Source organism: Manis pentadactyla, chromosome 7, assembly GCF_030020395.1.
Source record: "Manis pentadactyla isolate mManPen7 chromosome 7, mManPen7.hap1, whole genome shotgun sequence".
Classification (NCBI taxonomy): domain Eukaryota; kingdom Metazoa; phylum Chordata; class Mammalia; order Pholidota; family Manidae; genus Manis; species Manis pentadactyla.
Window position 1 is genome coordinate 65,471,885 of NC_080025.1, and position 1,128,328 is coordinate 66,600,212.

At 35.8% G+C, this 1,128,328-nt stretch overlaps 3 protein-coding genes, 2 long non-coding RNA genes and 1 pseudogene across 19 annotated transcripts; 1 reads left to right on the forward strand and 5 right to left on the reverse strand.

The window, feature by feature from the left end:
* Window positions 1-123,021: 123,021 nt before the first annotated feature.
* HGF (hepatocyte growth factor) lies at window positions 123,022-191,223 on the reverse strand. 4 transcript variants are annotated; one of them, XM_057504457.1, is made up of 19 exons: window positions 191,105-191,223; window positions 190,711-190,844; window positions 183,905-184,070; window positions 180,486-180,598; window positions 178,866-178,980; window positions 173,744-173,886; window positions 167,762-167,882; window positions 166,311-166,429; window positions 150,709-150,883; window positions 148,453-148,580; window positions 143,673-143,775; window positions 140,207-140,340; window positions 135,207-135,245; window positions 133,866-133,962; window positions 131,250-131,324; window positions 130,255-130,401; window positions 129,603-129,709; window positions 129,333-129,478; window positions 123,022-126,696 (listed from the first exon to the last, which is right to left on the reverse strand). In XM_057504457.1, exons 2-19 carry the CDS (start codon window positions 190,796-190,798, stop codon window positions 126,520-126,522), a joined length of 2,193 nt encoding a protein of 730 aa, XP_057360440.1. In that variant the 5' UTR covers window positions 190,799-190,844; window positions 191,105-191,223; the 3' UTR covers window positions 123,022-126,519. The 4 variants fall into 4 exon arrangements, with proteins under 4 accessions (XP_057360440.1, XP_036787592.1, XP_036787591.1 ...); XM_036931697.2 differs by lacking the exon at window positions 191,105-191,223 and having other exon boundaries at window positions 173,744-173,871; window positions 190,711-190,964; XM_036931696.2 differs by lacking the exon at window positions 191,105-191,223 and having other exon boundaries at window positions 190,711-190,964.
* A 25,100-nt stretch (window positions 191,224-216,323) lies between these two features.
* LOC118935441 (uncharacterized) lies at window positions 216,324-242,690 on the reverse strand. The gene is made up of 3 exons (XR_008998475.1): window positions 242,416-242,690; window positions 238,262-238,375; window positions 216,324-216,996 (listed from the first exon to the last, which is right to left on the reverse strand). It is a non-coding gene; the product is annotated as an uncharacterized LOC118935441 (long non-coding RNA).
* Window positions 242,691-252,877: 10,187 nt separating this feature from the next.
* Window positions 252,878-383,879, forward strand: LOC130684276 (uncharacterized). Its single transcript, XR_008998476.1, has 3 exons — window positions 252,878-253,019; window positions 381,288-381,362; window positions 383,834-383,879. It is a non-coding gene; the product is annotated as an uncharacterized LOC130684276 (long non-coding RNA).
* CACNA2D1 (calcium voltage-gated channel auxiliary subunit alpha2delta 1) lies at window positions 341,653-875,305 on the reverse strand. 12 transcript variants are annotated; one of them, XM_036931679.2, is made up of 40 exons: window positions 874,866-875,298; window positions 786,685-786,766; window positions 762,422-762,538; window positions 589,429-589,488; window positions 559,390-559,431; window positions 539,998-540,127; window positions 483,884-484,015; window positions 459,497-459,566; window positions 457,319-457,369; window positions 455,166-455,265; window positions 434,223-434,381; window positions 429,440-429,544; window positions 412,543-412,621; window positions 411,654-411,703; window positions 410,361-410,450; window positions 406,501-406,578; window positions 404,539-404,613; window positions 404,188-404,262; window positions 401,172-401,228; window positions 397,299-397,370; window positions 395,897-395,968; window positions 393,491-393,552; window positions 388,190-388,266; window positions 386,875-386,895; window positions 386,148-386,208; window positions 381,090-381,187; window positions 378,168-378,255; window positions 377,048-377,110; window positions 376,340-376,443; window positions 375,383-375,469; window positions 374,140-374,207; window positions 373,688-373,726; window positions 372,109-372,180; window positions 370,743-370,895; window positions 370,608-370,660; window positions 369,002-369,057; window positions 368,538-368,667; window positions 366,556-366,665; window positions 365,367-365,449; window positions 341,653-345,685 (listed from the first exon to the last, which is right to left on the reverse strand). In XM_036931679.2, the coding sequence occupies exons 1-40, from the start codon at window positions 874,958-874,960 to the stop codon at window positions 345,578-345,580; spliced, it is 3,324 nt and encodes a 1,107-aa protein (XP_036787574.2). In that variant the 5' UTR covers window positions 874,961-875,298; the 3' UTR covers window positions 341,653-345,577. The 12 variants fall into 12 exon arrangements, with proteins under 12 accessions (XP_036787574.2, XP_036787584.2, XP_036787582.2 ...); XM_036931678.2 differs by lacking the exon at window positions 341,653-345,685 and adding an exon at window positions 357,176-363,731 and having other exon boundaries at window positions 397,299-397,355; window positions 874,866-875,305; XM_036931677.2 differs by lacking the exon at window positions 341,653-345,685 and adding an exon at window positions 357,176-363,731 and having other exon boundaries at window positions 874,866-875,304.
* On the reverse strand, window positions 775,953-778,639 carry LOC130684275 (EP300-interacting inhibitor of differentiation 2-like). The gene has a single exon (XM_057504458.1). The coding sequence runs from the start codon at window positions 777,617-777,619 to the stop codon at window positions 777,089-777,091; it is 531 nt and encodes a 176-aa protein (XP_057360441.1). The 5' UTR covers window positions 777,620-778,639; the 3' UTR covers window positions 775,953-777,088.
* On the reverse strand, window positions 814,365-818,453 carry LOC130684274 (phosphatidylinositol 3,4,5-trisphosphate 3-phosphatase TPTE2-like; annotated as a pseudogene).
* Window positions 875,306-1,128,328: the final 253,023 nt, after the last annotated feature.

The window sequence follows — 1,128,328 nt, forward strand, 5'->3', positions numbered from 1 at the left end:
TAATCTCAACATAATTATGTTTCTTGAGATAAGGTATACATATATTTATTATATTATTTAATAATACTTAGAGTGAGAATAGATGAATATGTTTCATTGCTATTGATAGTCCAATTTTTACATTGTGTGATACAATAGGTTCATAGCCAGAGTCAAAGTTTAGTTTACGTGCACACTTGGCTATTAAAGATGGGAAATGATCCCAAACATCCCTCACAAATATGTGTAGAACTAAATAGAGGAAGTGTATCATTGTATACTTAATAAATCATGAACTCATCTTTCAGTTTTATCTACCAATACTTATTGACAGCTACAAAATGTCCTTAATCCTTGATGTCAATTAGATTTTATTTCAAACTAATTGGGAGGTTTGCATTTTACATTAGTTTAAAATCTGCTGAGACTTTTCATGTGGAAAACTTTTAAACTGATTTAAAAAATTCTGTTCCCCAGTACAAGTGGGCTGACATAAGAGTTTTTGTAGGCAACACATTTGTAATGGTTTGAATCATAGAATGATGATGGAACCATTTCCAAATTCGTCTTTTCATAGCGTGAGTTTTTTCAGAAAACAGTTGCTTTCTTATTCATCATTAAATGCTGCATTTATATTTAAGGGACTGCTAGAGCACTATTTTTATTATTATTATCTTCCATGAAGCACTTGCATATTACAGAAATGGTAAACACATTTGGAACACTTGTCCTTTTGTAAGGGAAAATAGGTTAGCTCATACTTAAATTTGAAAATTCTTTAAACACTGTGCCGTTTTATAACAAGTACACATGTATAGTAAAAAGTATTTTCATTATTATTCCCTAGCTCTTTACAAAACACTATGATTCTTAAATATCTGTTCCCTCATCTCAACCCAAAGTAGCCACTTTGATGACTGCTTTCCACTTGTGGCTTTAACCTTCTCCATCTTTGCTGCAATAACTTACTTATGAATAATGCAAGTGAATGTATTTCACATATGATTCTATTTCTGTAAATTAATTCTTGAATCCTTTGTTTATTTTTAATATGAAACAGCCATTTTATCAGAGGTTATTCTTAGATTTTTCCCTCAAATTTGTATTTTCCTTAGCCATATTTTCTGTAAGAGCACTGTTTCTTGAGTGAACTTCTCCTTTAGTGATTCAAAAAAAGTGATTTTTCAAATTACTTGTTATTAAAATAGACTCTAGCAAATAACATAACCTAAGCCATGTTTAAAACCTGTGCATGCATTCAACTGCAGTGCAGGCCTCTCACACTAAATGGTTAGTTCTAATCATTGTTTCTTTAAATCTTTAACATTTCTCTACATCTTTCAAAAAATTTGATAACAAATCAATGCATGTAACATTGTCTATTATTTCACCTGAGCTGTTTTAGACATTTTTTACTGTCTGAAAACAATTTATTACCTCAATCAAATGGGGAATTTTGACTGTTGCTATTATATACTAATTGCTGAATTATGAAATTCAGGTAATATTTTGTCAGATTCCAAATGCACCCCTAATTTGCAATATTGCTAAAAATATTGCATAATTTTGAGGTCATGCTCCAGGTACAAAATTTTAGCATTTGCTAACTGTGATGTCCTCAAGCCACCATGAGCTAATATCTCCAAGAGAATTACGTATTTCAGTTGAAATTCATTATTAATAATAGTACATGTAAATTCATACTGCAACTATTTCTTCTGAATAAATTGAATGTTTTTTGGCTGATTCTTGGTAGATCCCTTTTTAGTTCCTAATACTAGTCAATATCATTTCCCCTCCCCCCATTGTTTTCTTCATTCTTGTTTCAATGAATTTAAACTTCTTTTTTATTTAGTGAAGAAAGATTTAGTTTAAACCAGATCATATAATACATAAGTCCACTTCAACCAAATTTACATGAAGTCAAATAATGACAACTTACTGGACTTTAACAAACATGGGAGTGGGAGAAAGACTGTCTGTACAATAGGTCCATTCTGGCCTCCATATGGTATGTGACTATTTGACATGAGGACCCATTAAGAGCGTCACTGCCTGTAAGGATATTAAGGCTTAGTTACTTTTTTTGTTTTAAATATTTTTTTAAGTGTAAATAGAAGTTCTGGTATACCCTTCTAGTACTATGGTAGATTTTTTTCCACACGTGTGAGAATCGCACTTTGAAGAATGTTACCTTAATTTATTTAATTTATATGAAATATTCTACCAGTAAATATTTGCTCATTTATTCATCAACCTTCACATTCATGTAATAAAGGAAAAAAGGAAAGGGGAATGAGACATCGGTGGAGAGAATAGTATGAACAAAAGTAAGATAGTGGAAAAAACTTTTTGTTTAATGAAGTACACAGCAGTTTCTCATTATTCACTTTTGAGAAAGACTGCTGCACAACTACAAATACATTTTTAGATTCACTTGGGGACCCTAAAGGTTGACTATCAAAGTGGAAGGTAGAATGGTTAAAAAAAATAGTATCTTTCTATGTGAGAGGTAATGAGTACACAAAATAAGATGTCAGGAATATAGAAAGATACAGTATTTCATAGTTATGGAGCATATGTGGTATGTGGAATATACATACATATTATAAACAATCATTATATGCATACATATATATGACAAGAACAAGGTAATGTTTCCTTTGTACAATGTTGCAGGGCTATATAAATACCCTTTGCAAGTTGAAATCATGCAAATTAATTTTAATAATCAGAAAAATTATAATTGTTCCATTACTTCAAAAATGTTTGTCATTCTATTAATAACTGTTATAATAAGTTAGAAATTGATATAGAATAAAAAGTAATAAACAGTATTTATTTGATACACTATAATTTAAATGAGAGTTAAAATGTTTTATTTCTTTGTAAAAAAAAATCAAGAGTAGTTTGAATAGTGCCTCCTTTCATCTCATTTTATAATTTATGGCAGAGAACCAGGATCTTTTCTGTCTCTGGACAAATTGTCCTATTCCTTTCTACATTGAATCAGCATCCCATATTTTATCCTTTGCCCTTTCAGTAATGTGACATGTCTTTGATATTTACTTTTATGTGAAGTTTTCTGATAATGCCACTACCTCTGGGACATCATCCTTTTTGTCACAACCACTTGCTTCATTTATGTTGACAAATCCCCTCTGGCTGCATATCTAGAGTTTCTCAAACTGGCAATATTAATAGTTCCCACAATCAGCTATATATTCTATTAATTTATGTTCAACTGGAATCCTGCAGTGTTATTTGCACAGTGTGGTGAATATTTCTGCCATTCTGCATGCATGTTACCCACTATTCTTTCCTTCCTGAATGCTCTCATGATTTCAAATGTATGATTTATGTCATCTTTCATCCAAAGACCAGTCAAGGAAATTGCATGATCACCAGTGGTTGTGTCAATAGACTATCTGAAAACCAATCTAAGGTTATAGGCTTTACAAGCTGAAATACTTGATCTAGTGACTGGAAGAATGAAATTACGTTTGGTGGTAAAAAAATTTTCAGATTTTCGTTCATGCCCTTAAAAGAATCAGAATTGCATGGAGCATTATCCAGATCAGAAGTGCTTTAAAAGGTAAATTATTTTGTCAACAGTGACTGTCCACTACTGAGAACAGACAAAGATTTATACGATTTAACCAGTTATAGGGCTAGAAAAATACTTTGAATCACATGTTCCTTTAACTGTAGCATCAAAGTCTACCAAAGGGTGTTTTCAATAATTTAATTAAAAATCAATTGCCCACAGACCTATTAATCATATAATGAATTCTACACACTGCTATATAGCTCTGGCAGTGGAATCAAACTTGGCTTAGATCATTCAGATCAAGTTCTAGGAAATGTTTTCATTTCAAGGCTGCTGTGGATTCCAGGTACGTAAGGTAGAAATGACAGTTGGTTAGACTGCCTTGCGTAACCTCTGGCACAGGTCTCTTTTGAGCAAGATGCTGGGAGACAGTTTTCCATGGGTCATTTCTGTAAGTCTTGTCAACATAAGACCTGACCGCTTTTGTTCTAGACTATCTTGAAGGACTTTTGTATAGGAAATAGTCTTGAAAGATAGAGATAGTGTCCCTTTCTAGAACAAGGGCTGGTTTGCTTACCGTTTAATATAATGAAGATAAAATCTCCTTCTAATGCAAAGATCCTCTGCTCTAAATCAACCCAACTGCCTGTGCAGTCATCACATGGCCCTGTTTGAATCATTCTTTGGGATGTCAGGAATGCTGGCACTCTGGCTTTTCCAATTCCCTTGAGCAATAATGTCCTTTGTCTCTGACCTAAGAGTCCCATGTCTTCTAACAGCAACCATTAAGCTGTGGAAAGCAAACCTCTCAGTTTACCAGTAAGGCAAAAACTCAGACCCTTCACAAGTTCTTGCCATGAAACACCTCAATATATCTTTCTAATCACTAAAACAGATCTTAATGCATAAAACAGCCCAAGTTCAATAGCTGTAAAAGAGAAAATACTTCAGATGTATTTTGTGCCATAATAGCAAAGTACTAGAGACACAGATATGTGCCAAATTTTCAGGGATATAGTATAGCAAAGCACTTGCAACCAAAGATACCTGATTCCAATAAAATGTTTCATCTCTGGGTGTTATTTAATATTAACCTTCCTACACATCATTTTCCTCATTTATAATATGTGGAAAGTTATGTTAACTACGTCAGAGCTGTGATGAAGAATATATGAGGTAATGCATACAAGGAACATGCATAGTACAGGACATATGAGAAACACTCAACAAATACTTTATATTGCTTTAAAGTTACTTAGGATATCGCATTAAATAACTTAAGGTCTAGAATGGAATCTTGTAGGCCCTCATATTTACACCCCATGGGATTGTGATTTGAATATTTTCGGAAGTAACCTATCCTATTTTGAGTTCTGTTCTACATCAAAACTAGCAGTAAGATTTTCCTGTGTAATGTTATAAACTTTTCCCTGAAGCATTAAAGCATCTTTATACAGGTATCTACAGGGATCTCTAATGAACAGCTGGTAACTGGAAAAGGTTGCCTAAGTGGTGTGATCTATCTTCCACCCCCACCATCAAATAGTTTAATTTACAAACACGATTATGTCAGTTTTCTACAAAAACATTTTACTTTGAAAAAAGAGTTCAAATAACGTAGCATGCAGTATTTCACATTTTATTGATTTCTCCTTCTCCACTCTCTTGTACCACACATCCAATAAAATCAAGGCTTTTTCATATTCTCTTCAATACCTCCATTTTTACATATATGATTCTGTGTCCAGAAATGCCTCTTTCTCATTTCTTCCTTGTGAAACCTTACTCATTCTTCAGGAACCAGATCAGATATCACTTCCTCAGTGAAGCCATTCATGACTTTCCCAGGGTACTTAGTCACCCACTCTACTATCATCCAGAAGAGTTCTGTACACACTCTATTATGGCATTTATAATGAGGAATATAAAGATCTGCCTACATTAGTGTTTCCTTAATATCTAACTCATATTTGTGTTTCATGTCTTCAGGACAATGAAAGGCTTGCTATTTATGTGTTTGTGGTCTTTGGATAAATGAATGAACAAAAGACTCTGTGTCTAACATGATATTATGGATTACATTCTATCAGGAGCATTTTCTTCCTATGAGTCTTAATGATGTATATTCTCAAAGAATCTTACTTTAAACTCCAAAACTGTTTGGCAGACATATCCTGCCTGGATATTCTCTCTGCCTGGAATATTCTTCCCATGGATGTTCGCATGTCTTGACCCATCATCTCTTTCAAGTTTTTGCTCAGTTACCACTTTCTTATTGAGGTTTACCAGTGTCATTTGATTTAAATACCAACTCTTCATTCTCCCCTTTTCCCATCTTATTTTTTTTCCCATATACTTATCAGCCTTTAACATGCTGTTCAATTGCTTAAAGTATAATAGCTATTGTCAATTTCCACAGACTACAATATAAACTACATGAGGTCAGGGATGTACTATTTCCTTTTCTTCAAAGACGAATCTGTGGTAATGAAGAATAACAGGCTCAATAATTATTTCAAATAATTATTTTAAGAAACAAACAATGGCAAAGATTTTCACATTGCATTCTTCCTGAATTCAACATCCTATAAAATGTAGAAAAGTACAAAGTTTTGATTCATGATATCAAAATGGATTTTGGAATGCCTCCAATACAGATTTCATTTTTACTTCCAGACCTGGATAGATTAGATAGGTAGATAGATATATAGCCTTATATAATCTTTTTTCTCCCAGTAATTATCTGTTAGCTTCTTCAAGAATAAAATGTATGAAATAACTAGTTTTTCTAAGCATCTCTGAAAGTCAAGATTGAAGATAAGCAACAGAAGGGCCTGCTAAAAACAGTCAATTAATTTGTGTGTTCTGGCTAAGCAGGGAAGAGCAGAGGGGAGTGGAGGAAGGGAAGGAGAGGGCTGGCTCTGTTACTCATCCTCTGAGTCACTGCTTGCGTGTCTAAAAAATACAAATCTTGTGTGAGTAACTCAAGCTCTTTTGAACCAAAAAAGGCTTAAGTAACCCTTGGAGGAAATGGAAGTTTATAATTGGTTTCTGAGTTCTTATTTGATCTTATAACCGAGACAAACCCATTAACATATGAATTCCCTCAAAGAAGACATCAAACTAACAAATATAGCTTTACAAAGGAGCAGTCTCTTTTCCCCAGTTGATACGTTTGTTTAGGACTACATAATTTATTTTAGTAGGACTAAAAATCACTCAGATATTTTCTTATTAGTTGGTTGGTGAATTTTTTAATTACTTTTGTTCAAAAATCTCTCAAGACACTCTGAAGTTTCCTGAAGAGAGTGTTTATGTTGACAAATGGAGAATGAAGGGAAAACATTTTTTTTCTTGTTTTCCTTTCCTAAAATGTTCTTTTGAAAATTTCATTGTTTATGCAGTTTGGAAAAGTATTCAGGCCTTGAATTCTTAAAATTATCAACTGATATATGGGACATGCCCAATCAATGTATCAGAAAACAAAAATTGGAAAAACTTTTGCTGAGATAGACAGTCTTAAAGAGTCAAAATTAATTACATTCATCTCTTAACTTTCTGAGATTAAGATAAAATAATTCATTAATACACTGAAGTAAATGAACTGAACATATGAATGCAATCTTCATTAATTTGGTGACATATAAATAGTTGATGAATCTAATAGAAGAACATTAGCCACTAGGGTGTTCTTTGGAACTTTTAGTTTCAAAGAAATTAATAATCACTTCCAGTGTTCCTTATGTACATTAAGAAACCAAGATGATCAGAGAGAGGGGATTAAAGATGGTGGCATGAGAAGTGAGAGAGAGGCCTCTTTCTAAAACCACATATAATACAAAATATAATTACTACAGCTAATCCTGAAAGAGCAACAGGAAAGGGGGCTGCACCAGACTGCATGCACCTGGAGAAAAGAATAAGCCTCATGGAACAGGGTAACATGCCAAAGCCCTTCCCCCAACCCAGCTCACACGAGAGGAAGAGAAACAGAGTGGGGAGGGAGTGAAGGCCTGGGACTGCTGAACACCTAGCTCTGGAGATCTGTTTGGGAGCACAAACCTACATTGCATGGTGCTCTGGTGATGAAGGGGGTTGGAAAGCTAAGAGAGGCAGAATGCCTGGAGAGAGTTAGATTCCAATCACTTGCGGAAAACAGGGATCCATATCTAGCTGCTCTGGAACAAAAGAAAGGTGGGTAGTCTGAGAGACTTCCTAACAGCAACAGGGCTGCTAAATGTTCAAGGACTGCACAGAGCTTACTGCTCAGAAGAAAAGACAGGCAGACAAAATTGTCCAGGTGCAGTCTGCCCAGCAGGCTGGGAACTTTCAGGATCTTCAGCCACTCCAGTCCCCTGGCTGGCTACACAGCTCCAAGGCCTCCCCCATCATACACAGCCTGTGGTACCTTCCTCCTGGCCAGCCCACACCTGGCTCACAAACTGGTACACCCTGCCCTGGCATCAGGCCAGCTAGAGGGAAGCCCCGCCTATAGCAGCTACAAACGCAAAGCATAGAGGCTTATACCTGTGTGCTCAGCCCACTGGTTCTGCAGTGGAGGCAGGCATAGCAGCCAAGAAGCAGGAAACAACTCTTTCCTCCCACCAGGCACCAACACTGCTCCCCTGGGAACTGCAACTTGCTCCAGGAGCTGAACAACTCCAGAGAGCAGAGCTTCTGGGCACTAGAGGGTGCCACATACAAATATGAAACATCAAAGGAAACTGGATTAAAGCAAAATCATACATAACCAGAGAAACAGACAAGTGAAAATGATCTCATTAATCTTCCTGAAAGAGATTTCAAAATAAAAATCATAAAAATGCTCATGGAGGTACAGAAAAATATTCAAGATCTCAGGAACAAATTTAGGATGGAGATCCAATCATTATGGAACACAGTATCAGAAATGAAACATGCAATGGAAGGTTTTAAAAGCAGATTAGATATGGGGAGGAGATGATAAATGAATAGAAATTAGATAAGAGGAATACAAAGAAGCTGAGGCACAGAGAGAAAAAAGGATCACTAAGAATGAAAGAATATTGGGAGACTGTGTGACCAATCCAAACAGAACAATATTCATATTATAGGGATACCAGAAGAAGGAGAGAGAGAAAAAGGGATAGAAAGTGTCTTTTGAGGAGGCAATTGCTGAAAACTTCCCCAAGCTGGAGAAGGAGATACTCTCTCAGGCCATGGAGATGCACAGATCTCCCAACTCAAGGGACCCAAGGAAGACAACACCAAGACATAGAATAATTAAAATGGCAAAGATCAAGGATAAGGAAAGAATTTTAAAAGCAGCCAGAGCAAAATAAGATCACTTACAAAGGAAAGCCCATCAGGCTAACATCAGACTTCTTAGCAGAAACCTTACAGGTCAAAAGGGAGGGGCATGATGTATTTAATGGAATGAAGCAGAAGGGCCTAGAACCAAGAATACTTTATTTGGCAAGATTATCACTTAAATTTGAAGGAGAGATTAAACAATTTCTAGATAAGCAAAAGCTGAGATAATTTACCTCCCAGGAACTGTCTCTACAGTGTACCTTGGAGGGACTGCTATAGATGGAAGTGTTCCTAAGGTTAAATAGCTGTCATGAGAAGTAAGAAAACCACAGTAAAGAAAGTAGAACAGTTAATTTCTAAGCAAGTGGAAAATTTAATCAACTACCCCCAAAGTCAGTCAAGAAATAGACAAAGAGTACAGAATATGATACCTAATATATAAAGAATGGAGGAGGAAGAAAAAGGAGGAGTAAAAACAAACCTGTAGATTGTATTTGTAAGAGCATACTAAGGGAGTTAAGTTAGACTCTTTGATAGTAAAAAGTTACCCTTGAACCTTTGGTAACCACAAATCTAAAGCCTGCAATGGCAATAAGTACATACCTATCTATATTCACCCTAAATGTAAATGGTTTGAATGCACCAATCAAAAGACATAGAAACACTGAATGGATAAAAATACAAGACCTGTCTATATGCTGCCTACAAGAGATGCACTTAAAACCCAAAGACATACACAGACTGAAAGTAACTGGATGGGAAAGATATTTTATGTAACTAATAGGGAGAAAAAAGCAGGAGTTGCAGTACTCGTATCAGACAAAATAGACTTCAAAACAAAAAAAGTCACAAGAAACAAGGAAGTACATTACATAATGATAAAGGGGTCAGTCCAACAAGAGGATATAACTATTATGAATATCTGTTCACCCAATACAGGACCACCTACATATGTGAAACAAATACTAACAGAGTAAAAGGGGAAATAGAGTGCAATGCATTCATTCTAGGAGACTTCAACACTCCACTCACTCCAAAGGACAGATCAACCAGACAAAAAATAAGCAGAGAGACAGAGGCACTGAACAACACATTAGAATAGATGGACCTAACAGACATCTACAGAACTCTGCAGCCAAAAGCAGTAGGATACACATTCTTCTCAAGTGCACATGGAATATTTTCAAGAATAGAACATATACTAGGCCACAAAAAGAGCCTCAGAAGATGAAAAAAGATTGAAATTGTACCAACCAGTTTCTCAGACCACAAAGGTATGAAACTAGAAATAAATTACGCAAAGAAAATGAGAAAAACCACAAATATATAAAGGCTTCACAACATGCTCCTAATTAACCAATGGATCAATGAACAAATAAAAACAGAGATCAAGCAATAAATGGAAACAAATGACAACAGTAATTCATCACGGCAAAATCTGTGGGATGCAGTGAAGGCTGTGCTAAGAGGAAAGTATATTGCAACACAGGCCAACCTCAGGATAGAAGAAAATCCCATATAAAAAGTCTAAACTTAAAATTAATAAAACTAGAAAAAGAAGAATAAATGAGTCCCAAAGTCAGCAGAAGGAGGGACATAATAAAGATTAGAGCAGAAATAAATAAAATCAAGAAGAATAAAACAATAAAAAGAATCAATGAAAGCAAGAGCTGGTTCTTCAAGAAAATAAACAAAATAAATAAACCCCTAGCCAAACTTACAAAGAATAAAATAGAGTCTACTCACATAAACAGAATCAGAAATGAGAAAGGAAATTCACTACTGACACCACAAAAATACAAAGAATTATTAGAGAATACTATGAAAAATTATACGCCAACAAACTGGGTAACCTAGAAGAAATGGACACTTTCATAGAAAAATACAAACTTCCAAGGCTGAGCCAGAAAGAAACAGAATATCTGAACAAACCAATTACCAGCATCAAAGTTGAACTGGTTATCAAAAACCTACCTAAGAACAAAAACCCCTGTACCAGATGGCTTCACTGCTGAATTTTATCAAACATTTAGTGAAGACATAATACCCATCCTCCTTAAAGTTTTCCAAAAAGTAGAAGGCAGAATACTTCCAAACTCATTTTATGAGGCCAGCATCACTCGAATACCAAAACCAGACAAACACACCACAAAAACAGAAAATTATAGATCAATATCCTGGTGAACATAGATGCAAAAATACTCAACAAAAAATTAGCCAACTGAATTCAAAAATATATCAAAAAGATCATCTACCATTATCAAGTAGGATTTATTCCAGGGATGCAAAGATGGTACAATATTAGAAAATCCATCAATATTATTTACCACATCAACAAAAAGAAGGACAACAACCACACAATCATCACCATAGATACCAAAAAAGCATTTGGCAAAATCCAACATCCATTCATGATAAAAACTCTCAACAAGATGGGTATAGACAGCAAGTACCTCAACATAATAAAGGCCATATATGACAAACCCACAGCCAAAATCATACTCAACAGTGAGAAGCTGAAAGCCTTTCCTTTAAGATCAGGAGCAAGACAAGGATGGCCACTCTCTCCACTCTTACTCAACATAGTTCTGGAGGTCCTTGCCAGAGCAATTAGACAACACAAAGAAATGAACGGCATCCAGATTGGTAAGGAAGAAGTTAAACTGTCATTGTCTGCAGATGACATGATATTGTACGTAAAAAACCCTAACGAATCCACTCCAAAACTACTAGATCTAATATCTGAATTCAGCAAAGTTGGTGGATACAAAATTAATACACAGAAATCTGTTGCATTCCTATACACTAATGATGAACTAGCAGAAAGAGAAATCAGGAAAACAATTCCATTCACAATTGCATCAAAAAGAATTAAATACCTAGGAATAAATGTAACCAAGGAAGTGAAAGACTTATACTTTGAAAACTATAAGACATTCATGAGAGAAAATTAAAGAAGGTACCAATAAATGGGAACACATCCCATGCTCATGGATAGGAAGAATTAATATTGTTAAATGGCCATCCTGCCTAAAGCAATCTATAGATAAAATGTAATTCCTACCAAAATACCAACAGCATTCTTCAATGAACTAGAGCAAATCGTTCTAAAATTCATATGGAACCACAAAAGACCCCGAATAGCCCAAGCAATACTGAGAAGGAAGAATAAAGCAGGGGATTTATGCTCCCTGACTTGAAGCCTACTACAAAGCCACAGTAATCAAGACAGTTTGATACTGGCACAAGAACAATGGAACAGACTAGAGAGCCAAGATATAAACCCAACCATACATGGCCAATTCATATACAATAAAGGAGCTATGGACATACAGTGGGGAAATGACAATCTCTTCAACAACCCGTGTTGGCAAAACTGGACAGCTACATGCAGAAAAATGAAACTGGATTATTGTCTATCCCCATATGCAAAAGTAAACTTGAAATGAATCAAAGACCTGAATGTAAGTCATGAAACCATAAAACTCTTAGAAGACAACATAGGCAAAAATCTCCTGAATATAAACATGAGCAACTTCTTCCTGAATGCATCTCCTCGAGCAAGGGAAATAAAAGCAAAAATGAACACACGGGACTACATCAAACTGAAAAGCTTCTGTACGGCAAAGGACACCATCAACAAAACAAAAAGGCATCCTACAGGATGGGAGAAAATATTTATAAATGACATATCCGACCAGGGGTTAACATCCAAAATATATAAAGAACTCACATACCTCCACACCCAAAAAAGCAAATAACCCCATTAAAAAATGGGCGGAGGATATGAAGAGACAATTCTCCAAAGAAGAAATTCAGGTGGCCAACAGACACATGAAAAGATGCTCCACATCACTAATCATCAGGGAAATGCAAATTAAAACCACAATGAGATATCACCTCACACCAGTTAGGATGGCCAGCATCGAAAAGACTAAGAACAGCAAATGCTAGTGAGAATGCAGAGAAAGGGGAGCCCTCCTACACTGCTGATTGTAAGCTAGTTCAGCCATTGTGGAAAGCAATATGGAGGTTTCTCAAAAACTAAAAATAGAAATACCATTTGACCCAGGAATTCCACTCCTTGGGATTTTCCCAAAGAATACTTGTTCTCAGATTCAAAAAGACATATGCACACCTATGTTTATCTCAGCACTATTTACAATAGCCAAGATATAGAAGCAATCTAAATGTCCAGCAGTAGATGAATGGATATAGAAGAGGTGGTACATATACACAATGGAATACTATTCCGCCATAAGAATGAAACAAATCCTACCATTTGCAACAACGTGGATGGAGCTGAAGGATATTATGCTCAGTGAAATAAGCCAGGCAGAGGAAGATAAGTGCCAAATGATTTCCCTCATTTGTGGTGTATAACAACGAAGGAAAACTGAAGGAACAAAAACAGCAGCAGACTCACAGTCTCCAACAAGGGACTAGCGGTTACCAAAGGGGAGGGGTGTGGGAGGGTGGGTGGAGAGGGAGGGTGAAGAGGATTGAGGGGCATTATGTTTAGTACACATAGTGTGAGGGGTCACAGGAAAGACCGTGTAGCACAGGGAAGGCAAATAGTGAATCTGTGGCATCTTACTACGCTGATGGGCAGTGACTGCACTGGGGTATGGGTGGGGAATTGATAATATAGGTAAATGCAGTAACCACATTGTTTTTTCATGGGAAACCTTCATAAGAGTGTGTATCAATAATACCTTGATAAAAATAAAAAAAGAAACCAAGATCATGAGTGGATATATTGAACAATCACTCCATTCTTGGAGAACTCCATTTATATACATGGCTTGCTGAGTGAAAGAAATAGAAGGCTGCTTACAACTTAAATAGCTCTGTTATTTATAAGTTCTCCATATTCACACTTTTCTTCTCTTTAAAATAAAGACAACATTTTGCTCACAGGTTTTTAAAATAATTATGTATATATGACATATCTGACATTTAACATTTCTTGACTTATAAAGGTATTACATAAGTTCAACTCCTTCACTTTTGTCCATATATTGATTGAAAACTGCCTCTTTATCTTCTACTGCATTAGTACAAATTTATTCTCTTAAATTATATTAAACAAGCCTCATTTCAAATTTTTTATCTTTGCACGAATTTTTTAAAAAGTCATTGTTTTCCTTCATTATTTAATTGTCCTATTCTCTAGGTTAAAACATTACTAAACCTGTAATTCTTTTTTAGTGATAACAGTGTGAAGTGTTCTCCAAAATGTGGTTATTTTTTTCAAAGGCTCACCTGCAGATTTCTAAAACAATGTCCTGAACTCTAGTCACTGCCTGCTAGGGGATGTTAATTGGTTCTGAGTAGAGTACAATTATCTTGGGTTGTACATTATACTTTCACAACAATGGTTAGTTGACAATGAAGTATTATTCTCTACTAACTTTTGTTTATATTTTTCCATATTTGAGAATGAAATGGCTGTTAATAGTTATATTCAGAGAAATTTAGGTTTGAATACTAACTGCATAGCCACAAAGCCTACAATGTGTCCATTATATTTATTATATTATTTTGGGAAATGCTCACTTTATTCAAGCCTTGTTAGTGTTTTCTGTAAAATAATTATGATAATATCCATCATGTAGGTTGTGTTTGATTATGGTGCCTGGCACATAAAACACACATTAGTAATAATATTGGCAGGAAATTATCATGTCATAATCTTATTTTTATATCAATATTATAGAGTATTCTAAAAAGCCACATGTCTTTTTGCTAATTTACCCTTTTCCTTCTTGAAAGGAATTAATCTTGAAATTACAATTTTGAAATACTCCTTGTCTTCTTTAGCCATGAGAATTTTAAGCTTTTCCTTGAAGTTGAGGAAGTCCATACTTCTAATATATAGGATATATCTTTGATCATGCCTTGGTTATCATACACATTAGAATTACTTGATTATTTTCCCCTAAATAGTATTAACATTACCTAACCTTTATTCTTTCAAATTTAAATCTAAGATAACAGTTCTACTTTTAAATCTAAGATAACAGCTCTACTAGTCATTCCAGTTACCTTCTTGAGAGAAAAAAATAGTCTCTAGCAGAAGGAAAATATAAGTGCTTGATTTTTAGTCAAATAAAATTTATAGTTGCTATCTGGACTATTGAATTCCCATATCACAAATAATTATTGACTGTGACACAGTTCTGTGATCAAATCTTTGTCATATCATCATATCATGTAGCTTACCCTCCAATTGTCCTTACTGTGTGTCTGAAATGAAATGACTGACACGTTAATTTAATGCCAAACAGCCTATGGCAAATTCCTTTATTCCTCCTTTTTAGATCTTTACCAAAAGTGTTCCCCACTATCCTATAGCTTTTTATATACCTGGATATTTTCTTAATATAAAATATGGTCTATCTGCATCCTTTGATAAAAGTATCTTTATTTGAAATATATAAGTATGAATCCAGTCAACCAGTTTTTTAATCTTTTTCCAATTTTTCATTTTTCCCAATAGCTGTGTAAATAGATGTCTGAAACATGCTTCCTGTTAAATACTTCTGTGATTATTGGTAAAATGCCCATGCATTCTCTCTAGCCTGAGAAATCCAGTTTTACACCAGGTTACATCTGTAATCCTGCCATAATTACCAAATGTTTTTTCACCCTCAAAATGCTACCATTTTAGAGGGTAAATTATATAGTTTCTCATATTGGGAATATAAACCCACTTAAAACTTTATAGCATATTTATGTACTATCAAAAACTCAAAACAAACAATATATTTTCAGCCAGGTTATACTATATATAAGCATATATATGATTTTACAGTTAATTACATACATTGCCTTGGAAACATACATTTACTTTCATTTTTATTGCCTACATATCCTGATTCAGAAAAGTAAAATACCATATTAATTTTAGTATGAACAGTGTAACTTATGCAGCCATTGGACTCCTTCACTAATATCTTCATTCCACAGATAGTTAAAGAGTAATGAGTGCATATGGTGGTGGCTCTGTAACAGTTACCATAGTATACAACGATGACTATCATTGACTCCATGAACTCCAAAATGTATTTGAGGAGAACTGCAAAACACACACATATAAAGAATATGCTAATGTTAATAAATACAGATGTGATAATATGGTTAATGTTCATACTTAGCAATATTATAAATGCTTTATTAGGTATTGCTCATTCCCACAAATTTACATCTTCTGATTTCCACGACTCAAAAACATCTTCTGCTTACACAATATGGAACTTTTTCAGATTTTCCCAACAGTACTCTTTTGTTTTAAACCACCTAGGATTTCTATATGCTCTTCTTTCTATGCCTTTTCTCCATGGAAATCTCCCAGTTATCATTAAATACCATCCCAGATAGAGGTAATTAGTTCTTCCATTATTAATGAACAGATCAAAAAGCATTCTAATTGCTTGTCAATATATCTCTTTCCAATATCAAATTATGAACATCTTGAAGGTAGAGATAATTAATTTTCATCTTTGTACTGTGTGCATTGCAAAGAGTGTGGTATTATGAAAGTATGAGTTACATGAATGAGTGAATGAATAAATGAATAACTGAAAGAATGACTGAACCATTCAATGTATAATGGTTGTTAAATCTGGAACACAACCAACCATGAAGAATGTAGTCCCTCTATTGCTCATCCATAAAAAGTGAGGGTCCAAATGGATCTCATTCAGGCACTGCACATTAGAAAACCAGTTTTTAAGTGATTAAAATGCCAATACCTAAAATCCTGGACATTGCACATAAAAATCCAATTTATTAATTTCTCTTGGAAAATCATAAGGTTTGGCAACACATAGTATGCATTCCCACATGACAACCATTGGCTCAAGTTAGATGATAGCTGCCCCTTTTAATCTAGCACATACACAGTCCTTTCCCTATATTATCGTATACAGCATTCTCTCATTCACTATTAGTGCATGAATTTGACCCTGAGATTCAATGAGTTTTATTAGAGAACTAATCTGGGATTGTTTTACTTGAGCACTACTATTCTCAGTAGAAATGGAATAATAGACATTTCAGGGAGGGGAGAAAGAACAGAGAAATACGCAAGTGTGACATATAATAAAAATGAAAAGAATGTGAGAGACCTTGTCTGAATCTTAGAAAAAGGAATATAGTGTAGTGTTTAAGAGCCTGATCCTTGGATTTAAAGATCTTGTTATACTGAACAAACTGCTTAAATTCTCAGGGGTTAAGTTTCCTCATCTGAGAAAGAGGAGTGATAATGGTTATATTATTTTAGATCTACCTCTTACATATGTTGTAAGGATTAAATATCACAGTTTATATGTAGGACTGGTAGGGCATAAAGGATTTAGTCGTGACTAGACATGTGCAGACATTTACAATGGATTAAGATAAATACCTAAGCTCTATTTAGAGAGGGCTGTAGGCAGAAAGGGAAGGGATATGAACACAGGCAGAAATGCTTCTGAAGAGTGGTGCAGTATGCCACCCCAAAATATGCCACTTTAGTTTAGGATTATTTTGAGCTGAAGACACATGAAAATCAGCAAATTCAAGAAGGGCATTCTGACCTTCCATTTTGTTTCTCAAAGCAGTTGGTAATACTCTCATTTGAAAAACTCTCTCCCTGTATGGGGAGGAGAGAGGCATTGTTATCACAAGAGATGGGGAGTCAAGCCAAAGAAAGCTGTACAAACAGACCATGTTAAAATCACTTCTGTCTTCTGTTAGTCTTCCCATATATTACAGCTATTTTTCCTCTATTGCTGCTCTTTTTTCAACCTAGTGCATAGTAATACAAGCTCTGGGGACTATTGACTTTTTGGGTCTTCATTCCCCTATGGGTGCTCCCATGTATATTTTAAAGTGTGTATGTTTTTGTCCTGTTAATCTACCTTACGTCCATTTAATTCTCAGGTCAAGTCAGAGACTCTTAGGGGTAGAGAGGAAGTTTTGTCTCCCCTTACCAGGATGTACTTCAAACATTATTTCCCCTATTTTTTAATAGAATGTTGTGTTTGACATCCCAAAGGTTCATGCAGTCTTGTCTCCAAATGTGCATAGTATGATTAGACATAGCAGAATCCAGCAGATGATTCATCAGGAGATGGTGTAAATGTAGCGAGAAGTTGTACATGATGAGCGGAGACAATGGTACCCAGAGCAGCCTAGCACATAAAAGATGGTGTGGCAGTAGTAGGGTGTGGTCACGAGTACCTGTGAGACAGTCTCAGAAGCTTGCCTGAGGGTTAATTTATAGGTAGCTAATACCCTTTGTGAAAAACAGGGGCAAAGACCAGTGACATCTATTATAGAATAGTTCATATGACTCTGTCTGTCATTTGCCTTGTATGTATAATGAAATATAAATATTATGTCTTAATATTTGAAGAACTTTTTCTACTTAACTCCACTCCTGAGTGTAATAGAGAGAACTTTGTATTCACCAAAACCCATACCCTATTTTTTCCGGTACATAGCTAGAGGACATTTTTGACCTTTCCTTTCATTACATGTAACCAATGAAATGTGGAAGGCAGTATAGAACACAATTCCGTGCACATACAAATCTATAGCATGATCCTTTAAATTCTCTCTGATTATCAGATACAGAACAACCTTCAATAGTTCTTGAGTCCTACTGATTGGGAGAGCCACATGGTTGAAAGAAACTGGATCCCTGAAAAACAATATGGAAAGCTGCTTACTAACCCAAAACATCTGCAGTGGGCTTGAATGCAAAAGAAACTCCTATTGTGTTAAGCCATAATGTTTGGGGGTTACCTACCCTAACAAATAAGCCTAGTCAACCAATAGACTAAAGTTCAAACTCATTGCATCTTTCAGTTGATTATCTCTCTGAGTCAATGTAAATATGAAAAAATAAAATTACCAAAACTAGCTGAAACCAGAAACCACAGCAGTCTTTGTTCATAAGAAAGTAAGTAGCTATTTGGTTTATCTCACTACCATTACTGTATGAATCTCTGCATTGTCTACCTGAGAACTATCAGAAGCACTGTCTGTTATAGTGTGTTCCTTGTCTGGAAGAAAGTAGACATGTTCAAATTTCCATGGCCATTCCAGCAGTATTGTTAAAAAAAATCACTGCACACTCACAAATCTGTACTTTTCTTCCTAAAATAGGGTGTTGACCTCAAACAAAAACAGTTTTAGGCTACATCTACATGGGTGACCATGTGCGGCTTTTAAAATAGATTTTCCAGCATGCATTTATTTGGCAATGACTTAAAAGTACAACCAGATGTTTTCATGAAGAACAGCTCTTTTAGCCACAAATGTTTCCAATTTAAATACGTTTGTTTTGACTCTATTTTGCTGCAGATGGAAAACATCCATTTTCTTTCCTTCCAGTGGGGATAGACAATGAACATTGGCAAATATCATAGAAAATGATTACCAGTGTAGACAAAACTTCAGTGAAAGCTGTTTCTGTAAGGAGAACTTTTTAAAGACAATTTTGTGTTTTAAACAGGTAGACTTTTTAAAGACCATCTTTCCCCTCTAATTTGTACCATAAGTTTTAAACATCTGTATGTGTTTGGTCCAAGGGAACCACCTTAGTTTTAAGTGATAAGTCAGACAGATCTATTCAGAATGACAGCATAGCTTCTGGGCATGCTGTCATAGCTACTGCACACATATTTAAGAATTTCTTATCAAAATGTGTGTTATGTGGAAGATTTTAATCAACTTTACTTGTAATTGGCAGTTTGAAATATAACAGAAATTTTAACTATCATATAAAAGTAACAGAAAAGATTTCCTTATTTTTTTCAAGAACTAACCAATGTGTACATGACAGAGCTTAAATGATCCTGGCAAGAGTATAGATTTTTGTTTTAAGAACCTAAGAGTTTTATTTTAACTCATAAAATATAATATTTTCTTTAAACAAATTCTTAACACTTGCTATTAGTTTAACTCCATAATTTTTGAGGAGCTTCTTCAAAGTCAAGAAGAAGTTTTAAAATTTTGTTCCATCTTAGATATTTCACTGACTAAAAAAAAAAGTCCAAATACTATTTTGAGCTGCAAAATTAACAATTATTTTTTTTCCCCTGAAAGAATGCAATCTCTATCAACCAGAATATAATACTTCTATAGACTGAGCACTGTGATATGCAAATACTATTTTTAAAATATAAGGCCTTTAAAAAAGAATAATGCTAAAATGAATATTGATTTATATGTTAATTATTATATTAATTAAGAACCATTGTCTGTATTTTCCCCTACATCTCCCAATTTGAAGTGTTTTAATTTAAGGTGTCATTCTTTGTGTAAAGCATTTGTATCTATGTTATTCAGAAATTTCTTCCAGATAGCATTAATCCTTATTTGTTAGATATCTTTTGATTATTCTCTTCTATCTTTAATTCTCATTGAAATTTAACCAAATTCAAATAAAGGCTAGGTTCTAAAAAATAGTCTTCATCCTAAATTGACTACTTAGGTTTTTGCCAAACAATGTATGATCACTGTGGCTTTACTTATAGGATATTGTGTCATCACAAATGGCTCTGATAGGGGAAAAAATCTGGGGTTCTCCTAGATTCCAGTTAAGAAAAACATCACTGAGATTTTGGCTATGTTCCAAAACCCCTTCAGTACCTTTCTCGGTTTGACATCACTGAGGAGAAAATTTATCTTGCCAGATCACAGAGCTAGACAGGGACCTGAGAATGTGGAATAGTCATAGATTGTTTGAATGACACACTAGAATTGGCTGTTGGCTGGGAAAAAATATGAATTAAAAGGCAATTTTTAGCATCAGAATAAAATGGATGCTCAGAAATTATCTGGTATTATCTGGAAAAGGAAAAAACATTTATCTATTTATATTTTTCCTTAATAGTACTATTCTGTTTTATTTGCTAATTATAGAAATAAATAGGAAATATAATCACTTTACTATTACCAAAATATGACATATTATATATGATTGGAGTTTTAATGGGAGAAAAGTTCTGTTTCATTTAAACTAAATAGATTATTTTATGTTACATTTAATTAAGAAATCCTGCATCTCCATATATTTTCTATTTTAATATTATTATAAAGCACTGTCAGTAGGAACATTGTGTATTATCATAAAAATATCATTCCTCATTTTAAAATCTGTCGATAACTGCTAGAATATCTACAATGGGTTCAAGCAATTTTTTTTGTATGTTTGTTTTTTGTTAAAACTACTTAATACTTTCTCTGTGTTAAAATATTATTCAGTATATTTTATTTTTATTTGAAATTTCAAATTTCATAGAATAAAGTTTTATATTATTGACTGTTTTTCCAGTTTTGACATATAATTGACATGATTTTGTGTAAGCTTAAAGTATACAATGTGTTGATTTGATACACTTATGTACTACAAAATGATTACTGCTATAAAGTTAGCTAATACCTATATCAGCTCACCTAATACCATTTCTTTGTGTGTTGAGAACAGTTAAGACCTCTTAGCAACTTTCAAGTACATAATACAGTTTAGTTATTTATAATCACCATGCTGTATATTAGATCCCCAGAAGTTATTTATCTTATAACTGGAAGGTTGCACATTTTGGCCAATATCTTCCCATTTCCCTCAATCTCCAACCTGTGGTAACCACCATTCTACTCTCTGTTCATATGAGTTCAATTTTTTCAGATTCCATATATAAGTGAAATCATACAGTATTTGTCTTTCTCTGCCTGGTTTATTTTACTTAGCATAATGCCCTTCAGAACTATCCATGTTGTCCCAAATAATAGGATTTCCTTCTTTCTCATGGCTGAATAATTTTCCACTATCTATATCTACATCTATACCTATATGTCTATATCTATAGCACATCTTTTTTATCTATTCATCTGCCAATAGACAGTTAAATTGTTTCCGTGTCTTGTTTTCTGTGAATAATGCTTCAGTGAACACAGGAGTGAATATATCTTTTTGAGATACTGATTTCATTTTTTGGATATATATCTAGAAATGGGTTTGCTAAATTTATGGTATTTTTAGTTCATTTTTAGAATTTTTGAGGCACCTCCATACTTTTTCCTTTTTCTGAACTGATGGCTGCACCAATTCACATTCCCATCAACAGTGTACAAGGGTCCCTTTTCTCCACATCCTCTCCAAGAATTTTCTCTTTTCTTTTTGATGATAAGCAGTCTGACAGGGTTGAGATGATCTCTCATTGTGGTTTTGATTTGCATTTCCCTAATGATTAGTGATATTGAACATCTTTTCATGTATCTGTTGGCCATTTGAATGTCTTCTTCAGAAAAATATCCAGTTTCTTTTCCCACTTTTAACTCATATTGTTTGATTTTTATTAGTGAATTGTATGAGTTCTTCATATATTTTGGATATTAACCACTTATCACATAAATCATTTGCAAATACTTTTTTCCTCATTCAGTAGGCTGCCTTTTCTCTTCTTCTGTGCAGAGCTTTTTAATTTGATATAGCCCCACTTAATTGATTTTTGCTTTTGTTGACTGTGCTTTGGTGCCATATCCATAAAATCACTGCCAAGACCAATGTCAAGGAATTATTTCCCTAATTTTTTTTCTTCTATGAGTTTTGTGGCTTTAGTTCTTATGCTAAGTCTTTAATTTATTGGGGGATAATTTTTCTGAGTGGTATAACACCTAGACCTAATTTCATTCTTTCATATGTGGTTAACCATTTTTAAGATCACCATTTATTGAAGGGACTATTATTTCCCCATTGAGTACTCTCAGGTCCCTTGCCAAATATTGGTTGACTGTACATGGAGGGATTTATTTCTTGGCTCTGGATTCTATTCCATTAGTCTTAAGTGTTTATTTTTAATGCCAGTACCATACTGTTCTGATTATTATAGCTTTGAAGTGTGGTTTGGAATTTTAAAAAGTACTGCCTGCAACTTTGTTGTTCTTTTTCAGGATTGCTTTGGATATTTAGCACTTTTTGTGCCTCTACAAATTCTAGGGTTTTTTTTCTATGTGTTTGAAAAAGGCTATTGGAATTTGATGGGGATTCCATTGAATCTATACATGACTTTAGATAGTATGGACATTTTAACAATAGTAGTTTTTCCAGGCCATGAACACAGGATAACTTTCGATTTGTTTGTGTCTTCAGTTTCTTTCATCAGGGTCTTATAGTTTTCAATATATAGATATTTCACCTCCTTGGTTAAATTCATCCTAAGTATTTTATTGTTTTTGATGCTGTTGTGAATGGGATTATTTTCTTTATTTCTTTTTCAGATAGTTAATTGTTAGTGTACAGAAATGCAACTGATTTCCATATGTTGATTTTGTATCCTATAACTATTGAATTAATTGATTAGTTCTAGCAACTTTTTGGTGGCAACTTAAGGGTATTCTATATATGAGATGAAATGATCTGCAAACAATTTTATTTCTTCTAACTAGGATGCCTTTTATTTCTTTATCTTCCCTTAGTGCTCTGGCTAGGGCTTTCAGTAATATGTTGAGTAAGAGTGGTGAACTGGGAAGTTTTGTCTTTTTCCTGATCTTAGAGGAAAAATATTGAATTATTCATTGTTAAATATGATGTGAACAGTCGGCTTATAATAAATGGCCTTTAGTAGGTTGAGATATGTCATTTTTATAGCCAATTTGTTGAGGGTTTTTACATGAAAGGATGTTGTATTTTGTCAAATGCTTTTCAGCATCTATTAAGATGGTAATATGATTTTTATTCTTCATTTTATTAATGTGGTGTATCACATTGATTGAATTGAATATATTAAATCATTCTTGCATCCCAAGGATAAATCTTGCTTAATTATGTTATATGCTCCATTTAATGTACTGTTGAATTTGATTTGTTGTTATTTTCTGAGAATTTTTTGCATCTATATTTACCAGGTATATTGATCAGTGGTTACTCATACTGTCATTATATAGCACTGGTAGCAGGATAGATCTAGCCACATAAAATGAGTTAGGAGTGTTTCTCCCCTTCAATTTTTGGGAGAGTTTGAGAAGGATTGGTGTTAATTTTTTTAATGTTTGTTAAAATTCACTAGTGAAGCCACCTGGTCCTAGATATCTCCTTCTTGTGACATTTTTGATTACTGACTAAATCTCTATTCATTATTTGGTTCTGTCTTGATAGGTTGTAGTTTTCTATGAATATATCTTTTCTTCCAGGTTATACTAGTTACTGGTGTATAATCATTCATAGTAGTCTCTAATCATTCTATGTATTTCTGTGACATCAACTGTAATGTCTCTTCTTTCATTTCTGGTTTTATTTATTAGTCTTCTCTCTATTTTTTTCTTAGTCTGGCTTAAGGTTTGTCAATTTTGTCTAAATTTTCAAAAAAAGAGCTCTTAATTTCATTAATCTTTTCTATTGTTTTTCTGGTCTCATTTATTTCTGTTCTAATTTTTATTATTTCCTTCCTTCTGTTAACTTTGGGCTTAGTTTGCTATTCTTTTTCTAGTTCCTCTGGGTGCAAACTTAGTTTGTTTATTTGAAATTTCATTTTTCCTTAAGGTACACATTTACTTCTATAAATTTCCTTAGAACTGTTTTTGCAGCATCCCATATGTTTTGGTAGGTTGTGTTTCCATTTTCTTGAGTGTTGTTCAGGAGAGTGTGGTTTAATTTCCACATATTTATGATTTTTTCAGATTTCCTTCTGTTATTGAATCCTAGTTTCATAGTGTTGTGGTTGGATAAGATACTTGCTATGCTATCAATCTTTTTAAATTTGTTAAGACTTGTTTTGCAACCTTTCATATGATCTGTCCTGAAGAATGTATCATGTAGATTTGAAAAGAATGTATATCCTGCTGCAATGGAAGAAATATTCCATAAGTCTGTTATGTCCATTTAATATAAAGTATGGTTCAAGTCCAAATTTTTCTTGATTTTCTGTTTGGATGCTATACTCATTGTTGAAAGTGGAGAACTGAACTTCTCTACTGTTATTGTATGTTTATCCATATCTCCCTTCACATATATTAGTATATGCTAAATATATTTAGGTGCTTCAATGTTGGGTGATTATATACTTATGATTGTTCTATCTTCTAGATAAGTTGACCCCTGTATCATTATATAATAGCTTTCTATGTCTCTTGCTATATATTCAGCTTAAAGCCTATTTTGCCTGATATAAGTACAGCTCTCCCCCAACACTTTTGGTTTTGATTTGCATGGAGTATCTCTTTCCATTCCTCACTTTCAGCCTGTGTGTGCTAAAAGTTGAAATACATCTTTTGTAGGCAGCAAATAGTTGTGTATTTTTTTCTTTTTATTTATTTATTTGTAAATAATTATTTTTTATTGAAGGGTAGTTGACACACAGCATTACATTAGTTTCAGGTGTACAACACAGTGATTCAACATTTATATACATGATAATTCTAGCTACCAGCTATCACCATATAAAGTTGTTACAATATTTTGACTATATTCCTTATGCTATACATTACATCCCAGTTACTTATTTATTTTATAATTGGAAGTGTGTACTTTTTTTTTTGAGAGGTCATCTCTCATATTTATTGATCAAATGGTTATTAACAACAATAAAATTCTGTATGGGGGAGTCAATGCTCAATGCACAATCATTAATCCACCCAAAGCCTAATTTTCATCAGTCTCCAATGTTCTGAAGCATAACGAACAAGTTCTTACATGGAGAACAAATTCTTACATAGTGAATAAGTTACATGGTGAACAGTACAAGGGCAGTCATCAGAGAAACTTTTGGTTTTGCTCATTATGCATTATGAACTATAAATAATCAGTTCAAATATGAATATTCATTTGATTTTTATACTTGATTTATATGTGGAAACCACATTTCTCTCTTTATTATTATTATTTTTAATAAAATGCTGAAGTGGTAGGTAGATACAAGATAAAGGTAGAAAACATAGTTTAGTGTTGTAAGAGAACAAATGTAGGTGATCAGGTGTGTGCTTGTAGACTATGTGTTAATCCAAGCTAGACAAGAGCAATAAAACATCCACGGATGCAGCAGATTTCTCTCAGAACAGGGGGGGTGAGGTTCTAAGCCTCACCTCTGTTGATCCCCAATTTCTCACCTGATGGCCCCCCTGTGACTGTGCCTGTCTTAGGTTGTTCCTCCCTTGAGGAAACTTAGCTGTCTCTGGCTAACCAGTCATCTTCCGGGGCCATACAGGGAAATGTAAAGTTGGTAAGTGAGAGAGAAGCCTTATTGTTTGAAAAGGTTAGCTTTTTACTTCTTTGCATATTTATGCAGTGTGGCTTCTATGTCCAGCATTTGTCTTGAGGTATCTTTACCACTTGGAAGAATTATGATACATGGTAAATTTGATATGAGGCACGAATTCTACTTAAGGGTTGTAATTAGGAAGGAAGAAGAAATGCTATAGAAGTAGCAGGCAGAAGAAAACTTGGGAAGATTGATTATTTCTTTGACATATCTTCTAGTAGAGTAACTTCAGCATGTATAGGTTTTAAACTACTAATTAAATTGTGCACACACATTAACATAATAGGAGTACAGTTACATAACCAAAGCAGACCTATAATTACCGGCCATATCCAGTGAAACCAAGAAAACCAGTTAGGCACCTTAGGCATTTGTGAAAACTTATCTATGATATGGTGGATATTGTCCAACTGAACTTGAACAGTCTGAGAGAAATCAGACAAATTAAAACAACCCATTCCTGGGGACTGTTCATATCCCATATGTTCTTTTAATAGCAGATAGTCTGTAGTTGTAAGATTTTGGAGTGCTACAATTTGCACTTCTCCTAATTCTTGGTTGAGTTCCAACAGTATACTTCCAGTCAAATTTGTTGTTTTACTGTGTGCACAGGCCAGCTTAGATATCTCCTTCTTCATTCCCATGGCAAGTCCAGGAACCAGTGGGATGAGTGCATCTACAGCTGTAGCAGTGCGTGGATCTTTGTTGGGGCTTTTTGATGATCATTTTCTGGTATGAGTCATCCAGAGAGTGCTGATGTTGGAAGTTTTTTTTCATACCGTATCTTAGTTCATTTTCAGGGTAGCCAAATTAGGCTTTGATCCTCTATATAAACACAAACAGACCCTTTGCCTACACTTTTATATGCCCTTTATACCATTGTGTAGAACTTATTGGAGGTCACCACACAGGAACTGCTTTTTTTTTTGTTATTGTTGTTACCATTAATCTACACTTACATGACGAATATTATGTTTACTAGGATCTCCCCTATACCAGGTCCCCCCCATAAACCCCTTTACAGTCACTGTCCATCAGCATAGCAAAATGTTGTAGAATCACTACTTGTCTTCTCTGTGTTGTACAGCCCTCCCCTTTCTCCCACCCCCCCATTCTTGCTAATCTTAAAACCTCCTTCTTCTTCCCCCCCTTATCCCTCCCTACCCACCCATCCTCCCCAGTCCCTTTCCCTTTGGTACCTGTTAGTCCATTCTTGAGTTCTGTGATTCTGCTGCTGTTTTTTTCCTTCAGTTTTTCCTTTGTTCCATACTCCACAGATGAGTGAAATCATTTGGTATTTCTCTTTTTCCACTTGGCTTGTTTCACTGAGCATAATACCCTCCAGCTCCACCCATGTTGCTGCAAATGGTTGGATTTGCCCTTTTCTTATGGCTGAGTAGTATTCCATTGTGTATATGTACCACATCTTCTTTATCCATTCATCTATCGATGGACATTTAGATTGCTTCCAATTCTTGGCTATTGTAAATAGTGCTGCGATAAACATAGGGGTGCCTCTGTCTTTCTCAAACTTGATTGCTGCATTCTTAGGGTAAATTCCTAGGAGTAGAATTCCTGGGTCAAATGGTATGTCTGTTTTGAGCATTTTGATGTACCTCCATACTGCTTTCCACAATGGTTGAACTAATTTACATTCCCACCAGCAGTGTAGGAGGGTTCCCCTTTCTCCACAGCCTCGCCAACATTTGTTGTTGTTTGTCTTTTGGATGGCAGCCATCCTTACTGGTGTGAGCTGATACCTCATTGTAGTTTTAATTTGCATTTCTCTGATAATTAGTGATGTGGAGCATCTTTTCATGTGTCTGTTGGCCATCTGTATTTCTTTTTTGGAGAACTGTCTGTTCACTTCCTCTGCCCATTTTATAATTGGGTTATTTGTTTTTTGTTTGTTGAGGCAAGTGAGCTCTTTATATATTCTGGACGTCAAGCCTTTATTGGATCTATCATTTTCAAATATATTCTCCCATACTGTAGGGTTCCTTTTTGTTCTATTGATGATGTCTTTTGCTGTACAGAAGCTTTCAGCTTAATATAGTCTCACTTGTTCATTGTTGCTGTTGTTTTCTTTGCCCGGGGAGATATGTTCAAGAAGAGTTCACTCATGTTTATGTCGAAGAGGTTTTTGCCTATGTTTTTATCTAAGAGTTTTATGGTTTCATGGCTTACATTCAGGTCTTTGATCCATTTTGAGTTTACTTTTGTAAATGGGGTTAGACAATGGTCCAGTTTCATTCTCCTACATGTAGCTGTCCAGTTTTGCCAGCACCATCTGTTGAAGAGACTGTCATTTCCCCATTGTATGTTCATGGCTCCTTTATCAAATATTAATTGACTATATATGTCTGGGTTAATGTCTGGATTCTCTAGTCTGTTCCATTGGTCTGTGGCTCTGTTCTTGTGCCAGTACCAAATTGTCTTGATTACTATGGCTTTATAGTAGAGCTTGAAGTTGGGGAGTGTGATCCCCGCAACTTTATTCTTCTTTCTCAGGATTGCTTTGGCTATTTGGGGTCTTTGGTGTTTCCATTTGAATTTTTGAATTATTTGTTCCAGTTCATTGAAGAATGTTGCTGGTAGTTTCATAGGGACTGCATCAAATCTGTATATTGCTTTGGGCAGGATGGCCATTTTGATGATATTAATTCTTTCTAGCCATGAGCTTGGGATGAGTTTCCATCTGTTAGTGTCCCCTTTAATTTCTCTTAAGAGTGACTTGTAGTTTTCAGAGTATAAGTCTTTCACTTCTTTGGTTAGGTTTATTCCTAGGTATTTTATTTTTTTTAATGCAATTGTGAATGGAGTTGTTTTCCTGATTTCTCTTTCTGTTGGTTCATTGTTAGTGCACAGGAAAGCCACAGATTTCTGTGTGTTGATTTTGTATCCTGCAACTTTACTCTATTCAATATCAGTTCTAGTAGTTTTGGGGTGGAGTCTTTAGGGTTTTTTATGTACAGTATCATGTCATCTGCAAATAGTGACAGTTTACCTTCTTCTTTACCAATCTGGATTCCTTGTATTTCTTTGTTTTGTCTGATTGCTGTGGCTAGGACCTCCAGTACTATGTTAAATAACAGTGGGGAGAGTGGGCATCCCTGTCTAGTTCCCAATCTCAGAGGAAAAGCTTTCTGCTTCTCACTGTTCAATATAATGTTGGCTGTGAGTTTATCATAAATGGCCTTTATTATGTTGAGGTACTTGCCCTCTATTCCCATTTTGCTGAGAGTTTTTATCGTGAATGGATGTTGAACTTTGTCAAATGCTTTTTAAGCATCTTTGGAAATGATCATGTGGTATTTGTCTTTCTTTTTTTGATGTGGTGGATGATGTTAAAGGACTTTCTAATGTTGTACTATCCTTGCATCCCTGGGATGAGTCAAACTTGGTCATGGTGTACGATCCTTTTGATGTATTTTTGAATTTGGTTTGCTAATATTTTGTTGAGTATTTTTGCATCTACGTTCATCAGGGATATTGGTGTGTAGTTTTCTTTTTGGTGGGGTCTTTCCCTGGTTTTGTTATTAGGGTGATATTAGCTTCATAGAATCAGTTTGGGAGTATCCCCTCCTCTTCTATTTTTTGGAAAACTTTAAGGCGAATGGGTATTACATCTTCCCTGTATGTCTGATAAAATTCCGAGGTGAATCCATCTGGCCCAGGGGTTTTGTTCTTTGGTAGTTTTTTGATTACCACTTCAATTTCATTGCTGGTAATTGGTCTGTTTAGATTTTCTGTTTCTTTCTGGGTCAGGCTTGGAAGGTTGTATTTTTCTAGGAAGTTGTCCATTTCTCCTAGGTTTCCCAGCTTGTTAGCATATAGGTTTTCATAGTAGTCTCTAATAATTCTTTGTATTTCTTTGGGGTCCGTCGTGATTTTTCCTTTCTCGTTTCTGATTCTGTTGATTTGTGTTGACTCTCTTTTCCTCTTAATAAGTCTGGCTAGAGGCTTATCTATTTTGTTTATTTTCTCTAAGAACCAGCTCTTGGTTTCTTTGATTTTTGCTATTGTTTTGTTCTTCTCAATTTTATTTATTTCTTCTCTGGTTTTTATTATGTCCCTCCTTCTGCTGACCTTAGGCCTCATTTGTTCTTCTTTTTCCAATTTCAATAATTGTGACATTAGACCATTCATTTGGGATTGTTCTTCCTTCTTCAAGTGTGCCTGGATTGCTATATACTTTCCTCTTAAGACTGCTTTTGCTGTGTCCCACAGTAGCTGGGGCTTTGTGTTGTTGTTGTTGTTTGTTTCCATATATTACTGGATCTCCATTTTGATTTGGTCATTGATCCATTGATTATTTAGGTGCGTGTTGTTAAGCCTCCATGTGTTTGTGAGCCTTTTTGCTTTCTTTGTACAGTTTATTTCTAGTTTTATGCCTTTGTGGTCTGAAAAGTTGGTTGGTAGGATTTCAATCTTTTGGAATTTACTGAGGCTCTTTTTGTGGCCTAGTATGTGGTCTATTCTGGAGAATGTTCCATGTGCACTTGAGAAGAATTTGTATCCTGTTGTTTTTGGATGTAGGGTTCTGTAGATGTCTATTAGGTCCATCTGTTCTAGTGTGTTGTTCAGTGCCTCTGTGTACTTACTTATTTTCTGTCTGGTGGATCTGTCCTTTGAAGTGAGTGGTGTGTTGAAGTCTCCTAGAATGAATGCATTGCATTCTATTTCCTCCTTTAGTTCTGTTAGTATTTCTTTCAGGTATGTTGATGTTCCTGTATTGGGTGCACATATATTTATAATGGTTATATCCTCTTGTTGGACTGAGCCCTTTATCATTATGTAATGTCCTTCTTTGTCTTTTGTTACTTTCTTTATTTTGAAGTCTGTTTTGTCTGATACCAGAATCGCAACACCTGCTTTCTTCTCTCTGTTGTTTGCATGAAATATCTTTTTCCATCTCTTGACTTTAAGTCTTTGCATGTCTTTGGGTTTGAGGTGAGTCTCTTGTAAGCAGCATATGGATGGATCTTGCTTTTTTATCCATTCTATTACTCTGTGTCTTTTGATTGGTGCATTCAGTCTATTTACATTTAGGTTGATTATTGAAAGGTATGAACTTATTGCCATTGCAGGCTTTAAGTTTGTGGTTACCAAAGGTTCAGGGTTAGCTTCTTTACTATCTTACTATCTAACTTAACTCACTTGTTGAGCTATTATAAATGCGGTCTGGTGATTCTTTATTTATCTCCCTTCTTTTTCCCCCTCCTCCCTTCTTCATATGTTGGGTGTTTTGTTGTGTGCTCTTTTTAGGAGTGCTCCCATCTAGAGCAGTCCCTGTAGTATGCCCTGTAGAGGTGGTTTGTGGGAGGCAAATTCCCTCAACTTTTGCTTGTCTGGGAATTGTTTAATCCCTCCTTCATATTTAAATGATATTCGTGCTGGATACAGTAGTCTGTTTCATTGCATTAAGTATATCATGCCATTCTCTTCTGGCCTGTAGGGTTTCTGTTGAGAAGTCTGATGATAGCCTGATGGGTTTTCCTTTGTAGGTAACCTTTTTTTTTCTCTCTGGCTGCCTTTAATACTTTGTCCTTGTCTTTGATCTTTGCCATTTTAATTATTATGTGTCTTGGTGTTGCCCTCCTTGGATCCCTTGTCATGGGAGTTCTGGGTACCTCTGTGGTCTGAGTGGCCATTTCTTCCCCTAATTTGGGGAAGTTTTTGGCAATTATTTCTTCAAAGACACTTTTTATCCCTTTTCTCTCTCTTCTTCTTCTGGTAACCCTATAATGCGTATATTGTTCCGTTTAGATTGGTCACTCTGCTCTCTTAGAATTCTTTCATTCTTGGAGATCCTTTTATCTCTCTCTGTATCAGCTTCTCTGCGTTCCTGTTCTCTGTTTTCTAGTCCATTAATGGTCTCTTGGATCTCGTCCATTCTGTTTCGAAGTCCTTCCAGAGCTTGTTTTATTTCTGTATTCTCCTTCCTTAGTTCTTGCACATTTCTATGCAAGTCCATCAGCATGCTTATGACTTTCGTTTTGAATTCTTTTTCAGGAAGATTGTTTAAATCTATCTCCCCAGGTTCCTTCTCAGGGGAAGATGTAGCAGATGCCGAAGCTCTCTGTGTTAGTCTTGTCTGGTTCATATTTTTTTGCCTTTTCATGTTGACAGGTGCTATTGACTGTCAGCTGGGAGGGCCAAACTTTTCACTTGTTACTGGCCTTTCTTTACTGGGACAACTGCTACCCCTAGTTGCTTGTGTTGGGTAATTGCGTGTAGACTGGGTCTTTGTGTCTTGCCCGGCTGGAATGGAGGAGTTTCCCTTTCTGTGGGCGTTGTCTGCCTTAGGCTACTTCTCTGCTTTTGCAGCGCCCAGATGGGTAATGGGCAGGGGGGCTGTTTGGCTGTTTACCTCCATGAGGAGTCTCAGAGCTGTTGCCCAGGGGGTTAGTGCACCCAGTTTTCCCTGTAATTTCCAGCCACTGTGCTGTGACCTGTGTTGTTTCCATACAGCTGTTATGTCCCTGTCCCTTTAAGACTTTCAAAAAGCACTCGCTTTTCTTTGTCACAGGGGCATCAGCTTTGGAACCCGCTCAGAGGTCTTGCTGCCCTGTTTCCCTAGTTTCCAGCCCTCCACGCATGCACTGTGTCTGCGCTCTGGTGCGGGTGGCTGGGGCTGGGTGTTTAGCAGTCCTGGGCTCCCTCTCCTTCCCACCGGGAGATGGGGGTAAGCATGCTCGTGTCCCGCCGGGCCGGGGGTTGTATCTTACCCCTTTCACCAGGTGCTGGGCTCTCGCACATGTGGATGTAGTCTGGCTGTTGTCCTGTATCTTCTGGTCTCTCTTTTAGGATTAGTTGTATTTGTTGTATTTTCAAATATATATATGTTTTTGGGAGGAGATTCCCACTGTCCTACTCATGCCGCCATGTTGGCTCCACCTCCATTTTTTTCTTTTTTTAATCCATCCCGTCATTCTATGCTTTTTGTTTGGAGAATTCAATCCATTAACATTGATTAATTCACATTTAGTATTGATATATAAGGACTTATTTATTGGCATTGGATTCTATTCCATTAGTCTAAGTGTTTAGACAATTGAATTATCTTATAATTTTCTTGTTGTTTTTTAAATTCCTGCTTTCCTTTCTTGTGACTTATTTTTGGAATTGATGGTTTTCTGTAATAGTATGATTTGATTTCCTCCTCTTAATAATTTGTGAATCTACTTTAGATTTTGCTTTGTGGTTACCATGAGGCTTATGTAAAACATCTTATACATGCAACAATCTATTTTACACTAATAACAACTTAACTTCAATCACACACAAAAACCATGTACCTTTTTACCCCCTCCCCTCTTACATTTTTGATATTGCAATTTACCTCTTTTTATATTGTGTATTCTTTGGCAAATTATTGTATTTTTTAATAGTTTTTTCTATATTATTAATAGAGTTTTTAATACTCTTGGGAACTTGCAAATACAAATTTACTTTATTGTGAATTAAATTTTCCATAAAATATTTGTCTTCCTTATTTTATATATACTTTAGGTTAGTTGGAATTTCTGATTTCTGAATCTATTTATATACCTTTTATTTATTCTCATAAATGTATTTGTGCCTTTTAATCAGAAATTCAGAGGAATCCAACTGATACTCTATAACTACAATTGTAGTGAGAGTGTAGGGAAATAGCATTTTACTGATTATCTGCATTACAATAATCTCCAAAGAACACAGATGTCAAAAATCAATGTTCTGTGCCCCACGAAATTTTTTTATTTATTTAGTAATTTAAAAAAAATAGTAAATTTGTGACATAATTTTTTTCCTTAGTAATAAATTTAGAAAACTACTGTTGAAATACATGTGCAAAAAGGCTATGATGATGAATTTGTACTGGATTATGTCACAGAAAAATGACCTCATGGAATTATGGGAAATTGCTAGGTTTTATATCTGGTATATACTGACTAATATTGAGCACTCAAATTAGAAGATCTTGATTCAAGAAAAGTGATTAACCTTAAGGTAGTTAAAACTTCTTATAGAAACTTGATGTTAGTCCATAAAAAATATGAGGCTATAAAATTAAAACATTTTCCTTTGGTATTCACTTAATGAACCTTTAATGCAATTCATTGAAATCTGTGAGAAATTAAAGTGCCTGTTATTTTCAGCACAAAGAATTACTTAAAATTCAATCTATCAGGAACTAATAACTAACAAATAGTAAGTGGTACCTACAACAAATGAGGTCCAAACAAAAACCCCAAAGGGCATTTGAGAAGAGAGTTATAACAATAGACTTACTTTATGACTAATCACCTTAGTCATTGATTTATACTATATTTGGACAAATTAAACTTTGGAGAAAATAAAGATGAACTAGGAGGGCAATTAGTCATTTAGTAGTAACCTTGGCATATTTATAATATTAATTCTCTTGTATCCTCTACCTCTAAATGGAAACCATGGGAGCTTATACCCCCTAAATCCATATTTGTTCTACGTTCTTTTTGCCTTCATTAAACCATACTCTTTCTCTTCCAACATTTTATTCAATCACTTACTTCCAGAAATAACAACAAAAAAAAAACTGTTAAAAAATATATAATCTTGAGCTAATGAACATGACAATTTTTATTTTGTTTCTACATTGGTAGAGTTAGTCAAACATAAATCTTTATCAATTGATAGTATATAATTAGTAGAATTTTAAAGCAAATAGAAAGCTATGCAATAATATATTGGTGTGAGAAAAATGGAACTTTCTGACCAGGAATCCCCCCTGGCCTTAGTAGCTCCCATTATATATATAATAAGAGCATGTTTGCACATTCATGGGATGCTTACCAGTGATAGAACTGCTGGTCATTCATGGGAAAATCTGCCCAGGGGAGGGGTAGAGAAGAAACACCTATTCTCTCCTCTCCTCCAGTTTCTGGTACTTAATTGGTCAGGCATCTGCCAGTCACCAGGGATCTGCACACAGACTTTCTTCCAGAGTATGGGAGCAGGGAGCTGGGCTGCCAGGAGAGCAGACAGAGAGCTGTAGAGACCCAGTGCTCCTGGGGAGTTAAGCCCAAGCATGGGAGCAGGGAGCTTGGTACACAGCAGAGAGAACAGGTAGTGAGGGAGACAGACCTGCTGCCTAGAGGATTAAGCTTGTGCTGAGGAGCAGAACCTGTAGCTGGCCTGGGGAGCACCTTCAAGCCAGCCATGTGTATTGAGTTATCTGTGACCTGAGTGAGAATAAAAGGGGTAACCCCATTTTCTGCCAACTTTTTGCCCTTGCCTTTCTTCAGTCACTTCAAATTCTTAGCAGACTTTCCCCAGGCGGTGAACCCCTCCTCCCAGAGCCACATTCAGTTTATAATGAAAATCATAAAATCTTCCCATTAGGCCCAGAGGTTAATCAATAATTAAGCCAGGTATTATTCTCCATATATGTAAATAGTCCAAATAACTCAGGACTCTAAGAACAAGTTATTGAAGAAACTTGGTGACTGATATTTTATAACAGCATCAAAAGTCACATAGCATTACTTCTGTAATACTCTATTGGTCCAGCAGTCATAACCCACTCAAAATCAAGAGGAGAGGACATAGACTCAATTTATTTGTAGGAGGAATGTCAATTTGCTACTATCTTTTAAAATTGCTCCAGTATGCCTTCCAACCATGAATTATTTATAACCAAATGCTCTCATTCTCTTCCAAGATCCTCCGGAAGTCTTATCCAATGACCACATAGGATCAAGCTCACAGTTAAGGATGCCATCATTTAATGCAATTCTTTATAGTACTTCTTGATCTGCCCCTGCCTCCTCTCACTATGACCATATTTAATATTCAGTTGTGGGAAAGACAGCATAGGTGTATCAGGGTCCTCCATATATATATATTTGAGAGAGAGAGAAAGAGTTTGGAATTGGCTCACACAGTTAGGGAGGCCAAGAAGCCCATAGTCTGCCATCTGCAAGCTGGAGAACCAGGAAAGCTGATTGTGTATTTCAGTCCAAGTCTGAGGGTTAGAGAATGGAGAGGGGAGACAGAAGTGTAAAGTCCCAGCATGAATGCAAAAGCCCAAGAACTAGGGACACTGATGTCCAAAGGCAGGAGAAGATGGATGTTTCAAGCAAAAAGAGTGAATTCACACTTCATCCACTTTTTGGTCTACTCACACCCTTAACAGATTAGACGATGCCCAAGGGCATTGCTGAGAGCCCTCTTTACTCCATCTACTAATTCAAATGCTAATTTCTTCAAGGGCCACATGCACAGACATTCAAATTTGTTTTACTAGCTATTTGGGCAACCTTAGCCCAGCCAAGTTGACACACAAAAATAACTATCACAATAAAATTACCTCAATAGACACAGTTTTCAAAAGTAGATGTTAAAGTATATCTTAAAAGTCTGTCACATGAAAAAAAAATTAACTGTGCAGTGATGGATGTTAATGATCTTATGCAATATATACATATATTGAATCATTATGTACAGTTGTAACTAATATAATGGTATGTCAATGATATCTCGATTTAAAAAAAAGAGAGATGAAGAGAAGGAACAAAACAGTTACTAGTCCATAGCACTTCCTTAAACCAGGCACATCCACAAACTATTATTTGATTAGGACCCAAGCCTGTTCCCTGAAAGTGATTCTCTGAAGCATATGGCTCCACCCTGCTCATGTTCATATTTGAAATTATTGCCTTTAGAAGGTCTTATACATTTCTGAAACATCTATGAGAAAGCATCTTAAATCTTTCTGGGACCTCACAAGGGAAATTTCTATCAAACCATGTTTTCCTTTTTACACTGATGTCATGTTTTCCTGACAGTGTTTTTTGTTTTTTCTCTTCAGGACTTTCTTACTTTGAGATCCCTTTGCAGTTAGAAAGACTATCCAAGATAAGGGTTCCCTTGAGCTTTCAATAACATTTTCTTCAATTCCTTTCAACCTTTCATAGGTTCTTCAAGGACTGGCGGGATTACATATACTTAGTCCCCAGACAAACATGTCATAGGTTTTCTAGAAAACTCCCAGATTTTGGGTCTCCCAAAATTCTGTTTCTATAGGTCAGTTTTAAATAGCATGTAGTGACATTAGCTTGCCTCTAAATTACAATATTTCAGATCTCAGCTGTGAAAGACAGAACAACTGGGAGTAAACTCAAATGGCTGAAGATTGGAATGATCTTGAGGCATCTGCAGTCATATGTCTGGCACTTGGGCTGGAAGGACTCAGTGCCTAGGCTCAGCTTCAATTATTGAATAGAACAGTTATACAGGTAGGCCTCTCCGTTTGGCTTCAGCTTACTCATATTATGGGATTTTTAGGATAGCCAAACTTCTTAAATGATAACATGTCTGTAAGAGAGAGCATTCCAGCAAAAGGTGAGAACCATGTAATCTTTCATTACCCACCTTGGGAAGTAACAGAAAGTAACTTACGTTATATTCTTGTGGATGAAGTAATCATAAGCCTGGACAGATTCAGAAGGAAAAATTAGAGCTTACTTCTCAATGGGAGACAAACCAAAAAATATGGGACAATTTTCTAAAACTACCATGATAATACATAAATAAGAAACAAATAATAATACTTTTATGATTAGTAACATGGAATAAATATTTTAAGGGATCTATTTATTTATTCTTCATGTATTTCCTTCATACATTTATTTATTTTTAACTCTGATCTAGATTATTTGTATGAATATCCATTTTAAGATGGGTATTTTATATTTGGTTCTGAATAGGTTATGAAACACAGTCTCTAGTACTAATATCTGGAGTAAAGAAATATATATTTCTTTATAATTGAAACACAATAACAGGTTATATGTTATAGAGTAACAAGTTTATCAAAAAGCAAATTTTAAGAAAATTAAAACATTGTAAAACATACTGCCTTTCTTTGTTGTTTTTCCAAAAGATTGAAGTATATTTTTGTCTCAACACTCTCTAACTTATTCAACCCTCCCAGTTCTTTTATATTATTTTGATAATTGAAAAAACCCAGAAATTAAAAAATAAAAAGTAAAAAAGTATGTTAGACAAAAGTGCCTAGGTGTTTCACACCAGTCTTCTAATTTCAGTATCTTATTGATAGTATTACAGAACTAGAATTTTAGGCCAAAATGTAGAAGAAGGGAAGGGAAGAATATGTTGACAAGAATTTCCCTCTCTCCTTAAGGCAATATTTTAATTCTGAAAGCTGAAATTGAGAAGCTAACTAGCTAAGCAGATCTTTCAGAAGAATTGGGGTCTGCTAAGGAATAGGCTACCAATAAATCCAATAGGCTTTCAGGTGGGATCTGCTGAACTATATCACAGGGGTCAGAGTATAAGAAATTTACCAGATTTCACATGGACCAAAGCCCAGATTTGAATTTTTTTGCCAAATAATAGATGTAATCATAAATCAGAAGTATTAATATAACTCACTGCAAAATTAAAAAAGGAAAAAATTCAATAACTAAAACTAAGAGATGAGACATCATTGAAGAGAGACTTAGAGACTTAGAAGATAAAGCAGAATAAAATATCCAACCTGCAGTTAGAGATGAATATAAGCATGGACATTACACATTCCCAAAAATCATTAAACAAACATGTGGAAGAGGTTTTTAAAAGTCTATGTGTAACTGGTTTTGAAGAGGGGGAAAAAAGATAGGATCTGGAAGAAACAATATTTGAAAATATAATGGCCAATAATTTTCCAAAGCTGACAAAAGTAACAGGTCATAGAGTTAAGTATCACTACATAACCACAAAAAAGGTAAATACAAGAAAACCATATCTACTGACATCACATACATTAGCAGAAAACAAAATACAGAAAGAAAATTGTAACACAATCAGGAAAAAGCAATTAACATCAAAGGAGCAACAGAGAGACTAATCTCTGACTTCTCACTAAGAATGAAAGACACTACAGGAAAAGGGAATTATTGTATTTTTGAAATGCTGAAAAACACTTCTAAAGTAAAAAGATATGTCCATGAATCTTCTGTAAGAAAACATAAGAGATTAACTTCATGAGTTTTGTGTAGGCTTTTTTTTTTTTTTTTTTGCAGGTCACAAAAGCTCAATAATAACAAAAGAACAGATACCATATGATTCCACTTAAATGTAGTCCGAGAACAGGTTGCTGTGTTCATGGGTAGAAACAGGAGAGAGATGTGGGGTGACTAGGAAAGGACTCAAAGGAATATAAATTAAGGTTATATGATATTAAAATTCAAGAAATTCAATGCTAAAGATGTAGACATTTTATTACATATATACTATACTTTAACTAATAAATACAAATATATTTTTTTGGAATCTTTAATCACTAAAGTTATTGAATAAACAATTAATCTACACCATCTCTCCCAACAAAGAAAATTCTGGTTTACACATTGACACAAAAACAAAAGGAACACTTCTTAACTACCTTGCTTTAAACTAATTAACACTACTTGATAAACACAATATAAGAAAGTCAAGTTCCAAGCCAATCTCTCTTTAAAATATAGGTTTTAAAATATGAATGAAACATGGCAATTCAAATTCATTGTGTTTGTATTGGAGGGGAGGGATTGTATATTTAAAATCCCAACTGAGCTTGGATTTATTTTAGGATTGCAAGAGTTGTTTGTTTTCTTTAAAGCCCATCAATATAATTTGTTATATTAAGAAGACACGAAAAGAAAACATATTTCAGGTGCAAAAAAGGAATTTGGTAACATTTATATTCATGATATAAAAGTCTTTATAAAATAGAAATGTAAAGAAATGCTCTACAAAAACCTATACTAAACATAAACATGAAATAGTTAATTAATTCATAATGAAAGTTTTCTTGTTGAGTTTGGGAATTTGGGAGTACAATCTGATACCATTACTCCTATTCAACATTTTACTTGAGTTATTTTTTCCTAATGCAATAAAGCAAATAAAAGAAATAATGGAAAAGAAGAAATGTAATTGTCCTTATTCCAGATAGCAGGAATTTGAGTGAGAAAAACAAACAGAATTACACTAAATTTAAAGACATAAGTAAATTTAGCAAGTTCACACCATAGAAAAATTTATTGTATTCCCATAAGCCAGCACAACTAGAAGCTGAAATTTTCTTAAAAATCTTATTAACCATTGTATCAGAAAACATAAGATTGCTATGTTTGGTAACCCTCCACTGAGAAAACAACAAATCATCACAAAGATATTTTAGATTCTAAATGAAATGAAATGAAAAAGATGGAAATGAAAAGGCTAAAAAGAAAGGCAATATTAAAGGGAAATTTGAAGGACTTAGTCTACAGCATATCAAATATTATGAAACCATAGTAAGTAAGATTTGTTATATTATAATAATGTTAAACAGCTGAAACAATATAGTATTTTACAATCCAGAAATATATAAAAGAAAAGTAGCCTGAAGAACAACAAAGGAGAGGATAATCTTGTTAATGAACAACCTAAATATCTATTAGTAATAGAATAGGCAAAATAATTTAGGTGTATGCATATAATTAAATTCTATACAGCATAATGGTTCTCTCGGGAGGTTGGGGGAACCCTGCTGGGCCCTGAGGCTCTTGCAGTGGTCTACAAAGGCAAAACTGCTTAAATAATACTAAGATTGTATTTGCCATCTTCACCCCTATTCTCTCACTAGTGTTTTGAGCATGAGTCCAGTTATATGAAGTCTGAGAACAGTGAAATAATCTAACATAGAAATAAGAAATTTGTTGTATCTGGGGATGGAAGTGGGAGAATCATGGTGGGGGGGAGCCTTAGTACAGTTCAGCTTCCACATATTAACTTACCTTTAATAAATTACCACTTGTAGAGCTTCCCTGTAGTGTCAGAGAATATCCACAGTAACCTGAAAAAAATATTCAAACCTCCTAGCAACATATTTGAATAAGACTATTATTTCCTTCAAAGTACTCAACCAAACAGCTTATAGCAACAGATTAAATGCTGATATAAAAATCCAACTTTCTTCTATGGATAAGGATATTACCGATCTGAAAAATGTAAAACAATGCTGCTCTTCTCATATTTTTTTATTTGGGTGATATAGTTACTTTTCATAAAAATATATTTTTTATGTTAACATATAATGGCTTTTTGTTGCTATATTAAATTAATAAATATTTCATTTTAATTTTTACCACATTGGTGTATATACATGTGTTTAATTTGTGATAATTGGTGATTCTGTCGATTTATGACATGAACACTTATATGTGTATTATATTTGATTATATTATATAATAAAATGTTTATTAAAATAAGACTTTAATTAGAGGTAATAATTTTATGTAATAGAGAAGGATTTTCTAGCTCTTTCCATTATCACCCATTTTGAGAATATATGTTTTTTCAAATTCTTTATTACCATTCTCAGGAATGATAGAGCCTTTACTTGTAAAATTAGAAACATCAACTTCATTTCCTCATCATTACTCCTCTTTTCCATATTTGATCAGAGGTAGAGATTTAAAAGTTTTACTAAAGCTCTCATGATTTTTTTATGAGGTAATTATTTGGCTGACCTTTAGCCATTCTGTTATCTGGATTAATAAAATAAAGGAATCAAACAGTTTTTTTTTTTCCCCACATTCAGTTTCAGACTGGTTGGACAAACTGATCTCATTCAAGATGATTACCAGCAGTGGAGATATTTTTTCAATACAATCAAAGATTACCAGTGTTACACAGAAAAATATCTTCTGAGTTTTCCAGATCCTAGTCTAAAGATGTCAAGAGGAATAAGTTGAGGTCTTGGAGAAAAAAGTAAATGAATTATTACTAAGAATTGAGAACAAGTGGTTGTTATCTCCTACATGTATAGGAACTGTCCATATTTACATTAATACTCTAAGTAACACTGTGAAACAAGTGATTTTTTTTTTCTGGTTGGAATTTAACACCAAAGAGGCTTCCATATAACTATTGATGGTCTAGCCAGGTGACAAATACAAATCTACTACCAAAGTTGGTGGCCTTCTAATTCATTATAAACACATCATAGTGTAACCAGAAGTGATTTAAAGGTAGTAAATATATAATCATGGCAGTTATTATTCTGTATTTGCTAGAATTATAGTCTTAGGGAAGTAGAACCAGGTTGACACTGCTTGAAGAAAAAATATTGTAAAAGTTAGCCAATATTGGGGATCTTTGGTGCTCCCAAAATGATCCCTAGACTAAAACATGAGAACTAATATTCTAGAAGATAGTTCCTTAGCCAAAATCCTGTCTACTTCCATATATTCACATTTCAACAAATTTATCCTTTGGATGAACTGATTCTCTCTGGATGTAAGTGACTCTTCATTTGAGTCTCCTGACTTGGACACATTTATAGTGGTCATATAACATATTTCATTTTTAATTTGTAGAAATTTGAACAGATTAGAGAACTAGAGGTAGAAAATAAAAATAGGAAAGCTTGTCTTTTTTTCTTTTCTATTTTTTAAATTCTTTCAACATTTTCTCTCATGATCCAGTATCAACTTTCACTTAACAGCAATCTCAAAAGTATGCCTCTTAGTCAGTTCCCTAGAGAAAATGGTAAACCAATAAAAACACAGACAGTACAATCATTTTTGGCATGAGAGCATAACTTTTTGAACACATCAGGAAGCATCAATAAAATATAGTGACACACAAGATAAATGGAAATGTGATATACTGTAGAGTTATAGATTAAAGAGTATCTCTTCTCCTAATATACATGTCAATCTAGCAAGGAGATAGTCTAAAGCTCTCTGGTGTCTATCAGTCCATCCTGGGAAGATATAGTGCAGATTATATAGAGATCCTCAAATAGAACATGGCAAATAAACATAGGGATTTGTGTCTTTATGGATTTCAAGAGATAATGTTTCAATTGGAGAATTATAGTGTTTAGCCTTGTGTAAGTCACAGAGTCCAGATTTTAAAAATACCTAAGTTGAAGTAGTCATTTTTGAAATACTTAACTCCTTGCTTTTAAAAAATACAATAAAAAAAAGAAAGAAAACATCAGATACTGTACTTCACTTCTCAGAATTTCAATTAACAAGAAAATTAACTAGGTTATCTGAGATATCTATATGATAGATAAACCCTCAAACCAATTTGTTTCTATCAAAATGATATTAATCACTAATATTATGTTAAATTTTTAAATGTGAAAACATTCACTAATCTTAGCTTTGAAAAGTAGTGTATTTAAGTATACAGATTGACAAATAATGTTTATCAGATCCCAATTTCTCTTTATTTTGAGTATTACAGTACTATCACCCACAAGACAAATGGTATACTATTATTAAAATATACACAGAGAAAGAATAAGCATAAAAATTATTTCATTTATACCATTTTTTAAAATTTAAGCCTGAAAATGCTTCAATTATGTATTTTTCCCAAGGCAATATGTAATACACAGCTGTTCAGTTCAAAATGTAAACCCTTACTAAGGGTCCATTACCTACCTCACTACAGTACTAAGCATCTAAAGAAAGAAAGATTAATAAGACACCTTTCCTACCTGAACAGAATTAATATAATAGGGAAATGAAGAAGCAAAAATAATATAAATCTACTTTGGTAGTTTAGGTGAGAAAAGACTTGTATTGAGGCAATGTATTTAAATCTAAAATTAGAAAACTCCTCCCTGAAGAAGTAATATAAGAGCTCAGTCTAAATGCATTACATATTCTAATGAAATTAGAAATGAAAGATCTCCTTTCTAGGAAGAGGAAACAGTATGAATAAATGCACAGAAGTATGAAATGGCATTGTGATGTGCTCCTACACAACCACATATGCATGCCCATGTGTGTGTGTGTTTATGAAAAAGAAAGAACATGACAGGTGAGGCCATCTTGAACAGCAAATCAATATGACCTTGTTAAGTAATTATTTTTTTTAAGGGGTTATATAATCATATATGTGTTTCAGACTCATTAGTTTTTCAATGTGTTGCAAAGTTTTGAGGGGTACAATCCAATCCACAAATCACATGGCACTCTGTTGCAGTTTTAGAGTAATAAGTGACAGGTAATAAGGATCCAAGTTAAATCAATATAAATACAAATACAACAAAGGAGGACAGCAAGTGATGAAAAGGGAAGACTTAATACTTCATTAGCTGAGGGGTAGCCTGAATGATTCTCCTACTCCCTATCTTGATATTATATAGAGGGAGGTGCCGTTAAGTGAGATGGGAAATGCAGGAGGAGTACTGGAATCTTTGATTGACAGGAAGGAGAGCACACTGAATGACAGTTTAAGTTGGGTTACATGTGAGACATCCAAGTGGTTATTCACTAGGCAATAATAATAATTTTATATATATATATATATATATATATGTATGTATGTATGTATGTATGTATTTTTTTCTTAAGGTCAGAATAGAGATCAGGTCAAGAAGTAAACATCTGGCATAAAAATCAGCATAGAATTATTAGTTTAAATCTTGAGTAGAAGTAAGATGAACCAAAGAAAAAGAAAACTTAAAAAGAAAAGGCTGGTTTTTAAGAAGTAATACTGAACCACAGTGGAGAATGGGAAAATATTACTTAAAAAAATAAGAAATAAGAAAAATAATTGTCAAGAAGCTAAAGAAATAGAATTCAGCCATTGAATTTAACATCAAGAAGTTATGGTTAAAGTTTCTTTGGCAAGATAGTGTGAATGGTGAATGGGAAGATGACTGCTGGATATCTGTCAGAATAATTTTTCTAGAAAGGGAGTGTGAGATAAAAGAGAGAGAGACAGAGATGGAAAGATAGAGAGAGAGCAATACTTAAAATTGAAAAGTAGAAAAAAGTTATTTAGACCAGGAAGAACTAGAGAAGAGAGCAGAGCAGCAATGATTCATAATCCCTGAGAAGAAAGGAGGTGGAACCAGTTCAGAAGCAGGAACTGGCCTCCCTGGGGAAAGTCCTTCAAGTTCTGAAGATAGGTAAGAAAATGTTACAGGAGGGTAGTATAGATAAATTGGCCTGTGGAATGGGAGTGCAGTTGGTTGGTTGTGATTGTGCATCTCATTTTCTTAAAGAAAAATGGAGAGGAGATTGTAGAGGTTGAAGAAAATAGGTTTGAAATAGCATTGAAAAGTATGACAAGGGAACTAACAAAAATTAAGAAAGACAAAGAAACACAGAGACTATAGTGGATGCTGACTTCTCTATTCCATATTTTTAGTTAGGACTTTTGATTCCAGTATCAAATTCAGCACTCTTCATCCATTCAAAGAAAAATTTTATGTGATTAAAATACACACACACACACACACACACACACACACACACACTTATATGTATATATATATATATTACATATAGTTATATATTTTTTATATATATTTATATATTTCTAAATTTATAAGGAAGTTTAAAAGTTATAAGATTTTATAACTTATAAATTTATAAGTAAGGAACTTCATATATATATGAACCCTGAGCAATCTGGAAATTATGAGAAAATGCTTGAAGATGTAAAACAAATGGAATTGAATTACAGGAGAAATGGAAGGAGGAATACTGCAGCTCAAAACCCAAACAAAGAGCAACAGAGCCCTTAAGAATCTTCAAGCTGGGAGTCAAAAAATCTTTGAGTCAGCCTGTAGCCCCCAGGGGAAAGCATGTTCCCAGCCCCGGGTGAATAAACCTATGAAGTTCAAATCAGCCAAGGGGATAAAACCCTTTTATTTGTAGTCCTGGCTCCCTTCGCAGCCTTAGCTGCTCCAGCTCGCCTGTTTGTCTCCTGTCTTTTCCCTCCCTGCAAGCACTGGCATCTCTCTCTCTCCATCCCTCACCCCACCCCTTGTAAACATGTATTGATACGGAGATGGACTAAGGCCAGGAGAGAGATTCTAGAAATATTGCAATTTTACCCACAAGGCCTTAGATGAATCATCAGAGTTTAGAAAGGGTACTACATTCTGAAGAACTGAATCAGATGGGCCCAGTAAGTTTTGACCTCAGCCTACAAACCAAGAACTGCTCTGGAAACAAAATGAGCCACTGTCAAGGGAATGATCCAAATATTGTGGTTGCAGACTAAGGAACCTGCAAAGCCCTAGAGTCTAGACTACCACACATAAGGCTGTATGAAAGCAAAGACAGCCTTATCGACAGTGAAATGCATTGACGCCCTCAAATGCCAAGTACAAATCTCTTCCTGTTTTGATAGGGGTCAAGATCCTGGCTTTTGTGATTGCTGCAGATTCACACACTCCACACTAAATCCTGACTAACAATAAGTGCTGATGCAGAGCCCTTAACTATTCAATGAAAAAACAGGTCTTTTGGAGAAATGTACCTAAATCAAGGCAGAGGAAAACCACACAGCTAAGTAAATAATTAACCTAGCTCTTCATTTTCAAATACAAAAGAGCTGCCAGGGATCATCAAATAAATAAAAGAAAAAGCCTGAATGAAAGGGACCAAGATAAAGAAATTGACCTTGAAAACAAAAATAATTCAAGGAAGAGAAACTCGTTTCAAATCTGTGATTGGTATAGCCACAGACAGATAATTAAAATAATATTTGATACTAGCTGAGGGGTTACTCTTTGCTGATTGTACCCTAAAGAGATTTATAAGCATTAATACATGTCACCCTCATTAAAACCTCATTGTAGTAGAACCAGGCACTTTTATCATTCTTATTTTATATGAGACTCAACACTTAAGTATTAGAGTTTGGATTTGAACACAAATTATTTGATAAATTGATTAATTTATATTCATATCATATCCCATAAAGAAAAGCAGGCTACTGTGAAAAAATAATGCATCAAATAACAAGAAATATTACTGGAAAATAAAGTATGATTGAAATTAAAATAAGAAATAATAATGAATTAAATTTGTGATATACAAGATGAAATCTAGTAATCCTCCTAAACATAGGTCAAAGAGACAACAGCATGCAATATATCTCAGAAAATCTAGAAGAGATGGAAGATAAATCAAGAAATTTCACAAGTCCAGAGCAATGTGGGAAGAAAATATTCAGAGAAATACTCCTGAATAAGACTTACTGAAAGAGCCTGCAAAGTTATTAATAAAATGAATGAAAATAATATACACTAGACAATTAGAAAAGTATCCTTCCCACCCCACATCTCTGATCCCTTGCTCCACTTCCCCAGAACTTTTTGTGTTTCATTCCAAATATATATGTAATATTGATTATATATTTTTAGTTTTATATTATATATTTATTGTTTTAAATGTGAACAGTCAGGAGAAAATTTCTTTAGGAGGAAAATGAACAATCCATCTGTTTACATAATTCCCATTAACCCTTTATTTAATGGTTTGGTGCAAAGATTACTGCAGATCCATTATTCATTACAGTATGTAAATGATGACTTAAAAATTCTAGCATTATTTCTGAACTCATATTTTGTTAAATAGATATTAAATTTGCCATTACAATTAATAAAAGCTAAAGTAAGTTAAAAATGTAGAAAAGACCAAGGAAGCAAAACAATAATTTTCCTTATCAATATACAACTTACCCAAAAAAGTAACAGTTTATTTTCAAAATCAGGGAGCAACCAGTAATAAAAGAGCAGCATGAATGAATATTTCATTATGCATTATTTTATTTTGAAAGATCAAATATCAAAAGATAAGACTGAAAGATTCATAAGATAGTCTCAATAAGAAACCTTATTTTATACAGGTGTCCTTTTTTAGGTATAAAATTATGAATTTTCCTGTAAGTCCAAAGTGAATTTTTTTGATGCAGATCATGTTTAAGTACTGTTGAAGTTAAAATAATAGCTGGTTTGAAAGAAACTGATGTTAGGAGAGAAAGATACTTTCTTCTAAAAGAAAATAAGGACTTCTTTCAATTAAAAAAAACGTCATACAGATACATCAGTTTAAATATATCAGAAACACTTTTATTACAATTTTGTTATGTGAGCGACTATAATGAATTAGAAAGGTTTAGTTTCATTGAACTATGGATTTGGTGCCCACTTAAAATGGCTGAGAAAGCAAAACATTCTTAGCTTATAATGAATTATTCCAAAGTAATGTCAAGGTAAATATGATAAACTTATTTTGGATTTGTTATAAAAACTGTAATTTACAGTAACTAAGTAGTTGGTGTGGACTATTTCATTATAGTATTTACTATGTGGTCTTTTACAGAAAGTTTGACAACCCCAGTTTAGAACAGTTTGTGTCCCAGCAAATCTCCAAAGGCAAATAACCAATAACCAATTTTTTAAAATACACTCATGGACTTCAACATTACTTATGGTTTCAGTCATTGCAATTATTATTTTCTTTGATGCTATAGCTTTTTTATACTTAGACAAGTGGGAACATTTTCAATTGGTTTCCTGGTTTTGTTTTGTAATTTCAATTATTTGTGTATTTGAAAGCTTCCTTTGTTTCTGCCACAAGATGTTCCAGGACAATCTTGTACTATTCTTGCCCCAAATCTGAAACCTACCATTTCTTCAAGGAGACCTGGTTCCTTTTAGTGGGAAATCATATTTAAATACCCAAATCTTATTGTTAGAGGTGCTAATTGCTACTGAATTGTCTTTCTTTGTAGACTAGGTTGCTATTTTACTATGATTTTTAAATGAATGGAGCTTAAGAAGACATATTGATTCTAGAAATATGAAAATTAACTATTAAATCTTTCTGATATTTCCAAATTACCTTTAAGATTATAATGATTTATTTTAACTCATTTGATTTTATATCTCTTTTCTTCTATGCTGAAATGTTAATTCATAACATTAACATAATTTCTTATTTTATCTGTAATTTGTTACACAAGAAAGATCTATGAGTATTGATTTTGGGGTTACACATAAGTTTTAGCGAGTAGATGGATTCTTAAATATGAAAACTGTAAATAATGATGAAGATTGGCTTCATATGAAAGATTCACAGGTATATGAATTAGGAAGAGATAAAATGTTGAAAAAATGAGGAAGGGTTATATGAGGATGAATCCTAGTTTAGAAATTTTAACCTAGAGGAAATTGGGCATGAGAAATGAATACTAAAGAATTTAAGCTGAGGGATAATAAGACTGTATTTTGGTTTTATAATGATCACTCTGTTTATGTGTGATGGACAGAGAGGAGTGGTGACAAAGAAATTGGAAATTGCTCAGAAGCTATCGTACTAATCCCGGCAAGAAACTGTAAGATCCATAGCAAGGAAGTGGCAGCAGCATGATGTGAAGGGTTGATTGACTTGTTCAGGGTGAAGAATAAATGAAAAGGAGAAACCAAAGCTGACTTTCTGGGTGATGGAGTTGTCATATACCAAGACAAGAATTAAAGGAGAAAGACCTAGTTTCAAGAAAAATGGAAAATTAATTTAGCCAGAGTAGGGAAATAATTTTTTTTCTTTACCCTCTTAGAGCTTAAGAATTTAACTGACATAAAATAATTAAAAGGAGAAAACAATGTAAGTTTTAATTATTTTTTCACATACATGGAAGCTTCACCAGAAATATGAAGACCTAAAGAAGTTAAATTGAATGCTTATACTGTTAGACAAAAATATGTAAATTCTGAAACCATGACAAGGCAAAGGGTCTTGGGCTGGGGTCATTAATAAAGTGTAGAAATGACTAGAAAGCTAAAGTTTAGTTTAACAAGGTTTTTACAGATTTCTTGTGGTCTGGACTTCCCATCCTTGGTAACAAGACTGTTTCTTTCTTGTGGTATAAGAAAGACATCTTTCACATGGGAATATTGTCTGCTTTTCAGAAAAAGAAGAAAAGTCAGAATGTCCTTCTTACATCTGCTGTTTTTCAAGTACATTTAACTCAAAGTAGACCATATGCTAGAGCAGCATATTTTGGGGTGGTGTTCTAAACTCCTTCATCAGGTTGAGTTTTAGTTGACTGCAGGATATCCAAGTATAGATTTCCAGAAAATATTTAGGCACATAAATCAACTTTTAGAAGAAATATATGTAATGATGAGGCGACTGAGGGTTGTATTTAAAACAAAACAAACAAGCAGATAGAAAATAAACAAATAAAACTAAGAGGTCAAAGGACATAGAAGAATATGTGAAAGAAACAAACAAAAACAACAAAACAGCCAGAATTGTATGAAGGGAATGGAGAGAGTTTCAACAGAGTGATAATAATATTACCTAGAGGAAAGTGAAACAAGTTAAGCTCAGAATGACATCCAAGACATTTGGCGATTAAAGACTTGGTAAGCAAAGGGAATTTCACTGTAATAAAAGTCAGATTGGTTTAGATTGAGAGGGAAGCAGGTGGTAAGGAATTCCAGGCAGCTTATTAATGTTCACGCACACACATTCAGGCTTGTCAAGGTTTAATCTCAATTCTGCCTTTTGAAAACTGTAAATTTTGGAAATTTGTTCTGTGTTTCTGTCCTTTTTGTCATCTATCTAATAGGTTTAATGATACTGCTTGAATCATAGAGTATTGTTCTTAAGAAATCCGTTAATTTACGTGAGGTGCTTAGAACATTACTTGTCACAGAGTAAACACTTCATAAACTTAAAAGATATACTGTGATCACATATGTACTGTTTAAAGAAACACAAAAATCAAAAAGAGCTTCTAAATAATTTTAAATGTATTGGAGAAGAAAGGAAACACATAAACTCTGCAAATATATTTTAAAATCGGGGGAAGTCCTTGTTTACCATTAAGCAAAAACAGGCTGTAGAAAATTTAATTATGTTATATGTACTTCAACTTCACAAATCCAATGTTTATTTTTAACTTTGAAATCATGTCCCCTTCAGAGAGCCTTTATAATATTTTTTGTATGTACATCAGGATTTATCATTTTAAATTGCATTCTGTACCATTCATTATAATGCTTTACATCTTAGTTTTACTTGGGCTCAAAACATTTAAAAATTTCTAAATTAAAAAAATGTAATAAGATGAAAAACAATACCTTTATTTGATTTGATTTCCACTTTAAACAAAATGTTATGTTTCTTTTATTTATCCTCTAACATCATAAAGTGTTGAAAATTTTTTTAATGTTGTGGTTTTCTTGGACGTTGTACTACCATGAAACTGCAGTGTTTTAAGTGTGAAAGCGTTAGAGTTTGAAGTTAGATTTGGCATGAATGCTTTTCTTTGGCAAACCGTCAACCTCAAATACATATGCCTATTTGTGGTTTCTTATGGTTTTGAGCCTCTTTGTGGGGAAAGAGACTGGCTTAATACGTTTAAAAATATCTCCGTGGGGTGCTGGAAGGTAGAAAGGGAAACAGACAAGAAAAAGACTGTCTACATGAGGATTCTCAGGAGGAGAATTTTTCCTCCGTCCCAGGGGGAAAAAAAAATCATTCTGTTAATAGTGTTAAACAAAATACCCATATTAGGTTCAATTCATACTTGACAAAATTGTACTTGATATTTATTTTAGCTAGATTTACCTTGGTATTAATCCCAGCTATTCAGATTTCTATTTCTGGAACTTACTGTTACAGTCGTCTTTACATTAGAAAAAAGTCTCATCTCTTCTGAGCAATCCGCAGATTCTTACCAAATCCCGCAGCTCATTTTCCCCAAATATACAACTATCAACTCATATCATTCCACTTCCTCCTATACAAGTGGATTTTATTATTTGGAGGATTCAGGATCCCTTTAATCTTTCAATATAATTGTCTTGCCAATGGGTTTTAGCCCTGGGCAAGTTCACTATGGATTCAATGTGACCAAAGAAAATGACAGTATAACATTTTTGGGGTGAAAGGGTTTATTACCCGGCTTGTTCTCCCAGCAGTAGGTCGAGCACTAGTGTCTCTACCTCCACTCTGAGCAGTGGTCCCAGCTCTCTAAATAGTGCAATAATAGCTTATTACCTTTGGGTGTGGAAGTGATAGATAGCAACAGGTCAGTTACGTCAAGTGGTTTAAGTTCAGTGAGGATCCTGGCCATAGGAACCCCAATTTCCCCACATGATAATTTAACAAAAAATATTGGATAGCTAATATGTTGCTGTACATTATTTATAAGTACATTTCTATGGTGACACAGAAATGAAGAAAATCTGCTCAGAGATCCCAGTATGAGACATTCAACTTAGAGATCAGTCAAGACAATCATACAGGCAAATCTTGGAGTTATTACGGGTTTGGCTCTAGACCACTGCAATAAAGCAGATCACAATAAAGTGAGTCAAGTGAACTTTTTTGTTTTTCAGTGAATATAAAAGTTATGTTTACACCATACTGTGATCTGTTAAGTGTTCAACACATTCTGTCTAAAATGAAAACAATGTACATTCCTTAATTAAAAAATACTTTACTGATAAAAAATGCTAACCATTATCTGAGCTTTCAGCAAGTCTTAATCACCAATCACAGATCATCGTAACAGATATAATAATAATAATGAAAAAGTTTGAAGCATTGCAAGAGTTACCAAAATGTCACACTGAGATATGAAGTGAGCAAATGCTGTTGGAAAATCATGCCAATAGACTTGTTCAACACAGAGTTGCCACAAACCTTCAATTTGTAAAAAACGTATTATCTTCAAAGAACAATACAGCGAAGAGCAATAAAACAAGGTATGCCTGTGTTGCGGGGCAGCTACATCTGGGGCAGGCTTTTCTTGTGCACTATGAAAGGGCATCTTGCCGTGACCCTCCTTACCAGAATGACTCAGGAGACACAGGCCCACACAAGAGATTTTATTATCTGAAGGAGAGAGTGACTGCCCCAGAGGGGTGTGGGGAGAGGGGGGGGGAGCAGCAGAGAGAGCAGCGGGAGAGAGAGAGAGAGAGAGGGAGAGTGAGCAGGGACAGCAGGGGGACAGAGAGACAGAGACAAAGAGAGAGAGCGCAGCAGCGTGGCGCCTTTTACTGTGGCAGATCTGCTGGGCCTGTTGCTTTGGGGGAGGGTCAGGATGTTTAGAGATAAGGCGGGGCAAGCCCAGGCATAATTCTCACCGGCTTATGTGCTTGGGACCATGGGATAAATGGAGGATAAATTACTATATTCTTACACACTAGGTGAAGCACTAGGAGAAACCTCAACCTGGATGGGGGAGGGTTCTTGACTCTGAACAAGAAGGAATTCTCAAGCTGGTAGGACAAGTGTAGGTAAGGAAGGAATTCATTAAAGTGAAAGTTGCAGAGAATGGCCTCAGCTACGTAGGGAGCTGAAAGTAAGGAGAAGCAGAGCAAGGAAAGGAAAGCTCATTGACATACTGCTCAGCACAGAGCAGATCCCTTGCCAAATCCTAAAGCCAGGGTTACCTGGCGTCCAGTGCCTGCTTAGATCTGCATGGCATGGGAACTAAGTACCTATGACCCCAGGATTTGGGAGAGCTCCAGAGCACTGGATGGAGTGAGATTATGTTCTGAGAACTTCTCAAAAGCAAAGAAAGGAGATTTTTCAGGCAGACTACCAAAGAACATGACTGTACAACCACAATCCTGTCCAGGTCACCCAGGTGACGGGAACTTGTAAGCCCAAATCAGAGCTCTCAGGAACCCCTCCCTATTTATCTGGAGGGAAACAGAGTGAAGACTTGTGCCTAAGTCTGGGAAATAGAATGAAATAGCAAAGTGACAAAGATGCTTACCACTGGAAGAGCACAGAGACAAAACACAGTAAGTTGAGCAGTGACAAGGCTTTATTTAAAAAACACACACTTGCTAAAATTCATATGGAACCACAAAAGACCCCAAATAGCCAAAGCAATCTTGAGAAGGAAGAATAAAGTTGGGGGATCTTGCTTCCCAACTTCAAGCTCTACTACAAAGCCACAGTAATCAAGACAATTTATTACTGGCACAAGAACAGAGTCACAGACCAATGGAACAGAATAGAGACTCCAGACATTAAACCAAACATATATGGTCAATTAATAGATGATAAAGGAGTCATGGACATACAATGGGGAAATGACAGCCTCTTCAACAGCTGGGGTTGGCAAAACTGGACAGCTATATGTAAGAGAATGAAACTGGATTACTGTCTAACTCCATACACAAAAGTAAACTAGAAATGGATTAAAGACCTAAACGTAAATCATGAAACCATAAAACTCTTAGAAGAAAACATAGGCAAAACTCTCTTGAATATAAACATGAACAACTTCTTCATAAACATATCTCCACAGGCAATGGAAACAAAAGCAAAAATGAACAAATGGGACTACATCATGCTAAAAAGCTTCTGTACAGCAAAGGACACTGTCAGTAGAACAAAAAGGCATCCTACAGTATGGGAGAATATATTTGTAAGTGACATATCTGATAAGGGGTTGATATCCAAAATATACAAAGAGCTCACGCACCTCCACAAACAAAAAGCAAATAAGCTGATTAAAAAATGCACATAGGATCTGAGCAGACACTTCTCCAAAGAAGACATTCAAGTGGCCAATAAGCACATGAAAAGATGCTCCACATCACTAATCATCAGAGAAATGCAAATTAAAACCACAATGAGATATTGCCTCACACCGTTAGGATGGCCAACATCCAAAAGACAAACAACAACAAATATTGGCGAGGATGTGGAGAAAGGGGAATGCTGGTAGGAATGTAAATTAGTTCAACTATTGTGCAAAGCAGTATGGAGTTTCCTCAAAAAACTAAAAATAGGAATACCATTTGACCCAGGAATTCCACACCTAAGAATTTACCCTAAGAATGCAGGAGCCCAGTTTGAAAAAGACATATGCACCCCTATGTTTATCACAGCACTATTTACAATAGCCAAGAAATGGAAGCAACCTAAGTGTCCATCAGTAGATGAATGGATAAAGAAGATGTGGTACATATACACAATGGAATATTATTAAGCCATAAGAAGAAAACCAATCCCACCATCTGCGACAACATGGATGGAGCTAGAGGGTATTATGTTCAATGAAATAAGCCAGGTGGAAAAGACAAGTATCAAATGATTTCACTTATCTGTGGAGTATAAGAACAAAGAAAAACTGAAGGAACAAAACAGCAGCAGACTCACAGAACCCAAGAATGGACTAACAGTTACCAAAGGGAAAGGGACTGGGAAGGATGGGTGGGAAGAAAGAGTTAAGGGGGAAAAGGGCATTACAATTATCACACATAATGTAGGGGGGTGAGCACGGGGAAAGCAGTATAACACAGAGAAGACAAGTAGTGATTCTATAGCATCTTAACTACGCTGATGGGCAGTGACTGTAATGGTGTACATGGTAAGGACTTGATAATGGGGGAAATCTAGTAACTACAGTGTTGCTCATGTAATTGTGTATTAATGATACCAAAATAAAAAATACACACTTGAAGAAAAGGGAGTGAAGTCAAAGGAGGCACAGTTAAGGGCTTCGGATTCTGTCTTTTAAGCCTTTCAAGAATGGGTTAAAGGGCAGGAGTGGGAGCAGAGGTTGTTGGGTGAAGGCTTGACTTGTGATCTCATGTCTTTTTTTCAGTGAGAGACATTATGTCACTACCTAGTCAGTCCTCTATATAATTCTGTGAGATAAACTTAACACAAGGAATTTATTGATGGTTCCTCTCCAAGATACCGATTTCCCTAAAGCACTGGGAACATATCAGTTAGGACTCCTTGCCCTGCCTTAAGATAGGGTGGGTTATTGCCTGATTACCAAAGAATATGTTAGGAATCTTACCTTATAACTCTGGTTTTTAAAATGGAATATTTGCCTTAAGATGGGCCCCCTCCTATTCTTACTACAGTGTTTATATCTTGGCATTTTTCATCACAGGCAGGAAAAGTTAATCATGATGCTTATTTCATGTACCTGCCCTACTTCACCTTTAATTATTTAAAACCATTATAATCACATATTTCTAATGAAGCACAATGGGAACAATTCATAAGATGAAATAACCTTATCTGAAATTAGACAGTAAAGCTAAAATCTGCAATTGAAAGCAGAAACAATAGGTGCAGAGGAACAGTAGGTATGAAGACTTTAAAGAGTAATGATCTCAAGGTATTCAAAGAGCTGTGAAAAGGCCAGTAATGCTGGAGTTAAAGCTTTGTTGGTAGGCAGAGGTTTAGGATATATGAGATAAATATATAGATGAAGGCAGTGGCTATATCATGCAAAACATAAAACCTATTAAGATATTTATTGAGTGCTTTCTAGGTACTGTTTTAAATCTATTTAAACTCATTTAATTTTCAAAATAATTCCATAATGTAAATACATTTTTATTCCCATTATATAGAAGAAGAAACTGGGCACAGAGAATTAAATAACTTGCCCAAAATTACATAGCTAATAAGCAGGAGAAGTAGGATTTGAAGCGACTCCAGAGGCTGTTTGCCTAGCCAAAGAGTTTCACGGTCTCACTGGATGAACTGCTGGGCAATGCTAAGGATTTAACATTATTTTAAGTTTATGTTATTCTAAATATGTTTTTTAAATATCATGAAAAGCTGCTAAAAACTTTAAAGAAGAAAAGGGAGTAACATGATCATTTTGTTTTAAAATACCCTGATGATATATTGAGGAGTGGAGTCAAGGAGTTCCATGTATCAGAGTTTTCTGTGGGTGCAATAATGATGGCTTAGACTAGGATGATGGCCCCAGAGAGGCTAGAAAGTGGGTACACCTGAGAGTTACGCAGGATCTGCAATTCAAAATGAATGGCTACTGGTTAGATTTGGGTAAGAGAGATGTTCAAAAAACTCCTAGGTTACTGTCGTAAACAATTTTGATTACTAGATTATGGAAAATACAGGGCCTTTCCCCAAAAAAGTAAATATATTAACATAGACATGGACATTGTTTTTATACTTCATGTTGCTCATGACCATATAAAGTATATGCATTGGACTCTCAAGGATTCAGGGATTTCAAATTAAGAAATTCTGTCCTACTTATCCTCTGTATTGTAGATTATATTCACTACAGTTTCACTCTACTGGTAAGGTATTCAAGTTTCAGTGCTTGGGGAACAGATCACCAAAAATTAGTCCAGATAGTGAAAGTAGGGTTGAAGGTGAGTTAAAGTCTGGATCCAATCCACTAGGGGAAAACACTGTCTGCGAGCAGAGGAATGCAAGAAACAAAATCCAAAGAACAAATTCCTTATTTGAGCTAGCACTATAGTCATCCCTAAATAATATTTGTTTTAAAAAAAGTAATGAATTTCTTGCCTTCTTTGTCTTCAATATTAACTACCAAAATAGCATCCTGCTCAGTCACATTTTAACTATAAATCCTCATAAGGTCCAAAAGAGAACAAAACTTGATTAAATGCATTTTTTTCTCTTATCCTTCCATCTGCAATGGAGTAGCTTGCAAGAGACAAACTTTGCTGAGAAAAACTATAAAATCTATATAAAATAAAATGTAAAATAACAACTGTTAGGAGTACTTAAAAGAGAAACTAAGGCAGATAAGACTTGAGGGGCTAAGCTATTGAGACAGGAGAACACATTAAGGGAAGCCCCAAATTCTTCATTGATTTTCAACCCAAAGTATTTGCAGTATATATAACTTGTGCAGGCTGTAAGTAGCTCAGTGCTATCAGAAGCCTGAAGAGATGAGTAGGCAAAAAATGGACATGAGGACTACAAATTAGTCCCACAAGTTATAACTGCAAGTTACAGCTGAAGGGCTGATGTCACAGAGAAAACAAAACTAGAGGGAAATAAGCATGAAATTCTGCACTGCTTTTTCTGGAGGTGTTTTCTAATCCCTATGTTGTATGTGGTAAGTGGCCAGGAAGCCAAAGCCTAAAGCAGCAGAGGATAAAAAGCTAAGCAAAGCTGTAATAGTAACATAGTGCTGGGGAAACAAAAACTGGAGTTCAGAGCCTGATAAGAAGTAAGGTACTGAGAACACACCATAAGCCTTCAGCTGAGACTTCTGGAGGACCTTATCATAAGAGGAAAGTCAAAGGGGATCACTCTTCACAGTGCTGACATACAGCCTCAAGCCTTTGATGTGGATCTGCACTATTCTAATAAAATGTCAAACAAACAAAATCTTCTCTGAAATAACAGAAATCAGAGAACAAATAATTAGTATATACAATAGTTATTAAATCAACAATTACAGACATATTAGGAGAATCGATCAATTGAAAACAAGAAAAAGACCTGAAAATGAAGTCACTGGAAAGGTGTTCCATGTATTCTTGTTTTCAGACATGAATTTCAGGAAAACTGATGTGTCCAAGAAAATGGATTTTTTAGAAACTAGAAAATTTCTCCAGAGAACTTTAGACTATTAAAAGAATCAAATCTTTGAAATTGAATTGAAAATCATGTAACCTTAAATAAGAATTCAATAGATGAGATTAACACTACAGAAAGACAATAAAGTAGAAGACTGATTGGTAGTATTCTTCAGAGTGAAGTAAAGTGGGAAAAAAGATAGAAAATGAATATAAGAGTTTAAGAGGTACTTGAATCACAGAAGAATTTCTGACATACAGATAACTAGAATCCTAGAAAAAGAGAAAAGAAATAAAGGGGCAAAGCCAATATTTGAAAAGATACTGACCAAAAATATTGCAAAAACTAAATTAGATGATTAAGCCACAGAATCAAAAAGTTCTATAAATATCCAACAGGATAAGTGAAAAAAGCCCTGCCTAAGTACATCCTGGTAAAATAATGAAATCCAGAAACTAAGATAAAAATCTCCAAACACCCACTATCTTTAATGGGCCAATAATAAGATGGACTCCTAATGCTTCAATAGAAACAATAGAAGACAAAAGAAAATTGACATTTCAAAATGTTAAAAAAAAAATAACTGGCAACCTAGGCTCTTATCCAGATAGTATCCCACAGACTGGGGGCTCTTGGCACCAACACTGAGCTTCTTTCCATGTGAGACAAGTGGCAGCCAAAGATTAGACTTGGTGGCACGAGGGTGCCTCAGCCTTCATAGTCTGTATACACCCTTATTCCTCTACCTACCCTAATGCGCTGACCACAGAGGGACCATCTGGTTCTGGCCCAAGATAAGAAGATACAAAGAATTCCCATCCAGTTGTTCATGAGAAGAGACCTTCTTACTCTGTCCCCCATTTTCCATAAGCATGGCATCCCTTCAGTCACTTACTGGAGAAGACACTTTTCTCCACCAGGTTCCAGGGGAAAGAAGACACTGTCCTCACTGACAGTTTCTCTAGGTGGGATCACTCTGGCTAGGGGAGTCAAAGGAATCAATCCTTACTGCCTCCTCAGGCAGGACTGTTAGGAATTGCACATCCAGCAAGCAGAATGGCCTCTGAATACTTACTCTGACTCTGCCAGGTTCAGACCTTGCTACAATCAGCCTCCCTGTATAACTCTATTCATCTTTAATTTCTCTGCTCACATTTATCAGGGAATCCCAGCATCGCCAGTGCTAGCTAGCAACAGTACAGTTTTAGCATTGTGTCCTCTACTTCTTGCATCAGTGCCATGACCTTTTAAGAGTATAAATGCCATCTACTTTTGATTTCAGCATTTCCTGCTTACCACATGAGCCCCTCAAAGACAGACTAAAATCTTATTTCAGAATTATCCAACAGTGTGGTATCTAGCATGGAATGGGATGGTTTGTTATATTTACAGAAACTAAGCATTCAGCAGACTTGGCCAGTCTGTCTTTGGTGTAGGAAATGGTAGCAAAAATTTTAATAGATGAAAACAACTGTTGTTTGCTTTATGCTGTTGAAGATCACCTTTCTGATGTGGAACAAGCATTCAGAGCTGAAACTCAGGCATTTCAAAGCTAGACATTATCCTCAATGACAACTTGTCTCTGGAGTTACGGTCTGGTCAACACTGAGATAGCTTCTGAAATGGTCATAGATGCTTTATCAGCAGGAATGTGGTGTTCTGTGAGAAGCTGGCTAGTTTGAATAAGTAGACTGCCAAGTCTTTTTTGGGTGAACTTGACAAATGAAGAGTTCCATTAAGCTTATGAAACTTACCTGTGGATTTGATAAGCATTTGATCAATTTTACAATTCTTGTATAAGAAGATAAAACATAATTGTGTATGATGGAGATTCACCACATAGGTACCCTTAGCACTCCTGGAGCTTCTCTCAGCTTCTTCAATAACCAGATGGAAATTTCCATAATCCTGCTGTACTTGATATGAATATCATTAGCATGTTACTGGGAGAAAGGGCTCCAGACACAATATATTCAATGGGACATGCATACTGTTCAGATATGGCCTCCTTCAAGGTACAGATACTTAGGGATGGAATGATCAGTGCTAATGAGCTGTTCTCAGTTTAGACATCAATTAGCATGTCATAAAAAGTTCTGATCAGAAACTGGAGTTCTATGTTTCTCAAGGAATATAACAGGGAGACAATAAGAACACTTTGAGGATTTCAGAAACATGGTCCCTGTGCTCCCAAAGCCAAACCAATTGCCATCAGGAAACCAGGGCTCCTTCAACACTTTATCAGGATCCTCAAAGATCAAACCAAGTCATGACCAACATTTGTTTCTAGAGACCATTCAGGCACCTGTAGCTGCAAAGAATTCCCTTGGTCAGCTTTAGGCCTACAAAATGAAGCTATAGACGCCTCTGTTATCAAGATGGAAATTCTGTACCATCCACTATGGTTTGAACACAAAGTCTTACCCTGAAATCTGATTTTAAAAGAAAAATATAACATTAAACCCATTTCTAATTCTACCAATTACTAAAAAACTAAAAAAAGTCTAAAATTTTTGCTTAGTTATTTTCACTTAAAACTACAGACTGGAGAACATGCTGAATATCTATATGTTTGATTGCAGGTGTAATGACTGATTTAAGTTGTTATATAAGGACACAAGAGAACAGATTGGTGAGTTGTTTCTGTTTCAGTTTTGTTTTGAGGTAAGATCTGCTAAGGAAAAAAATGCCCTCTGATCAGGATTTCCCTAGGTAGGAATCCTTAGTTTCACATAATTGCTGATAGGATTTGTCAGAAAGAATTTAAATAAGTAGTCAATTGTTAAATTTGAGTCAGAACCTTCAACTTCAGTTCTGAGTTGGCTTTGTTGTGTGTGAACAGAGTAAAATAAAGGCTAAGCATATTTCAGAAGAAGTGTATCATGCATGAAACAGGTTGCAGTTTTCATTTGGGCCTTTTTGAGCAAGTATCATAGCCCTTTATAAAAACTAAATTTTTTTCAGAATCTGTGATTTTATTCACAGTAATATTATATAGTGCTATTTCTAAGGAATATGATGAAATATGCATATATAATATAAGGAACAGTTTTGTTATTCATTCCTGAATATAAATTCCTTTTTTTTATTTTAATAGAGGAATGGAATGATGCTGTTTTCTTTCAAGGAAGGAATAGTAAATATTTTTGCAATAGGATTTATCTTTTCTTCTTAGCTGTTAATCATTTGGGGTTACATGGAAGTGTTCGAGAAAGGTTAGTGCCTTGCAAAGTAGGTATATCTATTTTAAAATAGGATATGTGTAAGTTTTTAAAAAATTACATATAAAAGCTTAATGCAGATGTATTTTTTTTTCCAACATGGCAGAATTCCTTATTTATTTACAGGAAAAAAGAAACTAAACAACTAGTTACTATTATTCATTGATCTTTTAAGACTATATATTTTATAAATAGTTGTATGTTTTCAAAATTATTTATGTATGTTGAATTTCTATACTCTTCAACACAAATACTTTTGAATATAAAACAATAAGAACTTAAGTACATAATATCTTTTTAAATTTCTTGAGCAGTATTTCCAAATGAGATCTGCTCTATTTTCTCTAAAATATTTGCTATTGTGTTTTGTTTTTTTTTGAGAGAGCATCTCTCATATTTATTGATCAAATGGTTGTTAACAACAATAAAATTCTGTATAGAGGACTCAATGCACAATCATTAATCAACCCCAAGCCTAATTCTCAACAGTCTCCAATCTTCTGAAGCATAACGAACAAGTTCTTACATGGTGAACAGTGCAAGGGCAGTCATCACAGAAACTTTCAGTTTTGATCAGGCATCATGAACTATAAACAATCAGGTCAAATATGATTATTCGTTTGATTTTTAAACTTGATTTATATGTGAATCCCACATTTCTCCATTATTATTATTATTATTATTTTTAATAAAATGCTGAAGTGGTAGGTAGATGCAAGATAAAGGTAGAAAACATAGTTTAGTGCTGTAAGAGAGCAAATGTAGATGATCAGGTGGGTGCCTATAGACTAAGTATTAATCCAAGCTAGACAAGGGCAACAAAACATCCACGGATGCAGAAGATTTCTCTCAAAACAGGGGGGGTGAGGTTCTAAGCCTCACCTCTGTTGATCCCCAATTTCTCACATGATGGCCCCCCTGAAACTGTGCCTGTCTTAGGTTGTTCCTCCCTTGAGGAATCTTACCTGTCTCTGGCTAACCAGTCATCTTCCAGGGCCATACAGGGAAATGTAAAGTTGGTAAGTGAAAGAGAAGCAATATTCTTTGAAAAGGTTAGCTTTTTACTTCTTTGCAGATTTATGCCCTGTGGCTTCTATGCCCAGCATTTGTCTTGAGGTGTCTTTACCACTTGGAAGAATTATTATACTTGGTAATTTCGATATGAGGCACGAATTCTACTTAAGGGTTGTAATTAGGAAGGAAGAAGAAAAGCTATAGAAGTAGCAGATGGAAGAAAACATGGGAAGATTGATTATTTCTTTGACATATCTTCTTGTAGTGTAACATAAGCATATATAGGTTTTAAACTACTAATTAAATTGGGTGCACACATGAACATAATAGGAATACAGCTAAATAACCAAAGCAGACCTACAATTACCAGCCATATCCAGTGAAACCAAGAAAACAAGTTAGGCACCCTAGGCATTTGTGAAAACTTATCAATGATATGATGGATATTATCTAACTGAGTTTGAATAGTTTGAGAAAAATCAGACAAATTAAAACAACACATTCCTGGGAACTGTTCACATCCCATATGTTCTTTTAACAGTAGATCATCTATAGTCGCAAGATTTTGGAGCGCTGCAACTTGCACTTCTCCTAATTCTTGGTTGAGTTCCGACAGTATAGATCCAGTCAAATTTGTTGTTTTACTGTATGCACAGGCCAGCTTAGATATCTCCTCCTTCATTCCAATGGCAAGTCCAGGAACCAGTGGGATGAATGCAGCTACAACTGCAACAGCGCCAGGATCTTTGTTGAAGTTTTTTGAATATCATCTTCTGGAATGACTCTTCCAGAGAATGTTGATGTTGGAAGTTCTTCTTCATATCGTATCTTAATTCGTTTACTGGGTAGCCAAATTAGGCTTTGATCCTCTGTACAAACACAAACAAACCCTTTGCCCACCTTTTGATATGCCCTTTATACCATTGTGAAGAACTTATTGGAGATCACCACACAGGAACTGCTTTTCGTTTTTTAAGAGAAAGGAATATTTTCAGAAAAATGTACTTCCATAGTTGATCATCTGACACCCTTTAAATGATCAAAATTAAGGATATTTAAAGCATGTATTAATCGATGATTTGCAGTTAGTTTTATCCTATCAGGGAGCAATCACCCTTTTCTTTCTTTTTTCTTTGTTATCATTAATCTACAATTACATGAAGAATATTATGTTTACTAGGCTCTCCCCTATACCAGGTCCCCCCCCATAAACCCCTTTACAGTCACTGTCCATCAGCATAGCAAAATGTTGTAGAATCACTACTTGTCTTCTCTGTGTTGTACAACCCTCCCCTTTCTCCCACGCCCCCATTATGCATGCTAATCATAATACCCCCTTTCTTCACCCCCCCTTTTTCCCTCCCTACCCACCCATCCTCCCCAGTCCCTTTCCCTTTGGTACCTATTAGTCCATTCTTGGGTTCTGAGATTCTGCTGCTGTTTTGTTCCTTCAGTTTTTCCTTTGTTCTTATACTCCACAGATGAATGAAATCATTTGCTATTTGTCTTTCTCTGCTGCTTGGCTTATTTCACTGAGCATAATACCCTCTAGCTCCATCCATGTTGTTGCAAATGGTAGGATTTGTTTTCTTCTTATGGCTGAATAATATTCCATTGTGTATATGTACCACATCTTCTTTATCAGTTCATCTACTCATGGACACTTAGGTTGATTCCAATTCTTGAGTATTGTAAATAGTGCTGCAATAAACATAGGGGTGCATCTGTCTTTTTCAAACTTGAGTGCTGCATTCTTAGGGTAAATTCCTAGGAGTGGAATTCCTGGGTCAAATGGTAAGTCTGTTTTGAGCATTTTGAGGAACCTCCATACTGCTTTCCACAATGGTTGAACTAATTTACATTCCCACCAGCAATGTAGGAGAGTTCCCCTTTCTCCACAACCTCACCAACATTTGTTGTTGTTTGTCTTTTGGTTGGTAGCCATCCTTACTGGTGTGAGGTGATACCTCATTGTGGTTTTAATTTGCATTTCTCTGATAATTAGCGATGTGGAGCATCTTTTCATGTGTCTGTTGGACATCTGTATTTCTTTATTGGAGAACTGTCTGTTCAGTTCCTCTGCCCATTTTATAATTGGATTATTTGCTTTTTGTTTATTCAGGTGTGCGAGCTCTTTATATATTTTGGATGTCAAGCCTTTATCGGATCTGTCATTTACAAATATATTCTTCCATACTGTAGGGTACCTTTTTGTTCTATTGATGGTGTCTTTTGCTGTACAGAAGCTTTTCAGCTTAATATAGTCCCACTTGTTCATTTTTGCTATTGTTTTCCTTGCCAAGGGAGATATGTTCAAGAAGAGGTCACTCATGTTTATGTCTAAGAGGTTTTTGCCTATGTTTTTATCTAAGGGTTTTATGGTTTCATGACTTACATTCAGGTCTTTGATCTATTTTGAATTTACTTTTGTGTATGGGGTTAGACAATGGTCCAGTTTCATTCTCCTACATGTAGCTGTCCAGTTTTGCCAGCACCATCTGTTGAAGAGACTGTCATTTCGCCATTGTATGTCCATGGCTCCTTTATCAAATATTAATTGACAATATATGTTTGGGTTAATGTCTGGAGTCTCTAGTCTGTTCCACTGGTCTGTGGCTCTGTTCTTGTGCCAGTACCAAATTGTCTTGATTACTATGGCTTTGTAGTAGAGCTTCAAGTTGGGGAGTGAGATCCCCCCTACTTTATTCTTCTTTCTCAGGATTGCTTTGGCTATTTGGGGTCTTTGGTGTTTCCATATGAATTTTTGAAGTATTTGTTCCAGTTTGTTGAAGAATGTTGCTGGTAATTTGATAGGGATTGCATCAAATCTGTATATTACTTTGGGCAGGATGGCCATTTTGGCGATATTAATTCTTCCTAGCCACGAGCATGGGATGAGTTTCCATTTGTTAGTGTCCTCTTTAATTTCTCTTAAGAGTGACTTGTAGTTTTCAGGCTATAGGTCTTTCTCTTCTTTGGTTAGGTTTATTCCTAGGTATTTTATTCCTTTTGATGCAATTGTGAATGGAGTTGTTTTCCTGATTTCTCTTTCTATTGGTTCATTGTTCTTGTATAGGAAAGCCACAGATTTCTGTGTGTTAATTTTGTATCCTGCAACTTTGCTGTATTCCAGTAGTTCTGATATCAGTTCTAGTAGTTTTGGAGTGGAGTCTTTAGGGTTTTTTATGTACAATATCATGTCTTCTGCAAATAGTGACAGTTTAACTTCTTCCTTACCAATCTGGATTCCTTGTATTTCTTTGTTTTGTCTGATTGCCGTGGCTAGGACCTCCAGAACTATGTGAAATAACAGTGGGGAGAGTGGGCATCCCTGTTTAGTTCCCAATCTCAGAGGAAATGCTTTCAGCTTCTCGCTGTTCAATATAATGTTGGCTGTGGGTTTATCATATATGGCCTTTATTATGTTGAGGTACTTGCCCTCTATTCCCATTTTGCTGAGAGTTTTTATCATGAATGGATGTTGAATTTTGTCAAATACTTTTTCAGCATCTATGGAGATGATCATGTGGTTTTTGTCTGTCTGTTTGTTGATGTGGTGGATGATGCTGATGGATTTTCGAATGTTGTACCATCTTGCATCCCTGGGATGAATCCCACTTGGTCATGGTTTATTATCCTTTTGACATATTTTTGAATTTGGTTTGCTAATATTTTATTGAGTTTTTTTGCATCTACATTTATCAGGGTTATTAATCTCTAATTTTCTTTTTTGGTGGGGTCTTTCCCTGGTTTTGGTATTAGGGTGATGTTGGCTTCATAGAATAAGTTTGGGAGTATTCCCTCCTCTTCTATTTTTTGGTAAACTTTAAGGAGAATGGGTATTATGTCTTCTCTGTGTGTCTGATAAAATTCCAAAATAAATCCATCTGGCCCAGGGGTTTTGTTCTTGGGTAGTTTTTTTATTACCATTTCAATTTCTTTGCTCATAGTTGGTTTGTTTAACTTTTGTGTTTCTTCCTTGGTCAGTCTTGCAAATTTGTATTTTTCTAGGAAGTTGTCTATTTCTTCTAGGTTTTCCATCTTGTTGGCATATAGGTTTTCATAGTAGTCTTTAGCAATTCTTTGTATTTCTGTGGAGTCTGTCATGATTTTTCTATTCTCATTTCTGATTCTGTTGATTTGTGTTGATTCTCTTTTTATCTTAATAAGTTTGGCTAGAGGCTTATCTATTTTGTTTATTTTTTCAAAGAACCAGCTCTTGGTTTCATTGATTTTTGCTATTGTTTTATTTTTCTCAATTTTGTTTATTTCTTCTCTGATCTTTATTATGTCCCTCCTTCTGCTGACTTTAGGCCTCATTTGTTATTCTTTTTCCAATTTTGATAATTGTGATGTTAGACTATTCATTTGGGATTGTTCTTCCTTCTTCAAGTGTGCCTGGATCACTATATACTTTCCTCTTATGACTGCTTTCGCTGCGTCCCACAGAAGTTGGGGCCTGGTGTTGTTGTTGTCATTTGTTTCCATATATTCCCTGATCTCTATTTTAATTTGTTCATTGATCCATTGATTATTTAGGAGCATGTTGTTAAGCCTCCATGTGTTTGTGAGCCTTTTTGTTTTCTTTGTAGAATTTATTTCTAGTTTTATACCTTTGTGGTCTGAAAAGTTGGTTGGTAGAATTTCAATATTTTGGAATTTACTGAGGCTCTTTTTGTGAGTTAGTATGTGGTCTATTCTGGAGAATGTTCCATGTGCACTTGAGAAGAATGTATATCCTGTTGCTTTTGGATGTAGAGTTCTATAGATGTCTATTAGGTCCATCTGTTCTATTGTGTTGTTCAGTGCCTCTGTGTCCTTAGTTATTTTCTGCCCAGTGGATCTATCCTTTGGGGTGAGTGGCGTGTTGAAGTCTCCTAAAATGAATGCATTGCATTCTATTTCCCCCTTTAGTTCTTTTAGTATTTGTTTCACATATGCTGGTGCTCCTGTGTTGGGTGCATATATATTTAGAATGGTTATATCCTCTTGTTGGACTGAGCCCTTTAGCATTATGTAATGTCCTTCTTTATCTCTTGTTACTTTCTTTGTTTTGAAGTCTATTTTGTCTGATATTAGTACTGCAACCCCTGCTTTCTTCTCTCTGTTGTTTGCCTGAATTACGTTTTTCCATCCCTTGACTTTTAGTCTGTGCATGTCTTTGGGTTTGAGGTGAGTTTCTTGTAAGCAGCATATAGATGGGTCTTGCTTTTTTATCCATTCTATTACTCTGTGTCTTTTGATTGGTGCATTCAGTCCATTTACATTTAGGGTGACTATTGAAAGATATGTACTTATTGCCATTGCAGGCTTTAGATTCATGGTTACCAAAGGTTCAAGGTTAGCCTCTTTAGTATCTTACTCCTAACTTAGCTCTCTTATTGAGCTGTTATATACACTGTCTGGAGATTCTTTTCTTCTCTCCCTTCTTATTCCTCCTCCTCCATTCTTTATATGTTGGTTGTTTTATTCTGTGCTCTTTCGTGTTTCCTTTAACTGCTTTTAGTGAGTAGTTGATTTTATTTTTTTTTGCCTTTAGTTGGTATTTGTTTGGTCTGCTTTCTTTGCTGTGATTTTATTTTCTCTGGTGACATCTGTTTAGTTTTAGGAGTGCTCCCGTCTAGAACAGTTCCTCTAAAATACCCTGTAGAGGTGGTTTGTGGGAGGCAAATTCCCTCAGCTTTTGTTTGTCTGGGAATTGTTTAATCCCTCCATCATATTTAAATGATAATAGTGCTGGATACAGTATCCTTGGTTCAAGGCCCTTCTGTTTCATTGCATTAAATATATCATGCCATTCTCTTCTGGCCTGTAAGGTTTCTGTTGAAAAGTCTGATGATAGCTTGATGGGTTTTCCTTTATAGGTGACCTTTTTCTCTCTAGCTGCCTTTAAAACTCTTTCCTTGTCCTTGATCTTTGCCATTTTAATTATTATGTGTCTTGGTGTTGTCCTCCTTGGGTCCTTTCTGTTGGGGGTTCTGTGTATTTCTGTGGTCTGTTCGATTATTTCCTCCCCCAGTTTGGGGAAGTTTTCAGCAATTATTTCTTCAAAGACACTTTCTATCCCTTTTCCTCTCTCTTCTTCTTCTGGGACCCCTATAATACGGATATTGTTCCTTTTGGATTGGTCACACAGTTCTCTTAAAATTGTTTCATTCCTGGATATCCTTTTATCTCTCTCTATGTCAGCTTCTATGCGTTCCTGTTCTCTGGTTTCTATTCCATCAATGGCCTCTTGCATCTTATCCATTCTGCTCATAAATCCTTCCAGAGTTTGTTTCACTTTTGTAATCTCCTTCCAGGCATCTGTAATCTCCTTCTGGACTTCATCCCTTCGCTCTTGTATGTTTCTCTGCATCTCTATCAGAATGTTTATGATTTTTATTTTGAATTCTTTTTCAGGAAGACTGGGTAGGTCTGTCTCCTCAGGTGTTGACTCTGTGATCTTTGTTGGCCTGTAATTTTGCCTTTTCATGGTGATAGAGATAATTTGCAGAGCTGGCACTAGTGACGGCTGGAAGAACTTTCCTTCTTGTTGGTTTGTGGCCCTCCTCTTCTGGGAGAACAGCGTCCTCTAGTGGCTTGTGCTGGGCAACTGCACACAGACAGGGCTTCTGATTCCTGCCCGGCTGCTATGGAGTTTATCTCCGCTGTTGTTGTAGGCGTGGCTTGCTTTGGGCTGCTGCTCCAACATTGTGGAGCCGCGTTGGAGGGGGAGCGGCCAGGAGGCTATTTATCTCCGTGATGGGCCTCTGTGCTCCCTGCTGCCCAGGGGGTTAGAGTGCCCAGAGATCTCCAGATTCCCTACCGCTGGACTAAGTGTCCCAGGTTGCTTCCGTCTGGTTTTGGGGTCCCTGTCCCTTTAAAACTTCCAAAAAGCACTCGCAAAATAAAAAAAAGCCACTCGCTTTTCCTTGTCCCCGGGCGCCGGCCTCAAGGACCCACTCACAGGTCTTGCTGTCCTGTTTCCCTAGAATCCAGGACCCCACGCATGCATTGTGTCTGCGCTCTGATCCAGATGGCTGGGGCTGGGTGTTTAGCAGTCCTGGGCTCCCTCTCCCTCCCCGCTCCTCCCACCATGATCTGGGGTGAGGGGCCCTCAGGTCCGCTGGGCTGGGGCTTGTATCTTACCCCATTTGCAAGGCACTGGGTTCTCGTAGGTGTGGATGTGGTCTGGATGTTGTCCTGTGTCCTCTGGTCTCTATTCTAGGAAGAGCTGTCTTTGTTATATTTTCATAAATATATGTGGTTTTGGGAGGAGATTTCCGCTACTCTACTCACGCCGCCATCTTGGCTCCACCCTGCAGATGTTTTTATATCTTTGAAAATACTTATGTCTCATACCCTGTTGACACTGTGATTTTAACAAAATTGAAGGCAATATAAAGATGTCTTCAGAAAGTAAAAAAAAAAAAAACTATAAATTTGGTTATGTAGACCTCCAGGTAGAGGGGAAATCACCTGTGGTGGAAACATAAAAATTTGGGAAGGAGTTAAAAACACCAGAAACAGAAAATAGATAAGCCAATCTTAATTAATATTGATTGTATAAAAATATTAATATAAGTCAGTATATCTGACAAAGCACAAAAGACAAGAGGGAAGTTAAAGGAGATCTAACAGATCTAAGTTTCTTGCATTGTCTTGGAAATGATGAAAATAGCAATATATACCACTGTAGAAAGTCAAGAATGCATGTTGCTATCCCCAAGGTAGTCCATCAAATAAACATTGGGAAAGTATTGAATGAATAGTTACCAGAGGGGAGAGAAACAGGATAATTAAAAGAAATCCATTACAAGATAAGGAAAGAAAGGAGGGACAAGGAGCATAGAAAAGAAATGGTGCAAGGAAATAAAAATAATAAAATAGTAACTATAAAGCTAAATGTATCATTTGTTATTATAAGTAAATAGATTTTAGAAGGCCAATGAAAATACAAGATTGTCAGACTGCAGTGACACATGAATAACTACATGCTGCTTGCAAAGGATACACATTAAATATAAAGACTCAGGATCAATCAAAACTAAAAAAAAACATATTTAAAAGTTTCCATGGAACCACTGGCACCAACTACTGAAAGCTGAGTAGCTATATAATATCAGACAAAGACTTTGTAGCAAGAAACATTATTAGAGATGGCAATGGATATTTAACAATGATAGAAGTAGCAAGCAAAGGTCAACCATGAAGACACACAATTCTAAATTTGCTTCCAACTAATAACATCATCACAAAATAGATAAAGGAAAAATCAATGTAATTACAAAAACAAAGAAAAATCAACAATTATTGTTGGAACCTTTAATAGATATTTCAAATAACTGATAGAATATATAGAAAAAAATTAATCAGTAGAGTTTTGAATAACATTAACAAACTAGTTCTACTTGACATGTATAGAATATTATGTCCAATAATTGTAGCAAACTCATTTTTAAGTGCAGATGGAAGATTTAACAAAATGCTGGAAGCGAGTCTGAGTACATTTCTAAGGATGTAAATAATATAGAGTATATTTGTAAACCAATTGAATTAAACAAGGAAACAATAGGAACAAGATGATAGCAAAAATCTTATATAATTTTTTTCAAAGAATGTGAAAAAGAGGGAAAACTTCCATCATGCTTTATGAGGTAAACATAAGTGTGTTATTAAAACCTGACAAGGACATCCCAAGAAAGGGAAATTATGAGTCAATCTCTCACAAGCATCATCACAAAAATTCAAAACAAGTATCTGCTAATTGAATCCAGATATATTTATATGAATTTCTGAATATTTAGAAATTCAGAACTGAAGAGTGTATTCTTAATCTGAAATAAAGTGTGAATAATCCAAAAATATACTTATTTATACATTTGTTTTCAAAAGCAAACATACCTATATATTTATGAAATATTAGAAGTATCCCCACACTTTAAGAAATGAGACAAAGATACCTATTATCATCATTTCTATTGATCGTTGTTCTGGAAATCTTACCCAGTAAAATAAGGAAGTTAAACAATAAAACTGTCATTATTTATTGTCAACATGATTATATAGATAAAAAAATCTGAAAGAATCTATAGAGTGTACTGATACTATTTTTCTATATTTACAATTTTACTATTAGAATTAATAAATTAGGTTGATGATACAAGGTTAATATAAAAATCAAATATTTTGTTTGTATAGTTATATATCAAAGATACATTTGTAAGCAGTATAAACAAAAAGTGATGCCATATACAACATATCAATAAGATATTTATAATACCTCAACATTGAATACTGCATTACTAAGGAAAATGAGTTACCTAGAATGTACAGTGGAAATAAATATACTTAGTAATTAGCAGAATATCCACATTTGTTTCCTAGCCCGTAGCCTAATGGCCATTATGATAGGAAGCCAAAGGTATCATCCCCTGGAACCACTCCTACCCCCACTCCACTCAACAACTGAGTCAAAAAACAAAAGTAATACCACACTTCTGGATTGTGCAGGCCAGGATTTTAGACTGTACTCAGTTCCCATGTGAGCTATCAGGCACTGTTAGTGAGTGAAGTTCTAGTTTCTGTTATTGCCCGACTTGGCAGGCAAAGTTGATGAGCTGCTCCAAATTTCATTTTGCACTTTAATCTGAAGAGACATGCAGAAACTAAATTCTAATATCCATGTGGCTTATCCACAGGATTTTAAGGTTCACCTTCCCCCTTATAGTCTTAAGTTGGCCCTGAATTTGTTAGTTACATAAATTCTGATAACATCCTAGAAATCAGAGACTGTTCTCTGTTTTCTGTTTCTGTTTTTGCTTTTATTGAATAATAGTTGACATGTAATATTAACTTTCAAGTATACAATATAGTGATTCGACAGTTACCTACATTATTAGATGCTCACCCTAACTAGTGAGGTTACCATCTGTTAGCACAGAAAGAATTCAAGATTTTTTACAGAAAGTTACAAATTACTGACCATATTCTCTATGCTGTAGTTTTATCACCATGACTAATTTATACTACAATTTAGATTTTATGCCTCTTTATCCCCTTCACCTATTTCACACCCACCCTAACTCCTGCCCCATGGTAACCACCAGTCACTTCTCAGTGTCTATGAGTCTATTGTTTTGTTCACTTTGTTTTAAGATTCCACTTATAAGTGAAATCATATGGTACTTGTCTTTCTCTGCCTGGCTTATTTCATTTAGCATAATGCCCTCTAGGTCCACTAGAAGTCAAAGACCTTTAGGTCTCAGCTTCATTACAGTTTTTTATCAATGAACAACTGAAAGGAATGTGGGCCTGTATTTTAAAAGGAATATACAATCTTCTTTGATTAAAATAGAACTGAGAGAAATTACCCAAACCACATATAAGATAAATAAACAGGGATTTGATGTAACACTGAGACTAAGAATAAGGTTTCCTCAAAGAGAAAATGGTAGTTTATAAAAGATGCTTCGATGAAGAAGGAACAATTGATAAGAGAGAGAGAAGGGAGAGGAAGGAAGACAGGTGATTCAGCTGGAAGGAAAGAGAGATATTATTTGGTAAAAGATTAATATTCAAAGTTTAGCTAGAGATATAAACTGGAGAAATTATATATTGAAGGGATAATTTGTTACTTTCCGATATAATTACTTTTAAAGAGATTACTAAGGGAGGGACATGTTGTCAGCTGTTGCTAGATCATACCAAGTCCTTGATTGAGCAAATCCTGAAAGGACAGATTGGCTCATTCTTCTAAAGCAAGCTAAGATCCAGTAAATGGAAAGTGCTTTTTAAATATTTGTAGCAAGAACAGTTAGTTAGGAAACTATCTCCTTAAAAACTGATACATCTAGGTCACATGCTTATAGAAAACAATTTATTGACTTGAGAGGGGAAGACCAGGGATATTAGAATAAAATGCTCAAGGGATTAGTAGGTGATTTTCAAAATAATACTATAGGTGGAAGTACAGATATTGTCTGTGCCTAAGAGATGTGTAAAATTAGGCCTCTGAGAGACTGTCCAGAATAAGAGACAGGTTGAAGCATAGAGGATAGAGATAGAAAGACAAAGACATATTAAGTCCAGGCCTAGGTCATGTTCTGATGGGAGGAAATCTCCCAGTTATAATTTTTCCAAATCAAGACCTTCAAGATGGACAGTGGGTAGCATGGGGAGTCTTTGAACTAATTTTCACTTTTTATGCTATGGAAGACAAGGCAACAAATAGAATAATGAAAGTGGAGGGTGGGGCAGATATTGGGGGGAAAAGGTAAAGGACAATGAAAGAAAGCTCTGACCCAGTTCTAGATGAAGCACACTGATGACAGAAAGCAGACAGCTGGAACACTCACCTACTCGCTCAGACTCTCCTAAAAAGAACAACCAGTAGAGAGAAACTGAGTACTAGCCACATGACCCACTATACTAAAAAGTGATGTAGCAGATAGAATGCTGTCAGGCCTTAAAGCTCCATGAGCGTTTCAGAAACTGAAGCATGACAATGCCTTGAGAACACAAGTAGCACCACTGGTTCTGACTTTGAACCATGGGGCCCACATTTTAAAGGCTTCAGCTGCAGACTCAGTTCAGAAATCTCCTGGAACAAATAAACAACTTAAACAAATGTGGAGAAGAGGGAAAAACCTTCCCTAGGAGTCAGGTATCAGCTAAAAGCCTGTGGAAGACAGGCCATACTCGGAAGCCCATACCCAACCCAGCACAGGAGGAACAGATCCAGCAGAAGCATTTGAATGTCCTGCACAGCCACATTTAGTGCAGGCTGGCCCAAATCCCACTCTAATAGGAGAGTATGCATCAGTGTCAATGGCTTCCCCCAACAGTAGCAGGCACAACACCTATAACCAGTGGGAAGGAGGGTCTCCCAATTAAGTCTAAGGTCTCAAGTTGTAAACTCCAGACAATTAGCTAGGAAAAAAATGACAAAAGTTGAGGCAAAAATAGATTTTTCTCCTTTTACTGCCCTGATGTAAGACATCAACTGCATCTCTGCTTTACACTTTGGGATTACTCTGGAGTCCTATATTTGCCTAAATTAATAGCTTTAGAGGCTAGGGTTTGACATTTTTACTGATTTTTATTTTTTTAATTGGTGGCGAGGGGCAGTATGGTGTTCATTTTATTTATTCTGCTAATTCTTGAGTCTTTTAAAAAGTGAGGCACCTGAGAGACTTATTAAGACTCTGAGGTTCTGGAGGTACCACTGTGATTCCCATGGAAGAGAACCTAGGCTACAGAGGTGGAAAGGTGCTCATATCCACGCAGGCATAAAGAACATCTTTGGCTGAGATTGAACAGAGTAAAAACATTAGTGAGAATGAATTTTAGACTTTAATTTCTTTGAACTTTACCTCACTGGGTCAAAAGAATTTGATGTTCTTTAACTATCCCTACTCCTTGCACTAGTAATTGGCTGCTCAGCCAAAGACAGCCATCTAGGGCTCCAGAAAATTGGCCCAAAATGTCTACTCTTGCACGTTTGGGACAGGGAATGTTTGGTAAAGTATAACCAACAACAAGATGTTAGTTGGAAGAATAGCATCCAGCAACTATATAATTTTTATATTAAAAATTATATATATTTACATGTTATGTGTTGTTTTGTATAATTGCACACAAAATACATTTTTGTGAAGATGATAGATAAAATCAATGATACTTTTTTTCTTTCTGATAATTCGAGAGTTCAAACAGAAACACACACTGCTTTGAGGGATTCTTTTTTTTTTTCCTGCTCACAAAAGTTTAAAACTTAATTCTTTATTTCTGTTTTTCTTATCTATCTTTTCATTTCTATGAACAGGATGAAACAAACTCACTCTTTTAAAAAGATGACTAACTGGACCTACTTGTCTTTCCAATGTTTCCCTCACACACACTTGGATAAGGTAAGATAGCTAAGTGAAATAAATTTAATACAAGAATGCCAATAGCTGCCAACATTTATTAAGCACTTACTAAATGCCAGATGCTATTCTAAGAGTGTTACAAATACTAAGGTGTCTAATCTTCATCATACCAATAATAGAATTTTACTTGTTATTCAGAGAGGTTAAGTATCTTCATAGCTATTTCTAAGAAAATGATTATTAGAGTTGGGACATCATCTTTGTTTTAAACAGAACTTGATAAAAGACATTCCAATTTTCAGAGCTTGTCTGGACATTTCTAACAATGTTTTTCTATGTTTCTATACTTTTTAATATGTTGTCACAATAAAAAATCACTGAGGATCATATGAATTTGCACAAAAATTACTAGTTGTGGGGTCTTAGCAAGCTCATGAATTTGGTATTCATTTGTTGCCCAGCAGTCTCATCTGGGGAGGTCTCCCTGACCTCAAGAGAGTGTCCTTGACTCAAATCAAGAAAGAATTCACAAATAGGTCAAACAAGTGTAAACAACAGGGAATTCATTAAAGTAATTGTCAACAGTGTCGAAGTTGCATAGAGAGAAGAAGAGTGGCTCCTTTATTTGTGAAGCCAAGCAGGCAATGGAAAACAAGAAAGAACAAAGGGGAGAAAAGGAAAGTTCAGTTGAACTCCTGCACATAAGGGAGATCCCTTGCCAACTCCTGAAGCCAGGGTCACCTGGCATCCAGTGTCTGCATGGATCTGTATGGCATGAGAATTATATTCCTGCTACCCTAGAAGTGGGGGAGCCTCAGAGCACTGGATGGAGTGGGTTTATGTTCTTGGAACTTTCCAAAATAAAAGACAAGGAGACATTCAGGCAAGCTGCTAAAGAACATGATCATTCGGCCACGGTCTTTTCCAGTTCACCCAGGTGATGGGAATGTGCAAGCCCCCAGATCAGAGGTCCCTGAAGCTGCTTCCCTACCTGTCTGAAATAAAACAGGGAGAGAGAAAAGACTTGAGGTTAAGACTAAAAGTTGAATGACAAAGTGACAAAGACACTTACCACCAGTGATGGAGCAGGGTCTCTTATCAATCTCCTGGCTTGTTTGAAAGAATTCAGAGACCAAGTGCAATAAGTCAAGCAGCAAAAGATTTTATATAAATCTTTTTTATATATATGATAAACAAAGGAGTGCATATGTCTTTTTGAATTAGGAATCTTGTTTCCCTTGGGTAAATTCCCAGGAGTGGAATTCCTGGGTCAAAAGGTATTTCTATTTTTAGTTTTTTGAGCAACCTCCATATTGCTTTCCACAATGCTTGAACTAATTTACATTCCCACCAGCAGTGTAGGAGGGTTCCCCTTTCTCTGCATCCTCACCAGCATTTGATGTTTCTTGTCTTTTCGATGTTGGCCATCCTAACTGGTGTGAGGTGATATCTCATTGTGGTTTTAATTTGCATCTTCCTGTTGATTAGCGACGTGGAGCATCTTTTCATGTGCCTATTGGCCATCTGAATTTCTTCTTTGGAGAAGTGTCTGTTCATATGCTCCACCCATTTTTTAATTAGGTTATTTGTTTTTTGGGTATTGAGGCATGTGAGCTCTTTATATATTTTGGATGTTAACCCCTTATTGGGTAAGTCATTTACGAATATATTCTCCCATACTGTAGGATAAGTTTTTGTTCTGCTGATGGTATCCTTTGCTGTACAGAAGGTTTTTAGCTTGATGTAGTGTCATTTGTTCATTTTTGCTTTTGTTTCCCTTTCCTGAAGAGATGTGTTCAGGACAAAGTTGCTCATGTTTATATTCAAGAGATTTTTGCCTATGTTGTCTTCTAAGAGTTTTATGGTTTCATGACTTACATTCAAGTCTTTGATCCACTTCAAGTTTACTTTTGTGTATGGAGTTAGACAATAATCCAGGTTCATTCTCTTACATGTAGCTGTCTAGTTTTGCCAGCACCAGTAGTTGAAGAGGCTGTCATTTCACCATTGTATGTCCATGGCTCCTTTACTGTATGTTAATTGGCCATGTATGTGGGGGTTTATATCTGGGTTCTCTATTCTGTTCCATTGATCCATGGGTTGTTCTCATGCCAGCACCAAATTGTTTTGATTACTGTGGCTTTGTAGTAGTTCTTGAAGTCAGGGAGCGTAATCACCCCAGCTTTTTTCTTCCTTCTCAGGATTGCTTTGGCTATTTGGGGTCTTTTGTGGTTCCACATGAATTTTAGAACGATTTGTTCTAGTTCATTGACAAATGCTGTTGGTATTTTGATGGGGATTGCATTAACTCTGTAGATTATTTTAGGCAGGATGGCCATTTTGACAATATTAATTCTTTCTATCTATGTGCACAGAATGTATTCCCATTTATTGGTGTCTTCTTTATAGGGTTTGAGGTTTTTATAGGACCTTTCGAGTATGGTCAGTATAAGGCATGATATATACAGGTGATTAATATTTACTTTGAAGTTTTGTCTTAAGAATAAGGTTGTCTAAGTGACTGTGTTGATTTGTATCTTAGCATTCTTTATCCATCAGAGTTGATACTGTAGATTCATCAGTGCTCCAGAGGCCTGTTTTCTGTCCTGGTTACACTTTGGAAGTTTGTGCTCTGTCCTGAATACAATGTCTCACTTATCAATGTTATGATCAGTGTAACTGAAAGAAGAGAGTACAACATATTTGTAAGTTGAGTTAAAGAATAAACTAGGCCTTTGTTCCCAAGCTTAAGTACATTTTATAATGGCATGACACTTGGCCCAGGTCCCTGCTCTATCTCACTTTCGTTCTTCAATACTTACGTGCAAGAAGATATTCTAGGGACTAAGAACATAGTTGTGAAAAGACAGAACCAGGTCTGTGCTCTCCTGGAGACTACCTTCTAGCAAAGGACATGTATAGTAATCAGGCTAACATGATCATAAATAAAATAATTTTAGATAGTTAACACTTCTAAACCTCAATTTTGTTTTTTATGAATCAAGAAAAATGCTAGCTACTCCATGGCTGTTGAGATTAATAAAATAACGTGTGGAAAGTAGTACAATAAGAATTACAGCTCCACTACGTCGGCTATAAACTATGTAACTTTTGTTTGAATCTTTCTCTGTATATAGATGTTTCTGCTTATAAAGCAACATATGCATATTTTAGCAAGACCTAAATGATATAACTGACTTTCTAAAGTATTACACAATAGGAATCTCAGTTTATCTTTGAAACTCTAAGTCTTCAGTATCCCCAGGGTTATTGCTATTTTATTGTCTGTTCAAAATCTTTGCCTTCATTAGCAGCTTTAAGGAATTTAAGATAAATATTTGCATAAGAAAGAGTTTTTAGTGAAATGATCCCAAATCAACATATGCTTTGTCATTTGCAAAACTCCCTCTAGGAAGTAGAATGAGTAATAAATGGCAAGCCAGATGTAGAACTTATTTGGCACTTAACAAAGAGTTTATATTTGAGGCATTTAGCCATAACCATACTTCAGTTGTGTTTTTGTCTGACACATAATTTTTTGTAACTCCACGCATACAGAAAGTTTCAAACATTTATCATTTACTTTGACTTTCTGTCTTTCTCTCTCTTTTTTTTTTGGCTCTGACAGATTTCAGTAGTAAGAGTATGTGTAGTTAAAATGTGGTAAAGAAACTCAATAACTTTGCTTTAATCTGATAAATGGCATTGCTTTCAGGAAACTACCTACAGGCCAATGGTTGGTTATTTATGAATATAAAAACACAGTGAATTAGAAGATATTCCTAGAAGCACTTTATTCTGGTCAAAATTATACAAAGTACTGTAAATTTATGCAGTACGAGCAGATAATTTTACTGTTCATTTTTAAGAACAGATATTCTGAAGTTTTTAATTATTAATTTAACAGCTATTGTATAGCACTTAGTGTGTGTCAATGTTTTAAGTAATTTAAAAATGTTAATTAATTTAATCCATTATTAAGAACCTAATGTGGAAGTTTCTGATATAGCTTCTGTTTTACAGAAAAGAAAGTGGGAGAAATACAGTAAATATCCAAGGTTGAACAATTAGTAAGTAACCACCCAGATTCAGCACCAGCAGATGGGCTTCTGAGTCAAGGTTCTTAACCATAGCCCTTTTCTGCTTCTTGCTTGTAAAACATGTAGACAAGGTTAATGGGGCATAAAAGGAAAGCCAAAGCTCATTTTAGTATTCTAAATCCCAAACTTTTGCTATCCCTTTTTAAAAATATCATTATTTCCAATGATAATATTCTAAAATAATTCTTGTATGTCTCAATAATCATCACTGACCTACATAGTTACTGAACTTGTGATTGTGCAAAGGGGAATGGATTATTATTTTCTTAGAAGCAGAAGATACAGATGCACTAATTAGAATGTTCAAATGTGTTTCATCAGACTTTTTTACATTCCTGGTAAAAAGGTAGGATGCAAGAGTTTTATATGTAATACCACATACAAAATGCATTCTGTGAGAGTTGGCAAAGAACATACTCTGAAAGATTCATATAGTGAGCAGATAGCTGTACTTGTTAAGTAAAGGAGAGCTGAATATACCACCCCAAAATATGTCACTGCTGCATGAGGATTATTTTATTATTTATTATTATTTACTAAAGGCAATCAAAACTCAGAAGATTCAGGAAAAGCTCTTTACCTCCCCTTCAATTGCCTAAATTTACACTGGAAAGGGGACCTCTACCAAAAGACAAGCTATTAGAAGACTAAGAAACTTGTCTGCTTAACAGGGCAACCTTTGTTTTCTAAACATCTTCTCTGCCTTCCTGTAAAAGATTTTCCTTCCCCTTTAATCTCAAACCCCTATCCCTTTCTTTAGCTCAGGATGTTAATATAAAGCCTCAATTACCTGGCTTTCCTTTGAGTCTTCATATCACATACTTATATAATTTTGTTTGTTTTTCTCCTGCCAATTTGTCTTACATCAATTTAATATAAACAACCAAAAGAACCTAAAAGGGAAGAAAGGAAATTTCTCCCACCCCCACATAAGCTAATTTATTTCACTAATACTGTACCTAAAATATATACTAAAAGATTGCATACACTTGAATACTGACCTTTAAAGTTCAAGTCTTTTTTTCTTCTTAATTTTGTGGCTCATCATAGTTTCCTAGCAAACTTTAGCTATGATGTGTAACTATTAGCAATAATAAAATTAGACCATAGTTTATATCAGACACCAGAGGGTTTTGTAGCCCTGGTCCATGCACCAATTAGTTGAAAACTCTGGAAAAGAAGAAAAGAAAATGTCATAGAAAAGAAAAGGCATATTTCAGCTAACCAATAAAAGAAAAGCTAAGGATTACTGAATTAACTGCATTTCACACTAAATTTGGGTAATTTTGTCTTTCTAAGTAAGAATGAAAATGCTATTAGCTAGTAATACTTTGGCATTCTCTTCATAGTAATATAGATAAACCATTAATCATATGCCACTCTTTACCCACTTTGGGCCATGATGTTTCACTATATCGTAATTACATAATATGGGATTGGCCCTTAATCCAGGTCAGCTGTTTGCCAAAGCAATGGTCTCCAGATTTGACTATGTAAGGGAAAAGGGCAGACCCCCCACCCAAGATGTACCACCGTGGCATGCAGATTATGTCAGAGCTGAAAAAAATCAAGGCTAAAAAGACTCAGAGAAAACTGTGACCTCCCACCCCTTAACTGAATAAAAATAATTTCAATGGAGGAACTATTTTAAGAGGAGAGCTGTCACAATAGATAAGTACATGATAATGTACACGAGGTATAGTAGGCAGGGAGAAATATGGCAAAGTTTGTAGAAATTCCTCTGTCTCATTGTTTCTGTGTGGCCCAGTGAACATTTGTTAACCAAATCTTTACTCTAATATTCCTGTGAATTGCTTCCCTTTTTCCTTTAAAATCACAGACCACTACCCCCTTCTCCTTAGTTCAGGATGATATATATACCTTATTCTCCCTGTCTGTCTTTGGAATCACATGCCTATGACAGATCTTTACATATATAATTAAACTTTGGGTTCTTTCCTCCTGTTAATCTGTTTCATGTCAATTTGATTCTTCAACTGTTACAGGGAGAGGTCTTTTTCACTCTTCCTTTATTGCACTTGGACAAGGAACATGAGCAAAATGAGAAGGCTACAAGACAGTTTTATTAAGCAAGGCAGAAGTACACACATGAAGAGAGAAGCAGGCTGCCCGAGAGGTCAAGACCAGCCCTGCTTATCTGAGTACTTGGTGGTTTTGTAGGCAAGTATTAGGGGTGGGTTCAGGTGAGGTCAGTTGATTGATGGGTTCAGATTGTAATAACAGCTCTGGCTCTCTGCATGCTCTTACCCACAGCGCACACAGAAAAAACCCTGTTTGGTCAGGGGCAGCTAATGATCATGTGACTGGACCAAGGCCATTCTCAGACATGCCCTCAGTGTCCTTTGTCTAGGAATCAGCCTTGGGAATTTCCTGGTTCTGTCTTACTTCAAGTTTTAGGCAAAGAGTGAATCTAAACCCACCTAGAAAGGTTACCAGCTTCCATCCCACCTTTCCTTTCTGCCACTCATATCTTAACTAACTGCCTATACTAATACAACCACCTACAAGAACCTTGAAGGATAGACTAAATTTTTCCTCCTCAGCAACCAACAAAACTGAGTAGCTCTATGCAATTTCAGGGGCAAATGTTCCCAGCTTAGAGCAAATAACCTTTGAAGCCGAAAGCAGTAAAAGGGAGAAAAAAGTGGGACAAAGACATTTATTGCTCACTAGTAGTCACCTACTTCTGCTCTCCCAAGTCTCTCACAACCCAGCTGCAAAGAAGTCCCCCAAAATACCTCTCTGGTCCAGGTTCACACTTGCTCTCCACCCACTTTGTAATCACCTATTGATATGGAAATGGACTACTTCTCCCCATCCTTTGGAAACACCTATTAATATGGAGATACACTAAGGCCAGGTGTAAGATTGTGGAAATATTGCAGTTTTACCCATACTCTACAAAGGTACTTGGAAGATTAATCTTGAGTTCCTTTTACTTAAAGTTTATCAAAAGTTCATCTTTGTTGAACAGAACCTGAAGAAACTGCATCCCATGACTTTTTCTAAAGTCTGTCCCTGGATTAATCTAGAATTTAGATGACTAGAGAACAGTCTACCTGGATCTCACTGGATATATTTTCCCCTTGGAAAAGCTTTCCCTGAAATGTTTCTTTTTCAATAGTGTTTGTTTATATTCAAAAATATTATGAGCAATAAAACTCATCACTGCAAGGATTTTGAGGACAGTGCATTACTTTAAACTATGTCTTCTTTACTAGAACACTTAGAAAAAATCCATTTCTGCCTTGGCATCAGGAAATCTCTACCTTTTCTTGGTAATTTTTGACACTATATGGCATAACTATATGGCTACATATATGTCTCTCTTTGATTTGTTAGGAAGCTTTAAAAAAAAAGTTTGCCTCCATTTATCAAGGTAGTATGTTTCTGAGGCAAAATTGTCTATGTTTATGTTGGTTTCAGCAATCAGCTAGAGTGCCTGGGGAACTCACATGGGTCCACACTATTTGTGGAGAGTCCCCAAAGACATTTCCCCAGGGGGAGATAATGCATAGACGGCCAGCCCTTGTGGTTGTTATAATTCCAAAATGCACCTCAGCAACAACCACCAAGGAACTTGGCAAAAACAAGTTTTATTACTCACATGTCCTGGGAGGGCACACAGCACACCAGCAGAGAGAAAGAAAGCTCAGACCTGGGGTTCTGTCTTTATTGGGGTCAAGGGTAGCATGCCTAGGATTTCTTGGGTTCCCTCTGTATTGATGAATTTTAACATATGAGTGGGTATTGAAGAGTGAGAATGAAAAGTGGGCTCACTCAAGGGGGTCAGTTCTCTGGGTCACCCAGTGCCTTCTAAAAGAAACCTCATGGATGGGGTACTCTTTATCTAGTTGTATAGCTGGCAATATATTTGAGTTGGATGTATTTGAAATGGGTGCCTCAGCAATCAAAAGCTTAATGTCATGCATTTACATTAGAAACAGAAAAGTTAATTTTCAGGCATTTAGGCTACATTATACTTAATTTCATCTTTGCTCAGTGTTATGGTACTATCATTGTCTTCTTTGGGAATTCTTTCTTATACACTCTTTTTTTTTTATTTTCCCCTGTGCAGGTGGGACAACTCCTGTAGGGGGAGATGCCAAAGATACAGTCTACTTTAAAGATATGGTTGTCATAGAAATTACCAGCCTCAATCATGACGGTGGCAATGGCCTAGAGAAAGTTGCCAAGGAGAGCGGAGAACTCACTACGGGCCTAGTGAGAAGAGGCAAAGACGTTTGTGATTCAGTTTTTCCTGGAGCTTAACCTGGGGAAAAGAGTGTCCCAGCAGAGACAGTATGCAATGGGGATAGGAGGCTTAGGGTGTCCTTTACCTTCTGGGCCTGGTTTCAACCCTGACCTTTCCTGAATTCACCTAGTAGATGCCATGCCATTTCTCAGAAATGAAGCCTGGCTGCTGGAAGCTGGACATGCTCGTAGTGGGGCTCTCAGACTTATCCATTAACACTTATCTCTGTTCTGTTCTTCACAATGGGGCTGAATCCTGCAGGCTGTACTTATTCAGCTGCCCTCAGCTGGTTTCTTACTGTGTCCAGCCTATGGCAGGCACTTCTGAAAGACTGGAAGGAGACCAAAGGATAGGAGAAGCCAGAGTACTTCTCCCTATCTCCCTCGTTCTTCAGAGATGCAGTCAGTGATTGCTTCATCCCTGTGGCCCTGATTCCTTCCAGACAGGCCTGCAGCAGGTCTAGCTCCTGTGAAGTGACTCCAGTCCTTGTGTCCCACTAACACAGTCTTACCACCATGTCTCTGCAACTCAGGATGACAATTGCTTCTTGCTGTTGCTAATATCTGTGCTGCCTCACTGCCCCGTTTGGCCTCTCCCCTAGTTTATCACCTGTGCAAACACTTTCTTTTATTAAATTCACTTTACTAAAACTTGATTAGAGCACTTTCTGTTTTCCTGGTTAGACCCTGACATTTATTTTGCTGAATTTCATGTATTTCCATGTAAGGTATCTTAAATCCTTTTGGAATGCAAAGTTTGGATAGACAGGGAGAAAAAGGAAAGGAAAGAGGAAAGGAAAACAGAAGGAGAGGGAGACAGAGACAGACTATGTAAATGTTCTAAGTTTATAGTGATTGTAAACAGATTTCTAAGGTATGATTGCTTTCAAAGTTGCATTTCGCAGACTGCAATTCTTTCAGGTTTTTAAATTTATTTTCACTTTCTTCTTATTCTTTATAAGATTATGGTGAGAGTGTTAAGGAATCTAACTTATGAAAATAAATAATTAACTTTTTTGCATGACTCTGAAAGTAGCTGCAATCTTTCAATACTTTCCATTTCTCATTTGGATTTATTTAAAGCATTCTGCAGTCTTGCCTAAAATAACATTTCTTAGTTACATGCTGTTATATTTTGAGTCAATTAAAAAATTATGTGCAAATCTGATTTTTTCAAAGAAATATATGTTCATTTTCTTTAATGTCATTAATATTAATCACTCCTAGAAGTTCCTGATATTAATATGTGGAGAGGGAGTATAATGGAGATATTATAAATGTGTTTAACCTTACAGCAACCTAACAGCTGTCTTATTCCATATGTGCTCCAGATATTTTTCAAGAATTCTTTAATGAGACATACTTGTATTTTATGTACACACAATTTTAATGTGTTTGTTAGGAGTTTACATTTTTTTATTTTCATTTTTTTTAAACATTCTTTTCTGACATGCCATATGTCAAGAAAAGACACGTAATTTGTGAGTTATAGCTCTTCAGTAGCAGATGTGTGTCCATGGGAGACCTTGGGTTTTCTTTTGTTAAATATTTATGTGACATTCACACCACAAACTCAACTCTCAACAGGCAGCACTGATTGACAAAGACAGCTACTCCCATTTTGCCAAAAAATAACTATCAACATAAAAACCGGCAATTATTGCTAATTAAAATTTTAAACTTTTGAGATGAAGCCTCTCTCCTCCCTTAAAATCAAGGTTAAAGTTTCACAGATTGGCAATTATGATTACAATTAATAATTCTGGTGTGTATTACATTGCAACATTTATTTCTTTTTCCACAATGAATTAATTTCTCTTATCTCAATTTACTTATGATGTATACTCCCTGTCTTCCAATAAGATTTTGAGAGAAATAAAATTAAGCATGTAAGTAAAGGGGAAGAATATTACAAAATTAAAAAATAAATTTTAGACCACGGATATAGGAGTAAGTGATTGAGCACTAGATAAGCTAATTATCGATATTAAGTGATAAATAAGGGATAGTTATTTCTTGAGAATTAAGGCCAAAGAAGGCAGACAAATACTGTACTTCCTACAAAGTGTGCTAATTCACATGTAAATATACATTTTAGTCCTAGAACTCAACTGGTAATTTACCCTCTATGACATTTAATGATAGAGTAGAAAATATCCTTAACTACAGCAAAGGTATCTTTAAATTATGTTTAGTTATTCCAGTAATACCTATTAAGCTAAAATTTTAAAAAAGATACAGCATCACTGTTTAAATGGTTAATACATAAAGAGTTCTATGAAATGGAAGATATGATCTTAAATCTTTATAGAAGACTGAGACATAAGGTCCAGATACCTTACTTTTTTTATGTACTCTTACTTAATACTGGAATAGACTTAAAAAATGTGTTCCAGTGGGTAGTAAAAATGTCCATTAAGCTGTCCTCAAATTTCAAGTTCAAAGAGCCTTTGGCCGGTATTAGCAGTCAAGACATGACTGAATCCTCTAACAAGTATATTTCACTGATATGTTGCTAAAGTGAAATTCATATGCTTTATATAGGAAAGCAAGGGAGCAAAAGTCATATGCTTTAAATCTTTAAGAATTGGATATTTAAATTGCCTAAGAGACAATTTAGAATTTATGCATATATTAGACATCAGCAGTTAAATGTGAGTTTGTACTCAGAAAAGAGCTTTAGATCTTTTGAAATGTTATGAGAAAAATGTCAGAAGTATGAACTTTACACCACAGAAGATATAACAATGTGAAAACAAAAAATTAGGGAAATGTTAGTAGTTCAGTATAACTCTGGAAAGTGTAAATTGTACAAAGAAATATATGGGCCATGATGAATTAAACCATAGAACTGAAAGAAAGCTTTTATGCTATCACTTAAGTTTATAGATTTAGCATGTTGAAGAATACATATAGAATATAATCATTTTTGATTAAGCAGAATTGATAATGAGATGCCTTTTCAGGTCATCAACTCCCATCTCAACATAGATCCACTACCAAAATGCACTAAGTCTGAAGGGTAAAGTTTTATTTTTGTACTTTTGTAGAGTAAATGTATTTATTCAATTCATTAAAAGATCTAAGTTATTCTAGATTAAATAGTAGTACGATTAAATAGTAGTAAGTTACAAGAAAATAGCCTTTTGACAATCATTTAAGGTTGGGATTATATTTGAGTGTAACTGATATGGGAATGTAAGCAGAAAAGGTAATGAGTAAATATTAAGAGAATAGATAAAAATTTGTTTATAAAGAGAAGGAAAGAATAAGAAAAATATTTAATGGATCATCTTGAAAAATTGTCCTCTGTTGGCTAACTATGGAGACTAGTTCAAGGGATTTCTGGGTATTGTAATTTCAAAAGATAACTAAATTGTAGTGTGTCTAAGAGTAATAGTAATTGTGGTTTAAACAAAAGGCTGTGTATGGTAACTGCCAAAATGTACCTTGTTCCCAGCAAGCTTTAACCTGTAACTAGTTTCAAGGATGAACAGAAAGCCCTTTAAGAAATGACTCTGGCTTTCTTTTTCCCACATAAATTTAGTTGCTTCCAGTTACCTTCATCCAAACCTACTGGATCAGAAGTGTCCTACCCCTGCACTGCAATCTGTTGTCACCAGTAATTTAAGTTGCAAAAATGGTAACTATGAAATGCATCATTGGGCCAAGAAAAATATTTCATAATTTTGAAGTATTAACATTTCTTAAATTTATCTATTGTGTATTCCCATTCTATAAAAACTGGGACCACAATTTAAATACAATACCAGACATAAAGTCTTATTCAAAGAGTATTGTCTCCCAAAAGACAAAGATAAGGCAAATTGATAACTTTAATTGTGACATCAACTGTGAAGGAGTTTGGTAAGTAAGACAGCTGAATTTACCCAAGAAATCCTTTAAAGTAGAAGTTAGTTCTTCACATGCACAGGGCAGAATCCTCACATTTCCAATTTCTAACAAAATGTAACTAATTTTCAAGTAAACTTTGAAGTTAATTAAAGATAAAATGTGTGTCTTTAAGCCAAAAGGGAAAGAGAAAGTACTACAAAACTTGGAAGTCAAACTGGTGACTTCCCTTCTCTGAAAGGACAGAAAATCAATTCCTTTGGTACGTAGATACACAAATATATATTATAGTTTAAGGCAACTTAGCATAATTTACCCCTTAATCTTAATATACTTAATTAAAAAATACATACATATGTTTCATATTAATTTATTAAAAATAATTTTTGCTCATCTGGGTAATGTTCTCCTTTGCTCTGACAAAGAAAAAAGAAAAGAAGGAAGGTAGAGAAAGAGAGAGGGAAGGGAGGAAAGGAGGGCAAAAGAAGAAATTTGGAAGTTATGCAAAGGAAACAACTTAAAAACACAGTATATTTTATTATATATCAGCCTAGTATGTGTTCAAGGAAATATGTTGTTACTAAAATATCCCAAAGGGTAAGCATTAAAAAAAGAAAAAGAATAGCCAATTTGTATCTGCAGTTCAATTAAGGAAGTCAGAACAGTGAACTAATTGGAACAAGACAGACAACAAATTGGGGTCACAATTTTTCAAATTTAAAATATATACTTCTATCCCTCAAAATGTAGAGATACTTGTTGATTTGCTGCCTTCTTCACTGTTAGGATTTATCTTGTTCTTTTCTTCCATGGTTTTCTTTTTCTTTGCGCAGTCTCTTCTGAAAGGGAATAGGAACGGCACTTTTAAATTACCTTCCTCCATTAGCAGCCGTGATCTACACTGAGAACTTTCTGGGCAACTCCCAGTTGCTGGGACATAAGTTAAATTCTAGCAAATGGATTTATCAATTATTATAAACATAAAACATAGATGTTTATAAACTTAATAGCCTACACTATGACATTAGCAACACTTCCTTGATCATATTAACGGCAAAGACTGGACATTATTTCAGTAACCATCTTAGTTCCAAAGCCGAAAGAACTTAATAAAATGGGCTTATATTTATGACAGATGAACGTCCAATAGAATTGCATTTGCACTTGATTGAAAGCTACATTGAATTATGCACCATTCTTTGGAGAGAATTTTACTTTTAGATTTATTTTTTGGAAAAAGCCAAACAGCTGCTTTTAGTTTAAATAGTTTACCCTTGCTGAAAGCAATGGCAGTCCAGAAACATTTTTCTATCAAGGTTTATCTCCACTTGTTAAAGTTTAGATAAGTGACTGCCAGATTTTCTGCTTCAAAAGAGATAACAACAAATGTAGCCACGGACACTGATCATTTATCACCAGCATGTACAGTTTTACAGAACAAAGTAAAAATGCATCTATCTCTGGTTAGAAAGAGGATACATTTGAATTAGACCAAGGAGGAAACATCAGATAGATAATTTCAAAAGATAGTGGTACATTTTTTGTACAAGAGGAGAGGATAATTCATAACTAATACAATAATTAATTTTAAAGATAAAGTTGACAAATTACTTTGAATTTCACCAGACTCAGGTGTTTTTAAGGGTGAGAATAGTGAAAGTTTTAAAACACTCAACCTTATTCTAATGCTCAGGGTTGAAACATAGTAATTTTTCCATCCAAGAAGATTTACAAATATTTTTTATCTCTACAAAGTATTTGCTTTTAGTCAGCCACTAAAACTTAAATGCACTTAAATAAATGATTGAAAATCATTAATTATTATAAACAAAATAATTATTGGGAATTATTGTGTAAGTAGTACAGCCTAGGCATAATGTAAAGCACAGAGGACTAAAGACAACAAATAAAGAATTCCAGAGGGAGATTTTTGAAAATATAAGAAACCAGAAGGTATTATAATAGGGATTAAGGGAGAACAATGAGTGTTCAATTTACTGATAAGGCAAGATTCTTGGCAAAGAGGATGTTGGACTTAGGGACTTGAATAATCAGGGGAGGATTTTGCCTAAAAGTTAGTATGCAACTTCAGTCAGTAACCAAGCACTGACTTTAGGCGGGAAGTAATGTGATGAGTCTGTCATCTGGGAGAGCTACTGTGATGCTGCATAGTGCACAACTGGAAGGGAACTGAATTGCACAAAACCAGGGTCATGTTAATTTTATTACTCTTCTTCCCCCTTTTAGTAAAAGCATCTTTTGCTTTTTTCTGACTCTGAGAGCAAAGAGCATGCTATCCTACCTTGGCTGGCTTAATTATAGTATCCTTTAACCCTGGCTACAGTGAAAGGACCAAAGATGGTTAAATGGTTAAATTTTTCTCTAGCAGAGAAAAATGAGGATTTCCCCCAGAGATCATTTTTTTAGCTGTTGCTGCTGGGGAAGAATTTACTTTCATTGTAAACACAAAGCCACTTGCAACTTTAGAACCATCCTTGTAGGAACAGCTGATTGAAAACCACAGATTAGAGCTGAAGAAAGAAGAAAGAGTGATTCCTGATAGAATTATCTTCCCATATACAGTCTTCTCTGAAAATAGCTCCATCCCATTTCTAATTTGTTTAGGTGAGTATAGGAGACTGAGCATGAAAATGGCACCAATCCTTCCTCTTCTTTTACCTGTGCCCTCTGCAATGTGGTTTGCAGCTCCTTCTATCAACAAGTGGAGTCTGTTTTCCCACTCCTTGACACTGGGATAGCCTGTGAGTTTCTTTGGCCAAAAGAATGAGGTGGTGGTGCTGTGTCAGTTCTGAGCCTGGGCCTTAGGAGGTTGAGGGCAACTTGCTCTCTTGGAACCCTGTCATTTCCATGAAACAAACCCAAGGCAACCTGCTAAAGATTGAGATACTGTGGAGAAGAGCTGAGTCAGCCAAGCCAGTTGGTAGCCAACCAGCCAGTTTACCTCAGAAACATAACCTAGCCCAGCTAAGATTATCCAAACCCAGTCCATATCAGCAGAGTTATTCACCTAAGTCATAAATTTACACAGAGAAAAATAAATTTTAGTGTTGTATTCCACTGAGATTGTATGGTATGTCTGATGCAACATTACTGTGGTCATATATAATTAATACAATAAGCCAGTGACTTTCTCCTTCTTTGAGTAAATTAGCTGAATTTGAGATGGTCACATGACTAAATGAATCCTAATATATAATGAGTTAAGAAAGCATTTTGATATCTTGGTGAGAGTTCAAGTTTTAAATACCATGGAACACACAGACATTAACATTAAAAACCAATCTAATAGGTAATGCATAAATGTTGTTATATAATTGGATGTGGTTTGGGATAAAAGGAGCATTATTTAAAATGATTTTAAGATTTCAGTCTTGAAAAATTCAGTGATCTGTAGTTAAAATGGGAAATAGAGAAGCAGAGCAGATAAGGGTGGCCTGGGAAAACAGTAAACATGATTTAGGTATATTGTATCTGATGTCCTAAGGGACAAAAAAAATAGAAGTGAGAGGAAAACTGGAGTTAATATTTAATGTTTCAGATAGTTCTGGAAATGTCAAATAGATGGAGTCTGAAATGAAGGAATTGGGTTTGATAATTAGGAAGGAATGGTTGAATTTTAGAAGAGCAATTTCAGTGAAAGAAATGAAGTTAAAATATAACAGAAAGTACAATCTGCTTAAATCATTAACAGCTATTAATCTATGTCTACACAAGGTGGGGATACATATGCATTTACTCATTCATTCATTCATCCATATATATTTATTGTCTGTTCTTTGCTGTGCTTATTGCTAGAGATGGAAGATAAAGCCTCTGATCATAGTCTGATGAAGAGATAATATGTGCACATATATATGAAAAATACTAAAAGTAATATTGTAGAGGAAAAAATTAAATAACATAAAATGCCAAATTATTACAGAGATAGAAATAGCCAACTCTACCTTTCATAAGGCCTCCTGAAATTGGATTTGAAATTATGAATATAAATCTCCATTTGGATAAGCAAATTACCACCAAAAAAAAGAACAGAAAAATTTTTTTTTTAAACTTACAGTTATAAAGTTATATGGGATATAATTAAGAAAGTCTATCAGCTTGATTTTTTGGGAACATAAATTGTGCTGTGAAAACTGTAATGAATGAAGTTAGGGAGAAAAGCAGATCATGAAGACCTTTTTCATTCCTAAGATTGGGATTCGTCTGATAGAGAAGCTTAAGAGTGGAAGACATGTAAGGCAAGGTAACACAGGACCAGATTTTTCTTTAGACAGATAATGCAGAGGACAGGAAGGAGATAAAAAAAGTAGAGAAAGACAGTCGAAGTAACATATTTTTCAAACATCAGTCATTCCCATAAAAAGTCATCAAGATTTTTTGTATACCAATCAATGTATTGCCTATTTACATCTTTACTTAATGCTTTACTTTATGCCTACTTGCTTGATTGCAAAGCTACTAATTCAGAAAGAAAACTTATGTTATCTTAATATAAAATGAATAACTTATTTTTATGACATTCTTATGCCATGTAAAATTAATTTCTGTACTAGTGGCATGTGCACAACTTGGAAAACAGTACACACTGTCATTATCAGTGGTAACAAAAGGAAAGGGAAAGTTGAGACACTTAAGACAGAGATTCATCGAAGTCTAACAACCAGTTGGGAAATGGTAGTGTATTAGCTAACTTATAGTAGAGCCTTAATATGCACTGAACACAATGGTAAGCACTTTACCTTATGAGAATATTATTATTGTCTCCATTTTATGGAATTATCCACATTTCATAGATGGAAAATGAGGCCTGGAGTCTAGTAGAATGGTTACCCATTTTCTCATCCTGCTGGTTTTATCTAAAGGCTCAGGTGGATACAATAAAGACAAATTCAGTATCATTGCAAATAAGCCAACATTTTTTGGGCATTTGTGTGTTATTATTAGATATTATAATGGAACCTTGTTGGCATTTGGTGATATTAAATCCAGGCACAAAAAAATAGCCATATGCTTTTGTGCTTATGAAGGTAGCCCTTGCCTTCTGCTACCATGTGAATTTATCTGTAGAATTAGTTCTTTAAGAATGATAGCAAAGAGTGCCCATTGAGACAGTATTCCATAATACCAAGGGAAAAGTCTAGTGAAATTGAGTTGGAATAAAGTTTAGGTATTCTACCTTCTCCCTATCTTTTTATTTTTCCTACTCACTTGGTAAATAAATATTCGGTACTACACTACGTCAAGTACTAGGATTACAGGACTGAACATACACCTTTCTACCCTTCTGAAGTTTATAGTCTATTCAGAGAAAAGAGACAATTCACAGGTAAGTCAGATTTTTACTATGTTGATCATTAAGAGTGGCATGGGGGAATAGATAAAGCAGGGGAAAATGACAGAGCCAGAAGGATGGGAATGCAGTTTGTATTAGGGTGGACCAGAGGTCTCATCTCTGAGAGTTTTGCATTTGGACAGAGACCTGAAGGAAGTCATGAAATAACTGGAGTAAAAGTATTTTAATCATAGGTAGAGAGTGAGAGCTGGAAAGTTAGGCCAGGGTCTTACCCTCTCAGCTGCCTACAAAGAAGTGGAAGAGAGACAAGCAAACAATGGCAAGCACCCTTCAAGTTACAGAGACTCACTTGCTGACTACTGTGGTTTATGATACTGTCAAACTGACCCATTAGATGAACAACTAGCATTTCCTTGAGGAAAATCTAGGCATGGGTTTGAGGCAGGCATGACATGAGAAAAGGGCAAAAGTGTTCTCCCCAATGCTAGTCTTAGATACTTTTGATAGGTGAGTAGAGATTCTTTGTACAAATAACTCCAGTCCGTGCTAGATTGTGTTCAAAGGACTGCTTTTCCAAACTGACTTCCCTGTATTATTATCAGGTATACATATACCTCACTTAATTCATTGCTACAATAAAGCCAATACTGTGATTAAATGCAACAGCTGTTCTTTAGTACATTATGGAATAATTGAAGGTAAGAAGTTTAAACACTATAATAGCATTCAACTTAAATGTAATCTTATTTGTTATGAAGTATTGAGATTCAGTTAGTATAAATCAGTACCTCATTGGAAAAGAATTTTATGATAGCATACATTTGAATTCAACCAGAAAGTTTCTCATAAGTGGAAAACAACCTCTAAATATAGTAGATTATTGAAATGAATTTCTTAGATCTCCCAATGGAAAGACTGTTGATAAACTCATAAAAAAGGATGTTTATAAAAATGAATCACATAGAAAAGACACTCAAATGTCAGCAAAGTCCAATAAAGGAGACACTAGCAGGACTTTTTAATCTTGGCTTTACCAAAACTAGAAAATTATAAATAAAGAAGGTATAGCTATCACTGAAGCTATAGAAGCTTCTGGTGCCTTTAAAAAAAAGCCCAGGAGTGTCTTCCCTCAGGTCGTCCTCTTGTGTCCAACAAAACAGTATACATGATTTGGACCTAAGATCATAGTAAACTCTAGCAATATCTATTCCCCTCTTTAAATTGTTCTAAAGAGTTGCCTGTCCTGCCTTCTCACCTTTTTTATATCAAGTCTGGAGTAGACTAAGCCACAGATGTGATAAGGTTTAGAACATTATCAGTAACATCCATAAGGTATAAAAATGCCCTCCTTACAATGATGCAGCTTAAGGCTAAAGCTCATCAATATTCTCTTTGTAAATTTAGTAATATCTTATTCTGTGGTCAATGTTGGTATATGACCGTGGAGTAAATATTCCATGGTATTTATTTAGCTCTCATTTCTTGAGCATTATTTGTAGCCAGTGGGCTAGACTCTGGGGAAGACAAACAGAATCCTCAAACACAAATCTTACTTTCCAAAAGTTATTTCTAGTGGAAATAGAAATATAATTGTACTATAGTATATTTGATAGGTACTATGGTAAAAGCTTGCCCAAATTGCTGTAGTAGCTCATAGTATAAAGTCTAGGAGGGCTTCCCAGAAGTGGTGACAATTTAATGCGATGTGAATAGGAATATAAATGCACTACTTGTAGAGGTAAGGTAGGGTAGGATGTTGGAAAACACATGCAGCGTTGTGAAACAATATGTCTTATTTGGTGAATGATAATTAGTTCTGGGTGATGGTGATATTGGGAAGCAGGGACAAAGAGTTTGAATGGCTTTTAAATATTGTTGATGATTTAGGACTAGATCCTTTAGAAAACTTGAAGCCATTGGAGGTTTTTAAGTAGGATTATTAAATTTTATTTTTAGAAAGATAAATTGTGGAGGAATCTAAAACATTCATTACAAATGCTTAAATGAGCATATTAAATGGTTTAATGGAAGGACCAAAAGCTATGTATTTATACACACATGTTCAAATACTATTCCAGAGATTTATCACCTTTATTTTTTAACCTTTAGGACCAGTTTTCCACCCCTCTTATAATAATATATCTAACTTGCATGATAGCTGGACAAAATCCACACAGCATTAGGTACATAGTAGGTGTTCAGTAACTGCTTAACCGCCAATGGTTTTTATTCACAGTACTGTTATGAGAATAAAAAATAATTTATATATTTAAAGTTCCCAGTGTAAATCCTGACACATATGAAGCACAATACTTCATTCCCTTTTCTATGTATTTTTAAACTGAAGTAAGTGATTTTTTATGAATATTCTTAAAAGGCAAGGTAATTACTCATTTTGAAAGTGCCATAAGGAGATCTTGGGGTTTAAGCAGTGTGATTTTTAAAAAGTGACTATATTAAGTTGTATGACATCCATTCACATACAAAAAAATAGTTTTCAAATGAAATGCTGACCTCTACATATACAACTAAAATAAAGAATGATTTCATCTATGTTGTTCCAAATGGTAGGATTTGTTTCTTTCTTATGGCTGAATAGTATTCCATTGTGTATATGTACCACCTCTTCTTTATCCATTCATCTACTAATGGACACTTAGGTTGCTTCCATATCTTGGCTATTGTAAACAGTGCTGCGATAAACATAGAGGTGCATATGTCTTTTTGAATCTGAGAACTTGTATTCTTTAGGTAAATTCCTAGAAGTGGAATTTCTAAGTCAAACGGTATTTCTATTTTTAGTTTTTTGAGGAACCCATTTCAGATATGGGGGAGAGAAATGGTCAACATATATGATCATGGAAAGCTGCACATGATATAGTGATGAGCACACAAAACAAACTGGAAAACAATATCTATAGACTGATCGCTTTTTTAGAAAAAAGTATATATTATTATATAAATAGAATACTTTTTGAAAGATGTATGCCAAACTGTTAATATAACTTCTGTGATGATGTGTTACTTTCAATTTTAACTTATATTGTTATATTATTTTTCCATTCTTTGCATTTTTATATTCATAGGCATGTCTTACATTTTCATTGTAACTACAAAACTTGGTAATACATACACAACACATACCCCTCAACAAACTATTTATTCCTTTTCCACTAAGATAACGCACAAAAGCTAGCATTAAAGAACAAAACACCAATTCCTTTTACTCAAGGACCCAGCTCACAAAAATGAGAAGGGGAAGTGGTGGTTTTACCTTAATGAAGATAAAGCTGACACTGAGGAAGTCCAGGGAAGGGTAACTGAAGAGGCACGCAGAGGTATGCCTCCACTCATCTGCAGTCACTGACTACCAGCACCGCTGCTGTGCATGGACAGCAGAAGCCATCCATGATGCTTGCAATTAAGTAAATAAAGATAAATCTCCCCTTTTATTCTACACAGAATTCGAAGCAAAATCGGGTCAGGGACCGAGGTGATACATAGCACAAAATTAAACTTCAGCATATGGTATACCTACAGCCACACAGGATATGTTTTCAGAGACTCTAGCTAGAGTTAAGAGAGAAAGTTTGTGCCATTTTCAAATGATAAATTGAAGGTATGAGATTATGAAATGGATTAATATGGAGTCATAAGAGTCTTTTTCTGAGCTGCACAAAAAATGTTGGCGATGTTAAAGGAAAAATGCTATTTTTCATGTAGTTGAGAACTCAGATTTTCTCTTCTAAACACTTATGATCATTTTGCATTGTATATGTTACATTTTCTGCTTAGATAAGCCCAGGGGTGAGAGAGAAGATTTGGAAAAACACAAACTAAAGTTGCCTGCTAAGCCAATACATCATGTTTAATTTTTCTCCCTCAGTTGTATCTTGTCTTTTTAAGATCAACTGTAATACCACCTGCCAAATCCTGTAGCCCCTCATATGGATGCATGCATACACTACAGCATAATAAAATTTAGTAGAAAGTAGCAAGAATAATTTAAAATCACTCCTTTGTCCATCATCTTGAGACTATTGATGTCATCACTTTGACTTCTTGCCATCCCAGAGTTTTCTTTTCACTATGCTGTACATAAAGCATAAACAGGAGCATCTTACATGTAACTTCAGCAATGTAACATGTTTTAATAGCAGCAAAATATACCTATTTATGTGTACTACATACACATCATTCTAAAGATGGCTATTTAGTTCTTTACAGTATTTAAGTATTATAAAATTGCTGTGATAAACATATTTGTATGCTTTTTTTTCTGTCTGTATATGTACTTGTTAACTTAGGCTAGATGAGTTAGCTTTCTCCACCATGCTCTCAAGAATCAATAATAATACTTATAATAAATAAGTCACTGATGCCACTCACCCTGGCCCAAACCAGAGCTGCCTATGAGTAGCAGGTCATCTAAATCAACACCTGTTCATTCAGAATGGCTGCCCTTTTGAACTTTGATGCTTTTTTATTTTAATTTTTGTACATGAAACCATTTGTTTTCTCATTCCATAGAATCTTTTTCTTCCATCTTTATTGAGGTATAATTCACACAATTACAACAGAATTTTAATGCTTATTGTGTGCTGTTACTGAATGGTCTTCATGTAGGGGTCTTAGTATCTTAGTTGCATAATTATATCAGCCAAGGTAGACTGGGTTATATCATGATAATAAACAACATGAATATCCTAGCAGTTTTCAAGACAAAAATTTTAATTTATTTCCACCCCTACATATCCATTGCTAGTGGAGAGGGCATGAAGAAGGCCATTTTCAGAGTTAGACAGAGTTCCATTCAAATTCCAGCTCCTCTTGGAAGCCAAAGCAGGGGAAAGTGTCCCTGTTGTACTATATGAAGAAACCAAATACATGGAACTGAAAACTACTGATGGCCCAGTGGTATGTAAATTTTCAAATGTTGTTTATGGGAGCTGAAATTCATTCAGTCCTGTTTTGAGGGCAATTTTATGATATGTGTGAAGAGCGTCAGAAATACTCTGGTCAATAATACAGTGATTCTTTTTCTGGGGCTTTAAATAAAATAGAGATTTCAATCTGTTTGGTGGATCTGTTTGTTTCCATGAAATAGGTGTAACCTTGTTTTTTAATTGGGAAAGTGTATTTTAAATGGTATGATTTAAATCTCGTTATATGAAGTATATGAAGTCAATCTAGGGGCCCAGAGGACCCTCAAAGTAACAGACAGTTATTGTGGTAGGTTGTGTTAGTATTCACAAATGTTCCCTTCTTCTCCCTGAGGAAGGATTACACTGTCTGTCTCAGAGACACAGGCTTGGCCACATGACACGCTGTCATCAATGAGCTGAACACAGAAGTGATCTGCGTTGCCTCTGGGCAGCAGCTTTAAGTCCCTTCTGAAGTGATGACTGGCACTGGTCCAGACCGAGGCTTTTCCGTGAAGCCCAGCAAGCAGAGCTTCCTACTACATCTAGAATAAATCCAAACTCCTAACCATGGCCAGCAAAGCTTGCCAGATATGATCTGGCTCCTGTCTACCTGCAAACCTCACTTCAGCTAATCTTCAAACTCACCTCCAGACCCTTGGGCCTCCTGTTGCTGTTGTTCTCTACGCGTTTCCTCTTCATGTCCTTTATTCACCCTCCCTTCCCTGTGGAGCATGACTTTTTCCTCCTCATGTTTTCTGTTTCTACTCACATATAATCTTCATGAAGAGAGGTTTCCCTGATTATAGATTTAATACTCAGGCTTTTCTTCTAATTTAACTAGCTACGTTTTTATTTCTAAAACCGTTCTATAAACCATTGCGTCCATATTTTTAAAATTGTTTGCTGCCTGAAACATTCACTGCTGTGTCCTCAGTGTTTAAATACCTGACACATAACATCTGTTCAATAAATATGTGCAGGTTAAATTGATTAACAAATGTTGTAACTTAGAGCAAGGATGAGTTTCACGTACTTGGATAAATGGTTTGCTGTCTTCACTGCAAGGAATTTCCATAAATATCAACAAGCAGGGAACAGATTAACTCCTTGAAATATATACCTAACAACCAGGAAGGCAGAACATAAACATATAGCATCAACACTAGTATATATGTCAAAAGAGATGCTTTAGCTATTTCATCCTGATACTGTAAAAGAATGAGAATAAAGGGCCTGTCATGGTAGATGCAGCAAGAAGAAAAAAATCCACGGTTAAGAGCACATGTTGAATGTAATCACTTACTAGCTTATCACCACACCTAGTTCCAACATTCTGTTAACTTGTAGGTAAAATGAAGCAATATAGATTACTGTGAAGATTAATTACAAATGTATACTTTTTCTTAGTATCGTGTCTGTCATATAGGAAGCACTTGAGGAATATTAGCTCCTTCATATTAAATTTAATAAATATGCTTTACATAGAAAAATAACAGTCATTATTTGGAAGTAAATTACCTAATCACACATTTTTCCAAGTGGAATGTCTAATAATGAAAATGTAGGTGTAAAATAGATATATACTTTAACTAAAGAATTTAGCCAGTGTAAAATAAAACTCTCTTTCTCATAAGTACATACAATCTGTAAGAAGAAATCTATGGAATACCAGACTTAAGGTTTTTATTTATATCAGACTTTAGTACTTTTCTTAATGCATTATTTATTACATGAATATAAATATATTTAATTTAAATAGAAATATTGTTAGAACATGCATTTTCTCTCCTACATAAAAATCCAACTCTTTTGTAATTATCCAGTATATCAACAAGTTACACAGTGTTACCTGAAATACACATAAGTACAGTTTTGTCCTCCTAATTTTAACAAGATATTTAGATTTTTTTCCTTAAAAAATGACTGCTTGATTATACATTTCTTTCCCACAAAATAAAGGTGATTACAGTAAAAGTATACATAATAAAAAAGTAAAATGCATTTTAAAATGAAACTTCAGGACTTTCCACAGATAAAACAGTCAAATATCCTATAAAAGGAGCATTTGAGGGATCTGAACTTTCTTTGGCAAATATTTCCACTTTTTCTCTGGGTAACTGGGATACTTTTTAGAACACCTTACAAATACTTAACTGTCCCTTTATGTGTTATTATGTAGCCTGACTTTATCATTTAAATAAAACTCTGTTAGCCTAGGTGAATTAGATTATTATATCTGTACTTCCTCTACTATAATAATAATAGTTTATTATCTTTCCTCCCTCCCCACCTAAGCCCTACTACACAAGGAAGAGAGAACCAAATGATAGGTATTCTCCTCAAAACTATGAACAATTCTGCATAGTTGAAAAGAAGAGAAAAGAAGGCTATAAAGTTTTCTTTAGAAAGTAAATCTTCTCTCTCACAATTTGCTAGTGTTCCCCCAAATCCATTCTTCACTTCTTTCTTAGTAACAGAATCCCCAATATTTAGCTGGGCACATGGAGCCTGAGATACCACATATCTCAGCCACTCTTCCTATGAGTTTTGGCCATGTGACTGTGTGGGTAAAATTGCAATATTTCCAGAATTTCTCATCTGCCCTTAGTCTATCTCCATGTCAATAGGTGATTGCAAGGGGCGTGAGAAGAGGCTAGAGTGTGCTGGACAAAAGAGATTTTTTTTGAGCGCTCCCCAGCCAGGACAGGGAGAGGTGTGGACAAGGAGGAGTAGATGAATGGAGCCAGGACTCAGCAGTAAAAGGCCTTCTCCCCATCTAGTTTTTCCTTCAACTGATTTCAGTTTCAGTGGTTTGTGGTTTATTTGGCCCTGGCTGGGAACACTTTTTCCCCCCAGAGTTACAGATTGTCATGCCAAGGAACTCCTGGGAAGCATTCTTAAAGGAAGGCTGTCCACCCTTCGTTCTTTCCTTCCTTCCTTTTTTCCTTCCTTCCTCTTTCCTGCTTTCTGGAACGCAGACTTGATGATAAAATCTTGAGCAGCCAATTTGGACGTGAAATGGAGCTGAGTGCTAAGAATGCAACACTAAAAAAACAGGAGTTATTAATGCAACAAAGTAGGAGGTGCAGTCCCTAATGATTTCCTAAATTTGCCATGCCAACTCAACTCCTATTTTCTGGATTGCTTTTATATGAAAAAGAAATAAAACTTTTTTTTGAATTTTTTTGTCAATTGTAGCCAAACCTAATTTTAAGTGATTAATCCACACCCATGGACTTTTTTAATATTAATAAACAAAAGATTTACTATCAGAATACTTAACTTTATAAACAGTAACAACAAAAACCACAACACAAGTGATGTGAAGTGCTTAACTGGAGTAGAAATTAGAGTGATCCAAACTGCTGCTAATTAATTAAATACATAAAATTCAAATAAGCCTAAGGTCATAATTATTTTTAAAAGTATTTATGTGTACAATTTTCTAAATTCCATTTCATGGAAGAGAAAGAAAAATATCAGAATCTATGACTCAGTAATAAACATCTGCTCCCCCTACAGTTGTAAACACTTTAGGTGGCACTTGATGTGGAAGCTGAAGCTCCAGAAAGAGGGACTGGCTGTGAGAACGATGTTCCTGGGCTTCTACGAGTGACAGGCATTCAAGCTCCCAGGAGTGAGGCCCAGTTAACAACTGCAGGGAATTGTTGCCCCAGGGAAAGTAGGTTCTTTAAGGATATCCATCTAAAAACAGATGGAACAGATCTAGAGCAGTGTTTTGCTTCCAGACAATAGAACTGGCAGGAACTGAACAAGAAAGTGGGACCCAGCCAGCCAGCTGGTTGGGATAAAGGCCAAGTGGAGGCTACACCTAGGGTCAAACTCAAAACTTCAGTAGAATTTAGCAAAGAATGGACATGGTAGGCAGAACTAGTTCATGAAGAAAGAACACCATGACAAAGCTACTTCGGCAAGAAACAGAGGAACACAAACAAACAAACAGTAAAACAAAACAAGCTACCGTGGTATCTCTTTGCCTGAAGGAGAGTTAACAAGGAGGGAAAAGGTGTTGAGTGAGCTCTAAGGTCACTGAAAACCTTAGGGGCTGTATCCTGGCAGATGAAGAGCCATGGAAGGACGTGGGCCTGGGTTGCCTTTTTCATGTGTGCCTTTTAAGTAGGTCACTCTAACAGCACAGAAGAGGACGGCTTAAGGGAGACCAATTTAGCTTAGCCTTTTAGGATATAGTGAAGAGAAAAACTAAGGGCTTCAACCAAGGAAAATGAGGTACAAGGAAGATGAATGATCATTTTCAAGGCATAATTAGGTGGCAAAATCAGCAGACCCAGAGATCTGAGCAGTGGGGAAGTGGGAGATGAATGGGATGAACCAGAGCTCTCACTGTAAGAAACTAGGATGGTTTTTTGAAGAAGATACTGCCACAGCTGGAATAGAAAATAAAAAATATTAAAGGAAAAAAGTTTAGGGGAAACACCATGTTCTGGGTTTGTATAACTCCAGGGAAAAAATATGTTCCCAACATGGAACAATTTACCTTTGAAGCCAAAATCAAAGGGAGAAACAAAAGTTGGAGAAGCCAGTTTATTATTCACAAGCAGTCCAATTCTGCTCACCCATCTCTACTGTGACTTGGCTGCAGAATGGGACCCCACCCAACCTCTCAGGTCCAGATAAACCCTCGCTCCCCCGTGTAGATCAACTACTTCTCTCCACCTTAGAAACACCTATTGATATGGAGATGCATTAAAGCCAGGCAAGAGATTCTGGAAGTATTGAAATTTTACCCACAGCCCACCCATCCAGAGATCTTGCCTCATGATGACTCAGTCCCCATCTTTCACAATGGCCCCTGTGCAAGAAAACAGGAGCACTGTAACCAGATTAATAATATACAATAACAACAGTGATAAAATCCTGATAATCCTCAAACCAGAGGAGTCAGCTAGGTTCAAAGTCTTATGCAGATTAAGTTCATAGCTTACCCATTCCACAAGTTAGTTGCTGAACAGGTTGGGAGTTCAGAGCAATCATCACACTGTAGCTGCAGCCACGAGGCTGCAGGGACTGTAGAAGAAAATAACCTTAAGGGAAATAAGATACATGTTTAAATGACCCCATCATAAGCAAATCTTTCCCACCAGATATGATGCATGCAAGAGAGTGATTCTGTAATAAGACAGTGGCAGGAATGGGATCTCATCCTGGTCTAGTATACCAGACCTTCACTCCCCATCCCTGTGGGAGTTACAGATGGGTCAATATATAGTGCTACAGTAGGTACATGCACTGGCCATAAAGATAAAACAAAACTTCCCTGTAAGATACTCTTACCGCCTGGATATTTTGGGTACACTACCATGATCTTTGGGGGCCATTCTGCTATTACTCCAGGAACACACTGGAGGCCAACTTCCAGGCCTTTTCCGTAAGGTTCCAAAAGGGCCAGCCATCACTGATCCATGTGTGGGAATGTCCAGGGCCACATCCACTCAACAGAGTCTCCAGGGTTTAGCGCAGTTGGGGCTGGCAGCAGGATGTTGCTCTGCTGGCCATATCCTGGCTTCAATAACTCCTCTTTGGTTTGCACATACAGTTGTACAGGAGAGGCAGTAATGTGTGTTAGGATGTCCACAGGACTCAAGGCTCCTTTTCAGGGTTTCTCATTCAAATGCTATAGCATTAAGTAAACTGACCAACCCTAGAGACTATTGGTGTCTGACTTCTAGCCAGATTTCAACAAACCATTGTACCTCTCTATCATGCCTGCCCAGTAGGATTCTATGGTACATGAAACTTCCACTTTATTCCTAATTGCTGCACCCATTCGTGTAATGCATGTCCAGTAAAGTGGGTGCCTTGATCACTCTCAATCACCTGCAGCCAGCCTTAGGCTGCAAAGAGATGCTCTAGGCACCTTTGGTCATTTGCTGATCTAAAACATTGTGCAGGAAAAGCAACCAACAGTCCAGGAGCCGTGTCCACACAAGTCATGACATACTGACATCCTTCTGATATGGACAGAGGCCCAATATAGTCAATTTGCCACCTGACAAGGGGTATTGGCCCTTTTACTATTGTCCCATGTTCCTGCAGGACTCAATGTAAGTCCCTCTAAGAGCACACAAGGCACTCCTTCTGGGCTCTACTGACTTCTTCCAAGGTCAATGGCAAGCCCCATCTATGGGCTACAGCCCACATTGTCTTTTGGCCTGCATGCAGCAAATGCTGATGTAACCATTGGGCCACATCAGAGACAGACTTCCCTTCTAGCCAACACATCTGGTCCAGTGTGACTGCCTCATCATTCCCTGGGGATGCCAAAGGCAAATGGCCAGTCACATGATATACAGTAACTCTCTTAGTCTGACCAGAGGCCTACAGGTCTTTCCACAACTCTTGCCCCCAAAAGGGCTGGTTACCAACCATCCAGCTGGCATGGTACCATGTAGGTAGCCACAGGGTCGACCCCAATAGCTCAGCTGTCAGTGCAAATATAGGGAAGGGCTCCTGGGTGATCATAAGCCATACTGCCTGCAACTCAGCCCATTGGCTGCTCTTCCCCTCTCCATCCTTCATCCATATTGTCTGTTTTAGGATGGAAAGCCACAGCTCTCCAACTCTGAGGGCTGCCCACAACTGGAGCTGTCTGTATACCATGCATCTTCAGGTATAGGGGCTTTTCCCTCCTGATGAGGACTTTCGGCTACAAATGGCTCAAAAGCAAGTTTTTACTGCTTTCCACTTGTATATGTCACTGGGCCCAGTAAGAGTTGGAGTTCTCCACTTAATGGGCTAGTGGAAAGGGCGCTATGCTGCTATAAATATGCACCCCATTTGGTCATTGTAGGCGTCTGTGCCATACCATTCTGTGGACTTTGGATCCAATCTTGCACCTACCTCATGATGGGATAGGTGGTTATTGAAAGGAAAATAGGGGACACAAACTCCACAGTCCAAGCAGGTTTATTGCTAAACCTGAAAGGAACCTCTCTGTTCTGGCAAGCAGAATAAAGAAAAAAAGGGGTCTTTAACAGGCCAGGAGACTTTTTATGGCCAGGGTTTTTGGAGGGCTCTTTGAGGGGAGGGGTCAAGGGAAAAGTGGACTTGTGGGTTGCCAATGTGTCCTCTGGAGAATCCTTATAGTCTAAGTAAGATGAAACCTAGGTCTTTCTGAGATGGTGGGTGGGCTTATTCAAAAAGGCAGTACTCCTGCCTGGATTCTTTCAGTTATTACCTTGGTCGGAGCTATTCCAGTAATGGAATCCATAGCCAGCAAGCTGTAGGATACAGCAGCCAGTTGCTTCTCTAACAAGGTGTACCGGACCTCTGCTCCTTTCCATAGTTGTGACCAGAATCCAATAGGTTGGTGTGTCCATTCAAGCCACTGCCAAAGGCCCCATCCATAACTATTTTCAGTTACATGAACATCTAGCTCATAGGGCCTTGAAGAGTTCATTACACTTAAGGACTGTACAGCCTTGACTGCTTGCTTAGCAGCAGTAAAAGTACCTGCACATGTTTCATCCCAGTCCCACCCAATGCCTTTTTTAACCAACTGGTATAAGGGCTTCAGAATTTGTGCCAAGTGCAGGATAAACACTCACCAGTAGCCCAAAAGACTCCAAAACTCTTGAAACACTGCCACAGTGGTAAGAGTAGGGAAAGCCTGGACCGTGTCTCTGACTTCTTTTGGGATAACTGTAGATTTACCTTACCAGACAACCCCCAAGAACTTTACAGACAAATCAGGTCCCTGGGCCTTGGTGCTCTTTGCAGCCCATCCTTTCTCCAGTAGATGTTGCAACAGTCTAAGAACTTCTCCTTCTAAATCTGCAAGAGAATGAGATGTGCACATTATATCATCAATGTAGTAATACAGTTGCACCGTTTGTGTTTTTTTTCCATGTGACCAAGTACTGGGGTACAAATCCATGACAAATGTTGGGACTGTGGAGGTATCCCTGTGGAAAGACAGTAAATGCCCACTGCTGGCCTTCCCATGTGAAGGCAAACTATTCCTGACTTTTCTGTGCTATGTCAATAGAGTAGAAAGCATTAGCAATGTCCACAACATAATGATACATCCCTAGTTTATGACTGAGGGTGTCCATAAGGGCTGCTATAGAGGGGACAGCAGCATGCAAAAGAGGTGTGACTTTATTCATTTCCCTGTAGTCCACAGTCATATGCCAGGAGCCATCTGGCTTTTTCACTGGCAACACCAGGGAGTTAAAAGGACTATGAGTGGGCTTTATGATGCCCAACTTCTTCAACTCCTGTAGAGTTTCTCCAATTTCCTTGTGCTCCCGAGGCATTTATATTGCTTAGTATTTGTCACTTGATGAGGTACAGACAGAGCTACAGGCAGGTGCTGAGCATGTCCCTTCAGAACTGCCTTTACCAACGTACCCTCAGTCTGAACTCACCTGCAGTGGTCTGTAACCACAGGCCCTGCAGGGCATCTACCCCCAATGTATATTCAGAGATGGGAGAAATGTACACAGCATACTCCTTTGGGGACCAGTGCCCTATCTCCAATGGGATTTGGGCATTCCTCTCTCTATCTATCACAGCAGGGTTTCTAGGAAAACGCTCAGGATTGCCATAAATTAGAGTCAGCTCCTGTGTCCACCAGTGCCAGATGATGTACATTCAAGGGGGATCAATGAATTGCTAATCCTGCATGAAGCCTCCAGTCCCCATCATGTCCCCCAAAGTGGGGACCTTGACCCCTGCCCCAGTCAAACCATGAAACCCAATCCTCCTCTTGTGGGGGTGAGGGCCCAGGAGGAGCCTGAGTACCATCCCCCAGGAAGTCTTGCTGGGACACAGGCCAAACATGGGGCTTTGCCTCTGGCTTCCCTGTTCTGGATCTCAGCAGCTGGAACTGCTGCTCTGGCTTTAATTGGTGTCACAGTTCTAACAAGATCCTATTGGGTTGCCCATCAAGTTTTTTTTTTTTTACTACCCCGGCCTTTACCAAATCAACCCACATCTGGGTCCTCAATATGTTCACAGGGCCCTTTGCACCTCTCCTTTTGGTTGTAGCCCATAGTTCCTTCTGTGCTCTGATTGTTTCAACCTCCCCCAGATCTGCCAAAGTATGAGTAGCCTCACTTATGGGTTGCCCTATGCGGGGGTCAAGAATAGTCACTAGGGACCCAAAGAGATGGGAGAGCTGTATGCAGCACAAGATTTCTCGTTCCTATGGTGAGCAACTCCTCATTGGGGCCCTGGCGGTCCATATTAAAGATGGTATTTTCATGTCCAGCTCCTGTAACACCTGCTGGAGCTCTGCATACATTTTCCAGCTAGTGAGTAAGTATGGTAAATCACCCTGATTAGGCAAACTGTCCTGATGGTGGCTGTCAGCCAGTCCAGAAACACCTGATTCCCTGAAGTGTGATGGGCACTTTGCAACCACTGCAATAGGAAAGGGTGAGTCATCAGGGAAGCCAGTCTACCTATTTCAGAACTTGACATAACAATGTTTTCCACCCCCATATCCCAGAGACGCAAAAGCCATGTAGGCAGAGGTTCCAACGGCTTCTCCCAGAACCAGATGCCCATGTCCACCAGCTCATCCTGGGTATAGGGGTGGAGCACGGTGTGTTTCACAACCTGGGGAGGAGGCGGCTCCTCCCTCTGAGGAGTCTATGGTTGTTGCATTTTTATGTTTTTACAGCTCAGTGGGCCTTTAACACAGGAGAAGCTGATGCCTCTCGCAGTGGCTTCAGCAACAGTTCTGCCCTCAGCTCCACCCCCTCACCCTCTCCAACGTCTCCTTTACCATCTCTGGAGCTGAAGGCACTGATCTTTCCTGCCACTCCCCCATGGCCTCCTGCAATGCAGATTCTCCTACTGTCTCTTTCCTTGCTGCTAACATATCTTCCAGGAGCATGAACTGTCTTCTCAATAACTGTCTCTCTTTCTTAAGGGCATCCCATAGGTCATCACCCAGCCCCTCCAAGTGACACTGAAGTGTGTCTCTCTCTTCAGTAACCCTTTCCACTATCTTGAGTAACAGACATCCCACAATCCCGGCTGCTGAACAGTCATTCAGGGCCTCTAAGCAGTCTTTTATCTCATGGAGGGCTAATTCCAGAGCTTCCAGTGTCTCCATCCTTCTCCTATTCTGGGGAAGTACCCACACCCCCTCTGGGAGGTGCTTTATCCTAGACAAGTTACTCACTAGAGGCTCCCCACTTGGAAGCCCCACAGATGGGAGCTCCTGGGTGAGGCTGCACCCTCTACCACTGCAGCCACTGGGGCCTCCCCACCATCTACATAAGGGTTTCTGGGTGAAGCCACACCCTCTACCACTGCTGGAGGTAAGGGCGAGTCATCACCCCTCTCCACAGCAGCCACAGGGTATCACCCCACCATCTCTAGGGGAAACCCACCCAAGGGTTACACCGATGAAGACAGATTTTAGGTGACATATGCCAACTACCACCAGATGTCACTCTGGGGGAAAAATATTTTCCCAACCTGGAGCAAATTACTTTTGAAACCGAAATCAGTCAAAGGGAGAAATAAAGTGAAACCTGTTTATTGCTTATAAGCAGTCATCCCCTTCTGCTCAGCCATATCTCTCGTGACCTGGCTGCAAAAACGGACCCCACCCTACCTCTTGGGTCCACATATGACCTAGTTCCCTCATGTAATCACCTATTGATATGGAGGTGGATTACTTCTCTCCACCCCTTGGAAATACCTATTGATATGGAGATGCACTAAGGCCAGTTGAGAGATTCTAGAAATATTGCAATTTTACCCACAGTTTGGAAGATATCTGTTGGATATACAGGTGGAGAGAGGCACAGGAATTTTTCTTTCTATGTAAATCACAGGAGAACGCTTTGGACTCCAGATACACTAAACTCAAAGCATAACACTCTAAGAAGTATCCAGAACAATGCAATTGGCTAAAAGTGTGCCACAATACTGTGAATGAATAAAAACAATGCTTTTCAGTTTATCTTTACTTCACAAAAAACTCACAAAAGCCAAGTTTATGCAGCAGGATGTCATTGACCACATTCTGAAGTGAAAAAACTTCAGATGATCAGGATACCACATCTGCCAGCCCTACCTCTTCCCACATCAGGACTATTACATAAGAGATTGTGTGGTTTCCAGACATGATCACTGAACTTAGGTGAGCTTTCACTATGTTTTTAGGCTGTGAGAATGCTCATGAAATTCTAAGGTACATAGAGCTTGAAGATTCAAACTGATGAATTAAGGTTGCTGAGGAATATATAAATCATGTGCATAATATTGGGAACTATAAATACTATTTAATAAGCCTTTAACCCCAATCTATAAACCTTGTATTTGGCAAATTTAGAGCTATAGTTTCAAACTCATCTACTCACAGGTTTCATAACCACAAACCCTCCTGGCCCTAAAGGAAAAACTGAAAGGAATTCTAATCTGTAGACAAAGCTAATTGTCTAAAGCTGTTTCAAAAAATAAAATCACCTCTCTAGGTCAGGAACTCTCGCAGGTTTCTGAATTGGTTAGCCCCTGCAGGGTTTTTTTCCCCTGGGGTTGGGAAGAACAGCCCTGCATTCATCATTCCATTTTATGCTACTGCTTGTTAGTGTGCGCTTTTGCTTCTTTTGCATTTCAATTCTATATCTGCCAGAAAATTAATCCCCCAGCTTCTCCTCAGAAGGCTTCTTCCTAGTCAAACAAGCAGTCAGATCACAAACTGAGCTAGGGAAGGAAGCCAACTGACATCCACTCTGACTGGCTCCTGATGGAGGAGTTCACTAGGTGTCTACCTGGGATTGGTCCTCTCTGCCAGGCCTTTGTCCAGATCCCTTTAGGCTGTAAAGAAAATTGGGCCCTCACTTTTGCTTGGGCAGTATTTTAAGTTTTTGTTAACCACTCGTTTTAAATTCCTTTGAAGTACTACAGTTCTTCTGAGGTTTTGACTAAATTTCAGTGTTACTTTATGTTTATGATCAAAATGTAAATAATAAAACCAAGGTTTTGAGTTTTAAAAAAAGTGGATTTTGTTTCTAGGACTAGCTCTGCCTCTAGCTGTGTGACCCTGGGCAAGTCATTTCACTTTTCTTCTTTCTCTGTAAATTGAAAATGTTTTTTAGCATGTCTTTGCATTGTCAAAGATTATGATTCCATGTAATAGAGTGCAAAAAATAAATAAGTATATCAAGTTTACCTGAGAATTGCCCTATGTAAAAGATTATATTCCCTTTGAAGGTGTTTTCCTCTTTCTTAAAGAAAAACACCCTCTGGTATCTGCAATAAAGGGCAGGTACCATTATTGCTTTTCTTTGTTTCTGAATGAATTCTGATTTTTTTCCATTGGCATCCCTTTGAATTCTTTCCACTACATGTTTCTCTGAAGTTCTTACTATTTCTATTTCAGAAGTCTCTTGCTTGTCTTTGTCAATAGCTATATTTCTTCCCTCATCAAAGATAAAGAAACCTCTCCTGCTAAACTAGCCCCTTATCCCACTAATGTTCAGCTCCACAGTGCCTAGTCTTAGAAGCAACTCACAGGTTAGCCTTTGCTATTTGAAGCTGAGAAGGCTGTGCTCCTTTAGCTGATCCCTCTCAGAGCTTTGAGCAAGGTCTGCTTGGAACACAGTTTGACCTCTGAATAGCTTCTTGCTCATATCCTGTTGAGATTATGGCATCATTTACTTGTTTAAGCCAGAATTCCCCCTTTTTCCTACTTTTCTGGAAAATAATAAAATTAAAGGTTCATTATACAGGATATGATGAAAGTTTCAAGCAAAATTAATATTGAAAATCTGCCCCTAACTGCATTCTTATTACAATTCATTTGAACATTTGCTTTTCTCTAAAAGGGATAGAATTATAGACCTAACTATGTAACATTGTAAGGATGATTAAAAAAGAGAAAAAAGAGCATGGTAAATAGAAAGCACTGAATCAGCGTTATCTATTGTTATTGAATCATCCTCAAATATGTGTAATTAAAAATTTACAATAATAAACATTTAGCAGTACTGCACCAAAAAAGAAACCATTATAATTTCATCTCTAAAAATTGCTTGTGTTCTACCATTTAAGAAGCTACATTATTCCCCTGATAATAAAACATAAACTTCTCTGAATCTACTAAAAGTGCATGCAATTTTAGGGAATGTAAGGAAGAAGGGGAAGGATTTAGAAGATTAGGAACCTGGGAAAATTGAACAAAGAAAGGGGAAGATAAAAGAAAAATTACTTTAAACTTAGTGAATAATTACTAATGCAGGGATTGAAGTGTTCATAAAATAGCAACAATAATATTCAAATTAGCTAGATTTAAGACTCTTAACAATTTAGAAAGACTAAGGGAAGATGAGCTAAAAAAACTCAGTAGAAGCTTGCTTCATGCTCCAGAAGCTATTTGCACTTCTCACTTTTCAGTTAACACTTTCAGGTTCTTGTTTCATGCTCGTTTGTATTTATAATGAGTGTAGGGACAAGTATTATTTGTTCAATGTTGTATTCCCAGAAGCTAACACTATCATAGTTAGTGGCCAGTAAATATGCACTAGCATAAAACAAATGTATGACAGAAGCCAGGAGAAACCACCTCCCCAAACTACTACCAAAGGAATTTGGAGATATTACTATTTTTAATAGTAAAATTTAGATATTGTAGGGTGACTGTATTTTGGAATTGAAAGAAAAAAATTGCCAGCAGATAATTACTGACACATTCATTCAACAAATATTTATCATGTAGGACTTAACCAGTACTGAAGATAAATGTGTGAAAAATTTAGATCTAGCCCATGATCTCATTGGAGCTTAAAATCCCATAGGAGAGACTCTGTGTGTGTGTGTGTGTGTGTGTGTGTGTGTGTACATAATATATATATTATGTATATATATATATATATACATAATATATATATATATGTATATATATATATATATATTGTTATTGTTATTGTTGCATATATACAACAGTTTAACTAATTGAGGCCTGTGTTCCAAGATAGAAATGTGTCATACTTTGAGGTGTGTGGCTGGGGTAGGAGGTGGGTTGGGAGACAGTTGTTGTGACTGCAGCTAAAGGATGAAGTAAACATTAGTCAGGCAAAAACTGGTGGGTGGGAGATAATTTAAGAGCTTTAAGGAAAGAGCTTCACCTTTTCCCAGAGCGGTAAAAGTGCAATGGGGCTGGAATACAGCAAGCAAAGGGAAACAGAGCAGGTGCTCCATGAGTTAAACAGTAGAGGACAGTTCATACAGGTATTGGTAGGCCCATTGGGAGATCATTAAAGGACTTTAAGCAAAAGAATGGTATGCTCTAGACATTGATAGAAAATAGTTTGCAGTATATATGGAGAAACAGTTTGAAATTGTTGTAATGAAAGTGAAAGAAAATTGTACCGGGGCGAAAGTGGAGCCACTGGAGATGGAGACATATGAATGATACAAGATACATTCAGGAGGTAAAGTTGATAGCTTGCTGTTTGTTCGGATGTAGAAAGGGAGACACAAAATAGGAAAAAGTGACTTCCTGCATTCTGACTTGAGCCAAACAGACTGATGTGCCTTTTTTTGAGAAGACTGAAGAAGAAGGGATTAGTGTTTAGTTTCAGTCACATGCAGTTTAGACAGTAAGGACACATCCAAGAAGAGATGTCGATTGGACATTTTGTCCTGGGTCTCCACCTGGTACTTCAGTTCTTCCCAACTGAGCTGGCTGGCTGAAGTTCCAGCCAAGTTCACCTGTAGTTACAGCAGTGGAAAGATGCTGAAACCCTTGAAGGTGAAAAGAGCGTTAGAATATTTTAGAGTGCAATATTCATATAGAGAAAGCTTTGTTTTTCTGTAACTTTGGGTCACAGGTGATACATGATTAAGTGAAAAACTAAAAGGACTGTAAAAGCTGAAAGTATAAAAATGGGACATTGTGAATGTAGGTGATATATACTCATATTCTATGTTTGTTAATTTTAGGATGACTCATTATACTTAGTTTTTATAAGTGGATCTGGGAAATACAAATGCTTGTGACTAATAAGGAAAGAGGCTAATAAAGAAAAATGCTTTAGATCTTTTTGTTGACTTTATCTCTAGGGACATGTAAACAATTCCAGAAAACTTTTCCCATCTCCTTGCCAGGTTTTAGATCTTTTTTCTTTCCTTTTTCTCTTCCCTTTTTCTTTTATTTATATTCTTTCCTTGTATTTCTTTTCCTTTAGGTCCCCCACTTCCAAAGCTGGAGATTTCAGCAGATGATGGGATATTGTGAAGGCTATTAAGATGGGGAAAAAATTAGGCTATTTTTGTCTTTTTATTTTTCAGCCTGAGTATCATCTTCACATTTTCATGTTATCAATTTTGCTTTTATATTAATGATATGATGTGAAAGGTCAAGTAGATGGTACACATATGTCAAAAAAAATGCCTCCTTCTAAGTGTCTGAATTTTACTCAAACTGAGCATAAGAGAGCAAATAATATGAAAAAGGAGATCAATCTGGGAATACCATAAATAAAATGTCAAATAGAAAGATTGCTGGGAGATGTTTTTGTAGAAAAGAAAAATTATTGTACATTATAAAAGATGGTAGACATTTCAAACTATATAGTTACCATTGCTCCCCATTCAGAAAACAAATATGTAAATCCTAGGTGGCATTTAGCAGATACCTGGTGCTAAAGGCATAACTACTGTCTCCATACTTTTAAGGGAGTTCTATAGTACAGTAAATTTGAAGACTATTCCATACCATGCATGGAGCTTCAAAATGCACATGGGTATCCAAGGGCCTTGACAGTTCCTCAGCAAAATGATTCATATAAAGCAACCCAGCATATCTAAAACTTATTCAAGCCCCAAACATTTTGTTCCCAGCACAGCTTTTAAATGTCCTGCATAATGGTGTTCTACAAGGACCAGTCTGGGTAAAGCTTACCTAAATCATTGTTGAAATACTTCCTCTTTTAAGTCCATAGTGAGAGATTCTATGAATTTTTATTATTCATTAGTGCATTCTAGCCCTCAGAATGAGGAAGTTCTGCCTGATGCAAAAACTATCTGACTGAAATATCATTCTTAATTTTCCCACATTGATACTCTTAAGCAGAAAGGCCTGAACATTTACTCTCAGAATGACTCTTTAAAAAACCAAGGGAAGATGTTAAATCATCTGTGCACCTTCTCTTCTACACTCTAAATATCCTTAAACACTTATCTTTCCATAGTGTCAAATTTCCACTTTTTAAATTATTCAATGTTTTTCTTTTATATGATACAAGTCTTTGTTTATGGCATAGTCATATATTCTAATCTATCAGTGAATTTGAATTTTAGCCACCTAAAAATTTGGTTTTGAAAACTGGACAATGTCTTTGTAAAGACTTAAAAATGTATGAAAAAAATAATATAAAAATCCGTCTGCATTTTATTTCATTTCATTGCAACATGTTGATTTCTCTCAGTTAAGAAAGCTCATCAAATGAAAACCTTTTGCTAATTGAGTAACAGTATTGTGAAATTTCTCAATGCACAGCAGATGGCATATTTGCACATAAGGAATGAGTGAACTACTGTTGACTCAGACTTTTTTTGCAATAATTGATATGGTCCTTTTGCCCTTAATGACATGACATCAACTGTTCATGGAAGAAACTCAGATGGGAAAATGTTCACCAATGTAACTGAAACAGTGTTAGGTTGTATGAAATAAACACTTATATCCATTAACAAACTAAAATCAAGTTTTTCATTTTTATTTTTAACAACCACCTTTATAAATGTATAAATTCTTTATAGTTTATAATTCCTCTTTCCAGCTGCATGCTATAGTGTATGAATTAAAATAAACAATTTAAAAATAGTTCCACTTACTAATTCAAATCTAAATAATGGAACTAAATATAAAACCCAAAAATTCTTCATGCTCAGTGAGAGTTGCACAATTTTTACAAAAATTCCAAGTCTCTAGGTAATACTGGTAAGTCTTCAATATGAGGGTGGATTGTAGGATAATTATAAAGGATATGTTAAGCATAGTTATGTGTGAAGCACTGTGCAAAGTCATAAATACACAAATTTTAATAACAAGACATTGTTGATCTCTCCAAGGAGCTCAGACTGAGTGGAGGCAGATTGCACATTAGAAACAAAGCAGAATAAAATAAAACAAAACAAGTCTCATGCAGTTAGAGGAGATTACTAAAATAAGTGAAAAGGAAACCTCAGCAAACCCGGCAGTAAGCTGAAGAAGTAATAAGTCTAGAAATTGATGTTGAATATAGATACACAAGGGAAATTATTTGACAATGGAAGATTTTGAGGTGTTAAAGGCCCAAGTTCTCAAGGACTGTTGAACACATTCATAAAGTTTAAATGTGAAGGCATTTCTCATTTATGATGTGAAGAAAAAGTGATAAAAAATAAAGTGAGAGGATTAAAGATGGTGGCGTGAGAGGTGAGACAGAGACTTCCTCCTAAAACTGCATATAATATGAAAATATAATTAGTACAATTAATCCTGAAAGAGCAACAGAAAAGAGGACTGCGCCTAACTGCATACACCCAGAGGAAAGAATAAACCTCACAGAACAGGGTAATGTACCAAAGCCGTGGCCTGGTGGAACCCAAACCCTTCCCCCACACCAGCTCCTCATGGGGAGGAAGAGAAACAGAGTTGGGAGGGAGTGGAGGCCTGGGACTGCTGAATACCTAACTCCAGAGATCTGCTCTGGGAGCACAAATCAACATTTCATGGTGCTTGCATGATACTCTCATGATTAGGGGGTTGGAAAGCTAAGATAGGCAGAATTCCTGGAGAGACTGAGATTCCAGTTACTTATGGAAAGCAGGAATCCATATCTGGGTGCTCTGGGACAAAAGAAAAGTAGGCAGTCTGAGAGACTTCCTAACAGCAAGAGGGTTGCTAAAGGGGCAATGATTGCACAGAGTTTACTGCTCAAGAGTAAGGACAGGTAGACAAAATTGTCCATGTGCACTTGGCCCAGAAGGTTGGGAGCTTTCATTATCTTCAGGCGCTCCAGCTCTCTGGCTGGCTACACAGCTCCAAGGACCCCCTCTGAGATACACAGCCTACTGCACCTTTCTCCCAGCCAGCCCCACCTGGCTCGCAAACCGGCAAACCCTGTCCTGGTGTTAGGTCAGCCAGAGGGAAGATCTGTCTACAGCAACTACAAACACAAAGCATAGAGGCTTATACCTGTGTGCTTGGCCCACTGGTTCAGGCACTGGAGACAGGCATAGGGGCCAGGAAGCAGGAAACAGCTCTTTCTTGGCCCCAGCCACCAATACCACTCTACTGTGACCCCCGACATTGCTTCAGTAGCTGAGCAGCTCCAGAGAGTAGAGCTACTCACCACTAGAGGGTGTGATATACAAACATGAAATACCAAAGGAACCTGGTTCAAAGTAAAATTATGAATACAACTCCTGAGAAAGATTTAAATGACATCAACCTCATGAATCTTCCTGAAACGGATTTCAGAATAAAAATGATTAACATGCTATGGAGGTACAGAAAACTATTCAAGAACTCAGGAATGAATTCCAGTCGGATATCCAATTCTTGAAGAGCACAATAGAGAGTATTAGAAGAAGATTAGACATGGGGGTGGAGATGATAAATGAAACAGAAACTAGAGAAGAGGAATACAAAGAAGTTGAGGCACAAAGAGAAAAAAGGATCTCTAAGAATGAAAGAATATTGAGAGAACTGTGTGACCAATCCAAACGGAACAATATTTGCATTATAGGGATATCAGAAGAAGAAGAGAGAGAAAGGAATAGAAAGTGTATTTGAGGAGGTAATTGTTGAAAACTTCCCCAATTTTGGGAAGGAGGTAGTCTCTCAGGCCATGGAGATCCACAGATCTCCCAACACAAGGGACCCAAGGAAGACAACACCAAGACACATAGTAATTAAAATGGCAAAGATCAAGGATCAGGACAGACTGTTAAAAGCAGCCAGGGGCAGAAATAAGATCATATACAAAGGAAAGCCCATCAGGCTAACATCAGACTTCCTAGCAGAAACCTTACAGGCCAGAAGGGAGTGGCATGATGTATTTAATGCAATGAGGCAGGAGGGCCTGGAACCAAAATTACTTTATCTGGCAAGATTATCATTTAAATTTGAAGGAGAGATTGAACAATTTCCAGATAAGCAAAAGCTGAGAGAATTTACCTCCCACAAACCATATCTACAGTCTATTTTGGAGGGACTGCTATAGATGGAAGTGTTCCTAAGGTTTAATACTGTCACCAGAGGTAATAAAAGCACAGTAAAGAAAGTAGAACAGCTAATTACTCAGCAAATGCAAAATTAAATTAACTGTCAAGGGACAGACAAAGAGTACAGAATATAATACCTAACATATAAAGAATGGAAGAGAAAGAAAAAGGAGGAGAAAAAAAGAACCTTTAGATTGTGTTTGTAATAGCATATTAAGTGAATTAAGTTAGTCTCTTAGATAGTAAGAAAGTTAACCTTGAACATTTGGTAACCACAAATCTAAAGCATGCAATGGCAATAAGTATATACTTATTGATAATCACCCTAAATGTGAATGGTCTGAATGTGCCAATCAAAAGACATAGAGTCACTGAATGGATAAAAAAAACAAGACCCATCTATATGCTGCCTACAAGAGACTCACTTTAAACCCAAAGACATACATAGACTAAAAGTGAAGGGATGGAAAAAGATATTTCATGCAACTCATAGGGAGAAAAAAAGCAGGAGTTGCAATACTTGTATCAGACAAAATAGACTTTAAAACAAAGAAAGTCACAAGAGACCAAGAAGGACATTACATAATGATAAAGGGGTCAATCCAACAAAAAGATATAGCCATTATAAATATCTCTGCTCCCAACACAGGAGCACCTACATATGTGAAACAAATACTAACAGAATTAAAAGGGGAAATAGAATACAATGCATTCATTCTAGGAGACTTCAACAACCCATTCACTCTGAAGGACAGATCAACCAGACAGAAAATAAGTAAGGAGACAGAGGCACTGAACACACATTAGAACAGATGGACCTAACAGACATCTACAGCACTCTACACCCAAACGCAACAGAATATATATTCTTCTCAAGTGCACATGGAACATTTTCAAGAATAGGTCATATACTAGGCCACAAAAAGAGCCTAAGAAAATTTTAAAAGATTGAAATTGTACCAACCAGTTTCTCAGATCACAAAGGTATGAAACTAGAAATAAATTACACAAAGAAAATGAAAAATCTCACAAACACATGGAGGCTTCACAACATGCTCCTAAATAACCAATGGATCAATGACCAAATAAAAACAGAGATCAAGCAATATATGGAGATAAATGACAACAATAATTCAACATCACAAAATCTGTGGGATGCAGCAAAGGCCATACTAAGAAGAAAGTATATTGCAATACAGGCCTACCTAAGGAAAGAAGAACAATCCCATATGAGCAGTCTAAACTCAAAATTAATGAAACTCAAAAAAGAAGAACAAATGAGGCCCAAAGTCAGCAGAAGGAGGGAAATAATAAAGATTAGAGCAGAAATAAATAAAATCTAGAAGAATAAAACAATAGAAAGAATCAATGAAAGCAGGAGCTGGTTTTTCAAGAAAATAAACAAAATAAATGAACCCCTATCCAGACTTACCAAGAATAAAATAGAGTCTACTCACATAAACAGAATCAAAAATGAGAAAGGAAAAATCACTACTGACACCACAAAAATACAAAGAATTGTTAGAGAATACTATGAAAAATTATATGCAAACAAACTGGGTAACCTAGCAGAAATGGACACTTTCCTAGAAAAATACAAACTTCCAAGGCTGAGCCAGAAAGAAACAGAATATCTGAACAGACCAATTACCAGCAACAAAGTTGAAGTTGAAATCAAAAACCTACCTAAGAACAAAACCCCTGTACCAGATGGCTTCACTGCTGAATTTTATCAAACATTTAGTGAAGACATAATACCCATCCTCCTTAAAGTTTTCCAAAGAGTAGAAGAAGAGGGAATACTTCCAAACTCATTTTATGAGGCCAGCATCACTCTAATACCAAAACCAGGCAAAGACACCACAAAAACAGAAAATTACAGACCAATATCCCTGATGAACATGGATGCAAAAATACTCAAGAAAATATTAGCAAACCAAATTCAAAAATACATCAAAAAGATAATCCATCATGATCAAGTAGGATTTATTCTAGGGATGCAGGGATGGTACAACTTTGAAAATCCATCAGCATCATCCATCACATCAACAAAAAGGACAAAAAACCACATGAATATCTCCATAGATGCTGAAAAAGCATTTGACAAAAATTCAACATCCACTTATGATAAAAACTCTCAACAAAATGGATACAGAAGGCAAGTACCTCAACATAATAAAGGCCATATATGAAAAACTCACAGCCAACATTTTACTTAACAATGAGAAGCTGAAAGCTCTTCCTTTAAGATCAGGAGCAAGACAAGGATGCCCGCTCTCCCCACTCCCATTCAACATAGTACTGGAGGTCATAGCCATGGCAATCAGGCAACACAAAAATATAAAAGGCATCCAGATTGGCAAGGAAGAAGTTAAACTGTCCCTGTTTATAGATTACATGATATTGTACGTAAAAAATGCTAAATAAATCACTCCAAAATTACTAGATATGATATCTGAATTCAGCAAAGTTGCAGGATACAAAATTAATATGCAGAAATCTCTGTGGCATTCCTATACACTAACAATGAACTAGCAGAGAGAGAAATCAGGAAAACAATTCCATCAAAAAGAATAATACCTAGGAATAAACCTAACCAAGGAAGTAAAAGACCTATACTCTGAAAACTACAAGACACACATGAGAGAAATTAAAGAAGATACCAATAGATGAAACACATCCTGTACTCATGGATAAGAAGAATTAATATTGTCAAAATGGCCATCCTGCCTAAAGCAATCTACAGATTCAATGCAATCCCTATCAAAATACCAACAGCATTCTTCAACAAACTAGAGAAAATTGTTCTAAAATTCATATCAAACCACAAAAGACCCCAAATAGCCAAAGCAATCCTGAGAAAGAAAAACAAAGCTGGGGTTATTATGCTCCCCTACTTCAAGCTCTACTACGAAGCCACAATAATCAAGACAATTTGGTATTGGCTCAAAAATAGACCCATAGACCAATGGAACAGACTAGAGAGCCCTGATATAAACCCAACCATATATGGCCAATTAATATATGATAAAGTAACCATGGATATACAATGGGGAAATGACAGCCTCTTCAACAACCAGTGTTGGCAAAACTGGACAGCTACATGCAAGAGAATGAAACTGGATTATTATTTAACCCCATACACAAAAGTAAACTTGAAATGGATCAAAGATCTGAATGTAAGTCATGAAACCATAAAAGTCTTAGAAGACAACATAGGCAAAAATCTCCTGAATATAAACATGAGCAACTTCTTCCTAAACGCATCTCCTCAAGCAAGGGAAACAAAAGCAAAAATGAACACATGGGACTACATCAAACTAAAAGGTTTCTGTACAGCAAAGGACACCATCAACAGAACAAAAAGGCATCCTACAGTATGGGAGAATGTATTTGTAAACAACATATCCGACAAGGAATTAACATCCAAAATATATAAAGAACTCACATGCCTCAATACCCAAAAAGCAAATAAGCCAATTAAAAAATGGGCAGAGGATATGAAGAGACAATTCTCCAAAGAAGAAATTCAGATGGACACAGACACATGAAAAGATGCTCCACATCACTAATTATCAGGGAAATGCAAATTAAAACCACAATGAGATAATACCTCACACCAGTACGGATGGGCAGCATTGAAAAGACTAAGAACAACAAATGCTGGTGAGGATGCAGAGAAAGGGGAACCCTCCTACACTGCTGGTGGGAATGTAAGCTAGTTCAACCATTGTAGAAAGCAATATGGAGGTTCCTCAAAAAATTAAAAATAGAAAAAACCATGTGACCTGGGAGCCCACTCCTTGGAATTTACCCAAAGAATACAACTTCTCAGATTCAAAAAGACATATGCACTCCTACATTTATCACAGCACTATTTACAATAGCCAAGATATGGAAGCAACCTAAGTGTCCATCAGTAGATGAATGGCTAAAGAAGAGGAAGAGGTGGTACATACACACAGTGGAATACTATTCAGCCATAAGAAAGAAACAAATCCTACCATTTGCAACATCATGGATGGATCTGGAGGACATTATGCTCAGTGAAATAAGCCAGGTGGAGAAAGACAAGTGCCAAATGATTTCCCTCATTTTTGAAATATAACAATGAAGCAAAACTGAAGGACCAAAATAGCAGCAGACTCAGAGACTCCAAGAATGAACTAGTGGTTACCAAAGGGCTAGGGTGTGGGAGGGTGGGTGGGGAGGGAGAAAGAAGGGGATTGAGGGGTATTATGTTTAGTACACATGGTATGGGGATCACAGGGAGAACAGTGTAGCACAGAGAAGGCAAATAGTGAATCTGTGGCATCTACTACACTGGTGGACAGTGACTGCATTGGGGTAGGGGTGGGGACTTGATAATACAGGTAAATGTAGTAACCACATTGTTTTTCCATGTGAAACCTTCATGAGAGTGTATATCAATAATACCTTAGTAAAAAATTAAAAAAATAAATAAAGTGATAAGTGTGCAGGACTATTTGGGAGAGATGAGGTTCCAAAATTAGCTTGGAGTAAGTAATATGGCAGATTGATAGGTTTTGTTTTGTTCAATATTGTTGTTTACTGTCTTAAAGCCTAAGTGTATATATAAATAATGTATAATCACACTTTTTCTGAGTTATATAAAGTAAAATTAAAAAGTGTTTTCCCTTTGCCCAGTATTTTCTGTTTTACTTAGATGTGCTTTCAGAAACAGCATATAATTCATAGTACAGTTAACTGCCCACTTATTTTACTACAAATATTCATTTTATCTTGAAGGTAGTTTTAAATTTCAGCTTTCCTAAGCAACATCCAATTAAGATGTTCATAATATGAGACCAAATAAATATACAGACTGTCTAGAATAAAACTTCTAATCTGAGTTTTACATGAAAGGGATGTAATTTTGTGAGATGATACAGAATGTACTTTTAGGATTGTATAGATTAAAAATGGTGCCTGTGCAGGAAAATAATGAAATAGGATGGCAATAAAACTCCTGGACTGAAAAAAAGAGGAAATGTAAACCAAGGCAATTCTATTCAAGACATAGACAAATAGTGACTCATTAAATTATTACAATTTATTAGAGTAAATAAACTATATTAAGTAACAAAACTATTGTCAAAGTTTTATTTATCAGACCCCAGATATTTACACAGCTTGCTTTCTCACTTCATTGGGAACCCAGTTCAATACCATCTCTTAATGAAGCTTTTCTGGTCTATTCTACTTAAAACAGCAGAATATAGGTTTAAATGGAATGTGTTACAGAAAACAGAGGGGGAAAAAAATCTAAAGTTAGAAAAAAATCAACAGTATATGTATTTGAAATATCTTTACTAACACCAGAATTCAGTGAATTACATGCATGTATTCTCCTTGGATCATAATCATTAAGATCAGATATTTTATCATGGGCTCTAGAATTATATACATTAGTCATCACTTGAGATGACTATCTATGTAGAAGTAGTAGAGTAACCTCTCTGGAGGATAGGCAGTTAACTTGTAATAACCAATGGTGTTACAGAGCTCTTTTTGGTTAGATCAATTAATAATTAGTTCTTCCAATCTTGCATTTCATTTGAATTGAATTCATTTGATTCATATTTACTTTGAATTTAATGCATAGTTTGAAGATAATGCTCCAAACTGATTAAGTAAATCATTTACAATTACACTTGTAATATATTGTAATGTGGTAGAGGAACTTAGGTAATCATTCAAGACAATATTTTATAAATACTGGTAAACTATATCATAGCACCATTCTAGCAAATATGAAGAATGACCAAATAATTATATTTTATAGTGGGAGAAATCAAAGTGCATAGAGATTAACAGCTTTTTGAAGAACACTGATATGACCATGGATAGAAGCTGAAACAAATTAATGATTGTTGTTCTATAAATACCTGATATTTCTTGCAAGAAATTATGTGTAATTTCTGTCAGTGGGATTATGGTTGCTGTTGTTTTCTGCATTAAACCCCAGAGCAGGTTCAAATAGGTCCATGTATGTAATTATAATAAGAGAAAGGGAGAATTTTGATAAAATATTTTATTATTATTAAGAATAATAATATAATCATGGTTATAAAAATAACAACTTTATTAACTACAGAAACGTTATATACAAGTCATAACCACAGTGTTCCCTTTATGGGTAAGCATCCAGCTATACCACTCAATAGGCAGCTTATCAATTTCCTATTTACACACAAGACAAACAGTCATAATATCCACAGTATTCCATGTTCAGTTTCCTAAAGACAGAAACTTTCTGTGCAAATGGAAATGAACCTACTTGAAATTACACTGTCAAGATTTATAGGGTCTGAAAGAATTTTAACATTTTTAATGTATTAGTAAATTCTTAGTTCAAGTTGAATGTTGAAAGAAAAGTATTCACAGAAAGACTATGTCTTTTTATTCAAATTAACTTTACTTTTCAAATGAGTTTGTCTATAAATACAGGTTGTAATTGATTGAAAGTAGTTATATTTTGAGCCTCAGTAAATCAATTTAAAGTTTTTTAGTATGACATTTTAGGAAAATTCTTCACCTTGGGATCGCTATATGGCAATACAGTATATCTTTTTAAATAGAAAAATGTTCAGAGACAAGAAAATTGCTTGAGAGCAATTTCTCACTTCTTGACAGTGTTTTTTTAAAGAGAATGTTGTGGCTATAACATTCACTTTGTACAGTACCATTGGTACCAACAAGAAATATTCACAGGAATAAGTGAAATACAATTTTGCTATCACATGCTGTTATTGTTATTTTTCTTGCCTTCCAGTGTCTCACATTTCCCATAATTTGAAACACTTAGATAGCAAGCAAGAGCCTGTTAATACTAGAGACTGACTCAATATAAACCATTTTACTGAGGACCTGCCCACAGCAAATAGGTAAAAGTCACTGCATATTTTTTACAATAAAATTAAAGAAGTATACAAAAGGATTATCACCCCTTCTGCACGGCAGAGGCATTATGACAAATATTTCAATTTTACATTACTATTCCTGGTAGACATAAGAAAATGTCCACAGTTATAACAGCATATAATCATTATTCAAACAGGCCAAACAAAAATAGCATTGAAAACTTCTAATTTAAAATATCCTTTTGTCTATAACTCAAAATGAAATGGGTTTTTAGATAAATTGGATTTTTAAAATTTTTTTCTGGTTTATTAAGAAAAGAATGCCCAGGAAATAGTATCTTTCACTAGAGAAAAATGACATGATTATTCCCTGTCCTACCACCTAAAATAATGTGGATCTTGTCCATGTTTCTTTCACTGTCTATTCTACCAACTCCCTCTATCACAAAGGAAACTTCCCAAAGAAAGTGCTGCTTTGTATGCCATGTCTGATGGCTTAGGGGTGGATTTGATTTTGCCCTTTAATAGAATGTAAAACACTGAGTTCAAAATGTTTAAAAAGTTGCATCTTGTATGTGGTAATCCCTATCTCTTTCCATGCAAATTTAGAGAAAAAGGCGTACAAGAAATATTTTTAAATGTGAGTATTCAAAAATGTTACAATTTTATAAATGTTTTACAAAAATCATTAGTATGTGACTTAATAAAATTTGACAGTTCAGCAAGAAGAAACTGAAATATACTTCAATAGGCAATACATCTTTGAAATGTCTATGTGTTTTGATTAAAATAGTTACTTATATAAGGGAAAGAGAAATACAATCAGATAAGATGGTTGGACTGGAAAAATGTTGGATCTCTCTTTGCTTTCACTATTTCTTGATATCAACAGGTATCTTATTACAAATAAAATATGATATAAATTTGGATAGGCATTTCTGGACTTGCTGCCTTATACTCTGTGGACCATGCTCAGGAGTAAATTTAAAAGCATTTTACTCAAGACTGAACAGTGCCCTTTGGAGCTTTTAGAACATCAGTTGGATCTCTGGCATTAATTGAGATCATTCAAGAGAAACAAATTAGAAAAATGGGAATACTGGATTTTAAGTATTCAAATAATTATTTTTAAAGATCTTTTGTGCAGAAGGTTTTGTGACAATTTGGAGCCTGTCCTATTACTCTTTTTTATTTCTTAACAAATACATGATCTTAAGCTAATCATGACAAATGTAATAATAAATATGATAACTTGGCTATTACACCGAATACAAAATTTGAATGAAAATTCCCCATGGCATTAGTAAAGACCTATGTAAAATGAAGTAAGATAAAATTGAAGATATCCTGATAAAATATCTCAATTTAACTCTACCTTAAAAAATAACTGAATATACAGTTTAGACAATCTATTCTTTCTTTTCTTTGACAATTCTTCCTTTACTTGAGTAAAGTTTTGTTAAGCTAAAAGATTTCCAGGTTGTGAAAAGTATTTTTATTCTTTCCCTCAATATATACTTTAATGAATAATTTGATGGAAGTTTATTTATAAATATTTAGAGGCATATAGAAATTTTCCTCTTAATAAATTTTTAAAATTTAAAGAAGGTGAGCCAGAAGACAGTCACAGCAACAAGTCTTAAAATCAGCCTACATAAAAACATTTTGAAGACCAAAACACTTTTAAACTTCAAATAGAGTTATTTAAGAATTTAAAAAATACTTTAGAAAATAGATTTTAAAATGGTTTGCATAGATAAGTGCCCCTAAATTTGGAAGAAAGAAATAATACTAATACACATATTACTCTCTTCCCTTTAAAAATTAGAAACTACTAAGATAACGAGCATGATAAACATTTGTAAACACCTAGATTAAATTTGTGGGTCATGACTACACCTTAAATTCTAACCAAGAGAGGTCATTATGTATGGAGGATAAGCTAGTCATTTTTATCTTGCACCTTTCATTAATATTTCTACTGATCTTTAGAAATTTCTATTGTTTTCTTAAGGAAAAACTGAAGTACGCACTTTCAGAATATGTAGTAGTTACATTAGCTACACCATGATTTGAATTCTAGTGCATGCACATGTGTACCCATGCATGTGTATAAAGGTACATATTTTTGTAAAAAGTGCATGCACCAGTATTACAGATACATGGTGAGAAGAAATTAATGAAATATAATGTATGGCATATGAAAGGTAATATAATTTAACATAGGATTACAATTTAAGGACACAACGAATAAATTTTTTTTTGTGAGGCTAAAATAATGTTTAACTTATGGTTTACTCATTATTAAGAAACTAACCTTGGAAAGCAGCGTAGACAGATTATTTGATCTTTTCTATTAACTCTTTTATCATCCAGCAATTATACCTTTGCATTTTTTAATCCATTCAAGTATCTTCAGGAGATATGTTACTACACTTGCATGTACCTTAATTCACTTCAACATTTACAAAATAACACTGACAAACAAAACAACAGAAAACATCCATAAATATTAATGAGTATCTTAACAAACATGACACTCAAGTAGTTGTCTTAAGATTGTTTTAAGTGACATTTTAATTCCATGTTCTCTGAAATCTTCATGTAAAAGAAAGCTGTGTTGATGGAAGCTTCAGACACAGTTACATCAGCTATGACTGTGGGATCTTATACGTTAATATAATTTTGTGTATCCATTTTGCATAATATGCTACTCGGACAAAAATACCAGGACGATTCGGAATGGCACATCCACGACCAGGAACAATGACACCAAGAACCATTCTCATTTTATGTTGTTCACAAACAAGTGGACCACCATAATCCCCCTAGGAAGAAAACATGCACAGTAGGAACAAAGAATTAAAACTTAATAACTCATTAAAATTTCCTACATAGATTTGTATCTCAAACATACATATATACCAAAAAAGAGAATAACTGTAACTGAAATAGGAAAACATAAAATTGATACTGGACCATTGGTTGTCTTTCTATTGAACTACCCAAGTAAGACTGAGAGAAGTACAAAAATTCAAATGACTCTATCACGTAGTATTGAAGAATGACTTGTCTTTTCCAAAATTTTCACTCATACTTTAAAGTGTGTTTTGCCTTTACTGAATGCTGACTAACACAGAACTATTGACAGCTATTTAGAAGGTAGATTTTATTTTTATTTTCTCCTGATGTTCAAAATATGTTCAATAGAGAAAACACGGAAAATGTAGAAAAATACAAGTACAAAAACCCTCATCTGTAATCATATGGTTTTCAAATTAAACTACATTAAACTGGCTCTTATTTCTAAAGCTTTTTTTTGTCTTTTCCCATCTGACCCCCAGAATGATCTTCAAAAGTTAAATAAAAAATTGTTCTTAATGAAATAATTATGTTAACTCTTTAGAAATTGTTTTTCCAGGCATAAAAAAGGATGTCCTTCTGCTACTGTTGGTATTAGTAGTTAATATAGTTGTATTTATATTTTATACTCCCTCTGTGGAAGATAGCCTATGATTTCATGACATTTTTATGTGGTAACTGTGTTGTATCCTCAGATATAGATGGGTGATAGATGAAATATGAATGGATTATAGACTTCTTTGTGTGCATATTTTTATATACATATATATTTACACATATTATTATACATAATCATTACAAATGTGTTGTATCACTTACATGCACTATGTAACCTCCTAAGATTTCAAAGACAGGCTTTTGACATCATTGCATCAAGAATCTTTGAAACTATCTTAACTTTCCCCTAATAGTGTTGTGATGAGATAAAACTATACTACTGCAAAATTTAGTCCTGTAATACAGGTGGAAAGAAGAGAGCTATCAATATTCTATGATGGGGAAAACAACGGTGGGATTGAGGTAGAAGACACAACAGTTAAGGAGAGAGTTTATTCTAAGAAACTTCATATAAACTATGCCACATGAGTTAATAAATCTGATTTTTAAATAAATGTACCAGTGATTACCGATAAGAACTCCTCAAAGCAATTTGCTTCTGGAGACGTTTGCTAAATGTGATACTATTGCTTTTATACAAATATTTGGAGATGTATGTTTCCAGTGTTTAGCTTTCAGTGGTTTCCGTGATTATATTATTCTAATTGTCAGTGATATGGAAAAACAATGTGGAGGATAAACGCATTTTTGAGAAGTGGTAAAATCAAGTTGAAGTCAAGTCTTATCAATAGAGATAAAAAATAACAAATATGTGATAATGAGATAAATACTTCAATGCTAAAGTTAGGAATGTAAGAATGTGTAGATGATAAACCGTATTACAGGCTATTCTAAAGAGCTGCTGTCAAAGCACTTTTAGTAATGGCAGTAGGGCTGGGATGAGTGCATAGCTAACTAAGTGATCTTGAAGGTTGGGTCTAGCTCAAAACGTCATTCTTACAGGGCACTCAGGGTAAGTGATAACTAAATAGATAGATGAAATAAATAAATAAAGCTTTCTTCTAGTAGATTTTCACTTGTTATAATAACACCATAATACTGATTTACTGAAAAAACACCAAATTTGAAAGTGGTTATAAACACATAATCTGTTTCTAACCTTATTTTAAAAGCAGTTTAAAAAATCTTTAGCTTAATACGCATTTTTCTTTTTTTCAGGAATAAAATAAAATCTCAGAGCACTATGTATAAAACATGAATTTCAATACACATTTGTGCTCCATATGTGGGACATTTTCCTACATGTCAAAAAGACATTTCACTAGTATTGAACTTATTCTATACCTTGTTACACATAGTATTCTATAATTCCGCAGCTCCTAGTCTTGGAGAGTGTATCTCTTACATTCAAAATATATGTAAAAGAACAGTTTAACAGCTTGTCTATGTAAAATAGGGATAGGAACACTGCCAAGTTGAAAGAACAGTTTGCCTAACAAATGAAAATGTCCAAACTCTTAAGGTCATAAACTTTGAACTTTCATTTTTTAAAAATAGAATTTGTTTAAACACACACACACACACACACACACACACACACACTGCACACACCATACACTGGCTTAAATAAAAAACATTTAAAAGTTTAAAATTAGGCATGTGTCACTTAAAAATATATTTATAGAGTTCATTCAGGGATAAATTGGGAAGATCAGATAAATTAAGGAAACGATTAGAAATATTCAAGCTATTAGAAAAATCAAACTGCATATCAGACACTTCAAATTTGAACAGCTTTCCCTTCAAATTCTGGCTTTATTAGTTTATTGTTTTTTTTTGAGAAACCAATGTCATAATTTGCTGCTAATGAAACACAGATTGTCTCACTGTTAAGAGAAATGTATAAGGATAATACAGGGTTATCTTTCCCACTTCCTCTCTTAGAACAGATTGATGCACAATTTTTATTTGAGAAAAACTGACAAAATAAAACATGAGAAATTATGCTATCCACCATATAATCCTTATTCAAAATCGCTTTTACCTCGCATGGTCCTGATACAATATTCTCAGCCCCAGCACATATTTCAGACTCATTCAGAGTCACCTTCCCTTGGTGGTACTGACTGCACTTCTCATTCCCCATGATATAGAGATGTGCTACTCGTAACAGACCATCAGAGTTGATCACTAGAATGGTGTGAAAAATGTACAGTTAATGAGTGCACTGCCAGGTGAGAAAAATAAGAAACAAATTTTCAAATTTATTTTATAAAATAAATATGATACTGCCTTCTTTTTAAAAATAGCTTACATCCAGTGTAGCCCCAGCCATAAACACTGCAAGTCGTTTTTTCAGGAATTGTACATCCATAATTAGGTAAATCAATTGTACTAACAAAATCATCTAAGACAGCAGGCCTGAAAAGAGAAAATATAATAAGTACCCTTGATTGGATTCAACACAAAATTAACATATTAAAGTGTAATGTTAATGTTTAATATGCTACATATTCAGAATAAAGAGTCATTTCTTTAAAACAAAGAAAGAAAAGGGAATGCCTCACATGTAATGTAGAAATTTAAAGTGGGTAGTAGAGAAATGAATCATTTGGTGATATTTAAGAGTAAATGCTCACTGCTTTTTTTAAATTATTATCTTACCTGTTAAAGTTAATTGTCAAATAATTGTTTACTAAGTTTTGGGTTTAAAGCAAACCAATCAGACTGTTGGTCAAACTTATTTATTCAGTTTTGAAAATTTTGGAAGTGCTTTCCTCTCTTCCTCTGTGTATATAAATATATACACTTGCAGAGACACACATATGTACACATATATGACATGTGACATATTCTTCTATAATAAATCTACATTAGAGAGAAAGAATAGCCACAGAGCTGAGGAAAAAGCTTCAATAATTTGTACAGTCTAGGTTAAAAATACAAAACCTTCTAAAGGAACTAACCTAGCAAGTTTCAGTAATACCAGATCTGATCCTTCAGGCCCATATACCAGCTGGGAAACATTTAGAACCTGTTTGCGTTTCTCATCTCCTCTTCCATGAACATCATGAATTCCAAGCCAAGCTTCATAATCTTTCAAGTCTTTGTTTCTAAGTAAGAAATTAAAATGTAAAATATAATTTAAATTGTGTAGTATTATTTAAATATAGTGAGTAATGTTGAGCCCATATATTGAATTTATAAGGGGCTGATAACCTAAGTTTAAGCATTGATTCAAAGTGTAGTAAAAAGGAACACATTTATTATGGGAAATTCTGAAAGCTACAAGCACATATAAACAGGTGGAGCCTTTAAATTGTTGAAATTCTGAACAGCTAATTAAAAAATTTGTGAAAAATTCCAGGGAAAACACATTACATGAATTACAATTTTACTACAGACTTTCATTTTTATCTCAGTTGTATAAATGTTTGGTTTGTTAATACGAGTTAATGATTTATGCTAACAAAATCAAAGGGACCTTGATGAGAATCAGGAGGCTTACACATGTTGCCTCCTTATCCTTTCCTTAGACTAATTTTCATTGAAAATGAAATGAGGCTGGCTCTACATAAGAAAGAAGTGAAGATTGAGAGAAGTTTGGTGATACTCAGAAAAAAATATCTTTATCTATAAATATAGAATTGCAAGTAGGAGGTTGGGCAAACTTAACATAATTCCAGTAATTTTTTCCCTAAATGAGAGTAATGCCAGTTGGGGAAAGAAGTGAACAGAAGTAGTACCCTGTAAGCAAATATCAGTTAAGTCAAAATAAGTTTTGTAAGCTAAATCTAAAAAACAAATCAACGTGTTCAACCAGTGCTGGTGAATTTGTATTAAACAAATAGCCGTGAATAGCCACTAACTGGTGAATCTCTATTAGCTCTGCTTGGCTAAATGGAAGCTAAGCATATTTTTAGATGTTCAAAACAAATAATTGGTTTCAGAAACACTTTACCGAGAAGGGAAACACTGTCTTGCAGTAAGGATCCAACTTTCCTTTATCAATGATCCTCCACAAATATGTTTATTTCTATGAGAAAGAAGACAGAAAAACAAGTAACATCTGTGCAGAAAGGGTGCCTGCCAATTAATGTAAAACCTATAGCTCCATTTGTTAAAAAGAAATGCATTTGACAGGAAAATGTAGATATTAACCTAACTAGAATAAAATGAGAAATCTTACCAGAAGAATATTTGGCGATTGTAGCATTAGCACTTTTTTTCATAATGTGATTACAATGATATGAAATCAACTTTATTTTTGTATAAGGAATGCTGTCACTACACACCAAGATCCTTTCCCAGCACACATGTTCACATGTATGTGCTTATCTTTGTGAGAGATAGTATGTGTTACAAATATGGGATAATTAAAATAAACAAAAAGCACAAAAAAAACAATAAAAACGATGTAGATCTATTTTAAATTCAGTGTTTAATATGAAAAGTGCAAATGTTGAGTCTTTATTTAAACCCTGAAAACCATCTGGTGGTAGCCATCTATAATATTAGTACACTATTTCCTTCTTTCATTACCATTATTTAGTTATGATATATTAACTTAAAATATAACTGAGTTTGAACAAATCTGTTTGTTCAGCTTAAGATCATTTATAACATTAAGATAATTTTGCAAGACATATCATCTGGGAAATTATAAAATATCTGTAGATCATAATACATACTATTACATTTATTTGATGATATCCAAAACTTGTAAATCCATTACTTTTTGGCAGAGAAATGGAAGAAGTGCAACTTTTCACAATTTACATTTCCAAAGAATACAGATGTTCAGTGCTTCAGAGGATAATAGAAGATCCCCAGACTAAGACCACAGTTATTTATGGCCTGTACCACACAGGAGGATAAGGGTATATATCGTTATTTAATTTCCTTTTCTCTCAGTATGCATTTTGGAAGAATAGGTAAAGAGCTGCTGTTACTAAGAACTTGGATTTGAAACTTTTCCTAAAAGTTTATAGTACTCTGATCGGATGAAAAACAGTTTCACCTGCTTTTCCAAGGATGGAGACTTCCAAAGGAGTATCCTTGTACATTCTCCTGTCAGTAATAATAAATTCAGAAGTATATGCTTTTTTTTTCCCCTGGAGTTATATTTCACATAGAATTACTAATTAATTCATATTTGTGGATTCTTGAAACATTTTCCATAATAAGGAAAATGAAACAGTCCTCCCAAATTTTATAGCCTTCATTAAACCTTCATATTGCACAATCAGCTTTAATATTCTGGGAGTTTCACAATTCTATTTCAGTACTACACACATAAGACAGCTACACCATAATTATCAACATAAGCATTTATAAAATTTAAGAAGTTACTCCCTGAAAGGACATACTAAAAGCGAACTTCAGGCCATTTTGTACCATCTAGTATCTGAAGTGGTATATACAGTATATCAAAAAATATAAACTCCATGCTTGCTAAGAATTGCCTTATTCATAAAAGAACTTCAGTTTCATGTCTCAATTCTGTTTTAATGTCATTGTGATTTAATTGTAGTAAAAGATATACTTTCTTCTTCTACTTTAGGAGGGAGGGTTTCCAAAAAGAGAGGACATTCAAGTTGGTATTGAAGAATGAGAAGGATTTTCTGGGTATAAATATGAAGGAAGAAAGCTATAACATGCAGTGGGAACAACAACACAAAAGTTTGGAGGGAAAAACATGGGGTGTCTTGAAAACAAGGGAAAAGAAAATGTGGCTAGAATTCCGGTACATTTTGGGGTATGTAGTATGATGAGGTTCAAATAGAGTTAGATATAGAAAAAGAAATTTTAACTTTCTGATTACCAGATGGTATATGTATACAGAAAGTTGTAAGTCCATATTTTGAGTTAACTCCTATTTTTAATATTTAATTCTTACAACATAATTATTGATTTTAATTTTTGTATAGCATTATATTTTGCAAAGTGGTTTTCAATAGAACTTCTATAGAATAGACAAATATCATATCCAAATGAGATCCATATGTCATTGACTCTTAAGAGCACTGAGAAATAACCATCTCAAGAATATTTTATCCACACTGAATAGTTTGTTAATCTTTTTCTTAACGACAAAATATTCTAGAATTTAAAATTATTACAACTTATCCTTAAAATGACAATGAAAAGTCAGAAATTAAAAATTATAACATTTCTGATATGCATACATATGTTAGAAAATAAAATCATAGTATTATAGATTGAGAAGTTTTAACATTATATTATAATATATTTATATGATAACATACATACTATAATTACTATGGTGATATCAAATTATAAGTAGGTTCTCTGTGTAATTGTTATTTGCTTAATCAGAACTGAATGTTACCTGTAATCAGGGACAATGCCAACACATACAGAACCTTTGTGTATATTTGCAAAGGTGCTACCTCTGATGGCACAAAGTGCAAATTTTAATTTGCTTGGCAAGCAGAATGCCCCCCTTGGCATGTGAGAAGGGTACAATCTACATGAGCACATATGGGCATACAGTTGGGAATATGATTTTTGCAAATAATCCAAATACGTATGATTTGTGTCTATTAATAATTACCTGTATTTCAAACTAACCATCCATCCTACATTTGTTCGTGTTGGAATTCCATTTACAACTCGCAATTGTTTTGTTTTGGCACAAGATATTACAGGATCTAAAAGGAGGACCAAACATAACATTTTGACAAAATGTTTTGAAATAACCAGTGCCTCTCAGCTTTCTTAAATGCAATGGTAACTAGACAAATGTGATTACTTTAATTATGTTAGAAGTTTTTTTGGGGAAAAAAAATTAAGTATTGTGACTACACTGAAAAAATCAGGCCAAAAACGTTTGCTATCCTCATCCAAGTAGACAAATTACTTAGGAAAAAATATTAACTCAAGGTTGACGGCATTTCCATTATAGTGACAGTGGCCTTGCTTGGAGAGCACTAAGCATTAAGTTACTCAGTTCTAACCCATAATTGTATGTCCCTCACCAACCTCAACATAAAATGAAACAATGTTCCATTTCATTTGTCAATGAAAATCAATAACCTGAGTGAAAAACCACAAAACTATATTTGTTTTATTACTTCTGAATTTGTACAGTAAGAATGTAGAGCCATTTTGAAACATGTTACCATTATATTCATTGAGATTGTATCCAAATGATGTAATTGTGTTTAAATCATTATATCCAAATGACATAATACAGAATTCTTTGGAGTAAACTTTTTCCTGACCCTACTCCATGTTCCTTGCCTTATCCTTTCTACCCCTGTCCATGGTCTAAGATAAATTTGCATTAGCTTCTTCAGCCTGGGACGCAGCTGGTGGTCTCTTAAATCAAACAGTAACTTCCTTCAGCTCAAGAAATATGTGAAAACCAAAAACAAGCAGCTCCCAAAAGATTTTCTTAAACTGAGGATTAACTGAACTTCTTGGATTGTGTCATCTTTTGCCTAGTAGAGCATTCAAAGAGCTTTAAAGATAAAGCAGGATAGAGACACTGCATAACTTCCCAAACTTCTGGCTCCATTCTTTCTGATTTTAGCATCCTGTTTAACTGAAAGGATGGCGAAGGTCCATTATATACATTTTGCCCAAAATTGAAAGCAATATAAATGCTCCTTTCAAAGTTAAGTATAACATCTTGTGTTTTCCGATAACGAACTGAATGTTGATATTCAGCATGTAGTTGCTCTGCAACCCCTTTATAGATACACATAGAAAAAACTTAAATAAAACAAATAGATTAACTTATTCTTATGATGGAAGTTAATATCTATCATAAGGAAGGAATCCAGATGGAAGGATCTGATAACTATCACATATTTTTCTATAAATAAAATAATGATATCAATTTTGACATATAGAGGCTCAAAGATACCGTGTATTTTAAAAGATTACTTACGGTCTAAATTGACTATTGTAGGTGTGGTATCACCTTCACCTGTAAAAATAAATGTATATGTATATATGTATTTCTGTTACACAGAAACAGAGCTATATATTGAAATAAAAATATCCATGAATTGGATAATTTGCTATAATTCTTGACACTTAATTCAAAAATAAAATGTGAAAGCACTTTTTTGAGTAATTACGTATCACTTTTACTGGGCATTATTGAACATGTGTGCCTACAAGTAGTGAGGGATTTGAGGAAATCCCTGTTTTATGATTGGAGGCTCTCAGCTGTGTGGTCCGATGAGCACTGGCAGCTTCAGGTACACTGCTGGCATGGGGGAGCTGCCTCATTCTATCAAGATGCCCAGTACTGTACACCATGAACATCTCCTTGAATAACTCTAATGCTTATTATTTGCTCAGGCCATTCATATAGCTAGACTGTGTGGGTTTTTTTTTTTTTACTGTAAGTTGGCCCATTTATATTTTTTAGGACAAATTATTTTAATTTTTTTACGTGGTTGCGGATAATTGAAACTTCATCAAGAAAACTTCAAAAAACTCCAAGAATTCCAGAAGATAAAAATCAATGTCACTAATGGAAAGAGAGTGAAAACAAAATATAATTATGTTTTGTTAGAATATTTCAAAGATTGTTTTTTCTAAGGGGTAGTAAGAAAAAAAGTATGGAAAAAAGAGAACACTGGAAACTGCAAATAATTTTAACTAAAATCTTATAACTTACTCTTTTTTCATAACCTCCCTATTAGGGTTTAATTGCTGCAAAGAGAAAGGCTTGGAAGGTACTAGAATTTGAAAATACTTATGGTGTAATGAATGACGCACATTTCCTGCAATTTAATGTCTGACTGTTAAGAATTGATAGCATAGAATTTAGTCAGGCACTGTTTAGACCCAGCTGGTTGTTAATCCCTGGAAATGCTCTGAGCTCAAATAAATTGGAAACAAAATAATAATGGTATATGGATTTCTTGGTAATAGATCCACATTTGATTGTTATTTATGGGAAATCTCGAGATAATTAACACATGCTAAAAGGTTTTTGTGTTCATTTTCCAGATCTAGGTCTTTTAAGTGAATAAGAGTAATGGCAAACTATAAATTTCACCATTTCCCTTTCCCTTTAGGTTATCCTGGGGGAAGATTTTGTTTTAGAATCAGCTGAGGTCAGTATTTTAGTTCAGAGCATAAATCAGGATTGAGGCTAATTATGATCATTTAAATATCAAGGATATTGGTTTTTCCACTCAAGTCAATTACTTGAATTTTCTAAAATAAAAAATTTGCTATTTATTCTGTATGTTGTGATGAGAAAGACTATATATACTATTCATCCTTAATCGCATATCAACTTTCTTATTTCTAAGCATCAATATATCAATAATTTAGTTCATTATTGCAACTTAATAAAATATTTAATTTTTAAAAACTTTGTATCTATTGAAAATTTGGTTATTTTGTAATAGTTATTATATATTTATATATATTATAATTATTAGTAATTATTACCTATATAGTTTCCTTTAAGCCAAATATTTCCTACACTTTAGAATAAGCTGAAATGCCACTTAAAATCAGACTTCCAAAGATTCTGAGGTGGTGGTTAGATTAATAATTTTAAAAGCTATTTCAGCATCTGTTGCACACTTTGAGCAAAACTTTGAGAAACTGCTTTCTAGGCCTTTTCCATTGTACTGTTAAATACTATGTTCACTTCTCCTCTTTTACATTTCTCTCATTATCTCCACCATAGCACTAAAGTCTGAAAATAATATATATGATACAAATCTTATTTTGTATTGATTCAACTTAAATTTGAAGAAAGAAAACACATCAAAGATAAAAATTTTATCTGGGGAAGAATGGGTAAATTGTGTGTGTGTGTGAGTGTGTGTGTATTTATATGGCCTCCAAACCAAATATGAGCTCTTATTGAAATTATAAAGAAACATTTCTTTTAATATATTCTTAAAGTTTCAACTCAAGTTTTAAACTTCATGAACATCACATATTTCTCCAGGCAGACATCTGTTTCCATTCTCATTATATATTTTAATATTTAGTATATATTATTAAATGATTATATGTGTAGTAACTTACATAAATGTCTTTCTTCTACACTGAAAACTATCTGAGGGTAAGAAACATTGTTTTTATTGTTGTATTCGTAGCATGTTATATACCACAAGAGCAGCTCAATTTAAAATTGTTAATAAATGAGTAAATAAATACAAACTAATTTGCCCAAGGAACCTAGAATGATAGAGTTGTAATTCTTATCCAGAAAGCCAGAGTAGAGCTCTTAACCACTACTCTCTGAATAGTTAATACTTAAGATTTTTCCCGTGTACTAAATGTGTATGTGTACAGATATATAGGCATTTCTACAGTTTTATTTTTGCATATTTGATAATCTTAAAAATGTATATTAAATATTATTTCATAAGCATTTTATAAAAAAGGAATAAAAATCTTTACATGTTTTGTAATACAAATGCACAGTGTGAAATGATTTATACAGTTTCTGCGGTTAAATAAATAAGACCTCGAATCTTCTAAAGATAAATTTTATTAGCCTTTCACCATCAGGAAAATATAAATAAATCCTGGCTGTAAGTATTAGAAAAATGACAGCGAGAAAATATTTATTGGAATTAATATTCAGAATATATTGAAATAAAAATGATTTATCTGCAATAGCATTTCATAAATACTAGTAACATCCTAAAGTCTTCTAACAGCACATTATTTTGTTTTAAAATGTTATTAAATGTTTTAAGTTTGTATTAATTTGTACTAAAATGTTATTAAATTTAAACTTTGCTTAAAATGTTATTTTTGAAAATACGTTTGAAAACTTTTAAATTATTATAGTCTTGTGTCAGTTAAGTTCATAAACCAAATAACAGTTCCCTAAGATTCTGTGAGAACATTTTATTCTTAGCTATATATCTATGTGATAAAATTAAGCTACTGTGATTTTTACAAATCTGGAATTCTGCAAGGAAAGCAAAAAAATTTCTGTTTTAGAAGCTAGAGCATTGGCTATTTTCCTTCTCCCTAGATCACTGGATTGTCTATGAGTTTCCATTATTCTAAACATAGAGACTTCACAGGAAAGTACTACGAGGCAACATGAATATTTAGAAAAAATAAATCTCAGTGATTTAAAATATTTTTGTGTGTGTGCCACAGGGGTAGGTTTGTTTGCTTGGTTGTTTTAATGTTACAAAAAGTGAAAATTATATCTGTAGAAGAATTTATGCAAACCCTAACATGGGAGAAGTAGACTAACATTAGGAAAACACTAATTAATTAATTTGAAAGGTTGTGATTATAGCTGATTAAATAAAATATAATAATATGAAATACTATTTCTTTACAAACATGCAAGGTATTTATTATTATAATTCTTTATTAAAATTGTGAAGTTCTAAGTTTCTATTATTATAGATATACTTGATTAAGATCATATTTAAGAACTTTGCCTTTTAATGCTATAATTGAAACATAACAATTTTTCCATTTAAGATGAGAAATTATCTCTTTAATTTGCTATATATTTTGAAAAAAATATAGACTTGTGTTTGCATTTCATGTTGTTAAGCAAACATCATTTCTTCAACCTAATGTCCCTTTTTAAGTGGGTATTTTTGCCGCTATTTTCAAGGTCTTGCTACTGGCTTGTCTCACAAGAAAAACATTCTTAAAACAGGACTCTTATTAAACTTATAGAAGTACAACCTTTTTAAAGAAGAAAGTGGTTTAACATAATATTTAAAGATGTTTACTATAAACATGGAGCTATGAGATACATAATATAGTAAAATGGTCTCTTGCTACTGGCACAGCTTTTTAAGGCTTTTTCACTCAATAATATATGGAGGATATCCTTCTATCTCAATATATATTACTCTACATCACTGGTTCTCAATGGGGGTGATTTTTCCCCCAGGGGACACTTACAATGCCTGTAGATATTTTTTATTGTCATGATTGGAGGGAGGAGGTGTGGTGCAATTGATACCTGGTGGGTAGAGGCCAGGGACATTACTAAATATCTCATAATGCACAGGACAGCTCCCCTAACAAAGATCTATCCAGCACAAAATGGCAGAAGTGCCGAAGTTGAAAAATTCTGATATATTTCCCTGAATTGACTTCCACACAAGCTTTCCAATTCACAAAGCAGGACAGTATTGAGAAAACCTGACCCTTACTAATAATGGGCATTTTCTTATTTGCCAACTGATAAATGGAAATGATCTTACGCTTTTATAACTTCATCTTTTCTTACCATTAAGTTTTAATGTCTTTTCATTTGTTTATTAATTACATTTACTCTTAAAGATTCATTTTCATAATTTATCTCCTGAGTTATCTTTTTCTTACTGATATATAGGAGCTCTTTCATATCAAGAATATCAAACATACATTATATATTTTACATCTCTCTCTTTTTGACATTCTACATACTTTTTGCACTAATACTCTTAAAGTCTTCTTGGGCTCAAATAAGTGGATGGAATGCTTCAGGCTTCTTAGTCTTGGATTATAGAACAGAGAAGATGGAAACACCACTATCTCAGGCCCATTCATGGCTCTGTTAGTGGGCGGGCGACTTTGCTGGAGCTCTGCTACATAAATTCAGAGGCTGAACATGTAGTCAGCTAGTACCAGTGGGGCCCAGTGGGGTGGTCTTTCCAGCCTAGTCACATTAGAACCATAGTCATTTATTGCTTCTGTATTCCAAATGGGAACCTTCCAAGGGAAGACAATCTTTAAAAGGTCAGCACAATGTCTCCTTGTCTAGAGGAAAGATGAAGCAAGGTGTGTGTGTGGATGTGTGGATGTGTAATGCTGTCTGGAGTGTCAAACCCAGCCCTCCTCTATTACTTCTACCTCTGATTTAGGGTATCAATTTAGAGGAATTGCAGTGTGTTTAAAATATTTCAAATGAAAAAGATCACTAAATGTACTTACAACGAGAAATAGGGCAATAATCCCAAGGAACGAGAGGATTTCCTGTGTAACACCAGGGACCATGGGCATCATCATCAGGATTCCGGCAGTAATTCTTATTCAGCTTACTAGCATCTGGTTCCCAGAAGATATGCCTACAAAAACAACAAACTCTAAACATCACAAAATGCTCTGTCTGTCCAAGAGAAATAAGCTGTCACCAAGACAGAACCCTAGCACATAACTTTCATTAGAGATACAACACAAGCTTCTACTTGGTGTGAGTTCTGTTTCTTTTGTTTGGGATTTATTTTGTTGTTCTTAGTTTGGAAGCATGTTCTCCAACTTGAGAATATGAACTAGGGCTATATAATTAGCACAGATAAATTGATAAAAGATTTCATGACTTTGCTTCTATTTAATAATTATAATGGCAAAGTAACAATATTGCTGTGCATAGAAATGGAGAAACATTGCCTAGAAAAAAGCAGATGACAAACAAGATCAAGGTTATAAGATATATAAAAACATAAGTTATTGCAAAAGTATCTTTTCATGTTTCAGAAACATATGAAGCATCACTAACAATAACACTATGGAAAAGTATAAGAAAATACCTGAAAATTTAATAATAATAATTTGCTAATGAAATAATTAAATTCTAAAATTTCACTTGTTATATAGTTATGAAACATGATTTGACAGATAACTAACACTTCAGCCTTTCTCATTTTACATCTTAACTAAGTTTAGTACAAAAGAAAGTGAAAATATTGTGTTATTTTGTAAGACCATGCCCACTCAAACATCAGTGTTTATGTTTATCTCAATAATATTGATGTCAAATTACACATGGCCATTCTGACCAAGTCATGACATTATACATTTAGATGGATTTGTTTTGGATCATTAACTACTACCATGCTTTAAAATATTTAATGTGCCAGTTAAAAAAACTAGGGAGAATTTAGATACGGAAACTTGGATTATATTTCCAAACGCAAGTTCATTTTCTAGACCAACAGCACATATAGTATCTATCACATGCCAGATTCTGTTACATGTGATTTACATATATAACCTTAGACCAACCTAATGAGACAGACTCTGAGGTTATGCTATTTTATATTTCAAATCCACAAAGAACAAATAATTTGCCTAAGATCACATGGCTTGTAAGCAGTACAGCAGGCAGGGGTTTGAACACATGGCTCTTCCCAAGGTCAGTGTTGGAAACCACCACGATGTACTCCCTCCTTAGTCATTGTTTGTTAGACCAGAATAGTATCATGCAACTTAATCATACATCAATTTCCTACAAATTGTTTCCAAGTGACTTTTAACCATTAACTAAACTCAATGGATTAAGAGTTATTACTACTGTAGTCCCTGAATAAGTATGTCACGTATTTCCAGTGGTACGCTGGTAAATGTTTTAACAATTAGAATTTTGAGGTCTGTATGGAGGGAGTCTTTATTTGTTACTCTTGCTGATTTCTGTGGTGTAAATATTTCCACCATAAAAATGTCAAAGTTCCAATGTGAAATCACTGAAGAAAGTGTTGGTACAATTGCCTCTCACAAGTCCACAAGAGCTAGATCCACCCCACTATATTTATAAAAATGCTTTAGAAAATAGCTGTGTTGAAATCAGCATTTAATGTTAATTCTTGCTTAAAAGCCTTTAATGAATCCCTTTAATGCTTAGGATAAAATTCAAACTTTTTAACACAACTTACAGAGCTCTGTATTGTCTTGCCACTGCAGAATTCCCTCTTTGTGGACATTGACCGAATTACATTGTTTCAAACTTACACTTGATTTTCAACTCTTCGATCTTTGCACTTTGGACAAGCTATTCCTTCTGCCTGATGTACTCTTCCTCCTACCTCTAATTCCTCCTCTAATTCCCACTGATCACACATGCTCCAGCTAATGTCCATTTCTCTAGGAAGCCTTCTTGACTTTCTGAGTCTAGGTGGCACTCTTTTTATTCCCATCACATGAAATATGCTATTTTTTATGGTTTTTATAACATGGTATTGGAATTTGCTATTTGATGACATTCTATACTAAAGAGTGAGTTCCATGAGGACACAATTTTGATTATCGTTTAAGTCCTAGAGCTCCATAATCCAATAAAATACCTACTAGCCACATAAGCCTCCTGAGAAATTAGTAAGTGGCTAGTCCAAATTGAGAGGTGCTGTAATTGCAAATATACATCAGATTTTGAAACTTTAACATGGAAAAAATGTGTAAGATATCTTTAATAATTTTACATTGAATACATATTAAAATGAAAAAGCTTCAGATATATTGGATCAATACGAATATATTATCAAAAATAATTTTGCCTGTTTATTTTTATCTTTAAATGTGACTATTAGAAAACTTAAGCACCTGTGCAGCTTACATGTGTGAATTGCATACTTATGTTAAAGAGCACTTAGAATCTTACTATTTGTTTGTGAAGTAAATTAACCGAAACACTGTCATCCACTAGTCAGTACATTTTGGAAGAGAATAAAGACTTTAACGTTAAACTGGGACTGGAGGCAAAAGGATTCGACTTCTCTGAGCCTTTAATTCTTATTTACACATTTAGAAATATCTTCCATATGGGACTGTAATGATCAAATGAGATAACTCATGTAAAGCATCCATGTTGTAAGTACTTAATCAAATGACACTAACCTTTCTTTCTTTTTTCTCTTGTGCATATATTCTGGGACATCTCTTAAAAACTTGGTTTTGTGCCACAATTATATCTGATAGTTCTTTTGTAATTTCAAACATACTAGCTCTGTTTCTAGGGCCAAGTAGAAGATAACTTCCTCTTATGTGAAGGAATGTCCAATGTCAAAATCCCTAGTTGTAATTGTCTAAAATATATAGTTTTCTTTCAATTGCACATACATCCCTTTGATTATAGAAAAAAAAATTGTGTCCTAAGAAAACTGTACAAGAAAACCTTTCTCTCTAAGTCTTTAGTAGTTATGTGGATATTTAAGGTATGTATGCACATGAAAAAAGTCACTTACTGATTTTTCATGAGCTAATATTAACAATTAGTAATTAATTATAAGAACATAATCACATAATGTATTATTTGAAATGCTAGATTTATCACTTAATTATATCCTTGTCTTATCAAATTATGTAATTGTTTTCTTAGTGTAATCATATCCTCCTTAAAGGTGAAGCAAAACATATGCCTACTTTTTGTTAATGTTCCCCATGGCCCCTATCACAGAGCAAAACACATTGTAAATTTTTTTAAAATATATGCTGGATTGAATTGCTTATTTAAAGTTTCCTATGTAGAGAGAGAAAATGTTAAATTATGTTGCACAGAACAATCAAGCTAAGGTTTTTATTATCTTACTATGATACCTAAAAAACAGTAGAAATAGCATTGTACATATCTGAATATATCTATCTGCTGTTATCACTACATACAATACATAGAAAAAAATTTACACACCGGTGTAAGTCTTCCATGTTCTTGTCCCACATAGAACACGTTAATCCAGATCGTGTTTTGGACAAATTGCCCATATAATTTTTGCCATTCCCACGATAACAATCTAAATAAAACATATAGGGAAAGACTAGTTAATTAACACTAGGGAGTATAGCACTCAATCTGTACAAATCAAATAGACCTAAATATCTCAAAGTATCTCTATTTTCAGCCAGATTTCTTCTTCATTAAAATGAGAGTTTATGCATCAAATTACAAATTTTTAAAAATCAAAGAAAAAGTTAAACGAGTAGCACTCAGGGACAACAAAGAGTGAGAATTTTTAGAATGACATATATCATTTCCCAACATTTTCTTCTGAAAACTGTTAATCCACAGAAGTCCCAAGAATTATATAGTGAACACTCATACTGTCATGTTTGTTGTGTTTTGATTTTTGTCTTTTATGAGTTTGACATTCTGAGTCACTTAGGCCAGCTGTCTAGCAAATGTTCTTTAATTTCATTTTTTCTAATTATTTTCTCATTAATAAAATCAAATTAAAGACAGGAATATTGCACAGGTCATATTTTATCCTTCTCAGAGCATGATATCATGTGACACATGATTTCAGTTTGTTCTATTATTGGTGATGAGATTGATAACTTGATTAAATGGTATAAAGACAAAACTTCTGTTTGTATATAACAAAAAAATTGTTGGAGTCTTTGAGACTGATGAAGCATCCTATTGCCAAACAGATTTTTATAAAATGGGTAGGCATACCTTGATGAATTTTGTGTGAATCAGTTATTACTGTGCTTGTTTTAAAAGAGTTATTTTTCAAATTCCTAAATTCTTTATTAGTTACCATTCTTCTGTAAATGAGAGTTTTTCCTTCTCCCCTATTCCCTTCATTTAAATATTACTGTTAGTGTAGTAGTAATACTAGTTCTAGTGGGAACAGTAATATAAATATGGACTTGTGGGTTCTTTTTTTATCCAATATGACATATAATCTATTACTGTTCTTCATTTTGATATTTCATATCCATGGGTCATGCTTTTCAATATCACTTAGAAGGAATTTGGTATTAAATTTAAAAAATCAAATTGGATAGGATTTGATATAGATAATGTAGCAGTCACTATAGTACACAATAAAATTGTTTTCAGAAAGCATAAACTTGTAAAATCCAATACTTGCACATATGCAGAATACACCGGTTAAAACACTCCTGTTTCACCTTGTATTTTTTCTTGCCCCAGGCCTGTAACCATCACTATCTCCAAGGAACTCTTGTTTGTTAAGCAATGAAAGGTAAAAAAGAAGACAAGAAGTTGGTGCCAAGTATGCTCATTGTTATTTTTTTGTACCATCATTTTTAGTCCCTTTCATTTGATTAAACACGTTTTAATCAATATGTATGTGTTTTCATGATTAATTGTGGGTTCCTCTAACCCCAGGCCAATACCACTGAGTTCTTCCTCTCCTGCATTTCATCTGTAAATTTCAGGGTCAGTCATTATGTTCTGTTTTCTTAATTTCTTTATTGGGCTGTTCACTCAAATTTCATTTAGGATTTTCATATTAACATTCACACATGAGATAAATCTATGGTTCTTTTTTTTTGTGCTATCTTTACCATGTTTAAGTATGAATATTATAATTCCATCATAAAAATACTTAAAGTTTTACTGTATTTGTGAAGCTGCAGGGCAATTTATGTAGCATTGAGATCATCTGGTGATATGCATGTAGGCATGGTGTATTTTTGGTGTAATAGTTCTTCAATAAATTTCTGTACTTGTTTATAGGAATTAGTCTATTTAAGTTTTCTTTTTCTTCCAGGGTCAATTCAAATAACTTGAATGTTCCTAGCAAATTACCTGCTTCATTTGCATTTTCAAAGTTTATATGAGGTTTGTCTTGCCTGAGAGTTTCAGCTCTCAGCAAGTTCACTATGGATTTAGTGACACTGAGAAATGACAATGGAACATTCTTGGGGTAAAAAGGTTTATATCCAGCTTTATTCTCCTGAAGGTAGTTCATGCACTAGAATCATGTCTGCAGGTCTAAAATCCACCTCCGTCTCTGCCTCCATGTAGAGCATGGGGCAGAGCTCTTTATATAATGACTCAGCCAGTAATAGCTTATTGCCTACGGGTGTGAAAACATTAACCTAGCAGTAGGCCGGTTACATCATCAAGTAGTTTAGGGTCAGGTAAGAATCCTGGCCACAGGAACTTCCATTTTCCCCACAAGGTTATATAAAACAATGTCTTATATTTTCTAATTTTCCTGTTTCAATGGTTATTTCTCCCTTTATAATTATTTTATGTATTTGTCCTTTCTCTCTTGAATCAGTTAGCTGGTGACTGTCTATTTTGTCAATTTTTTTGAAGAACCATCATTTCCCTTTACTCATTAGTACTACTGTTTTCTTTTCTTTGCCTTATTAATGTCTGCTTTTATCGTGTTTTCTTCTTTGTATTGCTTTTGGTTTACTTTTTCTCCAACTCTTGGATTTAGAAATTTAATTCATTTGTCTTAATTATTTATGATATTAATATAAATATCTAAAGCTGTGAACTGTTCTCTGTTTACAGCCTTAAGTACATTTCATATGCTCTAATAAGTTGTGTTTTATCCGTATTTTTAAAGAAAATCTGCAATTTCAGTTTTCATTTTTTAATAGTTTTTAATATCCAGTTGAAAGAAAATTTGTGTATATGCTAATTTAGATGTTGCAAGATTTGAGAAAAAGTTTCTAACTCATCAATCTATATATGGAATTTATATTTGTTGTTACCTGGAAAAAGATAAGAGCAACATCCTCTCCTATGTGTGTGTGTGTATTTTTGTGCATGCATACATATCACATATATAACTGCATACCATTAGCTTGGCAATATCATAGAATGACATAACTGTTAAGAGTTTCACAGCTGTATTTAGATTGGCTAATAGTGTCTCTTAAGTAGGACTTCTTCATTTTTAAGTTGCCCCACAGAACTTAGCACATTATTGCATGACCAGGTATAATATATTGTTAAAGGAAAATAATATAATATTGTTAAAGTATTAATGAAAAGTTAAAGGCATGGAGTAACTGGAAGGCCATTTTAAGGAGAGTTAAAGTCAATACCAGCTGTGTTAATGTGAGAATTTAGGCAAGATATTTAAATTTCATAAGACTTAATTTCTTCATCTATTTATATGTAGATTTATTAGATAATTTACAAAATCCAAAATGCTTATATCCTATTACCCGATTCTTTGGTGAGTGATATGTATGTACTTAAAATCATCTTAATGCACATGAGAAGCTTTTAAAGCAATTGTTCTCATTTGCCTCTATCACTCACAGATATTAGTAATTATTTAAATGAATAAGACAGGCACAAAGAAGTTACATCTGGTTCTAACCTCCCTTAATCATTGGTTTCAACTTTATTTCAAACTGACCTTTAAAATCTTTCAAAGAACAGTGAAATTGACTGAAAAGAGACTCTCCCCTCTTGTCTCTACAACTGCTCACAGAGTTGTTCCTGACAAATGGCACTGAGGAGAAGCTAAAGGAAGGCACAAGTATATGTAAGGCAATAAATCTATGAAATGGAGCTTTAAATTTGGCTTGCACTTTTTAGGATGATTTAGTATTGACCATGACTATGACCATCATATTAAATTTATGTGAAAGAATATGATCATTTAAAAATCATAATTCTCCATTCATTATACACCAACAAATGCCCAGATCCTGACATTATTAATTCTTGCCAAATGATTTATTTTTTTTAATGTATTTCAACCTGACTTTTCTCTACTACTGCTTCCTGAAAAAACTATCTTCAGTGGTGTCTATGATTCCAAGCACAATGGTGATTTAACCCAAACCCCACCACTATGTATCATCTCCACTGCTAAGACCCAGGTCTACATCACTCTCATCTCTTGTCTGGGTCACTGAAACAAACACTCAGCTGATTCCCCTGTTGTGGCCCTTGTCAGAAGTCTTGTTATTTTCCACAATGTAGCCAGAGAAATCCATGTAAGATTTAAGTCAAATGGATCATTTAATTTCTCTTCTTAGAGCCCTGTAACGAAGTGCCTTCTCTTTCCAAATAAAAGTATAAACCCTTCCAGCTCCTACAATGCCTATGCAGTTTTAGCCCAAATGCTCTCTAACCTCATCTCCTGCTACTCTCCATCTTGCTCTCCCTGTACCAGCCACAACGATATGCTATTTTTCTTGAAGAACTCTCCCATCTCATGTTTTCATTTGTAGTTTTCTCTACCAGGAATGCCTTCAATAAATATACACACATGGCACATGCCACTCCCTCATTTCTTTCAGGTCCTCCTTAAACACCACCTTAATATATTAGATCTTCACAGACCATTAAAATATAAAATAGCGCACCCCATACTCCAGCTCTGTGACATTTTCTCTCTACTACTGACCACAGAACAACTTACTAGCCCCACCTCCATTTTTATTTTGCTATTTTCTGTCTGCTGGCAATTAGCTCCATGGAGTCAGATAATTTTGTTTGGCTTACTGGTATATGTGTAGTGCCTAAAACTGAGTCTGGCACTAGTATACAGTCAAATAAATAAATAAATGTTGAGTGAATGAATATATAAAAGAAGTTCAACTTCAGACTTGGTTATTTTGTTTGCTAATCTGCAAAACCAGGGCAACAAGAAATAGATCGTCTGCTGTAAAATATGTCCTCCCTCTAGGCATTTCCCCTGAATTTAATCATGCCCACACTGCAAAATGTCAACTATTACCTTGTCCACTTGACACGTCACATTTTGGAATTTGGGAGCAGTAGCCAACTCGGATGTTTGGATCCGTGGTAAAGCACCAGGGTGACTCAGCTCCATCTGGATTTCGGCAATAATTTTCCCTTAGATCCCTATTGAGAATAAGCATGTTAATGTAAATCGCCTGAATTCTTACATTGGTGAAGTCAGAGCTGTTACATTTCTAGAATCCCAGAATGTATGCATGTCTATAAATAGAGTTTTAAGTTTTAGATTTAGGATAGTCACAACAATTTAGAATTCAGATACACAACTGACACTGTCCTCATTACTGAAATAAGTGCTGTCAGATGTCAGTAGTCTTTTCCTTCCACAAGCCTGGAGTTCCACACAAACACTACTGCCGCATGAAAGAGAAAAATGGTACCACTTCATTCTTCCCACTCATTCTCAAGACTTGGACTCCCAACTGTTGCAATTCTTTTAAACTGGTCTGTTATTTATTATGTTTTCATGGATCATATATAATGTAGAAACAACATGTAACTCTCTTTGCAGAAGGAAGGCCATTATTAATTGTCATTAACTATTTTTATTTAAAATGGCAGTGCCTCCTATTCAGACACATGCCACACACATAAGAAAAAAAACATGATAGCTATTTCTTCCTTGGATTCTGTATTTCCTCGATTTATTTAATTTGCTTGCATAAATTTCTTTTAATTACAAAGCAGTCCTTCCTTGATTTAGAGAAGTTACCTAACATCTTTATAAATATGTCTATAAAATGAGGATTTAATTATAATATAGAAAAGTTAACTATAGAAGTTGTCAGTGTAATACATGTACATCTTTCATTTTACCAGTGATTTAACTAGAGTTCTCAATAAGGAAAAGTCTACTAATATTCTCTGTATGTAAAAGGACTTTACCTTAATATAAGGTTCACAGTAAATAAAATGTGGAATTTATGATTTTTTCTGAAAAACACTCTCTAATTTGAAGCAAGCATGTACTTTCATTGATCCCTGGCTAATAATTAAATGAAATTAATATTCAATCTATTGGAAATAATACTTAGATCCTATTAATCAGAGGTACTATAAATTTATTAATACCAAATTGACCATTAGAAACTGAGAAGTTTATAAGAAAGAAGCTTAGGTTTGCTATTTATTTCTGAGGTATGAACACATGGGTCTGGAATAGAGAGTGAATTGCTATGAAGAAAATGAGGGAAATAAACCCAGAATGACAACTATAGATTTGTTATTATAAAATAATGAAAAACATTATAACAGATGAATATTAACTAAGTAAATACACTGAATTAGCTAAAAAAAAAAGAATAAAATATCTCCCCTTTCAAGTGGACAGGCCAGCTAGTGTTCCTAGTTCTCCATCTTGAAATGTTAAGCTGTCTTATTAAAAGCCAATTATAAAAAGCCAATATGTGTTATTTATAGGTGCTATTTCAGCAAAGCCACTATGAATGACACGTGTGTTATAAATTTCAAAAGCAATCATTTTATGTTCCTCATAACAAGGTGGACAATTTAAAAACACATGGCATTGTGGCTGCTCTGCCCAACAAAAGTCAAGTGATGAAAAAAAGCAGCCATGAAGAAAGCACATAACAACTATATAATTAATATACAAGGGCAGTTTCTTTGGCTTGACTTATCTAAACAATTGTTTCACTTTCCCACTTTTTAAAGCAAATCTAGAAACAATATAAAGCATTTATTTAAATATTTAAATTTTTTAAAATAACAGGTGATGGGGATAAAAAGATAGAACTTTTCAAAAAAAATATTTGGTTCAAGGCTAAACACGCATCAGATCATAATGTTGAATGAAATTAAGGTATGCCACTTCTTGTAAGAAAAAAAAATGTAATCTCTCTAAAGTTAATAAGAAATTTAAGAAGGCACTAATTTGAAACTCACCTGTTTATCATTAGCATTAATTTGTTTATTAAATGGATCTGTAAGACCAAAGCTGAGACCAGAAACCGAGGGATGTGTTTCCCAATGTCCGGTACATCAACTATCTGACTCAGAATCACCTAGAGTGCTCAATAAAGTGCATATTTGAGGTCCAAATCTCAGACATAAGGAATCAACTCTCTGGTAGTTGAATCTGCTTTTTAATTCCTTATTATCCCTAGGCATGCTAAGTTTTAAGGATCAATAACACAAAAATTAGTAAAACATTACTACTCTGCCAAATTTCCCCCGGTGCCTAATGAAATTTATAATATTTGCTTAATTTACTCACTTGCACTTGAAATTTTCAGGAGTAATGTCATGCTGGTGAGGATATTGGGAATCCCAACGTTGACATGGAATTCCATTCCAAATGGTATTGATGGTGCCCCGGTAACCCTCTCCTTGACCTTGAATGCATTCAGTTGTTTCCATAGGGACACTGGTGTCATTCATAGTACTGTGAGCTATTGGTAAAAAGAAATATAAATTTAAATATTTCAACCTATCATCTACCTATTAGAGTTCCTTGAATTTGCATTCCTATGATTATAATAATTGAGCAGAATGAAAAATCAATTTATCATTATATTATCTCACTCAACCTAAGGGAGTAAATTAACATGGTGGACTCTACCACGCAATTTCTCTGCTTATAAGACAGAATCTTCTAGCTTAGCTTTATCTAGTTTGAAATACATCATCTAATAGCTCTTAAATTTCCTTTATCTATCTACTCATTCATTAACATTAGATGTAAAATATCTCTGCTTATTAACATTAAAGTACCACAAATATGCTTTTTAAAGACAATTTTTCTTATTTTAGAAATTAAAAACATCTTTGAGTAATATAGTGACCAAGTAGGGAAATTACAAAGCACTTTGCTGTAAATTTAGCCTTAAAAAAAACAAGAAAAGGAAAATTAATGTTGGTCTAGAGAACAGAGTTATCAAAAAAATTCAATTATCATTATTACTTTCTTCATTCTAATTTTCCTTTTATTATATTCTTAAAAAATTCTGTAGAATCATTTTATTGAATAAAATTTATATATACTGAATATACAGTATTTTATATTATCTGACTTAGAGTCTGAATGCCTAATTATACTATAATTTATATATGCTGAATATACAATATTTCTGAAATGACTATATAATTATTCCTAAAATTAGTTGGATTAAATACAAAATTGGTAATGGTGTTATCCATGGTTTTCCTCTAATATAAATATATTCTAAGATGATATGTTAATTTTTCTTTTTATTCAATTTGTTAGCATTAAAAAAAAACAAATAAGTTGTTCCTAGGCAGACTTATTTCTTAGTCCAACTTTTTTCCTAGTCCAACTTCGGTGCTTACTTCATGAAATCATGAAAGTTTCAATAACAAAAAAAGAGGTACAAAATTAAATTTTACCATAACTTATACTCTCTTTTTGTCTTTAACATTTACTCACTATAACTAAAAGATTCTGGAACAACTAAAATTCATATACCTTCTCTCAAGACATACACAGAAATGTTTGTAGTTCAATAGAAAAAATATCAGTGTAAACTCCCACTTACCTTTACAATCTAAATGGCTATTCAAATTGCCTCTGGATAAAATTCAAGTTGACACCCTCTAAGACAGTTCAAGATTTGAATAAATATCTTTTGATTCATCCATTCTCAATTTAATGTATCATTTCTCCAATATTCCATATTTAATTTCTTTCTTTCTTACAAATAATCTCTACCTTATGTGGCTGAATGCTTTATTTCATTGAGCTCCATGCAAACTAAGTAGAGCCTAAGTTTGGAAGTATTTGATGCAGCTTTGGGAAAAAAGGGTGATTAATTAGTGACAATCCCAACCATTAGAATATACTGTATATGCAGATTTCCACAAATTGCCCTTTAAATAATTTTTCTTCAGCTCATTTAAAAATGTACTTTTATTTCTTAGGTATCTACTTTAGGTAATAGAAATGTGGCTCAAAAATATCTTAAGTTAAAAGGATATTCAAATGAAGTTGAGAAAATGTCCAGCTATTGACCTATAAAGTGGTCATTGAGAATTAATAGCCTATAGAATTAATACATGTTGATATTGGTAATATATATAGAGATTCAGGAAGATCAAATATTATTGGTGAGAGAAATGACTTGTGTAGAAAAACTTGGTGCTGGTTAAAAGTCTTTTATGATTTTAATATTATCTAAAGGTCTTTGATAGTAGAAAATAAGTTGGATTCCATAGGTCCTGAGGAATTACATCCCATCCAAACAAACATCACTAAGTTACAATATTTCTGATGATTTATCTGTTAAACAATTTGAAGAGACTGAGTATATGGGAGTAATCTTTAAAAGTTGATAACTCTAAAACAGATTAAAGGTCAAACTTGTACTGACATATTTCATATCTAGTTACAAAATAAATGAAAGAATACAAAAACAAATGTCTTGAGGAATCCATCAATTCATTAGCTTAATATTTTAGGAAGAAAAGTTCTGATTATTCTACTTATTGGTCACAAACTTCTGGGCAGCAAACTGTGACATCAGGTAGAACTCAGAACCCAGACAATGGGAGGAAGGTCAGAGTTACGGCAGCCAAAGAAAAACACTTCCACTGATCTCACGGGCTTCACTGCCTATCTTCGGTACTTCTGCTCTCTTAATTTACTACTTATTTGTGCGTGTTTTATCTTGCTTATTAGTGATGCATTCTTCTCAAGCATTTCTCTGGCAATGTAGCATGAACCTGAAAAAGCCAGTCTTGACGAATCCCAATGTCAAACAAGGCCACTTTTGACTAGATGTTGGCCCATCACATCTCACAGAGAACCTAGTTTGAGGCTGAGCCCATCAGAGAGTAACACCTCTGTTCCTTGGACATGAGTATGATTTACCAGACACCAACCAGAACAATGAATATAGGAAATAGATATTCAGACATGATTAAGGATTTGGCCATTATTTAGTGGAATTTCTAAATGTGGAAGCAGGTCAGAGGCTGTTTCTTCTACTGTGTGAAGGTAGCTCCACATTATAAAATTAACCCTGTGTAAGAATGAGAGTAAAATCTCATGCCTATAAGGCCAATACAAAATTAAATAGGTATTATATAGTCTGTTATTAGTCAAGAATGATTGGAGTTTCAAGGTAATTTTTTAATAAATACCTTTTTCAAAGTGATGCTTTTGTAGAAATGACCAATGACAGTAAAAACTTGAAATAATACATAGAACCTTAAAATCAAAAACATTGTATATTTTTCATTAGAAAAGCTACAGTTAAAATAAGCAAATATTATCATAATTCATTAGGAAATCAATACCTGGGAAGTTGAGTGAATGACTGTAAGCAACCACATGATCATCAGAAAATATTGAGGAATGATACAATTTAAAAGCTAGTAGAACATAAATATTTTCCTAATTCAAGGGCAAAATTTTCAAATTTTAGAGTTTCTGTGAAAAGAAATAACTATATTTCAAAGTCAAAGGAAAGACCACTTGTATAAGAAATTCAGGAAAATATTCCACCCTGATTGATCCACTAAAATTTCACTGTCCAGTTCAGAGACCTGAATTGTTGGTACTAACTTTGTACCCCAACTGCAGTTTCCCAATAAGATTTAATTACAGAATCTTTCACTTTTAAAAGTAGCAACAGTAAAATCCTCATTTAAATTATGTTGAAGAGTTTTCCTTACACTTTCATTAGGATATTTAAAAATCTATGCTATAAACTTATCTTAAGGAACCACTAAATATTCACTAAAAGATGATATAAGTTAAAATGGTAGAAAAAAACAAATTTTGAATTTTGACTAAATAATTTAAATCATTTAACATTCTAATTTGGAGGAAGAAACTGAAACCTTTTGAAACTGCAAAAATTACAGAACACAAAGAATTACTGCACATCAATAAAAATACAATGTTATGCAGAACAAATGTAACAGTCCATTAAGCCTTGCTATAGACTGTTTGTGTCTCCCCCAAATTCAAATGTTGAAATTCGAATCCCCAATGTGATGGTAGTAGGCAGAGGAGCCTTTGGGAGGTGACTAGGTTATAGGGAAGAGCCCTCATGAACAGGGTTAGTGCCCCCATAAAAGAGGTGCTACAGAACTCCCTCACCCCTTCCACCATGAGGAATCTGCTGATACCTTGATCTTGCACTTCGCAAACTCCAGAACTCTGTGAAATGAATGTCTGTTGTTGATAGCCACCCTGTCTATGGTCTTCTGTTATGGCAGCCTGAATAAAACAAGCCTTATCAAGATATAAAGAATCTAAATAATACGTATTTTTTTAACTTTTATTTTCCCCCTCCCTTTACTTTTATTTTAATAGGTATCTGTAACTTTGAAATATATAACCACAAACAACTTGATAGTTTTATTTATTCTTGTGTTTTAATTCAATGAAAATATTTCATGTGATTTTAACTACAGACTAGCAGAATTCAGATTTTTTTTAGCTAAAAGCACCCTCAAAGTTAATGCATCTATATTTATTCCACTTGACATTCAACTGCTTAAAGTGACACCATAAACTAAAACTACATAATTTTGGTGGCAATGTATAGAATGAGTAATTTAGGCCAAAAAAGATATATTATTACAACAAAATAACCATACAGTTTTCATTAATAAGTAAGAGTTATTACAAGACTTCATGCAGCTGTTTAATACATATTTTTAATGAAGCTCATGATGAATGATTTGTCTATAGACCATTTAACTGTGATATAAATGTTTGATCTTTGCTGCCTATGTACACACTTTTCAGACAAAATGAATTATTCATGAATTGCAATAAAATAGAGTCCTTCAGCTGTCCTACTCTATCAATATCAAAACATGGTGCAAAAATGAAACAAATCTCATGCCAATTGATTTAGGAAGGCTATTAAATATTGATAAAACTATTCCTTTGTACTTAATACTTAAAATGGGACCAGAATAAGAGAAGGTTTTAGAGTCTCCAGTGGCCAAGTGAAGTGTTAAAGATGCACAGAAAAATCCCCAAATATCAGCTGAAGCTGATCAAGATTAGCCAAAGCAACATGCTTTTAAAATACTGCATCCCACTCACACAAAGATTTTTACAAGTATGTCTGCGAAGCTCACACTGAAAATACTAGGAACTCTTCTGAGAAGTCCTCACAAATAAAACATTTTGCTAGGGGTGTCAATAGTGGCCACCCTTTGGAGGCAGATGCAGTGGCCTGTGAATCAAAGAATGTTTTTCCTTGATGACAAAGTTTTCTGTTTGGAACTGCTTTGAGAAAAACATTTGCTATTGAAATTTTTCACTACTCTGTTCAAACATGATCAAATGCAATGGGTGCCTCTTGGAACGTTAATTTTATTTTGCTGTTGTGGGCATGATCTGATTGTTATATTTGGTAGGGAATTTTAAGATGTGAATAGATTTTTTGGAAGAATGAACATTAATTCTAATGTAATTTTGGGGGACAAATGTCTTGCTCCCCACGACAGAAAGAGACTAGTAGACTAAGATGACTAATAAAAAATTTGATCCATTCTCTCTGTGAAAGTCTAGCCAAGATGAACAGTGACTGCATTGGGGTATGGGTGGGGACTTGATAATATGGGTAAATGTAGTAACCACATTGTTTTTTCATGTGACACCTTCATAAGAGTATATATAAATTATACCTTAATGAAAAAAAAAGAAAGAAAGAAAGTCTAGCCGAATCCTTGCAGAGACCACATAGTCCTGATGGAGGTTGGTACATGGCAACTGGATAACGTGGGTGCTCACGTATATTGCAGAGAGCCACACCCAGGGATCTGCAAGCTTTACATGGACGATAAGTAAATCCCTACATTTACAGTCCCTGTTTCGCCTCCAAAATCTAGATTACCCAGTAGTGATAAGATATTGCTGTTCTTTTGCCTATAGCTAAGAACACATTGCTTCAGTCTATCGGACAAAATACCTGATTGTTCCTCGAGCAGTTCAACCCAACCCATTTATTCCCTGCTACTAAAGAGCAACTAACGAACGATTTACTTTACGATGCTCCCTGGAGATTGGGAACAGTGGGTAAAGCTACTCTTCCATCAACAGACTTATACTCTTTGTGCCCAAAGGGCACAATCAGGCTCAATGTAAATTTAAAGAGCTTCTTGTTTTAAAATGAACATGAGAATGTAGTATAAAGACCTCCAAAGTACAAACTTCAAATTGCTCCTACGTTTGCTCTCCATGTGAACCTAGGATTCTTCTCTGAAACTCTTCCCTGGTCTTTATCCAAGCCTTTTCTGGTATAAAATGCTTGAGAGAAAGACTTTGATTAAAGGCCTTCAATTCTATACTCTTATTCCTTAGAAGACAACTTGGAAAAGACCTCTTAAATGCAAGGCATTTCCCTTGAGAAAGAATATTGATGGCATTGTTTTCTCCTGACTCAGAATATAATGAGATTTTATTTCTGTGAATTTCTATTCTGGCCTTGGATGTTAATAAAATTCAGAGAAATAATCAGCTTTCTTTGAGAAAGAAAATGATTTTCTAAAATATTTAATTTTAAGAGGCTAGATATTCTCTTAAAATGATTCCAGTGTACACCAATTACTAGGAGGAAGGATTCTCTTTATGTATTACCCATGGCACATACCTGTATTAATCTGCTCAGGATGCCATAACAAAGTACCACAACTGGGTGGCTTAAATCACTGAAGTGTATTTTCTCACAATTCAGGAGGTTGGGAAGTCCAAGATCAAGGTGCCAGCCAATTGGATTCCTGGTGAGAGCTCTTCTCCTGGCCTACAGATGCCCGCCTTCTTGCTGTATCCTCCTATGTACACATATGAAGAGAGTAGCCTCTCTCATTCTCTCTTATAGAGCCTCTAATCCATCCTATCAGATTAGGGTCCCATCCTTACGAATTCATTTAACCTTACCTCCTAACAGGCCTATCTCCAAATACAGCATTGGAGGTTAAGGCTTTAATGTATGAATTTGGGAGGGAGGTTGGGGAATAGTGTGTGGGATGCAATTCAGTCATAACAATACTTTAAATAGAAATCTTCACTGTAAAGAGATCTGCTCAGGTCACATTTCTGAACTGGGGCATCCTCAATAGGTATAAAGTTTCAGTTACACAAGATCAGTAAGTTCTAGAGATCTACTGTAAAACATAGAACCTGTATTTAACAATATAGTACTGTATACTAAAAAAACTGTTAGGAGAGTAGATCTCAAGAGTTCTTACTACACACAGAAAAAAGTGAGGGAAACTTTTGGAGGTGATGGAATTGTTTATTACATTGGGATAATGGCTTATGGGTGTATCTGTTCAAATCCATCAAATTGTATACATTAAATATGTGCATTTTTTAATGTCAATTTCACCTTGATAAAACTGCTAAAAAATAAATGGCCCTGGAAACTATGTATTGAGATGAAAGTTTTAAAAATAAGAAGGAAAAGAAAGAGGAGGAGAAAATTAAGGTAAACCATGACAAGTCTGGTTTATTTTATTGATAAAGAAAAAACCAATAAGTCAACAAGAAAAAACAAACAAAACTTGCCCAGGTAAGCATGAAACCCAAGGGCAGGTTGAGGTGATGGGACGAACAGAAGAGGCAAATCTTCCTTGTTGACAATGTCTGAGAAAAGCTGAGTTTTCACATGAGAATCAAGAAGCATGGAAAAAATTCCAGGAGACACAAAAGGAAGCGAAAAACTACACCGTATAGGAAGATACCTTTCATTCATTTAACAAATATTTGCTGAACTCCTGTCATCTGCAAGGTGATGTGCTAAGCACTGTTACACAATAAGAGACACAGTCCTCGCTCTGTTGAAGTTTACAAATACTGATACAGCTATTAACTGAATAATTTTTTTAAAAAATGTAAAAACCAGACTCTGAAAAGGAGAAGTTTATGGTGATACAAATATATAAGAAGGAATTTGACCAAGTCAGAGAAGTCAAATGAAGAAATGATAACTGAGGAAATTAAACCTGCATTGAGATTTGAACAATGAGTAGCTGTCAATTGGTAAGGAAGGAAGGGAACATTTTTCAAGTCAGAGGAGGTGGCAGAGTTGAAGGAACTATAATGAGAATGTGGAAAATATGAGGGAAGAAAACTATTCTGGCTGGTACAGAAAGCATGGTAAGAAATACTGCAGTGTGTGAAGTTAGAGACACGGCAGGGCAGAGGAAAAGATGGTTTTGTTTTGTCTTTGTCCTAAGATTACAGGAAATCATTGAAGGAATTTTAACTGGTGTGTGTGTGTGTGTGTGTGTGTGTGTGGTATGTGCTAGAGATGAGGAAAGTTATTACTCAGATTTTAAAAAGTATTATTCTATTTACAGTGTGGGGAGGGGATTGGAGGGGAAAACTAGTGAATATGGATACAACTCCTCTCAGAGGGTCATCCAAATATTCAAGATGAAAATAATACTCTCTTGGATAAAGGAAACAGTGATGGAGCAAAATGGCCAGATTTGAGAGGTACATGAAAATAAAATTGACAGGTCTTGGTGATAGATCAAATGTGAGGAGTGAAAGAAAGAGCACGTCTAGGATTATTCTAGGCTTCTGCATTTTAAACTGTATAAATGGTGGTACCAATCATGCAAAAGAGATCTTAAAAAGCAGGTTATACCATTCTATAAGACAAATGAAGTAAATCACAGGACAAGATAACAAATGATAGAAATCTCCGAGCAGGTAAGTTGTTAACGGTGAGAAGTAGGAAACAATTGAAGCAGCCAACAGATATGTTTTAGTGTATTCTAATGGGACCACATCAGCCTTACATGCCTAACATGCCACAAAATATTTGTTCTCAGAGGGACACCTGGGGTTCCACAGCTCCATTCATGGATCTAGATCAAATTTATTTTTATAACAATGCTAAGACATCATTTGCTCTTTCTATAGTGAAGTTTCCAGATACTCTTGATATATGATATCCCCAAAGACTGAATGGAAAGACAAATATGAGACACTCAGATATCTTCTTCTAATTAAAGCAACATAAGAAATTTGCAAAACATATGAATTTTTGAAAAATCTAAAACCATTTTCCCTATTTTTCTGAAAAATATAGTTATTTTTCACTTAAAATGTATTACACTTATTAACATCTAATGAGCTTATTACTTTTAACAAAATAAAAAATTTTAAGTTTATGTTTTAATTTCCAATACAGCAAATATTCATTCGTATAACTCACCCAATCAGTTTAGGGTTTCAATTAAGTTAAAGAGTGTAAAGATAACTTCAGTCCAAGAAGTCTGTGTGAAAGTGATTTAAAGAATCAGAGATTTTCTGAGGGACATTAACCACAAGATGGCTCTTCAATTTCAAGTGCTATTAAAGTTCATTTCAGAAGAATTAATTAGTCCCAACCAATAATACTATTTCTCTCTGAAAAGCAGTGAAGTAATCTATAGGACAAACTTACTTAGCATATGAAGTTATTATAGGGGAAACTCTAAGTAAATCAGTGCTGTAGATCCCCCTTATCCAGGGTTTTGCCTTCCGCGGTTTCAGTTACCCAACATCACCTTCTGACGCAGCGTTAACATCAGCTGTGGCCTAATGGTAAGTCACAGTGTCTGTGTCACTCCCCTCACTTCATCTCATCACGTAGGCATTTTTCATGATACCATCACAGGAGGAAGTGTGAATACAGTACCATGACATATTTTGACAGAGATAGAAAAACACATTCACATGACTTTTATTATAGCATATTGTTATAATTGTTCTATTTTATTTAGTTATTGTTATTATCTTACTGTGCCTAATGTATAAACTTTATCATAGGTTTGTATGTTTAGGAAAACATATCAGATATACAGGGTTCAGAACTATACACAGTTTTCAGGTATTCACTGGGGTTCTTTGAACATATCCCCCTCAGAAAAGGGGGGGACTGCTGTACTTAATTCAGGCACTATATAAGACGTCTATCTTGTCATATGTTTGCAATGCAAAGGTCAGTGTGTGGAGTACATTTGAAAGACGGCCCTGGAATTTTTATAGGGGTGGAATGATGAGGAAAAAACCTTGGCTGTTGGGTTCTCCCAGACCACCACTTCAGAGTGCAGCTACATCCATTCTGCCCACTCAACTCAGACCTTCTCAGGGTAACTTGGTGAAATGATGTGTTCTGTGGGACTCGGTGACCACACCTCAACATGGAAGTGATGAGCCAGATAAGAAACCGAATCTGAGTAACACCGACCCCTGAGATGACTGATTTCCACATATTCATGTTACCTGAAAGAAGCCCAGAAGAGAAGAAAGAGGAAAGGAAATGAGTGAGGAATGACTCTGCCTCAAGGACAGTTGACGTTCAGGGATGTGGCCATAGAGCTCTCCCAGGAGGGGTGGGAATGTCCTGGAGACCCTGTCCAGAGGTCCTTGTATAGTGGGGTGATGTTGGAAATCTACAGGAACCTGGTCTCCCTGGGTGAGGATAACTTCCCTCCAGAAGTTGGGGTCTGCCTGTGAATGTCTTTGCATTTTCCCCTGGGTGCCTCTTGAAAGTCCCCACATTGCTGTAATGAGATCAAAGCCCTGTTGACTCTGAAATGAAACTGTTTATAATGTGACATCTGGACTTTAATCTTTCCCTTTCTTCAGATGATCTGCCCACTTCATGGGGCAGGTTCCAGAGCTTAGGTATGCATAAAACTTTATGTCCAACTTAAAACATCCAATTCTCTCCTTTCTGTCCATGTGCTTTTGATTCAGTAATTCTTGGAAGAGAGCTGGATATCGGCATATTATACTGTTTCTATAAATTCAGAAGGGGCCAAATAGGTATACTATTCCTATGAATTCAGAAGGATGAATTTTTTAGAATGTTTTTCAACTTTATTGAGATACAATTGTCAAATCAAATTGTAAAATAATTTTTTTTTAAGTTGTATAGCCAGAATATCTGTGGGCTGCTGCCATTTGGGTAGACATCACCTCCTGTGTCTATGGTATGAAGGAAGACTGAGAAGCCCTGTCTGGACACCATGCACACATCTGTCCCGTGATGAGCCATGTTCATCCTTCACTTTCAGTGATATGCTGATTATAAGATTAAAAGGTTGGATACAAAGTGACAAGAACAATTTGGGGGTCATTGAGCTTTTTAACAAACAAAAGAAACAGCACTAATCAAAACCATGACTCTGAAAGGTGTAAATATCCCCATGTCAAGGCAATGTCAACTTTTACTTTACTAGTCAGTGCTCAAGCTCTGAAATTTCAATTTTATCATAGGCTTTGGTTTGTTTTCTTAACTTCTATATCCTCAGCAGCTGGAAAATCATTTGCCATGTAAGAGCTACTCGGTAAATATTTATTAAATGAATCCTATAGGAAAGGGGCAAACAACCCCTTTAGTTTTCTCTGTATGCTCCCTGGGATTGCTGCTCTGCCAAGGCTTCTGTTATCACTACTTATGGCTTTGCATAACCTTCAGAGAAGACTGAACTTAGATATGCTCTAAGCATAGACACCAAGCACCTGCATCTCAATATAAGCCGAGCTAGCTTACTACCTTTCTCCTCCAATTTATACAGCTCTAAAATATGCGTTATCTCTGCCCAATAACCTAGGAGATATTACAGACTTTTTTCTATCTCATTCCCTGCTACATCCAATTTGTCATTGTAAACTGAACATTCTACCTTTTTAATATTGTTCACGTCCTTCCTCACCTTGTTATTCTCACTGCTTACTGCCTTAATTCTTTATTTCTTACTAGTCTGTTAAAATCAGCTCTTATCAGATCCACCTGCTCCTTCCTCAACCCTCTGCCTGCCAATACCTCAAAATGTATTATAATTCTGCATCAGTGGTCTTAAGATGTTGTTGGTTTCCATTTTTGTTTTTATTTTATTCTATTTTCTCCTGTTGGTAAAAGAATTTTGAAAAATATTCATATTCCCTCTCATGTTTTTAAGTTGACATCTACACTTTTTATGGTAAATTTAAATATATGTGAAAGATGTGATTTCTAGCATACGTTATTGACATTTTTAAACAAAAAAATATTATATATTTTATATGAATTTAATGGACTCTAAATACCACAATGATGTGGTACCTCCCTGTTTCTAGATAAAATGTGCATTACCAACTTTTTTTCCTTGAATTATTTTCCATTCCACTCTTAACTATAGAATGTTAGTTGAATGTAATATATTTTATTTTATGTTGTAGAGTCTTTTACTCCTTACCCCATCATACTTCTCTGAAATATTTTTAGGTATTGAAATTAATTTTTTAAATTTCTTGTCACCACAAAATTCTAAGAGATACACATACACTAGATACACACATGTGTACACACACATACACATATATTTATATTCCAGACAGAGTTTATAATTAGTAGTAGTACATGACATGATAAACAGCATGCATATATAGTATTTTCAAAGGTTTCTTTGTTTAGTATCCCCAAGGTTTTTACACCCCAGGACAATGTACCACACTAAAATTTAGGAAAGATGGGAGTAAGTATGGAAGGGTGGTTGTAAATGGGAAGGTAGGATGTTGAACTTGATTGACTCCTTAGGAATGTGTGCTTCTCAAGAGGGGGACTTTGGGAAAAAAAATCACATGGAAGTAGAGGAATTGGAATTTGAGCCCTTTAAATTACTGGAATTTGAGCCTTTTAAGTTACCAATGTCCATAAACCCCTAGGAGACATGCCCTCCGGGTTTCACAGACACAATTTGGAAACTACTATTATGGATCACAAATCAGAGAAGACCACTCTCCCTTGCTTAACTTGTTAGTGTTCCTCATGACAATCCTTGGGCTACTCACGGATCCTACTTGGTCTGCCTTGCATAAACCTCATCTCCTTCTACTTCTCTGTTTTCATGCTGTCCCTACCCACATCAACCAAATTAGAATGTCTTGAATAATGCATTGCTGCTCCACCAAGCCGTGCCTGTCCACACCTTTCCTCCCTGGCCTAATCAGCCATTTTGTGGACCTGAAATAAAGATTCTTGGTAGGAGATGGAAAATACCATTAGGTGTGAAATAAAGGTGGCAATTGTGATTTTCTAACAGTTATTATTTGATGAAACAAGAGTTTGAAAACCCCTTTCAATCTTAGAGAGGATAAGTGACACATTCATCAGCTCTGTTATTTTCTTCAAACATGCTGAAACTCAGAATTAATTCAAGCAGTCAGGCCTTAGAGATAACCAGAGAGCTTATTGAAGAATCAAATGATACAAATAAAAGTGATAACCAATATTCTGTTACATCCAGTACATGTAAGAATATGTGTGGTACGCAGAATCCTCATATGACCCCCAAGATTCCCACCTACTGGTGTATGCTCTGTATAATCCTCTCCCCTCGAGTATGGGTGGAACTTCTGGATAAGACAGGAGAGCTACTCCTGTGATTATTTATGCGGTACAACAAAAGTGAAGAGATTTGCAGATGTAATTAAAGCCCTGATCCACTGACTGTAAGGAAACTAAAGGGGGATTACCCTAGGTGGGCCTGACCTATAAGGTGAGCTCTTTGAAAGAGGATATAGGTGGTCAGAGGCTCAAAGTAGCACCTTCCTGTAGGTGTTAAATAAATGGTGGCAATTAAGAAAGCCATCCTGTTGGCCTTGAAGTAAACTGCTACATTTCAAAGAGGATTATGTGGTAGGAAACATCAAGCAGTTTCTAAGATCTGAGGACCTCAGCACTACAACCAGAAGAAACTGAAATCTGCCAACAACAGGTGACCTTCGGTTGGGATGCTGAGTCTTAGAAGAGGCAGTAAGTCTGGCGGGCACCTGGATCACAGCCTTGTGAGGTCCTAAGCAGGGAACCCACCCAAGTCATGCCTGGACTCCTGACCCACAGAAACTATGAGATAATAAATGTGTGCTGTTTTAAGTTTTTGGTAATTTGTTATGCAGCAATAGAAAACTAATATGCAGTTGAAATCTTAATTTCTTAGTTTTGCATTATAGGCTTTACTATAAATATAAACCTAAATATCTGGAAGATGTTTATTCATGAAATGTTATTTATTATGCTTTCCAGGATTCCAGAATGATAACTTTGTTTCATTCATTTTATTAAAAATGTAGTTTCTATATATAATTATACAAACTAAAATCTGTCTTGTAATGAAATACTTCTGAAGTATTCCCAAAGCTCAGATAATTTTTATGTTAACTACATGGATTTGGCTGACAAATTCTACCACCATTTTCTTAGAATGAGCATTCTATAAGCAATACCCTCTATTTAAGAAAGCCATCGGAATCATTGCATATTAGTCACATAATTAGCCAACTCTTCTTTGGACACACAAAAAAAGAAATAGTTTAATAGTTAAGAAGGGTCATATTCATTCTATTTCTTTCCTCTCTTAATGTCTTAAAAATAGCCAAAGACTGGTTGAGAAATAAAGAGGAGGTCAATACAGATTTTGTGTGTGTGTGTGTTTGTGTGTGTGTGCTTGTACTAGTCTTATTCCAGAGATGATTTATAAGAGTACCTAAAACACAAAAAATGGAAGGGAAACAGTTGGTTTATTGTAATTAAATGATCTAGAAAGGTGGAAAGATTAACAAGATTTAAAAAGCCAATGAGTGAAACTCACCCACTCTATACAGAGAAACACTGTCACAGGAGTCATCTTTTATTTTAAAGGACCAAACAGATGATTCAGTTGCCTTGGGACACTGCTCACATTGACAGCCTGCCAGATTCTGTAGTTATTTATTTCACATATGGCAGACACATCCCCTTTCTATGTGCTTTATTTGAGTCATCCAAAACATTCCCTTGTATTAGTGGGTCTAAGTGGGGTGAGATTTACTCCGGCAGTATCGTAGTGTAGATAATAGTTAGGTTTGTTCAAAAGAATATCCCCATGGTGCTGTCCTATGAAAGACGCCAGTACCTACCTACCCATATCTTCGTAACCATCAGTACCCATGATACACCTGATCTTATGTAGATTGTCCTTACATATCTCTCTATACATACATATCTTTACATCATCAGTCCAGTTTGTAACATTATTTGCCTAACTAAATTCATCCAATTCTACTGGGCTTAAAGCATTTTAGGATCCAGTCAAAAAAAGTCAGACCTATACTTATAGAAATAAAAGCACATCTATATCTAATTATTATCCAGTATTATTTCAAAGAAGAGTAAAAAGTGTGAGTTAACCATGGAGGATATGACAGCAGATGTAAATGGATGTCACCAAGCAAGGGAGAAAAGCTTTTATCACAGTTGGGTAAAGGCCAGTATATGGAAAAGGACTGTAGGACTACCCACGGTCTGAAACAGAATTCAGGCTGTGTATTGGGACAGCCAGGGAGGTCAGGATCAGCTATTAGAGATTGAAGATGTGTGTGAAAATCTCTCAGACATTATTCTTCATTGCAGCCTCTGTCATTCACCACAAGAGGTTCACAGTCAGTTGACTGCTCATGTTATGTCTGGAGAGGAAAAGTAGGGAAAAGATACAGGACTGGAAGGTAAAAATCTAAGGTCCTAGCTTTCATGTCCCTAATGACATTATGATACTGCATTTGGTCCCTGATCTTTTTTTCCCTCTGTGGATTTTTTTTCGTCTTTCGTGATAATATGAGAATGTTTAGGACTTTAACATAAGTATAAATGTTTTGTTTGCATGTGTGCACTTAAATATTTATCTCTTTCAGAATAATGGTTCCCTGAAAATTCAAAAGATTGGGTAGAATTATATGACACATTCTTAAAATATTAAAACCTACACACATTAAAGCATCAAGTGAAACAGTTGTTAACCGGTTTCACTAATAATTGCCTGCTTAGATCCAGTCTGTGAGCGGAAAAGGAAGCAATAAATTTGACCCTAACTTACCACACATTTTAATTGCACAGTACTCCCAGGGGGTGTCAGGGTCAAGAGTATAGCACCATGGCCTCGGCTTGCCATCAGGATTGCGGCAGGAATTATCATCAAAGCCCTTGTCAGGATATCTGCAAACCACACCAAGAAAAGTGTCACGTAAATCTGCCTGGAAACACCACCCAGCCCTCTGCTCACAAAATAATTTTCAACTTAGCCCAGTACTGCTAGCTAGGTAAAGAAGAGGTTTTCTGTGTTTTGCCTTACAAAGAATGCTAATCATTGATTATTGAATCTATGAACCTGCATATTCTCCTAGGTGTAGAGTGCCATCCCTTTGTTGATAAGTTAGGTTCATTTGGTACCAGTCCACCAGCTGAAGTCCCAAAGCCTGATTAGGGACAGATTACATAAACATGACCTGGTGGAGAACACTCATTAAGAAAACAGGTCCTCTTCTAGGTCAGGCTTGAAGTTCAAACTGAAAGTTAGGTTTTAATAGCTCTGTTACTAATGATAGCTCATCTTGGAAATGGAGCCTTTCTAGGTCACGCCCTCACCTCCACCAGAGCAAGAGACAAACTCCATCACACCACTTTCTCTACTCTCTCCTCCCTTTAAATTAATAGGGTCCTGAATTAGTGACTTGATTTTAATTGCTCCCATATCCCTTCTGTTCTCATTTAAAAGACAAGAGATGCACTTAAAAAGAAAGCAGAGTTTAAATTTCATCAAAAAAAGAAACAAAAAACAACCTTTCAGCAATTTCCAAAGAAAGGTAGAGATAGAGCTTCTTTGTAATTATTTGTATTTTTATTCTTTATAATAAAAATAAGGGAATTAACTCTTTTTTTCCAACTAAAATGTTTCATGTGAAAGGAATGAGCCAAACTAGACAAAAATAACTAATTAAGCTCAAAACCTACTCCTAAGGACAAAAGTAGACTTGGTTACCTGACTTCACCAGATAGTCAATTTCAAAATGTGCTAGGACAAAACACCTGAAAGAATCGTTTGCTCCACCTTCCATTCCCTTTCTGTAGGCATGACTTATGTCATAGTGTTTACCTAGAACACTGGAAATATGGCTCTAGAAGGAGATTGGCTTGCATTTAGCAATAATGCCTCCTCCCACCACAGCTCAGGCCTGTCAAAGTGGTCATTACTGAATGGGCCTCTGTCTTCTGCTGTGAAAGAGAAAGAGGAAATTTCTGTTATGGTGCCCCCTCTGCAGCCCACTGATTCTCCTGTGTACAGGACCATCCTGATTTCAGGGACTCTTAATCTAGTCAGCCAAGACCAGCTGAAGGTATAACCAACATTCTCATATGCCTTATCATAAATCTTTTGACCTAGTACTGTCCAGAAAATATCACATGAAGACAATTTCTATGACATTTTGTCCTGGCAGAAATAACAGTTTGTAAACATTATCTTTGGAACATGATTTGGTGGTATTTTACCTTTCTGGCAAGAATTTGTGTCGATGTGGTGTCTGATGATCCCAGCGCTGACAAATCTTGCCTGATTCTGTATGATCCATGGGACCTCGATAACTTTCCCCATTGCAGGTCATGCATTCAACTAATAAAATCAAAGTATGGCATGTTAATTAATTCTGACAGCAAATAGAACACCATTGTTCTTTATTTACAGAATTTACAAAATAATGAATCACCTGTTTTGCAAAGAGACTTTTAGAAAACGTTTTGTACCATTTTCACTTTAAAATAGTGCCTATTTTAAATAGGCCATAATTGTAGTTAGTGTCATACAAATTCACCATAGGGTCAGGATGCTGTCTTTCTAATTTTTCAGTAACTCTCGAAAAGGTACCAAGAACCAGAAATATGAGATAGACCCTTGGAGATTTTTTTCCTCTGTTGGTCTAAAATGCAAGGAATCTCAGTATCCATACCATCAACACGATTAATTTCCACTCTCTTCTTACTCTCCAAACACATACACAGGAAATACACAACTGAAAATGAGTACACATCATATTCCTATGGTTAATGCCAAAATCAGGACAAGATAGATGTGACAGACCAGCTGTGATAGAAACCTAGTATTATCGAAAGAACATGGATATTTTAAAAGAATCCATCAGTGAACATCCATGTCAAATAACTGGGCAGCTTACATTCTTATCTAGCTTAGGATAGAAGGTGACCTGCTATTGAACTCCTTGTACTCACTGTTTTTAAAATGTATAAGCTGATCTAATTATTCAGGATCTTATGATGATTCTGTGAGGTTAATTAATAGTTCTCTTCTGGCTGGCCTCTTATGTCACACTGAAAACTCTGAATCACATCAACTAGCTGAAAATGAGACTTCTCAGGTGGACAGGTTGATTTGTAGCACAGCAGGCATCCTGTGGAATAAATCATTGCTTGAAGTTCCTACGAATCCGGCAAACTTCCCCAAACACATCATTTGTATCTTGTGATTACCGATCATCTAACTTTGAAGGCAGGAGTCGGGTGGTGAGGGATATCAATGTTTAGTTTAATCTACTGGTATCTAGCCCAATGAATATTTGTAATAATTTGGGATACAATATTAGAATAATTGCATTTGAAACTTTGATTTTTATAATCAAATAGGATGTTAACTATTAAGTTTCCAAAACATGAGACCATTTCACTTGGTCCATCTACTTTTTTTCATGTAAATTAACCTACGAACTAAGACAAGAGACCAATTCAGCTTCCTCTCATTTGATACTGGGATTCCCCAGACTAGTTAGTAAGCACCTGAACTATTAAATAAGAGGGGTCCAAGAGCATATTGATAAAGGTGCTCTGTTTGGCCAAGGTCATTGCTATACTGAAATGCTCAACATAGGTTATGCATTATCACATTTCAGCTTTCCAATTTAATGGGGTACAGACTTCCTTAGTCCTTTTTATAAAAGAATGCAAATATGATAGCTTTACTGAAAATGATGCAGCATTTATCATTGCTTGCTCCATTGTACTGAATGAAAAATAGAATACTGTGGCCACATAAATATCCACATGTACAATTTCTATCCCTGTATGGTACTCAGCAATCAGTACATAGTTATTTAGTCTTCTTCAGTAAATGCAGTTTATAAGAGCATACCCCTTTCTAACGAGAGCAATACAGTTATTTTCCGGAAAGCTATCCTATGGGGATTACTGTAAAACATTTTTTTTCCTGAAACATTAGGCTTTTTTATTTTCTTCAGGAAAAACAGCTATGCAAATTAAACAGGTGTTTCTATGAAAGGGCCACTTTTCAGAATGAGTGGAATAGACTAATACTTCTCCAAACTTTAATGAGCATAAAAGTTGCTTTGAGATCTTGTTAAAGGACAAGTTCTGATTCAGGGAACAGGGCTGGGGCATAATAACAAACCTCCAGGGATGCTGATGCTTCTGGTCCTTGGACTCCATGTTGAGTAGTAAATTTGTAAATAATTTGTTCTATTTTAAAAGTTCTATGTGTTTGGCAGTAACAGCTTGTTAGGAGAAAGTGGATTTTACTTGGACCTTGAAGGATGGCTGAGAGCTGAATAAGTTATAAAAGGGGAAAAATGACATAAAATGGTACAGAAACATGAATTAGTATGTTACGTTTATAGTAAAGTGAAGAGAGAGTTATGGATGCAGTTGCAGACCTCGAGATTTTTTTAAACAATAATAAAGGTTAGCAAGAATAATGGTAGATTTTGGTAGGCAGTGGAAGTTACCATTGGGATGGGAATTAAATGTATCCTGTGATAATTCTGAGATGCAAAATATATTAATTATGTTACATATTCTTTGATTATTCAGTACTTTTTACATAGAAATTGATCCTTGCAGTGAGGAAAAAGGCTCACAAAAGATTTGAGGGACTTACCCAAAACAGAAAATGTCAAAGCTGTGCCAGGAGTACAAGTTTTCTGACCCACATTCCAGTGTCCTTTCCACTCTCCCTAACTGCCTTTCTCTCCTGCATATTTTAACTTGTTTCCTATACATTCTAACTGGTCATACTTTAACACAGACTGATAGCAACAATGTTAGAAAGTCAATCTCCCTGCCTTTTCCAACAGTTGTACCTGTTACCCTTGGCCTTCTTGTTCACAACAGTAGGCTGTCCTCCTGTTGGAGTCTCACCTGTGGGGGACAGGGAAATGGAGGCTGTGGGAAAGTAAGTAAATGGGCCATTTTAGCCAAGGCTGAAAAGTTTCTTGTTTCACCACTACATCAAACCATCAGGCTAGTCACACAAATTACCTCAAAATAGCCAAATTTTAAACTGATAGTCACTTTTGAAACTTCCAGAGTTCTAAGAATCTTCTAAGTTTTCCCAGCTCAGAGCGTACAGGTGGAAGCCAAGTCCGCCTATTCAAAGAGCTGGGTGAAAGCACGGTCTATGTGAAAGTGCGAGTGGATGAGCACCGCCCCTCACGCCCTGTTTGCTTGCAGCTCTACTGTTGCCACTGTATTATTTAAATGTTTTAGCAAGTTCTTCCTTTAGAGCAAGTAAATAAAATCAAATCAAAATACTATCCAGATCATATGAACTCAAACTAAATAAATGTTTCTGTTCATAAATGGAATATTTTTTCTAAATATAGTTCTGGCACAAATGATAGTAGAAAACTACAAAAACTATACATGAATTATAAGTAGGATTAATTTAACATCTTTCTCATCATAATAACTAACTCAAAAGGAATTATGTTCCATTTCTCTCAATTATAAAACAAGTGATCTGAGTTTACAGACTAAAATAACTATTTTGAAAGGCTCTCAGAAAAATCCATGCTGGTGTTTACTTCAGCAAACTAAGTGTTTAAAGTATGGATAGTCTCACAAATCCACATTTATAAATAAGTTTTATTTAAATCTCTGTTGTTAAAAGGCTTTCTCCCCACACAGTATGGAATTACACACATAAAGTTATGGCTGTATCATTTGGGGTTTTAAGTACAAAGTATTAATAAATAGTGGTTATGACTTAATAAAATGTATTTACTTAAATATTTGACAATCATTTAAAAAGACATCTGTTCCAATGATGGCTTTATTTTAAATCCCAAGCAAATGTTAAAGTAAGAAATTGGATTTTATGTACCTCAGTTTTTTTATAATCTTTGAATTAAACATTAATGGTACTATTTTCTTTACATAATTATATAAAGTTCTAAATGTAATAAAAGTATATTAATTTCTTTTTGAATGCTTAATATATTTCAAAGGTTTAATTTATAAGAAAGTAATATTAATCATTAGATATAAGATATATTTCTTTTATGAACCAAACTTTCAGACAAATTTCAGATGATTACTTAGCCAAGATGATTAATATAGTTATAAAAATTTCCAAAAAAAAGATATATACACTGTTCTACTCTATGCTGTATTTTCCAAAACAGTCCAGAGTTTGATCACAGGCATTTTTCTTATTTAATTTGAAATATACAAAATGATTTGATCATTACTATCTCCTCTATAATAATGTAACTTTGAACCTTGGCATTTAATAAATTAATATCCAGAGATAAAATAGCTGACCTATTATATTACTTAAGCATTTGTATTTTTAGGTTTTTTTCCTCATATGTATGTATGTATTTTAATAGAAATTAATATCATATCTACATTATTTTGTATGTTTAGTATTATCCACTTTATAAACAGCTCTGTTTTCTCTATCAATACATTGATAATGCTTATGCTAAATTCTCTTCATTAAATCTTGCCAAAACATTTTTCCTTATAGTGTAAATTTAAACACAGTTCAATCCGCACTCCCTGAAATACACTTACAAGGCAACTGTTGGCCCACTGCTCCCACAGGAGGGCTATCCTACCACAGTCAGGCCTCTCATTGTTTCCAGAAAAAGCATGTCTGCAACCTTTCATGACCAAGAGCATCATGTACTATTAATACTAATGAGCAATGCCCTTTTACAGGGAGCTGTGGTCACTCTCTGCTTTGCCTATCAGTCCAGATCTATGCCATGTATTTTGATGAAGGCCCTTCTTATAAACCAGGAGTTGAAAATCACATTCCTACACAGAGTAGGGAGCATAAATGCTAAGCTGTTTAAAGTTTGACTGGAACCTTCCCTTGAAAACACATTCCCAGGTCAAACAAAACTCACTGCAGTGACTTTCAACATCAAAAAACTGTGATAGTGGAGAGTTCCCAAAAGGAAGGATATTTTTCTTCCATGTGTAAATTTAAGACAAATATTAACTACAGATTTATTCATACAAAACAGACTTGTTCATAATGTTATTACACATCAGTTTATTATTTTTAAAAGTAAAGAAAACAATGAAGAAGTTAGAGTGAACAGAATATGATATGGAATGGAAGGTAAGAATTTACAAACAGAAATGGAACTGGCACTAGCACATGAAGTCAAGAATTTTAAATTAACTAACAACAGAAAACAAATCCACCTTCTCTGTGACAATCAGCTAACAATGGCTATTTTTTTATGTGATAAATACCAACCTAATATTAAATGGGTATTTATGGAAGAAATATTTCAAAAAAAATGTTAATAACAAACAGGAAATGTATCTTACTATAAAAACTGTACAGCATTCCAAAAGCCCCCCAACCCCAAGCACTTAAACATCCTACTAAATTTCTATCAGAATTTAATCCATTGGATTTTAGTGCTTTAGGTTCTGATAGAACTAAAAAGCCAGCTATTTGGTAGCCAGGTTAACTAAGAAAAATGAAACCACATACAAGGCTGAAATGGTTACTCTTTCTTCTGGTCAGTCATTTGGTTTTTCCATTGCAAAAGTAAGGACAGTGCCTTTTTATGCTGTGAGAGGAGGTAAAAACATAGACATGGATTTAGGGTGCCTGCCTTCAAGACAGCATGGGATCTGCTGCTCTGATCACTTCAGATGCCATTCTGAATGGCATTCATTTCCAGTCTATGTATCAAATTTGGGTCTACTCACATTTTCACCAAACCCCACAGGAAGGTATTGAACTTTCAGTGACCCCTCCCATATTCTCTTCTGGCTCTGTACACCCTTGCCACACCACTTCAGCATAGGTTCAGCAAAATTTCTGCAGAAGCAGGTGCTGGGTGAATAGAATGAGCACTAATCTTACAGGGCCAAGTTTCATTTGGCTGCTCTCAGGCAAAGTATAAAAACAGATTTTGAAGCATGTGAGCTCAAGACAGTAGGTGAGTAAGTCCAGACTTTTACTCTCCCCAGAAGGATGCCTGAAGCTCTGTTGGTATTCAAACTGATAACTCTTTTGCATTAATCTGGGAATAATCAATTTTAAAAACATGTGAAAATACTCAAATAATGATCTATAGTTGCATTTGAATGAACAATATATTTCTTTTGATATGCTTCATTTCTGTTAACCTTTAATGCAAGTTGCAGTTCTACACAATTGGGAGCAGAGTGCCCTGCACAGCTTTCAGGTTCATTTACCTTCTGAACACTGAGGAATGTCACAGACTTCGTAGCGTACCTCTGGATTGCTTGTGAAACACCAAGGTCCCCCTTCTTCCCCTCGAGGATTTCGACAGTAGTTTTCCTGTAGGTCTTTACCCCGATAGCTCGAAGGCAAAAAGCTAGTTTTAAAATGATAATCATTACAGTATAAGAGCATGCAACTTTATTTTAGGCCTAATAATTATACTAATTAGTGGGTAATTTTTTTTGAAAGTAGAGACCTCCATATATATTAACTTGAGTTCTGTCCTTTGCATCCATTCTTAAAATACTTAAAAATTTATAAACTCTTACATAAATGATTCATCTCTGGATTTGCTAAAAGCCAATCATTCTAGAACCTAATTGACATTCTTTGAACCAGAATTTAAAAGCTCCACTCAAAGGCTGCAAGTGATTGAGATAGGCTACTTAGGACAGATCTGAAGAAAACACCAAAATCAACCTTGAAATCTCACAGACACACTGCTTATCCAAGATAACTACTTGTTTGTTCATTGCTTTTCTTATGAACAATAGCGGCCTTCTTTCTGTTCAGTTAAGAAACAGAATGATGAAGTAACATGAACTAAGGGTCTAGAATCAAATTAAACCTGGACTCAAATTTCAGCTCTCTTTTACTAACTGGAGACCCCAGTAGGTTAGTCAGCCTCTCTCAACCTTTTAGCTTACCTGTATACTGAGTATAACCATAACTTGTAACATTTTACACCTTACATGGTTGTTTGAGAAGTTCAAAAAAGAAAAGAGAACAACTGGCACTCAAATGATCCTACTATTAAGCATACTCCACTTACTAGTCTTTATTCTGTCATAGTAAAAAAAAAAACACAACTGCTTATTCTATTCAGAAATTTTAGTAATTTTCACCATGACTGAGGCTTGGTGCTTCCATTTTTAGTTCATAATAGTTAACCACTGGGTGAAGAGACCGCAATACCTTTCCTTCATTGAAAATTTCTAGTTCCCTAGTTACAGTTTTGTTATCAGCATAAAGTATTCCAACCAGATATCAGAAAATCCAGAATATTTTTTTATTCTTTTGTACTGTGTGTGGCTTTGGCCTCAAAAATGCTTCATTTGTCTGCTAGATAGCACATAAAAATCATAAATAAATATTATTCATTTGTAGGTAACACTAATAAACACTTTTTCGAAAATCTGGTTACATTTTCAATATTCATTTCAATTTTTACTATAAAGGTGTATCTCTACTTTTACTGATCTCTGAGTTCTAAATGGCTCTTAAATTAAAGTGAAGTCCAGGGTTTTCAGTCTCTCAGTAAATATATTCAAATGTGTTACCTTCTCATTGAAACTCCTAATTAATAAATCATTTTTCATTATGTTGTAACACAAAATGAATATGGACATGCATCAGGTACCAAGCAACATTTTGCAATGAAGTTATCTCATGTGAACATGAAATAAACCAGAGTTAAATCCTCAAAAAATATAAATTATTGATCAATAGGACAGTCTATTCTAAGAGACTTAACTACTAACCAAACATTTTCAAGGAACTTTTAAGTATTATAAACATTATGAAAGTGCAAATCTTTAGATAAAGAATTATATCCTTACTTCACTAGAATTTTAAATAAGCGGAAACAAAAATTAAACATTAGGCATATGATTGACAAAACTATATTATAATTAAAGATCATCATGATTTCATAGCTCCTAACAGTATCTAATTTTGAAAGGAAAAAAAGTCATCTTTGTCATTGTTTTAGCCCATTATTTCAAAATAATTTAGGACACCTTTTGTTTGTACCATTGCTTGAAATTTACTTTCTTTCATTTTTGCCTGTTCTCCAACTTTTCATAGTAAATTTACAATGAAATACTCATCTTTCTGATAGAATCAAAATTGACTTTCACTTTGTTTTTCATAAAGTAATGTACTAATCAAATTTATAGAAGAAAATTCTATTACTCTAATGAAAAAACATAGTAAAGTAGTAAAAATAAGTTACTGTTAATGACAAAATCTATACTGTCATTCCATATATATCACAAAACTAGTATATGACACTAGTTCTTAGACAATTTACTTATTCTCTCAGTTTTCAACTTCTTTACTTATAAGGTGAATGGAGTGAATTGGATTATTATAAAGCCCTTTATTTTTATCATTTTATGTATTAATTTTACTTAATAAACTAAGGGATTCAGCACATTAAATGCACATATATTAAATATCTAATTTCAAAGATCTTTGTTCCATATACACACACACATATGCACACACATACACTCATAGAAACAACACAGACACACACATATACCTTTCCAGTGGATTTGTAAGCCAAAAACAAGCTGTGAAAAAGTGAATGAATCAGTCAATGGTTTAGTAAGAAAAATACACGTAGAAAGGAAGAGAGACAAAGTAGAAATCAAAATTAGATATGGCTGAAAGGAATAAAGTTTTCCCACTGGAGTTAATAAAATGGAAAATAAAGAGAAAAGATGTGCTGCTTTCCACCATTCTGCATCAATGCATATCAAATTCCTCTTCACAACATGCAGGGTAAAGTGTGGGCTGGACCATCCCTTCTCTTCATTCTTTGGTGTATATGACTTTACTCAATGAGTTTTCTTCTGTGTTCTATGTATTCAGCCTGTTGTTCTTTAGCATTCTTTACTTGACCAAAGAATGAAGTCCAGCCCTGCTCTTTTCACTTATATGTGTTCATCCAACAAGTATTTGTGAGAACCTATTACACACAAGCCCTGTGCCAGTCAACAGGCTCTATAATAAACTTTTATTCACATACATACTATTTTCGGTTCTCTGTCCTTGATAGTAAGGCTTTAAGAAAGATAATATTTAAAATTATCTTTCTTAAAAGAAATATCTAAAATTGAGTTATATCCAAATATACTTTGAAATATAAATTAGATCTTCTGTGTGCTAACTACCTTTTCTTTTATAAATGGTGTTCACAGGAAACTTGATCTATTCCATCATCTGCTTCATTAATGAATGCTGGGTGGCCAGTGAAGTATATAGATGTAGATATCAAGTCACCTGACTTTCTGTTTAAGCTTCTATACTAATTCCATCATCTATCGTCATCTTCCCATTAAGCCACTTGTAAAATATTTCAATTTAGGGAGTCAATAATAAATCACTCTTCTTGACAGATACATACATACATACATATATATATATATAGGTATATGTATTCCAATAACCTGTTAATTGATGAAAATTAAGTTTAGCTCCCATCGAATACAAAAAATAAAAAGAGAGAGATGTGATTAATGTACAAGATCCTCTCAGCCCTAAATCTCTTTATTCACAAGGAAATGTTTGTTGGTAAAATAGCTGATTGGACTGGGAAGCCAGTTCCCAGAGAGATCTATTTCACATTTACTCCTCTAGCAGCGAAGCACAGTCATAGAGAATTTGGGTTGAAATAAGACCTCTACTGGGTCAGTCCAGTGCACTCTCCTCCACTAGAGTAAGATTAATTTTAAATGCTATTCCTTTGTTCATGAAAAACTTAGATCTATCTACTTAAATAAAATGCTTTCCTCACTTTGCAGGGGATGACACCATGCAAATCCTTATGAGAGAACAAAACCAGTAATATTATTTGTCCTTTTTTGTAATATAAGGATAATGCTATGTATCAGAGGTATTCATGTATAATAATAAGTAACTAATTTGGAAAAAATTAGTTGTTTTCTGTTATTGAAACCCTGTAAAGCTGATCCGCTTGGACACTTACTAGCTGGTGTTAACTAGCTCAAGATCACAGGTTTGCTGATCGACTTAGAGCAACTAAGTTTTTCTCTTTATCTGTAGGCCAATGAACTCGCCCCTGTTTACTGAAGTAAAATTATTGTGCATAACTGTGCCGTCCAAAAATAAAAGAAATAGAGTAAAAGCTGGGTTTCATCAAGGCAGAGTCATCACCACTATTGGAAAAACAAGTCACAGCGTGTGTCCTACTAATCTGCCAAGTATTTCATGCCCTTGGATTGTTAAAAGCACAGATTATCCAGTGACAGTGGTTGGGCTCAGATTCTGGCCATACCACTTACTAGCTGTATATGACCTTGAAAAGTTGCTAAGGCTCTTTGTGCTTCAGTTTTGCCATCTATAAAACATAATTAATAAACTGCCCATTGTGCTTTTTAGGGAGGATTAAATGAGATAAATCAGATAAAGCTCAGCAAGATACCTGGCCCATGGTAAACTCAATCTTCCAATGCATTTAATAACCAGGAGAGCTGTTTTAAACTACTTTAGTTGCTATTAAAATTATTTGTGAAGTAGATCTTAAAAAACTGTGGCTATATTTAGTTCTCTAGTGGGTTTAGATATCTATATTTCTCCTCCATGCTGAATAAAACTCTCAAATTAATGAGCCTATGGATGTTATGTTTGTCTTTAAATAGCATTCATCTGTTGAACACAATTCTTCTCTTAAGTGCAGACATTTAATTTCCAAGAAATGAAAAGCTTTCTTCAGTCATTAGGCAATAGGTAAAATGGGATAGCTAGTCAGTTTGAGACATGAGTTTTTAGCAAAGGTTCTCAGGTGTACTTTGGAATCACCTGGGGAGCTTTAAAATAATAGTGATGCCTTGGTTATCCCCCCAGGGATTCTGATTTAGTTGGTCTGTGTTGATGCCTGAGTAGCGGGATTAGTTACAGGCTCATAGCATGTGATTTTTATCTGCAGCCAAAGCTGAGAATCAAGATGGTTAAAGAACATTTGGCCCCTAATCCACCTCTGATTTAGCAATGTCTTCACTCCAGCTGCAGAGTCCAATACTTTATCAAAGGCCAAGGAAGGGAAAACAAATCTTTTTAAGATATTATGTTATTGTTATTTCTTCACAAATACCAAGATCCATAAATTGAGCTCTTAAGGTAAGATCATGTTAGGTCACATCTTAGTGATAATCTTTGGCTAAGTATCAGTCATGAATTCACACAGGCTTTGGCATAATACAATTCACCAAAGTTGGCTTAGTTACTGGAGAAGTGCAGGATTATTCTGAAGGACTAACTTGAGGTTGCTAACACACATATAAAAGAGAGAGAGGCTATGTTCTCTTTTCTTCATGCTTTCCTTACCTGTGTTCATGTGGTATCATGGAATTCCAGGGCTGGCATTTGATACCACTCTTAGTGATAGAAACTGTTCCCTTGTAGCTGCCGCCTTTACCGATGATGCAGTTTCTGATGTAGTCTACCAGAAAAAAGCAGAGAAAACTGTCCTGACTTTGTGGAACATAAACTGTAGACATCAAAAAGAAAGTAATTCTATTCAATTCTTTAAGTAATTAATGCTTGTAAACTACCTCAAATCCTATTGAAATGTATTGCTCAAAGCTTCTACTAATATTTGCAAAATAACCTTTTCAAAACAAACAAAAGACTATTGAGAAGTTTTAATTTTGTGTATATACCTGGATAACTGCAGAGATTAGTCTCTGTACTTAATGTAGATTAGTGTACATACTTGACTGCCCAGGCAAATTTAATTTAGCAAAATGATTTGCTAAAATAGACAAACCATTTAAAGAAAATACTAAACACAAAAATTAAGTGGTTTGTAAACCTATGTTAAATTCAGAAAGTTATTTTAAAATAATAAGAAAAACTAATGTGTCTTTATCTCAGTAAAATTGTGTGGGTTTTTATGTATGCATGTATATGTATGTGATTACATTATGTGAATTATTATTTTCCATATTTTTGCTAACATTTCCTACTCAGAAAATATTGAAATAATCTGTATAGTCCTATCAAATAATTATATATACAGTTGTTAGTATATACAGTTGTTAGCAGTTGATAGTATATACAGTCATTAGAAGATTTAATACAGTCTTATCCTAGATTATGAATTATATTTAGGATTTGTAGAATTATTGGGATATATGGTGATCATTCTATTTTCTACCATGATTAATTTTAATTTAAACATATACTCTATTAGCAAGGAAATAACTGTACATTATCAAATATCCAAACTTAATAAGAGAGTATGCTTTAAGGAAACAAAAATTTAAATAAATACTATTGTCGTAAACACAACCCATGATTGTTACTTTGGTGTGATGAGAGATCTTGTAAAATTCATATTTATTTAACATTCTTCAATTATTTCATTGATATAATTCTGCTTTTGAACAAAGTAAATACTTTTTAAATACAATATCAGAATACCAAAATATATAAATTAATAAAAAACATCGTCTTAATTCTTCTTTTAAAGATTTTAAATAAAGATTTTAAATAATTCGGAATAGATCCTACTAATATTTCAAAATCTCCACATTTTGTTATTGTCAACAATCATCACTGCAACTTAGTTATACAAAGTTGTTAGAACTTAAAGCACTATATAATAAGCTTAAAATCTGATGTAATATAAGGTCTCTTAAACTAGTAACTTAAGGTGGCACTTTCTAAAGTGAACATAGAGAATACCAGTTCTAGGAGATGCTCCTAAAAATAAACAAAGACGGAGAGGGTAATTTAAATATGGGAAGTTTGGGAAATGCTCTCTTTAAAGTATCATGCTAAAAACAGTCAAAGAACTAGTGGCATCTGTCTTAATGGATGAGCTAACTGCACAACAGATCCAGTATATGGAAAATATAAAGCAGTGGAAAAGAGCAGCAGGCAGAAAATTACATATGTTTTATACTATATTTCATTAGGAAATATTTAGGAGGAGCCTGTTACCTTTATTTTCATAGAGGTCAAATTCATGGCCAAACTCTTTTTTCACTCCACTTGACATGCTATTGAAAGGGAACCAGAGACATCGTTTTCTTGCTTTATCAAAAACAAAGGCCCTGAAAAAGACATCTGAATGAAAAGAAGGAATACAACTATTTATACAGTTTTTAAAGAATAGGCCCGTGGTGTAACCAAGGAGGGTAATATAAAAAGATGCATTAATTCATATACATAATAAAAACATAAGTGATATTTGAACCTACTATTTGATGGGCAAATAAGAAAGAACAAAATTAAGTTTTTGTAGGTGTAGATTTAAATATCAGGTAGAATAATATTTGGAATGTGTTCAGGTTATTCTACATGACATCTAGAAAACTGACGGTTTCAACAAGCAAGATCAATGTGTAACACAACCACTTTTTTCATTTCTGAAGACTTAATTGATTTTGTAGAGTACACATACACAACTAGTTGGAACATTTTGTTTGCAGGTTATATACAAATGATTATTTTTGAAATACTATTATTAATTTCCAAAGTTTGTAATTACGTGAAGTACATTTTAAAGTGACATTTCCTAAAATACTTTAGACAAATCACTAACCCAAGAAATTCTACTAACAAAGAGGGATCTAAAATCAAATGCTTGGAAAATTTTGCTTATAATATACTTCCAGGGCGAACTTGAAGTTTATTAAAGGCTCTGAAAATCTTGTTATTAGGATAACTGTTTACATAAGTCAATGTTTTCTAAATAGATTTGCTTGCATAAGCATTTTTAATTTTAAAAACTTAATATCATAGAGATCATGCTTTTGATATATTATTTTGAAGAAAATTACTAAACTGTGTCACTTCCACAATTATCATTCCTATTGCTAATTATTACATTGGTTTTTTGTTGTTGTTGTTCATTAAAAAATTTCTTTCCAAAGCAAAATGATAAATACAAAAATCCCTTAACTGAGAGTAGTAAAGTGCTTGATAAAAATTTTCAACATATTGAATGTTATCATTTCTTACAATACTGGAAATGAAGTTAGAATTCTGAACTATTTTCCTTCCATTAAGGAATATTATGAAAATTCCTTCTCACTATGTTCATACTAATTATAATGCCACCATCTCAAAGTATCTAATTAAAAGAAATACATTTTTTCTAAGAATAAGAATTTTTCACTTTCAGTCCATATATTTTTAAGAACATATAATTTTCCTGTGATTTTAGATATTTCATATTAGTCACTAATTTCTTCACATTTTGACAACTTTTAAGTAATTTTAAATAAGAGGAAATAGCTTCTACAAAACAATTATAAAAATATTATAAAATTATTTAAAATATTTTACCTGATTCTATATTTTTATTTAGTATATTTTATGCTATACTCAAATAACTTCAAAAGTTATATTCATAAACTTTGTGCTTTGATTTACATGTAGATGCTTTGAAATGTTCACTTACAAGAACCTTTTACAGGTGAAATAGTAATTAAGAGCAAATCATAAAAGTATATTTTTGCAGCTGTGTCAGGATTATTTGATAGGAGAGAACTGGCTAATAATGACTTGAATTTTGATCTGGTAGACTCTAAGCTTATGTAGTACATGTTAAATTCTCTATTGTAGGGTGTTGGGGGGATGGTATTAAATGGCCTTAAAATCATAGTAATTAAATAATACATACAAAGATAAAAAAAAAGCAAACATGTAAAAAGAATTTCTAAAGTTACAGAATCAATAACCTGCCACTTAATCTGAGTCCAACCACATATATATATATATTGCAATAGATGAGTGAGAGGATGACACCATTTCTTGGCAGAAGAACTTTGGCTGTATGCAGGTATTATCACATGTGGTTTATGTGCAGGTTGCCATAAATTTGGACACTAAATATAATTCAAGCAGAAGATGGGATGAAACCTCATATGCATGGGCTATGTAAAGATTTATTAGGTAACATGTGTTCTCAAATGCAGCAAAATCATTTTAGTTTCTGTTAAATGAAACAGAGGGAAACTCTTTTTCCCCCAGACTATTGTAAAAATATAGAGGTACCAATTCTTCCCTTACCTGTAGTTCCTGGAGAGTGTATTTTCAGATTCAAAGCTAAAAATCAACAATGAGATGTGGTTCTCCCATTCCGTTTGCCCTGCCCTTGCAACCCAGAGAGGGAAAATATAATAAATCCAACCAATTCAACTGCCAGAAGAATATCTCCATAAATCTACACAGCTGAAACATTGATTAAAAGTAGTTTTCTCTGACTTATTTTTAACAATCTGAAGGCTCTTAAAGAAAAGTCAGGGGAAAAACAGACTTATCATTGAAATATACTTGCAAAGTCAATTCTCCACTCTCCTTGCCAGGAAATACCTCCCTGAGAGGGGCAGTTTGGCTATAAAGTACTTTCAGAGGAGTTGTAAATGAATAGAAAGAAGATAGTCCCGCCTCCCCCTCAGTCTGTTGAAGACCTTCTCTGACCATGTCCTTTCTCCACAGGCCCATATCACTCATTTCTCTGAGAAAGGCAACATGAAATTAGGACTACTTGCCACAACATTATTAAGTCTGCAATCACATTATGAATTCGAAATTGACAGGAAGTCATATAATCCTGTGAAAAATGGAATGAGGCAGGGAACAAAAGGGTGGAAAGTGAGGACAGGGAATGTTTACAAAGAACTAGGAAATGCATTTTCTTCTGGCAGTTTGGAAAACTATTTAGATGAAACTTTCACCTGCATGGTGCAAAACTCTTGAGTTTTATCCTCTGGGATTACTGACAAAGTAGCAAGGAATTCTTCCTTGTGGGGTCACACAGGACTTTCAAAAGATAAGAAAACTCTCTACGAGAGTCTCCTCGTACCTCTTTGAATTGCCTTTTCACCTAAAACTTCATCATCACAACCCCCTAACATCTTTTAAGCCTTTGCTGCTGACACCAATCTCTCTAGCTTTTTATCTAATTCTCTCAACACCTTCTATTTAAGTCCCTAAAGACAATGATATAAGTTGGCTGTTGTCCAGTTTATATTCTGAAAATTCCTCCACTCCTCTTGCAAGAAAAAAAAAAAACAGCTTTATTCTGAATAGAATATTTCAAAACCTTAGAGAGATAAAAGTCAGTCTGAGTGAATTTTAGTTCCTAAATTTCAGTTGTTTGTAAGATGAGAGAGCATAAATTCCATATCCAAAGCTGCTGTGGATTCTAAAAGATAAGTTTATATGCTCATCCTTATTCATATGTCCATCAACTGAGAGCTAAGTTTTCTGTTGTATAGAGTTAAAACTTAAGTCAAGCTTGTAATTTTAAGGGTAAATTATATTGAATACCAAAGGAAAAAAAAACATGATGATAATTAGTACATGCTATATTTGGAAAATTAGCATAAGAGCAGAATGAAGCAACTTACTTGCAAGTAAATGGAAATCCTTTATTCCTAATACATCTCTTGGCACATTGGTCTGCAGTGGTCATTTTTTTTGTTTTTATCTTCAGTAATGGGTCTTCTTTACTTAGAGTAGTCTTTGCTGACTTTTTGAATTCATGAAGTGTGTTTCTTCTTTTCTTCTGTCCTTCTAGTAATAATAATAATTTAAAAAGAACATAGAGGAAAAGGTTTTAAGCCTTGTGTGTGGGGGGGGAAATGTCATTAAGAATCATCTAGAAGAAAATGATTTTATCTGACAACATACTAGATGTCTAGGGTCTGGGAGTGGAGTGAAATGGGGAATGATATTCAGACAGTTAGGAGCAAGAGAGGAATACTGTATTCAGTAAAGAACAAACAACTTGTCATGTGGAGTCACTCACCTACATTCTTTCAAATAAAGGATGCTTTTCAAAATTAGGACAGAGTTCACTCTAAAGAAAGAAATAACATGATATTCTCCAACAGTATGAAAGCAAATACCAATGACATGTCATATCATGCTTTATAATTAAGTTTATTTCCTTCTGTAATTGATCCCTATGTAAGTTACGGTATTAATTAGGTAAGTCAATTCAATGACAGGTGAGAAACTTCTCACTAAAAATGGTGCAGTGGATAAATTCTTCTGACTTGCTCTTTAAAGTATTTCAACCATTCATATTTTATCCCTTCTTATTTCCTTCACAAGTGTTTTCCATGCTTTGGAGCACAATTTCTTAGTATCACTGAACTGTTTGTCTTGAAATCAGGCCAAGTGCTGTAAAACAAATATATGTAAAACTTCATATTTTAATGCAGCAATATCATTTTTGTTCATGAAAGTATTCTACAAGGCCCCTCAATAGCTTGAAGCCTCCTATTAAAAATATTGAAAAACAGAACTAAACATCCTAAAAGACTTAATCTTATGGTAACTTTAGAGAACCAACAACTTGCTTCTTTATTCTCAGTTTGCCCAGAATTATCCAGTTTCTCATGACGATCACCCTCTTCACAATGAGGCTCCAAATGCCTAAGAGACTGCAGTTATTGTATAATAAGGATGGACATGATTATGCCCCTTCCCTGCCTTTCAATTCTTTTGAACACTTTTGTAACAAAAGCAATAATAATGCATTCATTTTTAAGATGAAGAAACTAAGACACAGGGAAAAATTAATTGACCACTTTAGGAAATCTGATTCAAAACCCAGTTGCCTAGTTTTACAACCCCCATTCTTAAACACCTATGATGACATCTTTCTCTAAGAACTGCTACAAAATTAGGTAGAAATATGGCTTGTAAATGTTTTCTGAAGTTTGGGTTTAGAACTATCAGTAGAGAAAAAACTTGGATGGTGGAACAGGAGATTCAGTCCTGGACTTTATATGTGGTAAAACATGTCAAGAAAAAAGGGTGAAAATTTCTGTGCAAAATTTTAGAAATATGGCTAGCACAATGAGGTACCAAGAATGGCATCATACTTTAAGTTTGCCAACAACCACTGGCTCTAGTTGGTTTATTAAGCACACAGATGCTATTCATCAATGTCTATCCTAACCTGATGTCCACAATAAATAAGGGAACATATGAAATCCTCTAAATTTCTGGTTCTCGTAAAACTCCAAAACACAATCCCCAAAAGACCGATACTAATTCCCATAATGATGCTTTCATTTTTAACTTTTCTTTGCCCCACAAGATGGAATGGCTATGGTACAATAGATATAATTTAAAAGACATCTTAACATAGAAATTCATTCAACCAAATGGTCTATCAACATGCTATTAATTGAGTGTGGACCAAATGCCTTGCATAACATTGGCAGACAGTCGATCATTCTGGCATTCTTATTGACTTGCCAAATGGCTTTGTTTAATTACCTGAAATGCTAATATCCCAATTACTCGATCTACAAAATGAAAGTTTTAGTATGTTGAACTAAAAGGAGCTATTTAAACTATAAACATTAGGTACATATTTGGAAATCAATTTGGATAGAAAATGTTACAAATACGCAAAGTTTTAGCTTAGTTTTTGAAATTTCATCCTTTAATTTCTGGCATAAGAGGGGAAACTGCTATTTTTCCAAGCAAAGAAGTGGTATAATTCTTTTCATATTTTTGTTTTCGCCAGAGGACCATGTTAATGGGAGATAAGTTTCTCCATTAATAGTTTATCTTTCTTTGACCTTAGTGCCCTATTTCCTAGGTACTGTGAAATGTTTCAAAGCATAATAATCATCTGACTTCTGGTATAAACTGAAATATTTTAGAAACAAATAGTAGTTAATAGATGCAGAAAATCTCATAAAAAAGCTGCCAGAATAAAAGAAATATGTATGTATATATTTCTCAAATAAATTCATTTAAGCAAAAATACAGAATTGGAATTGGCCTGATGTAAAATGTGTTTATTATACATATGTGTGAAAGCAGAACATAAAACTAAATTAAAAAGTCTGAAACATACATTTAATTAAGGTATGTATCTTACTAATCATCAAATAAAATAGAACCCCTGGCCAATGCTCTGGTGTCTTTTCTCGATACCATGCAACCTGAAGGCAAGCACTGAGGACTTCTGTAGAGAAAAGAGGTCTCTGTGGGATTAGTGGTTGTATTTGATTGTACAGATCCTCAGTTGTCCTACTGAAATGTGTTAATGTGTGACTGTACCCTATAAAAGTAGTCTACTCTTGCTGGCTGATAAGTTTTTTTCATCACTTATCTTTCATCTGAATATCAGAAAGCATTCTGAAAAGCAAATAAATCTATGAATTCCCTTTACTAGATAACAGATAGAAGTGAAAAGCTTGTCTGGGTCTACAAAGCTAATCAGAGGCAATCAGAACCAGATACCAAGATTCCCTTTTTGCTATTTACTTCTCATGACTTAAAAGCCTTTCTCTTATAATTCAATCATTTCTACTAGGTCAATAATTAATTGCTCAAAATGTGAAGTATAAGCCAGTTGTACATCATGTAATCCACACATCTATAAAATTAATTCCGTCTTCAAAAAAGAAAAATTCAAAACAGGAGTCATTCAAAAACAGCATCTGAAAATAAAATTCCTTTGCTGAAAATAGTTTCAACTTTCTCTTCCATATATATTAACAACTGATGCTTGTTTTACTGAAAACAGTTAAAAGAGAAGCTTAATTTGGGAAGAAACTCAAAAATATCCTTGGATCATATTTTTCCCTACTATTTTTTTGTGCATAACTGTTAGCTGAAGTTTATAAACAAAACATTGAAATGAAATCAAAGGGTGAGAGATCACTGCAATTTTGTCATGCTTTCCTATACTTTAAAATACAAGTCCTTTTTCCTCTTCTCCCAGTATGGGAAAACATTCTGGACTCTATATTTCCTGAAGAACCTGAAGTCTCTGTTTTAGAACTGAAATCATTAGGATCTTAGTGAAAACCTACAAGCAGAGAATAGGGTCAAATGTAACAAGGTGCTTGAAGAAAGACACATTTCTCCCTCTGGTGCCTGGGCCTCACACTCATTTCTCTCAGTACCTCATATATTTTCTTTTCTGTATGGACTAACCATTGACTTCAAAGGAAAGTCATTCAAGGAAAGGATTTGCAGGGTGTGGAAAGAAGCAGAATTCTGGCTCCACATATTCTGAGAAATCTAGCCACATGATTAGTGATTAAAGCTGGAAGTGGCAAGATGTTAAGATGAAAGTACATAAATAATTAATGGAAGGGAATGGTTGTGACTGGAGATGTTAAACTTCCCAAAGACAAGAATCATAAATACTAGTCCAAATCTTCATTGCTATTATCTAGGACTTGGATTTTCACAATCATCTCCCCTTCTTTATGGAAGGTAACAGTATTACAAGCAAAGACGGCAGGAAGAAAGGGAACATGTCAGATTTAAATCAAACGTTGGTATTTGAGAAGCAGAATAAGAAATTTACAAAATGAAGTGATGAGATTAGGGACCTCCTTAGAAATATCCCCTCCTCCTGGTATCTTCCTTCACTATCAGTTTCTGCCTAAACTCTCCCTCCACAGAGCAACAGAAACAATCACACTGACGCGCAACTGCTGTCAGGCATCTAACAGCTCAGGAACTTGTCAGCTGCTACCCATGCTGTTCAGAAGAGTTTAGCATGACATCCGTGATTACGCATGCTACCTTGTCTTATATTTCTAATCACAGGCCATGCTACTCTCCCTCAGCTACTCAGTACACCAGACCCCCCATGCCTACCTGTCCTTCCTTACACTTTCTCACCTTTATGCCTTTGGTCACTTGTGTTCCGCTGATGTAGGTACTGACCATGCTACTACCCATCTTTTCATACTCAACTTGGGTACCATACACTCCCTCTGCCTGGTTTGATCCTTTAAGCTAGAAATGAACTCTCACCATAGTATAACAGTATTTCTAGCACAGAGTTTTCTTACATTACTTAGCAAAATGGATTTTCAAAAGGCAGTTTCAGTTGATTTCACTGCTGCAGGCTTTAGTACTCATTAAAGAAAAATAACCCACATATTTCCTTCTCATAGTTTTGGGGAGGAATATCAGCTCTATGCCTTCCCTAAGATAGTAAGATAATTAAAGCTTTTAATTAAGTCCTATTGTAAGACGAACACAAAAATGCCAATCTTATTACAATTAAATAAGCTTACTTCTAGAGCATGGTCTGTAACAGTTGCTCAACAAGTGTAGGCCCATTCTTGTTCTTTCTCCTTCACATCCCCCACAGGCTCCTGGCCTTAGCTGCTCATCGGATGCTTCTTTTGTTACAAGGGATTGGATAGTTGTTTCCAGTGTAGACAGGAGTGAAGAGAGGGTAATTCTATTTAGGCCAGCCCCTGTAAGGATGGCTTGGATCCACTATATTGAATATTTCTTAAGCAACACTCCAATAAAGTCTCTCCATATTACATTCTGCTCAGAATTGCTTGTCATCTCTTTAGACTATCCACTTCTTTTCTCACACTGTGTACAATATGCACAAATACAGGCTCAAAGGGTAAGCTGAAAGGTATGACCAAAGCAAGTGACAATAGCACAACTCTAATGTTCTCAATGTTCAATGACATAAAAAAGAACAAACTTTCTTTGTATGTTCTGAAAGGGATATCCATGTTTTCCACTTTGAAGAATGTTATTTTTTTTAACCTATCAAAATAAATTTGCCACCCAAACTAATGCAGACCCCCTTCTAATGACAGTTTCAGCATTATCCACTTCAGGAATTATTCACAGCATATCTGTAATTCCCAGTTGGCCTCTCCTTGCCTGCCAGCACACACTTGGGCTGCATTCTCCCTATACTCAGGAAACGCAGTCATTTCAACATTAGCCAAATTGAAATATAATTACAAATGTATATCTCCTGCCAAAACTCCATAATGCATGCCAAAGACAAATAGACATTGTCTGTGGTTGATCTACTGTTTAGGTTTTCCACGCTGTGTTCCCCTTGCATTAGCACAGCTGATTTCAGGTAACTACATTCTACTTCAGACCATCAGCATTTTAACCTTTAAAAATGAAAGGCCTCAAAATATTAGCCATGATTTCCGTTTATGCTCAAAACCCCCTAAACCAGCAGAGTCTTATAAAAATCCTTTTTAACATGACACATCTCAAGCATGATAACCTGATAGATTCACCTGGCTTCTACACCACTTCAGAAATCCTACATAAAGGTTCTCAAACTTGACCCTTCCCACACAGTGTTGTTTTCCAAAAGGGCCACTGCACAAAATAGAAGCAAGCAAGCCAGGTGGGTTGTGTGATGTTTCTTCTCACTTAGCAAGTTCTTGATATTTTCAACCCTTATATCACATCAGAAACTAGATAAGATGTCTCATGAATTTAATATTTAATTTTTCTCAGAAGCTATAAGCAGTCCTCTGTTTTATATTATAAAAAGCCATGCCTACCATCTGGGCATGTGTTCCATTCTTTAATTCCCCAATGCCCACCACCTTCTCCTGTTGGCATCGCAGACACTACAATGATAATACAACCAAATACAGATGTTTCCTCTTGCCCTGATAACAACAGAAAACTTCCCAAAGCTGCGAATGAAATCTCTGAGCTTCCAGGCAGTACGAACTGCCAAGCAACTCCTTCCCAAACTGTAAATTCGGGGGAGAACATGGGAGCCTGAAAGGAGCAATTCTGTAGCCTTAATCAAAGGCACACAATTTTTGCCTCCCTTGCACTGCAGTTTCAAAAGGGCAGGCATCCATATCCAGGAAGAATAAGATCTTAGAAAAGAGGCTTTCTCTTTCATTTTTATAACATGTGTATTCTCAGAATTTAATCTGCCTTCTCCAGACGAAAACCTGTATGAAGTCATCACTTGGCCCTGAATGTTATGTGGGGTAGTGGATTGGCATGGAAAATCATCCTCTGGGAAAAGAAATGAGTCCCTGCTTCACTGCCCATCACTCTCCTCTCTGCAGACCAGATCCGCTGTTCAACTTCAAATTTGTCCAAACTAGCCAAGTTCCAGTGAGTGTTAAGGACTTCATTCCTATTCCACAGCCCACAGCTATTAGGCAGAGACCGGCTGGGTTGGGGGGCGGGGAGCGGGCACACTGAGGGGATGCTAATTATCATTTTAAATGCTTTGAAAACAAAACAAAAAAAAAGAATATCAAAAGAAATCACAATGAGTGGTTTAGAAAACCTATACCACTACTGAGTTAAGAAAGGATGCTGGGAATACGGTGAAAAGTGGGTGTTAGGAAGAGGAAAGATTAGCGAGAGTTAAAATAATAATAATAATGCAGCAGCAGCAGAGAAAACTAACCTGCATAGGGGATGGCGATGGGCAGCAGGAGGAGATGTGCAAGGATGTGCTGCAGCAGCAGGACTGGCAGAAGTTGGGTCGCCCACATGGTGCTGCGGGACACGCTGACGGATCCCACTGGAGGAGATGCCCAGCTGAAAGAATCCGGTTCCGACTCAGTGCCTAAAAGAGCCACTCGGCTCTGAGCCGCTTTTTATTGCGATGAGCTAAGTTTGTTGTGTGATTAACTGGAAAGATCTAGGTCTGAACTCCCTCTTACGGTAAGAAACTGTTTAACAACAGCCCTTTACTCTCTTCCACCCCCCTCCTTTCCTCACTGCCCCCCCAGCACCACCAAACAGATCCCAGCTCCCCGCCCCCCCCACCCCCCACTCTGCTTAGGAAAGAAACTTACAAAGAAAAGGTCACCTGGCCTGAGGCCAGCTTCAATTTGGAAGCTCGAGCTCCAGATCCTAGTGGCTCCTATCCGAGTAGGGAAGGGAGGAGCAAGGCTCAGCCCAATAGCTAAATCAAGGCACAGGCAAAGGACCAATTCGCTAAATTTAAACAGGAAAATACACGTGTTTACATATCTATTTGGGAAAAGAGGAAGGGGAAGCAGCGTAAGAAGAAAGCAAAGAGCTGCCTTTCGGTCAAATGTGCCTGAGCTCCTAATCTGTCTCGTTTCACTGCTCCAGCGTGTGGGGATTCAAAACACTGACACAGGTTCCCTAGGGTGTTAGAGACAGGGAGGGATCAGGGACGCAGGCTGGAGGTAGAGTGGGGCAGGTCCAGCCCAGGTACAAAAAGGGTAGGTAAGAAAGGGCGTGGTATTGTGGGGCATAAATAAATACGTAAGCAAATCAAAAGCACCCACAAAGTCAGGTAGGAAAATTGCCCCTGCCCAGTGGGCTCAGAGCAGGCAGCTTTTTTGAGAAGCTGTGCGAAGCTCCCCAGTCAACACAAATGTACCCAAAGTGCATAGACGAAACTTGTCTGATTTGGGGTTAAGTGATTAAAATCTGGCCATGCTGTCTCTTATAAATGTCTAAGAGTTTAGGCTTATCCACTGCCTGTCCCTGACAGATAAATGTAGCCTGGACTATATGTCCTTGTACACACACACATGCACAGACAGTCATCACACATGTATGTCTATATGATGTGCATACCTTCTAAGACTTTCACTGGAACTCTCTCAAGCTGTTTTATTTTATAAATAATGTGTGCCTCTCTTCTCCAGCTCCATCCCCCTGCATGCACCCATCAGCCCCCAAAAATCTAAGTGGAGAGAAAGAGCTTGCATGGAGGTATAGGAGTGCTTGAGGGCACTCATGTCTGTAAAACCTTCGTGAGATCACCACTTAGACCTTTCACTGTATTGTGAGGATTTGTCTTTGCACTTAGAAGTGATGCTTTGATTACTTTAGAGGTTGCTTTTTCATGGATTTGGGGGAATAGTTGCCCTTCATATCTCTTGAGAAGGCTACCAGTAAGACCCCGCACGTCTGTGGACAGGAGGGAAAGTGGCCATAAAGTGGGAATGACTCCAAAGCAAGACGCTGCTGTAGAGAAGTGGGAGGGGCCGACTGAAAGCCGCGCACAGCTCTCATCCCTCCTCAGCTCCGCCCAGCCCCACATTGAGAAAAAGCTAAAGCGGAGGGAGGGATGGCTACGGAAGCTGGGGCTTCAGAACTGCTTTTGAGGAACACACTATATTACCTTTTCCTATTTTAACCCTTCTCTTTTATCATTTTTTCCTTATAAAAAAAAGCGAAGCAAACTTAAAAATTATTTGTCAGCCTCTCCCTGATGTCCCAAGTATCCATTTTACTTTCCTTTTTACTTTCTATGGCACTTTTTGGAAGAATCTCAATTTCAGTGGATTACCTGACCATGATTCTGAGTTGCCCTATGGCATCTCTTGTGTTTATTAGGGATTAAAAGTCCTTTTAAAGAAGCTAGATTTTTCTATAAGTGAATTCTTGTAGGAATGAAGGAGAGCAATCTATTTGTTTCCTCCCTCTCAGAGAAAGCAGAATCAGAACTGTAAGCATAATTGGAATTTTCATTATAGGATTGGGGCCAAATCTACCCTGGATGTGGGTCAACACACCACAAGGAAATTGAATAAACTTATTTAATAGGTCACACATTTTCACAATTTTTATTGTCATATTAAATATAATAAACCCTTAATGCTATTTAGAATGATATACTCATATTTCTTTCTTGACAGATTATTTTGTTTTTTTATACTGAAATGATTGATCATATGCATTGAGCTTTTAATGTATGGTAAGCATTGTGCCAAGTACTCTTAAAAAGATTGTCTTATTAATCCTTATAATAATGTTATATTAAGAAAGAATTATTATATTTCCTCTTTTACAGTTGGAGAAACTTAAGTAACTTATTTCTATTCTTAAATAATTTGTCCAGATCCTAAAGGAAAAGATTAAGGTGTGAGACTGGAACAGAAATGGTCACACCCCTTAGGATGGATAATTTTCTAAGACCTATGAAAAAACCCATATGTGTTTTGATCAAGATTATAATCACCAAAATAAGCCGAAAGCTGAACATATAGATGTTCAATAATAATTTATAAATAAATCAATATGTAATTTTAAATCTTCTCAAACAATAATGAAATATACAAATGAAACAAACCATTAACAGGCCTGTTATTTTAATATTGATAACACATTTCCTTTGTTCTTTCTAAATTACAATAATAATGTTTTCCTCATCCCCTGCTTTTATACTTTTTATGTATAATATACTTTCTTTATGTGTTAAACTGTATAAATCCCCAAAAATGTGTCTAAAAATTTCTTGAAAAAAACAAAATCTTGTGAGAATACATTAAGTACTACAATCTGCACAATTACCTGAACACAGATGTCAGATGTATACTCATTGTCCACATAATATCATTTTAAATCTGTCATAATGTTGCTAGTAGTAAATGACAGCAGCCGTGCAGGCAGCAGAGAGCAAAGAAGAACAGAAGGAGGAACAGGAAGTTCATTGAACACCTACTAGGCATAGTGCAAATCCCTTGCCAACTCCTAAAGCCAGGGTCACCTGGCATCCAGTGTCCACTTGAATCTATGTGGCATGGGAACTAAGTTCCTACCACCCCAGGATTTGGGTGAGCCTCAAAGCACCAGATGGAATGAGATTATGTTCTGAGAACTTCCCAAAGCAAAGAAAGGAGATTTGGGGCAGGCTTCTAAAGAGCATGACCGTACAACTGCAGTCCCATCTGTGTATCCCAGGCAATAGGAACTTGCAAGCCCAAATCAGAGATCTCATCTCAGTAGCCCTTCCCTACTTGTCTGAAGTACAGCAGAGAGAATGAAGACTTGTGCTTAAGTCTAGAAAATTAAATGAAATAATGAAGTTACAAAGGTGCTTACCACTGGGAAAAGGGGTCTCTTATTAAATCTCTAGAGAGCCTTGGAAGAACACAGAGACAAAACGTAATAAGTTGAGCAGCAAAAAGGCTTTATTTAAAGCAAAGTACACACTCGAAGAAAGGGGAGTGAGGGCAGCTTCAGAGAGGAGATGCACTTAGAGGCTTAGGATTCATGTCTTTTAAGGATTTCAAAAATGGGGTAAAGGGCAAGGTGGTTGGTGTAGACTGACATGTGGTCTCATGATGTCTCTCTCCAATGTGAGACAGTAAGTCATTATCCATACTCTGTCCTCTAGATATTAAGTTAAACCTAACACAAGGAATTTCTTGATCCTGTTCTTCTTCAAGATAGTGGTTACCATCAAGCAGTGGAAACATACCACTTAGGACTACTTGCCCTGCCTTAAGATAGGGTCAGTTGTTTGTTAATTACCATAGGAATCTTACCATCTAAGTCCCTAATTTTTAAACAGAATCTTAGCCTTAAGATGGAGTCCCTCCTGTCTTATTATTTGTATCTTGGCATTTTTCATCATAGGCAGGAAAAATCAATCATAATGCTGTCTCTTGTTCTTGCTCTACCTCAATAAGATTGAGGTCTCTAGAATCCCATTTAAATTAGATCGAGCGAATGGAAAAATGTATCTTATTGTACTTTTTTAAAAGGTTGCATTTGGTTGAAAAAAAAAACTTTATCTACAAAAACCCCATGTTTCTCAAGCACCAGTGATGTTTGCATCTGTATACTTCAGGAAAAACTGATGTGACTTTGTGCTCTGCAGATCACTACTGTGCTCTTCTTGGACTAATCATTTCACTTATTAAGTGACTGGCACGTGTGGTGCCATTCTGTTTGCAGTTACTACTCTAGCAGACTCAGTTTAATCATACACCTGGTTGAAAACCTCAGCTGTCTGGCTTTCTAAATGTGTTACTAATTGAGAAAAATTAATCTCCCTATACCTCAGTTTCCCTACCACTAAAATGGTACACTATGTGACAGGTACTGTGCTAAACATTTCAGATGTATTATCTCACTTGCCCAACCCCCTGATAAAAAGATTTATATATATCTAAGAGATATGTATTATCATTGTTGCTGATTTACAGATAAGGAAATTGAGATTCAGAGATGGTAACTAACTTGCTGGAGGTTAAATTGATAATAGTATGATTCTAAGCCAGGTATCAAGCCACTGCTCTTAAATACTATGCCACATTGACAGAGATCCAGACTGAGAGACTTCCAACATTCCTTCCAACTTTAAAATATTCTACTTATCTGAATTCTTTGGTGGTCACCATACTTTCATACAACCCTTACCTTCCACATCTAAGAAAGAAGCACCTGTGTAATCTTTGATATTGCTCATCTTTCCCATACAACCATATCTTTACATTCTTTCCCTCTTTATTAGTTTCACCCACTAAATGGTAATTTTTCATCTATAACCTCACTACTGAATAATTTGTATTAACTACGTTTAATGTAGGAAATATTTCAAAATTCACAACTATTTGTATTAATATCCTTTAGATAATATGCCTCATTTCAGAGCATATGCACAAAATATTGGTGAATGTATTAATTAACCTTGACTTTTATTAAAGGTGCTATTATCTGAATGTTTCTGTCCCTCCAAAATTCAGTACCAAAATCATAATTCCAAAGATTATGGAATTAGCGGGTGGGGGCTTTGGGAGGTGCTTAGGTCATGAGGGTGGAACCCTCATGAATGGGATTTGTGCCTTTATAAAAGAGGCTGCAGAAGTATCCCTTTCCTTTTCCACCATGTGAGGACACAATACAGCACCATTTACAAACCGGAAAGCAGGCTCTCACTTGAACTTCCAGCCTTGAGAACTGTGGGAAATAAATTTCTTTTGTTTATAAGCCACATGCTCCTTGGTATTTTGTTGAAGCAGTCCAAATGGATTAAGACAAGTACTTTTTACAAAAGCAACTAATGAAGAAGGAATATATGTTCCAGGGATGGAAAATGGTTTTGGGATAACTGCTTTTGAAAAACAAAATTTCAAAGTGTTTGTAATGTTTTACACTGAGTAGTCATTCAACTAAAACTTTGGATCAGGTAGATAACATTTTTAAGTATATGAAGCAGAATCAGAAAACAATATGATACAAGCAGGCAGGATGGCATATTTATTTGAAAAATTGTTGAAGAGTGGGTAAAATGTCCACACAAAAATCTAGACCTGTGTTGTTAGTGTGGTAGCCACAAGCCACATGTGGCTATGTAGATTCAAACTTAAATTAAGTAAAATTTAAACTTTCAGAGTTGCACTAGACATGTTTCAAGTGCTTAACAGCCAAATGTTTATGGCTAGGGACTCCTACAGAGGACAATGCAATACAGAATATTTCCATCATTGCCAAAAGTTTGATTAAATAATTGATGTAGTCTGAGGTGACTGGTACAAATACCATCTAAATGCAATTGATTACAGGCTCAACAAGAGGGCAGAGCAAGACAATGACTATTAAAGATGTAATAAGGATACTAAGAAATAATCTGTGTGTTGGTTTCATTCATTTCAAATCTCCCCACTTTCTTTCTATTAGTATTTTACATAATTTGAACAAGGATAAAAGGACTTAAGTTACTTTGTCTATTGAATGTAAAATAACTGTGACAGAAGACAGCTCATTGTTTAGAGGATATGTCAGGCACACACTACAGACACAAGCACAGAGAAATTGGTCATGAGAAAACTTTTTTAAGTAGGTATTTTTAACAAACACCTGTCTACTAAGGAATGTGATGCAATCCATACATTCAAGTACAGGGTCCCTGGGAATGTGGCAAGTCTTTGTCTATTACATTTAAGAAATAACCTAATTGAAAACAACTGACAGGACTTTAGAACACATTATAGATGTAAAAGGTTTTGTTTTTAATTAATTCGGCATTGGTTAACCCCTAAAAAGACTAATGTTTACTTAGTCAAATCATAGATTCAGCCACTCACCCATGACTTTTACCACACTCCCAGGAAATCTGTTGCAGAATTTGTGGTGAGACCACAAAGCAACATCCAGGGAAATGACAGTAACTGTTCAAGTATATCATCACAAGATAGGAACTGCCAAGTGTGTGAGAAAGCAGGTTATTTTTCTCTAAAAATATGTTATATATACTAAAGACATTTTTTATACTAATCATTTTTCTTCATGCAGTTCACAAATGTCTATCGAGTAATAGCATTCATGATGCATATTAAAAGAAATTTTTCCCAAACCAAAGGACAGTCATGATTGGATCTATTCCTTGCCTTTGAGGAGTAAAGGGAAGATAGGCATTGGGCACAGCAGAAAATCTGAGCTAAAACTAAACCCTATGATGCTGCATTTTCAGGTTTTTTTTCTTTTTTTTCTGAGTCATGAGGGGCCATTCCCTGAATCCAGAGGGACTAGTTAACTAACATTTATCACCTTGTGCTTAAAAGGCAGCTTTTATATATTTCCAGGTGTTGGCTGCTTTGTTAGATCTGGAGTGCTCCCCAAACTTATAAAGTCTAAGCATCCCACACCTGGTATGTTGGACACTGGCATATTAGTAAAGTGTATGAATTTGGGGAATTGATTTTTTTTTCTACGTTTAGAATCCAACGGTGATAAAATCATTAGTGTAAGAAAACTGAAATATCCACAATAAGGTACTTTTTCAAGCAACTGTTTAATCCATTTATTTTGCATCTTAAAAGCCGCATAATAAAACTGAGGTTTCCCTTTTATTATAAGTACGTGTTGCATGTTTATTGTGGTCTTGGGGATATCTGAGGGCAACTCCATTTACCAGACGGCGCTCACTCAATACCAGGAATTACATTTCAAACTTGAGAGAAAACGGCTTCACCTGGTGAAGCACTGCTTTTGTGTGAATGCATTTTCTTGTATGTATGAGGGGGGTTGTTTGTTTCTTTATAATATTCTATACTGTACACAGCTTAGCTGGTTTATTGGCCCTATTTATGAATTATTTAAAGAGCTGTGTAACTAATGTAATGATAGCATGGTCCCATATACCATAAAAACCTCTGTAATTTTTTTTAATGACTAAATTTATATCTAGTTTGTTCATAATAAGGCAGTATGGTTTAGATTTTTAAAGCTTACCCTTGCATTCCTAATCCAAGAGCCTGGGACTCTCATTCTAAATGGTAGGGTCCTTGACCTTTTCAAGGTTGGGAGTATGTGTACTCACCAGACTTGAGGAGACTTTACTGAGCCAAGGGACTATCAAATTGATCAGAAACATTGCTTTTTTCTAGCCATGTAGCATAGAACATGAGGCAAATTCATGGTTCCTGAAATTGTCTATATTCCTTATTGTTTAATCTTGCTATATTTATATGCTTTTGTAATTTGTAGTGTTAGGGGAAAATAGCAAAATTATGGAAAATGCCAGGATTAAAGGACAGATGAAGTATGTTGCTCAATGTTTTAATCTAATCCTGAATGAAAGGAGAAAGATAACTGTAAAATGAACCAAATGTTCTCATCCTGCAACACTAAAATAATATTATACCTCATACATTGAATAGGTGATGACATTTAGCAGAACACCCACAGTGGAGAACACGACATTATAGCTGTCTTAAGCATTTTTTGCCTTGATAAAAGAAAAGTGTTCATAACATTTTCTGAGTCTCTTTTGCATTATTTGTATATATTTCCTAATTTTTATTAATAAGAAAGTTTACAACCTTCTCTTTTAAAAGTAAATAAAATATTTGTTTAGCTCCCTATCTCTGTCCACCTCCAAAAAAACATATTTATCCTAGCATTTCTCATGTTTAAAGGCATACTAATATTTTTCCAGGTTTTTAAAAAATATGTCTTTTTCCTCAGAAAAAACTTCCTAACTCTCCAAGCTGCTATACATTTTATGGTTATTCAGCATCACCTTGAGAATTACTTATCAGAAGAAAACATTGTGTCCTACTTAATTTTTAATTCAGGATTTCTGTACAATATATAGCTGTAATGCCCTATGATTATCATTGCTTCTTTTTTTTCAATTTTTTATTAAGGTATTATTGATATACACTCTTATGAAGGTTTCACATGAAAAAACAATGTGTTTACTACATTTACCCATATTATCAAGTCCCCACCCATAGCCCAATGCAGTCACTGTCTATCAGTGTAGTAGATGCCACAGATTCACTATCGCCTTCTCTGTGCTACACTGTTTTCCCTGTGATCCCCCCACACCATATCATTGCTTCTTATGGGTTTATTTCTCTCTTAATGTATGCAAAGATATAGTGAAAAGTACAGACCAGGGTGTTCAAGTCCTAATTATACCACTTACTGAGGAAATCTGGATAAATTAATTCACTTTACTCATCTGCAAAATGATTATAATGGTTGTGACACTTATTTATAATTATATTTATTTTATAATTTTTAATATAGCAATGATTGGGGAATAGTAACATAAAGCACATGTGAAATATTCAGAAACACAGTACAATTTTAGTTATGCTTGTTGACACTGAAACTTTTAAGATACTCTTTTGTCACTTAACATCTCAAACCAAAAATACCTAAATCAAAATGCAAAGTTAAGACATTCTCCTGGCATAGTAATATTAGGAAAACCCCTAGTGTTTCATAGATATTTAATCTAAAGTGTCCATTAATATTTTACAATAAATTTTAACATGCTAAATATAAATTTAAGTTTTTCATTTGCATCTATGTATTAACTGATCTAGGGAAGCAGAAAAAGCACAGAATCCCATAGTATAAAATATTGCTAGTGAAAAATTATATATGAGTAAAATAATGTGATATTTTAAAACATAAAAAGTTTTGGGCATGCTCAACCTTGCACTGGCATCTTGTCTGGATAAATGTTATTAAAATAATTTTCTTGAAGTTACCTAAGGGAAATATAGCATATAGAAACTAACAGTAGTTGTGTTTTGTTGCATTAAATCAGTGAAAAAGAGATTAAATACCTACATACTTTATCCAAAAGAGCCTTCTTGACTCAATTTGTCAATGCCAAAATGATAGCTGCTTTTTCTTATTTCCAAATAATTCAAATCTAGACACTCATTTTACATAAGTACATGATTGAAAAGGTATTGTCTACTTTGCAAATTAGAGCTTATAGGAGTGTGTGGAATGTCTTAGTGACTACCAAAAAGTATTTAGACTCTTAATAGGTTTTATTAATTTTCAACTAATATATCCAAAATGTTTGATGTTTATCTTCAAACAGCATGATAAGATAGTAAATTCAGTATTTAATTTTATGCACATAGATGCAAGACACATACACACATATAATACATAAATAAAATATGTATTATACAATATAATATTATATACTATACACACATATAATATATAAATAAAATCTGTCAAAATCACCATAAAATTCTCTAAGGAAAAGACAGTTTACCATTCAGTAGACTGCTAGATTTTTAAGTGACCCAGTCTGTCAACTTACAAAAGTAGAAACTGAAACTGAAAGCAAAGTTCTACTTTTCTAGAACTTTCAAAGATCCCTATTCTCTATACACATCTTTATACATTGATTTAATACAAAAAATCAAGATCCATGTCCCCTAACACTCTATTGAGATTGATTTCTGCTCTAATAAATATCATCTTAATAGTATATGATTTCTAATAGCAAAATTTAGGAGCTATGAACATGCATTGACATTAGAACTTATTTTGATAATTACAACAGCATCCAATAATATATTTATAAGCATATACTTTTAATAGATTCCAAATTTATATCTTTAAATCTTTTTACTTGAAATATTTTGGCTTCAAACAATTAGATATTTCTGTAGCCTTAGCCAAGCCCTGTAAATTTATATACAAGTGATATGTATTTTCAAAAACCTAAGTAGACTTTCTTTATTTATCTTTACTATATTGCTTTATACATGTTTCTAGTCATTCATTGATTCAAAACATCTATTGAGTACTCTTCTAGTTGATAAAGATACCATAGTGATTTTGTATGTTGTGGTAAGCAGAAGAATGGCTCCCAAAAATGTGTGGGTCCTAATGCCTTGGCCCAGTGGATATGTTACCTTACTTAGCAAGTGAGACTTTGTACATGTGATTAGGTTAAGGATCTTAGATAGGAGATTATTGGGTTATCAAAGTGGGCCCTATCTCATCCCATGAGTCCTATAAATCAGAGGAACTTCCCCAGCTGTGCTTGGAGAGAGAGAGAGCCATGATGACTGAAGAAGGGTCAGAAAAATGCAAATTGCGGACTTTGAAGATGATGAAAGGGGGTCAGGAGCAGAGGAGTAGGGGCCACCTGCTGCACCTGAAAAAGGCAAGGGAATAGGTCTTCCCCCGGAGCCTCCGAAGGAACACTTCCTGCTGTCACTTTGGTTTTATCCTAGTGAGACCCCTGTCAGATTTCTGACCTACACTATCAAAGATAATAAGTTTGTATTATTTTATTAAAGACACCAAGTTTGAAGTTGTTCCTTACAACAGCAATAAAAACTAATACATATGTATATTTCTCATCTCCCTGAGTAGTTTGTAAACTTTTTAGGAGTTCGGCCTTCCATTTCCTTCTATCTTTCCAAATGACCCATCTCTATGCTTTTCACTTAGTAAGTGTTCAGGAAATCTTGACCAAATGATATAATAAGGATGTGTTTGAAAACTCTCTGCACTGACGAGGTTGTGATTGTGACCTTAACCTCACAGCAGTTTCTGCCTTGCCCTGTGCAATGATGCATTAACTGCTCTCTGAGAGAAACATTTTGCAATGTGCTGTTTATTCAAGTAATCAGGAGAAAGCCCAAAAATTACACTTAACATTTGCAGGAAGATTAGCAAACAATAGTGCTGTTTTGAAAGACAGAGATCTGTATCTTTGAAAGGGGAAGTTGCAAAACTGTTTTTTCCTTTATCTTTTCAGATTCCTAAGGAAGGAGGATTTTACAACTAGTATTATCCTTGTTGGAGACTCTTTTATGTGTCTGGCACTCCTCCAGTCCAAGTTTATCTGATACCCTAAGGCTTCCCAGAGCCTCCTCTGGGATGTAAAGCTGAAGTTCTTGAGCAAAATTTAACTGAAAAATTGATGTAGCAGTGCAGAAAAAAAAAAGCCATTTATTAAAAAGGAGCAAAAAACAGTTACAGGAATTACACAAAGTCTGTCAAACCTATATGGGTTTTACTTAAAATCCTGACCACATCCTCTAGGACCTGTGGGTGTAAAGTGGGTAATTGAAAGTAATTTTATCTGCCCCCCTCCACCCAACCTGTTGGCCTATTTATTATTTCTTGGATGACTGTTATATTTACACATCTTATTACAAACATAAATCATACGTTAAAACCTACTCCAATTCTTGCACCTGCCAGGAAATGACATTAATAATCTTTGAATGCCCAATGTACTAATAGATATGAGATCACACAAAGAAACAGGAGACATGAAACCCATCCAAAGGAGGGATTGTCTTCTATCAATAAGCTGGACATCATAACCAGAGAGAGTCACTGGAGATATATAAAGTTATTCCATGTATTTTTGCATTGAATTTTGTGATTCCACTCCTTGTATTACATTTCTTGTGATTTTTAGACTAAGTGAGTAGAGCTGGGTTTATTCTCTTCCTTTCTTCCTCAGTAATCCTAGTTTTGGTCATCATGATGGCTAGTGAATAATATTCATCCATTTCCAGTTTCAGCAACCTCATTATTTTCACTATATTTTCTAATTTAAAAATAACTAAGAAATATGCATGAGAAATCACCAGTTATCTCCCTTACTGATTTTACTGGAAATAATTTGGATGCATTATCTCCAGATCATAATAATTACAAAGACTTTTACTGGAGCACTATTCTAAGGACATTCCATATTTTATACATTTTAAGTATTTTTTTAAATCCTCAGGACAAACATATGGATAGGTTACTATTATTATCTCCACTTTCAAATGAAGTACTGTATTTTACTATATACAGTTAGTACATGGCAAATCTAGGAGTGGAACCCAAGCATTTTGCTTCTGGAACCTGTTGCTAATCTAGCGAAAGAAAAAAAAGAATAGATGAGGAGAGAAAGAAAGAAAAAATTTTAAAAGACTAAAATACTGTACAGCAGTCTCAGGACATAGTATAGAAGTTTTTCTCTAATTTGAACTTGAATTAAATGTGGAAGATAGAAAGAAATCTGTTTTTTAATAATATAGTGGTTTCTCCACCAGAAAGGTAGCAATATGGACTAGTCACTTCTCTTAATCATTACTCAGGTCCACCTTACCCCCTACATATGTCTACATAACTTTCCAATATTTTCTGAACCCTATTAGTGGTTACAGAGTTATTGGATTTTGAAATAAAACATTGATTCTAAAATCCTAGTTGCCCATTGCTGCAAATGACACCTTCAACTAGTGTTCATTCTTCCCATCTTATTTCTTCTAAAACAGGAAACTCACCATCATTTTAGTTAGTTCTTCCTATTGTTGAGCATTTCTACTGTTAGAAAATTCTCCTTTATATTGATCTGAAATCTACCACCTTATAACTTTCATGTATTTGTCCTGATTCCACCTTCCAGAGTCAAAGAAAATAAGACTACTTCCTTTCAAATCCGTAAAGATGTGTACTCCTTCTTCAAGTAATTACATCCTTTTGACTACTCATTTTCAGCTCTTACTTTATGTTCAAATGTCCTTTTAAGCCACCAAGTCCAAAGAGAATGGAACACCATGATATGATCTGATCCATGTACAGGGAGCTCAGATTACCTCTATTCAGGAATGAAAAACTAGAGATATCAATTGGATTCAATTTTCATAATGCAGAATCTGCCATCTATTGACAGGCTATTATATGTCCAGAACTGGGAAATAATTTTATATAACATCATTCCATTTAATCCTCATAACAACCCACTGATGTGGTTACTGTGGGAGAAAGCATACGATTTATATCTAGAGGCAAGTGTTCTTTTTCCACATTTTGTTCACTGTGGTCTCTCAGTGCCCGCTCAGTATCACTTCTTCAAGCAGCCTGTGAAACTTCTCTTACATACTTTGTGGATATTTAGGAACAATAAAATATAAAATGCACATAAATATATTTTATAGCAGTATTAAAATGATGTAGTAAAACTATTCCCACATAATAAATTCTCATAAATGCTGTAATTTTAAAGTGTTATTTTCCCATGTAACCCATTCTTTAACTCATGCTTATAAGGCTATGTCAGCTCAAATATTTACATATGATTTGATTATGTAATATTTATAGATAAACATTTGGTCATAGACCTTTTGTTTCAAAATTGAAATCCACCATCCTTAGGAAAAAGTACATATCATTAAAAAAAACTGTTTGAAACATAAAAATAAAAACAACTGTACAAAAAGTATCCATAAATTGCAAAGAAAGGTCTTTGAAATATTTACCCACATTTAAAACCAGAGATCTTGCTTTTCAACTGGAATAAAATTTAATAATGATGCCATTAAGATCAAGAAAAACTGTCCAATAATGTGTTTTAAATTAACTAAATGACACCTTACACTTTTTTTCACATCTATTCCAGGAACCCCTGATCTTCATAGTTCACAAAAATATAAACAGACTTGTCAGACCTCACTAAATTTATTAAGGTTTGGCAGAATGCCTGCCAGGGGGGAAAAATCATATTTCAGAATAAAGTTTTAAATGAGTAAGAAAAATAACCTTTTGAAGTCAAGCAGCAGAGTAAAGCAGGTTAGAGGTAACTAGTGAAATAATGAGTTCCTTTAGTATTTATCATATTTACCACTCTTTTTTTTTAAAACAATGTTCTGAAACAGATTCTATTCATTCTGGCAGATGTAATTAAAATCTTGCAGAGGTAAATCTGTACGATGAAAATGAGGGAGAATGTTGAAGATAAGCATATTAATTAGATGATATTGTCACATACACTGATGCCTTAAATTTGTCTTCACCTGTATATTGAATTTATACAATACTTAGTAAATCACCCCTTGTATTATGTTGGCTTAGCAGATGTTAGGCATAGAACTTTGGACTCTGGCCATTTCTGAATAACCAATGAAAGAATTAATAAAAAGTTTTTCACAATATTTATAGAAATAAAACACATTTAAATCAACATTCTTAAATTTCCTTATTAAGAAATTAAGGTAATATTAACAAAAAATGAATGCCCATATATGAATATACATGTATTCAAAATGTGTGCAGGAAATTACAAGCAGTAAATTCACAAATATTCCTTAAAATAATCAGTAGTTTCATGTCGATATTCTAAACAGTCATCTCCCAAAGCCATGTTTGCTTTTATTTACACAGATTTTGGTAACTATTCATTAGGGATTTCTGTCAATGTAACATTTCCAAAGAAAAATCCATTTTAAAGTTTAATGACTCAATTTATCTGATTTAAGAATAAAGAAAATTTTTTTCAATAGGATATAAATTATCCAAGGGCTAAGTAATGTGTTGAATTAACTATGCTCATGATTAACTTAATTTTCTGCTACTGTGGTTAATAAAGTATATAGGAAATAATATTATAAACAAAGGACATTAATTTTTAGATGGATCTATAAAATGTTAATAACAGAAAGGAGAATAACTTCTGGAAAAACGGATTTTTTTCTATTTATAAATTCTTTATTTTACTTTAATTCTTGCAATAAAATCAAAGTCAACCTTTTTCATCCTATTGAATAATGTCATAACAACAAAGACATTCAAGCTAAAATAGTCAAAACTCAAACAAATTTGGAGACTAAACTAACTATTAAGTATATAATTACCCCATGAGGTACAGATTGAGTATAAGTTTCACCAAAATAAAATTTAAATGGTAATAATTAAAATGTAATTTTAATTTTCTGCCAAGAGAAATATTGTTTTCATTCTTGCTAATCTTTTCCAGCTATTGAACTACCACTAATGTTACACTTACGTCCAAATAGGGCCACTGATTTCAAAATGATAATATATAACAGACCAAATATTGTGTTCTGATGTAGAAAAAGATAATTCCCCTTAGCTGTTCAGACACAGCAGAGATTATTATACTTTTTTCTATTGTTGTTATGTATTTATTACATATATATTTATTACATAAATATGATATAAAAAGCACATACAAATTTGTATTTTAAAACATTACCATAGAAGCATTTCAGGAATGTTTAGGGCCAAAAGTAAAAATACTGAAAATTTTTAACTTATTCCTTTTATTTGAATAGGGCTAAAAGATTAAAAGCAGCATTAAAATCTAAGTAGACCCTACATATTTTTTTAACTATCTCTTAAATTAATCAATAAATCATACTTTAATTTTTATCCAATAGCAAAATGTTCACCACAGAGCATTTTTCTTCCTTGGTTTCCAAGATACTATATTTTCATATTGTTATTATGTGCTTTTCTTTTCTCTTTGTCACTAAATCAGTTTGGTCCTGATACATCTTATCTTTGGCTGCTCTTCAGAATTTAGTCCTTCGTTTTGTTCTTAGTCTTTAACACCTCCCCTCATTAACTGCTTGATTATCATAGCTTAGCTCTTTAATGACAAGCAATCTGCCTCATTAAATTATAAATCCTCAATATTTAACTCAGAAACCCACATACATTTCAGTTGAACCATCTACATTTGTTCCTTCTTTCTTTTACTTTATTTCTCCCATGACAATTTATTGAGGGCCTACTTTCTCTCAATGATAGTTCTAGGTTCTGAAGATACACTAGTGAAGAAAACAGGCAAACATCCCTCATCACCAGGAGGTGATATTTTAGTGGGACAAGATAACAAATGAGTAAATAGTCACTAAGATGATTTCAGATAATAATTAAGTGCTATGAACCCAAAATACAGTGATGTGTTAGACTTGTGGATGTAGGTAAGGATGGAAAATTTAGATTGGTCTAGGGAAAACCAAGCAAGAGAGGTGAAAAGAGAGTTAAGGCCAAATATCAAAAGGAAATAGTTCTGGAAAATCTGGGCCAGGGACTTTCAGACAGAGGGAACAGCAAGCATGATTTTTTAAAGCTGTATTTCCAGAATGAGACTGTCACCTGACCTACCCTCTCAATTATCCTCAAGTTATCTTCTGGTCACCTCAACAAACATTTGCATCTCAACTCTGAGTCAGTTTAACAGACCACTATATTAACTTATTTAAACTTGCTAACCCGTTTAACTTTAAAATGCATTTGGTGACATTACCATTTTTTAAATCACCAGTTCAGAATCTCGAATTAACTGAGACCCACATCCTTTCTTTTCAGGAAGCATCAGACACGACTCTTCTGTGATGCTCTCCTATGTCCGTCTTCTTACCTTTCTGGATGTGTCAACCTAGACCAGTTACATGACATCCTTAAAAGTAGTTTCCCATTTGTAAAACAGAGATAATAAGTACACACATTTCTGGTGGAAAGAATATGGGTTTTGAAAAGAGGCAAGCAAATTTAAAATGCGGCCCACCACTTATTAGCTATGGCCTCCGGAATGTGACAACCTATTGTAATCTCAGTTTCCTTCCCTCACACAAAGAGAATCTGTAAATAAAAATAATATACTTGCTTCACAAGGCTTCTGTAAACAATAAAGGAAATACATCCCATGAAAAAAACCTAACAAATATTTAATGAATGTTAAGTATCCTTTCTTGTCCCTTTTGATTATGAAACTAAAGGAATTAATGTAGGAAAGTACTATACTGATGACATCATATAAAACACTTTGTCAGTTATTTAAAAAAATTTCCCCTATAGTCCTAATGTCACCATCTGATCCAAATTCTCATCTCTTTCCTCTTGAATTTTTTCTTTAATATGTGGATGCTAAATGAGCAATTTAGCTCTCCCACATCAAACAAATTTAAATCGGGACATGGAAGCCTAGAGTCTGGGGATTGTGTGTAGAATAGGTCATAGGACTCACAAACTGTCATTCAGAATAGAGTTTTGGCAGTTCAAATATCATGTGACTCTTCCTCCACCGCAAACAGTCCCTTGGGAATGCGTGCCTAAGCCGGGTGTAAGGTAGGAGGACTGCGATCACCCATGACACTGTGATCTCCTGGAGGCAGTCAGGCCTCGTGCACCTCAGTGTCCACAGTGCCTGGCACAGTTCCCGGAACATGGTAGTTTCTCAATAAATGTGTGTATTTATCTTCACAAGATGCTGATAGAGTCTTGAGTGAATTTTCAAATAAGAGGGGAATATATCACTGAATATGAAACCATTAAGACTTCAGCACACTGCCCATGACTGAGCTTTAGGGATGCAGAGGTTCACATGGAGAAGTCTGTGACTCCTGCCATCATGCGGTGTGAATGACTGGCTGTTCTTAAAGGACTGATGTCACTGAGCCAGCTGGGAAAGGAGTCCTTGCCTACTCCTGCAAAGCCATGCCACCCATGCTCAGAGCCTGGCAGCTTCCTCGTAGACCTTGCCAACAGAGTGACTGTATCATAAAGCAGGTCATAGCCCTCAAAGACCAAGAGAGAATCCCGCTTTGAAGCTGGCATTCCCTCTGTACTGGGAGGTCCAGCAAAGACGGTCTTTTGCTGCAGTTGCTTTATTTGTTTTTGGTTTTGTTTTGTTTTGTTTCTTGCTTTTGCTTTTTTTTTTTCTAACCAAGTTCAGTGCCAGAGAAGTGTATCGTCCATAAAGTAACCCCAGAAATTCCTGCCAGAGGAATTTCTGACAAAATGAATGGTTTCAAATGCAACAGCCAGCTCCCAAATTCCCAGCTTGCAGTCTCCCTGGGATCTGAAGTCTCAGATGAACCTTCAGCAAAAAGGCCCCTCGATACCTCTGCTCTCCCTATAGTCTGCTCCAAGCCTATGGGCCCTCCAGGCTAGGGGAGCTAAATTGGACAACTAGACATATACCCATACTTAAAAGCCATTTTGTTCTTTCCTTCCAAATACATTTTTGAAAGAAGGTAAGGAGAGAGTAGCAAAGCCTCTTTACAAACCCAAATTCAAAACACAGTAGAAGGAACACAGGAAGTTTTACTGAGTAATTGGGGTGATTACATGCAAAGCACTTTCCCATCATCAAGGAGTTTCAAAGGAGGGTAGAGGGTGATTGACAGTGTTGGCCACCCTTGAAACTACACCCTGACTGGAGGAAATAATTACAAGCAGGGAGAAAGAGACCCAGTGCTCTACATTTCTTTATTTCCAGATGTAATCTGGGAGAAGAAAGGCAATAATAGAAAATCAAGTTTCAGAAGTTTAGAAGTCTTGGGGACTTCTAACAGTAGAAACGTTCTTGGGAAATAAGAAAGCAGAGGGGTCCCTACTACACTTACAAGAGATTTTCCCTTTATTCATTTTCTGAACACCTACTATGCTCCTGGTTGTGAGAAAATCGAAGGATATGATGCCATGAAAGCCACTCATGTGAACTGTCAACCTAAAAAAAAGATATAAACTGTCATTGTGGATATTAAGTTTCCAAGGAAAGTAGTTAGGGTGAGGCGGCAAGCTACGACAGCAGATTAACCTTTCTATCAGAACGTGCATCTGTAGTCACATATGTGCAGATAGATGCAGAGCGATTTCATCTGAAACAGGTACAGGGTCACTGGACGCCAAACCTTGTAGAGCTCCAGGAAAGCATTTGAAAGCCCTCGGGCTTGAAGAAAGTGCTCGTCCGCCTCTCTGCTCTCCCCCTTTAGTGCTTCGGAAAGAGCCAGGCTGTTTTCATGACCTTTGGACTGCTTCCTCCTTTTTCCCTCAAACATGTTCTTCCACTCCAATGCTCCTTCCATCAATTATTGATTTCTTTTTCTATAAAAGCAAAGGCTGACCATCCTCCCTGAAGATTCCCAGGTTCACCTTTATCTTTTGATTTCCTCCATTTGTCTGTAGCATCTACTAAAAATACAGCATTTAATTGTGTGTGTGTGTGTATGTATATATCTTTTTAATTATTTACTCAATGTATGAGTTTCTCTTAAGTCCCAAGAAGCTCATGAGATGATTCTCTGCTTCTTTTAGAATACTTATCAAAAATACCCCGTCTTTGGAGTCAGCTTTACAAGGTTTGAATCCTGCCTCTACCCCTTAATTGTCATGACCTATAATTAAGCTATTTACTATCTTTATGCTTGAATTTTTCATCTATAAAATGATAATACTAGTATTTACTATTTATGGTTGTTTTAAGTGTTAAATAAAATAATGAGTGTACAGTGTATTTAGTGAAGTGCCTAGAACATATTAAGTATTCAATACATTTCAGCTACTATTATAATTATCAGTATTATAATTATTTTCTCAGAAAAACCTTACTAAATGGGATTCTGCTGAATAAAAATTAGACTAGGTCTATGTTCCACATTCTTCCCCAAGAAGAAAAATGGAAACTTTTCAGAATGTCACCCATTCACAGGAATGCCCTGCTAAAGCCAAATGGGAGGGAATGAGAAAATCCTGAATGGAACTGGCTAAGCAGAAAGCATATGAGACTAAACAATGAGCTGGGTGATGAAGGGGAATAAGGCATTAATAAGAAAGCATTGGCGTTGAAATCCCTGGTCTCCCGTGGCCAAGCTGGAGGAGCAGAAAGGAAGGAGGCCCAGCTGCCTTCCTGGCCACTGCTCCTTCTGTGTCGCAAGCATTTTCTCAGTGATAGGCTTAATATCAACAGTTTTTAATCCCACTTTAAGGTATTCTGTTCCATTTTATGATTAAATCATTCTCTAAGATCTTCAGAGGATTTTGCAAATTAACTATAGGTGGCAGAATTTAACTGGCCTAGAAACAAATGCAGAAACTTGGATGTGATTAGAGACACAGGTAACCCAGGGGAAGGACTGACCCAGCAGTCCGGTCTGCTGGGTGCCGCATCTCTGTAGCAGTGCGGGCAACCGTCAGCTACGGAGCCGAAGTTGAGATTCTACCAAACAGAAAACGTGATGACATTTACAAAGGAAACAGTTCATAAATAGTATACTATACAATGAAGCACCTTAAAAGGAAACTTCCTTTCCACTGTAAAGTTTTTAATCTTGTAAATTTGTCTAATTTGGTTGACATTCTCTCACAAATCTGGTTGACTAAAATAGGTTGGCCATTGGTCCAACACCATCTTCTGTGTAAAACAAAGCTACTTTATAAATCTTGAAATTTTAACTGTTTTGTCCCATATGTGGCATATAAGATTAAAAGTTAAAAAATAAATAAACTTCATAAGTTATATAACCCACTGGAGACATTTGTGATCACAAAAGTAAGTAAATTTCTGCAGGCTCAATATGTGTAGGCATTAGTGGGGTCAGAATGGAAGAGAGAAACATTATAATTATTTATTCTGTTACTTTCCCTATTTTTAGAAGCCAAAGAATCATAAGCTAGGATTCAGCCACTCATTTAACATATATTTGTTGAACTCCTTCTATGGCCCTGGAAAGTTATAATCCTCTGGTATGCAAAAAAATAGATGTTTTATTATATTTATATGTGTGTATATATGTATATATGTGTGTACATATATGCAAAAATTATATGCAGATATATGTATATACATCAACCAGCAACTACAGAGCTCTTTTTATTTGCCAGAAATTTCTCAAAGCACTTTACCCATTTAATAATTTCAACAACCCAATAAAATATGTATTATTTCCCATTTTGCAGATGATTAAACTGAGACAGAGATGGTAAACTAATTTCTTAAATCATAGAGCTCTTAAGTGTGACTATTCTGTGGATGGATAAAAAGAAGAATTTTAACCATGAGAAGAACTTTAAATCATGAAAAGAATAGATCACTGCATTTGTTTTTGTGAAGGTCTTTAATGGCAGAAAAGAAGTTTCCTTTCTTCTGAGTCTGAACAATACTTCATGTTCAGGAGATACATTTTAGTCACTACCGATAAAGCAAATTTTTTTCCAGTCCTTAAATCAGTCTTGCATTGGTTCTACAGTATTTTAGGGAGAGGTCTTGCTCATAGTCCTTGATGTTTATATATGATGTAACACTTACTATTTTTTTAATAGTTATAACACTCTAAAAAAGAAACTTTTGAAAAGACTACAGCTCGAGTTTGAAATTTGTCTTGCTTCCTTTTTTCCATAGTACCAGATTACTTCCCAGACAGCAAGGGGAATGTTATTTTGTCCTTTTAGCAGATAGAAAGCTGTAGCATAAAGAGATGAAGAAACTTGCCATTACATTGGACAGAGATGAGAAAAAGTCAAATCTCTTCACCCTACTCCAGAGTTTTCAACCACTTCATGCTACCTTCTCACATCGAACAGTGTCTAATCATCTGGAAACAAATCATAATATAGCCACTGGGTTTAGATGGCAGTGGATAGTGGCTCTGTGCCCCCCCCCCACAGTGTGTGCCCTTCCCCTCAGCCCACCCACTGTGTGATTTCATCTTCAATACCCAGCAGGTATGACTTTCAAGATGACTGCCAGGGCATGGGAATTTATCCCTCTGGACCCCAGTTCCCCTGCCTGGGGAAACAACCCAAACACACAACTTAAACTTCAGAGTCCCACTGCAGCATCAGGCTGAAGTGACCCTTTTTGCCTGACATCCCCTTTGTTTGGCTTACTCCTCTTCCCTGGCCTACTTCTCCAGCCCTTTACCACTGTCCCTTGGGTGCTTCCTTAATAAATCATTCATACCTGTATCCAAGTCTCAGTCGACCTCTGTGGAACTTAATCTAAGACAGATGCTACTTATTATTATTAACGTTGTTATAACAATTATTGTCATAATAATTAAATTTTTGCTTTCCATATAGTCCTACTGACAAAAATACACATTCCTGCCTCCTTCTGAGATCTAGATTTGGATTGGCAACTAAGCACCATCCAGGTGGACAATCTGCAAGCTCTCCAAAAGTCCAAAAGAGAATGCATTCTTATCTCTGTTAGTGGACATTTCTTAAAGAAGAGACATCTGTCATTTCAACTTCTTCTCTTCTTTACCTTCTTATATTCAGTTAGTCCCCAAATCTACCTGTTCATGTATTTTTTTCAATTTTTTTATTATTTCTCTTTTCATTACTGCTTAGTTTACATTATCACCACTTCTTTCTTGTATCACTGTAATAATATCCTACGTTTCTCTGTTGTCTCCATTATCTATCTTCAGATTTACCCTATACTAGAATGATCTTGAAATATGACCAGGTTATTTCTTTGCCTGAGCATTTCCCAGAGTCTGGGATACAAGCCCCTGCCCACCCCAGCTCTAATCAAAACCCCCCGTTACATCTCATGACAGACTCCTCCACTCAACGCAATGCCACAGCGTCAGAACTGCTGGGAAGCTTTCTAAATGCCCTTCACTCTGCATGTGAGTCTCCACGAGTGTGCCTCTGCCTGCAACACACTTCTCCCAGATTATCTGGCTCCCGCTCATTCTTTATCATTCTGTTTTACAATCCGGCACCTCCACTGAATCATCTTCTCTGAAATTCACCAGTTGTTCTCCTGTCCTCATTCGAGTGAGCTGGTCACAGTGTTTGTCACATGGTTTGATCTGGACTGTCTGTTTCTTGCTCTAGGCTCTTAGCTCCTTGAGGGCAAGGACTTTATCAGCCATGTATTTTTAGCTTGATGCACATACTAGGCGAACAATATAGGCATGTTGAAAAACATGTAATAAATATTTTGTGAATAAGAAAAGAATATTTTTAAAAATTTTCCAGTAATTCTGAGCTCCAGATTTATAGAATTTATAGAATTCTGCTGTTACTTTTTCTGAATTCAGAAGTTCTTTAACCCACATCCCAATTCCAGGAAGCCCATTAATAATGTCCCTAATATGTATGGTTTACCCACAGTCTGCTTGGACACAATAGCCGAGTTTTATTTTCTTGTCTGCAAATGGGGACAATTACATTTATCTCACAGATAATATGTAAAACAAAGAAAAAAAGACAAAATGCAGGGCACTAAGTTCCCTTTTACAAAGAGTGACTGTTGAAAGGCCATTTTCAGGAGGGAAGATTTGTCAATTATATTTGAAGAAACCCATTCTTTTTTTGGGAAAGCTCTAAGTCCATGGTCAGTGAACAATACTCATTAACTTAAAATGTTAATGAAGATGTCGTATAATAATCTTTCAAAGGACAAAAAGGAATACTTATATCTCCAGAATCTTTACTGGCTTATGGTTACATCAGATTGAATCATTCCATTAGGTAGTCAATAGTTTATAACAGAGTTGGCTATTTCTAGATTTATTGTAGATAATTCTGAATTAAATAGCTTATCTTTCAAAACAATATATTTTTCATTAAGAAACAGGTTAAACATTTTGTAGATTCTGTGTTCTAAAATGTATTTATGTCCAAGACAATGATATCATTTGCTTCTAAATATTTTTTGGCTTCATATAATTCTTTGTTCCCACATAAGAGGTAGATGTACAAATTGCTCTATAAATATTGATTGTAAGTATATATATATTTTGCTAAATTAAAATGCATGAAAACATTTAAAATTTCTAAATTTAAATGGTAGCATATTTAATCATGCCTGTAAGATTCTTACTGCAACCCCTAGTTCTGTTTAAAAGAAGTTTAAAATATACATATTGACAGATAGATACTTTTAATAAAATTCCCTGATGGTCTTGATCTTCTGAAGTAACACCTTAAAAAATTTTATTTCTTCATTACATAAAAGTGCAAAAATTTTCAGATGAGTTGTGTAATGCATAGTGTTCAGTGACTTTCATGAGATAGCACAAACATTAAGATCTTTTATTTAAGTTACTCCCAATGGAAATGTGGATGTAGGTTAAAAAATAGGCAAGGCTCAATAAGAGATATGTTTACCTTAAAATATGTGTATCTTTATTTATGGTGGAAAAAAGTAAGTGATAGTTACTTACTTCATTGGGTTATAGCCCTATATTGAAAAGGTTAATAACAGACTTCCATTAATTACACAGTGGCTAAAAAGATTTTTTGCACAGAATTTTAAATCCATTTAACCAGTGTTAGTTAGAAAATCTCCACCAGCACCAAAACATCTGAAATCAAAATGTAAATAAAGATCAAAGGCTTTGCACAGCTGGGAATGGTGGCCATCAATTCACACCAGGCCTCACTGAGCAGTTAGCAAAATCATGTTTAATAGCTATGCTGAGTGTCAGTGTCACCTTAAAAGCTGTGTGTGACTGGATACCAGGGAAGGAAAATGGAGAAGCAATTATAAAGAAAAGTTAAAATATCAGCAAAGTCCCCAGGAAAATGTTGCCTGACAGAGAAGAAAAACTATTTGGGCTTTAAAAGTTATTTCACCTTTAATCAACAGGTCCATTTTGCAGATAACTGTTCTAAACTGTTTCTTGAATTAGCATTTTGATTTTCAAATAAAGCCACGGGACATTATCAAGTAACCTGAAATAAGATTTGACACTGTGCTTCATCAATTCCTCTCTTTAAATTAGGCATGCAAAGTCCAAGTCACCTCCTAGAAATCAAGAGTGAATTATGTCTTACTTACATGAGGTTGCTTTATGCACAGTCTTCATTTATGGAATCATTTCAAAGAACAAGGTGATAAATATGAATTGAATTCTTCCAGAATGAGATTATCACTCAGAGCAACAATGGGTGGATCTCACAATTAAAGAAATAGGCCATCCCCTCCCCCTTCTCTTTATAATGCCCATTAAAGTCTGTCTATCATACATCTGGTGTTTGTTCTCCTAGACTGAAAATATCTAGTAGACCACCAGTAATTTAAATTGTACCCTGTTCCAAGGATACTTGACATGTGGTCCCTTTGGAAGAACTAATGCAAAAAACTGGCTCTAACCCTGGAAATAAGGTTACTATAGACTCACAGAAGGTTGCAATTAACTAATATCAAGAAGGTTGACCTGCAAATTTCTCTCTCAAATGCACACTAATCTCAATTGTAAACCATTTTATGCCATTACAAAGAATGAAATAATAAGGGTTCTAATGTTTAATTTTAAATTTGATTTCTCTGGAAAGAAAAATAAGAAGGAAATGTCACATTAAGTTAATAGTTACCAGTATACCAAAGAACACACACACAGTGCATTTATTTAATGCTTAAAGTTTATAGAAAATTTATTCTGAAGACCATGATATCTGTTTTATACAAAGAGATTTAAAATAAATACATAAAACTATATTTTAAGGTGTTTCTCCATCATTCTCCATCATTGCAGTTTCCTAGGGGGTGGGGGAAGGATAGACTTATTAGAATATTAGAGCATTAAGGGTTAGAAATGATGTAATTTAACCACTGCACTTCATAGATTAGGAAATTAAAATTCCAAATCACTGAAGTGGCTGGCTGCAGTGTGCACAGCCAGTACACTGGCAAACACGAACTAGAAACCTGGTTTTCTGATTCAAAGTCCAGAACAGTTTTACAATACCATAGTGTCTCTCATAAAATATTCTGCAGTATCTCTGTAATTGATAAAATATGGGCATACTTAACAAGAAGGTTTAGATGGAAGCCTATAAAAGTTAGTGACAAATTTACATAAATTCTCGAACAAAAAAGGCTCCGTTTTGAGCATTTTTTAAATGGAGGGGACAATAAGAGTGCCTTTTATAATTTAAAGGAGAAATCTGTTTATTTGAGTATTTTAAAAATAAAAGAATCTGATCATGAAACATTTAAGACTTACCTATAAAGAATTACTTTAATTTCATGTTGACTGTTTGAAACAAGGTGCAATACTAGAAGCGGAAGGAAGATGTTACTCCAGTATGTTATGAATTACAGTGCTGTCCATCTGTGAGTGACAGTATCAGTAGAAACCCCTGTGATGCTTTCTTTTATACTTCTGTTACTTAAAGAGCTGTTATAGAACAACACACAAAGCTAAAAACACAAAATAAAATGAAAATTGAACCTGGCATGTAATTTTAATTTATGATAATAAAAATAGATTTGTCTATAAAAATAATAGAGATCAATATATAGTTATCCTGAGGATAAGTAATTTATCAATCATGTTAGCTGTTTACATTTTCCATGTAGTCCTGCAGCACCCTCTCCCCAGTGACCATTTTTCCTGCATGCTTTCCAGTTCTGTTTTTTCTTGGCTTAGCCATCTGTGGAAAACTGGACCACTCACTTATTTCCACATATAAATATTAAATACTGACACGTAACTCATAAGACCATTAAATCCTGAAAATGTAAATACTACTGAACTAAAATCATTCTTGATTCTTTTATTATATGTTCAAAATAAACAAGATTGAACAACAAATTTGGTATTAAAAATATGAACAATTTGGGTGAAGTGCAGATTTCAACACAGGAAGGGAAATAAGCATTTGGAGGACTCAAAACAGTATCACTAATAATATAATTAACAATCTCCACAAATAAACTCAGCAGTATCTGCAATTGATACTGTCACAGAGTAAAATGTTTACTAATTTTCATAAAGTAAGAAATTAGAAAACGTTACTTTCTGATCATGAGATTTTTACATACTGTTGACAAAATTTTACTCCTAGAGATTTGATCTTGAACAGTATCAACAATCAGGAAAGATATTTAATACAAGCAAAGACAATATTAGCAACTTCTCTATATGTGATCAACTTAATTTCCAAAATAGGCTGCTTTTATTTTTGAGACAAAGTCACCTTAAAAGGAATATATAAATTTTATCTCAAGTTTCCCTTCAAGGTCTGCAGAGATCTTCTAGAAAATGAAGTGATAAAGTAGCTATGAAACCATAGAGATTATCGGTGTGACTTGCTGGTTCAATTTCTTGAACCACACTTTCCTCATCTGAAAAATATGGAAACTAATAAATATCTTGCAGGGTTGTGTTGAGTTTCACAAATAACACATGTAAAATGCCTGGTGCGGCAGAGAAGTTTAATAAATGATAGCTAGTGTTATTAATGTGACAGGAGGACTTAGAACATAATAAAGCATAGGAGAAACTTCAGGCAGAGGAAAGGAATAGAAAATGCCACAATTTTGCTAGGTTTGGCTCTATTAAACATCATCTTGGCAAGAACAAATCATTTGTAAAATGCAGCATTTCTTTATGCAGGTGCAAATGCATGATTTATATACTTGTAAATAAAGCTGGCCTTACACAAGTTTGACTATGTAAAATTGGACTTTTTTTCCAGGGGATTTGGAACAATGGAATTGTGTATAAAAGAAAGTACAGTTTTTGAGAATTCATAACAATAATCATTGTGGAAATAATGATGTCAGGAAAAGCTTAGGATATTTGGAAATAAATTTTTTTAAATGCCATTATACCTAAGCCCATGGTCATGGCTTTCTTTTTAAGAAATAATACTGGTAGCTAATAAACTACAATCAGGATCATGTGCAAGAAATAATATTCTTCAAGTAATTAGATGAGTAAAAGAGAGTTTAAAATCATAGGCAACGTGCTGTCACATAAAGATCTATATGGAGGGGATCATTAAACATGGGGTAAATGTCAGTTATTCACTTGCTCACTGTGGAATAATAGATAAAATATTGGATCTTGTTTTTTTTTTCAGCAATAATCTAGGTCAGGTGTCCCTGGTTTTCCATCATTTTATTTTATTTTATTTTTTTATCTTTTGTTTGTTTATCCATGAAATTTTTCCTTCAAAAGATAGGTTACTCATATGCCTGTTATTTAAGACAAAATTCTATCTTCTCTGATTGAAGTGGATATAGTACTCTGGCATTCTTCCAGCTTCCAGACTGGCATACGTACCCTGTCCCAACCATCCTAGTGCACCATGAAACCCAGTTTGAAGCAATCTTTTCAGGATTCTTTTGGTAGTGAAATGTTTGGTCTAATGGTTCATTTTGAACAAGTGTTACACTTTCCTTAAGAATATTTCTCCCTTTTCTGTATCTATGAGTCTATTTTTGTTTTATTCATTTGTTTTGTAATTTTAGATTCCACATATAAGTGAAATCATAGAATATTTGTCTTCCTCTGCCTGGTTTATTCCACTTAGCACAATATCTTCTTGGTCTATCCATGTTGTTGCACATGGTAAAATTTTGTTCTCTTTTTATGAGTGAGTAATATTCCATTGTGTATACATACCGCATCTTCTTTATCCATTCATACCATGGGGGAGGGAGGTGGGAGAGTAGGTAAAATGGGTGAATGTGATAAAGAGGCACAAAATTCCAATTACAATATAAATTAGTCACAGGTATGAAAGTACAGCATAGGGAATATAGTCAATCATATCGTAACATCATTGTATGTTGACAGACAGTAACTACACTTACTGGGGTGAGCATTTAATAATGTAGTAACTGTCAAATCACTAAATTAAAACCAATATAATGTTGTATATCAACTGTACTTCAGTTAAAAAATATTTCTCCCATTTTGGTTATTCAAAGAAAAATTACCCTCTCCCATTTATTTATAAAAATAACATTTGGAGCTGAGTTATCCACAGTTCTCCCCCAAAAGACAGTATGGTATGAAGTAAATAAGAGTGATTTAGGGCAACAAAATTTCATTCAGTTCCTTTCACCTCCATTTACCTCAGTGTTGCCCGGGGAGGAGGGGTTCCCCCCCAGTGCAAGTTCCCTCTGAATTCAGTGAGACCTAATGAAAGCAAGGACAAGGAGCTGGGCATTTAAGGGGCTATCACATTTACTCTCACAGCAGCAAGTCCCCGACTCTCCTTGCTCCCTGCTCTCCCAGCTGCATGCCAAGCTCCCTGCCTCCACTCCCGGGCTTGATTCTCCAGGCATTGGGGCTCCATGGCTCTGTTCCCACTCTCCCTGCCATGCCCTCCTTCCTCACCCCTTTCGCCAGGAGCAACTCTGTGGGAGGGTCTCTGATAAATGGCGGACGTCTGACCTATTACACACCAGAAACAGAGGAGAAGAGAGAATGGTGTTTCCTCTCCACCCCTTCCCTGGGCCATAAATCCCATGACTAACCAGCCACTCTGTCCCTAGTAAACATCCCACAGATGTGCAAACAGGCTCTTATATGTATATACAATGGGCACTGTTAAAGCCAGGCAGTAATCCTGGTTAGAAATAATCCATTTTCCCCATACTGGGTAACAATGGTCAAATCTAAATTCTCTGAGTCTTAATGTTCTCAAATAACTACTGTACACAATGATGTGTGTTCACCTCAAAGGATTGTTGTGAGCCTCCAATATATAAATATATATATGTGCTTTTAATATTTACAACATTAACATTCTATACTAACCCTCATTTCCATAGATTCAGGTTATAAATTTATGGTAGCTATTCAAATAAGTCAAACAGAGAAAGACAAATACGATGTGATTTCACTTTTATGTGGAAACTAAAAACCAAAACAAATAAAACAGAAATAGACTAAACACAGAGAACAGACTTATAGTTGCCATAGAGTAGGGGGATGGGGAATTTTGTCTTAAATAACAGGCATATGAGTAACCTATCTTTACCCCAATGTGAAGGGGGTAAGGAGGTACAAATTTCCAATTATCAGATAAATTAGTCACGGGGATGAAAGTACAGCATAGGGAATATAGTCAATAATATTGTAAAAAATACATTCAATTGATAGCTGATTCACTTCTCACTTTAAATCTTCGAAAATAATAAAAATACTAATTTACAGAGCTTTTTCATAAAAATACTAATTTATAGAGTCATCATTTGTACTGTAGAATATTACACTTGAAATAATAAGTATTTCTACTTTAATTACTAATAGAATTTCAACATATGAGACACTCAAGAATGACTCCAAGGGAAGTATATATTCAAATATGACAAATCTGAATGGCATGGCCTGTTTCTTTATTGGCATTGATATGACAATTAGAGTTCATGGGGACCCAATCACTTCTCATACATAAGCTCAGAAATACCAAAAATACTTGGAAGCAGGCATTCACCTTTTTGGCTTTTCAAAGGCCAAGGTTGAAAACAAAGCCAATCAGCAGATTTGGGCCAAATTTGAGGACTACAGGAGAGCTTTGGTGCATCTTTAAATGTATTTAAATTTCGCAAGTTGTTTCTTGTTTTCTATTTCTTCTTTATTTTGTTTTATTCTTGTTTTGTGGAAAGGATTATCATTTTGAATCTCTCTAAGGGATAAACCATAGAGATTTATTCAAAATTGTTCTGAGTTCTAAGCAGGGAAGACCTGCTTCCCAGGTGTATGATCTGTGCAGTCCCACAGTGCCCTGTGCTCATAGGTCTGTGTCCTGGTTTAATGCTTGGCTGTGGCCATCCTGAAATCTTTAATAATTTTTTTAACAAGAGGACCCATAATTTTCTTCACTGGTCTCTGCAAATTATGTGGCTGTTCCTGGTCCCAAGTTCACACTTTCTTCCTGGATCAGTTTTGTTCTTCTTATTGTTTACCTTGTCCTCCTATTTTTGATGTTGCTCTTTTCTGTTTTGAACAGGCAAAAGGTGAGCCTCTTAAGAAAGCTCATGGTATACCTGCGTATACAGGCAGGGCTCTGCCTTAAAATGCACAGGCAAAGAGCCCTCCTTACCCTGTGGAGACTTAAAGCTTGTTCTTGGGACATTCAACCTCTTCATGGGACACATTTCTAATTAGATCTAATACTTACCCAGTCACTCACTCTAAGGCACAAATGAGAACAGACCCCTCTTTATCCTCCTCACATGTAGCAGAATGCATCTGTAAAAAATATTTTCCCAGAAAAATAAAATTTTTATGATGATCTACTCATTATTTTATCATCAAACATCTAACAAATGATTCATTTCAAGAGTCAAACAATATAAAATGTGATTGATTTAGTAGGAGAAATGCTGTTTTGAGTAGCTAAAGGAAATCCACTTTATAAAGTGGCTCAGGTACAGAAAATACCTGGGAAACTTCAAGATAATATACTTTATTTTGGACATAAGAAAATGCTAACACCTGTGTCCCCACACACATATATGTGGATACCTTATCCTGCATATTTTTAAATGATAGAAAGAGTTGGAGATAGCTGACTGAGGAGAGTTGGAGATACATAGAGAAGGCTGGGGTGTTGAGAAAAAACAGTGAAACCAAGACTCACTTTAATCTGTTTTATTCTCATTGTTTCATATTCAAAGTATTGGTATTCTAAAATTTGAAAAATACCCCAAAAGTGTAATCTTTCCAGTAACTAGTGATTCCTTTCTCAAAAGTGCTCAAAGTAATACAAATTCACTGTAACACCTCAACCTTTGTGACAGAGAAAACATTTTTGTATTAAAACAATACACAATTTTATATATCGCATATAATATATATATAACATACATCTTATAAATGTTATGTTATATATATAATATGTTAGGCATAATTGTATGTGAAGGCCATATTTTCTGTTTTAACCTCTCAGTACACATTTTCATAAGTAAATTCTGAATTTAAAAAATACTAAATTAAAATGAGAGGTCCCACCATAGAACTATTGTCACTTGACACTTTATTGTTCAATGAATCTCCCAAATCATTTATAAACTTATGGGAGGTTCATATGTATGTGCAAGTATGTGTGTGTGTGTGTGTGTGTGTGTGTATAATTTTTCCTGAGAGGAGGACAGAAAGAAAATTCAGTTATTACCAAATTATCCCATGAATCTTAACCTCAACAAAGCTAAAAAATAATCACTCCTTTTTTTACAAAACAGAGCAGTGACAGAAATTGGGTTATAGCTGAACAATATATTTCTTCAATTTCTTATCCTTGCCACCTTTAAATAATTTGATTATATCATTGTCTTGGAGAAGATATAAAAGACATTTAAGAATTGGTGATATGAAAGTTCAATCAATAGCTTTCTTTATTATTTAGCCCTAATTCTGGCTAGAAATATCCCACAGCCTTCAGTCTGCCTGCTGTTTGTGAATAACAGTGTTTTTAAAACTCACACCTCAAACTGTGTTTATCTAGGGAATGGAACTGACAGAGGATTTGTGTATCAGTGACAAGGAACTTTGCCTTTTAATTTGTCCAGTATCTGAATTTTTGTACAATTATCGGCTACAGATTTCCTATTGTTTTTGTTTTTTAAAATATACAAATAATTAAAATATATTAAGTTACCTTAACTAGGTTAGAAATACACATTTAACAAAACATACAGAGAAACCAATTTTAAGCTATCATAAAAAAAGCTTTCTTATTTTCCTAAAATGATACAACCTTTAGCTATAGCCTCATTTATTTAGCTTTATTTTTGGTGTGAGCCTGATACTAGAGGGTTTTTTTTTTAAAGTACACATAATATACGTTTTCAAAATAGTTGATTATATACCCAATGTATTCAAGGAGCTCTGATTTTGCATTGATTTTTATGAGAAGCAGCTGTATGAACAGTTTCTTCATTTATTTTAAGACAGCTACTGAAGGTGTCTATAGGGATTAAGAACATGAGTCTTGACATCGGGTTTGAACCATCGTTCCATCACTGACCATTTGGGTGTCTTTGGCAGCTTACTTATTAGAATTACTAATACAGCGCACCATCTTCATAGGATGAGCAGGGGGAGAGCGCCTGCAACAGCACGTGGTAGGTAAGGAGCACCCACTCAATGCTGGATGAAACGCCGCTGCCGTTGTCGCTCTCCCTGCCACTGGCATTGGACATTGGTCCATTTGGAGTGATTGCCTAGCCATCCATTTCCCCTCTTGGCAGAGAATACAGATTTCCTTTTGGGGCTTCACCACTCCTCATCTTGTGTAGCTTTGGCGGGATTGTAAATTCAGGCACCTGCTTCCCCACTAGAGAAGCCGGTGAGGTCCCTGGAGCTCCTCACAGGGGCGCCTCCCGCTCCGCGCCTGTTTCAGCAGCTGTATGAGCCCGGGTGTCACCCGTGCTCATCAGTCACCCTCCCACGGGCCTTATCCTGAGCATCTTACGGATATGGAGCTGTTCTTAAAACATCTGATATATTTTGTGCTATTTTGGAGGGGGTAACTGTTTATATCTTTTCTTCCCTAAAGTGACAGGCTCACTGCCTCCTCCTCCTCCTTCCTCCTGCTCTCTGGCCTGGCGGTGGGGCGAGCAGGAAAGAAGACTAAGGGTCCCATTTAAAGTGTTTCATTTTCTCCTGAGAAATTCAGTCTCCGGATGCAATGAAATGTAGTTTTATCAGATTATTAAATGTTACTCTTATTTCAGTTCCATATTCTCTCTCCCCTCAGAACAATTTTTGCTTAACCGTATTTATCTTGACTTGTCAAGGTGTACTAGCCAATGGCATAGTGAGAAGGATGGGGGGTGGACAAGAGAGCAAAAGATGGAAAGCAGTTCCTGATCACAAATGACGGCCACAGGGAGTACTTGTAGATGCAAAGGTAATGGAAACGTTGGACTAATTTATTAGAATAGTGCCTGGGAAAAACTGTCAAACTCTCCCTGCTATTGAGACACAAGTCACCTTGTTATAGTAACAGACACAGGGACAGCAGGAAAGTGGGACTTATTGGGGTGCCATTGCCTGAGAGAGGCTGTCAGACTGTTCCAGCTACTGTGACTCTAAAAAGCCTTGATTCCTCTTGGGTCCAAACCTGGTTTTTTGGCCTCGCCTTTGATTAGGGAGCTCCTTCTAATCTTTTCAGTAAATGTCCTCAACTTACCCACAGTTAGTTTCTTCTGTTTGAAACTGAAGACTAACTGAGTCAACACTGTACAATGTCATTTATGAGATAAACTCTTGAAAATTGGTGCTACGAGAATTTTTTTTTTCCTGGCATTCTCTTATGCTTCCAACAAGATAATTTATTCTTATTTCTCTTTTTTTTTGCTTAGCTGCTAGGAAGTTTAGAGCTAGAAATAGTTCATAACTACAGTAGGTATCTTTAAGCTAGGATTTTGGGGGGGAAATGCACTTTTCTTCTCTTATTAGTACTTCTTTACCTTATTTTAATTTTTTTACAATTTTTAACTGCATATGTGTCTTTTATCCCAAGTTGCTTTCTTTATGCTTTAATGGATGAATTAATTAAAAACAACTTTTAAAAAGTAACCAAATCAAAGATAGAAATGGCACATTTTTATTTCAGACTGTTAAAGCATTGCCCCATTTCCATCTACTCTGTTGTTCTCCTACACATACCCCAAAAGGATCAGCTGTGAAGACATAAATTTTTATTCAGTGTAATGAATTAATCTTTAAGTGTTTTTTTTTATCAGATTTCTTTTAAAACCTGGTATTTGCATATATATGTAGTTATGAAACTTTACGTCAGATTATCATGGAAATTTGCACAATTCTTTTTTCCTCTGATATTTCATGTCATTGTACCCTTTTCTTTGTATTTAAACTCTTCAGTGACACTCACTAATGATTAATGACCCACTGGCTCGTGCTGCCTTATAACATGAAAGTCACCGAAATGCCTTTTCCCTGGGGAGCAATTATTCTGTGGAACAATATCGCCTACCTGGTACACTTAAGTCCCAAAGGCTGGCTGTTAAACTTGCAGTTGTAATTCGTGAAAAAGTCCAGAAAGCCAAGTTTTGAACTGCTGGAGATTTTATGCAGGGTTTTATTTTACTAGAACAACTTGTTTCTTTTCTGCTTTTGCTTGCAAAGATTTTGAATAAATTGCAGGATTAGATATTTTTCTATTTAAGTCCAAGAATCCCTAACTGGGAGCTATGTACCTTCCAGCTTTTTTGTTTGTGAAATTATGCTGCTGACATGAAAAAATGCAGAACTTTAGGTGCATGTAAGTATTCACATGTTCATCCGTTTTGATATTTCAATGGGGTAAGACAATTAGAAAGAGGATGCAGCTCAGGTATCATAGTTACATTGTGAAATTGTGTAGAATTTCAGAATGTAATTCTGTGCATAAATCTCTGGTTCTTGAAACAAAGAGTGTTTCCTATTCTGATATTTCCCTTGCTAGCAGAAAATTCAGAATATTTGGCTCAAAGTAAGTATATAAATAAAGCCAAAATTAAAAGACTTATAAAATCTAAAGTGCCCACTTGAGATATTTGAATATCCTTGAGATAAATGATACTGAGGCATGCCTTGACACTTTTTCTGTTTATAAAAAATAATATATGTTTAATGAATCACTCAATTAGTTAATATCAGTTTTATGTGCCTTCAACTGTTTTGATACTATGAAAGGTGCAAGTGATATAGAGCTATACAATCTTTATAGTCTCTTTGGTAAGATAGAATACACCATATCCATTTCAGCACAGTGAAGGACCAGAGTATAGGATACTGATGAAAATCATGAATTCAGAACATGGAGAAGCCATTATGAACTTTCTTAATCATAGAAGAAGAGGGGAAACAATGATTTTGAGCTGAGCCTCCAAATCTGGTTGTAGTTTGAATAAAAAGAAGAGAGGTTAAAAAGGAAGGAAGAGAAAATTATTCAAGACAAAGTTTTGAAGTAGAAACAAGGTGACTTATGTAGGAAAGCGAATGGACAATGGCCACCCTCAAGCTGAGAGTAAAATATTAGACTATCTTAGAAAATAGACTTAAATTAGAAAGAGTCAGAATCCCAGAAGTGTTTGGACTAGCTATTGGCCACTGATCTGAGCCAGAGCGCTGGATGATGGAGTGTAGGCGAGGGAATCATCCTGAAGGCTCTTTCAGTAATTTAAGTCTGAGGTGATGAAAACCCAGAGTTAGCAAGGTAGCTGTGGGAATCCAGCAGGCGAGGCACAGTTGAAGGGATGATAACTCTTGGGGACAGATCAAAATTAGATGATGAAGGAGCAGAATGAGTAAAAGATGACTCGAAAACTTCTAGTCTCCTTCAGATGACTAGAAGAATAATATCTGTGAGCGATATGTTCCAGTTACGATTTGATAAATTGGTTGTAGTGGCAAGACAGTTCAGCGGTAACACCCTGCAAGCGGTTGGAAATACGACTCAGGAGAACTGCTGAAAGATTCAAGGTATATATGCGGTTGACCCTTGAACAACATGGGTTTGAACTGCACAGGTCCGCTTATATGTGGGTTTTTTTCAATAAATATATTGGAATATTTTTCAGACATCTGTGACAATTTGAAAAAACATTTTCTTTTCTCTAGGTAGTAACCTTTATTGTAAAAATGTAGTTTATGATACATATAATATACAAAGTATGTGTTAATCAGTAAGGCTCCTTTATTATCAACAGCCAGCTATTAGTAGTTACACCTGGGGGAGTCAAAAAATATATACATATTTTCAGTTGTGTGGTAGGGGAACAGTGCTCCAATGGCCACATAGTTCAAGGGTCAGTTGTATGTATACATCCTGAGATATAAGTGTTTATATATATCTTAAGATACAAGTGTTTCTATGACATGTGGATGAGTGCCTCAGAAATTAATGAACAGGAAACTGGGAAACCTAAACTAATTTCAATTTTGATAACAGTAAAAATAAAATGACATATTGAAAAATCTCATTTACTCAAACTTAATATCTGGTGACTATGGATAAGTGCCTCAGCCACTTTGTGTATCTCCAATCTCTAAACCTTGGCCTTTCCCAACTTAAAAGGAAGTATGAAAACTTTTCATCCTAATTATGCTTCATGCTCATAAAAAAAAAATAATAATGCCTTGTTAGTCAATTAGTAAATACATAAAAAATAATTTTGGTGTTTGAATTTTGTATCCTCTCTTAGAGTCTTAATGATATACACATATGAATGAATATATCAACTACGTATGGCAATTTCTGCTAATATGCACACCCTCACTTTTTTCTTTTTGATAGCTACCTCAGAAAGCCGGCTACAGGGCTTACCCTCTGAGTCGTTCTGGAGTGTATCACTTACCTTACCCAGCTGATGGGTATCACGACTCAACCACTGCCTAACAAGTCTACCATTCGCCACCATCCGCCCAGCACCGTTCCCTCCTGCTTCTTCCATTCTGGAGAGCTGTGCAGAGCAGCGGGACAGGGCTGCACCGACAACTGTGTGGGGAGCGGAGGGGCTGGGAGGAGTGTGCACTGGTCCCACCACAGGCTTAGACTGTCGGCGATCACAGCACTTACAGTTCTGCCGGAACAGAGAGGAAATGAAATGGAAAGAGAAGGAAGAGACGACGAGCAAAGTTGAGAAGGAACATAAATCACAGGGAAAGGAGAAAATAAGAACATTTCAGTACTCAGCGAGTGTTCTAGAGCTCCTCTTCTATCACTTCAACACTTCCCTCTTGCTCAGCCCCTAATCCCTGACACTTGGATTCTATTGCGTCTCCTCTTTCCTCTAGTTGCTTTCCATATCTTCAGGCCCAGGGTACTGAGAGAGCGCAACTTATCTAGAATTGATGACTGTCATCATCTATCCACATCTAGCGGACAGAAAAAGATGGAACAGTGAGAAGCAAGAGAGAGTTTTCTCCCCTTGGCATTACTGTGTGACCACAACAGTGAAATTCTTAACTTCAATGGTCACTATTATAAAAGAAGTTGATGTCACTGAAAATGTGAAGATTTTGTTGTCCTTTCCCTCTCTTTTCATTCTATATGATGCATTTTCAAAAATTTCTTACTACTTAAGCCTTGGGAATTCTGTTTTACATTGTTTTCTTCATGATGTGTTTATAATATTAATTTCCAGTCCAGATTCAGTCAGTGATATTTTCTGGTTTCTTGATTTTTTAAGTTAAACATTTGAGATCTCTACAATTCTGTATGAAAGAAGGCACTGAACCAACATTTTTTTAAAATTCTTGTACCAAGTCTGCCTCAGAGGCCTTGGTAACTCACATTGGTTTCAGTCTCCCTAAGTGTATGTCATCTCTGAAATTCAGTTCCCTCAATGTAAACCTGAGATAATATTTATCTTACGGAGCTCTTGTGACCTTTAAATTAGGTAATGTACTTAGAGCATTTGGCAATTATTATTACTTGGTGATAGAATTAAAGTTCTATCTCCTATTACTTTTTAATGAGAGAATCACAAATGTTTTGCAATATGGGATGACTTCAGATGTTGATTGGATAATGAAATTAAGAAATAAAGCCATATTGTAAATTAAACATTTTTGGATTCAGAAACTCTTGATTTTATAAAGATTTTTAATTTTTTTCAAATAGAAAGATTGCATTTTAACACAAAAGAAAGTTGGATAAAAATAGAGTTAACAGATGTCTAGTATCTCAAACAAGTAGATAAACACCTCCATGTTCTTGAAAAATAAGTCAGTAAAACCACACTGCTGGTCCTGATCCACTGTCAGCTTGTTACAGGCAGAACTTTTTCTTTTCCATTTGCCACCTGCTCTGTATTTAAGTAGCATTGTAGTCCCATCATCAAGGAGGTATTAGGAAAACAGATGCATAGGGAAACACCCAGGTGCCTGATTTCATGCGTACAATAAAAAACTAGATGGTCTTAATGCTATCACTAATAAACTCATAATTTAGCTTAATGCTTGTTGAGTATTAAAATCATGAAGATTAAAAATAGAAATTAAAAAACTTTAATTATAATAAAAATAATTCAATACTAGAAATAGTTCTAAAAATTTACAACTCACATGTTACATACACATTTTTCTTTTCCTACATATTAATGTATTTGGGTACTAAGATCATTTTATGTGTCAGAATTATAAACTACATCTTATTCAATTGAAAATTAATAAATATTTTAATAATACAGCAATACGTATGTATATTTTCCATTTTAAGAAATTTGCCTCAAGTTTGCTAACCCATGTTTAGTTGATAAGATACACAATTGCATGTTTATTCATCAGAAAACTAGTAACAGCATTTTTCTCCATTCTGAGAGAAAAAATCATGTTCCTATCAAAGATAAAGTATAAATTGTTTGCAAAAATCCTACTATATTCTTTGCACCAACAACCTTGAAGAGAAAAGATTAGATTTTCTCTATTTCAGAGTTGGGCACAGAATTCTCTTTGTAAAATATTCATTAATTTCAGAGACTTGGTCTTTATCATGTTCAGGGATAGCACAGGCAGTATGTAAACAATGGAGTAAGGCAGAGTTAGTCGAGTATCAGCTCTCAGCTTCCAGGGCACATCGTTCCATTTCCCTTTGCCTACCTGTGAAGTAGGACTATGGTTTCCTCTCTCACTAGGCTGTCAGAATCTGTCAGTAAGGAGCCAGCGTGGAAACTTCGGACATGACCCAGTAAAGCTGCTAAGCTCCCCTACCCTGAGTGGCGTTGGCGTAGGAACAACAAGTCAAGGGCATGAGCCTGTGTGCACGCCACACATACACACATACACACACACACAATTCTCTTCCTTAGGCCTGAAAGATAAAAATGGCACTGTTCTGAAAAGCCTCTATTTATTTCTTCTTAATAATACAAATTGGGTGCACACTCACATAAAATGCAATAGAGTCCATTTAAAATGCAAAGAGGTCTCTTTGGACCTCCTGTAGCTTAGTCTACCAGTCACAACTTAAACTGCAGACCCTCAAGACAGTGAAGCAGGACAAGTTCTACCCTGTACACTTGACTGCACAGTGGGGAACAGGCTTCATCTCAGCTTCCTGTCAGCTGGTTTATAACATCCTTCACTTAGGACTCACTTAGAAGAGCTCAGATCCAAAGGAAAGTCATTCTGTGTGGGACAGTTCCCAAAACATATTAAAGTGAACATTAGAGCAAGTTTTAAAGAGAAAAGAAATTTTAGAAGCCAAGCTTGAATGCTTTTTTGCAATGCTCCTTTGGGAATCCTGGCAGCCTGCCTGCAGACACCTTGCATACTCATGAGAGAGGCCTTAGACTTTTTAAAAAATAGTTTCATCTGTAACTGGAATGAGACAAAACAGGACTGAGACTTGACCCCTTCAGAAATAAGCACTGGTTGAGGGAAGTTTAGCTTCATATGTTGTCACCCCAGAAACACTGAAGTTAATTTAGGGAACTTAGCAGGAGTTTATGACAAAATTATTCACAATGATATAATCTTTGCATTTTTGCTACTTTCTAGAGTTAGTTTTGCCATGCTGTAAAGAGCCTGCTTTTAATTAAACACCAAAGCAATAGTCCTTTGCAGCAGAAAAGAGAAGTGAGTGATACTGTCCTCAGAATAAACCTAGTCTTTAAGGGATTCAGAAGTGAAGATAATACTCTACACGACTTGCTTACAGTGGTCAATGCAGGATGCTGACCTTACCCTGCCAGCCTCCACAATCATGTGGTCCACCAAAGCCTTGCGCTGACAGCACAGTGATTACTTGCTGATGTGGCAGGATTATTTTTAAGTATTATTTAATGGTCTTGAGTCCCTTGTTGGGAAAAAAAAAAAAAAAACAAAAGCAAGTGAGAGGAAGAATTCCTCTTTTCGCCCAAGTAAGGAGATGCATAACCAAAGGCTGTGACCAGGCCACCAAAACTTGAAGTTCAGTGAAGTTCCACTTGTCAGTTGGCTGCTCTGGTCCCACATAAAGCTACATGAGGGACAACAGAAGACAGCAAATCCAGTAATATCCAAGCACGTTCACTTCTGAAATTCCCTTATAAAATTTTGTGAAGGAAATCAGTCACTGAATGAGTGAGTCCTCCCTGTAGATGCTAATACTAAATCAAAGCATGATGTGTGTATGTAAACCCAGGACTTTGAGTCCCTGTGGCCAGCACCCATGGACCTCTGAGAAGAAGGCAGCTGTGTGTTTGGTCGGTTGTGTGACTTTCTAATAAGCTTCACAATTTGACTGTTTCCTAAGGGAGTTATTCAATCCTTATAACTGAGAAGTGTAAAAATGTTATTTGATCAATAAACCATACCAAATATATTAGTCTAGCTCGTGGTAAACCCTGGATAGGCCAGAATGACAATTTTCAATTTACCAGAAGAAATGCAATTGTATTAGAAACTGAAAACATTTCCCATGTGACCAGCTCAGTTTCTTTCTGTCGGATACCAGCATGAAGATCCAAACCATAGCTCCAAGTGATAAGCACACAATCAGAGAGAATTGTTCATATCATCTAAACTGGGATCCTAAGCAAGGGAGCTTGCTAAAAATATGGATTATCTAGCCATACTTCAGAGATTACAAGTGGGCCTGGGAATTATATTTTAAAAGCACCTCAGACAATTCTGCTGACTCCAGTTTGCATTTGGGAATGGCTGAAAGGTTATCCAGTGTGTACTGGAATTGCTCTAGGCCAATCAAATCTGTTCACTTCCACATCAAACATATAGCATACTCCTGACTAAACAGTTTACATCCTTATCTCCTGTCCCCTGGACAAAGGTAAATGAACATTACCAGTGAAGTTCCTTCTCAAAATATCTGTGACTGAGTGACTGTTTTTCTAACAAACACCTTATTTGTATATATTGTTACCTTCATTCAACTTCATTATAATCTGGAATCTAGTCTGTTTCCTTAAGCAGGATTTTCAGATAATAGCATTGCTTGTGGAGCACCCCTGTATTATGTATATTATGATCTATATAAGATCCAGTGCAATGTAGTTTACCTACATATTCGTAGTCAATCCTCACAACTGCCTTGATAATTTATTCCTATTTTACTAACAAGGAAAATGAATTTCAGCTAGGTTAACTGATTTGCCCAAAGTAAAACTACTAAAAAAAGCAGCTGGGTTGGGGTGTGGGGGATGTGGATAGAAATCAAGTATATTTGGGATTAATTTAAACCCCAATGCCATGACTTAGCATATTGCCTTGTACTTTGTTATACTTCAGTTAGCAAAGGACACTATTAATTCCAAACACGTGTATATCTTCTCGCTATTCCTCTTTCTATTCTTGTGTTGCCTGCTAGAGACTTGAGATACCCAGTTGTCTAACAATCTGTTTGCCTGGTCCAAACCAAGCAATTGGGAGTCTTTATTTATAATTTATTTATTTATTTATTTATTTATTTATTTATTTATTTGCTCTGTCCATGTCCTTATTCTACGCATAAGCTTTAAAAAAAATATTTCAGTTATATTAACAAGCACAGATTAATTTTAATAGAATATTTTAAACATCTAATGTAACAGAGAACTTTTAAATCAGTTCTTTTAAAAATGGAGATTAAATGATAGCATGATAATTTTTGTTAGGAGAATATGCACACACAAAGATGGAAAACATATTCATTTTCTTAATCTTGCAATGCAGGAGGTCAGGATACCCTCCATACTTTCACTCTTTTCCTTCCTCACCCATAGCTGTAAGGGTGGGTGTCTTTGGTCAGAGTTGGATAATACAAGCAAAGGCAAAGTTTATTTAGTTTTGACAATGCTCCAACTGGAAACATGAAATTTTTAAGATCTCCTCCAGCAATAAAAAGTAAGATTCTGCTACCTGCCTGCAACAAGCATGGCCTGGAGTCTCCGGTATTACAAAGATATTCCCCGTAAGGATCAAGTCATCAGCTGGAGGATCTGACAGAGAACTGGAAGAAGCTGAGGGATGATGGGGAGAAGAAAGAAGACAGTAGGAAACTATGGTTGGACAACTTCAGAACATTGGAAACAAATTCTAATCAAAGTAAAAATTAAATCAGTAGGGAAAGGAAATAAATGTTTAGCGCCATTGAACAGCCTCTAGACTTCACTAACATTGTGTCATCTTAAAGGATTGTTTTCTTTAGAAAGAAACTAGAAGACTATACCCAAATGTCCTTTCAGATGTTGAAGATACAGCTAAGAGATTAGCTTATGTTAGCCACATTTTCTTCTAGCAACTTGTCTAGCAATGAAACCTCAGATTCTGCCAAGTCCTACCTTTTAATTTTGTACAAAGCATCAGTGTACTTGGCAAATGCCCAGAGGGAGAAAAATGTTCATTCTATCTCCTCCTTATTGATTCTACTTCCCAATTTGCTTTGAAAATTGTTCAACTTTTATTCACTCAACAAACTTTTATTGAATAACTGCCATGATCTAGACACAGTTACATACTGATTGAACTGCCTATGTTTACTACTCCATGAGTCCATAACAAATAACATCCCAAGCTATTCAATGCCTTTATACTTTTACTCAAGGTCTCTCTTTTTGCTGTCATGTCATACTACTTTGGTCCAAAAAGTAAGCATTCTGTCTACATTTTAAAACTCAGGCCAAAGTTTATTTACTCTCTTAAGCTTCCCTTGACCCTTTCCATCTCTCTAGAATATTGACTACCACTTTCTTTGTGCTCTAATTCTACAATAATTCCTATGTTACATAAATATATCTTTAAAAGTATCCATAATGGGGCATTATATTTTATTTTCCTTGCTAATTTTAGAAAATTATGTCTCCCCATTTTAGTCCCAGTGGTTCAGGGGAATCTGATCCCACCTTCCTGCTTGCAGGATAAATACACAGCCCAGATCAAAGTCAGTCATAATACTAAATTCCTTTGAAAGCAATGAATAACTCAGAAAGAACAAATGAATAAATGATACAAGTGGTAAAAACCAGATCCCACTCTGAAACTGATATAGACACTTGAAAAGAAAGTGTCTCTTCTAAGATGACAATTGCTAAGCACCATGTAAATTTGCAAGTCATAGTTGCCAACATTTATTGGAAGAATGTCTGAGAATGAAACCATTGAAGAGTAAAGAACAACCAAGAAATCGAGAGGAAGAGAATAAACCCTAAAATATCATTTGAAACCTAGATTTAGTTTTGAATGAAACCATTCATACCCCTAGAAATTTCAGCTAGTCTTGCTAATGGACATTACCCTAGGCTAGTGTAGGTTGGGTTTTCATCATTTGCAACCAGAAGAGTCTGCATTAATACATCAAGTCTGTCTCTGACACTGCACCTTGATGCAGAAATTGCCTCTTTTGTTCTATGACAGGGCTTGGAACAAAATAGGTATGGTTTATTTACTGATTAAAGGAATGAATGAGTAAATGAATAAAAAAAATAAATGAAGTATAGCCTAGAAATATCGGAAAAATATATTGCTTGCTCTAGTCCCAGATTACCAACAATTTTGTCCCCTTCTACAAAAACAAACAGAAAACTCCCAAGTGAAAATTTATTAATTACTTTCACATTATTGTACTGAAGAGCTGGGTCATAGTGTCTAATGATTTCTCGAAAAATCCTTACGGTGGCTTATTTGGGTTGGATGGATTTAGTAAATGTCTCAGGATTATCAAACCCTTTATTTACTTCTTAACACCAAATGATATCCCCCAGGTCCTGAAGTTTTTAAACGGATCATGGGATGGCGTCTCTGTCAGCTGCCTTGGGGCTGGGTTTCATGGTCTAATCAGACTCACCATTAACAATCTTCTGGACAGGAATGGAGCTAATATAGTGTGATGAGAGAGTTCTGGCTGGTGGCTCAGCTAGCTCTGCAAGTCTGCACATGTGGATTCTATTTTCAAACCTATGATTGATTTACTTTCTGACTATGGCAAACCACCCCACTCTCCCATATGATGCTTATCAACAAATGGTGTCTGCTTAACTCATTTATTGAGAAAATATGACCACATTTCAAATATTGGAATTAATTCCCTTGAACAATTTTGCTTTCCTTACCAGAGTGCTGTTCTGCATGTGGGATTTACTACCTGATCAAAATTAAGTTACATTGGGAGTGTTACTTAAAATGTTGGTAATTCACTACTTACTATTAATAAATATATTGACCTCTATTGATAATTTCATATTTTTTCATCTCAATTCCTATTTTATTTAAAGCTCTACCATAAAATATACCACTTGAGGATACATTGTCTTTAGATGTTCAGTCGGTTCCCTTCAGATTGTAACCTATTCCAGGAGGGGTGAGTAATGAACAAGCATTTGTTGATTTGACTTACTGACTTTTGAACTTGGTGCTGTAGTCATCAGTTTCACATATTAAAACACAATGATGTGTGTGTGTGTATGTGTGTGTCTAACCTCCAAAGGCAAATGCCTAGAAGAAAGGACTACTCATTTGAGATTCATTTTTCTTTTGATGTTATACAACTTTGAGCTACCTTGTGTTTTGATCAAATGGCATGGACTGTGAAAAATAGAGCTCTTGAATTACTGCTGTCCCTTAAAAACAAGAGTTAGGACAAATGACCTTAATACTTCACAAATGACTCTATTACTAGAAAACTGATATTGGATAACAGGAAAAATTATATAAGGCACTGTCTTATGCAAATTTTCTTAAAAGATGTTTTTAAGTACACCTGTGTGTGAGTGGATTTTATGGTTAGGGTTGTGCAGACTTACTTGTCTCTGCCTTATGGAACACACTAAATAAAATCAGCATTGTCTGTTCCTTCAAGGATTGAAAAAGAAAAGTTCCTTGGGAAACTGTCTAAGCCTGACACTTTGGGAAGAGTTTTAACTCATGGATTCTGTGGCCATTTGTTTCTACAGTTAATCATTTGTTCAGTATTCTCTTTTCCAGGGTCATTTTTGTTATTTTTTAAAATAATTTATGTGTTTTTGTTTTTATTGTAGCAAATCTCCCATGTCTTCTAGGTTTTTGCATTTATTTACCTATACTTTGGCAAAATGCACACTAAATTTGTTTAAATTACCTGTATTTCTGTACCTTGCCACTCTTTGCTTTTTATGATTGTCTAAAATTCTGTTTCCTTATTTGATTTCTGTTTTAAATGTATCTTTAAAAAATGGCCTTTCATGTTACTTTTGCTTTTTAACTCTTTTCTATTTATTTATTTATTTTTTATTGCTTTTAACTCTATTTGTACCCTTCATTACTCTTTCCTTAAGTTTATTTTATAGCCTATTTCTTGTTCTATTAAATGTTTAATTTAATCTTTTACAATTATTTTATATTAAATTAAGTAACATTAATGTGTAAGGCTCTGAATTTTTCATCTAAGTCAAAGTTTAGTCCTAGCTCTTATATTTTTTTACGTATATGTGTGTGTGTGTGTGTGTGTGTGTGTGTGTGTTTTGTTGGATACTCTTATTTCCTTGGTGTTACTTACTCTACATCAAATATTGGAATGTGTTGTTTAAAATATACTATTTCTTTGGAATTGTAAAACGTCTTGAGAAGTTTTATTCTATTGCCATGGTATGTACTCACCTTAATTAATTAATTGGATCAAGGTTAATTACTATGTACATCTATATATTTTTGTCTATTTGATTTTTCTTGGGATATAAGATTTCTTGAGTTACTGTCATAATTATATTGAGTTCTATAGATTTAACTTTGAAAATACATCAGTCTTAAGTTATATACCTGATCGTTTGCTATTTGCTGCACAATGATTCATTATCTAGTTTAGCAACATTAGTTTTCTACAAATTTAGTGTTAATTCTATACCCAATATAAAACATCTTTTCTCTAACTACTTAAAGACATTGTCTTTTCTGTGTTACCATTTTAGTTTTTAAATATGGATATTTTATTCCTTCCTAGTAGTCACTTATTTGTTAATTCTGTAATGATATGGTTTTGATTCTCAGTTTGTTTCCTTGGTGCCAGAGTCTGATTTACGTCACTCTGCTGTTTTATTTTCTCATCAGTAATTTATATTTTGTTTCATTGATTTCATGTTTCTTAGCATTTCTTCTGTATTTGAAAGTATTTCTTTTTTTAAATCTTTCAGTATCTTGTATAAATTCTGTTAGAAGGGGATTTAAGCTTATTTTGCATTTTATGTTTTAAAATTGTGGTAGCATCTTTTTTCATAGTGGTCAATGATTTTCTTTTTACCTTTTTCTTGAATGCAAGTAGTTACACCTGAATATTTTTCCTCAGAAAATATGAATATATACAATTCAGAATAAATGAATTCCCCATGACTTTTTTACTTCCTTGTCTGAAACCTCTTTGTGTTCACCTCAGACTGTCATCTAGTGTGAGGGCTGATAATTGCTGGTTTGTGTTCTTTTGTATGTCTTTTGTGTGCTTTTATTTTAGATAGGAGGCACAGGTTCATCAGTAGAGGTTGTGTGTTGACATGATTGGTGGATTTGTTCTCTGATCTTTTTTTATTAACAGTTTTATACCACCTAGTTAGAGGTCACTCCTAATACAATAGGAGAACCATTTGAATTTAATATCAAAGTCGAATCTTGAAGGCTTCATCCCTCACGGACTCTGTCAGAGGGGATGTGTTCTACCCCTTCGCCCTTTCCCCAGCAGCACTCCACCTCCCCTCTTAGCATGGAGAGAAAAATAGACAAACTCTGTAGAATTCAAACAGAGCTTTCTTGGAGGCCCTTTCCTCGGGTACTTACACAACCTCCGAGATTCTGGTGTAACTCACTTTCTCTTTTGGGTTTATATCTAACAGTTCTATCTTTATTGTTGTTGGCCATTGTTATTCTATGTTGCCTCTTCTGCCTTTCTACCTGCAAGAAAAAAAAAATGCATTTTTAATGAATAATTCTTATGGTGATGATAACATTCACCTTCTTTTCCCTTTAGTTATCTGTCTGAAGACAAAATTAACTACTCTGGCAATGAGTTTTGCCAATTACTTAACCTAAAGTAATCTCATTTTCCACAGCTCAATCAAAATTCTGGGAGGTAATTTTGAAACAAATGTTCTTCATATCCACAGTGATCAATGTACCAGAATACTCATTTTCTTCTGAAAATATCTATTTTACTTTTCTCAGTTTCATAATGATGATAAGACATGTAGACTTATAAACATTTCAGTTTTATTCATTTTAATTCTATAAACTATGATTTCTGCAAAGCTAGAGGCAAGTCTATAGCTTTGCCATACTAATTTGTCCTGGTCAAGCCAAAATATCATTTTAGTTCATGTGGTATTTAATTGTGAACAGCAATGGCTGGAGGATTTTAAGGGTCACTAGGTCCAGATGTTTGGTCATTAGTCACCACCATATAACCCACCTTCAATATAATGAATATGGATAAAATAAGGAAACACTTCAGCCGTCAACAAGATTAGTGTTCAAGACTAATAGGAGCCTGATTTCTGCTTTTTAACTTTGTTAACATTTAACCCTTTGAGGGCAGAGGATTTCACTTGAAGTAAATCTCCCCTCATACTCTGCTCTTATTTTCTGAAGTTTATATACCTTCATTAATGGCACATCCATTCACCAAAGAAGTGCAGGCATGCTTTTAAGTATTTTAATACTTAACATCACACTTCATATCTTTTTCTTAACAACATATTGGAATATTTAAGAAGGTGGTTTTGTTGGACAGTCAGGTAATTGTCTGATAAAATAACCTATGTCTGTCACTCTGAAACAGCCTATTAAAAAGAATTTATTGGATATTGGATTGATCTGTACTCCCCCAAACAATAAAGATTCTTTCAAAATTTTTGTGTATTTACTTTGCTTTTCTTTTTCTTTTTGTTATTCACATAGAATGAAAAGCAAATATTCTAAAATGTTTTATCTCTCTAATGCAGTGTTTCTCACCTGGTGCAAGGAAATAAAAACCTGAAGCCATATGGTGCAGGCCTTGGACTCTAGCTACACTAGAAGCCATTTCTGCAGGTTCCTCTGCAGGCAACTGGGAATAATAATAATAATAACCAGGTAGAAGTGTTTGTTTGGATTTAATGATATTATGTAGGCAAACAATGAATGCTGATTTTCTTTTTCTTATTTGCATAGATATACAATATTCTGACACACATATTTGCAAATAAAATATTTACTTGAAACATTGGATAACATTATTGGCCACAAGATGAAAAGTTACCAGTTTGGATCCTTTTGCTGATATTTTGCTGGTATTTCAACATTATGTAATGCCTACCATGTCTGCTATTTCACATAAAATCCTTTTATGAAAAATTTTATGTTTCATTATTAGATTATGTATCATATTGATTATATATTTGGGAAACCTTTTTTTCCTGTCAAACAGTTCTTATTCTGTACTATTAAGAAGTCACTTGAATTCTAATTTTCTCTAAAAAAATTATTAATGGAAAAAATGAAAACAAAGGAAAATATGTATCTTTGGCCAGTTGATTCAGTTTACTAGGATATACTGTATTTTTAATAAAGATGTAATGGCAATCGTGACTCCCTCGATCATGGATTACTTTTGCTCTATTCCGTTGCTCTAGAATCCTAAACCTGGCCCTGTCAAAAATCATAGCTTGCCACCTCCAGACGTTTGAATCTTTCCTTGACCTGTCAGAAGAGCTAGGTGACAATGATCCAGGTGAAAGTAATTGTTCAACAGAAGGAAACTGGTGAAAAGCAATGGATTATCCAATCTAACCAAGAAGTGGGGATCCATTGACTGAATCCCAGAACAGCCTCAGAAATCCTTCATGCCTTGAGGAATTGTATGGTTTTCTTTTATTTTCTCCTCTCTCTACTCTGGCTTACCTATTCTCTCTCTCTCTCTTTCTATAATTTACAATTCCCTCTGTTCCAAAGACTAAGAAGAATAATCTCATACCATACGGTCTATTCTCATGGCACAATGCACTTTTATGAAAGGAAAAAAAAATAAGTAATTTATTTCTATGTCAATTATATGATTACAAAAACCCAAAATTTTGGAAGTAGCTATATAATAATTATCTGCATTGTTTATTTTTTGTTGAGATGTTTTTGTATTTTGCAAGCTCAATCAGTTTTCGGTTTTATTTAAATTCTACTTACAATCTTTATTTTTCAAGAGCATTTCTCAATTAAAATATATAAAATGATTACATATAGTATGTATGTGTAACACATGGATTAGTATATATTGTTCACACCAGTATATACATATAAAACCCATAAAAATGCAAATTAATGTCCATTTGTATTCATTTGTCCTCAGATGAATACAAAAATAAGTTTTTAATGCTTACATCTACTCTATGAAATCTGGGAACATTGTCACAATTTATGTCTTGTGCTGCTTTGAGACTAAGGATAAAATATTCAATTTCTTTTTCAAATGTCAACCAAACACTTTATAGATATTTTTTCTCCATCCCTTCTTATGACCCTTTTAGTTAAATTAGTACAGCTGTCTGAAAAATCAGATTTAAAGCCTTCAAATGTTTCCTTGGTCTTAGAACAGATGCCTCAGGAGACTTTCCACCAGAAACGTACATTGGATTAGCACAGCCTGTTTTCCTACTACATTCTTTAAACAGAACTGACAGCCCCAAAATAAGGAGGAAAATTTATTTGGTAGGACATGTATTGAATTTAAAGAAAGGACATATTTTCACCCTACCAGTGGGGAGACCAAAATAGGTTATTTAGGAAACAATTTCATAACATTTCAATGAACAATAGGAGGTCAAATGAAATACTTAAATGTGTCAGGCTTAATCAATGAAATGAACACTTGCAAATGAGAAAAGAAGTTTAATGGTGAAGAAACTTAGTGTATCAGCTTAGTAGAGCTATCAATCTAAGCATAATTCTAAGAGTACTAGACATACGATAGCAGTCTTGAGTATACACACAATGATCTCATTTTACTGGAACACACACATCAACAGAAACCATATTTATTGATAAGGCAGAAATGAGGCTTCGTGAGATTTGAGATGATCTACAACCCTTCAAGACAAGAATAGGCTTAGCAAAGAATATAGCACCTGCTGCTTTTCACCAAGTCAGATTTAGGGATTTATTTTTTTCTTCTCACTTTGAACTGAGAAGGTAGACTTTGGATAATACCTCAAAATTAGAAAATACAGCTCTATGATGAAAGGTAAAGTGTATGTCACAAGTTATAGAGAGCTAACTCATGAAAATAAATAGGAAATATAAGCAATATATAAATAATTTTATTGTACTCATCCAATTATGCAGGAATGAAAAATATGTCTGAACATAAACTGTGTTTTAGGCTACAACAGTCTTCCTGTTTGGCAAAACAATTTTCTGTCATGAAACAATAGCTTTTGCACACTGGATTCTAGCTTCTGACTTAGTTTATGCAGGCAATAGTTGTGCTAATGGTGTTATTCAAATAAGATACTTTTCTATGTAGTGAAGATCAAGAATTCCCCTACAAACAATCTACACATGCATTTCACTTCATTATTTTAATAACTAAGCATGTGAGATAAAAATGCATCTAATTATATGACTTACTAAGCACATCTAAAATTTTTTTTGCAAAGCTATATCAAATAGAAGACTTTTTTAAAGCAGCAAAAGGCTAAACTATCAACAACAAAAATAAACATATATATATGTGAAATATACATGTAAAGATATACAATATTTCTTGAGTACTTAATATGGACCAGTTGACTTCTGCTTTCTGATCAAACAAGTAAAGAACTCAGAAGACATCTTGGGAGATGAAAAATGTCAAACAAACTGAAAATCAACAACTCTTCTTACGTACATCAGAGAATTGAGGTCACAGGTCTAACTGCTACCGTGAAACCTTGAAAGATGGCAGGAGAGAGAGAATCATTACTTACCTGAAGCAGAAGCACTGGTGCAGAACCGTGCAATGGGAGCCAGCGTCAGTAGGAAGACATTACATTGTAATTGATGAATCGCTAAAGGCAGAGTGAGAATTAAAATCTCAGAGCTGGCCCATTCCTAGTGGGGGTCCACACTTTCATAATTTGTACTTCCAGTTGCCATAAAAACAGGTTCTGTGAAGATTTGAGAAAAATTACCACATGCTTCCAGCAGGGGAAGGAGAAAGTAACCATTTTGAAATACAGTATGTCCGGAGCTCTCTTCTCACCAAGCCTGGACCGAAGGAAACTGTTTTACCAGAGCCTAAGACTAGAGTTTTATCAGTGCCTATCCAACCCTGGAGAAGGGAAATACCCAGCGCAAGCTTCCTCTTGCCTTTGATACAGGGAAGGGAAATTCCCAGCTCAGTACTCACTGAAAGAATGGACCGAATCATGATACTACAGTCACTTTCCCTCTCTCACACCTTATCACTGTATTAGTAGGGCTCCTGCATAATAACAAGAATACAACTAGAAGAACTTCAAACCTTCAAACCCTATTTAAAGAGTTTCTTGGAAAACCTAAAAACCACAGGGGAGGCAGAAACATGGACATAAAAGGAAACCAAAGAAACTATACAAGCAAGAAGAGAATGGAGTGAAATATTTAAGATGTTGGAAGGAAAAAAACCTCACCAACCTAAAATTATGTATCTAATGAAGTCATTCTTTGAATGTGAAGGAGAGTTCTTTGGTCATTATCAAGTGTCAGAGTGACCCATTGTTGTAACAGACGCACCTTTCTGGTGTTGGTGGGGACAGGGGTAGATGGGGAATCTCTGTACCTTTCCTTCAGTTTTGCTGTCAACGTAAAATTGTTCAAAAAATTAAAATCTTTTTAGAAACTATGTTTTCAGATTTTTAAAAAAAGTGAAGCAGAAAATACTTTCACATGCACAGAGAATTTGTTGTCAATAGATTTGCCTTGCAAGAGATGTTAAAAGAAGGTCTTCAAAGTGAAGGCAAATTACATAGGCAGAAACAAATCCACCTAAGAAAGTAAGAGTATTAGAGAAGAAGTTAAGGTAAAATAAAATTTTTTTTCCTATTTTTAATTGACCTAATAGATAACAGTTTGTCCAAAATAATAACGTGTAGTTGGTGATTATGGCTGCTGGAGAAGTGAAATGAATAACAGCAATGTTATAAAGGATGGAAGGGAGGAAATGGGAATACTCTATCATAGGTACTTGCACTATTCATTAAGAAATATATTATTTGAAAGTGAATTTGAATTAGTTGTAAATGTATATTGCAAACTTTATGGAAAATATGGGTCAGCCATTTTACATAATTTAATTCATAACTCATTTAACCTTTTGAAGTAGGTAATTGTATTCTATAGATATGAATACTAAACATGGTTTGGAAAAACTAAGAATTTTGTAGATGAGAAAACTAAAGCTTATAGAAATTAGATATTTCATGTAACTAATAAGTTAGAGGACTCATAAGTTTAACCCAAGTCCGTCAGCTTTCAAATCCTATAATTTCCAACACAAGTTCACAATGTTAATCTTTGTGAGCTATCTTTAAAAGATCAAGGAACAAGCTCTTCACTAAATCATCAAAGAACCTCAAAGCAAAAAAGAAAAATTTTTTTTCTTACAAATGATATCATTATAAGAAATATGTTTGGAAGTAGCAAATCTGTGTGTCACACCTACATTACATAAAGAGAAATGACGGAGAATACATATCTAAAACAGTCCAGTTATTTACATTCCTGGAATAGCACTGTTATCAACCAATTTAAAGGTATAAATCATCAAAGGATGGAAAACTGATGTCCTCCAGTGCCCTAGAGAGGCATATAAATCTTGGCTGCCAATCCAGTTCAAAGGTTCACTCATTCCTTCAATAAATGGTTATCCACCAGGTACAGCATGCCCTGCAGGGGAAGACCCTGTGGTGTTTCCATACCAGAATGGCTCTCAGTGTTAGAAAATTTGTCTTTATGTAATTTTAAAAGCTGCCTTCATTAGTCGTCATTCTGCTTTTTGAGAAAAAACAAATACCTTTGCTACATGATAGTCTTGGGCATATTTGATGTCACATGACTTGTCTGCACTAAACATTCCTATGCTTTAGTTTGGGGATGGGGGGAAGTCATGGCTTATTTTTCTAGCCACTACTCTGTGGGGTATTTCCAGATTGGTGGCCCATGCATACAGAACATATTTTTTGGCCCAAACATAGTTAAAAACATCAACTGACCACACTAAAAATCAGAAGACATCACATAACAATAAATATATCACACATTTTGGTAAATATTTGAAGGTCTCAAGATCCAAGTCCCCTGGAATAACCACCCCTTCACCAGGGCATGCACTACCCAGTTCACCATACCTCCCACCAGTTCTTACTGCCTGAGGGAGGCCAAGAGGCAGCTGCAATTTAATACCTTTTTTTCTCTGTCTCTCTGTCTGTCTGTTTCCTCTCCTCCTCCCTGTTCCCTCCTTACATTCCTCTTGTTCTTTTTTCTTTCTTCCAATTCTGGGCTCAACTTCATTCCTTTACATATGTGCCTAGAACTTTAGGCAATTCAGTTTGTTCCTGAACTGTATGTTACTGTCCCTCATAAAACTTCATGCCCGAGAGAAAGAACAATACAGCATCTTTTTTTAGACAACCCTCTTTGATCATGATGCTATAAGTTCCTATGAAGATAACAACTGCATTGCATTTCTTGGGTAACCAAAATAAACCCATATTGAATTCACAGTCAAGTAAAATTATTAAGGCTAACGTGCCACTCTCTGTACAGCTGGAATTCCTTGAAAACCACCTGCAGACCCAGCACTTCCTTACATCCTAGAAGCACACTTCAAACTCTAGCTGTGAGACTAAAAATAAGTTACCCCTGCAGCGCCCCACTGCTATGTTCTAATAACTCAGCTTTTACCTTATTCTCACTTGACTCTTTATTCAGATGGTTGGGTCCACGCCTTATTACCTGTGCTGGAGCTCCTGCTTGGAACCTTGCCATTCCAGAACATGTGCCTGGTTCCTAAACCCTAGTATAGTAATTGATGCTCTTACTGACTTTAAACAAGTGGCAAGTTGCTTGTATATCAAAATGAATATCCTGCCATTTTATTTTCCTGCTACCCCAGCATCGTCATTTCTCACTGTTTCAGTTCTACCTGTTGCGTTGGTATGCCAGCCTCAGCACAGCGCTCTGGGCCCCTGGCTGTCAGCCCTGTGTCCAGCCACGCGGCCAGGCCCAGGCTCTGCTAGTGGTCTGCATGGTGCTTCCCCGGAGTAAATCACACCTACTCTTATTTTTTAATGTAAATAGTAGTTAAGTGATTCTTTGTACTGTAATGGTTTGAATGTTTTAACCTAATAACTATATTTACTAGTGGCATAATTACTAATGTAAGCATATGATTACATTAACATGTAAAATATCACAAAGGGCCTTTATGGTACCCATGTTTCCGAGTTTTTCTTCCCTTTCAGTTACCATCAACTTCCATATTGTTCACTTTAGCCCTAACTATAAGCTACAGTTAAATTTTTGAACCCAGGTTTGTAACTTTGTAAATGTCCCTGTTATATTTACCTAATAAGATACAGCTTTTCACTTCATTTTATAGATGCCTTTTCACCTTGATTAAGTCAATATATTACATATGCATTCTAGTTTTAAAGCTTCTGAAAATTTGATAATTATCCCTTTCTTATCTACGAAACAACTAAGACAAACTTTAAATGGGCCAAGTGTAGAGACTTGCAGCTCCTTTCTATAGACAATTGTCTGAGTTAATATGTTTCTTGACTTACGACAGTAGGCCTTGAGTTTTAGCCTTTTCCCCTGATCTTACTGTAACATTGATGTTTTTAATAGCTGGAGAATACTCAATAAATAAATATGGATTCCAGCCTTTAGTTCTAAGTTAAAATTTCTTCTTTTATAACCAATAAAATAGAGTTCAGGTAGAAATGATAGGAATCTGATATAAGAGATAGAACTAAATATTTGAGTGTAGAATCCATAGAACTTGGGCTAATTTAACGTGAGGAGGGGAAAAAAAAGCAGAATCTAATCTGACTCCTAAATCTGTGATATATTTTAGATTATACAGAATACCACAGTTATAGAGGATGGGACTTAGGAAGGACTAAGACATGCTTTTTACATACATGGTATATCAGGGTCCTGTTGGATATCCAGATACATATATATAAAATGCAGTTGAATATATTAATTTGGCATTCTAGAAGGTCTGTAGAAGAGGAAAAGGTCTGGAATTCAAAAATAAACAGTCATGATGTGAAGCCATAGGAAATGATGAACTTGCTCAAGAAGAAAGTACAGATGAGAAAGGGGAACATGCAAAAGAAAGAACTTCGGGGGATATCACGAGACTTGTTTAAATTGTGACATTAAGTACCCACTGGTTATGTACTATTTGAAAAGAAATTGGAAGGCTTGCCAGCAGCTCCATACCACTCCACAAAAGGCATCAAGTTCAAATGGCTTCATTGAGAAGTTTCCATAAACATTAAACTTTGCCAAAGTATGTACCAGCAGATTTCAACTGGGGGTGATTTTTGTTGGTCAGGGAACATTTGTCAATGTGTAAAAACATTTTTGACAGTCACAGCTTGGCAAGGTGGTAGGGCAGTAGGTACTAGCCTCTAGTAGGAATAGGCCAGGAATGGCCCTGAACATCCTGCATGCACAGATCAGCCCCCCACAGCAAAAACTATTGGCCCAGATTATCAATAGTTGACAAACACTGCCATAACAGAAAAACTTTTTAAAAGAAAATACCTCATTCTTAGTTTACATTAGAAGGTATATGAACTTCCAAACTAAAATCTACCAAAGAAAGCTATAACATTAGGAGTAAGTTTACTTACAAATTGTTGATGCAATTATATCAATAAAATATGAACAAGCTCCATGTTTTTATTAAAATAACACACTATGACAGAGAAGGCTTTAAGTACCTGGATGATTCAACAAAAGCAAACCTGATAATAATATCTAATTTCAAAAATAGTGGAAAAAACTGCATCTCAACACATCCCAAACAATATTTCATAAAATTCTATATCCAACCCTAATTAAAAATAATAACCCCAGCCTACTGATTGAAAGACAAGATTTAAAAATAAATCATTAATTTATTTAATACTAGAAATTATCAACTAATCATCAAGAGTTAAAATTGTTGGGATAAAAGTATAGCACTGAGAATACAGTCAATAATTCTGTAACATCTTTCTGTGTTGATAGATAGTAACTACACTGGTTGGGGTGAGCATTTAATAATGTAGACAACTGAATCATTATGTTGTATACTTGAAACAAATGTAATATTGTATGTCAAAAAAACAAACAAAGAGTTAAAATTGTCATTCTGTTCACCTTAATACTAATGGTAAACAGTTTAAGATAAAGGCTGTATTTTGTCTTTGGCTACCCACTCTCTGTCCTTTTATATAGCGACTTCCCAGTTTTATGGTAGGGAACTAGAGATGTCCATTACCTGCTGCTATCTAGATCCCCAGAGCTATGCTGGCCATCTGGTCTTTGTGAACCCATTATTTTCCTTTGTTTATAGAGATACCCTATAAAGGTTCAATTGATTTCAAATTGCTTCTTAGAGTAGTTTTATTGCTTTACCAACTATGTTAAAAACTAATATGTGGAAGACCAAAAGAAAGAAAAGTTCAGTCACCAAGCAAAAAAATACATGAGAAATTAGGTGTATAGTGCTTCTGGATGGGGAGATCCAGTCAATGAGAAGCTAAGTATTCTCCCAAATTAATGGTTATAATTAAATACAATCACAATTAGGGTGTGACCCTTAATTAATTAATGCTATGTTTTATTTGAAAACAACTACAAGAAAACAAGGCAGTTTTTACAAGTATAATGCAGTGGATCTTCCCATCAGATAATATAAACAGAACAAATAAACCCTGTTTATTATAGGAAGGAGCAAGAATAAACACATAGGCAAACAGACAAATTCTGGCAATGACTCCACATATGATGAAATTCTAATTGAAAACCAGTAAAAAATTATTCAAAGTTTTACCTTCTCCCCGTATATTACACACAAACATACATATTTAATTAACATGTTTAAAGTATGAGACCATAAAAATTTAAGCAAAATTTAAGAGACTATTTTTATCATCTTGGTGTAGGGATGGTCTATGTTTGGAAAAAAGATGAAATATCACAAAGGAAAGGACCGAATATACCACTTCACATAAAAATATAAAAATGATAGTCCCTACACAACAAAAGTCACCATAAACAAAGTTTTAAAATATATTTGACAGGTGAAAATATATTTTACCTCATTAGTAATCCAAGAATTACAATTATAAGCCACCCATCAAATTGAGAATGGTTGAAAAGACCTAGTGAAAAGGGACCCCAAACACTGCATAGAGAGAGATCAGTACATTTCTGGAGGGCAATTTGGTACAAAGATTTTAAATTCTAAGTCCATAGCCATTTCTACTCAGCAAATTTACTTCAAGGAATTTATTTAAAATAAATGGTATGACAAGTACAAAACCTTGTATACGCTCCATTCTTTGAAATTAATGTAATAATTTAGAAACAACCTGCATGGATTATTCATGAAAAAAAGCATCACACAACCATGCAGGAAAATATTTTACAGTCATTTAAAAGTCTGAATTATAACCATAGGTAGTGAACAGATGCTCACAAGGTATCAACCAAACACAGCAAGTTACTATGTTAAGTATATAGATTCTAATTATAGAATAGAATCCCAAATTATTAAACCACAGTCTGGAAGAATATACATCAAGTGATTAGAGCTATTACTGGGGGATAAGAAATTAGAAGTTTTATTTTTTTACTTCATATATTTTTGTACTGCTTGAATTTTTCACACAGATAAAATACCATTTTTATAATTGTAACACGTTAATATTAGTTGAGTTGTGAAAGAAAAGTTGGGGCAGAACAAAATAAATAATGCATTTGGACCCAATGGTCTCACAGTTCATCCAAAGAAAACAATTCAAAATAAGAAAAATCTGTAAAACTATTTTATTGGATCATAATATAATTGTGAATTATTAAAACCAGCAATATGTACAACAATAAGAGAGTATGCCATTTAATGTGATATTGTGAAGTCATTAAAATGTAGTTAAAGATCTTTGTAGGAACTTGACACAACATATCTGACAAAAACAATAAGTGAACAGCAGGATATAATTGTATTGGCAGAAAATTATAACTGTGTGCAGAGAGATGATTTAAACAGGCATTATTAATGTTGGTAGGATTCTTATTAGTTTGTATGCATATTTAATTTTTAGACTCTTAGCAATATTATTTAATTTTATTTCATGAAAATACTTTTTAAAATGAGTCATGCTTTATTTTTTCCATTATGTTTCTTTGGCTATTCGGTGAACTCCTGGGAGGCAATCAATTAGTTTTACCATTGATTCTTCACTGCCATTTCATATCAGCTATCACAGCATGTGATTATTTGTTAATTTGTATATTTGTTGGCTTAAAATCCTTACAAACTTAATCATACATTCATAAATTCTATTTTTTTCCAATTTTACTGACTCACTTCTAAGAACATGAAGGCAACCACCGTACCTGTTCATTTACACTCTTTTCTAGTAAAGTTATTATAATATTTCCACATTTACACATAAAGAGTATAGATCTCTCAAAAAATATTGCTCAGATGGGGGAAACATTTATAAAAAAGAGAAAGCGGCACAGGGTGGGGGGGAAAGAACAACACGCAGCTGACACTCACACCGTCCTTATTAGGTACTAGACGCTGTTGTAATCACTTTACATGCATTAACTCCTTTAATCTTCATAATGATTCGATGATGTGGGTACTGTTGATAAACTATTTTACAAATGAAAAAAGCTAAATTATAAAAAGTTAAAGATAAATCCTGGATATGAACCCAGGCCCTCTGGGACATTCTGCCTCCAGAGTCTGCCATTCTTTATCCCTGGTGTTATCTAATATGGCTCTTTGGTATTGTTATTAAACAGGTACATCAATTAATATTATGTGATATATACATTGAATAATTCCTTTAAAGAAAAATCTTAGTTATATGCATATATCACATACAGTGTTGAAATTTTTCTGTTCATAAAAATTTTTTGAAGATTTTACATACTTACAGGAGTTGGTCTTGGGGAACAATTCTGATCTATAGAAATTGTAGTGCCAGCCTATTTAATAAAAAGTTCTCTCTGAAAAACTATCAGATAATATTCCTTTTCTGTAATTCCAAAGCATCATTGAAAATTAAATGAAATTGCATATATTTAGCTTTTACAGAATCTACACTATATGGGGAGTTCATCTGCTTTCATTGGTTTATTTGAGACAGACCAAGTAAATAAGACTTGCAATTGTTAAATATGGTTGCTCGAGTTTTCCCTAAATCACCTTAATGGATTGCTGGCAATGGAAAAGGAATTTCCATTATATAGAGAGGGGCGGTCACTAATTCTACTTAAAGCTAATCGACTGAAAGATTTTAGTCAAAAAATGTTGTAAAGTCACTTGCAATGCATCACTAAAAGTATTTGGGGGGAGATAAAATGATTACTTTAAGCAGGTGGATTCTTCCACACGGTATAAATGTGTTCTTCACTTGTAATTCCTATGCTCTGGGTAACTTGTGAACTTTAAAGAATAAACTTTACACCTACTGCCAGTGCAGTACAGTCAGCTATTAAGCTATTTAAACTGTAAGTATGTTTAAGTTGTAATCTTAGAGGTAATGCTTTAAAACATGATAAACCCATAAGTACTTTTTTTTTCCCTTTTCAAAATGGTCTGAGGCTATTGTATGGCTGTAACTGGGATGATCCTAACTAGTTTGATGTTAATTTGATTGTTTAGCTACATTGACAATAAGGAGCATTATTATCTTTCAACAAACTTAATGATGGCACTATGAGACATAAGCAATCTATAAAAGCAAAATACTCATATTTTTGTACCTCTTTTAGGACAATCAAAAGAGTTCTACTGTTTCATGATATATGGCAATATTTGTATTTTGTTTTGTTCTTATCTTATTTTGAAGTGCCCTAAGGCTCCTTAGAGGGTAAATCTTGTCCCTCTGGAAGATTATGAGTACAAAACACACATATACATAATATACATAGTATACACAGTATACATAATATACCTAAAATACATGAAATACACAATATACATAAAAATGCAATGAGAAATATAATGAAAGCATCATTCTTCTTCATGCTTATGTCTTCATTCCTATGTTTTTGTTATTGTATTACATCCCCCTCTCCCTTTCCTTCAGCCTAAATATCAAACTTCCCTTCTGTCATCCTACATAAGGTAAATTCCCTACTAATCATTGTTCAGTGAAATCATTCAGTCTGCTTGAGGTATGATCAGGAAACTTACATTCCAAAATTTTAATTAACTTATGTGTAAACAGTATGAAAAGATGAATCATCAGTTCACCATCTTGTCATTAAAAAATCCAATATATCTAAATAGTTAAAGTATTTATGACTTAATGGTTTCTTTTTTGGTCTTTAAATTCCTATCTCTACATCCTCAAATAGAGTGCAGTTAGATTTACAGTAGGAAACATCAGGTAATATAAAACATATGAACTTTGGAATCAAAGAGAACTGAGTCCCCATCTTTATTCTGCTGTTTCATGTTGGTGGGTTTACTATTGAACTACCTAATCTTTCTAAACATCAGTTTCCGTATCTGTCAAGTGAACACAGTAATAAAACCTCTTAAGTTGTTATGAAGCTTAATAGACAACCAATGGCACTTAGTAGACTCTCAGTGGGTGATATTTAGTGTATTTTCTTCTTTCTATAACAATTAAGGTCAACTCCTCTTTGGATAGCTATTTTTAGAAGTCCTAAGTAGTTTTCTTTAGTGGTACCTCTATGTTAGGAGTTATAGACTCTGCCTCTCTGTCCTAACAGGACTGACCAAAGTATATGTAAACCAAATATTCTAAATAGTTCAAAATGATATGGTATTTGTTTGAGAATTAGATGTATCTTACAGACTAATTTGGATTCTCGATGTTTAGTTTCCTCTTTCATTCTGCTTGCAACCAAGATGATAAACTGAAAAGAGATATAAGAAATGTTTACAGTTTAGTTTATCCTCGTGTTCTTCATTAACTTACTGTGTGTGTTGTTTTTTTAAAAGGCCAAGGTTCATGGTTCTGTTTTTTAATTGCAATTCACCCCTTCCCACTTCTTCTAGCAGCATCAGCTTTATCATTGCTTGTGAGATTTACAGTGCTTCCTTCCATCGTCAGCTTGCTAATAGGCAGTTGTGGAACTCCCTGGAGTCTAAACTAGGAAATATGAGGAGTATGTAATTGCTACAGCTGGAACCGCATTCCACTTCAGAAGCTTCTTAACAACATTCTCAGATGTGTGAATATCCATTAGCAACCCAAGGGGATTACTCCCTGGCACCAAGTTTACCTTTATGAGGGGCCTGGATGATGAGACTTTCCCCTCCCAGAAGCAGAAGGTGAGGAGAGCTAAAGGGCTCAGAGCTGGGTGAATTAAAAAAGAGGCTGTGTGGGAAAAGACAGTGCTTTTAAGAGAGATTCAAAAGGAAAACTGTAAAATTTGGCCTTAGGGGTATGTAAGTTTAATACTTATATTGAGTTAGTAGCTAACATATTTATCAAAACATACAAGGGCAATAAGGCTAAGTAACATGACTTGATCTTCCTGTGTCTGTTTATGTGGATGGCAATTGACAGTAAGCAACACTGAACTTTCACTTCCTGTTCACTGTATCTAGGACAGACAATACTGGGAGAATGACTCAGTCGCTCCAGCAGCAACTGCCCTTTGAGGAAAAAGCTTCCTGATTTCACCACGTCTCTTTTAAAATATTTCTACTCTTCCTGCCCACCCCCAACCGCTCTTCAGCTTCTCTTTTTGCAACAAATTTCTAACCACTGTCCCTTAGACGTTATAGCAATCAGAAAGGCTCCCCTTCACAGTTTTCAGACGAAGGGAGAAATATTTTTGCATGTATGTGCCTATTTTACAGAAGGGGTTCACAGGTTCTCTTGCATAAATGATGTCTGCATTGTTACATTTGTGCAACCAGTATGAAGGTCTACCTACAACGTGTCCAAGTAAGAAGTACAGTGAGAGGATAAGCAAAGAGAAAATTCTAAGGTTAAATGTATGATTTAAACCTAGGGATTCAGCTAAGTGAGGAAAGAGTTCAGATCAGAATCTGGAAAGTACCCCACCATATTGTATAGTTTTCCACAAATCCTAGTAGAAACTTTTGCTTCTAGTAATAAATATACTATTTAATATTAGTGTAACAAATATAAGACTTAATAACATATGATTTAAAAGTACAAGTTTTGAATGAATGAATGAATGTAAGGATCATTTAATTAGAATTAGAAATTTCTTAGGCCAAGAGTAATAGCTCAAATGGTTCATGAACAGATGGGTATTCAGATTTCATCCATTAGAGCATGTTTCACAACCCTGGCTGCACATTAGAATCACCTAGGGAGCTTTAAAAAAATGTTGCCTGAGCCCCACCTCTAGAAATGCTGATTTAATTGGTCTGTGGTGGGCCTAGGCATGAGTGTTTATTAAAAGCTCCCCAGGTGATTATAATATTCAGCCAGGGTCAAGAATCACTACATTACAACCTTGTAGGTAGGTTCTTAGGATGACTTGCAGATTAGAGGAATGAAATATTTTGTGATCTGTTAGGAGGAGGGAACTATGATAGAAAAAGAGGAAGAGAGGATGGGAGAGGAGAAAAGGATGTGGGGAGGGAGGGAGAGAGAGAGGAAAGAAAGAAAGAAGGAAGAAGGAGGAAAGGGAGAAGAAAGAAAGAAAAAGAAAGGAAGGAAGAGAAAAGGAAATTCTGATTATCCCACATTTTAACACTGTAATAAATTTACTCAACAATTGGTAAATATATATTGAGTTCTTACTGGTTATCATATACTTTGTCCAGTATTGACGCTGTAGTAAGTGAATATAAACACACTATGAAGGAGCTTATAGTCTGTTGAGAGGAAACAGACATTAATCAAATAAAGGAGAAATGACTATGAAATTGTAACTGACAAAGCCACGAAACAAAAAGCACCTAATGCTAGAGGGAAAGGATTCTCCTGTGTTCCTTGGGAGGCCTGGGTTTCCCAAAGAAGTGATTTTTGAACTGAGATCCTACTTATAAGCAAAGATGAGGAAGTGAAGTGATATGAGACAGAAGGAGCTGCATGTGCAAAGGTCCTGAGTCTCCAGGGACTATTTACTGAAAGAAAGCTGATAAGGTTGCCATGCAGAGTTCAAGGAGAAGATTACTTTGACACATGTCTGAAGAAATAGACAAGAGTTAGTTCATGCTTGTTGGCCATGTAATTGTAACTCAATAAGGCTTTTGGTTACTACCCTAAAAGCAGAGGACATCAATAAAACATTTTCAGGAAAAGTGAATTATTATCAGAGATGGATTTGTAATGACCATTTGGGAGGAGATAAGATAGTTAAGGGAAACCATCTTGCAAACTAGCCAGGTAAGAAAAGGTAGAAGTTTCACTGAGGAGATAGCAGTTCAAATGGAAAGAAGTAGAATTTCAAAGGGCATTTAAAACCTTTGAATACAGTGGGGATGTGAAAATGTTGAGCAAGAGGGCCATATGGAACTATCAAGCACGTTGTAGATTGGTGTGTCTGAAGCTCAATCAAGACTTTTTTAAATAGGAAATACAAATTTGGGAGTCATTTTCAAATAAAGTGAATTAATGAATATCATCAGATGAAATTTCCTTTAGAGAAAGTATAGAGTTTGAGAAGAAGAGAGTCTTGAGTCTGATCTTTAAAAAAACACATCTGGTATTCTGGCGAGAAGAAAACCAGGAAATTATGGTTTACATTCATTTCAAATTCTCACCCTTTGATTTTTCTGCATTTCTACATTATGATGTAGAAGTTTCTATGAAGTTAGGCTCATTTTAAACCAAAACATGGTCCTTAATGTCTTCATTCCAAACCAATTGACTTCTCAAAGCCCTAGATTCTTAACAGCTTTTATAATACAGAGAGACTAAGAACAATCTGCTGCTCAGAGAAAATTAGATGATTCGAAAGGGAGTGAGAGATTGCTAAATTATTCTTAACATCCAAAATTTTATGAATATCAATATGGATCTAATCAATGGTGTAATGGTAATTATTTAACAGGTGGTCTTCCAAAATGAAAAACAAAAACAAAACCTGACTTAAAACAATTGTTCATTTCCATGGTGTAAATACTCCCATCATGGCTGATATCCAGCTTGAGTGATGTCACTGAACTCAGAGTTTAGAAGAGATTCACAAAATTGGTTCTTGCAAGCCAATTTAAGCCAGCTTAAGATTCTTTAAAAAATGAAACCTCAAGCAATCACCCAACTTTCATAATCTCATAGTTTTAGGAAATGAGACATATGAAAGAGGACCCAGATCATTTCACGAGTTTTGTGTTTTTCCTACTCACCATGCTAATAATAGTGATATAGATCAGTGGTTTCAAAGTATGATCCTAGCACCAGTGGCTGCAGCAGTATCTGTGAAATTCTCCTCACATGACCCACTGAACTAGAAAATCTAGGACCCAGCAATGTGTGTTTACCAAGCTCTCCAGGTAATTCTGATACTTACTAAAGTTTGAGAATCATGAATCTAGACAATAATATCTTGATTTTTAAAATACTTTGATAAGAATTGTTATCCTTTCAGCCACGTTTCCCATAAACTCTAACAACAGTGTAAAACTATTCTTGACGAAGATCAATCTAGCATCTTCGTTAGATTCTACAAGAGAAACTGGAACTCTAGAAATGAGTTAAGGTCCTGATTTATTGTGCTGCCTGTGAATAGAGCAGTGTATGGTCCCAAGTTAGAATCCCCAGCAGCAATATCCTATTGAAAAAGAAAACTAACATAGGGACACATTTTTAAAAGACTTGGAGGTTTTCAGCTTGGTGAAGTGGAGTAACAAGGGTTTCACAAAAAGATTAATAAAAAATCCTGTCCCTAAAACCATCCTGGTTTCTCTCCAGCTTCTTGCTATAGTTCTCCTTCTTTTGAACATATTCAGAACTCTATAAATATATTTCATATAACATATATTCTCCAAAATATCAGTCTATTTTCAGTCTTTCTGCTTGAGGATACAGGGCTTTATTCATCTTTATACCCTTTGCAAAGAATGCCTTTAACATAGTAGATAACTCTAATAACTGAAATAAGGAATCCATATGTGGGAATCATTTCAGAAAGGTGATTAATTAGATCAGCATTTACTTTGACACCTCAGAAAGTGGACAGTGTGAGGTACAAATAGAAAGAAGTGTTGGAGTCAACTCTCCAGCAGCACTCCCAACTACATATAAACCTGCAAAGGAGAGTCAACCACAGCATAGTTCAAACCAATACATTCTTAAGCGAGCTTCCTTTGCTTCACCAGTGTGTATTCCATATATGCCTAATCCCTGATTTTAGTGTTTTCCCTGATTTGTTTATAGTTCCTATAGTTTTGGTCTCAAAACTATTAAGCTTTTCATTTTATGTTCACATAGAAGTTAATCTCAATTATGGAACCTCTTCTTAAATTTAAAATGTAGAATTATACATAAAAATATATTCCAAACATTAATTATATGATATTCTCTCTCTGAAATATTTTAGCTAGATGGAAAAAAAGTTATATTCACTTATATGTCAAGGTGTGCATAAACTCCTTGGCAGAAAATAAAATAGAAGCCCCAAGTCAATTTATTAAAGGAACGGGCATATCTGAATTGATGAGCAAAAGTTAAATATGTTTACTATCAAAAAAAAAAGAAAGAAGGAAGGAAGGAAGGAAAGAAGGAAGGACTTTGCAGACTCAAATACATGTGAAATTTTGGAAAAAATTAATTTAATTAAATATAAGTTCATTTGTTATACTCATAAACTTAACTATATGTATCCAGGTAAGAAAGAGTGCAGGTACCAGATCAAGTTGCCTGGAATGGAACCAGTTCTGCCACTTAAACAATGATCTTGGGAAATTTATTTAATGTAGATCTCCACCTGAAAATTTGAAATAGTAGTAATACCTACTACAGAGGGCTGTTCAGAAGACTGAAGTTTTGTTCCAAATAAAGGAATTAACATAAGACTTGAGTCAATAGCAGTCCAAGCCTCTAAAACCTAGGTAAGAACATTCAAAGGCATAATAATTTAATTATTTTAAACTTAATCAGATGAAGGAATTATTATTAATTTTTAGTTGTCATAATCATATTGAGGTTATATTTTTGTTTAGAGTATTTGTCTTTTAGAGACAAAGTATGTATAGATGAAATAATACAATGTCATATATGCACAAAAATAACCTGGAAAGAAGCAATAGATGAAACACATATTGATGAAATTAGAATATATGTACATGGGTTTCATTTTATTATTCCATTTGCTTTTGCAACACGTGAAAAATTCCATAATAAAAATAATAAGAATAATGGATGAAATACACTTCCTGTGCTTTAATTCTTTTTGTTGGTCTCTGAGAAACTTGACTCTCAATTAGACAGCTGCCTTGCCTGTGTGCCCATGGCCTCAGTGACTGCCAAAATGTACAAAGGCCCCTGAAGGGGTGTAGAAGAGAATGCTCTTTCCTAATAGCTAATAGGCACGTTCCCCCTCATTTACATAAAAGGTATTTTAATGCAAATGGAGCATGTTATATACCAGTGAAGTAATCTTTCCAGTAAATATAAGTAAGAACAATCCCTTGCTGTAGTTTTAGAAAACTGCAGTTTGGTGAGGCATATTTATATATTAATAAGACAGCAAGGAATAAGGTAATTTCAGTATAAATTTAGATCTGAGTAATGAAAAAATGCTAAATGGTGGCCATATGACAAATTTACCACGACTACAAAAAAAGTGAATGCTCTTTCAAACTTTGGCAAATCTAGCCCGGTGGAAAAGCTTTCTAAGTAACAGGTACAGTCTTTGAGAATCCACAGGAAGATTCATGGATAACACTGAACATCATTTAACTTAACCAAATCCCACATAACTGACAGAAGGCAGTTCTCAAATCGTCTCAAAGGAAATAATGTATCTCTTGAGATACATATATATATATATATACACACACACACACACTAGTTCCATTTAGACCTGATTTTTGGTGATCTTTTTTATTGATTAGATTCCCATTATATTTTTCAGAGTAAGATTTTTCTTGATCTTAGTAAAGGTTTCACGTAATTCATTGTTAAGTCATTGTGGTAAAGGAGAATGCTTGTCCAAAGAAATTTTATGATAAGGAGCATTATACTTTTTAAAGGGATTTTAGTAACTGATGTGTTTTAATTAGACCTAGTCTTACAAATGTCCTAAAGGAGCCTAAAATTTTGGTTTTATCTTTTACAAATATATGACTTTCTGACAACCAGAATCATAATATCTCTTATACTAACTTAATGTACTATGTATGTACTTCAGAGAACCTGGAGCATCTTGAGGTTGCTTGATCAGAACAAAGCAAACAAAACCTCCTCTATTGCACTTGAGGTCGATTATTGTTGTTGTTTAGTGATTAAGAGAAGCAACAGAGACAAACTTCTAAGTCATAAAAGCTGAAAATTTCTTTAACAATTCCCTGTGGTTAACCCCAGAACTTGTTTTGACCTGTCATCTAATCCTGAAAATAAGACTGTTGAAAAGCAGGTCATCTTCTATTGAAAAAGAAAAGGTTGTTTGGACAATAATATTTTTATAAATAAGATTATTGAGCATATCCTTTAAGCTGAATTTATTGATGCTCATGGACAGAATTCATGGCATTTTCTACTTAAATGATTATTTGCATACAGTTTGATATATACACAAAGAACACATCAAGAAACCACAGAGGATTTTTTTTTTAATCTTACAGTCTTAGTTTCTGGCCATTTAACATCAATAGTTATTTTCCTTTAATTTTAAGTGAATGCTAATTATTTATGAAAGGAAATAAAATATGTCCAGATTAGGTCTGCAGAAAAAATGCTTGGAGTCTTACAGTTTTGGGATACATTTTCTTTTTTCATACACAACAGAAGTCCCTCCTTAGCCCACAGGGAATTATTATAGGATGTGACTCACCATTAGTGATAACCCTTGACTTTCGTCATGCTGTCAAGTAGTAGGCTGAAAAACCAAGTAGCTTTATATTGCGATATGATGACAGATTCTTTTCGTTGGGTTTAGACAGTATTAGTATTAAGTTACATTACATTCATCATGGTGCCATGAATACAAATGATGCAGTTTAGGAACAGACACCTGACCCAAACTTCTGAACTCGGAGGCACTCGCCTTTGCATGGGCACTTCTTGATCTGTTCTTTGAATATCAGAACAACTCTGTCAGTTTGTCTGATGGGCTAATCAAACCTAAGCATATTAGAAATCCATCAGATATTCTCAAACTGCACTCCAAACTTTTTGTATTCTATTTTTTGTACTGTGCTTTATCTTGTATTTCAGTAAGCTGCATGCTATTTTAATTTGTTTTTGTTTGTGCACAAATCTCCCAATATGTATTGCACTTTGGAGTAGTCCTTGAAATCAAAGCATGCCCTTCTAATAGAAGGAATTGACAAAGGAAAAAAAAAATGTGTCCTGTATTTGTCATATGCATATTTTAAAGGAAATGAAGTCCAAATATCTTTGCTCTGTTAGACATGAACCATCAAAATTTTGGAGAACCAGCCCAAGAAGTGTTTGCCATTTGGAAATAGACAATGTTAGCACATGTACACCAATCTAAGCATCATATATTCTATTTATGAACTCTGAGAAGAGGGATTTAACAGAGCACATTTTCTCACTTGTATTCCTTTGTGTCCCTCAAATCATACACACACACACACACACACACAAACACACACACTCACAGAGCAGACTTTCTCAATGTGTTGGCTCTTCTATACTTTTATGCAACAAAGACATTTAGGTCAATGTGGGTCTTGTATAAAACATTGTTATCACTGATGCAAGATAAACATTGTTACCTCCTGTTTTTCTTCTAAAATAGGTGGAGTATGTTTTCTAAATTTTATGCTTCTCTCAAGACAGGAAGAAATTATGAATATATTCTTCATTTTTTAATCAGATTTAGGAATAATATTTTCAGGAAATTTTGCAAAGAAATTGAACAGAAGTACCATAGGACTACATAGGCCTATGATTACTAGATTACATGAGCAGACAGAAGTTTTAAGGTGTGTGTTGAAGTTAAACAACTGTCATCCACTGTAGCCCAAAAGATTATTGCACAGTTCTACAAAATAATTAGCATAGTATTTTGTCTGGTCTTCTAAATTACTGTAATGGAAGACTATGTTTAATAGATACTAACAATATGAGTTTACTAATGGCGTGGTTACTAATCGGGGGTGGTTTATCTTCGACATTTTTAATCCTATAATTATTTTCACTATCCCTCCAATGTATGAATCATTTTTCAGTTTTGATACTTAGTATGGGTTCTAAAAGCAATAGGTCTATCAAACAGTCTTTATAATAAAGGCCAGAATCCTTCTCCCACCTACAAGGTGGACATTTGTTAAGCCCCATCCCCAGACAATATGTTTTATAGTTAAACCCCTGGTGGAGAATGACTCTCTAGAATAACAAATTTTTTATTAGGACTCAAAAGGATAACTGATGAACTAAATTGAAAATAAAGCAAGGAATGGTTTCCTTGCTTTAAACGTTTAAAATTGTACTGGGATAAATTTCCCACTTGTTACTTAGGTATTTTTAATTACAGAGTAGAATAAGAGGTCATGTAATCCTCTTGATAATAATAGCATTGTCATTACAACTATGTGTCAATTCTAGAATAGTATTGTGGTGGGTTAAATGGTGGCACTCTAAAAGATATATCTGCATCCTAACCCCAGAACAAGTGACTTTCATCTTATTTGAAAAGAAAAAATGTCTTTGCAAATGTAACTGAATCAAGGATCTCAAGAAGAGATGATCATCAGGCTGGGTCCTAAGTCCAGTGGCATGTGTCCATATGAGAGACACACAGAAGAAAGACATAGGCAGGAAGAGGAGATGCCATGGGAAGACAGAGGCAGGTACCAGCGTTGCTCAGCCGCAGCCAGGGACTGCTTGGAGCACCTAGAGGCCGGAAGAGGCAGGTCCTCTAGAGCCTCTGGTCGGAACCTGGCTCTGCTGACACCTTCATTTCAGACTTTTGGTCTCCCAAACTGTGAGAAAATAAATGTTCTTGTTCTAAGACACCCGCATTATGGTAATTTATTACAGCAGCCTTAGGAAACTAATAGTGTCCCACTGAATATATTAAAGAAAAGACACCCTGCAGCTTTGATTACAGACCATTAGATGGACATCAGCAGGAAGGAGCTTCACTTCCTTTGGTCACCACCAAATGCAGGAAGCCAGGCACATAGTAGGTGCTTGACAAACATGTTTGATAAATGGCGTCTATCTTTTAACACCACAATTTACATAAAGTGAAAAATGTAGAGGACAGAAAGTACAGCGAGGATTTCATAGCCTGTGGGTTTTCTGAATTTTAGTAAGTATGATGGGAAAGCAAACTTACAGTCTTTCTAATGTTAGCTTGGAATTGACAGGGATCAACCAGTCTGAAACCATACCTCACAGCTGCCCCTTGTGAAAATGTCCTTTTTGTTAAAGGGAAGTTTCATTTGAGAAGATAACAATCTACTAGAACCTGCTTTTGCCACAAAACCGTGGATGGAACAGCAAAGCGTTATAAACTGCTTTCATGTAATGACACACATACAGGAGAAAAGAGTCTAATATATTTTATGTGTGTTATGAAGCACAGTAAAAGAGCAAGAATGAACTCCGTTCCCACATCTCCTAAGAAATGAACTATTAGGAATAAGGCTGGCTTCACCTTGTGCTTCTCTCCTGGTTCCCTTGGTTCCACGCCCCTTCTTCTACCACCCGCCCAACCCGTGTTTGTTTTCTTTTGTTGCCCAAAAAAACCTGAGAAACCTAATGATTAAAACAACACCAATTTATTGTCTCAGAGTTCGAGTTATCTGACTCACGAAAATATTCTGGAATCATGGAGCTGTGTTTATTGAATATGCCATCGTAGTGGTAAAAAGCCTCTGTCTTCCATAACTGGGCCCTAAATGCTAGGTTTGTTTCTAAGCTTTCTGGCCCAGCATGTCCACTGTATTCCAAAGCAATTGAGATAAAGATACAAGGATTGGTGAAACTCAGAATTTCCTCTTTATTTCTAACATAGCTTGATTAGAAAATGAAGGTTGATTGCCAGAATAAATTCAGATGTCATACAGTTTCTTCTCCTGCGGTTGAGTTTACCCACCCATCCAGAAGGAGTGAAAAAGAAACAGAAGAGCCTACCAACATCAAGTTCACCACGGGGAAGAGAAAGCAGAGAAGAAAGCAGGCACTATGTTAAAGGCAAGTTTTTGATTTATAGAGAAGCAGAATCTTTTAACTGATTAACTCTTCTAAATAGCAGGCAGGTTCTTGAAAGTGCCTGGCTCTGTCACCCTGCCCATCAGGACACTGTCTGCATGGACTACAGTCTCCCCTCAGCCTCCCGTGCCTCCAACCAAGTGTATTGTAATGCCATCTTCTCCTGCACCTCATCCACCCAACAGGTCCTGTCCCTCAGGAGAGCACTGTGAAGTTCAGCTGGAATATTTAGATTCTCAGAGTGTGGGTAGAGACAGGAAGCCAGGTTGAAATGTGGAGAAAAAATATAATGACCTCAAATGAAGAAGCACTTTCAAAAGTCCTTTTAATGAGCGAAGAAAATATTGAAGTATTCATTAATTTAACATATACCTAAGTATGTTATTGTTTTTATTCCTTGATAGATTATTAATGCTTTGTTCAAATAACCATTGTAGCAATTACGTTGTATTATCAATTTGCTTACGTATCTGTGGCTGTGATGGGACTCTGTGCATCTCAAAGTAGGACATCACTCTACTCATGTTTCTCTTTACAGTGCTACGTGTTACTGCTGGCTCCACAGGTACTCAAAATGTTTGAGGAATGAAGATGTGTTACCAGCTATACTGAATTTTATAAGTGAACTTCAAGTGGAAGGAACAAATCTTAGCTAGAGTGGTTAAGAAAATATGCTGCCAGTTTTGGTGTGACTTTGTATCAAACAAAGGTCTGACCTAGAGAACCTCATTGATCAACACAGATGGCCAGGGGACCTAAAACTATGATTCAGAGGGATGAACATAGATTTGATTTTGATGGATTCGTGTATGGAAGGTAGCACAATGCAGTAGAGGCAAACCCAAGACTTAGAATCATCAGGGAATTACATTGGATGGGGGAAATGTTGATCAGGATATCAGTTCATTTTAATTAGCATCCCTGTCAGCAGATGAAAGCACAGACTACGGAGAGCCTGGGATTCAACCCTACAAAGCAAGAATTTAGTTTTGCTGTCAAGGCAGGGTGGGCTCCGAGCACAGCATTAACCCTAACAATGGGTTGCAGGGCTAATTAGGAATTGAATAAGCTTAGTTGTAGGCAATGACTAAGAGGATAAGAGAAAACTCTGGCTTGGTGGGTATTCTGGGGTCCAGAGCTTAATGATAGATACCTCCATACATTAGTTTCACCATCAGGTACAGAAGTATTTTTATATGAAGCCAGCCTTGGCACGGAGGCTTTGCTTTCAGGTTAAAAGCAGATGTGTATCAATTTGAAAGGTACTTTAAAAGATGAGAGCCCAATACAAGGATAAAAGCTTTGGAAGAACCGAAAAAGTCAGTAACTTGTAGCAATGGAATATTTAGTTCTCTTAAATGACAGAGATATGAAATTACACTAATCAGTCATCATTTTATAGACCTATTATTACTAAAAGAGAGGTGTTTTTTTTTTCTACTACCTTAGTTCTCCTTCCAACAAAGCAGGATTCAAAATTAGATACATTTGGTGGCATTTAAGATGGCAGAGTCACAGGACAGAAGAGCCTGAGCATTTGAAGGACCACTTGCCCAACCTGTTATCATTTTTATGAAGTTAGCAAGAAATAAACCTTTATTGTGTTAAGCCATTGAATTGGGTGGCTTTATATTATAAACACTAGCATTAGTTAATTTTACTAACGCTTCTAGCCTGAGTTAAATGTCTTCCATGTCGCTATAGGGACACCGTATTTACATGTCTCATAACTTTTAGTAACTTGTTTTTAAGTTTACATCTCTCTCCCTCTCTGTCTCTCGATTGAAATATAAACACTAACTAAACTAGCTAAAAGCACTATGAAGTAATAAATATTATGTATATTTTTATTTTCATAGCAGAATTTTAAAGAAGAGGAAACTTGATGTTTCCAGAAGGAAATTTGAAGCTTCATTTCACTCCAGAAATGAAGAAGGAATATAAAGGCAAGTGGAAACTTCACTAGCTCATGTTTGGGGAGGAGGAATTAGGCCTTAATATATAATCTGGCATCTAGGGAGGTGGAGTGTTAACCAACAGAAGAAGAAACATAGTATTGGATTAAATTCCGTGGAGAGTTGGAAATAAGAGTTGTAAATAAAGCAGGGACTCACAAGATTTTTCCACTCAAGACAAACAAAGAAGTTCTAAAAACTAAAAATAAAAACCCTCCCTGTTTCCCACTGTAATGATAGGGAAGTCTTGCCAATGTCAGGGCTTTGGTGGCAAAAAAAATGTCTTCCATGAGAAGTAAGAATTGCGGCTTTCACAATAGCTCTGCACACAGTTATCTTTGGCGGAGAGCAGGGGTGCAAGGAGACCCTCACAAGTAAAATCAGGAAACATCTGCCATAAAAAGAACCAGTAAACAGAGGGTCTGTGGAAAGGACTTTGTTAGACCTTACACCAGTCTGTCAGAGCAGACATGCAAGACATTTATTCTGCTACAAGTGTAAGAAAAAGATTTCTCCTCACTAGTATTGAAATGCATACATCTTAAAGAGCCTATATCGTGATGGACTTTTTTTTTAAGTTATTGTATTAGTGTCCTACAGCTGCTGTAACAAATTACCACAAACTGAGTAGCTTACAATAGAAATTTATCCTCTCACAGTCCTGGAGGTGAGAAGTCCAGATCAAGTTGTCTTCAGGAGTCTATTTCACTGAATGTCTCTAGGGAAGAATCCTTTCTGGCCTCTTTCAGCTTTTGGTGGCTCTCAGCCACCCCTAGAATTTCTTGATGGTGCAGCACAGCTCCACTCACTGCCTTTGTCTCCATAGGGTCTTATTCCCAGTGCCTCCTCTGTGCCCCATGTGTCCCCAAAGTTCCCTCTCCTTGTTAAGACACCAATCACTGGATTTAGGGCCCACACTAATCCATTATGACCTTATTTTAAATTGATTATATCTGCAAAGACCCTATTTCCAAATAAGGCCACATCACAGATACCAGTGATTAGGACTTTAACATATGTTTTTGGGAGACACAATTCAACACATGATAGATACATATATTCTTGTGATGATTAAAAGAATAGACATTTTCATAATCTGCTGTCAGAGATTTGGCAAATTTTCTGGAGGAAATAAATATCAAGAGACATAAAATATTCATATTTTTTGGCATGATAATTTCACTTGGAGAAATGCATCCTTTAGAAATATGTTAAATATTAGGTACAAAGCTCTAAAAGCTTCATTGACAATAAAATAACATTTAAAATATATATATTATTTATACAAATTAAAATCTTTATATATCAAGTAATTTTTAATATACAGTGAAATGCTGCTGAAATAATTTAAAATAAAAAACAATTCTGTACTACTGTGTTTTGAGGTGTGATAGTCATATGTTAAAAGATATTTTTGTAGGTGCCATTGTTTTGTTTTGTTTTTTTCTTTTTATATATTTATTTTTTCAAATATTCTCCAGTGAGCATACACATGTGTTACTTTTATAAACCAGGAAAAAAAAATAAAACAATGTTATGCAAAAACCCACCTATTCTTGCGGTCCCTCCAGCTGCAGTGACCTCTCCATCTCGTTATAATCTGTTCATCTGCTTTTTTGTCTTTGTTTTCCTGAATTGTAATCACGTCTTTCCTCAGCCTCTTTTGATCAATGCTGTTACTGTTTTTCATGTCCTACTGAAATAATAATGTACTGTGTGTGATTACAGACCTGCTGAGGTAAATAGAAAATGATTCTGAAAAACAGCTACTTTAAAAAAAGCAGAATGCTACAAAACTTTCTCAGCCACCCATTTAGTTAAGTTACATGACACTCTAAAAACATAATGAGAAGTTATGCTATTTTGCAAATGTGTCAGAGAACCACTAGTGAAAGAGTAGCAAAGTAGCCACAGCAAGAAGGGAAAAGATCAAGGATGATCATAATAATCCACGAATTGGGAACTGAGGGTTTGAGTAGCTGAGACACACCCAGAATGTTTGGATTCAGTATTATGGGATTTCCAAGCTTTTTGTGTTATCCGTGTTTCAATAAATGGCATACTCTGGGGAGCAGACTCTCTGGAACTCAGAGATGAGCACATGCTGGTAGTATTTTAATGCCCAATGTGTGTTGAGCACTATGGAAACCTATCCAGGCAATCTCTATTAGCCTGCAATGTATGAATTTACAACATCATTGGGAACAACAGCCTGACATTTAGAACACTAGGAAAAATAGTTAGATAAATTTTTTTAAAAGTTACCAGAGTATTGGCCAGAGACAAAGCCATGCATCTGGCCTATGTGCCTGTAAGGCTTCCTGCTGGACAGTGAGCCCGCCTCACCTGGACCTGCCCAGGTCGCTGATTGGGTGATACAGTTTGACTGAGGGAAGAGTTGAGGCACCTGCCTTGCGGGACCAGGTGGGACTGGAAACCACATGTTGAAATATCAGTTTACTGGTTCCCAGTGAATGTGCAACATGTCCTGGCTCTGGAAGACACAGGAGCTGAATGTTCTCTGATTTATGGCAGCCCTGAGAAGTTTCCTGGGACCCTCACTGTTATAGATGGATATGGCGGGGAGACTATCAGAGTTAAACAAGCCCAAATCCTGTTGGGAATAAAGTGTTTACCCCCAAAGGAGTATACTGTGCATATCTCTCCCATATCCAAATATATTTTGGGGATTGATAACCTGCAGGGCCTATGGCTGCTGACCACTGCATGTGAGTTCAGACTGAGGATGTATGTGGTGAAGACAGTTGTAAGGGGACATGCTAAGCAGCTGCCCACAGTTTTGCCTGTGGGTAGGTTACTAATACAAGGCAATACAAATTGCCTGGAGGGCATAAAGAAATTGGAGAAACCCTCCAGGAACTGGAGAAGGTGGGTATTATAAAGCCCACCCATAGCCCTTTCAGCTCCCTGATGTGGCTGCTAAAAAAAGCCAGATGGCTCCTGGCATATAACCATGGATTACAGAGAATTGAATAAAGTCACACCTCCTCTGCATGCTGCCATCCCCTCTATTGCAGGCTTGATGGACACCCTCAGCCATGAACTAGGAACATACCATTATGTGGTAGATCTTGCTAATGCCTTCTTTTCCATTGACATTGAGCAGGAAAGTCAGGAACAGTTTTCCTTCACATGGGAAGGACATCAATGGACCTTCACCACCCTTCCACAGGGATACCTCCACAGCCCCACCATCTGTTATGGACTTGTAGCCCAGGACTTGACTACTTGGGAGAAACTGCCAATGGTACAGCTGTACCATTATATTGATGATGCTGCTGGAGGTAAGGCGTTTGCAAATTTTGTGGTAGTGGAGCCTTTAGTCTCTATGATGGTAATTATAAAAATGGAGGTATGAGCTAGCTTTTCCTGAATAACCTAAAAGCATGAAAAAAGAGAGACACATTGAAAGCTTTGAATTTAAAACTCAAAACATGGGTGGAAAATCAACTGGCTTTCAGGCAATTATAAAAGAATTATCTAATTTATCACAGGGAAGATCTGGCTGAGAATCCAGCCAACACCTGATTGCCAGGGTTACAGAATGTCAGGTCCAATAAGTATGCAACACCTTCAGTCTCTTCTCCTAAGAGGAGTATACAGGCTTAGCAGGAATGGGACCCTAAGCTTTGGTATGAAGACACCCAGGTAGACACAGAAAACATAGAAAGCGTTGAACACTCAAATCCTCAGTATTCCCTGGAGGAGAAAAATTCCTCTTCCCATACCCTTTTTCCCCAGAGAACAAGCCTCTCTTTCTATAGTAATTTCATCAATAATGAGGAGTTACAGATGCTCTTAGCTGTCATGCACACCAATTTCCCTTACCTCCACTTCCATAGGGAGATTTGTATCTCAACATAACCTAGATATAAAAGTGAAAAATCTCTTCCAAGGTTAAGGCAGCTTAAACAAACATTCTTGCCTATTGCCTCACCTCCAGCAGCATTCCAGCCTGTGCTGCCACTGATAAACTGAATAATTCTCATCCTGATGCAAACCACAAATTAGCAGTGTCCAATTTTATTTAGCAGGAATGGGACCCTAAGCCACAGATTAGTCAGGAGTTTAGGCCACATAAGTCAAAAGTATTTACAAGAATGGAAGACCAAAATGGACAAAATACAGTATCGATTTTAGCTGAATTTAGGGAAACTCGTCTGGGATGAATATAATGTCAGCTCAAGCACTTGGGAGTAGAGTTAATGGTGGCATGGTTCATTAACCAAGTGAAACCTGAATTCCATGTGAAATACACTTGGTGAAGTTGAAATGACACTTCCCAGTGTGCTAAAGGAAGGAGGGCAAGAAGTGGATCTACCTTGTGCAAGTTGCTCCACCACCACCTACTATCTTCCTAGAAGAGCCAGAGGGTACTCTTCTTGAAAGCATTAATGAGAGCTCTGAGATGACTTCTGTAGGCCAGAGATAATGGTAGGAGATAATGGATTAGAGGTAAGGTCTTTGAGTTTATTTTAGTTAACAAACTCCTGGCCTTAGGTGCCAGAAGCAGGCCTAAATCATAAGAGACAATGTGGCCACAAATACTTGGAAAAGGACTCCGCAGTGTGGTCACTAGTTATCCCATTAATCTTTCTCTAAGTCTCTCACATGGAAAAACTCTACATGAGAGATGAAAATACAGACTTTTTAGAAAGTCATTAGACCTACACAGCAGCTCTTCACTGAGGTTAATCCCTGGAAATCCAAAATGCCATGAATAGCCACAGATTAGAGTAGAGGTTTACTGAACTGTCATGATATATGGAGTCTTGGTCTGAGTCTGCCTCAGAGTGGAACCAGTGACCCACCCTGTGGTTACTGACCCAGCCGAAGCAGGCACAGGGAGAATGTACATGCTTAGTAACTGGCAAATCCCCCACATTAAGTACCTGACCATGGGGTAAGAGCTACTATGCTAGAAAAACTTTAGTGGAAGTCCCTGTAAATTCTGCCATCCATCCAAAATAGTACATTCAAGGCAACTCTGCATCTTTAGGAGAATTACAGAGATTAGCACTGTCCTTTATGTCTTGACAAATGCAGGGTTTGTAATTCCTCTAACATCCGTGTTTAACTTGTCCCTTTAGCCATTACAAAACCAAATGAGTCTTGAGTAATGATGGGATTTTTTACAATGATCAGTAGCTGGAGCTAATCCCAGCTGTTTTTCTTGGTATGATTGCAGGAAATCAGTTCTTGGTACCCGATATAGAGCTTTTGAATAAGACATCACTTTCTTTTCAATTCCTATCAACAAAGATAACTAGAAGTAGTTGTCATGCACCTGGAAAGGTGGAAGAGTTTTGTTTTCTTGATACAGAAATAACCAAGCATATCAGAAAACTGTAACTGTCTGACACCGTGTCCTTGGAATGGCCCAGCAAGATGATCGGGGCTCCTCTAGGCTGTGATGTAAGGCAAGGAACATATACTACTGACTTTTTGAGATGCAAGTTGATTACTTCTATTTGTCTTTGTTGATGGAAACTGACCTTCAAAGTGGTCAATTTTGTGGCATGTAAAACATTATCTTGTTATAGCCGTTTGTCTTGCCAATGGGTTTCAGCCCCGGGCAAGTTCACTATGGATTCAGTGTGACAAAAGAAATTGACAGCAAAACGTTCTTGGGGTGAAAGGGTTATACCCAACTTTATTTCCAGGTGGCAGGTCAGTCACTAAAATCCCATTCACTCAGAGCGAGTCTGCATGCAGCAAGCTAGTCTCTGCCTCTGGGCCTCTCTGTCCTCACAGCCATCCTCTGGGCCCCTCTGTCTGCACAGTCATCCCACACAGCTGTCCCCTGGGCCTGTCCTCGGAGCTGCCACCACTCCAGCCTCTGCTCTGCTCTCCTGCAGCCTTGCAGCCCTGCCACCCTGTTGTGCCCAGAGCACTGGGCAAAGCTCTTTTTATAGAGTCAACAGTCATGTATTGCCCACAGGTGTGCAGTGAGCTAGTCAACCAGGGCCAGGTGAGAATCCTGGCCACAGGAACTCTCATTTTATCCACACTGTTATTTTAAAAAGAGTGAATCCCAGGAATGGGAACAGATGGAATGGTGGTTATTTTCCACTTCGCCCACATTTGTTCTCTGACTTGCTCCGCTCTACTCTGCACTCTCAGAGGCTTTCCTCTGCAGTGTGTGTCTCCCAGGCTCCCTCACTCTTTGGCCTCTATTCAAGTGCAACCAACAGTGAGGCCTCCATAGCCAATCGTGGGATGTAACAGGGCCCTATCAGGGTATTCATTCCCCTTCCTCTCTCCTGGTGAATTACAGTTTGTCAGTGCTGCTGATTCTCCATCTATAGCCACAAGCTCCCATCAGGTAACTTTGAATATTACAACTCTCAGTATGTTCAAATAGCTTCTCTCCCTTGTGCTTTCATGCTAGGGATGGTAATAGTTTCCAGCTGTTGCTAATCTTTGGGCACTTCACCATCCCTTGGTAGTTTCCTTAAATCTCTCCAGCCTTTGTAAATAGTCCCTAATTATTCCTTAAATAACTTGCTTGAGCTATCATCTCCTTCCTGCCAGAACTCCAGTCAACATGGAAGGCCTGACTCAGGTGTGAGAAGGTAAGATGTTCAAAAATATTTCAAAGGGAGCAAATAATATGGGTATGTTGGAAAGGAATGCTCTATACTGGGGCAACAGCAGATGCTACAGCCTTGAGGGAAGAGGTGTAACCAATTACCTTGCATTAGAAGCGGCAAAGAGGCAGATTTTACTTAAGTGGAATATAAGCAACAGGAAGAGTTGTAGGAAATGAGGTTAGAAAGAGGTCACATAGGAACTGAAATGTCATAGGGAATTTGGGCTTTACTCCATAAAACGGGAAGCCACTTGGAGGTTTAAATGCAAAAATTTAATTATTTAACAGGGTCAATGGAGGCTATGCTGTGCATAGACTGTGGGGACAAGTGTGGCTGAGATAGTTGCAATAATCTTGCAGTAATTCAGACTAGATCTGATGATGTCTTAGATCAAAGTGATAGCTGGGGAGGTGGTGTGAAGTAGTCATAGTCTTCATATGCTTATGAATTGGATAAAGAGTGTGAGGGAAATAAGAGTCAAGAAGAGCTACAATTCTGTTGGACTGAGCAATGGAAACAATAAATTCACCATGAATTAAGATGAACTTTGAATTGTTCCAAAGAAAAACCGAACAATTTTCATATAGTCAATATATACCTTAAGTCTTCTAAAGAAACTCAGTATTTTGTCTGCTGTATCTTGAAAAATGTAAGAATATATTACATATTGTTTTGTTGTTATTTTATGAAGAGTCTCTAAATAGTGAACCCATGGACATTTCACAATTTATTTCAAAAATACCCAGATTTTTATACTTTATTTTCATAACAACACAGTGTAAGAGGATGTATAAACCAATAGAATTGTTTGATGAGGGCTACTCAATTTTTTGAGTCATTCATCTATTTCCCATGTAAACACACTTTGTATTACTAAAGAAAATGATAGACACATTTCCTGGGAATAGCTAGGACTCTGAAAATCATGAAACATCCATTGAAAGTACTTTATTAGAAAATTCAAGAAAAAATCCAGCACATGTGGTTCTGTCACTGACGTCAAAGCAATGATGTGTCTCCCAAGAACAGATGTAGCTTTTCAAAAATTTCAAAAATTAAACACATTGTTTTCCTAGAAGTGTTTCAGCTTGCAATAATTAGAATCTGATGTCTATTTAAAAGCACCTGAAGTTGCTGTAAATAGTCCTAAATTTGCATAAAAAATGAACAGTATCAATGAATTAAGATATTTAAGGCTCTGTATTTTCTTTAAAGGGTTTATTGGAACTCGCAAAGAGAATTTGATTTAAATATTTATGCAAAGTTAATTAAAGTCAGTTAAGTGTGGTTAAACAGTCTCCATATATGGGTTCATCAAAGCAAAATCATGGAGTACGAGAACGTTGCCTGTAATTCCTTTTAAATGTAAGATTTGTTGCATCCATTTTCCTCTGGTTATTATTCCTTTAGAGAACTGTTTAAATGATAGGCAACTGAAAGACTAAATCCCTCTTATAAATCTTTAAATTTCAAAGGTAAGCCTGACAAAGGCAAAGAATATAGAAACCATCATATCTGAGTGTCTGAACTGTAAGAAGAGTAAAAATTGCCACTCCAGTGATCACAATAATGTGGTGTTTTATTAGGGTTTTAGAATTTCAATACCTTTTCATCGGCAGTATTAATTTGTGTCATTCTTACAATGACCCCATGCAAGCCCATCTAATTAACTTGTGCATATGGTACCTCATGACTCATATTATGAACATTCAACCAGTTTAAAAAAATCAGTCTTTTTACTACATGCTCATGCATCTCTTGCTGTGAACCCAACAGACCAGGTTTGGATGGATCCTCTAAACAGTGCTATCTCACCTAGGACTGAATGTTTTAATGGTAATTGTTTATTGCTCCTTAACTAATATCTATTTTTAAATGAAATGCTAAATCTACCCAATGTATAGCTATCAATGCCTTTTAAAGTAGGATCTGCACATATACTTTCATGAAGGATAATAAGATAAAACATACAATGAAATCTTCCTAACCCAGAAAAATACAGAAGTTAGTTTAAATTGTTTATGCATTCACATCTATCTTTTAACATAAGTGTATTAATCTTCACAAGAAGCATTTAAAAACTACATTAATGGGTTCTGTGATGAGGTTTATTACTAAAAAATATACTTCAAATAGTTTTTTGCATATAAGTAGCACTTCTGTTTTTTAAACTTCTCTGTCCTATTTTTTTGGCACCATTAATTTGCATTGAGAAATACTTTTAAAAACCTATTGAAAGTGAATTTAAATCTGGCTACTGATTAAATGTTCAGAATCTAAATTGGTGGAAACGAATTAATGCCAGAAACTGAGTGTTGTCCTTAACTCCTCTTAACTCCATTTATACCATCCATCCCATTCAATTATGGCTTTTAAATATCTCTTCGGTGTATACAGTTCTCTCCATATTTATTATCATTTGTGTTACAACATGTATAGGATTCTCTAAGGAACCTATATCTAGCCTTTACCCCAGTCTTTTTATATCCAGTCTCAAATTGCTCTGAGTGGTTTGCAATGAAAAAGATAACAAAGATGTCTCTGAAATACAAATCTGATCCATTCATTTTTTTTTAAGCCCTCAGGGCTTCCCATTGCTGTAAAGATCATATCCAAAATCTTTAGTAAGGCTTCAAGGTACTTTTTTTATATAATTATTATTACACAATAATTATTAATCAGTAATTATTACACAAGTACAATTTCAAAAAGATGAACAGCCACACCAAAGCTCACTCCAAATGCTTTTTTATAAATTAGATAATGCTCCCTGTTTGTTTCATAATAGGAGTTTAAGACTCCACTTATGCTAACTTCATGTGTGAATCTGTTCCTGGCAGTGTCAGAAGTTTCTGTGGTATTGGATATCACTCTCTTATGTGTCCACCCTCCTTCATCAGGATGGACTGCACACACTTCTGCAGGCAGGCACTAAGAGTAATGGTGGGGTTTTGAGGACACAGAACCTTTTCCATCTTCTGCTATTGATGGTCTTTATTTAGAGTAACCCATTTGATGGCATTGCTCAATGACAAACTGCTTGGGTATCAGCTGTAATTCTTTATTCATGTCTCTCTTCACGACTATACTTACCTTTGCACCCTAATTCTGCCTCCTAGACTACAAGCCCCAATGAACAAACAAATAAACAAACCAAAATAAAAGTAAACCCCTCTGCCTTTGCTCAGCCATACTGACTTCCTGAACAGTTCCTGAATTTACCACACACACACTCCCTTGTCTCTAGTCTTTGTAGACTTGCTCTTCTCTCCATCAGTTTTTAAGTTAAAAGTTATGTTTTAAAAAGCTTTAAAAAGTTACATCTTTTAAAAAGACTCTCCCGGCTTGTCAAGGGCTGGTTTATGTGTACCTTCTGTCATGCCACAGCATCCCAATGTGTTCAGCACTTTGTCAGTCACCCCCATCGAATTGGAAGTTTCTTAACTGTCTTCTTTATTCCTTTATTCCCCCATCTAAAAAAGAAAATTGTTTTAATGCAATGAAATTTAAATTCCTTTCACAACATTTTTTATTTGAAGTCACCAAATAGAGTAAAAGTTGCTAGCACAATGCAGGTGAGGCAAAAATTAACATATTAATAATTGCTATTATGGAAGTCCCTCCATTCACTCTGCAGACATGTTCTTCCAACACAATAGACATCTCGCAGCCATAGAGATGACTTAAAACAAAAACCAGATAGTTTCAGTCCTTACATAGTCTAAAGCTTTACATAATCCAACCCCATCTCCTACCACTCTCAGGTCTCAAGCCTCCCTAGATACCTTGCAGTTTTCTGACAGCTGGACCCATCCTTTAGGGTCTTTATACTTGTAATTCTCTCTGTGCTATTACTTACATCACTCCCTGTCCCTCTTATTTAGATCTTAAACAACAACACTTAAGGAGAAGCAGCTGCTCTGGGAACCCTATCTAAAATATCAACTCCTTGTATGCCATTACTCTCTTACCTTACTCTAATATATGTGTTTTCTCAATATCTCTTTACAATACCTAATATTGGTTTGCATATGTATGTATTTATTGACTCCCTTAATTGGCATAAAAGCTCAATGATAAGAGGGATTTGTCTTATAAACAGCTGTATTTCCAGCACCTGGACCAGGGCCTCATACCTAGTATATGAGGGCCACATACCTCAATGAATATTTCTAGAAGGAAGGAAGGATGGATTAAAGTTTTTAAACTGTTCAGTTTTTTTAAAGTTTAACGTTTTGCACCAATTGAATAGCTGACTTGGTTATATACTCAGTAAATTGGGCATGCAGTCACCTGTCTTTTAATTCATCTCAAATAACAGATGGATTAAATGGTGGATTCAGTGATTATGTATGAATAATCTGGATTACATTTTATTTGTGAACACAGTGAAAATTTATACATTATGTTGTAACATGACAATAATAATTACAGGTTACAGACACAGGATGTTTAATCAGGACTGGGGCTCTTTTTTTTTTTTTCCAGTCTTCGTGTCTTAACAAAATTGTCTTTGGGATATTAATTCCATACCTATTTGTTGAAGACTCACCATTGCAGGGCACTGGGGACATAGCAGTGAATCTGGCCTTTCTGAAAGGCAGAATCTTCTGAAAGTTTTTTTTTTTCTTTCTTAAATAGTAGAGGTAATACCTTTTCTTTTAGCCTCAGAGGTGGGAGTTTTTGAGTCAGAGCTGCAGCTGGCTATTACCCCATCTTGCTGAAAAGCCCAGATACAGTTAAAGATCATAAAGATGACTCACAGAGAGAACTAGGAACCAACGATAAGACAAAATCTTTCAGGCAGGCCTTTCTTGTGTGATGTGAATTGGTCTGACCGCAGAGCTGTCTTTTCTGGGGTTTAGCTTTGCCTTCAGTTCTCTGTGACCACAATATACATCCAAAACTTCACTTGTTATTGATTGAGCTATTATCAATTGATTTCTGTCTTTGGAGAGTTCTAACAAAAAGATTATTCATAACAGAATATCTTTTTTTAAAAATGAGTATGTTTGGACCCTATGAAACTGTGTGATGCTCTTAAAGAGAAATGGAGATAAGTCAGTACTGGAATTTGCCTTAGTACATTATATGAACAAATTAAGAATACTATATATCATGAGACACTATTGGACTATGTGCTGATAATATGCGGGTGGGGGATTTTCATACATTATATACTGTGATTTTTTTGTTTTACATTAAATACTCATATTTATATTTGTTTTTAAACAAGTATAAAATTATTTAAAATTTAAAAATAAAGCAGACAATGGAGAATCTGTTTACTAATTTAAGACAATTTAGCCTGGACTTAGAACACTAAGCCATCTCAGGTACATTTGCCAGCAAAAATTTTGTCTTTAGATGGAGTACAGGGGCGATCTCATCTTGACCATTTTGGGATTGCTGCAAGCCTTTACCAGTAATGAGGCAACTCCATAGACATAAGATATTCTTCTAAGATCAAATCACAAGCTCTATTCAAGTTGTTTTATGTATTACGAGACTGTAGGAATTTAACAATAAGAAACGAGGTATGTAGCAAAGGAAAAGATTCTTTCTGTACACCGTTGGGAGAGGAAACACAGAGCTAGGATTACATACAGATTATTTCTGTAGAGTCAAATTTTAGACCAATATCCTTTAAACTATATTATTATAGGCAGAGAGTGAGGCTATTAGGCCTGTGGCTCACCTGCTCTGTGGTTTCATAACAACTGACACAAATGCAAGAATGGGTCCCGCACTTTGGGTCTAGAGTCTCACAGAAATACGATGTGACTTTACACCTGTTACAATGAATTAACTTCCCATCGAAAATATGTGATACTCTCATGTCAGGCACTAATGCTACCTATTACATGAACTAACTTCTTATCCCACATTGCTTGGAACATTTTCATCAAGTAAAGATTATGTATCCTACAAGAAAAGAGCAACTTTTGAGTCATTCCAATCTTGGTTTGAAATCCTGATTCTGCAACCTATAAACTTTGGGATTTAGGGCTAATTACTTGCTTTATACACATTTTCCTAATATGAGAAGTGGTTTCTACTGTGGAGTATACAGCAATGTTGTGCATTTTAATTGTGAACGGTTTGGCACGTAGTAGTACCTCAATTACTGATTGTCATTATTACTATTACTCTATTCAACATACAGTTTACTCACAATGGAAGAGCATTGTTGAATAAAAGCTTCATAATGAATAATGACAGAACTGGGGCAGAGTCTCTTTTAATAATTTTCTGTGAGCAGTTAATTTAACCCTCACCAAATAGGCAAAAGTGTCACCGTGGCTTTATTATTTTTAAGAACATAGTCTGCTCATTCTATTAAGTGTCCTGTCAATTCTAGTAGCAATATGATGATTCATCATGACTACAGGAAAAACTAGCCAAGTACTAAACTTTTAGAGATGATATCTATTGTGAAATTATCCACAACAGTCCACCTAAACATGTTCATGCTTTCTGGAATGGATCTAAAATAAACTGCCCTGGTTTTGCTTGTAAGAATTTGTGAAAAGTTTATTCCAATGCATAATTTCCCTTACAGCTGTAATTAACCTCCAAGAATGTATAGAGTTTAAGTATTCTTTTGAGAATATAGCTTTTAAGAATAGATGACTTAATTGATTAAACAGCAAGATGATAAAAGAACTTGTTTCTTGGAGAATCAGGAAACTGTAACCCTGATCTCTCTTGTGTGTTTGCTATAATGTAATCCTAATTACATGGGTTATGTGATTTTTCAACAACTTCTACATTTGCAGACAAGACCACCGAGCATGATTTTCTTTAAGGTCCAGATCAGGGTGTAGTTCAGCTTCATGAGTGACAGTTAATACTAGAAGACAGGAGAACAGATGACAGGCCAGTAATGGGAAAACAAAAGGGGGTAAATGGAGGCTCTATGCCTCCATGGACTCAACTTCTGATCCTTTAAATTAAAATATTTCAGTAAATGTCCTCTATTTTTATAAATCTTAAGAAGAATATTAATGGTAATCCATAATATATCTTAGGAGAGCTTTGGACTCATAAGTGTTATATAGCATCCAATAGTTCAACAAAAACTTATTTACAGACTCTAACAAATATTTATCCCATTCTGTACTAGGCCTTGGCATCCCTGAAAAGATTTTCTATAAAAGAGTTTACCCATTTGCTTCCTCTAATAAATTGAGAGAATTACTTGTACAAGAGATTTTTTTCAGACACTAGATATCAGAAAAAATATACATAGAAACTAATGACTCTTCAGAATCCCAATATTTTGTAGCTATGATACATTAATATCTTAAAGAGCATATATTTAAAGTGAATTGTACTATATGATAATTTAGTAAAATACAAGTCAGATTTTCATCTCCTTCAGAAATAATAACAAGAAAATCTAGGTTTGTTTAAGATTTAGGTATAAAAGAAATTATGAAAGCAAGCTAGAAGGAAATATAATTACAGCAATTGGCTACACAGAAACTATATATACCAAAAGCCTTAACAATGATTAGAATTCTTAAATGCTGCAATTTTGTTTCTAGGAATTTATTGTAAGTGAATTACCAATAGTATATGTGTATGCAATCTTAGGTATTTGTTGCAAATAGATTTATTTGTAAGAATAAAAACCTAGAACCTAGAACCCTATGTCTAACAATAGAAGAATGACTTACTTTCACTTGTTAGAAATAGAAAATGGATAACACATTTTCAAAGAAGTTTTAGGAGATGGGATAATGATAATTACATAAAGTTAAATGAAAATATGACACACAGTACAGTTCCTTTGATGAAAAATAAAACAAAATGTTGATTATTTTGGAATGGTGGAATTAGGATGATTCTCTTCTGTAGTTTTTTAATATTTTCATGTTTAAAAGGTCTCATGTTTGATTTCAGATTAAAATCAAAATGAACATTATAAAACTAAATAATAAACATGTGGCAATATAAGAATATGACTTTGTGTCTAGCTTCCATTTATTTGAGGCAGACATCCCATATTTTTGTCTTATTCAGATCATCATAGCTTTTTAAATCTAATCTATCAAAACAGAGCTTATTCATAGTAAAACAAATCCAAACCAAAACAACTGAGACACTTTCTATAGATGTCCATTAAATGAACAATACTAATAAGATTAATAAACTTTGGTCATGACAGATTTTGCTGAGGGAACTGGAAGGTACAGCACACATTTTTCTTTTGATGCTCAATATTATTGTTTTCTGAAAACAAAGAGTTTGATATTTTATGTTGTTAATGGTAGTGTATGTGGGATAGTTTTGAAATACTTAAAAAGACATACCAAACTTTAGGCAGAATGATATTCCCTTTAGTGGAAATGGCACAGAGGAATTTACACACTTTCCCAAGAACATCCAGTTGCCTTCCTGGTTAACATGATGTATGTTCCTCCAGTCTGAAGCCATTTAGCATGGTAAGATTTGACAGTACAAAACTATTGGAATATAGGTACAAAAATGAAATCTTTTCTGTTTAAAATATTTTCCCTTGCTCAGAGTGTACATACCAACCAGACCTATTCTCAGTATAATGACTGATTCCTGATTGTTCATTTACAGACACATTATACTATAGTATATTTAAACCATATTTAAAAGGAACTTCAAGATTAATGCCATTGTTTGATAGTTTAACATATGTCAACATACATGATACAATGGATGTGATAGATACGATAAAAGTTTTACCAGTTAGTACACAGTAGGTTATTTCCATCTGTGTGTGTGTGTGTCCCTCCTTCTCCCAAAACAGACATATGAGTTTCTAACATTAGTATCTAATTTCCCTTAAACTTCCGAGTTAATGAAGAATGTAACATCTATAAATGTGAGTTTTATGATTAAAATAAGTAATGAATGTTTTGTGGGGGCTGCAATCATACAGAAAAGTGAGAAGAATGGATGTGTCTTCTCATCCATCAGAGATGAGAAGAAAAGTGGGAGAGGTAAAGGTGATTCACCCATTATGAGAATATCAAGGTAATGCCTTTGGCTTTCATAAATTCAAACATAGCATAGTAGGAAAAAGAGCACAGCTTGGTTCCAGCTTATATCCTAACACTGGATATGGGGAGAATAACAGCTACCCTTCAGTGAGGGGTTACCTTCTCAGGTGCTATAAATATATTTTTCCTCATCATCAAAGTAGTTGAAAGAAATTATCAGTGCCTGACATATAACAAGTGCTTAATAAGTATTTATCATTCTGATTCATTTTAAATATTTGTGTAGTTTAGAATAGAAAGTCTCGTGTGACACATAAGGATATCAGCTGCACCTGCCAATTTAAACATGGCCAAATGTGTTTTAAACAAGTGTGTTTAAAATAAGCAATAACAGTTTTAAATGTCCTTTCAGCTCTAAAAATTGTCTTTGTTGTGGAATTTTTTGGCCTTGAACAGCTCTAGGAACATTATGATGGCCAGTCCTCATTCCACTTTCTCCCCAGGTTGAGAGGAAATGATTACCCCCTCCCAGCCACACGTATTCCCTTTGCCTTTGGTCACTTCCTGAATTCTCCACCTTCACGACTCTCACACAGCTGTTTCTGACAATCTAGTTCTGACACCACAGCTTCAAAACAGGAAAACGTGACCAAGTGCAGAGTGAACATTGAAACAGTTTTCATTATTGAAAACCCAATATTTGTTGGAAGTCATCAATTTTACCAAGGATGATAAAGATGATACTCATACTAGCTGCAGCGTTTTCAAAGACTTTACTTCTGCAGACTCCCATATCCATGACCCACAGAAGCAGAAAACTCCGTATTTTATCGATGAACCTACAGATAAAGTGTTTTCAACTCTTCAATTTCAATGGCACTGTTCTGTTTCACATGACCTAAACTATTTATATGAAAAGCTCCCACTGTAACACTTGTTCTCCTGGTCCTGGTTTACCTACCAAGTTTGCTCACTCAAAGATACCAATTTTTTGTTCTTAAGAAAGTATTGGTTTTCCATCACAAAATATAGTCTCCCAGATCTCCAGTAGGGTTAATATGGCCATGCTTCCTCCAACCTTATTTTGGGGGACTTTCTACAGAGTTGACTTTTATGATATGGCTTGTTGGATTTCTTCTATGCAGTATTGATAGTCATGTAAAGTGGTATTCCTCAGGTTTTCCTTCCAAGGGACTTGTTCAACATTCTTCATTTTCCTGGTATGTGTGGTCATACCAGGTTTTTCACAGCTTCCCTTGAGTGTCCTTTTCACTATCACAGTCATGAGCTATCAAAGCCGGCCAGGAAAAAAGGGGAGCCAGTATGAAACAGAGCATCACTGCTTCTGAAAAGTAAATCCAAGACTGCAGAGAAAGTCCTGGTTGGATCAATAAATATTTTACCAATAAATAATTTATTCCCACTTGATCGATGAAGAAATTGTGATGCAGAAATGTTAGGAAATGAGTCTACATTACTCGGAAACAAGAGTAGTACTATGACCCACTGCCAGATCTTACTGACTTTAAAGGCTCTGCCCTTCCCAGTCAGCAACTAGGACCATCAGCAGCCACAGACGTTCTTGCTTTCTTATGCCTGACCCTGAGTCTGGGGGAGCTGATAATTGATCATAACATGCTTTCCAGCTGAATCTGAACTTAACCTCTCAATCTTACTCAAAAGAACTTTGCACACAAGCACACAACTAGAGTTAGCATTCAAGCAGGCAGCAATTTTCTATCACAAAGTTAGAATGTATTCTCTCCCACAAATAATTTAAGTCTTTGCTTATCTGCAGAATGGGAGGACTGGACTAAAAATCTCTGAATACTTTGGTGATCTTCACCAAAAAATGTTAGTGTGGCAATCAACATATTCCCAGAGAACACATAATTAAGGAATTCTTAAGCATTTCCCATTGAAAATGTATTTGAATTACAGTATGTTTACAATGTAAAAGTAGTGTTACCCATGAACTTACATTCATTTTGCAACCTTCACATATTTTCCTCAGGGTGGAAATTTCTCATGCTTGATCACAGCCCAAAGATAATTTGGTCCTGGAAAATACACATACCATATCTTTATTCATCTAGAAGTCCTATCCTGTATGTGAAAAAAAAGGGGAAAAAAATGAAGAAGAGACACACACAGTTGAAATATTCCATGTGGTGTCTGGTCTTTACTGAGGCATACTCTCCTGAGAATAACCATTTGAAATATGTTTTACAAATTGAATTTTTAATGGAATATATGTAATATGAGGTCAGGAGAAATTCTTTAGTTATTTCTTTGAAGTTTAAGGTTTTAAAAATGATGCCAATCCAGATTTAGGAATCTTTCAAAATTACATAACTGTGGTTTAGTCTTGCTTTTTAACCTAGAGGTATTTCCCTTTTGAAAAGGTTTTTCTCTTTTGAAAGACACCAGCAAAGCACTGCTCTGAGAAATCTCTCCCTTTCCCACCCCCTTGCCTTTGGGCCAAAATTATGCTCACATCTGTCCAGAGCAGAGGAAGTCCCAGGCACCACGTGCAGTCTTTGTACTTTCAGCCTGCAGCCCAGGAAATTACTACCTGTGTGGGCAGATCCTCAGTACATAACTGTTAGGATCCACCAAACCAAGGACTTTGCAGAAAAAGGGAGGGAAGAGAAGGAAGGGGAGGGAGAGAGAAAGGGAAAGAAAGAAATCTCTGCCTCTTCTACCAAAATACTGACCATCGTTTAGGATTTCATAGCCAGTGTTACAAGCAAAGAAGAGTAGATAGTTGGGGATGTGTGTTCCCTCAAAAATGGAAACAAAATACATAGAATACCCTTCCTGGCACTTAAGAATATTTTTGCAATAATAAAAGTAATACATTTACCAAGTGAAAACTCTCTGCCAGAGTTTACTCATTTACTCATCACTTCAGCCTCTCTTTGGTACAGATTATTTTCCCTACTTTATAGATGAAGAAACTGAAGCAGAGTTGCATAAATTGCCCGAAGTTACTCGCATATATAGTGGTGCTGGGATTTGACTCATGGGCCCCTGACGCTGACCCACAAACTTAGCCCCTAGACTGTGCTGTCTCATTGCTGGAAGAGGTGTATGCATAAGACCTCTGCATTTCTTACAGGCCTCATAGCACCAAAGAGAGTAAGTGTTGTATTTTGTAATTCTGATTACTTTGTAATTATAATAGGTAGAGAGTATGGGGGAAAAAATCAGCTGTTTTGAGGTATCATCACTTCCACACAGCCTTTAACCCTTAGCAAATGCTATTTTAGTAATTCCCTATATCATTCTCAACTTTACATTGCCCCCAGACTACCCCCTTTCTTACCCAATGGAGTGCCACACGACTGACTTGGCCTCTTTCATTCTGCCGCTCTCTTGCATCTAATCAGATAATTGACTATTTTATGTGCAGGGCAGTGACACAGAATCTGGAAATTCTCTGCTGTAAGGGCCCTGCAGCACCTGACTTCCCATAATGTGTTGGATGAATATGTTCCAAGGGAATGAGAGCTACACAAATACAGATGCCAGTGAATCACTGCATGTCATTGTAAGTGCTATCCCCAGAAAATGTCCTCTCCAATTCAGTAGTCAGTTAAACATAACAAAAATTCTCTGAGGAATGTACAAGCAATATTGTCTAGTAATCCAAGTTGTCATTAATATGATAAACATAAAGAGGCAAGATGTGTAAATATGATATTTTTTTCCATTTTGCAAGTTCAGCACTTAATGTTTTAACTCTAGTTTAAATATCTGATCATCAGCAAACAGTAGCCACAGAGTTATCTAAAAATGAATTTGTCTCAGTCATCTTTGAGTTCTTCTGCCCTTCCTGAGATTGGAAGTGTTCAGGCAGAAGACGGTGGTCCACCTTCCAGGGCAATAAAAGAGAGAGTACCTAGATTAGTAGAGAGTTTGAATGAGATAGCTCAAGGGCCCATCCTGTGATTAGCATTTATGACTCTCAAATATTGTGCAGTATTGCTATATTAGGAATAAAGAAGAAGAGTATAAATCTTAATTATGAGTTTTAAATTATTTAGAATATAATTTAAACCTAAACCAATTTCCATATGAGTGCTGGTAAATTGAATTAGGTTTAAAAAAAAAATCTTCTGGCTGGATTCCCTGCAGCTAATCTATATGGTTATGCCATGTGGTTGGGAACAGGAAACACCTGTCTCCCTGCTTGCTAGCACTCACTTAACATGATCCCTGGCAAAACAGTTTTTTCAACCCCAGTCCAATTCACCAGAGGTCAGTTCAATATGGACTATTTCAACTTGTATTACAAACCATCAGTGTTTAACAATTTTCAAACACTTTCTGGATATGAATCATTATATAGTCACCAGAGGTTTTTAAACTATTGTCCTGAGGTCTTCTGAAAAGAGATCATTTGCAAATTTCAAATTCATTGGGCTTTCTATATATAAAATACCTTATTTTTACATTTTTATTGTCAGAGAGAGAATATATCTCACCTTGCAAAATGGAATGTGTATTTCTAGTTCTTTGTTTTTAAAAAGCATAATAAATAAAACCTATTGTAAGAGTTTCAAATGTCAGTGCAATATATTTGCCTTAGGGCTTTTAGTTTCTCTTTTTCCTTTTTACAGCACTTGAGAACAGAATCCTCATATTTAATATCCCGCTCAACTTCTGGCTTTGAATTTTGCAATACAACGTTTGACAGTTACCACCAATACAGATGCTTCAGATATGCTAACAGTTTCAGCTTTGGAAATGAATATCTAGATATTTTTTAACATTGCCATGGTTTCATAATGGGCAATGTGCTTAGGTGACCAAGAAAACAATAAGTTTGGGCAATTGCTTTACCATTCCCTCTGGTTGTAAGTACACTCATTTCTAAAAAACAGGAGATTGGAATAAATAAACTTGTTTTTTCCCCAACTTGGAAAGGTTAAGGCAAATGCAGACTTAAAAATTTACAAATGGTAGAATATTTGTTATTAAAAAAATCCACAGTTACTGCACTGTTTAGTCATCCTGTGGAACTATGTGATTGCTTCAGGAAGGTGTTTAAACCCCTGATATAACTATCTTTTCTACCTGTCACCAGACAAAATTATTTGATATCCCAAGTAAACACTGTGTAGCTCTGGCTCTGAGTTATTATGACACTATGTACCTTACCCCTTAAATTATAATCTGTTTTATATCATGTTTTACAACCAGTTTCGTTAAAAAGCCAATTTAACATTAACGTAATAGCATGCATCATCAATGGAAACGAAAATAAATTTTACACATAGATTAAAACTTGTTAGCTTACCGTGAATGGCTTACAGTCCATCATGTTGCCTTTGTAAAGAAGTGGAGAACAAACTGATTAAACCTAGATTGAGCAGTCAAGCAAGAAGGTAAAAAATAAGACCATTGTTGGATTGGGTAGGTAGAATTAGAAACACTGATGATTGCACTCCCCCCCAATGCCACCATCACCAGACCTAGAGAAGTTATATTCCAGATTGGTCTAAGGGAAAAGGAAGTTGGAGGCTGTGTCAAAACCTTGTCAGGCATGAGTTCTCTGGGCACAAGTTGTTCCTATACATGTAGAAATAGGCAGCCATATGTCAACTATTTGGGGGAATCTCAGTTTCTCCCAATGGAGATGCTTCTCTAGACCAAAATAATTCTCTACCAGCTCTAAGTTTATTGCATATGTTACATATGCAATTCAAACCAAAGGTAGCTCAGGAGAAAGAGAACAAAGCTTTTTCCTTACATCAAGAATTTACCAATCCCTAGATGGATATATCTCAAAATTGAAGTGAATTCTTAAATCAACCCCTGCTTTATTATTCCAGTTTGGAGATTGAAAAAACTGGAAGAAAACAATATAATCCCTTGTTTTTAAAAAAACCAAAATGGAGGTAAGGACCTACCTTTGACTTGTTTCACATCCAGTTTAGCAAAACTCATAAAGATCCATTTCCTGAAATATCCACTTAAACTGTAAAAGAAGTTTAAGCCCTATTTCCTTGCCAGCATGAGTCAGTGCATTGTGACCTCAGTAACCGGCTCATCCTAGCCAGTGAGAATTAAGTTCTATGAGCTTCCTCTCTTATGCTTCATAAACCTAACTGTTACCTTCCTAAAACAAGCTTCTTACCACCTTTGATTTTGAGGTGTCCCTTTCAAACAACAGTTTCTCTCTCACCCAATGAAAAATCTATGTCAAGTAAGGTGCTCTGAATTTTCTTCTGCTATCCTTTACACATAAAATCTTAATTTCAGGAAAGGAGGGAGGGAGAAGCAGCATGTTTTATAGGATAATTTGGATGAGGTAAAAATTTTGACTCTGATTTGTCTCCTATCATAGCCTGAACAATGTGGACCATCTGTCCTGAGCAGAGATTTAGTAAGAGTCTCCTGCTCTTAAACATTCTACAATCACAAAATGGTTATGAAGGCACAGAAATAGTTAGCTTATAATTATTGTCCCCCTGAAAAGATTTTAGGAAGGTGTTTTTAAGGACAAAGTGGTATTGGGTTATTCTACTTTCTAATTAAAAAAGTGAAAAAGAAGATTTAGTAACAAACATGCAATTGGAACTGCACCCCCCACCCCATGGCCCCAGGCCTGACCTCTTCTTCTCTTTCCTTCTACCGTCTCCCACCCTGAGTTCACAGGAAATCTCCCTGTTGAATTTTTTTTTTTGAGTATACCTCTGTGTTGATTTTTCAGTTGACTAAGTAGCTTTTTCTTAAGTTTTAGAAATCAATTCAAAATATAATCTGATTTCTTTGGTGAGGGAAAAAAAGGTAGAACATTTTCTCAGTGGTGATTTCTCTAAGCAAGGCTGGCAAAATAAAGTGTTACATATTATCAAAGCAACTGGGTGAAAAGCTTCATGTTGTAATTTGAAATTCAGAACAAGTCTACTGTAGTGGGAATCATGGGGGGCTTTCTTGAAAATAGTGGAATATTTTAATCTATTTCCTGTGACCTTTAGTATGGTCTTAAGAGAGGAGGAGAACTTGTAGACAGTGGTATGGAAGCAGAATGGAATCTTTGTTAAGAAAACAAAAAATTCTCATGGACAAGGCTGTAAAATGACTAATTCCAAAGAATCCTGCAGAATTCTAACTACCAATTCTCTGCCACATGCTAATGTTCACATGGTCAAAGGCACAAAACTGGAGATAAGATTTGGTTGTGATGGGTAGAGAAGAGAAATGTGAAATCGTTAGTCACCTCTGAATTGACTTGTGCTTGGTACTATTTGCCCCAGAGCAGTGGTAACATTCTCACTGCCTTTCCCTGAGACATAAAATGGGATTTCCTGAATGCAGCCTGGGGACAATGGGCATATTAGATGTGCCTTGCATCTAAGAAGAGAAGGTAAAGCTGAGACTGTATCTTTAATCTGGGAGCAAGGTGTTTTGTCAGAGGAGTTACCACCAATGCTGCTAAATTACGGCGTGACATAGCATTGCCAGAATACACCAATCTGGTAAACCTAAGTATGTGACTCCATATAGAGTATCTTAAAAGCAGTAAAATTCAGAATCCCTACTTCTTTTACTCTTCCATCTATTCTATAAGCTATCTCTCTCTATATTCCCAGTATATAAAATAGGGTGGTACTTTTTTCCTCCATTAAATTACTTAAAGTCAGATTCTTTTTCCATTAAGGAATTCTGTCACAAAACTCGAAGGAGAGCCCATTTTCTGGACAGGTAAACAGAGTTCACACAGCATAGCTTTTTGGGTGGATATTCTTGCCTTCGCCTTATGGGCAATATTATAGCGTCTTCTGAAACATTTAAAGTTTATGTAAGCTGCCCCTCCAGAGAAAGAGATGGGAGAGAGACAGTATGTGAACTTTCCAATATTGGAAATATTTCTACAAAATAAAATCAAGAGTTTATTCATCAGTTTCACCACAGGGAAGAATCTGAAGGCACTTGTGAACCCTGCAGCCTCATTTTGAAGATTACTTCTCAGGCAACCTTAGAATTGAAATGTGGATTTCTTATTCATTTCATGTCTGATAAAGACAACATAAATAAGCTATAGCTTGCCAAAAATGCTGTCAGCATTGAAGACAAAGGAAAATATTTGACATGGTTTCAAAAAACTGTCTTAGAGAAATCTGGGTTTCATGGACATAAGCCACCCTTATCTGGAGAAGGGAGTATGAGAAATCATTCTGTTTCTGTTTGTTAATGCAAACATTTATGAGTTTGTGTTTTCTGCAATTTGCTGTTAAATAGAAAAGGATCAAACTCAGTTGTCCGCTAATGACAGCATGTGTATTACCATGTAGAAGACCATTTTCCAATTCAAATTATTCATATCACAATGGCAGTCATCATACTGAAAATTACTTGGAGCAGAATTAAACTAATTTGCACAAGTTGAATTTAGTTCCACTTTAACTCTTTTTAATGGAAATGACCATAAGTTTTGCAGCAAAATTATTAATGAAAGGCAATTTAAGAAATATAATTTTTTGAATTTTCATTGTGTGAAGAAAGTAAACTTTTAATCCAATTAATGAATTTTACTTAAACTTTTGAATGCAAGTGCTGATATATATTGGAATAAGCAGAGAGAAGAGGTTTATAGATTTCTTCAGTCTTAAAAATACCCACAGCTCCAAAAGGTTGAGTCACTTTTACATGGTTTACTTTTTTCTGTTTTTATTTTTTTAGTGATTGGCAATATATACATCCTACCTGCATGTATTTTAAATTTTGTCTTAATTTTGTTAATGATCAATGACAAGTCTTCTGACTTTAATAGTATAAAAATAATTCAAAACATTATTTTATGAACCCTAAAATTGGAGCCCTAGAGATTTCTCCTCTATTGAATATATTTTTTTACTTTTAGACTCTGTTTATTAAGTACTATATTTAAAAGTATCCATATGATTTTGGATTATTTTTGTAGTTAGCCCCAACTTTGCCACCATATTTACTAAAATTATTCAGAAGACTATGTTTAAATGACTCAATATCTAAGTGTTAATTCTTTTTATTTTTCTTTTCTTAAGTATGTGTATATATTGAGAATGCGTGAACCATTTTTGAGCCATTTTCTTATCTGAGAAAAACTGTATTTTTCAAATGTGAAAAACATTCTAACTGCAAATGAAATTCTTGTTTTATAACATTTCATTTAAAATTTTGTATTCTTGATCACCATCTTTAGCTCCTGTCTGATTTTGTTCAATTTGAGGTAATTTCACCCTCCTTTAAAATTTACATTGTGAAATAATAAAGTTTTTTATTATATTGCTTTACTTAATTTAAAATTTATTGGCTAAGTTTTCACTAACTTTTCATGTTGTAAAAAAAAAAGTTCTTCAGCTTTTTGCATAGTTGAGTAGTTTTTTTTAGTCTGGAGATCAATATGTGTTTGGTTTTCTTGTTACTGCATTCTTTATGACTTTGCATAATTTTGATACTTTATTAAGAATTCCTTATTTTCAAACATCGATTTTTTTCTGTCTTCAACATATATTTTGTTTTCCTAAGTGTAGCTTATTTGTCCATTTACATTTCATTACAATACTGTACTGAAATAGCTTATCAGATTTGTTTTCTACTTGGTGGGATTGGTTTCTATAGTGTGTATTTTATTTATTACCTAAAATATAAATTTTCACCCTGATGCTAATAGTTTTGTTAAAATCATTTTTTAAAAATCATCAATGAATAATGAGAGTTTTAGATCTTCGTTATCAATATGAAAAGCTTTTATTACACTTAATTGCCTTATTGCACTGGCTAGAACCTGCCACCCAATGTTGAATATGATGAGAGGATTCCTTGCGACACTCTTCGTCTTAACTGGAAAGTATTTAGAATTTCACCAGTAAGTATGATGATTAGTTTTAGGTTTTTCAGAGATGCCTTTAACATACTTTGCAAGTTTCCTTGTAGCTTTCTGAGAGTTGCTGCTATGAATAGTTGTTGCATGTTGTTGAAATGCCTCCTTTTTTTTTCGTATGTAACATTTGAACCACCTTCACCTATTTTGCCCACCTCCAACTCCTGCCTCTAGTACCTACTAATCTGTTCTCTATACCTATGAATTTAGGGTTTTTTTTAAATTAGATTTCACATTTAAGTGATATGATACAGTGTTTATCTTTCTCTAACTTATTCTGCTTAGCATATGTCTTCAAGGCCCTCCCAGGTTTGGCCAATGCCAAGATTTTCTTCTTTTTTATGGTTGAATAATATTCCATTGTATATGTATATTTCACATTTTCTTTACCCATTCATCCATTAATGGACACTTAGTTTGTTTCCATGTCTTGGCTATTATAAGTAATGCTGCAGTGAACATGGGGTTGCAGTTATCTTTTCAAGATAGTGATTTTGTTTTCTTCAGATAAACATCCAAAAGTAGGATTGCTAAATCATATGGTAGTTCTATTTTTAATTTTTTAAGGAACATCCATACTATTTTGCATACTGGCTGTACCAATTTACATTGCCACCAACAGGACACAGGATTCCCCTCTTCTCCACATTCTTTCTAACATTTGTTATTTCTTGTCTTTTTGAAAATCTCTGTTCTAACAGGTCTGAGGCAACATTTTCTGTGGTTTTGATTTGTGTTTCCCTGATGATTAGTGATGTGGAGCACCTTTCCATGTACCTGTTAATCATTTGGATATCTTCTTTGGAAAAATGTCTATTCAATAGTTTCTCTGCCCATTCTTTAATCAGATTTTCTTTTATTTTTATTTTTACTACTAGCTATGTAAGTGCTTTATGTATTTTGGATATTAATCCTTTATCAGATATTTTAATTAAATATATTTACTCCAATACCATAAAATAGCATATAAATTTGTTGTTTTGTTTATGAAAGGTTTTTAGTTTGATTTAGTCCCATTTTTATCTTTGTTTTTGCCTTTGCTTCTTGTATTATCACCAAAATGGTGTGAAGGAGGTTATGCTCTGTATTCGTCTAGGATTTTATGACTTCAGGTCTTACATTCAAGCTTTAATTCAATTTTAGTTGATATTGTGTATTGTGTAATATAGTAGTCCAGTTTCAGTCTTTTGCATGTGGTTGTCCAGTTTTCGCAGCACCATTTATTGAAGAGACTGTTCTTTCCCCATTGTATATTCTTGGCTCCTTTGTCATAAATTAATTTACCACATATATGTGGGTTTATTTTTAGGCTTTCTATTCCATTCCATTGATCTGTGTGTCAGTTGTTATGCCAGCACCATACTGTTTTGAATGTTACAGCTTTGTAATACAGTTTGAAATCAGAAATCTAGATGCCTCCAGCTTTGTTCTTAGTTCCCAAGATTGCTTTGGCTATTTGTGGTTGTTTGTGGTTGTTCAGAACAAATTATAAGAGTACTGTTTCTATTTATGTAAAAAATGCCATCATAATTTCGATAGGGATTCCATTGAATCTGTGGATTATTTTGCATGGTACAGACATTTTAATATTAATTCTTCCAATTCCTGAGCATGGAATATCTTTCCATTTATTTGTCTCATCTTTGATTTCTTTCATCAATTCCTTATACTTTTCAGTTTACAGGTCTTTAATCTCCTTGGTTGTATTTATTTACAGGTATTATTATTTTTGAAGCAATTGCAAATGGGATTATTTTCGTAATTTCCCTTTCTGATAGTCACTTTTAATGTATAGAAATGCAATTGATTTTTGTACTTCGATTTTTTTATCCTGCAACTTCACTGAATTCGTTAATTAGTTCTAACAGTTTTTTGGTGAGGTAGTTAGGAGTTTCTATAGATATTATGTCATCTTCACATAGAGATTTTTTTTTTACTTCTTCCATGCTGATTTGGATTCCTTTTGTTTCTTTATCTTTCCTAATTGCTCTGGCTAGCACTTCCAGTATTGAATAAAAGTGGCAAGAATGGACATCCTTGTCTTATTCAGCAACTATATGTCTACTGGGAAGTTAAATCCAATTTACACTTAAGATAATTATTGACAACTAATGAGTTAGTATTAACATTTTGTTGTTTTCTGTTTGTCTTGCAGTTTTTCTGTCCTACTCATCTCTTACTCTCTTTCTTTGTTATTTGATCATTTTTTTGTGGTCATTTGCTTTAATTATTTTCTCTTTGTCCTTTTTGTGTAACTTTCATGTTTCTTTTTTATTGTGGTTAGATCAAGGCCTGAATAAAATGTCTTGTAGTTATAACCTATTTTATGTTGATAACTACTTCAATCACATACAAAAGCTACTATAAATTTACTCCACTTCATACATACTTTGTGTCCTTGTAGTTAGTTTGCTTCTTTTCATTTGTGTATCTATTAATAATATTTTATCTATTATCTTTTGTATTAGGGGTATATTAGTATTTTTAAAAATGTACAGTATTACATTTATATATGTCTATGTATTTACCTTTACCTGTGAAATTCAAGCTTTCATATAATTTCACACTGTTTTAGTAATTTTTCACTGCAGTTTGAAGAACTCCCTTAAACATTTCTTGTAAGTCTTATATAGTGGTGATGGACTTCCTCACTTTTTGTTTATTTGGGAAAGACTTTATCTCTCCTTCACTCAAAGTGAAATTTTGCTGAGTGTAGTATTCTAGGCTAACAGAGGGTTTCTTTTCTTTCTTCTTTCAGTATTTTGAATGTAACATACTACTCTTTCCTGATTTGTAAGATTTCCACTAAGAAATCTACATACAGTCTTATGGGGTTCTCTTATATATGAGTTTCTTTTCTCATGATGCTTCCAAAATTCTCCTTTGTTCTTGACTTACACAATTTGATTATAATGTTTCTTTGTCTCATCTTCTTTGGGTTGTTCCTATTTGTGAACCATTAAGCTTCATGAATTTAGATGTCCATTTCCCTCCCCAAATAGGGAAGTTCTCAGCCATTATTTGAAAGAGTTTTCTGCCCTTTTCTCTCTCTCTTTTTTCTCTTCTGGGACTCCTATAATGCCCATATTTGTTCTCTTATTGATGTCTTATAAATCTCATAGATTTTTTCACTTGTTTTAATTCTTTTTTTTTTCTGACTGGAAAATTTTAAATGATCTGTCTTTCTTTCAGTTTGTAGATTTTTTCTGCTTGATCCAACTGCCACAGTCCTCTAAAGTGTTCTTGAAGCTTTGGGTCAGTTGTTGAAACTCTCCATTGCATTTTCCATTCCATTCAAAGTATTCTTCAACTCCAGAATTTTTTTTTATGATTCCTATCTGTTTGTTAAATTTCTCATTTTGTTAATGTATTGTTTTTCTGATATTGTTGAGTTGTCTATTCTCTTACAGTGTCCTGAATTTCCTTAAAACAATTATTTTGAATTTTTTTTTAAACAGTATGTAGATCTCGATTTATTTTGGGTCAATTTCTGGTGGTACCAGCTCTAAAAACTGATTGCCAAAACCAGGGTGATGTGGATTTTCCCCTACATTCTTAGACATTTCCCCTATATTCCTAGACATTTAATAGTTTTATGTCTTACATTTGGTCTACAATCCAGTTCTTGCACAAGGTGTGAGTTATGTGCTGGAGTTTACTATTATTACTTATTTATTTTGCATATCAATGTCAAATTTTTCTGAACTTATTTGTTGGAAAGACTATCCTTTTTCCACTGAATTACCTTTGAGACTTAGTCGAAAACTTGACTTTATTTATGTGAATCTCTTCCTGGGACTTCCATTTGATTCCTTAACCTATTTGTGTATTCTTTCTCCAATGCCACACTGTCCCAATTACTGAAGTATTATAGTAAATTTAAAAATTGGAAAATATGAATTCTCCAACTTATTCTTCCTTTACAGATTGTTTAGTACTCTTGTTTCCTTTGCCTATGCATATCAACTTTAGAATCAGCTAGTCAGTAAGTGCTTGATGGGTTCTTGGTGGGGATTGTGTGAAATCTATTTACCAAATTGGAAAGAATTAATATTTCAACAATATTGAGGTTTCTAATCCATGGACATGGACATGGTAACTTACTTAGCTTTCTTTGATTTCTCTCATCAATGATTTATTTTTCCGTATACATATCCTGAATGAATTTATTAGATTTTTATCTACATACTTCATTTTTGGGCTGTTACTATGTGGCAATTTTTTACTTTATTTTCCAAATATTAATCTCCAGTATATCAGAATACAATTCATTTTTGTAAATTGACCTTGTGTATTGCAACGTTGCTTAAACTTGTTTATTTCCAGAAAAAAAAAATTGTTGATTTATTGAGATTTACTACATAGAAAATCATGTCCTCTAAATAGTTTTATTTCTTTCTAATTTGTATGTTTTTTATTTATTTTTCTTGCTGTGTTACACTAGTTATAACTTCCAATGTGATACTGAATAGGAGTAGTAAGAGAGGACATCCTTGACTTGTTCCAGATATTAGAAGGAAAGCATTCAGTCTCTCACCATTAAGTATAATATTAGTTAGACTTTCATAGATACTCTGCCTTAGGTTAAAGATTCCACCTTCTATCAAATTTTCTGAGAGTTTTTATAATGAATGGATGCTGAATTTTGTCAAATGCTTTTTCTACATTTATTGAAATGATCATATGGTTTGTTTTATTTAGTCTGTTAAAATGATTAAATTCAATGATTAGTTTTCCAGTATTGACCAAGCCTTGCATTCTGTGGAGAAATTCCACTTGGTCATGATGTTTTAGTATTTATATGTATTACTAGATTAGATGTACTATAGTGTGTTGGGGATGTTTATATCTATATTCATGACAGATATTGTTTGTACTTTTCTTATAATGTCTTTGTCAGATTTTGATGATATGGTGGAAGTGTAACAAAAATTTGGGAAGTGTCCCCTTACTCTTGATAGTTCTACTAATTCATATACTATGTAGTTCCACCACTGCATATAACTGGAATTATTTATGTTTAAATTTTTGTAAAATTTACTATTGAAATAATTTGGTCCTGAAGTGAGTTAAAACCTGTAATTTTTAACTAAAATTTAATTTATTTAATAGATTTTACATACAAATTAATTTCTTTAATAGGCATAGGACAATTTGGTTTATCTATTTCTTCCTTGGTAAGTCTTGGTAGTTTGTGAATTTCAAGGAATTGCTACATTTCATTTGTTATTGTATTTGTTGGCAGAGATTTTTGGGGGTAGTATTTTCTCATTATCCTTTTAATAACTCGTAATATCTCCCTTTGATTCCAAATATTTGTTAGTTGTGTCTCATCTCTTTTTTGTTGCTTAGCCTGAGTAGAGTGTAGACTTAAGCAAATAAAACAGTACAATTAAAAGTGATACAAGGATAAATGGAAACAACATGTTAGGAATAAGGACTTTTAATGTATATTTCTCTCTAAAAAAGCAAAAGAATAATTAAAGAGTCACATAGAAGACCAAATGATATATTTAAGAAGATATATCTAATTGATGTAATTCAATAAGTTATCTTCTTTACATGATTTATAGAAGAGTCACAAGAATTGATATATTACTGCATAAAGAAAACTTTCTAAAAATACAAGTTAGTACACTAATATATACAACATTTTCTGATTATACTACATAAGACCTAAACATTAATGACAAATATCATAAACATCTATGGCAGTAAAACACTATCAATTTTTATCTTATTGGATATTAGCAACTTACAGAAGAAGCTGAAACTTTCTGCCTTGTTTAAAAAAAAAAAGTCAAAATGAGACAAAATCAAGCTAATTAAAACACATAATTCCATTTTGAAAATCACCAACTCAATCAAAATGACTTTAGTGCATGGAACTAACATGTAAAAATTGCTATATGCTAGTAGTGAATAAGCGTAGTTCAACATTTTTATGTTTACTTACAATTCTTTTGTTTAAATTAAAAGTCATTTGTGCAGCTTCTTTGGTTTGTAACATGAATATATAAAGCTTCCTTTAAACTGTTCATATTGACTTTTTGTCAATACATACACATTCTAGTTTGTTATGCAATTTTTATGATGCTCTGTGGTGATTCTGGAACAAATGTAACTGTTCTATATTCTACAATTTATCTTAAAACGTTTCTATGTCCTCATTAATATTGGAATGGGAGAATTTGTAATTTATAGAATTTTTATTATCTTTTAAATGACTTACTTATAGATAGTGGAGATCCATGTGCTAACTGGAGGTCAAGCTACTTCTTTATATAAGTGTGTTGAATCCCACATACTGGAAAATGTGGACTTTTAAATATGATCAAATTTTTCTGTAATAAAATTTGCAATGAAAAAGTCATTTCCGAGATGGATTAAAGATGGTGGCGTGAGAGGAGAGACAGAGGCTTCCTCCTAAAACTGGATACAATTAGAAAATATAGTTGGCACAACTAATCCTAAGAGAGCAGCAGGAAAGAGGACAGCATCAGACTGCACACACCTGGAGAAAGAGCAGACCTCAGTGAACAGGGTAACATACCAAAGCTGTGGCCAGGCAGGACCCAAGCCCTTCCCCCACCAAAGCTCACTGGCGGGAGGAAGAGAAACGGAGCAGGGAGGAAGTGGAAGGCTTGGGACTGCTGAATATCTAGCTCCGGAGATCTGCGCTGGGAGCACAAACCTACATTTCATGGTGCTTTCATGAGACTCACATGACTACCGGGTTGGAAAGTTAATACAGGCAGAGTTCCTGGGGATATTGGGATTCTGGCTACTTGTAGAAAGCAGGGATCGATATCCGGCTGCTCTGGGACAAAAACTTATACCTGTGTGATGGGCCCACTGGCTCAGGCAGTGGAGACAGGCACAGGAGCTAGGAGACAGGGAACAGCTCTTCCTTCCCCCCAGCCACGAGTACCACTTCCCTGCAACCCCTGACATTGCTTCAGGGGCTGAGCAGCTCCAGAGACTACAGCTTCTGGACACTAGAGGGCGCCATATACAAACATGAAACACCAAAGGAACCTTGTCCAGAGTAAAATTATTAATACAACTCCCAAGAAAGATTTAAATGATATGGACCTTGTGACTCTTCTTGAAAGGGAGTTCAAAACAAATATCATCAACATTCTAATGGAGGTACGGAAAGACATCCAAGAACTCAGGAATGAATTCAGGTCAGAGATCCAATTGTTGAAGAGCATGATGGAGGGGATTAAAAGCAGACTGGATATGGTGCAGGAGATAATAAATGAAATAGAAACTAGAGAAGAGGAAATCAAATAAGCTGAAGCACAGAGAGAAAAAAGGATCTCTATGAATGAAAGAATATTGAGAGAACTGTGTGACCAATCCAAGCGGAACAATATTCGCATTATAGGGATACCCGAAGAAGAGAGAGAGAAAGGAATAGAAAGTGTCTTTGAGGAGGTAGTTGCTGAAAACTTCCCCAATCTGGGGAAAGACATAGTGTCTCAGGCCATGGAGATCCACAGATCTCCCAACACAAGGGACCCAAGGAAGACAACACCAAGACACATAGGAATTAAAATGGGAAAGAACAAGGATAAGAACAGACTGTTAAAAGCAGCCAGAGGCAGAAATAAGATCACATACAAAGGAAAGCCCATCCGGCTAACATCACACTTCTCAGCAGAAACCTTACAGGCCAGAAGGGACTGGCATGATGCATTTAATGCCATGAAGCAGAAGGGCCTGGAACCAAGATAACTTTATCCAGAAAGATTAACATTTAAATTTGAAGGAGGGATTAAACAATTTCCAGATAAGCAAAAGCTGAGAGAATTTACCTGCCACAAACCATCTCTAAAGTCTATTTTGGAGGGACTGCTAAAGATGGAAGTGTTCCTAAGGTTGAATAGCTGTCACCAGAGGTAATAAAACCACAGTAAAGAATGTAGAGCAGCTATTTACAAAGCAAATGCAAAATTAAATTAACTAACCCCAAAGTCAATCAAGGGAGAGCAAAAAGTACAGAATTTGATACCTAATATATAAAGAATGAAGGAGGAAAAAAAAGGGGGAGAAATAGAAAGGAACCTTTAGATTGTGTTTGTAACAGCATACTAAGTGAGTTGTTAGACTCATAGATAGTAAGGAAAGTAACCTGGAACCTTTGGTAACCACGAATCTAAAGCCTGAAATGTCAATAAGTACATACCTATCGATAATCACCCTAAATGTGAATGGACTGAATGTACCAATCAAAAGACATAGAGTCTGATTGGATAAAAAAACAAGACCCATCTAATGCTGCTTACAAGAGACTCACCTCAAAACCAAAGACATGCACAGACTAAAAGTCAAGGGATGAAAAAAGATATTTCATGCAAACAACAGGGAGAAAAAAGCAGGTGTTCCAGTACTAGTGTCAGACAAAACAGACTTCAAAACAAAGAAAGTAACAAGAGATAAAGAAGGGCATTACATAATGATAAAGGGCTCAGTCCAAAAAGAGGATATAACCATTATAAATATATATGCACTAACACAGGAGCACCAGCATATGTGAAACAAATACTAACAGAACTAAAGGAGGAAATGGAATGCAATGCATAAATTTAAGGAGACTTCAGCACACCATTCACTCCAAAGGACAGGTCCACCAGACAGAAAATAAGTAAGGACACAGAGGCACTGAATAACACACTAGAACAGATGGACCTAATAGACATCCATAGAACTCTACACCCAAAAGCAACAGGATACACATTCTTCTCAAGTGCACATGGAACATTCTCCAGAATAGACCACATACTAGGCCACAAAAAGAGCCTCAGTAAATTCAAAAAGACTGAAATTCAACCAACCAACTTTTCAGACCACAATGGTATAAACTAGAAATAAATTGCCCAAAGAAAACAAAAAGGCTCACAAACACATGGAGGCTTAACAACACATTCCTAAATAGTCAATGGATCAACGACCAAATTAAAATGGAGATCCAGCAATATATGGCAATAAATGACAACAACAACACAAAGCCCCAACTTCTGTGGGACTCAGCGAAAACAGTCTTAAGAGGAAAGTATATAGCAATCCAGGCATATTTAAAGAAGGAAGAACAAATCCAAATGAATAGTCGAACGTCACAATTATCAAAATTGGAAAAAGAAGAACAAATGAGGCTAAAGTCAGCAGAAGGAGGGACATAATAAAGATCAGAGAAGAAATAAACAAAATTGAGAAGAATAAAACAATAGAAAAAATCAATGAAACCAAGAGCTGGTACTTTGAGAAAATAAACAAAATAGATAAGCCTCTAGCCAGACTTATTAAGAGAAAAAGAGAATCAACACACATCAACAGAATCAGAAATGAGAAAGGAAACATCATGATGGACCCAACAGAAATACAAAGAATTATTAGAGACTACTATGAAAACCTGTATGCTAAGAAGCTGGAAAACCTAGAAGAAATGGACAACTTCCTAGAAAAATACAACCTTCCAAGACTGACCAAGGAAGAAACACAAAATCTAAACAAACCAATTATCAGCAAAGAAATTGAAGTGGTAATCAAAAAACTACCCAAGAAAAAAAGAACCTGGGCCAGATGGATTTACCTCGGAATTTTATCAGACATACAGAGAAGATATAATACCCATTCTCCTTAAAGTTTTCCAAAAAATAGAAGAGGAGGGAATACTCCCAAACTCATTCTATGAAGCCAACATCACCCTAATACCAAAACCAGGCAAAGACCCCTCCAAAAAAGAAAACTACAAACCAATATACCTGATGAACGTAGATGCAAAAATACTCAACAAAATATTAGCAAACCGAATTCAAAAATACATCAAAAGGATCATACACCATGACCAAGTGGGATTCATCCCAGGGATGCAAGGATGGTACAACATCCGAAAATCCATCAACATCATCCACCATATAAACAAAAAGACAGACAAAAACCACAAGACCATTTCCATAGATGCTGAAAAAACATTCGACAAAATTCAACATACATTCATGATAAAACTCTCAACAAAATGGGCATAGAGGGCAAGTACCTCAACATAATAAAGGCCATATATGATAAACCCACAGCCAACATCATACAGAACACTGAAAAGCTGAAACCTTTTTTCTCTGAGATCGGGAACAAGATAAGGATGCCCACTCTCCCCACTGTTATTCAACATAGTACTGGAGGTCCTAGCCATGGCAATTAGACAAAACAAAGAAATACAAGGAATCCAAATTGGTAAAGAAGAAGTTAAACTGTCACTATTTGCAGATGACATGATATTGTACATAAAAAACCCTAAAGACTCCACTGCAAAACTACTAGAATTGATATCGGAATTCAGCAAAGTTGCAGGATACAAAATTAACACACAGAAATCTGTGGCTTTCCTATATACTAACAATGAACCAATAGAAAGAGAAATCAGGAAAACAATTCCATTCACAATTGAATCAAAAAGAATAAAATCCTTAGGAATAAACCTTACCAAGGAAGTGAAAGACCTATACCCTGAAAACTATAAGACACTCTTAAGAGAAATTAAAGAGGACACTAACAAATGGAAACTCATCCCATGCTCTTGGCTAGGAAGAATTAATATCGTCAAAACGGCCATCCTGCCCAAAGCAATATACAGATTTGATGCTATCCCTATCAAATTACCAACAACATTCTTCAGCAAACTAGAATAGTTCAAAAATTCATATGGAAACACCAAAGACCCCAAATAGCCAAAGGAATCCTGAGAAGGAAGAATAAAGTGGGGGGGGATCTCGCTCCCCAACTTCAAGCTCTACTACAAAGCCACAGTAATCAAGACAGTTTGGTACTGGCACAAGAACAGAGCCACAGACCAGTGGAACAGTAAAGAGACCCCAGATATTAACCCAAACATTTATGGTCAATTAATATATGATAAAGGAGCCATGGACATACAATGGGGAAATTACAGTCTCTTCAACAGATGGTGCTGGCAGAACTGGACAGCTACATGAAAGAGAATGAAACTGGATCACTGTCTAACCCCATACACAGAAGTAAATTCGAAATGGATCAAAGACCTGAATGTAAGTCATGAAACCATAAAACTTTTAGAAAAAAACATAGGCAAAAATCTCTTGGACATAAACATGAGCGACTTCTTCATGGACATATCTCCCCGAGCAAGGGAAAGAAAAGCAAAAATGAACAAGTGGGACTATGTCAAGCTGAAAAGCTTCTGTACAGCAAAGGACACCATCAATAAAACAAAAAGGTACCCTACAGTATGGGAGAATATATTAATAAATGACAGATCCAATAAAGGGTTGACATCCAAAATATATAAAGAGCTAACACACCTCAACAAACAAAAACAAATAATCCAATTAAAAAATGGGTAGAGTAGCTGAACAGACAGTTCTCCAAAGAAGAAATCCAGATGGCCAACAGACACATGAAAAGATGCTCCACATCGCTTGTCATCAGAGAAATGCAAATTAAAACCACAATGAGATATCACCTCACACCAGTAAGGATCACCACCATCCAAAAGACAAACAATAACAAATGTTGGTGAGGTTGCAGAGAAAGGGGAACCCTCCTACACTGCTGGTGGGAATGCAAATTAGTTCAACCATTGTGGAAAGCAGTATGGAGGTTCCTCAAAAAGCTCAAAATAGAAATACCATGTGACCCAAGAATTCCACTTCTAGGAATTTACCTTAAGAATGCAGCAGCCCAGTTGGGGGGCGGCACATAGGGAGGGATGTGCAACACAGAGAAGACAAGTAGTGAGTCTATAGTATCTTACTACGCTGATGGAGAGTGACTATAATGGGGTTTGTCAGGGGGGACTTGGTGAAGGGGGGAGTCTAGTAACTATAACGTTCTTCATGTAATTGTAGATTAATAATAATAAAGTGAATTTTTTTAAAAGCCATTTCTCACACATTAAGGCTTTGTAATCAATGGCAGATGCTAGTGAAGGGAAAGTAAATCTTTCAAGCTTGCCAGAATTTTGTATGTTTGAACATATTTAATAATGATAGATTAATTTCATGTTTGATACACTTCTAGTAAATTTCTACTCAAATTAAATGCAATATTTTTTCATTGAGTTGGTGGGATTATTTTGAAAGGTTACAGAGTATCAAGCATAGATTTATAGTTTTACCTAGATATCTGTCTAAAACAGGGGTGATTGAATAATGTGTGGTTATGACAAATAATTCAGATAATTGAGCCATTTACTGTTGTCATTATGAAACTATTAAGATTGAATAATAAGGTTTTCTGTTGAAAAATAGAAAATTAAAGGATTTATTTCAATTTCAAACACAAATTGGTGACAATTGCCTCATTCAATTTTCCTCAGACTTCTTTGGAGGCTATTTTATGCCCACAAATTTGTCCCGATTCATATGCAAATTTGTTGTGTGTTAAAATGCATAGTTGTTTCAAGAAACAAACAAACATGAACCCTATTTTCTCTTGTAACTTTATCTTTCTATAATTATCCACCAGAAAACACACTGGCTTACTAGCAACATAACATGCTTTTAATGCCTTTATCTCAATTTCTGCTTAATTCATCAAGGGTAGTTTCTGTACTTGTCATTGCAGCCACAGCATTAAGGTCAGCGATTTACTGTCTTATATATATTTTGCCTAATCTCAACACCATTTATGTAATAAGTCATTGTTTTACTCCTCTTCCCCCTTTTTTCTATTTCCTCCTCATTACATGAGATTCCCTCCTCTTCTTGTACATTTCTGATATTGGGCATGAAATAAATCTGTGTGAAAAAGTTAAAAAAGTAATTATTCCATATCTAGGTAAACTGTGTGTACACTGTGGCAGAAATATTCTAGTGTGTGTAAAAAATAAACTTTTTAGATGACTTGCAACCATTTCTGCATTTTAGTTGAAACAATATGCCTCTCCTAAAAATATATCATTAAATGAACTTGTGATGTATTAACCAGGTTGTTCAAAGTATGTAAAATGAAAGACTTACTTCTGAAATAAAAATGAATACATACAACACAGTTGCTTTGTTAATTTTAACATTTTAGAGGTCATTTTTCACTGTTTCAGTGGCCTAGAGCCAAATTATATGCTTCAGGTGAACAAAAATCTGTTCTTTCTAAATGAACACTATGGACTAGCAATTTGTTTAGAGGAGAGAAATGCTTTATGCATTTTCTCTGCTATAGCTATCAATAATAATATAGTTGAACTATAAAATATAAAAAGAACCTCTTTGTGAGTAAGCTTTGCTTCATCCTTGTGTTAAGATAAATGCAAGTTGTACTCACAGAAAAACAAAAATTTAAACTAAAATGTAGTACCATGTCACATCAGTCTTAAAAGGCTTTCTTATGTCTCAACCATGTGGATGAACATCAGAAAAAAATAATGTCAACCTGATATATGTTTTTAGCAAAAGAAAAAATATATATGTTTTCATTTTCTGGCTTAAAATATTGCTGTTCTAAATGGTTTCTCCCCCAAAGCTCATGAATATACCATACATCTAAAATAATACCAGTGAATTATGACACTGTAAACTCTTCAGTGTTTGAATAAATTAATAATGGATGTGAAAGCATGGAATGAATCCACACAGCATGTAGCACACAAGTAACTCTTCAGAGGCTAATAATCATTTTTAAAACTCTGAAATCAGATTATTTTCCAATAAAACATGTCATAATAATTTATTTTATGATTGTGATAAGGAAATTAAGACCTAATAAAAATCAATGTCATCAGGTTTATAAAATCAGTTATGTAAGGACAAGGGACAGTAATTATATATTTATAGAAGCAAATACAAAAATACTTAGTAGTTGCAGTTGCAGTTAAATAGGATAGATTCAAACAGTATTGTTTGTCTTGGAATCTACAGGAGGGAAATGTATTATTTGAAAAACTGATGGATGGAAAAAATGAAGCCAGGTAGGGGTAAGCTTTGGGCAGTAGAAGGGAGGCCTTAGAAAAGACTCAAAAATGGAAAATATAGGTCAGATCAAAACAGTGCAAGTGTTACATTGTATTTTAAGAAGATGTAATGTTACATCAGGGATATTAAGGGGAATGAAGCTGGTGAAAGACATAAATGCCCCCGTATTTCAAATTAAATTTGCAAGCCTAGTTTTTAAATGTGAATTTCTAAAACAGAAGCAAAGAAGTCAAGAACCAAACTACATAGCCAGCCTTCTATCTGTGATCTAGGCCTGAATTGCTACTAGTCAATACCTTTGTCCAGAAAATAATTACTGCTTGCATAAAAATCTCATGTTTTGGTAGTCATCCCTTTTCCTTGATGTGCTCTTTTCTGTACAATCAAAATATTGCTGAAGTTGTTTCCATTTCTCACCTTATGAAAAAAGTAAGTTATGTGTATTCTTTTCCTTATAACTAAAGTTAATGTGTTTAGTTTTCAAAATAAATTCCTATTATATTTCTCTTCTATTAATCTTAAGAATTTATTGATAATATACATATTTATTACAGATTTTCTAACCAAGCTAAAAGAATATTCTTCCATTTACTCATTTATGTGCCTTAGTAGCTTTATTTTTTAATTTATTTTCTACATTTCCTATTAGTTTTTCTCTCTAGATATTTAGTCCTTTTATTCCTATTTTCAAATTTACTGTTTGTATTTAGGAACACTCCTAATACTGTATATTAAGTTTGCACCCAACACTTTACTATATAACTTAGTGTTCATGGTATTCTTTGGAGTTTAGCTAGTACCCATTTCATCAACAAACAATTATAATTTTACATTTCCCTTTCCAATTTTTTACTCATTTTTCTTCCTCATTTCACTACTTATATAGTGCCATTCAAAATGACTCTTTGAGCTAAAAGTGTCTTAATAACTTTGTTAGGTTGCTTGGCAATTTTTCTGTGAAAGAGGTATATTTTAGACTGTTTTGAAGTTCTGACGCACTGAGTGAAATGAGGAATGCGTGAAAGTGTAACTATGAGAGGAATGTCCTGTGAGAAGGTTCTGAACTGGAGCAGATGACTGATGTGGGCCCTGAAATTTCAGGAAATGATTTGTCAGCCTCCTTCTGCTGGTGAATTAACCAAGGCAGAAGCACCATCTGCCTTTGGCTGCCCTCCTTGTTTCATCTGACATCTCCTAACCAGTCTCTGATGCTGGCTGAGGTTCTTAAGCTACGTGGTCCTGCTGCTCTATGATCCTTCCTCAGTGCAGTTATCTTCTCAAATGTGCTCCCTGTTAGATGTGGGGTCTCCTGCCCATGTGGTTCAGCTTGTCACTCATGTTCATCCTGGAGTCACAGCTCTCCCCACTTTTTGTGCCTTATTGCCAGTTCCTCCCGGGAGGGGACCGAGCACTAGTCCAATGTCTCATGGCCTGCCACTTCAAAGGCAAAGCTTTCAAATGGCCAGGTAATTCACTAGTTCCCAACCTTGACAACATATTAAAATTATCTGGGGAGTTATAAAAACTTTATGCATGTCTGGGTTTCAACCCTAGATGTCTGGGTTTCAACTGTAGATATTTGATTTCATTAGTCTGAGGTGGCTCCACAGTGATATAGTCAGTTTGAGAACCACTGATCTTACTTGGGTCTAAAACACCATCTGCTCCACTTCTCCACACTGCTGACACTGTGCCAGTACTCCAGTACTCGACTCCCAGGGTGACTGCGGCCTACGTTAGCCTAGGTTTACCAATTTCCTTTGACCACTGTTCTCTGTACTGTCCCCCCGTCTATGCTCTGTTGTCACCCTGGCTCACCCATCAGCCTATTCAAATCCGGTAAACTGCTCCCTCCGTCTTTACCTTCCCTGGGCTGTAAGGAGAAAGCATAATTCACACTTCAGTCACTCCCATGGGTAGTTAGTGGCAAAGCCAGGGCCTGAAGCCATGTGTACAGTCTTCTAGATGTCTGTTCTTTGTATTATGCCTGAATACTTTTAACTTAGTTCAATATTTACTTTGCCATGTTCTAGATTCTCCCTCTTTCCCACATTTGGTCCTAGTACACTCAATAAATATAGATTGGTGATTTTTTTTTTTGCACATTTTCTCCCTTTCTACGCATATCTCATTGTAGACAATGCTGAAAAGATCATGATTCATTGTTCACGTAGTAACTAACAGCTGGAGTCTATTAAAGTGAGTCTAACTCATATACCACATGGTACAGAAGCTGGATGAAGTTTTTATTGAAGCTAGACATTGGTAATGTAATATGTAACATATATATAGACTCTTTATCACATTTCATTCCACATGGTCTTGATCTTAGGTGCTTTAAGAAGGCCTGATCAGATGATAAGAAATTATGATGTCCTAATTTGTTTTTCAAAGAAAAATAACTTTTTATTTCATCACAGCTACACAGCCATACTTTAAAACAACTTAGAAATACAAGTTATTTTTCACATTCCAAGACTAAAATGACCTTGAAATGAAATAGCAAAAATGTGACTTAAAGCATTTGCTTACTGATATTTCTTAAAAGTCATGACATTCTTATTTTTTTCTCTCTGTAAACTATCAAGGAAGAAGCAAGAGGATTTTTTTTTAAAAGTTGTCATTGGTAACTTGGATTTTATATTTTAGGAATAATCTAAGAAGAAAGCTAATCAATCCAAATATGGGACTAAAAAAATTCCTAAAGATCATATTTCTGTAAATTAAGCTACCATGCTAGACATGCACATCACATTAAGTACTTTAATCACTAAACACTTAAAAAGACATAATATATTTGGCCTTATATATTTTACAACAAATAATAGGAAATGTATTTTTCAATATTATATTTTCAAATACATTTGGACCAAAATGGAAAAAATAGAATATTAAACTATTTCCATCTTAACCATAGGAAACCAATTCAAATGGCATTATATGAGAACCCCAGAGTTCATAGACTTCAATAAATTCATAGACATAAAAGCTGAAAACAGAGCCTTAGATAAGTCGTCCATCTGTTGAATCACAGCACACCAAGGACTGAACCCTCATTCTTACCCATTCACTGATTACGGCAGTTGTCTAAACAGTGGAGAGTAAAGTTTTACCAGCCACATATAACTAAGCAATGGGAGAGTGATCTCTGGGAATCGGTGAGTCTAAAACAAAAGTTTCTTCTCAAGAGAAAGGCCAAAAGTATAGGCTAGCCTAATTTTATGTTACGACTTATTTTATAAATCTCATTCTCTTTCTCCTATACACTCCAGTAACTGTGATAGAATATTCTAACTTATTTCTTCTCTGAATCAAGATAGCATCTTCACACTACAGTCATGCTGTTTATTTACATACCCTTGAGTATGTGTCCAGCATGCAAAACATAGTTACATCTTTGTTCAAACAAAGATCCTTGGCTGTCACCAACATAGAGAAGATAAGGAAATTGTTGAGTGTGATGCAAGACGTGGTTTAAGTCATGGAACTAGCACGCTTGTTGCTGGTTCACAGCGCAATACTGCATGGGGGACCCTGGCACTGAGGATATAGACAGATTGTGATGGGAGACAGCTGAGACCAGAGCATCAGCTACAAGCAATGAGGACTAAGCTTGAACCCAAATTGGTAGAAGAACTGCCAAGCTCCAACTCCAGACAAAAGACCATACATTTCCAATGAAAGTAGAGACCATAAATTATTCTATCTGAGAACATAATTATTGCAGTGGAAACTGTGGCCAGTATCTTAGGCCAGATATGAGAAGCTCTCAAGGACAAGTATCAGCCATTGGAGTAGACGCTGCACTCCTAAATACCCGCTGTTCCCACTCATTTCCTTCTGTCAAAAGAGAAGTAAGAGAAGTCCCAAGAACTTCAGCTTTAAAACCTTCAGTATCTAAGTTACCTTGAATTGCCCAGATAATTATTTCTACTACTATACACAAACTGGGATTCATGAGCTAAAAACAAATTTAAATTAGCAAGAAATATAGACACCATAAATGAACATTGTAATTGTGAACATTTTGTAATTGCAATCATAGAAAGCATAAACTCAGAGTGCATTGCCCTGCTGTCTTTTCACATTCAGGGTTGCTCTTCATACATCTGAAAATTATTACAGCCAACATTTATTAACAGCTTATTAGATGTAGGTACTGTTCAAAGCACTTGAAGGTCTTAACTGTAAAAGACAAACTATTATTCTCTCTTTTCTATAGTTGCAGTAACTGAAATACAGGTACATAAATGACCTAATTACAGTGTTGTAAATTGCAGCCCCTGCCTCATGTGTTTAAATACTACATCACACAGCTTCTCATGACAGTCACTTTCTCATTGCTTTTTTTTAAATTAAAGTAGCATGTTGTTTATTTTACCTATTGCAGCATAATAAACCCCAAACACAGAGGCTTCAAAGTAGTTTCATTAACGCTTGATTCTGTGAGTTGGCAGGGGCTCTGCTGGGCGCCTGTTGCTGGGGCTTCCTCATGCACTTGCAGAATAACGGGCTGGGAGCTATTGTGTCCGTGTCCCTAATGCTCCCCCCAAATGGCTTCCTTCTTTTCTTTTTTAATAGAATCTATGTTTTAGAACAGTCTTGTGTTTACAGAAGACTTGAGAAGATAGCATAGTTTCCACCCAGATCACACCTAGTGTTTCCAAATACTAACATCTTACATTCACATGATAGGTTTGTTACAATTAATTAACCAATAATGAGCATAATTATTAAGTCCATAGTTGTACTTTTTTTCCTGGATATCCTTAGTTTGCACCAAATGTACTTCTATTCCAGGATCTCATAGAGGACACCCCAGTCCATTCAGTTGTCAGGTCTCCTTAGGCTCCTCTTACTGGGACTCCTGTGGCCTTGTTTTTTTTGTGCTGCCTTGTCCTCCAGGTCTCCTCTGTCTAGTCTCTCTGTCTCCCGTACACACGCACACACATACACACACTCATATATAATCACAGGGTGCTGGGATTTTATGCATGGTGGCTCATGGTTCTAAGATGGAGGAAGTGGAAAGGATCACACCCTGAGGCCAGGCTGAGAAGTCCCAGGGCAACACTTCCTCAGCATCGTTCTGGTCAAAGCCACCACCAAACCCAAGCGACAGGACAAACGTTCCACATCTTGATAAGCAGAGCAGCATGTGCATGCAAGGGAGCATGGACAGGATCGTCAAGGCTCATCTTTAGAGGTGAGCTACCACACACATGCCAGACTGATGTCTGAGTGTTTGGTTGATTTTTTTAAATTCATTTTATTATCATTAATCTACAATTACATGAAGAACATTATGGTTACTAGATTCCCCCCTTCACCAAGTGCCCCCCAACAAACCCATTTACAGTCACTGTCCATCAGCGTAGTAAGATGCTGTAAAATCACCTTGTCTTTTCTGTGTTGCACATCCCTCCCTATGACCCCCCAACAGTATACGTGCTAATTGTAATGCCCCCTTTCTTCTTCCTCGCCCTTATCCCTCCCTTCCCTCCCATTCTCCCCAGGCCCTTTCCCTTTGGTAACCGTTAGTCCATTCTTGGGTTTGGTGATTCGGCTACTGTTTTGTTCCTTCAGTTTTGCTTTGTTATTATACTCCACATATGAGTGAAATCATTTGGTACTTGTCTTTCTCCACCTGGCTAGTTTCACTGAGCATAATACCCCCTAGCACCATCCATATTGCTGCAAATGGTAGGATTTGTTTTCTTCTTATGGCTGAATAATATTCCATTGTGTATATGTATCACATTTTCTTTATCCATTCATCTACTGATGGACACTTAGGTTGCTTCCATTTCTTGGCTATTGTAAATAATGCTGTGATAAACATAGGTGTGCATCTGTCTTTTTCAAACTGGGCTGCTGCATTCTTAGGGTAAATTCCTAGAAGTGGAATTCCTGAGTCAAATGGTATTTGTATTTTGAGCTTTTTGAAGAACCTCCATTCTGCTTTCCACAATGGTTGAACTAGTTTGCATTCCCACCAGTAGTGTAGGAGGGTTCCCCTTTCTCCGCAACCTCGCCAACATTTGTTGTTTGTCTTTTGGATGGTGGTGATCCTTACTGGTGTGAGGTGATATCTCATTGTGGTTTTAATTTGCATTTCTCTGATGACAAGCGATGTGGATCATCTTTTCATGTGTCTGTTGGCCATCTGAATTTTTTCTTTGGAGAATTGTCTGTTCAGCTCCTCTGCCCATTTTTTAATTGGATTATTTGTTTTTGTTTGTTGAGGTGCATTAGCTCTTTATATATTTTGGATGTCAACCCTTTATTGGATCTGTCATTTATTAATATATTCTCCCATACTGTAGGGTACCTTTTTGTTTTATTGATGGTGTCCTTTTCTGTACAGAAGCTTTTCAGCTTGATGTAGTCCCACTTGTTCAGTTCTCTTTTTGTTTACCTTGCCCAGGGAAATATGTTCATGAAAAAGTCGCTCATGTTTATGTCCAAGGGATTTTTGCCTGTTTTTTTCTAAGAGTTTTATGGTTTCATCACTTACATTCAGGTCTTCGATCCATTTTGAATTTACTTTTGTGTATGGGGTTAGACAGTGATCCAGTTTCGTTCTCTTTCATGTAGCTGTCCAGTTCTGCCAGCACCATCTGTTGAAGAGACTGTAATTTCCCCATTGTATGTCCATGGCTCCTTTATCATATATTAATTGACCATAAATGTTTGGGTTAATATCTGGGGTCTCTTTACTGTTCCACTGGTCTGTGGCTCTGTTCTTGTGCCAGTACCAAACTTTCTTGATTACTGTGGCTTTGTAGTAGAGCTTGAAGTTGGGGAGCGAGATCCCACCCACTTTATTCTTCCTTCTCAGGATTCCTTTGGCTATTTGGGGTCTTTGGTGTTTCCATATGAATTTTTGAACTATTTGTTCTAGTTCGTTGAAGAATGTTGTTGGTAATTTGATAGGGATTGCATCAAATCTGTATATTGCTTTGGGCTGGATGGCCATTTTGATGATATTAATTCTTCCTAGCCAAGAGCATGGGATGAGTTTCCATTTGTTAGTGTCCTCTTTAATTTCTCTTAAGAGTGTCTTATAGTTTTCAGGGTATAAGTCTTTGGCTCCCTTGTTTAGGTTTATCCCTAGGTATTTTAATCTTTTTGATGCAATTGTGAATGGAATTGTTTTCCTGATTTCTCTCGCTATTAGTTCATTGTTGGTGTATAGGAAAGCCACAGATTTCTGTGTGTTAATTTTGTATCCTGCAAATTTGCTGTATTCCGATATCAGTTCTACTAGTTTTGGAGTGGAGTCTTTAGGGTTTTTTATGTACAATATCATGTCATCTGCAAATAGTGACAGTTTAACTTCTTCTTTACCAATTTGGATTCCTTGCATTTCTTTGTTTTGTCTAATTGCTGTGGCTAGGAACTCCAGTACTATGTTGAATAACAGTGGGGAGTGTGGGCATCCCTGTCTTGTTCCCGATCTCAGAGGAAAAGCTTTCAGCTTTTCACTATTCAGTAGGAATGTTGGCTGTGGGTTTATCATGTATGGCCTTTATTATGTTGAGTTACTTGCCCTCTATTCCCATTTTGCTGAGAGTGTTTATCATGAATGGATGTTGAATTTTGTCGAATGCTTTTTCAGCATCTATAGAGATGATCATGTGGTTTTTGTCCTTTTTGTTTATGTGGTGAATATTGTTGGATTTTTTGTATGTTGTACCATCCTTGCATCCCTGGGATGAATCCCACTTGGTCATGGTGTATGATTGTTTTGATGTATTTTTTAATTTGGTTTGCTAATATTTTGTTGAGTATTTTTGCATCTACATTCATCAGGGATATTGGTTTGTAGTTTTCTTTTTTGGAGGGGTCTTTGCCTGGTTTTGGTATTAGGGTGATGTTGGCTTCATAGAATGAGTTTGGGAGTATTCCCTCCTCTTCTATTTTTTGGAAAACTTTAAGGAGAATGGGTATTATATCTTCTCTGTATGTCTGATAAAATTCCGAGGTAAATTCATCTGGCCCAGGATATTTTTTCTTGGGTAGTTTTTTGATTACCGTTTCAATATCTTTGCTGGTAATTGGTTTGTTTAGATTTTGTGTTTCTTCCTTGGTCAGTCTTGGAAGGTTGTATTTTTCTAGGAAGTTGTCCATTTCTTCTAGGTTTTCCAGCTTCTTAGCATATAGGTTTTCATAGTAGTCTCCAATAATTCTTTGTATTTTTGTTGGGTCCGTTGTGATGTTTCCTTTCTTATTTCTGATTCTGTCGATGAGTGCTGATTCTCTTTTTCTCTTAATAAGTCTGGCTAGAGACTTATCTATTTTATTTTCTTAAAGAACCAGCTCTTGGTTTCATTGTTTTTTTCTATTGTTTTATTCTTCTCAATTTTGTTTATTTCTTCTCTGATCTTTATTATGTCCCTCTTTCTGCTGACTTTAGGCCTCATTTGTTCTTCTTTTTTTAATTTTGATAACTGTAATATTAGACTATTCATTTGGGTTTGTTCTTCCTTCTTTAAATATGCCTGGATTGCTATATACTTTCCTCTTAAGACTGTTTTTGCTGAGTCCCACAGAAGTTGGGGCTTTGTGTTGTTGTTGTCATTTATTTCCATATATTGCTGGATCTCCATTTTAATTTGGTTGTTGATCTATTGACTATTTAGGAGAGTGTTGTTAAGCCTCCATGTGTTTGTGAGCCTTTTTGCTTTCTTTGTACAATTTATTTCTAGTTTTATACCTTTGTTGTCTGAAAAGTCGGTTGGTAGAATTTCAATCTTTTTGAATTTACTGAGGCTCTTTTTGTGGCCTAGTATGTGGTCTACTCTGGAGAATGTTCCATGTGCACTTGAGAAGAATGTGTATCCTGTTACTTTTGGGTGTAGAGTTCTATAGATGTCTATTAGGTCTGTCATTTCTAGTGTGTTGTTCAGTGCCTCTGTGTCCTTACTTATTTTTTGTCTGGTGGATCTGTCCTTTGGAGTGAATGGCGTGTTGAAGTCTCCTAAAATGAATGCATTGCATTCTGTTTCCTCCTTTAGTTCTGTTAGTATTTGTTTCACATATGCTGGTGCTCCTGTGTTGGGTGCATATATATTTATAATGGTTATATTCTCTTGTTGGACTGAGCCCTTTATCATTATGTAATGCCCTTCTTTATCTCTTGTTACTTTCTTTGTTTTGAAGTCTGTTTTGTCTGATACTAGTGCTGCAAAACCTGCTTTTTTTCTCCCTATTATTTACATGAAATATCTTTTTCCATCCCTTGACTTTTAGTCTGTGCATGTCTTTGGTTTTGAGATGAGTCTCTTGTAAGCAGAAAGTAGATGGGTCTTGTTTTTTTATCCATTCTATTACTCTGTGTCTTTTGATTGGTGCATTCAGTCCATTCACATTTAGGGTGATTATCAATAGGTATGTACTTATTGCCATTTCAGGCTTTAGATTCGTGGTTACCAAAGGTTCCAGGTTACTTTCCTTACTATCTATGAGTCTAACTTAACTGACTTACTATGCTGTTACAAACACAATCTAAAGGTTCTTTTCTATTTCTCCTCCTTTTTCTTTCTCCTTCATTCTTTATATATTAGGTATCAAATTCTGTACTTTTGTCTATCCCTTGGTTGACTTTGGGGTTAGTTAATTTGATTTTTCATTTGCTTCATAATTAGCTGTTCTATTTTCTTTACTGTGGTTTTATTACCTCTGGTGACAGCTATTCAACCTAAGGAACACTTCCATCTATAGCAGTCCCTCCAAAGTAGACAGTAGAGATGGTTTGTGGGAGGTAAATTCTCTCAGCTTTTGCTTATCTGGAAATTGTTTAATCCCTCCTTCAAATTTAAGTGATAATCTTGCCGGATAAAGTAATCTTGGTTCCAGGCCCTTCTGCTTCATGACACTTAATACATGCCACTCCTTTCTGGCCTGTAAGGTTTCTGGTGAGAAGTCTGATGTTAGTCTGATGGGCTTTCCATTGTATGTGATCCTATTTCTGCCTCTGGCTTCTTTTAACAGTCTGTCCTTATCCTTGATCTTTCCCATTTTAATTACTATGTGTCTTCCTGTTGTCTTCCTTGGGTCCCTTGTGTTGGGCAATCTGAGGATCTCCATGGTCTGACAGACTATGTCCTTCCCAAGATTGGGGAAGTTTTCAGCAAATACCTCCTCAAAGACACTTTCTGTCCCTTTGTCTCTCTCTCCTTCTTCTGGTATCCCTATGATGCGAATATTGTTCTGTTTGGATTGGTCACACAGTTCTCTCAATATTCTTTCATTTTTAGAGATCCTTTTTTCTCTCTGTGCCTCAGCTTCTTTGTATTCCTGTTCTCTAGTTTCTATTTCATTTATTGTCTCCTCCACCATATCCATCCGGCTTTTAATACCCTCCATCGTGCTCTTCAACAATTGGATGTCTGACCTGTATTCATTCCTAATTTCTTGGATGTCTTTCCGTACCTCCATTAGGATGTTGGTGATTTTTATTTTTGAACTCCCTTTCAGGAAGAGTCACAAGGTCCATATCATTTAAATCTTTCTCGGGAGTTGTATTAATAATTTTACTGTGGACAAGGTTCCTTTGGCATTTCCTGTTTGTATATGGCGCCCTCTAGTGTTCAGTAGCTCTATTCTGGAGCTGCTCAGCCCCTGAAGCAATGTCGGGGTCACAGGGGAGTGGTACTGGTTCTTGGGGGGAGGAAAGAGCTGTTCCCCGCCTCCCGGCTGCTGTGCCTGTCTCCACTGCCTGAGCCAGTGGGCCGGTCACACAGGTATAAGTTTTTGTTCCAGAGCAGACCCCCGACATTGCTTCAGGGTCTGAGCAGCTCCAGAATAGAGCTACTGGACACTAGAGGGCACCATATACAAACAGGAAATGCCAAAGGAACCTTGTCCACAGTAAAATTATTAATACAACTCCCGAGAAAGATTTAAATGATATGGACCTTGTGACTCTTCCTGAAAGGGAGTTCAAAAATAAAAATCACGCTTCTTTCCACAAGTGGCTGGAATCCCAGTGTCCGCAGGAACTCTGCCTGTATTAACTTTCCAACCCAGTAGTCATGCGAGTCTCATGAAAGCACCATGAAATGTAGGTTTGTGCTCCCAGCGCAGATCTCCGGAGCTAGGTATTCAGCAGTCCCAAGCCTTCCACTCTCTCCCTGCTCTGTTTCTCTTCCTCCCAGGTGAGCTGGGATTGGGGAGGGGCTCGGGTCCTGCAGAGCCACAGCTCCGGTACATTACCCGGTTAGCTGAGGTCTGCTCTTTTCTCCAGGTGTGTGCAGTCTGATGCTGTCCTCTTTCCTGTTGCTCTCTCAGGATTAGTTGCGCCAACTATGTTTTCTAATTGTATCCAGTTTTAGGAGGAAGCCTCTGTCTCTCCTCTCACGCCACCATCTTTAATCCCATTCTCTCATTGCTTTTTGAGTGTCTTTTAAAGATGTGTTTAGAAGCTTTTAATATATTCTTATCTTTATTGTTCTGAAGTTTAATGAAAATACATATAAATGGAGCCTTTTTAAATTTAAAGTGATATGCATTTGGTGAGCTCTTACATTCCAAAAATTGTATCTCATATCAAATATGTTTTTCCCTCCATCTTTTGTCTTTATTTTGTGGGAACCCCCAAATAGTGGAATAATCAGGGCTTATTTCTGGGGTATAAAGATCTACACTACCCTACAAGGCTTCGTTTTCCCTTTCCCCCCCAGAATCTTAGGGTAAGAAGATAGGCAAAGTAAGAACAGACTAGATTTTGCTAAGATAGCAAGTGAGCCAAAAAAAAACCCCACATAGTGACTTTAATTACAGTAGAGACTGGGGTCTCTGTTCCACATGTCTTCCCCCTGGGCACAGGCTGATAAAGCAGCCAGTGTCATTATGTTGCTGGCTGTGGGAAGAGATGGTCAAGAAGAGACTAAAACTCAAATATGTGTTTTCGTAGAAATGTGGGTATTTTTAAAGAAATTAACCCATAAGGAAAGTCACAGCAGGTGTAGCCATGTACTGGGAGCAATCAACCCACAATGTGCTCCTGGAATGCAATTCTGGGAGCATCTGACCTGCTTGTTCTTGAATTAAAGTCATTTAGAAAATTAACACAACTGTTATATTTAGAAAAATACTTTATATAACATTTACCTCATTATTATATGTGCATATTAAATACTTCATATTCAAATATAATACATATAGTAACATGGGTCCTGGCATCCCACCATATGGAATGGGATAGTGTAATTATCTGTGATGAAGATGTGCATTGATTGATAGGACAAAGATAATCTATAGAGAAGTCCACACATCCTCCTCCTCATTCAGTTGTATGCATTTTCCATTTCCCACTGTAAGAGGTGACCAAATTAAATTTCAGGATCTTTCTAATGATTGACACTGTGGCACTTACTATATTTCAAGTATTAATCAACTCCTCTACATTTATTAATCCATTTAATCATAGTAATTCTACAATATGGACACTCTTAATATGTTGGCACTATTACTGTTTTCATTTTACAGGGAATTACATATTATGTAATTAATACATCTTAAGTAGATCACTCAGGTTCACAATACTGGTAACTAAGAATAGTTCGTGGTAGAGGTGATGGTCACCTAGGAAGGTGGTGATGAAAATGGGGAAAGGAAGCAAACATCCCATATAATTAGAAATACAGTTGCTGGGTCTTGCTTTTTGATACTAGTAAGAGAAAAGGGCATGAACTGTGATGAGTCCTAGGTTTTTGGCTGGAGAACTCTGTGGATCATACTACAATTTAAGTTGGGAATGGGGGTGGAACTGTTCCAGTGGAAGGAAGGAAACTCAAGGTGGTGGATGATTGAATTTCCCTATACAATAAGAATTTCCCTATACAGCCTGTACAGATGACTGTTTTCCTAGGCTGGGTTCTATGGGGAACAGACTGAGATGGAGACTTGCATATGCATGGTGTATTGCAAAGTGCTCTTAGGAGCAATACCTGGGAAGGAAGGAAGGAAGGAAGCAGGGTTGCAGAGAGTTGTGTCAGAGAGCTGCAAACGAGGCATCAGCCAATCTTATGAGATACTCTGGAGCTGGGATGACCCCTCCCAGATAGTTGAATTGAGGCAAGTGCTTGAAGTCTTCATAACCTCCCCATGTATCACCTTGGAAGTGGCCATAACTTGAGGCATAGCAGCTCCCTTCAGTGGAAGACAATGTCTGGGAAGGGCTGTAGTTGTGAGCCACAGTCAATTCTGGAAAATGGGAGAATGAGTGATTCATGCCTGAGTATAGGGATCTGGATGTCACACCATATCCTCTCCTAATACCTATTAAACATTAAAGCGGTACAATTAAGTTGGCCACCTAATATATCAAATTGGGTACAGGGATCTAGACATATAGAAAAATCAAGGCTATTGACATTGAGAACTCATAGTAAGTATTTTTAACTCACATACCACACTTCCAAAGGCAATGTGTACTGGGTTGAACTGTGTCCCCCCAAAAGCTAGGTCCAAGTCCTAATCCCTGGAATCTGTGAATGTGACTGTATTTGGATAAAGGTCTTCCCAGTTGTAATTAAGTTAAGCATCTCAAGATGAAATTGGACCCTAATTCCAGTTACTTTTCCATATGAGAAAGAGAAGGAAATGACAAACACAGGGAAGAATGCCATGTGAAGATACAGGAAGAAATTAGAGTTCCATTGTCCCATACTAAGGAATGACTGGAGCCCCTGGAATCTGAAAGAGGCAAAGGAAGGATTCCCCCCTAGAGCCTTTGGAGGTAGTGTGGTTCTGCTGACACTTTAATTTTGGACTTCTGACCTGTAAAACTTTGAGAGAATAAACTTCCGTTGTAAGTCACCCACTTTAGGGCAATTTATGGCAACCCTAAGCAAACAGTACCTTATACAATCAACTCCCCATTCTAAGAGATAAAATAACAGTAAAAAACTACATCCTATGAGGTTAGTAACAAACATTTGGACCCAGGTAAGGTGAAATTGTGATTGTAATTTATGAATTAATTAGGTTAAGCTCAGGAATGTTCTGTATTTTTTATTAAAAATATGAAGGCAAAGTGCTAATGAATTATTATATGTATATTTTGACCTTACCTCATGAAAGGCGCCCTAATAAACTTTCCTAGTGCATATTTAGGAATGACCTGGAAGAGAAATACACAAAATAAATGAAAATTTGAGTCTGTATTTGAAATACTAGGAATAACCCTTGATAGGCTAGAAAGAATAGAACAAGGTTGATGAAATTTTCTTAATGAAACCATAGTCCTCCACTGCAGTCAGTGTAAATGTAAGAGGAGATGAAGGAGGGGATGTACTGATTACTTACTTGCATAAGGGTCAGTGGTGTAAATACTCTAGTGTTGCATAACTGAGACGTCCCTGATTTTACCAACAGGGTAACAGCAGTGATTGAAAGACTCCAGATTCATGAAGAGTGGTTTAGAACCACCTCAAGTTCTCAACATCCCATGAAACAAATACAGCAAGAGTTGGAAAAACACTTCCTTCTGGATTAGAGGGAGTGGCTCAAACATGCTCAAATCAACAGATTAGCTGGTAGGGCTGCATTCTAATTTAATAATTTATTGTCACCTTATACCCTTATGGTGTACGCTGGGGTGGAATGCTCTGGAGATGTCACTGTTATATAGAGATTATTAAGACATGAACTGGGTATTGAGGAATGCACACTGTAGTTTTGATAACACAGTTTTTCTTTGGATCAGCTTGAAAAAATATGCTTTCAGGTTTAGCTTCATCATTATCCTGGGTTTTGACTCATAATTTTCCTGATTCTCCATTCCTATTTCACAGTATTCTTAGTTATGTTAACTGACAAGGAATGCAATCAAAAAATTGTATAGAGAACCTACTAGTGACATTATGTAGTTAACAGTCAATTTTAAGACTATAACTTAGCAATTTTTTTATCATCTTTATATATAAATATATTTCTTTTTCCTAAAAATCTATACAAATCTTAGTGTACCGCTCAATGAATTTTGACATACACATAACACACATGCATAGACTCTCTCATGCAACCATTAGTCAGATCAAGATATTCATGCAACCATTAGTCAGATCAAGATATTGAGCATTCTCACTAATTTTTTCCCCTTCATCTATTTCACCCAACCTCCTATTCCTCTCCCCTGTGGTAACCACTAGTCTGTTCTATTTCTGTTTTGTTTTTTTAGATTCCACACATAAATGAAATCATATGGTTTTTGTTTCTCTGACATTTCACTTAGCATAATACCCTCTAGATCCATCCATATTGCCACAAAAGGCAGGACTTCATTCTTTTTTATGGTTGACTATATTACCTTCTATAAATGTACCACATCATTTTTATCCATTCATCTACTGATGGACATTTAGGTTGCTTCCATATTTTAGTTACTGTAAGTAATGCTGCAGTAAATATAGGAGTGCATAAAACTTGTCAATGAGTGAGCTTGCTTTCTTCAGGTAAATTCCCAGAAGTGGAAATATGGTATTTCTATTTTTTGTCCTTTGAGAAACCTCCATGCTGCCATCCATAGTGATGGCACCAATTTATAATCCCAGCAGCAGTCTAGGAGGGTTCACTTTTCCACATCTTCACAAAAATTATTTTTTCTTGTCTTGTTGATATTAGCCACACTGATATGAAGTGATACCTCATTGTGGTTTTGATTTGTATTTCCCTGATGATTAGAGATTTGAGCATCTTTGCATGTGTCTGTTGACCATGTGATTGTCCTCTTTGGAAAAATATCTGTTCAATTCCTCTGCCCATTTTTTAATCAGATTAAAAATCTGGGTTTTTTTTGGTAATGAATTGTATGAGTTCTTTATATGTTTTGGATATTAGCTCCTTACATATCATTTGCAAATATCTTTTAACATTCAGTAAGTTGTCTTTTCATTTTGTTGATGGTTCCCTTTAATGTGTAGAAGCTTTTTAGTTTGATGTACTCACACTTATTTATTTTTGTTTTTGTTTCCTTTGCCTGGGCAGACACATTCAGAAAAAAATTGCTAATGCTGATGTTCAGGAGTTTACTGCCTGTTTTCTTCTAGGAGTTTTATGGTTTTAGGTCTTATATTTAGGTCTTTAATCCATTTTAAGTTTATTTTTGTGTTTGGAATAAGAAAGTGATCCAGTTTCATTCTTTTGCATGTAGCTGTCCAGTTTTCCCAACACCATTTATTAAGGAGACTGTCTTTTCCCAATTGTATATTCTTGCCTCTTGCCTTAGATTTTTTGGCCAAATAGGTGTGGGTTTATTTCTGGACTCTCTTTTCTGTTCCATTAATCTATGTATCTGCTCTTGCACCAGTACCATACTGTTTTGATTACTGTAGCTCTGTAGTACAGTTTGAAATCAGGGAACGTTATACCTTCAGCTTTGTTCTTCTTTCTCAAGATCGCTTTTGCTATTTGGGATCATCTGTGGTTCCATACAAATTTTACAATTATTTGCTCTAGTTCATTGAAAAATACTGTTGATATTTTGATAGGGATTGCATTGAATCTCTAGATTGCTTTGGGTAGTAAAGCCGTTTTCACAATATTAATTCTTCCTATTCATGAGCATGGAATAGTTTTCTATTTATTTGTATCTTCAGTTTCTCTCATCAATGTCTTACAGTTTTCAGAGTACAGGTCTTTCACCTCCCCAGTTAGATTTATTCCTAGGTATTTTATTCTTTTTGATGTAATTGTAAATGGGGTTGATTTCTTAACTTCTCTTTCTTCTAGTTCCTTATTTGTATATATAAAAACATTTCAATAATTATATATGTTTGTATATACATGTATATATATATGGCATCTAATATGTACTTATCTATAATCAATAATGTAAGTTTGGTGAGATTGCTTTGCAATGTCACTGTTTTCTTCAGTTTAATGCCATTTGGGTGTAATAACTCTCACCACAAAGAGGTTGAAGTATCAAGGCAAGAAAGAATAAATTTTTACAAAAACATGTCCATACAATTTTGCCCAATTACAGACTATGTTGTGTTAGAGACAGATAAAATAACAATTGGATTTGATATTTCTTCCCCTGCCTGTGTTGCTCATCCTAATTATGTTAGAGATCAAAGTGTGTTACTCCTCTCCATTCATTTTCCTCTGCCACCTCATTTAGTGCCTAGGTTGTCTTGCTCCTACTGGTTGGGAGACACCTAATGTCTTTCTTGAGGCTCTGCTGAACTTGGAATTTAAGGGAATATAAGGAAGTCCCCATTAGTAACCTAATAGCTCAGTATTAAACTTTCTCCTAGGATTTTGATCTGTTTGATACGAATAACTTTCTTATTTAAAAATAATCCATCTCATCTGCTAGTTTCTCTATGCCTTTTGCCTGGCTCACTTTGGCTAATCTCAGAGTTCTTATTCTTAATTCTGATCCAATTCCTGTGACTGGCTCCCTCCTATAATACTATCCAAATTTCAGGATTCTAAAGTAATTATTAAAAAAACATGTATGAGTGGATTCTTGAGTTACAGATGAAATAGTCTTGGAGCTGCTGGTTAATGTTTCCTATGAGGTTCTCCTGATCTGATGGTTTGTACTGAAAGGAATCAGTGCTAATTTAGTGAGTGAAGAAGAAACCATCTAGAAGATGTGACAGCTTTAGTCATTAGTTAAACTGAGGTGAAAATATTAATAAAAAATTAACTCAATATTTGACTACTAAAAGCATTCTTGTGATTCTGGCAATACCAGAAAGACCATGACTATTAGGATATTGGGTACTTATTTTACTAAAAGTGGTACTATTCATTAAGCCCCTATATCCTGATAGTACTATATCATTAACAATTGTTTCAAATATTGCAAAGGAAATGTGACAATTTACAGTTGAAGATACTGAAACTCTGTGATGTTAAGTAAATCTCCTAAGGTCACACTAGCAAAAATCAAACCTACAGCTGAAACAAGTTTGTTTTAAAAGAACCCCATGCTTTCTCTTTTCAAAAAATATACTACATTTTCATCAATTATAACACAGATATGTTCTAAATATTATGGCAGTTTGTAGAAGGTAGTATAATTCTTCTTTAGAACATCAGAAAAGGCCCCAGGAAGGCCATGTGAACTGAGTGTTGAAGTTAAGTAGCAGATAATAGGGGAGGTTAGGAGAAGTTGTGGGAATCCTGTGCTCAGGCACTGAAACATGAATTAGTATGTTGTATTTGAAGAACTGTAGGTAGTTATAAGGCTTGAGGTAAAACTGCAATATTTTTTGGTGTTGGGATGGGAATAGGGGAAATATGAGGTTAGGTTTGGGCAGTTCAGCTCCTATTTGTTTCATATTTCCTCCTAAAGCATTTATATTTTATTTAATGGGCAATGGGAAGTTGCTAAATGTTTTCAAACAGGGGAAGGATGTGATAAGAGGTGAATTTTAGAAAAATAAAATAGTGTAGAGTATGGCATGAAGTAGGAAAAAAAGGCAGGGAAAACAATTGAGAACCATTTAAATCATTTGAGCAAGAGTTGATGAAAGTGTGAAGCAAGAAAGCAACACTGGGTAGAGAAATAGAAAAATGAAAGGTATTTAAGAGGTAAGTAGGCTTGTCAAAATTTGGTAATTTAATGACACTCAAGATTCTAGTTTAGATGACTAGACCTCTCTGACTAGGCCTTGAGATGCAGAATCAAAATGGGGGGAGGGTGTATATTGAGAAATAGATAATAATTATTTTCTTGGCTTGTATTTAAGACATCTAGGAATGAATAAACAATGGCAACTGGAAATTTGGACCACATAGAATATGAAAAGACATGAATTTAATAAAATCGGGTAAATAAAGAATTTAGAGTGAAATAAATAGACAGCTAAGGATGAAATTCTACAAACATCAATAGTCACAAGACAGGTAAGTAGGAAGACTTTGAGTAGTAGTAGAAAGAGGAAGTGAGTAAGCAGGAAGACACTGGAACACTAAAACCCAGAGAAGTCTTGAGGTTTTTTTGGGGAAGGGATTTTTTTAAATTGAGGCAAACTTGACATATAATATTATATTAGTTTCAGGTGATTTGACAATTATAAACATTATAGAATGCTCACCATACTAAGTATAGTTACTCTACGTCGCCAAACAAGGTAAATACAATACTACTGACTCTATGCCCTATGACGTATTCTTCATCTCTGTGACTTACTGATTTTATAGCTGGAAGTTTGTACCTCTTAATCACTTTCACCTTTTTCACCCATCCTGTTCCTGCTACCCTCTGGCAATGATTAGTTTGTTCTCTGTATTTATGAGTCTGTCCCTGTTTGGTTGGTGGTTTTGGTTTTTAGATTATACATGTGAATGAAATTGTATGGTATTTTTCTTTCTCTGTCTGACTTATTTCACTTAGTATAATATCCTCTAGGCCCAATAATATGGCATTGTGTGTGTGTGTACATGTGCATGCATGTGTGTATACACATCTTTATCCATTCATCTATTGAGGGACACTTAGGTTGCTTCTATATCTTTGCTATTTTAAATAGTGCTTCAGTAAACAGAGAGGTGCATATATCTTTTCAAATTCATATTTTCATTTTTTCCTGGTAAAGACCTAGAAGTGGAAATACTGGATTATATGGTATTTCTACTTCCAATTTTTTGAGGAACCTCCCTACTGTTTTCCATAGTGGCTGCAGTAATTTGCATTCCCACTGAACAAAGCACCAGGGCCCCCTTTTCTCTATATATCCTCAACACTTGTCACTGTCTTTTTTAATCTAGCCATTCTGATTGATGTGAGGTGATACCTCATTGTGGTTTTAATTTGCATTTCCCTTATGATTAGTGATTTGAGCATTTTGTCATATGTCTTTTACCCATTTTCTCTGGTTATGTCTTCTTTGGAAAAATGTCTATTCAGGTCCTCTGCCCATTTTATAAAATCAATTGTTTGGGTTTTTTGTGTTCAGTTGTATGAGTTCATAACCCCTTATCAGATACATTTGAAAATATCTTCTCCCATTCAGTAGGTTACCTTTCATTTTGTTGATGGTGTACTTTATTGTGCAGGAGCTTTTTTAGCTTAACATAGTCACACTTGTTTATTTTTACTTTTGTTTCCCTTGCTTGGGGAGACAGATCCAGAAAAATATTGCTAAGGGCAACATCTAAGTGTTGACTGCCTGTTTTCTTTCAGAGTTTTATGATTTGGGGGTCTTAACATTTAGGCCTTTAATCAATGTTGTGTTTATTTTTGTGTAAGAAAGACGTCCAGTTTCATTCTTTTGTATGTAGAATCTAGTTTTTCCAATACCCCAAAAGAAGAGACTGTCTTTTTCCAATTGCATATTGATTAGATTAATTGGCCATATAAGTGCAGGTTTATTTCTGAGCTCTTTATACTGTCCACTGATACCTGAGTCTGTTTAAATGCTATTACCATACTGTTTTGATTACTGTAGCTTTGTAGCATTGTTTGAACCTTCAGCTTTGTCCTTTTTTCTCAAGATTGCTTTGGTAATTTGGGATCTTTTGTGGTTCCATACAAATTTTGGGATTATTTGTTTTCTGTGAGAAATGGTATTGATATTTTGATAGGGATTGCATTGGATCTGTACATTGCTTTTGGTAGTATGGACATTTTAATGGTATTCTTCTAATCCATGAGCATGGTATATCTTTCCATTTATTTATGTCATCTGTATTCTTTTCCATCAGTGTCATACTTTTCAGTGTATAGGTCTTTCACCTCCCTGGTTAGATTTATTCCTAAATATTTTATCCTTTTTGATGTAATTGTAAGGAATTTATTAATTTCTCTTTCTGCTAATTTGTTATTAGTGTATAGAAATGTTAACACATGTCTGTACAATGATTTAGTATCCTGCAACTTTACTGACTACATTTATTTGTTTTAACAGTTTTTTGGTATAGTCTTTATTTTATACATAAAGTTTTCTATGCGTAGTATCATGTCATCTGCTGATAGTGACAATTTTATTTTTTCCTTAACAACTTGGATGCCTATTCCTTTTTCTTATCTGATTGCCATGGCTAGAACTTTCAGTACTATATTGAATAACAGAGATGAGTGTACATCCTTGTCTTGTTCTTGATCTTAGAGAAAAATCTTTCAGCTTTTCACCATCAAGTATGTTAGATGAGGGTCTATTATTTATGGCTTTTATTTTATTGAAGTATATTCCTTCTAAAATCATTTTGTTGAGAGTCTTTATCCTGAGTAGATACTGAACTTTGTCAAGTGATTTTTCTGCATCTATTCAGATGATTATGTGATTTTTATACTTCATCTTATTAATGTGATGTATTACATTAATTGCTTTGTTGATATTAAACCATTCTTACAACCCTGGAAAAGACCTCATGAGCATGGCGAATGATTATTTTAATTTACTGTTGTATTCAGTTTGCTAATATTTCATTGAGGATTTTGCATCTATGTTTATTAGGGATGTAAGTCTATAATTTTCTTTTTTTGTAGAGTCCATCTGGTTTTGGTATCAGGCCAATACTTGACTCATATAATGTATTTGGGAACATCCGTTTCTTTTCTATTTTTCGGAATACTTTGAGAAGTATAGGAATTAACTCTTCCTCAAATGTTTGACAGAAATCACCTATAGAGGCATTTTGTCCTGGACTTTCATTTATTGGGAGTTTTTTTATTACCAACTCAGTGTCATTACTAGTAATCTGTTCAGAATTTATATTTCTTCCTGATTCAGTCATAGAAGATTGTATATTTCTAGAAATTTATCCATTTCTCCTATATAATCCAATTTTATGGCCTATAGTTTTTCGTAGTAGTCTTTTATAATCCTTTATATTTCTGTGAAATGGGTTGTAACTTCTCTTTCTTTTCTGATTTTGTGTTGTCTCTCTTCTTTTTCAATGGGTTTAGGAAAAGATTTATCAGTTTGGTTTATCTTTTCCAAACACCAGCTTTGTCTCATGGATCTTTTCTATTGCTTTTCAGTCTCTAATTATTCTCTGTTATTTCTGCTTTAATCTTTATTATTTCCTTTCTTTACTACTTTGGGCTTTGTTCTTTTTTAGTTCCTTTAGGTATAGGGTTAGGTTGTTAATTCGAGATTTTTCTCATTTTTTAAAATAGGCCTCTATCACTATAAACTTCCCTCTTAGAATTGCTTTGCTCTGTTCCAATGATTTTGAACCATTCTGTTTCCATATTCATTTGTTTCCAGGAATTTTTTTATTACTTCTTTAATTTCCTTGTTAACCCATTGGTTTCTTAGGATCATGTTTATCCTCCTTGTGTTTATAAGATTGCTTTCTAGGTTTTTTTTCTTGTAATTGATTTCTATTTTCATACTCTTGTATCTGGAAGTGATGCTTGATATGATTTCAGTCTTCTTAGATTTATTGAAACTTGTTTTGTGGCCTAACAAGTAATCTATCTTGAAGAGTGTTCCATATGCACTTGAAAAGAATACATATGCTCCTGTTTGGATGGGATGCTCTGTATGCATTTGTTAAATCCTCCTGGTCTAGTGTGCCATTCAAACCCAGAATTTCCTATTGATATTCTGTCTGGATAATGTGTCCATTGATATAAGTGGGGTATTAAATCATCTGCCATTATTGTATTTTTTCTCATCTGTTATTATTTGCTTTACATATTTAGGTGCTCCTATCTTGAGGTACATAGATATTTACAATTTTTATATCCTCTTGTTGGATTGATCCCATTGTCATTATGTAATACCCTTCTTTGTCACTTGTTTTAGTTTGTTTTGAAGACTTTTATCTGATAAAAATTTTGCTACCCCAACTTTAACTTCCATTTTCATGGCATATCTTTTTCCATTCTTGGCTTGAAGTCTGTATTTTTAGTTCTGAAGTGAGTGTCTTGTATGCAGCATGTATATAGGTCTTGTTTAATTATCCATTCAGTAACCTTATGTCTTTTGACAGGAGCATTTAGTCAAATTTACATTTATATCGTGAGTAATTATTTGTAGTTATGTACTTATTGCCATTTTGTTGATTGTTTCCTGGATGTTTTCATAGTTGTTCTTTCTTGCTCTCTTCCCTTGTAATATGATGTGCTTTTGTTTGTTTTTAGTGTTGTGTTTGGATTCTTCTCTTATTTTTTTGTGTATCTATTATAGTTTTGTGGATTGTGGTTATCATGAAGTTCATATATAACATCTGATTTATTTAGCTGTCTGTATTTAGTTTTTGGTAATTTAAGTCCAAATTCATTCTAAAAGCGCTACTTTTTTGTTTCTACCTCCACATGTATGTAATGATGGCATATTTTACATCTTTTTATTTTGTGTTTTCTTCACTAATTTTTGTATATATAATTTACTGCTTTTGTCTTTTAATCATCATGCTAGCTGTATAAGTAATTGCTCTACCTCATTTACTATTTATTTTAACCAATGAAATTTTCCTTCTCATAATTTACTTACTTCTTGCTATAGCCTTTCCTTTTCTCTTTAAAGAAGTCCCTTTAACTTTTCCTGTATGGATGATTTAATTGTGTTCCTCCATGGGAGGAAGTGAACTAAGGTCCTCCTACTCTGCCATCTCCTCCTGCTTCTTCTGATAATTCTTGAGTTTAAAAAAGATGGAAGATGATGGATAGAAAACACTGAGGTTGGAATGTCTTCAAAAACAGTTTTAGAGTAGAGGTAGAGATGAAATTTCAAGAGATTGGAACCAATAGTAGGAAAACAAGTGGTAATTGAGCACAGAAAAATTCCAGGAAGGATTATAATAAAAGGAAAAGAGAAAATGGAAAATGGGTAAAGGGAAGCATTCTTGCTGAGAGAAACTTAAGTATAGGCCCACCAATGATTCAGAATTTCTTTTTGCACAACCCAAGATGTTATCTAAGGTTGAAGATTCTCCTCGAGCTAACATCACCATTTTCAGTCTGTATCTGATGTGTTCAGATATCTAATTTTTTTGTCAAAATTGATATATATATTTGATATATAATATTGTTTAAGGTGTACAACATGTTAATATGACACATTTATATTTTATAACATGATTGCTATAATAGTGATAGAACCTTTTTCACATTACATATTTAGTTGTTGGAATAATTAAGTTCTAATCTCTTTTGTCTTTGATGACTATAACACAATATTGTAGTCTATATTCATTATATAGTACACTAGATCTTTAGGACTTATTTACAACTTGTATTTGTACCCTTAAAAAGTATGTCTTATGTCACCATCCCGCATCTCTGATAACTGCCATTTAAATTCCACATATAAGTGATATCACACAGTACTTTTCTTTCTCTGACTTACCTTTCTTACACAATGTGCTCAAGATCTGTCCATGTTGTTGCAAATGGCAGGATGTTCTCCTTTCTCATGCTGAGTAATATTCTGTTACACACACACCACTTCTTTATTTATCCACTGATGGGTACTTAGATTGTTTCCATATATTGGCTATTATGAATAATGCTGCAGTAAATGTGGGTGTGCATATCTCTCTGCAATATCCTGTTTTAATTTCCTTTGGTTATATGTCCAGAAGTAGACTTGCTGGATCATGTGATATATTTTTAATATGTGGAGGCACCGCCATATTGTTTTCTAGTGGTTATACCCATTTACATTCTTCCCAATAGTGCACCAGTATTCCTTTTTCTCCATATCTTCACCAACAATTGCTATTTCCTGCTTCTTGGCAATAGCCATTATAACACATATAAGGTGATAACTCTTTGGCTTTTGATTTGCATTTACCTGATGATTAGTGATATTTAGAATTTTTTCATGTACCTGCTGTCTTCTTCAGGAAAATGTCTTTCTCTGCCCATTTTTAAATCAGATTGTTTTTGTTTTGTTTTTGCTACTGAATTGCATGAGTTCTTTATGTATTTTTAATAGTAAACCCTTATCTGAGTTGAAAAAAGTTTAACCTATTCAATAGGTTGCCTTTTCATTTTATTGTTTCTTTTGTTATGCAGAAGTTTTTAAGTTTGATGTAGTCCCATTTGTTGATTTTTGCTTTTGTTGTTCATGCTGTTGGTGTCATATCCCAAAAAATTGTTGCCACATCCAATGTCAAGGAACATCTTCCCTAAGTTTTCTTCAAGGAATTTTATAGCTAGGTCTTATGTTTTAGTCTTGATCCATTTTCAGGTAAATCTTGTGAGTGGTATGATTGTGGTCCGATTTCATTGTTCTGCATGTGGTTTTCCAGTTTTCCCAATACCATTTGTTAGAGAGACTATCCTTTCCACATTGGGTGTTCTTGGCTCCTGTGTCAAATATTAGTTGACCAAACATGTGGCAGGTTAATTCTGAGTTCTCTATTCATTTCCCTTTGTCTATGTGTTTAGTGCCATACTGTTTTTGTTACTGTAGCTTTGTATTATAGTCTGAAACCAGGAAATGTGATACCTCCAGCTTTATTCTTTTTCCTCCAGATTGTTTTAGCTATCACAGTCCTTTGTAGTTCCATACAAATTTTAGGATTTTCTTTTTCTGTCATTTTGTGAGGAACGCCATTGGTATTTTGATGGAGAACACATTTAATCTCTATATAGCTTTGGGTAGTATGGACACTTTAACAGTATTAATTCTTCAAATTCATGAAACAGGATGCCTTTTCATTTGTTTGTATCTTCTTTGATATGTTTTTTTCCAGCAAGGTCTGATTTGGGCACCTGTTCTGTTTTTTCCTAGTTTGTCTAAGTAGGACTTCTAGTATTATATTGAATAGTAGTGGAGAGAATGGGTGCCTTTCTCTTGTTCCTGACCTTAGAGGAAAAGTTTAAATTTGCTCCCCACTGAGTGTAATGTTAGCTGTGGTTTGTCATTTATGGCCTTCATTCTGTTGAGGTATGTTCCTTCTTTATGCAATATCAAAGGTTTCTATCATGAAAGGATGTTATATTTTATAATGCCTTTTCTTCATCTATTGAGATGTTCATGTGATTATCTTTCATTCTATTAATGTGATGTATTACATTTATTGGTTTGTGTATGTTTGCACCCTAGGTATCTTTGCATCCCAAAGATAAATCTCCCTTGATTGGTGTATAATTGTTTTTAATGTGATCTTAAATTCAGTTTGCTTACACTTTGTTAGGAATTTTTGCATTTGTATTCATCAGGGATATTGGTCTGTTGAATTGTTTCCAAGATTTGGATTAAGACATTCAGGACATTTTGGATCTTCCATCTACCTTCTTCACAGCTCAGTCACTAAACCCACTTTTGTTTCTGTGAGGCCTTGTTCTCCTCTTCATCTTCTGTTCCTTATTACTAAGATCTTTTATCGCAAAATGTTTTTCTTAGAGTTAGCAATAATATGTTTATTTACATTACTTTTTGGATGAATTGTTTTCCCTTTTTTCCCTCTGCTCTCCTACAGCATGTGCTGTTTGTATTTCTTATCATTGTCATCATTGTGTCCCTAGTGCCCAGCAGAGTGAAAAATATGAACCACTGGCAATATTCCTCACACTTTAGGAATCCTCTTGATGCCAAATTTCTATAGGCACTCCTGAAATCATCTGCATCAGATGATTGAGCTTGTGAGATAAGTAGAGTCTGAGCAAGTATTCGTGATTATTATCATTGTTTTTGTATATAAATACTGAGTCAATAATAAATGCATACAGACAAGGAATAGAAAGTTAGAGATGTTATATAACATGCCCAAGTTGGAGAGATGGGATGTGGACCCAGGCAATCTGGCTGCAGAGCCTGGAATCTCTACCATGTATCACACATGGTCTCTTTTGCCTCAGATTTCTTGGAGGTTCTGTAGACTATGCCAGACCAGTTGTCTAAAATCAATCTGAAATATCTGCCTTTTAAGTGGGTTTTTAAATTTTTGATTAGCTTTTCATTTTATTAAGGAATAGCCATTATTTAATAAAATACAATATGTATAGAAACCAAATTGTCAATACCGTTTCCTAATTTTATTTGGACTTGCAGTATCATTTGCCATAAGAATGAACCTGATTGACAAAATTCTCTGATAATATTTATAGAAATATGTGTTTCAACTATATGAAACATTCGATAACATTAATATGACTTAAATAGAAATAGAATCTCCTATCATAGAAGTTGTCCCAGAGGGGCGGAAGATGGCGGCGTGAGTAGAGCAGCGGAAATCTCCTCCCAAAACAACATATATCTATGAAAATATAACAAAGACAACCCTTCCTAGAATAAAGACCAGAGGACACAGGACAATATCCAGACCACATCCACACCTGACAGAACCCAGCGCCTCGCGAAGGGGGTAAGATACAAGACCCGGCCCCGCGGGAGCCGAGTGCCCCTCCCCCCAGCTCCTGGCGGGAGAAGAGCAGGCAGAGCGGGAGGGAGACGGAGCCCAGGGCTGCCGAACACCCAGCCCCAGCCATCCGGGCCAGAGTGCAGGGCCCTCGATACTGGGAAAACAGGGCAGCAAGAACAGTAAGCAGGCACTGGAGGCTGGGCGACAGAGGACATAAGAAAAGCGCGCGACCATTTTTTTTTTTTGCTTTTTTGCTGCTTTGTTTTGGCGAGCGCTTTTTGGAAGTCTTAAAGGGACAGGGACCCCAATACTAGGGAAACAGGGCAGAAAGACCAGTGAGCAGAGGCCTGAGGCTGGCACCGGAGAATAAAGAAAAACGAACGACCACCTTTTTTTTTTTTAATTAAAAAAATTTTTTTTTCTTTTTTTTTTTATGGTCGTTGTTTTGTTTTGGCGGGTGCTTTTTGGAAGTCTTAAAGGGGCAGGGCGGGTCACTTAATCCAGAGGTAGGGAATCCGGGCTCTCTGGGCACCCTAACCCCTGGGCTGCAGGGAGCAGGGAGGCCCCTTACGGAGATAAATAGCCTCCCAGCCGCTCCTGCTCCAACGCGACTCCACCATTTTGGAGTAGCTGCCAGAGCCAGGCCACGCCCACGGCAACAGCGGAGATTAACTCCATAGCAGCAGGGCAGGAAGCAGAAACCCAGTCTGCGCGCAGCTGCGCAGCACAAGCCACTAGAGGCCGCTGTTCTCCCAGGAGAGGAGGGCCACAAACCAACAAGAAAGGAAGTCCTTCCAGCCGTCACTCGTCCCAGTTCTGCAGACTATTCCTATCACCATGAAAAGGCAAAGCTACAGGCAGACAAAGATCACAGAGACAACACCAGAGAAGGAGACAGACCTAACCAGTCTTCCTGACAAAGAATTCAAAATAAGAATCATAAACATGCTGACAGAGATGCAGAGAAATACGCAAGAGAAATGGGATGAAGTCCGGAAAGAGATCACAGATGCCAGAAAGGAGATCGCAGAAATGAAACAAACTCTGGAAGGGTTTATAAGCAGAATGGATAGAATGCAAGAGGCCATTGATGGAATTGAAATCAGAGAACAGGAACGCATAGAAGCTGACATAGAGAGAGACAAAAGGATCTCCAGGAATGAAACAATATTAAGAGAACTGTATGACCAATCTAAAAGGAACAATATCCGTATTATAGGGGTCCCAGAAGAAGAAGAGAGAGGAAAAGAGATGGAAAGTATCTTAGAAGAAATAATTGCTGAAAACTTCCCCACACTGGGGGAGGAAGTAATCAAACAGACCACGGAAATACACAGAACCCCCAACAGAAAGGATCCAAGAAGGGCAACACCAAGACACATAATAATTAAAATGGCAAAGATCAAGGACAAGGAAAGAGTGTTAAAGGCAGCTAGAGAGAAAAAGGTCACCTATAAAGGGAAACCCATCAGGCTAACGTCAGATTTCTCAACAGAAACCCTACAGGCCAGAAGAGAATGGCATGATATATTTAATACAATGAAACAGAAGGGCCTTGAACCAAGGATACTGGATCCAGCACGACTATCATTCAAATATGACGGTGGGATTAAACAATTCCCAGACAAACAAAAGCTGAGGGAATTTGCTTTCCACAAACCACCTCTACAGAACATCTTACAGGGACTGCTCTAGATGGGAGCACTCCTAGAAGGAGCACAGCACAAAACACCCAACATATGAAGAATCGAGGAGGAGGAACAAGAAGGGAGAGAAGAAAAGAATCTCCAGACAGTGTATATAACAGCTCAATAAGCGAGCTAAGTTAGGCAGTAAGATACTAAAGAGGCTAACCTTCAACCTTTGGTAACCACGAATTTAAAGCCTGCAATGGCAATAAGTACATATCTTTCAATAGTCACCCTAAATGTTAATGGGTTGAATGCACCAATCAAAAGACACAGAGTAACAGAATGGATAAAAAAGCAAGACCCATCTATATGCTGCTTACAAGAAACTCACCTCAAACCCAAAGACATGTACAGACTAAAAGTCAAGGGATGGAAAAACATATTTCAAGCAAACAACAGTGAGAAGAAAGCAGGGGTTGCAGTACTAATATCAGACAAAATAGACTTCAAAACAAAGAAAGTAACAAGAGATAAAGAAGGACACTACATAATGATAAAGGGCTCAGTCAAACAAGAGGATATAACCATTCTAAATATATATGCACCCAACACAGGAGCACCAGCATATGTGAAACAAATACTAACAGAACTAAAGGGGGATATAGACTGCAATGCATTCATTCTAGGAGACTTCAACACACCACTCACCCCAAAGGATAGATCCACTGGGCAGAAAATAAGTAAGGACACGGAAGCACTGAACAACACAGTAGAGCAGATGGACCTAATAGACATCTATAGAACTCTACATCCAAAAGCAGCGGGATATACATTCTTCTCAAGTGCACATGGAACATTCTCCAGAATAGACCACATACTAGGCCACAAAAAGAGCCTCAGAAAATTCCAAAAGATTGAAATCCTACCAACCAACTTTTCAGACCACAAAGGCATAAAACTAGAAATAAACTGTACAAAGAAAGCAAAGAGGCTCACAAACACATGGAGGCTTAACAACACGCTCCTAAATAATCAATGGATCAATGACCAAATCAAAATGGAGATCCAGCAATATATGGAAACAAATGACAACAAAAACACTAAGCCCCAACTTCTGTGGGACACAGCAAAAGCAGTCTTAAGAGGAAAGTATATAGCAATCCAAGCATATTTAAAAAAGGAAGAGCAATCCCAAATGAATGGTCTAATGTCACAATTATCGAAATTGGAAAAAGAAGAACAGATGAGGCCTAAGGTCAGCAGAAGGAGGGACATAATAAAGATCAGAGAAGAAATAAATAAAATTGAGAAGAATAAAACAATAGCAAAAATCAATGAAACCAAGAGCTGGTTCTTCGAGAAAATAAACAAAATAGATAAGCCTCTAGCCAGACTTATTAAGAAGAAAAGAGAGTCAACACAAATCAACAGTATCAGAAACGAGAAAGGAAAAATCACGACGGACCCCACAGAAATGCAAAGAATTATTGGAGAATACTATGAAAACCTATATGCTAACAAGCTGGGAAACCTAGGAGAAATGGACAACTTCCTAGAAAAAAATAACCTTCCAAGATTGACCCAGGAAGAAACAGAAAATCTAAACAGACCAATTACCAGCAACGAAATTGAAGAGGTAATCAAAAAACTACCAAAGAACAAAACCCCCGGGCCAGATGGATTTACCTCGGAATTTTATCAGACATACAGGGAAGACATAATACCCATTCTCTTTAAAGTTTTCCAAAAAATAGAGGAGGAGGGGATACTCCCAAACTCATTCTATGAAGCTAACATCACCCTAATACCAAAACCAGGCAAAGACCCCACCAAAAAAGAAAACTACAGACCAATATCCCTGATGAACGTAGATGCAAAAATACTCAACAAAATATTAGCAAACCGAATTCAAAAATACATCAAAAGGATCATACACCATGACCAAGTGGGATTCATCCCAGGGATGCAAGGATGGTACAACATTCGAAAGTCCATCAACATCATCCACCACATCAACAAAAAGAAAGACAAAAACCACATGATCATCTCCATAGATGCTGAAAAAGCATTTGACAAAGTTCAACATCCATTCATGTTAAAAACTCTCAGCAAAATGGGAATAGAGGGCAAGTACCTCAACATAATAAAGGCCATCTATGATAAACCCACAGCCAACATTATATTGAACAGCGAGAAGCTGAAAGCATTTCCTCTGAGATCGGGAACTAGACAGGGATGCCCACTCTCTCCACTGTTATTTAACATAGTACTGGAAGTCCTAGCCACGGCAATCAGACAAAATAAAGAAATACAAGGAATCCATATTGGTAGTGAAGAAGTTAAACTGTCACTATTTGCAGATGACATGATACTGTACATAAAAAACCCTAAAGACTCCACCCCAAAACTACTAGAACTGATATCGGAATACAGCAAAGTTGCAGGATACAAAATCAACACACAGAAATCTGTGGCTTTCCTATATACTAACAATGAACCAACAGAAAGAGAAATCAGGAAAACAACTCCATTCACAATTGCATCAAAAAAAATAAAATACCTAGGAATAAACCTAACCAAAGAAGTGAAAGACTTATACTCTGAAAACTACAAGTCACTCTTAAGAGAAATTAAAGGGGACACTAACAGATGGAAACGCATCCCATGCTCGTGGCTAGGAAGAATTAATATCGTCAAAATGGCCATCCTGCCCAAAGCAATATACAGATTTGATGTAATCCCTATGAAACTACCAGCAACATTCTTCAATGAACTGGAACAAATAATTCAAAAATTCATATGGAAACACCAAAGACCCCGAATAGCCAAAGCAATCCTGAGAAAGAAGAATAAAGTAGGGGGGATCTCACTCCCCAACTTCAAGCTCTACTATAAAGCCATAGTAATCAAGACAATTTGGTACTGGCACAAGAGCAGAGCCACAGACCAATGGAACAGACTAGAGAATCCAGACATTAACCCAGACATGTATGGTCAATTAATATTTGATAAAGGGGCCATGGACATACAATGGCGAAATGACAGTCTCTTCAACAGGTGGTGCTGGCAAAACTGGACAGCTACATGTAGGAGAATGAAACTGGACCATTGTCTAACCCCATATACAAAAGTAAACTCAAAATGGATCAAAGACCTGAATGTAAGCCATGAAACCATTAAACTCTTGGAAGAAAACATAGGCAAAAACCTCTTAGACATAAACATGAGTGACCTCTTCTTGAACATATCTCCCTGGGCAAGGAAAACAACAGCAAAAATGAGTAAGTGGGACTATATTAAGCTGAAAAGCTTCTGTACAGCAAAAGACACCATCAATAGAACAAGAAGGATCCCTACAGTATGGGAGAATATATTTGAAAATGACACATCCGATAAAGGCTTGACATCCAGAATATATAAGGAGCTCACACGCCTCAACAAACAAAAAACAAATAACCCAATTAAAAAATGGGCAGAGGAACTGAACAGACAGTTCTCCAAAAAAGAAATACAGATGGCCAACAGACACATGAAAAGATGCTCCACATCGCTAATTATCAGAGAAATGCAAATTAAAACTACAATGAGGTATCACCTCACACCAGTAAGGATGGCTGCCATCCAAAAGACAAACAACAACAAATGTTGGCGAGGCTGTGGAGAAAGGGGAACCCTCCTACACTGCTGGTGGGAATGTAAGTTAGTTCAACCATTGTGGAAAGCAGTATGGAGGTACATCAAAATGCTCAAAACAGACTTACCATTTGACCCAGGAATTCCACTCCTAGGAATTTACCCTAAGAACGCAGCAATCAAGTTTGAGAAAGACAGATGCACCCCTATGTTTATTGCAGCACTATTTACAATAGCCAAGAATTGGAAGCAACCTAAATGTCCATCAATAGATGAATGGATAAAGAAGATGTGGTACATATACACAATGGAATACTACTCAGCCATAAGAAAAGGGCAAATCCAATCATTTGCAGCAACATGGATGGAGCTGGAGGGTATTATGCTCAGTGAAACAAGCCAAGCAGAGAAAGAGAAATACCAAATGATTTCACTTATCTGTGGAATATAAGAACAAAGGAAAAACTGAAGGAACAAAACAGCAGCAGAATCACAGAACTCAAGAATGGACTAACAGGTACCAAAGGGAAAGGGACTGGGGAGGATGGGTGGGTAGGGAGGGATAAGGGGGGGAGAAGTAGGGGGGTATTAAGATTAACATGCATGGGGGGGGTAGGAGAAAAGGGAGGGCTGTACAACACAGAGAAGGCAAGTAGTGATTCTACAACATTTTGCTATGCTGATGGACAGTGATTGTAAAGGGGTTTATAGGGGAGACCTGGTATAGGGGAGAGCCTAGTAAACATAATATTCGTCATGTAAGTGTAGATTAGTGATAGCAAAAAAAAAAAAAGGGCAGTTCCTGTGTGGTAACCTCCAACGAGTTCTACACACGGGTATAAAGGGCATATAAAAGTGTAGGCAAAGGGTCTGTTTGTGTTTATACAGAGGATCAAAGCCTAATTGGGCTACCCCGAAAATGAACTAAGATACGATATGAAAAAGAACTTCCAACATCAGCACTCTCTGGAAGACTCATGCCAGAAGATGATCATCAAAAAACCCCAACAAAGATCCACGCATTGCTACAGCTGTAGATGCACTCATCCCACCAGTTCCTGGACTTGCCATGGGAATGAGGAAGGAGATATCTAAGCTGGCCTGTGCATACAGTAAAACAATAAAATTGGACTGGATCTATACTGTTGGAACTCAACCAAGAATTTTGAGAAGTGCAAATTGTAGCGCTCCAAAATCTTACAACTACAGACTATTTACTGTTAAAAGAACATATGGCATGTGAACAGTCCCCAGGAATGGGTTGTTTTAATTTGTCTGATTTCTCTCAGACTGTTCAAGTTCAGTTGGACAATATCCACCATATCATAGATAAGTTTTCACAAATGCCTAAGGTGCCTAACTGGTTTTCTTGGTTTCACTGGAGATGGCTGGTAATTACAGATATGCTTTGGTTATGTAACTATACTCCTATTATGTTAATGTGTGTGTGCAATTTAAGTAGTAGCTTAAAACCTATACATGCTGAAGTTACTCTACAAGAAGATATATCAAAGAAATAATCAATCTTCCCATGTTTTCTTCCGCCTGCTACTTCTATAGCTTTTCTTCTTCCTTCCTAATTACAACCCTTAAATAGAATTCGTGCCTCATATCAAATTTACCGAGTATCATAACTCCTTCAAGTGGTAAAGATACCTCAAGACAAATGCTGGGCATAGAAGCCACAGGGCATAAATATGCAAAGAAATAAAAAGCTAACTTTTTCAAACAATAAGGCTTCTCTCTCACTTACCAACTTCACATTTCCCTGTGTGGCCCTGGAAGATGACTGGTTAGCCAGAGACGGGTAAGATTCCTCAAGGGAGGAACAACCTAAGACAGGCACAGTCGCAGGGGGGCCATCAGGTGAGAAATTGGGGATCAACAGAGGTAAGGCTTAGAACCTCACCCCCCCGTTCTGAGAGAAATCTTCTGCATACGTGGATGTTTTATTGCCCTGGTCTAGCTTGGATTAACACATAGTCTACAGGCACACACCTGATCATCTACATTTGCTCTCTTACAACACTAAACTATGTTTTCTACCTTTATCTTGTATCTACCTACCACTTCAGCATTTTATTAAAAATAATAATAATAGAGAAATGTGGTATCCACATATAAATCAAGTATAAAAACCAAATGAGTATTCATATTTGAACTGACTGTTTAGAGTTCTTAATGCATGAGCAAAACGGAAAGTTTCTGTGATGACTGCCCTTGTACTGTTCACTATGTAACTTATTCATTATGTAAGAATTTGTTCTACATGTAAAAACTTGTTTGTTATGCCTCAGAAGATTGGAGACTGACAAAAATTAGGCTTGGGGTGGATTAATGATTGTGCATTGAGCATTGACTCCCCTATACAGAATTTTATTGTCGTTAACAACCATTTGATCAATAAATATGAGAGATGCCCTCACAAAAAAAAAAAAAAAAAAAGGACAGACTTCCAATGGTAAAATAAATTAGTAACCGGGATGTAATGTATAGCATAAGGAATATAGTCAAGATATTGTAACAGCCTGGTAGGGTGATAGCTGGAACCTAGAATTATGTATATAAATGTTCTACCACTGTGTTGTACACTTGAAACTCATGTAATGTAATACTGTGTCAACTACCCTTCAATAAAAAATAATTATTTAAAAAAAAAAAAAAAAAAAAAAGAAGTTGTCCCAATACTGGTCCTGATCATCAATCACAACCAATGAAAACTTTGTTATCAGCTAGTCAGCTATCTTATCTGGATTCAAAGAAAAAAGTAAAATATTAAAAAGTAGTCTTCAAAAAGATTACAATTGAGTTGGAATCATAAGGTATGTTCCAAAAATCATGTTCAAAAGGGTTTGTTGAAAACTGAATCAATAAGTAGGGTTAATAAAGCATAATTCGGAAAAAACCTACATAAGGATTGTCATACCAGTAGTCTAACATGCCCTCAAGAAGTGTAATGCTGGCTGCACAGAACACCTGAGATTCTAAATTAATTAGAGTGAGTCCTGAGTATCAGTATTTAAAGCAAAACAAAGCACAACAAAAATTCCAATAAGGGTTTCTAAATGAGTCAGTGTTGAGAATCATTATCATGGCATATATATTCTTAGGCAGCAGAAACCATATCTTCTCATCTTTATATCCTGAGCATTGTACAAGAGTTCATTCACAATATTTTTGAAGTGCAGTCTTTCATTTTCTCCTCTGAACTGCCTGTCTCATCTTTGCCCCTAGCATCTTAAACTTTAGAACCCTGGGAATTCTAAACTTTGTCCTTTCTTTCAGTACAAGTGAAACATGAAGTTCTTCCCTTTTCTCCTTCTAAATATTTCTAAAACAAGTCTATTTTTCTCTATCTAGTTTCCTACGCCAGTCAACAATAGTTTCGCACCTTGACAATTTCTTAATAGGTCTCCTTTAAACAACTGGTTTTCCAGTTATAGCAGTAATGTTAAATTTCTTTTTGAAATACATTTTTTAAAAAGTCCATTTAAATACTATTAAACAATATTGTAGATTGTTTCCCAATTTATAGCAAATTCTATGAGTGCTCTGTGAATAACTCTTTAAAATACAAAGAATATGAGAATCAAGAAATGCCCAAGAATGTGAATTAATTTGGACCTCACACCAGTAACTAAAAACTTTTGTGTAGTAGCCTAAAACTAAAGGTCAGACATTCTATACCTTTTAGATATAACAATATGAGACCTAGTTGAGTGTATTGAAGAGACTGTCAATGTGTCTTTGACTGTACAAAGGAATATTTTAATTTTAGGTGTATAAACTATAGGAAATAATAGGGCTAATGGGCAGCAGTGGATGGTTGATTTTCCTTGTTTTAAATAGAAGTGTCAGAAATGTGTTTGCAGGCAGAGGAAAATAAGCATGCAGCAAGGGGAGACTGAGTATGTTTGAGAAAGGAGACCTGGTGAAGCAAGGTCCCAAGGGAAGAAGTGGGATAGGATCAAGACGACTGATAGAGGAAATGAAGGTCTCAAGGGAGCTGGAGGATTGAGATGAATTGGTGCAGAATGAAGCCAGATGTTCAAAAAACAACCACCTTACACTTTTAAGTATGGTTTTTCCTGTTAAAATTCCTCGATCAGAAACTATGAGTCAGATTTTACAGTCATCTTCATGATTGGTATTTGCATACTACATTCCTCTCGTGCATAGGCATTTTTGTTCTCTATACAGGAGTCCCCAGAAAGAAAGTAGGGTTACATTACACTAGATTCTACACAGTATCAGGCTCATTACTTTATCAGTAGGAGGGCAGAGGTGGTAAGCTGGTATAAATGTAAAAGGAACATAAGTTGTTTTTTTTTAACTCGGTACACTAGACTTCATTGCCTCATCTACTGTTTGCTATAAATGGGGGAAACATTTAAATAGTGTTCAGATATTCTCATTTGTTTCAAACTAGTTTCCCTATGTCTTTAAAGAAACATGACAACATTTTTGTCTAGGAATTTTTTTTTTTTACAAAAGAAGCCCACAATCTGAGTTAATAAGTTCCTAAATGCCTTGCTGGCAAAAGCACATGTAAGAAGGGTCACAGTTGTGTGAAGGAGTTGCAAGTACACTTGCTTGTTTGTGACCTGGTTTGTAAAAGTGCTTTTGTAATCCCAAATTTTATTTCCACAACCTAGAATTCTCTCCACAGAAAGGCCTGCTTTTTAAAAAATAAACTTATGACAAACACTTCTGTCTCTTTCAACTGAATTTTAAATAAATATTCCAAACTGTGGTGACTTTAAATGATAAACTTTTATTCTGAATATACTGTTTTTGCACAAGATTTAACACAACATTTTGGGGATTATAAATATTTTTATAACAGTATTATACAAATTTTTACAAAATGTTTTTATCAGGCTAGCTAATTTCCACAAAAGTGTCAAGAGAACATAACAAAGGGGAGAAAAGATTTTTGTTCACAAAGCCACTTGGCCTTTTGCATGGATGCACACAGAGCATTTCAATAAAAGTACCCCTAAAAGCATGATCCAGCAATCATACAGCACAACAAAAAAGATAGCTTTGTCAGGTCACACTGTAAACTCAACTGGCATCTACTCAAGACAGTATATCCCATCAGTCTCAGGAATTCCTTTGGGTTAACTATGTGAACTAGAAATAAGGGAGATGAAACTATCAGTAAGGATTGTCTACCTCTGAAATTCTGGAATATTTTCAATACTTGATACTTTTGTTTTGTTGATTTGCTCTTTACAGAAATGTACACAGAATATTAGCATCCTGCTATGGGAAGAAAACACAAGATTCAGATAATATTTGAAATTGTGGGCAAGTAAAGTAACCACTGTATTCTACACGTTAAAAAAAAGTCACAACATTCATTTTGTTTCACTAGGTCAAACCCTTTAATCTCTAAACATTGTAATGTCAACTACCATGATTAATGGAATAGTTCAGAGTTTTAAAGTAAGACATAGAATTTAAGCTTTGGTGGAGAGAGAGATGTAAAAGACAAGAGCATCAAATAAGCAAGTAACACTTGGGTTGCAAAGGTCACTTAAAAGGGATACTGCCTATTTGAACCCAGTAAGGCCAGTTTTAAAGTTAATAAAAGGAATATTATAGGAAAACTTACAAATGGCAGCAACACTGTTTTATTTTTTTCCAAGTTAAGCAATAATGCCTCAAGCATTAGAAACATGAAAAAAGATCATACTAAAATCTTATAGGCCCAGGACCTAAAAATCTCTTCAATCAAACTTGCTAACTATGTCATGTTAAAAACCTGTTACAAATATGGACCACGACTGGTGTTTGGCAGTAATGCTGGTTGTTCAAACGAAGAAAATATAAAGAAACTAGTAATGCAAAATTCATTCCTGTTACTCAACACCAATGCAAGACTTAATCTGATTTTGTTTTAGTGACAAAACTACATTAAGTTGCATGAGTATAGCAAAAATTAAGTAAGTGAAAAGAGTTTTAAGAGCTTTTTTCTTGATCTCTTGTACTGTTTAGTCTTTGAAATTCAATTATTTATAACAGGCTATAATTTAAGTTCTTGTCAACAATTAGAACTCACAGAAAAATCCTAAATAAACTATAACAATTGGATGGGATGAGTGTTACTGTCTTTTAAAAAAGCATGCTAAAAGCATGAAGACTAGCATTAGGCATGAGACCAATTTTTAGTTAGCACTTTCTTACCCAATTTATGACCATGTACGTGGTTGTCATATAAGTTTATTTTATAACAGAAAATAAAGGATCATAGCAAGACTCGTGCATATAAATATATTTTGATGGCAAATGAATTAAATAGGACCCTGCCAAGAGATGCCAAGTTTAACTGTGATTAATACAACAATAAAGTAGTTGATGAAAACATACTATTTCAGTGACATTAGCCATGAAAATATATCTAATAGATCTTTTGGATAATTTTAAGGTAGTTTGTTGTATGCTGGAAGCAAGTCAGTTGTTTTAATATGCATCATTTATATACACAAACTAACATTTTATATTTTGATATCCCCTTCCCAACACTTTCATGATTTAAAATAGTCTAGCAAAGTTAACAATAAATTTTAAATATTTCATTAACAAACAACATGATTTAAACATATTGTTACTAGAGTGAGAAATTCCATACTTTTTAAATCACTTTGGTGTTTTCTAAAATGTCAACCAGTTACAAATGAGACTACAAAATCACAGCAATGCATTAGAAATGGTAACTGATGTCAACTCTTAGAACAATAGTTGGCAAAGTGATTCCATTCCCCCCTCCCACTTTTAAATTAAAAAATATTTTAAATAAGTAATGTACACAAATGGTACCTAGGGTATATTAGTGGTGGAAGGGAATTAAAAATGTATGCAAAGCTAAAAAAACAAAACAAATACATCTTTTAAATGATGCTAAAGAATTGGTTATATCTTTGATATGTGGAATATTTAAAGCATGCTGGATGTTAATAAGATTTTGACTTAAAAATTATAAGAAAATTTCCAGCATATAGACATACCAGTATTTGGCATGTTCAGAAAAAGAGCAAATTCATTTTACCATAAAAAATATATGCGTACTGCCAGCCTTCAGCAGAATTACTGTAACTAGTTACAAATTCATTGTTTGTACCCTTTCTTTAAATACTGTTTACACCTGAAAATAATTTTAAAAGCATAAATAATATTCTGCACTATTACTATGAAATATCTGATTTACTACATAAATCATTTTCACCAATGAGGTTGTATAAAAACAATTTTGATTATACACAATCAAGTATTAATGTGCAAACACACAGATTCAAGGTTTCCTATTTGTCCAGATTATTGTAGAACCCTCATCAGACTGCAAGGAAATTTTGGTCAAGTGATAGATCATACCATTTAAAATGGAGGGATGAAAGCCAAAGTGGAGGGATTTTGGGGGTCATATGTGCTACTATTCAAACGAACAAAGAGGAAACCTAGGGTGAACCTTCATCGAGAACATGTACTTTTCAAAAAATAAATGTGTCAAATCTGATTTATGTTCTTAAAATATCTGTACATAGGTTTTCGGGCTAGAGCACGAATCTGTATAAAATTCATTAGTTTCCCTTTCACCATTTACTGACCCAATCATCCAGCATTTACATTGCACAGTATATTCAGAGTAGTTTAACAACATTTTTAAAGATGACTTCAGTGCATTACACTGCAAGGTTCCGATTCCTACATAACAATAATGTCACTCAGTTAACTTTTCAGTGGACTACACTCTACAGTAAGAGAAAAACAAACCAAAATTTAAAATAGCAGCAGCATCATGCAAAATACCCTTGGTAACCAAAGTTCATTTATCACAAGAAAACACTCCCCCTCCCCCCAACAAGCTTTTCTTAGAGCATTTTGAAATATCCGGCTAGCACTACATAACGTTACTGTGAACAAAAGGAACATTTCACTGAAGCATGTATTAAGGGCTTACAGTTATGAGGAAATATATTCGTATATTCAAATTTCACCCTCAAGCACCTCTTAATAACTTCTTACTTTTTTCAAACAATTTATTACTCCACCAAAACTTAATTGGTCATCATTAGTGTTATATTTTTGGCAGAGAAGCCATTCTTCATAAGGCATTTTATACATGGCAAATTTTTTGTAGAGAATTAGCCATTATTTCTATTTCAACAGATTACATCAATGTTTATTCTCCATTTTTCTCAATAAGGACCACCCATAGCAGGAAATAATGTTAAGAGGAGAATAAGTGAAGGTAAAAATAACTTTTTTCCCTTAAGAGACTTTCTTGGGGCAAAATAACAAGGATTGCAGCAAGTCAAAATTCCAGGTCAAAGTCAAGACAATGTTTATGATTCATCAACAACTGTGTGGGGAGCCCTTTTACGTGTCATCACCAACAGTGCAACAAGCTCAGACTTTCCCACAGAGCATGTGTAGAGTTTTGCTTTGATGTTATACGTAGATGATGCAGCATTAACACGTTAAAGGATCTGACACCCTGACATGCAGCCAGTGGGTGCCTTATGAGCCTGAGCCTCAGATTTATGCCATGGTGAGGGCCCAGCTACTGTACTGCTGATTCCATGGCTGACCCTATTTTAATGCAACTGAGGGCTCATATTTTGGCAGGGTCTGGAATTTAATTATGCAGATTTGGTTTTAGAAGGTGATAACTGTCAGTGTCTGCTGCCAGATAAAAGCCAAAGTAGTACAAACTGGATTCCGATGATGGACCAAAGAGAGGGATTTAATCCAGAAACGCCACCACAGTCGGTATAATCCTCCTGTTGCAAAGAAAAGGAGAAAGAGAAATCCTGAAAAGTACTTAATGAGATATCTTTCAGAGCATCCCATGTTTAGTCCACTTCTGCAATCACCTTAGAAATTGCTTTAATTTGAATCCAAATAAAGTACATTGTCTTAGACTTTATTGTTCAACAATTGTGGATAAAGCAATTTCCCTACTGCCATTTGCAGACTGCTTTAAATTTTTAGTTGTAGATTTTGATAATTAAACAAATGAATATTTTAATAATGTTTTTGAGTAACATACACATTTCTAAATAAAAAACTTTCACAGTATCAAATATTCCTATGTATTTATAAATACAAGAAATAAATGTTTTATAATCCCAAAATCTATGATTTTAGCAATTATGATCAATAAGGCAAAGCTTTGGACTAGTAAAATAAATTAATATTGAGAAATGAATTATTTTCCATAACCCTTATATCCAGTTCTAAAGGCGATCCAGATCTAAAAGATCCATGTTGCATCTGGCCCTTCATCAAGAATTAAAATAAAATGAGGAATAATGTGTTTGAACCATAAATGAAAGGACACTCTGAAAACATACATCCAATAGAAAGAGCTAAACTAGCAAGAAAGCTTTGTTTTGTTTAGAGAACCGTATTTTAAGCAATGAATATACTCATTTGGATTCCCCACTGTCTAGTGGTGGCTCATTAGCTTTTCTATGAATGCAAAATATTCTTTCTTTCATTCCTAGTTTCTGTATTCTGAAAGATTTTCTATATCCTTCATTTTAATGCATTGAATTTCACTGAGAAACCTAATCACATTATCTTCCTAAACATCTTCTAAAAATTCACTAATCCAAGGCTCACTGTGCAATAATCAAAACAGGTTATATAAGTAAATAAGAAAATCAATACATTTTCTATTCAGAATTTTACAGACTGACCTCCCAGAGAATAGAACATTGGCTATTTTTGCTCACTAGGGTTTAATACAGTGTCTACCATGCAGATAAAAAATTTTAAAATTGTATTTCAAAGCAGCAGAACTCTTTTTTGTTTGGTAAAGAGAAACCTGAGAAGAAAGAATCTATTCAGGAAATTATATTTTTCAAAAGCTATCTTCTAAATCTAATCATAAAGAAGTGATCAACTCTTTGACCTATTTGACTGTTACGGAGCATTTAAAAAGTAGAATGTTCTCTCCCTGAAATGTGTTCTCATCTGTCTCTGTCAAACACATCTTCTTATTTTCCTCCCGACTTGTCTGGCTCGCCTTATTCTCCAACCTGACCTTCTCCTTGCATTCTCTGCATGTTAAACTTGTCCTCGGGTTAGTTCCTTCCTTTACTTATACTTTCTCACTAGGTGATGTAATCTAATCTTAGAGCTTTTAATTTCATAAATTTGTTAACAACCAAGACTTTTTTCTCATATGAAAACAGTATTTTTTTAAATGTCAGCTTTATTGAGTTATAAATTTTAAGATAAAGGGTAAAATGTATTTGATATACTTGTGAAAGGATTCCCCCACCAAGATAATGAACACGTTCATCACCTAACATATATTTTTTCCTTGTGTGAGAATATTTGAATTATACTTTGAGCAAATTTCAATTTTACAGTGTGATCAACTAGTTATGTTTTATTAATCCTTATTCATACTAAGATGAAATTTCTACCTGTTTACCAACCTCTATTTCCACCAGCCCAACAACCACTCTTCTACTCTTTATAAGTTTGAATATTTTTTTTTAGATTTCACATATAAGTGATACCATGTAGTATTTGTCTTTCTCTCTCTAGCTTTCAATTAGCATAATGCTCTCAAGGTCTATTTATGTCACAAATGGAAGAATTTGTAGGTTATGTACCTTCTTTCTTATGGTTGAATAATATTCTACTGTGTGTGTGTGTGTGTAACATCATCTTTATCCATTCATACATTGAGGGACACTTGAGTTGTTTCTGTGTCTTGGCTATTGTGACTGCTGCTGCTATGAACATGGGGATGCAGATATATACTTGATACCTTGTTTTCACTTCTCCTTGATATATACCCAAGGGTGGGACTGCTGGATCATATTGTAATTTTTTTTGTTGTTTAGCAAGAAAAGGCAGTGAGGATGCCTGGATTAAAGTGAAAAGTACACTCTTGAGGAGAGTAGGCTGTCAGGAAACCAGAGGCAGCACCACTATTTGTAGTTCTTTTTTTAATTTTGAGAAACCTCAATACTGTTTTCCATAGTGGGCTGAACCAATTTACACTCCCACCAGAAGTGCGCAAGGATTCCACATCCTCAGCAACACTTGCTAGCTCTTATCATTTTGGTGATAGCCATTCTAACAGGTGTGCAGTGATATTTCATTGTGGTTCTGATTTGCATTTCCCTGATCATTAGTGGCACCGAGCAACATTTCATGTACCTGTTGGACATTTGCCATGTCTTCTTTGGAAAATGTCTCTTCAGGTCCTCTGCCCACCCTTTAAAATATCTACTTATTAAGGTATTTTGTGACATAATAAAATATAAAACATTATGTTAGTTTCAGGTGCACAAATAATGATTTCATATTTGTACATACTGTGAAATAACCATTGCGTATGCTAATTACAGAAATGTTTTATCCTTGGGATGAGAACGTTTAAGGCCTACTGTTGGCAATGTTCAAATAGTGTTCTTAATTACAATTGACACACTGTATTTTACATCTCTATTGCTTATTCATTTTGTAAATGAGAAATGGTACCTTTTGACCCCCTTCACCCTTCTTGTCCCCATCTTACCCCCTGCTTCTGGCAAAACAACGTTCTTCATGTCTATGTGCTGTTTTTTTCCTTTTCTTTTTTTAGATTCACATATAAGATCATATTGTGTTTCTGTCTTAGCTAATGTCTTCAAGGACCATCCATGTTGCAAATGTAGAGATTTGATACTTTTTGTCTAAGTATTCCAGTGTATGCAGAACCTTGTTTATCCATTCACTGATGGGCATTAAGGTGGCTTCATAGCTTGGCTATTATAAGTGATACTGCAGTGAACTTAGGGATGCACTTATCTTTTTGAGTCACTGTTTTTTATTTCTTCAAATACAGAGAAGAAGAATTTTTAGATCAAATAGTAGCTCTATTTTAGCATTTTGGGGAAACTCCATACTGTTTTGCATAGTGACTGCACCAAATTATGTACCCACCGCCAATAAAAGAGACTGTCATTTTCTCCACATTTTGGCTAGCATTTATTATCTCAGCTTTTTGACAATAGCCATTGTTAACAAGTGGGAGATGATATCTCATTGTAGTTTTGCTTTGCAGTTCATTATGATTAGTGATGCTGAGTATCTTTTTATGTTGGCTAGTATATAGAAATGCAACTGATTTTCATATATTGATTTTGTATCTTGATTTTTACTGAATTTGCTTATTCTAACAAATTTTTGGTGGAGTTTGTAATGTTTTCTATGTATAATATGTCATCTGAAAATATAGTTTTAATTCTTCTTTTCCAGTTTGAATGCCTTTTCTTTCTGTTACCTAATGTCTCTGTCTAGGACTTCAGCACTTTGTTGCATAACAGCGAGAGTGGGTGAGCCTCCTTGTCTAGTTCCTGAGGAAAATGTTTTCCCTTTTTGCCATTGAGTATGATGTTATCTCTAGGCTTGTCATGTACAGCTTTTAGTATGTTTCTACATTAACTTTGTTGAGTTTTTAATCCAAATGAATGTTAAATCAAGCAGCTGCTTTTTCTGCATCTGTTGAGACCTTTTTTTAATTCATTTTGCTAATGTGTACCATATTGATTGATTATAGATGTTGAATTATATTTGAATCTCTGGAATAAATTCCAGTTAATCAGAGGACATGATCCTCTTATGTATTATTGAATTGGTTTGCTAATATTTTGTTAAGGATTTTTGCATCTATGTTCAACAGAGATACTGGCATGTAATATTTTCTTCGTGTCCTCTGCTTTTGGTATCATGGTATGCTGGCCTCATAAAATGAGTTTGTAAGTGTTCACTCTTTTATTTTTTGAAGTATGAGGATTGGTTATTAAAACCTCTTTGAATGTTTGGTAGAATTTACTAGTGAAGTCATCTGGTCCTAAACTTTTGTTTGTTGGGAGGTTTTGATAACTAGTAAAAAGATTAAATCAGTTTTTGGTCTGTACAGATTATCTGTTTCGTGATAGGTTTTACATTTCTAGGAATTTATCCATTTCTTCTAGGTTGCTCAATTTGTTGGCTTTAATTGTTCATATAGTTTTATTGTTCATGATATTTCTGTGATATCAATTTTAATATCTTTCATTTCTAATTTTATTTGTCCTCTCACGTTTTTCTTGTAAATCTAGCTAAAAGTTTGACTATTTTTGTATAAATTCTCAAATAATGATTGTTAGTTTCATTGATCTTTCATTCTTCAGTCTTTATGATGTTATTTCCTTCCTTCTACTAACATTAGGCTTAATTTGTTCTGTTTCAAAATCCTTGAGGAATACATTTAAGTTATTTGAAATTTTTCTTTAAAGTACTTAATTTATTTTTAATACTCAGTATTTATCACTATGAACTTGCCTCTTAGAACTTCTTTGCTGCTTCCATAGATTTTGTATATTGTATTTCCATTTTCATTTATCTCAAGATTTTTAAAATGTTTTTTGAATTTTTCTTTGACTCATGGTTGTTCAGTAGCATTGTTTGTTCTCCACAAATTGTAAATTTTCCAGTTTTCTTCATGTAATCAGCTTCTAGTTTTATGCAATTGTGGTTAGTAAAGATGTGTTACGTGAGTCCAATCTTAAATTTATGACTTCTTTTGTGGTTTAATATAGGCCCTATCCTGGAGAATGTTCCATGTGTACCTGAAAATGTGTATTATGATGATTCTGGATGGAATGTTGTTAATGTCTCTTATGTCTATGGGGTCTAACTGTCATTTTATTGCATTTTTTCCATACTTATTTGCTGTCTGGATGATCTTTCCATTGATGAAAATTGGGAATTGCAGTCCCTTACTACTATTGTATTGCTGTCTATTTCTCCCTTTAGCTATGTTAATATTTGATTTACTTATTTAGCTGCAATGCTGGGTGAATAATTACAAATGTTACACTTGCTTATTGGATTGACCCCTTTATTATATAATGACCTTCTTTGTCTCTTTCATTAAAGTTTGGTCTTGCAATTTATTTTGTATCACTATAGCTATCCTGCCTTTTTTTTTTGGTTTCCATTTGCATGGGATATTTTTTTCCATCCCTTCATTTGCAGTCTGTATGTGTCCTTATGTGATGAGTACAAAAGAAACATTTCAGCTTTGTGTCTTTCTTTTATTTTTCCATTCATCCACTTCATCTTTTTACTGGAGAATTTAGTCATTTATATTTAGAAAAATAATAATTGATAGGTATGGGCTTATTACCATATTGTTTTCTGGCTGTTTTGAAATTCTTTTTTTCCTTTTCTCTTCTTATGCTCTCTTCCTTTGTGACTTCATGATTTTCTTTAGTGGTAGATTCCTTTCTCTTTATCTCTTGTGTATCTACAATAGGCTTTTGCTTTGCAGGTATCATGAGGCTTTCATATAACATCTTTACAATGGTCTATTTTGAGTTAATATCAAGTTCAAACACATCATAAAGCTATACATTTTTATCCCATTTTATGTTTTTGATGTCACAATTTACATATTTTTATCTTTTGTATCCATTATTGTATTATTACATTCATCTTATATGTGATAACTACCACCATTGCATTATAATATTTTTAATTTATATATTTACCTTCAGCAGTGAAATTTATATTTTGTTGTCCTATTACTAACTAGCAATATTTGTTTCAGCTTAAAGTTGCCTTTGACATTTCTCATAAGGGCAGTCTAGCAGTAATATACTCTTTCAGCTTTTACTTATCTGAAACATCCTTTATCTCTCCTTCAGTTCTGAAGGAAAATTTTGCTGGGTAGAGTATTTTTATTTGGCAGGTTTTTTCTTGCAGCACTTTGAATATTATCACGTCACTCAAATTCAAAAATCAGGCCTGCAAATTTCCTGCTAAAAGTCTGCTCCTAGTCTTAAGGGTTGCTTCATATGTGACAAGTTGTTTTTCTCTTGCTGCTTTTAAGATTATCTCCTTGTCTTTTATTTCTGATAATTTAATGTGTTGGTGGGTTTCCTTGTTTTGAAGTATGTTTGACATTTAACATTATGTATATTTAAGGTGTAGAACATATTAATATTTGATATTTATATATTTTAATGATTGCCCTTTTAGCAATAATTAGCATCTCTATCACATTACAAGATTAACCTTGCTTTTCAGTAGTTGGAATAATTAAGCTCTAGTCTCTCGCCAAGTTTGGCAACTCAAATACAGTATCGTTTATATTCACTGGAGTGTGCATTCGGTCTCCAGAACTTATCTACTATTTGTTCTAAGTTTTTAACCTTGAACAACATCTGTCCTATCCCTACTCCCATCTTCATCCACTGGTAACCACCATTTATTATGAGTTTGGCTTTTTTAGATTCCACATATATGTGCTATGATACAGTACTTGTATTTCTGCCTGACTTACTTCATTTTGCACAATATGCTCAAGGTCCTTCATTGTTCCTGCAAATGGCAAAGTATCTTCCTGTTCTCATGGCTGAATAATAATCCATTAATATTCTACTTTTTCTTTATCCATTGATGGACACTTAGGTTGTTTCCACATCTTGACTATTAAAATAAAGCTATGATGAACATGGGAGTTCATTACACTTCATCTCTTTGAAATCTGGTTTTCATTTATCTTCATACATACACATAAGTAGAATTGCTACATCATATGCTAGATTAATTTTTAGTATTTTGACAAAACTTCATAGTTTTCCACTGCGGTTGCACCAGTTTGCATTCCCACCAACAGTGTGTAAGGATTCCCTTTTCTCCACATCCTCACCAGAACTTAGTTTTTGTCTGCTTGAGGATAGCAACCCTAAGATATGAGGTGATATCTCACTGAGATCTGTGTTTCCCTGATGATTGGTGATGTTGGGCATCTTTCCATGTATCTGTTGGCCATTTGGATGTCTTCTACCAATTTTTTAGTTGGATTTTTTGGGACTTTTATGCATTCTTAATGTACTTTGGACATTAACCTCTTATCTCATACAATTTTGCAAAATTGTTCTATTCTGTTGGCCATCTTTTCATTGGTTAATGGTTTCTTTTGCTCTGCAGAAGCATTTGAGTTTGATATAGTCCTATTTGTTGAATTTTGCTTTTGTTTTTTGTCTGTTTGGTATCATATCCAAAACTCATTGCCAAAACTAATGTCAAGGAGTTTCTTCCCTTTCTTTTCTAGGAGTTTTGTAGTATCAGATCTTATATTTAAGTCTTTGATCCATTTCAAGTTAATTTTTGTGAGAGGTGTGAGATGCGGGTCCAGTTATATTGGTCTGCATGTCTTTACCCAGCTTCTCAGAACCATCTGTTAAAAAGACTATCCTTTCTCCACTGGGTGTTCTCTGCTGCCTTGTTAAATATTATTTTACCCTATATGTAGGTTTAACTCTGGGCTCTCTCTTCTGTTCCATTAGTCTATGTCTGTTTTTAATTGTAATATCATACTGTTTTTATTACTGTAGTTTTGTAGTATAAGCTGGAATCAAATAGTGTGATTTGTTCTTTGGCTTTGTTCTTTTTCTTCATGATTGCCTTGGGAGATTGTTTTCTTCTATTTCTGTGAAGAATACTATTGGTATTTTGATGGGGATTGCATGGGATCTACAGATGGCTTTGGGTAATATAGACATTTAATTAGTATTAGTTCTCCCAATCCATGAACACAGGATGTCTTTTCATTTGTGTCTTTACTTTCAGAAAAGTAGTTTTCACTGTACAAATCTTTCACTTCTTTGAAGTTACTTCTAAGTATTCACTGTTTTGATGCTACTGTGAATTGAGAGTTTTTCTTTTTTCAGATGTTTCATTCAAAAACCTGATTTTGTATCCTACAACATTACAGAATTGTTGATTAGTGCCAATAATTTTTTGATGGAGTCTTTGGGATTTTCTATATCTAGAATCATATCATCAGCAGATAGTGACAGTTTTACTTCTTCCTTCCTTATTTGGATCTTTTTTATTTCTTTGTCTTGCCTAATTGCTCTAGCTAGGACTTCCAGTACAGGAAGCCAGTACTTCTAGGACTTGAATAACAGGAGAAAGTGAGCATCCTTGCCTTATTCCTCATCTTAGAGGAAAAGCTTTCAATTTTCTCCATTGAGTATGTTAGGTATTTATGGTTTGTTATTTATGGCCTTTATTATGTTGAGGTGTGTTCTTCTAAACACTATCTGCACAAGGTTTTTATCATAAAAGAATATTCTATTTTGTTAAATAAATTTTTGTATATATCGATCAAGTGATTTTTATTTTTTATTCATGTGACATATAACATTTATTTATCTGCATATGTTGAACCAATCTTGCCTGATCATGCTGTGTAATTCATTTTACATAGTTTTAGATATGACTTGCTAATTTTTGGTTGAGGATTTTTGCATCTGTGTTCATGAGAGATATTGGTCTGTAGTTTTCTTGGCTAGTTTTGGTATAAGGGTAACACTGGCCTCATAGAATGAGGAGGTATTCCCTCCTCTTCAATTGGGGTATATTGGGATTCCTCTTAGTTGTAACTCTCTGGGCTTCTAGGATCTGGATACCTGTTTTTTTCCCCAGGTTAGGTAAGTTGTCAGCCATTATTTCTTCAAACAATTTTTCTGTTCCTTTCTGTTGTTTTTCTCCTTCTGGGACTTTAAGTATGAATTTCAGTCTGGTTAATGTCTCACAAATCACTTTAGAAGGCCTTTTAAGTCTCTTTTTAATCCTTTTCTCCTTTTGTTCTTCTGATTGAATAAATCCACTGCCATTTTTTAGTTTACTGTTTTCTTCTACTTCATCTAGTCTGTTGTTGGATCTCTACCAAGTATTTCAGTAGAGTTATTTGTTCTTCAGCTCTGTGACTTCTGTTTGGAATATTTGAATATTTCCATTTCTTTGAAATTCTCACTCACTTCATGCATTGTTCTCCTACTCTTGGTGAGCACCTCTATTACCATAATTTTGAACTCTTTATCATGTTAACTCTTCACTGTTCACTTGAGGTCTGTTTGTGGAGTTTTATTTTACTCTTTTGTTTTGAACTTATATTATTCTGATTCTTCATTTTCCTTGATTCTCTGTGGGGTTTCTTGTGCATAGCCACCTCTCTCAGAGTTGAAGTGTTTTTTTTCTTAATAGCTCCCAGTAGTTGAAGTTATGGGTATGCCAGTACCTGTCAGTGTCCGGGTAGGAAGGATCTTACCACCCAGATGCAGGCTGACTAGAGGCTGGACTCTCAGGCAGAAGATTTTAGAATATATAAGTCTCCTTTGAGAGAAAGATTGGGAGATGGGCAGTCTTGTTTATAAGCCCTTTTTAGGACACCAGTGACCTGGAGCGGGTCAGTAGCTAAAAGTGGCATATTACCCACCTTCTGTCCCAGGGAAGATACCAGTCAGTCCCTAAATGTGTGCTGAATTAGAAGACTTAACCTCAGGCTATAGTTTAAGGTATTCAAATACACTGTCAGTTAAAGATTGGGAGAATTCCACTCTGTTCCTTTTTGCTAAGCCTTGTTGAAGAAAGCTACACTGAGTCTTCATGAGCTCATGAAGAAATGTTTCTAAGTCTCATGAGGCTCACTGAGGTTAAAGAAATTTTATTGCCCATGCAAATCACATGAAAAAATAACTGAGGTTATTTTTTCAACTTTCTATTGTTTCAGAAAAAACCTCTCTTAGCTGAAGTTACACTGGCTTTCTCTCCAACAGGTTAAGACGTTGACTATCTTGGGGCCCTTACACTTGCTCTTCTCTTTGCTCAGATGCTCTTCCCACAAGGCAGGGTAACTGGATTTTAAAAAGGGTACTCAGTTACCTTTGAATTTCAGATAAAAAATTTTTTTCACATAAGCATATCCCAAATACCTCACAAACAGAATAGTGGCCTGATATGTAGCAGGTGTACATTAGGTGCCTGATAAATGAATAGTAGGTACTCTATTGAGCAGCAAATATATTGATTGGTTAGAAATATTACAAAAATTAAATACTAACTTAAAGGCTTAATTTGCACTTCACCAGGAGGGCCCCCTAGTTCCAGGTAAATATTAATTTGATGTAATGGAAAGTTAGTATACAAACACGACCCATAAAATGTATTAAAAATATATATTTTGTCAAAGAAATCCTTATTAATGTAAAATATATCTTTATATTCTAGAAATCTGCTATGGAAAGAAAAATATTCTCTGGCTCTGATTTCATTGTTTTTATTTTTATATTTTTAGTTTTTATTTCCCCCTGGTTTCATTTCCTCTGTGTGATGATGAGATATGACACTTTCAGTCTGGAAGGTAGTAGTTTAGATACATTATTTGGATTCCCTGACGTCTACAAGTTGATTCACACTGAAAAATCTGGCTCTTCAGTTTCCTGATCCTGTTTTCTCATGTGTTTTGCATGGGCAACCAGATATACCAAGACTTGAAATTATTCTGTAAAAGTAGATTATGAGATATAGTCTAAAAAACATTCTAAATCATAAATGCATAGATGTGAGAGAAACCTCAGCATTTTCTGTTGTAAAGAGATGAATCACTAACACCCATGATCAGATAAATCAGTCTGATTTTTAAAGATTACTACACTGTTTTAGTTTAACACATTAAAACAGAAAAAGGATGCAGTAATATATTATATATGTACATCTTAAAACATTAGGTTTCCTTCTAGGGACCTCTCTCAAAAGATTCTTAGTGAAGATGTCACCGAGAAGTCATCATTTGTTTATCTTTTACATAACTCATTAAAATAAAAAAAACATCTAAACCATAGTTGCATTCATATGATTTTTTCCCTAAGGTTTATTTAAGACAATGTATATTAGTACCTGAAATCTCTTCAATTATCTCTTGCTAAATAAGTTTTGCTAAAACACTTACTTTGGACTTTCCTTCTGCAACCAGAACCTAGGCGACTTAACTGCATGTCATAAGAACTCAGTAGTTTTTATTTAAATAGATTTAGAAATAAATTTTCCAGAAATAAATTTTCCAAAATATTCTCTGATTATTTTACTGCTTTTGTTCTTTCTTTTCTGAATTAGAGTCATCATTAAATTTCTTTCAAAAGGCAAATGACAGGTGAAAATATCCAATAGCTAACTTCTAAATTTAGATAGGTCTGTACTAAGTCCCCCACAGCAGCTTCAAAGAAAATCTACATTTAGAATTATTTAGGCAAGTAGATACTACACAGTGACTCTTTTAATGGGAATAAGGTCCATAACAAATAATGTGTTAAGGTGCTGTGTATGAGAATAAATTAACTCATGAGGTAGGCTGTATATTTGTTCAGTTATTTAAGTGTATGTGTGTATATATACCACCCCCAAAACACATTTATTTTGCATATTCATTGTGTAACCAATAATGTGCTTTTATAAATTAGATTTACATAAAATAATGAACTTCCTCAATGACATGTTATTGGCTTGTTTTCCTTTCTTCTTTGATAAACATTAGCACCTAAGTCTTCAAAAAATTCTTCCCAAAAGGTCTCATTTGAACACTTATGGTATAGGGTTTCATAATTTGACACCTGTAACCTATATATTTTTTGAGCTCCAGAGTGCAAGGGTCCTAACTATAGAAAGTCATTCTTTAAGTGGCTAGAGAGAGAGAATCCTTTAGAAGACTTTCAAAATGACAACATTCCAGCTTTCCTAGAGCAGAATCTAATCAACCACAGATTCCTAATACTAGCCAGACTAAGCTGAAGCTTAGACTTTGACCTTCATTGGTCCTCAATGTTGAGAACTGCCACCTAACCTCTCAGTATTTTTTGGTAATATTTTGTGTTATTTTTTCAACTTTCTATTGTTTCAGAAAAAATACTTCCTTTGACATATTAACACTTAAATTGCATACACTAGATACATTGTTCCATAATGATAACTGTTTTTAAATACACAGTACAAGTCTTGTTAACGTAAAGTAAATGCTATCTGTATCATCTTCTCAAGATTCATTATACACTCCTCAAGGACACAATAATAATAATATCAAATATTCCCAGATGTGCTCTTCTCATCTTTCAAAAATTATTTCATTAAAATGGTCCAATCCAGTTGGGTCCATGGAGATACTTATTTTCTTGGTAAACTTATGATTAGAAGGAAAAATATGATAGGAAAATCCAAAATTATATTTTTAGAGGGATTCTTAGATTTAAAAAAATACTTTACTTATTGTTACCTGGGTTTTTAAGGTAAACATATAAAGGGAGCTGACATTATTCTAAAGGAAGTTGGTATGCATTTTTATGTCTAAATGGTAGCCTATAAATCTTATCTATAATTGTAGTTCAGAGAAGAAAACCTTTGAACCAAAGAAATAAATACAGTTAACTTTTACATTATAGCTCAGCTACAGAATATAATCATTTTTATCCTATGTTCTAGTTTGTTCATTCCTATTATTACAATTAGGGACAAGTATACAAAATATGATGTATAGAGAAATATTTTACTATACTTTTCATATTAAATGGTATCTAAGTAATTTTCTTTAAGTGATCAATTCTTTAATGGGTAATAAAATATTTCAAAGAACTATGTATACATATCAATTTGAGAAATGTCCATGGAAATAGATTACTTAACTTTGGCCTTTTAATAAAATCAGCTGGGTTTCCTTCACTTGGAATCTTTTGCAATGAAAACTATTATTTTATTATCCTAGAAAAGTTTAGTTGTTTTCTGACACTCTCCTTGCTACTCCTTTCACCCCCTGGCCCACAATGTGCTTACTCCATGCACAGTAATGGCCACACCTCCATCTAGTGTTTTCCTCCTAATCAATGAATACCTGGAGAGCAATGAATGAAGAATACAACAAAGGTTGCTCTAGTAACAAAATCATGATGATCCCAGAGCATCAGAAAAAAAGTGCAAAACTGTAAATGGAACCCGAAACACAAACTCAGGTCCTAAAATATCTATTCATGCATACTGATTAGGGAATACAGACATTTTTCAAAAAATTAATAATTTTGGTCTACATAATGTAAACAGTATTAAGTAAAATGAACTTACAAATTGGTAGTACTTACACTAATATATTTCAATAAGAATATCAATATTTTGGTAGGAAAAATCTAAAAAGTTGATCAAGGCATATAAAAAACAGTAATTGACTTAGAAGCTTAAATAATGCTTGAAAAATCAAAATAGTTGACTAATTTTTTAAATTGAAGAATTAATAAATACTGTCTTAGTTTCAGGTACACAACATCATTTCCCAACATCCTTTATTGAAGAGGCTGTCTTTTCCCCACTTGTATGCTCTTGCCTCCTTTGTGGTAAAGTGCGTTTCTGTGCTCTCTGTTCTGTTCCTGTGATCTAAGTTTCTATTCTGGGCAAATGTCATTTTTAATTTTACTGTAGTTTTGTATATAGCCTGAAATAAGGGATACTTATACCTCTAGCTTTCTTCTTTCTTGATTGCTTTGGCTACTTGCGGTCTTTTACAGTTGTATACAAATTTTAGGATTATTCTAGTTCTGTGCAATTGGATTCCAAGCTTCTAAGTCAATCAGTTTTTTAAACAAATATGCCTTCATCAACTTCTTAGATATTTCCTATTAAAATATTTATATTCTTACTGAAATATCTTAATATAAGTTCTACCAATTTCTAAGTTCATTTTACATAATAAAGTAAAAAATGCCATTGCAATTTTATAGGAATTTAATTTGTAAATTAATTTGGGTGGTATGGACTTTTCAACATTATTTCTTGAATCCATGAGCATAATATATCTTTCCATTTATTTGTTTCCATTCTTCAATTGTTTCATCAATGTCTTATAGCTTTCAGAGTACAAGTCTTTCACCTGATTGGTAACCCTAATTCCTAAGATTTTGTTACTTTTGATGCAGTTGTAAGAGGGACTGTTTTCTTAATTTCTTTCTGATAGTTCACTACTGACATATAGATATTCAAATGATATCTGCATATTAATATTGTATCCTACAACTTTACTGAATTGATTTACTAGAGCTAAAATTATTTTTTGGTGGTAACTTTAGGATTTTCTCTATATGCCATCATGTCATCTACAAATAGGAACAGTTTTACCTCTTTTTTGTCTGATGGCTGTGGCTAGGACTTCCAGTACTATGTTGAAAAAAAGTAGCAAGATTGGACATCCTTGTCTTGTTGCTGTTCTTAGAGGAAAAGCTTTCAGTTTTTCACTGTTGAGTATGTTACCTGTGGGACTGTCATACATGGACTTTATTATGTTGAGGTATGTTCCCTCTATACCCATTTTGTTGAGAGTTTATCCTGAATGGATGATAAACTTTGTCAAATGCTTTTTTTTTGCATCTATTGAGATGATCATATGACTTTTATCCTTTGTGTTGTTAATGTGCTTTATCATGTTATTTTGTGGATATGAACATGCTTGAATACCTGAGTTAAATCCCACTTGAAAATGGGAATTAATCCTTTTATATTGTTGAATTTGGCTTGCAAATATTTTGTTGAGGATTATTGCATCTATGTTCATCAGGTATATTGGCATATAATTACTTTTTTGTATTAGTCTGATTCAGTTATCTGGGTAATGCTGCCTCAGAATAAGTCTGGAAGCATTTTTTTCCCTTCAATATTTTGGAATAGTTTGAAAATGAAATAGTATGGAAATTTTGAAAATGATAGGTATTAACTGTTAAACTGTTTGATAGAATTCACCTGTGAAGCCATCTAGCCCTGGATTTTTGGTTTTGGGGAGTTTTGCTACTGATTCAGTCTCATTATTAGTAATCAGTCTGTTGAGATTTTTTAATTCTTGATTTAGTCTCAGAAGATGGTATGTTTCTTGGAATTTATTTCTTCTAAGTTGTCCAACTTTTTGGTGTATAATTGTAGTGGTTTCTTATAATCCTTTTTTTTCTATGGAATGGATTGTAACTTCATTTTCACTTCTGATTTTAGTTGGGCTCTTTTTTCTTGATGAGTGTGGCTAAAAGTTTATTATTTTTTTCTTTTCAAATAATCATCTCTTAGTTCCATTTATTTTTTTATTTTTTTGGTCTCATTTATTTCTGATCCGACTTATATTTTCTACTGTCTTTGGCCTTCCTTGTTCTTTTTTCTAGTTCTTTTAGGCATAAGGTTAGAATGGTTGAGGTTTTTCTTGTTTCTTGGTGGGCATGCAATGTTATAAACTTCCCTCTTAGAACTGCTTTTGCTGCATCCTGTAGATTTTGGAACATTGTGTTTTCATTTCATTTGTCTCAAGGTATTTTTTAAAATTTTGTCTTTGACTTCTTCATTGACTCATTGGTTGTTTAAAGGTATGTTGTTTGAGCTCCATGTGTCTGTATTTTTTCCAGTTTTCTTCTTATAATTGCTACCTAGTTTCATACCATTGTGGTCAGAAAAGATGCTTGATATAATTCCAATATGTTTAAATATATTGTGACTTGTTTTGTGGCCTAACATGTTTCATGTTCACTTGAGAAAAATGTATTCTGCTATTTTTGGGTGGACTATTCTGTATATATCTACTAAGTCCACCTGGTATGGTATAATGTGTTAAGGCCAATATTGCCTTATTAATTTTCTGTCTGGGTGATCTATCTACTAATTTAAGTGGGGTATTCATATCCCCATTATTATATTACTGTCAATTCCTCCTTTTGTGTCTTCTAATATTTGCATTATATATTTATGTGCTATGTTGGGTATGTAGATATTAACAAGTGTTATATGTTCTTGTTGGAGTGATCACTGTAACATTTTGTGACACCCTTGTGTCAGCCTTTGTTTTAACGTCTATTTTGTATGAAATATCTTTCATCATTTCTTCATTTTTAGTCTGTGTGTCTTCAGATATGAAGTGAGTCTCTTGCAGGCAACATAGAGATGGATGTTGTTTTTTAATCTATTCAGTTACCTTATATCTTTTGATTGGAACATTTAGTTCATTTATATTTAATGTAATTGTTGAGCAGTATGTACTTATTGCCATTTTCTATTTGTCATTCTTGTCTGTTCCTTTGTTCTATTTCTTTCTTGTGATTTGATAACTTTTTAGTGTTACGCTTGGATTCCTTTCTATTTTTTGTGTATCTACTATAGGATTGTGTCTCATGGTTACCATGAGTTTCTTATATAATATCCTATGTATATAGAAGTCTGTATTAGTTGATTCTAAAAGCACATTTGTACTACTCCATCTTCACATTTGTGTTTTTGACATCTTACATCTCTTTGTGTATCCCTTAGCTTATCATTATAGATGTAATAGATTTTACTACTTTTCTGTTTTCACTTTCATACAAGCTTTGTAAGTGATTGATTTACTACCTCTACTATGTTTGCCTTTATCAGTGAGATTTTTTTCTTTCGTATATTTCCTTATTCTTAGTTATGGCCTTTTCTGCTTAATGAAGTCCCTTTCATATTTCCTGTAAGGCTGATTGAGCAGTGATGAGTTCCTTTAGGTTTTGCTTGTCTAGAAAACAATCTTTTCTTCAATTGTGAATAATAACCTTACTGGGTAATCTTGGTTTTAAGGTTTTTTCTTTGGTACTTTGAATGTATCATGCCACTCTCTTCTGACCTGCAAAGTTTCTGCTGAAAAGTCAGTTTATAATGTGGTGGTGGTGGTAGTTTATGTGTGTGGGGGGATTTCTTTTATTCACAACTTACTGCCTGCCTCTTGCTTTTAAATTCTCTATTTTAAAAATTTTAGGGTGTTAATTATACTATGTCCTTGTGTGAATCTCTGTGTTCATCTTATTTGAGATTCTCTGTTTTTCCTGGATCTTGATGTCTATTTCCTTCCAGGGTTAGGAAGTTTCATCCTTTTTCTGTCTTCTTCTGGCACCTGTATAATGCAATCATTGGTACACTCGATATTGTCTTAAAGTATCCTGAATTTTTGAAGATCTTTTTTCTTTTCCTGTTCAGTTAGGGTCATTTACAGTACCCTGTCTTCCAGATTGCTAATTCATTCTCCTGTATCATCTCATTGACTGTTTATTCCTCCTACTTTTTTTCCCCCCATTTCTGTTATTGTATTTCTTGGCTCTGGTATTTTCTATTACTTTGTTGAAATTCTCATGGTGTTCATCCATTCTTCTCCCGAGTTCAGTAAGCATCTTTACGACCATTGCTTTGAACCCTTTTTGTATAGATTGCTTATCTCTATTCCATTCAGTTCTTTATCAGAGGATTTGATCTATTCTTTTACTTGGAGTGCAGTCTTCTGTCTCCTCATCTTCCCTGACTCTGTGTTTGTGTCTATACATTAGGTAGCTCTGTTACATCTCCCAGGATTGACAGAGCAGCCTTATGTAGCAGATGTCTCATGGCTTCAAGGAGTGCAATCTCCCCTGGTCACAGAAATCAGATGTTCCAGCAGTGTCTCTTATGGGGGTTGTGTGCACCCATTTGTTGTTATGGGGGCTCCAAGTTCTGTGGGCATGCTGATGTATGGGCTTGGCCCTGCCTAAGCTGCTTCATTAATTTTGCCAACATTTCTGGAAAATAAATTGAGATTATCAGCTCTACTGATTTACTAAAGAAAAGTGCCCTAAGTATAAAGACATCAGAAAGCATGTATAATCTTTCTGCAAAACCTTATGAGAAAATACAAATTTTTAAATAAATGCAGGCAGTTGCTATGTACTTTTTGAGGATTAAAGATTTATGCAATATTTGATATCAGCTATTAACAACCAATATGAGGACTGGGATTTTTAATAACCTGGCTCAGGACATTTATTATAGTGGGTTTAGGGATATAGATTAATTTTTAAACTTTCAAGCCTAACACAAAAACAAAGAAAAATTAGAGAAAGTGACTGACCATCCACACCACATGAAAACTTGCAGTAAAATGAAGATAGGAGCTGACATCGTGGTACAGGCACGACTCGTTGTGCATATAAGTTGATCCTATTAATAACGGGCAAAGTAGCAAGTACAGGAAAAGGAAAGAAAACACAGAAAAGAAGACATACAAGATGAGATTTCATGCATTTGCTGGCAGTTAGCAGTTTATGTGAGCCTCTGTCCAGAGCAGATTAACAGTGACCATTGCAAATAAGCATCACCAAAATATTCCACTGCTAAAGAAACACAAGACATTAATAGCACATTAAGCTACTGAGCAAGAGTTGTACTTTCACACACAATCTACTGTGTAATTTATGGGAACTTGGAATTTTAGTCTTAGTTAAATCTTTTCAATGCCTTGATTGAAGGATAGTGTCTGCTATGGTGAAAATATTTGGGGTAATAAAGTTCATATGAGTGAATTTAAATCAGTCAGTGATGACAAATAGATGATGAGTTCGTGAGTGTGAGTACCCTTGGGCCCACAAACATGTTCTTTGTAGAATGATGTGACATGGGCAAAGCTAATAAGCTCCTGAAGGTACGGTAGATAGAACAATGGAAGTCCTCATATTGGTGTTTTATTTATACCTATGTGAGTCAAACTGGAAAAACCAATCAGCTGTAACTGAATCACTTTTTCCATCAAAGAGGGATGATCAATAGTCCTCACATAGATAAATGGGATTTACTGGCTAAACCATCTTGCTTTTTTAGCTTTATCTCCCAACAATGATTTTACTGTTACTTCTAATTTGTATTTTCTAATTGCATAATACTTAATGGAAATGCCTTATTTTGAGGACAAAAGTGGTTATGTATATTTGAGTAAATAAGTACATTGTAGTTAATTCTATTATAAATACCTCTATTCATGCACATTGATTAAATGATATGTTTTTAGAATAAACCAGTCACAGTTCTATGTTTGTATGCTCAGTGTTATGTGCAAGCCATTTAATGAAAAGGTATGCCTTGAAGAATCAATATTAAATTTGAAATTAGTTCTTAAAGAGTGGGAAGAAAATTCTGTGTGGACTTTTGTCTGACAATAATGTTTCTTAATTAAACGCTATTCTGACTTAGCATGTATATAATCAACTTTATGCTTTTAAATTATTTTATTAGAGGAAGACAGCTGACCTATAAGAACAGTTGTAGTCATTGTTAAATAACATGCATTAAATATGTTTTGTACAATTTTATCAACTTAACTGTGTGTAACTGACCTGGTCTAATTTTAAATAATATAAAAATTAACAAATAATTCAAATTTAATATGTGATAGAATCAGAAACCATAAAGCAGAACTATAAAATAATAGGACAATGGTGTTTAATAGGTTTTTAAATACACTAAATGAAGATTAAACACAAACTAACAAAAATAACTTTTGTATCTTCAGGATTAGAATATAAAGACAAGTCTTTAAAATCATCAGATCTGTGACCTTAGATTGGAATTGTGTTTGAAAGTACAATTTCTGTGGGAAGGACAGAAGAAGCAACTGTTAAGCTTATGCTAACCATGAAAAATACTGAAATGAAAAACCTGTCTACCAGCATGTACATCATGTTAATGAGAAACAACATGGTTACAACATGTTTGAGGTAAAACTGCAATCTGTCTCCTTATACTTTTGTGGACAATGACCACTGAGTTATAGTATTTTAATACAGTAAACTTTGGTCTTACCAAGACATTGTTATCAAAGCAGACATCAGGCCCTTTTCGGTATCTGGGTTGCTTAACCATATCACAAGGATCTGGACCATCAGCTAGAGAAACTTGTTAAGGAATATGAAGTCACTTTTTGTTCCTCACACAATTAAAATAATAAAATGCAATATATTTTCTCAAAGCAAGTAAGAGATACCTATGCCAATACTCTAACCCAACACAACCAGTTCAAATACTAGGGAATTCAAGGAAGTAAACTCCCACAGATTTTCTTTTGTCAGACAAGGGACTCTGTGAAGAGATCAACCCTTCACTTTTCTGCATATAACATGGTCCCTGGTACATAAAAACCACTCAATATTTGTAGAATATAAGTGGACAAAATGCACAAATGACACAGGGTGTAAGATAGGTGGCATGCATGTAAAACAGTACAAGGGCAGACCTGGGTGCATCCTATTTAGCAAGACAAAAATAGAAACTAATTTCTAATAATAAGTATCAATTCCAAACATACGTAAGGACTATTTTTTTTCTGCAATGGCATGAGTAAATATAACAATTACAGGCACTCTAAAAACCCTGTGCCTACAAAGCTTATTATTAATAGCATCATATTGTTGTTTAGCACATTTACCACCAGAAGTAGTTTCAGGGTTACTGCCATTGCAGGTATAGCATGGTAGGACTTTCTTTTTGAAGTTGGGTAATATGCCACGGTAGGTCTATACCACATTCAACTCCATTTGCTATGACCGTTGACAGCTTTCAAGCCACAACACTCCCTTTTTCCCTCTGTCCTGCACCTGGGGAGGCTTGAGTGCCCTTGCCCTTGGCACTGCCTGTAAGTTTGTGCCACAGAGACAGAGTACAGGCACAAAGCCAGCACCACTGACCAACCACCATAAAACCTCAAGCCAGTTGCTCTTCCTGCTCTCTCTCAAGCTATTGTCAGATCTACTCTCTCTCCACAAAGCCTCAATATGCAAGTAGGGGACCATTCACATTCTCTTGGTGCATGTGTAGCAGCATCAACCTTGACATCCAAACTGAATTTTGCATGAAGAGGTCCATTCTGCCTCTGTGAGGTGATCAGAGCCCTCTATAATATTTTTCTCTGTATGCGTATAACAACATGACAAGGTCAAAAGTGCATTACTGTAGATGGTTTTCCATTCCAAACATCTCTGATGTCAAAGGATACAAGTCTGCTCTGCTTGTATGAGCAGTCGTGTGTCACAGGGACAAGTCCCTTTGCTCTCAACCATTATGAATATTAAGTTGGTGTTCATAAGTTTTTCTACATGAAAGATCCTGCAAAATAAACATATTTATTTTTTAAAAATCATAGAAATGAACATTACCTTTTGGGAAAGAAGTAAAAATCAAGGATTCTTACAAGTCAAACTGAAAGATGAAACACAAAGTGCCATCAACACAAACAGTGAAACAGAATGATTTTAGAAGAGAAAGATTACTATTTTATTTATTAGCGTGCATGTACCGCCTCTCGAATGAATACCAAAAAACTGCAACAGATGTTTTAAGTGTGATCTTTACATGTTGGTCCTCAGTGTAAAAATAAGCATTATTTAGTTGTTGAAACTCATAGAAAAAATATTTTACAGACAAGTAAACTAGGAGTACAAAAGTGACTAAACATCTTGGCCAAGCAAATGGCAGAGCTAAGTCTAGATTGTTGTTCAAAAATTTTCTGTAAAGATGGAAATGTTTTCTTTGTCCAATATGGTAAACAATAGCCACATGAGGGTATTGAGCATCTGAAATGTGACTAGTGTGACAAACTTTTAATATTAGTTAATTGTAATTGACACCTGAACTAGTCACCCCTGGCAGGTAACCACTGAACTGGATAACACAGATATAAAGAGAATCAAGGGATCTAAATTGCCTGCACTGTTTTTTCCACAGCTTAAGCTGCTTCCTCTTTCATCAGTAACCAAGATAAAAATGTGAATCTGACACTGAAGAGTAATTTATGATAATTTAGCCAATTTTTAAGGCATATATCACTATTACTGGACATCAGCTAACGAAAGGCCAATGGACCCTGAAACTCTTTCTGATGTAGCGTTTCCTGCAGTTGATAGCCCGACATGCTAATCTCTAAACAAGATGGTGCTTTTTTTCTGAGTTCCTGCCACACTCTGTTCCTTTTCTCTCTTCACATGCTCTGTCTCCTAGGTCACAGAGGCTTGCTAAAGTCATAAAATCACAATGACCATGTCTATTAAAAATTTATCCTCGTTTCAGTTAACCCCTTCCTGAAAATAATTTTTTAACTGTTATAAATTTCTTTTCTGAATCCCCTAGCAACTATCTCTCCCAGGCCTTTCACTTGCTCATATTACCTCATCTCCTCATATTTCTTCTTTCCTAGGCTAAGGTTTCTTCTAGAATAATCTGCCCTCACTTGCTAAAAACAAAGTGGCCCAACTCCATGCCTGGCAAGCTGTACCTTTTGCTGTGTTCTCAGGGATCCTGTGAGGCAGATTATCACTTTCCTCTCAAAATTCCACCATCTTGCCTTCTCTTTCATCCCATTACAACTGCATTAAACTCTCCAACTCTTCCAAAAATTCTTCAGGATGTTTTATGGATTCTGATGACTACCATTAACCTTAACTTTAGGAAAGGTTATTTTCTCCTAGTTCTTTCAGTTTCAAATCAAAGACATATTCAATGCTAAATTTCAGTGATAACTAGGAGTAACCCCTACCCTCAGAATATCTTTTATGTCAAAAGAAATTGTATTTGTCTTAGAATCACTTAGAATTAATATGATCCTGCAACTTTACATCAGATAACTTTAATATGGGCTTATACAAAATAATACATTAAAATAAAATTTTTCTTTACCTAAAAGTGGGTATGATTTATTGATCATATATCTATATATATAGAGAGAGATATAGATAGATAGATAGATATGTAGAACATATGTAACTATTATTGAAGGGATTACAACTTATCAAAGTTAGAATTCTAAAAATGGTAAATTTTAAAACACCAGAGAGAGATCTCTGGTGTTTTCAACTTAAAATAGTAACTCACACTTCTCAGAATAATCAAATGTTAATCTCCATTGTTTTCTGTAATGATTATAAAACTGGATACAATTTCTTAGTGAAACAGTACTTGTCTTGAAATGAAGAAAGGAATTACCTGGAACAGTTTCCACAGTCTAGTACCCCACTGAATGATTTACTATCGTTATCGAAGAAATACTGGGTTTGTTCAGTAATACAACTCTGTTTTGACAGAGAGGCCGTAAAATCATCATCTTCCATCTCAACTGTGGGGAAAACAAAGACCACCTTCATGAGGGGACACTACAGTCAGTCCCCCAGAGCCTTCATTTCTCACAGAGCAAAACAAATGCATAAGGGCAAAACAAATGACTGACTTGTTTATTGCTGTGTGGTATCATATGGACCTCTAATAGGTACCCAATAAATATTGATAGAATAAATTAATACAAATACATAAGAGCTACAAAATAGAGGCCAGTGTGACCTAAGAAAGTTTCAAAAGCAGCAAATGGACACAAATTCTGAGTTTGTTGAACTTAACACATCCAAAAAGAAATTTTTAATTGCTATTCTGACAATATCTGAGCATTTACATACCTGCCTCAAGAAGTCGTGGAAAGGTCAAACTCAAGAGAAACTGCTGTAGAATAGACCTGAATTTTAAATATGAATGATTATTGATAAAAATCAAGACCTTTTCCTCTACAAATTGTATAACAAAAACCTGAGTAATTTTGCATGTACATATTTCTTTCCCATCTGTTAAGGAGCATTTTTCTATAAGTATTTCTTAAATTACACAGAACACTATAAATTTCTTTATGTAAGAGAAGTCAGATGTGTTCAGAACCAAGTGAAGGACACATATGTGTGAAAAAGCCTAATAAGAAATGAAATTGTGGAGAGGTGGTAACTCTAAGAAGTAGAATGTCAGTATTACAATGCATACGTTTTTCACCTTATTTTAGCTTTTAAAATTTTGTGGTGGGGGAAAAACAAACCTGAAAAACCAAACAAAAATGAGTTTGTCTTTGCCACAGGTTTGTGGACTATTTATTACAGTACAGAATATGTTTGTAAATATATAACGTGACAGCTATGAAATGAAATATACATATTAGATCTAAGGCATATAGCACATTTCACTTTTATAATAAAGACAATTGAGTCATTGTCTATATATTAGAATAGAATCATCTGGAACTGAATTTAGGAAAGATATAGGGCAGAAGCGGGCACTAAAGAGGAGGAGGGAGATTCTGTCCAGAAAATAGCATAAAGTATTTTAGCAACACTGTGAGGTTTAGAAAACCCACATAAATTAACATATAAATATCACTGTCAGAACAGAAAGCACCATTTCTCACACTTTTTTTTTTTCAGAAAAATAGAATTTGTAATCAAAATCTTTGCTACATTAATAAAATGGCACGACTTTAATTCTAGCCAGGGAAGCTTCAACATCAAATGAATGTTACAGATTAATCCTGGAATGAAGCTTAGACAATAAAGTAATGATACAAAAGAAAGACAGGTGGAAAGGCAAGGAGGGAGAGAGAATGGATCCCAGACAAAAAGGTTTAGTTTCTTGATTGACCAGAACTGAACAATGACAAATTTGATCTTCCAGACTCTGCAGCGTGCCTCCATGAACAGTTACTTCATCGGTGGTGGGGGAACAGGTGAGGGGTGAAGGAAGTGGGGAGGGTGGAATTGGTGACGACAAAGAAGTAGATACATTTTGGCAACATGATGCCTCTGAGACTGTGTCAGCCATTCCATGGACAGTACAGACAGAGAAAAAAGTCATCATGTCATGAACTTGATTGATGAAGTCAACTAATTTGGATACTGAAGGCGATAAATAGGAACTTTTTATAGATCAATATACCTAAAATTTAAGGAATTGAATATAAAGAAAAAAATAAAATGCAAAGAGTTTCAACAGATCCATAAAAAAGTCTCTGAAGAGACAGGTTTACATGAACATAACATTGTTTTCAAATGAAAAACTGAAAACTAATAATTGTACAGTGACCATATTAAAAAAATCATAAATATCACCAATATGTGCTATGGGAAATGAAAAAGAGTAGACCCCTAATAATTATTTACATGTTACAAAATCTGTATTTTCACCAAATTCTTCACTACTTCAAACCACCAGTCTCTCATTAGCAATAAAACTGCAATTTTGACTTACCAGGCCGCAGCAGTGGCCCACCAGCCAATGTGTAATATGTCTGCTATTGACGGCTATAAAATAGAACAACAAAGTCATTCCACTGATCCGCCCTGTGTCCCTCTGAGAGGAGCAGACGAGTTAGGGGGTACTGACCACGAATGCTGAGCGACGACCTGCTCCTTGCTTTGGTGCAGCTCCAGGCTCACACACTGACTGATAATCGTAAGATTTATTAAAAGCATAAACTGATATATTAACCAGGTGTCTCATCAAACTTGGATCAATCTCTCCAAAAAATCTTCCAATCTGGTACAGAAAAAAATAAATAAAGTTTCAAATGTGAGCCAAATATTAACACCTAAACCCTTAAAATGAAAAGAAATAATACAAAGAAAATGTGAACAAAAACTATTTAGGAGCTTAGAAACAAAAGCAAGTAATAAGCCTGTGTCAGACACTCCGAAAGAGCTCAAGTGAGATGACGTGTTCTCATTACTCAGTGGTTCTGTGTGATACTCACAGAAGGAATGGAGAGTTTAGTAAGCATAAAGGTCACAATCAAATGCCTCCTAGGGAAGAGACAAGTAGCATAAATGAGAGAAATGAGTAAGACTACAAAAAGAAAAGGACCTTGTAGAGATTGTGATGAACTGGAGTGAGTCCCACCTAAAGAGGAAACCTCCAGACTAATCAACTCCAGCTCATAAATATTGTCAGTTAGGAAAAGGTGGTGTTGAGAGAGTGTTTTGTTTCTTTTTTTTAAGAGATGTCGATGTCAGAAATGTAGATTCAGAAATGAAATTAGTTGGCAACTTATTGTACTTTGCTTAATATCCTTTGTAAGCCAAACAGCCTATGTACTACCAATTTGTAAATCTGGGACTAGAAACTTTGTCAGTTTCAAACCAGCCATCTATTAAGTTAGATATTATCAACTAATAAACACTTAAGATGTGAAGATTTTCTAAATTTCGGAGAGATCAAAAATAGAAAGCCCATATCATGTTAAAATCCTTAACTATACAGTTTTTTTAAAATTAAGGTATCACTGATAGACAATCTTATGAAGGTTTCACATGAGCAACATTGTGGTTTCAACATTCACCCATATTATCAAGTCCCCCTCCTGCCCATTACAGTCACTGTCCATCAGTGTAGTGAGATGCTATAGAGTGATTACTTGTCTTCTCCATGCTGTATTTCCTTCCCCGTGACCTACCTATATTGTGAGTTCTAATCCCCTTCTCCCTCCCTCCCCAACCCCTTCCCTTTGATGACTGCTACTTAACTATACATTTTAATGGCTAACTGTTAGTACCAGAAAGAAACTCAACTAACAGACATTGGAAAAAATAGGTTTAGGGTGCATTTTTTAATGATTTATATTATATTTAGCATTTTAAAATTTATTTTAAGACAGAGCAAATAATCAATTTCTGTAATGGTTTGAAGGAATTTTATAATGTTGATCAGGGAAACAAACTTTGGAAACTAGTTCTCTCTCACTTTAAGTACATACCTGATTAGTATAATCATCATGATTTGCCATTAAAAGAAATCCACCATCATCTAGAATCACGCAATCCATTACCTATCAAAATAAAAACAACAGTTAACACATTTTTAGGAAGGTGAGAAGGCTGCGTTATCGTTACAGTTGGATGATGGTAGCAAAAATAGAAAAAATTCAAATGACTATTATCTTCCCTTGAAATTCACTCAAGAAATTCTGATGAAATAAACTGACAGAATGCATAGATTCATATCAAATGCTTCATATTCTACCACCACCTATCCAGTTAAAGTTGTCAACTCAGTGGGAACAAATCATAGGAACAAATCAAAAACAATCTTTTGCCATTCCAAGGTCATCTAAATGATCCAAGATATTGGGCAGATCAAAATATTTAGTAATGTATAGTAACCTTATTATTTTAAACACACAGTTAAGATTTTCACAAGATCTTTTTAAAAATGCATTTTAGTCACCATACTTCACAGATTTAAAAAAAGGCAGCAGCCTGAGGACATTTATGACTATTTTGTATGAAAAAATGGTTGGATAATTTCAGATTTAAAAGCACAAAAGAAAAAAAAATGCCCATGACAGAAAAAAAATCATTCATCCTGAAATAAATTCCCACCCAATTCAATTTAAATCATGTTTAAATGCATGAATCAATTTAATAATATTTAATATACAAAATCACAATTTAAAACATTTGTTTTCAGAACTGGAGACACATGCATTCTATTTCCCTAATGCGGAAACAGCTTGCTAAAACTTTTGCCCTAAAAACAGCTTTCATAGTCTCTTTATATTGTCTATGTACAAGGGATAATCTACAAAAAAAATAATTAAAGTTACTGGCATATAATTTTATACAACTAGAAGTGAAGAGGTGGCATGAACTCACTGTTTTCCTGGGAAATACAAACACACACACACACACACACACACACACACACACACAAGAAGAAGAGAAGAAAACAGTGGAATTCATCCTCTCATTCACTTGAATTTATCTAATATCAGTCTTACAGCATCTTCAACTTTTGAACAAAGAAGTTCACATTTGCTTTTTCAACTTCTTAAAGAGACACGGGAGTATTGGAGGACAATGTAAAATCCAAACTTTATAATGAATTACATAATTGCAGGGTTTAGTTAAAAAAAAGTTCTCATTGCTGTAAATATAGTGAACAAATTCAGACAAAGTGCAAAGCATGGAAGATTGCACTCATAACCAATAATGACACATTGCTTAAAACTTCCCATCCAGGAACAGAGCTAAAGATAAATACGTACGAAAGAATCCAACACAATTGAGATCGAAGAGAATACAGTCCATACTGACATGCTTTTTTTATATGTTCCCATTATATATAAATATTTTTAAAAATAAACATTTAAAAGTAGGAATTTAAAGCATATAATTCAAAGTCTTATCTATGAATTAGTTCACAGTTACAAAGAAGATTTTCTCTTATAGCATTTCATTAAAAAAAGGATGCAGTGATTTTTTTTTAAGCATTAAAGTCTAAGCAGGAGTAGCACAAGAAAAAAATTAAAGTTAAAAATTTTTGAGTTTTCTTACATCACTGTTTCTTTTGCAGTCACACACTGGACCGGCACACTGAAAGACAGAAATACAATCATCACCTCACATTTTAAAAAGCACTGCATCTTAATTATAGCATAGTATTACCACGTTACAATTGAATTCTTTATCTCCTATAAAAGATCAAATGATAGTCTAGTCTTCAATAAAAAAAGGCAATAGTCTTATGTTTAAAATTAGAAAATATCAGTCAATAGATATCTAAACTAGCATTTCACATTATAACATTGAAATATTTTTCTTTTGGTTATTTATTGACTAATGTAGACAAAAAAATTCTCTGGAAAAATAGGAACTCAATAATTCTGCTTAAATGTAATGGCACTGAAAATTTATTTTGTCACTGTATAAAACTTTAATTTTACTTTTTCTTTGCATTTGAGAAAACTAAGCGTAGCATACGAATTAAAAAAAAAAAAAAACCTTACCGGATCCCTGATTGATGTTTTGGTGAAATTCTCTATCCAGGAATTTACATCAATTTTAATTCCAACAACTGAAAAATAATGTAAAGAAAAATTGACAAATTAAAAAAAATGTAGCTATGAGTCTCACTAATCTATCTTTCCTCTCACATTTGAAAATTCCTGAACAAATACAAAAAAAAATCTATTTAATTTCAGTTCTTCAAAATAGCTGAGAATATATTCTGAGTAGTTCAGAATATATACACAGAGATATATTTCTTGGGGTTTTCATTAAGAAGTAATGCTAACAGCTCTTAAATGATTATATAAACTTCATTTATATTCACAACACAGTTTATTCATATGCTATGACCTGGCCAACTAACTAATATAGAGAGTATCAGGAATAGTGTTATAAATATGAAGTCATTCAAGAGGAATATTTTAAGAAGATTCCCTAACCTGACCAATGCTTGCAGGAGGTACTTAAGAAATGTTTGCTGAACTTTGGAAAGACGAGCAGGTGAGTGAATGAGTGACTGAGAAAACAACAGTGAATGAAGGCAGGGGTGAGTGAGTTAGTAAGTGATAGAATGAATCTATGTGGCAGAAAACTGCCCTCAGGAGCAGGAAGGCAATCGTCTACCTTCAAACAATACCGAATCATACTATAAAAGAAAAAAAATTCTAGCCTATTTCTAATTCCCAGTGATGCTCAATTTTAAAATTTGTTTCTTGTTTGTTTTAGCAAAAAGTTGTTTTTCTATTACTTTGTTTTTTTAAAAAATAGATTCCTACCCAATTCTTCTTAACAGATACATAGTATAGATATGTCATAATTTATCTTCTCTCCCAATGATAGAAACTTAACAGCATCTTTAAATTATTATAAGTGTTCACATCCTTGGCTGTCTATTCTTTTGTGTATTTTAAAGTACTGGTAGGATGTTTAGAGAAGGACTGCTAGATCAATCCTGCATTTGGAATTTTGATATGCAACACTCAATTGACTCCATATATTTGTGTCAACAGGGCATAAACATAAATGCTTACTTGAAAACTTCTCAACACTATAGCATCAATATTATTTTATCTGCAGATCATAGGTAACTAATTGTATTTAATTTTTTAAGTTTGCATGTTTTTTACTTTATTTTGGCTGAAGCTTTCTGATGGCCTTCCTGATAAGCACTGCCAGTTTTTAATAAAGTATTAGGTCCCATTTAATCTTGGCCATGTGCATGGGCACAATATATATGCTTACCTGCAGGTTTAAGCAGTTTTCCTTGGATATATATTTCTACAGCTTTGCTTACCATAATGCCTGATTCATAAGCACCAGGTCCACTTTCTAAAAATAAAAAGGGAAAACAGACCTATCTCGATAAATCAAATAATACTGAATTCAATAGGTAAAGGTGAGTAGCATTTGGCTTAAATACTCTAGCATAGACATGTTATAAAGAGGTGTTTAGACATGTATAAAAGAGGTCCTTTTGCCTCTTCTTCCTCTATACCCCAGGCGAACAGGAGTGTCTGTGAACTGGTTCACACTAATTGACATCAGGATGTGGATTAATTCAGCTTGGCTGCGTCTCCTTCCATGATATAATGGATGGGATGCACACCAAATTTCTGCTTCATGACATCCGCTATAATAGTGAGGAGGCTGCTGAAGTGAAATGGAAAGATTGATCTTAGATTCCCAAAACTGCTCTTGTATTTTAGCAGATATATGTCTCTGGACAAAACTCTGAAATTCTTTAACTTCAGTTTCCCATTTGTGAAAATGAGACTAAATAATATGTACCCATAGAGAAGCTGAGGGATTAAATTTGAAAGTTTTGGGGAAAGAACCCAATTTAATATTTTAAAAGATGAACTATTACCAAATTTTATAAATACTTAAGAAAAACTGATTAAAGTGGAGTAAACTGATTACACTTGTAAAAATTCATTAATGACTTGTGAAATGAGGTATTACCTACATGTGTTTTTATGTACTATGCATGCGCAGAGATATGCTGTCTCTACATTACTGAAATACTGTTTCCAACTAGGTTTTTTTACCTCTTCAACTAAATGTATGCTTCTACAGTACATACTTAATGACAATTCTGAGCAATTAGCTTAAAATATATTATTTTTGGGAAAAGCAGGTAGTAGCAATAATTTTAAAACAAAAGAAATTGAGCAAACTGATGTCCAGAATGATACTTACTGTTAAAGTAGGGAGCAGTGAAAATATAGTTATCATTATCAAGACTCCTTTTATAGAAGCTGTCCTCATATGTTTCTGGGTTTTCTTGCCAATTTTCTCCAGCCCTAAGGAGGAAATGGTTCATCATTTTTATTCTTCAGACTACCTGATAACCTACTTCTCCCATGTGGACATCACTGAACTTTACAAATGTGTCTACATATCAGGTATGTCTAAGGAAGCTAGTGGTAATTGATAGTCTAAGTGATGCTCATTACTAAGCAATGTATCAGCAGAAAATTATATTAAGGGTCAGGAAAAGCTGACTCCTAGTTTCACTCTTGCCATTTACCAGCCAGGTAACTATGGGGCAGATCATTTAACATTAATAAGCCCAGCCTGTCTACCAAGATCCACTGAAGAGCAGTGAAAACAATTGTGTTTCTGCAAACACCTCCAAAGAGCTACAACCATTATGTTCATTTACCTACGTTAACTTGTATCTGCAAAGAGAAAAATCCCTTTTAAAATCTCTTAAATTTTGTAATATATATGACAAAAATTTTTTAAAGAAATGGAGTATTTAAGTAATATGTCTAAACAATGACTCCATTATAACCTAATAATGATCGGTTTCTCTGAGTAATGGTTTCCTTATACAGAAATGTACAGCTCCTTAGAGTAGTCTTTTGTAATGTTCTGATTTTTACAGATGTTATTTGAACTTACTCTTTGGGATAAACTCTGGTAATCCCACCATCGGTCACAACAAACCGCGCTTTCACTCCCTTGCTAGAAGAGAAGACAGAAGGACATTTTTTATTCAACTTACTCTTTGTAAGGTATTAATTTAAGTGTTAGTGATACAAGGAGAAATAAAATGAGTTCCTAAAATAAAGGAAGCCAAAGTAAATACATCAACAGGTACAAACGATGTTTTAATAGCTAAAATATCTAATTAGTCATTAAAGAGGGTCATTTAAGGAAGACATCTCATAGGAAATGATACAGCTACATTTGAAGATGGAATGTGAGTTTACAGAGGAAGCAGGAAGACATCACAATATGAGCAAAGATTATGCGTGAAGGAAAGCCAGTGAACAGTGAGAGTATTTGGTGTACAACAGCACAAGGCACCAGGCGAGAAACAACAGGAAGTGAAGTCTGAAGTACAAGCTTCTGAAGAATGGTCTGCTCATGGATGACCTTTAAATACAGGCTGGAGAGTTTCACCTTTATCCTGAAATTAGAACTGCATTTTAAAAGTAAGACTCTGGCAGGTACACATTGTGTGGAGAATAGACTGAGGGCTGTGGGCAGAGGAACAGAAACATTAAAGGCAGAAACAGCAGATGCTGTAGCTTTTTAGAAATGGGAATTTATGGCCCTGAGTATGAAGAAGAGAGGAGAACACTGTTAGAGGAAGTACTTAGTCTTTGGTGATTGACTGGAAATGGGGTGGAGAAGAGACTATAAATGAGAATCATAGTCAGATTTCTCAATTTCTTGACCCCGGTATGCAGTAGTGCCATTAAAAAGCCAACTACACATTCACTAAGAACCCTGTCTACCACAAACACTGAAACACACATAGACATGCCTGTTTAATTTGGTTTATTCACAGTACAGTGTATATGCATGTAAAGCTGAGAAACGGCAGATATTATTTCTGACATTCACTGACAACTGAAATGCAAGTTGTCAACAATTACAAAATGTTTCTCTTGAGAAATTGTTATTGAAGATAAATAATAAACTTTAAATTTATGAGACCTATATTCCAAGTATTTCCTGGAGAGAAACTAAACTGAAATTAATATATTTTTTATTAATAAGAACACATACTTACATGTTTTTCTGCTTACTCCAGTAATTTTGGACAAGTTCATTTGTAAAGCCTGCATCCAGCAAAACTCTATTAATCAAATCCGTGTTACCTAATACAGGAAAAGGATATACTCAATTATAATGCATAGATTTTTAACCAGGATAATAATGAAACAAATATATTATCTATTTCCAAAGGAAATTCAGAGAGAATAAGTTCTGTGAATTAAAAATATCCTATATTAACTTTCTGTATGTTTTTATATTGTTCATCTTGCCTGACATTTTTCAGGCTCTAGACAGATCAGTAGTGAAAAAGCCAATTTTAAACAAGGCAAATTTTTTGTAAACTTTATCAAAAACATGTATGAAATATGCCAATCAAGAAACAATGAGGAAATGAATAGTCCTCCTTTTTGTATGTGTGTGTGTGTATGTGCAGGTTAGTACAGTGATTCCCAATCATAATTTCATGGATAATTTTATATGTAAATATAAAAATACATGATGTAGTTTCTTGTTTGTTTTGGCCAAGGAACAAAATAACTTATTACAGAACAACACTTCCAAGACTGGCTTTTGGAATCTCCTGGTATTGCTGGAAAAGTACAAATGAGCATATTAGCCCCAGTTCAAAGATAATGGAGAGCATAGCTGATGAGCGCCAAGGGTCAATTAATGCACATTCTTCATTGAAAAACGATGCCTCTTTCCTTCCCGCTGGCTCCTGTACTCATGCACCCGTGAGGCTCTGAGTTGCCTACTAGTGCTTTTTGAAAGTGCACATTTATGATAAATTAAATTTTATTCAAGTAAGGAATATATGGTCTTATTTAATACCTTATTTCTACAAGAGACGGAGTAGAATAGGCTGGAAAACACTTTAGTTGGTGTCATTGATTTTTAATTCAATATATCTTTCATCCAGGATTAAAAGATAAACTTAATTCACATTTTAGATTTCGATTCATTTTAGGAACTTATCTTTTTTACTATATTATTTTAGAAATGAAATCACTTTAAAAAACAGCCCATGTGGAAAGTGAATTAATATAATTTGTCTCAAATCCTTTAAGGTAAAAAAAAAGAGACCATTATTGTAATTTGTAATATAAATCAACATTGCAAGTAACTTCATAATTTTGTTCATATTTTCATTATGTTTATAAGTTTAAAAATGTGTCTTGAAATATGTCCCTTGTAGCTGACTACATACAATATATTAAACAGGTTATCAGTATTAAGCTTTGTTGTTTTACACACAAAATCTCATTTCATAGTAGTTCAATAACAAAAGGGAATATGAAGATAATGATCACTCTACAGCATAAACATTTAGGTAGGTTAACAAATACTAGGGGAGAATTATAATTTTACTGAAGGCTTTCCTTTATATAGCAAAATTAAACTTAACTGCACCCCTTTGAAAAAACTACATAGGTTACAACTAGATTCCAATCATTGGTAACTACCTTTAGAGTTGTTTTACATATTATTCTTAATAATGTGAGGTAAAATGTGACTGAGAAAAATCTATATCTATAATATAACACTGAGGAAAATATGAATTGTTTTATAGCTATCAGCTCTTTTTTTATAATTAAAAATCTAATAAATTCTCAGTTCTTCACACAGTTAAATAATCATGTCCATCACTTCCTATTGGATTACGTATATAATAGGAAGCAGGTAAAAGGTGAAGAGACTGAAGCACACACAACAAAATGGACACTAGTACTATGATACTGAAAGCATTTTGTTTAAACATCCTCATACTTTCCTAGGACCTAGAGGCAACCAATTAAATTCCATATTATTCCAGTTCTCTCTTGGAAATACCCATTACTAATAGGAAATGAACAATCCCATTAAAAATCACCGAAAAGGCTCTTGCTCAGGCAGAGTGAGTTCACAGAGCAGAAAGGATTGGAATCCCTCAACTCAGGAAGGATGGATGTAAACTCTAGCTACCCATCACAGCATTGCAGAGGAGCTCATTCATGTTAAGAGGTGCAATGAGTTATCTTTTTATGAGGTAAACTTCTATTTGTGAGATGGATTTTTACTTTTCATAACTGAGGAAGAGCTTTGCTTAACCCTTCCTGATAGAAAGGGAAATAATTTTTAAAAAGAAAAGAAGAGGTGGAGCAGAGAACAAAAATGTCAGCATATATTTTTTTCCCAAATTATATTTACTAAGGTAATTTTTGCCACGCAGTGGGTTTTCCTCTTTTATTTCCCATTGTCACTACATTTCTTTCATAAGAGTACTTTCACAGGATATTTTAGGAAAAAAAAACAGTTAAGATTTTTAAATGTTTTAAAAGTCCAGCATCTGTAAATCTCTATGAAGTGTCATAGTATGACTCATGCAAATTTCTCTGAAAGATAAATATAATGTTAAAGACTAATTACTAAGATTTACCTATTCCAAATTGATTTACTTCACAAAATGGGAAATTAAAGAATTATTTTTTAAAAATATGAAGTTAATTATGATTGAAATGAGTATCAGGAAAAAAACATTAATATAGCATTTTTTACACCTTTGTTTTTACTCTATCCATATTAAAACTCATTATATGAAATGCAGGACATAAAAAATAAAAATGTGTTACATGTTTTCCTCTATACAGCAAAAACAAGGCATTGAAAAACCTTCAAAAGATCATTAAAATCAAGTTTTTTAAATTTGAAAGAACAAAGGTAAGCATATCCTATTTGCATTTAAACACTGGCAACATTTCCTGGCTTTGAAAATTTGATTTTACTTAATGAAATGAAATTTTTGTAATATATAAAAGACTGAATTGTAACATTTTACCATTAAAAATTCATAAATTAAATAAATAAACCAACATACCAACAAACTAATCTGAACCAAGATAGAACCGCCTTGGATATAACCACAGTGAGCAATTACTGCCAATTAATGCCTACTTACATGATGGGTTGTTTGGAGTTTTTCTGTCAATAAACTCATTGAAATTTAAAAGGAATTCTGTGTTATTATCTGATATTTTAAGGTCACTGCAGTAATCTCTGAAAAAGAAATTTAGGATATTAGGCATTAAAATCAAAACTTCAAAAAAATGTACACAATAAACACAGGAAGTGAAAACACTTTTTTTTTTTTTACTAGCTAGGAGACTGCAAGCCATTAAACTTGTTCCTCCATTTTCCAAACTCTATAATGGAACAACACTGACAAAAAGTGGTAAGTATTATAGATAATAAATATTAAACACTTGACCTCTGGACTGTAGGTGTTCAGTAAATGGTTTGTTATTGTTATTACATTATCATCATTGTGTGTTGTAAATTTGCAGTTTTCATAAAGAAATTGAGAAATTTAAAAATATTTAAACATCAAGAATAAATCCATTATGTTAGCATTTTTATGAAAAATTTGTTTCAAAAAAGTTACAGTGAAAAAAGTGGCACAGATTTACCTATTTGAAAATCTCTTTACTTCCTGACTTAATAGCCTAGTGTACCTCTGTATTCAATCAATGAAATATATTGTTTTGGCACACAAAAAAATATGTCTTCAGATATACAGTGAAGCAGAATATATATAGACTTTTCAGATTATTTTGGCTATTCTTTTAAAATAACATACCAAAACTTGATTATCTGTAATTTTGTGGTAGTTAGTTATAATATGAATTTTGAAATAGTATCAGTGAACTTTCTGTACTGTTAAGTTAAAATTTAATGTACTAATACTTTGAATGACTCTTTTACCCATCTGTGATTTTGTAACATTTTAAACTAGTTGTTTGGAAAATGTGAGTTACAGAGATCTTCCAAATGATGATACACTCCATTATGCAATATTGAAAATTCACATTCATTAATACCATCAGTGATCTCACCAGATAAGTATCTAACTATTGGTAATTTAAGCTCATGGTAATGAATACAGCTTTCCCAAATTCTAATTTTGTTTGAAGGCTCAGACTTTGTCTTCAGAGACAAATACTCTGAGTTGTTTTCTTCAAAATAAAAGACTCACTTGATTGATTTTTGAGAAAACATTTGCCAAGTAAAATATTTCATGAAATACACCTATTTCAGCTCTCAACTCAATCTATCAGACAAGCACTTTTCTTTGAGACAGCCAAATGACTCTGCTATACAGCAGAACTCCTATTTCATCCAAAGAATATTAAAAGACAAACTCAAGGGTAAAGCCTCAATGAAATTATGTCAGTGCCCTTTAGGGTCAGCTCATCAATGCTTTTGTATGGTTGCCGCAAATGTCAATACGAAGAAAAAGACAACTCTTAACATTGTTAGGAAAACAGTTTTGACTTTGTGGATTCTCTGAATGGACCTCTGGAACTTAAAGTGTGTGAGAAACATTCTTTGAGGACTGCTGTCCTAAGTGTTTTGGAAATTCAGAATAAATATAAGGCAACATAAATGTAAGACTGCAATTATAGTAACTAGTTAATGCAACCAACAGATTGGAGAATCAAATATTCAAGACAAAAATGCAATTAATAGTTAATATTTTCAGATGCATTGCCACCATTACCTAAGGTAGTTCCAAAACCTCAGTTAGTAGAGAGGAACCGAATGTCAGAACTTCAAAAAACATAAGAACAAAATTTCTTGACTCAAGGATAATTTCAGTTTCAAAGCAAGGTCTAGAAAGGTTACATGATTTGTACTTGTTTCATTATTGACAGAGCTAAAACTGACTTCTTCCCACATTAGCATTTAACTATATGTAATTATAAAATCACATGTTATTTCTTTCTCATTCTAATTCATCTCCTTTGAAGGTCCTTTCTCATTTCTGACTATCCAAGAAAGCAAAACTCATCCAGATTCCAGATTCTCATCTCTATGACTATATGCCTCTTAAAGGCAGGAACAATGCATCTCCATTTTACTCAGATGTACTAGGTGCTATTTGAGATCCATTAACATTTACATATTCAATGCATATACTTATGTCTTGAAGTAGCAAGGGAATTGGTTCAAACCCTTTATTTTTTAACACCTCTAAAACTGTTTTCTAATCTGTGAAATAAGCTAATACTAATTTATTTATAGTTCCTTTGAACAGTACATACAATCCTGCATGTACAGGGCTTAACACATTGCCGCACAAGCTACAGCCTTTCTCCCCTTCCCTGGTACTTGCCCCTTCCCTAAACACACAGGTAGATGTGTCTTCCAGTCAGGCCACAGAAATGGCATGTCTGCTAACCCCTGCTGAACTAAACAAAGTCCACTGCTTATAAACTGGGAATTGGAGTTGAGAGACGTCTTTACCCTCCCTGTGAGTATAGAGACTTTCACCATGTTTCCAGTTTGTCTAACTGCGAAGCTCAGAAAGCCAGGCTGCAAGGTCTGTTACTTAGAAATTGGGAAAGAAGAGGGAAGAAGTTGCCCAGAGGAAAAAATGGGATCTGAGTTGGAGTCTTATCTAATAGGGCTTACTGCAACCTAATTTCTATCTCTGCTTACATTTTTAATGTATGACTATGTTAATGTGTGGACATGCTAACAGTCTGTGAGCCACTGCTCTGTCCTCTATATTTTCCTTCTTAAAATTGGTTTTAGCAGTTTAAAGTTGCTCAAAGTTACTTGTCTGGAAAAATTGCTAATAAGATTACAGGTATTATTGTTAACAATATGATTTAAAAAATATTCTTCTCACTTTCTTCATAGATTCTCCAGCCGACAGATATTTACTCAGCACCTACTATGTAGGAGGATATGAATTTGATGTCAGATACTGAGTGGTAAGTCAAATGGATTCAGTTGAAACTCTGTTAGTGAAAGTAAAAAAAAAATAAAATGTGGGCAGTGCTCTGTTAAGGGAATTCTGTAAGGCTCTCAGTGAGGAGTTTAATCCAATGAATATGGGAAAGAAATTCCCAGATCTAGGAGCTTTGAAACTAGGGTTTGGGAATGGGTGGGTTATGCCTGAGACAGTCCCAAATAGAAAAAAAAAGATCAGTGGATGAAAAGAGGTAAGGGAGAAAAACACTACAGTTAGGAACTGAAAGAAGTTTAATGTGGCTGGAATTTAGAGCAGAGGTTGGCAAACTTTTTCTTAAAGGGCCAGATGGTGAGTGATTCAGACACTGTGGAGTGTAAGTTTATGCTACAACTACTCAACTCTGTCTTTGCATCAAAAGCAGCCACAGGAAAAACAACAAATAAGTGTGGCTGTATTCCAATAAAACATTACGTACAAAACAGGCAGCCAATCTGTAGGCTATATTTTGTTGGCCCCTGATTTAGAGTATGGGGGAACCACACTGTAAACTGGAACCTCGTAACAGAGCACTTGAAAGCTATGATGTACAAATACAGATCCTCATGAGGACAGTACTGAGGCACTGGTTAGTATCTAGCAGAGGAGAAATTCTGGTTATAGAAAGAAGACAGTACTGGGAAGTAAGGGGGATACAGTGGAGGCAGGGAGATCGATCAGCTAGCATGAAAAGCAGTGGCCTGTACTGTACAAAGGCAGCAGAGTTTGACAGATATACTTGATAAGACAAATTCTATTTGGCAGGACTTGGTGATTGATTAGATATAAAGAAAAGGGAGCAAAGAAAAGTAACAGGTTTCAAGAAAGGGCATTTGAAAAGATGGTATTTTCTCACCAAAGCAACAAGGAAGAATTCTCCATAAAGGATAAATGTTTAGAAGATACTGAATTTGTAGTGCATTTAAGAGATATTTCTTTTAGCTTCATCTAAAGATGAGTATCATCAATCAAAATCTGTAGGGTAGACATGAAGTTTGGAAACAGATACACTGTTTGATCCTGTATTGTAACATTATCTCAATAAACCACATGTCTATTTTGTTTCCACATGTTGTGGCCATCCTGTAACTCTATCACCCAAAACTGCGGAAAAGAATAAAAGCAGAAGAGAGCTAAGCCAGCACTCTCAGGAAAGTCATCTGCAGAAGAAGGAAGCCCATGAGAGACTGAATATGCAGCTAGGGAGAGAGGAAGAAAATCAGAATAGTGTGTCATCAAGCAAGAGTAAGCAAAGTATCTAAGGAGATACTTTGATCAGAGTATCAAACACTGAAGGAAATTCGATCAGAAGAAGCTGCTTAAGGGCAGAGTCACTCATGAGGCCAAGAATATGGTTTGTTAAAAGAGATTCCTCAAAAAGTTATCTATATTTCCTATTTTCAGAAAGAACCAAAAACTCAAATATTCTCAAACAGAAATAAAATGAAAAAGAGCTTCTTTGGGTTCTTAGAATAATTTCTATAAGAAGTATAAAATGTGAGAAATTAATACAAACTTCTTAATCTATTTTCTTTAGTGATTGAGCCTAGATTAATAGGAATTGTTAATTTTAAATCATATATATCTGCTTGAGAGTGGGAATCAAAAATTAATAACTCTCTTGGATTCCTGAATAGAGTTTCAAATAATTACCTGTAACTAGAGGTAAGGATAAAGATGTATATATATTAAGGATACAGAAGGGGAGTTATTTGAGAGAGAAATAACATTGGGTAGGAGAGGAAAGAATGTTAATCTTAAAAATACGTGACAAAATGTTACATTATAATGTTTCTCTGGAGAGTTGTATTCGTGTATTAAAAAAATAATGAGGTTAAGACACTATAGCTTTGTGTATATATAAACCTACATATATCTGTATATATCTATATATGTATGTATATATATATATTCATAAATACAATTGCACAATTCATTATTGTTGGATGCACTGTTATTTTCAAAAAGAGAAAAGTTTGTATCTTAGTCATCATTATATCCCCAATTCAGCATACTGCTTAGCACAGAGTAGTTGCTCAGTAAGAATATGAATGAGTAAATTAATGAATGAACAATGTACTGTTTGAATTTTAAAGTTATTGTTCCCTTAGGTTCTATAAATTTGGCATGGAATTAACCCAGAGCATTCGTGCCCCTAGTTCAGAACTGGTACTGAAGGCCAACCCACCCACACAAGCTATAAAAAAAGAAAAGAAAACTAACCTTGGTGCTATGAAGGTATAACCAGATTCTTCAAAATTATCGGGCTTCAGTGTTTCTGAATCTGCAAAGACAATGTTATAGGATTAGATAAGCAATTCAGAATATGTATCCTCAGATTCTATGACTATATGAAAGCATTAGAATGATAACCTAATATGAAAAAATAGGCTACTTATATCCTACATTTAAACACATCAGTGAATATAAAGATCCTAATACTTCTCAATAATAAAATCCACTTTAATTTTGTAACATGGATTATACCAGTTAATATAACCAAAAATTCATCTTTAATTTTCCCATTAACTAAATCTACCACAACCAAGGTATCTTTTAAAAAGCAATTTATATCAATGTTGTATCAGAGGTATTTTGTTTGAAATGTCAACATAAAAATTTTACCAATAGTATGGTAAAGAAAATGATTTTAATGAATGCATTAATGCCTTTTTAGTGAATTAATAATCTTCATGTTAGGTGTGAATTAATAAGTAGGAGGGTAACACACAAGTATTTAAGCCTAAGAAAAAAACTGAATGAGAGACAGGTTGCGTATGAAAACACAAGCATATTCTTTCCCCCTTTTTTGCAGCTAAGGTTGAGGGATCTTGGAGGAAAATCTAGCAAATGGGAAGCACAGAGGAAAATATCCAATAGGAATGGAAATATCAGTGAAAATGTCAAGTGTAATAAACAGAAAGAAATTGAGCAATGAAAAAATACTTGCCCTTCATTTTGCCCTTTTTTGCTGTGAAAATCCATCAGAAAGAGAAAGCAGGGAAACAAAAAAAAAGAGGGTAAAGCAAAGGGGGTCACAAACAATATTTTATTCAATGACTTTCTTGAATAAAAATATTGTGTATAGATCAACGATTTATTAATGTACAGCTGTAGTCTGAAAAAAAAGACACACATTTGTGAAGGCTCGAAAGTATGTCCTGTCATTTACTACTAGAGCACCCTCTCCATTCAGTAGTTATTTCAAGGGTCTATTTTGCAGAGTGGTTACTGCAGGTGCAATACCCATGACGTTAGCCTATAAACAGAAGCATTCACTGATCATCAGAGACCCACCAGGCATCCCATTTATCAAGTGATGAACTAGCTCATGCAAAGTTGCTGATTGTTAAAAGACCATCATATCTATCTCTCCAGTGAAAGTGGAAATACAAATGAGCCCAATGAACTTTGAGAACCAGGACTGTGGAGAGCAGAAAAGAACAGACAGAGAAATGAAAGAAATCATCATTTACTTAAGGTCAGATGTAAAAGGCATATATGTATGTATGTGTATATATATATATATATAGATAGATAGATACACACACACACACACACACTTTTTTTTACTTTATTGTAACAGAAAAAATTGAGGCTGTTAGTAATGACTGAATGATGTGCAAAGGATATGATGGTCCTTTTACTCTACAATATCTAGTCACCCAAAACAAAGATTAATAGTGACTTAAAGTATGCACTAGTATTAGTAATTACTCCACATTCCAAATGATGCTTTAAAAAAATAATCCATTTGAGTTACGGAAGACATTAACTGGGATTATGAGAAGCTAACACCAAACCAAAGCAAAAGACCAGTGCAATTCAGTTTATTCACAAGAAGTAGAAGATGTGGAGCACAGTATTATTTTTGCCAAGTGCAGAAAGAAAAAAGGAAAAAAAAAAAAAAGTATTACTAGCACAGTGCCATGAGTAGCAACTATGAGCCATTCTACACCAGCTAGCAGACCACTGAAATGACAGCCACAGAGGACACAGCCCTGCAATGATTCTGAGCACGAAGCAAGGTGGGGAAGGGTGGTGGGGGCTGCCGGGGAGACTGTGGAGTACCTGCTCATATTCTATCCACGTAGAATATTTCTTGTTCCTTGCATGTTTGGAATGGGTTAGAATAATTGCGGTAGATTTGGTAATAACACCTGGTAAAATGTATAAGCCTTGGGTATTCTAAAATCTAGATGAATTTAAACATCTGATACTAGGAGATGACAAATAGACCCTGGAGTTGCTTTCACAGTACTTACATCTGGCCTGAGTTATTGTCTCTTCTATTTTGGCTTTTATATAGTAAAAACTGTAGGTTGGTAATACCAAGGCCAAACTGCAATAGAAACAAGAGAAGCATAAACACAAACAAACAAACTAAAAAAAAAAAAAAGACACATTAGGTTCATGGAAATTCAGAGATCTTCCTCATGGGAAAGAAAAGACATATTTCTATGAAAGGAAAATACATTCAGCAAATAGAGTACTTAATCAGATCTTGCCCTAAGTGTCATCCAGTTCTCTACATTGTAGGGAATCAGAGGAGACACATGAAGATAAGCTACTAAATACACCCATAAATCGGCTGAGAAAGAAATGTCATGGGTCCTGTATTTCCAGGAAAGTGTATTGAAATACTTTGAGGGTTGAAAAGATAAGAATTCTAGTGTTATGCTGAAACAAAGTAAACCTATAATATCAACTGGACACCCCTCCTTAATGAATTATATATAATGTTCAAGTGCTTTGTAGCAAAATACGTTGTTTAAAAATTACAAACATAAGAAGTATTATCAGCTTTTCCATTACAAAATGCATAAAATCATCTGAAGTATACCCTTTTGAAAGGTTAAAAACCTATTATTTTAAAACTCAAATCTTCAGACAAATTTCCCAGTGACTGTTGGTGGGAAAATTCAAATTCCTTTATAACACTAAGAAAGATTGCTTACTCATCCCACTGGTTCTTACCCAATAGTATAAAAGATGACGGAATTTAACATTACGCAGTTTCCAGTAATACCTTCCTGTGCATAATTATTCAATCTCACAATGGCTAGTATGCACATGTAGGACATAACCAATGATTCCATATACACATTTACAGTTGCAAATGGCCTTTGCTGTGCTTTGAATACAGATGGAAACATGAACTAATGGTTTAAAAAAAATGAGAGTATCTCTAAGATCCCCAAGGCAATTATTTTTAAAAAATCAATGACTAATGTGACCAATTGTGTCATTCAGCAATTGCTTTTAATATTTGATATAAAATTTATCAGTGCACAGGGAAAGGTGCACATTTCTAAGCTTCTGAGTATCTAGGCATTGGCAGAAGATCTTTTAAATCTCTCAAGCTAAGCTCTGGGGATGGGTGTCCAAACTGTAATGTCATTATATATATACATATATACACACACATATATATAATGCATAATACAGAATAGGACAAAATATAAAATTTCAGGTTTTATTTCTTATGAATATATATATTAAAAATTCACTCTACAAGGAGGAAAAAGGTAAGGGCTTAATTGTTATAACTATGTAGTCAGGACAGCAAAGTGAGTGGATGCTTGTTCCCTCCAATTCCTCATTTCTTTCTTCATCATTAAGTAATTCATAGACTTTCCTTATAGGAAAAGGTCAGAGAAATAAAACATGTAGATTTAATGAAAATCTCTCCATTCATTTTATAGGTACCTTCCTTTAAGTAGAGGCAGAGATTAAAATTAAAATAAGCAGTGCAATTAGTTTGAAAGTAAGATGACCTTTTATGATTCACTTGCCATTTATAAAAACGTACAGCAGAATTACCGAGTATTTGAAGATGGTCTCCTACAAATTCCTCCCAGGGGAAATTAGGACATTTTTATTGCCCCATCAGCATTTATTGCTAAGAGAAACTTCTAATTAAAACAATAGTGTTATATCATGTGGCTGCTACAGTGTCACTCTCTAAGCTTGGCTTACATCTCATGTACCATAAAAATAGTACAGAAACTCATGAGGAACACAAGAGAAGTTTGAAATTGACATATCAAATACATATTGTATTGGGCTGCAAATTTCAGTTTTTTATTAAGAGCTATATATTTCATTCTACAGAGAAATATCATTATACGTAATTTATTTCTACCTTAAGGAAACAGTTATTTCTTCAATTTATAGCAGGTAAGATCTTTACCAACATTTCTCAGTCAATGATGCTGTCATATTCAGTGTTTGTAACTGTATATAAAGCCAACAGACCAAGACTGATTTTCTCCCAGGAATTAAAGGCTAATAAAGCCACTCAATTGTTTATCATTATAAAACAACTCATTAAAATACAGGTTTCTATTAAAGTCCTTAATTACATATTTCAGAATGTGGTACCTAAATTACACCAAGGCTTAAGGAGACAATTTACTAAATGAAATTTGGTACCTTGTTCATTAAATCAAAACATGCCATATTTTCCATTAACTTAGATGTAGTATTTTGTTCTAAATTGTTATTTGGAATTTATTTCCTCGCCTGTCCATATTTCCTCTCTCCCATCACATCTTTTGACAAGCTTATATAAAAATTGAAAGGTGGTAACAATCGTGGCAGAGGAAGAAGAAATGATGACTTATGTATGTACTTAAAGACTATGTATGTGTAGAGATGTCTACAAGAGATGAAAGAGAAGTCAGAAGATAGAAACAAGTGAATAATTAAAACAGTTGTTCTCGTGGTCAGCATATGAATTCAATGAATTCAACAGTATGTCAAAACTGTACAAACAGAGACATTAATTGCTGTGTTCTTCTCTCTGTATTCTGCATGCCATCATAGGAGAAGAAAAGGAAAGAGTTTCCTATGATACCAACATTGCAGGACTTAAGAGAAATCCCCAGCACTTCAGGCTCCCCCAACAGGTTATGTGTATGTTCTCAGGTAGAGTGGGGGATTTTTTATTTTATTACAAAAGAAATAGTTGAGTCTACCACAATCTATTAAGTCCTTCATACTTGAATCATTTCAATGGAATTTTGGATACCATTATTTAAATTTGACAGGATAAGACAAATTTAAAATCATTTTCAATTCTGTACTTATTTACAGAATGCCTACTATACACCATTGTCTTTATGAGCTGGGGCTTCAAAAGAGAAAGTAAATGAAGCAGGCTATAATCTTAAAATCTAACAATCTTAGAGCCTTACCCTCTTAGAACTTACTAGTGAGGGTAAGACAAACAATAAACAGTAGAAATAAATTTCTCCATATATGCTTTGTGTGTATGCATGTGTTTATAAAATGTCAAATGATGATAAGGGTTATGGAGAATTCATTTAAATAGGATCGCTGGGGAAGGCCTTACTGAGGAGATAAAAGTATATAAAGATGAGCAGAAGACAAGGACTGAGTATGTGAATATATGGGAAAAAGTCATTCTAGACAGAAATAATTTCAGGTACAAAGGCCCTGAGGCAGGATACCATTGTTTATGGGGAAAGTAGGATAGTATAGTTTAAGCCAAGAGTGTTCAGTGGACAATCTGGAAGGTAAATAGAACTGAGAGTGAATGAGATCAGATGCTGTAGGCTTCTGATGACTGACAAACTGTGGCTTTTAGACTGAACAAGATAGCAAATTATGGGAGGTGTTGCATAGAGAGATGAAACAATATAACTCAAGTGCCAATCAGATCACTCTTGTTACTGTATTGAGAATAGAGAGTAATGGAGATACAGATTCAAGTAGTTATGTACTGTGGTCATGTGAGTTCTCTTCTGAACATTTCTGTTTTTTAGTGACAAAGAAAGCAAAGACATCCAAGAGGAAATGTATGGAGAAGTGTTATGGGTTTGAGGAGAGAAGAGAAGCTATCAAAAGTTATCTAGGAGCATCCTAAACTTACTGGACTTGAGAATATCAGGCACCACTAAGGCCCACTAGATGTTAGAGATCATGAATTTTAGGTGATTTATCAGTCAGGGAGTATTTTACTTCACCCATTTGTAGCTGTGCAGGTGCAGTGTGGTGTTGGTAATACTTTGAATTTAACCAAGATTGGGATTTGTCAAACTGCCATTTACCAAATCTGGGTGTGATGAAGGGAGCTGATAATGTGTGCAAGACAACAAACACGGTAAGAAATAAGGAATTTCTGCTGAATAAAGAGAGGTGCAAGGCCATGAAGAGGCAGGGCAAGGGAGTGAAAAAATAGAACGGATCAATGGATTTCAGGTTTCAGTTGAGTCATAGAATTGTTGGAGTTGAGTTCCTGGAGGGAGGGGAGGGAAAGCGACACTGTAGTAATCTGAGTAGGATGTAAGAATCTTGGGTTAAGAATATAACAGAGGAGGTGCAGTCTTGACAATGAAAGAGTCACAAACCTGACCTTGGAGTAGGTAGTTAAGGCAGGGAATGATAAGATCATTAGAGAGGAGGAGGAAAAACAGAGTCCAGGTACTAGAAAAGTCACCAATGTCAATGATATTTAAGTGTGACCCATTGACTCGGCTCATTTGCCAAATGGCTATGACCAGCTCATGACCAGTTAAGTACAGAAATTGAGAGTAATCATTTAGAACATTTTACAGCAATTTGACAGACTAATTTTATGTGTGGGGAATCTAGTAATAAAATTTTTAAGCTTCATTTTTTATCTCTTTTGAAATGGCCTTTAGTTAATAATTTTTGTTTTATTTTTCCTAAGTGTGGGAATGAATGTAATGTCATGAACAGTTTGAGGAACAGTAATCTATGTGAATGTAAGAGAGGCTGACAGTGAGCCAAGAGCTAAAATCTAATAGGATGAGAAGGAGACTGTTAAAAAGGAGGAATGGTGGGTGGTGTAGTTTGCTGACATGTGATTCAAAGAGAGGAGCCTTTAGGAAGGAGGAAGAGAGAGTGAATAACAAGAAGGACATACTCATATTAGCCTCAGTATCATAAGCATGTGTGAAGTAGGACCACACAGAAAGCCTCAAATAAGAGTAAGAACAAGAAAGTGAAGAAAATGCTCAGCAAGTGTTGAAGAATGGAGACAATAGGGTGTCAGTCTTATAGAATTTTCCAAGGCCCAGAGAGTTGGAAGAATCGGGACATTAAAGAGTTGCTACTCAAGTGGGTAAATTATATCAACTGATCATTTTATATGATTATACTATGATGTGATAAATTTAATTTTTAAGTTAATTTGCAACCTAAATGTTAAGTAATGTAAACTAAATGACTATTTAATGAGGAAGCCAGTGGAGACACTGACTGCAAATTATCAAGAGGATTTGTCAACATTGTTATTAAAATAAATACACAGAATGCCAAATACAATTATATCACGTTTTCATTTCTAAAGTTTATATTCCTTGCTTTTTTTCATCTTTCCCATTTTGAAAATCAGAATCTGTAACTTTAATACATTTATATATTGTAAACAGGGTTTTTCTATTTTAATTACATTAAAAATGGCTTTTGAAAATGCAAAGACATAACATACGCATCCACTAGAAAAATGGCTACTAAAAATAGATAGACACTGAACTGCATACACTTACAAAATATACATTTAAATAGTTAATTACCTGTAATCTGTGCCATTGACAGGAGTCCATGTGTATGTCCTGTTCCCTTTGTCAATATATCTCTAGAAAAAAAAGTTTGATATTCAGGTTATCATCACTCCATATATTCTAAGTGAATTTATATGAAGAGCAGAACAGTAGAATCTATTTATACTTTCTGTGGCCATTCAATACCATTCTTCACAAGAGTCTAATCTATTCTATTCTGCATTTATTTGTTCTGTTATGGGGGAGTGTGTGTAACAAAATTTTAGGGCAAAACTCAACATCCACTTGACACATTTTGAGGACTTATTAATGCAAAATCTTAGTTAACTTATTGTGCCAAATTAATAACCTCAAAACTTCAAAGATACTTCCTGAAAAATAAATTTTAATCATGAAATAACACTGAGAAGTAAGACTCAGATAGCTTCATGCTAGAGAATGTTTAAGAGAAATTGGTAATATCAGGGAGTTAATGTACTCAGTGTGTCTAGACACAAATGCATGGCTAGCATATTACTGTACTAATTATTACAGTATTTATCTATCATAAGAAACTACTCAGTACCACTGAAGGTAAGAAAAACAACGAAGTCCACCAAAGAAAGGAAGTACAAGGCTAAATGGATATAGAATCTTCCATTTGTAGCTGCTGAACAAAGGTAAAGAAATTACCATTCTTTCTTCTGTCAGGTACAGTGATGGCACATATGCATCTTTAAATTTTTTGGTCATCACCAGCTTTGCCACCCTCATCAGAACAGTAACATTCACAGGGGCGTTACTTGGTATCAGGCAATGCTAAGTACTTTATAGCCATTGTCTCATTTAATTAACCCCCTGGAGCAGATACTATTATCTACACTATGTTGATGAAAAAGTAAGTCTTACAAAGGAAGCATATTGCCAGGATGAAGGAAAATGCATGATACCAGATTCACTTTATGACAACTACACACGTTGCCTTTATACATCAAACTCCTATAGCTTTATCTACGTGTATAGACATGGGGGAGGGGGAGGAAGTGGTGAGAAGGTTTTTGGACTAGTAAAATTCTCAAAAGAAACAATGTTTATGTATTTGTCAGTATTCATAAAAAACATGGCAAACTAGTGTTCAGCAAGTTAAAGTAGTATTAGATTAGGGAAATACACAAGGCAATGTTTCTTTCAGTATAATAGGAAAAGTCTACAGGGAGATATTGCTCAGAGGGATTTACAGTAAATTAAAGGAGGGAAAATATCAAAGCGACTTAAAAGAAACAAAATTAATTTGTAAGCTGAGGAAAGAGTGTGCCGCTCAAAGAGCTCTTATTGGTGAAATGTGGAAAAGCTGGCAGAACTGCTAAATGGTTGCACCTTTCCTCAGGGAGCGAGGGGGTAAAAGGTAAAGAGAGTCAAAGTTCAGCAAGACTGAAATGATAAATACCTCCCTTATGTCCTGGTAATGGTGGGGTTCCTAGTGACATTAAATGAGCAAAGCCATAATGTTCTTCAAGTAATTGTACATTAACAATACCAAAATAAAAGAAATGAGCAAAGCTATGTGCTAATGGGGTCGTTCTGATATCCTAGCTCCATCTTAGGGAAAGATCTGCTGAGGAATTCAGGAGAAATGTATATATTAAAAAGGATCACAATGTGAGGGAAAGGAAATAAGCTATATATAAAAACTTAAATATCCAGGCTCAAAAAGGCCAGACTTCTGGGATCTATATATTTTTCAAATATTCAAATATATGGATGCCTATGTGTTTACTTCACTCCATTGTGTGATCCATCATAGACAGACATCACTCCTTATATACAAAGAGCTCTTCCATGTCAATGTAAAACAACATAAGTTTATTATATACTTGTACCACTGATTTTTGGGGGTACTTGTATTATTTCTTGACTTAATATCAGATTTAAATGCAAAACAATTATGAAGTGCATAAATAAAAGAACATAAATCAAGCCCAGAAAGAAGTAAACAAGTAACATACTAAAAAACTAAAATAAACCCAAACTAATATATGGAACTCAACAATTAGAACACTACATGCACAAGCCATATAAAAACAGCTATTAAATATTACCTTCAGTTTTGCATGATTGAAATGGTTTAAAAGAACATGGCATGACATTACACTGCATGCTTTATTTGTTATAATGATAAAAAAATGGAAATACAAAATTTTTAGCAACATACTATTAGTAAGAATACCAAAAGCAATATCATTTTATAAAAAGAGCTAAAATTCTTATTGAAATTCTCTCTCCAGCAGAGTACCTTACATTTTTTTGTTGTTTACTAGAGGAACATTCCTGTTTACAAGTAAGTATTGCTTTAATGAAAGGAAAGACAAACTACCAATATCAATTATTGTAACTGAAATATATTATTTTGTTTAAGAATAAGCCTGACTTAATTCTTACCTCATCTTGAGATTTAACAAGGGTTCTGAATGTTTTTTCTCCACTTTCACCATCTATCATTTTATTTCGAATCTATGAGAAAAACGAAACAATTACTTTATTGCAGGTAATCAACTGAACTGCCAAAGGATGATCATTAAAGTTAGTTTTTCGAGGTTTATGCCTTATTTTAGAATAGACTGAATAAAAATACTAGCTTTGTTTTAATAGTAGTTACAGCTGTTCTCTGGGAATATTCTTTTAAAAGTTACATTATAGTCATTTTACATTATTTTTAAATAATTAAAAACACCTTTAATTTCAGCATTAAATTAACAGCATTATTTTCAACCAGTCACTCATATTTAAAATGCAATTAATAAGAGTGATCAATGACCTATGAGATTAATTGAGGGGAAAGTGAGACTTAAGAAAGGCGGACTATTATTACAGTCACTCAGGGGCAAGAGAGTCTGAAGACCAAGCTCTTCACCATTACATGATCCCACTCTATCATGTCGAAGTCCACACAAATGCTCATTAATCACCTAAAATATTCCAACATTATGTCTCAGTCTAGGGTAATTATAATAAATAATTAAATTCTGTCATTCTACAATGAGGGAGTAAATGTGTTAAGCAAGTACAAATTAAAACACACTGTGACAAGTTATAAGAGAAATGTGGTGCCCTTTGTATGTAGATAAGATAAGGAGTTAGAACACCTCAAATAGTCTTAAAAGTATTAGCTCTGGAGCACAAAAACCTGGTTCAAATCCTGGTTGTACTACTGACTTGATAAGTAACTAGAGACTAGCTATTTAACTTCTATGTACCTCAAACATATCAGTACAGCAGATATAATAATAGTTATTTCAAAGCCTTTTGACGTGTACCCATGTATTTAATACATGCTATTATTATCGTTAGTGATTATCCTTAATAATTATATAAGACCCCTCAGGGGGAACTGACATACAATTTTGGTTTTGCAATAAAATAGAAACTTTCTGAGTAAAGTGTACTAAAAGAAATATGGCAGCTTCTCTCCTCATGTTGCTCAATGGGTGGTTAGATTCTCTTCCACTTTTCTTTCAACTCTATAGCAATATCCTTCATTTCTGTTTTTTTTAAATGAAGTTTACAAGTTACATTTGTATTGAAATACTCAAAATATCTCTCCCTGTGGAATGAGAAAGAAAAAACTAATGGTATATCTAACTTAAAATATTTATTCCTATTCCTATGATCTTTTGGATGAGAGAGGCCAAGATCTAGAAATTTTTAAAGAAAACATTCATATTTGTATGCACAGTGTGTGAGTGGACCTACCACTATGTTGCTGCTCAAAAGAAACTTATGGAATGGGTGAATCCTAGCATCTGAGCTGAGAGTACTGTACAGGCCTGCTGATTACACTCACCTCCACTTTAATATCATTTTCTAACTCTGCATCAAGGAAATCCAAAGTTACTGGCTCCTGAGATTTGGGGTTCTACACAGAAAATAATAGTAATTAGGCATATATGATATTGCAAAATGGTGTTGCATATAGAATGAAGCAATGGATAAATATGAAATTAATTCCATAGAGTTACTTACCTAAGGTGCACTAAATAGCTGACAAAATAATTGCACGAAGGTATATTTTTTCATATATCTAATTAAAATTAATAATAAATAGGCTGGGATTTGAGCTTTCAGTGTAACAAATTTTAATTAATCATAGACTAAAAACAGTCTCATTTTGAGTGTTGTGATAGCTGCTACATTTACAATCACAAGTTCTGTGGGAATCTAACTTCTGAAGATCCACTCACTTTTTAAAATTAGGATGGGAAAGAAGCATAATATAGCCATGTGGATAATGTATTTGGCAAGAAAATAAAGGCAACATATAAGGAATGTACATTCTTTATTTGTATTCTGTAAAGAAATAGGAAATTCTATAAGGGAAAATGTTTTAAAAACTATGTTTGGATTTGCTGAGTAAAACAAACTCTTCTAAACTTATTCTTTCCACTTAAAAGGCATACAGGAAAGATAAAAATTTGCTTCATATATTTGAATATCAGAAATTTTACTTTATCTTTTACTAAGTCAAAGCAAGACAGTTTTTAAAATAAGATCTGTGGTCAAGTCATAAGAACTTTAACAAAGATTAGCTATTACAACTAAAGTCTAACTACAATAAAAAACGGTTCCCTAAACACTGTTTCCTGCATTAACATCTCCTACTACTTCTTCCTGCTGGTGTGCAACAAGAAAATTCACTCTGGAACAAGGCAGATTATTTATTTATATAACTATATTAAATGAAACTGTTATCCTGGTGAACTTACCTTATATGACATTTAAAGAATTTCTTGATCATAAAAAGAAGACTTATTGAACTAGTGATAAAAAAATATAGTGATTCTAACATTCTAGGAAATGTAACATGCCATAGTGGAATCTCAAAGTTCACTAGAACATTAAATGATAATAAGTGTCTATAATTTTATAATTCAATAATTTTAGAAACTGGATTTTTAAATATTTACTAGAATACCACAAAAATATAGTTAAAATCAAACACATTATGCTCTATTAATGCAAGGTCACTGGAATTTTAATAATTTCAGCCTCACAAGGCTCTTTTGAAATATGTTCAGATCATCACTATTTTAAACGAATGTTTTAGGAGGATTGACAACCCAAGCTGATTTAGGTAATTAGAACTGTATTAAGATTAAACATCCTATTTATGTCAAATGCTAAGTAACACAGTATACATGGCATGTATTTATTTTGTAATTATGACAAAAATGCCTTCCTTCAAAGTAACTCCATTTAAATAATGAAAATTTAGGATTCCCATGGGTTTTGATGAATGGGGATATACTTAAAGGCAGATTAAAAAAAAAAATTCAACTGTGTCCAGCACTTTCACTGAAAAAATATTTACTGCTTATGAACTCGTTATCTAGAATTAGAAGTTTCTGGAATATTGAAAATAAGTATTATATTGTTCAACAGATGAAAATACCATTATTTGGACAGCATCTTACTGCCTCAGAAGCAAATATTCATTTGGAGTGTAGCATATTTCACAAAGAGAAAAAAATTAATACTGAAAATATTATAATCCTTTGTTTAAAAACAAAACCAAGAAAGACTCTAACAAAAGGACCCTCTAAACTTTCAATTACAATATTATTATTAATATAAGTTACAATATTATTCAGAATTGCTTTAAAGCCCCAAGAAATGAATCATCACCACACAGACACCATATACTATTAAAATTAACAAACTCACTGCAAAACAAAATCAAAAAATCAAAATGATAAGATATAGACATAAATAAGAATATTATCTTACATGCAATGGATAATGCATAGCATGATCAGACCCAAACAGCATGCATGGAGGAGGCATTATCAGGAAGAATTGGCAATATGAAGATCATGTCCCAATCCAACATATAAAGACACAGAGAAGAAAATGAAATCATCAAAGAAAAATGTCAATGCATAACTTCTAGTTTTTAAATGGCAATCTGGCTGACCATTTTTTAAAAGACCCACCATAGGCACAGTGACTGAAAAATTCAAAAGCAGGATCTTCTAATAAGAAAGCACCATGAGAATACTGAGAACTTCAGTCCCTGCAGTCCCAGTACTTTTGCTTGGTATTTTAAATACCTAACATTTGTAAAATTTGAATATCAGCTGACACAACAAACATACCATTTATGGAACTAAACTAAAAAGCAGAATACAACGTTGCCAAACAAATCTTAAACTGAAATAATTAGCTAGTATTATTAGAAATACTCCATAGTTTAAAAATTATTCTCAAAATTCAGATAAAATTTTGTGTGGTTGCTAGTTTGCCATTTGGGATTTTCTTAGAAGGAAAACAAAAATAAAACAAACCATTTTTCAGGTTGTTTATTTTTAAATTGTATCATAATATTCACATGCAATATTTGAAAGTATGGCAAGAATAAAAATACACTAAAGTGTACATGAATGCAAGAAGTATAATTTAAGATAATGCACAACAAAGAAACATGCAAGGAGAGTAACATAAAACAATTTATCAAGAAAAGACATAAATATAATTTTAACCTCTACAGGAATCATAAAAGATGTGGAAGCCTGATGCAACAACATGAAATTCAGACTGTCACAATATTCTAGAGCTCGACGGGGATGAAAGCTTCTTTTAATCCAGTGGCTCTGCACTTTAGAACCAGCTGGGAAGCCTTAAAAACTACTCAGAAGCCTGTGTCACACCCCTAGTTAAATTAAACCAGAATTTTCAGGAGCTGGTGCTGAGGATTAATATACATATTTAATTTCCTAGGTGAATATACTCTGTAAGACAGAAAACAATTGCTTGTTCAATTCTTCTGATTTTCCGATGAAGGCACTGAAGCACTATGGGGTTTAGGAACCTAACCAAGGATACAGTGTTAGCTGTAAGTAGAACCAACTTGGAACTCAGTTCTATGAATTCATAACTTAATGACCTCTGTTTAATATCGTACTACCTTTGCCCATTATGTCACCAACCAACTTTTTTTTCCCAGAAATATTAGGCTTACATAAAAAAACGAATAAAATAAGTCATGTTGAAATTCCTTTGCAATTCTGGAATTCTCTTACTAAACTGTAGGAAGTATCCTTTTATGATAATTATTTTTAGTGTGCTTATAGAAATACTCATAAATAAAATATCATTTAAATTTTGTTGCCAACAGATAAAAGATTTTGCAATGAGTCTGCCAGGTGATAAAAATTCACAATACTTATTGGCAATTTGGGACATTTTTACATAGCTAAAGGGAAGTGTCTCTAACTTCTAAAAGATATACTTTAAGAGAAATTCAAAGAAATTTTGGCTTAAATTTTATAATTTACACAACCTATCACATCAGGACTGAAATTTTATTTCCAGTTTGAAGTTAATTTTGCAAGCAAATTGTTAGGATTTCATGGATTTGACACTAATTTCAGAATATTTAATAGCAAGTTTATTTTTTAGAAGCCATTTAATTATGATTATGCTGATTCACATTCTTATTACATAATTTGATAGCAATCTTTAGTTAGCAAATGCATACCCTCTGCCATCATCAGTAACATTTTTGCTGCAGTTTATTGAGAAATGATGCTCATTTCCATCTCATGCTCTGAAGCTTGATGTCAGGTAAGGCGGCATTAATTATATGCTTTTACACAAAGAAGCTTAATCTCAACTTTGATTTAGCGAATTTGAAGGCACTGCTAACATCATTCACAGTTACCTGAACATTGGGTCTCCTTTTTCTTAAATTAATTGTTGGTATACCTACACCAATAGGCTGAAGCAACAGAAAGATCATAGTTCATACTACATATCAACATAGATAAGGGTTCTACCCTATCATCAATTTTGGTAGGCATTTCCTTGGACAGGAACAGGTATCATAGAGTTCATGCTGAGGCCATAAATAAAATTGAAGCTTAAAAATACTTTTAACAAAACGTTAATATTTTCCTTTTTGTCTAGAAAAGTTTATATTTGGGAAGTGAGAAGGATTGTCTGTCTCAGGTTTTATGCTCACTTAATAAAAGAGAGAAAACTTTTAGCATTTACATGATTAAAATATAAAAATATACAGATAATGAGAAGTCTTAATCTTAAATCCTTAAAATTTGTGCTTTTGTTTCTGAAGTGATACCAAATGTCGTATCTGTGGAACTAATGGAGAATTCAATCATAAAACAAGATTTATTTTAAATATTGACTTCCAAAATGTAGATTATTATGCACTATTTCCTGTACAGTAGATATTTCTTAAGATTGATCAAGTTGAGATACCTAATAAATCTGGTTATTTCAATGAAACAAAGTGAAAGAAATTTAAAATGCATTTTGGAATAAAGCAGAATACATAATCTAGCATTTGTCAGAATGTGGTCATGGCAGACACAGGACACTTTGAGAAGTAAGGATTACTTAAAAAACTGGATATGCAGAAGATTCATAGCTACTTTATTTACTGATATTCTGTGCTTTTTAAAGGACACTTGTACTACTGTCTACAAACTATAAAACCATATGGAAATAATTTGAATTATGACTACAGTTTCAGAGAGAAAGCACAGACATTCATCTAAGAATACTTACAAAAATACTAGACTTTGACTTGTTAAACAGTAATGGTTTCTATAGAACACAGCATTGTTTTCCTTTATTTCTATTGGTTGAGTTCCTAATGACAGAAGTAAGATTAATCTTGTTACTATACTAGCTGTTACTATATTGGTCCTCTCTATTTGTCAACTTCTAAAAGAGCTGTTTTACACTGTATGATACTTTTATGAAGTTCTTCTATCTGTATAGCATGCAGTATTACTTGCAAAATGGAAATCATAATGTTTAGCCTGTTAATGATGAGAATTAACAAGTATATTTAATTTACAAGCATGAATTTCAGAAAAAAAATTCACAGATTGTGCCAACATGTTTTTAATAATTTTCTAAAACACTAGTTTTCTAAATGTTTTTGCATACTTGCTTTTAAAAATTACCTGCATAAAACTATGAAAAGCTAATGTAATTCTGAAGAATCACCTGAGTTGTAATAAGGATTACTGTAGAATTTATATTTTTTGTAATCACATGAATATTAGTAAATTATTCTAAATATGAGCCAAATATATGTTAACTGAAAGACTAATAAATTTTTTTTCTACATAAATACTGGTTTTTAGAAGAATGCAGAAAAGGGAAAAACCATTTTTAAATTATTACCTCTGAATGATAAATTTATATATGTATATATATCATATGTGTAATATTCTCATTATTCTTTTTTATTATTTTGTCTATGGTATATTTTACCTCCTTTTAAGGAATGGGTTAAGACCTATAATCATAAAAATGGGGATCTTTCATACCCTTCAACATAGTACATTGTTATTGCTTTTAAATCACTTTAGTTAAGGGAATATAACTTAAAATACACTTATATATACAAAGACCAAACAATAATACTACAAATTAAAAAAAAAATAAAAAGGTTGAGGAAGATAAAATTTGTCCTTTCAACTATGGCAAAATCATAAAATGTTTATAGCCAATCACAAATAATTCTATTAAGAGGAGCAACATGACATGTTTATAATGGCCTGTGATATCCTAACAATAATGCGAAGTTACTCACATTGATGATAAAATGACATTAAAAATAATGCAGGGTGATCAGCGGTTACATTTGATTCACAAATATTTAGATCATGGTGGATTTTACATGGAAATAATTTCCAAAGTGAGAAGAATTAAGATAAAGACATTAACTAAAACCATTTAATATGTTTTTGCATTCAGTATCAGTGGTTCTTAATTACTATGGATTTGAGAAATACTTAAACAGCTCAACTTACTTGTGAATGTATGTGTTTGCACATACTTCATGTCCTAACATATCACTAACATTAAATATTCACTGAAGAAGACAAGGTAGTATGAGTAAGTCCACAGACATTTCCTTCCAGCATGGTTTAAAGTATCCTCAGTATTCAGAGCTAACCATTAGCTTTGTATAAGGTACAATTATTTAATATGATTTTGCCAATTTTTACTTCTAGATAAATGCATTTCACTCTATGTGTGAAAAATTAATGAAAAGTGAAATAAGTTGGTTAAGATATTTAGAAAAATATTTTCTATCTTGGGCAAACAGGGCAAAACCCAAGAAGGATAAAAGGTTTCATCTATGGAATTTTATCACTTCTGGTCAACTCGCTGATTAATAAACACTTTCCATTTCTGAAGCCCATCCGGTGAGTTTCACTTATTGAATTGTTTACATACTTTTACAAGACTGCATGAAAGTAGAAATAAAAACACTCTGGGAGATGAAAAGGAGAAAGAATTACCAGAAGAAAACAGCCATAGAAAACATAGCCTGTGCTTCTATAATGCAGTCAGCAACCCTCCGGGGCAATCTCCTTCAGTACCTTAAAGTTTTACTCAGAGTCCCAAGGGGGATGTGTGACACTAGGCACAGGGGGCGATAGTAGTTATATTTGAGATAGGAATATTGGTTAGCTAAAAATATTGGATAGGAATGTTGGACAGCTAAATTGGAAAGAGAAAATGAAAACTGCTTTCACACTTACCATATATTATAAGCTGTGGTCTTTTCATCTATTAACATTACAAATATAACATTTCCATATATTTAGTGCTCTCCAGTGAATTTAAAAATGACAAAATCTTAAGAACATTACTCTTTAAAGAATACTAATCAATGCAAACATTTATATACATACCTTTGGCTGAAGATTTGGATGTAATAAAACATAACCATTAGGATCAATTGCAAAATAATAGCCATTGGGGCACAGCTGAAAAATAATGAAACAATTTAGAGACCCCCTGAGTCACAATCAGAAATCTACATTCTATAAACAAATAAAAATTCATAAATACACATTTTAAAGCATGAAGGAGGAGAACATGGTATCTTTATATTTTACTGTAAGGATCTTTTTTAACATTGATTCCTTTGCTAAAATAACTGCACATCATTTTTGAGAATTACTTCAGTGCTTTACAGACAAGTGAAATTACTACAGAGCTTTAAAAAAGAAAAGCTACCCAAACAGTAAATTACATCTTACTGTAAAACGTGGTGTTAGTCTTTTAATATCTTCCAACGACACATCAACTCCCATCACACCAAGAATTAACTGGTTCTATAATAAGATAGCAGAAAGGTAGTGTATTTTATACTGAAAATTTACATACTTCTACATAATTATTATATTCATTCATCCTTTTGCTTGAAAATAGTTGTATTCAGTACTCGTTTAAACACACATATAAGGGTGAGGCCATTTTGTTATCAATTTACAATGATTCTCAGCTTTATTTTCTCACAACTTTATCATTATTATTATTTAGCTTAAAAAATGAAATTTTGATTGAGGCGAAAATATGATATATAAAATTTTTTATTTGATACTTGTACTCATTACCCCAAATATTAATTTTAATTGGTACTGTACAGTCAGCAGCTATAGCTATGTGTGTGTCTGTGTATGTGAGTACTTTGTGTTGTACTATGATTAAGAAATCACAAAGAAAGTCTAGCTTAAAGATACTGAGCAATACGGAAAAAGAAAACTGGATTTTTGCTATGACCGTAGCTGTTTGAGTATAACTATCCTGGAGTATGTGACCTTATTGGTAATAAAAGAGTGGAAATCCTCAAAACAACTGTTTCTGGTTGCAACTAATGTCTTCTAAATGCCGAACAATGGGCACTGCTGTTTTAGTTGTAAGTCAAGGAGGCTGTGCGGCAAATTGCTGTCATAATCTTCTATAGGACGTGAAGATGGAAATGGTGTTAAAATTTAGAAGCAGGAAATTTTAAGTAGAATTAAATCAATTATAAAATAAACTGAAATGTTACAAAGAAAATGATAAAATCCAGTCAATAGATATTCAAACACTTTAAACTTCATGTAGGTGCACACAGTGAGAGAAAGTTATGTCAGTATCTATGCTCTTTTCCCATGAACCAATCCTAGTCTGGGCAAAAACCCCAAATGAAAGCAACCCCACAGATAGTCCATATGAGGAATTAGAGAATTACTTACTCCTTTGTGAGTTATAATATCTAGAACCCGCAGATATTTAAGAATGGTAATGGGCCCCCAAAGAGGAATAACAAACGTTCACTATGGCCATGTTATTAAAATAAGGAGTTCAACTGAAATTTATAATAACTGAAAAAATAATGCTTAAGTGCAACACACCTCATTGTACCATAAATGGGAAATAAATTTCCCTCAAATCAGGAATGTCAACCAAACTATAAAATGAGTATAGCATTAAAAAAATCTTGAATTCTCCTGCATTCTTAAATTCCTTCTGATGCAGACTATGAAATAGGAATGCAACCCTACTTTTAAGCCAGATGTATATAAAGAATAAGTCACAGAATTTAACAAGTACAAGAGACATGTTTTCCAAAACTCTGAGAATTTTAAGTTGGTAGCATTTTGTTGCACTGAGAATATTACCAATATAGAGAAATCAAGGTGATTATGAAACTTGTTAAGTATTTTTCCTGAATCTTAAAAAATAGAAAAGAAAATAAAGAGCCCTATTCATTAAAATCAGCTCCTTAAGTAACATGATGATTTAAAAGAACACTGTTTGCAAGGAGTTGGAGGAGGAATGAATAATTCAATAATACCTGATACAAACATCACCATGGTTTTGCTCTTTGGATTTTTCTTTCTCAACTCCATGGATATATTAGATGCATTTTAAAAATGTACACGCAATAAGTATTGCCCATTTATCTTGTAACTACCCCCAGAGTCTGAACTTGTGTTCTCATCAGGTCATAGTTACATAGAGTTAAGCTGAATCTTGGCTCTGGGGAAACAGAGAACTTGACCTGCATTTCCTTTTCCCAGGTGGTTATCACAAGAACAGCTGTGGCCTTTTATTCTGGCCTCACAAGATGGTTACAGTGTATGTACTTCCTTATAGAATTATCTTATCTACACTGAGCTTCAGCGTCATAGTTTATCATTTATTATTATTAATTTTATCAATTAACTTTTAACCTTTAAGTTTGTCTTATTTTCCACTTGGCCAGTTATGTTGAAGACCGGAAGAGTTCCAGTAATGACAAGTCCCAGTTCCTAAAAATAGATGCCAAGAGCAAAGGAAAATTAAAATTACAATTTAAACTCTGTCATTCTGCATTTCGTCTTTGATATCTGACACTGCATTTTATACTTTAAAAAGAACCGCAAAAAAATCTGCTAATTGATTGTAAGCTTATTTTATTAAAAAATCAATGAAAATGTCTTGGAAATAATCAGAGTAATAATTAGGCAGCTATTGAAGCATGCAACATCTAAAACAATACTCTAAGAGAGCACTGAAAATAACTTAAAATTAAAAAATATCAAATGACACTAAACATTTCAGTAACCCTGCTCCCCCACTCTTTTTCCCACAGTGGTCATTTGTGTGATATCAGCGGCCTTCGTGAGCAGAGTGATATTATATTGTTTCAAATGATTTATTCACCTTCCTTTGTTGTAGGTTCATTCTTAATTTTTTTTATGCCCTAAGCCAAAGGTTTCATGCTGAATCACAAACATGTAGTAGAAGGATATTATAAACAGAAGAAATATGCTATTGACACTGCATTTCTGGGATAGTCTATGTAAATTCATAGTGTTCAAAAGAAGCAACATTGCTTTTAAATAGTGTCCAAAATGAATAGTAGCTTTTGACAAAGTAAAATGATGTAGAAAACTTGTTAAGCATCAAATATCAAAGTACAGTCTGAAGCAGTTTAGTGTAACAAAAATAATGACACATTACTCATCAGATGCAGAAAATTTCATGTTAAATTATTCCATGGAGGTTAGTTGAAATAAACTGGTTTTCAACTCAGAGGTTGCATTTTTTTATTACAGCCATCTGTGACAGTTACATACTCTATTTACCACTATTTCTTATCAAAACTATACTTTCAATAAAATTACTTTTAAGTCACATTGAACAATTATTGTGTTGAAAATTTTGAATTCACTGAGAAAATATTAGTAACCCTCTTGTGAATAATGACCCCACATCCAAATCTCATGACCCCTGTTCTAAATCCAGAAACAGCATGGTCTCATAGAGAAAATCTCTTAGGCTATGGTTTATAATTGTGCATGTGGGAAGCCCAAAAACAACGTGAACTGAATAAGTGAGGAAGGACAATCAGAGACAGACTTTCAGTACAAGATAACAAATCGTGACAAATAAAAGCAAGCAAACAACTACACTTAGGATAGATAATATATATTGTGTTCTCTAATCAGGCTAAAGCAAGAACATTTGACAGTGCACACGTTAAATATGCAAATTAATATTCAGTGAACATTTCCCACCTCAGTAAAGTCAGATTAGAGATAATTTATAAAGCTAATATACAAGAGAGAATTCAGTAAAGATTCCTTTTCACAAATCTCCTGAGTTGTAATGTATGTGCATGGTTTTAAAATGCTAGCATGACATGGTATATCCAGATGCAATCTTCATTTGTGTCACTGTCACATTGATCAGAATACTGTATTTTCCTTCTAAATACAGTAAATATGTGCCCTAAAATGAGACACTCAATTCTAGCATATGATATAAAATTACGGATGAACTCGCTGATACCTAATTCTTATTTTCTCCCTCACTTATTAGACCAAAAATCCTGTACTCTATTCCTAGGCACTGTGCAAGTCTAGGGAATGAAAAAAAAGAAAGAAAACAAGATTTATGCTCCTTTGGATTATTTGATACTTATTTTCTAGGACCCAGCTTTTTTCATCTCTCTCTCTCTCCTTTGGTACAAAGAATCTCAGTTTATCTCCCAAATAAAATGAACCCTCCACAATATCATCCTGGTCTTGTTTTGGTCCTTATCCCCCATTACCTCTGAAAGTGACGGAGGTACCGCTCCGTCAGGATGCCCGGCGCCTCCACGGCCTTCATGCCGCACCTCCTCTATGCGCTTTCCCTCAGCGTCAGCTGTGGAGACCTGACCCGGACTCGCATGGTTGGCTAAAATATCACCGACTTTCTGACCTCACCTTGATCCATCTGCAAATATATGGCTTTTTTCTTCTGAATTTACAGAGCTCTTCTCATTTTTCTCATGGTATTTATTACATTTTATTTTGCATATTACCTTTTCCTTCTTAATGTAACTGTTAATTTGACTGGCATTTATTTTGAATCTGCTGTGTGCAGAGATTATCAACACATAATTAGACATACAAGATGGGTCACTTTTCATTCTCTAGTTAGCAAAAAGAATGCTCTGTGGGTCCGCTGACTAGCCAACACGTGCCTCATTTTTTTTTTTTTACATTTAGTTTCAGCTTATCGAACAGCATTATTTAGAACCAAAATCTCCTTCTAAAGTCATTTGTGCTATCAGGAAGAACCTTACCAACAATGCTGACATGCTGGTTAATGAGCTTCTGCTCATAGGAAACACAACAGGACATGATTACTGACTCCCCCTATCATACTCTGTCCCTGATGGATTTGGGAAAGCGAAACATTCTGACCGTGCCTTTAGATGACCATGTGACCTTAAATAAATATGTGACGTCAGGAAGGAACCCTGGACGGTAATTTTAGCCAGGGCTTGAGGTAAGCAGGCTTCACTTTATCTTTCTTAGCATGCAAGGCTGCTGCTAACTGTGTCTATTTTTCTTCTAACTTCCTGTATGTGTTTATTTTATAAGAACCAAATGATAAGTAATTCTAAGTGGGTTGCATTTTGTCCTTGGGGCTCATTGCATTCAGAAAAGAAAAGTAGTATCAGCATATAAGTGGACTCCAAGTAGGAAAAAGGGTTACTGAATCAGCATTTACTTTTCAGGGCTCACTGTTTTGATTCTCTTTGATATAATAACATCAGTAAAATCACAAATCAAGTCTTCTCATTAAGTTTAAGCATATGAATACATCTTAATTATGATAATTAACATTTATAACTTTCACATCAGGAAAATAACAATTACATTGAAATAAGATTTCTCAACTTTGGCCACAGTGACTTGGTGAACTGGGCAATTGTGTTGGGGGAGGGGCTCTTCTGTGCACTGCAGGGTGTTGGGCAGGATCCCTGGGCTCATTCCAGTACCAGACAGCAGCAAGCCCTCCCCATCCCTGTGAGGACAATCAAAATATCTACAGATACTTCCAAATGATCTGTGAGAGGCAAAATCAGCCCCACTTGAGAACCACTGCTTTGAAATATGATGAAACACCTGTTTGAAAATTTCACTTGTGCAATGCATGATTCAACACATTTTTATTGTTTCACATTAGATTTGATCACCTCAGTGGCCTCTTTTCATAAATATCTGGGGCTGTATCTAAATCAAAAGATTGTAAATGAAGAGAGGTGATTAGGTTTGTGATGATTCAAGTAGGGTAAGACACTTGCCCATCTAGTTGCACGCGCTTCTGAGTTCCAGGGTCCGACTTGAGTTGTGGAGGCTATTTATACAAGCTTCATTAGCTGAAGTCTACTTTAGAAATACTTTTTCCAAAATTCTTTGTTTAAAATCTTTAGTAATAGGTACTAATTCACATGTTAGTATTTACATAAGAATTCACAAAGCATTTGAAATGCCCACAGATTTAAGATTTGAGTTTTGAAATTCCATATTCTCAATGGATCAACTAGAAAAATTAAGAGAACACTTTACATTTGTGGTTCTCCACTACCCACAAATCCCAGTTTTTATATAAAATATCTGAATTCTAGCAAAGAAGGTTGTGATAGAAGGCATTTTAGACAGGATTTAATCAAAGAGGAAAGAGAAATGTCACCTATAAGGCCGAGAAAGAAGCAGGAGTCACCGTGTGTTTTTGTTAGTGGCAGTCTGTTGAGGAATAGCCAATCTCTTACCAGCGCATCCAGGTACACATTAGTCCACTGGACTTGCTTAGCTTTGTCTCCTGCTAAAACCATTGGTCTTCCAAGAACATCCAAATATTCCTGTTTATTAAAAAAAGTGTTTTTCAGTGATTGAAACTACAAAGGCCATGTTGAAAAATATATCTACCCATAGGAAAAATCATCTACTCAAACATGAATATGAAATAAAAGTTGTTTTGAGATAAGTATATAAGCATTTAATTCTTACCTGGCAACTTCATAAATAGTATGTCTCCATACTCTGAATCAACAACACTTGAGTTATATTATTTGTACAATATATCTACCCTAGTATTTTTCTAGTAACAAAATATTCTCTTTCTTAAGTACAGCCAATGATAAGTGAAATACATTCCTTGTGAATTGTTTTATGTTAATCTAAACTACTTAAGGCTCAGTGATTTACTGATAGAAATGCACAAATTTGAAATAATGAAACAGCCACATATTGACTTTTAGATCACAGATTGTTTGGCTGAAATTCAAAACTACATTTAAACAAATCAAAAAATAAATGAAATACTGTGCCAAATCAAGACATTAGACTCAAATGCAGCTGCTGTTTCAACATTCAATGCATTCAGTATGCATTTCTGCAAACACCAGTTATTTATGCTAAATTTTGACTTAGTCTATTTTGTAGATCCTCAATTATATTTAAGATTGAGTAATGATTTTAAATAGTAATTTATGAATATTTAAACATAATACATATTTAAATCAACTTAATTGCTTCAATCTACAAAGTTATTTAACAGGCATGTTTCCAACTCGTGTAGAAAAATTGTCTCCTTGTTATAAGTTTGTTTTAAACAGGTAAATGTATCTTCAGGTGTTATTTGTGAGGTAATCTAAAATTTGGCTACGACCTTGTGTAACCTGTCCAAAATAATTATTGTTTAGTTTTCTGTGTGGTACCTACAACTTGAAAGAACTCATTTAAATGATATGCAATAGAACCAAGTTCAATTTATATGAGATGAGATTGTTAGTAAATTTGATTTTATTTTTTATGACATTTTTAACAACCTGCAAGAACAATATACTCAGTTTTTTTCACCTGAGTTTTAGATGTTCAAAAACACTTGGAACCTTAATGAAATAAAAACCAACATATTATCATGTTACTCAACATTTTGTTACAAATATAATATTATGGATCATTTTTTTCATTCTCCTTATCTCCTCCATATTGAGCATATTTATAGCAGAAAAGAAATGCCTTATGCTGTGAAAAATTAAAGAAATACTAAATAACTATACCTGAGTGTTGATTCTTATTGCTCCAATGGAAGGAATTTCATAATAGTAACCTGAAAAAAAATTATATATTTAATATTATATAGTAATGATGGGCCACAAAATTATTTAATGGCCTTGTAGGAGAAAAGGACATTTTTTTCACTTTTAAATAATCAAGTCCTTTAATATCAATACCCGTGATAAATCTGGAAAAAGATTAATATATTCTCATAAGTGCACTGGCGTTATGGAAAATCTTGCTACATTTCTTAGATTATATAAAATAAGTGTTATCTTTTACAAAGTAGTCAAGAACCTGTCATTAAAAATATTTCATTGGAGAAATTATTAAGATGTATTACTATAAGTATCTGGCAATTATTTATATATCTGTCTAAATAAAATTTTAGTTCTCTTTATTACTATATGATCAATTTATTTTTCAAATAACATCTTGTTTTTTTTCTCTACTCAGAGAAAATATGGGCTCACTACACAAAATCTGAATTACCTAGGAATATGTAAGAATACATTTAAGAAAAACCAATAATCAGAAAAAAATGTGTACATATGTCACACTTTCTCATACCTTAGTTTATATCACTTGGATATTCTTCTATTCTTAATTTTTCATGTAAGATTATATTTGATAAGTAACATTCAATAAAATATATTCCTTTATCAATGTGTAATATGCTCAGATGCCTGAATTTTTATAACATGTGACACTAATGTTGATGTCTGTATGTATGTTTTCTCTAAGGAAACATATTCAGTATCTTATTCTTGGCTTGATTCCTATATAACTTAGCAAGAATTTTGGATTATTTTAAATGATAAAATATAGAACCAATAACTACCAAATTATTTTTCCTGTAATAAAATGTGGTCAAGAGAACCAATCTACTACCTTTATTTTCGCAGGCCATCCACTGAATAGGTCCCCTGTCATAATTATGTTGACCAACTGAAAATGTGAATACACGTACCTGGTAAATTGAAAAACAGATATTTGTTAGGCTGCATAAAGTTTAATTAAGTGGCAAAGCAAAATAGCTGAAATAAAAGCATGTTTTTCAGTTGATTAATGTGACATGAAATACCAAGGCCAGTACATTCAAGAAGGCACCAGAGAGATGGAATGACCCACTATAACCATGGGCGTCAGTTCCTTTGAGCCGCCTTGCACCACATGGCAGGCCTGTGCTGGTAGGAGAAATGGCATCTTTTCATGCAGCCTAACCCTCCCTCCTCTGTCTCACCTGGTTAAAACCACTATCCACATAACTAGGGACTAAAAACAAAGCAACAAACAAAAATCCTGTCAGAGGTATGTGGTTATAAAAATAAAAATGTACACAAGAGGTCATTACACTTTTAGTTGCATTAGGCAATTATATTTAGTGATGGTTTCATTACTTTCACAACACGGAAATATTTAGGATGTACATGTATGCTTATGGTGTTAAGTATATAACTTATTTTCTATAAAAGATGACTGGCATATAGAAATAAATATTTTAAGCTCCTAGGATTTTTAAAGGGAGTGGAAACATTGACTGTGCCTAACATACTATAAAATATGCAAATATTTAAAACTTCAATTAAGATAGCTTTTACATTACGGTAATTTAGAAGATAAATTCAGTTGTCAACAAATATTTAATGAAATGGCTATTTAACACACATTGATTTTTACAATTCAGTTTTCTACGTAAGCCAATATTCTATGTTCAACATAACATTTTAGCTTTTTCTAAAGATAAACATGCAGAAAATCACTTTTCCATGAATTTGTCTGGTTTGAACTATGTTAAGCACTTTTCTCTAATTCATGTCGATTGCCTGTTTGAATTGACATTTTCTAATTGTTTCGTCTGTTTCATCTTTTGCACATGATTGCAGAGCACAAATCTCAAAAGAGATTTCACATCTGTTTTCTGTTCTTTCACTAGTCTTGGCCACACAGAGATCACATCACAACAATCCCTGGCCCAAAATGTACATTGGGGATGTTGCTGTTTTACTTGTAAAGTTTTACATGAGCCACCCTTCAGGCGTCCAGGTTGCTCACAACTAGATGTGTAACAGGCTGTTTGGTGGGCATGCCTGAGTTTTAATCACTTCGAATCACAAGGACACATGGCTGCTTCTGGGATAACAGAAGCTGCTGACACCTACATGCCTCTCCCTCTTTCTCTCTCAATCTCTCAAGATGCAAGTTTCATTTTCTTAAATTCTTCAACTGGGGCATTTACTGGGTTGCCTCTATATTTCAATGTCATGTTACTGCTTACACTGTTGAAGTTACTCCTTCAACATGTGTTTATGAAAATATGGAAATATTTTCATAAACAGGTTGGCCACCCTACCAATAATTCGGTTTAGCTGCCATACCTTAAACCATTGTCATATGAGTTCTAGGCAGGGAAAAAATCCAAATGTTCCAGAAAGCACTTGGGGATCTCCTTCATAATTGACATTGGAAAGCGAGTCTCCAGGTTTTAACTTAAAGTACTGCTTTGTATAGTTGCTCCTTTACCACAAAACTGTTCTAGTAAAATATTTTCCACAAAAGACTTTACAGTAAAAAGAAATAAATGAACAACACTAAATGAATTATTGTATCGATGTCCCTGGAAAGCAAGCATTTCTAAAAACATTGAGGCTACACTTAGACACATACTGCGTGATTATTTTGACTGACGTTATTCATCAAACAGTACCAATAAAGACAACTCAGCCAAAAAACAGTCTTAAAGCAAAACAAAACAACAATACCAACAAAATTTGTTGCTTCATATGTTGTTCTACAAAGTTTTGCTTAACCCCCATGGGTTGCTTACATGGAGACTTCAGAGGTTGTCCAAATTAAGGAATTCAGAATCAGAGCTGGGTGTGGAAATGCATGTTCTGTCACAATTAATTATAATTTTATGAAATTTTAAAACACTTAACTTTTTTCTTGCCTCTCAGTTCATTTCTCACATGGACCCTTGGCTATCTGACCGTAAACTATCTTAACTGATTAGATCACTCCCATATTACAGATGTATGGTTTGTACTCCTTTTCTCAATTCTTATTTGCCTTACAGTAGACATTTTTAAGACACTATTTTTCTGAAATTTTCCTCTCAATAGTTACTAAGATCTTCAGATTACAAATCCAACCTTCTTTTTATAATTTCTGCAACTGCCTTTCCATTACAATATTTACAAAACCCAGTATATCTAATTTTCTTGGTGGACATACACGTCAAGCATATTTAACACAGGCACACATGTACTAAATGATTTTATGATTATGGTAAAATTTTCTGAAATGATTTTATAAATATGTATTTGATAAAATGTTTAATATAAGTCACTCAAACTTTCTAATTCTTTAGATGACAATGAAAAATTCAATATACGAATTATTTCAATCCCAGGTGCCATATCCATGCTGCTTCTGGCTTCACTTTACACACTTTAGCTAATTATGTAATAAGCATTTTAACTTCATTGATTTCACATGGATGTACAATACACATGTTATAGTGCATGTACAGCACAAACTGGTGAAATTTCGAAGAGCATTTCTACACTCTAACTTTCCATTTGAATTTTAGATGGATAGTGTCACTCCTCCTGTTCCACACTCTATTGCTGCCACCCTGTGGAGCAGTCAATGAACTAGCACTAAAATTCCTGGGACCTAACCCACGGAGGTAACTGTAGTCAGCTCATTCTGTTTTTCCCTTCTTCAAAATACTGTTCTTGCTTAGCTATACTTTTGTGCAAAGAGAAAAATTAAGTCATTCTTTGAAACGTGCATAATTTAAAAATTAAGGAAAATACTCTCCCAGATGTATCTTTTTAGAGATTTTTTCTTAGTATATCTGCATGGTCTTACATAAAAACAGAGACATATGTTTGCTTCTGTGAGGGTGAAACATGAGATGTATACAGTGAGAGATAGCCTTGAAAAATATTTTTCATATTGTTGTCTTTAAAAACCATGTCTTAACAGAAATAACATGGAAAGGTTGTATTGAATAAGTACTGGACTGGGTTAAAACAGTTCCAAGATTGCACTGTATCTACATAGAGGAAGCAAACATTTATTAAATGAAAAAAAAGTGAATATCTAAATGAGCGGGTCTCAGCTTCTTACCAGAGGGATCTAAGACAAACTTTTTTACCATGCAACATATGAATCAGTTGGCTGTAATACAGCAGAGCCAAAACCAGGATGATAGTCATCTTGCATTTTGTAACTGGGGTAGCTTCATTATACTTATATAACTGTAAATTCTTAATCTTCTTATTGTATGTTCCACAGACTTGCTCAATAAAGTTGAACAAAATTTTCAGGCAAAAAAAGTATACTTAATATACTTACACCATTTATGTACTATATTATTCCTAGAAAGTGAAAAAATTCTCATAATTGTTGACTCCTACTTAGTTATATAAGTATATAATATATAAAAACAATAATATAAAAGCAATAATAGTACTGAGGGCATATTTAATAAATGTAAAATAATTTAAAAAGAATTATTAGTTGCAAATTTATCTCCTATTACCTTCAGTTATTTAAAATTTCGAAAACCATTTTTTTCTCTGAACAGAATATTACAATTCCAACAATTTAGAGTTGTTATGTCAAGCCTGGCCTACTTGATCAGACAAAATTTTAATTCAGAGCAAATGCGGTCATTTATATTTTTAAATTCATTTTTTCCTTAAAACACTGACTTATAATTTATCCTACAGCTCTGGACTTTGGCTAATCTGTTTTTTATTTTGTTTTGTTTGTTGACTGAAGTACTTGTCTTCAATTAAGATTTTTCCAAAGCTACAGGGTCAACTGATTTTAAAGAGCCATAGGAATTTGTTTCCCAGCAGAACACAGTTACTGGAAACTGTCACTTCAACAATTATCAGTTACCCAGAGTTCAAGTTTAATTTACAATAGGCAGATCTCCAAGGAATAATGGAAATGAGACTATGAAGAAAGGAAGCCAATAAAACTAAAATAAAAACTTCAGTTATCGAAACATGCTACAAAAATGATGTCAGAAGTGGGTTTTATTAATTTACTGTGTACTAAAATGTTTGGCATTAAGCCTATAAAAATATTAGATTGGACTGAATATTTTAGGAGAAAATCCTGCACTGCTTTCCATAATTCACAAGTGCACCAGAATACAAGTGTTTGAATAACCCACATCTCTAGGTTTAAAGCTTTATGAAATAAATAAGTGTCCAAATGCATCTTTCACACTTAATTTATTAAAAATCCCAACGATCTGAAAGGTATTTGCAGCCTGAAAAGTTTTGATGACTTAGCTTAATCCATCTTGGCGTCTTACGGCTCTAAGCAGTATGTCTAGAGGTAAAGCTTTACTGTCTGCCAGAAAAGAAGGCTCCTGGGTGGGCAAATGACTGGTAGAGTCACAATGTTGCCAGTGAGAGAGAGAGAGAGACAGACAGACAGACAGACAGATGACCAGTGAGGTACATTCCACAGGGGGTTATGAAACTTGGACTGTCAATCTTTTAAATTCTTGACTCTGCCTTGTAGAGAATCTGTAGGACTGTCAACAAGTTACTTAACTTCTCAAATTTTGGTTTTCTTATTTTCAAAACAGGGATGAAGATGATGGTAATAAAAATACTTTTTATCTTATGATTATTCCAGTTGTAAGTAAAATGATACATGAAGAGCTGTAAATGTAAGCTCAATAAATATTAGCGATGGTAATGATGAAGTGATGACAACATTCCACAGCGATGGTGAAGATGATGACTGCGTCTTCGGTAGTCAAACCATCAGAACTCAATGAGGACACATTTCCACTAGCAGCCTTTCACACCTCAAGAACAACTCAAAATAACACCTTTCTAGAGAAACATATTCAGCACACTTTTTTATACTTAGCAATAAACTTTGAAGGAAAGGAACCAGTGTTGTCTGAACACCATCCTGTCCATATGAGGTATGTTTATATGAGATTTCCCAGTGTCTGACAGAGCCAGGAATTTAATCAATGACTACTGAATAAGTAAATAACAAAAAACAACTTGAAAAAGGAAAACAAAATTCTGTAAGTCATATGGTCTTAAAAAATTCTATAAATCATGTAGGTTTTGCCTAATGATATTAAAAACTGAGCTGGTATTTCTCTCACATATTTTACAAGTACATGCATAACAGATACATGCCTTCAGACGACGTTGGTAGTTTCAACTTATTAATGACAATGATAAAAAATCACTCTCAAATAATCAGATTATGAGGAGCTAATTTGGGGTTCCCCTTCCATCCATGCACATTTGTAGTACTTGAAAATGGGAGAATAAACTACGGGTACATTGCATTTTCAAGTTATTTGTAGTTCTGCAAGGCTATCAGTTTAGAGGGCAAAAAATAAGCAATACAGTGATTTATTTCAGATGGTTCTTCTTGGGTAATACCAAATTCTTCAGTGATACTCATAATATGGGTACTCATGAAAAACTATGTGTCAGACTGATTACGGTGAATGGAAAGGTGCCATCAATTTTTTATATACACTTAAGCCCTCCCTACTTATAAGATGGCATATACAACAGTAGAACATCAATTTTACTCCACATTCCAATTATAGGAAAAAATATATTGCTTTAAATTATTTTCTTTTAAAAGAAGAAAAAAGTTATTGAGTTTTTCTAACATTTACACATTATTTTATTGTTTACCTTAGGAGCATATTTATTGATATGTTCAACATATCAGTAAATATTTAGCAACTACTGTGCATCAAGCCCTGTGCTAGTCTCTAAGGATTCAATGGTAGGTTTACAAACTAGCAACCCCTACTACGTGAAGCTTTTAACTGAGGGGAATTCAAGATAAAAATTACATAATTCACAAGATGAAAAATACATAATTAAAACAATCAAAAAGGGTAATCTAGGAGAAGGAGAACAAGAAGGAAAGATGGTGTTGAAATGCAGATAAAGAAGTTATGTGGGGAAAGGTGATCGATCATTCTAGAAGATTGGGCAAGGAAGACCTTTCTGAGGAGATATATGAGAGTTCTTAGTCTGAGAAGTCAGCTGCAGAAAAAGCCAGACAGAGAGCCTTTTTTGGTATACAGTTTAACACAAAGGGAAATCTCAATGCTAGGTGGTACAATTCTATCTAGGAATTATTTTTCAGGTGCATTTTCTGCTCTTTAAGTTTTATGTTATGTTATGTTATACACTTTTTGTCTAATGTAATTCTTAGCCTCATTTTTTCATTAGATTTTAGATATTAAGGATTCTGTATGATGTATGAAAATAGTATTATTCAAACCTGAAGAGAACATATCTGCTATTATTTTCCTTCGTCAAGGGAAGGAATTATCTACATTAACTTTATTCTAAGAGAAACAAATGTAAACAGATCTGTCAGAGACTAGGCCACACACATGCACGCACACCTACTCACCCACACCAATGCCTCTTAAATTGATAATCTCTCTATTGGCAGGGCCAATGTTACTTGTAATTATTGTTTTCAGCTAGTAAATCCAGCATAAATATTTGATTTTTATGAACAAAGATAGAGTTCCTATTTAGAAGCTGAAAATCTTTTGGAAACTGTTCTATCTGCCAAAATATCTGAAGTGGAACTTTTTAGAAGCCATGCATTTGTTATATAGTAGTATATATTTTATAAGTTTGAATGGCTTTCATTACCATTTGTCTGAACACTCATTCAACAGGCTTCATTCCTGCCTGATGGGAAGACAGCAGAGAAGGAAGTGCATTACTTTCTCTATCATTTGTTGAAAAACTGACCATTTTCACTCTTAGTATATAAAACACATACATAGTTTCAGCCATTTGTGACTTGCTTTAGATTTTTTGTAAGCTATACATTATTTCTGTTTTGCTCTGACAGAAAAATAAGAAAGATCTGCCAGTAATTTTTTAAAGAATTAGAAAAATATGCATCTATTATCAGGCAATTCTAACTTTAGTTACTCCTTGCTTTGAAAATTATTCCATGTCATTCATATGCTTTCCTTCCATCTGTTTTTCTCATTCAACTTACTACTTATTTAAAATTTTTCATTTTATAAATTTTGAATGCCTTTTCATTTTTTGTTAATTCTGAAAATTAAGCTAAGAATCTGAGAATTATTTTCTTTAACTGGCTAGACAATCTTAAGTGTGTACTGCTAACCAATTCCTCTGCTATTCTACAGAAAATCAAATATCTTTAATTTTGCTAGGCCTGGGAATTATCTTTCAACTCTGTATCTGGTTTTACTTTCCTTTATTCGTTTGTTTGGACTCTGTGATAGAGTTCATTTTAGTTTTGGCACCATTTTTAAGGAAGTCTCGTCCATATGGGTGAGCCCTAAGGAATGGCATTGCTGCAGCTCAAGATTAGAAAGTGAATACATTTTAATTTGAAACAGCTGTGTGAGGAGATGAACACAGACTTGGTTTTAAAGCTGTACCTATCTATAATCAGGTAGATTAATTCCCAAGAGTTATACATTTCAAAAGAACCCAAACATTTTGTTCTAACATTCAAACCTTTTGGCCTCATTAAATTGTGCTGTCTATCTGCAAGTCTCATTCAGCAGCTCTCCAGATATACCTCAGCACACCTACCTGGGTAGCTCTAAATTATTTCTGATGTCGTCTTGATGAAAAATGAGCATAAATGAAGCATTTAGCAGTCATATTAATGCCAAGCAAGAGGCTTGGGGAAAAAGTAGGGTTCAAAGAGTAGTTTTCAGATTTTTTTGTAAAGCTAATCAAACTTTCTTTATGACTTTATAATTTTGGTAATTATAAGCTACAGGTAAACTTTAAAGAGCATGTTTTAAAGTACAGTTACAATCAAACATGGGATTTTTTAAACATCTGAAAGTTTATATTTTACTATATTTGTCAATCTGTCAAACTAAATTTGTCTTTTTGCCATTTGAAAGCTAATGTAGCTAGTGAAATTGTGAGTTGATAAATTTATTATGTAATGGATATTAATTTTACAGGTTTGGAGTTAGTCTGCCAAATATAGTTCAGGTAGTTTTGCCACAGCATTTTAGCCACAAGCATTTTTGCACAGTATTTACCCCATGTAACTAATGGGCTTTAAAAGATGAAAACATGAGGAATAAGATGGACATTTTTAAACAGGACTTAATAAAATACAAAAAATGAATTAAAAAATTAAGAAGACTTTATTTTGTGAAACGCAGAATATCTGAATACATGCAAAATCTGTAGTGTAGACTTATGGCAATATTCCACAATTAGCTGATTTTATTCTGCAGATCGTACCTAAACGTTAGTCATCAGTCTTTCATTCATAGTATTATAAATTGTTTTGGCTTGTTGCTTTGTTTCCTCATACAGCACTGCATTTACTCTTGTTTCCCTAAAACTTCTTCCTTCTTTGAAAGAGGTATAAGTTCCCAAATACTAAGATGCATACTTGTAACTGAGCTCAGTACTGTGTGGTGAAAGTCTTCTATACTGTTGTTTGATTGACACGTGGCCATTCATAGATGTTCCAAAGTTCTGTGGGAAATGTGGGTTCTAAACTCTTTGCCACTATATAGACCATAATGAGGACACGATTTATATAATGCAAAATGGGAGGACTACAGCGGTGAGAAATGAACCCAAACTGTCAGCCAGTTTGATGACACCAACCTGTCAAACCAAACTATCAACGAGTTTGTTTTTTTCTATCTTTTGCATGAAATTATCTTATGGCCAATTAGCTATGTGGCAAAAATATTTGCAGTGAACACGCTTGTGGCAATGATGTCTACAGCAGTCATGCTTACAGTGAAAATACCATACATGGTTTATTGTACACATCCTCACAAAGTAGATCATTATCTTCCCAGTCAGTGTCTGTGGCCTGCAATTTCTCAGGAGTGGATGGGTAGGCGGCAGGGAAGTATGAATAAGGAGGGGAAGTTAGAAAGGGTTCCTTGGTTCATGCACAATCATTTGAAACCATATTTGAAGATGGTGAAAAGAATTTCTCTTACAGAGCTACACACTATTTTCAATAGGTAGATATATATATATACACACTATAGCCCCTGGCATAAACAATTAACTACATAAATGTTGTCTTTTTTTCCCAAAGTATAATCGATATTCAATACCTATTAGTTTCAGGTGTACATCAGAATGATTTATATTTTTACACATAAATAATCCCCATGACTCTAGTTATCATGTGTCACTGCACCAGGCTGTAACAAAGAGTTGTCAGCTGATTTTCAGCAGAAACTTTGCAGGCCAGAAGGTATGCTACATTCGAAGTCCTGAAAGAAAACCACCAGCCCAAGAATATTCTCTATCTAGTGACATGACCATTCAGAACTGAGGAGAGAGAGAGTTTCCCAGAGAAGCAAAGCTAAAGGACTCACCATCACCAAGTCTTATATGAAATGTTAAGATAATTCTTTAATTGTTAAAAAAAAGGCTATAACTAGAAGAAAATTATCAGAGGGAAATATTTCACTAGTAAAAGCAGACATAGAGCAAAGGTAGTAGATCAATCATATGAAATCAGTATGAAAGTTTAAAGACCAAAGTGATAAAATCATTAATCTATAAAAATTAGTAAGAAATACACAAAATAAAAATATGTGAAGTGTGACAACACATACATAAAACATGGAGGCAGGGAGTGAAAGGTAGTGGTTTTAGAATTTGTTTGAACTTAAATGATCATCAACTTAATATAAATTGCTATATACATGGGATGTTAGATATGAATTTCATGGTTCATACATAAAATGAAAAACTTATAACAGATACACAATAAATAAATAAATAGGAATCCAAGCATACCACTAAAGAAAGTCATCAAATCACAAGGGAAGACAGCAAGAGAAGGAAGGGAGGAAGGAACAGAGAAGAACTACAAAAACAAGAAAAGAATTAATAAACTGGCAACAAATACATACATATCAATAATTACTTTGAATATAGATGAACTACATATTCAAATCAAAACAGATAGGGCAACTGGATAAAAACAAGACCCATCTGTAATGCTGCCTATGAGAGAGTCACTTCAGACATAAAGAGACACACAGCTGGAAAGCGAAGGTATTGAAAAAAATATTCCATGCAAATGAAGAAAATAGAAACCCGAGGTAGCAATACACATTCTTCTCAAGAGCACACGACAGCTCATATTAGGCCACGAAACAAATCTCAAAAAATTTAAAAAGACTGAAATCATATGAACAATCTTTCCCAACCAAAAATGTTATAGAACAAGAAAAAAACTGGAAAAAACACACACATGTAGAAGCTAAACAACAGGCCACTCAACAACCCACAAGTCAAGGAAGAAATCAAAGTGGAAACTTAAAAAATAACTGGAGACCAATGAAAATGGAAACAGAATGGTTCAAAATCTTTGCAGTAAAAGCATTTCAAGAGGGAAGTGTATAATAGAGGCCTACTTCAAAAAACAAGGAAAATCTCAAACAATCAATCTTACATTCAAAAGAACTAGAAAAGGGTGAACAAAGCCTAAAGATAGTAGAAAAAAGGAAATGATAAAAGGCAGAGTAGAAATAAATGAGACAGAAACTAATAAAAAATAGAAAAGATCAATGAAACTAAGATGATTCTTTGTAGAGATAAATAAGATTAATAAACCGTTAGTGAGACTCACCAAGAAAAAAAAAAAAAGAGAGGATTCAAACACAGAAATGAAAAGTTACAACTGACACCACAGAAATACAATGGATTATAAGAGATTAATAAGAAATCCACAAAATTGGACAACCTAGAAAAATTGATAAATTCTTAGAACACACAATCATCCAAGACTGAATTAGGAAGAAAGAAAAAATCTGAACAGACTATTACTACTAATGAAATTGAACTGGTAATCAAAAGCCTCCCAACAAAAAAAATCCAGGACTAGATTCAAAGGTAAATTCTACCAAACATTTAAAGAAGAGTTAATACCTATCCTCAAATTCTTAAAAAAATGAGAAGAAAGTATGCTTCCAATTTCATCCTCAAAGGCCAGAAGTATTCTTATACCAAAATCAGACAAGGATAACACAAAAAAATAAAATTACAATATCCCTGATGAACATAGATGCAAAAATCCTCAGCAAAATATTGGCACATCAAACTCAACAATGCATTAAAAGAATCATTCACTGTAATCACGTGAGATTTATTCCAGAGATGGAAGATGGTTCAATCAATATCAATAAATTAATCAATGTGATGTGCCACATTAACAAAATGAAGGATAAAACTTACATGATCATCTCATTAGATTTAGACAAAGCATCTGACACAATTTAACACCTACTCATGAAAAAACTCTCAACAAAGTTGGTACAGAGGGAACATACCTCAACGTAATAAAGGTCATACACAACCAATCCACAGCTAACATACTTCATAGAACAAAGATGAAAGCTTTTCCTCTAAGATCAGGAATAAGACAAGGATGTCCACTCTTGTCACTTTCATTCAACATATGCCGATACCCTTGCCACAGCAATCAGACAAGCAAAAGAAGTAAAAGGCATCTAAATTGGTAAGGAAGAAGTAAAACTGACACATGATACCTTTAGAAAACCCTAAAGACCATACTGAAAACTATCATCTCTAGTAAATGAATTCAGTAAAGTTGCAGGACACAAAATTAATACAGAGAAATCTATTGTGTTTCTATACACTAATAGCAAACTATCAGAAACAGAAATTGAGAAAGCAATTCCATTTATAATTGGATCTGAAGAATAATACATAGGAATAAACACAACCAAGGTGAAAGGCCTGTACACTGAAAACTATTAAACAGTTATGAAAGAAATTAAAGATAATACAAGTAAAAGGAAAGATATAGTGTGCTCATGTATTGGAAGATTTAATACTGTTGAAATGGGCATCCTACCCAAAGCAATCTACAAATTCAGTGCAATTCCTATGAAGATACCAATAGTAGTTTCTATAGAACTAGAACAAAAATATCTAAAATTCAAAAGACCCAAAGAGCCAAAGCAATATTGAGAAAGAACACCAAAGCTGGAGTTATCACTTTCCAGAGTTCAAACTACACTACAAAGCTGCATATCCAAATACAGTATTGTACTGGCACCAAAACTGACACATAGATCAATGGAACAGAATGGAGAGCCCAAAATAAACCTATGTCACATGCTTGGTATATGACTAGAGAGGCAAAAATATACAATGGGGAAAGGGCAGAACCTTTACTAAATGGTGTTGGGAAACTGATCGGTTACATGCAAAAGTACAAAATTGAACTATTTTCTAATTCTAAATACAAAAATAAATTCAAAATGGATTAAAGACCTAAATATAAGACCATAGAAAAAAAAGGCAGTAAACTCAGACATTGGCCTTTGTACTATTTTTCTGTCTCTCTGGCAAACAAAAGCAAAAATAAACAAGTGGGCTACATCAAGAACTAAAAAGCTTCTGCACAGCAAAGGAAACCAGCAAAATGAAAGGCAAACTACTGAATGGGAGAAGATATTTGCAAATGCTGTCTGATAAGGGGTTATTATCCATAATATATAAAGAACTCCTTCATCTAAAAGCCAAGTAAATGGGCAGAGTATCTAAATAGATGTTTTTTTTTCAAAGAAGACATGAGGGTGGCCAAAAGACACATGAAAAGATAGATGCTCAACATCACTAATCATCAGGAAATTACAAATCCAAACCACAATGAGACATCATCTCTCACTGGCTATTAAGAATGGCTATTATTAAAAAAAAAAGAAATAACAAGTGTCAATGAGATTGTGGAAAAAACAGAACCCTTGTGCACTTGGTGGGAAGGTAAACGGGTCTAGAAAATCATATGGAGATTTCTTAAAGAACGAAAAATAGAAATGCCACATGACCTAGTCATTATACTTCTGGGTATTTATCCAAAGAAAATGAAAATACTATTTCAAAAAGATAAATGCACCCCTATGTTTACTGAAGTATTATGTATAATACCAAAGATATGGAAGAAACCTAAGTATCCATAGATAGCTGAATGGATAAAGAAGACATGGTGTGTTTATGTGTGTGTGTGTGTGTATGAAATGGAATATTACTCAACCATAAAGAGAATGAAATGCCATTTGGAACAACATGGATGGACTAAAGGGTACTGTGCTAAGTGAAATAAGTCAGAAAGAGAACAAAAAAATACCATGATTTCACTTGTATGTAGAATCCTAAAAACAAAACAAATGAACAAACAAACCAGAAAGAGACTTATAAATACAGAGAACAATCTGATGGTTGCCAGAGGGCAGGGAGGTGGGGGATAGGTGAAATAGATGAAGGGGATTAAGAGGTACAAAACTTCTAGTTATAAAAAAAATAAGTCATGGGGATGAAGATATAGCATAAGGAGTACAGTCAATAATACTATAATAACATTATATGGTTACAGTTGGTACTATACTTATCATGGTGAGCACATAATATTGGATGTCGTAATATTGCACATAATATTGCATGAATTATACTTCAATTAAAAAAATAATGTGGGACAGCAATGCTTCCAGAATATAATTCCTACTTGTGCAATTCAGAAATCTATGACCTACATCTTTCTCAATTCCTTCTCTTTGGAGGATCTCCATAGATTATCCTTTCTCTGTTTTGTATGTCAAAGCTTTCCCTATCTATGTATCTGTTCACTAATTTATAATATATAATAATGAATTAGTTTTTCTATCTTAAAAAAGACCAATATGTATACACATACATACCAGTGTAGGTATACATACCAGTGTGTATAAGCTACACACCTTGACCCAGAGTTGACTTGTTTTCCAGTATATTTTAGAAAAAACACAGCTTATACTTGAGATTTCTACTTCTCCCAATTATTTCTCAACCATCATTGGCACTGACTCCACAGAACTCTGTATAAGGGAGCACATGCCAAAGTTACATAACATGGTCACTTGTTCCTGGAGATACAAGGGACAGAGGGGATGGCCATTTAAAATAGATACAAATATGTGTGGATATAGCAGTGTGTATGTAGATATGTATATATGTATAAGTGTGTGTATCACAGAACTTTACTACAACCACTGAAATTAGGATTCTCAGAAATAACAAATTATTTAATTTCAAGAACATCTTAATTTCTGTTAGATAAAAGCATTACAAAAATCACAGAAACTAAGCACTAACTAATTTCAAAGTTGCTTTGGCATTAACGAAGGGTTTATGCCCTTAAGTAAAGCGCATGTCCGTAAAGCTCAGTAGTCAGTATGGTAACAGACAAACAAAAGATGGCTGAATAAGACTAGATTCACCGGTTCTGCTAAAGTGAATGTGATATGAATCATTTATGACATAGTTTAGAAAGTTACAGAATGCCTTGGTTTACAAAGTTGAGTTCCTCTGATAGGTGAAGGGGATGAGAAGCAGTGCTTCAAGATAATATTTAGATTGGACATTTTTAGGATATATACATAAAAAAATGGAAAATCACTTCTTTTATATGTTTATATTATTAAGAATTGTGTACTGCTTGAAATCAAGATATATCTAGGTACAAATTCTAAAAGGAATGTGAAACTTACTGCCATACTTATTTAAAAAACTATTCCTTTATGAATAAAAATATCCAGAGGTGAACAAGATTCCTGGTGGTTGGTTTGGATGATATAATAAAAGAAAATATAATTTAATTAAACTTATTTCCATGAAAAAATTATATAAATAATGGGTCTTGTAAATATGCTTAAAATTAGGACTAAGTATAAGATGCTAAAATAAAATGTCTCTTCCAAATTATTATAAGATTAATGAGTAGAATTTTGAGATACAGTGGAATTTTATGTTAAATTTGTTTTGAGTTGTTCAAAACATGGTAATGTTAGATTATTTAGAATATTTTAATAAGCTGAATATTCCTTGTCCCAAGGTTTATTTTATAATTATGAATTTGTCCTGTAACACACATCATGCTTCCAACTTTTGTTAGTCTCAATTTATTTATTGTCTTGTATTAAGAACTCTCTGAATGTGAGTTCTCTGATGAATGACTAGAGTTCGAAATTCAACAAGACATAGGCCCAGTCTTGCAGGACCCTGTAATCCAGAGGGGGACAGAGGAGAGATCCCATGGGCAGAGCACAGTGAGGGATGTGTAGGACTCTACACGGATTGGAGCGCAAACATCCACGTAAGCCTGAAGGGGAGGGGAGTGTCAGGCCCATCCTCCAGGTGGTGATGATTATGGCTCTGAACTTTGCACAATGAGTAGAAGTTACTAAGTACGGTAACTAATGCACATTGTATCTTAGATTAATGCACCTGCATCTTCCCATTACTTTTAATTCTGATGATTTCTTTGTAGGAACTATTCATAAAATCAAATTATCACTTCAAAGTATTTACAGTCAACAGTTCTGTCCATTTATCAATGTTTCCAAAGGAGTGGCTTCTCTATGGCATAAAAGTCACCAGATGCTCAGAAAAAGAACCCAGCTTAACCCTGGCATTACAGCTGTCTCACAGGACATACAACACATGCAGTGTTCAGAGTTGAGTATTAAAAAGATTTATGATGAATTTGAAATTATATGTGTGTGTATGTTTTCAATCTGTCAATCACATGCAAATCACATATAGGCTGGAAAGCACGTTAGGGTGTTTCAAATTGTTCCCCAAATTTTTATCAACACTGTATCCCATTATTTACAATATTTTTCCAGCAAAACTACCTAAACACGTTAATTTATTTTTTTCCCTTTCTTTTAATCCTCAAATGCATATGAAACATCTATTAGAGCTAATGATAAGCCACACATCTCTAAAAGGTGAAAATTCCAAAAGAGAGTGAATTGACTTTTTAGTCTGAAGAGTCTTACGGATAAATGTATAATTTCTGTTAGACTTCTTAAAAAACAAGAAGTAACATATTTTTCATTACTTTTTTTGTGGATCTTCAGCATTTTAGGAGACCAAGTTGGGAATCATTGTTCTTTTAACTGATGTGGAATTGTTGAGAAAACTGAAATAAGCTGATGTAGGATTGCTAGGAAAAATAGTTACAGTTTATACTCTCCACAATATCAGCAGGTTCATATACATGAGGTGAACCTTCAAAACAGACAGGTGTCTGCAGCATTCCTCTGCCGTAAAACAATAACTGAAACACCATATTCCAACCTCAAGATACTCACCTTTACATTCTTCATTATTTATTGAAATAGCATACTTTTAACATGTTACAACTATAAAAGAATTTATCTAAAATATTTTCCTGAGAAGAACTAGTTTGTTTTCAAATAAGAACAGTTTTGCTGTTATAAATTGTTTTTTCTGAAAATCCACAAAATAATGTCTGTGGAGACAATTCTTTTGAATATACAGGCAATGTTAGTATTACTAGAAGCTTTAATAACTAAATGATACCATAAATTTATCCTAGAAAATTTCAAACTGTTCCTATTTTCCATTCTTTTCTGGTTACTTTCTTCCCATAACATTTTCTTATATAAATGTTTGTATAAGAATCAAATAGAATTGCTGAGGTTCAAATTAGTTTATTAATACATTAGTGATAAGGTGACTCATGTATCTCAAAAAAATATTAAATTTAATGATTCTCCAATTCAGCCATTGGTTTATATTCATGAACTGTATGATTTTATAATTAGCAGACTAGTGTGTTTAAGAATTTCTCCCCTCACTACACCTCCCCCACTATCTCTTTAAAAAACACCTAAATTGATATTAAAATCAAAATACTGTAAAGGTGCACTTACTTTTTTGTCTTTGTTATATTTTGCAAATATCTCCTGTGCTCTCTCTTCTCCTCCATCCGTGAACAACATGATAATCTTATTGCAGTTGGCTCTGGAAACATTATACTGTTAAAAAAAAAAGTGTAGTCATGCATAATAAAATGTAGGGAATATAAAATGAGGTGGAAAGAGCAGAACAAGTTGCAGATAGTAAGTGAAATATCTGTTCAGTAAGTATATTCTAAGAACTGATTCTTGGATCAGGCCTAGCACACCCCTACACAGGCCTCCCCTCTCACACCTCCTCAGACATCCTCCAGGTCTTTGATCAAATGTCACCTTATCAGTGAGGACTTCCCTGAAAACTGTTTTAAATTGCAATCTCCCTCCCGTTTTACACTCATATATATTATATTTTGTTTAATTGTTGGCTTCCTCTGATTGAACATAAGTGCCATAAAAGCATGAAGCTTCCTTTCTTGTTCAGTGTTGCTTCCTTTTCTACAATGCTTAGCACATAACAACCACTCATTTAAAATTAATTACTAGTTAGTATGCCAATTTTATGCCCCTATAATTTATACCAGAAACAAAGAAATAACACTAATAAAAACGTGCATATCCATTCACATACATTTTCAATCTGATTATATTTTCCCACTCTTCCCTCATTCTTCATCCTACTTTACTCCCTTTACATTGCTTAAGTTGTAAACTCATAGCTCATCCCTAACACCCAAGGCCCTTTCATATCTTTGTAAATGCCAAGGCCTAATCCCAGATTATTCTCCTGTCCTCTTGCACCTGCCACACACGTTCTAATCCTCAAAGGCTCAATTCCAATGGTTTAAATGCTATCCAACTTTCTTCGTGGTCCCCAAAGAGTCAGACATATAACAATGGATTAGCAGCAAAGGGTCACTAAAATGAACAACTAATTTAGAAAGTTGGACTTCTTTGAGGTCTGAAATGGTAACCTCAGACTTTCTAATGTTGTGAACTGCTTGTCAAAGTGCTGAGGACATAAAAACACACTCGTTTATGAACACTCAGCTTCTCTGACAATGTCAACCCTCTAGCTCAGTGCTGTTCAATGGAGATAATTAATGTGAGCCTAATTTGTAATTTTAACTTTGTAACAGCCACATGAAGAAGTAAAACAAATAACAAATTAATTCTAATAGTAGTTTTTTTAACTCAGTCATCCAAAATATTATCAATTCAACATTAAATTAATACAGAATTATTGAGATAATATACATTTTTTGTTTCATAGTAAGTCTTCAAATTTCAGTGTGTACTTTATACTTGCAACACCTTTCAATTCAGATGAGGCACATTTCAGATGTTCAATAGCCACATGCAATTGGAGTTGTGTGTGGACAGCATGACCTTGGGCTTTAAATAACTAACAGATATTTTGTAATCATTAATTCTCCTATAGTGTTTCAGCTTACTGAAGGTCCATGCTCTTATTTTTCAAGAAGGTAAACTCCATTTCCTATTGTAAAAGTTATCGTACACAACATTTTGCTCTACTGATGAAAAGATCCCATTTCACATCAACTCACCCCATTGACTAGGCCATCAGCACATTTACAGTTAAAGCTCTTAACCAAGCACTGTGAAAACACAAGTGCCCACTGTTACAATTTGCCACATTCAAGCATGTTTCTTATCTTGGAAGAAAACCACTGAACATTCAACTATTCAAAAGGCTCCATATTTTACCATCAAAATGCTTTGATGGAAGGCATTGAAAGTCCTTAACTAAAATTAATTTCTCTGATTATTTGTCTTTTATATCTGCATATGTAAGATGGGCAAAATACTACATACCAAAAGGACTGTTTCATAAAATAAAGTAAGAAAGGTTTTCAGATAAGGATCTTTTTGGAAGTAATGGAGGTATCATCATTACTGAATGCCAAATAACAATATCAGTTAGCACACTGGGTCTGGCTGATCAGATGTCTGTTGTGTAAATAAAATAATGATGCCCTTTCCCAGGAAAGACAATTACTAGGACTCACACAAAAGAGGAAAAAAAGAAATGCTTTGTTTTCAGCATTATTTTTCCTAGGAGTAGCCTTCTCAGGACCTGTGGTGCAGCAAAGTGGATCATACCAACTTTTTAGGGGATTTGCAATTATCTAAAGAATGCCACAATTACATGCTACTGGCTTGTAATAAACTAAGTAAAAAGAATGAGACTATTTCAGTAGGATTACAATTAACAGATTTGGTGACTTACCCCATAGTATACCTGTTGTATCCCCACATGCCCAGTATATAGGGTGGCATGTATCATATATGCATTCAATAATATGTTTTTGAAAAACGCATCTTAATGTATTTGTAATGTTTTCTGGAGTGCTATCTGAAGACCTCTTCAAATTTTAATTTAAGATGTATTGTGGGATAAATGTTATGCTTCATTCTATTTGATACTAGCTACAGTGATCTCAGAGGTAAGCCTTACAAGGAAAAACAAAAAACCAAAAGACAACCCTGTGTGACACAAAGACTAGTAGTGCTTGAAAGAGAAAATGCACTTCAACTCTGAATAAGGCAAGTCATGGTATTTGGGAAAATTATTTTAAAATGAAGACCTGCAATATACAAGGGATGTGTGGAAAGCAGGACACATGGGACTTATTTCAGGGATCCCTGAGAACATATTAAAAATCACTTACAACTGTGATAAAAGCAGTATAAGAGACCAATAGGAGTTAAAATAGTATTTTATCTGCAACTAATCATGAATGGAAGTTGATGCGGCCTCTCTAGTGAACTGCCTCTGAAGTAGGACATCAGGCTTGAGACCCTTTACCATTTCACAGGTGAAGCCTGAATAGGAGGGAAGGAAGTGGGGCAAATCAACAACACTAAGTGGAGTAACTAACATGCCAAGATCTAGAAAACTTGATTGACTCAAGAGAATAGAATTTTTAATATTAAAAAAATACTACTATAGATAGAATATATGTCAATCTTAAAGTCAGTTACATTTGAACTTCAAAGTTTTGAGTTTTCATTTTTCTGAATTAATGAACATACACCATTAAACAAACACACACATTTTACCAAAAATAACTTCTTTGGAAACTGTAATGTTGAACTTTGCTTTTCTGTCTCCTCAGAGTTGTTCACTTAACAGTATCTAACAATTTCACCTCTTCAAACTCAGCATATCTGAAACTGAGCTATTTCTACCCTCACACTCCCTCTGGCTATATTTCTGTGCCACCATCCACCTCGTATTATTCCAGGTCGGAGGACCACCCAATCAGATACCATGTCACTTTCCTTAACATCTACTCACTTCTACTCCAATACCGGGACTTCTACAGTGGCTTCTTGAGCACTTGTTAGACCATGTCATTCTCATACTATAAACTCTTCTTTTGCTCCTAAACTGCTCATTAACCAATACCTCATGGATTTTCCATTTCCACCACTGCTCCTATATTGCTCTGTACCAGCCATGCCAAGTCACGGGCAATGGGACAAGCTGTCTCGTACTTCTGTGTCTCTGTCTGTGTTCTTTTTTACCTGAAATGACTTTCCCTCTCTCATCTACCTACCTAGAATCTACTCATTCTTCAAAATACTGTTTTCAAGGAATGCCACACTTTTCCAACTTCCTTTGGGTTAGTCGAGCCCCTCCTCAGCATGGCACCCATAAATACACCCTGAATGCCCTGGAATGGCCTTAACACACTGAACAAAGAATGACTGAGTGTATTGTATGTGTACTAGGCCTTCCAGAGGGCAAATGGTCTAACTTCTGCTATCCCAGCACTAGCATTATGGCACTCAACTGTGAGGTACTGAATAAATACTGACTGAATGAACAAATGTGAATCAGCCCATCAGATATCTCGAAAACTGCTTAGACAATGCACTTAAGGAACAAATCACATTTGCAGAAAAGACCACATGCAAGGGCTTACTCAGTGACTCAACAAATGTGGTAACAATTATGAGCTAACTTTGTACTGGACATGCACTAGTCATAATTGTAACAAAAATGATAAGTCCAACACCAACCCAACAACCTATACCCATGTGAAGCTTGCTATATGTCAGGTTTTGTGGACCGTCCTGTCCAAAATCCTCTGATATACATGCTATGGTGACCCCATTGTGTAAGTGAGCAAGTCAAGGTACAGAGAGATTAGGCTCATGCTCTAAGCCGTTGTGGTAGTATTACCTCACGAGTGATAAAAAACTGGACGATGGCTCCTGCTTTCAAATAGTTCAAAATCTATCAGATGACATGGCATATTGACAAAACTAGTCCATAGTGTGAGAGTCATGCTCTGTCCTATAGGGCAGGCAGCAGGCATGCCGGGATCTGGTGGTCTACCTGCAGACATGGCTGGGTGATCTGTGCATAGGGCTCTCCAGTGACAATTTGATGACTGGAAGTGCAAGTTTCCAGACAGAAACAGGAGTAATTGAGATAAGAAAAAAGAAATGATAGTCTAAATATGCCAACTAAGTTTAAAGTGCTTATGCAAAATTAAAGAATTACCTTTCAAGTGTGTTTTTTAAACATAGTTTGGAAAAAATGAGGGAAGAAAAGATCTAGAAGAAGAAAGCCATACTTTGTATACTTCTTGCATTTTGGATTTAAAAAAAAATAGTTTAAGGAGTTCTGCTGCCTGGACACATCTGCTTTTTAAATAAATGATTTATTTAGCACTATTATTTAACCTAGATAGCAGTAACTGATTAGAATACTCAAATTCAGATAATTCAGTACTACAAGAGAAAAGAGGCTAATATTGATACTTACATTAAGTAGCTGTTCAAAAGCAAAACTAAAGCCCTTCTTATAGTCTGTGATTCCTTTTGCAGAGATATTATTCACTGCGTCTTTCAGCACTTTCTTATTTCTTACATTTGCTTGGACTAGGTGCCGAAAACAGCTTACATCCTGGGCATTGCTGTTAAACTGCAAAAGATTAGAAAGTAAATATATAAATGACCACTAAAATCAATCGTGTAATTTTGATGGAATTTGTGTCTTATACTTCCCAATCCTGCCACATGGTTTTGTCTTTCAAAAAGAAAAGCAACAGACCAAGGGGCGCTAAGGATCAAACAGTGATCATCATCCAGTGCCCCTGCTCAGACTGCAACCCTGAGCCTTTCATCTTCCTGAAGCTTGTTTTCCCTCATTATAAATTTGGGATCTGAATAATGTGAGGTCCCTTCCAGCTCTCGAGTCTTGCAAGCATTTAGACAAAACCAAACAATAAACTATATTCAGAATCTAGAGATGATACTCTGACACTCATGCAGGACACAGGTAGAAACTAAGTATCTTACTTGCCTCTGGTGAGGAAAAGGCAAGGGGAAAAGCAGTACACCGACAGGAGCAGAGTGTGTGATTGATGGTAGAACCTTTCTGTGGTGGTTAAACCGGAAGCAGTCTGAAAGAACCAGGAACAACTTGTGGCCATTAGGAACTGTCCCTGTTGAGGTCATACACAGAATGCATGGGACCGTGGAGGCACGGCACAGGACAAGCTGATCACTGCAGACAGTCAGTGCTCTGAGTGAAGAGGCCCTGAACAAAGAGGCTGTAGGAAGAGGGAACATAAACTCCAACAACACCTGCCCACCACTGAAAATTTAAGAATGATCAGCAAAGTATTTCAGCAACACTTTCAAGAACTCACGTAGTTCAGGGGATATTTCCAAAATGGTAAGATCAGGATCACTGCAGTAAGATCCAGTATACTAAGAGGAGAGGGGTCATCCTATCATGTCTTAACTTAGCTGTCTGTATAGTCACTGAAGCTCCAGGGATCTGTACTGCTACATATGCATAATGCAAATAATAATAAAAAGATAATACCTGCTAGAGAGTGGGGGAGGGGGTGACCAGATGAAATGTTATTCTCAGATCAAAAACATTAATTATATGATTTTAGTAGGTAGATCACAAGCCAAAATATAAATTTTGTGATTACGTATTCTTATAAATGTAACACATCCTTCTTTTTTCTCTGAAAATCACTGAAGCATAGTTATAAGGTTGAGTTCCACATTTCGTGAGTCCATTAAGCAAAATATTTGCTAAGTAACCTGTTATATCATTAATTGTGGCATGTGATAGTTTTATGCTCTTAGACATCATTTAGACAAGTAAATGATGTGCACACGCACGTATGTATGCATGTAAGCACTTACATGGGGTTCACTATGGGCTACATTACTATGTACTCCACAAATATTAATCATTTCCTCTTTGCAAATGCCCTAAAAGTATTATTATTATCCATAAGGAAACGTAAGGGTAGAGAGGTTAAATAACTTGTCCACAATAACATAGTAAATAAGCCACAGAGAGTCAGGACTCAGATTAGCATCATGGCAGGGAATCTGGATTTCAACTGCACTGCCTCTCAATATGTTACAATAAATAATTATTAGTTTCAAAAAGCAACATAACATTATGCTTTAGGAGACATCACGAGGAGAATATGTTCGGATTTGGACTGTGAGCAGTTGGGGAACAATTCCCCTGAGAAATAGCATTTCCTGTGATTCCAGAGAAATGTTGCATTGGCAATTATGGAGGAAGAACATTCCAGGCAAACAGAGCAACATATAAAAAGGCCCTGATGTAGAGGAAAAAAACAAATAAAAGCCTTTTTAGGGAAACTTGGAGAAACACAGTTTATAGCTCAGTTGCATATGAAGACAAATGACATTAAATGAGGTCGGGGTGGGGGGATGCAGGGGCTAGATCATGCAGCATCTAATGGAAATGCTGAATTGGGATTTTATTCTATGCCAAATGGAAAGCCACAGGAATATTTTAAGCCAGATGCAAAATAGTTTAGTCTAGAATTCTGAGAGATCACCCTAGCTGCTGTTTGGGAAATGGATTTAAGGTGAGCATCATTTAAAGAGGGACAATAACCAGAATGCTATTGCAGTAAGTTTGCTGAACACAGAAAGTGGCTGTGTTATTTGTAGAGATGGTCAGAAAAGTAGGGGTTCAAGATCTATTCTGGAAGAAGAATCAACAGAATGTAGTAGTGGGCTGGGGATGTGGTTGAGTAAGAGAGTGTTTATTTTGAATACCTGCCAGGTTTCCAGGTTTCTGACATGGGCATCTGGATGGCCGGAGGACTGGGGGACTGAGACGTTCAGTGATACTTGGGGAACCGGGAAGAGAAGCAGAGTTCAAGTGAGGGAATGTTTTTAATGTATGTGAGATATGCAAATAAGATGTCCAGAAATCATAATATTTACAGTATAAGGCTCAAAAGAAGTCTTGATTAAAGGAAAAGAAAAAGAAGGGAATAAACCTTTAAGAAAATGGGTGTTGACTCCATTGTTCCAGGGAAGAAGAGTGAGGGCTGGGGACAGATGCTGGGTGTTGTGTAGGTCGGTGCTGAAAGGTGACCGTCACCGTGGCTTCTGTCCCTAATGAATCATGAGGTGGGAGGTTCAGGATGGAGTAAAAGAGGAGGCAGAAGGTACTGCAGGGAGTGGAGGTGAAACAGGAATCACAATGTCTTGCACAGAAAAATACCTGAAATCCTTCCTCAGTTTGAACACTACTTTCAAGTGTATCACATATCTAAGAACAAAGCTCCAAAATATTTCTTTACTGTTTTCTAGAAATTGAAATGTTCAAAATTTACTATCTTCAGATCCAAATCCCACTGCCTCTTTTTTCCCATTCTTTAATAATTTGACACAATCTTTTTCTACACATTCCATTTCAAAAACAAAATAGATGAATTCCCATGTTAGAAAGTTAAAAATATATACACAGTTAGTCAATCCAGTAATAGGAAAACATCTGACTTTAGAGACTTATTAGAAATGGTTACAGGAAATGACTCTATTTCCCTTACTCTGCTGACAGACAGTGACTGCAATGCAGTGTGGGAGGGACTTGATAATATGGGTGAATGCTGAAACCACAATGTTGCTCATGTGAAACCTTCATAAGATTGTGTATCAATGACACCTTAATTTAAAAAAAAAGAATCACGCACACACAAAAAGAAATGGTTATAGGAAATATTATTGACTGATTTAGTTACAACATGAATCATGATAAAATTACAAGTTAAACAGAAAATGAGCACTGAAAAATGTACTGCCCTGAGTCTTTTGGTTGGCTTTTTAACACAGACCTGCTTTTAACACAGAAAAGTGAAGCATCTCATTAACTCACTTTAACACAAACTGATTAAATGTACATACAATCCATTACATGTAATTCAGTGGTGTATAACAGAAATACTACAATTACTCTCATAATAAAACTCATAAATAATGCAGGGAAAGGAATAGTTTTCAAAGCTAAGTCCCTCTAGCAAATCTTGTTCTCCTAGGACAGAGATGAGAAATTTTAAATTTTAAAAGTTCTAAATTAGGTCTGAGTATGTACTTCACAGACATTTTAGACTCATCAGCTTTTTTGGAAAAAGAAAAGTTTATTTTCATGAACTGAAATTGTAGTCTTTGGTAACAAGTACCCAGATTTCAATTTTGAAACCATATATTTAATAGGTAAACCACATACATATTACAAACCTTAGGCAAAAAATTACAAAGCTTTGCAATAGTATATGGTGAGTGAAAATAGATTTAAAGAGCTCTGTTCTTATTGTCTATTAGAAAATACTTCTTTTAGAAATGTGTATTTAACTAACCCTACAGAGTCAGAAATCCAAACTAACATCATACTGAATCCTTTCCCCAACTCAGAAAATTCAACCCAGTAGGTCCCTTATCAGAATTGCTGAGAACAACCTCTGCTAGCATGCTGAAACAGGAAGGCGTGTGGGGTAACAAGAGGCACTGTGCATTTCTCATTTCTACCCCAGCATCTGGATACTCTTTCATTTTTGCCTACCATATATCCTGTTTCTTCTGCCTCTAACACTTTTTTTTCCCTCTCTTCTTCACTTGGTGGTCTCACTTACCTCAACATGCTTTCCTTATAAATTGCTTTCATGACCTTCCCAGATTAGGTCAAACCAACCGTCCTGTTATATAAGCTCCCCTAGGCCTAGATAAATCTCTCTTTTTATACAGCACACCAACTTATAATTTCATTATTTCTTTGTATGATATCTTGATAGACTCTTTCATTGGATTAGAAGCCCATGTGGTCACAGGAAATGGCCATCCCACCATGGCAAGCTCTGTACTTGGCACATAGTAGGTGTGCTATAAAGATTTACTGAGTGAATGTGTGAAGTTTAAGAAAATTAGGAGACAGTGCAAATTGCTGATCAATAATCAAGCTATAAATTTACAAGTGTAGGAATTGTATTTTAGTCAACTATCTTGTTAAACTTGGACATTTATAAACATAAATATTTTGTCCAAATAGATGCTATTAAAATAATCAAATGAAGAGGTATGTAGAACACCTGGCACAGAGTCTGGTACAAAGATGTTTAATCAACTCTACCGTTTAAAAAATTATTTTAGGAAAAACATTAGTATACTCGGTACTGGAATCAGAATGGATTCCTAGATTCATAAGAATGATTAAGATAAACAGTACCTGCTTTAGTGAGCTTTAAAGTTCACTAACAGGATGATACAACGGCCCTTCAAACATTAGTTTAGTGTTTGAAACAGTCTTGAGATAACCGTGAACAGTACACTTCACTATTTCAAAGAACCTTCCTATTAAATACCAGTCAACTACTCACATCAAATTAAAAGACACCTTAGGGCTTAAACACATTACAATCTCTCAAATGAAGTAACTTAAAACTCTTGGTTTTGTAAAGGCAATATCTATTTTCATTTTGATGGCTTCTGCTGGATTTAAGAAATCACTCCACAAAATATTTCTAAAAGACAGAGCTCTGCCGCTCAACAGATTAACCTGGGATACAAACAATGTAATGCTGGCAATGCCTTGATAAGCACCGTAAATCAAGGAAGAATCAGATTCTGCAAAGCACCCTTGGCTAGCACTGGCACCCATCATTCACCTTCATGGAGCACCAAGTCTTCTTCTGAAAAGGCTGGTGGGCTCAAGTATCTTTCTCCTGGGAACAGTAAGAACTAAAGACAAAGGAACGTGAAGGTGATATTCTTAACACTTGGAACTGCAATAGAAGTGGCCCATTTCATCTTTGCTTCACCACCCAGCATGCCTTTGATTTCATGCCTTCATACCCTCCATGTATCCTAACCCCGTACAAAGGTAGACTGACTTTAGGGTACTTTGTACATTGTTTAGTTACAACACGTTATTTAATGGGCAAAATGGACTTAATTAATAATTTCTTGATTTTTGAAAACTGTTCAGTATCTAACTTATTTCTTAGACTATGCCCTAATGATCTGTTTTCTCTCTTTTTTGTATGTAAATGAAATATAGTGCAAAACCGTGGGCTCAAGCTAAGATGAGATCAAGCTATAGATGATCAGCAAAAATGAGAACTCAAATCCAGACTGGCCTGCTTTGGAAAAGGAGCAGTTCTTAAAATTACAAAATATGAGTGAACTTCTTTACATAATTTAACTATAATAAAAAATTTATATGATAAACTTAGATTATACAAAATAACTCCAATGACTTATCTAAATTTAATAAACATAATATTGCCTCTCTCAGGCAGCACATTTACAAATTATTATCAGAGGCTCTCCACAGTTTGGACAGTAGATGGCAATGCAGGAAAACAAAAAGAATGTGAACAAAGGCTGGTATTTTCAAAATTGTGGTTTAGTTTTATTCCTATTAAAAATACTTTTAAATTATTTTGACTTTCCTATATTTCATAGGAAAGTTTTAAACTAGAAAATATAAACAAAATTGTTATCCTAAAACCCAGAGAAAATAGCTGATAACATTTATGCATACACATATACATATTCCCACTTCAAAATGATTTTAAGGTTCTTTATTTGTTGCTAAATTACTTCCCAGAAATGTTATGCTTTACTCTCCCAAACACTTTACATTTTTATTTGCTTAGTTGTAAGTTAAAAAAGAACGTTTCAATATTTTAATTACTTAAATTTCTTTGATGGTAATGAAGTGAAACTTTCTCTTATATATTAATTTTCATAAAGCCCTGTGAATTTTAAGTCCTATGTCCAGTTTATTGCTTGCCTTCTTATTTTAACTTTTGAAATTATTTTTTATGACTTCTTGAAATAATTTTATGCTTAGAAAACCATCCATCAGTCAGGTAAATATACATCTGCAGTTTTTACTAATATTTGATGGTTTTATTTACTTATTTTACATTTTGGTATTTAAACATGTCAGTATTTATTTCTCCAAATAGTATGAAGTGACTACTAGATTAAGTTCTTTTTACAGTCAATTTTTCCCTTTAACTGAATGGTTACTTGTTCATGATTGTTTCTTTATAATATGTTAATATTTGGGATATTTTTCTGGAATTCTTTTTATTCCCTTACTCTTTCCATTATATCTCCAAGTTCTTTCTAATATTACTAAAATAAATATTAGCTAAGATATATTGAAAATCACAGTTGTGCCAGACTAAGCACTTTACATGCAGTAATTCGTTTAACCTCCACCAAGATTACGGTTTTAGTTTGAACATGGCTTCTGTTACACAGTTGAGGAAATGAAGTTGAGGAAATGAGCAAAGTGCCCAGAGTCACACAGCAACCAAGAGTCAGGATTCTACTGCAAACCCAAATACCTGACATGCTCTTCTCTAATCACTTCTGATTTATATCATACCTTGTCACACTTTTTCCAAAGTTGTCTTCCTTTGAACTTTAGAACTATTTTTTGTGTGTGTGTGAAATTAAAATTGCATTTACCAATAATTCTGGGACAAACTTACATCTTCACATAAGTCAGCATTTCAGTCCAAGAAGAAAGATTCATTAATTCCACATTTATTACTATACTTCCATTTCAAGTTTTCTACATATATCTCATATATTCTTTTTCTTTTTTTTTAATTGCAGGTCTTAAATATATTACTTAAAGTACTGCTACATAAATTCATGATTTTTGCTAATGTTGGGAATGTACTTTCAATTTCTATTACTGATCCCTGTCTAGGGGAAAACCAGAAGGTCACCTTGCCACACTTAGAGATGCCATGAATATCTTTGTTAATGGCTCTCTGGAACTTGAACATTCCCATCCTCAAACTGATGTTGCTGCCCTCCAACACTGGCTGCTGGTTTGAGTAGTCCCTGGTCTACTGTATTAAAAGAAAAAAAACTTTTTTTTTTTTTATAAACAATTTTCTACTTTTAAATTCAATTTAGAAAACCTAGGTCTAGTCCAGGCCCTGCCCCTAAAAAGCATCAGTGGCTACAAATGATTCAATTACTTCCTCTGATCCTTAGGTTCCTCCTTTCTAAAACAAAAGGATTTTTATTACTTATATTTTATGTTTATATTTATATTACATTATCTGAAATCATAGATCACTTGGAAAGGCCCCTCATATTCTAAAAACTTATCATTAAGATCTGATAGTTTTAAGTATCAGAAAAAATATATATAAATGAGTAGGAATAATAAATGCTGTATATGTCAAAAGAAAATGGCACCAACAGTGAAATACTAAGAACATTAAGGCAAAGTTCATTTGCTTGTAATTATAAACCATCACTAATCAAAATTCTTGATAAAGGTTTTCATTTTCAAACAAATATTCCAATTAACTTAAATCATGACATGTCCAAAATTCAGTCTTTTGACCTTTGTTGAAATATTGAATAAATTTCTGAACAAGTTCCAAGTTTGATTTTTAATATATTGTATTTATATTCCAATAGAGAAAACTTTTAAACTTCTCTAATTACATGTATTTAAAAGAATTTCAAGCAATTGAGAGCGAGCTATTCTTTTATTCTACATTCTTTATGCTGCACTATTGTTTTGCTTCAACATAACTAGCAGTTAGCTTCCTCACTCATTTCTACTTGTTACTTATGTATTTTCTTAATCATCTTTTAATCAACTTCTATGCAATCCTGATTCCATAGCATTCACCCAACTAGAAAAACAGTCAGCTTTCTCTACATCACCCTCAACGTAAAATACTTATATCATATTATTTGTATTACAAATATGTTTCATAGCTATGTGGAAACTTGAATGCCAACTCCCGAAGTTGAAATTTTAATGAAATGACCAAATGATGACATACTCCTTGATCTTTTTCTTTTTTACCAATACTGTGAGGCAAAATTGACTAATATGTTCAATATTTTTACGGTGTCTGAAGCTGATTACTTGAACATCTTTCCTAGTTGAAGAAAGAACAATTGTGTGGTGGCTGCATGTACCTGAGGAATACAAAGAGAATGACATGCGTATCTAATGATATTTGCAGATAAGAGATACTGTAATATTGAGAATATGAGTAAGGATCACTCTGGTCATTTAAAACACAAAGATATTTTACCAATGCTTGAAATTTATTATAAAATTCTGACGTCTATGTAACACTTTTTTCCCTAGCACTGGTATGAGTAACAAAAAAGTAGAGTCAATTCTAGAAGGATCACTATGTACCATACCATTTGAGCAAAATGGATAGTGTCTCTACACTCAAAGAAGCATCCATTCCTGGGTAGCAGGGAGTACAGGATAAAGAAAATAAACAAAGAACAAATACATTTTTAACAGGTCAGGTGGAAAGAAATACTACAAAGAAAAATGAAGTGAGGTAAGGTGATAGACAATAATTAAAGTGATAGAATAACTAAAGTTGGAATGCTGTTGAAGATATGGTGGTCAAGGAATGGCTCTCTGATAAGCAAGCATTTGAGCAAAGATCTGAATAAGCAAGCAGTTACCTAGATGTGGAAGCATCAAGAACCGAAGTGATTTTTAAACTGTGCATATCTATAATATGCACCTAACAGAAAAATCTCTCTTCTTTTTTTTTTTTACAGCAAGGTTATTACCATCACCAGTGAGTTCCTTTAAATGTGAAATAGCACTTGGGATAATGGAAAGTTACCAACAAGAGTTGAAGAAATTATATTTAATCTAACTCAGTTCCATTGAGGTCAAATACAGAAACACATATATATTTGAAAATGTATTTGAAAAAACTATATATGTTTGAAAAACTTAAATATGATTATGGTATAAGTTAATTTTAAAAATTGTATCAATAGAGCATAAGGCTCTACCTGGCTTATTTCACTGAGCATAATACCCTCTAGATCCATCCATGTTGTTGCAAAATGTCAGGATTTCAAATTTCTTGGCTGAGTAATATTCTATTGTGTTTATGTACTACCTGATTTCACTTATTTGTGAAATATAGAAACAAAGCAAAACAGAATGAACAAAACAGCAATAGATTCACAGACACTGAGAAGTGACTAGTGGTTACCGTGGGGGAGGGGCTAGGGTGAGTGTGGTAGAGGGAGAGTGAGGGGGATAAAGAGGCACAAAAATTCTCAATGATAATATAAGTTGGTCATGGGGATAGTAATACAGCATGTTGAATATAGCCAATGATCCTGTAACATCTTCCTATGTTGACAGAAAGCTACTGTACTAGTGGGGGTGAGGATTTAATAATATGGGTAACTGCTGAACCACAGTGTTGTATATATGAAACCAATATAAGATTATATATCAATAATACTTCAAAAACAAAAGCAGAGCATAAGGCTAAGCAGGAGAGATTCATGAAAAAATGAAAAAAACTTTTGGAACAAAAATGTTCAAGAGTGTAATTAGTCTGATTGATTGAACAGAACATCAGAAAGGTGAATTAACTGTGGGAAGAAGAAAATGTTCAGATTTGTATCTGAAATTTATAAGAGAACTTAATACGCAAAGTCACTTTATGACAAAGTCCCTTATTTAATGGAACATACAACAAAAAGGTTTTAATGTCTTGGTAGATGTTTTCAAGGTCTAGTGTGTGCATCAATTTTCTCAAGATGCCTTTTTTTAGTCTCTTAGGAATTTGCTGAAATGAGTTTGCTGTTCAAAGAAGATGTTAAAGTCTATGCATTCTATGAATAATATCAAGAAGTATAATACCAATTTATATTATAACTTTTTCTGAATTTAAACTTAATAAATTAGGAGGAAATCTGATAGTTTAATTTAACTTACTGTGAGCAAATCTGGTAAGACTATGCTCAGGTCAGCCCAAGTTACTCTTTTTACCTATACTCAAAATAAAGTGAATAAACATACTTTGAAAAATGTTACCCAATAAGTATTGACATACATCTGTGTTTATTGGGCAGGAAATCTTTTCCTAATACATAAAACCCCAGTAAATAAGTCAGTATCTTTTACGTTATTTTAAAAACAATTTAAGCTCAGTTTAAAGTAAAACTATCCCCTCTGCCTCATCTTAAGTATTACTTTGGTATTTCTAAAAATGCAAACACAACTAATGTCAAAGTACCAAAAACTATCTTTAGTGCACCATGTAATTAATGGAAAAATATGTATCATGCTTGTCAACACCTTGTCATAAACCTGCCTTATACTTGCAAAGTGATTAACTTATCTTCTGGCCATCTCTTCTGTTAAAACTAAATAACCTTAATTACTTGCCCTGTTATTATGATCTCTGTATTTGTCCTTTATTCAGACTCTCTTCTTCACAATCTATAATTTCTCTATATGGTCTTTTAAATGAAGATAATTTTAAGAAGCATCAGTCATTACCTTAAAAAAAAAACAACAACTACAGAGGAAAGAGAACTTTGGATCTTTTAATGGACTTAATTCTACTCCTTCCTGTTTTTAATACCAACCACACGCCCAGAAAAGCAAATGGCCACAAAATAGTCATAAACATCCATAGTGCTAGTAATTCTATGAATTACCAAGATCTTAAACTCTAAGTCAATGATAAGCATGATTAGCTATAATAAGTCCTTGTTGGTCTTTGCTAAATGTACCTTCCCAATGTACCCTGACTTCCTCATTGCTTAGGAATCCCTTGGGAGACCTGATAAATGTAGATTCTAACTCTAGGTCTGGGTGGAACTTGAGAGTGTGTGTTTCTACCGAGTCACCAGGCACTGCTCATGTTGCTTGGCCACAGGCCCTACTTTTAGTAGTATGGATATAAACCACAGTATTCTTATGTGTTGACGTAAATGCAATATGAATAAACATCAAGTTCCTGAAGTCTAGATGATGACTACTTTATAAGACACGAAATGAAATTACACTCCTAGAATTCATTTATAACAAAACTGTGTTGGCAGGTCAAGTATCTCTTAGTTTACTTCAGCTCTGGTAATAAGAGGGCCTGTTTTGTATGGGTGGATAAATCACTTTTAAATTTACACTAAGCAACAACTGACAAATGTGCTCATCGTCATATGCAGAGTGGAGAAGTTCCTAGCTAAGAAATCCATGCCCTCATCTAGGCACGTATTAGACATATTTTCGAAGGGAAAACTGAAATTTAAAGCAGATAGGAAAAGGAACAATCAAAATCATGTCGCTGCATATACAGTGCAATTCCATAGTTAAACAAAACCCCACTCAGACATTAGTTGGTGTTAAACTATTGAGTCTAGAAGTGGAAGTGTCTGAAATTACATCTTACTTGTAAGCTAACATGCCAGCCTCCTGCACTTTCATAGATATTGACTGAAAAATATGAGCCCTTTGGGTTGGTGTAAAAAGGTATTTTTTTTACTCATAGCAATAGCAGGAACAGTAGCCAGAGTGATGTCTTTGCAACCAAAATGCAATTCCCACAGGGGGTCGGATGAGGGGCAGGGGTCCCTGTACAGGCAGTGGTTTTGGTTCACATAAGGAATCCCAAGAAGAAGAAGCCCCTGATCCTACACAGGGGCTGCTGGCAGCTGGCCCATCCGCCCTTCCAGAGATAATACCTTCATTACTCTGCAGTGTAAATCTGTAGATCTGCTCTGGAGAAGGAGACATCTCTATCTTTCCTATCATGGGATACACGGGAACCTGAGCAAATTGACTGTTAATGCTTAGACTTGAAAAAATGTGACAGATTCATGAAGAATTGTTTTCCAACAGCTGGTAAAATAATGTGCGAATATGATAACAAAAAACACCATAATAATGATTACAATATATAAACACTTTATATGTGTCATTTCATTTAGTGCTGAACATTTTGGCAACTTAATAATGGTTCTATTTCAAAGAGGAGGAAACAGATTTATAAGCCTTAAGTAACCTGTACCTGGTCATACAACTAGTCCTTTCAAAGGAAAAAAAAAAAAACTAGTCCTGAGCATTATCCCTATGAAATTCTACCAGTGCATCTGAGAGGCAGCATTGCCTGTGAAGAGTGAAGTTGGCCACTTAATCCAAGGTGAGCCTTATTAATGTCTCCAGATCTTTCCATCACAATCATCCCTTCCCAGCCTCCAACATGGCCACCATTCACTTGCATTTACAGATGTTCACGTCCAGAATTATTTTGCCCAGCCTACAATCTGGGCAAAGACTAGAACTTACTTATAAGAAAGTTCTCTTCTTCAATTAATAGCAAAAATAATGTAAGAAGTTATATGTTGATCATTTGCTTCTGATGAATAATCAAAGAGAGCATTTCATAATGACCACGAATTAGAAAAGTTTCCTGGAAAAAAAATGACTCAAAGATCCCTAATGTAATCATAATATTTGCCATCTAATTCTTAAGGAGACATGTGATTTTACTAAAGCATAAAACTTGTCTTCTTCAGCTGTTAATTTTTCACATATTATCCATAATCAGCATATATTTTCCTTTCATCCTTCACTGGCTTACAGTATTTACTCCTAAAACTGTCAAACTCCCTCACTTTCATAAACAAATTCCACTCACTGTGTTGGCTTTTGAAATTTTGCCTGTAAATTAGGACATGCTGTGAGTGAATTGCTGCTCCTATCATCTACCACTTAACTTCTATCAAAGCATATAACTGGATTAGCGGAAAACAGCTCCATGATGCTTGTATTTAAGCTTTGCCTAAGAGTAGGCTTATTTTCTGCAACAAAGAACAGCCCTAGAGATAATCGAAACAGTAGGAAATGATGCAGCAGCAGTTCTGATATCTTATATAACTTAAGCATAAAAGTTACTATTATTTAAAAGAAATAAAAAAAACTAAGAAATATAAACCTAAAAATAAAAGGCTGCTTAAATTTTCTGTTTGGTGGTTCTAGGCAACTTTGGAAAGGGCTCATACAGATTTCATTGTAAATTCACTGGATGACTGATGTGATCTTAGATATTATGATGAAGATGCAGGACAGCTTTGGAGGAAAATTACTGTCAAAGTTAATAACAGAATCACCACCGGGCTCCTTCAGTGACTATTACTATGCATCCCTTAAGTTACAAAAGCTAAAAGTTGTATTGTTTCTTTCCTAGACGTTCAAACAGTTTCTGAGAGAAAACAGGAAAAAGATACACATGCACACATGTGTGCACACACACACACACATATACACACTAAAAAAGCATTATATATTTTGAAGGTTTTTTCCTTAGAATTTCTACATTATTAAATTAAGTTTGTATTTAATGAGAAAGACCTATCTATTCAACATATAATTTTACTTTTATCAAATGTTGCATAAGAATTCTCCTTAAATAGATTAATTTCAGGCATTTTATACCCACAAATAAAAGCATGGTAACTAATAAAATGGAAGAATTTCTTTTTAATTATGAAGTTATTGTGGTGATATTATATCATAATGTAATTGTATGTATAAATGTAAATATGTTATATAAATGTAGTAATATATATAATTAAAATATAAATATATAAAAATATATATGTAATATTATATAAATGTAACTAGGAATACATGCAGTTTGATAAGAGCCAAAGATACATGACAAAGGAAATAAAAATATAAAGAAAATATATTGCCTAGGCACGATATATAATCCAATGGAAATACAGTGTTTAGGTATTTCTTTGCAATTATAAGATTAATCCAATTAATATGTGCTTTTTCTAAGCTAAAATGCAGCAAACTTTCTAAAAGAATTCTTCCACTAAAACATAAATAAACATAAATTACATTCTTCTTTAAAGATTAAGGCTAAATTGAGATTTAAAAAGAAGCATTTCTCTTTGAATTTATAATCTAATCATATTTTACATTAGAATTTCTAAGAATTTTAGTATTTTCTAAGTTTATTTAAAAATACCCAATTTCACAATAAAATTAGTGAACTTATTTTATGTTTTTCTTCAAGGTTCAGCCACATAATTTTGTGGTTAAATCCAGACTCATAAATGAATATGACTGTGCTCCAATTCAGTCTTCTCCCTTAGAAGTTATAGGAACTGTTTCTTTATCTGTTGGAATTATGGACAGTAATACTGTCTACCACACAAGATTGTTATGAAAAGTTAGTGAGCTACCATAAAAAAATGCCTAAAGAGCTCCTGCCATATGATCAGTGTTAAAAAAGAAAAAAATCTATTTTTAAATTCCCTGTAACTTGTGATTAAATCAAAGATTAAAATAATAGAAAGGTAAATGATTAACACATGCCTACTTTAAATCTTGTTTGTACTGATTTTCTGAGGGGCAAATCTGTCTGGAATAATATGATCACTTAAAATCACTTAGTGACTTTTCCATCATGGAAATGTACTGACTTTTCTGAAATAAAATTAAACAGAAGTATATAGCCAATAAAACAATTTGGCGTATAGCTGACAAAAAAATCACCTTAGATAAGTAAGGACCATAAACCACTGAAGTGAAATAAATTAAGGTAACTAACCTAAATCAAACAAGTCAATATACCAAAAGTTGAAACCAGCAGTTCATTTCCCTAGAGTGGAGCAGGCAATCACTGTGATTACGTCTTTCAAACAGCTTCTTGCAATATTTGCCTTCCAATTTGCACAAGTTATGCATGTTCTAGTATCACTCTTCTTCCCTATTCTCAAATGTTTTTCATAATTTAATAAGTTTTCACTAGAGGTACTGAGATACATAACTTCCAGTTCAAATGCATTCCCAGTTCTTTCTACAAGAAACATACTCTATTTGCCCATATTCTTTTAGCTCATATATTCAAGCTACAAGTGTTATAAGGCTTGTACAATAAGGCTAAATATGAAAACAGAGTTGTCAATGCACCAATAAAGCCTGTATTCACCTAGTTCATGGAAATCTCAAGGAAATATCTTGTGCTTGTGTTTCTTAAGATGTTAACTTTTTTCTTTAAAGAGATACACATTTAACAACCATAATATGGCTGCTAAAGGAAAAGCAAATGGTCTTTCAAACTTGCCATACATTAACAATCCCAATGTCAATCCAATTTAAGTTTTTTTGTTTTAATTAGAAAGAATCATTAGCTGCTGGCTAACTGTTGCAAGCATAAACTTCACTGAAAGCCATTTCTACCGTTTAGTCAAAAAAATTTTTTTTAAACATTAATAACATTGTTCAGTTTCTCACTGAGGCATGTGCTATTGGTGCCCCATCCATATTTCCACGCAGGCCAGCTCAAATTTAACTGCCCAGATTTCTGGGAGCCCTCTGTCTGTCACTCAGTGGCCTGGGGACATCAGGGAATTAATATCCCTTAGGAGCAATCATTAACTCTATATACCCCAGGACATTTTCCCCGTGGAATGGTTAACTGTTGCCTACACCCATTCTCAGAACCGCCCAGAGGATTAAGCTCTATTACTCAGAATGATGACTTATTTGATAATCCATCATTTGTTAGTTATGTTTTTTGTTTTACTTCTCACATTTATCCAAGTCTTTCTTAGAATTACTTTCCAAATAAATCATTTGTACTTGAATCCTTGCCTCGGGAACTATTTTGGGGGAAACCCAATCTAAGTTGATACTGGCTGTGGTCTTAGGAAGCAGAATCTCAGGATGGGTTTCTAGAATTAAATTATTTGCCAGCTATGTGATGAAGAGACTCCACTGGTAACTGAAAGAAAGAAAACCCCTCAGAGGCTGTAGCATCCCAATTTTCATCTAGGATTTCCATTTGCAGTGATTGGAACACGATATAGATTGAAGCATTTGACAATTTTGGTGACAACAGTGATTACAAGGGCTTGGAATTGGTTGGTCGCTGCTAAATTCATGGAAGAAATGACCGCCTCAGTTCAGCTAATTATCAAGGAAGGGCAAAGTGTGAAAACCCGAAGACTTCTAGGGCAGCACATACAGTTCTCATTTCCTGCTGTGAGAAGGTCAGTGTGTACTAGAAACAGGCACAAAATTTGCTTTGAAAGTCACATATTTATAAAGGAAGCTGTATTCACAGCCTTGGCAGGTTTCTCTGCAAAAATGAAGGCACTGATGGGCAAAGAAAGGGACCCGAAGAGCAGAATAAGGACATCAGGGTGGATGCAACTGAGAACACTGAACTTCCAGATTCCCCTATGCCCTCTGGAGACGCAAATTTAACCTCTTTCCCTTAGGGAGTAATAATTTTTCCTTTCCTGGAAACCTTAAAAGAGAGCATTTACTCTCCCTTGAGCTCTGATCCCATCTCCCCACATAGAGGGCAGGTCACAGTGTGGCCCACCTGGAAGAATAGTCTCTGCTCCAGGAAAACAAAAAAGAGAATATTCAATAAAAGAGATGCCAAGATCTACCTACTATGAATCAGCAGGTACTAGGAAAACATGTCAGGAAATGGATGTTGAGGCAAAATACACATGGTCATCAACTTAGTGTGGAAGAGCAAGTAGCCTGAGATAAGAAAACACATGGACTCCTGCAAAGGGTTGGCTGGCTGGCAAATGCCCCTGAAGGAGCAAGACTGGAAGACTTCCACAGACAAAGAGCTCTGGAGAAGCATGAGGATGGACCTGTGGAGGTAGGCATGAAATGGACTGCACTCCTGTCTCATGATCAATGACCATTAGATGCGCATTCATCACAGAGGAGATAATAAACAACTGGGTGGATGAGTTGTCCACTGAAGGTCATCCAACCTCTGTTTGTGACAACTATATTGTTTGCAAATGGGCCCATAAAGTCAGCAGCCAGGTAGTGCACATAGGATATCTGTGGGCCTAAAAGCATGGGCTCCTTCTCACCAAGTGTGATACAGCTACTTCTACTGAATTCAGCCCATTGGAAATCAGTCCTCCAATGCATTGTGCCTTCAATACAGTGTCACCTTTGTAAAAAACAAACAATAACTTGATTTCAAATAGATTACATTTGATTTTATCCCTGTTGGCAGGGGATGAATTTTGTTTTTCTTGTTTTGATACTATTTCAGTTACGAATTCCCCTTTCCTGTTCACAGTGTCTCAACCAGTATTACTAATCCTCCAGTTCACATACTGCCTGATTTATCATCATGGGATATCATGGGATCCTGTAAAAGAGCTCCTCCAGCCAAGCAACCTATTTCATGGTAAAGGAGGTCCAATAGTGGACAAATGACCATAGATCCACTAGCTCTACCCTATTCTGTGTCACTTAGAAGCTGCCAGCCTGATAAAAATACAACCCTGGAACAGTCTCTTAAATATGCATCTAAGCTCCATCTTAGAGATGACAATCTTTGAGCTGAAACGTTATCCTTCAAGATACATTATGTACTTTGAACCACAGTGCTATATTCATTGATATGCTGTTAACTGCTCATAAAAAACAATGGTTAAACTTCCAGGAATCTTAAAAGCCAGTTGAGCTTTATGTGAGCTTATGTTAGCAAAGGTAGCAAAAAATTAGCCAAGATGGGAGTATTTATATTACAAAAAATAGCAAATGATACTAATCAGGTTTCCCCTCTCCACACTGGTTCAGCCCCAAGAAGAAAGAATGAGTGTGGGACTCAAGGGAAGGAAGCAGGAATGCCCCCTCTCACCATAATTCACTTGGGAAATTTGTGTATCTTTCCCTGCAACTTAAGGCTTTACTGAAATAAATGTTCTGCATTCCAAGTGTGTGCATATAGGTGTAGGGGTGATGCAGTGCTTCTAGCAGGGTCACAGTAAGAATTTCATTAAACCCAAATCTGCAGCTACTATCTGCATGTTTCAGGTTTCTCATGCCAGTAAACTAACATGAGAGAAAAAATTCTCCAGTTGATAAGAAGATTATTATGAGGTTTGCTGTTACACAGTGTAGCAGGGGAGACATGCATAGAACTCAAGGGATTCATTTAAGCACGTCCATGCTTGGTGTTAACTGTGAACGGACATCTTATAAGAACCACTGTTGGAATGGACACAGAAACAATGGATTCACAGGCCTCTGGGATAAATGCCTGGGTCATCCCCCCAAGCAAACTTCCAGCTCAAGAGTTGGCTAAAGGTTAAGAGAGAGAAAGGGTATTCAAGGAGAGAAAAGATGCATACAAATTAAGAACTTGGTTTAACTCTAGCAGCCTACCTTCCTGATGTACTTACTGTGTTTGTTTTTAGGAAACTGTGACCCACTGCCATCTTCAAGGATCAGTGACTGGATACAGTAGACACTGGCCAGGTTTCTAACCACTGTCACCTGGACTTGTGCTTCAGGTCTCCCTCTGGTGGCCAGTCTGTTGTGTCCACCCGTGGGGAAGGCTGGTTACTTTAAACCCAAGCTCCTTCGGCCTTTAGGCAAAATCACTTTCAAGTTCTCATTCTGAGATTCCTCAGTAGGGTTAAGTTCCTTTATATTAAATTAAGACCTTTCAGTTGGCTTGCTTCCTTCCTTCCCGGGCCTCTTTCCCCACTCCTTTAACTAGTAGTGTTTCCTGGGATCATGTCCCGAATGAACTACTTATACTTGAAATCATGAGTGAGGATCAGCAGGAAGCCAGATTAAGACATTAATCGTATTTATTATCTGCCAGGCTTATGTAAATTTCATTATATATGCCAAATCTTTAGCATATTTAGTATTTTTATGACTTTCTCTTGTGCTATGCCAAAGATAGTATTTTGTTAACAACCATTCCAATTGCTTGTAATAAGTAATGTATTTAGGTATAAATAAAACTAAATAACTATCTTTTCTGATTATTCCATTTGCAAGACCAAGCATTACATTTTTCCTGATTGCATTTTGTTAAATAAGTAGTGAGCTAACACACAAGTTCAGATTGTAAAATGAGACTGACATGAATCAGAGATCTTATGCAATAGCAAGTTTTACTAAGTAATATCAAGGATACAGACAAGCTAAAGGATTGCTAAAAGTTCATATAAAGCAGAGGAAAAATCTGGACATGGAGGAAAGTTGCCCAGGTATAAGGTGCTAACTTGCGTCACCCTCAAATTCATATGTTGAAGTCCCAACATCCAGTACCTCAGAACGTAATGGTAGTCAAGGATAATATCCTCAAAGAGGTGATGAAGTTAAAATGAGCCCCCTGGGGTTGATGATCCAACATGAGTGGTGTCCTTAAAGGAAGAGGAAGACACACCAGGGGTGTGCATGCATTGAAGATAACCATGAGAAGAGGCAGCAAGAGAGCGGCCATCTGCAAACCAAAGAAGGACGCTTCAGGAGAAACTGAGCCTGCCACCACCTTAATCTCAGACTTATGCCTCCAGAACTGTGAAAAAATAAATACCTGTAGTTAATATCCCAGTCTGTGATGTTCTGTTATGGCAGCCCTAGAAAACCAGGAGACCAGGTCCCTTCTTGCTGTATTGGACATATTCCTCCATCCAAAGGAGGTTTCAGAAACGTTTGCAGGGTTCCTTGTAGAGCAGGAGTATTGAAACCATGAAATATCTCCAATTGATTACTCATAGACTTGCATCACTTACAGGGCATTTTTAAGGGAGTCTTAAATCCTGGGTTCTATTTATGATAGCTAACCTTTAGCCAGGGATATTCTGCTAAAAGCCCTTTAGGAATAAAGCCTCTTCCTCTTGGTAAATATAATTTATCTAGTTACACAGAGCTCTGGTTGACCGAAGCTGATACCTGGTTCCCTGACTATATTTTCCCAGGAGTGCCCTTCCAGTGAAGGGAGTGAGTCCATTGCAGCCCAGCTGCTTTAACTTCTTCCTCCCAAGTGGTTTCAGAGATGGATCTGTTTTCCCACGTTCAATACAAAATGACCTCACCACAAAGTCTTCTTCCCTCACCTTCACCTCTATGAATACAACTATGTCAAATGTGAAGTTAAATCCACTAATAAATGGCCACAGAATATCTTCCTAAATTCTATGAATTAAAATGAGACAATGAATTAAAATGGTAACATTTTGTCCTGTTTTATTTGCGTCAGACTTCAGTACTCTCTGGCTGTGAGCAGGAAGGTTGAAGATGGTTCTTGGAAATTAAGACTTAAAAAAAACCACATTCAAATATATTGATTGGTTCTTGTGTTAATAAAAGAAATGCTTTAAAGGCATATTACATTACAGATATGTACAGTGTGAAAAATGAGCATTATAATGAAGAGAAAATTGCCATATAATTATGCCACCACGTTGCTCCTTATTAGGAGTTACAGTGATATCAGTGAGTACGGGGGTTCAAGTCGCCCATTTATGCTGCTCTGAGTGAAGGAGAATATGTGTAATGTTTTCCCTTCATATCCATTACCTCAATTACTTCACTCATGAGAAAAGCCTTAGACATTCACAATGGATCCTAGCAGGGAAGTACAGGAGAATAAGTAAGAAAATAGGACAGTAAGAAAGTTTAGGTCAAAAAGAAATAGGAAGAAGTAATAGGTCAGAAATATCTCAGCCTATCTTTGATAAAATACTTTACAGTATTTAAATTCATGGGGGGTGGGATAGAAATTGCAAATTTAATTCAGCTAAAAAGGAATCCTCTTATACTTACTGAAGCTACATTCACAAAGTCGTCATCTGAGAGGGTTTCCAGCATTTCAGAGACAGATGTTCGAATCAGTTTAAGTGTCAATCCACTAACACTTCCACTCCTATTAAAAAAAAAAAAATCGGTGCCTGCATGTTAATGACCATGTATTTAAACAATATCAGACACCCTAAGGAAAGGCAACTTATGCACTTGTTTTCGATCATTTATATAATATTCAAATAACGTTTTGTCCTTAAAAAATCAGTAATAGAAAGTCATATTCTTATAGAGTAGAAATAAATTATAAGAAAGCCTGCCTTTCTGTCCTACAGCATTAAAATATATATATTTCTAACTACAATGATGAAAATTATGTGTCAAGTGACAATTTTGGGAAACTGGATACTCATGGTATGTTCACCTACACAGGACACACCTACTACACAGCACCATCTCCGTCAGCCAAGTCAGAAGTACGGGCTGCAGAGGTGACAGGTCCTGTCGCTGCCCTTGCGAGCCCATTGGTGGACTTAATTAAATCAATCAGTATGCAGCAGCGTGACAATTGTGATAATTGACTTGTGGACAAATTGCCTTGTTTTGTATCCTGACGTAGGTATTCTCTGGGTTTTAGTATTTTTCTTGTCTCTACATAGTCTATGATCCTGGATGACCTCATCTATTTGCAGGGCTCATCTCTAGGCGGCCAACTCCCACTTTTCCATCTTTAGCTCCTCACTTTTCCCCAGTTTTTACACTTCCAGCTTCATGTTAAACAGCTACAGGCTCAATATCCAAATGACAAGTCACTCCCGTATTTTTCTTTCCTGTTTATGTTCTTGGCACCAACCGGACTCGTCCGTCCTGCAGCTTCCTTCTCCCTCAGCCTTCCTCCCATTCAGTCTCCCGCATCCCTCCCACTACACGGTGTTCCCAGGCAGTGGCCTCCTTCCCGTCCTCTCTCCACTCTGGCGCAAGTCTTTGCTGCCTAAAGCCACTCCATCCAGCTCGCAGGCTCTTCCCCCCCGTGTTAACAAGATGAAAATTCTGGAAACATACCTTGATCCAAACTGTTAATAGCTCAACGTTACCTGTTAAATAGGCAACAATCTCAACAGCCCTGCATTCAAAAACTTTCAGAATCTTCCCTCTCCCTCCTTCCCTCATGTCCCTAACACAGCTTCCCCGAGGTTCTCACCTATGCCACTTGGCTCCGGTCAACTCTTCCACTTGAAATCCCACTCTGTCTCCTCTCCCCTTCCATGTTTGCCTTGTTATAGCTTAGCTGAAGCATTCAATTCTAATTTTATCTCCTTAATGAAGTCTTTCCTGACACTGCACATCAGAGTGCTGTATCTCTCCTGTGGACTCTTTCAGTGCTGTGTCGTACCTCATATCTATTACCTTCACAATCATTTTAGCTACTTGGGAATATAGTTTAGTTTCACTAATACATTTGAATTATCTCTGAGATCAGGACCGCATCTTAATCATTCTTGTCTCTATATTATCACACTGTGTATAGGAGAACTTTGATATATTTCTGTTGCAACAATTTTTTTAAATGGTATTTCAACTTCATATACATTTTCAAGTTTGAGATATACATGTAGGTTCCAACAATTTCAATGCAAAATTGTCAGATACATATCCAATTGGATTATAAAATACTGAATTACTATTCAGATTTATACTTAAGAAGAATACCAAAGATTATCACAGATAAAAAAGTCATAATAATTTAATTAAAACAAGGTACGATTTAAATGCACTTCAAAAAATGAAATGAGAACTAACATCTTCTACCAAAGATAAAGAGATGTGTTTTAATACTAGGAGCAAAAGAAATTAACTTCTAGAAGGACTTTAATATTCCTTAAAACATAATGAAAAAAACTGTAAGCAAATGAGTAATTTTTCAAAAAGATCAGGATTTTGGAACATTCCATAATTTTCAATTCCAATAAAGATTCTTCTCATTTTCATTCAGAGAATTTTGTTTGCTTTGATACTGCCTTAATGTGGCTTCTTTGTCTGGATATTAAAGTCATTATAATTATAATTATTCTTTGTCTTTTTTTTCCAACTTTTTTTCAGTCCCCATATTATTGTTCTCTATAAATCCTATCTATATTCTCAGTATATGAACAAATATGTAATAGGTAACTACTCACACATCAACCAGAATAAGCATGTCTTTAGGAGATGCAGCTCCTTGGATGTACCTGAAACAAACACCACATGCATATTTTTTCCTCTTACAAATTATCAAAACATGATATTTGTTAACTTGATATTTACTGATCTCTGAGACAGTCTTTTCCAAGAAAGGCCCTACTTCCATTCACTCTCAGCAGACAACGCTCTTTCACTGACAATTCTGCAATATCAAATTAAAACTGCAGCGTTTAACATAAGAGTAGAGATGTCAGAGGCATAATAGTTAAGGTATGTTTTACATAATTTATACCAAAGATAAAGAGATGTGTTTTAATAGCAGGATCAAAAGAAATGAACTTCTAGAAGGACATTTTGCTGAAAAAAATTAATTATCCTAACATCTAATTTGTTGACCACAGGATTTAAAACAAATAGTAAGAATATGTCATATTTCTAAATGCAAAAAAATAAACACTGAAATAGGTCTAGGACTATGAAAAAGCAACTATCAACAGAAAAGAAATACAAAGGGACAATAAAGCAACTGAAAGTAGAACATACAATGTTATTACCAGAAGTTTCAAGCACTGGCTCTCAAACTTTATAGCACATGAAAACCACTTAGACAACCAGTTCAAAATTCTGATTCCCAATCTGAATCCCACAGATTCAGAATCTTGGCATATTAGAGAGGCTCTAGGAGAGTTGCATTTAAATAGATCAGCAACTTAGAGGTAAGTGAATTGCAGGTAAGTGATCCCAAAAGCTCATGTTGCCTGACCACAGATGTGGCGGACAGAGACGGGCCTGCCTTCTCCAACAGGATGAGCTAGCTGCACATGAACTCAACTTTCTACTTGTCTGTCTCTGAAGCCTCTTTGCCCATGACTCTAACCTAACTTCTCAGACACCTGTCAGATAATTTGTCAATTCATTTTCAGACAACATCCAGCAGTTAATATCCACTCAGGACTATGTGTTTGTGAAACAGTTTATAACTGGTACTCAAGTTTGTTTCTCTATAAGAAGGTAAAGGGGCAGGGTTGCCAAGATGCTCCAATAGGAGGCAAAGCCAGTTCATGTCTAGGATCTTAACAGATGGTCCCGGCATGCCTCTCAATGGGAAGATGTAAGGACAGGATGTGGTCTACCTGTTCTGGTTGGCAGACAGCTTCTAAGTTTCCCCCAAACAACTGGTTCCTGAACGCAAACCATGTGATGTCATAGTCTTTGCCTCCACTCAACAACCCATGGCCCACAGCCACCACACTTTGAGAAATATTACCAAGAATAATATGTGGATTATCAGTATCTGGCACTATTACACATAGTTGGTGTTTGTGTAAATTGCTACTGAGACGTTTAGCAGAGCATTTCACAAAATTTAAGTACACTTCTTTGCATCAGCCAAAATGTGTCTTAGAATCTGTCTGAACCTTAGCAAAACGTCAGAAATAATGCAAATGTCCAGTAATAGGAGATTTAAAAAATAGGTTATCATATAGTCATTCTTTTAAAATGATGTTGTGTGTCTCTTATGAATAGGTACTCAAAGGTATTGATATGAAAAAGTAGGTGGCAAAGCAGTATATTATATACAATGTGAACTCATTAAAAAAAATCAACACATTAAATAGATTTTTAAAAAGTCAAAAAAAATACACAAGTTTAAAAGTTGTTTTCCAATGAATGCAGTTATGAGTTGTATGTTAGGAAAATAAGGACCAGAGTAAATCTTTTTGGAAAAATGAAATGTAAAGCTGTATGACTACAGCTACTTGCAGCTCTTACCTAGGGGCCAGCTCCCATTAGTTCACTGCCAGAGGCAAACTACCTTCTACTCTGTCTGGACACTTCATTAGAGCCCTACTCCAAGCAAACTGGGAGCCTTTCAATAGAAATCCCCACCAGCTAAAAGACATTAAGAAATAACATTGAACATAGTACTCAAAGTTGTCCATTTTCAATGCATTTGATAAATTATTTCAACAATATTCACTATTGTTGTCTACTTGAACTCATCATCATCCTTTAACGTGTTTCTTTATTAGAAACAAAGCACACAGCAGAGGTCTTTAAATAATTAGACAATATTCACCCTGATAATGGAAAGACTGCCTCCAATGTTTTAACAAAAAACATAACCTTCTTTTGTCTATTTTATCTTTTCATGACTACCTAAAAATTCTTACCATGGTCTTCTGCGTACGTCGTAAAGGTCAATCTTATTTGGAGTTCTACTGTTATCAACCCATGGAGAAGCTTAAAAAAAGAGAGAGAGAGAGAGATGAATTAAACTAAATTAAAAATAGAGAAATTAAATAAAAATATTAGATATGACCTACAACAATATTTTTAGAAATCACAAAACACAATTGACACATTCCACTTAGCTAGAGCAAGGTTAAACAATTTTTGTGCCTTAATCTTTTCCTTTTTTAAAATGGAAAACAACACAGCAGTCCAAAAGAAAGCTAACATAAATCAATTTTCCTTCTCCATTATTTCATAAATAACTTATAATCAAGGAGTTTCTGGGTGCCAACTTATATGTTTCACCAAGTGTCCATAGGTTATACATTTTCTTTCCTCTTAACTAACAGAAAAATTAAGTTTGAAAGAAAATTTATTTGCAACTAATGAAAACTGTACTTTAAATTACTTGATCCTTATATTTTCACTCAACCTCATATGAGGTGAGATGGTTACCGAGGTGAGATGAGACAAGTGAGGTGAGATTAGTTACTACTAAGATTGTAATCTTGGCCTATAAAAAGATTGTTGTTATTCTTGGACTGTTACCTTATAAAGCATAATTTTTTAATCTTATTATTCACGTATTTGATAATGGCCAGCCCATTTCAAATTACAGTTAAAGGCTAAAGTATAATTAAAACAACTCCACAAAACACTCTTTTCCTTAAATTTACTTGAATGGTCTGAAGTAATTCAATGACAGATTCAAGAATCTACTGTTAGATACAGAACCTTTATTATTTTGCTGTAATTAGAAAAAAACTTGTCTAACTGTATTGACTTTTAAACACAATAATTTAAACCAATTCCAGTTAAGTTTCTACTTGAAGTTATTTAAGCACACATTATCACACACATCTTAGACCTAATGGACAACAACAAATGCTGATGAATTGGATGATAATTTTATGCTGAAGAAGTCCTCTCCTTGTACACATTTTAGACATGATTCTTGAGAAAATTCCTTATAATAATTTATGTGACTTATGTCCCCAAATCTATTTTTTCCCTTTTCTTTATTGAGAAATTATGGAATTCTGGAGAACTGTACTGAGAGTCAGGTTTATTAAATAAATATAATTTGATCAATTAGTACATGTCAAAAAATATATACTATTGGGCCTCTCCTTGACTGTGAAATTTGTTTCTTATTAGTGGCTATATTATAAAATGATATGTTCATTTCAGATGAGTAATCACATTTATATGGAACAGGAAATTTAAATATAGCACTCCCCAACAACCATTTATTGATAAGGTCAATGCAAGTGAAATGGTAAGCTTAATTCTTTCCATTTGCATCTGCAGAAACTTACAGTCACTGAGATAAAATGTCTTTTTTTCTTCTTGTGGTAGCACTGGGATTAAGCAATAAGCATGCTGGTAGACATGTCAATTCACTTTCAACTATTCTTCTATGATATCTGACTCCGCAAGTCAGGGTCTTAGTAATAACTACAAATTTAAATACATTCGATCCTAATTTAGGTACAATGTTGTGCTGGATATACATTTATTGCCTCTCAGGACCATATTTGCTCTTTTATACTGCTCTATGAAAATGGATCTGGGTCCTTTGTATCTATTTCTTTTATTAACAAGTTCAATTTTAATCTTTGTCAGCAGATGATGAAAGAGAAACATTGAATGAGAAAAGATTTTTGCTTCCTGCTTCTGCTTTGTTTGCTCAAAGGTTCTTGCAGCAGGCTCAGCTTTCCTATCACCTGGATCCTGCAGAGTGTGAGTGTGTGCACTCGTGCTTCTCTGGAGCTCAGCACCACAGTGCTCGCACCTTCACCAGAGCTCAGCTCCTGCAGCAGGGGGAGCTTCTCCAGACCAAGCCTTCCGTAGCATTCTCCTGCTCTCCGGCATCTACTGGCCAGCAGTACTTTCTGAACATTTTTGTAGTGGAGCGCCTCCAGTAGGACACTTCAATCCTAGAGGGTGAATTCTAGTGAATCCTTCCAGTGGGACACTGCCATGACTTCTGTCATTCGGCAGGCCATCACTATGTCCTCTATCAGAAGATTTGGATCTCAGCCCAGGGGCACTGGGGGAATGAGGTCACTTCCTTGGGTTCTCTGTCCCAGCTCTAGGGCTATTTGTGAGCACATATCTGACATGTCTGTATTATTCAGAGTTCTCTGTATCTTCTACTCTATCTGAACAATTTGTTAGAGTCCTACTCAAGCAAACTGGGAGGCTTTCAATAAAAATCCCCACCAGCTAAAAGACATTTAGAGATAACATTAAATATAAAACTTAAAGTAGTCCATTGGAATTGCAGTAGACTCATATACACTGAGAAATGACTAGTGGTCACCAAGGGGGAGGGGTTGGGGTGGGTTTGGGGGAACAGTGAAGGGGATAAAGGGACACAATAATTTGCAATCACAAAATAAGTTGGTCACAGGTACGGTAGTACAGCATGGAGAATAGTAAATGATTCTGTAACATGTTACTATGTTGATAGATAATAATACACTAGAGGGAGTGAGGATTTAATAATATGGGTAACTCCTGAACCACTGTGTTGTATATTTGAAACCAACATAAGATTGTATATCAACAATACTTCAATAAAAAAAAAGGTCCATTTGAAATGCATTTGATACTGATATGCAAAAACTGCTTTCATCCAGGATTTCTGTTTTCACTATAGTCGCTAACTGAAATTAACTGTGATCTGTATAATTATGCCCCATAAAATTAATATTTATATTTAAAGACAGAAAAAAGAGCTATACTTTTCAGTATGGGCCAGGCCATTAAGTTTTAATTTAGCTTAAAATCGTAGTTTATGTTTAAAAATTTTAATAATCTCTTAGACGTCTTCTGAGATATTTACTATTAGAAATGCCCCTTGATTATATACTAAATTGAGATATTTCTTTTATGGCAAAATTAAACAATGTACTTTCTTCTGTAATATTACTAATTAATTTGTTGTAAAATCCCACTGTAGCATTTAAGTGGTACATTATTTATATAGGCTCAGGATTATGGAAGGTCAAATAGTAAAAAGGATAATAACCACAAGCTGTAATTCCCTGAAGTAAACAGCTTCATAATGATGCATAATGAAAGCTACATATTTTGAGAGGAAATCAGGGCTTCTAAAATCCCTGTAAAAAGTACGAAGTCCCTCATTTTAGATGTTCTTTTGCTTTCCAACAGGATTTTTGGATGATAGGAGAAAGGAGCAGAAATAACAGTCCACAATGCGGGCATCTCATTTCTGAATGCCATCACTAATGGTGATAATGATAATGATCATTTATGAGAAGGTTTTTTCCCTGATCAAAATGAAATGAGGGTGTGTCTTTCACTAAATCTAATGGTCCACCATTCTACTACAGACAGCATTTAGGTTATGCTATGTTATTAATTGAATCACTAATTTTAAAAGGTGTTTATGTGTACATTAACTCAGAAAACTGAAATATGTGTTAGAAAAACATTCTTGAGAAAGTGTGCAGATTGTAGAGTCATTCTGTAATTAATATGTTCTAAAAATAATGAGTATCAGTTTTTCATTTCAGCTGCTAGGAAATAATAAAGCACATAATGATGAATGGAGGGCTGATTCTCTTGATAAAACACCATTTCAAATGACAGCTAATTGCATTTTCAACTAACAAGTTCAAATGCATTTTCCTTATTCTAAAAGATTTCACGATTTTAGTCTCATGGAAAGAAAGAAAAGTAAATTTCACATACTGAAAAATGCCTTTGAAAGCCAACCGTGACTCTGTTGCTGGGTCTAATCGCTGTCACGGGAGTCACTGTTTCAGGTTTGTGTCAGTCATCTCCTATGGACAATTAATCATGGTTCTGAATGACAAGCCATGATAATGAATTTGGACTGTTTCTTAAGCCAGAATTAATTCAATAAAGGTGTACTGCATAGCTCATGGGATTTCTAGGGATTTGGGAGTTGTTGGCCAAGTACTACCAGCCCAGAATGGACTCTCCACAGTCCCTCTCACCCCACATCCAGGTCTCAGGTCAATCTCATGAATGGTGAGGGTTATGTACCCACCTTGAGGTACTAGAGAATCTTGGAAGGTAAACAGCTGGTCATTTCAGTAAAACTTTTAATCTGGGAAATACCCTAAGCATAGAAAGAGGATTCTACCTTACTTATGGTAACACAAATTAACTTAATGAACAATCTGAAATCTTATTTCTCACACAAAATTTTTCTATCACTCCTAAATTAGATATTACACTCTTAAGACTAGATATTGCTAATCACAGGGGCATAGATTCTGCTTCAAGCAGGTGTTCAGAGACCAGTAACATATGCCTTATTCAATACTTGGTTACCAAGGTCACTCCGGGGCATTGAAGAGCAGCAGTTAGAGGGAGGGAGGAAGTGTGAAGAAGGCACACCTGAGTCACAGCCATCTGAGGCTTGAGGTGACACATACTACTTTCAGTCATACTCTACCGGTCCCACACAGATGCAGAGGAGGTCTGAGAAATGTAGTCTCTGGTGAGGCAGCCATTTCCAAAGCAAACACCTCACCATGGAATGACAGACAGGACTTTGATGGGCAGCTGGCAAGCCTCTGCCATAGGTACAGATGAACAATTAAAAAATGAATAATGTCCACTATTACTTTAACAATCAAACTTTCTATTTTCAGCAAAGTAAGCCTTCTTTAAGGTGAGAGAGATCAAGATGGTCTAAATTCAGAACCCAGTAAATATACAAAAGACGTTACACTTAAAGATGATTTGTTAACTAAATATTATAACTGAGACCGCTTGCTCAGAAAACTCACTAGAAGAAATTCAGTAGAAGCCAACTCAGTGCTGTCTTTAATGTTGTTTATTTTATTTTATTTTTAATTTTACAAATTTAATAAAGTATAATTGACATACAATAAATTCCTCATTTTAAAGTACATAAAAATTTTGACCAAATGAATGTGTGTATCTTTTTTTTTGAACTGAGATTTTTTTTTGTACAACACAGAGATAAAACATTTATATACATAATTCTAGGTTCCAGCTATCACACTACCAAGCTGTTACAATATCTTGAATATATTCCTTATGCTATACATTACATCCCGGTTACTTATTTATTTTACCATTGTAAGTCTGTTCTCTTTTTTTTTTTTTTTTTTTTTTGGTGAGGGCATCTCTCATATTTATTGATCAAATGGTTGTTAACAACAATAAAATTCTGTATAGGGGAGTCAAAGCTCAATGCACAATCATTAATCCACCCCAAGCCTAATTTTCGTCAGTCTCCAATCTTCTGAGGCATAACAAACAAGTTCTTACATGTAGAACAAATTCTTACATAATGAATAAGTTACATAGTGAACAGTACAAGGGCAGTCATCACAGAAACTTACGGTTTTGCTCATGCATTATGAACTATAAAGAGTCAGTTCAAATATGAATACTCATTTGGTTTTTATACTTGATTTATATGTGGATACCACATTTCTCTCTTTATTATTATTATTTTTAATAAAATGCTGAAGTGGTAGGTAGATACAAGATAAAGGTAGAAAACAAAGTTTAGTGTTGTAAGAGAGCAAATGTAGATGATCAGGTGTGTGCCTGTAGACTATGTGTTAATCCAAGCTAGACAAGGGCAATAAAACATCCACGGAAGCAGAAGATTTCTCTCAGAACGGGGGGGTGAGGTTCTAAGCCTCACCTCTGTTGATCCCCAATTTCTCACCTGGTGGCCCCCCTGTGACTGTGCCTGTCTTAGGTTGTTCCTCCCTTGAGGAATCTTACCCGTCTCTGGCTAACCAGTCATCTTCCAGGGCCATACAGGGAAATGTTAAGTTGGTAAGTGAGAGAGAAGCCTTATTGTTTGAAAAGGTTAGCTTTTTACTTCTTTGCATATTAAAGCCCTGTGGCTTCTATGCCCAGCATTTGTCTTGAGGTATCTTTACCACTTGGAAGAATTATGATACTCGGTAAATTTGATATGAGGCACGAATTCTGTTTAAGGGTTGTGATTAGGAAGGAAGAAGAAAAGCTATAGAAGTAGCAGGCGGAAGAAAACATGGGAAGATTGATTATTTCTTTGACATATCTTCTTGTAGAGTAACTTGGGCATGTATAGGTTTTAAGCTACTAATTAAATTGCGCACACACATTAACATAATAGGAGTATAGTTACATAACCAAAGCATATCTGTAATTACCAGCCATCTGCAGTGAAACCAAGAAAACCAGTTAGGCACCTTAGGCATTTGTGAAAACTTATCTATGATATGGTGGATATTGTCCAACTGAACTTGAACAGTCTGAGAGAAATCCGACAAATTAAAACAACCCATTCCTGGGGAATATTCACATCCCTTATGTTCTTTTAACAGTAAATAGTCTGTAGTTGTAAGATTTTGGAGCCCTACAATTTGCACTTCTCCTAATTCTTGGTTGAGTTCCAACAGTATAGATCCAGTCAAATTTGTTGTTTTACTGTATGCACAGGCCAGCTTAGATATCTCCTTCATTCCCATGGCAAGTCCAGGAGCTGGTGGGATGAGTGCATCTACAGCTGTAGCAGTGCGTGGATCTTTGTTGGGGTTTTTTGATGATCATCTTCTGGCATGAGTCTTCCCGAGAGTGCTGATGTTGGAAGCTCTCTTTCATATAGTATCTTAGTTCATTTTCGGGGTAGCCCAATTAGGCTTTGATCTTCTGTATAAACGCAAACAGACCCTTTGCCTACACTTTTATATGCCCTTTATACCCTTGTGTAGAACTCACTGGAGGTTACCACACAGGAACTGCCCTTTTTGTTTTGTTTTGTTTTGTTTTTGGTATCACTAATCTACACTTACGTGACAAATATTATGTTTACTAGGCTCTCCCCTATACCAGGTCTCACCTATAAACCCCTTTACAGTCACTGTCCATCAGCATAGCAAAATGTTGTAGAATCACTACTTGCCTTCTCTGTGTTGTACAGCCCTCCCTTTTCTCCTACCCCCCCATGCATGCTAATCTTAATACCCCCCTACGTCTCCCCCCATAATCCCTCCCTACCCAACCATCCTCCCCAGTCCCTTTCCCTTTGGTACCTGTTAGTCCATTCTTGAGTTCTGTGATTCTGCTGCTGTTTTGTTCCTTCAGTTTTTCCTTTGTTCTTATATTCCACAGATAAGAGAAATCATTTGGTATTTCTCTTTCTCCGCTTGGCTTGTTTCACTGAGCATAATGCCCTCAAGCTCCATCCATGTTGCTGCAAATGGTTGGATTTGCCCTTTTCTTATGGCTGAGTAGTATTCCATTGTGTATATGTACCACTTCTTCTTTATCCATTCATCTATCGATGGACATTTAGGTTGCTTATGATTCTTGGCTATTGTAAATAGTGCTGCGATAAACATAGGGGTGCACTGATCTTTCTCATACTTGATTGCTGCATTCTTAAGGTAAATTCCTAGGAGTGCAATTCATAGGTCAAATGGTAAGACTGTTTTGAGCATTTTGATGTACCTACATACTGCTTTCCACAATGGTTGAACTAACTTACATTCCCACCAGCAGTGTAGGAGGGTTCCCCTTTCTCCACAGCCTCGCCAACATTTGTTGTTGTTTGTCTTTTGGATGGCAGCCATCCTTACTGGTGTGAGGTGATACCTCATTGTAGCTTTAATTTGCATTTCTCTGATAATTAGCGATGTGGAGCATCTTTTCATGTGTCTGTTGGCCATCTGTATTTCTTTTTTGGAGAACTGTGTGTTCAGTTCCTCTGCCCATTTTTTAATTGGGTTATTTGCTTTTTGTTTGTTGAGGCGTGTGAGCTCTTTATATATTCTGGACGTCAAGCCTTTATCGGATGTGTCATTTTCAAATATATTCTCCCATACTGTAGGGATCCTTTTTGTTCTATTGATGGTGTCTTTTGCTGTACAGAAGCTTTTCAGCTTAATATAGTCCCACTTACTCATTTTTGCTGTTGTTTTCCTTGCCCGGGGAGATATGTTCAAGAAGAGGTCACTCATGTTTATGTCTAAGAGGTTTTTGCCTATGTTTTTTTACACGAGTTTAATGGTTTCATGACTTACATTCAGGTCTTTGATCCATTTTGAGTTTACTTTTGTATATGGGGTTAGACAATGGTCCAGTTTCATTCTCCTACATGTAGCTGTCCAGTTTTGCCAGCTCCATCTGCTGAAGAGACTGTCATTTCACCATTGTATGTCCATGGCTCCTTTATCAAATATTAATTGACCATATATGTCTGGGTTAATGTCTGGATTCTCTAGTCTGTTCCATTGGTCTGTGGCTCTGCTCTTGTGCCAGTACCAAATTGTCTTGATTACTATGGATTTATAGTAGAGTTTGAAGTTGGGGAGTGAGATTCCCCCCTACTTTATTCTTCTTTCTCAGGATTGCTTTGGCTATTCGGGGTCTTTGGTGTTTCCATATGAATTTTTGAACTATTTGTTAGAGTTCATTGAAGAATGTTGCTGGTAGTTTCATAGGGATTGCATCAAATCTGTATATTGCTTTGAGCAGGATGGCCATTTTGACGATATTAATTCTTCCTAGCCACGAGCATGGGATGAGTTTCCATCTGTTAGTGTCCCCTTTAATTACTCTTAAGAGTGACTTGTAGTTTTCACAGTATAAGTCTTTCACTTCTTTGGTTAGGTTTATTCCTAGGTATTTTAATTTTTTGATGCAATTGTGAATGGAGTTGTTTTCCTGATTTCTCTCTCTGTTGGTTCATTGTTAGTATATAGGAAAGCCACAGATTTCTGTGTGTTGATTTTGTATCCTGCAACTTTGCTGTATTCCGATATCAGTTCTAGTAGTTTTGGGGTGGAGTCTTTAGGGTTTTTTATGTACAGTATCATGTCATCTGCAAATAGTGACATTTTAACTTCTTCTTTACCAATCTGGATTCCTTGTATTTCTTTATTTTGTCTGATTGCCGTAGCTAGGACCTCCAGTACTATGTTAAATAACAGTGGAGAGAGTGGGCATCCCTGTCTAGTTACCGATCTCAGAGGAAATGCTTTCAGCTTCTCGCTGTTCAATATAATGTTGGCTGTGGGTTTATCATAGATGGCCTTTATTATGTTGAGGTACTTGCCCTCTATTCCCATTTTGCTGAGAGTTTTTATCATGAATGGATGTTGAACTTTGTCAAATGCTTTTTCAGCATCTATGGAGATGATCATGTGGTTTTTGTCTTTCTTTTTGTTGATGTGGTGGATGATGTTGATGGACTTTTGAATGTTGTACCATCCTTGCATCCCTGGGACGAATCCCACTTGCTCATGGTGTATGATCCTTTTGATGTATTTTTGAATTCGGTTTGCTAATACTTTGTTGAGTATTTTTGCATCTACGTTCATCAGGGATACTGGTCTGTAGTTTTCTTTTTTGGTGGGGTCTTTGCCTGGTTTTGGTATTAGGGTGATGTTAGCTCCATAGAATGAGTTTGCGAGTATCCCCTCCTCCTCTATTTTTTGGAAAACTTTAAGGAGAATGGGTATTATGTCTTCCTTGTATGTCTGATAAAATTCCGAGGTAAATCCATCTGGCCCGGGGGTTTTGTTCTTTGGTAGTTTTTTGATTACCGCTTCAATTTCGTTGCTGGTAATTGGTCCGTTTAGATTTTTTGTTTCTTTCTGGGTCAATCTTGGAAGGTTGTATTTTTCTAGGAAGTTGTCCATTTCTCCTAGGTTTCCCAGCTTGTTAGCATATAGGTTTTCATAGTATTCTCTAATAATTCTTTGTATTTCTGCGGGGTCCGTCGTGATTTTTCCTTTCTCGTTTCTGATACTGTTGATTTGTGTTGACTCTCTTTTCTTCTTAATAAGTCTGGCTAGGGGCTTATCTATTTTGTTTATTTTCTCGAAGAAGCAGCTCTTGGTTTCATTGATTTTTGCTATTGTTTTATTCTTCTCAATTTTATTTATTTCTTCTCTGATCTTTATTATGTCCCTCCTTCTGGTGACCTTAGGCCTCATCTATTCTTCTTTTTCCAATTTTGATAATTGTGACATTAGACCATTCATTTGGGATTGTTCTTCGTTTTTTAAATATGCTTGGATTGCTATATACTTTCCTCTTAAGACTGCTTTTGCTGTGTCCCACAGAAGTTGGGGCTTAGTGTTGTTGTTGTCATTTGTTTCCATATATTGCTGGATCTCCATTTTGATTTGGTCATTGATCCATTGATTATGTAGGAGCGTGTTGTTAAGCCTCCATGTGTTCGTGAGCCTCTTTGCTTTATTTGTACAGTTTATTTCTAGTTTTATGCCTTTGTGGTCTGAAAAGTTGGTTGGTAGGATTTCAATCTTTTGGAATTTTCTGAGGCTCTTTTTGTGGCCTAGTATGTGGTCTATTCTGGAGAATGTTCCATGTGCACTTGAGAAGAATGTATATCCTGTTGCTTTTGGATGTAGAGTTCTATAGATGTCTATTAGGTCCATCTGCTCTACTGTGTTGTTCAGTGCTTCCGTGTCCTTACTTATTTTCTGCCCGGTGGATCTATCCTTTGGGGTGAGTGGTGTTTTGGAGTCTCCTAGAATGAATGCATTGCAGTCTATTTCCCCTTTAGTTCTGTTAGTATTTGTTTCACATATGCTGGTGCTCCTGTATTGGGTGCATATATATTTAGAATGGTTATATCCTCTTGTTGGACTGAGCCCTTTATCATTATGTAGTATCCATCTTAATCTCTTGTTACTTTCTTTGTTTTGAAGTCTATTTTGTCTGATATTAGTACTGCAATCCCTGCTTTCTTCTCGCTGTTGTTTGCTTGAAATATGTTTTTCCATCCCTTGACTTTTAGTCTGTACATATCTTTGGGTTTGGGGTGAGTTTCTTGTAAGCAGCATATAGATGGGTCTTGCTTTTTTATCCATTCTATTACTCTGTGTCTTTTGATTGGTGCATTCAGCCAATTAGCATTTAGGGTGACTATTGAAAGATATGTAATTATTGCCATTGCAGGCTTTAAATTCATGGTTACCAAAGGTTCAAGGTTAGCCTCTTTAGTATCTTACTGCCTAACTTAGCTCGCTTATTGTGCTGTTATATACACTGTCTGGAGATTCTTTTCTTCTGTCCCTTCTTTTTCCTCCTCTTCCATTCTTCATATGTTGGGTGTTTTGTTCTGTGCTCTTTCTAGGAGTGCTCCCATCTAGAGCAGTCCCTGTAAGATATCCTGTAGATGTGGTTTGTGGGAAGGAAATTCCCTCAGCTTTTGTTTCTCTGGGAATTGTTTAATCCCACCATCATATTTAAATGATAGTCGTGCTGGATACAGTATCCTTGGTTCAAGGCCCTTCTGTTTCATTGCATTAAATATATCATGCCCTTCTCTTCTGGCCTGTAGGGTTTCTGTCGAGAAGTCTGATGTTAGCCTGATGGGTTTTCCTTTATAGGTGACCTTTTTCTCTCTAGCTTCCTTTAAAACTCTTTCCTTGTCCTTGATCTTTGCCATTTTAATTATTATGTGTCTTGGTGTTGTCCTCCTTGGATCCTTTCTGTTGGGGGTTCTGTGTATTTCCGTGGTCTGTTCGATCATTTCCTCCCCCAGTTTGGGGAAGTTTTCAGCAATTATTTCTTCTAAGATACTTTCCATCTCTTTTCCTCTCTCTTCTTCTTCTGGAACCCCTATAATACGGATATTGTTCCTTTTGGATTGGTCACACAGTTCTCTTAATATTGCTTCATTCCTGTAGATCCTTTTGTCTCTCTCTATGTCAGCTTCTATGCGTTCCTGTTCTCTGGTTTCAATTCCATCAATGGCCTCTTGCATTCTATCCATTCTGCTTATAAATCCTTCCAGAGTTTGTTTCATTTCTGTGATCTCCTTTCTGGCATCTGTGATCTCCTTCCAGACTTCATCCCATTTCTCTTGCGTATTTCTCTGCATCTCTGTCAGCATGTTTATGATTCTTATTTTGTATTCTTTTTCAGGAAGACTGGTTAGGTCTGTCTCCTTCTCTGGTGTTGTCTCTGTGATCTTTGTCTGCCTGTAGCTTTGCCTTTTCATGGTGATAGGAATAGTTTGCAGAGCTGGGACGAGTGACGGCTGGAAGGACTTCCTTTCTTGTTGGTTTGTGGCCCTCCTCTCCTGGGAGAACAGCGACCTCTAGTGGCTTGTGCTGTGCAGCTGCGCGCAGACAGGGCTTCTGCTTCCTGCCCGGCTGCTGTGGAGTTAATCTCTGCTGTTGCTGTAGGCGTGGCCTGGCTCGGGCAGCTACTCCAAAATGGTGGAGTCGCGTTGGAGCAGGAGCGGCTGGGAGGCTATTTATCTCCGTAAGGGGCCTCCCTGCTCCCTGCAGCCCAGGGGTTAGGGTGCCCAGAGATCCCCGGATTCCCTACCTCTGGATTAAATGTCCAGCCCTGCCCCTTTAAGACTTCCAAAAAGCACCTGCCAAAACAAAACAACGACCACCAAAAAAAAAAAAGAGAAAATAATTTTTAAATTTAAAAAAAAAATTTTTTTTAATTAAAAAAAGAAAAAGGTGGTCGCTCGTTTTTCTTTATTCTCTGGTGCCAGCCTCAGGCCTCTGCTCACCGGTCTTGCTGCCCTGTTTCCCTAGTATTGGGGTCCCTATCCCTTTAAGACTACCAAAAACCGCTTGCCAAAACAAAACAGCAAAAAAAAAAAAAAGGTCGCTAGCTTTTCTGGTGTCCTCCTGCGCCAGGCCACCGGTGCCTGCTCACTGTTCTTGCTGCCCTGTTTCCCTAGTATTGGGGTCCCTATCCCTTTAAGACTTCCAAAAAGTGCTCTCCAAAACAAAACAGCAAAAAAGCAAAAAAACAAAACAAACAAAAAATGGTCGCGCGCTTTTCTTATGTCCTCCGGCACCCGACCTCCAGTGCCCGCTCCCTGTTCTTTCTGCCCTGTTTCCCTAGCATCTAGGGCCCCCTGTGCACGTACTGTGACTGCACCCTGGTCCGGATGGTGGGGGCTGGGTGTTCGGCAGTCTTGGGCTCCGTCTCTCTCCCGCTCTGCCTACTCTTCTCCCGCCAGGAGCTGGGCGGATGGGCGCTCGGCTCCCGCCGGGCCAGGGCTTGTATCTTACCCCCTTTGCGAGGCGCTGGGTTCTCTCAGGTGTGGATGTGGTCAGGATATTGTCCTGTGTCCTCTGGTCTTTATTCTAGGAAGGGTTGTCTTTGTTATATTTTCATAGATATATGTGGTTTTGGGAGGAGATTTCCGCTGCTCTACTCATGCCGCCATCTTCCGCCCCTCCTTTTTTAATGTTGTTTATTACCAAAGAAACCACAAGCCTAGTCTGCAGAAATCTTGTAATTCTGAACCCTAAAGCAACTTTTGGCACCTAAACCTATAGCAGAAAACAGCAAGCTAAGAAAGCTGTTTCGCCCCCAACACACCCCTTCAGGCGTCCCAGGCAGAGTTAGAGATGAGAGACAGATAGTCCCCCAGAGCACTACTGGGAGCAATCAGGTGGATGGGCTGGCCAAGAAAGTCTCTTTATACCAGAGCAGGAGGTCTTTGCACTTCTTGCCTGTTGGACTGTGACACATATCATGGACCAGTCATTGCTTGGTATATCCCACTTTCTTTTCCAAATGGGAGTTTTTATTGTAGTCATCCAGAAGACATCCCACTGTACATAAGATTATCTGGGTAGTAATGGGAATGGGACAGAAAAAGTAACTGGCATTTTGCTGTATTTTAAGTAGTCAAGTTAGGAAAAGTCATATGCACATGACAGAAAGAACTGTATAATAGTTCTTTCTATATATATATATATGGAGATCCGGGATTCTGAGTGGAATGACCTAACTTACTGGGGCTTTGGGTCATCCCCCATAGGAAGGAGTTGAGTGTGCTCTAAGTGTGGGAGTAAGTACATGCACAAATGCCTGCACTACCAGAGGAACAGACCGTGACAGGGCTTGGATATATGCCTTTTTCCTTCTCTCAGTAGTACCACACAAATTTTACAGGTCTGCCTACCCCAGCAAGAGTCTCTCTTGCGAAGGTGAGGCCATGTGATGACATTCTTGTTAACAGCCTTTGAGTAGAAGTGTTATATGTACATCTTTTAGGCCATGCTGTTTGCCTTCCACTAACTCTTACCCCTTTACTTTTGGCCTCAGCCATGGATGTGGTAGTGTTGATCCAGTTTTGATCATACAGATAGGACAGCAACCTGAGGAATGGCAGACAGATGAAACCTCAGTTGCTGGAAACCTCGTGAACCAGACTTGCCATACCAACTGATTTACTATTAGGTAAGAATGTTACCTGAGGGAAATATATATAGTCCCTGTTACATTAGCCATTATTTAAGTAACTGAAACAATATCAGATCAGAACATTTCCCAGGTCACACGGAGTTGAGTCAAGTTTTAAAGCTTGGAGAATATATAGGAGGCAAAAACTTCATTGGGTATTGAAATCTGCTTTACTGTTTTTTCTTACATTCCTCTGTCTTCTTAGCAGAGTATTATTTTGGCCCTAGGAAACTGCTTACTGCTCTGCATATTGTGAAATATGAGTAGTTTTGACATCTGTCTTCTCTTTCATGTATCAATGCTGAATTTGGGGATGGACATATGTTTCTGAAAATTAAGTGGTCTCCAAACAATGTTCATTCCCAGATCGAGTTTTCAAATGCTGAATAACTGAGCTTTATGGCATAGAAACAACAAGAAGATTCACTGAAGATAAGCTTTCTCCAAAGCAATTATTCTTTACTGTATTCTCTCAGAGAACTTGGTTGCTCTGAGAAATGGAAGGCAGAAGACTACACGGCAGTCATTCCAACTGGGTAAACACTGACAGGAAGAGTCTACTCTCTTGTCTCTCCTCTGAAGCTGTCTTTGGTTGGAAACAGCCTAGCACAGAATTTAAGAGACACATTTTAAAGTAGTCTACCTAGATTTTTAATTGGATATATTACTTAAATGTTTTCAGTAAAATGGGGATAATAATAAGTTCCCACTTTGAAGAATTATAGAAAAGATTAAATGACTATACACATAAACACTTAGAACTAAGTTGGAACATAAGCACTCCATATGTGGATATTTGAAAACAGTAGCAATGAGTCACTGGAACTACTTTTTACAGATTGTAGACTTTAAAATAATAGATTATTATACAATGTGCTTAGATTTTAACTTCTTAAAAGCATATTCCTGGTGAGGGTGAGGGGCTAAAGGGGAACAAAAATTCTCAATCATGATATAAATTGGTCATGGGGATGGTAGCCCAGGATGGTGAATATAGTCAGTGATTTTGTAACATAATGACAGATAGTAACTACACTAGTGGGGGAGAGGATTTCATAATGTGGGTAACTGGTGACCCACTGCATTGTATACTTGAAACAAATACAAGATTCCATTCAACTATACTTCAGTGTTTTAAAAAATTATACTCCTATGAGTAGGGCTTGGAATGTCACACTATTTCCCCATCCTCCTCCATCTCCAATAATGCAGGCTTGTGGCACACAGTAAAACTTCCTGGGAATCTAAAAGTTACTTCCCGAGGTCATGCAGAAACTCCATGGAGAATACTAGCATGATTAGGAGGGTGGGATGCGAAAGGTGTACGGGCAGGGACCTAGATAACTGTGACTCTGTGTTTCCTGGCACTTCTCATCTACTTTTACCCCTGTGTCATTTTATTTAGAAACTAACTTGAAGTTCTACTCTGATACTCGTTTTCAACTCTAGCACCCTTCATCTTGATTTATGCATCCAGCTTAAAGTAACAAATACCTGTTATTTAGTATATGCAATTTGTGCATTGTGTTAGGTGATGTGGGGAGTACGTACACTATTATATGGAGCCATTTCTACCTGCAGTTGTTTATACTGCAGATACAAAATAATTTCCGAAGAAAGACAAAATTTGATAGCTGTTGTAATATAGATAAAGTTCTCTGAGTGAACACAGTAAGGAAAGACTGCTTTTGGGGAAGATTTCACATGGGAGGTACTGTTTGTATTCTATTTTAAATTATAAATAAGATGCATATGAACAGATGGGACTGTAGGAGCAGAACATAAAGAGATATGGAAAGAAAAGGCAGGTTATAGAAAATAAAAAGAAATAAACATTAAACAGATAAAAAGGGAAAAGGGTGCAATGTAGGGGTACACAATAATGCTGAACTGTGTAATAAGAAATAAAACCAGAGACGTAGGTTGGGTCAGAGTCTTGGATGGTCTGAAGGCCACAGTAAGGGGGCCAGATGTCATTAAGTGAACAGTTCCAGACTGTACGATTTTTCTGGGGAACTGTTAATGTAAATTTAACTTCAGGTAACTTCTTAAGAAGTATTAGACCTTTCTTTTTTACATGTTCGTAATTTTTTCTGTCTCACCTGTAAGCTCCTCCAGAGCCAAGTCTCTCTTACTGGGATTTGCACCATAGGACAGCCTGGTTTCTTCAGAAACAGGAGTTTGCCTCTTCTCACCAGTCCTCCCAACCCCCTTTCTGCACAGACTATATGGACTTGATTAATGAAGTTGTTTTTGTATTTTAACTTTGTTCTCAACAGTGAGACTCCATGTTCAGATGACATCATTGTTGTGGCTCAAGAGTGCCTTTGATATCTCCACTTTCATATGTCCTGAACACTTTTCTAACTTGTAGATAAACAAGTGGCAGAAACTCAGATCCAGATACACAGAATTGTACAGCCAAATATACAGAATTGTAGCCAAGGACAAATCACCATAGTTTTAAAAATAAAAGCACGTATTATGAAGTGATTGGCTGGTAATTCTGCAGATGCCAGATAACCCATAAAACACTTTGTTTTGACATAAAGGGTGATCTATCTGTCAGCAGATAGCAAGGGGAAGTTGTGTGGTTAAGTGGAATATTCAGTAAAGTAAATGGTACACAAAGGCTTACTCATTTAGATGACTCATATATAGTTAATAGCTGTGGCTCAGAAATAAGCTTGAACACAGCGAGTTCTATTAAGTTGAAGATAGGGAGAATTTACTGCAAAATAATTTCAAGTATGTGCTGCACAGAGAAAAATGTGAACTCCGATACAGAAAAAGTTTCTACTATTATAAGCAAATAAATTCAATTAGATGATAATAAAGACATATTTGGTTCTACAGGAGCAAATTTTCTGTTATTGTAAGTCAATAAATCTTAGGTAATGGTGATAGTAATGTATTTCTTAAAAATTCTATATTTGGTGTACCTGAGAGAAGTGCTTAAAAAGCTGAGTTTTTGACAAAGATGTTTTTTATTTTTCTTCATAAAATATAGTGAACATAAAATGAATTACATAGCAAAGATGATTCTATGTATCTACATGTGAATGGTGTAAGATACAGAAATTTACCAATACATAAAGGCAAAAGCAGAATAAAAGAGATCTTGTAGAAGCTAAAAGGAGCTAATGCCATTTAGCAATATTCACATATTTTATAGTGATATTTTCTCTGTCAAATTACAAGCAGCTTGCATTTTTATGTTAGTATCTTCACTACTCTCACCTGTCAGCAATAAAATAAATCATCTAATCAATTTAAGCATAACTGGATCCATAGTTGATTGCAAAGTGAACAATTATTACAACTCTTACTGGTGAAAAATAAGACAGATTCAGATAAGACATGAGGTTATACAAAAGACAACAAAAATACGGCTACAGAATCACCTATATAAATCAGAATCATTTGAGAACTTCAAAATAATGTACTGTTTTGTGTGTGTGTGTGTGTGTGTGTGTGTGTCTCAGAGTGAACACAACCAACTGATGCTAGACACCAAAGCCAATCATATAGTTCAAAATATGACCCAATGCTGGGGTATAAGTAAAGCTATTTGCATATCAATGCCTCAAATTTTACTGTTCTAAATCAAGCTCATCACCTTGCTCTCAAAAGAAAAACACTTCTGATACTTCATTTCAGCAAAAGTTCCCAACAACATCATATCCCCTCAAACTAAAAATTAGACTCATTTTAACTTACACCTTATGTCTGTCACCAAATTCATTTGTTCTTATTTATTTTTTATCTTTTTTTAAATATGACATTGTGAAGGTTAAGGTGTACATGTTGGCTTGATACACTTAAACGAGGGTGTTATGTTAAGCGAAATAAGAGAGTACAAATACTGTGTGACCTCACTGGTATGTGGAATCAAAAAAAAGCCAAACTCATGGAGACAGAGAGTAGAATGGTGGTTGCCAGGGGCTATGGGTGGGGGAACATGGGGATTTGGTGGTCAAAAGGTACAAACTTCCAGTTAGAAGATGAATACATTTTGGGGATCTATTGTGTAGCATAATGATTATAGTTAGCAATATTATGCTATATACTTGAAAGTTGCTGAGAGTAAATTTTAAATGTTCTTACCACAGAAAAAGAACAGTAATTATGTGAGGTGATAGAGATGTTAGTTAATACCACTGTGGCAATCACTTTGCAATATTTACATGTATCAATTTTTTCTGTGTGTGTGAGGTCTCTGATATCCTCATTTTTTCTATCCAAAGATTCTCCTTCTTAAAATTCCTATTTGGTCCCTTGTTCACATGTTTAAAATTCCACATCTGACCATTATAATAGTGTACCTTTTGGTCAAGGTCCCCTAAATGTTTCTCCTACCAATCAGAATAAACAGTTTCAATCATACCATCCCATATATATTTGTGGTATTTTCCTATCCATTAAATGCTAGACAGACCCTTCTGACCTTCAAGGCCATGTAGTCTGCCATTATGAAAGCTTCCAAGTTGACATCACACTTCTTCTGTGATAAACTGTCAGATTAGCTGGGCTCACTAGCCCCCAACAGTACTTGTCCATCTCCCTGTTTTATATTTTCTTGCCTTTATAAAAGTTTTCCCTTTTTTTCCCCCATTGACTTGATTTTTAATCTATAGTTCAAAAACCTCACCCATGACTCTAGTCTATAATTCATTTTTTCTAAAACTCCTATAGCAAATCTATTCTTACAGCCTGTCTGATTTATTTGGCATTGAATCACTTAATGATTTAGATTATAAGCTAAATTTTAAGATGTATAAATCTTGATTCTCTAATTAGGTTAACATTTTCTGCAGATCACAGAGCACTTGTTATTTTAAAACACAGATTTATATAGAGTACCCACATCAGAGATGTTTCTGTACCCCCATATCTCTTCCCCTCTTAGTACAGCTCCAGACTGCTAGGTAACTAAAGGTAACTGGCCATGAGACCACTACATTATGGCAAATGTTGCATAAGAGGAAAGGTGTGTGGCTTCCAGGAAGCACCCTTAAAAAAAAGAGGGAATGCCAATTCTTTGCCCCTTAAGAAAGAGCACAAGGACCAATGGTGGGTCCTGAGGCTGAGGACATACTCAGAGGATGACAGAGAAGTAAGATTGGAGTGGACCCCTTATTTGTGAAGCTTCCTTATCAGCCCAATCTACATAACTGATATTCTCTGGCTTCAGTGAGAAACAAACTCCTAGTGTTGAAATCACAGTTGTTTGGAGTTTTCTGTAATTGGTAACATACCAGTATTACTAAGTGATACAGTGGACTTTAATAATTATTAACAGAAAAAAGTAGTAATCATTTCAACTTAAAAGTCTGTTTATACAGCAATCAACAAATACAATTAAGTAATTTATAGTTAAACTTTGCATCCATTCAGGAATATCAAAGTTAAAAAACAATTAGGGATTTCTTAAGGCAGTCGATCACAGGAAGCAGCCTTGTGTAAAAACTACATATGTTGCAGCTCCATTGCTCTCGTGCTCTCTTCAAACCAGCTGGGAGGCTATCAACACATTCCCTTCAGCAATGACCAAAAAAGGATTTTTTGGACTATGCTGTCATCTGCTATTTGATGTTTAAAACATTTTTAAGCTATTTTTTTTAATTAAACAACTCAAGAGCAAGTGGATACCCATATGGAAAAAAATACATCACTTCAAATACTTTGTACACAGGTTCTTCTGCATTTAATTCTAGCAAAACCTACCCAATATACCATGAAGATATCACCCAAAGGCCTATTTAACACTAACTGAACATATACTAAGTCCCTTTATTGTAATCCCATGTTTTTGAAATGAACAAATGAGGGAGGACAGCAAAAGAACAAATGATTAATAAGACATTAAGAAACTGTCATATGGAGTAGATGTTTAGTTTTTTTCTTTTGTAAATGCAACTAATTACCTAAAAAGAGTAAGTGCTGCCTATGTTGGCATTTCAATGAGCCATTAATTGCTAATTACAACCCCAATTACTGCAGTAATTGGTACAATTTCAGGTGACGCTAATAGGTGAATGAGTAGTTTGTACTACAGTTTTTATGATGGGTAAAAATTCACAAAGTTGACAACTCTTGAAAGCAGTTTTAATAGCTTGAAAGGTAATTTATATTAATCAATTAAGAGCTTCTAAAGGAAAGCACTTATAAATTAAACTGATTTGCCAGTCAGCACATATTGTATGAAGATGTCACTAGACATGGGTTCCAACTTGAGCCACGTGATGGAGTTGGCTGTACGACTAGAGCGAGTCACTCCAGTGTGACTTAGACTGTGGACTTACAAAATGCTAAAGGCCTAGATGTACAAGTAGATTAAGTTCACATCTGCCCTGGAAATAATCTTTTCAATCATCTCAAGTTACTGGTGAAGAAATAGGTTCAAAGATGTAACATGATTTAGCCAAAGGGTACAACTATGCTGATGGCAGCTTCAGTATGAACCTACAACTCCCCTCGCGCAGGGTAACCCTCCTTTAATTATCACACAGCCTACCTACCTTCTAGATTCTAGACAAGAGAGAGGGAGAAGGAGAGGGCTGAAGGGCAGGAGGAAGTGGGAAGGAGAAGAGCAGAAGAAGCAAACGAGACATACAGCACCATTCTGGCAGCTTATTTCCACATGCATCAACCAAATTAGGAAACTGACAATTTATTGATTTACTGATTCAAGGACAGATGTTAAATTCCCCACTAATTACCAAACAAACTGCTTTTCAGAATCAGCTCTGCAAAGGTCTCTTTATATTATATCAGCCCTCGAGATCACCTAATTTATAGACAGCCGTGCCTCCATGTAGTGGAAATAACCTGATGAATGGAAATAGTGAGGGTGGCTAACCATCACAGACTTTCCCCTATGTGCAAGAATTTGCTAAGAAGTGTATTTATTTATTTTCTTCCCTTGACAATTCTACAATTTAGCCATTATTATCCTCTTTGCTTCACAACTGAAGTCTGTGAGTGTTTTTCTGAAGTTACCACCACATCAAGTGATGGAAATAGGATTTATACCCTGCTACCAGGTATATATGCTTGCTTAACCTACTTGTTCTAAGTAGCAACTTAACACTGAATTAGAGTATTTTGTAGATTCTATTGTGAGTCAGAGGCTTATAATGCCTGCAAAACACTTTCTTTTCAATAATCGTTGCAAAATTTTAAAAAGTAGTTTACAGAATTAAAAAAAGAAAATTTTATAATTCTGTATTTGAACTAATATCTTAAATAGATTTTGATTCTCCCAACAATTCTGTGATATAATGGAGAAGTTGATTTTCTCATATGCCAAAGGTAGGAACTCAGAGCCTGGGAGATAAGGTTGACAGATTTAGAAAAAAGAAATACAGGACACCCAATTAAATTTGATTTTCAATAGCAAATAAGTACCTTTTTAGTGTAAATATTTCTGAAGTATTGCATACTTACGCTAAAAAATTCTGCATTATTTATTTGAAACTCTAATCCACCTGGGCATCCTTTATACGGCAACCCTACTGAGAAGTGACTGAAGTAAGGTCACAGGCTAACACCTAGATCTTCTGACTAAGTCCACCACGTGGTGCTGCTCTGTATTACTGCCTAGTCACCTGCTTCAAATTCCTTCCACATTTCTTTTTCAGCTTCCTTTTCAACTGACTGTAACCTCAGTTATGCTCTTTAATATCTCACATGAACAGAAAAAGGGATTTAGGCAAAATTATTCTACTTGTTATTTGCTTTTGTAAAAATGGCTACAGTTTGTATTTCCAAAGTACTCCTCATTATATTATCTCACTGATCACAAGAACCCTCAAGGAATGAATGGAGGAGTTAGTGTTCATAAAACTTCCAAACAAGGTTCAGAAATTTAGAAGATCACCCAGATTCTCACAGCTAATACAGAGGGCCAAGTTCCAGTAATATAAAAGTAGCATATATTCTATTTCCTATCTATATCTATTTCACAGTTAAGATAATTAATATTTAAAGGGCTATTTTTGACGTTTGCTTTCACAGACAGTAATCAAGGATGAGGCACTCTACATTATTCTGGCCTGTATCAAAAGATAAGTCTAAAAATCAGAGAGGAAAGTATTGTTTGCTGAGAAATTTTTAAAAATCACTTCATTTAAAGAAGTCTTGGGGCAGGGAGGAGGTCTTTAAACTTAAAAAAAGTGTTAAATGTGTTGAAAACATGTCATAGCATAAACAGAACTTTTAAATTATTGTATTGTCTTAATGATCTGCTAAGGAGACTAGGTTCTATTAAATATCATTACTATCATAAAGAACAATTCATTCACCCTTAAAAAAAGAAATAAATTCTGCCATTTGTGACAACATGGATGGACCTGGAGGACATTTCACTAAGTGAAATAAGCTAGACACTGAAGGACAAATACTACATGATGCATTTCTGTGAGGAATTTAAAATAGGCTCATCAAACCAGAGTAGTATGGTGGCTGCCCAGCACTGGGGAATGTGGGAAATGGGGAGGTATTAGTTAAAGCACACAGTATTTCAGTTTACAAGGTGAGTAAATCTACGCATCTCCTATTAACATAATGCCTACAGTTAAAAAGACTGTACTGTATACTTAAAAATTTGCTAAGAGGGTATATTGTAAGTATTCTTACCACACAAAGAATACAATAGTAAGTAAGAACTGGGAGGAAACTTTTGGAGATGGATAGATTTATGGCACTGTGGTGATGGTAGCACAGGTATATTTTATCAGGTTTATTATGTTCATGAGTATCGAACTGTTTTTTCTTCTTTATATTATACACTAAAATTATCAATCTCCTGATACATATCTAATATATTAATAACATAGTTAACATATTATTTACATATTAGTAACATAACTATAATTAGAAGGGTTGTATAATACTGAGCAACATTTCTGCAAGAATATTCCACTATTGTAACAACCAAGGATAATATTTTTCGCAAATCAGATGTTAACATTAATATTTTATCAATTTTTTTCAACATGCAATACAAATAAGCCTTTCCTAGTCTATCAGATTTCCACAAATATAACTGTCACTGATCAACCATGCAAAAGTTAAGTCTTTACCTAATTTGAGTACTATTCAGTCTGATGAGGCCCACATACCTTTATTCATTGGTACTACCATACAGAGCTAGATATTATCTAATTACCATTTCACTCCATTTTTACTGTTGTGACTTCATTGTGAATAAATCTGTTAAACAGGTTTAGAAACCTCAAGTCTCAAGAAGAATTCTCCCATGTATTGTAGCTATTTAAAGCCAAACTACTAGCATGTATCCCTTAACTCAGACCATGTCTTTGAGAATGAAAATGCATTTGTGCTTGTCAGTTTGTTCTAAAAGGTGGAGGAGTTAAAAGTACCAACAGACATTTCACTTAAAGTCTTTCAACAGGTTCTCAGGATCTACTCAGGATTAACTTCATTTTTGTTATAGATCTATTTCTCTTAACCCTCCTTTGTAAGAATATAGGACATTACATAAGGGTTCATTCATATTAATTTGTAAAATGTATATCATCATTAAGATGCTCTCAAAATTAATCCAACCTGGCACATAAGAAAGCTCTGTTATCTTTGGTTTCATTTTATTGCCTGTGATATTCATTTTAACAATTCCACATTCACTGAGTAAAGAAAAGCATCAATACTTTTCATATAAAGCAAAGATTTGAAATCAGGAGAGAAATATTTCAGTTTGTTTCTTAAAATTCAATTCAATTCTCTAACATAATTCACTACTTCCTACATACTGAGCAGTTTGCCCCTTACTCCAGAATTGTTCAGGGGTCACGATAAACTCCTGTTCCAGACACACAGGCCCCTGCTCATGGGGTCACAGCAGACTGGTCTGCTTCCAGGGTGCCCATCGCCCCACCTGTTTCTTAGGTGGTGGTGTTTAAAGTCCTTTGGGTAGATATAGAGCTGTGTAAGGAGCAATACTCTTTCTTATGAAAATGTCATGATAACCATCTTTTTCTTACAATGTTGGAGAAGGTAACAGTGTTTTCAAGAAACCTCAGCCCATACTTACAAGTTTATTTGATGCCCACTGAGTCATCGAGCCTCACCTGGATAGTACCGGGCCAGCCCTGTGGCACTGCCAAACACCTGCCACAACAATGAAGGATCCTCATCTCGATTTCTTTTGAAGACATCATCTAAGGCACTCGTCCAGTTGAGTTCATTTAACACAATTGTTGCTAAGGAACATAAGAGGAAAAATCAGTTAATTCAAATGTGCACTTAATAATTGAATCTGTCTTCATTTATTAGCAAAATAATGTACATTTTCATTGTTTTACCTATGAAAGTACTCTAACCCAGTGGCTATCAAAAAGTCTAGACATGGAATTACTTCTTTGGACACATATTTATAGGAGGATGGCCTTTGGCGGCTGGCAATTTCTCCGTTGTGGGAGCTAGTCCTTCACTTTGTAGAAAGCTTAGCAGGATCTCTGGCCTCTTCCAGCTAGAGGTCGGTACCATCCCTTCAGCTCTGATCAGCAAAACTGTCTCCATTGTCAGGTGACCACTGGGGGGCAAAACTGCTCCTGTTCAGCTCCACTGTGATGCATAAAATGGGCAATAGTGGAGCTTTCCTGGTTCATGGGTGGCAGGCATCCTCCCCATGAGTCAGTTCTAAAAAAACCTCCATGACACCTCAGGGCACAGTTTGATGACCACCTCCCTCAACTACTGATGAATCTCTGTCATATACAAACATAATCTGCTCTGTTATCTCAGTTTAAAAAAATTGACATCTGTCATTGAGCACAGTTTACTGTGTTTACACAGCAACAGAAAATGTTTTTTTTACAAGGACAAAATTCATTCAGAGGATTGATAATATCAGTGTTAGAAATAGGAAGTAGCTGATATTTTAACATTACCTTTATGAACAATAGTTTTTTTTCTGATAAAATTATTTTCAACTATAGTAATTACAGCACAGTGCTATTAAGGGCCAGGACATTGATTTTGATACCTGCTCATAACTACTAACTGATCTTGGATTGGTACTAAAAGCATATGATATTCATTTTAATTAAAGAGAAGTCATTAAAACATGGGATATAACATGGGTTAAAATAGTATATAATCTACAATTATGGACCTCCATTATCATAGCAACCTATGTCTAACACATTAAAATTGGAATTGGCTTAGAATATTATTTTCCCTTTACACAATAAGATGACAGAGAATTCCATTTCTTTTTGTCTTTTATATATATATGTAAAATATGTACCAGGCTCCCAGCCTATTAGCAGATTGGGTCACTCAGCACTTGAGAATCTATGACTAAGCCTGAGCAGTGGAAATGAGGTGGAGATAAGGAATGGATACACACTGCTTAATAATGTCTATTCTTTTCTGTGACCACAGCAAGGCAAGGAAACAAATGCAATCAGGGTTAAATCATGCACAGGTCTTTGTAAAGGTAAAAGAAAAAAAAAAAGCTCCTATCAAGAAAGATGCACAGCCTATATGTTTTTACCTTAAAGTTTATCATTTACAAAAAAATGAAAACAAAGGTATTGTGAAATTGTCTGGGACCAGCATCCTAATGCATTTCTCATTATTGAAAACTAGTAAGATTCCCATCTTTATGGATGTGATTACTTTCAGAAAGATCAGTTGTGTGTGTGAATATTCATGAGCTGGGTCAGATCCATAGTGCATCTGAGATACCACTGAATTCATATTCAAAAGCATGATCCAATGAACATCAAGTGGCCAGTTATATAAAAATTTATATTCACATAGATAACCTGAACTGATATGCAGTATTGATGAATATTTATAGTAACATACAAAGCATCACAGAAAAAGAGGGGACATCGTACTTTTTTTTAAACATTCATGTATTTTCCAGTAATGTTCTACTGAACAAATAATCATGTTTACTTATGACCCAGATAGACTTTATTAGGTCCCAATCTATTCTAACCATCTCTTCGATTTCCTTGACTCTAGCTCACATTAAGCAATAACTGACACCTAATCATTTTTAATAAAGTTTTATTTTAGAAAGCTGCTAATGTTTTTCTTAGTTTTTTTTGATAACAATTACTAGGTATTAAAGCTCTGATACATTGATTGAATATTATGCTTCTTTGTACTTGGAGAAAAAGTCAAGCTCTGAAATACTGTTATCATCATGGCAGTGTGCTTTATCATCATTTGATACGTTTTTGCCAGATTAATACATTAGCCAAAGTAGATTTCAAATGTTTTTCCCAAAATTTGCTCATCTACAAATGAGCAAAAATACATAAAGAATTTCCACAACAGGCACTTCAATTGATTTTAAACTTTACTCAGATGAAGGAGATGGTATTAGACACCTATCACAGGAGCAATGTTCATAACCACGAAGTGTGCATAGCGAGGAGTGAGGATACAGATACTTCTTTATGTATTTATAAAAACTTTTGAGTGCAGTCATTATGCTATTAGTCACAACCTTTATTTGAATGTCCAGATCAAGAAATCAAAATTTAAAGAATCTGCCATGGGAGTTCAAAATTAGTACAACTTCGTTAGAAGAGAAGTGACGGCAGCTATCTATCAAACTGCACATACTCTAATCCAGCAGTTCGACTTCAAGGGATTTACATTATATAGGGTATGGATTTCCAGTCCTTAATCAAAAGAACTTTAAAGTCAGTCACTCATTCAATTACACTGTTCAAATTCCTTAAAACACCAAAATTAGAAAATAAAATAAATTGCTGCATTAGAAAATAATTTTTCTCAAACTGCACTGAATGCAGTTAAAAATGTAAAAGAAAACATGTAAAACATCAAAACAGAGAAATAACCATTAATAGTATTTTAGATCCTTCTTGGTTATTTGGCTATATTTTTCTGACCCATATTATGAATTACATTTGACTAACAAGCATATATTATTTTGGTATCCTAAAATGAGGAGACTTTTATCTTCTTATCTCACTTATAAATAACTTACCGAGCATTACTAAGGCATTCAAAATTTCTCCATTTCTATGCTATTAGCATAACTCAAGATAAATAACACTGAAAAAACTGAGTAATCTGCAGGTGATGGAATACATCATGCAGAACCCTGGCCATACTAGGTTTAGATTCATTTCCTGAATCTACTTTCTTCCCCTACTATTTTCATTATATTTATAGACACAACAGAAGTTCTCTCTTTCTCAGTTTTACTTAAATTTGTACGGAAAGAGTTTACTTAGGAAGAGGTTTTAAAATAACTACTCTGGCTACCTACCACTGGGTAAAAAGCCAGGTGCATTAGAAAAGTTAAAAGTTATTATTAAAAGATCTTTTATCTTATATGACAAAGAGTTTATTTATGTGGTTTTATGCTGGTGCTTTTCTCTGTCTTCAGTATTTTTAGTCTCTCCTATTTTCCTAACACCATTGTACTTAAAAGATAGAAAACATGACCCTCCCATGATGGAAAAAATAAAACAAGACCAAATTCCATGGAGAGTTATTTTCAGCAAATATTACTCTTTGTAGTGATTACAGAACTGTAGTATTCCTCTGCGTAAAGGCTTGACACTCAAAACTTAATTGTGGCCCTCCGACTCACCAAAGTCCAGGAGAGTCTAAGTCTCCATTTGGCATTGTACATTATGAAGACTTTCAAAATGCAATTATTTTTCTGTAAGTTGTGATATTTACTTGAATGTCCAGAGCAAAAACTAAAATTCGAAAGATATTTAATTGCAGAAACATAGATATAAATTACCTGGCTACTATCAAATAATGCTGCTTATAAGAACTCCAGAATTATCTTTTTAGAAGAACTTGAAATATTTCTTGGCCACAAATTAAATTTTATCTTTTATTTGGACAGATATATTCAAGAACATGGATAATAATTCTAATTGTTTTTCTATAAATTGTTTAGTAGTATTTAAAATCATACTGCATTTTCTCAATAATATATTGCATATTTATTGCATTCTTTAATACACTGTGTACTATGTTCACTCATTCCCTCCTCCTTTAACCCCCAAAATAGTAATGTTTTACATTCACTCAAATTTCCAAATTCTTGCCTGAACAGAGATTTAAAGTACATGAGCGGCTTACATATTTTTTCATTGTAAAAGATTAACTGGTCAATGGTGATCTAACCTTGAACCTACTTCTAGTTACTAAGGAACTTGGTTAAGTGTCATAAGGCTGCTTTAAGAGTAAAATTAGTCCTCCTTTTCTGTCACCTTTTAAGATATGAAAGATCTTTATCTTTGTTAGAAAATTAGATTTTGCAAAAGTAAATCTTTTATAGATGTCCAAGGCTAAGCCTATTAAAAGCAGTGAATGCTGGGAAAACAAACCTTGACTCAAGGACCTCTTTTCTGAAGGATTTCACTGATAACTATTTCAGAATGCCAGGCATACACCTCTGTTTCTCTTATATTTAGTTTTCAAAAACATGTCCTTGGTGTTCAATGATTCTCTCTTTTGGAGTATTTTATTATTCAATCTGGCTTCACAAGGGAAGAGAGAAAACCTTATTTGTAACAACACAAAAGAAGCACCTTATATTTGATGCTAATGCTTCCAAAAACATGATTTATATTTATATCTTGTTTATCACATGGAATACACAGTTGTTGACAAGGTCTGAATCCTGTATTCTTTTGCAAACTTCAACCCATAAAACGTGTTGCACTATTGCTCCCTTTTAAATTTGAATATATTTTGTTCATTTAGGGTTCAGGGCCTCACCACGCATTGAAGGGACTCATGACTATTTGAAAAACCTTACAGTTATTTATAATGTCCATAAAGTTAACTACAACTTTCAAATGATGCAGACAGAAGCTAGAAAACAAAAAGAATACAAATTTCTTCTGGTTCCTTAAAATATGAAATAACTGTGCTACAAGAATAAAAAATATATTTTATAAAAAAAATAGATTTGACAAGTACTTGAGAAGACCGGTAGATACCAAATCTATGTAAGTGACAAGATACTAAAAATTATTTTTGTTTAAGAATACTAAATAAGATAAATTAAATAAGTAAAACAAGTAAATTGGACACAATGTCTACTATACCATCTCCATTTAAGTAATAATACCATTCTGTTTTATAGCCTTGCATGTAGATAAAAGTAGCATATATTATGCTATTGCCACTGACAACAAGAAAAATGAGTAGTATTTATTCAGCACTTACTGCATGCCAGCAGGTGTGCTAGTCATTTTCTATGCATTTTCTCATTAAGCTTTAATGACACTCTGAATGAAATACTAATATTATCTACTTTTTAGACATCAAAATAAACCCTAGAAAGGGCATGCAATTTGCCAAAAATCACACAGAGTTGTACAGACAGCACTCAAGTAAGGGTGTATCAGATTTCAATTTCATACTGTTTATGGGCTACTTATGTCTAAGCTTTGATTGTTAAGTTCAGCCCTGATTATCCAGAAATTTAAATCTGGGGAAAACAAACAGCCTGTGCCTTTGTAGCACAGTGTTTCTCGACTGAGAGCAATATTCCTCCCCAGGGAACATTCCATAATGTCTATAGACATGTCATGACTGGTAGGAGACCACTGGCCTCTAAGGCACAGAGGTCAGGATGCTGAAAGCACCCTACGCCGCATGGGACAGCCCCCACAACAAACAACTCCCCAGGCCCAACAGTCAGTAAGACCGAGGTTTAGAAACATGGCTGAAGGACAACTATAACCACAAGACAATTAATCCACTTTGTGAAAAGCAGTATTTCCAATGAACACTGTCAACAAAAACCACAACAAAATGTCTTCAAAGTGAAAGTTGGTATTTTTTTTTAAATAATCTTATTTCATGATATTAAATTACATCAATATTTCAGGCTATATTTTGACACCATTTACACTGGTTAAATTGTCATGTTAGTCCCAGAAACTCTAACACACTATTCTTGTTATGTGAGTAAAGGATTTCAAAGTTACTTTTTAGTGCCATTAAATACCATCCCTCACCACCTCCTCTTTTGGATATTAACAGATTATTAATGCTTTTTATTTTATTATTATTTATTAAAGCAAATTGCTCTGCTGTTGTTTAGTCATTGAGCACTTACTGTGTGATTCTAATTTTATTTTCATAGCAAATGCTCATTTTATCCCATAGTCATTAAAAGAGTTATATTTAACAGATGGGCTGAGCCAGATGTCACTAATTTTATTCATCAACCCTATTCTCTAAAAAGAAAAATGTTAATAAGAAACCCACTGATCTAATCAAGTGCACAGACAAAAAAGAATCCACTTTTAAGGACTAGACAATGTGCATAAATATTAAAATGAACTAATCTTTTCAGTGGATTTGGCTATGGAATCTCATCTAATTCCAGTGCAAATGAAAGATTTAATAAAGTACAGGGAGACTGAGACCAAATCTAATCTCTCTAATCACATCGCAGGCACCAGAATCTGCCTCCTACTGAGGATGAGCGAAGAGAAGGCTCCGAGGCACACGTGGACCCTGATGAGGAGATAAGCCTTCTTCCTACAGTTAATTTGGTACAAATATTAAAAGGTCCTTGTCCTTGTCAATTCTCTAGCCCCCGTGTTACTGAGACTTCTGGCCTTGCTCCCGACCTCTTTAGTTTCCTAGATACCGAGCACCTGTATAATACCCAGAACACAGCAGTTCTGCTTTAATGAAATCTGCACATGGTGGAGCACAAAGAAAGAGCTCACAAGACATACACTTTTTTGTTAAAAAAAATAAGAATAACCCTAGGGAAACAGAAGACACTAGCATCTAGTGTCATATTTATTAATTAAGGATTTTAAATCTCTTTCAATAAAATGATAATTACTTGCAAGATTTTTCTTGGAGGAATACAGGGATTTTGCATAAGAAAATTTAAGTATAGGAGGCCTGGTAAAAACTATGTGCTATCCTTCAATAATTCTAACTTTTTCTGTTCCTTCTATTATTAAAATCAAGTAAATGATTAGTAACTTTGGTAGCAAAGAGTCTCTACCACTGGCACAACTTACTAGTTAAAAGTAATCATTTAACCTCTGGTGCATCTGTCATTCTTTTCACCTAAAAACATGAACATAAATACACTAAGGATCCTAGAGGGCCTGCAGGCTTAGTGTGAATGTCAAAGATGTGTAGGACTACACAGGACTCAGTGAACAATGATTCCTCGAGTCCTTTCCTTGGCTGGATTAAACAATTGTTAAGATGCATTATCTTCTTCAGCTATGTTAGAGACAACAGTTTCTTTTTTCATTTCAGCATAATATTTTAGTTTTCTCAATTACTTTCCTTTACCTCAACAGTAATACATTTCTGTTATATAGAGCAATTAGAATAGAATTCTGTTTATTTTGTGATAAAGACACACTTCTCCTGTCCACCTCATTTGTAAGATACTCCATCAGAATCATATAGTCTAAATAGTCTAATTTTTTTTTGAGAGGGCATCTCTCATATTTATTGATCAAATGGTTGTTAACAACAATAAAATTCTGTATAGGGGACTCAATGCTCAATGCACAATCATTAATCCACCCCAAGCCTAATTCTCGTCAGTCTCCAATCTTCTGAAGCATAACGAACAAGTTCTTACATGGTGAACAAATTCTTACATAGTGAATAAGTTCTTACATGGTGAACAGTACAAGGGCAGTCATCACAGAAACTTTCGGTTTTGATCACGCATTATGAACTATAAACAATCAGGTCAAATATGAATATTCGTTTGATTTTTATACTTGATTTATATGTGAATCCCACATTTCTCCCTTATTATTATTATTTTTTTTAATAAAATGCTGAAGTGGTAGGTAGATACAAGATAAAGGTAGAAAACATAGTTTAGTGCTGTAAGAGAGCAAATGTAGATGATCAGGTGTGTACCTATAGACTAAGTGTTAATCCAAGCTAGACAAGGGCAATAAAACATCCACGGATGCAGAAGATTTCTCTCAAAACAGGGGGGGTGAGGTTCTAAAAATAGTCTAATTTTAAATTTGGAAATGTTGCATATTTGTAAATATAACCCAAGTACTTTAGAGTAATCACCCAAAGAAGATAATACATTTTCTTTCATTTCTTTCATTCACACTAATTCAAAAAGTCATTTTCATCATAATTTAACCACTTTAAATTTTTTTAAACTGTTAAATACCTATTTCTATATTTAATGTTTCAGTGAACACAGAGTCTGCTAAATTCTGAACCCAAAATAGCTAAAGAGACCCAAACATCTTTTAAACTTTAAAAAGGGAAATAAAATACATGAAATTAAAAAAAAAATCAGAAACTATGCGAGCACAGATATGAAGTTGGAAACTAAGAATGAACTTGCAATTAAAATCAAGGAATTTTGATATGTCCTTGATTCCAATTTAAGATAAAGGACTCCAAATTGAGGGTTTCTTTTTGTGCATATAATGGATTACCTTGCTGGTGATACCTTTTCCTCTGAGTAACCGGCATTTAAGAATTAAGCATGTTAATGTCTCTGGTAGGAGCAAAGACTATTCTCACTGACTGCCGCCACTCACTCACATGCTGCATGTCACTGGGCCAGCAGCAGCCATTTGGCCTCGGGGAAGCGGTTTAACCTCTCTAAACCTCACTGTCCTCACCTACACAATGGGGAGAGTAATGGTGTCTGCCTCCCAGACCTATACTGAAGATTACCTCACTGAGCACACTGCCACTTAGTAACTGTTACCTGCCCGTATCATTCTCTTACTGACTTCTTAACACTCAGCATTTAAACAACTAAAAAAAAAAAAAGATGGAGCAATTCTGAGCGAGCTACTAAACTGCTAGTGTGAGTGATTAAAACCTAGTAGCCTCTCCTTTCCTCAAGGAACCCTCACTCTTACCTCAGTCCTAAGTTAATATCCAACAACACTACCTAATTTTCTTGCCAGACAACTCACGAAGAAAATAATACGTAAACCTTTCCAAAACCATTTACACTGTTATAAGAGAATGCTAAACTGAAAAAAAAAAAAAAGGAAAAACATTCTAAAGATAGCATCTAATGTACTGTGTAATTTTGGTGAGGAGATAATTTTTACAATGAGACATTCCCAGTGCCTCTGAACTCAAACCACACTTGTGAATGCTGCCCTGAGTAAAGCATAAGCACACTAAAATTCTCATAGAACCAAATTATATAAGACCTAATATTCATACCAGACACAGCATATGCCCTATACCCGCACACACAGTTCTATTAAAGCTGAGAGGAAACTCCAGCTGAGAAATACAGACCAAATTAGATAGGGGAAATCTCTTGCCTTTGCTCTGAAGCTGCCTAACTGCACAGGGAATTTAGTGTCTACACATAAATCTGGCTACTGGATTCACAAAGAAGGATCAAAAAGTATTGCAGCCTCCTAATGAGATACAGCTGGAAGGCTAACAAGGCTCCTGAGGACTAGGGTGATACTGTCTATAAGGCGCACACTGCTGAGTACTTTAAGCATCTGCATCAACCAGTTTTAGAACAGAGCTGCCCAGTGATTTTAAGATTGAAAGATCAGATGCACCGAAACACAGTACATAGCAGTTGGCTGAAATCAAGAAGAGCAATTGCTTGGTTTAAACAACAGGCACTGCTTCAGAGTGAAACAAAACAAAACAAATCTAAGAAACTGAACTATAGGTTGTTACTTACAGAGTCATGTTACATGAAGATATGAATGAAATCGAACACCATTTCTAAGACAACAGGAGGTTAATATCCTTACAGCTCTAGTTGCAGGTGAATAAAGAATTGCCTACATGCAATTAAGCATACTTACATTCACAGCATTCATTACCTATTTTGTTATTTATGCAGATAGACACCTCTATAAAAAAGGAACACACAAATATCTCAACTCTTTTCAGTTTTTAGGATGCTTACAACATAGCACAATTTATTCAGATTTTAATGGACTTCCTTACAGTTGACACATTAAGTTTACATTTATCAGTTTCAGCTATTGTACTGCTCAGCAAATATCTTAGTAATTCAGAAATAAGTCTCTATTCTAATAAATCATGTATTTTTTTCACTCACAGCTTAATATCCCACCGAAGTTTAAATTTATCAAAGTAGAACTGGTTGAGCCAGCTCCAATTATTCTGACACAGCTTTAAAAGATTATAAATGATTCAACACCTGATCTAAACAAACACTCTGCACAAGCTTTTAAAACGGTTTAAAGGTTTTTGATCTGATGGCAATGGTACAGAAGATGGTGAACAGCCAGGTCAGGCTGATTCTATGTCTCTCTCTCTCCATCTTCTCTCACTCCATAGCCACACTCACCTAGGTCTTTTGCAATAACCTTTAAATAGTCTCCTTGCCTCCTATCTCTGCTCAGTTTCACCCATTCTTCCCACTGCTGCCACAGTATTTGGCAAATGCCCTCCCTAATTAAAAGTCTTCAGTTATTCTCTACAAAAGCTGGTCTTTAGTTGCGAGGAAAGACACCTGCCCTTACCAGAAGGCACACTGTTGACTCCTGCTTCCGTGACACTGCAGAGACTGTCTTTTCTGTTTGGACTGCTTGTTCTACGTGACTACTTGTTAAACTCCCCGCTTCTTTCAGATCACAGTTCACCACCACCCTCTCAATGGGTCTTCTTTGATTTTTCCCCACCTCTCCTCGCCCTCTTCCAGCAGAGTATAAATTCCTCCCCACTCTCCCATAGCTTTTCCTAATCACCTCTAATAAAATACTTCCCACATTTCACTGGCCATGTGTATCTGCATGTCTTCTGTTTTACTCTCAGTTGCTTTAGGGTAGGCCCTGCATGTGATATTTTCTGCAAAACCTAGAATATAGTGGAAGGGGCAGTGGAATGCGACAAATCTATGCTTAATACACAATTGCACAACATTAGGCAAACTATACAATTGGATAGGGTTCTCGTTTTTCAGGTAGAGGATGAAGGAAACTACCTGACATCTGGTTATGAAAATTAAAACATAACGTTACACTTAATGCATAATACTCAGTGAACAGTAATGAATAGTATGTTCAGGTATTCAAAAATACCTGTTAATAAAGAAAGAGCAAATCACAGTGAAATAAGCCAGACTGAGAAAGACAAGTACCACATGATTCCCCTCATTTGTGGAGTATAACAATGAAGCAAAACTGAAGGAACAAAACAGCAGCAGACTCACAGACTTCAAGAAGGGACTAGCGGTTACCAAAGGGGGAGGTGTGTGGGAGGATGGGTGGGGAGAGAGGGAGAAAGGGATTGAGGGGTATTATGATTGGCACACACGGTGTGGGGGGGATCAGGGGGAAGACAGTGTAGCACAGAGAAGGCAAATAGTGACTCTGTGGCATCTTACTACACTGATGGACAGTGACTGCAATGGAGTATGGGGGGGACACGATAATATGGGTGAATGTAGTAACCACACTGGTTTTCATGTGAAACCTTCATACGAGTGCATATCAATGAATAAAGAAAGAAAGGAAGAGAGAGAGGAAGAGAGGAAGAGACAGAGAGAAAGAAGAGAGAGAGAGAGAGAGAGAGAGAGAGAGAGAGAGAGAGAGAAAGAGCAAATTAATAATATTAACTGTGATTCTCATGTGACTCTTTTTAAGTTAGAGGTAATTTTCAGTAAAGGGTAAAAAGCTGTCAATACTTTAATCAACCTTCATTGTGCTACACTGTATCTGAGCAGGAACAAATGATCCAGTAATTCTTTTCCCCCCTTTAATACAAAGTGATAGGTGAATGGCAGCTGTCATCTGAGTTAATGGGGTTGAATCATTCTAGTCCTCTTCTCAGCTTCACTTCCAGTTCTATGACAGATCAACATCTTTTAATTCAGATGTTTTGAATAGCCTGGTATGAACACTATGGCCTAGTTTTTAGGAAGACCTTTAATGCCATGAACATTTCTAAGGAGCTTTCTATTAAGCATCTCCCAATTTGTGCACTTCATTTCCTGATCACCTGATTCTATCATATATTCACATTACAATTATTTACTGAACATCTATAGGTTAGGCACTGTTGTAAGCTTTTGAACAGGAGTCATTAAACTTATTCTTAAAGAGGCAGATAAGGAAATCTTTTAGGTCTATGGCCCACATACTCTGTCATAACTACTCACTTTGTATATGTAGGACAAAATCAGCCATAGCCAACACATAAGAAATGGATGTGCCTGTGTTCCAGTAAAACTTTATTTACCAGAACACGTTGGCCAGTAGGTCAGAGTTTGCAGACTCATTCTCCAAAGCTACAGGTCTATCAAGACAGGCAGGCCTTCTAACACCCTAGTGGATAGACACACAATAAACAAACAATGAATAAATAAGACAGTATCAGAGCATCATAGGTACTCTTTAAAGATTAAAATTGAGGATGCCACAGCATTTGGCTAGGTAGCTACTTTAGACTGAGATGTCAGGAATGTCCTCTGTGAAAAATATATTTTAAGCTGAGAATTGAGAGATAAAGAAATCACCATGGAAAGATTGCTGAAAGCATTTTGTTAACATAACAGTTACTAATATTGACTGTTAACAGTCAATATAGACAAATAAGAAATAGATAGCTTTTAATAGAATGGCTTTAATACCTGTGTGGTATTTCAAGGAGAGAATCTTATGTAGTTTTCTTGCAACACCAAAATATCCAAACAGATGCATATGGCACAAAGAAATATTGTGACAGATTAAAAATGGTTTGGGAGCTTTACTTAGACATAATCCTAGAGAGGTGAAGGTCTAATTCCAACACTGTATTCAATCGTTCAAAAATATTAATTAATAATTCTTGGCTAGGATCTTAAGAGTTAAAATCAAATAAATTGTGATCGTTCTTAAGTAGCTCTAAATCTAATGCAGAGGATAAATTTTAAAGTATCTTAGATCAAATTTTACTTTCGTACCACAGACCCTATTAATAACACATGCCTATCAAAAGCTGAGTAAATGTTTTGAGGGTCAGAGAAGAGGGGGTGGTCATAAAAAAAACTTCCTGGAGGAGGTGGCACACAGTTTTTAAGAGGGGTAGAGGGATGATAGGAGGGTAGGTGGTATAATGGCTGACTCAGTGAATACCCCATACAGGGCACAGAGACCAAGAAAACACATGGGGCAATCCAAGAGCTAGACATTGTCCCTAACAGACAAATAAAAGGCATGTGAGATAACAGTGGCAAGGATAAGATTAGAGACACACTGCTATGATCTGGAAGTACTAAACACAAAATAATTTTATTCTGAGAATTATAGAGAGCCATCCAAGCTGAAGTGCAAAATAATTGCATTTGCACTTTTGAGACATCACACAGAAGCCAGCATGGAAAAAGACTGATTGTGGACTGATAGCCAGCCAGATGTGAATGGACAGGACACAAAGCTAGTATGGTCAGAGTGATGAGGAGTAATAGTGAACTGAAAAAGCAGCTGTGGACATGGGGAGTGGAAAAAGGATAAAAAGGTGAGGAGAAATAATCTTCAAACCATGGGAAAGAAGGAAAGTGGGACAGAGGAAAACAAGGAGCCCTGGTTTTCTGACTTAGGCCAGGACAGTGCTATTAACAAAGATACAAATATTGGAGGAGGGGTATGTTTGGGAACAGCAATAATGAATTCAATTTTCAGTATAATGGGAGATGACTGTAACATATCCACTCAAAAGGGTTACTCAAAAGGCAATTAGAGAACTGACTGCAGCTTAGCCCTGAAATCTGCAAGGAAGAATCAGATTTGGGAGTCACTGTTTCAGTGGCATCTGGAACTGTGGGTTTGAGTGAAGTTGGCAGTTACTCACACCAGTAAATTCGATGGATCCTGAAGCACTGAAGCAGCTTCACTGATCAGAGAGAAAATGCCGAAAGGACACAATATGGACCTAACTCTCATAAGTGACAAAAACATCTTTTCCCATAGAAAATAATCAGCGAATAGTACCCAATCAGTGAATAGTACGCTTATCTATTGTTTTCATTTAACAAAAAAGAGCAAATGTGCTTTTCAAATATGATTTTCACATCTGCATTAAAATTAATGCACTGAATACAAATTCCATGTATCTATGCATGACTCACAGTCCATTAGGAAGAGATAATAGGAAAAGATATTGAAACCAATAAAAACCCATTATCTTCTAATGCATTTTTTTAAAATTTTGCCTTTTTAAAATAGTTATTGACTTAAATCAAGCACCCTGGGATACTATACCTACATCATATATAAAGCACTTTAACTAATGCTTGCTGTGCACTTGGAGAAAAAGCCATTTCCCTTCTGCCTCCATTAGAATGCTGAGGTCATCGACTGTGCCTTTACACTTGCAGGGAGCCTCAAGAGACTGAGGTTTGATGATTACATTGTCCTACAAGACCATAAAGTTCTACCACAGGAGTTGTATATGGATTATAAGGACTCTTCAAATTGCAGAACATGCTCTTCTCACTGTCACTGTGTGGGTCTCTTAGGCAGTTCACTTGTACCTTTGACTTTTGGCAATGATTTAAACCAGCATCAAAAGCTCTGAATGCACTAATGCTAACCAACCTCATTCATCAGAAGGCAAGAGTGATGAGATTGAATCACTGAGAAACACATCACATTTTTCTTCCCAAAAGTGAAATTTCAATTGACCTCTCTGTAAAATTTATTATCAGATGGTAACACACAGATCAAGATTTTTACCTTTTAGATTTCCTAAAACAAAATTAGGCATATGTTAACAGGTTGTAACCTCAGTTTAATTTTAAGAACATTGTTATCATTCTCTGATACAAACTTTGATGGTTTACTTAAGTGGATTCTATCATTCTTCCAAAATGTATTTTCTTTGATATTAATTTTACACACGTTTTGTCACTTTGTGTTCTATATCAAACTGAAGGAAGCCAGGATCTTTTACATTATTGGTTAGGTTCTCTGGCCTTCCAAATAAATCTGCAGCAAAGCCTCTTCATTTCTTTGATTAATCTGAAATTCTCTTATATTTATTCTACTAAAGTTTCAACCTCCCATTCCTTTACTTAAAAAATTAACAAAATATCATCCCTATTCCTTTATTAGTTACATTAAAAATCACAAAAAATACATTACAAATATAATCAATTCGTCACAAATATATTCCAATCTTTCACTTAAACTAACCTTAACACCCAAATAACAACCTCTTTAAACCACTTACAAAATCTACTCAATTTCTCAACAATAATTATCCTCCAAAACCAAAAAACCTTAACACCCTAACTTTAACAGAAAAACACCTTTACAACTTAGTTAAAAAACACTACTTTTAAATAAACCAAACAAACCGAATCCAACAAAATATCCAAAACTTCTTAAGACGTTTCCAACTCCAAAAACAATCCTCCCTAAAATAACTTAAAAAATCACCTAGTTCTAACTCTTGTATATCTCCTACCCTTCATAAAATTTTTAATCTTTATTTTCTTTCTCCTCTTTAAACCCTGCCTCTTAATCTTCTAACCAAATTTATCTTCTCTTTAAAAAACAATACACTTTCAAATAATCATACAACAAAAATATCAACTAATTTCTACCAACACAACTACACCCAACTCCTCCCTAGATACAAATCCCTCAAAGTAACTACCTCAACAATAGCACTCCCACCTCCCACCCCTAACAAAAAATAAAAACTCCACAAACTCTTAAAAAAAAATCACCCTTCTCAATGAAAAACAATTCCAAAAATAACTTATCACCCTTATCCTAGAAAATTTCAAAATACTAAATCCTTAAATAAAAAATATTAAACAGAAAAAAATCCTGCACCAAAAAAATTCCTAGCCAACCCTTAAGACCTCCTTAATTCTCAATTCCACAATAAAAAAATACCTAACTTATCAAAAACCCAAAACCACAAAATTTCCCTAATTATAAAACATATACAAAATCCAAAACCTTAACAGAAAATAACCCCACCTCATCTAAATATAATTAACATTGTAATTTTAACCCCTCTATAAACTTTCAGGGGGTATGAGAAAATAAAATTTGTTTCATAGTACAGGGAAGTGGGTAAATTTTTGGATTGCTGGGATTGTTTACTTTTATTATTTGTAAGAGAGATTTACAAAAAGTTTAGTACAGGTGGTTTTTGTATTTATGTGAAAGTTAGGGTTTTAGCATCCCATCTGCTTGCTACTCCTAAATGTGACACTTCCAATATTTTTTTGTTTAGACCAAAAGCCTGCACATAAAAAAAAAGACACAGAGGTCAACAGAATAATCAAGAAATAAACCCATACATATTTTGATCACTTAATTTATGAGAAAAGAGGCAAGAATATGCAATGAGCAAAGGACAGTCTCCTCAATAAATGGCATTGGGAAAACTGGCAGCTACAAGCAAAAGATGAAAGTGGACTATCTTATACCATACACAAAAATTAACTCAAAATGGATTAAAGACTTAAATATAAGACCTGAAATCACTAAACTCCTAGGAAAAAATACAGATGTCAAGCTCCTTGCCTTGATAGCAGTCTTGATGATGAATTTTTTGCTTCTGATGCCAACAAATTTAAAAATAAATAACTGGGACTACAGCAAACTAAAAATCTTCTTCACAGTAAAGGAAAACATCAACAAACTGAAAAGATAACCTACTGAATGGGAGAAGATACTGCAAATCATTTATCTGCTAAGGGGTTAATATCTAAAATATATAAAGAACTCATATGACTTAACACCAAAAAAATACCAAACAATACAGTTAAATTTCTTTGAGGAACTGATAAACTTTTTAAAAGATAAAACATATAGCAGGCCAACAAGCACATGAAAATGTATCTCAACATCAGCTAATCATCATTGAAATGCAAATCAAACCACCATGGGATATCACCTCACATGAGTCAGAATGGTTATCATCAAAGAGACAAAGAAACATTGTTGCTGGGAATGTAAACTGGTACAGCCACGATAGAGAACAGTATGGAGGTTCCTCAAAAAAATTAAATAGAAATACTGTATGATCCAGAAATATCCAAAGAAAACGAACACTAATTTGAAAAGACACATGCACCTCTATGTTCACTGCAACATTTACAATAGACAAGGTATGGAAACAACCTAATTGCTCATGGATGGATACACACACACACACACACACACACACATACAAGAAAAACAATTTTTCAACTACATGGTGACAGATGGTAACTAGATTTACTGTGATCATTTTGCAATGTATTGACTAGTGAATCATTATGCTATATATCTAAAACCAACTGTGGGGAAAATGGAACTTTCTGATCAGGATTCCCCGCTTGACCTTTGTAGCACCCATTGTGTACATAATAAGAGCATGCTTGCATATTTATGTGATGTTTACTGGGGACAGCTACTGCTCAGTCATGGGATTGCCAGTGGGGCTAGGGATGGAGAGGAGACACCCATTCTCTCCTCCCCTCCGTTCCTGGTACATAATTGATTAGGCCCCCACCACTCACCAGGGACCCACAGAGTTTCTCCCAGAGCAGAGAGAGAAAGCCAGCGCAGCCTGGGCAAGCGACAAGAAACTGAGCCATGAGAATAAACCCTTTCATTCCCAAATTCTTGCTCTTGCCTTCCTTTGGTCTCTACAGACTTCATAGAGAACATGTCTCAGGCGGGAGCCCCTTCTCTAGGAGCTACAACAATATAATACATCAATTACACTTAGAAAAAGTCTGTGCATTATTGTTTAACAATAATTTTTTAAAATTATATATCCTTAAAATAAGGTAGCAGTACCTTCTTAGTCAGGAAGGTAGGGGTAGGGATGTGTGTGTATGTAAATCACATGCACCAGATCATATTCTACCATATACTTAAACTAATGTATACTTAATGAAATACATAATCAATAACATTTAATATTCTTTTTAAAAGCATTTAGCTATAATAGCTCTTCTAGCCACCGTTAACTCTTCACATAATTTTTTTTTAAATGACAGCAAAGCAATTTTTATGCCTTTGGAAATTCCAAATATATGACAGCAAAATTGAATTTACTGTTTCTTTGAAATATTCTCAAATAGGCTTCTCCTAAATGTAAATTTATTCCCTCTCTACCAAAGGTACGCTTAATTTTCTTTTCCATCACCTGGAGCCCATCTTATCATTTTATATGAAAATCACTATTTTTAAACCATACTTAATAATCTCAGCATCCAGAATTTAATCTTTTATTTATTTGTTTGTTTAAAGTATCACTGACATACAATTTTATGTTGGTTTCAAATACACAACATAGTGCTTCAACATTTACCCATATTATCAGTCCACACCCCCTCCCGTGGGGTCACTGTCCATCAATGTAGTAAGATGTACAGAATCATTAACTGTATTCTCCATGCTATACTATCATCCCCATGATCAACCTGTATTATAATCGTGAATTATTGTGACCCTTAATCCCCTTCTCCTCCCCCATCTTCAGTTTCCCCCCTTTGCTAACCACTAGTTCCTTCCCAGTGTCTTCTATGAGTCTACTCCTATTTGGTCCCCTCTGTTTTGCTTTTTAACATCTTTTATCAAAGTTAATAAATCCTTCACAGGTATTCAGGCTATTGTGGAGCATAAAAATGTGTTCATTAAAATGTAAGCTTCTTTGAAACTCAAGGACATTATTTGTTATGTCCATTTCTAAACAGTTCTCTTCCCCTCAGCTCAGAATAAGTTGAAATTTATGTTATTAACATCAAAGTACAGACTACTGAGGTATACTTTATTTCCCTACTTACAAGTATTTTTATCTCAAATTTGAACAATGTGCAGCTTGGTGGAGAAAGTCCTACACTGGAATGACAGATACACACACACACACACACACACACACACACACACACACACACATATTTGTGTATATATATGAAATGTATACATATGTGCTTTTACATTTATACAAAGTAAAACTTCATATAATTTTTATTATATAAAAATTAATAGGGGTTAAGTATGAGATCTGAAATGGTATTCTAAATATTTCAATTTTTATGGTATTTCAAACAAAGGTATTCTCTTCAAACTACTGTATTTTGGGTCAAGACTGATGTCCTTTACTTTTACTTTTTTTCTGTTAAGTGCCTTAGTATCACATTCTAAGTAGAACTTCTAATTATAATGTTTGACATCTGTAATTCATAGTTACGACAATGAGTTTGTGCGTAAATCTTTGAAATAAAACCAGATTAAAAATGTGACACTATTGTACCTTGAAATCTAGACCTCATTATTTACACCAAACACAAATGTAGATGCAGACATGATAAATAATATTCCTTCATTGACTCCTATCCTGGAGAATTCTTTTATATGTTTATATAATAAAATATATATTTATATTATATAAAATATATGTATATCAAAGATTATATAAATACAATTTGCTGTAAATCTACAGAGACACGAAGTGAAAAATCTAAAGAAAAAAACAACTATGCACACATACCATTATATGTACCAAAAGAATTTGAAGTTTGAATTTAAGAATATATTGGTCAGAACAGAGTTCTCAACTATCACTGCATGAAAATCTACCATGCCTTTACTGCTAAGAAGGTCTGAACTAATCATGGCCAAAATATGAAGGAGGCAGACAAGAGAAGAGGGATCACACATAACTTCTACATTATTGACCCAGAAAGTCAATAAGTGAACTCCAATCAAATGTCAAGAGAGACAACTCATAATAAATGAAAAAATCCAAAAGTTCCAAAAGGAAGCTTTCAAATTATATACTTTACTGTTAAACTGAAAATCACCAAGGCATATCATACTATTTGATCCACTGAAAATCTGTATTTTTTTCAATTTTCATTAAAATGTTATGATTTTTTTAAAGAATTAATGGAAAATATTTAAATTAGGGTAAATACAGCAAAATTATAATTATAATAATTGTTTTATGATATACAGTCCCCTGTAATGCAAAAATGTTATATTTAAATTGACAATTTATATATATATATTTAAGTATAAAGATATATAAACAAAAGTAATATGCATATATTTCTTTATTTCCCACAAACCAGGTTAAATTCAAATTATCTTACTTTGTATATGTCATCTAGCCTAGTGAGCACAGAGTATAACATTAGTTCAATGGTATTATATATTTTGTCATAAATAACAAGCAGTATAACTGTCACTGGGAATGGCAGTTAACATGACATATTGTTGGTAATAGTTTAATTTTCAGTTTTATAAAAGAAACTAATAAATTGGAGACTATCATTTCAACATATAAGATTTATGTATTTTTATAATACTTTGACTACTGAATTGGAAATGAGCAAAAATGTACATTTAAACCTGTCACAGTGTAAAATTAATCTATCATCCAGCCTCCTAAGAGAGTAAGCTGAGGGCTTTTGTTTTCTCAAAACTGTCATTTGTTAAAAATCTGGATTAAGGAGAAAAAGAATAAAAGACTGAAAATAAGAGAATGGGAGTGAGTTTATTTTGTAGCTCTAAGTAAGATAAATCTGTTTGATAAGAGCTTTTAGGTGGTAAATATTACCTTAAAATTCATTTTAGAGTTAAAACTTTTAAATTAAAATTTTGATTTTAAACAGTTTGGGAGAAAATCCTGAGATGCAGAGGAATCCAGATTCGTTAGTTATTTTATACATGAGATGATGACACAAAGTAGATGAATAGTGGTATTTTAGAAAGATTAGACAGAACTATTGGGATATATTTGTCATGTGAGTATATGAGTAAATGTGAGTGTGTGTGTGTATACATGCCTATTGTATATATGCATATGTCTATGATGTCAGTGGGTTAAATATCAAAATAGTTTTGTTTGCTTGTATATTTCTCTTACTCATCCTACAAACCTAGACGTTACTGTTGGTGAGATTCAGGTGTGGAAGAGGGTATAATCTCCGCAGTATGTATTCATTCAACCCAAGGACCTAGAACGAGGGAGATCCCAGCTATATCTGGTTCTGCCCATTTGGTCAGAGGGCAAGGAGAGGCTTCCAGAGAGTATAATGCTGGCAATTCAATTAATCAGCTTGAAGATCTAACATCATTTCCACCATAACCCACTGGAAGCACAGCTATGTATCAACCCCTGCTGCAGATGGAAAAGGATGTGCAGTCTTCCTATATGTCTAAAAGGTATTCAGATACAGATGAGTATTTTAGTCTCTGCTATGCCTTGTCATACAGTGCAATACACTGAATGAAGGTGTTTCTTAGAGTTAAGATTTTTAATTTAAACCTATAAACTAGACAATCATAGCTTCTCTTTTAATAATGATTTACACAGAAGAACACAAGGAGAGAAACCTAATAACAAAAAAAGAAAAAAGACAGGAATGTCTTTGGAATGATCTGTGGACCATGGTTCCATGGAGAAGATTGTTCTGAACATGGAGAAGACCTCTGTGATCAAGAGAAGAGAAAAGGTTGCCCACATGTTGAAATTCTTGAAAGGTAGAGAGAAGAATATTAAAATATTGTGATAATGCTGCTATGTGACATAGAGCCATAATGACTAGTTTTTATACATAATTCCCAATGTTTAATATATTTTATACTATCTAGTTTGCTGTAATACTATAGTACACTAAACTACAGCTGAGTTCCAGTTAACTCAATAGCCTTATTTTCACTTGCATATTCTCATTTTTTCATATTGTCTGTTAAATTAAAACATATAATTAGATCCTCATAAATTAGGTCTTTATATACATTTTTAAGACTTTCTTACAATATATAAAGTAGAAATCACTTTCATTCTCAGCACATCTTTTTTGAGAGAAAAACAATACATTTAATGCCCTAGCAGTAAAATGTACTTAAATTTTCAGATATGTACAGTTAATTCTATTCATCTATAAGAATTGGCTTAATGATAGCAAAAGGATGTTTTGTTTCTATTAATGAATGTTTACTAAATTAAATTAAACTTCTAGGATTGAAACCTTATGACCTCTAAAGTATACAATTTATTACACAAAAGGAGACTGTAAACTAATAACTAATGACCTTCAAATTAAATATGCTTTCATATTCAAATTTACAGATTTAGCCTATTCATTAAAATATTAAAAATCTATCTCAAAATTGGATACTAAAATTCATGTTCACAAGCTACTTAGAATATTCTGATAACCCTAACAAAAGAGCTATGAAAAGAAACTCATCAATATCAAATAACTAACTTAATTTGATTAGAAGAAATATTTAACTGCATGATTCATCAATTGTTTTGTTAAATATTTACTAGAACACTGACATTTCCAACTCAATGAATGAATAAAAAAGGATGTGTAGAAGTGCTCAATTCCACATTAAGAACTTCTAGTAAATGACAACATTCTCATTAGACTAAGATCAAAATAAGTTGCACCTAAGTTTCTTAGGAAAATGATGCCTGCTGATAGATAAAATAAAATAAATTTTGGTTTAATATTCATATGAGTGGTCTAATTATTTATATGTTTTCTTTTAATCTTTGTAACAGTCCTTTGTGGTAAAGTATTGGGATATGTATTATAATATCCTTACAAATAGCAGCTTTACCATAATATTTTTACTTAAGGACTTTAAATATTCACTGGAATATCATTTTCCTCTTATAATTACAATTTTTTTGCTACCCCTAATTTTTTATTGTATGGAGTATCCAATGTACTCAGTACTTCACACAGTGACTTCTTTTCCTTCTGCAACTTTTCTACTTTGTAAAGTGTTTCAATAATCTTCAAAAACAACTCACAACATCCTTAGGAGAAAACAAGTATTGCATAATATATTAAATCAATTTGAACTTCTATGAGACGATTTTAACAGCAGGACTTAGTTGTTCTGGAGGTGAGAACAAATATTGTCACTGATTACACTGAAACTAAAGCACACAGCATTCTGCATTAAAATGACTATATACATGACAGTTGCCTGGTCTTTTACATTAAGAGGCCATCATTCAATTATATCAATTGGACACCTGAGGGATGTTTCTATTTCTCATTTTTTAAAATCCTTATATTGAATATGTTTTAAATTGAGGACAAATATTTTAAAATTTTAAATACTTTTTAAACAGCTATAATAAGTCCTTTGGAATGAACTATGATGAAAAAGTTTGCCTGTTTTATTCTTTCTAAAATATGTTATTTTAATTTTTTTTGTTCCTAGACCAGAAAACTGGTATTAAGGTAATTCCAAAAAGGAATTGCAAGGTCAAAATACCTGAAGTGACTGCTTGGTAAGCAAAATTATTGCATGAAACTTGCTCACACTTAGAAGAAAAGGAGGAAACAGTTTTACATAAAAAGATGTTATTTTAAGATTTAAAAACTTCAAATGATGACAAAAATAAAACGGAATAATTGTTTTTTTCCATTAACCCTTCTATTAGAATGGAAAGATGTAGGGTTATGTGCACTGAAAAATGATCCAAAGGAGTTCATCTTAACATTTGTTTGTTTATTTTAGCTTTGGGGTGGGGCTGATAACTGCAAAAGATGAAAGAATTAAATTATTCTGAAATCAGGATGTTCTTCTATGGGTCAAGCAAAGAAGTTCTGTGATTTACAAAAGATGAAGATTAAATAAAGAAGTCATTTCAAGTATAAAAGATACCATCACTGTATGAGATAAGTTTCTCAAAAATACAGCCTTTCCACTAAGGACTGTAATTCTCCTGGGGACTTAAGCTCTATACCCAAACTGCCTAATCACTGTCCGTATAGTTCCACTGGGCACTGATTACCATGAACGTGCAGGAACAACTGGTCTTCACGGACCTGAAAGGGTAGTAAAGGGACATTTCTTCAGTCATGTTCTAGTCTGAGTGAATGTAAGAGAATAAAGGGCCCCAGTGTCCATGCAGGCTCGCCATTAACTTCTTCACAGCTTCCAGTTACTATCATTTGCCAAGAGACAAGCAAAATCAAAACAACTTGTTCTTAGGGCTGAAACAATTAGTAAGGCCTATGTTATTACCTTTTACACTGCTATCTACACCTCAAGTAGTATTTTTTAAGTGTCATGTATTAAAACTGTGTATGACTTGATTTGCTGTAATGACAGTAAGTATGGACAAAATCCAATCTCAATACCTGCATAGCTCATAGCCCTGTACTTTTCAAATCTGATCATTGTATCTTGAGACAAAATAGTCTTTAAATCTTTAGTCAATTTAAAAATCTTTCTAGTCTTAATAGGACTTTAGAAATATCTTTTAAATGCCTTTTTATCTCTAGGGAGGTATCTGTGTAAGTTTTTATCTATGAAGCAAAATGCCAGATGATTAGAAAATTCTCATCTCAAATTCCAGACTTCCATTTTCTCTCCAATTGTCAATCCCTTTTTAATTTGCTATAAACAGTACTGTCAGTCTGTATAGGAAGCTATTATAATTTGAGATTTCATTATCTCTCTTCTTCAACCTCTAAATGGCCTGTCACCTGTTATATCCATCATTAAAAAGCTGGCCAAGTATATGTCTGATTTCCAGCCATCAATATACAGAAGTGTTGAATTGTGCACACATCCATTTTTATGTCTTCCCTCTATTTTTCCTTTTAAATTTCTTTTCAGAAACAAAGAAGCTGTGATTTTTAAATTTTTACTCCCCACTAAACAGTAAGAAACCAACTATTTTATTTACAAATTCCTGATTATTCTTGTTCAGTAATAAACCAATATTCTCTGCATGATTTTAGTCTAACACTGCTCCTAATATAACAGAAAGAACAAATAGAAATGAAGGACATTTAATAAAGGTGTTGTACAATATTTGATCTCCCCCTTAAGAAAGAGCACTGAGAAATAAATGTCATCTACAAGAGTTTATGGGAAGATCTGTGATAGTCCTCACTGAGTTACACATATGCTGGCCAGAGTACAGGGATATATATGACCTACCTCTGGGTGTTATCCTTAGCAGATGAAAAGCCTGGATGCAAGACCAAGATTAGCCATGCATGCTGACATAAATTCTTGAAAATTTTTCTAAGTACTATAATTCACTGAACACCCTTTGTGAGGCTCCTACAAAATGCCGAATTACCACTGGCTATCTTACATTTGCCCAAATATGCAACAATATGACATAACCTTTGTAATGCAACACAGTATAAGAGACATAGTAAAAACATTAAGAACTATGCAACATTTTAAGCACAAATTTTGGCTGACCTGGTAACATCTACTAAGACTGGCACAAAGTACTGAGGATGTTACTGTTCTCCTGTAGCACCTTCGGTGGTTCTTGGAAGGCAATTCCAAAATGCCACCTAGGGCTATGGAGGCAACTAGCAGTAAGTTTTCACACGGTAGAGATGTGTGCATGCTGGGTCAGAGGAATTACAGAAAAGAAGAACCAGCACGAATTCTCTAAATAACCCATAAAATATCTCCCCAAAAGAAAGAGTCAGTTGACATTATCTCCAAGACCATCATCTGTACAGCCCTGACCTAAGCTATCAAGCCCAGTAACAAACCATCCTCTTCCTTCCCTTCTCCTCTGTGCTTCTACCTGGTGGGAATAAAATTCACATACCTGCTAGAAAATACCCACTCCGTTTGTTGCTTTTCCACTGTAGGCTTCTATTAGTTCTAGTCTAGCGCAGGGGAGAAAAGTTAATACTAGGTCAAATTTGGAATTTGGGATATACAAGAACTCACATTTTGATTTCTGAATTGACGACTGTGATTATGACTAAAAGTGATCAGTGTGATTTTATTATTCTAGAATCACCAGGAAAACCACCTTTATACACAGTTATTCACTGAACGAGCTTAGGAGACTAGCAGAGTTTTGATTTTCACAATAAACCCTATGTGTCACACTTGTACAACAAAGTGATTCATACAGAATTCTAAGTTTAATCAATTGTTGTGCCCACCTGTCATTAATATAAAACTTTCTGGATAAGTGATAAAGGAAACTAAGTGAAATATATACTTGCCTGATGTTAATGTTACATCATCTTATATATGGAAAATATTTAGTAAGACAACTTAAATTTTACTTCTCCAGGTTTCTAAAGCTTAATGTATACTGAAAGGGCAAGCTCCCAGATTCTATTTCAGCCAATCGGGACCTGGATCCTATTTCAGCCAGTTGGGACCCGGATCCTATTTCACCCAATAGGAGCTTGGTCTCTCTCCTCTCCAGTCAGCAAGGAGCTCACCCACTACCCTTAGACCCTGCCAATTGACCAGAGCCATGACCTATCACCCCACCAACTACCCCTAGATCCAACCAATCAGCCAGAGCCACGACCATCACCCCAAACTGCCCTAGAACCCCATAAAACCTTTGTGGTATTGAAACTCACTCACTTTCTCTGGCATCTTGCCACTGCATTGGTGTAGAAAGATTGAGCTCGAGCTAGCTCGAATAAAGGCTCTTTGCTTTTGCACTGGTGTTGGCTCCTTGGTGGTCTTCTGGGATTCGCGGCTTTGGGCACATTTGGGGGCTTGTCCGGGATCCCAGAGACCCCCAGGACTCCCAACCCGGAGGGCCCTGTGCCGGCTAGTGAGTGCACTCAATTATCTATCTGTCCTTGTCTACCTGTGTCTCACTCTGTCTTTATCTGTGTCTCACTGTTATTGTTCGCAAACAAGCCTGTATAAGCCTGTAGGAGCTCCAATCTGTATCTGGGTCAGCATTGACTTAGGCGGATGCGCTGGCAGGTCGCCGATCAGGGGTTTTGGGAGACATCCCTTGCCCCCGTCTGGAGGACGAGGTCCTCATCTGTGAGGAAAGTCGGCTGCCACTGGGTCCGACAGGCCCTCAACTTTCAGTTTTGCCTCCACAGCTGTGGCAGATTCTTCTCTGTAGGCACCTGTTTGTTGTTTGTCGTGTTTGTCTTAGTCTTGTTGACAGAAGAAATGGGACAGATGCAGATGACCCCCTTGTCTCATGACAGACCATTTTTCTCAGACGTTAAAAGCTCACAATTTGAGCACGGATGTCAGGAAGGGAAAATTTCGTGTTTTCTGCACTTCCGAGTGGCCGTCCTTTAATGTTGGCTGGCTGCCGGAGGGAACATTTAATCTAACCACTCTTTTACAGGTTAAAGATATCAGGGGAAGAGCTAACAACCTCAGTGTGGAAGTCCAGAAGGGTCGGTGGCAGACTTTTTGTTCTAGTTAGTAGCCAGTTTTCAATGTCAGATAGCTGCCAGAGGGAACCTTATCATTATGTCTCAGTCTGTATGTTTGTGTGTCTAAGTGTGTAAATGAAAATATCTTTCTACCTCCGGATGGTATTAATGAAATTGATTTAAAGACAATCGCTTGCGAAAATTGGGCATTCTAAAACTTCCAGATAATCTGATATTGTTAAGCATTAATGTTAAGCATTAATGCTAATTTGGGTTTGCCTGAGGCAGACATGTCCTTGTAGTTATCAGCTGCCTAAGTTTACCTAAGGTCATTTAAGTCGATGTTATCTGCTAAATCTTTTAAGAATAAAATGTTTAAAGGCTTGGCTTTGTCTAATATTCAGTAAAGGTCTTGTAAGTAATCTAGCATAGTTGTTACGAATGAGTGAACTAAATGAGTGTGGCAAGTGAACACCTTTTTAATTGTGTGTTACAGTGTGTATATCTACCTGCAGCCTGAGAATCTTTGTAGTAACCTAAAATCTTAAAGTTTTGCTAAGATGATATACTTTATGTTTAGTGAGAGATTGTGCTGTAAAGCTCAGAGTTACAGAAATTATAAAATGTTCATAAATTTGTCAATCTAAAGAATGCTAGTGTAACAGTTTACAATAGCCTGCTTCTCAGTGTTCACTAGAAATTAAGGTACCTAATGGTTTTAAGTTCTAATTAAAACTACTTAAAGTAATAAGGAAAACATTTCTGCATGCTAAAGAATGTGTCTTTTGATAAAAGAAAGTAAGTTTATTGTAAAGTACAGCTGTTTAGAAAGAGAAATCTAAATATAAGAAGGTTGTAGAAAGTTTTAGAAGAATTTAATATGGTCATGCTATATAAAATTAAAGCAAATGAGTCTCAGTATCAAATACACAGCAAAATTAGAATTTTGTTTTCAGTTAAAAAGACAGTTTTCTTAAACTGTTAGTCTGCTCTTAATGTTGAAAGATTGCAAAAGGCTTTCTAATTGTTTTATCAAAAAAGTTTCTCATGCTTAAAGTCTCAATGAGTTGTCTGAGTATTTAAGAAAATGACATCTTAATATTAAAAAAACTAAAAGCTAAAGTTTGCTAACAACTGTGTAAACTTCTTTATTTGCCTTTGAGGTATTTTGTCATTCTGGTTAAATGGATAAGTATTGCTTCATAGCAACCTATAATACTATTTAAGCAAGTGCCAAATGAACTTTGTTCTGACAACTTCCCAAAATCAAATTCAAAAAGGTAGTTTTACCTCTAGTTAACTCTGATATTTTCCAGCGGGCCCCTGGAACATGTCAGAGGATTTTTTTTTTCTCATTGGAGAAAGTATTTGACTAATTTGGCTTATTTATCTGATATATACTTACCTGTTTAATGACCTGGAAAGCACTGTCAAAGGGAATGATGCTAAACTTTGTTACTGAATGTTTTTTTTGTTACAGAAATATCCGAATTTCCTTATGTCAACTGTCTTGCAGTAAGCTCTCATCAGATCTTTAACCATTGTCATTTGTAAGTCTTTTGCCATTTATAGTCACTGTTTTATTACTCCTACACTAGTAAAGAACTAGATTTCAGCAGAACAGATATTGGTTACATAGGATTAAGTGAACTAAGGAAGATGGTTTTGTGACTTTTTGTTTCAGATGTTGCTGATTAAGTGTTTTAAGCTTTTTCTCTTAAACTGACAACAGTTTAATGAATGACAATACCTTTATAAGCAGAATTGAAACATTTATCTTTCTCTCTACCTGACCCCTCAAGAATTTAAAAGCTTTCAGTATTTTTATGTTTCATGGCAGTATGTTTATTTGCATAAGTTCAATAAGAACCTGCATTCCTTGTAAGAGGACCTATGAAAAACACAGATTATACTACCAAGACTTTGACTGGAATGTCATACCTGAGAGACACGTGCATAAACTCAGATATGAACAGCTTTAAGGAACTAAGGTTGACTTTATAAAGCCAACAAAGCCCCTTAGAAGAACTGGCCTGGTACCTTGCTTACAGGGTTCCCAGCAGCCTTACCAGGTGAGTAAGGAAGGTCACTTCCTGGCAGGTTCAGGAACCTCAAGATGTCTCGGGGACCTCGAGAAGAGAGGAATTCACCCAAATCTACAGGTACTGCAGGCAAAACCTGATGGCAAGTCTGGCTTGGCTGTCTGGCCTCAAGAGGCCTTTAAAAGTTCAATCTGAAATTCCTTACAAAAAGTTCCAGCAAGGCATGTTTAAAAGAGCCTATGTAATCAATTGCTCTTCTGGCTGCACTTATGCAAATAATCAAGCCAACTGTTAATTGTTTTCTTAATCTGGCTAATTCTAATAAAAAATAAGAGTAATTTTAGAGAAAAGTGTTGTTTCAATAATGCTGTCTTATCTATACTAAATCCTAATATCCAGAATTCTAGTTTCCCCATAATACCTGACTATGATTCTCAATTAGAGTCTTCATAGTTCTAGTTCTCATATTCAGCCATGCATTCTTAATCTCATCGTTTGTCCTTCCAGAATAGAAAATCCAACTCCAGATGTTGCTACTTAACCTAATAACACAATTTGTTTTATCTTGCCTAGAAGCCACAAAACTGCAAATAGTAATAGAAATGAAACCCAGAATAGAAGCACCAACCATCTGAGGCCCTCTCAACTGACCAGTGATGGAGACCTAGGTGTACCCTTTACTGCACCCCCCTCTCAGCATGAAGCAGCCAGAGCGGTTGTCACCCCCTTTCCCTAGCAGCAGCTAGAGTCTCCATCTGTAGAGGGGGAATGAGACAGGGACCATAGGCTTAGACAGAATAAAGTGAGAGCCTCTGGAGAAAGCAAGGCAGGATATTTGCAATCAGAGCAACGTAACTACATGCTGGAACCACCCCCTACTAAAACTATGTTGAACATTAAGCTCTAGAATCATTCTTCAGTGAGATCAGTTAATGTTCCCCAGATAAAGAAGAGTAGCACATGTTTTATTATGCTAATCATTTGTAATCCTGTATAAAATTCACTTTAGCATACTAAAAGGCCCAGGCCTATGTGCTATCTTTCCTCCTTCAGATCTGATTAGGTAATTTTGCAAGCTGAGCAACTGACTTAGCATGCAGACCCAGCTGTAGATGGCATAGTAAAAGGCAGGATTCTTTAGCAAATAGACAATATCTCAGCCCACCTTAGAGGCTGGGCACGCAGTCTTTTGATGTTCACCCGAACCAAGGCACCAGTGTCCCAGAGAAATCAAGGCAGGAAATTATCTTTAATATTCAAGGACCCCTTGCCATCCTACTCCTTTTACTAACCCTTGGGCTCTGTATCATCAACAGGCTGGTCCAGATTGTCAGAGACCTCGTGGAGGCTGTCCAACTGATAGTCCTCCATGCTCAATACAAGCCCCTAGTAATCTTGTTACTCCTGCTTACCTTTAGACCATGTATCCTCAATAAACTGATAACTTTTATTAAAGATAGAATTAATACAGTCCAGCTAATGGTGCTAAGACAACAGTATCAGCCTTTATCTCCTTACAACTGCAAAACCTTATTAGACCCATGATTGGGTCCCTTCTTAGGATCCAGAGAAAGGGGAGAACAAAAGGGCAAGCTCTCAGATTCTATTTCAGCCAACTGGGACCCGGATCCTACCTCAGCCAATCGGGACCTGGATCCTATTTCAGCCAGTCGGGACCCAGAACTTATTTCACCCAATCAGAGCTTGGTCTCTCTTCTCTCCAGTCAGCAAGGAGCTCACCCACCACCCTTAGATCCTGCCAATTGACCAGAGCCATGACCTATCACCCCACCAACTACCCCTAGATCCAACCAATCGGCCAGAGCCACGACCATCACCCCACCAACTGCCCTAGAACCCCATAAAACCTTTGTGGTATTGAAATTCACTCTCTTTCTCTGGTATCTTGCCACTGTGTTGGTGTAGATGAGAGACTGAGCTCGAGCTAGCTCGAATAAAGGCTCTTTGCTTTTGCATCAGTGTTGGCTCCTTGGTGGTCTTCTGGGATTTGCAACTTTGGGCACAACAATACTATGACTTTGCAAAGAAGGAACTATTAAATACATTACACAAATGTATTTGGCCAGCAAACCATTATGCTACTTAACAACCTTGATGTAATTTCATTACCTACAGCACAATTTAAAAAATGAGGCATGTTCTAATGAGCAGTTGTCAATTACATGGTAGATAACACAGAAGACACTGAAACCACCACAACAGATTATCTATATAAAGGAGCTGAGTGGATCTTGAAGTAGTAGCTATATCAAGAGCTAATTCACAACTTTATTTTCAATGAGACCTGGGGGATTTATAATTCCAAATATTATTATGGGCTAAATATCACTCAAGTTTCTATAAGAGACTGGGATGCTCCACAAATCCAACCAGGGGGGTGTCTCCTCAAATGCAATCAAAATGTCACGTGCACAGGATAATATTACCCGCACAGACTGGTTCAAAACAACTTGTCAGTGTGATGCCAGCACCATCTCAGACAGAAGGCACCATGATCTAAAAACTGGACAATCGATCAGGCGGTTATGATATTCTTCTGCCCTCTCAAAATTACAAAACAAAAACAAAACCACACTTCAATAACTATAAATTTCAATCTCTACATCTATAGAGCCTACCTACCCAATAAATAACTTAGGGAGTTCTCCATGAAAATAATCTAATTATTGCTTTATATATGCATATAATTATAATCTAATAATAGTCTTTCCAATCACATTCATCATCTATTGAGTTTAGTAAGCATTAATTGGTTTCCAGGGCCCAATCACTTCAAGGGGAAGGACAGAAATCAAAATTCTTAATTAAAATGCAAAAAAATGGGCCTCGCAAATTCAGATTTAGCATCCAAATTGTTTTCTAAACCAAATATTTCAATATAAAGTCTGAAATATCCAACTAACTTTCTCATATCTTTTTAAATATTTATTCTTTTAAAATTGAGTTGAAGACTACAGCATTTTTTTCTCCAGAAATAAATTTATGTTATAGCCAATTCAGGCTGCTGCAACAAAATATCATAGATTGGGTGGTTAATAAACAACAAAAATTCATTTTCTCACAGTTCTGGGGACCAGGATATCCACAATCAACAGGCCTGCTTATTAAGATGCTCACAAGAGATTTCTTCCTGGCTTGCAAAGACCTGCCTTCTCTCTATATACTCACATGGCCTTTCCTCTGTATGTACATTTTCAGAACTGTTCTTAGAAGGCCACCATTCCTACCCTTTTGACTATTTAACCTTAATTGCCTCCTAATAGCCCCTATCTCAAAATAAAATCACATGACGGGTCAGGGTTACAACATATAAATTTTAGTGGTACACAACTCAGTCCACAGCAATTTGTAAAATCTATGACAATGTTAATATTAACTGGTCTGTTACTCTACAATCCTAAATAGATACTGAGGACCAGTATCTGTGAGGTAAGAAGTTTAGCACTCAGGTTTACCTGTGGTCACAGTTTCTTATCAGAAACCAAATACTACATTGCCATCTATGAAATGGGTGTATTACAAAAATACCATTAAAGAAATTCAATGGAAGTAAGTGCAAGATTTACCTCAGAACATGAAATGCTGCTTTTAGTGCCGTACTTGTTAAATATGATCAAATTACCCAAGCCTGAAATCTATATTTTGTTCTTCAGGTTTGTCCTCAATGTCTTTTTTGTGATGTTCTTAGAATATCATTGCTCTACTCCTAATGAGGAACAATGCTAATTATTTAAGCTAACCCTTTTTTCTTTTTTTTTTTAAGCAGTGAATGATCACTTTTTTACAGAATCAATTGCACTGTGTAAACATGCCCTTTCTTGGTATTTATCAGATTTCTGGTTCTATGATTCAGAATGAAGGTTTTGTAATTTAAATAGCATTTTAAGAAAAGAAAATTGACTTTGGTATTATTATAACCAAGATAATAATTTACTGACAGTTCTTTAAAACTAATTAGTTGAAAGCCTGCTTTGATTTCCATTATGTTATTAGTGCCCCTATCAAACAAAACATTTTCTTGTAATTATTTGATGGTTGGTCATAAAATCTTAAATATGATACAGTTTAGATTTGGGTTAACATATGCTAATAATTTGAATTTAAAAAAACTGTTACTTTGTATACAGCTTACATTTTGGGATTTAAAAATGGGAAGATGAGAGCATTCCTATTTAACAGATTCCTTACATAAGCTACCACATGTAATTCTTACCACAGCCCAGTGAAGTATATTCATCTCCTTGGAAGGTGAAGAAATTGAATATGCTATTCAGTGATAAAGCTAGGATGTATATCCCACTTCTCTTAGGCTCTGTATTTTTGTCCAAGCATTATAGCTGAAACTTAATTAAATGAATGCTTATTTCACACTTACCCCTGGATTGTGAATATTATTTGGAATTTAGTGTTTAAAGGCTCAGGTTATTTTTTTGGATTAACACAAGTGATTAGCATTATTAAACGTGAATAATATTCAAAATCGTGAATTTCTTAAAAGAAAACAATTTAAGTTAATTGCCATGTTAATCATTTGAGAAATTGATGATCTTGGAGTAGATTATTGATGTGAAATTAACAGAATACACATTCCTTTTGTGTTTAGAGTCCTAGAAAGATTACGCAGTAGGAGGATCCTGAGTTTACCTCCCCCGATGGACACACCGAGGCAACAGCTACAAATAATGCAACTCACTCTGAAAATGAACTGAAGACTGACAGAACAGATCTTCCACAGCTAAAGACATAAAGAAAAAGCCACATCAAGATGGGCTTGGAAGGTGAAGAAATTGAATTCATAAGAAGGGCAGGGACATGGTTGGGAACCAAATCCCAAAGGCTGGGAACCATAAGCAGGAGGGTTATTATAGGCTTAGAGGTCCCCCCTGAGCAGCAAGGAGATCAAGCCCCACCCAATTCAGACATACATGGCCACAAGGGCCAGCACGGGGAAGATGGGCACACATATGCTTGACTTTGGAAATGAGGGCTTAACTCTGGGAGAGCTGGAAGGCTCTATGAAATTGAGACTCCACTCCTAAAGGGCAGCAGGCTATACTTCTCAGTCCAAAACCCAGCACAGTGGCAGCAGTTTGAAAAGCACCTGGGAATGGGTTTGAAGTTAAGTGACCACCAACTTAATACACACTGCTATATACATAGGATACTATATATGAAACTCTATAATAGATACACAAACACTAAAGAGAAAGGAATCCAAGCATAACACTGAAGAAACCATCAAATTATACAGGGTAAGAACAAGAGAAGAACTGCAAAATACACATAAATAAATAAATAAAATAAAGTGGCAATAAGCACATACCTATCAATAATTACTTCAAATATAAATGGACTAAATTCTGTAATGAAAAGAGGGTAACTGAACCTGACCCACTTATATGCTGCCTATAAAAGACTCACTTCAGAGCTAAAGATACACAAAGTCTGAAAATGTAGTGATGGAAAAAGATATGCCATAGAAATGGAAATGAGAAAAAGAGCTGGGGTAGCAGTACATGTATCAGACAAAACAAGTATTTTAACATGATAATAAAGGGATGCAACCAGCAGGAGGGTAAAACAATAGTAAAAATCTAAACCCCCAACATAGGCACCCCTAAATATAAAGCAAATTCTAGTTCTTACATATATAAAGAAAAAAATTGACAGTCATGCAACAATGGTAGGGGACATTAACTCCTAACCCACATCAGTGGATAGATGATCCAGGCAGAAAATTAACAAGGTATCAGTGACTGAGAACAGCATATTAGATCAGATGGGCTTAACAGATATATAGAGAAGATTACATCCCAAAACAGCAGAATGCACATTCTTTTTCAAGTGTAAATGGAACACTCTCCAGGATAGATCACTCGTTAGGCCACAAACAAGTTTCAGTAAATTTAAGAAGGCTGAAATCTTATCAAACATCATTTCTACCCACAATGGGATGAATCTATAAATCAATTATAAGAAAATAATTGGAAAAATCATGAACACTTGGAGGCTAAACAATATGTTCTAAACAATCACTGAATCAATGAATAAAAGAGGAAATCAAAAAATATCTGAAGATAAAGGAAAATGGAAACACAATGGTTCAAAATCTTTGAGACACAGGAAAGGCAGTTCTAGAGGGAAATTTACAGTGATAGAGGCCTACCTCCAGAAATAAGAAAAATCTCAAACAGATTCTGACTTTACAAATAAAAATACTAGAAAAAGAACAAAGCCCAAAGTTAGCACAAGGAATAAAATAATAAAGATCACAGCAGAATTAAATTTAAAAAAGAGATTAAGAAAACAATAGAAAATATCAATGAAACTAAGAGCTGGTTCCTTGAAAAAAATAGGCAAGATTGATAAACCCACTGCCACACTCATCAAGAAAACATGAAAGGAAACTCATATGATGCCAGAAATGAATGAGAAGTTACAAACAACACCACAGAAACACAATGGATTATAAGACTACTACAAAAAAATTTATAGGCCATAAAACTGGACAACTTAGAAGAAGTGAACAAATTCTTAGGAACATACGATTTTCTATGACTGCATCAGGAAGAAACAGAAAATCTGAACAGACCAATTACTATTTAAAAATGAATCAATAATCAAAACACTCCCAACAAACAAAAGTCCAGAACCAGATGGCTTCACAGTGAATTCTACCCAACATTTAAAGATTTAATAAACATCCCTCTTTAACAATTCCGAAAAAGAGAATGGAATGCTTGAGTTCATTCTACAAAGCCAGCATTACTGTGATATCAAATCCAGACACAAACACTATGAAAAAAAAAAATTGTAGACCAATGTCACTGATGAACATAGATGCAAAAACTTTCAATAAAATACTATCAAATCAAATTCAGCAATACATTAAAGGATCATTCACCACCACCAGTAAGATTTATCTCAGGGATGCAAGGATGGTTGAATATCTGTAAATCAATAAAGGTGATATACCACATTTTTAAAAAGTAAATGAGTCTCTCAATACATGTAGAAAAAGCTTCTGACAAAATTCAACATCTGTTCATAGTAAAAACTTTCCACAAAGTGGATTTAGAGGAAACATACTTTAACATAACAAAGGCCATATATGACATAATACAGCTAATATCATATTTAATGGCAAAAAGCTAAAACCTTTTCCTGTAAGTTCAGGAAAAAGACAAGGATGCCCACTCTTGCCATTTTTATTCAGCATAGTATGGAATTCCTAACCACAGCAATCAGACAAGAAATAGATGTAAAGGGCATACAAAATGGTAAGAAAGAAGTAAAAGTGTCTCTGTTTGCAGATGACATGATATTATAGAGAAAACCCTAAAGACTTCAACAAATAACTATTAGAGAAAATGAATTTAGTAAACTTGCAGGATATAAAATTAATATACAGAAATTTGTTTTTATCCACTCACAGAAAACTATTAGAAATTAAGGATATAATCTCATTTACAATTAGCATCAAAAGAATAAAATACTTTTATTTAACTATGGAATAAATTTAACCACAGAGAAGACGGACCTATACTCTTAAAAGAAAAGATACTTATGAAAAAAACTGAAGATGATACAAATAAATGAAAAGATACACCATGCTCATGGATTGGAAGAATTCATATTGTTAAAATGTTCATACAACCTGAAGCAAACTACAGATTCCTTATCATAATACCAATAGTATTTTTAATAGAGCTAGAACAAATAATACTAAAATCTGTATGCAATTAGATAGCCAAAACAATCTTGAGAAAGACTGAGCAAAACTGAAGGTATCACAATCCTAGGTTTCAAACTACACTATAAAGGTATGGTAATCAAAAGAGTGTGGTACTGTCATCAAAAGAGTTAAAGATCAATGGAACAAAATAGAGAGCCCAGAAATAAACCTACACTTACATGGTTAATTAATTTACAACAAAGGAGCAAGAATACAAAATGGGGACAAAAACTCTTCAGAGTGATGTTGGGAAAACTGGACACCCACATGCAAGTGAAACTGCAGCACCTTTTTTAATACAATATACAAAATAACCTCAAATTAGAGACCTAAATTAGAGACCTGAAACCATGAAACTCTTAGAAGAAAACTTTGGCAGTATAATCTTGGACAATGGCTTTAGCAATATTTTCTGGATCTGTCTTCTCAGGCAAGAGAAACAAAAGTAAAAATAAACAACTATACTACATCATACTAAAAAGCTTCTGCACAGCAAAGGTTCATCAACAAAATGAAAAGGCAACCTACTGAATAGGAGAAAATATCTGCAAATCATACAAAAGGTTAATATCCAAAATATATAAAGAACTCATATGACAACACCAAAAAACCCCAAATAATCCAAATAAAAAATGGGCAGAGAACCTGAATGGCCATTTTTCTAAGGAAGACCAATGGCCAAATGACACGTGAAGAGAGATGTTCAACATTCCTAATCATCAGGCAAATGCAAATAAAAAACATACTGAGACACTGCATCACAAAAGTCAGAATGGCAAGTATCAAAAAAATAAGAAAAAACTATTCTTGGCAAAAATGTGTAGAAAAGGAAACTCCTGTGCACAGCTACTGTAAATTGGTAAAGCTACTATTGAAATAGTGTGGCGGGTCCTCAAAAAATAAAAGTAGAAATACCATAGGACTCAGTAAATTCCATTTCTGGGCATTTGTTCAAAGAAAAGAAAAACACTAATTCCTAAAGAATAAGCACCCCTATGTTTATTGCAGGTTTACAGTATCTATGATAATGGAAGCAACTTAAGCGTCCATAGATAGATGGCTGGATAAAATAGAAGGGTATGTACTCATATACACACATAATGGAACATTACTCAGAAATTTAAAAAAAAAATTAACTCTTGCCTTTCACAACAACCTGGATGAACATAGAGGGTACTATGTATGAAGTAAGACAGAGAAAGACAAATACCATATGATTTCATTTATAAGTGGAATATAAAAAACAAATGAACAAACAAAAACTGAAACAGACACATAAATAAAGCGAACTGGTGGTTGCCAGAGGGGAGGGAAGGGGAAGTTGGGGGCTGAGTGATATAGGTGAGGAGGTTTAAGAGATACAAGCTTTCAGTTATAAAATAAATTAAGTCATGGGGATGAAAAATACAGCATAAGGAATATAGTCTATATAATATTATAGCAACTTCTTATGGTGACAGATGGTTAACTCCACTTACCTTGGTGGGGGGGTATTTCATAAAACACATAATTGTCAAATCACTATGTTATATACCTGAAAATAATATTTCACATCAACTACACTTTTAGAAAAAAAAATTATATTCCTTTTGAAAAGTTTATTGAAATATGCCTATTCATTGTTTAGATGTCCTAGGTTTCAAACTATACTATAAAGGTATGGTAATCATACATTTGACAAAGGTAGATGTCAAATATAATATTTTAATAGTTTTGTGGCTACACTGAAAGACTTCTGTTATATTTTATAATTGATCTTTGCTAATATGCAAGAATGGATCTATTAATATCAATCTGGTATACAGCCTCTGCTAAAATGTCTTAATTCTTCAACAATTTTTCAGTTTCTTCCCTTATATTTTTTAGATACACAGTTTGACTCTGCACTCCCAGTATTTATAACTGATGTCTATTGCTTGTCTTATTCACTGGATAGCCTCCACTCTAATGTGTACCACCCAGGGCAGCAAAAATCCATCCCTGCTTTATTCTTGACTTAAAAAAGACCAGTGATATAATTGTCTGCTACAGATTTCTAATAGACAGGTTTTGGAAAATTAAAAAAGTTACTTCTATTCTGAGAGTTTTTGTTGTTTGGACTGGTTTTCTGTCTAGATGTCATTTAAAAAATGGGCTTAAGACTTTATCAAATGCTTAATATGCATCAATTGATATAGAATATAATAACACCAGGCATATAAAGTATTCAATCATGAAGTCATTTATTTTCTCATCATCCATTATTCTTTCATCCCTGCTTCAACTGGCAAATGTTTGCTTTTGATATTTTCATCATTTTTCTTAAGTGTGATTGGCTTATGGTTATTTTGATCTTTTTTTCCTTTTTTTATGTTTTTGTTTAAGGATTGATATGAGTTGATAAACTTTTATCATTTAATGTGTTCTAGTGAAATTTTTTAAACTTTAAAAAATGAATTCCCTGGAATTTTAATAGAAATGACTCAGCCTGAAGTATTCTCTTTGGCCAGAATTTTTCTTATGTTTCTAATTTATTCGGTGGTTATTGACATATCACTGAGTCAACCTGATTATTGCCGTCTATTTTCTCACACTTTATAATACTCTGTTATAAAGTTGTATGCAGTGTTCTTTTATGATTTTATTCTCCATGACATCTGGAGCTATATACTTCTTAGTTTTAACATTTCTCTCTCATTTTCTAACAGCCTTGACAAATGCTGGTGTGTATTTTACAAGCTTGTGATTTTATTGATAAAATATACTTTAATTCATTTTGTTATTTAGAATTTTAAGTTTGTGCATTTATCAAAGTTCAATTGAGTATAATAATTAAATATAGGCCATTAGGATAAAGATGAAAACTAAAGAACATTTTGTGAGAGAATCTAGCATGTGGAAAAATCAGGGTGATTTCTAAGTTTGTTATGTCCTCTCAAACAAACTGCTGCTACTCTTCTAGTGCCCCAATGTTACATATTTTTGACAGCTACAGAATCCAGGCAGAAAAAGAAGCTTGTGCTCTTAAAACTGGAAAAAGAAAAATCAAATGCTTACAATTTATTAATAACATTCTATAAAATTAACAAACTACTATTTTAAAAATATTTGGTCTTGACACCTTAGAGTCAGAAAGGCACCTCCCTCTCTCTGCAATGAGCACAACGTCACATGAGCAAACAAGGCAGTGAAGAGAACCTTCACTGGAAACTGAACCTGCCAGCACCTTGATCTTGGACTTCTCAGCCTACAGAACTGTAAGAGATGTCTGTTGCTAAAGCCACTCTGTCTATGGTATTTTGTTAAAGCAACTCCAACTAACTTAAACAACCTCAAAGTAAAAATCAAAATCTTTGCAATTACCCACAGGAGTTGCCTTATCACAAGGCTTTCCCTATCCACTTATTTTAAAATATTAACTCTGCACCCTAACCTAGGAACTGGTATAATCCTTCTCTATTTTATTTTCACACAGAACATTTGTTTTAGTATACTATATCCCATTGTTTTAATTGTTTATGAGCCAGTCTCACCCACTGGAATGCAAGTTTCATGAATACATGTTTTTTTTTGGTCTATTTTTTCAGTGCTCTATTTCCAATATTTAGAAAAGTACATGAAACATAGTAGGTGCTTAATTAAGTATTTGCTGAATGAATGAATAATGTGTTGGGGCAAAATAAAGAATTTGTTATATTTTGTAACTCACGTAATGTATATTCAACATATAAAATATATTTGAAACTAATCCTCTTAAATTCATAAATTTCACCCAATAATTCACTGTTTCTATGGTAATCCAAAGTCTAATTACACTCATATAGTCTGGATTAGCTTACTATTTACTTTCCTACACTTTGATACCAATAAAAGATAGTTAATTACATTTTCAAGCAAACTTATAATGCTGCTTAATTTTAAAAAGTGATGTTTTTCTTAACATATATAAATATAATCCATATTATTTAGGTCTTATGAAAACAGAGCAACTCTATTGTTGATATTTTTTTCTGAAACACCCATAACTAATTCAGAATATTTGCTAAATAATAAAATACGCTGAATACAGATTAAAATATTGTATACTCACTGAATATAAAATTTATCAATAACCATGATCATCAATATAGGTTAAAAAGGATGCATATTTCAAAAACACACTCTGTGAAAAAAGAATGTTAACTCTACAGCTGATGGCTTGTATCCTTTATGTTATTTTTGTAAATACTACATTGGTTATAAACAAGCAAGTATATCCTACTTTACTCATATTAATAATTACAGGTAACATCAAATTATATTTCCCATGGTTGAATTTCCTTCAAATCACCTGTTATCCAAAGAACTCATAATTTCACTCTAGTTTCAGTCTTTTAAAGTTTCTCCCATATATATTTTATTTTTTTCTAATTAAGGTATTATTGATATACACTCTTATGAAGGTTTCACATGAAAAAGCTATGTGAGTACTGTATTTACCCATGTTATCAACGTCCACCCCATATCCCACTGCCCAACAGTATAGTAAGATGCCACAGAGCCACTATATGCCTTCTCTGTGCTACACTGTCTTCCCCATGATCACCCCCACACCACGTGTGCCAATCATAATACCCCTCACTCCCCTTCTCTCTCCCCCACACCATCTGCCCTTCCCCACCCCTCCCCTTTGGTAACCGCTAGTCCCTTCTTGGAGTCTGTGAGTCTGTTGCTGTTTTGTTCCTTTAGTTTTGCTTCGTTGTTATAGTTCACAAATGAAGGGAAATCATTTGGCACTTGTCTTTCTCTACCTGGCTTATTTCACTGAGCATAATATCCTCCAGCTCCATCCATGTTGTTGCAAATGGTAGGATTTGTTTCTTTCTTATGGCTGAGTAGTATTCCATTGTGTATATGTACCACACCCTCTTTATCCATTCATCTACTGATGGACACTTAGGTTGCTTCTATATCTTGGCTATTGTAAATAATGCTGTAATAAACATAGGGGTGTATATGTCTTTTTGAATCTGAGAAATTATATTCTTTGGGTAAATTCCTAGGAGTGGAATCCCTGGGTCAAATGGTGTTTCTATTTTTAGTTTTTTGAGGAACCTCCATATTGCTTTCCACAATGGTTGAACTAGCTTACATTCCCACCAGCAGTGTAGGAGGGATCCCCTTTCTCCACATCCCTGCCAGCATTTGCTGTTCTTAGCCTTTTCGATACTGGCCATCCTAACTGGTGTGAGGTGTTATCTCATTGTGTTTTTTATTTGCATTTCCCTGATGATTAGTGATGTGGAGCATCTTTTCATGTGCCTGTTGGTCATCTGAATTTCTTCTTTGGAAAAGTGTCTGTTCATATCCTCCACCCATTTTTTAATCAGGTTATTTGCTTTTTGGGTGTTGAGGCATGTGAGTTCTTTTCATATTTTGGATGTTAACTCGTTGTCAGATATGTCATTTACAAATATATTCTCCCATACTGAAGGATGACTTTTTGTTCTGTTGATGATGTCATTTGCTGTACAGAAGCTTTTTAGTTTGATGTAGTCCCATGTGTTGTATTTTCTTTATTTCAAAGTAAATTGGAATTTAAAGAGTAAGATTATACCCTGGAAGTTAATATTATACAAATATCATATGTAAGTTTCCACTCTTACAAAATATATCTGATGAAGCAATACTATAAACTAACATCACTCCACTGAGGTCTTTTCACTGGAACTATTATTTGTTGTCAAATTACAGATGATAGACTTGTGAGCACAACACTCCTTCTGAATCCAACCTTTGCCTAAGAACACCAAATATCAATGAAGGATTGTTTCACCTGTATGTACAACAATCAGCACTGTGGAGTCAGACAGGCTTATTCAATACTGAACATGCCAAACAATTAGATTATTAACTTTTATTTGTAAAAGGGATATTGCCCACCTTGTTACTTGTTGGGATAGCACAATGAAGTGAGATATTTTGAAACAGTTAAATGTAAACTATTAGTTACCTCTCTATAATTAAATGGTGTCCATACCTTGGAACATATTAGTTGCTGAAATTTACAGGAAATTGTGAAAGGCTATCTACACAATTTTCAAAGGCAGGGCAGCTTTTTCTTCTGTAAATTTTTACTGACATTATTTGATACACAATAGCTCTATTTTTTAAATCAAAACAAGTGAACATCAAGGGCAGTATTAGTGATTATAAGTAGTCCAAACTATTAAAAGCAAATAGTTTCAGTAAAGCATAGGAGACTTCAAAACGTAATACAACTTCTCAAAATTTTTTATTATCAAAATTATTATCATTGTGATAAAAGTATGTTCCTTTTTCAATTTCTGAAGTGGAAATAATAACTGCCTTGCTAATATTACAACATAAGCTTAAGGACAAAGGTATCTTGTACCTGAAAGTGTTTATTCCAAGTTGGTGTTGCTTATTATTTCCCTTATTAACATATACTCTTAGAACTATAACGACTCTATAAATAAATAGGAACATAAATTTTTATTGATAATTGACTAGAATATTCTATGAAGACATTCCTTACACAAAAATGTAAAGGATTAAAAAATTAAGTTCTGTGATTAAAACTAAATTGTCAGAATATTGAATCCTTTTACTAAGCCCTATGCTCATTTTTTATATTCCTATACAGATAAATCAGATCTGAAGATTAAGTACGGTTTGGGTACCCACTAAAATGAATGTACCAACCAGTAAAATTCTCCAAAATGGAAATCTTCAGATAGGCTTCTAATTAAATATTCTATTCTAAGACTTTCAGGATATCACTGATCAAAAAATAATCACATTTCAATTCGAGGGACTTTAAAAGTAATTGCCTTTGAGAAATTAGAACATGAGATTTCTTATGAGAATCTACACAACCATCTTTTAGTGAAAGAAGAGGCTGTTTCCTTTAGTTAAGCCTTCAATTAAAGTGCACTTTCACATTTATTAAATTCAGAAACCTAGAACAACCCTGTCTGGTATGTTCCGATGAACTGCATAAAGAATACCGGTTAATTATTACATTTTTGAGATCTTGTTGACATTTCTGATTTTACTCCTGTGTCATTTACTCACAGAGCCCTAAAACCAGATATGGATTTTAAAAGAGTGCAGGCCAGGCAAGGTCAGAGTCTCACTAATGAGATTTCAGCAAAAAAGGAGAAGCCAGTATTAAGATAAATGGGACTAAATAATTCAAAGACAGAGCTGCTTTTCCTTTAAAAAAAAAAAATCACAGTATATTTCACAGTGTATCTCATGACTTCTGAAAACATTTAATATTTTCTTACTGATTTTCAAAGTACTATTTTGTCCTCTCGGAGACGATCAAAATCAATATCCTCTGCAGATAGATGTTTACAAATAGCTTATTATAAACTGGAAAGAAAAATATGTATACAAAAAAAACCTCTTTTTTAGGATACTAAAAACAGACATGTGTATACTATATTACCATATTCTTAAATCTATGCTTGGATTTACTATATGCATCATATTTCACCTCTGTTCTAGCATAAAATAGACAAAGACAATTATGAACATGATTTCAAAAAAGAAAAATAAAAAGAGAAACGGTAAGAAAATGAAGATTCTTATGCCAAGTACTTTACTAATTCCTATGGAGAATTCTGGCTGCGAAGTAATGTAAATTAATTAAAGTTAACACAAAAGTAAAATACCAGGAACTTCATTTATCATAATGATTAAAAGTATAAAGTTTGATGTGTAGAATTTACTTGAAATATGACTCCATTTCTTACTAATAATGTGGTATTTTATCAAAATTCATTAGGAAAGACTCTGTTTCAAGTTTCCCCTTAAAATTACTCAAACAAAGTTAGAGTAAATAAATGAGATATTATACTAAGAAAGAGTAGCAAAGAGTCAATCATCTAGACAAATCAAATAATTATTATTAATCAGGTCAATGGAATATACAGTCTACTGACCTATGATGTTTGCAAAATTTATACACAAGGTAATTCATCAGACAGTAAAATACATTCAAATTATTTTAAGTTCTAGCTATCTATGAAAAAATACGGCTTTTTTTCCCCAATTGTTTTATTTCTTAAACATCATCCCACTGAAATATAAGCAAAGTCAATTTGTTTTTATTTTCTCTGGGTAAGCCACTCCTAAAGAGAAATCTTCCTCCTATTTACAGCCTTCTAATAGTTTAACAAATATCCCTCTCGTTTAAGGGGTCTGAAAAACACAATGAAACATTCCATTTGGGTTATCAGTTAGCATCTGCATTTTTAAGTTATTCCATAGGACTAATGAACTAAACTATTAATTGCAATTAGTTTCAAGAGGTGCTATTCTTGGAGACTTTCAATTTCTGTTAAGTATATTTAAGTTTTGCCGCCATGGTGCACAGTTCTAGACGAAAAAAAAGCTTTAAAAAATGTGCAAGAACTGAAGGGGCAGAAGATGGTGGTGTGAGTAGAGCAGCGGAAATCTCCTCCCAAAACCACATATATCTATTAAAATATAAAAAAGACAACCCTTACGAGAATAAAGACCAGAGGACACAGGACAATATCCAGACCACATCCGCACCTGAGAGAACCCAGCACCTCGCGAAGGAGGTAAGATACAAGCCCCGGCCCGGCGGGAGCCAAGCATCCCTCCCCGCAACTCCCGGCGGGAGAAGAGCAGGCAGAGCGAGAGGGAGACGGAGCCCAGGACTGCCGAACACCCAGCCCCAGCCATCCCGGCCAGAGCGCAGACACAGTGCGTGCGCAGGGGGCCTTGGACACTAGGAAAACAGGGAAGAAAGAACAGTGAGTGGGCACCGGAGGCCTGACACTGGAGGACACCAGAAAAGCGAGTGACCATTTTTCTTTTTTTTTGCTGTTTTGTTTTGGTGAGCGCTTTTTGGAAGTCTTAAAGGGATAGGGACTCCAATACTAGGGAAACAGGGAAAGAAGACCAGTGAGCAGATGCCTGAGGCTGGCACCGGAGAATAAAGAAAAACGAGCGGACACCTTTTTTTTTAATTAAAAAAAATTTTTTTTTATTAAAAAAATATATATATTTTTTGAGGTCGTTGTTTTGTTTTGGCAGGTGCTTTTTGGAAGTCTTAAAGGGGCAGGGCAGGACACTTAATCCAGAGGTAGGGAATCCGGGACCTCTGGGCACCCTAACCCCTGGGCTGCAGGGAGCAGGGAGGCCCCTTACGGAGATAAATAGCCTCCCAGCAGCTCCTGCTCCAACGCGACTCCACCATTTTGGAGTAGCTGCCCGAGCCAGGCCACGCCCACAGCAACAGCGGAGATAAACTCCATAGCAGCCGGGCAGGAAGCACAAACCCAGTCTGCGCGCAGCTGCCGAGCAAAAGCCACTAGAGGTCACTGTTCTCCCAGGAGAGGAGGGCCACAAACCAACAAGAAGGGAAGTTCTTCCAGCCGTCACTCGTCCCAGCTCTGCAAACTATTCGTATCACCATGAAAAGGCAAAGCTACAGGCAGACAAAGACCACAGAGACAACACCAGAGAAGGAGACAGACCTAACCAGTTTTCCTGAAAAATATTTCAAAATAAAAATCACAAACATGCTGACAGAGATGCAGAGAAATACGCAACAGATATGGGCTGAAGTCCGGAGGGAGATCAAAGATGCCAGAAACAAGATCACAGAAATGAAACAAACTCTGGAAGGGTTTATAAGCAGAATGGATAGGATGCAAGAGGCCACTGATGGAATTGAAACCAGAGAACAGGAACACATAGAAGCTGACATAGAGAGAGACAAAAGGATCTCCAGGAATGAAACAATATTAAGAGAACTGTGTGACCAATCAAAAAGGAAAAATATCCGTATTATAGGGGTTCCAGAAGAAGAAGAGAGAGGAAAAGAGATGGAAAGTATCTTAGAAGAAATAATTGCTGAAAACTACCCCAAACTGGGGAGGAAATAATCGAACAGACCACGGAAATACACAAAACACTCAACAGAAAGGATCCAAGAAGGACAACACCAAGACACAAAATAATTACAATGGCAAAGATGAAGGACAAGGAAAGAGTTTTAAAGGAAGCTAGAGAGAAAAAGGTCACCTATAAAGGAAATACCATCAGGCTAACATCAGACTTCTCGACAGAAACCCTACAGGCCAGAAGAGAATGGCATGATATATTTAATGCAATGAAACAGAAGGGCCTTGAACCAAGGATACTGTATCCAGCATGACTATCATTTAAATATGATGGTGGGATTAAACAGTTCCCATACAAACAAAAGCTGAGGGAATTTCCTTCCAACAAACCACATCTACAGGATATCTTACAGGGACTGCTCTAGATGGGAGCACTCCTAGAAAGAGCACAGAACAAAACACCCAACATATGAAGAATGGAAGAGGAGGAAAAAGAAGGGAGAGAAGAAAGAATCTTCAGACAGTGTATATAACAGCACAATAAGCGAGCTAAGTTAGGCAGTAAGATACTAAAGAGGCTAACCTTGAACCTTTGGTAACCACGAACTTAAAGCCTGCAATGGCAATAAGTACATATCTTTCAAGAGTCACCCTAAATGTTAATTGGCTGAATGCACCAATCAAAAGACACAGAGTAATAGACTGGATAAAAAAGCAAGACCCATCTATATGCTGCTTACAAGAAACTCACCTCAAACCCAAAGACATGTACAGACTAAAAGTCAAGGGATGGAAAAACATATTTCAAGCAAACAACAGCGAGAAGAAAGCAGGGGTTGCAGTACTAATATCAGACAAAATAGACTTCAAAACAAAGAAAGTAACAAGAGATTAAGATGGATACTACATAATGATAAAGGGCTCAGTCCAACAAGAGGATATAACCATTCTAAATATATATGCACCCAACACAGGAGCACCAGCATATATGAAACAAATACTAACAGAACTAAAGGGGGAAATAGACGGCAATGCATTCATTCTAGGAGACTCCAAAACACCACTCACCCCAAAGGATAGATGCACCGGGCAGAAAATAAGTAAGGACACGGAAGCACTGAACAACACAGTAGAGCAGATGGACCTAATAGACATCTATAGAACTCTACATCCAAAAGCAACAGGATATACATTCTTCTCAAGTGCACATGGAACATTCTCCAGAATAGACCACATACTAGGCCACAAAAAGAGCCTCAGAAAATTCCAAAAGATTGAAATCCTACCAACCAACTTTTCAGACCACAAAGGCATAAAACTAGAAATAAACTGTACAAATAAAGCAAAGAGGCTCACAAACACATGGAGGCTAAACAACACGCTCCTAAATAATCAATGGATCAATGACCAAATCAAAATGGAGATCCAGCAATATATGGAAACAAATGACAACAACAACACTAAGCCCCAACTTCTGTGGGACACAGCAAAAGCAGTCTTAAGAGGAAAGTATATAGCAATCCAAGCATATTTAAAAAACGAAGAACAATCCCAAATGAATGGTCTAATGTCACAATTATCAAAATTGGAAAAAGAAGAATAGATGAGGCCTAAGGTCACCAGAAGGAAGGACATAATAAAGATCAGAGAATAAATAAATAAAATTGAGAAGAATAAAACAATAGCAAAAATCAATGAAAGCAAGACATGGTTCTTCGAGAAAATTAACGAAATAGATAAGCCTCTAGCCAGACTTATTAAGAAGAAAAGAGAGTCAACACAAATCAATAGTATCAGAAATGAGAAAGGAAAAATCAGGACGGACCCCACAGAAATACAAAGAATTATTAGAGAATATTATGAAAACCTATATGCTAACAAGCTGGGAAACCTAGGAGAAATGGACAACTTCCTAGAAAAATATAACCTTCCAAGATTGATCCAGAAAGAAACAGAAAATCTAAACGGACCAATTACCAGCAATGAAATTGAAGCGGTAATCAAAAAACTACCAAAGAACAAAACCCACGGGACCGATGGATTTACCTCGGAATTTTATCAGACATACAGGGAAGACATAATACCCATTCTCCTTAAAGTTTTCCAAAAAATAGAGGAGGAGGGGATACTCCCAAACTCATTCTATGAAGCTAACATCACCCTAATACCAAAACCAGGCAAAGACCCCACCATAAAAGAAAACTACACACCAATATCCCTGATGAACGTAGATGCAAAAATACTCAATAAAATATTAGCAAACCGAATTCAAAAATACATCAAAAGAATCATACACCATGACCAAGTGGGATTCATCCCAGGGATGCAAGGATGGTACAACATTCGAAAGTCCATCAACATCATCCACCACACCAACAAAAAGAAAGACAAAAACCAAATAATCATCTCCATAGATGCTGAAAAAGCATTTGGCAAAGTTCAAAATCCATTCATGATACAAACTCTCAGCAAAATGGGAATAGAGGGCAAGTACCTCATCATAATAAAGGCCATCTATGATTAACCCACAGCCAACATTATATTGAACAGCGAGAAGCTGAAAGCATTTCCTCTGAGATCGGGAACTAGACAGGGATGCCCACTCTCCCCACCGTTATTTAACATAGTACTGGAGGTCCTAGCCACGGCAATCAGACAAAACAAAGAAATACAAGAAATCCAGGTTGGTAAAGAAGAAGTTAAACTGTCACTATTTGCAGACGACATGATACTGTACTTAAAAAACCCTAAAGACTCCACCCCAAAACTACTAGAACTGATATCGGAATAAAGCAAAGTTGCAGGATACAAAATCAACACACAGAAATCTGTGGCTTTCCTATACACTAACAATGAACCAACAGAAAGAGAAATCAGGAAAACAACTACATTCACAATTGCATCAAAAAGAATAAAATACCTAGGAATAAACCTAACCAAAGAAGTGAAAGACTTATACTCTGAAAACTACAAGTCACTCTTAAGAGAAATTAAAGGGGACACTAACAGATGGAAACTCATCCCATGCTCATGGCTAGGAAGAATTAATATCGTCAAAATGGCCATCCTGCCCAAAGCAATATACAGATTTGATGCAATCCCTATGAAACTACCAGCAACATTCTTCAATGAACTGGAACAAATAATTCAAAAATTCATATGGAAACACCAAAGACCCCGAATAGCCAAAACAATCCTGAGAAAGAAGAATAAAGTAGGGGGGATCTCACTCCCCAACTTCAAGCTCTCCTATAAAGCCATAGGATTCAAGACAATTTGGTACTGGCACAAGAACAGAGCCACAGACGAATGGAACAGACTAGAGAATCCAGACATTAACCCACACATATATGGTCAATTAATATTTGATAAAGGAGCCATGGACATACAATGGTGAAATGACAGTCTCTTCAACAGACGGTGCTGGCAAAACTGGACAGCTACATGTAGGAGAATGAAACTGGACCATTGTCTAACCCCATATACAAAAGTAAACTCAAAATGGATCAAAGACCTGAATGTAAGTCATGAAACCATTAAACTCTTGGAAGAAAACATAGGCAAAAACCTCTTAGACATAAACATGAGTGACCTCTTCTTGAACATATCTCCCCGGGTAAGGAAAACAACAGCAAAAACGAACAAGTGGGACTATATTAAGCTGAAAAGCTTCTGTACAGCAAAAGACACCATCAATAGAACAAAAAGGATCCCTACAGTATGGGAGAATATGTTTGAAAACGACACATCTGATAAAGGCTTGATGTCCAGAATATATAAAGAGCTCACACGCCTCAACAAACAAAAAATAAATAACCCAATTAAAAAATGGGCAGAGGAACTGAACAGTTCTCCAAAAAAGAAATACAGACGGCCAACAGACACATGAAAAGATGCTCCACATCGCTAATTATCAGAGAAATGCAAATTAAAACTACAATGAGGTATCACCTCACACAAGTAAGGATGGCTGCCATCCAAAAGACAAACAACAACAAATGTTGGCGAGGCTGTGGAGAAAGGGGAACCCTCCTACACTGCTGGTGGGAATGTAGGTTAGTTCAACCATTGTGGAAAGCAGTATGGAGGTACATCAAAATGCTTAAAACAGACTTACCATTTCACCCAGGAATTGCACTCCTAGGAATTTACCCTAAGAGTGCAGCAATCAAGTATGAGAAAGATCAGTGCACCCCTATGATTATCACAGCACTATTTACAATAGCCAGGAATTGGAAGCAAACTAAATGTCCATTGAAAGATGAATGGATAAAGAAGATGTGGTACATATACACAATGGAATACTACTCAGCCATAAGAAAAGGGCAAATCCAACCATTTGCAGCAACATGGATGGAGCTGGAGGGTATTATGCTCAGTGAAACAAGCCAAGCGGAGAAAGAGAAATACCAAATGATTTCACTTATCTGTGGAATATAAGAACAAAGGAAAAACTGAAGGAATAAAACAGCAGCAGAATCACAGAACTCAAGAATGGACTAACAGGTACCAAAGGGAAAGGGACTGGGGAGGATGGGTGGGTAGGGAGGGATAAGCGGGGGGAAAAGTAGGGGGGTATTAAGATTAGCATGCATGGGGGGGTAGGAGAAAAGGGAGGGCTGTACAACACAGAGAAGTCAAGTAGTGATTCTACAACATTTTGCTATGCTGATGGACCGTGACTGTAAAGGGGTTTTTGGGGGGACCTGGTATAGGGGAGAGCCTAGTAAACATGATATTCATCATGTAAGTGTAGATTAGTGATACCAAAAAAAAAAAAAAGAAAAAAGGGCAGTTCCTGTGTGGTAACCTCCAATGAGTTCTGCACAAGGGTATAAAGGGCATATAAAAGTGTAGGCAAAGAGTCTGTTTGTGTTTATACAGAGGATCAAAGCCTAATTGGGCTACCCCGAAAATAAACTATGATATGATATGAAAGAGAACTTCCAACATCAGCACTCTCTGGAAGACTCATACCAGAAGATGATCATCAAAAAACCCCAACAAAGATCCACGTGCTGCTACAGCTGTAGATGCACTCATCCCACCAGTTCCTGGACTTGCCATGGGAATGAAGAAGGAGATTTCTAAGCTGGCCTGTGCATACAGTAAAACAACAAATTTGACTGGATCTATACTGTTGGAACTCAATCAAGAATTAGGAGAAGTGCAAATTGTAGTGCTCCAAAATCTTACAACTACAGACTATTTACTGTTAAAAGAATATAAGGGATGTGAACATTCCCCAGGAATGGGTTGTTTTAATTTGTCTGATTTCTCTCAGACTGTTCACGTTCAGTTGGACAATATCCACCATATCATAGATAAGTTTTCACAAATGCCTAAGGTGCCTAACTGGTTTTCTTGGTTTCACTGGAGATGGCTGGTAATTACAGATATGCTTTGGTTATGTAACTATACTCCTAATATGTTAATGTGTGTGCACAATTTAAGTAGTAGCTTAAAACCTATATATGCTGAAGTTACTCTACAAGAAGATATGTCAAAGAAATAATCAATCTTCCCATGTTTTCTTCCGCCTGCTACTTCTACAGCTTTTCTTCTTCCTTCCTAATTACAACCCTTAAGTAGAATTCGTGCCTCATATCAAATTTACCGAGTATCATAATTCTTCCAAGTGGTAAAGATACCTCAAGACAAATGCTGGGCATAGAAGCTACAGGGCTTTATTATGCAAAGAAATAAAAAGCTAACCATTTCAAACAATAAGGCTTCTCTCTCACTTACTAACTTTACATTTCCCTGTATGGCCCCGGAAGATGACTGGTTAGCCAGAGACGGGTAAGATTCCTCAAGGGAGGAACAACCTAAGACAGGCACAGTCGCAGGGGGTTCATCAGGTGAGAAATTGGGGATCAACAGAGGTGAGGCTTAGAACCTCACCCCCCCTGTTCTGAGAGAAATCTGCTGCATCCGTGGATGTTTTATTGCCCTTGTCTAGCTTGGTTTAACACATAGTCTACAGGCACACACCTGATCATCTACATTTGCTCTCTTACAACACTAAACTATGTTTTCTACCTTTATCTTGCATCTACCTATCACTTCAGCATTTTATTAAAAATAATAGTAATAAAGAGAGAAATGTGGTATCCACATATAAATCAAGTATAAAAACCAAATGAGTATTCATATTTGAACTGACTGTTTATAGTTCATAATGCATGAGCAAAACCGAAAGTTTCTGTGATGACTGCCCTTGTACTCTTCACCATGTAAGAACTTATTCACTATGTAAGAATTTGTTCACCATGTAAGAACTTGTTCATTATGCTTCAGAAGATTGGAGACTGATGAGAATTAGGCTTGGGGTGGATTAATGATTGTGCATTGAACATTGAGTCCCCTATACAGAATTTTATTGTTGTTAACAACCATTTGATCAATAAATATGAGAGATGCCCTCACAGAAAAAAAAAAAAGTACACACTTCCAATGGTAAAATAAATAAGTAACTGGGATGTAATGTATAGCATAAGGAATATAGTCAAGATATTGTAACAGCTTGGTATGGTGATAGCTGGTACCTGGAACTGTCATGTATATAAATGTTGAATCACTATGTTGTACACCTGAAACTAATGTAATGTAATACTGTGTGTCAACTATCCTTCAATAAAAAATAATTATCTAAAAAAATAAATAAATAAAATGTGCAAGTACTTATGTCTTTCATTGAGAATTTAATGGAAAATTTGAGGATTTCTGGATAATTACTACTGGATGATTGCCTAAACTTCAAGGAATTTTCCCATAGAGAGAAAAGGACTGGCTGTTCTGCATGAATATAAGTGGAAGAGAGTATGAAGAGCTTCATTAAATATTCCATACACCTGAAGGGAGAGGGGGCTGGGGTGAAAGCAGGCTAGCAGGGTCGCTAGCAACTGAGTTTATATGCAAAAGGAGTCTGAAATAGTGTCTCATGTGCCATGAAGATCAGGAAGTAAGCTCCAGGCCCCACATTTCAAGGCAATATGGAGGTGCCTTGTGTGCATACATACCAGCAAATAGTTTCAAGCCATCCTTTTTCCCAGTTTATACTAGGCAAGGGTGCTCATTCCAGCAAAGGACAGGGTTGTGGCCCACTGGTTCTTACCATCATATCAAACACAGAAGGGAAAAATCATTTCAGGGGCAAAGCTCTTAGAAACAACCATCTCACTTCCCCCAGCTGCTAGATCCACAGCAAGCCGATTAAAACAACAATACACTTAATTCTGTTACTTTTCCTTTTTGGGGTGGTTATAGAAAAACATATAATCTATGAATTTGTTCAGAGCGTCCCTTGTGACTAGCAATACTGCACAGAGGGCTTCCTCTTGAAGAGTGTAAAGAGGTCAGTGAGCAGGGCTCTGGCCCCACTGCATGTGTTTTGCTTTAGTTTTTTTTTTTTTAATGTACAAGTCTTCCATGTAAACATATATTTTAAACAAAGTATCCCATAAAACTATGTGACTTCTAATATCTTGGTGACATTTATAAATTATGGAATTTCAGGAGTAAGGAAAAAAAAAAACAAATATGAAGCAACAGAACAGAAACACAATTGCAAAATCTTTCTAACAAATTAAAACCATTAAAGTTGGCATCAAGTTTCATCAACCTAGTAATATAGGCTGTAAAATAGTGCCATGCTAGCCACAGAGTACTGACAGAAAAATGTTTTGACTCAAAACTTCTGTAACCAGTTTGTTCTTCTAATATGAATTCAATAAGAAGATGTAATCTTAGAGCAATAAGATTATTTTGTTGACATAGCCAACAAACAATGGGTGGTAAAAAACTAGAAACAGTTACATGAATAATGTTTTTTAAAGAATAAAATGCACAGCCATACAGCTCAATATTGTCTGAAGAGTTGCTGTAATAGCTGTAAAATGTAAATTGCGATATGCCAAAAATTAAAAAAAAAAAAGAACACAATGGACAAAGTAAATAAGGAAAACAAGAAAATGAATGTAAATCCCAGTTATTCACAAATGGAGTGGGAACTAATAGGGTGTGTTGGATTGTAAAGAAATCAAATTATGTTTAATTCTCATATGCCATCAGAAACTAACTATATATAGCAATGTGTTTCTACTATAGAGAAAAATCATGTAGAATGATATCTTAGAGGAATCGACAAGAAAAGATATACTTTTTACAACATTAAAAAAATAATTTGAAAGATATGGAAGTCATAAAATGAATCATACATGTATTTACAAATTACCTTTGAAAACAAATCTCACAGTTAATCCAAAAATAAAAGCTAATTTATATTATTAGTTCCTGTACTTAGTCCTGTGTATGTAAATAAACCTTAACTGTAATTAACATTAATACAAAGCACTTAATATGAGCTTGGCACTATTATGAAAACTTAAATATATTAAATTATTTTGCCCTCAAATAACTTTGGGACTAGTTGTCTTATTCCCATTTTGCAGGTGAGAATATGCTTGCCCAGAAAGTTACAGGATTTGCCCAAGGCAACAATAATGGTGAAATTTAGATTTGAACTCAGGCAGTTCTGGATACACAGTACTCTCTAACACAGGACAATGTAAGAAAGATCGTTCAAAGAATCTCATGTGGTTCTTTCTTCTTATGTGAGTAGGCAGGCTAGGAGCAGCTTAGAGAATGGTTACTGTGGAAGGCCAGAGCTCTGACTGAACAGAGACCTTGCTTTCCAGGCCGGAGCTGGTTCTCACTGATGACGAGGTGGCGGCCCTAAGGAGAATTCCTAGTTAGAATGCCCTTACTATTATCTAGGAGGTCCGAGAAACCTCACTGGCACAAGCTTCCTCCCCTGTAACTTCTTAATTAACTTATTTCCCTCCCTTTCTCACAGAGAAGCCTTGTCAATTTTAAGTATTCCATTCAGTGGTTTTCCCTTTCTTTAGGTGTATCATTTGTTCCTTCCCCAAAATTTCTTCTTATCTTGAGCCCACAATATATTGGGAAGCATATATTTTACCTATATCCTAGAGTAGAGCAGACATATATTTTAAACAATACACGGAAAGAGACTGAAAAGCATAAGATATGGAGAAATTCTAAAATGTACACCTCTCCCCCTTTACCACTTTGTGTGGTTCTGTACATACATTTGTATGTATGTGCACATGTGCCACATAGTTTTGATTCTTAAAGAATATTAAGTTCTGGATGGCAATTGGGAAGGCAGAATGATTTACTCAACCATAGAGTAGGACAACTCCATTCATTCAGACTGTGCTACAAATACCCATGAAATGAGGCCATATGAACATAAACTGTTTTGAAAATCAGATGAACTTCTTTTATATGAATCAGCATTTACCACAGACTTGTTTAATGACATGTAAATAAAACCATCACATTTGCATTTTTTTTCCCAAAACTGTGATACTGAAGACTTCTGAGGACTTAGTATCCCAACAGCTGCTCACATCCTTTTACTTACAGCCCTCGTAGATGTCGGTGGGAATATGGACTGCAGCATGCTGATAGGATATTTGTCGCCCAAAATTTGCATCCTCAATAAACACGGGTTTTATCCTCTGACTGCCTGGCTCGCTGTCATTTTTTTCAGGCTATATAGAAGAAGACAGACAATAAATGGAATATTACAATTTATGCTAATACAGGTATTCTCGTATCTACATCTTCATTTGCCAAATGCACAGTCTTCAGAAAACAGATCTAAAAGAATATTTTAATATATTGCATCATAATGACATCTAACTAGACTTACTGGGATGCTCACTTTGCAATATATACAAATATTGAATTTTATTTGTACATCTGAAACTAATATAATATTGTATATCAATTATACCTCAATTTTGTAAAAGAAATCCAGGTAGAAAAATAAATAAGTTTAAATATAAATAGACACATAGAATATAGTACCATGATGACACCAGATACACAACTGCCATTAAGGTATCAGGATCCATTTTACATCTTTATGGCATTACTTACATTATAACCAAACTTTTCTCCTAATTTCTTCAATGTTGGAGTTACTCAGAATCATCCAGAAAGAACCACAGCTTTTTCACATACAGTACTTTCTAAATTATACCTTTAAAGAACAAGATAACTGCCTTTAAATATAGCTGAATTAAAATTATCCCCTTAAAATAAATTTTACTATTTATGCTACAAAATTTGTATTGTGCAGCTGAAAATATATCTTGATTTGACAACTAATGGTATATGTGAGTGCAAAAAGATAGCAACAAAATATTATCATGTTCCCTTGATTTCTGCATGTTTTCCTGGTGTATCAATTTTTGTTTTAAAAAAGACACCATCATTTTAAAAGAGATACCAGGAAAGAATAGATCTCTTGTAACTCTAAGTAAAATTCAATCCTAACTTCAACCAATTTGTCTCCTGAGTTAGGAGCCAAAATCCAATCAATACTGATTTAAGAGAAGCCCACAGGAGTTTCAGGTTGAAGATTAATTTTCTATCTATTCAAACTATGCTTTTGATACTGTATTACCTCCTTGCCCTCCACTGGCAGGAAAGTAACAATCTTACACATTTATCCAAGATTCACCTTTTTAACTTTTTTTTTGCTAATTATGTTAAGTATTTTATTTCCAGTTCTATGTTGTTTCAAATGTTATGTAACTGAATTTTTAAAATTAAATTCAGACCTATATTTACAACTCCATTTTAGAGATGGGTATTTTCCATTATTACAAAGGCAGTCTCAAAACTAAAAAAAAAAAACACAACTTTTTATTATTTTGGTTGCACATTACAGAGATGCACACTACAGAGATGCAAGTAATAAACATTAATTGGACAACCAGGAAATTCTGTAAGAAGGTTGGTAGAAAACAAAGCCAGCAGGTCTACAAAGAATAGGTGCCCAATTTTGCATATGGCTCCAAAAGTTTAAATAAGACAACATATTAGTATCCTGAAACATTTTTAACAACCACATACACAGATATATTTTTTTTCCTAAGGAAACTAGAAACTGCAACATTGGAAAGATGAATTAGACACAAATAGCAATATGGCATAAAAAAAACCAAAAACAATGGTTTTTAAGGCTGCAGGTTGACCCATCTTTATGTAATCAAATCAATTTATCAGGTCATGAACAGATTATTTTTTAATGAACCATTATTGAAAGAAAATATGAAAGTACACTATATTTAATAAGATGAACTAATATGTGAAATCTGTGGTTTAGTGAGACATGACTGTGTCTCACTGTGGGTATGTTCATTAGGAAATGTAAAGTTAGTCATTGATAAATATTTGAGAAGTTTTTTTTCTTGCAAAAGCCACAGACATATAGTAGTTCTTCCATTAACAAACTGAATATACAAAGTAACAACACAGTGTTGAACCTCTGAATTTAGCAAAATACCTCCTGAAGAATCAGTAATCATACTCTTCTCTAAAAGAGAGGTTGGGTGTGCCATTGTGAAAAAGGAAGGACAGAAGAAAGATTACAAGGCAAAGAGAATCTGTAGAGCAAAAGACTTGAACCTAACACATTTTTCTTGATTATGGTTAGCAAAGGAAAAAAAGAAAATGTTAACTGGGATTTGGCCTTGGATTCAACCATGAAATGGATTCAACCATGAATTTTAATACATTTTAAAATCCACACTCGTATCATCTGTTCCTGACTTGAGTAAGAGATGGGCACATTAAAACAAATTACTTTCAATAAGAACAATGATGTCATTATTCTTCTGGGCAGCAAACATTCTGAATTCGCTAAAAGTTTCAACATTTATTTTAAAGCAGTGAGTTCTCAAAGAGTGGTCTCTGGAAAAGCAGCAGCAGCATATGCTCTGAAAGTTCGTCAAATGTAGGCTGTCAGGTCTCACCCCAGACCTACTCAGAAACTCCAGGGGAGGGGCAAGGACTCAGTACCTTAAACCCTTCAGATAGTTCTGATACAAACTAAGACTGGAAGTCCACTGCCTTAAAGTATCAGTAATTTAATTAAGCATACATTTTTATTTAGAACTAAGCATGAAAAAAATTAGGGCTATTTATCATAAATGGTTTAATATGGTCATTAAAAATCTCAAATATTCTCACCCTGGAATGAAAGTTTCTGATAAACTAAGATTTATCAGACCACATCCAAGAAGAAATAAATAATCATATCCCTTTCTAGTATTTTTTTTCCCAAAATGTCTCTGCTGAATTCTCCAGATTACTGTATATAAATGTGTAACAGAAATTGAGCAGGTCAATTCTAAAATGTATTCAATGCATTTGGTAAAACACATAAGTGAAACATGAGAAGCATATTTCTCAGGCTACTCATCCAAGTACAATTTCAATTATTAAATAATAGATGAGATCACTCAGAGACAGACATACAGGCCAATGCTGGATGGGTTGGCTATTCCATTCTACAAGCAGTACATATTAGCAAATTTAAGTTGAAAAGTCACAATGATAAGTCTGTGACAGAAACAAAAGGTTCTTCCATATTTAATGTATCTCAAAGAGAATACTCTTAGAATTGATATTTAAAATAAAACATTTGTTTTTAATACTGTTACTTTTTCATATTAACTTAGAAACAATTCTATTCATCATAAAATGTTGAGAAATTAAGTTTATATATTTTTTGCTTAAATTACAACAGAAACTAGCTTAATAACACAAAACATACTATTCAGAGTGAACATGACCATGGAGAAACTTTGTTCATAATCTTAATATGGTTAGGTTTATCTCCCCCTGCTCTATATTATTTATTGAGACACCCGCAAGACAGAAAAGTTAGTTGATGCTGAATTAAGATTCACATAGACCCTCTCTACAGAAGTATCAAAATTAGTATTTCTTTCTCACTAGTAAGGAAGTTAAATGAATGAGCTCTTGTGTAATGAATGAAATTTGTCAGTAACTAAAAGCAATAGCCTAGTATACAATTCTCCAGTACATATGTGTGTATGCAGTACTGTAGCCTCACCGTTAACCACAGTTTCCCTTTCTGCAGCTCAGTCACCTATGGTCAACCCCAGTAGTCAGGAAGCAGATGCTCCTCCTTCTGACCTATGGTCGGAAGGTCAGTAGTAGCCTAAGAACAAAGTCTACATCATTCACCTCACTTCCTGTCACCACGTAGGTATTTTATCATCTCACATCATCACAAGAAGCATCATGGTGAGTTCAGTACAGTATTTTGAGAGAGAACAGAGAAGCCACATTCACATAACTAATATAACAGTATATTGTTATAATCATCCTCTTTTACTATGAGTTGTTAGTCTCTTACTGTGCCTACTTTATAAATAAAAATTTATCAGTGTATGTATAGGAAAAAGCATAGTATATATAGGGTTCTGTACTATCCATGCTTTCAGTCATCCACTGGGAGTAAGATATTCTACACATGTGGGGAAAATGGAAGTTCTTATGGCCAAGATCCTCACCTGACCCAAAACCACTTGATCATGCAATTGGCCTACTGCAAGGCTACGGCTTCCATGCCCGAAGGCAATAAGCGATTACTGACTGAGTCACTATATAATGAGCTCTGCCCAGTGCTCTGGAAAGAAGGAGAGACAGTGGAGGATTACAGACCTGCAGACTGTTGGATACAGGCATGATTCTAGTGCTGGAACTATTGCAGGGAGGATAAAGCTGGATATAAACCCTTTAATCCCAAGAACATTCTATTGTCTTTTCTTGATCTCACTGAATCATATCTCACTGAATTTGCCTGGGGACAAAACCCTTGGCAAGACACTATGGATAAGCACAGACAGCATATTTAAAATTTTTGACCTCTAAATACATTTTCTTTCTTACAACTATTTCATATTGTTTACAACAGGGCCTTGCAACTTTTAAAATGTAGATGCTAGTGATTTTAGAATTTTTTAATATCAATGGTATTCTCAGTATGAAATAAAATTTTAGATATGTAATATGTCTTAAGGCATTGCATTATTATCCAATACAAATAATTCCCATGGATATATGATACTTAAAATAGACATTCATAGGTGGAGCTAAGACGGTGGCGGGAGTAGAGCAGCAGAAATCCCTCCCAAAACCACATATATCTATGAAAATATAACAAAGACAACTCTTCCTAGAATAAAGACCAGAGGACATAGGACAACATCCAGACCACATCCACACCTGCGATAACCCAGTGCCTCGTAAAGGGGGTAAGATACAAGATCAGGCCCGGCAGGACCCAAGTGCCCCTCCCCCGAGCTCCCGGCGGGAGAAGAGTAGGCAGAGCAGGAGGGAGAGGGAGCCCAGGACTGCTGAACACCCAGCCCCAGCCATCCAGGCCAGAGTGCAGACACAGAGCGTGCACGGGGCCCTGGATACTAGGGAAACAGGGCAGCAAGAATGGTGAGTGGGTACCGGAGGCCTGGTGCCAGAGGACATAAGAAAAGCTAGCGACAATTTTTTTTGGGGCTGTTTTGTTTTGGCGAGCGCTTTTTGGAAGTCTTAAAGGGATAGGGACCCCAATACTAGAGAAACAGGGCAGCAATACTAGGGAAACAGGGCAGCAAGAACGGTGAGCAGATGCCTGAGGCTGGCGCTGGAGAATAAAGAAAAACGAGTGGCCATTTTTTATTTACTTATTTTTTTTTTTTTTGTAGTTGTTGTTTTGTTTTGGCGGGTGCTTTTTGGAAGTCTTAAAGGGGCAGGGCAGGACACTTAATCCAGAGGTAGCAAATCCGGGGATCTCTGAGCACCCTAATCCCCTGGGCTGCAGGGAGCACAGAGGCCCATTACAGAGATAAATAGCCTTCTGGATGCTCCCCATCCAACGTGACTCCACCACTTTGGAGCAGCCGCCCAACCCAGGCCACGCCCACAGCAACAGTGGAGATAAACTCCATAGCAGCCGGGCAGGAAGAAGAAGCCCTGTCTGCGCGCAGCTGCCCAGCACAAGCCACTAGAGGACGCTGTTCTCCCAGGAGAACCAACAAGAAGGGAAGTTCTTCCAGCCGTCACTCATCCCAGCTCTGCAAACTATTCCTATCACCATGAAAAGGCAAAACTACAGGCAAAGATCACAGAGACAACACGAGAGAAGAAGACAGACCTAACCAGTCTTCCTGACGAAGAATTCAAAATAAAAATCATAAACATGCTGACAGAGATGCAGAGAAATACGCAAGAGATATGGGATAAACTCCGGAGGGAGAACACAGATGCCAGAAAGGAGATCAGTGAAATGAAACAAACTCTGGAAGGGTTTATAAGCAGAATGGATAGGATGCAAGAGGACATTGATGGAATAGAAACCAGAGAACAGGAACACATAGAAGCTGACATAGAGAGAGACAAAAGGATCTCCAGGAATGAAAACAATATTAAGAGAACTGTGTGACCAATCAAAAAGAAACAATAACTGTATTATAAGGGTTCCAGAAGAAGAAGAGAGAGGAAAAGAGATGGAAAGTATCTTAGAAGAAATAATTGCTGAAAACTTCCCCAAACTGGGGGAGGAAATAATCGAAGAGACCACGGAAATACACAGAACACTCAACAGAAAGGATCCAAGGAGGACAACACCAAGCCACATAATAATTAAAACGGCAAAGATCAAGGACAAGGAAAGAGTTTTAAAGGAAGCTAGAGAGAAAAAGGTCACCTATAAAGTAAAACCCATCAGGCTAACATCAGACTTCTCGACAGAAACCCTACAGGCCAGAAGAGAATGGCATGATATATTTAATACAATGAAACAGAAGGGCCTTGAACCAAGGATACTGTATCCAGCACGACTATCATTCAAATATGACGGTGGGATTAAACAATTCCCAGACAAACAAAAGCTGAGGGAATTTGCTTTCCACAAACCACTTCTACAGAACATCTTACATGGACTGCTCTAGATGGGAGCACTCCTAGAAGGAGCACAGCACAAAACACCCAACATATGAAGAATCGAGGAGGAGGAACAAGAAGGGAGAGAAGAAAAGAATCTCCAGACAGTGTATATAACAGCTCAATAAGCGAGCTAAGTTAGGCAGTAAGATACTAAAGAGGCTAACCTTGAACCTTTGGTAACCACGAATTTAAAGCCTGCAATGGCAATAAGTACATATCTTTCAATAGTCACCCTAAATGTTAATGGGTTGAATGCACCAATCAAAAGACACAGAGTAACAGAATGGATAAAAAAGCAAGACCCATCTATATGCTGCTTACAAGAAACTCACCTCAAACCCAAAGACATGTACAGACTAAAAGTCAAGGGATGGAAAAACATATTTCAAGCAAACAACAGTGAGAAGAAAGCAGGGGTTGCAGTACTAATATCAGACAAAATAGACTTCAAAACAAAGAAAGTAACAAGAGATAAAGAAGGACACTACATAATGATAAAGGGCTCAGTCAAACAAGAGGATATAACCATTCTAAATATATATGCACCCAACACAGGAGGACCAGCATATGTGAAACAAATACTAACAGAACTAAAGGGGGATATAGACTGCAATGCATTCATTCTAGGAGACTTCAACACACCACTCACCCCAAAGGATAGATCCACTGGGCAGAAAATAAGTAAGGACACGGAAGCACTGAACAACGCAGTAGAGCTGATGGACTTAATAGACATCTATAGAACTCTACATCCAAAAGCAACAGGATATACATTCTTCTCAAGCACACATGGAACATTCTCCAGAATAGACCACATACTAGCCCACAAAAAAAGCCTCAGCAAAATCCAAAATATTGAAAATCTTCCAACCAACTTTTCAGACCACAAAGGTATAAAACTAGAAATAAATTCTATAAAGAAAACAAAAAGGCTCACAAACACATGGAGGCTTAAAAACATGCTCCTAAATAATCAATGGATCAACGAACAAATTAAAATAGAGATCAAGGAATATATGGAAACAAATGACAACAACAACACAAAGCCACAACTTCTGTGGGACGCAGCGCAAGCAGTCTTAAGAGGAAAGTATATAGCGATCCAGGCACACTTGAAGAAGGAAGAACAATCCCAAATGAATAGTCTAACATCACAATTATCAAAACTGGAAAAAGAAGAACAAATGAGGCCTAAAGTCAGCAGAAGGAGGGACATAATAAAGATCAGAGAAGAAATAAACAAAATTGAGAAGAATAAAACAATAGCAAAAATCAATGAAACCAAGACTTGGTTCTTTGAGAAAATAAACAAAATAGATAAGCCTCTAGCCAAACTTATTAAGAGAAAAAAAGAATCAACACAAATCAACAGAATCACAAATGAGAATGGAAAAATCATAACAGACTCCACAGAAATACAAAGAATTATTAAAGACTACTATGAAAATCTATATGCCAACAAGCTGGGAAACCTAGAAGAAACGGAAATCTTCCTAGAAAAATACAACCTTCCAAGACGGACCGAGAAAGAAACAGAAAATCTAAACAGAGCAATTACCAGCAACGAAATTGAAGCGGTAATCAAAAAACTACCAAAGAACAAAACCCCCGGGCCAGATGGATTTACCTCAGAATTTTATCAGACATACAGGGAAGGCATAATACCCATTCTCCTTGGAGTTTTCCAAAAAATAGAGGAGGAGGGGATACTCCCAAACGCACTCTATGAAGCTAACATCACCCTAATACCAAAACCAGGCAAAGACCCCACCAAAAAAGAAAACTACACACCAATATCCCTGATGAACGTAGATGCAAAAATACTCAACGAAATATTAGCAAACCGAATTCAAAAATACATCAAAAGGATCATACACTATGACCAAGTGGGATTCATCCCAGGGATGCAAGGATGGTACAACATTCGAAAGTCTATCAACATCATCCACCACATCAACAAAAAGAAAGACAAGAACCAAATGATCACGTCCCCTGAAGGTGCTGAAAAAGCATTTGACAAAATTCAGAATCTATTCATGATAAAAACTCTCAGCAAAATGGGAATAGAGGGCAAGTACCTCAACATAATAAAGGCCATACATGATAAACCCACAGCCAACATTACACTGAACAGAGAGAAGCTGAAAGCTTTTCCTCTGATATCGGGAACTAGACAGGGATGCCCACTCTCCCCACTGCTATTTAACATAGTACTGGATGTCCTAGCCATGGCAATCAGACAACACAAAGAAATACACGGAATCCAGATTGGTAAAGAAGAAGTGAAACTATCAATATTTGCAGGTGACATGATATTGTAAATAAAAAACCCTAAAGACTCCACCCCAAAACTACTAGAACTGATATCGGAATACAGCAAAGTTGCAGGATACAAAATCAACACACAGAAATCTGTAGCTTTCCTATACACTAACAATGAACCGATAGAAAGAGAAATCAGGAAAAAAATTCCATTCACAATTGCATCAAAAAGAATAAAATACCTAGAAATAAATCTAACCAAAGAAGTGAATAACCTATACTCTGAAAACTACAAGTCACTCTTAAGAGAAATTAAAGGGGACACTAACAGATGGAAACATCCCATGCTCGTGGGTAGGAAGAATTAATATCGTCAAAATGGCCATCCTGCCCAAAGCAATATACAGATTTGGTGCAATCCCTATCAAATTACCAGCAACATTCTTCAATGAACTGGAACAAATAATTCAAAAATTCATATGGAAACACCAAAGACCCCGAATAGCCAAAGCAATCCTTAGAAAGAAGAATAAAGTAGGGGGGATCTCACTCCCCAACTTCAAGCTCTACTATAAAGCCATAGTAATCATGACAATTTGGTACTGGCACAAGAACAGAGCCACAGACCAGTGGAACCGACTAGAGACTCCAGACATTAACCCAAACATATATGGTCAATTAATATTTGATAAAGGAGCCATGGACATACAATGGCAAAATGACAGTCTCTTCAACAGATGGTGCTGGCAAAACTGGACAGCTACATGGAGGAGAATGAAACTGGACCATTGTCTAACCCCATATACAAAAGTAAATTCAAAATGGATCAAAGACCTGAATGTAAGCCATGAAACCATTAAACTCGTGGAAAAAACATAGGCAAAAACCTCTTAGACATAAACATGAGCCACCTCTTCTTGAACATATCTCCCTGGGCAAGGAAAACAACAGCAAATATGAATAAGTGGGACTATATTAACCTGAAAAGCTTCTGTACAGCAAAAGACACCATCAATAGAAAAAAAAGGAACCCTACAGTATGGGAGAATATATTTGTAAATGACGGATCCGATAAAGGCTTGACTTCCAAAATATATAAAGAGCTCACACGCCTCACCTAATAAAAATCAAATAATCCAATTAAAAAATGGGCAGAGGAAGTGAACAGACAGTTCTCCAAAAAAGAGATACAGATGGCCAACAGACACATGAAAAGATGCTCCACATCGCTAATTATCAGAGAAATGCAAATTAAAACTACAATGAGGTATCACCTCACACAAGTAAGGATGGCTGCCATCCAAAAGACAAACAACAACAAATGTTGGCGAGGCTGTGGAGAAAGGGGAACCCTCCTACACTGCTGGTGGAAATGTAAACTAGTTCAACCATTGTGGAATGCAGTATGGAGGTTGATCAAAATGCTCAAAACAGACTTACCATTTGACCCAGGAATTCCACTCCTAAGAATTTACCCTAAGAACGCAGCAATCAAGTTTGAGAAAGATCAGTGCACCCCTATGTTTATCGCAGCACTATTTACAACAGCCAAGAATTGGAAACAGCCTAAATGTCCATCAGTAGATGAATGGATAAAAAAGATGTGGTACATATACACAGTGGAATATTACTCAGCCATAAGAAGAGGGCAAATCCTACCATTTGCAGCAACATGGATGGAGCTGGAGGGTATTATGCTCAGTGAAATAAGCCAAGTGGAGAAAGAGAAATACCAAATGATTTCACTCATCTGTGGAGTATAAGAACAAAGGAAAAACTGAAGGAACAAAACAGCAGCAGAATCACAGAACACAAGAATAGACTAACAGGTACCAAAGGGAAAGGGACTGGAGAGGATGGGTGGGTAGGGAGGGAGGAAGAAGGGGGATATTAAGATCAGCATGCATAGGGAGGGTGGGAGAAAGGGAGGGCTGTGCAACACAGAGAAGACTAGTAGTGATTCTATAACATTTAGCTATGCTGATGGACAGTGACTGTAAAGGGGTTTATAGGCGGGACCTGGTATAGGGGAGAGCCTAGTAAACATAATATTCTTCATGTAAGTGTAGATTAAAGATAACAGAAAGAAAAGGGGGATTACTCCATGATGGGATAAAACTAACTGTAAATCAACGATTAATGCATGCTTTAAATATCCTTAACTTTGATCACTTAAAGGGTGTCAGATGATCGGCTATGGAGGTACACTTTTCTGATAATATTCTTTTCTCTTAAAAAAAAAAGCAGTTCCTGTGTGGTGACCTCCAATGAGTTGTGCACAATGGTATAAAGGGCAGATCAAAGTGTGCGCAAAGGGTCTGTTTGTATTTATACAGAGGATCAAAGCCTAATTTGGCTACCCTGAAAATGAACTAAGATATGATATGAAGAAGAACTTCCAACATCAGCACTCTCTGGAAGAGTCATACCAGAAGTTGATCATCAAAAAACCTCAACAAAGATCCAGGCAATGCTGCAGTTGTAGCTGCATTCATCCCACCGGTTCCTGGACTTGCCATTGGAATGAAGAACGAGCTATCTAAGCTGGCCTGTGCATACAGTAAAACAACAAATTTGACTGGATCTACACTGTTGGAACTCAACCAAGAATTAGGAGAAGTGCAAGTTGTAGTGCTCCAAAATCTTACAACTACAGACTATCTACTGTTAAAAGAACATATGGGATGTGAACACTTCCCAGGAATGGGCTGTTTTGATTTGTCTGATTTCTCTCAGACCGTTCAAGTACAGTTGGACAAGATCCATCATATCATAGACAAATTTTCACAAATGCCTAGGGTGCCTAACTGGTTTTCTTGGCCTCACGGGAGATGGCTGGTTATTATAGATCTGCTTTGGTTATGTAACTGTATTCCTATTATGTTAATGTGGGGGTGCAATTTAATTAGTAGTTTAAAACCTATACATGCTTAAATTACTCTACAAGAAGATATGTCAAAGAAATAATCAATCTTCCCATGTTTTCTTCCGTCTGCTACCTCTATAGCTTTTCTTCTTCCTTCCTAATTACAACCCTTAAATAGAATTCATGCCTCATATCGAATTTACCGAGTATCATAATTCCTCCAAGTGCTAAAGTTACCTCAAGACAAATGCTGGGCATAGAAGCCACAGAGCATAAATCTGCATAGAAGTGAAAAGCTAACCTTTTCAAACAATATAGCTTCTCTCTCACTTACCAACTTTTCATCTCCCTGTATGGCCCCAGAAGATGACTGGTTAGCCAGAGACGGGTAAGATTCCTCAAGGGAGGAACAACCTAAGACAGGCACAGTCGCAGGGGGGCCATCAGGTGAGAAATTGGGGATCAACAGAGGTGAGGCTTAGAACCTCTCCCCCCTGTTTTGAGAGAAATCTTCTGCATACATGCATGTTTTATTGCCCTTGCCTAGCTTGGATTAACACATAGTCTACAGGCACACACCTGATCATCTACATTTGCTCTCTTACAACACTTAACTAAGTTTTCTACCTTTATCTTACATCTACCTACCACTTCAGCATTTTATTAAAAATAATAATAACAATAATAATAATAAAGGGAGAAATGTGGGATCCACATATAAATCAAGTATAAAAATCAAACGAATATTCATATTTGACCTGATTGTTTATGGTTCATAATGTGTGATCAAAACCGAAAGTTTCTGTGATGACTGCCCTTGCACTGTTCACCATGTAAGAACTTATTCACTATGTAAGAATTTGTTCACCATGTAAGAACTTGTTCATTATACTTTAGAAGATTGGAGACTGTTGAGAATTAGGCTTGGGGTTGATTAATGATTGTGCATTGAGTCCCCTATACAGAATTTTATTGTTGTTAACAACCATTTGATCAATAAATATAAGATATGCCATGTCAAAAAAAAAAATAGATATTCATAGAGTTACCAAGTCTGACAAGCCTCTATACTGAGATGTTGGTATCAATTCTGTGGATTAAAAGGTAACGGTGCCTCTGTAAACATTTAGTTCACCACTGGAACCTGAACCTACTGTGGTGCCCCACCAGTTAAGGCAGGTTGCCAGTTCTGATCCCTGCAGAGGAAAGCCTTCTTTTTAGTAATTCACTTGCATCAGTTAGAAATGGAGATTCATAAAACTTCAACTGATCCTGCCCAGTTAACAAATAATGAATAGAGAGGAAAAGGGGCTGAGCCCTTATCCAGCCATAGTTGTTCTGGGCAGGTTTCTGAGGCTGGGCTGTATGTTAAATAAAAACACTTTTGAGCCTCCTGAGTTAATTGATTTAAAGCTGCTATTTGTTCCTTGAGGATGGTATGACTCAGAGAATTACTGAGTAGATGAATAGAACTAGAAAGGAAATGTGAGTTGGATAACATGGAAAAATGACCCACTAAGGACTTGAATATAATATTTGTACTTATTCTCCACTGAATCATAAAAACAAGAAAGTAAATATTTCAAAATAGCCATATTATCCTTGCAAAAAAAATATGAGTTTAGTTCATCACGTTTGATGAAGAAATAAGGCTTTTTTTATTCTGTATAAATTCAGAAGATTTCACCAGCTCATCACATAATTAAAATGTCATAACTTCTTAGATTTACCCTGTGGAAAAAGTACAGAATTAATTCTTCAGAGGCCATTTATTTAACATATTAAGGAAAGAATATTTTAAAGTTAATACAAAAAGTAAATTCATAACATTAGCAGTCAAGAGAAAACTGAAGAAATATTTCTAGTTTTTAAAGAACAGGTTCACTATTAAGCCTCCATGTATTCTTCCACTACTAATTATGATATATAAAAGGGAAGGAAGAAACACTTTGAAGTAAGCAGGCTGAGAAAAGAGGGAATAGTAATAAGTAGCTAAAATTGTGCATTAACATAAAGAAAAATAGCAAGTTAAGACACACTGTAGGGGATTAAAATCTCAATTATACTATAAATTGGTCCCAAGGATGGTAGTACAGCATGGAGAATATAGCCAATAGTTCGTTAACATCTTTCTATGTTGACAGACAGTAACTGCTTTAGTTGGGGTGAGGATTTAATAAAGTGAGTAACTGCTGAACTACTGTGTTGTATACTTGAAACCAATATTGTGTATCAGCTATACTTCAATAAAAAATACTATAGGGATATTACAGTAAAAAAATACATACATTTTCTAAATCTGGCCAGTGGGTCAAAACAAGAATGAATATAAAACTTAACTAAGTCAAAAGGGATACTGATCACAGTAATAGCCTGTTTCTAGAATATTAAGAGCCAAAACAGACATTCCTCAAATGAAATATATTGAGGTTGCTGATGAGGATTTCAACATAACATTTTAAAAAGCTGAGATACAGAAGCTGAGAAAATCTTCAAAATAAAACATAAAATAAAAATAAAAAATAAAAGCATGATGAATGAATGCATGAAAATCACCTCTCCAAGGACCTACCTAGCGCACAGTGAGAATCAGAGCCGTTAGACTCACAATACAGGTAAGTGTGATAACAAGAAAAGCTAGGGTCTGGTTTAAATTCCATGTGTAGCATGACATTTTCAAGTCACCAGCATTAGAAAGGGATATGATACTAGAAAAATATATCCGTATCTGTTTTATATATTAATATGTAAATCTAAATTTTGGGAAGAACCTGATAGGCTGTTTCTCCATTAAGGGATTATAAAATGGTGTCTGACATAAAAGAAGCACTATGTAATTTCAGATAGCCTGAAAGTTCAATATAGCACCCCCCATGGAAAACATATAATACTATACATTATAAAAGAAAAACATTTAAATGAGGCCATTTTATTTCTAAAAAATTAAAAGTGCACATTTTTATATTATGAATATTATGATAGACAAATATACTTTTCAAGATACTGTCTGGGTAAAAGAGGTTAAAAAAAAAAAACTTTGCAAGGTAAAAATATCAATTATTTTCCCTTGATATCCAAGGCAAAAACTGGCTAACACCATATAACTAAGGTACAATCAGAGCCCAGACTCCAAGATCCCACCATATTTACAATGAAATGAAAACCTCTCTATGGCCTGCATCACTCCATGTAATAAGAGTTCTTGCCTGACTACTCAACCGGATCTCCTTTCTGCTGATCTTGTTCATGATGTTTCTGCCACAGTGGTCTGCTTTATGCTCCTGAACATATGGCCTTCCTGGTGCAGACACCCTGCGCTTAAATGTTTCCTCTGCCTGATAAGCTTTTTCCCTGGTGTCTTTTCATTGTACTCATTCATTCTCCAGGTCTCAATTGAAAAATACTGTCTAGGAGATTCCCCCACCTAAACTGCCTTCCATAAAACCTTGAAAATATCATCTTATTTATCACCTTCAGAGCACCAACTAACTGTAGTTATCTAACTTTCTATGTTTGCTGTTTGCTGTCTCACTATACTAGGAAATAATCTCCATGAGGCAAGAGACCTCAGTGATACTGTACAGTTGTAACCCTAGCACCTAGCAAATCACCTAGAACTGTAATTTGCTTGACCTATTTAAAATATTTGTTGAGTGAATAAATAAACTTGAATTCATGTTTTCTGGCCCCAAACTTAGGCTCTGCTATTATGGTATGAAGAAAGGCCAAACACTAGCAGCAATCTGGAGGCAGAAATCTAGATTCTTCTTCTCATTCCAACTCTATGAATCCTTGCCACATCTCAGGTTTTATTTATTTATTTACTTATTTATTTATTTATTTATTTATTTATTAAGAAACAGGGTGAAACAAGATCTGTAAGGTTCCTTCTATCTCCAAAAATTCTAATTCCAAAATCTGAAAACATATATCTTACTTTAGGGCAACACATTAAGAAGCTGCCTTCTCTCTACAGTCACTTTTAATGTACTATTTCACACTTCATAGATAAACTTACCAATTACCTTCTCTGGTTTAATCTATTTCATATGGGCAATAGCTTTAAAAATTTTGTGAAAATTAATAGTGACAGAAGATGAAACTGTAGCAATATAAGTGGTGCTGACCAAACAGAAAGTGACAGAAGCAACACTTCCAGCCTAGCACCAGCTCTGGTCCAGCCTCGCTACAAGGTACAAACACTGATCCGTGTAGTTCAATTAGGCAAGCTGGTGAAAAAGTTAAAGTTATCAAGAAGATGGATTTATATTTACTAGTGATAATAAAGCCATGTTCATATGGGCTGTTGAGATATTTCTAATGGTAATATGAAATTATCATAATTACCAGGCATTTGATAACTAAGAACCCATAAAACCTTTACATATTTTATGTCCTATGCCACTTAAACAAATATTTTGTAAAATTTCATTTTATTAAAAGACTTAGAAGCCTCTTTTGAGTTATCTCAACACACTAGTTCAGTAATATTTATATAGAATTTATGAATAAATAGTCTTATATTGGGAGGTGTGCATTGTTTTACAAAAAAAGTCACAAGATACCATTCAAAACAGTCCAGTGCCCATACTTGTTTATCCTGTTTTACATACATTTATAATGCCCACATAATGCCACAAACCCAATGAATAGTCATTGAGTTCTAAATAAATACACCACTTCTAGAAAGAACTGGATGTGGAATCTAAAAGAGAATTATACTTACCATTACTCCAAAGACAGAGAACCAATGTTTAAACTACCGTTGCAAAAGGAACATGTGCCTAAGTGTACAAGGTATTAAAATCAAAACAGATACAAAAAGTTTTGAAAATAGCCCCAAAAATCGTAAGGCAGAATTCTAGAAGAAATTGAATCTAATCTAATCTACCTAATTTTTAGTTTCACAGTTGTTTCCCAATGAATCCAAATGTGACTATATTTCACACAGGTGTGATTTTAAGGTATCCATGGTATCACTGGAAATACTGGATCAGATCAGTAGAGATTTATGATTCAAAGTCAATTTTTAATCAAAATTTTATTTTACTTACCGCAAATCACTATAAACTAACAACTATCAATGGTGAAGTTTGCTGGATAAAATACAAGCCAAATAAATAAAAATGAAATACAGATGGAATAATGGATAGACAACATAAATTAAAAGCTTAAATCAAAACTACCTCTAAAAGTGTTAGCCTGCAGTCTTGATTGATAACAAGTCCATCAGAGGCCCTTCCCTCCTATCCTCACAGGTGCCCAGGGCATGGCAGCCACTGCCCCCGCGGCAGATCACCCCCACTGCCGTCGATCAATTCCCTGCTCGACCAAATATCATGTGTGTGACACCAGACAAGTAACTTAGCTCACAAAATTTTACTCGTCTTAGCTGATAATCATTAAAAACATAGTATGAGCTATAAAGGATTAGTGTGAACTTTAAGTGTCCATATAAAACACTTGCTGGACTAGAAGAGCATATATGTATGTTAACTATTATTATAATCCAATCCTAACACATAGCATCCAAAATATTTAAGCCATTTATTTCTGATGTATACCAGAAAAGGCAACTCTGCATAAACCAATTATTATACAGAAGCAATATATATTTTATCTCTATGCTATCACCTATCTGAGGATTCAACATCAGTCATTAGCAGAACCTGAAATAAAGGAGGCATATTGTAAAATAGTAAAAACTTAAGTTAGAAAAGAAGCCTTGATTTTCTTTCTTTAATAATTAGAAGAGATTTCATCACTGTTTGACACATATCCCTGCTGGCTCATTCTAGAATCAGGTTTGTTTATTTCTGTAAAATCAAATCAAAGCATGAAAGATTAGGATTTTAAAGACATAGATAGGACGTTATATTAGAATTAATTTTAATGTAGACAAGATCCTAGTAAAAAAATAAATAGCAACATAAATATGCAAGGAAATTCAGCAGACTGGCCGAATGTCGCAGACAGGCTGAAGTTTTAATGTAATCGATAAAATAAAACATAGCAAATAAATTAACTCAGTATTGACATGGGAATTCTGGGTTAAACATATTTCATTTGGATTTTGGTCAGAAACATAGATCTTGGAATTAGGTTAATAAGAGTTTGTAATGACCTGCTTCCCTTTTGCTTGCTTTGGGAATTACAAAAATTATATAGCCTGCTAGCAAAGCTCAAGCCTAGGGAATCTGCTTCACTAATCTTCAGGGAATCTGAGGACTTACTGGGACAGAAGTCTCTAAATACCTCAACTAACTACTTAAATCAATTAAGTAAATTTAATTTAAAAAATTAAATCAATTTCAAAACTAAGGAGAACTTCCATGTGGAATTTTAGAAAAAAATTATTGCATTAGTAACTTTTTTTTTCATTTTAACATTAAATTTTCCTTTCAAATATAGATATATAAAAACATACAATGATAGACAAATTTCTGCATTGTGTTCACATTTGTTTCTATGATTCTATTCTGATTTTTATTTTGTTGTACACTCTCCTAAGTTCTCCAGATAAATGCAAGGATATATTAATGACAGTGAGATGAAAAACAGCTCAATCTAATACCCTTTCATTGTCGTTAACATATACGCATATAAAATTGCTCCACTTGAGCCTAACATCAATTCAAATCAATCTTAAATTTATGATAATAATATTAATTATTAAAAAATATATATTCATTAAATTTCTGGATTGCCTACTAGGAGACAAGAAATGCTCTAATTTAATTTTTACTGTAACTGTATGAAGCTGGTATCACTATTACCTTTTTTTTACAGACCAAAAGACTGAATAACAGAGAGATGACATAACTTTACTAATTATCACACAGCTAGAAAATGGCAGAGCTGGGATTCAAATCCAGCCAGTGATACGACAGAGTAAAACCTTCCAACTATCACACTCTTCCACCTCTGTATAGCAAGATACACAGTGATTTTGCATGTATGTCTTATTGTTATTTACGGGGAAAAAAAGAGTTGCATATGGAAATACTTACGAATGAAATACCATATCTCTAATTTATCTTAAAATGTTTAAACAAATAATAGAGAAAGCAAATTTGGAGACATCACACCGTTGTCTCTTCTGTTTATTTAAAATACTATTCCTGATTTAAAAAGTAAAAAAAATTCTTACATTGAAACATTAGACCCATTTTAATGCTATAGCCTCTTTGAAAATAAAATTCAATATCTATGATTTATTCTAATGAAATACAGTCCCAGGAATTAAGTTTGATGGAGTGTTATTAATAAGTCTAATATCATTCTTCATAGAGATTTATAATAATTTGCCCAAACTATGATAACAAATTCTGATCCTTACAACATTTGCAGGAATTGGAAACAAATATTCAAATTCTGCTACTTATTCTCAACTTGAATCACTTTGGACATGAGGGAAATCACATTGTCTGTTTTGACTTTACTTGTAGTCTTCATTTCTGTTCTTGGGGCAATGAAAGGCAGGGTAAGACCTGCCTCACCACCCCAGGGAAAGAAGCCAGGACACAGAGGTGGGTGGGAGCCGATCTCTACCTTCAACATCGCTAATGGAATCCAGAGTGGTTAAGTCCCGAGTGGACTAAAGTCTGTACAAGGTGTAGTAGGAGTCAGATCCAGAGAAAAACATGGCATTTCTACTTCAGAAGATGCCAATAATAAGTAGTTAAAGATCACATAATCACTAAAATTCACTATTAGCTCATTAGGTCTAACCAATATTCTGTTTATGTTATAAACATTGGCTAAAAACTAAACCTGCTGAGTCAGCTTGCTCTGTAGAGCTAATCAACCTGGCATAATTCAGTTCATCTTAGAATTTAATGTAAAACTTTTAATACTCACATCAAGATCATCCTTTGCATTGTAGTAAACAACTTCATTACTCTGTAAAAAAGGAAAAAGAAGAATGCTTTATTGATTTGAAGAAAAACATAAAAATTTACTGGATCAAACACTGCATATATTTTATGCACATTTTAAGTATGAACCCTTCATAGTGTTCCTTTCACAACATATTCCACAAAGGTGAATATAAATTAGTTAATATTTTCTAAGAACATATTAAAACACTACATAAGTGGTACTGAAAAGTGTACCTTGCATTGAGGAAAAATATCTCAGTATACTTTTGAGAATGATTTGTCAAAAAAGAATATAGAATTCATAATACAAATATGTTATACACATACACACACACATCCCTAAATCATGAAATCATAGACAAGATAATTAAAATACACACACACACACACACACACACACACACACACACACACACACACACAAAGTGGCTTGTTAATACTTTGTTGAACCCATGACTTTTAAAATATATATATATATTGAGTGTTGAAGTTATTCTTGAAGAAACACATTATCTGTATAATACTGGAAGAAATTTTTCATGAAGTTCAAGTTAGGGAACAAGAATAACTAAATTTAGGTGAAAAAAGTATCAGATGATCTAATAAACTAAATTTTTTGCATTCTGCCAAGTGGTGAATGAGCATTGGGTCTTGAAGAACAAACGTATATGGGCATTTGTTAATTATCAACGTCACTGAAATAAACCATAAATATAAATTATGGACATAAATTGTGTTACAGAGGTAAAATGGAAAGGAAGGAATGAATAAAATGATTGTCGAGGAATTTTAAATTCCTGTTTGTCTTCCAGACTAGTTGTACACAATGTTAAAATGTAGTGATTCCCTTTCCTTTCTTCTCCTGAACTGATTGAAGATACAGTCCCTCTTTCATATATCTGCAGTAGTAACTGGAACACTAAGTAGAAACACTTTTTTCTGTGCCTCTTTAACATCTAAAACAAGGATAGATTAAAATTTTATTGAAAGAAAATACAATATACAATTATTTTAAAAAAGAAAGTTACTTGGGAAAAAATTCAATGTGGTAGTGCTTCTTAAACCATGTTGTACTTTATGGCCCTATGAGTTTAAAATAAAGTTACTTGGGAAAAAATTCAATGTGGTAGTGCTTCTTAAACCATGTTGTACTTTATGGCCCTATGAGTTTAAAATAAACAAAGTTAAAATTGTCTCCTTCTGGCTTCATAGAACCTAAGTGTATGAGTGTGCAAAACAGACCCCTAACAGGAAAATAGACCTTGTTTTGTTCCCCAAACTTATTTGCCACAGAATCTGCCTTCCCCTTTTTTGATTTGAGAAATGTGCCATGAAACAGAACATCTACAAAATAAGGGTCTCTCTGAAGACCAAACACACCAAAAACTATACAGATAAATAATAGAACCTATGATTCAAAAAACTGAATGAAACCCATAAGTTTGAATTTATGTCTTTAGAATCTACAGAATTTTTAAAATTACCATTTCATTGATATTTTAAAACAATTACGTAGCGAAAGAATTTTACCATGGGTAAAAGTTGTAATTTCTGAAGCTTTTCCACTGGCATTCGTTTTGTAACAAAATCAAAAAACAAAATCAGGACTAATCACATAAACAAAGCAAGAGAATCTTCTAAATCCACCTGAGACCCAAATCTAATTACTCGTTTATTGATCCCTCTTGCAACTCTGTAATTTATAACTTAGGAGACAATATTCAATTTCGAATGTGGATTCCATCAAAAGTTAAATTTATCTGAATAAGTTTATCTTCACTTTACAATTTATTTCTGCCAAGTGCTTGCTTATATTTACAGAATTGAAATGTGTAGAAAATAAAGTGAAACTGCACTAAATTTTAAATGGCTCAGCATGATCATTTTTAACACTCATTAAATAACCACATAAATACATTTATACACATACTGCTGTGCCAAGACAGACAGAAAATAAGGTAACATATTTTGTTATGTTAACTCTTCTTTGAAATAATGGATACAGATCAATTATATACAACAATTTTTATGGCGAGGATTATACTTGGCCCATGGTACTCGACCAAATGAACTAAGCTGATTAGTCAATTTTTTCTTATGTGTAACACATGGTCACATATAACAATATAAACATAATTTATGTATTAAAAAACTAAGATTGAGAGTAACACATACAGTGTCACTAGAGAATAAAGTATGATGAACAAATACTAGTTTTAACTCAATCTTAATATTTTGGTTCTATTAAGATAAACTGTACTGGAAATTATAATAAAACAAAAAAAAATATGAAATTTTTTCCTTCTGTTCCTGTACTATATTTTCTATTAAACTTTATTTCTTACATTTCCTTTAGAAACTCTATACTGCTTCTCAAGCTTATTGAAAATGTATACTGTAAAGTTTATTTAAATTTTATCAATCTGCACAAAGTTTTCTGGACTTTGGAAGACATAGTCCCAAAAGGTGAGATTTTCTTTAAGCAAACTATAATTAATAATAATAATAATCATAAAATAATATAGCATGTCAAACATCCATACTCCTTGTAACTGGATATTTTTTATTTCTCCTTTTAAAAAACTTTCTTTATACATTATGCACTTCTTACATGGTCAAAATACAAATGCAAAGGGAAAAAATGTGATGTTTTATAGAAAAACAAAAAAAACTGCAGAACACTTAAATACGTCTTCTTAAGTGTGTCTTGTTTTAGGAAGAACACAGACCTCAGTGGAAGGTACAACTGATTATATCCACTGCGTTAAAACAAAATGTCTTTTTTACCAATAAATTTGACATTGCTGTTTGCTTCAAAGCAGTTTTTACCTCACTTTTTATAAATGTACTTTTCTTTCTCAAACCCCAAACTTTGCACAGCATGTACAATTCATTATTTCCTTATTTAACAAAAAAGCTCAATTGATCAATTTTAGTAGGCATAAATCTATATAAGGAATCAGGATTTGGGGGAACCATAAGTATGCATTTAATCTGTCAACCCAGCCCACCTACATGGCAGTAAGACACTAAAGAAATGGCCAACATTCATAGAGCATTTAATCTATGTCACCCTATGAAATAATTTTCCAGTCTGAGTTGACCATACTTTCTTACAGAAAATTCAATGATTGCTTCTACTGTGGCTTTGGTTTAGTTTCAGATTTAGCTTGGATATAATTTAAAATATAAGTTTGGGAAGAAACATAATTTGGTAAAGCTATAATTCTCTTTCCTAACACACTGATTTATAGTTATCTCTTCAATTCATACATATGTATATTGTACAGTTATGTTAAACTAAATCAGTCTGAAATCAAATCACTCGAATCACTGAATCACTAAAATATACCCAGAACCAAACATGACAGAATTGGGATAAAGGACAGTCCTCAGGAAAAAAGGGTAACTCACACTGAATCAATGTTCTGATGTTTCTGATATTTTGGTTAAAAATAACTCTGTTCTAGAAGAAAAAGAAGAGAGGAAATTATACAGAAATGGTTAAATGACTTGAGGGGGCAGAATTTAAAAAGAGGCAAAAGAATCAGCTGAAATCCTCTCCCTTTCCCCTGCCCCTACCTCCAATCCTGAGTAGATTTTGTACAGGGAGATTTTGGGGCTTCACAACAGAGGCAGCCACACCCTACTCACTCAACAATACTTTGGCGACCTCACTCTGCTGTGCTGGAGAAACAAAGATCAATGCTATCATCTATACCCCAGCCATGAGAAGCCAAGTGCTCACCTCCCAATTCATGTATGGCAAGAAATGGAGCCAGTCATTCTGATTTGCTGTAACTGAAAAATACCTCTTATACTATCTTTGGGTGGCATGACCACATAAATTAAAACTTTCCTAGGTTTCAAAACAAGTTAATAAGAATTTCAGATAGTTGAGACGTTCATTCTATGTTAATCAATTCAACCATGTGTATATGTGTGTGTGTGTGTGTGTGTGTGTGTGTGTGTTTCCTTCGGAATCAATTACCTACCCTATCACTCAAAATTCCCTTCGTCCCTCCTCCGGAAAGTATACAGGTATATCAGTATCATGTAATACTTTAAAACTATGGCACATAAAGTAGTTACCACAGGCACAAATTATAGAATTGAGTTAACCTGTTTCTCTATTATCCTTCTGGCTAAATGTTTTTCATGCAAATTACTAAACATCCTCATCTTGGAAGGTATTTCACAGTAGCACAGAAGTTGCTGGTGGACTTTAGTGCATTATGTGCAGAACAATAGGATATAGCCAGCAACAGCCTCACACTAGGTTCACTGACGAGTTAAACCTTTGGAGAGCTTTTTTTTTTTCATAATTTAAGCACCACCAGATGACAAGAATAAATTGTTTCATTTCTGATTTTTAACGAAGTAGTTTAGTTATTTATTATCTCCTTGAAACAAATTTACTGGAATGTTCCATGCTAACATAATACTGCTGCTTACTGAAATTTAAAACACCCCCTAGCAAGTTGAGAGATAAATTACTTTAGTTTCCCAGCATCTACTGGGAGTCAAAAATTAAATCTAGGCAAAACAGACCACTCCATCTTAAAAATGTATATTGTGAGTGGCAGTCCGTTGCATGCCACCTTCTTATAAAGGCTGGCCTCTGATGAATAGTTCATTAAAAGTCTGAAGTGTAAGTACACAGCTTCCACGTGGAAGTAAGATGTTGCCAAGGATAAGATCAAATATTAGAACTGAAAATCACATTTTATAGGTAACATCTAAGTATAAGACACACTCAAAATTCAAATGGAGATTAATTTCTTGTCCAGTTTACTAATTCTCTTTTCTTGGGTAAACACCTTACCCTGAACATGATCCATAGCCTGACAAATTTGGGGGAACTATTGTCTGTCAGTCACTTTTTAAAAAAACGTATTCTTACTGTCATTTTTTTCATGCTTCAGTTACAAATATGAAGTCCCTCAATGAACATTAAAGACACTCTTGTTATAAATGAGCATATTAATGATTCCTGCCAACCAAGATACACACTATTTAGCTCAAATCATAACTCAGATTTTCTGATTAATATAACTTCATAACAATCTAACCTAGTACTGTACACGCCCCTGCTTTGATTGTGCCCAAGTCAACTGTGGTACCTGAGGTGAGGCCATCCGCAGCACCGTAGCTCTGTGTGGACAGAACTGAGTAACTGTGGGGGTGCATACGTGTGTGTGTGTGTGTGTGTGTGTGTGTGTGTGTGTGTGTGTGTGTGTGGTGGTGCTGAGTAACTGTGGGGGTGCATACGTGTGTGTGTGTGTGTGTGTGTGTGTGTGTGTGGTGGTGCTTTGGGAATGGGGTGGTGGGAGGTGTGGAGGGTGGTGACAGGGAAGCAGGGGGAACATGAATGTGAGCAAAAGTTTCCAAAGAAAGCTGAAAGCAGCAGAAGCAGTAAATTAAAGAAGCCAAGGAATCAAAATTTTGTTAGTTTATATATAAAGAAAAACTATTTTAGTATCTCCTAACTAAAGGTCAAAAATCCCTTAGTGCCAGCTTAGTATTCTGTGGATACATCAAAAAGCAATTACCATTTTTAAAATGATTGCTATCAATTTCTTAACATCAACTCCATAATAGCCTTTAGAAATTAGTTGTATAATAAAAGAAGTAGCTGAATTTTGAAAATATGCTTAAATAAAATTCCTATAAAAGATGAAAGTGTAATAATACTGCTAAGATGTTCAATGATCGATTATCATGAAAAAGATACAAAAAAATCTTGCTCTGAACTCTCAGCCTTCATTTATAAGAAATATATATTGAACGTCGTACATATGCTGAGACCTAAATACAAATGTTTCTTTGAGAACTTGATTGTTAAAAATAAATCAGTGAGTTAAAATATTACAAATCTAGATTTTGTGTATTCGAAAGATAAGACTAACAGTAGTTAAACTGAGTCTAACACAGGCCTTCTTATACCCAAATAAGTACTTGCTCTTCCCGGTTACTGTTAGTATGAATGCAGAATGATCTACTCAGGGACACTGAATTTCTTATAAACACTATTCGCCGAATAAAGAGAATGTCTAATAATCTTTGATATACATTCATCTTGTCTGTTCTTTCAACTTTGCCTTTTACTCTGTTTTAAAATGTGAATTTAATTTAATACTAATTTCTTTAGCTTACTGGAAGAAGAAAAAGCTGAAAAATAATTTTGGTCTTTTTAAAGCTTTCTTCTATTATAGCAAACACTATTTTACTATTATCCATCAGGTAACTGCCATTACATATTGGTAATATTACAAGTTCTTTTTTTAAGGTGCCATATGGTGCTTGTGAATTCATGTATTAATTAATAAACGGTCTAGCATTTTAACCAATCAACAACCAAAGTCATCTAAGGGAAGTAGTCACAGCCAAAGATAATAGACCCAGGTGTCTTCACTACACTTAATTACCCAATTACAAAGGTGCTCAAGTACTCTTGCTGCAAGGAATACTGTGAGGCCAGTGACACAATTAGAAATATCATCCGAGATGAAAGAAATAATATTTGTAACATTCACCAAAAGAAATGTTCATTACTTTTACATAAAAGAAATTGGAAAAAAAAAAGAGAGAGAGAAGATGAAGCTGTTTTGAGTTGAGACAGTGTTGTATTATGGGTATATTCAAAGCTAGCACTGTGTCTGGAATGTTGTATGAACTGCTATTGAATGGACAGATAAGTGAATAAATGAGTATTCTAAGCCTATAGGAACTATTAGAAATTCCAGGCTAAAAATAACATTCATGCATACACACATAATACATCAGAGTAGAGAAAAAGAATAGAGAAAAAAGCTTCAAATAAGGTAAAACATAGACCACTTTCAACTCTTACAAGGAATTAAGGAGGAATTCCAAGTGGATTGTGATTTCAAAATTCCTTGGTGCTTGAAATTCAAAGATCAATTCCTTTTAAACATTAAAAGCCTATAGCAATTTATTTCTTCATCTGATAAACTTTAATAAGAATTTGCCTATAAGCTTTTTTTTTTTTAGTGCCCCAAATAATATTGATAAATATTATTTAAACTGTAGGAGATAAGCAAAGGAGAATATGAGAAGGTAATTATTTTATTTTCCTTAGTCACCAATCTCCCAGAAAACAGTCCAGAATTGAACAAAAATACCTTTATAATGCTGAGGAACTTAATCTCTCTAAACTTGTAACTCCAATGAAGCTTTGGGCATAACTAAAACATCAAAATTTAACCCATCAAAATATTCCATTTTCTATGGTTCTTCCTATTGATTTAGACAACCCACAGATTTTCTTGAGTTATGATCAAGTGAACAGGACTTGATCATAGCAATATATGAGGTCCTAGCAATAGTTCACATGTTATTTTGTCCAATGACAGTGTATTAGCACTGCCTTTCCAAATTAATCATTATCAGTTTTTAAAAAATTATCATACTAGAATTAAAAATTGTAATATTGAAGGAATAGGGACTTTCTACATTCATACCTCACTATCAGGATGAAAACTCATTCTGGCTCCTATGCATATTGAAATAAATAACAACATGAGTTTGGAAAACTATTCAGTCTGTTCAATGGCCCACTGAAAGATTAGATTCTATTTCAAAAGATCTAAGAATAAAAAAAAGTTATATTAAAAAAAAATTATCCTACTAAAACAAAACATAAAAATTTACTCTATGGCCAATGGATTACTGTGTATAAAATAATCTGGCCAAATCAGAGCTTCAAAAAATATTAAACTGGTAATCTCTTCATCAGTTTAATCCATCTTTCATTGGTAAATAAGGAGAAGAGACATTTGTGCCCAATATAGGATAAGCATTTACATATATCATTTAAAACTTGCAAAATTCTTTGGATATACAATAGGCATGATCATCTTGAAAATAATATATTGATAAAAAATTCAACTTTATTAGAGTATCACACTGCTCCTTGGATTTCCCATCCTTATCTTCCCTTCATTCTAACTCCCTACTATTGAGACAATGGGTTTCAGAACTCCAGGTGAAAATTTCAGCTAATACAAAGACCATTCTTCAGCCTGGATATTGCATTCGGTTTAAAGTAATACAAAGATATCATTTTTTAGCCTGGATATTGCCTCTACCAACCAATAGTCCTAAAAAGCAGGCTTGTTGAAGTAAAAAGGAGATTTATAAACTTCAAAAATGGATAACTTCATATAGAAACACAAAACTTAGGAGCCATAGTTAGAAAGGACTCAGGATATGGAATAAGGGGTTTTCCTTCTCATTAGGAAAGGAGTGCTGAGAATTTCCTGACTTGGGTTGGAAGAGAAAACAAGCTACAAGCCAGAGCTAAGAATGAAATATATATGATCTGGGTCCTTTTATAGGTAAAAAACAATGGGAAAGGCAAGATGTACTTGGGAGAAATTTCAGAGCAGAGGGGAATAAAGTCTTTTCTGACATCATGTACATCCAAGAAGCTATCTTGTTATAGGAAATGTTCCCAGCTTTTCCACTTCAAGTCAACATGAGGTACCACTGTTGATACTTCTTATTGCACCTTGTGGTATTTTCAATCAGGGAGAACAACAGTAGCTACCTCACTGGTTTGTTGTATGGAATTAATGAGCAAAAACCTGATACAAAGATGAACTCTGCCACCCTTCTCAATCCTGACACTTACCACTCTCTACTGCATCCACTTGTCTGAGCCCCTAGTCACCATCTTCTTTGTGCTCAATGACTGGCCAGAGGCCCATCAAAAGCTAGGCATCAATGACTGACCACTGAACAAGCCTGCCTTCCTCATAAGGCTGTTAAATGATCTGCCTCGTTATTTTTATTCTCTACAGACATGGTCTTTGAGAACCGGTTTCTAACACCACCTCAGGTTTGTGTCCCAGAAGCAGACAAAGATTAGGTATTAAGCACAGGTTATTTATCTGCGGGGTGATCCTCAGAAATACCAATAGGGGAGTGAAGAAGGAGAAATGTAGTGGAAGGAGATCAATGCAAGGTGTGTTAAAGACTCAGGTGTGCAACCAGGTCTCAATTCCTCTGGGAACTGCTGGAAGACTCTGGAATATCACTCAAAATTGTCACACCTAAGAAGTGAGAAGATTGGGGTAGTATTTACTCATACAAGTCATCATGATTGAAGGTGTTCAGATTTGCAAATTTCTGCCACCAGAGAAAGCCCTCAAACAAAAACTGGCAAATACTTCGAATAGCAAGTTACCAGTGCATGTGTGCATGCCCAGGAGATGTGGAAGCCAACAGCTACTAGAGGCATATAGTGAGGGTGTTTTAGAAATATTTACTGAGCACATGGCTAAATCGACAAATGATTTAAGATTAACTAGTTAGCAATGTGACTTTCTTAGGCACTGGCTCCTTATCTGTAAAAGATGAGTCAGCTGACAGTTATGGTCTCTAGAATCCCACACCTATATATTCGATGTTTCCACTGAATAACTGTTTTGCTTTAGATCACACAGGAAGACCTAGAACCTGTGTTCATTTTTTTTCTCAATGAGTCTTTGATTAGTTTGCTTCTCTTCTCATGTGAACACTCAACAGAATTTAGAGACATCTTCCAGTTCTGAAAATCACAGGCAAAGCTTCTTTTTATTTTTCTCATTTGAAATCCATCTGTTTCTGTAAAAACATGTTAAAGACTAAGAAGAACCTCTATGTCATTATTTTTCTTTGTTCTGAAAGGTCAGGTCAAAGTACATTCATTTATCCATGAAAAATAAAAACTATGCTTCTGAGGATGGATGTGTTGAGATGTAAACATCCTCAAACTAGCTTACATCAGTTCCCTTACTCCCACCAAATACAATCTGGCAATCTGTCTGGTATGACATACATAAGCGGCTCTAGATTCACCACTGCTAACTTTTATTAATATAATGCAATGGCATTCATTTGTACTTAACTTTAAAAGTAGAAATCCCAGTGTTTCCTCTAGGGGACAGATTACAGTTTAAATTTGTACTTCCTCTCTGTGAAAATAATTTTGCTAACAGTACAAAGAAAAGAAAGCTATTTTAGAAGAAATAAGTGGGATAATTCCTGACATTTTAGAAGCACTCCATTCCATCTGAACGACATATAACTGCTTTGAAAACAAAGAAATTCCTAGTAGCTTATACTTCATTAGCCTAGTTATAGTAATTGTATTTAATTAAATTACATTTCAAAGAGATTTTTTAATTCAAACTGTTCACTGATTCAGATATAACTTGTCTCTAATTAAAACATGCATAATTGTTAAAGTGTTAATTTATGAAAACCACAATGCAAAAGATTCCTGGAGACTCAAAAGACTCTCAGCATAGGTCTGATTTAGTTGAATACTGATTTTCGTCTGGGCCCAAAATTTTTAAAAGGAGGAACAGGAAAAGGGAATCCTGTGGACCATGCTTCATTCCTATGACATACTTTTAAAAATCATTTATTTTAGTTTTCATAACACATATTATTTAAATGTAATCTTTTTTCTTGAGAGTATTAAATGAACTTTATGCTTTTCAAAATATTATACACAAAGTTATACTAAGCAGAGGTGGCCATGGTGCAAAGCAGATGCCCTGAATGACAAGTTAAATGACCAGAATTCTAGCTTTGGTCCAATTCTTAGCTCACGGCAGCAAATAAATTAATGCATCCAAAATTGTTTTGTCTTCTCATCTATCAATTAGGCAAAGAACTCCAAGTTCAAAGAGTTGCAGTGATACTTTAATGTTATAATCTATCAGAAAGAACTTTGCAAATTTTAAGGATATATGTATGTGTGTGTGTGTGTGTAAATTTAACATTAATATTATCAAATATTCAAATTATTTTAAAACTGTTTTATATAATTCCAATCAAGGCCATTATTTAAGTACTCAGCATACATTTGTTTCAGTGATATGATTACAGTAATAGAATAAGAAGAGAATGGAACATCAAATGAAAATTTCCCAAAATTAAAAGAAGGAGGCATTTATCTTGGCTAAGTGTAAATACTAAAATTTAGATAGTGCTTAATGAAGAAACCAAGGAAAAAGGAAGACTGATCAGCTAAAGGACTTCCCTTTATAAAGTTATTCCAGTCATGTAAGGGTGGTGTCACTTCAGTGGAGAGCAAAAATACTGCAGAGAAACCGAGCCAATTATAGAGTTGTCTACACTTTAAACTATACTTCCAGATGTGTTACTGAGCAAAGGAACGCATCGACATATTCATCTTTTGATCACACTGACCTCTTTCCTAGTGCATAAGAAACTCAGTGTGAAAAATATTTTACATTTAAAGAATCAAACATTTCAAAGTCAGTATCCAGGTGAGAAGTAAGAAGAGAATGTATTAGCAGCCAATTAACCTTTGTAGACATAATTTCCTCTCTACAAAATTAGTAGGCTGTTTTTCTCCCAATCTGTTGTATATTTTGGCCATTTTTGTGGATTATCTGTTTAGTAATTAATACAGCAGCTCTAGAAACACCCAAGAGGAACAAGTGAACTGACAGCAATTCAAGTAAAATTGTTGTTTACAGTTTACATTTTAAAAGTAAATTTTTCAAAGTATCAACAAAATACAAGATAAACCTAAAAATGATTCATCAAAGCTAATAAATATTAATATACCTAATGTCTTTTTCATTCGCTAACAAAATAAATTACAGGAATGTAATTGGTCTCATGTTGTTTAGAAATTGCTAAGAGATTGCTCAAAGAAATTAGATCTTAATATATTCAGACCCTTGAGGAAAGCTTGAGCTAAGAATTTTTATGTAAAAACTTTAGAAAAGGTTAGTTATGTATAAAATAGCCTTGCCAGATAAAATAGAAGACATGCAATTAAATTTGAATTTCAGATTATGAATTCTTTTTCTGTAAAAGTATATACCAAACTTATACAAGACATACTTGTTGTTTATCTGAAATTCAGGTGTAACTAGTTATCCTGTAATTTTATGTGCTAAATCTGGCAACCCTGATTTATAAGATACTATTATGCCATTTAAATACATTTCATATTATTTCCAATAACTTTTAAATTAAATATTGTTGCAGGAATTTCTTTGTAGGGGAGGAGAATGATGTATCACTGAACACTAGCTTTGAAATTAAATCTGGAATTACAATTTCAAAGGAGTGACATCAAAATTATAAACTTCTTGAAACCTTAAAAACTTAACTACACAGAAAAGCCATGAAGCACTTGTTTTGCAAAGTTTGACTCAAAGGATTTATTTGCTCCAACAGATACCCAATTTTCAAATTATTTGGCATTGTTTGTTTAATTTATTGTTTGTTTCTTATTCTGAAATACACTCAGGTATCATCAAAATGGTCGAACTGATCATTCAGCAGCAGTCTGTTGTTTTTTGACGGTTTCAGGATACTAAGAAGAGAGTAAGACGGCTGCCACAGCTACCATCCCACAGATCACCGAGGCCAACCTCCATGACCTGACCATTCAGGTGGTGACACACTAACATTTAAACTGTAGACTTTGTGATTCTTCTAAACCTGCACACTAGGTCAAACACTTCCACTCTCCCGAAGGCTATTCTCACTATCAGAGCCTGTACACAAAAGGCTGACACCTCGGCAGAACCTGCAAACTCAGAGTTTTAACATCACCTCGGCAATGTTCTTCCTGTTGCCCCAGTTCTTTTGGTGAGATGATTAGGGGCCCAGAGCCCTCAGAATTCATGAAAAGGTCTTGAGCCTATCTGCTATAAAAATTTTGGACGCGTAACTTTCAGACAAAAGGCAAATTAGTCATGTATAAACAAAAAGTCATTTGGAAAGAACTAAGGGATAAATTGCACATATTTTTTAATAAAATAAATATGGATTTGTTTTTAAAGTCTTATTTTCTATATGTTAGTTTAGTCACTGCCGACTTTGACTCCAGTCTCCACAAGTGTAAGACACAGGCTCAATCACAGAACTGAAGTTACTCATTTTCCTCCAATCTTCACCTAAATGATTCTTGGGTCTATAGTGGTATCTAAAAATGACAAAAATATATAAAAGGGTATATAAAAGACCATCATATCACCATATTCATAATAAAAATTAATTTGTAGCAAAGCATTACTTTCACAAATCTCAATGTGTTAAAACTTTCAACCATAGCTTTCATTTATGTTTGTATGACCACCTATTGATGTTTAATTGATCAGCCATTGATTTATAACTATCTTATTTGCAGGAATATCAAGAAAGTTTGAATTGGCCTCTGATGGAGATGCTTCTAAATTCTTCATGCCACCTACCAAACACCATTAAGCATTACTGTGCTAAGATACACTATTCTGTTCTTAAAGCAAACTACACAAAAACTATTGAACCAGTCAGTTAAAATCAGTATTTCTGCAATAACTTTCAAACTTAGAAGAAAAAGAGAACTGTTAACAAAAACTATAATCCTGTAATTAATTATTAAATTTAGCCATTAACTTGACAGAATGGAAGAAAGGAATCATGATCAGTGACATCATCCTCTTTGTTTGGTGAAAAAACATAAATGAGATTTTTTTTCCCCTCTAGCCAAAAGCTTGTTCCTATAACCAAAGCTTGATTGAAAAAATATAATGGGAAAATGTCTTCAAAGGTGTTTTCTCAACACACAAAAGTTCAAGTAGCCTCCCTCGCCCTCACTTTTTCTTTCTCTGTAACTCACTAAACTTCCATACATGTTAACCATTATATATTTGTATACAGACAACAGACAACAATTTAATACCATCCTTTAAGATTTTTTTTTAATGCTTGCCAGCAAAAAACTTTGAGTGAAGTGTTTTCTTAAGGAAATATTTGAAATGTCCAGAAAAGAATAGAGAAACAGCTTCCCAGAACTCATTTTTTTCTCTCAGTAAAGTTAGGAGCACTGCAGTACATAAAATATACTCTTGACCCTTCAACACAAGGGCAGCGGCCCTAGCCACCCCCTTAAATCAATAATCTACATACAACTTTTGACTCCCCTAAAACTTAACTACTAACAGCCTACAGTTGAGTTTATCATAGTAAATGGTAACACAGACTAGCACCTACATATATTTTATGCATTCATGACATACTTTATTTTCTTAGTTTTTTTGGTATTTCTAGGTTACACAGTTCATCTGTACATTATTTTTCAAATTGTCATGAATCTCTCCCTAATTTTCAATTATACTTATTGAAAAAAATCTGCAATAAGTGGGCCCAGGTAGATCAAACTTCTTGTTTGTTCAAGGGTCAACTGTACATGCATACTCACACAAATGTCTAAAAGAAACAACTTGCACTGAACTGAAGGAGGTAATAAATGATTATAAAAATGGATGCCAGTTGATCTTTGTAGAGCTATCTTCTGTGAAAGAAGGTATAACAATAATAATGATAATGTTATTTAGTAATTTATAAATGACATAAAGAGGGAAATGGTAACAAAAAGCAAATGAACATCCTCTTTTTAGTTACTAATATCACAATAGCTCACTAAGTATCTGTAAACTGTGGTTATTCAGAAAACATAATGATAAACAAAACAAGCATCCTCAGTAGGGGAATACTAAATCCTCAATCTCTCAATTTCTTTGTAATGTCCCCCTGGGTGTGCTTCTGAAATGGCAATTTCTTGCCATTAGCAAAGGAAATCAGCTCATCAGAGCTAGAATGTTCGCTAAATGGATCTCTGTGATTCTTCAAATCTCCCATCAAGCCAAAGTATAACACAGATGACATAAAAAGGAAAATGGCAACAAAGGGCAAAAGGGTACAGAAAATAAAGTTTCATTAGAATGAAGGAAGGCTGTAATAAATTAATGTCTTCAGTACTGTATATTTCACAACAGGACAACCAGAACAGCTAAGAACAGCTAAGTGTCAGAGAAGCACAGTCCACTGCATCAGCAAAAATACCGTTATATTTGGACAGAAATATATTCAACATGGTATATTTCCTTAGATATACTATATTAATACTGTCAATGTTCATGCATTAGTAATATTTTATTTACCACTTTAATTCTTAAAACCTATAATTTACTTAAAAGAACAGATTAAGAACTACAAGTAAATTTTAATATCATTAAAGACTGCAAATATGTAAGATTTAAAATACTAAATGCATACAAAAACACAATTGCAAAATACCTAATGGCATGCTTTTTAAAAATTAAGTTTACATAAAATACATTGGTACACTATGCAGTCAATTTAATTGCCCACACTTTGGCTTTAGTCAATAAACCTTGCTTTTCAATTTAGCGACAATCAGCACCAATAATGCCTACTTAATTATCTGTTTTACTGACTTTTCTTTACCTTTGGTTTCTATTTACTTTTTGTACCAAGTATCCCAGCAGGAAACCCTTTGTAATCAAACTATGTGGAACAAATAAAACTGCAGGGGAACCTGAAAACAATTTAAGTTAAACTCCTGATGTACATCCGTATTTTACAAAGGAGAAGCTGGAAAATCAATCTACAAGCAACTCAGAAATCAGTTCTCCCAATTTTTCTGTGTAATCAACTTGCACCCTATAATTCCATGTAGTATTTTGTTACCTTGCTTTAAAAAAAAAAGAGAAAGGAAAATTGTTTGTAAAAGTGCCTCTTTAAAAAGTATGTAAATAATTGAGAAAGAACAATGCATTTCAGAATTATAGTAAATAAACTCAAATTTTTCTCCCCCGAAAAGGAGAGGTTCACATACACAACCTCAAATAACCAATGATTAATCACATTTTTTTCTTTATTTTTATTTTTTTGAAGTGGGGAGGAAAGGGTAATAGAGTGGAAAGCTGAGTAGATTTCTTTTTTCATAAAAATGTACTTGGGACTCTTTCTCAAAGGCTTGTATTTGTAGACATATAACCTATTATGAAAGTTGCTTAAATTTTATAGTTTCCACATTAGCAAACTGACTAGGAGTAACATGATTAAATAGATTTCCTCTCAAACCATATAACTGATGTTTGATACCCTTTAAAATTAAGGTATTTTGTTTAATTTGCTCAACAGTAACCTTGAATTTTACATCTCTTAAACAACTTTAAAGCTACTGAAAGATATGGCTCTTTGGCATTCATAGGCAAAGGTATGAATCACAGGACAAATGCCCATCTTCATTCTAAAGTCACAAAGCTTTCAATACCACCAAGCACTGATTTTGCAAATAGACCTTGACTTTTCTTGTTCCTGCTTTTTCCCCCATGTGAGTCACATAGAATGAGAAGACAATTTTAATGGTCAGTGGCATACCCTCAACATTTGGGAATACACAGAAAGGAAACAACAGCAGGTAGGACATACAAAGCCCCCCGTGCCAGAGAATCCAATGTTTAAGGTTCCACAACATTCTCTTGGTGGTTATTCTGTGTGCATTCAGAGAAGAAAATTAAGAGTTTGATGAAAATGCGTACAATGTGAATATTCACTTGATTAAAATTATTCATATTTTCCACTATTCCCCCTTGCAACCACAAACTAGTAACTAATTCTGAATGTGAATTTAGAAGTGAAAGCCTGAAAAACAGAAGAAAAGTTGACATTAAAATTTAGGTTATCAAATCAAAAAGATAACGTTATGAATCACAGCTTCAGAGAAAGATCAGGAACAAAACAAGCATGCCCATGTTCACCACTCCTATTCAACAACATACCTACAGCAATCAGGCAAGAAAAAGAAATAAAACATATCAGAATTGGAAAGGAAGAAGTAAAAAGGTCTTTATTTGCAGATGACATTTTATATATAGAAAATTCTAAAGCTTCAAACTAAAATTGTTTAGGTCTAAATCAATTAATTCCTTAAAGTTCAGGATACAAAATTAACATACAAAAATAAGTCATGTTTCTAAACACTAACAATGAAATTTCTGTAAAAGAAATAAAGAAATTGATCCCACTTACAATAGCATCCAAAACAGTAAAATGATTATTAACCAAGGTGGTGAAATATCTCTATTCTGAAAACTACAAGACATTGATGGAGGAAATCAAAGAAGACACAAATAAATGGAAAGATATCTTGTGTTCATGCACTGGAAAAATGAATATTGCTAAAATGTCAATATTATCAAAAGGCATCTATAGATTCAATATAACTCCTATCAAGAAGATTCCAATGACATTTTCCCAAATGGAGAAAAAACACTTCTAAAATTTATATGGAACCATAAAAAGACCTCAAATAGCCAAAGAAATCTTGAGAAAAAAGAACGAAGGAGGAGGGTTCACACTTCCTGATTTCAAGCTTTACTTACTATAAAGCTAAAGTTATCAACTTTATGGTATGGTACTGGCATAGAAACAAACAAAACAACTGAACAAAATTGAGAGCTTAGAAATAAACTCAAGCATATACAATCAATTAATGTTTGACAAGGGAGCCAAAAATACTCAAAGAAGAAAAGAATCTCTTCAAAAATTGGTGCTGGGATAATTGGGTATTCACATGTACAAGAATGAAACTGGACCCCTATTTTAAATTGCTCATAAATATTAACTCAAAGTGGATTAATGACTTAAATGTGAAGACCAGAAATCATGAAATTCCTAGAAGAAAACATAGGAATAGGAACAAAGCTCTGTAACATGGGTCTTGGTAGTGATTTTTTGAATATGACACCTAAAGTACAAGCACCAAAATAAAAAATAAATGAGTGGGACTACATCAAACTAAAAAGCTTCTGTATAGCAAAAGAACATATCTCACTTATATGCAGAACCTTAAAAAAAAAAGAAAACCTCATAGAAAATGAGATAAAATTTGTGTTTACCAGAGGTTGAGGTGGGAGAAAGGGGAATTGGAGAAAGGCGGTCAACACGTACAAATTTCCAGTTATAAGATAAATAAGTAGAAGGGATGTAATGTACAACATAGTACAACAGTTAACATCGATATGTGCAATGAGAAAAGTTATTAAGAATAAGTCCTTCCCATCACAAAGAGAAAAACAATGTTTTTCCTTTTTTTTTTCTTTTTATTGAATCAAAGAAGGTGATATTAACTGAGCTCATTGTGGTAATCATTTCACAATGCACATAAACCATCATGCTGTATGCTGTAAACTTATACAGTGATATATGTCAATTTTCTCTCAATAAAACTGGGACAAAGAAAGAATTTCAGAGAAAGAAAGCCCTGTAAAGCTAGAGATATTTCTAGGAAGCCACAGGATTAACATCTATAATACAGAAATAACAGAAACATTGATATTCCCTCCCAAGTAATTTCATTTCCCTTCTGGACAAAGAAATAGAATGAAGTCATCGTGAATATATGATTTGGTTATTTTTCCTCTACCTAAGGATTATGAAAAAAAAAGAATTTTGCAGTAGAGCCACCAAACATACATTTTAGATTTATTACAAATTTTGAGGGGGGGGAAAAAAGCATACTTAGTTAAGGTTTCCTTCAAGTCCAAAATGAAATGTCCAGATGTTCTCAACACACAAGAACACGGGGATCCAAGTGTCCCGTGGCTCTTCTTAACCAAACTACGTGACAACAAAATTTGGTGGGTAATGGAGGAGGTATCCCACAAGTTCTGCCGATAGCATTTAGTTCATCAAAATATAGTATCAGGATTAAACACTGTGGGAATTTTGGTTATAGAACATAAGATAAAGCTAAGGGTAAAGTAATAATTCAGTAAGAATTGGGGATGTATGAGGAAGGTGAAAGATAATGAAGAATAGAAGGCACTCTCAGATTAGAAGTTTGTAAATTCTATTCACTACATACAACCGTATCTATAAATGTTGCCTATGTCATGAAAAAAAGATAAAGATAAACTGAACATCATGATGTCTACTAATATCAACAAAGAATAAATCTAGTTGTGGAGGTTGAGGAGATTTTTAGTTTTCCTTTTGTGATTAATATGACTTGTATTTTTAAATTAATGATATTTAAATATTTTTACAAAAACAATTAAGGTATCTTCCTTCAGTAGGAAAATGAGCAAGCCTTATCATTGTTATTACTGTTTGGGTATTAAGTAAACTGAACTACATTTTTTTGAGCCTTCCAATTTCTTATTATAATTTTTTCTCTATCAAATCTATTTACCATGCAATCCCTGGTTTCTAAGCTTCAGAACTGCATTAGACTCATCATTCTTATTTTCATAATTAATAAGCCATCCAGTTAGTGGCTGTCAAGCTTTCTGTAGTGTTAACACACATGAGAGAGAGATCATATTTCCATCAGTTACACTGACTCACTACAGAAGGATTCTCAATGTCTTGGCTTCATCCCCACAGGAAAACATTGAAAACCCTAAGAGGAGAGCATATGGGAGGGAGGACTTTGGGGTGGGGCGGGGCGGGGAAGGTTTCCTGGTAATTCTTTTAAGATCCCCAGGAGAACTGTCCACACAGGCCGAACACAATTAATAAGGTAAAGCAGTTTCTGCAATGTAGCAATTTTGTAATTTTTGGAATTTAATAATTTAATTAACATGTAACAGATGCCCTGGTCCCCAATGCTACAATGCCATGATAATGAATTTTCTGTGACATCCAATAATTACAAGCTCTTGGTTACCCTCTTTCTCAGACCACTTAGGTCTTCTGATGAAGCAGAAACAGGCATCTTGCAGTTGCTGTTTTAAACCAGAATTCACATACAACCTCACACACTGTGTCCTTAATTTTGGCAGGGTCAGTACTTTTCCACTTTTTAAAAATTCACCTTGTTATTTGTGCCTGGATTTTATTATTGCTGCTGTTATATAGGCACATTTTTCATGGGCAGTTTGAGGAAAACAGCACATTGGTTTCTAAATTCAGGTTTGTGTTACCCTGTTCTGATATAACTTTTTGAAAATTTTACAACTTGTTCATCTTAATTGGTCCTCAAAATGTTTTTATCAAAAGGAACACAAAGCTACATTTTCTGTGTCTTACACAACTGTCTATTGATTTTTTTTAAGTCTTATCTCTTTTATTAATGATCTAAATTCTTAATTATGTATGTTGGGACAGTATAATTCTGCAAAACAAATTTGTGATACCACAGGACAGGAGAATGGACTCTCTGATTCATAATTTAATTAATAATTTCAAGATCATTCTGCTTGCTGGATGTGGGAGGCCTGGACAACAATGGTAGTAGTGGAGATGAAGAGTCATGAATGATTGCATGATTTAACTGGAATTGGAATTGACAGAATTTACACTTGGATTATATGAGGGACTATGGCAGAGGAAGAAATTAAGGATTTCTCCTTAATTCTGGCCAGATCAACTGGGGAGACGGTGATATTGTTTGAAAGAGAGAACATAGCAGATGACTAGGAAATAGGGTGAGGAATGGAAATGGAATATTTTCCTTTTCTTTTCTCATCAACATACAAACTAGCTCCAGTATCTTCCATCATTAAAAAAAAAATCTGTTGCCCCCTTTACCTTTGCCACATTGCTTTGCTGGCTTATTTTGCAAAACTCAAAAGACACATAGATCTATGCCTCCATCTTCACAATAGAAAATACATAATGGAAACAATAGTCCATCTGGGCATGTCAGCGACATGTGGGTCAAACAGCTAAATGGAAACAGCAAGTGGTCAGCTAGATAAATGAGCCTAGAGCTCGGAACAGAGATTTGGCTTGAATTATATTTAAGTTCAATGCAATGGATGAAGTGTCTTGAGAGAAAGTATGGCTATTAAAGAGCGCTAACACCGTGCCCTCCATTTAGTCAGCATTAGGGTACACTGTAAAGAAAGAGACACTGAAAAGGAGACAGAAGGAATGGATGAGAAATAGGAAAACTAGGAAAGTGGGGTTTCCTGACAAATAAAGAAGAAAGTGTTTGAAGAAAGGGGAAATAATAAGTTGAGTATTAAAATGATATAAAAAGACAAAGTACAAACAGAAAATTCCTGGTACATTTGACATGGAGATAAATGTGAACTGCAAAGAGCAGTTTCACTATGGATGAAATCTGCAGTCAGACTGGAGTGGGCCAGCTAGTGAGTGGAAAGCGAAGATGGAGACATAGACCTATGTGTCTTTTGAGTTTTGCCAAAATAAGTCAGCAAATAAAGGTGGCAGAGCTAAAATGGGGAATAAATGTTTTCTTTTTAAATGATGGAAGATGTTGGAATGAGTTTGTATGATGAAAGGAAAAAGGGAAAAAAAATGTTGACAAATAAGAAAATTAGGATAGCATGAGGAATAAATCCATTGTCAGGCTGGTTTGGAAGGTTAGAAGATGGCAAAGACATGAGCTTTAAAGTCAGACAGGGAGAACTGTTTCTCCTATTTAATCAAAACCAGCACTAACGTCCAGTTACATACTCTTAAAAATTTGTAGGTAACTATTCTCTAGGTTTTCTTGTCATTTTTTTCTTAACCTCCTCGTTTAAATCACAGAACTCTGAAAAATTTCTTCTGCCTACTTAGACATCTTTTTTTGATTAAGATTTTGGTTGCAATATCCACTCTCAACCTTATCCAGACCCTTGTTTCAGTAACTCTCCTGTATTCTGGACGCATAATATCCCTCCACTAAACCAGTCGACAGAGTCTTCAGTCCCCACGTCAGCTCTCCTAGGCAGCTCCACAAATCAAAATGTAACCTAGTAGTGACTGAACTTCATGTCCGACATTAATTGCCTGCTTCTCATACTTTGCTTTTTTAAAGTTCTAAGTTTCATCTTTAGGAAGAAGTCTCTCTAGACTAGTTCCTCAATTCCTGAAAACATTCTCTCTTTCCTATAGCAACTGAACAAAGCCATTAACATAGCTATAACTCTACTAAATTGAAATTACTCCAGCATCTGATCTTATTCTCAAGATAAAAATTCTCTCTGGGAATAGTGTTATTATCCTAGGGCTCAGTCCACAAGGACCTATAGTAAATGGAAATAGTGTTCATCTCTGCACTTCCTGAAGAGCCCTTCAAATCTTCAGATACAACTGCTTTTTTGTTTTGTTTTTGTTTTTACTCCAGAAATGCATGACAGGGCTGTTTCAGGCACTGAGCAAACCAGAAGTTCATAAACGTATTAAATGACAAACAATGAAAGACTTAATTTTGTTACTCTGATGCTGAGTACTTACCACTTCCATATGCAGACATTCTACATGAATGCAGTCTTAATAAATAAAAGGAATGTGAGTTAACCAGAATTTGTGTCAACTCCATGAGCAGTCATCTAGTATCTATTATGGGCAATGCATATATTCCTTCTTAAAAAGGTGTTACTAGCTACACTTGATCATTAAAAAGCAGTATGCCAACTTCTTGGAAGAAATAAATCTAGAAGAAGATAGTGCCTCCTCTATTAAAATTAATCATTTTTGAAGTCTTTCCAAAGTGCTACGCATATTTACATAAACTACCTCATTTAATTTCTGGCAGCTTTTTACAAATATATATGTAGTAATAGGGTCCTCCCAGGCTGAACCTTATCAGTGAAAATATAGGTTAGTAGTTGGAAAATTATCAGGAATCTGTTTTTATGCATTCATTTGCTGGAGGTCAACTTACTGTTTCCTAAAGCAGGAGAAACAAAAGGACAAGAGTTCATGGGGACATTGAAGAGATGAGGATAAGGTTAGAAATAAATCTCCTCAAAGAATCCTAAAGAAAGGAGTTTTTGCCCTCCTTTAGAGGAGTTTTAAATAGACACTGAATGAGCTCTTTGACCGCTATGGTGCCAGAGACTGTGAGCCTCAATGAGTCAGAACCTCTGGGGCTGGTGTTCTTGTTCCTGGCTTGCATGGGCTCCTTACATATTCTGGAGACTGGCCCCTATCAGATATATGGTTGTAATTTATTTTCTCACATCTGTAGGTTGTCCTTCAGTCTTTTGATATTTTCCTTTGCTGTGCAGAAGCTTTTCAGTCTGACATAGTCCCTTCTGGATGTTTGGTTTTGTTTTCCGGCTTTCGGTGTCATATCTGTGAAATCACTGACAAGAACAATGTCATAAAACTTTCCCTCTATGTTTTAGTCTAGAAGTCTTACAATTTCAGGTCTTACACTAAACTCTTTAATATATTAGACAAACGTACATATATACTCTTTCAGCCTTTAAGAAGTAGGAAATTCTTTATATGATGACATGGATGGACCTTGAGGACATTATGCTAAGTGAGAAAAGCCAGACACAGAAAGACAAGTGCTGCATGATTCTCCTTACATGAGGTACCCACATACTCAAAATAATAAAATCAAATGCTTCAATGGCGTTACCAGAGGCTAGGGAGTAATCAACAGACACGAAGTTTCAGTGAGCAAGATGAGTAAGCTCTGGAGATCTGCTGTACAACAGTGTGCCCACAGTCAATAATAATAATGTTTTCCACACTTAAACTTTAAAATGCTAGATTTCACGTTGTGTTTTTATCATAACATTTAAAAAAAACAACAAAATAAATTGATAGGTGTTTACAGTGGAATTTTTGCATTAACTTTGGCTTTTTAAAATAGTCCATTAAAATATTATTTATCTGGTTAAAAAAACCAGATATGGCTGGGAATACTGTCATCCCCCGTATTCTGCACACAGCACCCTACAGCTCCAGCCCAGGGGCTTTGCAGTTTGGGGCACAACAGGCGACAGTTCTCTGAGTGGCACTGCACCCTTGCCCTGGAGCGATGATGGGCACAACAGTCACAGGAGTGGGCAGGTGCCACCCAACTAGGTGAACAGATACCCATGGCCCTGATACACCTGAGACCAACCCTGAAGTTTCTAGAAAACATTTCCTTGGTAAACAGAGCTCACAGGAGCATAGACAGACAATAACCGAGCATCTCATAGAAACAATCATGCTGGTGGAGACTACAAAACTGAGAGCTTTTAAATTAAGAAACTGATATTCAAAAGACTATTATTTTTCCAATTGCATTGCAAGTTAGTGGCAAAGCCAAAATTCAAAATAGATTTGCAAAATTCCACGCCCAATGTTCTGCAACTATGCCATGTCTGTGGGCAAATACATTCAGACATAAAAAATGCTGTTCAAACAAATTTTTCATTCTCTCCCCAGTAAAACAGACAGTCATGTTTAGAGTAAAAATAGCTACCTCAATACTCAAGTAATTATTTTTTAATAAAAGAATTACATATAGGCTACAGTCTCTTATGCATTGTACTAGACTACAATTTTTTCTTAGTATTGCATTTCTTAGTAATGCAGTTCTTATCCCCAGGAAGTTTACAATTTAGTGCTGAAAATAAGTGGAGAAAAGAAAATTACACAATGAGTGCATATTTGAATAGGCACATCTACTGGACATTAGGGAACTATATAAAACACCACCGATACTGGTAGATCAAAGCCAAGGGGAAACTGGGGAGAGAGAGGAGAGATTTCTAGGCAGAGACCATCAAGAGTTCTCAAAATGAAGGAAAGAATATTGTCTCAGGGAGACATCAAGTAGTTTACTGCTTTGGGCTTAAAATTTTAGGAGAATGCAAAAGTTTTTAGGGAGATGATGCAAAAGAAAATTTAAGAAAGGTAAGATGGGGCCACACCATGAAGTGTATTATGCTGGTATATCATTTGAGCTAAATGGACAGTCACTGAAAATGTTTAAAGAGGAAAATGACAGGGAAGGAAGTTTAGGGAGCAAATGTTTAAAAATTATGCATGGTTCTCTGTACATTGCAGTGATTTGTAATGCTTATCCATTCTTCTTCATCTTTTTGTTTCTCTGTGATTAAGAAATTAATACACCCTCACCTGAATGAAAGTAAGTGGTATCCAAAACTTTTTATAAAATGCAACCCGAGTTACAGAGAGGTTAATAAAATTGCTAAAATTCAAAAACTCTTGACAGCTGCACTGTATAACCACCTGGGGGCAGTAATGAACTCTGGCTTAAAAACCAATGAGGAGGATTCTAAGTGCTCTACAGGGCTAGGATTTTTAGAACACGGAGAGCGACTCCAGGAGTCTCCCAATAATGTACCAATGGTTTCATCTGCTCAGTCCCAGGTTATGGAGGCAGCACACTGGTCTTGAAAAATACAGAGACCCACCATCTAGCTCCCTATTTCCTAAGTCAGAGATACCTATCCTTTCCAACTTCTCCCTTCCTTCCTGAAAGGGGAACAAAAATAAATAAAGAAATGTACCCAGCCCCATTTAAATCTGAATTTGCATTATTCCAGGTCATAGCATCATGTGCTTCCCTTTAGGGAGTTGATTGTACTACCATGTGACCCTGGCTTTAATAGAAATAACATAATAGAAAAGGAAAAATCTGTAGTTAGGAAAAATCATTAGAAAATATTAAAAATGAAACCAATGTTATTGGCTGAGTAATTAATAGATCAACATTTTGCTGCTTCTATTTTCAAACAAAAGATAGAGCTTATCATCCAGGATAACTGAAAATTTAAAGCCCATGGTTTTCTTTTCTATCTGCTGTGTTGTACGTAATGCTATTGCTATGGGCATTTATATGTATACATAAACAAAAAGAGTAAAGCACCATAAATTTTCCTGACTCTTTTCTATTATATTGGCTTCCCACAATTTTTGGGTAGGTCAGTTTTGCTTTGTGGCTCCTTTTCATCTATGTTGATGAATATCAGACAGACTGATAAGACTCTTAAAAGAAGCCGTAGTAAAAATTGTTTCCCTACACAGTATAGCAAAAACATATTACAATATGCAAGCTCTTGGTTCCAAAAGGGCAACTGAACAACAGGTAGAAACTAAGAAAGACTAAATCCAGCCAGAGTCTAAAATCATTTTGGTGATCTATTAAATTCATTCATTTACCTATTCAGATAGAATGCCACTTCCCCACATTCATCCCAGAAAGTCAGCTGTTTCACATTCAGGACACAGAACAAACTGTAATGTAGAATAGTGTTTATCTCCATATATAACAACAAAAATAAATATGTATTATGTTTTCACACCATATACTTGCAACAGTTTGTGCTGCAGTCAACAGAAGTGATGCAATTCCATGAAGTTAATAAGATAGATGGAATAATTAAATACAGAACACCAGTTCGATTAATTCATATAAACACAGAATTTTAAATGATAAAACTTTTAGAGCAGCATTTCAAAATATGATTTGATCAAAATATTTTTTAAAATATATAAAAATAAAGCAAAATTAGGAGAACTAAATTAGCTTGATTGACACTCAATAACATTCAACTTCACTAGAAAAATTATCACCTTCTAATTTAGTTTCTCTGTGAAGCTGAAGCTAAAAATGGCTCCTCAAATGTTTTATTTACTGGCCAATTTCTAGAAGCCTGTACTCAGCCTTCACAGTAACAAGCTGACACTAATAAGCCATACAATGAAGATTCTGCTTATTAAAATACAAATTAGGCACCCCTTATGTTTATACATGTGTAAGTACAATTAATAGTGCAGGCTTAGTTGGAAACAAAATTGCTTTAGTTAACCAACCATTGCAATGCAATCAAGTGAGATTTCAAAAGGAATTGGAGATCTGTTCAGCAGAAATAATAGCAATTATTTCATGCAGAACAATTAGTTTCTAAGTGCTTTTTCCTTCCCCCACCTGCCCTTAATAAAATAATTTATGTGTCATAAATGACATTAAATGTCACCTTTAACACCCGTAAGTTGCACGGAGATCTGACAGGCAGCTGGTACACATAGCTTATTTACAAATATTGGTTTGAACTTGTAAATGCATGACCGCATATGTCTTAATCCATTTAGAGTGTATGCCCTTTGTTACCTCAATTTTACATTCAATTGGGAATTGAGTGGTGCTGAGGGAGAGTGAGAATTACATGAGCCCTTTCTCGTTGCCAGCATTTTAGTGCTTTGCCTTCTGTCCCTGTTGTTCAAGAGATTTCTCAGTGTTTCAGAGAAGGGGATGTTAATCAACATTTGGCCTCAGTAATATTAATGAAACTTACCTACTTACACTTGAGGGAAGAATTGGAATACCATATTTCTTTTTGAAATGTTAATGTACCTTTTAGGAAATTATTTCTGCCTTCTACATCATCTTTGTGGCAAATTATTAAAGGATGCCATTCAAGAACTATAGCACTGATGCAAATTAAATACCTTAAAAGATAAAAGGATTATGAAGTTAAAGGGGGACCTTTTGGAATACAGTAGCATTTAACTTCAAACATTTTTAAATGTTTCATTGAAATATTGATAAAATTTGCAATTGTTTTGTGTTGTCTCCCAAAGGAAGGAGAGATTTAATGTCAGTGATTTCTAACTTCCAAACATGAATTTGAATTTGATTTATAGTATGACCTTTAAGGATTTGATTTTGCTATGTATATGAACTGAAGTATCATCGAGTTTATCAGAAAAATAAGGCAAAAAGGAGAAAATGCATCTTATTTTTTCACTATTTGAGTCTGAAGGTTAGGCAATCTTCATTCAGATTCTAGTCTTCAAACAAAATCGCCACAATCTCAAGATTCTATCTCCTTATGACATTTGAAAGGGCTCCTAGAATAAGAAGGGCTATTGTAAACACTATGTATGGTTCACATAGTAAAATACATAAAATATCAATTCTCAGTGTGCACAGATAAGTGTCAGATACGTGTCCTGTGAACATTATTCTCATCCTTCAAGAAGGGCACTCAGGAAATAAGTCGACAGGGCTCTAAAGTGGCCCAACTTATTTCCCTTGTAACGGTCTCTTTTGATGTCAATCAATACATTCATAGATCCTAAATAAATTGTGAAGTAATCTGGGGAGAAATTAAGAACAGACTTTGCTCAAGAATTCTCTCACATGGTGTGCACTATTTGCTAAGAACTCCTGACACTGAGTAAATTATTTTCTATTTAACCATAGAAGTTTTAGTAATAGCTCTTGTGCCACTGCAGGACTGATCGGTCTTCTTGCATGACTTTTCCTGGCAGTATTTCTGTTTGGATACAGGCACTGATGGAGTAGATAATACGTGTTACATTTCAAGTTCAATTTCTTCTCATTTTGACATCTCACAAATAAGAAGAAATCTTAAAACTGTTGGTGCATCATAATACTGGCTTCTTTTCTTTTTTCCTTAGCAATATATAAATGATAGAGTGCCTTACAACTGATGATGGCTTGGATTCAGTTAAATCTGGTAATAGGTAACACAGTGAGAGTTTCTGTATCTTGTACAATGGTCACCTATTATCACTATAAGGAGAAATAAGTAATTGCCAAATGTCAATTTAGTGTTAATGGTCTAATATCAAAGAGTTTACAATATATGTAGGAAAGTAAACCTCCAGAAAGCAATAGCATAACAATTAAATAAAACAAATCCAATGCTACTGAAAGACATTTTTCCAATGATATGAAAGACATATCCAATGATATCAAAGACTTTTTATCACATTGTTTTCCTTAGAAGACTCATGAAGACATATAACTAATAAATGACTACATGAAATATTACCAATTCTTTTAATGCAAGGCAGAGCTTTTTTAAACAGCATTAGGATTTTTACAAAAGCTGACTTATACAAACTGATTTTTTGAGTTTTCAGAATTATTCAAAATTTAAATTATTCAAAATTAAAATTGTACTATAAAAATACTAGGCAGAATATGTGGACTAGTTTTACATCTATTATGCCTTTATATTGCTTTTACCATGCCACCTCTAACTGGGAGGAAAAGAGTATTCCTATTTAATACTAGTTAATCAAAAGGATATTTATTTAGATACAGGCTGATTTTTTTGTCTACTTGAAAAACAATAAAAATTCAAGTTCATTTTCATCTAAAAGCAACACAGTAAACCCCTTCAGAGGATGAGCTTAGTTTGTCCTCAATACTCAAGCAGTTTGTGTCTTTAACTTAATCACTTTTTAAAAATACATATATTATGGATGACAAATGGATCTTGGATTTGTCAAGACATTTCTGACACCAACCACCCAGGCAGGATGACAAATTTAGTGACAGAATCAAACTGACAATAGTCAAATAGAGTCTCTCATTAGTAGACCAAGAAATGTAAATTCATGGAAAAGTTAGTAAAAATAAAGAACACCATAAAGCATCAAGCATGGAAGACTATTATCGTATAAGTGAACGAAGTATCATTTAGTGTATTTTACTTTGATATCCAAAATAATCATGCAAACACAAAATAAGTGCTAATTCCTAAACTTCAGTTTACTGTTCTATTGAAGTACTACTTCAAATTTGAGACTTTTGTTTAACAAAACAGACAACTCAACAGTACAATTAAGCTTTCATCATATTCTAATCCTATTTTAAATATGGAAAGTTGAAGATAACATCCCCAAAATTAGTTGTCTGAAAATTTTCTGTAATCAGATAAGGATATTTTTCACTATCAATGAAATATCTGAAAAATCAGAAGTATTTTTAATGACTACTGAAGATGTATTTTTCACTGTGCCCCTTGGCTGTAAGAAGATAGATTGATGATTAATAGACACACACACACACACACACACACACACACACACACAGATATATTACAAGAAGAACTTCTATTTGTATAATTAGCTCAGTGACTCTTAGAATACAAAAGTTTATAAAAAAAAATACATGCAACAGTCAATATCAGTTGCCATTTCTAAAAGTAGGCCAGGAAAGGAAAAAAGATTACTTCTAGCTAAAGTAGAGCAAGTTAAATCTTAAGAGATTTAAAACATTCATTCTTACTTTAATTACACAACCCACCACCAAGGTGATTATAATATACATATCACATTTTACAAATTAAATTAATATGCATATCACATTTTGCAACTTGTTTTGCAACTGGAATAACCAATATCTACAAAGATGATTCAGATATAATATAATGCTACTGTTAATATAATCAATTTTATAAATACCTTTGATTATAAGAGAATTTTTCCAAAGAGTTCTTTAATATGGAACATAAGGAAGAACATTTTGACTAACTTACTGGCCTTAATTACCCAAAAGAATTTTTTTTAAGCCAAAAATTAGCTGGTTTTTGGTCCCTTAAGATCCCATTATTAAAAAATACTTTAATGTAATCATAATTATCTAAATACAAAATGTCAATCTACTTAAGTCAAGTGGTTAAAAAAGAGTCCTTACTGCAAAATCTTCCCTCCATTGGTGGGCTGCTTGAACTTTCTCTGCTTCCAAAGCCAGGCGCTGAAAAGGGAACAATATTATCTTAGAATTCAAATGAATATGAATATACATAACATGAATATACAATCGTTATATAAAGTGCTTGGGTTTTCAAATCAAGTACAAGGATATAATAAGCAGAAGAAACTCCATATTTATGATTGGTAAATTCTAAATCATTTGGTAATCTAACCTACTAAAGTTGATATATGCATATTTATTCTTTAGTAATACAAATAACATACTGTTCTTAAATATCATTAAGTTTCCTACCTTTCCATCATTGTCTGTAGTGTCCTCTACAATTGCTTTCTCTCAGTGACTAACAGTTCAGTTTTTAGAAAAAGTTTTAACCAGCAGATTAATCTTAACTAAAATAGGGTTTTTAGTACATGTATTTGCAGCACAGCACCTATTTCTATATTAAGTGGAAAGGAAATGACACCGAGAGATCAGTAAGGATGTGTTAAGCACTATGGTAAGCATTTTCTTAACAGCATATTTAGCTTTTTACAAAAAAGCCACAAAGATGTAGTAATTGCCTCCTCCTTGCTGAACTATATTCCTAAATTCTTTCAGAGATAATCTGTGAGTAGCAAACTGTCACAGTTTGCACATCTCAAGTGGTTTTAGTTCAATTTCTTTTGTATGCTGAAGTAGTTAGAGATGTCTGACTTCTTTAGCATTTTTACAATGTTACTCTATGAAGTTCAGTTGGACAACATGTCTATTATCAGTCCGCTAATCACTTTTGGTAAATAATCTTCTTTTCCTTCCTTCATAGTTTTTAGATTTTTCTCGTTGTATTTATTTCCCAGGGTTACTACCATGTTCATGTGATAAGCTTTTACAAGAGACAGTAACATCTAACGGTTAAGAACACACATCTGAAAACAGACTGTTAAAACCTCAGTTTTAATACTGACCCTGCTGCAAACTAGCATGCAAACTCAGGGAAAATTAAGTCTCTTAATTTTTAATTTAAAAAATGTGAATAATGTCAAATCTGCTTCACAGACTTTTGAAAGGATCTAAATGAGTTATTATCTATAAAGTGCTTTGCAATAGTGCCTGGCAGGCAGTAAGCAACATCTATGTCAGTGAGCTAACTCTGAAGGGTAATTCTGATTCCATTTGCACTGTGTGCCTTTAAGAAAACAGCCCAGTGTTCAGTTCATCTGGGGCCTGCCCCCAACCCAGGTAGAAGACAGTGGCAGAAATCAGTCAAGTATACTAGCAAATATAACAAATGTAAATGTATTAAACCCATTTATTAAGAGACAGAAAATATCAGGTTAGGTTTCATAAAAGTATAAATCTCATAGTGGTTTATTGGTTCACATTTTTGATCTCTCACTGGGAACCACACTTCAGTGTGTGCTCTTCCTTTGGAAGTCTGGACTACGCTGGATGATAGAAACATCCCTTTAGAACAATTTTTATATTACTGTACTGCCTTCAGTTCCCTATTATTTATTATTACAATCTTCTCATTTTCTAAACTATTATATAGGTAGTGCCAATGACTATAAAGTACAATCAAATGGGAGATTTCGAGTTAAGAATCCCTAAGCTGAATTTAAAGGAAAATTGTCCAGTGTACTTAAATGACAATGGTTTCAGTTTATCAGCTACTAGGAAGAAATGGCTAAGAGGAGATAGAAAATGATAGAAATTATACCACGGAGAGTAACAAAAGAAGAAAGAAAAAATTCTCAAATTCCACACAAAAGCAAAAACCTAAACAGATCAAAAGCAGAAAAAAGTATATCCACTTAATAATAGTGCATCACAATATTTTTGGAAACTCAAATTCAGTGTGAAATGTAGTTTTTCAGTATTCACAAAAGAAGTGAGTAAAATGGCAAGTGAAATGGAAATAGAGGGATTTCTTTTATTCATTCATTTATTCATATATTTATTTGCATTGATATACAATCTTATGAAGGTTTCACATGGGCAACATTGTCTATATGTTACTATATTCCCCCTTATTATCAAGTCCCCACCACACACCCCATTGCAGTCACTGTCCATCAGCGTAGTAAGATGCTGTAGAGTCACTACTTGTCTCCGTGCTGTACTGCCTTCCCCGTGCACCCCCTATATTATGTGTGTTAATCATAATACCTCTTAATCCCCTTCTCCCTCTCTTCCCACCTGCCCTCCCCAGTCCTCTTTCCTTTGGTAACTACTAGTCCCTTCTTGGGTTCTGTGAGTCTGCTGCTGTTTTGTTCAGAGGGATTTCTTTATAGGAAAACTTTAGCATAGGAAGATAGAAAAAAAGTTAAGACAATAAGCAGGAAGGCATATTCTTGACAAAATGCAGGATATAAGCTTTCCTCATTTTTAATAGGCTATAAGAACAGTCGTTCATATGTATGGAGTAAATAATAAGCATTTTGTGAATTTAAACAAAATACTGGATAACATTAAATAAATTCAGTAATTTTGCAGATTAAGACATATTAGAACTCTATAAAATGTCTCTGTGTCTTAGAGAAGTCTAGTAAGACTGTTCTTGCACCACAAAAAGAAGCTGAATGCCACCCCAACAAACAAAACACCAGGAGCCATTTACCCACATGGCAACCATGGTTTGCAGAGCACCAGCTCCAGCTCTACTACGCCATTCCCTGCACATAATGGGAAGTACAATGTGACCGACGTGATCCAGAATTGTATGGCTTATGATATGAACATAATCCATGCATAATAAGCCACAGTGACAGTAATTATTACAGCTAATTATTTCTGGAGAAAAAAATTAAAGAGGATGAACAATAGCAGCAAACTGTAAGACAATTCTGGCAGGGTAGGGGAGGAGGGTCCAAATCACCTTTACCACACACACACACACACACACACACACACACACACACGTGTCACACACACATTTATATATATCTTTTAAATATTAGTTTTATTAAATGCCATTTTTTACAAGACTCTGAAATAGTTTTTGAAACCTAAATAGGGGAGGAGGGTCCAAATCACCTTTACCACACACACGCACACACACACACACACATATGTCACACACACACTTATATATATCTTTTAAATATTAGTTTTATTAAATATCATTTTTTACAAGACTCTGAAATAGTTTTTGAAACCTAAAAATGTAGTTATGCAAGAGAAATAAAAGTGTATTTTAAAAGGTTGGTTTAAAGATCAAAAGTTGCTACATTTTTTATATCCATCTTAGGAATTCAGAAATATATAATCATGAAAACACACTACTGTTATCTTCTTTGTTCATGAGGAAATTTATGAAACATTTTTATTTTTAACTAGCAAATTTTATGATAAAGCAAAATACTGACCTTTAGATACTTAGTCTCTCCTGGGCACCAATACAAATAATTACTGATTGTGCTCTTTCTTGGGGAAAAATACCAGGCAGTCATGACTTATAGAAAACTCACACATCTTCTGGACACTTCAAGTCCCTAATTAACTTCTATTCTGGCCAAGTGAGATTTTATTTCTAAAGCCAATGGTCTACCACTAAATGCCATGGGCAAATTGTGTTAAGACTGATAAAATTCCCACCTAATAAAAATGTGAGTATTTGCTCAGTAGAGCATCCTTGGTTTCCATCCTTGGCTACATACTCACATCCTGCAACCATAAGTTACTTCATGAAAAACACAATGTATCTTTTTCTCATTTAATTTACAGTACAGTTTAACATAGTATCAAACATTAAAGCCAGACCAAAAACCAGAGAGAAGCAAAAAAAACTCCAGCTCAGCATAACTACCTGTGAGAAAAAATTGAAACTTAATTCTGCTCATATTAAGATAAGCCAGAAAGATTTATTAAATGTCTTCATTATAAATGAAACAGTACATGTATAGAATCCTTTGTGTATGGAAATGATAAGTATATGCCACAGATGTAGTAATAATATATACATCTCTACCTACCTATTGTTTCAAGCATTTAAAATAGAAAAACATCTTAAAGACTATTTTAAGGACTCACAAATTTAACAAAATAGACTTGACTCTAATGCTTATGTTTACTCCACAATCTCCGTTAAACCTATCAAAAGTGTTAATATAAGTAGACATTCAAGGAATATAGGAAGGTACAGTATATTAAAACCAAAAACACTGGTAGAAAACTTTTAGGTTAATGGGAAATTGCTTGGCAATTTTTTAGAAACTGCCAAAGATGAAAAACAAAACAGCACAACACACCACAGACCAGACTGGGACCTGCCTTTACATAGGTCTTGCCCTCAAATCCTGGGAGAATACTGTCAATCAGAAAAAAAGCTTTTGACATACAGTGATCTTTAGGGGAAAAAAAGAAAAATAGAGAATGGGAGAGGTTTTATCAGATCAGAAAAATATCAGCTCCCTTGAAAGCCTATTTATGCTCAATCCTCACTTTTTGTCATATCTTTATCTCTTCCACTAGCATTGAAGTCTGTCAGGTGATATGAAAGTCTAAGAAAGCAGTGTAATTATATATTGTATATGGAAATAACTGTATCATTCTCCTTAACAATATCTAAATATGTTTTCTCTTGGTAAGGACTATTTTCCAAAACTGTAAATAATTTGCCTCTTAGACTGTAAGTTAACTGCAGATAAAAGATAAAAGAATTTTCTGAAATCCTTAATTATAATGAATTTTCTTTTGGTAGCTTTGGAAGGAAACCTTCAGGGATCATATGACAGTTCAGTTAAACTCCAACAATGTTGATACTCATGTTAACATCAAGAATTGACTTAGAAACCTCATTCAAAGAAAACATCTCTAATTCAAAACAATTTCTTTGACTAGTGTACATCAAGATCTTTCTTTCTAATAAAGAGGTAACAGATATCCACAACAGACTAATCTATAAAATATGCATGTTATGTGATTAATGTTCAAAGAGTTAACACTCAGTAAGGATTAGGATACTATTGTATTGTGCCTATGCTAACAATTTTTTTTATCACACTAATGATTTTTTCCTACCTCCAACAAATGTTCTTAACATAACAAAAGAAATCAAGATCATTATTTGAATGTATAGTAATACCTATTGAAAATCACAGACTTAGGTGAATGAACAAACTTCTATATTTTGAAGAAAAGTATACAGGTACAATCAATTACTTTGAATCTATAGGAAAGTGAGCGTGACCTTTTGAATCAGACATCTGTTTTTCAATTCTGGTACTGCTATTCACTAACCATGGGATTTTAAGCAAAGGATACAACATTTTTCAGCATCTAAGAATAATATCTACCTTACCTGTTTTCTATTTCATATACTAAATACCTAGCACATCATAATATTCAATAAAGTTTTGCTTCTATTTGAATCTTACAAATGTAACTTCAAAGAATGGACTATGTTATACCTATAATCACTGACGACCACTTCAACATGCATACATGTAAGTGAAATGAATGAAAACATCCTAACGGTGCCTAAATTTTCACTATTTTTGCCTTATACAAAAGGTCTTGTCTGTAAAACTGTATGGTGGTACAAAAGCATATGTAATTCAGGGAATATAACAGTTTAATACAGTAGTCAATAAAATGAGTTCAATTTTATTTTGTTTTATCATAAACAGAATGAGAAGGAAGGGATCATTATATTCTGCTTTCTCCCCTTATTTTCTGAAATATTAAAAAAAAAAGTGAGACCCAGGAATTCCACTTCTAGGAATTTACCCTAAGAATGCAGTACTCCAGTTTGAAAAAGACATATGCACCCCTATGTTTATCACAGTACTATTTACAACAGCCAAGATATGGAAGCAACCTAAATGTCCATCAGTAGATGAATGGATAAAGAAGATGTGGTACATATACACAATGGAATATTATTCAGCCATAAGAAAAAAACAGATCCTACCATTCGCAACAACATGGATGGAGCTAGAGGCTATTATGCTCAGTGAAATAAGCCAAGTGGAGAAAGACAAGTACCAAATGATTTCACTCATATGTGGAGTATAAGAACAAAGGAAAACTGAAGGAACAAAACAGCAGCAGAATCACAGAACCCAAGAATGGACTAATAGTTACCAAAGGGAAAGGGACCGGGGAGGATGGGTGGGAAGGAAGGGATAAGGGCGGGGAAAAAGAAAGGGGGCATTACGATTAGCAAGGATAGTGCGTGGGGGACACGGGGAGGGCTGCGCAACACAGAGAAGACAAGTAGTGATTTTACAGCATCTTACTATGCAGATGGACAGTGACTGTGAAGTGGTATGTGGGGGGGACTTGGTGAAGGGAGGAATCTAGTAAACAATATGCTCTTTCTGTAATTGTAGATTAATGATACCAAAATAAAAAATTTTTTAAAAATGGAAAAAAAAAAGATAATGAGATGTCACACTCATTTAGTATTTCTTATGCTGGTAGGAAGTAGTGAGGACCTCATTAGACATCATAGCATCACACCTCCATGAACGTTTAGCACAATACTCCATCTAAAAGGCAAAAATATTCTGCTCCTTCCCATAATTGTAACCAAATAATGAGAGAAAATGCACAACGTTTATTTAAATCTACATAGAACAATGCATAAATAATGCATACAAATATATATGCCCAGCAGAATTCTACCAAAGGCTTCTAGCAATGTATTATATCCTAGTAACAAGGATTTACTATGAAAATAGTACTGTGTAGAGAAATTGCTCTAGAAGTTTTTTTTTATTACATCTGCTATGTTTACATAAATAAACATTATTGATACTTTGAAAAAAATATATATTGGCTAAAGAAGCCAGGCTGGAAACTGGGATTTGAGGTTAAAAAGTTGTAAAATTTGAATAGGCTAACCAGGATGAGTTAACATCAGCATCTTTCAGCACTTGATAACTGCGATCCCTAAGGAAATATTCATCCTGATTTGGAGGGAAACTATCTCTAGGATAACAACTATAGTGTGTGCTAACTTTTATTCAGTAAATATTTACTAAGCACTTGTTATATGCAGGTGTTTAGGGAATAAAAATATAGGACACAGTTCCTGCTTCTAATGGGAATTTATATACATCCATATACTGTATACTATGTAAGTTTTTCTCACACATATACATACACAAACAAACACAAATAATACCATGTGGTCAGTGTTTGACAGATGCTTTCTTAATGATTACAATATATATGCTTTGTTAGTTTTACTTTATTTCAGTGTAATTTGCCACATGGAGAATAAATTTTTAAAGCATTGCTCTTATGGAGAATGGAAATATCTCAAAAGTAAAGAACAGAAAAGAGTCTAAAAAGGGTGAGTACTGCTGCAGTTTTTAGCCACAGATCTTATTTGTTTGATTGGAGGGTGGGGGTGGGGAGTATTAAAAATATTGGAAAACATTGAAACAAACAGTCTGAAACCCATCACCCAGAATTCATTTTTATCTTTTTTTTGTATTCGTTTTTTAACTTATTATTGTACAAAATATTTCAAATAACCTTTAAGTTCACCTTCCTTACCTTACTCCACCAGTTTCCCTACCTAGAGCAATCACTATAATGAGTTGGTCTATATTCTTTGGCATTGTCTGGCACGTATTTTTTTAAATTATGTAACTGTTACCTGATGTTGATATTGTTGATTCTTTTTTCTAATGAGTTGTGTGCAGGTTGAATGCCCAAGAGAAGCTCTACCTGTCTCGTGGTGGAAATGATTTGTCTAAGGAGAAACCCATCAGCCTTGGTAAAGACGGCTGTCTTGCTAGGGCAAGAGAATCAATGTCAATACATTTGGGAAAGTTTGCCGAGAGTTTTGGAAAGTAAAGATAATGCCTAGAGAAGGTAAGAATCCTCAGGGAAACAAAGCTGGAGCCATCTTGAAGACACCTTTGTAACACAAAAATTCTATGCATTTTTTTGAATCTTTATCCTCAGAACATAGAACAGGACTTATTTGGAAACACAGTACTGCTTATCCCTTCTCTCCAGCAGAAGACCATCACCCCTTCTGCGAGGCATTACTCATGGAGTCTGAAATAAGCTAAATCATCACCTGAGCCAGTCAACTTGCAGAGAGGCGTGCGGAACCCCTCGCACGGCGCTGCGGGGGCAGCCCACTCTTAGAAAGATGACTAATACTGTTGAGATGGTTTACTTACGCTTGCCGAAAATACGCTTTTGCAGACATTCTGCTTTTGTTTAATGACATGAAACATGAGCACATAATTATATTCATTATCTTTCTTTCTTCAAATTCACTTTTGTTTTTCTAGCAGGACAATCCTAACGTGATTCTAAGACACAAAAAATATTTTTCAATAAAACCCTATTTTAATTTAGAAAAACATATTCCAGCAGTTTGAGAAATTCTACCAAGCCCTGATAAAGTAACTTAGCTCTAATCTATCTATTTCTGTTTATGGAGGAGAAAAAAAAGGAGTTTGCCTTCTTGACTACTGTTTCTTAAGAGAAACAGAACAAGCCACATCATATGTTAACTTGTAATGTATACTGATCAAAATTATTTGTAAATGTGACTGATCAATTAGAGTATGCAGTCTTGCTATTTATGTCTACTGAAGTATTTTAACACTTCTGTAAATATTGGATTAGAGCATAAGAAGTGAATCATCAAAATTAATAGAATAACATTAATTTGTGATTGCATTTAGCCAAGTCATATATAAATTTTATGCCATATAAAGTATAATGTAAGGCTACAGATTAATTCTTTTTAATGGCTTTACCATTTTCATACAATTTATTTCTTTCCTGGCTATGTGAAATAAAAATTTTATAATATGAACACTTTCTAGTGCAAGCTTTAAGGGAGTATAATATATGCAAAACATATAAATAAATGCTGCTGAAATCAAACCAGTCATCACTTATTCTTTTAATGGCTCAGTGAAAAATAAATCTTTTGGAACATGGCTTCTGGACCGTGTTGTATAGATTTCAGCCTGGACCTGCCATATTCAGGAACTGCTTGTGAAATTAACCACAATGCTTCAAATCTAATCTTCTGATATGTAATTAGCTGCAAAAAAAAATTGGAAGACTGTTGGAATACAGAAGTCAGGGCAAAGGAAATGTCGTCTAGAAAGAACAGCAAAACTCCTTTTAGCTGTAGTAAAAGTAAATAATATATAACTGGTAATTATCATTACCTTTTATTGACTCCATGGCACAAAACAATAAAAGATTGTTCAACTGGATGCAATTTCCATATCAACTCTACACAATGACACTTGCAAAGCATCACCAGATGAGCATGTCCAGCATGTCTGGACCTCACACAGACATACTCCACCACCACTATCATCCAGAGATTCTGGTTCTACACCAGCTATCATTTCCAGAAATCTATAATTTGGTTCATCTTAATATGGTTCATCTTTCCTGTGGACTGAACATTGAAAATACTCTTCTGGAGGGTAGCACTTTAGCTACATTTGACATACGGATTTAATTACTCTTGGAGAAACACTGCTCTCAATATAAGCACATTTTGACAGATGTCAACAACAATAACCCAGTGCCCTTCACTGGCACTGTGGCCATATGTGGTAAGGACACCTGCCATGCAGTACTCCAGTCTAGGTTCACTCAGTCATCATTAATTTTCATACTTTGAGAAGTCACAAAAGTTGTCTTTCAACATGACAGACCTACTGCTAGATTGCTACATTACTATCTAATGCTTAAAAATAGCTGGATTAATCCATCACCACTTGATCCTTAAAAATCAGTAGAATTTGGCCGCAGATGTAGCAGGGATCCAGGCTAATCTATGTAGTTCTACTTTAGAAGTCTAGAATTAATTTATAATCAGTCGCCTTTTTCATTCTCTAAATGAACACCAATGCGGATTCTGAAACCCAATAAAGAATCAATGGGAGAAGGAAGGTATTCTGACACAGGAGAGGGAAAGGAGAAAAAAAGGACAGTTCCTAAAACTAGGAACTTATTCCTGCTGATTATATGCTCTGTGGTCCCACACAGTTAGGCTACAATATCAAACTATTTATATCAGGAAAACACATACTCAGATATACAAATGTCTCTTCAGCTGAAAACTGAATCTGTTTAATATATCGTGCTAATTCCAAAGCCTTCAATCAATTTGCCTACCAACAAATTGCCTAGAAATCTACATTATCCTAGCATCCTCATTTTCCATCCCTATATGACCTCACAATTACATATCTAGCAATTAATTGTTACCACCGAGAACAATTAAAAAACATACAATATAGTGAAAACAGCTCTATCAATCAATGTCTAGTTGCATGACCAGTAGAAAATTACATAACACTTTTTTACCTCTGCTTTCTCAGCTATGAAACAAGGATTTTATAACAGTGCATATGTCAACCTCCACTGTAAGGATGTTTGTAAAGTCCTCTATAAATGGAAGCTGTTATACATTAAAACTGAAGAACAGAGAAGTGACTCAAATTATAAAGTTAATAAGCAGAAAATCTTGAAGTTGTTATCAAGAAATTACATACACTTTACTTCCTCTGGGTAAAAAAAAAATTAGACATCTTATATTCTTTCTGGAATGAAGAAACTTACTAAACAGGGCATACCTTTGCTGACTAGAAACATCAGAACTGTTGTTTCCTCTGCATTTGTCCTACCACCAATCACCATGTTGGTAGAAAATTCTCCTCACAGTTCTCTCACATTTCTGCATGCCATGTGAACACAGGCAGGGGTAGCCTCTGCCCAGGACTATTTTTCAAGAATGTTTGTAAAACAAACAGCTTTGAAAGGCACAGAGGGTATCCTAGCAGAGAGGAAAACAGGCTTATTTGTTGCTCAGGAAAATAAAAATATCCCTGTGGGGCAAAAGTTAGGCAGGTTTGTTGGTAGGCTCCCTTTAAAAGATAGAGATTTCCAGGCTCAGCGTTCCTCAGCTGCAACACAAACTCATGGCAGACTCACTGTCCACCTGGGATACCCAGCATGGGCCTCACTGGAATTAAGGACAGGAGTAACTCATGCTAATAAAAAGCCCATGCCACCTGCTGTGTCAGGAGTCAAAGCCACTATGCCTGACTCAGGGCAGTCTTCTGAATCTTTGAAATTGTGGTCAGCTAATTTGTTAGCTTGCAAGAAGGGTAAAATCTCAGACCTTTAACATTTCTTGACACACCATATGTGGTTGAGTCAGCTTCCATAAAAATGTTCACTGACCATCTCTTATTTTCAAACTTTCACCATCATTTAACTGACGTTATCTTTATTTTGTCTTCAGTTCTTTACTGAGCAGATTTGCACCCTGCTTGGGCATTTAGGATCTCTAGAATAATATTCTCAAAGTGTGCCCAGATCAGTAGAGGAAACATCAGCTGAGGACAGGTTAGACAGATTCTTAGATCCCACCCAGGCCTGCTGAGTCAGAAAATCCAGAGTGGGTCCTGACAATCTGTGTCTTAACAAACTGGGTGCTTCTAATGTGTGCTAAAGTTTGATAAACATTACTCTAAAATAAAATACAGCACTGTTCATGAAGTTTATATTATCTTACCAGCAAGCCCTTATTGCTGTGGGAAATAAAACAACTTGTTCTAAAGTTAATGTCTTGAAAAATAAACCTGGCAAGTCAGCAATACTGGAAATATACAGATAACTCAGAAGTCCCTAATTGGATTGATACCAATTTAGAAGCTTAATCATGATTTAGTGTCTTACTACTTAGAGTCTTACTTTAATTTAAAAAAATAACAACAATCATTGATACACAATCTTACATTGGTTTCAAATGTACAGGACAGTGGTTCAACAGTTACCCATATTGATATACCCTCACCCCTTCTAGTGTGGTCATTATCTATCAATGTAGTAAGATGTTACAAAATCATTAACTGTATTCTCCATGCTGTACAACCGTCCCTGTAACCAACTTCTACTGTGATTGTGAATTATTGTGCTCCTTTACCCCGCTCCTATTCCCCCACCATCCACCCCAATTCCTCCACCTTGGTAACTACCAGTTCCTTCTCAATGTCTATGAGTCTGCTGCTATTTTGGCTCCTTCTGTTTTGCTTTGTTTTTATACTCCACAAATAAGTGAGATCACTGGGTATTTGTCTTTCTCCACTTGGCTTATTTCACTGAGCATAATACCCTCCGGATCCAACCATGTTGTTGCAAATGACAGGATTTATTTTCTTTTAATGGCTGAATAATATTCCATTGTGTGTATGTACCACCTCTTCTTTATCCATTCATCTACTGATGGACACTTAGGTTGCTTCCATATCTTGGCTATTGCAAATAGTGCAGCAATAAACATAGGAGTGCACATGTCTCTTAGAATCAGGGACTTGTTTTTTTGGGGTAAATTTCTAGAAGCAGAATTACTAGATCAAATGGTATTTTTATTTTTAGTTTTTTGAGGAACCTCCATATTGCTTTCCACAATGGCTGCACCAAATGACATTCCCATTAACAGTGCAGGGGGGTTCCCATTACCCCACATCCTTGTCAGCCTTTATTTCTTGTCTTTTGCACAGTGGCCACCCTAAGTGGTATAAGGTGATATTTTAGAGTCTTACTTTTATTAGTATAGCTTATAAGCTTTGTCTCTTAAACAATGAACTCTAATTTCAAAACATTAAAATAACAACAAGGAAAATGATATTTGCCATTCTGATAAAATATGTAAAAATGTTAGAGAACACAATATAAAATGTATATTAGAACCTGAAGAGATGATATTGAATCCTCAATAAAATGTCCTAAAATAATTGACATTAATAAAATTATATTTTATAACTGTCTTAAATTATCTTAATAGTTTTCTTCTTTAAAATATATTACTGAACCACACTGCTTTATATTTAGTCTTTATAATCCTTCCATTCTTTCTTGGATACAGGCTACTAAGTGGACTCAAACCTGCTTAGTTCACACACACTCACAATTTGCAGGAACTTGTGTAGGCTACAAGTTTTCTTTTATTGTTATTATTATTATTAAAGGAAGTATAGTTGATATACAATATTATTCTGGTTTCACTTTGTTTTTAATATGGTGGTTGCCAAATAAAGCATAAAGCACAAAACTTTACACAGGCAAAATGGAAAACTTGCTATACTTACAAGAAAATGATCAAATCTTTGTAGAAACCAGGTAATATAAAAGAACTGATGAAGTACATAGCCACTTTAAAAAGAAGGGAAAAGCTGTGGGAAGGCCACTTTTCTCTTTCAGGTAATTTGTGTGAGGCTCTGCCTCCCTGTAAATCTAGAAATGTACCAAAGCTCATGTGGGTTTTATTAGTCTATGAATATAACAAGAACACTATTTAATTGAACATAATGCAAATTGACATAATTAATAAAAAGTAATGTAATAGGTGAGAAATACCTTTGAAAATTATTTTGGTATTTTTCTACTATTTGTGTTTTTAAGAAAGAAAAGAAGGAGAATTTAAAGGCTTAAACTCTCTTCAAAGACCATAACTAGAGGCAAGAATACAGATACACACTTACGAGAAAAAGAACATGAATTGTTAATTTATATTTAGTTTTACATATGCATACATGTAAGTTTATATATGTAGTAACAAACTAAATAAATGAGAAAACAAAAAAGACTAGCAGGAAAGGCAGATAAAAATGTTTACCTATTTATTTGATATTCTATAATGGAAACAAACTTCAAAGATTTATCCTATCAAGTATCATTTCTTTTTGAATATAACATATCTTTCAGCATTTTATAATCTCACAAGGCTTTATTACTACAGGACACTGTCATAATTTAAGAGTTCTAAAACAGCCTGAATTATTAACTTTCTAATCAATTTACAATCCATCCATTACCTCCCACTGCCCCTGAACTACTATTTGAACAGATAATTGACAACTATTGCACAAAAATTAAAGTACTAATAAATTCAGTAAAGTCAGTATTGCATGGTAACTAAAAGTATCACATAAAGTGTTCCTTCAATTATTCTGGACACAATTCTGAAGTTAGTTTTTATTTTCAGTTAAAATTTGAGGCAGGGCTTGTTCAAGAATTTAGGAAACCATACCATGATTGATTTTGAAAATAAGAGAGAAGTTATTTAATTTCTCTAAAACTTCTGTTTCTTTAGCTGGAAATGGAGAAAACAGTACCTGTTTCATGAAATGTCTAAGAACTGAATGAGATTTTTGTAAAACAAACAACGGTGACATCTTTTGTCAACATTAGCTATAATGAATTGAGAAGGCAGAAAAGGAAGAGTTCTATTTTATTGAAGGTACAGACAGGTATGTGCCACTGCAGCCAAAGAGCACTAACATGACCCCAGGATCCTGTCTCATTGTACCTGACTCAGTTAGCTTCCATTCTTCCAGTTTTACAATATCCTTTGCTACCTTCAGCTCCTCTCCCACTCCCCTCCCTTTGATTCTTATTGCTATCAAGAGATTTGTTTTCTTTACCTGAGGCTACTGTTTGAAGGGCTGTAAACTATCATTTCTACCATGGTGTCTTTTCCGTTTACCCTTAAATAATTTACCATTAAGTTTAACTCTGTCAGGCTTCCAATTCGGTGGGAGGGCTGGCTTTAAAAAAAAAAAGGGGGGAGGCTTTTTGGGCCACACTCCCTGGCTGGCATCCACCGTCCCACCACTCCATGGCATTGTGCCAGCCACGGACAGGACAAAAAATTATACCCAAAGATATTTTGGCACTAACAGTATGTTCTACTGCAAGAAAGATAAGCAATCTCTTCTAACTGGTGAGATCTCCAAAGAGAAAGAGAGCCAAAATAGTGAAAAGGAAAACAAGAAAAAAGATGTGTTAAAAATTATTAAGGGCATGAAATTTGAGTCAAATATGGTAAATTTACAAACAACAAAATCATGAATCAAAAGACCACTTCAGAGTTTACAGGCTACAATGGGCAGGCTTGGAAATTGACAAGATGCCCCACGGAACAGGTCAACTGAATTGCAATTTGAATGTTCTTTGAAAGTAATTTTTGAAACTACAGTAAAATTTTTCTATTAGAAAATTAGCTTTTTAATTAGAGTACATAGGAGATAATTAATGGAGACTATTTATCAATTTCTAAGCACAAGACTATCATAATTACTTAAGAAATACTGTTAAGGTTCTATATTTAAATAAGAAGGGGAGACAAGAATTCAAGATGATGGCATGAGAGGTGAGGCAGAGAACTCCTCCAAAACCACAAATAGTATGAAAATATATAGTTCATACAACTAACCCTAAAAAGGCAACAGAAAGGAAGGTTGAACCAGACTGCATACAGACCTCACGAGGCAGGGCACCAGCTCTGCTCCCCTACGACCCCCAACCTCACTCTAGGGGCTGGACAGTGCCAGAGACTGGAGCTTCTGGGAACTAGAAGGCACCACAAAGAAATATGAAACATAAAAGGAACCTGGTTCACACCAAAACCTCACAAACCCCAGAAAAAGGGCCAAATGAAACTGAACTAACCAATCTTCCTGACAAAGAGTTTAAAATAAAAATCATAAACATGTTTATGGAGGTACAGAAAAATATTCAAGAACTCAGGAGTGAAATTAAGATGAAGATTCAATCATTAAGAAATTCCATATCTCAAATGAAACATAAAAAGGAGGGATTTAAAAGCAGACTAGATGGAGAAGAAGAGACGATAAATGGGATATAAATTAGAAAAGGGAAATATTAAGAAGCTGAGGCACAGAAAGAAAAAAGATCTCTGAGAATGAAAGAATATTGACAGTATTGCATTGTGACCAATCCAAATGGAACAATATTTGCATTACAGGGGTACCAGAAGAAGAAGAGAGAGAGAAAGGGATGTAAAGTGTCTTTGAGGAGGTAATTGCTGAAAACTTCCCCAATCTGGGGAAGGACGTAGTCTCTCAGGCCATGGAGGGGCACAGATCTCCCAACACAAGGGACCCAAAGAAGAGAGCACCAAGACATATAATAATTAAAATGGCAAAGATTAAGGATAAGGATAGACTACTAAAAGGAGCCAGAGAGAGAAATAAGATCACATACAAAGGAAAGCCCATCCGGATAACATCAGACTTCTCAACAGAAACCTTACAGGCCAGAAGGGAGTGGCATGATGTATTTAATGCAATGAAGCAGAAGGGCCTCAAACCAAGATTACTTTATCTGGCAAGATTATCATTTAAATTTGAAGGAGGGATTAAACAATTTCCAGATAAGCAAAAGCTGAGAGAATTTACCTCCCACAAACCATCTCTACATTCTATTTAGGAGGGACTGCTATAGATGGAGGTGTTCCTAACGTTTAATACCTGTCACCAGAGGTAATAAAACCACAGTAAAGAAAGTAGAACAGCTAATTACTCAGCAAGAGAAAAATTAAATTAACTATCCCCAAAGTCAATCAAGGGATAAACAAAGAGTACGGAATATGATACCTAATACATACAGAATGGAGGAGGAAGAAATAGGAGGAGAAATAGAAAAGAACCTTTAGATTGTGTTTATAATAGCATATTAAGTGAGTTCAGTGGGACTCTTAGATAGTAAGGAAGTTAACCTTGAACCTTTGGTATCCATGAATCTAAAGTCTGCAATGGCAATAAGTACATACCTATCAATAATCACCCTAAATGTAAATGGACTGAATGCACCAATCAAAAGATATAGAGACACTGAATGGATAAAAAAACAAAACATTTCTATATGCTGCCTACAAAAGACTCACTTTAAAGCGAAAGACATACACAGACTAAAAGTGAAGGGATGGAAAAAGATATTTCATGCAACTAAAGAGAGAAAAAAGCAGAGTTGCAGTACTTGTATCTGATAAAATAGACTTCAAAGCAAAGAAAGTCACAAGAGAAAAAGAAGGACATTACATAATGTACAGGGGTCAACCCAACAAGAAGATATAACCATTATAAATATGTATGCTCCCAACACAGGAGCACCTACATATGTGGAACAAATGCTAATGGAATTAAAAGGGCAAATAGAATGGAATGCATTCATTCTAGGAGACTTCACACACTCTACTCACTCTGAAGGACAGATCAACCAGACAGAAAATAAGTAAGGACACAGATGCACTAAACAACACATTAGAACAGATACACCTAACAGGTATCTACAGAACTCTACACCCAAAAGAAGTAGAATACACATTCTTCTCAAGTGCACATGGAACATTTTCAAGAATAGATCATATACTAGGCCCCAAAAAGAGCCTCAGTGAATTCAAAAAGATTGAAATTGTACCAACCAGTTTCTCAAACCACAAAGGTATGAAACTAAAAATAAATTATGCAAAGAAAATGAAAAATCCCACAAACACATGGAGGCTTAACAACATGCTCCTAAATAACCAATGGATTAATGACCAAATAAAAACAGAGATCAAGCAATACATGGAAACAAATGACAACAATAATTCAACACTGCAAAATCTGTGGGACTCAGTGAAGGCCGTGCTAAGAGGAAAGTATATTCCAGTACAGGCCTACCTCAGGAAAGGAGAACAATCGCATATGAGCACTCTAAACTAACAATTAACGAAACTAGGAAAAGAAGAACAAATGAGGCCCAAAGTCAGTAGAAGGAAGGACATAATAAAGATTAGAGCAGAAATAAATAAAATTGAGAAGAATAAAAGAACAGAAAAAATCAATGAAACCAACAGCTGGTTCTTTGAAAAAATAAAAAAATTGATAAATACCTAGACACACTTGTCAAGAAAAAAAGAGAGTCTACAAACATAAACGGAATCAGAAATGAGAAAGGAAAAAATCACTATGGACACCACAGAAATACAAAGAATTATTAGAGAATACTATGAAAAATTTTATGCTAACAAACTGGATAACCTAGAATAGACAACTTTCAAGAAAAATATAATCTTCCAAGGCTGACCAAGGAAGAAACAGAAAATCTGAACAGACCAACTACCAGCAATGAAATTGAACTGGTAATCAAAGACCTACCTAAGAACAAAATCCCTGGAACAGATAGCTTCACTGCTCAACTCTACCAAACATTTAGTGAAGCCCTAATACCCATCCTCCTTAAAGTTTTCCAAAGAGTAGAAGAAGAGGGAATACTTCCAAACTCATTCTATGAGACTAGCATCCCTCTAATATCAAAACCAGGCAAAGACACCACAACATAAGAAAATGACAGACCAATATCCCTGATGAACATAGATGCAAAAATACTCAACAAAATATTAGCAAACAGAATTCAAAAATACATCAAAAACATCATCTATCATGATCAAGTAGGATTTATTCCTGGGATGCAAGGATGGTACAGCATTCAAAAATCCATCAACATCATCCATCACACCACCAAAAAGAAGGACAAAAAATACATGATCATCTCCATAGATGCTGAAAAGCATCTGACAAAATTCAACATCCATTCATGATAAAACTCTCAACAAAATGGGTATAGAGGGCAGGTACCTCAACATAATAAAGGCCATGTATGACAAATCCACAGCCAACATTATACTTAACAGCGAGAAGCTGAAAGTTTTTCCTTTAATATCAGGAACAAGACAAGGATGCCCACTCTCCCCACTTCTATTCAACATAGTACTGGAGGTCCTAGCCATGACAATCAGACAACACAAAGAAATAAAAGGCATCCAGATTGGTAAGAAAGAAGTTAAACTACCCAAACTATCCCTGTTTGCAGATGACATGATATTGTACATAAAAACCCTAAAGAATCCACTCCAAAACAAGTAGATCTATTATGTGAAGACAGCAAAGTTGCAGGATACAAAATTAATACATGGAAATCTGTGGCATTCCTACAATGAACTAGCAGAGAGAGAAATCAGGAAAACAACTCCATTCACAACTGCATCAAAAACAATAAAATACCCAGGAATAAACCTAACCAAAGAAGTGAAAGACCTATACTCTGAAAACTACAAGACACGCATGAGAGAAATTAAAGAAGATATCAATAAATGGAAACACATCCCATGCTCATGGATAGGAAGAATTAATATTGTCAAAATGGCCATCCTGCCTAAAGCAATCTATAGATTCAATGCAATTCCTATCAAAATACCAACAGCATTCTACAACAAACTAGAGAAAATCATTCTAAAATTCATATGGAACCATAAAAGATCTCGAATAGCCAACTTCAAGCTCTACTACAAAGCTACAGTAATCAAGATAGTTTGGTACTGGCACACGAACAGAACCATAGACCAATGGAACAGACTAGAGAGCCCTGATATAAACCCAACCATATATGGTCAATTAATATATGATAAAGGAGCCATGGACATACAATAGGGAAATGAGAGCCTCTTCAACAGCTGGTGTTGGGAAAACTGGACAGCTACATGCAAGAGAATGAAAGTGGATTATTGTTTAATCCCATACAGAAACGTAAACTGGAAAAGGATTAAGGACTTAAATGTAAGTCAGGAAACCATAAAACTCTTAGAAGACAACATAGGCAAACATCTCCTGATGTTTGAGCATGAGCAACTTCTTCCTGAACACATCTCCTCGAGCAAGGGAAGTGAAAGCATAAATGACCTTATGGGACTACATCAAACTAAAAAGTTTCTGTACAGCAAAGTACACCATAAGCGGAACAAAAAGGCAACCTACAGTATGGGTGAATATATTTGTAAATGATGTATCTGACAAGGGGTTAACATTCAAAATATGTAAAGAACTTACCTCAAAACCCAAAAAGCAAATAACCCAATTAACAAATGGGCAAGGATATAAAGAGACAGTTCTCCAAAGAAGAAATTCAGATGGCCAACAGGCATATGAAAAGATGCTCCACATCACTAATCATTAGAGAAATGCAAATTAAAACCACACTGAGATATCACCTCACACCAGTAAGGATGGCCAGCATTGAATAGACTAAGAACAAGAAATGCTGGCAAGGATGCAGAGAAAGGGGACCCCTCCTACACTGCTGGTGGGAATGTAAGCTAGTTCAACCACTGTGGAAAGCAATATGGAGGTTCCTCAAAAACTAAAAATAGAAATACCATTTGACCCAGGAATCCCACTCCTTGGAATTTACCTAAAGAATACAAGTTCTCAGATTCAAAAAGACATATGCACCCTCTTTGTTTATCGCAGCACATTTTACAATAGCCATGAAATGGAAGCAACCTAAGTGTCCATCAGTAGATGAATGGATAAAGAAGATGTGGTACATATACACAATGGAATACTATTCGGCCATAAGAAAGAAACAAATCCTATCATTTGCAACAACATGGGTGGAGCTGGAGGACATTATGCTCAGTGAAATAAGCCAGGCTGAGAAAGACAAATGCCAAAGGATTTCTCCTATTTGTGGAGTATAACAATGAAGCAAAACTGAAGGATCAAAATAGCAGCAGACTCAGAGACACCAAGAATGAACTAGTGATTAGCAAAGGGGAGGGCTGTGGGAGGGTGGTTGGGGAGTTTGGGAGAAGGGGATTGAGGGGTATTATGTTTATTACACATGGTGTGGGGATCACAGGGAGAACAGTGTAGCACAGAGAAGGCACATAGTGGATCTGTGGCATCTTGCTGCACTGATGGACAGTGACTGCATTGGGTTATGGGTGGGGACTTGATAATATGGGTAAATGTAGTAATCACTCTTTTTTTCATGTGAAACCTTCATAAGATTGTATATCAATCATACCTTAATAATAAATTTATAAAACTCTTACTAAAAAACATAGGCAAAAATCTCTTGGATACAAACATGAGCAACTTCTTCATGAACATATCTCCCCGAGTAAGGGAAACAAAAGCAAAAATGAACTAGTGGGACTATATCAAACTAAAAAGCTTCTGTATAGCAAAGGACACCATCAGTAGAACAAAAAGACATCCTACAGAATGGGAGAATAAATGACATATCTGATAAAGGGTTGACATTCATATTATATGAAGAGCTCATGTACCTCAACAAACAAAAAGCAAATAATCCAATTAAAAAATGGGCAGAGGAGCTGAACAGACACTTTTCCAAAGATGAAATTCAGATGGCCAACAGACACATGAAAAGATGCTCCACATCGCTAATCATCAGAGAAATGCAAATTAAAACCACAATGAGATATCACCTCACACCAGTTAGGATGGCCACCATCCAAAAGACAAACCACAACAAATGTTGGCCAGGTTGCGGAGAAAGGGGAACCCTCCTACACTGCTGGTGGGAATGTAAATTAGTTCAACCATTGTCAATGGAAAGCAGGATGGAGGTTCCTCAAAAACTAAAAATAGAAAAAATACCATTTGACCCAGGAATTCAACTCTTAGGAATTTACCCTAAGAATGCGGCAGCCCAGTTTGAAAAAGACACATGTATCCCTATGTTTATAACAGCATTATTTACAATAGCCAAGAAATGGAAGCAACCTAAGTGTCCATCAGTAGATGAATGGATAAAGAAGATTTGGTACATATACGCAATGGAGTATTATTCAGCCATAAGAAGAAAACAAATCCTACCATTTGTAACAACATGGATGGAGCTAGAGGCTATTATGCTCAGTGAAATAAGCCAGGTGGAGAAAGACAAGTATTGAATGATTTCACTCATCTGTGGAGTATAAGAACAAAGAGAAAACCAAAGGAATAAAACAGCAGCAGATTCACAGAATCTAAGAATGGAGTAACAGTTACCAAAGGAAAAGGGACTGGGAAGGATGGGTGGGAAGGGAAGGATATGGGGGAAAAAGGGGCCTTACGATTAGTACATATAATGTAGCAGGGGTGGGGGGACACGGGAAAGGCAGTATATACAGAGAAGACAAGTAATGATTCTATAGCATCTGACTATGCTAATGGACAGTGACTGTAATGGGGTATGTGGTGGGGACTTGATAATGCGAGGAGTCTAGTAACCAAAATGTTGTCCAAGTAACTGTACATTAACGATACGAAGATAGATAGATAGATAGATAGATAGATAGATAGATAGATAGATAGATAGATAGATAGATAGATAAAGTAATCATTGACAGTAGGCAAATTTTCTATTTTGCTAATGTTGCTATAGAAATGTTTCCTTAAAAATTTTATGCATTGGGGAGAGCATGTCACATTATGTGCTCCTTCCCTACTTGTTAAATTTTCTTCCTAGGATTTGGAAAATCACTGGGATGTGTAAATCAGTCAATCAAATTGGTAAAATATGCAATTTACTAGGTATTTTAAATATTAGAAACGTCATCCTCTGTTAATCTGGAAAAAATAATATGCCATTCCTGTTTTCCTCCTTTCTAGAGAACATTTTTTTAGGTTTCTACAAAATATTCAGTAATTCTTAAGTTTTTAGTTTAACTTGAGTAAAATAGTATTATCATTTCTTCTTGTTCTCAAGTGTGTGTTTATCATTTCAGTAAAAAGCTTCCAGTAACTGACAGCAAAATTCTCTTTGTAATTCTCACACTATTATCCTATAATTTTCTGCTCATATTTTTTAGGTATAAACTTCTAAGAAGTGACAAAATTTTAAACCTTTGTCTCTCAAGCAGAATGTTCAAGAAGGCTTTTTTTAAATGCTTTTTAAGATAAATTAAAATTATACATTCATTATACAATGCACATATGTTATTAAGATAATGATGGTTAAAATGTGTATAGCTCGTTATAATTTATGAAATTTCTTTTACAGATAGTATCTCAGTTGCACAACAAAAGAAGATATAAATTTCAATAAGGACTGATGTTTTTCAGGACTTACTCTTTGCCCCGACCTTATAGAAATTATCCCGTCTGTCTTTCCTACAAACTTAGTAGATAATCGTTTTCCAGAGGAATAAACAGCCTTCAGAGAACCAGTAATATAGGGCAACTTAGTCTCTCTGAAGTCTGTTTACTCCTCTGTACATGGAGCTAAGGATAGTATCTACTAAGTTAGCAGGCAAGATAGATAAAACAATTCCTATAAAATGCTTGGCCAAAAGACAGTGGTACAAGAACTGGAATTTGAATAAGATTACTGATTTCAGAGCCCTTGCCCCAGTTGAGCTGATGAAAGAAGTTACACAATTTGCTCTTGACATCTCGTCACCTAAGTAGAAGGCAGTACATGCACAAGGAGGTAGTTCTTATTCATGGTAGAAAGTAGCTTGGATATATATTGAACAACCAAGGAAGAGCTGGAAAAAGTCTCCCTCAGCAGTTATTTTATTTTTTGTTCATTTTCTAAAGTAGTAGCATCTTCCACATTTGATTGTTTTACTTTCCCCAACCCACTTCACTCCACTGCTTTGCTGCAGCATTAATAGGCTACGACAATAGGCCAGAAGAGATAAAAGCTCCGAAGCTAAAAAGCAGCTCAGCTTTATCCACCCTGGTAAGTCCAAAGTAGTAAGTTACTGTCAATAAGAATGAACACAAACAATGGAACAAATGATCAGATCAAAATGAACAAAAAAATGCTTTGTGGAGAGAGGGTTCCCTCCTCAGAAACTTCACAGACCCGGCAGAGGTAGGTTATTATCATAGGCAAAGACAGTCTCAAAGATGTATTTTGGGTAAAAATGCTTTTTAAAGTTTATTATACCATTTTTTTCTCCAGGTTGGGTAACATGTTAGAGCAAAAGGAATAGAATGAACATTTCTAGAAAAGTGATCTAATAGTAACCCTAATGATAGTATGATGTATCCATGAAAGCTGCATGATGGATTTAGATCTGAATTTTAACTGTGGCTCTTCCACTTATTATGCATAAGCACAAAATCAGTTTCTTCTCCTATAAAGAGGAAATAATTATCTCAAATATTTACAAGATTATAGTGAACAGTTTATGTCACAACAAAAATCTAAAATTTAATGAGTTCAGTAAATACTAGATCTGCAAAGTTGTCTTTTCCTTCCTCAACAACTAATCCATTTTTAAGGTGGCAAATGATAAATAATTTTGTAAAATCCACTTATCTAAACCTCACAATATCTGGCTTTAAATATATAACAGTAATATAAAATCTGGCATAGTGAAAAACATGATTTGGTAAATACTGAAAAAAAAAGAGCCAATTTCAAACTGAATGCAAATGAAATCTGTTTTTACCTTCAAATAATCTCAAGCGTTGAAGGTACCATAATAATCCAAAAAATGAACACATTTCCAAAAGGATTAACCTTCTGAAATGAAAAACTGTATAGAAAATCATAATATTGGAATCCTTTCAAGTAACACAGAATCACAAGCCTGGAAATGATCTAGCATATAAAACAGTCATAGCAAAGCATGGGCAAATTTGAATTGATATCATCTCAGAAAACTAACAACAGAAAAAGCACACTGCACAATAGTATTTATTATGCAAGCAATACCTAGAGATGGGAATTATTTCAATTACAAACTCAGAAGAGGTCAAGAGATAATCTCACATAAATGGGTAAATATCACAAGAAAAAAATAGTAGTAATAGTCAAGATTCCTCAGGAAACAGCTGATAGCCATGAATAAACTTAATTAATTTAATTAAAGAAATCAGTCAACACATATCCATATCACCTGCTTTCCATAATTAGAACTTGATTTTAGGAGCTACATAGAATACTGAGATACCTGAGAGCTAAACTTCATGCTCAGATCATGATACATTATAATCTACCAGGAGAAAATATCACAGAGAAAGAAATATAAAATTGGCCAAAAGTATACTAATAAAATACTAGTTTTCATTAGATGGAAGTATTTTTAGGTCATCATTATTGACTTTTCAATATCCAAAGGTCTTTTGTATACAGCTTGTCATTCGTTAAAGTGAGAGGCACGTACCAGTGATCTCTTGTAATGCCCCTTCCAACCTCTAACAAGACATGACCTTGACTTCGCTTTTCCAACAGGAAATGGTGATGGGAGGATTCCTTTCAACTGAAAATAGTCCAAAGCACCTCAAAGAATATTTAGTAAGATAATATTACAGTTTGAAGAGAGCATGAGATTGCATTTAGATAATGAGTAAGGGTGGTGTAAACAAATCCACACACTACTGGGTTGATTAAATTTATCTCTCTGGGAATTGAATATATATATGCAGGTCTTTTATATTACAAATGAAATTTGAGGAGAGTTAATGAAGCCGAATCCTCATTAGGTGGCCATGGTTTTCCGCATGTTTGATTGATAGCAAAGGATTGCTATTGTCTTTTAGTAATTAATCTCCTTTGTGCCATAGAACATTTTTTAAATAAATTTAAAACAATTTATTCAAAGTTAATACAATTATGGATACAAAGCAATGAAACATTGGCTCACATTCAGGATAAAGAGAAATGAATTGATAAACTGAATTCTCCATGCACAGAGCAACAGAGAACTATGTTGCTCTGGAGATGATTTTTTTCTGTGGATGCAAATAACAGTATTTTGGCAGCTAAAATTGCTACTTTCAGTTATAAAATTTTGCTTCTTTGACTGTTAAAAACCATTCACCTAAATAAAGAGTCCAAAAATTGCAATTTCTTATGACTGAACAGTACACTGATTGCAAACCCTACAATGGGGATTTTTTTCAAGACAAGCTAGGCTTTGCTAATTATTTCAAGTGATAAATTAATTCTAAACCACTTATTTTTGAAATATATATTGCCAATAACAGCACAAAAATACTTTGGGTAGAAAGGAAGGAACGTTATTGAAATAATATAAAATTACAAAATGTGTTCTACTGCATTTACAGGTAAACAACTCACATTTAATAAGTATACTGCTAATGAGGGCGATAATCAACACTATGCTTCTAAAGAAGATGAAGGTTTTATGTACAACTCCAGTGAGTCTACGATCTACAAATATTTGCTTTTCTTTCTTTAGCCTGACCACCAGATGATCTCTTTAATGTCTAATTATTTATTAAGGATTTTTAAAGAGAAATCTAAAAGCTAAGTAATCATAAAGTTATTAAATTAATTTTCCTTCATTATTAGAAAATATGTACAGTAACACATTTACTGACTTTATATTTTATAGTTTTTAAGATCTATTTTTACATCTATTCAATGTAAGGAATCTAGCATGCATATTTATTTCAATATCTTTATAATTTATTTCCAGTCAGGGCAAATAATTTTGCAAAAAAGCTATAAAAGACTTTTACAATATTAGGTTTCTGATAAAAGCTTTGAGAGCTTCCCAAAGCAATCTAGATTTATCGAGCTACTTTTCAGCAAAAAGGTGTTTAATTAGGTTGTCTCACACTTCTCTGAATCTGAAAACCTAATCACCACCTTCAAACTCAAAGAACACAGGCGAGTTGTTATGAATAGTATCCTGTACTAAACTTTTGGTTTTCTCCTTCCACTTATTCAGACCTTCTATCCAGGAAAACTCTGACTTTAAAAGTATTTTGTATTTTCTTAAATCATAAAAAAAGCTAAAAAAAAGGTAAGTCAAACCAAGTCACAACATAAACTCAACAAATTTCCTTCTTCTCTTAGGGACATATGTGTGTGCAAGTATAAAAAACTTCAAGCACAAACGGGCATCTGAAAGCAGCAAATCAAAAGACAGGAACAAAGACAAGTAAAGGGAAAAACCAAATTACAGTATTAATGGCTATATTTCAAAGAAACAGGCTTCAATATACATAGGCTTAGTCAAATATGCTTTTTTCTCAGCTAGTACTCACATTCATCTTAGAAACCCAAAGAGAAATTATCACTATGTACTTGACAGTTTAAATCTCACACCCCCTACCCCCAATATCTCACCACATATGATAGGTACCTTCTTAAATTCATGTTTTAAAAAAAGTTTGACTCATTTTGCTGTGATAAATATGTATATTACTTTACACACTAAGATATAGTCTTGTCTTCAAGAATTTTACAATTTAATGTAGAGAAAAACAGAAAAGGAAAAACGTTTTTTTTAAAAGGATGACTAATAACATCCTATATTCACTTAATATTCAATGGGACTCCAAAGAAGAAAATAAGGAGAGCATGACATTCAGTCACTTAGTACTGGGTGCCAAGCACGGTGCTAGGTGATTTCACACCAATCCTATCAAAAGGTATTATCACTGTATTAAGGGTACAGAAGCTCTTTTCAGAACAGACCTAAGATCACCTTGCTAATTAAAACAGGAAATACATATGTATTTTATTTGAAAGCAAATGAAGTGAATCTCTAAAGATGTAGGAACATTTAAGAAATGAAGGTCTGGGTGATATGTGCCTCACAAAAAGAATGACAGGTTTCATTCTCTGAATCTAAGTGGTGGACTGTGACTGCACAGGGAAGAAACAAGTGAGGTCAGCTAGTATGACAGAAAATTATCACTACAATTAACAAATTCCTTCTAAAGAGATGAAATCTTGTGGAACAGCAGCCCATTTTCTTCAGCTGTGCATCTAGTTGGCTTGATATATACAAGTCTGGGAAACAAGCTAAGAAAAGTGGAATTACTCTGCACACAGTGAAATGAAATTACAATTCTGAGGCAATTCTGGAGGGTGTGAGGAAGGGAAGAAATAAAGACAATTCAAGGTGTTATATGTAAATAGAATAGATGGAAGGAGAGACCAGTGACAGTTTCTGTCACTAAAAAAATTTTTTTAATTAACTGGGAAGTTTAATTTTTCAATTTAGTGTTACTTTTCTCACAGAGACTTCAACCCCTTTTCTAAAAATTCTCCCAAAATCTTTAGTTATGGCACACACAATCACTGTGGGCAATTGAAATGTGTTTAGCTTCTTTGTGCCAAAAAGGTTTATAAGAGAGAGACCACAACCGTGGAAGCAGAAGTTCAACACAAAAATGGCATTGTTGTTTCTTAAAGGCATAAATTCTTGAGAAAGGGAAACATTAAATGTTTGGGATTTTTAGGTGGATATGGAATCTAGGTAGAGATTTCAATGTTTCAGATTGTGGAAACTAGAGGTTAAAAAACATGAAAGTATTGACTTGATAGTCATCTTGTATGTGAAATTTTTTAATGTGATCATAGAAAAAGAATATAAAGAGAATGGCAAGGAGAGTCAAGGGCCAATCCTTGAAAAGGGTTAGGTAGAAGGATCAACAGAACCAGTAAAGAAAACAGAATAAGCATTCAATACGCTTCAGAGTTAATTCCAAAATGTGCACATCGGAAGCTGAAATAATAGCAATTTAAGTTGTAAATCAGCTCCCTTTGGCTGGGGGCCAATTACCTTTTAGATTTTCATATATCTTCTATTCAATACTCTGCACTGTTTCTATGTTTCTATATAGATTTTCTAATGCTAATAAGAAGACTGAGCAGCCATTCTCTTTTAAAAAAACCACATCTACATACATAAACACACACACACACCACACATTCCATCTCTATACTTTTGAGATTGATTCCAGAAAGTGATATTCTCTTCTACAATGGCATCTAACCTGACCTACAAAAAAAGTATGGTGATCAATGATATTTTAGTCAAAATTTTATTGATACAAAAAGTTATTTTATCAAGATCACCTTCAAATTATCCATCTAGAACTATATTCTATCATGTTCTAATTCCTAATCCTCTTTGATGCTTTTCCTGCCAACCTGTATTGGTGAGTGATACGCTGATCTCAAAGGGTGCACAAAGATTTAACCTAAAGCTTCATAGTTAGATTTGGATAGCGAACTGCATTTTACCTGCCCTCTAACCCCTAACAATCCACAATATTAAACAAGGCCAAACACGTGAGAGAAATGCTTAAATACTATTAATGTTAGACACAGTTGGAAATATTTCTGAAGTAACTTCAAACAATACACATTTACACAATATCACTTTTTTTGATGACTAATGGCCATGTGACAGTAGAAAATTAATTTCTTCTAGACCATGTGTGTCCAAAACAGTCTGGGCAAACTGACAAATATCTGGGATATTTTAGCAGTCTTTGGAACTGACAATAATTGCTTTCATTGTGGCTTGCCAAATCTTTTGAAATGTGTGGGTTTGTGGGGGTATTATTTTTAAGTATAAAAAGATTTAGCATGAACAGAATGAAATGCCTCATTTATACAGTACATTAAAAAAATGAAATCTAAGTGAAACATGTATTATACCTGAGCATGCCATCATCTATGGAAATACATACTACATTGAACTGAGTATAAAACAGTGAACGCACTGAATTTTATAGTGTTTTCTTAATCATTTTGGCAATGTTTTGGAAACTCTGTGGAATGCTGGAGTTTTTATGCTTCCTTCAACTCCAGCCAAAATTCAATATTCGAAGAGTGTGTGTTATTAAAAACAAATGTATTTAACAAGCTAGCTAGTTATGACAGTTGATACATTTTTACTTTATCTCTGATTAGCTGTTTTAAATCTGAAAATTAATTTGGTGGTCCTGAAAGAAATCTGAGAACAGATATATTTATAAATGCTTTCAAAATATTCAATTTGCTTTAATGTATATTTTAGTAACTTTGGCATCAAAATTGTTAAGACTTAATTGTTGTTCTGGTAGCAAATCCCCTTAAATGAGGAAGTCGGTATTAAATTGAATTACTGAAACTAATCAATCTTATTAGAATAAGATTTCAAAGAAGCCGCTAAAAGCACCATTCTCCACATGAGTCGGCACCAGGCACTGGCAGAGTCTCCACCGCTGTCCCAGCAGCTGCTCAGTAGAGCTGGGTGTCAGTTACCATATGCAACCTGAGCTGGAGCAGACTTTCTGAGCGGTTCTGGTAGTCACGTCGTGGCACAGGGCCTCCTGAGATTGTTTCAACTCTGCCTTTCAAGATCACGAACTTCATTTTGCTTTGTGTCAAAATAATAAACAGCAAATAAATAAAGTTCTGCATGTTCATACAGGGTTAGGAAAATATGTCTCTACTTCCAGTGCTGGAACAGCAAAAAAAAAAAAAGAACATTTTCTTCTCTTAATGATTTGCACATATGGGTATGTATGCATACAGAAACACAGTGCAAAGGGTTGAGGTATTTATGTGGTAGTTCCCACACCCACTTTTCCTTAATTTTTTTTTCAACAAACTTGAACTAGTGGTAAACTTAAGTCAAAGCAGAAACATTGGACATCTTAATGAGAATAGACAGGAAACAAAACCGCCTCGTATTTTTATATTTGATATATACTATGAAATATTTTAATGAAAAATTAATTCTGAAAGCATTTTCAGATTTTGATAAAGGCATCAGTATTGATGTTTGGGAAAGGTCAGATCAGGTAGAAGGAAGAGTAGAAAGCGAGTAAAATCATCTAAGGGAGGACAGAGAAACCTACAATGAAAAAGAGCTCTCCAGTGTATTCCATAATGAGGTAAGAGACTGGAAATGCTTACTAGATGGAGGGTGAGAGTACTGTCTTTCTGAACCTCCCTAGCGCAAGGACAAAGTGAGGGACAGAGAGGGAGAGAGAGCTGAGCACGCTCTTCCGAGGAGTCACGGGAAGGTAATCATAACAGGCACAGACAACATTCTGAATTTCACTCTTGCAACTCTTACAAAATATATTTTATCTGCAGTTTCAAAAATTTTCAATTAGTGAACTATACTCACAGTGTTCTTCCATATTCACTTTATATCTTAATTCGACGATACCATTAACAATTAATTTCCATTTACAAAACTATTGACCTACAAAGACTATTAATTGTTGTCAGGGGCACACAGACAGAAGAGAGTCCCCCACTCGGAGGAACGACAGTCCGTCTCACTGGGGAGAGAGGGCGGCCAGCACCGGGTCGCTGAGGGACTGGACAGCTGTGAGCCGTGTGCACAGGAACATGTTTCGAGTGCCTAAGGTCAAACGGGTGGGTGTGACATTAGCTGAGCTCTGGAGAAGGTGACTCCTGAACTGGGTCTTAAGATCAAACAGGAGATAAGCAAGCAGGAAATGTGAGGAAGGCCTTCAAAGCATTTTGATAAGACAGAGTTTTGGACTGGAGGGTTGGTGGTGGAAGATGAGGCTAGGTAAATAAATAATTAAAGATCTTGCTTATCAAAACTGCATTTTTTTAAATAGTTCTATAGGACACTCAAGGTGCAGGTGACTTCCTTTCTTCTTGCAAATCTCCATTCCCTAAACCAGGATGTTATCTCCTTCGTATTCTATAATTTTTTAATCTCATTCCATTAAAAAAAAAAAAAAAACCCTCTGGCCTAGTGAAATCTCTATCAATTGAACTTTTCAACCCTATTGTGGCTTGTCCTGATTCAGGCAAGGAAAGGTACACAGTAACTCACACCATTTCTACCAGACTCTACGACTACCTTCCCACACTCGCTGTAACCCTTCAGAGCTGGCGCAGGGGAAGGCGGTGAGATGGTGGCACAGAGCTGCTGCCTGCAGAGGTGTAATGACAGTAGGTGTGAAGAAATTCCAGTGCTAACTGTTGCTTGGGGAGCCTTGGCGGTTCTGAAGACATTCGCTCACAGGAGATCTCTAAATGTGGTCACCCAGAAAGGGTACTTCCTTCCCGAGCTCGCCTGTTTGAATTCTGGTAATCCACAGCCAGGCTCTTTTGCTTGGGGACATCTGACTCACACCAGGTATCCTCTTCATTTGTATCATCGAACCTCCAGGTAAGAGATTAGCTAAAACTAGAACTAGATTTTGCAAACATTTTGCAAATCCTACACAAGGTCTGTCTTTAGAATAGGGATACTTGGCACTCATAATCTTTAGCTTTGGGACTCAGTCAAAATTTCCAGACAGAAGAGTCTTATGTTGACAACCAGCTTAATACACTAGGAGATTTGGATTTTATCATAAAGGCAATCCCACTGAAGAATTCCACGCAGGAATGCCTGGAAAGGCAGACAGGAGGGATACACCTGAGAAAGGGATGCCTATTGGGTAGTTATTTCACTATTACCATAGAAAGAAAATGATGGGATCCCAGGTGGAAACTAGTGGTGTCAGGAATGGGGATGTGGCCAAGATTCAAGAAACAGTAAGGAGATAAAACTGAGATGACTGGGGCCTAGAGGGTATTGAGATATTGTTGTTTTTTATGGTTCATTAGTTGTTCTGTTTGTAGATCTGTTTTGCTTTAAAAAAAGAACAAGAGAAAACAGGAACAGTTAATAGAGGGGAACAGAATGGGGAAAAAGATTCATGTAACAAGAAGATTGTTAGACTTGAACAAAGTGAAGTCCAATTTATCTGAGTTAGAAATAAAGCAGATAGATGAAGATGGTTACAGATAGAACAGGCTGGACAAAGAAATTGAGGTTTTCACCTGACACTCTCTATTTTATCTCTGAACTTTCAGAAGTCAGCTGCTTTAAAATGAAGGAGGATATGCTAGAGTAGGAGGAAAGTAGTACAGGTTTGAAATGATACTTTTTATGGAGAACTGAGTGAGGGTATCATCTAGGGATACATGGCATAATCCTCAGTTTCTTTTTAAATGAAAAATACTCTATGTCAGCTGAAAATATCAGAAAATATCAAAGTACTGGATAAAAACCAATCAGTGAAAAATTGTGGCTACTTTAAGCATTTGACTATCACAAATAACTTGTTACAAAAAAATGCATTACTTCATTAGAAATTAATATTTGTATAAAGATTAATCTTTATACAAATATTAATCTAATTAAAAGCACTGTTACTGTGGCAAGATACAACAATTGGGACTGTTCAAAGAGAAAATATAAAATTTAAGGGTAAATTATGAAGTGAATAGAAATATGGCATTTTTAATTCCATCCTATCCATGACACTCTGAATAATATATCTGATGTTTTAGATGTTTTAGAATACATTTCTAAAATAAACTGTTAGAATTCAAGATGAGAAATACTTAAAAGCATGTATGTGCTACAAGTTTGCAAACCGTAAATCACAATATAAATGTAATTTCTATAAAACAGAAATGGATACAAATGAAGAGGATAACTGCTGTGAGTCATAATATTCTATTGCAAAGTCTGGAATTGATAGGCATATAATTTTCTAATATATGAGGTAAAATAATGAACTTTGTTCCTTAATTGTGTGGCAAAAATTACTTTTAATGCACTTTGGTATGTTACAAGCACTTAAGAAACCTAAAGGCTTTGTTAAACCTGGTCATTCTTCCCAATTCTGTTGTTGTGTAGATGTGCCACAAACAAGTTAGAAGCCACTTTTCAGAAGAATTAAATGCTCAACTACAATTATGTTTAATACACTGCATGAAAATAAGATTTCTAAGAAAATTCAGCTACATCTTTTATCCTTCTATCTCTTTAAAAATCTTCTATCTGCTACCATGTGATTCTAACTACATTTTAACTCAACTTGTTATCCCATTATCATTGATGTCCTTTGAAAATTTTACATATGTGATATACATGAACTATATCATATATATATATGGAACAAAGAGAAAGGCTGTGCAGAATCTTTCTCAAACACGGAAAAAACTTTATTAAATGTCAGCATCTGTACTGAATGCCAGCACAGAAAGAGGAATATCAATCCCTGCCCTCAATGAACTTACTGTCTTCTAGGCATCCCATTCATTTCTATACCATCAGTACAAAACAGCAAAGACAATAATAAATGGATCTTACATACTGTAAATAAAGCACCGTGCTAAGCACTTCACAAGCATAATTTTATTTGATCAGCACAGCCACCCTTCCCATATATACCATTAAGTCTTCCCATTTTAAAGATAAGAAAAACAAGGCACAGGGAGGCAAACTACCTAGAGAAGCAGAAGAATGAGGGGGTATGTTAGTGGGGTGCAAGATTACTATGACCAACCTTGGCTCAGCCACTAATAATCTGTGTGAATCTGGGCAAGTGCTTTCCCCTCTCTTGGCCTCAGCATTTCTACCAGCAAAACAGACACATGGAGCTCTCTAGTTACAAGGCTCTAAGCTAGTGGTTCCCAAAGGTGCTGCACATTAGAAATACCAAGGAGCCTCCAACTATCTTGATACCATAGTAGATTGTGGACCAGTGAAATCAGATGTCGGGAACAGGAGCCTCGGTGTTTATGCAGACCTTCCTGCAATCTGGCATTGCTAGGTAGTTTGCTAAGAGAATGAATATGCAAGCTGGTCTCTTCTATTTACATTCAAATCAAGCAAAGATATATTTGGGACTGGAAACTAAAATAAACAAACAAAAAATTCTTTGCCCCCTGGACTGCCATCAACCAAAGAAAGGAGATTTTGGAGAAGAAACCTAACAAACCTGAATCCTCTGATTCTTTAATACTATACTGCTCCAGTCAGAGTTTTTGATCTTCCCTTTTACTCAAAACAAACAAGTCACAGTTTTTGTAGGTCCAAATTATTCATAGGTATATATTAACCAATCCATTATGAACATTTGTCTTTGTGAGGCGTTTCACTCAATACCCTAAATGGGGGCTATGATCATTTCTTATCATTTCTTCACACTTAGAAGGAAGACTTAGGATTTCTCTTGCCTCTGTCTTAATAGAAGAAACAATATGCAGATTATCCTCCCTCCCAGACATAATGGTTTCAGTTTATATCTGTGATAGTCACAGGCATTGTTTTTCCCAGTAATATCAAGTTACTCAAAGTGAGGTATCTTGAAAAAGAACAGACACACTTTGAGTGTGGCTTTATTTCTCTTTTCTCTGTGATGAATAAAGAACATGACTTTGTATATATTATTTGTGTGGTTTTGAATTTGTACCATTGTACTCCTTTTTTTTTACCTTAATTTATTTCTTGATTTTTCTTCAATTCCTGTATTTGATCCTTCAAAATATTACTTTTTCTGTCATAAAATGTTGCCTGTTTGTGAACATACCCTATTTCAGCCTATTCTATACCTCCGAAGATAGTGCATCCTGGAAAAGCATGTGCACACTGAATATGCAAAAGGACTCTGTTAGAGGAAAGATATGTGTAAATCTGTTGAGTGACTCATGAATGGGGAACCGTTTAGCTTGTCTAACTGAAGCCAATTACACAATAGGAAAGACAACAAGATGAGATCTGTTGACAGTAGGAAACCTGCTACTGGAGAGATGCATGTGTGAATTAAATTGTGCATGGATGATAGAGAATGTACTTTATATAAAGTGTTCTTAATAAAATATAGTTTAAAAAGAAACCCAAGGTGTACATGTTTATTAAATATTCAGTATCTCTAATATTACACGGTTCCATTCACATCCAGTGTCCGTTGTTCATTCACTGGGCAAACACATATGAGGATCATAAGAAATCAGGCATTGAGCACAGTGTTTGTGACACTGTAGTGACAGGACAGAGCTTACCTCCACTGAATAAGAGAGCTATCAACCATGTAAACCTGTGTCTTGAGAATCACAGAAGACAAGGCAAGGGTGTCAGAAAAGGCTGAAGATATGAAGAAAGAGGAGTTTCTACTAGAGACACTAAGACCTCAGAGAGAATTTCAGTCAACTTACGCTGTAGATACTTTGCTTATTGGGTCTTATAGTTACAATCACATTTGTTTTAATCACTAAAGAATGTATCACTCAATTCTACTAATCATAACTTTAACTATGTGTGTAATGAAAAAGGACATGAATGTGAATTTTGTGGTTTCTTTTTTCAATTCATTAACTAAATCCTGATCTGTACATGATTATACTTATTATACTTCAAACAATACGTTATGTATCTGAATAATTTGACCAGGATCATAGGACTCACAAAGATTACTTAGTAAATAAATAATACTAGATTGTCAAACACACATCCATGGATTAAACAATGTTGGTTTTTGCCCACTTCCCTTCCCAAGGAGCTCTATGTGACCAGACACACCCATCTTCTCAGCTGCTGTGAGCTTCAGCTGCAAACTGTTGAGCGCTACATTCTTCCCTGGAGAATTACAATTACCCTCAACCAACCAGATCCGCCATTGGAGGTTTTCCCCCACTTTCCTGCTTCCACACCTCCTCCATGCATCCTGCAGCCAAGGAATGATTCACACAGGAATACAAAAGGCTACCCCCATTCCTGATATGAGACCAGTCTTGTGGTCTGGTTCAAACTAAAGTGTTTCTCGTAGGATCAGGCTAAAGTGAGTCTTTGAGCTGAAACTGTGTCCTGGCTTAGCTATTTCCCTGGAACTACCTTGCCCCTAACCAGTTCTTCTGAGAGCATCCCTTAAACAAACAAGGATTCCCATCTTAGACTCTGCTTCTAGAAGGCCTGAGATCTAAGACAGTGATATATACACACAAAGACCAAAGACAACACACACACACATACTCTTTAAGAAATGTCAACTGATTTTTCAGGTCAAAAATTATTAAAACCCAAATATTGTAAGTTACTAGAAGAATGTAGTCACAATTATTTCTATATTATTTGCCATTTCAAATAACAGATTTCCCTAGAAAAAGTATTTAAAAAACAGATCTACACAAATATAAATTCAACCCACATAATGCATAATTGCTGAGGTTTTGAAGTATTAAAAGCTTAACCACAGAAACCAAAGAGCTATGATACACTGAAATACTTCCCAAAAAAAGACTAAATCATGGTCAATTGACTCACTACAGTAATTTCAATCTTATTATATATGTCTTTTCTGTTATTTTTCATTTTGACCTATATAACTTGAAAAGCCCTTTATAAAAAAAAAATCAATGAATTAAAAGTTAAAGAAAAATATAAACACATTAATGGAGGCTTCCCATAATGTTTAAAAGATAAATTGTTTCTGAGGTATATGGCACTTCTATTAATCATAGCTTTAAAATATGTATGTAATGAAATATGACATGAATGTGAATTTTGTGGTTTCTTTTTTCAATTCATTAACTAAATACTGATCTACTATTTCAGGAAGCACATTTACATGCTCAGTGTGAATCAATTAACTGCACATAGGCCATACATCTTGTTGTTAATAGGCAGATAAGTGAATATATATATTTATTCTAAGATTATGCTTTTACAAAGGAAAACACTCAAAAATTTACCTATCTTCTTATTTCCTTTCATGAATGAGGAAGGTAGAAGAGGTATGTCTACAATAACCATGAAATCAAACATTTATTTTATTTAATTGTGGTAACTTAAATTAACAACTGTAGATTTTATCTTTATTTATTTATCACGTGGTCATGATACTACCATTGCTAGCATTCCATAAACCAGATCAGCTATTTAGGAAATAAAATAATTAGCACCCTTCAAGTCACATATTAAATATATGCAAAAAGATGCAAATTTAATTGCAAAAAGAACACTTTCTGCTGTTTCTTCAGGCCAAGCCTGAGGCTTGTTACTTTTCCTTTAGGTCTCAGAATAGCAGGAGCTAATCAGTGCATTTGGCGATATTAACAGCAGGGTACCAAATTTAAGAGAGAGTGAAAACAGTTGTTTCAACAGTGACTTAAAACGTTGAAGGATAACAGCTAAACAAAGTATATTAAAATATATGGAAACATATAGATATGCTTTTATGTGTTATAGCTGAAAGACAAAACAAGAATGAGGAATTATAATTATTCATTTGTTATTTTACTAGTTTTATTTATAATGTTTTCTAGTGCATAAACCTGTTTAAACCATATAATTTTAGACTTATTTATAAAAGTCAATGAAAACAAGGAATAAATGCACTGAGTGAAATTTGAAGATCTGTATAAAATTATAAGAACCTCCTTTCCTGGTATACCTGGTAATTGTAAACATTTCTCAACCGTCATTACAGGAGTTTTAGGCACAAAAAGTCCAGGAACTATCCTTGGCTCTAACCACTCTAGGCCAGCAGCTGTTATTATGACAACCCAAACACCCTTACATAATTTCAAACATTTTCTTAGTGTTGGGAGGAGCTGTCGTGTAAGAGGGAGACGGATGGGTGTGAACATCAACAGCTAGCTCATCAACTGAACGTGAACAGAAGGCTTGAAATGGAGCAGTCAGAATTCAGTAACCCTGATCCCACCCTAGTAGCTCTATGATGGCAGGCAAATTACTGTGCTCTGTGTGCCTCAGTTTATTCTTCTGCATTGTGGATTTACCAATGGTTGCCCTCATACCTCACAAAATCATTGCATGGATCAAATGAGATGGTGACAATGAAGAGCTCTGTATAATGCCAAGTGCCACCCAAAATTCTAACACTTTGTTTCATTCAACAATTATCCTAGTTGTACTTTCATGGGTAATAAGGGAAGATTTAAGGTTAAAAAAAAAAGTATGTATTACTGTCCAATTTGAACACAAATGTATTAATTTGGAGGCTCTGATATTTCCAGTTATATAAGCCAGAAGCAATCCTTGACCCTGTGTTATGGCCTTAATGAGGCCCTAGTCATCAGCTGGGAGCTCCAGTGGCAAAGGAAAAGAAGTGAATACTTAGTAGGAATTTAATTACTTTAATTAATAGAAATTAATAACTTTAGGGTTTGTTCTGAAAAATCCAGTCTTTTTACTGACAGCAATATGCCCATTTTGATTTACTTCTATGAATTTAGGAAATTACAGGATTTTCCAGTCCGTGAGTTTTTTTTCCCCCAGTGTTTTTACAGATAGGTACAAAAACATGCCATGGTATATTACCAGAGTGTATATGTAACTACAAAACCCTCTCTTTTCTTCATTATTGAAGAAAACTCATGGTGTCATAAGAAGCTTATAAAGCTGTCTAACTTTTAATGGCAAATAGCAACATGTCACATTCTGATTTGCTGTGAACTTGTGTCATATACCTTAAGGGCGAGAAAAGGTAGCTGTCACTTTGTAGAAAGAATGATGCTTCTATAATAGAGTGACAGAATTCACAAAGTGTGATAATGCAAGAATTACTAAAAAATGACTCAGTTTCAAATCTGTTCCCTAAAATTGCTTCTTACTTTAAAAATGCTTAATAAATAAAATGCGTATTATCTGTATATATATAAAAAATACATATTAAAAGGTAGTACTTATTAGCTTCTATTCTTTGACATGAGCTCTCATCTAAAAACTTCAATACTTGATTTCATTAATAATTTATCACAAAGCAATAGAATTTACATTAAAAAATATTACAGGATAATTGTCCAAGCTACCAATTTTTTGAGTGTGTGATTTCTGATAACACACAGGTTATATGCAAATAGCTTGGATTCAAATACAGAATTATAGTCAGACTGACACATCCACAGATAATTTCTCAAGTGTTTTTCAATAAAACATACATTTTTGAAGAAAAATTAAATCTCTTAAAATGACTGGCCCATTGTTATTATTCAGCATCTAAATCTGTATGTTACATAACTCTTCTCAATTGGTTTCTTCAACTGTTATTTAAAAAATAAACTATTGAAAATGATTTAGAAATCACTTTCAGACATGAAACACGAATTTTCACTGCTCTTTACTATAATCCAATTTTATCAGCTTTTATTTACCCAAGAAAAGCTCAACCTATAAACAAAAATCTTCTACTAACTGCTTTATAGTTTCATATATATCTATATACATATAGATAGATATATATAATTTTTTTTTAATCAATGGAGCACATTTCAACCAAAGATATCTGGGGAAAATTGAACTGGGTAATAGAGAACATCCATGGATTCTTAGTACATGCAGACTCTCTGTCACTACTTTTCATTCGTGAAAGCTGTCATAAATCTATGTCCATTGATACATTTGCATTTGGCATGGGGTCGGTAGATTATTTATCAAAAGGTATTGTGTCAGACTGGGATTAAGATATTCTAAAAATTCCCAAGTGGGCAATTCATCACAACACAATTTAGAGAGCCACCACAGACCTTGGGAGCAAAGTGGAAGTGAGTGATAGGTGAACCAAAGCCCCCAGTTTGATCTAAAGAGAGCAGACAACATATACCAACGGTGTCAATCAAACTGCCTCCTGAGCAGCCTCATGAATATGAAATAGGAGCAAACAGATTGGTTTTTCTTTCCTTGTTCCCAAGTTATACGGAGGTATTCCAGCACTAATGAGCTCATTTCTGTATATACACCAGGTGAAGTTCTATCTCTAATTCTTTCTTATAGTCAAACAAAAACAGGAGTTATTTCTGAAATACTGGAGGTTGTGAAATGTTTTACTCTTGCCAAACTGCTTCCTACACATCCAGTGCCACATTTACACACTGTGTCAACAGAAGAAAGCTTGCCTCTTGGTTTCTAAAAATTAACAAACCTAAGGGTATTTTTGGTACTTTCAGGCCGTCATTTACAACACAATCTAAAATGATCCCTAATGTAAGTGTGAATGTTAAATCATCATGTTACTCTTGACTTTAAAAAAAATAGAAAAGAGCTGCTAACTAGAATGAAAATGAGTTAATGTATCAGAATTCTTTAAGATCAGCAGCCATTAAGTTAGTCAGTTGGATTTTTTTTCCACAGATACTAATGTAAATGAAGTTATAATCAACAAGAATGGTGCCTAGTAAACAACATGCACTATACAAGTATTTGTTGTATGAATGAATCAAGGAGGTAATTAATAATGAGTGTGTTGTTTTGTTGATTATGATTAGTTCAGAACAGCTCTCTTTAAAATTATGTCATACTTGCAATAGTTTGAAGCTTTAATTCTAATTTTATTTGAAGTATTCCTCTTCTATTACATGTATTGTTTTGGAGAGATACATATTTTGCCTATGTTAACATCTATAAATCTAGGTGGGTATCACAATGGATGATGAGTAATAGTAAATAGTATGTAGACATTTTTTACATCCAAGGACCAGTGTCCTACAATTGATAACACCCTAAGTTTAAAGAACATAAGTTAAATTAATAATTCTCTGCCATTACTCTGATCTCTGACCAGGCTAATTGTCTCTAAGATCCATCATGGTACAAATCAACTTCCCTACATTATGTCTTTGCCTGTATGCTTTGTCTTCTCTGGGAGTTTCTCAGAGCAGAGAAATATAACAAATTCTTGTATTTCTTTGTGACTTTTTAATACCTTTCACAGTGCTGGGTACATACAATTGTTCTATATATAATTATTAACTAGAAAACCAAATCGTTAATTATATTAACATTCAACACAGAACCTTCTCTTGACTTTCGGTCCCAGATTCCTGGGAATTTCTCAGTCTTGGATCAGCACAATCTTTTATCTTTTCTTTCCCTACACATTATTAATCGGTACATGTTATGGACTGTTTGTGTCCACCAAAAAATTTATGTTGAAATCCTAATCCCCATTGTGATGATATTTGGAGGCAAGGCCTTTGGGAGGTAATCAGCTTACAAGGGTGGAGCCCCCACGAATGGGATCATTGCTCTTATAACAGGGACCTGCAGAATTCTCCTGCTCATTTTCCTCTACGTGGGGGAAAACAGAAGTCATCTGAAAAGAGTTTTTACCAGAACCCTACCATACTCCTGCCCTGACCTCAGACTTCCAACCTCCAGAAATGTGAAACATAAATTTCTGTTATTTATTAGCCACCCAGTATGGTATTTTGTTATAACTGCCAAATAAAGACAGTACATAATCATAGTCAACCAGATGCCCTTTAATTTGTCTTTTAACATCAGTATTTGCTACAAATCTCTCCTCTTCCTCCAGCTCAGATGAAATTTTCCTTAGTTTTTAAAACTAATCTCTCTTCACCTGTCTCTTCATCCTCCCTTCCCGTTTACTCTCTGTCTACCTTTATATGGGCCTTTTCTCCTTAGAATATGAATACCCTCATGGTTTCCCTAACTCAAAATATATATATATACATATATGGTATGCTTTTGCGTTTGATCATGGGAGCAGCAATGGTTACCTCACAGGCGCATAAAAGTCAAATTAGCTGATGTTTTCATATGCTAAGCACAATGTCTATCACATCCTAACACTGAAGAAATGGACGTGATCACTAGTATTAGGTACTAATAAGTTACTTCAGACTCTAATAATGTAAGGCAGCTGGTGAAGCAATGCACATCTTTTCATGAATTATAGTGAAAGAAAAGGGATACAGTCAAAGTTATGAGAATACTCTATGTAGGTTTCCTCTTCTACATAAATGCTCCTTTACCACAACATTCAATAAGAAACGCCTAAATAGTAGGGTATGATGGAATTCATTTTCTAAATTACATACCTCTTGCAAACTATTTCCAAACTCTGGAAGGAAAACTGACACCTCAGTATCTTTGAACATCTTGCCTATTATATTTAAGAAAGTGTTCTCCAAAGTACAATGTATAAACATCAGGTGGTTTCCTCATGATTATTCTTACTATAATTTTTAAACATCTGGTAGTAAATGTTCATTATTCTTTCAAACACAGAAAAATGATTTCAGAATATGAAATCATTTATCTATGATCACCTAATAATTTACCTGATGTATGGTCATTATTTTGGTTCTTGTATTTCTGTATGATTTAGATTATTTCATGGTATTTTATGTTATAAATTAGGGTTGAAATGGCAACTGAGGTGTGATGTAACCAAGCCAATGAACTTCTTATCCTCCAAGAGTCTGTGAGCTCTATGATCCAAGCTGCTGCTGTTGAGGTAAGCAAGGGACAACAGTCAGTCTAATAAAAGCAATAAGGAGACTTCATGAGTGTTGAGGATGGATGAGGATAAGAGGGGGAAAAAAAAGTCCTAAAACCCAGCCAGACTGATCAAGTGAAGATGTAGAACAGAATCAGACACAAAAAGAAACAGTACTTTTTACATTAACATTAAATATTTACCTATGTATCTATTTCTTGTTAATTTCCAAAGAAGTCAAGTGATCTTCACTTGTGCCAATGTTTAAGTACAGATTGGAGAAAAGGTAATATTGGTGGGATTTGAAGTTTTGTTCGTTAAAAGAACATTAGGTTAAGACAATGACTTTTGCCTAAACTTTAGGCATTTACCAATTTACTTCCAATACAAATTTCAATTCTTTTTTAGAGAGAAGCACAAAGCAACTCAGGAGAGCCTCTTGGCTGGCGTCAGGCATGCAGCCACAATAGATAAGATGTAAATGAGCCCCTCATGTGGTTCCCATCAGATCCTTGTTGTGGGAACTGTCTACTTGCACTTTTATCTTTAACAGACAAAGCTAAAGGTCACTACAACTATCTTTTCTTGAAGCTCCTATTAAAAAAAATAAGCGCAATCTTAGTCAATTTCTTTTCAGTTTTCTGAACAAAAGGGAACTGAGGAGAACTGAAAATGAGGAGAGTAATTCTTTGAATCTCTGGTCTTTATAAAAAGTAAATTAATTTGGCCAGTTGAAATGACTGGAGATTCTTTATTGTTCTTTCTCCAAATAGTGATTTGAACAACTTCACAACTCTGTTTTGTCTCTAATATTAGCTCTATTTTGATAAGGCTCTACTAAGCAAGATTCCTTATCTACTCCTCATTTCATCTATTGTGTGGACTGCCCAGAAAAACTGACATCAAAAGGCTACAGATATATTTGGAAGAAGTCAGCACAGATGGAATAAATAACTCTGGAAAAATTGTAATAACTGAATTTTCAAGTCTCCTGAAGCAACCCTAAGATGGGCCTTTTCTTGTGTTTGGGTGGAAGTTGAGAATGTGACTCACTTTTAACCTTCACCTGTGACTTCTGTAGTAAAGGGTCTTTGAGCTGGGAACTGAAGCCAAGTTTAGATTACTGGATGGGTCTGGGCAAAGGTTACTGGAAACAGGGCTGAGGTCCAGTGTACCACGAGACAACCAGCCCCTGTGGTCAAGATGCAGACTTCTGCAGAACTGACAGCTCAGCATACTTATCTGAGGATCTCAAGGTGTTCATTCCTTCTAAGCTCGTCATTTCTCTCAGTTCCTGCGAAAAATTCCATTTAAGGAAGGGGAAAGACTGACATACAAAATGTTCAACAGAATCAGCTCATCATCTCATATTGTTTCACTTACTCTTATTAAGATTTGAAAACATGAAAATTGTGAAATAATATATAAGTGCTCAATATATATTTGCTTAATGAATGGAGAAAATACTTATGTTTTACAATTAGTAGAGTGGCATAGTGTGTATAGTAAATAACATTTACTGAGACTTTCTCTGTGTCAGGCATTGTGCTGAGCTTTAAAAGGATTACCCCATACTATGCAGTCTTCACAGAAAGTCTATTCAGATACCATTTTTACAAAACATTTTAATTTGTATGTTTTTGTTTCATATCTACACAGTATGTCTTCTTTGATAATAGCACCTCAATTTTTATTATGGGGCTACTTCTCTTGCTTTCTCAATACATTTGCTTTGCGATTAGGGCAGGGGAAGTTAGCTAACAAGGCTTATAACGAGGTCTAGTCAATATTCCATCACCCTGATCAGAGTGATGGGCTCAGAAATAGACAAGGGTCCCAAGAAGGGTGGCCGTAACTAGTAAATGAAAACAGCCTACCTAGTTTAATTTTAAGATATACAGCAAATCATTTCTCAGTATTAGATATATTCCATACAATATTTAGGCCACAATTTAAAAACTCAGAGACATACCCTCTGAAGAAGCCAGTCCCTTTTAGGCTGACTGACTAGTGGATCCCTTGAGTATATGCATAAGACCCATATATTGCAGGGCAAATTAATACCTTTAAATAATACAGAAGAAACTCAACCTTCCCTCCTCATTGGGTTATACTTCTAAAAAGTCTATTCTCTCTCACTCCAAACCACTTGGTATGTGAGATCCAATTTGAAATCCAGGCTACTAAAAACTGAAATCCAAAACAAACCTGTTCACAACTAATATTATATAAGACATATATCTAAAACTTACAAATTTGATCATGCCACCTTCTGGCTCACAGGAAAGGTACAGTTTCCTGATGTAGACATGTAAGAATTTTAATTATCTGTCCATTACCCTCCTTTTCTGTCCTTTCCCTTTATTAGTACCCTGCATTGGTGAGATAATGCTTGCCTGTTGGTAAGGACAGGGTGCTTCTTTCACTGTATTTACCCCTCACTAACCAGTCCTTTGATGCAGGTTGTCCCAAGAGACAGGGCAAGCCTTGGGCAGGGTGACTTTCTTCAGCTGAGCACCATCAACTGCCAAGACTCTCCGCCACTGAGAGAACAAGGGCCCCAGTCCTCAAGGAGGGCTCTCAGCGGGGCAGCACAGCACACAATGCCCTACCTGGAACTTAAGGGGAAAATGGAAAGAAACTGATTGCCCGAGACAGGACAAAATATCCTATAATCTATAATAATGAGCATGGTTGACACACCCATTATAAAATGAAAGCAGTATAAATGACTGCAGCAAATCTGTTGTACATACAGTGGCTTCTGTTCACAATACATCAAAATTACTCCTTGTAGCAAGTTAGGTACCAAGAAAATCAGTTAACTCTTAAATATCCTAATTATACACTGGTGACATAAAAAGCCTTTATAAACTTCCAAAAGGTTTAACTATTATGAAGTAATCTAGGCAACAGAATACATAATTCCAACTTTATCAATAGCCTCTTCCTTTTGTGGAAACATGAGATAGAAATATGACTTATGTTATTATTTCAAAGAACAATTTATTTGAATTAAAGCATGACTTTATAAAAAGCAGTTAGCCATATGTATTAAAACCATAGGAGTAAGGAGGGGATCTCACAATTTCACTCCAAATATATTAAGAATCTGAGCACTTACATCTCATATTCCTTGAAAAGAAATACTAGTTTCTCAGAATGATTTAGCAATAAATGATACCATAGAATAAATAACATCAAATATAATCATGTTTGATCTCTTCTATAACTATTTCTAAAATTTATCCTGTTAAAACTTTTTATTTATTATGCCCTGATATAATAGGCACTTAAAATAATTTTACTTTTAAAACCCAATTCTAAAGTATTTTAATCACATTATTCTTCTTTTCACCATGAGTTCTTGTGTGCCAAAGTCTCTAGACAATAATCACTTTCTTAAAGCACTAAAATTCAAAATCTGCTTCACCTAAAAATATTTTTCTGATTAGTCCTACTAAAATTTTTGCATCTACTTATAATTAGATACATTTAATATGCCATGAAAATTCTCTACAAGACAAACATGTCTTATAGTCCAATTTAATTAGACATAAAATATAATGGACATAAAATAAATCTTACTTGTGTCTTCAATATTAATAAATTAATAAATAAAAATCCAAAATATTAATGAATAAAAATCTATTTTGCCTTACATTGAGATTTTTCTGCTTAACATATGACTTTTTCACTTTTCTTAGCCATGCTGTCTAATTACAAACTATGGCTCTTCATTCTTCAGTGTGTACAGTCCTCAACATGAAGAGGTGTTACATCCTGGGCCTTTATCCTATAGATTTGCATACTCTCAAATACACTTAAGCACACCACAAACACACAGAGATTTGGGAAGTTTTTTTTTAAAAAGCATCTTAAAAGAATGTTGTAGTTGAAATAATTTTTCATATACAGTTATGTCAGTCCAGGACCAATTTAAGGAGCTGTTCCCAAGTCTAGAATGATCCAATACACAAATCCTAGGAAACCAGAACTGAGAGCCCACTGAAACAGAGATCAGCAAATTATGTGTCTTGATCATAGGTGTGTCTTTGCAAAGCACTGCTGCATTCAATTTATCCTAGCATATTTTTAAAGTAATAGGTAGCTTCTCTTCCTTCCTTTCATTCTCTTGACATTCACACCTGTTTCCAAATATTCCTTCACATTGTTTAAATTTCTCACCACACAAAGCAAATTTTTTTAGACAGAGTAAGAACAGTAGAATATGAGGCAGTTTATGAAAATAAATTTGGTTTGCTACATATTCAATGAGATATTTCATCGTAACTGTTCTGAACTTTACTTTTCAAAAAATTAAACTGCTGATTTATTCTTCCTTCTATAAAACACCCTGGAACTGAAAGCATCACAATAATATGAGTTTACTCCTCAGAATGCTTTTGTGTTGTTACATATTTCATGTATCCAAAGACTGGACTTACAGCAAAATAAAATAACTAGAGCACAGTGAATCCAAAACTAATAGCAACAGGAGATGATGTCCCAAGTAGCAAAAAAACACCCAAATAAACAAACAAAAAAAAACTCCAACCATCTCGAAATAAGCAACTGAAAAACGAGTAAATACACCTGATTATCTGCTGAACCAAACAAAAAGCTATGAACTCAAAACCTGATCTTCAGGTTATAAGCCGAAATGATCACCATCAACAGTCCAGAGGGAAAGAAAAAGACACCTGGGGAGTGTACATATTGTATTTTTCTACAAAGATGGTGTTGAAAACATTTAAATTATGTGATAACCTTTTTATGCCATACCAGGGGAGAATTATTTTATAGTCATTTACTTTATAAAGTGCTGTTTCCTATCTCTTCATAATGTTTGGCCATCACTACTAATGACAGAAGCTTAAGAGTCTTTTACTCATATCAAACATCTGACTGGCCTAGCTTGTGAATGACTTTTTAGTTTGCACCTCTCAAAGCACCTTTTTTTCCTAAACCCTTTAAACAATACACTTTGAATTAGTTGCAAGTCACACACACAAAGTGACCGCATCCTGAAACTCTATCATTTAAAACAGGAAACTAATCAGAATGAGCAGAAACTAGATTTGTGCTTTGTGTTACTCTGATGCCAGTTACACCCTGGGTTATTCTTTTTGTTTTTGCTTTTGAAATATCAGGAGAAAAGACTGTCTTTGACATAAGAAACTCCACAGCCATGTTCAAATAAATTAGATACATTTCCAAGGTCAACAAAAAAATTATTTTACAAAATTAAACATAAGCAGGAAATTTCACTGCAGATATGTATAGAATTGGAATAATTTAACTGCAGCTATTATATTATTGTCACAAGCAAGATCTACCAAAACTCATGGTGCAGTTAAACACACAAAAATCATTATCATGATAATGACTGTCTCATTAATTCCAAAAAAAAGAAAAACAAAAATAAAAGTTAAGTCTATTAAAATTCAGAACAGTTTCAAGGGCAAAAATATCACTACTCTTTCATTTTGAAAACTTTTCCAGTTCTTTCTTCATGATTGTTCTTGTCACCTTTGTCCACACCAATACAGATAACATGTATTAAAGTCATTTTGGGGAGACACTATGCTAGGGTTTTAACAAGACTAACTTTATTTAAGTCTCTGATAAACCCTTTCAGGTAGCACCAATCTGTATCCCTATTTAAGAGGTAAGACAACTGGTACTTAATGAGTCTCAGAAACTTACTGAAGTTCAGATAACTAGTGAATATTGATCATAGAATAGAAAGCTTTCCACTCGACCTAGAATTAAGCCATAATATGCTGCTTCTCTAGGAAACAGCAAATTTGCATCTCTACTCCAAATTGTTTTCTACTTGACATGACCTCCTGTTAAAAATATTAGTGCCCTACCATAAGAAAGGAGTATAGGATTCTTGCCATATCTTTTTAGATTTTATTTTTAGTCATGAACTTATTAATCACCAGGAAAGAGGGATAGGCTGGAGAAGAGTGATCTAACTTCCAATACTGATGCAAAATTTTGTTTTCTCAGTATCATCTCAGCATACCCACCTTGGTCTCATGTGTAGACTGCCTTCAGATAGAATGTGAGATATTTTTCTTAAGAAATTTCAAGCAGTCCAAGTGGTTTATATCATAACATGAGCCAATTAAAATCGTGACCAATTACGTATTTTGAATTTTTAAAAAATCATTTCTGTATCATCAAGAAAAGATATTAGCCTATAATTATTAAGAAACAAGTGTGGGGAGCCAACATGGCAGCGTGAGTAGGACAATGGGAATCTCCACCCAAAAACATATATATTTTTGAAAATACAACAAATACAACTAATCCTAAAAGAGAGACCAGGAGACATAGGACAACAGCCAGACTACATCCACATGTGCGAGAGCCCAACACCTGCTGAAAGCGGTAAGATACAACCCCCGGCAAGGCGGGACCCAAGCACGCCACCCCACAGCTCCCGGTGGGAGGGAGAGGGAACCCAGGACTGCTAAACACCCAGCCCCAGCCACCCGCACCACAGAGCGGACACAGTGCATCCATGGAGGGCTGGAAACTAGGGAATCAGGGCAGCAAGACCTCTGAGCGGGTTCTGAAGCTGATGCCCCTGTGATAAAGAAAAGCGAGTGCTTTTTGAAAGTCTTAAAGGGACAAGGACGTAACAGCTGGACGGAAACAACACAGGTCACAGCCCAGTGGCTGGAAATTACAGGGAAAACCGGACGCACTAACCCCCTGGGCAACAGCTCTGAGACCCCTCACGGAGGTAAACAGCCAAACAGCCCCCGCGTCCATCACCCCCCCGGGGCGCTGTGAAAGCAGAGAAGCAGCATAAGGCAGACTACGCCCTCAGAAAGGGAGATTCCTCCATATCGGCCGGGCAAGACACAAAGACCCAGCCTACACGCAATTACACAACACAAGCCACTAGGGGTCGCAGTTGTCCCAGTAAAGAAAGGCCAGTAGCAAGTGAAAGGTTTGGCCCTCCCAGCTGACAGTCAATAGCACCTGTCAACATGAAAAGGCAAAAAAATATGATCCAGACAAGACTAACCCAGACAGCTTTGGCATCTGCTACATCTTCCCCTGAGAAGGAAACTGGGGAGATAGATTTACCAGTCTTCCTGAAAAAGAATTCAAAACAAAAGTCATAACCATGCTGATGGACTTGCAGAGAAATATGCAAGAACTCAGGAAGGAGAATACAGAAATAAAACAAGCTCTGGAAGGACTTCAAAACAGAATGGACGAGATGCAAGAGACCATTAATGGACTAGAAAACAGAGAACAGGGACGCAGAGAAGCTGATGCAGAGAGAGATAAAAGGACCTCCAGGAATGAAAGAATTCTAAGAGAGCTCCAATGGAAACGGAACAATATCCGCATTACAGGGGTACCAGAATAAGAATAGAGAGAAAAAGGGATACAAAATGTCTTTGAAGAAATAATTGCAAAAACTTCCCCAAAATAGGTGAAGAAATGGCATCTCAGACCACAGAGGTACACAGAACTCCCATGACAAGGGATCCAAGGAGAGCAACACCAAGGCACATAATAATCAAAATGGCAAAGATCAAAGACAAGAACAAAGTATTAAAGGCAGTCAGAGAGAAATAAAAGTTTACCTACAAAGGAAAACCCATCAGTTTATCATCAGACTTCTCAACAGAAACCCTACAGGCCAAAAGAGAATGGCATGATATACTTAATGCAATGAAACAGAAGGGCCTCGAACCAAGACTACTGTATCCAGCACGAATATCATTTAAATATGAAGGAGGAATTAAACAATTCCCAGACAAGCAAAAGCTGAGGGATTTTGCCCCCCACGAACCACCTCTACAGGGCATCCTACAGGGACTGCTCTAGATGGGAGCATTCCTAAAAAGAGCACAGAAAAAAACACCCAACATATGAAGAAGAGAGGAGGAGGAATAAGAAGGGACAGGAATAAAGAATCATAAGACCATGTTTATAATAGCTCAACAAGAGAGTTAAGTTAGACAGTAAAACAGTAAAGAAGCTAACCCTGAACCTTTGGTAACCACAAACTTAAAGCCTGCAATGGCAATAAGTACATACCTTTCAAAAATCACTCTAAATGTAAATGGACTGAAAGCACCAATCAAAAGACACAGAGTAATGGAATGGATAAAAAAGCAAGATCCATCCATACGCTGCTTACAAGAGACTCACCTCAAACCCAAAGACATGCACAGACTTAAAGTCAAGGGATGGAGAAAGATATTTCATGCAAACAACAGAGAGAAGAAAGCAGGTATTGCAATTCTGGTATCAGATAAAACAGTCTTCAAAATAAAGAAAGTAACAAAAGACAAAGACGGACATTACATAATGATAAAGGTCTCAGTCCAACAAGAGGATATAACCATTATAAATATATATGCACCCAATACAGGAGCAGCAACATACCTGAAACAAATACTAACAGAACTAAAGGAGGAAATAGAATGCAATGCATTCATTCTAGGAGACTTCAACACACCACTCACTCCAAAGGACAGATCCACCAAACAGAAAATAAGTAAGGACACAGAGGCACTGAACAACACACTAGAACAGATGGACCTAATAAACATCTATAGAACTCTACACCCAAAAGCAACAGGATACATATTTCTCTCAAGTGCACATGGAACATTCTCCAGAATTGACCAAATACTAGGCCACAAAAAGAGCCTCAGTAAATTCAAAAACATTGAAATCCTACCAACCAACTTTTCAGACCACAAAGGCATAAAACTAGAAATAAACTGTACAAAGAAAGCAAAAAGGCTCACAAACACATGGAGATTTAACAACACGCTCCTAAATAATCAATGGATCAATGACCAAATCAAAATGGAGATCCAGCAATATATGGAAACAAACGACAACAACAACACAAAGCCCAAACTACTGTGGGACACAGCAAAAGCAGTCTTAAGAGGAAAGTATATAGCAATCCAGGCATATTTAAAAAAGAAAGAACAATCCCAAATGAATGGTCTAATGTCACAATTATCAAAATTGGAAAAAGAAGAACAAATGAGGCCTAAGATCAGCAGAAGGAGGGACATAATAAAGATCAGAGAAGAAATAAATAAAATTGAGAAGAATAAAACAATAGCAAAAATCAATGAAACCAACAGCTGGTTCTTTGAGAAAATAAACAAAATAGATAAGCCTCTAGCCAGACTTATTAACAGGAAAAGAGAGTCAACACAAATCAACAGCATCAGAAACGAGAAAGGAAAAATCACGACGGACCCCACAGAAATACAAAGAATTATTAGAGAGTACTATGAAAACCTATATGCTAACAAGCTGGGAAACCTAGGAGAAATGGACAACTTCCTAGAAAAATACAAACTTCCAAGATTGACCCAGGAAGAAACAGAAAATCTAAACAGACCAATTACCAGCAACGAAATTCAAGCGGTAATCAAAAAACTACCAAAGAACAAAACCCCCGGGCCAGATAGATTCACCTCGGAATTTTATCAGACATACAGGGAAGACATAATACCTATTCTCCTTAAAGTTTTCCAAAAAATAGAAGAGGAGGGGATACTCCCAAACTCATTCTATGAAGCTAACATCACCCTAATACCAAAACCAGGCAAAGACCCCACCAAAAGAGAAAACTACAGACCAATATCCCTGATGAACGTAGATGCAAAAATACTCAACAAAATATTAGCAAACAGAATTCAAAAATACAACAAAGGGATCGTACACCATGACCAAGTGGGATTCATCCCAGGGATACAAGGATGTTACAACATTAGAAAGTCCATCAACATCACCCACCACATCAACAAAAAGAAAGACAAAAACCACATGATCATCTACATAGATGCTGAAAAAACATTTGACAAAGTTCAACATCCATTCATGACAAAACTCTCAGCAAAACGGGAATAGAGAGCAAGTACCTCAACATAATAAAGGCCATTTATGATAAACCCACAGCCAACATTATATTGAACAGCGAGAAGCTGAAAGCTTTTCCTCTGAGATCGGGAACTAGACAGGGATGCCCACTCTCCCCACTGTTATTTAACATAGTACTGGAGGTCCTAGCCACGGCAATCAGACAAAAAAAAAAAAATACAAGGACTCCAGATTGGTAAAGAAGAAGTTAAACTGTCATTATTTGCAGATGACATGAAACTGTACATAAAAAACCCTAAAGACTCCACCCCAAAACTACTAGAAATGGTATCGGAATACAGCAAAGTTGCAGGATACAAAATTAACACACAGAAATCTGTGGCTTTCCTATACACTAACAATGAACCAACAGAAAGAGAAATCAGGAAAACAACTCCATGCACAATAGCATCAAAAACAATAAAATACCTAGGAATAAACCTAACCAAAGAAGTGAAAGACTTATACTCTGAAAACTACAAGTCACTCTTAAGAGAAATTAAAGGGGACACTAACAGATGGAAACTCATCCCATGCTCGTGGCTAGGAAGAATTAATATTGTCAAAATGGCCATCATGCCCAGAGCAATATACAGATTTGATGCAATCCCTATGAAACTACCAGCAACATTCTTCAATGAACTGGAACAAATAATTCAAAAATTCATATGGAAACACCGAAGACCCCGAATAGCCAAAGCAATCCTGAGAAAGAAGAATAAAGTAGGGGGGATCTCACTCCCCAACTTCAAGCTCTACTATAAAGCCATAGTAATCAAGACAATCTGGTACTGGCACAAGAACAGAGCCACAGACCAATGGAACAGACTAGAGAATCCAGACATTAACCCAGACACATGTGGTCAATTAATATTTGATAAAGGAGCCATGGACATACAATGGCGAAATGACAGTCTCTTCAACAGATGGTGCTGGCAAAACTGGACAGCTACATGTAGGAGAATGAAACTGGACCATTGTCTAACCCCATATACAAAAGTAAACTCAAAATAGATCAAAGACCTGAATGTAAGTCATGAAACCATTAAACTCGTGGAAAAAAACATAGGCAAAAACATCTTAGACATAAACATGAGTGACCTCTTCTTGAACATATCTCCCCAGGAAAGGAAAACAACACCAAAAATGAACAAGTGGGACTATATTAAGCTGAAAATCTTCTGTACAGCAAAAGACACCATCAATGGAACAAAAAGGAACCCTACAGTAGGAGAATATATTTGAAAATGACACATCCGATAAAGGCTTGACGTCCAGAATATATGAAGAGCTCACACACCTCAACAAACAAAAAACAAATAACCCAATTAAAAAATGGGCTGAGGAACTGAACAGACAGTTCTCCAAAAAAGAAATACAGATGACCAACAGACACATGAAAAGATGCTCCACATCGCTAATTATCAGAGAAATGCAAATTAAAACTACAATGAGGTATCACTTCACACCAGTAAGGATGGCTGCCATCCAAAAGACAAACAACAACAAATGTTGGCGAGGCTGTGGAGAAAGGGGAACCCTCCTACACTGCTGGTGGGAATGTAAATTAGTTCAACCATTGTGGAAAGCAGTATGGAGGTACATCAAAATGCTCAAAACAGACTTACCATTTGACCCAGGAATTCCACTCCTAGGAATTTACCCTAAAAACACAGCAATCAAGTTTGAGATAGACAGATGCACCCCTATGTTTATCGCAGCACTATTTACAATAGCCAGGAATTGGCAGCAACCTAAATGTCCATCGATAGATGAATGGATAAAGAAGAAGTGGTACATATACACAATGGAATACTACTCAGCCTTAAGAAAGGGGCAAATCCTACCATTTGCAGCAACATGGATGGAGCTGGAGAGTATTATGCTCAGTGACATAAGCCAAGCGGAGAAAGAGAAATACCAAATGATTTCACTCATCTGTGGAGTATAATAACAAAGGAAAAACTGAAGGAACAAAACAGCAGCAGAATTACAGAACTCACGAATGGATTAACAGGTACCAAAGGGAAAGGGACTGGGGAGGATGGGTGGGTAGGGAGGGATAAGGGGGGGAAAAGAAGAAGGGGGGTATTAAGATTAGCATGCATGGGGGTGGGAGAAAGGGGAGGGCTGTACAACACAGAGAAGACAAGTAGTGATTCTACAACATTTTGCTATGCTGATGGACAGTGACTGTAAAGGGGTTTATAGGGGGGACCTGGTATAGGGGAGAGCCTAGTAAACATAATATTCGTCATATAAGTGTAGATTAATGATAACAAACAAACAAAAAAAAAGCAGTTCCTGTGTGGTGACCTCCAATGAGTTCTACACAATGGTATAAAGGGCATATAAAAGTGTAGGCAAAGGGTCTGTTTGTGTTTATATAGAGGATCAAAGCCTAATTTGGCTACCCCGAAAATGAACTAAGATACGATATGAAAAAGAACTTCGAACATCAGCACTCTCTGAAGACTCATACCAGAAGATGATCATCAAAAAACCCCAACAAAGATCCACGCACTGCTACAGCTGTAGATGCACTCATCCCACCAGTTCCTGGACTTGCCATGGGAATGAGGAAGGAGATATCTAAGCTGGCCTGTGCATACAGTAAAACAACAAATTTGACTGGATCTAAACTGTTGGAACTAAACCAAGAATTAGGAGAAGTGCAAATTGTAGTGCTCCAAAATCTTACAACTACAGACTATCTACTGTTAAAAGAACATATGGGATGTGAACAGTCCCCAAGAATGGGTTGTTTTAATTTGTCTGATTTCTCTCAGACTTTTCAAGTTCAGTTGGACAATAACCACCATATCATAGATAAGTTTTCACAAATGCCTAAGGTGCCTAACTGGTTTTCTTGGTTTCACTGGACATGGCTGGTAATTATAGGTCTGCTTTGGTTATGTAACTGTACTCCTATTATGTTAATGTGTATGCGCAATTTAATCAGTAGTTTAAAACCTATACATGCTGAAGTTACTCTACAAGAAGATATGTCAAAGAAATAATCAATCTTCCCATGTTTTCTTCCACCTGCTACTTCTATAGCTTTTCTTCTTCCTTCCTAATTACAACCCTTAAATAGAATTTGTGCCCTTGTCTAGCTTGGATTAACACATAGTCTACAGGCACACACCTGATCATCTACATTTGCTCCCTTACAACACTAAACTATGTTTTCTACCTTTATCTTGCACCTACCTACCACTTCAGCATTTTATTAAAAATAATAATAATAAAGAGAGAAACGTGGTATCCACATATAAATCAAGTATAAAAATCAAATGAGTATTCATATTTGAACTGATTATTTATAGTTCATAATGCATGAGCAAAACCGAAAGTTTCTGTGATGACTGCCCTTGTACTGTTCACCGTGTAACTTATTCACTATGTAAGAATTTGTTCTCCATGTAAGAACTTGTTCGGTATGCTTTAGAAGATTGGAGACTAACGAAAATTTGGCTTTGGGTGGATTAATGATTGTGCATTGAGCATTGACTCCCCTATACAGAATTTTATTGTTGTTAACAACCATTTGATCAATAAATATGAGAGATGCCCTCTCAAAAAAAAAAAAAGAAAAAGTACACACTTCCAATTGTAAAATAAATAAGTAACCGGGATGTAAGGTATAGCATAAGGAATATAGTCAAAATATTGTAACAACTTTGTATGGTGATAGCTGGTAGCTAGAATTATCATGTATATAAATGTTGAATCACTGTGTTGTACACCTGAAACTAATGTAATACTGTGTGTCAACTACCCTTCAATAAAAAATAAAAAATAAAAAGAAACAAGTGTGGATAGCCCAATTTTGTCTAAATTGTCTCCAGAGCATCCTCCATTTCAAGGTTACTAATTTTCCTTTCTTTTGCTGCAAATATCAATTGTAAGTTATAGGAGACAACTAAGTGTATCAAAAAGATGTTTTAAAATTTATTCCCTTGCAAAATGAGATTACAGCCTAAGTAACTTATAGATGTCTGAAATAGTTACCTAATCAATATTTATCTAAAAAATATGAGTAGTGATTTGAGATGGCAAATCCTTATAAGAGACAGATCTAGCCAATCTATAATCATATGGATAAAAGTAATATAGATGAAATGTCATGATTTAGTCAGAAGTAATTTGATAGTTTTACTATTGACAACCATAATAACACAGCACACTTCATAAAAGTTGTTTTATATAGCTTTTTTAAAACTTGGAAAACAGTATAATTGTACATGCAATTATTTTTTCAATTTGTGTATCACTTAAATGAAGGCATCATGATCCTCTAAACCTAGAATTTTGTTTCTAATAGTAACAAAATCATAGGCTCTTGAGCTATTCAATATTTTTGGTGATTATGTGTGACTATGAACATACAACAATTAAAAACAATCCACTATTGTATTTATTTTTAAACAAAGAATTATAGCCAAAATTCTAGGTGACATTAACTTGTTCTAATACTGTATGTTTTCAAACAAAAATCTTTCTTTTTGAATAAAAAATGATCTAGTTTCATAGTTTTCCCACTGTAAATTCTTTATAAATTTTCAGAACAGTTTTCAGAAAACTGTCAGTTAAGTTAAAAAGGTAAGTTTAAATCTATTCAGCTGAATATAATTACAAATTTGATCCTAAGTTTCATTAATATTTTAGTTAGGAAAATATCTGAGCAACATTCTCATCTATACCTTAAGATTTAATTTTTTCTTATTCTGAGAACATTTAAATATCATTATTTAAGGAACCTACCAAAGAGTAGAATATCCATTCAAAGTATTTAACACAGGAAAAAAGGTCTACAATGCTGCTAAAGGATTTTTTTTTTTTTTGGTAAATACCATTATTTTTTTGAGGTTGATACACATTATTATACTGGTTTCAAGTATACAACACAGTGATTTTATAATTATCTACATTATTAAATGTTCAACGTAACTAGGGTAGTTACCATCTGTCAACGTAAAAAGATGATATAGAATTATTGACTGCTTTTTTTCTCTATGTTGTACTTTCATCCCCATGAAAAACTTACATTATAATTAAGATTTTTTGCTTCTTCATCCCTTCACCTATTTCACCCATTCAACCCAGCCAATGGATTTTCATATGTAGAACTGCTATGAAAAGATTATAATTTTCCCTTTTATGATACAAAGATTATCACAGGTTTGTTAATTGATTTATTCTTTACAAGTGGAAAAACACAGCTAAGAGAATGGCAGAAGTTACAGTCATTAGTAAAGAGCTTGTATCAGTTAATTTGGGCTGCTCTTACATATCACAGACTAGGTGGATTAATTAAAAAATATTTAAGGCCTGGAAGGCTGTAGTCCAAGATTAGGATGCCAGCCCAGCTGGGTCCTTGGTGAAGGCCCACTGCTCGGTTATGTCCATATATGGGCTTTCTTTGATTTCAAGGGGCCTGCTTCTGTTATAAGGATGTTTAATACCAAAATAAGGGCTCCAACCGAATGACCTAATCTAACCCTAATTACTTCCCATGGGCCCCACCTGCAAATACTATATTATACATTGAGGGTTATGTTTCCAATATATTCACTTGGGGGTAACAAACCTTCAGTCCACAGCAATGAGATTAGGAATAACAATAATTTCTTTCTACTTCACAGAAGAGAGCATACAGCATAACTTCAGTCTTGTCAATATTTGTTATTACCTATGAAAAATTTCAGGCATTTGTTGTGTGATAAACACACAGAAAAAGCCTGGAAGGGAAATACTTTTGAGAAGTATGTATTATAGGTATGACAGAAATCAATACAATGACAATAATTTTTTTTTTAATTCCCAAACACAGATTTTATATACAAATGTTGATGTACACCTACATCAAAAAATTAGCTGTCTAGATTTAGATGTATCTTTATTATGGTTTGCTGAAGTCAACGTACATCTTTAAGTCATGGACAACAATTTTGTTACACCAGCGTTTCTCAAATGTTTTGCTCTCATGACCCATTTACACTCTTAAAGTTTTGAGAACCTCAAAAAGTTTTTGTAGGTTATACCTATTATTATTAGTATTAGAAAATAAACTGAGAAAATTTTAAATCATTATCTATTCATTCACTCAATAAATATATGACTTAATGACATACTCAATGAAACATAACTAGTTAAGAAATCTGAGAAGAGTGGCAGAGATACGTAGTTTGAAAACAAAAGAATATGTAAATATTTTATAGATAATTGTGGATAATCTTTTGTAATACTTACTGAAACTCAACAAAGGGACATTTCTTAGAGTTTCTTAAAGGTTAGTGCAATGTGGAATCTGAAACGCTACCAATGAACTTTCATTCTCTATTACATTAAAACCTACTGTTCTGTCTTGCATATGGAGTATATTCTTTACCCATGCAAACTGGTACTTTACAGACCCTCTGAAAGTGTTATGTAGACTTCTGGATGTCTCTGGATCACACTTCAAGAGCCACAGTTGTTTGCTTTAATACAAATTCTAAAACACTGCCGGCATTATATATACATTAGATACATGCTTTGAGATTGCTTCAAGATTGAATATTACACATAAGACTCATGCCACAGATCAAATGACCTCTTCAATTGTTATCAACTGTAACAGAAGAGATGACCTACCACAAATGCTTTCTTCTCTTCTGAAGACTTCCCTGCTATTCTCAAGACAGGTAACTGCTTACTGCTTTCTAATTTAGAATAGAATACTTTCTCTTTCCCTTTAATACAAGATATTATCATTTGTTTTTCAGCTAAGCTCTTAAAAAAGTTTAAATTTTTTTTCAGGATTTTGGTTGTTGCTAGTTTTGGGTTTTGTACTTTGCTCCTAGTGCTTTATCTTAAAATGCTAAATTGCTGTTCAACTTGCTCTAAGAAGCTTTGTACTTTTAGTGCCTTGGATCTCAAAACATTAAGAACTCCAAAACGTGCTATATGACTTTCTCCATTCTCCTCAATCTGCCACCCTCACAACATTTTTCCTCAAGGTATAATGGGGTTGAAACTATCTGTATAGTATATGTGGACAAAAAAATGTTTACTTAGGCAGGAAAAGTGATTGATGTGCAGTACTTGTAATTTTCTCTTCTCTTTTACTTTGGGCTATAGAAAGAGCATCACGCTCCACTTGCACTTCAACAGTTGCATGACCTTGGGCAAATCCTACCTCCGAATGTTAATATTTCCCTTTCAGGGTTGTGGTGTGGATTAGACAATATAAATGTGAAGCATCTAGCTCACAGGGTTTTAACATATCATTGGACCTTTTTTACACCTTCACCACAATCATAAAGTCCAGAACACTATAACTTAAACCACTGCAATTGCTCCTAATTAACCTTCCTGATTCCATGCATGCCCCCATTTCGCACACAGCAGCTACAGTGATGCTTCTTACCATGTAAATCAGAGAGGTCATGCTCCTTCTCAAAACCAAGGAATGGTCTCCCTTCCCTCTGCTGGTAGGACTAAATGACATGCGCCCCAACCCCAATTTCATCTCTCAGCATACATTCTTGTCACTACCTCACTGGCCTCCTTGTGTTTCTTAAACATGCCAAGCATACCCCATCCTTGCAACACCTGAAAACCCAAGGCCTGGAGTGTCTGTCCTTTCAGATTCCTTTGCTATACTTCGATCATCTACTCAAATACCTCCTTATCATCAGCCCACCTTAGCAACCTCCCTCAGCCCCAGCCCAATCTGTTTCCTTCACTGCTATTTGCCCAGGATCTAGAGCAGTACCTGGCACACATTGGATACTCAAAAATATACTTGCTGAATGAATGAATATATTATTGGTAATAATTTCTAAAACTCACAGGTAGTAGGCAATGGAAGTGTTAAATCATGGCCATTTTTCATTACTGTAAATTAAAAAATAGAACAGCTGGTATTCATTGAGTGCTTATTTCTATACACTGGGCATTAACTAACCTGGTTCTCACACAGAACTTTAAAAATAGGTATAATCATTGTCCACGTTTGGCAGTTAAAAAGCTGAGGTTCAGTAAGCCATGCGAGTAACCCAAGGTAACACTACATATTAGAGTCTGGTTTGAACTCAGGCTTTGCAGTTTCAGAGTCCATTGGAACCAACATGCTCATTTCCAAAAGGAACTTCACAACAAAACACTCTGGTCTCCTCACAAACAGTCACTTTTTTGTAGGGTTCATAAAATCATTTTGATCTACTGTTACTATGTGTCAAATGATTTGTTATGATTCAAAGAGCATTTTTTCCTGTCATGTTAGGAAGGGTAAGAAATAAGACAGGACCCATTTCTCAGTCAGCCCACACTTGATAGTTCACATAGGTCTGAGGAGATTGTAGCTCCCTGTCTTAACAGAAACTGTGTGAACTGCTCTTGTTCATCAATCATATAGTGACTGTTTACTCATCCCCAGGCCACATTTCTCTCCACATGGCATCTGGGTTTTCCCCTCAGCAAAGCTAAAATGTGCACTGACAGATGAAATTTCTGCTCCTATTTGGATGTGAAATTCAAACCTAAGTTGGAATCTTTTACTGTTGGAAAACAAACTTAGATCACTAATGAGAGACACAATTTGTGCTTGATTAAGACTGTCCAATGCCAAAAATATATCAACTAGTTGATCATCATTACAAAACATTAATACTTAGAATTATATAAAAATTGTTCTCTTTCTCTAAGCTCTTCTGTTTTCCTATTTATACATTTGTCTAAGTGACCTTATTACTTTGCTGAGAAAATGGGTCAAATGTAGAAAGTAAACTGACAGAAAAAATGCACGGAACAATAGGAATTATGAATAGAAGTGCTTTTAACATCAACTGCATGTTGTATAGGCTCTGCTGATTATGGCATTAACTCCCCATGGATACAGCTAGGAAATAAAGGAAGAAAATTGCTGAAGTAACAATTAAGAACTAAGCTTTCCTTCCCTGAAAAAGGTAACTGAGTGACTTACATAATCTGTACTTCAATAAACTCATTATAAAATTAATTTAATCGCTTAGATGTTCCTTCTGACTCAAGTTCACTGAAGAATCGTGCTGACTCTGAGATGCATGAACCACCTATGAGCATTAGAGTGAGAGGTGTCATCAACCTCTAGAAACTGCCCAGAAAATTTTGTATGCACATTTATATATCAATTTTTCTTGGAAAGATTCCATATCTTATTCCAATTTTTCAAGGGAATCCATGATGTAACAAAGGTTTAGAAAAAGACTATTCAGTATAATTGTGACAAAATAATTGATATTTGGTATTTGTATATTTTATATGCACACACACACACGAGAAGCCTTATAAGACATACAAGCAAGCCTTTCCATTGCAGAAACTGCCAACCTATGTTAAGGAATGTATATCCATCCTATGCCAAAGGACAGTTTTTAAATTGTTGATTTTATTAACACGTTGAATGGACAGAGGTTTTCCTTCTTATTCTTACTTTCTTTTAACATAAGGGTATTTCTAAAATGCCTATCAATGGCCCATTTAATTAAGCACCTATGCATATTAATCATGGCTTTCCCTGGGGTAGGACTATGGTCTATGGAGAAACTGAATGCTATAAAGATTACAGTTTATTCATTATTCAAATAAAACCAACTCCAAAATGTAAAATGTTAGAAAACCCAACATAATTCTACTTTCATGTAGTTTTAAAACAAAATATGAAATTATTTTTTAAAAATTGTGTCCTCGGTAGTTGTTTAGTTGGTTTACTAGATAGCCAGTTCTTCTTAAACACCGTTTGCAAAGCACAGGTGGGTAACAGTCTCATTTATGGCCAAGTAACTTTCTTATAACCAAAGACTCATTGATTCGCATTGATTTGGAGGTACTAACAGCTCCAAATGTTATCACCAGCAAGCCCGCTGCCACCTCTGCTGCTCTACAGCCACCGCTTATTGAAGGCTGACTCACATTCTGCTTGGCATTTCACACATATTTTCTCATTTGTCCTCACAACAACTCTTAGAGACTGAACTACACTTTAGATGAGGTAAGCAATTATTACCTAGACCTTCTTTCTGGGATGAAGGCTTTTCCATTACCCATTCTTTCTGAAGAAAGTCAAGAAGTGATTTAACTTCCCAGGCAGGTGTGCAGGCTCTGAGACACTCTGTCATCCTGCTACCTAGCATACTGGCTCTTCTGAGCAATCGATTAAAAAGCAATTGAGCTACAGGACCAGTGGAATAGGCTTCCTGAGACAGAAGAAGCAGGAGCTCATTCAGTCATCTATTATATTAGAAATTAGAACAGATTCATTGACAAACAAAGCAATTAAGATCTTAAATGAAGAAGAAATGTGAAATCCAGAGGCTTAATCAATAATGGTAGAACTAGAAAGCACCTTAGCTGGCTGTCGTTTAGCCCCTTTAAATTAAACCCTAAATTGTATGTTTTTATATACTTTATTTCATACTGGATATTTTCAGCATTCCTTCTAAATACTCAATTGAGCCAGACACAAGGCCCAGTTTAACTTACATTACAATTCTTATTTGCACAAGGACAGTGAACAATTTTACACAGCCTTATTCCTTTATACTTCTCAGAACACATGGCTAATAATTTAAAATATCTTCATTTAATCTTAAGATTCTGGTTAATAAAATTGAAAGATGTTGCTACAGAGGTTGCTTTATAGCTGTTGGATATAAAGAGATGAAAAAATAATAAAACATTATCCATTCCCCCACTTTGTGAGAGCAGGTTCATTCATTCTAAGTAAGCTCAGCACCTTCGGCCTGAAAGAATATGACACTGGCTGGGAGAAATTGAAAATTAGCCAGCTGAAAGTATTGTCATGGTCCTAAATGGCTTATGGAGAACAGGAAAAGAACTTTTAAGCTTCAAGATGCTCAAGTGCAACTGATCTCTTCTAAAAGGAAAAGAACACAAATTGTCTGAGCCAGAGTTGAGAGTTTGGTATTGATTCTAGGAGAGGCTCTAGGAGAGGCTCTAGGATAGGTCTGGACTGCTGAGATGAAATATGTCAAGTATCAGATTGGTGATTGTTTTAGCAAGCTATTGAGATCTCTTCCAAGTCTGAAATTACAGACCTATAAATAATAGTGACTGGCTTGTATTCTTTGAATAAACATGTTCTCAGATTGAAGAGAAGGAATTTATTAGATTAACATAGCTCAATAAAAATGACGTCATTGTTGATGATATCACAGCTTAGTAAAATGGTATCACATAGCCTAGTGGTTAATAGCAATTCCTCTGGATCTGATTCAACCTGCTTCTTTGACTTATCCCACGTCCATAATCCTTCATCTGAAACCATGAGGACAGATAGTTTGGAATTTAGATATTTTTTTTTAATCTTAGAAAGGGTGATGAATATCCCATATATTACATTAGCATTCCCAGCATCCAGTAATCAAACATAGTGACATGCCTAAATATTAATACTAAATGGGATAAATAAAGGCTATACATAGCCTCACTTCAATTTAAGTCAGATTTTTTTTCTCATAATTAAGGACTCATATACCCATAGTTGTTTGACATTAGATAAATTATTGTTACACTGGTATACATAAATTATTTAATTATGATGACCTGCAGTTTCCTCATCTTTAAAAGCAAGATATTATAACAACTACCTCATAGGCTGCTGCTGATAATTTTAATAAAACAGTGTAGGTAAAACACTTACTGTAATAGCAGGAACCAGAATGCAGTCAAATTGCCACCGTGTCACCCAGAGCACCAGGTGGAGGTCTTAGGTAGACTCAATAATGACATATTGCCCACACCTGTGGAGTGAGCTAGCCAACTAGGGTCAAGTGAGAATCCCAGCCACAGAAACTTTCATTTTATCCACATGGTGGCTGCTACAGAAAGCTCCAAGCAAATCATCTCGGTTTTTCTACTTTGTGTGGTTTCCATTTACTTCCACCAAGTCTGGAAGGTGAGGAGCATAAGCGTTAGGAGCGCAGCTCTGTTTCTTGTTACACTTTTCATCTATTGGCTTACTTTAACTGCTCATTTTTAAACTCCGTGATGTGCAATAAAGATACAGAAAACTACATCTGTAGTAGGTGTAAAACTTGGTGAATTTTAACTCAACACACCTGTGTGATCAGCACCCAGGTGAAATGGCCTCCATGTAATTAGCAGCTCTTAAACACCCTCTTCAGGGCTCCCCCCACAGGCTCCCACATAAGGTGGCCTCTGTGTCACTCGCTGATACCATAAAGTACTTTGGCCTGCTTTTTTTTTATTGATACGGAATCAGAGTTGGGTATCTACAGTTGGTGTCAAGCTTCCTACACTCAATGTTGTTTCAGTTTCCTCCTTACTGGAGCCTGTTTTCTCTGCCATGTGCTATTCCAGTGTAATAAAAATACCAGATGTATGTTTCTGTTTTACTGTTGTTGGACATCTGGGCTGTTCTAGTTTGAGACTATTAAAAACAGTGCTGCTGTGAACATCCCTGTGCTTGCCCTTTGGCACTTCACAGATGTCTGCTAGGAATGTATGTAAGAGTGGACTACAGGATCACAGTGTACACATGTTTCACTTTGACAGGGAAAATTACTCTTTAAAAACATCATGGGAGCCATGTATTGCTGCTCAAGGAAAACTATAAGAAGGGATTTAGTATCTACATGGCTACAGCCCCAGTCTTGTATTTTCTCTCATGTTAATGTTATTTTAAAAGATTGTATTAATTTTTTTCCCCTAAAAAAAACCAAACACTGCAGGTATTCTGCTAGTTTTACTTCTAGAAACATACAGACTAATTTATGTGAAATGTAGTTTACATTTACTGGAAATATATGTATTATATATCTATAGATACAGATTATATATATATATATATGATAAATACACACACACACACTGGATAAAATGAGAGCTTCTGTGGCCAGGATTCTCACTTGGCCCTGATTGACTAGCTCACTGCACACCTGTGGGCAATACATGGCTGTTGACTCTATATAAAGAGCTCCACCCAGTGCTCTGGGTGCGACATGGTGGCAGGGCTGCAAGGCTGCAGGAGAGCAGAGCAGAGGATGGAGTGGTGGCAGCACCGAGGACAGAGGCCCAGAGGATGGCTGTGCCCACACTGATACATATGAGTATAGTAGTATAATAAAAGCATCCTCGGCTGTCTTTTTATGTAATATAAAAAGAGAAAGCAACTGCTTGCATTTTTAGAGAGGCTTAAAATTAAGCAGGACAAAATTCTCCTTTATATAAGCTGCTTGAGGCAGGGATCAGATCAAATTCATCTTTATATTCCTACATCTGTACCTTTGGTACACAGAGGTCTCTGGCTATTTGTGGAATAAATGAATCCTCAAAAAGCCATGTCAGCGAATGTTCTTGTTGAAATGTACCTTTAATGAGGTGGTAGGACACGATAAAATTCATTACATGTCTTCCCACCCCTCCTGTTTGTGCTTCCGGTCCTGGAGCACAGCGCTGAGAACCTGCGGACGGGCCACGCCCCTCCACAGGAGGCTGGACAGGACTGACCCAAAAGAGGAGGGCAGCAGTGTGCACAGGCCGCCTGCACTGGCGGCAGGCTGCTCACCCATGCACTCACACACGAGCCCTCCCTCCTGGAGGCTGGAGAAAGACAGGCCCTGCTCTGTGGTGAAGGTAGCTGGCGTGAGGCACAGGAAGGAATAATGGGAAAACACCGGCAAGCCACCAAATCTAGAAGCTTCCAGAGGCCACAGCGCATTCATATTTGTTGCTACATTAACTGGGCTTGTTGCATCACTTACATTTACCCTTTAATTTTTCTAAGAGATATTTAGGTCAAATTTCAATGATACGTTTTGGAGAGGACCAAGCAGAACTCCAAGGCAAAGCACCTCAAATTTGCAGTATATTAGTATTCTAACTATTAAAGAATTCTAACTTTTCTATTACTGTGTGATGTTCAGATGTATATTTTTTCTTTTCCTTGTTTGTGGCTTTGTAGCCTTCTTCCTGCCTTTTAAACTATTTTTTGAAGCTAAATACCAGCAACAGGAGTATGTGGCCAAAGAATATACATATATTCATTGTTTCCAAAATATTTTTGCCAGTTTCAAAAATTTAAATAGTCACAGTATTAAAATTTAAAACAGACCAGTATCCCAAACTGGGATACCATCTTCATTTGGCCCATATTCACATCACATTGATTAATGCCACCTACAACAGAAAGATTTTTCACCTAGCTAATGCTTTCATAAAATAATGCATATTTCAAAGTAACAAATGTTCACTTCCTTCTGTTGTCAGCAAGTCAGAAAATTCAGTCCCTAACTTTCACTGAAAACAATCATGGGCCACATATTACAGTATATACTTTCTCATGAAAGTTATCTAATTGAAGTTTATAGTATTGGCTCCCATTTTTGCAAAATTCAGGGTAAAGCACAATCCACATTGTTTCTACTACAACAGTCCAAATACAAAATAGAAAAACTTAAAAACTAATCATACAAATCTTCAGGATTGCTTTCAAGCAAAAGTGTTGAAACATTTAAAATCAGCTAGCTAATATCTTATGAAATGGAAGCAATTAAATGATTATTTAGAAAGCAACGTTTCTTTCCTGACTTTGAGCTAATTCAGAAAAAAACCACTTCATAAATGTATTTTAAGTTAAAGAACCTGAAAGCATCTTAAATTCTGCATAAAAGTATGTTTCAGAGAAATTTTATCCATGACATACTAATGTTTTCAAAACATGAACATTTCTATAATTTTCTATAAGTGTTCACAAATGTTTTTTTCCTTAAACAGTATGCATACAGAAAAGTATATAAATTGTAATGATTTTAACTAGAGAGAAATACTCATTGAAGCACCCAATTAAAACAAAAAAAAATAAAAAGAAATTGCCAGCAACCCATAAACATCCCCTGTGCTCTAACTTTGTAACACCAGAGATTAGTTTTGCCTTCATATACATTTTTTAATCTAGCAAAGCTCTGATAAATTCTTTGTGACCTTTATTGAAGTATTCATTTAATTTCTGCTAGCTCTTCCATTTCTTCACTGAAGATAGAAGTTTATCCCATGAGATCAAGTAAAGCAGATATGATGAAAATAGTAATATCACAATGGCACTGATCGGGGCAGCCTTTCAACGTCTATCTGTACATATTCTACATTACAAGACTTTTTGCTCCCTTCCACTCTTCCACCCACATCAAAACCAAAAAAGGTTATATTTTACTAAAACATCTCAAAGAAAGTCGTTATATTGTATTACATAATTTATGCCTGCTTTGTTCCCTACCATCTGTTTTCATATTTTAAGTAGAAAGATTCATACATAAAACACTCTTCATAATCTTTCACACGCTATTGTGGAGAACAACTGGTCCAAATCTGATTATGTTTTCTATGTATATACAGTTCTTTCCAAAAGATAGGGCACAAACTCTCCATTCATATTTTTTTTAGTATAACTTATTTAAAGTCTCACCATACCTGTGAAAACAATTGCTTGGTCCATTAATGAATTACTAATTGAAATATGCATAAAGATACATACTTCCTGACACCAACTTCTGTAATGCTTATATAGAACATAAAGCATACACTGAATGTAGGAGAAAAAGCTTCAAAAATTTTCTTTCATTAATGTTTATCTTCTCTGAAATGGCTCAGTATGTTTCTCCTAATCAAGAGTGAAATAGGATTATGTAAGGAACCAGAAAATTATTTTAATCAAAACGTTAGGATTTAATTAGCAACAGCATATATACTGTTTCATATCCTGCTAATTAATAGGTTTTAAGTATTTAATGATATATGGTTAACAGATTCAGCATCACACAAGACATACTTTTTTAAAACTATCTTATTAATATATCTAAACCAAAATGTCACAGAAGTTGGGACTGGGAATATAATTATTCAAATACTTTATTCACATAAGCCTGAACATTTATCTATTTATATAAAATATTAGATATTTCACCATGTTAATTAGCTATCTATTCAATCACTGATGTGTTTATTCTCTATCAGACCGTTTTATGACTTCTGAAGCCATAGCCTTAGAATTTTCAGGAATATCATTTTAGAAAGAGAGCTGTTTCTCAATCTTGAGAAATTTACATAATTTGACCACAAGAGGGCCGTAACTATCTTTGAATTTTTTAGGCAACCCAGCTAGCAGAAAGAAAACAGAAAATGGAATCAATCAATGCTTGAAATTAAGTAGTTAACATAAGGAAACATTTATTAACATAATCTTATTTATGAAAGTGAAATGAGTATGAATTACCTTGTTTTGTCCCACACGTGCTATGCATGTGAAGAGAGAAACTTTTTCCTACTTCTCTTTCCAAAACAGGCATAGACCTGTACCTTCTGGACTCATTACAGATTTTACTTTAAATAGAACTAGTATTAAATATTATAGTTTATGAGAATTATAAGAATTACAAATATAAATATAATTATAAATAATAAAGCTGTTATTATTCAAGTGCCACAACTTTCCACTTTGCAAATAATTATCTCTACCCAGTCTCTAACCAGTGACCAGAGGTGAAACTTGGTAACATTTCCAAACTTGTAAAATTACCAAAATATGCTCATAGGGCTAAACAAGCAAATTAAAAAACTTAATGTTTAACAATAGTATGCTTTAATTCTATTCCTTTTTCTTTAGATTAAAATTACTCTTGAAACATGGAATTGTAAACTATACAGAGCAACTAGATATTTTGCCAAAATATTCTCTATGGTGCAATTGGCAAAATCACCTCTTCACTCTGCAGATTAAAATGTAATAACGCTTGTGTCCTGAAACAATTCCAAACCAGTACTAATGTAAAGTGGAACTAAACTAATGACCCTTTAATCCTTTAGTTAGTGCGTTAGAGAATCTTATCCAACGTGTTCCCCAAAGGGTAATGGAGTTCCTTTTAAGATGAAAGGGAAGCCTCCTTTCTCCACAACACTGACATGAAGTCACTATATCCAATGGTCCCTTCCAATAACTCTTTCTATTCTCACACATCACGTTTACTACACCACAGAAGTGAGATGATGACAGCTAGAATAAACATTGTGTTATCAGAATACTGATAGAAGATCTATTGATGACTCATCCAATTTTCTCTTTTATATTCATTCTCATGATCTTACTATTTCTGCATTTTCTTCATTTTTCTAGATTTTGCCTAAAATTTCAGAAACACTGCCTAACTCATCTGGCAGTTGGATTTTTAGGGTTGGAGTTCTACTGCTGTAATCTGTCTACGGGCCACAGATGCGAGGACAAGACGGGCCTAAATTGTCTAAAATGTCACTGTTTAAGAGGACTGACGACGTCTCCTGTAGGGAAAATGGAAGTCCCACGGCAGGCTCCTCCCCTGATCCCCACTGCACACGTGCAAGGCTGGCGCCTTAGCCCACTGCGCAGGCGCACAGGCACACCCACCGGCAATAAGCCCTTATTGACGTGCCGCCCGGAGCTAAGGGCAGAGGCAAGCAGAACAGCAGGTGTAGAGAAGCGATCCTACAGGAAAGAGCAGAGCCCTCAGGAAAGAGCAGAGCCTAGGGCGGAGGCTGCGCTGAGGCAGAGGCGGAGGCGAACAGGATCTCGACCTCTCGTCCCGCCCTAAGAGTGAAGCTGGTCAGAACCCCTTGTTATCCTAAATGTTCTGTTGTCATTTTTCAGTCTCACCGAATCCATAGTGAACTTGTACAGGCTGAAACCCTCAGGCGAGATACTTTGTACTGAAGAATTGTTATTTCCAGGACTCGTAACCCTTACGCATCTGACGGATACACTCACCACCACCCTACTCATGACTATGTGCCAGGAACTGAGCGAAACCATTCAGGAATTAACCCTTTACTCGCCTAACAACCTACGTGAAAGGCTAAGGAGTTAACATAAATGAGCGGCTAACACATTTGGCAATACCCTCAGGTGCGTAGCACCATGCTCACAAAGACCCTTGTTGCTTGGTAAGGGAAAGCAATATTTGAGAAGAAAAAAGCAACAGGGGAGAGAAAAGGCCTCTCTAGAAACTGCTAAAAAGTTAATAGGTAAATCTCGAATTATGGAAAATGAAAACCAACTTCCTAGGCAAGAATATTATTTTCTACGCAGATTTGAAGAGGCAGTGGCTCCAATCTGCAGCAGGGGCCCATTTCTCTTACCGCGTGGAAAACCTGAAGTAGTATGATTCCAATTGCCAATCTGCATTACAAATGGTGGTACTCAATAGTGTACTTGGCATCTGTATTCCAAACTGGTAGGTGCTCTACGCATGCATAACTAATACACAAATTCTTTCCTACATGTTTTTCAAAAGACCTTGAACAAGTTGCACTTGACATTCATGAAAGAGCACATTCTCTGTGATAACGCTATTTCTCCCATTAGTTTAAAATTAAATGTGACATTCATAATTTAATCTCCCCACTAACCAATGGTATGTCAGGAAAATGTACTTATGTACTTGGAGTAAGCATGTTCTTCATTAATTTATTGGAATGAAGAATTCAAAAAAAGCTATGTTATAAAGTTTTTCCTTTTTTAAGTATTTCTTACATTGGGCTTTTCCTAAAAGTATCCAACTTGATGATATAACAAAAATAGCAGAAAAACCTTAGTATTTTTAAGTTATATTTGTTCTTTCTCTTTCTGTACGTTCTGTAAGTTCTACATCTGCTATGTTCTTAACAATATTTCCTCCCCTGTGGTAGAGTTTCATACCATAAAACTAATTCACCATCTACTTATGGTTACTTTTATTATAAATTTACATTTTTTAACTGAAAATTAAAATACTGAATGATCCAATTAGTAAGAATTTGTTAAATGAAATCTGTTTCCTCAGCAATGGTTGAATCCACTTACATTTCTAACTGTGTATTTTTATGCAATTATAAATATAAATGGCTTTATTTTAATGGGTACTCCTAAATCATATACTACCACCAGTTCAAAAAAAAATGCAATAGTTCTATGACACTGTGCTTATAATAAACAGTTTAAAATGTCCTTTTCTAATTGCTACTACATATGTACCCAATGCTTATGTAAATTATGTGAAACTCAAAACCAAAAAAAAAAACCTGTTCTAAATCCTAAAAACAAGCTTTTAAAGACTCCTTCCACTCTTAATAAATTTCGAAGTACTAAAATAATCCTTTCCACCTAAGTTTTTAAATATATCTGGGCTAAGGTGAGAAACCAGAGAAAATCTAATAACTAACACTTCTAAAGCTAGCTCAGTGAATTTTTACTAACACAAGATATCAGAGTTGTATGTGTTATTGGCAAAATGAGACATAACACATGTAAACACATAGACATATACTTCTGTCTTATTTTTTAGGGTTTTTTTTTCCCCCTGTCTTTTGTTACTTTTTTCTAGTATTATAAGGTACTGGGTATGAATACGTTGTCTCAACCTTACACATTTAAGTACTTTTTATTTTACAAACAAATCATGAACCATTATTTACCTCAGATTAACATTTTGATCTCCTAATGGTATCATTTTCTGAATGCAAAGCAAGCAACTTGTGGCTTATGAGAATCTAAAGATGTCAACTTAAAAATAAGGAAATATGAAACACACACAGAATGACATTAGGCATTACTTATTAGTACTGTTACTCACAGGTGTTTATAGTTACATAGTAATATTTTTTAACCCACTGTCTTCTATATAATCTGATTTCATCCTATCAACCATCCTACATTTTAGATGGAGCACTATCTTCTGTGGATGAGTAAACTGAAAGGTGGAGGTCCTGACCCTTGTCACACAGCGAATTACACAACAAATTTATATTGGAGAAGAGAGGACGACTCAGGGTTGCCTGTTTTATAGTCCAGAGTCCAAAGACTACCTGACATGTGATAGAACCTACATCATCATGTGTTCGTCACTAGCACATGGACTTACACTAATCTTTTGAATAAGTTCCTAGTTTGGACCTCAATTCACGTAAATCCAATCTAAAAGAAGAGCAGCAAAGTTTTATCACACTAGCAGTCATTCCCAAATACATCCTGGAACCACTAGCCAGTCACAACAGGGAGAGCCCTAAGAGGACGAGGTCTTAAGAGGAAGCCTCAGTGACCAAAGTCACTGGACTTGAAAACAGCCAACTGTCCTAAGGCATCCAAACTAAACATGGGCTATGGGCCAGGACCTTGCTAAAACCACCAAGAGTCTGTGAACACATAACTAGTAGCCAGGTTGAACACATTAGTGCAACCATCAACTAGGGTGATTTACAAATTCTTTGCAATCATTTTTTTTTTAATATCATGGAGTCTGCCTGTTTTAAGAGCTTTTAATATTTGTGGACTGCGGAAATAAATAACAAAATGTGTTATAAAATAAAAAATTTGAAGACATCAATAAATGGAAATACATCCCATGGTCATAGATAGGAAGAATTATTATTGTCAAAATGACCATCCTGCCTAAAGCAATCTACAGATTCAATGCAATCCCTATCAAAATACCAACAGCATTCTTCAACAAACTAGAACAAATAGTTTTAAATTTCATACGGAACCACAAAAGACTTCGAATAGCCAAAGAAATCCTGAGAAGGAAAAACAAAGCTGGGGACTTTTGCTCCCTAACTTCAAGCTCTACAACAAAGCCACAGTAATCAAGAAAATTTGGCACTGGCATAAGAAACCCATAGATCAATGGAACAGAATAGAGAGCCCAGATATAAACCCAAGCATATACGGTCAATTAATATATGATAAAGGAGCCATGGACATACAATGGGGAAATGACAGCCTCTTCAACAGCTGGTATTGGCAAAATTGGACAGCTACATTTAAGAGAATGAAACTGGATTATTGTCTAACACCCTACAAAAAAGTAAACTTAAAATGGATCAAAGACCTGAATGTAAGTCATGAAACCATAAAATTTATAGAAGAAAACATAGGCAAAAATCTTCTGAATATAAACATGAGCAACTTTTTCCAGAATACATCTCCTTGGTCAAGGGAAACAAAAGCAAAAATGAACAAATGGAACTACATCAAACTAAAAAGCTTCTGTACAGCAAAGGACACCATCAGCATAACAAAAAGGCATTCTACAGTATGGGAGAATATATTTGTAAACAACTTATCCAATAATGTGTTAACATCCAAAATATGTAAAGAACTCACATGCCTCAACACCCAAAAAGCAAATAACCTGATCAAAAAATGGGCGGAGAATATGAATAGACACTTCTCCAAAGAAGAATTTCAGATGGCCAACAGGCACATGAAAAGATGCCCCACATCACTCATCTTCAGAGAAATGCAAATTAAAACCACACTGAGGTAGCACCTCACACCAGTTAGGATGGCCAACATCCAAAAGATAAGGAACAACAAATGCTGGTGAGGATGCAGAGAAAGGGGAACCATCCTATACTGCTGTTGGGAATGTAAATTAGTTCAACCATTGTGGAAAGAAGTATGGAGGTTCCTCAAAAAACTAAAAATAGAAATACTATTTCACCAAGGAATTCCACTCCTAAGAATTTACCCAAAGAAAACAAGATTCCTGATTCAAAAAGACATATGTACTCCTCTGTTTATCACAGCACTATTTACAATAGCCAAGATACTGAAGCAACCTAAGTGTCCATCAGTGGAGGAATGAGTAAAGAAGATGTGGTACATATACACAATGGAATATTATTCAACCATAAGAAGAAAACAAATCCTACCATTTGCAACAACATGGATGGAGCTAGAGGGTATTAAGCTCAGTGATATAAGCCAGGCAGAGAAAGACAAGTACCAAATGATTTCCCTCATTTGTGGAGTATAACAACAAAGCAAAAGTGAAGTAACAAAACAGCAGCAGATTCAGACTCCAAGAAGGGATCAACAGTTACCAAAGGGAAGGGGCTGGGGACTGGATGGGGAGGGAGGGAGAAGGGGATTAAGGGGCATTATAATTAGCACTCACCATATAGGTAGGTCACGGGGAAGGCAGTACAGCTTAGAGAAGACAAGTAATGACTCTATAGTATCTTACTACGCTGATGGACAGGGATTTCAATGGAGTGGGTGGGGACTTGATAATATGGGTGAATGTTGAAACCACAATGTTGCTCATGTGAAACCTTCGTAAGATTGTATATCAATGATACCTTAATTAAATAAACAAATAGTTCTTTTGAAATGATTTTTTTTTAATTATCAGAAAGCAGTATGCCCATTTGAAACATGGAGGTATGTGTCATCCAGTCTGTCACTCTTCTATGGTATACATGGGGCACCTGCTAGGGTCCTAAGCTCATAAACCCATGACATTTTCATACACATTTTGTTTTTTTCTGTGGCCTTTTATAATCTGTTGATCACTAAGAATATGAAATACAATGGTTAGACATCCATTAGATGTAAACTAATGGAGCTCTATATTATGTTTAATTTAGCTGAAAAAAAATATAGGAAATTGAAGAAGGGTCTTCAATAAGCCCAATGTAGCTGAGAATAATCTCCTAACAACCTCAGGGAGGGTGACAATGAATCCTTTCTACACTTGTCTACCAGAAAATGCATATGGGAAGGATCCATGTTATTGTCTCTTTACATTCTCAGATCCCAACTCAGGGCCCAGGAAACTACAGGTACTTGAAGAATTTTGTTCAACAAATCATCTGCCAATTGTCAACCAAGAGCAAGTGGCCATGGCTGCTTAAACAGTGGAAGTTCTTTCTTCTGCCCTCTGCCATCAGCCCTCTTCAGTTTGTATTCCCAGAGTAAATACTCTTAAAAACCAAAGTGATGCATTTAAATCCCCTTTGTCACTGCCTGTCATTTTCATGAAAAATCCCAAATTCATTAACATGGCATTCTGTTTTAGCTACCAAAAAGACAGAAGAAAGAACAATTTCTCTCTTCTGTGGAGTTTCTCTAGTCAACTAAATTACTTTATTTTTGTTTCCAAATGTGCTTTTCATGCAGTAGTCTCAGGTCAGAAAATAGACCAACACAGGTACGCACTCCTTTCCCGTGCTTCCCAGACCATGCATGGAATTTTAACAGCCATGGTCCATACTCACCAAATGCTTGCATCACTGTTTGCCAGAAGACCCTGTGAGTTCTTTAAGAGGAGGAATCTTGACTCAGACCAATTCTGAATCATCAGTGCTATCACTATGACTGTGACACAACGTCCATTAAATGTTTACGGAACTGAAAGCCGTCATTACATAATACCACATACGTAGCTGGTCTGATGGATCTGGCATTGTGAGCAGACTAGATGTTACTTGAGGACAAACATGGAAATTGAATATTCATCTTATTATTCTCAAAACTTGTTACAATATCTGACACATGATAGATGTGTAAAAAATTTTTGTTGAATGAAAAAAATAGTAGATGAATGATGTGTTAGGATATAGATATTTTGAGATAAGTAAAATATTACAAAGTATATATTCTTAGGAGGCTCTTTATGTTAGAAGCCAATATATCCCACTGAGAAAAGAGCAACACAACAGAACCTCTAGTAATGACTATGTTTATTTTTACTACAGTATTTTCACTGAATCCATCTCTTTCTCCACCTTCTCTAATTTCTTTCAGAGCAACAGAATTAGAAATGCTACTATGTTAGGAAAATAAGCCGAGTAGAAAATGAGCTCTTACTGCCCCTAAACACCGATAACCTAGTCAGATGAAGCTATATGTGCACCTAATGTCATAAATTTAGGGTATGTTTTAAAAAAAAAAAAGATCAAGCCTATATGAAGGCACCATTAGGGAAAAAAAATTTAGCTCCACTTAATCATGATTTAATGGACTAACACTTTTTAAATATTCAGTAGATCCCATCCTTCAAAAAAACCCTAATGTAAGAGTGAGGAGTCCCTTGTTTCCTCCTAGTTTCTCCTCATTAGTAATGACAGCAGTTGCAGCTAAAAATAATTTTGCTGTCTGGTACTTTTCTTCTAGTAAATTTATTGTTCTCTTTAAGGCACATTTATGTAGTTGCAAAGCTTTTCACTGAGAAAAGATTACGAGTAATATTCCCAATATCCATTATAAAGATACCAAAACCTATCTCGTGAAAGTTAGTGCTAGGGTTTTCCATGAGGTAAAAGTAAGTCTAAATTATTTGCCTCTATTTTTATTACAGTATATTTGGAGCAATTTCATTTTCCTGTCTAGTAAATTATTTTGTAGAAGACAGGAAGGCCTGTTAGAAGTATTGAGCCTATCCACATGGTCTCCTCGAACTTTCCTATGCGCTTGTGATATATACACATACAGACATACACCCACACACACACAACCATCACCACCACAATTTTCAACTTCTTTACATACAACATCTCAGGCAACTGTTTGAGCTTTTTCCATGGTCCGTGATAAAAAGATAAAAACATTAAGTACACAGAACTAAAAGCAAATGCAGACGTTGCTGCTTTAGCTAAGAACTGGTGTATTAAAAGTGAAAACAGCACCGAGCAATAGATATGAACTACAGCTGCGGACCTGTAGCAGTGTATGGAATAAGAAAAGTGTCCTCAACTCTGGACTTACACAGGTTTCAGATTTAAATCCCATCCCTGGCACTCACCCACCAGCTGTATTACTCAGGCAAATCAATTAATGTCTGTAAGCCTCTGTTTCTTCCTCTATAAAACTGGAATATTATCAGTGACCTTCATAAAGTTATTGTGATTACTAAATCAAATGATCTTCCTAAAACAGTAGGTTCTCAATACTCGTTATATTCCTTCACCTTCTCCATCCCCTCATTTACTATAGATAAACTTCAAGAGGATTCAAATTTCATTCCTGATCTAATAATCCCATTTTATATTCTGCATCTAAATCTGTACCTGAGTTTAGAAAACTATTAGAGTTCTTTCAGAACACAGAACATACAATGAATTTTTAAATCTCAAAATTTAGTGGCAAGTATAATGTATTACAAAGAATTCTCACAAAGCATGTCTTTTATTTCTTATTGCTTTATATATCAATAATTCAACAATTTCTTAATCTACTCCATTAAATTCTTAAAGCACTCTTAAATTTTACCTAAAAGGCACCTTGAAGGTTTTGCTTTATTTAAAGGTGTTTTAAAGTTAGTTATGGAACTATTTCAAGACCAGAGCTGAATTAACAATATACCATCTAAGGATCTAAACTAGTCCTTAAACATCTTTGGTTTGGTCTCAGATTCTCAGTATTAAAATTCTATCCACTGTACAGTAGGGCTGATGTAATTCATATGTATATTAGAAATAATTTTTCAGGTTGTCCCAGTAGTTATTGACCAAATTATGAATCAGACATCTTTATAAACATTATTAAATGGTTTAGATTAGTAGATTATTACTTATTCAAGCTAAAATAGGTCTTTGTATTTCAGCATCTGGCTTCAATGCTTTTTTCTATATTTTATTCTCTATACCATGAGGTAGCTGCAAAGAGAATAATGCTAATCTGGGCTCTATTTTGCATCAATTCTGAGACTTCTAGATCTCCAGGGAACTGCTTTTTAGACTTGCTTAAGGTCAGACAGCTGAAGAAAAGCCAATACCCCACAGTGAAATTTCAACACCCTGGGAATACTCACATCAACTCTGCGGGATCAATTCAGGGATTCATGACAAAAGGGGTCCCATGAGATCTACTTATACTATCACCATCTCACCTTTCAGATCTTAATCTCCTAATCATTCTAGAACGCTTGAGCAGAGAGAGAAGAGAGAATGTGTGTGCATGTGTGGAATTAATTTCTGTGTTAGTGCTAATATGTCTGTATCAACAGTATGGATTTAAATATAGTAGCAAGCTAGTAACAGAAATAAATGCTACTATCTTTAATTCCCCTAGAAGTAAAACTGCCTCCCTGTTTATAATATTGTTCTATTGAAAGTCCTAGTACAGGAGAAAATAGAACTTCCTGGGCTGAATGAGCAGAATTAAGATGGCACCTCCTCATGTTTATTTAATCACTCAAATATAAGATTCTAAAGTCATTCTCTAAAAATCTTCCTCAGTTGCTTCACCTTTATAAAGAGCACAAAATCTGTCATCAAAAGGTTGATGTGAGGCTGGAAAAAGAAAAAAGGAAAAGGTGAAATGTCTAGTGTAGCACATGACCTAGATTAGGGATTAATTAACATTACGTGAAACTGAATATCCATAAAGTAACAAAGAATGAATTTTACTGTCAAGAATAATAAATAATAATAGAGAGTAGCAAACAATACATAAAACTAAAATAATTAGTAATATTAATTAACCTGAGACATTATCATTTTCAGCAGACAATATTCTAAGATGTAAAACTAAAGTAACTTTTAAAACACAGCTAACAGCAGTCATGGCTACCATGAGCAATTCTCATGTTAGAATAAATATGTTATTGCCTTCATATTCAAATTCACTATGACCATTTTACTTTTCTTTATAGAATTTTATTTTTGGATCTTAACTAATTTATAATCATTTCTCCTAGTAAGATTTTCAATGTGGCATCTTTTTAAATAAAGTCCACTTTTTCATGTGCACACACTAACTGGCAGTTAAGTCTTTCATGGCAGTAATCACTGAAAGAACATGCTTCTGTCAAATGCAAAAGATTCCATTCAGCCAACTGAATAACACAAAAGGGATTTTCATTCTATAAAACAGGAAATTTTCCTTCTCAAAATGGACTCATTGCATTGATTTTTTTGTTCTTCGTTCATTTTTATTGTACACATCCACATATTCCAAATCCATTTTATGAGTTAGGCTCAAACTGAATTTAATGAAGAAAAAAACAAAACACAAGTACTTTGCAAAAATAGGGAAAATGTAATTCTCTCACATCTTATTAAAATTAAGAGTGTGCCTTAAAGTCATATTTAGTTTCACAGTTAGGAAAGATTTCATTGTGCTATGAAAGTCAATCTGGTTTTAAAACCAGAAATCAACCTTTCAAAGAAAAGCTTTACAGTACTTAAGAGTTGTATATTTAACTCTGGATAGTTATGATACCAAAACAATTTCATATATACTAAATAGATATTTGTGTTCCTAATATCTATTTAGATTCTGCATCAAAGCATTTTAAACTGTGCTGTTCTGATTTTTTGTTTTATAATGAAACCAAGGTTTCAAGTATGACATATTAAAGTGTTTTACCTCTTTGTTTCAGGATCTCCCTGTCTCCTTCCCCTCCAACATGTCACCTTCCACAAGCACCATTAGAGAACAAGTTTTATTTATAATACACCTTTCGAAAGAGAAGAATCCTGGCTGATTTTTAGCTATAGACCATTTAAAATTCAATTCAACTTAGATTTCATGCCTTGTAAACATTTTTTAAAGAAAGTCTGACATATTAATGGTTCATATTTTTCCTGAAATAGGTGAACAAAAATTCCCAATTAGAACTGATTAGCTATCCAAATATTTACTTGTTACTGTCATTAATTATTATCAAAGTATTATTAAAATAGCCAACAGTCACTGAATACATCTATTTGCCAAGCAATGTAGTATTTTCCAGATGCATCTTTTTTTAATCCACACAACAAACCCATGAGCAAGGTATCATGATCCCCCCTGAGGCAGTGAGCAGGCTGGGATACGGGGATGCCATGTAGCTACCCACTGTCAACACACTGCATGGGGCAGCAGGAAGAAAACCCACAATAGCTGGACTCCAAATCCCAAGCCCTTAACGTTTATTCAATACAGTCTCCAATAGTGAAATCACAGAATTATTTACATTTAGCTCTAACTCTTGATTTTTTAAAAGTACGGTTTGTAGTTCTTGCACTTAAATGTCAAAATTTCCATTTTCAAAGGTGACTAGATATCCCATACTGGCTTCTATAAAAGGAATAAAGACCAAGGACTTTCAAGAATTTTCTGGGCTGCTCACTGTTTCTGCAATGGACTAGTTGAGAAGTATAAAACCTTTCATATTTCACATTTATTTGTATCTTTAAATGAGACGGGAAAGAGTTTTCACCCATTTATTAAGGTAGACGTCAATGAGATAATTTGTGGGCTTTATTATTTTTCAAAGGCATTGAGCTTCTCAAGGTAAAATATTTCATAGACACAAAGTTCATTCTTATTAAAATTTCCATTTTTATTTCAATGGATAAATACTTCATATGTATATTCATTTATCAGGATTTCAATCAGCTTTAAATTCAAATATTTCACGACACTAAGGGATGAAGTATCCAAGCCTACACAAATCCTTTATTTATCAAAGAGGTTTCTACAATCCCATAAAACAAAAGGAAGAGAGTGAGTTTGGAAAAAGAAAAAGTCCTAAAATAACTATTAATTTTAACTGTGTTTTGAAATGGTCTTTACAACCATTATCCTATGGGCAGATAGGAAATTTCAGTTCAATTTTAGTTTTCTATAGGAGACTACTAGCCATCACCCATGTTAAACTTAATCTAGTAATAACTTCTAAGACAGGTGCTTAAAGCCCTTGTGCAAGTAAAACAAATACATGGTCAAACGTTTTCACATCCGTTGAAAGAAAAAGAAAAGGAAATTTTAAAAGAAAAATAAATAAATAAATAAAATGCACAATGACTATAATTAGACGGGGTTAGCCACAGGAAAACAAGGTCAGATGAAGAAAAATTATTCTAAGAATAAAGTTCTGCATTACCTAGGAATTTCTGATGTAGTGTTCTCTTTCAAATGTCCTCCATGGATACTATACTTAAATTTTTTTAAAGTATCGCAACATGTTTTATCTTACTTGATCTTCACAAGAACACTGTAAGCAGCTTTCATATGTTTCTCTGTGTCATACATGAGTAAGTTATTTTTACACAGTGCCACATGTGCAAATGGGTGGCAGAAGCAGGACTAGTCACCCGTCACCTTATTGAACTTTTTGTAGTACACTTATTTTTTAAATGTGTATATGTGTTAAAGTTGAGGTCTGACTATTGTCATTAAATACCTATTCCTTTATATAAGACTTCTCTGGATCTTTATATTCAAAGTCTATTTATGGATCAATAAAATTTGATGGAGCATCTGGGGGTAAAAATATACAGCTGATTTAACACCAGAGAAACATAAAGGAAATTCACAAATAAATACAGGTAGTGAAAACACAATGCTAGGCAATAGAAAATATTAATGTACAAACAGGATTTGTACCTGAGTATGGTTAGTCTATTTCCTAAATTGGATAAATTGCTAAACAAGAGGAGGTAAAGCAGCGTTTCAGACGTAGCCTAAAAGTTGGGAATGGTGTGACTGCCTCAGTAATAAATGCAGGACCACAGGTTTCCACAGATTCCAGCTTCAGCAGAGTGCACACACTGACAGCTTGGTGAAGTAGATTCTACAGGGCTGTATGAAAGAGCAGCCAAACGATCCAGGCACAAAGGGCTTTTAAAAATATATTTCCAAAATCTTTTCCAACAGTTCCAGCTTTCCAACTTTAACACACATAACCCCAATTACTATTATTTTAAATGTATCATCTTAACTCTATCCCACTTCTACAGACCCTTGCAATGTGCTTTCCATCAAAAACCGTATGAATTAAACATGGGGAAAAATCTTTGATCATTACTGCCTCTCACACTTGGGAATAGTGTTATAAAACTGAATATCTAGCAATGGCTCAGAGTTGATTTTCAAACAAGGTAAAGCCTCCTTCAGCATGTCCACTCAGACCCACAGAACAGTACTGATACCAACTACGACATATAATGCATGGCCTGGACAGCAATTCCCCGGCAAAACTAACGCCAGCCAAGGAAAATTAATGTTTCATAGTACCAGTGATCACTGTCTTACTCAAATCACCGTCACCACAGGTGAGGCAAAATTCTCTGACTCCCCTTGGGTTTACAGCTTGCTCAGTTCCCTACCAATGCAAATTTGTTTTTGTCTTGAATAAACCCCTGGATAATTCTCTACTCATGCAAATGTCTCCACTACACAATTGAAATTCACCTTTAATGGCTTCCAAAGGAAACAGAACTCTTCAGCTTGGTGTTTCCCAAGATGAAAGAACATTCTGGTCATGGAATAACTAAACACCACATACACAGTAAAATTGGTGAGGATACTCATTTTATAAAAACAGAAGCCCAAGCTTTGCTTAAAGAAAAGTGTTCTTAAGTATTCAGTAATTCAAAACGTTGCAAATTCTTTATCCAGCTAAACACACACACAGCCATGCCCACTCACAGTTTAGAAAACCCTTTTGCTAGTTTTGTAAAATTCACTTGAAAGTGAAGGTTGTCAAGTCTGTGTTGAGAAACTGGCAATACTAGAAACTAAAATACATGTTTATGGTTTCTTACAGAAGTCCAGATGGCTTCACCTTGTGGCATAACATGAGCTACAGATGTATATTTAAACATTCTTTCTTGATAGTACTTAAGCTATATATACATACATATATATATATATATATATGCTCTATATACATGAGTATAAATGTGTACCTCACCTCATTAAGGTCAGGTGTTGGACTATCTGTGTATACTGGATCCTTTGTATTCAGAGTCCACTTATTTCAGGCTTTCATAATAATAACCCATCAGAGAACCAAGCCCCTACATTCAAGGACCCTGATCAATCACTACATTTTTTTAAAACACCAAAAATATTCACTTATTGCATAAGTACCTCATGCTCACTGTAGAAAACTAGAAAACACTGATTAGCAAAATATACAAATACTCTACAGCCCAACAGTTAGTGTATTTATATATTACATGTATATAGACTTCCATATTTTATACACACGTAGATACCAAAATATACATTTAATTTATAAATATTTTACCACCTTAAAAATATACTTGCATAACCTATTCTTGCTCATATGATAGAAGAATGCAAATGTGAAGGTTAATAAACAAATATCTGATACATAAACATGCATTATTTTCAATTAACCACTCTGTTACCATTTGGTAACAAAATATCTAAAAAACATCATAACTTTTTCAGCACAGCATGAAAACCATTTTATTTGAAAAAGTACTTTATGAGTGTAGTTGGGACAAAGCCTCTTCTTTAAGCACTGTAAGAGTGAGTGTGTGTGAGTGTGTGTGTGTGAGCAGGGTGGGGAGGCTGTTGGTAGGGGAGTAAAGGCTGAGAGAGAAGGGACTTTCTTCATGGCTGACAAAACAGCTGAGATAACAGTACAAGCTCCTTCAATTGCCAGTTCTGTCGAAGTGTTTCTGACTTATTTTGGGGAATATTCAGACAGCTCTGCTCTTTACGAAAAGGTCAAACCATCTTGGGCTGGTGATGCAGACACACAGGCCTGGGGAAGACTGAGATGTAATTCTGGTGCACTTTTGGCTTCATTCAGTCCTGTCCCCCACCGTACACACACACACATACACACACACACAGCAATGAGGCACAGAGAAGGCCGCCACACCTACGATCTTCTCCCCCTTCCCTCAGACAATTGCTTATCCACCAGAGGGACCAGCTTTGAGCAGAAGAGGGAAGAGCAGAAGAGGGAAGAGCGGAACAGAGAGTAAGCAGTTTTAGCAGTTTTAGCACTGCCAATATTAGCTTGCTTTCTCCTCTTCTATGTCTCTACGGGATTTTAAAATGGGAACTTGGGAGTAGGGAAGTGACACTCCAGTAACTAATTTAAAATTAAACTACACCAGTCTTTCCTCAACCCATTTGACTGTGTGAGAGGGAAAGGGGACAGGCCAACCTCTCTTCACAGGGCACTCGGAGCTCTGCCCCAGGAAACACCGAGGTCCTGCTGTCTGTTGCATTTCTTGAAGCTTTGTCAGGGAAATATAAGTAGTGTGATTTGATAGTATCAGGTTGACAACATTTATTTGTTTTTTTAATGTTAACTATAAGGAGAGAGCCTCCATGATCATTTTCATCTAGTTTGCAAGATTTCCTTAGGATAAATTAAGTTGTCAATATGTTAATGTTGTAAGTGTGCAAAGATAAAATACTTCACACATAAGGTTACTAATGCCCACTCGGCAGTCAAGGCATTCCCTTGGTGTTTTCTAAATTGTTGGCAGATTTCCATGGATCCATATATGTCTCCCATTAGAGTTCTCTTCCCTAATGGCCCTCCTTTTGGAAGACTGGTAACTGGGGACAGGGGCACCTCTAGTGACCTGAAAAGAAAAGGAAGCTTTCTGGCCTCTGGCCTCTACAGGAATGAAACGCAGGTAGGACTCTATTTGACTTGTGTTGTTTATGTTCCCCAGCACTTTTAAAACAGGATTTATAGACAATTATGAAAATGTGAAAGGTAAGATTAGAATCCACATTTTCTGATTCACAGGCTAACATTTCATATAGCCAAATAATTTGTTTTCCAATAATTGAACATGACACTGTGAACCCAAGTAGGTAATATTTTTCTTGTACCTGATGCCATGTGAAAAATCATTCTTTTTATCAGTTTCACAGAAGGGGCAGAATAGCACTGATGTAGTATGTCAAAATTCTGCTGTGGTACTAGTGGGGGGAAGGGTGGTTCTCTGGGTACAATAAAAGAAGAACTTCCAAAGATGCTCTAGTGAGAGGCCAAAAATCCCTGCTTAAAATTCAACATAAAGGCTTCCTTCTCTCCAAGGTGTCCCAGGAGCACAGAGGAGGGACACCATAACCAGCAGATATCACAGCAGTAAAAGGTACTAAGAAAACTTGAAGACACAGTGTTCATTCTGGCTGCACTAACAAAAACACCATAGACAGGGTGGCGCATATAAAACAAACCTGTTTTTCATAGTTCTGGAGGCTGAGAAGTGCAAGATGGTGGTAGCTAACAGATCTGGTGTCTGGTGAGAGCCCTCGAGGGCCATCTTTTCACTGTAACTTCTCCTGGAAGAAGAAGAAAAGCACCCTGGGGCCTCTTTTATAAAGGCTTTCATCTCATCCATGAGGACTCCACCCTCATGACTCTGCACCTTCTCAAACCTCACTTTCTAACACGATCACACTAGGCATTAGGTTCAACATATAAATTTTGGGGGCACACCAACATTCAGACCATACAGACAAGAACCTCAGAATCGAGTCTGAAAGAATAAACAGTAGTCAGGCATTCAAGCAGCATTATCAAGCAGAAGGATTCTAGGAAAAGGGGCTTAAAGGAAAAGAGAATTTGGGAGAAATATGAAGTATGGGGCAATCTGGAAATTCTTCACAGGATCACACAGATGGGTTAAAGAATGCAGCAGCGAAAGGCTGGAATATAGCTGGAAAGGTGTGCAAGAGCCAGATCCTGAAAGACTAATATCGCCATGTTAAAGAAAGAAAAGACATTTCCTCGGCCCTGACCACCCCCACGTGCCGGTGTGATCGTGAGCACATCATCTTCAACTTTGCCAACTTGATGGCTGCAAAATGGCTGGAAGCTGAAGTCATCCCTGTTTTTACCCAGTGGGAGAATAAGGGTCTTATTCTCACAACTATCAAACAATATTCCTAAGTCTAACTATTAGAACACCCTGTAATAGGTAAAAATCTGCATTGATTGGCTTTGCCAGACTTTACCTCCAATCCTGAACTGAGCTGGTGTAGAAAAATCAGAACCCCTTCCTGATGCTGGGCCTCTGATCAAACCTACACAGGCATATGATGAGCACAACAGGAGAGCGTTGAGAAGGGGGACAGTAGGTACAGATGGTGAGTAGGTAACTAGCAAATCCATCTCTACACCTCCCCTGCAATTCTTCTGCATTTTTATGAAGCTTGATAATATTATGTAGAAAGACAGAGCCAACCTCAATAAAGGAATTGTTGCTGTGGGAAAATATTTTGTCCTGTAAACACTACACAATAACTCATTTCCTATTGATATATCCTGAAGACCCTTTTTACTTCCTCATGTAACTTAGGACATACCAGCCAACTGTTAGGGATCCATAGTTAGTGGCATTAATTATCTTCTCTCTGAGGACAATCACTAATACAGGAGTTTAAGCTTCAACTGCTCTTGTTCAAGCAGTGACTTTTCATGTAACATATCTCAAATTTTTAAAAAAGTCAATTTCTAATGTACCATAATACAGCAAAATAAAAAACATTTTAATAAAGCAAGACATTTTAATTTAATTTAATTTCATATTTAGCAGTCTGCTTTCATTAAACAGCATTCTTCTAAATAATTAAATATTGGCTCACTCATGTGTTCTTTTCTTATTAAAAAGATTTATGGTTTAGTGGTAATTTCAAACACCTGTCCTTTGAAAATTTGTTTTCCATTATATTTTTTTCCAAAGGTTATCAACAATCACAAAACACACTCTGCCACAAAAATATCTCAGGACTTGACTTACATAATTTTCAATAATCTTTTTTCAGATACTTTCAAATGTTAAAGGAATCTGTCATATATATATATTTATCTATGTATTAAATAAGCAAAACCAGGAACAATAAGACATTGCATAAAACATAACAAGTCAGTTATCTTTATCTGAATTGAAAAGTCTTCATTAGAACAGGAGACAGAATTAAGAATGTTAGTCTCTTATACTCTCCTGTCTCTCCCCTCTCAATGCTGTGATGTAAAAAGTTACCAAACTTCATCAAGATTTGGTCAGTTTACTAGCACCTAAAATAGGCTCCTATTAGGAAATAAGAAAACAGATTTTAAGTCTTACACAATCTATGAACAGTCAGTTTTAAAAGACAGCACAGAAAAACCTTCTGAGTACTGGAAATTGTCTATATCTTGATAGGAATCTCAGTTAGTTGCTGTAGGCATCTGTCAAAACCCACTGAGCTTCACACAAGATTTGTGGATCTCATTGCACATGAATTATTTCTAAAATACATAAATATGCATACATATGAAATAATCCAAAAAAGTACAACATATTATCATTGTGATATTGCAATGAAATCCTCATAAAGCAATCACTACATCAGCTATACCCATGAAGGGTGGTGTGGGTGGTATGGGTGTGAACGGATTGAGCTGTAATGCCTTTTTTCCATTTCCTTTCTAGGAATGTAAATGACTTGTGCTGCTATGTTCTCTGTTCCTTTTATTTTCAGAACCATACATTAACAACATTTTTCCAGCTTGTTGCATGCCATATGTTAGATTCATTACAATGATCCCAAGATAATTAAGAAATATCAAATAGTCCAACAGTGGGTACACAGCTTGGAAGGGGCAGGAGATGGGATACAAATGTGGACCTGCCTGATACCAAATACCTAATTTCCTAAGGACGAACTTTACCATTATTTGTCAATAAACAGTTCTCAGTTATAGAACTACAAAGGATATGTAACATCAGAAGCCTTAAATCATTAATTTCTATGATTCATGTACTTTTCATTAGGTACTTTCCTTCAGAATACAACAGTAACAAATTCTTTGTCATTTACTGTATTTTTACTTATTAGACACTACCATAATGGTTATTTTCCAAATATTACCAACCCTATTCTTTTTTTTTTTGGCTGGCTTTTTGTTTTTATTAAGGTATTATTGATAAAAACTCTTATGAAGGTTTCACATGAAAAACAATGTGGTTACTACATTCACCCATATTATCGAGTCCCCCTCCATACCCCAATTCAGTCACTGCCCATCAGTGTAATAAGATGCCACAGAGTCACTGTTTGCCTTCTCTGTGCTACTCTGTCTTCCCCATCATCCCCCCCACACCATATGTGCCAATCATAATACCCCTCAATCCCCTTCTCTCTACCTCCCCACCTGCCCTCCCCGACCCCTCCCCTTTGGTAACCACTAGTCCCTTTTTGGAGTCTGTGAGTCTGCTGCTGTTTTGTTCCTTCAGTTTTGCTTCATAGTTATACTTCACAAATGAGGGAAATCATTTGGTACTTGTCTTTCTCTGACTGGCTTATTTCACTGAGCATAATATCCTCCAGCTCCATGTCTGTTGCTGCAAATGATAGAATTTGTTTCTTTCTAATGGCTGAATAGTATTCCATTGTGTATGTGTACCACCTCCTCTTTATCCATTCATCTACTGATGGACACTTAGGTTGCTTCCATATCTTGGCTATTGTAAATAGTGCTGCAATAAACATAGGGGTGCATATGTCTTTTTGAATCTGAGAACTTGTATTCTTTGGGTGAATTCCCAGGTCAAATGGTATTTCGATTTTTAGTTTTTTGAGGAACTTCCATATTGCTTTCCACAATGGTTGAACTAGCTTACATTCCCACCAGCAGTGTAGGAGGGTTCCCCTTTCTCTGCATTCTCACCAGCATTTGTTGTTCTTAGTCTTTTCAATGCTGGCCATCCTAACTGGTGGGAGGTGATATATCATTGTAGTTTTTATTTGCATTTCCCTGATAATTAGTGATGTAGAGCATCTTTTCACGTGACTGTTGGCCACTTGAATTTCTTCTTTGGAGACGTGTCTGTTCATATCCTCCACCCATTTTTTAATTGGGTTATTTGCTTTTTGGGTTTTGAGGCGTGTGAGTTCTTTACATATTTTGGATGTTAACCCCTTGTCGGATATGTCTTTTACAAATATATTCTCCCATACTGTAGGATGACTTTTTGTTCTGTTGATGGTGTCCTTTGCCATACAGAAGCTTTTTAGTTTGATGTAGTCCAATCTGTTCATTTTTGCTTTTGTTTCCCTTGTTCAAGGGGATGCATTCAGGGAAAAATTGCTCATGTTTATATTCAGGAAATTTTTGCCTATGTTGTCTTCTAAGGGTTTTATGGTTTCATGACTTACATTTAGGTCTTTGATCCATTTCGAGTTTACTTTGCTTGTGGGGTTAGACAATAATCCAGTTTCATTGTCTTGCATGTAGCTGTTCAGTTTTGCCAACACCAGCTGTTGAAGAGGCTGTCCTTTCCCCATTGTATGTCCATGGCTCCTTTATCATATATTAATTGACCATATATACTTGTGTTTGTATCTGGGCTCTCTAGTCTGTTCCATTGGTCTATGTGACCCACCCTATTCTTATTTGTAGCCTAAAATGAGAAAGTGAATATGCTTTGAAAGAGGCAAAATACAGACACCTTATGCTATAATTTTGGTAAGTTTCCCTCCTTTGCAATAGTAATAGTTAACAATCGTTTGAGCACTGACAATATACCAATCGTTTTGCCACCTGCTTTATGTAGTCATTGAACTATGCTCCAAGGTAGTTATTTTTGTGGCATCACTTTCCAGTCAGAACAGTGAGGCACAGAGAGGTTAAGTAACTTGCCTGTTGAGGAATAGCTGATAAGTAGTGGAGCCAGGATTTGAACACTGGCAGGGCTACTGGGCCATATCACAACTATGTCAGCCATACTCCCTCTCTTAATTAAACATGTTATCTGCTCATTCATTAAATAAATATTTACTGAATACCCACTGTCAGAGTGGAGACAGAGTTCCTGAACTCAAGGAGTTAAAAAAAAAAGACATGCAAGCACTAGAAAATGTCACTGCAGTGTGGTGAGAGCTAAGATGTTTAAGCAAAAGAGAAACACTCAACCCAGACACAAACTGAGCTAGAAAGGGTGAGTTGGGGGACAGAGAATGGGGACTAAATCTAGGAAAGTTTTGTGGAGAACACCCACTTTTAAGGACTAGAAGTTAACCAGTTACAGAATAAAATGAAGAATGTTAAAAGTCAGGACACAGTGTGGGAGCATTCAGGGAATGAAAGTGTGAGGGGCTACAGAGAAGAGGGAAGGAACATCTGGAGAAGCAGGGTTTGTGCTGAAATGCAGACTCTGACTTTCAAAATAATTTGGAAATATATATATATATATATATATATATATATATATATTCCTGAAGCAAATGAGAAATGAGGATGGAATTTTGGAAAGACAAATGAAATCAGTTTTGTACCTGAAAAAGATGACTGGCAGTAGAGTGAAAAATGAATCAAATCAAAGGGCAGTGAGAACCTCTAGCAAGAGGACAGTTAGAAATACAGGTCAGAAATAAAGGCATGAACTGAGGTAGCAGGTATAATGGCATGGTTAGAGTTCTTTAATTTGCTTCAAAGGGGAATCCATAAAGAGAGAAAAGAGCTTTGTAACTATGGTATTATTTTATTTCATACATATTATAATGTCCAAGAATATTAGTCAAGGACATAACAATAAAACTATTGCCTCAGGAAGATGATTTTATAAGGAAATCTGAAAATATTTTCATACACAATAGAAAGACAACCAGAAAGAACCTGCTACGACACACAACACTGGCATACAGAATAAACATAGGTTAATGCTGTTAATGGCATTTCATATTAAGTCCTTCTCTGTTATTTTTCAGTTACTAAATTTCATGGTCCCATATAATGTGTTCTTATCATATGATTTTTACACTAGAAATAAAATATACCTTATGTTTATTCTCCAGAAGCTTGCAAGGCTTTAGGGCTGATTCCCTGAAGCTACTGAACTTTGAATTTAGTATGTTTCCATATAGCTAAGAAAGATGAGGTCAAAATAGTTTAAGTGGATGTTTTTTTGGAAAATAAACTCTTTTCTTCCATGTCAGCTCAGTTTGATGTGTAACTTCACATTCCCCAACTCTGTGTTTGGAAAATGTTTCTATTCTGACTTCAAAACAAAACATCATCAAAAATTGATGGCATCAACAGGTTATTCATCTAATCTTTAATTTACCAGTAAGGAAATACAAATTATATTTTTGCTTTGCTACACACTAAATAGGGAACTATTCAAAAGTGAATTACATAACATTTAGGGTTTAAAAAGATCACATCCTCCCTCATCTCATCATATTTCATCTCTGCAGTTTAATTTGGTTAATTCTAGTCCTGTCCTCCCAAAATGAATATAATACAAACAACAAAACAAATCAGCATTCAGTATAAATCCTGTGTTTTCATGAAATGTGCTTAATAGGGTAAAGAAAGGTAGGATAATGTATGTGATCCTGGAAAAAGAAAGCCAAAAATGACTGCTCATATTCATATACCTGTTATTGGTTCACTTTCCCTTACATTTTCATTCGCTCTGCCCTATTATTTCTGGTCTTAATTCTTCAAGTACCTTTTTGGTAGAGACTCCTAGTGATAGGACGAAAGAATGTATTTGAGACCTAGCAGGAAAACAACATTTATGTCCCTTTAGGTTGTGTGGTTTCTCTTTGCCCAAATAAGGCTATCATATTGTTAGCAATATGGGGTCAGTCATAACTTTCAAACAAAATTATCAAAAGCATAACATTTTATGTAACTGGTGATATACGTAACATATATTCACCATTCATCTCTGGACTAGCATATATAGGAAAAGTCTGAGAGCCAAGGTTAGGAGAAAAACTGGCCTAAAAAGACCCCGTAGGATAGAGTGTATGTATCACCTTGTTGAAATTTACAACATTCCAGAGTCAGGCTTTCAGCATTTAGAGATTTAGATTCTTAGTTTCATCAGTGCCCTTGAAGTACATCTATCTCTTAGGTGTAAAATTTATCTATTTATTACATTTAGAAAAAATTCAAACTCACTGATGTTCAAGGTTCTGCTTATCCTGTCTATCCCTATGCCTACCGCCTTATCTTATCCTACTAGCCTTCTTTATATACTAAAACTAACCTGCTCAGAATATTTTGTTTTCTGTGCTTAGAAAACTGTTCTCTTCTCACTTGCTAATAAGCAACTATTCCTAGCCTTTAGTTTCTAGTTCAAATATCACCTATGCTCCCAGTGGAAATGATTATAAACTAGCGTCCCTCCCTAGTCATTCTGTGTCATATCATCATATTCATGTCCTTCATTGGGTTCTTGTCAGTACTAATATGTGTCTTGTTTGTCTCACACTCCAGAATATAAGCTTTTCAAGGACAAGCAACTTGCATGTTTGTTCGCTGAGTAACCCCGGTATAGAATAAAGCTGATCCCACTGTATTTAACCCAGTTCAAGAGACTTGAGTGTAATACAAAACTGTCAGTTATGTATGAGAAATCATTTTCTTGATTATTATAGTTAGCATAACCTATACGTTATCTCCCTACAGGCAAAACTCCTTAAAAAGCCAACTGATAAATAGTTTTTGAGCATGTTTTCAGAAAAGGGGCCTTAGATGAATCAGTTAGACAATGGGAATGATTATAATAGACTGATGCATGCAATGACATTCTCTCAATGGAGCCTCAATGTCAATGACCAAAGGCTAAATGTCTCCCTCTAGAGATAATTCCTGATTGGCTCTGCCAAAGGTTTTCTATATGACCCCTATTCTTTCTTTACTTAAACTACTGACTAAGTGCCTTTCAGTTTCATATATTCATTCATTCAATAAGTGAATGTATTCAGTCAAATTACTAAAGCATTCATTCTGTATTACCAAGACTCATGCTTCAACTTTGCACTGTGTTTATGTGCCTATGTATATCAATTAAAATTTGACTACTGGGATTCAGTCTTCTTTCCAGGTGGTTGTGGGATGCTTCGAACTCCAGCTTCCAAGTACTGACAAGAATATTTAGATAAATATTTAGATTCATTCTTACCTAATACAATTCACTGTTTATTTTCTAATATATTTTGCTAAAAATCACATTTAATCCAGCCAGAGAGTAATGTACATAGAACATGTCATCATTGTATGCATTGATGGGTACAGGAAAACATAGACATATATTGATATTTTACACATACCGCATAAACACTGAAAAGAGAATAAAGAACAATGGTGTAAAATTGTGAGAACTGCTCTTCAACTTACATTTGAGTCTTTCAAAATGGGTTTACTGTCCTACCTGGAAAACCTTTGTTACTTATAACCTAACTTAGTTTAAGGATTAAGACCCTAAATCAAACCAACCATTAGAAGACACTAGGGTAAAATTATTTTGATTAAAAAAAGAACACACACAAAGAACTGAAATAATCTGAATCTCTAAGTCATTTAAAACTTGAAGAAAAAAAATTCAAAGATTTATTTCATAAAAGAATGTTCAACTTGGGAATGTAGCCAAGATGGCAGCGTGAGTAGAGCAGCAGAAATCTCCTCCCAAAACCACATATATCTATGAAAATACAACAAAGACAACTCTTCCTAGAATAAAGACCAGAAGACACAGGACACCATCCAGACCACATCCACACCTGTGAGAACCCAGCGCCTCGTAAAGGGCATAAGATACAAGACACAGGCCCGCGGGACCTGAGTGCCCTTCCCCCCAGCTCCCGGCGGGAAAAGTGTAGGCAGAGCAGGAGGGAGACGGAGCCCAGGACTGATGAACACCCAGCACCAGCCATCCGGGCCAGAGCGCAGACACAGTGCGTGTGCAGCGGGCACTGGATACGAGAGAAACAGGGCAGCAAGAACAGTGAGTGGGTACCGGAGGCCTGGCGCCAGAGGACATAAGAAAAGCGAGCGGCCATATTTTTTTTTTTTTTTTTGCTGTTTTGTTTGGGCGAGCGCTTTTTGGAAGCCTTAAAGGGATAGAGACCCCAATACTAGGGAAACAGGGCAGCAAGACCGGTGAGCAGATGCCTGAGGCTGGCCCGGAGAATAAAGAAAAACGAGTGGCCATATTTTATTTTATTTTTATATTTTTTTAATTTTACAAACTTTTTTTTTTTTTGTGGTCGTCATTTTGTTTTGGTGGGTGCTTTCTGGAAGTCTTAAAGGGGCAGGGTGGGACATGTAATCCAGAGGTAGAGAATCCGGGGATCTGGGCACCTTAATCCCCTGGGCTGCAGGGAGCTCGGAGGCCCTTACGGAGATAAATACACTTAAGGCCACTCCCCCTCCAACGGGAATCCACGATTTTGGAGCAGGAGCCCGAGCCAGGCCACGCTCACAGCAACAGCGGAGATAAACTCCATAGCAGCCGGGCAGGAAGCAGAAGTCCTGTTTCTGCGCAGCTACCCAGCACACGCCACTAGAGGTCGCTGTTCTCCCAGGAGAGGAAGGCCACAAACCAACAAGAAGGGAAGTCCTTCCAGCCGTCACTCGTCCCAGCTCTGCAAACTATTCCTATCACCATGAAAAGGCAAAGCTACAGGCAGACAAAGATCACAGAGACAACACCAGAGAAGGAGACAGACCTAACCAGTCTTCCTGAAAAAGAATTCAAAATAAGAATCATAAACATGCTGACAGAGATGCAGAGAAATACGCAACAGATATGGGATGAAGTCCAGAGGGAGATCACAGATGCCAGAAAGGAGATCACAGAAATGAAACAAACTCTGGAAAGGTTTATAAGCAGAATGGATAGGAAGCAAGAGGCCATTGATGGAATTTAAACCAGAGAACAGGAACGCATAGAAGCTGACATAGAGAGAGACAAAAGGATCTCCAGGAATGAAAAAATATTAAGAGAACTGTGTGACCAATCCAAAAGGAACAATATCCGTATTATAGGGGTTCCAGAAGAAGAAGAGAGAGGAAAAGAGATGGAAAGTATCTTAGAAGAAATAATTGCTGAAAACTTCCCCAAACTGGGGGAGGAAATACACAGAATCCCCAACAGAAAGGATCTAACGAGGACAACACCAAGAAACATAATAATTAAAATGGCAAAGATCAAGGACAAGGAAAGAGTTTTAAAGGCAGCTAGAGAGAAAAAGGTCACCTATAAAGGAAAACCCATCAGGCTAACATCAGACTTCTCGACAGAAACCCTACAGGCCAGAAGAGAATGGCATGATATATTTAATACAATGAAACAGAAGGGCCTTGAACCAAGGATACTGTATCCAGCACGACTATCATTCAAATATGACGGTGGGATTAAACAATTCCCAGATAAACAAAAGCTGAGGGAATTTGCTTTCCACAAACCACCTCTACAGAACATCTTACAGGGACTGCTCTAGATGGGAGCACTCCTAGAAAGAGCACAGCACAAAACACCCAACATATGAAGAATCGAGGAGGTGGATCAAGAAGGGAGAGAAGAAAAGAATCTCCAGACAGTGTATATAACAGCTCAATAAGCGAGCTAAGTTAGGCAGTAAGATACTAAAGAGGCTAACCATGAACCTTGGGTAACCACGAATTTAAAGCCTGCAATGGAAATAAGTACATATCTTTCAATAGTCACCTTAATGTTAATGGACAGAATGTACCAACCAAAGACACAGAGTAATAGAATGGATAAAAAAGCAAGATCCAACTACATGCTGCTTACAAGAAACTCACCTCAAACCCAAGGACATGTACAGACTAAAAGTCAAGGGATGGAAAAACGTACTTCAGACAAACAACAGCGAGAAGAAAGCAGGGGTTGCAGTAATAATATGACACAAAATAGACTTCAAAACAAAGAAAGTATCAAGAGATAAAGAAGGACACTACATAATGATAAAGGGCTCAGTCCAACAAGAGGATATAACCGTTATAAATATATATGCACCCAACACAGGAGCACCAGCATATGTGAAAAAAATACTAACAGAACTAAAGGGGGAAATAGACTGCAATGCATTCATTCTAGGAGACTTCAACACACCACTCACCCCAAAGGATAGATCCACCGGGAAGAAAATAAGTAAGGACACGGAAGCACTGAACAACACAGTAGAGCAGATGGACCTAATAGATATTATAGAACTCTACATCCAAAAGCAACAGAATATACATTCTTCTCAAGTGCACATGGAACATTCTCCAGAATAGACCACATACAAGGCCACAAAAAGAGCCTCATTAAATTCCAAAAGACTGAAATCCTACCAACCAACTTTACAGAACACAAAGGCATAAAACTAGAAATAAACTGTACAAAAAAAGCAAAAATGCTCACAAACACATGAAGGCTAAACAACACGCTCCTAAATAATCAATGGATCAATGACCAAATCAAAATGGAGATCCAGCAATATATGGAAAGAAAAAATAACAACACTAAGACCCAACTTCTGTGGGACACAGCAAAAGCAGTCTTAAGAGTAAAGTCTATAGCAATCCAAGCATATTTAAAAAAGGAAGAACAAGCCCAAATGAATGGTCTAATGTCACAATTATCAAAATTGGAAAAAGAAGAACAAATGAGGCCTAAGGTCAGCAGAAGGAGGGATATAATAAAGATCAGAGAAGAAATAAATAAAATCGAGAAGAATAAAACAATAGCAAAAATCAATGAAACCAAGAGCTGGTTCTTAGAGAAAATAAACAAAATAGATAAGCCTCTAGCCAGACTTATTAAGAGGAAAAGAGAGTCAACACAAATCAACAGTATCAGAAACGAGAAAGGAAACATCACGACGGACCCCACAGAAATACAAAGAATTATTAGAGAATACTATGAAAATCTATATGCTAACAAGCTGGGAAACCTAGGAGAAATGGACAACTTCCTAGAAAAATACAACCTTCCAAGACTGACCCAGGAAGAAACAGAAAATCTAAACAGACCAATTACCAGCAACGAAATTCAAGCGGTAATCAAAAAATTACCAAAGAACAAAACCCCCGGGCCAGACGGACTCACCTCGGAATTTTATCAGACATATAAGGAAGACATAATACCCATTCTCCTTAAAGTTTTCCAAAAAATAGAGGAGGAGGGGATACTCCCAAACTCATTCTATGAAGCTAACATGACCCTAATACCAAAACCAGGCAAAGACCCCACCAAAAAAGAAAACTACAGACCAATATACCTGATGAACATAGATGCAAAAATGCTCAACAAAATATTAGCAAACCGAATTCAAAAATACTTCAAAAGGATCATACACCATGACCAAGTGGGATTCATCCCAGGGATGCAAGGATGGTACAACATTCGAAAGTCCATCAACATCATCCACCACATCAACAAAAAGAAAGACAAAAACCAAATGATCATCTCCATAGATGCTGAAAAAGCATTTGACAAAATTCAGAATCCATTCATGATAAAAACTCTCAGCAAAATGGGAATAGAGGGCAAGTACCTCAACATAATAAAAGCCATCTATGATAAACCCACAACCAACATTATATTGAACAGTGAGAAGCTGAAAGCATTTCCTCTGAGATCGGGAACTAGACAGGGATGCCCACTCTCTCCACAGTTATTTAACATAGTACTGGAGGTCCTAGCCACGGCAATCAGACAAAACAAAGAATTACAAGAAATCCAGGTTGGTAAAGAAGAAGTTAAACTGTCACTATTTGCAGATGACATGATACTGTACATAAAAAACCCTAAAGACTCCACCCCAAAACTACTAGAACTGATATCGGAATACAGCAAAGTTGCAGGATACAAAATCAACACACAGAAATCTGTGGCTTTCCTATACACTAACAATGAACCAACAGAAAGAGAAATCAGGAAAACAACTACATTCACAATTGCATCAAAAAGAATAAAATACACAGGAATAAACCTAACCAAAGAAGTGAAAGACTTATACTCTGAAAACTACAAGTCACTCTTAAGAGAAATTAAAGGGGACACTAACAGATGGAAACTCATCCCATGCTCATGGCTAGGAAGAATTAATATTGTCAAAATGGCCATCATGCCCAAAGCAATATACAGATTTGATGCAATCCCTATGAAACTACCAGCAACATTCTTCAATGAACTGGAACAAATAATTCAAAAATTCATACGGAAACACCAATGACACCGAATAGCCAAAGCAATCCTGAGAAAGAAGAATAAAGTAGGGGGGATCTCACTCCCCAACTTCAAGCTCTCCTATAAAGCCATAGTAATCAAGACAATTTGGTACTGGCACAAGAACGGAGCCATAGCCAAATGAAACAGACTAGAGAATCCAGACATTAACCCAGACACATATGGTCAATTAATATTTGATAAAGGAGCCATGGACATACAATGGTGAAATGACAGTCTCTTCAACAGATGGTGCTGGCAAAACTGGACAGCTACATGTAGGAGAATGAAACTGGACCATTGTCTAACCCCATATATATACAAAAGTGAACTCAAAATGGATCAAAGACCTGAATGTAAGTCATGAAACCATTAAACTCGTGGAAAAAAACATAGGCAAAAACATCTTAGAAATAAACATGAGTGACCTCTTCTTGAACATATCTCCCGGGTAAGGAAAACAACAGCAAAAACGAACAAGTGGGACTATATTAAGCTGAAAAGCTTCTGTACAGCAAAAGACACCATCAATAGAACAAAAAGGAACCCTACAGTATGGGAGAATATATTAGAAAATGACACATCCGATAAAGGCTTGATGTCCAGAATATATAAAGAGCTCACACGCCTCAACAAACAAAAAACAAATAACCCAAATAAAAAATGGGCAGAGGAACTGAAGAGACAGTTCTCCAAAAAAGAAATACAGACGGCCAACAGACACATGAAAAGATGGTCCACATCGCTAATTATCAGAGAAATGCAAATTAAAACTACAATGAGGTATCACCTCACACAAGTAAGGATGGCTGCTATCCAAAAGACAAACAACAACAAATGTTGGCGAGGCTGTGAAGAAAGGGGAACCCTCCTACACTGCTGGTGGGAATGTAAGTTAGTTCAACCATTGTGGAAAGCACTATGGAGGTACATCAAAATGCTCAAAACAGACTTACCATTTGACCCAGGAATTGCACTCCTAGGAATTTACCCTAAGAATGCAGCAATCAAGTATGAGAAAGATCAGTGCACCCCTATGTTTATCGCAGCACTATTTACAATAGCCAAGAATTGGAAGCAACCTAAATGTCCATCGATAGATGAATGGATAAAGAAAATGTGGTACATATACACAATGAAATACTACTCAGCCATAAGAAAAGGACAAATTCTACCATTTGCAGCAACATGGATGGAGCTGGAGGGTATTATGCTCAGTGAAACAAGCCAAGTGGAGAAAGAGAAATACCAAATGATTTCACTTATCTGTGGAATATAAGAACAAAGGAAAAACTGAAGGAATAAAACAGCAGCAGAACCACAGAACTCAAGAATGGACTAACAGGTACCAAAGGGAAAGGGACTGGGGAGGATGGGTGGGTAGGGAGGGATAAGGGGGGGAGACGTAGGGGGGTTTTAAGATTAGCATGCATGGGGGGGGTGGGAGAAAAGGGAGGGCTGTACAACACAGAGAAGGCAAGTTGTGATTCTACAACATTTCGCTATGCTGATGGACAGTGACTGTAAAGGGGTTTATAGGAGGGGACCTGGTATAGGGGAGAGCCTAGTACACATAATATTCATCATGTAAGTGTAGATTAGTGATACCAAAAAAAAAAAAAAGGCAGTTCCTGCGTGGTAACCTCCAATGAGTTCTACACAAGGGTATAAAGGGCATATAAAAGTGTAGGCAAAGGGTCTGTTTGTGTTTATACAGAGGATCAAAGCCTAATTTGGCTACCCAGAAAATGAAGTAAGATATGATATGAAAAAGAACTTCCAACATCAGCACTCTCTGAAGACTCATACCAGAAGATGATCATCAAAAAACCCCAACAAAGATCCACGCACTGCTACAGCTGTAGATGCACTCATCCCACCAGTTCCTGGACTTGCCATGGGAATGAAGAAGGGGATATCTAAGCTGGCCTATGCATACAGTCAAATAACAAATTTGACTGGATCTATACTGTTGGAACTCAACCAAGAATTAGGAGTAGTGCAAATTGTAGCGCTCCAAAATCTTACAACTACAGACTATCTACTGTTAAAAGAACATATGGGATGTGAACAGTCCCCAAGAATGGGTTGTTTTAATTTGTCTGATTTCTCTCAACCTGTTCAAGTTCAGTTGGACAATATCCACCATATCATAGATAAGTTTTCACAAATGCCTAAGGTGCCTAATTGGTTTTCTTGGTTTCACTGGATATGGCTGGTAATTACAGGTATGCTTTGGTTACGTAACTATACTCCTATTATGTTAATGTGTGTGTGCAATTTAAGTAGTAGCTTAAAACCTATACATGCTGAAGTTACTCTACAAGAAGATATGTCAAAGAAATTATCAATCTTCCCATGTTTTCTTCCGCCTGCTACTTCTATAGCTTTTCTTCTTCCTTCCTAATTACAACCCTTAAATAGAATTTGTGCCGCATATCAAATTTACCAAGTATCATAATTCTTCCAAGTGGTAAAGATACCTCAAGACAAATGCTGGGCATAGAAGCTACAGGGCATAAATATGCAAAGAAGTAAAAAGCTAACCATTTCAAACAATAAGGCTTCTCTCTCACTTACCAACTTTACATTTCCCTGTATGGCCCTGGAAAATGACTGGTTAGCCAGAGACGGGTAAGGTTCCTCAAGGGAGGAACAACCTAAGACAGGCACAGTCGCAGGGGGGCCATCAGGTGAGAAATTGGGGATCAACAGAGGTGAGGCTTAGAACCTCACCCCCCCTGTTCTGAGAGAAATCTTCTGCATATGTGGATGTTTTATTGCCCTTGTCTAGCTTGGATTAACACATAGTCTACAGGCACACACCTGATCATCTACATTTGCTCTCTTACAACACTAAACTATGTTTTCTACCTTTATCTTGCATCTACCTATCACTTCAGCATTTTATTAAAAATAATAATAATAAAGAGAGAAATGTGGTATCCACATATAAATCAAGTATAAAAATCAAATGAGTATTCATATTTGAACTGACTGTTTATAGTTCATAATGCATGAGGAAAACCAAAAGTTTCTATGATGACTGCCCTTGTACTGCTCACCATGTAACTTATTCAATATGTAAGAATTTGTTCTCCATGTAAGAACTTGTTCGTTATGCTTCAGAAGATTGGAGACTGACGAAAATTAGGCTTGTTGTGGATTAATGATTGTGCATTGAGCATTGACTCCCCTATACAGAATTATATTGTTGTTAACAACCATTTGATCAATAAATATGAGATATGCCCTCACAACAACAACAAAAAAAAAAAGTACAGACTTCCAATTGTAAAATAAATAAGTAACCAGGATGTAATGTATAGCATAAGGAATATAGTCAAAATATGGTAACAACTTGGTATGGTGATAGCTGGTACCTAGAATTATCATGTACATAAATGTTGAATCACTGTGTTGTACACCTGAAACTAATGTAATGTAATACTGTGTGTCAACTACCCTTCAATAAAAAATAATTATCTACCAAAAAAAAAAGAATGTTCAACTTCGTACATGTTCTGATTACACTAACATCACTAGAAATAGTACATGTTTATTACAAGTTTAAAAAATCTGAATACCTCACCCACAATATGTGTTGAGAATTCATTAGATATGACATCAAAGAGGAAATTAGAAGCAACAAATCTAACTTGAATCATTACAGTTCAGAAGTATTTTGTTTTCCTCCCAGTACCAACCAGATCGTATTGTTTTTGTAATTTGTATGTGTTCAACTTTTAATATCTTTCATTACAAAGAAAAATAAAGCTTCTTGTGGGTTTCAGTCAAGAAAATGGTTTATTTTTCCCTCCTTGTATGACACTCAGTGTGGTGTCTTATATAAGGCATTCCAGTTGAGCACATCAGTGCCAATCGGCACAGCACACAAGAGAGGATTCTGGGGCCAAGCCCACAGCCAGTCTATATTTTACCATCAATCATATACATTATCCCTCTCTTGACACTGAAAACACTCACTCAGTGCCAATCATCTATTTCCAGGGAAAATGCATATGCATTTTCTGATAATTTCCATTTACAATTGACAACTCAATCCACTGAATTAAATGACACTCCTTGTTTTGATTCAAAGCCAATGTGGTGATACATAAAATATGAATACAGGCACTGAGTTGCAACAATGAAATCACAATAAGGAAATGAAGGAATTAATAAGAGTAAGAATTCTACACTTCAGGACTGTGTAAACCCTAGCAAATAACCATAAATATGTCCTCTCTTTTTTTATGTTGTTAGAATATCCTTTTATGGGATTAAGTTGGCGAGATATAGTAGTTAAGTAATTTACACTAGTTCTCACATTAAAATAAGATATACTGTTCTGTGAAATCTGAAAATTGGGGAAGCTCTAGTGTAACTTTGGCTATCATGTAAAGGAGAGAAGAAACAAGCTAAAGGGAATAGAGTTTAAGAATATTTCTTTTGTTTTTAGCTTTATAAAGATGGGAGAGATTTGCACAAGCATAAATTTATAGGGTATGAGGCGGGATCCAGCAAAATGGAAGAGATTAAAAATAAAATAGGAACCGAGATTGTTGGTGGAGGGAGACACCAACATTGGAAGAGATGGGGGCAATTGTTCTTGAAAACAGGTAAACCCATCAGTTTCTAGTAGAGAAAAGGACATTTTTTCTGGAACTGGAGGGAAAGACAAGCAGATACAGATAAGGTTTACAGATACCAAGAGTTAACTGAGAAAGAAATCCTGCCCTCCACTCTAATGACTAACATAAATGAAATACTCTCCACATTAAGGAGTACATCCTCACGATGCCATTTCCCCTCCCCGTTGCCTTGAGAGATCACAGTCCTGCCCATCCTGCTTCACTTACTCTTTCTCCCTATGGAGAAGGAGGAAAAATAATGCTTCTGTGAATTTTAGCCAAGGAAATAATTTCTTGGTCAATTTGAAAACATTAAGACTGTCCAGTTCAATGAACAACAATGGCATATACTGCTGGAATTTCTACTATTGAGCATTCCTGGCAAGCCTACCATTTGAGCCCTTCAGCCTTGCATTACCCTTATTGAGTCAGCAGGGTTTACAGAACTATAACTCCCAATTCATAACCACTACTGCTCTGAAAAAATTAGAATTTCTGGTTTAAAACATGGAGTGTCAGTTCAACAGGTTAAGATGACAAAATGAAATACACCTCCAAGAAGGCTCCATTGAAAGTATTTAAATATTAATCACACCCTTGTCTTACGAACATGGTGTTTTCTTTTTGCTCAATGATCCCTCATTTGACCGAACAGAGGAACACATAGCCAATAGTTTTGCACTATTTGTAAGCAATCTAAAGCTTTAGTGTAAACCTCTTGGTAATATTTCTATGGTACATATTTGAGTTAATAAGGCCATGAGCCTGAACTTGAAAGTGAATTTCTCAGTCACTGAGCCTAAATGAAGGCTCCTTCTGCTACATACTACAAAGCCTCCCAATCTTATGAGGTAGTATAAATGTCTCTCTTTATAAACAGGAAGAATCAAAGTGGCAGAACACTCTACAGATTTGGAGATCCCCAAGAATCTCTGGACATACGTACATTTTGAATGTCAAATGACTAATAAATATCATTTGAATAAATATTTAGAGTATTTTATGAACTTTTTACAACATATGAAATAAAACTATTCATTTTCCATCTATTACAAAATGACATTGTTGGTAAATCAGCTGATAACTTTGGTTCCAAAATAGCACACTTTCTAGAGGCATGGTGTGGTTTGAGGTAAGGGTGAAGTGATATCAGAACTTTTTGATCAAGTACTTGTTAAGTACATACCACTTCCAATTGTAAATGTAAAAGGGAATACAAAGTGGGTAGAAAGAACGATAACCATCTCACAACATTGATACTGCAATGCTCAAGAACTGAAAAATTAGGCTTGGCCTGGGTTACATGCTCACAAAGATGGGTAGTGAGCAATAGGGCCCTTCTCCACAAAGTGGTTAAGAGCCCAGACTCTAGAGCCCTATTGCTTGATTTGACTAGAGACTCAACCACATATTAGCTTGTGACCTTGTGCTAGTTTCTTAACCTCTTGCAGCTCCAATGGTTTTTTGTTTCCCTTGGTCTGTAAATTTGAGACAATTAAAGTTTGTATGTTACAGGGTTGATGAAAAAAGATTAAATGAGTTCATATATAAAGTACATAGAATAGTGCCTGACACTCAAAGTGCCATGTATTGTCATTATTAATGAGATCATCAATTATCAATATCATCAAGATCACTATGACAATTTCACCAGGAACATATGGAAGGCAAATATTTTTTCTGAAAGAAGAAAAAAGAAATATCAAAAAGACAAAACACAGATATTTACAATAGGGAACTAGAGATTTCCTTGAGGAGTAATGCTATTCCCACAAAATAGAAAGTAATTAAGTCAAGCAAGATTCAACTGTATAAGGTTAACCCTAAAGAGATATTTGAAATAGGCAAAATACAACTTAAAGATATCATCCTCTCAAGTTTATTGTTATCGAATGATTATATAACAGAACTTCACTTAGAGTTGTGCATATAACATGACATTCAATCCTTGATACAGTCATGTGAGTAGTTTTTTTTTGCACCCATTCACAGTTGAATAACTCATTCAGAAAAGTTAAGTAACTTGCTGAAGGTTGCTCAGTTTGACAGAAGTAGATTTTGTTCTGGGCAGTTTGATCACAAAGGCAGTTTTTAAAACCTATACCAGTATCGTTCTTATTGTTTCAAAGTGTGTCAAGGAACACTAGTTACAAATGATTAGTTTCAACTGAATATATATATTCAGCTCAATATATAATAGTCAAATGATATTATATATACATACATAATGTTTGAATATGAAACATTGGATGAAACAAACACACAAAGGTCTCCTAAATGCAGGACCTTACCATGTCTTTTACTTATGCAAAGGTTTAGTGAGTCTATGAAGAAAGCAAAATATTATAAAGAGTGTGTCCAAAACTTGTTCAACCATGACCCAACTCCTTATAGAGTGTCTCTCAGAACCTGGGAACTATGGAACACATATTGGCAAACCTGCCTCAGGTAATAACCTTTCCTCTCCTTCACTATGCCTGGCTCTACCAACCTCTTTATCTCCAGACTTCTCAGACTACTCTTTTCCTTTTTTGTCTCATAAAGTCAAGCATGACTGAAGGCCACCCGCCATGCCTCCCTCTGCAGCAGTGCTTCCATTTCAGAGAGCCTTCCTCAGGCTGAGCACGGCTCTTTTCAGGCACGAGTAAGTGAGGGGGAATACAGGGGACAAGGAGCACAACCTCTCCGGGCACTCCCAACTACCCGGGATGAGGAGCACGTCCTCTCCCTGCATCTCCAGGCACAACGGGCTACCCGGGACGAGGAGCACGGCCTCTCCCTGCCTCTCCAGGCGCTCCCGGCTACCCGGGAGAAGGAGCACAGCCTCTCCACCTCTCCAGGTGCTCCCGACTACCCTGGACGAGGAGCACGACCTCTCCGGGAGCTCCCGACTACCCTGGGTGAGGAGCACGGCCTCTCTGAGTGCTCCAGACTACCTGAGACGAGGAGCACAGCCTCTCCAGGCTTCTCCAGGCAATCCTGACTACCCGGGACGAGGATCACGGCCTCTCCGGGAGCTCCCAACTACCCTGGGTGAGGAGCACAGCCTCTCCGGGCACTCCCCACTACCCAGAATGAGGAGCACAGCCTCTCCAGGCGCTCCCCACTACCCGGAATGAGGAGCAACGCCTCTCCAAGTGCTCCCGACAATCCTGTCACAAAGACAGACACTCCACCTCCATGTAAGGACAGTATTCTACTTAACTGTTCCAATCAAATATAAGCCATCTTATCACAGAGACTATAAATGCCACTTGAGGAAGAGGGGACATTAGAAATAGACACAAAATTTTATTCTAGATGGAAAAATTGGGGTAAATGATTTTGTGTTGGTAAAGCCTGGTATTGTACTGGTACTTTGAAAAATTAGGGTAAATGATTTTTTTTTTAATTTTTTAAAATTTTGTTATCATTAATCTACAATAACATGAAGAACATTATGTTTACTAGGCTCTCCACTACCCCAAGTCCCCCCTACAAACCTCATTACAGTCACTGTCCATCAGCATAGGAAGATGTTGTAGAATCACTACTTGTCTTCTCTGTATTACGAAGCCCTCCCCTTTCCCCCACCACCCACATTATACATGCTAATCATAATACCCACTTTCGTCTTCCCTGCCCTTATCCCTCCCTACCCTCCCATTCTCTTTCCATTTGGTAACTGTTAATCCATTCATGGGTTCTGTGATTCTGCTGCTGTTTTCTTCCTTCAGTTTTTCTTTTGTTCTTATACTCCACAGATGAGTGAAATCATTTGGTATTTCTCTTTCTCCGCTTGGCTTATTTCACTGAGCATAATACCCTCTAGCTCCATCTATGTTTCTGCAAATTGTAGGATTTGTCTTCTTCTTATGGCTGAATAATATTCCATTGTGTATATGGACCACATCTTCTTTATCCATTCATCTACTGATGGACACTTAGGTTGCTTCCATTTCTTTGCTATTGCAAATAGTGCTGCGATAAACATAGGGGTGCACCTGTCTTTTTCAAACTGTAGTGCTGCATCCTTAGGGTAAATTCCTATAAGTGGAATTCCTGGGTCAAATGGTATTACTATTTTGAGCATTTTGAGGAACCTCCATATTGCTTTCCACAATGGTTGAACTAATTTACATTCCCAACAGCAGTGTAGAAGGGTTCCCCTTTCTCCACAACCTCACCAACATTTATTGTTATTTCTCTTTTGGATGGAAGCCATCCTTACTGGTGTGAGGTGATATCTCATTGTGGTTTTAATTTGCATTTCTCTGATAACTAGCGAAGTGGAGCACCTTTTCATGTGTCTGTTGGCCATCTGAATTTCTTCTTTGGAGAACTGTCTGTTCAGCAACTCTGCCCATTTTTTAATTGGATTATTAGCTTTTTGTTTGTTGAGGTGCATGAGCTCTTTATACATTTTGGATGTCAACCTTTATCGGATCTGTCATTTATGAATATATTCTTCCATACTGTAGGGTACCTTTTTGTTCTATTGATGGTGTCCTTTGCTGTACACAAGCTTTTCAGCTTGATATAGTCCCACTTGTTCATTTTTGCTTTTCTTTTCCTTGCTCGGGGAGATATATTCATGAAGAACTCACAAAGGTTTATGTCCAAGAGATTTTTGCCTATGTTTCTTTCTAAGAGTTTTATGGTTTCATGACTTACATTCAGGTCTTTGATCCATTTTGAATTTACTTTTCTGTACGGGGTTAGACAGTGATCCAGTTTCATTCTCTTACATGTAGCTGTCCAGTTCTGTCAGCACCATCTGTTGAAGAGACTGTCATTTCCCCATTGTATGTCCATGGCTCCTTTATCAAATAATATTGACCATATATGTTTGGGTTAATGTCTGGAGTCTCTAATCTGTTCCACTCGTCTGTGGCTCTGTTCTTGTGCCAGAACCAAATTGTCTTGATTACTATGGCTTTGTAGTAGAGCTTGAAGTTGGGGAGCGAGATCCCCCCCACTTTATTCTTCCTTCTCAGGATTGCTTTGGCTATTCGGGGTCATTGGTGTTTCCATATGAATTTTTGAACTATTTGTTCCAGTTCGTTGAAGAATGTTGCTGGTAATTTGATAGGGATTGCATCAAATCTGTATATTGCTTTGGGCAGGATGGCCATTTTGACAATATTAACTATTCCTAGCCAAGAGCATGGGATGAGTTTCCATTTGGTAGTGTCCTCTTTAATTTCTCTTAAGAGTGTCTTATAGTTTTCAGGGTATAGGTCTTTCACTTCTTTGGTTAGGTTTATTCCTAGGCATTTTATTCTTTTTGATGCAATTGTGAATGGAGTTTTTTTCCTGATTTCTCTTTCTATTGGCTTATTGTTAGTGTATATTAAAGCCACAGATTTCTGTGTTGTTAATTTTGTATCCTGCAACTTTACTGTATTCCGATATCAGTTCTAGTAGTTTTGGAGTGGAGTCTTAAGGGTTTTTTATGTACAATATTATGTCATCTGCAAATAGTGACAGTTTAACTTCTTCTTTACCAATCTGATTTCTTGTATTTCTTTGTTTTGTCTAATTGTCATGGCTAGGACCTCCAATACTATGTTAAATAACAGTGGGGAGAGTGGGCATCCCTGTCTTGTTCCCGATCGCAGAGGAAAAGTTTTCAGTTTCTTGTTGTTCAGTATGATGTTGGCTGTGGGTTTATCATATATGGCCTTTATTATTTTGAGGCACTTGCCCTCTATACCCATTTTGCTGAGAGTTTTTTGAGTTTTTATCATGAATGGATGTTGAATTTTGTCGAATGCTTTTTCAGCATATATGGAGATGATCATGTGGTTTTTGTCTTTCTTTTTGTTTATGTAGTGGATGATATTGATGGATTTTTGAATGTTATACCATCCTTGCATCCCTGGGATGAATCCCACTTGGTCATGGTGTATGATCCTTTTGATATATTTTTAATTCAGTTTGCTAATATTTTATTGAGTATTTTTGCATCTACGTTCATCAGGGATATTGGTCTGTAATTTTCTTTTTTGGTGGGGTCTTTGCCTGGTTTTGGTATTAGGGTGATGTTGGCTTCATAGAATGAGTTTGGGAGTATTCCCTCCTCTTCTATTTTTTGGAAAAATTTAAGGAGAATGGGTATTAGATCTTCTCTATATGTCTGATAAAATTCCGAGGTAAATCCATCTGGCCCGGGTGTTCTTTTCTTGGGTAGTTTTTTTATTACTGCTTCAATTTCTTTCCTGGTAATTGGTTTGTTTAGATTTTGTGTTTCTTCCTTGGTCAGTTTTGGAAGTCTGTATTTTTCTAGGAAGTTGTCCATTTTTTCTAGGTTTTCCAGCTTCTTAGTATATAGGTTTTCATAGTAGTCTCTAACAATTCTTTGTATTTTTGTTGGGTCCGTCGTGATGTTTCCTTTCTCATTTCTGATTCTGTTGATGTGTGTTGATTCTCTTTTTCTCTTAATAAGTCTGGCTAGAGGCTTATCTATTTAGTTTATTTTCTCGAAGAACCAGCTCTTGGTTTCATTGATTTTTGCTATTGTTTTATCCTTCTCAATTTTATTTATTTCTTCTCTGATCTTTATTATGTCCCTCCTTCTGCTGACCTTAGGCCTCATTTGTTCTTCTTTTTCCAATTTCAATAATTGTGACATTAGACTATTCATTTGGGTTTGCTCTTCCTTCTTTAAATATGCCTGGATTGCTATATACTTTCCTCTTAAGACTGCTTTTGCTGTGTCCCACAGAAGTTGGGGCTTTGTGTTGTTGTCATTTATTTCCATGTATTGCTGGATCTCCATTTTAATTTGGTCGTTGATCCACTGACTATTTAGAAGCGTGTTGTTAAGCCTCCATTTGTTTGTGAGCCTTTTTGCTATCTTTGTACAGTTTATTTCTAGTTTTATACCTTTGAGGACTGAAAAGTTGGTTGGTAGGATTTCAATCTTTTTTAATTTACTGAGGCTCTTTTTGTGGCCTAGTATGTGGTCTATTCTGCAGAATGTTCCATGTGCACTTGAGAACAATGTGTATCCTGTTGCTTTTGGGTGTAGAGTTCTATAGATGTCTATTAGGTCCATCTGCTCTACTGTGTTGTTCAGTGCCTCTGTGTCCTTACTTATTTTCTGTCTGGTGGATCTGTCCTTTGGAGTGAATGGTGTGTTGAAGTCTCCTAAAATGAATGCATTGCAGTCTATTTCCTCCTTTAGTTCTGTTAGTATTTGTTTCACATATGCTGGTGCTCCTGTATTGGTTGCATATATATTTATAATGTTTATATCCTCTTGTTGGACTGACCCCTTTATCATTATGTAGTGTCCTACTTTATCTCTTGTGACTTTCTTTGTTTTGAAGTCTATTTTGTCTGATACTAGTACTACAACACCTGCTTTTTTCTCCCTATTGTTTGCATGAAATATCTTTTTCCATCCCTTGACTTTTAGTCTTAGCATGTCTTTGGGTTTGAGGTGAGTCTCTTGTAAGCAGAATATAGATGGGTCTTGTTTTTTTATCCATTTAGTGACTCTATGTCTTTTGATTGGTGCATTCAGTCCATTTCCATTTAGGATGATTACCGATAGGTATGTACTTATTGCCATTTCAGGCTTTAGATTCGTGGTTACCAAAGGTTCCAGTTTACTTTCCTTACTATCTAAGAGTCTAACTTAACTCACTTAGTATGCTGTTACAAACACAATCTAAAAGTTCTTTTCTATTTCTCCTCCTTTTTCTTCCTCCTTTATTCTTCATATATTAGGTATCAAATTCTGTACTTTTTGTCTATCCCTTGATTGACTTTTGGGATAGTCAATTTAATCTTGCATTTGTCTCACAATCAGCTGCACCCCCCTCCCTACCGTGATTTTACTACCTCTGGTGACAGCTATCCAACCCTAGGAACACTTCCATCTATAGCGATCCCTCCAAAATAGTCTGCAGAGATGGTTTGTGGGAGGTAAACTCTCTCAGCTTTTGCTTATCTGGAAATTGTTTAATCCCTCCTTCAAATTTAAATGATAATCTTGCTGGATAAAGTAATCTTGTTTCCAGGCCATTCTGCTTCATGGCATTTAATACATCATGCCACTCCCTTCTGGCCTGTTAGATTTCTGCTGAGAAGTCTGATGTTAGTCTGATGGGCTTTCCTTCATATGTGATCTTATTTCTGCCTCTGGCTGCTTTTAACAGTCTGTCCTTATCCTTGATCTTTCCCATTTTAATTACTATGTGTCTTGGTGTTGTCTTCCTTGGGTCCCTTGTGTTGGGAGATCTGTGGATCTCCATGGCCTGAGAGACTATGTCCTTCCCCAGATTGGGGAAGTTTTCAGCAACTACCTCCTCAAAGATACTTTCTTTCCCTTTCTCTCTCTTCTTCTTCTTCTGGTACCCCTATAATGCAGATATTGTTCCGCTTGGTTGGTCACACAGTTCTCTCAATATTCTTTCATTTTTAGAGATCCTTTTTTCTCTCTGTGCCTCAGCTTCTTTGTATTCCTCTTCTCTAGTTTCTATTTCATTTATTGTCTCCTCCACCCTATCCAACCTGCTTTTAATACCCTCCATCATGTTCTTTAATGACTGGATCTCTGACCTGAATTCATTCCTGAGTTCTTGGATGTCTTTCCGTACCTCCATTAGGATGTTGATGATTCTTATTTTGAACTCCCTTTCAGGAAGAGTCACGAAGTCCATATCATTTAAATCTTTCTTGGGAGTTGTATTAATAATCTTACTCTGGACAAGGTTCCTTTGCGTTTCATGTTTGTGTATGGTGCCCTCTAGTGTCCAGAAGCTCTATTCTGGAGCTGCTGAGCCCCTGAAGCAATGTCGGGGATCGCAGGGGAGCAGTACTGGTGCCTGGGGGTAGGAAAGAGCTGTTCCCCGCCTCCTGGCTGCTGTGCCTGTCTCCACTGCCTGAGCCAGTGGGCCAGTCACACAGGTATAAGTTTTTGTCCCAGAGCAGCCAGATATGGATCCCTGCTTTCCACAAGCAGCCGGAATCCCAGTCTCCCCAGGAACTCTGCCTGTATTAACTTTCCAACCCAATAGTCATGCGAGTCTCATGAAAGCACCATGAAATGAAGATTTGTGCTCCCAGAGCAGATCTCTGGAGCTAGGTATTCAGCAGTCCCAAGCCTTCCACTCCCTCCCTGCTCCGTTTGTCATCCTCCCGCCGGTGACCTGGGGTGGGGGAGGGGCTCGGGTCCCACAGAGCCACAGCTCTGGTACGTTACCCCGTTCACTGAGGTCTGCTCTTTTCTCCAGGTGTGTGCAGTCTGACGCGTCCTCTTTCCTGTTGCTCTCTCAGGATTAGTTGCACCAATTAAATTTTCTAATTGTATCCAGTTTTAGGAAGAAGCCTCTCTCTCTCTTCTTATGCCGCCATCTTTAATCCCATTCTCTGGGGTAAATGATTTTGTGCTGGTAAAACCTGGTATCTTATTGGAACTTTCCTTTCAATGCCTTGGCATTCAAAGTGTTAAAATGGGTTTATCTTTCCTTATGAATGCCCGATTTGGAGGCAACGCCAATTTTAAATTTTTAAGAGGAATCTGACCAACCTCTTTATAGCCAAGTTCACCACAACTACAAAGCATGTGATGTTGCCATGCTGACAAATAAGAAGCAGTAAGTTTTTAAATTATTTTTATTGTTTCTATGGTTACTATTGTAATTACTATATCACTTAACCCCCTCTGACATACATGTAAAAACCTGCTGGTTACTACTGTAATTATCATATCCCTTAACACCCCCTGTCATACATGTAAAAATCTGCTGGAGGAGAGTCAATCAACCAGAAAAAAGAGGACACAAGAAGAGGGAAATATATGTTATTCTTTTACATATATACATCAACATGCTGGGAAAACATCATGCTTTGCTCATTTGGCTCCAGAAGAATAGAGAGAACTTAAGCCTAAACCTGAATGATTAAACTTGCATGTTGTTATTTTTAAAATACTGCTATCGACTCAAAAAAACACCCTTGCATTTCCCATTAACAAAAAAAAGTAAGATCGACCCCGTTTCAGAAGTAACTTTAAAATTAGAAATGAATATGACTTAAAAAATATTAGATTCCTATGTTCACTGTAGCATGACTTACAATAGCCAAGATGTAAAAGCACCCCAAGTGCCCACTGATAGATGAATGCATAAAGAAGAAATGGTACATATACACAGTGGAATATTACTCAGCCATGACAAAAAAGGAAACTGTGCCATTTGCAACAATGTGGATGGACCTAGAGGGTATCATGCTAAGTGAAATAAGAGAGAGAGAGAAAGACAAACACCGTATGATTTTACTTGTATGTGGTATCTAAAAAACCAAAAGCAAACAAAAAAGAAATAGACCCATAAAACTGACAATAGACTTAACCATAGGGAGGTGGTAGGGGGTATGTATTAAATAGTTGAAGGGGATAAAGAGATACAAACTTCCAATTATAAAATAAGTTAGTCATAGGAATGGAAGGACAACATAGAAAATATTACCAATAATATTGTAATATCTTGTTATGGTGACAGGGGTACCATGGCAAGCAATAATTAGTAAATAATTATCAAGTCATTATGTTATACATCTGAAACCAATAATATTATATATCAACTATATTCCAATAAAAAATATTAGATGTAAGTGATTATTTCAATGGAGCATTAATATATTCTGCTCAGAGACATCTTTAAAAGGACATATTTAAAATAAAACTAAAGGTATATAGACATATTTAATACCTTTCAATTTTAGTGCTTTTAGAACTATTGCCCACCACTGTTAGCCATTTTTCATAGAGACAAAGAAAAGGGCCAGGAAAGTAAAGGCATGCTTGATTTTCCTCTAAATAGTATGAATATAGTCTACATGGGGATAGTAGCAAAACAGACAGGCTTGCCTTAATCTCTGTAAAATAATGAAGCATATTTCCCCCCCCAAGACTAGGATAAAGCTATAAAGAAACACATCATGTGTTTTTTTTTTTCCTCTCTGCTAATTTGGAGAATATTCTAGTTTAACATTATTATGTAGGTTCTCACTAATTTCAAAAATTGCATTTGGCCCATAAACTCATTTTAATTGGAAGATTTTTTTTTAAATGTTTATGTTTACAGATCCTAATGATTTTGAGAAAACACCCATTTCCATTTCTTTGCTTCTGAACATATCATGCTGATGACAGATGTTTCTGAACTGTTTTAATGTCCCTGTCCAAATATAAAATGCACACTTACTGATATCCATGTATGTATATTTATAGTTCTAGTCATATCTTTATACATCTACAAAAAAGTCATTCCCCTTGGTAGTTATATTTTCTATTCAATATTAATGAATTATTGGCAGAGACATCTTTTATGTATATATGCCCACAGAAAAGATTTGTTTTCGCACATGATGATTATAGCTACACACTTAAGACTGCTTCAGTGTAAATGGTCACAATGTTTTCTATGTTTTTCCTTTAAAACTTCAACTTCATATGCTTACTTTTAAGGCAATATAGTTTTATCATTTATTGTGAGGGAGTAAAAGAAATGCAGCTTATTGTCAGCTCTGCTGTCTTTGACTAATCTGCAAGCCACCCACTTTAATGGCTCTTCATAAATAATTCAAATTTTAATTATGCTGCCAGCCTCTGACCTGAAGAGAAATAAAGAAAGAAAAGGAATAGAATGGACAAGGGAAAGCGTATTAGTTGAATCAAATTTTGCCTCCAGTAAATGATTTGATGTCTCAAAGCTCTACTTTATTACTCAAGATGCATCTGCGTCCTCATCTACAATTTTTTAAAACAAAATTAGTGTCACCCAGGATACACCATTGATAAGGACACACTGACTCTACAAAAGGCATTTTTGCCCTTACATAAAAAAATTATATCTATATCTATCACATATATGTACTTACAGATCAAAATATATAACTATATTATTGCAGACTCTCCCAACCAGATACGTCCCCTGTTTCCAATTTCAGTCTCTTATCTTCTCTCCTGAAAAGCCTGTGGGGCTCATCCTATTATCAGACATGTTCATATCACTGCAGTGACACATCTGATGTCTGTTATATTAAAAAGGGGACACATAAGTTTTCTTCCAAACCCAGGTCTTCTAAGTTACTGTTGTAGGAACCACTGCCACATTAATGGCTGGCTGAATAGACTTAGGAAAATCTAACTGCATCTGTCGCACAGAAAGCTGGCCAAGGCAGATCTGACAGGCGCTACATGGCTGAATGATCTCCCACCTAAAAAAATATTTAATTGCATCAGGTCTCTCAATACACAGTTGAGCATCTGCTCATTAGAACCAATGTGCTATTTCTCAAATTGAAATGCTAAATTTCACTGTATACTTTTTTTTCCACCTAAACATTGCCTTACAATTTTCCTAAAGCAATGCAAACCCAGTCGTATCTGATCTGAGACTCTGGGGACATATCAAACCCATGCACATTAATGATGTATTTTTTCATTTCTTGGTGTCTGTATGGTTTTTGGCCCTCCATTTAACAAAGAACACATTTGGATTTCATTCAAGAAATCCCCAAATCCCATTTGCAATAGGTCCTTTGGCTTATTGGGGGGATTTACAGATATATATCTTGAAGTTTATTTAATCTGCTCTAGGCTCCTTTTCTTATCTGAATATCTGCCTTTTACTACAAGCACTTATTCAGAAAATCTATTGGGCACTATGTAAAAGTATAATGTAGCCATCTCAAGGATAAATTTATCTTAAAAGTATATCTTATTCTTCAACCACCTGCCATTATTTGCAGCCCATTTTCCATTTTCTTATACATTAAACTTTTGATTTTTCAATCATTCTCCTTATTTTCCTTCTCCCTTATCCAGGATTTGTTTCTGAGAAGTGAGAGACAATTTAGAATCTTATACCTATATTTTTGGTTAGCTACTTTTAATAGTTGTGCCTCTGTCTATATGATGATAAACAGTTAGATGGAAATACATTCTACCTCATCAATTGTCTATTTGGTTTACAAGAAAGTCATATTTATCTGTGAGTCATTTTTTATAAAATTACATAGAGACAGTCTTACAGGAGCCATTCAGTTATCTTGACGAAAGCCACGGAAGTATTTCTGTTCAATAAACCAATGTGGAAAATGAAGCAGAAATTGCCTCGCCTTTAGATAATAATGACGTATGTCTCCTTTGTCTGTCTGACATGCAGAGTTTGATTTAAGATTTACAAGTGCACAGCAGTACTGGTTATTAGTGGTGTGGATCCCTTCATAGTATTCCAGTTTGCTTGTGCTTCCACCAGTTTATTAAGTAAGTACATGCTTCTCCAAACACTCTTAGGTTACTTTAGAAGAACATTTCATGAAAATAGTCATGAGTTTACTATCATTTGCATGTAAAATAAGTGGTAAAAATCAGCTGTAGCGATCAACTCAGAAGTAATATCTTAATGAAACCCCACAGAGAACAGGTCAGTGCTTGAAAACTTTTTATCACAGTCTTCAGCTAATTCTTAACAAAACTGTTTGACCTTTTTCCATGTACAGGTAAACTTTAACTATCTTCCCCTGAAGAAAACTGAATCCAGGAAGTATTTTATTTGTTCTATATCTACATTTCAAGCAAAGGACAAACTACTTCTACAGTACATTTTCATCTACCAAATTCATCAGCTAGAAGCTCCCAATGGATACAGAATCCAGCCTCCTTAAAATTGACAAATTAATTTGCATTCAAATAGATTCAAGGCAAATATCAAAAGCCTATAAAAAAGATCCTTTATAAAAAATAAGATTTCTTTTCAGTGAAAAATATGTTTGTGGAAAAAGACTATATCAATATTTTGATTGGCATTTCCTTAGGAAGAGATTAAGCATTTTCATGTTTATTGGTGTGTGTGTGAGCATGTGTGTGAAAAATGCCTTTTCTTTTACTTTGCTTTTCTGTGGATCGTTAATCTTTGCTTACTGATCTGTACAAAGTCTGACTTTTTGATATAGACACTCACAATACAGCTCTCAAATATAACAGTTACTTATACTCCAGTACAAATTGCTACTAAATCGAAATCGGGAAAACAGATCAGAATCATTTGTTTGCTAACAATCCATAAAAAGACATTCAATTATAGGACCTAAACATATCATATGGCATTGGTATTAAGTATTAGCCCATTTCTCCCATTAGTCTGTAAGGTTTTTGACTACAGGTACTAAATACCCAATTGGTCACTCTCCCTTCACTCACACACAGTCCATTCTTACTTTTCTATCCCTCTCATTATTATTATTATATTAATATCTTACTATTATTCAACCAAATGAAAAATACCCAAAAAGCAGAGCTAATTAGAGTCATGTGGATCACGGTTGTGCACAAAGTTGAGACACAAGTTTGGCCACGTGCAGCACTGTGTCCTTGATAATGATTAAAAAGATGAAAATCTAAAATGAGCTTTAGAGAAAATGGTAATGGAAAGAGAACCTGAGGGACACCAGAGGCAAAAATTAAGGGTGGTGAACAGAACACAATGACAAGGAACTTTTCCAAGACAGTAAATCTGAAGCCTACTAATAAATAAAAAGACAGGAAAGAAAAGGGTATCCAGAAAGCTTTAATCCAGAGCTCCCGATCTATAACAGAAGGTGGAGAGAGGAAATTGAAGACAGTTGTTCCTTGGGCTGGAATCAGACAAAATGACATGGAAGGTCACCATGAAGTGTAAGCAGTTCGCAACAGAAAGTAGATTCCTCTGTTGTGCACTCCTTCCTCATGAAAAGGACCAGAGTTCACTTGATCATCCAGTCCAGAATCCTAAATACCTTCCTTTCTCTCAACATTCACATTCAGCAACTCAGTGTGTTTTACACATCTCCTCTTTTCCCTATCACCGCTCCTCTATTTATAGATCCGTTTCCCTTCAATCTATCTTCACTTCCCACGATTTCTACAACAGCTTTCTCACTGGTTTTCCTAAATCTGATTTCAAAATCCTGTAGCCCATACCCCGTAGAAGCTGCCCATGTGAATTTACAGTAAGTCTTATTCTCCCTCTTTAATAAGAGCTTCCTTGTCATACTGGGGCTATCTTCATGGAAACAATAGAAAATGGGGCTTTGTGCCTTTAATTCTCACAACCCTACAAAACTGACACCCTTTCCCCCATTTCATAGGTAATTCATAAAATTCAAATCCAGATATATCCACTCTCAAGTGTGCAGGAGCCCCAGGGCACATGCTGAACAAATCCCTTCATTGTTGGGCAGCTGCTTACTTCCCTAATCTCCTGTCTCACCATTTCCTTTATGCATCATAACTTTTCATTTTGTCCCACCTGAAATCCCCTTAGGCTTTTTCTTCACCTCAGGAGTTTGAGAACTCTTCTGTCTACTTCCATGGTACTTGTAGATCTATTAAAACTGTTTGTCTATTTGACAATCTTCCCTGCTGGACTGTAAATTCCTTAAGGCAAGCATCATCTTTCGACTGTGTATCTTTAGTACGTAGCTTGATGTCTGGAACATAAGAGGTACTTAAGTAAAAATTTTCTGAGCAAATGACTGAAACATAACAGACACCAGGAAGAACATGGCAGAAAAGAATTAACCCCTTCATTTTTATTCTCCCTTCCATGTCACAGCATTAAACTAAGACTTTTAAGACTTCAACTGTTGACAAGAGAAACTCTATTGCCTTATATTTTTATATAACCAGTTCTGTATTGTCATTCTGCCTCTCTAGTTTCCATACCTTGAATTATAGACCCAATAGTTGGCTTCACCTAGTTAAGTTCTTAAGCTGTTCTCTCCTCAACTATTCCTGAGTTTTTTTTAACTTTCAAGACTTTATTCACTTATATTCATGCTCGTTTGAATCATTAGCTACCCTCTCCTGCCCCATGCCTGAGATAACTACTATTCTGATTTCTTTTACCATAGATGGGTTTTGCCTGTTCTTGAATTTCATATATATTGAATAATATAGTTTGAGTCTTTTCTGCCTTATTTCTTTGGCTCTTCACTGTATCTGTGAGATTTGTAACTGTTGTGTGTAGCAGCACTTTGCTCTTTTCATCGCTGATTCCCATGTATGAATTTACCACAGTTTGCCCAATCTTTTGATGAAGGACATTTGGGTTGTTCTCAGTTATGAGCTATTGTGACTAATTCTGCATGACTTTTGGTATAAATTTGCACTCATTTCTCTTAGGTATGGTCTAAGAATTGTTGGGCAGTAGAGTTAGATACTAAAGAATTTTCCAAAGTAGTTGCTATAAAAATGGGTATCCCCATATCCAATGTATCTAAGATGTAGTTGCTCTATGTACTGGGCAGCAATTGACATTGGGAATCTTTTTAAATTTTTGACCATTGTGGTAAAATTGAACACTTTCTTAATGTCTTCATTACTAAACTCCTTTTAACTACTTCTTAACGTATTTCATTATGGCTTCTGCCTAATTACTCCAGTATCCATGATTTCAAAGTCAACTGTATTTTCTACATAATCATCTATTTTTATCTGTATTCTTTAATTATAAACTCCTTCCCTTGCTGCACTGGATGAGACGTTAATGTCATAATTCCCTTGAGACTCTGAGTCTATTCCTCTTTTCCACCCTATATGTAGAATGTTTTAACCACAGATTCAACCCTCTGCTCTTGCTTTTTCATGTCAACTGTCACCTAAATGAAACTACATATTCACTACCTTCTTTTTCTCAGATGTGTCAGTCTCTAACTCCACTTGCTGTTTGCCAATTACAGCAAGAACATTTACCATCACTTCAAATTGAACACATCAGGAAGTAAAGCCACTGCTTTTTCTAGAACCCAATGCCTCTCTATAAAGTTCCCTTCACTACTCAAAATATCATTATTCACACAATCTCAGAATATCGAGTCATTTCTTTTATTCATTTCTCCACCATATGCAGCAAATGAATGGAGGATCTTGATTCTTGCTCAGATTTTATTTCTACTCTTTATCCCATTAAATATACTTACCTCGTTAAAATGGAAATGTGCATAATTACAATTTTATATGTCTTTCACCATCCATAAATGAACCCACTCCAACTGTCCAAATTTCACACAGCCTTGCTAATTTTCAATTTGCTGATTTTGGTCCTCTAACAAAGAGGTCCACCACCACCACTAACAGAGCAATACCTAATATGTCATAGCTTTGAGTAGATACACTCTTTCCTTGTACTGTCACATCTACTCTGTGGATAAGGTTCTCTTACTATATTTATTTGGAAGCTGAGAGAAATGAACCTTTAGATACAGTCATTAATTATATCCAAGATGATAAAAGGCTTCAAGAATAAGGTAAATGAGTAGAACCAACTCACTGCAATGTAAAACTATCATAATCATTTTCTTTTTTTCTGCATCTATTTTATTTGAAATAAAAAGTATTTATAATCCTGGACAATAGATGCAGTAATAATCCCAACAGTACACACAAACAAAATTATACATTTACAGAAGTCAAACTCAGTTAAGCAGAAATCCAAGGTGATAAATGTATAAGAGAATTTATGACATTTTTTTCTCCCAATATAATCGCTAAAAAAAAGCATGAATATAGCCTAACCTGTAACATTCCAAATTTTGAAGAAGAACAATTTTGACAATAAGGGAATTGGATTATATGAAGACCATATGTCATCTGACCCCTCTCTGCCCCTCTGAACTCTTAAGACATTTGCTCACTGGGCTCCAGTCACACTGGCCCTTCCCATCGTGAAACACAGAAAGGTCCCGGGCCTTAAGGCTTTTGCACTAACCACTTCCATTTCCTGGAGGGGCACATTCATACCCACACAGGCTGTTTCTTCCTTTTCTTGCACTTCCCTCACACACTGGCTTAGAGAACCTTAACAGACCAAATATTTAAAATACAAAATTACAGCAGGAAACGTGCCTGTCTTTGTAACCGCATGAACAAGGGCTAGAATAAATGTCTCATTTCGTGTTGTGGACCATCACCTACCTATTCATACGGAGCCAAGCTTCCCCTGTTGGCTTACAGGTCCTGCACTCTCTCGTTTTTCCTCTTCATTTCTAATGAGTGTTGTTTTCTCACTCACTGCGGTCTGTCACTGTTAGGTTATCCCTACTAAAGTACAGCACAGGCTCAAGTGAAGTGGAAAACACAACACCTATGTCATCCTAGGTGTGTTGGGGCTCTTATGAGTGCGATACACTTCCACACTCCAAGTGTACTAGAATGCTAGAATACAAGCTCCATGAGGGAGGCAACTACTGTCTGTTGCTTCTAGCCCCTAAATTGATGCCTGCTTATATTAAGCACTCAGGAAACAAATAATTGTCAAATGCATGTATTTGAATGACTGAATGAAAAGCGGCCTAAGTTCTGTCCCATGCATCATAAAAATGACTAGAGGGAATGGGGGAAAAATACAAGCCTGATGTAATTTTATGCAAGGACACACACACTGCCCCTAAAGAGTGAAGCAATAAAGTATGCTGAATGAGAATCTCTTGCTCGTGAACCAGACCCACATGTAAGCATTAAGTAAGTTTGCTATGAAATGCACACATGCTGTACAATGCACAGCTCTTTCCTTCAAGCAGCCAGCTCTCTTGGTGCTGACAATTAAGTCACAGTGTAAATTTATTACTTCAATTAAACATCAAAATTTACCTAGAACCTATAGCAAGATCCTTGGCTCTATCATGTAATCCCCTGAAAAGAATTGGAAACAATACCACATTTGAACTGTTTTCTGAAGTAATCAAAATTTCAACACCACTCCCCCTTTTATAATACTCATTAAATTCAAAAGCATCTCAGAGCGTGCATCTCACCGTGTTGCCCATTATTTACCACTTTCTCTTTAACTTCTCAGATCTTCTTGAACAGACAGCACAGCTGTTCACCCAAAGTGCAGGCAGCACCCCATCGGGCTGCTCTCTGATTTTATCAGTCCTGAAAGCCACTCTATCATTATCTCTGGAAGGGGTCTTTCTGCAGAGAGCCCACAGTTTGTGTATGCTTTTCATACACACTCCACCAAGACAAATACCATCTAGCTGGCCTTACACTGTCATTGCCATTGAAAACCTGTAATTACTTTCCACAACCAGCACTTCATCCTGCCAAGACGATTAATATCAGCATACACTGGAAGGCAGAGAGCAACAGACATCAAAGTGTGTATCTTGTAAGCATACTGCAGTGGCATGCACACAGTAAGCACTAAATAATTGTTTTCAGAAGATATTATATTTGCCCTCTGACAGTATAATTAATGATTTTCTGTTGAAACCTAATAGATTTTTAAAGAGCACACTGAACAGACCATCATGGGCTTTTTAACTCTTTCATTAAAAATATTCCACCGTAAAGGATATGCCATTGCGAGGTCTCTACTCACTTCATCTCATTTACATCTACAGCAATTAAGTAACTGTTTAACTGTTCCCATTTCTTCATAAGCAAACCAATTGAACAAGCAGTTTTACTTACCAAATCCTTTAACTGAGTTGAGTCTGTTTTTCCTTTGGCTGATTAGAGTGATCAGGTAAACATGAAATGTCAAACTATTTTGACAGAAGTGTTGAGAGACAGCATCCCCAGTGGTACTTAACTGCAGTTAGCTAATCATGACAGTGGACATTTGACTCCGTTTTTACTTATTTGCTTTTGGCCAATGAAACATCTATATTTGGAAATTTTTTCAAGATATAAATTATGCTGGATAGCAGTGCCTGCGTCCAAGCATAGGAATCAGAAGCTTGGTTTGCCTGTCTTCTTTGGCCCTGGGACTTGGTCAACCACTTTAACTTGGCCAATCAGATGGACCTGCCCTGGATTTTGAATGAAAAGCTGGTGACCCAGAGAAGCAGGCATAGTAACAGAACGATCCTGGCTAGAGCACCAACATCCAGTTCTTAGAGCAGCAACACCACATCAAGGTGTTCAGTGCTGACAGCAGCAACGTCAGTGAGGGATGCCTACAGTCAGGGGTCGTGGCTGGCATGTCCTCCAGGCCTGGTTCTGCATGCAGTTACTCTTCATTATTTGGAATTGTAAAAATCTTACTAGGACAACTTCTGAATAATGGATACTTTGATAGGTTATACATAAGACACCTTGTTTTTCTTTTTAAACATGAACGCACATTGACCACTTAAGAGTTGCTTCAAAGTGTGCTACCTAAGAGCCAAAGGTCTCACTGGACAAAGCTTGCACATTTATCTGTGTAACTGCATCAATGTAATTCTGTATTTGAATACTGAGTTGTACTTTGTCCTTTTTAATCTCATACAATGATTGGGGATTTAGAAAAGTAAAATTACTGATCCTGGGGACAGAAACAGAAAGATGATGACATTAACAGAGTTGGAACAATGACCAAAATTTGACCTAACAAAAACGACAAATCTCTAATCTCAACTGAAGATACGCATACATACATACATTATATATATATATACACATACACACATTTATATATATATGGAATTGTGTGTGTGTGTGTGTGTGTGTGTACACAGAGACATACACACACACAGTTAATTGGTATAGATGTAAATGAGATAATGTGAGTGCAGACCTTGGAAAAGAATTTATGGTGGAATATTTTTAATAAATAACACTTAAAACATTGAAAATAAATCACTGAAGACTATGCCATAAAAAAAGGCATAACTGAAAATTTTTGTAACTTTTAGCTCTCTGACAGCAGTGCTCTTCTCTCCCTTAACATGTATACAAACTTTCACATATACTGCTTTTAGTAATACATCACATGCAAAAACAGATTGCCCGTGAATGTCAACCTATTATTATGTTAATACAATTTATACAACAGATAGAAGGCAATTTATCTAATTTTGAAACATCACTACAAGACATAATATATTGATATCAACAAATTATACATCCTCCTGGCAAAAAGAAATTCCCATATTTGGGTGAACCAAGTTCCCAAAATGGAATTGTGTTTAAATTTCTTTTAAAAATTCATGAATCCTCTTATTTCTTTGGAGTAAACAATGCAATAATTCAAATAAAAATTAATGAGAGCCTGCAAGATTGTAATTTAATCCTCACATTTAGAATTTAATTTGAATAGAATATTCAAATTTTAACTTAACACTTAATGGCACTGGAGTGGATACAGGGCATAAGACTTGAGAGGCAACCATATGAACCTGATCATCACAGACACTCTAGTGCAAATGTCAACAGAACACAGGAGTTGGTTCTCAGCAGTTTCAAAGATTTCTGGGAATCTAAGCAAAACCATCTGACTCTCTTCTAACTCTTGGCACTCAAATCCTTTGCCACCCATCCCGGCATTTCTATACAGTGAAGCGTCGCAGAAAAATCAGTTCAAAAGTTTTCCTCCCTTTTCATGAAAATGTCCTTGTATTTTGTGGGCCAATTAAATGAATTCAGTGTTTGGAGGGAAAACAGTATCTTCTTATTACAGTAAGTCACTTATGACTGATAGTTTTATCTGTTCTGGGGAGCATGAGTATTTTCAAAGAGGGGCAATAAACTGAATGGTGTATGTTCTGGAAAAGTTTTGAGCAGAGTCCTTTTTGCTCCTCTTTTCTATGCCAGGATGCAATTCACCCATATCCAGCAATGGAATGCCACTGTGCAGCCACTTCTAAAAGTTGCCAATTCAAACTTTAGGAAACAAGTATTTTGTGAATTAACAGGTCATCTACAGATTTTGATTATCAACCCAAAAGTCTCTATTTCTTATAAACAAAAATAACTGCCCAATTATGTTCTAAGATGTTTCCTTATCACTGAACATTAATGCTTCTAAATCTAAGAAACCAAACAAAAATGAAGACCTCATCTCTAAATTTATTCTTATCGAGATGCGGATAAATCTGTATGAGATTGAACCTAAGCTACTTATTAAATAACATCCAATCTCCTTCTCTCACCCAGCTTGCCTTCTTAGGCTGCAAGGTTCTCACATAACCTACTATTCCTTTAATACTTGTCTTTTAAACAGTGATTTGTTGTTAGGACCTGGAAAGTATTAGGTTTCCCTGAATGAATAGATAATTATTAATTGAAATGCTTATTATTACCTTGTAGACTCATAGTAATAAAAAAAACTAAAATGTTATTAAGTTGTCTCTTATGACAAGACAAATTTAGTCCAGGTGATTTTCACGCAATCTGCTCTCTGTTCACACCTTCAATAATCAAAGGCAAATGTACTTAGAATCTATAAAACACAAAAAAACTTGTAAAAGCCATGCCACTTTCATGTCTTCACTTTTAAGCAATATGAAAAAAGTCACACTGATTAAAAAAACAAAAAATAAAACATGGCATTCATTTATTAAAATGAAAGTAAGTCTTGGGAATCAGGAAAAGGTAGCAATTAAAAACATAATGGTTTTAAAATATAAACAATGTAGATTTACCCTAAAATCATATGTGAAAATAACACTTGTAATGATAGTTTTGATTATTAGCTTGGCTAGTTTCTTTGTTGAAGCATTGTTCAATACATAAAAGTGTGTGTGTGTGTGTGTGTGTGTGCGCGCGCGCTTGTATACATGTGCACACTTAGCCTATATATGGGAAAGACATGTTTGAGTGACATACTGAGTTGACTGTATTGAGAGACTATAATTTTTAGAATCACAAGGACACAGGTCTCTGAAAAACAAAATTAAAACTCACATAATTAATAAGGGAATTCTGCAGCATTTTTGCTCACACTAATATCCTCCCAGATGAAACTGATGTGTGCCATCTTAGTATATCCCAAAGAGTGCACAGGCCTGCCATCACATCCTAACATCTGTTGTTTTCTCATAAGCCTAAAGTATTAGGCTAGTTCTGGAAGAAGCTAATGATCACTGTTAACTGAAATTCAGATACTTCATTTTTTTTTCCTACTTTTAATTCAGAAACCAATTTACAATCACAGGATTCTAGGATTTAATAGCTACGAGGAGCCTTTTTGGACACTTCATTCTACCCCTTTCACATAGAAATAACTTACTTGTCTCAGGTCAAACTGTAAGTAAATGGAAGAGCTAAGACAACAGTTTAGGTTCCTGATTTGGAACCCAGTTCAGTAGTACTTCCACGGTGCCAAGTACATCTACCAGGTTTCTGTCATATGCAAATAACTGAAAAAACACCAACTCAGATTAGCGTGATCAGGAAAGGACCTATTGGATGTCAAACAGGTAAATCTAGGAGTAAGGTGTGATTCAATTGTTTCATAGACTCAGCACCTGGACAGCATCTCCGAGGAATTGTTTCCTATGACCAAAGGCTCCTGTCTTGTATAGGGAGAGCTGGGTTCGAGATCAGTGGGAAAGTGGGAGGTTTTTCTTCCTCACACAACTCCTAAGGAAGGGACTTGATTATTCCTCTGGTGAGATTGCCCCTCAACCAGTTCTTCTGGGAAATCTAAGACCACCATGTATTAGTTAACTGATCCTGGGTTGTTTTAAGGACCAGTCCCTGTTTCAAGAGACACAGTGCCATGTTAGCAAATGTTAGTGTCATCCAAACCGAAAGGATGCCTCACAAAGGAGAGGGGTGGACTGGTTAGTGAAGAAACCTTCACAAAATATCTACAGCACAAGACATTGTGGGATATAACTTCTTCACATAAATGGTTCCCTACTAATCATCATCCCTTACACAGTGAACATTCTCAATTATACTGAGGTGAATTTCACACTGATTACTAACTAATATTACCCCCAAAAGCTTTCTATCCTCTAACATATATACTGTGCATACAATTTAAAGAGTTGTGACTTGCCTTTCATTTTATTTACACAAGTATTGTTTCTTACAAAGAAATGAGGGATAATTAAAAGACTCTAAGTATAACAGTGGGCATTTTATGGAGATCGCTATTTTTATATAGATTTTATATCAGTCCAACAAATATAATATAAACACATATCAAATTCACACAAGAATCATAAATCTTAACTGAATGGCTAAAATAATTTATAAATTCAAAATGTTTATTTAAAACTCCCTAATTCCATTTTTAAATGGCATTTCCTCCTATGAATATAAAGTCATATCTCCTGAAATAACTTACAGAGATTTTCTTCTTATGATAGCTAGCTCTAATTTTTTTTCATAATGTTGTAAATATCAAGAGAACCAAGCAAGTGAACTCCATATAACCAAAACTAATTCAAATCTGTGGTCACAATTCTCTTCATATCCACTGAATGATCTGGAGAAAGTGGAGAAAGAACAGCAAGCCTCCCACAAGGTCCAGACAGAAAGTCTGCGCAGAGCTGAGCCTGAGGCATCCTGGTACAGGGGTAACCTGTGTGAGACAGGTGGCACCTGATGGCAGAGAGATTAGTGGGACTTAAAGGAAACTGCCAGCAGGGGAATGGCATGCCTGATTATCTCAAAATAGCCCAACAGATCACCCATTTTCTTACATTTATAACTAATTCCCATGCTGGCAACAACAACAACAAAAATCCTAATTCCATTTGATTAGGAAGAAAACACAGTATAAAATAAGTTGGTAAAATGGGAGAAAACTAACAGGTTATCTTTAAGAAAATCAATAAAATGGACCCCAAAATAAGAACACATCAAAAGTCAGAGGTAATTTTGACTTTTTCCATTAGTTCAAATCTGTTCTGTGTATGTGTGCTGGGCAGGAGGAGCAACTCAGGTGTGTCATGAACCATCCTGCAATTCATTATAAATTTAAACATTGCAATTCACCCAATATAAGAATATAATAGAGTAAAATTGTCAATGCCACAGTTGCGGTGATTGTACTTTCAAAATACTAATTTTGTCAAGTATCCTTAACTTTATAACAAAACTTAAATTTAAATATCTGAAACAAAAGAGAGATATTGGTCTTCCACACTTCTTACAAAGTATTACAGAAGACTTGCTCCTACCATTGTGCTTTGACCACCTGAGAAATTTTCTGAAGAATACCCATCTACCTACTGCTCTAAAAAAATTGAAGTTAAAAAACTTTCATTTCACAAAATAAATGAATAGTGCTATGAGTCTTCCCCAGTCTGTACTCTAGAATCCAACCTAACCTCCCTCAAATTGTTTGGTCTTCATGATACATTTTTAAGCCACCTCCCCTAAAGGTTCCTTCCAAGAGTGGGAGGGGAACACTCCGTGTTTACTGTAAAAAGTGTTTACAGTTTCAGGGAAAGGTAAATAGGAAAGCTAAGCCAAGAAGGAGCTTATAATTTTTCAGAAGGTTAAAACTAACAAGGAGAGAATAGATATTTACTCAAGTAATATAATACAAAATAAAACGTTATAGATGCTATAAAATTGTTAACAAGCATTTGAATCTGGGGATTAAGACAGTAAAAGAAATTGTCAAGAAACCGGTATCTGTGAATATGGGTAGCAAGATAATATTGGAAATTAAAATGATATGTTTTTGAGGATACAGAATAATGGAAATATTCTGATAAAACTACATTAACCACCATGAAGATTATCTGTTTTATAAATACAGTAAGGTTATACATGGACTTTCCAATACTAAATTGCATAATAAAGGAAAAAATAACATTCACGCATGCCACTCGTACAATAATACTCAAATAGATTAATAAAATAGAACTGAAAGTCTAGAAACATAGGTCTCACTTCAAATTAACAGATTTATGATAAATTCTTTAATAAACAGAGGCATGGTACTGGAATCATTATTAACTATTTTGAAAGGAAATGAAAAAGTAAGGCATCCACCTCACCTTATGTGCCTAAACCCATAGAAATGGTTAAGAGGTTAAATGTAGGGGGGAAAAAAATGCTACAAAAACAATGAAAGAATAAATCAATTAAAAGAAAGGAAGTAGTTCAAAGAAATTAAAAGAAAGGAAGCTGAGCAAAACAGTGAAAACAGAGACTATAAAAGAAAAAAACTTATAAATCTAAGTACACAAATTAAAAATTGAAATACAAAGGCAAGCTGGAATAAATATGAGTGTCATGACTGACTGTCCATAGCTCTCAAAGTGTGGGCCTATTCAGGCCATTGTGGTCAATGTCCTCCCAGACTGTGCTTAATCAACCCATACAAGTTGGTACCATAATATTAACTCATGAAATTAAATTTGGCAAAAGATATAAATAAGAAAAAAAGAAAAGCACCAAAAAAATGAAAACACAATTGTTAAACCACACTGGTGACCAAAATATACTCATGGTAAAGTGTCATTCCTTTACTGAAGATCAGAAAAAATTTTTTAAAGATATATATATACAAGTTAAGGTTGAAGACAGTAGAAACTTGGTAGTGAGTATAATCAAATATGTTGGGAGGGCAGCTCAGCAATGTGCATTAAAACCTTGGAGCATTCATTTCATTTACAGAATGCAGAGATTTAAAATATTCTAGAACACTAAGCATTCATAGGATAACTATAATAATAGTAGAAAACTGTAAAGCTTTATCTTCAGGAGTATTTAGCAAAGTGTTTTTTATAATTTTATGAAAAGAATGTCAAGATGTATTAAATCACATTACATCAATTTGGCACTATAGTAATCTAAATTTTCCAGAAAAACATTAAATTCTCATAATATAGTTATTTATATTACCTATCAATAATCACCCTTAATGTAAATGGTCTAAATGCACTAGCCAAACACATACAGTGACTGGATAGATAAAAAAACAAGATCTGTCTATATGCTGCCTACAAGAGACTCACTTCAAACCCAAAGACATACACAGACTAAAAGTGAAGGGATAGAAAAAGATATTTCATAGAAACAATAGGGAGAAAAAAGCAGGTGTTGCAGTACTTCTATAAGACAAAACAGACATCAAAACAAATAAAGTCACAAGAGACAAAGAAGGAAATTATATAATGATAAAGGTGTCAGCCCAACAAGAGGATATAACCATTATAAATATATATGCGCCCAAGACAGGAGCACCTACATATGTGAAACAAATACTAACTGAATTAAAAGGGGAAATAGAATGCAATGCATTCATTTTAGGAGACTTGAACACTCCACTCACTCCAAAGAACAGATAAACCAGACAGAAAATAAGTAAGGAGACAGAGGCACTGAACAACACTTTAGAAGAGATAGACCTAACAGGTATCTGCAGAACACTCCACCCAAAAGCAGCAAGATACATATTCTTCTCAAGTGCACATGGTACATTTTCAAGAATAGATCATATACTAGGCCAAAAAAGAGTCTCAGTAAATTCAAAAATATTGAAATTGTACCAAACCGCTTCTTTGACCACAAACGTATGAAACTAGAAATAAATTATGCAAAGAAAACGAAAAAACCCACAAATGCATGGAGGCTTAACAACACACTCCTAAATAACCAATGGATCAATGTCCAAATAAAAACAGAGATGAAGCAATACATGGAGACAAATGACAACAATAATTCAACACCGCAAAATCTGTGGGACGCAGCAAGGGCTGTACTAAGAGGGAAGTATATTGCAATATAGGCCTACCTCACAAAAGGAGGACAATCCCATGTGAACAGACTAAACTCACAATAAATGAAACTTTTATAAATAAATAAAAGTTTTTTATAAATAAAAAGAAGAACAAATGAGGCCCAAAGTCAGTAGAAGGAGGGACATAATAAAGATAAGAACAGAAATAAATAAAATTGAGAAGAATAAAAGAATAGAAAGAATCACTGAAAGCAGGAGCCAGTTGAGAAAATTAACAAAATAGATAAACCCCTAGCCAGACTTATCAAGAAAAAAAAGAGAGTTTACACACATAAACAGAATCAGAAATGAGAAAGGAAGGATTCACTATGGACACCAGAGAGATACAAAGAATTATTAGAGAACACTATGAAAAGTTATATGCTAACAAACTGGATAATATAGAAGAAATGGACAACTTTCTAGAAAACGACAACCTTCCAAGGCTGACCCAGGAAGAAACAGAACAAGACAAGGATGCCAACTCTCTCCAATTCTATTCAACATAGTTCTGGAGGTCCTAGCCATAGCAATCAGACAACACAAAGAAATAAAGGGCATCCAGGTTGGTAAGGAAGAGAAGTTAAACTGTCACTGTTTGCAGATGAAATGACATTGTACTTAGAAAATCCTAAAGAATCTACTCCAAAACTACTAGATTTAATATTTGAACTCAGCAGAGTTACAGGATACAAAATTAATACACAGAAATCTGTTGCATTCCTATACACTAATGATGAACTAAAAGAAAGAGAATTCAGGAAAACAATTCCATTCCAAATTGCATCAAGGAGAATAAAATACCTAGAAATAAACCTAACAAAGGAAGTGAAAGACCTATACCCTGAAAACTATGAGACACTCATGAGAGAAATTAAAGAAGATACCAAGAAATGGAAATACATCCCATGCTCATGGATAGGAAGAATTAATATTATCAAAATGGCCATCCTGCCTAAAGCAATCTACAGATTCAATGCAATCCCTATCAAAATACCAGCAGCATTCTTCAATGAACTACAGCAAATAGTTCTAAAATCATATGGAACCACAAAAAACTCCAAACAGCCAAAGATATCCTGAAAAGGAAGAATAAGGGGGGATTACACTCCCCGACTGCAAGCTCTACTATAAAGCCACAGGAATCAAGACAATTTGGTACTGGCACAAGAACGGACTGGACCCATAGACCAAGGGAACAGGCTAGAGAATCCATATATAAATCCAGCCATATATGGTCAGTTAATATACAATAAAGGAACCATGGACATACAATGTGGAAATGACAGCCTCCTCAACAACTGTTGCTGGCAAAACTGGACAGCTGTATGCAAGAAAATCAAACTGGATTAATGTCTAACCCCATACACAAAAGTAAACTCAAAATGGATCAAAGACCTGAATGTAACTCATAAAACCATAAAAATTTTAGGAGAAAACATAGGGAAAAATCTCTTGAATAAACATGATCAACTTTTTCTTGAATGCATCTCCTCAGGCAAGGGAATCAAAAGTAAAAATGAACAATGGGACTACATTACGCTAAAAAGCTTCTGTTCAGCAAAGGATATCATCAGCAGAACAAAAAGGCATCCTATAGTATGGGAGAATATATTTGTAAACGGCATATCCAACAAGGGGTTAACATCCAAAATATATAAAGAACTCACACACCTCAACACCCAAAAAGCAAATAACCCTATTAAAAATTGGTGGAGGATATGAACAGACAAGTCTCCAAAGAAGAAATTCAGGTGGCCAACAGGCACATGAAAAGATGCTCCACATGGGTAATTATCAGGGAAATGCAATTAAACCACAATGAGATATTACCTCACACCAGTTAGGATGGCCAACATCGAAAAGACTAGGAAAAACAAATGCTGGTGAAGATGAGGAGAAAGGGGAACTCTCCTACACTGCTAGTGGAAATGTAAATTAGTTCAACCATTGTGGAAAGCAATATGGAGGTTTCTCAAAAAACTAAAAATAGAAATGGCATTTGTCCTGGGATTTCCACTCCTAGGAATTTACCCTAAGAATGCAGGATCCCAGTTTCAAAAAGGCATATGCACCCCTATGTTTATCACAGCACTAAGTGTCCATCAGTAGATGAATCAATAAGGAAGGTGTGGTACATAAACACAATGGAATACTATTCAGCCAAAAGGAAGAAACAAATCCTACCATTTGCAACAACATGGGTGGAGCTAGAGGGTATTATGCTCAGTGAAATAAGCAGGTAAAGACAAGTACCAAATGATTTCCCTCATTTGTGGAGTATAACAACGAAGCAAAACTAAAGGAACAAAACATCAGCAGACTCACATACTCCAAGAAGGGACTAGTGGTTACCAAAGGGGAGGGGTGGGGGAGTGTGGGTAGGGAGGGAGGGAGAAGGGGATTGAGGGGTATTACGATTATTACACATGGTGTGTGTCGGGGTGTCATGGGGAAGACGGTGTAGCACAGAGAAGACAAGTAGTGACTCTGGCATCTTGCTACACTGATGGACTGGCTTCAATGGGGTATGGGAGTGACTTGATAATATGGGTGAATGTAGTAACCACATTGTTTTACTTATAAAATCTTATAAGAGTGTATGTCAATAATACCTTAAAAAAAAATAGTACATATGACATAAGATTCAAGGACATAAGTAACTGCTGTCTCCCTCTCATGTCGTCCATCCCCACTCACCCTCTCTTTGTTATCTCACTCCAGCTCTAACCCTATCATTCTCTCTCAATCTTTAATACTCCCACATACATATTCTCTCTCTAACCCCTCTTCAAGAAGTATTATAATCACTCAGAGGCATAGACCCAAACATTAACAGTGGTTATCTTTAGGTGAGGAAATTAGAGGTTATTTTATTCTTGTCTTTATACTGTAATTTTCCAAATTATTAATTGGAAAAAAAAAAGAAAAACAAAGATTCTTTTAGAGTGAGTTAAGTTTAGGATGATGACAGTCATAGAAATTGAAGAAAAGAGGATGATGAGCCAGTACCTTGCCTTATTCAAAAGCTGAGGCCAGGTGCATATACTTGAGCTTATTTGTAAGTTTATAGGAAGGAGATAATGCAAGAGAGAGAAAAGATATATGTAAGGAAGTACAAGAAGGGCAACTTTGTACACTGGAGATTATTTTACAAATGTAGAACACTAAACACATGCAAAGGACAACTATTACTAAATTTATCAGTAGTCCAGTAGTCGTGGCCAGATGTACGTGCTCACAGACTGTAAGATCTCTATTGTCCTATTAAAAACCCAAGGTTTCATGATAGTGCACACCTGGGCAAACTATGAGTAAACCTAAATTTATAAAATAAAACAAAAGTATTCCTGGTCTTATGGACTCTGACTCATAAACGTTGATGTAGAGTTCATAACTTCAGATTCTTTTCTAGTCACCATGTCCTTCGAAATAGTAAAGACAGGAGCATCCCTCATTAAGAGCAAAGAAAATTAATATTGCCAAATTATTTCTACCTCACATTCACCATGGTTGGAGACCTCTGAGAGTGCTATTGCCTATTTAAAAAGAAAAACACCTCACTGAAATGGACACAAGATTTAGGTTCAAGGCAGGTACTATATACATACACACACACACACACACATATATATATACACGTAATTACATATCTAAATATATTATGAGATATATATACATCCTCCATCTTTCTTACAATCTAAGATAGAAAAATACAGCATTACAAAGACATCCAAATTGATTTTCTCAAAGTTTTTAATTTTCTGGTTTTGCTCTTTATCTAAGCTTCCCTGCTTTCATATTTTGAGTCACTGACATTATTGATGTAGCACAGCCTAGTCGGGAAAGGCAGATTAGATCATGTCTCAATACCTCATCTGGTCTTAAAATGTGTTAGTCTGTTCTGAAAGAATGAAGGAAGCAGAATTAAAATGTTTTATTAAAAAAGAAATTTCCCAGTGGGTTTTTTACTTCCTTAGCCAAGTTACTTTGTTTTGTTGACTATTCAAGCGTGTGTTGGGGAAGGGTGGGGGTGGGAGTGTTTTGTTTTTCCTTATCTATAAAGATGAAGTGGACTCCATGGTCTGCTCAGAACCTATCTGGACTTATCTATAGGTTTCAAAAACACAGCAGGCTCAGGGAACAGAACAGGACAGGTGCTCTCTGCCTCCTACACCATTTAACAAGCACACACAGATTAAACAAGTCATTTCTTTTTCTATTTTTAATCATCAGTTGATCTAATTTACAGTTAATTTATAATTTATTATCACTGTCCTTTGAACACTCTTTTTAATATCATTATGTCTTCAACCCAGGTCAGTGACAATTAGCACCAATGTATTTTCCTTTCCTTTTTATGGATTTCCAGAAGGTAGCTTCAACAGCAATTGTCTAGTTACCAACACATAAACCAATTAACACATGGGAAATCCATCCTGGGCATTTTGCTTCTCAATTTGTGCACTAGAGAGTCCCCGTTTATTTCTAAAAACCAATTTCTTACTAATATAAAATACATTTAGCCAGGCAGATTCAGCCATAAGGTCAGCAGCCTCAAGAATGGGCATTGTACTTGGTTGGGATGCTCTGGAGAAACAACCATACTGAATTTGAATTCTCTAACCTCTCGTCCCAATCATAACTCACTGCAGTTGTTGTCTGTTTTCAGATTTCTTTCTCACATACAGCATCTGTCCTATATGCTTCACTGCACTGTCTTCTCAGTGGAAAAAAAAATGCAGTTGAGAGAGGAAACGAATATCAAATTCAGAACTCCCAGGAGTGCTGACCCAAATTCTCAAAAGATAGCATTAAAATGCACTTTCTACTTTCAGATCTGTGATATCATAACATGATTCCTTAATGATTCTGATGCCATGTATTTTGGCAAGTTATCTTTGGTAAGCCTTTTAAAAATGATGCAGACAATTAAAATAAAGAAACAAACTATGAACTATCTCATGCATAAAATGAAGGGGTAAAGCTCTGAGAGTCACAAAGACTAAGAACTTGTTTATATTCTTATTATTCTTATTTTTACCTTGGTTACTTCCTTTCACACTGTTAGGATTTTCTCACCTCCTATGCACAGCAGAGCACCAGCTGCCAGCTGCCAGCTAATGCTGTCTGCTGTATGAAACGGTAATGAATGGTTGAGGTACAATCTTCCCAAGTATTTTATATATAGGTCTTCAAGCGCCACAAACTAAACATTCTTGCCATTTGTTCCAGTACTAGAACTTGTTTTTGTTATTCAGTATTTCTTTCAAAAATGTTATTTTTTTCCTGGCTCCCTTTGGTCCCATCCTTGTCCTCCAAAAGTTATCCTATGAATGATTTTAAGGAATTTGAGGGGAGAGAAGACGGCTTTGGAGGTAAAGGAGCCTAGGGAGAAGATGGAAGGTGTACGCATATCAAAAGCTGGCTTCTTTGGCTTCCCTACCTAACACACACACACACACACACCCTCTTAAATACCTAGCTGCTTTATTATGAGCAGTCCAGGCAGATTAAGAATTATTCCTACTCAAATATTTGTATCTCGCAAATGCACATGTGTCTCTTACAGACACTAGTTTTAATATTCTATATCTGTAAGGATCGGATGCTAATTGAGCAGGTTTTCTTCCGGTATTAATTTTAATTATTTAGAGCAGCATGCAGCTCTTCGTAATTTCCCACCTGACAAGTGGGACTGCAAAGAACAGCTGCCTGCGGTTTTATGCTCCTATGAATACACTGGATATCAGAGAGTCAATAAGCTTAGGCATGAATTCTCTGTATGTTCCACTGAGGTTATGAAAATGAACCCTTCAGGAGGAGTTCAGAGGGATGTGCAGCTGAGAATGATGTCCAAGCCACTGTGCAAAGTATGATGACAGTCATAGATCTCAAAGGAGCTGCAGGAAGAGAGGCTCCCTGCTGACGTGAACACAGCCCACAGTTAAATAATAAATCACAGCCATGTAGGCGGCCTGCAACAGCTACTACCTATCAGAAAGGCACCATGACCACATACTGCAAATATTTAGTTCCACACAGTTGTGTATCCTGATGGGATCCAACTGCAGTAGTTATCTAGCTTGGCCTTTCTAAAGGAGAAGATGAGAAGATGAGTGCTATTTGTTTATGATGAATTGAGAGCTGAAGTAATATTATTTGAATTTATCCAATGCAAGGAAATTACAATGAAACCTAGTTCTATAACCCCACATTTACATACACCCCCTAGCATGACTTTAAGAATCAAATGCCCAACACATACATAATTTAACACACAAATCTTTTGACACCTCACATATATTTTTGTTCTTTTGCAAAAAGAACAAAAGGCTTCCTGAACGAACACACAGTATTACATTTCCTTTCAGATATGCTGATTCAGGATACAATGAAGCAGATGAATTATTCATTTTGAAATTGCAATTGTTTGTGGACAGAAGTGTGCTGAGGCCCAGAATAAAAAGGTAAGTAAAAATGGGACTAGAAATGAGCACAGGAAAATGGGGCCCACCATTCCAAATAATGTCACCACCTGCAGGATTAATTTCTGACTTTGAAGTATGATAAATGAAAGGGCCTTGGTTAAAAAATTACATAATATTCCCAGTATGTAAAGTTATAAAGGGAAAAAAAGCTACCATTTAACCTAATGTAGCTGAAATATAGTTCCCTGAGCCAGAATTTCTCAACAAATACTTGGCCAGATATTGGCTCTGAAATCCCAACCAATCTCTGTAAAATTCTAATATTTGCAGTCTTTTTACCAATGCAATTTAGAAGGAAGGGGACTTCTTTCTATTATTTGTAGCCCTGGTAGCTAGTAAAATGTCTGGTATACCAGTAATCAGTAAATACTGCTGAGTCAATAACCTTATTATCACTGGCCCCAGGATAGTGACATGATATGTCATCCCCAAGATAATTACTTTCCATTGAAAAGATTTTGCCTTCTCTTACCCTTAACTCTTTTCTTTTTATGTCCCTTAAAGAAGACTGTTATGACTTCTGAAGTTTAAACTGGAAGCACAATAGGACAAACTGAAGCAAGAAGAGACGAGGAGTTGGAATATCATTTCAGAAGTTGCCGCTATTTTCCAGGTGAGAGCTAGTGAACTGAGCTAAAATAGTGCCTGTGAAAGAAGACTAAAGGAAAGAGGCCAGCGTAACACAGAAGAGTCAAAGGATGCCTTAAATTTTTGCATGTTGAGGCATAAAAGGAATGGTAAATTGTTGTTATTTCTCTCTTACTTAATGTACAGAAGTCAAGGAAACAAATACATCTTTCAGCAATATCATAGTAGGCCAAAACAGAAACAAACCTAGCGAAGATGCACGAGGTCAAGCCAATATGGGTAATATACAATTCTATAGAAGCAATACAAATGCAATAATTTATTCTGAAATAGGAGCTGCATACAATATTTTATTGTTAATTAAATTTTACCCAAATGAAACAGCTGCTTAATTTAAAAGTCAATCATTACTACAAGTCTTAAATGGAAAAAGAGCATTTTTTTGTACTTTTTCCCAAAAATTTTTAATTAATCAAAGGAATATATAATTATGGAAAACTTGGATAATAAAGAAAAGTCGTAAAGACAAAACAAAAAACTGCCCATAATGCCACCACTCAAAGAATACAACATTAAAATTATAGTGGGAATCCCTTTTGTATTATTTTGTTTTGTTTCCAGCATTATTGAGATGTAACTGACAACTTGTGTATGTTTACGTGGACCACATGATGACTGGATATACACATGTATATATATCGTGTGTGTGTGTACATATAAAACACATCCATCACCTCACATAGTTACTTGTTAAAAGAGCGTGTTTTTTTTTAAACAAAAAACCTTGGTATGCTTTTTCCCATATCCAGTCCATCCCCAGAACCATTTTCAATCATATTATCTTTATTCTATTATATACCTTTATTTTTACATATAAAACACTAAAACTACATTTTTTTAACTTCAGATATTATCTATAAAATTCCTCCTATGCAAGATATATAGTGTTCTTATTTCATTTCTCCTTCCCCACTACACATACTTCTCTTTTTCTCATCCTCAATTTTTCAGGTAATTTAATACTCAGTCTCGATATAATTATGACAGATAATATAAATATTACTCATAGCTAATCCATGTAGTATACTATGATAGTATTTTCTTCCTTTTACAACCTTTGACTTCCCTGGAGTTATACATTGCCAGGCTCTCTAAAGGAAAGGTCAATCTCTTCAAAAGGGTCAACACATTGGGCAATCTATCTGCTTTGTGGTTTTCCTGGAGACATCACTCTGGATCTCTCCATCATTTTGCTCCTGTTTGGAATGATTAATTCCTACCTGACGTCCAGATAGCTTCCCTGCCTTTTCTATTCCTATTTTCTGTTGTTGTTGTTTTTAAATCCATGTATCCTTTCTAAGACTTGTTCCTCATTTTGTTGGAGTACTTCTGCCAGAGGCTTCCTGAGAAAGAATGCATAGGAGAACAATTTTTTTGAGAATTTACTTGTCCTACATAACACCTGACTGTTTGACTGGATATATAATATCATTTGGAAATTATCTTCCTCGGAATTTTGAAAGCATTTCTCATTGTCTTTAGCTTCCACTGTTATTCTTCACAAGCCTCTTGACTATTATTCCACTGTATTGTCCTTTACTTTCCTCTCTAGAACTATAATATCATATCTTTAATATTCTCAAACCTCTTGACAATGTCCTTTCTTTAATGTACTTAATACTTATGATTCCTATCAATCTGGGTTTCATGTCCTTTAATTATAGAAAACTAAACATATGTATATATAATTTATATATATATACACACCTATATGTGTATATATATATATATGAATATGCATTCATGATGTATGTAAAATAAAAATAAAGTCACACACACACACACATAAAAATCTATGCATATAATTTCTTCCAATCCATTTTTTCTTCTTTCTTTTTTGAACTTACTTAGGATCTCCTATTTTTGTAATTTTCTAAGACTTTGTCTTCTATTTTTTTGCCTTTTTTTTTCCCCAGGAAAGGGTCCTCAACTTTATCTTCCCTCCCTTCTACTTAATGTTTTCATTTGTTATCAATTTTTACACATTCTCTGAATATTCCTTTTATGTGCACTCTGATATTATTTCAAAAAATGAAGTTTTTTCCTGTTTCTTGCAGTTACTGTTAACTCTGTTGTTGCTTTTGTACTTTCCTTTTCACACTGTTTATTATTTTGACTTTTTCATTATGTTCAAAGATTTCCTCAAATATATGTCGTCTTTGTCTATTCCTGTTTAAGAGAAAGGCCTTGAAAAGCTGACTGGAAGCTCTCTGTGCCGGGACACACTGGCTGATACTGGGCTTTACCACAGGGTGATCAGCTGGTGACCTGGCTTTTTGTTGGTGAATCCCAAAATGGCAGTCTCTGTAGATCTCATTCCTTGGGTCAGTATCTCCAAAATCATGTCTCCAAACTCCTCTCTAATTCTGGGAGTCAAGAGGGAAGGAACCTGGGAATCCCATAGCTCAAGGTAGAGACTTCATTTAAGTCTATAAAGTTCCCTCTTCTGGGATGATACTTCTTTTACACTGATGGCACTTCTTCATCTCTGATGTCTGTAAGTGCAGAGCTTCTTGGGTTCAGTGAGGGAGAGAATAGGAATTGAGCTTCTTCTAAACATTCTCAACTATTCTTTATATCTTCATCCCTACCTTGCTTCCAACCCTCCCAAGTCACCTTGTGGCTCTAATTCCTAAGGTCTTCCAGGGTTCTGAGGCACAAACAGGATTGTTTCTCAAGGTAGTATGTGTTAATTATATATCATCCCAATGTAGGTACTTAGCTTTTTGCTCTTTCTGCTCTTCTAAGTCAATGAGCACTCTTCTAGCTCTAAACGTTTGCTAGCATCATCCCTTACCTGACATTATCTTCTATAGTCTTTATTCCTCCTAGATTTAATTCTCTTTATTCCTTAATCTTCTTTTAGTGGAGTTTCAGAAGGAAATGGAGATAAACATGCTAGTTTAAACCATCACTCTTAATCATGATTCTACTAAACTTTTGTTTAACAGTAATGTCAGCTGGGACATCTATATTTTGATATGGTTTAAAAAACTGTAAACTTATTTCTTACTATTAGAAAGCACTTGAAATTGTTAAGTTTGTGTTTATTATATAAAATACAGATTTTTTTTTAAGTTCATGTGAAAGTCAGCCAAACCATAGAAACAAGTAAATTTTTTTTTTGCTTATTAGGCCTCTTTATCACAGTTCTTCTCTTGAATGTAGGAAATCAGAGTTATTCACACTTGAAATTTCTCTATGGTGGCACGACTCATCATTTGCTTTTACTATAATTGGATTTCCTGCTGCAACAAAAGTTATGACTTTGTACTTTGAGATGAGCTATTTAATTCCTAGGAGAGAAATATGTTTAGAAATGAAAAGACTGATTACATGTTAACAAGTTGTATCATTAACTATCTTCCAATGTTAAAAAACCTATTCAGAAGTCAAGGAACTTATTAGCACGCTTAAAATAATTACAGTGGAATGCCTTGAAACAAAACAGACGATTACCTAGATTTAGAGTAGTTGTATTCCTGAAGTCAAACCATATAAAATAAAACAAAATTTGAACTGACAGTCTAGAAAATTTCAATGCTTTTTTTCTTTAATTTCCTAAGGGGATTACACTAATAAATTTTAGAGCTGATTTTTTTAGCTTATATTTTTCAACCTGTATTTTTATATTGTTAAAATAGCTTTACTTTGTTTTTAAAAGATGATATATTAACTTTATAAAAATCTAAATATTAACAAAGAACAAAGAAAATTAAATGATTACAAAACATATCAACCGAAGATAAAGATAACAAGTATATAGAGGCCTATAGTTACCAATGTTTTTACATGCTCTACTGAACAGGTAACAGAGAGAAGCTTGCCATCTAGTTATTAGTTGCATAACTTCTTTCAGAAAAGTTACTAAAACATTCATTTTGGGAAGAAAACATATATTTCTACTACTCCATTTTCCCCATTTCCTCAAATATTTTATAAAGTGAAAAAAACTCTCAAACATATCAGTTAATGTAAAATGTTCCTTTTTATAGTAAAATCAACAAGTCATCTTTGATGAAAAGAGGCAGTCATCGAAATCTCAGTAACACAAGCACCTCGGCCACTTACTCCTAAGCATGTACGTAAAAAACATTATCTCACAAGTGTGCTTGCCACAGACATTGTACTTGGAGGGATAGTTTTAAAATTTAGCAGGACAGCTCAGTAATTTACAGTATGCAAATATAAGTGAGCCGCTACTGCTGCAACATAGGACAGTTTTGTCACAACATAAAGGACTAAAGTGTGCGAAAGAAAAAGGTGAGGATGCAAGGTGAACATTAGTAACAAGAGAAACTGCTTCTTTTAGTGACCCCTTAGAACGGTGTTAACATCTCAGGGCATTCATGACATCTGAACCAGCCTGCCCAATGTATCAAGGTAAAATTTTGCAGCCATAAGAGGCACAGCTGTTACAGTCGATGAAGCTTTGAGCTACCACAATTAATTAACAGAAAGATGCATAATTAGAAACCGAAGAGGAGCAGGGAGGACTTTGATGAATTCAGAGAAATTTAGACCTAAGAAACCTAAGTGCACATTTTATTTTTACAAGTACTTCTCTTTTTTAAGCTATCAAACTCCTATTCACTCCATTATGCACTGATTTACCGTGTAGCTATAGCAGTTCCTAGCCCCATTCCCAAAAAGACAGAGTTCACCATTCTCTCCTATGTATTACCGCTGCATCTCATATGTTCTTTATGGTTGCACTTGATGTACAGCATGCTAATTGTGTATGAACATGAATTCTTTCATCTCCAACATCTGGCTGATAGTTTATGTTCAGTAAGTAAGACTTGAATACTTGGTAGTTTTTTAAAAGATTTGTGTGTTAAGTTAGAGCCAGCCTATTTATCTGCAAAGATCTTTTTCTATTTTAGGGTCTAGGATATTATGTTTCTCAGTTAAAACTAATCATATTAAATGTATTACCTCACTCAATAGTTAAAACAATCTTGATACTCAATATGTGACATGAATTTCTAACTGCAAATATTGGATAAAGATACTACCCACCCCCTTAATTATTTTTTTGGAGGTGAAGGTTAAGACAATCTACCACTTGTTTTCCATTGGTAACTTTAGCTAAATAGACGTATATTTCTTCTAATTTTTTTGTAAAATCTGTAGCATAGTATGAAGAATGTATAGAATTTGGTAAACTAGTAAACTTCAAGCAAGATCAACATACATTTTCAAAAGAAATTAAAATGAAGAGACGTTTCATTGTATTTGTAGAAAAAGAAGGGTCCCTTAAAAAAACAAAGAAAGATTTCTGGGATGCGGTGACTATATTTACTCCCGAGATTACCTTTAGCCTTTTAAATCTAGCCATGGTCTTAACCGGTATCTGTGCCAGCATTGTTCAGCTCATTCTATACTGCACCACCTCTCAGGAGTATATTATATTTAATGCACTGGAGGCAAGTAATAAAGAATTTCACTATATTACAGAAGGGGTAATAGCCGTCTTAGAAATAATTATGTACTCATTTGCCTTCATAAACAACCTTCTTACCAAATGAGACCCAAACATAATTTTCCACAATTACTCTTGTAGTATGGATATATCAGAAACAGAATTTATTGCCAAGGGTTAGTTTCAATTAGAATCAAGTAGGGTACAAATGAGGTTTGTAATAAAAAAAACATTTTTCCCCCTTTAATACATTAAAAGAAAATGATTATGAAATGCATGACTAATTAGAAAATATTATTCAAAAAACTCTTCAATACAAAGAAATGTTTGTAGCTATTGTAGAACCATAAATATCAATTAGTATTTCTAAATAATAGTATAAATTTTTTAAGTTTTCTAGTAATAAGTAATATTAGGCTCTAAAGATCTGTATCACAAAAATATTTCCATAAATTGGGAACCCAAAGATAATGTAGACATTTCTAGATCACCCATCTTTTTATTGCTGAATTTACTAATATATATTTGAGAAAATTATACTGACTAAAACTGTAATTGTCACTAAAAGACAGATAATAATACAGAGTAGTATGAAGTCCTCTGAGAGTCCACTGTCTTCCTTTCTCACTTACATGCTTACATATTTCAGGAGTCATATTTTGTCATAATTCCACCCATTCTTTTCTGTAACACTATTAACATTTGAATGACAGTGTCTTATGTCCTTATCTAAAACTGCAGAGTAGAACTCCTGAATTTGTTTCCTTTCTTTATTCTAAATTTTGTATTTACAGTTCAATCACATTATGAAATTGACTTAAAATGAAGCATCAAATTAATAAGTAAAAGCATTAGTAAAAGCCAATTACTTTTATCTGTTTTGGAAAAAATAATCTCTCTACATATCACATAGGTGTTAATATTAAAGAGGAAATATAAAATGAAAGGTAATCTCAAATCAAACTACTCTCAGTAGTGTTTTTTTTTTTTTTGGAAGGTTAAAGTAGGTATTTTTACTGGGTCATTATTGCTTTTTTTCTCATAATCATCAAAGTCTCAAAAACAAGAGCAAAGACCATTTTGTGTAAAAAGTGAGAATATGCCTATATAATTTCAAAGTGTTGTTGATGCTATTTCATTCAAACTATGCTTTTACTAGTATATTTACTGTAGTAATAGTAGCAATTAAATCAACATGATTCAAATCCATTTCTAATGCTCAAAATGAACAGGACTACTGAAAACCAGAAAGTATGAGGAGCGACCATTAAAGGAATAAAACTATTCATCATTAAGCAACTTATTCAGTGCATATTGAATGAACATTCACTATACATCGGCACTGCAGACATAACAATGACATAGAGCTGACAAGGGCCCATTATGGACATTAGCACTTAGGGAGACACTAAAACAAACAAAAAACTTTAACAATTACCAATTTGAGATCTTTGCCCTGAGACTCTAATTCAGAATAAAAATTGTGGGTGGGGTGTCTGATTTATACAATATAGTCAAACATGGCTCTTTTAACCAACTGACCTTCACAAGGAGATATAAATAATGAAGATAAAGTACTGAGCTGAGGGAAGGAAGAGAATATGCAAATACTCCTAGGTGGGAATGAAGATTAAGAAGGCCCAGGAACTGAACGAAGCAGTGAGAGTTCAAGAGGAATGAAATGAAGTCAAAAAGGAAAAAACCCAGATCACTTAAGGGCTCACAGGCCTTTTAGGAATACGTTTTTTTCCCTAAACGAATACAATTTTATATTTTATATGAAAATGAATGCGGATTTGAAAAGCTCTTCTGTGATTTAACATACATGTTGTCCACATAAAACAAAATGGAAAACACTGAATAATTCATATAAAACTGGAGTTTTATCCAGGATATGTATAAAAAGCCTCTGTTTTGCTCCCTTTTGCTATAATAACTATGCAAAAAAGACCAGTTTTTAGCAGTAATTATTTCTGTCTCCTTAAGTATGAACACTGCCAACCAATTTTTTAAAGGGAGGGCAATTTTCAAGATAGTCAACCAAAGGAAGGCTTCTTAAGTAAAAGCATTTAGAATAGCGAGATTAGAGCATTCAGAGTACTGCTAATTCATATATAATCAATGTACCTGTCTTCTTCCTTAAATGAAAATAAAATATTAAACTAAAATATAAAAAATATATTATAAATACAGCATATAATATGCTTGCAAAAATTAAAATATTCATTATATTCATATAATCTCTTTCAAAATAGAGCCTAGAAATTTGAATATAATGGTAAAAAAACTGGCACTTGGATTACTGGTAGTAGTGATTAGAGCTGACGGGAACTTCAAAATTTAAATTTTATAAAAGAACAAGCTGATAAGTAACATCCAAATGTAATCACCACAAGCGAATATACATGTTACAATTTCATTATAATTGCCTAAAAGTTGAAATGATAGGAAAGTGAACAGCCACCTTAAGGAAAGCTTGTTACCCTAATAAAGTGAACTTATGTGATCACTTGGATGAATATTTTCCCTCATAAATTTGATGAGTCTAAAAAGGAAACACTTAATACTTTGTACAAAATTTTAGTTGTTGCCCAAATCATACAAAATGAGAAAATAGAGTTGATAAGAATAGCCTAATAGTGATACTATTTATTTACACAAACTTATCAAATGGTAAAAAAAATCTGGTATCTAATTTTCAAATATTTCAAATCCTAATACTTTTTTAAATAACGTTTTTCACACAAATGAGAAATGTTTGCATTCAATTGTGTATTGCTTTGATAAATGGCATACTTTCATATTCTGTGAGAAGAATATATTTAAAATTTCTTTCTTGAAAAAAGAATGTTCCATAAACATAAAAATCATATCAAAAAACAAAATCTTTATATAACTGTGCCCATTAATAGAACTCCAGATGTTCAGGTTTTGGTGATTTATGTCATATCATAAAGAATATTTTATCTAATAATAAAATTTTCATTTATGGAGCTGACATAACATTTTCAAATGGCAATCCCAAGTAGGTGAAACATGGGAAAATGTGTAGATTCAGATGGTGGCACAAACTTTCAGAGCTCCATTTGAAGATATTCAATAAAAAGACTTGAAATGTGCACACCATCAGCTCAATGACATCTATTTCTTACAATTCAAGGGAATAATCCAGAATTTTGGAAATTACTACCTATAAGGATATGCATCCCAACATTACTTAAAAAGAGATAAATACAAGTCAAACCTAATTGTCTACTGAAGGAGAGTTAAGTGTCTTATGTCCAAGATAGTTTATGTCCAAGATAGTTTATAACATAAAAATTATGTTATAAAGACACAGTAATATAGGAAAATGTAGGAGGTATAGTGGTATGTTAAGAAAATGATACAACCTAAGTTTTAAGACCCAAAGCATCAGTTGTCATCAGTTTCAAATGATCCTGACCCTACCACCAATTAATCTTGTGACTTTGGAAAATTATATCATTTATCTGAGTTTCAGATAACTCCTCTCTAAAATGATAACTGTCAGGGACAATGCATTTGAAGTACTCTGCACATGCCTGATCCATGCATGTACATACACACAAAATATTTTGATATAACCTTAACTTTTTTAAGTATTTTTATGGAAATAATGGAATGGTATACACCAGAAATATAAATCATGATTATCTCTGAGAGTTAAAGTATTGCTTATTCTCATATTTCTTATACTGAACATGTATATTTTGTAAATAAATATATATATTACTTCACAATACTAAGTACTAAATAAAATTAAAACTGTTATATATGTCACTGATTTCTACCAATTGTTTAAATATACTTTAACCTAGGTATATATCTTTTTGACTGTCAGTGCTTTTATGAAAGAACACATACCTTTCTAAAAGAATCAGATGAATAAATAAGGCTGAAATTATTATATTTTGACCTTAATAATGTTTGGTTTCTTTTATATCTGACTCTCAAAGGATCAAAGGTTGCCAAGGCAGAGAGGTAAATACTTTGCTTGATTTTATTCTCTTCTATTTGTTATATTTGCCACCTTAGCTTAATTAAAAATTGAAGAAAAAACAAAGTTATATTTGTCCTCATTAATTTTTTACAAACACAAAAGGAACTATACTTGTGTTTAAAATGCTAAAAGCATTTATTCTTCCAGCCAGCTGTATGTGCAGGTCATTAAAGAGTGTGAGAAAGCCAGAGTATTGTTTTCATCCAATTCTTCCAAACACCAAGATAATGAGACTTCTGGCAATAAGAGTCTTCTCAGTTGTTCCTGTAATCAGCATAGCAAATGACTGTAGCAAATATCAACAATATGTAGGAAGTGCTGCAAGAAAATATAACATCAGTGAGGTGTACTACTAGCAACCTTACAGATGCTGAGAAAAATGTTTTGCTAGAACCTTCTTATGCCACCTTTCCTTTAAAAAATATTAGACCATTGGTTAATTTCCTTGGTTCATATTTGGGTAAGAAATAAAAATTCACCTTTTTTAGTGGCTGATTTTAAACAGCAGGCTTCTCCTGACCTGAACGATGTCTAATCAGTCTAGCAACATTAATTATAAGGACATTTTAATACAGTGCAAAATGCATGTGATAAACTTATCCATCATTATACCTATGATAATGTGATGACTCAAAGCGAGCATAACTGATGTTAACAGTGGCTTCACCACCCTGCGTTCTGCTATTTCACTTTGTATTCCTGTGGAGCAAAAGGACAAACAGCTTTGTCTCTCTGCCTCTAAAGTCATTAGTGCCGGATCATCAATGAAGAAAGAAAGACAGGTAAAGGAAGTCTACAAATACATCTGAATAGAAATTAATAGTTTCCTTCAGGAATTTTGTCACAGATACCAAAGAAACAAAAACTGTCAGATTTGGATTTTCCCCATATTTACCTAAAAGTAAACTTGAAAGCAATGCTTTTCTATTGACTAATGATAGTCAGAATTTTGTATAATTTACAATAGATAATACATCCTAAAATGCTTATTTCTAATTGAAAAGTGAAAGAGATTTACATCTTGCTTAAAAGAAAGCAAATGTTTACATTTACAACATTTTTCACATGGTTAATAATAATAAACGTAAACCATTTTGCATAGAATGTCACTTGGTGGCAGAGATTCTGACAACACAATGACGAATATTGTGGTACTTTCCCTTCTGCCCCCATCTCCTTGCTTCTCCTGAATCAATCAATCAAACTATTTGCCTCTGCTGAGTCAATCACCTAACAGAACCTCTGGACAACTGATGTACTGAAATTTGCATTAACTTTCTAGAGCTGCCACAGCTAAGGACCACAGGCTGTGTAGCTTACACAACAGAAATTTATCTGCTCACAATTCTAGAGGCTCGAAGTGCAAATTCAAACTGTCTGCAGAGTTGGTATGTAGGGCCTTTCCCCTTGGCTTGTAGACTACCGTATTCTCCCTGTGTCTTCAGGAGATCTTCCCTCTGTGCTCATTTGTGTCCTAATCTCCTCCTCTTGTAAGATCACCAGCCATATAGGATGAGGGCCCACCCCAATAACCACCTTTTAACTTAATTACCTCTTTAAAGATCCTATGTCTAAATACAGTCACATTCTGAGGAACTAGGGGTTAGGTCTCCCAACATAGGAATTTGAGGAGGGACACAATTCAGCCAAAAACAAGATCTAAGAGGAAAACACTGTACAGAGCTTCTTTCCCCAATGGAGTAAAACAATTACTCAAACATGTACTGAAACCCAGTAAGAGGACTGAAAGTAGAAGATCCAGGAAGGGTATCCATTTAGTATTCATTCCGTTTCTACATTGCCACCAACCTCATCCCAAGTTGGATGCAGTCCCCTGTGAGGTTCTTTGACCTCCAAAAGCCAAGATGGAAGATTTCTGCACCTTGGGGTGTGCGTATGTGTGTATGTGTGTGTGTGTGTGTGTGTGTGATGAAGCAGGTTGGGGAAATATGGATGAATATGATATGACTACACTTTTTGCTGATCTTGCTTTTTTTGTGAAAGTTTGAAATTATTTTTAATTAATTAATTTTTAAAAATAGAAACAATCTGCGGGAAGAAACACAAAAGAAGTAACTGAGTGGGGCAGTTTTCCTTGCTCTTGAGGCACAGACTGCACAGGAACACTCTACGTCAGTGGACTGATTGAGAGCTTTGTTACAGTGTGGGCCCAAAGAATCTTTGCCTTTCAACCCCTGTGGGAATTCCTGCATTAAATATATTTAAATAATCAAACTAAAACCCCAGGAAGGACAGATTAAACTCTTAAGTCCAGAGAGAAGATCAAGTAAAATCATCAGAATATACTTCAGTGAAACAGAACATATAAAGAAGAAAGATGAGCTCCTATGCAAAAAATAAAATAAATGCAGGGAGTAAAAGAAAAGAAAATCATGAGTTTCCATGATTAAAAAAGTAAACAGATGAATTAAAGGAGAGGGTAATCATTGTGGATATCTGACTAGCAAGCCTGAAAATTCAAATGCAAGAAGTTCAAACTGAAGAAAAATGAAAGAACTAGAAATAATAAAGGAAAAGCTAAGAGGTGTGGTAAAGAGATCAAGGCAACTATTCTACCATGGAAATAGTAAAATATTTCAAAAGAATACAGACCCTGTAACTAAACATATACTAGGTGCTCCTGAGCTTGAAAAGCACCCAAGTCTGAAGAGCAGAACAGCTCACATTGTTGCAAAAGCAGAAATGACCCTCACCTAAGCATGTCCTGGTAAAACTTTTGAGTTCCAAAAATACATAAAGCTCTTATAAGCTTTGAGACATAATGAACATGCTGCACTCAAAGGAAAAACAACAGAATGGCTCAAAACGTCTCATCTGCAGCCTAGAGAATAGAAGGCAGTGAGCATATATATCCACAATGTACTGAGAGATAAGACTGCAACCCCAAAGGAAAATATGTTCTGTGTGGGAACATGAAACTAATGCTTAAAACGTACTCTTGAAAGAGAAACCAAAGGGACACACTATCAATGAAATTTTGATAAGAAATAACCTAAGTATGGGAACTGTATCAGTCAGACCAAGGAGGTAGGGGAAGTAGGAAGAAACAGCACAGAGAGAAACAAGAGCATCTTATTTCGGTCACTGGGAAAATGGGAAGAGAAAGGAGAGCCATGCCTTTCAAAAAGCACAACAGAACTTCCAAATTACCCAGGGGCAACTGAAAAGAAAAACAGTTTAATTAGGGTAGAGAGGAAAAACAAAGGATAAGAGCCAGCAACTTTGAAAAACAAAACAACTGTAGCATGGAAGGAATAAAACTGAATTTTTCAGTCATTAAGCTAAATAGGTATAGACTGGATTCTCCCAATAAAATAAATATATTAGATCAAAAATTTTAAACTCATAACATATTCTTTAAAAGAAACACTACTTTAAAATGGTTGAAAATGATGCAAGAGAGAGATTAAGATATGCCACACACACACAAAATTAGGTGAGACAGCACTAATGGGAAAAAGTTAATTTTTTAAAATTTGCCTATTAAATTCAAAATAAAATGTCACCCTCTGTTGATGATATTAAGGTGAGGAAATTAGGATTCTAGAAGATTAAATCCTGAATAAGAGATAATATAATCATTGTATTTCACCACATAGTTCATTCCATCTATAAATCAACTAATGTCCACAAATATAAAAATTAATCAAGATTTTAGGTATTTCATTTTTTTTTTACCAAGCTTTAGATAACACTTTGCAAATTCTGAGTAGTGATTCTAATTAATTCCTTACATCAGTGTCACCAAGTGGGATTTTTTTTTTAATTGTATTTGTTTTGGAGTATGAGAATTCCAGGTACAGAAAAATTGAAGACAGCCTCAAAATTAAAAAAAAAACCTCTAATATGTATTTTACTTGACAGATGTTGCTTATGTTTTTAAATTCATATTTATACATTTTAAATAGAATCACTAAGAATTACTAAAAGAAATAGATAATGAATAGTCTAAATTATGTAGCAACAACTTAATTTAACTATATACAATAACCATTTTAAGGATTATTTAATAGACTATTCTAATCACTGATAAGACAAAACTGTTCCTCTCAACTCATGTCTTTCACTGAGCACTATCTGTTTGTATTTGGGTATTATGTTCCTGATCACTCAATTATTTCCTTTGATTACTAACTGACTTTATAAATATTAATAAAACTATTTCTTTTTTGATTACAACTGAAAGAAAAAGATCAGACATACACAGCCAGCTGGTTCTAAGTCCGACTCTCCTCTCACCATTTCCAACTTCTCATAAAGAGAAAACTCTAGTTCTTTAAAAGAAACGCACCCATTGGTTTTTTTTCCCCTCAAAAAATGAGAGCCAAATATAATGGAATGGTTTTCTGTCTGAACCACTCAGAAAAGAAAACCACAACAAATGAATCAGGATTTAAATGTCAGTCAAAATGCTTGATTCAGTAATACTTGAGCAGGTAGTGCCACAAAGCAAATCAGAAAAGGACAGACCAGTGTCACTAAGCACACAGTGGGCAGTCCCAAGTCTCTCACTGGTTAATGTCAACTGACTATTATCCAATTTTAAACATTAGCTGCACCAGACATAGGATTCTGCATTTTACATAAAGTACCAAGAGCCTTTTGGAGCTCACTGCCTCTTAAAATGTGTACATTATTTTCCTTTTTAAACACTGTCACTGAATGGAGAAGTGGGAAATTACTATTGTCAAACACAACAAAAATGTACACTGCCAGCTCCCTCTGTAATGGACGCCTACTTCAGCAGCAATAAAACACTAGCAGATCATAGGGCTGATTCCTATATGTGTGCGGCTGAGAGGAAAAGTATGGGCTGCTTTGACAGGAATTGCCTTGAAGTCTTTAAACTGTCCACCTTTCAGCATTTGTTCAGTGTACCTTCTATGAAGCTGAGCCAGTGCTGTTTCAAATCACCGAGAATGTCTGAAATCCTTCAGCAAGGGCAGCTGAGGATCTTTGCTGTAACTCAAAGGCAGTAACTTTTCTCAGGGCAGCATTAGGTGCCAGTTGCTGCTTCTTAATATGCTGATTTCACTTCACACAGTATGGGACAATTGGTGTCAGCTAAGGACTAGACAGTGCCATTCAGTGAAACGAGTCTGATGGTGGAAGTTCAGCAGCACTAAGCAGCCCTGGTTTTCCTGGCCAGAAAACTAGCAGACAGCCATCACAGAAAGGAAAGAAGCCCTCCCCCTCCAAATTCCCAAAAGATCACACTATTTTCAAAATTATAAAGCTCCAGTAAACAATCAGGGCAAAGGAACAATAGTGAATACATTAGCCATCTATAAATTTTATGAGGAATGAAAATTCTGAAGAGTTGTTGCAAGTTCTTTGTATTTTACTAGATAACCTTAGCTGGGCTCCGGGTTTTACCCCTCCCACTACCGTGATGCCTCTCCCTCTCCTCTAAAGGGGTAAGAGGTCTTGTCTGTTAACTATACACCATGTCCTGCATTTCTCACTATGTCTGTCCATTCATCTGTCTATTAAGGCAGACTGCCATATGCAGTGGCTCACTTGGAAGTGTCTGGAGTCTTGGAAGCTTGATTTTCCTACATTCTCCTATAAATGACCTTGAGAGCTTGGAGATTCAAGCAGAGAAGTGCACTACTCATTTACATTAACCAAAGATTGGTCGTCCTCTTTCCAGAAGGTCACCCTCTCCACTGAGCCTACAGCTTTAGGAGGCACACACATGGAGCAGTGAGGGAGGGAGGGGACAGTGCCTAGCCAACCAGATGAGCTGAGTCAACCCTGGCAAACAATGGGGTGACAGATGCCACAGCCAGATCACTCTCATTTCCAATTTCTCAATATTTGTAATTAAAAGCTGGTTAATTTAAGCATACCTCAGGTTTAGAACTGCAAGCGATCCACTTAGTTCTATATCTTTGCTTATAGCCAAAGTGTTAGGAGTTAGTAACATTTGCTTATTGAAGTATCGCTAACTGAACAATATAATATTTATAAAAATAGAGTTGCTGGTTTCATTGGTGATAGTAATACAGTGAATATCTGCATGGTATTTAAGTACAAGTTCAGAAATAACCATTCTAATTAGTTTTGATCTTTATACCTCAACTGTAGAATATGTTATAACATCTAGGCCAGAGTTTCCCTCAAATAATCTCCAAATATATTCACTTATGGATATAAAAGCCCCAGCAGAGTGTATGGCTTGTAGAGACTCTAGAATGGTTGATTTTCATATATAAGTCAAAGTAATTACACAGAGCTTAATAAAAAAATTTGGGTTTTATGATCTCTGCCTCCATTACCAGACAAGCATATATTTTTTTATGTAAATTCTTAATGCACTCAAAGTAATAGTAATAGGAAGCCAGAGAATGAAAAGGCTAGAGCCTCTCTTTTTTCTCCTCTACCCCTTCCTTCTTCTCTTTTAGTCCTGTTATATTTTATACATTGTAATTAAAATTCAAAATAAGATATCATTACCACTTCTTCTGTACAGCACATCTTATATAAAACACAATAATATGTAATCTTATTTCGAAAGAAAAATACCAATCTAGAACAATTTGGCCTTGGATAATATACTGAAAACTTTCTAATTCTATACTTCCTCACCTTATCATTACAAAAGAAGGAGAGGAAGGTAAAGAGGAGAAAGAATAGGAGGAAAAGGAGGGAAAGGGGAAGGAGGAAGAGGAGGAGGAGGAGGAGGTAGGCCAGAAGGGGAAAAGAAACAAAACAAACCACTAAATGAAGTAATACATGTACAATCCTCAGCAGGGCCTGACACATAGTAAGGTGCACGGGAGAGTGAGGAGAAGTGAGGCTACAGAACTGGGGAATTAAGTGGATCTAGATTCAAGTCCTTGGGCAAAATATCTCCATAAAATAGAGGTCATATTAATATCCTGTGGAAGTATGCTGTAAGTATTAAATAAGTAAATGCAAACGAAGTCCTGAGCACAGTGCCTAATATATCATAAGTACTTAGTAATTATTAATATGATTTTGCTCCTAGGCACGGTGTTACACAAAATATGTTATTTTAAAAATGTTTTAATAGGTAAAGATAAAAATGTCATCCTTCTCTAGAGAAACTGAATATTAATTTCATTTCAATGGTTATAATTAATGAGTCAAAATATAGTTAGCTAATAAAGACATCAGCAACTATGTACTCTTAGTAATCTATTTTGATCTCTTAAATTTAAAAATGCACATTTGAAAGGAGAAAGTTGATGTGTGCAAAGTCATTTGATGAAAATGAACATTTCTGTAGGAGTAAACCTCATTGCTATGGACTGCAAGCAAAAAGGGCTATTGAACATCCACATTTTAAGGAAGTGTTCTGAGCACATAAATATCACATTGGATGATTTCTTTAATTATTTTTACGAGGTCACATTATATTACGCTGGAGGGAAAAAAAATGGCATAGGCAGTAAAGTATAAGGCAATAAATTCTCTGTAAATCCTCTTGTAGAAAATGAGTCATTATTATTTATTATTGAGGTTTTAAATCGGCTGATGTAGAATTTCAGAGAAAAGGCCGGCATAAACAATCAGAAGTGATTGGTCAGACAATGGCAGACCAACATTTATAGGAATAGCTGTAACTGGGGAGTAATGTGTCCTGCGACTAAATAAGTAAATGAGCCAGAGAAGCAGACAGTCTTTCGTAACTGATGTCGAGGCTCTCAAGACACAACTTGGCTGGCTTTTGCTCTTAACAGGGCCTCAGTGGTATCAGCTGTCATATAACACAAGGTCTGATAACAGCAGGGACACTCATCACAGTGCACCAGGTCGGCATGCAGCCTGTGGCGGGAGTAATACAGACAAGATAGAGCACAGAAGCTGGTACGTGTAATCAGTAACTGCAACTCTTAGGCAGAATATATTTTTTAAATAAATGGGGAAGACAGATGTTTGCCCAAGCCAGCTGTTAACTGTGTACCACTCATGTTGCCAACAACAAAGGCACTAACCTGTAGAGAACAGTATGAGCTTTTGACATTATTATAAAAATTAAAAACATATCTATCATTTAAAATTAAGTCCTCCTTACAGGATCATATTTAACTTACACTGGACCTAATGCAACCTGTTCACTCCTACGTAAGTCTATCAGAAGCCCTTTAGAAAGGAAGGAAGGAAGGAAGGAAGGGAGGGAGGGAGGGAGGGAGGGAGAAAAAGGAGAGAAGGAATTAGTGGGAAGATTAAAGTCTCTATTTCCTTAAAAGAAAAGTATGAATAATGACCCATATGCTGTTTTGACTCAATCATTCCATTTATATGACTTAGTTCTAATAAAATATCAAAAGTTTCCACACAGGTAAAAATGTAATATAGAAAATATTAGTATTGTCTATGTCAAACATATAGAAACAAACAAAATGCATTTCAATAGAAGACTGGCAAAATAAACAAAAATATATTTAGAATGGAATACTACAAAGCTTTAAAAGGAATTATATGTATTAATATCCAGTGACATAAAAATCTCCATAAATATTGGTAGATACACACACACACACACACATACACAATAGCCCTCAAGGGTAGACACTTAACTGTAAAAGGTAGTTTTTCTCTGGTGGCTTTTCAGGAATTCTTGGTTTATTTTGTCATATACTACATTTTTGTATTGTTTAAATTACTTACAAGGATATACTCTAATATTTTTCAGCATAAGTAGAAAATATATCAGTCATTTAACATACAACCCACAGAGAATAAAGTGGTTCTAACTATAACTAGACCACACACACCTGAAAAATGGTAAACTTACACATAACACTGTGCTTTCTCACAGTACCAATTTAAAGAAGTATTCCTTCAATTGTGGCCTGTGTCTTACAGGAAGTTGGAGGATAAATACTTGGTAACTGCCAGAATACAGTAAAAACTGGAAAAGAAATAGAAAACATATCTCTATAGCAAAGTTGAAGAAATCAGGGTTCATTAGATTATAGACCTAAGCATACTGCCAAAAAGCATAGGCTTTAGAAGAATTGGAGATATCTGGATATAAAACCTATTCCCCCTGATTTCTCTGAGTTAGATGACTTTGGCTTTCTCACATAACACTCTGATATTTCGGTCATAATAAACATACCTACCTTATAAGGTTCTTCTGAAGATTCTGAAGACTGAATTTCATGATGTGTGTAAAGCACTTAACACAATGTCTGGCAATAATGAACTCAGCAATTGAGAATCATTATCATTTGCCAAGGGTGAGTTAATGATGGTTCCTACCACCACACACTCACAGAAAGAGATTTCTTATAAGAATGTCAATCAACTATTGGCTCAAGATGGTGGCATGAGTAGGGCGGAGGAAACCTCCTCGCAAAACCACACGTTTTTGAAAATACAACAAATACAACTACGCTTAAAAGAGAAACCTGAAGATACAGTACAACAGCCAGGCTACATCTACATGTGCAAGAACTCAGCATCTCACTAAAAGGGTAAGATACAAAGCTGTGACCTGGCGATCCAAGCACCCCCCACACCGCAGCTCACTGGCAGGAGGAAAAGAATAGGAGTAGGGAGGGAGTGGAAGCAAAAGATTGTTAAATAACCAGCCCTAGTAATCTGCACTGGGAGCAGAGGCACACATTGCATGGTGTACTGGATATTAGAGAAACAGAAAAATAAAATCCGAGACAGAGACTGCAAGCAGGACCCTACAGCTGGCTCCCCGGGGAGAAAAGAAAAGTGAGGGCTTTTTCAAAGTCTTAAAGGGACATGGGCTGAACAGCTGGACAGAATCGTCCTGGCAAACTCAGCCCAGAAGGCTGGGAATCCTAAGAAACTTCAGGTGCCCCAACCCCCTGGAGGTTAGCCCTGCCCCGAAGCCCCTCATGGAGATAAGCAGCCTGCCATTCATTCCCCCTGGTCAGCGCTACTAGCAAACCAGCTGACCCACCACAGTGGCAGAGAAGCCAAAGAGCGACCCCACACATAGCAATGACAACGAGTCTCCTCTGAGTGTGCAGCTAACCATAACAGACCCAAAGGCTGCCGACAGTGCATAGCTGCCTGGCACAGACAGAGGAAGCCAGAGCAAGGCACGAAGGGGCACCATTTTCACAGTAGAACACACCTGGCAGACCAGCAACTCCCAGCTGGGATCTGGGCTACCCCGAGGGAGACCCCGCTTATGGCAGCTCACAGGATTAACCCAGAGACTGCTCCCTGTCTGCAGGTAACTGCCACAGGCAGCGGAGAAGGACAAGGTGACCAGCAAGTAGGAAGGGACTTTGATCCCCCAGCTGACACATGTGTCAACTGCCTACGACCACCACTATCACCATGAAAAGGCAGTAGAATCTGGTCCAGGCAAGAATCACACAGACAACCCCAGAGAGAGGGCCTGGGGAGATAGATATAACCAACCTTCCTGAAAAAGAATTCAAAATAAAGGTCATAACAATGCTGATGGACCTGCAGAGAAATATGCAAGAGCTAAGGGATGAAGTACAGAGGAAGATTACAGAAATGAAACAATCTCTGGAAGGACAAAAGAGCAGACTGGATGAGGGGCAAGAGACTGTTAATGGAATAGAAATCAGAGAACAGGAATACAGAGAAGCTGAGGCAGAGAGAGAAAAAAGGATCTCCAGCAATGAAAGAATATTAAGAGAACTGTGTGGCCAATCCAAACAGAACAAGGTTTGCATAATAGGGGTACTAGAAGAAGAGAGAGAAAAAGGGATTGAAAGTGTCTTTGAAGAAATTATTGCTGAAAACTTTCCCAAGCTGGGGAAGGAAATAGTCTCTCAGACCAGATCTTCCAACACAAGGGAACGCAAGGAGGACAACACCAAGACATAGAATAATTAAAATGGCAAAGAACAAAGACAAGGACAGAGTACTAAAGGCAGCCAGAGAGAGAGAAAAGATCATCTACAAAGGAAAATCCATCAGGCTATCATCAGACTTCTCAACAGAAACCTTACAGGCCAGAAAAGAATGGCATGATATACATAATGCAATGAAACAGAAGGGCCTTGAACCAGGAATACTGTATTCAGCACGATTATCATTTAAATATGAAGGAGGGATTAAACAATTCCCAGACAAGCAAAAGTTGAGGGAATTTGCCTCCCATAAACCACCTCAACAGGATATTTTACAGGGAATGCATGAGATGGAAGCATTCTTAAGGCTAAATAGATGTCACCAGAGAAAACAAAATAAAATAACTAAAGGCAAAACACAATAAAAACTATGTACAAAAGCAGCCAAAGTAAACATAAAAGAGTACAGAATAAAAGACCTAACATATAAAGAATGGAGGAGGAAGAATAAGAAGGGAGAGAAATAAAGAATCATCACACTGTATTTATAATAGCTTAATAAGAGAGTTAAGTAAGACGGTTATATAGTAAAGAAGCTACCCTTGAATGTTTGGTAACCATGAATCCAAAACCTGCAATGGCAATAAGTACATATCTTTGATAATCACCCTAAATGTAAATGGACTGAATGCACAAATTAAAAGACACAGAGTAACAGAATGGATAAAAAAGCAACACCCATCTACATGCTGGTTACAAGAGATTCACCTCAAACCCAAAGACATACACAGACTAAAAGTCAAGGGATGGAAAAAGATATTTCATGCAAGCAATAGGGAAAAAAAAGCAGGTGCTGCAGTCCTTGTATCAGAAAATAGACATCAAAACAAAGAAAGTAACAGGAGATAAAGAAGGATATTACATAATGATAAAGGGGTATGTACAACAAGAGGATATAACCATTATAAATACAAATGCACCCAATACAGGAGCACCGACATATGTGAAACAAATACTAACCGAATTAAAGGAGGAAATAGAATGAAATGCATTCACTCTAGGATACTTCAACACACCACTCACTCCAAATGACATATCCACAAGACAGAAAATACATAAGGACACAGAGGCACTGAACAACACACTACACAGATGGACCCAACAGACATCTACCAAAGACCCCACCAAAAAAGAAAATTAAAGACCAATATCCCTGATGAACATAGATGCAAAAATACTCAAGAAAATATTACACCCAAAAGCAGCACAATACACATTCTTCTAAAATGCACATGGAACATTTTCCAGAATAGACTACATAGTAGGCCACAAAAAGAGCCTCAGTAAATTCAAAAAGATTGAAATTCTACCAACCAACTTCTCAGACTAAAAATGTATAAAACTAGAAATAAATTGTACAAAGAAAAAAAAAAGGCTCACAAACACATGGAGACTTACAACATGCTCCTAAATAATCAGTGGATCAATGACCAAATTAAAACAGTGATCAAGCAATATATGGAGACAAATGAAAACAACAGCACAATGCCCCAACTTCTGTGGGACATAGGGAAGGCAGTTCTAAGAAGAAAGTACATAGGAATCCAGGTCTATTTAAAGAAGAAAGAACAATTCCAAATGAATAGTCTAAAGTCACAATTATCAAAACTGGAAAAAGAAGAACAAATGAGGCCCAAAGTCAGCAGAAGGAGGGACATAATAAAAATCAGAGAAGAAATAAATAAAATTGAGACGAATAAAACAATAGAAAAAAATCAATGAAACCAAGAGCTGGTTCTTTGAGAAAATAAACAAAGTAGGTCAACCACTAGCCAGACTTACTAGAAAATCTACACACATAAACAGAATCAGAAATGAGAAAGGAAAAATCATGACAGACCTCACAGAAATATAAAGAATTATTAGAGAATACTATGAAAATCTATATGCCAACAAGCCACATAATCTAGAAGAAATAGACAACTTCCTAGAAAAACACAACCTTCCAAGACCAACCAAGGAAGAAACAGAAAATCTAAACAGACCAATTACCAGCAAAGAAATTGAATCGGTAATCAAAAAACCACCCAAGAACAAAACATCTGGGCCAGATGGATTCACCACTGTATTTTATCAGACTAGAGAAGACATAATAACCATTCTCCTTAAAGTTTTCCAAAAAATAGAAGAGGAGGGAATACTCCTAAACTCATTCTATGAAGCCAACATCACCCTAATACCAAAACCAGACAAAGACCCACCAAAAAAGAAAATTACAGACCAATATATCCCTGATGAACATAGATGCAAAAATACTCAACAAAATACTAGCAAACTGAATTCAAAAATATATCAAAAGGATCATACACCACGACCACCTGGGATTCATCCCAGGGATGGAAGGATGGTACAACATTCAAAAATCCATCAACGTCATCCAATATATCAAAAAAAGAAGGACAAAAACCACATGATCTTGTCCATTGCCACTGAAAAAGCATTCAAAAAATTTCAACATCCATTCATGATAAAAACTCTCAACAAAATGGGTATAGAGGGCAAGTACCTCAACATAATAAAGGCCACATATAACAAACCCACAGCTAACATCATACTTAAGAGTAAGAAGCTTAAAGCTTTTCACCTAAGATCAGAAACAAGACAGGGATGCCCACTCTCCCCACTTTTATTCAACATAGTACTGGAGGTCCTAGCCATTGCAATCAGACAAAACAAAGAAATAAAAGGCATCCAGATTGGTAAAGAAGAAGTCAAACTGTCACTATTTGCAGATGACATGATATTGTACATAAAAAAACCCTAAAGACTCCACTCCCAAACTACTAGAACTAATATCTAAATTCAGTAAAGTTGCAAGTTACAAAATTAATACATAGAAATCTGTTGCTTTCCCATACACTAATGATGAACTAGCAGAAAGAGAAATCAGGAAAACAATTCCATTCACAATTGCATCAAAAAGAATAAAATACCTAGGAATAAACCTAACCAAAGAAGTGAAAGACCTATACCCTGAAAACTGCAAGACACTATTAAGAAAAATTAAAGAGGACACTAACAAATGGAAACTCATCCCATGCTCTTGGCTAAGAAGAATTAATATTGTCAAAATGGTCATCCTGCCTAAAGCAATCCACAGATTCAATGCAATCCTTATCAAAATACCAACAGCATTCTTGAATGAACTGGAACAAATACTTCTAAAATTCATATGGTACCACTAAAGACCCCGAATAGAGAAAGAAATCCTGAGAAGGAAGAATAAAGTGGGGGGGATCTTGCTTCCCAACTTCAAGCTCTACTACAAAGCCACAGTAATCAAGACAATTTGGTACCAGCAGAAGAACAGAACCATGGATAAGTGGAACAGAATAGAGTCCAGATTTTAACCCAAAGATATATGGTCAATAAACACATGATAAAGGAGCCATGGACATGTAATGGGGAAATGACAGCCTCTTCAACAGCTGGTGTTGGCAAAACTGGACAGCTACATGCAAGAGAATGAAACTGGATCATTGTCTAACCCCATACACAAAAGTAGATTCGAAATGGATCAAAGACCTGAATGTAAGTCATGAAATCATAAAACTCTTAGAAAAAAATATAGGCAAAAATCTCTTGGACATAAACATGAGCAACTTCTTCATGAACATATCTCCCCAGGCAAGGGAAACAAAAGCAAAAATGAACAAGTGGAACTGTATCAAGCTAAAAGCTTCTCTACAGCAAAGGACACCATCAATAAAAGAAAAAGGTACCCTACAGTATGGGAGAATATATTCATAAATGACAGATCCGATAAAGGGTTGACATCCATAATGTATAAAGAGCTCATGCACCTCAACAAACAAAAAGCAAATAATCCAATTAAAAAATGGGCTCAGGATCTGAACAGACACTTCTCCAAAGAAGAAATTCAGATGGCCAACAGACACATGAAAAGATTCTCCACATCACTAATCATCAGAAAATGCAAATTAAAACCACATTGAGATATCATGTCACATCAGTAAGGATGGCCACCATCCAATAGACCAACACCAACAAATGTTGGCGAGGTTGTGGAGAAAGGGGAACCCTCCTACACTGCTGGAGGGAATGTAAATTAGTTCATCCATTGTGGAAAGCAGTATGGAGGTTCCTCAAAAAATTCAAAATAGAAATACCATTTGACCCAGGAATTCCATTCCTAGGAATTTACCCTAAGAATGCAGCAGCCCAGTTTGAAAAATACATATGCACCCCTATGTTTATCGCAGCACTATTTACATTAGCCAAGAAATGGAAGCAACCTAAGTGTCCTTCAGTAGATGAATGGATAAAGAAGATTTAGTATATATACACAAGAAGAAAACAAATCCTACCATTTGCAACAACATGGATGGATCTAGAGGGTATTATGCTCAGTGAAATAAGCCAGGCAGAAAAAGACAAGTATCAAATTATTTCACTCATCTCTGGAAAAAGAACAAAGAAAAAAACTGAAGGAACAAAACAGCAGCAGACTCACAGAACCCAAGAATGGACTAACTGCTACCAAAGGGAAAGGGACTGGGAAGGATGGGTGGGAAGGGAGGGATAAGGGGGAATAAGGGGCATTACGATTAGCAGACATAATGTAGCGGGAGGCACAGGGAGGGCTGCACAACACAGAGAAGACAAGTAGTGATTCTATACCATCTTACTACGTTGATGGACAGTGACTGTAATGGGCTATGTGTGGGGGACTTGATTATGGGTGGAGTCTAGTAAGCATAATGTGGCTCATGTAATTGTAGATCAATGATACCAAAATAAAAAATAAATAAAAAAGAATGCCTATCAAATTTTGACACACAAAAGAACAAAAAATAAAATAGGTTAAAGTAGACAAGGGCATGGATGTTAGAAATAATTTCTTGAAAACTAAGCTAAGCAACAAGGGGGTATTACAAATTGTGGAAGTTTTATCACTAAAAATATTTGAGGAAAGGACAACTCACTCCCCACCCATTGTGGTTTAGACAGACACTCACCTGCCTGAGAGAAGGCCAGACAAATGAACTTCCAAAATTCTTTCAAGATTTTGATTCTATGATATTGTAATTAAATTAACAGGGCATTCCATCATTCTGATGGCAAACTGTGCCAGGGGATTTTAAGGTATGCGTGGATAGCTCCTTTTTGAACGCACAGTTTTTTATTTTATTAAGTTCTAAAAACAATGGAGAATAGATTCAAAAGAACTGTGTATATAGAAAGTCTGGGGTGGCATTTTGTATCTCACAAAGGGCTTCTGCCTGCATGTTACTTGGTAAAAGTTAGAAGATAGATTCACAGGGGAAGGTTTAGAGTTTATATAGTTCTGTAATAAGGGTAGATATCAACAGATTACAAAAATAAAGTCAAGAAACAATTAGGAATCGGAATACCACTTGAAGTTCAACTCTACGAACAGCTAACAGTATATGCCATTAGCAAACACTACTGGATCAGACTGTCTCCAAACCTGTAGTATGCTATTAAGTTCTAGCTAAAGATCCCATTATGTGAATCAAAGAGGATGGCCTTTCATTAGCACAGTTTCTCTCTATATATTTTTATGCAAAATACCATTTAAGAGCACATTTAGATAAGAGCATTTCTATTGTTCTGTTGGGGCAAGTTTGCAATTTTGTAAAACAGAAGCAAAATGAGTGGATTTTTTTTCTTTTTTTGCCTCACTTTGGGATTATTTTATAATGATCCTCACAGGTTTCACAGCCTACCAAGTCACCAAATTCTATGATTTATCATTGCAGAAACGGCACTGAACGAGTGGTGAAAAATCCCAAATCCAGTTCCAACTCTGCCACTAATCACCTCTGTGCAAGAGCTGGCAAGCTTCATGTGCGTGCAATCCATGCAGTCAAATATGGCACTTTGCAAATCGACCCCACGACTGCTTTAAGGTTCTGTTGCCATCATCTTGTAATTCTTAATCACTTTTTAAGAAAGGGCCTCAAGTTTTCATTTTGCACTGGGTCCCACAAATTATGTTGTCATTCCCACCTATGTGAGCTCTGAGTCACTTCGCCCATCTCATTCTCGATGTAATCTACACAGCCAACAATCCATCTTCCCCTATTTTACAAGTACTCTGTTATCAGAGCATGCATTATCTTTGTCAAACTGTCAATACAGGGATGCTATGGAAGTACTTTAAATATTACTTGCTGATCATATAGAACTAAATCAGCTCAAGACTATGCAACTCACATTTCAATAGTTTTTTTTATTAGAAAGGGACTATCATTCTTTCCACAACCTTTCCTTGTCTGAACACCTTCCATTAAAACATTAGGTGCACTATACCATTAATTGTGCTTTCTATCTTAAAGGTACATTTGGCAACTACTCTTCTGTTCAGAAGTATTTTTTGTGTAGACAGTGTAGGCACTAGTTCATGGAATGGGGTAAGTACTCTCTCAAGTGCTAAGTGATTTACAACAGATTTCCTTGAAAAACACCTCCCTGCTAACTTTTCAATATTGCATCAATCAGAACAGAATATTGTAAAAATTAAAATGCTGAGTGTGATAGAGACAAACAGGTATATGGATTTTTTTCCTTCTCTTAGCGATTCACCATCCCTTCTGTTTGGCCCCAAATTTCTATCATTCTACTTACTTCAGATGTAAAAATCCATAACGATACTACTGAAGTGTGTAACCTGAGAGATGAAATGTGATAGTATATCTAGAGATTTCCATTTAACCCATTAACAAATGGCATCAAGAAATACAGGCATGTCCCACTGAAGCTGGTAATCTGCTTCGGGAAAATCCAATGTTCTGAGTGAAAATTCTGGTGGTCTATCAATATGTCAAATGGCAAAAATACATTATGTATGTGTATCAATCCATACCCCCAACCAACTTTTTAAAACAGAAATATAAATGTAAAATATACACTTACCAAATGTCGAAGTGCACTGAAAAACCTAAGAAACTCTATTAGAACATAAAGTGCTACAAACATCCCTTCATGTTGAAATGACGAGCAGGACTGGTGACAGACAGGTGTTTGCAGCCCTACTTGGACTCAGTGCCAGAAGAAAATATGCATGCCTCCTTGGCTGGCACCTGCCTGGTCTTCAAAGCATCTACACACGATGCTGATGCACCATTAATTGTATTTGGAATGTAAACCAAGATTCTTTCCAGATACCGCGTTGTTAAAAAATACTGAGTTTGGAAGTTGTAAGTGTAAATAGTTGCCTCATAGGTTTCAGCAAAAACAAACTAAGAAATAAAACCAACTTATTAAGATAGCTCTCTGTTCTGAATTTGGATTTTAAAACTCAAGAGGCATTCTAGTGAAAGCCATTCTGCAGGTTATATATATCTGGATTTTATTTAGTAGCCAAACTTTGCTTTAGGTAGGTGTTAGATGCTACAGGGCAAAGCAGATGAAGATGCCAACTTTACAGAACCTAGATCCCATGGTATTAAGAAGACCCCAAAGGGCAGAGGGTGGCTTACTTAGTCACAGTGACTACACATCATCTGTACAGAGAGATCCAAGTTGACTGGAAAAATTATATATAAATATACTTTGGCTAAGATTAGTGAGATGTTAAGGAGGTGAGAAATATGGGGCATGGAGCTAAAAGCTAGATAACGTGAAGACAAGAATTGAAGCCCAAATGTCTCACTCTATGCAGCACCTGGTCAAGAACTTTAATCTTTCCGTTTCCACTGAAGAAACTGTTGAGATTAAATGAGTTAATGCTGTTAAGTATTTAAACTAACAAGAGGTCACGAAGGAAACACCAAATACTTTGTAGATATACATAAGTGGGTTTTAATAATTGCTAGCTGTGTAAAACTGGACAATTTTTAATTCCCTGATCTTTCACTATCTCATCTTTAAAATAAGAACAATTATATCCATTTGTGGAACAGAAATTGTGTTAGAAATATATGACAAGAACTTAGCAAAGTATTTGGACCATAGAAGACACTCAATAAATGCTAAGTATTGATTTGCTCCTTACTATTAAAACTCCAAAAACTTTCTTCTGCATCCAAATAACTGCTCACTTACTCATGCCTAAACCTTGTTATCACCCAGAAATTGTAATTTCTTAAACTTCTATCATTAGCCACGATTTCTTGTTTCTCTACTGCTTCCTATAGTTATACTTTATTCACATAAAAATGTCTCCTTTCTTGACCACGTCATCCTTAACCACTTCCAGACCCCATCCCTACCTATCATGATTCACAATTTCAAATATCTTTCTAACTATTGTTGACTAATTCTTAAATATCCTTGACATTTACAAAATGTACTCTGCCAATCCTCAAACGAAGATAGACTCAACAGTCCTTTCATTCTACTACTGTTCATATTATGTCAAACCTAGTTAGAGAAAGCTGACTCGATCATGCATGTAACCATTATACTGAAGACATGGGATTCTGTATAAGAAGCATCAAAGAGACCAACGTTTTCCTTCCTTTATTCTGCTTATAAAATGAACTTTGTCTAGGCTTTCTTCCCTAAAGCACACATTAACTCTTGAAAAGGTCTTGATGTAGACAGCAACTGGCTGGATACACATTTTAATTAAGAATATCACAATTTTGTAGAGTCAAGGGTCCAGCTAAAAACCACATTTCTTATTCCCCCTTGTAGCCAGGATTTACCCAATGAGATGACATAGGAAGAACAGAATGGGACTTCTGGAAATCTCTTGAGCCACTTACCTCTAGGTTTCTCATTACATGAGAGAATATAAACCTGTAATTTGTTTGAATCACCTTCTGGTTGGCTTGTCTACTAATCATAGTTGAACACAACTTAAAGCCTTAGAGGCTCCGTTAACTTTTCCATTCACCGTTGTATATACAACTTTTATACCTAAAAACAATCTCAGCTGATCAATTAAAATATCTAATCTGGGTTAAAAATGAAATAATTTAAAATTCATTTTGTAATCCCACTACCAACTTGGTACTGCTGCAGGCTGAGAAACCAGGAGTTTCAGTTTAAGGAATGCGGTAGACTTCTTTCCACTTTCTGAGCTTTTTTTCTTGATTCCCATCTTGACCCCACTCACCAGCTCACAGGTGGTGATTCCAGCAGTGGCACTATGAGAAAGCTGGCCATAAGAAGGCCCTTCCTTGACTATAATTATGTGGTGGTACTTTCTGGGATTGGTGGATGTTCAAGGACAACTTGTTCCTCCTGTGGGGTGTTTTTCTGCATTGTCTGAAGATAATTGGGTTCATCCAGGTGCAATGCCACTGCCATTCACACCACTCTCCCTCAGTTCCCATCCGAAAGTGCACACCTACCCTCTTTCTGCCCAATTGGCTTTGCCTCTGGCAGGAAACCCTACCGATGGATTTCCAGACCAGCTCTATCCCCTAAGGCATGCCTGAGCTCTGACTTGTCTGTAAACCTAAGTCCAAAGAAGCCACCTTTCATTGCTCAGCCACCAGGCCACCCTCCCCAGCCTTAGCACCTTATTTTTAGCATCCAGAGAACATGGATCAAATCCAAATAAATAAAAGTAATCTCAATTTTGCAAAACAAATAGTGGCTTACCTAGTCCCTCTACTACTCTGAATCAAACAGAAATACTTAAGCAACGTGAGTAAACCTCTCAAAGACATTTTATACTAAGATTAAAGAGAAGGGTAAGCACACTTTTCTTCTGGAAAAACAGACATGGCACAATATTCCATTCTTTTCCCAGAGTAGTTTTTCTCTTGTTCTCTTCAACATGGATAAATTTATACCCTCAAGACAGATTTGGGCTAATGGTCAAAAACACACACACAAAATTTTTAGACAGCTTTTTCAAACTCATATGTAGCTTAAGTAAGGACCTCTCTTTCAGAACATGAAGATATTTTATATCTTCCTTTTCTTTTTGCAGTGTTAAGAAGACCCTAGATTTTATTTATCAGTAATTTCATTTGCCCATAGCAGAGTCCTGTCACTTTCTCGTACTTCCCTCCCCCAAACCTTCAGTATAGTCCAAAGACTCCCAAAGCTCCTTGTTCTTTGCATGTCATATCATTGTCTACATTACCAAGAGAAAAGCGGTCATCCAGTGTGACTTTCATATTTTCTCTATATGCAAAATCTTTATTCATATTAATATCACTACTGTCACAAAAGAAAGAATTTATCATCTTTACAAAGATAAATTGCATGACTGATCTTCTCTGTGTTTACTTTTTCTGGCATCATCCTTCAACAGATTTTTTTTCTATTTTCAGATTACATAGATTCCTTCCCTTCTGTCTATAAACATGCTTATATGTCCTCCCTTCCTGAAAACAAACAAAAAAGAAAGGCAAGTCTTCAACAGTACTCCATCTATCTCTTTCACTGTCCTACCAAGCATCATGAAAATGCAAACAAATTTTTTGCCAATTTCTCACTTCCCAATCACTCTTTAAAGCTGCAGTCTTTATTCCATTCCAATAAATTCTAATGAATCTGTTCCCACAGAAGTAAACCAATGATTCCTAATACCCAAATACATTTTTAATTATCTGAGACCCTGAAAAATTTCAGATTTCTTCCTGAATCTCCTTATCACTTCTTTGGACCTAATTTGAGATGTCTACCTTTATTTCTGAGTTAAAACTTTTAGAGCTGAAGGTCAGGAATCTGCATTTTTAGTAAACTCTGTAAGCATTGCTAACAAACATGAAAGAGAATTATTGGTCTAAGAGCTAAAGAAACATATGAAAACAACTTGGTTAAACAACAATGATCTGCTGCCAGAAAAAAATCCGACTTTAATAGTCGATTGAAAACATCTGTCATTTTCTTCTTTTCATTATCAAATTATAAGCTGAATATCAAGGTTGCATGAAGAGTTGGGACTTACTACATTTTTTAAAGGGTCATAAAAGATTGGAGCCATTTTAATTAAAATTACCAGGACAACCAAGGGAGACACAGGACAACCATAATTGGAGAAGTATCACTAGAAAAATTTGTTTATTAGAACCTTGATACTATTTCCTTTGAGCAAATGTCTAGAGACCTTCATTTACATTGTCGATCCCCTTGGGTTAGCTGCTTGGTGAACAATAAGACCACCCATTTCATTCACTTCCCAATTTTTAGGAGGCACCAAGGGAGGTTGGGTTATTTTGCAGAAAAGCTCTCTCCTATGAACTATTCACTAACACTCCTAGATTTTTCAGCCTAGTTCAGACTGAAATAAATGCTAATAATGTTAAAGGACTGTTTCCTTTTCACCTCTAAACATTGCTTCAATTGCTTAAGAATAATTCAGTGATGTTAAGCAGGATAATTGTCATACTGAACCAGTTTCTAAGACAGATACAGCAAGCATCAGAAAACAGTCATTTACAGATATATCTTGTAAATAAAATGGCTGAAATTACCAGTGTGGGCTTAGATGGGAAAAAACTGGATTTAGGACAGATGCTCTAAAATTGAATTCCACCACTACTTCACGTCATCTATATAAGTCTAGACAAGAACCTTGGTTCAGAGTTTCCTCATTTACAAAATAAAAATGAACAGATATTTAATGTGCCTACTTCATAGAATTTCTATTAAGAGTCTAATGCATATCAACCATCAGAATCATGTTTTTATATAGTCATGAAAACAAAACAAAACCATAACTATTAAAGAACTATTTAAATGCAAAAGGTTGTTTTGCTATAAAAAAGACAGTTTTAGGGCAAAAGCAACTCAAGTATTTTCATACTGACTTCTCTGTCAGCTCTTTCTAAGGCCGGTAGATGAAGCATATTGAAAGACCATACATTAAATGAGTGTGAATAAAAAGAAAATAAATGCTGAAATTGAAAAAGAAAATATTGGTAGAGTAGTTTAGAGTCAAGCACGTAAACAAATGCCAAGATAAGCATAAAGCAATAAGTTATAATTTACTTTTAAATAAACAGGTTAAAAAAGACAGAATTAAAAATTTAACATTCAAATACATAAAATCTGTGTACATACATGCACAACCAAATTTATCAGATACTGAAAATTAATCATTCCACTAAAAAATAGCTTCAGTTGTTCATTTTCTTTTTAAGAAAAACTGAATTATGAAATATAAACTATTAATTTCTTCAGTAGATGTTTTACATCTATATTTTCAAAGGCATCTTATGCTAACTTTGACACTGAATAATAAGAAAAGTTTAAAATTTTTTCACAGTAGATAAAAATGAAATTTTAATAGCATAGTTCATTTCATTGAATCATGTTTTGAAGATGGCTGATAAAGGATCATTGAAAAATTCATAGCATTCTAGAATATTCTATTAACTGGAACATTCAATTCTTAATCAATCTGAACAATAATTCACAGCATACTACTACCTAGCCCTCATTTCTTCCTCATTATGATTACACATTCCTTCAAGCCAAAGGATGTATTTGTGTAATAGGTATGAATGCAGACCTTGAAGTCAGACACATCTGACTTTGAATCCTCTCATTCTTCCTACTCGAAGAACAATCTTTGTACAGGGAGCATCAGCCTCACTTGGGAGCTTATGAGAAATACAGTATCTCTGGCCAGATTTACTTAATGAAAATCTGCATTTTAATTAACAACCAGTGAACTAAATGCAACATGTTAAAGTTTGAAAGGCACTGACATACACTGCTTATTAGATACATTTCCTTGAGTGAGTTACAGGAATCCTCAAAGACCCAGTTTCCTCATTGAAAAATGAGACTAATAATGATGTTTAGAGCTTAGAATTACTGTGAGAAATAATTAGACAATGCTACTTGGTCAACAATAAGATCTACCTGGTATTAAATTTTATCACCTAACTCAAACTTGTATATTCATGATTTTTTCTGATGTATTTACTTATGGAATTACATCAGTACCCCATCCAGGTAAATTAAAGCTCCTTTAATCCAGAAGTTGCCTAGAGTATAAACCTACAACAAAAATCCAAGTACATTAATATTGCCATCTTGCATTCATTTGCAGCACAATGTAGCACCTGTTTTTCATTTTCAATTAGCCTCAAAATATTTCTCTTTTAAATGTGTTTTCTGTTTTGGTGGAGTCAAAAAAGTTAAATAAAGAATTTAGTTTGAAAACAAACATGAATCTTTCTCCCTGACACAAAATCTAACCAATTCTACATTTAATTAATCACTGTGTTTTCTGTGTCCGCCATCATGCACTTAAGCTAGTCACTGATCCCCCACAGGACTCAAACAATATACATACACCCCCACCCACTGGATGTCTTGAGCTTCAGTTCCAAATTATAAAAAAAAAGTCGCAATAGGCTCCCATTTTAATCCAATTAAGGCAAGAATCCTATTTCATTCTATGACCTTTTCCAGGGGATTCTGATGTCCAGATAAACTGCTTCCCACATGTGGAGGAAAAATTTAAGGTAATGAAAATCAATACAAATGGAATGATTTTTCCACTGTCATTAGTGAATATTAATCACTTTAGTAGAAAGTATATTATTTTTGTTAGATAATCTTTTATTGAAAAAACACTTTACATCATAAATAGTGCTTAAAATTGGTATTCACCTACCCAAAACTGCAAGTAACAATGCTTTCTTTGAATCTTCCAGTCATGAAAGCTTATCTTACCATGAGTTACTCATTTATGTATTTCTGAAAAATTAAATGTTTCAACTTCTGGTAATATGGCATACCAAATATCCCAAAGACCCTCCTGATTCATTAAAACAAAATATGAATATTTTAAGAAACATAAAGACTTATAAGCATCAGAAAACAGCAAGGAAATTTTCTGAGTGCCAAATACATATAAAAATATAGTAAGTTCAAAATATGAACTGTGAGTAAACCCGAAATTCAGCAGTGTCCTGGGACAAGTACCTGTGACAGTGCTGAGATTTGTAATTTAAGAGGAGCTAAACTTAAGCTCCAGCACTATATCTAACAAAAGATGTATAAGAACTTTACAGAAAAATTTTAACTTACTGAATGGCATAAAGACATTGCTAAATGGAAAGAATATCACATTTATAAACAAAAAGAAAAAAATATCATGATATCAATTCCTCCAAGTCTAGTCTAAGTCAATGTAACACCAATCAAAATCCCAGTAAATATTTTTGTAGATAGTTACCATGTTGAATCAAAAATTTAAAGAAAACTTAAAGGTTCAAGAATACTCAAGATCTTTCTGAAGATGCTGCTAAAGGACTGTGCCTACCAGATACTTAGCTTGATAAAAGGAACTTACTGGGATAAGACAAAATATTTAATAAGTGGCCCTAGGAAAATTGGTTAGAAAATATTTAATTTGGATTGCAGCCTGAAAGCATATACTGATATTAGTTACAGGTGAATTAAATAAATCTGAAAGATATAGACCATTTCAGAATAAAATATAAAGAAAATATTTATAACTTCGATGTAGGGAAGGATTTCTTAAACAAAACAGTACAAAATACTAATAATTTTTCATAAAACTAACTTTGCAATAAAATTAAGAACTCATTTTATCAAAATATACCATAAAGACAATGAAAAGTCAAGTTATAAACTGGAAAAAGATGTTTCCATCTTATACAATTTAAGTGAACTAACATGAAGAATACAAAACTTACAAATCAATCAGAAAAATTTTAATATGCAAAAGATGTGCATTTCATTGAAGAGGAAGCAAAAATGGTGAATGAGCATAAAATAAGATGTCTATCTTGTTAGTGATAAGCTCAAGTACCATTTCACACCCACTGATTGCCTATAATTAAGAAGTCTGACATTGCCTCTCATGGCCAGAATATGGACAAACGGGCACTCATATTGCTAGTGGAGGTCTACAGTGATACAACTGTTTTGGAAAACAATTATCACACTCTTTCAAGCTGACTTTGTGAATACCCTACAGTCTAATGACTTTACACTCACGTATTGACCCTACAGATATCCCTGCACATGTGTTCCAGAAGACCTGGTCCAGAAAACTTTGCAGCACTATTCATAGAAACACCCCTTTGGAAACAATTCAAATTATAATTTGCCAACAAAGAATAAATAAATTGAGAAATACCCTGACAAAATAATATTTTACTGAATTAAAGCTAACTACAAACATTCAGATAAATCATGCAAACATAATGTTCATGAACACTGAAGAAAGCAATTCAATGATGACTACATAAAATATAATGCATTTTAATAGAGCTAAAAAACAAGGAAACTAATAAATATCTTGTTTAGCACAGCATGCATGTGAGGTACAACCCTTTTTGAAAAGCAAAGGAAGTACTAATCAAATATCTAGCGTACTGGTGACCTCTACCAGGGGAGTACCTTGGACTAAGAGCATACTACAAAGACAGCTTTAAGGATGCTGGCAGTATTCATGGGGTTTATGTTGTATGATAGATTCAGATATTGCATCACAACTTATGTTTCTGTAAACAGATGTCTGTACCAACTAAATATGCTATTCCTATGTACCAAAACCACCTAAAATAAAAAAATAATTAGAAATAAGCTGATAATTCTGGATTTGCAATGAAACAATGATATCTCAGCCTTTATGAACATAGTTTCCAAGGTAAAGAACACATACTAAGAAAATAAAGAATGAAAAATAAATAACAAATAATGGAAAACAATAAAAAGAACAGATCCAATTTAAACTCACCACCAGGGCTTTAGATCTGTTGCTTAGAAGTTTCTCAATATCTCTGGCTGCAATTTCCACCAGCTGGCGTGCATTATTTGGTTCCACGGTATACAAATCTTGGTATTTCTCATAAATCTGTGTGAAGTGAAAAGTTGGTAAGAACAGTAGTTGCTTATCTGGCTCATAAATTCACATTAGAATGTATTTAAAATCATAAATAATTAATTAGAAAGACCCACCCTTTCTTCTCTTGATCTTTTTGGAGTTTAAGTGTATCAAAAAATAAATATATATATATGTATGTATATGTATATGTATGTATATGTATATATTAATTTGCTATAAGACTACCAGCTCACCAAAACAGTATGTCATGTTAACAGGCTGTAAAACATCACATACCACAATTGTTTGTGTATGGGATTTTGTGACTTGAAACTGGACCCACCAACCTCAAAACCTGGTATTAACTGCCATCAGCATTTTTTTTAAAGGGAGGCCCTTCTAGAAAACAGGAGAACGAAGCACAGGAGGTCAAACCTGGAGGATGTGTGTAGTGAACAAAGGTAGGAGGGAAAAGTGATGAAAATGTATTGAGGAAGACTTCCAATTGTTCTCCCTCCTGAAACCAGAGAAGCTAAAGCATAAGCTGCTAAACCTGGAGAGGAAAAGCAGCTGGGAGGGAGGGAGGGAGGGAATGGGAGATGAAGACAATGAAGCCCCTGCTAAATAAGACTCATCCGGATGACACAGGGAACCTCAATTCACAGACAGAAGAGTTGAAGGTCACTGAGGTCTATCTACATTAAAGTTTGGCTAAAATTGTAATAGTGTGAATATTTTTTATCAAGTTGAATGTCTGGTGTGTGTTTGTCTTAATCACTGAATCAAACCATACAGAGAGTAAAGAAAAGCCCGACTCCATTTCTGGCTCACGTTAGTTCAATACAAGGATTTCCATAGGGTGGAATAAGATGCACCTGGTTTGCAGAGCCTGTACACTCCTGGCAGAAGAGGAAGAATTAAAGAAAAGGGAGGAAAAACCAGAGACCGTGTTGGTGGCTGGAGGGCTGAGCCGAGAAGGAAATCCCTTATGCCTCCAACAGATGGGCTGCACATGCGTGACTAAACCATCTTTGAAAGCCAGGGCCTGCCAGGTTTTCACTGTCTTCTGAGATGTGAATCCAGGCACATGCAGGAACCAGTCAGCCCTGCTTTGTCTGGCACAACTCCAGCTTTCTGCATTACAACCAACAGGTTCTGCAGCCTGGTCCCGGCTGAGCACGGATGCTACTGGTGAACACTGGTTTCCAACAGACAGATAAAAATGCTAAAACAGAGCACATTAATTTTCCATGGATGTTTTAAATAAGTAATTAAAATCAATAATTTAGAAATCCTTAAATCAAGTTTTTACTTCTAAAGTTGTTTGACTTCTTCAAACTATGAGACTTTTCCCCTACTCGTTTTAATTCTGACCATGCAGGTTCTCATTCCAGCTATGCAGGGTACAACAATTTAGTCCTATAAAATCCCTATGTTTAGTTTCATTCAGGATTCCTGCAGATTACTGGATTGCTTATGCTTTATGCTAAGATCACTGAGTCCTATTTTAAAGATCAGTTTATCCATGAAGAACTCCATCCAACCCAAGGATCTCTTCCAAGGATCTTTTTTATTTCAGCCTAAAATTATATCCAGGAACATGGCTCCTGAATAGATTGATTGACGGGGTGCAACTGACAAACTTCAACAGCACTGTAATTGATCCAGGAGACTGGCAGTAAAACCAACAGAGCTAATTGATGTGAAAGGCAGCCGCGCTTTGTGCCATCAATACCTTCTTCATTTCCACACGAGGTTTACTTCCTCTCTGTGGTGCAGCAACTACAATATAAGTCTGGGTTGGTGGGGATTCTTTCTGGACGACTGGTACAGGATCTGTGCTTATATTACGTACTACAGACAATGTCATTTAGTAAGTCACTACCTACACAAGCCAGACGTATTAGAGGTACTTTGAAGAATGAATGAATGAAATAAATCAGAAGAAACCGTTTAGTTTAAATACGTACATACATATCTTCTCAAACTCTGGTTTTGTTTTGTTTTTTTAGAAAATACAAACAAAATCTATATCACAAATGAACTTTAAATAAATGAAGTTAAGGAAGCTTAAGTCTCAGCCCCTGTGTAAATATCCTGCTATACTTTTTTATGTATAAAACCATACCTGAGCTACTTCTATAGCTTTTCTTCTTCCTTCCTAATTACAACCCTTAAATAGAATTCGTGCCTCATATCGAATTTACTGAGTATCATAATTCTTCCAAGTGGTAAAGATACCTCAAGACAAATGCTGGGCATAAAACCCACAGGGCATAAATCTGCAAAGAAGTAAAAAGCTAACCTTTTCAAACAATATGGCTTCTCTCTCACTTACCAACTTTACATTTCCCTGTATGGCCCCGGAAGATGACTGGTTAGCCAGAGAAGGGTAAGATTCCTCAAGGGAGGAACAACCTAAGACAGCACAGTCGCAGGGAGGCCATCAGGTGAGAAATTGGGGATCAACAGAGGTGAGGCTTAGAACCTCACCCCCCCTGTTTTGAGAGAAATCTTCTGCATCCGTGGATGTTTTGCTGCCCTTGTCTAGCTTGGATTAATACTTAGTCTATAGGCACACACCTGATCATCTACATTTGCTCTCTTACAGCACTAAACTAAGTTTTCTACCTTTATCTTGCATCTACCTACCACTACAGCATTTTATTAAAAATTATTATTATTATTATTATTATTATTATTATTATAAGGGAGAAATGTGGGATTCACATATAAATCAAGTATAAAAATCAAATGAATATTCATATCTGACCTGATTGTTTGTAGTTCATAATGCGTGATCAAAACCGAAAGTTTCTGTGATGACTGCCCTTGCACTGTTCACCATGTAAGAACTTATTCACTATGTAAGAATTTGTTCACCATGTAAGAACTTGTTCATTGTGCTTCAGAAGATCAGAGACTGATGAGAATTAGACTTGGGGTGGATAAATGATTGTGCATTGAGTCCCCTGTACAGAATTTTATTGCTGTTAACTGTTAACAACCATTTGATCAATAAATATGAGAGATGCCCTCTCAAAATAAATAAATAAATAAATAAATAATAAAATAAAAATAAACCATACCTGAAATGTTTTCATAAGGAAAAAAACAAATTAAAAAATGAACTAAAATTGACCCACCAAAAGATCTAGCTCTTCCATTTGATGCTAAAGTGTACAGTGTTCTTTACTGCTGCCTGAGGCATTGTGAAGATTCTTGCAGGGTCTCCTGGTAAATGTACAGTAAACAATTTTCAGAGTAGAAGGTTCACAAGGATTTTTAAGATCACCTAGTTTCATAATGCACATACTTACATTCTTTCCACCCCTAAGTTACATGCTAACATATGTTTTCAACAGAGCCTTCCTTCAGTATATTTTCTTTTCCTCTTCCTAGTTTTTTTCCCCCTTTAAAAAAAATAATAATTATCTTCTTTGCCATTTTAGCTACTTTCTTTTCTGAAAGAAAAAAAACAGCCCAGGGAAAATAATATGAGCTTTTGACACCAGGCACAGCTCCATTCAGATCACATGTTAACCTCTCACATGCTGTGCAACACTAGCCTCCATTTCTTCTACTGGAAAGCAGCATCGCCATATGAAGAGAATCTAAGACACGATGTTTTTCCTCCTGACTAATATACTAACATATTTTAATTTTTCTGTAGCAAGTCCTCTCACAGCCATCCTTGATACAAGTTTTGACAAAAAGAATACTTGTCACCTATACATTCTTTCTTACAATTTTAATTAACTGGCTTTAATGTTCTTTCACTATTACATTCACAGACAAGTTTTACTCTGATGACAATAGAGAATATGGTTTTCCTACCTTTTTCACTAGAAACGTCTAAGTCTCTTTGTGTAATTGAGTCCATAGTTCCAAGATAATCTTCAGAATAATGCACTTAAAAATAACCTCAAATGTACTATCTAAAAAATGACAGCACTCATTGATACAATTGCCTATAAACCTAATACCTAAAGAAATGTTTCAGAAATCCTAACACTTTAGTATTACATCATGGAATAATACCGATACCCCAGAGATGCTTACTGAAAATTAAACATGCTTCCAAGTTTTAGATGATCTAGAAGATTATATTAGCAATCATTTTCAGGCAACTACTCTATACTACTCTGAGAACATTTCACATATATTATATCATTTACTCACTTTAAGAAACTTAAAAAATACTTAATACTTAATTAGCCATTGTATTAATGAGAATACTAGAATTCAGGCTCTGGAATATTAGAGTGGAAGGAATTTCAATCTCATTTCACACGATACAGGAGCAAACCACTGAGCAGGGTAGCAGCAGGTGAAATGGTAATGTGGTATGTTTAGGCGAAGTGAGTCTGCAGTGCTACTCTACGCCCAGGGGTTCCTTTGGTTTCAGCAGAATGTGGGGAAACAGGAAAAACCCTTAGGATGAGTAAGAAAAATAGTCAGGAATTAAGGATCTGTATGTGTACTAGGAGACTGCCTCCAGCAGGACCAATGGGACCCCAATGCAGAGACTGAGGGGTGGACAGACGGAAGCAGAGGTTCAGCTGGAACATGATAGTGCAAACCACCCAGAGCTGAGAGGTCCTATTCAGGCTAAGGAGACTGGCACCAAGTTCTTAGTAAAAATCACATTCAAGTATCTATGCCAAGAGAATAGAAGAGTGCAAATATACTAGACATCTTGTCATATAAGTTGCTCCTTGCAACTAAAGTCTAAAGTCAAGAACATTAGAGAGTATTGAAAGGGACTGGAACTTGGAATTTATTAAATCTATAATTGACCACAAAAGGCTGTTTTGAACTGAAAGAGACTAAACTTGAAATGGTGAGACTAACTTTTTTTCCCCTCCTGGGAGGGAGAATGGCAGCTCATGAGTAAGTGAAGTTCCCTTAAGAGAAACACAGTCAAATTTCTGCATATTAAATTTGAAATATGTAAATTCTGACAACCGTTTTTCTCAATACTTGTACATTTACTTCTCTCCCATGAAACTTGTTCTGAATAAGCAATCAAAATCTCTGCCATGCCCACAGCCAGCCTTTTTTTAAATTTATTGAAATATAATTGATATACAATATTATATTGGTTTCAGATGTACAACATAGTGATTTGATAATTATACATATTGCTAAATGATTGCCACTGTAAGTGTAGTGACTCCCTACTCCAAGACACTTCAATATTACTAGTTAAAGTCTCTATGCTGTAGCTCCATTCCTATGACTAATTTATTTTATAACTTGAAGTTTGTACCTCTTTATCCCCTTCACCTATTTTACCCATCCCCTGACATCCCCTCCCCTGTGGAAACCAGCAGTCTGTTGTCAATATTTATAGGTCTGGGGTTTTTTTGTTTTGATTTTTAGACTCCATAAGTAAGTGAAATCATGTGGTATTTGTCTTTCTCTGTCTGTTATTTCACTTAGCATGTTATCCTCTAGGTCCAATCATGTTGTCACACATGGCAGCATTTCCCTCTTTGTTACGGCTGAGTAATCTTCCATTGTGTATATTTACCATATCTTCTTTATCTATTCATCTATTGATAGACACTTGGGCAGCTTCCATATCTTGGCTATTGTAAATAAATCTGAAATAACATGGGTGTGCATGTATTTTTTTTTCAAATTAACCACAGCCAGCTTTCTAGGGGAAGTTTTGCCTTTGAGAGTCCCTGTTGAAAGAGAAGCCCTAGGAGTTTCCTTATAAATGGGTAACAGTATTCTAATGCATGGCCTTGCCCCTGGCCCCTGACTAATTGCATCAGGACATATCAGACCTAGAAGCACTTAACTTCTGAATCAATGGCATGTGAGGGGCCAGGTACAAAAGATCTGTATAAATAGTGATCATACACTGAACCAATCAGATTCTCCCACCATAGGACTACAAGAGCATAAAAGGCAAAAACAAAAAGACTAGTGAGAAGAAAACAGTATTCAGATTCTAAGGAGTGACAGAAATGATGAATGGTAGGCAGAATAATGGCTTCCCAAAGCTATCCACAGCCCAGCTCCCAGAGCCTGCCAACATGCTGATACACGGCAATGGGGAATTATGTTCGCAGACGAAATGAGGTTCTGCCCATCAGCTGACCATAAACAGATTATCCTGGATGGTCCTGATGATTCCTATGTAATTACAAGGGTCCTTAAAAACTGGAAGGAACATGTGAGTAAACGAGAAAACCAGACAGATGGCAGCATGAGAAGAAATCATCCTAATATTGCTGACTTTGAAGATGGAGGAAAGGAACCAAGGAAAGGATTTCTGATCTGCAGAACTGTAAGATAATAAATCTGTGCTGGGTCAAACCAAAAAATTTATGCTTTAAGCCATGAATTTACATGCCAGTCTAACAAAAAACTAACACAGTGAGCTAGTTACAAAGGGAGCCCAGCTGAGGGTGATGGTGAGATCAGCCTAGGGCTGCCGTGGCTCCCCACAGGCCCCCCACCGGCCTCCCACCGGCCTCCCACCTCCAAAGACCTTCTGATGCCTGAGTTCTCACTGAATCCCAGGCCCTTCCTAATCTCCCTTATACGTGTTATCTTTATTCGTGTAAATAATTCCACAATAAAATGCCCATGATTCACTCTTCCAAAAACTAAAAATGCTACGACCATGTTTTGAAGGCTGTGGTTAACATTATTTATTAATTACCACTTAGCACTTTCACATCATTAGCCATTAGATCCATTTCATTTATATGAAAAATTAGCTCTATTGTATGAAATATACTATTTCCTTTAACCTTTATGAGACAGTGTAATTATCTCAGGACTCCCACTGCAACCTTCACAATCTTGAGGGATTCTGAGAAGAAAGTCTAGATAGGAAACCTAAAATTACCAAATAGATATGTATACATTGTGTAAAAATATAGATGAATTGGATGAGTAAATATGATTCCACCTCACAATAATGAGAGGTGGGATTGAAAGAAAATGTAACATTTTAACTACCCCTATTAATTAACTATTCTAATTTCACTATATCTGTATTTATTGACTAACAGGAGTATATTCATGTGTCTTCAATACTAATGCAGGCAAGAAAAAAGATTCGTTGCCTCTTCAACTGCTTTAGATGCTCACAAAATGAATTTCGCTTACTTTAAGTTGAATTTTGCAATGTGGGATGGTTTGGTTACCTTTTTCTTCTTTACAAAGTGCTCCGTGGACTTCTGATCTACTTGTTCCCTAGCAACTGAGAATGTCTTGATTCTAAAAAGACTTGTGGGTATTAACACAAAACAATAATAAAAAGTTCTTTCTTGGTCACTTTCAAGGATTAAAGTCCCCTTACCTGAAGAATCTCATAATGATTCAAAAGCATCATAAACTCTTTTTATTTGCCATAAATCTTATTATCATCTAAGCAGGCCAACAAAGAGAGATGTTGAGATATGTGACAAGACCTTCATCTAAGGTAAGGAACAACTGAGATGAGATCTGAATTGGTGATAGAATATACTTTACCAACAACAAAAACCAAACCTACCTTTCTCCTCTGAAAATTAGCTGAGCTAAAAAAATGAAATTTTCAATAGAATATGTAATGTTTGCTAACACCTGACTTCTTCAAACTCTCCCTTACTCCTCTTTAACTAAAATAGTAAATGATACAATCTCTCAAACAAGTGTCAAGCTTTTAAGATGTCCTACTCTTTAATACTCCTTACTACATTGTCATTTGTGTTTAGCACAGTAGTTAAAAATCACTTCAAGTGACTTAGAGCCCTTTTTTTTCCCCTTTCCCTACAACCTTTCATTTTGAGAAAGGATACTACCTTTGAACTTTTTATGGCTTGAGGTCTTTATTTTGCTACCTTTAAGCATATGCAAACATCATCTAATAAACATAATTTACTAAGTATCATGTTTACTATGTATTTCCTATTTCCCTTAACCAGAATGTAAGTTTCAAGAGGGCAGAGATTTTTGCCTGTTAACTGGTACAAGCCCAGTACATAATACAGTTCCTGCATGTAGCAGGCACTCAGTAAATACTGGTGGCATGAATTAGTGAATGGGCACTGACACTGGGTACTGCATGAGGCTCTGCTCGGAATGAAATGCAGAATTACAACAACTTTTTCCTTGTACTTTAAAATCACTATCTTAAATTGAAAAAAATAAGGCTATATAAGGTGCTATGCAGTTACCTAATGAAATATAAATATACCTAAATGATAATTAAACTTTAATAATAAATACACAAAAGGTAATAATCAATATGAAGAAGAATATTAGTGTTCCAATGAAGACATAAATTGTTTTGTCAGAATTCAAAGGAAAGTAAAACATATGGGTTATAATTAATCAAAAAGGTAGGATGATAGTCACACTTTGGAGGAAATTTGCATAAGGGAGCAAAGAAATCAGAAATCAGAATGTGTGTGACACAAGGAATTACTGGAAAATAAAGATTGAAAGGCAAATTGGGTCACTATTATGAATTTTGCTGCTATAAAATTCAGGGTATTGGTTTAGACCTTATTATGTAATCAATTCCATGCTATTTTAGACTGATGCCTAGCTCAGAACTCCTAGTATCTATTATAGCAATTAGTACATGGGGAAAATTCAAAATATAACACAGGCTTATTTACTATAAACATTATCCAAATACAAGTTTATACATATATGATGTTAAATACATAAAACGAACACATACACAATTGGTCATGTTCTCAAATTTATACTACATACTTCTCTGATGACAACTACGTCAAACTCAATACTTCAATAATACTTTCCCTAGTCCTCCTATTCTTTCTATCTGATATGATATAGCTTCTTAGGTGGAACAGTATCAGGTTTCAAATGGGACATTATATTGAGGAAGAACATTTTGGTAGAATGAGGTCAGAAGTAGTGAACGTTCCACAGCATATACTGCCACTTGTCCTCGTTCCTATTAACAAGAATTTAATGGTGACACCTTTAAGCAATATTTTAAAAATACACAAAGAACTAGAACAAGCGACAACCACAAACAACGCCTGCTTAGTGTCTTCACACTATGCATACGAACATGTAACGGCATTTAACCAGTAATGCAAATGAAATACTAGGGGTCATTCCTGGAAGACACTGAACTATAACAAAGACTAAGGTGAGCATGAAAAACATTCATGTAAAGAATTTTTCAGTTTTTAGGTTGGAGACATCTCACGCATAAGGTATACTCTAAGTTTATCTGTAAGTATACTTAGAATTAAAATAAGAAAAACATTAAGATACATATAATACAAGCTACCGTTTAGGGTTTTGTTTTGTTTTAACTTCAAAGATTACTTAATAGCTTAGCCGCTCTCTCTTTGCATACCTGGAGCTATCTATATATGCATTGTGTATGTATTTTGACCAAAAAATTCACATGCAATTAAAAGTGGAAGAGATCATACTAGATTTTATTAAAACTAAACTTAAAAATAATCAAGCATAGGTTTAGTGAGCTGCTTGTTTCATGTTCCTAACCCCAAAAGACATAAATTCATTTCAACTGCCAACAAAATAATTGTAGAAAGCATCAGTTTAATTTGCCCTTAACCATCATAACTTATTAACAAATTTCTAAAACAAAACTGCAACCCAGTAATGCTGATATTTACAATTTATACTCATTTTTTATATTTCATACAGTTATTCTATTCTCAAATTGTTCGGTCCTTCCAGAACAGCTTTGCAACCTCAGCATGGCAGACATCTGGCTGCATAATCGTTATGGGTAATGTCTTGTGCATTAAAGGGTGTTCAGCAGTACGTGTGGCCTCTACACACTGATTCCAGTACCACTCACCCACTAACCCCAGTTGTGAAAATCAAAAATGTTTCCAGGCGTTGGTAAATATCTCCTCGGGAACAAAACTGCTCCTGGCTGAAACCACTGCTTGAGATATAAAGATGTCTTCACGGAAAATAAATAGATAGAAGCTGTATGTTGCATACTGAGAGTGTGTAGTAGCAAATAATGGTCTTCTATGCCATTTATCTTCATTCTAGAGACAAAGCTAACAACAGTTGTCTGCATCACTTACGAGATTTTAGCTTCAATCTCTGTGTAAGCTCCTTTGCACAAGAAAAGAGCACAGCCACTATATATCACTCTGTAGTTAGTATTACCAAACCATTAGGTTGCTACTTGGAGAAGTAATAAATAATAATTTATCTTTCACATAGTAGTATAACTTGAGAAAGTGTTAACTATTGATTCATAATGGTGGTAAGTTAAAAAAGAAAACATCTTAATAGTCTTTTACTATTAATGTTTGTGAACCAATAGAACTTCACTTAAAACCCTGTTAATATTGTTATCAGAAAATCAGACATCCCCTTAGAATGTATTCTGTATCTTTGAAAATAAATGTAATTAACTACTGTTTAAAAAAAAAAATAGCTTCCTACTTTAAATCTCCAGTAGGTGAGTGAAGGGATCATACACTCTACTGATGGTACATTTGGCAGTCAAAATAGATCCCTTTCAATTTACCCAAAGAAAGCAAAATCTCAGATTCAAAAAGACATATGCACCCCTATGTTTACTGCAGCACTATTTACAGTAGCCAAGATATGGAAGCAACGTAAGTGTCCATCAGTAGACGAATGGATAAAGAAGAGGTGGTACATATACACAATGGAATTCTATTCAGCATGATGAGAAAATCCTATCATTTACAACAGCATGAATGGAGCTGGAGGATATTATGCTCAGTGAGAAAAGCCAGGTGGAGAAAGACAAGAACCAAATGATTTCCCTCATTTGTGGAGTATAACAATGAAGCAAAACTGAAAGAACAAAACAGCAGCACACTCACAGACTCCAAGAAGGGACTAGTGCTTACCAAAGGGGAGGGTGGGTGGGGAGGGAGAGAGAAGGGGATTGTGGGGTATTAATGACTGGCACACATGGTGTTGGGGGGGGGGGTCACAGGGAAGACCGTATAGCACAGAGAAGACAAGTAGTGACTCTGTGGCATCTTACTACACTGATGGACAGTAGTTTCAATAGGGTATGGTGTGGACCTGATAATATGGATGAATGTAGTAACCACAACGTTTTTCATGTGAAACCTTCCTAAGAGTGTGTATTAATGATACCTTAATAAAAAATAAGTAAATAAATAAATAAAAATAGATTCCTTTCTACTTGGAGAGAAAGTGTTTTTTGTCTTCTAAAATAATGAAAACCTCAAGTTGCCTACATAATTATGGAAATACGGTTACTGATTTAGTTACATTTCATCATTGAGGGAATAAGGTAACTCTGAATAAAACCAGAACATGTGAAATAACACTAAATAGCTGTATCTGAAAAGTTACTATACTACTTCTATAAAGGAATGTAAAGCTACATTATAATAAGCGTTTAACTCTTTCATAGCAGCTATTACTGCTTTCACATTCATTTTACATCCCCATTTACCCCTATAACATTCCTGTAAGGAAGGGTGTTATTTATCTATCTTACTTGACAAGCAGGTAAAGGAAATATAGTATCATTCAGTTACTTAGCAGCATTTTCTAGAAAAGATTCTCAACCTTTGTTGTTGACTCTCCATCTCGTTCATTCTCTTGTCAGAATCACCATGATTAATTATGCTCTGATTTTAAGTATCTATTTTGTAAATAGATTAATATTAACCTCTCCACCACATAGAAAATGAATATTCTATTTACATGTCATGACCACTGTGTCAAAGAAAAGCACCATTCAGTTAATCCCATGAGTTACTAATGAAAAGAAATTCTTCACTTGAAACTTAAGTAAATACTAACTTAATCAAGAATACAGAGTGCTCAGTGTTTAGACACATTTCATACTTAGATTTTGAGCACTTATTGAAATACGAAGGTATCGATTTTAACATAATTTTAACTTACAAAATCATAATGGTGAATCAAAATCTAGGAAGTTCTATGATGATGCCATTGCAGAATTATTACATCTTCCAAAATAAACTTCCAGGAAAAAAAAAATTAATCCAAGGAGTTTCTTAACTCTGCTAGCATGTTCTAGCCTGACACAGCAGCTAGAGGAATACAATAATCTCTGTTAACATAGAGTTTGGATTCCCCAAATATCCTCCGTTATCAGAATATTCAACACAACATTAGAACTGAAATAGAGGGTAAATATGGAGTGATGGCAGATAATGAGGGTGAAGATCTCAAAACGCATTATGTCAATAACACTATAGGAACAGCCATTGAACCTCACACAGATGCAAGCTGAGGCTGGGAAGCCTAAAAAACAACCAGGAAAGCTATAAGAAAGATCTGACATTGCAGTGGGAGGGGAAGGAAGAGAGAAGAAGATGCAGCAGAGACATGGGATTAGGAAATGTCCAAAGGCTGTAAAAGTCTCTGCCTCCGGCCATGGAGAACAGAAGACCCAAAGCAGATTCAGGCATTTACTGTTCCTGGGCTCCAAGTGGGGAATAGGGTGAGGCAAGTGTGCCAGAAAAGGCACACTTTTCAGGAGCTATTCACTCACTCTGAGAACCAGGCAGGTATATGACCCTCAGAAAGAGTGTCTCCTTAAATTCTGGGCCCTCGGCACATCGTTTGCCTTCCCTCAGCCCAGGTCTGCTGCTCCCATCTACACGTCTGTCACCCACCAGGAGAAAGAACGTATTTGGAAACTACTTCTTTCAAAATATAATCTTCACAACTGCCTCCTAATACCAAATATGTTCTGATTCGAGATAAAATAGTTACTAAATAACTTCAAGTGTAAATGATAACCATCAATCCCTGCCTTTTGTAAAATAGAGGGGGCTATAGAACACTTAGATTCTTAAAGGGAAAGGGGGAGGCTTGGAGAAAACAGAGCAAAAAGGACACAACAAAACTTGCAGATGATTGTAATTTGCTCACATTGTCGTGGTTTGCTTTCTCCAGCACAGGGTCAGTAAAGGGCAACAACTGAGGATTTCCAACACATATGCCAAGTTCTGTTTTCTTTTTATACAATTTTTTGCAGATTCAGACATGCATTTATAGAAAAATAAATGATGGTTTCAAATTAGTTCACCCATTGTGGAAATCAGTATAGAGGTTCACAAAAAAAACTAAAAATAGAAATACCATTTGACCCAGGAATTCCACCCCTAGCACCCCTATGTTTATCGCAGCACTATTTACAATAGCCAAGAAATGGAAGCACCTAAGTGTCCATCAGTAGATGAATGGATAAAGAAGATATGGTACAAATACACAATGGAATAGTATTCAGCCATAAGAAGAAAACAAACCCTACCATTTGCAACAACATGGATGGAGCTAGAGGGTATTATGCTCACTGAAATAAGCCAGGCAGAAAAAGACAAATATCAAATGATTTCACTCATCTTTGGAGCTTAAGAATAAAGAAAAAAACTGAAGGAACAAAACAGAAGCAGACTCACAGAACCCAAGAATGGACTAACAATTATCAAAGGAAAAGGGAGTGGGAAGGGAGGGATAAGCGGAAAAAAAAGGGGGCATTATTATTAGCAGACATAATGTAGAGGAGGGGGCACGGGAAGGGCTGTGCAACACAGAAAAGACAAGTAGTGATTCTGTGGCATCTTACGCTGATGGACAGTGACTGTAATGGGGTATGTGGTGGAGACTTGATAATGGGGGAGTCTAGTAAACATAATGTTCCTCATTTAATTGTAGATTAATGACACCAAAAAAAAAAATAGAAAGAGGAAATGTGGTGGTTTGGAAGCATCTTCAAGCCATGTTCTTACTCAGAAACTAAAATATAAATCAGTGAGTTTGTCAACTTTCGTGAAGAAATAAACCCAGGTTTGTATTTGCTTGTGTGTACCTATGGAAAACTGAAGGACAGGAGAGGCTGTGGTCACACATGGGGGCTACAGTATTCCTGGGTGGAGGGACACAGATGGAAGACTTTTCACCGCATATTTTATTTTGGGGGGGCGGGACTTGTGAATAGATTTACCAGAAAAGTTTAAATTAGAAATTAAATGAAAGAAAAAAGAATCAGCAATTTCAGATGTTCTCAAACATTATTTATTTTGTAATATATACAGCACTTACATGGTTTGTCATTGCAACTGCCTTAGAAAACAAAATCTATACACTAAAAATTTCTGTTGAATCTGACATGAAGAGAACACATTTTCTGACAATTTCAGGTTCGCTCATGTCCTCCAGTCTGATAACGCAGCTCTGACTCCTTATTCCTACTCTTGCTACTTGACACTTCCGTCATCATGAGTTTTATTACTGGCAACATTTCTTTATCAAGTCTCAATGTTATAGAACCATTCTTCACTTTTTAGTGAAGCAATTTTGAAAGACACTTCCAATCACAAGGAGAAGAAACCCCAGCAGTCACCAACCCAAAGAACAATACAGGAGTCCCAACAGTTTTGGCTTGTTTTTTTCTTTCCTGATGTTTTTCACGAGAAGCTTCCTTTGTTTTTCTCAACTGTGCACTGCCTTATGTGCATACAACTGCCTTTTTAAAACCAAGTTCCAGGATTGGCATAAGGCTGTCTTGAGCACAGACGTTCTTCTGGAAGCTGTTTCATCACCAAACTATTCTCTGCTGATTAACTTATCACAACCAAGTTCTTCTACCAGAGGGTCGATCACTGCAGATGCGGTCAGAGTTATACCTGTTAGAACATCAAAATCAATCCTCGGAGGATTCCACGGATGCTCGGCATCAAAATCGGCTTCCACAAATCTCCCGCGGAGTTCAGGCTCCTGCATTTCCACAACCATCAGGTAGAGCTGCGGATACAGGTGAATAATTTCCCAAACGCTCAACACGCGATAAAGGCCGTGAGGCAACGCAGCCAGGCCGGGGCCGTTCCCGGGCCAGCCCTCTTGACCCTCTTCCTCCGCTGGCTCCGCCACCAGTCGGGCGACCTCCGGCATCACAACTGCCCCAGCCGCTGCCACTGGAGCTTCCCTGGCCGCCGCCATCAGACCTTCCCCGGGCTCCTCAGGCTGCGCCCGGGCCGGCTCTGGCGGCCCAAGGCCTACCTCCACCTGCGGGGCATCGTGGTCCCCATCCACTGCGTCAGTGTGCGGGACAGTGCTGTTTGCCGGCAGCTCAGACATCTCGGGCCGCCTGATCAGCTCAGCCGCTCCCAGAGAAAGAGGAATATGGCGGGATTACAGTAGCGTATGTGAGAACAGATAGGCGCGAGTGTAGATCCAATGACTAAAGCTATGGGCACTGCGCATGCGTCACCACCATGCCTGCGCTCCTCCAGGTGCCACCTAGCGGCCAGGAGCGCCAAGACCTCTGAAACCGAACCGGGTCTCAGGAAACATCCGAGGGGGAGTCATATTTTACATTTCCACCAGCTTCATGTTTATAAGAAGAGTCTTACAGAATTGCCTCCTGTAGGCTTTCCCAGTATTTCATCCTAAAATGTCTCTAAGCTCCTTGTTCTCTGGTGCTTAAAATACAACCTCTATTATATACAAAGGTAAAAAAAATTAATTAATTGACTATATTTTGTATTTATTTGTATCTTGTATTCTTTTTCCTCACCTACTCATTTACTTAAGCTGGTATTATTTACTATAATATACAAGCTATGATTCACTAAACATTAAAAGCATCCATGTCACCACTCAGAGATTATTATTGTTAGTTAACAGTCTGTTATACAGGCCCAAACGAACATGTAAATTGCTATTGTATGTATGTACAAATGCACGAACGAATGTTTGCATGCCCTTATTTCTTATAAAAAGATCATTCTGAAAATATTTTTGATCATTTCAAAGCTAACAGTGCAGCATGCACAAATTTCCATGATAATAAATACAAATCAAAAGCTTTATTCTTTAATAGCTGTTTCTATGGCTCAACATATTTTAAGCATACATTGCATGAAGTTAGAATTAGTAGATGAAAAGACACTTTATGGCTGTAGCACACTTTGCTATTTTTGTTTTTATTTGAAAGACTGCCCTCCGCATTATCCCCTCACTGTAGGTACAGGAGGAGGATCTTTCTTCTGCATGCTTTGTCACCTCTTAAGAACTCTGCCAATACAATACAAGTAAAGTGTTTTTGCTTTAATTTGAATTTTGATTATATTTTTAAGTATTTTTTGACTTTGGAGTGTTTTTCTTTTTTCTTTTTGGAATGTTTATTAATGTTTTTCACTCCTTTTAACACATAGAGCATTTGTCTCTCTTCATTTTGGTTTGTGAGCATTTCAGAGACTTCGCAATTATTGATTGGAATAAATTAAGCAAACAATTTTCCTGTTGGTTTTGCACTGTTGGTGTTTTATTTTTTTTTAATACAGATATCCAATATTAATTTTTATCAAGTTAAAGCCACCAATATTTGCGTTAATGGTTCCAACTTGTGCAGTTATTCTTCAAAAGGCTTTCATATGTATACCCCACTTATGACCATACCATATTTATACAATTAATTTTTTGTTATTAACTATAAATATATATTATATATAATTTATAAATTATATATAAGTATGTCATTTATATAATTTTATATGTATTATATTCTTACTTATCAATTTACTTTATTTGCTTGATCATGAAGTCTACTCACTCAGTAGGCTTCTTTAAGTTCAATGAAATGTTTACAAAATGTTGCCATTCTACTGTTTATTTATTTCTAATATATACAAGCTTTCTGGATATTGAACATCATTATTATATCTCTTTTTTGAACATTTACATTGTTGACCCACGCTCAAAAAAAAATGCTCTGACACTTGTCATAAGCTAGGAAGTATATCGCAACATCCCTCAGGGTAATAAGCCAAGCAGAGAAAGTCTGGTATCAAATGATTTCACTCATCTGTGGAGTATAAGAACAAAGCAAAAACTGAAGGAACAAAACAGCAGCAGACTCACAGAACTCAAGAATGGACTAAAACAGTTACCAAAGGGAAAGGGACTGGGGAGGGTGGGTGGAAAGGGAAGGATAAGGGGGAAACGGGGGCATTACGATTAGTACACATAATGTGGGGTTGGGGGCACAGGGAAGGCAGTATAACACAGAGAAGACAAGTAGTGATTCTATAGCATCTTACTATTCTGATGGACAGTGACTATAATGGGGTATGTGGTGGGGACTTAATAATGGGGGGAGTCTATCAACCATAATGTTATTCATGTAATTGTATATTAGTGATACCAAAATAAAAAAAGAAGAACACAACTTGGTAACAAAAAAAGAATTAAAAATGAGGCAGAACAGACATTTTTTCCAAATGAGACTTCAAAATGGCCAAGAAGCACATGAGAAGATGCTCAATGACATTAGTCATCAGTAAATACAAATAAAAACCACAAGATATCACCTTCCACTTGTCAGAATGGCTATCATCAAGAAGGGGATGGCAAGGATGTGGTGAAAAGGAAACACACACTGTTGGTGCAAATGTAAACTGGTGAGGCCACTCTGGAAAACAATATGAAGGTTCCTCAAAAAGTTGAAAACAGAGCTACCATATATCCAGCAATTCCACCTTTGGGAATATAACCAAAAGAAATGAAACAGGTATTCAGTAAGAGCTGCATCCCAATGTTTTCTGCGGCACAATTCACAACAGGCAAGAAATGGGAACAACCCAAATGCCAAGGAACCAATGAATGGATACAGTAAGATCTGGTATATATACACAGTGGAATATTACTTAGCCACAAGAAAGGAGGATATCCTGCCAATTAAGACAGCACAGAATGACCCTCAGCACACTGTGCTAAGTGAGATAAGCCAGAAAGAGAGACATGTAAGTACTACAGGGTATCACTTACACGTGGAATCTAAAAAAAGAGAAAGAAGAGAGTAAAACAGTGGTTACCAGGGGTTAAGCATAAGAGATAAGGTTGATGTTTAACAGTACTAACTTGCAACAAGTACTAAAATAACCACAGAGATTTAATGTACAGTTCACTGAATACAGACAATAATGTTAGATTACAATATATACATGTATCAAAGTAATGCAATGTACATATTAAACTGACACAATGTCAAATTTATCCAATAAAAATAAAATGTCTTCTAAGAAAAGGGCAAATCCAACCATTTGCAGCAACATGGATGGAGCTGGAGGGTATTCTGCTCAGTGAAACAAGCCAAGCAGAGAAAGAGAAATACCAAATGATTTCACTCATCTGTGGAATATAAGAACAAAGGAAAAACTGAAGGAACAAAACAGCAGCAGAATCACAGAACTCAAGAATGGACTAACAGGTACCAAAGGGAAAGGGACTGGGGAGGATGGGTGGGTAGGGAGGGATAAGGGGGGGAGAAGTAGGGGGGTATTAAGATTAGCATCCATAGCGGGGTGGGAGAAAGGGGAGGGCTGTACAACACAGAGAAGACAAGTAGTGATTCTACAACAGGTTGCTACGCTGATGGACAGTGACTGTAAAGGAGTATATAGGGGGGACCTGGTATAGGGGAGAGCCTAGTAAACAAAGTATTCGTCATGTAAGTGTAGATTAATGATTAAAAAAAAAAAATGCAGTTCCTATGTGGTGACCTCTAATGAGTTCTACACAATGATATAAAGGACATATAAAAGTGTAGGCAAAGGGTCTGTTTGTGTTTATACAGAGGATCAAAGCCTAATTTGGCTACCCCGAAAATGAACTAAGATACGATATGAAAGAGAACTTCCAACATCAGCACTCTCGGGAAGACTCATGCCAGAAGATGATCATCAAAAAACCCCAACAAAGATCCACGCACTGCTACAGCTGTAGATGCACTCATCCCACCAGCTCCTGGACTTGCCATGGAAATGAAGGAGATATCTAAGCTGGCCTGTGCATACAGTAAAACAACAAATTTGACTGGATCTATACTGTTGGAACTCAACCAAGAATTAGGAGAAGTGCAAATTGTAGCGCTCCAAAATCTTACAACTACAGACTATTTACTGTTAAAAGAACATATGGGATGTGAACAGTGCCCAGGAATGGGTTGTTTTAATTTGTCTGATTTTTCTCAAACTATTCAAATTCAGTTAGATAATAACCATCATATCATTGATAAGTTTTCACAAATGCCTAGGGTGCCTAACTGGTTTTCTTGGTTTCACTGGAGATGGCTGGTAATTACAGGTATGCTTTGGTTATATAACTCTACTCCTATTATGTTAATGTGTGTGCGCAATTTAAGTAGTAGCTTAAAATCTATACATGCTGAAGTTACTCTACAAGAAGATATGTCAAAGAAATAATCGATCTTCCCATGTTTTCTCCCGCCTGCTACTTCTATAGCTTTTCTTCTTCCTTCCTAATTACAACGAATTCTTAAATAGAATTCGTGCCTCATATCAAATTTACCGAGTATCATAACTCCTCCAAGTGGTAAAGATACCTCAAGACAAATGCTGGGCATAGAAGCCACAGGGCATAAATATGCAAAGAAATAAAAAGCTAACCATTTCAAACAATAAGGCTTCTCTCTCACTTACCAACTTAACATTTCCCTGTATGGCCCCGGAAGATGACTGGTTAGCCAGAGACGGGTAAGATTCCTCAAGGGAGGAACAACCTAAGACAGGCACAGTCGCAGGGGGGTCATCAGGTGAGAAATTGGGGATCAACAGAGGTGAGGCTTAGAACCTCACCCTCCCTGTTCTGAGAGAAATCTTCTGCATATGTGGATGTTTTATTGCCCTTGTCTAGCTTGGATTAACACATAGTCTACAGGCACACACCTGATCATCTACATTTGCTCTCTTACAACACTAAACTATGTTTTCTACCTTTATGTTGTATCTACCTACCACTTCAGCATTTTATTAAAAATAATAAAGAGAGAAATGTGGTATCCACATATAAATCAATTATAAAAATCAAATGTGTATTCATATTTGAACTGACTATTTATAGTTCATAATGCATGAGCAAAACCAAAAGTTTCTGTGATGACTGCCCTTGTACTGTTCACCATGTAACTTATTCACTATGTAAGAATTTGTTCTCCATGTAAGAACTTGTTCGTTATGCTTCAGAAGATTGGAGACTGACGAAAATTAGGCTTGGGGTGGATTAATGATTGTGCACTGAGCATTGACTCCCCTATACAGAATTTTATTGTTGTTAACAACCATTTGATCAATAAATATGAGAGATGCCCTAACAACAACAACCAAAAAAAAGTACACACTTCCAATTGTAAAATAAATAAGTAACCGGGATGTAATGTATAGCATAAGGAATATAGTCAAGATATTGTAACAGCCTGGTAGGGTGATAGCTGGAACCTAGAATTATCATGTATGTAAATGTTGAATCACTGTGTTGTACACCTGAAACTAATGTAATGTAATACTGTGTGTCAACTACCCTTCAATAAAAAATAATTATCTAAAAAAATAAATAAATAAAAAATAAAAAAAATTAAAAAAAATTAAAAAATAAAATAAAATGTCTTCAAAATAGTCTATAATTCAAATTGTTTAAAAATGTATATATGTTCCAAAATCTGGGGATCTTTTCTATTTTTTCTTGATCTATGATTTTCTTTTGATAATGGTTAAATATACAAATGCAGCTTCCATTTGTGTCAATACATTTTTAATACATTATGAGATAAAGATAGCAAAAGGACAGTATTCAAATAATACCTATCAGTGGAGGACTGCTAGTTGTTCTACACTGTTCTACCCTCTTCCACTGTGACAGAATAGGCTTATGAGTACTCAACTGAAGACCCCATTTCTCTGACTCCTTTCTAGTTAGATGTGGCCATGAGAACATGTGCTGACCACTAGAATGTGAGCACATCTTACCCTTCAAGTGACTGGCTGTCTGCTCTCCTACTCTCTACCCCTTTACATGGTGGCTGGGAAATAATGGTAACTGGAATTTTTGTACTGGACCCAGGAATGGCAGCTCCATGCTGAGGATTGCAGAGCCACACCACCGACACTATATCAGTGGTTATTTTCTTCAGCCAGAAGACCATGAAAAAAAAAATGAGGGAAAACTTTCTTTGTGGACCATTCTTAGCAATTTTCTGAATAAATACACACAATACCATTTCTGGGCATACAAAGATGGAAAGGTTTTAAATTCAGCATGTAAATTTACAAGTTAGAATTCCCTTCTACATTTTTCTTTCATAAAGAAATTCAAATGTAAAGGTTTATAAATGGATGCCTGGTGAGAGAGCTTTGGCATCCTGTAACTTATATCTTTTATAAAAAGATCAGTAGTATAAATAGATATATTCACTTTGTACCTAATTGGGGATCTACTTACCTTCTGAAAATACAAGTGTCAATACAAAAAGGCAAAATATCAACATACATTCTGAAGCAGAGAAGATTCTCAGTTCTGCTGGCCTACCACAGAAATTTAACCTTGCAAACAATTACTTCATGCATAAGAAAGATGATGTTCACTTAGAAAGTGTGTATTAAGATAATGCACATAAAGAGCTTAGTACAGTGCTTGAACTAATGGGAAAAAATGTCCTTCAGTTGTATTTAAAAGGTTCCAATATATGAAATATACTAAAAAATTATAATCCATTATCTCTTTTCTCTGATTGTACTTTTTTCTCTAGATCATTTCATTTACCTTGTGGATAAGCATATATGACTGCTGGACATATATGATTCCCCAGTATACATGATGAGACTATGGAGTAACTCAGTAAAAGAGAACTTGGAACTCAAATGCATCAGGTACTACTGGGTAGTAGTATGTAGGCCTCTTCACTCTTCATTTTGAACAGAAGTTAGGCGGGTAACCTGGGCAAAAGTGCTCACTTGTAAAGTATTGAATTTATTCAGTAATATGTAGCAACCTTCCCTGAGCTAATATATTATGACATCATAAAGCAAATTTCATGAAATTGCAAAGATGTTTTATTTTAGCTTTGCTGCCTCATTGCAGCTGCTTCTGAGCCTTCAGGTGAAGAGCTAGTTGTACCTTACGATGCCAGTAAAAACAATTCCATTAAATAATTTGGGAAGAGTTACTTCCACGATTTTGAATTTCAACCCAGAAACCTGCTAAATTCCTCTGTTTATTCAACTTTTGATCCTCACCATGCATCCAATACCCCAATCTCAGAACTAAGTTCACTCTCAATGCTGGTATCCTTCAACTAGTCATCACCTTATAAAAGCTCCCATGGCCAAAAAGAAATGCATCCCTTCAGCCCTCATCATGTACCTGCTCTGGCAAAAGGAAAGGAATATGGAATCACTCGTCCATGGAAATAAACACTTACCTTATGCCCTAATACTTAAATTCCTTTTCCAATTATAAATTCTGCTCTCTCTTCCTCCCTAGTTACACAATATATAATTCTTTTATTTGCATTTTTTGTCTGTCACTGTATTTAGGTATTTGTCCTATAAACAATAATATTGTGGGAATTTTCTTTCATCCTGTCCACTCTACTGTGTTGTCCTAAATGAGATGAGGTCATTTATTCAGTCATCAATATTTACTCTTCTTAGTGATCTTTATTTCATCAAGCATAACGGAAATCAGGTAAACTTTTATCCTTAATGATACACTGCAAAAAGTAGATTTGGTGAGACAGCGTTCAAATAGTAACACCAAAAGTAAAAGTGAAGGCAGCCAAGAAAGTGGTTTTTGAGGCTGGAGACGCACTAGAGAAGTGAAGGGAAGCTCCCAAGCACAATTTATTTTTAATCTCAGTCTGTCATTAAAGAGAGCCATACAACTTTTAACCAAAATCTGTCGGTTCTCATTTCTTTTCCCTCTTTACACAAACCCCATCGCTTTTAGCGGCTCACTATCATCCTACACACATTTCATCTTCTACTACATTGTCCCACAGTGCGCCACTGCCAATCCCAGGCACCAGCTCACAGCAGCTGTCAGGCATCCTGCACCCTCGGTAATGGAGACTTCTGATTAGTAGAGTTAGTACTCTGAGGAGAGGAACTCTGTCTCCGTCAGTCCTCAGGAGCCCACACAGAATCAGGACTTGTGATGCGCTCAGTCAGTGCTAATTAAATCTGGTCATTGTTACTCACAATGAACACTTTGCATTTCCAAATTTGGTCCTTATCTCATGTCATAGATATTTATGTTTATTCAACACACTATTGGTTTAAAAACTACAACTATTTTACAAACAGATTCTGGAATATTTGGAAGTATTTGCTTAATAAGGTTTCTTTATGAAGTTCCATTAATATATAAGGTATCCATGCATTCTAGTTTCTCCCAGAGAAATATTCATATATAAATATTCACATGGTAAATATTCACATACCATACATGAAACTGCTTTTATATACCGTTTCACCTCATAAACCCCTCATTTTTGGACTATAAAAGGCTGCATGCATCACTAACAATACAACATTAAAGTTCTGCTTTTATATAGCATTTCACCTCATAAACCCCTCATTTCTGGACTACAAAAGGCTGCATGCATCAGTAACAATACAACATTAAAGTACTTTCAAATTGTTGTATTACTTACCTTGAAATGGACATAGTAAGACTCTAGAAAATGATATTTAATTTTCAATAAACACTATGGAATCCATATATGTAAATGCTCTTATCCAATGAAAAAAATATATTTAAGATGCTATATAAATATTTATACATTGCTACAAATTTCAAGATTCATGGAATGGTCATCTCAAAAACCTTAAGAACTGTTATTTTATAGTGTCGCCTTTCCTTGCACAAAAATTTTTACCCATCTCAATGACTCACTCTACTCTCCAGACATGACTGTAAACACTTTTCAATTAATTTTTAAAATAAACCTACCCTCAAAGAATGAAGATGCCTTCCCACTGAGGATGTTCAAAACAATTCATCGTAAGACTTAAAGTGACCATTATGTGAAAGATTCTAAAATATACTCTGAAGAATGGAAACATGGCATCACATTTGAACTGTAGAGCAGTCCACACTTCACATGAGCTCATCTAAGGGAAGGCTGTATATATGTAAACTGTAAGTGTGGTGAGAACACTTGATTAATCATTAGGGATGGCAGTTCTTGTTCACAATAACTAGCAGCATCAAAGATCACTCTCAAAATTTCACTACCAGATTCACATGAAAAATCATGTCATATTTATAATATAGCAATACACTTCCCTGTAAAATAGAACTGCATTCAAATTCAAGATTAACAAGTTTCTTGGGATTTTACTCACATCAACAAGCTGATTGACTCCACTTGCTGTTTTTGCCAGTGTGACAAGGTCCTCTTGCATCTTATCCACCCATGACTTGATACTGCAGATATCAGAAAACAATGTTCTATCAGATTTCTAGCAAATTAAGGTCAGAGACTGACATTCTTTATCCATGATGAAGATAATTCATTAAATTGCATTTAAATCTTTCTTCTCCTTCCTAGCTCTTCCTGTGCATCTTCTCCAACCCCACCTCCAAATTATAAAACTAACCTCTTAGGATGCTGAAATACACCCAAATCCAAAAGAGAAAAAGACACGGATGTCTTGTCCAATATGAAGGTAAATGTTTGCTTAATTTTTATGAGAATTCTATTAAATTTAGTTACCAATTAGGATATCCTAAACTAACTTTTATAAGTTTATAAGTCTTGTGAATATAATACTAACAGTATGCTAAATGTAGAATCTTTGAAAAAATGCAAGGAAGTATGAGAAGTATTTTTAAATCTCTCATAATTCCATTAAACAAGGATAACTACTATTAACATTTTGATGTATTTCTTTTTACTACTTTAAAATTCTCTCTTATGGTTGAAAGCATATTATGTAAATCCATATCTTTTTTACAATCAGATGATAATATCCCATTTTACGACTGTAGCACATTTTGCTATCTTTGTTTTGTTATTTGAAAGACTGCCCTCCGCATTATCCCCTCACCATAGGTACAGGAGGAGGATCTTTCCTCGGCATGCTTTGTCACCTCTTAACAACTCTGCCAATATAATATAAGTAAAGTGTTTTTGCTTTAATTTGAATTTTGATTATATTTTTAAGTATTTTTTGACTTTGGAGTGGTTTTTTTTTTCTTTTTGGAATGTTTATTGTTTTTCACTCCTTTTAACACCTGGAGCATTTGTCACTTTTCATTTTGGTTTATGAGCATTTCAGAGACTTCGGAGTTATTGTTTGTAATAAATTAAGCAAACAATGTTCCTGGTTTGGTTTTGCACTGTTGGTGTTTTATTTTTTTTATTACAGACATCCAATATTAATTTTTATCTAGTTAAAGCCATCAGTATTTGCCTAAATGGTTCCAACTTGTGCAGTTATTCTTCAAAAGGCTGTCATATGTATACCTCATTTACCACCATATCATATTTATACAATTAATTTTGTTATTAACTATAAATATATATTATATATAATTTAAAAATTATACATAAGTATGTCATTTATATAATTTTATATGTATTATATTCTTACTTATCAATTCACTCAATTTGCTTGATCATGAATAGTCTACTCACTCAGTAGGCTTCTTTAAGTTCAATGAAATGTTTACAAACAAAATGTTGCCATTCTATTAATTGTTTATTTATGTCTAATATATACAAGCTTTCTGGATACTGAACATCACATTATTATATCTCTTTTTGATCATTTACATTGTTGACCCACTCTCAAAAAAAAATGCTCTGACACTTGTTATAAGCTAGGAAATATATAGCAAAATCCCATTTCACAGATAAGGAAACACAGATTCAAATTAAATAACTTAAATACTTGAATGAGACTTGATGCCAGGTATATTTAATGTTGTTTGGCAAATGCAATGAAATCCTGCCTTTTATACTGTTTTAGTCATTTACTTTAAAAAAAATCTCAAATTCCTAAATAAGGAAAATAATTGTAATGATATGTACTAACAATATTTTAGGTTAAGTCATTATATTTTTCTAGTGTAACACTCTCAATCCTTCCCTCAAAATACAAAGAACTGCCTTGAACAACATAAACCTACAATTCCAGGCTAATTTTTAACAGTAATCAAATAAATCTGCCAATAAGTTATTGAACTAGAAAAAATTTCATCCATTATGTAATAATTTATCATATACAAAATTAACAAAATTATTGTAAAATTTGTAGGGCAGATTTTTGCATAAAGCCTATTTCTCCATAGGGTATAGAGTTTGTGAGCAAACAAGATTTGTTAACTCATTGAATATGGAAACGTCAGTGGTTTTATTGATTTTCCTAGAGTACACCATTCCAGGAAAACCACATTCAGTTTTGATCCTCCACTTTCAATGCACATAGGTAATTTTAAATGAATAAATTTAAATACCTCATTGTAAATACTAGATCACTTATCTATTTGAGATCATTGATCTAATTCCTTTCTCATTTATATCTGCAAAGGTATTGGAAAAAAAGGGACAAAGGCAAATGGAGGAGATACTGAAGATTCACAAGAGAATATGTAATTTATGAGAAGGTCCTTCAAAAGACTAGATTCATTAGGATTTTTCTTTCTCACCCCCAAACATGAGAGAGTACAGAATGAGTGAAGAAATAAGCAGAACACAGGAGAAACCTAACCCAGGGCTAGAAGGGAGGCTAGTCTTTCCCTGGAGATTGGAGGGAAGAAGTCAAAATATTTTAGTTAAATGGAAATAACCAGAAGTAGATAAAAAATTTGAGACAGTTCTACTTATTGGGTCTCTATTTCTTTTGTAATTAAGGAGACAGACTCATATGTTCAGAGAGGGGCAGCAGTACTGAGGTAGAGTAATTGGAAAGAAAATTGGAGGTTTAAAAAGAGCAATGGCTGAAGGTTATTTAAGGAGATACCGATATGCTGGCACTCATAGCTGTATGAATTTCTTCACCAATACTAGGCTGGAGAAAGGAAGACGATAGAAAAAGGATACAAGTGAACATGGGACAGAGCCCAGCAAGTGGGAAAGACGGACAGGAAAAGGGAACTCAAAAGCTTGAAAACTGGAAGAACACTACTCATTCTAAATAACTGAGACTACCAAAAATATTCATTCAAATGTTACAGTACTGATTTCATAAACAATGCTTAAAGTTGTTTTTCTATAGAACCAAAAATCCTATGACAGGATTTCTAGGAAAATGTGAAAATATTGCATTGCCAAATTTCAAAACATTCTCATCATTTTGGACAGGTTTTAGCCTAACAATCTTAGAAGAGAATATGCTGGGACACTAAACAAAGAAAGTGGCCTGAGCACATCTGCCCGGCTTTAAATCACTTGAAACAATACCTAATTTTTTAAAAGAACAAATTCCTAAAATCATTGTAAAATAAAACAGATTGTTCTCAGAAAGTTTAATCCTTATTTGAAAATCTCTCTTAGGAATAAATATATATTATAATCTCTGACCAGAGTAAATCTGATTATACAGACACAGAAGAACTTGTCTAATACATATACTGTTTCCATAAGAACACACAATTTTTCAAGCTTTTCCAACAGGATCACATTTACTCTATCTGTTAGAAATGAAACTCCCTGGCTTCAAGACTCAAGTGCTTACAGAGACTTCAATGTTAAGGGAAGACTTGAGCATTACAGGTAGTCAGACATTGAATGAATGGTATCTATAGAGGAAAATGTTGAAAAGCTCTAAAAATTGGAGCTGTGGTCAATGTATGCACACAACAAAACTATTGCCAGCCTTTGTTACTCCACCTCCCTCTTGGCCACGGCCCTTGAAACCTACTTTTCCTTTAGTTCCTGTGACCCTATATCCTCATCTCTCTCTTCTATATTATTGTCTGACTGCTTTTCATCCTCCTAAGATCAAATACAGTTGTTTCTCCACATCAGTGCTTGAACCTTCCTTCCTTCCTCTTTTTCCTTATTTGTACTCCTTTTAAATCTCATGACTTCAACTACCATCCTTACCTACACAATCCCTACATATGAGCCCTAGTTCTATCGTAACTACCATTTTGCTAGATCACTCTATCTAGACATTCTACCACTCTTTTTCAAAGTACCTAAAAACTGAATTTGACATCTTCCCTCCTCATACAACTAATCCTCTTGTCTTCCTTCTCCTTCCTGGCAAACATCTCCTCGGCACCCAGATCCAAGAGATCAATTTTTTCATCATGTCCCTCCTCCAATCCTTTGTGAAACAAGTTATCTCTGCATTTTTCCCAATATGTGGCTGTTAGGTAAATGCATTGACACCTTATTTTTTATACCAAACTCCATTCCAAAGTACTTAACATGCATGCATTCTCTCATTCAGTCCTCCTAAATATTATTCACTTTTCACAGATGAGAAAAAATAAAGTTAAGTGATGTTAAATGGCCCTGCCTTCCAGCTTATTTCCTAAGACCTTTCACTTAAACCAACATCAGAACACATTTCCATGTGTTTCCTGTCCTATACCACCTTCTACTTTTGCTTGATAACTCTCCCTGAAATCAATCCTCCATTTACATTGTGAAGGAATAAATTCCACAAATACCCTATAATCACCTTTCACAACCTCCCAAATTTAGTTTCCTTCTATCCATTAAACTCCAAAAGCACTTTAATTGTGCTTTGAGCTTATTTTCCTGTATCCTGTACTTTCATGATTAAGTGAATATACTTTTATTCTCATTTATCACTTAATCCTCAATATTTTTATTACAATGCCTTGCATGTAGTAGGTACAAGAGTTTATTAAATATAAAAATGCATAAATGAAACATAACTGGAGTACTGTTTTTTAAAAGCATAATTATCTTTAAGTGATTTATTAAATTCTACCTTCTCCCCATAATCCACATCACAAAAAAAGGAACTATTGAACCCAAGCACCTATAAACAGTCCCCACTTTCCAACAAGAAGCAGATTTTCAAAATGTGAGTTGACACATTAAAGGAATTTTTTGATCTCTGGTGTGTATACCTTATGAGCCCAAATCTTTTAAGTTGATAATGAATGTCATAGGAAAAAAATTAAATCTGATAACCTTCTCTGCCCGTACAATAACTCACCACAGAGTCAACTAGCAGTATATGTTTCTAAATGTTTGATGATGTCTGCAGACTCAGTGGTACTTGAAGAATTCACTATGAAATCTCTAAATATTGAGGTAAATATTTTATTGAATAATTGATATAATCTTTTATATCCTCTACTTCACTTTACTGTACATAACAGCCCAAATCCTAAACACAAATACATAAAATATTCAAATTTTCACTAAATTTGAAAGAAAAATACTTGCCATGAAATTTTCATTGTTCCTTTTGAGGTTGAATTTGCCTTTAATGCAGCTTTCAGAAGAGTAGTGTATAGTTCAGGAACCTGGTTGTTGTTTTTTTAAGAAATATGGTAATACATTTCATTTTGAATGCATTTAAGAATATCAAATCAGAACAGCACAAATTACACCCTGTTTAATCTGTTGTAAAGTGTAATGGTGGAATACAAAGTGTCACGTCTGCATAGTTATCTATTTAATTTTTTTAAATACTAGAGAAAGAATGTGCTGTTTTACTGGTTGGAACAATGGAGCCAAAGTGACAGCTAAGAACCGTTATAATAGGTTCTACGAAGACTGACTGCTTTTAGAAAGCTGTTTAGCCTTGTGAAATACTTCAGTATTCCATGTTTGTCTAGAGTCAGCCCGGTAGGAAATGCAGAAAGTGGAATCAGAGTGGTCACACTAATCACACTGGAAAGATAAAAATGTGTGAGAGTAAAAAAAAAAAAAAAACAGTTTCATCACTAAAATCTGATTCTTAAGCTGTTCATGGTCCTCTGTCTCCATTTTCTGTTGGCCTTTTGTTGTTCATGTGTATGTGTGTGTGTGTGTGTGTGTTTGTGTTTAATCACTTTACAAATATACAATACAAACTCATAATTTTCAGAAATTAAAGATTCTTCAGGGGAATCTATTCTTTCTGCCATCTTGGATTGATTTTTGTTGTATCCGGACATTTTCTTTCATTGTTTATCTAATTAATATTTTTTGCTCATCTGCAGCAATTTGATTTCAGCTTCCATAACAACAAATGAGCAATATACTTGAGGGTTGATATTAATACAGCTCCAAGGATTTGCTACAGCGGGCTGGGTTCTCATATGAGGGATTTGCTCCCATGAGGCCCTGAGAGCTTTGTTTTTACCCTTCCACATCACAGTTAGTTAAAACCGCCAGCACAGTCCCTCTAGCCTGGTGCCAGGGGATGTGTCCCACATGGCCACACAATATGCTACTGGTATTTCTACAAACCAAATGAGCTGAATTTCTCATTGTTGGTTATAAAACCTCCATTTATTTTATTGAATTACCTATATTTCATTGTTGATCTGTATCTTCCTCAACTACTGCAGATTGTTCACAAAATTCATTTTAGCCTAATTCAAGCATGTAAATATTAATGTCATAATAAAAATTTCATTTCCTTTCTTCTCTGAATTATTAACTGAGCATTCACAATATCTGTAACACTGCAAAATACTCAAATGCTTATTATATTTGGATTCTGACTGCAATGGCCAATCCACTTCCCCACATGGATCAGAACCTACAGTCAACCAGTTTAATGGCTTCACTAAACATGTTAGTTTGGCCATATTATCAAATCATGTTTCCCACTATCGGGAAATTACCTAAGTCTCTTCAGCTCCCAAAAATCATCCTTCAAGTCTGTGCTTCCGGTCCTTCTTCTCTGGGCAGTCTCAGTCTTCAAACCCTCAGAAATTTTTCTTTTCTCTAAGTTCCTAAGATACATATACCCTGTCCTACAAAATGTCACACACATCAATACAGTATCCTCTATTGTATTCTTTCTTTCCAACAGTACTTAATTTTGGTCAGTAATGGGCCACAGCTTATGGTTCTCATAGAGAAAATGGAAATTTATGACCAGGATTCTTACCTGGCTTTAATATCACCCACTGTATACATAAAAGAGCCTGCGTGCATACCTATGGGCGGAAGGATGTTTACCCACGGACAGCGCCACCCATCAGTCACGGGAGTACTGGCCCGGGGAGAGGTGGAGAGGAAACACACAAGCACCTGGACATAACTGGTTGGGCATGTGCCAGTCACCACAGAGACCCACCCACAGAGTTCCTCCTGGTGCTAGAAGCAGGGAAGGAAGGAGAAGCGGAGAGAGCGTCAAAGGCAGAGAAGCGGAGAGCTTAGAGGTCAAAGAGAGGAAGCGAGAGAGAAAAGCCACAGAGCCCTGTGCTTAAGCTCGAGCAAGCGGAGGTGAGCCAGAGCCACAAGCAGGGCCTCGGGCTGGGGAGCAGGAGGCAGCACCCGGGCTATGGGTGCCAGACCGGAGCCAGACCGGAGCCTCATGACTGGAGACTGTCCTTGCCACTTACACACAGCTGGGTGACTGCTGTGAGAATAAATGTGGTATGAGCCCCTTTCAACCCCCAAATTTCTTTTGTCTTTATTTGGTCTCACTGAATTCATAGTGAACTTGCTCAGAGCAGGGAGCCCTCTCCTCCCTGAGCAACAGTTCTATATTCTTAGAATATCTAACACAGTGCTGAACACACAATAGATGCTAAATAGATAACAGATAACATCTATTATGCAGCTATGTGCCAGGAGCTGTTCTAAACGTTAGGTGAACAAACTCTTCAATTTTCAAAGAAACTTAATGAGGCAGAAACTATTATGAATCCTACTTTACAGATAAGGGAACAGAGGCAAGTTGAGTTACTTTCTCATGGTCACCAAGTTAGTAAGTGGCAGAGATGAGCAGCTTGCCCTTAGAAGCCAACAGAGTAGAGTGCACACTATCTTAATAAATGTTAACTGACGCAGTGATCTGAAACATGCTTGGCTCTCGTCAATAAGCCACCAGGTAGTCATTCTCACCTTTCCTCTCACTGTAACTCACTTTTCTATTTATGGAATGTGATAGCCCAGGGTACTAAGTCTGCTTCACTGATACCAAGACAGAAAATGATAAATATGTCTTATTTTTATGTGGCAAGAGTAAAGTTAGTCATTTTAGGCAATGAGGATTTAAATAACTGAGAAAACCCAGGTATGTTCTTGATTCCTTCTTTGTAGAAAAATACACATAACTACTTAAATGCTACAATTTTTCCTCAAATTAAATTTTTAAATTTTCATCAAGATTATCAAATGAAAAAGCACTATTTGTTTTATGTACAAAACTACAAATTTTACTGCCTTTATTAACATAACACTGCACCAGCTGACTCTTGTATTATTCACAACATGTGCAGAGATTTGACATAAAGCAACAGGTTAGATGTACAGTAAGCCCTGATGTGTTTCTAAATATAAAATAGTCTGAAAACATTAAATCCTTAAAATATGAATGGAAAATATGACTATTTCAGCTGTGCTTCACTTTTTTCATAACACCGGTTCAGATGCCGAATAAATGTCAGAAGATCAAAGCCTGAGCCCAGCCCCACTGGTGTGGCACTCCTTTTAAAGAGTGTGCATAGTGTAATTTGTCTGACAGCTGTTCCAGGACAGAGTTCATTTAACAATCAAAAAGCTGTCAATGCATACTTATTACCTTGCAAATTAGAAAAACAACAGCTCTTGTTCTAAGACCATCAAACAGGAACACTGTAAGGGTAGCACATCTCCAAGATTTTTATTCCTTTAGTATTAAGTACAGGATTGTGGAAAAATAACAATGAAGCCTTCAACTATGAAATGGTAAGTATCTTTCCAGCTCAAAAAATATGTATTACAATTTAATTGCTTTCAACCTTTTTGTCCCCATAGACACATGGTGCTCTTTGACCCCCTTTGCCTGAGGAGCACATTCTTTGCCCCGGTGCCCATCTGATGGTCTGAACACACTGACCATTCCAAGCAGAAGATTGTTTCCTGGATAGGAATTACAGTCAGCTCCATTTCCTGACCTGCTCAGTATAAACCAAAAACTAAACTACTTTTTAATAAAATTGTTTTTTTTTCTCCATTAACACAGTGAAATTAACTACAGAATTGTGTTTAAAAATGAATTTTTATCAAATGATGAAAAATTGCAATTTTAACACTATGAAGTAACTCCTTGCAAAGACTATGTATCATTGGTGAAAGGTTTATATAAATGCAAAGTAATAAGGAAAAGAAAGCATTTTTAATTGCTTGGTCACAACTTCAAACATTTTTATATGTATTAATTTTTCAAATTATGTAATACTTGGTCATGTTTAAATAATATTTTTTGAATTATGAACTTTTATGCATTAAATGTGGAAGAGCAGATCAAAATCTAGGTAATTAAAAAGGAAAACATCAAGGAAAAAAGCTAGCAATTTATATAGCTAAATCCAAATGAACCTTCTGGATCATTCTCAGTACATTAAAAAATTCTATGAAACATGATTCATGTATGTATAGCTACTTAGAGGGCCTTTTTAAATCCAAACTGAGAATATTTTTCTAGGTAACATAAATATTTAATATCAGTTGATTTGCTACTGCTAAGAAAAAAGGGGGAAAAAATCACAAAGTCTTCAGTATATTTTCCTTTATCAAGAAACAAATGACAAAATGGTTCCCTGAATTTATATTCTTCACAGAAAATATGAAATAAAAACTAAAAAACAATAGTCGATCTCACAGAAAGTCTTATTTGTGTTGATGTTATATGTCCTACATTTGAAATTCTTCTTCTTCAATTAGAAGGAAAGATTCAGAAATGATCCCTTCAGTCAATTTAGAAAGAGATAGGAAGCATTTCACAAGCCCTAGTGAGAAGAGGACAGACAGTCTTCGGCTCAAGGGCCCTGTTGTAAGATGTGCCCATGTAACTCATAATCTTTATGAAATATGAAGGAATCATGATGCAGCCAGCCAGTAACATGAATTAAACATCGACATTCCGAATGAACTGTTAAAGGTGTCTCATTTTTTTTTCATTAATAGTTATCCTGTCACTGTTCCTAGTGCTCCATTTAGAGCACATCCCAGTGTGGATTTCAACAAGCAGTTTCAAAATGGACCACCCTGTATTGTTATGTGAAAGTCTAAAGATTTCTGAAGCCAGATCTGTGAATTGTATGTGACTCAGCAGCCTCCCACAGGCCCAACAGCCCATATACTCTCTCAAAATTTTCCTTCTATAAAAGAGAGGCTGAATGGTCTCCCTTATCACTATTCAAAAAATACAAAAGAATTTCAGTGCAGATAATCCATTAGAATTCATGCTACTACCTATTTTAGGTCACCTGTAGTAAAACAAGAAGGAAAAATGCTGGTTGCCATATCTCTTGCTCTCTGGAGAACTGTCTTTTCAACTACCATGGTGTATTTTCCCACAGCTCCAGATCATCCTCTCGTCCCTCTCTCTCTTTTTTTTCATATATCTGATCACATCAGGAAAATAGTAGCCTTAAACAAATTTGTACTACCTTTGAATATCTTGCAACTGGACCTTTAAGTGAAGTTATTTACCCAACTAACACAGGTAATAAACTCAATTTTCACTTCTAGAAACTGCAGAAGAAAACATCATGGTCTTGCAGTCCAGTGTCCTACTGAATGGAAGCTTCCCCTATATATTATCCATGAAAAATTATCATCCAATTCTCCCAATACCTGCTGTGACAGGTATTCATTGACTTACTAACAACCTTTTTAGTTTGGGGGCAAAACTTACAAAGTTCTTCTGGGTGCAAAAGATATTTTGACATATTTATTTTATAAATTATTAAGCAACCATCTAAAATAAAGACCTAAGCGTTTTTTTAAGTATTCTTCTGTAATATAGTTGATACACAATATTGTACTGGTTTCAGGTATACCACATAATGATTCAACAATTATATACACTACTGAATGCTAGCCACAGTAAGTGTAATTACCATCTGTCACCACACAAAGAACTTACAATAGAATTGAGTATTTTCTCTATGTTACACTTTCATCCTTGTGACTAATTTATAAGTGGATCTTTGCACGCATGTATCCCCTTCACCAGCTTCACCTCCCATGGCTAAGGCAACTACCCATGTTCTCTGTGTTTATGGGTCTATTTGTTTGGTTTGTTTTATTTCTTATATACATTTCTGCATTTTGTTTTAATTAAGGTATCATTGATAAACACTCTTACAAAGGTTTCACATGAAAAACATTGTGACTACATTCACCCATATTATCAAGCCCCCCACACACCCCATTGCAGTCACTGTCCATCATCATAGTAAGATGCTATAGACTCACTACTTGTCTTCTCTGTGCTATACTGCCTTCCCCGTGGCCCCCCTACATTATGTGTGCTAATCATAATGCCCCTTAATCCCCTTCTCCCTTCCCAAACTTTTTCCTTTTGGTAACCACTAGTCCCTTCTGGGGTTCTGCAAGTCTCCTACTGTTTTGTTCCTTCAGTTTTGCTTTGCTGTTATACTCCACAAATGACTGAAATCATTTGGTACCTGTCTTTCTCTGCCTGACTTATTTTACTGAGCATATTAACCTCTAGCTCCATCCATGTTGTTCCAAATACATTTCTATGCTTTTAATGACTGCTATCACTTAGGAATTTATAAATAAAGTTATCAAAATGGCAGAGAAAAACTAAAAGTACCTTCAGCCATCCAATTCCTAATGACTGGCAGAAGAACAATGTATGCTTATGACTTAGTTATGGTTATGTGACTGCCATATTTTTATTGTTTGTCTTTATACTTAGATTTAAACAGAATGAATGGGTAAATAAAAATACATGTATGTAAAGGGCAAAGTGGGAATTTTATCTTCTCTGTGATTTAAAGAAAAGCAAAAATCACCAACTAAGGGCAAAACAGGTGAAAATGCTTAATAAACATGCCATGTAAGTGTAACTAGAAGTATTTTTCTGACCAAGTGGTAAGTTCTGGGACCTGGGTTTGGGTTTAGGAGTGGCCTGGGTCTGCCTCCAGCCAGGTTCTTGGTACTGTGAACCCAAGGAGGCTCCAACAGCCAGTGTGCAGAAGTAAAGCTGGAGCCAAGGACCAAAGGAGCCCATAGGAATAAAGGTTTAAAGGCACTGGACAGAAACAGTACAGGGCTCCGGGAAAGAAGCTGGAGTCAAGGACACAGCAAATCCCAAAGACAGAGCAAATCACTTTAGAACTATGGATCAAAGAAATATCCCAAAAATTTCATGAAGTGGTTAAGGACCTATACATGGAGTCCATGCATTCTTGTCCACCTGAAGATACAAAGGAAACTGCTAAAAGACTCAAGTGATTAAGAGAGATTATCACAACATTTTGTTAAAGACCTCTGTATATAATTTCTTACTCTGAGATCCCAAAATGTGTGATGCAGAATGCCACTACAATGCGAAATTATTTGTTTTCCTATTTAAGACAACTAAAGTTCAAGAAGCATAAATAATATACATTCCTTTATGTTAGCCAGGACTTAAACAAGGGTCTTATAGAAACAAACTAAATGTTCATCGATAAATGAATCGCTAAATGTGTTTGTGTGAAATGGAATATTTCAACCATAAAAAATGAGAAATCTTACCATTTGCATCAACATGGATAGAACTTGAAGGCATTACATTAAGTGAAATAAGTCAAATAAATACAAATACTGTGTAATCTCACTTATATGTGAAATCTAAAAATAAACTCACAGTAAAAGAGATCAGATTTGTGATTACAAGAGGCAGAGGAGGAAGGTGGTCAGAAAGTACAAATTTCCAGTTATAAGATAAATAAGTACTAGAGATGTAATATACTACAAGATGACTATAGCTAACACTGCTGTATGATATATGAGAAAGTGGTTAAAACAGTAAATCCTAGGAGTTCTCATCACAAGAAGAAAAGTTTTTTTTCTTTTGTTTTTATTGTATCTACATGTGAAGTGGACCTAATGTGGTAATCATTACACAATACATGTAAATCGTATCATCACACTGTATACCTTAAACTTACATAGCAACATATGTCAATTATCTCTCATAAAAGTGTTGGGGGAAATTAGAACCTTATTCCTGACTATCTCTATCAGATTCTTCCTGCTGGATTTTTCAGGAAGTCCCTGGAAATTATGTTGGCTAAATTCAACAACAGGGTACATACTTCCCATCTAAGGAAAACACCTCTGTCCAGAATGTGTTCTAAGTCTCATCCAAGCTGATCTTGTTCTCTTAGTTCACTGTTCTGATTTGACAGAAGAGGAAGTTTGTGGAATGAATGGGCAGACAGTAGAACTGTTGAGAGACTCCATTGTACCCATGTACAATATCTTTCCTCTTCATTAGAGAAATCCAGAGGAGTGCACAGAACTGGTAAGTCCATGGGAAGTAACATGTTCCTTATTAAGCAACTCTCCCATAATTTGTAATACAGCCACCTGGTAGATAAGATTAAATGAGGGAAAATGAAGCTGAAGGAACTGAAAGAGATTCAATGGACCCAAAGGAATAAAGAATAAAATCAAGAGAAGGTATGAGAAAAAAGATACATGGAAGTTGGGAGCATAGTAGAAAAAAAGGGACTAGAATAAATGCACATTTTAAACATGCATATGGCAGAGCTCTTAAAAAGATGAAAATTTATTTTTGGTCATTTGAAAAAAATTTGACTCATCAAAAACACTTTGAGCAATGCAAAATTTACTGTTGTTCAAATAATCATTCAACTTTTAAACTGTGCCATTAACAGTCACATAGATTAAAATAATCTAGCCTTGGAGGAGGCTCAAGATGGCAGCGTGAGTAGGGCAGCAGAAATCTCCTTCAAAAACCATACACATTTTCGAAAATACAACAAATACAACTACACCTAAAAGAGAGACCAGAAGATACAGTACAACAGCCAGGCTACATCTACATCTGCAAGAACTCGGCATCTCACAAAAAGGGTAAGATACAAAGCTGTGACCCAGAGGGACGTGAGCACTCCCCCCACCCCAGTTCACTGGCGGGAGGAAAAGAATCAGAGTGGGGAGGGAGTGGAAGCACAAGACTGCTAAAGAACCAGTCCTAGTAATCTGCACTGGGAGCATAGACACACACACTGCATGGTGTGCTGGATATTAGAGAAACGGAAAAGTAAAATCCAAGACAGAGACTGCGAGCAGATCCCCACAGCTGGCTCCCCTGGGACAAAAGAAAAGCAGGTGTTTTTTGAAAGTCTTAAAGGGACAGGGGCTTAACAGCTGGATGGATTTGTCCTGGCACACTGATCCCAGCAGGCTGGGAATCCTAAGGAAGTTCAGGCACCTTAAGCCCCTGCATGGCAATGCAGTTCTGAAGCCCTTCACAACAATAAGCAGCCTGCCATTCGTTCCCCCTGGCCAGCACTGCCCCACCACAACAGTGGAGCAGCCGTAGAGCGGCCGCGCCCATAGCAACCACACAGAGTCTCCTCCCAGCATGCAGCTAACTGGGCCAGACCCAGAGGCTGCCGCCCAACTGTAGCTACCCGGCACAGACAGAGGAAGCCAGAGCAAGGCACAAAGGGGCACCATTCTAGCAGAAGAACACACCTGGCGCACCTGCCACTCCCCACAGGGCTCTGGGCAATCCTGAGGGCTGCCCCAGCCACGGCAGCTCAGGAGATTATCCCAGAAACTGCTCCCTGTCTGTGGGTAACCAACACACACAGCGGAAAAGTGCAACGTGACCAGCAAGCAAGAAGGGACTTTGTTCTCACAGCTGACACATGCAGCACCTGCCTACGACCACTTCTATCACCATGAAAAGGCAGAAGAATCTGGTCCAGTCAAGAATCACTCAGACAACCCCAGAGAGAAGGCCTGGGGAGATAGATATAACCAATCTTTCTGAAAAAGAATTCAAAATAAAGGTCATAACAATGCCGATGGACCTTCAGAGAAATATGCAAGAGCTAAGGGATGAAGTTGGGAGGGAGATAACAGAAATGAAACAATCTCTGGAAGGACTTAAGAGCAGACTGGATGAGGTGCAAGACACTGTTAATGGAATAGAAAGCAGAGAACAGGAATACAGAGAAGCTGACAGAGAGAGAGAGAAAAGGATCTCCAGCAATGAAAGAATATTAAGAGAACTGTGTGACCAATCCAAACAGAACAATATTCACCCAATAGGGGTACCAGAAGAAGAGAGAAAAAAAGGGATAGAAAGGGTCTTTGAAGAAATAATTGCTAAAAACTTCCCAAAGCTGGGGGAGGAAGTAGTCTCTCAGAACATGGAAGACCACAGACCTCCCAACACAAGGGACCCAAGGAGGACAACACCAAGACATAGAATAATTAAAATGGCAAAGATCAAAGACAAGGACAGAGTATTAAAAGCAGCCAGAGAGAGAAAAAAGATCACCTACAAAGGAAAACCCATCAGGCTATCATCAGACTTCTCAACAAAAACCTTACAGGCCAGAAGAGAATGGCATGATATATTTAATGCAATGAAACAGAAGGGCCTTGAACCAATAATACTATATCCAGCATGATTATCATTTAAATATGAAGGAGGGATTAAACAATTTCCAGACAAGCAAAAGTTGAGGGAATTTGCCTCCCACAAACCACCTCTACAGGGTATTTTAAATGGAATGCTGTAGACAGCAGCAATCCTAAGGCTAAACAGATGTCACCAGAGAAAATAAAACCACAGCAAAGAAAGCAGACCAACCAAATACTAAATAAAGGCAAAAAATAAAATCAACTATCCACAAAAGCAGTCAAAGGAAACATAAAAGAGTACAGAATAAAACACCTAACATATAAAGAATGGAAGAGGAAGAATAAGGGAGAGAAAGAAAGAATCATCACACTCTGTTTATAATAGCTTAATAAGAGAGTTAAGTAAGACGGTTATATAGTAAAGAAGCTACCCTTGAATGTTTGGTAACCACGAATCCAAAGCCAGCAATGGCAATAAGTACATATCTTTTAAATGGACTGAATTTAAATTTAAATGGACTGAATGCACCAATCAAAAGACACAGAGTAATAGAATGGATAAAAAAGCAAGACCCATCTACATGCTGCTTACAAGAGACTCACCTCAAACCCGAAGACATACACAGACTAAAAGTAAAGGGATGGAAAAAGATATTTCATGCAAACAACAGGGAGAAAAAAACAGGTGTTGCAGTACTTGTATCACACAAAATAGACTTCAAAACAAAGAAAGTAACAAGAGATAAATAAAGAAGGACATTACATAATGATAAAGCGGTCAGTCCAACAAGAGGACATAACCATTATAAATACATATGCACCCAATACAGGAGCACCGACATATGTGAAACAAATACTAACAGAATTAAAGGAGGAAATAGAATGTAATGCATTCATTCTGGGAGACTTCAACACACCACTCACTTCAAAGGACAGATCCACCAGACAGAAAATAAGCAAGGACACAGAGGCACTAAACAACACATTAGAACAGATGGACCTAATAGACATCTACAGAACTCTACACCCAAAAGCAGCAGGATACATATTCTTCTCAAGTGCACATGGAATATTTTCCAGAATAGACCACATACTAGGCCACAAAAAGAGCCTCAGTAAATTCAAAAAGATTGAAATTCTACCAACCAACTTCTCAGACCACAAAGGTATAAAACTAGAAATAAACTGTACAAAGAAAACAAAAAGGCTCACAAACACATGGAGGCTTGACAACATGCTCCTAAATAATCAATGGATCAATGACCAAATTAAAACAGAGATCAAGCAATATTTGGAGACAAATGACAATAGCAGCACGAAGCCCCAACTTCTGTGGAATGCAGTGAAGGCAGTTCTAAGAGGAAAGTATACAGCCATCCAGGCCTATTTAAAGAAAGAAAAACAATCCCAAATGAATAGTCTAAAGTCACAATTATTGAAACTGGAAAAAGAAGAACAAATAAGGCCCAAAGTCAGCAGAAGGAGGGACATAATAAAGATCAGAGAAGAAATAAATAAAATTGAGAAGAATAAAACAATAGAAAAAAATCAATGAAACCAAGAGCTGGTTTTTTGAGAAAATAAAATAAACTAGCCTTTAATCCAATTAATTAAACCAATCAATTATGATAGAACATATGACTGCTTTGGTCTATTTTCACATGGAATTGTGAGGGCAAATCTCTTACAAAATAATTTTTTACTTAGAGAATATTTTTTGTTTATATTCAGTTTACTGCTTAAAAAGTAAGGTTTGTTGATCTTTATAGCTCAAATATACATCTTTTCAATATACGCAAGGCATTTTTGAATAGTGCCAATTTTTGCTGTATAGATCAATAACAGATCAGTAAATGAATGGTGATTTATTTAGTCATAAGTTAGCTCCCTTCAGCAGAATGGAATTCATATTTGTTCTTTCTATGTATAGCCACTCTTATATTTGAACATTTCCATGGAAGACACAATTTTAATTATTTCACTGTACTTAAATACTGAAGTGCCACAGAATATGCTACTTTTAAACCTTAAGGAGCCATCTTTCATACTCTCTTGAGGAGCTCTCTGTGGTCAATAAGGAAAGGTTTTAAGATGGGCTGAAGTTATATTGCTTGATTTGCATGACCCTACAAGTTATTTTCTGTTGAACACAGAGGATGACACAGATTTGGGAGTTAAGCTACTATGGGGAGGATGCTGTGGTTGTTCTCTGTAATCCCTCTTTATAATTGGATTCTTTAGTTTCTTTTTTTTTTTTTTATCCCCACCAATTCTTTAGTTTCTTTACTAGTCTCTCTACTCCCTAATACTTCAGCTAATGAGTTGGGAGAAACTTTAGCACTCAGGCCTAAAAGGAAAAACAAACCCAAGTCACAAATCACTGCTAAGCCAACCCTCCCCCTAGACCACTCACTGCAGTAGCACAGATATATTGGCCCATGTATTCACTAACCTTTTCGGGAAGAGATTTCGATCTTGAACTTGACACTCTACATAGAATTTGATCCTTCAATAAATAGCATGTTCTTGCCTGCTGCTTTCTTCTACCAACCATGCTTTCCCTCTACTTCTCCTCATTCCTTTAAGCCCCTAGTCAAATGCTCTCCAGACCACCCCAGTTAATTCACCCCTTTGTCCTGCATCCTGTCCCTCACATCTGTCTCCAATTGTTTCTTTATGACATTCACAACCTTGAAATTATTATACTTGTCTACGTACTTGTTTTCAGTCTCTTTCTTCTACCAGAATATAAACAATACAAGACAAGGCTTTCCTCATCTAAAATCAAAAGCACTTATCTTTGCACTGGGATAAGAGAGTTACCCAATAAAATATTAATTGAATAAATAAATGAGTGACTGGGGGAAAGCAAAGAGAACAAACTGGAATATCCACATTTATGCACAAGGCATGATAAATGATAAACTAGCCTTCAAATGGAGAAGCACGGTCTTAAATCCAACACTTTCTCTTCTTTTTTGAATTGGTGGAATGGAAAAAAATGGGTAAAAACATTCTTGGCTGACAACCCATAAACTTTCTGTCAAACTCATGTGCAAAAAACTTAATTTCAACTGTCTGAATTTCATAGACAATGGCCAAGAAATTATTTCAGGTCTTTCTGAATGAGAAAAACATTAGGATCATTGTTCAGCTATAGCAAAAATAAGAAAATTCAATAGGGATGAAGCCACTGAATCAGCAACTGCAATGTAATCAGAGAGTAAAAATGTCTGGGCATGATATTTGATCCGGCTTTGATCCAGCACTGCAAACCACCACCGATTCCCTCAGCTACCTAGACTTCCACTGCCAGTACCGGCTTAGATTATGGGAATGTTCCTCATCACGTGCAGAAATTCCAACCCAAGGGATTGTAGACATGTTTCCCTATGAAGCTGAGGTACTGGCATACTAGAGTAAATGTTCAGAGTCTTCAGAGGAAAGAGGCCACACCAAATTGTGTGGGAATATACAGAGGTTACTATTTGACAATATATGGCTTTCAACTGCTAAAATTACTTTTAAAAGCTCAGTAAGTACTTATGAAGCAGGAAAGTAATGATACCATAGCTAATTTCTCATTCAAAGTCAAAAGCAGAATCTGAAATAAAGTGGAAACATAATATCTCTATTTCTTCATTTTTAGACTTAAACAAATCAATGTACCACTTTATTTTAAATTGTTAGAGACTATTAAGTCCAAGAAATGTGTTATTTTACATATTTTACATAGGCTTTAATCTGGCCTCAATTTTCTAGGTAGTTGCTAAGGGACTGGCATTCTATTACTGAACAATAAGAACAGGAACAAAAAACTAAAGCACTAAGAATTTGTTAATTGGTAACAGCTAGAACATATAATTTTCTTTCCCATTCAGAAATTTCCAGGTACATCACAGCAAGTTACATTTTAATTTTCTATGAAGGGCCTCCATACACTGGCACCTCCTATATTTCCAATCTTATCTTCTATTAATATTTTCTCTTCTTTTGCTGTATATAGCAATGATCCTTGTACCATTATCATTCCAGAATAACAAGTTCATCTTAATATCATTTTGAATAAAAATTCAGAAACTTGGAAAAATTTGAGCATAGACTGTTACTAACATCAAAACACACTCATCTTTTTCATAATGTACAAACTCTTTATTACTTTGTACTTTCTCTGCTAGAAATATCTCTTCCTTGAAATCTTCCTCTTAGAAAATTCCCAGTTGTCCTTTAAGGCCAAATTCAAATATTTACTTCTCAGTAAATCTCTCCAGAAGATGTACAATTTACTTACAGAATCAAAAGGGTATTAAATTTCATATCACTTATCAAGCTCTCCATTAAACTTTTAGCTTCATGGAGACAGTCAGAGTGACTAGGTGATCTACTCACAGTAGGAAATCATTAAATGTTTAATTAACGAATGTTAATTCTATTGCATAAATAACTCTCTGCCATTCCTCCCTCCTCCCCTTTCAGGGCAATGCTCTGGAGGCCTTCCCACCTAGGGCACTGACCACTGCAGTCGCCTGCTGTCAGTGTGACTCCAGCTTCCTCTGCCTCCAGTACTGCCATGATTCTTTTTTTCAGACTAAGTATTAATGTATGAACTTTCCCAGTAACATAAAAAGTTCTTTTCTGATTATAAAATATGTGCACATTAAATTGAGAAACAGCAAAAAGTTATCCTATTACCAAAACAAGCCACAAATAAAGAATATAAACTGATCTCACCTATGAGCATAAGCAAAAATCCTCTATAAAATACTGATCAAACTGAAAAGAAAAAAATTTTAATGAACACACTATGACCAAAGAACACTGTTCCAGGAAGAAATGGATATTTCAACATTAGGCTATCCTAATACCTCTACATATTAACTATGTGAACTTGAACAGTCTAAATAACCTCTCTGTGTCTGTTTCTTCAGGGTCATAAAATTATGAAATTAAAATTAATTGAGAGAAAAAGTTCACTTAGGACAATTTACTGGAACACACTAAATAAACAATTAATGGTTTATACTGTATTATTTTCAATCTGTAATATAATCCAGTAAATTAAGTGACTAAAGGTAAAAACCACCCAATCACTTCACTAAATGCACTCCAAAATGCTTTTACTAATATTTTATTTTTATCCTTGATAAAAAATAATTAGTAAATCAGGAAGACAAACTTCCTCAAAGTAATAAACACTATCTTCCAGATATATGGAAAAAAGTATTTAAAAGTGTAATACTTAAAATATCCCACATAAATCAAGAACAAAAGGACTAATGTCCATTTTATTCATATAAAAATGCTATAGCTGACCTTACAGTTACTGTACTAAGACAAAAAACAAAATAGAGGGCATAAGTATTGAAAAACAAAAGAAAATGAGCTAATAACTAAAGAAAATATGACTGTCTACATAACAATCCCAGAGAATAAACTGCAGAATTACTAACTTAACACATAGTTCAGTGTGAAATTTTAACACACCAAAATATTTAATTATACATTAGATCAACAATTTAAAATACTGACAAAGTGATATATACATAAACATATATATACACACACACGTGTAAAATGCTATATGTTATTTCCTGATTTGCCTTCAAAGAGTATATGTATGTGTATATATATGTATATATGGTATTTATATATTACCTATGTATATACACTGCTTGAAGGGAAATCAGGAAATATTTTTCAGTGAAAAATATTCATTCTCTACTCATCTCTAGGTCTCTATTACAAGGAAATACTCCAAGATATCCACAAAGTGATCTGTTCAGGGATGTTCACTGGAAACATTATTAGTAACAGTAAATAAAGAAAATCAAACTTTATCTTACTATTCAAGATGAATACTTAAATAGTTGGTGGCACATAAATTCCATGGAACATGCAGTAGTTAAAAGATTGAACAGAGAAAATAAAGGAATAACAAAAATAATCAATGAAAAGATCTTAAGCTCTTCAGTGCCGAAAAGCAAGTCATAATAATGCATACAGTAAGAACATATCCACTTGTCTACGTAAAAATATAAATTTTGATTCTAGAATCATCACAGAGTTGTTACATAAACAATGAACATTATTGGAAAGACATATCAAACTGTTAATAGTGGAGCAGATAGTGGAAGCAGGGAGATGGGTCATAAAAAGTGGCCTCTATAGTTTATTTTGTATATATTTACTATCTGCTTGAATCTTTATATGCTTTCAACATAATGTATTATAACGTAGTAATAACAGAACTTTGAAAGGCTAATTCATACCTCTTCAGAGACAGAAATGATCTATCAACTAGAAGATTTGGAGCATCTTTCTCCTAGTAAGCAGTGAAACAAGACTGTTTGGTTAAGTACTTCAGCTCTGGGCCAGATGTCTTAGTTTTAATCCTGATTTGGCTATTTACTAGATGATATGGGACAGTTATCATTTTAAAAATTAGGCTAGTAATGGTACATAACTAATCAGGTTCTTGTGAGGATTTAAAAAGTTCTTACCTATAAAGTGTTTAGTACAGTACGCAGAACATAATAAATCTCCACTAAGTTTCTGTCATTGCTCAACAAATCCTATATTAGGAATTAAAGCTTAAGGCTGAGAAATAAATGTATTACTAACTTACAGCCTTGCTTTTCTCAAGAAGGAGCAATTATATATATATATTGGAATAATTTTGTCCTTGATAGAGAAATCCACTGAAAAGTCACTTATTCTGGATAATATTTAAAAAATAACTTCTACTATAATGAAATTCTATGAGATGCTTAATATGCAATTTCATTACAAACAGCCTGGAACATAGTACAAAGTCATCATTTTCATGGGTTTTATTAAAAATCTCAGTATTTTTTCTGTATTTTATAAGTAAGCTATTATTAGAAAAAGAAAATCAAATTAACTGATCTTCAATTTTATTTACTGAACAAATTAATAACAAGCTTAAAAACTTTAGTTACTTGATTTGTATATTATCTTCAGTATATACTTTTGTATAATACAAAAAGTATGCTCAATTACAGCTATTATAATTTAACCTCTATTCCTAGGCAAAATTCCCCAAAATAAAAACATAGCAAATAAGTATTAACACAAAAATAAACTATAGATATTAAGGTATTGAGTTATCTCATTATAGCATTTCCAAAATTACTGAGTATTTTTCTCAAAATATCTTATCATTTCTCAACAATTCAGCCAATCCTCTGGAAATTAGGGTGAGATTCAATATTGCATTTAAGATATGTAAGAATTAGTTCTCCAAGAAATAATATACAGAATAAAGAAAACAAAAATCTCATTCTGTATAAAATTATAGCAGTATATATTAGGAAAGCAGGTTTTCATCTTCTCACTTTACCTAAAAAAACTAAAGAAAATAATTTTATTCAAATTTAGAACATAGTTTTCGGAGAAGGATCTTGAGAACTGTTTATAAACTGTTTAATGTTGACAAGGCTGCGGGGGAGTCTTGCAAAAAACAAGGGACAATTCTGTCTAGTATCAAGAAAATGGCTAGTTTTCATTATATATTCTTACATTTTATTATCTTAAGGTATGATTAGAAAAAAAGAAAGATTACTTATATGAACAAGAACAATACAGAATTGAGAATTTAACAGACTTTAAAATTGCCAGATTGTTGCTAGAGTGACTGCCTTAAACCACATAACTTCTTTTCTTTTGGAAAGATGCTTCAAACTGAAATTACTACAATCAACATCTCTTTATTCATTTTATAAATATCATATTAATATCCTTCTCCCTTGTTAAGGAACACTGCAGAGCCAACAGACACTCCAAATGCTTAAAGATTAGGATATGAACAAGATAAGTCTTCTACTCAAGCAAGACTTTGGTTCAATCAACACTAGACTCATTTTTAAGAACTTAATTTCCTGTGCTGTAAATTTCCCATTTTTAATTGTTACAGGATCTCATACATAATGCATAATTTTATTAAAACACATCATATTGCCTTGTGACATAGCATGAGTTGTTAAGTAAAATCCAGTAATCTTGGGCCACAACCCACCAACATAAATAAAAAATGAAAATTATGCCTACAAGCTGGCTGAAAAGACTTTTATACTATGGCACTCATAACTCCCTAGCTGATGTAAAGAATACTTAGCTCCTTAGATGCTCCCTACTTACTCTATTACAAATCTTTTCCTACTTTGTTTCCAAGGGTTGCGTGTATAAATGCTTATTGTTATTCACTGAGTACATCTATACACTAGTCTATCTATATTCTACAAAACGTTCAGTGTGCTCACACCATTTAAAAAAAAGAAAATATGCTATTGACGTTTCATTTGCTCATATGCAGACATATCTAGGAAAAAAGCAAGTTATAGCTTTAAACAATATAGTCTCAACTTTAATCAGAGCAGTATTTTCTGAAGACCCTCCCAGGGAAAAAAGAAGGCTAGTTAACAACTATTTTATCACCCATGGGAAGCCCTCTTTCTGATGCCAGCTGAAGGCTGACAAGGGTCACTCCCCATGAAACTGGACATGAATGACATTCAAGGCAAACCAGTTCCAATACAACTCACTTCTAAAGAAACATTACACTTCTTCTCCAAGACAGGGTAAACATTTTAAGGTCAGGAGGACAAAATGCCTGTCAAAGTGTTCTGTGTATGTTAAAAAAGACAGGTAATTTAAGATGAGTCCCTGACATTTAAAAGAGAATCGTACTTTTACGGTCCCCCCTCCTCCAACTTGACATGTAATTAACCATCAATACAAAACAATATAATTGAACAGATGTACTAGTCATTAACAGAAATTACCCATTCTCCTATCAAATCGGAACATAGAGCAAGGGCTCTATTTGTAATTGGTTGACTCAATAGCCCGAGAATTCCCCAGAGAAATGTACAAATGGATCAAGACATCCCCCATGCACACACACAGGCACACACACCCGCCACAGACAAACCCAGGTGCACCTTCTAAGCTCTGATCTAAGCTTTTTTGTCACTGTAACGTCCATCTGTGCAAATGAGAATTTCTGAAGGCCACAATCAGTACTAGGAGGTCCAATAAACAGATGGAAAAATAAAACTAACTGAAAGAAATTGCAATCAAATGTAGCAATGCCTTAGTACAAATTTTCTATAGAGCAAAGTTTTCCATTAAATAGTTGTTTTAAAAAATTTTTAGGAAAAAGAGAGCAAAATAATAACACTCAAAAGGGCAAAACAAACACAGAACAAAGAAACCACACACATAGAATATGGAAGAATTTTATTCTAAGGCAATTTACTGTGCAACATTTGTTTTGTCACAAGGACCTGATATACAAGTACTGCAGTTGCACAGTTTGTTGAGTAAATCGGCCCACTGCCCTCATTCGGAGAAGCTCAGAAATCCTGAAATGTGCCAAGCAATTCTCCTCACTTCATTACCCAAGGAAGAGAATCCAAAGTGAACCCAATTATGTTTCCCTGTACCTTTGATTGACAGTCCTCTTGCATATGAATAAGTTATCACCTAAGATGACTCAGCTTACCCTTATGAAAACCTATCCTAACAAAAGCCATTTAGAAAGCACACAGTAAGGCACTTCCATAAAGGGTTATAGATATAGCTAGATTTTAGAATTCAGAAAACATACTCTAGTTTTCTAATTTTCAAAAAACTAAGGGCATTAAATTGATGGAATATAAGACATTCATTCCCAAGAATATTATATTCAATCTGAATTTTGGGGGACAACTCAAATGAAAAATTGGCACTCCCTTCTGGGGTCAGAGATAACATAAAGAAAAAATGAGAGAAGATGTAGGAAAACAACTTTGAAACTGAATGTTCCTAACACATACAAACATACACACACTCTGAACACTTACTTAGATTTGCCACTATTCTATTTTCATTACCCCCTCACCCATAAGGTCTGAAGCAGTCCAGAAAAATCCCTGCCTAGTATCCTATCACCCTAAGTCACATTTCAGGCCACTAGAGAATACAAAGGCACTGGTGGCTGCTTGCATTTCAGATTCTAGAGACGACACTGTCAGGGGGTGCTCCTGAGCATTTTCATTGACAGACTTCCTGGCTACAGCATAAAACCTCTCCTGTCGGAACTACAAGCAGCTAGGTCAAACTTGCAGCCAGCCTGGTCACAGGAGTCCAGAAGTTGGCAGGGGTGGAGTGGAGGGCGGAGGGCATGCCCTGCTCAAGTCTCTTCCCTGCTCTCCCAGCTCCATGGCACCTCTTCTCCTCTGTTTCTGGAGCAGATACTAGCTATATCACTAACCCAACCCACCTCATCATGTCCTGCTCTCCAGTTTTCCTACAATTCTGTACATACTATTCTTTCATCACAGAGTTAACAAGCTTCCTGTGTGTATTTCCTCCTCTACAAACATGCAGAGTTTTGTGGGCAGGGCATACATGTATGTGTATTTCGCCCAGTGCTTAGTAAATACTCAATGCCCCCCAAATAGCATTGATTTCATTGTAGATTGTCTTAATTGCCTACAGATTCAAACAGTGTGTCTGTGAGGTGTCTGGGGTGAAAAGCAGTTTCTGGTGATCACTTCAGGCTCTCCCAGCTCAAGGAGCAAGCACAATGACTAAGAACACATTGCCGTCCATCAGTGGATCAAAGACCACATGTCACTGCATTTCTGTGTCAGGCAGAATTTCTGGGGGTTCAGAAATTAGGTGTCACAAAGAGGATCTTTGGGGCCCTGAGCACCCTACCTCTTATGAAATACAAGAAATATATGTTTTCCTTACTAAAAAAAAAAGTCTGACTGGTTTGTCCAATTCACCAGCTTGGGAGCTTGGTAAGAAAAGTAGTTGGATTCCAAACATTACTGAATTTTGCTTTAAATTCTTTAAGATAAGTATTTTAAATGGCTACAAACTTTAAATGGATATTTTTCATCTTGCTATAGGTCTTAAGCAGCTCAATAAATACCTGTTATTCATACACTAGAAATGTTTTAATGCAATAGTACAGCTCATACAGTTCCCTATTGTTATCACAAACCTAAAACAGCTGGGAACTTGATGTCAGCATAACACTCATGATTTTCAGGAGATACTGCCCTTGCTTTACTTCTCTATTACAAGGCTAATGTTCTCTTCAACAAGAAACAACCAAGAGATAAAATACAATCTTTGTATATGAACTGCATATTCTTTTCACAGATGTGAACAGTAGATATTCCAGAACAGCAGGTGTCTTTTAATTCAGGAGTGTCAGCAATGGTTAAAGTCTTATCTGAAATGAACAGTTCGACACTCCTTACCAAACACATACCTCTGTATCTAACTTACAATCATTCATGTGGCTGAACTCTTGAATCTTTATATGCGTGGAATTTCCACATAGTACCTACCCCATTTAAATTTTTCCTTGAGACTAGCCTTCTCAGACACTGACAAGTAAAATATTTAGCTTTCCACCGCATTTCTGCTCACTGTGGATAAAAATAAGCTGTATTGAGCAATGTCAGGTTTATGCTTTTAAGAAAATCTCTTCAGTGATGGAGGAAAACAAAAACAAAACCAACACAACTTCAGAATAAAATGCTGAACAATGAAATGGAAGGTTATTATTCTCTGCCACTTAAAGATTGTTTTCCACTCTTTGGCATGCTGAGATAATTATATACACATGACACTTCTTTATACGTGCTGTTTGCCTACTTCAAAACTGCTCTCCAATGCAAGTACTATTGATTAAAAGCTTTTTGTGCATCATGTTAAAGTCAAAAAAATTACCTAATTTCCACTGAAGCTAATCCACTACTCAAATTTTGTCAAGAAAATGCTGGACGTGTTGTGCAAAACTGCCAGGCTCCATTCCTAATAAAAATTTATTCTTTTCTATTGGGGTCATACAGTCAGCTTTAAAAATCTAACATCTCTTCTTTAGGCCAAATTTAAGATTCCAGTTATTGACTGAAGCCTCAGAGTTGCTTTGAAAGGTATTAGATTCTCTTTTCTATTTAGATCAGGATTGTTACATTAGATCAATGCAATCTGTCGGATCCTGCTCTTCACATTGGCTTGTCATGGCCTATATTTCATCTACATAGTATGGCCAGTATGGCTCTCAGGAAGTTTGGGGAAATTGTCAAGAATGAAGGCAGAAAAATTCAATGAAGATTGTCAGAGAGACTACTTTTGCTTTCCCTAAATATCTTTTCAAACATTTCTCTCCTTCCTCCTAGATGGAACCTCATTTCTTCACTTGCCCTACCTAAAGGAAAGATGTCATAATCTCACTGGTTCACACTTGAACTATTGATTGGCCCATGAACACTAGTAATCAGGAGTCACCGTGGCTTAAAGGACAAAGACCCTTCAAGAGAAAAGATCTCTTTTGCACCTTCTGCTTTTGCCACATGATTATTAGACCTCATACTATATGGTTCATGTTCTCCTACTCTTTCTGGTTCTAAAAATTTGTATGGAAAAGAATGTAAAAGCTTCCTTTTGTGGACCCAGCTTTCCCTTTCTTTCTCTGTCTTGCTTGAGCTCTATTTACAGAAATACTTGAGCATTCTGGACCCAAGTTACAGATTCACAAGAGATTATCTACAGCTAGGCCATTATAGCTCCAAATAATGTGTGAATTAGGCCATCGATCACTTGGGGAACATGTAGGATAGCACTTTATTCCCTGAATTATGTACATGTACATATAACTCCTCTGAAAACTCCAAAAACAAGAGCAGATTCAGCAGGATTTCATGCATTTCTAGATCCTTCTCTGTAACAGCATGGAATAACAGCAAAACGCTTTTTTTATTTTTTTAAGATTTTTTATGTATTTAATAGGCTTCCAAAAACATATGTACATGTGTGTGAACAAGGATGCTAGCAGGGAAGTATGTTCAGAAGATACAAGGAAGTAGCAGGGATTGTGAGGAACATGACTCTGTCCTAAAAGGGGAATGGTACTGGATTAGGTACCAGCTACTCATTAATCAAAACAGATCTCAACCACAAACTCTGGATGGTAGATTTTTCCATGTTTTGGGTTTATGGAGATTATCCAATTCATTTCTTGAAAGATAAAGCCTGTTACTTTGGATAAAAGATGTATGGAACAGAATTTAGGAAGATCGGAAGAGAGAAACTGCACTTTCACATCATCATACAGTGGCGGACAGCTGACCAGGTTAATTATTACTCCGTCTGCTTCAACATAGTGAGCATACAGCTGTCGGAAGCAAAACAGAAAAAGAAGGTCTTTTGCTGCATTGTTATTTGTACTTTTAGATCATTTCCATTGCCTTTTCCAACACAATGAATTGAATAAATAATGAGTTTTTATTGTGAGTACCTTTATTGGAGGGAGAGTCCAGTTGTAGATATTTTTCACATCCACAAAATATCCAACATATCTGCCCTGAGAAGGAGTTTCTACCCCCTGAAATTTAGTGCTGGTGCATCTATCTGTTTGTCATTCTCCAAAGTAATAAAGGCTGTCCTCTGCAGTTTTAAATATTTCACTGGCAATAAGGCAGGCACACACCATTGTTCTAGTTCTGCCTTTGCCTCCCTTACAGTGAATCACAATGATATTTTCATTATCTTGAGCCATCCACTCATCTACTTCCTTGGTGAATGCCAGCATCTCACTCAGAGAGGGGACGCTGTGATCATCAATCATTATTCAATGGACCCTATAATGGAAATACTTAGGATCATAATCTCCTTTACTGCATAGATTGTAGACCTGGTAGTGGTTTGGTATTCCTGATGTGTGGTATACAGGAATCATACAACTTCCTTAATGGGAGTCCTATAAAAAGACACCTTTCCAGAAGATGGGAATGCTATGGCAATAATACATTCAGTAATGTAAGTGAGATCTAAGTCAAATCCCTACTTCTTGTATTGCCATTTATTTCCTGAAACCATCCTTCTGGACAGCATTTCAAGATGTCTTTTTTGATAAGCCAGATGAAAAATTCTTATCAAATTGGTAAGTCATAGAAGTCAAAATAAAATTGCCAGTCTGGGAATATCTTTAAGAATCTTAAAGTCATAAAAAATATAAACAATATCAACCAGTAGGGTTACCACAATAATAGCATTTAACGAGTTAAGTATATCAGAAAAATAAGATCATATCCCTTCTACAAATACTCGAAGAAGAACATCGATTTAAAAAAACAAAGCAATCACTAAAGAAATTGAATGAAATTCCAAAGGAATATACATTGTGTTATCAGTGACAATTAGGTCTGTAATGATGAGGAACAAACCCACAAAGGTTAGCAAAACTTCAAATATTCCGAGTGTGAAAGATGATACAATTAAGTGCACAGTCCTCTTAATCACACTCTGAATTAGGAAAATCGATGTCTTTGTCACCAACATCAAGCTCGGAAGGTTGTTCTATTTTGCTGTCATTCATGGCTCTGTAACACAGATTACTTTTTCCAGCTCACTTGAGTCAGAGTTCACCCTGGAGATTCCCTCAGAGGATACTGCTGTCAATTTACTCGGCACAGAGTTTTCATTGATGATGTCCTTACTGGTCACTGATGTGAACTCATTCTAGTCAGAGCTACTATAGACATTCTGGCTAGAAGACACAGCAAAGGCTGTTAGAGCCTTCTTATCTTCATTTGAATTAGGAAAATCGATGTCTTCATCACCATGATCAGGCTTGGGAAGTTGTTCTGTTTTACTTTTGTTGGCGGCTCCATCAGAGATTACTGATGTCAATTCATCTACATCATCCCCCTTGTTCTCACTGTTGTCAGAGCACCCTAAAGAGGCACCCATGACTTTATTCCTTTTTTTGGATGCATGAACCAGAGATATAAAGGGTCCTTTAATCTCTGTATGATATTGTCTTGTGGCTGAATTTAATCTAGAATTAATCTCTATATAGTCTTTACAGGTGAACAGGAACACCAGCTCCCACTCAGTGGGAGTAGGAATTCCAAGCTCAAGGCTTCTGCCTTCTTAGTTCCAGAGAGGTAGCCCCAAGAACCAGGACAGGCCAAGGAAGAGACAGATTTCTGGGATCCCCTGCACTCTGCAAGGCCAGGATCCGCTTACCTGATGCTCCTACTGAGTCAGTGCCGGAATAAGAATTCTGTGTCCATGGCAACCCCAAACAACAGATTGCAGGTGGTCCTGAGATCATAGTAGAGGGGGAATACAATACACTTGATTCCAGATGGCAAACTTAAAAATAGACACTGTTCTCCTTAAGATGAGTGTGGAGTACCAAGATCAAAGATCCCAGGGTAATCTCAGAGCATACTGTACAGCCTGTTAGTTTTTCTCTGGCATCCAAAGGAGGGGATGCTTCTTAAATACTCTGATTCTGAAGGTTACATTGAACTTTTTGATGCCAGGGTTCTTGTTTGCAGAGTCAAAGAATGAACTTAGCAAACATCCAAGGTAGGAGAGCCAGGGAGAGGCTTTTATTTAGAGATACAGTGAGAGGACAGAGCTCCTAGCTCATGCCAGGAGGGGACAAGAGAGCCCATATTTGTGTATTGTCTAGGGGTTTTATAGGCAGTTGAGGATTTGGGGGAACATGAAAAAAAGTCTTAGGGGTGTGAACTTGTTAAGTGGTCCCTGAATATTTAGAATTAACTTAACACAAGGAACTTCCTGCTCTGATTTCTCCCTGAGATATTGGCATCTTGGTCTGGGAGCATATCAAACAAAACCGCCTTCCCAGCAACCAAAGAGGGCTGAGTTATTATCTGTTTGCTAAAGTGTAAGTTAAGAATCTTACTTCTTAACTTCCTGAGTATTAAAATGCAATCTTACCTTTAAGATGGTGTAAGTCCAGGGAGAGGAAATCCCGGGGCAAAATACCTCTAAAAACTGAAATCAGTCAAAGGGAGAAATAAAGTTTAAAACCCGTTAATTGCTTACAAACTGAAGTCCAGGGCCATCTTTCTCCTCTGCTCTGGATGAAGCAAGCAAGGAAGCAAGCAAGCAAGCAAGCCAGCCCCTCCCTTTAAACTCTCAGGTTCAGACACACCCTCGGTTGCCCAGGTAATTACCCATTGATATGGAGATGAACTTCTCTCCATCCCTGGTGATATGCAAATGCACTAAAGCCAGGTGAGATACTGTGGAAATGTTCAGTTTTACCCACAGGCCACCCCTCCAGAAATCTCACCTTACAATCTACTCGTTCCCCTTCTTCCACAATGGTCCTTGGGCAAGAAAACTGAAGCATTGTGACCAGACTAATGACATAACAATGTTTTCCACCCCCATATCCCAGAGACGTACAAGACATGTAGGCAGGAATTCCGATGGCCTCTGAAATACCGGACGCTCATGTACACCAGCTCATCCTGGGTATAGGGGCAGAGCATGAAGTGTTCCATGACCTGGGGAGGAGGCTGCTTCTCCTCCTGAGTAGCCCGCAGTTGTTTCATTTTCATTTTCTTAATTACAGCTGGGCAGGCCTTTAAAACAGGAGAAAATGGTACCTCCCATGGTGGCCTGTGTAGTGGATCTGTCAAAGGCCCCGCCTCCTCCTCTTTTCCCTCGGGCTCCTCCACCAGGGCTCCCCCTCCACCGCTTCTGGGGCTGAAGGCACTACTCTTTCCTCCCCTCCCTCCTCCATGGCCTCCTGCAACTCAACTTTTTCTGTCTCCCCCCTCACCACTGCTAAAGAATCTTCTAGGAGCATGACCTGCCTTTTCAGTAACTGTCTCTCTTTTTTAACCGTATCCCATAGGTTATTGCCCAGCTCCTCCAAGCGATGCTGAAGTGTGTCTCTCTCCTGCCTAAGTCCCTCTCTCTCTCTCCTTGCTAACCCTCTCAATAATCCTCTCTTTCTCCTATGTAACATTTTCCACTATCTCGATGAAAAGAGACCCTACAATGCCAGCCACTATACGACCGCCTAAGGTCTCCAAGCAATCTTCCAACTCATGGGGGGCTAATTCTGCAGCTCCCAGTGTTTCCACCCCTCCCCAGTTCTGGGGAAGGCCCCATCCCTCTAGGAGGTACTTTACCCTAGACAAACTCCGACTAGGGGTTCCCAAGTTGGAAGCCCCACAGCTGGGGGGATAATAACAGGTGAAGCAGCACCCTCTGCAACTGCATCCACTGGGGCCTCCCCACCATCCACAGGAGCAGCCCTCCCAAAGGTCGCACCCGTTATGACAGATTTCGGGTTCAGAGGCACCCTGCCAACTATGCCAAATGTAAGTCCCAGAAGAGAAAATCCTGGGGCAAAATACCTCTAAAAACCAAGATCAGTCAAAGGGAGAAATAAAGTTTAAAATCCTTTTATTGCTTACAAACTGTAGTCCAAGGCTGTCTTTCTCCTCTGCTCAGGACAAAGCAAGCAAGCAAGCAAGCCCCTCCCTTTAAATTCTCAGGTTCAGACATGCCCTCGGTTGCCCAGGTAATTACCCACTGATATGGAGATGAACTTCTCTCCACCCCCGAGGTTATGCAAATGCACTGAAGCCAGGCAAGATATTCTGGAAATGTTACAATTCTACCCACAGATGGAATCCTTCCTGCCTTTTACTATGTTGTTTATGGTAGGGCTTGCTTGCCATTATTAATTGCCCAGATTGCAAATCACTTCATCAGCACATAGGCCTGGGCCTTTTAGCATGCTAAAGTGAATCTTACACATGATTACAAACGATTAGCATAATAAAAAAACAGGGGCTACTTCCATGTATCTGGGAAATATTAATCAATCTCACTGAAGAATGACTTTAGAGCTTAATGTTTAACAAGGAGTTTTGGTAGGGGGCTTCCTTGCATGTCGTTACACTACTCTGACTGTAATTATCTTGCCTTGCTTTTTCTGGAGGCCCTCACCCTACTCTGACTACACCCACTGTCCCTGCCTCATTTTGGCTTTCCCTTTCCCACTGGCCTGGCCTGCGAGCCGCTCTCCTGGAAGCAAGTCCTGGTGGGACTGTGCACACTCAGTGTGCTTTCCCGGCCTGCGGGCCGCCTCGGGTGTCCTCTCCAGGCTGGATGGGGCTGTTGGCCGAAGCCGCAGCAGCCACAGGCCACCCACAGCACCTTCCACTGCGGGCCTCACAACTTGAGGTGCGCGCGGCCTCGTGGAATCAGGTGGCCGCTCGCCAAGCCCTGATGGCAGGTCCTACAGGGTGGGGGGAGCTCAGTGCACAGCAGTCAGGGTGGCTACTATGTGGCTTCTATGTCCACTGAGTTGCTGCACAAGGCTGCGGTGCATCCCCTTCTGAGGAGGCGGACGGTGGGACGCCAGCGGCCTGGATGCCTAATTTAAACCAGGTTCCCCCCATGTGTATTTGAGATTCAGTCATTCTTTTAAATAAATGATCAAAATAACTGGAGGCTTGGTGAGGTTGAGTATTTTGCCCAAAGCCACATACTTCCTTAGTAGCAAAGCTGAGAATCAAACTCAGATCTACCTGACATCAAGTAATAGGATTTTCCCCACTGCAGGTCCATGCCTGCAATTCCACCAGGCACTTTTCCCAGGCCCTGTCATTAGAATGTAAGTGGTTCTGGAATGTTCCTACCTTAAGCCATCCTCAGCCAACACCTAAAGGCAAGCAGGAGGGAAGGACAGCAGCAGGGGGTGTGGAGCCTCCCGCAAAGAGGTGAAAGGGTGAAAGGAAATGAGGGATACATTTCCAGCTTTCCCAATCTGTCAGCCTCAGAGATGGGGTTGGACGTTGAGCCTCCTGAAATGCCTTGTGGGAAAGAGCTCTCCAGCACCCCTCTTCTGTGGGAGTACAGTTTTCTGTTCTGGAGGCTGAAAGTCCAAGGTCAAGGTGATGGCAGATTTGGTTCCTGGTGAAAGCCGCCTTCCACTGCGGGCCTCACAACTCGAGGTGCACGTGGCCTTGCAGTCAGGCCACTGCTCACCAAGCCCTGATGGCAGGTCCTATGGGGTGGGGGGGAGCTCAGATAACTGCCTCCTTGCTGTGTTCTACATGGTGAGAGAGGAGCAAAACACTTTCTTCTAACCCCCCAAAAAGATAAAATCCTAAATCCACTTGGTGGAAAGAAAATAGGATTATCCCTCCTCCCTTGCATCATTAAATACTATAACCTTAACTACTAAGGTCACGTCTACATGGATCCATGTTAAAATTAAAGATCATTAAGATATGTGATTGGCTTAAAAACAAAACAAACTCCTAAGGGCATATAATCCAGACCCACTTCCAACCATGTAATCTAAATGTATGAAGTTTTGACTTAATCTTCTTACTTGGGAGGTCAAGGTTGAGAATAAGAATTGTGATTCCCTGCCATGTACAACCTGTGAGATCCTCAGCACGACACTTAGTGTCCTTGAATCTTTGTTTTCTTACATGTAAGATGGAGTTATTTAGCAATATCTTTCTCTTGGGATGTTGTTAAAATTAAATAAAATAGATTAAAAGGGCTTAAGAGTATGTTGTATGTAAGTACCCAATAAACTACAATTATTTTAACTATACTAAACGTTAGGACTAAAGATAAGCTCAATTTCTTGAGGGTTGTATATTATTATTTTTAATTGACAGAAGGAACTTCTTTAACTTCAACCATACTCTGCCTCCCTAAGATTTTTAATCATAAGCCCTAAATTTCTGATGCTTTCATTATACATGTACTTTGGTCATGAATTGTCTGGGCTTGCTAAAAATGCCAAATTAACAATTATTCTTTTTCCTAGAATATGATTCCTTGATATTTTAGCATCCAAGGTAGTCTCCTCAATATAATCTAATTTGTCAATAAGTTTATCAAATAAAATTTTGACTCTGAGACCAGAAGCCAGCATTCAAGTTGTTCTCTGAACGGGAGAGTTCTGGGCCTCGAAGCCATGTTGTTTACAGTCAACTTGCTGCTGCTGGTGAGTGAGTGACTAAGTGAATGAGTGAGTGAGTGAATGAGTGAGTGTACGTGACTGCATGTGCACATGTGTGCATGTGCATATGTTAAACTCAGGAGCTGTATCTAAGCCAGTTCTTCTCAACTTTGCATTACAGGTTGTTAGCTTAAACTAAGAATATACATTTGATCCTGTTAAATAGTATTTTTAAAATAGGATTGAGAAGGAGGGGCCTGGGAATAGGAAATGGCACTTTTTTATTTGTGACCTGTTCCAGTTACTTTCTATTCAATTTCTCTAATGTGCTTCCCCAACCACTTGCATTATAATAAATCACACACTTTTTAAAATATCATACATTTGTTGATCTAGCCCCATGTCTGCTGAATAAATTTCAGAGCACAGGTCAAAAGAATTTATGGAAACATAATTTGTATGACTTTTTTTTCTCATAAAGTTATTAAACATTTACTTCTCCCTAGAAAAACATTTTGGAGACAACCTTGATAAATAACAGAAGCACCTACCATTTTCAACCATTTAAAATTTGTACAGCACTTTAACAAATACCAACATACTCTTTCCTGATTACCCTTATAACAATTGTATGCAGTTAAAAAATAGTCATATTTATCTAAAACATCTTTAAAAACAGCACTTAGGAAAACTTGTGTGTTTAAGTATTTGTATTGCCCTCAGACACATCCAATTATTACTGACTACTTAGAAAATCTCCTAAAGCCCCAAATTGAATATATCCAATGACTCACTCATTATCTGTTAAAAAAAATGTAAAAATAATACATGGTATGGAAAGTTATAAAATGAGAAGTAAAAGTTCTCACTCCATACCCAGTTTTACTTCCCTGGGGGCATAACCACAATTTTTCCAGCATCTCCATATATTCCCTGTTTGGGTCGTGTTTATACTCAGAGTAATGTTTTGCCTCTACTTCTTGATTCTTGAGCTGTGAGGAGTCCCTACTCACTCCTTCAGTGAGATACGTGGAAATTAACTTATGCATATACTACCTTCCAAACTTCCCCCAAATTGCCATCCAATTTTGTTTCTCCCTTCTTCCAACTTTTCTTAGTTATAATTTTATTTTTTACTTTTCCATTATTTTCATCTTAACAATTAAATAATGTCTTAACCCACTGGACTATCCATAGGATTGAGGAAGTATTTGTTATTCCCTAAGGATGAAAGTGAAAAAAATTAGTACCTTACCACCTCCATTACCACTTCCTCTCCCTGGCAATTCAGCTGCACTCCACTATGATGTTACTTTTAAATCGTCAACATTTATTACATTTACATTCTCTAACTAAAATTGTCTTCCAATACATTATCCAAGAAGCAGAAAGTTTCTATGTGACATTGTATTATGGCTCATTTCAAATCTCAAATTTTCTCACCTCCAAAGAAGATGATATAATTTTAATAGGAAAATTAGTTTCATGACTGATTGGAAAGATATAAAAGAGCCAAATTAAGTCTATAACCACTCCATCGTGTGCTGTCAGATAATTCATAATACTAGCTTTGGTCAATACTTCCTTTATATCAAAGCCTATACCCAGAAAAAAATCCCATGATTGTCAATTGTTTCAATAGTAAGCCTGGAGAATTGATCATTCAGTGTTTTATGCGTTGGAGTTTCTCATATAAAGAAAAGCCCTCTGTTATTCTAGACCTCTTAGAACACATTTTTACGGAGATAGGTAGCAGGTGGAGGGGTATCCATTTATTAAACATTTTTATCAGATAAACTGAATTGTCACAAAATTTCCTAACCTATCAACTTCTCTTTTGCTAATGTATTTAAATATGTCCTTAATAAGCAACAAAGACTATCAGACTCCAAAGTCCAGCAGAGAATATATTCTCAAATTATTTGTGACTCCCTTTATCATTAGTCCACTGAACACAAATTTTTATGAAAGGCAGTTTAAAAGACATTCCTCTGGAGTCTTTGTGTATCAAAGGTATGTTCATGGATGACATTACCTTAAAACACTACAAAATTACTTTTACTGAGTTTGACTTTTCTATCAGACCCTGAGCTATAATGGAAAGAAGTTTATAAAATCTAGTCTTGTGGCTATAAATCTTTCAACTCATGTACTAAAAACCTACGGAAAAATTCTTTCAGACCTAAGTAGCAGGAAAAAATACTTGAGCTCATCTGTAGAATTAATACACTACTTCTGTATATAAATTATATAATGGATTTATTTCTCTTCTTACTGGGACTCTAGGAAACTCAAGAATGAAATATGCTGGTCAGGTTTTAAAAACTACGTACTACCTTGTGGTTTATATATTTGCATTCAAACTACCCTAGCCTCTTATTTATATTTACCCTTTCCCTGCCTTTAACTTTGTACAATTTTTTTTATTGAAGTATCATTGATATGCAATTTTATATTGATTTCAAATATACAATACAGTGGTTTAACAGTTACCATATTATTAAATCCTTACCCCCACTACTGTGGTTAGTATCTGTCAACACAGCAAGTTGTTACAGAATCACACTGCCTATATCCTCCATGCTGCACTACTACCCACATGACCAGCTTACATTATGATTGAGAGTGTTTGTGTGTCTGTATCCCCCTCCCCACCCACCCACCCACCCAAATCCCTCCCCTACAGTAACCACTAGTCACTTCAGTGTCTTAAAAGTCTACTGCAATTTGGTATTATTTTTGAATTCTACTGTAATGTTTTATATTCTTTTAAGTACGTAAATAAATATAAAAATATTAAAAGAAAGTTTTCACTAATGGACTTATTTTTCCCACATCACATATGAGACTGTAAAAAAACCACACATCAGGAAGAGAGATAAAGTTTCCTAACTTAAAGAATATATCCTCCATACAGATACTTTGAACCTCATAGTAATAGAAATAAAGTTCAAATTAAAGCTGGGTTTTATATACACACACACACCAAGTTCTACTGAGAAAGCAGACATACATGATGAATAACTGTATATAGCAACTCTCTTAAATTTCAGGAAATTTCCTAATGTTCTGACACTAGAGTTCTGGCCTTCACCTCTAAAATTCATTAGAACTGAAGTGAACAGAAAACAGAAGCAACTGGTCCTCATCGTGGCTTCTCCTCCTGGAGCCCTCCTCTGTCAAGTGGGTGATTTAGACCCTAAAGTGCTCTTTTGTTTTCATTGTCTCGAGCCCTCCCCACATTAGTTTGTGACTTGCTTGCACATGTTTCCCAGCAGTGATCCTGGGCTGTCCCATTCACTTCTGACCGGCACCTGCTCTTTTCAAGTGTTGCACCAAGAGGGGCTGAGGCCCCCACAGTGGCGTGCAGGCCCATTCACAGAGACTATTCAGGAACTGTTAGGGGAGGGGTAGTGGGCGGGATGGCGGCCCTCCAGAGAAGAAAGGAAAGTGACCCCTTGAATCAGAAAATGACCTTCTATTTGTCACCGGTTGTCTAAGTAAGTGTAAGGGGACCACCTCCTCCATAATACTCTTTGTGATACCGTAAATGCAACATGGCCTAAAATGGTGCTTCTGACAAGATTAGATGAATTATTGGTATTTAAGACTAATCGAATGACATGTTTAGATATACAGAAGGAGAATAAAGTCAATTATATGACTGGTCTTCATAAATATTTATTATGTTTGTTCTAAAAACAAGGGATAAATATATTTAGAGACATTTCTGCATCAAAACATATAACAGTAGCAAGGGATCTGCAGGTGACTTAAGTCTCTGGGTAAGGTTTGGGATTCATTCATGCAACTGCTTCTAAGTGTTATGATTGCCTCTGAACCATCAGTTCTACAGCAGGAGGACTCATGCTGATATTTTTATCTACTAATGTGAGAGTCAATAAGAGTGGTAAAATTAATCACTAGGGATATTTACACTTTTGTCATTTAGAACACAGCCTTGATCAGAAAATAGATCATAATTCACATTGGGCATTCTTCTCCACTAGAGGAGTTCACGGAGCTTGTGCTTCAGCTTCCTTTACTTTAATTTTGGGGCCACTGATCTATTCCAAAAGAGAAAAATTGGCCCGAGGCTACACTTTTCCATCCCAAGCATGTTTGTAGGCGAGATTACCAGCTATACCACTGCCACTCTGAAGTAAAAACTACTTGCCACGCAATTATTCATATTCAGCCCTTGTTTGGAAGAAAAAAAAGCACTAAGGAGAATAGGACAGCAAACATGTAGACTGAAAAGAAAGGAAGATTTCTAAAAATTATGAGGGGAAGGGGCACAAAGGTATCTGAACAAGGGGTGGAGAGAGGTACAGAGGAATTCTAATAAAAATAGATAGTGCCCTTGGTCTTCAAACATACAAAATAAATTAGTAGCAAATATATATAAAAAGTTCAAAGAAATCCTGAATGAGCAGAAGATTTCAGAGTTGGAACAAGCATGGAATTTCCTTACATCACTTGTTGTTTATCACCTGACTATACCCTCCCTGCACCCACCCCTCCACAGAACCTCCATCACTTTGCCTAAATTCCATTTTAAATTAAGTTTACTTTATATTATGCTTATTTACTAATATACATATGCTAGATTCCCATTTTATTCAGTTCTTTTCACACAAATTAAAATTTTCAAAATTGCTATTAGAAATATTTATAAAGTACAACTTTATACTAAGCACATCGATGGCCAAAATTTTCCATATTTCAAAAGCTGTATGATTTTTTTTTTTAACTAAACAAGCCAAAAACAGCTTCTGGAAAAATTTGCTAAGTCGATATGAAGTGTATATTCACCACATACAGCCAAGTGAGTACTGAAAATATGAAATGGTGAAATATAAAGCATAACTAGCTCCTTTTCAGTTACAGTATACAGTTAAATCTCTCATTTATCAAGCTTCATCTGGTGAAACCACTAGAGAATTTAGGCAGAAAGTGAAGAAGCTCCTGCATTTTCTTCTCCTCAGGTTCAATGTTACGGACTGCCTTTATGCCCTCCAAAATTAGTATGTTGAAGTCCTGATGTAAATCTCTACTATGACTGTATTCAGAGATGGGACATTTGAGAAATAATCAGAGTTAACTGAGGTCATGACAGTGGGGCCCTCAAGATAGAATGAATGGCTTTATAAGAAGAGGAAGAGGGAGATGTTTCCTCTCTCCATGTGAAGACACAGCAAAAAGGTGCCTGTCTGCAAACTGGGAAAAGAGTTCTCAGCAGGTACCAAATTGGCTGGCACGTTGATCTTGAACTTTCCAGCCTCTATAACTGTGAGAAATAAATGTATGTTATTTAAGCTACCTAATCTAAAGTATTTCGTTGTAGCAGCCCAAGCAGACTAATACAATTAATTGTAAACTATTTTTAAATTTTAAAAAAGTCATTAGTAAAATGAAGAAAAATAAAAAATACATTCACCTTAGAATTGTGTTTGACAACATGAAACAAACATTGCATTAAAATGCTAAAGATAAAAGAATGTAAAGTTTACTTGTTTGCCTTGAAGGTAAATGATAAAAATAACTGGTGGGTTAAGGAAGAATTTTTATGTAATTTGTAAACAGTAGAAGTTAGGGCGGAGTCAAAAGAAGGTATATTTCACTGCTGAAGCTAGCCAAGATGGAGCTGTTTTTATTTTCAAGGCAAGACACAAGGGAAAATGGGGCATAATGTAAGAATTAATGCATGTCAATGGAGCATTAATCACATTAGTGTACTGAAATGCTCCTGCACCTTTAGCACCTACTGGGCGCAATGCAAATCCTTCTCTTCAAGTCTGCACAGCTCCCTCCTCCATGTTCCATTTCCTTTGAAACATTATTATTTCACAAGACAGCAAATTCTAAGAATTTTCCACCTTCCCTCTAGATTGCAAGCTCTCTAGAAACAGGATCCAACTTCACTCAGCTTGTGCTTTGTACCTCCACCTCTTTCCTCCCCTGCTACGGGCCACGCGGAGACTGGAGAGGCTTCACTCCAGTGGCTGGAAGTAAGAAAGCTCGGCCAGAATCTCAACTGGAGTGCACTATGACTTACACGGAAGGAACTGTCAGATATTCAGAGAAAGAGACCTTTTCATACATATTTTTTCTGCCCTCACACTTCCATCTGTCCTCCATACCCAGTGCCTACAAATGTCTCCTACTCATGCTAATGATGAATAAATAAACATAACCCACCAGTGGTCACATACGGCTGAATACTTCTATTTTAACCTTCTATCTAGTACACGTGTTAAATGGGCTTTACAAACTGGCCTGAGAACCTATTGTTTTTATGATAAAACACATTATTTGTTTTCCAAAGAATTCATTTTTAAGTATACTCCTAGAACACTATAGCAAGATAACTACCTACCTATATTGGATATACTTTCTGACATTTTATTTATGCTTTTCTTAATAGATAATGTTAACTACATTCTGGCATTAGCATCTAGGTTTAGAATTGTAAACACATCTAGAAAGATCTGAACTAGAATTTTCTCAGATAATTTCAGACTATTTTTGGTTCATGAAATTACTATGCATTCTCGGAATCTTTTGCCTAGTGTCCTAGTGACCATCAGCTACCACAGAGCAAGCAGCAGCTTTTGCCTGTTCCAGTGGCAATAACCAGTGCAATAAGCCCATTCAGCAAGGAAGAAAAGAAAAAAACACGGTAATATTGAATACCCGTCCCTCCAATTTAATCAACCAGATTCCCAATTCTTATTCTGTACTGTGTTCTCCTATGGAAACTTTTATATCAAATGCAACTGCACATCATTAGAAAGTGCAAAGTATATATACATCAGAGATACATTTGCACGAGATTGAGGGAAGAAATTAGCTCTTGTTTCAAGTTACATTTTAACATAATCATCAGAACCTTTTGAAGCCAAGAGAGGACCCATTGTGAACCAGCCCTTAGCAGGAATACACAATGCAGGTATGAAGAGGAAAATAAAATATAGTCCCACATCCATTTAAAGACTCCATTTGCAAAAGTACCAAATCTATTCTTAATTGTTTCACTGTAAAAATATATTATAGTAGTTTGGTTTTTAACAATCAATTAAAAATTCTTTTATCTACCAACAGCAATTATATTAGCACCGTCTAAACACACACATTTACACAGACACACACACAGAGTTAATGTATATAGTATAAAGTGGTGGCAATTTAAAGTTATATATCACATGGTTCAATAATAGTTGTGACAGCTTAATTATTGCACTTCAGATACTTATATGGAAAAAAATATCATCTCACATGGCCATATGCCCTTTATAAGTCATTAAATTCCCATATGGTGGCTAGTAAAGTAATTCATATTGTTAGCCCTTCCTCAAGCTCAATTCTTCTTTTTCACAAACAACTATAAGAATACTAAAAAAAAAAAAAAACAGAAATATTTATGAAATCACTCTTTGAAATAACTGTAGCTCAAAATTTAAAGCATCCATTGCTGCTATCCTATCCCCACACCCTTAAGGGCATTTTCTTGAATAGGATTCTCTATATGAAAATGAAGATCAATGTTGCATCAGTAAAGATAGGTCTGAGTCAAAATTATACATTTTAAGCAATATTGTTAGCTTGTTTTTCACTGCTAAATATCATGTTTCTTCAAATCCTCAAATGTTTTGTCATGCTTGGAAGTGCCAAGGGTAGAAATTTTATTTATGCAGTTCTAATATACTGATTTGGTGATCCAACAATGAAAGTTACCATGAAAATCTCAGGTTTCACAGTCCTAAGTGAACCCTTAAAATTCAGTTTTTTAATTTTAGGCACTCAGATGATCAGTATTAACTTTAATCAAAAACTGGCTTTTTATAGTCTTTTTTTTACAGACATTTCTCTCTCTAAATACCTGACAACTAACAGTGATAGTTTTGTTATCTTCTTAGCTAGATGCAAGTGAGAAGTATAGCAAAGGAAATTAAAATACATTAGAATAGCATAAGTTGTTCAGGTCCACAGTGAAGGTTCTTCAGTTCAAATTTAAATCAGAGCTAATCTCCTTAGATCTTATTTTCCTCTGGCAGGGTTGTCTTCTTTTTATATGAAAACAGGGAAGAAGTACTGACTTTCAACTTATAAACTTACTTTTCCTCCACAAATTAGCACATGTTCTAGAAATTTCTAGAATGATCATGTTTTGTTTTGTTGGGTTAATTTACTACTGGCTAAATGGAGATGTGACTAGCTAGAGAACAGATTCGAAAATAAACTCCAGATGTTGTAAACACCAGTACTCTGTTCTGAAAGTAAATTTCATACACCTGTGAAAATAGTTCATTTTTCAGAGTATTTTCCATTTCACATAAGACCCATAAAGGTCAGAGCATCGATGAAGTTAGCAGCTCTCAGGTACGTGAGAGAAGAGCAGCAAGGTGCAGTCTGGGAGGCAGAGAACAGTCAAGCAAGATCCAGGGGCATCAGAGGGCAAACTTGAGGTTCACTTGCCTCTCCAGAGTGGCACTTTCTTCTCAGGGTAAAAAAAAAAAGAAAAAGAAAGGAAGAAAAAGAACTCGCCTGAAATCAGTGTGAGGCCCTGTATAATGTTCACCTTTAGCAGACAAGAGGAGAACACAGAGACTGACTAGGCAGTATATATATACAAGCAGTATATTCAGGGTCTTGCCTCCAGAAAAAAGACAAATTGTACAGCTGAGAAAAGAAAATTAAAGGTAAATAAGACAATATAGATGGGAGATTATTTTTAAATCCCTGAATTATTTTCTTTTACAGCCAGTTATCAGTTTGGCTGTCATTTCTAACCCCAAATATGTGAATGTACACAGAGATTAAAAAGCTTTGAATTCTCACATTGGAGATACCTGACAAACCACTGAATTTCAACTTTCATTTATATATTACATGTGGTCTGATTTTTTAAGGACTTCCTGGGTTGTTTACTTCATCTCTATTCTTAAATATATACTATATTAATAAAGCTGCATTTAGGTGCATAATAGAATAAGGTATCTCTCCTAGAATGATCTCCTAGTCTCCCTGTCCCTCAGTCTTCAAATCATGACATCAGCCCACATAGCTGATACAAGAATTCGATGCCTCCTTCTTACTTGACATGTAACCATAGAAACCCCCAGTCTTGGTTTCCCCATCTTTAAAATGCAGGCAGCAAAACCTTAGTTAGGCTGATGGGAGATTTCTATTAACCAGTACATGTAAAAATCAGTAAATAGGTAAGTTAAATATATCACACATGCTATTTTGTGTTGTTATTTAAGTTTAAAAAGATCTACATGCAACAGAATCTCAGGCAGAAAACAATCAGAGTTTGCAAAACTCTGGGATTTCCGGGAGCTAGGATAAAATACCAAAATGAAATGTATCAGCATTCTAGAAACCTGGAAAGCATTACAGAAAGGGCCGCATGGGGTATGGCTCATATGCACGAAAACCAGTTGAACACTAACTTACTCAAAGTCAGTGAAAGAATCTGTAGGAATAGTTAAGACTAGAGAGAGCAATTCCTCTCTTGGAACAATAGAAAGGAGGGTCACAAACACTTAGCGATGTGCTAAACTTGGTGTTTTCTGGGAGTAAAAGAAAAGCCTGTTGGGAAAGTTGAGTATTCTTCCACCTCTTACCTAGGTAATTGTGCAAACCTGAAGTTGACACAGAGCAGAAGCTTGAAAGAATCTTAGGGATTCCTTAAAGCAGTCTTAAGGGCTAAATCATTGATAAGAAAAAGCCAATTAGCAAAGAAGTGAAAAGCAAAGATGAAAAATACTACTTCTAAAAAAGGGATTTACTGAGCAATTACTATGAACGTGTATAGCTCCAGAAATCTTAGGGAAGCCCAGTCCCCTGTCTCTGCCATTGCAAACGACTTGTAAGACATATTTTTTTCCTTGAAGTATCAATAATCAGTTACGGGACAGCACCTCCCATACATACACAAATACGTACAAAACTATATAACTGCTTACTGAGAGGATTAACAAGCTACAAAAATGAATTTTTTTCATGTTTATCACAGCTACTATATTATTTTGAAAGAAGTGTTCTTTTTCTGATGCAGTAACTTTATTTACTAAAGGTGCTTTCATTTATGGTTGACTCTATCCTGACCCTCACCTCTTTTTCAACCCATGAAGAAACAAATATAAGAGGACCTTTGGATTCTTCCCTCCAAGGCACACAGTGTAGAAAAGCAGGAGAAAGAAGAAAAAAAGAAAAAGAAAAAGTCTGCCAAAAGCTGTACTTCAAATAAGACAACTGGTCCATTAACAAATGTCTCCATCAGTATCTTACCATCTGCTGTTTGCACTGTACTTGTCAATATTGAGCATCACTCACATTTCATATGACCATATAAAATCTCAGAAAGCACAGAGTACTAAGGTGAAAAAAAAAAAGCTAATTCAGAAACGGTTTTAGAATCTGACAACACATTCACTGCCCAAGTATATAATGAGATGGTTAGGTACTAAGCACACTTTATGTGTCGGGAGGAAATTCCTCATAATTTCTAACAGAAGGATGAATAAGACTGGCATATTCTGCAGGGCAGCTTCCACTTCTCCTTTCGACTCCCCTGACTTTTTGCCCACTCATCTAATTCTGAAGCCTGAGATTATCCAGATTAATTTGCTTAAATTCAAAATAGTTAATTTTTAATTATTCATGTAATACAGGGAAATGAGTATTATGGCATACCAACATAGGATACAGCACAAAAACATCATATTTGGCCTTTAAATACGTTAAATTTTTTCACACAATAAATTTGTTTTTTGCACACATTCAAAGCAAACAGAAAACAGGACTTGTATGCAGAGGTAAAGTTGGTGTCCCCATATGATAGGATTTAAAAGGGGTGGAAAGAGTAACTTCCTTCCCACCTGTAATTAGTCATTCCTTTTTATATAGACTTTTTCTCTTCCCTGAAATGTTCTTTTATTTTGAAATACCCCTATGAGGGCTGACATGTTAAATCAGTACCAGCCTAGAATGAATGAATTTACTATTATGATTGAAAGAATAAATAAAACAGTATCTGAACACTAAGTCCCTCAGGTAAAAAAAAAAACAAAAACTGGTGGCCCATGTCAATGCAAAAATTCTAATTATAAACATTTCCTCTTGGATTTAAATGTTCAGGTGTCTGTTTAAAGTCATTAGAAAATAGCAAAGTCAGGAAATGAATGTATTATCCCTTTACCTTGAAAGATAACGTTTCCCCTTTCCCAGTACTGAGAGTCATTATCAATTTGATTACATCATCAACAATTTTCATTAACTTTGTAATGTGAGGTTATAAGTAGACTTTGAGCTTAGTCTTGAAAGATTCAAATATGATCAAACAGGGCACCCACATACACGTGCAAAGAAACAGACACTAACATCTGACTTACCTTGAAATAGCATCTACATGTACATTTCTTAACTATATACAGACATGTCCTATTTTAATGAAGTAATGGAAATGAAGATCATCTTGCAACTGGAAATGCTGAATTCTTACACAAAGAACAATGTTAAATATGTTCTGGAATATAAGGAATGTATCATCCAGGCTGAAGGCTAATCACACGTGTTCGAGTTAGGCAATGGCTCAAATAATAGCCCTCTCTACATATTAACAACAGACAAAAAGAAGAGCTAAAAAGATATACATTTAAATTAGAAAGTGAGACTAAAAACAAAATGTAATCCCTAGGCTTTCATTTCAATTTAATAGCACTCAAAAAAGATGTGCTTTCCGCATGTCCTTAAATTATTTTAATGTAATCAAAAGTAGGACTTGAAAAAAATTTCCCAGCAAGTAAAATCCATTTATAAGACTATGTGCCAGGGACTGCTCGCTCTTGAGCATAACTATCAAATGCTGCATTTTATTCTAGCTTTCATTTGTGTCTTCAAGATATAATGAAGACAACTAAGAAAAATTGTAAAGAAATATATATTCTTGATACACTAAAATGTAAAATGAATTTGTAAAATAACTAGACTTTTGAGGTACAATGTGTACATATCTGTGTGTGTGTGTGTGTGTGTGTGTGTGTGTGTGTGGAGATAATTTGTATACAATTTATTTATAGATATCTTATAGACCCCTAATGTAAAATCAATGGGAAGACAGTAGAAACAACCCTCTATGCAAATAAGTTGGGAGCAACAAAAAGCTGGAGAAGAACGGAAAAAGAATTGCCAAAGGTCAAGGATGAAAAACAAACTATTGTTGAGCCTTTGGTATGTGCTAAGGAAGCAATGCAAATAAGAGAGAGATTCTGTCTTAGTCTCAGATAATAGAAAAGAAAAATTTAGGAAAATAAATAGCATATATTAAGTACATCTACAGAGGCAGTATTAAGTGGAATGGGACCCCATGGAGGGCTGCACTGCCTCGGGGATAGGAGTGGAGAAAGACAGGCATCAAGGAGGGCTCCAGGAGGACGCAGTTCTGGAGGAGCATACTGGAATTCTAACTCAGAATTCAGCGATTTTATCACAAAGAAAAGGGTTAAGTACAATAGAGAAAGAAATAAACCCAAGGCCACTGCAAACCTTTATTACTGAGGAAGTATGGAATGCTGCTGCTCTCCCTTCTCGGTGTTTGACTAAACAGAACCAACCATCAGGTGGTAACATACTTCGGCAGATGGAAAGCCCACTTCAAACCTCTCTTATTGAGAACAGTTTACATTTTCTTGTCTTTTAAACGTCTTTCATCCTCAACCACAATTATAGGAACAAACAATGATAAAAATCAGTGATAGCAACAGCTAGCATTTACTATTTGCCAGAAATTATGGTAAATGACCTACTTTCAAAGCACCCTATGAGTAGATAATCTAGTCATTCACTTTGCAGATGTATTAAAAAATATTTATTGAACGCCTATTACATGTAGGGCACTATTCTAGACATTAGGAATACAGCATCGGAAAAAAAGGAAAAAAACCACAACTCTGATAGTTTGTACAATCTGGTGGTATAAACTGAGCCACAGAGAACTTAAAATGTACTTGCCAGGCACTGCTCACCACGTGACAAGGGCAGTGTCAAGCAATCTGAGTCCAGGACCCCAATCCCTTACTCCATGTGCTTCGCTGCTACGGAAGTAAAAGCATACTTGCCAGAGTTCATGCATGACATTCTGCTTTTCAGATTTTCTATTTTTCCACTTACTATTATCGGTATTAGTAATTCATTATAATATAGTGGTATTAAAAAGTATAACTTCTAAACACAAAAATCATAACCATGAAAGGCAAAAATGTTTATTCTAAAAGTATTTGAGGAACTAAACTGAGTATTATGTTGTTCCTTGATATGAATGGTTGGCTATAAATATTTTTAGTATAATTAATAGTCTAAAGGAAGTCAGAATAGCATGCATATCTCTCTGTACTTACAACGCACTTTAGATTTTGGTCAATATTTAGTAGTAAATGGATATTTCACCAGCCTATAGAAATTATTTTGTAGTATAAAGAACATGGTGATAATCAGTCAAGTAGACAACTCACTTACTACTCTGAGTCTCCATCAATGCATATAAACAATATAAAATGGGCCTGAGACATAACCCTGATGTGTTTGATAGGCTTAAGTGAGATAATATATGTAAAACTGTTACGCAAACTACAGAATGCAGTGTTCCTTATAGTTTTTTCACAGTACTACAGAATTGTTTGGGCTTTCTAATGTATTTTATTATTTTTGGTCATTACTGGTTAAAATTTTCCTATGTATAATTCAAAAATAAATTCAAAATAAAAATACTGTGCCCTTTAACTCCTTAACCCAACCTCAAGTTTCAGTAACCATTTTTTCTAAGTTGAAATTGCCTTCTCAGCTGCCATGCTGGTCCCTTTATTCTCCAAGCTTTGTCTTTCCAACTTACAAGGCTGTATAAGTTTCAGGCAATGAAGAGTTCCAGGTATGATCAGATAGGCTGTAATGTGGGTCTCTCAAGATGAAGATGAATATCTGGATAGTCTTAAATCCAGCTAATGGTCCTGTAATATTAACATTAGCATTTTTCACAGCTGACTCCCCATGTAGTGGCTACCCAATATATCTCTGCCCTGGGGATTCCTTGCACTTGCTGCTTCTTCACTTCCTAATAATTATTCCCCAATTTGTAATACTGTCCCTCATTTCTATTAATTACCTACACATCCTTGTATGTGAAGCTCACTATTATTCTGAAGCTTGGTTTTCCTGGCAGTGGTCCTGCCACTTCCTGGATCCAAATAATGAAGGAAATCTTACTAAAACCAAGCTCTCAACTGCTCCTCAAAATATTAAAATGTGTGGAACACAGACTGGCAAAGGAAATGAAAAAAAAATCAAATATCTCTACAGAATAAAAGTTTGATACTCCCTAACTGATGTTACAAAGTAAGATCCCTTCCGTGTTTCTTAACTGAAAAGAAAATCTAACAAAATTCCAAACCAGAAATTAAAATCCACACACATATCTCTAACCAATTTCTGAGGCTGTGAATTTAAATGCTTTTCTTTTTAACTACTGCATAGTTCTTCATGTTTTTCACTGACTTCCAGATTTTAGATGAAAAGCTCCATGTGTCTCCTCCTCCTTCATAAACTATGCTTTACCAACCCAAGTCACCTGGTGTTGGAACAGAACCCAGAGAGAAGAGGCATTCATCAACAACCCATTTCCCCCAAAATTTTTTTGTTTGTTTCTATTTATCATCAGCAGATGGTCTCTCCAACTAAGCAGCTCCCTGCCCTTGCATGAATTACCCATATCATTATAGTCTTAATTAAAATTTTAGTAACTGTAACATTCTCATATTGATATGATTTTTATTTTAATATGTGTGTCATTCATGTATTTGTATTTTAGTATTCCCACAGTTCTTTATCCCTTTAACATTCTTTTGATCCTCTAGTTCCTCTTTTTCTTAATATTTATATACTTTATGTGTCTGTATTTGCAATATTTTTATATTGCATACTCTTAGCAATATTCATGTTGCCTGAAATTGAGCATGTGAAAACGTTTAAGTCTCTGTGGATAGGGCCCACTAAATGGGGGAGAAACAAAATGGTGTACAAGTGATTGTAAGGCAGTGTTTTAATGAGGCATTACAAAGCAGTATTAGTATAGAAGCTGGCTATTAATTTCTTCTGACCACTAAATTTATTAAGCATGTATTCCCATAGTAAAGTATGTGCTAAGCATACATGACCTTATTTAATCACCAAAGCCATGTTTTGCGATAGGCACTGTTACATAAATAAGACATGGGTTAAATAATAGGCCAAAACAACAAAGAAGTGATGTCAAGATTTCCACTGCTTATTCGGTAAGGCTTTCAACTAGGTCTTGAAAGAGGAAATATTTTTATTACATGACAGAAGGGGCAAAGGTCAAGCCAGGTAGTGGGAATGAAATGACCAACAGCCGATACTGCTGAGGGGGTGATGGGGCTGTCAAGAGCTGCGAGTGAGACAGGCTTAGACTGGTGCAGAGTGTCCAAGGACAAGCAGCAGAGGAAGGCTGCACCCCACTGCTTTCCTACCTCCGAACCTAGAGATGAAGTCAGTCCTTAAACATAACAACAGGAGCTAAGATTAAATCACTGCTACTTAAGCACAAGAAAAGAATGACAGCCTTAGAGCCTTAGTCCTGGTAGCCTGGACCTAAGAGGTAGGGAAGAAAGACACAGAGAGTAAAGAAGGAAGAACACTTAGCTGGGGGAGGATCACAACTCCACGATCTGTAATCAGCTAACTTACTACTTCCATGATTTAACCGTCTTTGCCACAGTAAAAACAAATACTTCTCTTAGAGAACCTTATTTTAACAATATAGTTTTCAAGTCAGAGAAAGAGTTTGTGGGTTTTTTTAAATTCTTGATTACGTATTATGTGTGGAACTGTTTCTTACTACATAAATATGCATATGTTTGTATGTATGTCTGTGTGTATATCCATACTAAATATCCACAGAAGTGACATGCTGCTGTTAGATAAAACAACTAGAATAAATAGAATTCCATTATTGCTTTAATCATTTCTGAGGGCTTAACACAAAATCCCTGAGTTTCTCTTCCCTTGAACTTCTCTCCCTCCCTTACTTGCTTCCTTCCATCTTTCCTTCTTTCCTTTCTTCCTCCTTTCATTCTTTCTTTTGATTATAAACAGAGTTATTTGACATTGAAACAGAACCGTCTACATTTAAGTCACTAGTTCACAGCCAACCAATATAGTCAACCAATTAACTGGCTGGACTGTGATTACTATGAAATGAAGGTTTTTCAGTTTCATAATAGTCACAATAGCACTGATGGGCACTCTCATTTCCATTCAATTCTATTTATCTCTGTTGTGGTTTGACAAAAACTTTGTTTAAATAGCTATGTAGGAACTGAACTATTTTCACACAATGGGAAAAGAATTTTTAAAAAACGTTCATAACATTTAGGTTTACATATCCCTTACATAAACTGGGAGGCAGGGAGGTAACTGTTTCAGTTACTTTTTTTAATTGAAATATAGTTAATACACAGTATTAGTTTCAGGTGTACAACACAGTAGTTTAACATTACACATATTATTAAATCCTCACCTCCACTAGTGCAGTTACTATTTGCCAACATATAAAGATATTATCCATGCTGTACTACCATCTCCATGACCACTCATATTATGATTGAGGTTTTTGTGCACCTTTATCCCCCACACACTCCCCTCCCACCCATCTCAATCCCTCCCCCATGGTAACCACCAGTCAATTATCAGTATCTGAGTCTACTCCTATTTTGTTCATTTTGTTTTGTTTTGTTTATAAATTCCACAAATAAATGAAGTCATGGTATTTGTCTTTCCCCTCCTGGCTTACTTCACTTAGTAAAATACCTTCTAGGTGCACCCATGTTGTTGCAACTGGCAGGATTTCTTTCTTTCTCATGGCTGAATAATATTCCATTGTGTTCATGTACCACCTCTTCTTTATCTATTGATGGCATTTAGGTTGATTCCATATCTTGTCTATTATAAATAATACAGTGATAAACACAGGGATGTAAATAACTTTTTCAATCAGGATTTTGTTTTCTTCAGGTAAATTCCTAGGAGTGCAGTTACTGGTTAAAATGGTATTTCTATTTTTAGTTTTTTGAGGAATCTCCATACTGTTTCCACAGTGGCTGCACCAATTTACATTCACACCAACAGTGTAGGAGGGTTCCCCTTTCTCCGCATCCTCACCAGTATTTGCTATTTTTTGTCTTTTGGAATGGTAGCCATTCTGACTGGTGTGAGGTGATTATCTAATTGTGGTTTTGATTTGCATTTCCCTGATGATTAGCCATGTGGGGCATCTTTTCATGTGCCTATTAGCCATGTGTACATCTTTTTTGGAAAAATGTATTTTCAGGTTATTTTTTAAACATGTTTTTTTGGTGGAGTCTTATGAGTTCTTTACATATTTTGGATGTTAACACCTTATCTGATAAATCACTTACAAATATATTCTCCCATACTGCAGGCTGCCTTTTTGTTCTGCTGATGTTTTCCTTCGCTGTACAGAAGGTTTTTAATTTGATGTAATTCCACTGTTCATTTTTTGTTTCCCTTGACTGTGGGTGGGGGAGGGAGGTGACACTTTTATACTATAGTTATAATTCACTGTCTATTTTTAAGTGGGTTTCTAAGAGGCTCCATTTCAACTTCTTTCCATTTTATACCCTCCATCTCAGGAAAAGACAAAAAAAAAAAAAAAACAGAAAAGCCCAAAATCGGAATTTTGGAAGATGTCACTACAATTAACCCCATCTTCTCTAAATTAAACATACCAACTCACATTCTTCCAATTTTCCAGGCATCACTCATTCATTTATTCAGCTAAAAATTTTTGGGACCTAACATATCCCAGGTACTGTGTTTGGCATTAAAAGATAAAAATGATATTCATCCATTCACCCCCTCAGTGTGTTGATATCTCAAGACTGGGGATCAAAAGTGAATAAAAAAGCAAAAATCTCTATTCTGGTGGATCATATATTTTAGTGGAGAAGATAGAAAATGTAAGAAACAAATCAATTGTATTATCTAAATAATTATGTTACTTAAATCTAAGTGCTAGAGAAAAGCAAAGTTGGGAAGTGGAATAGGAAGTGTCAAGCTAGAGCTGTCATTTTAGAAATGTAAACAGAGTTAAAGGGGTGCCAAAATTCTCAAACATAACATAAGTTGGTCACGGAGATAGCAGTTCATCATGGAGAATACAGCCAACAATTTTGTAACATTTTTCTATGTTGACAGATAGTAACAGCATTAGTGGGGGGTGAGGATTTAATATGGTAACTGCTGAACACCACTGTGTTGTACATTTGAAACCAATATAAGATTGTATATCAGTGATACTTCAGTAAAAAATAAATTAAAAAAAGAAATATAAACAGTTTCATTTCTATATGCAAAGACCTCACTAAAGAAAAATAGAAGGCTTTGTTTTTTAATTTTGTGAAAAGACTTAAAAAATATGTGACAATACAGTGTGATAAATGCTATTAAAGATATTGGCAAAATGCAGCTTATATAACAGAGACAACTCTTAAAGAATCACAGGGAAGGAATCAGCTGGATTATGGAAGAACAGATGACATTCACAAGGGTACTGGACATGCAGGCAGAAGAACAGCATATGCAAAGTCACAGAGGCAGTATCACTCTTCTTTAGAATATAATAGCAATTACTACTTAATCCAGAGCCTGCCACATTCCAGACACCCACACATTATCTGTATTAACCCTCACAATATATTTATGGCTTGCTCAATAGTCTTCCCATTTTTAAAATGATGAAGACCAGAATGAAAATCTTTCTATCTTAAAAAAATGGATTGAGGCCAAGAACTGTGAACTATATGCTACAAGCAGTGCAATCCACTGAATTTTTTTAAGTAAGGGCATGATCAGAAATTTGTCTTTGCTTATTTATTAAAATATTAGACTGCTTAAATAAGAAAATATGTGTGAAAAATAAAGAAGATAATAGACTACAACATGGAGAAAAGGTGGTCATGGCTAGGAGACTAAATGTTAACAGATTATTATTTTTTTAATAACAAAATGCCATAATTCACTTAAGAGGTGGAGAAGGCATGGCCTAAGCCAGTAACAATGGGGACAGAAAACTGGGTAAGGAAAAGATATGGTGACCGATTGACTCTGGGATGGAGAGACACAGCAGACCAGACGAAAAGGAAGGCATTTACTTGATTCTAAGTTTTCTAACTTAGAGCACTTAGAGGATGACACCATTAGCCAAGAAAAAAGAAAGATACAATTAGGGTAAAAAGCAGTGGGAATGAAAATTGCTCTAATTTTGAACTTATTAAGTATATTTTGGTGACACTGAGGTAAATTATGCAGATGATGACCAGACTCTGTGAGAGAAGGACCTGAAGGTAACATATTTAAGATTGGTCAACATACAGATATTTGTACTAGCAAGAGTTATTTTTAGGAACAACAGACAGAACACTTAGACTGTTTACATAACTAATGGAGTCAATTTTGGCTTACTTGTTAAATTCTCTAAAGGTAATGTGGACTTCCAATGTGGTTTATTAGGATGTAATTCTCTTTCTCTGCAGTTTTCTCACTGCCTTCTTCCTTGCATCATGTCATCACCGTTTCACGAAGGGTAGCAAAATCATGTAGCAATCCCCAACTTACAAGTATCCCACGTAATCCAGAAGAGAAATATTCTCTTCTCTATTTACTGAAAAACAGTCCTAGACATCATATCATGCTAAACCAACCTGGGTGTCATTCCCACCACCAAGAGTGACAGGATTGCAGAGATTAGCATGGGACCAGGAACCACCTAAACCACACGGGGGCTGTGCAGTGGAGATACTGGTAATGCGTGCTGGAGAACCAACCAGTGTCCTCATTGGTACCCTTCCAAGGCTGACAATGATTTATTAAAATGCTTTTTTAAAATATTTGAGGAAAATAAAATATTTTTCTAAGATTTCTAGACTTTTAAGATTGTTTGAGCTTCCAGTATCACCCAAATCTAACCATACTCCCTTGCCAGTGATAAGGAAATATTCAAGCTATACAAGAAAACATATTAATAATGTATAGTGCTGAACAGTTTTCATAAGTGTGAAGGTGCAAAATCTTGTGCTGTTAACTGAGAATTCACTTTCTTCTCCCTTTCTCTGTCCCCAGTCCCAATTCCTACACTGAATCAGTAATACTGAATCAGTAACCACAGGACACAGACGAAAGAGTCAAATTCTTGGATGGGAGTACTAAATAAGTTCTTGAAACTCTGGCCAAAACAGAGACATGAAGTGGCTGATGGAAGCCAGTGTCCTGAAGGAACCTCATGGTTGCAGTAAGACAGACCCAGAGTGACACGTGCAGAAACATGCGTATCTAAGGATCGGCAGTGGGGGCAAAGGTCAAAACAGATTAGCTCCATTTCAAAGGATACTAGAGGAACCCTTCCTCTCCAAAGTCTAGGAACAACTTAGGCCCTCCTCAGATCTTAATTATCATCCTGGGTTCAAATGGGTTAGTGAAGAATCTTTAAATTGACTGTGGCTAGTTTTATGTAACTAGCTTAAATTTTCCACTATCACTCTTAGGGCTCAAAAATAAAATGAACTTCAATTAGAGGGGAATAACTTGTATTTCTGGCATACTTACTTTCATATGCATTACAGAATATTTACTTAAAGCCAAATTCTTCAATTACATATTTGGCATGATTAGATAACTTTTAAAACTAACTCATTTTTCACACAGTCAGTACTAATTTACAAACATGGCAGAAGAGAAAACCAAGAAACTATGTCATACACGTCACGAAGTTTCCCTCTGCAGTCAACAAAAAAGATATTTTGCTGGATCAGTGAAGTCCAGAGAGAACAGTGATTTGCCAAATATGACCCAGCAGGGCACTGAGAATTCAGGATTAGGTTTCAGCATTTGTTGCTGTCACTCAAGTACTAACTATATTTACTTGGGGTGGAGAGTAGAGATTTAAATAGAAGATTCCAAGTCACCCAAGATATTTTCCTTTCCTGACTTACTTGATTTTGAGAACTATTTTCATTGACCGAGAGTGTTTCAGAACTCGTTAAATAAAATTCTATTGGTAATACAATAAATTTTGGTGAGGTAAAATGGGAGTGTTAGCAAAAAATACAGATATTCTCATCACCATTTTTTAAATTACCTGACTACTCACTTCACGTCACTCTTCTTGGGGTTCTGAACATAAACTATGTTCAACGTTGAAAGACTAGTGCTCTCAGTTTAAAAGTGAAGTGTATATCTAATTAAGGTCATTGAAAAGAATAGACCATTAATACATTTTCTTTATAAGAGTACAAAGCATACTAATATGTGGCAAAATGGTCTAAAAAAGACAAAAAAATCAAGGTTTAAAGTAGGTATATAAATTGAAATGCACAAGTACATTAAATTTATGCAAACAGAAGCATATTTCTAAAGCTGGGGAAATTACTTCTAAGTAGAGGAATACAACATCCCTGGCCAAAAAAAAAAACAATCAAACAAAAAATAACTGGATGAGACTATAGGAGCCAGTCAGTGGGCAAATGAAGGACAAAGTCTAGGAATTCATAACATGGCTGAGTGGTCAGCAGCAACGCTGCCTGTGGAATTCAGAAGGGGAATTCCACGAAACACAGCTCAGCATGTACTTCTGTATTACGGAGTGCAAATTATCAGGTCTGTACAATTGGAACTACTTTTCAAGTGTGGGGATTATAGTTTGAGCTGTTTAGTGGAAGGCATTCCCCAGTCTACCATCAAAGAGTAGCACATACCCAACTCTTTCCACCTCTGGGTTTATAGTTTGGATTCCTATGCTATATATAAAAGGAAAAGGATGTTGATAATGGGGGAGGCTATGCGTGTGTGGGGGCAGAGGGCAACTGGCTAATCTCTGTACTACCTTTCTTTCTCTCAATCTTGCTGTGAACTAAAACTGCCCCAAAAAATAGCCTATAAAAAAGAAAAAAATTCTCATTTTGGAGACGCCCTGCATCAGAAATCATAGCTTTGGTGTTCACTGTACTGCTTTTTTTTTTTTCTGTAAACCCTTATCTATTTCTTAGAAGTTTTTTGTCTCACTGAATTATTTTTCAACAGTCCCCTTTCTTTTCAACTTTATCCAGGTAATTGGTAAAACAAAAAACATAGATATTCAATAATTTTGATGAATTGTTTAATTTCAAACAATAGGTCCACATATATAATAAATAACCTCAACAATCAAATATGCCCCTCTAAAAATATTATAAAGAGACCAACAAGGCAGATCTGTTAATGGTGAACGTCTTCCATCTAACCAAAGAATGTGATTGGCACAGAGAACTCCAGAACAGCTTAACAGCTGTCTGCCAGTTGTCTTCAGCACCTTAGGTGTTTTCCAAAGGATCTGCTTACCACCCTCATCAGTGTCACCAAAGAGAGTACACATAGCAGGTTATGTGAGCTCACTTACAAGGGCTATGAAGATACAGCTGAAACTCAAAGAGGCAATGGGAAATGGGTCTGACATCCGTATTTGCATATCTTGACTTAGGTTAGAGTTTTCCGATCACTGGATGAGAAAAATAAGCATACACAAAATGTATTATAATCTTTCTATATCTCTATGAAATGTAAATGTCCTGTATCTCCTAAATATCAGAAGATTGCTGTTTTAATACATTAAATTAATTTTTCTTGACTATCTGCCCATTGGCCATAAAAATGACTAAGAAGAAAGGCTGCTAAGTTTTTGAGGTATAATTGGCATACAATATTAGTTCCAAGTGTACAACTTAATAATTCGACACTGGTACACACTGTGAAATGAGGAGCGCAGTAAGTCTACTCACTGTAAGGAGCTGCCCACCTCCCCAGGATCCCCACCTCACTGCTCGAGCTCTGTACTCTGACTCCTTTCACCCACTTCACCCACTCCCCCAACTCCACTCCCGCTGGCAACTACCACTCTGTTCTCCAAACCCACGAGTTTTATTTTGCTGATTCATTTGTTTTGTTTCTTATATTCCACATTTAATTGAGATCATATGGTATTTGTCTTTGTCTGATTCATTTCACTTAACATAAAGCCCTTAAGGTCCATCCATGTTGTTGCAAATAGCTAACATTTTTGAAGGAGGATTACTTTTAACAAAAAACAAATTAACTGCACATACCTAAATGTAATTTATTAATACAAATAGCATTGACATAACAGTTGAAAACAGCTAATTATTATGATTAACAGTGTATGTCTAGACTACAGAAAATGTTCAGTGCCCACAGAGTTTTAAGCATTCCTGAGAAGCAACCTCATAGGCCTCTCCTCTGCTCAGTCAGAGCTGCAGGCCACACAGGCTGGGACAGAATATGGTACTAAGAAAGCCCAGCAAAAGGGCTTAATACTTGGTGAGGTCAATTTTACTCTGTGTGCTGGTCATAATATTGACACTTACAGATAATTTTTCCTTCAAAGAGTGTCAGTCATCAAGAAAGGCAAAAAAACATGTTGGTCAAATTTAGTGGGTCATTAGATCTTTGCCACAAAGAATAAGAATATTATATAATTTTATACAAAACTTTTTTTTTTTGCTTTACATCCCTCTTATCGTAACCTCTCAAAATGTGAATTCTCTTTACAGTATAAAGAAACATACCAAGTGGAATCTTTCATAGGCCTATATAGCAAACATTTCATAAAGAGAATGTTGTATACTATAAGATGAACTTTCCATAGTTAAAACAAAAATTAATATTTGAAACACTAGGAGGTCACAGCATTCTACATATTAACTCATGGTGACAGAACTATGTTTAGAAATTTGTGTGACACAAAACAGAAATGTTCAAAGAGCACAGACAAAAAGTAGATAGCAGAGAAACATTTTAAATGCTCATTCCTTCTACTCATTGGCAGCTTTATGTGAGTAGATGGGAAATGAAAAAATGTCACCCAGACCAATACTTCTGAATCTCTTCTTACTTTTCTCATATTATCATGAACAATTCTGCCCATTCTTTCTATTATATCTTTCTTTCCATCCTTCCTTTCCATTTCTTCACCCCTCTGAGTTGAGACAATCTAGACAATTACAAAAGCCTCAGAGATCCTGGCATGGCCTTCATCCCCCAGAAGCCATTGCAGTTGCAATTGGGCACACAAAAACACCAATAAGGACCCTATAAGCCTATAGGCTGGCTCAACAAGGTATGGAAAGGACAAGTGCTGTGCCTTATTTCTCTTTATCTCCAAAGTGTATAGCACAGCATGTTACACAAAGAAAGTTCTTGATTAAAAGCACTCATTAATGCAACTTTAGTACCAGCAACTAGAAACTGTGTAGAATATAGTATGCATTCGATAAAGTTTTTTAATGAATAAGCATTTTTATTGAACTGATATAACACATACATGCCTGCCAGATCAGCTTTCTAAAATATCTAATATATATAATGTCCCCCCTTCAAAATTCTTCAATGGTTTTGCACTTCCATCAGGATGAAATCCATTCTTCGTTCCTGTGTTCAAGGCATTCCACAGCCTCTTCCTGTTACTTTTTTGCCTCTTCCCATTACCCCATTATATAAGACAGCCAGGCAGAGTGGAAAGAGCACTGCTTTTGACATCACAGTGACTACTTTTGATACCACAGGACTGTGTTTGAATCTTGACTTGATGACTTAATAATATATCATATTATAAACTCTTTGAACTTCATGTTCAAATAAAAGTAAATAATTCATTATAACCAATGATTTTGTAATATGTTCCTATGTTGATAGTAACTGCATTAGTGGGGGTGAGGACTTAATAATATGGGTAACAGGTGAACCACTGTATTGTACACTTGAAACCAATGTAAGATTGTATATCAGTGATACTTCAATAAAGAAAAATGTAAATAATTCATGACAGAAGCTGTAAACTAAGATAATAAAAATATAGGGCACACAGAAGATGAACTGGATGAACTCTTACTACTGCAATAACTTTCCTGTTTCAAACACGTTGTATACCCGCTTTACCTTTGTTTCACATGGTCTTCCTACTAACCTGAAGCAGGAAAATTCAACCTACTCTACTTGTACCTAAATTCTGTTCATTTGGTAAGGCCAGGTCAAAAGCTACGGGTTTGAAGATAAACATCATACTCAAGTACCAAGCAATTGTAAACACAAGAGATAATTAGCTAATTAAGTGTGGTCCCAAGACAATGTGATTCAATGAGGAATGTTTTTGTAAAAGGAGAAGACCAGGTATGTCTGAATTAGTGATCTCAGTACTTTTAAGCACCAACAAAGCTTCAAAGAGACTGAAGTTTTATTTTAAAAAAGCTGTGATGGGGATAATTGTATACCAGGAATCTGATAAACTTTACAAGTGTCATATGTGCTATGAACTCTCCATGACCACATGAGCCCAGAGTTGTTACTCTTTCTGCAATCATTATAGCACTGTTGTACTTTGCTGTGATGCATACATAGCTCTGGAATGTTGATTACTTCTTAAGTCATATCTATTATTCCCAGATCATAAATAAAATGCTAGATCCCTAATCTCTCCACCAGTGTGTTCTACATAGCATGTAGTCAACAAATATTTGATGGACTATTATATGTACATTACCAAAAAAGCCTTGTGACTTTTTAAAAATTAATGCTAGTTACATTTTAAAATGTTACTTTCTGCTAGTCATGTAAGTCAAATGTAACTGGATGTATGTAAAAATCCTGAATGCACCATACACAGTGCTCCAGTTTTTAAAAGATGTTATTTCTCTAACAGCTGTTAATACAGGAACCTGACGTATGAAGAAGTGAAGTGTGGTACCTACGATAATCTAGATTTGGCAAAAGCAGGACTAATTGCCATTGAGTTCTCTAAGTCAGTGATTCTCAACCACGGCTACACAATAAAATCATCTGGGGAGTTTTTTTTTTTTAATATACCAATACCAAGCCAACTACTATATTCTCTAGGGTAGGACCTAAGCACTGCTTTGAAAACTTGCCAGGGACTCAAATGTGTACCTATGCTATATAACCACTGAATCTTTCCTAATTCCAATGAACAGTAGAAATCGCTGACAGCTCCTAAGAAAGTCATTGTCTAAGATCTCTTCTGCTCACTATTGTTTTCAGGGTTTTAAATATTTAAGTATTTAAACTGTGATTCTTAACAATACCTTTTAATACTTTTGTCTTGGGTAAATAGCATACTATAGGTAAAATCTCTAAATAACAGTTTACTCTAATTCAGAAACAAACATACAGGCACAATTTCAAAAAGAAAAATATATACTCTGCTTTTATCACAAAAAATGGTATATCATGTGGTTTGGGACATTTATGATACCTTAGACTGTGTAAAGGAGACCCTGAAATTTCCTTTTTCATCCTTTTCCAGAGCATCGGTCCACCACAGCAGTTTATCTAACCCATTCTTTATTAAATTTTCTTTGTCATTATTGTACCACTATCTATCCAACATCCTTTCACTCCAATTGCCTAACCTTAAGAAAAAAGGAACATGTTAACAGGCAGTAGAAAAATTACCTCTTTTACGAACTCAGTGGGCTGAAGAAACAAGCTACACATCAGGGGTGGCTGAGCCAGTGACTAGCTTGTGACACTTAGGAAGTCCCTCACACCTGCCAAGGGAGGCAAAGACTGCAGGAAAGAGGGCGAGTCTAAACTGCGCAGGCACAGGAGGGCAAACAATGCTTGCAAGCACTGTTAGCGGAGCTCTAAAAATAAAGCTACAAAAGCATTGGGAAGGCAGAATGAATTCTTAACACTTGTTCTCTTCTATTTTAGTCTGTTACGAAGCAGGTGACCTCAGCACCAAGGGATGAATCTTTTAACTTTCTGTATCCCTCACTTTCAGAAATGATCCTCAGTTATGTTGATCATGACTGAATTCATTCCAGCTGTTTCAAATTCAGAATCATAAAGAGAATGGTTTTTAATCTTTCAAGACTGCTCTCTCATAGGATTACATTCTAAAATAAGCTGCTTTGATATTCATTTGCTTATTTTACTTTGAAGATTTCTTTCGTATGTATTAATGTGAAAAAAATGTTTATCCATTAATATTTTACATATTCTTTCTGGCACACACAGCTAAGAATTTTAAGAGTCACTAATTTCTCTAGAGACACAGAATTTGAATGTCTTCCATTTAAATATTATTATTATTCTGGACAAAGAAAACATACAGACTTTCAAATAACATATGTAATGACCCAAATAAGGTCATCTTTATTTCAAATGGTACTTTAAATTCTTGGTGCCTGAGCAGTTCTGCATGAGAAGGCAATATAATGAGGCAGCGTGGACAGCAAGTTTGGAATCAGGCAGATGAGAGCTATATCCTTACCCACTCAATTATCTGTGAGTCCAGATTATTCAACTGTTCAGACCTCAGTTTCTTCTTCATGAATAAACAAGGAAAATGTCTATCCCTGTTTTACAGGGTTAGGGTCAAAATTAGTAAGATAAAGCAAGTAAAACACTAGTGTAGTGCCTGATCCCTAGCTCTCAATAAATGCTACAACTTATGTTTATTGCTAACAAAAAATTTTCACTCAACAAGCAGCTGATGATCAAAACATCAAGAGGCAGTATTATTTAAAGGTTGATATTTTTAAATAGTCATGTAATATATACATCCAGAACCCAAAATCTCAAACCTTTCTTCTACACAGGTATGCTGACACCTTGCCTCCTCCCATTTCCTGGCACAGAGAACAAAGGGACTAATAACAGGGGTAGGAAATATCTAGGGGAACTTCATTTCCTGAGTAGTACATCTCACCAGAGGAACTTCAGCATTCTGCTACATTTCCCACAGCAGGCATGAACAAGAGATGTCTAAGTAGGATGAAAAGTTTGAAATTATTTCATAGAAATTCAGAGTGTCCCAAATTCCTTACCTCAAGCCAGAACTACAACTCAACCTCACATACATACCATTGTCTATATTTGTAGATTACCACAAAATTCCTGATTCATGGTTCGTCTCCATCACTTTATCTAAAATTCAAAACAAAATAACTGTGTTGCCACCACCTATGTGTCCCTCAACACTGAGAAGTAACTTTAAAAAGTAAACTTTGATGGTAAAAAAGGCCTCATCTCACAGGCACTGGACCCCAGATTGCTCAGGGTTTCAGTGGCATGTTTGCCCTGTGTTGATAGCTATCTGTGCTTGTTACTGTTTCTAGCATTTCCTCAGACTTTGTTCTCAAAGAAGACAGAAATCAGTTTTAAGTCAGTTTTAAACTAGTTTTATTTCTGAAATATATACTAAATTGCTTCTCACCTTACTGTTTAGCCTAGAAATCATCATCTTTTGGCATAAATATGTAAAACTCTGCAGAAACCTATGTTAAAAGGAATACTCAAAATTCACAAGGCCTGTTTACAGAAAACATTATATATCCCATTTGAAATTATCAAAACATTTTGTTAAATTCAGAATTAACTGAATATTTCCCACGTTGTTTCAGAGATGTAAATGATAAGAAAAAAAGCTCTAGTAGTCTACAGGCACACACCTGATCATCTACATTTGCTCTCTTAGAACACTAAACTATGTTTTCTACCTTTATCTCATATCTACCTACCACTTCAGCATTTTATTAAAAATAATAATAATAAAGAGAGAAATGTGGTATCCACATATAAATCAAGTATAAAAATCAAATGAATATTCATATTTGAACTGACTGTTTATAGTTCATAATGCATGAGCAAAACCGAAAGCTTCTGTGATGGCTGCCCTTGTAATGTTCACCATGTAACTTATTCACTATGTAAGAATTTGTTCTCCATGTAAGAACTTGTTCGTTATGCATCAGAAGATTGGAGACTGACGAAAATTAGGCTTGGGGTGAATTAATGATTGTGCATTGAGTATTGACCCCCCTATACAGAATTTTATTGTTGTTAACAACCATTTGATCAATAAATATGAGAGATGCCCTCACAAAGAAAAAAAAATATATATATATATATATATATATAAACACACTTCCAATTGTAAAATAAATAAGTAACCGGGATGTAATGTATAGCATAAGGAATATAGTCAAAATATTGTAACAACTTGGTATGGTGATAGCTGGTACCTAGAATTATCACGTATATAAATGTTGAATCACTGTGTTGTACACCTGAAACTAATGTAATACTGTGTGTCAACTACCCTTCAATAAAAAATAATTATCAAGGAAAAAAAAAAAAAGGCTCTAGGTAGATTAATAAGTATTAAGTTTGCTAAGTGAGGTGGTTAGCTAAATTATTTTAACTACAATCATTTTATCTTAAATAAATATCATTATTTGAATTAGTCCACACACTTATTTGTATGTGTTTAAAACTAAACAAACTTTTATAGGTTACATTAGTTATTTCTTGGATAACTTTTCTGAGTTCTTGACTGGACATTCCTTCATCAATTATTTTTTATCTTGTATTTGGTTTGAGGAACTATTATTGTATCTGTGCAAAAGGAACTTTGTATTGACTTATTAATTTTCCCTCTATAATAACTAACATTTATGCAAAGGAAAATGGGTCATCACCAAGTTTATTTCTACTCATGCCCTAATTTCTCAGCCAAAGAAGCAGTGTGTCTGCATTTTCAGGCCTTGGCTAAGAACTGCCTCTTCAGAGGTCTTCCCATCTCTGCTTGGCTGCATGTGTCTCTTACTTTTGACCAACATCTCCCTGAGGAGCTCCGAGACAATGGCTGGCACCAGGTTTGGCTCTAAAGTCTCAGTACTCCTTAGGAAAACAAATGGAGCTTATTCTATTATGCATACTTTATGGAAAAACTTTCTGAGGTTTTTTTTCTTTTAATTCTTAATAGCAATCAAAACATTTGTAAACCCAAAATAATTTAGAAAAAAATTTAATAAAAATAAGCTTTGTGATAGTAAATATAAATGCCTAATAAGTAAAAAATATTGTTACAATTATCCTATAAATTACCTAACATATGATCTTGTTCTATTGCCTTTGTTTCTTCAGGGATTAACATACTGGCTAGACCATTGTTGGCAATGCTTATTATTTTATCAATTTTACTAATAAGTGTATGTACATATTACACATGTATATGTATTACATAAACACATATGTATATATTACATATATACATACATGAGAATATACATTGAAGTTTTTTATTAATAAGGATATACTATCATGGATAACATGTAAACTAACTTTACTCTAACCCACCTGCCAGACTTTTATCCAAGGAAATGCTGGGATAATAAACCAAGAGTAATTGTAACACTGTCACAAATTTTCAATCATAGCACAGCAAAAGGTGGTATCTAAACTAAATGCTGTCTAAACTGCATTTCAAATATAAGATGAGCTCAGAAAAAGCAAGGCCCTGAAAGAGACAGAGCCCGATGAACAACCTTAATGATGGGTTTAACGGTACACAACCCAACACATGGGTGCAGTGAGGAAAATGAATACTCCAAGCGTCAGTACTGTGCTCTACAGTTCTCAGTGTTTTCACATACACAGTGAATGCCACAACACAGTGAGTTCAGTAAGATCATTTGACTGCATTTTACAGATGAGGAAATGGAGCCCATCTCGTTAAACACTGTACCCATTGCTAACACGAAAGCTGGTCACAACCGACCTGTTATTCTGTGACCAATGTATTACAGTGCTAGTTAAAGGAAACGTCAAACAAAGCAGGAAAAATACATAAATCGTGGAAGACCTACTAAATATAACTCCAGGATATACAGCAAGAATAGCAATGAGTCTGTAAATGCACAGAGCAGGCACTCTATCCAGGGAGGACAGGGTGAAGACAGTGTCAAGTCCTGAAAGAGAACACGCGCAATACTGATTCAGCCTACAAGTGATTTTGATCCGTTCTAGGGAGGTGTGCATGTCTAGAATATTCACTGCAAAAATGTTTTCTTCAAGAAGGCACTAATAGTTCAAAGTGAGCCTGACTTCTGATTCTACAAGACTGTACATCCTGGGCACGTACACCTCTGTGAAACTGTGTGTTTAATGCATTGGGTAGCACTAACCATTTGTATTTATAATCATGTCATTAGCACTCTAAAAATGCAACATGTTAACAAATTCAGACTATTCTAACTTAAAATGTCCCAAAGCAGAGGGTACTATTATCACATCACCTCAGAAGAAGAAAAAAAAATTTCCAAATTGGCCTCCTTTTTTTAATTAAATAAAATTTAAAAGCCTCAGAGTTCTCTTTACTTCTTAGAAAGTCTGTCAGAAATCATCCTATTCACCCATCCCACATTTTTCCAAACCCAGCGCACATTCATTGGTGCTACGCCAGAGAGTAGTAAAAGGCGAGACATCAGACAGAAGTCTCTCTGCATTAAGAGAATGCTGGAAAAAACCCTTAGACACGAAGTCTGGGAGCTACATGAAACAACCTGGGATTTTCACCTATGAGACCTAAAAGACAAGCCACATTGCCTATTACCTTCATTCTAGTCAGGTAGGTTATGCATGAGTCTTACCCACTGCACAAGCTGTGGGGAAGAAGGGAGAAAAATAAGTGGAAATAAACTAAATTTTGCATGCAGTGAGAGTGCAATATATATATGTTTTAATTAATAAAATGAAATACATGAGAGAGGTCAATATGAAAAGAAAATACTAATCACATAAAAGTGGATCTTTCTAGCATCTCCTAAGTCAATGACAGGGGATCTGAAATACTTCAAGAGCCCCATTTAAGACCAATCAACTAAAGCAGTAAAACACTGCATTATTTCTTTGCAGACAGAAGAGAAGCAGAGAAATTACTTTTAGATCATATCAGAGAAGAAAGATCATCTTGGATCAGAAATTCTGGGTATCCATTTTCCCTCATGTAACAGCATTCCCTCCCAACCAGTACAAACTGTCCTCACTGGGATTACTGTTTCTATACTACACCACATTGTGTTGTCATTCTTGTAAATTCACTGTGCTAAAAGAGAACAAAGCAACATGTAGCTGTTCTCCATTTACAGAAAAAGCAGATGAGCAGAAACACCTGGTATTCCTTCCATACCCATCAAGATATTTTTGGTGTGCAATATAGTTCAGACCAGCCCTATAAGATTTCAAAGCCCCATATAAGACAGAACACTATGCCATATGCCTACAAATAAAGCTTAGTAGTACCATGAATTTGTCCCAGCAGTGCCCTTCTCTTACTGGTTTGGGGTCTCTGTTAATCATTCCCCTCTGAAAAAAATGGAGCACTTTTAGCCAAGAAAATCTTCATTAGTTTACTGCCAGCTTTCCCAGATGAAACAGATACCCCCTCACAAGAGCATGTGCCCATGTTAATTACAGTTTGCCCACAGGCCGCCCTGGCAACTGTCCAGCATTTCTGGTACCTACAAAGCATTTTATGCAGTGTGCACAAGGACAGGATAGATTGTCTCATTTCCTCCTCAGACCCAGCAGGAAAGAGCAGACACCAGTACCCGCCTGCTAAAGATAATGCGTCACTGCAAAATTTTCATTCAGGAAATCCACAGATCTCCAGGAACAGGGGAATTTTAGCCCTGTACATTTGACTGTATGTTAAATAATTACACTACCTGCCTCACCAAGCACTAAATTTAACAGCTTAATTTAGAAAATATTTTGAAGTAGGCAATTTACCTTTTTTAATAGCATAATTATCAGGGATTAATGAATAAAATGTACTGATGTGACACTATGTGAGCAAAATGCAAACTCCACATAAGTATTGGGGGAATGAGCCAGAAATAGACACCACTGGCAACAGGGACACATATCATGGCCAGCTTACTTAATCAGTGGTTCCTAACCACGAGTTATTTTACACCTGAGGAGACACCTGACAATGTCTGCAGACATGTTTTATCATCACGACTCAGGAAAGGGTCACTTCTGGCCTTTAGTGGGCAGGGATGATGGATGCTACTGAACATTCCACAACGTGCAGGTCAGGCTCCCATTACCAGGAATCGTCTGGTCCAAAACGTCAGCAGTGCCAACGTAAAAAACCCAGCGAAGATGGTACAGAAAAATTAGCAGTTTTGTATAAATTCAATATGGCAACACTACCTTTCCTAGGTGCATTTTAATAGACTTAAATAGATGTTACCTGTCAAGTTTCTCTGACTTCATTATCTTCATTTGTCAAAATTATAATTATGAACTGGTACAAAGTACTATAAAAGTATTATAAAATACAAATGCCATATAATTAAAATGAAATGGTCTAGTCTTTATCATACTGTATCTGAATTTAAGAGAGACCAAGGATGGGTTAGAAATATTTGAGTCAAAACTGACCTGTATGTAATATTGACTGAGGATTCCAAAAACCTCTTGATTTCTGGTTTTCACCCCATTACCAACCCATAATTTCATTTTCTTTGTAAGATAAAACACTGCTTTTAACCTACCATATCATGAAAGCCAGAAAGAGCACCACTCTCATTGTCAGATAAATGCATGAGAAAAGAATTCAGAAATGTCCCTAACTGGATATAAAGAGGAAATCCAGTTCTGTCTCTTTTTCTAACATTGGTTGTATCACTTAGTTCTTTGGGTGTATGACTCCATTACCCTTTGTGCTTCTTCAAGTGCATGTCCTTCAGAGTTTCTTGGTCCTTCTTACCCTAACAGTCTGCCCCTCTTAATCTACCACACTGGTATCCGGCTATCTATAATTTTATAAAATAGAAGTCTTACTTTATTATTATGAAATACCATATATATCCAGAGTAGTTCTTTATTGGTCATGCTCAGCTTATCACCACTTCATTATGGGCTACTGACATCTATCTAAAATGATGATGGTTTCTTTAATAGTATCTGACATTCTACAGGATGGTATCTGAAGTTAGAAGAAAACCCTAAGGAATAAACTTTTTGAAACTTACTCCATGACTCTATGCCAAGACATTGGTGAGCAAACTTTCAGAAGTAGACAGCCCAGATGTTCCTATTCTGACAGTGTTTGCCAGTTGCAATCACAACTTGGAACAGAACTACAGAAAAATCCTCTCTTCAAAAAATGGTCTGCATGTCTATGGTCTACACATTAGTGATTTGTCTGTGCTAATGAACTCCCTTTAAAATGGCATCTCTGGAAAAAAGAAGAGCTCCTTTTACCTTTTTTAAGCATGGGGAGGGACGCAAATCATGCATGGAGCATAAAAGCAGGAATTTGATCAATCAAGGAAGATCTTGAGGGCACCTGATTTATCAGTAAGTATTGAAGCAGAAGGATAGGGAAAAAGAGGCATATGGACACAAAGCCAATTGTCAAAAGGGTTGGTGACTGCCTCCTATACTACTAAATATAATGCCCATGTCACTTGCATGGCTGCTCACTTGACTGGTAGGGCTGAATCAGAATTAATCAGATCAGGTATGCATAAATGTGGCTAAATTCAAAATCTAATTAAAAATGAGCATGATTGCGGAAGAGAAAAAATAACCCAAAGAAAGGCTTTCACTTCAGGCTCATCTAAGGTCAGCAGAATAATCTCATTGATAATTTGAGACAACACCCTGGCCTCATAAAAATTCCATCATGCAACAAGGAAAAGTTTTGGTTGCCTCATCCATATATACTCTTCAAACACATTTTCCCTTGTAGCTCTATGAAAAAGGCCTAACCAACCCCTAACTAAAGCCCATTACAAATAAGATTATAGTCATTTTTAGATGTGAGATATTAAGACAATGACATCTGGTTCTAAATTCTCACTTACAGTTTTGGCCAAATTGCAAATACATTAAAACACCCACGTATGAGGATCATCCTGCCGGTACGTTTCAAATGATGTGCTCATAAAATGCAATAATAATTAATATTCTACTGTAATAATTAACTGTAATGATCATCAAGGTATTGGATAATTTCCAAAAGTAAGATTTCAGCAAATGTCTTAGAACTGAACTGTGGCCTTTGTTATGTTCTAAACTGCCCATTCTCTTTCTTGAAGGGGATTTTCAAACTACACAAAAGTAGCTATAGTAAGGGAATTTAACAGTAAGGTATTTTGTGAGCTTACCGGAAAATCACTTAGAAGAAATAGCGACTTGCTGAAGTTTAGCAAGAGTTTGTCTAGTACGGTCAATAATGGTATTGTTCTTGACCTGATATCCTAACTGTTAGCTGGGAGATACAGTGTCTTTATAAAAAGATCTAGTTTAACTCAATTAGTTTTAAGTGAGCCACTAAAGAACAGAGTAAGAACCCTTAAAGAGATTCTTAAAACATATAATTCTGATTTTTAGGAAACCAGTTTATCTCAACAGTCTGGGAAAATCCTACAGCAGTCCTTGAGTCAATTGTTCAGAAGTAAGTGTATAATAACAGATATAACTCAGAAGAGATGGCATGGACAGGAATAAAATAAAGAGCAAATAGTCATCTTGTACCAATCTATTGGTATAGCTTACTAAGCCTCACTTTCATAAGTAAAAGCCTACATGCAATTTAAAAAGATCTTTGGCAATAGGCTTTTAGATAAATCTCCAGTCAAACCAGTAAAAACAATAGAAATATATTGTTAAAAATCTTTTTTTTAAAGAATACACTTCAATTTCAGTGTGCACAGATGCCTACAGAGAAATTGGGGTCTACAAAATGGAAAAGATTTGCAATACTCACTACTTACTAAGTGAACATTTGAATCATTCTTCATAAACTTCAAATAGCCTTTAACAAAAATAATATTGTTTAATTCTGGATGTGCTTCAACAGTGAGAATGTTTACTTTGGCAAACTGAGATCAGAGATGTCAATGCAGATTTTGATAGAGACTCAGCCTCACAGACCAAGTACACTTTATACAGATAAATTTTTTGAAAGTGTTAAAAAAAAAACCTGCATCAGGTATGTATTAAGATATTTTCAACTTGATTCTGGGACATAAGATATTCATGTAGAAACAATTTTATATCCATCTGTTTCTTGAATATATCCAAATAATCCCAGAATCCATCAAAAGGAAATACGTACCTACCTTCACATTAGCTCCAATTTGCGGAGGTAGCCATATAAAGTATATATAGCTCTTCCCTTTATTGAAGTACCAAAATACTTTTTCTGCCAACCAGTGCTCATGTTCATTCCAACTAGTAAGCACTCTGAAGAGAATACACTAAAAGTCAAATCTGCTTGAAAGTAACATAAAATTCTGGTAAAGAACTACAGCATGTAACAGTCTAAATTAGGCAGCTCCTTTAAAACCAAAGTATTATGAATAGTTTGAGGAAAAGGCTATAGTTATTCAACAGCCAAAATAAAAGGTAAGCATCAAAGTATAGTATATCATTTTTAAAAATCACTTTAATGTGAAAATCTTCTATTTTGGGTGTTTTATAAATGCCATTTTCAAAGTGCAAACAGCCATTTAGTTACCTTAAATAGCCAAATTCATTAATTAAACTAGAGTATATCAGACTGTACTCTGCAGATCTAGTTCACAGAAAGTACAGAAGGAGCGTTAAGTGTTTAGATACTTTTATTACAGCTCTAAGAAGTTATGTTAGGACTACTGAATCTAATTACTCAAAAACAAGGTTCATATTTTTTAATTCTACTTTTCCATTAATTTGCATTGTATTCTACAAAAACATACATTTTCAATGGATATGAAATTTAAAATTAAATAAATAAACTCTATTCCTTGAGCACAGTTAGTGTGAAAAGCACTAAATTAGACAATTACTCTGGCCAGAATCCCCTGGTGCTAGCAAATTAATTAGTGCTAGAGGTATAACAAGACAAATCCTGAGCAAACCAGACAATCAGCAGTACTTCCAAACCACACAGACTAGGTAAGCACAGGGCGAAAAGGGGCCCTTTGAAGGTAAATTTACTGAGTACCAGTACTTAGGTATTGTGAAAAAAGCAACTTATGATAATCCTGTCTTTGAAAAGCAGAAGACATAGCTATTCACCTAAATCTATTCACTGAAGAGGAGAAATCATATATGGATGCTTTCAGTTACATATGAGCATTTCTGAATTAATACTTTCTATTAGATAGAAATGTTATCATTCCATATGAATACCTATAAAAAAACAGATACAGGTTAGAGTTTAGAAAATTGCCTAGCTTCTACCAGTAGGGAAATGCACACCACTTCAGGAGAGCCCTACAATTTCATGAAGTATAAACCTTAACTTGGAAGTAACTTAATCCCTTACATTTCAGAACTGCCTTGCAATTTTTCTACAATTTACTGACAACAATTGTATTAACTGGCTTATATGACAGCGCAGAGAATTCTTTTCTTCATAGAGGGTCAAAAGTTAGCAAACACTAGTAATGGTTTGCTAATGAGCTATAGGAATTTACTTTCCTTAGAGGATGGATCAGAACCAATGCAGCAAACAGAGTTTGTCTGGAGGCAAAAGGATAATAGGTTATCTGACTAGTTCAGAGCATTTCCAAAGTTTGTCAACATCCAGAGTGAGAAAGGAATGAGCACACCCATTTTTTAGTTTTGGGTGTTTTTATGATGGTCATCGAATAATAAGACCTGGGGGAGGAAGAATTGTGAGATGGCTTCCAGGTATCTCCCATTCCTGGGGTGGGGCTGGGACCTGTGTTCAGTGGGGGCAGGCATCACTCCCACAGTTAGGTTATGTCATATGGCAAAAGTGAAGGGATTCTATGGCTGTAAGGAAGATCTCAAATTACTTAATTCCAGGTTAATCCAAAGATTATCATGGGTGGTGCAATTTAATTAGGCAAAGGTCCTTAAAATAGGGACTAGGCCCTGTTCTGAGCAGATTTAAATACTGAAGGCCCTGAAGAGTTACAGTGGCCTGCTGTGAGAGCACCTTCCAGAGGACCTTGTGGAAAGGCAGTGCAAGCAGCCTCAGAAGCTGGGAACAAATGGGAGTGGGCAGGAGGTATTCCTACAACCACAAGTAAGTGTCCAAGACCACATAAGCTTGAAAGAGGAGCAGAAAGTAGCACGGGAAGGGAATACAGGCCAGTCAACAGCTTACTGGAGCTTCATGAGACGAAGTAAAGGATCCAGCTAAGCCATGGCTGAACTCCTCACCATGGAAACTCTGAGAAAGTAACTATACATTATTTTAAACCACTAGGTTTGTAGTAATGTATTAAACAGCATAGGAGAATTCTACAACTAAAATAAATAAATAAATAAATTTAGATTTCTGAATTCTGAATAAGGGATTCATTTTATCTATCAATCTTCATATAAAATGCCTTTATGAAGATTCTGCCTGGTTTGTTTTCATTCACTGACCCTTAGTGGTCAATCCTGGATCTCTTCTATATGATCTGATTCACATCTTTAATGCACAAATGTTGAAGATATAAGGGGTTTTCTAACTTCTCTCATTTAACTGCCCATTATACTAGGAGAAAAGCAGAATCAACTGGGCACAAGGAAGGGCCACACTTAATGTGATTCTGCACACACTTCCTTCCTCTCAACTTTAAGATGCATGATGAGCTCTAATATTAATTCTTGTTAAAAATTAGAATTGATATTTTAAACAGTATACTTGATTTATACCCTTTTCTTAAAAAAAACCACTTCATAAAATTTATACCTCAAAGCAAAATATGTGTTGGTTGCTCATCTTAAAAGAATTTAAAAAATACCATTCTGTGTTACACATTGTATCATAATCATTGCTTATGTAGGTTTAAACTTATTTTCAGAGAGTTTGCAACAATTACTAGAAATACACTGTCCAGGGAGAACATCCAGCGCCTCTCACAGAACCAAAAGCTTCAGGTGGCCACTAACATTACTGCTCTGCACACAAGAATGCAAAATCACTGGCTCCATTATGTATCAGTTTATTATATATATTTATATGATATTATATATAATACATATTATATAATTGCATTATGTATTTCTTAATATGTCCTTCAATCAGATAAAGAAAGAAGCTGGCACCATACTGAGTTTATGTGCAATTTGGAGGTAACACGTAAGAGCTTTAAGAAGGGAAGAAAATATCAAACTTCACCATTTTTCCTTTCAGAAAGATCACCAGAGGGAATTAAAATGCAAGGGAATACAAGGGGGGCCTCTTCAGAAGAATGCTTCAAGTACCAAGGAAGATCTAGTTTGTGTTCAATATAATCCATGAATGGCCAGCAGTTAACAACTAAGACCAAGTTGTTAGGAAATAAGTGGTGAGCAGTGAGATATAAGGAGATGCCAGGGCCAGAGTTCCTCACAAGATGTTACCAAGGCAGGTCTCACATCTAGTTAATGTCACGTGGAGGCCAACAGGAACCCAAGTCACCTGACTCCACTAAACTCTCCGGCTTCTAATCGAATTCCTCTATTTATTTGGGCTTTCTATGTGCCACTGCCTGACATGAATTAACATTCTTAATTCTCCCAACCTTAAGAGGTTTTACCAACTTATTTGAGTTACTCAGCTAATATATCGTAGACCTGAGCTTTGAACACACACTTTCAACCAAACCTGGAAATCTTCAAGACAGAATTAAATCCTAATGTTCAAAACATTTTTTTTTCTTTTTTTAAGCATCAACTTTTCTATGCTCTGGCATGTTGCTAGTAGTCATGAACTATTTTAGAAGAATAGAAAAACAGTCTCAAATTATTACATGTGTTCTATGGTTCAGATAAAGAAGCCTAGTTACAAAGACTGCAACCACACCACAGATTTTTGTCAAATAGTGAGAACTTGATAGTCAAATATAGGAATTAAACTTTGATGATACTCAGCATGGGTCCAACATTATTCGGATCTATTTTAAACATGGGCGACCAGCGTTATCTTGGCAAGAATCTGTTCTAATTTGGTAAATTCAGAAGTTATGGTTCCAACTGGTGTCTGAGACAGCCTGCCATTTCTTCCAGTCATGTACAACCCAATTTCAACAACAGCCATGACACAAGGCATTAACAACCTTCATCAGAACCTCAGGACACTGAACAGTCTGGTGTTTTATTTTTGACTTGGTCCTCCTTTTCCCATGCCATTTCTGGGAAGACTTTCCCCCAAAGCTCTAATCTGTTTAACACGAGAGAGTAAGAGATTATTTTGAGAAGAGAGAATCTGTAATCATCTCCATGGACAGTTCCAGCAGTGCATTAAAACTGGGAGGAAACTCTCCAGTTCTAAGTTTCACATTAGAATATGAAAAGATGAATCACTTTCCACTTTGCTCAATAATTCAGTGAACATACATATACCAGGACTTGATGGCCTTTAACTTAAGCCTTCTAAGTTCCCCTAAAAGGTATGGAGTATGATTCCTCTTTAGCAGAGTATGAAACTGAAACAGGAAAATTTACTTCCCAAAATCACACAGGTTGTTACCAGAGGCAGGGCTTAACCTTGGCATTCCCTAGCTCCAAATGCTTCCCACCATACCATACTGCCTACTTTCAATCCTCAGAACTTCAGAAGACAAACTAGTATGGTTCTTGCTTTGCTTAAATGTCTATCAACATACCAAGGACACGGAGTTTCTCAGCTCTCCCTTGTTGGTGCCCACATGTCTGCAAGCTGTCAGTCACCCCTGGCCCGCTCCCTATCCTGCTCCCACTTCTCTAGTATAAAAGAAGCTTACAATCAACCCTGAGTTAAAATGGGGCTTTAGGACATGAGTCCAACATCTCGTTCTGCTGGCTTTCCAAATAAAATTGCTATCCATCCCATCCCATCCACTTTGATGCTTCAGTTACTCCTAATAAATTCTGCAATCCTTCATATGCATGACAACACTTCTGGATACTACAAAGCATTTCCAGGTTTTATGTCTCCTAAATATATATTCTACATATATGTAACACATCTGCATCTATGTTTATATTTTACTAGGGTTTTATTATGATCTATCTTTGTTTCATGTAGATTAATAATATATAATTTTGCATGTATTAATGTTACATATTCATGTTTACATATATAGTACATGGTATACGTAATAAATATACTTTATTTTATATTATACATTTAAATTCTTTTTACATATCATGTTACATATATAATATAAACATACATAGTATCAAAATATATACTGTATTGTATATATATATATATATAATGTTTCCCTTCAATTAGGATGGGGTGCAGAGGAAACAGGAAAAAACAAAAACAGATCCTGCGCAGCCTATGGATATCTGCATAATATCCCTATGCATAAGAACAGAATCCCAGAGGTCAATCTACCTCACTTGTGGAAAAACCCAGAAGGGACAGGACCAAATCCAAGGCTTGCAACCCTCAAAACAGCCCTCTGTCACAAGCATTTACACCCAGAGACTCAGCTGGCTTTCAGACACCACACAGACAGGTTGTGTCCAATCTGATAATTTAAGATGAATGACCTCATCTAATTGCCATGCATGGTTTGCTCAGGGATGAGTTACCATTCCCCTATGTTTATTTATTACCATCAGGCATTAATATAAATTTTAAACAATTACTCACCAGCAGACCTTAACACCATGTATCAATCCTCTGGGAACTGAGCTACACATGCGCAATAAAATTTTACCTCATGAAAACAAATTGATTTCTACCTTTATATCAACAGGAAAATCAGGTGTTTTTGAGAGTAAACCAAGCATTCTCCATGTTTAATTTAGAGCAATCTGCACACCCCCAGTGGTATCCAACCTTCTGAGGCTTTACACAGCCCATTTGTCTGTCTCCCCTAACATTTTCCCAGATGCAAATTTAAGTCAATTCTAATATGTCATGACAAAGAAGGGTTGGTATTTTCAAAGTGACAAACATCGGAATAATTTTACACATTCCTTCCTGTGGCAAATGTCAAAATGACTGTCATAAAAAGCAAGGTTCCTGGCACTTGAAAACATGCTGCTTCAATGGTTATCATTCAAGTTGTAATCATTAGTCATGGTAATAATGCATAGCTTCATCTAAAACACCTCTTTCCTCCATGAATTGATTAAAAATTCACAGCAGAAATTTTATTCAAGTGTTTTATTTCTACTAACAGGAGAATAGTGTTTGTGAAAGGCTGACCTCAATTTATACAGTAAAGTGAAGGGGTGGGGTTAAATGAGTGTAACTAATCATCAACTAGATGAGTCAAATGAAAACTGGCCTTTTTCAGTATGCTCTTGGCAGATTTTTACTGATTTCTATGTTGGTGCTAAATATACAACTGGTCTCAATTTTACTACTCTGTGCTTATCAGCCTATGTGTAGGGTTGTCTGGAATCATTTCTATAAGCATCATGGATAGATTGCTTTATTAACTTTCAAATATTCTGTCTTAAAGCTGAAAACTCACATCCTTGACAATGACAGGTTATCAGTAGCAAAGTTATGACTTTTAAAAATAGAGTCAACTGCCTGGGGCACAGTTTTCATACAACAGGTGCTGGCTAAAATGTCACGATAAAACACATTAAACTCTTTGTGGTTCCACTTCCTTTGTGGTCCCTTTTAGGATATAGGCTGTGTCCTCAACCCGTGTGACTTCTAGAACACTCCACTCACTCCAGTCTGCTCCATATCCTTTCATTTCTTCTTTTTGATTAAAGACTACACAACTTTAGGAAGAGATATTTTTAAGGCCTGCTAAGCATACCTTTTCCCATACATTTCTCATTTTTCTCATGACCCAAATGATATATTACCACAATAATCTAGCTCACTAAACCTCAGTCATCAATTCATGATCTCTCGAAGGCAGAGAAATCACACATGGTACAAAGAATAAAGCCTGGCCATGTCATAGTCCTTCCAAGTTCCCCATAAACTCTCATTTCATCCTTGTAATATAACACAATGCCTCAGGATTAAATTAAATTATCCTTGTTCTGCAGATGGAGAAATTAAGACTTAAAGTTAGTTCTGCTCTGCTTCACACTGACTCCTTTCCCCCCCCCCCACCCCCCGTGACCTCACTATGGGAATATGCAGCCTGCCACAGTGGGAACAGGTCCAATCGCAGCTACCAACACACCAGGGCTCCTCCCATAGAAGGGCAGCAAAGTACAACATGTAAGGAAAGGCCTCTAGAATCAAAATAAAGGTAGGACCTGCTTTGTGATTAAATTTCAGTTCCTAAGGCAATGAAGAAAAGTTCTTCATACTCCAAACTTCACTTTCCTCTTCTATAAAATGGGGATAATCATATGTACCTAGGGTACTCGCTTGAAGGTTGGATGGATTTAAAAACATGCAGAGTATTCATTCGTGCCTGGCATACAGAAGGAGCTAAAAAATGTCAGACAGCATTATTACAATAATTAAAACGTAGTTAGTAATTATTAGTATCCAGGCATTCTGCACGTAGACCTCAAAATTTGCTCAACTAAACTGTGAGTCCCTACAGGAGAAAAAAAGAGCTAAGTCACAAAAGGAAAATAAATGACCCACCCTAACTCTTCTCTTCTCTCCTTACAACCCAGAAGGGTGGCTTCTCCACACTGCACAGGTTCCAAGGCAATCAAGATGGATTCTTAGACCACTTGCATTTATGAGGCTGACCATTCATTTGGTTATCTCAGAAACTCAGAGAAACACTGTGATGGCAGTTCCAGTAATTTCCAGACCTTCAGGAGACCTGAGATGCCTCTGTAAGGGTTTAACTAGGGATGTGCTTTGCAGGAATATGCTCTGTCAGTGGCTTGTTATCAAATTTTTTGTTTTCTTGAAAAGGATCTACTTTCAAATTTCTGCCCTCTGCTAAATAATAAAGACTGAATATGGGATGGGGGGCAGCACTGACCAGGTAGAACAGTAAAACACCCATTTGCCAAAAACCTAATAATAATGCTAAGTACTAAAAGCAAGAACTATTTTGCTGTTTTCTTTTCATTGATAAGTTGGTACCATCCTTCTACCCTAAGCACATACACATATTAAATCTAGTATCTTGCAAACCTATGAGGATCTAAAAAAGAAGAAAAATAAAGACAAAAAAGAAGCAAATGCTGCTAAGTCCAAAGGGAATACAGTGAGGGAACTGCAGTCCTGCTACCAAATAAAGAAAAACTCCAGTTTGTGCACCTCAAAATTTGAACATTACTAATGTGTATGTATTATGTTTCTGAATCATATCATTCCTTCTTGAGAACTGAGTATGTCATTGGGAACACTCCTCCAAAAACATCTACAGTAAATTAAAAGTAAGTCTATCCTAGATTCCAATCATCTGCTTTAATTCTCAAGGCTGTTTCACACTTCAAAAGTTACTTTGTAAGACATTGTTTTCGTCTTGATTCCTTCCTTACCTGCCTCTGTCAGAACAGTTACCCATCAATCATGGCTTCTCTCCTCCCTTTCATCTCTCTGCCATTCGGTCTTCTCCCTCTGATATGCTCCAATCTCCCCCCTGGTAACACTTATTTAGTTGTCTCTACAATCTCCCTCACCCTCACCCACCCAGAGCCTTTTTCTAAGAATTGCCTCTTCATCTATGCACAGTAGTAGCAACTGGCCTGTTGCAGTGTAGTAACTCTTAATGAGACTGGACCAGTGTTTGCAGAAGTGACTCAAGCTCAAGCAACTAGGGTCCTTTTTCCAAGTCCTATATCCAGGTCACAAATGAGTGGGCTACAAATGACCACCTGGCCCATATTCAGACTATCAACCTATCTTCCTTAGGACCCTATGCTTTGGAGTAGAATTCAAGTCTCACTCTGGTTCAGAGAAAACGTAAACTCTCACAGCTATGCACCACTGTGAGCACTGGGAAGCAGATAAGTCAATATGCAGGGAGAGAAAAAAAAAAAGAGTCAAAGAAAGAAAAGAGGCTGGAGCGAGAAATGATGTCGATGGCAATCCCACCTCCTCTGCAGTTGTCGGCATGCTCCTGGCATCGGCGCCCATGATTGATTGCCCTGCTCCACTACCACTGAAAATGTTTCCCTTTTTGCTTTCAGATAGTCCTGTGGGTGTCTACTACCTACAATCCCAAATGGCCTAATAAACTCCTATTCTTTAACCAAAAGACTGCCGAATCCCTTAAACAGTCTTCCTCTGAGTGTTCTGTCTCCCAATTTCCTCCCATTGCCCAACTCCTCAGAACACTCTGCACTTGCTGCCATCACATTCCCGCCTGCTACCAATTCAAGGTGCTGAAACGGTGGTCCTGTCTGCACCACCCAACTGAAACCGCTGCCTTCTGTTATCAGTGACCTGCTGACCTCCTGAAAGGGCTTGTACTGTCTGGCCGCTCTACAAAAACACTGCAGATCAAGGCTCTTCTTTTGAAACTCACAGTGCCTATCATAAAAGATACTAAATATTTGCTCGATGAATGACTGAACCCCTCTTCTGACTTCAGAAATACTGCTCTCTGAATCAACCTCCAAATCCCCTTCAGATACCTAATTCTAATGGCATAATAGTTAACTACAGAGACACTGCTAACTCAAATGTCCAGCACTGAACCTATTCCCTTCACTCCTACCACAAACGTGGTATTCCTCCTCTGTTTGCTAGTCTCCTAAGGTCAACGCCACATGATTTACCTGTTAGAAATCTTGGTCATCCCCATCTCTTCTCTCTAAGCAAAGGACCTGCAGTTTTACTTCTATGTTTTTTTTTTCATACCTGCTTTGCTCTCCCACTGCCATCTTTCTTTTTTAGACACTGGGCCTCTCTCGCTCTGGGACTCCTACAATGGTCTACTACCTGCTCTCATAGTCTCTGCCAACAATATTGGTCCTCTTTAATCCACCTTCCACATGCTATGATTCAAGCCTATTTTACTTTTAATTTAAAAATCTCAGGATGACAGCCAAGTCTATTTGAATATGCAGAGCTGGGCTACCACAAATATCCATGTGAACACTGCCCATCTCCCTGCCTCAGGTCATGCAGAAAGACAGCCTGTTGCAAATATTTCATTAACTTAGACTCAAACCAGTGGTCCAGTCTCCACCATCTCTTTTCACCCAGGAGCCCTATGCCTAACACAGATCAGACTGTGTTTCTTCACCATGCTAAGTGCTGACCTTCTGCTTGGATGGATCCGACTGCTTCCTAGGCCACTCGAAGTTTTAAATATCTTCCTTGAGGAATCTCTCTTCCTCAATTGGATTCTCAGCATGTAGTTTAGTGTACTATATAATTTGCACTGAATAATAATAATTGCATTAATAGTTGAATTAAATTACATTTGATGTTAAAAATATTTGAAACAAGACACATTAAAAGAACAGTGTAAATTAAAACTATTAAAAAAAAGTAAGATGTACTATGTACTAGAGGTCTAAGCAGTCTTAAACATACCAGCTAAAGCCTGCCTACCTGCAAGGTATTTCATTTCTTGCAATCTAAAGGAAGAAATTTACTAACGGAATTCTTTCTTGATTATTAGCACTTCAGGTTTTAATAAAGTGTTATACTAATATTTCTTGTCCAATTAACCATTTCCCCAGGGTTTTATAAAAAATAGGAATCTGTAATTGCTTCTGTTTTTTTTTTTTTTTGAAATCTACACAATTTTATTGTCTTTAGTTTACAAAGTGAATTTCCATATATGAATATTTAGATCTCTAAAAGTAAGTATTATGCTCAGTAAACAGCATCTTGGGATAACCAAGCTCACCTGGGAAATGGGAAAAAAGAGGAAAATTAGAAAAATAAATAAATAACCAATTGCCTTTAGCATCTTTACTGAATCTCTACTACACTTCATAAATCTGAGGGCTCATCTGCCCTCTTACACGGGCATTGTTCCTCATGGCATTCATCCCCACCTTGCCTCTGGATCACTTTTTCTTAAAAGGAGATTTTTCACAGTATGCCTAAACCCATTTACTTTACTGAGTCATTCCTCCTTTAACCCTCAAAGAAAGATGTCACCAATGTCTAACCATCCCTTTATATAGCCTGACAGAGCACCTCAGAGAACAATTTTATCAGCTCTTTCCACTAATTTTCCCTACAGTATGTGGGCAAATGTCAGAAGGAACAGTTGTCTACACTGACAATTCTGGTGAAAGTGCTGATTGCATATACAGATTTATGTGCACATCAAAATCCCTCAACAATTTACTTCTAGAGACAAACATCCAGGGGTTAAGAGGAAGACCCTGAAACAATGAGGGAAAGATTCAGGGACAAGGACCCAAAAAGAGGTCTGGTCACAGGTAACGGGAGAAAAGAAACCTAAAACTGCCCATTTGATCTGATGTTGTATGCAAATAGTAAATTATGATTAATATTAATGCTAAATGTGTGTGTGTATGTGAGAGAGAACTAGCAATTATTTGAATAAAAAGGATACAGGAATTATTTTTCAGTTTTTCAGGAGACCCCCATAATAAATTTTTAATTATTCAGCAAAAAGGACCTCAAATTGACAGATTTTCCCCAAATCTGAAGCATTTTAAATGGGCAACACCATTATTTTCCTCTGCCATCATATCATTTCTTGCTTAACTTGTACTGCCAGTTAAGATATAGAATTTTAAATGTATCCTAATTTCTTTAATCCAGCAGAAGCATATGGTTAAAAAAAAAATCAGCAGAAGCAAATGTTAAAATAACATTTAGCCAGAAATATCCCACATTCATATTCAAAGAGAACTTTAAAACACTGCTTCATATATAACAGCATGATTCTGAATTACTGAAATTAACTGTAAAAGTGTGCCAGTTTGTTGAGGCCACAATGTCAATCCTGTCCTTGTTTATAATCTTGTTGAATCTGTGTAAATGGTAAAATTTAAAGGAGCAATGGTTTGAATTACTACAAATTACATAAAGCCTGTAAGAGAAAGCCGAAAGTTTCTATTTTACAACTTTTAAAAACCAGTGCACATTTATCCTTTATTCCTAACACATATCATGTCAATGTTTAGTACTTACAAATTTCAAGGTACCCCATGTCTAGATAGCAGAAATAAAAATATTTAGTATGCAAAGACGTTTAGTTGCCCAACACTTCCTGTGCGAGTTTCTCATACTTGTTTTAAAAGATGGCACAACTATGGTTAGAATCACTCTTTTGTTACTCACCAATTATGTTAATAACATGTCTTTATAGGACCTGAGCATTTTCAAGCTGCTTTTGGCATACAATATAATATTTGATTCTCTTGACAAATTTTTCTTAAATGTTACTGTATAAAAATATTCTGAATCACATTTAGTCCTCCAAAACAGTTTTGGACTGGCACGTATCACGTATCTTAAACATGCACATGTGTTAATGAACTTACCTTACTGAGGTTTTTCTGCCCTAGTAAACCACTTGAGGAAGTTTTAAAAAATATTTGTGTATATACACACATATGCACACACATAAAATATTATCTACTAAATAGACTATAATAACATAAACTAGACAAATGATCTAAATATACAATGTTAGCTTTCTGGACCTCAGAGAAAAGGTGGCAGACACAGAATTTTCCACAAAGTGCTACCATTTTTATCTCAATTGGCATTGCAGTCAATCACCATTCTCTTTCAACTCTGTAAACAAAAGGACACTACCATTTTCATGCTTTGTGCACACAAAAGAAAAAATGAAACCTGTGTAAGCTACATGGTTGGCCGTGTCAGTGCAGTTCCAAGTTTACTGGAAAGCAACCACATGAAACGCTTGGGAACAACTGCAGCACTAGACACAGACAGTCATAAGAGGGCTGGCTGGCAGAGACACAGTGGAGGCACACCGTAAGCCTAAAGGAAATGTGCAGTGGATGGAACAGAACAGAGTTCATTCCCCATGGTAAGCGGCTTACATGCTTTTTGAATACTATAACGGACAGCTCTTTTATTACAAATGATAGAAGGCTGTCACTTTAGTAACAATAACATGTTCCTTTTTAAAGTACTGAAACAAATTCTGATTTTTTTTCTAACTTCTAAGTATGTTTAGGTTAGAACTGATTATGTCTGTATATGTAAGACACTGAAGGAAATCAAACTGGACAATATGCCTAAAGTATATTTCATTTTAACCTCTGATATCTCCAGTTTAAGACTATAAACAGACACACACTAGGAAACCAGATGTTCATTCAGAAGAGAAAATTATTTTCTTGGGAATCTGCATCTGTATTGGAAAAATGGGAAGAACAAAAATTTCTGTATGTTTTATACATCAGTACTCCAGAGAACCCATTATTTAAATAACAGTTTGTTATGGGTCAACTTTTTAAATTATTTGAAAAATTCCTAAATGCATTGTTATTTCTTGTGAATATATACTTTCAAATGTAAACAGTAAATTCGAATGTATTTCAATGCATGTGTTATTTTTGCAAAACCTTAACACATATAAACCCCCAAAGGAAGAGCATTTTGTTATGTTACTTTTAACAATTTTGAAGAAATATTAGAAAAGGTGGCTAAATAGCGAAGTTTCTTTAAAGAGACTGCAAAGTTTTTGTCTCTTCTCAGAACAACTTGCTGTAGATTCAGATTTTATATGTATTTATTAAGTTAAAATTAGTGAAAGCCAGGAAAAATTAATGAAAGCACACTTCTTTTTAATAAACCCTAATAAGCTCAGATTCTTGTATTTTTCAAAAGTGTTTTTTTAAATTATATCCATTTCAGTCTGCCTAACACTCATTTATATGCCAATACAAAGAGCTACACACACACCCATGTATAAACATTAATAAATGTAATACTGTTATTTATCTGCAAAAATACACTGTGCGTATTTTAAACATACACCTGTGGAATAATGTATGTCCTGATTAAGCTGATGGGAACAATTTAAAGATCTGAGAAAGAGGTTTACTAATGTTCATTGTTTTTTGGTTCTAACATTTAACTCATGTTGTATCATAAGGCACATTTCCTGTATATGTAGTAAAAGAATAGAAATTGCTAAGCCCAAATGAGAACTATGCCACTTCTAACACATAAAGACATTCATTCCAGTCTTGTAACAGAAATTTACTTTCCATAGCCTTTAAATATAAACTTGTCTAGTAATAGAAAAAAATGATTTACATCTTAAGTATTAAACCTGAAAGTACTTATTCGTTTATGACATACTATGTTTCCTGTAGATACCTGCAATTCTATTTATCTCATTATACAGTTCTATATTAAAATTCCCCTGTATCAATGGGCTTTCAGCCAATTATTCTCGACTGATTTACATTTTGATATGACTGAGATAAAAATTAACAAGAATAGTAATAATAGCTAATATTTTTTTAAGTGGATTTGGAAACAGATTCTAAAATTAAAAGGGGAGGATGTAAAGTGACATTACAATACTGGCTACCATATACACACATTAACCTGAATTTTAAAACAGAAGTGTTTTCACATATGTGCAAGAAATTATTTCTAAAACAAGAGAGAACTCTTTCAAAAACTGTATTTTAAACAACTGCTATGCGTATACTGTAACATGAAAATAATGTATTTTCCATTTATATACAAACTGACATGCATTCGGTGGTTGTTACCATATGGCATAGTTATGTTTCACACCTTAATTGAGACAATCATTTCCAAAAGACAAACCTAATCCAGCAAAAGATTTCTATCAAAATTCCTTTGTCTGAAAAAAACCCGTTATTTTAGTATTAACTCTCAGAACAGCTCTACCAATATTTTAATCTAGGAGAATATGCCAATGGGAATGTATGCTAAACCAGAGAAAATTAAAGAATATATTGAGAAAGATATTTTAATTTTAATAAAACTTAAGTCCTTAGTATTACTGCAAACACTGTACTTTTAAAAAGTATATTGGTAATTGTAATTCAGGTCCTATGCCAATGAGTTTGTATTAATTTTATACTTTGCTGATGGCATGTTGTTTATCTTCTGATAACATCTTACATTACTTTTTGTGGGAAACATAAAATTGTCAAAAAAACAAAAAATTTACTAATGACATTGAGAGAAATCTATACATAGGAGAATAATTTGCCCTTAGAGACACTACAATCTTTGTACTGAGTTTTTATATACTTGAAATTTTTCCCAAAAATTTAAGATTTTGCCTGATAAAACACACAGGAATTCTTTTATTACAAGAAAAGCAAATGGCACATCTGCATGAATTTATCATATTTTTTTTAATTTCATAGTTTATTCAGAAATCTACCATTAAGTACAAAGGTTCACTACCATTTCTCCTCTCCTCAGAAAACAATGTAACTAACTTTCCAAATAATCAAGGAAGCAGGAGAAGCCTTCCAAAAATACTGTAAATTACCTACAAGAGACTAACTTAGCCCCTACAAAATCTTCTACTAAGCTCTTTTTTTGTGAAATAAATGTTATTTTAAAACACATCTTAAATTTCCGTTGTTAAAAAATAAATTTTAAATCCTTTCAAAGAAAACAAATTGTGGTTTTCTAATTCCTGTTTTTGCCTATTTATTCCCTTTCTTCTCTCCAGTGAATTTCTGACCCTGATAATCGAGTTATTGTAATTTTAGGAAAGCATTTACTCCAGATGTCCTCTGTACTGTAAGGATTTTTAATGTAATATTTTGTCATCGTATGTTCAGGAATAAAAGGTTGTATTTTCCTCGATCTTAAAAAGTCATTGTTTTCCCCAATGGTGTGACAAAACATTCCCTCTGACAGAAATATTGATGAATTGTCAGTTAAAAATAATACTTGATAAATGTGTAAACTGAATACACTGACTCCTTTTTAAAGAGCCACTTCTTTGACACAAAATTCAAGCCAGTCATTTGACTTCTCACTTTACAGGCCAACCTACTAAAACATTAAAAGAAATCAAAGTACAATTCCTTAATAAGAGTAATTTTGAAGCATCTTTAGGGTAATTCTTACTCATCTGTTTCAAAATATTCACTTGGGGCATCCTGCCAATTAAATGAAAACCTACAGATGGCATTTACCCTTTTGCTTCATAACAAAAAGGATCTGCAATCCTTTTCATGGAAGATTATATAAAAAGGAACATGATTGTAAATCAATGACAAAAGAAATATATTAGACACTCCTCTTCTCTAGGTTAGAATGTGCATCCTTCAGAATCTTGTACTGACACCTAATGTAATAAATACTTAAAGCTGAATATTAATTAATAGCTGCAGGGTTTCAGCTGGTAAAGATTCAGTGTCAGTATCAACCGAAAACTCCAGTATTCAGCACTCGGCCAACAAAGGACAGCAAATAATTCCCAACAGCATAAATACCGGGAAAGGCTACCTTGGGCTTTGTTTTTGTTATGTAAAATGCATTAAAGTGACTCATCCATTTAACATTACCTACTCTTAGAAGCTTTTAATGTAGCTTCAAGAACCAAAATAAATGCTTTCCCAAAATGCCTGATAGGCGGCTATTCAGCGCCTTTAGAAATATGTACATATTTTTGTGTGCCATTGACTTTGATTCCTTTTTTCCAGCCTGGAAGAAGAGAATTTAGTATTTTTCATTCCCTTCCTGCCGTGTGACTACACAGCTACCTTTAAACACTATTTCCAGAACAGCAGCTAGTTTTTTTAAGTTATTTTAGAAATGCTAAAAATAAGAAAAAATTGCAGGAGACTCTGGAAACGTTCAATCCCTCCCTCAAAGAATAGGTTCTTTTCATTCTAAGAACAGGAAATGCGTGTCTGTCAGCACTTAGATGTTTCAAATAAAGAGTGAGGAGGATGGATGACTCGGTCCCAGTACCAGCGAGTCCCCGGGTGGACAGCAACCGGCTGCGAGGAGCGTGCACTCTCCTGATCAGAAAGGCTGCAAAGCGTGCCCAGTAATTTGGAGTTTGGACACTACAGCAATTAGCATCCCAGAAGTCAAGTTCGGGAGAAGTCCACGCTACCCTGGCAAGCCTGAAATTACCTATTTGTAAAACACTTAACCAAAATAACTTTTTATTGAACTGTATTTGATGAAGGCGGGTTACCTGGCTGGAAACTTTTCCCCCCAGTACAGATCAACTCTTCTAAGTCTGAGGAATCCTTCTGGAGATGAGCACAGGTTCCAGGGGCGTCGGCGGACGTTCCCCGGACAGCCGGCCCCGCCGAGGCGCCGAGCCGTGGGTTCGGCGCGCCCTCGGCGGCGAGCCGCGCGCACCTCCCGCTCGGCCTCTCCAGATCCAGCCCGGCTCACTCCCCACCCCCACGAAAGAAAAGCCCCGCAACTCGGGGACCGACCCCGCGCCCAGCCCCCGCGGCACCCCTCGGCCCGCACTCCCCGCCCCGCTTGGCCTGCGACTTACGTGACGGCCGAAGGGAACGGCTCTTCCGACGAGGGACCGAGCAGCAAAGATTGGAAAAGTGTCAGAGTCAAGGCCAGCAGGCAGCCAGCAGCCATCTTCGCGATCGACGATCAATCCCGCCTCCCTCCCCAGCCGGGGGAAGGAGCGGCGCCGGGAGCCGCGGCAGGAGAGCAGCACGCTCCGCGCGGACCGCGGCGGCCGGAGGGCTGGCGCGCCGGGCCGGGGCGCGACTGTCGCGGGGGGCGGCGGGGCGCAGCCGCGCGGGGAAGGGGCGGCGGGCGGAACACTAGCGCGCGGAGGCTGCTCGGCGCCGCGGCCGCCTCGCCTCCGCCGCCATCAAGGGCGACTTTGGAAACAGACCTGGGCGAGCCCGCCGGCGCTCGCGCTCGCGCGCTGTCTCTCTCCTCGGTTTCCTCCCTGATTTATTCCCCCGATTGCCGAGGAGAAGGCGGGGGCGGGGGGCGGAGGACGGGTGACGGCGCTCGGGAGGGGTGGGGGTGGATGCCGGAATGGGGGAATGGCAGGCGGAGAGACTTGTGGCCGGGAGAGGCTCCGTCTGGCTTCTCCGGGCGAGTCGGAGGGAGGCGGCTGGGGGTGGGCAGCGAGAGGGCTGGGCGTCAGAGCGGTCGGGCGGAGACGGGCCCGGAGCAGCCCTCCATACAAGGCAGAAAGGAACTCCCAAAGTCGGCGTCGGCTGGCTCCCGCCGCCCGGCGTGCGGAGGGGAGCGGACCCAGCCCTGCAGGGCTCCCGGGGGACAACCAGCTGCCCAGCGAGCATCCACAGGCTGCAGAGGCTCCGGCCGAGTACTTGGCTTACATCTTCGGGGGTTGTTTTTGCACATGCAAGCAGCGTTTCCCCAAGCTCTTCTCCCAGGCGCAGAATCCACCGCCTGCCTAGGAATCGCGGAGAAGTGATTTGACAACAAATGTAGGAGGGGTTTGTATTTGCATTTTAAAGCACCACTTTTGACTCTCTACCAGGTGGTACTATTTATTTACCCGGGAGTGGCTGGCATGGCTCAGCTGGGGAGGACGAAGCCTCGGGACCCGGGGTCAGAGTAGGACCTGATGCTGTAAAATCTTTCCGGTCCTGTCGTCCAGTAGGACACCGAGATGGAGAGACGAATCCTCCGTCCAGGGAGGACAGCGCTGCTAGAAGGGCTCTGTAACATCCTAGCGAGATTACCTCCAAAAGGTTCCAAACACCCTGCTCTGGCCATGGAGCAGCCCTTCCTTGACAAGGTTGCTGCAGGGTGAGTTCACTTTGTCAGTGTGAAGGCAGGGAAAGGGTAAGCAGCACGAACAGGTGGCACTTTGCAAAATGCACTGAAATGTGGAGAAGGAATTAAGGGAGGAGGAAAGAGCTAGGGAGTAGCAATGCTGGACCAGTTTCGCCTCCACCCCCAGGAAAAGCAGGGCATGCTCAAGCCTTCTACAAAGAACGGAGGGTCTTAGATTAGGCCTCCCCAGGCTAAACAGGCCTCCTTCATGAGGAAACTAGAGCGCCAGGGGTGGAAAGGTTTCCCTGAACATCTCAAAAGTCTTAATTTCCCTGTAGGAGTGTATTACAGCACTTCTAACATGAGGTGCAAAGAACCCCATTCCTTACGGGGAAAAAAAAAATAGTCCTTCTTCAGTTTCAGGACGGGCTTATGAAAAGAGAAAGACCCTTTATTAATTCAGAATTGACTTTCAGCTCTCTGAAGTCAACCTCCCAAAACAGACAAAAGTACTAATAGCAAAATTTGTAAAGTACATATATGATTCTTGACCCAGTGATGTTCCGTTCCCCCTTACCTCTCCTTTTTTGTGCCGTATTTGTTTTCTTGATAATCTCTACCTCTTTATCTTGCTCTTTGTTTCTTTCTTCCTACTCTGAGTGGCCTCACAAAAGGCACCCCACGGTGACTTGACTTAGTTTGTTTTATGCTAAGCAAAGAGAGAGTGGCGACGGGAACAAATGAGAGACTCTAATGGAACTGAGAACCACAGTTCTCCGGGAGGAAATTTAGGTAACAACATTGTTAAGTCCATCATTTTTCTTTCAGTTTTTAATGATTCAAAAGCAGATTTTCTTCCCCAGCATGGGGATTAAGAACAGCTGAATTAGATGCCCATTATTATCTAGGTGATATGTTGGTATAATAGCTTCACGACATAAAACTACTATTTTAATATATTCTGTCAATTATTTCAATAATGACTTCAGACTTCCTACTAAGGTATACCATTTACAATTTTATATCTTTAAGAGCTTAAAGAATAAAAGAATGTAATAAACTTCTAGAGAAGGTAAGAGCCTTCATTATTAACTTCGTTGGCCTTTAAGCCAAATCTCAATTTCTTGGACTCACTCCGATGAAGCACTGTATTTCTCTAATATCTGAAGCTGCTGAAGAAAGATATTGCTTCTACAATTCTTTCTGAAAGGGCTGGTTATCAAACGTAAGCCTAAATTATTGCTTAATGTTCTGTTGTGAGGTTTGATATTAATTGCTTTTTTCCAACCTAAACCTTTTTAATGAAGATATTCAAACTGTGGCTCCTCTTTCTTATGTATGGTATCTAAAACAAGACCATTTTCTCAGCATAGCATTATTTGTCTATTGGTTTAACTTTAGCCTACACTGCATTGTTTCCATTATTTTGGAACATTCCATAGAAAGCATATATTCCATTATTTTAATAAAATTTTGCTAAATCAACAAAATTTTCCATTCAAAATAAAATTTATAAATTATCAGGATTGATGATAAAACTCCTATTATGGGCTGCAAGTGAGCAAGAAGTCAGAATATTATTCTTTATAGAAGAAATATTCTAGTAAGTAGAGATGAGTTAAGAGGTGCAGGTGTTTGTTTAATTTCTAGAAGAAAGTTTAAAGATTAAGTTCATACAAAGCACTTCCACTTGTGACACATTTTATGATTTGTAACTTAGCTCTCAGTGTTGTTACATGGAAATGTTCAGTTTGTTCATACATATTTTTATTAATTAAAAATGAACAAAACAATATGAACCTAATAGCCATGAAATGTCCCTCTACTACCTTTTTGTTTTGGTTATACTATGTATACTGGTAGATTAAGATTCTATTTTTGTTTATTTTTGTATGTATGTATGAGCATGTTTTTCTATGATTTTTTTTTTTCGGTAACTCAAATATAATTTCTTCAACGTTCTGGCATAAAGAGGAGGACAAAGCAACTAAAATTTTTTTGGTTTTTTGCTCTCATGAACAAACACACAGAGACAGTAAAATGGAAAATAATTCTCCTTGGCCAAAAAACCTTAAAAGGATTAGATTTATAGGATTTTTGGGCATGTCTTAAGAAAACAAGGAGAAAACTGACAACAGGCCTTATTTGCTTCTATGCAAATAGGAGTTTATGACTTGTCTCAGAGATAAAGATATACTGTAAGAGAATTTTATTGTTGTTAACAACCATTTGATCAATAAATATGAGAGATGCCCTCACAAAAAAAAAAAAAAAGTATACACTTCCAATGTAAAATAATAAGTAACTGGGATGTAATGAATATAGTCAAGATATTGTAACAGCTTGGTATGGTGATAGCTGGTACCTAGAATTGTCATGTATATAAATGTTGAATCACTATGTTGTACACCTGAAACTAATGTAATGTAATACCGTGTGTCAACTACCCTTCAATAAAAAAATAATTGTCTACAAAAAAAAAAAAAAAAGATATACTGTAAGAGCCATAATCAGCAATACTTGTGATCTGAGGCAGTTTCGTGCTCCTGTGCACACACGCATGTGTGCCAGAGAAAGACAAATGGACAGAAAGCTTCAACTACTGATGTCCTTGGGAATATTTTCAGGAGATGGCAATAGGAGGAAAACAACTCAAAAGTATCAGTTCCCAGGGGAATGGTTATGGGTGAGTGTAGTGGTTATTAAGTCAGGCATTCGCATTATTTTTAAAGTAAAGCAGCACACAGGCCATCCAAAAAGAACAAGGAAAATACACTGTCTTAGTTGAAAAAAATATGGTCAAATACTTTCTACAAATAAGACAAATATTTAGAAGACATTTTTCTGTAGCCCAAGTAACAGCAATTGACAGACACTGCACTGAACTTTTGAGGGAAGAAACACATTTTTCTAAATGGATACAAAGTAACATTAAACAAGTACTTGTTGGAAGTTTCTTATTGGCCCATCAGACCCATTTTGTCAGACTTCTGCTAACTTAAGTATTTAGAAATACCAGCTGTTAAATTAAATACCATTGACTCTTCAACCAAGCAATAGCTATTTTTCACTCTCTACTAATTATAGAATTTTTCATTCCTTTTTGTTTTATTTTTGCTTTTCCTCTCTTCCATTAAAGACAAGTACATGTTAGAAAAAAATCAGCAATTACAGAGTAACTTTCCATTAAAAATAAGCAACTCTGAAATCTAGACTTCATAGTAAGATCCTCTGTCACTCCATAAATAGAGCTGGAAAGTTTTTGTGGTTGTTTTCAGATTTAAGTTACAGCACAAAGTATATGGAACCCATTTCCTTAGGCCTATGCAGACAAAGGAAGTAGAGAACTTAGTTTCTTATCCAAATATTCACTAATAGCAAAAATAAAATGGGAAGTGGTTATTGAAAGGTAGATGGTAACATTTGAAATGACAAAAACTATTAACTTTTAGCACTCTTTCCAGTTTTTAAAATTTTTATGGATACAGCCTCCCATGAGAAAGACCATTTATTGATATTATTATTCTGACACTGGGTTATTAATATAGTTTAAGCACTATAAAACATTATTATAACCTAACATTTCAACAAGAATTTGGATATGCTGTGGATCAAATTCACCTCATGTACAGATAATATACAATTAATCTACTAGTTGAGTGTCCATAGAAGTACCACAAAAGGGTGTTCCTAGGAATTTCTCCCTCTGCAGTAATGAGCATGGGAGAGAAAACAGAGAGGAATAATTTTATTTGGTTACCCCATATTTTAGATTTAAAGAACTAAAATGCCTACCATTAAAGAAGCATGACTATATGGACATATCAGTAAACTTCGAGTTAAAATCCTATATTCCATTGAGAGATGACACTAATATGATCTTCCAGATGAGAGATACAAACTTGCAAGTTTGGTATTTGAAAACATCTGAAAATCAATATAGAGCAAATATTTTTATATGTTAATAGTATTTTCTTCAAGACATAAAAGGTGGGGGGGTATAATTTCTAGCAGTTCCTCGTAATTTTGGGGGAAGAAAACCGATGCCTAATCAGTTGGCGGATATTGTTTATGCTATCTAATAGTCTATTTTTTCATAATTGAATCAATAATATTTCAACATTGCATACCTTTAAAACTAAGAACAAGGATTTAAACAATTCTTTTCTAAAGATAGCTGGCATTGTCTACAATTGGAATTTATATACCTTGATTTTATTTTTCTTATTCACAATTCCATGAATTTTACTCAAAGGTGACCCATTCCTTAAGAATATGATTCCTTCAGAATGTCCACAGCTAGCTAGAAGAAAAGAGTTGATTTCATGAATTTGCTATCCTGGGGGAAGATAGTCCAATGTAAGACAGTAGATTGAGTATTGAGTTTCAAGCAGAGTATACTTATCATCTAGATGTTACTGCACGTCTTTTGTCACATAGAGATCAAGCTGTTTTTTTCCAAAATGTCATTCACTTTTATGGATAATCTGCAAGTATCATGACAGTATAAGTTATAATTTTTAGTAAGTTTGAACCAAATGCATAACTTTAAAATATCAAATGAGAAACTTCAAAATGAAGATTTTTGTTTTTTGTAATATTCCATTGAATATTGATCTGAGCTTTAATTATGCCATTCACATGGTTAGTAGTCATTATTTGTAAAAAGAGTAGGCATGTTTTTGATTGCGGGGCTGTGTGTATATTCGTCATCTCTGTTTCTCTGTTAGTACATGAAAATTCCTTATATATAAAACCTGATGTTTCTCAAAAGAGTATTAGAATACTTTTGGATTTTGTATGTACTGGACTGATTATACATGTCCTTTAAATTTCACTTTTATTTTTCAAACTATGTAAAACTTTCCCTTTGAACAATGACAAAATACTTATCAAAGATGTAGTGTCGTCATAAACCTAGTCGCATCACAGTAACAGAACATCAGTGTCTATAATTCATCAGTGTTCAGGAACAGAACCCAGTTCTGCTATTTTTTCCCTTTTCTTCTCTAAGTTAACTAGCCAGCCCCACTCCGCCCCTTCTCCACCCCTTCTCCACCCCTTCTCTTCATCTTTTTCTTCCCCAACAGACAATAGTTGAATGTCTAGCACATTACCAAAAGAGGGATTTTTTTTAAGTAGTAAAACAAAAAGGAAGTGGAAAAATTAGAAAATGAAAAGATAAGTTACCAGAGAAAAGACAAATGGAAAAATGAAGGAAGAACATTGTGAAGAGAAGGAGTTTATTCATATAACACAGATAAATACAATGCAAAGGAGAAAGAGATAAAACAGACACAGCAAGAAAGGTAAAGGTCAAATTGCCTGGGCATGAAACTAGTAGCACAAATGAGGCCAAAGAGTGGGACAACACAATTTACTTCAATATCCAATCAACTAAAACTTTTATTGCTAAATAAATATCTGTATCTATACATATAATCTATAACCTATAATCTGTACCTATACATATATATATATGTATCTATACATATAATCTATAACCTATAATCTGTACCTATACATATATATATATATATACACACAAATATATACAAATCTTCAATATCTCCCTATTTAAAGAAAATATTAGTTTTCAAGATCCTTTTTCTAATTTAAAAGTAAAACAAATTATATGAAGTTAATATTTAACCACTTTTTTAAATTAAAAAAATGGTATTAAAGCCTTATAGAAGGTATAACTACTATAACAAGTTTGCAAATTCCCTAAGCATAAACCCAGGCAGCAATCTGACACTTGACATGTAGCATTTTTATATGCACTCTAGTGAAAAAATCATAAGCCATTTCATATAGAATATAGATCTATATATAACAAATATTGTTATATCACTCATGAACTTTAACAAACCCACATTCTTCCCAAACTCAACTTTCAAAACCATTTCTTTCTCCCAGTACCTTTTTATAGAAAAATTCATGAACAATACAGGAAGGTGTAAATGGGATTAGGAGGAAAGGACAACAGTGATTTAGCTGCTTCAATGACTTCATCCTCACCTGAAAGTGTCCACATTTGGAAAATGTTCAGGTGCCCCAACCTAAGTGTCATTATGCCCCTTCTTCCTTCCCATGTCTTATATTAATTTTATATTAATTTGTCCTTAATGACAAAATTTGAACTCATAAACTCTAAGGCCTCCAAATACTCAAATTCTTGACCCTGGACATTTGTTGACTCTCATCTACACTCCTGCCCAATTGCAGAGAAGTATGCTTCTCCGCAGTGGTATGTTAGGCATGTCCGAAATGGCCCACACATACTTGACTTAACAAAACCTAGCTCTGTCGTTCAGACTTCAAAGATGTAGGCTGAATTACTTAGCCTTCCGAAGCATCAATTTTCAATGTTTAAAACTGGGGAATAATACTTGAAGTTTAAAAGATACAGCCTGTTTCCTTCACTCATCTATAGCCACACCCCAAGTCAGGGAAGTGGCAGGACCACAGATGAAACTAGCCAGGCAAGGTGAAAAATCCCTCCATGTCTATGGACTTAGGAGTTGACAAGAAACCCATTTTTAATAAGTCATTTTAAAGACTAAGAAATTACCTGAAAGAACAATTAACTGGCACACTGTATACTTTTAATGAATTTTATGGTACACATATGCTCTATATGTACCATATGGAAGTGCAGTTATTTTTCTCATTCTTTTGTAATATGTGTGCATGCTTTAAAATGTACATAATAAACACTAATGATCAATAAAGGTGGAGATTATTGATTTAGAAAATAAGCCTGTAATAAACAAAAAAGTCTCTGAAAGTAAATAAACCATTTTCAAAGCTCAATTCATGTAAGCAAATTTAACTGGAAAAAACAGTTACTGGAAATAGATTATACATTTTTTTCTTATTAGTTCCTTGACAAATTTATTGATATATAATTCACATATCATTCAATTCACTTCTTAAAGTGTGCATTCCTGTGACTTTTAGTATCATAAAAAGATTTCCACTATCACTTTACTTAAAGATTATTCATTCTATAATGATGAATAATTATATAATTAATTATACAGTCTTGAACTATAATTATGTAGTTCAAAAACTACTGACAAGTATTTGAAGAGACCTGCAGCAAGTATTAGCTATGTAGACATGTAACAAATATTAATTCAATTTATGTTAATGTTAAATTTTAATGACCTTGATACTAGGGTTTTTCTAAATATAAAGCCTTAGCTTATGTCCTCCACATGGCCCACCTCCAGCAATTAATCACTATACAAAATTTATATTTAAACATATGAAAAATAATAATTTGACCTGCTGGAAGAGATTCACATAAAAACAATAAAATTATTAATTCAAATTGCATATGCACCTACTTCTGTATTTCTGTCATTTTATGTATATGTTGTGCAGTTTATTTTGCACTGTCACCTTTGTACTTGTACAATGAGAATAGTATTTATGACATTGAAGTAAGTGAGTCTAGAAATGACATTTGCATTCATCAGATCCATCAACTCTGCTTCTCCATTTAATCACTGGCTAGAGCTTTTTATTACTTCATGTACTGCTCTTTCATAAGCAGCAATACCTCAGTAGGACACCTTCATATTACTTATTTTTTTCCCTTTCACTGGAGACAAGGAAGAAGGAAACATTTTACAGAAATAAAACACATTCTCACCTTGATCAAGTAAATAAGATGCTTTAAAAACTGAGTATGAAAATACCAGAAAAATTAGATCAACAAAATCTGTAACTAAATGCTTTTCATATTGATAACTTCTATTAGAGCCTCAAATATACAGTATATGAAGGATCTGTCATCTTATTTCTCAGTGAAATATTAAGACAATAACTAAGTTTAGTGTTTTCTCTTAGAAGTATTTTTTTAAGTAAAAATATTTCCTAAACAGTATAATAGTGATCCAAAAAATACAGGCAATCCCCAACTTATAAAACATGGGTTGTTAACAATTATTTTTATATCAGTGTTTTGAAACACAGGCTGAATATTTTCATAGAAAAATATGTTTTCATAACAAAAAAATTTTTGTTAGCAAACTAAGCATGCATTCATGTTTCCACTTAGCTTCAATTTTGGGTCTAGAATCACCATTTCTAGTCATAAAGTCTAAGAGACTTCAAATAACATTTAAGTTAATAACCTTGGAAATATCAGTTGATTAATGTAGGTTGATGGTCATCACCTAATCTTGTTAACAGTATTAAGAGTAATTATATTTAATTAAGAAAAAAGTCAAATTTTCTCTTTCACATATGTTGTATATATACATGACTACATAATGGCAACCTAAGGAACTCACTATATTGTTTGATGCAAATGAGAAATTTAGATGTGTCTTTATTAGTTCATACCTTCAGTCAGTCAGTCAGTCATCTACTCATTTGCTATTAAGAACTTACGAAGAGCTAACCATTCTGATTGTAATCATGTGCTTCATAAATTTATATGTGTTTCTACTCATCACCCAGAAATTGGGTGAAATATGTTTGTATGTCATATATAAATGTTTACATGAGACATTGTAACTCCAGGGGGAAAATACCGGAGCAAAAAACCTTTGAAACCGAAATCAGTCAAAGGGAGAAATAAAGCTTAAGCTTACAAGCAGTCATCCCGCATCTCTCTTGACCTGGCTACCACAGCAGATCAATAAACTCCACCTCACGTCTCCAGTCCCTCACTGGCCCTTGTAATTACCTATTATTAAATATGGAGATGGACTACTTCTCTCCACCCCTTGGAAACACCTATGGATATGGAGATGCATTAAAGCCAGGCGAGAAATTCTGGAAATATGGCCATTTTACCCAAAGGCTACCCCTCCAGAAAACTTGCCTCAAAAACTACTAGATCCCCATCTTCTGCAATGGCCCCTGTGCAAGAAAACTGGAACATTGTAACCAGACTAATAATAAAATCATGATAATCCTCAAGCTGGAGGATTCAGCTAAGTTCAAAGCCCTTAACTCCATAGCTTGCCCATTCCACAGGCAGTCAGTAGCTGAACAGGTAGGGAGTTCAGAGCAATCATCAGCTGCAGCTAGGGGTCACATCCAGGCCACAGGGACTGTAGAAGAAAATAACCTTAAGGGCGATAAGATACATGTTTTAATGACACAGCATAGGCAAATCTTGCCCATCAGGTAGGACATATGCAAGAGAGTGGTCCTGTGATAGGGCAGTAGCAGGAATGGGATCTTGTCCTGGTCTAGTATACCAGACTTTCATCCCCTTCCCCATGAGAGTTATAGATGGGTCAATATATAGGGCTACAGGAGGTATATGCACTGGCCATAAAGATAAAACAAAACTTCCTACTAAGATGCTCTTACCTCCTGGACATTTTGGGTATGCTACTGTGATCTTAGAGGCTACTCTGCTGTTACCCCAGGAATACACATGAGGCCAGATTCCAGGCCTTTTCCCCAGGTTGTCAGAAGGGCCAACCATTGCTGGTTCATATGTCAAAATGTTCAGGACCACATCCACTCAACAGTATCTCCAGGATTTAATGCATTAGGGGCTGGCAGCAGGATGTTGCTCTGCTAGCCATATCCTGGCTTCAATAACTCCTTTTTGGTTTGCACATATAGTTGTATAGAAGAGGCAGCAATGTGTGTTAGCATGTCCACAGGGCTCAAGGCTCCTTTTCAGGGCTTCTCATTGAAATGCGGTAGTACTGTCCATAAGTGAACTGACCAGCCCTGTAGATTATTACTGTCCAACTTCAGGCCAGATTTCAACAAACCATTGTACCTCTCTATCATGCCTGCCCTGGTAGGGTTATATTGTTCACCCATCTTGTAATGCATGTCCAGGAAAGTGGGTGCTTTAATTTCACTCAATCACATGTGGCCAGCCAAAGGCTACAAAGAGATGCTCTAGGCCCCTCTTGTTGGTTTACTGATCTGCACAACATGCAGGCAAAGCAAGCAATAGTCCAGTAGCCATGTCCACACAAGTCATGGCATACTGATATCCTTCTGATATGGGCAGAGGCCCGATATAGTCTATCTGTCACCTGACAAGGGGTATCAGCCCCTTTACTATTGTATCATGTTGCTGTGAGACTTGGTGTAAGTCCCTCTGAGAGCACACAAGGCACTCCTTCCAGGCTCTGCTGATTTCTTCAAAGGTCAATGACAAGCCCCACAGATGGGATATAGCCCACATTGTCTTTTGCCCCATGTGCAACAAATGCAGATGTAACCATTGGGTTACATCAGAGGCAGGCTTTCCTTCTAGCCAATGCGCCTGGGCCAATGTGTCTGCTTCATCATTCCGTGGGGATGCTAAAGGCAAATGGCCAGTCACATGATATACAGTAATAGTCTTAGTCTGACCAGAGGCCCATAGATCTTGCCACAACTCTTGCCCACAAAGGGGCTGGTGACCAACCATCCAGTTGGCATGGTGCCATGTCAGTAGCTACAGGGTCAAGCCCCAATAGATCCAGCTGTCAGTGCAGATAACTATACGGGAGGGCTCCTGGGTGATCAGGAGTCATACTGCCCGCAACTCAGCCCATTGGCTGCTCTTCCCTTCTCAATTCTCATCCATATTGTCTCAGTCTTAGGATGAAAAGCCACAGCCCTCTACTTTGTGGGCTGCCTGTAACTGGAGCCAACTGTATACCAAGCATCTTTAGGTATAGGGGCTTTTCCCTCCTGATAAGGACTGTAGGCTACCAATGGCTCAAAAGCAAGTTCTTCCTGCTTCCCACTCATATAGGTCACTGGCCCCAATAAGCATTGGAGTTCTCCACTTAAGGGGCTAGTAGAGTGGGTGCTATGCTGATGTAAATATACATCCCATTTGGCCAGTGTGGGCATCTCTGCCACACCACTCTGTGGCCTTTCAGTCCAGCCTAGCACCCACCCCACAATGGGATAGGTGGTTATTATCTTGGTCAGAGCTGTTCTGGTAATGGGCTCCATAGCTAGCAGATTGTGTACACAGCAGCCAGTTGCTTCTCTACCAGGGTTTAGGGGATCTCTGCTCCTTTACATAGTTGTGACTAGAATCCAATAAGTTGATGGGTCTGTTCAAGCCGCTGCCAAAGACCCCATCCATAACTGTCTTCAGTTAGGTGAACATCTAGCTCACAGGGCCTTGATGAGTCATTACACTCAAGGCCTGTACAGCCTTGACTGCTCACTTAGTAGTAGAGCTCTTTGCACATGTCTCATCCCAGTCCCACCTGATGCCCTTTCATATCAACTGGTATAAGGGTTTCAGAATTTGTGCCAAGTGCAGGATAAACTCTCTCCAGTAGCGCAAAAGACCCAAAAACTCTTGTAATATTGCCACAGTGGTAAGAGTAGGGAAAGCCTGGATCTTGTCTACGACTGCTTCAGGAATAACTTTAGTTTCACCTGACCAGACAACCGCCAGAATTTTACAGACAAACCAGGTCCCTGAACCTTGGTGCTGTTCACAGCCCATCCTTTCTCCTGTAGATGTAGCAGCAGTCCAGGAATTGCCCCTTCTAAATCTGCAAAAGAATCAAACGTTAGTATGATACCATCAATGTAGTGATACAGCCACACCATTTGCAGTTTCTTACATGTGGCCAAGTCCTGGGCTACAAGTCCGTGATGGATGGTGGGACTGTGGAGGTATCCCTGTGGAAGGACAGTGAATGTCCGCTTCTGGCCTTCCCATGTGAAGGCAAACTGTTCATGACGTTCCTATGCTATGTCAATAGAGAAGAAAGCTTAAGCAAAGTCTACAACATAATGATATGTCCCCAGTTCATGACTGAGTGTGTCCATAAGGGCCACTATAGAGGGGACAGCAGCATGCAAAGGGGGTGTGACTCTATTCAATCTCTGTAGTCCACGGTGTTATGTCAGGAGCCATTTTGACTGGCCAAACTGGGGAATTAAAAGGGCTATGAGAGGGCTTTATAATGCCCACCTTCTCCAACTCCTGTAGATTTTCTCCAATTTCCTTGTGCCCCCAGGCAATTTACACTGCTTAGTATTTGTTACCCGCCAAGGTACAGGCAGAGCTACAGGTAGGTGCTTAGCATGTCCTCTCAGAACGGCCTTTACCACACATACCCTCAGTCTGAACTCACCTGCAGTGGTCTGTAACCACAGGCCCTGCAGGATATATACCCCCAAAATTTATTCACGGGTGGGAGAAATGTACACAGTATACTCCTTTGGGAGTAAACACCCTATCTCCAATGGGATTTGGGCTTTCTTCACTCTAATTGCCCTACCTCCATAGCCACCTATCACAGCAGAGGTTCCAGGAAAAGAGAAAGCAAGAGAGTGGTCCTGTGATAGGACAGGGTTGCCATGAATCAGAGAACACTCAGTTACTGTGTCCACCAGCACCAGGACACGTTGTACATTCACAGGGGACCAATGAATTGCTATTTCTATGTGTGGCCTCCGGTCCCTACCATGTCCCCCAAGGTGGGGACATTGACCCCCCCACCTCAGTCGAGCCATGATGCCCAACCGTCCTCCTGTCGGGGTGAGGACTCAGGTGAATCCTGAGTACTGTCCCCCAGGAAGTTTTGCAGGGACACAGGCTGGACATGAGGCTTTCCCTCCAGCTTCCAAGTCCTGGACATCTGTGGCTGAAACCATGGCTCTGGCTTTAATTGGTGCCTCAGTTCTAACAAAATCTTACTGGGCTGCCCATCAAGTTTTTCTTGCACTACCCCTGCCTTCATCAAATCAGCCCATGTCTGGGTCCTCAAGACCTTCATGGGGCCCTTTGAACCTCTCCTTTCAGTTGTAGACCATACTTCCTTCCATGCTCTTATTGTTTCAACCTCCCCCAAATCTGCTAAAGTACAAGTAGCCTCACCTACAGGTTGCCCAATGTGGGGGGCAAGAATAGTCACTCGGGACCCAAAGAGAGATGTGGGAGCTGAATGCAGCATCGGATTTCTCATTCCTATGGTGAACACCTCCTCATCGGGGCCCTGGGGGTCCATATTATAGATGTACTTTTCATGTCCAATTCCCACACCTGTTGGAGCTCTACATACTAGTTTTCCAGCTAGTGGTTAAGAATGGTAAATCCCCCTGATTAGGCCTAACTGCCCTGAGGCAGCTGTCAGCCAATCCAGAAGTGTCTGATTCCCTGAGGTGTGAGGAGCACTTTGCAACCATGGCCAGAGGGAAGGGTGAGTCATCAGGGAAGCCAGTCTACTCATTTCAGAACCTGACATAACAATATTTCCCCCCTCATATCCCAGAGACGTAAAAGCCATGTAGGCAGAGATTCCAATGGCTTCTGCCTATACCGGATGCTCAGGTCTACCAGTTCATCCTGGGTATAGGGGCAGAGCATGGAGTGCTACACAACCTGGGGAGCTGGCAGCTCCTCCCGCTGAGGAGCCTGAGGTTATTGCATTTTTATTTTTTTAATTACAGCTGGTCGTGATTTTAATACAGGAGACACTGGTGCCTCGGGCAGTGGCCTCGGCAGCTGACTGGCCCTTGGCCCAGCCCCCTCATCCTCTCCTGACACCTCCCCCACCATCTCCTGGGCTGAAGACTCCACTCTTCCCTGCCCCTCCCCCACAGCCTCCTGCAACATGGCTTCTCCTGTTGCCTCCACCATCGCTGCTGCTAAGGAATCTTCCGTGAGCATGACCATCTTCTCAATAACTGTTTCTCTTCCTTAAGGGCATCCCATAGGTCATCACCCAGCTCCTCCAAGTGATTTGAAGTATCTCTCTCTCCCCTCAATAACCCCCTCTCTCTCCTCAACAACACTTTTCACTATCCTGAGGAAAAGAGACCCTATAATGCCAGCTGCTACACAGCCATTCAGGGCCTATAAGAAGTCTTCTATCTCACAAAGGGCTGATTCTGCAGCTTCTGGTGTCTCTACCCTTCCCCAGGCCCCACCCCTCTAGGAGGAGCTTTAACCTAGACCAATTCCTCACTAGGGGCTCCCAGGTGAAGCTGCACCCTCCACCGCTGCAGCCACTGGGGCCTCCTCACCATCCACAGGGGGCATTCAAGGCATCTCCCCACCATCTCTAGGGGCAGCCCGCCCAAAGGTCGCACCCATGAAGACAGATTTCAGGTTTAGAGATCCTGCTGACTACTGCCAGGTATAACTCTGGGAGGAAAATCCTGGGGAAAAATACCTTTGAAACCAAAATCAGTCAATGGAAGAAATAAAGTTTACACTTACAAGCACTCATCTTGCATCCCTCTCAACCCAGTGGCCACACCAGAGCCAAAAACTCCACCCCATCTCTCCTGTCCCTCACTGGCTCTTGTAATTACCTATTGACATGGAGATGAACTATTTCTCTCCACCCCTTGGAAACACCTATTTATATGGAGATGCACTAAAGCCAGGCAAGAGATTCTGGAAATATTGTTATTTTACCCACAGACATCCACTTATTTTCCAGTTTTAGAATGCATGATGCTCTTTGGTATTAAAAAAAAAAAGTTTTAAAGCTTGAAACTTGTATCTAGGATGCCAGGTCAAAAACACTCATAAATTAACAGTGTAGGTGTGAACCTAAAAGGGACAGCTGCTTTGGAAAAGATTAAAGTTTGAGTTACCATATAACCCAACAATTTCACTTTAATTTACCTAAGAGAGATGAAAATGTATGTCAATACAAAAGCATCTACATGAAATGTTGGTAGCAACAATATTCATAACTGCCAAAAAATGGAAATAAGCCAAATAAATGTTCATCAACTGATAAATACATAAATAAAATGTATTATATCCATTCAGTGAAATACTATTTGGCAATAAAAGTTAGGGAAGTACTGATAAGTACTACAACATGGATGAACCTTGAAAACATGCTAAGGGAAATAAGCCAGTCACAAAAGACCATGTGTTATAGAATTCTTCTTAAAAGACAGACCAACCATAAGCAAATCTAGAGAAAGAAAGTACATTAGTGTCTGCTTAGGACTAGGGTGGCTGTTGTGGGAAAATGGGAGTGCCTGCTTATGCATATGTGGCTTCTTTTTGGGGTGATGGAATTTTTTATATTTCATAGGGTGATGATTATACAACTTTGTAAATATGCTAAAAAACTACTAAATTGTAGACTTTACAGTCACATTACATGTGAATGTCGTATCAACAGTATCTCAATTATAACTCACACACACACATACACAGTAATAATGCCTGATGCAATTTACTAGACTGCAAGTTTTGTAAACAATACTGTCTTTATTCAAGTACCTGGGCCAAAACAGGCACTTGATAAATATATTATGAAAGATACAAGACAAATAGATAAAAAGGCCAAAAGCACTACATACAAGAAAACTTAATCAAAATTTGGTCTTGTATCTGTTAAACATACACCCAGTATAACTGAACTTTGTTCTAATATCCTCCTAAGAGTCCAGATCAATTCTTGGAAAGGGTGAATTTGTAGAGATGTCAGTTCTTAACAATAGAATTCTCTAAAACACACTGAACACAATTAGATCAGAGGCTTCTGAAGAAATTATTTCATCAGTACCAAGTTACAATAAGCATATTAAAATGTTCTTCTCTAGATGCAATACTCAAGTCTGTTAATATTTTTCCCTCCCTTTGTCTCTTTCCTTAATATCAGTTGCATTAGGGCCATCTGAAATCATAAATTTCTCTGGAATGAAATACTCTGAAACTAATCTTTTCTATAGGGCTGTTCTTACATGAGCCCTTATCCTCCTTGTAAAATTCCAGTAAGTGACACAAGAAACATCCCACATGTACTACCTTCATTATGTTTGTCCTCCCCTGAGCAGTTTCAAAGGACATATTTAGCAGCAGGGAATTGAGACAAGACAAAGACAGGACTGAAGTGCTGCTGACATAAAAGCCTAATGATAGGAGAAAGCTACAGTTAAACCTTTGACTCTATAGTACTATTCATATACAACCAGTGGTTCTCAGATTTGAGCATGTATCAAACACCTGGACAGCCTGTTAAAAGACAAATTACTGGTCCTAAACCTGAATTTCTGGTGCAGTAAGTTTGGGTGGGGTCTAGGAATTTGCATGTCTAACAAATTTGCAAGTGATATCAGATGCTGCTGGTCCAGGAATTCTGCTGGTTATTTATAAAGTAAAGTTTCTAAGAGGGAGATGATGTAAGGTAGGCTAGGGAAAAGTAGAGGAAGACATCAAAGTAAACAACACACTGAATACAATTTTATAAGTCAATATACTAATTTAGAGCAAAGCTTCCAACACTGGTGGATTATCTTGGTGCATGATCAGAACGGAGATACAGCGAGGTGAGTTTTACTATCAGGGGCTACCGCTATCACCAGTCCCTGAGTTAAACTTCGTGGCAGGTTGCTTGTTGCATTTCATGCATCAAATTCACTGATACTGACCTGCCCCAAAAGAGCTCTAGCAACATGTGAGACCAAGTTGGAATTCTGCTCTTCAGTGTTAAGAGTGGGAATTTCCCCCTTTCCCCACAATAAAGATATTTCTGTTTTCCAGACATGTACCCCTCAAAACCATCTCTCTCCTCTACTTGGATTAAAACTCCACCATCAAGTTTTTTACATTAGATTCATTAAGAAGTGCATTCAAATGCACAAGTTCTCAGGGTGGCAGCTCCTCTCCCATTAACACATAAATATCCATTTGTCATTATCAAAAATTAGTCTATCAAATGAACTAGGTATCCCATTGAAGGAGCTTTCCAGGCTCTCTGAGAAGTGATTTTGGTTTGGTAAGAAAAGTCACTATGGATTTGATTCATTGCAACTATTTTGCTCTGGAATAAAATGATTAGGATCTTTAATTTACCATGAAAATAAATTAGCAAGAACAGTAATTAACAAGAAAGTATTATTAACAAAGATAACTTTGAACATAGTCTTAGATATTTTTTAAATCTACTCTGTGTGGCATTGAAGGACAATTTCATTCACTTTCATTCTTCCCAAGTAAACTCATATGGGTCACAGAAACCTTTCAGAGAACAAAAGTAAAAAACAAATAAAACCCTTTGTTGGTTAAAAAATAAGAACTGGTCTTAGTATCTTGGATAGGAAAGATATCTGGGTACTTCAAAGAAAATATGGCTTTGGGAATGAAAATACTTCAATACAGAACATACAGAATTGTAATTTAGCCTTCTCTTCTTTCAATTCCCTGAGTTTTCCAAGAAAATCTTTGTATCTGGAAAGAGATGCTTGTGTTCTTTATTTCTATTATGTCAATAAGAATAAACATTCAGGAGTACTTGTACAGAGACTGGCACTGGTAAACACATGGACTGGGTTACTATAAGGTTTAGGAGTTTAAATTAAAACTTTGTAAGTGTAACAATTTTGGAAACTATTTCCAAAGCCAAACACACACACACACACACACACACACACACACACACACACACACACACACAGGTTTAATTGAAAGAAATACTGCATTATAGCTTTATCTATTTGATATTTCACTATGACATTCAATATCAGGTTATGTGACTGAGGAAGCTAATTTGTGGATTTAATAAAGTATAAGTTACATTATTAAACTACCTTGATATCATGAAGGAAATCAAGCCCCTAATATGTTATGGCTACTTGAGCAAAACTTGAACAGGTTAATTCTTGTCACGTAAGCTCAACATTTCCAAGTGTTATCATTTATAATTTGGCTCTATTTATATAAAACAATTGTTTTTAGTAGTTGTATTATTTTTTCTCTTTAATACTCTAAAAAACTATATTTTCCAGTCTTGGAGAAGACATGACAAGATTATATTCACATATACCTTATTAGAAACAAGATCCTTAAATATGAAAATTGAGGATCATGCTACATTGTATCAAATAATATATTTTATCTTGTTCTTACTTTTAAAGAAATATTCAACAGAATGGGCATTTTTGTATCGAAATGAGTGATAAATTTTAGTCACAGAACTAATTGTGTACTCATGCTGTGATTTCATAAATTTTGGTGTTTTCATACAGGAAAGATAAACCCACTCTGAAATTAATTTTTGTTTTATAAGATTAAGGTTCTTTTCTTTCTGGATTATTTAGATAATTCTGTATTAAGGTTAACAGAGATTTATGTGACAAAACCTTGCATTTTAAAGGCTTAACATAGAAGAAATTTATAATTTTGCTCATTTAATAATCCAATGCAGGCTTACTTGTCAACAAGCAAGAGTTTTCCTAACAGTAATTCAAGAAACCAGGGTCTTTCCTTTTCATGGCTCCCCTGCCTTGAAAGTCTTTTGCCTCCAGACAAAAGGAGGAAGGGAGACTAAACAAGGAATCTCCACACTTCCACTCTCATCCCCTTGTGGTAAACTAGTCGAATGATCCTCCCTAAATGCAAGCGGAGGTTGACAAATGAGGTCCCTGTCTGGGCAGTAACTTCCCGTAAGTACTATGGAAGCTAGAGCACAAATTCTGGTGGCAAGTTACCTGTCTCTGGTGTGGGCTGTCTTATGACCATCAAATGTCTGTATTTCTTCCCTCCCACATTTAGAACCCTCTGCTCCAAGTTCCTGTTCCATCCTTCATCCCTTGAGTTCCATGTCAAAGAACTCTACACACTGCACAACTCAAACATGGCACCCCATGATGCAGTCACCTCTAAAGAACAAGTTCCCAGTTCCTCCCCACACCACATATCTACAGTACAAAGGTGAGGCGGTGAAAAGATAACAAAAATTCCCATTTGCAAAACGAAGACTGGTATATGCATAGCAGTTACAGTTGTTCAGCAATGACAAAATCCTGAGTAAACGTGGTGAAGAACAAACACCTACCCTTGAAGAAGTTTTATGAGAAGGCCCTACTTTCTGATTCTGAGATGAACTTCCTAATCGACTGTTTTTGATGGCTGCTGGTTCCAACCATGGGAGGTTTGTTCTTGTCCTTTATTTTCCATGACTGCTTCTGAAATGAACAGCAGGGAGTCTATGTACTGTAGTAGACAGAATAATATACCCCTCAAAAGGTTTATATCCTAATCCTTGGAACCTGTGAATATGCTATATTAACATGGCAAGGGAGAATTAAGTTTACAGATGGAATGAAGAATGTTACTAAAACTTCAGGTGGCGAGATTATCCTGGATTATTGCGTGGGCCCACTGTAATCAGAATGTTTCTTTGTTAAGTGAAGAAGAAAGGCAGGAGAGTCAGTGTCAGAGTACAGGGTGAGAAGACTTAACCAGCCATTGCTGGCTTTCAAGATGGAAAGAGGACAGGAGCTAAAGAAGACAACATTCTTTAGATGTTAGAAAAGGCAAAAAAAATAACTTGCTCCTAAAATAAGGAACACAGACATGCTGACATTTTGATTTTAGCCCTGTGAGACTCATTTTGGATTTCTGACCTCTAGACCCATAAAATAACAAATTTCTGTTGTTCTAAGCCACTAAGTCTTCAGTAATTTATAACAGGAGCAGAGTTGGAGCACAATTCCTATTATTATACATTTGAGGGAACAGTGGCTTTTATTTATTTATTTATTTATAGTTGCAGGCTTCTTTTTTTTAGGCCAGGCTCAAGCTTTGTTTAGTTCTTAACAATAGAATTCTGTAAAACTTTAGAGGCTTCTGATCTAATTATTTCATCAGTATCAAATTATAATAAGCATATTAAAAAGTTCTTCCTTAGATGCAATACTCATGTCTTAGTATTTTTCCCTCCCTTTGTCTCTCTCCTTAATATCAGTTGCATTAGGGCCAATTGAAATCATGAACTTCTCTGGAATGAAATACTTTTAAACTAATCTTTTCTATGGGGCTGAACTTTTCATCCTGTTCTTACATGAGCTCTTCTCTTCTTTGTAAAATTCCATTAAGTCACACAAGAAACATCCCACAGGTACTACCTTCATTATGGATTTTTTCTCTCCTTTGAGTGCCATAATTGGTTGGGTGGGAGGTAGTGTCCTTATTAAGCTCTGCTAGTGACAGTTTGATAAAACGTTCCAACACTGTGTAACATGAGTCTCTATTTTCCTAGCCTGTTGGGTCAATTTCCTTGCTGATCACCTTCTGACCACTGAACCAATGCCACACATTTTAGGATTTTGTTCTGGTAACTCCCAGGTCAAGGAATCAATTTCTGTATTAATTTGAGAATGTTACTGTTGTTACATATAACCCATATGCTCCAGTGACTCAAGAAAATGGGCATCTCTTTCTCATTCTATTAACAATACAACATGTGGATTCACCCAGACCTTAGCAGGAAAACAGGTTCCATCAGTCTGGTAGCCCCAAGCACAGTCATCTGCAGAAGGAGAAAGAGAGCAGGCAGTCCTTTTTGAGAGATCTGGTGTAAGAGCATCTCACAGAATTTGTGCTCATATTTCAATGGGGAAAGCTAATAATATACCAAGGGGTTGGGTAGTAGTCTTTTTTTCCCAAGCATGGGCTTGCCAAGGTCAATTTTATACTATGGGAAGAGGGCTACACATTTTGTTGGATAGTTATTTGTCTTTGCTACTAGAACATATTCATCATACTCAAAACAGAGTATTTAAAATTTTTTCCTATTTATAAAAGCTTTGTAAACTAGGACTATGTCCTGATCCAGAATGGAAAACCGCTGCTTTAGAGGTATGATGTTATATCCTGGGAGGAGGAACAGCAAGCACAAAAATGTTCAGTAGTTGGGAAATAGAGTGATTGATTAGGTGACTGAGATAAAGGTCAGGAACACAAAGGAGTGTTATAGGCTCTGGGAAAGACTACTAAAAAAGAGAGAGAGAGAGAAAAAAAAGTACTATGTTCTCTACCCTTTTGGACCTTAAAACTCTGTCAGAAAAAAAACACTCAGAAAATGACATATTTAATTACAAAACTGAGACATGTTACAGATGAAAAGTGTAAAGTACTCTAAGAGAGTTCAGCAACAAGACTTAATACCAACTGATGAATTAGTAAAGCATTTCTCAAAGGAAGACACAGAGGAGGAATGATAGCTAGCCAAGTGTGGTGAAAAGCATCCCAAGGAGAGGAAAATCATGTTAAGAACTTGAGGCACCTTTCCTATACTGATAGAATAAGGTAGCTGGTAGCAGACCCAAGTCTCTTTTGAGAACTTAAGTCATGTAAAATATTAAAAAGCACCAAAGTTCCCCTAAATCTATCTGGGTAAAGGAGCTAGAAGTCTGTTGAAAGGGGAACTGTAGAAAGGTGAGCTAATATTCCTCAGCAAATGCCTAAGAATATGGGTTTTGCCTGGGTAAAAGGTTGTTAATAGAGGATGGGGAAACAGAGATTTTAGCAGTTTTGCACAACGGAAAGAAAAGGAAAAAAGGAAAAAGGAGACCCCTGGGGCCTGGCCCCTGATGAACAGAAAGGTCTGGAAAACTGTTCCTGACACATGGCCAATTCAATAAGATGAGAAGAAAGCTACTGAAAAGCACAGAGTTTTTAATAGTTTTACTGTGCTGAGGGGACAATAATTAGAGTTCCGGACTTCTAGGAAAAGGGCTCAGACATATCTTTAAAAGCTTTAGGGGATATGCCCTAGGAGGAGAAATCCAGAAACAGACCAAATACTATCAAAACTTCAACCCGTAAATTACTGATTATAGTAAGATCAGTCTCGATATATGTTCATAACAGAAGAAGGACCTGAGGATAACATAATTTGGAAAGTCTGTTTCATTTTGTTTTAGCCTGATGTCCAGCATTTAGTCTGATATTCTAAAGATACTGAAATACCAAACCTTATGATCAAACATTCAGGGAACTTAATAGAAATAAATTTACAATGATCCAAGTAGTGGAGATAGTGAGACAGGGACCATAGATTAAGTCAGAGTAGGGTGAGGGCCTCTGGAGGGGGCAGGGTGGGTTATCTGCAGTCAGAGCAATGTAACTACATGCAAGGAAACCCCCCTACTAAAACTCTATGTTAAACATTGAGCTCTAGAATCATTCTTCAGTGAAATCAGTTAATGTTCCCCAGATAAAGAAGAGTAACACATGTTTTATTATGCTAATCATTTGTAACCATGTGTAAGATTCACTTTAACATACTAAAAGGCCCAGGCCTATGTGCTGTCTTTCTTCCTTTAGATCTGACAAGGTGATTCTGCAAACTGAGCGACTAACTTAGCATGCAGGCCCAGCTGTAAACGGCATAGTAAAGGGCAGGAAGAATTCCATCTTGAAGATAAGATTGCATTTTAACACCCAGGAAGTTCAAGAGGCAAGATTCTTTAGCAAGTAGACAATACCTCAGCCCACCTTGGGGGCTGGGCAGGAAGCCTTTTGATGTGCTCCCGGACCAAGGCGCCCGTGTCCCAGAGAGAAATCAAGGTAGGAAATTCCTTACAGTTAAGTTAATTTTTAATATTCAGGAACCACTTAACAAGTCCCCACCCCTAAGTTTTTTCATGTTCTTGAAAAATCCTCAACTGCCTATAAAACCCCCTAGACAACGCACCACTACAGACTCTCTTGTCCCCTCCTGGCATGAGCCGGGAGCTCTGTCCTTTCACTTTATCTCTAAATAAAAGCCTGTACCTTGCTCTCCTACCTTGACGGTTTGTGAAGCTCATTCTTCGGCTCCGCAAACCAGAACCCCGGCATCAATAGCAGGAAAGGACATTCAAACAACTATGATTAAAGTGTTCAAGAACAGAGAAAAATATGGAGAAAAAATGAAATGCTGGAAAGTTTTACCAGAGAATTGAAATCTATATGAAAAGAATCAAATGGAAATTTGAGAACTGAAAAATCTCTGTGTTTAACAACATATTGGAAAAGCAAAAGGCAAGGTTAGGGAATTGGAATACAGATTTATGGAAAATATCCAGACTAAAGAAAGAAAAATAAAGAAAACACAGAAGTGTGTATAGACATGTGAGACAGAGTGAAAAGGTCTAACATATAGTGAACTGGAGTCTCACAAGGGAAGGAGAATGAAGCAGAAGCAGAGAGAATGGTTTAGTATATCTAAAAACTGATGAAAGATGTCAGCTCAGAGACGTAGACAACTGAAATTCAATCAGTATATATGAAAAGAAAAGCACATTTAAGCACATAATAGTCAAACTGCTAAAAATTAGAAACAATGAGAAAATTTTGAAAGCAATCCAGAAACAAGAGGGAAGAATTTGTAACATTCAAGGAAAAAATTTTAGAAGACAATGCTGTTGGACATGAGTTTAAAGAAAAAAAAGGAGTGATTAATATAAGGCTATGAAAGGGAGAAATAGGTAAAGTTAGACCAAATCTTGATGACCATGTTAATGAATTTAGATTTTTATCTTAAGGTAATGAATAGTCATTGAAAGACTTAATTGGGAATGGCATGATATCCCCGATTAAAAGCTTACCTTTCCAAATCTGAGGAGAATGGGGGGGTGTGAGCAGGTAAATAGGGGAGACCAGGAATCTGGTTACCGGAACTATAAGCAAAAGATACTAAAACAAGATGAGGCAAACTTGGAATAACTAAATTAGCACAATTTCAGAGTACTGCTACCAGCAAGGATTACTTGATCTTAGGTCTCTGTGTTGGGTGAGATATTGTAAAATATCTTCAACCAGTGATTTTTGGGATACTGGCAAGACTGAAATTACTGGATAGAGTCCAGTGATCAATGACTGAATCTGTGGGGAAGGGAAGACTGCCAGGATGAGGTCCTAGAGAATCTGATACTGCTCATATGTAGTCAAAAGATATTTTGTCCATTATTTTGCTTTTATCCACATAATTTTAGAGATGTTGGGGCTGCATATAGTCATAAAGGGGATAAAAGAAGTCTATTTGGGTTCATAGAAGTTAAGGAAACTAGAAATTGTTTGGCACTTATTAGTATCAGACCCTGTGTTGTAGGTTTTATCTATAGCATCTCACTCAATTTTCACAACCACCAAGTGAAGGATGTCTTATCCCCCTTATAATGGTGAGAAGATTGAAGCTAAATGCAAATGATTTGTTGAGAGTAAAACAAGATTATGAAACTTGTGCAGGAAGTCACATTGCCAAGTAGCAGTACTAGAAATAAACTGGGGTCACTGATTTTGAAGGCTGCCATATTTTTACTATTTCCTGTTCTGGAAAACTCTTTAGATTTTCTTCATATCTTCATCATACTTTTCAGTAAGGACTGAAGTGGAGCTGGGATTTAGTACTTATAGAAAGTTTGTCTGGGAAGGATATATCAGTGCTGTCCGAGGTTGTGGGACCATAGGGTAGGGTAATAAGGGAGGGTGACTCAGTTTCAATGACTTTATGATCATTTCTTTCCAACTTGGTGAGTCATATATAATTTTGGTTTGTGATGACTTCTACTAACTACAATAAAATATTAATAAACATATACAATTCCACAGAATAAGGTCATCACAATGATAAAAGAAATTAAATAATAGTTATAATATATAATGACATTTTTGGAAAATGTGTGGAATCTTATCATATTCCCTTGTAACAGTTTGTGATCATTTTTTGTGTATAAATCTGTAAATTTGCCACTGTTCTCAGTGGATTTTTAATTAAGACTCGGCTAAAAATATGAAATATAGTATTATCCAATTTTATTCTTTAATGAAAGATTATATGATACTTGGAAAAATCCCATGTGTCATATAAGATTTGTTTCTTTGGAAAGAAAATGAAGGACTGAAATGGAAGAAGATATAGTAATGCATGAGAATGCACTGAATGCAAGTGATCTAATACCTTTGCGGCAGATTTAAACCAGTGTCCTCAGAAAGGATGACTAGTCTTGAGAGCAGGCAGGAAACCACAGAATTTCTTAAAAGGTAAATAAAGATAGAAACTCAGATTTTACTCCTGAAACAGCTTGTCTTAACTTTTCTAGCTATATTCTAGAAAAGACTGAGGGACATTCACAGAGGTTTTGCCAGATAACCTAGGAAAATTTACTCACTCATTATCACTCACTCATGATTCTTGAAGACTTTAGACACAATGGTATTAAGACATTAGCCTGTCAGGAATGGGATTAGTATCTCCATTTTGCCACTTATTAAATGTGTGACCTTCTTAACTTTACTGAAATTTTATTTGTTTTACTTTAGTAATGTGAAAAAGGGAACTAGGAGTAGAACCTATCCCATGTAGTTACTGAACTGGTCAAATGAGTTCATACATACACTGAGAAAACTGTCTGGAAAAGACTCCATAAATAGTACATACTGTATCATCATCATTTTAATATTATTGCTAACATGTCATCATAACAAGATTTCTCTGTTCTTTGCACCTTTCCCTTTGGGATTTCCATTTTGCTGAGACAGACTGTTGAGCTATTTTATTCCCTCTTTCTGAGTCATTTTTTTCCTCCCTTCATTTTTCCATGTTTTTTTCTTTCTTCCTTCCTCCCTCCCTTTCCTTTATAATTTCATGTTTTAAATTATTTTAAATTGAATATTTGATATACATAAAAATAAAATATTTATAACAGATTGTAAAATGCAATAAAATTTAATATTTTATTATAATGTATATTAATAATAAATAAACACTGTCATATTCGCATTCAGGGTAGGAAACAGAGCATTACCAGAATATTGTGGAGCCCCTGCTTGCCCTGCTCTGGTCCCATCACCTTTTCTCCTCATTCACAAGGAATTCATTACTATCTTGAACTTTGTCATGAGTTTTTTTAATCTATAAATGTTTTATATCCTAAGTCTCTATTCCTAATCAATGTATTATGCAATGTTGCATGTTTTGAAACTATACATACACAGCAAAATATCATTTATATAGTCTTCCATGTCTTATTTTCCCCCTCAACCTCATGACTCCAAGGTAGCTTTTGCTCATTTTAGCTATTTATTTATTCACTTATTGTTACTGCTTTCTAGCATTTCAATGTGTAAATTCACTACAATTATTTGAACCATTTTATTGTTGACAGATATTTGTGTAGATCCTAATTCTTTGCTTTCACCAACAGTGCTTCCATGAACATTCTTGCCCTTATTTCTTGGTTCACCTGTTTTGAGAATTCCCTTAGGGTACAATCCTAAAAACAAATTGTTGGGTAGTTGGGTGTGCACAATTTTACTACATAATGTCACATTATTTTTCATAGTATCTATTGCGCTTTACCTCCCAACTATCAGTGTGTAAAACTATGGATTACTCCAAAGCCTCACTTACACTTAGTATCTTTTCTTTTTCTGCTACAACAAAAAAGTTAAATGAAATTGACCTGGAATTTAGGACATAATTGTTTACAGAACTTTGCAGGGCTTAAAGATATTAATTTATCATAGCAATTTCATCTTTGAAACTTCCAGTATTTTTACAACTTTGGTAGACAAAAATATTGGAAAAAATAATTTGCCAAAAGTTAGAATTTTCAGTAACATAATTGGCCCATTCATGATCAAAGACACACACACACACAAAGGATATAACACAGCAGGCTATTATGGCTAGATGGTTGGAAATATCATCGTGATGTGAAGATGTTTACAAGCTGGCAGGGATTCTCTACACAAAGGTTAGGGATCAAGGATACAGAGATGAAATTTCTCTGCCTTGATTTTTTGGAAATGGTATTGAGTCATGCCAGAAGAGCTTGATGTAGAGGCTGACTTGCCTCAGGAAGCTTGCATTATTATTATTATTTTTTGGGGGTATCATTAATCTACAATTATATGAAGAACATTATGTTTACTAGGCTCCCCCTTTCACCAAGTCCCCCCCACATACCCCTTCACAGTCACTGTCCATCTGCGTAGTAAGACGCTGTAAAATCACTACTTGTCTTCTCTGTGTTGCACAGCCCTCCCCGTGCCACCCACACACTATACATGCTAATCGTAATGCCATCTTTCTTTTTCCCCGCCCTTAGCCCTCCCTTCCCACCCATCCTCCCCAGTCCCTTTCCCTTTGGTAACTATTAGTCCATTCTTGGGTTCTGTGATTCTGTTGCTGTTTTGTTCCTTCAGTTTTCCTTTGTTCTTATACCCCACATATGAGTGAAATCATTTGGTACTTGTCTTTCTCTGCCTGGCTTATTTCACTGAGCATAATAGCCTCTAGCTCCATCCATGTTGTTGTGAATGGTAGGATCTGTTTTTTTCTTATGGCTGAGTAATATCCCATTGTGTATATGTACCACATCTTCTTTATCCATTCATCTACTGATGGACATTTAGGTTAGGAAGCTTGTATTCTATAGCTGAAATTCCAATGACAATGGTTCAAAAAAAAAAATCGGATGGACTAATTTGCAATTTCTATTAAGACTATGTACATAATGTATGTTTCTAATAATAAGATGCATAATGAGAACCAAATATATTTCTCTATATTTAAGATCTTTTTTAATAGAAATTCCTGTGGTTTCCAGTGTTAGAAGTATAAAATTGGGTTCCATAAATTAGATTTTGAGAAGGACTCTTTTGGTCTTTGGGAATTGCAATATAAAAGATTTCCAATGGAGAGGGCTAAAGTGTGTGACTGTGTATTTGTATACATGTAAAGTGTGTGTATATATATATATATACATATATATATATACACACACACACATATATATATATATATGTTCTGTATATATGTGTATACACACACATACACATATATGGTGGGGGTGGGGTGGGCGAAGACTGCTTTGGAAGCAAGAAGTCTTGCAAAAATTATCAGGCCCACAAAAATTCCATTTGGGCTGCCAAATTTGCATTAGTCCCGCCCACAGTTTGAAATGTCACCCCACCCTCTCTGCCATCTGCACCACCTCCTACTGATTCCTATGTCTCTAGTCAGAGAACAGAAGCATCTGCCTATGACAGGCACATTCAGAATTGCCCCCCAAACAGAGTTAAAAGAAAAAATTTAAAGAGAAGTCAGAATGTGTATTTCCTTTAGAGTCAGAACTTTGCCATCATAAGGTCTTCAAGCTGGTTTCTTTTTCCCTGATTTCTTCTATTTTATAAACAAACAAAGGGAGCATTTTCATGATGGATCTAAAATCACTTTGATGGATTAATAACATACAACCTGTAAAAATTACTTGTTGCTAATCAAATGATATGGTTATTTTTCCACTGATTATTTGGTATTTATTAATTTATTCATTTAATACATATTTTGGGGCCATACAGTGATATGGGGCCATCAATAAAATATGTTTTCTCTACTTTTGAAGAACATGATCTAGTGTAAAGCTATCTAATAGAAATATAACGTGCGGCACATATAAAACTTTTTAATTTTTTAATGGCCAGGTTAAAAAGACTAAAAACAAAAAAGTGAATTTCAATGATACACTTTATTTATCTCAATATATCCAAGAGGTTACCATTTTTAAAATACTCTATTTTGAAACTATTTTCAAAATCTGGTGCATATTTTAAAGTTAAAGCACAAATCAATGTGGACTTGCCACACTGCAAGCATTCATTAGTCACATTTGGTCAGTGGCTGCTGTACTGGACAGTATAATTCTAGCAAATAGATAATATTCATGAATTATTCCAGAGTGAGGAAAATAGTAAATACATTGATACAATGTAATCGAGGTATAATGAGACTGATGAGGGGTATTTATAGGGAGAACAGCTAATCTTAAGAGACTGGGAAGGTTTTCCAGCATTTTAGGCCAACAACTGACTGATGAACAGGAATCACTCTCACAAAGCAAAGAAACACAATAAGGAGGGAGACAGCACTCCAGACCAAGGGAATGATGGGGCACACTGAGACTCTCCAGTAAGCTAGGTATCAGGAAGCTTATGCAATAGATAGGGCAATGGTTTATATATAATGGATGAATGTTCAAGATGCAATGGAAGTATGCAGAATGGACTGATGCTGGGATTAGGAAATAAGGCAAAATTTTAGCCAGGACTTGAAGAATGAGTACTTGTTTTAAAAATAGATGAGAAGACCAGGACAGAGAGAGGGTTTTTCAGGCAAAATATAAACTTAAAGCTGTGAAAGCAGCATGGCACCATGGGAAATGTGAGATGGTTCCATTAGACTGAGAACTAGGATCGGTGCTGGTGTCAGGAAAAGAATCAAAAGACCAACACTGGGACCTGATCCCCAGGCCTTGTGTGCCAGGATCAGCATGAATTTTACGCTATAAACAACGAGCTGCTACTAAAGAGCAAGCCAATGCCATGATTAGGCTCAGCAGAGTCATCTGGAGAGGCGCTATCAGAGGGCAGGAAGGCCGCAGGCTGAAATGCCATTTAGGAAGTCCACAGTCTCTCAGAACTGCCTCATTGCTGGGAAATTTTTAAAACAGTAATACTGGAATTCTTATTTGACTCTTGTCTGGCTCATGTCATTTTGACATGTGGCTAATCAAGAAATGGTAGACTTTTGCTTGTTTTCATGTATTAGATTGCACTGCCATAACAAAATCCCATACACTGGGTGCCTTAAACAACAAATTAATTTTTTCACAGCTCTGGAGGTTGTAAGTCCAAGATCAGAGAGCCAGCACAGTAGGGTTCTGGCAAGAACACTTCTCCTGGTTTGCAGATAGCCACCTTATCATTAGGTCCTCACGTGGAAGAAAGAGAGACCTATTGTCTCATTCTCTACTACCAGGACATAGAGATAGGGCTGCACCCTAATGAACTCATTTAACCTTCGTCACCTCTGTGAAGATGATTGCCAACAGAGTCACACAGGGGTTAGGGCAATGTATGAGTTTTCAGAGGACACAATTCAGTCCACAGCACAGCCCAAGCAGACAGAGACCCTTAGCCTCAGTCTCTAGGTCCAGACCACCTCAGGTCCTAGGAAGCACCATATTCTCTGGCAGAGGTAATGTTGACAAAGTCCAAAAATTAAGCATGTCAGCCTCATTCTGTCCTCAAATCTCTACTTTTTCCTGTGTAAACCTATGAACTAGGTTATTACATTTCCTTTCATACCAAGCTACACATTCTAAGCACTAGAATCTTAGGAAACAAATAAAGGCTTATTTCTTGATCTTCTTATTCTTGCCTTGGTAACCTGGAATTTTAGGACTTTTGCTTTTGTTACTTTGTAAACTAGGTATCATCTTACTCATCTTGCAATTTCATTGTAAACCTGCCTTTTGATAACAGAATCCAGTATCCTAGGACTTGGATGCATGTGACAGCTCCTCATTATGTCTGCAACCATTGCTTGGATCTAACTGGTTTTCAGGTTCTGACTGGGTCATAATAAACCATACTCATTCTTCAAGGTCTACCTTTCATGATACCTACTTAATAAAGATTATTTTCTGATTTCATCCACTGGAAATGATTTTCCTTTCATTTGAACTCTATTACAATTTATTGGTATGTTTTAAATAATAAGTTTTCATTGTCCAAATTTTGTCTTATATTTTCTATAACAGCATTTACAACTTGCAATCAACACTCTACAGTCTGGTCGGCAGTGAAAAGGATTGTAAAGAAGTTTTGGTAGTAGGAGAGTAAATGTTTAAGTTTACCATCCTTTGACAGTGTCATAAAGGGGTTTGTTAATGATAAGAAATTGGGTCAAAGGCTGGAATGAATGAGTAAGCGTATAGGATCACTGAAGAGAAAAGGGTTCCTTAGGCCCTCATGCAAGTGTTCCTTGTCTTGGCAGAGGAGTAATCGTGAAGCTGATGAGGCTGTAGAAGAGTGGGCAGTGGTTGCTAAATAATCAGAGATGTACTTAGGAACCAGATGAAGTGGAGCCTCCTAGCCCACAGTGAGGATTTGGATACGATTGTGAGATCATTGTAAAACCACTGTAGCATTTAAGCAGCCGAGAGACATAATATGACTTTTATCCTAAAAGTACACTGACAAGTGTATATGTGCAGGATACAAAGTTGGCAAAACTGGAATCAGGAAGACCAGTTAAGAGGCTATCATAATAACCTGAGCAAAAGATGGTAATGACTTAGACTGAAGTGGTGGTAATAGGATAGGTGGAATGTGAACAGATTTTGATTGTATTCTGAACTTAGAGATGGGCAAACATGCTGAAGTATTTGAAACTGAGTATGAGTTTAACAGTGTAGCCAAGATTGATGTTGAAGATTTTAAGCTGAACAATTGTGTAAGGTGAATGTTTACTCAAAAAAGGCAGGAGGAGAAGTAGGTTTGGGATAAGGAATATAACAAGATTTCTGTTTTAGGTATGCTAATTTTGAGGGAGTATGCTAATTTTAAGATTCCAATTTATCATCCAAGTGGAAATTTTGAGCAATTGGGTATGCTTGCTGGAGTTCACAAGTGAGGTCTGAACTAGAGTTATATACTTATGACAAAGAAGTAGCATATGTTCAGATTTATACACTGTACTCTGGATCCTTTCTGGCTTCCACTGTGCTATGGCTCTCCTATGTTTCTACTGAGATGGGGTCTGTACGTCATGCTGTTGACACTTTCTAAAGCTCTCACCCCAGGCATTTGTACTTCCTTGTCAAAGGCTAAGTCCCTACCTTTCACAACTGTGTTCCACTGCTTGAGGGCTCCTCCGGCTGGACATTTCCTCCCTTCAGCTCTTGGGATGGATCACAAAGACTCCAACAATCTTTCAGCTTCTTACTTCGAAAGAGTGCCCACGAAAGTGGGCTAACTCCCAGGTATTTTTAGTTTCTTCTGCTGCTGTCTTGATGCTTCTACAGCGTTCTTTAAACTCACACAATCTCGTGAGGAAGGGGAAACGACTTTTTCTTTTCCTTAGAATTTCACCCTGTTCCCTACCCCAGAAACCTTTCTAACCCAGTGTTCTTCTGCAGGTGGCAAGATTCACTTTCTTAAAGTGGTTTTCTACTTCACTGTGGATCTGAAAACTCTAGAAGGGAGAGATGAAATCTTAGTATGTTAATGGAAGTTTAAAGGATCTAAAATATCTTTTTTTTTCAAAATTACCTAAAGTTTAGACAACTATCTTCCAAGACACCCCCAAAAATCCTACTTTTGTTCTTTAAAGCTGAACAGCTATTTCTTTCTTTAACAGTCCTAATCCTCCCCCTCCACCAACCAAGAGTTGCTTGGAAGAAGATTACATAGCACAGAAAGATGAAATAGAAAAGCATATTAACACATTGCAAATGATTTGTATATCTATACATGTGTGAAGGTGTGTAAAAAAAATCTTTTATTTCTTTTAAAATGGTATAAACTCCACGGAATACTGATTTTGTTTCACTCATTTATGAATAATTTAAAAATATTTACTGAGTATTGGTCAAGGCACTATTCTGGGTGCTATATATAGGATGACCAAGAGACAGAAAATTGTTGACCGCACTGAGGAAACTACTAGGAAGAAAAAAATAAAACAACAGGTTAGTTACTATACCAGTCAGAATGCTTCCTATCTCGGGTTAGGAAAAAAGAACCTAAAAGTTTGGTCAGTAAGGACATTGATTTTCTCACATAACATGAAGTCAGAAGAAAGATTCTAGAATGATTAACTCAAGAACTCAGTTACCTCATCATTTCCAGAAATTCTTTCTTCTTTGCCATTTTCAGCAGGTTAGCCAGTCCTTTATGCTTGGATATCCTCAGCACTCCAAAATAAAATAGAGAGTCCCAGGGGTGAGATGCCCTGGGGCAGTAATGGGGATATTTTTTTTGAGATATACCTCTCTAGAACTGCAGTGACTTACTGTCTACCCAAAGCTTCCTCTGAATTGTATAATAGGCTTATGTCTAAACTGATCAATTGGCAATAGTCTCAGATAATCCCGGCTGTCTTAAAATAACCATGAGTCATGCCTTGGGTCTGGAAATCTCCCTTGGAGATTCTGTTCTTCTAGGTGATGTGAATAAAATCAAGGTTCTGTTGTCAAAGAACAACAGCTATGCAATCAGCAACTCAAAGTGTGCAACAGTGAGTGACTGGTTTGGAAGGAGTAGGAGCTCCAAGAAATCTGACATAAAATTGAACTAAGATTGACTGATGAGAAAGACACAGCCAAGCAGGAATCTGAGAGAAGAGTACTCCAGGAAAAGTGGAGAGCAAACGACATGGACCCAAGACTGGGAAAAGTCTGATGGGCTTGAAGAACACAGGAAAGATGGTACGACTGCAGCTTGGCGAGCAACAGGGACAGCAGCTTGGGAAGAGGCCCAAGAAGCACTACCCAAAGCTACAGGGTCTTGTGGACACTGTAAGGGGTTGGCTTTGTTTCCACTGAATATTGGAAATCACTGCAAGATTTTTAAGCCATTTTAAAACAGTCACTCTGGTTGCCATATGAGAATGAACTATGTGAGGCAAGAGTAAAAGCATTTAAGAAGCTGATGTAGAATAGTGTATCAAAGTAGTAGACGGTAGTGTATCAAAGATGGTGAGAAGGACTTAGGTGCCATATGTAAGTTGGAGCGATGCTGACATGACCTACTAATGGACTACTTGCCAAGGATATGGAAAAAAGAGATACCAAAGATGACTTGTAAGTTTGAGGTCTGAGTAAATGAGTTGATATTTACTGGGAATTCTTTAGGAGAAACTGAACTGTTGGGTTGGGGAAAATCAAGAGCTCTTTTTGAGAAATGCTGAGTTTGACCTGCCAATTACATGCCAGTAGAAATATGAATACAAGACTGGATATATAAGCCTACAGATCTGTACAGAGTTTGGATAATTTGGATAATTATATAATTCGGGTCATTACTATATTGATTAAATTTTCATTTGTGGGTCTTAGAAAAAGTTCAGTGGAGGTAAGGGCTAACAACTTTATCCAAGGGCATACTAAAGTGTACAGTTTGAGGATTAGCAAAGGAGCCTGGAGAGGAACTACCAGTAAGGTGAGAGAAAAGCCAAGACACTGTGGCATCCCAGAAATCCCAGAAGGAAGTGCACAGGACTGCAAGGCAGTCAGCCTGGTCAGTCCTGCATGGTGGTAGAGTGAGGGAAGGATTTAGGATTGGCCAAGGGCTTCAGCAAAATGGAGGTAATTGATGACTTAGCTAATAGCCTTTGATTAACTCAGTCAACCCTATATAAAGAGTGTTGAGTTCAAATGATATTCCAGTTTGCCTCATTTAAAAAAAAAAGTCACTATTGTCCCAAACTCCAATTGTGATTGATATCTAAAATGTAAACAGTTTTATTATAACACAGTGGGGCCTTAATGATTAGGCATTCTTAAACAGTTTGATTTAACATACTGTTGGGCGGAATTATCCATAGTGCTCTGGGATTTCTACAAAACTTGCTGTTAGAGGAACTGACAGCCTTTGTTCTGTACTTTCTTTCAAAGGATATTTAAATTAAACAATCTTTGATGAAGATAGTGTCTCCCTCTGGAGCAAAAACCTGGTTTAGTATTGTGTATAAATCATATGTCTTCTGGGGAGAAGGTCAGTCAGACTTACTGTCTATTATAAAGGTTTTGCTCCCTAAGCTCAGGATTCCTCTCCAATAATGTAACCCACTGCATGTATAAGTAACATCTGTCCCTCTTCAAATCTCCCTATGGGAATTGGAGTGGAAGCTTCAATGCTAATACTCTGAGGAATAAAGCCCTTTGTCTTTTATCTAGAAGTCTAATGTCTTTTGTCAACAACCATAATGTGGCAGGCCAACTTTTTTGCTTTCAAGTATGATGAAGTTTTTTTCAACCCCTCATAGTCCTTCACACATACATGTACCTCGGTGATCTAAGATGAACATAATGGAAAGAATTATTTTCTTCCAGATTTTAGTATTTCACTCACAGTATAAGCCTCATATTACATAACGTTTTTGTTCTATGACAACGTATAAAAACTGTCCATTTACAAGTCTCAACTAGACTATTTTGACAGCTATTTCCACTAAAAAAGAGCTGTTTTGCAATACTTACAAACATTTCACAGAAAGTATCTTGGACAGACTATATGTTACAATTTCTAAATATTTAGGATTTCTAAAGCTTTCCACAAATTCTACCAAATTTGGAGGTTTGTATTTTTTTCTTGAACTAGAATTAGAAATGAAATTATGATGTTTTGAAATTGACACATTAGTTTCTGTGCAGAAAAAAAAGTGCTGCCATTTTGATGTAAAAACTATTGCTTATTACATGATTTATTTTGTCCTTTCTCACACACTCAGAATAATAAATTACAGTGCTAGAAGAACCTCAGAGAGCATGATTTTTAGCATCTACTTTTGCATATGAAGAAATAAAACCTCAGACATGCTAAGGAACTTGCTTTTGTTAGATACAATACCAGGATTGACTTTGGACTTCTGACTGTCAGATAACTTTTTATTCCATGGTGCTTTATATTCTGGTTCCTCTCTGTTCTGTTCCCTTTTAATCCCTTAGTGCCAACAAGGAGGAATTTTTTGAAAAACAAATTATATATTGAAGAGGGAAATAATGTGGCAGGCAAGGGAGAGAAAAAGGTTTACAGCTGAGATTCTCCTATGGCCTTCTATTGCCAGCAAATTCTATTCAAATAACAATTTCAAATTCCTGCGCACTTAAAAAGAAATATCCTGTTGGCTAGGAATTCAGAGCAATTGTTTAAAGCAAGTCATCAAGAAATTAGGGATGTTGGACATTGTTACCACTATCACAACATTTATTTATTCCGTTAATGAGTTTCTTGGACTGGTCAATCAAGAGAATAAGTTAAATCTGTGATTAAGACAAAAGCTTAGGTGCTTGGTACATGCAGACATACACACAACTTTTTCCTTCACAACATTTTTAAGGCGTACATAGACATAGAATAAGAATCCTTTTGCAACTAGAGATACAGACCTTTCAACAGACTATGAAAAAATTTAGGTTGGGATGTTTGTGTTATTAATTGTTCCTACAGAAAAGGTACAAATTAAAAATCTATATTTCTCTTAGTACAACAACAATCCTTTGTTTATTTAATATTGTAACACTGATTCTAATTTCTCTATTGAATCCACTGAAAGTGCACAAAGAAACTTCCATATCCTTTTTACCTGTTATGTGGAGTCTTGCTTATGACTCTGTTTGTGGAACCAGCTTGACTTTAAGAATGATACCTATCTCTAACCAACCTTATGAATTTTGTTTTAAATCAACTCCAGTGAGCTTCAGATTTTACTCTTACTTCTGAGCTATAAAGCAACACTATCTAATCAGCAACAGAAATAATATTATCTAGCAAGTTCTTCATATTTGCCTGATAATTAGGAGGTTTATCCACTGCCAGGTAAACAGAACTATTTTTACTGACATCAGTCATTTCTATGTTTAAATGAGAAATAACAGCGTGGAGAGTCTGAGCACAGCAGTTAACAGCTATTATGACAGAGACATTTTTTCTTTAAATTAGCATCAGCATTATGTCCTATTGCTTGTTAAGACCACTTGTAATGTTTCCTACATTTATACTACTTTCAAATGCACTTGAATTCATTTAATTAAGAAACCATTGGTAAACAGAAAAATTTCCTTATTTAAACTGACATTTCATACTTGAATTCATCTTGATTTGTATCAGCAGTTGCTATTTTTTTTAAATGCAGAATGGATTATCATGTTGCATCTAACAGAGATTGAGGGTATTAACATGCTTATTCCTAAACTTGCCAATAGATGTCACTTATTATTTAATAAGTGGGATTCAATTTCACAGCACAGCTAAATTAAGATGCAGTTTTACTCATGAAGACAACAAACCAAAATGGATTCTCATACAGAGTTCGCCAGTTAAAGTGAATTTCTGTAAGATCAGCATACATTATCTTTATATTTTTAAAGCTGTGACAAAAAGCACAGTGCTGTGACCTGTGGTCATCAGTTCAAAGGCTTGCTCATTCTGTCTTGTTGGTTTGTAATGGATCCTGCTTTTTTTGTATTGTGTTTTGGTGCCTCACTCCAAGATAGTCTTGCCAGAATATTATTTTTTCATTACCAAGTATAAATGAAAATACTTTGAAATTGTTCTGGCCTACTCTAGGGAAATCTTGGCCCATTCCTTCAATTTTTTTCCCCTTACTCCCTTCTCACCTGCTATGATTCGCTCTTATTGGTTTTATGCTATTCTAGTACCAAAAAACAAAATTGTCCATAGCATTACCACTGATTGTATGTGTGTGTATACTCATACAATTTTTTTGTATGAGTACAAAATATATATAAATATAAAGAAAATATTTATATATATTTTAAGCTTTCTTGATATTATAGGCTACTGTTAAATTGAATTCATAAGGGTTAATCTCTACTGTATTAAATTATAGCTAATCAAATTTCCAAAATATTGATAAATGGATAAGCATACAGCACATTATCAAACTGTTGTTGGTCACTTATGGAAATTTATGTACATGCTTTTTCAAAATTAAATCAAGGAATTTACTAAAATGGGAGTTAGGAATTTATCTTAACAAACCTATTTACAATTTAGTAAGATCTTTTAATCATTTAACTGCTCTATACAACTTGCTTTTAAACTTAGCTTAAATTACTCGCAATAAACTAGACTACAGACATATTCAAATTTATCTATTTTATTTAAATTTACCCAACAACATTAATTCCTTTTCAAGTTTGGAGCAAATTATTAAAAGTTATGATCCAATACCTTGCAAATATACACAGGCATTCTGTATCTGCTCCCTACATTGTTACAACTGGCTTTCCTCTCATAAATTCTTATCTCACAGACTGCCGTAAACACTGCTGTAAACTTAATTATCATACTTTACAGTCTTGCATATCATTTGCTGTTGGAAAAAAAATCAGTGAATTCAATTTTCTCTTAGACTGAGGACAGATGTCCTAGACATTCAAAGCCCTTCATGAGCTGAATAAAACCTTTTTCAAACCTTATCCCCTCTACACTCTTACGTGAATTATAATAGTTTGCAGAATGAAATTGTAAGCTATTTATTCGGGTTTTGTTCTTTTTTGGGTCAAAAATACATTCAAGCATTTTATTTAGAATTTACTTAATTTAAATAGTAACTTGTAAACTTGTGCTATGCACTTATTATAAGCTGTCACATGCTCCTTTTTCATCTCCTGATATGTATTTCTTGATCTCTGAAGTAACACTAGCCATAGCAATGATAACAAACATATCACTGCATATTTCCAATTTGCAAAATGTCATCTAATACATAGTCACTTTCTTATTTCCTGAAAACTCTATGACAGGGCTACCACACTTAGAATTATCTTTACTTTTCAAGGAAAGAAACTGAAGCCCAGAAACTTGTCATTTGCTTGGTATCAATCAAGTAGCAGAGTCAGAAGTAGGGCTTTGATACTTAATCCAACATTTTTTTTCCATATTAGCAGTCTGCCTCAGTATCATATTATCATATAAACACTTCTCAACATCATTATCATATAAAAAGAAAAGATAGGTTAAGAATCAAAATATAACATATTTACTAAATATAGTACATAAGAATTAAGAATTCAATATATACTAATATTGCTTTTGCAGAATAGCAAAAGCAAATGTGAAAACAGATTTAAAAAACATCAGTCAGTTCTTTGGACATCTGGAACAATTTATACACATTTAGACATGACATGAAATTGAAAATACACTGTTTTTATAATTCAAAAAACAGGATTTTTAGATATGTCATATCACTGGGAAATTTTAAGAGCATATGAATTTAAGATATAGAAGTAAATAATAGACAACCAAAAATGGATGGGTGTAAACTTCAAAACTGCATGGTAATATATGAGAACTTGATGATTTTGATCTGTTGTTTCCAGGTATAACTTAATTACTTCTAAATAATTGAAGCCCCAAACCTATCAATGTACATGCTGCTAAACTGTGTGGGTTAAAACCTTTATAGAAGGAGATTTTTGAGCAAGTTACTAAACCTCTGTTTCTTAGTTTGTCTACGCATCAAGATAGTGACAGTACCTACATCACAGGTTGGTTTTGAAGACTGGATAAGTTAATTCACACTCAGAATAGGTTTGGGCACATTTAATGAGTTCATTACAGACTCTGAACAGAGCTATCAGCCATCAACATCATCGTATATTCATCATCAAAAACAATAGTAAGGAGACTATGAAATTAATACTTATGAAATTTGAAAATGAGGCATATACCCAGAAGATTATATATTTTTCAACAGCAGTTTCAGGTTAAAAATAAAAGAACTAAATGTCTAGCTCAACTGCTTAATCTAGTTGATTTAAATTAATTTATAGCTAAAGGAGAGACACTCTGAAGAAGCTAAGTTTTTTGATACTTAGAATGTGAATTTTGGATTTATTATCAATTATAATTAATCTAGGCAGTCTTCAGAAGTATATGGACAGATTTCTGTCACAGAGTGTGTGTTTATGTTTAAATAACAGGCTTTGTACATTTTAAGTATTGGTTTGTTAAATCTATTGGTTTTATCTAAGTGATAAATAATCATAATGAGCTAAAACATAATGTAGTCTTAGCTTCTGGTTTATTTTCAAAATATCCCTTTAAAAATAAGTAGCAAAATGTTGGTCACAGGAAAGACATAGGACAGCTATATATTTTTAGTTAGTTGGCTCAAATTAAATCATCAAATCATCTGTATTTATAAATGACCCCCAAGTATAAGTATGACTATTTTCTTAAAATGAAATTCTATGAAGATAAATAATGCTTTTAAATGTAATAAGTAGTCATATATTCATTAAACGAAGGATTTTGCAGGAATATTCTCATATGGAAGTGTGTCTGTATTTTTCATCTCACCCTCTAGTGGCCTTAGGACAATACTGCATAATCCCTTCTAATGTCCCAGTGGTCTCTTCTCTTGATTGACAATTGTTTCACAGCAATGTTAAATGATTCAATCACATCTCTAAGTGTGTGATTCATAAATAGCAGATTTTTAGTATTTTAGCTGATGCTAAAATACTACTCTTATAGGAGGAAAATGGATTTATTTAATTGTCTTAATGATGTTAATAGATTAAGGACTCAAGTCATGAATTGTGCCCACCCACTTACTCTTTTCTAATTGAGTATTTTTGTTGAGTGTTTCATACCTCCAAAAAACGCTCTAAAGATCCTCATGGAGGGAAAATGTAATTTCCATTCTTCTGAATGTTCCTCATCTTTAAATCAGTTTTAAAATCATTAGTGGTAAAAAGATGATGAACTTGATGAAAGGATACCCTCACACATTTTACTAATCTTATTTAGAAGTTTGAAATACATGTCAGTTTTCTACAAAATGGCTAAAGAATGAAAACACAAGCTACTTTTGCTTTTTGTTTCTAAATTCAATCATTTACGTTAATGATATTAAATTTTTGTTTTTACCAGAATGTGAAGTAAGCAAACATGGTATTTCACTTTTCCTAGAACTGCATGGGTTCCTGACAATGGCATTGAATACAGGTAAAAAGTGATTGTTTACAAATAATCACCCAAGTAACTTTTCATTAAAACTCATTAAGGAAAAAAGTCACAGTCTGTGGAGGCTTTTTACTTTGCAAATAACACTTTTTGTCCCCCATTAACTTTTGAGGGACTTCAAAATTCAAGTATCTATTATTTGATAGCCTCATTGAAAACATTTTTCAAATCACATTATAATCTACATGCTTTAATTGTCCCAGTAATATTAAGTTTGCCCTATCTTTAATTATTAGATAGTAAGGGATAGATTTGAATATTTATGATTTTCTCATGTCAAGTGCTGGTCTGACTGAAGGCAAATCAGATATTGCCTACATGTTGTGTGGTTACCACATAGATGATAATACTTAGTAACTACATGTATTTTTTGAAACACATTTAATATAGAAGACTGTGTGTGTTACTCCATTTTTGCATATGTGCTCTTGCACAGAATTAAGATAAGACCAAGAGAAAAATTGGTAATTTTGGAAATTAGCTAAAGTTTCATTAACTTGAATGAACATCAATTAAGGGTCAAAAACACTTTTGCCCTCAGTAATCTTCTAAGAAGGTATAAAATAAGAATATAAATAAATATGTGATTATAAGTATCTGTAGTGAAGGGAAATTAAAGATATAATGAAGATCAGAACAAAAGTATGTGCTTTAGATTTTGGCAGGTAGGTAATACTTTGCTAAGGAAATAATATATAAACTGAAACCTGAAAGAAGAGTTTGGGTAAAACTGCAATATTTCCAGAATCTCTCCCCTGGCCTTGGTGTACCTCCATATCCATAGGTGTTTCCAAAGGTGGAGAGAAGTAGACCATCTCCATATCACAAGGTGATTACCAGTTGGGTAGAGAGCAAGTGGGCACCTGGAACTGAGATGTATTTTTGGCTTCTTGGCAGCCTGGTCACAAGAAACACGGGTGAGCAGGAGTAGATGACTGCTTGTAGGCAATGAACAGTGTTCTCCTTCTTTATTTCTCCCTTTGACTGATTTCAGCTTCTAAATTTATTTTTGCCTTGGCGTGGAAACATATTTTCTTTCTGCAGTTATAAGACTCAGCCAGATAAAAAAGTGGGGAACACACTTTCCAGGCAAAACTGTATGCTTAAAAGCCCTAAGGTAGAGAATAACTAAAAGGTAAATTACCAAGTTACATTTACAATTATTCCTTACACTACAAAACTATACTAATATTCTATTTTCTTTTTGTCATTTTTTGGTATATGGACACTCCTACATTATCATATAATTTATTCATAATATCTATGTTAACCGGGTACCCCAGTAGATGAAAATTATAATTAGCATATATATATGTATATATGCATATATACATAGATGTGTTTGCATACATAGAGTATGCATAGCTACCTTTATGATTATGATTACATCAAATTTTCTACTCCTCAATAAAATAATGAATTCTCCTGACCTGTTTGGCATACCACATATTTAAAAGGATCTGAGCAGGAAGCTCCCTCTTACAGGTTACACTTTCTGGAGAGCATGAACCAGGGCTTTTTGTCTTTGTTGGTGTTTTTTATTCCTTGTTCCTCTGTTACTTCACTATAACAACCCAGCAACAATTTTTCAGTCCACTTATCTGAACTATAAGGGCAGATAAGGTCTCAAGATAGCAAACCACCATCCTGGAATCTTAGGGGTGGCATACTCAAAATTTTGTAGACAGAAATGATTGCTCAATGACCAGGTCTTTCCTTCCCACCTCTTAAAATAAAGGAATCCAAATGCAAACCAGAGCTTGTTAACTGGAGTTTTTTTTTTCACCACAAAACACACTATAAGTAAGGATAAGACATATGTCTTGCTCTTGTTTTACAATTGTTGCTACAGCTTAATTTTTAATGATGCCCACTTTGACTCTCAAAAGTGTCTCAGTTTAAGATGATGAATTATATTGTTACTTTACCTACAAGACATTACCAGGTCCAAAGTATAACCCATTAAAAACAGCATGTCCTACTAAAACCACCTAACCATTATTAGAAGTTGCCTACTACCAGTCACTATCATTAGTTGCCAGCCATAGAAAACCTCTGTTGAAAGTTTGCATTTTGATTTATGGATACAATAACTCAGGAGCCAAATGAAAATATTAATACAGTGTTTGAGAGTAACACTTTTCAATTTGGCATTTAATATCCTCCAGTATCAAACCCAATCTTATTGTTACTGCTCTATCACACATACTCAGATATCCTGGGAAATGTATCTACTTGCCAATTCCAAACATACACTGTATTTACTTGATCCTTTGCCTTTGTTGAAACCACCCTTCTCTTTATTATATTCAGCTGCGACATATCCTTCACGGGCCAGCTCAACTTACACTTACTGTGAACAACTTTATCTTGTTATCTCAGGTCAGAGATATTTATAACTGCCTGGCAATTGCCCTGTCTTGCACACATTATATTTCATGTGAATATACCTTACACTTTCCATTTCATCATAAATTTCTTGATGCAGAAATGATTTCTCAATTGTTTATATCCACAGCATTTGTTGATTAAATACCAGTCTAGCTTTCAAGTAGCAATAACCAACATCTACAGATAAACCTAAATAATTGTTATGCTCTCTGCTTTTTAAAATATATATTCAAGACAACTTTCTGTCCATCCTTAATAAGTTTGAGAAAATCTCCATATTTTTTAAGTAACATTGAGGTCTTAGCCAGTTAGGGCAATTAGCTCATATCTGTTGACAGATTCATAAAGAGTATGCTCCTCCTGTGTGACTGTAGTTGATGACATTCAATGTCTTTTTTATGACCTGAAAATGAGAGTGGAGGCAATTTTTGACACAACTAGTCCTGTGAACCCTTATTTTTGAATTGTTCAATTCATTTCAATGTTTGCACTAAGCATAATGCAAAACAATGCATTCCTTTAATTGCTTTATATTACATAAGCTCTGTATACTGCTCCTAAATTTTCTACACTATATAGAGATGTTGACAAATCATCAAACTTTTGGCTGGTTTTATATAAATGTTTGAAAGAGCTTGGGCAAAATCCAAAACAACATACAATTCTCTTATTAAAAACATCTATTGCTGCCCCACATTTATTCATATAACTATAGTCATGGTATCTTCACATTCTAGAACTTCTTGCTAAAAAAATGATGGCACTATATTTAATCATGACACATTCTTTTCTGCCACTCATACTGGAATTATCAGGTGCCTGAAAATCTATTTTGTTCTATGCACACACACAGAGCTCAAAGACTTAGTTAGGCTGGATTTCCTATATATACATACATGTATGTGTTACAACTTGTCCTCTACTCTAAACTGGTGATTCTAAACTTTTTAAGTAGTAACTTTAAAATGACATTGAAAAATTTATAATTTTTTATCACTAGCTACTAATATTTATTTATCCAATGTTATTCCCATGCCTTAAAGAACTTTTCAGTTCAAGTTTTGAAGCCTATAATTTTCCTGTCTAAATTAAGATCTACAGATTCTTTGAAGCTATATGTGTTTATTTGAACATCCAGTTGAACCAGTCACTTCATGTAAGTGTAGTTCTTTGTGATTTGACATAATACACATGAAGCTGTTTAAAGCTGTGGCACTGTCACTCAGGAGTGTGTCCAGTTCTCTAAAGGTAAGTGACAATATAGTTATTGGAAGGTACAGCATTCGTTTAATCTTCTGTTAATGCAAACACATATGCTTTAAAAGACCAAGGCACCATAATGTGCAGAAATGTAGTGCAGGATCACACTGTACTTACCCCAGTATTCATTAAGTGAAAATACACGAGCCATACTGTGGAAAGTTCTGACATCCACAAAAGTATCATAAAATCTGTATTTACTTTTTTTTCATGATCAACAACTTGTCAAATATAATGTCTGCTTCTAAAGGAAAAGGCATCATAATACCCAAAATAAATATGACTCTCCAAACATGACAGCATCTTTACTAACCCACAAAAAGGGTAGCCAAAAAAGCATTTGCTTTCCTTTCATTAAAATCTCTGTGTCCAAGCTTTGGTGTCCAGCTTATTTTTTTAGGGTTTCATTATAGACTTGACTGACTGAATCACTGACTACCTGATTGAGCACAATCCCCAGAGCCCTCTCCTCCCTAATACGTGGCTCAAAGCGCTCATTCTCTAATCACATAGTTAGCCTCTTTGGCATGAAAAGCCACCATTCTGAGTTATCTTGCTAGTGTAAACTATGCAGGGGCCTACCATGAGTCAATTGGCTAGCATAAAGTATAAGGGCCTTCCATGAAAAAATGACTTCCCTATCACTCAGGAAACTTGATGGACTTAGAAGTATATCCCAGGAACCAGGGACCAGGACCAGTCAATTTCTTATTATTCACCACCCCAGCCCAAATCATGTCATCTCTTGCCTGGACAGTTGCAATAGCTCCTGACTGATAGATAGCCTTCTCATCCTTTTCCTTCCCTACAGCCCGTTCTCCACACCTCAGCTAAAGTGTTCTTTCAAAACTTCAGATGAATCACACAAATTCCTCTGCCCTGAATCTTCTAATGGTTGCTCAGTTCATACAAAATGCAATCTCAAGTTTTACCATGATAAACAAGGCCCTACATGAATTGGCCCGTGGCCACCTATCTGAACTCACCTCCTATCAATCTCCAACTTCACTCTTTTCTAACTACAAGTTTCCTAGCAACTCCTCAAATTTACTGTACAGTATTAGAAAAAAGTTTAGCACTAATTTGCAAGGCTTCCTCCCTTATTTCATGAACTATGGCATATTCGTGCTGTACAGCTTAGCTGCACTCATTTGCATGTTGCCCAGAAAAGTTCCACTGGGTACTGCTGAGTCTGACTACCACAGTGCTTCAACTGAGATTCTAAAGTATGAACAATTAAGCAAGTTTACAATTTTAGACTCAACATGTTTTAATAATAATAAAAGGACTTGTGGCAAATTTTGGTTTTCCAACTGAGACATTCATGACTTTCTGTAACTGACCATATTGAATGTGTCAGATTAAGAAAAAACCTAAAAATATTTTTTTACCAATTAATGAATATTTAAATGCTAAGGACTTAATTATTGCCTAACATAACGTATGACTGAATATACTTAATTTATCTTTGAAGTAAAAGTATTCCCCTCTTCCTCATTCCAATAATGGGACTGGATTAACACACCAGTGTCATGAGAAGGTAAAGTTTAACATTTAAAACAGGGATTGGCAAACTTTTCTTTAAAAGCACAGATAATATTTTCAGTGTTGTCACCACTATTCCACTCTGCCATCATACTGCAAAAGTAGACATACACAGCACATTAATAAATAGGTATAACTGTGATCCAATACAACTTTGCTCACCAAAACAAGCAGTGGGTGAGATGTGGCCTCTGAGTCACAGGTGAAATAAAGAAGGATATTATGGTAACTGCCTATTTGTGTCAAGCAGAATTTTTCTCAACATAATGCTTAAAAAACTACCAAAATAAATTGGGTCTGAAGGTCATACAAGATTTACAAAATGCTCTGTCTTCAAGGATAAAATTTGTAATAAGTAAAATTATAAATTTTAATACATAAATATTTTTTGGACTTCCACTTTTAGAAAGATGGAGTAGATGTATTTTTTTTCCATCTTCCTCCCACTAATTAGTAATAAAAATCTTGGACATTATATGTAAAACAAAAATAACCAGTCTCAAAATCGGAGAAAAGAAGGCAGGCCAGCTAGAGATCTTGGGACCAGAAAAAAAGAGCATGTTGCTAAAGCACGGGTTTTCTCTCTGTCTCACATATCCCAGGCTGGGTGCTGGGGAAGTGGCAACCTGGAAATACAAATAGGAACAGACAAAAATAACTCCAACAGAAGCCTGTTCTTTCTAGCCAAATGACGAGGAAATGGGCAGCTTAGCCAGAGAGAAACATTTTAAATAATAAATAACTGCTCGGCTCCAGCCAAACATCAGAGGAAAAAACTGTGGCTTCAACTTTGCTGTCCACATCAACAAAGGCTGAGGAAAGGTCTCCAGGCTGTACCAAGCTCCCCCAAAGCCCCGTCACAGGTGGCGCCAGGTCAGAGCCGGGCCCTGCATCGCCGCTGAGCGGTAAGAATGCGCCCGTCCCACGGCGTCAGGCGAGGCCATCCATGGAGTGTGCAGTGATTGGGCGCGCGCTCCTTCCCTTCTGGGATGAAGGCGGACGAGGACCAGTGAAAAGTCAGGTCTTGCTCCAACACCAGTGTTAGTGAGGTCACTCCTTCTTCACGGATGTCCCTAAAGGCCCCCACTCGGTAGAAAGGAAGAACCTTCTAGCCAGGGGGATATCAGCAGAGACCTGGAGGGGAGCTTGAATTCCACGCCTACCCAGAAAAAGACTCTTCCTGGTCTCAATGGAGGCTGAGTGGGAAGCTGTACTTCTACCCCCATCTGGCTGTAACAAGGTGATGCTCTTTCTTCCCTTGCTGCAGCAGTGTCAGAAAAAGCCAACTAAAAATGGCTTATATGAAATCCAGAGTCTCATAACTTCATAGTAAAAAAAAAGAAGTCCAGGTTTTAATATTTTAAAAACCACTAATCATACTGAGAAATAGGAAATCCACTATTTGAATTTTAAAGACAATAAATACATACATAAACATGTTAGAAATATCTGCCAAAGATTTTAAAGCAGAAATTAAAAAAAAAATCTTCAACATGTATCACAAACACATTTTAAACAAGTTTCAGGGAAGAAATGGAAAACCTCAGCAAAGAAATATAAGAAATAGGAACCAAATAGAACTTTTAGAACTGAAGTGTTCAGTAACTGTAATAAAAACTCAGTGGATTGACTCAACAGCAGAATGCAAAATACTGAGGGAAGAATTCGGTGAATTGTAAGATAGAAAACAGTAGTTACCCACTGGAACAACAGAGAGAAAACAGACTAACAATAAACAATGAAGCCTCAAGGACTTACAGGAAAATGTCAAAAGATCTAAGAATCTCATCAATCCAAGAGTCCTAGAAGGAAAGCAGAGAGAGAGCAATATTGACAAAGTACTAAGACATAATGTCTAAAAAGTAATATCTAGAATAATAAGGAACTCTCAAAACTCAATAGTAAGAAACCAAACAATTAGAAAATGAACAAAAGACATGAGACCTAAGTTATGGTGAATTTCAGAAAGTTTAATGTCCCCATCCTGTAAACCGAAAGGAGGAACTATTTCATTCATTCTGGCAACACTGGAGTTTTTCAAGCTCATAGAAAATGTTCTCAGTCAAATGCACCTCACAGAGCAACTGGTAACGGAGAGTGTGGAGAGAGTGTGCATGGGATATAAAGGGCTACTTTCTGCATATCAATAACTCTTGTTAACACTGCATTTGAATGGTGTGTTTTCCCTTGGGAACTGTTTCCTTTCAGAGGATTGTATTTACTGCGGATAAAAGGCTGGTGACAGTAGCAATTAAGAGCAGTAGTTCCTACCACCACATTTTGCTATGATTTAATGGGACAAAAATGTCTTAAGATATATTTATTTCATACATGAATATGTAAGACTGCATGGCACAATTCTGGTTTTATAACATTCATTTATCAGTGTGAATGTACAACATTACTAAAGACCATGTGGCTGGGTACTCCTTGTGGGGACCAGCTATGGGTGATATATTCTTTAACACTGTTTCTTTGGTTAAGTTCAGTCATATATCTATTTCTACTGATGACTCAGTGTATAGCAGCCTTGGCAAGAGTCTGTGTAGATAATATTTGAATCTCACTGTACATATATACCAAGCTTGAGCTTTCCTGACAATATACTTAAAATTAACTTACCACATGATTATTTAGAATTCAGCTTTAAACAAAGATTAAGTTAATAATGTTCTGATAGTTTCTCCTTATTTACAATAAATGGTCTATGATGGGCATTCTATCATATATGACCCAAGTGTAAGTGTTTTAAAGACAATCACTATCCCTTACTCATCTTTACATCCCCCCAGGGCTACTAAGAGTACTGCCTACCCGCTAGACTTTCAGTGTATTTGCCTAATAAGTGCATGTGTGTGAATAATGCTTACTTTCCTTGCTTTATCCTAGGTTTAGTTACCATTTCTAAGGACTACGTTCTGCACATTTAAAATTGGAATTAAAATTAACTCACTTATTGTTTTGTTTTGAGCATGGATTTTTAAAAAAGTGAAACAGACTGAGAAAGAAAAAGGCAGCTCTGGACTTATTAAACTGTTCTGACCTTCACGGCCAGGATTCAGTATTTTCAGAGCTGGCCTGTCACCCACAGCAAGGCCATGTTGTCCTCTTGAACACAACACATTCTCATAGAAAAAACGTCAGGCATGTTCACTCTGAGACAAAACAAGGCCACTTAATAATTTTATTTAAACAGACAAAAACAAGGTCACCATGTCACCTAAAAATTACCAACTAGCTGTCTTTCTGAGCAAGCATGAGTGACTTTTTTGTTTAACCAATTACAGATTTACCTTCATTCTACTTGGTCATTTATATTTATACATATATATACTTAGTGAGATACATGATCTTAAAATTGTTCCCACTTTCTTTTTCTGAAATCACTTTTAAATCAGATGTGCTCCCGATTGTCCGGAGACTAAAGGTGTTCAATAGCACCTTCTCTTTTCCCTTTTGAAAAATTTTAAGCCTACAGAAGAGTTGAAAGCATGGAACAAAAACAAGCAAAAACCTTCCATCTAGATTCACCTGTTGACATTTTGCTACATTTGGTTATCTGTGTGTGATATATTTAAGTTGCAGACTTCTTCCTAAATAGTTAAATGTACCTTTCTTAAGAATAAAAATAAAGTAACCACAATGCCATTGAGTTAGGCAGAATAATGCTTTTCCTGTCACCACCTCCCCAAATTTCTACTCCTCAACACCCAGAACCTGTGTGTGAACAGCTACCTTACATGGTGAAAGGGACTATGCAGGTGTCACTAAATTGAGGACTTTGAGATGGGGAGATTATCCTGGATGATCTGAGTGGCCCAATCTAACTACATTGAGCCTCTTTCCTTGAAGTGGTCAGAGACAGATGTGAGACTGCCGCGGAGTTAGATATGGGACATTGCTAACTTAGAAGATGGAGAAAGAGCCCAGAGCCAATGAATGTAGGTGGTCTCTAAAAGCTGAAGAGGCAAGGAAATGAATTCTCCCTAAGGGCCTCCAGAAAGGAATGCAGCCATGTCAATACTTTGATTGTAGCTCCATTAGACCAGTAAGATAATAAATTTGTGTTGTTTTAAACCAAGTTCTGGGAAGTTCATTACGGCAGCAATAAAAAACAAATGCAATCATTTTCATCTGGAAGAGAATTAACAATAATTTCTTGTAATCAATTTACAGGCCACATGAAAATTTTATCTAATTGTCTCCAAAATGTCTTCTATAATTTTTTTTTTTCAGCTCTCGGATCCAGTGGAAGTTTACATATTAAATTGGTTGCCTTGTCTCTTTGTATTTAGAATAGTAGCCTTGTCCTTCCTTTTCATGACATTGTTTTATTGAAGAATCCAGACCAGCTGTCTTGTAGAATGACTCTTATTCTGGATTTGTCTGAGTGCTTTTCACATGATTAGATCCAAGTTAGGTAATTTCTTGGCAAGGACACTTCATAGACAATGATGTATACACGGTACTGCTTCAAGCCTTCAGGAACATAACGTCATCAACTTTTGGTGAGAGTAAATTTGATCACTTGTGTGAGATGGTGACTGCCTAATTTCCTCATTGTAAAAAGCTATGCCTTTGTAATTGAGAGGTCTTCCATAGGTAAATGTTTTGAGTTGTAAATGTCCTGTTTCGTGACAACTTTTCAGTCAATGGTTTTACCATTAATGTGACTGATACAAGATAGTTATTTTTCTCATTTTGTGATTCCTTCTATAGTAAATACAGGCTTTCCCATCTCCCCCTTATCCCTCCTTTCTCTCATCAATAAGGTTACTTAGAGAATTTTAAATTTTATAAATATATACATGATGCATATATTTAATTTTATAAATAATATAATCTACAACATGTCAAATACTGTGTTCTTTGAATCGTGCTGGTCTTGAAGAACTCCCTTGCTTTCAGGCACTGTAGGCTACCCCTGGTTTATTGCGTACCTTTCTTGCTCCTGACCTGTAATCAAGCACTCATACATGGAGAGGGATTTCTGGTTCCTTTTAAAGAGGAATAGAGTTTAGAAACCATGATCTGGGTGCTATGTGTACCCACTGCTTCTTGAGATGGTTACTAGGCTATTGATTTTTCAGGCTTTCTTCAGGCCTTTTTCCTTCTCTATATTCTGTGTGGCTTTAGTTGCATCCCATGGGTTTTGATAGGAAGTATTTTATTATCATTCCATTTGAAATATTTTCTAACATACTCTGTTTAGATTATTGCTTAACTTTCAAACCCATGAGGATTTTCTAGTTTTCTTTTTGCTCTTGATTTCTAGCTCCATTTCTTGGTGATCTGAGAAAATATTTTGTATTACTTTAGTACTTTGAAGAATGGTGAGACCTGCTTGGCTCAGCATATATATTCAGTTTTTTAAAAACATTCTGCATGAACTTGAATGTGAATTCTATAGTATAGATGTAGTGTTTGTTAATATTAATTAGGTCAATTTTGTTAGTCCTGTTTCAATCTTACATATCCTTATCTATTTTTATCTCTTCTATTAGTTTCAAAGAGATCTGTGTTAAAATCGCCAACTATGATTGTAGACTTACTAATTTTGTGTGTCTGTGTTTTATATATTTGGAGGCAATATTATTAGTTATGTAGAAGTCTAGGATTGCTGTGTTTTCCTAATAAACTGAACCTTTGTGAAATATCCCTCTTTACTGATAGTAATGCTTCTTGCCATGCATTAGTTTAGCTGTATCAGCTTTCTTTCAGTGTTTGCATATGTTTTTTCATCTTGTGACTTTCAATCTTTCTTTATACTTTTAATTTCAAGAGTATCTTTGGAGAGCAGCGTAGGTTTGATTATTTAAATGTCCAGTCAGACAATCTTTGTCTTTTGATTTGAGTGTTAAGCCTATTTACATTTACTATAACCACCATTACATTTGAGTTCAAATCTCCCAGGTGACTCTCTGCAATCTGCTTGTCTCTTTTGTGCTCCTTTTTTCTCATTTCCTGCTTTCTTTCATTTTCTTATTACTGACATTATCTGCTTTGTTAGACTGATAATTACACACTGTTTTAGTGGTACTCTAGTGATTAGATCACAGCCTTATTAAAGTCTAATGTAAACTAATATTCTTAGCATTTTCTAGACGATGCAAAGATATTGGAACATATTAACTGGATTTATGCCATTCTCACTTCATGTGTTTTACTTACAAGTATTTTAAGCTCCATCAGGCATTGTTTTTATTGTTTCATAAAGTCAATGTTTATTCAGATTTATCCTTATTATTTAGGCTTCTCGTTCTCCATGCCTCTTATATCTCTATGCTGCCTTATTGGATCGTTTTCCTATGAGCAGACCCTTAAAGCATATTTTTGAAATAATTACAGAGACAATACTACACATAAGGAAAGGAATGTGAGATACAGCAGGGATATAGAAGACATGTGAGTTAAGAAGTCTTTGAAGAACTGGGAAAATAGTCACATGGGGTCTGTTTGTAAAAGAGGGCATCTAATTCTTTGAGGCTGACTTCTGGCTTCCAGGTTTAAGATACTTAATCATCCAAGAATAGGAGTCAACTTTAGATGAAGACCTAAACTGGGAGGAAATTAACATGACAGACCTTGGACTAGTCCAAGGACGGTGTTTTGGATTGTCATGTTTTGAGTACAATTATTGAACACAGATTTCCCTCTACCCTCCAGGACTACACATGAGTCCAAAGAAGGAAAAGGCAATAATTAAAAAAAAAAAAGAAAGAAAAAAGAAGAGGTACTGCATTTCTTTTAGATCCACTTAGACATGAATTTTGAGACAGTCCTAAAGTTTGAATATCATCTTTCAGATGTCCTAGCTATTCAACCTTAATCAATTCTCTCTGTCTCTTTGATCTTTTCATGTCCTCAGCTAGATAACGATGAAATGAGATCCATTATCTTACTGGGTTGTTGTCAGGAATAAGTTATATTTATACATGTAAAGTGATAGTAAGTATCTTGAACTTTAGAATTCAATAAACATTAGCCTACCATATTCACACATTTTTCAAGGGAGACTACTAACACAGGGCAGCATGCACTGTGGCAATGATTTGAATACAATGACTTACAGAATAATAATAGCAGGGAGGGACATATAATATATACCCAGTTTGGTATAATTACTGGGAGAAACATGTAAATATAATTACAGCCACAATAAGATCAGAAAGCAGTGGTAGAAATGGCCAAAAACAGGCTATGTATGAGTAGGAAGACAGAAATAGTACAGAGAGAAATGGCAAGCACTTTAAGGTAGAAGAGAGAAGCATGGTCTTCTGGGAGTACACATGAAATGCCCTAGAATCAGGAAGGAGAGGATGGAACCTAGTTTTACAGACATTCTGCTGGTGGGATTTAGCAAGGGAGTTGCTTTTCTGTTAATGCCACTGTTTCCTTTTTTATACACCTCAGATTAGTGGAACCAAAAAGAATGTCAGATTATGTGGTAATATACATATAGGTAATTATATATGTAATTTATATATTTGTGTATATGTGCGTATGGCATATATACACACAGACACACATGCACATCCTGAGTACAGAAACAAAAGGCTCTTTCTACTTTAGGCTCATGAGTAGCCTAGATGGATAGAGGGCAAAATGAATGGGGAGACCCAAACACACAGGGAAGAACTCAGATATGTAACGGATAATATTAGAACCCTTCTCAGATCCCCTTTACCAGCCAGTGCACCCACCTATCAGCTACTGTTAGCTGATACCAACTCACAGTTGTCCCCTTCTCCTAAAAATTGCTCAGCTGTAGATACCTCTCCTCAAAAGCTCTCCCTCATCCAGAGCTCAGCTGACTGGCATGGGAGCATACAACAGCTGCTCCCCTTGCTCAACCTGGAAATAATTTGGTCTAATTTTTGCTCAGAGCCTCCTCAGGGTCTCAGAATGGAACTAGTCTATAACTGAGGCCACATTCCTGTCCTATCTTATGCCCATCACTTCCTTTTTCCCAAGAAATCACTTGAACAAGAATCCTAAACTAATGATCAGCTTCCAGGGAACCCAGCTTAAGACAAAAGAAAAGATAAGAACAAATTCCAGCAGCCTTAAAGACAAATTCACATCATTAGAGATTTTTTTTTTTTTACAGGCTCCAGATTAAGTGTTCTATAGGACCACATAGGAACATCCTAAGAAATATTTAATGGACATTATTCCCACCTCCAACTATCTATGGTCTTGCAAGTTACTAAAATTGTCTTTTGCTTTTCCTTGCTAATGGATTTCTCCCATCGGCACAGCACTCGGCACTTTCATTTACTGCAGGGTCATGCTGCTCACCCTCCCACCAGAAGCAGCAGCCTTGATGTCTGCACAGGCTTGTACAATGATAACAACAATAACTGTTGGCATTTCTTAAGTACTTCTGTCTCCCAGGAGCTGTTGGAAGTCCTAACATGGATTAATTCGTTTAATCCTCACAACTACCCCATGAGATTGGGACCATTATTATCCCTGTTTTAAAGAAGAGGAAACAGGCACAGAATTACACTAAAGACAACTTTTCAAGTCACCCAGAGTTGGAAGAAGTGTTAGAATTCAAACCCAGGCTTCCTGAATCTAGGACTAATGTTTTTAACCACTGCTGTCCTACATGTCGTGTACTCTAAGATAGCTGGGGTGACACAATGAGTCCTTTAGAAGCTGGAAAAGGCAAGGAAACAGATTCTCCTAGAGCCTATAGAAAGGTACACAGACCTCTCCACATTATACCCATTCGTATTTTAACCTACAAAACTGTAGATAAGAAATTAGTGCTGTTTTACACCAGTAAATGAAGCAATTTGTTACAGTGGTAACAGAAAGCTAATAAAGAGATTAAGTGGCATCATATGTGTAAGGCACAGATCATGAAGCAAATGCGGAGTGTAAATCTAATCCAAGCATTAGATATTATTATTACTGTTACAATTTGCTATTATTTATTATTAATGATATCATTCTGAATATCTGAGAAGGCTTCAAAGAGTGTAGCCCAAGTTAGTCTTGAAATATTGATAAGCAGTACACAATGGGAAGTGCCAGGCAGAAGCAAAAACATGGTACTGGGATAACACCGGTTTTACTGAGGTTTGGGAAGTTTTCAATGGCAAGCTTTATTCTGTTGAAAACTTTTATAGTTGGTGACATATTAGAGACTTTCTTTTCAAGAATTTAATCTGGCATATAATTAACTGATTGGAAAATGTTCAAGGATTCTGAATCTAGAATTAAGAACATAAACTAAGGAAACATAGTGGAAGAACAAAGAATGGGAGGGATGGAGTATGAGTTCCTTGAGGGCTGGCCTGTGTCTTACTTTCTGGTCACATCTAAGAGTGAGTGTAGCAATACTGACCACTAAAAATATACTGGTTTAATAAGGAAAGAAACCATTTAGAAAAAAGATTCAATAAGATATGACTTAAGTCTCCATCTTAATTGTAAATCCTCCAAGTTCTAAGTTAACCTCTATTATCTTTCTTTTGTGCTCAGTACTAGGTCAGAATTTCCAATATTGCTCAAAATATATTTATTTTTTGATGGGTTTTTATGATATTTCAACTCAATAACGAACTGGAGCTCTCTAGAGAAGCCAAAATGAGAGATATTTGAACTCCCAATAAAGAGATGATAAGTGAATCCCTAAGTGTGGCTCAACAAAATCTTAAGATACAGTCTGTACATTGAAGAGCTGTGAATGGATGATCCAGTGACTTTGATGGTTGCCTAGAATCTGAATCTCAATCTTCTCATTTCTTGACCAGTTTCTTTATGTTGTACCATAATTGCTTGATTAGAAATAGTAAGCAACTAATAGTTATTAGTAATTATTTACCAGGAAACATCTACCCCCAACCTTGCTGTGATTGTTAATTAGCAAGTGTTTCTAATAAAGTAAATCTGAAAAAGGTAGATACTGAATGAGTGAAAGTATTTGAAATAATGATTGAGAAAAAATTAAGATAGATAATATTTTTGTATTAGAAAAGACTCATATGCTTTTATTGGCTCCTAAAAAAAGACTCATGATCTCTTCCCACTCACAAAATCATCTGATTACACACTCAGTCTTTAAGACTTCCCAAATGTCATGCAGTTTTAATATGATATTTGTGTGTGTGTGTGTATTTTGGGAAAGGTGTGTTTGTTAATAGATTTAAGACAGCATGGCTGCATTTTATATGGCACATAACCTCAGTGCTATGAAATATTGTCATGGTTACCTGCAAAGCAGTAGGATGCATGTGGGTGAGAGACAAGGTTCAACCAGTATATGAATAGGTGCTGTAAGAGAAACCAAAGATTATGGACAAAGAGAGGAAGGTACAGGAAAGTAGGAGGAAGTGTGAGCAGATCAGTATTCAGGTGGTTTTAAAATAAAGCATCAGATAAATAATTTTTCTGAAATCATGATCTGATGATTAACAGTTTTAAGTGGCTATATCTCAGAAATTGCTTTCTTTATGGAAATTGCCCCACAAATTTTGAAGAAAGTGAGAGCAAAAACATAAATGATGAAAGTAAGAAAATTGTTTAAGAAAATTATGACTATGTTTGTTAAGATGTGGTACAGTCCCCATACTTTGGACATTTTGAGATTATTCAAACACTTAATAATCCAGTTTACAAACATTAACACGTTTACCTAGACTATTTAGCCATTTTTGTGTGTAAAGTGCTTTGAAAAGATAATTTGTTGTTTACAAACCTTCTCTTAAAAGATAAAATTTCTTTCTATAGCTATTAAAAGCCTCGGTTATTGCTTAGATTTTCAAAATCTAGTTTGACTTGGTTTGTCATTCATTACAATCTATTCGTTGTTTCATTGTGTTTCTCACTTTCAGCTTGGTCAAAGAGCAATATTCTCTTATTATTTTTACAATATTCTGTGAATTTAAAGGTAGGAGAAAATGAAAAGGACTAGCTTTTAAGAAAGAAAATCTAATAGCAGGTGCTCAAGATGGTGGGTTGAGTAGGGCGGTGGATATCTCCTTCCAAAACCATATATATTTTTGAAAATACAACAAAGACAACTATTCCTAAAAGAAAGACCAGAAGATACAGTACAACAGCTAGGCTACATCTACATATGCGAGAACTTAGCATCTCACAAAAAGGGTAAGATACAAAGCCGTGACCCGGGGGGCCTGAGCACTCCCCCAACCCCAGTTCACTGGCAAGAGGAAAAGAATCAGAGTGGGGAGGGAGTAGAAGCACAGGACTGCTAAATAACCAGCCTAGTAATCTGCACTGGGAGCACAGACACACATTGCATGGTGTACTAGATATTAGAGAAATGGAAAAGTAAAATCCGAGACGGAGACTGCGAGTGGGTCTCCACAGCTGACTACCCTGGGACAAAAGAAAAGTGGGTGCTTTTTAAAAGTCTTAGAGGGAAAATGGTTTAACATGGGGACAAAATCATCCCAGCACACTCTGCCCAGCAGGCTGGGAATCTTAAGGAACTTCTGGCCCCCTAAGCCCCTGGGGGATAAAGCAGGCCTGCAGCTCCTCTTGGCGATAAGCAGCCTGCCATTCACTCCCCTTGGCCTGCACAGCAAGCAAACTGGCTGACCCACCACAACTGCAGAGCAGCCGGAGAACAGCCCCGCCCACAGCAACCACACAGAGTCTCCTACCAGCATGCAGCTAAGTGGGACAGAGGAAGCCAGAGCAAGTTCTGGAAGGCACGAAGAAGCACTGTTCTCGGAGGAGAACACACCCGGCATGGTTGGGACCCCCGTAGTGCTCTAGGCTAGCCTGAGGGCAAAGCGCCCATGACAGCCCAAGAGATTATCCCAGAGACTGCCACCCAGTGTGTGGGTAACTGGCACAGGCAGCGGAAGCTAGAGCAAGGTCCAGAAGGCACGAAGGGGCACTGATTTCACAGGAGAACACACCCAGCATAGCTGCGACCCCCTGCAGTGCTATAGGATAGCCTGACAGCTGCCCCACCCATGGCATCTCAGGAGATCATGCCAGAGACTGCTCCTGGTGTGCGGGTAGACAGCACAGGCAGCAGAGAAGGGCAAGGTGACCAGCAAGCAGGAAGGGACTTTGTTAACCCAGCTGACACATGCACCACCTGCCTGCGACAACTTCTATAGCCATGAAAAGGCAGAAGAATATGGTACAGTCAAAAATCACTCAGACAACCCAGAGAGAAGATCTGGTGAAATAGATAACACCAATGTTTCTGAAAAAGAATTCAAAATAAAACTCATAACCATGTTGATGGACCTGCAGAGAAATATGCAAGAGCTAAGGGATAAATAAAGTCCAGCGGGAGATAACAGAAATGAAACAATTGATAGAAGGTCTTAAGAGTAGACTGGATGAGGTGTAAGGGACTGTTAATGGAATAGAAATCAGAGAACAGGAATATAGAGAAGCTGAGACAGAGAGAGATAAAAGGATCTCTAGGAATGAAAGAATATTAAGAGAACTGTGCATCCAATTAAATGGAACAATATTCACATTATAAGGGTACCAGAAGAAGAAGAGAGAGAAAAAAGGACAGAAAGTGTCTTTGAAGAAATAATTCCTGAAAACCTCCCCAAGCTGGGGAAGGAAATAGTCTCTCAGAACATGGAAGCCCACAGATCTCCCAACATAAAGGACATAAGGAGGAGAATACCAAGACATAGAATAATAATTAAAATGGCAAAGATCAAAGACAAGGACAGAGTATTAACGGCAGCCAGAGAGAGAAAAAAGATCACCTACAAAGAAAAACCCATCAGGCTATCATCAGACTTCTCAACAGAAACCTTACAAGCCAGAAGAGAATGGCATGATATATTTAATGCAATGAAACAGAAGGGCCTTGAACCAATAATACTGTACCCAGCACGATTATAATTCAAATATGAAGGAGGGATTAAACAATTCCCAGACAAGCAAAAGTTGAGGAAATTTGCCTCCCACAAACCACTTCTGCAGGATATTTTAAAGGGAATGCTCTAGATGGAAGCACTCCTAAGGCTAAATAGATGTCAATAAAGAAAATAAAATCACAGCAAAGAATGCAGACCAACCAAATACTAACTAAAGGCAAAAAATAAAATCAACTATCCACAAAAAGCAGTCAAAGGAAACACAAGAGTACAGAATAAAACACCTAACATATAAAGAATGGAGGAGGAAGAATAAGAAGGGAGAGAAACAAAGAATCATCACACTATGTTTATAATAGCTTAGTAAGAGAGTTAAGTAAGATGGTTATATAGTAAAGAAGCTACACTTGAACCTTTGGTATCCATGAATCCAAAGCCTGCAATGGCAATAAATATGTATCTATCGATAATCACCCTACATGTAAATGGACTGAATGCACCAATCAAAAGACACAGAGTAACAGAATGAATAAAAAGCAAGACCCATCTTTATGCTGCTTTTAAGAGACTCACCTCAACCCAAAGATATACACAGATGAAAAGTGAAGGGATGGAAAAAGATATTTCATGCAAACAATAGGGAGAAAAAAGCAGGCATTGCAGTACTAGTATCAGACAAAATAGACTTCAAACCAAAGAAAGTAACAAGAGATAAAGAAGGACATTACATAATGATAAAGGGTTCAGTCCAACAAGAAGATATAACCATTATAAACACATATGAGCCCAACACAGGAGCACCAACATATGTGAAACAAACACTAAGAGAACTAAAGGACAAAATAGACTGCAATGCATTCATTTTAGGAGACTTCAACACACCATTCACCCCAAAGGACAGATCTACCAGACAGAAAATAAGTAAGGACCCAGAGGCACTGAACAACAACACACTAGAACAGATGGACCTAACAGACATCTACAGAACTCTACATCCAAAAGCAACAGGATACACATTCTTCTCAAGTGCACATGGAACATTCTCCAGAATAGTCCACATACTAGGCCACAAAAAGAACTTCAGTAAATTCAAAAAGACTGAAATTCTACCAACCAACTTCTCAGTTCACAAAGGTACAAAACTAGCAATAAATTGTACAAAGAAAGCAAAAAGGCCCTCAAACACATGGAAGCTTAACAACATGCTCCTAAATAATCAATGGGTCAATGACCAAATTAAAACAGAGATCAAGCAATATTTGGAGACAAATGACAACAACAACACAAAGCCCTAACTTCTGTGGGCAGCAGCAAAAGCAGTCTTAAGAGGAAAGTATATAGAAATCCAGGCATATTTAAAGAAGGAAGAACAAACCCAAATTAATAGTATAACGTCACAATTATCAAAGTTGGGAAAAGAAGAACAAATGAGGCCTAAAGTTAGGAGAAGCGGGGACATAGTAAAGATCAGAGAAGAAATAAATAAAATTGAGAAGAATAAAACAATAGAAACAATCAATGAAACCAAGAGCTGGTTCTTTGAGAGAATAAACAAAGCAGATAAGCCTCTAGTCAGACTTATTAAGAGAAAAAGAGAATTAACACACATCAACAGAATCAGAAACAAGAAAGGAAACATCATGACAGACCACACAGAAATACAAAGAATTATTAGAGACTACTATGAAAACCTACACGCTAACAAGCTGGAAAACCTAGAAGAAATGGACAACTTCCTAGAAAAATACAACTTTCCAAGACTGACCAAGGAAGAAACACAAAATCTAAACAAACCAATTACCAGCAAAGAAATTGAAGCTGTAATCAAAAAACTACCCAGGAACAAAACCCCTGTGCCAGATGGATTTACCTCTGAATTTTATCAGACATACAGTAAAGATATAATACCCATTCTTCTTAAAGTTTTCTGAAAAATAGAAGAGGAAAGAATACTCCTAAACTAATTTTATGAAGCCAACATCACCCTAATACCAAAACCAGGCAAAGACCCCACCAAAAAAAGAAAAGTACAGACCAGTATCCCTGATGAATGTCAATGCAAAAATACTCAACAAAATATTAGCAAACTGAATTCAAAAATACATCAAAAGGATCATACACCATGACCAAGTGGGATTCATCCCAGGGATGCAAGGATGGTACAACATTCGAAAATCCATCAACATCATCCACCACATAAGCAAAAACAAGGACAAAAATCACATGACCATCTCCATAGATGCTGAAAAAGTATTCGACAGAATTCAACATCCATTCATGATAAAAACTCTCAGCAAAATGGGTATAGAGGGCAAGTACCTCAACATAATAAAGGCCATATATGATAAACCCACAGCCAACATCATACTGAACAGCGAGAAGCTGAAAGCTTTTCCTCTGAGATCGGGAACAAGTCAGGGATGCCCACTCTCCCCACTGTTATTCAACATAGTACTGGAGGTCCTAGCCACGGCAATTAGACAAAACAAAGAAATACAAGGAATCCAAATTGGTAAAGAAGAGGTCAAACTGTCACTATTTGCAGATGACATGATATTGTACATAAAAAACCCTAAAGACTCCACTCCAAAACTAGTAGAACTGATATCAGAATAGAGCAAAATTGCAGGATACAAAATTAACACACAGAAATCTGTGGCTTTCCTATACACTAACAATGAACTAATAGAAAGAGAAATCAGAAAAACAATTCCATTCACAATTGCATCAAAAAGAATAAAATACCTAGGAATAAACCTAACCAAGGAAGTGAAAGACCTATACCCTCAAAACTATAAGACACTCAGAAGAGAAATTAAAGAGGACACTAACAAATGGAAACTCATCCCATGCTCTTGGCTAGGAAGAATTAATATAATCAAATGGCCATCCTGCCCAAAGCAATATACAGATTTGATGCAATCCCTATCAAATTACCAACAGCATTCTTCAACAAACTGGAACAAATAGTTCAAAAATTCATATGGGAACACCAAAGACCCTGAATAGCCAAAGCAATCCTTAGAAGGAAGAATAAAGTCGGGGGGATCTTGCTCCCCAACTTCAAGCTCTACTACAAAGCCACAGTAATCAAGACAGTTTGGTACTGGCACAAGAAAAGACCCACAGACTAGTGGAACAGAATAGACTCTAGCCATTAACCCAAACATATATGGTCAATTAATATATGATAAATGAGTCATGGACATACAATGGAGACATGACAGTCTCTTCAACAGATGGTGCTGGCAAAACTGGACAGCTACATGTAGAAGAATGAAACTGGATCACTGTCTAACCCCACACACAAAAGTAAATTCGAAATGGATCAAAGACCTGAATGTAAGGCATGAAACCATAAAACTCTTAGAAAAAAACATAGGCAAAAATCTCATGGACATAAACATGAGCGACTTCTTCATGAACATATCTCCCCAGGCAAGGGAAACAAAAGCAAAAATGAACAACTGGCACTATATCAAGTTGAAAAGCTTCTGTAAAGCAAAGGACACCATCAATAGAACAAAAAGGTACCCTACGGTATGGGAGAATATATTAATAAATGACAGATCCGATCAAGGGTTGACATCCAAAATATATAAAGAGCTCACACACCTCAACAAACAAAAAGCAAATAATCCAATTAAAAAATGGTCAGAAGAGCTGAACAGACAGTTCTCCAAAGAAGAAATTCAGATGGCCAACAGACACATGAAGAGATGCTCCACCTCGCTAGTCATCAGAGAAATGCAAATTAAAACCACAATGAGATATCACCTCACACCAATAAGGATCGCCACCATCCAAAAGACAAACAACAAATGTTGGCAAGGTGGAGAAAGGGGAACCCTCTGACACTGCTGTTGGGAATATAAATTAGTTCAACCATTGTGGAAAGCAGTATGGAGGTTCCTCAAGAAGCTCAAAACAGAAATACCATTTGACCCAGGAATTCCACTTCTAGAAATTTACCCTAAGAATGCAGCAGCCCAGTTTGAAAAAGACAGATGCACCCCTATGTTTTTCGCAGCACTATTTACAATAGCCAAGAAATGGAAGCAACCTAAGTGTCCATCAGTAGATGAATGGATAAAAAAGAAGTGGTACATATACACAATGGAATATTATTCAGCTATAAGAAGAAAACAAATCCTACCATTTGCAACAACATGGATGGAGCTAGAGGGTATTATGCTAAGTGAAATAAGCCAGGTGGAGAAAGACAAGTATCAAATGATTTCACTCATATGTGGAGTATAAGAACAAAGAAAAACTGAAGGAACAAAACAGCAGCAGAATCTCAGAACCCAAGAATGGACTAACAGTTACCAAAGGGAAAGGGACTTGGGAGGGCTGGTTGGAAGGGAGGGATAAGGGTGGGGAAAAAAGAAAGGGGACCTTTCAATTAGCATGTATAATGTTGGGGGGAGTGCACAGGGAGGGCTGTGCAACAAAGAGAAGACAAGTAGTGATTCTATAGCATCTTATTATGCTGATGGACAGTGACTGTATTGGGGTTTGTCGGGGGGACTTGGTGAAGGGGGAGTCTAGTAAACATAATGCTCTTCATGTAATTGTAGATTAATGATAACAAAATGAATTTTTAAAATTATGAATAAAAAAAATCGATTCCTAACTCCTGAGGGGTGTAATCTGTCTCCCAGCCTGGGACAAATTAACTGAAATCAGTGAAAGGGAGAAATAAAGTGGGAGATATCCATTTATTTCTTACAAGCAGTTGTCCACTTCTGCTTGCCCATGTGTCTCATGACCCTGCTGCAAAAAGGGACCACACCCAACCTCTCCAGTCCAGCAATGCTCTCTCTTCCTCTTGTAATTATCTATTGATATGGAGATAGACTATTTCTCTTCACCCCTTAGAAACAACTACTGACATGGAGATGCACTAAGGCCATGCTGGAGATTCTCGAAATATTGCAATTTTACCCAGATGATTATAGAGTGGTGTCTTAGTTTGGAATCTCCAAAACAGGAGCATGAGAAAACTGGACACCCCCTGTGATTTACTGAAAGAGTCCTTTTCAGGGACAAAAACTCCAACCATGTAAGAGAATTAGAGAAGCACGAGAGGAACACAGAAAGGGCTGAGTAAGGAAGAGGTCTCAGTAAATTCTAGACTTAGCATGATTAGGGAGGGGACCTCTGAGGCATAATTGCATCTGTAATTTCTTTCACTTCAAGATGAGGGGGCTGGACTTTTGTATCTGTCAGTCAATCACTGAGTAATTATGGGTTTCCTGGAGGGCAGGGACCTAAACTTTTGGATGAGGTGGCTCAAGTTATCTGAGAGCCATTCTCCTGAGAAAAAGGCAGCTGTGATCTCTGTAATGGCTAGGACATGGATGCATAGGCCTGGCAGAAGAGATTTGGGCATAGTAACAACTAGGACCCAGTACAATTCTCTGTACAAATTAACAAACAACAGTAACATAAGAGATTGTAGATAAGATCACCACCCAAAACACAATACAATCATTAATGTTAAAAGCTCTACCTCTAAATTCTAAAATAACTTTTCTAAACAGGCATCAGATCAAGGCAAAAATCCCAAACTAAAATTATAAATGGTCAAAACTATACTTCTAAACAAACTTTTATGAAGTTTTCTCATTACTAGTTAAGTGAGAATAATAATGTATTAAGCATTCAGCTCAAGAAGTTTGAACTAAAGACAATAATGAGGGGAAAAAAAGCCCAGAAATTAGAATACAGAATTCTATAAATAAATCCACTGTTTCCAGATTGTTTTCCTCCACTTTAACAGCTTTGTTAAGGTATAACATATACAATAAATTGCACATAATTAAATGGACAAATTCATGTTAACATATGTACACCCAGTGAAATTCACCCTGGTCACTCATGAAACCATTACCATAATCAATATAATACACAAATTTTTTACCCCCCAAAGTTTTTTTGTGTCATTTTGTAATACTTCATCTTCAACCCAAGCAATCTCTAGAATTTTATACAGCATGTACTTTTTTGTCTGACTTCTTTCACTGATTGTTACTATTTCAATTTTTTCATGTTGTTATGTGTATCAAACCAATTCCTTTTTATTGTCAAATATTATTCTGTTTTATGTATATGCTATAACGTGTTTACTGGTGATGAACATTTGGGTGGTTTCTCATTTGGGGCCACTACAAATAAAATTGCTAAGATCAGCAACAAAGCGAAGATGCCTGCACTTACCCCTTCCAATTAACACTGGTGTGGGTAAAATTGTAGTATTTCCAGAATCTCTTGCCTTGTCCGGAGAGGCTGGGTGGAGCTTCTCTTCTGCTGCAGCTGGGTCAAGAGAGAGACTGGACGACTGCTTGTAAGAAATAAACGGGTTTCTTAACCTTATTTCTCCCTTTGACTGATTTTGGTTTCAAAGGCAGTTTTGCCCCAGGATTTCCCCCTGCTGGAGTTACAACTGGACAGAAGTTTCCCTGGTCAGGGAGATGACCAGGCTCTGTCATCCAGGGATGTGAATTTGCCCCACCCTGCACTGAACTCTGGCAACTCTCCCCAGGCAGTAAACTGGGACAACTGTAAGGTTCACCCTGTTTGTCTTCCCTACCGAGAAGCAATTCTGAATGGAATCTGTACATATTTTGTGACAGCTTTTGTCCTATACTATATTTCCAAAGATGTTTGTATAGGAACAGCCTTACAACATAGAGATAATTCACCCTCTGGGGCAGAAGGAAAATTTCTGACCAGGTGTGGGTAAAATTGCAATATTTCCAGAATCTCTCACCTGGCCTGAGTTCATCTCCATATCAATAGGTGTTTCCAAGGGGTGGAGAAAAGTAGTTCATCTCCATATCAATAGGTCTCATTACATGGGTAAGTAAGAGCTTACCTGGACCAGAGAGGTTGGGTGGAGCTCTCTTCTGCAGCCAGGTCCAGAGAGAGGCACAGGACGACTGCTTATAAGAAATGAATGGGTTTCTCCCACTTTATTTCTCCCCTTGACTGATTTTGGTTTCAAAGGTGTTTTGTCCAGGGATTTTCCTGCTGGAGTTACAACAGGGAAATAAATACAATGTCTTCCTCCATGGCAAAGGCTGCCCTGTCTTGCTAGTAGTTCCCTAAAAAAGTTCGGGGTGGTTCCTAAGCTCTGGGTACTTCTCATATAATGTACCCTTAGTGTGTGTACAGGTTAACACTAGGCACTCATAGTGTTGTCCTGCAGGAACTGAGGTTGGGAAAATCCTTTCCACATAGTTACTATTGCTGCAAGTACCAAACTGTCCAAATCCACAGAGGCTCATTGTCTCTCTCTGGCCCAATATATGGATGAGTGGCAAATCACCTAGCAGCTGCCACCATGCTGTTGCTTAGGAACTGCTTGACTATATAACATCTCCTCTCTCAGGTGTCATCTTCTTGTGCTGCCTGATGTAAAAGGTCTGAAAATCATTGTTTAATATATTTGGATTGATTTTTAATTATTTCAGGTCTGAGTAAATCCAGATCCTGTTACTCCATCATAGGCAGAAACAGAAGTCCTTTATACTGATATCTTTCAAACAAAACTACTACTAATAAAAACAGATTTGGGGACATCCATTTGAGATAAATTGGGAACCATAAATTCACAAATTAGACATGAGAAAGCTTTTTAGCATATTCAAAGATGACTAGGTATTATATTAGTGGCTAACTTGAGATCTATCCTCAAACTTTTGTCCTTAGGCCCTTAGGGTAGTCCATGTGGACACAGGTCTGGACAGTAAATGCTAAGTGGAAGCCCGCTGACTAGTTCTCCAGGAAATTTTTTTTTTTTCAGGCAAAATTAATGATTCCATCCATTGCTTTATTTCTTCTTCTCTCATTTTCCTATCTGGTAAATGGATACAATGCCTGTATCATGTGAACATGTTTGATAAAGAGGCAGATCAGAAAGAGTCCTTAATGACATGCTTTAGCAATTGCACCATTACTAGATTGCTTATCTCAAGACTTTTATTTATTTTAAAGAAATAAATTTCTCTTTACACTAGTGGTACTTGGATTTTCTGTTATTCACAGCCAAATGTATTTCTTGTATGACTATAAAGTATCTGACTTTTGCCCTACTTGCAAGCTACCAAGTTATCCTGCCCCAGTGTCATGGATACTGGCAGAAGTTACCGACTCCAGAGCTGGAGACAAAGGACAGTTCAATACTCACAACAACATCAGAAACTGGAGTATCATTACATCCTTTTGTCAGTTCCCCAAGCCCCAGTTCCCACAAGGTGTTTGTACGAGGGAGACCATGCCACACAGCAGATTGTGCCATAAAAGGGTAAACTCCAGTCTTCTATAATAGACTGCAAGCAAACCTGCTTGACCTCAGCCCCAGGCGGAGACATCTTTATTATACTGAGTAGCAAAACATCCATCCTCTGCTCTGAAAAGACACAGAAAATCTATGTTTGCTATGTAAACATCCTTGAAAAGATAGTCCAGGGGAAAAAAAAATCTCACAATGAATGCAGGAACATCAGAGAATTGCCAGTTAATGCTTCTCTTATAATGTGCAGAACTGTGAGAGGTGAGTGGAGAAATGTCTTCCAAAATTCCTAACTAATATAATTTAGCATTTTGTTCTTGTTATTCTATGCTTTGAAATTTTCAAAGTGATCAAATATTTCTGAAAAGAACATATACCTAAGCTCAAAAATTAAAATATTGGGGAAAAGACAAGTAATAGAGAAAACTAAAAACAGTTATTGAAAAATTATCTACTCCTTTCCTTTCTTTTCCATTCCCTTTTCTTCCCAAATAACTTGACCGCAAGCCATTAAGTGTCTCAGAGAAAAACTAAACTGCACCCAGTGGTGTTGAATTGGAACTGGTTTATCACTGTGAACTAAGTTTCCAATATATAACTAAATAAAGCAATAAACAGAGTAAATTGTGTGTGTGTCTGCATGCATGCACACACATGTATACACACACATATACTCTAGATCTGTTCACTATCTGAAATCAGTGACAACTCAATTATATAAACAAACCTAGAGCTCAGATCTTGACTTCTCAAAACCATTTCTACTAAAAATAACCAGGGCTCCTGGAAGAAATGGTAATATCGTGTCCAGAACAAGTAAATAACAAAATGAATTTGGAACATCTTATGCCAGAGACAAGGCATTGGTCAGTGAATGATGGGGACATTTGAAAAGGACATAAGAGCCGGACTTGAAATGGCTCCCACTGGTCACATCCAGGAACAACATGAACAATCCAATAGTGAAAGTAATGGATTACAATCCATTGAATAAATGAGAGACCATGAACCCATGCTAAAATAAATAAATGGATGAATAAAATGAAAATGTTATGAGGAAGAAGATATTTACATAGTGTCAAAATATCACCATATAAAACATCTACTAATTTCAAAAAGAAAGAGTAACTTTACATTGTATAATCTCAGTAGACATCACCTTACTCAAGTGGTCAAACTATACTACCAATGGTAATGGGAAAAATTAAAATCATGTGTCACCTGAAAGGATGCACAAGGACAATGCAGCCACTTTTTTCATATTCCTGCTGAAGATACAGAAACTGAATCTACTCATCAGACAAATCCAAACTGAGAGGCAATCTACAAAATAATTATAAATTATAGCAATGCTGAGGTCAAAAAAATCAAGACTGAGGTGGAAGACTAAAGAGATAGGAAGGCTAGGTGCTGCCAGTAATTATAAACTGAATTGTTTTGTAGAAAATACATTTTTGGAATAAGTAATGGAACTGGAAAGGGATCTGAGGATTAGATGGAAAAATATATCAGTGTTAATTTCCTGATATTGATTACTCATTTGTTGTTATATAATAGAGGGAAAGTCCCTGTTCGTAGGAGTTACACAGTTAAGATATTTGAGGGTGATAACGCTATCAGTTTGGCAAACTAACTTTCAAATCATTCATTAAAATATCTTACTTTTCTATAAACTTGTCATTAACTCAAAACAAAATGTTGAAAACATAAAAATATATATTGACTCAAGAACATTCTCAAAAATGACACCTAAACCAGATAGTTTAATTCCACCCTTCCAAAATATATTATTTCATACTTTATAGGAATATACGATCTTCACACTATTAACTAGTGCAAAATTTAGACAAATAGGAATAATGTTTGGTTTATGAAGCTATCATCATTTTGACTCCCAAATGATAAAATATAATATATACGATAAAGAGAGTAATAGTTTCCTGTGAATGTAATACAAAATCCTAAATAAAACACCATGCCAAATTCCATAGTAAATCATGAGCAGTTAGGGTCAAGACTAGGAATAGAAGGTGTGTATAAAATGCAACGATTAAAAACACAGAAACTGAGTGTAACTGAGTGAGGAAAACCCAGGCAAGTACCTTTGAATCCAAAATCAGTCAAAGGGAGAAATATAGTTTATTTCTTAAAAGCAGTCGTCCACTTCTGCTCCCCCATGTCACTCGCCACCAGGCTACAGAAGAAGAGCCCCCACCCAACCTCTCAGGTCCAGATAAGCCCTCGCTCACAGGTGAGAGATTCTGGGAATATTGCAATTCTACCCACACTGAGGTAAAGTAATGTGGCCTGGAATCTTGGTGTGCCCCTCAGCTGGGTGAACATGGAGAGGTTCCCTAATCTCTTTAAGCCTCAGTTTCTTCCTTAATAGCCTACTTCATTCACATTGTTGAAGGCAATACTTGAAATATACACATATGTATTAGCTAATCGTTTTAAAAGTACAAGATACATCAGTAATTACCTAATCAGAAAAATTAAAGAGTAGCTTCCTTTGCTTCTAAAAGAATATTTTTATTATCCTTAATATACCTAATCCAGGACAGAATTCTCACATAACACACACACACCCACACACTCAACTAGCAGTAAGATGATTTTTCTTTAACAAAATAGAGAATATAAATCTATATTAGTCATCTGTTCCTACATAACAAATGACCTAAAAGTTTAGTGGCTTAAGACAACAATACAGGTCTGCATCTTTCTCAGGTACTGCAGATCAGGAACTCAGAAGAGACACAGCTGGGCAGTTCTGCCTTGGAATCTCTTATGACAGAGTCAAGATGTTGGTTGAGGCTGCAGTCATCTGAAAGCATAAGTGGGGCTCAGAGTTCTGTTCCCAATGTTGCTAAACCTCATGGCTTTCAAGATAAGACTATTGGAGAAGCTTTTCTTCATGTAATACTTACGGGACACCGAAACACGGTACCTGGCTTCTTCCAGGGTGAGCAGTCCAAGAGAGCAAGGCTGAAGCTCTGATGCCTTCTATTACCCAGCATCAGATGTCACCCCGTCACCTCCACAGTACTCACAGAGCAGAGCTGTCTTATTGCGGGAAGGGATTACACAAACTTGTGAATGTCAGGAATGCAAGATCCCTGGAAGCCAGCTTTGGGCTTGGCGATCACATTATCTGAAACCAATACACAATACCTCATCTATGATGAATTACAGGGGACAACTTTTGGTTGACTATATAGCCCTTCCACAAATCTCCCTTTTTAGTGATATCCACTAATCACAAGCCAAATGGTGCATCAGACACCTCCTGCCTATAGGAACTGACTCACAGCCAAGACCACATTTCTTTGGTCATATGACTCAGACTAGTCTGTATCACACAGTATCTTATAAATTTGCCTTAGGACAAGAAGTTTCCAACATAAGCCTGGCTATCCTCTTAAAAGGAGGTATTCTAAACTCAGATATGGTAGCCAGCAGTCTCTTCGCAGCACCTGAGAAAAATGAAGCAACGTACAAAGTGAAATCAAGAGAACAGGAGAAAAAATATATGCTGCAATGGTTATTGGCTAGTTGCCCAAGGAGCATCTGTTTTCTCTTTTTCAATTCTCAGCACATTTATGTTTCATTTAAGTGGGATCAAAGATGCTCCTATCACTCCTGACCTGTGGAACGAACCACATAACCAAGGCAGGGCTCACCATTACATTCCACCCTCTGGACACAGCGATGGATGGCCTGGGGCCTTGGGAGCATAATGAGAATTTGGTTTTACTGAATCTCAGATGTTTAAAGACACTTGCTCTTTCCTGAAGGAAGGAATATGAAGGTAGCCTTAGGGAGTATTGGCTGTCCTACTGGAATCAGGCTTAGGATAATGCTGGCATTGGGAAAGGCAGAGGGAAGAGAAAGGAAAAATGCAGTCCTTGTCAGGACATTGAGAAACCATGGTCAGCTTTATATGAAACATCACCCAACTCTGAACTTCTCAGTTATATGAGCCAAAAAAGTATTTTTTTGAAACTAAAGGCATTCTTATTTTGCAATTATCAGAATACAAGAACAATTTTTTTCCTCAAAGATATGCTGAGAGGAAACAACAATTTCCAGATCTCTGGAAATAGCCTAAAGTGAGGGTATTTTTAGATGTGGCAGTATTTCCACATTTATTTACAGAGTTTCTTTTCTCTCTTCTTACAGTTCAGCAAGAGTTAGGCCTCTAATTATACAGCCTTCAACTGTATTGGGGATACTTTTCTCCTTATATAATCATCAGCCTCACAAAAAGGTTGAGTTCTTGTTTCTGGCTTTCATAACAATTTGAATTCATGTCCATGTTGCACATTATATAGTTTTTCTGTACTTATGTTTTTTTCTCCTCAAACTTTAAAAAAAAAAAGTGCAAATCCTCAAAATGTTGAACGAATTTTACAAAGAACATCCATAAATATACATTAGCTAGATTCTTTGGCCAATTGTCATTATTTTGCCACATTTACTCTCTTTCCCTCTTATGAATGTGTGTAGATCCACATATATCCACAGACGCACAGATTCTGTTTTAATGATCTATTACTGGAATTTGTGCACCCCAAAACACAGTACAGCTGGTTATCATCTTTCATGCTTCTGTGGGTGGACTGAGCCCCACTGGATGGTTTTGCTTCAGGCCTTCCACCTGCTATGCATCACACAGTGGCTGTGACTGGGGTCACTGCGGGCTTCAATGCACTGAGTATTCAAGTTGGCCCATTCACACGGTTATCATTCATTGGCCAGAGTGGCCTCCTGAATTAACTATATTTTCTTATTTTCTGTATTCTTGGTACTCTGGCATCTGAGACCTTGCTGACTAGGAAGAGAATGCCCCTGCTAGGTCTAGCCGATTCTTATAGATGGCAAATGACTTGCCAGGGAGTGTGCTTTTTGTATGCAAACTAGCCAGTCAAAAGCCCACACATTTCACTACCTTCTCTATCGGACTCTTATACACACTGGCAATATTCCTCCAGCCTAATTACCCCAGTGCCAGGTAGCAAATCAGTAAAGATGCCCCTAGATCCCAGAGTCCGCCGAAATTACTTAAACTGGTCAATCGCAACACTGCTTATTCTGCCTTGCTTTGCCTTTCCTATGGGGACCACATAAAGACATCTGCCCCAAACTTTGCCCCCTTCTTGGGAACAGTGAGCAATAAACTCTTTTTAATGGCAGCTGTCTCCTGATCTGTTGGACTCACCATAGTTGAATAACAATAAAGCCTACTTTAAAAAACACCTCTGTATGTGGCGGCTGAGGCTTCTCACAGAATGGTGTGTGGCCACAGAAAATGGATTCTTCCAGTTTCTTAATGCTTGTGCCCAGAAATTAGCACAGCACCACTTCTGCCATATTCTATTGGCCAGAGCAGTGACAGTGTCTGCCTACATGCAAGCAGAGGGCACATGAACCCCACCTCCTACTGGAATGAACATCAAGGAATTTATTTTATGGCCATCTTTAGTCAGCCAGAGTCCATCTTATGTCCACAAATTATTTATATCCTTCTCATATGCAAAGTGTACTTAGCCTCTTCCCTCTCCCAAGAACCCAAAGTCTCATTAACTATTACAGCAGCCTTTAGGATCCTGTCATCTAATTCAGGTCCAAGTGAAGCTACTTGGATGATGTTCATTAAGTACAGTTGCTTTCAGTCTAGAGACCTTTTAACTAGAGAGAGATTATCTTCTGTCCACAGACCCAACATCCAATGGTGAAGCCAAGATACAATAATCACAGTAGATATTCCCATGAATGGGAGGGAGAATGTTTTCTATTCACTCGTCCATAGCAACCCTGAAATCCAGTTGAGTACTTGTCTCTATTGATTAGGGTCTAATCCTATTCCCTGGTAGTGACTCTTAACTCCTGGATCTACCACATAGACTCTTGGCTCTATTGGCTGAGGCATCCTGCCATTTTGGTGAGAAATACCCTGTGTTTGCAAATAAATAGATTTCTGGGCTATCTGCCCTTTGAGGATTCAGATACCAAAGGCCATTCTTCAATTTGTACTATCTCTGTCGTGCAATTTCCTATGAATCCTAGCAGGATTCATTCCATCATCTAAAAGTCACCCCAACAGATCTCTGTTCAGATAGGCCTTCATCCTGTGTCTGATGTGAGGTTTCCATTGGACAGTGTCCCTAAGGTTTCTAGAAGTCTATTGAAAGGGACTACAGGACAACTTCTTCAGATCCTTAGAAAGTTTTTGCTTAAGGGAAAAAGTCATTAGATCTTTCTATCTTAGAGAAACAAAAGGTCCTACAGGGAACCCTGGATTGATCTCTGCACTGTAGTCATGTCTTATTTTGTGGATTTTTTTTTTCCAGGAAAGGCTGGTGATATTGAAAGTGTTTTATATTTAAACCCAGAAAGTCCTAACTCCTTTATAAACTTTCAAAAACCAAAAAGACTCTTTTGTTAGTTCATCTCTTTCCTCCTATATTTTATCATAGGAAGTCTATTGGTTTCCTAGAACTGCCATAACAAATCACGACAAAGTAGGTGACTTAAAATAAAACAAAACAAAACAACAGCTCTGGAGGCCATAAGTTGAAAATCAAATGTTCATAGGGCCAAGCTCTCCCTAGAGATTCTAGGGGAGAATCGGTTCCATCCCTCTCTCTTTGCTACTGGTGTGGCCAGCAATCCTTGCTGTTCCTTGGCCTCTACTCTACAAGGATCCCTTTCTCTCCGTCTCATGCTAATATTTTCAAACACAATCTCCTCGTGGCTCTACCAACTATACCACTTGATCCCAGAATTAATGACACATGTGTGATGTTTTTTGATATAGTGTGTCTTTGTCTCCACTTACATGCACAGACACATACACATATTTATACACTAAGACTGATTTTCAGACATCATGACACTACACATCACCTCTCAAGTATGTGTGCAAAACCTGAAGTACTTTGGCAAATGTCTTCTAAGAATTAGGCTGTTCTTTTTCCATACCACAATTACTTGATTCAAGAAACTGAACTTTGACACCATCTGTTTACTTAATAATATTCCATCCTCAGATTCTCCCAGTTTCCTGACAGGTTTCTAAAAAATATCCAGAACCTAATTAAAGATTTCACATTTCAATGAGTTACATCAAATTCACTTACTTTAGTTAATAATTTTCCAACATTTTTTAAACTGTCATAATATCAACATTTTGGAAAAGTCTAGGTCAGTTGTTTTGCAGAATGTCCCTCCCCAAACACAAAAAATTAGGTTGGACTACATTTATTGGTAGTATTTGCTCACTTTGACCTACAAAAATGAAACTTCATATGATTCAGTATAATAAGTAGGTGATGTTATCTTTAGCAAGGCACATACATGATCAAGAGACACATGATATCAGTTTCATCACTATTGGTTTTATTAAGTTTGATAATTGGCTAAGGTTAATATCTACCAAAGTTTTCCACTGAAAATTTGTCATTTTACCTTATAAGTAATAATCTTTAAAATATCTATGAAATTTTGTGACTACCTTCTTCTCCCAAACCCTTTCATTCAATGGTTTAAGAATCCACTGAAAATTCTTTTTCAGCTATTTATTATAATTGTTGTTGGAAAAGGGTGACTTTAAAATTCCCTCAATACTTAATAGTTGCCTTTTTTCTCTTCCCAGAAAACCTATTTATCCATATTATAAATTAACTTGATAAGTCTTCTGTTATGGCAACTGGAAGCATCCAAAATTATACAAATAATTGACTTTAAATAATAATTTTGGAGAAATTAAATGACTTGGTATGCTGGACAGACCTGAGTGTGGCCTCCACGATTTCTGTCCCTGGTGTTCACACCCTGTATAATCCCCACCCCTTGTGGTATCTGTAACTTGTGTCTTAGAAGCAAAGGGGAAGGAATTTTGCAGATGTAGTAATGTTCTAAATCAGCTGGTATTAAATTGATCAAAAAAGGAGATTATTCTGGGTGGGCCTTTAAAAGAGGGCCTAGAACCTCTCTAAAGTGAGAGACTCTCCTTGCACTTGACTGGATGAGGTGGTGACGCTGTAGAAGCCCACACATCAAGGCACTGCAGGTGCCCTATAGGACCTGAAGGCAGCCTCAACATTCAGGCAGCCAGCAAAAAAGCTGGGCCATCAGTCTTACAGCCACAAAGAAGTGAATTCTGCCCAAACCTGAAATGAGTTGGGAAGAATAATCTTCCTTTACCAGGTCTCCTGATTAAAATGTAGCCCAAATGACACAGTAAAGCCTGGGAGACCCTGGGCAGAGGACCCAGTTATATCATGCTTTATGACCCTTGATCCATAGAAACCACAAGATAATAAATGCATTTTGTTCTGAGCTGCTGATTTTGTAATAATTTGATATATAGCAATAGAAAACTAATATACTTACTGTAAGGTAAGGTTGAAGGCACTGGGGGGAGGGGCAAGCACGTCGGATACTGATGACGTGCCAAAGTCCCTGGCTGCTGCCCCCTCCCAACCCGAAAAATGTGCCTTAGGCTAGCCAATCCTCCCGCCACTGTAAATCTAAGCTCTGCCTCCCCCTACCTTCTTTAAAAACTCGCTGCCTGTCTACTTTCGTGTGACTTCCCTGGCCTGCGATAACCAGACCGCGGAACCCGCCCCCCCCCCGCCCCCCGGGGGCATTCAAATAAATTACCTGGCCCTTTGTTGCCTCTCTTTGCCTGCTTATATCAGCTAGAATTTATCTTACACTTACTAAGCCACAATTCAGCAGTAAGTAAAAGAAATCAGTCATGCAACTATATCCAGTAAAATAACATTTAAAAAATATATATATTTATCTGGTTAAAAAAAACTGGAAAGAAATACAAAAAAATAACTATACTGGTATCTCCGGAGGTTGGGATTACAGGTGATTTTTATAGTCCTTTTGATATTTTCATGGATTTCACACATTTAATAAATTCTAACAGAAATCATTTCTTAAATCAGAGTTACATAATTGATAAAAAGAAACAAATAGTGACTTTCATTGAGAGTCACATGGTCTTTGGCTCACACTTTAACTTTGTCTCTAAATGATTACTGAGTCAACCTTAGTATTTTATGTCTAAAGGAGTGAAAACAGTAAATTTCCAACAAAGATAAAGAAATTAATGTCTAATATTTGGTGGTTTTGTTATCCTTTTACCAGGCCAAAAGATTTCTTTGCCATATTCATTTGAGCTTAATGACTTCTGTAAAATTTGTAGGTTTTGATTTTTTAAATTAAAAGTAAATTATATGGGAGGGCATTAGGATCACCAATCTCCTTAACATGAATGTATTATATTACTACTATTACTATAACTACTACAAAAATTTCACCACCTCCAAAAAACTTCAATATATACTCATCTTACTTTAATACTGTCCTCATCTTCAGTATACCATAAAAGATAAATTATATACTGATACTTTTAATTATTTCAGAAACCAAAATCTTTTTAATAGGACTTAAGAAAGTAAATGCTGACTATAAAGCTACAGTGCATTTTAAGATGACTTGAGAAATGGTTTCATCATAAATTATATACCAATGGGAAAAAGAACTTCTAGTGTCTTACTCAGAAAAGTGCCCTATTAGCAGCTTCCTTGAAAAGTTCTCAGAGTAGCTAAATTAACACTAATATGTGGCAATCAAACCAGACTACAGATAAGTATACATTTCTTTAAATTTTTGCTCAATACCAATCAATGCTACTTAATTAAGTATATGTATTTTCATTAATTGTTAAAAGTAATAAATTACTAAATTGATAGGACTGCTTACATAAGTCTATTCTACATTTACCATATTCTTATTTAGTTATCTCTTGTGTGCCATTTTCTTGTTCTGGCTATGATAAAAGCTGTATGTTCCAAAACACAAAATCAAATCTTGGGCAAACTAAAACTTAGAAAAAAAAAAAAAAAGTAAAGAAATTAAGTAGCTGGCTGATTTCCAAATTCTGAATAACTACAAAATTTGTCCTATTGACTATCTATTTTCACAGAACAGATCTCTAAATTGGTTGCTGTTATTAAAGGACCCAGTTCGTATGGGAACTTCCAATTGATAAGGATGTGTCATAGGAGATCTTGAAATGCTCATATATTATGCATAACTTTTTGCTATATGGTATAATGATTTTGGAAACTATAATTAAAAAAGAAAGGAGGATACATTAGTTTACAATGAAGAGCAGCCCTATCTAGCAATGCTCTGAATGAACTTCAGGGGCTTCAGGGGCTTTATAATTCTTCTAACTTCAAGAGCCTAGGTGATTACCTTTTGTTGATCATATCACTTCATTAAAAATGCTAAATGAAATGTCATTTATTATCTTCCATTTGCTTTCTAGTAGTTTTTTGGCATGTCAAAACTCTAATTTTCCACATAATAACTTTGAAAAGAGAGTATTAATCTATACGCTATTTTATTCACTGCAGATTGCTGCAGTAAAGGAGATGAGCAAAGATTGTATCCAGTTTTGTTTATAGTATTATTTCACATTATTTTATTACAATGAGTAGATGATGAAAATAACAATTCTATATATATATATATATGCATCTGAGTTAAGGAACACAATATATACTATTTTATGATATTTTACCCATAATCTTTAAAAAATGTTATGCCACATACTAAGAAAACCTTCTCAAAGGAAACTGTGCCCAGATGAGGGATGTAACTGTGAGGTAACTAAAAGATTAATATTCATCCTTTTTTTTCTTTACAATTTTATTGAATCCTCAAAGAGAAGAGTCAGTATGTTACTGAAACTCACTGTAAAATTAACAGGATGATTTGAGTAACACTTCTTTCACTGTTTATAGAAACTTCAAATTGTTCATGGCCATAATGAAGTACTGTCTTTTTGACACAGATAACGTATTTTTCATTCATTTTCTCCTCAAAATTGTTTTTTATATCACAGTTATTATGGAACAAGCATTATAAGTAGAAACAAATAAATACATATCCTGACCTTATTTTCACCCAAATTAGTGTGAGCTTTTCGTGCATGCTGAACTTATTAGTAACTGCTCTCATTTAGGAAAAGCATTTTAGGTTATAGTTTGAAAGTCTACTTTCTTTCAAGGCTAGGGTCTGAGGGTTTATATTAAATTACACAGGGACAAAAGCATAATCTGAGGGAATATATAACACACAGAGAGCAGGTAATTAAAATGGAATTTGTAACATCCATACAGAAATATATTGTTGTACGGTATCTAATCATTAGCCTGTTGCTTCTTAAACCAAGCAGGAATAATACTGAAGGTTATTAATCATTCAATATTCACAGCAGTGCACCAGCATGAATTTATTTAGCAGACACTTGCATTCTTTTGACACAGAAAAAAAAATTGCTCTTGTCTAATTGGCCTTCAAATTCCCACTTCTACCAGGATGTTGTGTTATTCTATTATTTCATATGATATGTGTCTTTTGGCACATGGTGAACACACCCCAGCTTCTGATCTGCTAATGAAGTTTTATTGTGCTATCTCTTTATTCCCTTTCATTACACCCCTCTCCTTCTTTTGCAGTGATTATACATCTTCAAAGAAAGTAAAGAAAGACATTACATCTATAGCAGCACTTTGTAAGTAAAACTGTGTGGAATCGCACTGTCTGAACAGATACAGTTTTGCAGACTGAAATGAGAGGCACAAGAGCCGTGTGGCAGGAGTGCCCCGGATACCTTTTTTTCTTCATTTCATTATCTGCAAGCAGCTTTATCAGAGTCTATCATTGAGAATTGTTCATCACCCAGATTCCATCAAAAATTGAGAAAAGTCTAAATGATTCCATAGGAAAAAGCATCTAAGGAACATGGCACTCGATCCTTTGATGACAAGCACAGCCTTCACTTATTAACCAACAAATGCATTTATTGAGATAATCTAGAAGTAAAATATGACCGAGAAGTACTTTCTGGGTTTCAAGGACTCTTTCATCTTTCTCTTCTTTTCAAACTTGTTCAGTCTCTCCCCTGCTTTCTTAATCTTACATATTATCTTGCCTTTATATTTGATCTGTAAGATGAGTAGTCATTTAAGAACTCTGAATTCTTCCCACTAAGTGAGAGCTAACTACTTTTGCATACAGGCACCCTGCCTTCTCTATTGCTATGGATGAAGTCTCCCTACTTTTATTAATGGTGAACTTTAACTTCTCTATTTGAGTTCTGAATTCCATCCTCTCTCACCTCAGCAACTTCATGCCTATAATTACTCTCTTCCCTACAGCATCGGTTTCTTACTGCTTACTGGATTATTTCCATTAGCATACAAACATGCTATAAAGCCACTAAAAACAAATAAACCTCTGTGTCCCACAATCTTTCCAACTGCCTCACCATTACTCACAACAAAATATCTCAAAAGAGATGCCTAGGATCACCGTCTCTACTTTATATCAATAATATGGGCATTTTGTTTCTTCTAAGTCAACTCTATTTTTCGGGGGGAGGGGATGACATGACAAAACCAATCTCCGACATTGTATCTTTTTACTAATAAGTACTTCAATGTGTATCTCTGTCATTTAAAAATCTCTACAATACTAATACCACACCTAACAAAACATCAGTAACCCTGAATGATGTAATATCCAGTTAATGCTCGATTTCTCCTAACTGTATTAAACACACAGTGTTCCTTTCCCTTTTAAAATGCCGTTTACTTGTTGAAGCAACCGGATCACATATAGCATAGAATGATTACATTTTCTGGTGTAATTTAACATGTGTCACTCTATCCTCTATATTTCTTGTGAGATGATAGATCTAGAGGTGTAACTAGATCAAGGTTTATTTATTTATTTATTTATTGGGTTGAGATGTCATTATTGGCTGGGTTATTTACATTGCCCAGGGTCCCCACTTTAAAAAATAAAGTCAGCTTTTTACCCAGTTCTCCACTTTAATAAAATGCATTTCTTTTTTTGAGCTTATAACAATGCTACCTCACTCCATCTCCTCCTCCTGGATTCATGGTCAAGAGAAAACTTCTCTGCCACCTCAAAATGAAGGCTGTTAAAAGGCAAATCTCTGAACATCTTGCTTATGAATTAATAAACATTCTCGCATAAGCACTTGTGTTTCTTTTAAAATTGAAGTGGTTTTTCCTACCTAAGACTCAACCATCCCTTAAAGAAGTTGCTTAACATTGATTTTGCTCTTCTAGTTCAAACTTCTGTTTTTCTGCTCTTATGCCATTAGCACTTAAACATGCTACCATTTAAAAAACATGAAATGAAAGAACTCTTTTGGTCCCTCAACCTTCTCCAGCTGTCTTTTTCATCCTGATTCATAACAAAAACTTTGAAGAAGTTTCCTACAGTCATCATGAATTTTATCTTACCTCTCACTCAGCTCTCAACTATTATAATCTGGCTTCTTCCTCCCAACAATTGCACTGAAATTGCAGTTGCCCAGGAAATCAGCAATTTCTATATCACAAGTCAACTGAACACCTCTCAGTCTTACTTTGGTTCAGTATGTAGAAATATTTGACAGTCTTAATAACTCCTCCTCTCTTGAAAATTTTCTCTGTTTTGTTAAAAGATAAGATGATCTTGGCATACAGAAATAAATGAATTCAACAGTCTCAGCTACCTAGGAGCCACCCAAAATGAACAATTTTTACCAAATTCCACCGCTGGGGTGACACAATTACCATGGGAGGATCTCTAAATTGATACTTCTAGAATATAGTATGACCACAGGTCCAAGATTCATTCTGCCTATTTTATAGCTTCAATCTTTGTTATAAAGAACCCTCACTAATTCCTGATGCCCATTTTCTTAATGTTTTAATCAGATAGTTAGCTTAATGTTTTAATCAGAGTTTTAATCAGACAGCTCCTTAGGAGGGAGTCAGTCTTAAAAGTACACTCTTTTATTTTATTTTACTCCAGGCAGACAAGACCTGAGATTTTCTTCCTTGAAAAGTCAGCTAATTAGAATGAGTGAACGGAGTCTGGAAATACAATTCTTGACCACTGTATCTAAGGAATATTTATGCAGTTGATAAGGCAGTACTTTTTTTTTTTATTCTTCTGCCCAAAGGAATTAATTAAAAGTGGATTCAAATAATGAATACAGGAACCAGATAGGTTTTGTTGGGCAAGCCATTATTATATTATAATAATTAGCTACATTCTTATAATTCTACTATATACATATGATTCTATTGCTTATTTCTAAGTAAACACTTTCTAGTCAAATAAATTAATTAATCTTATTGAATAAAATACCTCATGGATTTCTCCTATAAAGACTCTCTAAAGTGTCTATAATCAAAGGAAATGTTCCTTTCTAGTCTTTTTGTCATGTATGACCTGACATTATACAAGAAAATACATTGACACTGGAGAAAAATCTAATTACTTAGTGAATATCACCTGGTTAGTTTTCACAGAAAATTTTAAGGTCAAGATAAGTATTATTTATGATAACATCTGTGAGTTTCATGCCTATTGTGTTGCATTGTGCATAAATTAAGAAGGTATTTGTGATCTGGCTATAGTTTCCACTGAATTTTTATTAAATTGGTTCAAGATTAAGTTAAATATTTTGGAGTAGTTATTCCATAATTTATCATTACATAGTGAATTATATAGCTAAACACGCGATTGTGAACTTCTATTTTTTGAAATAAACACAGCTACAGTTATTTCATGCTGTAAAACTAAGAAAGAAGTAGTAATTACATATAGCATACACATAATACATGACCTGTAAACTCAGACCAAGGATGCAGGAAGTCTAAGGATCCTGAGGCTTCTGAATATGAAACTGTTTACATAAAATGCAAAATGTAAACCTGAATGTTTTGTATAGAGAAATTATAATTTTATTCTTTACTTTTTAAATATAAGAATAACCTATTTTTACAAGATTATCAAGGTGTGAAATAGAATCATTTTGCTTTATACATATGTGTATACATTCTATCAATTTATTATTTATGTGCATGAATATGTCAGAAACTTCTAGTTATGCTTGAGTGGGTAAAACTTTGTTCTCTAAAGTACTATGAAATATTAGAAGTATTTATTTGAATTAGGTAAAAGATCTTCATTTATGTGAAAGAATGCATAGAAATTCAGGACAGATTATAAATTATAGAAAAAAATGGGAAGAATTTTTTAAAACAAGGAAGGATTATTCATTCTAATAAATAAAAAATAACACAAAGTTCTAAAAGTAATTTTAAAAAATCCATTAATGTAGTTACATCGCCAATTAAATACCAAGGTTGGCATACACTAATATATATGACTGCACTATGTCTACGTTTACACTTACGCTTCTATCACCAATTAGAAGAAGGCAGCTTTGGAAACTGTTTCCTTTGGGAACATCTTCCTCAATTCTCATGTCAGTTTTGCCCAAGGAAGACAATGGGCAAGGTTCTTTCTATGCTTATTCAAGTATAATTCAATTATACTAGCAGATATTTATTCAAACAATTATACTGGTAGATATTTAGTCAAAAGAAACTAAAGAGAAACGAATTACAATAGTAGATAATTATTCAAGAGAAATTCAAGTAGATATCTATGTCCACACAAGCATTTGTACATAAATGTGCATAGCACATTTATTCACAAAAGCCCAAATAGAACAAATGCAAACATCTATTACTGGGTGAATGGATAAACCGTGATACATCCACACAGTGGATAAAATACTACTTGGCAATAAAAAGGCATAAACAACTGTTACCCACAACATTAATATATCTGAATACCATTACAGTAATTGAGAAAATAAAAGATGATATACTGTATGATTCCATTATACGAAACTCTGCAAAGATAAAACTAATCTATAGGTCAGATTAATCATTTAGAGTTAGGTGTCAAGAGATTAGCTCTAAAAGTATGCAAGGAAAATATGGGGCGTGACAAAATACTCTGGATCTTTTTTTCCTCTTTCCACATCGATGTCACTGCCTCAGGAAAGCCACTTCTGGTTCATGTGCTCCTGTTGTCCACTTGTTATAACCTTCTTTATCATCCTCTATTACAACTATAAGTTGATTCCTGTGTATCCCATTCCAGATATACCTTCCTTGGGACAAGAGAATTCTGTTTTTCTTTTCATGGAACTCTGTTGTTTAAGTCAGTGTTATGCAACAGAAATTTCTTTGATAGACATATTCCATATACACATATGGTCCATATAAAAGATACTAGCTACATGTGGCAATTGAACCTCTGAGATGTGGCTAAGTAGGACTGAGTAACTAAATATTTGTTTTCAATTGATTTAACTTTAATAAATTTAAATTTAAGTAACTATATGTGGCTTGAGGCTATTAGCCAACACTTTCTAAGCAAAAGCATGTCATATTGAAATGATCTCCACTTTAAACTCTTTGCATATATTCTGAAAATGTAAACAAAGAAAATATGATGGAATAAATGAATTAATTTACCATCTATTTCTTTTTCCTTTTTCTTACAGAACAGAGGTGTTTCTTGATATAAGAATGACTTATTAGTGATTTTGGACTCTTACTATTTAATCAGTTTGTAAAGAGGTTAAATAAATGCTGAAAAAGTTTTTTGATGATACTTCACTCTCTCAGACACGGGCGGTGGCCTTTCTGCTCTGTTATTCAATGGCCCTGTCTTATGGATAAAAGATGACATTTCCCCCCCCATTGTTTCTAAATTCCTGACATTTGCTCTGATCTGACTGTTTAGGTCGAATATGCACTATACTTAATCCCAAGAACCAGTGGAATATGACGACATTCAAGACAGAGGAGCACAGTTTACTCCTTTGAGGAACGTTTGGACTGAGGGCAGGGGAGCAGAGGATTTCCCAGAGAAAAATCAGGATATTATTAATGAGAAGCAACCAATGAGTGGCTGAAAAACCATAATGTATATTTCAGAGGAGTTCTAATAATGTTCTTTCCTTCTTTTGAAAAGGAAATATTTAGAAACCTTTCAATTAGCAAGAGCTCGGTTTTGCCTTTTAGTGTCATACAGAGTCAACAAAATGTAACTATCATGATGTGACCCCCCCCAAAGAAATTTCTATTTTGTTTAGTCCTTTAAATCCAATGTAAGTAACCTTGACTTACTACTTATTACCTTGTCTTTATTTCTGATATACCCCTTCCTAAGAATTTTGATAATATTGTTGGTTTTTCAATGGTGTTAAGTCATACCCATTTTGTTGGTTTTCCCAGTGGTTTGTTATCTATTTCACTAAAACATAGCTGACTTATTATAAATACAATCATGGCAGCCAGGAAGCCTTAGTTCTGGGATGGAATTCAGAGTATAATTATTTAACTGATCTATTTTTGAAGTGTAAAAAGTGAAGTACACAAAGTCTAATTGGTCACTCAATATCATTTAATGGGCAAGCAGGATATAAAGCCCATTTACTTCCTACAGTACAATGCTTCCCAAATCTCTGACCAGGTGGCACCACTCACATATATATATATATATATATATATAGTTAAAAACTTTGTTCTTTTGCTAAATTTATTCACAGTAATTAATATTTATGTATCTTGAGGTGGGATGTGAGACAGCAACAGGAAATGGAAAGAAAGCGGAAGCTTCACATAAGTGTAACAAAGGTCCAGTGTTTGAAATTTTACATGTCACATAAGCTAGAGGCTCACATTCAGATGACAGAGGCTAATGCACTTCCTGTCATGATGGAAATAGGAGTGATCTAAGTAAGTGAAACTCTGGGTCATGGGTTACTTTGAATTTTAAAAGCAGCATCACTAGCGTATTCCATGAAGGCTGTAAAATTGATGTGTTCTTTCTTATTGATTTTGATGTTAGGCACACAGTAACATATGGTAAAGGTTGGGGGCCCATTTTCTTGTTTACTTACCCTGAGGTCTCTTTACAGTACAGACTTTCTATACAAATACACTTTGCTGAGTTGTTCGTGTAAATACCCTTTATAACATTGTAAAAAAAGACATCCTTTTCCAGGCTTCTCTTTGAGGCTTGTTTTCTTTGAGGTATTAGTTGCTTTTAAATAACAGGAGAAATCCTCAAAATCAATTTTACTCCATAGCAAGACATAAAAGGACAAAAGATATTTTAGTATGATTTGAGAATGCAGAGATTTTCTTTAGCATGGCATAAGGCCACTTTTGACATGGTCATGTATAAATTTAGATTCATTTTCCATTGCTCATTTCTATATACTCTGTGGTCCAACCACAGTGAACTACTATTAAGTGGTATTTTTTGATAAGCACTTGTTATTGTCCTAAGCACTTTACATACATGATATGAAATACCACAAAAACTCTGAGACAGAGGTAATATATTATCCTTTTTACAGTCAAAACACAGAAATTTAGACAATGCCAGTCAAGGTTCATGGTCACTGCCAGTAGCGGATGCAAGGTTTCTAATCTCATGATACCAAACCTATACTCTTATACTCAGTGCTATACATGTTGCCTCCAATTCATTTCTTATAAACCCCCATGTTATTTAACACCCTCATGTCTTTAGGTGCTCACCTTCTATTGCTAGAAATGTCCCTATTCCTGTCAATCAGAAAAATTATTCAGCCATGAGAAGAAAACAAATCCTACCATTTTCAACAATATGGATGGAGCTAGAGGGTATTATGCTCAGTGAAATAAGCCAGGCAGAGAGAGCCAAATGATTTCCCTCATTTGTGGAGTATAACAATGAAGCAAAACTGAAGGAACAAAACAGCAGCAGACTCACAGACTCCAAGAAGGGACTAGCAGATACCAAAGGGGAGGAGTAGGGGAGGGTGGATGGGGAAGGAGGGAGAAGGGGATTGAGGGTATTCATGATTGGTACCCATGGTGTGTGTGGGTTCATGGGGAAGACAGTGTAGCACAGAGAAGTAGTGACTCTGTTGCATCTTACTACACTGATGGACAGTGACTTCAATGGGGTATTAGGGGGACTTGATTATATGGGTGAATGTAGTAACCACAATGTTTTTCATGTGAAACCTTCATAAGAGTGTATATCAATGATACCCTAATAAAAAAAGAAAGAAAGAAAGAAAAAGAGAGGAAATAGTAAATGTTGGTGAGGATTTGGAGGAAAGGGAACCCTCATTCAGTGTTTGAGGGAATGCAAACAGGTGCAGCTATATGGAAAAAGTATGAGGGGGTTCATCAAAATATTAAAAGGAAAAATGTCGTAAGACCCAATAATTCTACTTCTGAGTATTTACCTGAAGAAAATGAAAACACTAATTTAAAAAGATATATTCACCCTATGTTTACTACTGCATTATTTACAACAGCCATGATATGGAAGCAACCTATGTGTCCATTGAAAAGATGAATGAATAAAGAAGCCATGGTATATATACACAATGGAATATTACTTAGCCATTAAAAAGAATACAATCTTGCCATTTGTGATACCATATATACACCTTGAGGGTATTATGTCAGGTAAAATCAATCATACAAAAAAAGACAAATATCATATGATTTTGCCTGTATGTGGAATCTAATAAACAAAATGAACAAAACCCTGAAATAGACTTATAAGTACAGAGAAAAAACTGGTGGTTGCCAGAAGGGAGGAGTTGGAGATATGTGTGAAATAGATGAAGGAGATAAAGAGGTACAACCTTCCACCTACAAAACAAGTCAGAGAGATGAAAAGTAGAACATAGGACATATATTACTGTATATATTACATATATATATTACAGTCAATAATATTATAATAATTTTGCATGGTGACAAATGGTAACCAATCTTACCATGGTTAGAATTTTGTAATATACACAATTATCAAATCACTATGTTGTACACCTGAAACTAATGTAATAGTATGTCAACTATACTTCAATTAAAGAGAGCCAATTAAAGAGAGTAAGAGGGTCTTACATAAGGTTGTCTTTAGTATTTATGTTTATATATGCCAGGCTACAGAACATGGGAACAGGAGATCAGAAAGCAAATCCCTACACCCATTCAAAATATTAATCCTTATACTCTTAGGTCTCTCCCTCCAAAGACTGTCAGATACAGCTGATTAATAGAATTACCTGGGATGCTCTAATTCTAATTCAGCACATGTATATTGGTGCTATGGAACCTTTAGTTTTTAAATAGCTTTCCAATATCCTGGTAATTGTATAGGTTTGGAAAGTATTATGTTATTATACCAAATCACTCTTATAAGTGAATAGTGTTGACCACTCCTATCCCTCTATATTAAAACATACTTAAAATCCATCATCTATTCAATGCTCTAATATCTTAAATTACTTTAGTTATAAGGATGCAATTTGAGGTGAGATGCCTGAAAAGAAAAATTGAAGAAGATGAAGCTGTCACAGTTAGTCTTGGATTGGTGATATTATAGCCCATTAACAAGCATTTATTGAACACCCTAAGACCAATAAATTGTGGCAAATGCTATAACAGGAGTATAAATGAGATCTAAGGGATACAAAAAGGATGGAGTGCTACACTATATCTGCAAGAAGTGAACAAAACTTGATGAAGTAATTTTGAGTTGGACATTTAAAAACAAGACCAGTTCATGGATAGTCATGTATGCTGTGGTAAAGTCTTTAGACTTGGTATGTAGGCAATGAGAAACCAATGGAAGTTTAAACAGGCTAGTAACTCAAGCTGTGTGTTTTAGCAAGATCTGTCTAGCAATAATGCAGAGTCCATGGAAAGGGTCAAGACTGAAACAGGGAGACCACTAGGAGACTATTATAATTATTTGGCAGTAATAAAGATGGACAACAGATGACAATGAGGGGCAGTAATTTTTTTCATAAATTCAATCCGTAGGGTAAGACAAAAGTGGTAAGAATGATTTCTGGACTATCTGGAATGAGCATGTAGGTGTCTGATGGTGACATCGACACTGAGAATAGGGGAGCAGGTTTAGAGAGAGATTTAGTGTTCATGTTGGAATTTACAGTTCAAAGCACTTCTGGACCATCCAGGAGGATTTACCAGGCAGGATTTAGAAATATATTCATTATTAGCACAGCACTCCTTCCAGATGGACATTCCAAAATGTAATCTCCTTACAGCTTTTCTTATGATCTCTATTCTTGATCAATACCTTTTCTCTTCCCACCTTTCTCCATTAGTAAATAACTCCTGTTACAGTTTTGAATCTCTGCTGTTACAAATAAATTTGCCTTTTTATTTTCAGCACAATCTCTGACTTACAACTGGTTGAATGGATGAATGTGTACTATAATTTTCTTGAAATAGTTCAAGGAACCAAGACATGTATCATAAATGTTAAGTACTGGGTGGAGGGGGAAAAACCACAACACACTAAAGATATGACTTCACAAGGGAGACGATTATTTAGGCAGGCTTTGAAGAATGAGTAGGTTCTGAATAAACATACCAAAGCAGAAAAAAATACTAAAGTTTGGGAATGTGTTATGAAAACAATATTTTTACATGTATGTACTGTCAAACTCAGTTATAGTCCTATAATTGTTCAGGTTTGTAAAATAAGAAAAATATCTGATTAAATATTCTTTCTTTGTACTGTTAAGAGTCACCAATTTGGACTAAAAGAAATTGTAACTATTCTAGATTTAAAAGGACTTCTGGGCCCCCAAACTACATTCAATAGAAGATTCAGTGTATGTGTTATTTCATTAGAAGGGAAAGGCATGAGGAGAAAAAAAAGCAAAAATTACTGTAAGCAGGCAAAGTAAGGAGAATTGTGTATATGACTGGTTGATGTTAGCATCCACAAAAGTAGACATTCAACTGGTGCCAACCCTTTGTAGAAACAGAGAAAAATTAAGCCACATAAGTTCATAAAGGATCCTTCCTTGACATATGCATTGGTAGTAGGATTTATGAAATTTCAGTACCTTATGGATATGAGGTACTTAGTAAGATTAAGCATCGTCTATACAATCAACAGACAAAACATCTATGTCAACAATGAAAATATAAATATAAACATGTCATAGGCAAGTAGCATATAGTGAAATAGAAGCTTATGAGTCATGTATCTGAGTAAAGACATAAAATGCATTAAACCAGGATGAGCACAGATACGTGGGCAGACTTTTTATGCTTTTAATCTAATTTTAACTTTAAAACATTCTCAATTAAAATCAGACACACACAATATTAAATATGTCTTATATTTTTTAACTGTGAGCTCCAGGTAATATCAAATTATTATTTGTATTTTATTTAGTACCTTTTCTGGAGGACAGGCTTCCTTTGCATAGGTAATTTATAGTTCACTCAAAGAGAATTCTAGGCTTTTTAATAATGATTTATGCTGCTCTTGCTGATATAACAAATACTGAATTCTTATTAAAGACCTTTCTTGACTTTATTATTGCCATAAAAATTAGGGATACTTCAATTATTGGGGTCTCACTTTAAAGTCTTTGCCTCACAGATACTAGCAATAAATCTGTCATGCAATCTAAACCAGGACATTTATTTCTTTTCCCCCTTGAAATACTTATTAGATCTAGTTGCTTCTAGAGGGAAAGGGGGCTGGAATGAGCTTCAAAGGACAGAGCACAGTTGATATGTATATAAGTACTGCCAAGACTCCCCCTGGTTTTTAAAAGAAATTTCGATGGCTGGTATTAATTCTCGACAGTTGTATTTCAATCATCTTCTGGGTGGCATAAAAGAGCCTCTGTCAATTTTGAAAATGAGGACATGAGAACGGGAATAGAAAACCTAAAATATAAAATATAAAGATGTAATACTGTCTTGTGAGAAGCTTTCTTGTTGCCGAAACATTTTGTTTTGGACACATTTTATTACATGAAGTGATGTACCTGACAAATTGGTTTCAGTTTCTCTGTCACTGTAAATCGAATCCATATACATTTTGCTCTTACACACTTCTGCAAAGTCATTAAGACTAAGTGTGGGTGGTCAGAGACACCTCTGGTTCGCAATGAATAGTCAATAAAACAATACGGGTCGGTCATTTACCATAGCTGTAATCGATTGCTGCTGTTGCCTTGCCAGCCAAGCTGTTGTGCAGGAACAGATTTTTAATTAAATAAATAGCTGGGTCGGCAGGCAGGTGCGCCTGGGCAGGCGACCTGCCCCGGGATTTGGTTTGCAGCAGTTGCCTGGCAACATAACACAGCCAGTCTCTGAACAACAGCTGCACCCTCTGTTAGCAGCTAGCAGATGCTCACACCTCAGAAAATGGCATCAGGAATAATGATTTGTGAATAATAGTTTGTGGGGCCCTCTAATACACAGAAAAAAAAAATAGCTTGGATGATGAAGGTTGGAGATATTCCAGACTGTTATCATGAATGTGAATTTGGATCCAGTGAAATTATCAGAAGACAATGAAGATAAAATATTACTGTTACACTGCAGCTAAAAAAGAAAAAAACTTCTATTACGTATGAAGCAGAGTGAGCAGTGCTTTCATATATGTCATCTCATTTAATTGTCCTAATAAACTTCTAAGGTAGTATTACTGGATTTCTGTAGATGAGAAATGAAAGTTCAGAGAATTTTAATCACTTATGAAGCTTTCACTATTTTTTAGTGCTCATTTTAAATTGTATGGGAGGTAGGAACCAAAGACCTGATGTTTAGCATATTACAAAAAATATATGTGTAATATAGTAACTGGTAGTACTAGCAACTGGTATGCCAATTTATAACTACATTCCTTATGCTTTGTCTATAAGATCATGCTTGAATTTAATACAACCAAAAGTTTGAGTAATTTGATTTGTTGCAGCTAATCAAAAAATATTATAAAATATAGCACTGGAAATTCTTAATCCCTGCACTCATAAGAATGTATAACTAAATTATGGCAAACCACAACCTCCTACTATTTTATTCTTATCTGATTATCCCATGCCATGAACATATGGCCCAATTTTAATGCTCCTTTTCATACAAATTCAGTTAAATGAAATAGAGTATTGTCTATTTGCCTTTTGCTAAAATTTAAAAAATTGCTTTTACATTTAATAATTTACAATATTTGTATGTTACAAGGGCTTGGACATTTTTTTTGAAGTAGTTTGTAAACAAATTTCTATTTTTTTTTTTTACCCCAGTCCATATCCATTGCATGCTTGGGGTCTGAGAACCAAAGTACAGATGTAGAGTACATAATCACACAGAAAAATCTCTCCTCTCACTACCGCACACCCATGCACAATGTCCCCTCTTTTTCCTTAATTTACAATAAATGGAGATTGAGTACCACTCTTCTAACTCTACTATAAGAATATATGAAGTAGAATTTCTCATGATGAATACTTTTTTTAGTAAACAAAGCTATTTTCTTTCAAAGCTATGCTTAAATAAAAAACATCTTCATCAATATTTTTCATTTATATTTGTCTATGAATCTCTGGAAGAAAAATATCCAATTTCTCTCTTAAAGTCTTAGAGACCTAAGTTACCTAAATACATAAATAATCACATTTTGTGAATGAATAGTGCAGCTCTTTAAGAAGGAACAAAAAACCTTCACCCCAACGACTGAATATATAAATACTTTTGTGATATAGCATTAAGAGTATTTAATGTGGAGTAGCTATACTATAGTAATCCTTGTCGGGCCAACATACAAGAAGTTGAAGATAACCTAGACAGTACTTCTTTCCTAATCTAAGATTTAAATAAATCCAATGAATGAGGCATTATAGACATAAAGAACTGGATACTCAAAAAAGTAGATTTTCAAGAATAAATGCCCACAGAAAGAAAAGTACTTCTGAAGAGGGCAATTTTTACTGCTGATGTGTAGTAATGAATTCTAGGAAGCAACTCCACTCCCATTTACTCTTAAAACACACCTAAATGCCCAGTCAATTTTCTACTAATACTCAAAAAAAACACTTCACTTTGACTCATCAGTGTCATACACACATTAATAAAGGACAAGGTGGAGGAAGTGCCCTCTTCAGCTGCTTGTTCGGGCTGAATTTTTAGATAAAGCAGGTCATCTGAAGAGTTTGTAACATCAGAGCTGGGCACTCTAGCTTATGTAGGTAAATTGAATTTGTAGGTAGATTAATTGTCCTCACACTCAACCTCCTAGTAGGAGGGCAGTATGAATCTTTGATTTACAAAACCAACAGAGAGAAGTGCATTAACCTAAAGGACTTTATTATGTAAGGTTTAAAATATCTAACATGTGGGTAAGACTACTACTACAAAATAAAAGTGAAAATTTGCCTTTGTAGTATAATTTAAGGAGTTCTGTGAGGGTATATTAATATGACATAATGAACATACACTGTATTACTTCTACAGTATTATTGCTAAAAATACATAGCCCAATTTAATCATGAAAAAAATATCAGATAAGTTGAAACTGAAGAACATTCTACAACAATATTTGCCAGTACTCTTCAGAAGTGCCACAGTCTTGAAAGACTGAAGACATATTCCAGAATAAGGGAGACCATGAAAAAATTACAGTGGAATGCAATATGTGATCCTCTATTGGATCCCAGACTAGAAAAAGGACATCAGGGAGGCAGTTGACAAAGTTTAATTAAGGTATGGTCTGTGATTAGAAAATAATGATTTCCGAGTTTCTATCATTTTACTGTGGTTATATAAAATGTGAACATTTGGGGAATCTGGTTGAAGGGTAAACATGAATTTTTTTAGACTGGTTTTGCAAAATTTTTATATGTATGAATAGTTTCAAAATGAAAATAAAATTTAAAAAATATTAAGGCACAAGCAACAAATGTTGGCGAGGATGTGGAGAAAGGAGAACCCTCCTACACTGATAGTGGGAATGCAAACTAGTTCAACCATTGTGGAAAGCACTATGGAGGTTCCTCAAAAAACTAAAAATGGAAATACCATTTGACCCAGGAATTCCACTTCTAGGAATTTACCCTAAGAATGCAGCAGCCCAGTTTGAAAAAGACATATGCACTCCTATGTTTATCACAGCACTATTTACAATAGCCAAGAAATGGAAGCAACCTAAGTATCCATCAGTAGATGAATGGATAAAGAAGATGTGGTACATATACACAATGGAATATTATTCAATCATAAGAAGAAAACAAATCCTACCATTTGCAACAATATGGATGGAGCTAGAGGGTATTATGCTCAGTGAAATAAGCCAGGCGGAGAAAGACAAGTATCAAATGATTTCACTCATCTGCTGATTATAACAACAAAGAAAACACTGAAGGAACAAAACAGCAGCAGACTCACAGAACCCAAGAATGGACTAACAGTTACCAAAGGGAAAGGGACTGGGGAGGATGGGTGAGAAGGGAGGGATAAGGGGGAAAAAGGGGCATTACGATTAGCACACAAAATGTAGGGGGGTGGGGACATGGGGAAGGTGTTATATACAGAGAAGACAAGTAATGATTCTATAGCATCTTACTACGCTGATGGACAGTGACTGTAATGGGGTATGTGGGGGGGACTTGATAATAGGGGGAGTCTAGTAACCATAATGTTGTTCAATTAATTGTACATTAACAATATCAAAATAAGAAATAAATAAAATATTAAGGCGCATTCCTTGGCATCAAGTCATGTTGGATACAAATCAATACCTACTAAGAAAAGGTTGTATATTAAGATCTTTTTAATATCAATATCATTTTCTTTGTGATGGTGACTGACTTCACTAAGGATAAAAGGAAATATATACATATACATCAAACCAGACTCCATGAAAGTAAAATGGGGAATTAGAAGTATTGGCGCAACATGAGTAAACTGGGGCAGTTCAGATCAAAGTGGGGTGTGTGGTCACCTTATTTAGAGACTATAATTAGAGAAGAATTTCTTGGGCTTACAGAGAAACGGACCGTAATAACAATGACTCATCCACCTTTGCATTCTAAGCACTTAGCAGTACCTTGCATATAGAGAAAACTGAATACCTGTTTATTAAACCACACAGGAGCCTGGCAAAGACGTCAGCTTCCTCTAAGGGAAAATGGGATATCTCATCTGTTGCACAGTTTAACCTGGCACTGGCTGACCCATTCAGTAAATAAGGTTTGGGAAGATGTGTTTCCCATCTTATTGATGGAGAACTATTAACACCCTTGGTATTTATTACCACATACATGATACAAATCTAACACCCAGCTGACTAAGTCAACTCAGGAGTCTCAGAAAGAAATGAATGGGCTGTGAGGATGTTCAGTACAAATGCTAAGAATTTTGGGGGTTAAAGAAAATTCGCATTTTTACTTCTTTAGAGGAAGCATTAGCAATAAGTCATTATTGACAGAAACTATTTTATAGAGGGCAATCTAATTGTTGCATGTGCCCCCTGGTGGTGTAAATAAAAAAATCATTGAACACCACTAGTTTCTAAATCTCTCATCACACATTAAACAGCAAAGCCTCAACAATCAGACAATTCATTCAGCATCTAGCACTGTCAAAATATTACTAAATGCTACTTACTATAGTGCATTATCCTTCAGTAGTTAAGAATATAGATTTTTAATGTTTTCTCTTAAAAAAAGAATATTTTAATACATACCTGCAGTCTTTTACAAGTCAAAAATACCCACAAAGACTCAGACTGCTTTAGACTGCATGAAGACAACTACAGTCATCCCCCTGACAGGTTATAAGTCTCGAGTATTAATTCTATATTTACATAATGCTAAATTAAAGGCACGAATGTCACTTTCACCTTCTCTGATTTTCTCTAATTAAGGACTAATTAATAAAGTTTATATATTCTTACTAACTTTCAACAATGAGAACATGGAAAGATTCTATGTACACCAATTTAATTAATTAACAACTCAATTTCTTCTAAGTGTTGAATTCTATTTATTTAAAAGACAAAATGATTTATGGAAGCTTGAATGGGTGAGGATAGCAAGGTGTCATTAAACTGTGTTGAGCTTGGCAAACATTTTACAAGAATTTGTTGATTTGATTTAGGAAAAAACTCAGTTAAAAACAGTAAGAAAAGTACAATAAAAGAAACAGATCATAGGATTATATTTATCTGAAATATGAATATGATTGCTGATCATAGATACTTATTTTTACAAGTTGAAGTAATATATATATATATATATTTATTTATTTATTTTGGTATCATTAATCTACAATTACATGAGGAACATTATGTTTACTAGGCTCTCCCCTTCACCAAGTCCCCCCCCAAACCCCATTACAGTCACTGTCCATCAGCGTAAGATGCTGTAGAATCACTACTTGTCTTCTCAGTGTTGCACAGTCTTCCCCGTGCCCCCCCTCATTATACATGCTAATTGTAAGGCCCCCTTTGTTTTTCCCCACCCTTACCCTCCCTTCCCACCCATCCTCCCCAGTCCCTTTCCCTTTGGTAACTGTTAGTCCATTCTTGGGTTCTGTGATCATGCTGCTGTTTTGTTCCTTCGGTTTTTCCTTTGTTCTTATACTCCACATATGAGTGAAATCATTTGATACTTGTATTTTTCTGCCTGGCTTATTTCACTGAGCATAATACCCTCTAGCTCTATCCATGTTGTTGCAAATGGTAGGAATTGTTTTCTTCTTATGGCCAAATAATAATCCATTGTGTATATGTACCACATCTTCTTTATCCATTCATCTACTGATGGACACTTAGGTTGCTTCCATTTCTTGGTTATTGTTGAAGTAATATTTTTATATTTCAGGAAAATGACTTATTTACCCTAAGGAATTAGAAATTAGAAACCAAGCAAGCCTAAGTATTTATTTTCTACATTGCACATGTAGATTTCTGATTTTACACTAAATTACAATGGTGATATTTAAATTTCTGGAAGTAGCAATGGGAGGGAAGATTAGGGACTAGCAATTGTGCTACACAAATAGTCCAAGATAGAAAGGACAGCAGTTCATTAGAAGCAATACAATTAGAGATTTGAGGAAGCAAAATATTTTCTCCACTATTTAAAAAATATCTTCACAACTTTACTTCTACCTTTTACCCATATATTTCTCTAAAAACGTAATAGATCTGTGACCCCTAAAAACTGGACGAAAGTTCAGGGATTGAGTATGGTGGTCAGGGAGTAGGAAGCAGAAAAAAAAGTTGTATTTTCTTTTTTTTTCATTTTAGAGTCCAGTCACAAAGGAGAGAACCAAGTTTGAAATAGTTGAAATTCTCTGAAGACAGCCAATAAGCAAATGAAAAGTATTTTATTGCTATTAAATGTATTTGGCTCAGGTCCAAGTCACGTGCAGATCCCATTTTACTCTTAGTTTTCTTTTTATTTACTTCACTTTTTTACACTTTACTTTTAGCATAAGTAAGAAGCTAAAACTGGATCATTTGTATTTACTTAAATTTAACTTTGCTTTTGCTTTTCATTAAAACATTTCACACATTAGGTATATTCACAGTTTCATAAGCCAGAGTTCCACCTCTTGTCTGAGCAATATAGTCTGTAACTTAAATGTAGAACATATAATGGATTGTCTTAATAATTTTTGTAGAGTATTGTTTCTTAGGAAGCATTGAGGCTTTGCAGTGAATTTGCTCTTGGATGCTCAGAGTCTGGGACAAAACAATTGTTCATCTTTCATCAGCAAATAGGCAAATAGATGGTTTTTTTATGAGTTGCATCACGTATAAATTGAATCATCCATAAATCTTTAAAAAAATATTGATATCCAGGCCCCAATCAAACCAGAATCTCTGGGGTAGGACCTGGGAAATGGCATTTTTAAATCTCCACAGATGCTCATGTGGAACTAGGGTTGAGAAACACTGATGCAAACACCATACTAGGCATCAGGCAATCTCGGTGGTGGAGTCCTGCACCCCTCCCCCAGCTCCGTGATCTTGGCCACATGTCCTCACCTACAAAATGAGGATGAAAACAGTAACTTCACCCTCGGGATTGCTAAACTAATGAAATGAGTTAATACTTATAGTTAGGACAGGAGTGGTGACTATGCAAAGATTTATTAAATAAACAAAAAATACATCAGGCTTTAGGGGTCAAGGGGAAGAACTTCTAGGATGGTGAGGGAATCACTGTAGCAATCTCAAGTCCCAGAGCTCTCACTACAGTTGGAATATTATTAAAGGTTTAGCTAGGGCTTGATCATGAAGTCCAATCAAATACAGAGCAATTGGAGTATTTTGATGCTTTATTTATTTATAAATGAAATAACTGACTAAAAAGTATTCCTGCAAAAATGCAAAAGAACAGTGGCTCAAATAAGACTATAAGGCTATTTATTAGAAACACTTTCTCCTCTTTCTTGACCCTACTTTCCTTTCCAGGCTTTATCCTGAGGCATGCTGCTCCTCTTGAAGGCAAGTAGTTCCATAGTACAAGTGTTCCACTCAGTAACTCAGAAAAAGAAAGACATTTCTTCCTGCTGTAGGCCTAGGCAAAGTCCCAAGATTGGTTTCATGGGCTCTGGCTTGCCCTGCTCAAAGTGATATTAATGTGTATTTTCTTTCCTGACCTCACAGCCTCCTGGTTTGCCTAACGAAGGACTAATCACTAAGTCTAGGGGAGCTTGATACTCAAATTAGACTTAAATCATATGTTCATTTTGGGAGCCAGATTTAGAGTTAGCCCTACACAAACAACATAGATAGATAGAATGAGGAATTAATAATCCCTGAAAGAAAAATTAGTGTTCTGTCACTGAGAAAGGGGCAATGCATTCAGGGCAGGCTATCAACAGGTATGACCACTGTTAAAGAATAATCATTATATGTTCCTTTGAGACTTCTTAAAAAACTGATGGGCTCAGAAGTTCATTTGGAATTTATGGGGTGGCCCCTTCAGAGACCCTGGGAAAGATCTCTCATTGTACAAAGTCTTCTTGCTTGTTGATTCATGAAAATCTTTTAAGAGGGTGAAGCATTTATGCTGAGGCTTAAAATATAAAATAAGCCTGGTCTAGAGAACACACTTAACCTGAACTCAAAACATAACTGACTGATATGAGATCCTCTCTGGGAAAAGATTTTGAGGGGAGGAGAGAGAGGCTAAGGAATAGCAAAGGTGCCCAGAAAGGTGGAGCCTTGGTCCCTCTGGGCAAACGGCTTTCTTCACGCGGCCACCTGAACTGCCTGTGTCCCTTGTCAGAGCTCTAAAAAACTAGATTCTTGGCACGTTACATTCTGGCCTCTTAGAGTGCTAAATGTAGTCCACAATTTCACAGTCTGCCAAAGTACCTTTGATTCAAAATCAATTCTTTGGGTGACTATATAGATGGGATAAATTACAGATGCCAAAACAATCCCTCAGTCCACTGAAGGACTTGCCTGTTTGCCACTATGTGGATTAAATATTGCGGTTATTGACTAACTTCTCTCACATTTAAAGATGTCATTGGGACATCATGCAGACAAGCCAGTTTTAAATCAAGCAACTGCCAAAAATGGCACCATAACCTGAAGACTTAAACACTTTTATCTTGGAAACCTGACCATAAGAAGACTATGGAAGCTTTTGCTTCCCTTTCTGGATACCCTCTTTTAGAGTGCTGTGTCTGTTCCCCTGTTATTTGACTTGCTCCTTCTTCCCTCCAACTTCACTGACTCTGGGTTAACAAGTGTCTACTAAGTGACTCCTACACATCCCACACAGTGGTCCATGGTGGGCTATAAAGTGGTTTAAAGAAATCAGCTTCTTTGTGACCTCACAGATGAATGTGTTATTCTGTCCTTAATTTGGTTTCCACTTCTTTTCCTATGAATCTGGATTGCTGATTTTATCCTCTCATTGCTCTAACTGCTGCTTCTGTATCTTCACTTTGTTGCCTAGAAATACAGTAACGTGTCTTTGCTTCTGTGACTAGGTTTTCCCTAACTCCTTTCTGTTGGCTCCTTCCCCATCCTCCTTACCCCTTACTTGTAAATGTTCTTTTGACCAATTTCTTTTCCTTCTAAATTGGAAAGGATTAACTGCCGCTTCTGTATGTTGATATAATACCCAAATAAAGTATTAATTGCATGGCACTGCAATGAGTTGTTTGCATGTTGTACCCTTACATGAACTTAAACTTGAGAAAAGAAACTGGGTATTAACCACTGTTTTAACTCTACTACTCAGACCATGCCTAAAACTTGCAAAACAAACAAAAAAACCCAAACTCTTTGCCCCTGATGAAATGTATCCAAGATGCTTTCCCTGAAGGGATCGCATAACAGAGAGCATCAGGCCACTCGAGGCACATGTCAGAGTGGAATTAGATTGGATGCTGAAAGGCAGCTGTTCCCCAGTCTAGAAAATTATGGTGCTCTTCTGCTACAGATCTATGGAGTAAGAATCTCTGTCAACTACCAGAAATAGTAATGACTTTCAAACCAATGACCTTTACTGGTAGTTAGGTGTGTACTTATACCTAACTCAGAGTTAGGACACTACCTTTTATCACATTTAAAAGAAAGTTAAATTGGAGGATTAAAGATGGCGGTGTGAGAGGTGAAACAGAGGCTTCTTCCTAAAACTGCAAATAATATGAAAATATAATTAATATGACTAATCCTGAAAGAGCAACAGGAAAGAGGGCTGTGGCAAACTGCATACACCTGGATAAAAGAATAAACCTCACGGAACAAGGTAAAGTACCAAAGAAATGGCCTGGCGGACCCTGAGCCCTTCCCTCACCCCAGCTCACCGAAGGGAGGAAGAGAAATGGAGCAGGGAGGGAGTGGAGGCCTGGGGCTGCTGAATACCTAACTTCGGAGATCTCCTCTGGGAGCACAAATCACCATTTCATGGTGCTTTCATGGTACTCTCGTGATTAGAAGGTTGGAAAGCTAAGACAGGCAGAATACCTGGAGAGACGGAAATTCCAGCTACTTGTGGAAAGCAGGGATCCATATCCAGCTGTGCTGGGACAAAAGAAAGGTGGGCAGTCTGAGAGACTTCCTAACAGCAAGAGGGCTGCTAAAGGTGCAAGGATTGCACAGAGGAGAAAGGACAGGTAGACAAAATTGTCCAGGTACCAGATTGGGAACTTTCTCAATCTTAAGGCACTCCAGCTCCCTGGTTGGCTACACAGCTCGAAGGACCCCCTCCGTGATATGCAGCCTACTGCGCCTTCTCCCAGCCAGCCTCACCTGGCTCACAAACCAGCAAACACTACCCTGGTGTTAGGCAAGCCAGAGGGAAGCCCTGTCTACAGCAACTACAAACACAAAGCATAGAGGTTTATACCTGTGTGCTCGGCCCACTGGTTCTGGCAGTGGAGGCAAGCATAGCAGCCGGGAAGCAAGAAACAGCTCTTCCCTCCTGCTAGTCACCAACACCGCTCCCCTGTGACCCCCGACATTGCTTCAGGGGCTGAGCACCTCCAGAGAGTAGAGCTTCTGGGCACTAGAGGGCGCCATATACAAATACGAAACTCCAAAGGAACCTGGTTCAAAGTAAAATTATGAATACAACTCCTGAGAAAGATTTAAATGAAATCTTCTGAGCAATCACTCTATGTAACAGGAGAGCGCGCAGACTTGGGTTACTAAGTAAGACACAGGTGGGATTGTCTAAACCCTTTTCTGTTTCTGTTTTCACATTGAAGTAAGTAGCAGACCATTAGCTAAAGGTGAGGAGGTGCTTGAAATTTGAAGAGAATTGTAAAGTATGAAACACAATTTTCTAACACAATGGAGAGCAGGAGACAACTTCCATCTTGCTAAATCCACTGATTGGTGCTGTTGTGCAATTTGAGTAACAGACAACATGCGACATAGTTTGTCATTCTGTCCTTCTTAAAATAGTTCTTCACATTCTTTTCCTGACTTTCTCCCAACTTCCTGACCACTCTACCTCCACCTCATTTGCTAGCTCGGCCATCTCTCTCCAAACTACAAATCTGAAGTGCCCCATAGCTCAGACCTTGAAACTCCTTTTTTACCTACACTCCCTTGATGATCTTCTCCTTTCTTATGATTGAAAAACCATCTATGTGCTCACAGGTCCCAAATGTGTATCTCCAGCCCAAACTTCTCTGCTGAATCCTAGGTTAATAGATTCAATTGCCTGCATCTCTACTTGGAATTATACTATACCTCTCAAGCTTCACATGTACAAAATGGAACCTCTGAAAGCTTTCCACTCACTACCAAATCTGCTCCTCTTGTATGCTTTCCACAGTTAGTAGATGCAAGTTTTCTGATTATCTATACACAAAACTTGGAGTCACACTTGACTGCTGTCTTTCAGCACACCTCATTTCCAAGGCCCTAAATCTTTGTCCAAATTTTCAAAATCTCTCTCTCTCTCTCTCTCTCTCTACACACACACACACACACACACACACATTTCCAAATATACCACATTTTCCCCAGTCTCACTGTCACCACTCTAAGCTAAGCTAGCACCATCTTTAGCCTTCTCATTAGCTTCCCTTTTTTAGTTTACTCTTGCTTTGCAGCCATCTACTCCAGTTACATTAGGCAGCTCAATCTTCCTAGAACATGCTAAGCATGTTCCGAATTTAGGCTTTTGTACTTACTATTTTCTCTGCCTTGAACACTGTTCTCTTTGTTAGCCATATGGCCTACACCCTCATTCTCTTAAGTCTTCTGAGATGTACAGAAGTATGAAAAATCATTTATCAACACGTTATCTGTAAAGTTTGTAGAATACACACACACATACACACTTAACTAGTTCTTTCCTGATGATGGAATTGAAGGTGATTTTTAAGTTTCTATTTGAATATGTAAATATGTTCTTAGTTTACTTCAATGAAAATATAATAATGAAACAAACACACTTCAAAGATCTTTTTTCAAATGAGTTATCAGGCTCATGAATTACAAACATGCAGTTCAGTCCCCGCCTCCCGCATTGATATAACTGCTCATAGTAAACGTTATTTGCTTTAACCCCGTCACTCAGATCCTCTCTAATCCATTACTCAGTTTCATTCTGTATATATTCTTGAAGTTTTAGAGATCTAACAACTGTGGTCTACAATTGCATTTTGTAGTTCTGCATTCACCTTCTACTGACTTGGTAAACTCATCCAGAATTACTTACACTAAAAGGAGGAATGCAGTGAAGACTGGGATGGCAATGGGGGCAGTAATGGTAACTAACACTATCGAAAATTTCCTATGCCTCAGAATCCATCATAAGCAGAGTATCTTATTCAACCTTAGACTAGCTCCATGACAAAGCTACTTACTATTGCTGTCGCCTTTTAAATATAAGGAAACAGATGCAGAGAGATTAAATAAAAGATTAATCTGTGCAAGATTACATTACAAACAAACCAAGGAACCTGAGTTCAAAATGGGTCTGACTTCAGTGACTTTGGTCGTGATCATTATGCTCTTTTACAACAAAAAATTCATCTCTCTGAAAATAGCCCCCCCAAAAGATGGGAACCAGATTAATCTAAATCCAGAATTTGGCAATGGAGAAACCTGTAAGAGGGATTTTCTTCACCTGGCATCAGATAACTCCTGACTCTCCCTACAGTCTTCTGTTAAAAGGAGCTGTGAAACTACCAGTTTAAGACACACGGTGTGAGGAAATACGAACAACATCAACTTCTCATCCATTCTCTTAGTCATTGGGTACAATTGTCAACAAGTTCTTTCTACATCACAGATTTCTCATTTGTAAAATGAGTGTTTCTGATTCATCTTTCTTTAATAACACTGAATTCAGCATTAACAATTATTTTGTAAATGTTTGCCTCAAATATGGAAATATACACATGGCAATTTTGTATTCCAGTTGGAGTCTAAAGAACAAGTTTTACAAAAACTTACAAAAAATATAATGAGGTCTGATGAATACGCTTTGGGTTCCTATCACGTCAACAGGGTGGTGGTAAAGAGCATCACAGCGCTTGAGGTTCTAAGGTGTGACCTTACACATTTCGATAGGTATTTCTTAGACAATAGCAGGGAACCAGGACTTTGATGTTTCTGCTCCTTCCATAGAAATATAGAAGAAAAGGGTGGTTTGCCTCTGGAAATGTTTGGCTTATATAAACCAAGTCTCAAAAAGCAGATTCCTCATAGCTATAAAGGGAAGGCTGACTGCTCAAAGCTGCTTGCAGTGTTGAAGTCTAGCATCCTTTGGAGAACTCTGATCATCACCAACACTGGGCACTGGGTGGCTAATCGACATTGAGCTGAATGTAGATAGAAATGGGCACTTTTATGTTAACACACTCTGAGCTGACACATGTTCAACTCTTGGATGAATCAAAATTGTCCTTATAAGTTATTATTATTACTGAAAAATTTAGAAAATGAATAGAATAGAAAATAAACTATCCATTCTTAGGGTCAATAAAGGTATCTAAACATGCAGGTTGATAAAAATCTTTTTTTTGAAACATACAAAAAAGACTCGGGACTTGAAAGCCTTCGTTGAAAAGTATGGACGTTTCATCAGACTTTTCAATTTAATGGTGTCTAGTTTCTAACAAGGATATAAGATGTTTAGAAGCGATGAGGAAGAGGCATTCCTTATAACTATAGTTAAACCCTACCAGAACCCGAGAAGGTTGCCTTAATAATACAATTGCATTAACAATACAATTGCATAAAATAAAGGTTTACTTTATTTCAAAGTTAATAAGTGCCCAGACCTGACCTGCAGCAGCTGACTCAATTTCCAGAGAACTAAAGTGCTGCATTCCATCCCTGCAATGGTTTGGCGCCACCTGGTGGAAGTGAGGCTCTGGCTTAAAAAGCAAGGTGATCCTCAGGGCATAAATCTGCAAAGCAGTAAAAAGCTAACCTTTTCAAACAATATTGCTTCTCTCTCACTTACCAACTTTACATTTCCCTGTATGGCCCCGGAAGATGACTGGTTAGCCAGAGACGGGTAAGATTCCTCAAGGGAGGAACAACCTAAGACAGGCACAGTTGCAGGGGGGCCATCAGGTGAGAAATTGGGGATCAACAGAGGTGAGGCTTAGAACCTCACCCCCCCCTGTTTTGAGAGAAATCTTCTGCATCCGTGGATGTTTTGTTGCCCTTGTCTAACTTGGATTAATACTTAGTCTATAGGCACACACCTGATCATCTACATTTGCCCTCTTACAGCACTAAACTATGTTTTCTACCTTTATCTTGTATCTACCTACCACTTCAGCATTTTATTAAACATAATAATAATAATAATAATAAGGGAGAAATGTGTGATTCACATATAAATCAAGCATAAAAATCAAACAAATATTCATATTTGACCTGATTGTTTATAGTTCATGATGCGTGATCAAACCGAAAGTTTCTGTGATGGCTGCCCTTGCACTGTTCACCATGTAAGATATTATTCACTATGTAAGAACTTGTTCACCATGTAAGAACTTGTTCGTTATGCTTCAGAAGATTGGAGACTGTTGAGAATTAGGCTTGGGGTTGATTAATGATTGTGCATTGAGTCCCCTATACAGAATTTTATTGTTGTTAACAATAATTTGATCAATAAATATGAGAGATGCCCTCTCAAAAAAAAAAAAAAGGCAAGGTGATCCTAGGTCCTGCGGCTGGATGCCTGTAGGAACTCCAGGATGAGAAGAGCGATTTCTGAAACCTCAGTTTGTGGAGAGCTGTTTCCTCTTCCCCTGGAGAGACTCTGACCCATGAGAACACTTCTCACTCTCCCTCTCACACCCGATGTGAAGGCTGGGAGGAGTAGAGCATCCAGTCCCCAGTCACATTACACCCAAGCAGGTGTCACCACAGGGTTTTACTGTGTTTATGCCCATCTATGAAGTCCTGGCTGAATCTTAATCCCTGAGGCTAATGCTGGAGTCATTTACTCTTACAGAAGCTGATTTATTTTTTCCTTTAATTAATTTCCTTGCTGACCATCCTTCCAATTTCCACTGTCTCTAACTTGGGGTTATTCTAAGGTTCTACTGGGCACCCTACCCCTTTTACAGCTCATTATCTTTCGCCCTTAAGGGTTCTAAATTCCTTAGCTTAGTCTTGCCTCATTATCCACTGTCCTTCTGTTTTAACTTCCAGAATCTCTTCACCTTCTTGGCTGTTGGTGAGAGTACTGGTTTGGATTTATTTTAAAACTTTTCACAGTTGTTATAGTTTATATTTTCCAGGCTAAATTGAATTAATTTTCATTTTTATATTTATTTGGCCTTTGCAAAGAATGTGGAGGAGAGGTAAGCATATTTGCTTAGATATTCACTTTGATAGGGAGTTTTTTTTAAATAGGCGAATTTATTCATCTCCTTTCCATTTAAACAGCAAATCACTGCTCTCTCCTCTGTTATGGCCTGAATGACGGTGCTTCTCAAAAATTCCTATATTGAAGCTAACCCCCATTGCGGTAGTATTTGGAGATGGGGCATCTGAAAGATAATTAGGTTTAAATGAGATCATGAGGATGGGACACTGAGAACAGAGTTAGTGCCCTTATGAGAGACCTCAGAGAGCTTGCTCCTTCCCTGCCGTGGAAGACACCACCAGAAGGCAGCTGTCTGCGAACCAGGAAGAGATCTCTCACAGGAACTCCTGGGTCATGTCATCCCCTCATCTTGGATTTCCCATCCTCCAGAACTGAGGAAAATGTCTATGGTTTAAGCTTCCTATTCAGTAGTATGTCCTTACAGCAGCCTGAGGTGACAAATACACTCTATGCTTTCTCAGATTTGTAAAATGTTGTCCTATAGCCTATGTCTGTTATGCCTCACTTTTTCATTCCTTCTTCAACTAGTTCTCCTCAGTATTTGGAAAGGCTCCGCTGACCCCCACCAGTCCTGTATTGAAAAATGCTCCATGTGATGATCCTTTTTTGATCCCATTCTAGTAAAATAACACAATTCTGATGCAGCTATTTGTTATCTTACAAACTGGATGTTTCTGTCTAGACAGAATAGTAGCACTTCAGATTATAGTCATAAATACAGAAACAATTGCCAGTTAATCATATATATAGTAAGACTTACTGTACTGAAAAACAGAGTCCCTATGTAATACTGGTTTGTGCTTATTTTCAAATTACTCTTTATTCCACCTTTATTGGGAATCTTGGTCTCACTTCACTCCTCTATGCCTCAGTTTTCTTATCCATAAAATTAGAACACTGGAAAATTAAATACTCTGTGTTCTCTCCTAGGATTAACACTATAATCACTACATTGTTATCGCCAGTAACATATTTGTGTAGCACTTTACTATTTGCAAAGCATTTCCATATGCAGTCAAACTCTAAATAGCCTTGAAAGGCAAAGATTAATTAAGCATTTTATAAATAAGAGAAATCAGGCTTTAAGTAATTTATTGAAGGGAGGAAAATTGGTAGGTAATGGAACTAAGAGTCAAACCTGGAATTTCTGACTCCATATTTCATGTTCTGTCATTCTACAGTATTTCCTTATCTGGTAGATCAGTGAGGTATTTATTTTTTCCCCATTAGTCTCTATTAATGGCTCTTTTTAGGTAAATGATGCTCATTCTAAAGTGACACAAAACCTAATATACAAATTTTTTCTGTTAAGTCATCATTTTCAAAAAGACCATTAATAAATGGACAGGAAACCCCATTCTGCTCTACTTCCTATAGGCACTCTCCTTTGAAAGTGGCAAGTTTCTGAATAATGGAAAAGGTACTGAAACCACTACTAAGAAGAGATGATGGCAGGGTTTCTAAGAAAGTGAAACCAGGTTAGTACAACAGTATGACTACTAGATTAGCTTTCTAACTCCAGAAAAGCCCAAACAACTAGAAATTAAGGAGAGGGACCAAGAGAGGCAGTTTTAGGATTGGGAGCGCAAGCCTTCTTGCCAGATGACTGGGCTCATGCTGTGATCTTCTCTGACAAGCTGAGTAACCTTGCTCAAGTTTGCTGACAGATTCTAGGTTTTCTTATCTGCCAAAGACCTACAACATGTAGCACGGGGGAGGCTAAAATATCACAAATGCATAAAATCTACCTAATTCAATGTCAAGAACTGATGGCAACTGATAACATTGCGTCTGATTATACATACCAGATAGTTCAAACTAGTTCATCAAATCTCTGTGCCCACTTGCAATTGTGTCATCTAAAAAATATTCAGGACTATTATTGCTAAACAGTATTTTAATAGTACAACATAGTAACATAAATAACATCAAGCTATACTTTTGACTAGAGAAACCCATGCTTGCATAGAACAAACTCATCTATTCAGCAAATATTTATAGAGCATCTACTCGTGCTCAGTGTTGGCGAACAAGTCAAGTATTTCCTTGGTCTGCATGGAGTTTATATTTTATTGACACTTCCACTTAATTGTCTGCATAAAGCATGAATGCACTTTTTAGAAAATCTTGCCATTGTTATGTCAAAATGTAGTTTTAACTTTGGTATAAACTTCCCTTGATGACTCCAACGCCCACCAAGATAACAAGGCAGTAGAGATGTTTGGCAGAGCAACTACTTATGTCCTGGCTTCTGTGTTACCAAGGTGATGCAGCAATACTGAAAACACTGGAGGGGGTGGTTTTATCAGCAAGGACCCTCAATCTTGTTTCCAAATGGAAGAACTGTAAAAAGTAAAATGTAGGCCAGGCTGTGGGCGGTAGACTGGCCATGGCTATACATAAACTAGATGAATGGATTACTGGTGATAACCCAAATTCAGATACTATTCTTGGAAATGCAAAGCTCATATGCAATATTACCTTAATATTTTACTATTTATACAACTTAGTGATTCATAAAAAAATCTGTAAATATCTAAAAACCATTATCAACTGCATACTGTTAACGGTTATGTTTTTTGTCTGCTTTTCCTCTCCTTTCTTTCCATGGAAAACAACTCAAAATGTACACTGAGCTTTGGTTCCTCCTCTATATGAGAATTGAAGTGTTGCCCCAGTAAAAATTCAGCATCTAAAGGAATTTTTTTTTAATATTGAATTTATACTTTAAAGAGAATAAATTTATAAAGCAATCCTTAAAAGAAAAAGCCATCTATTAGATGGGCTGAATTTTATCTTATCTGTAAGTACCGCATTCATGTAGACCCAGGGGGTAATTGGTGACTTTTCCTCACACCCCAACTTCATTCAGTCAATCCCTTAACTCCAAGCCAACAGGTACACTGGCACTGAATTAAAAACAAAGCAAAAGATAAAATCCTACAATTCCTAGTGCGGACTGGTGTGGACTGACCCTATCGAACTCCGTGTCTTTCACCTGACAGTGTGGTGTGAGATGGTGTGGTGCGGACACAGAGAGACTGAGATGGAGGAGACAGAAACGGAGACTGCACTTCTTAGATTTCCTTGCTGCTGGGTTGTTTTTAAGGTTTCAGATGTATTTTGTTTCTTCAGTTATGCTATAATGAGCAGCAGGGTGCTTAGCTGACAAGTTGATTTTGAAACGATTCTGCATTCCAGCAACAGTAATGGTTACTGACCTTTCCCTTACTTTGCGGTAACTACCAACAGAGGACAGGTTCCATTCTGTTCCAATCTGTGAGACCGCAACATCCACATGACACAGGAAGTGGTTCTGCTGGCTGACATGGCATTACCCTACTTGTCATGAAGTCTGGTATTGTATGTGGCTCTGTCTTGCCATAATTTGTTTAGTCTTCAATTCTTGATGCTACTTATTATTTTTCTAGCCAAAGGGAACATCTTGAACATGTGGCATAACTGCTGCTGATTGCAATGCAAGGACACCTGGTAGGAATCAAGCCCAAAAGCTCTCCTCAGAAAGTTCAAGATCCAGTTCCTATTTCCAGTTTATTATAAAGGATACATTTCAGGAAAATCCAAAGGGGAGAGATGCACAGAACAGAAAAGTTCAAGATCCAGTTCCTATTTCCAGTTTATTATAAAGGATACATTTCAGGAAAAGCCAAAGGGGAGAGATGCACAGAACAAGATATGGGGCTGGGGGCTGCTAAGCCCTCTCTGGGTGCACTATCCTCCCAGCAGTTCAATGGGTTCACCATCCAGAAGCTCCACTGCTGGGTTTCTTAATACAAACTTGGCAAACGCCTTGCCAAGTACTGCAAAGTTGTGATATTTGCAAGGCAGGAGGAATGTGGAGACATTTTATACATTTGACCTATTTGATTCCGTAGATGTTCCAAATTGTATTGGTGTAAGGATTTTCTGTACCTATTTTAATGTTTTGCTGAGTTCCAGTTACTACTTTGCGCTTCTTGGATTTCCAGAAGCATCATACAGCCAGCTCACCAGGCCCACACTGGAACTCATGTCTCCCACTGGTTCCAGCAATCTTTAAATTGCCTAATCCTCTGTTAGGTCACTTTCTGTTCAAAATACCTCGAGTAGTTTTGGTTTCCTGAACTAAATTGTCTGATAAACATATCATGTCCTTTTCTGCTTGAGACCCTCTTGTCTGGCCACTCTTTATGGGACAGCATCTTAATAATCACCATAGTACAGGGGATGTATAATGACAAATCCCTCATGATTTGGATGTGTCTTTTACTTTTCCATACAATCCATCCTGCTCTTTCCCAAATTCATTTATTCATAACATAGTATATTTAGCACAGGTATTCTTACATTTTTCTCCTCTTCACCTTCTTTATTGAAGTCTACCTTCCTTCAGATTCTCATCCTAATCCTACCTTTATGTGAAAAACCTTCTATGATCATCTAGCTAGAATCGATCTTTTTATTCCTAGCTAAACTAATCTAGCACTTGTGTTTCTTTAGGAGCACATAAACCTCTTCAATACTATTCAATTTTAAATGAATACTGATGATTCTTTCAGCCAATTTACAGCATTTGTTTACCCGAAACTTGTCAAGTACTCAACCACAAACCAGTAACTGAGTTATACAATGGAGTAAGGTATGAAAATAGAGTCCTTGTCTTAATGAACCTTGTTATCCTAATAAGGTCAACAAATAGACCCAATATAAATATAAGAGTGTCAACACTGATAAGTTCTATAAAGAGAAGTATTATGTACCTGTACAGGAGATCTGTATCTGGTTAGAGGTTTAGGGAAGGCTACCTATGAAAGGGACACTGGAGGTGGTAATTAAAGGATGATTAGACATTAAATGGAGTGAGGAGCAACATGGCATATCAGTAGGTTCTTTTGCTAAACTGCCATTCACTAAGGAAATGGAGTCTGTGCCCCTTCTATAGGGAGCCCTACTAGGAGTGATACTAATGGAGCCGCCCCTTCACTCTACTTTGGAGGTAGGGGGAAGCACCTTTCTTCATATGCAATTACTCTCCAAGAACACTTTCCTTTCCACAGGGCTTCAACATCTATGCCTTCAACTGTGTCTCTTCCATTCTCCAATTTTTTCACACGCATGTGCACACACATCTTGGGAGATGGTTGTGTTAATTATGGACCAAATAATACATGTACTGTATTGGTCCAGGTACTTCTCTATCTGTTTATATCTATGCTGGCATTTAATCTAACCCTATAAGGTAGATATTTAAAAAGGAGGACACTGAAGAACAGAAAATATTGAGTACTTACTAAATGATAGATATAAGCACCACTGAGCATTTACTAAGTGCTAAGTATAACTGGTAAGAGCACTATTTTTTGCAGTTACTATTATTCCCATTTTACTGAGGAGCAGGGAGGTTAAGTAACTTGCTCATGGTTTCACAGCTAGTGTGGCCAGGCTGGGATTGGAAGCAATCTGGTTCAGTACAGTACCTATGCTGTTAACTACTCCCCAGCTGTCTAGGGATGGTTTTGATCCTGCTTAATAAATCCTGCAGAGAGGATTCTGACCTACATTTTGGGAGTATCTCTTTAGAAAATGGGTAGTTAGTACTCTTTGTCTCAGTTTTGGGCTCTAGTCACCAATTCTGAGACAACCACAAAATTCCCCTTCATCTTCCTGTTATATATCAGAAATTTCTCTCATCATTCAAAACACCTCTGGACTTCTGTGCCTTCTAGGGTAATATATCCTTAGAAAGGAACACAACTCAATTTTTAAAGTCATTGGGATATGATTAGAAGGAGTTTAAATTGCTTTAAAGAAATGTTATGCAAATAATTGAGCCTATATGCTTTGTGAATAATGTATAATTTTGGATGTGCCACATCACTTACTTTCATTGGATTGATGAGAAGTGAACTATAGTAAAAAGGTATAGTTGATAAACGTTCATCAAGAATGAACAAGGAAATGTCACCAAGATCATTTTTCTGGGAGGAAGGCCAGCATATTGAACAAATTACCTGTGACTTGTAGAAAAATGGTCATGCCACATTCTTATAGATTCCTTTGCCATTACATGAAAATGTAGAAGCAGCCGGGTTTTAAACAGGCCCTGAAATTAACTCTAAGGAAGCCTCTGTAGAGTACTGGAGTGTCAGTAAACACCTAAAAATTCTATACAAAATTTGTGTTTGTGTACATGCACATTTTCTGGGAGAAGAAGTCTCTAACTTTTACTAAGTTTCCAGAATGGTTCCCCCAAAAGATTAGGAAGCACTGATGCAACATGGCGATAAAATTATTGATACTAAATAGATCTAAGAATATATTCTATTTATAATTACAAAAAAAAAATCATTCATCAATCTCTATTAAATAAGAAAACCATGTTTTGAAAATGGACTAGATAAACCATTAAAATAAGGATCGATTTATACACTTCTGCCCTGGATGGAGTCAAGATGGGCCTCAGGCAGATGGATCCCACGGAACTGATTTCCTGGCAGTAAACTTTCCCTTGTTATCAGCAGCTCATTTTACCTTTATTCTTATCTATCTCTCTCTCTTTTTCAATTTGAGGTGATTGCAAGTGAGATAAAGTTCTGAAATCTAATGTTTTTTTCAAGTTTAAATGCTCTGATAAATAAAAATCATAAAAACGAATTTCCCCTTCCCCCATCTAACTTCCAGAAGGCACAACTATTTGTGTATCACTGGCTATAGCAGAGATATTACAATAAAATAATCTGATGGATAGCCATCTTCATTGCACTGAATTGGTACTTCTTCCTTAGGCAACGTTAGGAGGTCAGTTTATAATCAGATTGTTGATTTATGAGGTTATTTTCTTACCCACTAATTTGTATGAGTATAGAAAAATTTATGTGATTTAGAATCAAAAGCAAAAAAGTAATGTGTGTGTACAGACACACATATATAAGAAAATCATTTTAAACAATTTAATTCATACCTATATAGGTAGTGCCACATTTGGCAGATAGCACTTATTTCAAGAACTGTTTTATTTAATAAAATTTCAGAAAAGTAGACCAACTTGGATAATATACTTGATCATATATGAGAAGCTTGCATTTTTCCTACCTCTGAAAATTTTCCCAGAATTTGTTTGTATTTATGATGCTAAAAAATGACTTCATACGATTACTGCCCCTTGAAGTAGAACCTCTGAAAATCCTAGTACTAGAAGATTTTCTAATAGATTGGGAGGCTCCCTAGAAGGAACATTATGGACAAAAAAATTGACTTTAAATACAAAATAAAACAAACACCAAGGCAAAAGGGAAGGAGAAATGTGGGAAAGGAAGGGTATGGCCTTTGTGGCAGAGTCTTCTGGTTGTCCTCTAACTCTGACTTTTTCTTTTTTAGATATATGACTTGGCTACATTTTTCCAGGTGTCTTGCAGTTGGGTGCCATCCTGTGATTAATTGATTTATCTCTAATGCAATGGACTGGAAGTACTACATGCCGACTTCGAGACCTAAGTTTTCAGACCTCCTCATTCTCCTCCTATTTCTACTCAGAGCTGACAGTGAAGATGACATCTATGCCCTAGAAAAGGAGCTTTTAACCCTTAACCAAAAGGACTACCACTGGATGGAATTCAGTGTGTCTGTGAAACTGGGATGGTGACACATTTTATCTTTATTTTTATTAATTTAGGGTTTTCTTCTGTTGAAAATACAGGCAATAAATCACAGTATTAATAGTACTTGTTTTGGCAAAAGTAGAAACCACAGATAGCTTTACTATATATATATATATATATATATATATATATATATACACATACATACACACACACACACACACACACAATCTTATGAAGGTTTCAGAAGAACAACACTGTGATTTCAATATTCACCCATGTTATCAAGTCCTCACCCCCTCATTGCAGTCACTGTCTATTAGTGTAGGAAGATTCCATAGAGTCATTACTTGTCTTCTCCGTGCTGTACTGCCTTCCCCGTGCCCCCCACCCCACATTGTTATACAATCCATTAATCCTATAAAAATTTCACTTTTCCATATTTCTCTCATGTACTCATTTCCCTTCTTACCAAGCTGACATCCCACAGTCACCCCTTCTAATCATTCTGTAGTGTGCACCCCAAATCTCGTCCCTCTTTTCTTGTATTCTCTATCATTATGCAAATATCAGTTGGCATGGGAGAAAACTTATTGCCCTAATGACCATCCTCATTTAAACCTCATGGCCACTAACTTCAAGTTCTCTAGGGATAATACTACACTCTTAGAGTCTATCAAGTCATCTACTCTCCCCACAAAATACTTCAGGCTTTCTTTTCTTTCTTTCAACTACCAGTTTATTTTTCCATCTACACTTTCAGTGATTTCCTTGGTCACAGAGAAAACATACACAAGAAGAAGCCCTTTTCCCAGCTTCCACCACCATATCTACCATCATCAAGTGCCCTCTATCTGACCTTTGCTCCTTTATCTATGGATGGTCCACTCACCTTTATGAAGCCACCTTCTCTCCTTGTGCACTAGATCCCATTTCCTCTTGCCTCTCAGGGCATGGTTCATGCAATCACCCAATGTATTTGATCATTTTGATTGGCATATAGAACACACTGATTTCTTCCACCATTTAAAAGAAGTCTTTAGATCCCACATTTCTCTGCACTAGCTGTCCTATTTCTTTTTTGTTTTTATGGCCATACTCTTGGTAGTTGTCTGCATTTTCTGTTTCCAATTCCCCACTATTTTTAACCTTGGAGCCATTCAAATCAGCTCTAACCCAAATCCCATTCCCACCATGAAACTTCTCTTATCAAGGTCACTGGTGACTTTCACATCAGTAAATCCAGTGGTCAGTTCTTAGTGTGCACCTTACTCTGCCCATGAGCAGTATTTGCAACAGTTCATCACCCTTTTCTTGTCTGAAACACTTCCTGCATGTCCAGGATAAAATTCACTCCTGTTCCTTCCCCACTCCCCATCACCAACCACACTCCCGTACTCTCTTTTACTATTTGTTTTTTTTTAATTTTCTCCTGACCTCATATTATTGGACAACCCCAGGGCTCAGGCACACTCTCTTATTTTTTATCTACTCTCACAGCCCTAGAGACTCTAAGTACCATATATTTAACTGAAATTTATATCCTTAGCCCACACTTCTCTGAACCCCAGGCTCACACATAAATCTCAAACTGAACAGTGAAACTCATGGATTTTTCTCCATCTCTGTATAGGAGAATGGCAACCCTATTTTTCAGTTTTTCAGGACAAAAACATTGGAGTTACCCTTGACTCCTCTTTTTCTCCAATACTCCCCATGATTTCTTTAAGTAAATCTTTTCTTTCCTAGCTTCAAAATCCAAAAACCTCATCAACTTCTTGTTAAGACACCGTCCAAGGCACCATAATCACTTACGTGGATTATTCTGATAACCTTCTGACTTGTCTCCAGGCTTCTGCCTTGCCCTACTGCTGTTTATTCTCCACCAGATTCCACATGATCCTGTTCCAATGCACACAATGCAAGTCAGCAGAGTATAATTAGGATACAATTCCTAAGTCTTGTTAGAATAAAAACAAGATCTCTCACTATAAATCTTTTATGATCTATCCTCTCTCTGCCTTTGCTCCTACTCCATTGCCCCTGATAACCCTTGTCCAACCATCTGTACTGACCTTGCTATTTCTCATACACACTAGACATGTTCAGGTCTGAGAGCTGATAACTCTGTTTCTCCTTCCTGGATGCAGCTTCCTTCTAATATTCCCTTTAACCAGGTCCAAATCATTGCTCACAGGCCACCTTTTCAGGGATGACTTTCCTGGTCAATCAATTTAAAATGCATCCTCCCCTAGCTCTGCACTTCCTTTGCCTTCCCTGCTTCAATTTTCTATTATCGCCTCGTAATAGATTGATATCATTTTGTTTATTGGTTTTCTCCTTCCATGACAAGGTGAGCTCCATGAAGAGATTCTTGCCTGCTATGTTCTCTCACCTAAAAAAGTTACTGACACATAGTAGACACTCAGCAAGCTTTAAGTCTATCACAATTTTTGTTATGACTGACTCAGTTACCTGTGAATGCATTCTGGCCTAGGGGGTATGTGGAGAAGAGAGAAAAGTGTTAATGTCTGTATGATCAGAAATCAAATGGAAACATCTGATAGCATTAGTAGTACTTTATAAAGCACCACTGATTTTTCTACAGAACATTAAATGCACCCATTAACAAAAAAACTAGCAAGTTAATTTTAGTTCAAAAACAGTTAAGAGTTTAAGTTCTTCAAATAAAATATTAAATAGGGCCTCAGGTATCTATTGTACAAGATGAAGTAAGTAAGATGACCACAGGGTTTAAATGAGAGATGATGGTTGAACATATATTCAATACTTAAAACTTCTACACTATGAAATAAAGAATGTATATAACATTCCTAATAGTTAGAAAAAGACAAATACCCACCTCCCACCATGAAGCTTAAATACAATATTTCAAAGCTTGAAGTCCCTATGTGCTCCTCCCCAATTACTTTCCTTCCCTACATCTAAGAAACCCCAACACTTGTATTAATCATTCTTTGTTACAGTTTTGCCACAAATGTGTCCAGAAACATTATGATGTCTCCTTTAGCTTGATTTTGCAATCTATATTAATGCAATCATCCTACAGGCTTTTTTCTGTAACTTTGTATACTCAGGATTATGTTCCTGAATGCACCTTTGTGGATTTGCTCCACTCTAATTCATTTAAAATGATGGTCTTTTGAACAGTCTTGCTCATGACTGTAGGACCATATATTCAAACATTTATTAGGCATCATGATTTTATCAAAGAATTATACCACTCTCTACTCCTGTGAGCACAATATAATGGTATCCATTGTTCCACATTCTTTGAAATTGTCAGTTTCTATTTTTTGTCAGTCTGATGAAAGTGAACTGATATTGTGAATTTAATTTGCGTTTTCCTGCATGTTAATAAATTGATACCCTTAATGAAATTATAAGGTTGTTAAATATAATGTAGTTGCCTTTTTATAACCTCAAGAAAATTTTTGTAATTTTTAATCTTAAGAAATCCTTTCCTACTAAAATTTCAATAAAGATATTCCCATATATTGCCATCTTAAATACTCCATCTTTTATATTTAAGTCCTTGAATTACTAAAATTATTTCCAGGTATGTATGAAGTAGATTTCTATTCCAGGGCCATTTACTAAATAATCCATCCTTTCCTTACATTTCCATTTATCTCTGAGTATATTTATGGGTTCTCTATTCTTATTCCATGAGTATCAGCCACCAGGACCACACTACCATCTTTGTATAGCCTTAAAGTAGTCTTAATACCTGACAGAGAATATCTCTCCATTATATGTATTTTTTCAGTAATGACTTATTTTTTACCTGTTTTGTCTTCCATATACATGTTTTAACATAAATGATTTAAAGAAAACTCCCATTTAAAACTGTGACAAAACTCCAAGTAAAATCATAACAAAACTCCATGTAAAATTGTTATAAGCCTGTCCCCACTACTTGTAATCATTTAGTTGCCTCTACTTTCAGTTCAAGGTTAAGTATCACTTTCTAACATGTTATATGCTTTATTTATCCATATGCCCATGGCTAATTTATCTCCCTGTAACCCACCCACCTCCTCCGGATGCACTATAAACTCAAATTCAGCAGGGATACTTTTGGATTTGTTCATTGGCATATCTCATGTACCTAAAACAGTAGGTGCCTGAGTAAATATGGGTACTCAGTAAATATTTGCTGAGTGAATGGATTTAATTTGAATTTATGGCTCAACTAGGGAAAGCTGACGTCTTTGTAACAATTTTTTTTGATGTATGAATATGGTGGTTCTATCTATATAGATCCTCTCTAAAATATTTCAATATAGCTTTATAAGTTTCCTACTTGAAGTTTTCACACATCTCTGTTAGATTTATGCTTGCACACCTTATACATTTGTTGTCATTGACACTGTTGCTATGTATTTGATACTATTTTGTCTATTTTCCCCATGAAAATGCAAATATAATTCTATTTTATAACTATTTTTGCTTTACTATGAAGTTGGATATATTGTATAAAATATTTTCTGTCAGGTTATTGAAGCATAATTTGAATACTGTAAAATTCACCCTTAAGTACATAATCCAATGAGTTTTGAGAAGTGTATACAGTTACAGTACTACAATCAAGCTACTGAAAATTTCCCATCACTCCATATAGTACCTTTGAGCCCACAGTGCCATCAATTCCATTCCTTGATTACCTCTGCCAAACTCTGATCCAATTTCTGTTGAGTTGTTTCTGGATTTTGCCTATTATGAATAAAGCTGCTTGGAACCTTCACCTAACAGGTTTTGTGTGGACAGATGTTTCACTTTCTCTTGGGTCAATTCCTAAAGTGGAATTGTGGGAGTATGTGAGAAATTGTTTAATTTTATAAGAAATTCCAAAATTGTTTTCCAATGTGGCTGTTCCTTTTTTTTCATTGCTATTAGCTCAGTAAATTAATTCCAGGTGCCCTACAATTTCACCAGCCCTTGGTATTAAAAGTCTTATTTTTATCCATTCTATTGGGCATGTAGGGTTATCTCACTGTGATTTTAATTTACATTTCCCTAATGACAAACGTTGTTGAGCATCTTTTCATGTTCTAAATTGTTATTCATAACCCTTCTCAAAGTGTCTCTTTAAATCTCTAGCTAATTTTTAGATTTGAGGTTTTGGTTTATTATAGAACTGTGAAGCTTATTTTTATATTCTGGATACAAGTCCTCTTCTCCCAGCTCTACAGTAGCCTTGAAATTATCAGCCTCAGAACCACAGGAGCTATGAAACCAGCAGCCTTGCAGCCACTAGAGGGGCAGACTAGGTTTGGAGTGACTCACAAAGTCCCATTCCCAGAGAACTGTCATTCTTTAACCTGATCTGTATCTCTTGGGAAAATGCCTATTTACAAAGTGGTATCATTATTTGACTTGACATGGAGTTTATTTGCAGGATATATCTGATAAAGGACTTACATCCAGAATGCATAAACATTTATAGCTCAGCAATAAAAAGACAAATAATCTATTTAATTCAGATAAAGGGTCTGAATAGACATCTGTTCAGAGATGATATACAAAATGGCCAAAAAGTATATAAATAGATGCTCAACATTAGTCATTAGGAAAATACAAATCAAAACCATAATGAAATACCACTTCATACTTATTAGGATGACTACAACCAAAAACACAGATAGTAAGTATTGACAGAGTAGTGGAAAAATAGGTGGCGGTGACAATATAAAATGGTGCAGCTACTTTGGAAAACAAATTGGTAGTTCATCAAAATGTTAAACAGAGTTACTATATCACCCAGCAGTTCCACTCCTAGGTATAAGAGAAATGAAAACAAATATCCACATAAAATTTTGTATATAAATGCTCACAGCAGCATTATTCATAATAGTAAAATGTGGAAACAATTCAAATGTCCATTAAATGATAGACAATATTTTGTCTATACAATGAAAATTTATTCCATAATTAAGCAAAATGAAATACCTGAGACATGTGAACACTGATGATCCCTGAAAACATGCGAAGTCAAGAAGCCAGTCAGAAAGTCCACATGTTGAAATTTTTACATTTTATGAAATATTCAAGAGTAGGCCAATGTATACAGAAAATACACTAGTGGCTGCCTAGGACTGGGGTTAGGGGGCGGGATAGGGAATGATTCCTAATGGGTTCTTTTGGTGGCAAAAATGTTGAAAATGTTCCAAAATTGGTTGTGTTGATGGTTACATAATTGAATATACTAAAATTCACTGAATTACATACGTAAACACATATGCATACAATAAGATACCATTTTGATCAGACAGGCAAAATGCCAAAGCCTGAGGATGCTGCCCAGTTGTGGGGTGTGGAGCAGCGGGAGCTCCCTTCACTGCTGGTGGGAATACACGAGTGCAGTCGCTCTGAAGAACAGTTCGGGTTTAGCTATCACTTGCATTCCTACGTATATACTGGAGTGAAACTTTTGCACACATACCCTAGAAGAAGCACACTATTCAGAAGAGCCTTGTTTTTAAGATATGAAACACAAAAGACAGAGTATCCATAAAAGAATGAAGAAATATGACATTCCTACAATGAAAAGCCATGCCCCTGTGCGAATGATTGAGATAATCTCACTCATTTACCACGACTGATTATTTAAAACATGTTTCAGTGGAAAATTAAGCCACAAAGGACAGATTGAATAGTTGTATAAAGCACAATAGAAAAGCCAAAATATTTCTGTGCATAAATATGTGATAAAATATAAATAAAAACAAGTGAAAGATGAATACAAAGTTCAGAATAGCAGTTACCGTGCTGGCAGAAGGGAGCATGCACTATACTTCCCAAGGTTGTGACAATGTAATAAATATTCTTAATTAAATCCCTTGCAAAAAAACCTCATTATACATCAAATATCCATGAAGTAGGAGCAACTAGTCTAGTTTTTTTTAAAAAAAAACTATTTCCTAAATTCTAAGGTTGTCCCTGTTAAGTGTATTTATTTATGTAAAATATAAAAGTATATGTAATTTTATGCAATTTTAAATATCATTTAATGTTACACATGAATTAGAATAATTTGTACATATATATTTGAATATATATGTATATAACATTGGAAAAGAAATCCAGATATATTTTTTAAGCAGAACTTGTTAAGAATATTTGCATTAACATCATAAACAAAAGCATTTCTAACTTAAATGCTGAAACAAATGAGACTTTAATTTTCTGTAGACCTTCAAAGTATTTTTATTCCTTCTCTTGTCTTTTAGTAGGTAACAAATATTTTCTTGCTCACTTCTGATTTTTATTTCCTATCTTGTGACAGGGGATTTTTATTGTTATATATAGATTTTTATGCTTTCAAGTTAAACTAGCACTTGGTGTAATTTTATTTCTCTCCAGAGTTAAGCACAAAAGGGGAAAAGGTCAGTCTATAATAGAACAATGTAGTGAAACCTTAGCTAAAAATATCCGGCAGTATAAGCATAAGCTTCTCTCTGAGAGCTAGATTTCCTTTTCTCACCAAAGTATTCTCCACCACTAATGAAATTGAAATTTTAAAAAGTACTGTCTTTCTCATATCAAATTAACTTACATTAGCATTGACAAAGATACATTTAATATACATATTAAGTATTATTTTTTAGTAATTCCTTGCTATCACCTTATTGCCTGATGCATAAATTAAAGATATACAGTAAGATCTCAAATAGTGTTGTCTCCTTTTTCATGGACCTAACCTCTTGTTGTGTAATTAGAATAATGGAGCTTTGAGGGCCTCCCCATTTCCATTCATCCATCCATTTAAAACTTAGTAATATACTTTCGGTATTATTCATTTATTCACTCATTCATTTATCCACAAGTATTTATTATTTACCTCCTACCCGGCATTATGCTTATTTCAAGGGATACCATCAGGTTAGGTGGGTAAAGGATCCTGCCCACATGGATTAGAATCTATCTGCAGAGACAGATAATTGTGATTCCTGCTGAAAAATTGGAACCAGTGCTACATTGTGATTAGTGGTACAAGAGGTGTTTGGTGGTTGATTTGGGGAACCTGAGATGTAACTAAGATGAGCAAGGATTAATAAAGGAAAAAGAGAAGAAAAGCATATAAAAATGCATGTGGTAGAGGACAGGAAGGCTGGAACATAGCAAGAAGGAATTTGGCATATAGTGAAGATACGAAGATGTAAGGTCAGGCAGGACTTTATTAGCTATATAGTTTATCTTTTTGCCTCTTTATCTTATAAATAAATGGAAAAACACTGAAGTGTTAAGCAAGGTAGAGGCATTGCCTGACTTGTATTTTGAGATAATTAACTGCGTTTTTCAGCATGTGTTCCACAGCTCTTCACAGTCTCCATTACTTCCCATCAGCTCTCTTGATTAGTTGCCATTTATTGTCATAACTTGTGCTGTGGTGTTCCAAAAATCCAGCTCTATAAGCCTGCCCCTTGCATGCACTGGAGCTTGTAAACTCTGAATAGAATTTAAGTTCTTCAAAGATGCATTAGCCTTTAAATTTGTCTGAAGTCTAATGGGCTATAAATACCTGTAAACATGCACTTAAGCGTAGGATGTGATAAATAGAGACATACACATAATGCAAAGGACAACAGTGCAGGGAGTCAATTACTCCACATGAAAAAACAGATGAAGTATAAGAAGAGGTATATTTTATCAAGTCTTGAAAGGTGTCTAAGAGGCTTTTTGTTTTGTCTGTTTTTAAAGAGAAAAATGGGAACAGCATTCTGAGATTTTTATAAAATCATAGATGTTTCCTGGGAGACAATTAGAAGTTTGATGTATGGGAGAGGACAGAGTAAATTCAGAAAAAAAGCTCAAGATGGTTTCTGAGAGATATTTTATGACAGGATAAAACAGATTTCATCCTTTAAGCACTAGAGAGACACAGGCAGGAAAAATTAAACTGGGTAGTGACTCTGTCATGGCTGATCTCAGCACTGTTACATCTGCTTACAAGGTTAGAATTCAACTTCCTGAACATCCAATACTTTAGGTAGGTGCCCACCTGGTTTGTACTGTGTGTAAAGACCAACTTGCTTACATGCTTTAGCTCAGATATCAACAATTTTGCATCCTACCTTTCATCTTCATTCTTAGAAGCAGACTAGGCATACGGAACAGAGTTTATGTTGACCTAAAGCCATGTGGTCATCCAAACTAACAGGTTTCCTTCTCTAGCTTGACTTTCAAGTTCAAAAATCTTTGGTCTTCTCTAGAAACCAAATATTTTAACCAAAATAATTCAAACATTTATTTATTTCTGTGGGATAAATATTTCTCCCAATAAAAGTTATCATTTAAAAACATTTGGCGTATGAACGCCTATCATTACCTATTTTATTAAGACAAAACCAATCACAGCATCTAAAAACAAGATGTAGACATTGATAGAACAGGAAAATCAATGTTCTAGCACAAGGGCAAATGCCAGTTTTTGAATTATATATAGTGATGATTCATGGGCATAACCATAAATCTTAAATAACAGAGCACATCTATCTTGGGAGATTGTCAGAAGCATATGGAACCTTCAGGTGCTGTAGTGACTAATGACTACTCGTAGGCCGGAGTGAAATTGCAGCTTCATGCCTGGGTCCACATAAGTACATGATGACAACTGTATCCTTACTGGGGGCATTTTACCCCCAATTTGTTGTGAGCTCCAGAAAAGAAAGTTATGATTAAGTAAATCAGATGTCAACTGACCTGTTTATTCAAGACATCTTTTTTTTCCCCCAAAATAGAATGGTCATACTTCAAAATTACAACCTGTATATATATATGCATGTGTGGGCACACACATGTGTTTAAATGTATAGACTATAAACCTTGTAAGTCAATCTTGCCATTGTGGATATTTGAACCAGGATATTTTGTGGTGGCTTATTTTTAATATAGGGAGATTGTTTTTTTTTTTTTTTAAGGAGTGCTTAGTGCAAACAGGTGGCTGAATTAAGAAAGAAAAGAATTTCTGACATGGGAAGACATAATCTGACATAGTACTTCCACTGTTGAGCTGGATGGCTAACCACGAGCTATTTCAGATATTAAACATAAAAGGTTAAACCTAATAAGGAAGGGCTGCTATTGAAGTGTGAGGACAGAATGAATTTAAATCCTTCCATTTCCTCAGTGCTCTTACACAGCTAGGACAGAAAGCCCCTATTTAAAAGCTGAGGTAATATTTTTTTCTTTGGGAACAGCGCTCAGAACACAGTGAAACAAAGACCCCTCGGTAGCCTCTGGAGTGGGGAACCGACAAACGCGTGGCGCTCCCTGCCAGCCTTTCTGTTCCCTATAAAACTGAGCTTAGAGAAGGGTGCCTGGCTTTTTTTCCATCTACTCCACTGGATCCCACTTGCCCAAAGCTTTCAATATCCCCCCCCTTGGGGGACTCCATTTCTAACAGTCCCTTCAGGGTCATTCTTAGTGCTAAACAACCAGGTCATTTTTAGATCTCATCAGCAAAGGTACCAGGTCAGGAACAAAAACAATCTGAAAGGTTAGACTCTGGGAAGTTTTCAAATACAGCCACTAAAAGCTCACTAAGCAGAGTCAATCGTATATAACCCCTCCTAAATGTATTTGAAATATTTTGCTTAAAAATAGAATAAACCCTTTGGAGTAGTTTTGTACACAGAAAAAGAAAAATTCAGAGAACAGTAACAACCGCCCCCTTCCCTAAAAAACCAACTCAAGCTCTCATGGTGGTTGTAACCCTCACATCTATCAGGTTTCATTCTGTCTTCTAGGAGGCAGTCAAGCAGTTCAGACAGGAGCATCGATCATCTTTGGCCTTAGATCATTTTCTTCTGTGTATCTACAATTTGATGTTTGTTGATTTCTCCTAGGGATTTTTCCTGAAGAATAATTAACTGTAGTCCATATCAATTTTCCATGGTCACTGACTTCTGCAGAAATCTTCTTACAAGAAAACTCTTGATTTGTAAAAAGTGATTTGGTACATATTCTGCTTTCCTTGCAGTTTGAAGGCTGTCTATATCCATGAGATTTGTCATTAAAAACTCAGCTTTCAAAGTATAACCCCCGATACCCTTACCTTATTATACTTGGTTATCCCATCAACAATACCTACAAACTTTCACTATAGCTTAACAGTTGGTATTTTATTGATTCAACTATGATTCAGCAACCACTTAGCACCCATAATATATTAGGTTATAAAAAATATGTAGTGTTGTTTGCTACCATGCAATTTTTAATCTTTATTTGATAGAAATACTATAAGAATTTCTGTACTAGGAAACAGCATAAATAAATGATCATAAAAAAATGGATAAAAAAAATAAAAAGCACAAAATCCATTTATGGTTAATCCTTGCTCTCAAAATAATGAATGATTTTATAACTTTCCTCAGTGATCTTAAATATTTATTAATTGTACATTAAATGTTTTACTCACAACTAACATATTGCATACATGTAAAAAAAACTCTCCCTCACACTTTCGAAAAAGTATTTCCTCATAGGTCTCACTTTGAAAAATTCTCTCTTTGATTCTGACCTTTGTAAACCATCAGGGCTTCAAATTCTTCCTGATAAGAAATTGAAATCAAATTCAGTACAGATTCAATTGATTCTGAGTATGAGACATCCTGTAAGTCATAAGTCATTTCACTGTTATCTCCTAAACTCCTCCATACAGTTTGATTCCCTTTTAAAAATATACAATATTGCTGACTCAGACTCAGTTAAGTAGATTAAGGTATACAGAAACATAAAAGAAAAACATTATGTTTTTCATAATCATTTCTCAAATTTGTTAATATTGATTATAATCATGATACTGGATACAATGTTATAATACTTCCTTGAAATTCATGATCCTATACTCTTTTTCCTAATCTGTGTCACTTACTTATTTTTCTATACTAACACACATTAGAGACACACTTACTCTCCCTGTGACACAACTCCCATATTTCTGCTCTTTCTCCTCCTCCTGGTTTCGTTTTCACCCAATATACTCTCACCTTCCCTTGATACCCTTCGTAGACCTCTCAGATGGACCATCCTGAAAGAGGAGCTCACATCCCTAGAAGTCAGAGCGGCACTGGGCATGTAAGTTAACTTGACACTCTTCCAGTCAACAGAATTTCTTGAGCACTCACTATGTCAATCAACACTGAGTAAGAGAAACAAATCCTTGTCTTAAGGAAAGTTACACTCCAGGGAGTGAGGCAGACTATGAACAAAATCCATAATACGTAATTACTCAGAATGCTGAAAAGTGGAAAGAAAAAAATAAAGCAAGGGAAGGTAACAGGAAGTGGGCTTGTGGGGAGGGGGTTTTGATTCTACTTGCCATTTTTTTCTCCCTTGGTTTTCTGTCAAGTTCCACCTACTCAAATGCGTGATTATTTAGGGTGGAATATCAGATTGCATGTGAAAAGCTGTAAAAAGAATTTGAGACTATTTCAAGCCCTGTGAGGCCTCATCTGCTTCATGCCACTCTCACTAAAGGACCAGGTGGCTTTTCAGGTGGTGAACAAAAGCCTCAGTGAGTCTTGGACTCCAGCATTCACTCCTCAGCCCTGTGAGTCAGCCAGCTCTGCTCAGCTTCTCAGCTGCTCAGCGGCTGCTGGTGGAGGTGCCCCACGTGGTGTACCACTGCTGGAAGGGAAATGGGCAGTGGGTGAGAGGTGCTGACAGTGTAATGGTCAGAGAAGGCCTCTGCACTCAGTGTGCTCTAACAATGCAGCTTGTTAGTTTTTGAGCAATGGAAGCTGAGGCTTTCACAAAGGACTCGTGCCCTGTCACAAAGGTCTTGATGTCGGAGAGGATGATCTTGTCACCTCTGCATGGACTTTGCTGTCTGTTCAGGCCTCATGGATAGAGGCCTTAGGCGGGAACTTCTCAGTCAGCAAGACAAGAAGTGCTAACCTCATCTAAGTCTGCCACCTAAAACTGACATTTCTCATGACCTTTTCTTCTCTGCTACACACTTCTTCTAGTAAAATCAGTGTCTAAACAGACCTTTAAACCTAGTGCAAAATCCCCTGCCCTTTGTGTTTCTCTCACCTCATCTAGTGACCTACCCCTAGCGGGACTCTAACAGGAGGTGAAAACCTATCTACGACTTCCTCCTTCACTCTAGTCATCTTTTTTCCTGTTTCTCCCCCTCAACCGCCGGCTTCCTAGGACCAGAGGGACAGTCTTTCCCCTTCCCTGCAAGTATCTTCTATCACAGCCTCTGTGTCTAAGGTGCTGGTGAGGGGAAAATTCCTCTGAGCTGGGTCTTCCCATCTATTTAGCAAATCACATCATCACAAAACCAAGATTGAAACTATTACCTTGAAAAAGAGGATACATTTTTACCCCTCCACCCTACCCCCTTGTTCTGGAGTCATCATCCTCAAGATCTGCCTTTAGAGATAGGAAACCACAAATGGATCCTTTTTTAATGAGGGAAATTAAAACATGTCATTTTATAAAATATTAGCAAAATATTAAATATTTACAAAAGATAAACTAGGTAAGCCCCCTCACCTAACAATGCCCTCATAAATGTGGCTCCTTTGGCTGGCTCTGCCTGTGCACATCCACTCAAGAGGTTGTTGCACCAGTGAAATCTTGATAACCTATATGAGAATCTAGCACCAATGCAGAGTTTTATTGATCACCAAAGTTTGGTCAGAAAGCAGTAGTCAAAAATAAGTCATTTTGTATTAAATATCCTAAAAAGAAATGCTTCAAATATTATTTTTTTCCCATCTGATTTAAAAGATCTCAAAGCCCAGAGAGTATCACATGGTACAAAGGGCACAGGTATCTCACTAGTTGGCTTTGTTTCTGGGATTTGCACCTCTCTTCCTCCCCAGGTCCATATGATTGGCTTCTGGCAGAGTGTCGGTGTTGAAAGTAGACTTCATGCATGTTTTCCACATAATGTAATTACAGCAACATTTTCTTCTTTAGTGCAATATTAATCCCTCCCTCCATCATCAAGTACTTACTGAGTACTGATTACACGGTTACAAGTGAGGGGAAAATAAGCACACACAGGTTGGAGCAGGATCTAGGCCACAGGTAAAGAGGCATTTGGGAACCTGGACAGTGACACCTGGGGTCTCATAATTCTGGGTCAAAAGAATCACAGAACTCAACTTCTTCTAGAAAGAGGGTACTATTACCATGTTATATGAAGAGAACAGACTCTGGAGATAGACTGACTGGGTTCAAACAGTATTTCTGCTGTGTACTTGCTATGTGACTTTGGGCATGTCACAAAATATTCAGTTATACTAGAGACAGTCTTAGTGGATAACAGCCTTGTAGACATGGTTCCTTATTTGGTCTGATCATGCCATTTCACCTAAGAGACTTTTACAAATTAAACTCCAATAACTTCTATGGGCATCTAACTTCACTGCAAACTTTTATTTTCTTAACTTCTCTGTACCCAAGCCCTCTCACTTGTAAAAATGGAGATAATAATGCCTGCCTTGTTGGGTTATTATAAAGATTAAATGAATCAGGCTTGTAAAGGACTTAGCCCTGTCTGGAACACATTATGCAGTATGTAAATAAAAATCAACATATATTCAGAAGCTGCTGTTTTCCTATTAAAAATCTAGTATTAGATAAACACTTTTGAATTCTATATTGGACAAGACAGAAGAGTTTGCAGTTCTAAAAACTATTAAAGAATACATACAATTTCCTTGATAATAAACAACTATAGAAAGCCTTTCTCGGGGTCCATTTTGAAGGAGTACAAACTTTCTTAAATTCTAGGAATGCACAGACCTTTGCATAGCTGGAGATAAAACAGACAAAGGTTCTGTAAACAAAGTCTGAACTGTAAACAACTGTCCAACTGATAGTAAATGCTGTGGCATCAAGATGGCGATTATTTGAACGTAGACAGAGCAGGATATGAGCCTCGCGGGACTCAGAAGAGGCCAGTAGGTGGTGCAGGGTTGCAAAGTTAAGTCACTCTTGGTCTCTCTGCCCCTGTCTCTAAAATTGCTTAAATGGTTAAGTGGTTTTCATTTCATGGAGTCCTTCAGTCACTTTTGTTAAATCTTCTTGAGTAACCAACATTCCAGAGTAACTGCTTAAAGATAATTGTACAGATGGGTTCTGTATTAGGAGAGCTCCAGAAATAAGCACTCCAGATATACTTTATAAAATGATGCCTTACAGCTAAGTCAATACCATGTGTTATCACAAAATTGCACATGTTCATAGGGACTTAGTACATGTGGGGAGGAGGTTGTATAGAGGAGCACACTGGATTAAAGTACACTTTAAATGCTACATTTAGTACTGCCTCCTGAGGGTTTCAGTAATGCTTCCAGAAAACCATCCCCCAATAGCTTCTCAGACCCCCCGAGGTTACAGATATTGGTAAGAAGATCAATTGATTCTAAGGGCTGAGGTTTTTTTTGGAGTGGCAAAAGGTGGGTTGTGGTGATGGCTGCACAACTGTGACTATACTAAAAACCATGGAGACATTCACTTTAAATGAGTTATATATGCAAGTGAATTATCCCCCAACAAAACTAAAAAAAAGGTCAATTAATTCTTGGTTGCTTCTCACAAGGAGATTCACAATCAAGGCAGTAGTCACGCTGGATTTCCTTTTAATAGCTAAATTTTGCTTGCTCAATCATTGTGGATTTTTAAGACCACACATTTCATTTGTTTTATAGTTTTCAGCTTGGTGTCTTCCCCCACACAAAAAATTAAGTCTTATTGGTCACTGTATGGCATATAATTATTAACTCCTTTTTCTGTAGACTGTAAAATGGGGATGACATTAATAACTTCTCTCAGAGTTACTAGGAGGATTGAATGAGCTGGTATCTAGAAAGCAGTGGAACACAGTAAGGTCTATTACTATGAACTGTTAATAATAATAAACAATATCTTTCTACCCATCATCACTTTGTTCAGTTTCTTTCCATTTATTTTTTTGCAACCACTGATATTGACTAGTTCTTCCTGTTCTTGATTAAGGATATACTTTCCCTGCATTATTTGATTTACTTATCATTTATGCTTATTCTTTCATTAAACAGATAAACATATTTATACTTCAAAAACAGACATGTAATAGAAAAACAGCCCACAACATGCAAGTGATTAAAGAACTAAGCATATCCTATTATATTCACTCTTCCTTTGTTTGATCATAATCTTTTCACATACTTTAACTCTTGAATATTTTATGTCCATACCCTTTTAGATCCAATATGTTTCAATTATCACCTTCATCACCATTACCATTTTAGAATTTTATGGCTCAACTTATCAAATTTGACCATTCAGAGTTAGTTTAAATTGGATATACATATATATATATAGATATGTATATATTTTTAGCATTGCCACAGATATTTTTGAAATGTCTTTAAAAAGATGGTCAGCACTGTCCTGGTTGTTTCTGCCCTGGCACAGCAAACCTGTCATCCTCCAAGAAGTATCAATTTGTTATAGGGGGTGAGAATATGATAGACCCAAAAGTGGACCCTAGAAGTGCACTGGAGGATTTGGGGTCAGGAAGAGGGCAGATAAGATATAGCTTCTGGGCTACATCCAGTTACAGCACAATTGGGACGTAAGTTCCCTCTAGTCATATGGTTATGAGTTCGAAGTGCCCCTTCCATTTTTTTTCCACTCCAATATATTATATTGCTACCCCGTACTTTCAGCATGTAATTGTACCTACCACCGAAACTTTCTCATACTCTGAGAACAAAGTAAAGTGTTGATTTTTATTTTTTAAATCCATTCCCTTATAGTATTTATTGCCTAACAAGCAGAGGTTGCATGTTTGGCCATCAGCTTATTAGTGATTTAGAATTTTTCTTTGATCAAGTTTCAGCTTTAGGAATTCAAGAAGCATGAAGTGCAGAAAATTTCCCTTCTAGCCCATGAATGTATTAGTATGAAAAATGATTAATCTATGTCATATTGGATTAAACGCTTTTTCTTTTTTCATAAGCTCAAAGTTTTCCACGTTCTGATTTCATACACCTATTTTGCTATATAAAAGCATCCAGTAAGTATCTGTCAATGAATGGATAACAAAATATCGTGTACTGTTGTGTACATATACAAATACATTTAGTCACATTGACTTATATAGTACAGTGATGTGACAAGCCCTTGGAAAAAAAAGGTCCCAATTTGTTTGAAATTCCCTTTTAACTCTTAGTAAACTTTTCACCCTCGTAAGTCCCCAGAGACAATTGAACAAATGAAATTAACAGATTTAGATTAACTATAAATTGTGAAATGATAGCTACAGTCAGCTCCTATGAAGAATATTCCATTTTAAAGCCGAATTGAGTCACTGTCATTTTAAATGAGTCCCATGAATTCAGAGTAAATCAAACTTTTAAAAGGTTTGGAGTAAAAAATTATACCATGTGTCCTCTGCAGAAATATACTTTTATACTCTCTCTGAAGGAAAATTTAAGACTACTACAATAAAGACATTAGACAAATTATTTTCAGTATGTCAAGTTGGCAACAATTAATGCACTAATTACATATAGGAAGAATGTTGGAACCAGACATTTAAATTAAAATTCTGGCTCCAGCACCCACTGGCCGTTTACCTAACCCCTATAAGCTTTTGTTTCCTTACATTTAAACAAGAATACCACCTGTCTCTTAAGATTCATTGTGAGAATGATGTAACATTTAGTGACAGTGAACATTACTAGCTAGCACTGTGCGATCTATGCAACTTATTAAATGGGTTTTCTTTATGGATATATTATGATTTTATAAGGCCCTTCTTCCCTGCTCAGAGTAACAATAGCACATGCAGATTTTTCCCGAAGCAGTGAAATGTGATGGGCATTGTGACCTGGCATTTTGGAAGCACCTCACACTCCTAAAAAGAGCAGGGACGCCCAGTGGTAGTAGAGGAGGTATGCTGCACAATCACAGGCTTTAGACATGCTCTCTTAAAATCCCTTGATCTTAATTTGAACCTTTTCATGTGTAGAAATATTAAACTGAGTAGAAGAGATCCATGGGACGAATCTAATACATACTCCCGTCAATGCAGTAAAGCCTTTAACATATGTCATAATGTCATTTAGGCTTTTAACATTTAGCCAAAGAATTTGAGGTTTAATGAGATGTTGTGATATGAGTTAATTTATGTAAGGCTCCTTAATTGATAATAATTTTAATAGCATTAATAAAAGACATTAATTTCTTTAGTGTGGTTCAGTTGGAGCTTCAAGGACTGTCATGTACTTTGGATTGGCAGAAATATTTACCAAACATTTAATGTCACAGTGAAGGTAACTTATATTGGAAAATGACTTTGATACTTGAGGTTTGATCATTAAGTTCTTCATATCTAGACATGTGGTATTAAAACACATGGTCCTGGCGCCCCTTAGTGTACAAATGGATTATGACGGTTGCACTAATATTCTTTGCTTGGTACTCCGAATAAATCCCCAAAGATCTGTGAGAAAAGATGCTAGTACACAAATCCCCCAAAATATTCATTTTAATCATCTCTGTATAACCAACCCTTTGTGGGTACTTTTAGATTGTTTTTAACAATCCCTTGTTGTTTGTTTTGTCAGAGGGTCCTATTTAATGAACCTGATAGATTCAATTTAGAAGTGCTTGATGCCATATTTTTGAATTATCATTGTGCCATGTGGGTAAACTAGGACAGATTTTCTCAGCATTCAATTCTGACCTAGAATGTGCATGGCATACAGTGAAGGCCATCATTTAAGGTTGCCTGATTCAAAATATCTTGTCCTAATATAAGTTGAAAATGTTCTATTGCCTTTTTCTTACAAAAAAATAAATCAGATTTTGATCCACTGTTATTAATAATAAACCGGATTAAGAAAAGACTGCAGAAGTTTGTCATTTTTGCTTCAATATGTTTTAATTAACAGCTTATTGCAAATGTATTTAGCCAAGGAAGTTTTTTCATCAGTTTTTAATGCACCTCAAATTCAACACTGAGTTCCTGCTACTCGGTTTTTCATTTCTTTATATGGAAAAGCTATATGTACTCTTAAAGCACTTACAGCTTTTATTGATGCTTCTGAAGGATTTCTAGTTTTCCTCTGATCACAGAATTGTACTTCTCTGGTCTCACGAATTAGGCAGTGGCCACGTAGCTTCCTTTAGCTAATGACGTGTGGGTGGAATTATGCATTTTACTTTGGATGGTAAAATTAAGGATTCAACAATTTCTTTCTCACTACAACTGTCTCCCTCCCCTCCCCCACCACGTACATGGTGACAACACTCCAGATGTAGGCTGCTTAGTGTCCAAGAGGAAAGTAACACAGTGTAGACACCCCAGACGATTGACAATGGAAATGGGGTATAGATGGGAACTTAAACCTGTTTTAGGCCATGAGATGTGCATGCTGCTCCTGACTGCAGTATAACACAGCCTTTCATGATGGTTACACTCTTGTTTGTAGATGTACCCTTTTAAGACTTTTGCCGTTGTTAAAATTACTATGAATTTTTAATAGCTTTTATAAAGTATTTTAAAAAATATAATCCATAGGAGAAAATGGTGAAGAAAAAAAAAACTGAAAAAAATGACCAACATTTTTGTTAAATATACAAATTTGTTAAATATACAAATTTGCGACACCAACAAATCTCAAGCTTCAAGCATCATTTGCAGGCAGAAGATAAATGATCCCATTTGGAAGGTTTTGGAAACAAGAAGAAATAAGGGGAAATTTTTGAGAAAATATGCAGGTGATTTAAACAAGCCTTGACTGTGTACAGTAATGAAATAATGTTCTAATGTATTACAAGAGGACAAAACTAAATTATACAATGACTTGCAAGTTCAGGAGTACACATGGTTCAAACACTATATGAGAACAGGGAAAAGGTAGTACTTAACCTCAAACGTTAAGTTTCACATGTAAGAAGATGTACAGTGTGTAACATTTGCAAATAGGAGGGGATAAATGTGACAGAAAGCAATCCACCTAGAATTCGATACTTGGAAAATTACAATACCAACGTAAAATTTAAGTGCAGGTATCTGCAGATATTTCAAAATCCGCCCCCGCCCTCCCACCACTGCCCAAGTACCCCCTATTCTCTCTTTTTTTCAAGAAACATCTGGAGAATATACTCTGCCTAGAAGTAGTGGGCAGGGGAGGCCAGGAAGCAAGAACAATATACAGGGTTGTATTTGTTTGCTAGTGCTATCCTAATAAAATGCCACAGCCTGGGAGGCTTCAACAACAGAAACTTACCTTCTCACAGTTCTGGTGGTTTCCCCGGAGGCCTCTCTCCCTGGCTGGGCGATGGCCGGCCCCTTGCTGCCTCTTCTCGTGGCCGCCCCTCTGTGCGCGTGCGTCCTCGTGTGTCTCTGTGCGTCTTAATCCTCACTTAGGAGAACACTAGTCAGGGTGGACTAGGGCCCACTTTAACCACCTCACTAGAATTAATGGCCCCTTTCAGTGGCCTACCTTTACCTACAGTCTCCTTCCGAGGTACTGGAGGTGTGGGCTTCAGTGTATATGAATCTCGGGGACACATTCAATCTGTCGGGGGGCCTGTGACGTAAGGGTGGGAGGGAAGCTTTATGATGCTTTCCGGACGTTTTCAGAAGAGCGAGGATTCCACAGCGAGGTCAGCAAGAAAACAGGGAACTCACAGATTTACGTGAGGCGTTTGAAATACTGGGAGAATATTTACTCTTCTGGCAGATACCTGAGGAGGAATTCATGACAGATACATAGATAACTAAGCAAATACATTTGGCAGTAATATACTCTGTGGAGGAAAAAAGTTGTACATGAAAGGGAACACAAACAGAGCACGCCGCATGGCTTATTCACGAGTAATATTTTCAGTTACAGTGATGACAATGCTGGGTATTTTTCTAGGGAAAACTAATGAAACTATTAAGAAGATGGCCAGGGAAAGTGTAAAAGGAGAAAATCCTCAGCTTCCACAGTAGGAAGTCAACATATGAAACCTAAAACTGGGAGCGGGGGTAAGGGGAGGTCAAGAAATGGTGGTATAGCATGTTTTTTAGAAATATGGGAGCAAATAAGAGCAAAAAGAGCCAGAGTTAAAAGAGTTTGCTTCTGGGAGGGAAATCAAGAGGATGAATAGAGGTGAGGCAGGGCACTACAGATCCGCATTAAGCCCTGGTAAAAATTTTAATTTTTAAAAGTGAAAACATATCAATAACTTTCAAAAACAAATAAAAAAGATTCGAAAGTAGAATTTCGGCTTACGATCTCTATGCTGGTAACTACCAACCTAAAGCTCTAGTCCAAACGTCAACCTGGACATATCTGTCGTACTGCTTTTTGGATAGCCCCAGGACAGGCTGCCTACGGAGTCCTCTTAGCTCCTTCGTCTTCTTCCTCCTGGCCCTTCCCTGCCCTCCCCTTCCTCTTGTATTTTTCCACACAGGATAGTGCCATTATTCAGCCAATCACCCAAGTAAGAAAACTAAACATCACACTTCTCTGATTTACTCCCAACACATAATCACTGAATCCCATCAACTATCTCTACAATATCTGACATGAGTTTTTTTCATTCCTGATTCTCACTCGGCTCTGGCATTTCTGAACTTACCATTATTCATAGATTTAAGTACTCTCTCATCTTTAGTTCTAGTCCCTCCACTTGGATCAATTTTCTTTCTCTTTTAGGAATCCACAACAGCACTGGCTCTTCCAGAAAGTTCTCCCTGATTATTCACCCCATTACTTTTGCCTAGATAGTATATTTAAGATTATCCTAACGACTGACACACAGACGTTTTGTCACAAGTATAAATGGATGGAATGAATTAGAAGTAATAAATTCTAGGAGAATGGATCTCACTCTTCCATCATTGAGTAGCAGTCATTGTAAGTTACTGAGGCGTAGGTTAAAAAAAAAAGGCTTATCTGTTTCACCTAAGTTATACTCAATATTTTTAAATTATTTTAGTGAGAAGTCCAACTGTTCTGGCTCTCATCTGCCAATTTAAACATCACGGCTTCTACATAAAACAGGAAACTGCCTGTCAGTGTAGGTGTTTTCCTATAACACATAGATACTGTCAGTGGAAGGCCTTTCTTCTTAAGGGGGTGTCTTCTGCTTGGAGGGTTAAACACAGTGAAAGAACACTGTCCATTGGAAAGACATCGATCACAGATTTAGCTATGCATTTTTGCCCCTCTCCTCCCTTAGTTGAACAGCTGTCAATTTGCTTAGAAGACCTCAACCCCTGCTCGGCTAGAATGTCAGGGAGATGCATATTCATCTAAGCCTGCTAGGGACAGGGTGAACTTGGGTGGCTGCATTTATTTTTAGATGAAAATTTAAGATAGACAATTTCTCTCTCACATCAGGATATAATTTTGACAGCTCTGGGGGTAAACAGTCACAAGAGGTGGCTGAGTGGAAAAATTCCAGCCAAGCTAACTTCAGGGAGAATTTTAAATGAAAGGACTGTTGTATAAGCAACATAATTACCTTTGTCATCTCCTTCAACTTTTCAGTACTGGAACCTTCCAGTAGCTAAACACAAAACTGGAATGAATCTATTTCCATATCTCTTCATACACATTTATAAGCAGGAGGTGGCAAAATACAATTGTGCTGTGTACACTTTCCCCATTTTGTTTCTCTTGAATGTGACTTGGTAGAAAAACCTGCACTGGGGAACAGATCCATTACCCTGGTTCTCCTTACCTTGTGACCTTGAAAAAATCATTTCAGCAATTTAAAGCTCAATTTTATTTTCTAAAAAATGGGAATAATATGTCATGCCAAATACTAAGTTTAAAAAATCAATTTATATTGAAGGGCATTATAACTGCAAAAGTGCTTTACAAATGCAAATCATTTCTCACACATTTATTTAAATAATACCTTATATAATTATTATAATCAAATATATAGTACTTCAATATAATTTATTGTCTATAACTGTATAATTATATTTAGAGCTTATATAATATATATAAATTATACATTTATCATTGAAATTTCCAAGCATAATTATAAGCTAGTTAGGGACATATCATTCTCAATAGACTGGTTGTTCATGGTTTAAGTTTAGTGACTATTTTGTCAAAGCAGGAATAATTATCTAGGGTGGGTTAGAGGTAAGCTATGAAAGGACTCAATCCTATGATTAGTTGGAATGTGATCTGTTGTCAAAGGAGTAGGATAGTTGTCATTCTGGCTTTTATACATCAGACCTATTATTAGTTTTCTAATATATTTGGGCTACTGCTAAGTAACTAGCTTTGTGTTTGTGTTGGCAATAAAAACATGAATATCACTCAAGCCTCTGTCACCTAGGTCTGCAGTCTGGGAAGGGCACAGAAAGATGACATCTGCAATGAAATATTCTCATGCTATGGGGTGTTATGAAGTCCCTAAGGAAAAGGCAGTGACTTTGAATGAGGGAAGGACAGGTCCAGAAATACTACACAGAGGAGAAGGGTCTAGAGGTGGATGATGAGGAAGGAAAGAGGGGAGGTAAGGAATTGTAAGTGGCAAAGTAACAGAAGCATAAAGTAATGCCACTATATTTGGGCATGAAGAGCAAGCTGGAGCCTAAAGATTAGGTTACATGACTAGAAAAAACTGGGAATGAGAGAAGAAATGGGGGCAGATCATGACGACTTTATCATGCTAAAAAATTTAAACTTTATTCTGCAGATCCTGGGCAATCTTAAGGACTTTTACACAGACCAAAGTCCTAGTCAGATTGCGTTTTTTTCTGAAGTAGCGTGGAGAGGAAACTCCAGGGCGAAAAGGCTAAAATCAAAGTGTAGGAGATGACTCTGACTTTAAAAATCTTGGAGCTGAAAAAAAATTTTCATGGGGATAAAGACTTGTGGGTGATCTGGGTGGGTAGTTTAGAAGTACCATGATAGAATGATGAGACATGAGGAAAATCAACATCCAGATGGGTCCAGGGCTATGGATATTAGTGGTAGAAAACAATTACATTTAGGATGTTTGACATTTATAGATCTTTCAGAAGAAGTTTTTACTAAGAATTCATATATATACAAATCTGACCTCTGTTGAGAATTGATAGGTAAGGGAGAAGGATAAATATTAAAGTTATCATCTTAAAAAATTTATATTCAAATTTGTGGGACCTGCTTAAAGAGCTTAAGACCATTGAAGATTAAAAGAGCTTAAAATACTCTGTTTCTCCCTGCTGTCCAGTAGCAGTACTGAAATTATTTGTGACATTAACATGTTACTCTTTACTGAAATGGGGATTAATGTTAATGATTCACTAATTACTCATAGCTGCACAGCAACCTGATGTCAGGATATACAACAGAATAAAACATTCAAATAAGAATCCTTATATTATATATCACTTCCCACATCAACATTTTTATTGATCAGAGCACAGCTGTAATGTAATATAGGAAATCTGGAAAACTTTACTGCTATGTCTTAGCTTCTTCAACTTTCAGATAAGGACATTTGGGAGAGTATTTCACAGCAATCAGTAGTTTGTTTCTGTTCCTCTGGATTCAGGCAGGGCCACATTAGACTTCCGGCTGTGTTACTTACTGGCTGCGAGCCACCATAATTGGTTTTAACTGTTTCACTGCATTTAACCATTTGATGATCTTCATGACTCACTAGACCAGGTAAGGGGATGTAAGTCACCACCAGATTAGCTAGGGACAATAGAAAGAGTAGGTGTCTTCTATCTATCTGGACATCATTAAAATTTGAGGTAATAAGGATATCAAATTTTATATATTTCTATCTTAAATAATTTACTTATGTGGAATAGGCATAAAATCACTTCTTAAAAAAGGGAACAACAGGATAGCCTATGATTTAAAAATTCTAGCTCAAAGATAGGTTTGTGGTCTTGCTTGATTTGGTCTTGCTTTCTGAAAAAAAATGGGTAATGTTTTTATATATTCTAATTAAAGTTATTTTAGTTGATGGGTTTTCAAGAATCACTATCTTCACATCACTAAATATATCTTTCATGTCATTATTTAGAAATGAAATGTCTAGTAGTCTAGTATAAATGTATATTTAAGAACAGAAGACAAGAAGCAATACTTTTTCTATCTTTAATTCTTAGTAACATAATTCCTTTAAAAATTTTGATCTATTGCCCATGTTGTCACATTCTATATGACCACTTCATCACTAATATTTGTCTGCATGTGTCTATCAGTGGATAGTTAAAACTTAAAAATTAAGCATCTTGTCTTGACATAAAAGTTTTGTCCTATGCAACTTAGTGCTTTTATTTCTTATTTATATTTTTGAAAACATTTTTCTTTTTAAACATTATTTACTTACAGTATACTGATGTAAAATATCTGCTTTTCTCACTATATATTTGTTATCTTATTTAATTTTGTATTATTTGGAATACCTACAAATATATTTAGTATTATACTTACAACTTTGAAACAAGGTTTTTTAGGGTTTTCTTATGTTAATTTTAGATTCTGAAACAAAATTATCAATGTGAATTACTTCTAATAATTTATTTAGTAGGATAGAATCTACCAAATTCAAATATCCTTATTTATTTTCTTGCTCACATAGAAATAGTCATTAGCCAAACTTACCATGTATAGCAAATATTATTTTAAAGATTTAAAGTAAAAAAATGGTCCTATGTTTAAATGCATAATATGCAGAAAGTAAACTGTTTTTTGATGATTTATAAGAAGGGGTGGCAAATTTTCCTATAGGGTTAATAATATTTTTGACTTTGGACAAGAAGCAAATTGATATGTAGTTTCTCATAACCAGGAGAACAATTTCCACAGTTTTTGTTGACAAAATTCAAAATAAAACAGTATTCGAGTATACTGTATCTATAATATTAGTCTACTGAGAGTGAAATTGTTTTGAAGGAATAACATTTTGCTTACTTGGTATTCAAAGTTTGTGTTCCCTTATCATCACATCAACTGTAAGTGTTCAGCTTTAAGAAACATTGTTAGATTGAAAGTTATTCAAGATTAGGTGGTAGGCCAGATGTATCTTGTGGGCTGTAATTTGTCAATCCTGAGTTAAAGATGCTTCAGCAAAATTTGACCGTTTAAAAAATGGTTTTACAATATTGGGTTTTTTTTAATTTTTATTTTTTTCTGATGCAGAAAACTTGGTCATTACTCACCCTGGACAGGCATTTGGGAAAGAACATTTCTGAGCACTTACAAGCCCTGCAATAAAGATTCTGATGCTGGCCTGACTGGGAGATCTAGGAAGACTGAACATGTTGGAAATGTTTTAACTGTACCTTCATAATTTAATGAATAATAGAAACAAAACCCAAGACTACTAGCCATAAATGTGTCTGGAAAAACTGTGGTCCATATACTGCCTTTTTATAAACTATGGGCTTGATTATTCCCTCTGCAAGTCAGAGTAATTGTTGGCAGGTGAATGAGGACACATATGCAGTGAATCACTATGTGATTAATACTACATATTTTCACCCTGGAGTGGGAGATGTGGGGCTATCTTTTAAAACTTACAAGCATAGTTTTACCATCACAGACAGAAAATAATTATGTAAACATTTCACCATATTTTCCAAAGAAATAACTGCCTACAGAGAGACTTGCTGTGAAGAGGGTTGGAGCCTCCATCATCAGCACAGGGAGCTGCAAAGAGCCCGACCCCAACTCTCTCATCTGCGGGCTACTTATGACGTCTTATCCTTGCCTCAACAATTTGGTCTCTATGTTGCCCTGCAAATCTGTGTCTCACCTTAACAGCATGGCCATCTGCTGTTTTCTCTAAGGCCAAGGTGCTTCACTCAGGACTGGAGGCTGCCTGTGAGCCCCAGCCTTGAAAACAGGGCACTGCTGCCACTTTGGACCTCCAGATCCTACATTCTGTTCAGTCTTCCTAGATCTCCCAGTCAGGCCAGCATCAGAATCTTTATTGCAGGGCTTGTAAGTGCTCAGAAATGTTCTTTCCCAAATGCCTGTCCAGGGTGAGTAATGACCAAGTTTTCTGCATCAGAAAAAAATAAAAATTAAAAAAAACCCAATATTGTAAAGTGATTGCTTAATATATTTTGGTTTTTTAGTTATATCCTTACCAACCTTGAGGTCAAAATGCCCTTTAATTCTTGGGATAATACTGACATTAAGTGTTTGATATTTAAGTCTTCAGTTGAAAAAGTTGATAATCACTTGTTTGCCTAAAGTTTTAGACTTTACTAAATCATAAAATCCCTAAGTTAAGGATGGAGGTGTACAGTTCTGGACAACTACAATTCCCCCTCTACAGTTTCCTAGACAGACTCCTTGGAAGCCTACTACTTCTTGTTGCCAATTATTCTGCTGATACGTAAGATGTCACTCTGTCCTATGGCCTGAAGATTGCGGTCCCCAAGGATAGCTGTATGGTGAGAGAGTATTTCCTATGTTTTACCAATCTAGACATTGATGACTATGGGGCTCAAGTGACTTGTCTCAAGGGACAGAGCTAACGTGGTCAATCTATGCCAAAGTGGGAGCTAAAATGAATGCTAGTAATTCAGCAAGTGACTACAAATCAGGGTGACTGAATCTATTCATCACATCCAATTCTGTTACAGGAAATAGGCTTGATCAAATACAATAACCTACACACAAACACCTTGCCCTATCCATCAAGATATCACCTTCATATTTTTTCTTCAAAACAACTCAGCTTCCCTATAGAAATTTTCTAGACTCGTGTGAGTATCTTTGTTTCTTACCTTCCTGTAAACTTGTGTTTGTAATCCTTTAGTCACCTAGGGGAGTACAATATTAGGATCCCAATCACCAAGGATTAGTAAGGTCTGTAGGTTAACATGCATTTCCATGTAATTTTGTATTGTGCTCATTAGGCATTTTTGTTGCTTATAAGCATATAAGTGTAATTTTTAACCTTGCAAAGAGACTTTATTGTTATGTAGGCAACTGAAAACAATTTTAACTGGCTGTACTTTGGAACTGTCTTTCTGCTACATTTTTCCACTTATACAAATGCATTATATAACAAGCATCATCTTAGATGTATGTTATGCAATGGGGTCACTACACAAGAACTGAAAATACCACAGAGATGAAAATAAGTTTTAGAGTAAAAAATGTTTCAGGATGTGCCAACACTTCCAATTTCCCAAAAGCCTCAGCTTCATCATGATGAGCTCTGCAGTGAGAGACCAAAGGACAATTGCAGGAATGTTGTTTATCTACTTGGAGAGAATCCATTAGCTCCGACATCATTTGACATGAAAACAGATGTACTTCTGTCACTGCTTTGACCTCTCTAATAAGATGAAGAACTAGGCTGAAACGTTTATTGATCAGAGCAAAACCCATTCCACCAGAAATAGACAATAGATGCACACCCGTGTAAATGAGGATTTAACATCTGTTCCAAGTAAATTGTCCATTAATCTGGAATCTAAAACAACACAACTAGCTGTTTGGCAGTGCTCTTATTGTAGCTACACAGATAAAAGGACTTCCTGTGTTGTTCAGTAGGCAGTGTTTTATGAATATGGGTAATGGTATACGAAACTTGTGAATCAAATATGCCAGCCTTGGTCTGCATTCTAAGTTTGGTGAATATTGAAAGTGTTCATCATTTTCCAATTAACCTGCCTTGCTTGTCTTTTCTAAAGGTAACAAGAACTACCTGTGAATATTAGTGGGTGCTTACCGAACAACTGATTCAGATGTGCTCTGTCACTGTTATTGATATTTACAATGTTTATATAACAGTCTTACAAAAAGTGATACATTAATGTTAAAATAAAGCTCGTATGTGATGAGATACAAAAAATTTTGAGTGAATGTTGTAAACATTTAAATTTTTTAAGTTAGCTAGGAGCAATTTTATAAACTGTGCCAGTTCTAAGTTCTTTTCAAGATCTTATACATGTTCCATTTTTCATGTTCCTTAGGACTAAAAATTTAGTGCAAATTATATATGACTAAGTAAGAAATCATTCAGTAATTTCTTTGATTCAACTGAATTAAGCTATGTATATTTCCTGGGGATAGGTAATGTACAAGGAGGGCAATGTTGGGGTCTGCATATTTCCATGTTTCCATTTCTCCTGAGATAGCCTTTCCTATCAAAGGAGAAACAACTTTATGTTTTAAACTTTATACTAGATGAATATATATACACCTAATTGTACTGTCTGCCCATTTAGTTAAACTTATAGAAGAGAAAAATGATGTGTTTACTGGGGCAAACAATTTGAACCAGGGATACATGAATCATTCAATAGATTTTTTTATATGATCAATAGAACAACTTTTGTGACTGCTCACCTGCTATAAATATTAGATGTGCTGTACTGAAATTGCTTTTCTCCCCATAGAGATTTACTGACAAATTCTAACCCCTCAACACTCTAAATGTAGACCTTATGCAATGAAAAAATGTCAGTAACCATTCTTCTATCACTTGGTTCATTCCTTCATCTATGGAGCTATGTTCTTTTACTAGATGTCATGAAGAGAAGAGTTCTCAAGTTGTCTCTCTTGGAGATCTCAATTTTTTTCAATGAAATTAATTTTTTTCATTACAAAGTTTATAACCAGAAATTGTAAAAACAATGCTCTGAGTCTCAAAAAGCCATTCCTGAAGTTTGGACACTTTTTGAGTATTAAGGATAAGTTTTGGACAATTTCTCCAGTTGTCTAATTATTCTACCTTCTTCTGGTGGTGTATTAATTTTAAAAATCTATCACTTCTTCAGGACTACAGTTGTAAATATGGACTCTCTCTCTATATATATATGTAAAAATGAAAGAGGTTTCATTCCTATATAAGTCAAACTTGCTGTGGCACAACAAATTTGTTCATGTCAACTTCTTATCTATTGAAGTTCTTCCTACAGTGGCTTTAATATACTGTTTACTGAGAATTTTAGAGGTGGTAGAAGAAATTGAATAGACAAGAATGGTAAAATATTCTCAGTCCTTTGAGGTAAAGACTTATTGGTCATAAGATGTTATCTTGATCTTTTCAGGATTATTGTACTTACAATGATTAACAAATATATATCACTTTAATTAGAAAAATGTTTTCTTTTACATGTCTCATTTATCTTTAAACTGATCTTAATAAACTAATATGGGTAGATAAATAAATATTTCTTACCAATAAACAAGTATGGAAATTGAAACAATTTAAGAGATGTGTTCAAGGTGTTACTTTGAGCAGCAGTACAGCAGAATCAACCATTAGTCTTTCAACTCCAACCCTAGTGCCTTTTTCTACCATGCTAAACTGCTAATACAGTCAATCCCAAGTTTAGATTATTTGCCTTGGTTTACGAAAGACCACTTAGGCGCTGTTCTCACTCTTGTCACATCTTCATTTCAGGAACATTCTGAGGTAGAGCAGAGACATGAGATAAGCATCATGATTAATTTTTCCTGCCTGTGATAAAAATGCTGAGATATAAATAGTATAGTAAGAACAGGAGGGACTTCATCTTAAGGCTAAGACTCCATTTTGAAAACCAGGGAGTTAGGAGGTAAGACTCCTAACATATTTTATGGTAATAGGCAATAACTGACCCTACCTTAAGGAAGGGAAAGTAGTCCTAAATGGTATGTTACCACTGCTTGAGGGTAATCACTATCTTGGAAAAGAACAGGACCAAGATATTCCTTGTGTGAAGTTTATCTGACAGAACATCTAGAGGACTGACTCTGGATAATGATGTAATGTCTCTCACTGGAGAGAGACATCATGAGACCACATGTCAAGCCTATACCCTCCCACCCCCACCCTTTGCCTCATTCTTGAAAGCCTTAAAAGACAGAATCCTAAGCCTTTAAGCACACCTCCTCTCTGAAGTTGCCTGCACTCTCCTTTCTTCAAGTATGTACTTTGTGTTAATAAAGACTTCTTTCTCATTGCTCAGCTTACTGAGTTTTGTCTCTGCACTCTTCCACTGGTGTCTTTGTTACTTTGCTATTTCATTCTATCCTCCAGACTTAAGCACTAGTCTTCACTCTGTCTGCTCTATTTCAGACAAGTAGGGAAGGGCTACTGAGATCTCTGATTTGGGCTTGCAAGTTTCTGTTGTCTGGATGACCTGAACAGGACTGCAGCTATACCATCATGTTCTTGAGTAGCCTGCCTGAAAATCTCCTTTTGTTGCCTTTGAGAAGTTCTCAGAACATAATCTTCCTCCATCCAGGGCTCTGTGGTTCCCTCAAATCCTGGGATGTTAGGGGCTTAGTTTCCATGCCATGTAGATTAAAGCAGACACTGGACACCAGGTGACCTGGCCTTAGGGGTTGGCAAGGAATCTGCCCTCTGCTGAGCAGGAGCTGGGTGAGTTTCCCTTTCCTCTTTCTGTTCTCCCTTGCTCTCTACTGCCTGTCCAGCCACTGCCATTCTCTGCTGCTCTTGCTTTAATGAATTCCTTCCTTACACTTGTCCAAGTTGAAGTTTCACCTAGTGCACAGGGAGAGATCTCCCCAGATGCAGCTGCTGGACAAAAATTCTACCACGTTTAAATTCAAGAAGTGTATGAGATAATCTACAACATATGTGATTGTATTAAGAGCAGAAAGGTGAGGTCAAGAGAAAAATTTCATGATAGTATAATATTACAGGTCTGGATTTTGTGCCAGGAGACTACTAGAGAGTTGAAGTATTTGGAATTTATTTTCGTAATCTTTTGGAAACACTTAAGTTACTCTTATATATTTCTCATCGTACCCCTTCCCCATCACCAGCTTTTTGGGAAAGTTATCTATTTATGAAGTCCTCTTAAGACTTCTTCCTCCACAGATAAAAATTTTTTAACTATTATTTCACCACCTTACTCATGGCAGCCTTAATAGTGACAAAATGCACTGTCTAGTAAGGTTATCAGGGCTGAAGATATTCAGGGAAAACTTCCACCATATACAGCATTTTGCTGACAGTTATAGTTATAAACATATTATATTCAATTTTGTATTGTCACTGCCTAGCAGATTATCTGGCATATAGTAGACAATAAATATTGCTTCACCACTAATAAGTGGACACATAAAAGTCATGAAGAACAGACAAGAGTAATGCAACCACTATAGAAAATTAGGAGTTTAAAAAAAAATTACCCATAGTAGTATCCCAAGCAAAATTTGAATTTAAACCATTTTCTTTCATTTTTTCTATGTATATAGTATGCATATGCTTTAACAGGTCATATGTATAGATTTTTATCACAGTAATTTTGCTTCACATTATAAGAAGTACTCATGGTTATGATATTCCTAAACATAATTTTTTATGTATACGTAATAGTTGACTAAAAGAGCACAGGAATCTACCTGAACATTTCTCTATTAGATGTCATTTAGGTTGCTTTATTTTCAAATTTTTAAAAATGAATATCTGTCTATATAGATTGCTGTTTTAAAAGCTGGATTATTTCCTTAGGCTAGATTTCCAAAAGAATAATTTATAGTAAAAAGATATAAACAGTTTTTAAGGATGAAAGGCTTTTCAAAATATGGCTCAATTTAATTTTCCTAAGCAGTGTCTGAATGCACCAATTTCTCTGTGCCCTTGTTTTTAGTATCTTCACTATGTCAATGTTATGGAAGAATATGTTAACTCATTCATTTAACTGGCCTTTCTTTTATACTTCTGAGTTTGAACTTTTTTGTTTACTAATCAATAACCTGTATTATCTCTAATATACAACTCCTTCAATAATTGATTTATTCATTCATTCAACTATATTGAATGTTTATTCTTTGTCAAACACTCGTCAACACTAAGAATTTACAGTTGAGAAAAAAAAGTCCTTACTTTCAGTTTGCAGTCTATTGTATATAGAAAAGCCAGAGGGAGGCAAAAATAATTTTCTGTTGTGAATGTTATTCCCTTTATAAGTAAATTGTTAAGTAATTCCTATTATCTGATAATATAATCCAAGAACTTTGAATAAAAAAGCAGATAAAGCATATACTGTTAATTTGAGCAGAATCAAAATCAGCACAAAGGTGCTGAGATATAAAGCACAGAAATTTAATGGATAATGTCTAATGAGACATTTAATAAAAATGCAAATGATTAATAATCTCTTCCCTTTTCTAAAACTGCCAAGTTTTCTTTGTGACATTAGAGTAAAATGAATTTTTCTCTATAGTTTTCTTTCTTTCCAAAATGCCTCACTATCATATCTATTTAAAATAACAACCATCAGCATTCTATTCACTTTATTCAATGATCATTTTTAGGACATTGTAATTTGAGAAGCCAAGATAATTTTGTAACATTAAAGTCTATGGAACTGTCCTTGAAACCCACTGGAGCTAACACTTCATATTTGTATCATTCCTTATAATTTACACAACATATTTAGTATAATAATGCCTTGGAATCTGCAGCAAGGGATCAGAGGAAGAGATGAGTTATCATCTTGTATAAACAGGGTCATGGAAAGAGCCGAGTGTCTAGCCAGACATACAAACTTTCTTTCCACCTATCTTTAGCCTTTTATACCTAAGTATCTTTGGGCCTCACAATAGCTGTTACCTGTTGAATGAACATTTTCCCTACAATTGACTAGTTAGAAAATTTCTACCAGTTTCCAACATCTGTTTCTGTCTTTCTATAATTTCCTTGTCTTTGGGCAAACTGATTTTTATACTCTGGGCAAATTGATTTACTTTTGTTTGTTCCCGTAGCATTTGGTAAATTCCACTTTGCCATTCACAAATGGTTAATACTGCTATATTTATCTGTCTGTCTTCCTCTCTCACCAAGAATTCAGCACCCAGGATGACTCCTGAAGTACTGAGTGCTTAGGGAACATTTGGCGACTGCTGGCAGCAAGTGTGAATAACTGATTATACAAGTTTGGAGTATTAAAAGTCATGGTAGAGGTAACAGTGTATTTGGACATACCTGTAATACTAAATGTGGAAATTCTGGGAAGGCCAAGAAAGAAAACAGAGTAGGTTTAACAATAAGCCTACTTAGGATTCTACCTGTTAGAGTTCATTTGTTGGCAAAATACTAAGGACTTCAATACTTTTTCATTTTAACAGAAAATTCCATTGTATTAACCTGAGCTCCAGGGCACTGTAACATAATTCCTCCTAACTGAAATGTTTTGTATGAAGATAATAAAATTATAAAATATTTTAATTTTCCTTAGAAGGAAATTTCATTTTCACTGATTTTAATTTTTGATGAAGAAATACTTGTTTACATTGTAGTTACTTAAAAAAAAACATTTAAAAAGTGGATATTTTCTATAACTGGAAAATATCTCTTATCTTAGACTATCTTATTAAAGGTAACAAACGAAATCTATCATATGCATTAGCTCTAGGGAGAAAAATTGCAGTAAGACAGGCCCACAGTTCCTTAGCAGATATATTTTGGAAATTAATATGGCTTGGATTTCTGAAAGGTAGAATACTGATGATACGTAGTATTACCTAGGTTCCCCAGAGGCGTCTGGAAAAGCACTCCATAATCAACTACATTAATATTTCTGAAGTAAATCACATGAGTAGTTTAAATTAATATAATGTATTTTGAATAAAGAGCTCTCATTTTTTTATGCCAAGATTTGCAGCTGGATGAATTAAGAGAAATTTGTTTTCAGAACTCTTGAATTTCATTACCATGGATGAGGCATTTAAACAATATACTAATTTTGAGCTTGTAATATAGATGGTTTATGTCAAAGTCAAAACATACAACAGTAGACCATAACTCCTGAATTTATATATACCAAATATTAAATCTCTAATGAATTACTAATATTGAACATATTTTTAGTTCTTAAAAATTGAAAGAGTTTTGTATGCATAAAAAGTTATTTTTTACAAGTGCTCAGAGAACACTCACATTTACTGATCGTATATTGACCATAATATGAACATCAATATGAGACCTAGAAGCTGTACATATATTTTCTGATCACATTTGACATTAAGCTAGATATTACAAAAAGAAACCCTGAAAAATATTAAAATTGCTGTTCTCTTAAAATATTACAACTTTCTATAACAGTTGTGTCAAAGAGAAAATCACAAATTTCTTAGAAAAAAATTATATAAAATTCTGCATATATGAAATTTCTATAATGATATAGTAAAAGCAGAGCTTGGAAGAAAAGACAGACTAAAAGTCATTTAACTGGGAAAATATTAGATGAATAATCTCAAATTAAAGAAAAAATGAAAAACAAGTTAAAACAGAGGATGGAATCAGTTAAATAATCAAACCAACTATTAAATAATCCAGAACTGTCTTTGAATAGTCAAATCATTTGCAGATAGATACTTAAAAGTAAAAGGACACAAACAACCAAATGGGAGGTGAAATACACAATGAGAATTAAATTACGAGTCATTTTTCCAAGTTCTATAGAAGTTTACTGGAAAACAAATGAATAATTTTCTAGTAAAATATTAATAAATAAAATACCCGGAAGAAAACCTGTAACACAAGTGAGGGTAATAGTAGAAAGGCAAATGTGTTCCAATATCAATAATTCAATTTATTAATAGACTGAGAAACATCACAGAAACTTCTCCATTGATATGTAAAGATATTTGCTAACATTCCACACATTCTTGATAATATTTAATATGTATTCTTAGTAAGTATATAAGTAATTTGTTAATATAGCAGCCCATATAGCTAGATTTTATGAGGTACAATACTAGAGGGAAATTACTGCATGGAGAAAGAGGCAGCCCCAGAGATTTGCAGAGGGGTCCTGTTGAATCTTAGGCTTAATACTGATCTGTTCATACTGGCTGAGGAATAGTTGGTGCTCCACAGTGGAAAGACCATGTAACACACGGGCGTCAGGTAGAACCCTCCACAGGCTATCGCCCTGGTAGAGTTGCCAGATTAGCCCTAGAATAATGACTACTCTGGACCTGCCTGAACAAAGCCTTTAAAGCAAGCCTCAAAGCTTTTACTGATTTTTGTTAACAACTGCTTGCTAAAACAAAACCCAAAGTGATCTCAATACAAAAGCCAGCAGTTAACAAAGTAAAATAAACCACAGTATCTGGCATCCAATAAAAGATTACCATGCAGGCCAGGGAGAAAATAAATTCCATAGCTAGGAGAAAAATTAATAATAGAACTAACTATGAAATAACAGAGATGGTGGATTTGGCACACAGAGAGCAGACATTAGAGCAGCTGTTGTACATATGCTCTGTAATGTTCAAGAAAGTAGAGGAAAACATGAGCATGATGAGAGAGATGGAGGCTATTTTAAAAGACAAATGGAATTTCTAGAGATAAAATAATACTATATGTGAAGTGAAAGACAGATGCTGAATTAGGTGCTGCAAGAATTTAAAAAGTCAGTAAATGAAGCAATAAAAACTGTCCAAAATGAACCACATGAACATTCTGGTTCCAGTGAGTGATTTTTTAGGCCTAGAGGATCATTACAAAGGCTTTTCCCACTAGGCATGGCAGACAAGCTGCCCTCCCCATACAAGACTTGGTACACAGCCGTGCATGATCATCTCTGGCAGCTGTACATCCTCTTCCTCTGCTCAAATCTCCTTATGTGGGAAGGAGGCCAGAGAAGGGCCTCAAGGACACAGGGAAGCAAACACTTTTTCCCAATTCGACTCAATACCAATACACTTCCAGTACTCGCCTTCCCCCCACCCTTCCATCCCAGTGTCCATAAAACTGCCAGAGTCTTTAGTTCAGTGTCCCCTCAACAGAGAGAGGACTCCACCATGTCTGCACAGATCCACTTTACCCTCTACCAGATGTGTTCTATGGAGAACAATGGAGCAGAAGTGGGAGCTTTCTCCCACTTTAGCCTCTAGCATACACCATCACAGTAAGTGTGAAAGGCTTCATGTTTATTTTGGGCTAGCTGCTTTATCCTGCTACTCCGACACCTGGTAGCTCAGCTCCCTCTCCCCCTGCTCGGCTGAGCTCCTGATGGCACAGAAGGAAAAAAGAGTGGGGGAAAAAAATGAACATCCATGACCTATGAGAAAATATCTAGATTGACATCATGCAATTAGAGACCCAGAAAAGGGGGGAGGGGAGGAAAAAACTGAAAAATGGCCAAATTGTCTGATTTTGAATAAAATTATAAATACATAAATTCAAAAAGTTTAATGAATCCCAATAACTTATAATAAAGATACAAATTATCATTTGCAAATAGTATGAATATATACTTAAACATTCATGATGTATTTCAGCAACAATTCAGTAAACATGGCAAGATACACAATCAACAAATCAAAATTAAAAGCCAAACAGAAAACATATTTGGAGGCAAAATATGTACAGAGGTAAAAAGGAAAGGTTTCTGGACCATTTAGAAGACCTGTGCAAAATCCGACTCTTGAAAATGAATATATATTTTTGTATTCTATAGAATGTTTTTACATAGACTATCCCAATTACAAAATGATGCTGGTTCCCTAAATTAACACTTAGTATTTTATTGGGATTGACTAAACCTTAATAGGAATTGTAGTTGACTAGAGAAGATTGTTTCATAACAAATGTGGAACACATGTTCTATAGGGAAAAAGTAATAAGGAAAGACTAGCCCTATTATTGCATAAAGCTACAAAATTAAACAATTTGGTATTAGGGCATGGATTTACAGACACAAGTGGAGACTTCAAAACTTGTCATATAGTATTTATATCTCTGTCTAACATGCATTTCTGATCACTGGGGAAAATACTGATTAATCAATAAATGGTCGTGAGGCAGTGCAATAACTCTTAAGAGCTCAGGCAAATGACTGTAGAACAAGCTAGATTTCTTCCATATTACTTTAATCTACGAGAATTCCAGAAGAATCAAAGACTTAAATGTAAGGAAAAAAAACCTTTAAAATATTAGATTAAAAAAAATTGTGAGTTCAAAGGTGTTTCTAAGCATGACCCCAAACAATTTAAGAATAACTTAAACCAATTAAATGTCTGTATAGAAAATACAAACAAAGAACAAGTCTATTGTATCTTTTTCAAAAAGCATGTATTTCACAAAAACCATAGGGGAGCTTTCTAATACATTAAAAAGCTCACAAAAATCAATGAAATTCCCAGCAAACAACGGAAAATAAAGTGCATGCACAGGCAGTTCACAGCAAAAGCCTGTGAAATGATGCTCAAGGTCATTCTCAAGGAACCATAAATCAAAACAGTGGAGATATTTTTTCACCTACAGGATTGATAAAGTTAACATCTGAAACTTCAGTGCAGTATGGAATGGGTAGCTTTCACATTCTCTTTGCTAGAGAGGAATGTGGCAAACTCTTTAGAAGGGAAGTTTATAATTATTAGCAGTAATAAAAATGCACCCATTTTTGATAACAGCAACTCAATTTTTAGGCAGTTATTTTGAAGCATATTTTCAGACAGTTAGGTTTATAATACACTGGCACGAATAGTCAATACTGAAGTTATCTATTAGTGAAAGACGGGAGACAACCAATACCCAATAATGTATGCACTGGCATAAAAAATTACATTATAATATAGGAGGACACTGTGCAGCCAATAAGAATAAGACAGATAAGATTTCCAAGACATATTTTAAATGAAAAACCTAAAGATAAGGGGAAGAAGGGATAAACTGTGTAATGAAACTATGGAGGGTGTCTGTGTTCAACACACCCACAATCATATATAAACTGGCATATGCATAGATTGTCTAGGGTAGCTATAGCTGTATCTGATCAGGGAAATTAGGAGCTAGATATACGACAAATATGTCACTATGTATCATAATTTTTAAAAATATGTTTAATGCAAATTAACGAATTTTAGGTTAGCAAAATCATTCAACATTAGCTAGTGCAAGGAAATTTTTCCTTAAGTAAAACAGATCTGCATGTTTTTCAGGTGTACAGGTTGAGTCATTCTTCCAAAGTAGTCTATTTTCAAAGTACAGGAGAACTTCCATTTACAAAAATTGAGTAACTGCAATTTTAAATATGAGTGATCTGGAAATTTATAAATCTTGTTGAAATTTTACTTTCAATCAGTTGCCTTATTACATTGAGCCTAGCCATCTGCACAGCATTTATAATTTATATTTTGGTATGTTGATCTCTAATCTATCTAGTTTACCTAGTAATCTACTGTGATAAAAATTGTATGAAAAGTATGTGTAGACCATTGCAAGTGATAGAAACTGACAAATCTAAGAAGCTGCAAGTGGGCAATTAAGAAATACTTAAAAAGCAAAAGCACAATCACGATATTGATCACAACTCATTAAAAAAATTAGGTATTTCTGAGGCTAAAACTTGTACCTTGCTTTACTTTCAGAGCTGACCTCCTTACATGGCTTCTCAAAGAGTTGGTGTATGAATCAAAGATTCTTAGGAAGAAAAATGTCTCATAAAATGGACACAGATTAGACAATTTCTTTTGTCTTCAGTTTACTACTATAATTTAAGGCTTTGGGGAGGTATTGCTAAAGATCAGTTCTGGGAACAAAAACAATCCTTTTCTAAGTGTGAACAGGTGTACGATTAGATGGCCACACAAACTGGTGATGACCTAAGAGTATTACTTTTACATAATGTCAGTTTAAATTAGCTAAGTGACAAAAAGTCTCCAGATATCCCTTGATATAACCTCATTACTTGAATATGAAAATCTAAATTTGAATTCAGATATATATGGATGAAAGTATGGTTTACCAAGTAAGATTTTACACAAGGAAACCCACAGCTATTCCTTAAAAAGCAAAGTCAGTGAGGGGCTCAAGAGGGCAGTGTGAAAAGGGCAGCAGAAATCTCCTCACAAAACCACATATATTTTGAAAGTACAGCAAATACAACTATCCTGAAAAGAGAGACCAGAAGGCTAAATCTACATTTGCAAGAACTTACCATCTCACAAAAAGGGTAAGATACAAAGCTGTGACCTGGCGGAACTTGAGCACTTCCCCCACCCCAGCTCACTGGTGTGAGGAAAAAAATCAGAGTGGGGAGGGAGTGGAAGCACAGGACTACTAAATAACCAGCCCTAGTAATCTGCACCGGGAGCACAGACACACACTGCATGGTGTACTGGATATTAGAGAAATGGAAAAGTAAAATCTGAGACAGAGACTGCCAACAGGTCCCCACAGCCAATTCCCCTAGGACTTTAAAAATTGGGCACTTTTAAAATAAAGGGAGAATGGTTTAACAAGTGGACAAAATCATCCGGGCACACTCAGCCCAGCAGGCTGGGAATCTTAAGGAACTTGAGGTGCCCTAACCCCCTGAGTGGCAGCGTAGCTCTGAAGCCCCTCATGGGAATAAGCAGCCTACCATTCATTCCCCCTGGCTGGAACTGCAAGCAAACTGGCTGACCCGCCTTTGCTGTGGACCAGCCAGGGAGCAGCCACACCCACAGTAACCACACAGAGTCTTCTCCCAGTGCACAGCTAGCTGGGCCAGACCCAGAGGCTTCCCACTGCATGCAGCTGCCCAGCACAGACAGAGGAAGCCAGTGGAAAGTCTGGAAGGTATGAAAGGGTGCCGTTCTTGTAGAACACACGCTGCATGCCTGTGAACCCCAGCAGTGCCCTAGGCCATGCCGAGGGCTGTTCCTCTCATGGCAGCTCAGGCGATTATAACAGAGACTGCTCCCTGTGTGCAGGTAACTGGCACAAGCAGCGGAGAAGGGCAAGGAGACCAGAAAGCAAGAAGAGACTTTGTTCTCACAGCTGACACACGTGCCAGTCACTAACGATCACTTCTATCACCATGAAAAGGCAGAAGAACCTGGTCCAGTTCAAAATCACTCAAACACCAGAGAGAGGGCCTGGAGAGATAGACATAACCAATTTTTCTAAAAAAGAATTCAAAATAAAAGTCATAACCATGTTTATGGACCTGCAGAGAAATATGCAAGAGCTACGGGATAAAGTCTGGAGGGAGATAACAGAAATGAAACAATCAATAGAAGGTCTTAAGAGCAGACTGGATGAGGTGCAAGAGAATGTTAATGGAATAGAAATCAGAGAACAGGAATACAGAGAAGCTGAGGCAGAGAGAGATAAAAGGATCTCCAGGGATGAAAGAATATTAAAAGAACTGTGTGACCAATCCAAATGGAACAATATTCACATAATAGGGGTACCAGAAGGAAAGAGAGAAAAAGGGATAGAAAGGGTCTTTGAAAAAAATAATTGATGAAAACTTCCCGAGACTGGGGAAGGAAATAGTCTCTCAGACCATGGAAGACCACAGATCTCCCAACAAAAGGGACCCAAGAAAGACAACATCAAGACATAGAATAATTAAAATGGCAAAGATCAAAGACAAGGACAGAGTATTAAAGGAAGCCAGAGAGAGAAAAAAGATCACCTTTTTCTCACAAAGGAAAACCCATCAGGCTATCATCAGACTTCTCAACAGAAACCTTACAGGTCAGAAGAGAATGGCAAGATATATTTAATGCAATGAAATAGAAGGGCCTTGAACCAAGAATACTGTATACAGCAAGACTATCATTTAAATTTGAAGGAGTGATTAAACAATTTCCAGATAAGCAGAAGTTGAGGGAATTTGCCTCCCACAAACCACCTCTACAGGGTAAGTTAAAGGGACTGCTCTTCATTGAAGGGCTCCTAAGGCTAAATAGATGTCACAAGAGAAAACAAAATCACAGCAAAGAAAGCAGACCAAACAAATACTAACTAAAGGCAAAAAATAAAATCAGCTATCCACAAAAGCAGTCAAGGGAAACACAAAAGAGTACAGAATAAAACACCTAACATATAAAGAGTGGAAGAGGAAGAATAAGAAGGGAGAGAAATAAAGAATCATTGGACTGTGTTTATAATAGTGTAATAAGTGAGTGAAAGTTACACGGTTAGATAGTAAAAAGCTACCCTTGAACCTTTGATAACAATGAATCCAAAGCCTGCAATAGTAATAAGTACATATCTATTGATAATCACCCTAAATATAAATGGACTGAATGCACTGATCAAAAGACACAGAGTAATAGAATGGATAAAAAAACAAGACCCATTTATATGCTACTTACAAGAGACTCACCTCAAACCCAAAGACATACACAGACTAAAAGTGAAGGGATGGGAAAAGATATTTCATGCAAACAACAGGGAGAAAAAAGCAGGCATTGCAGTACTTGTATCAGACAAAATAGACTTCAAAATGAAGAAAGTAACAAGAGATAAAGAAGGACATCTCATAATGATAAAGGGGTCAGGCGAACAAGAGGATATAACCATTATAAATATCTATGAACCAACACAGGAGCCCCAACATATGTGAAACAAATACTAACAGAATTAAAGGAGGAAATAGAATGGAATGCATTCATTCTAGGAGACTTCAACACACCACTCACTCCAAAGGACAGATCCACCAGAAAGAAAATAAGTAAGGACACAGAGGCACTGAACAACACACTAGAACAGATGGACCTAAAAGACATCTACAGAACTCTATACCCAAAAAGCAGCAGGATACACATTCTTCTCGAGTGCACATGGAACATTTTCCAGAATTGACCACATACTAGGCCACAAAAAGAGCCTCAGTAAATTCAAAAAGATTGAAATTCTACCAACCAACTTCTCAGACCACAAAAGTATAAAACTAGAAATAAATTGTACAAAGAAAAAAAAAGTCTCACAGTGGAGGCTTAATAACCTGTTCCTAAATAATCAATGGATTAATGACCAAATAAAAATAGAGATCAAGCAATATATGCAGACAAATGAAAACAACGTACCAACACCCCAACTTCTGTGGGATACAGCAAGGCAGTTCTAAGAGGAAAGTATATAGCAATCCGGGCCTATTTAAAGAAGGAAGAACAATCCCACATGAAGAGTCGAAAGACACAATTATTGACACCAGAAAAAGAAGAACAAATGAAGCCCAAAGTCAGCAGAAAGTGAGACATAATAAAGATCAGAGAAGAAATCAATAAAATTGAGAAGAATAAAACAATAGAAAAAATTAATGAAACCAAGAGCTGGTTCTTTGAGAAAATAAAATAGATAAACCCCTAGCCATACTTATTAAGACAAAAAGAGAATCTACACACATCAACAGAATCAGAAAGGAGAAAGGAAAAATCACTATGGACACCACAGAAATACAAAGAATTATTACAGAATACTATGAAAATCTATAGGCTAATGAGCTGGATAACCTAGTAGAAATGGACAACTTTCTAGAAAAATACAACCTTCCAAGACTGACACAGAAAGACAGAAAATCTAAACAGACAAATTACCAGCAACGAAATTGAATTGGTAATCAACAACTACCCAAGAACAAAACTCCTGGACCAGATGGATTCACCACTGAACTTTATCAGACATTTAGAGAAGACATAATACCCATTTCTCCCAAAAGTTTTCCAAAAACTAGAAGAGGAGGGAATACTTGCAAACTCATTCTCTGAAGCCAGCATCACTCTAATACCAAAACCAGGCAAAGACACCACCAAAAAAGAAAATTACAGACCAATATCCCTGATGAACATAGATGCAAAAATACTCAACAAAATATTAGCAAACCAAATTCAAAAATACATCAGGAGGCTCATACATCATCATCAAGTGGGATTCATCTCAGGGAAGCAAGGATGGTACAACATTTGAAACTCCATCAATATCATCCACCACATCAACAAAAACTAGCCCCCAAACCACATAATCATCTCCATAGATGCTGAAAAAGCATTTAACAAAATTCAACATCCATTCATGAAAAAACTCTCAACAAAATGGGTATAGAGGGCAAGTACCTCAACATATTAAAGGCCATACATGACAAACCCAAAGACAACATAATACTTCACAGCGAGAAGCTGAAAACTTTTCACCTAAGATCGGGAACAAGACAGGGATGCCCACTCTCATCACTTTTATTCAACATAGTACTGGAGGTCCTAGCGATGGCAATCAGACAAAACAAAGAAATAAAAGGCACCTAGATTGTTAAGGAAGAAGTCAAACTGTCTCCATTTGCAGATGACATGATACTGTACATAAAAAACCCTAATGACTCCACTCCAAAACTACCAGAACTTATATCTGAATTCAGCAAAGTTGCAGGATACAGAGCTAATACATAGAAATCTGTTGCTTTCCTATACACTAACGATGAACTAGCAGAAAGAGAAATCAGGAAAGCAATTCCATTCACAGACGCATCAAAAAGAATAAAACACCTAGGAATAAACCTAACCAAGGAAGTGAAAGACGTATACCCTGAAACTACAAGACACTCCTAAGAGAAATTAAAGAGGACACTAACAAATGGAAATTCATCCCATGCTCTTGGGTAGGAAGAATTAATATTGTCAAAATGGCCACCCTGCCTCAATATACAGATTCAATGCAATCCCTATCAAAATACCAACAGCATTCTTTAACAACCTGGAACAAATAGTTCTAAAATTCATATGGAACCACAAAAGACCCCAAATAGCCAAAGCAATCCTGAGAAGGAAGAATAAAGTGGGGGGGATATCGCTTCTCAACTTCAAGCTCTACTACAAAGCTACAGTAATCAAGACAATTTGGTATTGGCACAAGAACAGACCCACAGACTATTGGAACAGAATAGAGAGTCCAAATATTAAACCAAACATATAAGGTCAATTAATATATGACAAAGGAGCCATGGATATACAGTGGGGCAATGACAGCCTCTTCAACAGCTGGTATTGGCAAAACTGGACAGCTACATGTAAGAGAATGACACTGGATCATTGTCTAACCCCCATACACAAAAGTAAATTCTAAATGGATCAAAGACCTGAATTTAAGTCATGAAACCATAAAACTCTTAGAAAAAATCATAGGCAAAAATCTCTTGGACATAAACATGAGCAACTTCTTTATGAACCTGTCTCCCCAGGCAAGGGAAACAAAAGCAAAAATGAACAAGTGGAACTATATCAAGCTGAAAAGCTTCTGTACAGCAAAGGACACCATCAATAGAACAAAAAGGCATCCTACAGTATGGGAGAATATATTCATAAATGACATATCCAATAAAGGATTGACATCCAAAGCATACAAAGATCTCATGCACCTCAACAAACAAAAAGCAAATAATCAAATTAAAAAATGGGCACTGGATCTGAACAGGACCTGAACATACACTTCTCCAAAGAAGAAATTCAGATGGCCAACAGGCACATGAAAAGATGCTCCACATCACTTATCATCAGAGAAACACAAATTAAAACCACAATGAGATATCCCCTTACTCCAGTTAGGATGGCCACCATCCAAAAACAAACAACAAATGTTGGTGAGGATGTGGAGAAAGGGAAACCCTCCTGCACTGCTGGTCAGAATGTAAATTAGTTCAACCATTGTGGAAAGCAGTAAGGAAGTTCCTCAAAAAACTCAAAATAGAAATACCATTTGAACCAGGAATTCCACCCCTAGGAATTTACCCTAAGAATGCAGGAGCCCAGTTTGAAAAAGACACAGGCACCCTTATGTTTTTTGCAGCACTATTTACAATAGCCAAGATATGGAAGCAACCTAAGTGTCTGTCAGTAGATGAATGGATAAAGAAGATGTGGTACATATACACAATGGAATACTATTCAGCCATAAGAAGAAAACAAATCCTACCATTTGCAACAACATGAATGGAGCTAGAGGGTATTATTCTCAGCGAAATAAGCCAGGTGGAGAAAGACAAGTATCAAATGATTTCACTCTTTTTAGAGTACAAGAACAAAGCAAAAACTGAAGGAACAAAACAGCAGCAGAATCATAGAACCCAAGAATGGACTGACAGTTATCAAAAGGAAAGGGAATGGGGATGATGGGAGGGAAGGGAGGGATAAGGGGAAAAAGGGGGCATTACAATTAGCACACATAATGTGGTGGGGGGTGGAATGGGGAAGGCAATACAACACAAAGACAAGTAGGGATTCTATAGCATCTTACTACACTGATGGACAGTGACTGTAATGGGGTATGTGGTGGGGACTGGATAATGGTGGGAGTCTAGTAACCATAATGTTGCTCATGTAATTGTACATTAATGATACCAAAAGAAAAAGAAAAGAAAAAAAGAAAGTAAGAAAAAAAAGAAAGGGGGAAGGACATATTCTCAAAGTGAAGGACAATCCTTTCAATTTAATACAATTTAGCTTTATTAAAACTAAAAAAAAAAAAACTAAAGTCAACTAATGCATTTAGTATTACTTCACTTGGAAATTTTGGTTCAAATAATCTTATTAACTAAAATAAATCTTTGTAGCATATGGTAAGATATACCAATGCCAGTAAGTCATTTTTAGATAATCCAAATCATTCAATTGGTCATTTTTCTGTTCGAGTTTGGCAAATTTATTAGTAATTTCTCCAGAATATTGTGTTTATTCCTAGGAACAAATAATGACAAGAAATCTATGCTATCTATCCCTTAAACAGTTATCCTTGGGGCTGAATTTATGATTCACATTTCAGTCTTCATTCTGACCTCTCAAGTATTACTTGTTCCTGAGAAGGGAGATTCTTCCTGTTCTCAGCGAACCAATATCTCCTGACCCTCCATTAGAGGAACTGCTTGAACAACCCAACAGTCTTGCCTTCGGTCAACTTCCACACATCCCAAAGCTTCTTTTTCATGTCCCTCCTTCAGCAGAGCAGGTTTTCAAGGGCTGCCATACTCTCTCGTAAATCAGACAGAGAAGGAATCCAGATTGGACTTTTTTAGCTAGAAATGTGTGTCTTAGCCTCTTAGCTGCTTAGTTACAGAGGCACAGATGTCTTTCTGAAAGCTTAACAGAAGGTGGGAAACTTTAAATTTCATCTGTATAAAAAAAAATGAAAGCATATCCCTCTAGTTTATTATTACGTTTGTTTATTAAACTAAACAGAGGGGCAAAGGGCCAAGTTAAAAATTCTAATAGAAGTTGCCATTCTATTGGCCTTTTTATAGGTAATTCACTAAATGAAAGGAACATAGGATCACAGACATAGGAAAGATGGTCTCCATTTAACTTATCAGGTCTAAATTATTTATGTGATGATAGATTTTTATTATGTTCTAATTGCATACAATGAACTTTCATCATTTAATTATACCTACAGAATACACATTTCAATTATTGAACAGCCAAAAGAAACCTTTTTTTACTGCTCATTCAAAAACTAATTAAATATCTCCTAAGTAAAATGCACAGTAAATGTTTGTCTTTGATGGAAAATGGATGTTTATCCTCAATGATTATCAAATTTAATATTTGCTGTAAACATTCATAACATTTTGTTGTATCAACTTTCCTACTGACTTTGAAGTTTCAAGAATGACATATTTCAAGACTAACTAGGGAGAAGGAGGATATCTGCCTGGCTATATGGATCAAATAAACAAATTCTAGACATAAATAAATAGAAGGTGCACAACTGGGCCATCTCACCTTCTAAGCAGGTGTGAGAATCTAGAGTAGTAACTTACAGGCTGGCATATTTATTCATTCTATATATTTTATTGAGCATCTACTCTATGGCAGACCTGAATAAGATCAAGATTCAAAAAGCTATCAAGATTTAAAAAGATCACTAAATACAAATTTTCCTCAATATTTCTACCTTGGGACTCTGCTGTCCCCTTTTTTATCCTGTTCAGCAACAGTCTAGTGGGTCTAGTGGGTCTAGTGGGTCTAGTAAGGTCTACCAATTAATCATTAAAAAAGTGTAATTTGCAGTGAAATAGAAATAAGCACAGTTTGGCACAGGATTATAGTGAATAGCCACTGATCCCTTCAGGTAGGTTAGAAAATGTCCTCTCCACCTCCACTTCCCATGGCATTTGTTTTTGGATTAAAAATAGAGCTGTATTTGTGTGAACTAAGGAAGATGTGGGCACTTCACACAGAGGACACATTTATCCAAAAGCAGAGACAATAAGGGCCACAGGCCATCTGAGTGGATGATCAGATCTTACTTTTGGAAGATTAGACAAAGGTTTGAAAGTGGGACTAACTCAGAAGATGGGCTAATCATATTTGTCAGGATTCCAGCAGATGGCACACTCAGCCTGGGACCAACCAAAGAGGGTGTGTACACAGACTCATTTCACAGGTAAGGGTAGGGTGTAGGAGAATCACAAAGGATTGCACGTAAATCATGCAGTAAGAGGATAAAGGGCATGAAAGGTTAAAGGAACCCAGACAAAGAAAGTCATGCAAAGAGGTGGCTTCAAAAGGAGCAGTGACCTGCTGTTACAGTCTTTCAAGGGGGACCAGGGACTTAATACCCAAACTTCACACTCTACTCATTCCAGTCTCTTGCTAAGGGTCTCCACTGGCCAAACCCAACCTGAAAGCAGTGGGCATGCCTCCCATTGCATGCCAGGACGAGGAAGCTAGGGAGTGGACCTTTTAGGGCAAACTAAAGATATTCAGTATTTTAGTGATTCTCTTTTAAGAACATAAGTAAGGGTCTTGGGGATAAGGAGGAAGGGCAGATTTTAAAGCATGTAAAAAGCATAATAACCAGGATGTAGCTGATTGTACCAAGTGAATGGTAAATAATGGGCATATATGCCTTCAAGATTTCTAGCCTGGTAACTGAGCAGATGCAGGTGCTGGTGATACATTATTGCCCTTTTTGTTCCCCCTGTAGCTCCAGACCATTTTATTCCCAATACTAGACCACTACTCTCCCAAACTCATGTTGGGCTCATCCTCTTTTGAAGTTCATACTGGTAACCCAACTATAACTCTTACTGCCCTGCAATCTAGCAATCCTCATGACCTCCCTGTCAATTCTGTGGGTCACTGAACACAGTCCTCGCTTGCACTTCTCATCTTTGCCCACTCCTAGGTGATTACAAGTTCATATTGATTAGACTCAACAAAAGCAAAACTGAATTTCTGCTCTTCGGCTTCTGGATGACTCCTGGATCTTGGCATCACCCAGCATGTGTATACTTTAAAAACATTTTCTTTAATTACACAAGCTTAATTTTATCTAACAAATACTGCAGGTAAGTGCTAACTCTGGCAATCTCTTATTCTACCTCTCTCTTTTATATTAAGTATATTGTCTAAATACACAAAGCTATGTATTAGACACAGTGGTAACTCACAGGAAAGAGGATTCATTCTACCTATCAAGGTTAGGCTTCACAAAGAATGTAAATGTAACATGCAACTTGAATACTGGAAGTTTACAAGTTAGCTCCACAGAAGGCAAAAGGGAATTCTATGAAGAGAAGATGATGCTTAGTCATATGAATGTGTTAATTATACATGTTAGAAATTGCAAGTAGTTCATTGCTAAACAGGATAATAAAGGGGACAGCAGAGTCCCAAGGTAGAAATATTGAGGAAAATTTGTATTAAGTAACCACTATATTTTTTAATTACATGCACTACTAGAGTGGTACATTTGGAAAAAATTATCACTATCAATAACTCAATTCAATAAGAAGATATATAATATCCACTCATTAATATATTCACAGGCATATATCATAGTCATATATATGAGCATGACCTTCATCTATAGTATTAGTCACCTTGGCTGCCATTTGTAATATGTAATCTTCAAGTTCTGGTTCCTTTACTCAACAATTCCTTTAAATTCCCTCTCTCCTCTTGCATTTTACTCAAAGTGGTGAGAAGCAACCAAGCTAGTCCTTCAATACCTTGTTTAGAAGTCTCCTCAGCTAAATATCCAATTTCATTGCTTGAGAGAGACCATTTCCATAAACCACTAAAACACAGCTCAGGCAAGTTCTTTTTCACTCTACACCAAGGACTGTCCTTCAGTTTCCAACTGGTATTCCTCATTTCCATCTGTGACCTCACCAGAATGGCCTTTCATGTCCTCACCTCTATGAACAATCTGTTCATAATGATGTATGTAGTCTCTAAGACAAAAGGTTTCTTTCCAGCTCTCCTTTTGATCTTTCTGAACCCTCACAGAAATATCTTTGATGTCTGTATTTTTACCAACATTACCTCCATGGCAATATAGGCTTTTCCTAGCATGCACCTCAGAATCCCTGCAGCCTCTCCCTATCACCTAGTTCCAAAGCTGCTCCTGCATTTTTAGATATTTGTGAATGCAGTGCCCCCTTTCTCAGTACCAGTATCTGTATTCATCATCTTGGGCTACCAAAACAAAACAACATAGTTGGATTGTTTAAAAACAAAAATTTTCCTCACAGTTCTGGAAGCCCAAAAGACCAAAATCAAGGTTCAGCTAGGGATTGGTTCTACTCTTGGTGAGGACTCTCTTCCTGGCCTGCATACAGCCACTTGGCCCTCACAGGGCCTCCCGTTGAGTATGTGCAGTGACAGTGAGTGCTCTGGTGTTGTCTCGTAAGGGCACCAATCCTACCTGCCCCCCACTCCTTAGGGTACCATTTATCCTTATGCTCTGGTGTCATTTATTGTAAGGGCATTGATTCTATCAGACCTGGGCACCACCCCATTTATCCTTATCTCCTAAGTCTAAATAGAGCCACACTGGAGGTTAGGGCTTCAACACTGATTCGGGGGATATACAAACATTCAGTCCATAGTATCTACCTACATCTAAGCTATTGAAATAGTGAAGGCAGTTATCCTACAAAAATAATCGATCATTTAATTGGATAGATTGGCCATTTTGTCAAATGCTAAGCCTTACTCTGTAGGTTCAATACTAAATAGAATGTATACTTTTTATTATTTATAATCAAAACATAGAAAATTGGTTTTCAGATTTCTTGCATTCCTCTTTGCAGTTGAGTTCTGAATATTTTTACGTTTTTTAAGTAAAAATAATGTTCCTTAGCAGATGTCCATGACAGATTGTGTAAACTGAGACCATTGATAGGTGGATGCTATTGAGGAGTACTGCTCTTCCTCAAGCTTGCCAGCCCCGAACAGCAGCTGAACAAGTCCATTATCAACAGTTCAAACCTCTGAAGTGCTGAGCAGCTCCAACAGTCTTACAATTTGTAACATATGGTCTCACAAATTACCAAAGTTCCATGAAATGCCAGAATACTTTTCATCTCTGTCTTTGAACTAGAATCTTCATTTAACTCCAAATCAGATTAATAGCATCATCCTGGCATTATTCCCTTCACCTCACAAATGTAATGCAGTGTGCCATTCATCTTGTGTTTTTTATTATAAATTCACAAAATTTACTTGAAAGAGTCTGTGTTGTCTACTACAGTCTGGTCATTCTGTCTAGCAAATCAAGAGCAGCATTTTAATGGCAAATGCAGAGCTCTGATTGGAGTTCGGGGGAGCTTCATCATCAGGTCTCTAGTTTATCCAGATGGTACCGTTTTCACCCAATGTGTCATTTTTATATTAAATGAACAATTTCACCATTAAATGCCAAAGCAAAATGAGTATATTCTTACTCCTTCGTCAATGATCTCAGGCTATCTTTGAAGCATAAAAAAAGGGATGAAAAAAATTTTTAGGGGTTTCAGGATCAAGATAGCCACATTTGGAAAAATACCTATTCTGATGCATCGCTGTAGCATGCTTTATTTCTTACATTTACTTTTTTCCTACTTTCAGCTATCTAGTAAAGTAACTTCCCTGAAACTGAACATCAGTGTCAGTTTTTCCTTTAGTTAAATTAGAATACCTAGGATAAGTTCTCCTTCCTCTAGGAGGTAAATCTTGTGTGTTAGCATAGTCTCTCCCCTGATACTCCTTGGCAAAGGAAGGCAGAGATCCTGGGGTTCAGAAGTGTGGGCTGTTGATTAATGATCATATAGGAATTACTGCTAATTCCTGCTAATGAGCCCTTCATGCCTCCTTCTGAGCACCTTAATCACTGTACTGTTATTTTCTCTTCGCATTTGTCTCCACCATAAAATAAAGCTCCTCAGGGCAGAAGTATGTCTTATACAGCTTTACATTCCTAGAATTTAGGACATTGATTAGTACACAGTGAATAGCAAAAATGTTTGACTTCAGGTAGTATTTGGGAGTGCTTAATATCACTGCCTTCCAAGTCAAGCAGATTGAGATATTTAATCTGAAGCATGACTACCACCAGGAACCTAGGTGATCCCAGACAAATGTGGTCAATATGTGTCATTTTCATTCCAACCATTCTTCCCTTCTCTTTTCATTGCAGAACCCTGATATTTTCCCTCCTTCAGAGGAAAGAGGATGTGGATCAGTTGGTCTGATCCATGTGTGGTCATGTGGTCCAGGTGAAATAACTTGCTGTTGCCTTAACTCAAAGACAGGCACACCGTCCAAGTCAGGCTTTTGTGGGTGGGCCTGGGTCTCATACAAACCATGGGGGAAGACAGAACCCCCTTGTCAAACGGTAAGGCTAAAAATTTAATAAGAAATTGGTTTCCTTTAGTCCAGGGAAAGCACTGCATGGACGAAGGAGCACAGTGCCTTGTACGCAGTGAAGCACTGTTCCCAAGGAATCTGGGGATAAGAAGGAATTTTAAAAAGCATTTGTTAAAGAGGCAATGTGAAAACAGGTCATGATTGGCTAGGAGGTCAGGGATGTCCTTATAAAGCTAGCAGGTCCTATTTCCTAGAGTCAGATAGGACTGGTATTAGGTTCCTCGATGGGTGCTCCTGTAAGTGCAGGCTGACTTTGGTTTCAATTTGTGACTTTGAGCCAGGCTACTAGAGTGGCCTTCATTTTGTGGGTCCTGACATAGTAATTCACTGTACCACCCTTTCAGCTAGGTTGTAGCACAAGAGTGAAGTGGAGCCAGGAAATGTAGCTGTTCTCCCAGAAGAAATGATATGGAAAGAACACAGGTCCTGACATAAACATTTGCACCCTATGAATACCGATTTTGCCTGGACTCTACCTCTGAAATTTTTAACTTTGCAAATCAGTACATTACCTTTTTTGAAAAAAAGTAAATTCAAAGCATTTATTAGATCTGATACTCCTAATTGAAAGGATCCTAATTCATCAAGTTAAACTCTTTAAGATGCAGTGTCTATATGTATAAAAAATGAATACAGGATTTACAGTTGACTTAAGAGATTTTAATTATACAATATAAAGTTATACATTATATATTGCTAAATGAAAAAAGTAGCCAATACTTTAAGAGCTTTTTGTTCCAAGAACTGTTAAATGTTTTACACAGATTATTTTATTAATCCTTTTTTTAGTTATTTTGCACATGAAGAAAGTAAAGCACAGAGAACGTAAGGAACTTGTTTATAGCCACAGAACTCCTAAATGGTAAGGGTGGGGATTCAGGCATGAGGAATCTGGCTCCAGTCTATGCTCTTAATCATTGTACTATACTGTCCCTCAGAAGTGTTTATAAAGCCCAGTGCTTGTCACAAAGTAAGGGATCTGCATGATTATCACTGCTCCTACTATCTGTAGGTTTATCAGAATAATTTGTTTCTACAGCAGCTGCTGTACCTTCTCACAGCTGATGTTACTGTAAAGCAGTAGTTCTCACATTGGAACCTGCATCAAAATGACCTGTAGGGTTTGTTTAAGCTTAGACTGCTGGACCCATCCCAGAGCTTGAGTCCACAGGTCTGGGTGGGTAATTAGCATTTCCAACAAGTTTCAGGTGATGTTCTAATGCACCTGATCTGCCCACCACCACCACCACTCTGAGAACTCCTGCTGCAAAGCAATAAAGTTACATTTTGCAAAGTTAGACTTGTGTTAATTTTTTGTGCCACGGCAAGAGACGAAGGTTGCCGAGAGACAGTTCATCCCATACCCCGGGAAGATGCATTTTATTGTTTCTATAATTTGAAGTGTTTAAGCACGTTGATAAAGTCTCCTAAGTAACTTAAGTCCTAAAATTTCAAAGTATCAAGTATGTGTATCTAAAACACTGAAAGTGATCTCAGGGTCCATGTGAAACAAATGGGCTTATTTTACTTTGTTCAACAGCAGATTGAATTATTTTGTTAATGGGAGTCATTTTTAAAAGGCACATTTATTTCCCCCCTAGAGTGTAACAGTATAATTCACCTGACTCTCATAATCTCGGTAAGAATGTCTTAAAATCCCATTTTACATCCTGGGAAGAAATTAACCCTTATCCTGAATTTCTGCAAGTTTATGAGGGCTTACAGCTGTGTTTGATTTTTACTTTCTGAGTTCCTCCAGCTCTATTTTGACTCTAAACACAAGAGTGGGTCTCAGTCTATTTTCCTGAGATTAACCTCAAACAAACATCCACACAAATATATGGACTTGACTGAAGATTTGGGGAGCTGAGACAGCTGTACATTTTAGAGAACCAGTTGGGTTTGCCAGTGTGCCACTGAATATCATACGCTCTCCACCATGCTAAAAATCAGGAGTTCTTCAGCCACTCTCTCATTTGTTAACTATTCTTTCTTCCCCTTTCAGACACAGGTAAGCAAATTAAGAGACTCAAAAGGATACAAAAGCTAGAAGAGTAGCTAGTACATCCCATTCTGTAAGCAGGTTTTGGCACCTCCTACCACAGCAGTGGCCTCCCCGGGGTCTCTAGAGACAACTGATTTGAAATTATTTTTTGTATTATGCTCGGTGTGTGTGTGTGGTGTGTGTGGGGGTGGTGTGGGGTGTGTGTGTGTGTGTGTGTATCCTTTCCCGCTGAAGTTTTTGGAGCGTGGAGGGCAATGATATATTTTGTTCATCCAGTTACACATACAGCATGATTCTAAGTTTACTGGGATGGAGTTGGGTAAGAGACTAATAGTGCCTTCCCCACTAAACCTCGATACTAAAGCTCCTGTAATGGAGAACTGGGACTCTTATTTCCAATTTTAGGGTATTTACACTGGCACACTAGAATCTCCCACTCTCTGTGCATTTTGCACGGATCTGCTGGACTTCCCTAAAGGGAAAGTATTGTACATGCGGAGACAATGTACCTCCTGAGAACTCACGTTTCCAACACTGATGTCCCACAAACATCCCAAAGATTCCAGTTCTCCTGATCTCAGAGTGTGAGAGCAATGAAGGGAATTCATGTAGGAAACGAACATTTGCTTCTCAAACATTAAGCCAATTTTTAATCACCTGAACACCAAGTAACAACTGTCTCAAAGAGCTTCTCATGAAAACATCTTTATCTTCTTCCGTAACTGCTCTTCATCTTACACAGTGATTCTCAGTGAAACCAGAGAAGAGGACACGTGGGTCTCGGAAGCTTCTTTAAAGCTTCTCAAGCTGTGCCCAGCCCTCTCCTCACAGAGTAGCCGCAGACTGAGAGGAGTTTCTTTGCGGAGTGTTGTATCCCTCCGGGCACACGGAGCCGGCGTGGTAAACACGGCCACCGCTTCCCTAGGATAATACTTCTCAGACCTGGCTGCAGAGTAAACTCATCTGAAGAAACTTCTGAAAATACCAATGCCCTGGGAATAAGACTGGCCCACATTTAAATAAGAATATTTGGAAGTGGGAATGGGTTTGAGATTTTGTTGGACTTTTTTTTCTTTTGGTTTCTGCACTAGTCATTTCCAGCTGCCATAACAAAATACAATAAACAAGGCAGCTTAAACAACAAAAATTTGCTTTCTTACTGTTCATTCTGCACGAAGTCCAAGGTAACGGTGCCGGGGAAGGGAGGTCCACCCTGAGGCCTCTCCTTGGCTGGTGGGGCCGCCATCTTGCTTGGTGCACACGTGACCACCTCTTTATGAGCCCGCACAGGGGACGGAGCAAGCAGGCTGCAGTCTCTTTCATAAGGGCACCAATCTCATTATGAGGGCCCCGCCTTCATGACCTCTGTTAACCCTAATTAACTCCCAAAGGCCCAAGCTCTAAATACCATTGCATTGGGAGATAAAGCTTCAGCATACCAATTTTGTTGAACAAAATTTGTCCTGGGAGAACATTCAGTTCCTCACTGCTTCCCAGGTGATCCCAATGTGCCACTGAAAGAAAAAGAATCTAAGGACAGCAAACCAACTACTGAATTTTTTTGTTTGTTTATTTTCAACTCTTTGGATCCTCAAAGTATGCAGTGCAAAGATTTTCCTGAATTAGGTAATGCATAAATGTTTGCTGACCAATCAGTTGTGCCATACAATACTACTCTTGGCATTCCTTTCCACTGTCATGGGAATCACTGGTTTAGAGTTTTGAATCCTAGTCTTGGATGCTAGAGAGCATTTTCTATACTTTAACTACCTAATTTCCAAAAAAAGTAATTTTACACTATGACCATAAACAGAAATATCAAACATAATCATCAACCTTGCAGAAGATAAATTTAATTTGAATATGCAAAAAGATTCCCATTATACAGATGTCAATAGTTATGTGATTTATAGATTGATGAAAAAATATATTTCAATGTCATGCTTTCAGTTTTGAATGGTCCAAATAATATCACATAATAATACATAGGCCACAGTTATGTGAAGAGATAGGAAAATGAAGTATCCAATTATTTCTCAAATATATTTTTTGTATGTGTGTAAATCAGATTTGGCTTTTAGTATATCAGAGACTTTCTTGAACTCTCAATAACACAAAATTAAGTGATGCTACAGCTTAAATCATGTCCCCTAAGTAACTAGGAATGGATTAATGTGTCTCTCATCATCTAAGGATGGTCCATAAGATACTTAAAATTATTCCCTGACCCTAGCAATGTTATCATGAAGAAGAGACAACAAGATTCAGGTACTTTATGAACCCAGTATTTTGGTTCCTATTTTCAAACACTTTCTACTGCAAAATATTACATTCCTCCAATTAAAAAAAATCAGTAGAAAACTATTAAAAACTGCACATGTGAGCTTACGTATTATTTTTAGCTTCCTAAAAATTAAAATATTGTTTTAATAAAGACTTCCTACTACTGAATGTCACTATAAAGAATCATCTGCCAGTGTTCACACGTTCAAGAGAATGTATTAACATTTATTACCACAAATGTCCTCATTAATGTTTTATAAAATGACTGGCACAGAAAGTGGCATTAAATCTCTGAGAGGCTGCTGTCTTGTTTTTTTATGCTTTTACTTGAATTTTGTAGGAGCAAAGTTTGTAGTTGAATTTCAGATGAAGTTAGAGTGCAGTCACTATTTTTAATATGTTCATTGTTGGTTATCGTTCCCAAATATAAAATACGTTAATAAGTGAGCAGATACAATATTGGGGTTACAACAAAAATATGTAAGTAGCTATTAACCTTTTAAGAGAACCCTCAAACATGGATCTTCCCTATGTTAGACAATGCTAGGCCTTTGGAAATTTGGCACAACATCTCCCTTCCTGTATGTCTTTACTATAGACCAGCACATTGAAACAATGTTCTGTAATGATGAAAATGATCTACAACTGCTGCACCGTGCAATATGGTAGCCACTAGGCACAGGTAGCTTTGAGCACTTGAAATGTGCCTACTGAGATTGAAAAACTAAATTTTAAATTTTACTTGACTTTAATAAATTTAAACTTAATTTAAATGGTAACATGTGCTTCATGACTAAAAAATTGGACAGAGTGGCTGTAGATATTACAAAACTAAAAACTGATTTTCTATAACCCTTTGCAGTTGAGTATGGCCATGTGTCACCATTATGATTGATGAGACTACCTCTGGGTATAGTTATAAAAGCATAGCCGCTTGATGTATAATAATGACTATGATGGTAGTGATAATAATATGATGATAGCTAAACAATTGTTGGAAGGGCTTGAGCATCCTAACTTATGGGTTATGAATCTGTTCTCTAGAGAGAAACAGCTTTCAGAAAATCCATAAAGAATGACATTCTTATCAACGGAATAGATCTACCCAGATCCAATGAAAAAATAGTGATGATTCCTTATAAATCCCAAATAAGGAGAATTCAAAAATGATGAGACACGTCTACCATCTCCAGAATCCTTTTTTAATAACAACTTTCCATTTCTATTTTGGACTTGCTCACTACTGTTGTCTTATTGTTGTTTTTATTTCTCTCTGCTATCATCTTTCTCCCTGAAACATTACCTTAGAAAACCATCACTGGCAACATTTCAACAAGTAAAATGCTAATGCTACTTGGTAAGGATTAAATTCTCTGGGTTACTCTACTTTTAGGATCATAACCTCTCAAAGTAATAAATTCAATATTAGAAAAGTGGAGTGTTGGTTCATTGGAATAATATGCATTCTTCGAGTTTATTCTGAGAAATAAGACACTCAGACACAGATGACTATCTTCAAGTAATGCTTCAAGGCCATTAAAATCTTCTAAACAGGAAATAAATATGGACAGTCAGTGATAAAGTGGCTAATTTAGGACACTGCTATTCTCCTGATTAGAAATGTTAGGTGGTTTCCCTTTGTCCAAAAATGTAAATCCCAAATTTTAGAAGGTAGGCAGTGCTATGTCCCTAACCTATCTGTGGCATCTCTCTTTCCTGTCTCCATACACTGCATGTTTTATCCCCTTATAACTCTTCACCATTCAAGGAAAATGCTGCCTGATCCCGAACTTCCCTGCTATCCACTTCCATTAGCTTGATGTTTCTTCTGCCCTTCTGCACCAGCAAACTAACTGAACTTCAGGTCCCCTTTGAAGATGCTCTTCCCCTTCCCCCATTAGTGACAACCTCCATCACGTTGTACTCTATTCAGTTCAGTTATCATTTTTTTCCTTTTCTATTACTAGAATCTGTATTCCAAAACAGCATGGAAGGTTTTACCGATATCCTTATCAATAATAATAATATCGGGTAGGTGATAAGTGTTCCAGAAATGCTTAATAAATTAGTCTCTCAATTAGCTCAGTCCAAGTTAGGCTGCATTAAAAAAAAAACTTATTACTCATTCATTCTGGACAACAGGGTTTATTTCTAGCTCAAATTACATATGCTATCACAGATTGGCTTGGGATTCTGCCCTATTCTGTCTTCATTCCAGTCCCAGGCTGAAGGAACAGACCCTGTCTGAGGCAATGCTGGACTCGAGAGAGACAGGAGAAAGGTGGTAAAATCTCACAATGGTTTTTTTAAGCTTTTTCTTGAAAGTGGCCACTTTCTCTCACAATTTATTGGCCAAAGCAAGTCATACAGGATATATCTATGATCTGGAAAAAATTTTTCCATAGGGAAGGAAAAAAATTAATCATAATACAATTTAAAATAATCATTCATAATAACCCAAAACTTATTAATGACTTATTACATATCAGGTATGGTGCTAAGAGCTTTATATAAATTATTCCCATTACAAGGAACTGGGTCCCAGAGGTCATTATCAGGTCATACAGAGAGTAAATGGCAGAGCCTAGTGACATAATTTAACTTGAAGAATAATATTCTTCATATTGCTTCCCCATAAAATGTTAATAAATAAATATAATTCTTAACAAAATTAATGAGCAGCAACAGGCTACCTGTTAGAGCCATGGTTTTAGTTATTAATTAGATGAAAAAGTACACACGTTCTCACACAGCTCGTCACACGTTGTTGTCTAGGTTAGTGTTCTTAACCAGGACCAATTTTGTCCTGCGGGACGTTTGGCAATGGCTGGAGACATTCTTTGTCGTGACTACTCGGAGGGGCATAGTTTGCTCCTGCCATCCAGTGGGTAGAGGCTGGGATGCTGGAAAACATCGCATAATCATAGGACAGCCCTACAACCAAGGATTAGGGCCCCAAATGCCAAGAGTGCCAAAGTTACGTCTAGGGTATGGATACAATATTTAGGTCACCTTTAAATACGAAAGGCTTTATTCTTAAAGTAAATAATTATAGGAAATCATTTTCTGTCTTGGTTAGAAGTATACTGTTAGTTTTCCCTCCATATCAATTTAAAACAGCCCCTAATTTTTTGTGTTTCTATTTTTATAGAAAGTATCTGTGATTGATTTAGAAACAACTCAAGCTTTTGCAAGTGTAGAAGGAAGATGTCATTTAGCAGGAAGGTGACATTTCGGGGAGAGGCCTTGCGCGCTGCAGGACGTGGTTTCCAGGCAAGGAGCTGAAGAGGCAGAAGCTGCTGAGAGCTCAGTCGGCTCTTGGAACCAGATCACTTTCTGACGCGCTCTAGCGATGTTTGCCCTCTGCTACATCTCACAAATGCACTTTATACTAATTAGCTAATAACATAAGTCTTGTAATAATGAAAATTCAAGTAGATAGTCCATTTGGCCTTCTCATGTTGAACAAGAATCATTTACACAGTATTATTTCCTTATTACATTAGATTCTAGGGTTTTTAAATTCTTGTTAAGTGCCTTAGTTTATTTTTAAAATTTTTCATATTACTTCAAAGTTTAAAAGAGTGTTTTTCAAGGTATTTTATGACATATCTAGGCCTTATAAACTTCACTGATCGGTTTATGTTCCAATCTTTCTTTTATTTACTTTTCTGTATCATATCAAATGACTATGGTGGTGTCACTATATAAAGCAAAATTAAATAAGCACAAGTTTTAATGTAAACAGGCCTCAAGTATTTTTAGATGGGGACGTGGGTTGAAGTATCAAACGATCAACGTCGAAATCCTTATGTGCTATTTTGTTCATATAGACAAAATCAATCTGTTCAGGTCAGCTGTAGTGAGATTTTGAGGAAAAAAATGAGTACAAGTGTTGTTAAGCTTTTTCTATTAGGGACAGATGTTTAGGTTTTTCAGGCTATAAGCAACTGTTCAACTGCATTACAGCACAAAAGCAGCCACAGACAATACGTAAACAAATTGGGTGCCTGTATTCCCATAAAATGTATTTACAACAATAAAAAAATTGGCTGGTTGAAATTGCTCAAGAAATACTTTGCCGACTCTTGCTCTAGTCCAATTAAAAAAGCACTCACAATTGCACAGAAGGAAAAACTTTTCCCCTAATGAGACCATAAATACAACACTAACTCTCTAGCCAGGTAATCAAAGGTCTACCAGCTGACACAAACTCCATTTTCAGTTTTTTTCTTTTTCATATGATCTACCAACCTGAATAAGGCACTCCCTCTTCTCCATGAGATTTAGAAATTCCATGCCTATTATTCCCACCTCCCTTATAATATTTAGCATTCTACCTTAAATTCAAGCTCTCTGTGTGATGTTTAATGCTGAAAAATGACTCTGCACTGTTTATCATGATGCTGTCAAGTAGTTTCCAACATCTAACATAAGATGCTGAAACTGTAGAGTTGTGGGAAAAGCATGGGCTCTAGGGGCAGACACATATAGGTTTGAATCTCGGCTCTGCCACTTGTTATATGACTGCACAAGATACTTGACCTCTTCAAAGTTTATTGTTTTCATCTGCAATACTGTATGATCAATACCTGCGTGGAAGTATTATGACTAGCAATAAATTAAGCAATTCAGTGAGATAATATATACAGGTGCTAAGGGAAAGTCAGATATTCCCCACCTTCTCTCACCTCTAGGGAGTCATAAGCATAAAATGAATTGAATAAATAAATAAAGTAATTCAAGGTAAGGTCACCCAGTGAAACTTCTACTCTTATTGAAAATACCTAAGGCTGTATGATACAGGAGAAGAAAAAAGACTCAGGGCAATGAAACAGAGAAGAGATTTTTTTATGTAGACCCAAGCACCTAGAAGCATTGGCTCGATGGTAACTGTGGTATATCAAATTTACAAGTACAAAAAGTATTATTCAGTAAGTGGTGTGGTATGAAAAAAACAGTAAAACAGATAAGTTGCCAACAGCTCAAAGGATTAAAACATAAATAAAGTCAAATCATAAAGAAAACAGAGAAAAGTATGAGTCAGTGTATTCATAATACAGGAGCATGGATACGTTCGTTGAAAAGCCATTAATTAAAATGTTGAACGATTTGACCTTATAAAATTAACAACAAAACTTCTGGATGACAATAAATAAATTCCAAAATTAAAACTGAAAACTTAATCTTAATAACTATTAAAAATTTTTTTTATGTATATAGCAAAATTAATTTTCTTAATTTATAAAAAGCTTATGCAAATCACTAAAAAAAGAAACAATTTCTTAAAATAGCAAGGCATTCTTCAAAAAAATATAAATGACAAAAAATTGTATGCAAATAACATTTCTTCTCAACAATGGAAGAAATACAAATTATGAAAAAAATTATATTTTTTTCCTATTAAACTGTCAAAAATTAAAATAGTTTGATTTTCCCAATGCTGGCTAGGATGTGGATAATTGGGCTGTCTCATACATTGTTGTTGGGAAATATAAATTGCTCCATCCTTTCTGGAGGACAATTTCATGATACCTATCAAAATTTAAAATACTTATACCTTTTCTCCACTGCTAGAAATCTAATCTATCAATATCTGTATAACAGTTTGCCAAAATTTATGTACAAGGGTATTCAGTACAGAAATTTTTATGAGCAAATGCTGAAAACACCCAAAATATTCTTCATTAAAAGATAGATTACTATACTACAATATATGAATATGATATACTGTACCATAATAATAAATAATGAAGTATGGATATACGTGCCAGTATGAAAAGATCCCTAAGATCTAATTTAATGGAAAAAAGAAGCAGAATAATATATTAAGATCCCTTTTGTGAAAGTAAATTTAAAACTAGCTACATGTATGTGAACAAACATATATTTTGGTGAACAGAAGGAATCCCAAGAAACTTAACAGCAGGTGTTTTAAGGAGAGGGACTGGTAGTAAGGATTTTGCAATTTTCCGGAAAATATAAATTTTCTAACATTATATAATATTTTACATTTCTTGGCATTGAATCTATTTCTCACAGTCATCAAGAGGGTTGTAAGAATACAGTGTTACATACGTGAGGGTTAGTGGGAGTAGATGTTTATAAGGCATTCTTACCACACACATACACACACACACACACACACACACACACACACTCACACACACAATAATTAATTATGTGAGGTGACAATGTATTAATTATCTTGATTTTGGTAATCATTCTACAATGTGTGGGTAGATAAAATCTACATTGGGTATATAAAATCATTACCTGTGCACTTTAAATATATACAATTTTATTGTCAATTATTCCCTATTATTCTTCAATAAATAAAAGGAGGGTGTGAAGGATAGAGGCTACTTTATATTTTCTTCTGTATTTTGAGAAAAAAAAGAGTATTTTAAATATGAATATAAACACACACATATATATTTATATATACATTGTTAAAGGTTAAACTATTCTCAAGAAAATTGTTTCCAATGAGAGTATGTGGTTTGTACCAGAGAATGTAAACATAAGGTTGATCTGGAGAGAACAAGATGTTAAAAAACAAGGAAATGATCATTTTACAGCTGTGCATAAATATTTCTTGGTTTCTTAGTTTTTCAATTTTTCTGCTCTCAACTACTGTTTCTTAAAGTAGTTATGATTTCCTCAATTTATGTTATCGAGGAATTATTAGCTCTACATCCTCTTTTTATTTACATTTGAGTTTGTAAGACTCCATTCGTGAAGTGACATTATTGTTTTCCCTAGTTGTTTTTATTCCATGTTTTCTTTCAGAGAGTGTTTAAAGTGATATTTGATGGTATATACAGTCACACAATGATTGTAAGTGTAGAACAACCTTTTCATCGATGTGCATAATATATTTTTAACCAGTAAGTGGATTGGCTGATTTGAAATATCAAGTGAGTACTTTGAATTTAGACAGTCTCAAAAGGCAATTCTTCATGGTACATTGGAAATCAAACTACATTTAACATGTGTAATCAACATTGCTTTCAAAATATTCTTAAAGACCAATAGTATAGCTTGTAGTGATGTAAGATGCTGGAGAAAATTACAGGACATCTACTTCCTGACTCATACTTTCCATAGTGCTTTTCCACAACATTTTTTAAATGAAAGTACCATTGATATATAACCATATAATGGTTTCACATACACAGAATAGTTCTTCAAGCATTCACCAATATTATCAAGCCGTCACCCCCTCTGTTGTGCTATCAGGGTAGTAAGATTTTATAAAGTCATTACTTGTCTCCTCTGTGCTGTACTACTGTCCCAGTGACCTACCTATGCTGTGACTGCAAAGTAAAATGTCCCTTAATCCCCTTCTCCCTCCCCACTCACCCTCCCCATCCCTTCCCTTTTGGAAACCACTAGTCCCTTTCTCGGTGTTTGTGTCTACTGCTTTCTTTGTTCCTTCTCTTTCCCTTTGTTTCTATACTCCACAAATGACTGAAATCATTTGGTATTTGTCTTTCTCTGCCTGACTTACTATGTTCCTCACCAAGCGTAATACCCTCTATCCATCCATGTTGTTACAAATGGCAGGATTTTTTTTTAAGGCTGAATAATATTCCATTGTGTATATGTACCACATCTTCTCTATCTAATCATCTATTGATGGACATTTAGGTTGCTTCGATATCTTGGCTATTGTCAATAGATGCAATAAACATATGGGTGCATATCTCTTTTCAAATCAGGGATTTTGTTTTCTTTGGGTAAATTCCTAGAAGTGGAATGACTAGGTCAAATGGTATTTCTATTTTAAGTGTTTTGAGGAACCTCCATATTGCTTTCCACAATGGTTGCACCAATTTATATTCCCACCAACAATGTAGGAGGGTTCCCTTTTCTCTGCATCCTTGCCAGCATTTGTTGTTTCTTACTTTTGAATAGTGACCATTTTAACTGGGTGAGGTGATATCTCATTGTGGTTTTAATTTGCATTTCCCTGATGATTAACAATGTGGAGCATCTTTTCATTTGCCTGTTGGCCATCTGAATTTCTTCTTTAGAGAAATGTCTGTTCATATCCTCTGCCCACTTTTTAATTGTGTTATTAGCTTTTTGGGTTTTTGAGGCATGTGAGTTCTTTATATATTTTGGATGTTAACCTCCTGTCAGATATGTTGTTTATGAATATATTCTCCCATACTGTAGGATGCCTTTTTGTTCTACTGATGGTGTCCTTTGCTGTACAGAAGCTTTTTAGCTTGATGTAGTCCCATGTGTTCATTTTTGCTTTTGTTTCCCTTGCCCATGGAGATGTGTTCAGGATAAAATTGCTCATATTTCTATTCAAGAGATTTTGCCTATGTATTCTTCTACGAGTTTTATGGTTTCATGGCTTACATTCAGGTCTTTGATCCATTTCAAGTTTACTTTTGTTTATGGGGTTAGACAATAATCCAATTTCATTCTCTTGCATGTAGCTGTCCAGTTTGGCCAATACCAGTTGTTAAAGAGGCTGTCTTTCCCCCATTGTATATTCATGATCCTTTATTGTACATTAATTGACCAAATATGTGTGGATTTATATCTGGAGTGTCTATTCTGTTCCACTGATGTATGGATCTGTAAACACAACTTTTGAATCCATCTTGAGTCACCTACCTTTTCCCACACCCCACATCAGCTTTCCTAAATGACCATGATATTTCTTAAAATCTGTATATTAACACTGTTTCCATTTTGCTCAGAAAACAAAAAAAGTTTCCACAAAGGGCACTTAAATGGGGCAGGGTTAGGAGAGGTTAGATAAAGTCTATATAAAGTTTCATCTGGCCTCTGATATTGAATGTCTCCAATCTGCTCTACTGTATCTTCTAATAACATCCTATAGTCTATTTATCTCTATAAGTTTTATTGTCTTTTTTCCTATGAGAGCATATTTGGAATTGAAAATTTTTAAACTTACCATGTTTTATATATAGGCTATATACAAGTTAGTATTGGCTTATTATTCATCAGAGGATACTAAACTTTATGACATACAATTATGGTTTCTAATCACAGTGTTAGTACCAGGATTTTGAAGGAGACCAATTTCAACGAGTCTTTTCAAAAGCATACCTCAACAATGAAGGGTGCAAAGAATAAATTAAAATAAGCAAAAGAGTTCCTGAAATCAAACACAAATAGCTTACTTCTTCAGATGCTCTTGACATTGGCCCACAAGTCAGGTGTTGGTTCTTACAGAGATGGAAGAAAAGGTGAATGAAATAAATTGTGAAAGATCTTACAAGATGAAGTGGGACAGTTAAACTTCGCCATGAAACTGACCTCCTGTGCTCAGGGCAGGGTGATAAGCAGCAATCTCTATGCCCAATTGCAGACAAACATGTCAAGAGGGACACCAAGGTTCTGTAGGCTGGTTCAGTCTTTGCCATGTTTTCTCTCAGAGATTTTAAGTCACAGGCACTTAGTGATCCTCAATATCCTTTGGATATTTGAAGTTTTCAGGTGTCACCTCATCCTTCTCCCCAGCAATAAAATACCTACATCTGACAGGATGTTCTTACCTAGTTATTATTTCCATGGCTTATCATTCTCAAGTGTGAAGAGACTTGTTTTATCAAGTGTTCTAGGTTTCTCCTCTGTCTCCAACTTTTGTCTTTCTCCTTGATTTTTCTTTTCTGCACATAGTTATAGTCATTTCTTTCCTTGCTAATAAAAAAAGAAAGTAAAACTTTCTTGCCTCAATCTTCTTTTTTTTCTGACTGTCAGAGTACCTTACTCTTTACCTTAATGGGTAAGCATTTTAGAAGAGTATGTGTTTGCTTCCTGACTCTGATTCATTACCTACCATTCACTTGTCCATCCACTGCAATCAGCTTTCTGCCTTTATCATTCCCAAGGGTCCGTTCAATGTCGAAGCCCTCGTGGCTGGCTTGCCAACAGCGGAAACAACTGACCATCTTCATGTTTTACTTGACCTTTCTATAGCATTCAGAGAGGTTGCCCCGCTCTTGCATTTCTTAATTTTTTAAAATAAGTTTTCACCTATCCTCTGTTGTTAAGTCTCCTGCTTAATTCTAGAGCTCTCTCCTCAGTCACCCTCACTGGTTTTTTCCATGCCTATCTGCTCTATAAATGTGGCCCTTGCCAGAGTTCTCCTCTCCTCTTCTTTCCTCTTTCTCTCAGCAAATCTGACTAGGTTCACGATCTCTGCTACCATCTTCAGTGTCACAATTCCTAATCCTGTATCTTGAACTCTAACTTCCCTCAATTCTGAGTCTCATATATTCAACTGCTTTGGTGACAGTCCTGTTGGATGCTTCCCAGGGCTCTCAAATGCCACATAATCCTAACTGAACATTGTCTTTCCTTATTTGCTTCAAAATGGAGCATTCCTTTCCCAATCTGCTTATATCATAAAATCAATTTCTCCTGCATAATCTTTCCCTGTCATATCCAGATGCATATCCAGCTCTGCCAAGGATCACCATTTCAAATATTATTCCATTACTGCCCATCCTGGCTATAGTGGCATGCTGGTATAGATGGCAGCTATGCAGGCAGTAGCTCAGTTCAACAGGTGGGGCGATTACTCCCTTAGCAGCTTGGTTTTGTGGTGTAGCTCCAGGAATTATTCTCAAAAGCTCAAGTTAGAGCCTGTGTCTTCAGCTTTCCACATGCTCCTATTAGGCATAATAAATTTCTTGATGCTTAGTTTTTCCAGAACAGGTTCTGTTCTTTGCGGCTGGAATTGTGACATACAAACTTTTAATTTTCCTGTAACAAAATTTGTTATGCTCCATCACAGTTTTTGTTGATTTTCTTCTACTTGACTATGACTTACAAGAGGACCAAAACCACTCTAAGAGCTCATAGTAGATACTCAATATTCATTAATTTAATGGTATATGTATATGCTATAAAAGATAACTCCATAGCAATTATCCTGTCTGCTAGTTAAATAACATTATGTTTAAATTACTAATGAAAAATGTGACTTCAACTCAGTAAGCTCAAAATATCTTTTAGTAATAGAAATAATTTTCCAACACTTAACATTTTTCTCTCATAGCTGTATGTCATTTCCAAATTTTCTTTGATCAAAAAAACTCCCTTTGTTGTTGTTATAAAAGTTTTCATGCATGATTTCATTTTCTTTGTTGCACTTGAAAATAGAAATTGAAGTTATAAAGTTATAACCTTAAGATACATTGATGCTGTCAGACTGAAGGCCATGTAATTTATTCTTTCCATTCCTCCCTGGTTCTTAGCATGTCAAGGATGACTAGTCACTTTCATTAAACACTATGACCAAAGTATGAAAGGCTAAAGATTTTGCAGGGCTTGTCAAAACAGCTTAGCTCTTTTATATCTTCTGTGCCATTTACTTTAAAGTTTAAGAAGCAGAAAACAAAGAGCAATTGTTAAATGGCATAATTACAGCTAATAATTATGAATGATAGCAAGTTATAACTGATATTTCGTTGCTTATATGCAATAGTCAGCTTGAAATAGGGGCACAAAATTAAATGTCTGATGGAATGGGGCGGTTACCAAACCAAGTGAATTGGGCCACATTAGTGGCCTGAAGGTGTTTTCACTGCTTAGTAGTGAATTGCTACCTTGAAAAAAAGGTGGGCCTAGTATGGCCAGATCTGATTTTTAAAAGAGAAAACAGGAATGTAGAGTTTCTGTGAGCACTCCTGAATATTTAATGTTGCCAAATATGTCAAATTTGCATAAAAACACAACTAAACCAGAATGGTGCAGCATCAGTTTCTGCTTGCTAGTTGCTGGGTGCCAAGCCTAGGTTTAGAATCTATTAAGAGAAGACTTCAGCATGTTAAAGTTCCCATTCAATACATTTGCATTAAGTTTCCAGGAATAAATATTTATTTTTAACCACTTAGTTAACTACAAATTTTTGAAAAAACGAAGTGATTTTGGCTGATGATTTCTAAGTTTTCTTTATGTCCAGACCCTATTTAGAAACCTAATTAATGTTTTAGTCTTATTTAATAAATTAAAAATGATTGAGTGATGAAATAACATATGGGGTAAGAAAGTGAATATGGAGGAAGGCCTCATCATTATATTTTAAAAGCATGGGTCTTAATGTCAGGGACTTTAAAAACCATTGAAAAAAATATATCTAAACACAAAGTTAATGTAATATAGGAAACAATCCATCATTGTATATTAGTAAGATGTAATTATCATTACACTTACACAAGGCAGGTTTTCATTAGGGGAAATAATGTTTATAAATTGAAAATAATTCATAATGTTTTGTATATATATGGATGTAAACTTGTGATTTTATATAAATGTGTATTGTGTATCCATGAATGACTTCTATTTTTACCACCAACATACTGAAAAATGACATCAGGTTAATCCCTCAGCTTTGGAGTCAGAATTGCTGACTTCAAATGTCAGCTTTACTGCTTATTAGCTATGTACTTGAGTATATCACTTGGCCTAACCTCCAGTTTCCCCATATCACAATGCTGTTAAGAAGATGTAATGAGAAAAGCTCTTGGGGAAAAGAATGTCACATCATAAGCCCTCAAGGAATATTAGCTCTTATTATTTGTCATCAATAATTTTCCTCAGAAATGCTTGATTAGCTGATGGACTACTTCATTGCTCGATTCTCCAAATAAATGTTCACCAACTAAACAACTTTTTGAAGTTCTAGGTATCAGAATAAGAATGAGAGAAAGATGTGGCTTCTTTTCTGGAAGTGTTCAATTACTAGTAGAAGATATAGAAATACATGCATGACAAAAATTGCCAAACAATGGGATTTATGTTAACAGAGATTTCTTTTTCCAAAATGGTAAGGAATAGACATGCACCTGGAAGTGTCAAAGCAAGTTTAATATAGAGATGATATTTTAAGCTGAGTGAGTCTTGTGGGATGAGCAGAGGTTTTGCAGATGGAGCAAAGGAAAGAATCCAGAGTGAAGGAGGAAAATGAGCACTGATTATGTGACAGGGACATTGTTTTTCTGTAAGAACATGTTCAGCCCAAGTAGCAAATGGGGAGCAGTTGAGCCTCAGTGAACTGTAGGAAACTGAGAGGACTGGGTCATCTTGAAAGCCATTCTGCTACATTTGTAGATCAACTTAATTTGTTACAAAAAAGGGGAAGCTTTTTTTATAGCAAATTATAAAGCGTCTTATGCACTGATCTCTAAGAATTTTACTTACATTAACTTTTAATCCTCACAACTCTATGAAGTTATTACTATTATTATCCCATTTTTACAGATAAGAATGATAAACATGACAATGTTAAATGACTTTTCCAGTCACACAGGTAGTAAATAGCAGGGCTGGAGTCCGAGCCAGGTCATCTAATTCCATGCTCCCTCCCACAGGCCGATGGTTCTCATAAGGAAGTCTTACTTTCTCTATAGGTAGTTCTCTCAATGTAAGTTTGGTGTGCTGGTTAGAAATGTGTATCTTTTTGAAGATGGTCATTTCACATGTAAGGATATAGGAAAGAAAGTAAGGGTCAGGTCACTAAAATGTTGATATCATGGCTTTCATTTTGGAAAAAAGTTATTTTCTACAATTATTTAGAATTCTGCATAGTTAATTATACTTTTATGATTGACTTTGTGGGTTTTTTTTGTGCTATTTTCATGAATATCTCTATATCTCAGTAAAGAAAATATGGTATTTCAGAGATTGTGTCCCAAATTAATTGTACTAATGATCTGATCAATAAGATTAATAATATATTTCATCACAAAATACACAATCAAATGGGTTTCAAAATTCTTCCAGGAATTCCAAATTTCTAATTGTGATGTATTAAGGCTTTGGAACTGAGTCACCAAATGTCAGCTTTGCAAGAAAAAGATTTAGACATTTATACTAAAGGGCACCTGGAGCTGCTCCGGTTTCCTCTTTACCCAAAGCTTGACTGCACCATTTTTCTTTAGTTTCTTTGGTATTTTTAGAATAAAGTGCCTTTTAGGTCAAAACAATCCAGTGAATTTCATTTGCTTACATTTGAAGGAGGCTTATGTATTAACACAAAAGATGTTCAGTATCATTAGTCATCAGAGAAATGCAAATTAATTACAAAGAGATATTACGACACACCCGCTAGAATATCAAAAGTTAAAAAAAAAGCAGACAGTACCAAGTACTGGTGAGAATATGGAGTAATTAGAAATCTCATATATTTCTTGTGGGGGTACAAAATTGCATAGCCCCTCTGGAAAACAGTTCTGGAGTCTTTATAAAGCTAAACATATACTTAACTTATCACTGAGCAATTCAATTACTATCTGTTTACCCACAGAAAAATACACAAATGGAAAGACTTGTATACTGTATTCCTAAATGGCCTGAAATTGCAAACAACCAAACATTCATCAATAAGTGAATGCAATGAATTCCTCATATATGTAGCAACATAAATGAATTTTCAAAATCATTTTGCTAAGTGAAAGAAGCTAGAGACAAAAGAATGCACACTGTATGATTTCATTTACTTACAAGGTTAGAAAAGACAAACTAGTCAACATATCAAAAAGGCAAATAAGTGACCATTTGGTCTGAAAAGAGAGAAACTGACTTCTAAAGGGCAAAAGGGAACTTTTTGTGGCCAAAGAAATATTCTAGATCTTGACTGTGATTGTGGTTACATGACAGTACACATTTGTCAAAAACATTAATTTGTACACTTTAAATGGGTACATTTTATTGCATATGAATCACACCTCACTAAAGGAAAAATCAGAAAAGAATGGAAGCTCAATAAAGTTATTTCTTTGGGCTAACTGCCTAAGAAGTATTTGCTAGGTCCATATTATTTCAGCTTGAAAATTAATTATAGGCTTTTATTGGGGAAGTCTGTGGTCATATCTTACTACTTTCTGTGACATAATGACTTATACAATGTAATTATTAAAAAATAAATTAGAGTAATAGAACTTATTTCTTTAAAATCATAACTCACAGAGATGGATGTTCATCTTATGTTATATGGATAAAACTTTCTATCTGGCTATCTGTTTACCAGAATTTATGCTGTTTTTACTGATATTGTTGTTCTAAGTACTATGAGCTCAGGTACTCCGAAAATTCTAAAAGGGAATAACAAGTCTGTCTCTTGCACTGCATTTGGGAAGGCTGTTTCTGAGGATTCTACACATATCAAGGAGATCCTAGGAAGTTAGATGAATTACATTTATCTGCCCATTGTGTTTTTTTTTATTGAGAATTCTCCCTATCAAACATACAATAAAGAGAAACATATCTAGGTTTTTCTATGAACAGTCAAATATCACTACCAGAATAAACTAATATTTCTCTCGAAAGTGGTCTAAATGCAGTTAGAAGCTAATGTTTTTTTGAATTGCATTACTTGCCAAGGTAATTTAAAAAGTTCTCTGTGATCTCTATGTATATTCCTTTAGAGATCATTCTTGCTTTTTTCTTGGATGAAAATCCCCTTAATCTGAAACCAACGCTGTTGAGTACAACCTGTAATATAAAGCTTTATAAATATTCTATTCATATTTCTCAGAAGATTTAGGTGAAATTTTACCTATGATGACAGATGGGATAAGAAAGACAGGGCAACTTTCTTTACTCTGACTGTATTCTAGACAAACAGGATTTATGTTCCCATTTTCTACAAAGGACAGAAGATGCCAGGCTTCTCTCATAAATCTATTTACATTTGCTGTGGAATGAATATCACAGCCAAATATTGAGCAGATGAATTTTGGCTTTGAACGAGTTATTCTGTTGCAAAAACGGAAAAACATGGGAAGGTGGAAAAATGGTATTAGTGAAATACTGGTAAACGTTGAAATGCAAGCTCTCTGAAAAATGAAAAAACAAAAACAAAAAACCAACTCTGCTTTGTGATACTTGGTGATTTCCTTGGTGTAATACTCTCACCATTTTTAATTTCAAATCACCTGATTTTAACTGACTTATAAATTCCTAAAACTTCAATACTGGTTTTTGTCATAGACATTATAAGCTGGCTTCGGCACACCCATGACTGGAACATTAAATTTCTTCTTAGCAATCACTTTCAACCTCATAAATGACATGATTGAAGCACAAATTATAGTTCATCTTTTAAGTGAAAGTGGACAATGATCTTCAGTGCTTAATACATCCAGCTGAAAATATTACTCTATCACTGCTTCAATATAAAAGAAAAAATATATGATCTCTCTAAAAATGACACAAAATATCTTTTTTCATATTGTGGTTTGTCTTGGGTGTGATCCCCTTGCAAGCATCTATTTGTGAAAGTTACATTTAGAAAAATACATCATGGAAATAAGGAAATGAATGGACACAGTTTTCCTCCGTTTATAGCATTGGGGAGGACAAATTTTTCCTGTACCCTTCTAGTTTCTTTGGCTGGTAAATTGATGTAAGACAGATTAACAGGATGAAATCAAATTTAATAGTGTATAGACAGCAGCTCCATAAGACTATAGGACCCAAGGTAAAATAGTCAGTTGAGACCTCTATGCAATCGTGAGCAAAGGAATGGGATATGAGCCTGGGGCTTCAGAGGGGGAGAAATATAAACCACAGGACAAGAAGAGTGGATATTTGGCAATTAGATGTTTACCTTGTCATATGAATAGGTCTTTTAGATCACAAGTTATCTCTGGTAATTGCCCTCTTTCTGGGCCAGGCCTTCTAAATTCCTTTAGGTATTTAAGGAGAAGTAAAAGTTTTTCTTGTTACAGTGATATGTAAAAACTGCTTGGATTAACATCATAATAATATGTCAAGTGACCAGAATAATTCTTAACTATAGACAAAGACAGGAGTAAAAGGAAGTTAGCGCACAAATATATCTCCCCAAATATATGCAACGCATATAAAAAGTACTATTCATAATGTATTTTAATATTATTATAAATCAAACTCAAAATATCCATTAGAGAAAAAAAGCGCCAAGGAAATACTCTTGAGGTAAACCCTATTATAACCACTTTACACATGAGGAAACTGAATACAGAGAGGTTAAGTGATCTGCCTAAGGTCAAACAGCTGACAAGTGGCAGAACCAGGACTCAATCCAAGGCCCATGCTTTTAATCATTAATACCCATTTGATACCACTGCCTGAACAATATCATTTTAATATTTATAGTTTAAGATCATCTATGCATTGGTCATTAGGAGAAGAGGCTTGCACAGATTCCAAGTAATGTGGGTATATTAAAAACAGGAGGAAGGTGATTCTCAAGGTGGCAGGGTGAGTAGGGTGGCAGAAAACTCCTCCCAAAACAATACATATTTTGAAAATACAGCAGATACAACTATTCCTAAAAGAGTGACCAGAAGATACACTACACCAGGCAGGCTACATCTGCATCTCAGAGAACACGACATCTCACTGGAAAAGGTGAAATACAAAGCCGTGATCTGGTGGGACCTGAGCACCACCCCCATCCCAGCTCACCAGCGGGAGGAAAAGAATCAGAGAAGGAGGGAGTGGAAGCTCAGGACTGCTAAATAACCAGCCATAGTAATCTGCATCAGGAGCACAGACACACATTCCATGGTGTACTGGATATTAGCGGAATGGAAAAGCAAAATCCGAGACTAAGACTGCGAACAGGTTCCCACAGCTGGCTGCCATGGGACAAAAGAAAAGTGGGCACTTTAAAAGTCTTAAAGGGACAAGGGTTTAACAGGTGGACAAAATCATCCTGGCACACTTAGCCCAGCAGGCTGGCAATCTTAAGGAATGTCAGGCACCCTAACCCCTGGGTGGTAATGCAGCTCCAAAGACCCTCATAGCAATAAACAGCCTACAATTCATTCCCCATTCCTGGCACAGCAAGCAAACTGGCTGACCTGACATTGCTGTGGAACAGCCAGGGAGCAGCCCCATGCACAGCAATCACACAGAGGCATCTCTGAGCATGCGGCTAACCAGGCCAGACCCAGAGGATGGCCCTGCCTGCAGTTGACCAGCACAGAGACCATAGACTGGTGCAGAGTCCAGAAGGCACAAAGGAGCTATATTCTCATGGTGAACACGCACTGCTTGCCTGCAAACCCTGCCAGTGCCCTAGGCTGATCTAGACTAGACCACAAAAAGAACCTCAGTATATTAAAAAAGATTGAAATTGTACCAACCAACTTCTCAACTCACAAGGATATAAAACTAGAAATCAATTATACAAAGAAAACAAAAAGGCTCACAAACACTTGGAGGCTTAACAGCATGCTCCTAAATAATGAATGGATCAATGACCAAATTAAAACACAGATCAAGCAATATATGGAGACAAATGAAAACAACAGCACAACACCCCAACTTCTGTGGGATGCAGCGAAAGCAGTCTTAAGAGGAAAGTATATAGCAATCCAGGCCTATTTAAAGAAGGAAGAACAATCCCAGATGAAGAGTCTAACGTCACAATTATTGAAACTGGAAAAAGAAGAACAAATGAAGCCAAAAGTCAGCAGATCAGAGAAGAAATAAATAAAATTGAGAAGAATAAAACAATAGAAAAAATCAATGAAACCAAGAGGTGGTTCTTTGGGGAAATACACAAAATAGATAAACTGCTAGCCAGACTTATTAAGAGAAAAAGAGAAAAAGAGAATCTACACATATCAACAGAATCAGAAATGAGAAAGGAAAAATCACGATGGACACCACAGAAATACAAAGAATTATGAGAGAATACTATGAAAATCTATATGCCAACAAACTGGATAACCTAGAAGAAATGGACTTTTTAGAAAAATACAACCTTCTAAAGACTGACCCTGGAAGAAACAGAAAATCTAAACAGACCAATTACCAGCAATGAAATTGAATCGGTAATCAAAAAACTTTCCAAGAACAAAATGCCCAGACGAGATGGATTCACCACTGAATTTTATCAGACATTTAGAGGAGACATAATACCTATTCTTCTTAAAGTTTTCCAAAAAATAGAAGAGGAGGGAATTTTTCCAAATTCATTCTATGAAACCAGCATCACTCTAATACCAAAACCAGGCAAAGACACCAATAAAAAAGAAAACTCAGACCAATATCCCTGATGAACATAGATGTAAAAATACTCAACAAAAGATTACCAAACCAAATTAAAAAAACACATCAAGAGGATCATACATCATGATCAAGTGGGATTCATCCCAGGCATGGAAGGCATGGTACAACATTTGAAAATCCATCAACATCATCCACTACATCAGCAAAAAGGACAAAAACCACATGATCATTTCCATAGATGCTGAAAAAGCATTTGACAAAATTCAACATCCATTCATGATAAAAACTCTCAACAAAACAGGTATAGAGGGCAAGTACCTCAACATAATAAGGGCCATATATGACAAACCCACAGCCAACATCATGATTTACAGCGAGAAGCTGAAAGCTTTTCCTCTAAGATGGGGAACACGACAAGGATGCCCATTCTCCACGCTTTTATTCAACATAGTAGTGGAGTTCCTCGCCACGGCAATCAGACAACATAAAGAAATAAAAGGCATCCAGATTGGTAAGGAAGAGGTCTAAGTGTCACTTTCTGCAGATGGCATGATATTGTACATAAAAAAACCTAAAGAATCCACTCCAAAACTACTAGAACTAATATCTGAATTCAGCAAAGTTGTAGGATACAAAATTAGTACACAGAAATCTGTTGCATTTCTACACACTAATGATAAACTAACATAAGGAGAAATCAGGAAAACAATTCCATTCACAATTGCATCAAAAAGAATAAAATACCTAGGAATAAACCTAACCAAGGAAGTGAAAGACGTATACCCTGAAACTACAAGACACTCCTAATTAAATTAAATTTAATTAGGAAGACATTAAATTAAAGAAGACACTAACAAATGGAAATTCATCCCATGCTCTTGGATAGGAAGAATTAATATTGTCAAAATGGCCATCCTGCCTAAAGCAATCTACAGATTCAATGCAATCCCTATCAAAATACCAACAGCATTCTTCAACGAACTGGAACAAATAGTTCTAAAATTCATACTGAACCACAAAAGACCCCAAATAGCCAAAGCAATCCTGAGATGGAAGAATAAAGCAGAGGGATCTCACTTCCCAACTTCAAGCTCTACTACAAAGCCACAGTAATCAAGACAATTTGGTACTGGCACAAGAACAGACCCACAGACCATTGGAACAGAATACAGAGTCCAGATATTAAACCAAACATATACGGTCAATTAGTATATGATAAAGGAGCTGTGGATATACAATGGGGCAATGACAGCCTCTTCAACAGCTGGTATTGGCAAAACTGGACAGCTACATGTAAGAGAATGAAACTGGATCATTGTCTAACCCCATACACAAAAGTAAATTCTAAATGGATCAAAGACCTGAATGTAAGTCATGAAACCATAAAACTCTTTAGAAAGAAACATAGGCAAAAATCTCTTGGACATAAACATGAGCAACTTCTTCATGAACATATGTCTCTGGGCAAGGGAAACAAAAGCAAAAATGAACAAGTGGAACTATATCAAACTAAAAATCTTCTGTACAGCAAAGGACATCATCAGCAGAACAAAAAGACCCCCTATAATATGGGAGAATATATTCATAAATAACATATCCAATAAGGGGTTGACATCCAAAATATACAAAGATCTCATGCACCTCAACAAACAAAAAGCAAATAATCCAATTAAAAAATGGGCAGAGGTTCTGAACAGACACTTCTCCAAGGAAGAAATTCAGATGGCCAACAGGCCTATGAAAAGATGCTCCACATCGCTAATCATTAGAGGAATGCAAATTAAAACCACAATGAGATATCACCTCACACCAATTAGGATGGGCAACATTAAAAAGACAAACAACAACAAATGATGGTGAGGATGTGGAGAAAGGGGAACCCTCCTACACTGCTGGTAGAAATGTAAATTAGTTCAACTTTTGTGGAAAGCCGTATGGAGGTTCCTCAAAAAACTAAAACTAAAAATACCATTTGACCCAGGAATTCCACTACTAGGAATTTACCCTAAGAATGCGGGAGTCCAGTTTCAAAAAGACATATGCAACCCTATGTTTATCGCAACACTCTTTATAATAGCCAAGAAATGGAAGCAACCTAAGTGTCCATCAGTAGATGAATGGATAAAGAAGATGTGGTACATATACACAATGGAATATTATTCAGACATAAAAAGAAAACAAGTCCTACCATTTGCAACAACATGGATGGAGCTAGAGGTTATTATGCTCAGTGAAATAAGTCAGACAGAGAAAGGCAAGTACCAAATGATTTCACTCATCTGTGGAGTATAAGAACAAAGAAAAAACTGAAGGAACAAAACAGCAGCAGACTCACAGAACCCAAGAATGGACTAACAGTTACCAAGGAAAAGGGACTGAGGAGGATGGGTGGGAAGGGAGTGATTAGGGGAAAAGGGGGCTTTACCAGTAGCACACATAATATAGTGGGGGAGGGGGCACAGGGAAGGCAGTATAACACAAAGAATACAAGTAGTGATTCTATAGCATCTTACTACGCTGATGGACAGTGAGTGGTGGGGACTTGATAATGGGGGGAGTCTAGTGACCATAATGTTGCTCATGTAATTGTATATTAATGATATCAAAATAGTAAAAATTACAAAAAAAAATCCACAGGAATTGTATTTTGCAGCTAAGTCCCTTGTGACCTAAAAAAGCCACACATCCAACTTTCAGGGAAGAAACAAGAATTGCCATAGCCATACCTCATGGGATACTGCAGTACCATTCTGGATTTAATGCAACTCCTGCTTTTTCATGATCTTCTTGTCCTCTCTACAGCAAAAGGTCATTGATGTCTACGATTGTGTTTTGCAATTGACTACACTCCACTACATTTTGTGTTCTAATTTCCTTGCTCAAACTATAGGAAAAGAACCTTTGGTAAACCCAGCCACTTAGCAATGTCCCAGTGTAAGCAGAGCTTTGTGTGAAAGCATCTTCACAGGGACACTGGGTTATTAGGAGATAGAGAAAGCAAGAGAAATCAGGGCTTCAAGCTTTGGCAACTAGATAGATGTCAATGTCATTCATCACAATAGAAAATACAGGAAATTGGGGGGATGGTGATTTCAGTATTGGTCAATCTGAGTTGTAGTACCTGCAAAATACTCATTGCAAGAAAAATGTATTAATCCATAGGAGAGAAAACCCCCTGGCCAGTGACCATCAGTGTACTTGTCACGGTTAAATCAGAGTGTCTCTTGGTCATGTAATAACTTAGTCACATATCCCTCCTTTCTTATTTTTATTTTAAAGTTGGGTTTCAATTAAATATTTAAATTAAATCCCAGCACATTTGGCTGTGAAGCTTTAATTAAAAGTTAGTATGCTATGTTTTTCTCATGCAAATTTATTGCTTGAAGGCTGCCTGGCAAATAAAGAAAGGATAAAATAGAAAATGTCTTTGAGGTAAACTCAGCAAAATCATAGATGCAGTTCCTCTGAGTACTGCTGCCTTGAAAATCCCTTCAGAGACAGGAAAACATATTCCGGTCTGCAACACTGCACATTCCCCAAACCATCATCTTTTGAAGCAGTCATTATCATCTGCATCCTCAGTGTCTAGTGTTTTATGGTCTCACTGTAAGTGACAACATTAAACATCATTAAAGTGGGTAATTAGAATAAAAATGGAAAGTTCCATATATCATTTGAAATACATCAGATGTAGTCTGTCCTTGAACCAGAGAAAGGGCATGGTAATAAAGTTAGATCTCTCCCTTCTAAAACACATGGACAGAATAAGAAGGAAGTCTCTAGATTGCTTTGAAAGACAATGAATAACTCTAAAAAGTGTTAAAAGTAGTGGATATTGGCTTTATAAGATCCCTAAATAAGTAAAATGTTTTTAAGATAACAACTAACTTCACAGTATAGCAGAAGAGTATAGAAAACAAAACACACATAAAAGTCTCTTTGAAAGAACCATAGAACCAGGCAGGAAAAATGTATTGCAAAGATTAGTGGACAATTAGGAAAAAAATCAGAAAGGTCCAACCTAAATGTAAAATATTGAGACAGGAGTATGGGTGTAGTCAGAGTAGGATGAGGGCCTCCAGAAAAAGCAAGGCAGGATATTTAGTCAGAGCAATGTAACTACATGCAAGGAAACCCCTACCAAAACTGTGTTAAACATTAAGCTCTAGAGTCCTTCAGTGAGAGCAATTGATATTCCCCAGATAAAAGAAAGTAGCCCATGTTTTTATTATGCTAATCATTTGTAATCATGTGTAAGATTCACTTTAGCATGCTAAAAGGGACTTAATGTCTCATTAAGGACAAACATCCTAAAACCACTTTTAACATGTTCACACCCTAAGCCCTTTATCAGTTCCCCAAATTCTTCAACTATAAATCCCCTAGACAACACACCACCCTGGGCTCTCTTGTTCCCTCCTGGTGTGAGCCAGGAACTCTGTCCTCTCACTGTATCTCTAAAAGCCTCTCCCTGGCTCTCCTACCTTGGGTGTTTGCTAAGTTCATTCTTCAACTCCACAAACAAGAACCCCAGAATCAATGACACATTATAGAAACATGATCACATACGTGTCCAAGGAGTATTTAATAATAGAAAAAGACTTATGTTGCAACTAAGTAAAAAAATTCAAGATACCTGACTCTATAGAAAGAATGATTTAAAATGATAAGATCAAACATTGAGTAACAGTTCTCAATGTTATACATTCTCCTTCAGAACCACTACCTGGAAAACAATAATAATAATTTAAAAATTATTTTAAAAGGTGAATTCATTTTCACATGGTTTCTAGTAAATTTTCCTATCACGTAAACTAAATGCTGACCAGCATATAAGTTCCCCAGAAATGTGGGGTATAGAATGCAAATTTTGGAGAAATGGTTATCATCTGTATCTCAACTGAATATAAAGTAATCCTGTGCTCCAGCATGCAGAGACGGAGGTTTAATTAAAAAGATCACTCTTGTTTTGTTCAGGAAAAATGTATGCTTCAGTTTTGGGTTTTAGGGTGAGCTAAACTGGTGCATGTATTTTTGTTTTTTATGCTTAGCTTTTGATTTCAGCTGCACTTTATAAAGAGCTTCCATTGCAAATTAATATAGAGTTAAATGTATGCACTATTTACAGCTTTTTACAAAATACCTAATAACTGTGTTTACATGTTTAATAAAAAAATTAAATTAAATACATTAAAAATTCCATGGAAAAAATTCTGTTTCTAGTAATAGATTCTGGTCATTGTGAGAAATACTTCTTAAATCGATTCAAATATTGAGATGCTAGAGATGTTTATGAATTCACTAAGGTACTTTGATATTGAAAACCATGATTTCCATCAGGAGTGAATTTCCATTCTGCTTCAGGGGAACAAGATGTCTTTCACTACTTCATCATTCAGTGTTAAGTACTTAGTCCTAACTTTTAGCTTCTGGCCTCTATGGGGATTAGCAAGCAGATACCAAAGAAGATTGACATCGACAAAGCCCTGATTTAATAAACAGGGACTTTTAATTTCCCTCCAAATTTAAATTTGTAACTAGGATCATGTTTTTATATAAAAACCACTTTGAGAGTTGAAGGATTAAAAAAAAATTAAATTTTAATATGGAAGAAACCCTTACATATGCCAGCTTGACGCTTGCTAGTACTTGAAATCCTGGTCTCACTGAAGAAAATTTGCAAAGATCCTTACAAAAGGCTTCCTTATAAATCTGTTAGGCAGAAAAACATATATGAGTGGGATGGAGAAAGAATTAAGGCCAGTAAAGCCCACTAAAAGGGACTCAAAATATTAACCAGTTAAAACTAGAAACCCAAAAAAGGACTCAGTTAATGAGTTAATCAGTTAAAGCTCAAAAGGCCAGGAGCAACTTGGCCTGGAATGTTTGAATATTCCCCAGATAAAGAAAAGGTATCTGAGTACAGCCCATGTCTTCATATTTCAATTAGATCATGCCATTATAAGATTTACTTTAGCCTACTAAAAGGCCCAGCTAGAAACAGCATACTGAAAACAGGAAGATTCCACATTAAAGCTAAAAATTGCATTTTAAAACCCAAGAAGTTAAGAAGTAAGATTCTTAGCATATTCTATAGCAAACAGACAGTAACTCAGCCCACCTTAGAGGCAGGGCAGGCAGTCTTGATTGGTAATGCTCCCAGACCAGGAAGCTGCTATTCTGGGAGGGAACCAATGCAGTAAATTTCTTGTGTTAAGCTAATTTTTCAGAATTACCCAGAGGACTGATAAGAAACTTAATGTCTCATCAGAGATAAATATCTTGAGACCACCTAACAAGTCCACACACCTAGCTCTTTGTCACATCCCTGAAACATCCTTAAAAGGAGGAACACCCAACCTTTCAGTGCGCCCCTCTCTCTGAGGTCACCCGCAATCTTTTAAGTGTGTAGACTTTTCCTCAATTTTTCAGCACACTTCTCTCTGAGGTCGCCCATGCTAAGTGCATAGCCTTAAACTTTCCCTCTTCAACTTTTTAGGGCACCTCTCCTCCCTGAGGTCGCCTGCACTTTTTCTCTCTTTAACTAACTTTAAATAAAACTTACTTTGCTTCTATTTATCGGGTCTCTGCCCTTCAATTTTTTGTTGTGGCAGGGACAAGAACCAAGGAAAATACACAACACCACAACGCCACCCCCAACAAATCCAGACGAAGTATCATCATTGGATTGATGATCAGAGGCTACATTTCCTGGTATGATGCCGGGGTTCTTGTTTGCAGAGTTGAAGAATGAACTTAGCAAACACCCAAGGTAGGAGAGCCAGGGAGAGGCTTTTACTTAGAAATAAAGTGAGAGGAAAGAGCTCCTGGTTCATGCCAGGAGAGGACAAGAGAGCCCGGAGTGGTGCGTTGTCTAGGGGATTTATAGGCAGCTGAGGATTTTTGGGAACTGAGGGCTTAGGGTGTGGACTTGTACCACCTGCCCTGCCCTCAAGGTGGGCTGGGTTGTTGTCTGTTTGCTAGGGCTGTTTACAGTGAAGTCATGGGTTATGTTGAGATACCCTTGCAGAACACTCAAACATTCCAGGCCAAGTAGCTCCTGGCCTTTCAACCTTTAACTGATATCACTGAAGATGTCTATATTCCTAGTCTAGTATCTTTATCCTAGAGAATTAGTGTGATCTTGACTTTGCATAATGCTGAATACAGAGTTTCAATAGGGTCTTTACATTGTTACATTGCTTTGACTGTAAATACCTTGCCTTGCTTTTTCCGGAGGTCCTCACCTTACTCTGTCTAAGCCCATGGTCCCTGTCTCAGTACCACTTCCTCATTACTGCTTGTAACTTCAGGGGGAAAATCCCTGAGCAAAATACCTCTAAAACTGAAATCAGTCTGTGGGTAAAATTGTAACATTTCCAGAATATCTCGCCTGGCTTTAGTACATCTACATATCAATAGGCGTTCAGAGGTGGAAAGAAGTATGGGTTTAGTGCATTTGCATCATTCATCAGGGGTGGAAAGAAGTTCATCTCCATATCAATGGGTAATTACCTAGGCAAGGAGGGCTTATCTGTACCTGAGAGGTGAGGGGGAGGACTGGTTTTTCCACTTCTACTGGAGCAGGAAAGAGAGAAATGGCCCCAGACTGCAGTTTGAGATCAATAAACAGATTTTAAAGTTAATTTCTTCCTTTGACTGATTTCGGTTTTTAGAGGTATTTTGCACAGGGATTTCCTTTCCCTGGACTTACACAGTCAAAGGGAGAAATAAAGTTAAGAAACCCGTTTATTTCTTATAAGCAGTCATCCTGTTTCTGTCTTGCTGAGGCTGCAGCAGAAGAGAAGTTCCACCCAACCTCTTGGGTCCAGATAAACCCTTGCATGCCCTTATAATTACCTGTTGATATGTAGATGGACCACTACTCTCCACCCCTTGGAAACACCTATTGATATGCAGATGCAATAAAGCCAGGTGAGAGATTCTGGAAATATTGGTTTTACCCACCCTGCTGATCACTGTCTTGAGGGTTTATGTGTGCCTTGTACACATTCCACAGGGACTTTACTACTCAAAGTGTGGATGGAACGTGGATAGTATAAGCATCACTTAGAAAGTTGTTAGAAATGCACATTTTCAGGTGTCTTGAGAGAAGCACTGTTAGCAGTTGAAAGAAGACTGTTAGCACTTCAGGATCTCCCACCAGGAAGATCCTTACCTTCCTAAAGATGCACCCTGTCCTCATAGGCCCTTTCTCTGTCAAACTGATGGAGGGTAGACACAGGAGACAAGCATCATGATTAATTTTCCAAAAAGGCTGAAATATAAACACTTTAGTAAGAAAAGGAAGGATTCCATCTTAAAGCTAAGATTCCATTTTAAAAACCAGGAAGTTAGGAAATAAGATTGCTAACATATTCTTTAGCAAACAGACAATAACTCAATCCACCTTGGGGCAGGGCAGGGTGGGCGGTCTGGATCCGTATGTTCCCACAGGGAAGCTGCTATCCTGGAGAGGAACTGACCAACTTCTTGTGTTAATTTTGCAGAATTATCTAAGAGGACTGATAATAGAAGAGACTTAAGGTCTCTCACTGGAGATAAGCATTTTGAGACCACTTTACAAGTTTCTACTCCCTGGCCCTTTGAAAAATGCTTAAAAGACAGAAACCCCAGTCTTTCAATGCACCTCCACTCTGAGGATGCCTGCACTTCTTAAAGTGTGTAACTTTAAAAAAAGCTTTCTTACTGTTTACCTTAATTGTGTTTTGTCTCTCTGTGCTTTCCCAGTGGTAAGCATCTTTGTTTCTTTGCTATTTCATTCTATTTCTAAGTCTTCACTTAGTCTCTGTTTTACCCCTGACAAGTAGGGAGGAGCTGCTGAGAGCTCAGATTTGGGCCTGCAGGTTCCCATTGCCTGGGTGACCTTGACAGAACTACAGGTGCAGGAGCCTACCTGAAAACCTCCTTTCTTTGGGAGGTTCTTGGAACATAATCTCATTCCATCCCATGCTCCAAGCCTCCCTCGAATCCTGGGGTGATAGGGGCTAGACCCCATGCAATGCAGATCCAAGCAGACATGGGATGCCAAGTGACCCTGGCTTTAAGAGATATCAAGGCAATCTGCCCTATACCAAGAAGATATCCAGCAAACTTTCTCTTTCCCTCTGCACTTTCCTGTTCTCAGTCATCTGCAAGGCAGCTACCATCATTTCTACTCTCGCTCTAATGAATTCCTTCCTTACCTACACTCCTCTGACCTGCTGGAGAATTCCTTCTCATTCAGAGTCAAGAACCCTCCCCATCTAGGCTGAGGTTTCACCTTGTGCACAGGAAGAGACCTCCAGAATGCAGCTGCCTGGCAACAATATAACAACTATTTCCTAAGTATCCCCTTCCTCCCCCACTAAAATTACTGAGTTCCAGTTTCTTTCCTGTGTTTTAAATTTCTTCTAAATTGCAGTGAGTTAAGTTTCTTCTGCTGGGTAGGAGGCGGCATGATACTAAGATACCCTGCAAGAGGGAGAAATGACCCTGGGTTTCTTGGATTTTCATGTTACCATTCATTTTTCTCTCAAGTACCTTTAAGAGTAAATGTATCTTGGGCTTTGAGAATTATTTTCCTGCTGAAACCCTCCTTTAACTTCCTTTCTCTATCAGACAGTGAGGTTCCCATTTTGCTGATAACTTAGATCCTATCTTACTAAAGGAGAATTCCCCACCTGGCCCTACCGCAAAAAGAGGCGTGTTTTGGAAGGAGTGATCATTTATCTTTACAATTATGAGTTTCTTCAAATGCTTCTTTTCTTAAAGGAGGTCGAATTTATTCCAGTGTCATCAGAATAAAGTGTGGAGAAACCCTCTGGAATAAAGTAACCTGTTATTATACAAACAAACTGAATTTTAATGACTTACTGCCTCAAGGAAGAACTCATCACACTGACAATTCCAAAACAGTGGCTCATTAGGGGAAGTGAGAGTAAGTTTTTTACTGCTTATGCATTGAGCTCTGGAGTTCTTAGGGCAGGGTATCAGAAACAGGGTATGACTTTGGATTGCTTGATTTCTTAAAAGGAGGATGATGGAAGTGAGGTGAGATTCTAAGTGAAGAAAAAGTATTATGAAAGTCATCAGATACTGTGGGAGTGTAATCACAAAATTGACAATGAAATCTGTTTCTCAGGAAAATGGAGAAAGGCAATTAAACTAAAATGTTACACTTTCCAAAAACTAAAATCTCTGTTTTTGTCTTTATTCAGAATACGAATTAGTCTTCAAGAAAATTTTAAATGCACAAGTACCCGATGGATATCCAATGAATAAAATGCCCAATGAAATGCCATCTTGCCCTTAACATCTAAAAGCTATGGAAAGTCAATTCCATACCTATACTTGTGTTTGTGTAAACACCTTGTACGATAAAACTAAAATATTTCAGAATAGGAAGATAGTTATCTAAATCTTTCATTTAATGGATGTGAAAACTGATGTTTCTATTGACTATTCTGAATCCATTTGTTCATTCTTTCTTTTGTATACTATGATACTAGTTAGTACACAAAATGCCTGGCTCTGAGGTCATGATGGTGTGCAACAAACATAGACTTGGTCCATGTTTTCCTGTAACATAATTTAATGAATTAGATAACACATATGTCAGATAGCCATACTAAATGAATGAATAATTATCATGTGACAGTGTTGAACTTTAGTGCCCTGTGGTATTGATAAACAGATCAGACTAAAGAAATCCCTTCTATCTGTGTCTAGGAGATAATTTACCTCAGAGAACCAGGCTTACCCATATGATTGAGATAAAACACAGACCCTCCAAATTCCCATTTTTTGCTTCATAAAGGATTATCTTAACTACTTGCCCCACTGATGAATGGAAACAAAATGGTTGTTAACTAAACTTTGAGATTCTCTCTTGCGGTACCTGAACTTTGATCCACCCTCAGCCTGAGCAAGCTTAGAGCCTCTCTTGAGTATACATTGGCCTCTGGATGAAACATTCTTTGATCTTCCAGTCAATCAAGCCACATTTTTTCCCTGGTTTCTCACACTGATTCTTTCCAGCCTTGTTTCTTCATCTCTGTAAAAGAAAGGTCCTCTTTGCCTAACCCTTGAGAAGCTTGCAGATCTTATGGTAAGAGCTCTCCTCATTATAATAGTCCTTGCTTCCCCCTCCACCTCTGCTCCTAGCAATAATCCTTTCAAATAAAGTCTTTCCTTACTTAGTTCAGAATTGGTTTCATTTGACAAGAAAAAGGGTTTAATGAAAGTAAAACTATTCATGAAATCTGTCTGAATATCTACAGAAGACTTCTCTGCAGATGGAATACTTGAACTGAGTAAAGGGCTGAGGGTAGGGAGTGCGACACTGACTGACAGAAGCCTGGGGAGTTTCTAACATCTATGGGAAACTCGGAGGCTGGGTTCTCAGGGAAGAGCGAGGCACAGCCTGGGGTAAGAGAAAAGGATAGGGGAAAAAGCTAAACTGCATTTGATAGAGCACAAGCATATTGGAAAGAGCTACACGATAATGGATTACCAACATCAAACTTATTAAGAGACTAGATCTTCGTTATTCCCACAACTAAAAATAATAATTTGTAATGTGATTATGTTAGGCAGAAAGACAGATGTGAGTGGGTTGAAAGAGGGCGAAGACCACCAAGAACTCAGGGAGTTAACTAGATAAAGCCAGAGAACCAGAAAAGCTCAGTTAATACCCTTTGCAATGTGAGTTTATTCCACATGCTCTGAATCTGGGCTGACCTTGAGACTTGCCCTAGCTAATGCAGGTGAGGCAGGGCAGAGACAAAGGACAAGCATCATAATTAATTTCCCTAAAAATTGCCAAGATTAGCATAATAAGAACAAGAGAAACTTATCTTAAGGCAAGGCAAGCAGTCTTAACTGATGGGTTCCCAATACTTGGGAGTGGCCACTGTCTTAGAGTAGAACAAAAGGTTTGTCCTACAGAATTACCAAGAGGACTAGCTATAGACAATGACATATGGTCTCTCACCAGAGATAAACATCATGAGACCACCTGCCAGGCCTATGCCATCTGACTCTTCACCTTTATCCCATTCCTGAAACTCCTTAAAGACAGAATCCCAGCTTTTGGGGGCACCTCCTCCTCTTTGAGATTACCCGCACTGGCCTCTCTTTGAGGGTATCACTGTCTCTGTCCTATTTTAGATTAGTAAAGAGGGGCTACTGAGAACTCTGATTTGGGCTTGTAAGTTCCCATTGCCAGGGTGACCCAGATGGAACCACAGTTATACAATCATGCTCCTTAGTAGCCTACCTGAAAATCTCTTTTCTTTGCCTTTAGGAAGTTATCAGAACATAATCTCCATCCAGAGCTGCTTGGCTGCCCCAGTTCCTACCATGGTAGGGACTTAGTTCCCATGCTGTGCAGATTCAAGCGGACGCTGGACACCAGGGGACACTGGCTTTCTTTAGGAGTTGGCAGGGGATGTGCCCTATGCAGAGTAGCAGCTCAATGAGCTTTGCTATCCTCCCTCTGTTTTTCCTTCCTCTCTGCTTTATTTCAAGTAAACCTACCCTTATCTTCCTTGGTAGCCCACTCCTTCCTTAGAGTTTATCCAAATAAAACTTTCATTCTGCTTCACTACTATGTCTCTGCCCTTTCAATTCTTTGTTGTGGTGGGGACAAGAACCAAGGACAAACTCAACACCCCGACACTACCACCCCAGGATCTGGGGAGCCTCGGAGCACTGGATGGAGTGACATTATGTTCTGAGAACTTCTTAAAGGCAAAGAAAAGAGATTTTCAGGTGGTCAACTAAGGAGCATGATTGCCCAGCTGCAGCTCCATCTGACTCACCCTGGCAATGGGAACTTGCAAGGACAATTCAGAGCTCTCGGTAGCTCCTCCCTACTTACCTGGAGTAGGACAGAGAGAGTGAAGACTTATGCTTAATGTCTGGATAATAGAATGGAATAGCAAAGGACAAAGACACCTCTGGATGAGCAGAGAGACAGAATGTAATAAGTTGAGCAGTAAGAAGCCTTTTAAAAATACATACTCCAAGAAAGGGGAGTGCAGGCAACCTCAGGGAGGAGACAGTACACCGAAAAGCTGGGATTCTGTCTTTAAGGAGTTTCAGGAATGGGATAAAAGTAAAGAGTCGATGGCATAGGCCTGGCAGGTGGTCTCATGATGTTTATCTCTGGTGAGAGACCATATGTCATTGTCTATAGCTAGTCCTCTTGGTAATTCTGTAGGACAAACCTTTTGTTCTTCTCTAAGATAGTGGCCTCTCCCAAGTATTGGGAAACCATCAGTTAAGACTGCTTGCCTTGTCTTAAAATAAGTCCCTTTTGTTCTTATCATGCTAATCTTGGCAATTTTTAGGGAAATTAATTATGATGCTTGTCCTTTGTCTCTGCTGTGCCTCACCTGCATTAGCTAGGGCAAGTCTCAAGGCTGGCCCAGATTCAGAGCATATGGAATAAACTCACATTGCAAAGGGCATTAACTCTGAGATTTTTCTGGTTTTCTGGCTTTATCTGGTTAACTCCCTAAGTTCTTGGTGGTCTTCACCCTCTTTTCATCCCATTCATATCTGTCTTTCTGCCTAATAGTAGGGACTTAGTTCCCATGCCATGCAGATTCAAGTGCACACTGGATACCAGGTTGACCCTGGCTTTAGGAGTTGGCAGGGGATGTGCCCTATGCAGAGGAGCAGTTCCATGAGCTTCCCTTTCCTCCCTCTGTTTTTTCTTTCTATCTACTTTATTCAAGTAAACCTGCCTTCATCTACTTTGACTCTGGCCTATTCCTGCCTCAGAGTGTAATAATAAAACTTTTGCTTTGCTTCAGTACTGTGTCTCTGTCACAGTTCTTCAACTCTTTGTTGCAGCAGAGTCAAGAACTGAGAACAAACTCATTACCCCAAGAATTAGAGGTGCAAACTATTCCTACGACAATCATATTACAATATACAACTGTACCAAACCCACATGTTGTGGTCCTTAATTTATACAGTTGTCAAATATATTTCAGTAATAAAAAAGTCTACCATATGATATGATCAACTTTATTATGTGTCTTAGGATATTGTTTTTATTTATACTGCTTTGCTTTTTCATCATTGTCATAATAAATTTCATGTAAAACTAGCATATCAACTTAATACTGCAGACTGAAGACTCACTTGGTTTTAGTTAGGTTTCACATTCATTATTATTATATTTCTTGAAAAGAGCTGGAAGAAGGAAAGCCATACATTTATTTTCTGAGCTTAATTTTATAATTTGTTTTCCATATTTGTACATTTTCATTCTTTGTCTTCTTTAACTTCTTTAAATTATTAGGTTGAAATCCTTGCTTTATCCATATTTTTCTAAGTTGAAAAATGGAAAGAATTGTGCACGGAGCACCCAAATTCTTATTTGAGCACCGACAAGATTTGATAATTAATATTTTATTACATTTCGCTTTTTAGCATATGGACCTATGCATCTCAACTAGAATTCAATATTTGTTTAGTTTTTTCTTATAAAAATTATACACAATGACATATACTTTAATTATCTGAAACAAGAACATTATTTTCTAATATTCTTTCCCATTTACTGTGTCCAGCATGTTAAGTAGTTTTATATTTAAAATGCCTAGAAATGCCAAAGTTTTGCCAGTATATGTGCATTTGCAGATAAAAAGTATATGAAAATGCATTTTCTATGAACATATTTCCTGTGAACATATTTATAACAGCTGATTTAAAAATCTTTGTCTACAAAGTCCAGCTTCTGGGCTTACTTAAGGACAGTTTCTAGTGGCTGCTTTCTTCCTTATGATGGACTATATATTTCTGATTCTTTATATGTCTCTTAATTTTAGTTTTTTGTTAAAAGCTGGATATTTAAATAATATAATGTGCCAACTCTGGAAATTAGATCCCTAACCACATTTGGATTTGTAATTTTACTGTTTCTTATTATTGTTGTTACTGTTTATTTAGTGAATTTCCTGAACCAACTATTTAAAGTCTATATTCTTTGTTGTCTGTGGCTACTGAAGTCTCTGGTTTGTTAGCATAGTGTTCAGGTGATGACTGAAGAGAGATGCCTTTACATGCTTTAAATGGGTAAAGTCCTCAGCTTTTGCCGAAGGGCTGTGTTATATGTGTGTGTGTGTTTTTCCATACTCCAGCAGGCAATTTATAACTCCTTCGCCTTCACTTCCAGCTTATGCAGAGCTTTATGGTCAGACAGAAGTGGGAGATGAGAGCCTTCTTAGGTCTTTTGTAGCTGTACACACATACCAGAATTTTTCAGATTCCTATGGACCTCCAAGCTCTCAGTTTTTGCTTTTAAGTTTTTTGGTCAGTGTCTTATTAGCCCTAACTTGCACTGCTACCTCAGGCAATTCTGATGTTAAACCATTGCTGTTGGTTGTTTTCTACTAATGTCCAGGGATTAGTGCAGTTCAGCAGAGTAATCTCTGCATTAGCTAGGGTAAGTCTCAAGGTCAGTCCAGAGTCAGGTCAAATAAATACAAAAATGGAACTTTTTAGCAAGAGGATGGAGCTTTTAGCAAGCTGCCAAATAGGTCAGAAACAATTCTTTGAGGATGGGGTTTGTGGGACATTCTAAAAGAGTCTACATCTTAGAGGGCCTGCTAAGCTACTGTTTTTCACAATTATAGTGTGAGGCTTTGGGTTTTCTAGGCTACCACACGGTATGGGACAAAGGATGGGATTAGGGCACATTACATGCCATAAATCTCACTGTACTAAGATTCAACTTTTCTTGAATAAATAATTCTCATCTCGTGGCATAACTTTAATTTCCAGCATTCTGAGAATATTTATTTTGCCAGTTTTACCAGTGTTCTCATTGCTTTTATGGAAGAGTAGATTTTCAGAAGTCCTTACTTAGCCATTCCATAACTTAGCCCTCTTACACATTTTTTTTTGACAAGGAAAAATACTACCATCTCATGATCCTAACAAATCAATTTACCTTTTTCTGAATGCTCTTCTTTTCCTCATTCATATGAATGCATTAATATATGTATAATAATATCAAGATTTGCAGTCTGATTATTTTTTTCTTGATGGCAGGTTATGAACATTCTCTGTTCCTACACCTCTAATTTAATATTCTATACTATGAACATCTTATAACTTAATGCTCCTTTACTTCTCAGATTATTTGTCTTCAGTTGTTTGATATTATAAAAAAAGACTCTGTGTCTTCACGCATATAACATATTTCTGCCATTGGATCTTTTTATGATGAAAAATTCACAAGGAGCAGAATCAGTAGCTCAAGAGATTTTTATAAAACTTTAAAAGTACAATATACCTTCCAAAGCAGGTTTATGTAATAGTTTGCTTTTGCTCAGGTGCCTGCCTTGTAAAGTTTCCCATATCTTTTTATTTTATGAGGTTAAAAGACCCACCAACAGCAATTTACTTGGTACATATTTCATAAACATTTATACATCATATCTATTTGTTCTTTTTCTAATCATTTCATAAAATTACTATTAAGATTAAGATAAATGAAATGTTTTATGCTATTTAAACTAAAATAGTCTTTATTAATATAATATCTATGTTAAAAGCTGCACTGGGTAATTTTGGAATTTCCTTAAGCCAGTACTTCTAAAAGTTTATTTTGGCTATTATTCAACTGAGGATTCTTGCTAAAGTGCAGATTCTGAATCAGTGGATCTGGAGTAGAGCCCAGGAGTCTGCATTTCTAGTAAGTTCTATCAGACACTGACCACACTACATAACAAGACAGCCCTTCTGCATTCATATTACAGAACAGACCTTTCAGAGACTAAATTTGGTCAAGTTATTTTTCTTAGTCCTAGTCAAATCTTGTCTTGAAATGTTCACCTTCTTTACATAAATACAATAGAATAAGGACCCGAAGGTGGAATAGACATATTTAACAAAGATTCCTGGTGTCTTCATGGATCAGACATCCTCACTAGTTAGCTTCTCATTTTTCTAAAGGCAGCATCTTTTCCTTTCTCCCATCTATCCACTCTTCAGGAGCCTGTTTTAGAAACCATCTCTTAAAGTTGAAAGCTAGATAAAACACCTTGTTATTGTTCACAGGTTGTTAAATTGTGTGAAGGATATAAATTGTTTCACAGAACAATGTATTTTAGTATTAGTACTTTTCTCTCTGATTTTAAAACTTGTAATTGAAACTAGGATCATAGCATACTCCCAGGAGGTATTTCCTCAGAACAGTAGGCCATATTTCTAGTTTCAAAGCATTTATGATATGCCCATCATCATCTTCTTTCTTTTTTAATAAAAATGCAGCCAGATGGCTGTTTAGATTTAATAAACAGATTTAAAAACAAAGCAAATTTATTAAGAAGTGTATTGTCAGCAGGATTTAGGATAATAGTTTATTCACTGCCTAAGTTATTAAGTATTACATTTGAATTCTTTTTTAATGGAACTGAATATTATTTGAATTAGATGAAAATTATTTCATCTTTAGTTTTTAAAAAATTAACTGCTTTGTATGACTCAGTAATACAAAGTAAGCATTGTAATATTAAGTAGGCCACTTAAGTCAACAACCATATTGGACAGTATGGGTCTAAGAAGAGAAATCTCAGAAATAAGGTACCCTAAAGGTAAGAAAAAACCAGGTGTAGATTAGATAACACAAAAGTACAGTCCATTAAAATCTCCTGGAATGTGTAGAAAATCTGTGATCTTCATTTTAGTTTAAGGTAGTCCTGTACTGGTCATGACCTCATGTGCATGGCAGAAGCAAATAAGGAAAGTATTTTATTCAGTACACTGTAGGCTTCAAATTATTCCTTCAAATAATCTTTTAAGTATAATACCAAAAAAATCCATATAATTAGGCACAAAATGTAGGTAGATCTCAAGAGTGAGAAAAAGCAAAAACAATAATAAGATCACAGCAGAGAAACAGCTCTTCAAATGCTTAAGATATTGGAACTGATAGATTCAAATTAAAAGTTAGATCAAGTACATTACAGAAGCAACAGACAGGCATGAAGATACTGTGGAAAAAGGAAAGTAACACAAAGTTATTAAAAATGAACCAAAAAACTTATAGGAATAACACTAAATGGCAATAACTGAAAATAAAAAAATCTTTAACATATCACTTTAATAGTAGATTAGAAATAGTTAAGTAGAAAATTAGTGAACTAGAATTTAGGTCAGAAGAAAATATTCAGAGTATAATACAGAGACAAAAACATGAAAATACAGAAGAGCAGAGAAGTGACATAGAGGATATAGTGAGAAAGTATGACAGAAGTTTAATTAAGATCCCAGGAGAGAAGAGAGAATGGAATGAGGCAAATTCCCTGGTGTCTTCCCAAAGGTTGTAAAATGATAAGTTTGGTACTTTGCACAGAGTAGCACCTGAATAACTGAATGCCAATTTCAGGGCTGAATGGAGTCATTATTTCAGTATTTTATTTACTAAGTATTTCTAGCACTTTGGCCAGTGCTGGTTCACTTAGATATGTGATACACATCTCTTGAATTAAATTATTATATGTAATATAGTTGTACAAAAATGCTCAAGATCAAAGTTTGGAGGATAACGTCAGTTTTTAAAGAGATCTTTACATAAAATTAGAGGAAAGATGACTGTTGTATTCTGTATGATTCTGTGTATCTATGTTAATTATTTTAATACCTTATATATTATATAATTTAGTAAGTTTCTTAGGAAGCCCTTTTTGTCACTAAGTCCAGGACTGCTCCTCAGTTTCTAAAAACTTCTGAACTCAAGTTCTGCTAAATGGTTACACTTGGAGATTGGTTCATTGTAACCAAACTCTCACAAAAGTTTGTGTGTGTGTGTGTGTGTGTGCTGTATTATTTACAGTGAGAAATAAAACTACTAAGTGGAGTGTCACAGTCTTTGAATGGGGAATAAAATCATTTTCACATTGATTTTTGCTTGGTGAGTACTGGATCTAATTTAAGGCTTTATTTTGATATTTTAATGAAAATTATGTGCAACTAAGATATCTCGATTCATCATTTTCCCTTAAAGCATTTGTCAATCACAGAGGTTGATAAAGGCAAATTTTACACTTTAGGACCCTTCCCAGGACAGTAAGCAAGTACCCTCTCTCTCTCTGTTGTCTTTACCATCTTTTCTTTTTTAGATTTTCATGCAGGCTAAACCATTTACCTCTTCTTCTCTTGAACTTTTCCCTTAGCATTAATTTCATCACTCAACTTTAGATAAGTTCAATAGTACCAGCATGGAGTACATACAGATTTCTTGTTTGAAATGTTAGTTATCTCAGAACTGCTTAGACACTCACTCATTCGATCTTAAGTAGTACTTTAAATATACTTTTCTGCACTTAGGCACCACTGACAAAATAAGACATAGTTGCCCAAGCAATAGAGACAAAAATAAGTCTAGGCGTAATCATTTAATATATTTTGCCTCTAATTCAAACTATTCAACAAACAGAATGGATAGTTTGGTGAAATCTGTAATAATACCTTACATTTGCATGACATGTTATATTTTAAAAACATATTTACAAACATTACCTCAGTTTAGTTATCAGCCCAAATCTTCTTGACTGGGATTAGCTCAGGTTTATAAATATGTCACTGAAACTCAGAGAGGTTAGGTCAGAGCTAGTATATAGAAAATGTAGAGCAGCCCAAGGGCTGTTGATAATTTCTGTGTGTTAAGATGAATGCTGGTGGACAGTAATCAAATTGAAAGATAATGCCTGCTACATAGAAGTAGAATATACCCATAAGTAGGTGCTTAGAGGATTGCTAAAAGTTAGTGGCTCAGACAATAAGTGAAAATGGTATAAAGCAATATTGTGATAGAAATGTAATGAAGATAGACATTGGGTGAATCACTTTCATAAAGACTGCTATTTTTGAAGCTATACAAAATGTACTTTAAAGTATTAAAGTAAGCCTAAGCATAAATATTTTCAAAAGTCATTATATATATATTTGTTCTTTGATGCTTGGAATGGTCTTTATTTATTCAGCTGAACTTAAGTATTCTTTTACACTGTAGCTGAATTCATGGACATTCAAATTTTGGCATCTTTGTGATTATTCTTGCTTTTATTCTAAACATAATTTTCTTTTGACCTTTTGTTTATGAAATAAATATCTAGCATGAACTTTGGAAAATGAGTTTGGCTTCAATACATGTTCATCAAATATATCATACTTCTATTGGCACTGTTATTATTTTTTTGTTATTCTCACAGATTTATGAGTGAACATCATCATAGAATATCATCCAAGACACTAACAGGAAGATGAAAATATTATAAGAATATTCAAGAGCATTTCATTAGGTACCATTGTTATAATTCAAATAGAAATTTTCCTCAAATTCTCAGTGACAAAAGTAATCATTACCTAATGTTCTAAATGGAACAATAATCTTCCTAATAGGACACTAACATGTATGATAATTTTATCAGTCTTTCATGATGCAAGTTTTCCCTCTCAAAAAATAAATCCCCAGCACTTTTGCAATCTGAGTAAAAGTCTCAGGTATCTGTTAAACCCCTAAGTCACAATCTAATAAGGAATATGTGTACATCAGAGAGTTGCTGAATATTTCCTTTTTCCCTTGATTCCAACTTTTACTCCTAGCATAAACACTATGAATAAATTGAAGGGTTAGAATTTTTAATAGTATTTTTCATATCTCAGAATATAATTTGTCTAGTATTATTAATTTTTTGGTTACCAAAGTCTGTCAAGTGCAGTAGAGTTTTACCTTAACTTCTTACCATAAATTGATATGAGTAACCATTATAGAATGAAGAATTTTACAGGGGACAACTGAACATGACTGATGATCCTTGACCAAGGACTTTTATAGTTTCCTGTTCCTTTGCATCATTGCTTAACACTGGAAAAAATTCAGCTCTCCCATCAAAAAACTATATCTGTGCCTATATATCTATATAGATATAGGTATATGGACAAATGAATATTTTTACCTATATATCCATATAAATGTATCTATACCTATTTATCTATATAGAAACAGATATATGGATATATAGAGATATGGACATAAGAATATCCATATGATATATGGATATATAATATATATGTATATAAAATACGTGTATCTCCTAGGTTTGTTGTGAAGATTGAGATAATATATCTAAAACAAAATATACCTGTAACACACACACTTTAAAAACAGATGTTGAAGATAATTCCAAAAGAGTTACTCCAAAATATTTTAGGAAATTATAATATAAAATACATATTAGGTAAATTATGGATAACATGCATTCAAATAGAAAACCTCTGTTGCTGGAACAACTTATTAATTTATGTGCATGCAGTATAAATTATGCCCCCAAGTCCATGTTTTCTTACAATATCAAATTTTAATCTATCAAGCAATGAAGGGGTTCCTAAGGAGTAGCAACTGCTCAGCTTACCACACTCCCATATATTTGGCTGGTAAGGAGAAATCAAGCCCAAATGGCTTCAGATTATTTATAACTCATGGCACAGAAGGAGTGCAAACTTCATGCTCCCATTGGTTCTCTTTGGCTGCAAGTCCCCTAAGGGCAATGTGGGAAGTGGGTCGAGGTGGGGGTACTGCACACATGGTAGATACGTGTCATACATGAAAAACCTTGAGACTAAGAACTTGATCTAGTGTACGGGCTGCTGATAGACCTACCACTCCTATCTTCTAGAAGTCTCAAGGTTAAATCGTTCCCGTTCCTGGCTGTCCCGCTAACCCAGGTTGAATTGACTGCCTCCTTGTGTTCCCAGAGACTCCTGCACATGGCTCAGTCAGAACACTTAGTACACTTCCTGTTTGTTCTTTCTTGTCTCTGCCATTAGACTGTACACTTCTTGAAGCCAAGAGCAATGCCCTTCATCTCCACATAATCAGTACATTACATTTAACTTGAAGGGAGTAGAAGCTCGCTACAAGTTTGTTGAAGTAATGGTGAGTCCACAACCTTTGTTGCAGGATCAGTTCAAATATGGCTTTTTCCACAGTAATTACCTCCATGGGAAAGTACTATCTCCCCTTTTGGGGCCTTTATATTATTTTGTTTTTCATGATTTTTTTCTTTACATATTTTTTTCTCATGAGATGAAAGCTTCTGGAAGACCGAGACTACGCCACCTGTAATGTCACAGCCCCTCCTTTCAGTTCCCCGTAAAGAAGCTATACAGGGGAAACTGTCAAGTACATAGGTTGAATCAGAAGGATATGACCTATCAAATTAAATCTTTTCTATAAAAAAACCTATGATTCCAACATACTCATTTTTCTATGAATGATCATTTCCTCAAAGGAGGATATGTAGAGAAAAAAGCCATAGAAGAAATCACACCATTTAACCTTTCTTTATACGAATTTTCCTAAATATTTCTTGATTTACATATATTCAGAACTTACATATTTAGGGAAAGCATTTTTCCTTTTGTATCTCATTTTGTCCTAGACAGACATGTCAATAAAATATTTTTTTGTGATTATGATGGCATATATATTTATTTTAAGGAATTCTAAATGATCTCAATCAAGAGTCACTTGCCTGAGACTTCCATGACAACCAGCAGGTTTCTTCTCTCTCTCTGTCTCTGTTTTTACATAATCAAAATAGGGGCATTATTTTGGACAGACTTTTTTAGAATTTATCTTCTGAAAGAAAGAGTAAGTTTATGCCAGATGGTGTGATGTTCTCTCCTATTCTACAAAGGCACATTTTTGAAACTGTAATATAAATATTATGATTCATAAAAATAAAAAAATACATGGCACTATTCTGACCTGCTGTGCTCTTTTCTCTAAAAATAACTCATATTTATTACATTTTCTTATTGAAATTTTAATATCTGGGTAGTGTAGTAATAAAACTGTTCCCTAAATACGTAATGGGTGATATTGTTATGTTAACTACCTACTTTACATCTCAGTTATATATAATTTTGACATCCATAAAGGTGATTGAATATTATAATAAAGTTTAAAGCAGTGATACCATTTTTCAGTTTTATTTCAGGTAACCGAATATTGTGTTCCAAGCATGGGGTAACCACAGTGCTTGAAAATCCTGTTCTATACATGGTGCTCATGCTGTCATGTTCAATTAGAAATGTCCTTGGACTAGAAATTTAAAAACAGGTTTTCAATCCAAATTTCACTATTATGCCAGAAGCTGTTTGAATTTAAGCAAATCTTTATCCTACGTCCAGTTTCTTTTTCTGCAATATTCACTTCAAACACTCCATAAATATTTCCCGAGCACCTGCTATATTCCCAACACTGTGAATGTAAGGTTGAAAGGCACAGAGTCTAAGAGATTAGTAGCGTCAAAGTATTATTTTCAAAAACTTACATATATAGCTTTCATATGAACATACAGTGAGCACATGTCACATACTGAATTCACTTGTTAATGATAGACCCTGAAGGATGGTAAGGATGGGTCAAAGAGAACTGGGAAGAAGGAAGTATTTAGAGGAGCTGAAAGGATAAATCCTTGAATAAAGAATCATAATTTAGATATGAAGCTAGTTTTAACAGGGCAATAAAACTGCATTGCTACAGGGCAGACATTATTTGAGTCTACCAGTAAATGACAATAATTAAAAAGATATTAATTATCTAAACACACAGAAAAAATGGCAAGTTAAACAAAGGAACGTACTCCTAGGACTCACATAATCAGATAATTGTCAAATAAGTATGTATTTATAAACAAAAGATTTAAAAATAAATAAAATTCCTTTGTTTATAACTTTTGGATATTTATCTTTTTTTTTCTTTTTCATTTTTTTCTTTTCTTTTTTTAAATTAACGTATGATTGATACACACTTTTATGAAGGTTTTCCATGCAAAAACAATGTGGTTACTACATTTACCCATATTATCAAGTCCCCACCGATACCCCGATGCAGTCATGGTCCATCAGTGCAGCAAGATGCCACAGATCCACTATGTGCCTTCTCTGTGCTACACTGTTTTCCCCATGACCCCTCACACCATGTGTACTAAACATAATACCCCTTAATCCCCTTCTCCCTCCCTCGCCACCCGCCCTCCAACACCCCTGCCCTTTGGTAACCACTAGTTCCTTCTTGGAGCTTATGAGTTTGCTGCTCTTTTGTTCCTTCAGTTTTGCATCCTTGTTATTCTCCACAAATAGGGAAATCATTTGGTATTTGTCTTTCTTCGCCTGGCTTATTTCACTGAGCATAATATCCTCCAGCTCCATCCATGTTGTTGCAAATGGTAGGATTTGTTTCTTTCTTATGGCTGAATAGTATTCCATTGTGTATATGTACCAACTCTTCTTTATCCATTCATCTGATGGACACTTAGGTTGCTTCCATATCTTGGCTATTGTAAATAGTGCTGCGATAAACAAAGGGGTGCACATGTCTCTTTGAATCTCATAACTTGTATTCTTTGGGTAAATAACAAGGAGTGGGATTCTTGGGTCAAATGGTATTCTATTTTTAGTTTTCTGAGGAACCTCTATATTGCTGTCCATAATGGTTGAACTAGCTTACATTCCCACCAGCAGTGTAGGAGGGTTCCCCTTTCTCCACATCCTTGCCAGCATTTATTCCTCTCAGTTTTTTTCGATGCTGGCCATCCTTACTGGTGTGAAGTGATATTTTATTGTGGTTTTAACTTGCATTTCCCTGATGATTAGTGATGTGGAGCATCTTTTCATGTGTCTGTTGGCCATCTGAATTTCTTCTTTGGAGAATTGTCTTTTCATATCCTCCACCCATTTTTTAATAGTGTTATTTGCTTTTTGGGTGGTGAGGCATATGAGTTCTATATATATTTTGGATGTTAACCCCTTGTCAGATATGTCATTTATAAATATATTCTCCCATACAGTAGGAAGTCTTTTTGTTCTGTTGATGGTGTCCTTTGCCATACAGAAGCTTTTTAGTTTGATGTAGTCCCATGTGTTCAATTTTGCTTTTGTTTCCCTTGCTCAAGGAGATGCATTCAGGAAGAAGTTGCTCCTGCATATATTCAGGAGATTTTTGCCTATGTTGTGTTCTAAGAGTTTTATGATTTCATGACTTTCATTCAGGTCTTTGATCCATTTTGAGTTTACTTTTGTGTATGGGGTTAAACAATAATCCACTTTCATTCTCTTGCATGTAGCTGTCCCGTTTTGCTGACACCAGTTGTTGAAGAGGCTGTTATTACCCCCATTGTATGTTCATAGCTCCTTTATAGTATATTAATTGACCATATATGGTTGCGTTTATATCTGGGCTCTCTAGTCTGTTCCATTGGTCTATGGTTCTGTTCGTGTGCCAGTACCAAATTGTATTCATTACTGTGGCTTTGTAGTAGAACTTGAAGTTGGGGAACATAATACCCCCAGCATTATTCTTCCTTCTCAGGATTGGTTTGGCTATTTGGGGTCTTTTGTGGTTCCATATGAATTTTAGAATGATTTTCTCTAGTTCACTGAAGAATGCTGTTGGTATTTTGATAGGGATTGCACTGAATCTGTATATTGCTTTAGGCAAGATGGCCATTTTGACAATATTAATTCTTCCTATCCATGAGCACGTGATGTGTTCCATTTATTGGCATCTTCTTTAATTTCTCTCACGAGTGTCTTGTAGTTTTCAGAGTATAGGTCTTTCACTTCCTTAGTTAGGTTTATTCCTAGGTATTTTATTCTTCCTGATGCAATTGTGAATGGAATTGTTTTCCTGATTTCTCTTTCTGCTAGTTTATCATTAGTGTTTAGGAATGCAACAGATTTCTATTAATTTTGTATCCTGCAATTTTGCTGAATTCAGATATTAGATAGGGAAGTTTTGGAGTGGATTCTTTAGGGTTTTTTTGTACAATATCATGTCATCTGTCAACAGTGACAGTTTAACTTCTTCTTTACCAATCTGGATGTCTTTTATTTCTTTGTGTTGTCTGATTGCCGTGATGAGGACCTCTAGAACTTTTTTGAATGAAAGTGGGGAGAGTGGGCATCCTTGTCTTGCTCTCAATATTAAAGGAAAAGCTTTCAATGTCTCGCTGTTAAGTATGATGTTGGCTGTGGGTTTGTTATATATGGCCTTTATTATGTTGAGGTACTTGCCCTCTACAACCATTTTGTTGAGAGTTTTATCATGAATGGATGTTGAATTTTGTCAACTGTTTTTTCAGCATCTATGGAGATGATCATGTGGTTTTTGTCCTTCTTTTCGTTGATGTGGTGGATGGTGTTGATGGATTTTCTAATATTGTACCATTCTTGCATCCCCGGAATAAATCCTACTTGATCATGATGGATGATCTTTTTGATGTATTTTTGAATTTGGTTTGCTAATATTTTGTTGAGTATTTTTGCATTTATGTTCATCAGGGATATTAGTCTGTAATTTTCTTTTTTTGTGGTGTCTTTGCCTGATTTTGGTATTAGGGTAATGCTGGCCTCCTAGAATGAGTTTGGAAAAATTCCCTCCTCTTCTAGTTTTTGGAAAACTTTAAGGGGAATGGGTATTCGGTATTCACTAAATGTTTGATAAAATTCAGCAGTGAAGCCAGCTCATCCAGGGGTTTTGTTCTTAGGTAGTTTTTTGATTGCCAATTCAATTTCGTTGTTAGAATTGGTCTGTTCAGATATTTGATTTCTTTCTGGGTCTGCCTTGGAAGATTGTATTTTTCTAGAAAGTTGTGCATTTCTTCTAGGTTATCCAGTTTATTAGCATATAATATTTCATAGTATTCTCTAGTAATTCATTGTATTTCTGTCATGGCTGTAACAATTTTTCCTTTCTCATTTTTGACTCTGTCTATGTGTGTAGAATCTCTTTTTTTCTTGATAAATCTGGCTAAGGGTTTATCTATTTTGTTTATTTTCTTGAAGAACCAGCTCCTGCTTTCATTGATTCTTTCTATAGTTTTATTCTTCTCTATTTTATTTATTTCTGCTCTAATCTTTATTATGTCCCTCCTACTGATTTTGGGCCTCATTTTTTCTTCTTCTAGTTTCTTTAATTGTGAGTTTAAACTGTTCTTCTTTCCTGAGGTAGGCCTGTATTGCAATATACTTCCCTCTTAGCATGGTCTTCACTGCATCCCACAGATTTTGCAGTGTTCAATTATTGTTGTCATTTGTCTCCATATATTGTTTGATCTCTGTTTTTATTTGGTAATTGATCCATTGGTTATTTAGGAGCATTTTGTGAAGCCTCCATGTGTTTGTGGGCTTTTTCATTTTCTTTGAGTAATTTATTTCTAGTTTTATACCTTTGTGGTCTGAGAAACTGGTTGGTAGAATTTCAATCTTCTTGAGTTTACTGAGGCTCTTTTTGTGGCCTAGTATATGATCTATTCTTGAAAATGTTCCATGTGTACTTGAGAAGAATATGTATCCTGCTGCTTTTGGGTGTACAGTTCTGTAGATGTCTGGTATGTCCATCTGCTCTAATGTGTTCTTCAATGCCTCTGACTCCTTACTTATTTTCAGTCTGGTTGATCTGTCCTTCAGAGTGAGTGGAGTGTTGAAGTCTCCTAGAATAAATGCATTGCATTCTATTTCCCCTTTTAATTCAGTTAGTATTTGTTTCACATATGTAGGTAATCCTGTGTTGGGCACATAGATATTTATAATGGTTATATCTTCCTGTTGGATTGACCCCTTTAACATTATGTAATGTCCTTCTTTGTCTCTTGTAACTTTCTTTGTTTTGAAGTCTATTTTGTCTGAAACAATTACTGCAACTCCTGCTTTTTTCTCTGTTAGTTGCATGAAATATCTTTTTCCATCCCTTCACTTTTAGTCTGTGTTTGTCTTTAGGTTTAAAGTGAGTCTCTTGTAGGCAGCATATAGATGGGCATTGTTTTTTTATTCATTCATTGACTCTATGTCTTTTGATTGGTGCATTCAGATCATTTACATTTAGAGTGATTATCAATACATATATGTTTATTGCCATTGCAGGCTTTAAATTCATGTTTACCAAAGGTTCAAAGTTAACTCCCTTACTCTCTGAGAGTCTAACTCAACTCACTTAGTATGCTATTAAAAATACAATCTAAAGGTTCTTTTTTTCCCCCTCCTTTTATTCCTCCTCCATTCTTTATATATTAGGTACCATATTCTGTACTCTTTATCTATTCCTTTTTATTACCCCTTTTGACAGCTATTTAACCTTAGGAACACTTCCACCTACAGCAGTCTCTCCAAATTACACTGTAGACATGGTTTCTGGGAGGTAAATTCTCTCAGCTTTTGCTTATCTGGAAATTTTAAAATCCCGCCTTCAAATTTAAATGATAATCTTGCCCTATTGAGTATTCTTGGTTTGAGGCCCTTCTGCTTCATTGCATTAAATACATCATGCCACTCCCTTCTGGCCTGTAAGGTTTCTGTTGAGAAATCTGATGATAGCTTGATGGGTTTTCCTTTTTGTGTGATCTTATTTCTCTCTGGCTGCTTTTAATAGTCTGTCCTTACCCTTGATCTTAGATGTTTTAATTATTATATGTCTTGATGTTGTCTTCCTTGGGTCCCTTGTGTAGGGGGATCTGTGGATCTCCATGGCCTGAGAGACTATATCCTTCCCCAGATTGGAGAAATTTTCAGCAATTACCTCCTCAAAGACACTTTCTATCCCTTTCTCTCTTCTTCTTCTGGTACCCCTATAATATGAATATCATTCCATTGGATTGGTCACACAGTTTTCTCAGTATTCTTTCTTTCCTAGAGATCCTTTTTTTCTCTCTGTGCTTCAGCTTCTTTGTATTCCTCTTCTCTAATTTCTATTTCATTTGTCATCTCCTAACCATATGCAATCTCCTTTTAATACCCTCCATTGTGTTACTTAATGATTGGATTCTGTCCTAAATTCGTTTCTGAGTTTTTGAATATTTTTCTACACTTCCATGAGCATGTTTATGATTTTTACTTTGAAATCTATTTCAGGAAGGTCTATTAGTTCAGTCTCACTCAATCCCTTTTTTGGTGTTGAGATTTTGCTTTGAACCAGGTTCCTTTGACATTTCATATTTGTATTTGGCACCCTTTAGTGCCCAGAGTTCGACTTTCTGGAACTGCTCAGCCCCTGGAGCAATGTTGGGGGCTTCAGGGTAGTGGCGCTGCTGTCTGTGGGAAGGAAAGAGCTGTTTCCTGCTTCCTGGCTGCTATGCCTGTCTCCACTGTTAGAACCAGTGGGCTGAACACACAGGTTTAAGCCTCTGTACTTTGCATTTGTAGCTGCTGTAGGCAGGGTTTCCCTCTGGCTGGCCTGATGCCAGAGCAGGGTTTGCCAGTTTGCAAGCCAGGTGTGGGTTTGCTGGGAGGAAGACACATCACACTGCATATCAGAGTGGGGGGCCTTGGAGCTGCATATCCCATCGGGTGGATGCAGCACCTGAAGATCATGAAAGTTCCCAACCTGCTGGGAAGAGTGCACCTGGACTATTTTATCTACCTGTCCTTTCTCCTGAGCAGTAAGCTTTGTGCAATCCTTGCCCCTTGAGCAGCCCTCTCACTTTTAGGATGTCTCTCAGACTGCCCATGCAGATGAGCTGGATATGAATCCCTGTTTTGCATGAGCAGCTGGAATCTCAGTGTCTCCTGGTATTCTACCTGTCTTAGCTTTCCAACCCCACTAATCACCAAAGCACTGTGCAATGTAGGTTCATGCTCCCAGAGCAAATATCCAGGGCTGGGTGTTCAGCAGTCCCAGGCCTCCACTCTCTCCCTGCTCCGTTTCTCTTCCTCCTGTCAGTGAGCTGGGGTGGGGGATGGACTTGGGTCCCACCGGGTCATAGGTTTGGTACGTTACCCTGTTCCGTGAGGTCTGTTCTTTCCTCCAGGTTTATGCAGTCTGGCTCAGCCTTCTTTCCTGTTGCTCTTTCAGGATTAGTAGTATTAATTATATTTTTGTATTATATGTGGTTTTAGGAGGAGGTCTCTGTCTCACCTCTCATGCCACCATCTTTAATCCTCGGGGATATTTTTCTTATCAGAGAGAGAGATCAGTAACTCAGTGGCTAAAGTATAAGTACTTTGATGTAGACAGGAGCATGTTAGCATCAAATTTCAGCAACACAGCACCTGCTGGGAACTGTGGAAGGAAGGCTGAGGTGTTTTCAAGGAAGTTCTGAAATGCTTAGAACAGTTTTCCTGAGACCTGAAGAACAGATACCTAGGCAATAAAAAGCTCTTTAAGGAAGAGAAACAGAATGTTAATGGAAAATTCTGCTTTTACCTCAATGGCTATTTTTTACAGCATAGGAAGTAAAATCAGTAGAAAAGAAAATAATCTGATTAATGAGCATATGCAGCGGTGGGACACAGATCTTTTTTGTAGAAAGATTAATCTCACTCATAAAGTCTAGAGCAAATTAAATAGTAAAATATAAGCAAACAGAAAACAGAGACACAGCCCTGGTACCAGCAGGAATGTTTCAATTATCTTAGGACAGACAACCAACTGGGGAACAATTTTGATATTTTGACCAATGATTACCTGCCATTTTCATAAGGTAAGAGTATTGGCATTATTTATTACTATATTCTCTTGTCATGGTTTCCCTAAAGGAACAGCTATAACAGCTTAATGTCATGATTGTAGGTTCCACAGGAACACTTTTTCATGTATATAACTGTGTTCAGTGACAGACCAACAAAATTTCACCATCGGACTCTGTTGTACATGAGAGGGAAATGCTTAACACCATTGTACAATTTCCTCTTCAACTGTAAACCCTGGAATTACCATTATCATTTAAAAATTTTTATTTGATTATATTCAAGTCACCACATTTTGTATTATTTGCAAATTCAAAACAGTTTTTTAAATCTTTATTCTAAGGTAGAAAAAGAAGTGCCTTATTAAAGTTCCCGCCGTGCCTGACATAATTAATAATGTAAAGTTCTATTCTTTCAAATATCTCTTATTATCTTTTAACCTAGGACTTTAGAAAACCAAACAAAAGTAATTTTAAAAAGTGCATATTGACATTCCTGAATAAAATGATATTCATGTATAAAGGTTAGCTTATGTAAAAATTCTACCTAATAATCTGTAAGTTTTATATAACAGAGTCCTGAGAGACCATTTTCAAGCCCATTTTGACTGAAGAATCTGACTTCAATAATTAGTCTTGCTTATTTAGAATATTATCTATGATACAATTTGTATATAGTTTTTCTTTCTTATGTGCCCTAATTTCTTGTGATAAAGAGAAAAGCAGCCACTGACTGTGAGTGGCTGCTCTTGAAGCATCTCTGAGACCTTGTTCTCTGCTGACCTGTGCCTTGGCATTCTCCTGTTGCCCATAAACAATGTCACAGGACACCGACCTCAGACAGCACCACAGATGCCACCAGAGTCTGACTATAATGGATGGAGACTAAAATAAGACCACTCCATATTCATGTCTAAACACAGATAAAGATACAAACGTTTTCAAAAGGACAAAAATGACCCAATATCCCCCTATCCTGGCTAATAAGTGCTACTTGTTTACTACTCACAGCTTTAGCCACACTTTATTCTTCCCTCATCCCAAATAAGATTGCTTAAGATACCTGCAGCAGACTAACTCCAAAATGGCCCCAAATATTCCATACACTAGTTGTCAGACCCATGTGTCATCTTCTTCCCTTGAATGTAGGCAGGAACTCTGACTTGCTTTTTACCCGTAAAATATGGCAAAGATACTGAGATTTTTACTTCCATGATTACATTACATAATATTGTAACTCCCATCTTGTCAGCAGACTCCTTCCATTGACTAGCTGACTTTGGTAAAGTAAATTGCCATAGGGAGAAGCCCATGTGGGAAGAACTGACAATGGCCTCCACTGACAGTCAGCAAGGAACTGATGCCTTCAGTGTGGCAAACCATGAAGAACTGGGTTCTGCCAACTACCACAGGCATGGAAATGGATCCTTCTTCCATTGAGCCTTCAGATGAGACCACAGCCCCAGCTGATGACTTGAGTACAGATCTGTGAAAAATGTTACAGCAGAGAATCCATCTAAGCTATGTCTAGAGTCCTGACCCACAGAATGGTGTGATAAATGTGTGTTGTTTTAAACTGCTAAGTTGGTAGTAGTTTTTATGCAGCAATAGATGGCTAATATAATAGCTAGTTGTAGAATTGTCTCCAATTCCTGATAACATTCAATCCATAGTAAAGCCCCACTTTCCTCAAACTGTCCGAAAATCATGTAAGCAAAGCTCAAACTTCATAGTGCAACCCTAATCTACTCTTACTGAGACACACTCATGAAACCCCATGGTGTGAGTTTTTCCTTGTTGCAATGGTTGCCACCCCCACCCAACTTTACTCAACTCTACGTGTATTTGTGGGGGTCTTAGGCTATTCAGCACTTGTTCATTGTCTTTCAGCACTGAGCTACTTATATCTGTTTACACTGACTTCCCCAAAGGCTCAAGGAGATACTTATTTCAACAAAACTGAGTTTATTAGATCTACTGCAGAACCCCAGTTTGCGTGTCATAAGGAATCAAGGGGATGATAGGTTTTAGAGCTTTGACTAGGTGATTTTAAAGTGAGTCTTGCAAGGTAGAAAACTGTTTGGGACTGAGCTTAATTCATGGCCTAATCATTTTGGGTTAATGGGTACAACAAGGCAATGATCTTGAAATAAGCACTGATGAACACTTTTGTTTTGATGACTAGGTACTTTTTATTACTAGTTATTTATAGGAGCAAATATTTCCTGGATCAAATAGTAAGCTGTTTTTACCTGCCCTCTGTATTGCTTAATTCAGCAATGAAACCGTATGTTTTGCCTCAATATGGCTTAGCACAGGGACAGGGAATTAGACAGGTTTCAATTTTCAAATCATTATATCATGGCCCTGATTGCTAGTTGTAGGTAATGATCTGCTTAGTAACATAGTTCAAATTTCACTTTAAATGCAAATTCTGTCTGTTCTGTTGCTAAGAAGGATTGGCATAACTCCAACTACCCCCATATTTAATTTCTATTTACATCTCTTCCCAACTTCTCTCATTTTCTATTTTCATCATAAGGTCCTATGGAAATGCAGCAGGAGGATATACAAAGGAAAAATTCTTAACTCATTCTTTTTTTGGCAGGATCTTAGTCTGAAGCCTAAGTCATGAGTACAGTCCTCTCTGAGCATAGCATGCATATCCTGGCTCTTAAAAAACCTTCCTGGGGGCAGCATTTTAGAGTTTTACTATTTAACAGCCTCATATCCTCTATATTATGGTTATAATTAATGTTTTCAAATATTGAAATAACAGCCTATTAATAATGTGTGACCTTTCCTACCAATTAAAATCTCCTTTTCTGTAATGCTAAACAAGAATAAAAATCTTAAAATGTATTGCCTGGTAGTAATGTGTCAAAGTTACGTCCTCTTAACAGTAAATCAGTGTGGCCATAATGCATGACAGGAGCTAATCTTTCTCTTCTTGCAACTTTCAGTCCCACCAAGTCCCTAACTGCATCCTCTTTGTAACTTTCCCCTTGGTGGTCAGACATATAACAAGGCAGTTTCTTCCCTTACTAATCTTACTGGAAATTAAATGCAAGTTTATATAAAGCATAAAAAATGTATATACTTTATGGGGACAATGCAAAATGTCATAACAACTGGAGATTTATATTGACCATCGGGTTTAAGGCACATCAAACGCCACAGATAGATATGTATAACCCAAGTCACAAATTTGATGCCATCAACTCTGCTTTAACACACTGGGAGAAAATAACCTCTTCCCCCTCACTCTGTATAAGAACTAGGTGCGTCATAATAGGTACACGATAAATAGTTGTTGATTGATTTCAAGTCAAATAAGTTTAGCAAATATGAGTGAGTGCCTGTTACATGCCAGTCACCTTTCTAGGTGCTTGTGCTTTATCTGTGAGGAAGGAGAAGATCCCTGTCTTGTGACACTTACATTCTAATAGGTGGAACTGGACGACAAATACATATAACCATTAAACTGTGTGGTTTGTTAGAAGGTGATTAATACTATTGTCAAACAAAACAAGAGCCTGATAGTAGTTAAAGCAATAAAAATACTGTATTCAGGAGCTATTGCAAGAGGGGAAAAAATAGTTCAGTAGGGAACTAGGCTCAAGTCTGAATACAATAAGGAAAGTAGGAATTTTTAGCCAAGCAGTGAGGTTGAGAGGTCAGAGGATAGAAAGTTGCTAAGGAGAAATAGACGTAAAAGGGGATGTCTGGCTAAACCAACTTGACAGGATTCTTGTTGAAGGCAGACCAGGGAGATCAGACACCCCTGCAGGGATGGAGAGGGATGAAGAATTTGACCAGTTACTGAAGATGGTGGGTTCTTGCTAAACTGTTTTAGCCAGTTTCTTGCTAAAATTTGGCACTTAAGACAAGGCTCAAGGAGATGGGGCCTGGACAAAATAGGGTTCAGAGGAGCCTGTCTAGAGTTGGTCAAGAAGGGAATCTGTCACTATGTAAAAAGGAGAAAGTAGAGAAAGGTGAGAGGATGCGGTGGTGGGAGGGACTGGGAGAGATGTTCCTGACAGTGGTCAGTCTTTTGAAGTCGATGAGCAGGTAGAATTTCTCAAACCATATCTCCAGGGAGAGTTTTCAATTAGAAGAAACAGCCAGAGCTGTCTCCTGTCCCTGGCATGTTAGAAAACTCGCAAGAAAGCCAGTGTGGCCCGAGCAGAGTGAGCAGAGGAAACAACAGCAGGCAGTCAGGGGAGTGGTTCCTTCCCTTGTTTCATTCAGGAGTTAACATGACATTCGATCACACATCTCTTTTTCAAAAATCACTTCCATGAATAGCAATAGCCAAATAAATATAGGAACATAAATATATTTTCACATCTACTATTCCCCATAACAATGCTAGTGGTAAATAGCATTTATATTATTAAATATATTATTCTATGATGAATTGATCTCATTTGGAATTAAAAAGGATAAATGGACAAGACCCATCTATGAGTTGTTTACAAGAGACTCATTTCAGCTTTCAGGACACACACAAGCTGGAAGTGAGGAGAGGAAAAAACGATATTCCAGGAAAGCAGAAAGCAAAAGAAAGCTGAGGTAGTATAATTATAAGAGACAAAATACGCTTGAAGACAAAGACTAATAAGTCAAAGAAAGTTGTTATATAATGATAAAGGTGTCAATCTAACAAGAGGATATAACATTTGTAAATATTTATGCCAACATCAAAGGTGTACCTGAGTATATAAAGCAAATATTAGCAGACCTAAAAGGAGAAATAGACAGCAATACAATATTCCACTTCCATCAATAGATCACCCAGACAGAATATCAGTCAGGAAACATTGGGCTTAAACAAAATGTTAGACCAGCTAGAGCTAACATATATTTATAGACAATTCCATCCAAAAGCAACCAAATACACACACTCCTCGTGTACTCATGGAATATTCTCCAGGAGAGATATGTTAGAGTACAAAACAAGTCTTAATAAATTTAAGAAGATTGAAATCATATCAAGCATCTTTTCCAACCACAATGATACAAGAAGAAAACTGGGAAATTCACAAATATGTGGAAATTAAATCACATATTACTGAACAACCAATGGGTCAAAGGAAAAATCAAAAGAGAAACAAAAAAACATCTTGAGACAAATGAAAATGGAAATAAAATGTACCAAAACTTACTGGATACAGCAAAGGCAGTTCTAAGGGGAAGTTCATAGTTCATAAACATCTACATTAAGGACAAAGAATATCTCAAATAAAAAGCCTAACTTTACATGTCAAGGAATTAGAAAAAGAACAAACTAAGCCCAAAGTTTGCAGTAGGAAGGAAATAATAGAATTCAGAGTAGAAATAAATGAAGCAACGACGAAAAAGACAACCGAGGAGTTACACCATTCACAAAAATAAATTCAAAATGCATCATAGAATTGAATATAAGACCTGAAACCATAAAACTAGAAGAAAACAAGGTAAACTCCTTGACATTGGTTTCGGCAATGATTTTTTGGATTTGACACCAAAAGCAAAAGCAACAAAAGAAAGAATAAACAACATCAAAGTAGGGACTACATCAAGAGGGACTATATCAAATTAAGGTCCTGTACAGCAATGGAAACCAGCTACAAAATGAAAAGCCAACTTATGGAATTGGGTAAATATTTGAAAATCACATATCTGATAAGTGGTTAGTATCTAAAATATAGTAAAAAACTCATACAAGTTAACAGAAAAAAAATATGATTAAGAAAATGAGCAGGTGACTTCAATAGACCTGTTTTCAAAGAAGACATGCAGAGAGCTAAAAGACACATGGAAAGATACTCAACATCACAAATTGTCAGGGAAATGCAAAATCAAACCCTGGTGAGGTATCTCACATCTGTTATCAAAAAGGCAAGAAAGAAGTGTTGGCGAAGATGTGGAGGAAAGGGAACAGTTGGGCACTGTTGGTGGAAATGTAAATTGGTGTAGTCACTACAGAGAGCAGTATGGAGATTTCTTAAGAAATGAAAAATAAAACTACCGTAGATCCAGCAGTTCCATGTCTGGGTAGTTATCCAAAGAAATGAAATCACTATCTCAAAAAGATCTGTACCTCCATGTTCATACAGCATTATTCACAATAGCCAAGATACGGAACAACTGAAATGTCCATTGACAGATAAATGGATAAAGAGAATGTAACAAATATGCACAATGGAATATTATTCGGCCATAAAAAAGAAGTAAATCTTGCTCTTTGTGACAACATGGATGAATCTGGAGGGCATTCTGCTAAGAAAAATAACTCAGAGAAAGACAAACATTGTATGTTATCACTTATAGGTAGAACCTTAAAAAAATTCATAGATGCAGAGAACAGACTGGTGGTTTCCAAGAGCAAGGGTGGGAGGTGGGTGAAAAGGGTGCAGGTTGTCCAAAAGTACAAACTTCCAGTTGTGAGCAAGTCACAAGATGCAATGTACGGCATGGTGACTATAGTTAACAGTCCTGTATTATGTATGTGACAGTTGCCAAAAAAGTAGATCTTAAAAGTTCTCATCACAAAGAAAAACATTTGTCACTCACTATGTGTTGTGATGGACGTTAACTAAAGTCATTGTGGCACTCACTTGGCAATATATGCATGTATCAAATCATTATGCTGCACACTTAAAACTAATACAATGATATATGTCATTTATATCTCAACTGAAAAAAAAAAGCCTTACATAGAGCCAAAATGGCCAGGTCTTTATACCTCCATCTTGCTCAGTCAGTACAAGTAGGCTGCTCTGAGAAGGCCATAACCTCCATTGGTGGTTCTCTGCAGCTGAGGCAGAAGAGCTTGATAGCCAGAGTCTGTCTATGGACCACATCTGGAAGGTACACTCAACTGTCTGTCACAGTAGCTCATATAAGTGTTTCAGTTTGGGGCAATTATGAATAAAGCTGCTACCAATATAAAAGAAAACAAAGATAAATGGAATAATTAACTAAAATAAACCCCAATTTTTAAATAAACATTCAATAGATAAACTACAAAGTTCTAAAAGTAAAGGTCAACGCAATGAAACACCCAATCCTAAATTATTTCTCACATTATAGAATCTTCTAGAGTTGTTTTTCTAGTGATTGGTGCCACCTAGCGGTGTTTCTTGGCATGGCGGACAAGAGTTTTAAAACATGTTTTAGTCAAATTTGTATAAAAGGAATAGAAATTTAGATGCACTGGTAACACTGAAATACTAATTAATTAAACCACTTAAAATAAGTTAAAATATTGACAGAGGATACAACCAAACATAATCAATAAGGGACTAACACTGTCTATATTCATAGCCCAACTGATCCCAGTCAGACATTGGATAGCAGATTTTCAGAAATAGGTCTTCACCATTTTTTTTCAGAGTCAAAGAATTCAAGACAGTTCTCAAACTACACAGAAATCACAAGCAATAATCATTCCAGTGTGGGACCACATGAGGTTACTGCGTATTCGAAGGTAGGCATGAGAATGTTTTAAGAACATATAACCCAATCATATTAAAAGTTAACCCAATTCATTCCTTAGTCTAGTTTGTATCTTGTCAGCTCTAAATCTTGGTTGATCATTCATGTCACTAAACCCCTCAGTTTTGTGGGCACACTTTTTGGTGTCATTGTCTCATTGAAAGTTTGTAATTTCTGTGTGGTTTGAGAACTGTCTTGAATTCTTTGACTCTGATTCAATTATTTTTAATTGAATCTGTTAAGGTGATTCTGAGGTTTATTTTCAGATGTATTTACTTATTGATTGACTGAATAATTCATCCTTTATCAACAGTCAACTGTGGCAGTCCTTCGGGTAGGTTAAGGTTCTTCTCAATGGAGCACTGGTTTGGGAGGCATTAACCCTGCCCCGTCACTGTCCCTATGAACTTAGGTCACCCATGAGTTCGCATTTCATTTGTATCATCTTAAAAATGAGGCAATAAATTTATTGCTCTTTAAAATTACATTGTTTTTATAATACTGCATTATATCTCTGTAATAAATATTATGCTACTACAATGTTATATTACTATTTTCTATTCATTCATGCACTCGAATCTTGGAAGTTATATAGGTCATTTCCTTTGGAAGTGCAAGGGTAAAAAAAAAGCAAGTATTTTCTCCTTAGAAAATTTTAATCCATCTAGAAGGTTTGGGGATCTTTTGGGGATAGGAATCTAAGATAGAAAGGAACTCTTAATTGTTCTGAAGAAATGGAAAAAATTAGAATACTGATACATGTTATCTAAGAGGAGAGAGATCTAAATGCACCTAGCCCTATAAATATTTTAGACCCCAAGGAAAATGTCCTGCCAGCTCTTATCACTGGATTTTAGTATCTTGCTGTTTGTTCATTTTTTAATTTCAGGGGAGTAAAATCAGTGAGGCAGATCATTACTTCCTTCTTAGAGAGTGGAAGCAGTTATTTTATAACAGATTTACTGATGCACTGTTGCTATATAACACTGCAACTGTTAATAGTTTATATGCATCACTAAAATACAAATTAGATATTTTAAGTACTTTTAAATTGATAAAGCACTTTCTGATTTTTATCATATGAAAGTCACTGGGATGTTTTTGTAATGGAGCACAAAATACCTTTTCTACATATGTTTTCTACAGCAAAATGAAATACAAAAGCTTTCACCTTTTTTACAATACACTGTTTGCCCAAATCCTCAAAATTCCGGGAATCTTCACATAAAAGATACAGTTCTGGAAATAAGTGATTTTAAATAAAAGTAGAACATTTAAGCCCAAAGATGACAATAAGTTTTTAAATGTGTTTGATAAGAATCATGAGAAGTGAATCACTATGTGTGAAACACCTAACCAAGTCTGGCACAAAATAAGACGATGTTTAGCTACCTGTAATTATTATTTATCATCATCATCATTACTACAGTGTTTTCTGTTCCTAGAATTTATATAATCCTTCAAGAAAACTTATTTGTAGTAGAAAATTTCTACAGTTACTGAAGCCATAGAGAAATTAAAGCCATACTGAAACAAAAACAAGCTGTATCCACGTCTTACATTTTTTATAAATCTTGAACTAAACCCCTATTGGGAGATTTTTTTTTTACTTCAAAGAGTTATACCACCACCTTGTGGCAAGATGACGATAGAGCAAGGAGAACAATTTACCAGCTCGTTTCTTGTTATACATGGAATAAAACATCATTTGTACAGGTGAGGAAACACACAGTTTTACAAATATTGGTGAGTAAATGTAAATGAATGAATGAACAAGTGAACAAGTAGACAAATAAATCCCCAAAGAAGTAAAGTTTAGAAATACAATTCCAACTTGGGAATCACAAATCCTTCAGAGGCAGAGGTTGCCTGCCCTGTCTTGCCAGCTGCAAAAGTTGCCCCTGGGCCTGAAAACAGCAAAGTGAGTAACTGCAGGGCAATAGCTGTCTGGGTATTAAGTGTCTAGTGAGAGGCACCTCGTGCCACATCTCAGACAACTCACTTTAGGTAGGACTTCTGACAAGTGAGTGGGTAAGCCAATTGATGCTCACTACAACACCTTTGTAGCTGGAGACATTATACATAAAATTTACATTCCTAAAATTATTTAATAAGCATGTTTTTAAAGTTCTCTTAGAAAAATATTTAAGATGAATTTTACATGAAATCCATCTCTACCTTCCCTTTCCATCTTGACAATTTTCAAAGTGATGAGAGAATTAATTTAGAATGTCAGCACAACTTGAGTGAAAAATTATATTATTTCAGTTTCATTGTTTAAAACAAATATTCAAAATCATCAATCTACCACTAATGTGAAATACTTCAACATTTATTTCTCCTTTGACAATTTTCATCTGTTCAAATGTAGATTTCACTGCTTATCAACATTTTTCTGATCAGATGAAATTAATTTTAAAAAGCCATTTGACATAAAATAGTTAATTACTTGTAAACATCTCAGCATTTTCCTATTTTCATTTTAATGAAACTCCTCTGAACCCACCTTGTCATTTCCTATTTAATTTTCACCCGCTGGTATCCAATTATCACTCTATTAACATATACACCAATAATGGCCTCCTTAATGGACTATACCCTGCTGGTTATTAGCAGGAGATTATCCATGTAGGTGGGGATGGGAAAGGGAACATTTCCTAATACATGGTCCCCTGAATTTAGAAAGCCATGATAGTCCATAGACTAACATAATTTGGAAAAAAATTTCCCATTTCTTAAAAACATGCTTCTTTAAAAATTGAATACATAAAGATTAGACCAAACAAGAAAACAAAGGACTCTTGGCTGTTGTTTGGTAATGTGATGATACAAGGTTTCAACAGAGTTTATTTATTACTCAGTGATTATTAAAAACTTTCTAGATATAATGTACCAAGCCATCCAAGTAATTGATTAAGTTGTACCTTAATAGCTCCTGTCAGGAGATTTCAGAGATGGGAGAGGTTGCTTCTCAGAGTGGTATCACTCCCTTGTTACTAACTCTTTCCCTCCTCAACAATTACTGCTTAACACTGAGTGATTACTCTTACCTTCTAGAAAATTCCCCTTTCTTGGCTACTGTTGACAACTTGTTACCTGGTTACCGATGTAGAGAGGAAAAATATCCTTTTCCTCTTCCCTTCCAAGTTCTTGGTTGGGGCCCCTGTAACAAGAGAAAAGCAGGCACATTAATTTATGACAAAGTTCACGTGACACAGGACCTGAAAGACATGAGAAAAGTTAAGTTTGAGTGTTTTCATGTTAGGTTTGATGAAGAGGGGAAATCATGGTAAAAGTTGATAGAACAAAAAGGGTGTGGATAGAGTGAAGGTTCCGGTGTCCAGGATTCTCACCTGGCCCTGGTCGGCTGGCTCACTACACACATGTGGGCAATACGTTGTCATTGACTCTATATGAAGGGCCCTGCCAGTGCTCTGGGTGACATGGTGGCACGGCTGCAAGGCTGCAGGGGAGCAGAGATGATACTGCAGTGGTGGCATGACTGAGGACAGAGACTGAGACATCTGTGAAGGCAGAGAGGCCCAGAGGCAGAGACCGGCTTGCTGCATGCAGACTCGCTCTGAGTGGACGGGATTCTAGTGATTGACCTGCCACCATGGGAATAAAGTTGGGTGTAACCTTTTCACCCCAAGAACGTTCCATTGTTATTCTTTGGTCTTATTGAATTCATAGTGAACTTGCCTGGGTCTGAAATCCACTGGCAAGACAAAAGGGTCTGAACTTAGTGTGGTAAATTGGGGGAAATAGCCAGGCTTGTTCATTTGGATTCCTTTCAGGGTCTTGGAAGTAAGGATGTAGCTTTCCTCTCAGTATAGGGAGGGCACCTGTCTTAGCTGAGGGTTTCAACCCTGGGCAAGTTCACTATGGATTCAGTGAGACTGAGAAATGCCAATGGAATGTTCCTGGGGTAAAAGGGTTTATACCAGCTTTTTTCTCCCAGTGGTAGTTTCAGCACTAGAATTACGTCTGCATCCAGCAGTCTGCAGGTCCCTAATCCACCTCCATCTCTGCCTCCACCCAGAGCACTGGGCAGAGCTCTTTATATAGTGCCTCCATCAATAATGGCTTATTGCCTGTAGCCTAGCAACAGGCCCAATTACATCTTCAAGTAGTTTAGGGTCAGGTGAGGATACTGGCCACAGGAACTTCTGTTTTCCCCACAACACCCTTCACCTGAGGGTTTTATGACCTGCTTCAAGGGAAGTTGAGAGTCTTTCCCGTGTATGCTGTTTCTCAAATTTCTTCAGTGAAAATATTCAATGTACTACAGTATCATATTTGGGGGTAATGTGTCCTGGTCCCCACCAATATTTAAAACCACTAGCCTGAAGTTGAGGGAACCACAATTACTTTCATAATAAAGTGATATTTACTTGGTGACTTTGGATTCCAAAAGTAAATTGTCCCGCAGACTTCTTCAAATATACAAAAATAATATTCCAGTTATGAGAAGCTACCAGATAGCTGAGGATCTATCCAGAGAAGGCATGAATTAGTTGGGGACATTCATGAAATTATCATAGATTTTGACTTGGAAATTACGTGCTTTTATAATGTTCAAGTTACTTATAGGGACCTTTTAACATACTGTTACATGTGCTACCTTCTTATTCAATATCTGAAACCACAGACTTTCGTCTGTTTCTAAAAAGGCAAAAATGTTTAATATGAGTGTTTTTATGTCTACTTAAAGGAGTTTGTATTCTTCTATTTTTTTCTTACCCCCATGTACCTCCAAACTTCCTGCTGTATTAGATAAAAGTGAATTTCACAAACATAGAGAAGGATTTGTGAGTGTCTATGTCTGCACATCTCAGCATCCCTTTTGAATGGATTTCTATTTTTTGGAAACTCACCAAAATAGATTTTCAACATTGATTTATAGATTGTGAACTCTGTGAGGAAGGATAACTTGATTTAGTGTATCAAGTTTTTGACTTTATAGTTTACAGGAAAAAACGATCTAGAATTGTGTTAGTGCCACCAGGCTCACTTTTCTCTATGATCTGCCCTAACTTCACAACCCCGTATCTTGTTCATAGTTTTGCTGACTGTCTTGCCAATGGGTTTCAGCCCCGGGCAAGTTTGCTATGGATTCAATAAGACCAAAGAAACTGACAGCAAAACGTTCTTTGGGGTGAAAGGGTTTATTACCCTGCTTGTTCTCCCGGTGGTAGGTTGAGCACTAGCGTCTCTGCCTCTGCCCAGAGCACTGGGCTGAGCTCTCTATATAGCACAATAATAGCTTATTGCCTACAGGTGTGGAAGTGGCAGCCCAGCAACAGGCCAGTCACATCATCAGGTGGTTAAGTCAGTGAGGATCCTGGCCATAGGAACCCCAACTTCCCCACATTGACTCTAAGAGTTTGCTACAGTGTTGTGACAAGTGTTCATAACAGTATCAAGGATATGCCACTCAAAAGTTAATTCTGTTGAGATAATGTTTAAGTGCCTGACATTTCTGCCTCCTAGTAATCTTATATACCTTTATGTATTTATATAAAAGTGTATTTTATACAAATTGTAATTTAATTTGTATACAAATTAATTTTATATAATAAATTTATATTCTATCAATATGTCATTTTAATAATAAATCACAAAGCCAGATGTATGTCCTGACCTGAAAGAAAAAGAAAAGCTCCTGCCAGAAGAATGCCCTCCAAACAACAAGACATGGGATTCTTTTCTGGGCCATCAGGCAGCCCAGGAGGAAAGCTGTCATGAGGCCAATGCCAGGACTTCCACAGGAAATGTCCTGGCCAGGTCCTTGGCAGGGCAGAGCACAGTTAAAGAGCCTCATCTTCACTCAGAGCTTCTGTCTGGGTTCCTAATGTGCCACTCTTCAATATGAGCAAACACACAGCCACACAACAAGCAGAGAAAAAGGGAAAATGTGAATTAAGCAGAGAGAAAAAAACCATCATAAAAAGAGCATAAATAGCCTCAGATCAATAAGAAGACATTGCCCATCAACTTAAATGGATGCTTTGAGAAAGTAACGTTTAAAGTAGAGGTCCTAGTGAAAACTGAAAACACAGCAGAAATGAAAAATTCAAAGTAAGATTTGGAATATAAAGTTAGCTATTCTCCTATGACGTAGAGCAAAAAATAAAATAAATGGAAAATAAGAAAAAGGAAAATAGAGAAACTGTCCAGGAGATCTGATAGTAATTTCCAAAAGAGAAAAAAGTACATAGAGAGGTCATGAACAAAAGGACTTGCAGAAGATTACCAGATCTGGAGACGATGAATCCCCACTCCAAAGGGACCCCCACACAGAGCTCCTGATGGAATGCAAGGGAACAGTCCATCCAAGTGGAGATCTGGGAGGCTGGAGGGGCTCACTGACAAGGTGAGGTGGGCGAGAGAGAAACCACCAGCTTTCAAAGAAAAGTCCAAGAATTTGAATGATGTCAGTAATACTGGGGACTAGAAGACAGTGGAGAAATACCTTCAAAGTTTTGGGAGACACCAACATTCAACCTAGTATTCTATGCTTTGCCAAAGTATTATGTGAAAAGTAAGTGAATAAGGGAATATTTACATACACCATGTCTCAAAAAAAAAGTGTCATATGCACATGTTATTAGGAATCTGGAATAAGTACTCCACCCAAACGGGAAAGCAAGCAAACAAACAGCAAAACAGGGGAACAGGGACTCAGGAAACAGAAGATCTTACAGAAGAGAAAGGTGAAGGGAACTCAAAATGATGGCAAAGAGAGAGCCCAGGACCAGAGCTGTGTCCACAGATGGTCAGTCCAGGTTGTAACAGGCCAGAAGTTTCCAGGAGTCACTTTTTTCTAAGAAAAGAAAATTGGGAGAAGACCTAATCTGTTTGAATATAATAAGTTTATTATATAACAGATGGAGAATCTGAGATCGAAGAGTACATATAAAATTAATCTAATTTAGAAGAGATGAATATTAGCTCAAAGTAAAACAAACTGTTGTACAAGTAAGAAAAAAGTCATCATGGTAGTCTAAAAAAACCAAACCCAAAATTTCACTCTTACTAAATTAATAGGGTGTGTGTGTGTCTATGGATGGCTGTTAATTTAGGTTAGCTGGGAAAGGAAAGGAAATACATCTCAATTACATTCAAATTTTCTAAAACATATTCTCTCTTTAATTGATAGAAAGTGTGGTTTTTTGACATAAAATAGTGGAATAGTATTGGAATGTTCTTAATAAACTACACATAGCCTATTTTTGTTTTCTATAGGGACTATTTTGGGTATCCTTTTAGGACAACCTGAGTGGGATATTGGCACTGTTGAAGGATATAAAGAGTGATTTTGGTTTATGCTAAATGCAATTTTCTTTAAACAGGGGACTCCCGCAAGCTCCCCAACTATACTCTGCATCAGAGACCTTTTGTGGAATAGTGAAGTCGTGACAAATATTAGAAGGAAGTAGGGGAGAGTACATTTGTATGGGATGTGTGTGTGTGTGTGTATATATATATATATATATATACACATACAGATATGTGCCTATTTATAGATGAAGAAAAACTAAAATACTTTAAATATAGATCTTGCTATTATACACAAGAAATGTTGAAAGCGGAAAACTAAGGAACCAAAACTGTCAGAGACATCTGACTAAGTCTCATTAGTCATTCAAGAGATAAATCGTAAATAGGTCACAGTGGAAAGGCTCGTCTCCCAGGGACTGCTGAGCATGCATCTTAGGCATCTTCTCCATTAGTGGGATCATCACTGATTGATTAAAGAGTTCTTAGTGCACTAGGTATAATCAGGCAGTAAGTTTTCCATGGTCATAAACTGAACCCTTGGGGCTCCACCAGAGGGCATGATTCGCAAATGCTGCAGCAGGGGAAGATTTAGCAGTACATGTATGTTTTACATACACACACACTCACGCACACACTTGTATGTATATATACACACACATATACTTTATACACATGTATAAAGATGAATATGGAATTTCAGCCTATTCCAATCTCAGATCCCTCTCCTTGTGCAGTGGCCTAGATTCAGGTAGTTAGTAATAAAACATAATTCATGCTTCTAAAAAAAGGGGCAATGAGAAACCGGAAGCTGGTTTTCTAGAAAGGGATTAGCTACTGAATAAAATATTTAAAAATATTTACTGAAAAAATATTTTTTTGTAAATTGAATTTGTTTCTTTCTTTAAAATGATGGGGCATATCTCTTCCATTATGGATATGAGCTGCTTTATTTAGTCCAGAAGCTGGGGGAGGAAACCTCCCCCACATTTCTCTTCAAGTTAAGAGCATATCTGAGGGAGAAGTGACTGTAGCAAGAAAGTACCCACAACTTGAAGAGGGTTCTTCATAGTGAATTCCATACAGCACTAAAAAACCAACCAACCAACCTCACCATTGAATAATAATTAACTTTGCATCTTATGCAAGTATCTTAAAATATATATGTTGTACTTAAAAAATATTTCTGGTGTCAAAACTGTTCAGGGAATAGGATAAAACTGATAGTGGAGCAGATGAGCCAGTCCCCGTTGCCAGGACTGCTCAGCTTGCTCCAGACCTCCCCACCCAGGACAGCCTCGGTGCCAACACTGCTCTGTGGGTGTGGTCAGAGCCCTCCGGGTCCGAGTCAGGTGAACCTTCACGATGACTCTCACCTTTGCACTCAAGATCCTAACCACGATCTTGATGTTTCTGGAAACTGCAGGCTTGAGTTTTTCACATTTACTTGTTTTTGGCCCTCAGCCCTGAATCTGTGTGGTTGTGCAAAGGAGACTGCAAACATTAGCTCTGACTGGTAGTATTAATTACCAATATTAACACATTGAAGGCCAAGCGATCCTTTTAATGATGCTTTCTGATGATGTCATTGCTGAGAGTAATGAAAACAACACTGTGCAAATAGAAAAAGAACATGACAGACAGAACACAGAAAGTAAGAATCAATAGAAAGGGCAGTAGGGTAGATGGGTTTCAGTTGAGGTCCTAGACCTCCATGAAAAATATAATTTCTGTCTCAGTTACAAAGCTGAGTGTATCTAGGTCCTGGGGTTTTTTGCTTCCTTGGGAGAAGACACACTTTGCTATTCCACTTTATGAGAATATTGAACCACTCCAGAAGCAGCTGCTCTGAGCCTTCCTTTGAAGTATATATTAAGGAACCAGTTCAAACTGTACTAAAAATGTGCTGCACCATCATTAAAAGCCAATATTAAAATGCAGGAACCAAAAATATGTTTATACCAGCTAGCTCATTTTTTTCATGCATTAAAAGAATATCAAGCTATCTAAAATGATTTAGTTCAAAAGGCATCTGCTTGTTTACTCATGAACAAATAAGGCACTGGGCCAACACTATTCTTTTCATCTTCCCAGTTTTGGTGTTCTTCTTGTGTAAGTTTTTAGAGGGCAAACTTTACCCATACAGCACTGTATTTGGTGCAAGAAACACAGTATTTCTATATTCTTTTGGATTTAACCCAAATTATACTTAAAATAACAAAAAAATTGTGTTCAGTATTTTCCAGATAGAATTGAACATAAGGCACACTGGTTTCTAATTCTAAACCTCACCCCAATTTTTCCATAGTCTTAAGTTTCAATTGATGTTTAATTTCTTTAGCCTATGTTGCTGTGTCTTTCAGTGGATTCTTGCAAATGACTTTTGGCTGTGGAGGTGCCTGGTCCTTCATGAAACCTGCTGGGAGTGAACACTGAGCCAGATGTTCCCCTCAGTCTGACTGAACCTTACACAGACTTTGTCATTCCTCTAAAACCTTGACCTCCCTTTCTGCAGAGCATTTACTTTAGGAAATATATAATTGTAATTTCTTCTTTGGCTCCTTTGCAATGTGAATCCTTTTAAAAAGCCTCTTGACATTTTTTTTTTTTTTAACTCAGAAAAGTCTTTCTTTAGGACCAGGAAACTATCCTTGTGAAATCTGATAGTGGAAGATAGCACACTATCTCCTAGTCTCTGCGGGAGGGTAGGAGTCTAACTTCCACGGACACCAGTTAGCAAACATCGATGGCCCGGTCACAGAGAAAAATATTTTCAAACTCAATGTGCTACACACAGCGCATTGATCAACCCCCCAGGCCACCTTCCCCTTCCCCACCCCCCTCAACTTCCCACCCCCGACTCCTGCCTCCTCCTGTCTTTTTCCACTACCTCATCCCAGAGCCTAAAACATCTCCTGCCCTTTGTTTCCATGGAGTTGAGTTCTGGACTATTGCCTCTATTTCAGTAACCTTGAATAAAGTCTTCCTTTCCTGCTTAACATTGTCCTGTGCAATTCTGCTTCAACAACATCCCTGAGAACTGTAGTCTTCAGATTCCTCTGAGTCTGAAAACTGATGGCCCCCCTGAGTAAGAACTAGCATTTCTCCCAGGCTTCTTGATGCTGCATGACAACAGGTATCCATCCTGTCAAAAGTTATGTCACTCTCCCTCATCCTGGATTATATAACTATGACTGATAAGTATGATGGTATTTCAGCATAATCTATTTAGAAATCTGATAGGCCTGAAAAAAAAGAAGAAAGAGATTATACACTAAAGAAGCTGGAATTTGCCTGTGTCCCCTGGCTGATTATAGCAGCAGAAGAAATATATTCAGGAATGTGGGTCTTGTGACATGGATGTTATGTGAGGCCAGAATACCCATTAGAGGGTCATGCTTCATGGAAGGCCCTGGAGAATGCAGCATTCAGCAAGGCTGTCAGGAATGCATTGGTGAGGGGTAACAGTATCTGTGAGTTCAGTGGTAACTCATCTCAGAGTGACCGTGTAGTCGGTAGGAGGGTGCTCACAGAGCTGGTGGATTAGTCTATGAGAATGATGAAGCCCTATTAAGGCAGGTGGCAGTGCTTAACTGTCAAATGTAAGGGACCCACAAGACTGGAGTAGTAGCCAAGGGGGGCTTGACCTTCAGAGCATTACAGAGATTGTTAATAGATCATGACATCATTATGTGCAAAACATGTTTAGCCAGTGAGTGTGCAGTTTAACATCTACAGTCAGAAGCAGGCTAGAATGGAGGAGCAGGAAGCTAAGGGCTGTTACTTCAAATAAAAGTTGCAATTCTTTGCCCAGTTCTCAAACTTAAACCTTTTGAGATCCAGAATCCATTGTCTGAAGAGATGACCATGGGCCCAGGAGGAATATGTCTATAACACCACAGCAACTATATACTGTAACGATTCCTCAAGTGCTTCCCCAAAGGGACCTGCAGCCATTTGCCCACGTGACCATATCCTGGGGAAAGGGAAGAGCCCAGAGGGCTATTAGACACAGTCTGAGCTGACTCTGATACCTAGAGACTCCCTGAGGCACCGTGACTCTAGTTAGGGTGGAGATTACAGACGCCATGGAAGCAGTGGAGTCCTGCTCAAGTCTGGTGCAGAGTGGGTCCCCACCTTCACAGATGCATATGGTGGTCATTTCCTGGTCTTCAGGTATGCATCTGGGATTGTCACTTGGCAGTCGGAGCATTCCCTGTATTGAGTCCTTAGGCTTATTCGATAGGCCAAGTAGAAGACTCCAAAATTATTCCCACTTTCTCCCTTCCAGATAGTAAATCAAAGCTTCCCTTGGGGATGGGAAGCAATGGTAGAAATTAGTACCACCTTTTCAGACCTAAGGGACTGAGTTATGGCTCTAACATATCTCCAATTCACCATTATGGTCGCTGGAGAAAACTGAATGGATCTTGGAAGAATGACTGCAGTCTACTGTAAGCTCAGCCAAACAACAGCTTTGGTCACAACTGCTATGCTATCGGTGGCACTAGAGCCGACCAGAAAGTCTCCAGGTACATGGTATACAAACATGGGTTTTGAAAATGAACACTTTTTAAATTCTGATCAGAAAAAATGAGGAGAAAGTCACATTTATGTGGAATGGACAGCAGTATTCACCTATAATTTTCCCCAGAACTGTAGCTCTCTCACACCTCTGTCATAATATATTCAAAAGGAATCTGAATCATCTGGACATTCACAGATGATCACAGTGATGACATTATGCTGATTTGGTCAGAACAGAAAACAGATGGCTAGTACATCAGAAGTTTTGCTAAGACACATTTCAGGAAACTGTGATTTCAAGTAAGCTTTTAGAGTTCCAGTGGTCAGAGCCATTTGAGATATCCCCTGCAAGATTTAAGACAAACTGATGCATCTTTTAATTCTTACCATAAAAAAGGAAGCACAACACCTGGTAGAACTTTCAGGGTTCTGGCTGGAACACATTTTGTACGTGGAAATACTGTTATGGATCATAAGAGCAATAATAGGGCAGGCTTCCAGGTTTGAGTTAGGCTCAGAGCAGAAAAGGGCCCTGCAGTTGGTTTAGATTGTGGTAAAGCAGCCCTACCACTTGGACCATGTAACCTAGCAGGCTCTACATTGCTGGAAATGTCAGTGGTGGGGAAAGAAAGAATATATGTTTATGGCAAGCCCCAGTGGAGATTCAGAATGTATGCTCTTGGGATCCTGGATAAAAGGCCATGCCATCTGAAGTGGACAGTTATACTCCATTTGCAGATCACCTGCTGGCTTGGTACTTGGCCCTGGTACTGAAACTTGACCATGGGGCCCAAGTGACTATGTGTCTAGAACGGCCCATAATGAGCTGAGTTCTCCTATCATAAAGTCAGGAGGCTCAGCAGAAGTCTGTCATGATTAGAAATGATACATTTGAGATTGAGTCTAAATGACAATGGAGGGCACAGTCAAGCTGCATGAGCAGGTGACTCAGACCCCATGTGACTCACCATGGTTGTACTTGTCTGAAGAAAAAGGAAAAAAACCCAAGCTTGATTTATGGATGGGCAGGCTCGGTATAGGAGTGCAAACTGAAACAGGGCAACAGAAGACAGCACTACTACTTGAGAACAGTGGACTGAGAAGATTTTTCCAGTGGGTAGAGGTGTAGACGGAGAACCTGGCTATCCACTTTCTGGGGAAGGACTAATGGCCTGAGGGGAGAAACATACAGATTTCTGGACACTTGCTAATAAATAGTCAAATCAAGTAGGTTGATTAGGAACATGGAAGGAAAGACTGGAAGATCAGATATATAGCATGTGGATATAGGCACATAGGCATTGACACTGAATATAATTTTTGAATAAGATAATAATGTCGAACAGAAAGCATCCACAAAGAGGAGGCACTAAACCATGAGGTAGACAAAATTATCTGACCAGTTGTATTAGCTACTGTTGGCATTGACCATTCCAGAATAGGCATTTTTGGCACATGGAAGGAATAGCCACAATCACAATAGTGGTGTTTCTTGATCATAAGCAAAGACTAGATGATGTTTATGTTTATTGGTTTAACTGTTCCCCTTACCTTTCTACTGTGCTTAAAATAGAGAAACCAAGAATTATAACAACTATATAAATAAGTCACGAGGTCAGAAGAAAATGATCAATACTATAATTATGTAGCAAGTCAGAGGCCTTCCAGAAGTACAGTAAATTTCACAGAACCTGAGCCTCATTTTATTGATTACATATATTTAGATTCAGATGTGGACTCAGACTGAATATAAAATCTTGTTTTAAAACTTGGCTGATTACAGTGACTTTTTTGGGGTGAAATTACATAAAATGGGAAGCAAATGAGTCAGCAGAAAGGTTTTATTTAAGAAATGAAATCAAATTTTGTTAAATCTGTAAGGAAACTTATGGATTATGTGGTCCAACCCTTTAATCTGGGAAAACTGAAGCCTTGAGAAGGGAGATAGTGATATAGCACCAATTAGTGGTAAAATGAGGGTTAGAACCCAGCTAATCTGTCTAGTGTTTTCCCATTAAGTCATATAGTCTCTTGTACATAGAATAATATTATTTGAAAATATTGTGTTTACCTACATGAAATTCATATTCTTGAAATAATTGATCTCTTAATTGAATTTATCTTAATACTGGCTCTGAATAACTCCTGAATTTGCTTCTTTCAAAACAAGAATTAAGTATAAAAATCAAATGAATAATTATATCTGACTTGATTGTTTATAGTTCATGATGCGTGATCAAAACCGAAAGTTTCTGTGATATGACTGCCCTTGCACTGTTCACCATGTAAGAACTTACTCACTATGTAAGAATTTATTCGTTATGCTTCAGAAGCTTGGAGACTGTTGAGAGTTAGGCTTGGGATTGATTAATGATTGTGCATTGAGTCACCTATACAGAATTTCATTGTTGTAAACAACCATTTGATCGGTAAATATGAGAGGTGCCCTCTCAAAAAAAAAAAATGCCATTCATGAAAGTGGTGCTTATGATGACAGGTGTGAAAACTGATAGCAAGTTGAAAATTCCCAAATTACTAATTGTTCCTAGCCCTTTGCTCACATATTTAATAGTGAATATATTTTGGAAAATGTTAATTAACCAATTCTACCCCTGGTTACTATTTCTTTGATTACCATATACCGTCTTGAGATGAAGTTGTAGATTTTCCATCCTCAACTCTAAGATCTTATTTAAAATTTTAGTGTGCTTTTGGTCAGTTTAATGACAACAGCTTATTTTCAGGGTTATTTCCATTTCAGATTCTCAGCTTCAGATTATTTCTGGGGCATTGGCTAATCAGCATGTCACACTGATTTTCTTTAAACGTGTTTTTCTTTTAGAGATTCCTCAGCAATGCAAGCATTTTCTTTACTTGGATAATAATACTGAGATCAAAAGGTGACAAAAGCTCATCTGAGAATAATTTTGTCCTTCTTCCTTACAAAATTTATAAATTCAATTGTCTTTTACTATAAAATGTTTTTATTATGTAAAATATATTTTGTTTAATAGTGATCCCTTAATATTAAATTAATTAACAAGGAATGTTCTGACAGGAGGAAGGGGGAAAATGATGGCAGACTAGGAAGGCAAGGCAAAAGCCTCCTTCCACACACACCAAGGAAGCAACTACAGCCAAAACAACCAACCCTGAAAATGACCTGAACACTGCACAATGGACCACCTACACCTGGGGAAGAAGAGAAGACCATGCAGAGAAGGGTAAAGTGGCAGAGCCATGATCCAGGGGAACCCAAGCCCTTCCCCCATCCCAGCCGACATGCAGGAGGAAGAGGAATGAAGTGGAGAGGGTACAGGTGCTCAGGATCTCTGCACACTTGGACCTGGAGATCTGCTCTGGGAACAAGAGCTCACATTGCATGGGCTTTGGTGATCAGTGACTAGCCACCAGGGAGAGTTGGAGCACTCTGGGAGGCTGAGACTCCTGCAGCTTGTGAAGGACAGGGGTGCTCCACTGGTACTGCTGAGACCCAAAACATGGGCAGCAGTTAGAAAGATTTACTAGCAGCAGGAGCAGTGACAGAAGGGCAAATGTTGGAAAGAATTCTCTCTGCAGGAAAGGGGGCAGGTGGATTTACCTTACCCAGCTGTCCTTTAGCCCAATAGGTTGGGCACTCTTGGGAGCCCCAAACACTTCATCCCCCTTGCTGGTGGTTCAGCCCCAAGTTGCTTCCCTGAGCACCTGCCTGCCCACCCTACCTGCCAGGCTCAGCAGCATCAGACTGCTGCCTGGCAAACAGAGGGAGATGTTGCTGCCTGGCAGGCAGAGGGAGGCTTTCACAGCATTCTCGGCTCTATCTCAGCCCAACTGGGGAGGCATCTGTGGGAGCTAGCCCCTAGTCCTCCTTCCTCCTTGCAGATAGCCCCAGGCTGGTGCCAGGCACCCATGCACCTGTGTGCCCTGCTGCCACACATCCCACTGCTGGTGACCAATGTGCCCATGAGCCTAGCCACCATGAGCCTTGAGATTGTGCACCCAAGTGCCCTACCACGAAGCATCTTGCTGCTGAGTGACCACATTCCCTGGCACCATGCTCTCCAATGCTGCCTACCCACCCCAGAGCCCTGTGACTATCCTGCCCACCCCATTAGCCCAGCAGCACAGCCATTGAGAGGCAGAGGGTGGCCCTGCCCTCAACAATCCTAGCAAAGGCATCACTGCTCAGCCACAAGGGCAGACTGAGGCAAACTGCCATCAGGATGGACTGAGATACACCACTGATGGCAGAGGCAGAAAGGCAGCCCCTCCCATTGCTCACCAAGAGCAGCTGGGGCTCCACTGTAAAAGAGAACCAGGCATTGGAAAGTAAAGAGTCTTGTGCTTCTGGGCACCACAGGACAACTTATTCATGAAGTCATTACTCTCTAGACCAGGGAGCATAGCAGATCTATCTAATTCCAAGGAAGAAATAAAGAAACCCTGACAAACTGAGAAGGCAGAGGAATATAGTCCATCAAGACTACAGGATAAAATACCAGAAAGAGGGTAAATGAAACAGAGATCCAATTTTCTTGATAAAGATTTCAAAGTAATAGTCATAAATATGCTCACTGATTTCAACAAAGAGAGAAGTTGAAAAAGAGACACTCAGAGCTGAAGAATGCCATAACTGAAATGAAATATACAATGGAGGGAATGAATAATAGTTGGCTGCAAGTAGAGGAGACAGTCAATGAGATGGAAATTAGAGAACAGGAACACAATGAAGCTGAGGAACAGAGGAAAAAAAGAATCTCTAGAAATGAGAGGCTGCTAAGAGAGCTCATGACAACTCATTCACATCATTGGGCTACCAGAAGGAGAAGATGGAGACAAATGGATAGGAAGTCATTTTAAGGAACTCATTGTTGAAAACTTCCCCAATCTAAAGAAGGATATAGACACTCAGATCATGGAAGTGCAGAGAGCCTATAAAAAAAGGAACACCAGGAAGACAATACCAAGACATATAATAATTAAAATGACAAAGATTAAGGAAAAGGAGAGAGTATTGAAAGCAGCTAGAGAGAGAAAAAAGACTGCTTATCAGGGAAACCCATCAGGATATCATCAGCCTTCTCAGCAGGCCAGTGGGGAGTGGCATGAAATATTTAATGTATTGGAACAAAGACTTTCAAACAAGAATCTTCCACCCAGGTAAATTATCATTCACATTTGAAGGAGAGATTAAACATTTTCCAGATAAATGAAAGATGAAGGAATTATAAGCACTAAACCAGCATTACAGGATATGTTAAAGGGACTTCTGTAGACAGAAATGTTCTTAAGCTTGCATGGTTTTCACCAGTGAAAATAAACCCACATAAAGGTACTAGGCCAAATACTTACCAAGCAAGTATGAAATTAAAACAAAACAAAACTATTAAAACCAACTATACACAAAATCAGTCAGGGGATACACAAAAAATGCAAATTATTAAATCTAATACATAAAATGTGGAGGAAGAAGAAATAAAAGGAAGTACTTTAAGATTGTGTTTGAAATAGAGCAATTGTCAACTTAATACAGACTATTATATAGTCAGGAGGTTATCCTTGAACGTTTTGGTAACCCAAAACCTAAAGACTATAATATATACACAAAAAACTTAAAAAAATATTCAATCACAACACTAAAGAGAATCATCAAATAACAAGAGAAGAGTATACAACAGGAAGAAAGGAACAGAGAAGAACTATAAAAACAACCAGAAAACAATTAATAAAATGACAATAAATAGAAATCTAGCAATAATTACCTTAAATGTAATGGACTGAATGCACCAATCAAAAGACATAGAGTGGCAGAATTGATAAAGAAACAAGATCCGTCTATATGCTGCCTACAAGAGACTCATTTCAGACTCAAAGACATACACAAACTAATAGTGAACGGATGGAAAAACATATTACATGCAAACAATAGGGAGAAAAAAGCAGGAGTGGCAGTACTTACATCAGACAAAACAGACTTCAAAACAAAGAAAGTAACAAGAGACAAAGAAGGACATTACACAATGATAAAGGGGTCAGTCCAACAAGAGAATATAACCATTATAAATACCTATGCGCCCAGTATAGAAGCACCTAAATATGGGAAACAAATACTAACAGAATTAAAGAGGGAAATAGAATTCAGTGCATTCATTTTAGGAGACTTCAACTCACCACTCACTCCAAAGGACAGATCAACCAAACAGAAAATAAATAAGGAGACAAAGGCACTGAATAACACATTAGAACAGATGGACCTAACAGACATCTACCGAACACTCCACCCAAAAGCACCAGGGTACACATTTTTATCAAGTGTACATGGAATGATCTACAGAACAGATCACTTACTAAGCCACAAAAAGAGCCTCAATAAGTTCAAAAAAATTGAAATTGCACCAAACAACTCAGACCACAGTGGTATGAAGCTAGAAATAAATTACACAAAGAAAACAAAAAGCCCACAAACAGATGGAGGCAAAAAAACATGCTCCTAAATGATGACTGGATCAATGTACAAATCCAAACAGAATCAGCAATACACAGAGACAATTGAAAACAAAAATACAACAATCTGAAATTTGTGGTACGCAACAAAAGCAGTTCCAAGAGGGCCATACATTGCATTACAGGCATACCTCGAGAAACAAGAACAATCTCAAATAAAGAGTCTAAACTCACAATTAAGGAAACTAGAAAAAGAAGAAAAAGTAAAACCCAAAGTTAGTAAAAGGAGGGACATAATAAACATCAGAGAAGAAATAAAATAGAGAGGAATAAAACAATAGGAAAAAAATCAGTGAAACCAAGAGCTGCTTCTTTGATAAGATAAAATAGACAAACCCCTACCCAGACTTATCAAGAAAAAAGAGAATGCACAAATAAACAGAATTAGAAATGAAGGAGTAGTCACAATGGATACCACAGAAATAAAGAATTATTAGAAAATTCTATGAAAAAATTATATTCAAATAAAAGGAACAACCTAGAGGAAATGGAAAAATTCCTAGAGAAGTATAACCTTCCAAAGTTGACCCAGGAAGAAACAGATAACCTGAACAGACCAATTACCAGTAATGAAATTGAATTAGCAATCAAAACTTCCAAAAAACAAAAGTCCAGGTACATCTGGGTTCACAGTTAAATTCTACCAAACATTTAAAAAGCTAATACCCATCCTTCTTAAAGTATTCTGAAATGTGGAAGAAGAGGGAATACTGCCAAACTCATTCTATTACACCAGCATCACTCTAATTCCAAAACCAGACACTACAGAAGAGGTAATTTTAGACCAATATGCCTGATGAACATAGATGCAAAAATCCACAGCAAAATATTAGCAAACTGAATTAAAAGTACATCAAATGATCATCCATAATGACCAGGTGGATTTATTCCAGGGATGCAAAGATGGTAAAATAGTCATAACTCAATCAATACGATACACCACATTAAAAAAGAATAAAAACCACATGATCATCTCAATAGATGCTGAAAAAATATTTAACAAAATTCAACATCCATTCATGAAAAAAATTCTCAACAAAATGGATATAGAGGGTATATACAATAAAATAATAAAGGCCATATATGACAAACCCACAGCCAATATCATACTTATCGGTGAAAAGCTGAAAGCCTTTCCTCTAAGACTGGGAACAAGACAAGATGCCCACTCTCACCACTAGTACTGGAGGTCATAACCATAGCAACCAGACATGATAAGGAGATTAAAGGCATTCAGATTGGTAAGGAAAAAGTTAAACTTTCACTATTTAAAGATGACATGATATTATATATAGAAAACCCTAAAGACTCTACCAAAATATTATTAGAACTAATGACTGAATAAAGCCAAGTTGCAGGATACAAAATTAATACACAGACATCTGTTGCATTCTTATGTACTAACAAAAATCTAGCAGAAAGATAAATCAGGAAAACTACTCCACTTACAATTGCATCAAAAAGAATAAAATACCTGGGAATAAACCTAATCAAGGATATGAAAAACCAATACTCTGAAAACTATGAGACACTCATGAGATAAATTAAAGAAGATACCAATAAAAGGAAACACATCTCATGCTCATGGATAGGAAGAAATAATATTGTCAAAATGGCCATCCTGCCTAAAGCAATCTACAGATTCAATGCAATCCCTATTAAAATACCAACAGCATTCTGCAATGAACTAGAGCAAATAGTTCTAAAATTCACATGGAACTATAAAAGATTCCAAATAGCCAAAGCAATCCTGAGAAGGAAGAATAAAGGTGGGAGGATTATGCTTCCCACCTTCAAGCTCTACTACAAAGCCACAGTAATCAAGACAATTTGGTACTGGCACAAGAACAGACCCACAGACCAGTGGAACAGCCTAGAGAGCCCAGATATAAACCCATGCACATATGGTCATGAATATGCAGTGGGGAAAAGACCACCTCCTCAATAACTGGTGCTGGCAAATTTGGACAGTTACATGTAAGAGAGTGAAACTGGATTACTGTCTAACTCCATACACAAATGTAAACTGAAAATAGATCAAAGACCTGAAGGTAAGATATGAAACCATAAAACTCTTTGAAGAAAACACAGGCAAAATCTCTTGAACATAAGCATGAAAAATTTTTTCCTGGACATATCACCTCAGGCAAGGGAAACAAAATCAGAAATGAACAAGTGGGACTACCTCAAACTAAAAAGCTTCTGTACAGCAAAGGACACCATCAGCAGAACAAAAAGGCATCCCACAATATGGAGGAATATATTTGTAAACAATTTTCCGATAAGGTGTTAACATCCAAAATATATAAAGAGCTCATAAGCCTCAACACCAAAAAAAAACAAATAACCCAATTAAAAATGGGTGGAGGACCTGGACAGACATTTCTCCAAAGAAGAAATTCAGATGGCCAACAGGTGCATGAAATGATGCTCCACATCGCTAATCATCAGGGAAATGCAAATCAAAACTACAATGACATATCACCTTACACCAGTTAGGAAGGCCAACATCCAAAAGACAAGAAATAACAAGTGTTCATGAGGATGTGGAGAAATGGGAACCCTCCTACACTGTTGGTAGGGATGTAAATTGGTACAGCAGTTGTGGAAAGCCATATGGAGGTGCCTCAAAAAACTAAAAATAGAAATACCAGTTGACTCAGTAATTCCACTTCTAGGAATTTACCCAATGAAAACAAGATCCCTGATTTGAAAAGATACATGCAGCCCTATGTTCATCTCTTCATTATTTTAAATAGCTCAGACATGGAAGCACCCTGAGGGTCCATCAATAGATAAATGGATAAAGAAGAGGTAGTACATATACACAATAGAATATTATTCAGCCATAAAAACAGAAATTGTGCCATTTGCAACAACATGGATGGATCTGGAGGGTGTTATGCTAAGTGAAATAAGCCAGGTGGTGAAAGACAAATACCATATGACTTCACTTATTTGTGGAATATAAAAACAAAGCAAAACAAGTAGACTCATAGACACTCAAAATGACTGGTGGTCACCATGGCGGTGGGGGGGGTTGTAGTGGGGAGGGTGAGTGAGATAAAGGGGCACAAAAATTCTCAATCATAATGTAAGTTGGTCACGGGGATTGTAATACAGCACGGGGAATAGAGCCAATGATTCTGTAACATCTTCCTATGTTGACAGATAAGTACACTAGTGGGGGTGAGGATTCAATAATATGGGTAATGTTGAACCACCGTGCTGTATACTTGAAGTCAATGTAAGATTGTATATCAATGATACTTCAATTAAAAAAAATAGAAAAACAAATTTACCTTGTCAGTTCTCTGCTCTTACATATAAACACCACGTCCAGGCTGGGAATGTCATTCGGCCAGCAGATTGTTGTCACTAAGCTCAACAGGGCCCACATTATGGCCCCCATCCTTCTCTTCCTGCCTCCTTGCTCTCTCATGCATCTCTGGGATGATTTAAACCTCCTTTGCTGTTTTTCAAACATCTAACTCCTATTTACTTCCTCTTCATTCTAAGCAGATTACCTCATATCTTATCTTACTGAGAAACCAGCCATGAGAGGCAAACTCTCTTAATTCATATCAAATTTACAATCTGCCTATATCTGTTCTAACCACCTTTTGTTTCCTTTTTTGCTTCATTAGGGTAGTAGTTTTAAACCTCGGCTGCAAATTGGCAGCATCTGGGGAGCTTTAAAAAATATACCTTTGCCAGGGCCCAAAAGCCAGGATAGTGATTTAAGTGGTCTGGGTTGCAGTTTTGGTATCCATATTTTTTAAAATATCATCATCACATAGATGATGATACTGAGATGGTAAGATGATGAAAGTTTATCTGAGGATAGTTTTCTCCTTTTATACATATTTTACAAATTCAGTTATCTTTTATTGTAAAATATTTTTTATTAATGTACAATATATTATGCAATAGTGATCACTTAATATTAAAATCATTAACAAGAAATGTTCTGACAGAACTCATAAGAAAAAAGATCCATTTGTCTAAAATTCGATTGAATGCTAGAACCTGGAAGAGAATCTTACCGAAGGCTCAGAAAGTTTAAGTGATTCTTCCCTGCTCCTCATCTCCAGCATCCTAAACTGACAAAAGTGAGCTCTTCAGATGTTTCTAATGTGCAGTCAGGGCTGGGAGCCAACCATCAGAGAAATTTCCCCTCTTCAAGAGGAGCCGATGAACAAGTATTAAGGTCTATCGTCTCATGCCTGCACTAAAATTTATTCATTCCTTCTTCTCCGTATGTAGAGGGGGTATTAGTCATTCCTTCTCAAATATGTTTTTCCCATTGACTTTCCAAGCTATTTGATTCTCTCTCAAAACCCAAACCAAACCAACCAACCAGTCAACCAACCAACAAAAAACTTGCTTTTTCCCTCTTACCTGTGATGGTCAATTTTGTGTGTCAGCTTGGCTCATGGATAATAACTCAGTTCAACACTGCCTGAGGTCTTGTTGTGATGGTATTTTGTAGAAATGATTTACTTCTCTAATTAGCTGAGTTTAAGTAAAGAGATTATTCTCTTTAATCTAGGTGGGTAGGCCTGATCTCATCACCTGAAAGGCCTCAGAAACCTTTCAAAAGCTTAGGTTCCAAAATAAAGAAGAAATTCCACCTGAGGTTTGTAGTCAGTGTTAGATTCTGCCCTGAGATTCCAGTCAGCCCTTGATATAATCAAGATGTCTGAAAAGAATGAAATACTTGAATTCATTTTAAAAACCTGGTTTCAGTCCCCATCATTCCACTGAAACACCCTACACAAATTATAATTAACCTTGTTTGCCAAACACATTTTTCACTCTCTTTCTTGAGAAACTTATAATTACAGTTGTTACTTTTTCTTGCTGTTTTAAAAAATTTTAATTGTGGAAAATACAATTCATAGAAGAGTGCATGGGATAAATAATAATTATACAAATCTCCATATAATCACCACACAGGTTAAGAAATAGGACATTGCTAGTATCTTAGAAGTCCCATAAATACTATTCCCCAATCACATCTGCTTTATTCTTCCAGGAGGTAACCTATTTTTCCTTTTGTTATAATCACTCCCTTTAATTTTCTTTATGGTTGTTAGAATCATACTGTATTTTTTGTGGCATGTTACTTTTCTCCACATAGTTGTAAAATTCACTCATATGTATAGCTCTTGTTTGGTACATTTTTATTGTCTTACATTATTCTGTTGCATTACTATACCACAAAATATTTACCCATCTTATCATTAATGGATTTTTTAGTTGTTTTGAGTTTGGGGCTATAAGGAATAATATTGCTATAAATATACTGGCAAGGATGAAATTCAAAATACTTAATTGCATGGACCTGGAGATTATTATGCTAAGTGAAATAAGGCAGGCAGAAAAAGACAAAGACATGATTTCACTTACATGTGGAATTTAAAAAACAAAACAAATGCACAAACAAAACTGAAATAAATTCACAGACCCGGAGAACAGACTGGTGACGGCACGGGAGAGGATCCTGAAGACCCGGCTCTGGCCTCCTGACACTGCTCACCAGGTGCCTTTTCCCTTGGCCAGTTTTGTTTTGTATCCTTTCATTGTAATAAATCATAGTGAGTAAACAAAACAAAAATAAACAAACAAAATACTTAATGATGTGTATGGCCAGGTCCCACAGCAATCACAATAGCTGCCAAATGCTTCTGAATGGAAGCCTCACCAACCAGGAAGGACTTTGTCTGGTACACTTCACCAGATAACCACCCAATCTACCTGAAAATGTTCAAGAGTTGTTCTGATGTCTGTATCTCAGAGTGAAATTACTGAGTTGTATGGTGTGGAAATCTTCAGCAATACAAAGTAAATTCCAGCTATACTTAAAATGGTTCGACCAATTTATACAAATTAAGTTACACTTAAATGAGAATTTCACTTCCATTTGTTTTTCCCCAACTAGATTCTTATTCTTGTGAATGTAGTTCAACTGTAGTTTGAACTGTAATTACCCTGAAAACTAATGAGGTTGAGCATCTGTTTTTAAGTTTACTGACCATTTGGATTTCTTTTAATTGAAGTGTTCGTTCAAGTGTTTTTCCTACATTTCCATTACATTGCTTTCCTTTTTTCTCTTATGTGTATAATTTAGCATTTTTGATTGTTTTATGTAACAAATATCTCATCTAATTTTTTGGCTTTGTCACCAATTTTTTTCATGGCACCTGAGGAACAGAAGTTTTTATTTTTATATAGTTGACCTTACCAAATTATCGTTTTGTTTAGTGTGTCTTAAGAAATCTTTTCCTCCTCCAAGTTTGTGAGCTTATTTTGCTACATGATCCTCTAAATGTTTATAAATTTGTCTTTCATATTTAGGTCTTTAAGTTAACATGGAATTTTTCTTTGCAAAGTGTGAGAGAGAGGCTCCAATATCATTTCTTTTTCAAGTGCCTACCCAGTTGACCTATGCTATTTAATTGAAAGCTCATGCTTTTTTGCAGATTATCTCCTGTTATATATGCAGTGTCCATTTATGTGTGAGTCTGCTGATCTCACTGTTTTGTTTCATTTTTCAATTTATCTATCCTGCACCAGCATTATACTCTTTTAATATCTGTACCTTTATAACAAACCTTAATATCTGTTAGAAAATACTCTTATATTTTGTTCTTCTCTCGTGTACTCTTTCTTATCCCTTAGTACTTCAACATACAGTTTATGATCAGCTTATCAAATTCCACACACACACATTTAATTGCATTGATTCAATGGATTTTTAATTTGGGATAAATTGAATGTCACTACAGTATTCAGTTTTTCAATTAGTAGACATTGTATTTAGGTCTTATTTAATGTATCAATAAAATTTTATTATTTCCTTTGTAGAGGTCTTACTGCAGAAAGTTATCAAAGAAAGAAACACAGAAGCTCGCTCAAAGATGTCCCTGCTGGCCAAAAAGGGTAAATTTGAGCATTAATAAGAACAATTTCAATGAATTAAAACATATCAAATTTGTTGAAATCCTTGAGTTCACATTGATACTAAAAAAAATCAAAATGAAAACGAACTGGCCACCTTTGGAGGATGATAGGGGACCACTTATTAGTTTGAAAAATGGATAAGTAGATAGAGGAAAATTGTCCAATTTTCTCTGCCTTTATCCGAACTTTTCTATACAAACTATACCTTTGGGTAATCAAATACTGGCTGAGGGGATGTTTATCTTTTGTAAAGTATTTCAAGAAGAAATGACAATTGAATTAGAACATCACTGTTTCCTAACATCTATTTATATCTGGATTTATTCCAGGTCTTGAACACCAGTGGCCATAAAAGGGACAAAATGGGAGACAGCCAAGCATGTTCTTCTCAGTGGAAGAATACAACAGAGCTGAAATATGTGTCCGGTCAAATCTGCAGAGCAAAAGACTGAGTTGCAGTCAATATAGTCAGAGGAACTTGTTAACTACACTGTGACTATGGATTCAGAAAAATCCAGATTTCAAGAAACTACAGGAAGAAAGACCAAGCTTAACAAAAAATAAGATTCACTGAAAAAGAAAGGATAGGGAGGAGAGTATGCATGTTAAAAGAGGCTTAGAAAACATTCAAAATGAGACAGGAGAACTAGTGTTGACCAGGCAGATGTCAGAAATAAATCAGGAAATAATTATCATAAAAATCAGGATAAAGATTACATTTTGGAGGTTGGGAGGGAGTTGGGATAGGGCTGGATTAAATGGAGGTCTTACAAGATGGGGCAACGTTCAGTTTCTTAATTTGGGTGGTGGTTACAAGAGCATCCAACATACAATAATTATTAAGCTATACATTTGTTTCATTCTGTTTTCTGTATCTGTGCTGTGTTTAAAATGCATTTTTTAAATTGGGTGAAGGAATGTATTTATGATACAGGTTTCAGAGAAAATGTCCCCAAAAGTTCTATTTCTGTATGAAGTACCAATTTATCAAGTTGATAAACACAAGAAATCAAAGTTTATATTTTCAATATTTATTAGTAAGGC

Excerpts from the sequence above, each read along its gene's own strand:
- HGF (XM_057504457.1), bottom strand. The coding sequence starts at position 190,798 with ATGTGGGCGACCCAACTTCTGCCAGTCCTGCTGCTGCAGCACATCCTT. Across the intron at positions 180,599-183,904 it reads GGATTTCCATTTACTTGCAA|GGCCTTTGTTTTTGATAAAG; the intron begins GTAAGTTGCTTC and ends TGTCTTTTTCAG. Across the intron at positions 131,325-133,865 it reads ATGGTTAGTTTGAAATACAG|AAATAAACATATTTGTGGAG; the intron begins GTAATTATTAAT and ends TCTTTCTCATAG.
- LOC130684275 (XM_057504458.1), bottom strand. The coding sequence starts at position 777,619 with ATGTCTGAGCTGCCGGCAAACAGCACTGTCCCGCACACTGACGCAGTG.
- CACNA2D1 (XM_036931677.2), bottom strand. The coding sequence starts at position 874,960 with ATGGCTGCTGGCTGCCTGCTGGCCTTGACTCTGACACTTTTCCAATCT. Across the intron at positions 381,188-386,147 it reads TATACCTTCATAGCACCAAG|AGATTACTGCAGTGACCTTA; the intron begins GTTAGTTTTCTT and ends TTTCTTTTTCAG. Across the intron at positions 370,661-370,742 it reads GTCGTCGCTCAGCATTCGTG|CCGTCAATAGCAGACATATT; the intron begins GTCAGTACCCCC and ends TCTATTTTATAG.